Source organism: Dama dama, chromosome 18 (genome assembly GCF_033118175.1).
Source record: "Dama dama isolate Ldn47 chromosome 18, ASM3311817v1, whole genome shotgun sequence".
NCBI lineage: Eukaryota > Metazoa > Chordata > Mammalia > Artiodactyla > Cervidae > Dama > Dama dama.
Window position 1 is genome coordinate 35948889 of NC_083698.1, and position 1153433 is coordinate 37102321.

The 1153433-nt window shown below is 36.2% G+C and overlaps 2 protein-coding genes across 8 annotated transcripts; both read left to right on the forward strand.

Annotated features, from left to right (window-relative positions):
* The first annotated feature begins 191304 nt into the window (after window positions 1–191304).
* Window positions 191305–705276, forward strand: CACNA2D1 (calcium voltage-gated channel auxiliary subunit alpha2delta 1). 5 transcript variants are annotated; one of them, XM_061165139.1, is made up of 39 exons: window positions 191305–191484; window positions 298670–298751; window positions 326112–326228; window positions 467534–467593; window positions 505072–505113; window positions 527582–527711; window positions 564195–564326; window positions 578600–578669; window positions 580895–580945; window positions 584689–584788; window positions 613420–613578; window positions 618369–618473; window positions 633024–633102; window positions 633954–634003; window positions 635182–635271; window positions 639751–639828; window positions 641777–641851; window positions 642070–642144; window positions 649197–649268; window positions 650672–650743; window positions 653574–653635; window positions 659758–659834; window positions 661105–661125; window positions 661782–661842; window positions 669298–669395; window positions 672088–672175; window positions 673231–673293; window positions 673963–674066; window positions 674915–675001; window positions 676527–676594; window positions 676949–676987; window positions 678451–678522; window positions 679386–679538; window positions 679623–679675; window positions 681276–681331; window positions 681722–681851; window positions 683848–683957; window positions 685079–685161; window positions 693151–693673. In XM_061165139.1, the coding sequence occupies exons 1-39, from the start codon at window positions 191390–191392 to the stop codon at window positions 693244–693246; spliced, it is 3255 nt and encodes a 1084-aa protein (XP_061021122.1). In that variant the 5' UTR covers window positions 191305–191389; the 3' UTR covers window positions 693247–693673. The 5 variants fall into 5 exon arrangements, with proteins under 5 accessions (XP_061021122.1, XP_061021119.1, XP_061021120.1 ...); XM_061165136.1 differs by lacking the exon at window positions 693151–693673 and adding an exon at window positions 701217–705276 and having other exon boundaries at window positions 191307–191484; XM_061165137.1 differs by lacking the exon at window positions 693151–693673 and adding an exon at window positions 701217–705276 and having other exon boundaries at window positions 191307–191484; window positions 649212–649268.
* A 238469-nt stretch (window positions 705277–943745) lies between these two features.
* HGF (hepatocyte growth factor) lies at window positions 943746–1024909 on the forward strand. Of its 3 annotated transcripts, XM_061165141.1 has the most exons (19): window positions 943746–943838; window positions 944092–944253; window positions 951172–951337; window positions 956971–957083; window positions 958802–958916; window positions 964195–964337; window positions 970298–970418; window positions 971809–971927; window positions 989559–989733; window positions 993039–993166; window positions 1003472–1003574; window positions 1007586–1007719; window positions 1011618–1011656; window positions 1012863–1012959; window positions 1015361–1015435; window positions 1016271–1016417; window positions 1016895–1017001; window positions 1017117–1017262; window positions 1021265–1024909. In XM_061165141.1, exons 2-19 carry the CDS (start codon window positions 944166–944168, stop codon window positions 1021439–1021441), a joined length of 2193 nt encoding a protein of 730 aa, XP_061021124.1. In that variant the 5' UTR covers window positions 943746–943838; window positions 944092–944165; the 3' UTR covers window positions 1021442–1024909. The 3 variants fall into 3 exon arrangements, with proteins under 3 accessions (XP_061021124.1, XP_061021127.1, XP_061021126.1); XM_061165144.1 differs by lacking the exon at window positions 944092–944253 and having other exon boundaries at window positions 943764–943838; XM_061165143.1 differs by lacking the exon at window positions 943746–943838 and having other exon boundaries at window positions 943996–944253; window positions 964210–964337.
* The last annotated feature ends 128524 nt before the right edge of the window (window positions 1024910–1153433 follow it).

Genomic DNA, 1153433 nt, shown 5'->3' on the forward strand with positions numbered 1-1153433 from the left:
TCAGAACCTGGGCTTTATCATCTATGTAAGTGTTAGTCACTTAGTTGTGTCCAACTCTTTGTGACCCCTTGGACTGTAGCACACCATTTTCCTCTATCCATGGAGTTCTCCAGGCAGGAATACTAGAATAGGTTGCCATTTCCTTCTCTAGGGGATCTTCCCAACCCAGGGATCGAACTGAGCTCACCTGCATTGCAGGCAGATTCTTTACCATCTGAGTCACCAGGGAAGTCCTAATTTATCATCTAGTTAGTCATAAAAACCATGATTTAAACAGGCAGACTGCTGCTCTTAGTTCTGCTCTTTTTCTTGAGAATTATATTTATTTATTAATTTTTATGGGGAAGCGATGCATGCATTCCCAGACGTGTCCCACTCTTTGAGACTCCATGGACTGTAGCCCACCAGGCTCCTCTGTCTATGGGATTCTCCAGGCAAGAATACTGGAGTGGTTTGCCATTTCCTCTTCCAGGGGATCTTCATGCCCCAGGGATCGAACCCATGTCTCCTGTGGCTCCTGCATTGGCAAGTGGATTCTTTGCCATTGAGCCGCCTGGGAAGCAATACAAAGCCTCAAATGTTTAGTCTTCAGATGAAACTGTCTTTGCCACTAGGCTCTGCCATTTATAGCTGTGCGACCTGACAGATTACTTGACCCCTTTTGGTTGTTGCTGTTGTTTAGTTGCTAAGTTGTGTTTGACTTCTAGGCGGCCTCAAGTTTCTTCTGAAGATAATAAAGTACAATATTTAGCACTATGCTTGATATATGTTATGTGATTAACAATTTGGGGTTATTATGGGTAATTGTATTAAACTGTTATTATGATTAAAAATGTTTTTTCCTTTCCTGTAACAACATTTTATATATTCATCCTATGGATTTCCTGTATGATTTGCTTTGGCTAATGAACTATGAGCTTTCTAGAAGAAGTTTTAAGAACCATTGTGAGGGTCTCGTTTCTCTACACTGGCTCTCTCCCGAAATCAGCAATGTCTCAGATAAGTTGTTCCTTAAGCCTAGGACCTGTTCCCTCAGAATGAAAATGACATGGAACAGAACCACGACCTGTGATAAGCATATAACTTAGCCTAGGAATAAAGCTTCGGTTGTCTAGAAGGAATGAGTCCGCTAAGTTTTTTTTATTTCAGTTTTTAACTGGAACCTATTCTGGTGTAAGGTAATAGACAAAGTAATTGATCAAACATTTCTTGAACATGCATCACATGCCAAACATTATTTTATAGAAGAGATTAACAAAACTTTCCATTCTGTCTTAGGACATAGATTTCAGGGGTAGAGAAGGGGAAAATGGTATTAAACATAAGACACTGAGATAGAAGCGGTAATAGATAGGGGACAGTGAAGAGCCTCTTAGATTTAAAACCCTGAACAGAAGGGCAGAAAAAGAATCAAGCTAAAGGAAGTGTAAAGCAGGAAAACATGGGAGCATGGGCTGTTTTCTTTTAATGGTGAAGAGACAGGAAAAGGAGATACTGTGGACAATTTAAGGACATATTGATGCACATGTTTTTAAATTCAGGATTTATCTTTTTAGTCAAAGGGCAACCATCGAACATTTCTAATCAGGAAAATGACAATGTCCTGAATTATCCACTTGGTAATTGACTGTCCATACCTATTGCCTCTTTAGAAGCCTGATGCCCTTGAAACATTATTTAAAGATGTTCAGCTGTGTCTGAATGTCTTATCTCTCAGAACAAACTCAAAGAATGTTATGTTCTTCTAATAAGCCAACATTCAACTTTTCTAATTGAATTTATTACTTTGAGAGATTTGTTACGATCCTAAAAGTAGAGTAATCTAGAGAATTCACTTATTGAATATCTTTAGCTAGTTATTTCCTTCCTGTTACAATGTAGCCAGTGACAGTGCACTAAGGTAGTATTTCAGGGAGAAAGATAATAGCAGCAGGAGAAATAATAATAACAACAAACCTAACATAAGCAGGTCCAAATAGAAACAGAAAGTTGTCATTGAAAAGGATTCTGGAAATGGAAGATTCATCTCTTCATTATTTGAATTCTTCCTATTTGAGATTCAGAAGGAATCATTGTCATTTTTTCAATGGCAGATCTATTCCATTGATAATAATGCCCTCCTTTATAGGTTTCCTGAAAGCTGTTTCTTGCTGTAGAATAAATTCCTGGCTTGTAAATTAGGATACTCAGCCCTTCCAACAATTGCGTATCACCATTATCATCATCATCATCATTTTACTATTATTATCATTATATCATTACTGTTATTATATATCAAATGGTTCTGCTCTCATGACTACACTCTGAGATACAGTCTCATTAATCATAACTGTGACACATGGCCACACTCAACTGTAAAGAGATACAGAGAAAATGAATTCTTACTTTTTTAACTTCTATAGCCAGCCTGTCCAATTTTATAGCCCTAAGCCACATGTGATTATTTAAATGTAGATTTAAATTAATTATTTTTATTGGGCTATAGTTGATTTATAATATTCTGTTTCAGGTATAAAGTAAAATGATCCAGTTATATATAATTGAATCATATATTTATATATATATATATTCTTTTTCAAATCCTTTTCCTATTTGTGTTATTATAGAATATTAAGTAGATTTTCCTGTGCTTTACAGTAAGTCCTTTTTGGTTATCTATTTTATATATAGTAGTGTGTATATGTTAATCCCAAACTCTTCAGATTTATCTCTCCCCCTACCTTTCACCTTAGGTGACCACAAGTTTATTTTCTAAGTCTGTGAGTCCATTTATCTTTTGTAAGTAAGTTTATTTGAACCATTTTCTTAAGATTCTGCATATAAGTGGGTATGATGTGCTATTTGTCTTATCTTTCTGACTTACTTCACTTAGTATGATAATCTCTAGGACCAGTCTTACTGCTGCAAATAGTTAAAGAATACAATTCAAAATTTAGCTCCAAAGTCTCAGTAGGCAGATTTCAAATGCTCAAAGCTACATGTGCAGAGTGGCTCCCATAACCCTCTGTGCAGCAGACACAGGACGTTTCATCATCACAGGACTTTCTCTTGGAAAGTGTTGCTCTATAGTAGAGACACACCGTGGGGAAGAAGTTTTGCTAAACTTCCACAGTGCCAACAGTGTTTAACATAGGGAGGGTCCGTATGCAAGGGTTCTTTTAAAAGATTAATAATTACTCATCTATTTTTGTTGAAGCTCAAATATTGTTATCTCCTCACTAATTAACATATTTTATATTTAGAAGGGGGAAGGTAATAAATTAAAAAGTGACTGTTGTCTGAATTTGTCTAAAATTCAGTGGAGTCACCTACAAACTTTGATCCTGTACTGTGGCTTCAAAATTCAAGTAAGGCATAGAATAAACAAGACAGCAGCATCTCAGAGATTTAATGCCACTTTCTGTGCCAGCCATTCTATAAAATATTAATGAGGACATCTGTGGTAATAAATGTTAATACATTCTTTTGAACAAGTGAACAATGGCAGATAATTCTTTATAGTGGCATTCAGTAGTAGGAAGAGTTTATTAAAACAATATATTAGTTTTTAGGAAGCTAAAAATAATGCTTAAATTCATATCCAAAGCTTTTAATAGTTTTCCCTTTTTTTTTTTAATTGGAGGAAGGTAATATTTTGCAGCAGAAATTATTTAAAACCAGGAACCAAAATACTGGGTTTATAAAGTACCTGACTTTTGCTGTCACTTCACCAGAGCATTGCCAGACTCATGAAAGAGTATCAGACATCTTATGAGCCTCCCCGTGTATGACTGAGAGACACACTAAGCCATCCCTAGTTACTTAATGGACAAGATTTAAAATATATCATCACTCAATCATGGTATTTAGAAACAATTCAAGAAACCTCTGATACACTAAAAGCCAACTCTAATTTTATATATACCAAAAAAATTCTCACTTGAGAAATAAAGGTTATGGATACTTTTCCTCTCTTGATGTAACAATTGTGGTCTATGTGATGTTTATGTGATATTTCTTGGACTACTCAAGAATGAGAGCATGATTTTGAAATTTGCTTTTCACTGATCTGTGAATCATGTAACTGTCGACATGTGTATAACTGTCATGATTTCTCCAAACACTAAATTTGCCTTTTACAAGGCTGACAATTTTGTTTGATGTTTCTATTTATGGTCGTAGTAATGTAAAATTATCTTTTTGGAAATTAGGTAGTGAAAGTAGAGAAGCCCAGAGTAAGAGTCAAAGTTCTATGCTAGTGATTTTCATTAAGTAGTAAAGCCATGCCAAGAATATTATAAGGCCTCTGCTTTATATGGCACAATTCATTTATTTAGCAAATATGTGTGAAGTACCTTCCTCAGGTGAATCTTTGTACTGCATGTTTTGAGGGGCCAAAGAAGACTTAAAAACATGTAACAATTCAATAGTTGGCTGGACATCCCTACAAGAGTCATTTTATTCTAGCAGCATACTGGAATCACCTGGGAAGCTGTGACGACCTGAATGGGTGTTTTCCTTCCAAATTCATATGTTAAAGCTTTATCTCTCAAATGTGGTGGTATTCTGGAGCTGAGTCTATGCGAGGTAATTCGGGTTAGATGAAGTCCCACGGCCGGTCCCTCATAATTGGATAGCTGTGCTCATGAAAGGGCTTCCCTGGAGGCTCAGTGGTAAAGAGTCCGCCTGCCAGAGCAGGAGACTTCATTATTCCCCAGTATTCTTGCTGGAAAAATTCCATGGACAGAGGAGCCTGGTGGGCTACAGTCCGTTGGATCGCAAAGGGGTCTGACATGCCTTAGCAGCTGAGCAGCACGCAGGCACGCCCGCATGAAGAGAGGTACCTGAGCGCCTCCTCCCTGCCTGCCACGTGCAGAGAGGTCACGTGTGCACAAGGCAAGAGGGCAACGACTCCCAAGCTGAGAAGTTTCTGAAGGAAGCATCCTTGCTGGCAGGTTTATCTCGTACTTCTCAACCTCCTAAATGGTAAGAAAGCTTTGTTGTTTAAGCTAGTTTGACCACGGTGTTTTGTTATAACATCCTGAGATCATGGATGCAGATGCTAAGAGAAATTTTAAAAGCCAAACAACAAAATCCCAGGCCCGCTCCCACTTCCAGATACTCTGATTTAATTGGTCTTGTTCTCAGGGCACTAGTATTTGTTAAAAGCCCTTCAGGTAACTTTACTCTATAGACACGTGTGAGAAACACTGTCCTGCAGGGAGTCTAGTGGTGTTGGTTTTTCCCACTCGTGCACTCCTGAGGAATGTAACGCTGCCCACAGAAGCTGCTCTGTTGCTCAGAGTTAGGAGATGGGTGGGTACAGCTTGCAGTTTCCTAGAGTAGTGTGTCTCATTTCTTCTCTCTTCCCACTGGGGCTCACTCTGTAAGATAAAGTATTAGGGCATATATTAACGTGAATCAGTTGCAGGTACAGGTATTTCTCCTCCCTTTTTAACTTCCTTTCCACCTCCCACCCCATCTATGGCAGAAACCAACACAATACTGTCAAGCAATTGTCCTCCAATTAAAAATAAATAAATTTAAACAAAAAAGAAGTATTAGGGCAGACTATATGGTCGTTGTTTCCCTGAGGCTTTCTGAGAACAGTGCTGTTACTGTGGTGCTCAGGTGATAACAGCTGGCTTAGTGTTTAATGAGAGGCGAACCTGCCTTCTACGAGAACCCCCTTTACTCCCCTTATGTTCTGAGAACAGGAGAACTGAATATTTGAGAGATGTGTGGGACAGCAATGTTGGGAAAAAAAGAGTTCTCAGAAGGTGCTCTTTCTCGGCATGGACATTATTTTCACTTTGGGGAAGTCTCGTGAATCATTGCAAAACTGTGCAGTTCACACAGAACGATAGGTCCTACTGTGCAGCGTGGTGTCAAAAGAGGAATTTGGGGCTATTTATGTGGCTAGATTTTTTTCTGTTTATAGTGCTGTAAAGTCTGGGCATACAGGTGTAGTCATTTGTATCTTTGCGTGAATTTAAACTGATGTGCCATTAGTAACACCCATGATTTGGGAATTCAAGTTGAAGTTCCCATTAAAGAAGTTTTAGTGTCGTACCAAAAAGCTGCGTAACAGAATGAGAATTTGCCCTTATTTCACCTCCTTCATCCTTTTTCATTCTCTTAATTTGCCTGTTTCTGTCTCAGAATGGGAGAAAAGAAAATAGAAATTGTTTAAGTAATGAAAGCAGGCTTTCCTGGTGGCTCAGATGGTAAGGCTCAGACGGTAAAGCGTCTGCCTACAATGCAGGAGACCCAGGTTTGATCCCTGGGTCGGGAAGATCCTCTGGAGAAGGAAATGGCAACCCACTCCAGTACTCTTGCCTGGAAAATCCCATGGACGGAGGAGCCCGATAGGCTACAGTCCATGGGGTTGCAAAGAGTCGGACAGGACTGAGCGTCTTCACTTCACTTCAGATGGTAAAGAATCTTCCTGCAGTGCGGGAGACCCAGGTTCGATCTGTGGGCCAGGAAGATCCCCTGGATAAGGAAATGGCAACCCACTCCAGTATTCTTGCTTGGAGAATTTCATGGACAGAGGAGTCTGGTTGAGGGCTACTGTCCTTGGGGCCCCAAAGAGTTGGCCATGACTAAGAGACTAACACACACAAGTAATGAGAGTGGACATTTGATTTCATCGTGTTGAGGAGAGTCTGATAGTCAGTGGGAAACTGGTAAACAAATTCTTTGGTTAAAATGCAGAGTTTTCTCTTTCAGTCTTTGCTCAGGTCCATACATACATTTGTGTGACTGTTTCTGGTTTTGGTCAATCCAAGGAAAACAGACTTGAGTCTCCCATTTGGGTTAAAGCCAAAACAAAACTGGAGGAAATAAAGTGGAACTGAGGGGTTCAGAAAGCACAGATATCAAATAAAATACAGATATAAATTCTGATACATTTTTGAAATTTGGAATGAGGATTTCCTAGAATATGGAATGTGTTTTTAAGCATCATTATCTAGATTATATGAGTTATGTGCATTATACTGTTTCCAGGGGAATATCCTAGTGGGAAAAAAATAAGTAAGTCTTTTTCTTTTTTTCTTTTAAAGAACTGGAGTCCTGTTCTGCAAACAAAAATGCCCCTAAAACCCTTAATTGCTCTTGAATAATATTGCTTCTTTTATTGTGTGAACTCTGACCTCATGTTTGGTATTTTATACACACATGCTTACTGCAGCTCCCTGTGAAACTTTTGGGATTCAGTTATTTAGGAGACTTTAGGAACCTGCTTAAGTCCTTCAAGTACAAAAATGTGTTCCCCTTAGTTATGAGAGGAACTATCTCCCCAAATCCCTCCTCTTCCTGGAAACAATCAACACGAAAATCTGCAAGGAAACTTTGCAGCAGTGGGTCTCAAAGGATATAGGTGGTGGTGGGTGGATCAGCTGCCGCAGCAACATATAACATTGATTAAAACTGCTAATTACTTGGAATCAGAAGCTCCCCGGGTAGGTCCTGCAGTCAGAGCTTCAACAAGCCTTGCAGGTGATTTGGATGCCAAGCTCTAACTAAGAAGCATTGCTTTAAAGTAACATCAGCTGTGGGAAGGTGCAACAGTGGCTGTAGAAATGAAGTATTCACTGGATACCTACAAAATAGAGCAACGATAATAAGCCTGTGAAATCCTTACTTTGTGAAAAGCACTGGGCTTTGTAAATGTTGTTCAGGGACAATGTAGCACAGTGATTAACAGCATAGACTCTGTTAAGGCTTGAATCCCCACCCTTACCATTTAAAAGCTCTAGGGCTGTAAATCAGTTCTTTAAATTTCTTCATCTGCAAAAGACCTAACTCAAAGAATTATCAAGTGGATTAATGTGTTAATATGTGTAAAGCATTTCAGACACATCTGGAAAATAGAGCTTTAAAAGTACTGGCTATTATGTTTATGAATATATAATGTATAATTTTATATTGTATTATTAAGATTTCTTACTCCAAGTGTAAATTTTGTATTACCCTCCTTTTATACATGTGGACACTGTATCTTTAAGAGTTTTAAAAACTTGATGAATTAGGATTTTTTCAATTATAAATGTCAGATCTAGTGCTTTCTTTTTTAAATGGATTTTACTGACTTGCATAGCTGAAAGTTCTAGAGATAGATCCAGGCAAGGTCTGTATTCATGGAGTTCAAATAATGGTGTCAAGACCTGTGTTATTTCTATATCATTACTTTGGGGGGGACAGCTGTCTGTGCTGTCTCCGCCTCACCCTTTCTGCTAACTCCTTGCTGAAAAGAATGATCAAGTTGGTTCTTGTGACCACAGAATGGAGGGTGCCCCAGTGGCCTGGTCCATATCACAGCTCTAAACCAATGTCAGCCTGTACTAACGGGAAACAGTGGTCAAGGAATCCTAACATACACCAAACACAATCTTCTAATTTAGCTTAGCTTCCCTTGCTATGGAAAATAGGACCTGTAGCCTTAGAAGAAGATCCCCAAACTCCTGGCCCAGCCAGGCCCTGTTTCGATGTTGCCTCGTTTAACTCTCGGTGACACTCACTCTTGCCCCAAATCCCTTGGGGACAGAATTCTCCGGCTTGTGAGGCGTTGTACTCCCAATCTATGGATCATTTTCCCTGGAATAAAGGACAGCAATCTTGTTACTGAATTGTTTTAGTTTTGTCTTTTGACAAGAGGTTCTCTCTTCCACCATAGCTTTAAGAAGCTCCAGGCTTAACTGAAAAAGTCTGGATGATGCATCTGTTTTGGATACCAGTACAGGTTAGTTAGCCTGGGTCTGTGACCATCTTCCCACCATGGGGTGGTTTCAGACCACCTGATGAATATCCTTTTTATCCCATAGGAGGGAAAAACTTAGGGCTCCGCGACAGAAAGAAGGAGAATCATGGCAGAAATGAAAACAAAGATGTTGCCTACGTTTGCCGAGGATCACACAGCTATCCAGTGGTGGTCGTTCCTCAAATCTAGGTCTGTTTAATTTGGAAGAAAGTGTTGTTGAACAGTTTTAAATACTGGTTCTTAAAATTAAATATGTTTGCGCTTCACTATCTACTGATAAATACCCTAGGCACTACCTAGGAATTTAAAGATGTATAGGACATATCCCTGCCCTGAAGAGCTTTATTTAATGGTGGAGACAGGTGTAAAGTTGACAGTGGCGTGATTAAGGTGCTCTGAAAGAGGCATGGAGGCCTCATTAGCAGTGATTAGAAGTACTTCCTGGATGATCATTAATCACTAACCCACACTTCTGAACTCCAGAATCTCCACCAGGGGAAAGACTGTGTGAACACAACATTTATCTCCTGAAGGGAGAAATTGTGCTCAGTTATTCTAATTTAACTTAAAAAAAAAAAAAAAAAAAGGCCACCTTGATGTTTTATGGTCAATTTCAGGAAGTTACTGTACTAGATAAACAAAAATAAGAAAAAAAGAAACTAAAATGTAAGAAATTATTCTCTACAATGACACATTAGAATATTCTCTGAAAGTGAGTATCTTGATCCTGAACCCCCTCAATTTTTCTACACACTTTTTTAATGCATCATGGAGAGCATCAATTCATTCACAAAGGAATAAAAGCAAGTTCATTTTCCTTTGGCACTTAATGGTGAAATGGTTCATTTAATGTAAAAATGACACATTGGGTGAAACTAGCTCCATCTGGCTAAACTAGAAGCTGATGTTGAAGCTACACTGAGCTCCAATCAGAGCTCCGCATTTGGCATTAAATGCTATGCTTGGCTTACAAGACAGAATGACTAGACTGTCGCAGACAACACATTTTTCATTCAAGTAAGTTTTGTGAATTTGTAGTGAGAAATGCAAGATGAATAACCACAGCACTCCATAGTTAAATCTATGAGATGAGGATAATGTAGTAGTGATGTTATGTGTCTGATTTGAAATTCAGTGATTCTGGTACAAAGAGAAAAATGAAAACTATTCTTGCATTTTATAAAACTCTAATTATTTGTAAGACTATATGCTATAAGTTTTAGGGCTGTTAGTGTTGCTCAGCACTTTAGAGGTTTAAACTGTTCATAATGGACTCATTCAGCGGCTGTCTGGTCTGGCAAATTCTTTAGGAAGAGCAGCACTCCTCTGCTCAATAGCATGCACCTATCAGTGGTCTCAATTTACACAATCTGTTGTGGACATCTGCTAAGGAAATTTTTTGACTAAAATAACAAAGGCATTTAGAATTCAACTGACTGTGCAAAAAAGAATGCAAGAAATTTGAAAATCAACTCTATATGCTTTGATTGTAGACAATAAAAAGTAAACTTTGTATTTAGTAAACCTGACAGGCAAGTTTAGTATTTGACAGGATTGGCTGATGTATTCGATTAAGTGGCTGGTTGTTTTTGTAGAATAATTGTCTTCACTATTTCAATAGGTTAGATATAGAAAGACATATGGACTGGTTGTGTATCCCCCAAATTCAAATGTTGAAGCTCCTACCTGCAGTCTGGCTGTATTTAGAGTGAGGAAATGAAGATAAATGAGGTCATAAAGATAGGGCCTGATCTGATAGGATCAGTGTCCTTTGAAAAACAGACATCAGAGCTCACATTCTCTGTGCATACTCAAAGGAAAGGCTGTAGACTGAGTCTACTGGCTGAGACCGTAGAGCTCTTCAGCTTTAAACGTGCTTTATCCTTCAAGAAAAAGAATGACGCAAAGGGGACTGAGAGATCTTAGGGCTGCTGCCCGACCACTTCCTCCAGGTCGTGGGGACAAGGCTGGGTCCTTCATTTCCAGTAGTGGGGCTATATTGAGTGCCTCGGGGCAAGGACTTGGCCCAGTGTTACCAGGGCAGAGCTGCTCCACGGCCAAGGGGGTGATGTGGCCCCCGCAGTGGGTCTGGAGAGCAGAACGTCAAGCCAGAGGAATATTCTGGTGCCTTAAGATCTAATGGAATTCACCTTAGCTAGGTTTTCAACTTGGTTGGGATCTATCATCCCATTTTTTTCCTTAGCTTTCCCTTTTGGAATGAGACTGTCCACCATGTGCCTGTCCGTCCTGTGATTGTATCTTGGAAGCATACAACTTGCCTGGTCTTTACAGATTCACAACTGAAAGGCAATTCACCTCAAGTTAAATTACATTGGGACTCTCACCCTACTGGATATGGATGATATTTAGATGACACTTTGGACCTTAGATTTTACAGTTGATGCAGGAATAAGACTTTTAAGGCTGTTGGGATGGAATGAATGGGTTTTTTTGCTTGAGAGAAAAACATCAATTTGGGGGTTGGAGTGAAAAGTCATGGACTGAATGTGTTCCTCCTAAATCCAAACGATGAAGCCCTAACTTCCAATGTGGCTTCAAGTAAATAATTAAGTAAATAAATAAGGTTGAATAGGATAATAAAGCTGGGATCCTGATCCCAGTGGATTAGTGTCCTTATAAGAAAAGACACTAGAGAGTTCGCTGTTGCTGTCTTTGATCATGCTCAGAGGAAAAGCCACCTAAAGTTTATCTATTTACAAGCCGGGAAGAGGACTCTCACCAGGAGCCAAATCCTGCCAAAACCTTTTTCTTGGACTTTCCAGTCTCCAGAACTTTGAGAAAATAAATTTCAGTTTTCAAACCACCCAGCCTATGAGCTGAAAAAATACAGGAGATAAGATCATGTTCCTATACGCTACTGTTATATATACCTCTCTATATATTAATGGCAATTACAGATCTTATTAAAAATCTATTATTGAGTTCATTCAATTGATAATGTAAGTTATTTTTCCTGATATACTATTCTGGTATCCCTTATAAAGTAATATTTACCTATATAAAATTTCCTTACTGTTTCTACCTTAAGATTCTGTCATCTCTCACTTTATCATCCTATCTAGCAATGAACTATTTCCAATTCCTACTATACATGGTATTTATACCTTTATATGATTGATCATAATGTTCTCTTCATAGAAGACCCTTTTGATTTTTGTGAAACTAACAGATTTGTAATCTTTCAGTGTTTGAGTTATGTATTACACTGACATTCTTTGTGAAGCCTAACCTTGATAAGCAAAAAAGAAAAAAAATTATCTTTCATCTGAGATACCAATGTTATCATGTACATACTTTAATTAATGTATTTATACAAATATGTAAGACATATACAAGGAAAGGACTGGAAGAGATTGTCAGTTAGCTCTGTACAGTATTTCTTAGATGTAATTAAGAGGATATAATTAAGAGTTTTTCTACAAACTTTTACTTTTCTACTTTTAAACTACAAAAGTACAGGATGATTCCATGATCCAGGTATCATCCAGAGATGGAATAGCTGATATTAGATTTAGTTGTTGATGAGTCTAATCCATGCAGATTTAAGTGCAGGCTAGAACTCAGAGTTCAGTGACCCACAGGAGTGGCTGGGAGGTCATTAGCATTACTACATTATAGAATAAGAAGAGTTATAGTTGGATTACTAGTATGAATTTTAAAAGAGGATGAGCCTAAAGAAAATGGGAAAGTAATAGTCTAGAATTAGGAGTGAAATAGTCCACATCAGCAGGAGTAACAAGGTGTGTGGAAATACATCACTAACACCATCACTTACATCTTCTCAGGTATCCAAACTAGAAGTCTTAGTCATATTTGACTATTATTTGTCTTTGCTTGGTACCATTAGGTCACCTCCTGGTTACTATACTTTTTGTATATTTTTCAAATGCTACCATCTTCTTTATTCCCATGACTTTTGCTTATGTTATTAAATTAGTATCACTACAATATTGGATATTGTTTGTTTTTCCTCCAAAGAACCACTTCCTTGCCTTCTCTACTGGCCTTGTGCCCAAGGAGGCTATGCCCCCTAGTTTCAGTTGGGTTTGGCTATAGAAAGCCTTAGCAGGAGATTAGAGTTGGGGAAGAATGAGATTGGGGGTTTTGAATCTCCTGGTTCCTTCCATGTCTTTAAGGATGCCTGTGTTGTGACAACAGGTCAATGCTCCTTTTCAAACCAGCCACTTTGCATAACTCTTTGTCCAGGTTCTTTATAACCTTTCATTCTCCTCATCCTTCTGCTCAAAGTGCTTATTTCATGCATCATCCTCCCTGATGTCCCTATGCTCTGCCTATGCTTTTGAAATTATTCCTTGTGCACACCCTTCCTGGTTTATCCTAGGTTGAGTATGCCATTTGTTGGAATCCTGACAAGTGTTAACTCTTAGTTCATTTCCTGAGTTAGCCCACTCTCATACTCTTTCTCCAATCTTCTGAACACATTTCAAAAAGAGGTCTGTTCATTCATTCTCCAAACCTGTAGATTCCTCTGCAAGATGAATTTAATTTCTTTGATATGATGTGTGCTGCTGCTAAGTCACTTCAGTTGTGTCCGACTCTCTGCGACCCCATGGACGGCAGCCCACCAGGCTCCCCCATCCCTGGGATTCTCCAGGCAAGAACACTGGAGTGGGTTGCCATTTCCTTCTCCAATGCATGAAAGTGAAAAGGGAAAGTGAAGTTGCTCAGTCGTGTCTGACTCTTAGCGACCCCATGGACTGCAGCCCACCAGGCTCCTTCATCCATGGGATTTTCCAGGCAAGAGAACTGGAGTGGGGTGCCATTGCCTTCTCTGGATATGATGTGTAAGACTATAATTATTAACCTTTTGTGAAAGAACCTCACCTCTCATCATACCCACAGAGGGACTCTGCACTCAGGCCACTGTGAACATTCAGACCACATGTGGCTCTTCTTGTCTCTTTGCTTTTGCATAAATTGTATCCTCTGTGAAATACCTATCTCCTCCTTAGGTCACATGGAAGCATCTCTATTTATTATCCAGAAACAAATATCATAGACATGGGGGGATGGTAAGTTCCTAACTTATCTGAAGCAATGAATGACTGTTCACTATAATCGTCTGGGAAACTGTACCTAGTTCTATCACATTGCCAATGATACTGTAGTTTCATGATTATTTGGCAGATTTTCTTAGGCCCACCCACTAGACTCTCTTGGCTTCATTGGGAAAGGAATGTGGTCTTTCAAAATCTTGATCTTATTCAGTGTCTACCATAGAGCAGATGCTCAATAAAATACATGGAATAAATATGCTAGCCTGTACATTATTACTCTAGAGATTTCATAGCTGGTTAAAAGGTGAGATGATCCAGTTGCGAAAATTTTATTCCATTTATTTATGGCCAAAATGAGTTTATCTGACGCATCTGGCCAGGCAGATGCCCTTCTCCCCCAACTACTCATTCCATACACATCATTGCTAAAATGTCAAACACAAAAATGTTGATATAAGCAGAATATTGTGAAGTTTACACTAAAAATTAAAATTCATAATCATTAGGCATAAACATCATACCATTTTCCATCAAAAACAAATATTTACTGTATAGTTTACCTACACATTTAATAATTTTCAGAAGAGCAGTGAAAAAATGTTTGCACAAGCCTTTTGACTATAATTCAATGGCTGATATATATAGACATATGTGTATATATATATATATATATATATATATATATATATATATATAGTGAAGGTACAGTTAAATAAGAAAAATTGAATTTATTCTACTAGAATATAGGTAATAACATATTATTATATTGGTAATTCAGACCTAATAAGTTAAATGGAGACCATCTTTCCTAAATCTGTGAGTCCATGCTCCTTTTGGAGAAGGAAATGCAACCACACCAGTATTGTTGCCTGGGGAATCCCATGAAGGAGGAACCTGGTGGGCTGCAGTCCGTGGGGTTGCAGAAGAGTCCGACACAGCTTAGCAACTGAACAACATGTCCATTTAATGAACAACCTATAAATAATTGGTAAATAGAATACAATGCAAACTTCTAGGAGGATTTTTAACTCAGCCCTTCACCACTCTGCTTAGTTTAATAAACAAACTTAATAAACTAAGGGTTGTGTCTTCTTTCTTTGTTTTCCTGCACAGATGAAGCTTTAAAATAAAGTTTCCCACCTTCTGTTAAGCTTTCAGGGTGGCATCTGTGCCTCTGTAACAAGCAGCTAAGAGGCTGAGGCACATATTTTTCAGCTGAAAAGTCGGATCTGGATTTCTCTGCTGCCTCACTCACGGGAGACTCTGTGGCAGCCCTGCTCTGGTGAGGATGAAGGTGAAAGAGTAGCTGTTAGGTGTGTTGAGGTTGATCTAAGGCCAGACCATGGTGGGTCACAGATTTCCTCTGATACGGGGTTTTATGAGACACTGGCCCATGAGGAACAGGAAGAATTTTTCTTCTGAGGAGCAAATTATACTTGAGAGGCCAAAGAATAAAGACTAAAATGTAAATCATAGATTCAGCCCAGAGGATACCTGTTGAAGAAGTAGCGCAGAATTCTTGTCATTATTTGTTGCCTAAGAGCAAACACACTATTAAGAAGAAATTATTAATAAACTTGTTGAGTTTGAACAGAAAAATGATCAGTTGCATGGTTTGGAGTAATTCAAACTACTTCCTGGCACAGGTATATTGTAACGTATGGAGTAAAAGTTCAGTTTAAAATTTGTTTAAACCAAATTTCCCCCAATGAATTAATGATAAATGCATTAGCTGTTTGCCTTTTAAGGAAGACCTGAGGATTCCTTGTGAAAAATCATTTATTTGGTAAAACGTATTTGGATCCAAATTTATCTGAATACAGAATTCAATTTTCATATTCAGTAACAATGTTAGTTCAGGTGATATGTATAGACTGTTTTTGCTACTTGGCGCACTTAAACTGATATGAAGGTGAAGATGGAATTACGTTATCAGTGGTCTGTGAAGCTATCTAATCTTACAGTCTACTACTTACAGCTGTAAGAAGTAAGTGAAGTATATTTCATCCCCAAGGTAGACCTTCAACAGTAGTACCTCTCCAAAGCACTAAATCACAGCAATAAAATGGAGGCAAAATAGGTTGACTATATCTTTCTGTCTAATCTGTATCCAATTTGTAAGATATTTTTCTTCATAATAAGTATTGCTTAATACACCAACTCTTATATATTGAAGTGCCATATATATTTACTCTGAGAGTAAAGCTAAGTACACATTTTGATCCTGGAGATGCCTCAGTTTTTTAATGAGCTGTGGTCAATACCATTATGTATGCTTTTTCTTTTTTAATATTTCAAAATAAATATTTCTATGTTAAGAGGCTTATACAATGTTATATTGAGGTTCTATGATTATGGACTCATCTCCTTAGATTATTTCTAGCTTTTAAAAAAATAGTGTAAGTAATACTACCATGGGTACCTTTATTCATAAACTTGTTTTCATTTTTACTCAGTACATAAATGCTCAGTAATGTTATTGTCATGCATCAAATAATTTTACCTTGCACAGCCGCATTCTTCACACTGCTGGGGCTGAAGCCATCACAGTGCCGAAGTAAAGTGGTTGGTGGGTACAGCTCACGGCAGCACTGGGTCATTCCGAATTTGTTCTTGCTAAATTGTTATGTATAAAGGAGTGCCTTAAGATAGCAAGTCTTTTACTTATATGTTTGGCAATCTTTCTGCACTGGTATTTTCATCGAACATCTAAACTTGTAGACAATTGATTCCAGGGAGATACTCTGTTGCTTCCATCAGATGATTCTCAAACTATGTAAGGAAAAGCCTGGTGCTTTCCTCACAAGCATGAACTCTATAGGCAGCTGAACAAAGCACTGAACAAACTTCAGAGAACCAAGAAGTGAAACAGTGCCTGATACAGGAGGGATGAAAAATTAAGTGCTAAAGATGAATTCAAAACATTTGCGAATCCCCCAAATTTGAGTAGACAATGCTATGTGTAGCATAAGGACATGGATAAGTTCTTAGCCAAGACCTTATATGGAGTCAGGGGAAAATGGTCAGATAGTTCTGTCCTTTCACATACTGTTTGTTTAGGGAGTAAAACTAAAGAAATTCCTCTTCTTGATTTTTAAAAATCAAATTGCCCAGTTGTAGCTTCTTAGATTTCTTCTGTATCACTGGCAATAGCTTATACAAAAACACACACACATTTCATGTAGTTTTATCCCACTATTAAGTTACTGCGTAAGCTAAATAAATTAGTAATCAATGAATCAAAATAAAAGTTGTAAATCCTGTGTAGATAGCTAGGCTCAGTGTAAATAAGTTAATTGATTCAAACTAAAATTTCAGATTATAAATCACATGTGTAGTGGGCTTTCCAAATAACTCATATTTAAACCTATAGTTACTCAGTTGTCAAAAAACAAACTTCTGTTGTACTTAGAAAATAAATTACTTTATAAGAATGACTCTCAGCCATTGTGCTGGTTATTGTTGAATAATTTTGTTAATCTGAAATTTACTAATTTACAAAGAGTTTTTAAAGATATTTTTAAAAATTTAAGGCATATGGTGATATATATACATATATATGTATAAATTTAAGGAATATGGTATCTGTTTAAGTACTTTATTTCCCATTGTTTACTAGTATTTTTATTGATGTTTGAACTTTTTAATATATTATAAAACTCTATCATTCTTTCTGTGAATACATGCATTTTACAAAACACAGAGGCATGTTTTATGTTTATAATATTCATTTTATACATGCACTAAGAATTTTAGGTGATCAAATTAATTCTTTCATAGTCTAATGTTTGCAGTCATGTTTAGAAAGAACTTCATGCTCATGATTATTTTTTTAATCTTTAAAAAAATTTTAGAAGATATTTTTTCCCAGTTAAATCTTTGACTCTTCTGGAATTCTCACAGGAAGAAGGAACATGGAAAAGATCCAGCTTATTTTATAGCCATTCCCCTCAAACTTTAAGAGTTTTTACACTGCCTTGAGACCATTTATTGATCAATATTTGCTCCACTGACTGGAAATGCCTTATTTGCCACATACCAATTATTTATGTCTATTTTTTAAAATCTCCATTTCTGACTGTATGTTTATGTCTCAATATGAAATTGTTTTTTAATTCATATGGCTTTATGCAATAATAGAACTAGTCTTACTTTTTCCCCATGTGTTCCATATCTTTTTTGAAATTTGGTAATCTTCTCTTATCAACCTAAAATTATTTTGGTATTTCATTGGAATTCATTTAGAGAAAATTGGCATTACTTTATAATTGAGATTTTTTATTCAAGAATATTCTGTAGAATAATAAGGTATATATTTAGAATAAATAAATATTTATTTCCTCACTTTCAGAAGTTAGGTTTTGCAAAATCTTACAAGTATTATTTCTAGATACTTTTGTTATTTTTTTTATTACTGTAAAAAATTTTTTCTTCCAAATATATGGCTATTAATTTTTAATTGTGTAACATTACTGTAATGTTACTGGGTTATGTTGTTAAAATACATTTTCATCAAATGTTTAAGTATAAAATCATATTATTTACAAATGATAATTTATATCTTCCTTTACAAAATTTTTTGGGACTCAAGCTTTTTGGATCTGTGGATTTATAATTTTCTTCAAAATTTAGAAAACCTGGGCTATTATTTTTAGTTTAGTTTTTTTTTTTTCCTGCATGCCATCCTCTACTCCTTTTTCTGGGTTCCCAATTATATGGTGTTAAACTGTATGATATTTTTTCATAGGTCATAGATATTTTTCACTATGTTTCAGTTTTTTTTTTATTTCTGTGCTGTTAGGAACTCTGCTGAGCTGGAAGACAGCTGATCTTAGCTACAAGTGTTGGAGTAGCTCATGAAAGCAACTAGCCCAAAATAAGAGTTAAGCCTTCAACACTTACTGTGATGGTGTAAGCAAGAGGATAAACCAGAGAAAGTTTCCATTTCTGTTCATTATCTCCCATAGAATACACCTCTTGGAGGTTAAAGTGGATTGGATCAGTGCAGACTTGTTTTCTCACTGTTGACCTACACCCCCACCTCCCCGTGCAACACAGACAACAAAAGGCCTAGGCAATTCTGTGTTCACTGGGGTAGAAAAGAAGGCAAGGGGGAAGGGCTAGAGGTGGAGAAGGACTGGGTACTGGAGTAAAGGGTGAAATGTCTTCCATGTTTCCTTCTGTCCTTAAGGCCCAATCTCTCCCCTGACCTGAAAGGAGGACTGAGCAGAAGTACTTGAAGACCTCTGCTGAAGGCCCCAGATAAAGATATCTAAGAATGAAAGTACCTGGGCTAGGAATGGAGATATGCAAACAGCACGGCCAGCCAATTGAGTCCTTGACCTCAACTCTGTTCAGAAATGAATATGCCCAAGTCTGGTGGGGGAAGGGCAGTTTTCCCAATGTGGCTTGTCTCCATAATGGCCTGTGGTTAGACCTGAAAAATTATATGGATTTCCTGCACTGCCTAATTCAGTATAGGCATTTCAGTGATCATATTTTTTATTTATAGAGATTGCATTGTGTCTTAAAATATCTTTCATTTCACTCATTGCGCTCATGTTTTCCTCTGCTTACTTGAACGAACACAGCATATGTACAACAGCTGTTTCAGTACCTGCCTGTCTGTGTGCCTGATCTTCCATCTCTGTTATTTCATAGCTGGTTTCTATTACTGATTTTTTTTCTCCTAATTATGGAGTATATTTTACATTTTCTTCTTTTACCTATCTGGTAATTTTCTTTGACTGGATACCAGTTTTGATGTTGTGGGTTTTGTTGTTATTGTTGTTGATTGCTGACTTTTGTTGTGTTCCTTAAAATCATTTTGCATTTTGTTTTGGGACGCAGTTACATTAATAAAAACCGGTAAAAAAACCGTTTTGAGCCTCGCTTTAAGGCTTTATCAGAAGTAAACAAAGAGTCTAGGACTTTTCCTTGGCTGAGTCCTCACCAGGAAAGAAGAGCAGTCTTCTTTTTGTCGGGCTCTGCTGTTGTCACAGGGCCTGAGCGCTCCCCTTTCTGACCTTCCAACCCTATTTAATGGAAGTTTCTGTTTATTCGTTTCTTGCGTGTGTATTAAATTGCCACAAACTAAGTGGCTTAAAACAACACACAGACACTATCTCGCAGTTTCCATAGATCAGAAGACCAGGCGCAGCATAATTGGGTCCTCTCGTCAGGGTCTCGTAAGCCTGAAATCAGAGTGTTGGTGGAACTGAACTCTTTCCTGAACCTTGGAGTCCTCTTCTAAGCTCTTGTGTCTCTTAACAGAACTCAGGCTCCTTGTGGCTCTAGGTCTGAGGTCTCCGTTTTCTTGTCAACTCTTACCCAGGGGCTTGTCACAGTTATCAGAAGCCACCTGTATTTCCTTGCACCCCTTACAACATGGCAACTATGTCTAGGGCAGATTTTTAGAGAGAGGCCCAGTCAGGACAGGATCCTTTTTGATTAGCTTTGAATCAGCTGATTTGGGACTTTTGTTCTGTCTACAGAATCTCTTCACCTTTGTCATATTCTCTTGACTAGAAGCAGATTACATCTCAAGCCTGCACTTGAGTGAAGAAAAGTATACAAAGACATGACTCATTGGGATAATCCTAGCGTATGTCTTCCACAAGACAGCAAGGGTCAATTTTTCATTATATTTCTTGGTTGAAAGTGGAAATCTAGTTTCATTTCATCTTTTCTAGTAAAGTCTGCCAGTATAGCCCTCACAATTTTAAATGAGATTATGATAGACATTCTTCTCTGTTAGCTCATTTCAAAGAAACTTTTTTCAATATTGATCATTGAATATTTGTTGTGGTATATTAAGAAATTACCTATTTATTTGTTATTAAGGATGCACATTAAATGTTCAGATGCCTTTGCATGTTAATGGAGAAGATGCTATGATTTTTCTCTTGTGGTGAAGCAAATTCACTTTTGTAACATTAGCTTCAGTTGGTTGTATTATTTTTCCTAGTATTTTATTTAGGTTTTCATTTTTTCATTAATAGATAAAATTAAAATTATTCTCCAGCTTTATTCTTTTTTTTGTAATGTTTTATATATTAAAGCTATGTCTGTTCCTTTATAAGAATTGGGAAGTTTTCCTTTGTCTATGCTTTGAAATGGTTTAAACAGTCTATCAAGTTTTTCCTTAAGTATTTTTATAGAATTCAGTGTTTGACACTTTGAGAGAATTGGAATTGATTATGTTCTCAGTTTCTTTTATAAAAATTGGTCTGAATTTCTATCTCTTCTGTAGTCAGTTTTATTAGTATTTTTCTAGAAAATTATCCTTTCATTTATATTTTCTAATATGTTTTTAGAGAGCTTGGAAAAGTAATAACTCATAGTTAATTCCCACTGTACATTTATATCAGTTTTCTTCCTTATTTTGTATATTTGCTTCCTTTTATTTTTAACTAGGTTTGTAAATAATTTTACTGTTCATGAAAAAGTATTTCCCAGATTATTTGCTATAGATTATCTAATTTCTTATCTTTACTGATTATACCCTTTGCTTATTTTAATTTTTGTTTTTATTAATTTTTCTTTTTAGGTATAATGTTTTAATTCATTTATCTAACATTTTCTTCATTAGTTCAGTGACTTTTAGTCTATATCTTTTCCGTCAAGCTCTACTATAGTTTCCTATATTCAGAGATTCATATCATTTTTATAGGAAATTTGTAATTTCTTGGTGTTTTTTCCTTTTTGGCATAAGAATTATTAGGGAACTATTTTTATAATAGTAATGTTAAGATCATGGCATCTGGTCCCATCACTTCATGGGAAATAGATGGGGAAACAATGGAAACAGTGACCAACTTTATTTTTAGGGGCTCCAAAATCACTGCAGATGGTGACTGCAGCCATGAAATTAAAAGACACTTACTCCTTGAAAGAAAACCTATGACCAACCTAGACAGCATATTGAAAAGCAGAGACATTACTTTGCCAACAAAGGTCCAGCTAGTCAAAGCTATGGTTTTTCCAGTAGTCATGTATGAATGTGAGAGTTGACTATAAAGAAAGCTGAGCACCGAAGAATTGATGCTTTCGAACTGTAGTGTTGGAGAAGACTCTTGAGAGTCCCTTGGACTGCAAGAAGATTCAACCAATCCATCCTAAAGGAAATCAATCCTGAATATTCATTGGAAGGACTGATGCTGAAGCTGAAACTCCAATACTTTGGCCACCTGATGCAAAGAACTGACTCCTTGGAAAAGACCCTGGTACTAGGAAAGATTGAAGGTGGGAGGAGAAGATGACAGAGGATGAGATGGTTGGATGGTGTCACCAGCTCAATGGACATGAGTTTGAATAAGCTCTGGGAGTTGGTGATGGAAAGGGAAGCCTGGTGTGCTACAGTCATGGGGATGCAAAGAGTCGGACACGACTGAGCAACTGAACTAAACTGAACTGATTAAGAGGATAGGAATTTTTTTTTTAGGGTTTCTTTTTGTAGTTTCTAGTTTAATGTCAAACATGATCAATAAACATTTTCTACAGCTTGTAAGCCTTGTAATACATTGATATTCATCTCATGGCCAATGTAGGATCAATATATGTGAATGTTCTATGAGCATTGGCAAACAGAAAGTTTTTATGCATGCAAGCTTATTCATTCAAGTTTAAGTTTAGAAACTATTGACAGTTCAATATGGTACCTAGTTAGAGATTTTAAGATATTAAGCTTGATGTGTATAAACTTAGGAATTACATTTCACTGTTGTTTGTTTTGACTTTCACATAAACAGTCTAGAATATAAGCTTAAACAGTTCAATTTTATAATCTCTTATCCATGATCATAAAATTTAAGAGTCCTGGAAGTTGAAATTTTTTCCATAGATCATGCAGCTGTAAACTTTGTCAGGGAAAAAAAAAATAAAGAAAATAAAGTCTGTTTAGTTTTTATTTATATTATTTATCTTGAATATATGATTAATTGCACAAATATTAATGCACTTGATTATGGAGTGCTGCTTCAGGCCCCACTGAGGACTTAAGTGTTACCGAGTATTAGCAATATTTTACCTTTCAGAAATCCAAGCCATACTAAGTTCCAAAATACATAAGACTCTTGGAATTTCTGAAAAGGTATCGTGGACCTATCTTTTTGTTAGAATTTTTCTCCATAGAACAAATATATGAGATAGATTTACTTTGTTACCTTTAATAGTGATAATCTATAATCTAAGGTAAGATAAATTTTTCAGAGTTTTATAAAATATTCCTCCACTTTTTAATTGTTTTATTGTACAAAAGTAAGTTCAGTGTAGACAACTATTTCTTCACCAAAAATTAAAAGTAGTGATGATAAGAACTGAATTTCCTTTTATAGGGGAATAAAGGACTTCCCTGGTGGCTCAGACGGTAAAGCATTTGCCTACAATGCGGGAGACCCAGGTTCAATCCCTGGGTCAGGAAGATCTCCTGGAGAAGGAAATGACAACCCACTCCAGTATTCTTGCCTGGAAAATCCCATGGATGGAGGAGCCTGGTGGGCTACAGTCCATGGAGTGGCAAAGAGTTGGACATGACTGAGCAACCTCACTTTCACTTTCAGGGGAATAAAATATTTTATGTTTATTATATTCATACAAAATGTTTCAAATTATGAGGTATGTTTAAATGCCCTGTAGAACAAGTTAACACAATGGAATTTCAGATAAAATGAAAAGGACTTAATGATAATTAAGTTCTTAGGACTTTTCAGACAAACTCCTAAAGATGGAATCCTAATTAAGTTTATTGGTGAGCCTACTCCATTTTTTTTTTCCTATCTTCCCCAGAATCTGTACACTTAGGGCTTCCCTGGTGGCTCAGTCATAAAGAATCTGCCTGCAATGTGGGACACCTGGGTTTGATCCCTGGGTTGGGAAGATCCCCTGGAGGAGGGCATGGCAACCCACTCCAGTGGGTTGTCCTGGACAATCCCCATGGACAGAGGATCCTGGCGGGCTACAGTCCGTGGGGTTGTAAAGAGTCAGACACGACTGAGCAACTAACCACACACAGTACTACAGACAGGTTCACATGAACTGTCTCTACCCTAACCTGCAATGCTCCAAACTTGTATAATCAAATCAGTTATTCATACTTGCTGCCGACAGTCACTTAAGCACCCAGCACACATCAGGAGTGGTCCTAGGTGCTGAATTCTTGGCGAGGCAGAGTTGAAGGGGGAGTAGGGATGGAGGGAGAGGAAGAAACAAAAAATATATAACAGTATTACCATTTGTGATGGTGTAAGGGAAGTTACAAAATCCTGTGGGAACAAACAGAAATGAGTTTGCCCAGAGCATGAAGGAAGGTAGAGATGAGGAAAAATATGGGGAGACATTAGGGACATTAGATATTGGTAGAAATTTTCTAATTAGTCAGTTGTAGTAAAGATGTTAATTGAAGAGGAAAGAGTAATTGTGAGACCCAAAGATATTTAGAGAGAAAAGACTGAGGAGAGGTGGAAAGAAAGTTTGTGATAACTGTTGTTTGAGTGTTATATACCTTGCTAGAGGCTTCCAGCTTTTTCCATAACAGTATTGCTGGAAGAGGACTGTGATGCATCATCTCTCCTCCCAAGTCTTGCTGCAGATTCCAAGATGTTATTATTCTGAGTGTGCTTTGTAAACAATCACAATGACACAAATGTTAAGTATTCGCTCCAATGAGTTCCAAGATTGATCCATGGACTTAAATATGTTACATAATTGTCCTAACTTTTCAAATGACAATGTCCTAAAAGTGATCATTGAATAAAATAAATAGAATGCTGATGGTTGTTATTTTAAACAGATGTGATAATAGTCAAGAATTTTGGAAAGAAAGAATATTGTGCAGAAAAAATAATTTATTTTAATCAAATGTCACAAAAGAAGACTTGGAAATTTTATAAAGGAGAAGAGATTATTAATCATTTGCATTTTTAAATTGTATATAGGCAATGTTGTTTTACTAAGTGGCTCATCTGACATTATCAAATTCCTAGCTTTGTGTCTCAGCACCTTTGTGCTTATTTTATAATTGCAGTTCATATTGACAATGTGTGCTTTATCTACTTTTTTATCTATTATTCAAGAAGAAAGTTCTAGGATTCTATTTTGTCAAATAATGGAAACTACTTAATAACAAATTATAAAAGGAAAAAGATGAACACCAGCAATTAATTTTTGCATCCCTTTGGCTTTTATGTATGCAATAGACTGCGAACAGTAAGAAAGTAAGGACTGCTTTTAACTTTAAATTCTTAGTGTTAACTAGTGTTTGATAGAGAGTAAGCATTCAGTAAATATTATTGAATAAGTTAATGAAAGACATTGTATTATAAAAGAAAATATTGATCATTGATTAGTCAACAGAAATGTTCAAACTCAAAAGAATAAAAGACAGGTCAGTTAACTGAATAAGCTGACATTTTTTCATCACATTAACATAATAAAGATGATAATAGCTAGTGAACAGAGAATTGGTGTATTCAAGCACTACTTATGAAAATTAAATTGAGCTAGATTTTGAAAAAATTTTTCTCCTTAAAAACTATTTATATCCTTCTACTCTAAATTCTTTTCTTAGGAATCTATTTTAAAGAAATAATCCAAGCTTTTTAAACAGATATATTTGTAAACAGATAGTCATTTTAAAAATTACAAAATAATTGAAGCAGCCTAAATGTCATCTAATGGAGAAATGTTGAAGTAAATTCTTGTACCCTTTTAGTGGACCTTTAGGCAGACATAAAAAATTGTGTTTAGGGATATAGTCATAGAAACAACTTATCAAAATTTCAGAATTACTGTGATAAAAATCTATAATTTATTGACTCATGTGCATGTGATATGCACAGGAGAAAAAAGTGAAAGAAAATGGTCAATTCAAATTTTGCTTATGATGTTACTATGGATTCTGTTATAACATCTTGTAATTTTATGGCAGTTACTTACTGACTCTTGCCAATGCAATTTCCATGACTTATGTATTCACTCATTAATAGTAAACATTCACTATTATTTCACTATATGCTTGGCAGCCTGCTGGGCACCGAGAACATAAAATTGAATATAATGTATTTATGGTGCTCATGATCAATAAAATGCCACGTAGGGGGGATGTTTTCCCTGAATTTCAGCCTATTATCAGCAATCCTGCTAGCCTGTCCAGATAGTGCATTTGGTCACTGACAAAGCTTCTGTGAGGGAGATATTGCAGTAAGAGAGCTTAAAAAGTTTCTGTGGAGGTGAAGGAAAAGTCAAAAGAGGATTTCATCAACAGATAGCTTTTCCAAAAAACGGGTGATGGGGAAGGCATGAGAAAAATTTTTTAAATAATAATCTAGGTGTTTCTGTAAAATTATGAAAATGTATAAATTCCAAGTACTTCAGCTTTCTCATAGTATCCTGGCTCAAAATCTAGACTTGTAATATAGTACAATAGTATTCTGAAATTTTTCTTTGCACCTGACCTTTCTCTGCTTAATAGTCACAAATGTCATGGGTTCTCTCACACGACTCCTTGAATTAAAAGTGGTAGAATGTTATTGAAATGAAGGTCTGGCAGAAGTGAGAGCAGTGCCTGAATGTCATTTAATAAACTGTAAGACCGATCATCTGAATTTGGGAATTGACTGTATTAGCAGCTTAGCATGATGGGGAAAGACACTGTAGTTGGAATCAGAAGCCTAGTGGTTGAGTTTCTGCTCTCCTGCTGCTTAACATAAGATCTTGGACAAGTCTCTTAAATTGATTTTCCTTATTGTTAATTGATGATGAGAAATAGCTTTATTAAAAATCTATCTATTAAGATCAGTTTAAAGATCAAATGAGAAATGTAAGTGAAAACTTTTTTCTCCACTAATGTGGTATAGGTATATTAATCATTACAAGTGGTAGGTAGTAATCCTGAGAACATCAAGATACTATATCTTGTTTATGACTCATATTTCTTTCATTTTTCTGAAAGAAAAGGACCCAAGGATATCTTATCATTCTTTCTATTCAATTTTTTTACCACCTCTAACTTGCTTCAGTTGTGTCCGACTCTTTGGGACCCTATGGACTATATAGTCCACCAGACTCCTCTGTCCATGGGATTTCCCAGGCAAGAATACTGGAGTGAGTGCCATTTCCTTCTCCAGGGGATCTTCCTGACCCAAGGATTGAACTTGCATCTACCTGTGTCTCCTGCATTGCCAGCAGATTCGCTACCCACTGAAGGAGATGGGAAGCTCCTAAAATTTTTGGAAACACTATAGTTAAGCAACTGTAAGAAGAATTTCAGTAGTTAAGAAGATTGATAATAAATTGGGGGTGCTACAAGTATGTTCGACTTGCATAGGGGTGACATTTCTTTAGTCCATTTGTACTGTTGTAGTCATTATGTAATAGGTGTTATACTTTCAAATTAATGGACTATTTTTCAAAGGTAGAATAATTGTTACTGATGAGGAAATCATCCAAAAGTTGTTCTTAAATGTTCAACTGTGTCCAGATTTCACTGACCTTCTGAGTCTGAGAGCACTGTCTTTATAATTTATTCATTTTTTAAATTTAAAACTTTATAAATAATTTCATTATATGGAATTTCAATTAGTCAATTTTCATTTCTATTTTTAAAATTCTTTTTTAACATTAAAAAAAATTTTAATTCAATTTTCATTTCTATTGTATGAAAAACAATTGAGCTAAGAGGAACAAATTGAACTTTCTTTTCTTTAGGACATCTAATGAAAAGGCATAGATCCATAGACAAACGGATGAACCAGATAACAGAGGAATGGTTAATGACATTTATCACTGCATAAACTCTACATTTAAAATGTCTAAGGGTTTGAATTTGTCAGTAAATCTCTATGGGAAAAAAGCAATTTCAGTATGGCACATCTAGTATTTGTATCATATGAGTTGGCACAGAAGTTCTATTGAGATCATTTTTAAAAATCTATCGATTCATGCATTCCTGGTACAAATTACTTGTCCCAGAAAACACATTCTTCTTCTCTTTTATAAGTTTGACTAAATGGACAGAAAGTACAGTCTGAGGTATATGTGTATGTGGTATTCATCCAACTTAAATTCTAAAACATGAATTTATTTCTATTTTATGACAGGAAAGAGTAACTCAGGAGAAATGGAAATATATTCAGACCCCATCATTCTGTCCTGCTTTCCCACTGTCCTTTCCCCAAGACATGTACACACCTTAACTGAACTGAATTAGACTCGTTACTGAATGATCCATGATCCTTACTTGGTCATCTGTATAAATAACTTGTATTAAATATTCATTAGTTGCTTTTTAATTTTTTTAGTACTTAAGAGTCTTGAAAAAATAAACCCATGCAAGAACTTGGAAAAGATTTAGAACTGTCAGAGTTTATAAAATTGCCTCTAGCTAACTTAAACAAAGTCATGTGTTTGTTTAAAACACTTATTCAAAATGCTGTTTGTACCTCATTACATGCAGGCTTTATTTTGACATTTTATTAATGTAACACTTTTAATAAGATTATATAAATATTAACAATAGTGAAAGATCATCTGAATCATTACAAAATACTTATTGGTACCCACTAATATTCACAAATGCTTCTTGTTACCTTTAGAAAAGAAGACAAGTTAATTGCAAAATGATAAACACTTTCAATATTCAACACACTTAGAATGCCAACCAGGTTTGGGATATATGATTTACAAGCTTCATATACAATTACCCATATTTATAAAACACTGCCTCCTGAGCACTACAAGAAGTGACTTTATCTGTATACCTACAATGGGAGGTAGTACCGCCAAACAGCTAGTTGTGTCAGTTTAGATCCCAGATTAATAGCCAGTCTACTGGGAACAGATGTTAAATCCTCATTTATACTGCTGCACATGTTCGTCTGTTTCCGGTGGAATGGGTTTCACTCTGATCAATAACTGTATCAGCCTAGTTTTTCATCTTATTAGAGAGGTCAAAGCCGTGACAGAGGTACATCTGTTTTCATGTCAAATAATGTTGGAGGTGATGAATCCTCCCCAAGTAGATAAACAGCACTTCTGCAATTGTCCTTCGGTCTTCTGCTACAGAGCTGATTGTGATTAAGCACAGGCACTTGGGGAATTGGAAGTGCTGGCACATCCTAACGCATTTTTTACTCTGAAATTTATTTTCATCTCTGTGGTATTTTCAGTTCTTGAGTAGTGACCTGGTTGCATAATATACATCTAAGATGACGCCTGTTATATAATGTCTTTGCATAAGTGGGAAAATGTAGCAGAGAGATGGTTCCAAAATAGAGCCTGTTAAAACTGTTTGCAGTTGCCTACGTAACACTGAAACACCTCTGTAAGCTTGGATAGTACACTCATCATGATAATAGTTAATAAACCATGCCTAATGAGCACAATGCAAATGTGCGTGTAAATGCATGTTAACCTCCATACCTTGTTAACACTTGGCGGATGATAATCTAATATGGTACTCTCTCAAATGCCTAAATGAGATCAACACAAGTCTACAGGGAGGCAAAGCACAAAAAGATGTTCAGACAAATCTAGAAAGTTTCTATTTGGAAGTTGAGTTGTTTCCAAAGGAAAAATATGAAGGTGATGTCTTGCTTGATGGATACAGCACATTGTTTTTGGTGGATTAAGTTACTGCCTTTCATCAAGCCTATTTCCTATAACAGAATTGGATGTGATGAATAGATTTAGTCACTCTGATTTGTAGTCACTTGCTGAACTGCTAGTATTCATTTTAACCACCATTTTGACATTGATCGAGCAGGTAGCCCTGTCACTTGAGGTGATCAGTATCTAGATTGATAAAATACAGAAAATAACACCTCCCCAAACAGCCATCCTTGGGGACAGAGAATTCTTCAGGCTATAGAACAAGGTGAAATCTTGCCAATTAGCAGAATAATTGGCAACCCGGGGTAGTGGACAGGCTGTGAGCATCTGGGCAGACTAGAGACAAGTAATTGCTATTTATTGTTCAGACTGTCCTCTGTTCTGACGTTTGGGATTTTTATGAAGTTGTAAAATTTCAAAACTTTAGGCAAACATATTATCAGGTTGCTTTTTCAACTGGAGACTTAAACACTTAATGCCAGTATTAATCCACAAATTAAAGGGCATTTTAACATCAAGATTGGGAAGGATGAAACTAAAAATAAAATATATTAAACAATAATTTTCCAATATAGCTTTCTTAATTTTTTTCAGTATAGAAACTCATTTACTGGCCCCAGATGATGAACAGACATTTGGGAAACATGATTTCTAAGCACTAGCAAGGCCTTGCAATAAAGATTCTGTTGTTGGCCAGACTCTGGAGACCCAAGACCAAAATGCAGTGTCCAGAGGTCCAAGAAAGACAGCAGTGAGTTGGTGTCAAAACTGTGGTTCACAGGCCAACTCCAATCCTGAGTGAAGCACTAGAGGAAATGGGAGCTGGCTAGGTTACTTGAGGTCACACTCAAATTTGAAGGGCAACATATTGAAACCAAACCTCTGGGACAAGGGTAAAAGTCCAGTGTAACCATGTAGCTGAGTTCGTACTTCTGGCATGAAAGCAGAAACGAAAGAGAAGCTTAATGCTGAATCACCTCAGTTTCTGAATTAGGAATAGTCCTTAAATTTCTGAGGATGAAAAACACAGTTTCCATTGCTAAGGCTAGAGTTGAATCTTCATGTAGTAGTCATCTCCCCATGTATCCAGGTGAGAAGGTTGTGGATTCAGGACTTTTCATGGAGTCAGCGTTGGACCACTCCATGGCTTCATGGGAAGCTTCTCTGTAGTCACTTATGTCTCTGGAAAACTTTGTAAAATGTTCATATATAATTTTTCCACCCATGGGACAGTAAAACAAAACACCTATCCTTGTAAAGCCAGAAAAGAAATCAGTAGCATGATTTCCATCCTAGGGTGAAAACTGTATAATAATATTAACAGTATGGAAATTCATCTGCATACAAGTCTTCTTGTATTTGCCAACAATGACTCTTTGGCTTGTAGTTGGGATAATTAAGCATCAAGTGTATGAAAGGTTACAATAGATAGATCATAATTTTCCATACACATCTATAGATAATAATATTCAGTTTCATTTTTGTTATTCATTAAATCATATAGTTACAGTGAAAATTGTAACATTTTCTTAACTATTTTAAAGATGTTAAAATTTTACTGAAGCATCCTTTAACTCAGAGGCTGGTTGGCAAACTAGAGCCCACAGGCTAAAAAAATTAATAGCTGATTAAAATAAATAAAAACTGAGATTGAGAAACCTTAATATAAAAAATATTTTAACAAAATTCTGAAAATAATACTAAATATATCTATAGGTATTTAATATCAAATTACTTTTTTAAAAAGGACATTAATGGAAAAATAATAAAGAGAATGAGATCATATGTTTTATGTCAATATATGGAAGTAAATCATATTTTTTAAAAAAAGGAAGTAAATCATATGATTTTAAAATCATATTTTTTAAAAGCTTAAATATTGAAACTTCCCTGGCAGTCCAGAGGTTAAGGCTTTGCCTTCCATTGCAGGGGTTGTGGGTTCTACCCCTGGCTGGGGAGCTAAGATTCTATATGCCTTGCAGCAAAAAACCAAAACATAAAATAGAAGCAGTGTTTTAACAAATTCAGTAAAGACTTTAAAATGTTCCACATCAAAAAAAGCCCCCCAAACAAAAAATAAGCCTTAAAGGAACTTTCCTAGTGGTCTAGTGGTTGGAACTCTGCACTTCCGATGCAGAGGGAACAGATTCGATCTCTGGCCAGGGAACTAGGATCCCACATGCTGTGGAGTGGGGCCAAAAAAAATTAGAGAAAAACCTTAAATGTTTGCAAAAGTAAAAGAAAAGAACAACAGCAGTAAGTTATATAGAAAGACAAATTTTTTGTAGACACATAATTCTTAAGTTTATAATTACCCACTAATAGGCACATTTACAGAAATATTAAATCAATGAGACAATAAAGTCATAGAATGATACAGCATGGCTGATAGGCCAAAATGATAAAGGAGATATCTTGCCAATAATTAAAGACAGAAAAATTATTGCTTCTTGCCTTCTGTTCTTAAATAATGTGCATACATATTGAATATTGTATATTTCATTTCTAAAAAGTGACATGAAGAAAGATATATTATGCCATGAAGGTAATTACACTTTTTGGGAACTGATCAACTAAAGTAACTTTAGTAATAGAATATATGCAAACATTACCTATTTTTCTCCAAAAATCAAGACTGAATGATGACAACAAATCTGTCTTTAAGCTTGAATTTTAAAATCAGAGATCAAGTGATAGGACTGTTCCCTCTTATTTCTCTTTTTTTAAAAAAAGGATTGTGTCCCCATTTCACGTAAGTAAATTTTTTAAATGGAAATGGATAGATAAGACTTGATGTCCTTATTAACATTTTAAACAAACATGTCTAGATACCTAAGTGTCACCCATCTTTTATTATTTTGCTTAGCTATTAGTGTTTTGATGATACCTCAAGTCTCTTTATCTGGTCCCCAGAACCACCAATATCATAAAATGGTTAAATGTAGTAAGATGGTTAAAGCTAGTGATGCAGGGTCATTCCAATAAGTGGCACAGCCTGGATGCTAATCCAACCCTGCCTGAGTGTGTAGAACAGGAAGGAACTATTCATCACTGTCATATTCTCCTAAAGTTCTCATTTTCAAGTTGAAGAACCTAAGACATAAGAAGCAATAAATTGTCTCAGATTGCCAGTATTATACTTCAGCTGTGTTCTCATCAATAGAATCCTGAGATTTAGAAAGTTCTGTACAACTTACACTCAGGAATTTTTATGTAAAACTTTTATTCTGTTGTATATCCTGACATAATATTGCTATGCATTTATGACTAACAAGTGAATACCATTAATTCCATTTAAATAAAGAATAACATTTTAAAGTCATGAAATATTTCAGTATTGTTCCTTGACCTGATGACAATTGTGAGGAAACAGAATTCTTCCTATAAGCTCTTTTCTTAATATTCAATAACCTCAATATATATACATATATATATGTATATATATATAGTCATGTCTGGCTCTCTGCTGCCTCATATATGTGTGTGTGTGTGTGTGTATATATATATATATATATATACACACACGTGTCTGACTGTCTCCTGCCAGGCTCCTCCATCCATAGAATTTTCCAGGCAAGAATATTGGAGTGGGTTGCCATTTCCTATTCCAGGGGATCTTCCTGACCTGAGTCTCCTGTGTCTCCTGCGTTAGCAGGCAGATTCTTTCCCACTAGCACCACCTGGAAAGCCCGTAGTTATATTTATTCTTACCTATATATATTTTTTAATTGGAGGAAAATTGCTTAGCAGTGTTGTGTTGGTTTCAGCCGTAATTATACTTATGTCCCCTCCCTCTTGAGCCTCCCTCCCCTGCCTGCATTCCACCCCTCTAGGTCATCAAAAAGCACCGGGCTTAGCAGCCTTTTTAAGCTCTTTAACCATCACCCCAAAATTTGAATATCAACTATATAAAATAATTTTAATATTTATCCCTCTCTCATGCCTGTTAATTCTCTACAGAGGCTAGACTTACTACACTTACATAACTTGATAAAAACTTCCTTTTAAATGATCTAAAGGTAAAATTCAAAATATCTTAAATGTAAGTTTGTTCACCAGTAATAGCCATACCTCAAACCCACCTTGGATTTTGACTTTCCCCTCACATTTCATTAGTATTTTATTACTGTAATCCTAAAATATTCACCCAAGTCACCTCCAAGCCTTCTTCCCCATGAAAATCACTTTATTTCACAGCTTCAATGTTTCAAAAATCTGTTACAATAATCTATCCTCTTCATACTGGAATTAATTCTTCACACTACTTTCAGATTTCATATTAATTCTCCACACTGCACACACACAGAAACACACAATCTGATCTGAACACGTGTGTGTTTGAAACTCTGGGATAGCCCACTGTCTGCAGAATAAAATTTACGTTTCTCAGCATTATAGGCTCTTCATGATCTGCTTCCCTTTCTTCCCTAATCATCAGTTTTTCCTCGTCATGTTCCCTAATCTTTGGGCGCCAGCTAGCTTCTTAGACCCAGATTTAGTTATGTCACTTATGCTACTCTGCTTTTATCCTTTAGATTTCTTTTTATTTCACCTTTCCCCTTATTTATCCTTCACATTTTAGGCCTTTCTGTTCTGTAGCATTCATTTCTGGACCTGTCTTTGCTCTATTCAAAGTTACTACTTACATAGTTGATTTACAGTGTTGTGGTCATTACTGCTGTAAAGCAAAATGACTCAGTTATGCATATGTATACATTCTTTTTCGTGTTATTTCCCATTATGGTTTATCACAGGATACTGAATTTACAATTTTGTAACATGCTATAGCATTTTATTGCAACTTTTTTCTTATCCCTAATAGGCTATGCATGGCTAGATAACAGAGACTGAGTGATCCTTATCTTTTTATTCTCAATATCTAACACAGAGCTAATTACTTAGCAGTAGTTCAAATATATTAGAGAACTAATAGATTTCAATGAATAAAAGCATGAATAAAAATGATTCTTTTTTATTGACAGCAATTCATGTCATAACTCCTAATCATAGTACTAAGCACTTTAATAACACAACCCTACCTGCTCTAGAGAGTTATTCTACTCTGTGTTCACTATTCACTATTCATACAATATGCAAACCATGTAAACAATAAATCTCTATTGAATACAGTGTTTCTCTAACTTATTCTTCTACTTGAAAATTTTAATACTGAATATATAATTACATATAATTTAATGTGTAATTATAATGTATACAATATGAATTTAACATATCAAATTATATATAAATATATTAATTTATTGACAAAATATTATAAACTGTAAATTGATTATGATATATAATTATAGTGCTTGTTACTAGAATGTTCTCAAAATAGTAAACTATGTATTATCTAAGAAATAATATTTTACATTTGTAAAGTATCTTTTATAGTTGTAATACCCTTCCATATAAATTTGATATATTTTTTAAAATTTGGTGTTTGCTAAGACATCTTATCCTTATTTTGTAGAAATTGAAATTGAGCTTTGAATTGCTGAAATAACTTGTTTCATGGTCACAAAGTTAGGAATGAACCTAGGTAGAACAGACAACTGTTTCCCAGTGCAGTTGTTTTCTACCGCATCACATTCACAGGAAAACAAGATGGGGTAAATACACAACAGCATAATTGCATTTTGCCACTTCCTACTTATAAACGCATATGAGGAAATTAGATTTCTTCCAGTTACGTGCTCAGCAGCTAGAAAGTTCCAGTTCTGAAAAGTTGAAGGAGATGACAAAGGTAATTATGTTGCTTATACAACAATTGTTTCTTTCAAAATTCTTCCTAACTTTAGCTCCACTAGAATTTTTCTACTCAACAACCTCTTGTGACTGTTTACCTGCTGAGCTGTCAAAATTATATCGTAATGTAAGGGAGAATTTCTTTTTACCTTAAAATAAATTTCCTCTGAAAACAAACGCAGCCACTGAAGTTCACCCTGTCCCTAGCCATCTTAGATAAATATGCATTTCCCTGACATCCTAGAAGAGCAAGGAAGGGTTGAGGTCTTTCCTGGCAAACTGACAGTTGTTCCACTAATCGAAGAAAGGGGGGAAAGGCGTAGCTAAATCGCTGATGGTGTCTCCTAAGCAGATAGTGTGCAACAGAAAGACGTCTCTTTCACAATATCTATCTGTTAGAAGAAAACATCTACACTGACAGGCAGCTTCCAACTTCACATAAAAGCCATATTTGAATTTGCAGCTGCTAGAACATTTGGAGTCCTTGTTAAAATAGTTGAAAATTTTTCTGGGCAGTATAGAACTTAGGTGGAAAAGACATGCAGTTTTCTTCCTGTACCTCAGTAACCTAGAAATGACTGCTCCCCAGTGATCAAAGAAAAAGACCTGTTCTCTTAGAATTTAGCGATTCCAATTTATTTGATCCATTTATTTATTCATTCTCTCTTTGAAGTTTTTGATTTAAGGATAGTTGATTTACAGTGTTGTGTTAACTACTGCTCTACAGTGAAATGACTCAGTTATACATATGTATACTTTCCTTTTCATATGATTTTCCATTATACTTTATCATGGGCTTTCCAGGTGGTGCTAGTGGTACAGAATCCAGCAGCCAATGCAGGTTAGAGGTAAGAGATGTGGGTTTGATCCCTGCGTTGGGAAGATCCCCTGGAAGAGAGCATGGCCACGCACTCGTGTTCTTGCCTAGACAGAGGAGCCTGGTGGGATGCAGTCCATGGAGTTGCACAGTCGGACACAACTGAAATGACTTAGCCTGCTTTATCACAGGATACTGAATACAGTGCCCTGTGCTATACAGTAGGACCTTGCTGTTTATCTCTTCTATATATACCAATTTGCATCTGATGATCCAAAACTCCCACTCCATGCCTCTCCAACACCTCTCCCCCTTGGCAACCACCAGTCCACTCTCTCTGTGATTCTGTTTCTGTTTCGTAAATAGGTTTATTTGTGTTACATTTTAGATTCCACATGCTGTATAAGTGATACAATTTGGAATTTGTCTTTCTCTTTATGACTTCATTTAGTATGACAATCTCTAGTTGCATCCATGTTGCTGCAAAGAACATTATTTCCTTTTTATACATGGCCGAGTAGCATTCCATTGTATGTATGTACCACATCATAATGCATTCATTGCCGATGGACATGCAGGTCATTTCCAGTTTTTGGCTGTTGTGAATAGTGCTGCTGTGAAAGTAAGGATTCATGTGTCTTTCTGAATTACAGTTTTGTCTGGATATATGTCCAGGGCAGGATTGCTGGATCATATGGTATATTTATTCATTCTTGACACAAAGTTAACTATCTCCTTTGTGTCAGTAATTAGGATGGGCACAAATAAAACACCTAGGTAAAAACAAGTAATGGGATGAATATATCAGGAAGAGCTTTCTGGAAGAGCCAGTGCTTTTGCTGATCCCTAAAAGAGAAAGACTCAATATGCCAGCAAATTTGGAAAACTCAGCAGTGGCCACAGGACTGGAAAAGGTCAGTTTTCATTCCAATCCCAAAGAAAGGCAATGCCAAAGAATGTTCAAACTACCACACAATTGCACTCATCTCACACGCTAGTAAAGTAATGCTCAAAGTTCTCCAAGCCAGGTTTCAGCAATACGTGAACCGTGAACTTCCAGATGTTCAAGCTGGTTTTAGGAAAGGCAGAGGAACCAGAGATCAAATTGCCAACATCCACTGGATCATCGAAAAAGCAAGAGAGTTCCAGAAGAACATCTATTTCTGCTTTATTGACTATGCCAAAGCCTTTGACTGTGTGGATCACAATAAACTGTGGAAAATTCTGAAAGAGATGGGAATACCAGACCACCTGACCCACCTCTTGAGAAACCAGTATGCGGGTCAGGAGGCAACAGTTAGAACTGGACATGGAACAACAGACTGGTTCCCAATAGGAAAAGGAGTATGTCAAGGCTGTATATTGTCACCCTGCTTATTTAACTTCTATGCAGAGTACATCATGAGAAACACTGGGCTGGAAGAAGCACAAGCAGGAATCAAGATTGCCGGGAAAAATATCAATAACCTCAGATATGCAGATGACACCACCCTTATGGCAGAAAGTGAAGAGGAACTAAAAAGCCTCTTGATGAAAGTGAAAGAGGAGAGTGAAAAAGTTGGCTTAAAGCTCAACATTCAGAAAACTAAGATCATGGCATCTGGTCCCATCACTTCATGGGAAATAGATGGGGAAACAGTGGAAGCAGTGTCAGACTTTATTTTTGGGGGCTCCAAAATCACTGCAGATGGTGATTGCAGCCATGAAATTAAAAGACTCTTACTCCTTGGAAGGAAAGTTATGACCAACCTTGATAGCATATTAAAAAGCAGAGACATTACTTTGCCAACAAAGGTCCGTCTAGTCAAGGCTATGGTTTTTCCTGTGGTCATGTATGGATGTGAGAGTTGGACTGTGAAGAAAGCTGAGTGCCAAAAAATTGATGCTTTTGAACTGTGGTGTTGGAGAAGACTCTTGAGAGTCCCTTGGACTGCAAGGAGATCCAACCAGTTCATCGTGAAGGAGATCAGTCCTGGGTGTTCATTGGAAGGACTGATGCTGAAGCTGAAACTCCAGTACTTTGGCCACCTGATGCAAAGAGCTGACTCATTGGAAAAGACCCTGATGCTGGGAGGGATTGGGGCCAGGAGGAGAAGGGGACGACAGAGGATGAGATGGTTGGATGGCATCACCAACTTGATGGACATGAGTTTGAGTAAACTCCAGGAGTTGGTGATGGACAGGGAGGCCTGGCGTGCTGCGATTCATGGGGTCGTGAAGAGTCGGACACGATTGAGCAACTGAACTGAACTGGAAAGAGAAAGACAGAACATTTGCCCAAGCAGAAGGATCAGTATGTGATTAGAACTATAGATGAGAGTACTCGGCACATTCATATCTAACTGTGAGTTTAGTAATACCAGGGCTAAGTAAGATTCAACAGAGACGGAGAAAAGAAAACAGGTTTCAAATACTATAATAAGGTACAATTGATAAAATTCAGTGGTTCTGTGTTGGGAGTAAATCAGAGAATCATGATGTTTGGTTTCCTGGGTTGGGTGATTGGCTGAATAACTGTGCTACTTCCTGCTTGGAAATAATGTAAGAAGAGGGGAGGGTCAGAGGAATGGGGGTTGAGCAAGCAGCAGCAGGCTAAGGAATAGAAGGCAGTTATGAACCAGGCAATGCGAATGTCAAAAAGCAGTAAGACAGGGACAGAGAGATACTTGAACTAGAATTTAGTTTGGCAATTATTGGCATAAAGTTCTTAAATGGAAATTGTTTTGCATCTTATTTAATTATGTAAAAATGTGTGATACATCTATAGTATGACAGGGGCTTCCCCAGGTGGCTCAGTGGTAAAGAATCACCTGCCATGCAGGAGACTTGGGTTCGACACTTGGGTCGGGAAGATCCCCTGGGGAAGGAAGTGGCAACCCACTCTAGTATTCTTGCCTAGAAAATCCTATGACCAGAGGAGCCTGACAGACTACAATCGATGGGGTCACAAAAGAGTTGGACACTACTTAGCAACTAAAACAACCACCTCAATAGTTTAATAAATCAAAATTTCTATGAATACAAAGGTTTAATGCAAAGGTAGTGTCCTGCCTCACCTTTCACTTGAAGTGATGTGAAAGTGAAAGTCACTTAGTCGTGTTCTGCTCGTCGTGACGAGCAGACTATACAGTCCATGGAATTCTCCAGGCCAGAATACTGGAGTGGGTAGCCTTTCTCTTCTCCAGGGGATCTTCCCAACCCATGGAATGAACCCAGATCTCCCTCATTGCAGGCAGATGAATCCCTTTACCAGCTGAGCCATAAGGGAAGCTGAAGAATACTGGAGTGCGTAGCCTATCCCTTCTCCAGCAGATCTTCCTGACCCAGGAATCGAACCGAGGTCTCCTGCATTGCAGGCAGATTCTTTACCAACTGAGCTATGAAGGAAGCTCACCTCTGCCTATCTCTAGTTATCCCCTCTATTTCACTCCCAGAAGTAAACTTTTTAAACTCTGTAGTTCTTTTATATATCTAATAACATGCTATACAACCATTTGTTGAATTGTTTTTTCAGTTTTAGGTATTGTATATTGACTTTCTGTTACAAAAGCTGAGAATTTTCTTTTACATTTTCCCTGTTCATCTTTTTGATATTTATGTCAGTTTTCGTTAAAAAAAAAATAACCAGTGTTTTTATCACTATAATATTATCACTTATTCGTAATTGGGCCTGTAATACGCTATGCTAATGTTTCCTTTCTTGTGCAACTTTTCTTCTCCAGGGATTTTATAACTGCCACATTATTTATTTGTTTAGTTTTCTGTGTACATATTATCACTTCACCCTGAGATATCGGCAGAAGAGTAACATCCTCTCAGTGTTGTTAAGCACTTCAGCTAAATCTGAGCTCACTGTTTCTACTGTGGAAATCACTGTGGGAATTTTGTATCTTCCTGTTTCAAGATGGACTGGATACTCTCTGGGCTGCCGAAGCTGTCATACTGGGAAATTCATTAAAGTATCATCCCTGAGAAGAATGGCTTTTTTTTTTTTTTTTTTTTACTATTCTTGTTTCATAGACCCCTGCTGTGGTTTAAATTGTGTTCCTCCAAAACTCCCATCTTAAAGCCCTGACCTCTGGTTTCTCAAAATATAGCTGTATTTAGAGATAGGGCCTTCATAGAAGTGGTCAGGTGAAAATAAGTTTGTTAAAGTGAACCCTCATTGATCTGACTGATGTCCTCATCAGAAGAGGAGATAAAGATACAGAGACAAACCGGGGACACATGTGCACATGGGGACAGCCATGTGAAGGGGCAGCCACAGGAGAGAGACCTCAGAGGAAATCAACTCTCTCTCTCCATCTTGGACTGCCAGCTTCCAAGAACTGTGAGAAAATGTGTTTCTGTCGTTTAAGCTAACCCATCTCTTTAGGGCAGTCCCAGTAAACTCAGGAGAAGGCAACGGCACCCCACTCCAGTACTCTCGCCTGGAAAATCCCACGGAAGGAGGAGCCTGGTGGGCTGCAGTCCACGGGGTCACTAGGAGTCGGACACAACTGAGCGACTTCACTTTCACTTTTCACTTTCATGCATTGGAGAAGGAAATGGCAACCCACTCCAGTGTTCTTGCCTGGAGAATCCCAGGGATGGGGGAGCCTGGTGGGCTGCCATCTATGGGGTCGCAGAGTCGGACAAGACTGAAGTGACTTAGCAGCAGTAGCAGCAGTAAACTAATTGTTGGCTGCTGCTTCTGTTGCTAAGTCATGTCGGACTCTTTGTGACCCCATGGACTGTAGCTGCCAGGATGCTCTGTCCATGGTATTTCCCAGGCAAGATTACTGGAGTGAGTTGCCATTACCTTCTCCAGGGGATCTTCCTGACCCAGGATCAAACCTGTGTCTCCTGCATTGGCAGGAGGATTTTTCACTTTTGAGCTACCAGGGAAGCCCCAGTAAACTAATACAACTCCATATAGTGTTCTTGCTTTCTTGCCTCCCCACCCCACTATTTTTTAGGCAGAGTACATTTTCTAGATTTTTTTTTAATTAAAAAATAAAAATAGGGGACGATTATTAGGAGTAGGGATGATATTTTTACTTATCTGAAAATACCTGTATGTGAAATTTACGTAAGTATGATACATTTTCTGGTTATAGAATTCTAAGTTGATTATTTCCTGTCATCTTTTTCATCTCCCCTCCTATTATGAAGATTATACTCTGTGTATCTATTATTTCAGTATTTACCTATATATATGAAACTTAGCATTTGAAAATATACTTATTCCCTCTTCCCATAGAGTATGTGACTCCTTCTAAACTTATGTTTTATTGTCATCATATCATTTCATTCTGTCTTTTAATAAATTAAGGCATTATTTTTTATTGTATGCAGTCAAGGTTTGCTTAAATCACCTGTGTATTTTCTGTATCTTTTTTTTAAAATTTCTTCTTGTTTCCAGAAACTTCCAAACAGGACCATTTACTTCCTGCCTACAAATTTTGCTTGAAGCTTGAGTTTTGTTGGCTCTATAAATTTGTATCTTTCACAAGAGGTGGGGTTATTATTTTTTCTGCACTTTTTTTCTCTCTTGTAGATTCTATTTTAAAGCATACTTTACAAAAGCCATCAGTAATTCATAGTAATTTTAATGAAAGAGTCAGTTTAAAAGAGTAAATGAATCTAAAAAGAGAAGTGTGTATGTTACAATAGGTTACATGATGCTGCAGTCTGGAACAACCTCCAAATCTTTATGGCCTAAAGTTACAAAAGTTTAAATTCTCATTCATGCTCCATTTCCAAACAGGTCGTCTGAGGTCTCTACCCTGCATCATTTTCCTCCTCTCCATCTGGAGTACTTTCTCCATGGTTGTGAGGGGAGAAAGAAAAAGGAGGAGGGGAATTAAGTAATTTATTCCTGAATTTTACCTCCCAAAGTAAAATGTGTAATTCTACCAACACATCAGTGGCCAAGGCAAGATATATGACCACTGCCTAAATTCACTGGATCAGAGAACTGCAATTCTGCATGTTCAGAGCACTGGAAATACTTGATGAAGAATATTAATAAGAACTATAAGGAACAATGTAAATCAATTGAAAAAATCAGAGCAATGAGAACTTATTGTTGATTTGAGGTAAATTAAAAACTGATAAAAATTTCCTTGGCTAAATTTCCAACAAGCTGTTGGAATTGAAAAATATTTAAACAGAGTTGCCAGGATTTTATATTTTCTTCTTAATCCAGTTTACTTGTTACTGATCATAGAGAATCACAATCTGATTTTTTAATTAGAAAAGTGCAGTAGAACATTTTCAACCTAAATTAGGGCCACTTATTTCAAATAAAAGGAAAAAAAAAAAACTTAAAATATGGCTATGTATAGCATGAACAGTCTAGACCACATTCACACAGTGAGGAAATCTATTTTATCCTGGTTTACTCACATGGCACAACAATAATGCTAATATATGGCATCAAGGTTGTTCCAGACTGCAGCATTTATCAGGTTCTAAATTTATCAGGTTTATTGAATAGGAGAAGTCTGTCAATACAGAAGCAGTAAAGATTGTTAAATACATCACAAAGTGAGTGGTGATGCAGATATTCTTAACATATATATATTGTGATTTATACATTAGCATTTTTTCTCAAAGATCTGAAAGATTTATTACACGCATAGTTAGGGACAAGGGAGAGTATCAGTGTAACTGTAATAATACGTTTGTACGCTAAGGGGCGCCAGGGCCATGTGTTTATCATGACATTTCTAGATTAGAATTAAGAATTTTTTTTATTATTATTATTTTTTTTTTCCAGTGGGTTTTGTCATACATTGATATGAATCAGCCATGGATTTACACGTATTCCCCATCCCGATCCCCCATCCCACCTCCCTCTCCACCCGATTCCTCTGGGTCTTCCCAGTGCACCAGGCCCGAGCACTTGTCTCATGCATCCCACCTGGGCTGGTGATCTGTTTCACCATAGATAGTATACATGCTGTTCTTTTGAAACATCCCACCCTCACCTTCTCCCACAGAGTTCAAAAGTCTGTTCTGTATTTCTGTGTCTCTTTTTCTATTTTGCATATAGGGTTATCGTTACCATCTTTCTAAATTCCATATATATGTGTTAATATGCTGTAATGTTCTTTATCTTTCTGGCTTACTTCACTCTGTATAATGGGCTCCAGCTTCATCCATCTCATTAGGACTGGTTCAAATGAATTCTTTTTAACGGCTGAGTAATATTCCATTGTGTATATGTACCACAGCTTCCTTATCCATTCGTCTGCTGATGGGCATCTAGGTTGCTTCCATGTCCTGGCTATTAGAAACAGTGCTGCGATGAACATTGGGGTGCACGTGTCTCTTTCAGATCTGGTTTCCTCAGTGTGTATGCCCAGAAGTGGGATTGCTGGGTCATATGGCAGTTCTATTTCCAGTTTTTTAAGAAATCTCCACACTGTTTTCCATAGCGGCTGTACTAGTTTGCATTCCCACCAACAGTGTAAGAGGGTTTCCTTTTCTCCACACCCTCTCCAGCATTTGTTGCTTGTAGACTTTTGGATAGCAGCCATCCTGACTGGCGTGTAATGGTACCTCATTGTGGTTTTGATTTGCATTTCTCTAATAATGAGTGATGTTGAGCATCTTTTCATGTGTTTGTTAGCCATCTGTATGTCTTCTTTGGAGAAATGTCTGTTTAGTTCTTTGCCCCATTTTTTGATTGGGTCATTTATTTTTCTGGAATTGAGCTGCAGGAGTTGCTTGTATATTTTTGAGATTAATCCTTTGTCTGTTTCTTCATTTGCTATTATTTTCTCCCAATCTGAGGGCTGTCTTTTCACCTTACTTACAGTTTCCTTTGTAGTGCAAAAGCTTTTAAGTTTCATTAGGTCCCATTTGTTTAGTTTTGCTTTTATTTCCAGTATTCTGGGAGGTGGGTCATAGAGGATCTTGCTGTGATTTATGTCGGAGAGTGTTTTGCCTATGTTCTCCTCTAGGAGTTTTATAGTTTCTGGTCTTACATTTAGTAGAATTAAGAATTTAATGATCAAACCTGAGGTATTATTTCCCAATATAAGCCCCTTTCTTTGTGATACTAATGGGGGCCATCATTGTTTAATAAATATTTCCCCCAAGCAAAGGTTCATGGTGGTCCTTGAAATTTGAACTTAACTACACTGAAGAAATTGATGTCCTTTAATTTCCCTTAATAATAATATCATTAAAGAGCTTTTCCATAAATTCAAGTAACAACATCTTATCAGTAAACAAGATATTCTTTGTCTAAGTTTTGAAAAGCCCTAAATGAGAATAATGAACTATTATCTATTCAAGGCTTTATCTGGTTTGAAGATAGAATAGTCCCATGTGTCTTTTCACTCTGCTCAATAGGAAAAGTCAGGTCCAAAATAACATCAGGGAATTTATTTATTTATTTATTTTAAGAGAGAACTAGCTATAGCTAGCCACATAGTGAGATACAGGTGGAACTCTCAAAATCCTCCTTCTCCTCTACTGCCACCTGCAGACTCTTTTTTTTATTTTATCATAGATAGTTGGTTTACAGTACTATTTTCTGCTCTTTCCAGGAGCATTAGTTGCTTCCAAAAATGCCAGGTCTTGAGCAACATCACAGTTCACTAGACATCAAAAAAAGATCTACATGTAATAATACTGTTACTCCGAGGAAGAAGGGCCTTTTAGAATCATACAATAAATCTATAAAGAAAACTCTTTTGATAATAACTCCTTTAGTTAGTCATGTTCACTGTTGCTTTAAATGTTATCTCATGTAATTCTCACAGTAAATCTAAGAGGGAAACATCATTCCTGTTTCAAATGTAGGAAAACAAAGCTTGTAGCGGTTAGGTAAACTTGCCCTGAGTTTTACTGGAGGTGGATGCTACGGCCAGGATTTTAATTAAAATCTGATTTCAAGGCCCTTATTTCTGATATGTAATTAGCACTTTCATTGCTGCCAAACTGTTATACTGAAAAAAAATTTTTTCTGTATTTATTATAGCAATAATCTCACCAAATTTTCCTTCAGAAATGTTGCAAAAGTACATTTCCCTAAAGGAAATGTAACAAGATACTATAGTTTTAATACCTAATCTTGTAAGTAGGTTTACTCTGAATTCATGTGATTTATTTAAAATGAAAATGATTGGGGCTTCCCTGGTGGTTCCGTGGTAAAGAATCCACATGCCAATGCAGAACAGTTCAATCCCTGATCTGGGAAGATCCTACATGCTGCAGAGCAACTAAGCCCATGCCCCACAACAACTGAGTCTTGGTAGTATTAGTCGCCCAGTTGTGTTTGACTTTTTGTGACCCCGTGGACTATAGCCTGCCAGGCTTCTCTGTCCGTGGGATTCTCTAGGCAAAAATACTGCAGTGGGTTGCCATTTCCTCCTCCAGGGGACCTACCCAACAGTACATAAAGGAGACTTAGAGGATACCCCAGGTTAACCTGTCATAGAAAACTGTCTCATGAACCTTTACATTCTGTACAACTACTGAGCCTGTGCTCAATAGCCTGTGAGCTGCAACTGCTGAGCCCATGTGCATAGAGCCCAGGCCCTGCGGAAAGAGAAGCCACCGAGAGGAGAAAGTCCGCACGGCGACTGGAGTAGCCCCTGCTCGCCACACTAGAGAAAAGTCGGCTGGCAGTGAGGACCCAGCACAGCCAAAAATCAATAATTAAATTGTAAAAAGAAGATGGCTAGATACAGGTTTGAGGGGCAATATTCTTCATAGGAACTGACTTACAGATTCACTTTACAACTTACATTCAAAATCTGTGAATTGATTATGCTCGTTTGTCCCCAGGGCCTTACAATGTTGAGAATTTTACTAAGAATTGGAGTTTCAGACAAACTGGGACCCTCATTTCCAAGGGTTTGTCACGTCTCTGGATTGTTTCATGTATCAGTGAGACTGAATATATTAGTGTATGTACACTTCAGTATATAATAGTTTGTTATCTATTCATCAACAATACCTTAGTTCTTTAATAAGGCAAAAATAGATATATAAACTTAGAACATGGAAGATTTTGAGCTTGTGATAAAAGGAAATCAAGAGAAGCAAAAAATGTTTAATGTAGCATAGAGTTTGACCATTTTATATGTTAATATTGAATAAGATCAAAAGGTTTTTACATTAATTAATTAGAAAGGAGATTCTCTGCACTTTGTTTCTTTAATTTAAAACTGAAACTACATCAAAGAAAAATTTTTTATCACTAGTAGACTGATGGCCAAAAATGCAACTATGCCTTTAGGGTGATAAATATGCTAAAGGCATGAATTTTTAAAATATAATGAAAATGTTTACTTTGTTAACAGAGGAGAAGAACGTTTTGGTAGTAGATACTAGAAGTATCTACTAGAAGATACTTACCTACTGGAAGTACGGGATGGCTGTGTAACATTGGGAAAAAATGGAATGAGCAGTATAAACTCATAACTGTACAGAGAAGTTTGGCCTCATGGAAATTTTATTCCAGTTGTGCTATCACTAATAGGCCAAGAGCCATATCTTTCTTTCTGTACATCTTTCTTCTCACACCATTTCCTCCAGTGCATTTCTAGTGTCCACTTTTTGGTTCTATCCCATTTTCACCCCTCAGGATTCAGTGCTTTTTGGAGGATGACTGGTTGCCTGTGCCAGAGCAGAAACTGTCAGGAGACTGCTGATCCTTCCCTGAAAGACCCGTCAAAGTTTTCAGGGGCAATGCTAAAAAGAATCAGTGTCTCACTTAAACCAGCTCTTAATGGTCAACTTTGATATTTGAACAATAAAATAATAGTAAAAATGAAAATGTTGATTACAGTGGTGATGAAAATGACAGGTGGAACATAATGAATCAATAAAAGGGCCTGAACACATAATAGTCAAGAGAAAAGTTATTTCCAAGTGTGTGGAAGGATAATGATCCAGGAAAATTAGGGTGAATAGAATAGGAAATTAGGAGTTCTTTCATTCACTTTAATATGTAGTAAAACAGAGTATTCATTTTTATGCATTCTGTATCTGTTTTAGAAGTATAAAAATGTTTGTTTCTGTTTAATGGAAGAATAAACACAAAGAACAATGAATAAATCAAATAGTGCAGGGAAAGTAGATACTACAAAAAAATAGGAAGGCATAATCAATATTAGTTGTCACAAAAAATAATCAAATATAAAGAGAATGAAGAAAGTGATTGGCAGATAGGCATTGTGTATTAACAAATAATATTTCATAGTAACAATAGCCCTTAAAATATTTCAATGCTTAAAGTATACTAACTCATTCGATCCCTCTAATACCCCTGTGCCTGCATGTGTGAGCTCAGTATTCTTGCCTGCAAAATCCCATGGAAACAGGAGCCTGGTGGGCCACAATCCATGGGGGTCCCAAAAAGTTGGGCATGTTTTAGTGACTAAGCATGCATGTGTCTGACTATTTTTAGAGTTTTCCTAATTCAGACCCCTATCTATGCAATTAGGCAAAAGAATTTACTTTTTAATGTTGGTTATTCAAGAGAATTTACTAAAAGTGACTAAAGTGCTCTATGAGATGAAAATCATTTAATCATGTGTGTGTGTGTGTATGCTGATGTATGGATATATTCATATGGTGGTGATGGTTTAGTTGCCAAGTTGTGTCCGTATACATACATACGTATATCTCAGACCAGAAGTACTTATACCTGTTTTAACTTCTGCAAGCTTCTTACAAGGATCTGGTGAAAACACAAAGCTGTCTAAGCTATTCCTACTCAGATTTCTATCTTCTTTCATCTTTCACCTGTGCACCACCTCCTGGCCTTTTCAAAGTCCCACAAGGTTCATTTCCTGCTCTGTCTGCATTGTTGTAGTTTCTGCTTGATGCCATGGTATTTACTAACAATTGCAGAGAGAACTGTTTACAGTTTAGACTTCATGTACAGAATTTTTGTCTATTTTTATCTCTAGCTATACGAAAATCTGTGCACTCCTAGAATTTAAGAGAGTGTTAACATGGACCCCTGAGACTTTCTTTTTCTAGTTTATTATCAAAGAAATTGTATATATTCTTCATATATTTTTTAGTTTTGTCTTCTGCTTTTAGCTATGTTCTGTTTAATTCTGTCTTATCCACTATGGAAATAGAAAGTGTTTTATATAATACTGAGTTTTTAATAGAAAAGTAGCTTCTGGGCATATGTTGATTTTTTTTGTTTGTTTATTCAAAATGTAATATGTTCCAGGCTCTTCTAAGTGCTTTTACAAACATTAAACATTCATTTAACCTTTCAAACAACCCAATAAGACAGTCATTATCATTGTCTCCAATTTATAAGAGAGGGAACTGGGGAACAGAGAAATATAAAAATAGAAGTCTGCACTAAATCTAGATCTTCCCAGAACTCATTAGAATATGGTTGGTGAAGTCATTTCCTAAATGGAAGTGGCCCGATTGGAACAATCTTAAGGAGCTGCAGTTACAAGGATGTTATTCACTAAGAGAGTATCTCTAGTGCTGTGCCACAGTGAATATTTTGTGATAGCTAGAAAATGACAGAGATGGCATTTGAACCCAGGCAGTCTATTTCAGTCCACGTTCTTAAAGTAACATGGAAAGAGTACCTCTCTTCACAGAAATCACTAGATTCCATGATACGTTTGCCCCAGAATTATTACTTCCCAAGTCTCACTGCCTAGTTTCCCAAATGTCACTTTAATTGCAGTCTATTTCATGTCAAAGTCTATGGATGCCTTATTACCCCCATAACAAGTTTAAACAATAAATTCTTGATGTAGATAGGGATTAATATTACACTAGAGTGGTGTGTGTGTGCTCAGTCATGTGACTCTTTGCAGCTCCATGGACTGTAGCCCACCAGGCTCCACTGTCCATAGGAAAGACGTGATTAAAATTTGTAGAAAAGATGTGGTGAGTCTACCCTTAACACCAGTGTCCTGCCAGTGACCAGTCATCATAGTCCTAGGGGTTGTGGAAGACAAATCAATCAGTATAAGGCACCTAACTCCTTTGTACCAAGTTATACTCAGTGGGGTTTTATGAAATCTTCTGAATCAGATGAAAAAAAAAATGTTTGTGTAAGCATTTCTTTTTAGAATACTTAACACTTGATGCTTTATTTTAAACTACTACTTTCTGACTGACCTTTGGTGATTAAAAAAAAAATCTACACTGGGTGCTAAATTCTCACACAGAGTATTGGCATTTAATTGGTGAAATAGTCCCTTGAGCCCAAATGGCAAAATCAGAACAAGCCTAAGAAGCATCAGTCAGTAAAGAATCGGCCTGCAACACAGAAGACTAGGGTTCAATCCCTGGGTCGGGAAGATCCCTTGGAGAAGGGAATGGTAACCCACTCCGGTATTCTTGCATGGAAAATCCCATGGATAGAGAAGCCTGGCAGGCTGCAGTCCATGGCGTTACAAAGAATCAGACACAACTGAGTGACTAACACACACAGACAGACACACACAGACACAGACACAGACACACACACACACACACACAGCCATACTTATGAGGGCATTGTTTAGTAAGAGAGCTTTCCTACTTTATCTTTGCAAAGGTTAAGCTGATGTTTTAATTTCCCTCATTAGATAAGGATTCATCTGTAAAGCCTATATTGAGGGTTATCATTCAAGATAACAAGAGGGTGGAGTATGGCAGTAAAAATGTGTTGCCTTTTACAGGATAATATTTTCAAGACTTGGTTTTATGGTGAGGTATTTTGCTAAATAGGAAGACCTGGTTTCTTCCACAGACTGCACCCAACTCTTTGGATATAATGCCTGTGATAGAGATGAAAGTGAAAGTCAGCTCAGTTGTGTCTGACTCTTTGTGATCCCATGGACTGTAGTCCATGGAATTCTCTAGATCAGAATTCTCTAGGCCAGAATACTGGAGTGGTAAGCCTTTCCCTTCTCCAGCAGACCTTCCCAACCCAGGGATCGAACCCAGGTCTCCCACATTGCATGCAGATTCTTTACCAGTTGAGCCACAAAGGAAGCTCAAGAATACTGAGGTGGGTAGCCTATCCCTTCTCCAGTGAATCTTCCCAACCCAGGAATTGAACTGGGGTCTCCTGCATTGCAGGTGGATTCTTGACCAACTGAGCTATCAGGGAAGCCCCATAGAGAAGTGATAGAGATTACTTGCAGGGAAGTGATAGAGATACTTTCAAGGAAAAGGAAAGTTTGTCTTTTCTGGTCCTGAAAAACTGTGGAAGGAGGAAAGGATAAAAGATTTCCAGAGTAGATGATATCATATGATATTTGTCTGTCTTTTACTTCACATAGTATGATCATCTCTAGGTCTATCCACGTCTTTGCAAATGGCCCTATTTTGTTTCTTTTTATGCCTGATTAATATTCTACTGTATATATGTGCCACACCTTTATCCATTTCTCTGTTTATGGGCATCTAGGTTGCTTCCATGCCTTGGCTACTGTAATTAGTGCTGAAATGGCATGCATCTTTTTGAATTAGTTTTCTTCGAATATATGCTCAGGAGTGGGTTTGCAGGATTATATGGTAAGTCTAGTTTTTTAAGGAACTTCCATACTGTTCTCCATAGTGGCTATAGCAGTTTACATGTAGAATCTAAAAAAATAAAAAGGATATAAGTGGACTAACATTTTTATAAAAAAGAAATAGACCCACAGACATAGAAAACAAACTGACAGTTACCAAAGAAGAAAGCTGGTGGAGTGATATTAGGATTAACAAATACACACTACTATATATAAAATAGATAACCAATGAGGACCTCGTGTACAATACAGGGAACCAGGCTCAATATTTTGTAATAACCCATAAGGGAAAAGAACCTAAACAAGTATGTATATTTGTATGTATGTTATATATAGAGGTGAATCACTGGTGTATACCTGAAATGAAGACAACATTGTAAATCAAATATACTTCAACAAAATAAATATATATTCTTTGTAAAAAAAAAAAAAATACAGTAAAATAAAATTTCACCTGCTCTTTAAAAAACAACCAGTTAACAGAGTAGAAGAGGAAATGGTAGATAGGTTTTACTCTTCCAACTGGGACTGGGTCACTAGATAAGGTAAGAGACTCACAGTGGACAAGGGGGTTTTCCCCCATGAGTATCTAGAGTTAGTTTTAGATACTAATTTTACTTGAAGTGGTGTGGAGCAGAGAACTAAAGGTTATGAGAAGAAGCAGTTTTAAATGACTTCGATGAGGTTGGCACTTCCTTACTGAGGAGTTCCTGCCTCTACCCTCTGTCCACAAGGCCTGACGACTGCAGAGTAACAGCTGCAGGTAGGAGGTGACCATCCTCTCAGAGTCTAAGATCTGGCTGAAGACACATGAGTCCTTCAAGGAAGCCCCAGCTATTTTTTCAGGGTTTCACGGATTATTGTTGCTGCTTAAAAATCTAAGAAGTTGCATTTTATAGCAATGTCAGTGCAGGGGCCTCTGACAACTATTTAAAATTGTCAGCAACTCCTACCTGCTGCCCATTTCACTTCCAACCACGGTACTCTACGTGGGGTCTGCAAGCGGCAGCTGGGATGCTTAGAAGCCGAGCAGAAATCCTGACTGATTCACAGGGCAGAGGAGTTAAAATAGGACTCCAAGACTTGCTGAGGCTTTGTTCTCAATCTAAAAGCCCATCTTGTCCTTTAATGAGAGTAGCATGAAAACAGATCAGCCCTCACAGAGATTATAATTAGAGCCTCAAATTATTCTATGATTTTTCATATGTAATCTGACATTCAGTTCAAAATGATCTTGTGTTTGAGAAGGTGGCACTTGACAGGAAACCAAGAGAAAAAATAAAATAGAATCAAAACCCGCATCCCCATAGGTTCAGTCTCTGCCATCCTCCCTTGCTTTACCTATCTTTTTACCTTTCAATGTGCTGTGGGGATTTTTTGTTGTTGTTTATGGTCTGTCTCACTAGTATATAAGCCTCTTTAAGACATAGATTTGTTTCTGTTTTATTCAGTGTTGCCTGACAAATCATAGGTGCTCAAGAAATTTTGTTGAATGAGAGCGTAGTCAAATTAATTTGCACAACAAATGGTTGCTGTGAAATGTTAGTGACTTGAGCTTTTACTTCAGAATGGTCACTAAAAGAAAACCTTATGGAAGTTAGGAAAAAAGTGAGAGTTATTTTGGTAAAAAGTGAAAGGAAGAATAAGAGGGGGAGGGAGAAAGTAGTGGTGAGGGAGAGGAAAACTGAGGTCACAGGGAGAATAACTCTATGTATGTTAATGTAAGAAAAATGAAAGAGTTCAAGATTGTGAATTCCAAGTAAATATAGCAATGTTTTAACAATATCAGGATTGTTATCAATATTAATAAATTTGAGAAGTAATCAGGAAAAAAGAAACATAATGATAATAAAAAAGCTGAGAGTCTGCATATTTTAATGAGCTTAACTGAATCCAAGTCAGTACAACTGTATATTCAACTGTATGGAAAAGTCAGTGAGACAGTGATGAAATGAATCAGAGCGTCTCCTCCTCAGAATCAACTGAACCTATACTGGACACAGTTTCAATTTCTCATCGAAGGAAGGAATCGAAGCTTTAAATGGTTTACAAAGGTCAAAATCAAGGAGAAATTTTTAAAAAGTGAACCCAAAAGAATATACTTAAAACAAAAACAAAAAAAACTTTATTTGAGGAAGGAGAATTTGTTTTTAATATATGGAATATGCTAGTTGTGAATGAAACTCTTCTTCATGTACAAATGATAAGTATTTAAGATGATTGAGGAAAGTTGCAGAATCATCCACCATATATTAGAGCAAGGATTAACCATAAATGGATTTTGTGTTTTCTTCTCTCAATTTTGTTTTTAAATCTTTGATTTTATTACTTACACAGTCATTTATTTATGTGCTGTTTTTAAGTACAGAAATTATTAGAATATTTCCATAAAATAAAGGTTAAAAATTTCCTAAGAACAGACCACAGCTACATATTTTTAATAACTTAGTATATCATGGGGGCTAAGTGGCTGCTGAATCATAGTCAAATTAATAAAACATTAACTATTCAAACTATAATAACAGTTTCTTGGAGTATTGGTTGAAATGAGAAAAATGACAGTGTAACAAGGAAAGTGTATCAGGGATTAATTGTGATACCTAATTGAGTTTTTAACGACAAATCTCATATGGATTTGGACAACCTTAAAATTGCAAGAAAAGCAGAATATGTACCAAATCACTTTTTACAGATCAAAAGCTTTATTGTAGGAAGATTTCTACAGAATTCAATAGTCATGGAAAATTGACATAGACTATAATTAATTATTCATTGGGAAAAAAATCCCTGGGAGAAATAAGCAAAAATCAAATTGTAGACACATAGAAGAAAATGGGAAGAGGCCAAATAAAATCTGTGCTGTGCCTGTCAGAATGGTCTGCCTTCCTCCTAGTAGACAGAATTAAACATGATAGATGTGAGCTTTCAAATCCACCATAAGAGCTTAAATTTTTTGGGGGTCATTGTTTTCTGAATTTCTCTGCATACAAAACAACTCCAGAAGGTCTTTTTTAAAGCAAAGTATTTTGACTCATGTTTTAAAATTTAGGAGGTGGATGTGTTTAATTCTACTTAGTGGGCTTTTAGTGACTGAATCTGAAAACTCCCAGAGTCTGACCCTTCACTCTTTTTTTGCTCCCCACCTGGTACCATGGCTCTCAAGACTTAAACGTAACCTGTTTGGTTTAGTACAAAGAATGATCCTGAAGTAGCTGTGAGAAATGGAGTCCCCCAAGGCTGGCTAGATATTAAAAGCTTTGTGCAAGTGGGATCCAGTGGAGCTGATGTAACAACAACCAAGGCAGTTTTCTCTCAGCTCAGTTTACTGAAAACAGAGCAGCACAGCAGAGTCTGTTGCCCACGGTCCGTCCTCTTCCTTAGAGGCAAGGAGGAACTTTTCTTTTTCTTTTCACTTTGATTAGAGTGCTGTTGCTTCCCCGAGGCGGGGAAAGTACTACATCAGCTTTTAAATGTGGGCTTTCTGTCTTAGCCATGTGATAGTTTTAGAGACATGGAAGGATTTAAATTAGTTCTCATCCTCACTATTCCTTACCAGCCTCTGTGCTAGGTTGAACTTTTTGTATTTAACCGAGTTCATGGGTAGCTACCCAGCTCAAAACTGGAGATATTGGGTCAGATAACATCTTCCCATATCAGAAATCTTCTTCTCCTCTCTTTTTGTCCAGCTTCCTCTTTTATTAAGCATTACTTTAAAAAAAAAAATCATCTCTGTGTTTTATAAATCAATACAGAAAAAAAAAAAAAAAGACTGGTTCAAACGTTCACAAAGGCACAGGAGATTCACTAGGTTTCCACTGTGTACATTAAACTCACACAGGTATAGACACGCATGTGCACACAGACTGTAATTTTTATGATCATTCTAGTTTTTTGAAAAAAGCAAGAGAGTTCCAGAGAAACTATCTACTTCTGCTTTACTCACTACACCAGAGCCTTTGACTGTGGGGATCACAACAAACTGTGGAAAATTCTTAAAGAGATGGGAATACCACACCACCTTACCTGCCTCTTAAGAAATCCATATGCAGGTCAAGAAGCAACAGTTAGAACTGGATGTGGAACAACAGACTGGTTCCAAATTGGGAAAGGAGCATGTCAAGCTGTATATTGTCACCCTGCTTATTTAACTTACATGCAGAGTACATCATGTGAAATGCCAAGCTGGATGAAGCACAAGCTGGAAACAAGATTGCTGGGAGAAACATCAATAACCTCCAACACACAGATGACACCACCCTTAGGGCAGAAAGTGAAGAAGAACTAAAGAGCCCCTTGAAAGTGGAAGAGGAGAGTGAAAAAGTTGGCTTAAAACTCAATGTTCAGAAAACTTAGATCATGGGATATGGGCCTACCACTTCATGACAAGTAGATGGGGAAACAATGGAAACAGTGACAAACTTCATTTTTCTGGGCTCCAAAATCACTGCAGATGGTGACTGCAGCCATGAAATTAAAAGATGCTTGCTCCTTGGGAGAAAACATATGACCAACCTAGACAGCATATTAAAAAGCAGAGATGTTACTTTACCAACAAAGGTCCATATAGTCAAAGCTATGGTTTTTCCAGTAGTCATGTATGGATGTGAGAGTGAACTATAAAGAAAGCTAAGTGCCGAAGAATTGATGCTTTTGAACTGTGGTGTTGGAGAAGACTCTTGAGAGTCCCTTGGACTGCAAGGAAATCCAACCAGTCCATCCTAAAGGAAATCAGTCCTGAATATTTTTTGGAAGGACTGATGCTGAAGCTGAAACTCCAACACTTTGGCCACCTGATGCGAACTGACTCATTTGAAAAGACCCTGATACTGGGAAAGATTGAGGGCAGGAGAAGGGGATGACAGAGGATGAGATGGTTGGATGGCATCACTGACTCTATGGACATGAGTTTGAGTAAGCTCTGGGAGTTGGTGATGGACAGGGAATCCTGGTGTGCTGCTATCCATGGGGTTGCAAAGAGTCGGACATGACTGAGTGACTGAACTGAACTGAATATTTAAATAAATCACTTGATATCGGAGTTGCTGTTCAGTCATTAAGTTGTGTTAAACTCTTTGCAACCTCATGGACTGCAGCATACCAGGCTTTCCTGTCCTTCACTATCTCCTGGAGTTTGCTCAAACTCATGTCTATTAAGTTGGTGAGGCTGTCTAACCATCTCTGATTTACTTAGCAATAATTTTATCTTTTGGAACTCATAACAAATTAGTGGGGGGGAAAATGCCACAATAATGGGAGTTTTTGTCATGTGCTTATGTAGACACAGGCATTAAGCTGAATTTCACTCCAACCTACGAATACTCATTAGTCACTGCAGGCCCTGAAGGTTCCATATGCTCTGACAGTCCCCCAAGACAGATGTGCTCTGTTCTTTAAGATTGATGGTTATGCCCATGAATCATCACTATATATAATTCAAAAACTGGCACTTGCCCTTGTGCTAGAACATTCATTTTTCCCATTCTATCAATGTTTACATCTTATTTTCTTAGAAGTTATACTTATTTTATCTTAATAAAATAGGTAATGATATATGTTTATGAGCCAATTGTCTTTTAAATTACAATTAATTAAGTATGAGAGGAAATACGATCTCACAGAAATACAGGTATGTTTGAGTTGTTAGGGTTAGATGTTTGGGTAAGTAGAAAAGTTTTGGTTTTTAGAGAAGGCCAAAATATTTTGAACTTGGAAGTCGAACTAGAGAAGAAAGCATGGCCTCTAGGTCAGCATCAATGCTGTTCCATATCCCTAGTCTGCTAATAGGAATGAGGATGAAATGCAAGGAGCAAAACTGATGGTATCTGAACTGGAGCATGTAGGTGTGGTGTCTGTACACACAATATAAAGTAGGTTGTTGTTGTTGTCCAGTAGCTCAGTCATGTCCAACTCTTTGTGACTTCATGGACTGCAACTCGCCAGGTTCCCCTGTCCTTCACCACCATCTCCCGGCGTTTGCTCAGACTCATGTCCATTGAGTCAGTGATGCCATCCAACCGTCTCATCCTCTGTTGTCCCCTTCTCCTCCTGCCTTCAATCTGTCCCAACATCAGAGTCTTTTCCAACAATTCAGCTCTTTGCATCAGTTGGCCAAAGTATTGGAGCTTCAGTTTCAGCATCAGTCCTTCCAATGAAGAGTCAGGGTTGATTTTCTTTAAGATTGATTGCTTTGATCTCCTTGCAATCCAAGGGACTCTCAAGAGTTTTCTCCCATACCGCAGTTAGAAAGCATCAATTCTTTGGTACTCAGCCTTCTTTGTGAGGGGTGGGGGTTAAGCTGGGAGCTTCCCACAAAGTAGGTTTGGCAGCTACATGAAGTAATTGGACATTCAGAAAGATGAATTCTAATCCTGTAAGCAGATATCACAGTGCTAAGATTAACCTTCAAAGTCACTCCCAGTTTAAACCCTGCCTTTGGCTCCCTAGTGCCTTAAGGATGGAATCTCTGTTTTATCCTGTCATAAAATATCTCTCAGAATCCATCTTGAGCTTCTTTCCCAAATTCCGTCTGTCCTTTCCCATATATCAAATTTCTCACCATCCCCCAGGAAATTTCTGTGATTTACAAAATTCTCTTTTCTCAGAATGCTGTTCCCATTTTTTTAATTTAAAAAACAAAACAAGGCAACCTCTTAGACACCTTAGATGGAATAAATTCTCTCTCTTCTCTGTAGGCTTTCCATATCTATCCAGCTGGATTAATTGACTCCCTCTGCTGTTTCCTTTTGCACTTTATGTCTCTACTTGAGCTCTTACCATTTTGTATGGTAAGTGTATGTTTATAGGTATTTATTGCCCATTAGACCTTAGAAGAATTTAAAGTCTAATAATTTAATGCATCTTAGAAGAACTTAAATTCTATTCCGAGTTCTGAAACACAGATGCATACAAGAGGGCAGGCAGATAATGGAGGTAGATTTTTGGAACACTGCAGCAGTTATGATGATAAATGGCAACTCACTAAAAGTGTTGAAGACTGAATAACTGCAGAACACATGTTGAAAAATGCAGCTAAGCATCTCAAAATGCAAGTCAGGTAATGTCTTTATTGCCTAATGCCTCAGTGTTTTTCTAGTGTTTTGTCCATAGTTTAATCAAGTCCTGCCTGACTTGAAATCTCCTAGCCTTTCTATGCTCACTACATCACATTCCTTTTTACTCTCTCTTCTTGAAACCGCTCTGTTCTTATATCTACAGTGCTTCTACTCTATGGCTTTTTACATGTTTCTCTCCTTTATTAACGCCCACTCATCTGAGTTCTACGGAAAGTTCTTCAACCAAACCACCAAATACCTCTGTTTGTGTCACTCACCACAATGTAGCAATAGTTATTAATACAATGTATAAGTGGTAATCGCAATTATCTGTTTCTGTAGACATCCCAGATTTTGAGGAGGCAGCATTCTTTTAACCTTTTATTCTTACTGTACCCCCCAAAATAAGTATAGTGCCAGGGAAGAGATAGGTAATATATTTTTTAAATAGATGGTTGAGTAAATAAATGAAAAAAACTAAAAATACATGATTAATTTTTAAATGGATGGACAAATGGAAATGAAGATGTCCTCAAAATCCCGTTATTCTAATTACACAATGAGAGAATAGGTCTGTGAAAGAAGAGACAAAATTGTTTAAGATCTTATTGCACATCTTTAATTTATGCATGGAGTCATTATTTCAATAGCAAAATTATTACATAATAATATTTACATATATACTAAATGTCCATGTTTATTAACATCAGTATAAATAATTTGATATCAGAAAGATGGAAAGTAGTTTTAAAAGGTTATTTTTCAATTTCATTAGGGGTGGAGAACAGATTGCTTGGTGAGATAAGATAACCTTTAGCCCTCAGAGAGGCGCTTCTGCTTCTGCTGCCAGATATTTTCCAGCCAGGGTTTCTCTACATCATTCTATTAGAGGCTGATCTTTCCCCTTTCGACTTAACTCTGGAGAGAAGTAATATTTCACTGAGTGCAGTTTTAACCTGAAAACACAAAAATCCATATGTAACAACAGTTATTCCTTGACGAAAAATAGGAAATAAAAATCAGTAATGACCAAGACAATATTTAACTTCTAAAAGACAAGAGAAGGAATAGAAATACTTTGAAGTTGTAATAGGAAATGACATAAAAAACAGTCTCATTTCTTTCAGCATTTAAATTTGAAATGTTTTTGTTTCTCTCAGTAAAATATTTAAATAATGCTAATTACACTGCTCTTAACACAAACACGTTAAAAAAGACATCTGAAATATCTTTTCAAATATATGTTATATGCATATATATATATTTCAAATATATATGTATAAATGTGCTGTTGAAATACATCTAGAATCAGTTCAGTTCAGTTCAGTCGCTCAGTCATGTCTAACTCTTTGCGACCACGTGGATTGCAGCACGCCAGGCCTCCCTGTCCATCACCAACTCCCGGAGTCCACTGAAACTCATGTCCATTGAGTCAGTGATGCCATCCAACCATCTCATCCTCTGTCATCCCCTTCTCCTGTCCTCAAACTTTCCAAGCAGCAGGGTCTTTTTAAATGAGTCAGCTCTTCACATCAGGTGGCCAAAGTATTGGAGTTTCAGCTTCAAGATCAGTCCTACCAATGAACAGCCAGGACTGATCTCCTTTAGGATGGACTGGTTGGATCTCCTTGCAGTCCAAGGGACTCTCAAGAGTCTTCTCCAACTCCACAGTTCAAAAGTATCAGTTCTTTGGTGTTCAGCTTTCTTTATAGTCCAACTCTCACATCCATATATGACCACTGGAAAAATCATAGCCTTGACTAGACAGATCTTTGTTGGCAAAGTAATGTCTCTGCTTTTTAATATGCTATCTAGGTTGGTCATAACTTTCCTTCCAAGGAGTAAGCGTCTTTTAATTTCATGGCTGCAATCACCATCTGCAGTTATTTTGGATCCCAAAATAGTAAAGTCTGCCACTGTTTCCCCATATATTTGCCATGAAGTGTTGGGACTGGATGCTATGATCTTAGTTTTCTGAATGTTGAGATTTAAACCAACCTGGTCACTCTCTTCTTTCACTTTCATCAAGAGGCTCTTTAGTTCTTCTTCACTTTCTGCCATAAGGGTGGTGTCATCTGCATATCAGGTTATTGATGTTTCTCCCAGCAATCTTGATTCCAGTTTGTGCTTCCTCCAGCCCAGCATTTCACATGATGTACTCTGCATAGAAGTTAAATAAGCAGGGTGACAATATACAGCCTTGACATACTTCTTTTCCTATTTGGAACCAGTCTGTTGTTCCATGTCCAGTTCTAACTGTTGCTTCCTGACCTGCATACAGGTTTCTCAAGAGGCAGGTCAAGTGGTCTGGTATTCCCATCTCTTTCAGAATTTTCCACAGTTTATTGTGATCCACACAGTCAAAGGCTTTGGCATAGTCAATAAAGCAGAAACAGATGGTTTTTTGGAACTCTCTTGCTTTTTCAATAATCCAATGGATGTTGGCAGTTTGATCTCTGGTTCCTCTGCCTTTTCTAAAATCAACTTGAACGTCTTGAAGTTCATGGTTCACACATTGCTGAAGCCTGGCTTGGAGAATTTTGAGCATTACTTTACTAGCGTGTGAGATGAGTGCAATTGTGCGGTAGTTTGAGCATTCTTTGGCATTGCCTTTCTTTGGGATTGGAATGAAAACTGACCTTTCCAGTCCTGTGGCCACTGCTGAGTTTTCTAAATTTGCTGGCATATTTAGTGCAGCACTTTAATAGCATCATCTTTTAGGATTGAAATAGCTCAACTGGAATTCCATCACCTCCACTAGCTTTGTTTGTAGTGATGCTCCCTAAGACCCACTTAACTTCACATTCCAGGATGTATGGCTCTAGGTCAGTGATCACACCATTGTGATTATCTGGGTCGTGAAGATCTTTTTGTATAGTTCTTCTGTGTATTCTTGCCACCTCTTCTTAATATCTTCTGCTTCTGTTAGGTCCATACCATTTCTGTCCTTTATTGAGCTCATCTTTGCATGAAATGTTCCCTTGATATCTCTAATTTTCTTGAAGAGATCTCTAGGCTTTCCCATTCTATTGGTTTCCTCTATTTCTTTGCATTGATCACTGAGGAAGGTTTTCTTATCTGTCCTTACTATTCTTTGGAACTCTGCATTCAGATGGGAATATCTTTCCTTTTCTCCTTTGCTTTTTACTTCTCTTCTTTTTTACAGCTATTTGTAAGGCCTCCTCAGCCAGCCATTTTGCCTTTTTACATTTTTTTTTTCTTGGGAATGGTCTTGCTCCCTGTCTCCTGTACAGTGTCATGAACCTCCATTCATAGTTCATCAGGCACTCTGTCTATCAGATCTAATCCCTTGAACCCATTTCTCACTTCCACTGTATAATTGTAAGGAGTTTGATTTAGGTCATACCTGAATGGTCTAGTGGTTTTCCCTAATTTCTTCAATTTAAGTCTGAATTTGGCAATAAGAAGTTCATGATCTGAGCCACAGTCAGCTCCCAGTCTTGTTTTTGCTGACTGTATAGAGCTTCTCCATCATTGGCTACAAAGAATATAATCAATCTGATTTCAGTGTTGACCATCTGGTTATGTCCACGTGTAGAGACTTCTCCTGTGTTGTTGGAATAGGGTATTTGCTATGGCTGGTGCGTTCTCTTGGCAAAACTCTATTAGCCTTTGCCCTGCTTCCTTCTTTACTCCAAGGCCAAATTTGCCTGTTACTCCAGGTGTTTCTTGACTTCCTACTTTTGCATTCCAGTCTCCTATAAAGAAAAGGACATCTTTTTTGGGTGTTAGTTCTAGAAGGTCTTGTAAGTCTTCATAGAACCGCTCAACTTCAGCTTCTTCAGCATTACTGGTCAGGGTATAGACTTGGATTACCATGATATTGAATGGTTTGCCTTGGAAACGAACAGAGATCATTTTGTCATTTTTGAGATTGCATCCCAGTACTGCATTTTGGACTCTTGTTGACTATGATGGCTAATCCACTTCTTCCAAGCGTGTGCAGCGCTGGAGTGGCAGCCATGAGGTGCTGAGCAGTAGCTGTGAGGAGAGACCCCACGTCCAACGTCAGAGAAACCCCAGCAAATGGTAGGCTCTGGAGCAGTGTCTGTGCAGGGCTGGAGCGGCTGTGAGGAGATACCCCACGCCCGAGGGCAAAGGAGAAGCTCCAGCAAGACAGTAGGAGGGGTGAATTCGTATTTATTATCAAACCTCATTCCTGCCAGAGACACTCAGAGGACCCAAACAAATCTTGTGTGCACCAGGACCCAGGGAGCCCACAGAGACCGAGACAGAACTGTGTTTGAGCATCTCCTGAGGAGGTACAGGTCAGCAGTGGATGCCTCAGGGCCAGGGGCTCTGGGTGCAGCAGACTTGGGTATGGTATAAGCTCTCTTGGAGGAGATCGCTATTAACCCCACCATAGAGCTGCCAAAACTCACACAGGACTGGGAAATAGACTCTTGAAAGGCATGAACAGAACCTTGTGAGCACCAAGACCCAGGAGAAAGGAGCAGTGACCCCGCAAGAGACTGACCCAGACTTGCCCGGCAGTGTCCAGGAGTCTCTAGCAGAGGCGTGGGTTGGTGGTGGCCTGTTGCAGGGTTGGGGGCAGAGTGTAGCAGTGCATGCATGGGATCTTTTGAAGGCCGCCATTATCTTCATTACCTCCACCATGGTCCCAGGTAAATAGCAGGGAGGGAACACAGCCCCTCCCATCAACAGAAAATTGGATTAAAGATTTACTGAGCATGGCCCCGCCCATCAGAACAAGACCCAGTTTCCCCCTCAGTCAGTCTCTCCCATCAGGAAGTTCCCATAAGCCTCTTATCCTTCTCCATCAGAGGGCAGACTGAAAACCACAATCACAGAAAACTAACCAATCTAATCACATGGACCACAGCCTTGTCTAACTCTATGAACATATGAGCCATGCCGTGTGACCCAAGATGGACGGGTCATGGTGGAGAGCTCTGACCAAATGTGGTCCACTGGAGAAGGAACTGGCAAACCACTTCAGTCTTCTTGCCTTGAGAACCCCATGAACAGTATGAAAAGGCAAAAAGATAGAACACTGAAAGATGAATTCCCCAGGTCAGTAGGTGCCCAATATGCTACTGGAGATCAGTGGAGAAATAACTCCAGAAAGAATGAAGAGATGGAGCCAAAGCAAAAATGCCACCCAGCTGTGGATGTGACTGGTGATAGAAGCAAAGTCCGATGCTGTAAAGAGCAATATTGCATAGGAATCTGGAATGTCAGGTCCATGAATCAAGGCAAATTGAAAGTGGCCAAACAGGAGATGGCAAGAGTGAATGTCAACATTTTAGGAATCAGCAAACTAAAATGGACTGGAATGGGTAAATTTAACTCAGATGACCATTTTCACCATATTTCTCCACAAAAATATTTTGTTTTTCTATTTGCTTTACATGACTGTTCAGTCTGTACTTTGTGACTTAATTTTTCATTGAAACATATTTTAGGTAATCAGCCATGTTAACATGCGAGATGTATTTCAGTCATTTACAAGGCACATAGTATGTCCTTGTAGGCATACAGTGTATTGTATTTATTCATTCTCCTGTGGATATTTGTTCTGTTTTCCATGTTAATTTCTTAAGAACAAGGCTCTTATGAGTAATGTGATTCTTCTAGTGGATGTGTGCAAAAGTTTCACTGCAGTATATATCTAGGCAAAATATGGCTAAATGCAAAACTGTTTTTTTAAGTGACTGCACTAATGTATACTCCCATCATCAGTGAACAGGAGTGCTCACTAGGCTTTGGATATCCCCTGATCTTGGTAGCATTAGCAGACTTTTAAAATTTGCCAGTCTAGTTAAAATGGTATTTCATTGTTTATAAATTTAAGAATGAAATTCAGTGAATTTTAATATATTCACAATTATGTCACCATCAACACAACTGAATTTTGGAATATTTTTATCACTCCAGAAAGAACGCATTAGGAGTCATTCCCCATAACCTTCTGCTCGGTCACAGACAGTACTTTCGTCTATATAGATTTGTCTAATCTGAATATTTCATATAAATGAGAGCATACAATTTGTGATCTTTTATGACTGGCTTCTTTTAGCATAATGTTTTCAAGGATTGTCAGTGTTCACATGTATCAGTATTTGATTTCTTTATATTACTGAATAATAGTTCATTGTATGGATATATTGCACTTCGTTTATCCATTCCTCAGTTAATGGACACTTGAATTTTCCACGTTTTGATTCTTATGAATGATATTTCTATGAACACTTGTATACCAGCCTTTATATGCATGTGCTTTCATGCTCAGTCGCTTCAGTTGTGTCCCAACTCTGCAACCCTATGTGCTGTAGCCCGCCAGGCTTCTCTATCCGTGGAATTCTCCAGGCAAGAATACTGGAGTGGAATGAAAACTAGTACAGCCACTATGGAGAACAGTGTGGAGATTTCTTAAAAAACTGGAAATAGAACTGCCATGTGACCCAGCAATCCCACTTCTGGGCATACACACCGAGGAAACCAGATCTGAAAGAGACACGTGCACCCCAATGTTCATCGCAGCACTGTTTATAATAGCCAGGACATGGAAGCAATCTAGATGCCCATCAGCAGATGAATGGATAAGGAAGCTGTGGTACATATACACCATGGAATATTACTCAGCCGTTAAAAAGAATTCATTTGAACCAGTCCTAATGAGATGGATGAAACTGGAGCCCATTATACAGAGTGAAGTAAGCCAGAAAGATAAAGAACATTACAGCATACTAACACATATATATGGAATTTAGAAAGATGGTAACGATAACCCTATATGCAAAACAGAAAAAGAGACACAGAAATACAGAACAGACTTTTGAACTCTGTGGGAGAAGGTGAGGGTGGGATATTTCAAAAGAACAGCATGTATACTCTCTATGGTGAAACAGATCACCAGCCCAGGTGGGATGCATGAGACAAGTGCTCGGGCCTGGTGCACTGGGAAGACCCAGAGGAATCGGGTGGAGAGGGAGGTGGGAGGGGGGATCGGGATGGGGAACACATGTAAATCCATGGCTGATTCATGTCAATGTATGACAAAAACCACTACAATATTGTAAAATAATTAGCTTCCAACTAATAAAAATAAATGAAAAAAAAAACAAAAAAAAAGAATACTGGAGTGGGTTGCCATGTCCCCCACCAGGAGATTTTCCCCACCCAGGGGTGGACACACATTTTCATTTCTTTTAGGTATATACTTAGGAGTGGAATTATATATGGTAACTCTGTTTATTTAACATTTTGAGGAATTACCAAATTGTTTTCCAAAGTAGCTCCACTATTTTACCTTCCCATCTGCAGTGGATGAAGACTCTGATTTCTCTACAATTTCATCAACACTTATTTTCTGTATTTTTGGTTACGTCATTCTACTAGATGTGAAGTGGTCTCTCATCGTGGTTTTTCTTTGTATTTTCCTAATGGTTCATGTAGATACTCATTTCATTTGCTTATTCACCATTTATATATCATCTTTGAACAGATGTCTATTCAAATTCTTTACCCAAATTTAATTAGATTGTCTTTTTACTATTGAGTTGTAAGTTATTTTTATATGTTCTAGATGCAAGTCCCATACCAGATATATCCTTCAAGTGAGTTCCATTTCAGGTCAAATAATGACAACACTCCATAGATAGGTATTTTCCAGGGAGCTGTAAGGTTACCTAATGACAGTTCTTTGGTCATAGGACTTCTTGCCAAGCCTCAAGCCCAGTCTTCCCCTGTCCAATGACTGCAAGGCTTCTGGTTCTCATAGCTCTGTGGTTTTGAGGCTGATAATTTTCAGGGCTACTGTGGAGCTGTGAAGAAGAGGGCTTATATCCAGAATACATAAATAACCATCACAGTTCAATAATAAGAAACCAAACACTCGATTTAAAAATTGGCAAGAGACTTAAAGAGGTACTTTACAAGAGCAGAAAATATGAATGACAAATTAGAACTTGGAAAGATGCTCAATGGCATTTGATATTAGGGAAATGTAAATTAAAATCTTTATGAAATAACAAGACATACCCCCTAGAAAGGAAAAGATTCAATACCAACTGCTGGTAAAAATGTAGAACAACTGGATTTCTTTCACTGTACTGGTGGGAATGAAAAAACAATGGTAAAAATATTCATGGAAAACAGTTTTTTAATTTCTTATAAGACTAAAGAATTTCTTACATGTCCCAGCGGTTCCAGTCTAGAAATTAACCCAACAGAAATCAAAACTGTCCACACAAAACGGTGAATGTTCATAGCAGTTTTATTCATAATAACCAAAATCTAGAAACAATTCATATGTCTATCAAAAGGCAAGTGGATTAGATCCATAGAATGTGAGCAGCATTAAAAAGGAAAGAACTGCTAAAAGGTACAATATAGATGGATTTCAAATGCATTACACTGAAGAAGCCAGACACAAAAGACTGTATACTGTATGATTCTGTTTATATGGCATTCTAGAAAAGGCAAAATAGTACTAATAGAAAATGGATCAGAGTTTGCCAGAGGCTAGGTGTAAGGGAATGGATTTGCCTGCAGTGAGGCTGAAAGGAACTTTTTGGAGTGATTGAAAGTTTTCAGTATCTTGATTGTGGTGGTGATAACTATGTACATTTATCAAATCTCATTGAATTATGTACTTATGGTGAATTTTGCAATATGAAAACTATGCCTCAATAAACCTGGCAGAAAATATTTACACAGATATTATATTGTCCTTTATATTATTATAAATATTAAATATATTTATATTTACATTTAATAGAGACTAGACAAAAATATGTATCAATAGCATTACATACATAGCAACAGTATCAACAATAGCAAATGTATAAGGTTTAGAGGAATAAATCTAATAAATTGTGTGAACACATCATGTAGGAAACTTATAAAGCCTTATTAAAATAATTTAGAGAAAATCTTTATAGATGTGGAGAGCCATCACACTCATGGATCAAAAAACTGAATGTTATAAAGATATCAGCTTTCTTCAGATAAGTCATAAATTCAAGTTAAATTCATTCACTCAGCAAATATTTATTGAGTACATATCTTTACTCGGGAAAGATCTATTTTAGGTACTTGAGATGTACCAATGAACAAATCCAAAAATAACCCTGCCAATTTTGAGTTTATAGTCTAGCTGAGAGACTATATGGCTAGGTGAGAGGGAGAAAAAAAATAACAATAGGCATATGAATAAATAAACCATGTAGTATCTTAGAAGATAATCCTTTACTATGAACAGAAAGTAGAGGCAAGAAAATGATTAAAAATGGTGGATAGGGGGTTACAGCCCTTTTAAGTGAAGTTTTCTTTAAAATCAGTTTTATTCTAAAATATGTATGTGGAAGAACAAGTGAGCCAAAAAAACTAACTCATTACTGAAGAATACATACATACTAGAGAGAGATTCTCTAAGAGATACTAAGACTATATTAAAGCTATACTTATATGGTAGTATCATATTGGTGACTGTTGGACAAAGGAACAGAATAGAGAATTCATAAATAGACCCAAAGAGATATACAAACTATATAAGGAAGGAAAGGATGGATTATTTAATAAACAATCCTGGAATAGATACCTGCTTCACATGTCTCAGAAATAATTTCAAATGAAAAGACTTACAGGACAAAATATTTAAGACGGCAGTATAAGAGAATACCCTCATGAAATTGTGGTAAGAAAGATGGTCTTGCAGAATTTAAAATGGCAAAAATTGCAAACTTTTTAATCAAGATTTAAAAAGGAAACTACACTATATTTAAGAACTTTTTAATTTCAATAAGAATACCTACTGTATTAGTAATCAAAAAATTTGAGTTAACTTCACAGCATCATTTCACATTCATCAGGTTGACAAAAAGTAGAGGCTTAACAGTTTCAAATAACAGCAAGTATGTGAAACAATGGATACCATACCTTACTTCCAGGAGTACAGAGTGATATGACTTCTTTGTAAAGAAACTCATGATGCCTCATAAGATGCTTGCCCCTTGGAAGAAAAGTTATGACCAACCTAGACAGCGTATTAAAAAGCAGAGACATTACTTTACCAACAAAGGTCCGTCTAGTCAAGGCTATGGTTTTTCCAGTGGTCGTGTATGGAAGTGAGAGTTGGACTATAAAGAAAACTGAGCGCCAAAGAATTGATGCTTTTGAACTGTGGTGTTGGAGAAGACTCTTGAGAGTCCCTTGGACTGCAAGGAGATCCAACCAGTCCATCCTAAAGGAGATCAGTCCCAAATGTTCGTTGGGAGGACTGATGTTGAAGCTGAAAGGCCAACACTTTGGCCACCTGATGCGAAGAATTGACTCATGTGAAAAGACCCTGATGCTGGGAATGATTGAAGGTGGGAGGAGAAGGGGATAACAGAGGGTGAGATGGTTGGATGGCATTACCAACTCAATGGACATGAGTTTGAGTAAACTCCAGGAGTTGGTGATCGACGGGGAGGTGTGGCTTGCTGCAGTCCATGGGGTACTGAGTGACTGGACTGAACTGAAATGAACGATGTGCTACCATACAGTATTTGTCTTTTTTGACATGTTTCACTTTAGCATAGTGCCCTCCAAGTCTATCTGTGTTGTTGAAAATTGAAATTTTTCATTCTTTTTTTAGCTGAGTAATATTCCACTGTGCACGTGTATATATATATCTTCTTTATATATATATATATATCTTCTTTATTCATTTATCAGTTCTTTATATATATTTATATATTTATCATCTTCTTTATATATATATCTTCTTTATTCATTTATCAGTTCTTAGACACAGATTGCTTCTGTAACTCAGCTATTATAAATAATGCTGCTATGAATATTGGGGTGCATGTTTTATTTTGCATTAATGTTTTTGTTTTGGATAGGAGTGAAATTGCTGGGTCATGTGATCATTCTGGTTTTAGTTTTTTGGGAAAACTCCACACTGTTTTCCACAGTGGCTGCACTAATTTACATTCCCACCAACAGTATACAGAGGTTCCCTTTTTCCATATCCTCACCAACATTTGTTATTAGTATTCTTTTTGATGATAGCAATTCTGACTGGTATGAAGTAATATCTCATTGTGGTTTTAATTTGCATTTTTCTGATTAACAGTGTTGAGCATCTTTTCATGTGCCTATTGGCCATCTGTATATCTTCTTTGGAACAGTGTCTATTCATGCCTTCTGCCCATTTTTCAATTGGGTTTGCTTTTTTTTTAATGTTGAGTTGTACGAACCATTGATATATTTTGGATATTAATCTCTTATGGGTCATATAATTTACAGATGATTTCTCCCATTTAGTAGGTTGCCTTACCATTTGTCATTGGTTTCCTTTCCTGTGCAAAATTTCATAAGTTTAATTATATCCCATTTGTTTCTGCTTTATTTTGTTTTGTTTTGTTTTGCTTTAGAAAGAAGATCCAAAAATGTTACGTTTATGTCAAAGAGAATTCTGCCCATGTTTTCTTCTAGGAGTTTTATGGTTTCTGGCCTTAAATTTAAGTCTTTAATCCATTTTGATTTTATTTTTGTAAATGTTGTGAGAAAATGTTCTAATTGCATTTTTTACATGTAATTGTCCAGTTTTTTCCAGACCACTTGTTGCACACACTTTTGTCATCATTATATGTTCTTGCCTACTTTGTTATAGGTTAATTTTACAGAAGTAGAGCAAACTAATTTAAAATTTTGTATGGAAAAAAAAAGGCCTTAAAAAACTTTAAACATTTTTTTGAGAAAGAAGGACTGAAAGTCACATTCTTCCTGACTTCAGACTGTACTACAAAGCTATAGTAATCAAAACAGTATGGGACTGGCCCAAACACACACACACACACACATACACACACACACATATACACATACACACAAATACATACACACACAAACATACATACACACACACATACACACACACACACACACACACACACACACACACACAGATTTATAGGTAAGTAGAACAGAATAGAGAGCCCAGAAACAAACCTATGCACTTATGGTCAGTTAATCTATGACAAGCCGTGCCAGAATGTACATTAGAGAAAAGACAGTATCTTTTAAGTGGTGCTGAGAAAACTGGAAAGCTACATGTTAAAAAATGAAATTAGAACATTTCCTAACACCATATACCAAAATAAAATGGATTAAAGATTTTGCTTAGTTTTTATAGCTAAAAGTTTAATGTTTGCATAGGTATTTTATTGTATTAAAACACTGAACACTCTTTAGTGAAGTGAAGTCGCTCAGTCATATCCGACTCTTTGCAATCCCATGGACACTACCAGGCTTCTCCATCCATGGGGTTTTCCAGGCAAGGGTACTGGAGTGGGTTGGCTTTCCTTTTCCAGGGGATCTTCCCGACCCAGGAATCAAACCCAGGTTTCCCACATTGCAGGCAGACACTTTACCCTCTTTACACTTTACCCGAACCACCAGGGAAGTCCTGAACACTCTTTAATTCTATATAAAAAATAATTGCTATTTTAATTCTTAAAAATATTTTTCCATATTCTTTTAATTCTTAGTAAAAAGTTATAAAGTGTTTCTTTCCTGTAATAACTGAACAGAAGTTGATAATAAAGGATATGTTAGTTCTGTGCTGAGTGCTGCCACAAAAAGGACTGAAAACTAGATTGGCTTATATGGCAAAGATGTTTCTTTCCCTCATGGAAAAATTTGAATTGCATTTTTTAGGCTGCCAGGAAGTTCTGTCAGAGAGTTATTTTTTCCCTTGTGGCCATTCAGGGGCTCGAGTTCCTTCCAGGTTCTTGCCTCTCCCATTCTCCAGGGCAGTCAGGGTTCTCAAACATTTTTAGTGCTATGGACCCCTTTGGTAATCTACTAAAGTATATGGACTTTCTTATCATAAATGCATAAAATAAAATGCATCAGATTAAAAAGGAAACTTGCATAAAATAAAATGCATCAGATTAAAAGGGAACAAATTACATTAAAACACCATAATCAAAATATATAAATGTATACTTCCTTAAAAGTTTAAATTATGATATAAAAATTCTGTATTATGGGTATAAATACCATAATTTTGTAGCAATTGTGGACATAAGCAATATTTTAAAATATCTGCTATGACTAAAGATTTGAAGATACCTGTAATTTCTATTTTTGCCAAAGCTGCATGTACTAGAGTGTATTGTCTCTGTTTTCAACAGAAGAAAATCTTAAATTAATAAAAATGAGGAAAAAAAGTTTCACTATCCAAATATCATGAGCACATTGAATTCTATCTAGTGTTAGCCTTTAGGTTACAGGTTGAAAACTCTTTTTCTATGATGTTGATATGATCATGGTCCAGTTTGAGTGGAATTGGCAGGAGAATGTGGGGGTCTGAAAACTTAGATCTAGAAGTTGGCATATAATTCTTCCAACCCATTCCATTTGAGATAAATCAGTCTCTAGAGACCTGGAGAAATATAGACCAGTCATACATTAAGATGAAAGTACAGAATTAGAGGACCACCAGCAGATTGCCACAAAGGCTGCACTCTTCGTCTCCCCATTTCCTTCTCCTTCCCTTTTGAAGTTTGCTTTATTTTGTTTAAAGTCAATTAATTTTTTATATATGTTCCTTTTGGGTAGTCCCTCAGTCTTTTAGAAAATCTTCTAATATTAGGATTTACAAAGGATGTTTTACTTCAAGGCGCATTAAGTATATGAAGACATTTTTAGCAACATAATCCAAATGCTGGTCAGATTATTCAGAGATAAGAAAATGCAAGTATATTATACATGATCAAGTATATGATCCAAGTTGATCTATTTTTCTAAGATTTCATTAAATAAAATAGTTCTTAAAATAAGTGTATTATCAGACAGATATGATATTAACTATATAAATGTATTAAATTGTTAAAAAATTTCTTATATATGTATGTGTATGTACATGTACATGTTGCCTTTAATTTTTAAAATTCTAAATCACACAAATTTAGTTTTTTAGATTCATACAAATTAGTCAATAACAAATTAACCTTGTAAACCAACAATACGATTATAAGCTGACCTTCTAACACTGCCTAAGGAAGAAGGACCAGTTTTGAGCAATGAAGATAACTATCCATCAGATTGTTCTGTTGCAATATCTCTGCTATAACCAGTGAGACCCCAATAATTATGCCCTCTGGTAGTCAGATGAGAGAAAGGAGAATTCACCTTTATTAACTATTTATTTATAAGAACATTTTAAACTTGAAAAGTTATTAGATCTGAAAACTTTATATCACTTGTAATCACCTCAGATTTTTTTTATTTTTTATTTTGTGTGTGTGTGTGTGTGTTATTTTAGAATCAGATTTTTTTTTTTTTAAGGATATAAGATTGAAGGTAAAATAGGCTACTGATAGGAGGAACAATTGCTGCTGGGAAATCAGTTCCGCGTGATCCATCTGCCTGAGGCCCATCTTATCTTCATCCAGTGCAGAGGTCTATATATCAGTGCTTATTTTAGTGGTTTATATAGTGCATCTTTAAAACCACAATTTTTTTATTTAATAGAGAATGATGAGTGATTTCTTTTGGTAATTATAAATAGAATATATTATCTTGAATCTGTTTAATACTGATAATTACATAATTATATCACTATGTTGCATCAGTGTTGCTTAACCTTTTCAGGGGACCACCTGGAAATTTGGTAAAAAGCTATGGACTCTTTCCCCCAGAAAAAAAAAACACATGCACACAAATAAACACAAATTTCACATAAAGTTTAGGGGTGTTTACTGACACCTTAGTACTCTTCCAGAGGCATCTCTAGGATTTAATTCAGGATCTCTTTAAAACCCTGCTTCTACATTTTCATGTAATGGCAAAGAAATCAATAAAAGAGTGGTAAGATCATTTTTCTATAAGTCACTTCTACAACAGATTTCTTTTTTTCATTATGCTGGTCTTTTTGCTAGCAAAATCACCTTGGTGATATTTTCTTCTTCATTCTTGATACAAATGTATTAACTCTATCTTTCTACTATAATTTGATTCTCACTAGTACAAACTAATGAATGTAAGTGATGTTGTGAGTCATCTAAAATAATACATTATTCACAAGGTTCAGTTGTTTACATACACTTATTTAAAACAATTTAAGACCCTAATTGTATTGTAATTACTTTTAATATAAAATTGTATACATTTCTCAGTATATATTACCCTAGAAGAGACAGAAATTCAGAAGTTTATTAAATGACAGAGGAAATTTCTCATATATAATAGGATGACCAACTGGGCATTTTCCAGTTGTTCCAGAATTGGTGACTAGAACCCAAAGCTTGCATTTGAAGAGGTACTCACTTTCTGAAGAGATACTCCAAAAATGGAGTTCAGAATCCTCTCTGCAGGTTTACCAGGCAGGATAAGAACCAGCCCTGGAAAGCTGCAGAGTGGTTAGTATTAATAGCACAAGTGCTCTGTTGAGTTGGCTGGCTTCAAATCCAGACTTAGCCTCACTGTGTATCCATGAGCGAGTTACTTAATCTCCCTTCGCTGCAGCCTCCCCAGTGAAATGGGAATAATAACAGCTAGAAAATAGTGCTCACAACACTCACACTTAGCACATAGTAAATGCCCAGTGTGCTTATACGGAGCAGTTAGTGATGCTGCTGGATAATCTCAGTGCTGCAGTGTCCTTCACAAAGTCCTACTCCATAGGATTATTGTGAAGATTAAATGCCAGCACAGGCGTAGATAACAGGAAAATTAACTGGGCCTAGATAAGTGATAAATGTGTATTATATACATTTAATAGTTAATACAATCATTCTCCCAGGTGTATGTACATGTGGGCGGCTCTGTGTGTGTGTGTGTGTGTGTGTGGAAAACCTGGAGAAGAGACACGTAGAAGGCGTGGGGGTAGCAAGCCCTGTGGAATGGAAAGCGTGTTCTTTGATGGCGTTCTTTCTGTACGAGGAAAGGTGTTTCCTCCACATCCAAAGAAAATTAAGGAAACTTCATAAGAATCACGCAGAGATGAGGGCTCCCTGTTGAAGGAGCAGGGACTCCATTTCCTTCTTAAGTGCCCGTTTAGCAAGACTTACTGACACGCCATGTTGCCAGTACTCCTTCCTATTCCACTCAATGTCTAACCATCCGTTAGGTATTACCTCCAGTGTCACTTCCATAGGTGGTTTCCCCTATCCCTCAAACCAGATAATATCTCCTATTAGGCACATAACACTTCTTTTTATAGAACTTATCAGAGTTGATACTTTAATATTCATTTAGGTCTGCTTAATACTTCTCTTGGAGAAGGAAATGGCAACCCACTCCAGTATTCTTGTCTGGAGAATCCCATGGACGGAGGAGCCTGGTAGGCTACAGTCTGCCCGTGGGGTCGCAAAGAGTCGGACGTGACTGAGCGACTTCACTTTCACTTTCACTTAATACTTCTCTACCTTATTAAGGTAAAAAATTTAATACGGCCATGACTATGTATTCATACCTCACACTAGTGTCTAGCTTGATGACTGGCTTATGGTTAAACACTTGATAATTTGGGGGTAAATGAATGATGTAAATTGTGGGAGAGACTTCTCAATGTTCAGTTGAAATTGAATGGTGTTGAATATTGGGTTAACAAGATCCTAAAGAAACACAAATGCTGATGAGTTCAGCTAGGGAAGGATGAGATCAATTCTTGTTAGGTGATCATAGGAGGTTTATCATATAATGGTGGATTAGAATGAAAATTTGAAGGAAGGTAGATTTATCTGTCTGCCTTTATGTGATAAACCTCCTATGATCATCTAACCAGGATTGTGAATAAATGAACCTGGGAATAAAAAGAAGGGACTTTATAAAAAAAATAGAAGATACATATATAATTGTGAGAAATTTGTCATTATACAGCCCCTTTCATGTAATGTTAAGTATTTAGATTGCCATAAAGAGTGTTAGATATTAAAGCGTTTAAGCAGAGAAGAACATGAGAGTATATTCAACAAGGTTGATATAGAAAACTAAAATTACTTTAGGTATTTTGAGCAGAAAATGACTTAACAGAGGTTTTGGTAATTGAAAAATTGTTGAAACAGTTTAAGAAGTGAACACCAGCCTAGATCTTCAGAGTTGGCTGCACAATGCTTCTCAAAACCTAAGAAGCTAGTAAGGAGACTCTAAGCCTCTGCCAGAAAAGTTTTAAAGCTGCTGCCACACTTTGTATCCAGATGACTTCCATTAGTGGCAGAAACAAACAAACCAGATCAAACATACAAAATGTTTCTATATTATCCTGCCTTTCAAATATTGCAACACTGCTTGTAGTAGGTAAAATGTAATTTGCATCAAGAAAACCAGCAGTGGAGCTTCCAGGTTGGTGAACACAGGGATGTGCTGGTGCACCCACAGGGGGCCTGAAAGACCCCCACCAACCTGTACTTTGTTTTATGCCTGTGTTCTGTTTGGCTTTTCCTGAAATGTATTTTTTTTAAATAGAAGCAGAATCTTGAGCTTTATAAGGAAAGCAGTGGGGTTTCACAGTTCCTACCAGGTCTCCTTACAGATGCAATCAGTTGCAATTCTATCACACCTTGATGATGTTTTCCTTGGCCAGAAATGCATTAAGTACAATTAACATTGAACAACACAGGTTTGAACTGTGCAAGTCTACTTGTATGTGGATTTCTTATTCAGTAGTAAGTGCTACGGTACTCAAGATCTATGATTGGTTGAATCTTTGGATGGGGATGCCATATACACGAGGGGCCAACTATAAGTTATTCCTAGATTTCTGACTGCACAGAGGATGGGCACCCCAAATCCCCTCAATGTTCAAGGGTCAACTGTAATCTCAAAAATCTAAGCATTCAGAAAGTTGTGGCAAGAAAGAACCACTTAAAATACTCACTGGATTTCCATGACACATTTGGTAATGCTGTGGTAGCTAGCAGAACCATTTTTTGTGTTGTCATATGAGTGCTTGCTATCACAGGATGGAATAGAATGGAACCTGGTAGAGACATCCTAAAGGGGTAGAGAGATAAGCAACCATTACAACTGCTCTAATACAGAATTGTTTCTAAATCAATTTGTCATCTAAGCACTCTGCTGCTCATTATAATATAATTAGAGAAAGGAAATACATTTGAAACCTAAAAAAGAAAGCAAACAAAAAACCAAGCAGCAAAGAAACCAAAGAAATGCAGTCTTGGTCTCTGTCTCTTCAATCTTGACATTCTCTTTTTTCTCTCCACACCATACTTTCTATTGCCCCCCAGAGTTTGGGTCAATGCACAGCATCCACTACAAAAAGTTTCTTTTTTAATTAATTCACTGCCAATGTACTAATTGGTTTGGAGTTAAAAGATTGAAATAGGTGGTGAGGGAGAGAAGTCACCAATTACTTACTCCCTGGTGCTTTTAAATATGACAAAAAATTCAGCCAAAGTAACAGATAACTTTTTCTTTCAGGGTTAGTATATAATCATTTATTCCCTTTAAAGTATATAATCAATATGTCTAAAAAATCCTTTAGAAACTGAATTTGAACCATAGCAACATTTCAATATATACTGAGGAACCAAAAGTTCAGTAAACCTTTTGAGTTGTTTTCCATGAAAAGACAGAAAAGTGGACAAAAAAATGTAATAATTTGAAAATGTGCAATGATGTGCTGTTAGCTTTTAATAAAAGTATTTGGTGTAATCACCAAATTTCATTAATTTTTAAATATTAAGGAAATATTGCCTATCGGTATTACTTTTCCAAGAATAGCATCCACACTTGGTTAATCACCAATAATCCATTCATCTAGTTTATGTATAGCCATGACCAGTCTACAGCCCACATCCCAGCCTACATTTTGCTTTTTACGGTTCTTCCATTTGGAAATGAAAGTTAGGATCCTTGCCAATAACAACCACCTCCAATGTTTTCGATATTGCTACCATCACCCTGGCAACACAGAAGACAGGACATAAATAGTTGCTCTGCCAAACATGTCTATTGCCTTGTTATACTCATGGGAGTTAGAGTTGTCAAGGAAAGTTTATACCAAAGTTAAAAGTAAATTTGGACTTATCAATGGCAAGATTTTTCTAAAAAGTACATTCTACTATATGTAGATAATTAAGCAAAAGTGTAAATAAAATATAAACTACATGATACAAAAAAAAAAATCTATTTTGTTCCCCAGCACTGAGCATTAGTAGATGCTTTATAAATATTTGCTGAGTGGACAGATTTCTTCACTGCGTATTTGGATTTCTAAGGTCAAAGCATACAGTTTAACATTATTTATGATTACTTATGTTACTGGTGACATTCAAACTATTTTTAAAAAATGACAGTCCAGAATGTTTTTAGGTGACAGAATTGTAAATGCGTATGGAGATTTAATTAACTAGTTTCAGTTGAACTATCTGGTATCTATGCTACTGCTAAGTCACTTCAGCCGTGTCCGACTCTGTGTGACCCCATCCCTGGGATTCTCCAGGCAAGAACAGTGGAGTGGGTTGCCATTTCCTTCTCCAATGCATAAAAGTGAAAAGTGAAAGTGAAGTCGCTCAGTCATGTCTGACTCTTCGCGACCCCATGGACTGCAGCCTACCAGGCTCCTCCGTCCATGGGATTTTCCAGGTAAGAGTACTGGAGTGGGGTGCTATTGCCTTCTCTGATCTGGTATCTATAGATAGACTTAATATTGTCAGATGTCATCAATGCTCTTGACGGTGAATTAGGTGCTTTTTTATACATTTATGGCATTTTAACCTCCCCAGTGCCACATGTTGTAGGTATTTTGCTGATAAGATCTAGACTCTAATCAGTCAGCAGAGTTAAGCAAGATTAACATACCTTGTTAGGGGAAGGCAAGACATGAACCCGGTTCATCTGGTATCAAAGCCTGCATTCCTGCTGGAATAGTCCTCTGACTACCTCTCCTGGTATCTCTCCTCCATCTCTCAAGTTGTTTGGACCTTTCTGGAGGTGGTGGTGTTCAGTTGCTAAGTCATGTCCAACTCTTTGTGACCCCATGGACTGCAGTACACCATGCTCCTCTATCCTCCAATATCTTCTGAATTTTGCTTAGATTCATGTCTACAGAGTCATGATTCTATTGAACTCTCTCATCCTCTCCTGCCCCCTTCTCCTTTTGCCTTCAATCTTTCCCAGCATCAGGATCTCTTCCAGTGAGTTGGCTTTTCACATCAGGCGGACAAAGTATTGGAGCTTCAGCTTTAGCATCAGTCCTTCCAATGATTCAGGGTTGATTTCCTTGAGGATTAACTGATTTGATCTCCTTGCAGTCCAAGGGATTCTTAAGAGTCTTCTCCAGCACCTCCTTTCTGGAGGTAGGAGGCTAATTTAGCAATTAGGCTGTTGTGCAAACCTGGTTTTACTTGCTTAGAATCCCTGCTATCATCTCTCTTGAATAGGACCCTTGGTACCTTTTCCATAGCTCAGAAACTTGCCACTTTCAAAGGGGAGGGACTGTGAAAGCAGAGCAGTATGGAATATCCCACAAGTGTACTGAGGATCTTTTTGAGAGTAGAAAATTAAATACATCACTGACCTCCCAGATGAGGAAGTACCTGGCCTGGTAATGAAAACATGAAATTTGGAATCAGAAATTTCAGGTTTGAATCTTAACCCCCTCACCTACCAATTATTCTCACATAGAAAAATTGCTTAAAGCCTGATCCCTCTTATTTGTCAAATGACTTATTACAAACTTTGGCTTTTGAGGCTATTGGGAGTTTAACTGATAACATATGGAAGCATTTTCTAAAACATAAAGTGTTGTACAAATATGCTATTTGTGATAACAGTATAGTTATTATGGTATTAACCCTAGGACAGAACACAGAGTATCTATTCTAACATTGTAGTTTTACACATAAGAAAACTGAGACTTAGAGGAGTGAAGTGAGGCAAAGCTTCCCAATAAAGGTGGAATAAAAATAAACTTGAAAATAGACACAAACCAATATTGCCCAGAATCTATGTATTCCAATACATTGCCTAACCACATATACAAGATTTTAAATGGCAATCATTGCTTTCTATATTTAGCTAGTCTGAAGTTCTCTTAAAAATTGAATAGAAAAGAAAATAATAATCATTACTACAACTGCTATTTTGTCCAGACAGAGAAGTCCAATTTGTAAGATATTTCTCACTCTGTTAGGGACCAAATGATTTGTGTCCCTCCAAAATTCCTAATTTGGAGCTGCAACCCCCAGTGTGATGGTATTTGGAGATGGGGCCTTTGGGAGGTAGTCAGGTTGAGATGTGGTCATGAGGTTGGGGCCCTCATGATGGCATTTGTGCTTCCCACTGCCCTGGAGAGTGTGAAGGCAGCTGTGTCCACATAAAAAGAGAACTTCTCCACTGTGCTGGTACCCTAATCTTGGACTTCTTATCCTCCAGAACTGTGAGAGCTAAATGTCTACTGCTTAAACCTCTCATTCTGTGTGTGCTTAGTCACTCAGTCATGTCCAACTATTTATCACCGCATGGACTGTAGCCCACCAGGCTCCGCTGTCCATGGGGATTCTGCAGGCCAGAATACTGGAGTGGGTTGCCATGCCCTCCTCCAGAGGATCTTCCCAACCCAGAGTTCAAACCCAAGTCTCCCGCCTTGCAGGCAGATTCTTTACCATCTGAGCTACCAGGGAAGCCCAAGAATACTGGAGTGGGTAGCATATCCCTTCTCCGGGGGATCTTCCTGACTCTGGAATCGAATCAGAGTCTCCTGCTTTGCAGGTGGATTTTTTACCAGCTGAGCTACCAGGGAAGCTTTCAGGGAAGCTATCATTCTGTATTATTTTGTTATAGTAGCCCAAACTGACTAATACACACTTTGCTTTCTCAGATTTCTAAAGTGTTGACCTAGGCCATAGGTCTGTATGCTTTGCTTCTTTGATTCTTATTTAAATAATTTTTTTTTAGTATTTGAAAAGGCTTCTCTGACTTTCACCAGTTCTCTAATGGAAAATGATGCTTGCAATGAGCCTCTATTGACCACTTAAAACAGAGAGCTTTACTTCCATCAGGTGGCGCCAAACCATAGCAGAGATGGGAATGGATGGCTTTAGCTTCTGCCGCGAAAGGCTGGACACGGGCTAGCTTCAGTAGTCAGGCCTGGGCACTTGAAAAAAACCCCAACAATCTATGTTTTATTCAGTTGTATTTTTAAGGCAGACTTCTTGGTTATGGCAGGTTTTGCTGTAGTTAGAATGAATGCTTCTTCCTCACTGATTCTAAAGATGTTATTTCCTTATTAGGGATGATAAAACTTCCTAACTTTTCAGGAATGCCAAATTCTTCTAAATGCTAAATTCTTCTTCAACCTGCATGTTCAGATAACTTTTATTGGCTATTAGACTAGTTGAAGTTTATTTTCCATTCTATTTACTTTTCTAAATTTTTTTCATAATGGTAGTGATTTTAAAAATGTAAGGAAAGTTTAGTTTGATTCCCCCAGTACACCAGCTCACAATGATTACTGCAGCAGTGCCAATCTCTGTCTGCATTCAACTTGCTGTTGGTTAGCCAAGCGGTGCCGTGTTCACAGTGTTCATTATGGTCAAAGTTCTCCATTGAATAGTATACTCTAACATTACAAAAAGCTTGGAACATTCAACATTCCCTTTATAACTCTTAAGAATCTGCTTCTTGAGGTTTTGACTACATAAGACAAATATTTCTCTATTCTTTTAACCTCATTTTAAGGGAAAGAATAGTAATTATCAGAGTCCTGGTGGCCTGGCTTTGTTTAAGCATTATCTGTTGAAAATATGTAAAGTCATCCCTTGGGACTTCAATTTACATGATAGCCTTTACCACCACTCTTATGGACATTATAGGAATCTGAAATTTATCAAATCTCATATTTTTAATAATTTGCTATAAAATTAGTTGAGACTCCAACTAGAATACAGAATTGTCGTGTGTGTGTTTCCACAGTCAAGGCAAACATTTATAAAATATTTTTTAAATGCTGAGTTGAAAGTGTTATTAGAGAGCAATGAATCAAAACCCACTAATTTTACAATGGAAAAGCTGTGATATAGAAAGGACTTGCTGAAAAGTTATACACAATTAGGTAAAATAAAAAGGGCCAGAAGTTAATGTTTGTTCACATTGCCTTATATTTCTGTGTCTTTAACCAATCATTTTACAGTTCATTTTAATAGGAAACCTTAGGGGATTTAGGAGTCTTCTGGTGCCTAGTGAAAAAAATCCCTCTGATAGGTTTCTCCACTGCCTGATTCTGGATTTGATTAATCTCCTTCTCCTCTTTTGGAAGCTATTATCACAGAGATGACCTTTTTGTTGTAGAAGTGGTGCTAGTGGTAAAGAACCTGCCTGCCAAAGCAGGTTAGACTTAACAGACTTGGGTTCAACCCCTGGGTGGGAAAGATCCCCTGGAGGAGGGCATGGCAACCCACTCCAGTATTCTTGCTTGGTGAATCCCACGGACAGAGGAGCCTGGCAGGCTGCAGTCCATAGGGTTTCACAGAGTCGGACATGGCTGAAGTGACTTAACACGAAGCATGGTAGTATTCAGACCAAAGTCATTGAAGTCAGTCCTCATTTTGAATTCAAAATGGTTTACTTGTTATATGCGGAAGTTGCTCAGTCATGTATGACTCTTTGTGACCCGATGAGCTGTACAGTCCATGGAATTCTTCCAGGCTAGAATACTGGAGTGGGTAGCTATTCCCTTCTCCAGGGAATCTTCCCAACCCAGGGATTGAACCCAGGTCTCCCGCATTGCCGGCGGATTCTTTACCATTTGAGCCACCAGGGAAGTCCCATTTGTTATGTAATCTTGGGCAAATTAATTAATCTCTTATCTAATCTCTCTGCATCTCAATTTCCCTATCTTTAAAGAGGGAATTGCCAACTACCTCTTTTATGGAGCTAGTCTGGGGATGAATAAGATGCTGCTTATGATGGAGTCTGAGGAAGCCTTCAGCAGTGTCAGTTGTTGTTGCTGTCCCAGTCATCCCTGCAGTAGTCACTGCAGTGAAAGTGATTCCAGATGTGTTTATACTAGTGTATAAAATCAGTAGAAGGTGAATATAGGATTTAAAAGGCAATTATAGACCTCAAGGGTTACAACTCTAAATCCTCACTGAGGGATGTACAAAGTTGCATCAAGTAATGAATGAGAGAAGTTTAGAGGGATGGGAATAAAGCAGATAATATTTATCACAAATAGTTACATCAGTGGGGGTGGAAGTGAATAGCAGCTTTATAATTCATGAGACTGTTTAACTCCATTTGGGAAAAAAAAAAAAGCATTTTTTGAAATGTGTTAGTTTCATTATTATCATTGGTGTAAACTAAGAAAATATTCAGGTATTCAAATATAAATGTAAAAATCACCTGAAATTCCACCATGTGGGGAGAACTAGTTTAATATGTGTATATTCTATAAAATGTAGATAACACTTCAATATATAATCTTGCATACTTTTTCTATACATCTATAAAGGCTTGAAGAGAGTGAGGGAGTAGGCCATATGGCTAACAAAGAGAACAGTGAAGCAGTTTTAAAAGCAGAGAAAATAGTAAGTACAAAAGCTCTAAATTGGGAACATGCTAGTATATTCTAGTAGCATTGAGGTGGGTAATGTAACTAAAATAGATGGGTGAAGAGAAAGAGTAAACTAAAAAAAGTAGCTAATTAAAAAGCTAAAGTTGACAGTAGCTTAGATCAGAGTGGTGGCAACTGGTCTGGGGAAAATGTGATGTATTTGGATATCTGGATATATTTTGAAATTATAGACAAAAAATTTTTTTTGGTGAATTGTAAATGAGGTGAGCTGAAAGAGACCAGTCAAGCGCAACTCCAAGTTTTGTGTATGAATAATCAAACGACTCAGAAGACTGGAGCTGCCAGTTACTAAGATTGGAAAGAACACAGGAGGAGAAGTTTAGTAGCAAGTGGAGATATGTCAGGGATTCCATCTTGAACATGCTAAGCTTGAGAGAGAGAACAAAATTCCAAGTGAAGACATGAAGCAGTCAATTGCTTATATTAACCTGGAGTTCAGTGGAGAATTCTGGGCTGGAGATATGAATTGGAGAGCCATCTGCACCTAGATAGTTTTTAAATCAGAAGAATGGATAAGATCATCTAGGTAGTGTTAAATAGAAGAGTTTAAGGATCTGAGCTGTGGGGCACTTCATAGAGTTTGTAGGGCCAGCAAAGGAGGCTGAGATGAGCGGTCAGGAAGTTGGGAGAAAATCAGGAAAGTATGTGAAGGCAATATCTTCAGAGGAAAGGAGTGATACACTATGTAAATTGCTGTCTGTCATTCAAATTGTGCAACAGTGGATTTAGCAAGGTGGAAGTCATCCATTGTTGTCCCATTCTATTAGAAAATCCTTTATCATATTTTAGAATTGTCTTCAAATGTCAAATACCTCCTCACCCTCAACTAATGACCTGCTGCTTATTCCAATGCGAAAACAGAGAAGGATGTATGCGGCCTCACCTGCGTCTCTGCCCAGAGTGTGCCTGTCGCTTGTTACACAAAAGACTCTCTGTGCTCTTAACAGTGGCCAACCCATCTACCTGTGCAAGACCCAATCCGTTCTTGACTATCCATGAATATGGTCTCAGCAATACTCCCTTCCACTGTGATTGTTTTCCCCATATTTTATTATTCTCACCAGCATTCATCTTTCTGGAAGTAAGTTTATTGTTCAGATGAATATGTACTTCTTAAAGGATGCACAGAACATTTTTTTTTTACTGAAATGGTTAATAATTGTCACTATCCATGCACATTCATATAACCCCTGATCTATAGTTATTTTCTTAACATCAGAATCCATATGTGTTGAGATTTAACTTCCTTTTAAATGTGTTAGGTATAAGGACCTGACTTGGTGTGCACATCATCACAAATATCTGGTGATTGACAGATTCTGATTCCATAGGCCTAGAGAAGAGGAGCATCATCATTTTCTAGTTTTAGGAACAGCTACCACACAGCATCAGATCTAACTTTACCATAATGCATGCCTGGAGTGGCCTGAAGTTCCCTGTTATGCAATTCCTTCAGGCAAAGTGTCTTGGATATATTATATCACGGATGAAGAGGTTGTTTGCCGTTGTACTTGCAGGGCTGGGTAGTAGAATTCAAACAGTGATTAATATCTAGTTTCTTTTCTCAAGTTTAAGTTCAGTAAGGGTACTAGTATGTAAACAACTTCCTTCAGTGTAGTGTAATTAGTTCTCCTATTATGGGAACACATAGAAGGGACAGTTAACCCAGCTTAGAAGGATACACAAATCTGATTAAAGGAACACTTACACGTTAGATCAGGAACATGGAAAACGAGCCAACAGAAAGGCGTTAGGGGAAACCCGAGGACTCTGATGTCACAGAAGCAAAGATACCTTCCTGTATTTCTAGACAGCAAAGTGAAGACACAGAAGCAGAAGCTAGAGAAATGGGAGGATCAAATCAACAGTCCAGATTCACAGGGGAAAAAATGGAAATCAAATTTAAAGACAGAGATTTAAACACATTCACCTCAGAGGTCACAAAGATGGTGATTAAAAAAAAAAAATCACTTTATTAGTCTGCCCGGAGGACTGGGCAGATGTATAGTTATCACTTAGTAGACACTTGTTAACCAAGAGTAAATACAGATGGAGGTCAAAAGGGGGGCAGGCCAGTACAACACTCCAAAGAGGGAGTGTGGAAAGGGAAATCTGGCATAGTCTTCCAATGGCCAGGTTTCCGAGATGAGATAAAAGTGTTTAAATCTTAAAGTTCCAGTACCATTTCTGGCAGTTGCTTGAACTAAAAATAAAACTCGCTTGTCTGCCTGATGTCCCAGCACCTTTAAATGTGAAAGAAATTTGTCAATAACCACACTATTTAATCTACCCAAGTCAAACAATCAAGTCCTTCACTGAATTGAGGAATTATTTTGGCAGCCGCAATCCATCCCATCTCTAACCACCCAAAGAATTGATTTTGAATAAATGGTACTTTAGGCAGATTGTGAAATTTTGAACTACATTTAGCACTCCAAGATGTCAGAATGTAATGTGCTGAGAATCTAGTTTTTTAGAGTTCTGACAAGGGACATGGCCAGCTTTGGCAGCCACTGAAAGTAGGCTGTTTGCCCAGAGTGTCCAAAGCTTCACTTTTCTGGGTCTGTTTATTGTTCCTCGGCTTCTCTCTCCTCTCTTGCCATTAAAACCATAAAAAAAAAAAAAAAAAAAAAAAAGACTTCAAAGAGTATCTTATATCAGTCAGTTATATTTTAATTTGGGTTTAGATCCCAGGGTTATTTTACATGTTAAGTCTTAGCATAAATTCTTCATTCTCTCTAAAGAATTTCAGGAATTAGAAAGCAGGAAGACTGACAGTGGGAGACGATCCTTCCCAGGTCTCTAAATATGCCAATCCATAGATTTCAAATCTAGCCAAACATAGAAACATAATAAAAAAGTCTCTGGAGACATGGAAATATTATACCTTAATTATGGTCCATCTAGTCAAAGCTATGGTTTTTCCAGTAGGCATGTATGGATATGAAAGTTGTATTATAAAGAAGGCTGAGTGCCAAAGAATTGATGCTTTTGAACTGTGGTGTTGGAGAAGACTCTTGAGAGTCCCTTGAACAGCAAGGATCCAACCAGTCCATCCTAAGGGAAATCAGTCCTGAATATTCACTGGAAGGACTGATGCTGAAGCTGAAACTCCAATACTTTGGCCACCTGATGGGAAGAACTGACTCATTAGAAAAGACCCTGATGCTGGGAAAGAATGAAGGCAGGAGGAGAAGGGGATGACAGAGGATGAGATGGCTGGATGGCATCACCAACTTGATGGACATGAGTTTGAGTAAGCTGTGGGAGTTGGTGGTGCACAGGGAAGCCAGGCGTGCTGCAGTCCATGGGTTGCAAAGAGTTGGATGTGACCGAGCAACTGAACTGAACTGAGCTGAATCATGATGACACCTGGCTTCCCAAGTGGCACTAGCAGTAAAGAAACTCGCCTGCCAATGCAGGGGTCACAAGAGATGCGGGTTCAATCCCTGGGTCGGAAAGATCCCCTGGAGGAGGAAATGGCAACCCACTCCAGTGCTCTTGCCTGGAGAATCCCATGGAGAGAGGAGCCTGGCGGGCTACAGTCCATGGGGTTGCACAGAGTCAAATACTACTGAAGCAACTTAGCATGTACGCATGGTGACACCTATTCTTGTTAATCTGCCCCAAATCCACTTAACCTTTCTTGGGAATAGCATCCTATTTTTCTGTAAGGGATCGTCAATCCATTACTCTTCTGATTTGTGTAGAGTTAATTCCAACTCTGACTCCCAAAATGAGCCTATGATTTAAATTTAATCAGAGCATCAAATCCCCCCAAGCTCAGTGATTATTTACCGTTAGCCTCAAACCAAGAGGCTCTGTGAGGAAAACAAAGACACATTAACAACATTCTGAGTGGGACAAACTAGAGCCAGTGAAACTCAGTCTTGGGACTTTGCCTGGACTTACGAGGGAAGAAATATCTGTTTTCTGAGCCACCAAGTGGAATGCATGTAAGGTGGAACTCCTGCCGTTAAGAGAAGTAGCGTGCCTCAGAATAAAGCCTGGAAAGGAAAGTGAGGTCAAGAACGAGGAGAAAGTGCTTCCAATCTTGATCATTTCATTTGAGCCCACTAGTCTTTTCAGTTATGTGTGTCAATACTCTTAGTCAGTTTTAGTCATTCACAACTAAATAAAGCATCAAAATATCTCCATTTCTGTTTGATTGGATTTCTTGAACAAGCCCAAGCTAAGCCTTTAATGATGTTCCAACTGCTGTGAAAGCTCTGAGGACTTCAGGCTGCTACTCTGACTCCCTTCCTGTCCTGGAATTTCTTTCCATTAACCCCCAAAGCCTGATTTATTTTTCACATTTATTTAATATAAATTTAACTTCCTATTTAATTTCTACTTAATTAATAGAAATTTAATTGCTTATTTAATAGAAATTTACATAGTCATGGCTACTGTCCTAATTACTTTACAAATCTCAACTTATTTAATTTTTTCAGCAGCCCCATAACAGCCATTCTTTCTCCATCCTTATTTTATAAATGAGGACACCAGGCAAAGATCACACACCTAGGGTGTGGGGGCAAGCAGGGAGCCAAGAACCCATTACTAAGAGTGCCTAATCCTTAATAAAGCATTTACATCAGTTTCTCAACCTGTGCTCAATACGAGTATCTCGGCAATTTTAAAAAATCTAAAGAATACTGTTTCGCAGGTTCCAGCCCAGAGACTTTGATATAATTGGTCTGTCCAGTAAAAAATACTGGACATCAGTACTTTTGAAAGCTTTATAGGTGATTTCTGTGGTTTATGTAAACAAGCAAGCACCTGTTTACCTAAAGGCCTTGAGTATCCAAGAGGGAACTCATTTCAAATCCTCTGTTATGTGCTTCTGTATTATGATCACTAGGAAATAATGCTTTTAAAGGCTTGTAAAGACAACCCATTGTGATATATTATACATTTAAGTTGCAGTTGATATTTACTAAGACTAGGGTGGGGCTACGTCTCATGAGACTATGACTACACCTAATGCAGGAAATGGATGGCCGCAAAAGTGAAGGTACTTATGTTTACGTAACAAATGACCCAGTTTTAACCATTTCTTCATGTTTAAACTGTGAGTAAAATGGAAAATTTTTCCATACATGACTTGTACCTGGCCCAGAAAAATTTAATAGCAGTAAAATACTGTTTATTTGCTTGTCATCTATCTCTAGGAATATAGCCTCTTTCAAACTCACTACTCTCCTTTTTGTCTGGGCTTTAAAAAGAAGGAAGAAATGATATCTAACTCTCCTTTCCATTTTCTATTCCCTTCTTACCATGCTCAATCCCTCAACTACTGTGTAGTGCTTAAGATCACAGGTATGCTATGCTTTCTGAGAAATATATGGATAAAAGGAGTAAGGTTTTGAAGTCATCTTAAATAATGAAGCAAATATTTTGCTTTAAAAAATCTTCAGTTGCATTACTTCTGATGAATGAACGTTCTTCATGTCTTGGAAAATTTGTGTAGCATAATTAACAGTCTCTGGCCATCCCTCCATTCCAACTTCCAGTTCAGTTCAGTTCAGTCGCTCAGTTGTGTCTATTTGCAATCCCATGGACTGCAGCACACCAGGCTTCCCTGTCCATCACCATCTCCCCGACCTTACTCAAACTCATGTCCATCGAGTCAGTGATGCCATCCAACCATCTCATCCTCTGTCGTCCCCTTCTCCTCCCACCTTCAATCTTTCCCAGCATCAGGGTCTTTTCTAGTGAGTCAGTTCTTCCCATCAGGTGGCCAAAGTATTGGAGTTTCAGCTTCCACATCAGTTCTTCCAGTGAATATTCAGGACTGATTTCCCTTAGGATGGACTGGTTGGACCTCCTTGCAGTCCAAGGGACTCTCAAGAGTCTTCTCCAACACCACAGTTCAAAGGCATCAAATCTTCGGCACTCAGCTTTCTTTATAGTCCAACTTTCACATCCATATATGACTACTGGAAAAACCATAGCTTTGACTAGACAGACTTTTGTTGGCAAAGTAATGTCTCTGCTTTTTAATATGCTGTCTAGGTCAGTCATAGTTTTTCTTCCAAGGAGCAAGCGTCTTTTAGTTTCATGGCTGCAGTCACCATCTGCAGTGATTCCAGGGCCCAAGAAAATAAAGTCTGTCACTGTTTCCATTGTTTCCCCATATATTTGTCATGAAGTGGTGGGACCAGATGCCATGATCTTAGTTTTCTGAATGTTGAGTTTTAAGCCAACTTTGTTACTCTCCTCTTTCACTTTCATCAAGAGGCTCTTTAGTTCTTCTTCACTTTTTGCCATTAGGGTGTGTTATCTCCGTATGAGGTTATTGATGTTTCTCCTGGAAATCTTGTTTCCAGCTTGTGCTTCATCCAGCCTGACATTTCGCATGATGTACTCCTCATATAAGTTAAATAAACAGGGTGACAATATACAGCCTTGACATACTCCTTCCCCATTTTGGAACCAGTCTGTTGTTCCATGTCCAGTTCTAACTGTTGCTTCCTGGCCTGCATACAGGTTTCTCAGAAGGCAAGTCAGGTGGTCTGGTATTCCTATCTCTTTAAGAGTGTCTTTAAATATTACCTTTCCTATTCAATGTCAGTTAGAGATCCGCTTATTCAAGGTAGAGAATAAATATTTAAGCTTGTTTTCTGATTTCTTTTTCCTTGAGGAAATGAGAAGCCATTTTTCTGAAATGTAAAAATATTGTTGAAGTTGTTTTTTTTTTTTTTTTTAGTTAGAGTCTGTGATCAGCAATCTTATGTTCAAATAAATATAATCCTAGTGTCTAAACAGGCTTCCCAGGTGTCACTAGTGGTAAAGAATCCACCTGCCAATGCAGGAGACTCAAGAGACATGGGTTTAATCCATCGGTTAGGAAGATCCCCTGGAAGAGGAAATGACAATCCACTCCAGCATTCTTACCTGAAGAATCCCATAGACAGAGGAGCCTGAGGGGCTACAGTCCATAGGGTCACAAACAGTTGGACAGGACTAAGTATCTGAGCAAGTAGTGTATAAATACTTACATTTCTTTTATCATGTTTTTAAATAAGAGACTTTTCCTAAATAAAATTTTTAAATTCTTGCAAAGGTTTTACTAGGCTCCTATGGTCTAATGACATCCTGCCATCCTCACCCAGACTTTCCATAAATCATTTTGTATTTTAAATAAATAAATATTCACACTTAGAAGAATATAACATTATTGGTTCAAGTGGTGAACATAGAAAACAAAATCTTTGCCCATTGTCATTATTTAATGTTATCACAAATATGTAAGCTTTATTAATTATTTCTTAATCTGAGACTGTTAGGGAGGGTAAAGTGGCACCCACTCCTTTAAATTAGTAACAGCTTACATAGAATTCATGCCTGAGAATGCTAACCAGTCTGGGGGAATGAACTGTGTTGTCTTCATGCAGTTTAAAGCAGCCCAAAGATTTGCTGGTATTATTTGTGAAAGACAGGAATATAGTAAATAAATATATTTTATTTATTTAATTAATTTTTAATTTAAAAATAAATTTAATTATGTTTAATTAAAGAAAGAAAAATATGAAAATATGTTTTTTACTAAGAGGAAATATAGGAAAACTATATTCTTAATTACTGAAAGATAGCAACAGTCTAATAAGTAGCATTTGACCATCTTTTTGACACAGCACTGGATTCTGAATGAATTGCTTGATTGAATGTTGAGGCTTTTATTTATATGTCATGAGAGAAAATTTGGGAACTAGTAGTGTTCAAAGATTTTCTCATTTGCACCACCAGCAGGCACATTCAACAATTAGATTGCCCTCTACAAAGTAGTTTCTCTAGTCAATAATGACTCGTTGCTTATGCTTCCTCTTAAAAAAATGACAACAACAAAAAACCCTTAAAACACACACACACACACACACACACACACACACACACACACACACACACAGACATTTCTAGCATTTCTACTGAATGGCCTACTGCTCATTCTTCTCTTTCTGAGGCTCCTGCTAAGTTGACAGGGTCATCTGGGCCTTGGATTTTTATCATATATGTGGTAATAAATACCAAGGGTGTTAATAATTTTAAAAATACAATAGAGTGGGAAAGACATTTTCCTAAACTTCATTTACTAACTCAGTAAATAAAGTCAGCCAGTCCCACATTAAACTGTGAAACAGATAAAATATGCCATTTTCCCCCCATAGGAAGCTGACTTCTTTGCCAAGCCTCTGTGTGATTCAATAAACATGTATTGACTTTTTAGTATATTCAAGGCACTCTGCTAAGTGGTTGGCATACAAAAATGGGTAAGATGGATGAGTTGTTGTTATTATAGTGTTTTTCTCAGTAAACCCAGAAAGTTCTTCTCTAAATAGGATAACCATACACTCCAGCTTTCTCTGAACACTGTTTACTCCTGTTGTATCAATACTTATTACTCCCCACTTTACTTTCAGAAAATCCTGTTTAATCCACATGTATATGTATATATTTCCTTTTATCCTTAGTGACATCAGTCATCATTACCAAGAAAGTGATGTTGATGCTAAAAAGAGCTTAATATAGGACCCTTTCTTAATAGATATTGACTTGTATCCAGCAATGACTTGATGTTAGAAACTAGTTTTTTAATTTTTTCCTTTGAAGTTAATCATATATGCAATTAGGCAAAAATAGCCTAAAAAATTCCTGTTTACCTTTTCACTAGATTTCTTAAATGTTGACATTTTATAAAACCACAGTAAAATGAAAGAAATCAGGAAACTAATATTGATACAATACTATTCATATTTTCTAATCTTAGACCTTATTCAACTCCACCACTGATGTCTTTCTTCTAGTCCAGGATCTAATCAAGGATCACACATTGAATTTAATTATAATTTCCCCATAATCTTCTTTAAGTCTGGAATAACTCTTTGGTCTTTCTTTTATTTCAAGACCTTTTTAGAAGGATACTGGTAGATTATGTTGGAAATACCCCTCAATTTCACTTTATCTTATGCTTTTTATGGTTAAACTGAACTGTCTTTTTAGCAGTACTACCAGAGTGTGCTCATTACCTTGCATAGGATATACTCACAGAACTCCTTAAATTACAATACAAAGGTAGATTTTCACTTTTCTCTTTCGTAGTGATCATCTTAATCACATTAGACATTTTAAAACTTATATAATAAAGTCCTTGATTATATTATTTTTTTTCTATTGGTTTTATAAGTCAAAGATTCATACTGATCTCCTTGAAGAAGGTTAACTGTGAGGACAGTTAATCCCCTTACAAATTATTAATAAACTTACCTGCATAATCTAGAGGACCTGGTTCTCATGCTGAAAAAAATTCTACATGATTCACTTAATCTAAAAATGCCTGAAATAAGCAATTGGAGAGAGCGTTTCTTATACTTTGTCCTCAATTCACATGTGACACTGATGAGTGAATATGTTGACTTGTTTTGAGTATTAGTTGTAAAATACAAATCCTATAAATTTTAAAATAAATAAGGAAGCAATTTTTAATTCTCCCGAAATACAAATAGACAGGCCTCTAATGATTCCATTCTATTTAATTTGTATCAAAAGAGACATTAAAATTGGGGCCATGTGTTCATGGCATGGAATAATCAGATAAGAATAAAATACTAAGAGCTTCTGGTTTGTCACAACCTAATTATACATCCTTATGAGTACAGAAATTAAGAATTTCCAGACCTTTTCATACTATTTTTTGTTTAGCTATAACAAATCAAAGTACTGAAACTACTGTTATATTAAATTCAAGTATGAGCCTATAGACACAAGATGAGAAATGTCACTATAAACAGACATGACCACCAGTTGCTGGTAGTAACAGTTACTATATTATTTTCTCTTGTAATATATTAAGCATTCTGTCTTTGCTTCCTATTTTCAACACAATTTTAAGTTAAAATAATAGTGAAAATTTTACATTTATAAGTGAATTAAATTCTCTGAAGTTACATGTCTCATTTACTGAAATACAGTCATACTTCCTTAGAAGACTTTTTAAAACTAATTTTTATTGAAGTATAGTTGCTTTACAATGTTGTGTTAGTGCATCAGTTATAGATATACATGTGCCCTCTTTTAGATTTCCTTCCCATTGAGGTCACCACAGAATACTAAGTTCCCTGTGCTATACAGTAGGTTCTTATTAGTTACCTCTTTTGCCAAGTGGCCCAGTTCAGGCGCTCAGCCGTGTCCGACTCTTTGCAACCCCATGAATCTCAGCACGCCAGGCTTCCCTGTCCATCACCAACTCCTGGAGTTTACTCAAACTCATGTCCATCGAGTCGGTGATACCATCCAACCATCTCATCCTCTGTCATCCCCTTCTCCTCCTGGCCCCAATCCCTCCCAGCATCAGGGTCTTTTCCAATGAGTCAACACTTCACATGAGGTGGCCAAAGTATTGGGGTTTCAGGTTCAACATCAGGCCTTCCAATGAACACCCAGGACTGATCTCCTTTAGGATGGACTGGTTGGATCTCCTTGCAGTCCAAGAGACTCTCAAGAGTCTTCTCCAACACCACAGTTCAAAAGCATCAATTCTTTGGAGCTCAGCTTTCTTCACACTCCAACTCTCACATCCACACATGACCACTGGAAAAATCATAGCCTTGACTAGATGGACGTTTGTTGGCAAAGTAATGTCTCTGCTTTTTAATATGCTATCTAGGTTGGTCATAACCTTCCTTCCAAGGAGTAAGTGTCTTTTAATTTCATGGCTGCAATCACCATCTGCAGTGATTTTGGAGTCCAAAAAAATAGTCTGACACTGTTTCCACTGTTTCCCCACCTATTTCCCATGAACTGATGGGACCAGATGCCATGATCTTAGTTTTCTGAATGTTGAGCTTTAAGCCAACTTTTTCACTCTCCTCTTTCACTTTCTTCAAGAGACCTTTTAGTTCCTCTTCACTTTCTGCCATAAGGGTGGTATCACCTGCATATCTGAGGTTATTGATATTTCTCCCAGCAATCTTGATTCCTGCTTGTGCTTCTTCCAGCCCAGCGTTTCTCATGATGTACTCTGAATATAAATTAAATACGGAGGGTGACAATATACAGCCTTGACATACTCCTTTTCCTTTCTGGAACCAGTCTGTTGTTCCATGTCCAGTTCTAACTGTTGCTTCCTGCATACAGGTTTTTCAAGAGGCAGGTCAGGTGGTCTGTTATTCCCATCTCTTTCAGAATTTTCCACAGTTTATTGTGATCCACACAGTCAAAGGCTTTGGCATAGTCAATAAAGCAGAAATACGTGTTTTTCTGGAACTCTCTTGCTTTTTCGATGATCCAGCAGATGTTGGCAACTTGATCTCTGCTTCTTCTGCCTTTTCTAAAACCAGCTTGAACATCTGGAATTTCATGGTTCACGTATTGCTGAAGCCTGGCTTGGAGAATTTTGACCATTATTTTACTAGCATGTGAGATGAATGCAATTGTGCAGTAGATTGAGCATTCATTGGCATTGCCTTTCTTTGGGATTGGAATGAAAACATTTCCAGTCCCGTAGCCACTGCTGAGTTTTCCAAATTTGCTGGCATATTGAGTGCAGCACTTTCACAGCATTATCTTTCAGGATTTGAAATAGCTCAACTGGAATTACATCTCCTCCACTAGCTTTGTTTGTAGTGATGCTTTCTAAGGCCCACTTGACCTCACATTCCAGGATGTCTGGCTGTAGGTGAGTGATCACACCATCATGATTATCTGGGTTGTGAAGATCTTTTTTGCACAGTTCTTCTGTGTATTCTTGCCACCTCTTCTTAATATCTTCTGCTTCTGTTAGGTCCATACCATTTCTGTCCTTTATTGTGCCCATCTTTGCCTGAAATGTTCCCTTGGTATCTCTAATTTTCTTGAAGAGATCTCTAGTCTTTCCCATTCTGTTGTTTTCCTCTATTTCTTTGCATTGATCGCGGAGGAAGGCTTTCTTATATCTCCTTGCTATTCTTTGGAACTCTGCATTCAGATGGGAACATCTTTCCTTTTCTCATTTGCTTTTCGCTTCTCTTCTTTTCACAGCTGTTTGTAAGGCCTCCTCAGACAGCCATTTTGCTTTTTTGTATTTCTTTTCCCTGGTGATGGTCTTAATCCCTCCTCCTGTACAATGTCACAAACCTCCGTCCATAGTTCATCAGACACTGACTATCAGATCTAGTCCCTTAAATCTATTTCTCACTTCCACTGTATAATCATAAGGGATTTGATTTAGGTGGCTGAGTGGTAAAGAATCTGTCTGCAATGCAGGAGACCTGGGATTGATCCCTGGGTTGGGGAGATCCCCTGAAGGAGCAAATACTGAAAACCTATTCCAGTATTCTTTTTTTTTTTTTTTAATGAATGCATTTTATTGATTGGAGGATAATTACTTTACAGTGTTGTGAAGGTTTCTGCTATACATCAACATGAACCAGCCACAGGTATCTGTGTGCCCCCCCATCCTGAATCGCCCTCCCACCTCCTTCCCTACCCCGTCCTCGGGGTCGTCCCGGAGCACCAGCATTGGGTGCCCTGCCCTGCAATGGTCCTGTTTTACATATGCTAATATACATGTTTTAATGCTATTCTCTCAAATCATCCTATCCTTGCCTTCTCCCACTGAGTCCAGATGTCTGTTCTTTACCTCTGTGTCTCCTTTGCTGCCCTGAATGTAGGATCATTGATACTGTCTTTCTAAATTCCAAATATATGTGTTAATATACAGTATTTGTCTTTCTCTCCCTGACTTACTTCACTCTGTATAATAGACTCCAGGTTCATCCACCTCATTAGAACTGACTCAAATGAGTTCTTTTTATAGTTGAGTAATATTCCATTGTGTATATGTACTGCACCTTCCTTATCCATTCATCTACTGATGAACATCTAGGTTGCTTCCGTGTCCTAGCTATTATAAATAGTGCTGCAATGAACACTGGGGTACACGTGTCTCTTTCAGTTCTGGTTTCCTTGGTATGTCTGCCCAGCAGTGGGATTGCTGGGTCGTATGGCAGTTCTACTTGTAGTTTTTTAAGGAATCTCCACACTGTTCTCCATAGTGGCTGTCCCAGGTTTCATTCCCATGAACAGTGTAAGAAGGTTCCCTTTTCTCTGCACCCTCTCCAGTGTTTATTGTCTGTAGACTTTTTGATGGCAGCCATCCTGACCAGAATGTGGTTTTGATTTGCATTTCTCTAATAATGAGTGATGTTGAGCATCTTTTCTTGTGTTTATTAGCCATCTGTATGTCTTCTTTGGAGAAATGTCTGTTTAGGTCTTTTGCCCACTTTTTGATTGGGTTGTGTTTTTCTGGTATTGAGTTGCATGAGTTGCTTGTATATTTTGAATATTAATTCTTTGTCAGTTGCCTTGTTTGCTATTGTTTTCTCCCATTCTGAGGACCACGCCTGTATTCTTGCCTGGAGAACTCCATGGACAGAGGAGACTAGAGGGCTATACAGTTCATGGAGTCGCAAAGTGTTGGACACAACTAAGCGACTAACACACACATGTATAGTAGTGTATCTATGTCAATCCCACTGCCCCAATTCATCCCACCCCACCCTCTTTCCCCTCTTTGTAACCATAAATTCTCTACATCTGTGTCTCTATTTCTGCTTTTGCAAATAGGTTCATCTGTATCATTTTTCTAGATTCCCCATATAAGTGATATTACATGATATTTTTTTCTTCACTCTATATGACAGCCTTTAGATCTATTCACATCTCTGCAAATGGCACTATTGCATTCACTTTTATGGCTAATATTATATTGTATATATGGACCACATCTTTGTTATCCATGCATCTGTTGGTGGACATTTAGCTTGCTTTATATCTATTACAAATAGTGCTTCAGTGAATATTGGGTTGCATGTGTCTTTTTGACTTGTGGTGTCCTTGGGGTATATACCCAGGAGTGGGGTTGCTGGGTCATAAGGGGTTGTTTTATTTTTAGTTCCAGGGAACCTCCATACTGTTCTACATAGTGACTACATAGTACCAATTTACATTCCCACCAACAGTGTAAGGAGGGTTCCCTTTTCTCCAGCATTTATTATATGAAGATTTTTGGATGACAGTCATTATGTAGGTCTGTCTTAAAGATAAATGAGAGGGGAGGTTTTTTTTTCTGGAATTTAACAACGTGTCTAATCAGTAAACATTGCCCTCTTCAAAAAAATAAAAACAGTACTATTCTCTTAGGAATTTAATTTTAAGGGCATCCAACTTTTCGTATGTATATTGTCTCATTCATTATATTTATTTGTATCTTGGAAAAGAGCAGGAAATAAACACTATCTAGATTACCTAAAACTTATTTGTTGACCCAGTAAGGATTAATTTAGTATACTTATTCTATATTAAATTAATCTTATTGCTGTAGCACAAAACTATATATTTAATTGTTGGGGTGGGATTTTGTTGTTTTTGTTTTCTTCTATAAGAACTGTACCTATTCAAAAATGTGATAAAGCATAAAAGGCCGTTTTGATAACTTACATTTTTTAAAGCTTTGAAAGGGAAAATGAGTCATTATCTTTCATCCAAATATTCATAGAGAAATATTAGGATGATCAAAGAATATTTGTGAAGATGTGTTTTTATATTTAAACATATCTTTGAAGGAAAGTATACTTTATTTACTAAAGAAAACCATTCAAAATGAAAATTTTGACTTCAAGTATTTTTATAGCAGAGTTCCCTCATTACTCAACTTTCATTACTTGTAAGGTAAGGGAAAAGAGGGGCACATTGAACACATGGGTGCCGTTGTGAAAGAAGACAGGTTTTTCTGTGTGCTTATGTAATTTATATCTACTTTGGTCCTCATATCCCATATGTGTATAGGATGCTGGACTGGAAAAATATTATTCATAAACTGCTTGAAAAAATTGTTAAGCCTCCTGTAAAATACAGATCTTATAAATTTTAAAATAAATGTTGAAGCAATTTTGAAATTCTATCAAAATGCAAATAGACAACCCTCTAATGATTCCCTTCTACTGAATTTGTACCAAGAGAAACATTAAAATTGGAGCCATGTGTTCATGACACAGAATAATCAGATAAGAATAAAATAGTAGGAGGTTCTGGTTTGTCACAACCTAATTATACATCCTTATGAGTACAGAAATTAAGAATTTCCAGACCTTCTTTTTATGCTATTTTTAATTTGGCCACAGCAAATCAAATTACTGAAACTTTTGGTTATATTAAATTCAAGCATGAGCCTATAGACACAGCTTGAGAAATGTCGTTATAAACAGTCATGGCCACCAGTTGCTAGTCACAGTTACTATATTCCGTGTATTTTCTCTTGTGATATGTTAAACATTCCATCTTTGGTTCCTACTTTCAGCACAACTTTAAATTAGCACACTAAAATAATAGTGAAAACTTTACATTTTTAAGTGATTTAAATTCTCTGAAATTTCATGTCTCATCTGCTGAAATGCAGCCACACTCCCCTTTTTTGAGAATGCAACGAGATAATGTATATGAAAAACCTCTCACATTATCTCATACAGAATAATTTATTTTTTAGCTATGATAATATTTTATCTTTATTGTTTTCTGATAATTTCACCAGATCCAAATTCGTGTTCGTTATAACAGACCAGAATATCTTTGACCTTTCTCATTCGGGTATTTTTTTCCTATTTATTAGAGAGCTCCACATACTATTCTTCACAAATCATTGTTTCTGAAGCCGTTCTCTGAGGTGTGAACATCTGCTCGCTGTTAGCAGAGGGTGCAGCTGTTGTTCGGAGGCTGCCTGTGTTGTGTTGCCTAGCAACTGCTGCAAACCAAATCCCGGGGCAGGTCGCTTGCCCAGGCGCACCTGCCTGTCGACCCAGCTATTTATTTAATTAAAAATCTGTTCCTGCACAACAGCTTGGCTAGAAAGGCAACAGCAGCAATCGATTACAACTGTATTAAATGACCTACCCATATTGTTTCATTGACTATTCACTGTGAACCTAAGGTGTCTCGGACCACCCTCACTTACTGTTAATGATTTTGCAAAAAGTGTGTAAGAGCAAAGTAGAAATGGATTCTATTTGCACGTCAGAGAAACTGAAACCTATTTGTCAGGCACATCACCTCATGTAATCAAAGGTGCCATAAATAAAATGTTTCATCAACAAGAGAGCTTCTAAAGAGGCATTACTGCATTTTTATGTAAAATAGGGAGAAAAAAAGATGTAAAATATGTATTTACTATTAATTTGAAATTTGGAAAGTCAATGTTTTCAGAGACCAAGTTATTTTTTTCCTTTCAATTAAAAAAAAAAAAACCTTAAAGTGCATTAGATTTCATTCCTAGATTACACTGCTTTTCTCATTTTACTTTCCTCATTTTCTAAATTGACAGTGGCTCTTTTATGTCAACCAGATGACATTAGAAATAAAACTGTCAAGAATTAATACCAGCCATTAAAATTTCTTTTAAAACCACAGGGAGTCTTAGTAGTACTTATATATATGTCAGGCGTGCTCCATCCTTTGAAGTTCATTCCAGCTCCCTTTCCCTCTTAGGAACAACTAGATCTAATAAGGATTTCAAGAGAAAAACATAATAGTTTCGACTGTGATTGCTTTACAGATTTATTTTTAATACCTGTGAAGGAAAGACTTAAAAGTGCAACACAAGTAACTAAAGTATTCCTAATTTTTATGGCAACTATTAAAGTCAAGAAAGGTCTTTATTAAGAATTCATTGTTTGTTATATCACCAACAGCAGCATAAATTATTATTAAAAAGTCTAGAATTCTCTTTGAGTGATGTATAAATTACATGTGCAGAGGAAACTTGTTCTCAGAAAAGGTACTAAATATAAGTAATGATAATTTGATATTAACTAAAGCTCAATTTAAAGAATATAAGAAAGTATTTTTTAATATTGTATGTTTATGTCTTATTTGCATGTGGGTGTCTTATTTTAAAATGAGAGTGTTTTACAGTTAAAATTGGGATAAAGGTGTAGAACAATTCTGCCAACAAACCTATCAGTAGTCTCCCTTGTTTAATGCATTTTCTATTTTTACTCAGATATGTAGCTCATAGGCTTCTGTTTCAACTATCTGTTTCTTGTCTGTGCCATATATATTTTCATTGTTGACATAGAAGTTATATCTATTGACCATATAGAAAATGCTTAATCTTACTAATTATGTTACACTCATAAGGTACTGAAATTTCACAATACCTATTTCCAAGCAAATGTCAAAGGAGGATCTCCTATGAACCTACCTGATTCAGTTTTTCTTTTTATCTCTGCAAAGAATTTCACCAATTAAATGTCTACTTTTATAAACACTAGAATCTGCCAGCCACACAGAGTTCTTCTGTGTATGTCTATTTACAGTATTTTTTTCTTTTTTCTCTCATTCCTTTTCCTTCTAATGAAATAACACATATACTAAATCTTCTATTGGATGTAATTTAGGGGCCTGAAAGTCATTTTTTTAAAATTTTATTTATTTTTGGCTGTACTGGGTCTTCGTTGCTACCCTGGGCTTTTCTCTAGTTGTGGGGAGCAGGGCCTACTCTCTAGCTGCAGTGTGCGGGCTTCCCCTGTTGGGGAGCACAGGCTCTAGGCTTGTGGGTTCAGTAGTTGCGGCTCCTGGCTCTGGAGCAGAGGCTCAATAGTTATGGCACACGGGCTTAGCTGCTCCTTGGCATGTGGGATCTTCCCAGATCAGGGATTGAACCCATGTCTTATGCACTGGCAGGTAGATTCTTTAACCCCTGAGCCACCAGGGAAGCCCCTGAAAGTCATTTTGAGTCTAAAACAGTTACAGTGTTTTTAGTCCAAGTTGGTTACTTTTAACCACACAAAGAAGCAGTATTTAATCAGGTGTTTCTTTTTTTTCTTTTAATCTGAAAACTGTTAGTTGGACGATCTAAGTTTAACATAATAAATACATGTAAATATGACTCTCATGTCATGTTCCCAAACTTTACTGTCTTCTGCTTCAGTATGCTTATTCAGATTCTACGCACTCTTCAAAGCCTAGCTAAATATCATCTTCTTTGTGAGGTCATGTCTTCTCTAGTGTATCGTGATTTCCTGTTACACCAGGTAAGTATAATCATAAGGGATTCGATTTAGGTCATACCTGAATGGTCTAGTAGTTTTCCCTACTTTCTTCCATTTAAATCTGTATTTAGCAATAAGGAGTTCATGATCTGAGCCACAGTCAGCTCCCAGTCTTGTTTTTGATGACTCTGTAGAGCTTCTCCATCTTTGACTGCAAAGAATATAATCAATCTGATTTTGGTATTGACCATCTTGTGATGTCCATGTGTAGAGTCTTCTCTTGTGATGTTCTAGAAGAGGGTGTTTGCTGTGACCTGTGTGTTCTCTTGACAAAACTCTATTAGCCTTTGCCCTGCTTCATTTTTTACTCCAAGGCCAAATTTGCCTGTTACTCCAGGTATCTCTTGACTTCCTACTTTTTCATTCCAGTCCCCTATAATGAGAAGGACGTCTTTTTGGGGTGTTAGTTCTGAAAGGTCTTGTAGGTCTTACAGAACCATTCAACTTCAACTTCTTCAGCATTACTGGTCAGGGCATAGACTTGGACTACTGTGATATTGAAAGGTTTGCCTTGGAAACGAACAGAGATCATTCTGTCATTTTTGAGATTGTGCCCAAGTACTGCATTTGTTGTACTCTTTTGTTGACTATGAGGGCTACTCCATTTCTTCTAAGGGATTCTTGCCCACAGTAGTAGATATAATGGTTATCTGAATTAAATTCACCCATTCCAGTCCATTTTAGTCCACTGATTCCTAAAATGTTGATGTTCACTCCTGCCATCTCCTGTTTGACCACTTCCAATTTACCTTGATTCATGGACCTGACATTCCATGCTGTGTTTCAACAGTAACATGCAATACTGTTCTTTGCTGCTCCTGCTGCTAAGTCGCTTCAGCCGTGTCCGACTCTGTGCGACCCCGTAGACGGCAGCCCACCAGGCTCCCCCGTCCCTGGGATTCTCCAGGCAAGAACACTGGAGTGGGTTGCCATTTCCTTCTCCAATGCATGAAAGGGAAAAGGGAAAGGGAAGTCGCTCAGTCATGTCCGACTCTTGGCGACCCCATGGACTGCAACCTACCAGGCTCCTCTGCTCATGGGATTTTCCAGGCAAGAGTACTGGAGTTGGATGCCATTGCCTTCTCGGATACTGTTCTTTACATCTGACTTTACTTTCATCACTAGTCACATCCACAACTGAGTGTTGTTTTCACTTTGTCTCAGCTTCTTCATTCTTTCTGGAGCTATTTCTCCACTCTTCTCCAGTATCATATTTGGCACCTACCAACTTGGGGAGGTCATCTTTTAGTGTCATATCTTTTTGCTTTTTTGTACTGTTCATGGGGTTCTCAAGCCAAGAATACTAAGTATTATACTAAGTATACAAGAATACTTAGTATTCTTGGCTCCATGCCTCTATCAGAGGCTCCTAGACACTCACAGATCCTCCAAAGTGGTAGCTCTACTATCCTCAGCATGATGGTGATAGCCACGACCCCGAGGAGGTGCCTGGTGCCACATCTAACCCATCTCCTTGAACTGCCTTTCCAACTTCCAAGGACCACCTCACATCCATGCATAAGCCTCTTATCCTTATCCATCAGAGGGCAGCCAAAAAGGAAACCACATATACGTAAAACTAACCAAACTGATCACTTGGATCACAGCCTTGTCTAATTCAATGAAACTATGAGCCATGCCATGTAGGAACACTCAGGATGGATTGGTGATGGTGGAGAGTTCTGATAAAATGTGGTCTACTGGAGAAGGGAAGGGCAAACCACTTCAGTATTCTCACCTCAAATTATATCCTAATTACTAACATAATTCAAGAGACATAGTGTCTCAGAATAAATGATGGAAGATAGGGGATAGAAGTAGTAAACACTGATAAGAATAATTTGGTTGCTTTCAGGATATAGGCAGAGAAGGCAATGGCACCCCACTCCAGTACTCTTGCCTGGAAAATCCCATGGACAGAGGAGCCTGGTAGGCTGCAGTCCATTGGGTCGCTAGGAGTCAGACACGACTAAGCGACTTCCCTTTCCCTTCTCCCTTTCATGCATTGGAGAAGGAAATGGCAACCCACTCCAGTGTTCTTGCCTGGAGAATCCCAGGGACGGGGGAGCCTGGTGGGCTGCCGTCTATGAGATCGCACAGAGTCGGACACGACTGAAATGACTTAGCAGCAGCAGCGGCAGGATATAAGACAATACCTCCAAACCTATAATATTACCAGAATATTGGGAAGCTTTATTTTAAAAATAAAGTTTCCATATCATCAATATTTATGTTCTGAATTAGAATTAAGATGGCTTCTCAGGTGATTCTAATGACCAGCCAGTTTTGGCAATTTTTAGAGGAGGAGACCTAGTAGAGTAAGGAATAATATTTTGTGAGCGTGTAGGGATTTGATATCTTATCTCCTACTCCCACATACTGGAGCCCAAACACTAATACAAAGGGCAACCTTGTATCAGATCTTGGCTAGATATGGGCATCCTTTTAACATAATTTACAAAACATATGTGAACAGGAAAGTAATTGTTCCAGCATGAGAAGTATAATTTTTGATACGACCTCTGGTGCCGTGATCACCATGGAGGTTCCTGTTCCTCCAGGCCTCATTATCAAGCCCTTAAGCCCCACGAGCGCTACTCCCCTGTCTCTCTTCCCAGAGTAGAAAAGGATCAAGTAGTTATTTATTGCCAACCTAAGCTGAAGGCAGGGCCTTAGGAGATTTATAGAGTAAGAAGTTGATGACAAGCAAAAAAGAGAGAAGGCAGTTAGTGCCTGGAGTTCTCTGCCCTTTGCAGGCCCACTTCCCAACAGGGACCAGTTTGATATCTTAGAAAAACTGTTCTCAAATCTCCCACCATGTAGATTCAATAAGGGTTAAATTACATTGTTTGCACCTAAAATTAAAAAGAAAAAGAAAAGGGGAAGAAAAGAGGAAGTGTAAAGAACAGATTTAACGTTTATAGGATTTAATTATGTGCTCAGTGAGCTAACAAGAAAATATTTCACTTATGGAATACAACAGCCATTCTTTATGCAGTAGAGTTTAGTGTCAGAGATACATAATGATGCCATGTTCTCATGGGTGTTTATTCTATGTTGCTTTTCCAGATAGACTGTATTATCAAAGATGTATAATACGTGATCTCTACTCTCAAGGAACTCAGAGCCCAAGGGAAATCCTATTAGAAAACAAACAATTACAGTTCCCTATGTTAAGTATCATGGTAGAGACTGAAGGGACCAGAAAAGCTTGATCTGTGACTTCAATGGAAGGGTATACAGGAATTTTTCTGACGAACAAGAATAAGGATATTTCTAGTTAGGGAAGTTGAGGATGTAAAGACAGGAGTGTGTTAAATAGCATGGTGGTTTATGAGAAGTGAGTAGGAGGCTGTATATCAGCTTAGAATATAAGGTTGGGATCACATGGAGATTGCAATTCTTGCATCTGCTACTAAAGTGATACTGCAGCCTTGCCTAACTTTGTTTAGATTTCTGTTTCTTCTGCAGTGGAATGGTCATATAATAATACCTCTGTCATAGAGTTTGTAAAGTTCCATATTATGTACATAAAGTGCTTAGCACAGTACATAGCAGTGCTTAGCAAAGTACAACTTAAATAATAACTTAGTGGTTCAGTATGGTTGGACCAGGAAATACATAGAAATGAGTAATGGAATTTCAGTCTTAATTTATACATGACCAGATCAAAAGAGGCCATACAGCAGTGCTATATAAAAATCACTGCTCTCTCAGACCATACAAAAGATGTTTTGTCCTTTTATGTCTTGCAATGAAATATAATTGATTTTGAGTATTTCCCCTGATTTTTAAAAGCAACAAATACCTCAAAGAAAACAAGCCTCAAAAAAAAAAAAAAAAAAAACCTAAAATGGATGTCTTTTTTATAATGTTGTAAAGTACATTTATACAAATGACTCAGAGAAATGTATTTGTAAAGAAAATCAGTACTGTTTGACCCCAAGGTAAGTAAACAAGAAAATGGTAATATAACCCCCCTTCACCATATGTCATTGTGTGCCTAACATAAAAATCAATAAACACAGAACACATGCAGTTTTTTAGCCTTCGTGTGATTTGCTCTTGATGCCATTCTTAAAATTCAGAGCAAAACATGACCCAGAGCCTTACTCACTCAGATGTCATCTGTGTACCGTCGGGACAGGGAGGACACTGGCCTCTGTCGTTTGAAGATGTGACCCTCTCACTCATGTGACGCGTGGTTCACTTTAAAATTTCAAACACTGGATCATTAGCTACACTGTGCAAGGGCTTCCCTTTCCTTTCACTTCCTGCTGCTTTTGTTTCATTTGTACTGAATCTGTTACTACCCTCCACCTCAACATGTATGACTGTTATGAACATAAATTTAGCAGAAAAAAAATTTTTTTAACCAGTAATATGTATGAGAATTGTCACCTGTTCAGAGATTATGGAAGTGTACTAAAATAGGAAAAAATGTGTTTTACTCCTACTTTACCCATTAAACGAAATTGAGTCGCTGTTTAGGCTATATGGGTTTCAGTTACTACACCTATAGGAGAGGTCGGAAATCTATCCCACTGTATGTGTGTACTCAGCCGCCTCTGACACTTTGCAGTCCACCATGCTCCTCTCCCCGTGGAAGTTTCCAGGCAAGAATACTGGGGTTGATTGCCATTTCCTACTCCGGAGGATCATCCTGACCCTGGAATCAAACCCATGTCTCTTGCATCTCCTGCATTAGCAGGCTGATTCTTATCCACTGGGCCTCCAGGAAAAGTCCTCAGTTTTACGTGTTAAAGCCCTCAGATCCTTGGGCTTTCAGAGTCCTTGGTCTAAATTTACAGTTATATATTATGTACACCTTATATAACCACTGTATCTTTCTTAAGTATACATAATAGTAAAGATATATCTATTTCAAGGTATAGAATTTAATAGTATGGTTAGCTGTACCATTTACTGTGTTATAACAATAATTTGCCCAGTTATGAAATAACTGATCCAAAAGATTTCTTTTAATTTTGAACCCATTTAATAAAAACTCAGTAGAAAGTGCTGCCAGATAATAATCAAATACTTTGTTAATTTATGCACACACAAAAAACAGAACTGGTCTTACCATATATTGTATGTGATACTTACCTTGACTTTTAGCCAAGTTTTCTATGATAGCTAGCAGGTCATATTAAAAAATTAGACTTTTCTCTAGTATCAATGTATTAGCGTGTGTGCTATCAGGTCATATATGACATAAAGTCTAGACAGTAACATCTATGTTGATTGCGTTGATAAAATTCTCTCTAATGCTGTGGAGCTAAAACCAAAGTGGTCATCCAACAAACTTAACAAGAATGGTAAATCACTATCTAAAATCTAATTGCAATTGTGTTAGTTATTTTTTGGTATCAGTGCCACGTCTTTAGAGTATCTTTATAAAAAAAGAAATCACAAGGTATCTTTACTGAGAAATTTTGTTCAGTAATATTTTTTAATAAATTAATGAATTTGACTTGAAAATGTTCTACTTACAAATGAGCAATGAGAATAAGGATGCTAGTGTATAGTAGATTTATAGGAGTTTAGCTAATTATTATAATATAAAAATAATTTGCCCAATAAGACCTATCTAGCCCTAGTATTCTTTATTATAATCAACTTTTAATTAATTCCTTGGGGTTCAAGGTTTTTTGTTTTTTTTTTTTAATGCTGTCATATCAACTGCAGAACCATTCCTTAAATATGGTGGTCAGGAATGCTATTTCCAGATCCCATTCACTGTTCTAATTAGCTTGCTTTATAGACAGAAAATGTGAAGTATTATTTGCCCTGAACAAAATAAAGAGTATACTTCTTTTATTTTTTTAATTTTTTTTTTTTTCAAATTTTAAACTTTTCATTTTGTATTGGGGTATAGCCAATTAGCAATGATGTGGTGGTTCAAGTGAACAGCAAAGAGACTCGGTCATGGATATACATGTGTCCATTCTCCTCCAAAGCCCCCTCCCATTCAGGCTGGCTCATAACGCTGAGTAGAATTCCACATGCCATACGGTAGGTCCTTGTTGTTATCTATTTTGAATATAACAGTGTATACATGACCTTTCCAAATTCCCTACCTCTCCCTCTCCCCCCACAACCATAAATTCATTTTTTAAGTCTGTGAGCCAAAAAGGGTGTATATACTTTTTTAAAAACTGATTCTCCTCCTAGGTAATTGGGTGCTAAGTTGCTTTAGTCATATCCCACTCTTTAAAATCCTTTGAACAGTAGCCCACCAGGCTCCTCTGTTCATGAGATTCTCCAGGGAAGAACACTGGCATGGGTTGCCATTTCCTTCTCCAGGGGATCTTCCTGACCCAGGGGTTGAACTTGGTCTCTTATGGCTCCTGCATTGGCAGGCAGGTTCTTTACCACTAGCGCCACGTGGGAAGCCCTAGGTAGTTATGATTAAAACTCTCTCTACAAAGTGGGCATTAGGACCTCTGCTCTCATATACCAGAAGTAGCAATTATATCCCCTGTGGTTATTGTGTCCCACCAAGAGAAGGGGCAATTAGTAAAATCATTTATTTTAGGGTGGCTCCTGAGTAGCTGAGAGTGCTTGATTTTATTTGCTGCTTTTCTAGGAATGCTAAGGTCACCTTGTCTTTTAACAAAATAAGAAAGTTTTCAAGAAGGGAGCCATCAAGACTGTCAAGTACTTCTAGGCACTAAATCAACATAAGAACTAAGAAGTGTTCCTCTGATTAGTGTTGGGGAAATCATTGATTTCCTTGGCAACTGCAATTTCAATGAGGTTATTGATAAGAAGAAGCCAGATTGCAATGGGTTGAGAAGTGGGTGGGAGGTAAGAAAGAATTCTTTACAAGTGTAGAAATTCTTTCAACTTGTTTTGTTATGAATCGTGATGAAGAAGATAGCTGGAGAGTGTTAGGGAACTAAAAGAGAGTTCTTTCATTATTTTCTAAGTGGAAGCTTTTTAAAATGCTAATGGCATAAAGGCATAAAAAAAAAGAAGTTGAACTAGAATAGAGAGGTCAGTGTAGCATTTTCCGTGAGAAGGGATAGAAGAGTCTCAGGTAGGAAAAATGACATCATTTCCAGCTTTAACAGAATCAAAATGTCCAAGTGTTTATTTGGGAACATTTACTAAGCCACTGGCAGAATATTGAGGGGTTTTCTTTTTAACAGCTTACAATCTGACAAAGAAGATACTTATTGAACATAACGTAGAAGATGGGGAAAGTAGCATGGCTAAGAGCTCAAAAAATAAATTTTATTAAAGTGGAGAACTCGGGGGAAAAAAAACAGACTTTATTTTTTTGAGGTAGGAATCCTGGGGAGTGTTACCAGCATAGCCAATATTAACACCTCAAACAGGAAAAAAAAAAAAAAAAAAAGAATATATATATATATATATATATGTATCTCAAAGCTAAATCTAATTAAATTTCTCCATCATCTCAGGGGAACTATGAGAGATATAGGGATGTGTTTAATGAAACCAGGGAAATGTAATTAGTTGAAACCCATGGTATATGTGATACAACTTCTTCATCAAAAAATAGCAGTTTAAAAGGATAAAGGAACACTTTTTTTTAAATACAACTGAAAAAAAAATGAGCATTAATGGGGTATTAGGTCATTTAGGATGACTGTTATTTTGTTAGGTATAGAATTAATAGCATATTTATTTAGAGTTGACTATCTGAGAGGTCGTTTAATTTCATGGCTGCAATCACCATCTGCAGGATTTTGGAGCCCAGAAAAATGAAGACTACCACTGTTTCCCCATCTATTTCCCTTGAAGTGATGGGACCAGATGCCATGATCTTAGTTTTCTGAATGTTGAGCTTTAAGCCAATTTTTTCACTTTCCTCTTTCACTTTCATCAAGAGGCTTTTTAGTTCCTCTTCCCTTTCTGCCATAAGGGTGGTGTCATCTGCATATCTGAGGTGACTGATATTTCTCCCAGCAATCTTGATTCCAGCTTGTGCTTCTTCCAGCCCAGTGTTTCTCATGATGTACTCTGCATAGAAGTTAAATAAGCAGGGTGACAATATACAGCCTTGACATACTGCTTTTCCTATTTGGAACCAGTCTGTTGTTCCATGTCCAGTTCTAACTGTTGCTTCCTGACCTGCATACAGGTTTCTCAAAAGGCAGGTCAGGTGGTCTGGTATTCTCATCTCTTTGAGAATTTTCCACAGTTTGTTGTGATCCACACAGTCAAAGGCTTTGGCATAGTCAATAAAGCAGAAATAGATGTTTTTCTGGAACTCTCTTGCTTTTTCGATGATCCAGCAGATGTTGGCAACTTGATCTCTGCTTCCTCTGCCTTTTCTAAACCCAGCTTGAACATCTGGAAGTTCATGGTTCACGTATTGCTGAAGCCTGGCTTGGAGTTTTGAGCATTACTTTACTAGCCTGCGAGATGAGTGCAATTGTGCGGTAGTTTGAGCATTCGTTGGCATTGCCTTTCTCTGGGATTGGAATGAAAACTGACCTTTTCCAGTCGTGTGGCCACTGCTGAGTTTTCCAAATTTGGTGGCATATTGGGTGCAGTACTTTCACAGCATCATCTTTCAGGATTTGAAATAGCTCAACTGCAATTCCATCACATCCACTAGCTTTGTTCGTAGTGATACTTTCTAAGGCCCGCTTAACTTCACATTCCAGGATATCTGGCTCTAGGTGAGTGATCACACCATTGTGATTATCTGGGTCGTAAAGATCTTTTTTGTACAGTTCTTTGTATTCTTGCCACCTCTTCTTAATATCTTCTTCTGTTAGGTCCATACCATTTCTGTCCTTTATTGAGCTCATCTTTGCCTGAAATGTTCCCTTGGTATCTCTAATTTTCTTGAAGAGATCTCTAGTCTTTCCCATTCTGTTGTTTTCCTCTATTTCTTTGCATTGATCGTGGAGGAAGGCTTTCTTATATCTCCTAGCTATTCTTTGGAACTCTGCATTCAGATAGGAATGTCTTTCCTTTTCTCCTTTGCTTTTCACTTCTCTTCTTTTCACAGCTATTTGTAAGGCCTCCTCAGACAGCCATTTTGATTTTTTGCATTTCTTTTCCATGGGGATGGTCTTGATACCTGTCTCCTGTACAATGTCACAAACCTCCATCTTCAGTTCATCAGGCACTCTATCAGATCTAGTCCCTTAAATCTATTTCTCACTTCCACCATATAATTGTAAGGAGTTTGATTTAGGTCATACCTGAATGGTCTAGTGGTTTTCCCTACTTTCTTCAATTTAAGTCTGAATTTGGCAATAAGGAGTTCATGATCTGAGCCACAGTCAGCTCCCGGTCTTGTTTTTGCTGACTGTATAGAGCTTCTCCATCTTTGGCTGCAAAGAATGTAATCAATCTAATTTCCGTGTTGACCATCTGGTGATGTCCATGTGTAGAGTCTTCTCTTGTGTTGTTGGAAGAGGGTGTTTGCTATGAGCAGTGTGTTCTCTTGGCAAAACTCTATTAGCCTTTGCCCTGCTTCATTCCGTACTCCAAAGCCAAATTTGCCTGTTACTCCAGGTGTTTCTTGACTTCCTACTTTTTCATTCCAGTCCCCTATAATGAAAAGGACATTTTCTTTGGGTGTTATTTCTAAAATGTCTTGTAGGTCTTCATAGAACCATTCAACTTCAGCTTCTTCAGCGCTTACTCCTTGGAAGGAAAGTTGTGACCGACCTGGATAGCATACTGAAAAGCAGAGACATTACTTCGCCAACAAAGTTCCGTCTAGTTAAGGCTATGGTTTTTCCAGTGGTCATGTATGGATGTAAGAGTTGGACTGTAAAGAAAGCTGAACACCAAAGAATTGATGCTTTTGAACTGTGGTGTTGGAGAAGACTCTTGAGAGTCCCTTGGACTGCAAGGAGATCCAGCCAGTCCATCCTAAAGGAGATCAGTCCTGGGTGTTCATTGGAAGGACTGATGCTGAAGCTGAAACTCCAGTACTTTGGTCACCTGATGCAATGAGTTTACTCATTGGAAAAGACCCTGATGCTGGGAGGGATTGGGGGCAGGAGGAGAAGGGGACGACAGAAGATGAGATGGCTGGATGGTATCACCAATTCGATGGACATGAGTTTGGGTAGACTCCGGGAGTTGGTGATGGACAGGGAGGCCTGACATGCTGCGATTCATGGATTTCCAAAGAGTCACGACTGAGCAACTGAACTGAACTGAACTGATCTGAGAGCTACGGAAAAGTATGAGCAATAGGGAATGATGTTTGAAATTTGTTATGAAATTTGTCAGTGGAAAAAAAAAGGGGGGAGGGAGTAGAATTAGAAGAAGCAAGAAGGGCAAAAATGCCAATAATAACTGTTGATAACTATATGAAGACCATGATCCTGGGCATCTATTTCAAGATGTTTTGTTGTGAAAACTGATACTGTGAGGCAGCTGGCAAGGATGTGGGACAAAGGAGATTACTTATTTTAAGATTTTAAGTGGTACTCAAGCATGTTTGCCTGCTGGTGGAACTATCCAGTAGATAGGAAGAAACCACTGATATAAGGAGAAGAGTAATGATGGGCTCAAAGTTGCTGAGCTGAGAGGTGATGGCGTCCAGAACTCAAGCAGAGAAGTTAAAGTTCATCTTTGATTGGGTCATTTATTTTTCTGGAATTGAGCTTCAAGAGTTGCTTGTATATTTTTGAGATTAATCCTTTGTCTGTTTCTTCATTTGCTATTATTTTCTCCCAATCTGAGGGCTGTCTTTTCACCTTACTTATAGTTTCCTTTGTAGTGCAAAAGCTTTTAAGTTTCATTAGGTCCCATTTGTTTAGTTTTGCTTTTATTTCCAATATTCTGGGAGGTGGGTCATAGAGGATCTTGCTGTGATTTATGTCAGAGAGTGTTTTGCCTATGTTCTCCTCTAGAAGTTTTCTAGTTTTTGGTCTTACATTTAGATCTTTCATCCCAAAGAACTAAACAGACATTTCTCCAAAGAAGACATACAGATGGCTAACAAACACATGAAAAGATGCTCAGCATCACTCATTATCAGAGAAATGCAAATCAAAACCACAATGAGGTACCATTACACGCCAGTCAGGATGGCTGCTATCCAAAAGTCTACAAGCAATAAATGCTGGAGAGGGTGTGGAGAAAAGGGAACCCTCTTACACTCTTGGTGGCAATGCAAACTAGTACAGCCACTATGGAAAACAGTGTGGAGATTTCTTAAAAAACTGGAAATAGAACTGCCATATGACCCAGCAATCCCACTTTAGGGCATACACACTGAGGAAACCAGATATGAAAGAGACACGTGCACCCCAATGTTCATTGCAGCACTGTTTATAATAGCCAGGACATGGAAGCAACCTAGATGCCCATCAGCAGATGAATGGATAAGGAAGCTGTGGTACATATACACCATGGAATATTACTCAGCTATTAAAAAGAATTCATTTGAATCAGTTCTAATGAGATGGATGAAACTGGAGCCAATTATACAGAGTGAAGTAAGCCAGAAAGATAAAGAACATTACAGCATACTAACACATACATATGGAATTTAGAAAGATGGTAACGACAACCCTATATGCAAAACAGAAAAAGAGACACAGAAGTACAGAACAGACTTTTGAACTCTGTGGGAGAATGTGAGGGTGGGATGTTTCGAAAGAACAGCATGTAAATTATCTATGGTGAAACAGATCACCAGCCCAGGTGGGATGCATGAGACAAGTGCTCGGGCCTGGTGCACTGGGAAGACCCAGAGGAATCAGGTGGAGAGGGAGGTGGGAGGGGGGATCGGGATGGGGAATACGTGTAAATCTATGGCTGATTCATATCAATGTATGACAAAACCCACTGAAAAAATAAATAAAAAAATAAATAAAGAGAAAAAAAATAAAAGGTAAAATTTTAAAAAAAAAATAAAATAAAGTTCATCTTTGATAAAAGCAAGGAGGTTTTCAGCCACAGCAACAGTGAAGGTGGTGTGTCTGTGTACAGATGTAGGTAGGTTACTATGGGAGGAATTCAGAGTTCCTCTGAAGGCTTCTCATTTCACAAGTCACATAAAAGGTCAGAGAGTAAGTAAGATTAAAGAAGCAGTGAGGAACTAGAAGTTTGAAAAGAAAAGGGAAATATGAAATAGTCCTAGAAACCCAGAAAGTGCTTTTCGGTTGGATTTTTCTTCTAAGTAAAAGCATCCGTCTATATATTTTTTTAATTGGAGGATAATTTCTTTACAAAGTTGCGTTGGCTTCTGCCATACAACAATGCTAATCAGCCTTGAGTGTCTGTATATCCCCATCCTCTTGAACCTCTCTTCCACCCCACCCCCTTATCACACCCCACCCCACCCTCCCATCCCACATCTCTAGGTCGTCAGGGAATGCCAAGGTGGGCTCCTTGTATTACATAGCGGCTTCCTACTAGCTATCTATTTTACCTATGCAACCCACTCCAGTGTTCTTGCCTGGAGAATCCCAGGGACGGGGGAGCCTGGTGGGCTGCTGTCTATGGGGTCGCACAGAGTCGGATACAACTTAAGTGACTTAGCAGCAGCAGCAGCAGTGTATATATGTCAGTGCTAATCTCTGTTTGTCCCACCCTCTCCTTCCCCCAATGTGTCCACAAGTCCATTCTTTACATCTGTGTCTCTATTCCTGTCCTGCAGATAGGTTCATTAGCATCATTTTTCTGGATTCCATATTTATGCTTTAATTTTGATACTTGTTTTTCTGACTTCACTCTGTATAACAGGCTCTAGGTTCATGTTTATTTATTAATGAAGGCTGTGATGTGGTTCTAAAGGGAATGATACCATGTTTGTTAGATTATTTTCCTGTGAAATTACTTTATCTTGACTTTATCTTATCTTGAGGGAATCTGGGCAATGAACAATTCTCAGTCATACTCTAATGAGTCTACTTACTTGGAGATAATCAAATGAAGAAAAAAAAGGTATTTTTGACACTCCTGCCACAGGGCGCTGTGCCTCTCATCTCAACCTTCAAAACTATCAGCTGTTCAGACAGTGAGATTCCACAGTGGCTTTATGTAGAAAATGCTACTGTAGATGCAGTGTCTTTCTTTACCTTCTTTGAAGATGTATCCTTTTAAAGTAGCTGTAGAAGGAGAGGAGAGTGATTAAAGGGAATACATGGATGACACAATGGAACTCCGTTAGTATATCTGAAACCAGGCTGTGTTCACTCTGCACCAGATAGCACATATCATGTGAAATAATAATAGATTAACCTGACATTCTGGTGGAAGTGGGGGTCCGAAGCCCAGTTAGACAAACCAAGCTTTTTCCTAATGTATCAAAACAGTGTACGTGGCTATGCTAAATAAATTCATGCTGGTGCACTGCTGTGAAAATTGAATGATTAATAACCTTCAGTATTATTCCTGCTTCATTTAAGACACAATAGACTAATGATCAGACATTATGCAACAATACCTTTCTATAAGGATATTGTGAATTCCATTTTAATTCTCTGTTTTCTCTGAGACATATATTCCTCCAGATTTGCTTTTGTCCATTCTGAAGATTAATATAAAAGATCTTAGATCTTAGGCTGGGAAGAAAGTAAGCTTTGAGACTTTAACCTAAAATGGGCTAGCTGTGTGGAAATGGGTTTCTAATGAATTCAGCATGCCTGAAATGCTCCCCTAAATTGGGGCTGAATTAATGCAGGAATATATATATTTATTTGTTTCTACCTGTAATTCTTGTTCCATAGTGACTTGATATGAAGGGTAATTTTAAGGAAAAAACTGAACTGAATAATACTTTATCAAAAATGTAGTGCATTATCATGGGTATTTATGATTTAAAGTTTCTATTAAAAATGAGTACTATTTGAGTCTTTTAATTTTACAGTGACTTACATTTACTTATTGATTCTTTCCTTTAGGAGGATTCAATAAAAATATGAAGGAATAAAGGATAAATATTAAGACTTGAGGTCCCTTCCTCATCTGGACACATTTTGCCTTCTTTGAAGTTTTTTTGATATGAGATGCAACTAAGTTTTTTAATTATATGATAAAAATTTTATAAAATGCTATATGTCATATTTCTTAAATTCAATGTGCATATATAACTTAATGTTCTTTTTACTATCCATTCATTGCAAGAAAATAGTGTGAAACAAAACTAGATACAATCTTTGCTAATCAGGTGGTGCTAGTGGTAAAGAACCCGCCTGCCAATGCAGAAGACATGGGTGATTCAGGTGGGATCTTTGGGTGGGGAAGATCCCTTGGAGGAGTACATGGCAACCCACTCTGGTATTCTTGCCTGGAGAACTTCCTGGACAGAAGAGCCTGGCAAGCTACAGTTCTTAGGGTTGCAAAGAGTCAGACACAGCTGAAGCAACCCAGTACACACACACGCAGTCTCCCTACAGGAGAAATCTGCAGTGAATAAACTCGCGTATAGATTCATTGTCTCATTTCAAAGTTACTACATGAAAAATTGGAGTTTTGACTTGCCAAATATTTAAAAACTGAAGCTTATAAATGACATTTTATTTAGCATTTTTAATGAAGTAGTATAATCAACAACAGGTAGTCACTGAGACACTTGGAGTTCGAAGAATCATAAAGTGTCAGAAGCCAAATCAGTTCATTCAAAACATTGCTAGATAGGACTTTGCATACTGACATAAGATACCCTTCTTCTCTTCATAATTTTAGTTTACAAAAGCATATATTAAGTAAACAGATTGTATCAAAGTTAAATTTCTTGAATTAAGTAGTTGTGGTAATAAAAGAGAACAGCCCGTTTCTTAGGAAAAATTTGCCAAAGTACTGAAAGATGATGTGTAGAGTCATGATGTCTGAGAATTATTCTTACTGTGTAAGTGTATGTGCAGTGTACCTGTGAGTATATAGTGGAGGAGAGAGAGAGAGACTGACGCTTTACCAAAAAGCACCGAACATGTGGCACTGACTTTGGGAATGAGTCGTTAAAGTTGGAAGAGCCTTAAGTAGATGGTTAGTAAGGGCTTGAAAATATTAGTGTGAGATGGAGAGAAGGGAATCCTTGTTGTAGTGTAAAGGAAAGTTTGGTAATACTGGCACTTGCAATTAAAAAAATAAACAGAGCATGTACCTAGTTCATTTGTCAATCTGGCTGCAAAGATTTCCAAGAAGAATTGAGAAAGCAGAAACTGGCTGTTTGTGGCTGCCTTCTATAGGTTAAATGGTGTCCCCATACCCAAAAAATATTTAAAGTACTAACTTCAAATTAGTGAATTTGACCTTGTCTGGAAATAAAGTGTTTTCAAATGTAATCAAGTTAAATGAGGTTATTAGGGTGGGCCCTAGTCCAATGTGACTGGTGTCCTTAGAAGAAGAGGAGAAGAGCCATAAATACATGGATACACAAAGAAAATTTCATGTTACAACAGAGGAAAATATTGGAGTGATGTGTTTATAGACTAGGGAACACCATGGACTGCTGGCAACACCAGTAGCAAAGGAAAGAAATGGAACAGATTCTCCTGTAGAATCTTTTGAGAGATCATGATCCCCTACCAAAACTTGGTTTTGTACTTGTAGCCGTCAGAACTGTGAAAGAATAAATTTCTGTTGCCACCCAATTGGTGGCAATTTATTATGCAGTTCAAGGAAACTAATATACTGTCTATGATAAAACAAATGAATAAAGGAATGAACTAACAAAGATTCTGTTTTGTTTTAGGGAATCTATAAAATAACATAAAGGAGCTAGGACATCCTGGAGTTAAAAATAAAACTGTTTCATATCCCCAACCTTTCCCAGAAAAAAAAAATCACAACATAAAACAGGACTTTGGGGCAAAGATCAATCCAGGATACCCCTGGAGGACCTTCTGTTCCTGTAAGAGAAAGAACAAGTTGACTGTTTCAGTGAAACAAACATTCTGAGGTTCTGAAGACGTTTCCTTGTAGTCCCTTCTTGATTAAACAATAGATTTCTGGGAACCTTAAGGGCGCCGTCCCCCGGAAGCTTCACTTTGGATACAAAATAAAGAGAGGCTTATCTGAAGAGAACTGCAGGTATGACTTTTAAACAATCTGTTGAATCCCATTGTGATTCATAGAAATGTATGAGCAGAGATACCACAAAGTGAAAATAGCCTTTTTGGCTCCTGAACCTTCCAAGGGCAAGTAGAAAATCCAGAAATCTATTCAGTGGCAAGTACAGGCTATTTCTTATCAAAATGACCAGATGACTCAGCCAGGAGAACCAGGCAAGAGCCCAGATGATGGATCCAGGAGTTTTTTAGAATTATTCCCAGGGAATAGGACTAGATTCTAATCAATGGAGACAAACGCTTAGCTGGCATTGAGGATTGCAGAGGATGAGTAACTTAGTGCTAAGATTCTGTTTCCCACTCTCCCCTCCCTTTCAATGGGAGTATCTGCTGTGATTATTGTATCTCAGCTTCACTATTTTATGTTGGGTTTGTGGACAGCAGGTAAATTCTCTCTTTGGTTGATAGGTCTTCAGATTGAAAGCAGTCATGCTCAATATATATCATCCATGTAGCTTCACAGGCACCTGGACCTGAATTAGATGACAGGACTTTGGGCTAATGCTGTACTCATGAAACTTTGGGTTCTTGGGATGGTAAAGGTGCTAAGTACATTTTCATATGAAAGAAATGTAAATAATTTATAGGCCTAAGATGGACTAGGGCAGACTGATGATGGCCACACACTCTGTTCATTCCAGTAAGAGGTGAAGTTTGTGTACCATCTCCTTGAATGCAGGAAGACTCTGTCTTTGCTCTGGCCAATAGAACATGGCAGAAGCGGTACAGTGCTAGTTTCTGGGCCCAAGCATCAGGGGACTGGAAGACTCTACATCCTCTGGACAGTCACCATGCTGTGAGAAACCTAAGAGGTGTTTGTAAGTGTAGATTTGATTATTATTCAGCTATGGTAAGACCAGCAGTTCAGGAAAAACTACCTTTGAAAAAAAAAATAGTTTGTTGCTCACAATTCTCAAGAGGAAAGGATACACTGTACAATTCAGGGCCACACAAGGATTCACCAGGGTGGGTCAGGAGGCAGAAGGAGTGATGGAAAAGTATGATAAAGTGATGGAATGTTTATTATGATCTCCAGAGGAAATGCAAGGTAAGCAGGGTAAAAAGTTTTAGGATTGGCTAGTTGGAATATTTTCAGCAGGTTTTGTCATCTAGGGACTATCTTTACTGATCTGGTACTGGTGCTGGGATGATTAGACCAGAGGGAAGATTGCCTCCTAGAGTGTAAAAGCCAGTATAGAAGAGGCAGTAAAGAATATGGGGTCTAGATCAGTTATTTGCATACAAAGGGCATGCTTCCTTGTGAGTCCTAAGCTGTCTCCCAGAACTGGCCAGCCCTGGGAGTGGCAGTCTCTCTCCAGTCAACAATGCCTCAGAGGCCAGGATATCAATAATACAGAAAATGTTCTATTTCTCCATCAGTCTGGAAAAGCCTTGTTGTTCAGGAGAATAACTACCATGGCTTCTGGTTCTTTGATGAAGCCTCAGAGTCATGGCAGGAGCATTTGTTGCCTCCCAGCAGATTGCAGCTTTCTAAACGATTGCTGTGACTGAGCCAAGAAAGAAGGCATATACAGATTTCTACAGAAATTATTATTCCACAGACGATTTTGAGGAAATGAGGAAGGCTGGTATCCTTCAGAGATCAAAGTGATTCTAAATGTAAGAATTTCTTTGGGTTGCTTTCATGGAAGTTTGCAACTGACCTGTGTTCCTGAACCTTGAAATTAGGAACTATGAGTATGTGGGCTAAGGAGTAGTTTTTCTTGATAAATAAATGATTAATAATACTGTGGGAGATGGAGAATACAGAAAATAAGAAAATATAGTTAGTACAGGAGGCTACTTTAGCCAATGAATGATAGACATGTGAGTGGACCATCTCGAGGGTTCAATTAACTGAAAACTTCAACTGACTTTAGCCATATGAAAGACTCTGAACAAAAACCACCCAGCTGAGACCAGCAACCCACAGACCCATGAAAGGTAATAATCAATTGTGTTTTAAGCCCCCAAGATTTGGGGTATGCAAGTTCCAGCAATAGATAACCGAAACAGAATCTGTGTGTGTCTATGGATATATGTGTATCTATACACACACACACACTAACACATACACAGAAGGAGTAGAGAACAAATGTGGCAAAACAGTAACAGTTTGTCAGTAATCTAGGTAAAGAGTTTAGTGGTATTCTTTGTAACTTCTTTTAACATTTCTGTGGATTTGAAATTTTTTTTTTTAAATTAAAAGTTTGAGGAGGAAAAAAGCACATCAGTTCAGTTCAGTTCAGTCGCTCGGTCATGTCCGACTTTTTGTGATCCCATGAATCGCAGCATGCCAGGCCTCCCTGTCCATCACCAACTCCTGGAGTCTACACAAACCCATGTCCATTGAGTCGGTAATGCCATCCAGCCATCTCATCTTCTGTCGTCCCCTTCTCCTCCTGCCCCCAATCCCTCCTAGCATCAGGATCTTTTCCATTGAGTCAGCTCTTCCCATCAGGTGGCCAAAGTACTGGAGTTTCAGCTTCAGCATCAGTCCTTCCAATGAACACCCAGGACTGATCTCCTTCACGATGAACTGGTTGGATCTCCTTGCAGTCCAAGGGACTCTCAAGAGTCTTCTCCAACACCATTGTTCAAAAGCATCAATTTTTTGGCACTCAACTTTCTTTACAGTCCAACTCTCACATCCATACATGACCACTGGAAAAACCATAACCTTGACCAGACAGACCTTTGTTGGCAAAGTAATGTCTCTGCTTTTTAATATGCTATCTAGGTTGGTCATAACTTTCCTTCTAAGGAGTAAGCGTCTTTTAATTTCATGGCTGCAATCACCATCTGCAGTGATTTTGGAGCCCAGAAAAATAAAGTCTGACACTGTTTCCACTGTCTCCCCATCTATTTCCCATGAAGTGATGGGACCAGATGCCATGATCTTAGTTTTCTGAATGTTGAGATTTAAGCCAACTTTTTCACTCTCTTCTTTCACTTTCATCAAGAGACTTTTTAGTTCCTCTTCACTTTCTGCCATAAGGGTGGTGTCATCTGCATATCTGAGGTGATTGATATTTCTCCCAGCAATCTTGATTCCAGCTTGTGCTTCTTCCAGCCCAGAGTTTCTCATGATGTACTCTGCATAGAAGTTAAATAAGCAGGGTGACAATATACAGCCTTGACATACTGCTTTTCCTATTTGGAACCAGTCTGTTGTTCCATGTCCAGTTCTAACTGTTGCTTCCTGACCTGCATACAGGTTTCTCAAAAGGCAGGTCAGGTGGTCTGGTATTCCCATCTCTTTCAGAATTTTCCACAGTTTATTGTGATCCACACAGTCAAAGGCTTTGACATAGTCAATAAAGCAGAAATAGATGTTCTTCCGGTACTCTCTTGCTTTTTCGATGATCCAGCAGATGTTGGCAATTTGATCTCTGGTTCGTCTGCCTTTTCTAAAACCAGCTTGAACATCTGGAAGTTCACAGTTCATGTATTGCTGAAGCCTGGCTTGGAGAATTTTGAGCATTACTTTACTAGCATGTGAGATGAGTGCAATTGTGCAGTAGCTTGAACATTCTTTGGGATTGTCTTAGGAATTGGAATGAAAACTGACCTTTTCCAGTCGTGTGGCCACTGCTGAGTTTTCCAAATTTGCTGGCATATTGGGTGCAGCACTTTCACAGCATCATCTTTCAGGATTTGAAATAGCTCAACTGGAATTCCATCTCCTCTACTAGCATTGTTCGTAGTGATGCTTTCTAAGGCCCACTTGACTTCACATTCCAGGATGTCTGGCTCTAGGTGAGTGATCACATCATCATGATTATCTGGGTTGTGAATATCTGTTCTGTACAGTTTTTCTGTGTATTCTTGCCACCTCTTCTTAATATCTTCTTCTTCTGTTAGGTCCATACCATTTCTGTCCTTTATCGAGTCCATCTTTGCATGAAATATTCCCTTGATATCTCTGATTTTCTTGAAGAGATCTCTAGTCTTTCCCATTCTGTTGTTTTCCTCTATTTCTTTGCACTGATCGCTGAGGAAGATTTTCTTATCTATCCTGGCTATTCTTTGGAACTCTGCATTCAAATGGGAAAAAACACATAGAAGTATCAAAAAATCATCTTATGTGAAATGTGGACATGAATTCAAATTGTAGTAAGAAAGCCAGAATGAAGAATGAAGACTTTTTGTTAGGTTGATGATCATATAAATAGAAAAGCATCCCCATTGTGGGTGAAGCCTACATAATTAGAGCCCTAACTTTTCTGCTAAACCATAAAAGAGAAAGAAGCTCTGTAAATAAAACAAATGTTTAAAAACACTGCCAGATCTAAAAATATTCTCACATTAGTTTACTTTCAGAGATCTGGGAATTCTTGTTGTTGCATCCCAGGAAATCTTTGGGGGAAAAAAGTGTTATTACATTCCAATAACTGCAAAATAGACATGCCTCTAGCACTCAAAAAATAAAATAAACATACTTTATTAGCTCATATAACTGAGAAGTCTAGAGATGGGTAAGGATTCATATAAAGCTGACCATAATTTCTCAAATACTTTAATAAGGGTCAAGTTTTTCCTGTCACTACCTTCTGCCTTTCTCAGTGCCAGCTTGATGCTAAGCCTGATTCCAATATGGCAGTGCATCCCAGGACTACCTGCATCCTTATTCATTTAAGAAAGAGCAAGTGTATTTAAAAATCTGAGATTCACTAAGACCATATGCTTACTATGCTCATAAGGCACCAGGCCATTTTTATTTCCAGAAGATGGAATGTGATCATCAGCCCTGCCTTGATTATGTGGTTTGCTTCATAAGACAGGAGTGATAGGAGCATCTCTCATGCCACCTAAAGGAGACATAAAGGTGCTAATAATTCAGAAAGAGAAAATAGATGTTCCATGGGCAACCAACCAGTGACTACTGCAGCATATAGTCTTTCTCCTGTTTGCATCATTTTTTCTTTGTTCAGAGTTTCTTTCTTTCTCTCTCTCTCTCTCTCTGTCTCTCTCTCTCTCTGTCTCTCTCTCTGTCTCTCTCTCTCTCTCTCTCTTATACTGTAAAGTGACTGCTGGCTGCCATAGCTGAGTTTAGAATACTTCCTTCAAGAAGATAGCCAGGCTTACATTAGAAAGTTCTTCTCCCAAGGCAAATTTATAGGCAGCAAATACTGCCTGGCCTACTCTGAGTCATGTGACCAAATAAATGTGGTCATGGCCTTGAGTCAGTTCCAGTAAGCAGAAGGTATCTGATGCATCTTTCTTTATTTGTGGATCATGGATGTCACTTTAAAAAGGAGGTTCATGGAGGACTGTGTAGTCAGCCAAAAGTGGTCCACTCCAGGTATCATCCTAAATGGGATGTTGGTTATTGGTTTAAGATCCTGTGATAGTCAGGCTCCAAGATGGCTTCCAATCCTTCATTCTTGATATTCTCATCCTTGTGTAATTCTCTTCCACCACGAATGGTTTGCTCTATGTGAATACTGTGAATGTGATGGAATGATATCTAAGGCTAGTTAATAAAAGGTGTTGTGACTTTGGCCTTGCTTTCTTGGATTGCTCACTCTAATGGAAGCCACGCACCATGTCATGAGACCTGTCAAACAGCCCTAATGAGAGGCTCACATAGACAAAACTATGGCTTTCTCCAACAGGTAGTCTCATCTGAATAGCCATAATGTTTTGGCAACATGGGAGACAGAATTTTGAACCCTGTGTAAGCTTTCATATGACTACAACCTCAAACAGCATCTTGTTACCATGTCACAGGAGGCTCGGAGGCAGAGCTGCTCTATCTTATCTCTTCTGAATTTTGTATCCACAGAAACTAGAGTGATATAAAAGTTCATTATTGTCTTAAGCCACTAAATTTTGAGGTAATTTACTTTGTAGCAACAGGTGGCTAATGTAGTCTTATATTCTCTATTTTATTAAAGAAAAAATGTTTTATTGCTGGGAGTGTGTATGAGCAAGATAATTCTGTCCCAGATTAGGCATATTAGGTATTACACTTCATTAAATGTTCTTTTAGAAGCAAAGGCAGCTACTGTTAATTTTTTCTGATTTGATAATTACTGGTGTATCTTCTACTTTTATAATAATTAGTGCACGCGCGCGCGTGTGTGTGTGTGTGTGTGTGTGTGTGTGTGTAAGCGTATTTGAATGATTTCCCTCAACATAATGAACTAGGTTTTAAGGAAGAAACTGAGGCTTAAAGAGATTTGGGAACCTAGCCAAATTCACCCAGCTAGCAAGTTCCAGCTCAAGGATTCAAGGCCATGATATTTTACTTCATATTTTAGCCCATGCTTTTCATCATTACATTTTATATAAACCTTCTATTCTTATTCTTGACCCTAATTGCTCATGATGTACTCGGAATGGTGGTATTCATTTAGGATTTTGTATTACATTCACAGAAATGCTTTCTCTCTGTCATATATACTGTATTTTGACATTTGAGCATCAGAATGTTAGCTTCATAAACCAAACTGAACTATTATGCCTAGATTCTATACCAGTTGCAGTGTGAAGATTACATATTTCATGAAAATATGAAATATTTATTTTGAAAGTGTGGAATCAAACTTCATGGTTTCAGAATCATTTTCAGAGTATTTCTGAATCAATATATTTTTATGTCGTTAATATTTTTATTGTGAGATAATCACAAAATTTACAAAAGAGTAAGATTTTGTTATTGTTGAAGTACCCTGGTGGCTCAGATGGTAAAGCATCTGCCTGCAATGCAGGAGACCCGGGTTCGATCCCTGGGTCGGAAAGATCCCCTGGAGAAGGAAATGGCAACCCACTCCAGTGCTCTTGCCTGGGAAATTTCATGGACGGAGGAGCCTGGTAGGCTACAGTCGATGGAGTCACAAAGAGTCGGACACGACTGAGCGACTTCACTTCACTTTATAGTTGATTTACAATGTGTTAGTTTCTGGTATATAACAAAGTGATTCAGCTATATATATATATATATATTTCTTATTCTTTTCAATTTTAAGTTGTTACAAAATACTGAATATATTCCGTGTGTTATGCAGTTGGACCTTGTAGTTTATCTGTTTTTACATATATGTATTAGTATGTATCTATTCATCACAAACTCCTAATTTATTCCTCTCCTCCTTCCCCTTTAGCAAACATGTTAGTTTTCTGTGTCTGTGAGTCTTTCTCTGTTTTGTAAATAAGTTCATTTGTATCAGAATTTTGATTCCACATTTAAGTGATAGCACATGAAAGTTATCTTTCTTAGACTAGAAGAGTGAGACTTTATAATGAATGATTTAAAAGTTAGTTTGTCAAACCGATAGCATATCACCCTCAAATACCATATTGTGTAATTCCTACAAACAAAAACATCCCCCCATCCAAACTAACACATAATCATCTAATCCTTGGATACCATTCAAGTTTCACTACTTGTTCCAAAAATATCTTTTCTACAAAATGGTTCAGTTTGTAACTACTGGCTATACTTAGCTTTCATATCTCTTTAGTCTTCTTCACTCTGGAAGAATTTTTCAATATTTACTTGATTTTGGTGACCTTGGTATTGCTGTGAAAGCATTAGTCACTGAGTCATGTCCAACTCTTTGCAACCCCATGGACTATAGCCCACCAGGCTTATCTGTCCATGAAATTCTCTAGGCAGGAATACTGAAGTGGGTAGCCATTTCCTTCCCTAGGGAATCTTCCCAACCCAGACATGAAACCTGGGTCTCCTGTGTTGCAAACAGATTCTTTACCGTCTGAGCCATCAGGATAGTTTACAATATTTCCTGACTTGAGTGTTCCTTTTTAAATGTGAATTTTTATTTCTTTTTAATTATTTTAAGATATTTAAACCTCTTTCTTGATCTTAAAGATCGTGTAGATTGGGGCTGGGGAGGGATAAGGGGTGAGCGAGTCTGAGGATAATAAATAATCAGTGACTGAAACCATTTTCCCATTATCCTTTGCTCTGAGCATTCTCTATGGCCTTTCAGATACCCATCTTTTTCATTTAAAACCCCAGTCTTTCACTTGAAACATTTTATTGTATAAAAGTTCCACTGGTAAAAAATTTAGAGGAAAATGTGTATTTGGTCCAAAAAAAGGAAAAAAAAAAATCAAGATTTTAGGGCTTTTATTTTTTATTTTGTAATTGTGTAAAAAATGGGGAAAAAACACATAAAAAGCAGAATTTTAATGTGAAGACTTTTTTGCTATAATTATTGGTTTTAGAGGCATTGTTAGTTTAGTGTGTGTGCAGAGTCCATTTCCCACATCTTTCCTCAGGTATCTTCTATTTTTATCATGAATTCCCTTTTAATCAACTGTAGGTTATTTAAAATAAATTATTACAACTTAACATGAATAAAAGGTTTGGATTTATCTGATGTTTTCTTATGATTGATTTCATGTATGGATCTTTGACAGGACTGTAACAGAAGTGACTGCATCCTCCTCTTAGCATCCTTTCAGGTGACACATGATTTTAATTTTTCCCATTACCATTGATGGTTCACTTTAACCCCTTGATAAGGTGATGTCTACAAGAATTGTCCATTGTCAGGTTACCTTTTCTTTTTAAATTAGTAGATATTTTGTGTGGAGATAGTTTAAGGCCATGTAAATATGTTCTCTGTGTATTTATTAATTTAATTTATTTTGGGTATGGATTCATAGTCAGTAAATTGTCCACCTACATTCCGGAAGACCCAGGTTTGATCCCTGGTTTGGGACGATCCCCTGGAGAAGGAAATGGCAACCCATTCCGGTACTCTTGCCTGGAAAATCCCATGGATGGAGCAGCCTGGTGGGCTACAGTCCATGGGGTTGCAAAGAGTTGGACATGACTGAGTGACTTCACTTTCACTTTCATGGTATAATTCAAAACTATCACTATTGGATTGTTTATATTCTTTCTGAATATATGAGACCAATGGGAGCCATCTCAAGCCAGCTCTTGTGTCCTCTTCACATGTTCCCATCAGTCTTTGAGCAGTGCGAGTCCCTAGCACAAGATAGTCTAGATTTATCTTGTAATTTCCTTGATCAAGACATGATATTACCATTTCTTCCAGGAGCCCTGGTTGCTTTTAGTATAAACGGTTTGGAGAAGCCAAATCTGAGCTCTAAGTTTGCTTATGTTATTGAAATGTCATTAGTTCCAGACAGGGAACAGAGCTACGGAGTATATGCATGTGTGTGTGTATACACATGCACGCACACACACACACACACATGATGTGCACTCTATTTATTGCTTTGTCTGTCTATGTCTCTATATTGGAAACTCTTGGTTCACACTAACACATGCAATTCCAGGTCAACACCACATTTTCATTTGCTCCCCATCCATACCCCTAACTCCCTTCTATGATATTGAGGAATGTGGTTCTCATGGTACTTACTCTATTTACTTATTTGACCCCCTGTTCATGACCTATTTCAGAATTTCCCTGCCACCCTTCCCCCCATAGAAGCATCCCTCTTCCTTTTGCATCTCACTCTTCACAGCAGCCTGCCCATTTCCCTGGAGTGGGTGTCAGCTGAACTTGTCTGAGTCTAGTGTATCATCACCCTCCGCACCCAGCTTGGGCTGTGACACCCTACCTTTTTGGCGACACTCCTATACAGATGCCATCGTTATTTTGCTCAGTTCTGACACTTCATTCCAGGCCACAGTCCTGTAAAGTCATATCCTCTTTCCCCTGCTTGGGTTCTGACTCCCCACAGTGAGCAACTCCTATAACTGCTTGGATTGACACCCCACTTTGGACCTCTCCCCTTCCCACTCCACTACAGACACCTACTTTTCTCTTCCACACCTAATAGACTTGGGACCAAGTTGTTTGGGAAGGGAAGGGGGAAAAAAAAGTGGATAACTTTTCAATAATTGATTTCACTTTCCTGTACCAACAGTCTTTTTTCCAATAATTTCAAGTTTAAACTTATTTAATGTATAAATTTTTTCAAAGAGATCTAGCCATTTCAAAGTTTTCAGAGCACAGAATAATGAGGACAAAATTCTAAGCCGTGTCAGTTACAAATTTTGAAAAACAATTGTCTGGTATCACAGTTGTGCACATCTTGTGAGAAAAGGCATTTGCTGGCAATTATTCATAATGTTTCTACATGAATTGTGAGTTGTTTTTTTTTCCTTAGACTGCCTTTTTTTTCTTAGACTTAGCAAACAGCTTTGGATGATAGAGATTCTTTCAGAGCAGAGGACAGTTTTGTTTTCTTTTTGCTACCCAGTGTAATAAAGATGTCTCCCTCTGGGGCAGACGTTGAGCAGGTTTGCTTGCAGTTTATAATAGAAGACTGAGGTCTTCTCTCTTGTAATGCAACCCATTGTGTGGTGAGAACCCTTATCCTAACACTTGTGGGAGATGGGAACTTGGGAAATTGGCACAAGAAAATGATGATGCTCTAGCTTCTGATGCTGATGGGGGTAATCAGCTATCCTTTGTCTATAACTTAGCAATCTTGTGTCTTCTGCCAGCTTCTATGAAACTGTCAGTGTTACTTTGAGCTTGCAAAAAGGGTAACATATCAGATATTTTACAGTTATTATAAGAAATGCATTTGACTGCAAATAACAAAGTCTACATATTACTGGCTAAAATAAAAATTTGTTTTTATAAAATAAATAAATATGTAAATAAAAATCTTGAGATGAGTGGTACAGCAATAATGCAGTTACTAAAGAATCATCATGATTTGGATTCTTTCTATTTCTCTGCTTTGTCACCTTTTCAAGCATGGTTTATTCTCAGAGTATAGGCATCATCTATTTACCAGATAGGAAAATGAGAGAAGAGGAAAAACAATGGATGGGACCATTAATTTTGCCAGAAAAAAACTTTTTTTTTTCCCTGGGAGCACTAGCCAAGCCAACTTCCACTTACCACTTATTGTCACAGAGACTGCCCTAGGCCTAAGAGCAAAAGTTTGAGAATATATCTTAGGTCAGCTAAGAAACAGTATCCACCATGAGTATTATTCTATAATGCTTAGTCTTCTTTGAACACGTTACAAAATTTCCTCATTTCTAGTTCTTTGAATTTGTGTTTTCTCTGGCTTATCTTCGATAGGTTTGCCAAGTATCTCTTTTTATAACTATTAGTTTTATTTGAAAAACTTATCTTAGGGGACTTTTGCTTTTGACTACCATGAAGTAATAGGAACTGGATTTACTCTCACATCTGACACAATTGAAAATCAATGTAAAATATATTAAGCAATGATCTTCAGACTTTTGACATCAGACAGCACAGGAAGGTGACATTAGAGAGAGGAGATGTCACAATACTCTGTGCGACCCCATAGACGGCAGCCCACCCGGCTCCCCGGTCCCTGGGATTCTCCAGGCAAGAACACTGGAGTGGGTTGCCATTTCCTTCTCCAATGCATGAAAATGAAAAGTGAAAGTGAAGCCGCTCAGTTGTGTCCGACTCTTAGCGACCTCTTGGACTGCACCTACCAGGCTCCTCTGTCCATGGGATTTTCAAGGCAAGAGTACTGGAGTGGGGTGCCATTGCCTTCTGTGGTCACATAGTCCACCAGTTCCTAAAGCAGGGGCATGGTGGCAGCTGCTACGTTGATTTGCCACAGAAAGGAAGACAGTGAGCCAAAATGGATCTGGACAGTGTGGTTCTTATAGCAACAGTAACAAGTTAGAACTGATTTTCCAGAATTCAGTTCCTACAAGTGTTACCTGTATACCCACTGGTGGTGCATTACACTAGGGAGAAGTATCTTGAACTGAGGAGACTCCCAATCATATCAGGAAACTCCAAGCAAGCCTGGCCAACCCATGCCCTAAAGGAAGACATTGTATTTATTATCTTGGTCAGATATCTCTCCTCTGCCCCAGAGGGCAAACTATCTCGTTGTTATACAAACATCTTTGAAAATATAGTCCAGGACAAAAACTGTCACAGAGCATGTAGAAATGCCATGGAGGATTAGCAACAAGGAAAACAAACAAGATGAGCTCTGCAGTAGCTCTAGCTCACTGCCTGGAGAGAATCACCAGGGTGCAGTGTAAGAAGGGGTAACCAGGCAGCGCTTGCTTCTGAGAAGCACGGCCTCAATAAATGACAGGCATCCAAATTTCTGTCTCATCTTCTGCTTCTGGAGATTTCAAACTATGAAAGCCATTTATAGTCAGTTTTTATAAGTGCTTCATAGACACTTTAACAAGAATGGGCATGTAAAAAGTACATTTATAGGCTTCCCTCATAGCTCAGTCAGTAAAGAATCTGCCTGCAGTGCAGGAGACCCAGGTTCAATTCCTGGGTTGGGAAGATCCCCTGGAGAAGGAAAGGCAACCCACCCTAGTATTCCTGCCTGGAGAATCCCATGGACAGAGGAGCCTGGCAGGCTACAGTCCATGGGGTCACCAAGAGTCAGACACGACTTAGCGACTAAACTACTACTACCATTTATGGGCTTATCAGGTGGCTCAGTGGTAAAGAATCCTCCTGCCAAGCATGAGACATGGTTTCAATCCTTGGGTTAGGAAGATCCCCTGAGAAAGGAAAAGATAACTTGCTCCAGTATTCTTGCCTGGGAAATCCCATGGACAAAAGAGCCTGGTGGGCTACACCCATGGGGTCATAAGAGTCAGACACAATTTAGGATTAAACCACCACTGTGGTGAATGTGCAAGTTACCAGAAAAATGGAGGACTGTTTTATAGATGAAAAGGGAAGTTGAGAAGACCCCATAAACAAAGAGTTCATGGCTTTTCATTGGCTGAGTCGTTGCCAAGGAAGGAGTTTTTCTTCTTCCTACTGGGCTCTGCTATTGTAGCTAGGCATGAGAGCTCACAGTTCTAGTCCCATTACTCTCTTATTTAAGATTTCTGTTTATTAATTTTGTATACCTTTTAGGCCTGCTGTATAACTGTCACCTTAGTACCTGCCTTAACGTCTAGTCACACTTTTTTAGAGCCAGTTTCTTAACCATTCTTGTTCTTATTCAGTCGCTCAGTCATGTTGGACTCTTTTCAATCCAATGGACTGCAGCACGCTAGGCTTTCCTGTCCTTCACCATCTCCTGGAGCTTGCTCAAACTCATGTCCATTGAGTCAGTGATGCCCTCCAGCCATCTCATCCTCTGAGGTCCCCTTCTCCTCCTACCTTCAATCTTTCCCAGCATCAAGGTCTTTTCTAATGAGTCAGTTCTTTGCATTAGTTGGCCAAATTATTGGAACTTCAGCTTCAGCATCAATCCTAATGAGTATTCAGGACTGATTTCCTTTAGGATTGACTGGTTGGATCTCCTTGCAGTCCAAGTACTCTCAAGAGTCGTCTCCAACACCACAGTTCAAAAGCATCAATTTTCCAGTGCTCAGCCTTCTTTATGATCCAACTCTGACATCCGTAAGTGACTACTGGAAAAACAATAGCTTCAACTAGACAGATCTTTGTCCACAGAGTAAAGTCTCTGCTTTTTAATATGCTATCTAGGTTGGTCATAACTTTTCTTCCAAGAAGCAAGTGTCTTTTAATTTCATGGCTGCAGTCACCATGAGCAGTGATTTTGGGGCAAGAAAATAAAGTCTCTCTCACTGTTTCCATTGTTTCCCTATCTATTTGCCATGAAGTGATGGGACCAGATGCCATGAATTTAAATTTCTGAATGTTGAGTTTTAGGCCAAAATTTTCACTCTTCTCTTTCACTTTCATCAAGAGGCTCTTTAGTTCTTCTTTGCTTTTTACCATAAGAGTGGTGTCATCTGCCTATGGGAGGTTATTGATATTTCTCCCAGCAATCTTGATTCCAGCTTGTGCTTCATCCAGCCTGGCATTTCATATGATGTACTCTGCATATAAGTTAAATAAGCAGGGTGACAATATACAACCTTGACATACTCCTTTCCCAATTTGTAACCAGTTTAGTGAATCCATTATTTTGCCAAAGTATATCCTTTAATTGATCTCTCTTATTCTCACGCTAATGCAGTCTCTCTTGCTGTCTCTCTCTCTCTCACACACACACACAGGCATCTAAGAATACCTTTATTCTTAGATCTTTTATCATTCATCTGCATCAACGCTCCAAGGGAGTATTTCATCTGAACATTTGTTTGTGCCTGGTGTATGTTTTTTCTTTCATTATTCCCTCTATTCCCAACAGTTCTATTTTCTCTAATTTAGACTCAATCTTAATTAAGTTTCATCAGATATTGAAACATTTAGATTAATCATTTATGTCTTGGAGTTTTCATCTTTTTTTTTTTTGCTCTACATTCTGTTGATCTACAATCAGGGAGAACTTATTTACTTTATTTCCCAAATTTAATATATGATTTATGTTCATCAATTGTACATTTTATTTACAGAAGGTTTTTTATTTGCTACTTTCCCATAGCATTGATTATTTTTCATGGATGCAATATCTTAGTGAATGTCTTTAAAGACAAGAAACAATTTTTTAAAATGTTATCTTCAGTTGTGCAAATTAGTTTCCTTCAAGTTAGTCTTTATTTTTCTTTTGGATCTTTTACTTTCAAACACCTTGATTATTAGTTCATAATGATATTGTGGATAATATCTTGGTATCAATTCCTAGTTATAAGAAAGAGGAAGGGGCACATTTTATATATTCATGTGTTATATTGATTGATTCTTTTAAAAGTAGTGTCAGGGATCTGGCATTTATGCTGTGTGCCTTGAATTCCAGGATTAGAAGAAATTTGTGCTGGGATGCCAATAATCATACTTGTTGATTCCCTGGTGGCTCAGAGGATAGAGAGTCTGCCTGCAATTTAGGCAGACCCGGGTTCGATCCCTGGATTAGGAAGATCCCCTGGAGAAGGAAATGGCAACCCACTCCAGTGTTCTTGCCTGGAGAATCCCATGGACAGAGGAGGCTGGCAGGCTACAGTCTGTAGGGTCGCAAAGAGTCGGACACGACTGAGCGACTGCACTCACTCACTCACTCTGTTAGATGCTGTATTGGGTACCAGCTAACAGCAGGCTGTCCTTCATGAGGAAGTTTGGGAAAGGGGTGTCAAATGCCTAGTGCTCAGTAATTCATGACATTTCCATGTTCAAATCTGGACTCCCTCCTCCACTTCCTCTGTCAGAATTGTACAGTGGACTTCTCTGTCTTTTGGCAAGATTTAATCAATTTACTGTCTTCCAGAAATTTGATTAAACCTCTTGTCTGCTCTACTCTACTTTCATATAGTAGAATACACTTTAAATAATTCTGTTATTATCATTGTTCTGTTATATGGGGAGAAAGAGGAGTTAAGCATAAGTTTTTAGTTTACCCTGTTGACGCAGAATCATTATGATATTGTTGCTCCGTTATTTTTAAAAAGTAATCATATATTTGATTCAAGTGTTTTCTACCTCTAAAAAGAAATAAAAATTTAACAGAAGGTCTTAGTCCTAATGTCATTTCCGACTCTCACAGGAGATCTTGGCCAATGAACTTCTGCAGACCTCAAACTTAATACCTGTAAAATTGAGCATCTAGATCAAGAGAGTTCTAAATTTCTTTCACCTCTAAAATTTTAATACCAAGTGTACTGTAAAATATTTATTAGTTGAAAAAAAATTCTTCTGGTTATCAGAGAATGCTTTCTTATTGTATATTCTGGAAAGACAAAGCAAGAATTAGAAGACAGTGTTATTAAATAAGAAAATCTCATTCTTCAAGAAAAGAATCCTTTTTCCATTATAAATTGTACTCTGAGGGGGTAAACCAGCTGGCTTTAAAACAGTAAGGTTTTATTTATAGAATAAAAGAATGACAGCTCACTTCACTTTAAAGAGATGCCACACCAACAGCTTATAAGAAAAGATTCTCTCCTTTGCAAATGTTCATATTGCTCTCTGAATCTTTTTCCAATTATGAAAATTAGAGAGCACCTCCTGTGCAGTGATAGATTTGCTTTTGTTCACAGCATGTTCACAACACTTTTACAGATTTGGGGTCAGTAGACTGAGATTTTAGATTCATATTCTTAAAAGATTTATTTTTTAATTCTAGGGAAATGGACAGAGAAAGGCAGTTGTAATATTTTTATGAGCTAAATCATACCATAGTTTGGGGCTGTTTACTTTTATTGGTTCTCACTTTGAGCTTCCTAACTTAATCTGAGTTAGTGCCTGCTCTTTAACATGTTATAAAAGTGATATTATTTGAAAAGCCAGTGAAACACATTTTAGTTCTCATTTCACCCTTGGAGCTAAAGTGCTGTTGGTTGGTGAAGCACTATATGGAATCCACATTAGTAAGTTCTGACACAGATAAGTGGAAACTTACTCCATGGGCATATAGAAGAATTGGAAGGAGGCTTGGATATACCACAAAACATAATTGGCTCTGTTTTAATTGGATCTTGGGGGAAAATTGTGCATCTTCAGCTTGAGGATTTTCTTCTGGGAATAAGAAAACCATGGCTCCTTTCTTAACAGTTTTATTCTTTACACTTTAGCATCAATTTGAACTGCAGAGATGATGATACTAAAATATTTATTAGAAGGAAAGACTTAACTAAACTTCATGAAAATAACAGCTTCATAAATCTGATCCTATGTCATGAAGTTGTACATTTGACAGAAAATTTGTTTTCATTGTATTGAGTAATTTAACCTATGTTTATATTATGTATATTTTTTTAATTGTAAATCTATGGGAAGAGAAACAAAATAATTTCCAGTCATTAAAATTACATAAATTAAGATTATTTGCAGAACTAGGCAAGTTAAAATAGAACAACAGGATTGAAGGGATCGACATCTTTCATAAAAGATTTCCTGCTTGCTTTGGGTTACATGATGTTTCTAGTTGTCTGTTATTTACTAAAGTAGGATATTTAGAAAATTATTTTAAATACCAACTCTCACATTTGTTATAGGAATAACAAAGAAATCTTGTGTCTTATTTATGTTTTGAATACTCTTTGTTGACAAACTTAATCTTTTTTTAATTGCTCTTTTTATTCTAGCCCCCAGTCCCTTTGTTTCTCAGCCTAGCTCAGGCCTTATTTTATTTGTCTGCTTGTGGTTTTTGTGCATGTGACATCTTTCTCAGTCTTGTGAGATTCCAGATGTCAGAAATCATATTTTATTAGTTGTGTTGTTCCACTGCTTAGATTAGTGCTTGCTGAGGGCTAGATATATATTTGTTGAATTTAATATTGGGTTATCTAGATTTTAAAAACTAGGTCTTTATAATCATTTTCTCTTTCCTGTAAATTCATAGAGGACTGTAAAAATAATAAGAGAATATTTCACTTTTACCAAGCTGCTGAAAACTTGTTGTTACTGTTCACTCACTAAGTCATGTCCAGCTCTTTGCGACCCCATGAACTGCGTACAGCACACCAGCCTTCCCTGTCCTCCACCATCTCCCAGAGTTTGCTGGAACTCATGTCCATTGAGTCGGTGATGCCATCCAGCCATCTCATCCTCTCTCACCCCCTTCTCCTCCTGCCCTCAATCTATCCCAGCATCAGGGTCTTTTCCAGTGGGTCAGCTCTTCACATCAGGTGGCCAAAGGATTGGAGTCCTTCCAGTGAATATTTAGGGTTGATTTCCTTTAAGAGTGACTGATTTGATCTCCTTGCTGTCCAAGGGACTCTCAAGGGCCTTTTCCGGCACCACAATTTGAAAGCATCAAAAAGTAAGGAACAAAATGAAACAAATTTTTACTAGTGACATATCAGAATAGATTTTGAGGAATCTAAGCAAATAACGTTTAATAACTACAAGTTGACCTTTACAATATGGGTTTGAACTGCAAGAGTGCACTTATACATGGACAAATTTCAGTAGTGAATACTACAGTGCCACACCATTCAAAGTTGGTTGACTCTGTAGATGTCGAGGAAATGTGGATACCAAGACCAAGTATAAATTGTAGGCATGTTAATCTGTGCATTATTCAAAGGTCAAAAAGTTCAACTGTATTGAAAGAAACTTTATTTTTCAGGAGAAGATTCATAAAGAACAAGTTAATCATTGCAAAGTGCTTTAAATGCAAAAATTGACAATATTCTTGGTGAAAGTATTGTTTGTAAGATGGATTATTAATAATCTCAAAATACCTGAAGTAAGAGGACCATAGTGAAAACATTCATCTTGCCCTAATGAAAACATTCATCATTTTCTTAAACATTTTTTCTAACTTTAGTATCTTTTAGTTTTGCTCTCACATTCTTCAGTTCTGTGAAGAAAGCAATTTCTGAGATACGGTTATTTGAAGCAAATAATTATCAGATCAGGCTTTCCAGGTGGTTCAGTGGTAAGGAATCCACCTACCAATGCAGGAGACACGGGTTTAGTCCCTGGGTTGGAAAGATCCCCTGGAGAAGAAATTGGTAACCCACTTAAGTATTCTTGCCTGGGAAAATCCCAAAGACAGAGGAGCCTGGCTGGCTACAGTCCAGGGAGTTGCCAAGAGTTGGACACAACTGAGTGACTGAACACACATATACATATACACAAAATTATCAGATCATAATGATAGAAATTAATTATTTAATCAATGCCTTATTTTAAATCAGCTGAATCCTGGTCTGCTCACACTTGCTGCTACCTCTCTCCATTTTCCTCTCTCTGTCCATAGTTTTTTGCTTCTGTTATAGAGCCTATTCTCACTGTTTGAGCCTTGTCTTTCACCCACATACATCCTGCTGCTTTGCAGGTAACCATGACAATGTTTCACAGTTCTCAGGTTATACGCCATATAAAATGCAGCCATGCTGTCTTAAATTTATTAGAAAATACACCCTTCCCAAAATATGCACATGCACACAAACAAATACCATATTAAAGCTGCATGACATTTGCAAACTTTTACAGGACTGAGTATAAAATAAAATGATTTAATGGGTAGAAAGAGCTCATGATTCTTTTGTTAGGAACAAATAAAAGGATATGAATCCTTACTGATATAGAAATTGTAATTTTTTTCTGAATTATTTAAAATACTCTCATATCTTCAGTGTCTGCCTTCTGAGATTTACATTGTAAGAAACATTTGGTTAATAAGCACAGTAATGTTGGAGATAGATGTATTTTCTGGTTAAAAAATGTTAATAAATATTAGTTGCTTAATATTTCTAATTAGACAGCTGTGGTACAGCATAAATACACTGGTCAAGAAGTGAGAAAGTCAAGATTCAGGTTCTGGGAAGCCATAGAAATCACTGGATCAAACATTCACAGCTTTTCAACATGTATACTGTATGCTATATGGAGAAACAATTTATACTATACATTGTATGTAGTATACGTATAGTATACAATGTATGCTCTATGGGGAAACAGTGGAAACAGAGAGACTTTATTTTCTTGGGCTCCAAATTCACTGCAGATAGTGACTGAAGCCATGAAATTAAAAGACATTTGCTCCTTTGAAGAAAAGCTATGACCAACCTAGACAGCATATTAAAAAGCAGAGACATTACTTTGCCAACAAAAGTCCGTCTAGTCAAAGCTATGGTTTCTCACATGTATGAATGTGAGAGTTGGACTATAAAGAAAGCTGCACACTGAAGAACCTATGCTTTTGAACTGTGGTGTTGGAGAAGACTCTTGAGAGTCCCTTGGACTGCAAGGAGATCCAGCCAGTCCATCCTAAAGGAAATCAGTCCTGAATATTCGTTGGAAGGACTGATGCTGAAGCTGAAACTCCAATACTTGGACCACCTGATGTGAAGAACTGACTCATTGGAAAAGACCCTGATGCTGGGAAAGATTGAAGGTGGGAGGAGAAGGAGATGACAGAGGATGAGATGGTTAGATGGCATCACCAACTAGATGGACATGAGTTTGAGTAAGCTCCAGGAGTTGGTGATGGACAGGGAAGCCTGGCATGTTGCAGTCTGTGGGGTTGCAAAGAGTTGGACACAACTGAGCAACTGAATTGAACTGATACTATATGCTAATATTTTGTTTGCCCACACTTAAAGATTTGATTATCACCTCTTCAAAAATACATCTTCTTTTGAGCTTTGGTGGAGACACTGTTTAGATCCTGAGACTTGACAGTTGTTAGATGTTAACCCAGAACTTGGAAGATTTACAATTAAGTTGGAGATGTGCCATATCTTTGTAAGCTTTTTTCCTACCTTGTTTCCACTTGTTAAACTAGTATGTATTTGGTGATCAGTATGGCTACATCCCCTCTTAGATATGCCCAAGAAAGGAAGGCACAATGCTGGCCTTCAGGAACTTGTATTCTTCATCCTGTTCTTCCTCATTCCACTAGCTCCCTTAGTTCATGCTGTTTTCTCAGTACTAGCATTAGTACCTTTTTCGTAAACTTCCTCTGTCAATTAATTACATAGCAGATTAAACTCTTAAAAACAAATTTTCCAACATAACAACAACTGTAAAAGTTTCTAACAGGATGAAGTTTGCTATTGAAAGATCAACAAAACCTAGCACTTAGTAAACCCTGTGTTATTTCGTTGTCATATTTTTGCCAACATTTTTCCTTCTACCTAGAAATTCCTGGTATTTATAGCTTATCAATATTTCAAGACCAATTCTGGCTACAACTGCTCTTTGAAGTTTTCTCAGACATTCAGAATGACATCATTAATGGTAAATAGTAAAAGCAATAGTAATAATAATATATAATATTTAGGGAATAGGCCTGTACTTCAGATAAGCACTATGATCATTACCTTTACACATCTCCCTTAATCTCTGTATGAACGTTTTATCTGCTATAACAAATTGCCACACATTTCCTGTCTTATAAACAGTAGAAATTTATCATCAACAATTCTATGGTTTAGAAGTCTAATGGGTATCATTGACTAAAGCCCAAGGTATGGACAGGGTTGAATTCCTTTGTACCAGTTTTTGGCAGAATATTCCTTGCCTTCTCCAACTTCTGGAGGAACTGTTGTATCACCCTAGCTGTCTTAAGAGTATATGGGTTGTAGGAGTGATGGCTAAAAATAAGAGCTCTAGATTCAAAAATCCTGTGTTTGAATCCTAAGACTTCTATAAATTCTTTGTGGGCTTGAGAAGTTGCCTTTACTAATTCTGTCCTTCAGTTTCCTTTTCTTTAAACTAGGGAAAATAGTGGTCCTTATCTCATGAGACAATTATGAAGATTAAATGACTTAATCCCCGCAAGGACTTGAAGCAATAGAAGGTACATGTCATTTCCTATGAAGAATCCTTGCCAAAAATTATCTAACTGGAATCCAATCATGTGAAAAGGATCCAGACAAATCCAGAATGAGGGATCTTCTGCAGGACAACTGACCTGGAATCTTCAGTAAAGCAGTCAGTGTTACGAGAAACAAAGACAAGGCTATCATTCTAGGTAATAGAGACTAGAGAGACAAAACAATATTGTTAACATGTAAACTTTCATGGGATCCTGGATCCACATGGGGGGGGAGCTCTGATAGACATTTTGGAGACAATAAGAGAAAATTTCCATGTGAACTATGTACTGATTACAGGAAATTATTGTTAATTTTTTACAGATGAAAATGGTGGAATTTTTTTAATGCTACTGTACCAGATTGTCCAAAAATGATTAAAAATAATACATATTCTTTATCTTAAAGAGTTGTAGGTTAGAAGTCCCACATGGGTCTAGCTGAGCTAAAATCGAAGTGTTGACAGAACTATATTCCTTTCTGGAGGCTCTTTGAGCCTTTAGAGGTCACCAGCATTCAGTGTCTTGGGAGATGTCTTCTTCCATCTTCTAAGTTAGCAAATATTGCATAGCTCTAACTGTTCTTTTTGTAGTCACACCTGCCTTGGACCACAACAGGAAAGGCTTTGTACCTTTAAGGATCCATGTAATTAGACTGAGCCCACTCAGATTAACCTGAATAACTCCCCATCCCAAGGTCTTTAATTTAATCACATCTGCAAAGTCTCTTTTTCACTGTTAGGTACTTATTTACAAATTCTAAGAGTAGAACTTTGGAATGGCAGGGTAGGAGGGAAGCATGATTTTGCCTAACTCAATGGTATTGTGGCTATTTAGGAAATTCTTTTTATTCTTAGGAGAAACATGATTAACTAGGAATAAATCTGCAGTTTAAAAATATATATATGTATGTATATATTAAAAATATATATGCATATGCACAACCATAAACACACAGGTAACCAAATGTAGCAAAATGTTAACAACAGCTGAATCTAGATGGAGGGTTTATGATTGTTTTTGTTCTGTTCTTTCAACTATTTGGTAGGTTTACAGTTTTTCAAAAGGTAAAAGAGAGGTGCTATCGAACACCTTCAAGTCCCCTGACAATCCAGGACACATCTGATTTAGAGAAGATTTTAGAAAAAGGAAAGTGGGGACAATTTTAAAATGGAATATCTCAATAGAAATCTATAGTGAGAGCTAATTAGAATAAGAAAACAGTAATTGGTTAAAAAATGTTACTCATATTTCTTGGAAAAGGGAGGTGTTCACTAGTTTGTAAGTGACATAGAGACCTTGTTGGGTCTGTTTAAATAAAATTACAAAGTGACCTTGTTTTGTTGCAGTGTAGTCTTGTCTGATGTTGATATTCTATAAGAATGTTTAATATTCAACAGGACGGCATGGTCTAGCTGTAAGCACCAGGCCAGTTTCTGACAACAGCAAGTCCCAGCTGTCAATGTCAGACCAGTTTTAGGCTGCCTAGGACTGCTTTTCTCTTCCTCATTTTTTTTTTTTTTTTTTTAAATCAAGGCTCAAAGCATAGCAAGAAGTGAGTTACTTTTCATTCCAATAGTAAATTTGCAAAATATAGTCCTTAAAAGTGGTAACTAAATGTAAGGTAAATATTTCAAGGAAAGTCAATCTTACTCATACAAATTCATTTGACATATATATTGAGTATTGAGTAGTTGGAAAGAGCTCTCAGTAGCTCAAAGGGGAATGAGTTTGTAGTTGCATATGAGACAGTAATTGTCTCTTAAAAAAACATATATTTTGATCATATATATAATAAATATTTCTTCTAACTTAGATCATTTATTATAAATAAAGAAAAGCTATCTGTGTATTTGTTAACTAAATTCTTGTTTATAGCAGAATTCTAAATAATTATATGTAGTAACTTTAAGAATGTTGTCAGAGAATCCTTATGGAATTATTTAGCCTGCTATGTTTGTGAATATGTTTGTGAAACTCAAATATTTACCTCCGACAGAGTTGATCAAGGCTGCTATACACTGAGTTGTCAGTAGAAATAAATACATGACTGAATCTAACCAAAGAAATCAGGGTTAAATAATATATGACAAGTAGCTGCTCCCCACAAGAATTATCCCGCCTGCAGTCTCTAGCAGTGCTCTGCATTCACACTGCTATGATAGATGTATGATATAAAACCAGAGCTGTATCATGTAGCCTTGGGTATTCTTGTATAAAATAAAGATTTCTTAGTAATTTTTTCTCCATTAAGTCACGGCCAAATGTGATGGTAGGAACCACTGTTCTTTTTGGTATTGTCAGGAGCCTTTTATAGTCAATAAATGCAATCCTCTAAAAGGAAACACAGGGGAAAGCAGCCCACTTTAAAGGTGTTGTTACCAAAAGTAATTGACATGCAGAAAGAGAGCTCTTTAAGTCATGTATCTACCCAGTGGGGGTATATTTGAATGAGTACAGTTTCTATGAGCTTAAAAACTCCACATTATCCAAAATGAATGAAGCAGTTCCTCTTTTTGTTTTACGGACTCTCAGACTTCTAGCTGGATTGGGAGGAAATTAAACTATTTGAGACTTACCTTAATTTAGCTCTCCTGTCTTTTGTTCATTTTCTTTTTAAATAATTTAGTTTTCTGCTATGGAGTTTTGAAAGTTCCTTGTTATCCTACATCCTATTTTTCGGTCATTATGTCTTAGTACTTTTTCAGCCCTGCTTTCTCTCTACTTTCCATACTCCTGGAATGATAGAAATGTTAGATCTTTTGAAGTATGGGCTTTAGTAAAGAATCTGCCTGCTAATGCCGGAGACACAGGTTCAGTCCCTGAGTTGGGACGATCTGCTGGAGAAAGAAATGGCAACCCACTCCAGAATTCTTGCCTGGGAAATCCCTGGGACAGAGGAGCCTGATGGGCTACAGTTCACGAGATCACAAAACAGTTGAACACAACTTAGCAATTGAACAACAAATTGAAGTACCATTGATTTACAGTGTTGTGTTTCTGCTGTCCGATAGAGTCAGTTATACAACACATACATCCACTCTTCTTAGATTCTATCCCCATGAAGGTCATTACATAGCACTGAGTAGGGTTCCCCGGGCTATTCACTAGGTTCTTATATCTATTCTCTATATAGCAGTATGTATATATCAGACTCAGTCTCAGTTTATCCCTCCCGCTCCCCCCACCTTTTCCCCTGGTAACCACAAGTTTCTTTTCTACGTCTGTGACTCAACTTCTGTTTTGTAAGTAGGCTCATTTGTACCATGTATTTATGTACCACATCTTCTTTATCCATTCCTCTGTTGATGAACAGAGGACCAACCAACATTTTGGTTGCTTCCATGTCCTGGCTATTGTAAGTAGTGCTACAATGAATATTAGGCTCATGTATCCTTTCGATTTATGGTTTTCTCTGGATATATGCCCAGGATTGGGATTGCTGGATCATATGGGGTCTGTTTTCTTTCTGTTTTTCCAACAGCTAATATATATCATTCCATCTTAGACATCATTGATTCTTTCCTCAATCCTCTCTCCTCTGCTGTTGAGTTTTGTTTATGGCAGTTACCGCATGCCATAAAATTTCCATTTGGTTCTTTCTTCCTTTTATTTCTTTGCTGAGACTTTCTTTTCTGAAACTGTCCATTTTTTCATTTGTTTCCAACATTTTTATAATGCTTGTTGAAGCATTTTAAAATTCCTTCTTTAAAATCTTAGATATTTCTAATGTGTCATTTCAATGTTTGTGTTTATTTTCTTTTTAAATTCAAATTGTGATTTTCCTACTTCTCAATATGAGATATGATTTTTAAAAACGTAAAACCTGTACATCTAAGGTATTAAGTTTACAAGACTCTGGATTTCACAAAAATCTCTGCCAAGAAGTTGGCTTTCTCTGGCACTGCTGGAGCAGGGGAAGAAAGAGGTGCCCTCTTGTAACTGCCAAGTAGATGTCCAATTTCCTACTCAGCTTCCAGGGAGACTGGGGAGTGTCTTTTCCTGCTGGGTAGGGTGGAATTCCAGTTTCCCTCTAGGTCTCTGCTGACACGACCCTGCCTAGGAATGCTTCCTGTCTGCAGAGTGTGACTGGGCATCCTGGCCTCCAGTGATATCAGGGCAGAAGGAATGACCTCATTATCATTGGGTTTTGGGGAAAGTCCTGATTCTTCACCAATCCTCACCTGCCATTCACCGTGGTAGGGAGGAGAAGAGATGCCTAGCCAAGGCAGGTAGTGGAGGGAGACCCTGCTCCCCGTGGTCTCCATGGATACTGTGGGAAAGGAGTTCTTTATTGCTCAGTGGGGATGAAGTCTTACCTTCCAACTTAGTCTTCTCTGGCACCATTCCAGAAGTGGGCTGCTGAAATTTGTTACAGTCTAGAGACAGCTTTCTTCAACCTTTGCTGGGGTCAGAGGCCGAGTTGGAGCCATAGTTTTTTTCTCTGATGTCTGGATGGAGTAGTTATTTGTTGTTTAAAATATTTCTCTGTGGCTAAGCTGCCCATTTCCTGATCTTTGGGCTGGAGAGCACAAGCTTTTGTTGGAGTTATTTTTGTCTGCCCCTATTTGTATTTCCAGGTTGCCACTTTTCCAGCTTGCAGTCTGGGATATATGAGGCTGAAAGAAAACCCATGCTTTTAATATCATGCCTATTTTTTCTGGTCCCAAGATATCTAGCTGATCTGCCTCTTCTCTGTACCTTTGAGAATTGCTATTTTTGTTTTATATATAATGTCCATGATTTTTAGTTGTAATTAGTGGGAGATATGGGGAAAAGAATCTACTCCATCTTCCTGTAAGTGGAAATTCAAAAAGAAATTTATTTTATATATCTAAACGTACAACTTTTATTTATTATAAATTTTATCAGTGAGGACAGTGAGACTATTTGATGGAAGTCTCAGATGACCTTCAGCATCCAATTTATTTTCATAGTTTTTTTTTTAGCCTTGTGGTGAGAAAATTCTGCCTGACACAAATAAGGAGTTACCATAATATCCTTTTTTATTTCTCCTGTGACTCATAGGGCACATCTCACCCATTGCGTGCTTTGGTAAGCAAAGTTAGACTGGCTCACAGTCACACCGATTTTTTAACATGTGTGTGGCTACATTTGCAGTACAATGTCAGAGTTGAATAGTCGTGACAGAAACATTATGGCACACAACACTGAAAATTTTTTCTCTCTGCACCTTTAGAGGAAGAAGCATGCCCACCCCTGCTTTACAAGTTTCACTCTACCTTCTCATGATACTAGCATGTTAATCCAACCCAGAAACTGAAATGAGAAGTGTGAAATATTTTTATCACAAAGAAGAATTGCCAACTATCCTCAATAATTCATTATTTGGTTATTAAAGGAGTCTTTAGCCATTTAAACAACCATTTATTGGTGTAAAATATTTTTAGATTAATTTTCATTAGTGTGGTACATTCAGTATTGTGAGTTAAAGAAAATAATAGATGTACTAATTGGAAAGTCAAATTTTTATAAGCCCCTTTATTAAAACATGTTGAATCTAAAATTTTAGATTTGTTGAATTGCTGATACTTTTTAATCTCAGTTGGAGCACTGTAGTTTTGTGTTCAGACTCTGCAGTTCCCAGTGGAGATTTTCTGAGTAACATGCAAATGAGTGTTTGCACACTATACCACATATAGTGTTTGCACACTATAGTTGCAAACTATACCACACATGAGACATATGTGAAGGTAAAATAAATGAAAAGAGCCATGGGAATAAGTGCAAACCTTTTTTCTAAGACTGTATTGAAAATTTGAGGAGTAGTTACAAAATTTTCATGGCTGGGAAAGAGTGAAGGAGGAGGAGACTGATAGAAGATGAGTTTAGACAGAGACCAGGTCATGTCAGACTCCTTTACCATCTAAAACCTTAACTTCAACAATGAGTGAGCTAAGGAGCCATTGGATGGTTTGGGGCAAAGAAATCTCTTGATTCCACTGAAGTTTTGAAAGGATACTTTAATGTTTGGAGAATGGGGCTGAAAGAAAGTAGAAGAATAAGAAGAATACCATTTGGGGAGCCATTGCAAGAGATATTGGCGATTTGCGCTAAGGAGGTGTATGATAAAATTTTGACAAGTCTTCATCCCTGGTTCCTGGGAGGTAGACTTTCAACTCTTGGAATTTTCTGAGTGATAGGAATGTCTTTGTTTTCATGTTGGGCCCTGATAATTATGCCAATCAGGTGACTTATAGTAGGCTCCAGTACAGTTTAAGCTGGCAAGATGACTCAGATTGGTGGCAATTCAGGCCGTAGAGACCAAATTGTGTGATTGGAGGATTGAGGCTTTGAGCCACGTATCATTAGCCTGAACCCTAAGGAGGAGAAGGCTCTGGAAAATCAATTCAGTCATGTGGCAAGTGATTCAATCAATCATATCTATAATGACCCCACCCCACTCCCGCACAGACACACACAAGAGCTGGACACCAAAGCATGGGTACAGTGATGTGTACAGAGAGATTTTATGAAAAGAAAACAAATGCCACCTGGGTACCCTTTGGGCAGGTCAGTAAGATGCTGTGATGTTTGGAGAGTCATATTGGCTCAGACAGTGAAGAATCTGCCGGCAGTGCAGGAAACCTGGGTTTGATCTCTGGGTCAGGAAGATCCCCTGGAGAAGGGAATGGCAGTCCACTCCAGTATTCTTGCCTGGAGAATTCCATGGACAGAGGAGTCTGGTAGCCTATGGTCCAGGGGGTCGCAAAGAGTCAGATATGACTGAGTGACTAACATTGACTTTCTTCACCTTCTTCCTTAAAAGCAAGATGTTATATTGACAAGTTGTTAGTCATGAAAATAAACATAGAGTTTACAATATTTTTGTGAATAGAGAAACATTCCACAATATTGTGTATCAATATTTGTACTTAGTAAATACTGGAGTGGTTATGGTGTGATCTTGGCTACAATTCTGCGTGTTACAGTACCTTGGACTTTTAAAGCATATGTATTTGCTTTGATAGAAGATTGAATGAGTACTATACTTTCCAATACCTACACTGTCACTTACATTTATAGAACTGAGGACACTCTTGACCTGACAGTGCCACAGCTCTAAACAGTTCCATGTGTATATGTCAGATCACAAAGAACTATACTTATATGAAGTGACTGGTTAGAGGGATGTTCAAATGAGTGCATGTAGCTTCAAAGGATCTGTAGATCTTAATTTAGACAGAAACTTAGACTTCATTTAGATTTTAAAACTTTAACTGAAAAACTCTTGAAGGCATGGGAATAGCATTTGATAAAGAAATACTAGAAATTTGTGATAAAAATTATAGATTTTCAATGTCATGTTAAAGTTACTACTGTAAAAGTTAGAATCACCAATTCAGAGCAGAGGACAAAATTATGACATATATATATATATATATATATGTATATATATATATATATAAAACCATATATGTATATATATATATATATATATATAAAGCTGGCCTTAAAACATATATATATATATATATATATATATTTAAATTTAATTAAGCTAAATTAAATCTTTGAGCTATGTTTGTGTATGTAGAATAAAAGAGGTTTTGAGGCACCAGAAAACTCCATTATAGGTGGCAGAAAGGAGTCTTCATCAAATATAGTACTGTATTGTAGCGAAAAAAAATTCTAGAACACAAAGATACCATGACTATAGTTACAGGAATAAATTTGGGGCAGTAATAGAAGTTTTTAATAAAAGAATCACATGTTGCTTTTGAATTTTTCCCAAGCTCTTTCAAAGATTTATATAAAACCAGCCAAAAGCTTAATGTTTGTCAACTCTGTATGTTGCAAGCAATTTAGCAGCAATATACAGAGCCCATCTATTATAAGCTGTCTGGAGGAAGGTGTTCTTTTGTATTATGTTTAATACAAATAGTGAAATTAACTGAATGATTCAAATGCCTGGATTCACAGGACTAGTCATTTTTAAAATTACCATCACTCTCTTTTTAGGTCATAAAAGTATATTGAATTACATCAACTAGAGTCATGCAAGAGGTGTGTACTCAGTCTGAATCTGTAAGCAGATATGAGCTAATTGGCCTAACTGGCTTAGATCCCAGTGTTATTTAAAAGGTATGGAGACTTTCTAAAATAAACTTATGAAAGAAAGTAAGATAATGTTATATTTTGAACATATATATTTAAATCTCTGGGAGTAAAGCAATTATTTAGGTTTATCTGGACACTGATTATTGCTACTTGAAATCTAGATTAGTATTTAATCTGCAGATGTCAAGGTCCACTGGTGTGGATAAATATATATATATATGTATACATGTGATAAATAATTTCTGCGTTTAAGGAATTTATGATACTATGGAAAGTATAAGACATGTTCACATGAAATATAATTTATGCAAGACACTGCAATTACCAGGCGGTTAGGGCATGAGATAAATATCTCTAACTTAAGATAGGCAAATAAAGTTGTTCACAGTAAATGCATGTTGACATATAAAGATATGTCACAGCTGAATATGACAAGGAGAAGGGTGGTATCAGCAAAGGATCAAGCAAGGGCTATGCGTGTTTGGAATTGGCAAGTTGATATATTTCCCAGGATATTTAAATATATGTGAAAAAGCAGTAAAAATAAGATTGGGTTTTCTTGTGGAGGATATTAAATGCCAGATTGAGAAGTATGGATCTCAAACAGTGTATTAATATTTTCATTTGGATTCTGAGTCACTACATTTATCAATCAAAACATAAACTTAAGATCTGGATTAGTTAAAAAGTGATGAACTTGTTTAGCTGAAAACAGCAGTTGTTCATTACATGCCTCTTTTCTTTGACCTGAGAAGAGATTTTTGCAAAAGCAAATATGTAAAAAATTTAAACAGTTGGCTAGAATGATATGAACATCTTTATCAATCTTAAGAGTGAATTCATGTCTCTGAAAGAGGATTTCTCACTGTTAAAACATCCCCTGTGATGATTCTTCAGTGCTACCCAACAGTATATATAAACAGACTTTTGTGGTTTTCCTGCCCAGCACCCTTTCTTTTGACTTCACTCCAGTTTTTCATTCTCCATTGTAGGGGATTTGCCAGTGAAAGCGCCCTGACCTTCTCTAACGTTGAGAGAGACACATGACCCAGATGAATCAGATTCCCTGTCCTCGGAACTGAAATCTTGGCAGAGTGCCACCAACTCTGGAACTCTGAGGCAAAATACCCCAATTTGTAGCACCCTAAAAAGATAGTTCATTAGTTTCTGTTACCTTGCCCCCAGGAGCTGTTCTACTTCCTGGGCACTAGGACACTGGCTTTTCAGTTTTCTCATAATATGCTTCCAAGAGATTCATTTTTTGCCTAAGTTTTCCCACAGAGTTTTTGTGGCTTGCAACTCATGACATTGACTGGTAGCAGGCAATTTCTCATAATAGTTAGGGGATTTCAGCGTGACATGCTATTGTTGATGGGTTATGCTTTGGACCCATTAATGTCTTGTAGGTAAGGTAACGATGTAATTCATGATCTTAATCTGGGACACTTCTGGGAGTCAGAGAGGGCATCATTAAAAATTAGCTATAACCACAGTAAAGACCAGGACATAGGTCTTACTCTTACTTTTAGTATATCTTGTGTAAAAAAAATACAACAAAACTTTCGATAATAAGCTCTGGTTTGTATTTAGGCTCCTTTGTTTTAAGAAATAAGAAAGAATAGGCTCGTCATTGAACAATCATGTCTTTCTACAAAATTTTGAGTGTGCCACTCCTAAGATTCCAAAGTGGTGGTTTGCTGTCTTGGGAATTTATCTGACCTTATAGTTCAAGTCTTCTGGGTTAAAACATTATTGCTAAGGTTGTTACTCTATGAAGCAACAAACAAAACCACCAACAAAGACAAAAAGGTCTGGCTGATGTTCTCCAAAACATGTTGGCTGGATGAGATAATCCACACTCAGCTCATATTCTTTTGAATACGTTGCATTCTATATAGGTCAGTAGTACTCTTTGTTTTTTAAAGAACAGAAAAGTTGAAAAAGTCCTTTTAATAGTAAAATTCTTTTAACCATGCTTACCATATATATACATACAAATATACAAATATATATAATATATACACATATATATGTATATATATATACATAAATACTGATCATAATTTTTACCTACTGAGTTACCCAGTTTACACAGATATTGTGAATAAATTATGTGATTATGTAGGAATGTTCATATACCAAAAAAATTCCACAAAAAACCATGAAGAGAATAAAAGTACAGTTTTGTACTGTAAGGATTAATTGTAAATATGACTTGGTAATTCACTTTTTAGCTATTTTCCACCTTTAGGGCTTTTTTTAACCTTGGAAAGACTTTTTTTTTTTAACCTAGGAAAGACTTTTTTTTTTAATGAAGGAAATATGGTTGATTTACAATGTTGTGTTGATTTCTTCTGTACAGCAAAGTGGTTCAGTTTTATATACATTTACAAATATATATATATACATACATATATATGTATATATATACACACACACTCAGTTCCATATTTTTTCCATTATGGTTTACCATAGGATACTGAATATAGTTCTCTGTGCTATGCAATAGTACCTTGCTGTTATCCATTCCATATATAATAGCTTGTATCTGCTAACCCCAACCTCCCAGTCCATCCCTGCCTCAGTCCCCTCCTCCCTGACAACACAGTCTGTTCTTTGTGTCTGTGAGTCTGTTTCTGTTCCATGGATAGGTCCATTTGTGTCATATTTTAGATTCCACATATAAGTTATACCATACCGTATGGTAATTGTCTTTCTCTTTCTGACTTGCTTCATCTAGTATGATCGATAGTTGCATTTTTGTTGCTGCAAAAGGCATTATCTTTTTTTAATGACTGAGTGATATTCCATTGTATGTATGTGCCACATCCTCTTTATCCATTCCTCTGTTGATGGACATTTAGATTGCTTCCATGTCTTGGCTGTTGTGAATAGTGCTTCTATGAACACAGGAGTGCATATGTCTTTTTGAAATGTGGTTTTGTCTGGATATATGCCTAGGAGTTAGATTGCAGGGTCATATGGTAATTCTAGTTTTAGTTTTCTGAGAAACCTTCATGCTGTTTTCCATAGTGGCCACACCAACTTACATTCCTACCAACAGTATCCTATACTCCTACCAACCTAAGTGTTGCCTACCTTAGGACTTTTAAGTTCTGCTGCCTGAAAAACTTGTTTCTCATTTTTCTTCTCATTCTTACCTTTCAGGTTTCAGTTTAAATATTATTTCCTCAGCAAAGTCTTACCTACCTGTCCCAATCTAATTCACATACTTCTGATCTCCAACATATCCTTAATTTTCCTTCATTGCAGAATTTGTAGTCATATCCTTATTTATATTATTATTCTATACATTAGAAGAATAGGATATATCTGAAAGCAAAGGTCTTACCTGCTTTGACTCTTATTCAATGTTCATCAAAATTAATGAAACTCCAGCTAATTTCTAAAACTGCTTATTTTCCTCTTGTCCTGTCTTGATTCTGTGCCAAGAGCACACAAGCAAAGATTCAATAATGTACAGTCTTCTGTGTGATTAAATTTGCTCCAAAAAATATGGTTATAGTTATCAAGTATTTTCAACCATAAATTTTGTAGGCAATATTTAATTTCCTTTCAGACAGAACAGCAAACAAATGATGAGAAAAATCATTAAAACTCAAACTTATTCTTTATTATGTAATAATTAAAGGTGGGCAAACTTTAGTGTTATTGGGATAATTAAAAACATGAGGAATAGGGACTCCCTGGCAGTTCAGTGGTTAAGACTTTGCCTTCCAATGCAGGGGATGTGGGTTTGATCCCTGGTCAAGAAGCTAAGATCTCATATGCCTGGTGACCAAAATATAAAACAGAAACAATATTGTAAAAAAAAAAATAATAATAATGGTCCACAAAAAAAATTTTTTTTTAATCCAAAAAAACCTTGAAAAATATATTGTAACCTGATAATGTTATCAGTGTTGCTATCATATAATAAAATACTTGAATTCTTAATCCTCCCATAAAATTATTGGGAGAAAAAAGAGTGCTACCTCACAAATTTTAAAAAACTCCCATAGACCATAATTTTCTCCTTACTGGGTCTTAATGAAAAGTTACTTTTGCGTGGTTTGTTTACAAACATTTTACATACATTCAGTGTCACTGAGGGAATCCATAATTCAAATAAAACTATTTTACGTTTGCTCGGTTGACATTTTGATAAAAACACGTCATATCAGTGTAAATGGTTAAGCTTAGAAACAGAAACCAAAATAACACATTTTTTCGTTAGCTAGCCATTATGTAGAAACTGATATGTATTTCACACTTACAAATTAGATTGGTAAAAGGCGTGCATTTATCCTTCTTTTGTCAAGTTAATGATCTTTTTTAGCACCTTATGATTTTTAAATTGAGTTAAAGATGAGGAATATTCAGGAGAAAGCCAATTGCTTTTTCCCTCCATGAGGATCTTCAGAGCAGACTTTGGAGGTATGGCATACTCAACAAAAGTACTTAATTAGAAAAGTGTGAGTAGATGAACATCTCTAAGACAATAAAATAAATTCATTTCCTTTCTATGGCTATAAGAGTAGTATTTTAGCATATGCTAAAAAGCTGTTATGCATGAATTTAGAGATGTTATTTAACATTGAACAATTGTTTGCGAGAGACAGTAAAGATAACTGTGAATTGACCAAAAGAGATAATGCAGTGTTACCATAAGACCACTAGAGGGTGAAATGAAAAAGTCACAATTCCGTATGAAAACATTTCTGCAACAACACTTTATTTAATCAATATAGGACCATTTATTACATCTTAAAGTATTATTTACCTACACAGAATTTTATCATAGGAAAATAGTCATACTTTGAGATAATTTATAAACACAGATGATTTAATGTTTTGATTTGAGCCACATAATTGGAAATATAGCTCTCCTTTGTTGTTAGTGTGACAAAAATTTTGTTCCTTATTTTGAAAGGGATTTATTTGAAAACAAACCAAAAGCTATGTTTTAGTTATTTTGATCATCTATTACTTAGATAAATCCAATAGAGTCAATTTAATAAGATAAACCAATAATTACGTTAAATGTGTGAAGGATAACTATGCACTCTGTGGTTGAAGGGAAATCTGGCAATACACGTGAAAAATAGTAGATTTGTTGGAATTCATGATAAATCCTAAATTTACTTTATAAGTACCAAAAGGCTTACAGGCTTCTTCAGAGTGTCTCCACTTTAGTCATAAATTAGATGTTTTAAATTTGACTTGATTAAGACTCTCGGCCAGGTATCATTTAGTTCTTTTATTTTTAACCTGAAACTGCTGTTGGAAAATCTGTAATCTTCTAGGTATATGCTTCCTTTTCAAATTTTACAAGTATTAATTTCAGAGACTTATTACTGTTTTTGGTGATGAACTTGATGACAGTGCTGGTGACTGGCGTTATTGAATGGGGCAGTGTTTAGAGTCAATAACGATCTCTTTAAAGGTACCAAAAACCATCCTGAGTGTGTTAGATGAATTAACTCATCCAGTCCTCAAAACAAACCTACAAGGTAGGTAGTATCGTTGTCTTTGTTCTACAGACAAACTAAGAAACAGATTTATTAACTTGCTCAAAATCTCATGCCAGTATGTGGTGAGGTCAAGATTTTAACCCAGGAAGTTTAGCGGCTCATACACTGATAGATTTTTGGCTTCAGTTTTGTGTTTGTTTAGTCTCTAGCTCATGTCCAACTCTTTGCGGCCCCATGGACTGTAGCCCACCAGGCTCCTCTGCCCATGGAATTGCCCAAGCAGGAATACTGGAGTATTGCCATGTACTTCTCCAAGGGATCTTCCTGACCCAGGGATGGAACCCGAGTCTCCTGCACTGGCAGGTGATTCTTCGTCACTGAGTCACCAGGGAAGCCCCTTAGCTTCAGTTACTTAGAAGCAGTTAAGTTCTGCTACGTGGAAACAACACACTGTTAAAAGTCATCAAATTCTCATATCTTACCGTACACTCTTAAAGTTTATGCCCATTTTTGGTTATTTATTATTCATTTCTATTTCTTAAATTCATATGATCGTAAAACTTCCCAGTGATATGACAAATCTAAAAATCCTGTTTTCTGAATTATCAAACCATATGGATTTTTAATTTCATGCCACATATACACAGTATACATTACTCCATGGTCAGAACTGACTGACTTATTTTTAATCTGTTTTCATATTTGCTTTAGCTATTCTGTTAAAGCTATATTAGTAAATATTTAATTATATAAGTTACTTAGTTATATTGATTTACATTTATATTTTGATTCGTCACCTGTCTTTTCTTTTTTATTTAACAGTGAGGTTGATGATGCTAAAAGGTGTTTATATGATAACATGATACTGAGGCAGTTTCCTAGTGTGAAAAAAACAAACACTGGATTAAGTATGAAAGATGTGGATTCTGTTTCTGACTATGCCACTTAAGTGATACCAAGCAGATGCAACTTTTTGAGCTTCAGTTTCTTGATGTAAAAACAGAAGATAATTCCAACTACGGTAGTCCCATCACAGAGTTTTTAAGAAATAAAGCATAACTATATATTAGACAACATTTTTGCAAATTGGAAAAAATGAAGTGGTATATTCATTATCACTGCTTTAGTTAGTGTTACTTCAAAAAAACATATATCAAAAGATTAAAAAGGACCATGTGACAGCTTATAATAACTATTTGTAGTAAATAACTTGCAGTTTAGTTCTGTAAGCTATTAAAATCCATGAAAGAATACAGAAGGGAATAAGTTTTGAAGAAGGTTGGATTCAGATTATGAAGGGTTTTGAATGTCTAAGACTTTTGTCCTCCATCTAAGAGAAACTCTGACTCACTGAATGCTTTCCCACAGAATAATGTAGTTATTATTACCTGTAGTTTAAGATTGATTTTACAGAAGTGTTTAGGACAGACTAACATTACTAGGAGTTGAAAAGGAGAAGGCCAGTTATAAAAGAATAGGTAGGGCTTCCCTGGTAGCTCAGCTGGTAAAGAATCTGCCTGCAATGCAGGATACCTCGGTTTGACTCCTAGGTTGGGAAGATCCCCTGGAGGAGGGCAGGGCAACCCACTCCAGTATTCTTGCCTGGAAAATCCCCATGGACAGAGGAGCCTGGCGGGCTACACTTCATGGGGTCGCAAAGAGTCAGACATCACTCAGTGACTAAGAACAGCTCAGCACCGGTAGGAGATAAAGAATACCTGCATGCTTTTGCAAAGACAGTTTAACTTTGAATAATTTGCTTCAAACTTGAAAATTAAGATTAGTGCTGGGCTATGCTTAGTCGCTCCAACTCTTTGTGACCATGCCCTCCTCTAAGGTTAGTAGGTAAGTTTAAATAAAATAGGTAAATTTGAGTTTATTGTAGATAAATAAACTTTGAGTTTTTTGAGTTTATCCTTATTTTATCCTTTGAGTTTATTTCAGATAATTTAGGCTTTGAGTTTATTGCAGATAATTTAGGCTTAATTTAAAAGCAAGTTGTCTAGAGCAGATAATTGTCTATTAAGATCCTGGTAAACTGTAAATAGTTTTGCTAAGATAATTTCCTAATTCTCATTTTAGGGAATCCCCTTGATCCATTTAATTTTGAAAAAGCCCTTATATTTCCACAGGTGAGTAACGGTGTTTGATTAAGTGCTATATATTTATCATCTATCAATATTTTAGAAATTTGACCAAGCATAATTTAATAAGAGATTAACTCTTATTTACTTCAATATAAAAATAGTCCATAATATACAAAATATTAAAAGATGAACATGAATGCACATACATATGCAATCACTTAGTGTTAATGCTGTGGATTCTTTTTTTTTTTCTGGATGGTATAATGGCATCAAACCAACATGAGTGAATCACAGCAACTAAGAAGGGAGTGAGTATAAAAACAGCGGTTCTGGGTAAAGATTTTCCCAGGGAAAGCCAGAAAAACATTATTAAGGTATTTTCACTTATATGTGATCATAAAGAAATGACAGGCTGGCAAGATTATCTTGGGAGTGAGACACTGAAATACAATCAAGAAAGCAAGAGACTTTACAAGACAGAATAAACAAACCTTTGAATTAAGTATACAGTGGCCGCAAGACAGAACACTGCACTTTCTGTCACAGCTTTTAAGATGGAAGGATAATGTATGATGAATTTAGAGAGACTCCCTTTAACTGACTAACGCTTTCTGAGAAATCCATTTTGGTTTGTCTCTTCATGAATAATGAAACTGTTGAAGGAAAGGGGACCGCTTCCAGGGGTCCTTTCAGTGGGCTCTTGTCTAACACTCAGAAATGAATAGTCTGAGGAGACACATGTGCTGACAAAGCAAGAGATTTTATTGGAAAGGGCACCCAGGTGGAGAGCAGTAGGGGAAGGGAGCCCAGGAGAACTGCTCTGTGGTTTATGGTGATGGGATTAGTTTCCAGGTGGTCTTTAGCTAATCATTCTGACTCAGAGTCCTTCCCGGTGGTACATGCCTTATTCAACCAAGATGGATGCCGGTGAGGATTCTGGGAAGTGGTCACACATGTGGTGTCTCCTTTTGATCTTACCTGAACTCTTCCGGTGGTGGTGGCTTATTAGTTCCGTGTTCCTTACCAGGACCTTCTGTCCTAAAATAACTCATGCAAATGGTTACTATGGTGCCTGGCCAGGGTCGGCGGTTTCAGTCAGTTTGCTTCCCCTAACAAAACCACATGTAAGTTTAGCTGTGCTGTGAAACTGAATCTCACTTATTAAATAATAAGTGACATCTATTGGCGAGTTAAGGAATAAACATGTTGGTATACTCAATCTTGGAATAAACACAATTGATATAATCAAACTCTGTTAGATGTAGTGTGACTACTTATTCTGCATATTCTTTGAAAGATCAGCTGATTAAAGAAATCAGGATGAGTTCAAATGTATGTTGGTTTAGATAAGGAAATCTTTGATTACTCATGGTTTCCTAACTATATGAATTCATATACGTTTAAAAGTTTTATGAAACTAGGAAACACCAGAAGTGGTTCTTAACTAGCAATAGGATATATTGGTGGTGCTAATTTAAAGAAAAACTGTCTCTGTCATAACAGCTGTTCACTGCTGTGCTCAGACTCTCCACGCTGTTGCTTCTCATTTAAACACGGAATGACTGATGCCTGTAAAAGATCGTTTTCACTGTTTAGCTGGCAGTGGATAAACCTGCTAGTTACCAGCCAAGTATAGAGATAATGTTTTTTCTGTTGCTGATTAGATGGTGTAGCTTTACAGCTCTGAGGTACAAGTAAAATTAGAAACTCTTTGGAGTAGATTTAAAATAAAATTCTTAAGGTTGGCTAGAGATAGAAATCAATCATTCCTGAAGTCATGCTGTTCCACAAGCAAAGTTGTAAACAGGAGTACACATAAAAGGAAAAAATGATGTGGAAGTTTCTTGATACACTTTTCAGTGGATTCAAGAGGAATTGTAATCAACTTTGGAACATGAAATAAAAGATTGTTATTGTGCTTAAGAGAAAAATATAAATTTTAAGTTAGTATCTTCTCTGCAAAAAAAATTAAATGTAGACAAACTAGACCCAATCTAAATTGATTCAGTCTGTTAAAACGTCTTGTAGTGTCTCCACTTGGAAAATAATTCTTACTCTATGTCTATGTAAGCCTAAAAACATGTTGTAAAGGGAAAAATTGTGCGTATATCAAGCACCGAACTTTTTATCCTAAATAATCACAAATTTGCCTTATTCTTTCAACTGACCAGTCCAGGGAACTAACCAAAGGAATAAATGATTGTTGCAATGCCAGTAACATGTCCAACATCCTTATGTGTTGATGATTTGCTCATGATTTCTCTGAATTCCTAGCCAGTAGGATTTTTTTTAAGTAAGCAAAATTGTGAAATTCCAGATGAGTGGGTTCTTTTGTTCATTTGTTTTTTGTTTTAAACAGGATTTGCTGGAAATATGGCAGAAAGTGAAGAGGAACTAAAAAGCCTCCTGATGAAAGTGAAAGTGGAGAGTGAAAAAGTTGGCTTAAAGCTCAACATTCAGAAAACTAAGATCATGGTATTGGGTCCCATCATTTCATGGCAAATAGATGGGAAAACAGTGGAAACAGTATCAGACTTTATTTTGGGGGGCTCCAAAATCAATGCAGATGGTGATTGCAGCCATGAAATTAAAAGACATTTATTCCTTGGAAGGAAAGTTATGACCAACCTAGATAGCATATTAAAAAGCAGAGACATTACTTTGCCAACAAAGGTCCGTCTAGTCAAGCCTGTGGTTTTTCCAGTGGTCATGTATGAATGTGAGAGTTGGACTGTGAAGAAAGCTGAGCGCCGAAAAATTGATGCTTTTGAACTGTGATGTTGGAGAAGACTCTTGAGAGTCCCTTGGACTGCAAGGAGATCCAACCAGTCCATCCTAAAGGAGATCAGTCCTGGGTGTTCATTGGAAGGACTGATGCTGAAGCTGAAACTCCAGTACTTTGGCCACCTGATGCGAAGAGCTGACTCATTGGAAAAGACCCTGATGCTGGGAGGGATTGGGGGCAGGAGGAGAAGGGGACGACAGAAGATGAGATGGCTGGATGGCATCACTGACTCAATGGACATGGGTTTGAGTAAACTCCGGGAGTTGGTGATGGACAGGGAGGCCTGGCATGCTGCGATTCATGGGGTCACAAAGAGTTGGACACGACTGAGTGAACCGAACTGAACTGAACCTTTTTCTCTCACTTTCATGTTGCATTATTTCTCTCTTCAAAATACATTGTTTTTTAAAATGTTCCTTTTTCTTGGCACTAAGGGATTAAGAGGGAAAAGAGGGAACAACCTATGGAAAGGGAAATTACCTGACAATCAGAAGTCTCAATTCATTCTTGTATTGTAACCAACAAAAGCAAGTCCCTTAGCATTTCTGAGTTTTTGTTTCTTCATATGCAAAAGTAGGAGTTAGAAATTATGCTCTCTGAGGTTCTTCTAGCTCTGTAATTTATTATTCTGAGTATGTGAGAACAGATAAAATAAATGATCATATATTATTGAAGCAATATTTGTTACAACAGAATGGCAGTACTTGTTTTCGTTCATGAAAACAAATGTGTCAACTTCAAAGAGTAATAATTTCATTTTTATTTCTAATTTTAAAAAAAGTAGAATATAAACCCCAAACATTGGTATAATCCCTAGAGAGTTTTAGAAATCCTATTATAATATACACCCTGTGTCTTTTCAAGATACCTCATTTTACCAAATGTTTGCAACTAATAGCTCTTTTTCTAGAGGAAATAGCAGTTAAAATCACCTAGTTACAGCTTGCTGGTGCTGAGTTTTTGTAAGTTTTTACAGAGCAAAAACTTAAATGGAGGATTATTGGGGACTAAATATTAAAAGCTAGAAAGAAATAATTATTTTCATGACCTTTAGCTTAGATCACTGTGGTACATATATGTATCAAGTAGACTGGAAATTTTATCATACTTTCAAGCGTACAAGTTGGCCTGCCACAGGTTCATGGTTGCTGACAAAAGACATGAGACTTCTGTGTCAAAGACAGAGGACTTTATTCCTTGTTATATGAGCTAATATTAGGGTATTGACGTTTATGTATCTGTCCCAATTCCAGCAGGGAGACTTGAAGCAGGGTAAATGTTATTCATGGGCTTCCCAGATGGTACAGTGGTAAAGAATCCACCTGCCAATGCACAAACCCTGGGTTGGGAAGATCCCCTGGAGTAGGAAATGGACACCCACTCCAGGATTCTTTTTTTTTTTTTTTTAGCTGCACTGCACAGCATGTGGGATCTTAGTTCCCAGACCAGGGATCAAACCCTCACTCTCTGAAGTTGAAGTGCAGAGTCTTAACCACTGGACCACCAGGGAAGTCCCCCACTCCAGGATTCTTGCCTGGGAAATTCCATGGACAGAGGAACCTGGCGGGCTACAGTCCGTAGGGTTGCAAAGAGTCAGACACAGCTGAGCAACTGAGCACAAATGTTATTCATATACATTGTGGGTACATTACTGACAGGAATCCTGAGCTTAGGGAACAAGTCCTTTAAAATAAACATTAAGTCTGACTGACCTTTGCCCCAGTAGAAGACATTACATATATTTACTGCTGCTGCTAAGTTGCTTTAGTCGTGTCCGACTCTGAGCGACCGCATAGACGGCAGCCCACCAGGCTCCGCCGTCCTGGGATTCTCCAGGTAAGAACACTGGAGTGGGTTGTCATTTCCTTCTCCAATGCATGAAAGTGAAAAGTGAAAGTGAAGTCACAATAAACCAGATTCTTGCTCCAGAGGGAGACTCTTCAGTTTCAAAGATTATTCCCTGTATGTTCAAAATCCTTGGGAAGATAGTTTGGAACAAAGGCTGTCAGGATGTACAGAAACCAAAGAGACGTGTGAAGAATTATTCCCAACTATATGTTAAATCAAACTGTGTATGAGTGACTTCCCTGGTGGCTTAGACAGTAAAGCATTTGCCTACAATGCCAGAGTCCAGGGTTCAATCCCTGGGTTGGGAAGATCTCCTGGAGAAGGAAATGGCAACCCACCCCAGTGTTCTTGCATGGAAAATCCCATGGACAGAGGAACCTGGTAGGCTACAGTCCATGGGGTCGCAAAGAGTCGGATACAACTGGGCGACTTTGCTTCACTTCATGAGTGACTAATCATTAAAGCTGCATACAGTAAAAATATGTATTGTGTTATATTAAAGCTGTTTACCTTTCAAATGTCAATCACAATTGGAATTTGGGATAATAGTGAGGTAGACAATAAAGCAAACCCAAAATACTGTTTTAACTCAACTCTTTAAATAAGAGTTGACTATATTGTCAACGTCATCAACAACCTTCATTTTACTGAATCATCGGTCAACCCAAATTCCTTCTCTCACTACACCACTCTACAGCACTGACAAAGTTGACTACCTCTCAGTCATGAAGCACTTCCTTCAAAGATATCCGAGATGTTACAATACCTTGATTTTACTCTTACTTTATTGGTAGCTACAGTCTAGGTTACTTTACTAAACTTCATTCATCTGACAAAACTCTACATTTTAGTGTGCCTGTCTGCTGATATCAAAAAAGACAACCTAAAAGTTGAGAGTTATGTTTTATTTGGTGGACATTCTGAGGACTTTAGTTCTGGGAGATAAAACTTTCAGATTATTCTGAGGGACTGCTCCAAAGAGGCAAGGTAGAGAGAATCGGGATATATAGAATTATTTTGCAAAAAAAAAAAAAAAAAAGACCAGGTGGCAAGAACATCAAAAGATTACTGTTAATCAAAGCGAACTGGATATCTCAAGTTAAGGAATCTAATGCTCTTCTATGTATGGGAGGATACAAGATTCTTGGCTCACTGAAATTATTCCTTTGATATGCACTTAAGCTATCTGGGGCAAGTATCCAGTGTTTTCTCATCCTAAGTTTCATCAGGGTGCACCATCAAGGGTGGTTGCAGTGGCTACTGCTGGATAGACGTGGCAGTGGGCAGCCCATTTGTCTCCACCCTGGGTTCTGTCAGGGTTCACCATCAGGGCAGCTGTAATGTGATGGCTTGATGGCTGCAACATCCTTTGTCTACTGATATGGCTGGCAATATTTTTCATTTACATGACTTTGGATAAAGTTGTTAGCCCTGTCCTCCATCTAACTTTGTCCTATGTGATCTCACTCAGTCCCCCAAATTAAAATTGCCAGCTGAGAACCCTGTCTAGATATCTAGGCTCATATATCCAACTCTATTTATATTTCTACTGGGATACAACTGGTATGTCAAACTCAGCATGTCCAAAAAAGAGCTTTTAATTAACCCCAGCTCAACAGGATTCAATTTCTTCTTAATAATTCCCTACAAATAACAGCTCGTTTGCTCAAGCTCCAACCACACTCAGAAGTTACATTTGGAATCTCTTTTCCATATCCTTGACAAATGATCCGTTAGTAAATCACATCAGCATCATCCCAACATAAACCTGTCATCTGACTGCTTCTAACCATCTTTCACACACTACTATCATCCTAGCTATTATAATTTCTTGCCTGTTCATTAGCTTCTTAAAATGCCTTTACTCTTGGCTCACTGTAATTCATCCCTATATGGCAACCAGTTTGACACTGGATTAAGTATGAAAGATGTAGATTCTGTTTCTGACTCTGCCAGCAATGCAGACTGGGTTTGATCCCTGGGTCAGGAAGATCCCCTGGAGTAGGGAATGGCAACCCACTCCAGTATTCTTGTCTGGAGAATTGCACAGTCAGAGAAGTCTGGCAGCCTACAATACAGCGGGTCACAAAGAGTCAGACAACGACTAATACTTTGACTTTTCACCTTTTTCCTTAAAAGCTAGATGTTACATTTGACAAGATGCTTGTCACGACAATAAAATAAACATAAAGTTTACAATATTTTTGTGGATAGAGGAACCTTCCACAATATTGTGTATCAATATTTGCACTAAGTAAATGCTGGGGTTGTAACAGTGTGATCCTGGCCATTTTAAAATGGCTTAAAATTTTCTCAGGCTTAAAAATCTTACTATGACTTTCAGTTATCAATAGAAATAGAACCAACTCCTAGTAGCCTCCAAGATCTTGTAGCTTTAGTTGGTGCTTATTTCTTGGTCCTCTCCTCATGCATTCTCCCTGATGGTCTCTGAATTTCAGTCATACTGTCTTTCATATGTTTGTCAAGCACATCAAACTTCCCCATCTTGGGCACATTTCTCTTGGTCTTCACTTTGCTTATACTCCTCCCCCAAATTTCTATGTGGCTGTGTCCTTCTCATCAGTCACATCTGCGTTCAATTTTATCTCAGAGAGATTTCTTGGAGCTCCCACTCCTTCCAAACTAGCCATTCACTGTAGCAGACACTCTTATTTGCTTATTACAAAGTTTTTCTTCTTTGGTAACAGAACCTTCACATTCACTAAACATTTTAGAACAAAGTCTTCAAGGGAGACTGGACCCTTCCCAATGCCAAGGCATGACTCAGTTATTTTAAAACATAGGCCTATCAAAGGAAGCTCTGGATGGAGGCAAGGAATTGTGCTTCTAGAAAATTGTATCTCTTTAAAAAAAAAAAGAATGCTCCCTTTACTACCCCAGGATATCTAACATCTGAGACACTCTCAGCTATTTTGAAATCTTGAGGATATCTAGGCAAAAATGACTGGCAAACGTGCTGAAAATGGCAAAGAAGAAAGCATTTCTATAAATAATGAGGCAACTGAGCTTTTGAATTAATCATCCTGGAACTTTTCTAGCCCCTGACTTCATATTATGTGAGATAATAAATGTCCTTACTGACCAAAAAGATTTTTTTCTGGTAACTTGAGGCAAGAAACATCCTAACTGCTATATTAGATATCCCATTGTCCTCTGTTTTCTTCCTAGCACTTTTCTCAGTGAGGCTAGGGAACTCTTTATCTTGTTAATCCTTACTTATATAGCACCTGGGATAGTGCCTTGACATAGCACGTACTCAGTAAATATTTTTTAATTAAAGAAAAAGAGTAAAACAAAATCAGTGTTCAGTGGAGATTATATTAAAAGGAATTTGAAAAAATTTCATACACACTCAATGTGATAGATGTAAAATCTTTTAAAATATGTTACAGTGCTTTTTTCTTTTACCTTTCCATCCTCTGTAATCTCCTCATCAGCTATTTTTGTGTGTGTTGGTTGGGGCAGGGAGGGTAGAGGGGGTGAGGAATTAGGGTTGTTAAGGAAAGAGAAAGACATAACTGCTCAGCTTTTAAGAACAAAAGTAAACCACAGCAAGATCCTCTATGACCCACCTCCCAGAATATTGGAAATAAAAGCAAAACTAAACAAATGGGACCTAATGAAACTTAAAAGCTTTTGCACAGCAAAGGGAACTATAAGTAAGGTGAAAAGACAGCCCTCAGATTGGGAGAAAATAATAGCAAATGAAGAAACAGACAAAGGATTAATCTCAAAAATATACAAGCAACTCTTGAAGCTCAATTCCAGAAAAATAAATGACCCAATCAAAAAATGGGCCAAAGAACTAAACAGACATTTCTCCAAAGAAGACATACAGATGGCTAACAAACACATGAAAAGATGCTCAGCATCACTCATTATCAGAGAAATGCAAATCAAAACCACAATGAGGTACCATTACACGCCAGTCAGGATGGCTGCTATCCAAAAGTCTACAAGCAATAAATGCTGGAGAGGGTGTGGAGAAAAGGGAACCCTCTTACACTCTTGGTGGCAATGCAAACTAGTACAGCCACTATGGAAAACAGTGTGGAGATTTCTTAAAAAAACTGGAAATAGAACTGCCATATGACCCAGCAATCCCACTTTAGGGCATACACACTGAGGAAACCAGATATGAAAGAGACACGTGCACCCCAATGTTCATCGCAGCACTGTTTATAATAGCCAGGACATGGAAGCAACCTAGATGCCCATCAGCAGACGAATGGATAAGGAAGCTGTGGTACATATACACCATGGAATATTACTCAGCCATTAAAAAGAATTCATTTGAATCAGTTCTAATGAGATGGATGAAACTGGAGCCCATTATACAGAGTGAAGTAAGCCAGAAAGATAAAGAACATTACAGCATACTAACACATACATATGGAATTTAGAAAGATGGTAATGATAACCCTATATGCAAAACAGAAAAAGAGACACAGAAGTACAGAACAGACTTTTGAACTCTGTGGGAGAAGGTGAGGGTGGGATGTTTCAAAAGAACAGCATGTATACTATCTATGGTGAAACAGATCACCAGCCCAGGTGGGATGCATGAGACAAGTGCTCGGGCCTGGTGCACTGGGAAGACCCAGAGGAATCGGGTGGAGAGGGAGGTGGGAGGGGGGATCGGGATGGGGAATACGTGTAAATCTATGGCTGATTCATATCAATGTATGACAAAACCCACTGAAAAAATAAATAAATAAAGAAGAAAAAAAAAAGAACAAAAGTAATTTGTGGGGGTATTTGTCTTGCAAGCAACTGTCTAATCGCCAAGTGTTTTGACAAAGAAAGGGATTTTATATGTTCTTTTTTCCAAGCGTTTGACAAAGAAAGGGATTTTATATGTTCTTTTCTTAAGAATATTGATTTTATTTATTTACGTCAGGTTGCAGCATGTGGGATCTAGTTAGCTGACCAGGGATTGAACCCAGCCCCCAGGATTGGGAGCACAGAGTCTTAGCCACTGGACCATCAGGGAAGTCCTGATTTTCTACATTCTTTAAGTGTCTGTAAGCATACTAAGATTTCAGCCCTCTCAGCTGGAGTGTTAAATCTCTTGTGAGATAGACAAACATCAAGAAAGTGAAGTGCCATTTGTGGAAGAAAATGTTTTAAAGAGGATTTGAAGGTATGCAGCAAGGAGAAATTATGAGACAAAAGAAAAATATTATCCTATTCTCCATGAGATTGTGTGAGTTTGAAAAACACTGTAGATATATCAAGACAAGTATCAGAGGAAATGGAAAATATTTGAAGTCAATAGCTCACTTTTCTGGGCAGTCATGGAAAAGGTTGAAAGATAATTGGAGAATTCTCCTATGTGATCCATCCCAAGCATAGAAGGAAGGGAGGTATCTAGATGGAGGTAGCCCAGGGGAACGGAAGGTTGGTGTGAAAGGTAGAAACAGGTTTTCCACAAGCAAGTACAAATGCTTGAAATGCAAAGCTTTAGAGAGTGTCAGCAGGGTGCAACAAAGGATCAGAGCCCATCTCACTAGAAACATGGTGAGACCAACGGACCCACAGTGGAAGCCAGTAAGGATCCTCCGAACAGTGTAAAAATCTGTGACTATCTCTTTGCCACAAATGTCTATCCATAGTTCAAATCTCAAAAATGTCTATCTGCAGTCCAGACCTCACTTTTGAACTCTAACATGCATACCAAATTGTCTACTCAGCATTTCCATTTGCATGACAAATTGAAATCTTGAAACTAACATGCCCCCTCAAATAGCATACCTAAAATGGAAATCATATTCCTTACTCTTGCATTTATTCTTCTTCCTGCTTTTTCTATCTCAATAAACATTCACCTTACTCACTTGTTCAGTTGAAAGTCTTCAATCTCATTCTTGACTCCACCCTTTAACTAATACTTAATTTCAAGTCCATCATTCAAGTCCATCACCAGGTTTGACCATTTCTGAATTTAAAGCACACTCAAAATCTGATTGCTTCCCACCCATGTCTTCTGCTCCCACTTGAATCTAAGCCACTATCATCTTTTGCCTGATGATGTCTTAACTGTTTTTCCTGATGCTAGTTTTGCCTACTTTAAGTCTATTCTGCACACACACACATCTATCAATATGATATTTTCAAGATATGTCATATTATGTTTCTTGGCTTAAGCCCTACAATAATTTCACAATGTGCTCACAATATAATATCCAAATTTCTCACTGTGGTCTAGGAGGCCACTCTTCATCTGGTCCTTAGTACCTTTCTGATGCACTCACCAACTACTGCTAACCCTGCTGTAGCCTCAGTAACCTCATGATTATTCCTTTGTCAAGACAAGATATTAGGGTCTAAGAACCCATTCTATGGGTTTGACTTTTAGTGGTCCCTTAGCTTGCTTATTTACTTCATTCAGTTCTTTGATCAAATGTCCTTTCATCAGCAAGCTCCTTTATGACCACTATCAAAGGAGGGCAAACATACATATTTTTACTACCATAACGCCAAAGCTTTCCCTTTGCCATTCTTTTCACTGCCAACCAGACTATAGTGTATCAATTGCAAATTGCAATCCTGTTGTAGAAAATATAAGACAAACTTAGACAATGAAAGCTTTTATTATTTAAAATATACCAGTAAGTTATGTAGAGTTCAAGTGAAAGAGAAGTCATTTCCAATGAATGAAATGTGAAAAATATTTAGTAGATGGCAAATAAAACAGACCTTGAAGAATTCATACAGTTTATCAAGACCTAGTCAGAACCTAAATATCAATTAGGTCCAAGTAATGAATTGCAAACATACTTAGAAGTTTTCATGTATGTCCAGCTTCTAGGATACTAGGTTCTATTATCAAAATATTGGTTTTCATTGGAATTTTAAGATGAGAAAAGGCAAAGTGACAAAGGCTAAAGTCATAAAGTACCAGGTTACCAAGGCAACAATATAGGGATGAAGAAGCAGGAATTTTCTTTGTTTTACAAGACTCTGGATAGCTTGGTATATAAGAAAATGTAACGGTCCACTTTATAGGTTTATGAAGGAAAAAAATTAGAGATTTGAGATTGGTTTGAGGCTGATATGCTCAGATTTTGGACTTTTCCTGTACCCTGCCAGGAAACAGGGCGGTATCTAGAATCCAAGGCTAAGCGTTTTTGTCTACTTGGGCTGTGCTATAGCCCAAGATTTATATGCTGAAGACTTAACTCCCCATGTGACTATACTGGAGACGGTCTTTAAGGAAGTGACTAAGGTTAAACAAGTTCATAAGGGTAGAGCCCTTATCCAGTAGGAGTGGTGTCCTGTACAAAGAGGAAGAGACATCAGATCTCTTTCTCTTCCATGAGAGGACATAGCAAGAAGGGAGCCGCCTACAGGTCAGGAAGAGAGCTTTTACCAGAACCCAACCATGCTGGCACCCTGGTCTTGGACTCCCAGCCTCCAGAACTACAAGAAAGTAAATTTATGTTTTTGAAGCCACCCAATCTATAGTATTTTGTTATGGCCCACCTAACTGACACATGGCACATGGCACATGGCACACATGGCACCAATCAAAAGTCTGCAATTTCATGATGATCCACATGCCAAAATGACCAGACAAGTCAAATAAGTGAAAGTGAAACTCACTCAGTCATGTCTGAATCTGTGAGACCCCAGGGGCTGTAGCCCGCCAGGCTCCTCTGTCTGTGAAATTCTCCAGGCAAGAATACTGGGTTGGGCTGCCATTTCCTTCACCAGGGGATCTTCCCAACCCAGGGATCAAACCCAGGTCTCCTGCCTCAGAGGCAGATTCTTTATCATCTGAGCCAGCAGAGAAGCCCACAAGAGTCAAATAAGAATTCCAATATTACTACATAAATTCTTCAGATAACAGAAATAAAGCAGTTCTGAGAGATCACGGGCCTCCTAAATGGCATTTCCCTACAGTCTTCCTGCCCACTGATAGGACCTGTCCAATGCAGAGTGATGGCTCTGCGCCAACCTAATCATGACACTGGCTTGCTTCTTCAATAACAGCATGTTTGTGGCTCAAAGTTAAATACTGATCCTGGCAAACAATGTCCTTTGTGATCTGGCCCCAAAAGCACTCAGGATTCATTTCCTGCCATTTCCAGAAACACCCTAATTATCAGCCTAAAGGAACTACCACATATTTCCCATGTTGCCATGCTGTTTTCACAGCTTTAAGCTTTATACCTTGCCTGAGAAACCTCCTCTTCTTTCCAATCCTCATCCATTTTTAAAACTATTCATTCTTCATGTTCTGGCTAAAATTTTGCCCTCATTCCTAACCATATAATTGTACCTTTCTTCATTGTATCTTGAACATTCATCCTCTATATATAATCAATTGCCATAACTAGTCCATGTCCTTCCCTTTCCCGGACTTACTTAAGAGCCTCAATGTATCACACATTATTCACTTGATCCGGAAATTCTCTCTCTCTTTGTGCTTCTTTGTTTGGCTTAAAAATCTTTTGGAAAACCTTCCCAGTCTCTTAAAATTAGCTGGTCTCTCTGTAAATACCCTTGATCACGTGCGTCACACCTTGATCGCAATGTTTTTATTTGCTATTTTCTTCAGGCTGGAGTAATGAATGAATAGCATCTATTTGCTAATTGAATTGCCTAGTTCAGCAGCCACTAATGACATGTGACTAATGAACAATTGAAATGTAGCTAGTCCAAGTTGAATTATGATGTAAATGTAAAATATGTACTGCATTTTGAACATAGTACCAAAAAGAATATAAAATATCACAATAAGTTTTTTATATTGATTACCTATTAAAATTTTAACATCTCAAATATATTGAGATAAAATATTTAAATTAATTTCACTAATTTTACTCCCTTTAACCTGGCTACTGGAAAATTTAAAATGTTCATATATGCCACTCATTATATTTCCTTTGGATTGCTACTACTGTAGATCATGGTCTTCAGGAATAGAGAAAACATTTTATTGATCATAAATATGTAATCATATGGCCAAAATATGTATTGAAGGAGTCAGCTAATAAATGGCAAGTAATCAGTAGAAAACACCTGCATTCTTTAATTAGCAACAAGTAAAGAAATTTGTACAAGTTGTATGTTACTAATCCAGAAAAGTAACTTTACAGTCCAGAGTGCTCACCACCACACCATGGAATCACTAATCCAGAAAAGTAATTTTAAATCCATCATGATAATATTCTTTTTAGTATGCTTATAAAATGAAAGATATCAGGGGAAAAGAAACTACCCTGAAACCCTTATGATGGTACAGTTCTGACTCTAAAATAAATATACATCCTGACTTTTCTTTAATTTATTTTTTAAATTTTTTCATTTGAATCTGTGTTTGGGGGGCAAATCTAAATGTGCCTGTCATAGGCAGATGCTTCTGTTCTCTAAGACTAGAGACATAGGAATCAGTAGGTGGTGGTGCAGATGGCAAAGAGAGGGCGGGGTGACATTTCAAACTGTGGGCGGGACTAATGCAAATTTGGCAGCCCAAATGGAATTTTTGTGGGCCTGATCATTTTTGTAAGACTCTTGCTTCCCAAACAGTCTTTGCCTACCCTCACCCCCCAGCATATATATATATATATATGTATGTGTATATATATATATGTGTGTGTGTATATATATATATATATATTTTGCTAATGAGATGAGATTTTATACTTCTCTAAATTGGACACTACAGGAATTTCTATTATAAAGAATATTAAATATAGATAAATAGATTTCGTTCTTTCTCAGGCATTATTAAGATCATATATGCAGATAGTTTCAATAGAAAGTGCAACTTATTTCATCTGAATTTTTTAGTCATTGTCATTGGAATTGAAGAGCCATAGAATGCAAACGGTTTGAGAGAAGTCATCCTTCATATCAAGCTTTGTGGCATGACTCAATACTGTTTCCAATGTCATGGCAAAAGAATTTCATTTCTATATTCTTGATCCCTAATCTTTAATAGAGAATGTCTTCCAGCTTGACAATATCTTCATATAGCAATGATATGTTTCCAACTGTCTAACCATATAACCCACTGTGTTAAATCTTTTGTTGTTGTTTTTTTTTCCTTTATGTGCTTGATCATGGGAGAGCCAATTATGGTATGATACAAAAACATTTTAAAAAATTTAAGTTTTTGCAAACTATTATTTCCAATGTTCTCATCTATGTAAAAATATGAGAAGTTTCAAAGATGAAACTTAACTGGCTGTGATAAAACAATACATGTCTTTAAACTTAGCAAAATACTGTAAACCATTAGGTTTTGAATTCTGAGTAAATTTCATTTTAAGCTCTTGCTGTAGCAGGAGGAAAAAAAGATACTATCAAGTGTAAATGAGGTTCTGGAATATACCATATTCTTACACATTGTTAGTTGGGTCACAAAGCATGATAGCTACTAGGAAAATAATTTGACATTATCTAGTAAAATTGTGCATTCCCAGCTACTCAACAATTCATTCTTAGGATTGTATCTTGAAGAAATTCTCAATATATGAGGCAAGAAACAGGTGGAAAAATGTTCACAGAAACACTGTCTGTGAGAATAAAGAATTAAGAGCTACATAAGGATCTATCAACAATAAAATAATTCAAAGAATTGTGATAAATTTATGCAATGGAATGTTAACTAGCAATAAAATGAATGCTCTTTAGCTAAACTTAGCATGAATCTACCTTGGAGTCATGAGATTAAATAGGGAAATAAGATATGGAAGACTAAATACAGTAAAATTCCATTTATACAAAATTTAAATGTGTACCATAAAACAATACATTGATTTTAAATAAAGACATAGATTAAATTACATAGAGATTGAGAGTTCCCTGGTGGTCTAGTAGTTAGGACTTAGCTCTATCACTGCCAGGGTCCAGGTTCTATCCCTGGCTGGGGAACTAAGATCCTGCAAACTGTGTGGCATGGCCAAATTAAGAAAAAAAAAAAAAAAAGCTTAGAGAAAAAATTATGGCAAACTAAAAGTTAGATAATTGTGAATTCATGGTAAGTGAGAAGGGTTGATGGAACCAGGATTGGACAAGGAGGGGCTTTCAAGATATTCTGGTAATACTTTTTGTTTCCTAACCTGAGTGGCAGGAATGGAAGTGTTCAATTTTTTATGACTGATTTTAGCTTACAATCCACAATAAATGTTTTACTATTTTGTGCATATCAAATATTAAATTTAAAATAATTTAAAACATGGAGTTATAAAGGAAAAGAAAGAAGTAAGAGGGGAAGGAAAAAGCATGGACAAATAAAGATGAAAAATAATGACCAAAAGAGGAGTAAATTAGTTGAGCAGTCTGAGCAAACAAAAACCCCAAAGGGAAAGTTGAAATTAACAGGAAAATGTTGGTCATGATGACATATTAACAATAACATTAAAATGATGATGGTGATGATGATGATATAGTAGCTAATGTTTATGGAGTAGTAGTTATTTTCCAGACAGTGTTCTCAGTTTATGTACATTAATTCATTTAATCATTTCCAAAACTTCATGGAATAGGTCTACTATTTCCATTTTTCACATTGCTAAACTAAGCAAATAAAATTCGAGTAAACTTGAAAAGATTTCACATTGATAAGTGGCAGAAGGGGGATTTTAATCCCATTCCAGATGGGCTGCTTCCTTCTCTTTTGGTTGTTTTAATTGAGATCTAATTGACATTTAACCTATCAGTTTCAGGTATATAGCATAAGGATTCAATATTTGTATATATTGTAAAATGATCATCACAATAAGTCTAGTTAACCATTCATTTACCAGACATAGTTATAAATTTCTTAACATCATAAAGTCTTCTAGAATCATGGTCTCCAGATGAGTGATTGATTTTTCATAATCTATCTGGAAACGTTTCCATGAACCTCCCTCAGTCTGTCCTAGACTCTACTAGGTCATTTATGGGAATTTTGTTTGGTCTAATAGATTTTAGGCAGACTGTGTGAGAGGCTATAAGATTAAAAGTCTGTTCAAGCTTCTATTTTCACCTTTTAAGAAATTCTACAGTTTCCTACCCCTTCTCAAGACTAGTCATCTTCATGAGATACTGAGTTTGGAATCTGTAGCAAAGGTATCAGATCACTTATAATAAAGGCATTCTTGTGTATCACTGTATTTCTCTCTATTTCAATTCCTTCTTCCAAAACAAAGAGTAAATTATATGTGATGTATAGGATTTTCTGTGTGTCACATAATCTTTCATTAAAGATTAAAATTGGATAAAACTATTTCCCATAATTTTATCTCAGTCTTAACTAAAAGCTTACTCAGGATGATGCCAAGCTTAGAGATTTATACACAGAAACAATTACAAATTGTTACAAAGAAGAATGACAAGATTCTATATATTTTCCCAAAATGTCACTATGTGTTGTAACTGCCTCTTATTTCTTCTATCACTGTGATGACCTTATTCTGTGGAATTATGTATGCTTATTAATATTTTATCAGTCTTGTTAGCAGAAGTCATCGTAAAATTATATGTTACTCACCAAGTTGGGGAAAAATAATCTTAATCACTGAAATTAAATCACCTTCTCTTTATTATTCTATCCAGTGGTTCTACAACCCATCTACAATGGGATTAAAGGTAATGATTATGCCTTTACCAGTCTAACTTCCTCTAGAACCTAAATTCCCTCTTTAGTACTTCCTGAAAAGTGTGAACAAGAATGTGAAGATCTAAAGAGCAAGATAGAGTAAAAACACCACACAGGCTTTAAGTCAGTGACCTCAGTTTATTTTTAGTGCTGCTATTTGACAGTGTGCCTTGCTAAACAAGTTTTATAATCCCTGTTTCCCTCAACAAATCGTTTAAACTTAGTTTCGATTTTCTCACCTGTGTAAGGAAAATAAAGACCTCCTTCATATACTGGTTGTGAAAATTCAGTGAGATGACGTGTATATGTAGATATATAGATAAACAGACATAGATATGCAAAGAGTCGGACACGACTGAGCGACTGAACTGAACTGAACATGTACATACATATAACACAGTGTATGACTTGAATACTTGTTAGTTTCCTTTGTTGTTGTAAAGTCGCTCAGTCATGTCTGATTTTGTGACCTCATGAACTGCAGCTCTCCAGGCTTCCTTGTTCTTCACCATCTCCCAGAGTTTGCTCAGACTCACGTCCTTTGACTCAGTGATGCTATCCAACCATCTGTTGCTCCCTTCTCCTCCTGCCCTCAATCTTTCCCAGCATCAGGGTCTTTTCCAATGAGTTGGCTCTTCACATCAGGTGGCCAAAGTATTGGAGTTTCAGGCTCAGCATCAGTCATTTCAGTGAATATTCAGGACTGATTTCCTTTAGGATGGACTGGTTGGATCTCTTTGCAGTCCAAGGGACTTTTAAGATTCTTCTCCAACAGCACAGTTCAAAAGCATCAGTTCTTTCTTGTTCGTCCTTCTTTATGGTCCAACTCTCACATTCATACATGACTACTGGGAAAACCACAGCTTTGACAATACAGACCTTTGTCAGCAAAGTAATGTCTCTGCTTTTTAATACGCTATCTAGATTTGTCATAGGTTTCTTCAAAGTAGCAAGAGTCTTTTAATTTCATGGCCTTGGGCAACATCTACAGTGATTTTGGAGTCCCCCCAAAATAGTCTGTCATTGTTTCCACTATTTCCCCATCTATTTGCCATGAAATGATGGGACTGGATGCTGTGATCTTCGTTTTTTGAATGTTGAGTTTTAAGCCAGCTTTTTCACTCTCCTCTTTCACCTTCATCAAGAGGCTCTTTAGCTCTTCTTCACTTTCTGCCATAAGGGTGGTGTCATCTGCATATCTGAGGTGATTGATATTTCTCCCGGCAATCTTGATTCCAGCTTGTGCTTCTTCCAGCCCAGCGTTTCTCATGATGTACTCTACATATAAGTTAAATAAGCAGGGTGACAATATACAGCCTTGATATACTCCTTTCCCAATTTGGAACCAGTCCGTTGTTCCACGTCCAGTTCTACCTGCTGCTTATTGACCTGCATACAAGTTTCTCAGGAGGCAGGTCAGGTGGTCTGGTATTCCCATCTCTTGAAGAATTTTCCACAGTTTGTTATGATCCACAGAGTCAAGGATGTAGCGTGGTAAATGAAGCAGAAGATGTTTTTCTGGAATTCTCTTGCTTTTTCTATGATCCAGTGGATGTTGGCAATGTGATCTCTGGTTTCTCTGCCTTTTCTAAATTCAACTTGAACATCTGGAAGTTCTTGGTTCATACACTGTTGAAGCCTTGCTTGGAGAATTTTGATCATTACTTTGCTAGCATGTGAAATGAGTGCAATTGGGCAGTAGTTTGAACATTCTTTGGCATTGTCCTTCTTTGGGCTTGGAATGAAAACTGAAAAGGCAAATATATTAGTTTCCTTAACTTCCATTAATTCATTTAGATTCCCCCCCCCCCATAGTAACTATATGTAACCTCAACACCTCTAAAATTATATAGATAAAAACAAAATAATGAACAAAATATCTTCCAAGGCTCTGTGAGCAATATTACATCGCTAGATCCTCACCTTGACAGCTTTTAATTTCCCACTGGTTTCATCAGTAATCATTGGACCCTGTCAGGTAATCTCAGCCTTGCCAGTATCCTAATGACCACTGGTTAGAGGCATTTTTACAAAATCTCACTCAATACATAGAGACTTTGCTTGTAGTTGCTCTTTGAAATTGTGCCTAGTTGTTCTCAATGTGCCTCCATCTTACTTTAATACCTTTTGTTCTTAATTCTGGTAAGCAGATTCCTGATCTCCCCTATTTTTACTTGCCCCCAATCCATTCTCTCCAGAACTGCAATGGTAAAGCTTTTAATTGTGCATATCTGATCATTCAATTCCCCAAGTCAGTCCTTCAGTGACTTTTTATTATACTAAAATAAAATCTAAAACCCTTCAAGATTCTCTATAACTTTTCCTATTTCTTCCTTTTGCAGCCTCATATTGAATCACACCTTTGTTTATTTATTTATTAACCGAAGACCAACAAGTTTAGCTTTAATTTTTTTTTTTTCCTTGAATGTAACAAACTCTTTCTGCCTGTTTCATTGAACTGCTTTAAAAAATGTCTCATTGTTTTTGATTTTCAGCAATTTGTTGTGTGCCTAAATGTGATTTTCCTTTTAAGTATTCTGATTGAGTTTCACAGTGCTTCCTAGATAGCTGAGCTGGCATCTTTCCACAGTTTTAGAAATTCTCAACCATTCTCTGTCCTTTCTATTTCAGACTCCAATTACATGTGTGTTAGACCTTTTTCATTCTGTCTTGCATGTCTATACAGACTTTTCTTTTTAATCTGGATAGTTTCCATAAGTCTGTATTCCAATTCCTTAGTTTTGTCTTTTGCATATTTAATATGCTATTAAATGCAGCTCTTTTTCAGTTATAAAATTTTAATTTGATCCTTTGTTTTAGTTTTTGATTTTCTAGAAAAAATTTCAGAATCTTATTTTTTATGCATGTTCTTCTCTGTTTTCTTGAATACATTAATAATATTTGAATGCTATTGTTTGATATAGCCACTATTTAGAGCACTGTAAATCTATTTGTATTTTCTTAAATTTTCTACATTTTTATTATGTGATTTGATCTTACAGCATCTCTAAAATGTCTGACTAAATATGGACATTAGGCATTGAAAAAAATAGAGATTTTAAATTATGTTATCTTCTTTTCTCTTCTAAGAAAAGATATTGAGACTGATCTCCTCAATATAATCACAGACTTATGGGTTGAAGTTTTGATGGTATATTGTTGACTTCTGAATTTCTCCTGGAGCATATTCCCCTAGGGCTTTAAAATTAATATTTGAGATCTTTTTCTGGCAGTCTAGACCTCCAATTCTTGTCCTCTAGGCACAGTGAAACTATTGAAACCTCTCTTACGGTCTTCAAAAGCATTTGTTTTAGTTTATTAAACTGATCATGTGTCAAGCACAATTTTCCAAACCTCTCTTCTTATCAGGATCTTTGATCTTAGTCCCAGAGATCTACCCCCCACCGCCAGCCTTACAGGACTGCTGAGATCTCTTGTCATTTCCCTATCCTTTAGCAGTCATCTTTTGCCCAAGAAAAGTCCATATTCTTGGACATTTGCTGAGGAATATTAGCTCACCCCTCTACAGTTCCCATTTCTCCAAACTTCTGGCCTCTTTACCATGGTTGATTTTGAAGATCTTTGGTGCTTTCTGAATGTTTAATATGACTTTTTGTGTTGTTCTTAAAAGAGACTGATATGCTACAAGCTGCCTCATTCTATCAGAACGGGAAACATGCCTACACGCCTTCACACAATTATCCTTTCCTTGGGATGTCTCTGACCCAACTTTACCTGTCTAACAATCATTCTTCTGTATGTCTTTCTCTGAGAAATTACTTACCAGTATTAAGTCTTATTGTTGGATTCTCTTATTATAGTACTTTAGATTTTTCATCTGTAGCACTTCTCAGCTCTTGTAGTTGTATGTGTGACTTATTTAATGCTTTTCCTTGACAAAATTGTAAGGTCCAAAAGGGTAGGGATCCTTGTGCTTTTTTTTTTTTTAATGTTTTTCCCCCAGAACCTATTACAGTCCTTGTATTTTCCTGACCTTTCTATCAGTGCATATTCAAGTACTCCATTCTCCAAAGAATCAACATTTTTGCTTGCTACTTCTCCTCTGAGATGTAGTATAATACCTCAAAACCAGTGGTTTTCCATCCTGGCTGAGGACATCGTCCTAGTTAGCAAAGCGTTTATAAATAAGAAAAACTTTAAAATACTCTTTTTCGAACATGATGAATATGTATTAGTAGCAAAAACAGTTCACTGTCTAACAAAATGTGTAGCTCTCCTTCCATGCTATAAAACTGACTTTAGAGAGGCCATGCTATGAAAAAAGACCAGACTTCCTAGCTTGTTTGCATCTAGAGAGGATCATGTCTCTCCACTGAAAAGTGAACAGAAATTCTGTGATGTGCTCTTATACTAAATCTTTTTAGAAAAAAAAAAGGCCTGCCTTCTCCTCTCCATCTCCTGCTGGTGACTGTGAGTTTCAGGGAGGTTGGGACCACAGCTTGAAAACATCTAGGTGAATCCCCATATTGTACTGTTAGCAGAGTGAGAAAAAAAATGCCCTTTTTTTTTTTTTTTGGTGAACCACTGAAACATATGGGGTTATTGGTAAGACAGTGAACATTCTCAAACTAATGCAATTATGGATTCTTTGAGCTGGAGTGATACCAGAACCAAAGCCTAAAATATGCAGCATTGGTTCAGTGGTCAGGAGGTGGTCAGCAAAGAAACTGATCTAACAGACTAGGAAAAAAGACACATATTATGCAGATTTTATCAGGGTATCACTAGCAAAATTTAATAAGGAAACTACATAGCTACCAGACCTATAGTTCTTTCTAGAAAAGAGAGAGGGGGAAAAAAAACCCATGATAAAGATAATGGATGGTTCTTGTGTGACTTAAAGGAATTTTATAAGAAGGGCTCATGAAAGAACAGAATGAAAAGTTCAGCCCTATGGCAGAGATTAAGAGTATTTTAGTCCAAAGACATTTATAATCTCATGTGGTCATGTGGTCCTAATGCAACTTATATTAAGGGAAGAGAGACAGAAATAAAGAGAGAAGGAAGAAAAGAAAAGGACTAAAGCTGATTTGAGTATAATGTCTAAGAACTTTTGAGTACGGTAATGGTAACGTGGGTACTGATGGAACTAATTAGATCTGAAGTCTCTACATTTTTAGAGAATTTTATTGTTAAGAACAAAACACAAGCCTGGCCTAAAAAAATTTTTTTTGAAGTTTCCGTGACCCGCTAATTTATCGTAATAGGAATTGAGATCCCAAATCTATTCCTGCTATACTAGACCACCTGACCTGCATCTTGAGAAACCTGTATGCAGGTCAGGAAGCAACAGTTAGAACTGGACATGGAACAACAGACTGGTTCCAAATCGGGAAAGGAGTACGTCAAAGCTGTATATTGTCACCCTGCTTATTTAACTTATATGCAGAGTACATCATGAGAAATGCTGGGCTGGAAGAAGCACAAGCTGGAATCAAGATTGCCGGGAGAAATACCAATCACCTCAGATAGGCAGATGACACCACCCTTACGGCAGAAAGTGAAGAAGAACTAAAGAGCGTCTTTATGAAGGTGAAAGAGGAGAGTGAAAAAGTTGGCTTAACGCTCAACATTCAGAAAACTAAGATCATGGCATCTGGTCCCATCACTTCATGGGAAATAGATGGGGAAACAGTGGAAACAGTGGTTGACTTCATTTTTCTGGGCTCCAAAATCACTGCAGATGGCGACTGCAGCCATGAAATTAAAAGACGCTTATTCCTTGGAAGGAAAGTTATGACCAACCTAGATAGCATACTAAAAAGTAGAGACATTACTTTGCCAACAAATTTCTGTCTAGTCAAGGCTATGGTTTTTCCATAGTCATGTATGGATGTGAGAGTTGGACTATAAAGAAAGCTGAGTGCACAAGAATTGATGCTTTTGAACTGTGGTGTTGGAGAAAACTCTTGAGAGTCCCTTGGACTGCAAGGAGATCCAACCAGTCCATCCTAAAGGAGATTGGTCCTGGGTGTTCACTGGAGTGACTGATGTTGAAGCTGAAACTCCAAAACTTTGGTCACCTGATGCGAAGAGCTGACTCATTTGAAAAGACCCTGATGCCAGGAAAGATTGAGGGCAGGAGGAGAAGGGGACGACAGAAGATGAGATGGCTGGATGGCATCACCGACTCAATGGACATGGGTTTGGGAGAACTCCGGCAGTTGGTGATGGATAGGGAGGCCTGGTGTGCTGAGGTTCATGGGGTTGCAAAGAGTTGGACACGACTGAGTGACTGAACTGAACTGATTATAGATTACCACAAATATAGAGACTTAAAATAACACAAGTTTATTATCTTAGAGTTTTGAAGGCCAGAAATCCAAAATGACTCTCACTAGACTAAAATAGAAATACTGGCAAGCCTAAACTCCTTCTGGGAGACAGTCTGTTTCCACCCCTCATCCCCACCTTTCAGCATTTAGAGACCCTTGCATTCCTTAGCGCATATCCTTCTTACATTTTAAAAGCTACTGGTGGATGGTCAAATCTTTCTCATTCTGAATTATTTTGACATTGGCTCTCTTGTGGGAGAAACAGGTCACCAAAATTTGTGCTCCATCTTTTGTTGTATTTATGGGAAGTTACTGCTCCGACAGGGACCTTCATCTGTCAACCTCCACTTTCATCTCGGTAGGTCCATTGGACTAGTTACCACAAAAGAATGAGAGAAGAAGCTGTTAAGAAGTGGCGATTCCTTATCCAGTCTGCCTTTCTTCTTTTGTTTGGATGCAAAGGACTCCAGGGCTCTGGGTAACAAGAGCTCTGAGCAGGAAAGAACCTGTTTCCTTTAGTTACCACTAAGCACAATCTGCTTGGTGACAAGCAAGCCTGCAATGGATTACTAAATGAGCAAAAACAGAACAAAAAACCTTGAAGTCCTTAGATATAGTTATATTTCTCACATAGATCAATGTTAATCTAATACAGAATTACCTATATAATTAGTTAGAAAAACAAACAAAAACCAAAATGAAAATACACCTTAATCTTATAAATCAAAACATTAACTTAAGAGGATGTTCATTTTTCCCCCCATTGAAACACCAAAATTTTACAGAGCATGATTTCATAGATAATTAGTTCTGTGACTATTTTAATGAATGTTAAATATGTGATTATTTAGCATTATTATAGTCCAAAAATGTCTATTCTGTTGAATAGTCCTTTAAAAGTAAGAATAATATAAAATACATTGATAGAATCTAGCATGATCCCCAATTTATATTTTTAAGGGTCTTAGTTATATTAAGATGTATGTGAATATGATCCTATCATATCAACTCCAACATTCTGTGAAAAATTTTGTATTAAAGGAGAACATGTATATATATATGTGTGTGTATATATTAACAACAGTATTATTGTTTTATATAAAAGAAGCAAGCAGAACCAAATTTCATAGGTGATAACACTTGCAAATGTTGAGTATATCATAGTAAGAATTAACCTATTCAGTTTTATAAACTACAGCTAAAATAGCCCTAACATTTCAGGGGCTCAATTTTTTTTTATATATCAAGATACTTTAATAATGTTACTTATAGTTTAATTTAAACCCAAGAATTACCTTGCTGAGTCACATAATGCATATTAAAAGTAATAGTGAATAATCAAATAGTTACAATTACAGTGCTGTATTTCTTATAAATTAAAACATATATATATATTTTGGTTTTGCAGATGGCTTTCAAAAGTCACAAAATCCAATTTAAACTTCCAAATCTTACAGTAACCCAAAACATGTATTTACCAGTCCCAGTCTCCATATTAGTGTGACTGTCTGTTTATTCATATTGACATAACACAAGCAGGGAACAAACATCTATCTCCAGATGATACACATTTCTTTGGAAAACCTGGGGAACTGAAAGAAGAGGAAGACTGGATTACAGTCCTGTACTTTCTCTATCGAATCCTTTTTATTTCATAGCCATATTTTTTTTGGAGCATCCAGATTACTTTTCTGTCCAGGGCATTAAGGACAGTTCCTTTCTTTTTTTTTTTTTTAAATCCAATGAGGATTTTGTTTTTAGTTTTTGCTCGCTGAAAGGATTCTGTGACCTATATGAGGCTCTAGGTCTTATTTAAAAGAGTGAACTTGTCCTTTAGGGTCATATAAAGTAGATTTGAGAAACAGCTAATAATGACTATGTTTAAAGTACTCTGTTAATAATGTTCCTTGTTGATTATTGTTCTTACAAATTTATTTTAATGGTAAATTAAATAAAATATCTTAATCATTTCATTTCAGAATGAAATGGTTGCAGTGATTTAAATCTGTACTGCCTTTCCTTACCAAAACCAAAATAATTTCTCATAGAGCCTGGAAATCTCCTTTCAAGGTGATAACTAGTTCAGCTGATAAAGCAATTTTTGATAAGGACAAATGAATATTTGTTACTCTCAATGGGAGTGGTATTTCCATCCTAATAGCTTGTGCATTTGAATATACTTCTTAATTAATCTAATGTAATCCATTTGATAACAGTGTTTTAAGCTAAGTCAGGGAGGGAGGTGGTCTTGAGGGTACATGTTTGGGGAAGAGTGAGGTCTTTGACATATTCCAACTCTCATACTGAAGGGTGACCTTCCAACTTGGCCTCACACGTTGCTAGAGCTATTATAGGGGCATGCCAATATCAGTTAATTTGAAACATGAAAGGAAGCAGAAGATCTGATGGCAATTTAGCTCAGGAATTAGTATTAAGGGTATCATCTGGTAGTAAAACTCACTTACTGAATCATCCCTCTCACCAGGTACCAAGATAATCCATCAGTGTTGGCAACTTGGCTCTGAGTTGGTTTATCAACTTAGAAAATTTGTGTTCAGTATGTCATCCCCTTTCTCTACTTTTCCCTGACTCACCTCACATCACTTCCCACCTACAAACATTTATGAGTAAGCAGCAGAATTTCCCTGACCAGCGAGATCACTATCACTTGTGAATTTGTTAGGCATGGAGATTCTCAGGCCCCACTGTGGTCTATGGAATCAAAAATTCAGGGCTTGGAACCACTTACCTTTTAACAGGTCTTCCAGGTGTTCATGATGCCTAATCAAATTTGAGAACCACTGATTTTGTGAATGGTACAGTACCTTCAGTGTTACCACTATAGCTTTCTCCTGTCATTAGGATTTTTTTTTCTCTGTAACATCTCAGTCCAGCCTCTAGCTCAGGAAACTGATTATGGACTGAATATGTCCTTTGAAATTGCTTAGGAGGGATAAATCCTCTTCTGTATGAATTCACACCTCCCAGGAACTGATCTTGGCTCTTAGGAGGATATTTAGAAGAAATTTCAGTTATGCCAGATTTACTTTAAATATACAGAATACCAAATTTTGATTAGTTTTTCTTACATGTAATACTTTTGGTTCATTTACCGTCTGTTTTGCTTTTTTCATAATATAGGCATAGAGTGTCCACAGCCCAGGTACTTAACTAAAGGTGGTATTGTGTATAAAATTTGCAAGGTAGTAAATACACATACACATACATAGATTATATAGTATAATAATGAGCTATAATTTAGGTAAAGTTGATATGCCATTCACCCATGTAAAACGTACTATTCAGTGGTTTTTAGTATATTTACAAAGTTGGCTGCCATAACCACAATCAATCAAATGTTCTACACAATCAAATGTTCTAAATCTTAGAACATTTCATCACTCCAAAAGAAACCCCATACCAATTAGCAGTCACTCCCCGTTTCACCTAATAACCCATTGTAGTCTGAAGTGACAGTAATGTACTTCTGATATGGATTTGCTTATTTTAGACATGTCATGTATTAATACATAGAATTACATTATTTAGCCTTTTGTGACTGGCTTCTCTCACTTAACATATTTTCACAATTTATCCATGTTTAGTATGATCAGTACTTCAGTAGTTTTTATTGCCAAATAATATTTCATTGAATGGATATACCATATTTTATGTATCTGTTTTTCAGTTGATTGACATTTGGCTTGTTTCTGCTTTTTGGCTATTATAAATATTGCTGCTCTGAACACTTCAGGTACATGTTTTTCTGCAGACATAAGTTTTCATCTCTTTTGGATAAATATCTGGAAGTTGAGTTGCTGGGCATATGGTAACTCTAAGCTTAACCTTTTCCAAAGCTGTTGCCCCTCCATAGTGTAATTTACAATGGTTTTTGACCTGGTATTCTGGATATAAGTTTCAAGTTCTATAGCTTTGTTTTTAGTACCAAAGGGCATGATGTACCTTGCCTTAAAGCTAGAAAATAAGTGGATATCTCATCTAATATGTCTGTATCACCTACAAACACACACATTTCACTCAATTTCTTGATGGTGAGTAGAAACATATAAATTTATGAAGCTTATGATTCCTATCAGAGTATATAGCTCTTAGCAAGTTCTTAATGACAAATAGATGACTGACTGAAAGAATAAAACATGAACAAATTAATAAAGACACATATAAGTTTCTAGTTTACATGAAACAATATACTATGTTCTTTATGTACTCATGTATATATGCTACATGTGTGAAAGGGAAGACATGGCTTTTTTTCTTAATGGGATGTAATAAATTACTCTTTATTTCATTTTCAGCTGCACTGGGTCTTCGTTGCTGCGCATGGGCTTTCTCTAGTTGTGGTGAGTGGGGGTAAATTACTCTTAATGCTATTAATGAGATTAAGTGATGAAAATAAATCCACATTAATCAACTGGTACTTCCAATGTTATTAATTTAACTGTATTTGAGGTCTGTTGGACTTTATGACTAGAAATGGTAATTCTACACACAGCATTTGAAGCTAAGTGGGAATTTAAATATATGCTCAGGTTACTAACTAAAATTCACATCTCTCTATGAGAAAATGAAATCTGGGTTTCAAAACACTGATATAAAAGTAATTGTTTGAAACATATTTATAAGTTGGAGATTGTATTTTCAGATTACTATTACTATAATGGTGTTTAGAAAGTATTTTTACTTAAGTTTTTAAAAAATTAATTTATTTTAATTGGAGGCTAATTTCAATATTGTAGTGGTTTTTGCCATTTAAGCTTTTAACAAAACTTTTAAGAGAAAGCACTCAATTCAGTAAGTGTTACTATTTTATTGAGCAATAAAATGACAAATCCTCCACATATGGTAGATTTGAGGATCTAATAGAAGTTATCAAAATAAAATGCATTTAGTTATGAATTTTATTGATGTATTTTTTCTGGTATTTTCATATTCAGTTTTTAAAGCTTCTTATTTACTTGATCAGGATGAGATTGTTTCATCTCTATAAAATGTTTCTGCCTTTCTCATCTCCATTGAAAGGCTCAAAAATCAGTACTATGAAGGTGTCCTACTGAGGTATTGCTGTTTATGGAAAAACAGTACATAAAGCAATAAATAGCTCTAGCCTGAGATTCAATGTAGAAGCAGAGCTGATGTATCTGATGAATGCAAATGCCATTTACAGCCTCATATCCTTCAGTATCATAAATACTACTCTCAATGTAAACATGGTAATACAAAATGAACTGTACAGTATATACTTAAATGATAGAAATGAAGAAGTAGGTGCATATGCCAATCTGAATTGTAATTTTATTGTTTGTATATGGCTCTATCAGAGTGAGCTCAAAGTGATTATTTTTATCATTTAAGTTTATTTTTTTATTATTATTTTTTTTTATTATTTTTATTTTTTTTTTCAGTGGGTTTTGTCATACATTGATATGAATCAGCCATGGATTTACATGTATTCCCAATCCCGATCCCCCCTCCCACCTCCCTCTCCACCCGATTCCTCTGGGTCTTCCCAGTGCACCAGGCCGGAGCACTTGTCTCATGCATCCCACCTGGGCTGGTGATCTGTTTCACCATAGATAGTATACATGCTGTTCTTTTGAAATATCCCACCCTCACATTCTCCCACAAAGTTCAAAAGTCTGTTCTGTATTTCTGTGTCTCTTTTTCTGTTCTGCATATAGGGTTATCGTTATCACCTTTCTAAATTCCATATATATGTGTTAGTATGCTGTAATGTTCTTTATCTTTCTGGCTTACTTCACTCTGTATAAGGGGCTCCAGCTTCATCCATCTCATTAGGACTGGTTCAAATGAATTCTTTTTAATGGCTGAGTAATATTCCATGGTGTATATGTACCACAGCTTCCTTTCATTTAAGTTTAAATAGAAACTTTTATAGTGATTAGTTGCTTGAGGTGGATTATGTGAAGGATATAGGCTAAGGTTTTATATTTGGAAATACCCTAGTCATCAGTAATTTCTATAACTTAAGTATCAGGGTTGTTAAAATTTGTTTAACATTAATGTTACTTTGATTAACATTTGCTACATGTCTATATAGCTAATACTTACAGATCTCATAAAATATTCTCCTAGTTTATGTAATGATTGATATTTTAAAAAATAGAAATGATAGTGAAAACCTTTCTATAAAACTAAAAGCCACTGGACCATACTCTTTATTTTTATTTTTTAAATTGGGGTATGGTTGCTTTACAATGTTGTGTTAGCTTCTGCTATACAACAAAGTAAATCAGCTGTATGTATACATATATCCCCTCCCTCTTGGACCCCCCTCCCACCCCATGCCCCCATTTCACCCATCTAAGGTCACCACAGAGCAGCCAGCTGAGCTCCCTGCACCATATAGCAGTTTTCCACTGCTATCTGTTTTACAAACGGCAGTGCACAGATGCCAGTCCCAGCCCCCCAATTCATTCCACTCCCCACTTCCCTCTCCCCTCACCATGTCCACAGTTCATTATTTACATCTGCATCTCTATTTCTGCCCTGCAAATAGGTTCATCTGTACCATTTTCTCTCGATTCCACATATATTCATTAATATTCAATTTGTTTTTGTCTTTCTGATTTACTTCATTCTGTATTACAGACACTACGTCCATCCACATCTCTACAAATGACCCTGTAGTATTCCTTTTTATTGATAATATTCCATTATATATATATGTGTGTGTATATATATATATTATATATATATATATGTATGTATATACACCACATCTTTATCCATCCTTGATGGACATTTAGGTTACTTCCATGTCCTGGCTATTGTAAATACTGCTAATGGGATGCATGCATTTTTTTGAATTATAATTTTCTTAGAGTATATATGCCCAGGAGTGGGATTGCTTGATTTTTTGCTCGCTTTATTTTTAGTTTTTTAAGGACTCTCCATATTGTTCTCCATTGTGACTGTACTAATTTACATTCCCACTAACAGTGTAGGAGAGTATCCTTTTCTCCACACCCTCTTTAGCATTTATTGTTTGTAGATTTTTTTGATGATGGCCATTCTGACCCGAGTGGGGTGGTACCTCATTATAGTTTTGATCTGCATTTCTCTAATAATTAGAGGTGTTGAGCATCTTTTCATATGCTTCTTGGCAATCTGTAGGTCTTCTTTGGGGAAATGCCTATTTAGGTCTTCTGCCCATTTTTTGATTTTTTTTTTTTTTTTGATACTGAGTTTCATGATCTGTTTGTGTATTTTGGAGATTAATTTCTTGTCAGATGCTTCATTTGCAAATATTGTCTCACATTCTGAGGGTTGTCTTTTTGTCTCATTTATAGTTCTCTTTGCTGTGCAAAAGCTTTTAACTCGGCCCATTTGTTTATTTACATTACTCTAGGAGGTGGGTCAAAAAAGATCTCGCTGTGATTTCTGTCAGTGTTCTTCCTATGTTTTCCTCTAGGAGTTTTATAGTATCCGGTTTTACACTTAGGTCTTTAATCCATTTTGAGTTTATTTTGTGTATGGTGTTAGAGAGTGTTCTGATTTTATTCTTTTACATGAAGCTGTCCAGTTATCCCTGCACCACTTATTGAAGAGACTGTCTTTTCTCCATTATATATTCTTGCCTCCTTTGTCATAGATTAGGTGACCATAGGTACATGGGTTTATCTCTTGGTTTTCTATTCTGTTCCATTGATCTGTATTTCTGTTTTTGTGTGTGTGTGTGGGGGGCGGGGGGAAACATATCCTTTAAATGGTGAATTATATGATTTGTTAATTATCAGTAAAGCTGTTAAAAAGAACAAAAATTGGGGGAAATAAAGACCTTATCATATATTTCCTATTTTTTTCCAGTCATATTTGCCTACCTAAATTGACCTTTGAAAATCACTGATTTATTGAAATAATTTTTAAGTTAATTAATTAATTTTGGGCTGTGCTGAGTCTTCATTACCTTCCCCAGGTTTTCTCTGGTTGTGGTGAGCAGGGATTACCCTCCAGTTGGGCTGCTCATTGCAGTAGCTTCTCTTGTTGCGGAGCACAGGTTCTATTGTTACGCGATTCTTAACCACTGGTCTACCAGGGAAGTCCATAACCTGGCTACTTTTAAAGTAGAAAAAGAAACAAACAAAAAAAAAAATAGAAAAAGAATTAAAAATTTTTTTCATATTTTTGTACATTCATAGGGAGATATTGAAGGTGATGTATCATATTTGTTTAGCAATAACAATTTTAGATGATTAAATATTGAAATCGGTGATTTGCCTTACTCTTTTGTGTCATGAATGCTACAAGTTTCATTCCCAGTTTTGGCCTTTATGTTTCTGTCTCTGCTCTACTTCTTTCTTCTTTGCATTGTGTTCATCTGTGTTACAGGAATAAACCCATTCTTCCTTTAACATTGCTCTTCTTCTTGCGTCCATTTTTCTCTTCTCTGGATAATTTCTCTTTGCATCCCTTGATTTTTTTCCACTTTTCTCCTTGTTACTTAAAAAAAAAAAAAAAAAGAGTCTCTCTTGTGGTATTGTGTTAAAGACAGTCAACTATTGTATGTGGGGGAAGAATAAAAGATCAAAAGAAGGGGTGGAGAAGGGGCGGAGTGGGGCTGGTTCGTTGACTTGGGGAAGAAAAGGGGAAAAAATAGCAGAACTTCATTCTGTTCCTGAACAGGGGTGAATCATGGACATTTATTAAGGCTTGAATTGAAGTTTTGTCACCAAGTTGTAACTAAGTTTATGATGACAGTTCATCTTTGATAAGTATTTTGTTGTAGTTGAAAGGGAAACATTGTTCACATTGTTCACATTTTGAGGGGGGAAAAAAAAGGAAGTTTAAAGGAAATGTATAATTAGTCCAATAAGTAGGAAATCCAAAAGTACTCTCATAATCTTTTGAAAACCATCAGGTCTTGAATATAAAGAATTTTCAGGTACTAACAGAGAAAGATACAGAGATGAGTGAATCTACATAGTCCTCTCAACCAAAACATGTTTGTTTTTAATACAAATGACTACTACACACATGAATGACATAATTAAAGTATTTCACTATCAATGGCAGCTAGATTATGAAATGTTATTAAAATAAAAACAAAGATATTTATTTTGAAGTTATTCATTTGATATTTTAAAGTTATGCATTTAACTTATAAAAAATTAATCTGCATGTATTCTGACAGCATAAATTCTATCCATAAAATGAATGAGATCCTGGAAAAAGATAAGATTGATCTCTGTGTAACAGAAAGACTGGCAGTAATGTCCAGGTAATAAATAGGCTCAGCTTGAAACTCAGAATTTAGTTTATCATTTTACTTTGGACTATCATCACCCAGGTTGGCAAATTTATGAAATCAAATCTCTTCTTCTAGCTGGTTATGGACATTCTCAGAGTACCATATTCTTTAAGTTACCTTAGAATGAAATTTAAGGAATTTGAATAAGAAAGAAAAATCAATTTATGTAAATTCCAGTTGGACACAGTGCAAGCTATCTTTAGTATTGTTCTGTTCTTAGTTTTAGAGGTATAAAATGTTGAAATATTACTGATTTAATTATGAAAAAACAATAGAATATTTGATAGCATATGACAATATCCTTCAGCCTATTAGGCATTACAGTATTTCTTTCCCAAATTACCATAAACCCTATTATATCCCACCACCTTATGTATCTTGAAGAAAATACTGTTATTATATAAAAATGTTTGCTCTATTGATTTTCCAATGTTTCCTGATACCCAAATTAGAAGTTTATATCTCCCATTTATAATAAGGGAGTAAAAAAGACATCATATCATTGTTGTCAATGGAATATGGGATTTTAACTCTTAAGTTTATCTTCTTTGTACTAACAGTTGGCATTTTAATCACCTAAGTCTAAAATATGTGGCTCCAAAGTCAAATGATTGATCTTTTATTTTCTATTCCAGGCTCATTATTTCAGCAGGAGAAATTCCTAGCAACACCCTTTTGTGGTGCTTCTGTGGGCACTCATCTGATTAATTACCTTATGTGTACAGAAAGTGAATTTGACCCCTAACATATCCAAATGTTTATAGAAATATGCTGGGATATAATGGTATTTTACTATGTAAAGTACATTAAAAAACCTAGTGTCAGAAAAATAATATAAAAAATGATTTTTCCTTTCTTTCTCATGGAAGGCTACATCCATGAAATTAAAAAAACAAAGCAAAAGCACCAAAAGTTATTAGCTTTGATTATTTCAAATGTTACTATCTACTTCTCATTAACCACTGCACATTGTGTTTTTGTTGTTAGTGAATACTTAGATAAATAACTGAATTGTCTACATTCCTTTGTCTCTGTAGGCCTAAGTAAATGGATTCTATATACTTTGCGCTATAAATTATAGTTCAAACAACAAACTCCACCTCTATTTATGGAGAAGGATCTTACTATGAAATCTAGATTTTGTAGTCTGAGTTTTGTTTTTTTAAATGGAAAGTCATACTGTAGATGCTGACTTTTTCTGAGATGTGTTTGAGTTTAACGGTGGAGGGAGAGGAAGAGCAAAAATAAAACAAAAATGAATGAAAAATTCTATGATTAGCAGAGACTGAGAAACAGAATGGCCTAAAGCCATTGCTTGTTGAAGATACAATGGTATTTTAAATACAAAAGCTTATTTTTCTATACACTTAAGTTAGCAATAAATTTGCTAGCAAGAGACTCCATGGGCAAATGATAAACTTCCAATAAATACTTTCAACTGTTACTTTGTGTCCATTTTAGAAACAAAGGTATTTCCTCAAAAGCTTAATGTGGTTTTCTATCAACAGGTGTGTTATTTAGGCCAAGGAAAAATGTCTTCTAAATATTTGTCTTGATTTTAGGAAATATTTGACCGTATTTGTTCATCTAAGACAGTGTCTGTTCCATATTGCTTTGTATCATGGCCTCTATGTGCTTCTTCAGTTTAAAAGTACTGAATGTGAACGCTGACTTAAAAACCACTACACACTCTCTTAACCACTCTCCTGGGAATTGATGCTTCTGAGTTGCTTTCTTTCGTATTCCCATCTCCTGAAAACATTCCCCAAGGACACAAATAGCGGAAGCTTTCTTTCCATTTGTCTTTAACTTTGCTTTCCTCAGCACACATCTGTGTAAGGCAGCATGACAGGACCTCAAATCAGAAGTATTTCTGATGTGATTCTTCCATATATATTGATCTCAGAACCAGGTCATTTACTCTATTTGCATATAAAAAAGACGGCCTTTTGTCACAATTTTTCCCTTAGTTTTCTAAAGGTATGACAAAAAACTAAAAATTCATCATTTCCTTTAAAACTTTTCTAACTAAGGAGGATTATTTTCCTTTCTATTGTTTGTATGTGTCTGTACATGAGGGGGGGGAAAGTGGGGGGGAGGAGAGGCCATTTTTAGAATTTCTTTGTCCTTTTCTTAATCTCAAATGTTGAAGAAATTAGATTTGACTTACTGAAAAATAAATAATGGAAAGCATGCTCATACATACATAGAAAAATATAGGAACATCCAACGGAAACAGAATTTTATGCTAGCAATACACATAGTATAACCTAAAACAAGAAGGCAGAAAGAGGGAATATTTTATGGCTGTTCTATTCATATTGTTCTTTGTTCATTCTTAATTAATAAAAATGAGGGTGGAGAGGGAGGTGGGAGGGGGGATCGGGATTGGGAATACATGTAAAAAAAAAAAAAAAAAGAAAAAAGAAAGAACAAAAAAAAAAAAAGAAAAATTCCCAGGGCTGACCCTGGGGCGTTCAAAAAAAAAAAAAAGAAATGTATATGAACAAATTAAACATTTACATATTATAGCAATTGATGGTTAGCTAAAAGTGACAGATCATAAATATGTTATGAGTAAAAGTGCTCTGCATGAAATCTTTAGACTTTATTAAAAGAATGATTAAATACAGACATCATCTAACTTTTCATTAATCTTTACTTTCTTTTTAGAATATTTCCTCCTAAATGAATAGTAGATACTGGTTTCTTACATCTTGCTCACTTAAAGCCCATAATTCAAGTTTTATCATCAATCCTTATGGTATATAAACATTTTATCTTGAATGGCAAATTTTGGTGACTTAGCAAAATTTTATTAAAATTGATAGGCTATGATCTAATCTTCATGAAATTTTCCAAAATAACAGAACTGGACAGAAACTGTACATTATAGAATGCTATGGTTAATCAATTGACACATAATACTGTATTGTGAAAATGGTCTTAGTTTAGTTTTCATACAAAAGAAACAAAAGCCACATTTTGAATATCATTAAAAAGGTTTAGATTGATAAAAAGCAATTAACACAACAGAGGATTAAGCAATGATTTAGGATTACACTTGACAATCAACCCCGTCAGAAAGAATTGTAGATGTAATATCTTTCTTCAACAGCTTCAGAAATGAGAGAGCACAGTGTTTCATCAGAGTGATCCAAAGAAATTGAGATTTGGCTCAAAGGCCAACGAAGTTAATAATGAAGGCTGACTACCTTCTCGAGAAGTTTATTACATTCTTTTATTCCTTAAGCTCTTTTTCTTAAAGATATAAAATTGGAAATGGTGTACCTTAGTAGGAAGTCTGAAGTCATTATTGAAATAATTATTTCAGAATTTATTAAAATATTTTTCTGCAGTGTGGCTATTATGATACCAACATATCATGTAGACAGTAATGGGCATTTGATTCTGCCATTGTTAATTCCCATGCTGGGGAAGAAAATTTGCTTTTTAATCATTAAAAATTGGGGGAAAAAAAGATGGACTTTACTATTTAGTTATCTAATTTTGGCATGGAAAGCTATCTATGGTTATATAAAGTATCTTTGTGAGCTGAGTTCTCAGTCCTGTTCCATCCCATCCCACTTCATCGCTCATTTGCTGGCTCCTGCTGCCACATTCTCTTGGTTTAGCATAGAACAAACTAAGTCAAGTCACGGCGGGATGCCTTTTGTGAGGTCACTCAGAATAAGAGAAAAGAAATAGAGAGCAAGATAGATATGTACAGAATTAAAGAAAACAATAAGACGCGCGCGCGCGCGCGCGCACACACACACACACACACACACACACACACACACACACGAGAGAGGTTAGGAGGAAGGAAACATCACTGGGTCAAGAATCATAAAATCACATCGCATTTTAAAATGTTGCTATTAAGTATTAATAGTCTTCTGTTTGAGCAGATTGCCTTTACAGAGATGGCAAATCAATTCCGAATTAATAAGGGTCTTTATGTTTTCATAATCTCAAGAAACTAGAGAAGGGCTAATTAAAAATCCCAGGCCTCCCCATAATGACAACTTTTTATGCATATGCAGGATGGTGATCCCCCCCTCCCCCCCCCAATCAGGAATGGTGTCAAAGTGCTCTAATACACTACTAGAAGGGGCTTAATGATTTAAGGTGTTCAGGGAAACCTGTTCATCTGGTGCACCAGCTCCTTCCTGAAGGACGCCTGTGTGGTCCGAGAGGCCTACGCAAGACCCACCTGTTTTTCCTACCGGAAGGCCTGGGCACGCCGGCCTGCGGATGCAGGTGAAACTAGTCTGTACTGCAGTGCTATTCTCTAGCTCTCTCCCTCAATTCCTCCTCCATATTTTAGGCGCGTTTCGCAAATTGCCACCTGTTTCTGCTTACCCTTTTCATGCCTTCATCCGGACCAAGTGAACGTGTTTTGCAGCAACCTTGTCAGGGCAGGGCAGACCACAGGCCAGACCAGGGCACTTGGGGGAATTTGGAAGTAGTACGATGCTTTTCTCGCGGCCCAGTGCTCCTCGGGTATAGAATCTGTCCTTCCACCCCTCGGTCCTACCTAACACATGGCCAGACTAGGAAGATTTTACAGCCTCGGGTCCTTCTCTGACTGTCCTCAGCCCGGACTTGGCCAGGTCTGTCTTGCCAGGTGAGAGGTACCTGGGCGTCGGGCCGCGCTGCCACAGTTGGCCCTCGGCCACGCCGGAGGCTCTAGCCTCTGGCACTCCAGGGCAAATAAATAGTGCCACCTGGTAGGGAGTCAAAAGTGGTGCTTTAAAATGCAAATATAAACCCCTCCTACACTCGTTGTCAAATCACGGCCCCACGACTGTCAGGCAGGCAGCGGATTCTGCGCCTGGGAGAAGGGCCGGGGGAACACTGCCTGCCTGGGAAAAACAACCCCCGAAGACGCGAGCCAAGTGCTGGGCCGGAGCCCCGGCTGCCTGTGGACACCCCCCGGGCGGCCAGCGGTCCCCTGGGAGCTCCGCGGGGCCCGCCCGGCTCTCGCTCCGCACGCCGGGCGGCGGGAGCAAGCCGGCGCCGACTTTGGGAGTTCCTTTCTGCCTTGTATGGAGGGCCGCTCCTGCCCGTCTCCGCCCGAGTGCTCTGACGCCCAGCCCTCCCGCTGTCCACCCCCAGCCAGCCCCCTCTGACTTGCCCGGAGAAGCCAGACGAAGCCTCCCTCTCTGCCACAAGTCTCCCCGCCTGCCATCCCCCATCCCGGCGGCCACCCCCACCCTCCCCGGGGCCGTCAGCCCGCCTCCGCCCCCGCCTCCGCCCCCCGCCTGCTCCGCGGCAATCGGGGGAATAAATCAGGGAGGAAGCCGAGAGGGAGCGGGAGCGCGCCAGCGCCGGCGGGCTCGCCCAGGTCTGTTTCCAAAGTCGCCCTTGATGGCGGCTGAGGCGCGGCGGCTGCGGCGCGGCGCTGCCGACGCGCGCTAGTGGGTCCGCCCGCCGCCCCTTCCCCCGCGCCGGGCTTAGCCCCTGCGGCACCCCCGCGCCAGCCCGCGGACGCCTGTGGGCCGGGCGGACCCTGCGCCTTCTCCTCCCGCGGTTTCCAGCACCGGTCCTTCCCCCGGCTGGGGAGGGAAGCGAGATCGATCTTCGATCGCGAAGATGGCTGCTGGCTGCCTGCTGGCCTTGACTCTGACACTTTTCCAATCTTTGCTGATCGGCCCCTCGTCGGAGGAGCCGTTCCCTTCGGCCGTCACGTAAGTGCCCGGGCCGGGCCAGCGGGGCGGAGAGTGCGGGCCGAGGGGTGCCGTGGAAGTAGGACGGGGGCTCCGTTCCCGAGTTGAGGGGCTTTTCTGCTCGTGGGGGTGGGGAGCAAGCCGGGCTGGGATCTGGAGAGGCCGAGCGGGAGGTGCGCGCGGCTCTTCGCCGGAATGCGCACGGAACCGGCGCCTCGGGAGCCTCGGCGGGGCCGGGCTGTCCCAGGAAAGGTTTGCTGACGACTTGCGGCACCTCAGCCCATCTCTAAAAGGATTCCTTGGACTTAAAGAGTTTAGCGGCACCGTGGGAAAAAGTTTCCAGCCACATACCCGCTCTCATCAAACCGACTCCAGTAAAAAGTTGTGTTTGGGTAGGGCATTTTGCAAATAAGTAACTGCAGGCTGGCCTGGGTAGCATGGACTTCTCCCGTACTTGGCCTCTGAGATGCTAATTGCTGTGGTATCCAAACTCGTTTAGGTCCCAAATTACTGGGCGCACTTGACAGCCGTTCTGATATGATGATGCTTGCCCCTCGCGGCAGAGGTGCTGTCCACCCCAGGGGCTCGCAGGAATTGGGACCCTGCCATGCAACCTCCCTCACCCTCTATATGAAACAGTGCCGGCAGACACGCGGTTCCTGTTGTTAGAATGAATAGAACCCTCTATTCCTTGGGGGGGGGGGGGGGGGGGGGAGGGACTGAGCGTTTTCCAGAGCCTCCTGCAATTTTTCTCTTATTTTTAACATTTCTAAAATAGCTTAAGAAAACCTCGCTGCCGTTCTGGAAATAGAGTGTTTGAAGGTAGCTGTATAGTCACACGGCAGGAAGGGAGTGGAAAATAATAATTCTCTCGTGTTGGAGAAAGGAATCAAAGTCAGTGGCACATAAAAACATATACATATTTTAAAATGTGCTGAATAGCCTATTAGGCATTCTGGGAAAGCATTTATTTTGGTTGTTGAAGCTACTTTAAAGCTTGTAAGAGTAGGTAATGGTAAGTGGATGAGTCACTTTAATGCATTTTACATAACAAAACAAAGCCCAAGGTAGCCTTCCCGGTATTTTTGCTGTTGGGAATTATTTGCTGTCCTTTGTTGGCAGAGTGCTGAAAACTGGAGTTTTTGGTGGATACTGACCTTAAATCTTCACTAGTTGATACCGTGCAGTTATTATTTAAGATTCAGCTTAAAGTATTTATTGACATTTATTGACATTAGGTGTCAGTGCGAGAACCCGAAGGATGCAAATTCTAACCTGGAGAAGGGGAGTGTCTAATATTTTTGTCATGATTTACAGTCATGTTCTTTTTTAGATAATTTTCCATAAAAATAATAGCAGATCCTTTTTGTTATGAAGCAAAAGGGTAAATGCCATCTGTAGATCTTCCTTTAATTGGCAGCATATTCCAAGCGGATATTTTGAAACGTGTTTTGAAAAGAGTAAGAATTACACTAAAGATGATTCAATATTATTCACTCATTAAGAAATTACACTTTTATTTTTTTTAAGTCTTTTCGTAGCTTGGCCTATAAATTGAAAACTGAAGTGAGTCGCTTGCGTTTTGTGTCAAAGAAGTGGCGCTTTAAAAAGGAGTCAGTGTGTTCAGTTTACAGATTTTTAAAGTGTTATTTTTAACTGGCAGTTTATCAATATTTCTGTCATTTGGAGGGAGTGCATCATCACACCATAGGGGAAAACTATGACTTTTAAAGATACAACAAAATACAATCTTTTATTCCTGAACAGACCATGGTAAAATATTAATGTAAAAGATCCTTGTTGTAAGGACATCTGCAATAAGTGTTTTCCCAAAATTAAAATAGCTAAATTTTCATGGTCAGAAATTCACTAAAGATAAAAGAAAGTGAATAGTTGGCAAAAATAGGAATTAGAAAGCCACAATTTCTTTTCTTTCAAAGGATTTTAAATTTATTTTCTAACAATGAAAATTTGAGATATTTGTAAATAATTTGAAACATTAATTATTTTGTAAAAAAAAGACTTAATGAAAGATTTTGTATATATCAGTCTCTTGTAGGAAATACTATTTTTATAAGGCTTCTGCATCTTTAATTATTAATTTGAAAGTCAGTCATTTCTCCTTATCTTCTGAGGAAGATGTACTTCATGTTAGATTTCTGAATAAACTTTATGAAATTAAAAAATATGTAGCCTTAATTATATCATGATGCAGTGCCATTTGCTTTTCTTGCAAAAAGAGTTCGTATGGTGTATTTATCAGGATAAATCTCAAATCTTTAGGAAAAATTCCAAGTTCATTAGAAACTCAGTCCAAAGATTATAGCATCACTAAAGACAAATTATTGTGCTTGTCTATATACATTTTTCATTAGTAAATTCTTTTGGTTTTCTTGATCATTCATTCTAGTTTTTCCAGAAAAAAGTAATATAAGAAATTTTTTATCATCAGAAGAGGAAGAATATGCCACTAATACAGTATAAAATTCATTATACACTCATTGGAGTGGGATCTGAATTAGAATTAGTAATACAAAGTTTTTTGTTTTGTTTTTTAGAATTTTTACAATAAGGGCTTAAATATTATAAAAACATAAATATTCTAAATATTTTCTTTAATTTTCTCTGGTTTAACATACATTCTCATATAGCATATTCTGAATTAAAATAGTGATTAAATTGTTCTAAGAGTTAACACTAAAATAACTTTTTTTTTTTTTTTTTCAGACAAAGGGAGGAATTTTGATACAGTTCTTTTGCTAGTTTAGGTGTTTTTTTTGGGAATGATTGTTTTAGTAAGGTGTGAAACATAAATATGCCATATGGTTGCAGCCACCTCATGCATATTGGTTTGTATATAAATGGAAAATACATAATTTTCATCTTACAGTATGCACATGTTATATTGATAGTTTAAAATGTAGTTTTCTAAAAGGGAGTTCTCCCTTGTTCTAGAAATAATTTGGCTCATATGTGAAAACACGTCTATTTTAAAACTCAGAGTATTATGTATGGTAGCCAGTATTGTAATGTTAATTTGAATTTGTCAGTTCTAATTTTAGAATCTATTTACAAATCCAATTTTTTAAAAAAGAACATAGTTATAACTACTATTCATTTCAAACTTTTATCTTGTCATATCAAAATGACAATATGTCCATAATAATTGGCTGAGAGCCCATTGGCATATGGGGATTTTTAATATATTTAAACTATATAGTGGGATAAATATATTGCTAAGAGTTACAGGATCTATAGGAAATATAGCATCTCATAAAAGAATAGTACCTTGGGGTTTAAGTACTTAGTTTATAAATTTTTTAACCATTATGAGACAAATTTATATTTAAAGACTGTTAAAAATATTTTCATTGGAATGGATGTCTTTTTCATGTATTAGAAGTGATATAATTATTCTTATTTGGGCTTAGTGATTTTAATTTGCATACTATATATGAACAAAATGTACCTAATAATAAAATACGAGCTTGTAAAATAAAACCTAACAATGAACATTAATAAATCCTTTTCTCAGATCTTTGATTTGTTCTCATCAGCTTCATCACATGACAATATTTTTCCACAGGTGTATCTTTAAAGTATGAAACAATAGATACATTTTTCCAGATGAGTTGCAACATATTAAATTTTAGTGGGTATTGAATTTTAGTGGGTATATGTGTAGTTGTTTGGATTGGCATTTGAATAAACATTAGATAGGTTGAAACAAATATAGTCTAAACATTTTGGAAAGGTACAAGAATCTAAGCTTATTATGATTTATAAAAGGAAATAAAATGTGCCTTTATTATTTTTCTTTGGCTTTCACCAATTTTAATTAAAAACATATAAAATCAGATAGAGTCTATAGCAAATTGTTCATTGTGAAAATAGGTAAAATTTTACCATTTTCTTCCTTCAAAGAACTCTTGCTTTGTAGACAACTTTCCAGTGTTTCTCCTACATTGATGTGTTGTAAGGTTTTGCAGAAACATAAATAACACATGCAAATTATGTATTCAGATTTACTGTTTATATTTAGAAGTATATATTAATAAGAAATAACAATGCATTTAGAAATTTTAAAATTAATGCAGAAATTATGCCCATAACAAACTGTATTATTTAATTAGTGTGTTCTCTGAAGTATCACTATATACAACACATACACAGAAATTTCTTGTTAGTTTTCAGTACTGATGTGAATATCCAAGAAAGTAATCTGTTCTTCTGAATTCATATCTTGTACCTAATGTGTGTCGTCAAGCTTTTTAGAACCTTAAAGTGGAGATTTAAGTGGTTACATTGAAATATTTTAGGCAGTTGTCCAGTTTATTGATTTCATTCAGTGTATTCCATGTGTGGACATAATCAACCCTCACATGAGCATATTTGGATGAAAGTTTGGGGAAAAAAGTCAGAATTTGTTTCAGTATTTCTAAAAAGTAACATTTCATTGCTATTCAGGTGACAGCTTCCATCATTTGTAGTAGAAGAACTGTCTGTCCTAGTATTTCAAAAAGCATGTAAGTTGCTGGTAATGTGTAACTGATCTCTGTTCTATGACATCTATTGCAGGTTTACCTAAGGCATATGGTATGTATCAGGCACTGTGTCACACTGTGTCAACCAGTCTTTCTTTTCCTGGACTGTTTATGCATTGTACTACAACTGTTCCCTAGGCTTTCATATGGTGGCTTTCCAATAAACTTGAAACTGCACCGAGATAGTCAACCGTGTAACTTACACATGGTTAGTTTTCTTCTGTGTGCACAAAACTTGAAAATTACTGTGTCATTGTTGTTTACAGAGTTTAAGGAAAAAAAAAGATTGACTTCAGTGTCAATTGAGATGAAAATGGTAGCACTTTGTGAAATACACTGTATTTACTACCTTTTTTTGAGGGTTTAAAATATATTAGCATTGCATCATTATATAATTTGTATAGTTTATCTTATTATAATATTATATTTAATACATAGTATTTTATGTCTGTCTATATCTTTATGTATCTTTATCTCTATATGTGTGTGTACACACCTGTTTTTTTTTCTTAATTCTTCAAGTGGCTTGTTAGGGTAAAAGAACCTCAGTAAGATAAGTTAATTAACAAAGGTGCATGCTGAAAAGTCCCTGCCAGTCCACAACTGTTTGTAGGAAGTAAATCTCATTCAGAATATTTTTATAACAGCAGCATTTAAAAATATTTCATGAAGAGAATTAGATGAACTACTCAAAATGTTCAGGTCCTGTTAGACAAGTTATTAACACAATTGATGAGTGACAAAAGAAATGTGGTTCTAAAGATAGGCTTACTGTCTTTTAGACAAAACAAAAGGAGGAAGAGACTATTGCACTTTAACTATTGAGTGCTTATTAAAAGGCCTTTGCATGCTGAGCAATTTTATTTCTACCATTTAGATATAGGATACTTGAAATTTTTAAGAATTAAACATCGGATGCACCATGTTTTAGGGTTGAAGGATAAATGTGCACAGGTTTTAAAATTTTGTTCATAAAACATAAACTTTTCTTTCTTATAGGCTTTATATAATTTGTGGTAATTGAATTCCATTGCTCCTTTAAAATTTGCCATTTACATAGATTCTAACAAGATCTTAAGGAAAAGATTGACATTGTGGCCTCAACAAACTGGCATACTTTTACCGTTAATTTCAATAATACAGAATCAGGCTGTTATATATGAAGCAATATTTAAAGGTTTCTTTGAATATGAATGTGGAATATTTCTGGCTCAATGTTATTTTAACATTTGCTTCTGCTGATTTTTTTTAACCATATGCTTCTGTTGGATTAAAAAAATTAGGATACATTTTAAATTCTATATCATAAATGGAGGAACAACTTAAGCTAGAAATGATGGCAATGGAAAGTAATGGTGTTGCCCATTTTAAATGATTCAGATTTGGGAATAATCTGTTTATCTGAAGGTCTTTTCCCTGAGTACTTAAAATTTTATTGCAGTAGTCTCCTGGCAAATTATGAAAAAATAATTCCTGTATTCTTTTATTCAGATAATTAGTTGCTAATTCTTCTTTCTCTCTTCCTTACCCGCCCCCCCCACACAATTAGTATTAGTCATACTTGATTTTTATTTGTGCATAATGTCAAATCAATTGGAGAAAAATTTTTTGATTTGTTTTCCATCAGGTTACCTGTAACCAGACCTCAATCTTGGGTCCTTCAGACTTGAATTTTCACTGTCTGTTGCAGGGGACTTCCTTTTACTACTAGATTTTTCTCTCTGTAGGGATATTGTTTAGAGGTTTCGATGCATAAATAGATCTGTGATACATTATAAGTACTTTCATCAGAATTGTCAGATAGTTTGGACTATTGTTGCTTTTGACATTTGCCCATATACTCCGGGAATAATTGGGGAAAGAGTGAGAAGAGCTGATGAGATTGTTCTCTGACGAAGGTACATACTGTCAGGCTATATAAAAGGATGGTCAGACATTAACAGTGTTTTATTTTGAGGGTCAAAGGAGGAATGGCTCAGAAAAATAAATGCACTTCGGCATCCTGGGGAAAAAAAAGTTTTAAAAAAGGAATCAAAAGGCGTTGTGGTGAATATGCTGTGAGGAATGGTATGTATTTGAGTGGAGGCAGACAAAGGAACCCTCAGATATGTGAGGTGTGAAATTAAAGATGCTAAAGGTGGCGGTTGATTATTTTATTTTGCTTTTATTTTCTTCTTTTTTCCCCCATTTTCCATGTGAGCTTGGTTATCCTGGAAATGCTGTTTACTTCACGTATTTGATTTTACTGACCTAAATATTCATATATTGGAAATTAACCTGAGAAACCAAAGACAATAAAGTTGTCTAGATTTAAAAAAATAGAAGCAATTAAACATTCTTTTTTTTTCTTAATAAAACCTTGGGAAAATGGAGTTCATTGGATAAGACATATTGGTGTAATACTTTATCAAAAGCTTAAATACTAATAATCAAGAAAATTGTAGTACACTTCCATTAGATTATAAGAAATGAAATATCTTGAAGGTTATAGGCTTCTATGTAGTACACTGAAGACTATTTAAACCTCTGAGTACATAGTACATCTTATTTTTTAAAAAGAATAATTTTTTTATGCTGTCTCTTTTAACAACTTCACAGATTTTTAGCATCAGATGTAATTTAATTTGACAATTAATGCAGTTACTGTTATCTAGAGCAAATTATGTACTTCACTGAGTTACATGCTGGGAATCCAAATTGAGGAAGAGCATACCCAAGGAAGACATTCCCAACTCCAGGCTGACTGTGAAGCAGTGGACTCTAACAGAGCATGACCAGGGAAAAACACATAGCGTGGTGAAGAAGTGCCCACGGGTTGTTTCACGTCAGGCATGGGACTCCTGGGTGTGAAGAGAGGTTCAGACTGAACCATCAATCCGAGGCTAGGTTATCCAAGTTTTGCATCAGAGTTATCTTCTCACGTGACCCGAAGGGGTGTTGGGCAGTGTGGTAGCCCAGCGCTGTTTTCTCAAACAAATTTGGTTTTCATCCTAAGACTTTGTAATTAAAAATAAAAGTCATAGGTTTTAAATCATAGTATTTGGGAGATGGATTAAAGAGGACCATTATTCAGAGGGACAGTGGGAGCAGTTGGTAGACTCTTGCAGCATCCTAGAGCGAGAAAGGCTGAAGGACAAAGAGAATGGTGGCTGTGGGAGAGCAAAGCAGAGGTGAAATATCATGCAGAGGTTATAGGGTTGGGGGAAACAGGAAGAGAGTAGTGTTAGAGGTGGCTCTAAAGTCTTTATTTTTAAAATTTTGTTTATGTTTGACTGTGCTGAGTCTTCATTGCTCTCCGTGAGCTTTCTCTAGGTGTGGTGAGTGGGGGCTACTCTTTGTTGCAGTGCATGGGCTTTGGTCTTAGAGCATGGGCTCTCGGGTACACAGGCTTCAGTAGTTGGGGTGCATGGGTTCTAGAGTGTGGGCTCAGTAGTTGTGGTGCTTGGGCTTACTTGCCCCATGGCATGTGGGAATCTTCCTGGATTGGGGATTGAACTCATGTCTCTGGGATTCTTAACCACTGGACCAGCAGGGAAGTCCTCCAAGCTCTTTAAAAGGTAACGCAGAATAGCAAGTTGATGGTGAATGAGGTAACATGCTCACTGTTGGGCATTTTGACATTGAGGCATCTCTATAAATGACTATTAAGCTGTTAGAAATACCTATCTGAAGGGGATTTGGAGGCAAAATAAGTATCTTTGAAAATGGATCCATCCATTTATTTAGAAAATACCTATTTAGTATCTTTCATGATAGGTACTGTGAGTTTCAAAAGGTGAATCTTGATCTACAATTTCATTTTGCAGAGAGGTCGACAATGGGCCCTTTAAGGAAGTCATCAGACCTTTGCTGACATGACAGCAATTTCAGCAGCATGTTTTGGATGCAAGCATGGCTTCCGTGCCTTGAAGAGTTGGTGTGTGTGTGTGGTAGTTGTCCGACTCTGTGACCCCATGCACTGTAGCCCTCTAGGCTCCTTTGTCCGTGGGATTTCCCAGGCGAGGCTCCTCTGTCTATTGGATTTCCCAGGCAAGAACACTGGAGTGGGTTGCCATTTTCTTCTCCAGGGGGTCTTCCTGACCCAGGGATTGAACCTGGGTCTCCCACATTGCAGGCAGATTCTTTGCCGTCTGAGCCACCAGGGAAGCCGTGAAGAGTGAAAATATGAAGGCAGCAAGTGCAGATTCTTTCAAGGAACTTGGCAATGTGAGGAAAGGGAGAGAGAGAGCAACTTTAGAGGAAGATGGAAGGGATTTGGCATTCTTTTATTTTGCTTAAAGAGTAGGAGTTATAATAGGTTACTTAGGACTGCAGGTAATAGAAAACTACAGGAGTATCTTGAACCAAAAAGAGAAATATTTTTCACCGGTAGTTAAACTGGATGCTCAGTCATGGGAATCAGCAGGAGGAATATGCCCCCAGTTGCAGAAAGGGGTGGAGCTGTTATCAGGATCATCTCTTGTGCTAGCCTCTGGTTTTCTTTGTCTGACTCCTTACTCTTCCCTTTCCCTCCTGAGGCTTTATCCACTTCCTGAAGCTCATTTTGTTGAACGGCTGTGAGGGTTTACAATTTTCCCCCATTGAAACTTTGAACCAGCTTGAGACTAGAATCCTAGTCCAAAACATAGCCTGCTAAAGAAGATGTGTTGGTAATCTGAATATGGGTCAGATAGTCATTTATAGCCTGTTCATTTGAGATCAGGAGATGGGATTTAAAAAGGATTTTGGTTGCCTGAGCTTGGGTCACTTCTCACACCCTTGTCAAATCTCATTAGGAGCAATTGCAACAGGCCAATTGCTAGTACCATGGATAGAGAAAGAGGCAGTTCTTACAAAAAGGCATCTGCTGGGTGGGAGAGGTTGTAGACAACTAAATAAGTATTACCAGAGGGAAATTTGAGCATATCAGAGGAGACCAAATGGCAGAGAGATGAAAGGGATGAGAGAGGCCATGATTGATGGATGAATGTTCTGACCAAGGCAGGTGAGAAAGGGATCAAGATTAAAAACAATGTCTTACAAAGTAACTTTTGAAATATGAAACAGCCCTGAGAATTAAAACAGATGGTTGGAATATAGGATACATGCACTTTTAATTTACTGGAGATGTTTTTGGAGGATTGTTCCAAATTATATATTCCATTCTCAAGAAGACATGACATTCAGAAATGTAATAAATGCACATTAGTAATGTTCACATTTTAAGATATAGGGACCAGAGTTTTTCTTTTCTTGGTAGTAACAAGACTCTAGTATGTCACTGTGTTTCTTTTGGATACAGCAATGTTTGTTTCTTTTTTGTGTTTCTTTTTCTTTTCTTTCTTTTTAAAGTAGAGATTATCATCCTGAAGATCCATGTAGTTTTGCAATATGTCATTGGTTTTAATAAGTGTATATGCTTATGACAGAACAGAAATATCAAGGAAGAGGAAACAAACAAAGAAAAAAAAACAAATAGTTCTTGTTTGGGGCAATTTACCATTATTCACGTATAGATATTTTGGCAGATAGGGATAGTTTACAGCCCTGCTCTGCCTGTGCTTCCCTCCACCTCCCAACCCCATGTCCATTCCTTAGCAGAGGGCAGAAATTTGAATTGAAACAAGATTGTTAAAAAAAAAAAAGTACGTTTGATAACACAGCAAACCACTGACAGAATACTCCAGCAGAGCCTGTCCCTGGTCAGCCCATACAGAGGCATCTCAGGTCTCTTGGAGGTCTGAAAATCACTGGCAACTGCTATCTCAGCAGTTCTCTGAGTTTCCCAGATGACTGAATGAATGGTTAGGATCACAAATGCTGGCAGATCTAAGAATCAGTCTTGATCACATTGGTCCCACTGCAGTGTGAAAAAACTACCCTTGTGGTCTGTAACAAGAGAAGAGGAGAATCAGGGTGCATATTTATTTCCATTTTGTGACTTTACTCTTTTTTTCTCTTCCATAGGTAGTCACAGTTTGCGGGAACTAATTTTGATGTCTCTACCTGCAGAATGTCTGGACACTAATAATTACTCACAGCTATCTTTCAGTTATTGTGATATTGCGTTCTATAATTTAATTTTTGAGCTCTCGAATGCCAGGCACTCTGAATTAATACTGTGCTTATTTTTTAATCCATCTAACCTTTAAGTCACTCCCTTAAGATAAGTATTATCCCTATTTTATAGGTGAGGAATGTTAAGTTTTGAGTATGAAGGAGTTTTGAGTTTTTTTAGGAATCAAGTTTGACCCCAAGCAGCTCAATTTTAGAGTCCTACACTTACCTGCTATACTTTGCTGCCTTTCCCTGGCAGTACCCTGGATGTCTTTGCATCCATTGTCTTACCTGTTCAATTTGTGGCTGGCTGCATATTCTAGCAAGGAGGTCAAGGTGGAAAAGGAGTCAGTGTAAAGTAGAGCAGAATTAACAGTAAGTCCAGTTCCTCTATCTGCAGATCAAGGGTAATATTAAGCTAATCTTGAATCATGATATTCCATTATGGGGATCACATGAGCGGATGCATTGGGAACCTTGAAGGACCATTTTAGAGCCAGACTTTATTATTTGTACCATATATTATTTTTTCTGCCTTCAAGAGGTCATGAATCGATGCCAAAGGGTTAGTGAGCTAGATTATTGTACTAATACATCATTTGGGCCAACGGAAAAAACTGAAATGAATGAGAAAAGGGATGCTTAGCTGGCCTTAAAAATCTCTCTTCTTACAAGTTGTTTATCCTTAAATGATAAAGAGGAAATGAGAAGAGATGCCGTGGACTCCAGTGAGGGAAGTGTTCTGTCTCTAGGTTCAGGACACAACCTATATCTTTAAAAGGGACTGAAGGAAAGCAGGGCCTCAAGGGCTTTGATGTGCTTCGTCTTGGCATTTCAGCCAGCACCTGTTGTATGAGTTCTGTGCCACGGGAGGTTGAGTCTATTTTTAAACGTCATAATTTTGCCACTGATAACCTCTCATTGTCAAGATGGGTGTTGTCAGCTTCAAGACAGAATATTTGAAAGTGAATAAAGCAGTCTATGATGTTTATAGAAATGATTCCAGACAACCCTGAAAACTGAACGAGCACAGAATAGTAAAATTGAGACCAGTTGCATTTTTAGCAACCAACACAGAAGTCAGGAAAAAAAAAATCTGCCAAGAGCATACTGAAAAAGGCCAATTTTTTTTCGTCTGACTCATCCATCTTATGATTAGTTAAACTCATTGAATCCCACCCCTCTACTTTACAATATAAATGGAGGCTAGCCTTTCACAAATACTTCTCCCATTTTAGTAGAAATAAAACACTTAAATTTCTGCTGCACATTTTTGATCAGTTTATGGAGGGAAGAGATGTTTTAGATGAAACTGTGTTTTAATACCAACGACTATTGAGCACAACTTGAGGATAACCATTGAAACAATAATTGTTCCAGTGCCAGGAACCTGCCTTCTTATGGCAGTCATTTTGACATTTGCTACAGAAAGGAATGTGTAAAATTCTTATGATGTCTGTCACTTTAAAAATACCAACCCTTCTTTGCCATTACATTACATTAGAATTGACTTAAATCTGCATCTGTGAAAATGTTAGGAGAGATAAACAAATGGGCCATGTGAAGCCTCAGGAGGATGGGCACAATGAGGGGTGTGCAGATTGCTCTAAATTAAACATGTAGAATGCTTGATTGTCTCTCAAAACATCTGATTTTCCTGTCGATGTAAATGTAGAAACCAGAATTAATTTTCATGAGGTGAAATTTTATTGTGCCTGTGTAGCTCATTTCCCAGGGGGTTGATCCATGGTGTTAAGATCTGCTAGTGAGTAATTGTTTAAAATTTATAGTAATACTTGATGGTAATAAAGAAACATAGGGGAATGGTAACTCATCACAGAGCAAACCATGCATGATAATTAGATGAGGTCATTTATCTCCTTAAATTATCATAGGTGACGCAACCTGTCTGTGTGGTGTGTAGAAGCCAGCTGAGACCCTGGGTGTAAATGATCGGTGACAGAGGGGCAATTTGAAGGTTGCAAACTTTGGATTTGGTCCTACACCTCTGGTTTTTTTTTTTTTTTTCTTTTTCTATAAGTGATGTAGATTGGCTCCTGGGATTTTCTGCTTTTGTAATAAACACAAGGATCTAAAACCTGAGTTCAATAGGTTGCTCAGAGTCTCAATTTCATTTTTATGTTTCTTCTGAATTTTTCTGTATTGCATTTTAATCTTTCTTAATTACAAAGAAATGCATGAACTATATATATAAAAAACTATACATCTATAAATGTGTATAAACATACATAGTTTATAAATATTAGATGTTGGCTCTATGCTGAGTGCCATCGAAGCTGTGTTCTTAGAGGTGACTATTAAGTACTTCTAAATTCTAGAAAGTGATCATTTGTGGTGTGGTTGTAGCCTTCCTAACCAGGTTTCCTCATCTGAACCACAAAACAGATAATGATTTTAGTGACAATTTTTTTCAGTTCTTTCTAAATGTTTCATGATTAGTACCATTCTGGAGGTATAGAGTGAAGTTAATAATGGATGCTTTTGAGCATTAGGGCTTAATTCCCTCCTGGCATTTGCTTGGTTGGCCAATAGTGTGGATTCAAAGATCAGCTTTACCATTTGAACAAGTTAACTCTTTCATTGCTAAAACTTCATAAGGTTGTTGTGAGAATTAAGAATGCTAATTCACACGAAGCATGGCACAAAAAAGCACTGGAAAATATAATTTGACTAGAAGCAAGAGAATTTAGTGGTCAGGTGACTTGAGTTCCTTTTTGCCTCCACCAGTATCTTGTAAGGAAGAATTCCTGGCTTTCGCACTTTCTATAATTACTCATCTCCCAATCATTTCTGTACGAGTTGGTCTTAGTTGTTATGCATTTGCATTCACGTGTCAGTTGAGCAAAAATAAGATGTTTCTTGGTACCCAAATATTCCACTGCTGGTAAGGATGCTTCTGAAGAGTTCTCACCTCCAGCCCCCACATTTTAATTTTCTAATAATCTTTCTGATAGCAAAAGTGGTAAAATTTGATGTTTTCCTCCTTTTTTAACACTGTGCTATCCCCACTTGAACTTAAGCGTGGTATGGTCTCAGACTCTTTTCTTTATTTGATTGAAGGACCCACAAAGAAATACATAAGGAGGTCAGTGACCTTGCATTCTTGTGTGCAGAGAAATAATGTTAGTGGCCTATTGTCATATGAGGTTTTGGTTCTGTGAAAGAGGCCCTAGATGTTCTCATTTGATAATATATTTCTAGTAATGCTTGCAAATTGTCTGAAAATGGTAACTTTAAAGTATCAGTAATAATTGTGTGTAATATAGAATAGTGCTTTCTTTAAGATGAGCAAAACCCACCTTATATATTACCCATGGAATAAATGAATATTATGACTGTTTTTAGAAGAGTAGAACTCAATTATATTGTACTGTTTAAAATATCTAGTTTTTCAAGGAGAATTAATATTAGGGCTCATTATACATCTTAAAGTTTGAAAGAGGTATGTGTGTAGAATCACATGAAGTATGGCTTTCCTTGTGCCCAGTTGATTAGCTTTCCTCATACTAAGGAATGGAGAAGGCAATGGCAACCCACTCCAGTACTCTTGCCTGGAAAATCCCATGGATGGAGGAGCCTGGTAGGGTGCAGTCCATGGGGTCTCGAAGAGTCAGACATGACTGAGCGACTTCACTTTCACTTTTCACTTTCATGCATTGGAGAAGGCAATGGCAACCCACTCCAGTGTTCTTGCCTGGAGAATCCCAGGGACGGGGGAGCCTGGTGGGCTGCCGTCTATGGGGTCGCACAGAGTCGGACACGACTGAAGTGACTTAGTAGCAGCAGCATAGTAAGGAAATTCCTAAATGAGAGAAGTTAGAGAAACAGTTAAATCCTCATGGTTTATGCAAGAAAGATGTGAATCAGACTGTACAAAGGAGATTGAACACTGCCCATGACCACAGGTTTAAAGTATAGTGAATGAAACAAACCGTACAGAATCTTTGTAAAGGCATTTTATGTGAAGATTGAGAGGGAAAATGAATCCTTTGTTTAGAATTAAGTAATATAGACTCATTTGTTTATTTTAATTTGCTGTCTTCTATGCCGTGAGTACCACAAATTCAGTGGTTTCAAACAATGGGCATTTCTTTTTTCACAGTTTCCATGGTGATGAGTCCAGCCATGGCTTTCCTTGTTCTTTCCTCAAAGTCTCACATGGTTGCAATAAGGTGTTGACTGGCTTGCATTCCTTTCCAGGGCTGCTCTCTGCTCCTTTTTCAGGCTTTTGTGGTTGTGCATACTTACTTGTGGTTGTGGGACTACCTTCCCACTTCCTGTTTGTTTTCAGCTCTTGGAGGCCACTCACTTCCTTTCCACAGGGACCTCTCAAAGGTCTTCTCACAACCTGGCAGTTTACTCTTTCAAGGCCAGCTGTAAGATCTCTGTTCAGAAAGGGGTCCCAATCCCTCTTTAAGGACCTTCAGTTAGTTAAGTTAGACCATTTGCAGTCTTGATTGTATCTATAGAATCCCTTCTCTTTAGCCATATAACAATCATGGAAGTGACAGCCCTTCTTGATCCCAGGTCCCACTCCTACACCAGGAGAGTGGATGATGCATGCGAGCTGTCTCAGAATTCTTCCTCTCTTATTTTATTATTAGACAACCATCATATAAACACTAAAAACTAGAAAATGAGAAAACTTACTCCTTTTCACTTAAGATGTTCTCAAACTTTGAAGGAGCACTCAGATAACTATCATCATTTTTGCCTCAGGCAATCTGTGCTTTGCCACATTGGTGCTGATCCATCCCATCAGGAGTCAGGAAAGCAAATCCCAAAAGCTCGTTAACTGCTCATTACTAGTGTAGTCATAATTAGTTAGCTGAACTTTTCACCCTCTACAAAAAAGAGTTCTCTGTACTGTGGTTTAAGCCATTTTACACAATTATTGTTAATAAATGTGTGGAAAAACTGTAAGACAGTTCTTTTGTAATGTACAGGATCAAGTTACTTCTAAATTAAGGTTACATTTCATGAAATCTCAGAGATCTCCTTAAATTGTGTGCCTTTCCCTGCCTGTATAAACTAGGTGATTCTGTAAACTTAATCAGCATCTAGTTTTGCTTATATGTATTTATGGTATGGTCATGTTTTCTAACTAATGTCCCAGTTACAGAGTATTAATGCAGGAATGTTCATATGTAACTGAAAGCATCCATGTGTGATTTCTCCTCTTCACTGAGCAGATTCAGGTGAATGGCTGTGGCTTCTGCTTTTCAATGAAAGTATTAGAAGATACTTCTTCACAGTACCTAAGTACTGGGTACTCAATAAGTTTACCTGGAAAAAAAGAGAGGCCCCTCTTATCTTGCATGTAGGTGTGCCTTTGCTCTGAACCATGCATGCCTACTGACTTTGTTTTAGAAGTACTGCTGATTGTCTGATTTATTCAGGATTTGTCTTGTTATACCTCTAGCACTAATTAATTTGCTAACATGACGGGATTCTGGCCAAAGTAATTGTCTGTCTAATTCAGTGCTTTTCACACTAACTGTGCTAAAGGAACAGAGTTTGTTTTTTGTAAGTTTCATATTCATTGCAAATGTGTATTTTTGTAGCATACAATGAAAATCAGTAGAAAAATAAGATTTAAAAAGGTATGAATTTTTGTTTTTAAATAATTATGTTCAGTAGTCATTACTTTTTCAGACTGTTATCAAAGTGTCTAAACACCCTCCATTTCTGTACTTTACCTGAGCTGGATTTGCAGAGCGTAATCTGAGTAACTCTAGTTAAATTGATTTGGCTATTTAAGGTAACTAAATGTTTTCAGTTTAAAGTGGCATAAAAAGAAACAAAACTCCCAAAATTGAAAGTTTTCATGTTAAAAGATTTTTTTAAAGTGATATGTCCTACTTTAATGCTTATCTTTTATTTTGGCTATTAGATAGAAATGGCATTTTTTTCTCGAAGTCATCGTAATACTTTGGCTTGGAAGGAGCTGCCAGTTTCACATTGTTACATGCTATAGTTCCTTACCTGAATTTTATGTTCTTCACAAGCACACTTATTTGACTTTTAATGTGTTTTCTTTAGAACATTTACTGTTTGCCATAGGTCTAAACGTTTGCTATCAGTAAAGCAAATATTTTGGTACTGTACTGAAGTTAAATGGGCTGCATACCCTTTTTAGGACCATTTCAATAAGTCAGGACTCATATGAAGATAACTAGTGTTCCCTTTTGATGGATTATGGAATTATTTGGATATATTAAAAAACAGAGGGACACAAAATTGTTACTCCACAAAGATTTTATGTCCCAGAATCAAGATGAAAACATATTAAACATTCCTGAGGTAGGTTGAGGTTTTTTTACTTTTCCCCTCACCCCAGCTTGTCTTTACAAAATTATATGTATTAAAAAAAAATATATATATATATATATATATAAAAAACTTCTCAGATTTCAGAGTGTCTGCTGAAGTATAAAAGTATAAACGTTTTCACTGTGTTGAATAACATCCAGAATCAAAATGATTCTTCCAAAAGGCAATTAAATTTTTTTTTCAAAGAATGCAATGTGCCATTTATCTTTGGTTCAAATGTTCACATAGTAAGTAATGAGAATTCAAGAACTTTTTCATTTTGTAGGATTCACTTTCTCCGTATGCATCTGTGCACTTTAAAGTTGACATGTATATTAAAAAGCTTTATTGAACAAGAATATTTTTGCTTTCTGTTGGTTCAATTAGAGATTTTTCTGACAGTTACTAAAGATGTCCTTAAGTTACATACATGATTTTACCTAACAATACTGAGGCATATTAAATTATGTCAGTAGACTGACACAATAAGATTAGCTGCTCTTTATTTTCTGTCTTTTCTTGCAGTCCTTCTGAGTAATATCTTTCTCTATACACTTATTCCTGAACAGTTGTCTCAAGGATTTTTATATGATTTTTCCAGACTGCTGAGAAACTAGTTTCCTAAGAAGTCAGAATTATATGTTTTAAGAATGTCTTAAAGGATTCTTACTCTGTTCTTTAGTGGATTACTTAAAACGAATTGAGTTACATTAGATCTTTTTATAAAGATGTTGCTTCTTTCAGCTAATAGTTGGGATGTCAGATCAAGAACAATACCAGTCTTAACAGTGCTAGACAAACTCTTGGCTAAACTTCCCAGAACAGTAATCTCTTTTAAATGACTTTCAGGATAAGCTCACAAAAAATACCTTGTTGACAAACTCTTGAAACTTCATGGATTTTTACATAGTAAAACGTGTAGCTGTTTCTATGTAGTTCAAAGAAAGATTTCTTTAAAAGGATGTTCAATTCAGCATATTACAAAGGCCATTGATTTTAAGAAATCATTTGATATCTTACCGATGAAATTGTCCAACACCTTGGTAACCATTATAGATAATTATTGCAATAAAATATCAATTATTACATTTTATGTGCATATCATTTAAAATATCTTGCCAAGATGACCTTCATATATGAATATTTTAATGTAATTTAATATATTTGCAATTTGGCCAGAAATATGGGTAGAAATTTAGAACCAGATGTCATTGCCTTATAAATGTCACATCTGAAAATAAAGTATTATCTTTGTAGTGAGCAGCTTTGGTTAGGGGTTAGTTAGGGCTATTTCTTAGAGCTGCATGAAACAATAGGTAGGGAAAATATGGTTAAAGACTATATGAACAAGAAAAACAGAACTTTTGCTCCTTAAAATTAAATAAAATTTTTATTTTATTTTTATCTGAGAGATTATTCTGTTGACCTTAGATGGCCCAGAAATGAAAGTCTCTGCAGTATTCTTTCTTTTCCCTGACCATCCTCAATTTTTTAATTAAATTTCATTTAAGGCACACCTATGCACACATGATCTGATTAAATCTGAGCCAGCCCTTCTTCCAGGTGAGCTTCTTAGAACTGACAAGCATCATATTTAGTGGTATGGAGGCATTCACCAACTGTGTTGAAATGTGCTTTTGTGTCCATCTGCTGATTTTTGGCTATTTCTCTGCCACTATATTTCTTCGTTTCTTGATGGAACAGGTGTATACAAGCTCTTTCTTGGTTTTATGCCCCATCCATGATTTTTCATTTGACAGTCAGAAACAAAGTTTTATTTATGGATAAACTGGTTTAAAAACTTGTATTTAAAGTGGTGTGTTTCAACATCTGTTTAGTGATCCTAAAGTTCTAGAGATAGAATCAGAAACGAAGATGAGATTAGCTGGTTTTTGTCTTAAGCCAGAATCTAGAAAAATGTAAACTTAACCTTGCACAATTTCTCAATGAAAATAAAAGAAGATATGATGAAGTTGGAAGATATGATGAAGTTGGAGTCCTTTTAAAAATGTCCTTTAAAGTTTTATTCCAGTCTTTGTTTTAATAAACATGTCTTTCAGAAAAGAGGGGATATATTTATACATACAGCTAATTCACTTTGCTGTATAGTAGAAACTAACAGCATTGTAAAGCAACTACACTGCAATGAAACTTAAAAACAAAAAAAATCCCAAAATAAGACAAAATAAAAAGTTACTCTTGTATGGACATTAGAGAAAGTCTGATTCCTGTGGAATTTTCTGTTGTGTGATTCCACGTTACTCTAGCCTGTATTGAAGAAGATAGCATCTGTCAGTTTGCTCCACAGACCATCTCTGCATCAGTCATGAATTTACTCCGAATCTAAGGTGGGCCCAGGAACCTGCTTTTTAACAGCCCTCCCAGGTTATGCTTATGAATTTTCATGTTTAAAATCATGGCATTATGGACATCTTTTAAGAGTAACTAGCTGGCAGCTTACTTTGAGAAGTTTGACTTCGATGTGGCAGATCCAGTGTAGGTAGAAAAACCTCAGAACATATTTTAAAAATGACACCTTAAAGGGCAAATGAAGTACCAGAAACTGGTTAGAAAGGTGTTTACTTTCAGGGAAGACTATAATGAACCAGAGTTTCCAGCATTCAAGTTCAACAGTTTTCATTTTGATAGTTTTGTGATTCTTAACCCTTAAAAATATTTTGATAATGCTATGTGCATCTTCTTTCCTAGGATGTTTGCATATGAGAGCCCAAGTTTGTTTATGTTATGATGGTTTCTGGGTTAGAAGATGTTCACATATACATATTAATCATAGAGTTTTCTGTGTTTTTGGCATAGCAAAATATTTATTGTAGGGTATTAAAAAATACTAGTAGGAAAAGTATGTGACAGGAAGTCCACTATATAGTAATTTATGAGCACAATTTTTTTCACTGTAAATTTATTTTCAGAATGAAATTGGAACTTGCTTGACTTAACACATTACTGACCAGGAAATTTTTGCAGAAACTTGTGCCTGTGACTGGTGATTTGTTATGTGAGTGAATATTGAAACCCCTAATATTCAGGTGCATTTGAGTAAATAGTGACAAGGTTTTTTTGCACTTAAGAAACTTACAGCGTGTCAAAACAGTCTTCTTTCCTTCTGTAACACCCAAGAAAACACCTTTTATCCTTCTGGTAATCATGTCCCTTTATTATTTAGAAATATCCTAACATTGGAGAAGGAAATGGCAACCCACTCCAGTATTCTTGCCTGGAGAAGCCCATGGACAGAGGAGCCTGGTGGGCTGCTGTCCATGAGGTCTCACAGAGTCGGACACGACTGAAACGCCTTAGCATGCATGCATGCATAGGAGAAGGAAATGACAACCCACTTCAGTGTTCTTGCCTGGAGAATCCCCGGGACAGAGGAGCTGGTGGGCCGCCGTCTATGGGGTCGCACAGAGTCGGATACAACTGAAGCGGCTTAGCAGCAGCAGTAACCCTAACATTGAATCTGTTTTAATGATAATTATGCTGTTTTGGGTTTATTTACCAGAGGCCATTTATTTAAGTTGATATTCTAAGATTGAGTTAAAATAAGCCTGCTGTGCTTTTTTTTTTTTTAGCCAAACTGCTATATCATGTATGTATATGTGCTTTATAAAACTTAGGGATACGAAAGGAGTCCGAAGGTTACAAAGAATGCTTATTAGGTAAAAAGGAAAAGGCAGATGTGTTGTAATATAAAACAGTGAAAAATAGATGATTATTTTTCATTCTGTTGGCTCTTTTTCTGTGCTTCAAGTTCCTTATGTAAGCCTTTTTGTGAAATCCCTGTCTTTCTAAAAGTAATTTGGGATGTGGGGTAGGTAGGGAGAAATAAGAGTGTAAAAGGTGCAGAAGATATACCGTATGTGAAAGTCTTTAGAAGCACAATGAACTAAGTCCCCTTTAACCCATAGGTGGGCTATCCGAAGGAACTGACATGGACTCACATTTAATAGTATGGAGGCAGTAACCAACTGTGTTGAAATGTGCCTTTGTGTCTTATCTGCCTCTTTCCCTATCCCTCTACCACTATAGTTAACTCCTTTCCTGATGGAACAGGAAAGGAGTTCCTTGGGTTTATGCTCCATCCAACATTTGAGACCTGTCCCCCCCTTTTAAAAAAATTCAAAAGACCTCTTCTCTCTGAAACATGGGATAAACAGAATTTTCCCCGAGAGGTGGTTTTAAAGGGAATCTATTACCAGTGGTATATCCTCATTATGTAGACCATATAAATGCAAATCGTAGTTTAAGGGAGGAGTTTTCTCTGGTTCTGTTTTGACTTTGTGATTGCAGCTGTCAAACACTGTCAGGTAAAGATCATCTGGGCTTTCTGCTCCTGAAAGTTTTCTCACCAATGTTTTGCCATAGAGTCGTGGAAAAAGCTGTGAGAGCATGATTTCTTGGGGTTTTCTATGTAACTTCAGATACTACCCCTTAGAACTCCTGATACTATTCTAAAGTCTTTGTAGATAGTTATCAGTGGCACTATAAAGAAAGCTGAGTGCCGAAGAACTGATGCTTTTGAACTGTGGTGTTGGAGAAGACTCTTGAGAGTCCCTTGGACTGCAAGGAGACCATCCAGTCCATCCTAAAGAGACCAGTCCTCGGTGTTCATTGGAAGGACTGATGCTGAAGCTGAAACTCCAATACTTTGGCCACCTGATGCGAAGAGCTGACTCATTTGAAAAGACCCTGATGCTGGGAAAGATTGAAGGTGGGAGGAGAAGGGGATGACAGAGGATGAGATGGTTTGATGGCATCACCGACTCTATGGGCATTAGTTTGAGTAAACTCTGGGAGTTGGTGATGGACCGGGAGGCCTGACCTGCTGCAGTCCATGGGGTCTCAAAACGTCGGACATGACTGAGTGACTGAACTGAACTGATCAGTGGCACATAATAAAGTGCTGATAAGAAGCTGGACATAGCTAGTATAGAAGTACTCTGAATATATGTGGTATTTTATAATAATGAAGCAAGAGTGCTATTTTACATAATTGTGGTTAGTGAAATACCAGTGTGGTAGATTAAGAGGGGAAGACCATTGGAATAAAAAGATAAAGATATTTTGAAGGACTTGCACTTGAAGAAGTATAAAGGATAACTGAATCATAAAGAAATAAGTGATACAGCCAGTGTTAGAGGAAGCCTGTGGCCTGATGACCTTCTTCCTACTCTGATTTTTCTGAATACTTTACATTCTGAATTGAAGATTGAAAATCTGCTCTACGTAAAACATAATACAAATTTATCAAAGGCATGTATTCTCCAAAATTGTTGTTGTTTAAAATATGGAACCTCAAACTGCTTAAAGCAATTGTTCTGTAAAGTATATCACAGAGAAGATATTCTAGCATTTTCCAAGATATAGCAATAGATTTCCTCTTTATATTCATTTAGGTACATTTCTGAAAGTGTTTCTCATTCTTTTATCTTTCAATGAGCGTGGTTCTGTTTCTGGCCATAATGATGTGGTGGGTTAAAAGTGGGGTTTTATAAAAACAAAACAAAACCATGAGTTGGTTATGAGGTAAAAACTGGAAATTAAGAAGTTTTTAAAGTTATTTGATATTACATGCAGTTCAGTTTTGATTCATTTATATTTCTTACCAATCTTCATTTCTACTAAATTCAGAAAGTATGATAAAGGCTAGACTATTTTGTTTTAATTTTATAGTATATTTCTTATCATTTCATAATAATTTTATAGTATTTGGGAACAATTCAGAATTATAATTTTGACAAGTTAGAAAAATCAAATCAAAGAAGCTTCACTGAAAATAACTATTGAAGTCTATTGAAATGTACCTAGGAAAAATAGTATTAACCACATGGAATTTATTTTAAAAAACCACTAGTTTTCCCATACATTGTAAGGCTGGGTTTCTCAGGCTTGGCACTGTTGATATTTTGACTAGATAGATCTTTGTGACAGTGGTCTGTCATATGCTTTGTACTTAGCAGCATCCTTGATCTACCTGTTAGAGGCTAGTGGCAATTCTCCAAGTCAGAGTAATAAAGAAAACATCTCCAGACATTGTCAGATGTCTTCTTGGGTGCACAATCACTCCTGGTTGAGAACCACTGATCTAGATGGAATCTGCACAATAAATTGGCCCCTGCTATGTATTCCTCTTGCCAATGATGTCTATTTTTGGCTCACTCCCACAATGCTTAGGTGGTGTTTGCATTTTGCTAACATTTTGTCACATCAGTGAGTTTTGTCCATTAATCCCTGATAGTAAGTATGCCATTAAAAGAGTAAATTAGCTAGTTCAAAATATTTTCTAAATTAAGCTGTTAAATTTAGTGCTTGGTGAAGCAGGAAGTGTATTTATTTAACATATAGTCACATGTGCAAGGGTAAAATTCTCCTGTTCCTGGAGATCTCTGAATTTCCTGAAGGAAAATTTTGTAGTGAAACTTGTCTTTAACAGAAGCATATTGGTGTCTGCTTTTCCTGCCGAGTCTGGAGCGGAAATGAGACAATCTCTCCTGTCCTTGGGCACAGTGAATAAAATGCTTTGTAGATACCAGAATTGCTGGACAGTTGCCAGGGTGGCCTGTGGGCAAACTGTAATTAACATGGACATACACTTTCCTTACGGGAATTTGTTTCACCTGGGAAAGTGGCATAGTAAACTAATGAAGGTTCTTCTTGGTTGAAAGTACTCCATTTTTTTCAGGGGGGAACAATTGGCAGAGTCCCTGAAACAGTAAGCCCTTCTGGGACAAAGTCATGGCACTGCTCAGTTCTATTGGTAGGTATACTGTAGAGTGTTCTGTCTTATGTGGAGCTTTGAAATTTTATAGTGCTGGTCTGAACTGATCACACACCAAAAATATCCTGAGGAGTATGAAATGAATACCAGGTGTTTCTGCTCATCTACGTTTTTCTGTAAATGGAGAATAGCCACGGGCTGTTTGTTCCCTTTTAGGACAGTGCAGTTACAGGAATGGCAACACAAAGTGGTGTAGTGTAGAAACAGTAATCCCAATGATCACTGTCCACATTGGTTAGCAGGGAATGCTATTACACAGTGAAAAGGGAAACCCAGAATCTCTGGTCCAAGATACTCTTTTTTTTTTTTTTCTCTGTTGTTCAGTCAAAATAAATTTCTTTGCTTCTTTTTTTTTTTTCCCTGTCTGGTAAATACAAATAGTTTATCTTTTTAGTTGATTGGCTTAAATGGGGGTCTTAAAATAATTCAAGACAAGACCCCAAAAGAGTCCGAAATGCAGTACTTGGATACAATCTCAAAAACGACAGAATTATCTCTGTTCGTTTCCAAGGCAAACCATTCAATATCACAGTGATACAAGTCTATGCCCCGACCAGTAGTGCGGAAGAACGTGAACTTGAACAGTTCTATGAAGACCTATAAGACCTTCTAGAACTAACACCCAAAAAAGATTATAGGGGATTGGAATGCAAAAGCAGGAAGTCAAGAGATACCTGGAGTAACAGGCAAATCTGGCTTTGAAGTACAGAATGAATCAGGGCAAAGGTTAACAGAGTTTGGCCAAGGCACTGGTCTTAGTAAACACTCTCTTCCAACAACACAAGAGAAGACTCTACACGTGGTCATCACCAGATGGTCAGTTGATTGCATTCTTTTCAGCCAAAGATGGAGAAGCTCTGTACAGTCAGCAAAAATAAGACTGGGAGCTGACTGTGGCTCAGATCATGAACTCTTTATTGCTAAGTTCAGACTTAAATTGAAGAAAGTAGGGAAAAATCACTAGACCATTCAGGTATGACCTAAATCAAATCTTTTACGATTATATGGTGGAAGTGAAAAACAGATTCAAGGAATTGGATCTGATAGACTGAATGCCTAAAGAACTATGGATGAAGGTTTGTGACATTGTATAGGAGGCAGGGATCAAGACCATCCCCAGGAAAAAGAAATGCAAAAAGGCAAAATGGTTGTCGGAGGAGGCCTTACAAATAGCTATGAAAAGAAGAGAAGCGAAAGGCAAAGGAGAAAAGGAAAGATACACCCATTTGAATACAGAGTTCCAAAGAGTAGCAAGGAGAGATAAGAAAGTCTTCCTCAGAGATTAAGGCAAAGAAATAGAGGAATACAATAAAATGGGAAAGACTAGGGATATCTTCAAGAAAATTAGAGATACCAAGGGAACATTTCATGCAAAGATGGGCTCATTAAAGGACAAAAATGGTATGGACCTAACAGAAGCAGAAGATATTAAGAAGAGGTGGCAACAATACACAGATGATCTATACAAAGAGGATCTTCATGACCCAGATAATCACGATGGTGTGATCACTAACCTAGAGCCAGACATCCTGGAATTGGAAGTCCAGTGGGCTTTATGAAGCATCACTATGAACAAAGCTAATGGAGGTGGTGGAATTCCAGTTGAGCTATTTCAAATCCTAAAAGATGATGCCGTGAAAGTGCTACACTCAGTATGCCAGCAAATTTGGAAAACTCAGTAGTGGCCACAGGACTGGAAAAGGTCAGTTTTCATTCCAATTCTAAAGAAAGGCAATGCGAAAGAATGCTTGAACTACTGCGCAGTTGCACTTATCTCACATGCTTGTAAAGTAATGCTCAAAATTCTCCAAGCCAGGCTTCAACAGTACATGAACTGTGAACTTCCAGATGTTCAAGCTGGATTTAGAAAAGGCAGAGGACCCAGAGGTCAAATTGCCATCACCCGCTGGATCATAGAAAAAGCAAGACAGTTCCAGAGGAATATCTACTGTGCTTTATTGACTATGCCAAAGCCTTTGACTATGTGAATCACAGCAAATTATGGAAAATTCTGAAAGAGATGGGAATACCAGACCACCTGAACTGCCTCCTGAGAAATCTATGCAGGTCAAGCAGCAACAGTGAGAACTGGACATGGAACAACAGACTGGTTCCAGATTGGGAAAGGTGTATGTCAAGGCTGTCTATTGTCACCCTGCTTATTTAACTTATATGCAGAGTACATCATGCGAAATGCTGGGCTGGATGAAGCACAAGCTGGAATCAAGATTGCCGGGAGAAATATCAATAACCTCAGATATGTAGATGATACCACCCTTATGGCAGAAAGTGAAGAGGAACCAAAAAGCCTCTTGATGAAAGTGAAAGAGGAGAGTGAAAAGTTGGCTTAATACTCAGCATTCAGAAAACTAAGATCATGGCATCTGGTCCCATCGCTTCATGGCAAATAGATGGGGGACCAGTGGAAACAGTGACAGACTTTATTTTGAGGGGCTCTAAAATCACTGCAGATGGTGATTGCAGCCATGAAATTAAAAGACACTTGCTCCTTGGAAGAAAAGTTATAACCAACGTAGACAGCACGGTAAAAAGTAGAGACATTACTTTGCCAGCAAAGGTCTGTCTAGTCAAAGCTGTGGTTTTTCCAGCAGTCATGTATGGATGTGAGAGTTGGACTATAAAGAAAGATGAGCCCCAAAGAATTGATGCTTTTGAACTGTGATGTTGGAGAAGACTCTTGAGAGACTTTTGGGCAGCAAGGTGATCCAACTAGTCCATCCTAAAGGAATTCAGTCCTGAATATTCGTTAGAAGGACTGATGTTGAAGCTGAAACTCCAATACTTTGGCCACCTTATGGGAACAGCTGACTCACTGGAAAAGACCCTGATGCTGTGAAAGGTTGAAGGCAGGAGGAGAAGGGGACGACAGAGGATGAGATAGTTGGATGGCATCACCAACTCGATGGACATGAGATTGAGTGAACTCCAGGAGTTGGTGATGGACAGGGAGGCCTGGCATTCTGCAGTTCATGGGGTTGCAAAGGGTTGGACATGACTGAGTGACTGAACTGAACTGAATTAATTCAGATCTGTTTTCTACTCTGATCAATGTAGGAGAGGCTAGAAATATCTGCTTTTATGTGATTAACAATATTTCCATTTCATATTGTCCACTCTCATACTTTTCTCCGGCATATCATTTTATTCACAAAACAGATATATATTATACTCGGATACTTTGTAAAATCTAGTGCATTTCCTCACATTTTCTCTCTTCTTATAGGTGTTCTTCTTATAGATATTCCTACATGAGCAGAATAATCACTGCCTTTCCCATTCTCTACTACAGACTAAAAAAGGAAAAGATATCTACCTTCCAGCATTTTATTTCAGCCCAGTTCTTTTTCTTACTTATCCTCATGTTGGGCTTGACCAGGACCCTTTTGGTTTCTGCTTGTTGCTCAGCCTGCTTGTTGATACTACACTGTCCCTTTCAGTGTCCAGGTTCAGACACCAAATTGTATAGTCGTGGTATGCTCAGGCTCCATCACCAGTATGCCTTACCATGCATTCCAGTATATAGTGTCATTAGTAGGAAGTTTAGATTGTATATTATTAACGTATATGTAATATATAGTAAAATGTTGAGTATTTATAAACTAATATACGTATATCTGGATTGTAGCTATATCAACTCTAAAAAAAAAAGCAAAATAGTTGGGACATACTTGTTCTAGCTTCTTCTTATCCTGAATATATGCTTTCCTTTAAATGCATTGAGATGTGGGATATTTATTTTATATCACACAATATTAATTTTTTTAAAAAATATTTTTATTTTGTGTTGGGGTGTAGCCAATTAACAGTGTTGAGATGGTTTCAGGTGAAGAGTGAAAGGACTCCGCCATGTATACATGTATCCATTCTCCCCCAAACCCCCCTCGTATCCAGGCTGTCATATAACATTGGGCAGAGTTCACTGTGCTGTACAGTAGGTTCTTGTTGGTTATCCATTTTTTTTCTTAAGATACATATTTTATTGAAGTATAGTTTCAGGTACACAACAAGATGGTCAGTTATACATACACACGTGTATTATTTTTGAAATTATTTTCCTTTTTATGTTATTATAAGATACTGAGTATAGTTCCCTATGCTAACAGTAAACCTGTTGCTTGTTGCATGTCTTTTTTTAAATAAGACTCTAACATTCTATTCATACTGAGTCAAACAAGTAGTATCAAAATGTCATAAAGTTTTTAGTTACGCAAAAATTCACAAGTCTTCTAAAGTATATGTAGTATAATCATTATATGGTCTTTTTCTTTTATCTCATTTGTTTCACTTTCTCTATTTCATTTTCAGTGCTCCCATTTCATTCAGTGCATGTTTTCCAATTTCTCCATCTTTTTTTTTTCTTTTGATGTTCTTTTTCAAGCCTTTATCAAGCATAGTAGAAAAGCTTTTGTATATATACACATATAATATTAAACTTTCTATACAGCGGTGAATTATCAAGCCATGCAAACAGTGAACACAAAGAACATTCTTAACTTGTGTATTATGTGTGAGACTGCTTTTGAGTCCCTGCATGGGACAGTATCATAGGTTGACTTGTGTTCTCCCAGAATCACTGTGTTGTAGTTCTAATCACCTTTGCCTCAGAATGTGTCTTTAGTTTATAATGGGGTCTTTGCAGATGTAATCAATTTAAATTAGTTCAAGCTGCAGCAGGGTGGGCTGTAGTCTATGACAAGTATCCATATAGAAAGAGAAAATTTGGACTCTGACACAAACATAGGGACAGTGCTGTGTGCTGCCAAAAGCCAAGGACCCTCCAGAAACTAGGCGAGGGGCCTGGAACACTTCCTCCCTGGTGCCTCCAGAGGGAGCAGGCCCTGCTGACATCTTGATCTTAAACTTGTAACCCTCAGAACTGTAAGGTGATAGATTTCTGTTCTGCACCACCCCGTTTTATGGTGCTTTGCTTTATGGCAGCCTCAGTACAGTAGTGCAGACCCCAGGTCTGAGCTGCTTTGCTGGGGAGGTCAGGATATCACACTGAGTCATCCGGTATCTGATGGCTCAGATTGTCATCAGATACTGTAATTATTTCAGTGGTTTCATTTTAAATGAGACATCATTAAAAATAATTCCTGTAGAACGTTTAACTATGAATGCTTCATGTATTTATACTCCCAGTATTCTTTTACTGGGCATGTTTATATGTACTTGTTATTGTCACTCAGTCATGTCTGACTCTTTGCGACTCCATGGACTGCAGCATGCCAGGCTTCCCTATCCTTCACCATCTCCTGGAGCTTGATCAAGCTCATGTCCATTGAGTTGGTGATGCCATCCAACCATCTCATCCTATTTCGTCTCCTCCTTCTCCTGCCTTCCCTGATCTTTCCCAGCATCAGGGACTTTTCCCATCAGGTGGCCAAAGTATTATAGCTTCAGCTTCAGCATCATGTACTAGCCATACACATATATGGTTGCCTGCTAACTGGCTTGTCTTTGAGATGTTTTTTCTTTTAAAAATTAAGATTGAACTAATGAAAGATAGAGTGCAATACATTTAAGCTAAGGAAAAATATTCAAAGGCTACTGTTGCATATTCCTACACAGCCTGTGCAGTGGGTAAGAGTCATGCAAAACCTACCTGACTAGAATCAAGATGTGTTCAGCAACGGAGCTTGTCTTGAGATCTCGGAGGTAAAAATTCCAGGGAGTTTCATGCAGCTCCTAGATTGCAATGCCAAAGGCATTTTTCTGGCCTTCTCTTACAAAGAGAGACTTTTATCTGATATTATTATGCTTGTACTCGTCCCTGGCACAGCACCAATGGGTCTGCTCCAGACTTAGGAAAATATGTGATGGATGAATAGGATGATTCTTGCCAGACAGACTTCCCAAGAAATAAACAGAACCCTTAGGCCTTTAAAGATTAGTTTAATTAAAAAAAAAAAGAGCCCAAATCGGAAAGCTTTTATTTCTTCTCATAAAATAATATGATAATAGTACCTTCCAGTGTGGGACATTTCTGTTAGAAGAGTATGGATTTGTTACTGTGTACATTTTTAGGATGCTGACGATGTGATTATAAGTACAAATGAATAGCTAGCGCCAGGGCATTAAACACACAGTTTCACCGAGGTGTACACTCCCAGGGTGTACAGTCTCTCAGAACTATCAGTGCTGGTACTGTGTCCACCTTCTTGAAGAAAACATTGTTATAATAAACCTTTTGGACGCATAGGCCTCCCTAGAGTGGGTCACAACCACTTGTCTGCGGAATCAATACTGCATATGTCTTCTTTCAAGATTTGATGGTCTTTGCTCCCTGGTCACGCTGGATAGATGCTTGATATGGGCTTCTAACACTCATTGCTACTCTTACTTACCATAGATTAACACTCTATATTTCATTATTGTTATGCTTAGTAGTTCTTTACACTTGTCATTTTTCCTGAAGCTTGTTTGATGGTTCCAGTAACTAGCTGTATAGTATATGTGTAGGGTCAGTTGTGACCTAGACTTGCTTGCTAGCCATGGGCCCATGTTTATAGTGTTTGACACTTCAGTCTCCGTTACCTCATCAGTGAAATGCTTTCAAATGATCTATCTTACTGAGTGGCTGTGACATTCAAATGTGGTGATATTGTGGAATACTCAAATGTGGTGATATAATGGAACACTTTGAACAAGCTGTAGAGCACAATATTGATATGTGACGTCAGGCTATTCATTTTCCTCATTTAAGCCAGTGTGTTGGATTTGTATAATATTAAACCCATCATTAAGATTGGTGGTTCTGTTCCTTGCTTTTTCTGTGCTCATCTTATGTTTGAAAAGCAGTGTTGGCTTCCCAGATGGTACTAGTGGTAAAGAACCTGCCTGCCAGTGCAGGTAGATGTAAAAGACAAGGGCTCTATCGCTAGGTCGGGAAGATCTCTTGGAGGAGAGAGCGCAGCAACACCCACTCTAGTATTCTTGCCTGGAGATCCCATGGACAGAAGAGCCTGGCAGGCTGTGTAGTCCACAGTGTCGCATAGAGTCAGACATGACTGAAGTGACTTGGCACACACGTAGACACCCACCATCTTGTTTAGACACTAGCATTTTTGTTCTATGATTTTAAAATTATGACTGTGTTACAATTGTGTCTTGGTTTGTCATTTTAGTATTTCATTGGTATTCTAGTACTTCCGGCATATAGAGATGATAAATATCATTGATGATAATATAACCTCATTAGTAAAATATTCAGTGTAATGTTTCTATAAATATGCATTGTATCTATAGATGCACATACACATCATGTATCTCATGTATCACACATGTATTGCATCTATATAATATATAGGTACCTAGGATGAGATAGTTGGATGACATCATCAACTTGATGGACTTGAGTTTGGGCAAGCTCTGGGAATTTGTGATGACAGGGAAGCCTGGTGTGCTGCAATCCATGGGGTCACAGAGTCGGACACAACTGAGCAACTGAACTGATGTAAATATGTGTGTATATGTAACATATACTAATTAATTAGGTTAGTAAGATATATATATATATATATATACACATATATATATATTTTTTGGTCCATGGGGTCACAAAGAGTAGGACACAGCTGAGCAACTGAACAACAACAAAATAATTAAACATTGTCAATCATGGGCTAGGCAGTGTATTAGTTCTTGAAGAAACAAAGGCATTGAGCAAGATCATAGCTTAGATAATTCATAGGACAGCTATAAGAATACTTAATACTTGTTTTTACTTATTATTAATACTTATTTTACTTTTATTATTTTTTTCTAGATTATTTTGGGGTAACAAGTGTTTGGTTGTAATCAAGAATTAAAAGAAAAAAACACTGTTTTTTTGTAAACCACCCATACAATAGGATAAGCTCCATTTATTTTTCTATGGAATAATGAGACTAGCCAAAATCAGTGTCAGACATTGTTCTGGAGCCCCTCAGGGACTTGTTGGTTGTAAGGATATGACCAGCAAGTCATAGAGATGGGAAGACATGTGAAGAAACAGTCTTGGCCCAGGCCTAAAAGTGCAGACCTGTCACTTACTTGGCTGAGAAATCAGAGCATGAATAGAAATAAACTTGCTGATGACCCATTTTCCTTTGGGCAAATGTTAGATATTATAGAAGGAAAATTAATAAGTCAATACAGTATTCCTCTTGTACAGACAGAAGAATGGTTCTGCAGTCAAAAACAGTGATTGAGAAATATCCACTTAGGAAATGCTCAGAATAAGTTATCCAAGAAATACTCATGTAGGCTGTGTAAATCTGTTTAGCTTGTATAACAAATATATATGTGAACTAATTCAAATAGTATTATTTCTTTTTTAGATACATTGAATATAGTTAAAATACTTTAGCAAACTAAATACCTTACTTGTAGCAAACTTACTTAGTTATACTTACTTAGAAGTAAGTATAAACTTCTTGTTTATACTTCTATGCTTGCTAGTAGTTTATAAGCATTTTGGAACTTTTTTCCCTCATCATTTTACATCTGAAAGAACTTGGGAAATATTTCAGTTACTTCTGAGTTTAATACAATGTCTTGTTAATCTCAAGGGAGGTATATGATGTTTACTCTAAATGGACCTTCTGAATTTCAAGTATTTTTAACATAGATTTCTGCATACCAATAATTAATGACTTCTGGCCTAAAGAATAAGGTGAGAAGCAACTTAGTACATATACTGTTTAAAAAATAAAACTAATTTTCACCAGATTTACAATTGGTTTCCATTTCTTTGAGAATCAAACCAGAGAAAATGGCTGAAACAGGTAGGACACAGATAGCTTCAGATACAAATACAAAAGTGTAACATGTGAACAGTCTCTGGGAAGATAGATCAAGAATCCAGGGGTGATGCCTGTGAGATGAACCCAGAATTTTGATCAAAGTTTACTTTTTAAAATGACTTCTCATGTAATTCCATGACACCTTATTGGGAGGCAACTCAATTACATTGTTTGAGATTTAGGTAAAGTGATAATGATTAATTATGAATCAGGATTTTTCTGGGATCTGTATTAATAGATTGTGTGTGTGTGTGTGTGTGTGTAGTTTTTATTTTGGCTTGAGCTTAGGAGTTGAATGTTTTGAGGTACTATCAATTTCTATGAAATAATTTCAACTTTTCACCAAATACAGGCATCTCTAGTATATGCATGTTGTGAGAAATGTACCAAAATGCAAAATTTCCTCTATCAAAGTTTACCACCAGCAAAAAAAAAATTCCCCAAGATATTTTTCACTTCTATTATGCTCTTTCTGCCAGAAAAACAGGAAGAGGCAAACCCCTTTAGAAAAAAGGCTTTTGAGATTTTGGATTCTTAGATGTAAATAGTAGGTGCCTAGTTAAAAACATCAGCAACAATTAAAATAGTATTGCTTCTTGATGGTTCGATCATCTGCTGCTCATTGACTAATATCAATAGCTTATTGTCACCAGTAACTATCATCTGTAGTATTTATTGAGTGCTAGGGGCCAGACAGTAAGCTAGTGTCCTGCTGATACTGTCTTATTTAATTCTGATCTCAACTTTATAAAACAGGGATAGACATTATTTTCACCTTTCATAAATGAAGAAGAAGCTGAGGTCTTGAGCAGTTGAATTCTGTGCTTCAGACCAGCAATAGTGGACAGGGGATGCAGCTCTGAGCTGATTCCAGACTTAGTCTCCTCCTCAACATTTTATTACCGTCTCATGCAGACTATTCTGGACCAAACATTTAAAATAGCATTTAAAATAAAGATGACCTTATTTGGCTCATGAAATATGTTATTAGGAAGTCTGTAATTTTCCTTTCTCTGGGCCAGTGATTTTTCAGTGGAAGACATTTAAATTGCTATTTCTCTGGATGTGTTAATAACTCTTTTAACTCTTGCTTCTTAGACCAAGAGTCCCGGAAAGAATACATAAAATATTAACAGATAAACAGTTTTTCCCCAGAATAATACATGTGAAAGAAATCTTCAAAGTAAGATAGGCAAATGAATATCAAAGAAGCTTATTTTAGAGTGTAATCCTACGAGAGAGCAGTCTTGAAAGATTAAAAAAAGATTCTCTTTATGATTGTGAATATGAAACAGTTGGAATGAATTCAGTCATGGCAACATAACTGAGGATCATTTCTGAAAGTGAGGGATACAGAAAGTTAAAAGACTCATTGCTTGGTGCTGAGGTCACCTGCTTCATAACAGACTAAAATAGAAAAGAACAAGTGTTAGGAATTCATTCTGCCTTCCCAGTGCTTTTGTAGTTTTATTTTTAGAGCTCTGCCGACAGTAGTTGGAGCATTGTTTGCCCTTCTGCGCCTGCTCAGTCAGACTCAGCCTCTCTCTTGCAGTCTTTGCCTCCCTCGACAGGTGTGAGGGACTTCCTAAATGTTGCAGACCAGTCACCTGTCGTCAGCCACCCTGAGGTAGCTTCTTTCTTCACTCCCTGAGCTCATAAGAGAGGTAATTTTTATCTGACTGTTAACATGCATTACTTTTTTCTTAAGGCTGAGGTAATCAGAATAAAAGGGTGTTGGATAGATAGTGGTGCAAGAGTGGTGGAAAAATACTTAATAAAGAGTATGTGTTTCAAATACTTAAATATTTAAAACCCAGGAAACAATAGTGAGCAGAAGGGATCTTAGTGACTTTCTTAGAAACTGTCAGCAATTCATGTTGTTCATTGAAATTAAGTGTCATTGAGTGGTTTTAAGCACAGATGCATATTTGAATTACCTGAGATGTTTTTTAAAAAAAAAACATTATTTAGTTCCTATCCTAGAGACTATAATAATTGGCTTGGTATTGATATTAAAAAAATTTTTTCCCCAAGATGATTTTATTGTATAGCCAGGGTTGAGGACTACTGACAGAGAACTCAGCAATTAGTTCTACTTTTGCCAACATCTACATCATCTTGGGTACCATACTTCAATAGGTCAGTGTCCTGTATTAAGGACTGTTGGAAGAAATAGCATATTTTAAAACTGGAGAGCTGCGTGAGGTGCGTTCAGAATTATATGCAACCATTTATATTTAGCTTGCATGATTTGTAGAAAATAACATTTTTAAATGTACTTGCATTAATTAAAAAAGAAATAGCACAATGCTTTCACTACCTGACCATCTACATATAATGGTCATTCAAATATTTGTTGAATGCCTACTGTGTAGAAGACACTGATGGAAAGCCTAAAGAATCTGGCATTGTGTTTTGTTCTGCAGGAATTTGTGATCTGGTGAACTAACAGATATAACTTAGGAAGTAATTAACATTCCATAGCGATGTGTGTTTCACAGCAGTGTACAGTGGTGCTGCAGTGAATGCAGAAAGAGTAACAGCTCTGGGCTTGTGCTGTCATGGAGAGGGAGAGAGTTCATAGAAGGTATGACACTTGCAGTGTTTACCAAGTTGCTTGTTTGCAATCCTCCCCATTACAGTTTTTCTTTTAAAGCCTCAGAGACTGAGAGGGAACTTTTTGTTGGTGGCTTAAAGTTCTGAGATCAGATCACTAATTTAGACCTATCTGTTCTTCCCTTATAGGTAATTATTTACAACATTATCTTGGGCCCACCCTAATTACCTGATTAGCAATTGTGTTTACATCTGCTTGGTGCTTGAATATGATGCTTATGTAAGACAAGAGTAGCTTTTGAGCTGGCCTTATAGAATGAACAGAGTTTAGGTGCCAGTAATAGTAGGTTGAATTCTCTGCTTCAGCTATCAGGAGGAACATACTAAACAAAGGTTAAGAGAATAAAATCTGATTGAGAAAGAAACTGCAATAGAAGCAGAGTTCATAGAGTTCTTCCTTCCTGTTCCCTATCTGCTAAGTGTATTTTGATGATTATCTTTTGTTTACAACTTCTGCCAGGTAGTAATTACTTTTATTTAGTAAAATGTGAGGTTCAAAGAGCTTATAACATCATACATCAGTAAACCATCAAGTCAAGACTCAAACATAACTCAGTAACCACTCTGATATCAGAAGAAGCCCTTTCTACTCTGCCGTGTTGCCTTCTATAAAGGATTGATGAGCAGAGACACAAGGAAGGTACCAGGCAGAGACTGCGTTGTGGAATGCCTTCGATGGATTTCATTCCGATGGAAGTGGGTAGCCACTGAAAATTTCTGAAGTGGGAATATATTTTAGGTATTTTAGAAGGCTTATCTGGCAAGAATGTGTAGGTTATATTAGTTCAATAAAAAAGCGTATTCATTCAAAACCTGTTCTATTGAATACATATTGTGTTCTACACGGTATGTAGTCTCTGGGAATGGAGTTGCATTAATGAGTGCTTTTAATCTAGAACTCTCTATATCATGTACTGTGCTACACACTTTGGAGAGAAAGAGAAATACGAACAGCGTCTGCCCTTTACATGCCTTAGACTGAACTAGCCTGTTGGATAACTGGGTCCTTGTTGGTGTTTTTGTGTGCCCAGTTGCAACAATGATGGCTTCCAGGAGAGGAAGGTAAAACGGGGATCACCAAGGCTTTTGTAGTGGTCTGGATGGTTTCAACTCAAGCGGTTAAAGAAATGGAAGGATGGAAAGAAGAGATAACTGTTAAGAGTAGGCAGAATTTAGTTACATGTTACATATGGGAAAAGTAGGGACAATCAGAGACAGTGTCATTAGGATTGGTCTGGGTAACATTTTAAAATTTCCCATCTACTCACATAAAGCTGCCAAAATAGAGGAGTGAGCATTTAAGATGTTTCTCTACTGTCTACTTTGTTTCTTTGAACCTTTATGTTTTATTTCAAACAAACCTCTTAAAAGCTCTGTCACCATGAATTAATATGTCGCATGCTGCGACGTCGTGTATTTCTGCTGTGCTCAGTCATGTCCGGCTCTTTGTGACCTCATGGACTGTAGCCCGCCAGGTTCCGCAGTCCATGGGATTTCTCAGGCAAGAATACTGAAATGGGTTGCCATTTCCTACTCCGGGGGGGTCTTCCTGACCCAGGGACTGAACCCAGGTCTACTTTGCTGGCAGATTATTTACCACTGTGCCACCAGGGAAGCCCTAGTGTTTCAAATATTATCAATTTTTAACTTTCAGCGTGGAAATAAGTTCATCTTATGTTATATAACTTTCTCTTTATGAAATGTATGACATGTAAGACTATGAAAGATACCACTCCTTGCATGTTTCTTTATAGCAAAAGAGAATTCACAGTTTGACGTGTTGTGTTAAGAAAGATTATATTAAGCAAGAGAAAAAGTATGTATTAAATTATATAATATTCTTCCTGCAAAGATCTAATAGTTCACTAACTTTGACCAACATGTTTTTGGAACTGTCTTTCTTGATGCATATACTCTTTCAAGAAAAACTATGTAAATACCATTAGGTGTCAATATTATGTCTAGAGTACAGAGTAAAATTACTTCATTGTAGCATTAAACCGTCTTCCTGGTCTTAGTAGAAGTTCTGACCTAGTCTATGTGTATTAAGTAAGCAGAGGCAAGAAATTCCTCAAAACTCTATGGACACCACACATTATCTACAGCGTAGACATAAAAACTATCATGTTCATAATAATTATTGCTATTTCTCAACTGTATGTCAGTGTTGGTGTTCTCAATAGATATTTGGACATGTGCCATTCCTTTTTGTTAAAAGGAACCCTGATTCAAAATTCTAGCAGCGAGCTTAGTCTTTTTTTTTTGGCCAATGTGCAGATTATCAAGAAAAACTTAGTTAATAAGTATATTAATAGCAGTACTTTTCCAATATTTGGGGGAATACAGGAATGTATATTTTATGGAGGTACAGAAATATGAGACATTTTGTGTATGTACGTTTTATTTAGTGACATGAAAAAGTCTCACTGAAGTAAAACTACATTAATAGGGATGTCAGATTCATTTCCCATTGTCTCTTCAGATTTCAAATACATTTTCACAGCTCTAGCAAAGGAAGCTCACACACCTGGTATGTGTGCTCTTTGTGTTCACACCACTTAGGGTGGTAGGCAGAACCCTCAGAAGTATTTGAACAAAGAATTGGAGACAACTGTCAGGCAGCTATAAAATTAAGCTGTGCTAGAGTTTTCTGTCTGTGCCAATCACATTCTTCAATTCGGCAGAATACTTTTACTATTAACATATCTGCCTTATTGGACTCCTTATAATATTTTTAGAGGGGTTCAGTTCAGTCGCTCAGTTGTGTCCGACTCATTGCAACCCCATGAACCGCAGCATGCCAGGCCTCCCTGTCCCTGACCAACTGCTGGAGTCTACACAAACCCATGTCCATTGAGTTGGTGATGCCATCCAGCCATCTCATCCTCTGTCATCCCCTTCTCCTCCTGCCCCCAATCCCTCCCAGCATCAGGGTCTTTTCCAGTGAGTCAACTCTTCACATGAGGTGGCCAAAGTATTGGAGTTTTAGCTTCAACATCAGTCACTCCAGTGAACACCCAGGACTGATCTCCTTTAGGATGGACTGGTTGGATCTCCTTGCAGTCCAAGGGACTCTCAAGAGTCTTCTCCAACATCACAGTTCAAAAGCATAAATTATTTGGTGCTCAACTGTCTTTATAGTCCAACTCTCACATCCGTACATGACCACTGGAAAAACCATAGCCTTGACTAGACAGACCTTTGTGGACAAAGTAATATCTCTGCTTTTTAATATGCTATTTAGGCTGTTCAAAACTTTCCTTCCAAGGAGTAAGCGTCTTTTAATTTCATGGCTGCAGTCACCATCTGCAGTGATTTTGGAGCCCAAAAAGATAAAGTCAGCCACTATTTCCACTGTTTCCCCATCTATTTCCCATGAAGTGATGGGACTGGATGCCATGATCTTAGTTTTCTGAATGTTGAGCTTTAAGCTAACTTTTTCACTCTCCTCTTTCACTTTCATCAAGATGCTCTTTAGTTCTTCTTCACTTTCTGCCATAAATGGGTGATGTCATCTGCATATCTGAGGTTATTGAAATTTCTCCCAGCAATAGTAAATAGAATATGTGGTTGTTGACATTAGTTTTTATATATATGGACCTACCATTTGAAATTGCTTAAACATAACTGTTAATTCATTATAATTACTGAAAAAACTTTAAAATTGATTAGTTGGTGAGGTTGTAAAGAAAGTGGAAAGTCTAAAATTAACAAAGTAGAGAGGGGGGAAAAAGCTTCCAAGATTAAAATAGGTAAGGATTTACAGAAAAGAAAAGCAATGTGTTGAACACTAAAGCTATGATTTCTGAGCCAGATTGTCTCCAAAATGAGAATTTTTTAAAAAGATTTTATGTTTTAGAGTCCTGGAGAAGGGAATGGCAGTCTACTCCAGTGATCTTGCCTGGAGAATCCCATGGACAGAGGAGCTTGGGGGACTGGAGTCCATGGGGTCACGGAGAGTCAGACACGACCGAGTGACTACACTATATTTTAGAGTAGCTTTATGTTCACAGCAAAATTGAGAAGAGAGTAGTACATTGATTTCCCATATCCCTCCTGCCCCCACATGTGCACAGCTTCAGTGTCAGCATCCTTTTCCTTTTACATAAAGCACAAGAATCCAAACTGTTGTTCAAAGATAGGAACACTTGCCGATGTGATGCTCTGTGATGTTAGTTTGGGGGGTGTCTTCCAACCAACACCATTTGAACTCCAGTCCCCACACTTGAAAAATGGTTCCAGTTGTACAGACTTGATAATTTGTGTGGTATAATACATGCTGAGCCATGTTCTTTGGAATCCCCTTCTACATTCCACCTGCAACATTGCTATTGGCCCACCAGTTACAGTGTGAATTCCTAGACTTCATCCATTATTTTCCTATTGACCAGCTTCTATATTTTATTCAGGTTTTGTTTTTTAGCTTTTTTAGCAGGTGGGCAGAATGTTGTATTGCCTTTACTGATAAATGATTTCCCCAATTTTAGAAATATTATTTTGTTCACCTAATCTGTACATCTGAATTTATATGGTGATTTTAAACCTTAATTCTATGTCCTCAGACCATTCTGCTAAATTTTAATATAGAATTTTATATTTAAATTTTAATATGTTTAAAAGTAATGTGTATTAATGGTCTATTATTTTCATGTTACTATTATCATAATTAGACATACATCTTCATTTTTAAATTGAGAGCACTTACTGTATTTTGACACTGGTCATATTTTATGTTTGGAATCCCCATGAACAGTGACATGAAATGACCAGTCAGATAATCATAAAATGGTAAAGAGAAAGTTAATTTTTTTTTTTTTTGCTAATCCTCTACAAAATTTATGATAATACCAATAGAATTTTATTTGACCAGTTTTGAAAGACTATAGCTCCATGAGAGTAACTCTCAAAAACAGCTAAGTCAGGAAAGGCAAGTACCTTGGATGCTTTGGATTTTTCTATTTAAATCTCCACTCACTGCCTCAAGTAAATATAGATTTAGTATCTGAGTGACAGCAACAAATGCTGAAACCTAACCCTAAATTCTCAGTGCTTCAGTGGACCATATTTGGCAAATCACTGTACTCTCTGGACTTTACTGATCTAGCAAATATCTTTTCTGTTGACACCAGAGGGAGAAACTATGTGAGACATAGGGCACACAGGCTCCTGGTTTTCTTTTCTGAGTGTAAAATTCATAGTACTGACTGAGGGTGAGGAATAAGGAAGTAGTCTTAATTAAAAGTTATCTTGTGGTGCAAATGTAGAATTAAAGTTTGGCTTTAATCGAAAGTTCTCTGATACATACAAAAGCAAGCATAAAGGAAATATAAAATTTATTCCCCTATGATTGAACTTTATTTGAAATTGGAGCCTTAAGAATAATGATAGAGAACTTAAGCTAGTTACTTTTAACTAACCTCAATCAATTTGAACCCATTTGAACTAGGGCTGGCAGTTTAAGATCTGAGGATGGCTTAAGTAGCTTCTCTGGCTTTGGAAAGGAAGGTTTTGTCTAACATTCTTTGAAGTGACACGCGTTTGGCCTCTGTCCCTGCTGCAGCTACTTAGATATGCTTGTTCTTTCACATGTCACTCTGTGTCCTCCTTATTGCAACCCTGAGGTTCCTTCAGGTCACTGGCCTCAGCCACTTGCACATCTCTCTTGGCCAGGGTTTCAGGAACTTAGAACTCTCATCCAAGAATTTGACTCTTTTCTTTCATCTTTGTACTTTGGTGTCCTCCTTTGGCTACTGACTCAGTGTAGGGGTTGGGAATGGAGGGTAGAGAAAGGGGGAAGAGAGTGAATTCAGTTCGCTGCAGTGGGTTTTATCCCTTAGTGGTTTAGTCACTAAGTCGTGTAAGACTCTTGCCATCCCATGGACTGTAGCCTGCCAGGCTCCTCTGTCCATGGGATTCTCCAGGGAAGAATACTGAAGTGGGTTGCCATTTCCTTTTCCAGGGTATCTTCCCAACCCAGAAATTGAACCCGAGTTTTCTGCAGTGCAAGCAGATTCTTTACTGACTAAGCTATGAGGGACCCCCCCCTTCCTTAAAATCTCTGTGCACATATTAAAAACTATTCTGTATTTACAGTATTAATATATTTTCCTCATAGAACTGGAGTATTTCTATTGTCATTACATTTGGCAAGGGAGTATAGTTGAATTTGGGTGATGCTGGAAGCTTAATCAATCCTTAAAAAACCTGTAAATCATAGATAAATAACTTTTTCCTCAATGTGATGTTTGAAAAATATTCTCCCTTCAGTTCAGTTTAGTTCAGTTGCTCAGTCGTGTCCAATTCTTTGTGACCCTATGGACTGCAGCATGCCAGGCTTCCAACTCCCAGAGCTTACTTAAACTCATGTCCATCTAGTTGATGATGCCATCCAACCATCTCATCTTCTGTTGTCCCCTTCTCCTCCCACCTTCAATCTTTCCCAGCATCAGGGTCTTTTAAAAATCAATCAGTTCTTTGCATCAGGTGGCCAAAGTATTGGAGTTTCAGCTTCAGCATCAGTCCTTTTGATGAATATTCAGGACTGATTTCCTTTAGGAAGAGCAGGTTGGATCTCCTTGTTGTCCAAGGGACTCTCAAGAGTCTTCTCCAACACCACAGTTCAAAAGCATCAATTCTTCGGTGCTCAGCTTTCTTTATAGTCCAGTTCTCACATCCATAGGGATGTGATATTCTCCCTTAAGGAAATGGAATAATAACAACTACTGTCAGCTTTGGAAGGCAATTGAGCAGGACACTGGAATTACTTCCTCATCATTCATTCCAGTTTTCCCCCACTGTGTGGCATCTGCATAGTTTAGGTCAGCCCTCATTCCACGCTAGTTAGTGTAATCCTGTCCGTTGTGCAGTGGTGGGAATGATAGAGCTGGTTAGAATGATGTCTAAGACTATTTTCAGTAAGTAAGGAAGGAAATATTTCTCTTCTATGCCGATTTTGTGGTCAGCATAGTGAATGAATAAATGTTTTATTTATCTTTTATTTTAATGCCTAACACAAAAGCTGGCATATCTTAGGTACCAAAAAACAGTTGCCTAAATAAATGAATGAGTGATGCTATAAATCTGAAAATTGGAAGAAAGTGATTTAAATACAGAAGGGTTTTCTGTCATAGTTTAGGTGCATTAAGCTTTAGAGAAAGTGGATGTGAATTGTAATAGTAACTCTTCAGTGCCTTATTTTGGGCTTTTTTTTTTTTTTTTTTTTGTCTTTTTTTTGAGATGGAGGGTGTAAAATGGAAAGAAAGGGTGAGTGGGAGATAGAGCTTTTAGTTTTTAGCCATTTACAAATAAAACTGTTATATAAAAGTTTTACCAGTTTATAAAAGGGAATTGTAAACCTAAACTTGTTCTATTGTTAAGAGCATTTTTTGTTTTTTTCTAAATTATTTTACTATCTGGTGGAAAAGTTCAGTTCCTACATAGCTATTTAAAACATAAAGCATTGTTAAATCACAATGGAGACAAACAGAATTGATGGAAGCAAGAGTGCCTTTTCATTTTGTGACTTTATGAGATGGAAAACTTTACTCAATTTCATAATAGTCACAGTCCAGTAAGATTTTGGTGACTGACCGTATTGGTCTGAGTTGAATGGGTGACTTAATTGTAGAAGGTTCTCTGCTCCAATATCAAAATAACTCCTAGTTGATAAATCAAAGAAGTAATGAAAGAACAGAAGGGTGAACAAAACAAGGAAGAAAAAAAAGAAGCAAAAATGGATGAAAGGGAGGGAGGATAGAGGTAAAGAAGGAAAGAGACAAACTACTGTGATTTTTCAGTGAAACCTCACTCAGAAATGAGTAGAGCAATTCTAAAATGTTATTTATTTTATTCATTGTGTCTAATAGCATATTGCATCTCTGGGTATAGTACTGTAGTGTGAATAGATAAGTGCACACACATATGTACACATGCATATATTTATGTAATAGTTCAACGCATAGTACATAATAAAAAATTAAAACATACAGACTCTGACTTGAAAACTTCATTGTTAAAATAAGTGTCTGTAAGTGGAATAATGTTTGTACTGTGGCACAGACAGTTCACCTGTAGGAGTGGAAAATCAGCTGATTGGCTGGGCCAAAAATCAAGAGGCGATCTTGATCCTTTTCTCTGAGCTCAGTATTCTTTCTTCTTCACTGTCTGTGAGTCTCTCTCCTAAGTGTTTATTAGGTCTGGGGCTCTAAGGCTGCAGAATCATTCTTTCTTGTATGCTGATAGTTGTGGTTTAACCTGAGTTTCCTATAGATGTAATGTTCAAAGAATGACATGACTATAGATGCTGCTGCTGCTAAGTCGCTTCAGTCGTGTCCGACTCTGTGCGACCCCATAGACGGCAGCCCACCAGGCTCCCCCGTCCCTGGGATTCTCCAGGCAAGAACACTGGAGTGGGTTGCCGTTTTCTTCTCCAACGCAGGAAAGTGAAAAGTGAAAGTGAAGTCACTCAGTCGTGTCTGACTCTTCACGACCCCATGGACTGCAGGAGGCTCCTCTGTCCATGAGATTTTCCAGGCAAGAGTACTGGAGTGATCACTATAGATATTTAGGTAGAAAAGCAGTTGGAGGCAGACTGTTTATGAGGCCTGGCCTTTGGCTGCTCTTATCACCTGTCCAATCCTGTCCCTCTGGGGTCTCTGACCAGCCCTTTCACATACTCGTGACTGTTGGCTGTTAATACATTTTATTCCCATTACTGGCCTGCTCTTTCCCACTTTTATCACCTAATGAAAAACGTTTCATCTTTCAAGACCCTCTTTTGTCTTGAAAGTGAATCTTGATTCCACTACTGTATTACTTTGGTAAGTTGTTTAACCTCTGTGTGTCTCATCCATATAAGCACCTGTCACAGAATGCAGCAATGATAATTAAATGAAGTCATGTGGGCTTAGTACATTCTATAATATGGCAATATATGTTCAGTAAATTTGGCAATCAGAGGAAAATTTGTTGCTGCCTTCAATACTAATACTGCCCTTTCATTGTCAGATACCTCATTAAAACTCTTAACTGCATTATATTATTATCACTCCTTTGCCCTGTGTTTCTTGCACTAGTTTGTGGGCTCCATCAGCATAGATGTTTACATTTTCAAATGCTCAAGTCTATGCAAAATGAATTTTGTTATTAAGAATGATCACTTACAATCTAAAATAGTCCCATAAACACAAATACATAAAGTCTATAAATATATTCAATATACTTTCCTCATGCCTTTCTCTTTGGTCATCATAAGTTTGTCTTCTTTGTTTGGGGGCCTATTTATACTTTGTAAAAAATTTATATCATTTTTTTAGATTCCACGTGCAAGTGATATCATTCCTTCAGTTTTGGATATGTAAAGTAGCAAGATAGCTGCCAGGAAAACCAAACTTCAGAACAATAGTGAGTTTTACATAAAAGGTTCTACACGGTGAACAAAATTGAAGGGCAGTATTACAATTTGAGGAGGGTAATTCTTGTCTGTAGAATTCCCATAGACAGAGGAGCCTGGCTGGCTGCAGTCCATGGAGCCGTAAAGGGTCGGACACGACCAAGGGACTAAGAACACATGCACATATTACAAATTGAGGAAGTAAAGGAGTAGCAAGTACAAGGAATCCCCGGGGAAGAAATATATTGTGTAGCCACTAAGTGGTGAGTCAGCCCTGAGAAGTGCTAATATGAAAGAAATATTAGCTGATTTAAGATTATCCAAATATCTTCATCTTTAAAGACCTAGATTAAGGGACTTATATACTTAAACCTAGCACTCTGCATTGCTTAAAAATTGTATAGAACTTGAAAGTGGGAAAGAGAAAACTTGGAGAGTAAGGGAGCAATATGGCAGTTCAGAAGCTAGTATCAATTCAGAAATAATGGTTACTAAAACTTGAGTTTGGGTTAAGGAGTTAAGGGTAGAGTATTTTATTTTGAATTGTACATAGGCAAAGTTTAATAATTACCAGAGTAATAGGGTATATTCAGTTCAGTTCAGTTGCTCAGTCGTGTCCGACTCTCTGTGACCCCATGAATTGCAGCACGCCAGGCCTCCCTGTCCATCACCAACTCCCGGAGTTGACTCAAACCCATGTCCATCAAGTCAGTGATGCCATCCAGCCATTTCATCCTCTGTCGTTCCCTTCTCCTCCTGCCCCCCCCAATCCATCCCAGCATCAGGGAAGTCCAAATAATTCTGTATTTCTGTGAAGAGAGAATGATAAAGAACACTGCATTCTTTAGTTTGCATAGCATTTTTACATTTATCTTACTTAAGCCTATCAAACAAATGCCAGGAGTGTCTCTTATGCCCTTTATTTATTTATTCATTTTTAAATACATCAGTGGAGACTCAGACTAGTTAGAGTCATCTACTTGACTCTAATTGCAATTTTCGTTCTGTTATAGAATATTTCTTTAGGCTGAGAAAATATGCTCTTACTACAAAACACTGACCAAAATGTGAAATGTTGTATTGTAAGTATAGATAGATATGCATGCTATTCTAACTTCCTTTAGAGTATAACTGAACTCATATAAACTATTAACTATAATCAACTGTTTATATCAATGACTGTTGTAGTATTCAGTTTAGTTCCTCAAACACTTTTAGAGTTAGTATTTTCACCTTGCCTGCTTTTTGAGTTTTGTGCTTAGAGGTTTTAATGTAACTGTATTACCATTGAATTACTCCTTATGCAGTATTAAGTGGAAAAATATAAAATCTGAAAAGCAGAGTGCCATGCCTGAGCCCTGGCAGTTGTGCTCTTACATCCAAAGCAGTTAAAGTCCGTGGTATGAGGAAGTGGGTCCCGGAATCAGATTGCTTGACATTGCCCTTGTCACTTACCTGGTGTTCAATGCTGGGCAAATATCATTTAAGTTCTCTGTAGCTCAGTTTACTCAGCCAGATTGTGCAATCTATCAGAGTTATGTTTTATGTTTTTTGGTCAATATTGTATTCTGAAGGTCTAGAGTAGTATCCTACATGTAATAAACATTCAATAAGTATTTTTTAAAATACATTTGCAAAGGACTGACTAATCTACCCATAGGTTGCTTTGAAAGTAGGCCATTTACCATAGCTTTTGGCAAATAGGAGATGCCTTCTCTTCTTTCTGCTATGCTTATTGTCATCATTATCATTATTAGTGTTTATTCTTGTGGCTGAGGGTGAAGGAGGTTTAAAAGACAAGACATTGTAGACTGTTGTAAGTAAGAGAGCTGGTGTTTGGGGGAGGGACTCCATTCTGTAACAGTATCTGGTGATTGGTTCTACTTAGTTAAACAGGGGAGGGCAATGGCTTTCTGTAAGTCCCGACTAATAAGGGTTTCAGGTGGCCTTGAGCCTCTTGGTTTCTTCCTCTGTTTTAGTTATCCCTTTTCGTCTCCTTTCACAGATCATCAGTCTTTGACTCTTGTACTTCTGATGGTTGGGTTTTATCAAGTATTTGAGACTTGCAACGTAAACCACTGGTGTCGTGGCTCCATTTTCCTCTTCCCTGTCGCTTCTTCCCTCCATGCTTTCATATGCAATGGCTGTAGCTAAGGAAATTAATGACTAGTGTCTAATTTTCCTCTCCCAAATGTAAAACTAGTTTGGAAGGTCATGGGTCTAGTCCAATATTATAAGGGCTTAGGAACTTTTTATAATATACTAAATGTTAATAGCTTGAGATATGTGTCATTTTTTGGAGAAATCTCCTTTTTTTTTTTTTTAAAGGAAGCATTCTAGGAAAACAAGCACAAATAAGCCAACCACCAACAAGAAAAACCAAACAAGCCCCTAAAATCCCCCCCAGATATATGTGATGCATGTTGCTTTTTTGAGAGTGGTCTCTTATTCCATGTTCTCTATGCAGGATACACTGCTTTCAAAAAGGGTCTGTGAAGCAAACTAGCTGACAAGTGATTGATTACTGATAACCTGACACTCAAGTGCTCTTATGTATCATGATAGATTTCAGCATGTAAAGTTTAGTTTTATTTTTTTCCTTCCTTTATTTCCTCTTTTACTTTCTTCCTTTCTTCTAGTTTTCTTCATCCTCCTTCCCTCCCTTCCTTCTTTCTATTCTTTTAAACTCTTTATAAGAAAGAGGATTGAAGGTATTAATGATAAAATCACTAAGTTCTGACTTAAATTCAGGTAGATGTATTCTCTAGAGCAACAGTCCCCAACTTTTTGGACACCGGGGACCAGTTTCTTGGAAGACAACTTTTCCATGGATGGAGTTAGGGAGGGGTGGTTTTGGGATGATTTAAATGCATTACATTTATTGTACACTTTATTTCTATTACTATTATTACATTAGCTCCACTTCAGATCATCTGACATTAGATCCTGGAGGTTGGGGACCCCTGCTCTAGAGCTTACTTCAAATCCTCTCATCATCCATTTCACCTCAGAGTTAATCAAACCCTCCTCTAGGTCATGTTGCACTTGTACTTGTCTTTATTGATGTACTTACTATACTTAATTTATTTTAATAAATTATTTTCTCTATTATCTGAGTAAAAATTGAATCTTTTTTATTACCGTTCCTCTTATTGTATACTTGGCACATACCAAAGGCTCAGTAGATGTTTATGTTTTACTTCTGACCTTTAGCAGAATTTTTTTCACTTCTCATTCTAAGTTTCTGTTATTTCTGCTGTTTTCCCACTGGTATTGCATTAGGGATGTATCAAATTATCTATAAATAAAATGTGCAATTTATATGTACACACATATGTACATATTATCAGCAAGTCAGGTATCTAGTTATTTTATGTTTATATGATGATTTTACATTTTAGAATATCAAGAATAAATAGTTGTTTACAGTTGTTTTTCTTAGTCTTCTTTATGTCAGACACAAGTGAAAGTTTTAGTGTAAATGTGCATGTGTGCTAAATTTCTTCAGTCATTTCCGACTCTTTGAGACCGTATGGACCATAGCCTGCCAGGCTCTTCTGTCCCTGGGATTCTCCAGGTAAGAATACTAGAATGGGTTGCCATGCCCTCTTCCAGTGGATCTTCCTGACCCAGAGATCGAACCTGCCGTCTCTTGTATCTCATGCTTTGGCAAGCGAGGCAGGTTCTTTACCTCTAGCACCACACAGCGCAACATTTGGTAGCTATGCCTAAGATAGATCATTCATTATCAGGTATTCTGATAAATGGATTTTATGTGTTGGAAAAGTTTTTTCAAGGTTTTTTTTTTTATATTAAAATAATTTAAGAATGGACAGAAAGTACATTTTTTTTGGTTGCTTATTACATTGAAATAAAATACTCAAATGATTACTTTTTTTTTTAAAGATTTCTTTATTGACTTATTTTTTATATATGTATTTTTTGGCCGTGGTGGGTCTTTGTTGCCGCGTGCAGGTTTTCTGTAGTTGCCGAGAGTGGGGGCTACTTTTGCTTGTGGTGCTTAGGCTTTTCACTGTGGTGGCTTCTCTGGAAGCACAGGCTCCAGGCGCGCAGACTTCAGTGGCTGAAGCACCTGGACTCAGTGGCTGTGGCTCGTGGGCTCCAAAGAGGAGACTCAGGAGTTGTGGCCCACGGGCTTAGGTGCCCCAAGGCATCTGGAATCTTCTAGGATCAGTGATTGAAACTGTGTCCCTTGCATTGCAGAGTGGATTCTTAACCACTGGACCATGAGGGAATCGTTAAGTTTTACTTTTAATTCCATTTCTAATGAAATATATATCTTATTAGCCTGTCTTTTTACTTGTCTGTATTTTTGTTACTGTAGATCCAGTATTGTTATTTGAGTTGATTGTATAACGAGCACATCTGTGTAGCATTTAGCTTGGATTATACATATACTTTCCATGTAAGGACATATGCAGCATTATTCTTTCCATAAGAAATAGCATTTCCCTATTGCATAAAAATAGTACATCTCCGTATATAGGTAAAAATTCTCCATGCAGATGCTGTTTCAAGGTAATTCAAGAATTACTGCCCTTTGCTTGTTTTGTAGTCTGTCATTTTATTGTATTTGAATCTTTCAACACTGAGCTGGAAGACTGCTTACTTATAACTTTATATTTATAAAATTCATGGAAATTATTGATAATATAATCAAACTGTTATCACTCCTAGAATATTTATTACTTGGAAAGGGGGAACACTGTTTCAAAATGAAAGATAATAAATTTATTTCTTATCTTTGCTGTTTCCTAATGACTTACAGAGACACTTGAACCTTTACATCTAAGGGGTAGTATTTATAATCAGAATTTTTGCACTGACGTGGGATAGAACCCAGTGATGATGTTCTTTTTCTCTGAGGTACTTAGTGTTCAAAAATATTGTCTTATGTGTTTTCTTAATCATAATAAATTCATTTATTCTCAGCTGATAGTGCTTTAATATGTCGCCCTCACAGGGGCATTCTAAAATAAAAGAACATTTCAGGAAAGGGAGAAAAGTTTATATAAAACAAGGAATGACTAATTACAGGTGGGAAGGTAGTTAATCTTTCTAGCTCCCTTTCAATGCTGCCATATGGGACTACCAACTTTACCTTCTGTTTGGTTTGAATCTGTACAAGGGAACGAAACAAGTCTTGAGAAAAGAAAAATCTATCGTGTGAAAATATTTAAGGTATTTAAAGGCCAAATATAATATTTTTGTGCTGTAGTCTACCTTAGTCTGACATAATATCAGTACCCTTTATGACATGGATAATTAAATTTCATTGTATTTTGAATTTAAACAGATTAGTTTGGATAATCTGAGACTTCAGAATTAGATGAGTGGGAAAAATGTCAAGTGGGTCAGCAGAAGAGGAGATTACACTGTGTAATTTGCCAGTCCTGTTCAATCTCGTGCTAGAAATTGAGTAATTTTTCATGGACATAGAAAACATGCAGAAGACATAACTTGTTTCCATCTAGTTATATACTTGTGCAGTGAATGTGTTATCTGATCCTAAAACCATCTTTGAAATAGCTTTTTTTTTTTTTACACGTTGGTACTCTGTGGTTTCTGAGATTTTGTATGATCGTATGAACTGTGAATGATGCTCAATATTGACAAGTACAGTACAAACAGCAGATGGTAAGATACTGATGGAGACATTTGTTAATGGGCCAGTAGTCTTCCTTAGAAGTACATATTTTGGGGCGAGTTTTTGGCTTTTTTACTCCACTGCTTTTCTATACTGAGTACCTGGGAAGGAAGAAAGAGTCTAAAGATTCTTTTGTGTTTCTTCATGGGTAGAAAAGGTGAGTATCAGGATTGCATCAACCTTAGGTGAAACCACTGTTAGTAAATGGAGTTGCTACCTTATGAAAAAGAATGTATGTAAACACCAGCTCTGTCACACACTAGTTGGTAAACTTGGACAGGTTTCCTAACCCTTCTGAATTTAAGATTCTTTTAATGTACGTTGAAGATCACAATATCTATTTTATTATGTTTTCCATTTACTAGGATGAAGTAATACATGTATAGAAAATGTACATAGTAATGCTCCTGGATATTATTACATAACTGGGAACTAAAGAATGTCGTGGGAGATCATGGATTCTACTGGCTTACAGTATGGGCTTCAGAAAATCAGATCTGGATTTGAACCCCAGACTTACAGCTTCCTTGCTGTGTGAGCATAAACAAAGTACTTTCTTGGTTTAAGCATTAGCTTGTTTATAAAATGGAGTATTGTTGTTATATGGATAGTGCTACTTATATGCAAATTATTCTAGAGTTAGCATGAATTAATTGCTTTATAAAGCTTCCCGGTGGCTCAGTGGTAAAGAACCCATCTGCCAGCGAGGGAGACTGAGGTTTGATACCCTATTGAGGAAGCTCCTCTGGAGAAGGAAATGGCAACCCACTGCAGTATTCTTGCCTGTAAAATCCCATGGACAGAGGAGACTGGTGGGCTACAGTCCATGGGGTCACAATGAGTCAGACATGACTGAGTGACTGAGCACCCATGAGTGGTAATTACTGTCTCTTTCTCTCTCTCACTTTTTTTATTCCCCACCAGTGACCATGCTGTCACTATTTTTTGTTAGTAAAATAATAACTTATTTGAAGGATTGTTGTAAGTTAAAATTATTTTTGATAGATCAGAACATGAGCCATAACTAAAAAGATGAAATTATGTAGGGTTGAATGTAAAGTCCTACATTTAGGCTTATGAAAAATATTTAAAAATGAAAAGTAAGAGAAAAGATGAACTTTGTAAACCTTAGGTTAAGTGAAATAAACTAGACAAAGAAGACTACATAGTTTATGCTTTCATTTGTATAAAGATTAAAAGATAGAGAAGTTACAGAGACAGAAAGTAGATTAGCAACAGCTCTGGACTTAGTCATGGGGGAGGACAGGTAGAAGAAATGGAAATTGCTTACTAATGGATGCATAGGTTCTTTCAGGGGGTACAAAAGTGATCTAAAATTACATAGTAGTAATGGTTGCACAGTCCTATGACTTGACTAAAAAAACACTAACTTTACATTTTTAGTGAGAAATTGTATATAAATTGTATCTCAGTGAAGTTCTCTAAAAATGAAAATAATACTACATTCAAAAATTTCTGTGATAGGCATTAAATTTGTTTCACCTTTAGAACTCTGTTAATCCATTCAGTAATTAGCATTTTCTACATTAGAGACATAGTTTTGTATGTATTATGTTTAAGTGTGTGTGGGAGGTGCTGTCCCATGACTGTAAACATCTTAAAGGGGAAAAAAAATGGGGACCAGGCTTCCTCAGTTCTCTGAAACTGTACACATTCTCAGTTAATAAATCCCTTTTCTAGAAGCGGTATTTTGTACCTCTGCTGTTATTTTATTGTTAATTGGCTATTTCTTGGTGATGATGTAGTCCTTAAGACCTGCTTTCAGGAATCCCTAAAGAGTCTATGAAGCTTCAACTCTAATTTACCTCCAGGTTTGCACAGGTACCTGAGCCCTGGGAGAAGATATGGTTTTCCCAGCAGACTTTTCTTTTACTCAAGAAAACAGGGATATTGGCACACAGATAAAGACTGGTGACTGTGCTTTCTGATACAGGCAGGTGAAGACCCCCAAAGAGGAATTGATCTTTCCAGTCTTCTTCCTACAGATGCTGTTACTGAGTATATTAAAGTGTTCTACGTATTTTCATTCAGATGTGCAACACTCACATTGCCCTTTCTGTAAACCTTTGTAGATTTCTGTAATGCTATTTCATCCTCATTTTGCTGGTTAAATTATAATCCCCGAAGATCCCTAAGAAAATCTTGACAGCTCTTAACTGTCTTCTCTGCTGTTGCAAGTACATATTTTTAAACTTAACACAGAATATAGCATGTGAGATATATTTAACATACCTGCATACTTATTTAATATAATTCTCCTAACAACCCGGTAAGTTAGGTATTGCTGCCAACATTTTAAAGATGAGGAAACTGAGGCTGAGAGTTTTTATGGTCACACATTAAGAATGAGGCATCAAATTCAGTATTAGCTAAGTGGGACAGCATTATTATAAGGCTTCTGGGGTAGGGAGGCTAGTTCAGTTCAGTTCAGTTGCTCAGTTGTGTCTTACTCTTTGCGACCCCAAAGACGGCAACATGCCAGGCTTCCCTCTTCTTCACCAACTCCCGGGGCTTGCTCAATCTTGTGTTCATAGAGTCGGTGATGCCATACAGCCATCTCATCCTCTGTCATCCCCTTCTCCTGTTGCCTTCAATCTTTCCCAGCATCAGGGTCTTTTCCAATGACTGAGTTCTTTGCATCAGAGAGATGAGAAGTAACATCGTATATACTATTGTGCACCTGTGTGTGGTTTTTATTAGCATGCACATTTAACAATGGAGATGAAGCAAAGAATCCAGGAAATCTTTAAAAAAATCAGATCATATGTAATATATAAATGAAATTTGAAATTCAGTTGTTTATGAAGTACCATCAGTGTGAGTATTTAAGTGACCCCGTGGACTGTAGCCTACTAGGCTTCTCCATCCATGGGATTTTCCAGGCAAGGGTACTGGAATGGGTTGCCATTTCCTTCCCCACTATTAACCTCTAGTGTGCATTAAAATGTTTGGAGTAGAAAATGACAGCCATAGTGATAAATTTCCATTAAAGAACACAGTCTAGGAGTTTAAAATAATCTCCCATCATTGTTGGCTGATTTACACTCCGTCCCCCTCCCCCCCCCCCCCCCCCCCGCTCCTTTTTTCCCCAAGTGTACAGTTTATTTCCTCTCTTTTCTAGAAAACAGAAATTTAGAGTATCAGATCTTGAGGTGAGACCCTGAATATCCTGCCTTTTGGAGTAAATTTATGTGCTTTCACCTTGTCTTCAAAAGGTGCACACTATACAGGGGCTCACACTTATTTCAGACAAGCCTTTTTTGCTCTTTTTTTCCCTGAGAAGAAAATACTGCTCTAGAGAAGCCAGTGAACCTCAAGTTTGGTGAACTTTGATGGCCTTGAATGTTGCTTGGCTGCTCTCTGGCCTCTTAGACAACATCCTGTGGCTTATTCCCTCACAAAGCGTAGGTCACAGGGCCTCTGACTTCGTGGACTGTATGTGAAATGGAAAATGCTGTGCACAATGAGCAACCCACCTGAACTGATTTTCACAGTTCTGTGAATTTTGCTCTCAGAATAGAGTACTGTGGTGGCTGGAGCATCTAGAATTCTAATCTGTCCTCTAAGAGCTCATCACACCTCCACTTAGCCACTAGTAAAGTAAGCCAACACAGAGCCAAAACATAACCTGCTTTTTTGAATATCAGATTGTCAGGGGAGTTTGTAATTTCCTTAGTTCTGTCTCTCCACAGCAAAAATTTGAAGCAACGGAAGGACAAGTGTTACAGCTCAGTTTTATTTGGCAAGCAAAGGAAAATACATCCTCCAGGCATAAGAGTGGGCTGACCCAAAAGATGGAGAGAAGAGAGGCCCCAGGCCCAATTTTGGCGCCTCTTTTTACATGTTTTTTTCTCCTCCCCCAAGCCTGCCCTGTGTAAATGGGGCTAGCCAGGGGGGCTATTTGTTTGACCTGAGGTTCTCAGTCAGCTCCTCAGATCTTCCTTTGTTCTATTTTCACAGGCTTTTCCCTTTTATCTTTTAGCCACCACCATTTTGGATTCCTTTTTCCTATTCTAACTACCTAACATTCCCCCCTCAGGAGATGGGAGCCCCAATTCTTTGGGAATAGGGGCGTTGAGGTCTCTCTGGCTACTTCCTGCTGAACTGGGATGGCAAGGGGCATTGGGCCTCCCCCTCTTGCTAATCTCAAGCCTCAGAGTCCTCATAGTGGTGTCCATCTAAGGGTTAGTGATATTTTCTGTGGTCGGCCCTAGTTTTATATGTCCTTGCTAAACTGGCACTGCATGTTGTAGTTTGTTGACCTGGGCAGAGACAAAATGGGTTAGACAATTGATAATACATGGAGCAATCACAAGCAGTATCACTATGATGATAACAAGGATTAGTAGGGGCATTAGCCAACTCCAAATTCCCCCATGCCAGGAGAAGGATCCCCGAAAAAGAGATTGTAGCCACCCCGAGAACTCTCCAGCTTGTTCTTTGAGGTCCTATAGGCTCTGGAATGTTTTTCTTGAGGACTGTGAGACTTTCTTTAAGTTAGCTGGAGGTATTTACCCAGAAACAACATGTCTGATTCAAGATAGCTCAAATCCATCCTTGTTCAGGAATCAGGAGATCTATCTCCTGTCTATTTTGGAGTACAATCCCTGCCAAACTGTGTTGGCTCTTTAGAGCTGTCCTGAGAAATCTTATCCCTAGAAACTTAGTTTTGGGGGTGTTCGTTAGAATGACACTCATTTGTAGTCCAGAATAGGTATCTGATAGCTCCCAGGGGCTCACAGGTATATGGAGTGTCCTCTTGTGTTTTCTTTCAAAGCTTGACTCGTGGGTAGTGAATCCAGGAGTTGTGTCCTGGTACCTTGACTGCTGTGGGGATAGAAAGTATTACAGGGTAGGTGCCCTTCCATGTGGGCTGGAGTTGAGTCTTTGGGGACCCATCTTTCCAGACTTTAATTAGGGCTTGTGTTCCTGGAGCATATCGTGGTGACTCTTAAGAATCTTTTGGGTGCTGGTTGACACCCACCAAGCGTATATCCTATTGGAATTGCCCAGTGGTCATGGCAGAAGACCAGAGGGTCTGAGCCTCTGGATCTAGGAAGAGGTCACTGACATAAACAAAAGGTCTCCAATATAGCATCTTATAAGGACTAAGACCAACCTGTTCCTTAGGGGCAATATGGTGTGGAGGAGAGCTATTGGTAAAACCTTCCATCTGAGAGAGGTCTCCTGGTTATCTTTTTTATCACTGATTTTAAGAATTGGTTGGCTCTTTCTACTTTTTCTGAAGACTGAGGCCTCCAGGTACAATGGAGATAATAAATAATGCCCAATGCTTTAGAGACCCCTTGGGTGACCTTAGAAGTAAATGATGTCCCATTGTCACTTTGTAATGACTTGGACAGACCAAATCTCAGAATGATTTCATGGAGCAGTTTTTTTAACCACCTCCTCAGACTTCTCAGTCTGGGAAAGTCTTCAATACACCCTGTAAATGTATCTGTCATGACTAATAGGTATTTATACCCTTGAGAAACTGACATCTGGTGAAGTCCATCTGCCAGTCCTCTCCTGGGTAGGTCCCACGTTGTTGGATGGGATGGGCTGTCTGGGGTCTTCGAGCTATTTGGGGGGTTGTTTAACTGGCAAGTAAGACAGGGAGACTGCCTGCCTTATAGTTGTTTGGAGTCCTGTTCCTCTGAAGGACCTTTTTAGTAATCTTTGGAGGGCCTTTTCCCCTTTATGAATGGTGGCATGTAAGGAGTTAACCAGCTTCCATTGGAGGTTCCCAGGTAGAAAAAGGAGTCCCTCCTTTTGGAACCACCACATATGATCTTCTTGAAAGTCCTCACTCTTAGATTTAAGAGTCTTACCTTCAGTATATGATGGAGTTTCTGGCAAATTAGTCTGTGGAACTAGGGTGGCAAACCCCTATTAGGTCACTGTTCTGTAATGCTGCTCTCTTAGCTGCCTGATCGGCAGTTTAGTTCCCTCATGTCACTTTCTCCTGCTCCCTTTTTGATGTCCTTTACAATGGGAGACTGAAACCTTGGTGGGCAGATGGACTGCCTCCAGGACCCTAAGGATGTGGTCAAGTGGCCTCTTTCTTTCCAAATAGCAACATGTGCATGTAGCACCAGAAAGGCAGGCTTGGAGTCAGTGTAAATGGCAACTCTTTTTCCTTTTCCCAGCTCTAAAGCTATGAGCTCAGCTAACTGGGCTGAAGTACCTGGTGGCAGAGGCTTAGCCTCTGTGGTCTCAAAATTGGAGACTACTGCCTATCCAGCCCTTCTTTTTCCATCCAAGACAAAGCTGCTTCCATCAGTGTACCAGATTTCCTCAGGATTAGTCAGAGGATCTTCTGACAATCCCTCTCAGGCTTTTGTCCAGTGGTCTAAAGTTTCTAGGCAAGCGTGAAAGGGGAGAGAGACCTCGGGTAGGCAGGAGGGTAGCTGGGTTAAGACCCTCACAAAGGGATATAGTCAGGCCTGGATTTTCTCTTATTTATTTATTTATAAATTAATTCACTTTAACTGGAGGCTAATTACTTTACAATATTGTAGTGGCTTTTGCCATACATTGGACATGAATCAGCCATGGGTGTACATGTATCCCCCATCCTGAACGCCCCTCCCACCTTCCTCCCCATCCCATCCCTAGGGTCATCCCAGTGCACTGGCCCTGAGCGCCCTATCTCATGCATCAAACCTGGACTGGCGATCTGTTTCACATATGGTAATATACATGTTTCAATGCTATTCTCTCAAATCATCCCACCCTCGCCTTCTCCCACAGAGTCCAAAAGTCTGTTCTTTATGTCTGTGTCTCTTTCGCTGTCTCACATATAGGGTCATCGTTACCATCTTTTAAAATTCCATATATATGCATTAGTATACTGTATTGGTGTTTTTCATTCTGACTTACTTCACTATGTATAATAGGCTCCAGTTTCATCCACCTCATTAGAACTGATTCAAATGCATTCTTTTTAATAGCTGAGTAATATTCCATTGTGTATATATACCACAACTTTCTTATCGATTCATCTGCCGTTGGACATCTAGGTTGTTTCCATGTCCTAGCTATTGTAAACAGTGCTGTGATAAACATTGGGGTACACGTGTCTCTTTCAGTTCTGGTTTCCTTGGTGTGTATGCCCAGCAGTGGGATTGCTGGGTCATATGGCAGTTCTACTTCCAGTTTTTTAAGGAATCTCCACACTGTTCTCCATAGTGGCCATATTAGTTTGCATTCCCACCAACAGTGTAAGAGGGTTCCCTTTCCTCCGCACCCTCTCCATCATTTATTGTTTGTAGACTGTTTGATAGCAGCCATTCTGATCGGCGTGAGATGGTACCTCATTGTGGTTTTGATTTGCATTTCTCTGATAATGAGTGATGTTGAGCATCTTTTCATGTGCTTGTTAGCCATCTGTATATCTTCTTTGGAGAAATGTCTGTTTAGTTCTTTGGCCCATTTTTTGATTGGGTCATTTATTTTTCTGGAATTGAGCTGCATGAGCTGCTTGTATATTTTGAGATTAATTCTTTGTCAGTTGCTTCATTTGCTAATACTTTCTCCCATTCTGAAGGCTCTCTTTTCACCTTGCTTATAGTTTCCTTCATTGTGCAAAAGCTTTTAAGTTTAATTAGGTCTTATTTGTTTATTTTTGCTTTTATTTCCATTTCTCTGGGAGGTGGATCATGGAGGATCCTGCTGTGTTTTATGTCATAGAGTGTTTTGCCTGTGTTCTCCTCTAAGAGTTTTATAGTTTCTGGTCTTACATTTTAGATCTTTAATCCATTTTGAGTTTATTTTTGTGTATGGTGTTAGAGAGTGTTCTAGTTTCATTCTTTTACAAGTGGTTGACCAGTTTTCCCAGCACCACTTGGTAAAGAGATTGTCTTTTCTTCATTGTATATTCTTGTCTCCTTTGTCAAAGATAAGGTGTCCATAGGTGTGTGGATTTATCTCTGGGCTTTCTATTTTGTTCCATTGATCTGTATTTCTGTCTTTGTGCCAGTACCATACTGACTTCATGACTGTAAGTTTGTAGTATAGCCTGAAGTCAGGCAGGTTGATTCCTCCAGTTCCATTCTTCTTTCTCAAGATTGCTTTGGCTATTTGAGGTTTTTTTTATTTCCATAGAAATTGTGAAATTATTTGTTCTAGTTCTGTGAAAAATACCGTTTGTAGCTTGATAGGGATTGCATTGACTCTATAGATTGCTTTGGGTAGTATACTAATTTTCACTATAATTATTCTTCCAATCCATGATCATGGTATATTTCTTCATCTATTTGTGTCCTCTCTGATTTCTTTCATCAGTGTTTTATAGTTTTCTACATATAGGTTTTTTGTTTCTTTAGGTTGATTTATTCTTAGGTATTTTATTCTTTACATTGCAATGGTGAATGGAATTGTTGCCTTAATTTCTCTTTCTGTTTTCTCATTTTTTGTGTATAGGAATGCAAGGGGTTTCTGTGTGTTACTTTTTATCCTGCATCTTTACTCTGTTCATTGATTAGCTCTAGTAATTTTCTGGTGGTGTCTTTAGGGTTTTCTATTTAGAGGATTATGTCATCTGCAAACAGTGAGAGTCTTTTTTCATCTTGTTTTCCAATCTGGATTCCTTTTATTTCTTTTTCTTTTCTTATTGCTGTGGCTTAAACTTCCAAAACTAGGTTGAATAGTAGTGGTGAGAGTGGGCACCCTTGTCTTGTTCCTGACTTTAGGGGAAATGTTTTCAATTTTTCACCATTGAGGATAATGTTTGCTGTGGGTTTGTCATATACAGCTTTTATTATGTTAAGGTATGTTCTTTCAATGCCTGCTTTCTGGAGGGTTTTTATCATAAATGGATGTTTATCATAAATGTATGTCAAAGGCTTTCTCTGCATCTATTGAGATAATCATATGGTTTTTATCTTTCAATTTGTTAATGTGGTGTATCACATTGATTGATTTGTGAATATTGAAGAATCCTTGCATCCCTGGGATAAAGCCCACTTAGTTATGATGTATGATCTCTTTAGCATGTTGTTGGATTCTGTGTGCTAGAATTTTGTTAAGGATTTTTGCATCTATGTTCATCAGTGGTACTGGCCTGTAGTTTCCTTTTTTCGTAGGCCTGGACTTTGCATCAGCACTATTTGATATCTGAGGATTCTTTGATCAGACATCCATAAATGACCTCTCCCATTCAGGAGCTGTTTCACTTGATGGCTGGTAAAAATAGTTAGTTTGACCCCAAAAGAGAGTTTTCATGCATCTTCTATGAGGACTGCAATAGCTGCACGATTTTGAAGGCAGGGAGAGATCTCTTCCCAATAAGGGAATAGGACTGTCAGGGGCCACCAGAAACTGATGGGAAAAGATTCATCCATCCCAGCAATAAAGAAGTGCTTGGGTGAATCTTTTTGTGATTGTTTTTCCTATAGCACCCAAAATGGTACAGATTTGAGAGGAGAAGGCTCCGGAGTAGGAGGTCAGGACAGAGTAGGTACCCCCTGTGTCAACCAAGAAATTCTTAGACATACCTGCCACATCCAGTTGCACCCTTGGCTCTAGCTCCATGATGGTTATTTGTGACATAACCAGGCGGGCTGGCTGGAGTGGGCCACTTCAGTCCTGTTGAATCATCGTGATGGAAGGCTTGGTGCTAGACCTTGAGACTCTTGGGTCCCGAGGGCAGAGTGCCGCCCAGTGTCCCAATTGGTGGCGTTTGTAGCAAGCTGTTTTAGGAGACCTGTCATGGTTTGGACACTCTTTGGCCTAATGTCCCGCTTGTCCACAGATTAGGCATTTGCCTCATGCTTTGTTGTTCAGGGACTCAGGGTTTGCCATAGGGCTTCCCTGGAGGGTGACCAGCATCTGGGTACGCCTTGTCTCTTTCCTTCTCTCCCTTTCCTGGGCCTTGGCCTCCCTCTCCTATTCTCTGTTATAAAAGGTATTTGTCACTGTCTGGACCATCTCATCTAAAGAGGCAGCAGGGTCCTGCTGTTATAGCTGTTGTAACTTTATCCTGATGTCTGATGCATATTGGGACAGGAATTTGTCCTTTAAAATCACCTATCCCTTATAAGAGTCTAAGTCTAGATTGATAAACTTTTGGAGGGCCTCTTTTAGCCTTTCCAGAAAGGTAATGGGGTTCTCATTGGGCTCCTGAGTTATTGCTGAGACCCGGGCATAGCTTATTGCTTTTTGCTAGGCTGCTTATAGTCCTTTACACAGATCAAAAAATGATCCTTTTCCCAGATGTGCTCAGGGTCATTATAATTCCAGTTAGGATCTGAGGAGGGGACCGCAGTTTACCCTGCTGGGCATTTATTGCTTGACATGTGAAGCCTTATAGCATACCTTCTGTTGGCTTCCTTTAAGATCCTAGCATGCTCAGGGTCAGATAAAGTTTGACTAAATATAACCATGATGTCCTTCCACGTCAAGTCAAACGCCAAGGTAATGTGTTGGAATGTATCTATATATTTGCCTGGATCAGCCATATAGCTTCCCAGGTCTTTAGTTCTAAGAGGGAGAAGGGCTTAGGGACCCAGGTTGGTCCGAATTCTTCCCCAGTTTCAACTAAGGGGCAAATTTGATTTCACTTTTGTGGATGGGTTGCTCCCAGATATGGAGGCACATTTGGATACGAGGAAGGAGCACCAGGCAACTCGGGAGCCATGGGAGGTGAGCCTTCACGGGGGGCTTCCTTCTCTTGGTTGTCTGTGCCTAATACCATTTGCCTAGTAGGCTCACTTTTAGGGCATATAACAAACCCATACTTAATACAGAGTTCCTTCATATCTCTTAGTCAGAAGAAAATTTGAACATAGGAGGTCTCTGTCCAATTCCCTTTTCTTTTGCAGAATAAGTCTAGCTGCAGGATGGTATTGTAATTTAAACTCCCATCCTCAGGCCAGTGTTCCTTTTCACCCAGAGCTTACCGCGGCCTTACAGTGGTACAAAAGAATTTTAAGCGACCATACAGTGGTACAAAAGAATTTTAAGTGACTTTTCTGTAGACTTAGAGTATCAAACAGCTTCCAGTTATCAAGGACGCATCTCAAGAGTGTCTGTCTGGAAGTAGATTGGTTATTTACCTTGTGAGAGACAGTGATGACAGGGAGGAGAAGAAAAAAGAAAAAACTAATAGTCTTTCTGCTGTTTTTATGGGTGGACTCCTTAGGGGTGTGTCTTTCTGAAGCTTATCCTGCCCAATACTATTGCAACCTGAGAGCCAGGTGTCCCCGGGTCAGGGTGCAGATCCGCAGGCAGACTGAGGCGTGACAGCCTCCTGGAGATCGACTCCCCGGGAAGGTCGAGGCAGGTCAGCCTCCTGAAAATTGGGTCCCTGGTCATGTCGACCTCCTGGGACCCCCAGAGTGGAGTTGGGCATCCCCAAGGTCTCCAGTGTAACCAGTGCTGGGTAGGATTAAGGGGTTGTAATCTTCACTCATTGCTGGTGTGACCTCTGCAGATGTGAATAGATAACTTGATGTAAAGCAATCCATATCTGTGTCCTGAGACTGGGAACCTGGTGAAACAGCCATAAGCTTTATCCTCTTATTGCTCTGAGGGAATGTAAATCACTGACTTCCTCCCCTAGTCCTCCATAAGAACAGCTTAGGGTGTTTTCAGTGGTAAACATTTCATTGTCATAGACCCACTTTAGGTAATAACAGAAGTAGTGACAAAGGAGTGGGTTGTTTGGTTCTGTTAGAGGCATTAGGAGTATTTTAATAATAGGCAGTGTGGAGCAATGTTGCCTACAAGGGGGCAGGGTCCTGGTTGTGTGAGTTAGTAAGTGGCTTAAGAACAAATTGATAAGAGGCAACAGACCAGATGTTCCCTAAAATGGAGTGGAGATTTGATCCTGGTGTATGTTTGTAACTTCAGGAGAAGGGTGGTAAGGGTTTGGGCTCAAACGGCCTGCAAGACTAACTCCCAAAGTGGCAAACATTGTCCCTAGAAGCCCAGTTGCCCTTGAAGGAATGCCACCAACAGAGTTCTAGCAGGCATTGCGTGCCTGTCACCAGACCTAGCAGGTTCACTGAGAGATGCTGTTGTTTGACATGTAGGAAACATGGAAAATGAAGGCCTGAATATCTAGAGGGATTGAATATTATATAGTATTTCCCTCCCAAGGGTCAGCTGTTTTCTGGTTGTCCCTCCAGAAGATTGTAGAGGCAACATTGTGGGCCCGGATGGGGCTCAGGAAAAGAGCATGAAACAGGAGGGAAGGGGGCAGGGTACAACTTTTGAAAGAATGACATTGCCCGAGGGTGTAACATAAACTGATTAAAATCAAATGGGTCTAAGATGACAAGTCAAATTCAACTAAACCTCGATCCTCAATTTGCAAGCTAAATGACACAACCAGAGGTGTCAGGACAGTTCCAAGGCACTTCAAAAGTCTGAGGAGTGGGTGGTTCCCCATTTGTTGGCATGATCCTCCAACTCATTAACAGATGAAATCACCTAGTTCAGGAAAACTAACACCACCACATTCCACGGCCTCTGCACTTGCCCTCTGTGATGGCCCACACCCTGTGGACTGTGCTTCTCCCTAAACCTGAATAAACCCACCTCTTACCTATTGCTCTGTCTCTCACTGAACTTTTTTCACTGAGACATCAAGAACCTGAGATTCATTAGGCCCTGAAACCAGGCACCGTGGGTTTTGGCAGGGCTCAAATCCCAGTTGGACACGCATGAGAGACTAAGCAAAACACAGAGTCCCTGCCATGTGGGTTTGAGTCCCAATCTTATGTAAACGGTTTCAAACATAACTTACAGAAATGGAAAGATGATGACCTCCCCAATCAAACAGTGTCATAGATGGAGAGAGGAGCTGAAGGATGGGAGGAAAAAACAGTGGGAAAAATGTGTGGAGGAATCCCATTCATAACCTGCTGGAAAATCTGCTAAATACCTGACCCGTGCTAATAGTTTTCATTGGCCTGATCCTTGGCACAAAGATTAAGGAAGGAAGAACACCCACTCACTTGGGCAACAGCTACTGAGGCACAGCAGATAGTAGAGTCTTCAGGACACCCTGGGACACCCATTGCCACTCGCCTGTTCCCAGGGGGTTTGAGGAAACAAGAAACGAGAGATTGTAAAGGAATTAAGATTTTGTTAGCCATATGTCCTTCCAGCCATAGGAGGGAGGATTTCCTACCCCAACCAGAGGTCTTCTGGAATCTGAGACTGAGCCGCATGAGTTTTCTGATGAGTTTGTTTTTGCTGTCCTGGCTTTAGCGTGCTGGGCTTCTTGTCACTTCCACTGCGCTGGGTTTTCTTTGTCTTTGGCTTCCACTGTGGGAGCTTTCGCTGAGTTGGGCTTCTGCTGTGCTTGGCCTCCCCCTTGCAGTGGCCAAGCTGAGGTTGTTTCAGCCAGGTTAAATCTGAGAAACGGCACCATATATGTTAGGGGAGTTTGTAATTTCCTTGGTTCTGTCTCACTGCAGCAAAAATTTGAGGCAACAGACGGAAGAGTGTTACAGCTCAGTTTTATTTGGCAAGCAAAGGAAAATACATCCTGGAGGCTTGAGGGTGGGCCGACCCAAAAGACATGAAGAGAAGAGAGGCCTCAGGCTCAATTTTGGCTCCTCTGTTTACATGGTTTTTCTCCGCCCCCTGCTGCTGCTGCTGCTAAGTCACTTCAGTCGTGTCCGACTCTCTGCGACCGCATAGACAACAGCCCACCAGGCTCCTCTGTCCTTGGGATTCTTCAGGCAAGAATACTGGAGTGGGTTGCTATTTCCTTCTCCAAGGCAGCATGTATGCTAAGTTGCTGCAGTCATATCCGACTCTATGCAACCCCACGGACAGCAGCCCACCAGGCTCCTCTGTCCACAGGATTCTCCAGGCAAGAATACTGGAGTGGGTTGCCATTTCCTTCTCCCCTCCCCCTGAGCCTGCCCTGTGTAAATTGGGCTAGCCAGCGGGGCTGTTTGTTTCACCCGAGGTTCTTACTCAGGTCCTTGGACCTTCCCTTGTTCTATTTTTGTGGGATCTTTCCTGACTTTGTCTTTTAGCCACTGCCATTTTGGACTCCTTTTTCCTATTCTAACTACCTAACAAGGTATTGAAACTTCTAGAATATTTGCTAATTCATAGACTGAAAGTGAATTTATAGGCAGAAAATCAATACTTCTCTGTTTTCCTGTAAAGAGAAGATAACCCTGCTGGTGGAAAGTCAGATCTAGAGATTAGCTCTGATTTGAATTTGAACTGAGGAATCTTCACCTGGAATGCTTTATGGTATTCTGATGTATTTTAATTTTCTTTGCTACTTATTTGCATTTAGCTAAGAAAAGAGCAAAACCATTCATACTGTGTTCTCTGGTATTTTGAAATGAAAAATATGTGATATATTATGGGAAAGCCAGGTTTTGATTAAAATTTTTCCTCTTGATTATCTGAATAGTTCAGAAAATTTAATTAGTAGCTCAGAAAATTTCATTTGTAATGTGAAAACTAATATGTTCATGGTAATTGTCATTGTTGGATCATTATGTCAATATATTGTAACTTCGTAAATAAGATTTGCCATCCTCTGCACTTCCAAGCATGAGAAAACATTTGTGAATTTGTAGAAACATTATTAAATTTGGTAGTGCAGAACAAACTAACAGTATTACTAAAAATGTGTCTTTTACTCAGATCTGGTCTTCATTGACCTAGCATTGATCTTCAGTTTCACAAAGAGAATAATATTCAAGAAAATGTTGTTTAAGGTGGGGATGTGTTACTGAGCAGGACCCTATGAGGCTTTATCCTCTGCTTTAGCTCCTCTGTGAAGTACCTAGATAGCAGTATTTGAGGCACATTTCATGAATTATTTTACAGATATGAAACCCCTCCTACCAAGTAAAAGATGTTAACTACTTGACCACACTTTCAGGCTTTCCAGAGCTTAAGGACTGATAGTGTTGACTCCTGTGACCATCAGAGAATTGTACATGAACTGATGGCTTAACTCTGAGACCCACTTCCCTCATCTGGTTTTAAAAATACTTTACCAAAACCCTTTGGGAGAACTCAGGACTTTTTAGTGCCTTTTTTTTTTTTTTTTTTTCAAAAGGACTTCTTTAGATTTTTTATTTGGGGTCGGGGCGGGGGCGGGGGGTGGGGAGAGGTTGCTTTCTAGTCTCGTTGAATGGCCCTGTAGGAAATCTTTCTTTGCTCCAAACTCTGAGATTTTGGTGTATTTGGCCTCACTACATGCTGGGCACACGAACTCATCCTAACAGATTGGAACAAAGAACGGTTTAAAATTTGAAGGATGAAAGTGGTTATATGCTTATATCCAAGGGTTATTTCACAGAAAATTTCTTTCTTCATTAGTATTACTTCTTATGGTTGTTTATTATACAAAAAACCGTCTGGGGAAGGGCTAACTGTGGATTCCTATACTGGCCCTCATAGTAGGGGCATTCAATAATTTATAAAGGACATATGGCCATTGCAAATGATATATTTTTTCAAAGAAATATCTTAAGTGCAATAATTAATTGCTACATTATTCTTTAACCACCCGATAAATACTTTAAGTTGCTACTACTTTATACACTGTGTGTGTGTGTGTAGAGGGTGCTAATCTAATTGCTTTATAATTTAAATTTGTTGTTAAAAGTCCAGTTAACATAGTATGTTTTTACACTGAAACAATAGTGGATTTAGAGGCTTTGAATAGGTGTAGTAGTGTATTTTATTTCATTCTTCCTACCTGCATGTGTATTTCTGCTAAATACTGGTTCTCAATGGATACTCCCTTGGCTTCAAAAGGTTTTTATTATGTTAAAATGTAGTTTGAAACAAGAACTAATTTCTTCTCTCAGTCTCATGTGGAAATGTATCTCTAATGTATTGTCTTATGTATTTTTCTCTTTCTCTTGATGTACAGTTGCATTTGATATAAAAGTTTCCACTGGAGAGTAAAGCACAACATAAGAAATGAAATCTGGTTGATTCAGAGGGATATTCAATAATATAGAAGTTTTTCCACCTTTGCTGAAAGTGTTTATTGCCATGGTCATTGCCATTTAAACAAGCAGAAGTTGCTGCTTACTTAATGGTAGTAAGTGGTCTCTAGGGGACTTTGCAAAAGATTTCGGGGATACATAGTCATTCCATGAACCAAAAATATTTTGAAATTGCCTGAAAAAATCTTAGCTCACTTATTCCTAAATGTGTTGGTAATTCTAAACCTAAATATAAATGCCAGCATGTAGTTAATGTTATATAATAAAAAACAAACTTAAATGAAAAGTCAGAAAGTATATCCCGTATAGGTGGTATCTTTCTGTAGTGTTCCAGAATTTGTAAGTATATTCTTTGGGAAACGAGCATATATTTTATCATAAAAACAGTAGTTTCCCATCTCAGTTTGTAAAACTCATTTGAACCAGATGTCCTACATAAAAAATTTAACAATCAGGTTTTCTTCCTCATTTACTCACTATGAACATCAGTGGGGGACACATAGACACTTTGGATGAATGATGAAGTTGTGGAGGGCAAAAGAAGTATATTTGGAAAAGTCCTTTTCTCTAAAGATTTCTCTGATTGCTGTGGCTAGGGCTTCCAGACTATGTTGAATAGAAGTGATGAGAGTGGACATCCTTGTCTTATTCCTGATCTTAGAGGAGATACTTTCAGCTTTTCACTGTTGAGTGTGATGTTAGCTGTGGGTTTGTTATACATGGCCTTTATTATGTTGAGGTATGTTCCCTCTGGGTTTCCCAGATGGCTCAGTGGTAAAGGATCCACTTGCCAATGCAGAAGACATGCATTCAACCCCTGCATCAGGAATATCTGGTGGAAGAAGAAATGGCCACCCACTCCAGTATTCTTGCCTGGAAAATCTCATGGACTGAAGAGCCTGGAGGGCTACAGTCCATGGGGCTGCAAAGACTGGATACAACTGAGCGACTGACCACAGCACACTGGGTACTCTGCCCATTTTCTGTAGAGTTTTTATTATAAATGGGTGTTTATGATTTGAATTTTGTCAAAAGCTTTTCAAGCATCTATTGAGATGATCATATAGTTTTTTATTCTTCAATTGGTTGATGTGGTATACCCCACTGATTGTTTTATGGATATTGAAAAATCCTTGCATCTGTGGGATAAATCTCACTTGATCATGGTGTAGGATCCTTTTAATGTATTGTTGGGTTCAGTTTGCCAGTATTTTGTTGAGGATTTTGCATCGATGTTCATCAGTGAGGACTGGCCTGCAATTTTCTTTCTTTTTTTTTTTTTGTGGCATCTTTCTCTGCCTTTCTTCAAAGATTTAATAATCCTCTCATGGAAGGTTGTTGCCCATTCCAGTTTGATATTCTGAGCTGTCTTCCCTTTTCCAGCAGTGGGAGAGAGGACACTCTCCAGCTCTTTGGGAAACACAGCAGAGGATAAGTTGAACAAAATGTGATTCTGTGCCTCAGGGAGCTTGAGATCCAGAGGGCAGGCAGACAGTTCTTTGGTTTGTTGTCTTGTGAAATAGTGAAGTTTTGTAGATGTTGAAAAGAGGAGGAGGAAGCTAGTAATGCAGGCAGAAGAGAAAGAATTGCAAAGCCCAGTGTTTCAGTAGGGCATAAGGATGCAGGAGCATTTCAGTGCATTAATGTGATTTATGTTCCATCTACATGCATTAATTGATTCTTACATCATGCCCCGTTTTCCCTTGTGTCTTGCATCAACATTCAGTTGAAAACAAGTCCATCTTTGCTTTTTTTCCAGTAGTGAAATATACTAACTTTCTGTTGATTTCTATGCTAACTTCTGCTGATTTCAGATTATATGAAAAATCTCTTCCTCAACTAGCCAGGCATTTTTATCATTTATATATAAAGCTAACAAATAACATTTCTTTTTTCGTGAGTATTTGAATGCAGCATTTAGTTCATACCATAAAATATAATTCTTTCTGGAGCAAAAGTATTTTTTCTTTCTTTCTTTTTTCAGTTTGACTATCAGTCATCTATTTTTTTTTTTTTTTCCCAAAATATTTTACAACTAATTGTATTAGTCTGCTTGGGCTACTGTAACAAACTACCATAGATTGGGTGAATTAAACAACAGACTTTTTTTCCTCATGGTTGTAGAGACCAAGATGTTCAAGATCAAGTTGATGGTAGATTTTGTTCTTGGTAAGAACCCTCTTCCAGCTTTGCAACCTTTTTTGCTGTGTCTTCACATGGCAAGGAGGGAACATTTCTCTCTTCCTCTTTTTGTAAAGCCTTTAATTCCATCATAAAGGCCCTACCTGCATGATCTCATCTATCCTGAATTATTTTCCAAAGATCCCATCTCCAAATTCAGTCAGTCACATTAAGGATTAGGGCTTCACAATTTAGTCCACACCATTGAAATTGAAAACAACAACAACCCTGATTTTCCTTTAATTGCTACATTAATTCTCTAGTGCTTTTAAGTGAAACTTGAGAAATGAGAGATTCAAGTGTATACTCTATTCATATTTTCAGCACTCACTTGACTATGCATGGTAAGTATATATTTCATATAGACTTGCAAATTTTTCCAGAAGCTGCTTTTGGCTTGTTTAGTTTTAAATAAATCATTTTATTTTTCAAATATGTAAAAATGACATGTGCAGAAAGAGTCGAGTTCAGGTGAAAAACAGAAAGCAATATAAATACTGTGCTTGTTCCCTCTCCGGAAGCCTCGGCTCATTCAGCATTTCTTTGAATTTTTCATACATATTTGCTACTAATTTAGTTTGATGTATGAAGACCAAGGATGCTGTTTTTATTAGAATTCCTGAGGACATTGTGTGTATCTCTTGTTTCAGTATCACCTTTCTTCTGTGATGCTTCTTTCCCTCATAACTATTATAAATCCTCTTCCTTCCTTCCTTGCAATTGCTGCTCTATTTCTCCTTATTGTTTTCTCTTCCCAACAAGGGCTGAATATGAATAATTGAATGGCAAGTAGTTTTTAGTTCAGAGTGTCAGTGTTCTAGCTGGCTGTCTTGCCTACAAGCATCCTCGGGCAGTAATTTAGCCTTAGGGCTAATTCTTCTGTTTTGGAATAGATAAGTGGCCCAAAAATCTCAATAAAAGAAGCTGCAGCACAAGTTCTGTAAACTCTAGTGGAGGAAAAATCCCCAGTATCAATTATGATCTATTTTCTGATCAAAACTGTATTCTAAATGACAAATGTATCAATATCCCTAATGGTTTATTTCTCAATCTCTACTGAGTTTTATGTTCCTAGGTAAACTGTGAGTGTGAATCTTTCTTCTACCACTCTGGAACTGATGATTTGGAAGAAATCAGAGTACCATTTTAATAAATGAAGTTAAATAGTGGGGGACCTAAGTCTTCTTCATGTCCCTTAATACCATTATATATTTTCAGGCAGAAAAGTCTTAGATACATTTACTCTTTTATTTTTGGAACTAACATAGTAAATATTTATGAATGCCAGTCATATAATAGATTTTGTATTTTTCTGTATATCTAAGCATGTCACTTGATTAGCTTTAAATACCAATAATTCATCTAATCTTTTCAGAAGCCCCATTTTAGGCCATGTAACATTTACGGTATCACAAAGCGTATTATAGAGGAGGTGGTTCCCTTACATTACTTAGACAACCAATGACAAATAGAAGGTCATTTTCTGATTTAAGAGGTCACTTTCCTTTCTTCTGTGGAGGGCCACCATCCCGCCCACTGCCCCTCCCCTAACATTTCTCTGAATAGTCTCAGTGAATGGGCCAGCACGCCTCTGTTTAGGCCTCAGGCACTCTTGGTGCAACACTTGAAAAGAGCAGGTGCAGGTCAGAAGTGAATGGGATAGCCCAGAATCACCGCTGGGAAACATGTGCATGCAAGTCTCAAACTAATCTGGGAATGACTTCAGACAAAGAAAACAAAGGAACACTTTAGGGTCTAAATCACCCACTTGACAGAGGAGAACTCCAGGATGAGAATGCCTATAAGGACTAGTTGCTTCTGTTTTCCTTTCACTCAACTTCTAGTGCATTTTCGAGATGAGAGACAAAACTCTGGTCATCTGAAAGTCAGAAAATTTGCTTACATTTAAATGAATCCTATATGGGGCGATTCATCATATATATCTTCCTTCTTTCTAGAACTCTGTACTTAATACAACTCAGTTTCAATTTAGACTATTGCTGTTACTGTGGCCTTCAAAGTATCTTTACTGAGAGGATGCATTCTTCAAGTTAGTTTATGTCTCTCCCCAATGTAGGGTTTGATTAAATATTTCTCTTTTGTGATATGGGCAAAATAAATCTATTTTGAAAAAATTTTATCTATTAATGTTTTGTATTTATAGAAATACAAGAATATAAAACAATATGGTAAAATATGAAAATAATACAAAGTTAAAGACAGTAAAAGAGTAAATATGAATTAGAGGCGAGGATAGTTTGAGTGCAATATGTAAACCACAGGGTATTGTGTAGTCTCTAAAAATTCACAAGCCATCAGGGAAGCCCCACTTTCTAGTAAGGTAATGCTCAAAATCCTTCAAGATAAGCTTCAATGGTACGTGAACTGAGAACTTCCAAATGTACTTTCAGAAGCTGGATTTAGAAAAGGCAGAGGAACTGGAGATCAAATTGCCAACATCCTTGGATCATAGAAAAAGCAAGGGAATTCCCAAAAAACATCTGCTTCATTGACTACACTAAAACCTTTGACTGTGATCAGTGTTGTGGATCACAACAAACTGTAGAAAATTCTTAAAGAGATGGGGATACCAAACCACCTTACCTGTCTCCGAAGAAACCTATATACAGGTCAAGAAGCAACAGTTAGAACCAGACATGGAACAATGGACTGGTTCCAAATTGGGAAAGGAGTAGGTCAAGGCTGTATATTGTCTCCCCTGCTTTTTAACTTACATGCAGAGTACATCATGCAAAATGCCAGGCTGGATGAGGCAAAAACTGGAATCATGATTGCAGGGAGAAACATCAACAACGTCAGATATGTTGATAATGCCACTCTAATGGCAGAGAGCTAAGAGGAACTAAAGAGTCTTTTGGTGAAGTGAAAGAAGAGGGTGAAAAACCTGGCTTAAAACTCAACATTCAGAAAACTAAGATCATGGCACCCGGTCCCATGACTTCATGGCCAATAAATAGATGAAGAAAAAGTGGAAAGTGTGACTGGTTTTATTTCTTGGGCTTCAAAATCACTGCAGATGGTGACTGCAGCCAGGAAATTAGAAGATGCTTGCTGCTTGGAAGAAAAGCCATGACAAACCTAGACACTGTATTAAAAAGCAGAGACATTGCTTTGCCACCAAATGTCCATATAGTCAAAGCTATGGTTTTTCCAGTAGTCGTGTACAGATGTGAGAGTTGGACAATAAGGAAGGCTGAGTGCCACAGAATTCATGCTTTCGAACTGTGATGCTGAAGGCTTTTGAGCATCACTTGAACAGTAAGCAGATCAAACCTGTCAATCCTAAAGGAAATGAATCCTGAATATTCATTGAAGAACTGATGCTGGAGCTGAAACTCCAGTACTTTGGCTACCTGATGAGTGAGCTGACTCATTGGAAATAACCTGGTGCTGGGGAAGATGGAAAGCAAGAGGAGAAGGGAGCGACAGAGGATGAGATGGTTGGATGACATCACTGACACAAATGGACGTGAGTTTGCGCAAACTCTCGGAGATAGTGAAGGACAGGGAAGCCTGGCGTGCTGCAGTCCATGGGGTTGCAGAGTCAACACAGTTTATTGATTGAATGACAACAGTTCTTGAAATAACCAATAACCATGGAGTATTTTTTCTAATGATTTCTGATACATAGAAACTGTTGACACAAAGTTGATATTATGAGTTTATCAGAAAGCACAAGCTAGAGTTGCAGACCTGTTTGTCTGATACCTTTTTTTTTTTAAGTCAAAGTGAGTTTATTTATAAAGATACACATTCCACAGGCAGAATGCAGTACCTCTTTGAAGGTGCAAGTGGCTCTGAGATATGAGGTGACTTATATCTTTCTAATCACTCACAAAACTAATTTTTCTATTTAAATTTTATTTTTGGTTTAGTTTTTTTATATTTAAATATTTTATTTATATTTGAGATTTAAGGTGAACCATGCTGTAATGCCAAATGGAAACATTCTGTTTTTTGGGTAATGTAATGGGAGACAATTACAGTTAGAGAACAGAATGTAAATGTAATAAATGCTCACAATTTAAGAGTAATTCTGTAATGGGGAGAATCTGGGTTATGAGTGGGGGTTAGGTGGTGGAGGGATGTGGCATGGTACTAATTTTTTCACTTCTAATAATTAGGGTCTGAGTAATATTGCCTAAAGTCTATGGATAGTCGAATAGAGGTTTTTGGTTTTTTTTTTAACACTTATTTTTTGAGGTATAGTTGATTTCTGATGTTGTGTTAAACTCTACTGTGCAGCTAAGTGATCAGTTATTCATACACACACACACACACACACGTTCTTTTTCATATTTTTTCTATTGTGGTTTATCACAGGATATTGAATATAGTTCCCTGTGCTATACAGTAGGATCTTGTTCTTTAACCACATGTATCTATCTTTCAATGCATGTGCTAATCCTTAAATCCCAATCCATCTCTCCAGTGCCAATAATAATAATACTAATTAGGGTATTATTTAATTGTTAAAATGAAAGTAGTGGGAAAGTTAAAAGTCAAATTATAGCAAAAGTTGGAAGAAGGGAGAGAAAAAGATAGATGGGTTTATGGTGGGAGAGAGAAAAGGCATACATGTGAGCTGATTTCTATATGGCTCATCGAGAGAGTGAGTGGTGCTCTTTACAGCTGAAAAATCAAGAAATGGAAGTGAGAACCGATTATTTCACGTTCCGAACGTGACCAAAACGAGGCATATAAAGAGAAACTGATGAAAATAATTGTACTTCCATGGAAAAAACTGGGTAGGAATGAGAGGAAACATTTGCTTTTAATTTTATAACTTTCCATACCATGCATTACTTTTATATTTTCAAAGAGGTGATGAACAATTCACTGGATATATTCTGTGTGAAACTACAGACCATTTTCTGAGTAGTCAATAATATTTTAACGTGTCTGAAGACAATTCAAATACTTAACACACACATTTTCCTAAATGTGATTTTGAGAGAAATTCAGATAAGTGTAAATAAATTACAAAAGCATCATTTTTTTGGTAAAGTAAGTTTATACAGTTGTTATAAAGGTAATTAAGAGTATGATAAAGTACTTTGTGAATTTTAAATGTAAAAAAGTTTTATGCTTCTATTATTTATCAAGATTGTCTTTTAAATGTTTTTCTAGGGAGAAGTAAATATTTAATAACTTTATAAGAAAAAATGGTTTGTAAATTATGCTTCCATGGATTCTTTTGACTCGTGCTCTGAAATTCATTATTCAGCAGGCATGGGGCTGGACCAGCAAATGTTTAATTTTTTAAAGTTTTATTTTATATTAATCAACTAACTACACTCTAATATAAAATAAAATTTAAAAAAAATTACACATTTGCTTGTCCAGCTCCATGCCTGCTAAATAATGAATTTCAGAGCGAGGGCCAAAAGAATCCATGGAAACATAATTCAAAAACCATTTTTTTCATAAAGTTATTATATATTTACTTCTCCCTAGAAAAACATTTTTAAAACTATCTTGATAAATAATGGGAGCATGTAACATTTTTTTTCCCAATTAAAACAATGTTGTGTTAGTTTCAGGTGTACAAGCGATGTGATTCAGTTATACATATATGTGTACCTATCCTTTTTCAAATTCTTTTCTCATTTAGGTTGTTAAAGAATATTGAGCAGAGATACGTGTGCTATGTGGTAGGTTCTTGTTGGTTATCTAAAATATAGTAGTGTGTACATGTCAGTGGCAAACTCCCAGTTTATCCCCCTATACCTCCCGCCACAACTCTTGTCCCCTGGTAACCAAAAGTTTGATTTCTATGTCTGTGGGCCTATTTCTGTTTTGTAAATAACTTCATTTGTATTTGGTTGTTTGGTTCCACATACATGTGACTTCATGTGCTACTTGTTTTTCTCTGACTTACTTCACGTATTATGATCATCCCCAGGTCCATCCATGTTGCTGCAAATGGCATTATTTCATTCTTTTTAATGGCTCAATAATATTCCCTTGTATATGTATAACAAATATGTAATTTTTAAACGCATCTAATTTATTATAATGCAAATGGTTGGAGAAAACACTTTGAGAAACTGTGAATAAAACATAACTGGTACAGATCACTAAAAAATAGTATCACTTTCCCTGGTCTTCTCTCTCACTCTCATTAAAAAAAAAAAAAAGTTTCACAAGTAAAATACAAATTCCTCGTGTAAGTTTACTGTCTGTAGTACAGAGTGGGGAAGAACTGGCTTAGGTGCAGCACCTGAGTTTGACATTCATGACACATACACTCCAGCAGCACCAGTAACCAGCTGACTATAAGCGAAGCGTATCATCCCTACTGAGACCCAAAACTATCCTGGTCAGATGACAGTTTGTATGTTGGTTTCAGGTCTAAAAGTTGAAAGTTTATTTAATAAGTTGATTGACAAATTAGATTATTTTCAAGGAGACTAGGGTGCTCAAGTAGCAGGGAATCATATTCTAATAACTTGGTGTTTTTTAAACAAACTGAAAGAGTTCATGAGAGAAGTAGATATAATGAAAGCATCAGAAATTTAGGCTACTGAGTGAAAGTTACAGGGTGGCAGAATATGGTTTCAAAACTCAAGAGAGTGAACTTGTCATTAATCATGTTTAATACAATTATAGTAATTGCTGTTTATTGAGAACTTGTATACTAAATACTTTTAAATCCCTTTAATCTGTCATTTTTTAAAATTCCTTACAACATCCCTGAAAGAAAAGTATGGGTAAATAACTCCATCTTACAGGTGAGAAAAATAAATTCAAGATTATTTGTCCTGCTTATGATCTCATAGGCTGTACATGGCAGGTAATTGAATCTCAGCTCTTCTGAACTTTGAACTCCCAAATAAGAAGATGAAATCATAGTTTAATATTCTCAGGTTACCTATGTTTGGAGGAGGATCTGAGTCAGATAACATTAGTGGTTTTCTTTTCTTTTTTTAATGTTAGGTATATGTTTAATGATTTCTTCAATCTTACATTGATATGACCTGTTAATAGTTACAGTTGCCTTATTTAATGATAGAGAGTAGGAAGGTCAGTCCTGTTTGCCACCTAGTGGAGTTTGGATGTTATCATGTTGGGAGTTAGAAAAAAGTATTTTGGTCTTACTCAGTGGTTGTACAAAGAAAGATCTAGAAATGCATGAATTCCTACCAAATATATATATATATATATATTGCTTTTTCAGAGAAGTTTTTTATAAAGGCACATAATTCATGGGCAAAGTGCTATCATGGGTGCTCACAAAGTGATTGATAGCCTCATGAAATGTTTGGAGCTAATGACTTAGCTGTAAATAAACTCTGTGTATCTAAAATTCAAGCCCACTATGCTGAGTACTTGTGGAAACAGTGAGAGTTGAAGCACGACAGAAAAAGAAAGCTTGATCTTCAGAGGGGACTTCTGCTTTCTTTTCCATCCAAATTCTTAGAACCAGAAAGAGGAGAATGATGTGGACTGAGGTCAGATAATCATGTGACAAAGAGCAGAGAGTGCAACAGAGAGAGAGAAATCTTTTCTCTTAAAGAATCCTTGCCCTTTAAACCATAGTGATTATTGATTATTACTAATAGTAGTCACTGGAGAATCACTATTTCAAGTGTGAAGCAGTAATATGAAATCCTTCTTTTAGGTAGGACAGACTGAGAGGGTGAGATCCCATTCAGGAGGATGGAGAAAAATATTTCAAGCAGTGGAAAGGAAGCAAAAATATTCCCTCACTTGGATTTTTTTGCCTACATTCTTGACAATTTTGCCAAACTCCCTAAGAGTCATACTGGTTGTAGTAACTGTAGATAAACTATGGACTGAGACAAGCCAGTGTGAATAGCTGAATCTGACAGATGGCCACAACCTTGGTCTTGTATAGCAATCCTGATCTAAATGAAAAAGAGAATCTGATACCTTTCAAAGCAACTCTGAAGCTTTAATCAATAACTGGAATGTTAGGTTTTGGCAAAAGAAGAGATGTTACAATTTTGAAGCTGACTACATGACCCAAATAAAAAAGGATCAATTTTTATTAGGAATGGAGCCTGGCAGTTTTGCATAGTAATCCAGAATCCTTGACAAAATTTGAGTAATGGGTTAGCTCGTGGAAACTGGGCAATTTTTTTTTTTGTGACTTAAACATGATGCACAAGAAGCTTCAATCAATAATGCTTGCGTTGGAGAACAGTTTTTAAGTAGGCAAGCAGTGTGTATAATACTGTTATGTGTATATAATTCTCTCAGCATGCGAACGGGTAGAAAACAATCTTCAAGTGGCAGAAAATTAATAACCTTCTATTTCAATGTTCAGCATTTTCCTCTAAGTTGTGTTGGTTTTGTTTCCGTTTACCCTCATTGCTTGAGATGGTCTTAAAAGTATAAGCCTGACATTGCTCATTACAGCTTACTTTCCCTCAACGGTGAGCTCAATGCTGTTGAAAGCGAAATATTTTACTTGTCAGTGTCTAGGAAGGCTAGTTACAAGGGAAAAAATTAATCAGCCTAGCTAGTATATGGAAATTCTGTGCATATATAGATTTAAGAGTCTAACCTACATGAATTCTTTTAAATTAGATACAGAAGTATATATTTGGAAAAAAAGTACGAAACTGTTCATTTCAGATAAGAAGATTTTAACCTTTGCTGACATTACTGAACTAAGATATTTGCTGTTTTAGAAAATATATTGTTTACTATTAATAACTGTGACACTATATGGTTCATAATCAAAGATTATATTTTACCTCGTGGTCATTTCTCTTTGAAGGGGATATTAGCCTTGAGTAAGGAAGTCAAGCAAGGACAACATGTACTGGAAATCATGAGTGTTATTGTCAAGTTTCCAGCTGTTTCATGTTTTTTATAACAATAGGACAAATTGTAAGAGTAGTGCTATGTGCATTAAAGCTTGTTTCATTTCTAGTTTGTGAATGACAGGTTTTTATTGAGTTGCTTAAGACATATAACAAGGTGGAAAAATATTCATTAAAAGCTCCTAGCCCCTTGAAAAATATTTTTAAAGAATTCAAAACTAAATTTGGCAGTGTGTGGGATCCAACTACATTTCTTACCAACCTCCCACGCTGGTGAATTGGACAAAATCAGCTGTACTTTTCTGTTTGTTTTGTTTTGAGGCAAGAAACACAGATTTCCTATATTTTGCAAGATGGTAGGGTGCTCAATTCCCTACAGATCTCCTTTGTGACATCTATTTTCTATACCCCCAGCTCTAGCTGACACACAAATCCAGTGACATGTGGCCTTGTTCCACTGACGGGCAGCCAGTGTGTTTTTAGTCATTAAGCTTGCTCCTGAAGCCAAGAGAGCCCAAGGCAATCACCCGTAACTTGATTTTTTACCCCAGAGACCTCACAGACACGGCATTTAGGGCTGTCAGCAATTAAGACAGTCTACAGTGAAATCAATAATATTTGGGGGGGCATTAAGTATATTTATAAGCTTTGTGCCACATGTGTTTGTTTCCTCCCCACAAAAATGTGCATCTTTGCAGATGAGAAAGTACACACAGGCAGCTTATTAACTCTATAATAAGAAATTGGAAAGAGAGGAGGGTGGTGCCATGGAGCTGTAACAACTGGGAATTATTTGTAGGGGAAAAGGCTTGAGCAGAGCACACACTCCCATGTCTCCACACCTCCACACTCCTGTGATCAATATGGCTGGGAATTTAATCGGGCGCTTGCAGTTCTAATAGGAGAGATGTTATGATGTGACCAGGGTATCTCTCTGTCACTGAAAATGCTAGGAACAATTCTGACATGGCATTGCTAGAATCTGAAATGCAAGTAGTCTTTGAAATAAGTGCCTTTATATTCTCTAGTGGCCTGAAATATGACGTAGGGTGATGGGGTGCTAGGCGAGGCTTCTCTGTATTCTGCAGACCCCATTATGGATGATGGGATATGGTAGAATAGTGGCAAACCTAAGTGCTCTGAATGTGTGTGTGTGTGTTAGGAGCATTCAGGTTGGAGTTGTTTTTCTACCTCTTTTCTGCTCCTTGTTTTTATTTTCTCTCTCTCTGACCCCAATCTTTCATTTGAGTTATCCCACAAAACTTAGATCCAATATGATACTCTTAGGGATAAATCTCTCATATTCTGCCAATTTAATGCCCTTAGCTTGTTGAGGATTAGAAAACTGTAATCTGTTTTGTAAATTCTGAAATCCAGCTACATCTTGAAGCCATTATGAAAATGCCTTATTTTCCTCCTTTTTAAATGCTTTTGGTTGAGAGAGACCTTCCTTATAGTAAAGTGAGTAATTTTGGTCAGCAGACACTGTATACATCTCCAAGAGGGCTGTTAATCAGGACAAGAAAACATAATTGTGTTAACTTCCTGGATTCCCTGCTTTGCATGAAGATGTGAGAATTGCTTGGCATATTTCAGGACTTCTGAGCTGCAAAAAACCCTGCAACTCCAGTAATTGTGAATCAGCTTCTTGTGATGAAACAAATGTTTCACAGTGAATTGCCAGGAGATTCACTTATTCTGTATATTGTGTGTATGTTTTTTGTTTTGCTTTGTTGGATGTTTTTCTTTATTGTGCTCTGTTTTTAGTAGTTTTTTGAAAACAGCTGTTTTATGAAAAGCATCGCTATATAAGAAATCTGTAGTAAGGTATTCCTAAATCTGAATTATATTAGCTTTCATTTAGCTTTATTTATTTTTCCATCTATTTATCTGATCTTCGTGTACTGAATGCAGCCACCATAAATTCTCACTTGCAGAGATGGATGTAGCAATGACTCAAACATGGAACAAAGCTTAGAAGGAATGTCTGTGTTTGTCTGTGGGCGGTGTTTGTGTGTGTGCATGTGAGATGTCTTGATCCATTTGTATATTTCTCTGGGGAATTCTCAGGCAATTAAGTCAACCTATTACAAATAGAGCCCTCTCTGTACATTCTGATTTGATAGGAGAATGGGTAATTCCTGTTAATGACTAGTACATCTGTTCAGTTATATTGTTTTGTATTGATGCTTAATTAGGTGTCAAGTTGGAGGAGAGAGAGACCGTGAACGCATGATTCCCTTTTAAATGTCAGAGACGCTTCCTAAATTACCTGTCTTTTTAACATACACAGAACACTTTGATAGGCATTATATTCTTTTGACCTTAAAACGTTTACACTGTCTTGGAGAAGTGTAATGTTCCCTAGAAAGTGAGCTGTATGTATTGGAACTGGTTTGCCATGAGTGTCACTCATGTCCAGTTTCAGGTGGAGTGACCCTTATCAACCTTTAGCTGGCAACATCGGGGCGCTTCCCATGGGTAATACAGTTTTTGTTAAATAGCCTTCTTTTCTCTAGGAGGTTTTCATTAGAAAATATTGCCCCAAATAAAGTTGATGCTGTATTGTTTAAAAGTATAACTTGCTTTTTTTCTAGGTGTATTTAGATATAAGCAAATGAAAGACCAATTGCATTTTTTTTTTTTTTTTAAATGGTAAGGTCACACTGAACCTATTTCTAGAATATAGGTGGACTAATGTGTAGGTTTACTCAGTGAATAATAGTGAGTATTTATAAATCTAACTCTTGAGAACAAAACAGGAAAAGATTCTTGGTAGAATGGAAAGTGTCTCAGGAGCTGAGTAGTATTTGTTACATTATCTGGAGAGTTACAAGAGTATCACAGTATAAAAGCCTTTTTAGCCAGCTTATAGGTGTAATTTTCATTTTTTATTGATGTCACTGGGTGCATTGAGGCCAAAGATTATTACACTTTACTTGACAGCTCATGCTATGTCACAAGGCGATGTGATGTGTTCTGATAAAATCATGTATTATGTATGAGATCCTGTAACAATTAAAGAGGGAGAATTGACAGCCCAGAAATGAAGTTCTTAAAAATGAATCATGATGGTCAAGGCTCGCTTGACTAGAAGACTGATCTTGTTTAAAATGTTTGGAGTGTTTTTTGTGAACTGTGGTTTTCCATAACAAAGGAGAAGGAGGTTAATGTGATATTCAGGAAATGAGTAAAGAGTTGTTGATTGTAGTAACTTTGGTTAGGAGCCTCTTGCCAAGAGTCATGCGGCTTAAGGCAGTCTAGTAATAATCCAGCAGTTCTCAGGTCTGGTCAGTTCTCTGTTTGGTATTGTTCTTATTAGTAAATTTTTTTCTAACTATATCTTAAGATAGTAAAATAGAAGAATATATAAAGGAAACTATAAGCCATCTCTTGACTCTGGACACAGTAAAATTTAATCATCCATTGTAGGTTCTTTACAAGTCCTCCCTTTCACAAATTTCATCAATATTTCAGGTTTTGTAAATAGTGCTCATGAATATTATTTGTAAACTATATTCTAAATTTGGATAAGGTTATTTTCTTTTATGGTTTAGGTAAGAATGGATAATAAAAATCTACTTTGCATCATATATTGCCATAATTTTATACTGAATGAGATTTTGCCTTACTGAATTTATTTCTTTTTTCTTGTATCAATTCTATAAGTTATTGCTTAGAGAACTAACTTGTGCACATCTTAAATGCAGTGAGGAATCTCACACTAATTTCCAGAAAACTGAACAAATTTTTTGAGGCATGATTTGGCTCATAATATCTTAATCTTTATAGTTTATTTTGTATTAATACTTATGTTATATATATATTTGAGAATATTGTCTGAGAATGGAAGTTAAATGTAAGTTAATGCTGTAACTGAGCATGCTTTTTGTAATATACAAAAATATATTCTAATGATAATACAAATCAAATAACTACAGTTTTTAAGCTTCTTATCTTATTAATTTGTTTAATATATAAAATTGGAGACCAGTTTATTTCATTTTCTTTTTCTAATAATAGAATGTTTTTTAAACATCGAAAAAGTCCTGAGGGGGATTTTAATAAAAGGATGAAAATGACAAACAGTTGTACAACATTCCAGGCCTGTAGCCTTGTAATGAAATTGCACATAAAGCATCTCCTAGAATTTCATTATAATAAAAGTTATTTTTTTTAATCTTATATAGAACAAGTCATTTTTCAGAGGGGCTGTGTATGAAGGGCACAGTAATCCTTGTGTGGTAATTTGAAGTTGGAATTACTGGAAGACAGAGGAAGACAGAGTCAGTTTGACTAGATAGGGGACTACTGCAATAGTCTATGCACCAGATGGAAAAGTCCTTAAAAACAATGGCAGTGAGAATGGAAAGGAGGAAGGGATGGCAAAGAGATAATCATATAATAGAATTAACATTAATTCATTAAACATTTAATGAATTCATACTATCTGTCAGGCATCACTTTGACTGTTGCCATGAAGCTAAGAGTTTAATGGCGAGCTTGTTGACAAATAATGACTGTGAAATTTAATGCCATTGTAATATTATAAGTAAAGTGTATGATATCCAGGAGAGATTTGCTGAGAAGTTAGTATTTGAATTTGGCCTTACAAGGAATTTTCCAGGAGAACAATTTCAAGGAAGAGATGTTTCAAATAGAGAAAGTAGAATGCAGAGAGTTTGTACATTAGGAAAAAAAGACTATGTGATGTTGTTAGTAATGTGCTATACCTAAATTAATTCAACTTTCTGAATTTTTATACAAAATGATGTTTTGTTGAACTCATGTTATTCTGGAATGAGAATTATGTAAGAATCATTATTTATTACATACAGCAAAAGAGAAAATATTGATAGAAAAAGGATTGGAAATATAGGAGATGCCAGTTATGGAAGCTGCTCATAAAACATTAAAATGTAAATAAATGGGATATACCTGGAAATTTCTGGACAGGGAGTGAAATGATAAGTTCTGGTTATTCTGAGTAACAAATTTGTAAGGCTTTAATTTGTTGTTGTTACTATTATTCAATAATAGAATGCCAATCCCAAAGCAACTACCTAGGAAAATGAGACTGGATTAAAGCATTGTAAAATATGTAAAATAATGCATTCCTTGGAATTAATAGTCTCTAGAAATTTAAAATAAAAACGATACATTGATCTGTTTAAAGTCTAAAAATGCAGAAATAGAGATATTTGGTTTCCACTTTAATTTTAGATTCTGCTTTTGACTGAATAAGGCATCAGCTATGGTATCATTACTTTCCTGATTCATAGAACTTAATGAACTTTTAAAAGTAATTTTAGCCATTGACAAAGCCAGACAATATTAAATAGTAACCTCATTGTATTTCTACACAATTTGTGTAGGTGCTGTTCTCCACAGAATCTAAAAATTACTCTAGTATGCCAGTACTTTCAACTTCATAGGGAAAGTATGTATGTATGTGGAAGTCACTCAGTTGTGTCCGACTCTGCGACCCCATGGACTGTAGTCTGCCAAGCCCTCCATCCATGGGCTTTTCCAGGCAAGAATACTGGAGTGGGTTTCCATTTCCTTCTCCTGGGGATCTTCCTGACCCAGAGCTTGAACCCAGGTATCCACGTTGCAGGCAGACTTTTTCCCGTCTGAGCCACCAGGGAAGCCCTCCTTAGTTCCTTGTGTTGAAGTTTATGCAAATAATGAGAAACATTCCCACTATCAAAGCAGTTGAAGTTTACGTAGCTGGGCAGATTGACAGTGGCGTGCAGTGCTGGATCCCACCTGGTGGAGATGGACAGTGTCTGGAAATTGTTACTTTGATTGCATTGCCGTTTCTGATACAATGGCATCATCCCAGTTGGATTGTCTACTTTTTGCTCTAGGAAAACAACGATCCTTTTATTTTTCTCATTCAAAACTGACCTGACATAATTTTATGGACATTTTGTATGACAATTCAGACATTTGAAATGTAAATTTTTTCCATATGACTTTAATAGAAACTTTATGGTCGCTATGTCAGCCAACATTATGTTTACCTAATCTTCTCCATTCTATTCATTGTGAGTATCCTTAAGAAACAATAAGAGCCTGAAATGGACAGGAGGTGGGACAAAGGTGGTTTAGCTAGTGTGGTTGGGAATGTGTCCTTGCCCTGGGTTTTAAAGGGATGAGGAGAAATGAGAAGCCATGGAAAGGAACTTTGGTAGGCAGAAGAGAGAGTAGATAAGAACATGCTATTCAGTGATGGTGTCAAATTCTAGAGTGGCAAGTTTGAGATCTAAGTCTCTCATATCTCTGCTATAGCATTGAGCTATCTAGGAGAAGAGTTAGCTTAGGAGTTACTTGGCATTTGAGTTCATTTTCCATTCTGAAGGTCCAAATGCTAAAGAATGTCTAATTCATTAGCTGAAAAGTTAGGGAGTAAAACCCCCAGCCAGGTTATAAAACACTATCAAGACTACCTCCCCATAGTAGCTTGACTTCCCAGATCCTGTGTCATCCACTGTGTTCAATAGAAAATAGCATGTATGGTTATGCAAATCAAACAATATGACCTTAGCCCTCCTTTAAATCTCCCTTATTAACCACATAGAACTCCTAAAGAGAAGGTGAAAGATGGTGGCCGAATGTGGAGAAGTAGCATATGCTATGGCACTTCAGTATTTAGTACAATAAAATAAACTTATGTCTTTCACAGATATGTTCAGATATGAGTGTAGCTAAGATGTCAAGATGCACAAATATGAGCTCCACTTCTCTACAGGGAGCCAATTTTATGATTGCTGTAAACAAATTATCATTCATTTACTGATATGTCTTTGATCTACACAGCAAAAATCAATGTTTTTCAAATCTTTGTCCACACTGAAAAGATGTATACTTGAATAGCAAAGATGAATGAACACTGTTTTTTCCTAACAATAAATGGAATGTAAACAAGAATTCATATAAATGAACATAGTCTTAAAAGTGATTTGATTTCATAATTCCATGAGAAATAGAGCAAAACAATCATATATCCCATTATAACCAAATTAAGGGCTATATCAGTTTATAGGACTATTAATTGTATACCTCAAAAGTTGCAGTGATTATGTAAATAATATAAATAATGCTTAGTTTAAAGTTTTTGGTGATAAACCAAAATTTTTCAGAGATGTGAAAGTAAATTTTCATCTTCTTAGGAGAATTCAATTGATTTTTAGAAATATGCAGATATTTTTAATATCCTTTCTTTTTGTATACTCTCCTCCTCACTCTTCCCAAATTCTGTGTGTCCCTCTTCCTCATTTCTTCTCATGATTTCTTATTTTTCCTTTGAATCCATTGAATCTCTTTCAATTTCTTCTGTTTCGTTTTCCTTCATTTAATCATATCTACTACCAGGTGACTATGTTATCAATTCAGGGAGAGTTGGTTAATCAGGAGCATGTTATTTCCCCTGGGCTTCCCAGTTCTGTGCACTCCTGAATTTTTCTAATGAAGAGGATAAATACTGTGATATGAGTGTAATGGAGTCTCTTCCATTAATTCTACTGCCTGCCCATTCATCACACACACTTCTCCTCCTATCAAATCGGAAGAGTGAACTTAGAGAATAAGACCAGCTTGGATGGAAATGAGAACACCTTTACCATAGTCCTGATAGATAGAGGTGTTTCCTTTAGATGGAAAGTATATATACTATTCTTGAATTTATCCAAAGATAGTCCCTTGCCCTTTTTGAAAAATCCAGCAGGAAGAATTGAGAGAGTCAAGAATAAGGTTCTAATTTGAGCTCTGGCATTAACATAAAGATGAGTATATTTACTTCTTAAACTTCAGTTGTCTAAAAGAAATAGTGAAACCAAATGAACTTCCCACTGTAGTGACATTCTGTATGATGCACTTTGGGATCTCAGAGTAAGAATTTGAATAGATGTGCTTAGTTGCTTGCTCATGTCTGACTCTTTGAGACCCCATGGACCGCAGCCCCCCAGGCTCCTCTGTCCATGGGGATTTTCCAAGCAAGAATACTGGAGTGGGTTGCCATGCCCTCCTCCAGGGCATCTTCCTGAGCCAGGGATCGAACCCAGGTCTTCCACATTGCAGGCTGATTTTTTACTGTCTGAGCCACCAAGGAATGCCAGTATTGGAGTGGATGAGTCTGTCACTTCCCCAAGAGATCTTCCTGACACAGGAATCAAAGCAGGCTCTTCTTCGTTGCAGGCAGATTCTTTACTAGCTGAGTTACCAGGGAAGCCCTTATAAAGATAGTAGAGGTCTTTAAACAAACCTTCATGACTGTGGCCCAGTCAGGGCTTTTAGCAGCTCCTTTTGAATCCACAGATGGCCAGGAGCACAGGAATTCCATAGATAAGTCCTTAACCACATCGTGAAATTATTGGACTACTCCTTTGATCCCCAGTTCCGCTCTATTTTTGTCTTTTGCTGTATTGTAAGTCTCCAGTTGATATTCTCTTCCTAGAGCCCCTGTTCTCTTTTTAGCCAGCTTACTTGAACCTTTATTTCTATGGGCAACTTCTTTGGTTCTTGGCTCCAACTTTCCTTTTGGACACTGGCTGCTGGCTCTTCTTTAACGTCCATAATCCAGAGAACCTGACTGAAGCCAGGCCCATTCTACACCTAAACCCAAACCAGGTTCTAGAACTTACCATTTGACCAGAAAAATATTTCTATTAAACTTACATGGGATGTTTGTTAATCATTATTACCTGTTTGCCTGTAGTTGCTGATGATTTTTTTTTTCTAATAGGAAGGAGAAGATATAAATTCTCATTTTTCCCTTTACATACATGTATTTTGTTTTCCTTTTTTATTTTGTTTAAATCTTAGTATAAAGACAAACACAAGTAGGGCAGTCAGATGGCCACAACTATATTAACTGCATTCATTGTTATTTTGCTAGGAATTAGGAAATTGCGTCTGAAGACAATTGTTTTTCTGAAAATTTTATAATTTTATTTATAAATTTCAAAGTGATGATAAATAAAAATAAAACCATATAGAAATGTATATAAAAGGTATTTTGGATGGTTGCCTAATATTTTGTAAGATAAATATACCATGATTTTTTTTCAGCAGAAGAACTTTCTAATAGTTCTGCCCTTAAAACAAAAAGATTGTCAGTAAGATACAGTAAGCCCCCTTCATACGAACCTTCAAGCTGCGAACTTTCAAAGATGCGAGTGTGCGTTTCCATGTCTCGTCACGTTAGTTCACGTGTCTGGTGTCCATTCTCATGTGCGTGCGTCCTCTCCCGGTGGCTGCGCCTTTGTGTACCTTACTGAGCAGTTCTGTATAGAGTACAGTACTACAGTATCTTTCTTTCAAGTGTAGGATGTCCGGAAGCAAGCATAAAAGTAGCGATGATGTAGCTCATACTGCTGAAAAGTGCCGAGTGATAACATTGGGAACAGAAGTGAACATAATTGAGAGAGTGGAGTGAGGTGAAAAGATGGTAGACATTATTCATTCTAACATGAATTGTTCAACCATCAGCATGATTTTAAAGGAAAAAATCATGGAACATGTGAAGTCTGCTGTGCCAATGATGTCAGCTTAATTATGAAGAAGCATGGAAAAGTGATGGAGGAGATGGAGAAGATTCTCAGTGTGTGGATGTAGGATTAGCATCAGTGTCGAGTCCCACACAGCTTAATGCTGCTTCAAGAGAAAGCTAAAAGCGTTTATGAAGACTTGAAGAAACACAGTGAAGAAGCAGAGGGTACACCTTTTAGTTCCTCCCATGACTGGCTCCTGAGAAATCTGTATGCAGGTCAAGAAGCACAGTTAGAACTGGACATGGATCAACAGACTGGTTCCAGATCGGGAAAGGAGTACGTCAAGGTTGTATATTGTCACCCTGCTTATTTAATTTATATGCAGAGTACATCATGGGAAATGCCAGGCTGGATGAAGCATAAGCTGGAATCAAGATTGCCGGGAGAAATATCCATAGCCTCAGATATACAGGTGATACCAACCTTATGGCAGAAAGTGAAGAAGAAGTAAAGAGCCTCTTGATGAAAGTGAAAGAGGAGAGTGAAAAAGTTGGCTTAAAACTCAACGTAAGAAAACTAAGATTATGCTATCCGGTCCCATCCCTTCATGGCAAATAGATGGGGAAACGATGGAAACAGTGACAGACTTAATTTTCTTGGGCTCCAGAATCACTTCAGATGGTGACTGCAGCCATGAGATTAAGAGACACTTGCTCCTTGGAAGAAAAGCTAGACAGCAACCTAGACAGCATATTAAAAAGCAGAGATGTTACTTTGCCAACAAAGGTCTGTCTAGTCAAAGCTATGGTTTTTCCAGTAGTCCTGTATGGGCGTGAGAGTTGTTCTATAAAGAAAGCTGAGTGCCGAAGAATTGATGCTTTTGCACTGTGGTGTTAGAGAAGACTCTTGAGAGTCCCTTGGACTGCAAGGGGACCCAACCAGTCCATCCTAAAGGAAATCAGTCCTGAATATTCATTAGAAGGACTGATGCTAAAGGTGAAACTCCAATACTTTGGCCACCTGGTGCAAAGAACCGACTCATTGGAAAAGACCTTGATGCTAGGAAATATACAAGACAGAAAGAGAAGGGGATTGACAGAGGATGAGATGGTTGGATAACACCACCGACTCAATGGACATGAGTTTGAGTAAGCTCCGGGAGTTGGTGATGGACAGGGAGGCCTGGCTTGCCGCAGCCCATGGGGTCACAAAGAGTTGGACATGACTGAGCGACTGAACTGAATTGAACTGATGACTGACTTCAGCAATTCATGGCTAGAGCCAACTTTCATAATATAAAAGTAAGTGATGAGGCAGCTAGTGCAGATATGGTAATTGCCTGGGAATTTCCTGAACTGATTTGAGAAATTATTGATGAGGCATGTACAGTATTTACCCAAACAAGATTTTTTTTTTTAAACTAGTTAATTTATTTTAATTGGAGGATAATTGCTTTCCAGTACTGTGATGGTTTTTGCCATACATCAACATGAATCAGCCATGGTTGTACATGTGTCCCCCACATCCTGAAATCCCCTCCCCTTTCCTACCCACCCCATCTCTCTGGGTTGTCCCAGAGCACTGGCTTTGAGTGCCCTGCTTCTTGCATCAAACTTGTCCTGGTCACCTATTTTACATATGGTAATATACATGTTTCAATGCTATTCTCTCAAATCCTCCCACCCTCTCCTTCTCCCACAGAGTCCAAAAGTCTGTTCTTTACATCTGTGTATCTTTTGCAGCCTTGCATATAGGATCATTGTTATCATCTTTCTAAATTCCATATATATGCATTAATATACAGTATTGGTGTTTCTTTTTTTGACTTCACTCTGTATAAATGACTCGAGGTTCATCTACCTCATTACAACTGACTCAATGTATTCCTTTTTATAGCTGAGTAATATTCCATTGTGTATATGTACTATAACTTCCTTATGCATTCGTCTGCCAGTGGACACATGGCAGTAGACACATGGGTTGCTTCCATGTCCCGGCTATTGTAAACAGTGCTGCAGTGAACACTGGGGTGCACGTGTTTCTTTCAGATCTGCTTTCCTTGGTGTGTATGCCCAGCAGTGGGATTGCTGGGTCGTTTGGCAGTTCTATTTGCAGTTTTTTAAGGAACCTCCACACTGTTCTCCAGTTTGCATTCCCACCAACAGTGTAAGAGGGTTGCCTTTTCTCCACACCCTCTCCAGCATTTATTGTTCATAGACTTTTTGTTTTTGTTTTGTTTTGTTTCATAGATCAGTGTGAGATGATACTTCATTGTGATTTTGATTTGCATTTCTCTAATAATGAGTGATGTTGAGCTACTTTTGATGTGTTTATTAACTATCTCTGTGTCTTCTTTGGGGAAATGTTTGTTTAGTTCTTTCATCTACTTTTTGACTGGATTGTTCGTTTTCCTGGTATTGAGCTGCATGAGCTGCTTGTATATTTTGGAGATTAATTTTTTGTCAGTTGTTTCATTTGCTATTATTTTCTCACATTCTGAAGGCTGGCTTTTCACTTTGCTTATAGTTTCCTTTATTATGCAAAAGCTTTTAAGTTTAATAAGGTCCTATTTGTTTATTTCTGTTTTTATTTCCATTACTCTGGGAGGTGGTTCATAGAGGATCTTGCTGTGATTTTTGTCAGAGAGTGTTCTGCCTGTTTTCCTCTAAGAGTTTTATAGTTTCTTGTCTTATGTTTAGATCTTTAGTCCATTTTCAGTTTATTCTGATGAAGTTTTTAATGTGGATGAGATAGGACTGTACTGGAAGAGGATGCTAGGCCAAAATTACATCAGTAAGGAAGAAAAATTTGCTAGCTTGTAAAGCAGCAAAGGCTAGGCTAACTCTGTTGTTTGGTGGCAGTGCTTCTGGTGATAGGAAGCTGAAGTCTCTCTTAGTTTATCATTCAGAGAACCCAAGAGCCCTTAAAAACATAGCCAAGGGCTCTCCTCCTCTTTTGTGGAAGAGTAAGCCCCCAAACATGGGTTACACAGGCCATTTTCCAGGAGTGGTTTTCCCACTGCTTTATCCCAGATGTAGAGAAATCCTGCTTGGAGAAGGATGTCCCATTCGACATTCTTTTGCTACTCAACAGTGCCCTGGGCCACCCCCCATTCATGCACAACTTTCATCCCAACATCAAAGTAGTGCATCTACCACTGAACACTACCGTGCTTATTCAACCAGTGGACCAGGGAGTTATAGTGACTTTCAAGAAATACTGTTTACATTACAGTTTTTTGTTAGGTGGTAAAGGCAAGTGATGAATCATGAACAACCTAGTGACAATTTTGGAAGGATTATTACATCTACAGAGCCATAAAACATATTTTTGCTTGGCATGCGGTTTTGGCTGTCACCAAGAATGGGATTTGGAACCTTTGCCTGCACTTTGTTCATGATTTTTGTGAATTTGAGAAGTTAGATGAGTAGTTCAGAGAGGTCTTCAGCAACTTAATGAAGCTCAGTGAGAAGCTGGAGTTAGATCTGCAAGTGGATGACTTTGTGGAAATCCTTGTTCTGCACCACAAGGAGCTTACTAACCTGATGGAATTGGAGGCCCAGAGAAAGGATGAAGAGAGGCAAGAGGAAGAAGAAGTAACTGAAGAGATTCACGACACAGGAAATGGTAAAGGGATTTTCTTTAGTTGAGGAGGCACTGTTAGTTTTTGAGTCACAGGCCCTAAATTTAGAATGGTATGAAGGTTGCAGCGGTTATTCAGAATGCAGTCCAGTGCTACTGTGTTATGTATGATGAGAAAAAAGAGAGCTACTACTCATGCATCACTGGATCACATTTTTCAAGATGGGAGATAGAATTGAATTGCAGGGAACCTGTGCCATCAACATCAGCCTTAAATGAAGTTGCACCTTGCCCGTTGTCTCCTGTTGCTGATGATTCTTAAGCTCTACCATCTCCCATCTCCTCTCTCTCCTCCATTCAGTAATTCTTCTTGTCTGTTCACTCAGAGCCAGCGTCTGTATGCCAGCTGCACTGAACTACTGTAGTTTTCAAGGTACTATACTGTAAGATAAAGATGTTTAATTTTTTGTTGGTTTTATGTGTTATATGTGTCAAAAGTACTATAAATCTTTTACAGTACAGTACTATATCGCCAGTTGTGTTAGTTGGGTTCCTTAGGCTAAGTTTGTTAGATGTAGGAACAAATTGGACTTATGAACAGGCTCTCAGAAGAGAATTTGTCCATAGTATGTAGGGGACTTACAATAATGAACACCTGCTTGTTGTTTTTGGGAAGTATTTGGGTGAATTGACAGGATCATTTTTTATCAGAAATGATATGAAAATCCATTAAGTTAGGAAACTGGACTGCAAGCCTGAGGTGTATTCTTCTGCAGTTTTTAGAACTGAAATAATGTTTATTATCTGCATTAAATGGAAAAATAACTTGAGTTAAAGATTTAGTTGCAAGATGTTCAAAGGTGGTATAAATGCCTATGAAGTTACTCTTCCCCTGATGTGATCAAGAGATAAGAGAGCATGATCTGGAACTTGAGGGCAATATAATATGAATAGTTGAAAAGACAGTTCTCTAGATAGCAAGAGATGTGGCAATGGGCTTTTTCTTTTTTCCTTTTTTTCCCTCTGTACTACAGTGACCTAAAAGTGGTACTGTGAATTCTAATGGAGCGCCGGAGCTCAAATTCCTTTGTGTTTTCTGAATAGTAATAAGGGAGTCCATTCAGCCTCTCTTTTACAGAAGGAACATTTTCTGGGAAAATATACGGGATGTCAGGCCTGTGGGAGGCTGCTGAGTCACATATGATTCACAGATCTGGCTTCAGAAATCTTTAGATTTTTGTATTACAGTACAGGGTGGTCTGTTTCAAAGCTGCTTGTTGAAATCCACATTGAGGTGTCTAAATAGAGCTTGAGGAACACTAACAGAGTAACTATTAATGAAAAAAATTAGAAGCCTGCAACAGCTTCTGCAACATTCCAAAAGGAATGTTGATTTTTAATTCATGCTGCTGGCTGCTTTGTGATTCCTTCCTGTTTCATGAAGATGATGAGTTCCATGGACGTGCCATCTTACTGTAGACCTCTGGAGCCAAAGTTACCTCTTTGCGTGAGGGCTTATGAAATGCTTCCTTCCTCCCTGTTTCTAAAATGACTGAATGAGATCAATTTCTCATCTCCCCTTCTGATTGCAGAATGAGTATTTCAAATGTGGAAGATACAAAGTGAAAGTGAGTATTCATTGCTCAGTTGTGTCTTACTCTTTGCAACCCCAAAGTGTAGCCCACCAGGCTCCTCTGTCCATGGAATTCTCCAGGCAAGAATACTGGAATTAGGTAGGCAGTCACTTCTGCAGGGGATCATCCCGACCCAGGGATTGAACTCAGGTCTCCCAAATTGCAGGCAGATTCTTCCAGGAAAGCCCTGGAAGATACAAACATCAGCACAGATGAGACTTTGAAGAGATTAACCATTGTATTTTAAAGTGTTTATATGTACAGAAATAATTTAAATTCAAGTAACCATCTTGTTCACTGTATGATAAAGGAAAATATGCCCGAGACTTTGATTTTTAAAATTTTTTGTTAATAATTGTGAATTATCTGATAATAAAGATTGATTTTAACTAGAAATATTTTTTTAGTTTGTATTTAAATTGGACTTCTAAGTATTCATACATAAATCATGCTTTACAGAGTTTTTTTTTTTTTTTTTTTTCTTTTCTTGGCTTTCATTCATTTTCAAATGTGTTTTGGCCTCACTGCACGGCTTACAGGATCTCGGTTCCTTGCTACAGGGGATCACACTGGGGCCATGGCAGTCGGCATTGCCAAACCCTAACCACTGCATCCCCAGGGAACTCCATACGATGTTTTTAAAACTTACTAAATGCATGACAAAGAAGCTTCAATTGGATTTCATTATATAAAGTGCAAACTTTTTCCTCTTTGATATTTTTTCTATTTAATTGCCTAGATTTTGACCCATCTTTCCACATATACTGCATCAAAGGTCATAATCTTACAATGTCGCTGATTAAACAATAGCAATTATGACATAATTTGGAAAATTAATTATTTGAATAGTGTTCAAAATTGTGACCAAGTTACTGAAAATGATTTCTTTTCCTGTATTCTTTGACATGTATATAAAATTTTCACCAATGGTTGACAGTCTTTATAAGGAGTTATTTGATAGTGCCAAAAGTTGTAATTCTTTCACTGTTCAATAAGCATAAATTCATTCTTAAATGCAGTTCACATCGTTAATTTCACTACGTTAATGGAAGAAAACCTATTTGATTAAAAAAAGTAGTTCAACTTTGTGTTTCTATTGAGCTCAGATCAGGAGGGGCAACTGGTTGTAATCTCTACTCAAGAAGCAATTTTCTACTTGGAATATTTGGTGCTCTCAGACCATCAGAGATGAGTGCCAAGGCAGTGAACATACTGCTCAGGCAAAGAGGGTCAAAGAGAACCACATGTCTGTGAGGACAAATAGGTTGAAAGCAATTAAATTGTAGTGTATTTTCTGAGCTGGGAAGATATGTACTATTTCACATTTGAAAAACAATTTTTCTAGAATCCTGTGCTTAAATATTCAGGAATAAAAATGTTATCAATGGGCTACTTTTAAAATGTTCCTTCTGATGGTCTTCAGAAAGAAAATTCTTGTTTTTCTAATTTGTGCATTAATAAATAAATTTGCATGAAAATCTTTTTGATTGATAAATTAACTTTGTCCTGAAATAGCTATCAGACAAATTACACTATGAGCTGTCTTTAAATGAGGATTCATACAAGTTGGTCTGGGCGCAGACTTTTGTGTTCTTGCATTTGTTTGCAGTCTGAACTTGCAGTATGAACACAGTGAAGGCCAGCTGGGAGAGTCTTATTTTCCATTCATAGTTGAAGGATGTAATGTTGCTTCTAGAATATTTTATATTTAAAAACACATCAGGGCTGACTCTACATCTGACCTACTGCTCCATGTCAAATCTTTGTGCGTGTTGTGTATAATGCGAGAGTCTGTGTATGTACCTAATGCTGAGGAGCCATGATATTATGTTAATGAAAGCAGCAAAATTCATGGTTTTGTAAATACAACAGCTAATGTTTGTTTATTTGATAATCTGGATCAAACTTAATTTGAGGAAAAATTGTTACATAAATAGTCACGCATTTCTTTTTAGGAAGATGTCTGGGTTTTCTGTTATAGTTTTCAAATTGTTATTTTCTAACTATAACTAATTCTTTTCTTACTGTGTAAAAATAAAACTTTGGTAATTGTTATTTCCTCTATTTATATCAATGAAATACACTTAGAACCTAGGCCTATGAAAGTCTGTAAAAGTGAAAACATAAGACTTTTGTAAGTTAGGGTGAGAGGAGATTTAGAGACTGCTATCTGGTGAGATAAGAGATGAGAACAAGCCATGTTTCAAATGACATCAATTAGCATTTATTAAGATAGTAGACTATTGGCTTCTAAGGGTAAATTGCTCAGCTCTGTCCCTTACTCATTCTGTGACCATGGACAAGTAATATAACCTTCTATGCTTCAGTTTCCTTATCTGTGAAGTGTGATTTGTAATAGTATCTGCCTCATAGAATTTTTGTGAGAATTAAAGAGTTTGTCCACATAATGTGTTTAGAACAGCTGTTGGCACATGGGTGTGTGATAGATGTTGTCTGTTGTCTACTGAGCATTTACTGTCTGTTCAGAAATGTGCTAGATATTCTCTGAATACAGAACTAGAAACTGTGGCCCAGCCACTCAGGGAAATCAAGCATTGTTGGGGAAAAATAATACTAATGTAGGACAGTATATCAGTGTGTGTGATGTATTGTAGGCCAGGCTATGTCTATTTTTAGGAACTTGGAAAGAAAGAAAATTTCTGAGGGCTTGAGGACTTGCCCAGAAGAAGGAACTGAAGTATCAACTTGAAAAATGATTTATTTTACAGGCACTGAAGAGACTTAAGAGAGGTCATTTGAGGCTAGTGGAAAATATGATTAAATAACATGACAAAACTGACATGTTTGTGAAACTCTTAAACTGGCCTCTCTTCAAATACTGATCTATGAAGGGAAGTAGATGGGCTGTTTAAGTCAGAATTCGAACATAATAAATATTTAAGGATTTTGCACTATTGGAAATATTGTGGATGTGCAGTAAATAATTCAGAGAAGAAAGGAAGTGAGGATAATTTGATTATGACATTAAATAATCTTTACATGCTTGAATTAAGCTAAAATAAAATTTGTGAACTATCTGCAATCCCTAAGAAAAAATATAGATAAACAATGAAAGAGAAGATCCTCAAGAAAGTGAACAGAGGTTTTGTAATGTGCAGCTAGAAATTCAGCTCATTTGGTTCATAGAAACACCAGCAGCAGATTGTGTGGCCATTTGGGACAGCTCCCTTGACACCAGGCTGGAGGGACAATGCCGCAGGTTGTAACTAAGGGTGATGTGGAAGCATAAAAAACAAAGCTCTCCAGGGAGCAAATCCCTTGTATGAGAACCCTCTTCCCTCTGGCTAATCCAGGGAATTACACTAACATCATCCCTGAAGTGTATTGCTTATTTGTTGTCTTGGAAGCTGGCAGCACATTGCTGCAGCTGAGGCAAAAATACTAACTAAATAAAGAAACAATGAAAATGCTGGGATAGAACAAAAATCAATCCAGGATGGTGGGAAAGGTAGATCTCATGAAGAATCTTTGGTCTTTGAGAATTATGAGTATATATGAGTATATATATTTGTAAAGCAGATTAAACACACACACACACACACACACACACACACACACACACACACACGACAGCGAAAAGCAAACAGAAATGAAGGCAGAGGAACACAACAGCTTAAGAGTCCGTTTTTACTGGTAAAACCTTTTTGCTTCTACTCTCAAGTACTTTAGTTTTCCACTCTGATTAGCATGATCACATCCTTCTCTGCGTTTCTTTCAGGATTGACTCTAGACAAAAATGAAATAGTAAGACATTTCACAAGTCTAAACAGCTTTCTAAAAACAGAGCAGCAGTGTTATTGAAAATGGTTTAAATAGAGGATAATTTCAGGAACTAAGGTTCCTATCATGACATGCATCTCACAAGCAATTTTATGTTTAATGTAGATACCACATGTTCCTTTCACACACACATACACACATAGTATTTCATAATACAGTTATCCATGTTATAAGAAATGCATATTTAATAAAATAGTATGTGTAGGCTATTTAAATCTTAGGCTTACTTGTGTTATTTTTTATCCAACTATGAGAACACTGTGGGTGGTTTATTATATAACAAAACTGGGATTTGGCATTGGTGGGATATTTATAGCAAGTGGAACAGTTTTGAAATATATGGTCTTATTACTTAAAATTTATGAATAAGCTATATATCAACACAATTGAAATAGTCAGTTTATTAGACCTTGTGATATTTTTATATTTTCCCAGGCCCACAGGGCAGAATTGTTTCTGATTTCCTTGGGTTAAAAATAAAATTATTTTTTAAAAATATTAGCGTAGGCTGAGAATTGCCTTAGAACAAGGACCCCAGAGGGCATGGGCTTCTCACTCTCCTGTTCCTCTTCTTCCTCTCAGTCTCATACTGTTCCAGCCCTCTTCTTTTTGCATTTATTTTCTGTGTATCTCCAATAACTGAAAAATATTTTTAAAGATTAATTTTTATTGGAGTAGAGTTGAATTACAATGTTGTAGTTTTTGCTATACAGCAAAGTGAATCAGCTATACATATACATGGATCCACTTCTTTAACGGTTCTTTTCCCATTTAGATCATACAGAGTATTGAGCAGAGTTCCTGGCTCTTCAGTAGGTTCTGTTGTAGAAGACAAACTTCTGGTCACCGAGGGGGAAGTGGGGGTGGGGAAGGGGGATAAAGTGGGAGCTTGAGATTGACATATACACACTAATATCTTCCTTTTCTGCTCTCCTCTCTATACTTACTGGTGGGATAATGCAAGATGGATGTAGGAAAAAGATGTCTGTTTGAATACTCTATTACGAATAGCAGGAAGTTCACACATTCTTTTTTAACTGAGGACTTACTATGTGAGTGTAGGAAGGAAGACAATCAGTCTCTGTAGGACCTGTTACAACATTTCTTAGCTATCAGTTTGGCTCTATTATTCCAACCAGTAAAAAGGCAAATTCTCTCTGTAGCATTTAAAACAATTAAACATATAACTATACAAACTTGACACTTTGTACTCAACTGCTACACTTTACAATAGATGGAGCAGGGTGTAATTTGTGCTGTTCTGAATTTAATGTTCCTCAAATGCATGCAAAATGAAATGAATTACCATCTCTCTCTTTTTTTTTAAATAAAGTTTTCTGAACTATGCAATACTCTTTTGAAAGCCATCTGACAGGCAAATATCATCTCAAAAGGAACAATATTGATTGCATGACTAGTATTTTTTTCTCAGATTTAACGAAAACTTGATTATATTATTTGCCTTCAGAATTTGGGCTGTTTGTATACAATACAGTGAAGTAGAGGATATAAAAGATTATCTCAACTATTCAATAAAATATTTGCCTCAATTTTTAGCAATCTCTCCAAATTACACTGGATCTGCAGACATCATAAAACAATTGGAAGCATATACTGGTATTTGATTTTGTAATGAGTTATTGTAGAGTTAGAGAAGGATTTCAAGACAATTTTTTTCTGATGAAATTTAATATCCAGTTGAAAGATTTAGAATTATAAGGTATATGCATGTTAGAGATTTAAAAAAAATTTATTTAAACTGTTGTCATATTTTAAAATTATACTTGTTGAAAAGTGGGTGCTATTTATAGAAACATGGATTCAGCAGATTATGTTTTTCTCATGTGAATTTTGGAGAGAAGAGGGAATTTAGTAAATAAATCACTTACTCTATATGCATTAAGTAAAGATAATTGTACATTTTAAAAAACATTACAGTTACATTTCATTTCAATAAATATATGTGTGCCTGCTATATGCAAGGCAGTATAATATTGACTGAGTGACAAATGAGAATAAGAGTATATCCATCTAATCATGAAAGTCTACAGAAAAAGAAGCACAAAGCAGATTTTTAGTTTGGGAGTTTGTGAAAGGTGATATTAAAGTATTTGTGAAATTTATTCACAATGAAGGTAGAGGCTTAATTTCAGGGAGAAGTTATAGAGTAAAAGCAGAATGTGAAAAAGGACAGTCTACACACATGGAAATGTGGGAGGTTGGTGGAAGTAAAATGGCTTAGAAAAGCAGAAGCTAGAAGGCTGGACAGTTAAATTTCAAAGAAACGTAAGCACTGTTTTTCTGACGACTGAGAGAGAATGTTAAATACTTAGGCAAGAATTTTGGCAGAAAACAAGATCTCTGCATTTAGCTATCAAAAGTGTGTTGGAAAAACACTGAGTTACAAAGGATTGATTGAAGAAGGGATATGATGATGAATTGATGGCAGGGACATGGATGACTGAGGATGTGGTTGGTCAACAAGTAGAAGAAACATGAGAAGATTAGTGCTATTGGGAGGAGAGATTTTGAGTTCAGTTTTATAGATTTTTGGAAAAGAATGGTGGAAAATCAAAAGGGTGTAATCTGGCAAATAGTTAAGACAGAACTGGAGCTCAAATTACATATGTAAAGGTGGTAATTGAAGTCATGAGATTTTAACTTTTTATAGTTGTAGAAGCTTGAAAAACACAGGGTTTCAAAAAGCACTGGAAAATTGGGAGACAGGGGTAGCAGAGAGATGGAAAGTAGTTGTGTTACATTCAATGGTTGACTATATACCCAGTCTCTGGAACTTCTCACCATTTTCCTCTATGAATATGCATTCTCACTCTCCTGATTGGATCATGCTCTAGTCCTATCCTTGTAACCTTGAAGCCTTTGTTACCACTTAACGCTTGAAGCCACGGTTACATTTCTAATAAGTAGAGTAAGTGTGTTCCTGACATCACAATTTGAAAAATCGCATGCATTCATGAAACACTATACCTATTAGTCAAGTTCTGTTGTATCTATATAACCAGATATACATTGATTCAACTTTTTTTTGAACTGCTCAGATATTGTAATATGTATTTATTTCTAAGAGAAAGATTTTCAAGCAAACTTAAGCTTTCTGAGAGAGCAATCTGTTTTATTTCAGTAATTTTAAGAATTTTTTCTTTTAGAAATTATATGTTGTTTCAAGTGACTTAAGGTGAGATATGTGTTCAGGCTACTTTCTTCATTTAGTCTTCCAACATATTATATTATGAGATTATTAGTCTAAAAATGTCCCAAATAATGAGAAATTTGAAATTTGGTAAATGTAGTATTTTCACATTTTCCCAGAAATTTTGTAATAGTATTTTTGGTTCCATAAGAAAAGTGTTTAAGAAAATAAGCATTGTATATGAATATAATACTGTAACATTTTAATGACTATTTTTTGGTGAGTGGTCTTTGTTACTTAGAATTAGTAGAGATCTTAAAATTTTCAGGTCCTTCAATTTACTTTTCCTAAATGCCTTTTTTTCTCCCATCTTGCCCTCTTTAGCTTAGTACTGGTAGAAAAATTCACAGTTAAGCTGATTAGTACTGCTAAAAACTGATGACCTCCAGTATAAGACTGGTCCTTACTCTCTAGCTATTGTTCTTTTTATTTTATTTTTTTTTCTTTCTTTTTTTAAAATTTATTTATTTTTTCATTTATTTTTATTAGTTGGAGGCTAATTACTTTACAGTATTGTAGTGGGTTTTGTCATACATTGACATGAATCAGCCATGGATTTACATGTGTTCCCCATCCCGATCCCCGCTCCCACCTCCCTCTCCACCCGATTCCTGTGGGTCTTCCCAGTGCACCAGGCCCGAGCACTTGTCTCATGCATCCAGCCTGGGCTATTGTTCTTTTTAAACCTGCAACTTTTAAACTACCCTACCTTAAAACCCCGTGCCTCTCTCTGAACAGAGGACTGTGTCTCTGTTTCTTTTATTAAAAAGAAAAAAATAGAACTTGTCTCCAGTTTTGTTTTTTTTTTTCTTTTTCCCTAGTTAGTACAGTTATTTCCATTTACTTAAAACCTTTTACATTTTCCCTTCAGTCTCCATGGAAGAAGTAACCCGCCTTCTAGCCATGGATTAAGTTTCTCCTGTGTTCTGCTTATCTCTTCACTCATCCGCCATCTCATCATATTTGGAATATAGGGGGTGAGCAAGAAAAAGCTGAATGAATTTGGAGTCTTTTGAAACCTTGCCCTCTCAGTAAGTTACATGTTCTCCCCTGAAATCTCTCTCTGATGTCTCCTTTTCTCCTTGTCTTCTCCTTTTGCTTGAAACCATGTCTTTGTCTCTCTGATTAAAAAACAAAAAGAAAGGGCTTTTGTGGCAATCTAGTGATTAAGACTGTGTCCCAATGCAGAGCACATTGGTTCGATCCTTGATCAGTGAACTGAGATCCCACGTGCAGTGTGGCATGTCTGAAAAGCTAACAAAAAGGACCACTGAACTCCTTGTTCTCCATTTATGCCTCGGTTCCACACTGTTCTCTCTCTCTCCTCTCATGTAAGAGTGATAAATTTCTCTCATCTTATTTGGTAACTCTCTTTGGAAAGTCTTGCATTCCCTAACTTTTTTGATACCATTGTTCTTGGATTCCCTTCTCTCTTGCCACCACTTAGATTGCTGTCTCCTCTTTTAGTGTTATTTACAGAGTTCTAGCTACCGTGTGTTTTCTTCCCCCCTCTAAACCTCTCCTGTGGGAATCATGCATTAGTTTACCTTTGTCCTTCGTGACAACCAGATCTTTCAATTCTACAGAAACTTCTGAGAGCTTCAAATCTATGTATATTCAGTTGCCTCTGAGTTTCTATACATCAATCTCAAAAATATCTCTACTTCAACCAGTAGCAACGAACTCATCAATATTCCTCTAACTTGTTCTTCCTCTTGTACTATCATTGTCTAGCTGAGAAATTACTCAACTGCATTCACTATTTAAATCAAGTAAGACTTGAAATCCTGTTGGTCATCCTTCAGCATTTTGTTGAGCTGGTTTCTTCTACTTTCTCTCTCTCTATTTTTGGACACTCCTATGGCATGGCTTGGCTTGGCATGTAGGATCTTAGTTCCCTGACCAGGGATTGAGCCTGTGCCCCCTGCAGTGGAAGTGCCGTGTCCCTAACTACCAGACCAGGAAAGTCCCTACTTGGTCTTCATTTTGTTTCCTTCACTACTCTCGCTAATACTGAGCTGTTTTTAATACTCATTTCTTGTGTTTTGTCTTGACCTCCCCTCGTCGCTTTTTGTTTTCTCTTTAAGCTACCATCCACTCGGCTGTCACAGGAATTATTTAATAATGTCATTATATACTTAGTTGATCTTGTTACTTGCTAACTTCACATTTTCCATCATCTCTCCATTATTTTGAGGATAGAGTTTAAATGCTTTAGAATGTAACTAGAGACCCTGGGTCTGGCAACTATTTGCTTGAATTTCCTCCCCGTACCATTCCTGCCTCCTTTCCATAATTTGTTGAGCCAGCCTTGGACTCTGGCTCTACAGGCTGCTTGTGGTTGCTGACTAGGCCATGTTTTACATTCCCTCTGCCTTTGTTGTTACTTCCTTCCCATCTCGATTTTGTGAAATTCCACTTGTATTTCATAGTTTAAGTAGCTAGTGCAGAAAGCCTCCTCTATCCACCCTCCCACACAACTGTCTGAGAAACTTTAAGGGAATCTCATATTGTACTGATGGGATTGAGTATATGCTACCCCAAAATACGGTTACATGGCCTATTGAGTATTTTAGGCCGAAGGTGTTTGGAAAGTGGTGTGCTTGGGAAGGACCTCCTGACCTTCCTTTCTGGTGATCACTGTCTTCCCTGTACACGGAGGAAAAGGGCATCCTTATCTTTTAAGATGTGGGGCAGAAACAGAGATGTGTTGTTTTCCCCAGTTTACTATATTTAGCTGATATTCTTTGTCCCAGCATATCTTTTTTTTTTTATTAAATTAATTTTTTGGCCACACTGCTATGTAGAATCTTAGTTTCCCTCTTGGCATATCATTGAACCTGGGCCCTAGGCAGTGAAAGTGCAGAATCCTTATTAGACTGCCAGGGAAATCCCCATCATGTCTTTCTGCTTTTCATCAAATCTATCATAAAGATATTGTACTTAACCATTTTTTGATTAGGCTTAACTATTTTTTTGAGGGGATCTACATTTCCTTACAAAGGCTCTCGTGTCATATAAAACTGAAATTAGATAAATTTGCATGCATTTCACTTATTAATCTGTCTTTTGTTACAAGGTTCTCAGTCAAGAATTTAGAAAGGTAGAAGAAAAAGATACTTTTTCCTCCCCTACATCACTTTATTCTTTTTCTCTTCTGCCTCTTTCTTGTCAGACTCAGTTTAAAGCTCAACCAGATAGTAAGACGTGTGTCTTTCATTTCTACCCCTTCAGGTTTTAGTATCTTTTCCAACAGTGCTGTGTTATATGGGCGGACAGAGAAGAAACAACACATTCTTCCTCATGGAGTGCTGTGTTAGTTTCTTATCATCTTAAAAGGCTGTGTCCTCTGTAGCTTTCTCTGTAGAGACATTTAATAGTGCTTAGTGATTATACACGGAGAAGGCAATGGCACCCCACTCCAGTACTCTTGCCTGGAAAATCCCATGGACGGAGGAGCCTGGTGGGCTGCAGTCCATGGGGTCACTAAGAGTCAGACATGACTGAGCGACTTCACTTTCACTTTTCACTTTCATGCATTGGAGAAGGCAATGGCAACCCACTCCAGTGTTCTTGCCTGGAGAATCCCAGGGACGGGGGAGCCTGGTGGGCTGCCGTCTATGGGGTCGCACAGAGTCGGACACGACTGAAGCGACTTAGCAGCAGCAGCAGTGATTACACAAGGCTTCCCTGGTAGCTCAGTTGGTAAAGAATCTCCCTGCAGTGCAGGAGACCGCGGTTTGATTTCTGGGTCGGGAAGATCCACTGGAGTTAGTCTACCCACTCCAGTATTCTTGGGCTTCCCTTTTGGCTCAGCTGGTAAAGAATCCACCTGAAATGCGGGAGACCTGGTGATTATACATATGTGCTTGACAATTTACCTAGAAAGAGAAAGACTGACAGAGAATTTGCCTATGTGAATATGTTCCCTTGTGATCAATGAAATCTTCGCTTATATCTTAGCCATTCTTATTTTCTAATTCCAGGTTTGAAAAGCAAAGTGCCTATACATTTTAGAAAAGTCAGGTAACACCTTATGTCTATAAAAAATAATCTTTGCTCCTATAAAATGTTCTTGACAGCTTGTCAGTGGGACGGAGAAGACCGGACGGGCCCTGAATTACTTTTCAGCCAAAACAGGTTCACCCCAGTGAACCCTGGCAGTGACAGTAGACTAGGTGTCAGGACAGAAAGCACATTTTGGGTCAGTTCAGCATAAATCAGAATTCTAGAGTCAAGTTTTTCACATATATAGTCTTTGTCTCTCAGTTTCCCAGCTGAAGACTTGTATAACAATTCTTACTTTTTTTTTTCTTTTTTTGCTGGGAACACTATTTGTCAAAGTTGGGAATTATGTTTGAGAAGAGGTGATTCATTTTCTCTGGGTTTTAGGACTTGTTCAATAATTGCTTGGAGAAATGAAATAGTTTCTCTCAATTTAGAAGATGATATCTATGTTTTTTTCTCCTACCCATCCCCTACTGTAATTTTTTGTTCTTGATGTAAAAGTGGATTACATTTATACTTACTTAATAGAGTAGTGAGAATTATTAGCATTTATAATATTTTCAAATATATATACCAGCTTGTAAGTAGTGCAAAGTATATTGTTATTCTAATAATGTGGTGTGCATCATTTATTTTAATGGTACTATAAATTTTTCTTAATCTTACACCCTTTTTCCATTTCTTTCTTTCTTTTTCTTATTTCTTTTATTTCTTATTTCTTTAAAATCATACTCATATAGCATAATTCAATAAATATTCTTTCTTGCTTTCATTTGTGTGAAAAGTACCCCTTGTTTTTATGTGTTTCATTTACCCTATTTTGTTTCACATGTAAATCAAACCTCTGTGTTTTCCTCTAAGGCATTCCATCCTTTTCATGATTGATTTTTAATTTTTTTGGTTCCTCTTTAGTTAATCAGCTCATTATCCTTTTATATGTTCTCCTGTATATACCTAATTTAAATCCCTTTCCCATGTAGAAGCTAGACTCCTATATTTAAGTTTTAATATGTTCCATTCAAAATTAGCTGCAAAAAGTTGATGACCTTGTAGTTCTGTCGAAATTTTTGTCTAAGAAGACATGCATGTTAAGTTAAATTCCTGTGATTTCCACTTGTGAAATACAAAGTTTATTTTCAAAACAACAATTTTCTACTCCATTTTAGGAGGAGTGGAAACTAGGGCAGTGAAACCGGTGAACATGGCTGGGCTTTGAAATAATGAGAACCAGTTCCCTTGATAGAGGTGGTATAGCTACCTACCATTTTAGATTCAGATTGTTGGTCAGTCAGAGCAAGACAGTGGTTCAGTGTTACTCTTCATCGCTTTATTTCCTAAGTGAAAATGTGCATAAGTGCCTTTTAGATACTAATCATGAATAATGTGATTTTCCTCAGGGGAAATTTTTCTGAAATGTTTGAGAGCCACTCACAAACTTCTGGAGAATAGGAACAGGGACCAGGATTATTGTTATTCCACAGAGTCAATCCACTGATGAGCTCATTCTCTAGCATTTTAAAGAATCCGTATGTTTAGAGTTTCCTGGTGGAATCAGCAGAGATGATATCTGCTCTTAGACATTTTCAGAGCCACGCGCCGCCTTGTCATTCCATTGAGAAGGCCAGTAGTCAGGAGGGGGCGGGCTCAGTTTGGTGTGAATGCTGACTGGACAGAGTCAGTGCTATTGTGGGCAGACCAGCTTCAGTCCTTGAATTAGTTTACTGATAGAAGAGTTACCTTTAAAAAAAAATGTTTTTTTTTTTAATTGAAATATAGTTGATTTACAGTGTTGTGTTAATTTCTGGTGTATAACAAAGTGACTCAGTTATACATATGTGTGTGTGTGTGTGTGTATAAAAATATATGAAAAGTGAAAGTTGCTCAGTCGTGTCCAACTCTTTGCGACCCCATGGACTACACAGTCCATGGAATACTCCAGGATATAAGAATACTAGAGTGGGTAGCTATTCCCTTCTCCAGGGGATCTTCCCAACTCAGGGACTGAACCTTGGTCTCCCACATTGCAGGCAGATTCTTTACCAGCTAAGCCACCAGGGAAGCATATAGATACACACACACACACACATATATACATATCTATTTATATATATTTATATATATACACACACATATATATGTATATTCTTTTTCATATTCTTTCATTTTGATTTATCACAGGATGTTGAATATAGTTCCTTGTGCTTTACAGTAGGACCTTGTTGCTTATCTGTTCTATATGTACTAGTTTACATCTGCCAATCCCAAACATTCAATACTTCCCTCTTCCACCCCCCTTTCTCCTTTGCAACCACAAGTCTGTTCTCTATGTCTGTGAGTCTGTTTCTATTTCATAAATAAATTCGTTTGAGATTTTATTTTCACTCTAAGATGAACATATCTAAGAGTTACATTTTAAATGTATGAATTATTTGCTATTGCAGTATAATGAAACTACATCACACTGTCAAAAGAAAAAGGAAAGAAAACACTGTCAATCAAAAAAAAAAAAAAATGGAGGGAATACATTTAGTGCCAGTGAAATCCAAAGAATAGAAGAGATAAGCAACATATAGCTACACATGCCATATATGTAGAGAGAGAAAAATTAAAATTAAAATACTGATAAATCTTTATTTCCTATTGTTTTTATTAGTGTTTTATTTCTATTTGAATGAATAGAAAAGAATACACACTTTTTGCAACTTGAGGATGAATAAGTAAAATATATGAAGGGATTGCAAATTAATTTATTAGAATGGGGAAAATTGTGTGGTATTTGATAATCTCTAATAGTGGGAAAAATAGGACCATCAGTTTAGAATTTTTCTAAGATCTCTAGACATCCATACCTCCAATTTTAAGATCTCTGTTACGTTAATCTAAAGTATGTACAGGGACATATAGTATGTTGAGGGACAATCCCTCAAACAACATGGATTTAAACTTTCTGGGTCTACTTATAGTAGATTGGTTTTCAGTAAATGCAAAGTACTATATGATCCATCATTAGCTGAATCTGTGGATGTCAACCCATGGACATGGAGGGATGACTATAAGACATTTGTAGATTTTCAACTGCTGGAGGCTTGGTACTTTTAACCCCCAACATTGTTCAAGGCTCAACTGTACATGGAAAGGATTTGAACTGGATCCTTCAGCCATAATTTTAATGCTCAAAACCATTTCTTTAGAACTTAAGTCTTGACCCAGTAATTCCAAATCTGAGTCTAGCTAAGGACTAAGCTTTTAAGCTTTATGTACTAAGGTATTTATTGCAGTGAAATTTTTAGTGGTTAAAGCTGATGATATTCTAGCTATATATTTATTTACTTTTTCTAAAAAGGAGTATGGTCAAGTATATTAAGTGATTTAGAGATAATGGAATATTAGGTGGCCATTAAAATGCAGTATTTATAAAATACTTGTAATGACGTAGAAGACTATTAAGTGACTGATATCAAAGACATGAATTTTACATAATATGTGCTCAACTATACAAAATGCTTTTAAAAGACTAGGAGGGGAGTGCATCAAAATGTTGAGTGGCTATCCTTGGGCATTGGAATTATAAGAAATTTAAAAATATTTATTATTTTCTTGAATTTTTCAAATACTCGTTTATCACACCCTTAGTATTATATTAAGACTTGGGCTTCCCAGGTAGCTCAGCTGGTAAAGAATCCACCTGCAGTGGAGGAGACCCCACTTCAGTTCCTGGGTCAGGAAGATCCGCTGGAGAAGGGATAGGCTCCCCACTCCAGTATTCTTGAGCTTCCCTGGTGGCTTAGATAGTAAAGACTCTCCTGCAATGCGGGAGACCTGGGTTTGATCCCTGGGTTGGGAAGATCCCCTGGAGAACGGAACGGCTACCCACTCCAGTATTCTTTCCTGGAGAATTTCGTGGCCAGAGGAGCCTGGCAGGCTACAGTCCATGGGGTTGCAAGAGTCAGACATTGACTGACTTTCACTTCACTTTAAGAAGACTTGTAAGCCAAAAGATAAAGTTTAGTTTAGAATATTCCATTTATTAACTTATTTTTAATGGAATTTTCATAAAAGTTAAGCATATATTTATAATTTTTCTCTGAGTTGTTGATATTTTAGCATCCTAAGAGGTTGGTCTTTACAGGTTCATTGGTCTTATAACTTAAAAGTGGGCTGGGCTGGGGAGGTGTAGGCAAAATAGGAGCTAGGAGGGAGGAGAAATATTTAAAGGTAATTTAAGAATTATCTGTGGATAATCTGTACATATCAGATGTCAGTCTATGACCTTACTTAGCCAGAGATTTGATAGAACATTCTTTCCTCTGATTTCTGCAGTATCAAGTCATGGGTGGATAAGATGCAAGAAGACCTTGTCACCCTGGCAAAAACAGCAAGTGGAGTCAATCAGCTTGTCGATGTGAGTAAAGTTCCTTCAAACTTACAAATCATTTCTTTAATTTGAATGCAATTTTTCTAAGAAATTTTATTTCTATGTTTTAAATAGTACATATTTTTTCATGGGAATATGATAGTGAAAGTCTGAGAGAATGTATTGCTAGTTATTACCATCCCTAATAATTAGCGAGGTGTTTATATACAACCCTCGCTTACATGAGTTCACATGATATACATTCATTCCTGCAATTCAAATCAGGATGTCCTGTTTCCTCCATCCTTCAGAGCATATTGGAATCTCACATGTAGTGGTTACTTTAAGGCTTGTGATGGATTCTTTTGAATATCCTCAGTGGGAACATATCTTCATTCTTCCAGGATAGATTTTGTTTTCAAAAGTGGTTTCCAGTGTTTACAGCCATGCCTGAAGACATGAGTGAATCACTGAGATGGGTAATACAGACTTGTGTGCAAGAGAAGGAGACACTTTTATAAAAGTTTTTCTTATGATTATGAAATGGCAATGAATGTCACTCTGAAATGATTTTTGAAAATGATAGCAACATATAAATACTTGTGTGGCATCTTAAATAGATCATATTCCTTGGGTAAGAGCATATGCATATGAGCTTCTGTAAGATTTATTAAAAATTAAATGTCATTTCTTTGGAGTCTCACTGCTTCCATTTTAATGTAAGTAATCTAACAATTTGAAAGTATCTCATCTGTGTTCCTAGTGATGCAGTGAGGTCTTTTGTCTTCCAAAAAAGTGGTGGGATCAGTGATGTGAAATGGTGTAAAAGTGGTTTCGTGTATGATATATGAGTATTTTTTTAATAGTGAATATTCCTTTCTGGGGGAAACTAGAATGAATGGTTGGTTACCTTGTGAATTACTAGGAATTCATAAGGAAAACATGCTAAGCATATACTTCAATATATTATCCCAAAATCTCTTTATAAAACAGTTGTAGTTTTCAAACTGAATATGTTGAGTAAACTTCAATATCTGTGAGATGACATAGGAATATGCTTTGAAATGAACAGTGTTCTTTGTTAGTAACAATTATCACACTTAATTCCAATGAATACTTATTGAACACATACTATGTCCCAGGCACTGTGCAGGGTACCAAGGGTTTATGGAGACACAGTTCCTCTCCTCAGAGAACTGACAACCTAGTAATCAAAACTCTCCATTTTAGAAGGTGCAAAGATGCCTGAAAGCTATTGTAAGCTGATGTTTGGGAACTGCAGCGATTCTCTGTGGGAGAATAAATTGAAATATGAAAGTGTGGAGGGTAATAAGTAAGCCTCTATGAAAGTCATGGTGTTAGTGGAATAAGAAAAAATAAATGAGAATTGACAGCTTCTGGTTAAAAATTGCATGACAAACTGAAAAAAATAAGCTGCCCTTGGGAGCTCTCCTTCCTCCTGCAGTGTTTCTCCAGCCTCCAAAACCACCTTCTTGGCTGACCTCTTTTTTACTTATGGTGTTAATATGTGGGCCCTCTCTCACCAAATCTGCAGTTTTCAATGAATCCTTAAGGGAAAAAATAAGTGTCATCTCATTTCCATTATGCTTTATGAGGTGTGGGTTACTAAGAGTATGAATACCGATGAATGAGGAAATGGCCTTGTCTGAGTTAGGATAACGAAAGAATTGACAGGATGGAAGAAAATCCTTACAATGTTGCTTTTGTAAGACATGTACCTTATTACAGTCACAGGAAAAATACAGATAAAAGAATCATATGTATGTAACAGGGAGGGAAGGAGCAAACTTTATTATTGGAATTTAAGTATTAGGGACAAGAAGATAAATGAATGAGTCTATATGCCTCTTCCCTTTCATCCAGAGAGAAGGTACACGACGGGGACAAAAGAGTGGCATTTCTTTTTGGCCACAGGAACTCAAAGCACAGACTAGCTGAAGGACACCAAGAGAGTGAGCTTTGTGCTGAGACTGGGGGTGTTAGATGCATGCTGAGGACAAAAGTTGAGTAAACAGAGGAATTCAGCAGGTTTCTGGGTTGAAAGTCAATATTTTTAAATGATGGATCTTCCAAAATTATCAAATTTAGTTTTTACTGACTTCACAGGACACATCTTGCTTTTTATCTTCAGGATCAACCACAAGGAGTGAACATAGCTAAACAGGATATTTTTGCAATTTTATAAAGATTACTTTATGGCATCATGAAATATTAGCTCAGAGAAGATTGATAAATAGTATTGAATAAATGCAGTACTTTAACTTTTAAAAGTTAGACATTTTGCCAGGCGCCTGCCTGCAATGCCTGCATGCATGCTAAGTAGCTTCAGTCATGTTTAACTCTTTGTGAGCCCATGGGCTGTACCCTGCTAGGCTCCTCTGTCCATTGGATTCTCCAGGCCAGAATAATGGAGTGGGTTGCCATGCCCTCGCCCAGGGCATCTTCCCAACCCAGGGATTGAACCTTAAATCTCGTGCATTGGCAGGCAGGTTCTTTACCACTAGTGCCACCTGGGAACCCCTGATACCTACCTAACTTCTGTTAAAGATCACAGTGAATAGGCTTACATAAAACTGTCATCCCTGATGCTTTCAACTTCTAAGATACCTTTTATTGGATTTTTCCATTTCTAATAATGTATTGGAAGAATACATATGTCCTTCAATTGCATATGAGTATCCACAGAAGTAGATTAAATAACTGAGGAAAAAAATTAGGATAAAGAGATAAATGTATTATACTTTTTCTTAATATAATATTAGAACCTTTTAAATACAACTGAAAGGCTACATTTTTTTCTTTCTAAATTAGTTCAAATACTGTCTGAAGCACTTTTACTAATTTTATTATTTTATTAGTCTTTAGGACAACCTCATGAAATGAATATCTCATCCTTAATATGCAGGAAGAAACTGTTTGCAAGGTTAAAGTCTTTTCCTAGGTTATACAGCTACTAAATGGAATGTAATTCCAACAATGAAGAGAGTCTTGTTACACTTTAGAATATACGTTAATATTTTACATTTTTTTATTGCCACATGTATGTTGAGAAAGTGAGCAGATCCCCAGTTAGCTACAAGGTTAATATGTCTTCTTATTCCACTGCTCTTTTTATAAAAATTATAAAGGAGAAGTCAAAGCTTTGCCACCAAATATCCACTTGTGGACATTTACATTTGAGATTCTTTAAAAAAGAAAAATGTAGAAGGAAATTCTAAGACCCAAACTTACATGTATAATTTTAAAAACTTCCATTATTGAGGTGTGCATGGAAGTGGCTTTGTCTGTATATCCTTTGAAAGAATTGCTAAGAATGGTACAGAAAGTTTTTCTTGTCTTCATGTTCATTCAACTGAAGGAAATACAGTTAGTTATGTTTTTATATAATGTTATAACATATTCTTTAAAGTATCATTTTAAGACTGTTATACTTTGTGGTTCTTTCAGTTGATAGCTTTGTGATCTACCCAAGATGTTTAACCTCATGGAATTGTTGAGATAGTTGACATAATCCATATAAAATATTCATTGACCTGTAATCAGAACTCAACAAATATCATTCATTTGTTTTATTAATTAAGGATATAATATGTATTGTATTGGTTGGAGGTACAGATGAAACTAAGGTAGCAAAGAGGTAAGTTAACCATATATTTTCCTCTCATATAACAGTCTGGAGGTGAGCAGTGTGGGGTCAACAGAGTGGCTCTGCCATCCGCAGTATACGGCTTCCTTCCTGGGTCCAAGGTGACCCTTCTAGTTGCCCTTATTTCCCAGCCTTCCTGCAAAGGGAGAGAGACTAGGAAAGCAGGTACATAGTCATATTTGCTTCCATTCCAGTGGTCAGAACTTACTGTCAGGGCCATATCTTACTGAAAAGAAGTCAGAAAAATGAAATCTTTAGCTGAGTGGTCATATACCTCCTCTATAACAGTGGAAGACAAAAACAAAGAGTGGAGGATAACTAGTAGTCTTTCACTGACAATGTATCATTATTTGAAGAACTATATCTAAAAATGTACTAAATACCTGCAAATACAAAATGGAATATATATGTATTTTTAAACATAATTAAGAATAAAATTGTTGTAGATGAAAGAAAAATAAAGACTCCCAGATTATAAAACAGATGGTATTTTTTTTCTATAAGATCATTTTATGTAAAATATAATACAGTCTCAAATTTTATCCTGCATAGAACATTACATGGGAACTTTATGCATTTACAAAATTATTTATTACTGACTATACATTTATGAAGAAAGATTTAACATACTATTCTGTCCTCATTTTTTAAAAATTTATTTTAATTGGAGACTAATTACTTTACAATATTGTGGTGGTTTTCATCATACATTCACATGAATCAGCCATGGGTGTACATGTGATCCCTATCCTGAACCTCTCTCCCACCTCCCTCCCCACCCCATCCCTCAGGGTCATCCCAGAGCACCAGCCCTGAGCACCCTGTCTCATGCATTGAACCTGGACTGGTGATCTGTTTCACATATGATAATATACATGTTTCAGTGCAGTTCTCTCAAGTCATCCCACCCTCGCCTTCTCCCACAGAATCCAAAAGTCTGTTCTTTACATCCGTGTCTCTTTTGCTGCCTCGCATATAGGGTCATCGTTACCATCTTTCTAAATTCCGTATATATGCATTAATATACTGTATTGGTGTTTTTCTTTCTGACTTACTTCACTCTGTATAATAGACTCCAGTTTCATCCACCTCATTAGAACTGATTCAAATGCATTTTTTTTTAATAGCTGAGTAATATTCCATTGAGTATATGTACCACAGCTTCCTTAATCATTTATCTGGCAATGGACATCTAGGTTGCCTCCAAGTCCTGGCTATTGTAAACAGTGCTGTGATGAACATTGGGGTACACATGTCTCTTTCAGTTCTGGTTTCCTTGGTGTGTATGCCCAGCAGTGGGATTGCTGGGTTGTATGACAGTTGTGTTTCCAGTTTTTCAAGGAATTTCCACACTGTTTTCTATAGTGGCTGTACTAGTTTGCATTCCCACCAACAGTGTAAGAGGGTTCCAAAGTAAAGACTGGTGGAGTCTTTAGGGTTTTCTATGTAGAGGATCATGTCATCTGCAAACAGTAAGTACTACTTCTTTTCCAATCTGAATTCCTTTTATTTATTTTTCTTTACTTATTGCTGTGGCTTAAACTTCCAAAACTAGGTTGAATAGTAGTGGTGAGAGCAGGCACCCTTGTCTTGTTCTTGACTTTAGGGGAAGTGCTTTCAATTTTTCACCATTGAGGATAATGTTTGCTGTGGGTTTGTCATATATGGCTTTTATTATGCTAGATGTGTTCTTTCTATGCCTGCTTTCTGGAGGATTTTTATCATAAATGAATGTTGTATTTTGTCAAAGGCTTTCTCTGCATCTATTGAGATAATCATATGGTTTTTATCTTTCAATTTGTTAATGTGGTGTATCACATTGATTGATTTGTGAATATTGAAGAATCCTTGCATCCCTGGGATAAAGCCCACTTGGTTATGATGTATGATCTTTTTAACATGTTGTTGGTTTCTGTTTCCTAGAATTTTGTTAAGGATTTTTGCATCTATGTTCATCAGTGATATTGGCCTGTTTTCTATTTTTTGTGGCATCTTTGTCTGGGTTTAGTATTAGGGTGATGGTGGCCTCATAAAATAAGTTTGGAAGTTTACCTTCCTCTGCAATTTTTGGAAGAGTTTGAGTAGAACAGGTGTTAGCCCTTCTCTAAATTTTTGGTAGAATGCAGCTGTGAAGCCATCTGGTCCTGGGCTTTTGTTTGTTGGAAGATTTCTGATTACACTTTCAATTTCTGTGCTTGTTAAGGGTCTGTTAAGATTTTCTGTTTCTTCCTGGTTCAGTTTGGAAAGTTATACTTTTCTAAGAATTTGTCCATTTCTTCCAAGTTGTCCATTTTATTGGCATATAGTTGCTGATAATAGTCTCTTATGATCCTTTGTATTTCTGTGTTGTCTGTTGTGATTTCTCCACTTAAATTTCTAATTTTGTTGATTTGATTCTTCCTTTTTTTCTTGATGAGTCTGGCTAATGGTTTATCTATTTTATTTGTCTTCTCAAAGAACCAGCTTTTAGCTTTGTTGATTTTGGCTATGGTTTGCTTTGTTTCTTTTGCATTTATTTCTGCCATAATTTTTATGATTTCTTTCCTTCTAACCCTGGGGTGCTTTATTTCTTCTTTTTCTAGTTGCGTTAGGTGTAGAGTTAGGTTATTTATTTGATTTTTCTCCTGTTTCTTGATGTAAGCTTGTATTGCTATGAACCTTGCCCTTAGCACTGCTTTTACTGAATCCCATAGGTTTTGTGGTTTTGTGTTTTCATTTTCATTCGTTTCTATGCATATTTTGGCTTCTTTTTAGATTTCTTCTGTGATTTGTTGGTTATTCAGAAGCATGTTGTTTAGCCTCCATATGTTTGTATTTTTAATAGTTTTTTTCCTGTAGTTGAAATCTAATCTTACTGCACTGTGATCAGAAAAGATGCTTGAGATGATTTCAATTTTTTTGAATTTTACCAAGGCTAGATTTATGGCCCAGGATGTGATCTATTCTGGAGAATGTTCTGTGTGCACTTGAGAAAAAGGTGAAATTCATTGTTTTAGGGTGAAATGTCCTACAGATATCAATTAGGTCTAATTGGCCCATTGTATCATTTAAAGTTTGTGTTTCCTTGCTAATTTTCGTTTGGTTGATCTATCCATAGGTGTGAGTCAGGTATTAAAGTCTCCCACTATTACTGTGTTACTGTTAACGTCCCCTTTCATTCTTGTTAAAAGCATTTGCCTTACGTATTGTGGTGCTCCTATGTTGGGTGCATATACATTTATAATTGTTATATCTTCTTCTTGGATTGATCCTTTGATCATTATGTAGTGTCCTTCTTTGTCGCTTTTCACGACCTTTGTTTCAAAGTCTATTTTATCTGATATGCGTATTGCTACTCCTGCTTTCTTTTTGTCTCCAGTTGTGTGAAATATCTTTCTCCAGCCCTTCACTTTCAGTCTGTATGTGTCCCTAGGTTTGAGGTGGGTCTGTTGTAAACAGCATATATAGGGGTCTTGTTTTTGTATCCATTCAGCCAGTCTCTGTCTTTTGGTTAGGGCATTCAGTCCATTTACACTTAAAGTAATTATTGGTAAGTATGATCCCATTGCCATTTACTTTGTTGTTTTGGGTTCGAGTTTATAAACCTTTCCTGTGTTTCCTGTCAGGAGAAGATCCTTTAGCATTTGTTGGAGATATGGTTTGGTGGTGCTGAATTCTCAGCTTTTGCTTGTGTGTACAGCTTTTGATTTCTCCTTCATATCTGAATGAGATCCTTGCTGCATACAGTAATCTGGGTTGTAGGTTTTTCTCTTTCATCACATTAAGTATGTCCTGCCATTCCTTTCTGGCTTGAAGAGTTTGTATTGAAAGATAACTGTTATCCCATGTTTCGCCTTGGGTTTATCCTATTTGGGACTCTCTGGGTTTCTTGGACTTGGGTGGCTATTTCCTTCCCCATTTTAGGGAAGTTTTCAACTATTATCTCCGCAAGTATTTTCTCATGGCCTTTCTTTTTGTCTTCTTCTGGGATTACTATGATTCGAATGTTGGGGCATTTCACATTGTCCCAGAGGTTTCTGAGGTTGTCCTCATTTCTTTTAATTCTGTTTTCTTTTTTCCTCTCTGCTTCATTTATTTCCGCCATTCTATCTTCTGCCTCACTTATCCTATCTTCTGCCTATGTCTAGGAGTTTCTCTGGAGCTGTTGAGGGCAGTGTGGGGTCAGTTCAGTTTCAGATAGTGCCTTGTTCCACCTTATGCTTCTCAAGGTCTATGGGTCCTTTCCCATGTAGCCAGTGCTAACTGCAGGGTTTTCATCTGTTGCATCTGTCACGTCCAAAGTGGTTCCCTCTTCTTTGTTTATTTTGGCTTCCTCTGTTTGCAGGTCTCTTCAGTGTCTAACTTCCGCCCTGACACAAGGGGGCGAAGGTGGTCACTTATTTAGGCTCACTTGTTCAGTTGCGCTGCGGGGAGGGCGGGACACTGCGAACATATATCACTGGGATGTGTGGGGAGCGCTCGCAGTGTCTGGGCCACACTGGGTTTGCCCCTGCTCACAGCGTCTGTGCTTTCCCGGTCTACACTGCTCAGGCTCCAGGTTTCTCTGCAGGGGATCTGTGTAAAGCAGCCCTGGGTTGTGTGCACTTCCCAGGCCCAAGCCACTGAGGTTCAGGTTCTCGGGTACTCCACCGAGGCGCAGACTCTGTCGGGCGTGCCTTTTGTGCCCTTCCCAGGTCCGAGCGGCTCAGGTGACCAGTGTCTCGGCGAGTGCACTCTCCCCGGGTGGGGCGGTGCGTCTCATCCCCTCCCCGGCCTGGCTGCCCTGGTTCCCGGGTGCGCAGCGGGGGCAACGTCTCAGGTGTGCCGTGTGTCTTCTCTGGGGAGCTGTTCTCTGGCTGGGACCCTCCTGGTGGATGTCAACCATCCAGGATCCCAGGAAGACTTGGTTAGCAACTGGGAGCCTGTTTGCAGTTTGGTAGAGGGGCCGAGTCTGCCCCTCCCTGCCTCCGGCAGGGCACGGGCTGGTCCGCAGCTGGCTAGCTCTCCTCTGGTATTTGCTCGGTCCTTTGTTCTGTGAGCAGCCCGGCAGTGCCTTAGGTTAGAGTTTTTTTGTGGGAAAGTTCTCTCTCTCCTGTTTTTTTTTTTCTCTCTGGCTATCCCATAGTTTGGATTGCTATTTCACGTTAGTGCCCTCAGATTGTCCTCAACATTCAGGCCCAGTCCTTACCCTTAAGCAATGCAGCCCGCGCCTCCCTGTTCAGCCCCCGCTTGCAGGTGGCAGATGCGAGTGTCTTGGCTACTTCTCCACTGGGAGTTGTGGTTAGGTGTGTAATCTCTGGGTTTTATTCATTTATTTTTCCCTCCCGGTTATGTTGCCCTCAGATTCCAAAACTCCGCACCGACCCTCTGGTGAGAGGGTTTCCTAGTGTTTGGAAACGTCTCCTCTTTTACAACTCCCTCCCTGGGACGGGTCTCCGTCCCTAACCCTTCTGTCTCTCTTTTTTTATCTTTTATATTGTATGCTACCTCCTTTCACAGACAGTGGGCTGCCTTTCTGGGTGCCTGGTGTCCTCTGCCAGCGTTCAGAAGTTGTTTTGTGGTGTTTGCTCAGTGTTCAAATGATCTTTCGATAAATTTGTGGGGGAGAAAGTGGCCTCCCCATCCTATTCCTCTGCCACCTTCCAGATGTGTATTTTTAAACACTTTGAATGATAGAATTTTTGAATACATTGTGATACTTTTATTTATTTTCTACTGGATAAATTTGACATTATGTAAACTTAAGGTATTCATTATGTTACTTTGGCTCCTTTATATTTTTTAGTATGCTTGCCATTGTAATATTTTTCATATTATGTACTTAGAGGACACTGTTATCATTTGTGGTCAGTAAACCATACATTAAATCTGTATCATTATTTCAGTACTTGTTACAAGTTCGTACTCTTAGAGACTACTAATCTTATCCCATTGCCCCCTATCCCCGGTAATCCCTAGTTTACACTCTGTTGTTGGTTCTTGTCATGTTTGATTTTTCGTAGATTCCACCTGTAAGTGACAGTGTGCAGTATTTGTCTTTCTCCGGCTTGTATCACTTAACATGATGTGCTCAGGGTCCATCCATGTTGTTGAAAATGGCAGAATATCTTCCTTTTACATGGCTTGAAATACAATATTTTATTGTATTATACCACATCTTTTGTGTTCATTCATCCATTGATAGGCATTTGGGTTGTTCTTATTTCTTGGCTGTGGCGAATAGTGCTGCAGTAAACATGAAGTTACATATGTCTCACCAACTATTGTTTTCTTTACTTTGGATTTATCCCCAGAAGTAGAATTGCTGGACCACATAGTAGATCTATTTTTAACTTTTTGAGACACTTCCATCCATATTGTTTTCCATACTATTTGAACTAATATACTACCCCACGGGTATGAAGATTACCTTTTCACCAATACATGTGAGGAGTTCAGTTCAGTTCAGTCGATCAGTTGTGCCCGACTCTTTGTAATTGCAAGGACTGGAGCACGCCAGGCCTCCTTGTCCATCACCAACTCCCAGAGTTTACTCAAACTCATGTCCACTGAGTCAGTGATGCCATCCAACCCTCTGTCATCCCCTTCTCCTCCCGCCTTCAACCTTTCACAGCATCAGGGTCTTTTCCAATGAGTTAGCTCTTCACATCAGGTGGCCAAAGTATTGGAGTTTCAGCTTCAGCATCAGTCCTTCCAGTGAATATTTAGGACTGATTTCCTCTAGGATGGACTGGTTGGATCTCCTTGCAGTCCATGGGACTCTCAAGATTGTCTTCTCCAACACCATAGTTCAAAAGCCTCAATTCCTCCGTGCTCAGCTTTCTTTATAGTCCTACTCTCACATCCATACATGACTACTGGAGAAACCATAGTTTTGACTAGACAGACCTTTGTTGGCAAAGTAATGTCTTTGCTTTTTAATATGCTGTCTAGATTGGTCATAACTTTCCTTCCAAGGAATAAGTGTCTTTTAATAACATGGCTGCAATCACCATCTGCAGTGATTCTGAAGCCCAGCAAAAATAAAGTTTGTCATTGTTTCCACCGTTTCCCCATCTATTTGCCATGGAATGATGGGACCAGATGCCATGATCTTAGTTTTCTGAATGTTGAGTTTTAAGTCAGCTTTTCCACTCTTCTCTTTCACTTTCATCAAGAGGCTCTTTAGTTCTTCTTTGCTTTCTGCCATAAGGGTGGTGTCATCTGCATATCTGAGATTATTTGTATTTCTCCCAGCATCTACTTGATGATAGCCATTGTAACAGATATGAAGTGATATCCTGTGGTTTTTATTTGCATTCCCTGATTATTAGTGATGTTGAGCATCTTCTCATGTGCCTGTGCTCATTTTGATGACCTCTTTGGGAAAGTTTCTATTTCTGATGCCAATTTTTTTCATTGGGTCATTTTTTGTTATTATTATGTTGTGTTAGTTTTTAAATATATTTTGCTAATTAACTTATTTTGAGACTGTTTGCCAATTTTCTCCCATTCTGTAGACTACCTTTTTATTTTGTTAATGGTTTTGTTTTTGCTTTGCAGAAGCTTTTTAGTTTGATACAGTACCATTTGTTGATTTTGCTTTACTTGTTTTGTGTTTTTGGCATTGTCCAAAAAATCATTGCCAAAAGAATATCAGTGAACTTCTCACCTATGTTTTCTTCTAGGATTTTTATGGTATGAAGTCTTATATTTGAGTCTTTGAACCATTACGAGTCAATTTTTGCAAGTGCTGTGAGATAGGTGTCCAATTTATGTATTGGGCTTGTGTTTTTCCAGTTTTACCAGCATTATTCATCAAGGAGACTATCTTTTCTCCCTTGGGTATTCTTGGCTCTCTTGTTGAATATTAGTTGATTGTATGTACTGGAATTTAGGGGCTTCCCTGTTGGTTCAGATGGTAAAGAATCTGCCTGCAGTGCAGGAGACCTATGTTTGATCCCTGGGTTGGGAAGATCCCCTGGAAATGGGAATGGCAACCCACTCCAGTATTCTTGCCTGGAGAATTCCTTGAACAGAGGAGCCTGGTGGGTTACAGTCTGTAGGGTCACAAAGAGTAACACAACTGAATGACTAACACTAATACTGGAATTTAGTTCTGGGCTCTTTATTCCCTTTCACTGGTCTGTTGTATGTATTTTATGCCAGTACTGTACTGTTTTTTTACTACCATGGCTTTGTAGTGTAGTTTGAAAGCAGAAAGTGTGATACTTCTAGTTATATTCTTTGTTCTCAGAATGGATTTGACCATTTGAGGTCTTCTTTGATTCCACACACATTTTATGATTGTTTCTTCTGCTTCTGTAAAGAATGCCTTTGGTATTTTGATGGTGACTGTGTTGAATCTAAAGATAACTTTGGGTAGTGTTGAGTTAAAAAATAGTCACAACCTAAAAGTTGAGAGTTAGGTTTTATTTAATGGGACTTTTTTTTAGAAATTCAAGACCAGGAGACAGCATCTCAGGTGACCTTGAGTGAACTGTTCTGAGCAGGTGCAGGGACAGTTTAGATTATAGAAACTTGTAACAAAGCAGGTCGTTTGACCATTAAAAGATTATTGTTAATTAAGGAAAACCAGGTATCTCAAGTTAAGGAATTTAGTGCTTTTCTGTGTATGGGAAGATACAAGAGTCTGAGCTTACTGAAATCATTCCTTTCATATGTATCTCCTCTATCTAGGGTCAGCATCCTTTGATTTTATTATTCCTATCCTTGCTGCTGCTGCTAAGTCACTTCAGTCATGTCCGACTCTGTGCGACCCCATAGACGGCAGCCCACCAGGCTCCCCGTCCCAGTCCCTTGCTTATTGTAAGGAGTGGTGGCAGCTCAATGGCATTGTTCTTCCTGGGCTCCTAAACTCACATTTGGGGGGCTGGAATCCCTCATGGCTGTGATATCCATGTTTATTGATATGACAGGAAATACTCCATTTCACAGTGCTATGGCCATTTTAACAATAGTAATTCTTCCATGTACACAGGATATCTTTCCATTTGTTTATGTCTTTTCTAATTTCTTTCAGTAAAGACATTTTATAACTTTTAAACTCATATACAGACACACAAACACAAACTTTTTATTGTCATGCTGGCAAATGAAGAAGCTGATAATCATATATTAATAAATAGATGACATTTAAAAAATTAAGGTGGTCTTAATATTCTTTGAATACTTTTTGTCTTAATATTTTTGGAAACAAAGTTTATAAAACATTCTCTAGCAACCATTTTTTCATTTAATACTTTAATAACATTCAACATTGTGTAATATATAATTTAATACTATAGTTAATGATAGTATATATTATAGTTATTTATTAAAATTAAAATATTAAATATAGTATAATTTAGTAATACTTAATATGTAATAAATTTAATAATGAATTTCATCTGAGAAAACATTTAATGATAAAATTGTAGCTAAATTTCAACCAATGTCTAAATGATCAGTTATTCTAAATGAATTGGCTCTATAACAATAAATTTTGGTTTATTTAAAAGATTTCTAAAAATAAATTGATTAGAAACCATTGTTTTTTTTTTTATAAAATGACATTCTGAATCCACAAAAAATTATATTAAAAGGAAAGAGAAATCTGCTGTCTGTCAGAAATGCTCAATTGTTGCACTTGACTGCCCCTACCCTGGGGAAAGCAAACCCCAATAGTTAAGTAAATTACAGTCATCCAGGAGATTTGTTGTCTCCTTTGTGCACTGTTTTCTTCACACCTCTTCTTTTCCCTTCAGTAGTCCAAGACTTTCTTATTCCCTCCTCTTTATTACAGAAGGAAGGGATTGATAGTAATCACTTACATTTGCTTATTTAGGTCTTTGTTTACTCACTTTAATCCCTGAGCAGAACGTATTTGGTATTAGTAGTAAGTAATTACTTATTACTTATTAGTAATAAGGCTAATTATTTTGAAGCCTGCATTTTGGAAGAGGTAGAGTTTCTCCTCATTCTAAGAAGGCCTGTCTTTTCTGGCAGGGACTGGGTGGGGACAGGGGATTTGCAGAATCTGGAACAATGTGAGGCACATGATGCACTGAGGGTGGGGAATTTAGGGAGGCTCACTCATCCTGAGTCTAAAGCTTATACGATCTTCGGTGAGTGAGTGGCTCCTGAAATTTTGTTGCCTCACGCTAGTCCTGGCTCTGGGGCCCAGGAACCGTAAAGGCCTGACTTGCTCTGCGTCTTCTGCTCCCCATGGCTCAACGGAGAGGCATTTAAGCCTTTGAACATCACAGGAATTCCAGGCTACGCTGTGCATTTCTCCCCAATGTATAATGTTAGTTCTTTCTTGCAGCTTTACTTGATGCTTTATAAGCCTCCCAGACTCTTCTTATGTCAATGTAAGCTACATTGGCTGTTCCTCTAGTGTTAACAATTTGTGCATCTTGAAATTTTTACCCCATTATTGGACACTCCTCTCTACTTCCCCTCTATTTCAATTCTAATGTGTTGTGTCTTCTTATAATGAAGGATGTTAGGGATAAATCCAACTTTTTGTTGACAGAGACTATTGTATTCCTCTTGTTATCTAAGAGAGTTGAAATGATGCTTGTCACATTGTTTTTATAAGACATACTTCTTAAAAGTAAATTCTGTCTGAATCTCTAACATGTTAGGCTAGAATCTGCAAACACGTTTAAGAAACTTACTGATTAATTTTTCCTGGAAGTTTATTCTTGAAGTAGACTCAGGCTGTAAAGGCATTATCATAGAATTTCCTGGCTTTTGATTCACTGTTATGATTTCATAACTTAAAGTTATATTGAAATTAATATCTTCATATTTTAATATGCTCTCAAAAATGTAAATATGAAATGTGTCTAAATATTGAACATTCAGAACTCTTAATTAAGTTAGTATTTACATAACTGTTTTAAGTGAAAAATTTCTTTTCATTAGTTACTTGTGGGATTAACAGACTGACGCTCTGACACTGTGGTCATGCCATCTTTATGTAAATAAAATATTTTCTAGGATCAGAATGTAATTAATCATTTGTGATTATGACAAGGAAATCAGCAAGATGCAGAGGCAACAACAGGATTGGGGAATCTTCTTTTCTACTCTAGGTGATTCTGTTAAGTAGTGGAATGATGCTAGATTTCTCTTTACCTGCTTGTCCAGTGAGGCAGATAGTAATATTCTCCCTTGTTTATAAAAATGTTGCAGGGGTAAAAAGAAAATAACATGAAATATGAAAACAATAGTAGATGCTGTGAAGAAGTTAAATTCTTATTACTTTTAAAAATGTAGCTTTGTATTGCTTTGTAAAAGCAATATACTTTATATATTTATAATTACTTTATAAAGGCCGTATAATGATTATAAAGGTAATATAATTACTTTTCAAACAAAGCTGTTTATTTTTGTTTCATATGTCCTGGTTTTATTTAGAGTTGCCTTTATTCCCTCAGTGATGAAGTGTTGTAATTAAATCAGTTACCTTTGCATGTCAGCAACCTGAGATTGTTATGGTTTTAGGGGTGAAACGCTTTCTCTTAGGAGAAAGAGCTCTATTTGACTATAGACTGTATTATCAGTAGAGACTGTGGACCCCCTGTACCCAACTACTGCAGATTTTAAAGTAAGAAGCTATTTTCTTTTATAAGATTGTAGTTAATTACATTCATTTTCAAAGATGCAGAATACACTAAGGGAATTTCTAATCTTAAGGTGACTTTCAATATTTTATTAACAGATTTTTAAGTACCGTTGTTTCACACACATGAACAGTGAAGGATTATTACAGATGTTTTCTACCTTACAAATCTGTTCCATTGTCAATCAGTAATTAACACTTTAAATTATGCTAGTACTTGAAGGATGAATGATTTGTTATTGTTTCTCCAAATAGCAATCAAATGGTTTGGTAATAATAATTACAGAGAGAGTAATGTACAGTAGTTGTGTTCTTTGCTTGTCTATGAGCTGCACAAAGAGAGGGAAACTAAAAGCTCCTAAGTGTTGTAGCCAAGTGTTGGCTTCTTCTCCAGAATGAAGATGAATGGTGTAAAAGACGATGATTTACTACCGCACACTCTGAATATGCAACACAGAGCTACTGCTGCTACTTTTTTTCCCCCTAAAGACATCCGTCATTAATGTCTTTATATCTAGAGCAGTGGTTCTCAGCCAGGGGCAGTTTTGTCCCCCAGGAGACATTTGTCAATGCTTGGAAACATTTGTGATTGTCACAGCCAGGGGCAGGGGAGGGGTGAGGGCTACAGGCATCTAGTGTGGAGACTGAGGATGCTGCTAAATATCCCGTAATGCACAGGACGCCACCCCACAGCAGACTTATCTAGTAGAAATGTCCATAGTGCAGTGCTGAGTTTGCAAAGCCGCTCTAGAAGGACTGAAGAATTTAAGGCAAGGATAAATCTCCCAGAATTCTTTAAATGAATATAAAGTTGTAAAAATTGGATCTCAGCATCGCTGACTAGCAGTTTTACTTTCCAAAAGCTGTTTGTTAATAAGGTATGATGGTTAAGGGCAAATTAAACTCTGCTCCTCAACAAAATTCTTTTGTTGGCAGTGAAATGAATTTAGGTCGTTTGAGGTTAGGGACATTAAAAGAGCCTCTCACTCAGCCTATAGTTAATTATTTTTTTAATTTAGTTTTTATAAAATCTAATATGATCTCTTTTAATTATATATGAATTTTCTGGTCAAAACACCTACACAATTCATATATAGCTCCAGACATTCAAGGGGAAAGAGAATAGTTTAATAAGTTACTTCTGGAATTAAAAACAAACAGAAACAGAAAACTAAGTAGGTAGGTTTTATACATATCTTAATATTTTTCTTGTTTTAATTTTAAGTATCCTGAGAGACTTAAAACTTACCATGCGTGGGTGATGGCTCCAACCTAAAAACTGAAGAATTCTTTATCTGGATCTTTTTGACGCTCATCTTAGTCTTTGTTAGAGTTGTTTTCCTTATTCCAGAAGCGACCCCTAGTATTTCACTTGTATTTTTTGTTAAAAATAATCACCGATTCCTATGTGTAGTATGGAGAAAGTGAACAGGCACATTTATGGTTGTCACTTGTTCTGTTCTTTCTTACATTTTAAATATATTGCTCAAAAGTGTCACCATGAAATTCTTGTTACTAGGAATTAGGGCAAGAAGGAGTGTATGCTATGGAAGAGTCACTAATTTTGACTTCTTTCTTAATATTCTTCCTCAAAATAATGTCCCAGTTGATATGTGATCCTGTCCCAGCTAAGACGCTATGTTATATCAAATGGAACGAATAGGAGAAGTAGGGAAAATACCAAACTCTGGTGTCTGATTTTAGAATGCCTGTTTGATGTAATTATGACAGGAAAAACATGCACTGTAGAAGTGAGAATATGACATATTGTATATGTGTATTTATGCATATGTGTGTGTATGTACATGATTAACATGTGTGAATATGTTTATATATACATGTATGTATATATATTTGGATCATGTTTATAATAAACAAGCCTATGTTGTATTTTGAATTCTTCCTATGTATGAATTGTTATAATAGGCACTGGATGTTCTAGGAGTCAGTTTAAAATAGCTTGGACTTGACTACATAGTAAAATACAAACCAATATCCTGAATTTTAAAGCTTTTCATCATAGTGTTCCATTTTGCCTTTTAGTATTGTCCAATAATTCCTTACATCGCATTCATTCGGATATCTTTCTCTCCTATTAATGCACATTTCCTCTAAAACATAACTGTAATATCATCTTTTGATTATCACAACCCCTGTAATCTTACTTTTCTTTGAATTCTGATAGCCAAATTTTCTGTACCTCTTCAATGGAACTGTAATAATACTCTTTCTCATATTGATCAATACCTTATTTGTGTATTTATTATTAGAATCGAATTATCATTTAGGTGTTGTTTTTATTTCATTATATAACTGCAAAACACCTTATGTAGCCTTTTTGGGGGCCTCAAAATAGATATGCATTTTTAAAATATAAGGAAGACTTTGTTAAATAAGCATTCACATTGCTAGAAAAGCCTGACGTAGTAGCAGGATCAGGGTCCATTCACTGATTCATGTCATCAGTATTTCTTGAGTGCCTGCTACATGCCAGGCACTAGACTGTGTGCTGGGCTGAACCAGTGAGCAAAATGGACAAGAATCTGTCCTCTTGATACTAACATTGTGATTGAGAGAAGTAGGAAATACATAATAAACATGATTCTTACATGTTAATGATGTTTGCATATGCTCAAAGGTAGCAAAAATACAGAGAACTGGAGCTGTAAAAATTTCAAAGAACTGAAAAAACTCAAAAAACTAGGTTATTGAAAGAAAAAAGGAACTGTATTTATTTAAAATGAAGTTGTAGACAATCAAATCTGATTCTTTTAATGATATTAACACATTCTTTCATCTTACGAATGCTTATATCTTCATAAATTTACACAAATTCTATTGGATTCATATACAATTGATGTTGGCATTCATTTTTTTTACCCAATTGTGTTAGCTGATACAACACATTTTAAAAGCTTGACTTTTGTTTGAGATTGCATTATTTGCTTTTTAAATTAAGAGGGAAGAGTTTGAATAGTTTAGGGGGTTAATTAGGAGATACTTCATATTTTTTTATGGCAAAGTTCACCTTTTGAAATTCAGCTAGTTTTCAGTGGAGGAAGGAAGGTTTCTTTCTTTTTTTTTTTTTTTGATAAAATATATTCCAACATCAATTCAGATTTGGTGTCAGTAGTTAACTCTTTACCTTAGATGAAGGACTCTTCACATATCTTAATGTCTCTCTCTGCTGGCCAGCTTAGATGATGATGAGATTTATAATAAATTTAAAGGAAGACTGTACCTTTGAATTGTAAAAATTTCTCAAGGGAACTTTCATCCTTGAAAGTGACCAAGAAAAAATTGTATCATACTTTTGTGTTACTGCATCTTTTAAGAAACAAGACATTCTTAAGTTGTTAGGAAACAAGTAATTCAGAAGCCCACAGAACACTATTACAAAGGGAAAAAAAAATCCCAAACTGCAGAATTCAACTAAAAGTAAATGAAATTGATTTTATGAGTATCTAAAGCCATCAAAGGGGTTCAGTTCAGTTCAGTTCAGTCACTCAGTTGTGTCCGACTCTTTGCGACCCCATGAATCACAGCACGCCAGGCTTCCCTGTCCATCACCAACTCCCGGAGTTTACTCAAACCCATGTCCATTGAGTCAGTGATGCCATCCAGCCATCTCATCCTCTGTCGTCCCCTCCTCCTCCTGCCCCCAATCCCTCCCAGCATCAGGGTCTTTTCCAGTGAGTCACCTCTTAGCATCTGGTGGCCAAAGTACTGGAGTTTCAGTTTCAGCATCAGTCCTTCCAATGAACACCCAGGACTGATCTCTTTTAGGATGGACTGGTTGGATTTCCTTGCAGTCCAAGGGATTCTTGAGTCTTCTCCAACACCACAGTTCAGAAGCATCAATTTTTCGGCACTCAGCTTTCTTCACAGTCCAACTCTCACATCCATACATGATCACTGGAGAAACCATAGCCTTGACCAGATGGACCTTTTTTTGGCAAAGTAATGTCTCTGCTTTTTAATATGCTATCTAGGTTGGTCATAACTTTCCTTCCAAGGAGTAAGCGTCTTTTAATTTCATGACTGCAGTCACCATCTGCAGTTGTTTTGGAGCCCCCAAAAATAAAGTCTGACACTGTTTCCACTGTCTCCCCATCTATTTCCCATGAGGTGATGGGACCAGATGCCATGATCTTAGTTTTCTGAATGTTAAGCTTCTGGGTAGTGAACCTCTTTTCCTGCCTGCATCAGTAATGAAGATATATGAATTTAGTCAATAAAGATAGTGGAATTGGAATGGTGGAGAGGTGTATATTCTAACTTTTTTTCTTACCCCCACCTTTCACTATTATGAGGTAGAATCATATTCATTCACCTAATTCATTTATGTTTTTGTACAGTATGTGCCATCTATTCTTTATATTTTTAGCTCCTCTTTCTAATATTTCTTTTCAGGCTCCTAAACAATTATGAAGGCTATAATGGGAGTCCTGAGATAGCTTCATTATTTCATAAAGTCTAATACAAATTGTACACTTCTCACAATAGAGCTTATTTTTTCATTTCAGTGAAGAGAGTCTGATGACTAATGAAATGGACATTCAAAGTGTATTTAATAAACAATGTTAATCGCAACTTAGAAAAATACTTAGCATTTTTAGTTTTTGTAGAGTGAATCACTTGGGGAATTTACTGTAGGACTACATGTAAAAGAAATATAATAGTACCATGTTTAAGCGAACTCAGGAAGAGTCTGGGTTTCAGCAAGAATTTAAGGTGATTGCAAGATAGTTTGGGCAGTGAGAGGGAAGGTCTAGAGCCAAGACAGCCCCTGAGGCTGAGTATTAGCATTGTCTCCACTGCTAACTCATTGTGTTAGTTTTCTATTGTGAGTGTCACAAATTACTCTAAATTTACTGACATAACACATTTATTATCTTACAGTGCTGTGGATCAGAAGTCCTTTCCTTGCCTCATGGCCCATTTTCCTCTTCATAGCCAGCAACACAGGATAATTTCTTCTAACATTATCATCCATTTGATTTTCTCTTGCATGGTTGCCTTTTCCTCTTCTGTTTTTTTAAGGATCTTTGTGAATACATTGGAATCTCCAGGATAATCTCTTTAAATGCAACTGATTAGCGAAACTTCATCTATAAAATTAATTCCTCTTTGCCATGTAACAAAATATTCACAGGTTCTAGAGATAAAGATGTGTTTATCTTTGGGAAGTCATTACTTTACCTACCATAGCCATCATTTATCGCACTGGTAGGATTTGAAGACTTTTTCTCTTGCTAGTCTTTTCACTTTTGCTACTGCTTTTAACTTTGATCCATCTGTCATACTATGTGGAGAAAATTTGATTGGTTCAATATATTACCCTTGTTCGTGTAGATCTTTTCTATCTGATTCCTCACAGATTATTAATTCAGGAATTAGCTGCTTCGAGGTCCAATATCAGTTCAGTGTCTGACTCTTTGTGACCCCATGGACTTCAGCACTCCAGGCTTCCCTGTACATCACTAACTCCCGGAGCTTGCTCAAAGTCATGTCCAATGAGTCAGTGATGCCATCCAACCATCTCATCCTCTGTCGTCCTCTTCTCCTCCTGCCTTCAATCTTTCTCACCATCAGGGTCTTTTCAAAAGAGTCAGCTCTTTGCATCAGGTGGCCAAAATGTTGGTGTTTCAGCTTCAACATCAGTCCTTCCAATGAACACTGAGGGCTGATCTTTAGGATGGACTGGTTAGATCTCCTTGCAGTCCAAGGGACTCTCAAGAATCTTCTCCAACACCACAGTTCAAAAGCATCAATTCTTCAGTGCTCAGCTTTCTTTATAGTCCAACTCTCACATCCATTCATGACTACTGGAAAAACCATAGCCTTGACTAGACGGACCTTTGTCGGCAAAGTAATGTGTGTGGTTTTTAATATGCTGTCTAGGTTGGTCATAGCTTTTCTTCCAAGCAGCAAGCATCTTTTAATTTCATGACTGCAGTCACTATCTGCAGTGATTTTGAAGCCCAAGAAAATAAAGTCTCTCACTGTTTCCACTGTTTTCCCATCTAGTTGCCATGAAGTGATGGGACCAAATGTCATGATCTTCATTTTTTGAATGTTGAGTCTTAAGCCAACCTTTTCACTCTTCTCTTTCAGTTTCATCAAGAGGTTCTTTAGTTCCTCTTCACTTTCTGCCATAAGGGTGGTGTCATCTATGTATCTGAGGTTACTGATATTTCTCCCGGCAGTCTTGATTCCAGCTTGTGCTTCATCCAGCCCAGCATTTCACATGATGTACTCTGCATATAAGTTAAATAAGCAGGGTGACAATGCATAGCCTTGATGTACTCCTTTTCCAATTTAGTACCAGTCTGTTTTTCCATGTCTGGTTCTAACTGTTGCTTCTTGACCTGCATACAGATTTCTCAGGAGGCAGGCAAGGTGGTGTGGCATTCCCACCTCTTGAAGAATTTTCCACAGTTTGTTGTGATCTACATGGTCAAAAACTTTGGTTTAGTCAATAAAGCAGAGGTAGATGTTTTTTGAGAACTCTCTTGTTTTTCAGTTGATCCAGTGGATGTTGGCAATTTGATCTCTGGTTTCTCTGCCTTTTCTAAATCCAGCTTGAACATCTGGAAGTTCACAGTTCATGTACTGTTGAAGCCTAGCTTGGAGAATTTTGAATATTACTTTGCTAGCATGTGAGATGAGTGTATTGTGTGGTAGCTGAACATACTTTGGCATTGCCTTTCTTTAGGATTGGAATGAAAACTGATCTTTTCCAGTCCTGTGGCCACTGCTGAGTTTTCCAAATTTGCTGGCATATTGAGTACAGCACTTTAATATGGCATCATCTTTTAGGATTTGAAATAGCTCAACTGGGATTCTATCACTTCCACTAGCTTTGTTCATAGTGATACTTCCTAAGGCCCACTTGACTTCACATTCCAGAATGTCTTGCTCTAGATGAGTGATCACAACATTGTGATTATCTGGGTCATGAAGATCTTTTTTGTATTGTTCTGTGTATTGTTGTCACCTCTTCTTAATATTTTCTGCTTCTGTACGTCCATACCATTTCTGTCCTTTATTGTGCCCATCTTTGCATGAAATGTTCCCTTTGCATCTGTAATTTTCTTGAAGAGATCACTGGTCTTTCCCATTCTGTTGTTTTCTGCTGTTTTTTTTCATTGATCACCGGGGAAGGCTTTCTTATCTCTGCTTGCTCTTCTTTGGAACTCTGCATTCAGATGGATGTGTCTTTCCTTTTCTCCTTTGTTTTTAGCATAGCTCTGATATGTCCTGATGCTATTAGGCAGGGGCCAAGGGCAAGGTCTTACATTAAAATATTGCTACCCATTTGTAAGGAAACTCCTCTGACTCCTGTTTCATCAGGGATTTCCAAGGGAAAACTTCCCTCAGAAAGATGGCAGAGGGTTTGATGGCTTGTCCAGGACACGTTCCAATGGAGGGAAGTAAATGTACAACTATTGAAGAGCCTGTCAAAATGTACATATTTTGATTTACTATGCAGAAATTTGACTGTGTTAATCTTTAGGGAACTTACTGCCAACAACAACTTAACTGAGCTGCCGTTGTTTCTCCCAGAATGGGGGAAAAAATTATTCTCACAATTTCATGGTTAGGCTCTTTCAGTTTAAAACAATCTCTTGTGATCAGTTTTATATTCAGTTAATTCAGAGTTCCAACTCCCTTTCAGTATTCTCTTATTTTCTTGACTTTTCTCCTGGGCCTCTGGGTACAAGGGAAACTGACATGACAAGATATCTGGTGTATTTACTGTCTTCTGTTCTGTTGACATGGATATTAATGTTATTGCTACTAATAACTTGAAAAGTCTTTCCAGATAGTTTTCACCATTATTCTTCAGTTGGACTTCTGCTTCCCACTGGCCATTCAGTCTGCATTGGGATCCCTTTGAACTCATACCAAGGTCATCTCCTGTAAGAGATAATTATCCTTAATTTTCAGCCTCCTTACTTGTTCATCCCAAGGGGCTTTGCTATGAATATTTCTGCACATCCTGCTGAAACAAAGAGAGGTCCCAGATAGACAGTGGCACTCAGGTTCCCTTTGCGTAACTATAATACATTAGGATTTCATCTCCTTCTGCTCTGGGCAGTGGTTTGCTCCTGAGTGATGTGAAATGGGACCTAAAGTCTCTCCACACTTACGTTCCAAAGCCTGACACGCACTATTGCCATTAATAAAATGATTAATTGAAAGTGGCGGACGGTTTTGGCTTCCTGGGTAGCTTAGACGGTAAAGTATCTGCCAGCAATGTGGGAGATCCAGGTTCGATCCTTGGGTTGGGAAGATCCCCTGGAGAAGGAAACAGCAACCCACTCCGGTACTCTTGCCTGGGAAATTCAATGGATGGAGGAGACTGGTAGGCTACAGTCCATGGGGTCGCAAAGAGTTGGACATGATTGAGTGACTAAGCACAGCACAGCCTACATATGAACCTGCAAGATGCGAACTTTTGAAGATGCAAAAGTGCGTTCTCATGTTCAATCATAAATTAATTCACACGTGTGAAATTCATCGTTACATGCATGCATCCTCTCTAGGCGTTTGTGCTTTTGTGTACTTTATAGTATAGTACAGTAGTACACTATCTTTATTTCAAGCCCAGGATGTCTGAAAGCAAATGTAAAAGCAGCAGCATGTAGCAGATTGTGTTAGTTGGGTACCTTTGCTAATTTTGTTGGACTTATGAGCAAATTGGACTTATGAACGTGCTCTCAGAAGGGAGTTCATTCATATGTAGGGGAATTCATGCATTTCATGGTATAATTCCATGGTGTGACACTAATATTATGATTTCTGAAACATTTCATTAGTTATGTTTATTTAGTGATGTGTCAGTGAGTGATTTTTTTTTTTTTTTGAGATAATTACAGGTGAGTTATTTTTAAATGTATTGTTCTGAAAATTATCACTGAACCATGGACTTAACTATACAGCAAAGAGATTTAATGGACGTTTTCAGTGAAAAAGGTGGGGAAACCATGGTTTCTGTTATCACAGCAAATCTTGGCCTGTGAGTTTTGTAGTGAAAGAATATTAAAACCAGCTAGTTAACATGATGAGAAGGAAAGAATGTACAAGGCGACAAATATTCTTTTTGTCAAGACTAGTGTCAAGGGTGGCAGTGTGAAGATTTGAACTATAGAAAAAATTAAAAGCATGTTAGTGTTATCCGTCAGGAGGAAAAGATCCTGTCTTGAATTCTCTTTATGTGCTCCATTCTTTCTAGTAGAAGAAACGGAAGCCAGTGTCACATAGCATGTGAGGAGCTGACATGTGATTTGAATGTAGCTCTGTCTGGTGCCAGAAACTCATGTTATTCCCATCATGCTGTTTTTCTGTCAGGAAAGACATTGGATAAAGTGGTAAAGCAGATAATTAATTTTCTATAAAGGAAAAGAAAACTAGGAAGAAGAAAAAAGATATTTAAGGCTCTTTAAAATATTCATGTTAGCATGTTAAATATTATAGAAATGTGGTTTATTTTAGTGGTGGAATGAATTATAAATACCTGTAAGTTATGGAAATATAATATCTTAAAAATCCATGTGAAACCTTCTACTCTGAAAATTATTCACTAAACATGCACCAGACTCTCTCTCTTTGAGAGACATTGCAATATCTCATGCAACAAAATAAACAAGATTGCATTCTTTGAAACCAGAAGCAAAGTCCTCTTCTTTTGGTGGTGGCTGTTACATGATTCTAATTCATATTTTATTACAATGAAAACATTTCAAAGGTGGTGTTGTACCTTAAAATGTATGGCAGGGCATTTACATTGGGGCTCTAGACTTAAGCTTCCTTGACTTTATTTATTAAAGTTTATTTGCATTCTGGATCTTATTTTTTATTTCCTAAGCTTTTAAAAATTACTGTTTAAGTGGAACTTGAGAGAATATTCTCTGTTTGAGAAAAAATGTATATACTTGAACTATTTTTTTCTTATTTATAATTCATTCATTCTTTATGGCATTTTATATGTCTGGCATACATAGATAGTGATTAATAATTGCCATTAGCTATAGTACATAATATGAATTAGAGACTGTGTGTCCTGAACTAATCTTTACCAACTTTCAATTCTATTAGAGTCCCAATACCACAGGAAGGAGGTTAGACTTTATACAGAAATGAGCAAGATATTCATGATACAAAGCATCCCTGCCTTTCACAGCAATTAGTTATATTGGTTTTTCTGCACAGAACTAAATATCCTTGATCAATTAAAGTGATGTTGAATTTTATCTGTTTGTACCTCAAATCAATCTGTTTAGGAGTTCATGTCCCCCGATGAGGTCTTAGGCTGAAACAAAAGAGATAGCTTTGGACCGGAGGGAGTCCTTCATGGACAACCTGGGTCTTTAAAAATAGGACACAATAATCTGTCCATCAATAAAAAGTAGAAAAAATCCAGTAATATGCAGGAATCCTGAATGACATTAACTCTTGGGATTTTATATGACCAAATTACTGTGCCTTGAATAATTGTGATGAGAACCTACACGGTCAAAATTCAAAGTGTGAGGAAAAGCCTCATGGTTTGAAAATGATAAACAATTTTAGCAGTAGAAGTTTGAGTTAAATATTGAAAAATATTTATTAGATAATTAGTTTTATTATAGTTAATTATTTTAACTTATTGATTAAAATGTTGATATATTTTAAATCACTTAAAACTGTGAAGCTTCATGTGAAACCAACACACTTCAAAAAATAAATGTTAGCTCATGTATATTGCTCCTTTTGAAACCAGTGTTCACCAGCAGCATCCATGGTCAGCTGGGACCAAGCTGTAGAACCTGTTGGTAGTAACCAGAATGCTGGCATTATGCCAGTAAAAAACAGGGTTGAACTGGTTCCTGCTTGTGCCTGGATTCACTTCTCATAAGACAGTAAAAACCTGCCAGTCCCTGGCTTTGAAGATGGTTTAGTCATGCATGTGCAACCCATCTGTTGGATGAATAGGGGATTTCCTTTTCAGCCAGCCCTTCAGCCACAGACATCGTCACTGTCTTCTTCGTGCTCCTCCCCGCAACCCCCGCCCCCCCCCCCCCCCCCACTTTTCTTTTAATCTTTATTTCCTGCCAGGAGTATACACGCTTGATAAACCAGGTACATCTTATGCTACTCTAGGGAAATCCTTCCATAAATGCTGATGTGAGCCAGAAATGTAATTGTTTTTCTCTTGCTGTCTAGGTTACTTTCAATGTAGTCTTATTCAGTGAGTTTTAAAAAAAATTCACTTTCATAATATAAATGCTTATACTATTACAGCTTCAACCAAACTTTAACATAGACCTCCTTGTTCTTCACTGTGAAATGTGAAGCTTCCTGTGCCACCAGGATGAACCTGAGGAGTGGAAGGTCTTCATTCTCTGTGTTTCTCTTTTTGGTTATTAGCCTATTTAGCAGCATACATCTTAGCTTCGGTGATGGAAAAGGTGCGAGTCTCCCTCAGTGCAGTATCCCATTCCCTTGTCCCGACTTTTGTTCAGTGCACACATCCTCCAGTTTTGATGTCCCATGCTTAAATTCTTCTATTTTCTAGAATAGCCTCCCTGTTTCTTTAAAATGCTGAAGTTAGTAAATACCAGGTTTGGGGCTTCCCTGTAGCTTAGCTGGTAAAGAATCTACCTGCAGTGCAGGAGACCCCAGTTCAATTGCTGGGTCGGAAAGATACCCTGGAGAAGGGAACAGCTACCCATTCCAGTATTCTGGCCTGCCTGGAGAATTCTGTGGACTGTATAGTCCACGGGGCGGCAGAGAGTTGGACACAATTAAGTCACTTTCACTTTCAGTTTTTCATTTTGAGGTTGGAGGTACAACTTGAATTTGCAAAATTGCACATACAAATTGTTGTCTTACAAGATGTTTTACAACTTTTTAACATGATATACTGTTTTGGTGAGCTTGCGGTCTTACAGTTAATTGATATTTATATGTATATCAACATGTGCATATATGTATATATATATATGTATATTTTGAACACACTGGAACTCCAAAAAGATCAAGATGAAGCAAGGAACAGATTTGTCTTTCTAATCAGTTTATGGTTTTAAATACATTCTAATGTGAGGATGGGAACCAAAAAAACAATTATTGTTCTTACTAATTTTATTACCTCTTCATACAGATTTATGAGAAATACCAAGATTTGTATACTGTGGAGCCAAATAATGCACGCCAGCTGGTGGAAATTGCAGCCAGGGATATTGAAAAACTTCTGAGCAACAGATCCAAAGCCCTGGTGGTGAGTTTAAATTGTATCTACTCATTTTATTATTCTATTTTACTCATTTATTATTTATCTTTCATGCTTTATTTGAAGGTTTTCTTTAGTATGCTTGTTTTATCTGAGAAACTGTGTTCATCTAATATATGTTCATAAAAGATGAGATCATGGTTTCATTGTGGACTTGAAATAATGAATTAGCTTGTTTATAATTATTATTTTATTTGTATATATTTGGTGGTTTTAATACAGAGAAATAGTATATTTAGTTAGAACATACATCTATTTATACATATGTAAGTAATCATGTGTAATAATCATGCTTAAACTGATCATACAGTGCAGAATCCTTGAATGTTGCAAGCATCCTGAAACCTTCCTTTGTAGTATTTCTTGTCTCATCTCCCTGCGTCTCTACCAGAGACAGCCGGTACACTAGATATTTGATTACTTGTTTCTTTGCTCTTTAAAAGTAGCTGTACCTCACCTAAATGTTTTGCTAAACATGTGTTAGTCTCCTTTGTTTCAGCTTTATTAAAATCACATAATGCTGTATGTGGTCTTCAGCCACTTCCTTTCTTCCATCAACATTATGTTTGCATGATTTTTTTAGATGTTTGTGCTTAGCTTTAATTCATTTTTATTCATGGTAAAATATTATTTTTTGAAGATATATCTTAATTTATTCATTTATTCTCTGCTGGTAAATTATTATTAGGATTGAACCATGAATAAGGTGGCTTCATTTTCTTGAACGAGTTTATCGGTACATATGTGCAAGAACACGGAAGTATGTGATAGTAGAATACTAGACTACAGGGTATTGATAAAATCAGATTACATAAGTATGACACTGATTTTCCAAAATGGTTGTATCAGTTTAGACCTCTACTACCAGTATTTGAGTCCCCATTGGTACATATTCGGGCCAATAAGTGGCAATGTCAGAGTTCTTAACTATAGGCAGCTGGATGGGTGCCACATGGCATCTCTGCTTATCCCTAATGAAATGGTTATCTGTTTTGTATTCTGAATATTCTTGTTTCCTCTTCAGTGACATAGTTCTTCATATCTTTTACACATTTTAATCATTTAAATTGATTCATAGATTGTATATTCTTGATGGAAGGTCATTTCAGTTACATGTGATGCAAATCTCTTTTTCCAGTTTGTGACTTGTCTTTTTATTGTCTTTTATTTTGATCAAATAAGTTCTTAATTTTAATGCTATCAGAGTCAATTTAAAAAAAAATAATATTTGAGGTGTATGCTTTCTTTAAAAAATCATTTCCTACCCTGATGGTCTAAATATTTTTGTGTATTTTATTGTAAAATATTCCATTTCTTTCAGATCTATTTAAGCCACCTGTAGCTAATATCAATATACAGTTTTAGGTCACAATACAAATGATTTTTTTTCTTATCAGTTCTCCCAAGACCATATATTAAATATTTTACTTTCCCTTGATGAAGCCCCATTTATCAAGCTAGTATGCTCAGCTTCTCACCATAGTCTTCTTCAAAAGGATCTTGACTAGTCTTGAACTTTCACACATTATTTAAAATTTAGATTCAGCATGCTATTATCTGAAACAGTCTTTACTGGGATTTCAAATGGTATGCCATTGAATTCCAAATTAAGACAAAATTTGGAAGAATTGATATCATTATGATTTTTGTGTTTATATACATGATTTTTTTTTTCAGTTAGCTATTTTTTATGCCACTTTATAACATTTTAAAATTTGTTTATAAAGTTCTTATATATCTTTTGTTAGATGTAATGCTGGAGTTTAACTCCTTATTCTACAAATCTCAGCACTGTTGCAGGTGTTTGTTCCAGGATAACTCTGAATTCTTTGTTTACTGATCACTTACAGTTCAGATTTTTAACTTAATATATTATATATATGTGTGTGTGCGCGCACACACACACACACATCTCTTGGCATTCAGAAATTGTCAGTTTTGTTTTTGACCCTTATACATTTCTATGTATCTTAAAATATCCAGGATCTTATTGTAACATAATAAGAGGATCCTTTGGAATATTTGGTATGCCACATTGCCAGAAGTTGAAACACTTTTTTTTTTTGAAGTATAGTTGATTTACAGTTGTTTGCAAATTTCTGCTGTATAGCAAAGTAACTCATTTATCCACATATATACTCTCTTTAAAATATTCCTTTCTATTATGGTTTATTTCAAGAGATTGGATATATTTTGCTTTGCTACACAGTAGGACTTGTTTCTTATCCATTCTAAATATAGTAGTTTGCATCTACTAACCCGAAACTCTGTCCATCCTTCTCCCTACTCCCTTCCCTTGGCTGAACCACAAGTCTGTTCTCCTACATCTGTGAGTGTGTTTCTGTTTTATAGGTAGGTTCATTTGTGCCATGTTTTAGATTCCACATATAAATGATAACATGTGGCTTTTATCTTTCTCTTTCTGACTTCACCTAGTATAATAATTTCTAGTTGCATCTGTGTTGCAGCATATGGCATTATTCTGTTGTTTTTGATGGCTGAGCAGTATTCCATTACATATATGGTACCATGTCATCTTTATCTGTTCATCTGTCAGTGGATATTTAGGTTGCTTCCATGTCTTGGCTATTGTGAATGGTGGTGCTATGAACAAAGGGATGCATGTATCTTTTTGAATTAGTTTTGTCTGGGTAGATGCCTAGATGTGGGATTGCTGGTAACTCTGTTTTTAGTTTTCTGAGGAATATCCAGACTGTTCTCCATATTGGTTACAGTAACATATGTTCCCACCAACAGGTATGAGAGTTCCCTTTTTGCCACACTTTCTCCAGTGTTTGTTTATTTGTAGACATTTTAATGATGGCCATTTTCACCAGTGTGAGGTGGTAACTCATTGTTGTTTTCATTTGTGTTTCTCTAATAACTAGTGATTTTGGGTGTTTTTCTGTGAGTCTAATGGCCATGTGTATATCTTCTTTGGAGAAGTGTCTACAAAGTCCTCTATGAAGCACAATTTTTAAGAAATGTATAATGGTAAGGCAAACTTTCATGATTAGAAGATTCATAACATTATCTTCAGTTTTTGTTATATGAATACCTCTTTAAAGCATCATTTATAGATGTAAATATATTTTCACTAAAAGTTTATCTAATAAAAATTATTTTCTTCTTAAGTGATTAATATTCACTAATGACTACTGAAAATGATTCCATTTATATTGATTTTTATCAGCTTACATTTTTTTTTTTTGCCCCAGATGTAGGAAGCAGACAATCTGATCATCAGAATCCTTAGAAGAAGGTTGTAGAATGAAGTAGGATGTATCTTGCCTTAACTGGATTAAAATGGGAGCCTAATGAGACTTTGTTTTTTATCATTTGGAATTGAAGGTCTAGATACCTGGTATATTATTTGAGTCCTGTGGGATCACTGTCTATCTTAAGCACATGATGGGAGAGTACAGAAAGCATAATGACTAATGAAATGTAGAATTTGTTAGATTTTATGTGAGGGAGAAAGATTCATGTTTATTTTCAACCTAAATTTTTTATTTAACTTTTTGAATATATGGAAATAAATACATTATTTGAAAGAGAAATTTTTTGAGGATAATTAAAAAGCAGGTTCTACATTGTGTTGTAAATGAATATAAGATGAATATGAATTCATGAATAAATTCATAAATTTATTCACATTCATAAATTCATTCATATAAGATGAATATGAATGAATGTAATATATTAATACTATATAAGAATATGAGGTTATTATATTATTAATAATAATGTATATTATTAATTTACTTCTACTTTTGTTATCGGCTTATACTCAGGGAGACTTCTGTATTAAAGGAGCTTTAATTTATCTGCGTGGGGTACCAATGTAATTGCATAAATAAGTACATTGAAAATATATCTTGAATATACAGATTTGAGGTAGATGATCAAATTTAATGCCAGTTACCCCTTATTGAGTGTTTATCAAGTAATGTTACTTGATTATTTCTCATAATGATGCTGTGCACTGTATGCCATTAGTAGTCTCATTTTTCAGTAAGGAAGTGGAGTCTTTGAATATTCCTTTAACTTTCTCCCAAAAATGTATTTAACAAGCAGTGTATGCCAGTGTTTCTCAAGCTTTAATGTGCATGTGGGTCACCTCTGGCTCTTGTTAAAATGCAGATTTTTATTCAGTGTGTGTATGTGTGTGTGTGAGCTCAGTCATGTCTGACTCTTTGTGGCCCCTGGACTGTACCTTCCAGGTTCCTCTATCCATAGGATTTCCCAGGCAAAAATACTTGAGCGGGTTGATATTTCTTACTCTAGAGGATCTTCCCAACCTTTGGATCAAAACTGCATCTTCTGCGTCTCTTGCATTGCAAGTGGATTCTTTACCACTGTGCTACCTGGGAAGCCCCTTTTTATTCAGTAGATCTGGCCAAAGATACTGAATTTCTAATAAGGAAACAGGTGATGGTCCTGGTACAAAGACTGTCCTTTTAATCAGTTCAGTTCAGGTGCTCAGTCATGTCTGACTCTGTGACTCCATGGACTGCAGCATGCCAGGCCTCCCTGTCCATCACCAAATCCCAGAGATTGCTCAAGCTCATGTTCATCGAGTTGGTGTTGCCATCTAACTGTCTCATCCTCTGTCGTCCCCTTCTCATCCTGCCTTCAATCTTTCCCAGCATCAGGATCTTTTCCAATGAGTCAGTTCTTCCCATCATGTGAGCAAAGTATTGGAGTTTCAGCTTCAGCATCAGTCCTTCCAGTGAATATTCAGGACTTATCTCCTTGCAGTCCAAGGGACTCTCAAGAGTCTTCTTTAACACCACAGTTCAAAAGCATCAATTCTTCGGTGCTCAGCTTTCTTTATAGTCCAACTCTCACATCCATACATGACCACTGGAAAAACCATAGCCTTGACTAGATGGACCTTTGTTGACAAAGTAATGTCTCTGCTTTTTAATATGCTGTCTCTGCTTTTTAATATGCTGCTTTTTAATATGGTCATAATTTTCCATCCAAGGAGTAAGTGTCTTTTAATTTCATGGCTACAATTACCATCTGCAGTGATTTTGGAGCCCCCAAAATAAAGTCAGTGACTATTTCCCCATCTATGTGCCATGAAGTGATGGGACTGGATGCCATGATCTTCATTTTTTGAATCTTGAGTTTTTTTTTTTTTTTTTTAAATTAGTGCCATGCATTTTAATCCAGATTCTCAAAGCTCACTTTAGGACTGAGATCCCTCTGCTCTTGTAAAATAAAAGATCTCTTTTTTCATGTTTAAATTCTCACTACAAAATCCATTCAAAATGGATGGCTAAGGAAGGAATTTTTTTTTTTTTTTTTATTAGTTGGAGGCTAATTACTTCACAACATTTCAGTGGGTTTTGTCATACATTGATATGAATCAGCCATGGATTTACACGTATTCCCCATCCCGATCCCCGCTCCCACCTCCCTCTCCACCCGATTCCTCTGGGTCTTCCCAGTGCACCAGGCCGGAGCACTTGTCTCATGCATCCCACCTGGGCTGGTGATCTGTTTCACCATAGATAGTATACATGCTGTTCTTTTGAAATATCCCACCCTCACATTCTCCCACAGGGTTCAAAAGTCTGTTCTGTATTTCTTTGTCTCTTTTTCTGTTTTGCATATAGGGTTATCGTTACCATCTTTCTAAATTCCATATACATGTGTCAGTATGCTGTAATGTTCTTTATCTTTCTGGCTTACTTCACTCTGTATAAGGGGCTCCAGCTTCATCCATCTCATTTGAATCTTGAGTTTTAAGCCAACTTTTTCACTCTCCTCTTTCACTTTCATCAGGAGGCTCTTTAGTTCTTCACTTTCTGCCATAAGGGTGGTGTCATCTGCATGTCTGAGGTTATTGATATTTCTCTCGGCAATCTGGATTCCAGCTTGTGCTTCATCCAGTCCAGCGTTTCTAATGATGTACTCTGCATAGAAGTTAAATAAGCAGAGTGACAATATACAGCCTTGACATACTCCTTTTCTTGTTCTTACCTTGAGAATCCCATGAACAGTGTGAAAAGGCAAAAAGATAGGACACTGAAAGATGAACTACCCAGGTTGGCCCAATATGGTACTTGAGATCAGTGGAGAAATAACTCCAGAAGACAAAGCAAAAACAACACCCAGCTGTGAATGTGACTGGTGATAGAAGCAAGGTCTGATGCTGTAAAGAGCAATATTGCATAAGCCAACTAGAGTGATATAAAAAGATTGCAAGTTTATTTTCTCTCAAAGCAAGAAACCTGGATGTAGGTAGCTCAAGAGATTTCCAAAAGCCTCATTCTGTTACTTCTGCATTCATCCCACTGGGTTACCCTTGGCTGCAAGGGGAAATGGGAGTTTTTTTAGCTGGGACACCACCTTTCTGTACAGAGTTGTGGTAGTCTTAATTAAAATGTGACTCCAGCCAGCCAGTGTCTGCATCAAATCTTTTCAAGATTGAATGTGTGTTTTAGGGAAGAAAGTCTGGAGAACATTCATTTTGAAGAACCTGAGGAATGGAAGGAAAATGTTACTTTCTTTGGCTTTTTTATATAAAGTCCCATTTTGTAAGAATATTTTATTGAAAATATAATGATTGCATGTGTAGTCAAATCAGCTTTTTCTAATAAGGCTTGGCACAGTGTGAACAGCAGTAGAATGAAAGGACTGTTGAATCCATGTTTTAAGACTCATAAGAGTAAATTTTTTAAATATCATGGGTACTTGAAAATTAGTCAATGATAGTTGAAATATTTGAAATCATGAACCATGGGTAGATCTGGTAATGGTTAGAAACTGTGAGTTCAAAAGAGTAAATTATCATTGTTATGATAATTTGCAGTGAACAATGGAGAAAAATAATTTTTGATAAATAATAGAAATGAAAGAAAGTAAGAGTACTGGGTGATAAGGTTGAGGCATCAGTGAATGAGTGGTTTTCTTTGATGGAGAAGGGTGAAAGTTCTGGAGTTCTAATAGGAATAAATAAGTAGTTAACAATTATTAAATGTCAGTTATATTCCAAGCAGTTTGCTAGATTCTTTCTATGTATTTCTAACACATTGTCCATTATGCAAAATAGGTATAACTGTTCTCATTTTACAGTTGAAAAGTAAAAACTCAAGGAATTTTGAAAAATTTTTTCAACTTTACACAGCAACAAATTCATTTCCGTCTATGTATATGGGAATGTGGTTGCATACAAGCCTGAGGTATTTTTTTTTTAACAAAATAAACATAATACATGATGTCATAGTTCTCACTCAGAACATATGATTTTTCTGAAGTAGATGACAGGTTTAGATGGGAAATGCCTGTCTTTCTTGATACCATTAGCTAATGTGTTACATGAAAATCTCCAGGTACACCAGCACATTTCCTCTCTCAAGTTATATACTTTAGCAGCATTTTTATGGATTTTACATCTCAAGTAATGATAATGATCGAAATTTGGGGTCAGACAGAAGGAATGGGGAAACACTGAGTGCCGTGTTTGGAACCTCTTTAAGTACCCTCAGAAGTAAAAAGATCCACATACTCATAACGGTGCTGCTACTCACTACCACACTCAGTGCTTTAATTTTTATAACATTCTGTTCAGATTAATATATTATTTAAAGGTTAGCAGCAAGGTGTTTTTTAAACATATCCTGCTGTTAGTCGCTCTGCTCTGCAGTACTTTCTCCCTCGTCCATTCCATGATATAGTGTTTGCACTGAATTGTCTGAGCAAAAGCACTTTTGGAAAAAAGATAAGCTGCCAAATACACCTTTAAGACAGAGAGTAGAATTAATGGTAAAGTGAAAAGGTTTCTTTTTTTTGTTTGTTTTGTTTTGTTTTTTTTTTGAAAAGGTTTCTCATGGAAGGTGTTCAGAAAAGGAAAGGTTCTGGGCAACACTGATAGTCTCTTTCTACTAAAAAAAAAATAAATCTCTTTTGGAAATATGATTTTCATAGACTTGAGTTGACTTAATTATTTAGGAATAGAAAGTAATGTTAACACAGCAGTATTATTGTGTTGACAATTTAACAAACGTAATGTGTGCTCCGATAGCACTGCATTTGCAAAAATAAGGGGAAGAGGGAGTGTTGGGTTGCTGATCACATGCAAAATAATGAGAATTAGATAGATGAATTGAATTGGAAATCTCACACAGGCAGTAACAACTATGTAATTTGTGGGGTCATGTCCAAAATGAAAATGTGGGGCACCTCTTGAAAGAAGGTATTCCGAATTTAAAGACGGTAGCCGCAGAGCTTTAGACCAATTGTGGGATCCAGCTGGGGGATTGCACAGGTCCCACACCAGTGGAGCTGGCTAGCCCTCACACCCAGGTGGTCAGAGTCAGAACTGGAATTGGACTTGGGATTCCTAATCATGCGTGCTATGCTGTTTCTACAGTGATAATCAGTAAGCTTTACCTGGAGATTTAGGAGTCTCCAAAACCTGTGATAATTGTAAAAGAATGTCAGAGTAAGAGCCGTATTTCATTCCACTTCTAATCTAGAAAGTTGCAAACTCAACCCAGCAGAACAATAGACATGCTTTGATCTAAGTGTGCTAGTGGATGATGTTGACAAGGGAAAAATAAATATAGAGAAGCAGTGCTAATCCAAGGTTACCATCTTTGATTCACATAATGGAATCTTTAAATAAAACTTCATAACATGCTGTACATTTGGAGACAGTCTGATCAAGTAGTCTTTGCTGAAGGAAGGTAAACACTGTTTAGCTGTTTATAGAGTTCAGCCTTCCATGGTGTTCTGATTCTTAACTTTATCTGAGTCCTTACTAACTTTATTGTTTAATCTTTTGATGTTTAGTTTTCCCCTTGCCCCTATTAACCCCTTATCATCCTCCTACAGAAATACACAAACTCTCAACCTTCCTCTGAATTAATTTTCTATCTTTAATGGAGAACAGAAGGCAGCAGAAGCCCTTTGTGAGATACCCATTGCTATCCAGATTTTTTTTTTGTGTATACAGGAATTCTTTTAAATCTATTCCAATAATTTTTTTTAGAGCTTGTAAAATCATGAACTACATTTGCAAAGATGATCTGTCTGTGCTTTGCTTAAAACCCCCTGACACAATTTATTGGGACAATGATGGAATGTTCTATTAATTTAATTAAATTATCATAGAAACATGAAAGTTGAAAGACTTGGGGAATTCAGTCTTCTGGTCCTCTTCTCATAAGTAGGTGAATGTCTAAACCACCAAGTTTGAGAAGACAGCTGTTTCTTTTCTCAGATATTTTTGGTGATGAAGCTTCTACAATTATAATATCCCATTATTATTGCTTAGCTTAGTATTGAGTAAATTATTTCTAACATGGATGTCATTGTCTAATTTAAATCTATTTTGTTTTCTGTTCCCTATATATGTTAAAATTTGTTTGATTTTCTCCTTACGAGAGTATATCTCTTTGTGTGTGTAGGGGGAGTTTTGTGGGTGGGAGGACCCATCATCAGCTCCTCATAGCTGAGTGTTCCTGGCAGATCCATGTTGATGATTCTCAGTTGCTGAGCAATCTTTATTGCCAGCCATCGTGTTAAATGCTTTACACACATTCTCAGAACAACTCTTAATCTTCAGAACAACTCTAAGTGGTAGGTGTGCTGTGTTGAGGTTGTGTCTAAAGATAGAGGTATTACCTAACAAAATTGAGCCAGCTTAGGTAGCAGGTAGAAGAGATCTTCAACTCAGGTATTGCTAAAGCCTCTGGTTCTTTTTGACAGTATGCTGTACTCTATAATCTAGTGAACTCTAATTTAACTCCTCTATATAGACATATTTTTGGTTTCTTTTTCATTTCTGTATTCTGGAAGTTATCAAATATTCTCCAACTTTGTTAAAACATGGAGGATGCAATCGAAGGTGGTGCTTTTATTAAGGAGTAATCTGATAAAGCATAGTATAACAAATTTGCCATTTTCTTTTGTCACATGATTCAGGGACAGTGAGAACTGCTTTATTCTCTGTGGGTTGTGTGTCAGATGATACCACTATGAATGTTAGATGATCCTGATACATGTTATATTTATGTTGCTAAACTTATAATATAGTCTTGTAAATAATTTAAACAATATAAAATGAAAAAAAATTCCCTATGAGTTAAAAACAGGACCTTCTATAGTGTGGTACCCTTTAGGACTCTTTTTGAGTGTGTGTGTGTGTTATTTATGAGTATTTCAAGGAGATTTTTATGTCTGTGGATATGAATATATAATTGCTTCTTATGGCTTTGTATATATGCATATATTATTTATTTAACCAGTCTATTAATAGTTTCTGTATTTTTTATATAGACAATACTTAATATTCTTTATGTCATACCTTTGTATATGGGAAAACTGATTATTCAAATTAAGACATAAATGGAATGTTTCAGTAAAAAAGCTTGTGGGATATTATTTATGTTTTTCTTTTAAGGAAATAGAAATCTTTAATCTTTCCACTGATTTCCTCCCTCCTTTTTCTTTGTTTTTAAATAGCAGAGTTTCTGATAGACTTAGGTAGGAGTGAGTAGGTTGCATTTGGCCCAGTATAGTCAGTTAAAAATGTACACAGAACTTAATTTTAAATGATATATATATTTTTAATTATTATAATAATGTCAAAAATTCATGCTGTTCTCTACAGATTAGTGCCTTTGTTGTTGGCAACATAATCAGTTCAGAATTAACAGGCTGGCTGGGGCAAACATCTGTCTTCCAGATTTATTAAAAAAAAAAAATTCTGCCTAAGAGTTGCAGTTGCTGATTACGCATACCAGCTCATATGCTCTAACTTGCATGCATTATCTCAGCCACAGGCAGAGTGCCAAATGCTGCACTGTGGATATGTGATCCTGTTGCCCACAGACCTGTATTCTAGGGCAACTGACACCGTCAAGGCCCAGTTAAGAGCAAAATCCAAGTTATGTCTTGACAGCCAAGGTATTCGTTATGGGATTCTGTCTGCCCTTTCTCTGGTTAAATTTATTCATTTAGTTCCAGCACTCATTACTCCCAATTATAGCTACTCCTGGAAATATTGGTCTATTGTTGCCTGACAAACCAATCACCCCTGATTATTTACACTGCCTTTATAAAAAATTCTAGGTCCACCGACTTGAAAGTCCTGTAATAAATAATAATGACTCATTTTCTCCAGTAGGGTTTACAGAGAATTTATTGCCCTATATATCACTGCCTGTACCATTTTTTCCCTAGTGTAACAACATAATATGACCTCTTAAAAGGCAAAATAATTAAATAAATCATCCAGTATGGTATTTGTGTGCTTTGGATGTTTCTTTAAAATGTGGATGTTCAGTAGTTATTTTTTGCTTGCATCTAGTTCACAGTAATGAGTTTGACTGTTGCAGAATATTTGTTCACTTTCATCAAATAATATTGTCTACATGAACTCTCCTCTCTAAAATAGGTATTTTTTAACTTGTGAGATCAAAATAGATTAATCAAGTGTATAGTTTATGATGCCTTTATTAATAATTATGTTTTGACTAATTATATTATTTGAAATGAAACTGATTCTCACATATTCTCATTAGGGAGTGATGGCAACATTAGTTTAAGTATTAAATTGTTTTTGTAAATAGCATTATATGACATCTTATATCGAGGGATAGTAATAATGTTTTATGAAGTGCTTATGATATACTAGGCCCTGTGCTAAGGACTTTATTTGCATTTACTTATTTAATTCTTACAACATGCTTCCACTTCATGTATTATTGTTACTATTTAATAGATATATTTTCCCCAAGGATTTGAAACCAGATGCATTTCATTGCCAAGTTTCATAACAGTGGTTTTGCACTTCTGATGTGTCAGGCACTCTGCTCAGTATTTTACATGCATTTTCTGTTTCATAACTTCTCTCTTTCTCTTCCCCTGTTCCTCCTCTTTCTCTTTCACTTTTCCTCCTCCTCCTTTGGCCTTCGGCTTCTTGTAATGAGTATATAATATGATCAGGTAAGGAAGTATAGAATTAGAAAGTTTTTAAGTGTATTACCCAATGTCATGTTGCTCTAGGTTGGTATTTTTGTTCCAAAATAGGATTATATATTAATGTATTTTATTTTATATAAGATGTGCTATATAAAAGAAGTAGTGAAAGTGAAAGAGTTGCTTAGTCATGTCTAATTCTTTGTGAGCACATGGACTGCGGTCCTCCAGGCTCCTCTTGTCTATGGGATTCTCCAGGCGAGAATGCTGGAGAGGGTTGCCATTTCCTTCTCCCAGGAGATCTTCCTGACCCAGGGATCAAACCCACGTCTCTTGTGTCTCCTGCATTGCCAGGCAGATTCTTTACTACTGTGCCACCTGGGAAGCCCTAGCGTTAATGTTATTTGTCTTCCCTTAAGTATTTACCTAAAAATATGTGGTTGTCTGCTGATGGAGATAGAGCTAATAAGATCCAAAAGTGTTATTAAATTCAGTGTAATTACTTGGGCTTATATCTGAAAACCAACAGTTTTAGAGTATCTATAAGACACAAGCTGCTTGGGCTTTTACTCCAATAAGTGGATTATTTTGAGAGTGTTTTAGGGAAACTCTGGTGGTCTGCTTGGTGCAGCATATACAGTTGTGGTCTAAAGATAAAAATTAGAAAGATTCTTGTTTCTAAACCCAAGCTTCAATACTATGTGGATATGCATTCTCTTATTGTAACCAATGAAACCAACATTTTTTTTTGTTGCTGTGCTCCTCACTTGTTATTTCAAAGAGTAAATTTTAATATCTTCTAAACATTGGTTAAAGGCAGAGACGTGGAGCTAAGTGGGCTATTTGCATGTCTCAACCTAAGATATTCTTAAATTAACCAACTTTCAATTATAATGAATAGTGAGAAACTGGATATGAGGTCCCTCTGGCTGTGGACACCTGTCAGCCCATTGATCACTAGGGTTGATTCTGCTGATCTGGTGGACTGAGTGGTATCCCCTCCTCCCTCATTGCTCCAAGTGCATCTCCCCTGAAGCTGTACACTGATAGAAGAGGATGGCCTTCTCTGAAAGAGGCAGACATTTCTTTGGTGAAGGTTTCAAGAGTAGCCGCACTCACCTGCTAGAACCTCCAAAATGCTCTAATGGGACATTTGTAGGAGAACAGGGTATTTGTAGGAGAACAGGTAGTCAAGCTTCCAGAACTCCAGACACACCCAAATGAGGTGCTGCATGTGGCAGGCAGTGTTTCTTAAAAGAAAGTTGTGAGAAAGGTAGGGCTATGGTATATATTGAAAAGGCAAAATCACTCCATTAGAGGGGAGAAAGAGGCATCATGCGAAAAGGAAAGGTAGAACTTGGAGGCCAGCTGAGTTAGTAAAATACAAAGAACCTGGATCAACTTCTAGACTTCATTCTTCTCAAATGTATAGATGTTTAGTATATTCACTATCTGTCATTCCTTTGTCCCCAAATAGGTATTAGAGTTTATGGTTATTTTTCTGTTTGTAATTATTTCATGGTGACTATGGTGTATGTACACTGTATTAGAGAGGGAGTGGATAAAATGGCAGTGATTTATGAAAAAAAAAAAAAATAAAATAAAAGAGGTTTGCTCCTTGGAAGAAAAGTTACGACCAACCTAGACAGGATATTAAAAATCAGAGACATTACTTTGTGAACAAAGGTCCGTCTAATCAAAACTGTAGTTTTTCCAGTAGTCATGTATGGATGTGAAAGTTGGATTTTAAAGAAAACTGAGTGCCAAAGAATTGATGCTTTTGGACTGTGGTGTTGGAGAAGACTCTTGAGAGTCTCTTGGACTGCAAGGAGACCCAGACAGTCCATCCTAAAGGAGATCAGTCCTGAACATCCATTGGAAGGACCAAAGCTGAAGCTGAAACTCCAATACTTTGGCCACCTGATGGGAAGAACTGACTCGTTTGAAAAGACCCTGATGCTGGGGAAGATTGAAGGTGGGAGGAGAAGGGGACGACAGAGGATGAGACGGTTGGATGGCATCACCGACTCCTGGACATGAGTTTGATTAAGCTGTGGGAGTCGGTGATGGACAGGGAAGCCTGGTGTGCTGCAGTCCATGGGGTCACAAAGAGTCGGACGCAACTGAGTGACTGAACTGAACCGGTGCTTTATAATTCAGAAGTGATATTATCAGTTGGGAATTTGGAGGAGGATACCTCTTTCTTTAATTTCAGTGATGCCAAATGTCTGCCTGTCATCTGGCCAGGAAAATCAGGGCTGCTTACTGTTGCTTCAGTTCTGTGATCAAATTTCCCTTCACTAAATGGTAGTGTCTAGTCCTTAGCTGACACTTCACAGCAGTTGCTCCGTCGCTGATGGAAGCTAAACCAGCAGATCAAGAAGCAGCAAGTGGCACCTAGTGCCTGTCTTGAGAAAAGTCCCCAGGTTTGAGTCACCTTGAAGTTCCTCAGCTGCTCCCCCTGAAGAGTCTCAGATGCTGGTTTGAAACAGTTTTCTTAGCTTGGTAGAAGGCACATTGAATAAATGCTGGAAGGAGGACAGTTTAAAGACTTAAAGGAAGTTCCTGTCAAGGCAGCCCATACTCTTGCTCTCAGCTGCACACACACAAGAGAATCAGTCCTGTGATCTGCCAGTATTTTATTGCCATGTTAAGTAGGTGTCCATTACAGAAGTAGTTGGCAGAAAACATTTTTCTTGTGTTTCTGTGACAACAGTAATTTCCAACCTCTCCATTTAGTGACAGTGTTTAAAAAGGAAAATAACGTTTGCATTTTAAGAAACAGTGAGCTCCAAAAGACTCTTGGGAGCTTATAGAAACACCAGTCGCATGTGTGGTACAACTGATGTTTAAAAGTTGGATAATGTTCAACTGACATTGACCAGTGAAAGACGGATCTGCTAATGTGCCCTTCATGAAGATGGTATATCCTATTTTGGTTCCTTTTGTGGTGTTACCTGTTCTAGTATTACTGAGTTAGATATTTTTGATTTTATATATTAGATCCTGATTTAGTTGCTTTAGTTTTCTGGTCATAGGAAATAATTCCATTATATTTAGTTCTCATTATCAAAGAGGTTCTCAGTAAGTATAATTTAAGGGCATGTTTCCCTTGTGGCTCAGCTGGTAAAGAATCTGCCTGCAATGCGGGAGGCCTGGGTTCAGTCCCTGGGCTGGGAAGATCCTCTGGAGAAGGGAAAGGCTACCCACTCCAGTATTCTGGTCTGGAGAATTCCATGGACTGTATAGCCCAAGGGGTCGCAAAGAGTTGGACACGAATGAGCAACTTTCTTTTCTCTTTTTTTTTTCCTTCTAAAGAACTGGATTTTTCTCTTTATTATAAGAAGTTGGGAGTGGGGAAAAAGAATTGTAGTTAGAACCAACAAGGCTGAGGATTTTTTTTTTTTTTAATTGAGGTATATTTGGTCTGGTGGGCTACAGTACATGGGGTCCCAAGAGTCTGACATGACTTAGCAACTAAACAACAGCAATAGTCGATTTACAATGCTGTGTTAATTTCTGCTATATACCAAAGTGATTCAGTTATATGTATAATGCATTCTTTTTTAAAAAATCCTTTTACATTGTGGTTCATCATAGGATATTGAATATAGTTCTCTATGCTTTACAGTAAGACCTTGTCATTTATCCGTTCTATGTAAAATAGCTTACATCTGCTAACCCCAACCGCCTAAACCATCCCTCATTCAACTCTCTACCCCTTGGCAACCACAGATCTGTTCTCTTTGTCCTTGTGAGTCTGTTTCTGTGTCACAGATAGTTTCATTTGTGTCATCTTTTAGATGCCACATATAAATGATATCGTATTTGTCTTTCTCTTTCTGACTTACTTGACTTAGCATGATAATCTCTAGGTTCAGCCATATTGCTGCAGATGGCATTATTTCATTTTTCTTTTTGTGGCTGAGTAATATTTCTTTGTATATATCTACCTTGTCTTCTTTATCCATTCATCTGTGGATAGACATTTAGGTGTGTCTTGGCTATTGTGAATAGTGGTGCTATGGACACAGGGATGCATGTATCTTTTTGAATTATAGTTTTTTTTTTTTCCTGGGTATATGCCCAAGAGTGGGATTGCTGAATCATATGGTAATTCTATATTTAGTTTTTAAGGAATTTGCATACTGTTCTCCATAGTGGCTGCACCAATTTACATTCCCACCAGTAGTGTAGGAGGGTTCCTTTTTCTCCACATCCTTTACAGCATTTGTTATTTGTAGCATTTTTAATCATGGCCATTTTGACCCCTGTGGGGTGATAGCTCATTGTATCTCACTGGCTATATTATATAAGAAGATAGTGTGCTTAAGAATCTAGAACAAGAGAAACAAAGCTATTATTCCTTTTTTTCCCTTACAGTGTAATATGAAGTGGAATGGTGGAATAGAGGGTGCTGAAGCCTTTGATAGCTATAGTCATATCTGCTTTGAATCATCTCATTATTATGAGTATAATGATGAACAAGGTTACCTCATGCATTTCTGTACCACATTAAAATGTCATTACAGCTGCTGCTAGGGTGACTGGACATTTTTTGAGTTGGGAAGGAATGCTGCTGTTTAAAATCACTAATTAAAATAGGTGAATATTTATTCCTTAACCAAATTTGAACCATATAAATTAACTAAGATTTTTGGTTTTTTTTAAGGCAAAGATGGCATGCAGAGATTCAAGCAGCATAATTTCTCTCAGGAGCTTTAAGATAGCCCATGTTGTATTTTCTTACAGTTCTTCCTACATATTGTTGATATTACTATGTTTATTTGATATGCTGACTACAGGAATAACTTAGAATACAAATTTTGCCAGAAGTCTCATTATCCTGGTTTTTTGAAATATTGGACGAAAACAGTATTATCTGGTTTTCTCACATTCTTTAATGAATAGCACATATAACTGACTAGGAGAATAAATGGTTTTAGCATTTTGAAGACAACTACAGTTCCTTTAATGTCTGTAAAAAAAAAAAATGAAGTTACAAATAAAGCTTTTTTAACAAACCTAAGATGGAAAATATAACAAATAGAAAAAAATAAAATCAAGCAAACCAAAGTATTTACCTGTGTGCCTTGGCATCCTTTGATTCCTTGAGATTCAGATGTAAAAGAAACCAAGCATTATTAATATCAAAAATATGATGTCATAAGTATTATTCGTCTGATTCTTTTAGGAAGCCTGTGTTTTTTTCAAAGCAACATTGGATATAAATAAAAATTGTTGAAAATAATGTACCCTACTTTTCCTTAAAAATATTTAAACTATTGGTAGAAATCATTGATGTAATATAGTTTATTTTTTATTTAGTACTTATTAAGGTAGCTTTTTTTTTGGTCACATAAATAAACATGTTCAATATCAGAAATTTGAGAAATGTCTCTGTTAGCCAGAGACAACCATGATTTACATTTTTGGTGTTTATTTTTCAATTATTTCTGTATACATATTTAAAAGTTAAAAGTAAAAATACAATGTTCTCTGGACTGTTGAGGCCAGTATATTTTACATGCTTGTACATGCATTCACCAGACTCTTGCAAAATATTTCAAATGTAATATCTCATTTAATCATCACAATTATCATTTTAGAGAGGAGTTACCTGAAACTCAGATAAATATATTTTCCAAAGTCACAAGAATAATTAGTGGTAGAGTCAAGATCATTTGAAACTGATAACAACTGATTATCTCACAAGTTATATTGTATTGTTTCCCTAGCATATCACCGTGCCTCCTACATTTTCCATTATTATTGACTGTGTCTTTATAAAATGGCTTTTATTACTGTCTAAACTATCTTGAACATATAATGCCATTTACTTAACAGTCTTCTGTTTTTGGACAATTAGGTTTGACTTGTATTTGTCTGTATATAAATAATGCTGGCATGCATATCCTTGTAGGTAGATATTTCCCAAATTCTGAATTACTTCCTTAAGTGAATTGTAAGAATTTGGTATCATGGAGCTGAGTCTGTACACATTTCAAGGCTTTTTATTACATTTCCTTAAGCTCTGAAAGTTTCTGCCACGTAATCATACAAGGTCAGTTTATTAGGTTAACAAACTTCCTTTAACCTTTCACCTTCCTACCATGTCAATGTTTATGCAAGTATAAGAAAACTTTGGTATGTAAATTAAATTGTAGTGATTAAATTTGAATGTTGTTTTGTTGTTCAGTTGATCAGTCATGTTCGACTCTTTGTGAGCCCATGGACTGCAGCACACCAGGCCTCCTTGTCCTTCATCATCTCCCAGCACCTGCTGGACATTCAAATGCATGTCCATTGAATCGATGCTATCAAACCATCTTATTCTCTGTCATCCTCTTATCCTGCCTTCATTCTTTCCCAGCATCAGGGTCTTTTCCAGTGAGTCAGTTCTTCACATCAGATGGCCAAAGTATTACAGCTTTTGCTTCTGCATCAATCCTTCCAATGAATATTCAGGGTTGATTTCCTTTAGGACTGACTGGTTTGATCTCCTTGCTGCCCAACGGACTCTCAAGAATCTTCTCCAGCACATTTCAAAAGCATCACTTCTTTGGCACTCAGCCTTCTTTATGGTTCTCCTCGCACATCCATACATTATTACTGGAAAAACCATCACTTTGACTATAAGGATCTTTGTTGGCAAAGTGATGTCTCTGTTTTTATATACTGTCTAGGTTTCTCATAAGTTTTCTTCCAAGGAGCAAGCATCTTTTAATTACATGGTTGCAGTCACTGTTCTTATTGGATGTTGTTTATCAGATGATTTTTCTTTTATAACATTTAAATTTGGAAGTTGTCATCTATTCTTTATAATTCCTAATGCCAGTCATCCAGCTCCTACTTGCTTATCACTATATTGGATTAATTCAGATCTCTTTTCAAGGATGAGATTATAGGGATAGATTTTTAATTTTAGAAACTACATTATATATACTTATGATATTTAAGGTCATTTTCTGTTTTATTTTTATTCTATTAAAAAGACAGATACCTGGACTAGATGTAAATTATCAATATTCTGAATGCCTTCATCTCAGTATGCTAAATATTTTAACTTCAAAAGCCTTCTTTTGGTTGACTCTTAGTTATGGTCCTCTGTTGAAAAGTATGGTTACTTGTATTAATGCTTAAGAAGATAGGAATAATTACTGCCAAAAAAAAAAAAAAAAGGTATTTCCTGCATACGTGTAGAAAATTAGCAAAATACTGGGGCTTTTAATATGTATTATGTGTAAAACTCTAATTTTAAATAACTCAGTGTTTTCAGTTTTGTTTAAGGAAGAGAGTATGATCTGTATGTTAAGTCATACAAGAGCTTTCAAATTCTCATCCACTTACATATTAAATATTACCAAATATTATTTATTTAGATAAAGTTTGTATTCCTGTCAATGCCTTTGAGCCTTTATACATCTGGCTTGTTTCTTTTCTTCATTCCTCTTGTCCTTTCACATTGCTTCAGTTCATGGATCTTTATCTTCATTCCCACCTAAGAGTATTTCCATATTCTGTTTCCTCCCTCAGCTTAGTGCTTTATTCCTTAGATCTCATCGGGAAGGTCAGTTGGTCAAAATATCCATGTTTAACTGCATTTTTTAAATCATTCTGATTTAGAGACTCCTATATTACCTTTAAAACAGTGATCACAAATTGGTAGTTATTGAAGTTTTTGTTTTTTTTTAATTGTCTTTCTAAGCAATAATGTCCACTAGGGTTCATTTCAGTTTTTATTAATCTTGTATCTGCAGTGCCTCTAGTAGCACCTGATGTATGATGAATATTCAGTCAATATCTTCTGAATGTTTAAGTTCCTTCATGATTATAGTTTTGTTTCCTTAATGATCTCTCTAATATTTTCTGGTTTGGTATAGTCATAATCCTTTAGAGCTATAGAAATGATTTTGAATCATGTTTTATTGCTACTCAGATAAAAATAAAACTGTAAGTTTGAATGAAATAACAGTGAGGAGACTTTGATGTTATATAAGCGTATTCTTACTTTTTACATTAAATGATCTTTGTTCTTGTTTCTTAGAACATTATGATTGAGAAAAAACAAAACTAAACAAAAAAGACCAATAAAAGTTCCTACATTAACCTAGCTCCTCTAAAAACAAAACTAAACAAAAAACCACTGAGTAGTTTATTGTAAGATGATCTCATTTTATCTGTAGCATTTCTTTAATGTTAACCATATGTCTATATAACAAGTAGATTTTTTTTCCCAATTCACAGGTCAGAATAAAATAGTTTCACAGTTACCATTATTTTCCCTTATTAATTTGTGCCTACTTTAACTTGCATCATTGTGAAAGACATTTGTAGCACCCTTCAGTTTAAATAAATTCCATAGTGTGATTGAGCTATAAATATGAACTTTAAAATAAAGAGAGAAAACTAGTTCATGAGTTCTAGTCTGTAGTTTTACAGATAGAAGATACTGTCATTCAGATGTTAACAGTATTATAGAAAGGAATGGAAAAACCTGGATTATGACAACCCTTGAAGCATATGAGAAAGGAAGACAATGGAATCTGAGGATTTCATAATGTAACTCTAATATACTGTATCTTTTAGTGAAAATTAAAATTAAAGTCCTTTTCTCTAATATTTATTAGTAAAATCAGAAATAAGAAGATGAGTAGTCTGTGGGAATGTCTGTATTTCTGTTAGATTTCCAGTTTATAGAAAATATTTATGTGGTACAGATATTTACTGCCATTATTTAATACTAGAGCACTTTAAAAATTCATAATAAATATTATTTAGTAATTATAAGTAATATTTATGGTACTGCAATGACAGTACATGTTTCTTTGTATTGAATTGAGAATTTGAATAATATTTTCTAATTAGTCATGCATTTTATCATTTTCTTTTAATGTATTTAATGAGGAAAATCTTTTTCTTATTATTAAAGCTCCAATTGTACTCTACTTGATTCCAATTAAAACTGCCCCTTGGCAATAAATTCTGCCTCTGAGATATCCATACCAGAAGAGTGATTGTGAAAATTATGTTTGGGTCTCATTTGGTAACAAGGTTGTTAGGAAGGTGAATGAAGACGTAATTATTTATAAGATTGCTTATTACTTCTTCTGTTAGATAGTAAAATTCTTTATTGCTTGCTTTCAGTACCTTAAATAGCACAGTCCTTAGAATTTGTGTTATATAGAATGAACTGAATGATTCTGAAAGACACAGATATTGATGAAGACCATAGCTAGATTGGGGCTTCCCTGGTGGTTTCTGGCCTGGGAAAATTCCGTGGACAGAGGAGCTTGGCAAGCTATGGTCTATGGGGTTGTATAGAGTCAAACATGACTGAGGCGATGAGCATGCCCTCAAAGCTAGATTAAAAACCTGAAGGCAATTGCAGGAATAAATGTAGCCACAACATTTTAGAAATCTGTTGTTATTATTTTTAGTGAGGATTCTACTTATTCTGTAATCATAATGAACCTTCTTTTCATTTTAATTTCCTTTGAGAATGAAAATTGACCTTACTTAAGGTTTTCTAGTTCTCCAGTATTCTTGCTGGAGAGGAGCCTGGCTGGCTGCAGTCCATGGGGTCACAGAGTGGACAGGACTGAACGACTAAGGATACACACACAAATTCTGTACATTCCTTCTATTACTGCTTTTATAATAAGATTAGAGGAAATACACGTCTAATTAGACACAAGTACATATGGAAAACCAGTGGTAGATTGTCTTCAACCTTCACCTCTCTAAAGAAAGTATCTTTATTCTGTATTAGCTGTCAGGAGACATTTATGTCACATTATCTATTATCAAGATTGTTCTTAAACTATTAAATGGGGTAGGTAATGCATTTAATGTTTTTTTTTTTTAGTGAAGAAACATAGTGTTCTAGACCCTAAAATATAAAAGAATTTCTGCAGATATATAGTCTAAATTACATGTAGAAATCCTTTTAACATCTTAGAATCTTATTTATTGAATGTGTGTTCAGTCACGTTGGACTCTGCAACGCCATGGACTGTAGCCCACCAGGCTCCTCTGTCCATGGAATAGACAGAGCACATATATTTGAGGAAAGCTTTGAATATAATGAGAACATCAAAATGACAAACAGGATAAAAAGGAAAAAGAAGACAAAAGCAAAGCAGAGACAACAAAGACAGTGCAGGAAACAAAACGTCAATTAAGCGATAATGAATATCCTTAGATAAGAGAGCTTTCATTTCAGAATTAAGACTGGAGTGTTATGTTCAGAGAACATGTAAAAATTTGTAGCAGAAACAAAAACATTATGTAGAAGGTAAGGAACTTAAAGTTCAGGACACTTTCTTAGGAAAAAAGGCCAAAAGAAATGAGACAGAATTTTAGAAAATTAGTCTAGGATGTCTGTAGTGAAATAAGAGTTCCAAAAAAGAGAAAATAAAATGGATAGGAAGATGATATGTACATATGTGTGTGATTTTTCTTATGAATTTTATATACATTTTGCATATATACTCATACATTGATAAATATTTATGTATTTACATTATGTGTGATGATGAAATGGACTATAGCACACCAGGTTCTGTCCATGGGATCCTCCAGGCAAGAACAGTGGAGTGGGTAGCCATTCCCTTCTCCAGGAGATCTTCCCGACCCAGGGATTGAACCCAGGTCTCCTGCGTTGAGCTTCCCTGGTGACGCAGATGGTAAAGAATCTTCTTGCAATGTAGGAGATCTAGGTTCAATCCCTGGGTTGGGAAAATCTCCTGGAGAAGGGAATGACAACCCACTCCAGTACTTTGCCTGTAGAATTCCATGGACAGAGGGACCTGGTGGGCTACAGACCATGGGATCATGAAGAGTTGGACACAGCTGAGCGACTAACACTTTCTCCTGCATTGCAGGTGGATTCTTTACAGTCTGAGCCACCAGGGAAACCCTAATTCCTTGTAATTGAAGATCAAGAAATCCAGTTTGATGAGACTCACTAGGTATGAAGTATAAGAAAGAAAAGTCATTGGCAAGAGGCTTGAGAACATTAGAGATGATGATAGTTCTGGCCCAGAGAGAAAAATCAGGGATATTACATGGGAATAATAGTCAAAAGACAATAATAGACTTTTGAAGAACAACATTAGGAGCTAAAGACAATGGGAAATGCTTTCAAAATTCTGAGAAATGATAATTTCTAAACAAGATTGCATATCTAGTCAAACTATCAATCAAGTGTGAGATAGGGTAAGTAAATTCTTATAAAGTTGTTCTTCCATGCATTCTTTCTCAGGAAGGTACTGCTGTAAATACTTCCAACAAAATGAGGAAGCAAGTAACAGGAGTGCATGGATGTTTTAAAAAATAAAACAAGGAAATGAGAATAGAAAAGGTAATGAACTACATGTCAACAGGACGGCAGGCCAAGAGTTTACAGTTCAAGCACGTACATGGTGGTGGCGAAGTCCACCGTGAGGTCTCCAAAGAAAACATGTGTTTATACTGGTAAAATTGATGGAGGAAGAAAATGTGTGTGTGTGTGTGTGTGTGTGTGTGTGTGTATGGTAGGGAAAGGGGAGTGACATAAGTCATTGATGACATTATTTTTCATAGAGGGAATTTTATGGATATTAGCATGTCATTTTTAAATGGAGGTACATAACAAAAGAAAGATAATATGATTGAAAATGCTTGACTTGGGGGATCAACTGTGAGTTGAAAAAGGTGTAGCAGGATTTTAAAAAATCTTTCTCTTCTCTTCTAAGACTTACAATGCTTATTGACATTTAAATTTTTATTTTTGTTATTTTGGCCGTGCTGAGTCTTCTCTAGTTATGGCAAGGGGAGCTACTCTTAAGTTGCCGTTCACGGGCTTCTCATTGCAGTGGCTTCTCTTGTTGAGCATGTGCTGTAGGGGACGGGGGCTTCAGTAGTTCTGGCATGTGGGCTCAGGAGTTGTGGCTCCCAGACTCCAGAGCTCGGGCTCAGTAGTTATGGCGCACAGGCTTTGTTGCTCCTTGGCATGAGGGATCTTCTGGAACCCAAGGGTTGAACCCGTGTCTCCTGCATTGGCAGGTGGATTCTTTACCACTTAGCCACCATGAAAGCCCCTGATTGACTTTTAAATGAAACATCTGTATTATTCAGGGAAAATAAAATTTAATTAAAATATTCTGTGCATTTTCTAATTGGAAATAAATATAATGCATTTGTGTTACTTCTATAAAATTATGTATTACTCTACAAATTTAGCTTGGACACTTGTATCTTTGCAATACGTGTGTATAGTTTTAGGCACTATAAAACTGCTGAAAGATATTTCTGTTTTCTTTTTGAAATCCTGTATTTTTGCATTTAGTAAGAATGAAATAGCAGCAATTTATCTTCTTTCTGTGCCTTAGCACTTAGGTATATGAGGCATCCTTCGGGGCTTCCTAGGTGATGCCAGTGGTAAAGAACCCGCTTGCCAACACAGGAGATGTGAGAGACCTGGGTTCCGTCCCTGGATCAGGAAGATCCCCTGGAGGAAGGCATGGCAACCCACTCCAGTATTCTTGCCTGGAGAATGCCCTGGACAGAGGAGCCTGGCGGGCTGCAGTCCATGGGATCGCTAAGAGTTGGACATGGCTGAAGCGACTTGTCATAGCATAGTATAGCATTTGCATTTTTCTGTGTTATGCTTGCCTCTGTTCTTGAGTCTTCTTTTTATAGATGCTATCTTCACCTGGATTTTTACTACTTCATGCCTGTTATGTAGCAACAACTTGTGAAATGATTTTCTACTCACCTACTCTTCTCATGCTTTAATTTGTTCTGCAGTGCTTACAGGTTAAATCACAGTAATCACTACAGAGATGCAAGTTCTTTCAGTAAACAAAAAAGAATTAAGGGGAAAATGATGCAAAATATTTTCATTGGAAATTAATTATCTCAGGATAGGCATTTTACGTCACTGTTCCTGGTGCCAGTGATAAGCTTATTCACTCAACAATATTTATTGATCAGACAGTCTACTAGCTACTAGCGTTATAAAGTTTAGAAAGACAGTCCCACATTAGTAGAAAGGCAGTTAATATTAGCATTTTCACAGAAATGGCTGGGGTTTCAGAGCCAAAAGTTGGCTAAGTATTTGCCAAGAGAGATTCAGGATCACTGAAGTATATTTCAGCTGTAGTAGATTAAATGGTGGTTCTTTTTCCCTCTTATGTTTTTACTCACTGAGAATAATGTTTATTTTTTTAATCAAAGGTTTTCAATTATCATCAGTCAAAGTTAAAAATAAATTATGTAGTTGGTTACATTCTTGAGAATGGTGTACTGTCTTTCTCTATGTTCATTTCTATTCTCCCTTTTACTTACCTTTTTATTCTGGGCCTCTGCACACTTCCATCCACAAACAATTGCAATTTCAAAATGAATAATTCATCTGACTCATTGTATCCTGAATCGGCATATCTTAAAGCAAATATAATCCTGTGTGTTCCTACAGGAAGCCTTTTGTTCTTTTGCAAAAGGAGAAGAAAAAAATGTGAAGTGTCAAAAGATGTTTGTGTTAAATTATTTACATGTTGAGCATTTGATTCTTACAGTCATGCTAGGGGGTATATTTAAATGTGGGGATATATAACTAGATTTCATTGTCCTTTTCTACATTGAATACATTTAAATAATATCATTTCAGTTCTCACATCACCATAAACAAATAGCATTCATCTTTTCCTTTAGAAAAGACAAATAGATAACTACTTTAGCTGGATCCTATCAAGATGTACAACTGTGTGGAACTAAATATTTGTGCTGTGTGATCATGGTGCCCTCCTGATGGTAGTGGCTGTTGCAGGCTGGCTACGTGGCTGTGATTTATTATTTAACCACGGGCTGTGTTCATTTCAGCGGGGAGCCTCTTCCCCTGCAGCTCCTTTGAGACCTCTCACTGTCATCATACTTTGCACAGTGGTGTGGACATTGTTCGTAGTTGCAGATCTCTCAGAACCCTCTCTCCGAGAGGCTTCATTTTCATAACCTCAGAGGAACACATAGAGAACACAGGCCTGAGCCTATTGACTTTCTGATAACCAGTGTGTTCATAGGAGCATAAAACCACAGGCAGCTGTTTTGGGTCCCAGTTGTCAGGTGGGAAATTACGAAGAGCTTCATGCTGCTCTAAATAATTAAAATTAATACCAGAAGAAAGCCTACTCAGTTAGCATCAGATTCCTTACAGATATAGAATATTAAACTAGTGTCTGGAAGAGACAGATGTGTATTTATGAGATGCAAATATTTAAGTAGGACTAATTTTTAATCTGCCTAGACTATTCAACAAAGTTTATCAATTCAGTGGCTTGGTAAAGAAGCTAAGCATTCTGGTGTGTGCGCGTGTTTGCGTGTATTCATTAGGTTGGGAGCCTAAGGTTTTGATGTGAATGTTCCTTCTATCTTAACCTTCAAAGCAATCCTCCCTCCCCTCAATTTCTTTAAAATAATTCATAGAATAACTTTTGGAGGACACGAATGAGACCAAAGGGAATGAGGAAAAAACATTTTTTAAAAGAAATACTGAATATCAAAAACAACTTCTAATATTGGAATGGATGTACAGATGACAACTGCAAAAATGTTTACTCTGTCACTCGATGACCTATATAAAATACTTGGGAATATTGTACCTGAAGCATTCATAATACTTCATAGAGCAGACAACTTTAGCAGGCACCCAGCATCCACTGCTCTGCTCCACATATGAGCTGAGAAAAGCATCACGCTGTGAAAGTCTGTAACCAGGGTAAAAGTAAGAATATAAACAAGTTCTATTCTTAGTCTTTGTGTCTCTTGGAGCTATACTCCCCTATCGTAATGTCATTAGATAGTTTATAGTTTGTTTTCTCATTATTTTAATTGTCTGTACCATTTTTCAAAAGGCTTGTCAAAGATATATTGCCAAAATACATGACATTTGAATCATTAAAGAATTGTATTGTGATATCCTAGATCTGAAAGTAGAAAGTGCATTTTAATGCTATCATTTGAGAATTTGGGTCAGTACTCCTGGGAGTTCTGAATTTGATATTCATTTTCTTTCTCAACTACAATTTTTTTTCACTGAAAAGACACTGCATTGAAGCGTATAGGACAGATGTTGTGTATTAGAAAGAAAACTGAAAAACAAACACAACTGTTCAATGGAATGTGGTGGGAAGAGATGTAATGGAATCCAATATGGTTATTTCTCCAGAACATCCCAGCCAGGTGTAGCATCCATTATTGAATCCCCTGAGCTTATAACTTACCTGGTCTGTCTAGATAAAAGTAAAATTTATAAGAAATTGGTTTTTGGAAATAAATGAGAAACTCTCTAGTGTGCAAAAAGACAAGTAAAGAGTCCAGGCTAGACTTCCCATGTGTTAATTGATTTGTATGTTAGTAACCAGACAGTTGGTCTTGAAGCTACTTTCTGGAAATCCATAAAAAAGAAAATACATTGGTGCTAATTGTCACTGCCCTAGGTTGAAGACATAGGTTATTAAAAAAAGAATGTTCAAAAGACAGGGATAATAAATTGTAAATGAACTGTAAATTAGACCAGCTGATGATTAAAACACGAGGAAATTACTCTTTTAATCTGTATGTGCTTGTTAAATGGTGCAGGAGGCAGAGAGTGCCTGCCTGCCTTTTCTATGCCCTGGACATGCTGTGCTTTTGAAACCTCTAGACAAGTCAAATATGTTCCCAGCAGCCCATGGAGTCCATTTTATCTTCATAAATGGAAACACACACACATACACACACACACACACACACACACACACACATAAGGCAACAAGATAAGGTAACTTGGTTAAGATAGTTAACCTATTGGGAAAATTATTTTTGAATAAGGCATTTTTCTTTTTGCTTCCTTCTTCCTTTCTTATCAGAACAAACTAAAGGTTTTTAAGGCCGAATGAAGTATTGAGACATGATCTAATCTGTCCTCCTCTGACCAGGCTGTGCTACATCAATAACCAGAATCAGTTGTCAGAATATGAAAGCAGGGAAACATAGGGAAAGGAGTCAAACTAGAAAATTTAAGACCTTGAGAAAACAAAAAATTGATATGTTTCTATAATATTGTGTTTTGTTATCTTAGACTGCAAAAAGTTGTAGTAGGATATTTGCCTTTTTTTTTTTTTTTTAGAGTGAACCTTGTGTCTATTTCAGTGAGGTTTTGTTTTTTTTCGTTTTGTTTTTTTGAGTGGAGTATATGTGTGTGTGAGTAAAACTTGATCAAAATTTCCTGCGAGTGGTTATAAATCCACTTCTTCCTCTGAAGAATAAGAAGATAAGTAGTGCGGGGACTGGCAGAGTCAGGAAGGAGAGGAACAGCCTAGATGGGGCCGAGAAGAGGTAGGAAGAGCAGAGACTCCTGGGAAGTGCCATTCCATCTGGCCCTCACAGTGAAGTTTCTCAGTAGTCAGGATCCATTTTCCCCGAAGTGTTTCCTGTTGCTCTCTGGATGACTAGGCCTTCTGCTTGGCACATAGTATCCATGAGCACTATTAACAGACATGAGAATGCTGTAAGATATTCCCCATAAGACACGGGAGAGAAGGAAAAACAGGAGGAAAAGTAGGAAATGATGGTGTGGTATAAGAAGCATGGAGAGCAGTGAAGGAAGAGGGATAAAAAGACAAGACAAAAGGAGAACAGCAAAATACTGCTGTTGGATTACCTTTGAAAATGCCCTCATCTTCTAAGGAGTAATTTAGTAGACTCTGGCTTTTTTCATCTTTGATCTGCAAATAATGGAACTAATTATTTATTCAAATACTGTTGTATTTTATAAAGTATGTTTGTTGAACCTCCTTAACCTATTTAATTCATCATAAAGTGGGAGAGATTCTTTGTAAACGGTGTTCTCCATAGAGGGTCCTGTGGGCTCCATCCCAAATTCATTAATATGTTATTGCCAAACTAATGAGGGCACCCTTGTGTTCTAATTGCCCAAGGAAGTCATGATTCTGTGTGTAATCCAGTGCATTTATATATACCACTCAATTTTACTCTTTTTGAAAGGGTTCCATTTAAATGATATCTTACATGGTCTATTTCAATGAACTCCAAGCCAAAACTGTATGTCTACAGGCCTGTCTCTGAGACTTTCTCATCACCCCTTTATTGGACCTAAGATTTCTTATAAAAGTTATATGATTCTTAAAAGACTTAAGTTAAAAGATGTTTGAAGTTCTTTATATATTAAGAGCACATAAGGAAATAACTATTTCAAAAGTAGCTATTACATACTATGACACTTTGCCATCTACAATTGGTCCTTGGCTAGGACTGCAAGATTATCCAGAGCTGGGTTGTGTAGGGGTTTTGAAGGATTTGGGACATGATCAAGGAAAAAGTCATGACCACGCGAAGCAGTAAAATACAGCAAGCTTTATTGGGTGGCACTTGGACAAGGTTGCATCAAAAGGGGGAATCCATAGCATGTGACTCTCCATAAGCTTATGGGTCAAGGAGCATCTTCCAAGTGGGGCGGGACAAAGGAACTCCTAGAGAAAGGGGGCATCAGAGAAGGATTTCCACATCTGGGTGGTGTTGCTTGGCAGTACTGCAGGGAGCCTCCATGTCAGAGAGCTCTGAAATGCAGTAGTGTTGGTGTCTTAAGCTCTGAGCCATGAACATTTTAGGGTCTTCATCTAGACCTTAGGGTCTAACAATTAGTTGTTACTAGCGCATGTGGGATAGGATTTTTGAGGGTGTTTGCAAAGGATGCAGGTACTAAAAGGCTTAACATCTGTTTGGGTTATTTTTTAAATGGTTGTATAAATTTTGAGTTTGGTGCTAGTGGGCTTTTGAGCTCACAGAACTCAGTCTGCTGGGAAGATATTAGCAACCTAGGGATCAACATACAGAGGTCATCTTTGGCTCATTTATATAACTGATCCATGCAGTTTCCCAGAGTCAACTGAATGAAGGACTGGACCATTCTGGGCCTAATGTACGTTGATACAATCCAAACAGCTTCGATCTTTATTAACCTCCACAGTGAGAGAGAAAATAGCAAATGCTTGGACAACTCCAGTGACTTCTTACGTATCAGTCACACCTCTAAAACACTTCTTTCCAAATACACAGCGCCGATGCCACCAATGCTTCCTCTCAGACTCATTGCCTTCATGGTCATTAGTCTTGTGTTTTTTCCTGGTACAACTGCTGGTATAACTTAAGACCAGCAAAACTCTGGTTGTTTTATAAGTTTAGGTTTATTTAGACTTTGCCCAAGTATTTACTTAGTTAAATACCTTCTGTCTTTTCTGTAATAGAGGAATAGAGATTTTACAGTCTCTTGGTGCTTAAAGCTGGCCCAGGCTACTAGAGCACTGGTAACATTAGTAATAATAACCTTTTGCATATGTTTAATGTTTTGCATTTCTGTAGTAATTGTAATGATACTTCCTGGTAATGTCCTTACATGTATCTCTTCTTCCTTTTTCATTAACCCTTCTTATAATCTTCTAGTATACTCAGACATAGGCACTTTGCTTCAACCCTTAAGTCATGCAGATTACTGTGCCACTTTTTTCTTTGACTTCCAGATATCATCATCTTTACTGAACTCATGTTAAAAAAATTTTGTTTTCCTCTTTTTTAATAAACAATTTGGAAACTTCCAATATAAAGGGGAAAAATCTTCTTTTCCACCTAAAGATAGTTGGTGTTAATATTTTTTTATGTTTCATCTAAGCATGTATCTTGCTGGAAGGAGGGGTAAGAGAGAGGATATCCATGTGGGAGATTAAAGATTGAATGGGGTGGAGATGAAGATAAGAGTCAGAGATAGAGCTATAGCTAGGTATGAGAAGTGGGGAGGGAGAAAGAGAGATGGAAAGAGATTTGCATACATATATGGGCTTGAATTTTATGACACACCATACACACACACACACATACACAGACACAATTTTGCAGTTAGCTTTCTTCACTCATCCAGTGGTCCCTCAGTTTCTGCAGGGGATGAGTTCTAAGGCTAGAAAGCTTTTCAGGAGAATATTACTTAGTAATCTATGTAAATCTCAGCTCAATATAATTGAGAATGTTCATAGTTTAAAGTATAATAATTAGCAGTAACTATTGATGGGAAGAGTTAAGTTCCCCATTGTCTTGTGTAGTAGGCACAGAGACTGTTTCTTTAGCAACCAGTCTACTCCACTTCTTTGTGTAACATCCAATTAGTTTGGATGACACTGACCAGTCATTCACATGGCACTTGTCTCTCTTGAAACAGTGACTGGTTCTTGTAACAACCCAGAGCTCATTAATTAGCACATGATCCCATCTGTGCAAAGCTCAGATCTCTTCTTCAGTAGTTATGTGAGGAAGAGAATCTTTCTGATCTGGAATCTGGCTCTTCTAAGAACACATGAGGACCCATTGGATGATAAGATCTTGAATCCTCGATGAACATTGACTCTCATCTTATATCCAGACTTCCCTGTGCCACAATCTAGTAAATCCCTTTCTGATGAGGCCAATTTATTTATTTATTTATTTTTAATTAATTAATTAATTTTTATTTTTCATTTATTTTTATTAGTTGGAGGCTAATTACTTTACAGTATTGTAGTGGTTTTTGCCATACATTGACATGAATCAACCATGGATTTACATGTGTTCCCCATCCCTATCCCCCCGGCTGCCTCCCTCCCCATCCCATCCCTCTGGGTCTCCCCAGTGCACCAGCCCTGAGCACTTGTCTCATGCATCCAACCTGGGCTGGTGATCTGTTTCACCCTTGATCGTATACTTGTTTCAGTGCTATTCTCTGATGAGGCCAATTTAAGTTTTCAGTTATTTGAGGATGAAAGAAAGCCCATGTTCTGGGTTGATGTGTTTGTCTTGGAATTAGCATTGAACTGGATTCCAAATCAGAAGCCTAAATTCTTGTCTTAGCTCTTCCATTTACTTGTGGTTTGACCTCATTCAAGTAAGTTATTTTTATGTAAAAAGGTGTGATAAGATGACATAAAAGGCTCCTTCTAGCTCTAAAATTCTAAGATCCTCTGATCCTAAATTGGTTTCTGAATTAAAAAGTTGGGGGGATAAAGCACAATCTAAATTTTGGTTGATGATGAAGATCATTAACCTCTAAGCTCTTGTGAGAAAACTACAGATCTTGAGGTTAGGATGGTAAGCCTGTGCACTCCGGGGTATATTAAGATGGTACAAAGTTGATGATATGGCAAGATATTAACATGAACAAAAAATGTCATAGAAGTCCCTTATTGATTACATGAGCTTTGAGTTTCATTTCTTTTTCTTTTTTTTTTGAGTTTTATTTCTTTGGAATCTTTTGTCTCCGGATTTTGAACATTATGATGTCTCAGTACTTTTGTCACTCAAATGTTTCTTTCCCCTGTATATGAATGTGTGGTTATGTGTGCAAGTGTATGCACACACACACACAAATGCAAACAGTTTTTACATATTTTATTCTTTATTTTTTTCAAGTATAGCTAATTTACAATGTTATGTTAATTTCTGACCTACCTCCTGAGAAGTCTGTATGCAGGTCGAGAAGCAACAGTTAGAACTGGACATGGTACAACAGACTGGTTCCAAATCGGGAAAGCATCAAGGCTATATGTTGTCACCCTGCTTATTTAACTTAAATGCAGAGTACATCATGAGAAATGCTGGACTGGATGAAGCACCAGCGGGAATCAAGATTCCTGGGAGAAATATCAATAACCTCAGATATGCAGATGACACCACCCTTACAGCAGAAAGCGAAGAAGAACTTAAGAGCCTCTTAATGAAAGTGAAAGAGGAGAGTGAAAAAGTTGGCTTAAAGCTCAACATTCAGAAAACAAAGATCATGGCATCCGGTCCCATCATTTCATGGCAAATAGATGGGAAAACAGTGGAAACAGCACTTTATTTTTTGAGCTCTAAAATCACTGTAGATGGTGACTGCAGCCATGAAATTAAAGGATGCTTACTCCTTGGAAGAAAAGTTATGACCAACCTATACAGCATATTAAAAAGCAGAGACATTACTTTGCCAACAAAGGTCCATCTAGTCAAACCTACAGTTTTTCCAGTAGTCATGTATGGATGTGAGAGTAGGACCATAAAGAAAGCTGAGTGCTGCAGAATTGATGCTTTTGAATTGTGGTGTTGGAGAAGACTCTTGAGAGTCCCTTGACTGCAAAAAGATCCAACCAGTCCATCCTAAAGGAAATCAGTCCTGAATATTCAATGGAAGGACTGATGCTGAAGCTGAAACTCCAATACTTTGGCCACCTGATGGGAAGAACTGACTCATTTGGAAAGACTGATGCTGGGAAAGATCGAAGGCGGGAGGAGAAGGGGAAGATGGAGGATGAGATTGTTGGATGACATCTGCAACTCAATAGACACGAGTTTGAGTAAGCTGTAGGGTTTGGTGATGGATGGGGAGGCCTGGTGTGCTGCAGTCCATGGGGTTGCAAAAAGTCCCACACGACTGAGCGACTGAACTGAACTGAACTGATTAATTTCTGCTGAATAGAAAAGTAATTCTGTTATATATACATATATATAATTTCATATTCTTTTCCATTAATGTTTATTGCATGATATTAAATATAGTTCCCTGTGCTATACACTGGACCTTGTGCTTATCTATTATATCTATATAATAGTTTACATCTGTTAATCCTGAACTCCTAGTCCATATTTTGCATATTGAGTAATGCCTTAAATTAGAAATTAGCCAAAACCTAATAATTAAAAATATAATTATAGGTAACATTTATTTTCACTTGTGATTCAAGATAAGTTACATTATTTTATTTTAAAATTAATTTATCTTTAATTCCTGACCTTTTTCTAATTTAAGGATTTACTTTCATTTTAGTAAGTGGATGCCAGGTGTCATGTTTTACTTTTTTAATCAGTGTGACTTTGTTCATAGTGCTTAAAGAAAAGATATTAAAAAAATGTGTGACTATTGCAAGAAATTTTGATTGTGTTTTTACAGTTATCCAGGTACAATTTACTTTTGATATTATTGGCTGTGAACAGAGACTACATCCCATGAAAATTATTTGGACTAAATTTATTCTTGTCATAAGATATAATCTAATAACATTTTAATTTTTTTAAAATTAAATACAAAGCTTCAAGGTACAGATAATAAGCATTTTATATAATAGTTATTTGTTCAGGGAAACCTGACTGTTCCCAAGTCCTATGAACAAATTGGTTTTTAAAAGAGCTATTAAAGAAGCAGTAGGTTATGGAAACCCGAAGCCTAAGATGATAGCAACTCTCAGAAGAGGAGATTGGGTATTATTTAAGCAGTTTGTTTAGTTTCAACCTCATGTAGATTTGTCTACATTCAGATAAAAATAAACTTGGAGAAGAGGTATTTATCTCTGTGTCGTTTCTGAGGAAACAGGGAACACAATTGGCCAGGTATTTTAGTTTCTAAGAAACAATGACTCTTTGGTTGAAAATCAGGTCCTGTATATGAACTGCAAAGTATATAGTTTGTTTTCGCCCCTTTTCAGAAATAGTTGTTCATTGGCAATCTGTTTTATTGCTGGAAATGGGCAGGTTACAGCCTAGAATAGAAAAGAGGAGCACAAAGGGCCCTGTAATGATATATTTTTTCCAAAACATACACAATTCAGTTTTGTTTTTTTTTTTTGTTCTTACAATTCACTTTATTGCTCCTTTTTGAACATGCAGATTGTTCCTGGAATAGGTAAATGAGTCATAAGGGAATTACCTTAATAGCAATGTTCTTTTTTTTTTTTTCTCTTCAAATGTGAAGATTCAACAAAGTTTTCATGAAAAGGGAAGAAAACTTTGGAGCTGATTTTTCTGCAAAGTTTCTGTAAATGGAAATACTGGGACATGTGGCTAAGGGTTGGTTGGAGGCCTTAGAGTGTGTCAAGAGTTGGAAAGGAAGTCAGCTGGGTTTTGCTTAGATTTCCAGAAACCTTTAAAAATTGCTGACAACCCACTCATGTGTTCTGTTGACACATAGGACACATATATACTTGCCTTTCAAGTCTTATGCTCTATTTTCCCTTCAGTGCCTTTGTTAATTTTGGGTGCTTATTCAAATGAAACTAAGACAACTTTAAACGTGAAGATTAAACTACAATTTTGTACTTTATCATTAATGTTTATTTGAATTGTTACATTATTTACTAGAAAGAAAGGAGAGATGATAATTCATGCATTTTATAACAAATTTTACCAAAGTTTCATTTTTGGAACTTGTCTTCATCCAAAGATGGGAATTTCTTCATGTAAGGAAGATGTACATTTTTGTTCGTTGAGACCAGTATATTAGGTCTATCAGTGATGTTTTAAAAAATTTGCAAATTGTGTTTCATTTGTGCTATAAATTGTGTTAACATAATAAGAGGTTGACAGCAATCTCCTATGTTTGTAAGTGATACATTACTAAAAGTAGAGTGTCTGAAAGTTATACATGTTGAGAGAGGAAAGCCCTGCTATCAAAGAACTAAAGCTATATAGAAATTTCTGTTATGTTCTTTTAAAAAAAAAAAGAAAGATTTATTTATTTTTCTTTTGGTTGTGGTGGGTCTCCATTGCTGCACAAGGGCTTTCTCTAGTTGCAGCGAGCAGGGGCTCCGTTCTAGTTGCTGTGTGTGGGCTTCTCATCGTGGTGTCTTTTCTTGTCGAGGAGCACAGGGCCTAAGTAGCTGTGGCACACGGGCTAGTAGCTCTGTGGCACGTGAGGTCTTCCTGTGCCGGGGATCCAACCAGTGTCCCTTGTGTTGCATGTTGGATTCTTAACTACTGGACCACCAGGGAAACCCCTGGTGGGCCCTTTTTATGATGTAAGCTTCAAGGATAATTCTGAACATTTTGTTTGTATGTATGCATGGGTATATACACACACTAATATTTCCATATCTCCAGTTGACATTAGGGATTGGTCAGTTTTGTTAGGTCAAATTCCTATGATTGTCGAAACTCTATTAATGTAATCATATTAATGATTCTTTGCCCAGTATCCCCAACATTACTTTTCTAGTCTGCAGTTATTGCATAAAATAAAAAAGGGGGACTGCAGTTAAGAGTTCAAATATAAAGTCCTACTGACACTGCTATGCAGATAAATGTGAATATGCTGTTCAATAAAACCATTGGCTGTCAGATAGTAGCACTTTGAATTAGCTCTAAATGGTCAAATGGAGTTGATTTAAAAAAAAAATGGCGTCTGTCTATAACCTATCAAAGTGTCTGTTCCTTGAAAGTTATCCTCATGACATTTTTAAGTTTCAAGTAACAGAGAATGGCAAGCCGACTTAAATAGCAGACATATTTATTGCTTGAGTATATTGGATAATTCACAGAAGGACTGGCTGAAGAGGACACGTTTGCCACCACCCCACACACGGGCACCATGGCCTACACGGCCGCCGTCAGCGAGGGTCACCGGGGGCTGCTGTTGCTGCCTCTGAAGCTGGATGCTGCTGCTACAGCCAGGCTGAGTGTGTCAGTGTCCCTGCTTCTCTGGGTGACAAACCTCATTCAAAATCCAGGGCACGTCCATCAGATTGGCTGAATCAAAGAGGTTAGTCAAAACTCAGGGGCAAAGAAAATAGACAAAATAGGTTTTTGATTTCTGCACTTGATGTGGGCACTGCCTCCCAGGATAATTTATATCTTGAGACATTCTCTAAACATAGAGAGTCAAAAACAAATAAGTAAACTGAGGCAGTTTAGCTTATTGTAAAGTTTAGCTTACTGTAATTAAGTATCTTAAACATGCCTCTGTCGAAATATTTTGACATTCAGGTTTCTGTGATTACTTTAATCAGCCTGGGCAAAATAGACTCAACTCATTTCAAGAACATGATAAAGTAAAACTGTTTATTTGATTGGTTTGCCTGTCAGGAAATTAGAACAGTTAAACAATTACTTAATTGGTATAGATGTAAATGAGATAATGTGAGTGCAGACCTTGAAAAAGCATATCCTTTATGGTGAAATATATATAATAAGTGACAGTTCAAAAGCCCATTATGATCCGCTCAATTTGCTCTTTAAAAATCTATTATGTTTCAGCAGAAAATCAGTAATTACACTGTCTGTCAAAGGGCAAATGTTATATCTTCTCAAACAATTATTTAGTGCTTAGTGTGTGCATGCCATTGCATTTTTGCTTTACAAGATATACACTCACAAGATACATCTCTTGAGCACTGTTGATCTTTGCCTTGCAGTGTGTATTGCCTTTAATCAGCCTGGCAGGATGAAGTGTTGCTTGTGGAAAGTAATTACAGGGTTTCAGTGGAAATGACAGCGTAAAACCAGCTAGATGATATTTGTCGCGCTGGAGAGTGTATGGGAAGCGTATACAAACTGTGGGCTCTCTGCAGAAAGACCCCTTACAGAGATAATGATAGAGCTGCTTTGGCAACTGATGAAATCAGAGAGCAACCTGATAGGGGGTGCCGCCCTCACCTTGGGGGCACAGCTGTGCCATCTATTTAGGAAGATCAGGGAGGTTTAAAGAAAGTGTTAAATAATGAGCACATGCTGCTGGATATGTGGCTCTGAGCTGGACAGAATTTAAAGAAGTATTATAAATTGGGGTAGGGATGCTACTGAAATTTTGATTACTTGGGAAAGCAGTTCAAATGTGGTATTGTTTCCAGGTCTTTTCAGGGAACTAGGTGACAGAGCTAAAGATCTTGTAGGTCTTGGGTAAATTTTCATGTTTAATGAAGTAATACATTAAACTGTGACTTAATTGGTAGCACCAGACAACTGGCTGCTTGATGAAAAAAGCTTGCATTGTACAGCAGTGTATATATTTCATATAAAACTTACTTAACATTTGCACATGAGATTGGTTCATGAACAAGTGATTTTCATTCTGTATACTTTTATACTTTGACTGCTACATGCTAGAAGCCACAGCATGTATGTCCTTGCACAGAATTACATTTGGCTTGTTTTTCCTGTTCCCTGAAGTTAATGTCATTTTCTAATGGATGCAGCTGTTGCAAGAAGAGGGACCCCTTCCAGAGCTTAAGAATGGGCTCTTGTCTAACACTCGGAAATGAATTGTCTGAGGAGACACATATGCTGACAAAGCAAGAGACTTTATTGGGAAGGGACACCCAGGCAGAGACCAGTAGGGTGAGGGAACCCAGGAGAATTGCTCAGCTATGTGACTCACAGTCCTGGGTTTCATGCTGATGGGATTAGTTTCCAGATTGTCTCTGGCCAATCATTCTGACTCAAGATCCTTCCTGGTGGAACATGCGTTGCTGTGCCAAGATGGATTCCAATGAGAAAGATTCTGGGGAGTGGTAGGACATGTGGTGTCTCATTTCGACCTTTCCTGAACTCTTGTTAGTTCCGTGTCCCTTACCAGGTCCTGCTGTCGTAAAACAACTAAAACAGTGGAAACGAAGAAGGAAGAAGAGTACAGTCCCTCCGTGTAAGCCAAGAGGGGAGACAGTGTGAAGACTAGGTGATGGACAATAAGGTGTTCCCTCTAGCTCTCATTCGTTAGAAAATATTGCTTGAATTGCTGCTATTGGGTAGGCATATTTTTAGGGACTAGGAGTATGGCAGTTACCAAGATGGACAAATTTCCTGTTGTAATCTTATATTTTATAAATTAAAGGAGATAGACCATAAACAAACAAGAAAGTAAAAAAGAGATTTTTTTTTATAGTAAAAAGTGCTCTGAAAAAAAAAAAAGGTTCTGAAGATTGGTAACCAGAGGGACATAATTCTTAATTTGTTGCCTGGGCAGAATGCTTTGAATGTCATAGTCAGTAAAGCTCCTCTGTGTTGATGCGAGAGGAAAATGCATTGGAAGAAGGAGCCATGCTCAGGAATGAAGGTGCTGCTCCAGAAAGAGGGCAGGGGTGGTAAGTGCAAAAGCCCTGAGGTCCGTGGAGCTTTGCGTGGTCCCAGGATAGAAGGGCCAGGATGACTGGAGTTTAATGAACAAGTGTGAGAGTTTCAAAGAAGAGTTCAGAGAGGCAGTCAAGGGTTGGATGAATATGGTATTCTAGAAGAGCACTCACAATGTGACATTGCCTTATTCTTTTCTTCACTAGATGAATTATTTTCTCTATGTATTAGAGGTCGTCACTAGGTCATGCCTCAGCACTTGAAGAAGGGACTACCAAAGAATTTGTAAACATTTTTTAAAGTTGCTCAGTAGATTTTACCATTTTTTCACTGGCATATTATAGGACATTGACAGTATTACTACAGTTAATACTGGACAACCGATGCTACCATCTCCCTGTCTGCAGTACAAATTTTACTCATTAAGGGCTATTTTACATGCTTATCATATATTCCAATTCCCATGCTGTCAAAATTGTTTATTTTTAAATGTTTGGAATGCTACAAGTTAGGTTATATTCATATTGTTTAGAATACCTATCATTTAGAGATTGTATTAGGGGAAAAATTCTGTTGTACATTTTGATTCATAAATTCATTATTTGGATTTCTGCTTACATGAGTTTTGACTTGTATAAATTCATAATTTGTGTTTGTGTGTACTGTTTAAATTGTTAGTCTGTATCTACTATCTAGGATTATAAATTCTATTTATTTCAAATAGGTTAAGATAGTCAGGAAAGAAGAAAATGATTTACAGTTTTATACTGTTATTAACTGCATTCCTGACTAGCCAGTTACTTTATTCTGAAAACTTTTTATCTCTTTGGCTCTAATTAATAACTCTCTTTCTAAACTTCAGTATTGCTCAGCTTCCAAATATGGATAATAAGTGAGCTTTATATCCACAGCATGCCTGTAATATTAGTTAGCTATTGCTTTCTTAGTGGTGATGATAGTGATTGCCTGAGGACCAAAATCAGCAGATTGAAAACTAGCAAGCTTGTGTGAAATCTGGCCAATTGGAATGTATTAATTTATGGAAGGAAGAAGATATATAAAGTCAGAGTTGAAATCTCCATTTTAATGGGATAAGTATATTTTATGGGATAAAGAATGGAAATAAAATTCGAGAGAGAATCAAGGTAATTCATAGACTACATTATAGGAGAGAAACAAGAGCAAAAATAAATGACTCAGTATTTTGAGATTGAATGATTGGGTGATAATGGTATTTTTTTGAGTAGTAAGAGAAAACTCGAGATGGGAAGCTAGGTTCTAGAGAAAGCAGTGGCTTTACTTTCCTACAGAGTGAATTTGAGGTGATGGTAGTCTTCCTTGCTGTAGCTGGTTAATAGCCAGTGAAGTTAGAGGATTGACACTTCTAAGAGAAAGGATGATAACAAAGATGTAGTTTCATATGGTGACAGTTGACATGAAAAGCAAGAGCAGAAGGTTGAATCTGTAGTGAAAATACGATATTTATAAAATGAAAGTAAGGAATAGAGCCAGAGTTGCATAGGAATGAAGAAATTAACATGTCCAGTACAGCGAGGGGAGGAGTTTGCAGTTAAGTAAGAAATTCAGCTTAAGTAGGTGGTTATGAAAAAAAAAAATACAGTTGAGCTACAAATTGTAGATATTAGAGTAATTAGGCAGAGAACATAAGGAAACAAGTAGAAACATGAGTGAGACCTAAAGAAGTAGTTAGAGGGAGTCGAGTAATGGAGACAGTAAGGAAGTCTGTTTCTTCAAGTTCACCAGAATGGCCAAAATTTTTTTAAAGTTTCATTATGTCAAAATTTTTAAAAGGCTCACTATGCCAAAGATTTTTAAAAGACTCACCATGCCAATTTATGGAATGTAAATACATTAGATGTAAGGAAACCCATTTTTGCAGCAAACTTTGTGGAAAATTTTTTGAGAGTATCTCACCTTAGTAAATCAGTCCTGAATATTCATTGGAAGGATTGATGCTAAAGCTGAAAATCCAATACTTCAGCCACCTGATGCAAAGAGCCAACTCATTGATAAGGACTCTGATGTTGGGAAAGATTAAAGTCAGGAGGAGAAGGGGACGACAGAGGATGAGATGGCTGGATGGCATCACCGACTTAATGAACATGAGTTTGAGCAAGCTCCAGGAATTGGTGATGGATAAGGAAGCCTGGCGTGCTGCAGTCCATGGGGTTGCAAAGGGTTGGACATGACTGAGTGACTGAACTGAACCCTATGACCCAGCCAATTCTTAGAATATACCCAGGAGAAGTGAGTGTGTGTGTCTACCAATAGTCATGTAAAATTATTCATGATAGTTTTTGCTGAAAACTCAAATGTCCTTCAACAAAAGACATTTTTGGATAAACTTTAGTGAATTCATACTTTGGAATGTTGCACAGAAATAAAAAGAAAGAAGGACTGTTACATACAACAGCGGTTACAAATCTCCCAGGTATAGATAAGAACCCAGAAACCAGACAAAAAAAAAGACTACATACTACATAATTTGATATATGTGAAGTTCAAGAACAAGCAAAACTAATCTGTAATAACAGAGGTTAGAATGGTGGTTACCTCAGGCATGGGGGCAGGGGAGGATAGCTCTTGACTCAAAGGAGCATAGATATATGTGAATAAAGCCTGAAAAAGTAGGAAATAATTGGGAGAGTTAGAAATAGCTAAAGAGAACTGGTTAAGAACTTAATTAGCGGAAGCCCAATGATGGATCTTTAATTCAAGATATGGAAACCAGAGAGACAGAACAACAGTTACAATTGTATAACAACATAAAGCAATAGAGTCTGGCTTGCGTACTTTTTATGTCTCTTAGAAGTCCCAGTTTAAGGCTGTGAGCTGGAAAGAATGGAGAATGTAAATCAAGAGGTTAGTTCTTTCCTGCCACTTTCTTCCTGATATCTGTTAGGCCTCAGTCATTTATTTCCTCAGAAAATTTTTAGTAATTACCTCTTATGTTCTATACATTGAGTTGAGCTGGGAACTAAGGATATACAATTTAAAGATGATATCTTTGTCTTATGGAACTTACAGTCCGTTAGAGGAAGACTGTCAAGTAGACAAAAAGAAATTTTTTAAAATTATAGTTGATTTACAATGTTTTATTAATTTCTGCTGTACAGTGAAGTGGTTCCGTTAAACACACACACACATTTATATATATATATACACACACACACATATATATGTATTCTTTTATATATTCTTTCTCACTATGTTTTATTGCCAGAATTATTGAGTATAGTTCTCATTGCTATACAGTAGGACCTTGTTGTTTATCCATTAGACTAACAATACTGTAGAAGCAGGTGGAATAATTCTCAGACTCCTGAGGTGAAGAGAAAGCTTGAGAATTTCAGATGGTACACAACAAGGTTATTGTGCATAAAGGAAATGATGAGATCGAGACCAGAGAAGTCCGTGAAGTGAAGGGAAAGTCGCTCAGTCATGTCCAACTCTGTGTGACCCATGGACTATTGGGTTTCTCCAGGCCAAAATATGGAGTGGGTAGCCTTTCCATCCTCCAGGGGATCTTCCCAACCCAGGGATTGAACCCAGGTCTTCTGCATTGCAGGCACATTCTTTACCAGCTGAGCCACAAGGGAAGCCCAAGAAAATTGGAGTGGGTAGCCTGTCCCTTCTCCAGGGAGCTTCCCGATGCAGGAATCAAACTGGGGTCTCCTGCATTGCAGGCAGATTCTTTACCATAGGAGCTATGAGGAAAGCCCATAGAAGCCAGATAAGCAATGGGGCTTGTATGGCCTGTGCCCTGGGAAACCTCTACGCTTGTAAGTGGACACGTCTAGACTTGAATTTTATGACTGAACCAGTAAGATGCAGAAAATGTCCATTTTAAAGCATTATGAGAATTATAGGCTTAAATCCATGCTTGCTGTTGTTTTAGTGAAGGTAGTCCTCTCATGACTAATAAAGAAAATAAGTATTGATATTATTTTAAATTCATGTTGGCAGCTTTAGCACTGTATGGGCTGGAGGATTTCAAAATCAGATTGGGGAAGACCAGTGCTATAGAAATCCTAGAAAGTGAAGGCATCTTGAAAGAGAACTGTTCTAATGCAAATGTAGAAGGCCTCCCTTGTGGCTCAGATGTTAGAATCTGCCTGCAATGCTGGAGACCCAGGTTTGATCCCTGGGTCAGGAAGATCCCTTGGAGAAGGAAATGGCAATCCATTCCCGTATTTTTGCCTGCAGAATCCCATGGACAGAGGAGCCTGGCGGGTTACAGTCCTTGCGGTTACAAAGAGTTGAACAGGACTGAATGACTGCACTTGGTGGTGTGAGATGAAAGAGAAGAATATGTACTTCATGATGAGTCTCTGAATGTGACCTTTGAGAAAAAGATATTTATGTTTCTGATAATCAGGTGGATGCTGGTCTTTTTCAGTTGGGAGAGTGTACAGGGGCTATCCACTTTCTGTCTCAGACTACTTAAACTTTGTGGCAGTTTTTCATGCTGGTTCATCTTGTGCTGTAATTCTGGCCTGAGGAAACATCGTCTTTTTAAATTCCTCTCTTCAGTTCAGTTCAGTTCAGTCGCTCAGTCGTGTCCAACTCTTTGCGACCCCATGAATCGCAGCACCCCAGGCCTCCCTGACCATCACCAACTCCCGGAGTCTACCCAAACCCATGTGCATCAAGTCGGTGATGTCATCCAGCCATCTCGTCCTCTGTTGTCCCCTTCTCCTCCTGCCCCCAATCCCTCCCAGCATCAGGGTCTTTTCCAATGAGTCAACTCTTCGCATGAGGTGGCCAAAGTTTCAGCTTCAACATCAGTCCTTTCAATGAACACCCAGGACTGATTTCCTTTAGGATGAACTGGTTGGATCTTCTTGCAGTCCAAGGGACTCTCAAGAGTCTTCTCCAACACCACAGTTCAAAAGCATCAATTTTTTGGCACTCAGCTTTCTTCACCATCCAACTCTCACATCCATAATTGACCACTGGAAAAACCATAGCCTTGACTAGACGGACCTTTGTTGGCAAAGTAATGTCTTTGGTTTTAAATATGCTCTCTAGATTGGTCATAACTTTTCTTCCAAGGAACAAGCGTCTTTTAATTTCATGGCTGCAATCACCATCTGCAGTGATTTTGGAGCCCCAAAAAATAAAAGTCTAACACTGTTTCCACTGTTTACCCATCTATTTCCCATGAAGTGATGGGACCAGATGCCATTATCTTAGTTTTCTGAATGTTGAGCTTTAAGCCAACTTTTTCACTCTCCTCCTTCACTTTCTCTTACACATCAGAAACTCTGGATTGAAGCTTCCTGACACCCTCTTCTTGTTTTTTTCCTGTTCTAAGGTGTTTAGCAAATTCTTCAGATTTACCGTCTTGGAAAGATTCCTTGTCATAGTGTTCTGTTCACTCTCCTTATTTTATCCACTTACTTTTTGGCTTAGGGGTCTCTCCAGTCCTCTTTTCATTCCCCCTTTCTCTAAAGCTCATGTTTGCTTTTCATCCTTTAAACTGTGCAAGACACCTTGCTCCTTGTGGCAAACCTGGTTTTTCAATTTTTTGTCCAAACATGGTTCACATGACTAGCCAGTAACTCTTATTTTTGGGTATTTCTGGTTTTGGTTAAAAAATAGGGTGGAGTGTAGAAAAATCAGGATGAACCATGTTTGTTTGGAGGGAGAGTGAAAAACTGGGTGACGTCCATACGTGGTTGTGATTAAATAAACCCCAAACAGTATGCCTCAGGTTCTCTCTGTATTATCAGTAGATCATTGGTTGTTTCATCTGTTTTTGTGATAGAACCATTTGAAGTTGATTTCATATTTATTATATTTTATGAATGCTTTCAACTTAAGTACTTATTGAACATTTATAGAAATTATATCTGAAACATTAAATCTTAGCAATCTGTGATGAAATTCTTTTACAAGACAATTTTAACTTTGGTGTAATTATTAGCAATTTATATCTTTTGATCAATTTCAATCTTTCTCCATTTATGTTTTACTAAAATTAAAAAAGCTTCCATGGTGGCTTAGCTGGTAAAGAATCTGTCTTCAATACGGGAGACCTGGGTTTGATCACTGGTTTGGGAAGTCTCCTGAAGAAGGGAAAGCTTGCCCACTCCAGTGTTCTGGCCTAGAGAATTCCATGGACTGTGTGATCCATGGAGTCGCAAAGAGTCAGACACGACTGAATGACTTTCATTAACTAACTAACTAAAATTAAAAAAAAAAAAACAACAACACTGGAAACATAACTTGATGCCAAAACTAGATTTTTCCCCCTGCTTATATAAAACATTGAGGTGACTTAATTTTCCACAAGTAGTAAAAGAGTTTTTACTTAATAATTTATTGATTTTTCTCTTTTCCAGATAGGTAGCTTGTAGATTCTATATATATATAAAGAAGTTGGTTTTACTGTTTTTTAAATTTTTGTTTTATACTGGAGAATATCTTATCAACAATGTTTTCTTAATATCAGGTGTACAAAAAAGTTATTCTGTTATCCAAGTACATGGATCTATTCTTTTTCAGACTCTTTTCTCAGTTAGGTTATAGAGCATTGAGCAGAGTTTCCTGTGCTATACAGTAGGTCCTTGTTAGTTATCTGTTTTAAATATAGGTGTGTGAACAAGTCATTTGTAAACTCCGAATTTATCCCACCTCCTGTTAACTTTAAAATCTTTACTTTTGTCAAATCTGTAGGAAAATCACATGTTGTGTTGCTTTTCAGGAAAACAGTGAGCCAGTGGTTATACCAAGAATGTGATTTAGTACCTGTAGTCAGGGAACTCACAGACTATTGGGAGAAACAGAAGAGTGCCAATAATATCACAGTAAGACCACAGTACATGTTTAGGTGCTATAATTGAATATCTTAAGATGAATTGTTAGCAAACAAATTATTCTGAGGTATTTTCTTGATTTTGATATATAATACCAATTGGTGCTGGGCCATAAAGAAATGTGACACTTAGGGACTGTATCGTGAGCATATCAAAAAGTTATACTTTCTACATATCAATAAGCAAAAAATTAACAACCCAAAGGAAAGCAATGTAAAAGAAAAGTCATTACACACTGCCTCTCCCATACACTCCCACACTAGTAACATATGAAAGTGCTTGTTCTCTCCAAGAGAAATGCAAGTCCAAATACTGATATATCCTTTTTCTCCATGTATATTTTAAATATTTTTAATAGGGACCTTTTGGGATTTTGATATTTACCTTGAATCTATTTGAGTCTAAATTAATTTATTGATTTTAAAGGTAGCCAGATTCTGTATACATTCATTGGAAGCAGCTAGTTGATGAATCTGGTAGATGAAAATATATTTCAGAAATAGTTTGTCCTATGATTGAAATGTAGATATAGAACAAATTGAATATCCTGGATGGGTTCTTTTTAGGATAGTATAGTTCTCTTTACAGTTTATCTAGACAAGGAAAAAGGTCAAACATATTTCTGTTAAGAATTAGTCAAAGACCTTTTCTACCAATAGACAGTGATGGAAAGCTTCAAGCACTGATCTACTATATTTGGGATTTTATAAGATAGTACTTATGAGTTGATTTCTACAACTGTTATGATTTGTTATATTTTAGCTGCAGATGAGAATAAACTCAGATCCATTATCACTGTATGTTCTTCTAAACTAACAAGAGTATTTGGAGAAGCATATAATTAATGGCAATCCACTCCAGTTTTTTTGCCTGGGAAACCCCATAGACAGAGGAACCTGGTGGGCTACAGTTGAAGGGGTCACAAGAGTTGAACACGACTTAGCAACTCAATCACCGCCACCACCATACTTACTTAAATCAATGGAAGTACATGTGTATTTTTAACACCAGTGACCAGTGAAGGAGTCTGTCTGCTGACAACTAGTAGCACCTTGCACTTATAAATCTTAAATCAAACCTTGAATTTCACGTAGGCAAAGGAGATGTACCTCATTATTATCTAAAGGCCAGGCAATTTCTCTCTCATTTTTGAAATTGGCTTATTGAATGGAACTACTTTTGTGGCCTTTTAAAGGTAATTGAATGGCTACGGTAAGACTGTCTCTGTGTAATTTCATAAAAAAACCAGTGCATTAGATGCACACACACAAATAAATATAGTACCACATAGATCTAATAGATGGCTTAATGAGGTAGAATATACTTCCATCTGATTCTTTTAACATCATATAGACAGAGCTAGAACTATTAAAAAATAGCTAACCAAAAATATAAGATTCTGTATTGTCTCTCATTTCTCAGAATCAGATCCTGGAAAATGGAGAAGGAAATAAAGAGGAGAATGATTGAAAAATCAAAAATTTAATATATAAAAAAATGGAAAATTGGCTGCCAATAATGGCATGTTGTTGAAGTATGAGATGCAGTTTTAAGATAAATTTACTCTTGAGACTAGCTATATTATACTCTTACATGGAGCCCAAAAGACTTTTCTAAATCTTTCATAAGGGCTTACAGTAACAGGCAGATATTCAGAGAAGAAAAGGAACTCAAGGCAGATTAAATTTCTAGATTTATATCTGTACATTGAAAAATAAGCGAAAATAACCTATTGCAAATGGGATTTGGGGATATTGTTGAATGAAATCCAGATATATTCATTGTTAAATAAAGGGATGAAAACTCTACAGGCATCAAAAAATGAAAAAAATTAATCATTAATATGTATGGGTTAGGTTTGGCCCCAGAGATCTTAGATTAAATACGACTGGGTCTGCATCGCTTTAGGAAAAATGTAAGGCAATATTTAGAAAAAAAATGATGCAGTGAAATTTAGCATTTCAATTCGAGAAATAGTGCTTTGCTTCTAATGAGCAGATGCTCAGCTGTGTATTGAGAGACCTGATGCAATTAAAAGATGTTTTTAGGTGGGAGGAGATCATTCAGCCTTGTATTGCCTGTCAGATCTACCTTGGCCAGCTTTCCACACGACAGATGTAGTTAGATTTTCCTAAGTCTGTTCAGCCAGCCATTAATTTGGCAGCAGTCCCTCTAACAATAACTTGTAAGACCTAGGTTTGGGAGAAGTCTTATATGTCCCTTTTTTTTAATAAAACAGAGATCAGATGTGTCACTGCAGTGATAGGAACATGCCTGATAATACAGTGAACCTCACTGGATTTTCAGGACAGAAGAGAGAGATTGAAATTAGACACAGAGGAGAGACCTAATTGGGCGAGGCTGCTGTAATATAGGTATGTGTTTGGATCTGTGTGTGTGTCTATACACACACGTACGTGCACACACGTGATAGATAGAAAGCTCCTTAAAAGAAGAGCAAAAATGCCTCTTTTTAGAGTGAGTTATTCCATTAATGTTGTGTCTTGCATCACACTAATTTTATTTTAAAACATCTTAGGTGAGTAAGCAGGTGCATCTTGAGTAATAAAGTGGAGCTTTGAGACATCAAGTCATAAACTGGATGCAAAATTTGATTCAACTGATATGCTTTCCCTTGTCCATTCTTTTCCTTTACTTTTTTCATTTCTCTTCAGGTCAGAGGCTGGCAGCATAATTAAAATTTGAATTATTTATGAAGAGCCATTAAAGTGGGTGGCTTGCAGATTAGTCAAAGACAGCAGAGCTGACACTAAGCTGTATTTCTTTTACTCTCTCACAGTAGATGATACTGTATGCCTTGAAAATCAGCATTTGAGGCTGAAGCTTTTAAAATAGAAAAACAAAACAGTGTGACTGTTTCCACTGAAGCAAACCTAAGTGTGTATCTATAATCATCTTAATGTGCAAAAACATGTTTTGTGTTTGCATATATAAATACAAGACATTTCTTGACCAGTCACTCATTAATATTGAATAGAAATATAATTACCAAGGGGAAGAGGTTTTTTGTAAATATAAAGATATGACTGGAAGTATAAATGCACACACATGGGTATCATTAAGTGCACATTTTATATTTGGTTAGGGACATTGAAACAGTCCAGAAACATCTGTCACCAGTGCGACATGTTGAGAAGCAAAGAAATGGAAATGGGTGTCTGTTTTCTCAAAAGCATTAGGATCTGTAAACGTAAACATCATTTTTTAAAATCTGCCAATTAGAATGAGTTTATGGGCCTAATGCAATTTTTGAAAACAGTGAGAGCCTACATAATAACGTCAAACTAGAATATTCTCCAAATTAACAGAAAAAATTTCCCATATGATGTGCTTCTTTATAACTTTATCCTAGTCATGGGGGAAAAGCAGCATATTGTGATATGTTTCATTTGCAGAGTTTGAAGCAAGCCTCTATTTTGTTTACCATACCCGTGTAGATTTATTTATACTATTACGAGGAAAATTAAATATACCTTTGCTTTCCTGGTTTTATTCTTGTTCATGAGAAATGACCCACAACAATTTAGTTCTAATAGCATTAAAACTGAAAGAACATTAAATATATTCATATGTTTAATTTCATTTTTAATGTCTCTTGTAAGACATCTCTAAGCAGAATTTTTTAATGCTCTATTAAGATAATCACTCTTATGTGATATTTTTTCAGTCATATTCATTTGTAATTTCAGAGTTAATTCTGTGGATAAGATCAGTCTCTTTTTTTTGTTGTTGTTGTTTCTTTTTTAAAGGAAAAATACTAGGCTTTTTAAAAAAAAAACTTGGTAGCAATGTTTTAAAAATAATAGCATCCAGGTTTAATCATTTAAGCTTAGGCTGTTTGTCTGGAGCCAGATGACGAAAGCATGATGCTTTCTGCAACATGTTGGTATATGTATGTAAGAGGAACAAATCCCTCTCTCTCTCCTTGTGTTCTTTCTTTTATGTAAGGTTTTGAATCATCTTCAGCAGATTTTTACTTGTAGTTCAGTGAGTTACATGATAAAATAATAGTAGCACAGCAACAATATAATATAAAAAGCTTATTACTTTTTCCTAGCATAGAAATGTTGCATGGGAAGGATAGGTTGGTCACCTTCCTCACTAGCACTTGGAATTGACATTACCTCCAAATAAGTATTCAACAAATAAAGTTTAATTTACTTGAACTCTTTGACTACAAAGGTCATTGTTAAGAAAAGTACCAGTAAGACCCTGAGCTTAACCAACACCGAAATATCATTTGTCTCAGTTTTTAACTTACAATGAAATATTGTTTCTGTTTCTAATGTCCTTTCTTCCTTATACAGATGTTTATCATCTCTGTGATAAGATGATTTTTTTATTAGAAATGATTATGTAGAATACTATCCTTACATACACGTAGAGAGGCTACCTTTTTGATGTTTTTTCAAAAATGCTTAGATGAGTGTTCCTTTCACTAGTCCTTATTCCATAATTGGTACCAGAAAGGAGACTTCATCAGCCTAAGGGAGGGTTATTAGAATGGAAATACCTTCTTTTTTTAAAATCCTGGGCATACTTTATTTTTTGCTTAAAGCATAAATTAGAATCTGGAGATTAAAAATTAAGAACCAGTAGTGTAGCACTTGTAAAAGGAAATTGATGCAGTGGCCTCAGTCACACTGGTCATATGAGAAAAAAGAAAAAAGATTAGTCTGAGAAGTTTACAGATAATGAAGTTCTTAGAGCCATACTTGCTGCTAAGGAGAGGAACGGTAATTACACAATGCAGTGTTTGCCAAAACATGTTCCAGAGCACCCAGGTTTAGAGAGATTCTAGAAAAATGGGACCATGATCCAGTAAATTTTGGACATACTTTATTTATCTTCATAGAATCACTAAACCCTGGGATTAGGATCCTATATTTCAGAGATTTATTTGTTTGTTTAGTCCAGCATTTCATATATATTCAAATGATATCATATATATATATGTAATATAGCGTCGTGATATTATATGGCTATTATGGGGTGAATGTATCTATATATGTATTTTTTTGTGCCAAAAAGCAAAGTAGGGAGTGGTTAAGAAAGTAGCTCAAGGTCACAAAGCTAATAAGTGGTTTAGTTAGCAGTCAAACCAGTGAACAGAACTTCAGAGTGTAGGCTTTTTTTTTTTTTTGGCCACACTCCATGACATGCAGAATCTTAATTCCCTGACCAGGAACTGAACCCATTCCCTCTGCAGTGAAAGTGCAGACTCAACCACTGGACCCCCAGGGAAGTCCCTCCAGAGTCTAGGCTCATAACCACTGCAGTATGTGGAGAGAAAGGGCTTTGTGCAGATCCCTGGTCCTCACTTCCCACCTGCATGAGCTTGTGACCCAAGGCAGTTCTAGTTTTTCAGTTCTTTATCCTTCCAATATCAGTATTGCTGGATAGTTGCGATTGTGTCTATTTACTTTTTAACCCCTTTGGCATTTAGGACTGAATTAATGTGTGCTTAATAAGTATTTAATCAAAGAGTTCTCATTATCTTTTATCCCTTAACTGCTGATCAAACCAAACAACACAACTCTAGACTTGCTTTCTTGGAACTAAATTTATCAGCTGAATGATTCTCAGAGATGTTCTGCTACCAATATGTTATCTTCCAGTAGACATTTATAGGAAAGGACTTGTTGTATTTCTTATGTTGTAAAAAGTTTCTAAAATTCTCTAAATAGTTATTCAAATTATATTCACTAGCCATTTGACTATATATATATATATTTTAGAGAATATCATCATAATAATAATGGTAATAATAATATATAATATATTAATATTATTACTATTAATTATATTATAAGAGTCCCTGGTGGCTCAGAAGAGTAACGCATCTGCTTGCAATGTGGGAGACCCAGGTTCGATCCCTGGGTCTGGAAGATCCCCTGGAGGAGGAAATGGCAACCCATTCTGATACTCTTGCCTAGAAAATCCCATGGATGGAGAAGGTAGGCTACAGTCCATGGGCTTGTAAAGAGTTGGACACGACTGAGTGACTTCACTTTTATATATATTATGTGATATATATGTAATAACAATATATATTCCAGAGAATCTTTGGAACCTCAAAATCTGTAGAGTGTTCTGCCATTTCAATTCCTAATTGTTCTCATTTATAAAGGAGGGACACTGATAACTGCCCCAACAGGATTGGGAGGCTGTGATAGTAAGTAGCAAAAGAGGCCTTTAGTTAAGGTCGATGACTGAATAATTTGCATTCAAATTTAAGTTGATGGCCTAAATAACTCAAATGTATATCACAGAAAATTGCAAAGAGGTTCACATTAAAGCTTTAGATTGCTTACATGAATGTTACAAACGTGTTTATAAAAGTACACTGATAGATCTATAATTTAAAATAAAATGAAAAGTACATTTTGTATTTTAACCTTATTACCACCTAAACTTTTGCGTTGAGGCCAGACATAATGGTCCTTTCTTGAATGGAAGATGACACAATCCTCAAAGAGCTTAAAATACCAAGCATGTCAGTCTGTCTGTTTGTCTAATCATTCATCTATCCATCTATATCTGCCTATATAGATATCTGCATAATCATCTACCTTTCTATCTATATCTATACCAGTGTTTATTCAGGAATAAGATATAGAATTTTTTAGTTTGAGTAGTTATAGTTTTCTTCTAATAAGCAGGAAACACTTTCAAATATATTGGCTTGTGTGTTCCTCTGTTGGTTCAGATGAATGATTCAATATACAGTGAAAAGAGAACAGTGTGTTTGGAAGAGAGTGATGTGATTAATATTTAAACACCTGCAATGTAGCTTTCTCAGTGTTACATTTTATCTTGTCATCTGAAACTGTTTTGAGTGACACTCCAGATTTTAAACTAGAAATTCATTGTTTGACTACTAGAGGATGTGATTTGGGACCCTTAGTTCTATAAGTCCTACCGACCCAGTAAAGTTTGCTTAAGGCTGGTGTAAACTGTACTAGACTTATATGTTTTCAGATTGACCAGGAAATCTTGGATGAAACTCACAGAAGCACTGTTTTTCCTCTTTCTTCATAAGGAGAAAGGAGTAAGTCAATCTGACTACAGGACTGTAATCTCTAAGGGAATTGGAGAGGGGGACAAGTCATTGTGAGTATATACTCTTCAGAATGGAGAATATTTGATTTCCTTTAGTTGTGAGAGGTCAGACTTCCTTCTTCTTTCTTTCAGCTCTAATATCTTCAGACTTTATCTCCACCTGTAGCTGTTTCACTTCAACCCAGAAACATGTCCTTTCCTCTGTCAGAAGTGAATGTCATGGCCTGTTTTTAAAACCATTTTCTTCCCATCTCTCCCAAAACTGGGGTTTCCCTCCACAGTCTGTGTTCCTATTTTATTTTCAGTGTCTTCCATTTTGCTGTCTCTTGGCTCAGAGCTTGCAAGTTTATACGTGTTCTAATCTCTCCCATCTTTTTAAGATAAATCTAAAAACAAAACATACTATTAAAGTTTATGTTCCTTTTAATTAAAATATTTCTTCTTTACTTTATAGCCAGATTTTACCAGAGCTTTCCAGATTTTTAGATTTCACAGACCAGTATATTCTGTTAAATGTAAGAATTCATCTAAATTACTAACAATTACCATGTCTCACAACTAAGTTTCATCAAAGAGAGCATCTTATATTAATAACACCATAAAGGAAGAAGGACATATTTAGGTTATTCTATTCTTACTTCTTATTTTAGGGTTTACATAGTCCTGGAGTATAGAATTTCTGCTCTCATTAATTCCTTCATTTCTTTATTGTGATATTGTTGCAACTCAGTGCCTGTATTTAGATTTTAGGCATCACTACATTGGCTTTGAATCAAACAAGGAATGTGATGTAATTCTTTGGATTGCATTGCCAGTTGTAAATGGAAATTATACCAAGATGCATATGCGTTTTCCCTGAAAATAGATGACTGGCACAGAGTGTGTGTTTTCAGTGTCAAGACAGGGGTAATATATATGATTGGTGGTAAAATATAGACTGCTGTGGGCTTGGGGCCAGAATCCTGTCTCGTATTCTATGCCAGTCCCTTCGAGGAGCAGAGCTGACTGGAGCTGATCTGCTCAACTAAAATGCCATATGTAAGATACCATACTGAGTTTCATTAAAGGACAGAAGAACAAACTATTTTTTGGACTGCAACTCACTGAATTTTTATTTTTCTTTGTAATGAAAAGTATTAAAGGTTAACACAAGTACAAATAACAATCTACTATAATCTATCTGGTTAGTATGGGAAAATACTGACAAAACACTTCCAAATTGTAATAATTCAAGTTAGATTTATTGCTCCTACTTCATTGTTTTCATCATCCCTAATCAATTATCTGAACTTATTATGGGTAAGATTTTTATATTTTTGAAACTTCTAATATATTGATATATATTATTACCAATGATGGTAATCAGAGCATGTACTAAGTCATGTATTTTTTTATGAAATATATCTTATTTAAGTTTTTCTGCTTCAAATTTTAAGTGACTTACAGATTCAGATTACTACAGTTCTTTGTGCTTGTCTTTTGTCACAGTATTATCATAACAGCTTTTAATGGATGGCTTGATTAAGGATCTTCATCGTAGGTTATAACTAATTAAAGTTTTCTAAATAGGACAATAAAGTGACTCTGAAAGATTCAAATGTACTTTTAAAGCAGTTCTCATAATTCTGTACCACTAATCTTTATTCTCTTTTTGATGTATAAAATAGTAGTATACGTCTTTATTTCCCTGCATCTATAAATGCATATAATGATTACATGCTCTCCATAATCGGTATTACTCTGTGACTCAATTTAATGTGATTGTTAGCAAAATATATTAGAAAGCACACAAAGTGAATTATGGGAGATATAGAATATATTTTTATATATTCTTATCAGAACTTGGAAGCCGGAATTGAAGCAACTCACAACTTGGAAAGAAGATCAAAATTTGACAGTCAAATTTTAATCGATATACACAGACACGTATACTCATTGGATGGCTGAACCATGAGTCTTAGGAATCCTGAAACCAGAATGCTTCCATAACTTGACTGAATTATTCACTTACTTCAAAAATAAAAGTACTAAGTTAGTTAACTGACTTAATAGTTAAGCTAGCCAATTAGTTGATCAGTAGTAGTTCAATAAAGAAAGAAGGAAGTTTATAAAGAAAACCTTTTCCGTGCATTACCTTTTGAGGGAGACACTTAGCCATTGGTTATGGAACAGAGGAGCCTGGTAGGCTACAGTCCATGGGGTCGCAGAGAGTTGGACAGGGCTTAGCATGAAACACCATCGCTATTGACATTTAGGTACCATTCTCAAGATTATTCCTAGATGCGTAATGTATTCTCACCATTCCCCTTAACTATTTAATTCATCTAAGGCCTCTTATTCTTCTTACATGATCAAAAGCTTTTTATCATTTGGCTTTTTAAGAAGTTTTGCCTGCAGTGAAATTACTGTATAGGTTATGCCAACAATGGTGATCCAGAAGGTAATATTTCTTAGAAGTAATTGACGGTTTTGTATTATACCACAGTTTTGCGGGGCTTCCCGGGTGGCGCTGGTGGTAAAGAATCTGCCAGCCAGTGCAGGAGATATAAGAGACGCAGCAGATTCAATCCCCCAGGAAGGCATAGCAACCCACTCCAGTGTTCTTACCTGCAGAATCCCTTGGACAGAGAAGCCTGGTGGGCTACAGTGCATAGGGTCACAACGAGTTGGACACGACTGAAGTGACTGAGCACACATGCACAGTTTTGTGAACCAAGTTAGTTCTTTCCCGTGTGAAGTGTTTATCAGGATTCTCTTAATAGGTCAGCTGTATTTCATACTCAGGATAAATCAGTAAATAAACAGGCAAGTTGCTTGTCCTTGGAAAACTTATACTCTGGAATGGTGAGGTAGACAAGATACATTCTTAGTGAGAAAAACACAATAAATGAAGCGAACATAATGATATAATACAGAATAACTGGGAGAGAGAGAAGGAGTTTTTTGGAGGAAGGGAGGGGGAAATGGAATCTGTAGATGACTTTTAAAAGGAACTAAAGGCTCAGAGAATTTATTTAGCAAGTGAGAGAACAGTTTTCCAAGCAGAGAAAACCAAAAGTTCTGAGCAGACTAGAGCGTTAGTATATAAAGAAAGCTGGTAAAGATAGGGGTATATAATACTAAGTAGACTCTTTATAGATCAGGGAGTTTGGATTTTTTTTTTTCAGATCTACTTCAAGTACACTGATGAAACCAAGATTTTAAATCTCTGAAGCTATAAGCCTGCTTCTGGAATACCGCCAATTTAAATACAACAAATAACTAGAGCCTGTGAAGTCTTTTGAGGCCAGTTTTTCTCACAACCTAAGCCTGTAGGCTTTTCCTGTATATGCTAGCAACACCATGAATGATAAGCATAACATTACACATATCAACAATGTGTAAATATCATACTTCTGACCACTATTGTTTTAAATCACAGGACTGATATTATATTGCTAACTCAGAGAATGATATACGTATTTAGGCAAAGAGAGACCATGTGACCTAAAGAGACATAAGTGCTGCTTTATAGCTAGATGTTAAATACATCCTGCCTTCCGCTACTAGACACATGAAGGGCCTTGCCCGGTGGAGCAATGGATAAGAATCTGCCTGCCAATGCAGGGGACATGGACTCGAAGCCTGGTCCTAGAAGATTTCATATGCCATGGAGCAACAAAGCTCGTGTACCACAGCTACTGAGCCCCTGTTCTAGGCTTGCAAGCGGCATCCACTGAAGCCTGCGTACCTAGAGCCTGTGCTCGACCAGAGAAGCTGCTGCAGTGAGAAGCCTGTACACAGCAACTAGAGTAGCCCCTGCTCTCCGGAACTAGAGAAAGCCTGCATGTAGCAACAAAGACCCAGTGCTGAGAAAAAGAAATAATTAATAAATACAGATGGTAGTGTGTACATGTCGATTTTTTTTAAATAAAAGGCACATAGAGAATTATAACCAAAGTCAGAGTGCCAACAAAAGAAAAGTGAGCCAATAAAAAATTATATTCATAAACAAGCAGTCATTTATAGCTCCTTTATCTCACAGTTACCTACACATTATACTACCTGTACTCCCACTCCCCATCAATTAAGCATATTTCAGGAAAACACAGGATATCCGTGGGATTTATGCTGAATACTACTAATTTGTTTGTTTTATATTCAGGTTTGAACGGACGGAATAAGAACTAGCCAAGTTGATTTCTAGAGTTGGAAAAAGGTGAGAGGAATGAGAATATGATCTTTTTAAGTCCATCAGTTCAGTTCAGTCGCTCAGTCCTGTCCGACTCTTTGCGACCCCATGAACCGCAGCACGCCAGGCCTCCCTGTCCATCACCAGTGCCAGGAGTTCACCCAAACTCATGTCCATTGAGTCGGTGATGCGATCCAACCATCTTATCCTCTGTCATCCCCTTCTCCTCCTGCCCTCAATCTTTCCTAGCATCAGGGTGTTTTCAAATGAGTCAGCTCTTCGCATGAGCTGGCCAAAGTATTGGACTTTCAGCTTCAACATCAGTCCTTCCAATGAACACCCAGAACTGAAATCCTTTAGGATAGACTGGTTAGATCTCCTTGCAGTCCAAGGGACTCTCAAGAGTATTCTCCAACACCACAGTTCAAAAGCATCAGTTCTTCGGGGCTCAGCTTTCTTTATAGTCCAACTCTCACATCCATGCGTGACTACTGGAAAAACCATAGCCTTGACTAGATGGACCTTTGTTGACAAAGTAATGTTTCTGATTTTTAATATGCTGTCTAGGTTGGTCATAACTTTTCTTTCAAGGAGTAAGTGTCTTTTAATTTCATGGCTGCAATCACCATCTGCAGTGATTTTGGAGCCCCCAAAATGTAGTCAGCCACTGTCTCCACTGTTTCCCCATTTATTTCCCATGAAGTGATGGGACCAGATGCCATGATCTTAGTTTTCTGAATGTTGAGCTTTAAGCCAACTTTTTCACTCTCCTCTTTCTCTTTCATCAAGAGGCTCTTTAGTTCTCCTTCACTTTCTGCCATAAGGGTGGTGTCATCTGCATATCCGAGGTTATTGATATTTCTCCTGGCAATCTTGATTCCAGTTTGTGCTTCATCCAGCCCAGCGTTTCTCATGATGTATTCTGCATAGAAGTTAAATAAGCAGGGTGACAATATACAGCCTTGATGTACTCCCTTTCCTATTTGGAACCAGTCTGTTGTTCCATGTCCAATTCTAACTCTTGCTTCCTGACCTGCATACAGGTTTCTCAAGAGGCAGGTCCCGTGGTCTGGTAGTCCCATCTCTTTCAGAATTTTCCACAGTTTATTGTGATCCACACAGTCAAAGTCTTTGTCATAGTCAACAAAGCAGAAATAGATGTTTTTCTGAAACTCTCTTGCTTTTTCGATGATCCAGCGGATGTTGGCAATTTGATCTCTGGTTTCTCTGCCTTTTCTAAAACCAGCTTGAACATCTGGAAGTTCACAGTTCATGTAGTGCTGAAGACTGACTTGGAGAATTTTTAGCATTATTTACTAGCGTGTGAAATGAGTGTGATTGTGTGGTAGTTTGAGCATTCTTCGGCATTGCCTTTCTCGAGGATCAGGATTTTGAGTCCGTAGTGACGTATAGTTTACATTTAACAGCCCCCATTTGGTAAGGGGGTGTCCCTGGTGGCTTAGATGGTAGAGAATCTGCCTGTAATTTGGGGGACCAGGTTTCAATCCCTGGGTCAGAAAGATCCCCTGGAAGGAGGACATTGCAACCCACTCCAATATTTTTGCCTGGAGAATTCCATGGGCAGAGGAGCCTGGCGGACCCCGGTCCATGGGGTCACAAAGAGTCAGACACCACTGAGTGACCAACACACACATTTAGTGAGTAGCAAAGCAAAAATATAATTTGTATTTCCTTATTGTTTGATTAAACTAAAGGTTAGATGAATAATCTATTCATGTAGTCAACTTTTGATGTTGTTTTGTTTTTAAGTCAGAACAGAAATACTCCCCAAGCACAGATCAGGGGGATGGTGAAGCTACTCATCAAATTGAGTTGTCAGGGAAGAAGAACACTCCTTTCAAAAAATCTGCCACTTAAAACAATATTTGACCTCATGTTACTTAGCCATATGGGAATATACTAAACTCAAGGTTCAGTAGCTTCAGGGAATCTGCTCTGAAACCTTGCAAGTGTCTGGAGAATAAACTGTAAGTATATTTTATTTCTAGTATAAAAATCATATGATAAATACATTTTGTGGGACCATAGGATTTATTAAAGGAAAAACACTGGAGAAAGATTTAATATGAAATATATTCTCAGCATTAATGCACGTTTCTTTTTTGTATACCAATATTATATGTCTAACCAGGTTCTTTTTGGTAGTCTTTGTTTTGTGGATTAAAATATTTATTGATATATTTCAGATTTTCTTATAAAGTGATGTCATTTTTCAGACCCAGTACTTTTTATCATTATGTCCTTGACTAATGTTTTTGTGCACTGTATTATTCAAAGAATATATGATGCCATACTTAGAATTTTTCTCTCATTGCAGATCTCCCTTTTTAAAGCACATTTAAGAAGTCTTGCTCTAGTCCTCATCACTACCACGGTTCATGCGTTTGTCATTTCTGACTTGTGTTTCTAAGTGTCTTCTTGCTTTTGATTCCCACTGCCCTTTGATTCACTTCATTTTCCATACTACTGCCAGTCATTCTTTTCAGATTGAAAAATTTCACTTTCCCGTCCCAAATTCCATAAGGCTTCCCTGATGACTCAGTGGTAAAGAACCCTCCTGCCAATGCCTGAGATGCGGGTTTAATCCCTGGGTCCAGAAAATTGTCTAGAGGAGGAAATGGCAACCCACTCCAATATTCTTGCCTGGGAAATCCCATGGACAGAGGAACCCGGCAGACTCTAGTCCATGGGGTCACAGAAGAGCTGGGCGTGACTCAGCAACTAAACAGCGGCACCAAATTCCATACTCATTTCTCTTCCCCTTTAGAATGTAATTCTCATTACTTTCAAAGTGAGACTGAGTCTGTGTTCCAGCACAGCCTAGGCTTCCCGTTTCCCTTCTCTGGAGCTTCTCACACTTAGCGTCCCTGAATGCCTACAGGCTGTGTCCTAACTTTTGAACACCCTTTATTTTGTTCTTCAACAGGTGAGCTATTTATCCTTACACAAGTGTTTCCCAACAAAACCTTTCTAGATTTTAGTCTCTCGGATATGCACCGCTCCCAACTCATTCTCTCTACCTTCCACAGTTTGTCTCTGGGTTGAATGTTTCTCCTTTTGGTTAAACAACTTCAGTTCAATTTAGTTCAGTCACTCAGTCGTGTCCAACTCTTTGTGACCCCATGAGTCACAGCCCACCAGGCCTCCCTGTCCATCATCTTAGCTCTTATTAATTCTGTAGTGACATTTTCTAGTGCTGTAATGCTTCCTATTTTGAAAATCCTTGTTTAGGAACTCTATATCTTCATTGCTAAATGCAGAGGGTATTCAGTCAATATATATTTAATGAGTGTTAATGCATGTTTAATTAAGACAGAGGGTAGAACTGATGTACTTGTGGTAAGCTCAGGCAGCCCTGCCACTTTTCAAGTCCTTGCTCCACTATTACCAGCTATTATGAACAAGTGAGTTACTTAAACTCTCTGTGCTTTACTTTTCTGATTGGAGAATGAATGTTACACGAATTTCTAGCTCAGAGCACAGATGCAAGGGCAAAAGGCAGTTAGCAACATGCTTGATGTATCATCAGAGCTCAAATGAATGCTAACTGTTATTGCAAAGGAGGAAAGTTTATCAGAATTACAGTATACAGTATCTTTATTTTACTATCCCAAAGCTTGCTTACAATTTCATTTTAGAGTACAAATAAGAATAGGGTACAGCATATTTGGAAAACAGTCATTATTGTAATGTCTAATAAATGAACTGTAGTAGATAAAAATGTGATATATTTATATTTTAAGGACATAAATTCAAATAATGAAAAGTAAATGAATCGTAGAAATAAAGTAACGATTTACTAGACTATTTATCACATATGTCCTTTGTAGTCCAATGACTGATAAAAAATGTTGGTAAAACATTAGCAAAAATGGTTAAAGGTCCTTAGGGAGTCAGGCATTTGGCTTCAAATAAATCTAGGTTTGCATCCCATCTCTTACTCTCTCCTTGCTGATTGACTACTTGACATTTCCTAATTCACTTAGGAGTTATTTTAATGAATCTAATGTATGACAAAATTTCATTCTTTTCTGTCACTGAAAATACACACACACACACACCCACCCACCCACCCACCCACCCACCTACCCACCCACCCAGAGAAGAAACTGGCAACCCACTCCAGTATTCTTGCCTGGAGAATCCCATGAACAGATGAGCCTGGCAGGCTACCTCAGGGGCGCAAAGAGTTGGATATGACAGACACCACACCACACACGCACACACACACACACACACACACACACACACACTCACTCACTCACTCATCGTCTTTATCCATTCCTCTGTTGATAGGCACTTAGGTTGTTTCAGTTTATGTTTACATATAAACTGAATAAATAATAAAGTTTATTATTTATAATAGCTTGGCAATTATAAATAATGCATGTATCTTACTGAATTTGTGTTTTGCTTTTTCAATTATATACCCAGGAGTGGGGTTTCTGGGTCATATGGTAGTTCTGTAGTTTTGTTTTTAGTTTTTTGAGGAACCAATAGTGTATGAGGATTCTGTTTTCTCCACATCATTGCCAACATTTCTTTGTATTATTTTTGATGATAGCCATTCTGACAGGTGATGTCTCATTGTGGTTTTGATTTTTATTTCCTTGGTGATTTTATTAAGGAGTTTTTTTTTGTTTGTTTCTTTTTTTAATGCAGAGGAATTGCAGGGAAGGTTTAGAGACTGATTTGCTAGTTGCCTACTCACAATTCATTTCCTACCTTTTCCCTTCTCAAGGTTTTCCTATAGTACCCAGTCAAAAAATTTAAGTTGGACTGATCTAGGCCCAGAACCGTTCACTTATGAGTAGATTTTGATTCTTTAAACTACCTCAGTTCAGGATTGAAGATAAAATCTTCCCATTATCAGTCATTACAAGATCTGTGCTTGATTATAGAGTGTTTAATAGTTAGGATTCCAAATATTGTTTAATTATTTTGAGAAATATGGCCCCTGTTCTCCCACTGGATAAAAATAAGTGTGATTTCAGCAATTCTGGTCATTTTGCAGCAATGAGATTGGCAAACCTGAAGATGCTATGCTAAAGCTAACCCTAGCACAGGGAGAAGGCCAAAGCTAAGGGTGTGTCTTTTCTGTCTTTAATGTGGCAAAAGTTGTCTTTCATTATCTGATTCTTGCACACTTTTTTAGCCTCATTTCCAGGCTCTTCCCTGCTATACTCTTTAACCTAGCCGTGTGATCTGTCCAGAATTTCCAAATTGTCCCATACTCTTGTTTCCATCAAAATTCCTTTTTTTCTTCAAGTCCCTTTACCTAAAATCCTTCGTTTAATCATGTTTCTTCAATTCCCAGTAATCATTTATTTTTTAAGACTCAGCTCTAGGGAAACTGTCAGCTATGGTCTAAATGCTTGTATGCACACCGCCCCCCCCCCCCCCCCCACCACCATTCGTGTGCTGAAACTTAATACATAATGTGATGGTTTAGGTGGGGACAATGGGGAGATGATGAGTTCATGAGGATGGAGCCTTCATGATGGGATTAGTGCCACTTACAGGTTAAATGACACATTCAGATAGGCTTGAAAAAGATCAGTATGATTTAATTCCAAATTAGTTACTTAAATGTTATTTTTCCACTTCAGATCCTGATTTTAAAACCCAAGAGACATAAAAGAGGAGAAAGGAAGCGAGTAGGGTTGGCAGTCCTAAACTCGCACTCTTGTTCAGCCCAGCACACTGTGGCTTCCCTGCTTTTCAAAGCTTGTTGCTCTCGTATATAAGCGATGGTCTGAGGTATCTGGAACAAGATACTCCGAGTAGGAACCACCTCTGTACCTCGTGTGCCCTTGGTGTGACTATGTATGTGTGTATATTTGTGAGGTAGCCATGAGTAGGGAGTGAGAATGTAGAGTATCTTGATATATAAAACTATCAGAATAAAGTCAAAAGGGCCCCAGAACCCCACCTCCCTCTCTCCCAGCCCTCTGTGTCTGTATCACCAGCCAGAGATGGTTTGCCCTCTTCATAAAGATCAAAACTGTCTAAATATTCCCCCCAAATATGTTTAGATACTTCTATGAAACGACTGGTAATTGGAGGCGCTTGTACACATATGTCAACTACCGTGTCAGCCGATCAAAAAATAAAGCCGTTTCTTGCAGCCCTGCTCCCCACACTGGCATTCTCCTCGCCCTGCTAACAACACACACAAATACACATACCCTACAGATCAGACCAGGTTTCAAGCAGAGAATTTGCACAAGTAACATCTGACCTTTAATGAGATGAGGCCACAGACTTATTGATATATACACACAGAGAATGAATATATAGCAGTAAGTAACATACTGATAAACTATCATAGAGGGATGTTTAAATATAAACATAGCTTATGCTATGAAATGGCAACCACTCCAGTACTCTTGCCTGAAGAATCCCATGGATGGAGAAGCCTGGTAGGCTACAGCCCATGGGGTCGCAAAGAGTCAGACACAGCTGAGCAACTTCACTTATGCTATGCAAGAAGGTAAAGTTATCAGGGCTTTTATAACTAGCCATCAATATATATTTTATTCTTTAATAACAGTCTTTAATAAAATTCTGTATTCTCCTCTGTGAAAGTAAAGACGACATTTTCTTTGAAGTGAACTTCACAAAACTGAAAGGTTTTTTGATGTGTGTGTGTGTGTCTGGCTGGATAAAGAATTTGCAACATTTTGAGTAACTGAACATTTAAGAATGCTTGGCTTTTTTTTACAACATTCGATGTTCCCTTCTATTTGTAGAACAGATATCCTCATCAAGCTTACTGTATATGACGTTTAGTTATTCCATTATAAGAAATTTCTTCCACCTTGTTAAATACAAAAATGAAGAGTTTAGTATTCTATAAAAAAGTCTCTCTTTTGCATGACTAGATAATTATCCAGGGGTTTATTCAAGACAAAAACAAATTATGCATCTGTGCAGAGCTGAGCAGTCTGTAAACTCAAGAGGATTCAGAGAATTTTGTTCCACCTGTGGTGAAGGTGAATAGAGTAAAACAGTTATCATTGATAGTATGAAACATTGATGTTCCATGGCTGGCCTCAGGTTTGCCATGGACATGCTGCCAAGGTTACATATTATAGTTCTTGTTAGAATCGTTGCTATTCCCTGGGTTTAAGTGTATGTGCTAGAGGATGCTTTAAACTTTGTTAGAAAATCAGCTTTAAGCTGCTGCTACATTTTCAATTTTATTATACTTTTCCCAAGTGTGAGAGGCAGTAATGATCACAGATTTTTTTTCCCCAAGTATAATTCATATGATGTTGATGGAAAGCACATTGCCTTTGTCTATAGTAGTGGAATATAGTTAAAATTATACCTTTAAAATAATTCTGGTAACTATGTTTATATCTGTTAAAATTGGAAAGTTGATAGTATTAGGAAAATATTTTTAATTTTTTTCTTCATTTAATTTCATTTTCCTTTTATTAAAACTGATGTGCAGGCATTTGGCCTGTTGTGTTATTGCTACTTGGGCTTTAAGCTCATCTCCTAGTAGTGCTTGATTCAGTTTAGCATACGTTAGCAATGGTGGTCTACTGTAGACAACTAAGATTAAAGCTAAATTGCAATTTGTACCTCAGAAAATGTCTGTGAAGACCATTTTACAAATGAAATTATGATCACTAGTTATTTTAGATTTCTTTCTTCTTCAAGCTCACTCTTTCGTCTTATGGGATTGTAGAAACCTCTTTGATAAATAAAAGGATTTGTGTGTAGCTTTGGATACCTCATCCCTTAGTGTCATGAAGGATTTGAACTTAAAGCTGATTAAAATCCTAATAAATGAATATACATATGAAATATTTATCCATTGAGATAAAATGGCCGTTCCAATAACAAGAGTGTACTTTGTTTCTATGAAATGTTTTCCCTCGAGAGGCTCAATACCGTTGAAAAAATAATGAAACCCACAAATTATTTCACTGATGTGCACATTAATTAATGAAGGGAAACAGTTTTCCCTCTCATTTACAGATACAACTCAAGGTGAAATATGAAAGGCTTTACATCTCTAAATTAGTCTGTCAAAAGAACAGTGAGCTCAGTCCTGAAAATTCTTAAAAGTCTTTTGTCTTTATTCTCTTCTTGAAACCAGCATGGAATATCTGGTCGCATTTGAAAATGGGAATTTTGATATTTAAATGCAAGAACCACAAACAATGCTTTTAAAAACTCAAAAGCCTGAGTGAAAATGTAAATAAATAATCCTGTGATTTCACTATGGGAGGCTGTATAGAATCAAGGTTAAGGTTTGGGGACCCAGGGTCCTATGTGGGTTTTCTTCTGGCTGCACCCGTGCAGGGTGTGGGGTGAGAGTGGCTAGGAGATGTGACCTTTGGTACCTCAGCTTTCTCACTTCTGCAGGGGGACCATGGCACCTTGTTCCTGGATTTGTTATGAAGATTAGATGTGATATTGTATGAAATACACCACATCTGCTTGGCAGATAGCCAGTACTCATTAAGAATTGGCTATTTTAATAATACTTTGATAGTAATAACTGACAATAACAAGTCAATATTTGTATAGTTAATCTGTTCTAGTTGAGAATTTTACTTCCCTATTTCAGGAAAAGATGAAGCAATCATATATCAAGCTGTTTTTTAAAAAAATGTTTACAAAGCATGAAATCCACTGTAGGATTGAATTTTTAAATGATCTATAACTAAAATTGTCCAGAACTCTTCTCTTTGGGAGAATATGAATAAAATGTGTTCTTTAGTGGTGCTTGTGGAAGATGGGATGGTGGAGGGGATGATGGGGTGAAAGATGGGGCAGACTTGAAATAAAAAAGAAGTCAGTGGTTTAGTTCCATATACTATATTTAAAGGTTTGCTTTCATTATAAAACAAAAGATCAGAACAGCACAGTTAAAAATGTTCTTCTGCAAAACTTTAAATAGATATTTAGTTAAATATCTATTTAACATATAACAAAATGTTTTGGTATCCTAACAATCCAGAGTTAAATATACAAATTTTTGATGCTTTAAAGATTTTCTTGAACATTTGTGTTTTTAAAAGAAGACTGACTTTCATAATATGAGGAACTATTTCCTAACTGTGACACTAATTGTGTTTTTAAGGCACAGTCTTAATAAAATATGAACAGAATGTATTTTTCTTGCTTTTGCAAAGTATTTTTTTCAATAAATTTGGAATGAGCCAACTAAAAAAGTTGATTTATAATGTATGGATGTGTAAATACAAAACAAACAAATCAAGAAAAAAAAATGAAATCTGTGAGTTCATTTACTGCAGAAAAAATGTATATTTTATATAATGAAAGTCTCTTCCTTGTTACTTGATTTACTGAGTAAGACCTTTTGCATTTAAGAAAGCCACATCCTTCCAGTGACTACTACTACAAAAAACTTAATGTCAGTTAGGGCATGAGGGTGAAAAAGTAGACTTTATTTAAAAAGATTCAACATAGAAAAGAAAATCTTACCAGGAGAAATGAATATAATGTACTTAAGATGCACAAATAAAATTATTTGTCTAACAGAAAAGTGAAATAGTTGTAATGAATTTGAATATGAGTAAATAATGTTTATTTTAACATTATGATAATTGCTTCTAATAGCTATGTCCATTGTTAACTGTACTTTAAATTTCTAGAGTTTTACATCTTAGAATGTTCACTTTTGAAGATAATATTCCAGATAGATTAGATAATTCTGATTATTTTAGTTTAGTGTATTATATGCTACTTTCTGATATTACTATTTTTGGCAATAAAATTCACTTGTTACTTCAAGGATGTTTAGATGCACAAAATATTAATTAATCCATAATTATTCTCTAGATCACGTTCTGAATAAGTTTGTCTTATTCAAGCCTCATAGCAGACTTTGAGTACCAGATTTATTCTCTTTGTAAAGGTGAAGAGAGTGAGGAAGATTTCTAAGAATAATCTTAGAAGCTTATATTTGAATGATTAAATATGCTTGAGGAGGTACCAGCATAGTTCTGCTCTTATAGCTCAGGATCTTATGTTTGTTCCTGTACTAAGATTTTTAGTAGACCAGTACTATGCATAGTCAGTCAGTTTTACTTCTTGAGAAATTAAAAATAGTAGTATGTATTTCTCCCATTAGCATGCCACTTTATTTATTTAATTTCATTTTTTTTCCTTCCAGAAACTTGCCGCTGTATATAAGTTCATACTGTTGATACAGCAATGTTAGCACTAAACATAGGAATTATTACCACTTACGTGTACTTGGGTCCAGCATTATCTCTTCTGACCTGGTCTCCCCACCTTACACACACACCCCCACCCACACCCACACTGTCTCTCTCACACATGCACACACACACACACACTCTCTCTCCCCAGTGATCTCAGTCTCTCAATTCTAGAATGATTAGGAGATTAACATCTAAAAGGTGAGATTGTGTTGGTATAAGAGGACCTCTTGGGAACACTTTTCCCATGAGTTCCCAAACTGATCCCACAGAGATGAAATGAGTATTCCCAGGGTTGCTGAAGTTTCCTCGTGGGGTATTGGCTTATCTTCAGCTGTCTGACCTTAAGCAGGTTGAAAAGCATTTCCCTGGAGCTTAAGAAGTTCCTGAATTAATTCAAAATATAGTCTAGATTAGCATGATTTTTTTCTGAAGCTACTTCCTAGTTTTGAGAGTAAAATATAGAATAAAAAGTATTTAGGTCAAATCTGGAAATATAGAAACATAGTTTATCTTTAATAAGTAAGCATTCATTAATCTAGTTAATAAAGCTTATAAAGATGTCTGATTCATAATTGAGCTATAACATTGAGAAAATCTAAAAAATTATTTTCAGTATATATTTGAGTTACATCAGTCCTACTATACAACTGATAGCATTGGAATACTGGTCCAATAACCAAAATAAAGATGTTTTTAGGACTGCTTTAGATCCTTTGGTTTGCATACTATTAATTCAACTGCAGTTTTTAAATGATTCTATAACAATAATCTAAAACACCTTTTATGCAAAACCGTAAAGGTGTCTTTTACGTAAAATTTAGGAAGAGTACTTTATTAAATAGCAAATTTATTAAAATAATTGAATTAATTAGCATATAAGACAACAGAAAATTAAAGATACACGATCTGTGAAAATTCTTTGATGCATTGACATTGCCAGATCTATAATATAGTTATACTTGCTGCTTAACTTTGAGATTTTAAAGATCATTGTAGTAGTATATTTTTCATTGTCATGAAAGGGTTGGTAACATTTTTTTCTAAGCTCAGTTTTATATGAAATTATTAGCTCAGGAATGAAATTCAAATTCTCTTGAAGTTTATTGTAAATTAGGAGATGGAGAAGGAATATAATTCACATGTATTGAGAGCCTGTTGTTTTAGAGATTCCATTTGATTTAATAACCACAGTAAACTTATGATGTCAGCAATGTTAGTTTTCTAGAGGAGGAAACAGAGGTTTATTAACTAACTTGTCTGAGTGGTACAATTGATAGGTGGGTGAGGGGTGGGGTTTAAATTTGAATCTGTATGACTCCAAAGATGAGAATCTTTTCTCTATTCCATATGCTCTACAGAGAGTCTGAAACTGTAGGTCGTGTTCATCGCTCAGTCCTAGCTTCATTTTTTATATTCCTATTCTTAGTTAAACACGTAACATCTACGTTTGTTCTTACTTTTTTACACTTAATGTATTTATCTTTTTTACTACAGACTGTGGAGCAGTGTGGCTGAGATCTTGTACATGTGTGAAGACATTGGAAACTGTTCCATGGTGATGGTGTGTGTGTGTGTGTGTGTGTGTGTGTGTGTGTGTGTGTGAGAGTGTGAATGTGTGCATGTTTACACATCATAAGCACATAAACAACTTCAAGTAGACCTTGTGGAGAGTCTAAATACTTCAACAGGCCTTCCTGCCTTGGACAAAGTCATTTGCTAGGCAGGAAAATGCTATTTTTTAATTTTTTTTTTTAGCATTTATTAAGCTTCTAATATAATTTAAAATGAGGCAAATGATTTAGACTTCTTTGTCTCAGGTGGCAAAGCGTCTGCTGCAATGCAGGAGACCTGGGTTCGATCCCTGGGTTGGGAAGATCTCCTGGAGAAGGAAATGGCAACCCACTCCAGTACTCTTGCCTGGAAAATCCCATGGATAGAGGAGCCTGGTAGGCTACAGACCATGGGGTTGCAAAGAGTCAGACACGACTGAGTGACTTCACTTTCTTTCACTTTCTATGGAAATGCTTTGGCACTGGCTTTAACAATATAAATTATGATATCTTTATCATGGATATTGGGAATATTACTCTTTTTCTTTTTTTTTTGTTTTTGTGAAAAGCTTTGTAGCTACGTAAATGTGCCTTAAAGAAAAAAAATTAATTTACTAGGAAAGATTACCAGATGACACAATTATTTTTAGCTGCTGCTGCTGTAATTACTAATGAAGAGAAACTTGGAAAAAACGAGGGAGGCATCACTATCGTAGCATTTTTTTCTTTGTTTGTTTGCTTGTTTTGATTTTTGGAGGAGATAGGGCCTATTGAATAGTTTAAAATTATTAGCTCATTGAGTCATGATTGAGTGGAGCTTAAAGTTTAGTTCCCTTATGGTGTTTTTATATAGTCCTGATCTTTTTTTGGAGCATACTCTGAATTTATCACATATGGCCCATATCTAGGTTTATTTGACCAACTTATTGGCATTAGAGGCAATAAGGTTTAGCTTTTTGCTGTAGCATACTCTTTAGTGTCTTTTATTCTCCTGACATGATAGTATTTCTAAATTAATATTCTGTTGCTCTTAAGGAAATGAGAGGAAAGGGGGTAAAGAGATGGATTTAACTAAAATACTGCTGTAAAAATGAACACAGGTTACTAGAGCTTCTGTCGGGCTGCTATTATTGATATCTTTTTATCAGTTTAATGTATTGGTTCTTAACATATTATAAGGAGCCTCCTAAGGATTATTACTTAGTAATATTTTAGTTTCCTCATAATGTCCTTATCCTAATACAACATCTACTGAGTAATTTTTTTTTAACTCTATAAAGATTTGTTTCCTGTCTATTTTGTGTTTTGGATATTGTAATGAGTTCTGGAAATAATGAGATGAATGAGTTTGTTGTGGTTGTCCTCAAGCAACATCTAGGCTGTCCATGAAGACAGATCCATCAGAGTCAACTGCATGTGTGTTATTAAGCAATGACCGTTTTCGATTCAGCGAACATATAATGAGTGTCTGTCATGTGACTGGCACAGTGATAGCCTTGAAGATACAAATATGTCTAAGTCTAGACTGTACATTAAAAAACTCAGGGACTCTGGTAAGTGGAGATGTAAGGATATGGTTTGTTTGTCCATGGCTGTTAGAATTACCTTCATAGTTTTGGGAAGCACAGAGAAAGGAGTGGTTCTTGTGTTGGGCTAGGAGTAAGAAAGGTATTGCTACTACCTGATTTAGGGATTGCTGAAACAAAAACATGCTTGCCAGTAGCTACAAAATAGTAATTTGATGGGACTAGAGAAACACCATGGTATACAGAAATATTTTTCTTCTGTTCTTCTGGTAGCAACACAGACTGTCATGTTAAAGAATTTGGGATTTTTCTTAAAAATGATATGCAACTATAAAGAGACTTTAAATGGACTACACCGTTTTCTTAAAACGACAACAACAACAACAAAACACTCCAGGAGTGCAAACAGGAAAGGACTAAGGCCAGAGGTCAGACGATTTCTCTTTAACAAGATATTTCACTGCTAAGGACCCGTGGCTGGCTGGCTATGTTTCCACAGTTGGCAGGCTATTTGTTCAACTGAATTTCTTCAAGTGCCTTTAATTTCCTGGGCTCTGTGAATGTAAGGAGACCATGACATGGTCCTTCCCATAGGCATTTTTTGGCAGATGAGTGTACCCCTGCCCTGAGGTTGTTAGAGACGATCTTTAGCTGTGTTGGACTTATTAAAGACCTTTCCTCAATTTTTCTTCCATACACCTTTTCAATTAAATTAAGCTTAATAGAGAGTTTCCTAGGTTCATATCTAATGGATGTCTAAAAATTGCATATCTTATTCCTAATGATGAATAGATTATAAAAGACAGAATATAGAAAAAGTGAAATAAATGTCAAAGTGTTGTGTGCCTATGAATTTTGTTCCTCAGAAGAATCTCATGTTTACCATAGATACATAGTGATAAATAAAAAAGAAAATCATTTCAATGAGTTTTTGATTTCCTAGCAGGTTTTGTTTTTATTTTCCTATTTCGTAAATACTAAGAGCTCTGTTATGGGAGAGATATTTTGATGGGAAGAATATTTTGCAAAGACTTTGGAAATCACCCTTAGAGGCGGGACTAATGTATCCATACCTGGCCTCTAGTTATATGTTCATAAACTCCTGATGGTTTTAGCTCTTGATCTGTAGTCCATGTCAGTTTCAAAGTCTTAGGATCCTTAAGCATTTTCAAATCCAGTGACTTTGGTCTTTGAAGTTTTCTCTTAAGACCTGATCTGCTTTCTCAACATCACTAATCAAAATTAGTGGAATGAAAATTAAAACAACAGTTAGACACCAACTCACACCTGTCATAATGTGTATTATTAAAAAGACAAGAAGTAGAAAATGTTGGTGAGGATGTGCAGAAAAGGAAACCTCTTGCATGGTTGGTGGGGAAGCGGTATAGCTGCTGTAAGAAATAGTATGGAGATTGCTCAAAAAGTTAAAAATGGAGCTATTAATACCATATGATCCAGTAATTCTGCTTGTGGGTATTTTTCTGAAGAACAAATGCACTAATTAGAAAAGATACATGTACTACTGTGTTCATTGCAGCATTATTCACAGTATCCGGGTATGGAAGCAGCCTAAGACAAATGGAAAATGACGTGATATCTATATGCAATGGGATATTTCTCAGCCTTTACAAAAGAATGAAATCTTGGCATTAGGAACAGCATGAATGGACCTAGAGGGTATTAAGCTAAATGAAACAAGTCAGAAAAAGAAAGACAAATACTGTATGATTTCACTTACATGTGACATCAAAAAAAAGTAACAAATGAACAAACAAAATAGAAACAGTTATAGATACAGAGAACAAACAGGTAGTTGCTAGAGTGAAGGAAATAAATAGATAAGGGAGATTAAAGGTACAGACTTCTAATTGCAAAAGAAACAAGTGACTTATATCATATATGATATGTCTAGTGTGGGAAATACAGTCAGTAACTATGTAGTGTCTTTGTATTGTAACAGGTCATAACTAGACTTCCTGTGATGATCATTTAAAAATGTATAGAAATACCAAATCACTGTCCTGTACAAGAAGAGCTAGCAGTGTGGTAGGGCAATTGTACTTCAAAACAAAGAAACTCATGGAAAAACATATCAGGTTTGTGGTTACTAGAGGCAGGAGGAGGAGGGAGAGCCAACTGGATAGAGGCAGTCAAAAGGGACAAACTTCCAGTGAAAGTAAGTAAGTACTAAGGATGTAATGTACAACACAATTAATATAGTTAACACTGTTGTTAAAGGGTATGTCCTAAGGATTCTCATTACAAGGAAAATATAATTTTTCTGTTTCCTTTACTTTGTATCTGGGACTTCCATGGTGGCTCCATGGTAAAGAACCCACCTGCCAATGCAGGAGATGCAGGTTTGATCCCCGAGTTGGGAAGATCCCCTGGAGAAGGAAGTGGTAACTCACTCTAGTATTCTTGCCTGGGAAATCCCATCGACAGAGGAGCCTGAGGAACTACAGTCCACATGGTCACAAGAGTCAGACAGAATGTAGCAACTAAACAGCAAGAAATTTTGTATCTATAATACAGAGGAACCAGAAATCAAATTGCCAACATCTGCTGGATCATCGAACAAGCAAAAGAGTTCCAGAACAACACCTACTTCTGCTTTATTGACTACACCAACGCCTTTGACTGTGTGGATCACAACAAACTCTGGAAAATTCTTCAAGAGATGGGAGCACCAGATCCCCTGACCTGCCTCCTGAGAAATCTGCATGCAGGTCAAGAAGCAACAGTTAGAACTGGACATGGAACAACAGGCTGGTTCCAAATTGGGAAAGGAATGTGTCAAGGATGTATATTGTCACCTTGCTTATTTAACTTATGTGCAGAGTACATCATGCGAGACACTGGGCTGGATGAAGCACAACCTGGAATCAAGATTGCAGGGAGAAATATCAATAACCTCAGATATGCAGATGACACCACCCTGATGGCAGAAAGTGAAGAAGAACTAAAGAGCTTATTGACTCTTGATGAAAGTGCAAGAGGAGAGTGAAAAAGTTGGCTTAAAGCTCAACATTCAGAAAACTGAGATCATGGCATCTGGTCCCATCACTTCGTGGCAAATAGTTGGGGAAACAATGGAAACAGTGATGGTCTTTATTTTTTGGGTTCAAAATCACTGCAGATGGTGACTGCAGCCATGAATTAAAAACCCTTGCTCCTTGGAAGAAAAGCTATGACCAACCTGAACAGCATAGTAAAAAGCAGAGGCATTACTTTACCCACAAATGTTTGTCTAGTCAAGGCTATGATTTTTCCAATAGTCATGTATGGATGTGAGAGTTGGACTAAAAGAAAACTGAGCACCGAAGAATTGATGCTTTTGAACTGTGATGTTGGAGAAGACTCTTGAGAGTCCCTTGGACAGCAAGGAGATCCAACCAGTCCATCCTAAAGGAAATCAGTCCTGAATATTCATTGGAAGGACTGTTGCTGAAGCTGAAACTCTAATATTTTGGCCACCTGATGTGAAGAACTGACTCATTTGAGGACTCTGATGTTGGGAAAGATTGAAGGCTGGAGGAGAAAGGGAGGACAGAGGATGAGATCGTTGGATGGCATCACTGATGCAATGGGCATAAGTTTGAGTAGGCTCTGGGAGTTGGTGATGGACAAGGAAGCCTGGCGCGCTGCAGTCCATGGGGTTGCAAAGAGTCAGACACGACTGAGTAACTGAACTGAACTGATAAGAAATGATGGCTGTTCACTGAACTTATTGTGGTAATCATTTCTTGATGTATTTAGGTCAGGTCATTATGCTGTACACCCTAAATGTACATAGTACTCTATGTCAGTTATATCTCAGTAAAACTGGAAGAAGAAAAAGAAGACTGGATCTGTTCTGATCATGGCTGGTGTGACTGATGAATAGTTCCAGCATGCATTTGGGAATGCTCACTGGCGTGATGTAATTTTTCTTCTCTCCTTTTACACTAGATTTAAGTGAGTTTTGGTGACAATAAGAACTTACTCAAAAGGTTAGCATAAGCCTTCCTGCTAGTGAGGAACACAAGAAATATTGATTCTGTAAGACACTCATTAGTGGTTGAATGCTGGACTTTCAGACAGATAATCCTGAATCATTACTATTCTTGTTTCCAGTGTGAACTTGTTGTGTGATTTCACTTTCCTTACCCCCCAAAAGAAGATAGTACCTATACTATCTAAAATGTAGGATGGTGGAGAAGATCACAGATTATGTAGGAGATAGTGTGTGAAAAAAATTACTGTATAACAATAAATAGCTGAGAATAACAGTAATGGTCCGTAATGCTTACATCATCATAAGTCCAGTTCATATTTTCTTATTTTTTAAATTGACATCTTCAGCCAATTTTGACATCTCTAGCCAATTTTAAATTGGTTTCCATGTAAGCCACCGGTTGGACCAATTGCTTTGACTTTGGAAAGAAATTCCATTAGTGATCAGAATATTTAAGTGAGGTTAATACCTGCTCATGACTTGGTTGTAAAATTAAAAGTACTTAATTGCATAGGGTTTGACACAACCTGTTCATACCTGAGAGTCACAGTAGAAAAAATATCAGGAGATATGGGGGAAAAAAAAAACTCTAAAAAGTCAGACAGAAAGATAAGTTTGTGTGTATATGTCTGATGTTTTGCCAAAACCACATACAACTCTGATATATTGTGTTGAGTAATTATTCACTGAGCTAGTTTTAGAGGTTCTAGTTATTAAATTTTATGTTTGGTTCCTAACATTACCCCAAATTTTAGAAGACTGTAAAGGGAATGGGCTATTTTATTATTTTGAGATTTATTAAGATTAGGAAAATACTTTAAGAACTTTAGTTTTAGGATTTAGGATACTCTGATTCTGAGGTTTTTTGTAATTTAAAAAAGTGTTCGATAAGTTTTCAGCTATTAGACACTTAAAGATATGTTCATGATAAGTACAGTGTTATAGAATTAGTGTGACAAATTTCAGTTCTACAGGTGCTAGTATATGATTTAGGTGAACCCATTAAAATAAAGACTATTTAAATTTATAATTATATTTAACATACCTAGTTAGAAATGTAAGTGGATTCCACCATTGCTGAGGAAACAGATTTTCTTTTACAAGTTCTAGCTAACTGGGCTATTTGTAATTTTGTTTCGCTCTTCAATATAAAATTTTAGAATTCAGAATAAAAATCACCTGCAGTAGATGATAAATTAGTTTTATGTCATGGAACTCTGCCATTAGTGAGAAAACATTGTTAAGAACATAAGTCAAATAGAACTTAAAAATAATAACATTTTTCTTCTGCTTTTGTTATATTGTCAATTTGGATACTTTTAGAGAAAGCTGAAATGTAGGCAACACTACTGAAAGGGAGGAGAAGGCTTCTGATAACTTTGATTTCCTCTTTGTAACTTGTCAGTGAGGAAAATGGCTTCCTCGGGGTCAATTTTTCTGATACACAATTGGTTAGTGTAGAGATTAAATTATGAGTGTCACATTATATTAAAACTAAAGAGAGAAATAGCATTATCTCCGAGAATGTGCTCTTTTGTGAATGTCAAGTGCAACTTGTTGAAGGTCTTTTGAAAAACCAGTAAGACTGTGCATTAGTTATGCATGCCCAGAGCACCTACCAGTTTGGCATACAGATGCCAAGTACATTATTGATCTGCACTGTTTTTAATGCAGGTTGGCTCTTGGAATGATGCTGTCTCTATTTTCCATTCGAGCTGAATGAGCCTGTGCTTTGGAATGGATCCAAAGCCCCAGAAAATTTGCTTAGAAACCGCATTCTTGCCTAGGAAGTTGGTGTTCACTTTTCGTAAGTTTGGGATTTACCTAGTAACAGCAGAAATTCTAGAGAGGCCTTTTCTGTCTATGCTGCATTTTTCTCCTCAAATCTTGGTTTTCCTTAGGAAGCAGGTGTCTTTTTGTTAGTACAGTGCTACACAACTGAGAATGTCGTCAACAGTTGTTAGTCTGCTTGTTTCTGTTCTCTTCTAGCCTTTCACGTAAGTTTTTGTGAGTGTTGGTAGAGTTCATTCACGGGAAGTTCTTAGATCCTAGCACACGTCAGTCATCAGTAGGGCTAGTGGGGAGTACGTTTCCATTAGAGAGATGAGGGGAATGAGACACAGAAAGATCATCTCCTTAGTCTAGGGACATCACTGGGCCTCATATGCAGTGGCATTTTTGGAATGCACCCAGGTCATTCTTGTTTCTTTAACTGTCGCCCACTGCTTATCATGCCTCTATCGCTCCAAAGCTAAGAGTCCAACCGCGAGAGTCATTTGACAGTCAGAGTTTCTTGGCATCTTAGGCAAAATCTGTGAGAGTGAATAAAAAAGATAAAATTAGAAGAATCATCAGTAGATCTCTTATCAGTATCCTTCTGATTAATCTTTGGTTATTCAGCTATTTCTATCACCATCATCATCACCATCATCACTTTTCACTTCTCTGGTTTAACAGAATTTAAAGTGATGTGTGAGAGTGGATGGAGTTTCTGGCAGTTAAACACATCATTGGCTATAGCGAATTCATTATGTTGCCAGTGCATGGAAGGAAGCATTCCTGTCTTTCGAATTCATTTCCATTTGCCTTTGGTAGTTATGCTGGATAACTTGGCCCAAGGCACCAGCTAAAGGGCTAAAATATGATTGGTTTAGTTCCACTTTAGGTTTAGCACTGGTTCGACTGTTCTTTCAGGAGGCAAGCATTATATCATTTTTATCTGCAGAGAGGAGTTGATTTTTGCTGATGGCACCACAGAGCCTATTTGAGCAAAATGTTCAGTTGCCTTATATAGCTTACCAGTCCATCTGTTTTGTAAGTAATTTTAATTAAAAGGAAGAGGGACAGAATTAAAGCATACCATTGTTAGACATTACTTTCATCTTTTAGTTTGCTTGTTTAGCCTGGTGAACATGTTTTAGTAATTTTACTCATTCCCAAGTTTCTACTCTGCTCACTGCATTGGATATTGGGTAGAGTTTAATATTTGCCATGTGATATGTTGCAACAGTTAAATAGTAACAGTTTTATTAGTAATTCTCAAAGGCCATCATATTTAACACTATTTAAAGTAAAACTGTATTATGAGCCCAGAGGCAAGGGGATATGCCTGTTTATGAGAGAGAAGTAAGAAAAAGTTTCTCTCTTCAAATGCATGGTATATATGGGACAAAGCAAGGTAATTTGTATTCATTTTCACTTTCAAAAATCATACTTTGCATTAGTAAACATTTCTTTATGTTAACTACTTAATTTTCATTGATTGATTGACTCCCCTTTCGTTTTCTGTGGGTTGTCTGAAAAATTCAAAGAAGATTATTATGGCCCCCTTGTGGTGAAATAATGTAAAATTCTTCAAGATTGAAGAATAGCTATCTTTTTCTAAAAAAAAAAATTATTCTTGAAAAACTTTTGATGGATAATAAAGACACAAATTCATTGAACATATATTTAATTAACATATGGCCGGATATTTAATTTTTGTATATTAATAGTACAAATATATTACATATGTTTATATATAAGTGTTAATTGTTGGTGCTTATGTGAATGTAATATCTGAATAATTACATTCCTTACCTGACCTTCTGTGATATTTTAGTTTAGATATATTGATAAGATAGTTAAAAAAATATGTCTCACATGATGATGAATCTACTAGCTATATATTATTTAATACTTAAAAAATAAAATAGTAGGATGTGAAACAGCATATGTATATGCTTTTGGTAATTAAGTCTTAACATTTTAATTAAAAGAATTATCTAGTTTCTCATATAATCCTCTTTTATCATTGATTAGGAGAAGCATTTTGAACCATTTCTAAGAAAATAAACATAGAGAAAAGTAAATTTTTGAAGTTTTTTCTCCTGTGTTCAGTGTATGTTTTATGTTTTACATAAGGATTCAAGAGGTTAATGTCAGGAGGCATCTTAATATATTCATTATTTATCTTAACATATCATCTTTATATATACATTATTTTAATATATCTTAATGCATATTTCAATTAATAATTGTAACAAGCAATTGTTCTTATTACATGTAATGAGGCTTTAAATTATTTATACTGAGAAAAATTACTGACATGAGGAGCTTGTGTCCTACCTTTTGTAAATGACTATACATAGAAAAAATTATCTAGATTTGGGCCAACTGCTCTCTAAAATAGATGTGAAAGGTTATGTAAGATTGTTACATGTATAAATCTTTCTACTTAAAATATGAAAACAGATGGTAGTGAACTAAGCAGGAATAAATCATGTTATGCAAATATAACTACTATCTCTGAGTTGTTTTAGTGAAACATAATCTTCTTGGTTTTGATGTGATTGTAAGAGTAGAAGGGAAAAATAGAACCTGCAGATGTATAGTATGCACCAATAGTAGACTTTCAAAGGCTGTCCCGATCAGTGCCAATTTGATATTACTATTTTCATCAGGTCTGCTTTACTTGATCTCAGGGGATAAATTTCTGTCTTCAGTGAAGAAATGAAAGAGCTAGCAGAAATTAAATGAATACTTCAAATACTTCAATAAAGGTCACAAAGAATTTATCAGAGCTTTGCTAGATTAAAAAAATATCTGTGAAGGCGAAACTAATCTCTGGTGTTAGAAGTTAGAGCACGGGGGACATTTCTGAGATGCTGGTGATTTGGTTTTGATGTGAATGCATCATGAGTACTTCCTTCTTCTTCAGGTCATTATACTTGATACACTTTTCTGTATGGATACTATTTTTCAATAGTAAACTAACTTAAAAAGGGAAAAAATATTTATGAACACCTGAAGAAAATTCAGGAAATGTTTGTGTTTTAAAATATTAATATGTTAGGGATAAAATGTTTTCTGGAACATACTTTTATGATGAATTTGGTTTAAGATGCTTTAGAATTCTTTCATCTAAGGTAAATTTTATGAAGGGTTTCTTTTCTATAAGTAGTTCAAAGTCAGGAAAGAAAAAGTTGTCATCTAAATGTCATCTAAATTAATTGCTTCTGTGTTGTAAGAAATTACCTACCTGGTTTTAAATATTTCAGAGTTTCTGCTTGAAAGCAATCCTGAAGCATATATATTAGTTTGTCTTTTCCGTGAGTATTTGTGATGTTATAATAGAAACTAAATGTACTGTGCATTACCCTGAATTTTGTATAAATGAGAGCAGTTACAATATGCTTTGCAGCCTTTGATAACACATGAGAAAGTCTGTAACATAAGGTCTGGTACTTGATATGTTTTCAATAAAAGTTTGTATTTTTTTTTCCCCCCATGGATATCTTATCTCAATCTACAGTTAGAAATGTGTGGATTATCTGATTTGCTGGCAACACAAAGAAGGGACCATTTGTTACTTTAAAGCATGTATCACTTTATGAAAGCATTAGCCAGATGAAAAAATCTTTATGTTGTAGATGATATTTATCAATGTGGTGTGAATTGGGGCCAAATGAGTGTGGCATCCTAATTTGAGGTGCTATTTTATTTTAAATTTTAACATTAGGACAATTTAAATTTATAATACTGGCAAAAGTATTTTAGAAATAAAAAATATATGCATTTTCTTTGGCCTCATATTCCTGTTGCTGGGTATATGTCCTCAAAAAATAGTTTATAAAGTAGGAAAAAGGCTAGAAAGCCACAAACACAGAATAATAGAAAGTTGTTCAAAGTTTAAATATCACACAATAAGAGAATATTTATAATTTTAATTTTTTTAGTGAGTAGAGTATTTTATATTTTACAAAAAAATACTATAAGATGTTTGTTTCAATACAGACAGTGTGTTATGGGCTAAAGTAAAAGTTTATAAGTGTATGCACATGCACACCATGATTTATTAGAATTGTACAGGTGAACAAAGACTATAAGCATTAGGAAAAGTACAAACATCTCTTGGGCTAAAGTTGTGGAATTAGAGGTGATAATGTTCCTTTCTCATTGTTATTTTCATTCTTTTCACTTGGGCAGGATCAGGTGGAGAGCGAGAGTACATAATAAACTTCAGAGCACTTACTTTTTAACTAGACCAATGACATTTTTCTTATCACCCTGGTATCTATTTATCTTACAATGTAGTTTTGTTTTTTGGTGGTAGTATATTGAAATCTTACAAAATTGAAGTGTTTTGCTACAGGGTTCTTTCTCTGGTTCTCCCCAAAACATGTTATTGACAATCTGACCGAACCATCTCTTGAAGTGAAGTGAAGTCTCTCAGTCCTGTCCAACTCTTTGCGACCCCATGGACTGTAGCCTGCCAGGCTCCTCCGTTCATGGGATTTTACAGGGAAGAATACTGGAGTGGGTTGCCATTTCCTTCTCCAGGGGATCTTCCGAACCCAGGGATCGAACTCTGGTCTCCCGCATTGCAGGCAGACTCCTTACCCTCTAAGCTACTATCTCTAAGCAAATGTAAAAGATTAGTGCCAGTTATTTAGTAAACACAGTTAATGTGGCAACAAGTGTGAATCGAAGCTTCCAGGCTTGGTGGCTCCCCTGCATTTCTGACTTCTTCTTGTGCCTGGTTCTAGCTACACTGATGTTAAGCAGAGTCTCTCTCCGTCCAGCCTTGGGTTGGAGGGCTCTTACACAAATCATAGGTGAGCAGTCTGTGTAACCAGGGTGGGTCAAATGCAAACAATCACTTTGCCTCTTCTTTTGCTTCAAGTCCTTTCCAGCCTTCCGTTGTGGGGCATGTCCTGTTGGCAGGGTCTCTGCACTTTGCACTGGGGCCTGAAGCACAAACAACAAAAGGCAAGCTGGGGAAGCAGATTTAATTCATTTTATCAAGTGTCCTGCCTCTTCATTAAAAGAACATTTCAAGGGGAACATTTGCTGATGTTTCTTTTTGAGGATTCATTTATTTTATAAGCATTGAACCAGAGCCTTCTATGTACTGGAGGTATAATTGTAGGAATATAAAGATGAATTTGACCTGGTCCCCACCTCAGGTAGCATATATAAGGGAGAAGTTTGTCCTGCTTAATTTTAAGATTCTCTAAAATGGAAGCAGCTTCTTTTCTTTTTATACTATATAAAAGGAAAGCCAAGGATGCTTTTATTATACTGGTATTCTTGGATAGGTGTATTTCCAGTAGATGTAAATTATTTTATTTCACAAAAGCTAGTCTGTATATTTCTAGAAGTAAAACTGGCATAATATCTGCAGTGTTTTTCTTTCTCTTTTTTTTTTAGAAGTAAAAGTTTAAAGCAGTCTTTTCAAATAACAATAGCATGATAGAGAATACAAGGTTGGGTTGTATCAATTCAGACACTAAATTTCTTCCTTTAGTTAACTGAACTGAACATGGTTGACATGACTTATTTTTTAAACTAGAGACCAACGTTTGTATCTATCAAAGTGAAACATATGTATACACTATGGTCTTGCAGTTCTTAGATACGTTTCTTAATAGAAATATGTAGGTTGCCAAAAGGCATACACTGCAATGTTTATTGTTGTTCAGTCACTAAGTCATGTCTGACTGTCTGCGACCCCATGGACTGCAGCACACCAGGCTTCCCTGTCTTTCACTTCCATGAATATAAGAATGTAAGAGCGCAAGAATGTTCATAGCAGTGCTATTTTTAAAAAATTTTATTGAAGTATAGTTGATTTAAAATGTGGTTTTCAGTTTCTGCTGCAGAGCAGAGTGACTCAGTTATACATGTATACGTAGACACTTTTTCCTATTCTTTTCCATGCTGGGTTATCATAGGGTGGTGAATGTAGCTCCTGTGCTGTACAGTAGGACGTTGTTGTTTATCCATCCTGTATCTAATAGTTTGTATGTGCTGATCCCAGACTTCCAATCCTTCCCTTCCTCACACTTCTCCTTCTTGACAACCAAAAGTCTGTTTTCCGTATCTGTGAGTCTGTTTTTTTTGTTTTCCTTTCATAGATATATTCATTCGTGTTGTATCTTAGATTCCACATATAAGTGATACTATTTGGTATTTGTCTTCCCCTGTCTGATTTACTTTACTTCCTGTTAAAGTAATCTCTAGGTCTATCCATGTTGCTGCAAATGGTGTTATTTTATTCCTTTCAATGGCTGAGTAATATTCCATCGTATACATGTACCACGTCGTCCTTACCCATTTGTCTGTCAGTGGACATCTACGTTGTTTCCGTGTCTTGGCTATTGTAAATAGTGATCTGCACTGTTTTTAATTGCACCACACTGGAGGCTCCCCACATGTCCAGCAACAGTAAACATGGAAGCGTCAACTGTGGCGCAGTTATGACATGGGAATATGATATGGCAGTGAAAATACGCTATAACAAGGACAAAACTGAAACGTAGCCTTGAGTGAAGAAAGCTGGACAGCACAAGTGGATACTTTTCACTAATTCCATATCAATAAAATAGCAAGCAAGCCAAGCTGCACTGGGGTTAGCAGTTAGCATGGAAGTTACTCTTCAGGGGAAACTATAGTGCCTGGAAGGGAGTGCAAAAGAGGGTATTTAGGGGCTATTCAGAACATGGAGTTTTTTCACCTCAGAGCTCATTACACACGTGTGTTTGTTATTGTTGTTCAGTTGCTAAGTAGTTTCTGACTCTGGAACCCCATGAACTGTAGCATGCCAGGCTTCCCTGTCCTTCACCAACTCTTGGAGTTTGCTCACACCCTTATCTATTGAGTCGTGATGCTATCTAACCATCTCATCCTCTGTCGCGCCTTCTCCTCCTCCCTCAGTCCTTCCCAGTATCAGGGACTTTTCTAATGAGTTGGCTCTTCGCATCAGGTGGCCAAAGTATTGGAGCTTCAGCATCAGTCCTTCCAATGAATATTCAGGGTTTATTTCTTTTAAGATTGACTGGTTTGATCTCCTTGCAGTCTAAGGAACTCTCAAGAGTCTTCTTCAGTACCACAATTCGAAGGTATCAATTTTTCAGTGTTCAGCTGTCTTTATAGTCCCAACTCTCATATCCATACATGACTACTAGAAAAACCGTAGCTTTGGTTTACGAAAATTCATTGAGTTTTATGCTTGGGAGATACGACTTTCTGCGTGTATGTTGTCCACACAAAATTTAAATGAATGGATGGAAAAATGTAACAGGAAATGGAGCTGTGTGCCTAGCCTTTATGCTACTCATCCACTGAACTCTGGAAGTAAGTGAAGACCTTGCCTGCTAGAAAAGACAGAGGCTGTCTATTCTGAGCTTTATATGGCAGCCACCATCACTTGTACTTGGCCTAGACACAGGGGCAAGGAGGGGAGTGGGACAGCATGACATAAAAAAGAGGAAGGGCTTAGAGTGTTCTGTGATAGGAAGATGTTGGCAAGGGGAAGCTACGGAGGACTGTCCGGAGTGGGGCATCTTATGTGATTGGTTGGGTACATAGATGGCTTTCTTTGGTTGATCCTGAGTTGCAGTACAGGGCACGAGTATAGAGATGCTGTCAGAACTTTGACCAAGTTCTGACAGTGCTGAGCAAGTTGCTGCAGAATTGTAGTGTGGTTTCCCAAGTTGGTTGGTTCAGAAGTTGTGAGTCAGAGCTCTGTTGTCATACAGGGTCTGAGAGGGTCTCATCATAGAAGGAGCCATGTGCAAGTGGGAAAGTGATGTGCTCTTCCAGAGCCTCACAGTTGGTGCACTTTGGATCTAATCTTGTATTTGTGGGGGTAGACGTTTTCCTCAAAGTAGTTAGTCTGTGAGAAACCAACCACCTAGTAATCTAAGTCCATACACACTGAACTAATTTAAGAAATTTCTAATGGAAAGACTATATATATCTTCTTAAACCATTGGTTGTTCCAGTTTTTGATGATGAATTTGTTCAGAGAGTCATTAGATGCTACAAAAAAGAAAAAAAAAAAAAAAAAAAAAAGCAGCAGGATCCAGGATTCCCAGTGATGATATATTTGGAATAGTGGTTTTTAGTCTCTCTGATATCAGAATCAAGAGGGAGCTTTGAAAACTGTCATGTTCCTGGTCATACCAGCAGAGAGAGAGATACCAGTGCAATTGATAGTGTGGGACACAGGTATTTCTATTTTTTAAAAACCATCCCTTTTTGTTTTTAGTGTGGCTAGTATTGACCACTAAATCACTGGTTTAGAGCAAAGGTTGAAAAATTAATCATTTGTTGTTGTTGTTCAGTTGCTATGTCATGTCTGACCCTTTGCAACCCCATGGACTGCAGCACACAATGCTTACCTGTCCTTCACTGTCTCCCAGAGTTTGCCCAAAGTTATGTCCATTGAGTCAGTGATCAATGGATCACCATCCAACCATCTTATCCTCTGTTGTCCCCTTCTCCTCCTTCCCTCAATCTTTCCCAGTATCAGGGTCTTTTCCAGTGAGTCAGCTCTTTGCATCAAAGTATCAGAACTTCATCATCAGTCCTTCTAATGATTATTCAGGGTTGATTTCCTTTAGTATTGACTGGTTTGATCTCCTTGCTGTCCAGGGAACACTCAAGAGTCTTCTCCAACACCACAGTTTGAAAGCATCAGTTCTTTGGTGCACAGTCTTCTTTATGGTCCACCTCTCACGTTTGTACCTGACTATTGGAAAAAACTTAGCTCTGACTGTATGGACCTTTGTTGAAAGTGATGTCTCTGTTTTTTTATATGCTGTCTAGGTTTGTCATAGATTTTCTCCCAAGGAGCAAATGTCTTTTGATTTCATGGTTACACTCACAGTCCACAGTGATTTTAGAGCCCAAGGAAATGGAATCTGTCACTGTTTCCATTTTTTTTTCTCATCTGTTTGCCATGAAGTGACAGGACTGGATACCATCTTAGTATTTTGAAAAGTTTTAAGCCAGCTTTTTCAGTCTCCTTTTTCATCCTCATTCAGAGACTCTTTAGTTCCTTTTCACTTCCTACCATTAAGGTGGTATCATCTGCATATCTGAGGTTATTGATTTATCTTGCAGCAGTCTTTATTTCAGCTTGTGATTCATCCAGCCCAGGATTTCACATGATGTTAATGTTCTGGGGTTTCCCTGGTGGCTCAGATGATAAAAGAATCTGCCTGTAGGGTGAGAGACCCAGGTCTTATCCCTGGGTCGGGAAGATGCCCCGGAGAAGGGACAGGGTACCCACTCTAATAGTCTTGCCTGGAGAATTCCATGGACAGAGGAGCCTGGCAGGCTATGAAGTCCACAAGGTCACAGTCAGACATGACTGAGCAACTAACACACTTTGAATATAAGTTAAATAAGCAGGGTGATATACAGCCTTGTTGTATTCCTTTCCCAAGTTGGAACCAGTCTGTTCCATCTCCAGTTCTAATTGTTGCTTCTTGACTTGCATACACAGGTTTTTCAGGAGGCAAGCAAAGCGGTGTGGTATTTACAGCTCTTTAAGTAAGAATTTTCCACTGTTTGTTGGGATCCACACAGACTGAGGCTTTAGAGTAGTCAGTGAAGCAGATGTTTTTTCTGCAAATCCCTTGCCTTCTCTGTGATCCAGCGGATGTTGGCAATTTGATCTCTGGCTCCTCTGCCTTTCTAAATCCATCTTGAATATCTGGAAGTTCTAGGTTCATGTACTGTTGGAGCCTCCTTTAGAGAATGTTGACATTACTTTGCTAGTGTGAGATAAGTGCAATTGTGCAGTAGTTTAAACATTCTTTGGCATTGCCTTTCTTTAGGAGTGGAGTGAAAACTGATCTTTTCCAGTCCTGTGGCCACTGCTGAGTTTTCCAAATTTGCTGGCCTATTAAGTGGAGCACTTTCACAGCATCATCTTTTAGGATTTGAAATAGTTCAACTGGAATTCCATCACCTCCACTAGCTTTGTTCATAGTAAATGCTTCCTAAGGCCCACTTGACTGCATTCCAGAGTGTCTGGTTCTAGGTGTGTCATGGTAATTCTTGGTTTTTTATTAAATTATCACCAGCATCCTTTAAGATAGTTGTTGTTACCTTGTTTTTCAAGATATGGGAACTGAAATTCATAGTAGCTAAATAACTTGCCTGTAGCAATTAAATAATTAATGTGAAGTCACAAAACTATAGGTACATGAGCCCTTACTTACAGAGAGCTCTTATTTACAGAATTCCCATAACCCAATATTAAACACAGTGCAGTTGACATTTCACTGTGTTTAATATTGAGTGCTGGGAAGTTTAATAGCATATTCATCTGTATATATTCATCTATACAGTTTCTTTGTAAAAATTTTAAAAGTATTAAATTCCAAACTCTGGCCCTGAAATTTTCAGATAAAGGATTATGAAACGGGAATAAGAACAGAAGCAGATAGAATCAGATCCAGAGGAATCCCTCTTAGTCACTAGGCCACATACTGCTATCGTGTGAGGTTTTGATTAAGTTGTGTTAATCTAATACATTTTCTTCATCATTCTAGGAACATGTTTATCCAGAGAACCCAAACCAGTCCCTATTACTGATAGGCCTGTAGTTTCTGGTTCAGAAGAGATCTTAATAGCTTTCTAAACCAATAACCAGTCAGATACTTGATGCAATTTAATCTTCTCAGGACTCAAAACCTATCCTAGAGCCTTTGCCAGAATCAATAGCAAATTCTCAACTTTGTAGTTTATACAATTTATTTTCTCACCCTTTTGGAAGATCAGTTGCACTTGTGTATCTTGGCGTTTAAAGACCTTTTTCTGTTCTTTGTGAGCCATGTAAGACGATGACGTGTTTTTGGCTGGGTCATTTTTAACTTCTTCCAACTTTTCAGACCAAAGGTCCTGAGCTCTTTTAGTATGAATAAGTTTGTTGCCACGAAGGTGGGGGATGGACACTATTTTATTATTTTTTCAACTCTTTATATCCTAGAGACTGTATTTAGCTCTAGAGCAACATCTTTCAATTTTATTAATCTGTATTCAATTTTTTTTTAAAAGGTAGTTTTAATTTTTAGCATGAAATTTCGGGAGCAAATCATTCCAAGGTAGTTTAAAAATTTTCATTGTCCTTGTGCAGATAAGAATTGTAATATTTTATGTGTTTTATATAATGCAAAATGAAAACCTCCTAAAATAGTTTTTATACTACAAGTTAAACTGAGCACTGCATCTGGTTCAAGTGATTCTTCATTTAGAAGAACTAAATGAAGGACTAAAAGATCTAGTATATAATGAAGTATATAAACACATACAATTTGGGAGCTAAATGAGAGGTGCAGAATAACAGTGAAGATAGTTTCTTGGTCTAACATTATAGGAGTAAGCCCCTGAATCTCATATTTCTTCTTCCTTTAGGATATTCTTTTCCTTTTTTTTTTTTTTTTGGTCTATTGCTGCTGCTTATCATTTCAGTTGTGTCTGATGAATCTGTTCTAATTTCTAACATGATGGATAATTGAAGGGATCCTTTCCTTATCTGTACTCAAAAAGCCTGCTCTATTGTCCCTATAACTCAGCTGTTTTTTAATCGATCCCTCTGAAGAGATGATATGCTAGCAGAATGACAAAATGTCTCAGAGTCTGCACACTTGTCTGAGAAGCTAAATCAGTTCTTCCCTTTCTCCAAAAAGAATGTGTTATAGGAAAAGCCTATGACCCAGAAAGTAGGTCTAGGTAATAATCCTTTACCTCATTAAAATGCACTTCAGTCTCCTTCCTTTCAATCTCTTGTGAGAACAAATGAGAAAATATGTGTCAAATACCCAGCAGAGTGTGAGTCAGCCCTCAATAAATGGTGGCTGGTGAGTTGCGGAGGCAATTGTTGGCATGTTGGTAATGGCATTTTGAGCTGTTCATATTTCTTAAATCAATGAAAATCAGTGAGTCTTTGGTGTAAGAAAGTCAGTTGGCCCTAAATAGATTCTTACTCACCTGTACTTTTCAAAACATGCCTAAGAAGGACTGACTACCTAGTGAACCAACTAAACAACTACCTAGGACATGATTTTTTAATATAGTTATGTATTTTGTATTAAGACAGCATTAAAGTAGAATTATGATGGGTCTTTTAACATGTACTTTGCATTTGGGGGTTGGTTTCATTTTGAGTGATGAATAAACTATTATCTTTATAGCACTTAACTTCTCTACAAACTTTAGACCTGTTTCAAGTCTGTATTTGCATGGAGAGCCATGATAAATATGCATGGGTGTTCAATTAAATGGGTCATTGTCAGCCATTTTAGAAATACACTTATGTTGATAGAAAATATGATCAGAAGGACTACCTCTGTCTGTTCAACACATTAATAAACTAGCAGTTTAAAAACTGTGCTCTGGTGGAGGATGAGTTGACATTCCTTGATGCAGGTTGACTTAAACCCAAAGGGAAATCTTGGTTGCAAGTCTTATAAAACTTCTCTTCCATGTATTTGTATATGCATGTGTGTATGCATATAAAATTCACAAATATCAAAGAGCACCTATTTTTCATGATTATATTGAGTAGGCTATTTTTTCTTAAACTCTGTTAAGTCATGGATTTCCTTGAAAAATTGGTGTAAGATGTGGAAGTTTTATAGAAAAATTGACATATAAATGCCTACACAAAATACCGTGGACAGTTTCTAGAGTTTGATGAATCTAATTCTTGTAGGCGGTTCATGAATCTCAAAGTCAGCACCATTCTTCATTGAACTTTTGAGTCAGGCAGAAAATCTGAGTGATTACATTAATTTTATAGTGAGCTTATTGAAGTACAGAGTAGGTAAGCCAGTCAGCAGCTACCTTTTATAAAGAACAAAAAGCCTAGCTCTTAATTCTTATATTAGCATTCTATTCCCCTATTTCCTAGCTGTATCCATAGTGATTTAATTCCATAATTGGCAGAGCCTGTAGAATAGGTTCCATATTATATAACTACTTCTGGTCATAAGTCTTACTGCTCCCTGCATTAATTTCTGTCAATTTATTTTTCTACATTTGAACAATTCTCTCAGCAAAGTAGCAGGGTCACTTAGACAAAAATTAATCTATAAATTAAAATACAGAAAAAAGAGAGAATGATTTTTGTATAGTTTTATGTATTAACTTTTCATCATGAATTTGAAATAGTGAATATATTTTTACATTGGACAGTCTTATCAAGCATAAATTTTGTGTCTCATTAGTGATCTAAGTTTGTTTTCCAACAGTGAGACATTCCAACTTAGTTTTGAATTTCGCATCCAAATAGGAGCAGAATTTCATCTGTCATTGCACACTGTAGCTTTGCTGAGAGGAAGACCCAGATGCCATGTGGAGAGAAATGTGGCCTGGGGATGAGTAAACAGCTACTGCATGATTGATGAACAGGAGCAGTTCATACAGTTTCTGTTGAGACAGGGAGCTCCATCTCCTCAGACCTTTGTGAAGTATCAAGTGTGGGCTGACTGAGAAATAGGTCCTGTCTTATTTCCTACCCTTCCCAACATGACAGGAAAAAATGCTCCTTGAATCGCAACAAATCATTTGACACATAGTAACAGTAGATCAAAATGATTTTATGAACCCTACAAGAAAATGAATGTTGTAAGACTTAAAATATTTCTGTTATGAAGTTCTTCTTGGAAATTAGTGTGTTGAGTCAGATAGACTCTGGACCCAGAATATCTGAGTTAAAAATCAGATTCCTTCCTTCGCTGTGTAACCTTGAGCTAATTATATAGCTTGATGAACCTCATTTTTCATCTGTCAGACAGGGACAATGATTATTCCTACAGTATCAGTTTTGTGTGAGGAACAAATTAGTTAATGCCTGATGTATGGTAAATAAGCTTTCAATGAATACTAGCTATTCTTATTTTTAAATTAAAGGTCATGCAACCCAAAGGGGTGAGATGGGATGAGGAGGGCTGGGAGGAAAGTTAGGGTGGGGACGTGTATATATTTATGACAGATTCACATTTTTTGTATGACAGAAACCAGCACAACGTTATAAAGCAGTTATCTTCCAATTTAAAAACTAAAAAAAAAGCTGTAATAATAGCTAAATAAAAATTAGATTCATGAGAAATGTTTTTCCATAATTTTACAATTCTTCATGTATCTGGAATTTTTAAAAACTATTATTAATTATATATTCATTCATTTAGCAGATACTTTTGAGGGGCCTTCAAGTAGCAGACATTGTTCTTGATCTTCAGCAGGTAGGACTGGATGAATCACAGTGACAGGAGTGGAGTTTAAGGAGGTTACTAGGAAGGGGTGATGGTAAGGGAATATTTGAGTAGACCATTGAAGTGAAGTAAGGGAAGTGAAAGGAAGAGCATTCCAGGCAGTGGGTCTTTAGATGTAATAAGTCTCCAAGGCCAGAGTGTGCCTAGTCTGTTTAAGGAACCAGAAGGCGGCCAGCAAAGTAGTGTTAGGAATATCTCCATGGGAGATGAGGTTGGTAGTGGGAGTGGAACGCACGTTGCTTCAGACCTTTCATAACAGGTGCAAGAAAGGGAAGCGACTGGATGACTGTCAGCAAGAGAGTAACATCAGATTTATATCGTAAGAAGGATCACTGCATGTGTTGGGAGTGGGAGACACACATGGAATCAGAAAAATCAAATAGGAGCAGTTGCAGTTATTTAAGTAGAAATGATGGTGTTTTAGACAAGCCTGATGGCAGTGAAGGTTTTTTTTTCTTCTCATTTTAAGGGTTAGTAATGTGTTAAATACCTACTGTGCATGGGATGCTTTCCATGTATATTGTATAATCCACACAACAACCCTGAAAGGGAAATATCAGTACCATTCAGAGGTATGATTTGCCCACAAAGTCCTTCAACTGAAGTACAAGTATAGCACGATGCTCACTGTATTCCCTTATTTCTACATCTAGACATAAAGGAGAAAAGAAAAATGACAAGTACTGCACATTGATCACGTTGCCTGGCTAAGTAAACTTTTCATGTGTACCAGAGATGTTTTCAGTAGTGGATACTTTGAGGAAAGGTTGTAAGGCTGACAGATTGAAGAGAATGGAAAACGTTGTACAGTGGGTTTTGGAGTTTTTAATGTTTAGAGATCCAGTGCATTGAAAGTAAAATCCTATTTTCGGAATAAGCTGAGTGACTATTTAGCATTTTAGATAAAGCACTAGAAGCAGAATACAAAAATGAAGCTAGGAACAGTAAAAAAAATCCTGAAAAAACTTTTAAATATTAATGGGATGTTTGTTTAATAAGTAAATAATCAGTACACTTGTTTAGTATCTGCTGCTGCTGCTAAGTCGCTTCAGTCGTGTCCGACTCTGTGCGACCCCATAGACGGCAGCCCACCAGGCTCCCCCGTCCCTGGGGTTCTCCAGGCAAGAACACTGGAGTGGGTTGCCATTTCCTTCTCGAGTCTGTGGCAATTAGAAACTTGACATTTAAAAAAAGAGCAAGACATGATCTCTGCTCTCAAAAGCTTAGCTGTATGCTAAATGATAATAGCTTAAAAGAAACCATAAAGTGTTCTCTAGAAAGTAGAAGGGCTTCCCTGGTGTCTCAGATACTAGAGAATCTGCTGGCAATGCAAGAGACCCGGGTTCGATCCCTGGGTCAGAAGATCCCTGGAGAAGGGAATGGCAACCCGCTCCAGTATTCTTGCCTGGAGACTTCCATAGACAAAGGAGCCTGGCAGGCTACAGTCCGTGAGATCACAAAGAGTCCAACACAACTGAGCAACTAACAGTTTCACTTTCCAGAAATCAGTAATCAGGTGTGTGTCTTGAGGATGGCAGGGAAGTTGTCTGAGGGGAGAAAGTAGTTTTGATAAATAATCTCTTCTGTTAGATTGGGTCCAATGGAAAAGTTCCTTGATTCATAGAATAGAAGTCTTCATTTTTCAGTATAGAAAGTCATACAACTTTAGCCATAGATCCCTATCACTGTAGTTAATATTTGAACTTCATCTTTGGACTCCCTCTTTCTATTCTGGGGCCAGCGGCGACTCTATTTTTTCCATCCACCACTCCTTTATTGGGTTTTCCCTGATAGCTCAGCTGGTAAAGAATCTGCCTGCAATGCAGGAGACCCTGGTTCAATTCCTGGGTCAGGAAGATCTGCTGGAGAAGGGATAGGCTACCTACTCCAGTATTTTTGGGCTTTCCTGGTGGCTTAGCTGGTCAAGAATCCACCTACAATGCATGAGATCTGGGTTCAGTTCCTGATTTGGGAACATCCCCTGGTGAAGGGAACGGCTACCCACTGCAGTATTCTGCCTGGAGAATTCCATGGACTGTACAGTCCATGGGGTCGCCAAAAGTCGGACACAACTGAGTGACTTTCACTTTCACTTTCCTCCTTTATTAATTATTTTGCTCATATTAGGATGATATTCTACTAGCACCTAAAGAAATGGGTCCTGATTTTGAAGAGGGGCTGTGATTCCTCATATAGTGGTAAAAACAATTGGTATTATAGAGAGATTGAAAGGAAACCTTATTTTTATTATAGCTGGCAGGCCTTTCATTACGCAAAGTTGTTCAACTCTTTTGACTATGAGGATTTTTCTTTGTATCAAAATCATGGTATTGACTTTAAAAGCACCGTTATAGAAATTATTCTGTAACTTGTGTGGCAGTCATTTTGATGTGCTGTTAGCATTTGAAAATAGTATAATATTATTCTAACAATGAGCTGATTTAACAACAAATAGTTGTTTCACCCTGAGTTTGGAAATCTAAGGCCATGTCCTAGCTCTGGTAGGAATTCCAAGAATCTATTGTAGACAGAGTGTTAGGAGTGAGTCTTATGTGTAGTATGCAGACTCCAAGTGTAATATTTATTTGGCATGTGTATAATGTGAAAGTGTTTCAGAAGTTGTTTGTATTTAAACATTCAGAATCATTGATTCTTAAAGTGTGGTTGAGGCTCATCTGGGACTCTACAGAACCCTTTGAGAGGGAGTGCAAGTTACACATTATTCATGAGTAAAAAATATACTTCACATGTAAAATATACCAATTATCCATTTCAGTGTAATACAGAAGGACATGTTCATTGATAGGGTTTCAGATTTTTCATTGCACTAACCTTTAAGAACTTTTAGAAATTTCTATTTGTTGAATTATGACGTGGTATCACAAAAGTTATCCGCAGTTCTCTATAAAGCACACTAAAATATTCCTTTATTTTCACACTATGTATCTGTGACACTCTTCTCATTGTTTTCTAAAAAACTCTGTTTATTTCATGAAACCATGTCATTTAATCATATAATATGAGGATTATTATTTTGACCAAAAGAATCAGTAGGTTATAATTTAAAGACTCTTAGTTTAATTGCTAATAGAATAAGTGCTAACAGATATAACCCACATACCCAAAATCTTTTGGCGTTCTCAGTAATCTTTAAGAGTATAAACACATCTTTAGATTGAATGTTTATTGTGACTTCCAGCCTTCCAGATTTAACTTCTGTTGCTTAAGCCACCTAGTGCACAGTAATTTTTATAGCAACCCAAAGTGAGATGCTTATAAAAGTTTTTTATTAATGGTTGTAACTTCTGCCGTTCTCAGAAGCCATGCTTACTACTTTTGCAGAACAAACCAATAAACAAATCTGCAGTAATCTTTATATCATTAAAAGGGAACTTATCCTTTCATAAGGATTCTACCTATGAAAATCAATTGTCAACATTGTAGACTTTTCCTATTTCTAAAATATTTTGGGTATGGGTATTATATTTTTGGTAAGTACCTTTTATATTGATATTTCAATGTTCTCATCAAAATAAGATAAAATTAATCATAAAACATAGATGAGTCAGGTATTTTTGTAACTAAAATGTGGTTTTAATTTTAGGATCAAGTTTGTACTTTTTATTTAAGTATGACTAGATTTAAAGTTACTTTGTGAACTTTCTAACAGTTTTCTTATTTATAAAAATTTACAGCAGGTGAGCTATGAAAATATATCTTTTTTATTCAAAGAAAATAACGTTCCTTTGAAGATATTTCTAAAATGTTAAAATATAAGGTCACTTATACTTCTGGTTATAATTGTTTATTTAAAAATAAATGCAACAGATATTAGTCTTTTAATTGTTAGTAAGTATTACATAGAAACAGCAAAAATAATAATGAAAAGCTTATGATTTTCTTTTACCATTGAAAGCATAAAATTATCGAGGTAGAATCATGATGCCGTTATATAAGTGACAAAGAAATTGAAAAAAAAATTAAAATCAATTATGTCACTCTCCAGGTTTTAAGAAAAGCTATATAAAATAATTTTTACGAAGTATGCACTATATGGCTGTCAGTAATAAAACAATGAAATTCTTACAAAATCAAAAATACTTTACCTATACTGCTTGTATCCATATGGTTATAGGTTGTATAGGTGTCTCATAAGTCTTTGTGGTCCCAAAACCGTTTATATTCTTTAGATGAGTATATATTAGGTAAATAACTTACACAGTTGTAAATTCCTTAGGGAATTTTACACTGTCATTTTACAAGTGAATATGTTTTTGAAACATCTTTTTTGATCAATATTTTCAATTTAAAGTTAATTTTAGCACCACAGAAGAGAAACAAAGCTATCCTGAAATGGAGGATCCTATGAAGGCCATTTAGGGAAAGCTTGCCTACCCTGGTTCCTTTCTTACAACTATAGGCTAATTTCTTTATTATGATTATTTTAAAATGTTAAAAAGCTGTATGTCTCAGGAAACTCCCAACAGGGGCTCCATATCAACCTAGAAGGGTGGGGTGGGGTGGGAGATGGGAGGGAGTTTCAAAAGGGAGGGTTCATATGTATACCTATGGCTGATTCATGTTGAACTTTGACAGAAAACAACAAAATTCTGTAAAGCAATTATCCTTCAACTAAAAATAAATTAAAAAACACACAATCCAAAAATATCTAACTGTTCAAAATTTTAATTGGCTCATATCATAAACCACTTGCTTGAGAGTTCTTGATAAAAATATTCTAACAGAACAAAATTCTAACAGAAGGCAGTAAAGATATGAAACTCAGACGGACCTGTATTGTGTCTGGTTTATCAGCTGTTATAGAGAAAATGAAGCTTTGCATCAGTATCAGAAGTTGGACCTTCCTTCTCTGATCAGTTCTTTCTTGGTGATTAATAAATTTGTAACTAAAAAGAAAAATCTATAAATTTGCAATGCAGAAAAATCCTACACTCCTATTGTATAATAGGGCATCTTTGGAAATATTATCAAGTAGAAAACAATTTGGGGTAAAGACTTGCAGATAACTTAAATGCACATCAACAGAGCAATGGATTAAGAGAATGTGATACATATATACAATGAAACAGTACTCAGCCATTAAAAATAATGAAATAATGCCATTTGCAGCAACATGGATAGAACTAGAGTGTGTCATGCAGAGTGAAGTAAGTCAGACAGAGAAGGAGAAATATTCTATGCCATCCCTTATATGTGGAATCTAAAAAGAAATACAAATAAACTTACTTGTGAAACAGAAAGAGGCTCAGAGACTTAAAAAATGAATTTATGGGAAAAAAAAAAGAACTTATGGTTGGTGGGAGGAAGGTATAGTTAGAGACTTTGGGAACGTCATGTACACACTACTATATTTAAAATGGATAACCAGTAAGGACCTATTGTATAGCACTTGGAACTCTGCTCAATATTATGTGCCAGCCTGGATGGGAGAGGATTTGGGGGAGGATTTGGGGGAGAATGGATACATGTATATGTATGGCTGAGTTCCTTTGCTGCTCACCTGGAACTATCACAACATTGTTAATTGGATATAACCCGATACAAAATAAAGTTTAAAGTTTTGGGGAAAAAATACTTGCAAATAACCTTGCCATTTCCTGGAGAAGCAGCATACTGCAGGCTTAATAATTCTAGGTCTGAACTGTGTTACTCACTCAGTTGTGTCCAACTCTAGATCTAGGTCTAGAGAAAGTTTTCTCTATTTTAAGATCAGTATTTACTAATTGTCTGAACTTCAGTAAGTGAGCCTCCTTAAGCATCAGTTTTCTTATCTCTTAAGTGGGGATAAAAGTAGTACCTTCTGTAAGAGTTTATCTGAGAATTAAATAATAGTCTCAGTAAAGCTGGAGCATCATATATCCCACATTAAAAAAAAATTAATGTGTGTTAGCTAGATTGACATTGATTGTGATGATGGTGTCAATAATCATGAAGAAAGAACTGGACAAATGTTCAAAGTGAAATATTAGTGATCTTTTGCTCCTGAAACTAACTATTCTGCATTTTAACATCCTTAAATTTATTTTTCCTTTCTTTTCATTTGAAATTAACGAGATAGACATATGGTAATGTACCAGCCTGATAAAATATTTCCACGATAAAAATATTATTTTGTATGTGTGTGAAACTTCACCATGACTGATAGTAGATCTTGCTTGTGGCAGTAATATAATAGCTGCCATAAAATGATTGCAATTTTATCTATACCTGAAATGAAATCTCCCGTCTCTCTTTAATTTTGTTTAAATTTTTAGTTGACTTTGGAAATGCACCAGATTTATTTGAACCTATCTTTGAAATTTCTTTATGTCAAAGGCATGTTTTTTTCCTGACATTAAAACAAAAACCAACAAACACAGGATGTAACAGACATCAGCATAACATAAGATACAAATCTAGATTTCTAGTTGTTCCCATTATCTTCCCGTGTTATATCTTATAGCTTCAGGATACTGTCATGTTGTGTGTGTGACTTGCAATTAATTCAAAGTATATTGTTTAAAGAGTTCAGAAAGAAAGATTGTTTAGAGGAACAAATTGACTCACAGAAATCTCTCACATGCTAGACCAGTCAGACAGGTGATAGCTTCTGTCTTTAATAGAGATGGTCAAAGACATTATGAAGCAAAAGAAAATAGCACTTTTAAAGTAGGTGACTGCAAAATGATTCTCCCCTGGTGTGACATAAAGAGGATATCATATATTGTGATTTAAAGTGTCTTCAACCTCATCTTTTAGAAAAAGATGTGTATCCCTTGAATCTCTTCCTCTTCCCTCCCTCCTTTTCTTTTTTCTTTCCTATTTTTAAATTTTTCTTTTTCAAGTATTTTAGCCATCAAACTTACCATGATATTCATTTAGGCTTATAGCTAGTGTGAAGATCAAGAGGTTTTAAATTTACAATTATTTTTTGATTGTTCATTATGTATTTACTGGTTTTTTGGTTGCTTATTTCTGTCTTTCACCTTTGGGACATCATTTCTTTTCGTACTTTACTTTTGGATCCTTTGAACTCTAGTTATTTAATTTTGCTAGAAATCTGATCTTTGGGTAACTGAAATACTTGATAAAATAAAACCATTGTTAAGAGTAAAGTGTCTCATGAAGATGCTTTAAGTTCCATAGAAGTAAGAATATATCTGCAGTTTAATTTTTAGAAAAGAAAAGTTTAGAATGTTTATTATGAAATATCTCATGAATATGTAGCAAATCAAATTGATTTTGATAAACTTCTTCATATTCTACTGTTATTTCTCTGTCTAGAAAATTTTACTTTGTATGGTAAGAAATTAAAACAAAATAAGAAATATGCTGGAAACAAACCCACTCCAATGTTCTTGCCTGGAGAATCCCAGGGATGGTGGAGCGTGGTGGGCTGCCGTCTATGGGGTCACACAGAGTTGGACTTGACTGAAGCGACTTAGGAGCAGCTGCAGCAGATATGCAGATGACACCACCCTTAAGGCCGAAAGTGAAGAAGAACTAAAAAGCCCCTTGATGAAAGTGCAAGAAGAGAGTGAAAAAGTTGGCTTAAAGCTCAACATTCAGAAAACTAAGATCATGGCATATGATCCCATCACTTCATGGCAAATAGATGGGGAAACAGTGGAAACAGTGATAGACTTTATTTTTGGGGGGGCTCCAAAATCACTGCAGATGGTGACTGTAGCCATGAAATTAAAAGACACTTGCTCCATTAAAGAAAAGTTATGACCAACCTAGACAGCATATTAAAATGCAGAGACATTACTTTGTCAGCAAAGGTCCATCTAGTCAAAGCTATGGTTTTTCCAGTAGTCATTTATGGCTATGAGAGTTGGACTACAAAGAAAGCTGAGCACCAAAGAATTGATGCTTTTGAACTGTGGTGTTGGAGAAGACTCTTGAGAGTCCCTTGGACTGCAAGGAGATCCAACCAGCTAATCCTAAAAGAAATCAGTCCTGAATATTCTTTGGAAGGACTGATGCTTAAACTGAAACTCCAGTACTTTGGCCACCTGATGGGAAGAGCTGACTCATTGGGAAAGACCCTGATGCTGGGAGAGATTGAAGGCGGAAGGAGGAGGGGATGACAGAGGATGAGATGGTTGGATGGCATCACCAACTCAATGGACATAAGTTTGAGTCAGCTCTAGGAGTTGGTGATGGACAGGGAAGTCTAGCATGCTGCAGTCCATAGGGTTGCAAAGAGTCAGATACGACTGAGTTACTGAACCGAACTGAACTGATAAGAAATGATGGCTGAGCAACTGAACTGAACAAACAAATCAAAGAAGGGTTTTTCAGAGGAGTTGCATTAGTTTACCTTTCAAGTGATAGCAGGGCATTCTAGGGATACAGAATAGCGTAAGTCTTTGGAGGTTAAACTAAAAAGCATGGGTCTTTTATGGAACTCGCAGAAGTTCATCATGACCGATCAACAGATACAAGTAAGAATGTTATTGGAACATGGAAATGGACAAAGGCCAGACAATTTCTTGTGTTTCAGTAAAGGGGAAGTGTGCTTTACCAGTAAGCAGGGTACTGCCATGATCAAGTGTGTGTTTTAGGCGTGTATTCCTCTCTAATTTGAATTATAGTTAGGGTTTGTTTTAGATTTTTTTGGCTATAAATGAGCTTGGATTGTGAATCTATGAAGTGGTTTGGGGTGAGAGAGAAAGCAGAGTGTTTATAGAAGTACAGCCATTTAGGAGGGAAAACTGAGTTTCTTGACTACAGTTTGGAGATATACATTTGCCTCAGGTTATATGAGCCAGGTGTATATAGCCAGGGATGAGTCCTCTAACCTGCCAGCCTAAACGGGACTGGCCCTTCTCTAGAGGGTGTCTCTAATTGAGTGTGTGTAAATATTTTTTTGTTTTGTTTTGTTTTTAAAGAACTCTTTGCAGTTTATCATGTTATATATTTATTTTTTAGAAAGACAATCTAGGATATGAAGAACTAGGATATTATACTCATATTTTGTTTTCAATCCCAAATCTACCACATACTTACCCTGAGACCTAAAATCTATCAAGATAATAATAGATTTCTTTGTTTATGGGAATGATAATGACATATTAGGTCAGAATATTTCATTGCCATGTGACAGAAAGCAAATTCATGTTTTAATGATAAAAATGTATTGGCATAATAACTTTGAATTGTACCTATTGAGACAAAGTGCAGAGGCAATGCTGAATCCACGGGTTCAAGTGATACCATCAGAACTTTGGCTCTACTCTGCTCTGTAAAGGTTTCAGTCCTAGACTGACTTTCTCCATGTTTAGCCAAGGATGGCAACCACCCAATGATAGTCTTATGTACTACAAATTTAGCCTTACTAGGAAAATATGACGTGCTTCTTGTCTGATGGTTCAGTGTAAGTCTTGGACTGGCTCTTACTATCTCTCCTTCCTTGTAAGCTTTCCAGATACAATTCAAATATATTTGAATTTCAAATCAATGATGAATCATTTTTTAAAATCTTAGGTTAAAGATTGCATGGAATGCACCTATATTAAGAAACAATTTCTCTGTATATGCGACTCTCAACTGGAATTGGGTATCCTGTATTTTTATTTGCTAGATATGATTAACCTTTCCTAGAAACCTATCAATTTCTGAACCCATAACTCTTCAGGGTGATAGAATGTTGATTAGGCCTGGGTATGTACCTTTTTTTTTTTTTTTTTTTTTTGTACCTTCTTTTTTTTTTTTTTTTTTTTTTAGTTTTTAAACCTATAGGTTTACTTTTGAACTTTTGAGGTATCTTTTTTTTTTTTTTTTTTTTACAGAAATTGACACTAAATTTAATCCATTCATGTAAAACTTTACAAACTAATTAGGATTATAAAATACACAAAATATAACTAACATGAAATTTTTGACCAAGTAAATAACAAGACTGTGTTTTCAGACAGTCATTATAATAACTTTTTTTTTTTTCTGTTTTTTTTTTAATTTTTTTATTATTTTTTATTATTATTATTATTATTATTATTATTTTTTTTTTTCCAGTGGGTTTTGTCATACATTGATATGAATCAACCATGGATTTACATGTATTCCCAATCCCGATCCCCCCTCCCACCTCCCTCTCCACCCGATTCCTCTGGGTCTTCCCAGTGCACCAGGCCGGAGCACTTGTCTCGTGCATCCCACCTGGGCTGGTGATCTGTTTCACCATAGATAGTATACATGCTGTTCTTTTGAAATATCCCACCCTCACATTCTCCCACAAAGTTCAAAAGTCTGTTCTGTATTTCTGTGTCTCTTTTTCTGTTCTGCATATAGGGTTATCGTTATCACCTTTCTAAATTCCATATACATGTGTCAACCACTTGTAAAAGAATGAAACTAGAACACTTTCTAACACCATACACAAAAATAAACTCAAAATGGATTAAAGATCTAAATGTAAGACCAGAAACTATAAAACTCCTAGAGGAGAACATAGGCAAAACACTCTCCGACATAAATCAAAGCAAGATCCTCTATGACCCACCTCCCAGAATATTGGAAATAAAAGCAAAACTAAACAAATGGGACCTAATGAAACTTAAAAGCTTTTGCACTACAAAGGAAACTATAAGTAAGATGAAAAGACAGCCCTCAGATTGGGAGAAAATAATAGCAAATGAAGAAACAGACAAAGGATTAATCTCAAAAATATACAAGCAACTCCTGCAGCTCAATTCCAGAAAAATAAATGACCCAATCAAAAAATGGGCCAAAGAACTAAACAGACAGTTCTCCAAAGAAGACATACAGATGGCTAACAAACACATGAAAAGATGCTCAACATCACTCATTATTAGAGAAATGCAAATCAAAACCACAATGAGGTACCATTACACGCCAGCCAGGATGGCTGCTATCCAAAAGTCTACAAGTAATAAATGCTGGAGAGGGTGTGGAGAAAAGGGAACCCTCTTACACTGTTGGTGGGAATGCAAACTAGTACAGCCGCTATGGAAAACAGTGTGGAGATTTCTTAAAAAACTGGACATAGAACTGCCATATGACCCAGCAATCCCACTTCTGGGCATACACACTGAGGAAACCAGATCTGAAAGAGACACGTGCACCCCAATGTTCATCGCAGCACTGTTTATAATAGCCAGGACATGGAAGCAACCTAGATGCCCATCAGCAGATGAATGGATAAGGAAGCTGTGGTACATATACACCATGGAATATTACTCAGCCATTAAAAAGAATTCAGTTGAACCAGTCCTAATGAGATGGATGAAGCTGGAGCCCATTATACAGAGTGAAGTAAGCCAGAAAGATAAAGAACATTACAGCATACTGACACATGTATATGGAATTTAGAAAGGTGATAACGATAACCCTATATGCAGAACAGAAAAAGAGACACAGAAATACAGAACAGACTTTTGTACCTTCTTAACTAAACTCTCCCACCTTAAAACAAACGGATTGAGAAAGGGAGAAAGGTAATTTTATTACAAAATTGAAGTGCTAGTATTATGCTGTGCATATAGAAAACCAAAAAACATACACAAATAAAAATGTTTTAGAAAAATGATATCTAATAGGACTCCCTAGGAGGTTCCATCATAAATAATTCTTTTAAAGCTGTTAGCACAGTGCCTGGCACATAGAAAAACTCAGTAAGTGCTTTTTGCTGTACATACTATTACTGTTCTAGTAATTCTACTACCTAAGTATTGACTCCATTCATTCAGCAAATATGTATTGAGCATGTCAATATTGTTTCAGTTTTCATGCTTTATCTGAATAGAAATAAAAGACATAATAGGAGAATGATGAGGTAATTCTGTTGAACATCTTTGTTCCTTTGACTTCCCCCCCTGCCCTCTCCCCTCCCCCCGCCACCCCCACCCTCCCCAAATGAACATTTTCCTAGGAACAGAGAGGAATTACTAGCTGAGGGGGAATGAATGTTCTGAAATCTTCGGTTACTTGTGTTGAACTGTCAGTTATAGCTCTATAGTTTCCATGTTCCAAAATCAGAGGCCATTTGTCTCCCGCTACCCACAGATTCAGCCCCATTTCCAATAACCAGACCATCTAGATATCTAAACTCTCAATCTAGTTCACAGCTCATATGACCCCTTACTAGTGAAGTCACAGATCAAGGTTAAAAATTAGTTTCTATAGTTCTCTGGCCTGGGAGAGACATTCTCAACTTCCACCCTAATACAAAAGTCCAAGTGTAGAGACGATTCATAGGCTTTGAAACTTCAGTGTTACTCTTTTTCCAGACTGACTTACTCTTTTCTGATGACTTCTTCCAGTATATCTTTAACCTTCTGAGGTCAATTTGTCCTTCATGCAGCAGGTAAAATAAACAGTAGATAGAAAATTAACTTAGGAAAGCTTATCAGAATAAACCTAATATTAGAGAAAAACCAGAGTCTTAAAGTTGCTCAAATGACTGTTTTGAAGTGGAAATATAATCTCCAGCCATCCCAGTTGACCACATTGATCTGCTTTCCTTAATCCAGAGGTTCAGAGAATTATTCTCCTCACTTTCAGTTATTTCTAGTTCTTTTGTTTAGAAGACTCAAGAGAAATTAATGATCGCAATTTTTAAAATAGAATAGGAACTTCAAGGAAGGTTAGTCGTATTGATGTTTAGCTTTGTCTGTTAAAGAAAAAAGTTCAGCTAAAATTCTGCATAACAGGGGTCTGAGTGGACCCATGTTAGGAAGTTTCAGTCACACTTTAACTGTGTGTGTGTAGGAAATGGGTGTTCCTCATAGCTCAGTCAGTAAAGAATCTGTCGGCAATGAAGGAGACCCAGTTTGGATTCCTGGGTTGGAAAGACCCCCTAGAGAAGTAAATGGCAACCCACTCCAGTATTCTTGCCTGGAAAATCCCCTGGACTGAGGAGCCTGGCGGGCTGCAGTCCAGGGGGTTGCAAGAGTTTGACACGACTTAGCGACTAAACCACCATATGTAGGAAGGCAGCCAAAAGGGTATCCTAAATTGTTTCACACATCTCTCTAAAGGAGATTGAAATTTATCTCTTATAAGTCAATTGGGAAATATCTGATGTTTAGACAACAACAGTCATTGTCTTAACCTAATATTCTGTTGATGCCAAAACTTCCCATTCCCACCAAATATTACTTTATCCCTGTAGTTAAATATTTACGGAAATGGTAATCACTCCAACTTCTTTGAAAGCCAACAATCTGTCAATTCATACTTTCCACTAATGTAAAATACTATCTCTTTTTGTGTCTAAGACTTATTCTGTTACACATCTTCACTCTTGTGGACCTGGATTTTAGTAGTGTTTGCCACATATCCAAATACATCCTCAACACTCATGGTTTAACCATATATTTCATTTGACTGGCTGGCTACCACTTGCCTCCACACCACTGACTGTATCACACAGAGGCTCACCTACTCTTCAAAGATAAGAAATTCATTGGCTTGTGTAACATTTCAGACGGCTGATAGTTCAAAACTAATTAATCACAAAAATACTATGAAATCATATAAAACATAGCTCAAAGAGCCACAAAGGAAATTAAGCTCATAATGCTGAAATTATATTCTGCATAGCAAATAATCACGATGGTGTGATCACTCACCTAGAGCCAGATATCCTGGAATGTGAAGTCAAGTGGGCCTTAGGAAGCATCACTATGAACAAAGCTAGTGGAGGTGATGGAATTCCAGTTGAGCTGTTTCAAATCCTAAAAGATGATGCCTTGAAAGTGCTGCACACAATATGCCAGCAAATTTGGAAAACTCAGCAGTGGCCACAGGACTGGAAAATGTCAGTTTTCATTCCAATCCCAAAGAAAGGCAATGCCAAAGAATGCTCAAGCTACTGCACAATTGCACTCATCTCACATGCTAGTAAATAATGCTAAAAATTCTCCAAGCCAGGCTTCAACAATACATGAACCATGAACTTCCAGATGTTCAAGCTGGTTTTAGAAAAGGCAGAGGAACCAAAGATCAAATTGCCAACATATGCTGGATCATTGAAAAAGCAAGAGAGTTCCAGAAAAACATCTATTTCTGCTTTATTGACTATACCAAAACCTTTGACTGTGTGGATCACAATAAACTGTGGAAAATTCTGAAAGAGATGGGACTACCAGACCACCTAACCTGCCTCTTGAGAAATTTGTATGCAGGAAAAGAAGCAAAAGTTAGAACTGGACATGGAAAAACAGACTGGTTCCAAATAGGAAAGGGAGTATGTCAAGGCTGTATATTGTCACCCTACTTATTTAACTTCTGTGCAGAGTACATCATGAGAAATGCTGGGCTGGATGAAGCACAAGCTGAAATCAAGATTACTGGGGGAAATATCAGTAACCTCAGATATGCAGATGACACCACCCTTTTGGCAGAAAGGATGAAGAACTAAAGGACCTCTTGATGAATGTGCAAGAGGATAGTGAAAAAGTTGGCTTAAAGCTCAACATTCAGAAAACTAAGATCATGGCATCTGGTCCCATCACTTCATGACAAATAGATGGGGGAACAGTGGAAACAGTGGCAAACCTTATTTTTGGGGGCTCCAAAATCAGTGCAGGTGGGAATTGCAGTCATGAAATTAAAAGATGCTTACTTCTTGGAAGGAAAATCATGACCAACCTAGACAGCATATTATATAGCAGAGACATTACTTAGCAAACAAAGGTCCATCTAGTCAAGGCTGTGGTTTTTCCAGTAGTCATTTATGGATGTGAAAGTTGGAATATAAAGAAAGCTCAGTGCTGAAGAATTGATGCTTTTGAACTGTGGTGTTGGAGAAGACTCTTGAGAGTCCCTTGGACTGCAAAGAGTTCCAACCAGTTCATCCTAAAGGAGATCAGTCCTGGGTGTTCATTGGAAGGACTCATGTTGAAGCTGAAACTCCAATACTTTGGCCACCTAATGCGAAGAGCTGACTCACTGGAAAAGACCCTGATTCTGGGAAAGATTGAAGGCAGGAGGAGAAGAGGACGATAAAGGATGAAATGGTTGGATGGTATCACTGACTCAATGGACATGCATTTGGGTAAACTCCGGGAGCTGGTGATAGACAGGGAGGTCTGGTGTGGTGTGGTCCATGGGGTCGAAAGAGTCAGACATGACTGAGCAACTGAACTGAACTGAACTAAGCTGATAGCAAATAATAATGTAAATTTCTGATTGGATTTTTAAATTGATAAATAGAATAATCATGACACAACTAGCTACCACTTACACAATGTAATTTAGAGAATACTTTTATAAACATTCAGGGAAACATATAAAAACATATTTGTGTGCTAGTTTTCCTTCCAGCGTTTGGAAATAATACCTTGCAAGAGGCATGCAATTTAGAAAGTGAATTTCATCATACCCTGGTATTTATGCTTTGCTTATCTAATATTTTGGTAATGTAGCTATATTTATGTAGAAGAGGAAACCGATGTGTAACATTGTCTTTACTTTGACCCTATTCCATTTTTTTAATTATAATTCTGTGAAAGAATAGTTATTCATTGTTTGACCAAGTGTCTCACTTTATCCTGTTAATATTATTAGGACCTAATACCAGTGATAATGTCCATTTATTCAGTGCTCAGCATGTGACAAACATTAGTTAATTCTCACCAGGCTGTGAAAGAGCACTTGCTACTCACATTTTCATGGAAAAGCGCATAGAATTTTATTTTGGTTAGGGAAGCCTTGAGGATATGCTGGGGAGAAAAGGCCTGTAGATAAGCTGACAGAGAAAAGAATCAAAGAGAGGCTGCTAAACATAGATCAGGAGAGATTAATTCCTTCATCTCTTAATCTCTTTTGAATTCCTTAATTCCTTCAAAATAAAGGAATATTTTCGTCTGAGGTGGAAAAAGAGGAGAGGGTTGTAGCAAATATTAATAAATTGTAAGGCAAACATAAATTGAGTTTGGTTGACTGTGATTATGTACTGTCTTTGGTTCTGCAACTCTAACAAAATACCATAGACTGGGTGGCTAATAAGCAACAAAAATTAATTTTTCATGATTCTGGAGTCTGGAAGTGTGAGATCATGGTACCAGCCTGCTGAGGTTCTGGTGAGGTCTCTCTTCTGGGTTTCCAAGTGCCACATTCTTTTTTCCTCACATAGTGAAAATGGGAGAGGGAGAGAGGCAGCTCTCTAGGTGTCTCTCCTTTTTTATAAGAGCAGCAATTCCATTCTTGAGGATTCTGCCTTCGTGACCTGATTATCTCCTTAAAACTCTTAACTCCAAACACCATACACTGGAGCGAGGATTTCAACCTGAATTTTGCGGGGACATGAGCACGTACTATAACATGTACCAGTTTGTAAGTGTTGAAGATGCAGAAAAGATAGCAGATTGTGCTGACCCAAGACTATGAAGTTTTATGCAAGTTAGGACAGAAAGGCAAAAGTTTCAACTGAATGTTAACTAATTATTTGGTTTTCAAGTTAATCATTAGATATAGAACAATTGTGTGTACCTCACACCATTATAGAATAGTCTCTGCTCTAAGAATCTCACATCTAGAAGATAATACATACAGGCAAATCTGTAATACAAGGAAATAAACTGTTAGTCCAATGGTGGATGTTAGAGTCAGTTAACGTGGCCAGTGTTCAGAATGATGTCAGAGAAATGTTAAGTTCAAAAATTCTCTTTAAATCTAGGATGTCCCCTCCATTGTAGGACACAGGATCATGTTGCATTTTTAAAAAATCTGCAAACTGTGAGTCATCATTCATTGTAAAACCGATCCAGATTTTATAGATATCAATTAAAATGGGCAAAAATGTATCTCTCCAAGGCCATAAATAGATGTGGAATAGTTATATTAGAATTCAAACTTCAAACTATAGCAAATTTAACATAATCTTGAAGAGACCCATTCTGAACTTAATACACAAAAAATGAATCCATTATTAATTACCTTCTCAATGCATCAGTACACAAAAACTTGTACAGTTCATGCCATTCAGTAGGCATGGTTCTCAGGGATCATCATTTTATTTACATTAGCTTCTGTGAAAAAATTGATTTCATGTTTGATAAATTTTAACTAAATGACTGCTGGTTTCATAGAATTCTGATGCATAAGGTCATTTGCTTTATAGATGGCAATTCTCTTTTTTTTTTAAAAAATTTAAGTTTACAATTAACGTGATTTAAGACTTACACTTACCTTGAGGATATTTTTAGATTGTGTTGTAAATGTTGGTCTGCAGGTACCAAAAATATACCTCAATTTGTTCATTTATAGAAGCTAAGAGGCAAGGTTTATTTGATTCGTACTGTGCAAAAATGTGGCACTGGCTATATAAGGAGCAATTTGGCAACAGTAAACCATTTCACAACATCCATTCTTTCAGAAATAATGCCTGTTTTATTTCGTTGACTATAAGAAAGAATTAGAACTTTCCTGGCGTATGTACAGAAATGAGCTCATTAGCGTTGGAATATCTTCTTATAACTGTTGGGAACAAGAAAAGAAAAACCAATCTGTTTGTTCCTTGTTTCATATTCATGAAGCTGCTCAGAGGCAGTTTGATTGACACTGCTAGTATATGTTTTCTGCTTTCTTTAGATCAGGCTGAGGGTTTTGGTTCACCTATCACTCACTTCCACTTAGCTACCAACGTCTATTGTGGCTTTCTAAAATTGTGTTGTGATGAATTGCCCATTTGGGAATTTTTAGGACATCTTAATCCCAGCCTGACAGAAATCCCTTCGATAAATAATCTACCAACCCCTTCTGCCAAATACAAGTGGATCAGTGGACATAGATTTATGACAGCTTTCACAAATGAAAAGTAGTGGCAGGGAATGTATGCTTAGCCTACTCAGAATCCATGAATGGTCTCTATTTCCCAGTTTAATTTTTCCCCAGATATATTTGGTTGAAATGTGTCCTGCAGGATTTTCTTTAAAGCTCTGTGTGTGTGTGTGTGTGATGTGTGCATGTGCATGCCCCTGTGTGTCTGAATGTGCAGCTGCTTCATTGATTAAAAATATGGGAAATTATTTATAAAGCAATCACTGGAAATAATTTTTATTTATAATTTGGGATTTTCTTGGATAAATATATAACTGATAGAATCTGAATGATAAGAATAGGTCACTCATTTTAGGTGATTAAATTTTCTTCAAAGAAAGTGGTTTATATTGAAAAGCAGATGAAGTTACCTGTGGATGAGTTAAACTAATTATTTGAATCTATATCAAATATAGAAATAGCAGAAGATATAGAAATAGCAAAGAAAAAGTTGTTGGGTAGATTAAATACTTGTAATATTTTTAATGTAAATTCTACTATTTATGATAAATTATTAAAAATAGCAAACCATTAATGCTATAGAATAAGCTTATGTCATAGAATAGACTTTAAGTACTGTTTCATGTGTATTATATATATACATATAATATGTTTTATTTATTGAACATTTAAAAAGTGAGAAGCAATTTTATGGAACAAATCTGAAAATTAGTAATTTTTTTTGGTATTTCTTGCATTATCACAGTTAGACTGTGAATTTTGTCACTCTATTACAGAAGCACCATTCTTTCTATAAAGTGACAGCCACCTTTTCTCACCCTTAAGGCATATGGCACAAGTTCACAGCAAGTTAGAATGTGACATATTGCTTTTTCCCATTAAAACTTAGACAGCTTTATAAGCTCCATATGAGGCTGAGAATTTTCTTCAGTAATGAAGAAAAGAGAGGGGCGCGCGCACACACACACATTCCCCTCTCTGATAGTGTACTGTGTGTGTGTGTGTGTGTTTTTCTTTTTTTTTTTTGTATATATTTGTAAAAATACTGGGGGCAAAAAATAAAAGCAAGAACTATGGACTGGAAAAGTCTATAATTTACCAAATCCATAGCAGTAAGTTAATATGGGCATATTGTTGTTTTTTTAAAAAAAAAAAACTGGATTTTTTTCAGAAAAAATCCCAAAGAGGTTCTTCAATCCCTACTAAGTACCAGCTTCTTTTTCTTTGCCAACAGAGCTCCCTGCAGGTGACTTCAGCCTCATTAAGGCTCTAACACAAGGTCAGGAGTGAAATTGCTTCTGGCTTGGATAACTGAAAAAAATCAGAGCCTTCAAATGAATGCATTTGTGTTCAAATTAGACAGTAATACCAGTAATACATACTTTTTTTTTTCCTTCTTCAAATCTTTCTTAATGAACCCTGAAAAGTATGACATGGGATAATTGTTAAATGAAGCCAAATGTTTTGATTTTGTGTGGCACTGACATTAGACAGAGCTTTTTCAGGTCATTGTCAGCTTATGTCCATACAATGATTTTGGTAAGGCTTGAGGGTGACTTGTTGAACCCACGTCACAGAAGAATAAACCAAGGCACAGAGAGCGGTAATTTGCCTAAGATCACAGAGCTATTGGGATCAGGTTTACTGAATTCTGTCTGTTTCACTTCGAGCCCTTGGATCATGTTTTCAACCAGGGGTTGATTAGTACCCCTCTTACCACAGTTTCTCCCTCTGCTTTCCCAGCGAAAGAGTTTGTGTGGGACTGTTTTGATTATCATAATATAACAGCTGCTGGCGTGTAGCGTGCGGGCCCAAGGATAGTTCCACACAACCAGGACTTTTTCTACCTGGATATTCTGTAATGCCTCTCTTGAGAAACATTCACAGTCGTGCACATGCCAGGAAAGGGGTTCTTATAATTTTATATGTATTTTTAAATTCCTGTTTTCAGGTATTTAATAAATAAGTCTAAGATTGTATGGTTAAAAAAATTTTATTCTCTAAAGAATGTTATAAATGAGAACTAGTAAAATAACAAATGAATAATTATAATTCCTCATTCCTCTTTTGACATTTAGCTATAATACATACTCATAATAACATATCTATATCTTTCTATACTTTTTAATATACTCCATTTGTTATTCTTCCAAATTAGAAATATTATCAGGACAGTAATTTTTACCCTCTTTTAAATTTGGTATCCCGTTATCATCCTATATTACCAAATGCCGTGGTTTGCTCCTGCTGTTCTGAGACTGAGAGGGAAGGTGATCAGCCTCAGGCTTTGCCTGAAGAAGCAACAGAAACTGTCCTGTTAGCAATTACATTTGCACTTTTTCTGGCCTGCATTTAACATTTGATTTGAAGGGTGCTAATTATTTTATTTTCTAAGTATCTAATTTGGTTTATGGAATGTTAATAGTGATAGTATTGTTATAATTTGACAAATTAGGAAATAAAATATATAGGGTTGTTACTTCTAAAAAGTTATCACAATCAAGATAAATGTTTAATTTTATGGTTATTATAGACTTAACATCCTCTATCTTCCTCATTCATCAATGAGATAAAAAATTGGTAAATTTTTGTCATTTTGCTATGTAATAGCATAGTTTTTGAATAAATAATATATGTAATATAGTTATCTGCCAATAAATAGCAATATATATGGCTTGTATGGAATTAATTGACTCTTGTTGTTTTAAAATATGCTTTTAGAAGCAACAGATTAGGATTTAGTTAATAAAGTTAAAAAGAACCCATAAAATTCATATTCATATTTTATTAAATACATATTTTAAGGTCATGATTAATAGAAGTTCAGTATACCTCAGAAACAAAGTTTTCTTTGGACATTAATGGGAAATTTCCATTTTGAAGCACATTCTTGGTGCCTGTGTCCTTCTTTTAATTAGCTAATTTTTAAAATAAAAATGTTTAATATTATCTATCAAAATGAAGAAGATTCGAAAAAGCATGTATAACATTGAAATTACTGTAGTGAATTGGTTGAATTTGATTTAGTCTTTTTTATGGGGACTGTTTCAGGGTTTGGCATAGCTCTATGGTTTTTGTGGTTAAACCTCTTAATACTTCAAGGCATCAATAATTGCACATTATATGAGTTGAATTTATATATGTGTAGATCTGTTTTTAAAAATTAGATTTTTTAAGGAAAACTTGTATTTGAAATGACATATAATATAAAAATAATTGTGACTGCCTGCATTCTTGTAGTAACATAGAATAAATTTTGGGTTTTAATAATTTCTGACTTGAAAATTAGTTGGTATTTCTTAAGAAAGGTATATAGTATGAATATTTTCTTATTTCACTTCTGTCTTCTTCCACTTCTGGAAAGACATAGTCATGTATCCTAGTTATTGTTGCAATTGCTTATAGAGTACAAACTGCCCAGAAATTAATATCAGAATTTCCCTGAGGGGTATTACAGTGAGCAGACTTAAAAGGATAAATTACTTGAGGGGGAAACTTAAAATAGCAGAGATCAGTGTATTATATTAAATTATGAGTGACAAAATAAGCAACATACAATACCAAGAAGTTAGAAAATGGAATACTGTGGAATAAATTTGTTAACCTGTATAAGTCTGTTTTGATAAATTGCTGGTGGCTGCTTGTTATCGTAAATTTATAAGTTTTTCATTGTGATAGTATTTCCCCACTTTCAGGGAATGAGCGATCACTTAGTTCAGAACAATAGTTAGCTGGAAGGAAGTAAAAATCTAGTATGTTTTCTTCTCCACTCTAGTAGAAGTGGTCTTTGTGTGTGTGTGTGTGTAATTAATTTGTAGTATTGTATTAGTTTCCAGTGCGCAACAAAGTGGTTTAAGTTATGTGGGTGTATGTATGTGTGTTTCTATGTATATACGTTTTCAGTTTTCTTTCCATTAAATGTTATTCCATGCTATTGAGTATAGTTCTGTGGGCTACACAGTAGGTCTTTGTTGTTTACCTCGTTTCTATATAGTTGTGTATGTTCATCTCAGACTCCTAATTCATTTCTCCCTTGTCCCTTGTGTCCCTTTCAATAACTGTAAGTTTATTCTGTCTGAGTCCAGTGGAAGCAGTCTTGATGAGCTAACAGTTCTATCAAGTCTTATAAATAAGCATTTACTATACATAGTTATATATAGTCACACTGTAAATATGCATCAATATAGTTTAATAATTATACACACACACATATAACTGAACCACTTTGCTGTATACTGGAAACTAACAACATTGTAAATTAAACTTCAATTTAAATTAAAGACCATTTTTACTGGAGTGGAGAAGAATATCAACTAAATTTTTACTAAATTTATATATATATATATATATATATATATATATGTATGTATGTAGAGAGAATGGCTTCCCAGGTGGGACAGTGATAAAGAATCCACCTTCCCATGCAAAGGATGCAAGAGATACGTGTTTGCTACCTGGGTCCGGAAGATCCCGTGGAGGAGTAAATGGCCTCCGACTCCAGTGTTCTTTCCTGCAGCATTCTATGGATAGAGAAACCTGGCAGGCTACTGTCCACGGGGTTGCAAAGAGTCAGACATGACTGAGTGTGTACACACACACACATGTACACACATATAGTTGTCTTAGGTCTCAGACCTCTAGGGAGAATCTGTGAGTTTGTATACTGGTCAGATTATTCAGACACATAATATATTGTTTGAAGTATTTTTTGTGAGTAATAACATAATCTCTAGTGATGAAAACAAACGTGATTAGAACTATGAGACACAAAATGCAAAAAATATACTTGAATTCCCTCAAGTGACCAGATTCTCCCTAGAGGTTTTGCTCCCCTTTCCTCCTTCATGCATTCATCAACCAATGATTACTGCGGATGGGAAGACAAAAGGTCAGCCCCATCCCTATTCGGAGACCAGTTTCGTGGTGTGGTTCATACTAAAGTGTTTGCCATGGGATCCAGCTTACAGTTTTCTGTCCAGTAAATTAGAAAATATGTCTGTCAGTTCTCGTCTTTGCAATAGAATGCCTTACATATATATTCTGATTTATGGTTTACAAAGTTGTAACACATACATGGTTCTAAATATTTCTCTTGTTTTTCAATTATAAAAGTCAGTTTATTTTAGCAATGTATTCTGAAGCACCTAAGACATCAGATATTATTCAGAGAACCATAGATAAGGTAAAATGAAAAATATCCTATTTCCAGTCACGTCATAAATTACTCTTTGAGCGTTCCTAATTTTTATATCCTGCCACAGGACAGTGTTTTAAATTAAATGATGTTTAGTAAAGATTTACTGGCATATAATTTTTAATCTCTAATGAAATAATTTATTGTCTTTTGTGTTACAATAAGGTTATTTATGTGATAGTTAAATGCTTAATTAATTAGCCACAATTTTTCCTTGATTGTTTTTATCTAGTAGTGAGGTTTCTACAGTTTCTACAATGAATACTACAATTCATTAAGACAAGGATATCTTTCCTTAAAAAAATTACTGAGGATTATACAGTACATTTATTTATTCCCATGTAATGCTCTTACTCAAATTACCAAAAGAAATGCATTATTTCATCTCTGTACTCCTTTCCTCCCATTCTGTCATATTTTCCTTGATTTTCAAACTCCTGACATCTTTTCCTTCAGATATGAAATAGAGGATGTCAGGTGGGAATTTCCTCAATTTCTTTGTCCAGCCTTTTCTCACCTGTAGCCATATTCATCCATCTCCTTTATTTCTGATTCAGGGAAATAATACTCTACTTTGCCCAACCTAGCAATCTTTTATTATGTGCATCTCTTTCACCTTTCTTTAAGGACTCTACTCCCCTCCACCAACTATTGCTTTTTTCTCCTGTTCTTTCTTTAAAGGGGGAAAAAAAATACAGACCAACTAAGGCCATAAAAAACAAAAAGCCCAGTGGCAGCAGTAACTCTAGGCTCTCTATATCCCAGTCCTCTCAATTCTGTCTCCTTCAGTTCAGTTCAGTCGCTCAGTCCTGTCTGACTCTTTGCGACCCCATGGACTGCAGCACGCCAGGCCTCCCTGTCCATCACCAACTCCCGGAGCTTACTCAAACTCATGTCCATCGAGTTGGTGATGCCATCCAACCAGCTCATCCTCTGTCGTTCCCTTCTCATCCCGCCTTCAATCTTTCCCAGCATCAGGGTCTTTTCAGATGAGTCGGCTCTTCCCATCAGGTGGCTCAAGTATTGGAGTTTCAGCTTCAGCATCAGTCCTTCCAGTGAATATTCAGGAGTGATTTCCTTTAGGATGGACTGGTTGGATCTACTTGCTGTGTAAGGGACCCTCAAGAATCTTCCCCAACACCACAGTTCAAAAGCATCATTTCTTTGGCGCTCAGCTTTCTTTATGGATGTGTCCAACTCTCACAGCCATACATGACTACTGGAAAAACCATAGCTTTGACTAGACGGACTTTTGTTGGCAAAGTAATGTCTCGGCTTTTTAACATGCTGTCTAGGTTGGTCAAAACTTTTCTTGCAAGGATCAAGTGTCTTTTAATTTCATGGCTGCAATCACCATCTGCTATGATTCCACTGTTTCCCCATCTATTTGCCATGAAGTGATGGGACCAGATGCCATGACCTTAGTTTTCTGAATGTTGAGTTTGAAGCCAACTTTTTCACTCTGTTCTTTCATTTTCACCAAGAAGCCATTTAGTTCTTCTTCACTCTCTGCCTTGATTGTGGTGTCATCTGCATATCTGAGGTTATTGATATTTCTCCCAGCAATCTTGATTCTAGCTTGTGCTTCATCCAGCCCAGTGTTTCTCATGATGTACTCTGCATAGAAGTTAAATAAGCAGGGTGACAATATACAGCCTTGATATACTCCTTTCCCGATTTCAAACCAGTCTGTTGTTCCATGTCCAGTTCTAACTGTTGCTTCCTGACCTGCATACAGATTTCTCAGGAGGCTGGTCAGGTGGTCTGGCATTCTCATCTCTTTAAGAATTTTCCACGGTTTGCTGTGATCTACATGGTCAAAGGCTTTTGCATAGCCAGTAAAGCAAAAGTAGATGTTTTTCTGGAACTCTCTTGCTTTTTCCATGATCCTACGGATATTGGTAATTTGATCTCTTGTTCCTCTGCCCTTTCTAAATCCAGCTTGAACATCTGGAAGTTCACGTTTCACGTGCTGTTGAAGCCTGGCTTCAACAGTGCAATTGTGCAGTAGTTTGATCATTCTTTGGCATTTCCTTTCTTTGGAATTGGAATGAAAGCTGAGCTTTTCCATTCCTGTGGCCACTGCTGAGTTTTCCAAATTTGTTGCCAGCACTTTCATAGCATCATCTATTAGGATTTGAAATAGCTCAAGTGGAATTCCATCACCTCCACTAGCTTTGTTTTTAGTGATGCTTCCTAAGGCCCACTTGACTTGGCTTTCCAGGTTATCTGGCTCTAGGTGAGTAATCACAAATCAAAATTATTTGGGTCATGAAGATCATTTTTGTATAGTGCTTCTGTATATTCTTGCCACTTCTTCTTAATATCTTCTGCTTCTGTTAGGTCCATACCATTTCTGTCTTTATTGTGGCCATCTTTGCATGAAATGTTCCCTTGGTATCTCTAGTCTTTCCCATTCTATAGTTTTCCTCTCTTTGCATTGATTGTTGAGGAAGGCTTTCTTATCTCTCCTTGCTATTCTTTGGAACTCTGCATTCAAATGGGTATATCTTTCCTTTTCTCCTTTGCCTTTCACTTCTCTTCTTTTCACAGCTGTTTGTAAGGCCTCCTCAGACAACCATTTTGCTTTTTTGCATTTCTTTTTCTTGGGGGTGGTCTTGATCCCTGCCTCCTGTACAATGTCACGAGCCTCTATCCATAGTTCTTCAGGCACTCCATCTGTCAGTTCTAATCCCTTGAATCTAATTGTCACTTCCACTGAATCTTTTTTACATCACCATTCCTCATACCCTTGGGTTTAATCTTGTTTCCCATTGTTGTCTCCCTACTGTATCAGTGTGATAAGTACCTAACAGAAATCTCTACCTCGGATATATCTCTCCTATCTATCTTTCCAAACATCCATCATAGAATTCTTTTGTGGTTTGCCTTTGTGATCATTCTAAACCTCATGTCATATAAACCTGATTGTTGACATTAGAGTCTTCTTATCTGGAAATTTTGCCTAGGGTCCAAAGCTGAGAATTATGAGTGTAAAGTATCCTTGTTCTAAAGAGAGTATTAGACTGTGTATGTAGCATTTGAAAACAGTCCTTCTGAAAACCGTTTCTAGCTTTTGCTAATCTCCTCCCTTGAGGCTAGATAATAAAAAGTGAAGAGAATACCTGGTGTGAGTCAACAAGTCCCCAGCCAAAAGAGCCTGACTTGAATGATCAGAATCTAGGCTGGATGGAGAAATTTACCTGCCATTCCAGGGGTGGGAATCACCATTTCTATGCAACCACATTGAGAGATCTCCAGGGAGGGAATTTCTGTAGAATGGTTAAGGTTTCCTGGGAAACAGATTCAGCACTGGAATTCCTTCAAACCCACCCACAGCAAATTATAACTCTTCAGCCAAAGGGGACCTTTCTGCCATCATTTCTTCTTCTTCCCCTGAGCCAACTATTAAGGATTGCATCAAGTGTGGGAGGTAGTCTTAGAGCCTGGTGTATAAATAGTGTTAGTTATTCTGTAGATTTTTCAACCTGAATTAGGACAAGAGGGTACAATGTTCAATCTGATAAAGATTTCACTAGGCAAGAGGTTTTTTGCTTCTTAAGATCTGAAATTACAGAATCAGAGGGGATAATATTCTGACTTAGGGAAAGGAGATTTGATGTTGCAAGGAAGAAAGGCAGTTACTTGCATGCTAGTGTCCTAGAGACCTTTAAAAATAATCCAGTTCTGATAGCAGGCAAAATCTTTAAATATTTGTTCCCTATTTATCTAGCCGCATCTTTTATCACCAGTCCTTCAAAACCAAACTCTATATCTTATCAAAACACTTTGAACACCCTTCATCATCATCTTCCTTACTTAATTAACTCCCATTTGATGTTAAGAAAATTCAGGAATCACCTTCTCAAGGACACTTCCCCTAATGTCACACCCCACCTCATTTTACGTTAGATGTTCCCATTTATATTTGTCTGGCACCTTACTCACTCCCATCCAATCACTCATCAACCTGGATAATGGTGGTTTTGTCTTTCTCCCTTATGAGACTATGTAATTCTTTAATACACAGACTCTCTTTTGTATTTACATCCCTGACACCAATTGTAGTGTCTTTTTTTTTGTAAGTGAAAGTTAATTGTTAATGGCATTTTTGAATTGATATATATTATAAATCTGAAGAAATACGTGGAAATATATGGAGTCTAGTTCATTAATTGAAGCATTTAAAAATTGCAGAGCAAAAACATTTTCTGTAGAAGAGTAAAATTCACGAAGCTGCCTTTGTATTCCTTCTTGTGTCGCTGCTCTCCTACCCCTCACCCTCATTCTGTCTCACTCTCTCCTTGTGCTGAGCAGATAGAAAGCTACAGTGCTGCTCACCTTCCATCTATCAAGCACTTTCACTGTATCTTATCTCGTTATACACTCTAGATACACTAGAGAGTTGCTTTTCATTATAGGTTTGCAGCCCTTTCTTACAGAGAATATTATTCTCTCTACTCTATCTCTTTGCCTCGATATGACCTTTGCCAAACATTGTTATTATGCCTTTTCCCCAAATCTGATCTGAACATGTTTTTGAAATTAATTTTTTTATTAAAAATGCCATAATATATATCAAATAAAAATATCACGTAGTTTTATTTGCCTCATCTTCTCATTAAGATTTCTGATGCTTCTGCTTTAACTTTAGCTTACTAGCTGCAATTAATTAAAAAAAAAACTTAAGGAAACATTGGTATGAGATCCACCATTTTAATACCTCAGCTATTGAATGTTTTTTCCACATGCAGAAACACCTATGCATGCAAATCATTTTAGGATGAATTTTTTGGTTTTTTTTTTCAGCTGTTCCAGTATAGGAAGTAGAGACGTGTTTGCTTAATCCTAGGTGAACTTGAGAAAGTTCATTTATTGTTATTTGCTATTTTTGCACAAAGCATAATTACGTTTGTCATCTTGAAGGATAGAGTTGTGGCAGTCACAGGAGCCTCTGTGCCCTGACGTGACTCCCAGAAGCACTCGGGGAGGCAGACCCAACTGGAGGTTGCTTGTGGTAGCAAATACCCAGGTCCTCTGAGCAGCTCATGGACCAGAGACTCTGCTAATGTCTGGTACCAACCTCTGTGGATACACATAGGACTTTCAGCAACTGCTTTGAAATCCTGCTGGTTGGTTAGTTTTAGAGATTTAATTCAACACAAAATTTGTTATTTAAGGGAATTTGCTACCAGAGCAGCAATGTAATCTCCTCATTTTGATGCCAAATTTATTATAATGATGCATGTTAGCATGTTAGTCGCTCAGTTGTGCCCGACTCTTTGCGACCCCATGGACTGCAGCCCACCAGGCTCCTCTGTCCATGAGATTTTCCAGGCAAAGATACTGGAGTGGGTTGCCATTTCCTTCTCCAGGGGATCTTCCCAACCCAGGGATCGAACCCGGGTCTCCTGCACTGCAGGCAGATTCTTTACTGATTGAGCTCCAGGGATAGTCCAACCCAATCTGAAAGAAGTTAGTTGAACAAATGTTACTTTAAAAAAAAATTATAAAATAAAAATGATAAAACATGCATAAATACAAGGAATACTTGCAAAGCATTTATTCATATTAGTGTGTGTATTTATGTGTGTGTGTATATATATGTTCTTAGGTTTTATTTGGGAACATCAAATGAATTTTTTGGTTTTAAAGCAGCTAATCAAAGATAAAGTTAAACATAATAAATATCATAATTAGCTATCATGCTAAATTTGTTTTTAGTATTAATAATATGTACTATTTCCATGTTGAATTTTAGGTGAAGTTGAAAGGATAGAAACTCAGGCATTCTCCAATGTTTCCAAAACATTGCTAAAATTATTTTAAAAACTCTTAACTATGAAATGCAGTGCATTAATTTTAATACTCATTTCAATGTAGTATGCATTTCTGTATATTACGATGTTTTCAAGTATAGTACATGTTTTGTGAAGATTCACTGTTTTAATGTACTATAGAAATCAGACTTCTCATTTTGTCCATGCTGAATCTTTATTAGACTTAAAAATACTCCTACAAACCCGCACATCTCAAAAAACTTGGCAAACTACAATGAAAGCAATTTTTGTTCATTCCAAACTCTGTTAAAATTTCCCAGATATTTGTCAGTTTGCCCGGGTCTATTTTGGACACACATGTTAAAAGAGATTAATTTTCTCTTGTCATATGGCCATTAGTCATAAAAAAAAACAAAAAACCTCGATAATGTATAAATGTGTATTGTTTGAAATTACTTCAGAAGAATTTCCAGCTGTGTCTACCATTAATACTATTCAAACACTTCTCTTACCTGTTTGGCCTTCTTTGATGTTTCGAATTATAAGGAGTTTAGAGGCTATTCTACTTAATGCCGTTTTCTGTCCAAATCTAGCTATAAAGCTTCAGGATAAAATTTGTATACCCTTGAGATCAGCGTATCACTCACCAATATAGGTGGGCAGAAGAAACATCACACGAAAGGGATTAGGATTTAGATTAGAAATGTAGTTCCAGTTTATCTATTGATTCAGAGGTAAACTTGATAACTTTAATGTAATAAGAAAATTATGACTAAAATATCATTAATCAACTAGTATTTTTTATATAGGTCAGGATTTTAGATGTCATTGTATGGTTGTGTGTGTGTATGTGTGTGTGCGTGCACACACAGTGTTTCATTCAGATGTTGAAATAAATTTTTTAAAAAAGGAATGACTGCTCAAGTTACTAGCACTCAAAACTCAATGTAGAAAATGCAGAGACAATGGAGCATACTGAATAAAAGAAATCAGAAAACCTATCAGGGAGTTGGCCTCTGCCAAAGGGAGTTGATTTGATACTTACACTGCCATTATTTCAGCTTGTGACCTGTACATTTTGGGATCAGTTTTAAATTATCTTGGATGCTGACATTCTGTTTTCTTTACTGGTTCCATTGATCCTTGTACTTAAGAAATAGATATTTCTCAAAGATTAACTCTCGACTCTCTTTGCCATCCTCTATTTTATAGACTCCTTCTAGGATCACATTTAATATTTTCACAGAGAAGATGACTGTCAAGTCAATACTTCTGCATTTTTAAGCTATTGTTCCTCATTCCAAAACATTAAAATCTTACTCAAATTTCCAGATTTCACATATATCTCAAAATCCCAAACTACCCAAACCAGAGAGTTAATATTTCCCCCAGAAAGTCCTTCCTTAAGGTTTTGTGCCTTTAAAAGCAACAATGTTATTTTTGCATTGAAATTCTGCTTCCACAATTGTAGCCTTTTTCTTACATACCTTTTTGGCCCCAAAGAAGCTAAATATGTTTCTTTAATTTCCCAAAGTGATCATGTGTGTCATACTGAAGATTTCAGGGGAAAGTTATAGTAAGGGATTAACTCTGCCACAGAAGTCATGCTAATTTGAAAATTAAGCTTCTCAATTATTTAAAATTTTTTTGACTGTCCCCAAATGAGAAATTGTCCCTAGTTTCTCATTCTATCTACTCTATTTATGCATACAACCTTGAAGTGTCTTCTTTCCTTCCTAATACCCTCCAGAATTTCCTTCCTCACCTACCTTCCTTAGAACTGTAATTTCATTTTACCTACAGAGAAGAATTCTGGTTTTCTTAACTTGATTCCCAAACTTGTATATGTAAAGCCAACTAGATGCACAGCAGAACAAAATGCATTTCTTTTTCATAGGATTTAGTCTCCTTAGGAAAAATTCATTTTTTCTAGGACTAATTTTTTGTGCTGCCAGCCATACTTATTCTGCTTCTTCCCTATGCAGTCCCCATATTCCATTTTGATTTAGAAATTGAAATTAACTTTTTGTCAGTCTTTTTTCTTATGAAGCAAACACTGTCTGGACCATCGTTTCTTAAAAAAAATAGTCTCCATTTATAAAGATTGTATTTGATAGTAAATGAAACTATATTTAATATATATATATTTCTATTTCCTGTAACATAACAGACCTCAGGCCTGCTGGGAAAAGGTTTTTACACTTTGAACATGGTGATAATAATACCATTGATGGGGTTATTGTGCGATTATCTAGCACCATTCCTGGCACTCAGCACTAAGTGCTTAAAAGTCACATTCTCATTTTTTCTTTGGAATCCCAGTGTTGATTAAGTGAGTTTAGGATACTCCATTAATCATCCCATTAAACTTTTTTTTTTTTCCTTTTCTCTTTCTCTACATTAAATTGTGAAATTCTTGAGGGCAAGAACTGTATCTTGGTGCTTAAAGATATATACATATATCTCACAGAACAAAGTGGATTTGGGTAAAGAAGACACGCTTTTTTACCTACATGGATTTCTGAAAATATGACTTTAAGAAGTTCCTTGTAGTATGTGGTGAGATTGTTTTTGAGAGTTGTGGGGCTTAAACTCTCAGTAAGTAGTGATAATTTTTCTGTGGATTTCTAAGATGATCTGAGTCCAAATTGAGAGAAAATCATATCTGACTAAAGTTGTTTATTGCAGCCTCTCCTTTGAAATATATTCATTAATACTGTGATTCATCTTTTCCATTTTCTTTACTTTTCTTTGTCCTTGTCTTTTGATTAGCTGCTTTCAAATGCCCATTTATGCTTGAAGATTATTATGCAGGCACACATTCACACACACACACACATATATATGCTCCGTTAACAAGAGAAAAGGAAATTAGTTGGGTTTATTCATACTTTGATGTTTTACATTTTTTTCTTTGATTTTAAAAGATAAGGAATACTTTTAAAGTCAAAATTTTCCTGGATAGAAGGTGGAAATGAGTGGAAAGAAAAACCAAAAGTTTTGTACAGGATAATATTCAAAGCAGCTTGCCTATGTTCTTTGAGTTTGAAGGTGGTGATTAGTTTTCAGATTTAGAAAAGTGTGAGACAACCTAATTAAACACCTTTTTTGCTGAAAAGCAGCTCAATAAATTCAGATTGCTTTGGGAAGCTCTCAAAGCTTTTATCAGGAAACTAATACTGCAAAAGTCTTCTAAATTAATAGCTTTTGAAAAATTATTTCCAGGGCTGGAAATAGATTATAAAGATATTTAAATAAATATGCCTGCTAGGATATCCTTACATTGACTAGATACAAAAATATGTATTAAAATGTATGAAATATACAGTCAGTAAAAGTGTAAGTATATATTTCTTAGTAGTAGTTAAGGTGAATTAACTTAAAAGGTAACTTTTTGACTCCTTAGCTCTCTGATATTTGTTTACAAATCTTTAGTAATTATATATGAAGAGGGTCATATGGAGATCAGGATGAAGAAAGAAAAGCAAATCTCTATAGATACTAGATTTATTTGAGTTGTACATAAAACCTTGATCTTCTTTTTAAGCATATGTTTACTGTTGCACTCATTGGCAGTATTCTTACTAACTGTGAATCATTTACCTGTAAATATAGTGGAACAGATTTTGTAATTTTGTGGTATCATTTGATAGCATACCTTCCTTTCTAACAAAAATCCTTTTGGGTTGGTTACCTTATTCAGTGCCCAGATAGAAGGGTCTTTATCTAATTTGTTTTGTCACTCCTTTGTGAGAGGAATAGCCTCTAAAATCCTTTCCAATCTTTAATAACATAAGATTTTATGGCTTGATTTTTTATCATAATGCCAAGAGGACATGGTGATGGATTTAGGATATTGGAGGATTCCCTTATTCAATTGAAAATAGTCCAGGGTACTAGAAGAGAATATTTAATAAGATGATATTACAATTTGAAGAGAGCAGGAGATTGCAGTTAGATAATGAGTAATAGTGGTGTAAACAAATCCACACACTATTGGGTTGATTAAATTTACCTTTCTGGGAATTGAATATATGGTGGTCTTTTATATTACAAATGAGATTTGAGGAAAGTTAATGAAGCTGAATCCTCATTAGACGGCCATGCTTTTCTGCCTGTTTGATTGATAGCAAAGGATCGCTATTGTCTTTTAGTAATTAATCTCCTTTGTGTCATAGAACACATTTTTTATTTAAAACAATTTATTCAAAGTTAATACAATTATGGATATAAAGCAATTAAACATTGGCTCACATTCAGGATAAAGAAAAACTAATTGATAAGCTGATTTTTCCATGCATAGAGCAAGAGCAGTACTATATTACCGTGGAGATAATTCTGTGCATGTGAATAGCAGTATTATTTTGGCTTCTAAGATTGTTACTTTTAAAGTTATAAAATTTTTTATCATTTAATAAAGAGTCCAAAAATGCAATTTCCTGTAGTTGGACACTACACTACTCGATTTCATATTCTCTAACAGAATTTTTTTTTTCAAGGTAAGGCAGGTTTAGCTAATAATAAATAATAAATTCATTTTAAATTGCTTATCTTTGAAATGTATCTGTGATAAAATTTATGGTTCCCATCATTTCATTTATTTACTGTAAATTTTTAATTCATAACTTAAAAATAATTTAAATTCTAAAGAAAAATCACATCTGAATTTTTTACAGCTATTTAAAAATATTTTATAGAAAAGGGAGGAACAGGGATGGCACTTTAATTTTTTTTTATTCTTATTATAATCTTTTATTTTTTACTGGGGTATAGCCAGTTAAAGCAATGTTGTGATAGTTGCAGGCGAACAGCAAAGGGGTTCAGCCATATGTATACATATATCCATTCTCCCCCATGTCCCCCTCTCTTCCAGGTTGAGGAATGGCTTTTTTTTTTTTTTTCCAGATTAGTAGTGGATGATTCTGATATGGTAAAAAATAAAGACTAGTAAATTGGGTATTTTGCCAACATGATTGACTGATTTACACATCTTAGTGATTTTCCAAATCCTTAGAGGAAAAATTATACACATGGGGGAGGAGCACACAACATGCAGTTTTATCTACCACACAATGTGATACATTCACCCCTAATGTATTAGCAAAAGCAGAAAATAAAAGGAGTATTTCCGTAGCAATATTCTCAAAACACAAAATTTTCCTGCTGTCTACGATCAGATTTTTTTTTTCTCTTCTGAGCCAACAACCCACCCACCAAATTGGCAGCCTGTGAGTCAATTAAACTCAGAGGTAGATTATTTCAAAGTGAAAAAAAATAAGATAACATAGCAGGAATGATAAATAGTTTACAAGCACTTAGAGAGTAGCCTGCAGTAAAGGAAGCAAATCTCCTTTGACAGAAGAAGAATCAAAGGGAGAGTGGTTGGAGAAGGAGAGCTGAAGTTGGCAAATCATTATTGTAACGGATAGAGGGTGCTGAAGCAGCTGTAATCTGACAGGATCTTGGGTGCACTGCAGTTTATTTAGACTATTGTGATATATAACTGTTTGATTATACTTCAATAAAATGAAAAAGCTCCTTGTTCCTGTTCTTAATTTCTGAAAGCTTTTGTTGACAAGGATATCTTTCACTACTATGTTTGTTTAGCAAAAATCTCATCTAATGCCTAAACAATTCTGCAAAAGGGTACTATTATCTGTTTTATAGATGAAGAAACAGAAGTGCAGAGAAATTAAATAACTTGGCCCATATTTTCAGTGTCAATACTTTTTTTATGGTCTCCTGAATTATTCTTAAACAAGTCCTGCAGAAAAAAATTTTTTTAATGTTTTTGACCATTTGGCATATTTTATTTTTTATTTTTATTTTTTTAATTTAACTTTATTTTTAATTTATTTATTTTAATTAGAGGCTAATTACTTTACAGTATTGTGGTGGTTTTTAAACTAACCTCAAAATTAAGTGCAGAATAGCTGAATACTTTCTGTAATATCTTTGGTTACTATATAATATTATGAAGCTACTGCATTTACTGTTACTTTAAATTTTTGTGCTGCCCTCTCTAGTTATTTGTTCAAAGAGCAGCTTAGAGCAATGGCAGGTAATGAATTTCTGTCTGTCTGTGAGTTGATTTAGAGGGTTAATAATTCAGGCTGTTTTAAAACTAATTATGACAGGGGAAATACAGTTATAAACACTTTATTGGTTGTAATTGCTGAAAGACGTTATATCTGAAAAGAAATGATCCTTTACTAATAGGATAAACCTTTTAAGTTTTCAGTATAGGATATCACAAAAAATTTGGTAGATTTTTCAGTCCACCCTTCTTGATAGGCTTCCTACTGGCTCAACTGGTAAAGAATCCGACTGCAATACAGAAGACCCTGGATTGATTCCTGGGTTGGGAAGATCTCCTGGAGAAGGGATAGGCTACCCACTGCAGTATTCTTGGGCTTCCCTTGTGGCTCAGCTGGTAAAGAATCCACCTGCAATGCAGGACACCTGGGTTTGATCCTTGGGTTGGGAAGATCCCCTGGAGAAAAGAACAGCTACCCACTCCAGTGTTCTGGCGTGGAGAGTTCCAAGGACTGTATAGTCCATGGGGCTGCAAGGAGTCAGACACATGACTAAGCAGCTTTCACTTCTTGATAGTCTCTCCCTCCCACCGCCCCCCCCCCCCCCCCACTTAGTATCAGTTTATTGCTAAATATGTAAACTTATAGGTATGCATATATAAAACTAAAGATACATTATAAACATATATTCTTTGACCAAGTGTGTTTATTTGTATTCCTGCTTCTAGTTATGGTCTTTGAAGAGAGTTGAAGCCTTTAGCTTTACCTTTTTTTCCTTAAAAACAAACAAACAAAAAAGGTCAAAATAAAGTGTCAATAATTTCAAAGGTACTTCTTACCTACTATACTACATCTTTTAAAAAATTATGTCAATTTGCATCATGTTCAATTAAATAGTGTTTTTGTTATTTTCATAGACTAGTAAAACTCAAGTGAACTTTGGTGCATTCCTAGACTTGTAGGAAGGCAGAGCCTCATGCAAAGCATCAGACAGTGAAAAGCAGTCTTTCCACATCTTTTTCCTTCTTTTTAAAGTGGTTATATACTTCACCAGTTCTTTTATATTACCTGCTTCCTACAAAATTTGATCCCTTTTTAGAAGTACAGCCTTTTCCCACATTCTCACTTGCCTACGCTTCTGTGGTTTATGCTATATTTGCCAACCAACATATAAAAACCAAAATGAAGCCCTGCAGCCTATAAAAGTACCTGCAAATTGTGAGTGGTGGGCTTAAAAGAGCTCAGAAAGTTTAGCCCATTGAGTGTCCTGTATACAAGAAAGAAGGGAAATGGGAAGGGAAGGATGCAGGAAGTAAGGGAAGAAAGAAAGAACTGTGAGACTATAAGGCAGTGTGTTTTGATAATATATTCAAAGAAAAATAGTAAGATAATTTTAGACATTTATAAAGTTCAATTTTATTAATTTCAATTCATCATATTTTAGTATATTTTTATTGAAGATTCAAAGATACTTCTCCAGTTTCTGATACACATTTAACACTCTGTTCTGTAACATTATGCAGTTATTTTGCATGTTTTTCAAACTGGCAAGTATTGTTTTCAGTATTTTAATGCTTTGAAATTAAAGTTAATGATCTCAGATACAAAGTTCATAAACTGTATTAGTCAGTAAAAGTAAGGCTCTAAATTATAAGTAGACTTCTGAATTGGTATCTTGTGATTGGGGTTAATCAAATCAGGGATTTTTGCCTCATGTATTCTCTAGTATATCTGATTTGCAAGGTTTGTTATTTTTAAAGAAGACTTTAGAACAAATAGTTTATTCTAAGTTTTATTTCTTACAGCTATAAGAGCTCACTGTTAATAGAAACTTCAGTAGAACAGTGCTATGACCTTTTGTTTTAGAACAGTGCTTCTCAAACTTTAGTTCACGTAAGAATAACAGGGAGGGTCCAAAGATGGTGGAGGAATTGTATAGGGAAACCACTTTCTCCCTCACAAATTCATCAAAAGATCATTTGAATGCTGAGCACCTTCCACAGAACAACTTCTGAATGCTGGTGGAGGACACCAGGCACCCAGAAAGGCAGCCCATTCTCTTCGAAAGGAGGTAGGACAAAATATAAAAGACAAAAAGAGAGACAAAAGAGTTAGGGATGGAGACCTGTCCCGGGGAGGGAGTCGTGAAGGGGGAGAAGTTTCCAAACAGCAGGAAACCCTCTCACAGTGGGTCTGTGGGGAGTTTTTGGGCTCTCAGACGGCAACATAACTGGGAGGGGAAAACAAACAAACAAAAAACCCCACAGAATACATGCCTAACCACAACTTCTAGTGAAGAAGTAGCCCAGACACTTGCATCTGCCCCAGCCAGTGAGCAGGGGCTGGACAGGGAGGCGTGGGTTGCATGCTTAAGGTGAGGACTGGACCTGAATTTCCTGAGGACAATCTGAGGGAGCTAACATGAGATAGCAACCCAAACTGTGGGATAGCCAGAGAGGGGGAAAAAAAAGAGAGAAAACTTTGCCACAGAAAGCTCTAAACTAAGGCATAGCCTGGCTCGCTCACAGAACAAAGGATTGAGCAAATACCAAAAGAGAGCTAGCCGGGTGTGGACAAGCCCTTCCCACCGCCGGAGGCAGAGAGGCAAGTGGGCAACAGTCAGAGCTGGAAGGCAAGGGGCAATCTGGGGCAAAGAGACAGCACCCTCCACCAAACTGTGAGCAGGCTCCCAGTTGCTAACCAAGTCTTCCTGGGATCCTGGATGGTTGACATCTGCCAGGAGGGTTGCAGCCAGAGATCAGCTCCCCAGAGGAGACACACGGCACGCCTGAGAGAGCCCTTTTGCGGTGCACCCAGGAAATCAAGCTGCCAGGACCAGGCAGGTGATTAAGACCCATGGCCCACCTGGGACAGTGCGCTTGCCAAGCACCTGGGTACCTGACCTGTTCGGACCTGGGAAGGGCACAAAACGCACGCCCAACCAATTCTGTGCCTTTGTGGAGTACCCGGGAACCTGGACCTGAGCAGTTTAGACCTGGGAAATGCACGAAATACAGGGCCTGCTTTGGACAGCACCTCTACAGAGCAACCTAGAGAGGAAAAGCACAGGCCACTGTGAGCTGGGACAAACCCCGTGTGGTCCATACACTGCAAGCACTCCCCACAAATGCCAGTGATATTTGTTTGCAACTTCCCTCCCTCCCCACAATACAGCTGGACAAGTGAGCCTAAATTAGTGACCACCTTCCCCTTGTGTCAGGGCGGACAATAGACACTGAAGAGACTTTCAAACAGAAGAAGCCAAAATAAATGAAGAGGGAACCACTCTGAAAGTGACAGGTGCAACAGATTAAAACCCTGTAGTTAACATTGACTAAGCATTGGAAGGGTCATACAGACCTTGACAAGAAGTATAAGCTGGGACAAGGAGCTATCTGAAACTGAACTGACCCCACACTACCCTCCACAGCTCCAGAAAAACTCCTAGATATATTTTTACTATTATTTTTTTTTATTTTTATGTTCTTTATTACTCCTTTAATTTTCATTTTTATAACCTACTATTACCTTGCAAAGAGAGACACCCTGTTTTTGAAGCAAATTTCATATATATATTTTTTATAATATAGGCTTAAATCCAAAACTTGAGAACACCAGAAAACTCCTGACTCCAGGGAACATTAATTGACAAGAGCTCATCCAAAAGCCTCCAAACCTATACTAACCAAGCTCCACCCAAGAGCCAGCAAGTCCCAGAGCAATACATACCATGCTAATTCTCCAACAACACAGGAATGCAGCCCTGAGCATTAAAATACAGGCTGCCCAAAGTCACACCAAACCCATAGACACCCCAAAACTCACTACTGGACACTTCATTGCACTCCAGAGAGAAGAGATCCAGCTCCACCCACCAGAACACTGACACAAGCTTCCCTAAGCAGGAAACCTTGGCAAGACACTAGTCCAACAATACCCATAGGGAGCAACCTCCACAATAAAGAGGAACCACAAGCTTCCAGCCTGCAGAAAGGCCACCCCAAACACAGCAATCTAAATAAGATGAAACGGCAGAGAAATACCCAGCAGGTAAAGCAGCAGGATAAATTCCCACCAAACCAAACAAAAGAGGAGGAGATAAGGAGTTTACCTGAAAAACAATACAGAATAATGGTAGTAAAGATGATCCGAAATCTTGAAAGCAAAATGGAGTTACAGATAAATAGATTAGAGACAAGGATTGAGAAGATGCAAGAAATGTTTAACAAGGACCTAGAAGAAATAAAAAAGAGTCAATCAATAAAGATTACCGCAATAACTGAGATCAAAAGCACTTTGGAGGGAACCAACAGTAGAATAACTGAGGCAGAAGATAGGATAAGTGAGGTTGAAGATAGAATGGTTGAAATAAATGAAGCAAAGAGGAAAAAAGAAAAAAGAATTAAAAGAAATGAGGACAACGTCAGAGACCACTGGGACAATGTTAAACGCCCCAACATTCGAATCATAGGAGTCCCAGAAGAAGACAAAAAGAAAGGAAGGGTATGAGAAAATACTTGAGGAAGTAATAGTTGCAAACTTACCTAAGATGGGGAAGGAAATAGCCACCCAAGTCCAATTAACCCAGAGAGTCCCAAACAGAATAAACCCAAGGTGAAACACCCCAACACACATATTAATCAAATTATGAAGGTCAAACACAAAGAGCAAATTAAAAGCAACAAATAAGACACAAGGGGATTCCCATAAGGATAACAACTGATCTTTCAGTAGAGACTCTTCAGGTCAGAAGGGAATGGCAGGACATACTTAACATGATTGAAGAGAAAAACCTACAACCCAGATTACTGTACCCAGCAAGGACCTCATTCAAATATGAAGGAGAAATCAAAAGCTGTACACACAAGCAAAAGCTCAGAGAATTCAGCACCACCAAACCAGCTCTTCAACAAATGCTAAAGGATCTCCTCTAGACAGGAAATACAGAAAAGGTTTATAAACTTGAACCCAAAACAACAAAGTAAGTGGCAACCAGATCATACTTATCAATAATTAATTTAAATGTAAATGGGTTGAATGCCCCAACCAAAAGACAAAGACTGGCTGAATGGATATAAAAGCAAGACCCTATATATGCTGTCTAAGAGACCCACCTCAAAACAAGGGACACACACAGACTGAAAGTGAAGGGCTGGAGAAAGATATTTCATGCAAATGGAGAACAAAAGAAAGCAGGAGTAGCAAAACTCATATCCGATAAAATAGACTTTGGAAATAAAGGCCATGAAAAGAGACAAAGAAGGACAGCACATAGTGATCAAAGGATCAATCCAAGAAGAAGATATAACAATTATAAATATATATGCACCCAACATAGGAGCACTGCAATATGTTAGGCAAATGTTAACAAGTATGAAAGGGGACATTAACAGTAACACAGTAATAGTGGGAGACTTTAATACCTGACTCACACCTATGGATAGATCAACCAAACGAAAATTAGCAAGGAAACACAAACTTTAAATGATACAATGGGCCAGTTAAACCTAATGGATATCTATAGGACATTTCACCCCAAAACAATGAATTTAACCTTTTTCTCAAGTGCACACAGAACCTTCTCTAGGATAGATCACATCCTGGGCCATAAATATAGCTTTGGTAAATTAAATAAAATTGAAATCATTTCAAGCATCTTTTCTGATCACAATGCAGTAAGATTAGATGTCAATTATAGGAAAAAAACTATTAAAAATACAAACATATGTAGGCTAAATGACACACTTCTGAATAACCAACAAATCACAGAAGAAATCAAAAAAGAAATCAAAATATGCATAGAAACAAGTGAAAATGAATACACGACAACCCAAAACCTATGGGATTCAGTAAAATAGTGCTAAGGGGAAGGTCATAGCAATACAAGCTTACCTCAAGAAACAAGAGAAAAATCAAATAACCTTGCTTTACACCTAAAGCAACTAGAGAAAGAAGAAATGATTAGTAGAATGGTTAGTAGAAGGAAAGAAATCATGAAAACTAGGGCAGAAATAAATGAAAGAAAAACAACGGAGACTATAGCAAAAATCAACAAATCTAAAAGCTGGTTCTTTGAAAAAATAAATAAAATAGACAAACCATTAGCCAGGCTCATCAAGAAAGAAAGGAAGAATCAAATCAACAAAATTAGAAATGAAAATGGAAAAATCACAACACATAGCACAGAAATACAAAGGATCATAAGAGACTACTATCAGGACCTATATGCCAATAAAATGGACAACTTGGAAGAAATGGACGAATTCTTAGAGAAGTATAACCTTCCAAAACTGAACCAAGAAGAAACAGAAAATCTTAACAGACCCATCACAAGCATGGAAATTGAAACAGTAGTCAAAAATCCTCCAACAAACAAAAGCCCTGTAGCAGAGGCTTTTACAGGTGAATTCTACCAAAAATTTCAAGGAAGAGCTAACACTTATCCTACTCAAACTCTTCCAGAAAATTGAAGAGGAAGGTAAACTTCCAAACTCATTCTATGAAGCCACCATCACCATAATACCAAAACTGGACAAAGTTGCTACAAGAAAAGAAAACTACAGGCCAATATTAGTGATGAACATAGATGCAAAAATCCTCAACATAATTCTAGCAAACAAAATCCACCAACATATTAGAAAGATCATACATCATGACCAAGTGGACTAAACAGAGATTTTTCCAAAGAAGACATACAGATGGCTAACAAACACATGAAAAGATGCTCAACATCACTCATTATTAGAGAAATGCAAATCAAAACCACAATGAGGTACCATCTCACACCGGTCAGAATGGCTGCAATCAAAAAGTCTACAAACAATAAATGCTGGAGAGGGTGCAGAGAAAAGGGAACCCTCTTACACTGTTGGTGGGAATGCAAACTAGTACAGCCACTATGGAGAACAGTGTGGAGATTTCTTAAAAAACTGGAAATAGAACTGCCATATGACCCAGCAATCCCACTTCTGGGCATACACACTGAGGAAACCAGAATTGAAAGAGACACATGTACCCCAATCGAAGCACTGTTTACAATAGCTAGGACATGGAAGCAACCTAGATGTCCATCTGCAGTTGAATGAATAAGAAAGCTATGGTACGTAGACATAGTGGACTATTACTCAGCTATTAAAGAGAATGTATTTGAATCATTCTAATGAGCTGGATGAAACTGGAACCTGTTATACAGAGTGAAATATGTCAGAAAGAAAAACACTGATATATGGTATATTAACACATATATATGGAATTTAGAAAGATATTAACGATGATCCTATATGTGAGACAGCAAAAGAGACACAGAAATAAAGAACAGAATTTTGGACTCTGTGGGAGAAGGCAAGGGTGGAACGATTTGAAAGAATAGCATTGAAATACGTATATTATCATATGTAAAATAGATCGCCAGTCCAGGTTCGATACATAAGATGGGGCGCTCAGGGCCCATAAAGTGGGATGACCCTGAGAGATGGGCTGGGGAGGGAGGTGGGAGTGGGGTTCAGGACGGTGCACACATGTACACCCATGGCTGATTCATGTCAATGTATGCTATTATTTCAAATCATTCCCCCCTGTGTATACCCGTGGCTGATTCGTGTCGCTGCATGGTGAAAGCTACTACAGTACAATATTGTAAAGTAATTAGCCTCCAATTTAAATAAATTAATTAATTAAAAAAAAAAAGAATCACAGGGAGGTCTTGGTAAAATACAGATTTATAGAGCTTCTGATTCAACAGGGCTGAAATGGGATCTAACAATATGGGTATCTAACCTCTTACCAGGTGACTCTGCCCCGACTTATCTAGCAATACTTTGAAAGGGGTGCAAAATGCATGCTCAGGAAATAACCGAAGAGAAAATAAAGATGACATCAGTTATATGATGGTTAAAGTTTGAAGACAGGAAGATGGCCAAGTGAGCGTTTTTATAGAGGCAGACTCAATCAGATGTGGTGTGTTGAGAAGTGAGAAGGGTCTGAGATTTTACTCTTCATGCACGCTAGCAAGCTAGCCAACCACCGCTTCATAGGTTCAGGAGACTCCTTGAGTCAGACACAATGGACGTGGTAACTCCCAGCATGGGCCGTCCCGCAGCTAACTCCTTACGGTCAAGTCCAGGGCAGGCCATTTCTGAGGCGCCCAGGTAGATTGTGCCTATTCTGTGAGCTTGTATCACAGCTGGGGAGCCATGAGCTTGGGAAATGCCCCACTTTTAAAGGGAGTCTGCCCAAGTTTTGCCCCATAGGATTATTTTTATTTACCTGAGGAACAGATAAATCTGTTATTGCCTTGCAGGGAGACACTCTGTCTTCCAATGCCGTTTGCTATACAGACATTCCTGAGAAGATATTTTAGAGCAGAATCTAAAGATATTTTAGAGCAGAACCCCACCTCTGTTCACAGGATGTGCATAAACATGAGACAATTGTCTCCCAAATGGTGATTGGATATAGAATTAATTCATAGGGAACAGTGATGACATATTTAAGATCGTTTAAAAATCAAAATGGAGTAGCTGTGTTTCAGGCAGCCAAAATGTACCCGGTGGCCATTAGGGATATATGTCTGGGGATTCTGAATCGGCATTTGTATTCAACATTTGAAGAATAAGGCAACTGATTATAAATTGGTTTTAGAATCTCGGAGTGGAATTAGAATTACATGGATTAGTTTGGATCACATTCATAGACAAATTCAACTAAATTTTAAGAATCATATGGTGATGAATTGGTCCAGCAAGTTTTAAGAATTTGATAGTGATGTATTGATCTAGGAATATGCTTGTCTTGTGGGAATGAGTTTTGTGACCTCCTGAAGTATCATGATAATGAATGATAATAATGTAGTGAACCTAGTTATGGATCTTGATACAAGTGAGATAAAATCTTGACAGTACTTAAAAGTGATTATTTATACATTTCCACACACAGTAGTTGAGTATCTGTTCTCTGCTACACATGGCATGAAATGTTGGGTGTGTACAGACATGAAAGAAATGTGTCCTGTGCCTAATGAACTTGTAGTTAGTGGTTTATTGAAAGTTTGAGAGAGAGAGGAGAAGGAAAAAGGGAATTAGGGGAAAGGAGGGAGAGACAACAGAGATATGGAGTGTTAAGTATGTGATGGGAATCAGGATAGTGTAAGGCTAGGGAACTAGTGGGTAATTTTTGTTTGACTATCAGCTTGTGCTACTGTTTCAAACAGTGTTTTTCAAAGTGATTACATTCATATGTCTAGAATAGCTAAAATATTACCCTCTACAGCAGGGGTTCCCAACCTCCAGGATCTAATGCCTGTTGATTTAAGATGACTTAAGGTGGAGGTAATGTAATAATAATAGAAATAAGCTGCACAATAAATGTAATGTGATTGAATCATCCTGAACTCCCTCCCCCTCTGCCGCACACACACTCTCACAGTTTGTGAAAAATTGTCCTTCGCGAAACTGGTCCCTGGCGCCAAGGAGGTTGGGGACCGCTGTTCTCGAGGAGCCTTTTCAAGGTTTAGTCTGTGGAAAAGGTGTTCTCTGTGAAACAATGTAGATTTCTGGGACTGATACCAGAATCAGAATCTTGAGATGGTTGTGGAGTTGAGTGGGTCTGTATGTGGTCTAGGTGATTTGAACAGGTTCATCTGGTGATTCTTTTTAGGTATCAAAGTGTATCAAATAGGTATGTATCAGGTGTGTATCAGCTCTTTCAGGTACCAAAGAGCTGATATAGAAATTACTTTCTGTTCAACAGCTTTTTATTTTAGTGTTTGTGCTGCAGAGCCAAAAAAAATTTAAAAAAAAGAGTGATAATTGCCAGTTGTGTATTATTTACTTTCACTATTGCTAAAAGGAGTTTTGCTATTCTTACCAGATGACATCTCCTTTACCCTGGCTTATATATTCCAGGAGTCTGCCAATTTATTTGGAGCTATTTGCATCTTGGAATATTAGACTTGAAGCTTTGTAGTTAATTTCAAAAGCATTTCCTGAATATGTTAGATTCTGGCTGAAATCTATACAACAAGATCCAGAAGCCATGTTCCAAAAGATTTAATTTTCACTGGGCCACAGATAAAAGAATAAATAATGATTGGCTTGATTTCAGCAACTTTTATTTATATGTTTTACATATACTCCCTTAAATCTTACACTAGAAAGAAAAAATAGAGTTCATATACTGATCTGCCTTTGTTTCTAGTTTCATTTATTATAAGATAAAATAAAACTGAAGAACTCAGTTTACTGACTACTGTGTTAAACTGCTATATTCTCTAAATTGTGTTTGCTTTTGGTACACCCTCTAGTTCCACAGATAAGAGCTTTTTTACAGATCAAAATACAGTGAAAACTTAGGGGCCATTAAGATGTTTTCATTCATTTCACTCACATATGTACACATTGAAGTGGTTATCAGTGATTACAGTGCTAACATACTCTGTCCTATGTAGTTGTGTTTGTAAGATTCAAATGGAGGTAAAACTTTATTGAGTTTATAATATGGTAGATACTGAAATATCAATATAAAGTAGATACTGTTGTGAAATGCTGAAAAAATGTTAAGTCCATTTCCTGTGATTCCATAGTTAGTCAATAGCAGCACCAGCATTGGAAACTGGATCTGCTTGATTCAAAGTGCATGCTTATTTTAACAATGTTTTAATTGTTTAATTATTTAACTTATTTTAACACTAGGGCTTCCCTGGTAAAGAATCGGCCTGTAATGCAGGAGACCCAGGTGTGATCCCTGGGTCAGGAAGGTCCCCTGGAGAAGGAAATGGCTACCCAGTAGCCACTCTCCAGTATTATTGCCTGGAGAATTCCATGGGTAGAGGAACTTGGTGGACTGCAGTCCACGGGGTCGCAGAGAGTCAGACACGACTAAGCAACCAGCACTGTCTCTCTCCAGAGTGGTCAGTGGCACCTGAACACTTTCTTCACACTTTTCTTCAGAACACAGATGCCTGTTCTACTTGTTTGCTGTTTTCAGTAGATGTTTTTAGATAATTCGAATGATTATCCTGATTCTTTAGGTATCTTAAGAACATTTGATGAAAATAGGGAAAACTTGTCAACAGAGGCATAATACAACAATTTGTTTATTCTTATAGGTTGTTGACCATTTGAACATTGATTATATTACACTTGCATTTTTTATCGAAGTGTCTATTGTAAAGAACTAATATTTCCTTATTAGAAAGAAAAATCTTGAGATACACTAACCAAAGAAATAGTTTTGAATTAGTTATTTCTTTGAATGCTATTTCAGTTCTTGATATTATTAACATTGAGTATCAACATTATTGGATTCTAACAGAAATAACGTATGATCCCTGAAGATTTCCTTTCAAAGCTAACAAAGGAAAATTCTTTGTAATTAAATGTTTCAGAGAACTTTATCTTTCATATGCAATTAGCATTTAGTCTAGGAAGTAAAGTTTTTACAGGTTTGGAAAATATTCCCAAAAAAAATATCTTTAGATATTTTTAAGGAGAATGATAGAATTATTTCTTCTTACACTGTATAATTATACTGCTTTTATTAAACTTGCACATCACTTGATAGAATGCAATGCTAGTGGAAAAGATAAAGATATGACAAAAAGGTGAAGGTTGAGAATGAATAGACCTTCAAGGGAGCTGATATTTCTCTGATCTGATAAAACCTCTCCCATTATCTGTTTCTTTCTTTTCTTTTTTTCCTTGCAGATCACTGCATATCAAAAGCTTTTCCCCTGATTAGCAACATTCTCTCTGGATTTGAGGGCAAGACCAAAGTAAAAGATAGTATCCAAACTGACATATGACATTTTGTGCTGTTCTTCTTGTAGTCTTTAGCAAATTCTAAAAAGCAATGGGGGTTTTTCCTTGACCTTAAATAGTTTTCTGCCTGTGTGTGTGTGTTTTATTTTTTTAATTTTGCTACTATGTCTTCATATATTCTATGAATGCCAAGTGATATTAACACTTGATAGGTTTAGTGGGAACTAAAGATTAGTCTTGTGGAAGAAGAGTAAACTTTGGAGTTGGAAGGCTTAGGTTCAAGTCCATTTTATTAAACTTGTTCTTAAAATGTATCTTTAAAATGATTTTTTATTTTACATGCTCAAACCAATAGGTAGGTAGGGATGTATATATTATTACTAATTTAATGACATTGTATATATACTTATCATTCCATACTCAAAGGACTTTTAAATCCCTATGTGCTATTTTACTTATAATAAAGCTATTTAATGAAATTTTCTGGCTTATCTCAATATGACAGAATCTTCAGTTGTTTTCTTGTAGGTAATTATGCTGATCTCGGTTTTTTGCTTCTATCTGGTGCTTCATCTGGTTTTAGTGTTTGATACTGTACTAAACTGTATTGTAAATTAAATGAGAAGAGACACATTTTCTTTTTCTGAAGTAAATTACTGTTCAGTTCAGTTCAGTCGCTCAGTCACGTCTGACTTTGCGACCCAATGGAGTGCAGTATGCCAGGAGTTGTCCATCACCAATTCCCGGAGCTTACTCAAACTCATGTCCATTGAGTCAGTGATGCCATCCAATCATCTCATCATCTGTCATCCCCTTCTCCTCCTGACTTCATTAATTCCCAGCATCAGGGTCTTTTCCATTGAGTCAGTTCTTCGCATTTAGGTGGCCAAAGTATTGGAGTTTCAGCTTCAGCTTCCAATGAATATTCAGGACTGATTTCCTTTAGGATGGACTGGTTGGATCTCCTTGCCATCCAAGGGACTCTCAAGAGTCTTCTCCAATGCCACAGTTCAAAAGCATCAATTATTCTGCTTTCAACTTTCTTTATAATCCAACTCTCACATGCATACATGACTACTTTAAAAACCATAGCCTTGAGTAGATGGACCTTTGTTGGCAAATAATGTCTCTGCTTTTTAATATGCTGTCTAAATTGGTTATAACTTGCCTTCCAAGGAGCAAGTGGCTTTTAATTTCATGGCTTCAATCACCATCTGCAGTGACTTTGGAGCCCAGAAAAATAAAGTCTGTCATGTTTCCATTGTTTTTCCATCTTCTTGCCATGAAGTGATGGGACCATCAGATGCCATGATCTTAGCTCTCTGAATGTTGAGTTTTAAGCCAATGTTTTCACTCTCTTCTTTCAGTTTGATCAAGAGGTTCTTTAGTTCTTCTTCACTTTCTGCCATAAGGGTGGTGTAATCTGCCTATCTGAGGTTATTGATATTTCTCCCGGCAATCTTGATTCCAGTTTAATTCTAGCATTTCTCATGATGTACTCTGCATATACGTTAAATAAGCAGGGTGACAATATACAGCTTTGAAGTACTCCTTTCCCAGTCTGTTGTTCAATGTCCGGTTCTAACTGTAGCTTCTTGATCTGAGTACAGATTTCTCAGGAGGCAGGTCAGGTGGTCTTGTATTCCCATCTCTTGCAGAATATTCCACTGTTTACTATGATCCACACAGTCAAAAGCCTTGGCATAGTCAATAAAGTAGAAGTAGATGTATTTCTGGAACTCTCTTGCTTTTTTGATAATCCAGCGGATATTGGCAACTTGATCTTTGATTGAACAAGTTATTGTTACAGGGTCTATATATGTAGCCAACTATGAAAACAGGGATTTCCTACTGAGCAAACATTCACATTTTTTTAGGTAGGAATTTTACCAGTCTTAACACAATTTTCCCCTGGCATTTAATGGTAGATCATTGGCTCTAAAATATAAAATGTCACTTTACCAGAATGAAAGCTCATTAGGGACTTGCAGTGTCCAGAAGACATGTCTGTTTTCTCTGAGTCATGACTAGCTGGTTTTTTGCCATGAGAAAGGGCACCATCAGCAACTATTTGTTTCAATTCCCAAGACAGGCTAAGTAGCTAAAGTTCTGTATTTTGCTTTCTCATGAAAAATGCTAGGTAAAAAAATTATTTTATTAATTTCTTTTTGAAAAAAGAAGATAATAGTAGTACATTTTCATAATATGTATCTCTTGATTTCCAAGCTGGGGATATAAAATTCAGCAAATTTTCAGCTCCCAACTAACATTTTAAAATACTTTTTTGCTTCTAGAAAAATACAGGTCTTTAGGCTTCTAAAGCTATTTCATAATCTTGCATAAATGGCATTTACTTCATAAAATTAGTGTATATATATATTATATATATAAAATCCTCATATATATATATGTATAAGAAAGATTATTTGGACTCTCCGCCTTCTAAGAGAATCGTCTTATAGTTTGTGACCGTTGTTCATCCCTGTTTAGTTTTTTTCTAGAAATAATTAGCTGATGATTACTATCACTGTGGCTTATTAAACGTGGATTAAGTTCACATTATGAACCATGTGATTCTGAATTAGATCAGAGTACAGACCAGCATGATTGAGTGAGACCCGGTGCCTTGAAAACCATGTATTGCCCTGTGGGTGAAAGTCCCCCAATGTGTTTTGTTGGATTGGCAGCCTCCTTCTGTGTGTCTTGCAAGGAGAAATCTTAATATCCCTCTTCAAGAAATATTACAGTTCTAATATTTCTTAACCTAAAAATTATATAACTTATTTATTTATTTATTATTATTTTTTTAAGGTGTGAATGCATGTCTTTTTTTTTTTTTTTTTATTAGTTGGAGGCCAGTCACTTCACAACATTTCAGTGGGTTTTGTCATACATTGATATGAATCAGCATGGGTATATAACTTATTTATATTCTATCCAGTATTTTGTTTAAATTCACAAAATACTTAAGTTTATTATTGGCCCCATTTGTGTGAGTAATTTAGTTCTTATATGGATTGTTAAAAATGGGGGAAGACATACATTCTGAATTTTCTAAAGTATATGCATTTTCCCCCTTTATTCTGTGATTTCTTTTTTCTATCTTTCCAAATAAAGTTTTCTTACAAAGAAAGTGCTTTCAATTCCATTTCTTTTACCATTTTATTCATTTTTTTTAAGCAACATTTTTATACTGTATGTGAGTTTCTAAATGTGATGCAGTGTGACTGAAATGAATGCACTTTTCCCATGATTTTGCTCTGTTTAGGATTTTGGCTTTGTTAGGTAAAAAGAACCTTTTTTGGGTTACTCTCTCTGGTACAATTTCTAACATTCATTAGATTCTCTTGAGTTACGTGGCTGCCTAGTAGTTGATAAACTGGAACCATTGTCATTTAAGCACACTGGGGAATTTTTCCTTTAAAGTGATTCAGTGGGTTTTCCTGATAGCTCAGTTGGTAAAAAAAAACCACTAAGCAGTTTATATAGTATAGTATTTTATACTTTCAGCAATTAGTGAGGCAGATTTTGACACTATTCCCATTAGAAGATAGGAGGAGAAACTTAACTTTTCCCAAGTTTGCACAGCTAGTGTGCAGCAGGGTTAGTATTTAAAACCAAGCCGTCTAGTTGGTTGAATCTGTTCCTTTTTTTTTTCCATTTATTTTTATTAATCTGTTCTTAATCACTAAGTGTTACTGTCTTTTGTGAAAACTTGACCCAATGGAGAACATGATAGCATCAGTGGGAAATACAAAGAGAAAATATAAAAACTATTAGAGAAGGAAAAAAAATTATCTGCAAAAAATCATTAGCAGACTGACAATAGGTATTTCATCTCCAACTAAACCTAATGAAATAACCTTTTAAAAGTGCTAAAGGTAAATAAGTCATGCTAGAATTCTCTAATGACTCTGGAGTACAAGAATGAAGGGGAAATGAAGCCATTTTCGAGTGTGTGGATTGATAGTTTGCTCCTCACAGGTATCTGAATAAACTCTCAAGAATGTATTTTAGCAATGAGAAAATTATTGCAATTTTATCTTTTTTGCTTAAAAAAAAAAAAAGCCAAAAATGCTATTAAGAAGGTACGTGTACAAAATTTAGCCCATATTTATTGATTTCCTGATGTCATTTCTTTCCAATATATGCTATAAAGATATTCATTAAAAGCAATATTTTACCAAGATTAGTATACTCTAGTGATCAAAACTTTTCTCTTAAATAATTGTTAGGCATTGACAGATAGCATTGATTGATAGTGCCACACTACTGCAGAGGCAGAGGTAGTGAACTTAAAGGTATTCAAGAGTACTATGCTGTTTACATTACTGAAGAGTAAATACATACATATCAACTTTAGTAAATTAGGTTATTAAATAATTTACAATTTATGAATCACAAATAAGGAACGTCTCTTTTATGTCTTAATAATCGATTTGAAAACCCAAGCATTATATAACAATTATATAATCATGTGGTCATTTGAATTCTAAGAATCTCGTTTCCTTTGCAGCGTCTAGCTTTGGAAGCAGAGAAAGTTCAAGCAGCCCACCAGTGGAGAGAGGATTTTGCAGTAAGCACCCTTTTTAACTACTTGAATTAATATGTACATTCATGTCTTGTGTTTGGATAACTAAATGGTTGCATTTAAAATATATTTTTAGTGATGAACTTTGGGACGAAAAAACAGTTCTGTATACTTCATTTAAAAAAGTACCTTCAAATATTCTCCGATACTCCAAGGTATTTATAAAATTAATAACAGAAAAAATAACATTAAACTGTAGTATTTGAATAATCTTTGTATGGATTATGAAAATGTAGTATTTGAAAAACAAGTGGCATTTTCTAAGAAGTGACATGTATAATGTAATCACTTTGGTGGGCAATACAATTGAAGTTAGAATAAATGTATTAAGGTTTCTTTAATTTGTTCCACATTAGTGAGACATTATCATTTATCTGCTCTGGCTTGCTTTTACAAACATCAGATGATACTAACTTTTGTATGAGTTTTTTTGATAAACTAGTTTTGTGCTTCAAGAGTCATTGGGGTGAATTATACAAATCTCAGAAATTCTTGTGATGAATTCCCTTCCTTTTTTGCCTCCCTCCCTCCCACCCTTCCTCCTTCCCTCTTTCCTTTCTTCCTTCTCTCCCTTCTTCCCTCCCTTCCTCCCATCTCTAGCTATGTCTTATCTTATGTCCTTGAAGAATTTGACCTTAATAGTTAAAAGACTTCTGTTACATATTTGAGTTGTTTCATTTATAGTGAATATCTCTTTAGTTTCTGATTAAAGAACAATTCCAGACAACTCATTTGGGGAATGTTAACTGTGTCCTCCCCACATTTAAAGTATCTTACTCTAATATGATTAAAGGAAGAATGACAGCTTGAATATACGGTTCAATTGTCTTTGAATGTTTTGAAAAACAAAAATCTCAAATTTCAAGGTATGAAAGTTGTGCTTCAATACAGCGCTAAACTTGTTTAGTGTTTAGGAATTGAGGTTTAAGGGTTAGAAATTAGCACTTTTACTTTGTGTTTCTGTGATTATATTGTATATCAAAGGAAAATGTAGTAAATGGTACTTCATTTGCTTATAGGGTAATAGTTAAATAGTCTTTCATGTTTATTAACTCTCATATTATTTACTTTTACTCTCTTTTATACTAATTTATATTTCTTAAGCAAACTCCTAGTCTATTCAGTTGAGACTCTGATTACTGTCAGTTCAATTCTTTCATTTGAATTGATCTTATTGCTTGATTTATTGGTATCATGTAGATACCGGCTTCATCCACGATTGTTTGTTATAGGTGCATAGGTCAATTTGGCATCCATTAAATATATATAAGGAAAAAGATCAGTGACTAAGTTAAAACACAATCTTTTTCAATATAGAGGAGAAATTTTAAACTCATCCAGCGAAGATTTTACAATGCAGTTTGTTGCTGTTACATAAAAGGAAAGTAAACTTGCATTTGTTTGGTGTATAAACCAAAAATAGCCACATATTCTTCTGATGAACTGATAATTAATGCAATTTATTTTTCCTCCTCTCTTAGAAGTGGCATAGTAAAAGCATAATAGTTGTAAAGTTAGACCTTGTAGTCTGCCTAGTCTTGATATAGTAAGTTGGTGCTGTTTTAGTTTTAATCATGAGTAATTCTGAGAATCTAAAAATTGTAAGTTCATTCAAATCCGATTGCACAGTATATAGATTAGACTGGTCTTCTCAAAAGCTTCTCTTGCATTAAAGGAATTTGGTAATATTTCAGTCATTTATTAGTGGTGTGTCTTTTCAAATTTTCTAGGAAGAAATGCTGTATAAAAATAACTTTACAAGTAGGAATGTAGTATATAAAGTTTCCTTTCCCAGATATGTTGACTCATTAACACTAAGTTAACATTATGGCAATGATTTATTTTTCCTTATAGAAATAATGGGTGACCATTGTAGATAACATGAAAACTCTTAATAGATGACATGAAAACTCTTTTTTTTTTTTTAGTTTTTTTTCTTTCTTTTTTTTTTTTTTATTAGTTGGAGGCTAATTACTTCACAACATTTCAGTGGGTTTTGTCATACATTGATATGAATCAGCCATAGATTTACACGTATTCCCCATCCCGATCCCCCCTCTCACCTCCCTCTCCACCTGATTCCTCTGGGTCTTCCCAGTGCACCAGGCCCGAGCACTTGTCTCATGCATCCCCCCTGGGCTGGTGGTGAAAACTCTTAAATGTGTGCTAGCCATTACTCTTTTATTTACTTCATCTATTGTATTGCACTTTACCATTTATGTATAGCTGAGAAGGAAAAAAAAAGAAGACAATCAGATTATGATACATGAACAATTTTAAGCAATATTTATACTTTTCAGATACCAAATGTGTAAAAATTTACCTTGAAATATAGCTTTTTAAAATCTACTCTCTCAGTGCCTATCCATACGGGAGCATGGCTAGGAAAAGTCATGCAAGAGAACAAGTCAGTCCCACAATGACAGTGATGCCATTGCTAGATCTTCTGTAGTTAAATAGAAAATAAATGATTTGCCCAGTAAATGTTAGGAGTTCTTAGCAAATAGTCATCACTGTGTGGGAGAATTTTGAACAAATTCAGTTCTAAATTTCCCCCTAAGTTACTTCACAATTTATTCAGGATCTACGAACATTGATTGACATTAAAAGAGACCATTAAAGGGAAAACAAATTAGGACATTTTAGAGCCCTGTCAACTCATTTCCTGAGTACCCTTCTTGATGAACTATAAATGGTGTTCACAGTACACATATCTGTCACAATTTGCATATTGAGAATTGATATTTTCCATGAAGTCTTTCCAGTAGCCCTTCGCTTTGAAATAGCACAGGTGAGGGATTGTTGAGGCAATAGTGATCTTATATTTGAAGAATAGAACCTAAATAAAGATTGCCTTTGGATTCAAATAAGTGAATATTGCAAACATAAGAGATCCTTTCCTTTCTTTTTGTTTGTTTTCTTCTCTGGTAAAATAGATGATGCTACAATTCATTTACATACAGTAGGGTTAAACAAATCCTTCAAGACTGTGAAAAAAATCAAGTTCACTTTCATGTGTGGTTGGAAGTTAGAAATCAACATTAAGTCTCCCTTTATTTTGTGAACACAGACAAAACAACTGCAAATTTTATCAATTTCTTAACCAAACATTTAAAAATGTTTAATTTGAAGTTAAATGCTTCCATACTCCAGAAGATCCTTTTTTAAACTTTATAAGCCTTTTATCTTTTAAGAGATTTAACTATTTGCATCAGGGCAATACTTCTCTAGTGCCACCCTTTAATAATTTAACACTAGGATGATTTAGAAGGCAGAAATAATTTACTAAAAGGTACATTAACATTTCAAAAAGAAATATAATATGCCAGTTCTTCCCTCCAGTATAAGTAGTGTGGTTTCATTAACATTACTTAGGCAAAATGTTGATTAACATTCTGTTGTCTGTACTGTAGAGAAATCTTAAGAATAACAAGAACAAAAGGCAAAGCACTAGAATGCTGGCAACAAGAAAGGGCTCCTGTAATTCACGCTCTCCCTCAGCTCCACTCAATTCCCAGTTGGATGTACAATTGAGGGAACAAAAGGCGTATACTCTAAATGGATTAAGATTTATGTGGTCATGCATTTACAAGTTCAAACCAATATTTGTAAATAAGCTGTGTCTACCAGCTGCCTTTCAGGTCTGCATACAACTTACTGGCATTAAAGGGGGTTTTTTATGTCATGTATGATTGGGCAAATTATTTTATTAAGGGCAGGTGGGAGAAGGAAAAAGGAGCTTGGAAAATTAATTGTTCCGCATTAAATAACTGCTTTTATTTCTACTGAACACATCTTTTCCAATTGCTTCTGAAATCTCATTTGATTGCATTGCAATGGTTGGTTAACTAAAGCAATTTTGTTTCCAACTAAGCCTGCAATATTAATTGTACTTACACATGTATAAACATAAGGGGTGCCTAATTTGTATTTTAATAAGTGGGATCTTTATGTATGGCTTATTAGCATCAGCTTGCTACTGTGAAGGCTGAGTACAGACAGGCTAGAAATTGGCCAGTAAATAAAACATTTGACGAACCTCTTTTTAGCTCTAGCTTCACAGAGAAACTAAATTAGACAGTAGAAATTTTTCTAGTGAGGTTGAATGTTATTGAGTGTTAATCAGGCTAATTTAGTTTTCCTAATTTAGTTTTAATCATATATATATTTTAAAAATTACCTTACTCTAATAATATTTTCAAATGTTGCTTTAAAAGTTGTACTATGTAGAATTTTGTGTTTAGATGAGTTAAATTAATGGGCACTAGCATTGTATATTTATTATTTCATCTATCCTTTTCATGAAATAACCTTACCTCTATTGATTGCAGCACAAACAGTAGTGAATATGGGAACTATGAAATCATACTATATTTATTTTGGTTACAATGTATAAGAGAAACACTTCTAAATTTGTGCAGGTGCTGGATATGAAAGTGCTGACTTTCTAGGAATCAAAAATGAAAAATGGAGGGCAAGGTGGCATTTTGTCTTAATGAAAGAATGAATGAATTTAGTAGATTATCAAGGTACTTTAGTCTGTAGCTGGATTTAGTCTTTCTTAGTTTCTGCCTTTGGTAGAGTCGTTCTTTTGGAATCAAGAGCTTTCATATTTCAGTATATTTTTGTAACACTTCTTACTCAGGGAAGTAACCAATTTTTTACTACTGCTTTTTTGAGTCTTATCAGTTTTCTCCTGATCATGAAGACAGATGAAAAGGAGCCACAATATAAAACTGATTTACCTCCAAATTGTGGGAAACCAATTTAATAAAAAAGATCCAGATAAATATGTGTTGTCTGACTCTTTTTGTTTATTCATGCACATAAAAGCCCATGGTAAAATGACTGTAAGACACCAGAGTAGAAAATAATAACCAGGGGCTTTAAATGATTCGTTGTACTGATACCCCCCCCTTTTTTTTTTCTTATATTGAAGAAAAAAAGAAGCAACATATTTACTCATTATTTACCTAGCCAATATGGTTTTTTTTTTAATAATTTTTAATATGTTCTAGTGATTATTCTGTCCTCATTATTATTTCTTTTGAAGCCAAAGTCACATTGATAGTATAAGATGATACAGTAGAACTCTCACAAGTAAAGCATCATGACAGTATGTGCTGGAATAATGCAAATTTAGATCTAATTGGAGCTTGGTAAATTTTTTTTCCCCCTCCTCTCAGGAAGGTAGAGAGATCTTGGGACAAGTGTCTGACTTGGGAAATGGGGAGGTGGATGGAGTCCTATATATTTTTCAAAATATATTCCAGGAATATATATTCCTGCTGCCTGTGTAACCCAGGATTGAACTGATTTTACATTACTACATTAAGGGGAGATTCCTGGAATTACTACCATGTTCTAAAAATTATAACCAAGAACGACACACAAAATCATCTTCATTGATACTTAAGTTAGTGTCAGTTATTATCATCTGCAGATACTAAATTGTAGTTGTCAAAAGAGAGCTTTTGAATGTACCCATTTCATTTACTTCTTTATAAGTTGAGCTGCATTTTATTACAGTTTTTGGATACCTACCGCTTATTTGCTAAGGTGAGGTTTACTATCTTAATTTCTCAACCGCAAAAGAAATGAAAAGATGAAGAAAAATGTATCAGCATTACAAATCAATGTAGAGTCTACAAAGATTTGCTCTATAAACTTTTATCTGATTCATTTTCTTATTTGAAAATCTGCAGTTAGTTTCCATTTTCCATAAATGGTATACCAGGCCTTTCATGATCTTGCCCCATCTTATCTTTAGTAAATTTTCCATTGCAAAATTTCCCCAGCAGTTATTACCCTTTCCCTGAAATTCTGAGTCCTAAGCAGAGTAAACTACTTGATGTTTTCCTTAGACAGTATTTCCTTCCTCTTCTCACCTTTTGAAAATTTCTGCCTATAATCTTTCATTTCTCCCCAGTTTCCGTTTGGTTTTGATCCACCAAGCTTGGATTCATTGTTTGTTTTATCTGGTCCTCTAATGCTGGGTATGTATTCATATTCAGATATATACTCCCTATATAATTTTCCTTTTACCACATTTTTTCATCACTGAAATGTAAACTTCTTGGGGATAAAAAAACTTTTGCTAAAGCATAACCAAAATAACTGTAGTCTAGTACATAATAGACAGTAGTCTATAAGTAAGTAATTTTTAAATTAAAAATACTGAGATATCTATTTTTTACTCTAAACATTTATTGTCAATTTTGCTGGAGAAATAATTTTTAAAGTTTGTTGAAACAGCACATTTTTAATGTCTGAATATGTTTGCTTACAGCTGTGGTATAGTTACAGAACACTGGGCTTGGAGGTATGCAAATCTCCTTTAAGTATTGGCTTTCCCACTAACTTGCAATGCCATTTTAGAAAAATAGCAATCTTTTGATATTATTTCTTTATATAGAAACTCTTGGTTCTGTTGTCTCCACTGGCGTAATTATTTTTGTGAGATGCTCTGTGCCCCTCCCTAGCTCCATAACAAAGAAGCTATTTATTAGAAACCTTGAGATACATCTCAGGTGCTCACATCCAGGTTGGTGCAAGTCCTATGACGTCTGTTTGCCTAGTCCATTGAGCATCTCCCAGCTGCCTTGACTCTGGTACTCGATCTCCTTTCATTGCTCTAAAGAAAGAAATACCATTCTGCTCAGGGTGCTATCAACTGGTGCATCCCTTACTGTAAAACCTTTGAACTGCAGTCTTAGGGTATTCTGTGCAGAAAGAGGGTAAATGACCTTATTCCTAACCATAGACACTTTTTAAAACCTAGATAAATAATATTTTAATGTACTGTTTTAAAAAGTCAAAGTTCATACAAAACATCCACTGTGAACAAAATATCAAACTTACTTTTCTTTGTAGAAAATTGATTGTCATGAGAACACAACATGAGATCTATCCTCTTAAGAAAGTATAAGTAAGGGTACAATATGTTGTTGCCTAAGGGTAGTGTTGTGTGGTTGATCCCCATAGCTGTTTCTCTAGCTTGGTTGAAACTTTATGCCATTGATTACTGACTCCCATTTCTTGCTCCTCCCCAAACCCTGGTAACCACCATTCCAGTCTTTGGTTTTATTAAGTTGACTATTTTAGTTATTTCGTATAAGTGTAATCACGTAGTATTTGTCTTTGTGTCTTCTTTATTTCACTCAGTGTGATGTCCTCGAAATCCATCCATGTTGTTGTATGTATTATAGAATCTTTACTTTTTGTATGTGTGTGTACTTAGTCATGTCCAACTCTTTGCAACCCAATGGACTGTGGTTCCCCCAGGCTCCAATGTCCATGGAATTCTTCAGGCAAGAATACTGGAGAGGGTTGCTATTTCCTTCTCCATAGATCTTCCTTACCCAGGGATCGAATTCATGTCTCTTGTGTCGCTTGCATTGGCAGGCAGGTTCTTTACCAACTGAGCTGCCGGTGAAGCCCTCTACTTTTAAGAGAGGCTGAATAATATTATAGTGTATTTATAAACCATAATTTTTTCATCCATTCATCTGTCAATGGATGTTTTGGTCATTTCCACATGTTCAGTTCAGCTCAGTAATTCAGTTGTGTCTGACTCTTTGTGACCCCATGGACTACAGCACTCCAGGCCTTCCTGTTCATCACCAGCTCCCAGAGCTTACTCACATTGATGTCCATCGAGTCGGTGATGCCATCCAGCCGTCTCATCCTCTGTTGTCCCTTCTCCTCCTGCTTTCAATCTTTCCCAGGATCAGGGTCTTTCCCGATGAGTCATTTCTTCATATCTGGTGGCCAGAGTATTAGAGTTTCAGCTTCAGCATCAGTCCTTCCAGTGAATATTCAGGATCGATTTCCTTTAGGATTGACTGGTTTGATCTCCTTGCAGTCCAAGGGACTCTCAAGAGTCTTCTCCAACACAACAGCTCAAAAGCATCAATTCTTTGGTGCTCAGCTTTCTTTATAGTCCAACTCTCTCATCCATACATGACTATTGGAAAAGCTATAGCTGTCTCTGCTTTTTAGTATGCTGTCTAGGTTGGTCATAGACAGAGTGCCTGAAAAATGATGGATGGAGGTTCGTGACATTGTACAGGAGGCAGTGATCAAGACCACCCCTCCTGAAAAAAAAGAATTGCAAAAAGGCAAAATAGTTATCTGAGGAGGCCTTACAAATAGCTGGGGGAAAAAAAAAAAAAAGAAGAAGCAAAAGGCAACGGAGAAAAGGAAAGATACACCTATTTGAATGCAGAGTTCCAAAGAATAGCAAGGAGAGATAAGAAAGCCTTTCTCAGTGATCAGTGCAAAGAAATAGAGGAAAACTATAGAGTGGGAAAGACTAAAGATCTCTTCAAGAAAGTTAGAGATACCAAGGGAACATTTCATGCAAAGATGGGCACAATAAAGGACAGACATGGTATGGACCTAACAGAAGCAGAAGATCTTTAGAAGAGGTGGCAAGGATACACAGAGGAACTGTACAAAAAAGATCTTCATGACCAGATAACCATGATGGTGTGATCACTCCCCTAGTGCCAGACATGCTGGAATGTGAAGTAGGAAGCATCACTACAAACAAATTTCTAAATTTCTATATCTTAGCTATTTTAAATAAGGGTACAGTCAAAATGAGTGTTATTATTTCTTCTAGATCTTGATTTTAATTCTTTTGGACACATAGCTGGAAGTGGGATTCCTGGATTAAATGATAGTTCTATTTTTTGTTTTTAATTTTTTTGAGAAACTATACTGTTTTGTGTAATGATTGCACCATTTTGGATTCTCACCAGTAATTTTGCGAGGGTTCCAATTTCTCTACATCCTCACCAATGCTTGTTGGTTGTCTAATGCATTAAAGACTTAATAGTAAAAATCTAAAACTGTAAGACACTTAGACTTAAACATAGCAGAAAAGTTTCATGACATTATTCTTGGCAATGATTTTATGGAGTGACACCAAAAGCATAGGCAACAAAACCCAAAATAGACAAATGAGACTACACAAAACTAAAAAGCATCTGCACAGCAAAGGGAACAATCAACACAGTGAAAAGCAGCCTAAGAATGGGAGAAAATATTTGCAAACTGTATATCTGATAAGAGATTTATCTCCAAAAATATAAAAAGCCCATACAACCCATTAACAAAAATAACAACCTGAGGCCTTTCTCATCATCAGACTGTGGAGCTAGTTCTCATATTCCCATTTATTTAAAGTGAAAGTCATTCAGTCATGTCTGACTCTTTGCAATCCCATGTACTGTAGCCTGCCAGGCTCCTCTGTCCGTGGAGTTCTCCAGGCCTAAATTCTAAAGTGGGTAGCTGCTCCCTTCTCCAGGGGATCTTCCCAACTCAGGGATCGCACCTGGGTCTCCCACGTTCCAGGCAAATTCTTTATCGTCTGAGCCACCAGGAAAGCCCATTTATTTAATCCTTCTCTCAAATAGGACAGAAACACCTTTCCTTTGGAGTCTTTGAGGAGACTTAACCTTATCCTCATCTTATAAATATTCCTGTGAACTCTTCTTTATGTTTTTCTCCTTTTGTAGAAAACAGTCCTCCTCTAGCAAATGAATGCATGAAAATAGATTTCTGATAATTTTTCAGCTTTCTTCCTATATTTTCATAGTTGTTGTTCATTCTGAATGTCCTCTGTTTTTAAATACACTCATATTTCCAAAATCCTCTTTGAAATTAAATGACGTAATTTACGGGCCTATGCTTAGCACTTTGGAAGGTCTCAAAAATGGTAATTTTTATATAGGAGGCACTATCTTCTTCAAGTCTTATTTCTTTCAAGAAGCTCTCATTGCTTCTTAATGATTAAGTGTGGCTGGGTATATCTGCTTAAGAAGGAAAGTATGTATTGCCTGTAATAGGCAGTAGATGATTGCTTATTAATTTGACTTAAATCCATTTTACTTACATTCCATTTATGTAAAATGAGTACATTTGGAAATGATAAGTACTCAGCATGAGACTAAGAAATTTTTTTTTGTTCTTACTGATATTTGTCTTTATGATTGTATGAAGTTCTGGTTTATTCAGTGCCTAAAACAGCCCTGGTAGACCTCAGTAGAATTAAAGAAAATTGTATCTAAAGATATCCTTAGAAGTACAGAGATTAATACATATTTCTATTTACTGTCAATCCTTTATGACCAAGCCTAGGGTAATAACTCTATTCTCAGAGATAATTTTTATATTGAGAATAGCATTAGATGTAGGAGAAAGAAGTAGCAACCCACTCCAGTATACTTGCCTGGAGAATTCTGTGGACAGAGGAGCCTGGTGGGCTGATGTCCATGGGGTCGCACAGAGTTGGAAAATGACTGAAGCGACTGAGCATGCATGCATGCATTGGAGAAGGAAATGGCAACCCACTCCAGTATTCTTGCCTGGAGAATCCCAGAGACAGAGGAGCCTGGTGGGCTGCCATCTATGGGGTCGCACAGAGTTGGACATGACTGAAGTGATTTAGCAGCAGCAGCATTAGATGTTGAGATAGTTTCACTTTAATGGCATTATAGATATGTTAATGTTTGCTCATGTTGCTGTGGGAAGGACAATGCTTCAGGAACTGAAGAACTGGAGTAGAGAGCTTTTGTTCCGGAAGGACTGACACTACAGTGATGAAATTTAGAGTTTTTTATAAAGTAGCAAAGTGATAAGATGCAGGCAATTAATATATGTCATGGGGTTTAGTCACTAGTAGGATACATTTTGACTTTGGGAGTCACCTAGAAAATGACCATGAGGACTGTGTTTCAATAGAGGGATTATATGTGTCCAGAATACATGAAAACTGTTGAAACATGGGTCTGGATAATGTTGAGAGTACGGATATTGCAATGAGAAGTCTATCAAGTAAGTCTCTTAAGTAGACAGAAGACATGTTAAAAAGGTCTTTGAATTAAACTTGTAAGTTTAAAAGAAAAGACAAGGGAACCTAGAGAATATTGATCCACATGATTGAAAAAATATTAACTGGACTTTAGTGCTAGATTTGATTACATATAGGAAAAATATGGTGAAAATTTAGAGAAATTATTATTTCCGTTCATGCAAATCAGCTTTCTTCTTTAAAGTTCATGCTTGTGTTGTCTTTTAACCTTACAAGCCAGTTTGTGAATGGATTTTATGCCTCTTGTATTCTAAATTGTCAACATTTTTGTTTGTTTTACTTTCTCATCAACATAACAAACTGGTTTCCTTTTATCGTTAAAAAAAAGTCACCTATTTTAGTTTTGCCACTTTTCTTTGCTGTCTTATTTTTCAAGTCTCAGAAGAAAGAAAAAAAAGTAGACCTGCTCCATCTTTTCATTTTCATCTTCATCCAGTGGACAGCCAACTCCAGTCTAACAGCAAAATTCATCCATGGTGAAAATGTTCTCAGTGGTCACATTTACCTCAGGTCATCAAATCTAATGGACTTTTTTTTATTTATCTCTGTACTTGGTCCTTCCTATCATTTTAGTGTACCACTTCCTATTTATTCTTTCATCAAGCACACATTTCTTCTGCTAGTTTTCAGGAAACTGCATTTTTCTGGTTTTCCTATTTTCTCACCATTTATTACTTCTTAATCTGCTTTTTTAGTACTTCTTTCTGTACTATAGCTCTAGTTTTAGGGAACAGTTTAAATTTAGGGAACTGTCTTAGAGCTGTTCTAAGTTTAAGGAACAGTCTTAACCTGCTTGTTTTCCATGTTTACTCCCAGGACACTGCATCCATTTTGTTGAAATTATATAGAATTCTACCCAAGTCTCTCTTCTCAGCTCTAGACTCATTTATGCAACTGATCATTTGCTGATTCCATTTAAATGTCTCACCTGCATGGCACTATCATGCCCAGAAGAGGTGTTGTTTCCATCCTACTTCCCCCTCAACTGGCCACCACCACCCAGTATCCTGATCATCTGTTAATTTCTCCACCTCAAATGAGATCAAGTTCTCCCATTTCATCTAGCCAAAATTAAGTCATAATCCTTTATTTCAGGACTTCCCAGGTGGTGCCTGTCAATGCAGGAGACACAAGAGAAACAGATTTGATCCCTGGATCAGAAAGATCCCCTAAAGTAGGAAATGGCAACCCACTCCATTATTTATGTCTGGAAATTTCCATGGACAGAGGAGTCTGGAGGGCTGCCGTCCATGGGGTTGCAGAGTCGGACATGACTGAGCAACTGCCCACAGGCACACAGACGCAATCCTTTGTTTCTCCCTCTTCCGTAATCGCTCACATACTATAATTCGTGTGTAAATTCTGTTCCAAGTCCATATATATCATGCAACCATCTATTTATTCATTACAACCACCATGTTTATTTGAATTACTGGGTTCCCACAGGCAGAATAATCTTGAAATTAATCAAATTATGAATCAGAAGTCTATTCTACTGTCCTGGGGAATTCACAGGTTTATTTTACAGAATTTTAGTGGCCCAGCATATACATAATTAAATAAGATTTTAGACTGTCAGTTCAATAGAAGAGAATGAGATTTTTTAGAAGAATTAGCACAATTTTATAAGATGGTGGGAAATGAAGCTTTATATATCCTTCTGATACAAACATTTTAGACACCAAGCAAGATGAGCAAGATGTACAAATTTTAAACTAATAAGTCAGGCAAATAACAAAACAGAGTATCTTAAATAACAAAGCTGAATGTAGAAAGTAATAACTGCTGCTTTTTCTCAAACTACCCGTGAACAATGTGTCTATGTACCAGTAACACCAGTAAAATCCAGGCAGCGCAAGTAACAAAAAGAGGGGAAAAAAGCCAAATGTTACTTCTAGCCAAAATTAATGACACAAAAGGTGAAGTTTTATATGAATTTGGTTGTAAAATAGCAATTTCTAAGTGCCTACTTCTGCTTTGTTAGAAGACATTATGGTCTGAGAGAGAAGGTAATCAAGAGAGCTTGTAATTGCTCGATGTTGTAAGAATCAGATGTCGGAATTGTAGTATTGTGTGCCATGGGATATGTTATATGTTAATTAAATTATTAGATTCCAAAATTATAAAAGTAGCAAAAGCTCCTTTGTTATAATGTTTCACCAGTGTGTGTACAGCTCTCCTAGGGATTGTATAAGAATCAAGTGGAATCCTTTTTTTGCTTTCCAAAGTCTTTTTACATTCTCACCATAGGGTTCTCCGTGACATCCTGTGAGGTCAAGACAAGACATTGAGAATCCTTCTGCAGTGAGCCAGTGTAAATAACTGGAATGTGATTTCTCTCTCATAGGTCTTAAAACTGAAGAAAGCTTGACAGACACTAACTGGAAGTCTTACTAGTTATGAAAATATATATGATTAGTCTAAATGCAGTTCTAAAGGTTGGAAAAAAGACCCTGAATGGTAAATAGACTTGAGGTAGAAAAGAAAATTATAATAAGCAAATAGAGGCTCAAAAAACCTGAGTAGCAACTGCTGCCCAGTTACTCAGTCGTGGCCAGCTCTTGTGACCCCATGGATTGCAACCCTCCAGGCTCCTCTGTCCGTGGAATTTTCCAGACAAGCATACTAGAGCAGGTTGCCATTTCCTACTCCTCGAAACCATGTCTCTTGCGTCCCCTGCATTGACAGGCATGGATTCTTTACCACTGAGCCACCTGGGAAGTCTAGAAAGTTGGGTTTAGTTAATAACAAAATAGCAATAACAGTAATAATCAGGGCTATGCAATCACTTTTTCGCTAAAGTTATAATACCTTAATTGTTTTTGTAAAAGTTTTTGTATCATTATTTAAAAATTAAAATAATTACAAAAGAAAACTTAAAATCTTGCCTAAACTCCATAGCAAGGTTTATTCCTTGTTTACATTGTCTCTTCATGTTCAGCTTATCTGTTTATACTTTTTTCATGTATTTTTTCATAATATACATACAAAATTCATTGATATAGTCAATATAACAGAGTGTACAGACTTATAATCAGAGAGTATGCTCTATTTTGAATAAATTAGCATGTTTGTGTGTTCTCTCATTTTCTTCATACTTCCCCCAATCTTATTAAATTAATACTTTTAAGATTCATTTTACTTCTATAACCACAGTGTTTAATACTGCTTCTATAATTTGATGGGTTAAATGCTATCAGTATAACTTTTATGATAATTCTCCCATTACTGCCCTTATTTTTTTCTCTTTAAATTCATAATTTGATTGAATGCATTTTGTTGTGAAGTAGTTAGATCAAGACGAGCTGTGAGATTCTTTAATTCCTGAGTTCTTGTGTGATTGAGACTATCTGAGCATTTCATTTTGGGCTTGAAAACCTTGACTAAGTAGGCATTTTTCCCATTCAAAATTTTGGGACATTGCTTTACAGTCTTCTGTCACTTTTAGTGGCCGTCAAGAACTCTTAAGGGGCTTCCCTAGGACTCTGACAGTAAAGAATCTGCCTGCAATGTAGGAGACCAGGATTCAGTCCCTTGGTCAGGAAGATCCCATGGAGAAGGAAATGGCAACCCACTCCAATATTCTAGCATGAAGAATTCCATGGACAGCCAAGCTGCAGTCCATGCAGTCACAAAGAGTCAGACACAACTGAGCAACTCAATCACACACACACACACACACACACATGCAGTCACAAAGAATCAGACACAACTGAGCAACTCAATCACACACACACACACACACACACACACACACACACGCTACCTACCTAAAGCTATTCTGATTTTAGCCCCTGGTTTCCATCCTGAATTGATTTGATTCTTTTCACTGATTCTCTAATGATACGGTCTTTGTTTTTGAGGTTGAACAAGGAATGATACATCTGATTGTTGATTGTGTGATGTCTTCTTATTAAAGTTGTAATTTCATTTCAGAGATGTTTATATTTACTTTCAGCATAGTTTTCAATATTTCTGTGTGTAATATTTCATGGTTTTTCAAGAATATTATTTAGTGTAAGTTGGATCTCTATTTCTGTTTTCCATAACTGGTATCTTCTCTATTACAGTTTTTAAAAAATACATTTTTATTCAATTACATTTCATTTGATATGATTTTCTAAAGCCTGTCTAGAATAATGGTCTTTTCACCTGCATCTGTGCTTTTGTTGTTTTCATGTGGCTTTCTTCACTAAATAATCTTTTTTTCTATCTCACATCTGTTCTGGCAGCTTCTTTGCCAACTTATATAGGTCTATAAACTAATCTTTTGAACTCCTCTATCTTTTATTTCCCCCCCTTGCCTTCTCCCTCCACCCTTTAATTTAAATAATTGATCTACAGTTCCTCTGAGCCTCTGAAGACTCATGGATATTAATTCTTTCTTTTATTTTAGAATTTCATATGTTAAATTAGTTTTCCTATCTTCCCTCCCTTTTCCAAAATGGCTATGTGCAGGTTCCAGAATCTTTGCATTAATTAATGATTTGATAGAAGTTGTTGAAAGTTTAAAAAAAGAAAGAGAGACCCCAAGATAGTTTAGAGATAGTTTAGGCCTTCTGCTAGTAGGACTTTTCCACTAAGACGATTAGTCTTAGCTGTGTTGTACATTTTCAGCCAGTTGTTAACATTGAAGAAGTCTGTAAGACTTATGATAAAAACAATTAGGTCGTGGCTTTTCTTGAAGCAATATGATGATTGTCATTTCTCTTTCTTACCAGGATTTATTTTCTTTTATGCTTTTCAGTGAGAACTTGTTAGTATTAATGACATTTTCAAAGTCAAAATAGGGAATGTCTGACTTATGTTTTCCTGCAAATATTAATATGTATATGTAGTTATCTACTTGATACCAGATGAATATCATAAATTCCACTTTTAAATACATTATTAGAAAATAAAATGAAGAAAAGAAAATATAATGTAAACCATTATGAAGATAGAGAAATCAGAACATACTCTAAATAGAAACCCTAAAGTTACCATTTGTACATTAGAATTATTGATTCTCAGCTTATAATGTGCTTCTTGTTTCATTCAATAAGTTATTTTGTTGCATAATATCCAGTCTAAAATTTTTTTTGAGCCATGAAACAGTTCAAAACCTATGATATTAGAAGTGGCAAACAATAATAAATGCTGATCAAGGTCCCAGAAAGATTTGGTTTGGTTGTTTCCTATTATGTGATTTTTAGCTAACTAATGTCTAAACCACAGTTTTTTTTTCCTAACAATAAAAAGGGAATAATATTGGAGATGTTAGCACAGAATTTTGCTACTTAATGAAAATTATGCATGGAAGCCTTCACGCAGGTCTTTGACAAGTAGATTTAAGCATTTGAGATAACTGAAATTTGCTTAGCAATCCAATTTAGTTTTTTTTTTTTTTTTTTTTTAAAACATGACTTATATTCTTCCCACTTGGTTTCAAGAGGATAGCATCTTGCTATCATGAAACACCCTTCACATACATACAATTACTCCATTTAATTGAGATCAGTTATGCTTGCAAATGCGTTGTTTCTCTTTAAACATGGTTGTAAAGATTTCAAAGAAAACATGAGATATTAAATAAGGAGAACAGTATAGAATCAACATATCCATGTTGATAAATGTTTCTTTGTTCTAAGGGGCTTTGGTTGTGAAATAAAGAACATTCAGTATACTCAGGAGAGAATAGATTACAGAATTTAAATTGTAATAAATCTAAAATATATGTTTGATTGCTAAATTCTTTTTCATCATATTTGTGCTGAGTGAAAATGACGCCATCATATATTCAAGCTGACTTAAGTCCATTTCTTTGACTAGAAGTGAAATGAAACTACTTAACAGCAAATATCAATGTTTCTGTTATTTTAGTATCATAGATGTTAATCTTAAGGCTTCCTGGAAGTGTCTGTAACTTTTACAGGTTTTTCTCTGAAATTCTACTTTAGAAAGTCATTCATTTGATGACCTAGATTTTAATCTCTGGTTTCTTCTATATTACAGGCTTTTAGTTTTAAATTTTGACTCATAATGAGCTTGTGGTGGCAAGGACAAGTGGTGGGAAACATGAATAATTTTAATCTGTAAATGAGTTATACACCATTTTCATCAAACTCTATTTTCTCATCTGAATGGCCACAGAATAAGCACCAAGAATTGTGGGACTTTAGAATGCTGGATTGTCTGGCATCTGAAGCTTTGTCTGGCTTACTTGCTCTTGTTTCCTTTCTCAGTGAAATGTCAAGGGTATTTCATTGATGATTATGAATTGTCTTGAGTCATGCCATGTGACTCAGAAAAATACAGCAATGACAAGAAAAGCCAAGGTCTCGCTACAAAAGCACTGCTTGGCCATGATGAAAGCTTTGTGAATTCAGAATGAAGATGGGCAATTGTACTATAATTCATAGCTCTGCTTGAGTGCCAAGGAGTCATATCTTTCAAGAGCTTTCAAATTTTTCAGGAGATGTAAAATTCAAGGTTACTGTTGAGCAAATTAAATTCATCAAATACTTAGACTTCAAAGGTATAAACATCTGTTGTGTGATTTGAGAGGAAGTCTGTTGAATCATGTTGGTACTAGTCAATTTGCTAATACAGAAACTATACAATATAAGAAACTTTCACAACTGATTATAAAGTGCAAGCATATTTTCATCAAAAAGTGAAATTTCCTTCCTTTCCACTCCCCCTCTCCATCCGATTACAAAAGGAGAAAGAAAAAATACTCTAAGTGATTAGCAGTGAGGACTAAAGTTAAAGTGTGTGTGTGCTCGGTTGTGTTGACTCGTTGCGAGTCCATGGACTGTAGCCCGCCAGGCTCCTCTGTCTGTGAAATTTTCCAGGCAAGAATACTGGAGTCGGTTGCCATTTCCACATCCAGGGAGTCTTCCTGACCCAGAAGATCAAACCCATGCCGCCTGCATCTTCTGGACTGGCAGGCAAATTCTTTACTGGTGCGCTACCTGGGAAGCCCTTTCGTGATGAATGGTTTGGTTATTATCTGTTACTTGAGGTTATATACATGAATCTTTTTCTGTTCCTTTGGGAAATATGGGTTTATTTACTCTTTTACTAAAAATCATGGTTCTTTTTCAATTATACTTTTTCAAAGGTGCAGTTAATGTAAATGTGAAGTGTATATTATGTATACTCATTACATATATATATAATTTTTCTTAAGAAAAATGTGATATATGTATGTATGTTACGTATATATATATAATATTTTCTTAAGAAAAAATAGGGTGGCTATGTATTTATTTGGGATTATGAAGAGCAACTTGATTACCCGGAAAAATTGGGCAAACTGTTGCCTGGGTTGCTTGTAGATTGATTTCCGAGCTTCTCCCTCATTAAAAACTGAGGTATGGCCGGAGCTTAACTGCTCTCAAGCTTCCCTGAAGCTTTATTTGTACCAGACAGTTTGGTGACAAGCAGATTCCTGCTGGGACACCTGATCCCAAATGTAAATAGAAATCAAAAGTAAAGAGATGACAATAAAATAGGTCACTAAATAGGCTTTATTGGCATTGATTGTCACTGAATTTAAAAGCAAGGTTTATTGAATTAAAGCAAATGTGTGGGCAATTAACTTGTCTGCATAGTGTGTCAACACATTTTGAGTAAAATTATTTTTTATCATCTTGCCAATAGGTATTTTGTAATGATATCTTGGCATACATTTAATATTTTAAATCTTCCATATTAGCACCAAGTCTTTAATGATGCAAAATTCATTTGTTTCTAAACTTGACTTTTTTTTTTTTAAGTGAATTGAAGTGTTTTAAGAATTAGATAAGGGAGCAAATAAAATATTACAGTACATGATACTGATAGGATATAAGCAAATATACCATGTTGGATATGTTTCTATCCAAGTATAGTTATATCTTGCTTCTGTATTTCTGTTTTTCCTTAACTTTTAGCTGTCTGTTTAGGCTGCCCTCTAGTGAAATAACCAGTAATGAAGACAGTCTTTGAGCTGGTGAAACCTTATTTTCTGTACCTTTTCCCCCTTTGTCATTTTCCTCTTTATGTCATCTGCATTATATCAATAATTTGACTTGCTAGCAGTAATCAGTGAGGGAGAGTTGAAGAAGCACAAAGACCAATTTAAAGAAAAGTCTAGCTTTCTGAAGCTGATTTTCTTTCGCTAATGGGAAAAAATATCATTTCAGAAGCTCACTGGAAGGGAACATTGTTATTCAGAAATTGAGAGATTTAGCATTTGATATTTCCGTATTAAAGATGCTTGTTTGGTTTATTTTATTTATTAAATATTCACAGCTTTAAAATATATAGCATATGGATATGAAATTAGTAAGTGAAAGAAGAATGTTCACTTGCTCTAGAAGAAAATATGGAAGCTTTTAACATGTATTTGGATTCCAATTCTGTGTTGCTTCTTACTAAATAACTTTGAGAAATTGGCCTACCTTCCAAAATGATTTTCTCATCTGTAAATTATAATAATATACCGTGTCTTTAGTATTTGAGATCAGCACTGCATGCGATAGTGTGTTTACATACTAAATTACCAGTAGAATGGCATAGTGTTATCATCACTATTGTTCATAACCTGATTTACAAATGACAGCTGTGTAGAGATTACCTGGGGTTTATTCTCTGATTCATGTTTTATACTTCCTTAAATTCAGTGCAAGGCTTTTCCGTGTTTATGTGAGCACACATGTGTTTTATGTATTACGTTGTTCTTCTACTGGAATTAGAAATGAGTGCTGATAATCTCAGATTCTCGGTTTTTCCTTTGTATACATACAGAACACACATTTCTCAAGAAAACATTTCACTTAAAGTTTTGTGCTGACAAATATAAAGACAGTCTTGAAGGAATGATATTAGATCGTTGTCTATTGTCTTTCTATGCAGATATGTTAATACTTACTATGGATGGAGGTTATGGGAACAGAGAGGGAAGAAGACAGAGAGTGGCTGTTTAAAGAATTTTTTTTGCGTTTTATCAGAAAACACCTTTGAAGATCTCTGCCCACTGTGTTTTTTAGTGTCTGTCATGCTTTGGTGACAGGGAGAACCAAAAGGATTGGTGGGAGCAGTATGGACAGTACTTAGGCATCACTTAAAATAGCTTGCAGGTTCTACCAAGTTGTCAGAATTTTGTACTTTGATAACAGGAATGTCCTCTGTCTGGGAAAGTTATACCATTTGACCTAGTGTGGGAGGATCAAATAAACTATAGTTGGAATGTAAGTGTGTATGTACCTGACTTGTCAGGTCATGGATATAAGTTTAGGTGATCTGTGCGATCGTAGATATGACTGCCTTCAAAATTTAACGTACTGCTACTGAGTTACCAATATAAACATTTTGACAATTCCTTAGTGTATTTCAAAATGAGAATTAAATGAACAATATCAGGTAAATATATGTGTAAAATTGACAGTACCATTGAAGCATACAGTACATTTGATTAAGCATTTATTCCAACTTTGCAAAGCAAATATCCCTTGGCTTTTATGGGTAGTTAAGTTTTCTAAAGACTGGAGCAGTTTGTAATTTTGATATCACTCCTTTGAGATCGTTGTTCCAAATTTCATGTCAAAGCTAATGTTTAATGATACAGCATCCTTCTCCCCTCCAAAAATTCCTGTAACAACATTTAATTTTTAAAGTGTTGGTAATAATATAAAATATACTTAAATTATATAATACTAGCTTGTAAGTTAGGGTTGCCAGGTTTAGCACATTAAAAAAAAAAAAAAAAAACCCAGCATGCCCAGTTATATTTGAATTTCAGACAAATAACATGTATTTCTTATTATAAGTGTGGAACATATTTTTACTAAAAAAATATTGTCCGAAATTCAAATTTAATTGATTGTCCTCTGTTTTATCTGGAAAATTGTATTTTAAATACTTGTATTAAGCTCTTAAATGAAAATTCTTAGCTCAAGCTTTCATCAGCTTTCTATGCTTATGTCTGTTTTTGCACAATCTCTGCATGATTTCTAATAATACTAGTTCAGTCATATAGCTAACTTTTATATCATTTATTTGTGAATGGGAAGGACATTATGCATATTAGTATTTATCAGCTTGGTTAATAATTTTTAGCTTTGTCTTGTACTCTGTTGATACATAGTTTGACAAATTTCCCTTTAAAATATGAAATATAGAGGATAATTTCACTTGATCTGCTTTCAGTTTACTTGCTTCTCTTGGGTGTTTCTAGAGGAGCTATTTTTAACAAACAAATAATCCATGAAAGATGCCAAAATATGCAACAGATTGGAGGAAAAAACATAGCCTTCTAATTTTTTATGGAGGAAATTCTGTCTGTAAAGGTTAGTTGGCTGCTAATATATTCTATTCCTACTTCTCACCTAGATATTAACTTTGAAATTTCTTTCTTCTTTACATGTAAAATATTCTTCATACTGAGTTTCTTATGTGCTAGGAGAGAAGTGATTCTGATTAAAAGATGAGTATGTCTGTGTGCTCCTTTGTTCAGTAACACATCTGGAAGCATAGTTTAAAATGTAGACAACTCTGTAGTTGGCTTGCTTTTTTGCAAGATTTCTGCTCTCCACTGAAGCAACATCAGCCTCTTGTGATTAAAATAACTTCAATTAGTCAAGTACGTAAGCTGATCAGTCTCTTTTTTCTCTCAATTTCTTGTTTAAAAACTAAGTGTTATTATTGAAAAGAAAAGCTATGACAAATCTAGACAGTGTATTAAAAAGCAGGCATCACTTTGTCAACAAAGGTCCATATAGTCAAAGCTGTGGTTTTTCCAATAGTCATGTATGGATGTGAGGGCTGGACCATCAAGAAGGCTGAGTGCTAAATAATTGATGCTTTTGATATGTGGTGCTGGAGAAGACTCTTGGGAGTCCCTTGGACAGCAAGGAGATCAAACCAGTGATCAATCTCAAAGAACATTAACCTTGAACATTCATTGGAATTTCTGAAGCTCCAACACTTTGTCTACCTGATGCGAACAGCCGACTCATTGGGAAAGACCCTGATGCTGGGAAAGATTGAAGGCAAAAGAAAAGGGCAGCAGAGGATGAGATGTTTGGATAGCATCACTGATTCTATGGACATGAACTTGGGAAAACACTGGGAGATGGTGAGGGACAGGGAGGGCTGGTATGCTGCAGTTCTACGGGTCTCAAAAAGTTGGACACGACTTAGTGACTGAACAACAGCAGCAACAAAAATCATTATTTATGTTTAACCAAGTTGAGTGCCTTTTTTATTTTTAGGAAATATTTATTTCCATTTCAACCTTCTCTTAGTCTGTTCTATTTATATAATCACATCTCTAAAACAAATATTTTTTGGTTACTTAAGTAATGGCATTGATTATAATTATATAAAATAGCCCTAAAATAATTTGAATACTAGAAAGTAGTAGTATACATTATCTATGTACATCTTAAAATTTCAAAGTTCTTTCAAATAAGTCAGAACTAAAAATTATTATTGCAACCCTTTGAAGTTGGAGTTCTTTGCCTAGCTAATAAATGAGACGACAAAACAACTTTGGCTGTATCCATTTACTTGTTTGCTGCCACAGACTAAGAATTGAACAAAGGAATAGAATTCTAAAGGCACTTTTTAGATGCTTTCGATTTGTGATGCCAGAGAAGACTCTTGGGAGTCCCTTGGACGGCAAGGAGATCAAACCAGTCAATCTCAAAGAACATCATATTTGAGGAACTGAGCATGGTCCACAGAATTCCTTTTCCCTGTCCCTCCTTTTAAAAGTTTTGCACAACAGATGAAATGCATTATACTCCTTAGGACTATGTTGAGTCTTTTGGATTACTTGAGAATCTTTCGGATTATGACTTTCATAAGTTAACATTTTTAACAATCATACATGTTTTAATTAGAGATAAGTTATATCTGAATCAGTGAACAGTTTGAATTTAAAAAGCTCTTTGAATTATGACTTAATTAAATGCAATTACTAAAACTAGGCTGATGAAGTATATGCTACTAGGAAGTTTTTTGTTTCCAAAGCAGTTATGTATTATTCAGATGGAATGTAGTGCTTCAAAATGTCAGAAATTATTTCATTTATTTCTTCTGCAGTAACCTTTCTTTTTTGTACTGTGAGCAAAATTATTTTCACAGAGAGGTAGCTCAAATTATTTAAGCTGTAATTTATCCCCTAGAAAAACACTGTGATTTCTACTCCAGTTAAATAAAACTGAATGGCATTGCATTATATTAATGAAAGGAAGCAGCAGTTGATCTAGAGCAGTTCATTTCTACCATAATGAAGGGAGTGCCAGAACAGGTGTGGTAGGAGGCAAGGGGTTGATTTAAGCTAGTTTAAGGATGCTGCTCTCTCAGAACATCCATCCTCAGAAACAGTTACTAATTTTCAGAGATGAATGAATATACTTTGACGTGACATTTCAAGAAATAAAGAAAAATAACAGTATAGAAATTATTCTTATGCTTTTGCATGTTTCTAAAGAAATATGTCAGAGACATTTCCAGTGTGGCGGGGACCGGGGCCGGCGGGGGTGGGGGTGATTGGGGAAGAACTAGCTTTGTCTTTGATTTAAAGAATTGAAAGACCGTTGAGTTTTGTTGGATGTTCAAATGAGAAGAGAAGCTAAACCTATCAAAGCCTCATTGAGCAAAATAGGTGGCAGACAGCTACTGGGTCTTATGTAATCTAAAGAAAAACAGTTACTTAGTGGACACATCAAAATATATAGATGGAAGAATTCTAGAGACCATGGTTGTCCAGTGACTCATTTAAAATTGAAGAATGGAAGCCTCGGGAAGTCACAATGCCAGCTAGTCAGTGTTTAAAATCGCTTGTTGATTTAGCCACGTGCTCAGTAAATATTTCTGATATCCTCATTGTGTGACTGTGATAGATGTTGGTTTCCTGCCCGCAGCTCTTCAGAGCACACACACAGTTGTCTAGCTTCCTACTCTAAGCATCCATAGATTTTTGCTTGAGGGCTTTCTGTGGAGTCAGGAATTCACAGAATTCAACACTTTCAACCAGTGATGACTGGTGTGGGTGAATACTAGCGATCTTCTCACTCTTCGGATATAGCAACGTTGAGCCATGTTTGAGAGCATCCTAGCATTCTTGGAGGAACTTGGTTGGCTATCTGCTGTCTAGCACACCTTGTTTTGAATTGCTTTACCACCATGTCTCACTTCCCCAGCACCATGTCTCACTTCCCCACTTTCCTAGCAGTATTTTCTGGGATCCCCTCCCTCATTAAACAAGTCTCAGTGTCTGCTCATACAGTGCTAGAACCCTCTGTTAAAGACCTTGTCTGTAGAGGATAAAGATCATTGAGCAGAGGAGGACAGGCTTGTTCAAGGGTCATAGGCACCTAACTGTGATGGACCTCCAGCCACATGTGGAGTGCAAAAGTGATGGAGACTGTCCCCTCACAGGGCTCAGACTGCAAAAAGGGTTGTAGTTGATCTTTGGATCAGATTTTCACTCATTAATTCCATGTAATACCCAGTATGGTAGCTACTGTTGTTCTCCCTGATTTATAGAGGATAAAAATATCAGATGGTGCTGTGAGAAACATTAACAGGGATACCTAACTTTGATTTGAATTAGAAAAGCTTGGGACGTTGTCCACAACAAAGAAAACTTCCTGGCTATAATTTAGGTGTGGAAAGAATTTATTCCAGAATCTTAGGAATGGTAGCGCATTCTGGTCTGCTCCCAAATTTCTCTCCAAGGACCCGGACCAGTTTTTGTGAAAACCTTACATACTCTAAGTGTACGTGCCCAAACCCACCTCCCCAAATTCCCTGAAACTAGTCTGAACAAAGGAAAAGAAAGATACAATCAGAGTTAACCCGTGATTCACATGCCTTAAGCCTAGGTAGTTAGCAGTGGACCATTACCAATAGGCCTGTGGTCATACCCCAATAAGTATAATAGAATTAGTGATTCTATTCAGTTACACAGATAATTAGGGTGTTCTCAGACTTCCCTGGTAGCTCAGGCGGTGAAGCGTCCTGGCTGCAGTGCAGGAGGCCTGGGTTGGATCTCTGGCTCAGGAAGGTCTCCTGGAGAAGGGGGTGGCAACCACTCCGGTATTCTTGCCCACCCCCCAAAAAAAGGGGCTCAACGGGACATTTTAAATCTCAGGCGGAAAACTAGATCTCTGTGTGTCTGGATTTATGTATGTCTCAGTGTGAGTCTTCTGTTTGGGAGACATTGGTGGCTCAGAGGTTAAAGCGTCTGCCTCCAATGTGGGAGACATGGGTTTGATCCCTGGGTCGGGAAGATACCCTGGAGAAGGAAATGGCAACCCAATCCAGTATTCTTGCCTGGAGAATCAATCCCATGATGGAGGAGCCTGGTAGGCTACAATCCACTGAGTCACAAAGAGTCGGACATGACTGAGCAACTTCACTTCACTTCACATTAGGTGTCAGAGAGTCTAGGTTTGAGTCCTGGGGCTCTGCCATCCGGGGGGTCTGCTTCTCCAGTTGGTATGTCGTTTCCATAAATACTGGGCATCTAGCTCAAAGTCCACAGTCCGGCCCAAGATGGAGTCCTGCTTTCAAGATAGAGCCTGTTCTGTAGTTTCCTCCTTTAATACTACCTTTGGAAAAATTAACACGTATCTATTGCTAGCACATCATATGCTGTTAAGATCAAGTGCTGTGAACTTTGGTCATGAGTCAAGAAAATCTGTGAATTGTGTAAATCAGTAGGAAGAAGTATAGAAACTGCAATATTTTGGCAGATTAAATTTTAATGTTTTAGTTGATGATATCCCAAGCTTCATTAGAATCATAGATTAAAGGAAATTAAAGCTAGGTCATCAGCATTTTAGATGTGTTTGTTCAGTTCTGGTCTAAATTTCCTGGGATATTTGGTAGATGAAAATAACATTTATTTTATTATATTCTACTTTGGCTTTTATCCTATAGTTTAAATAATGTATTTATTGATGTCCTTTGGAACACTAAAAAAGCTTACAGGCAGATTCTTATTAAAATTTACCAGATGAAGAAATAAGTTGCTGCACTTAATGTTTAATAGGAATTGATTTCCTCGGAAGTTCAAAAACATGAAACTCTGAAATCACAGTCCACTTGGAATTCCACCTTGATTTCTTATGAGGGAAACTAGTCTCTATTTTAACTCATTTGAGGCTTTTTAGAAGTTATATACTGTTTCTATACTTTGATGCAGTGTATGTGCATATGTTTGTGCAAGCATTTATGGGTATGTGCATTTTGTTGTTATTTTTACTCCAGAATTTCTAATAGTTAGTTATAAGCTTGTGATAGTCATTTATCCATTATCTATCTGTTCAGTGACAGTTCATACATTTCAGACAGTAGTATTGAATATACACATAATAGAACATTATCTTAAATCAAAACAACTTAACAGTCCTGCTTTAAAACACTGCATTTTCTTATGTCGATGAAATGAACATTTACATAGAAAAAGAAGAAAAAGAAATGCAAAAAAGCAAAATGGCTGTCTAAGGAGGCCTTACAAATATCTGTGAAAAGAAGAGAAGCAAAAAGCAATGGAGAAAAGGAAAGATATTCCCAATTGAATGCAGAGTTCCAAAGAATAGCAAGGAGAGATAAGAAAGCCTTCCTCAGTGATCAAAGCAAAGTAATAGAGGAAAACGAAAAAATGGGAAAGACTAGAGATCTCGTCAATTAAATTAGAAATACCCAAGGGACCATTTCATGCAAAGATGGGCACAATCAAGGACAGAAATGGTGTGGACCTAACAGAAGCAGAAGATACTAAGAAGAGGTGGCAACAATACACAGAAAAACTGTACAAAACAGATCTTCACGACCCAGATAACCACGATGATGTGATCACTCACCTAGAGCCAGACATCCTGGAATGTGAAGTCAAGTGGGCCTTAGGAGGCATCATTATGAACAAAGTTAGTGGAGGTGATGGAATTCCAGTTGAGCTATTTCAAATCTTAAAAGATGATGCTGTGAAAGTGCTGCACTCAATATTGCAGCAAATTTGGAAAACTCAATAGTGGCCACAGGACTGGAAAAGCTCAGTTTTCATTCCAATCCCAAAGAAAAGCAATGCCAAAGAATGCTCAAACTACTGTACATTTGCACTCATCTCACACGGTAGGAAAGTAATGTTCAAAATTCTCCAAGATAGGCTTGAACAGCATGTGAACTGAACTTCCAGATGTTCAAGCTGGCTTTAGAAAGGAGATCAAATTGCCAGCATCCTCTGGATCATTGAAAAAGCAAGAGAGTTCAAGAAAAACCTGTATTTCTGCTTTATTGACTATGCCAAAGCCTTTGACTGTGTGGATCACAATAAACTGTGGAAAATTCTTAAAGAGATGGGAATACCAGACCATCTGACATGCCTATTGAGAAGCCTATATGCAGATCAGGAAGCAATAGTTCGACCTGCACATGGAACAGCAGACTGGTTCCAAATAGGAAAAGGAATATGTCAAGACTGTATATTGTCACCCTGCTAATTTGACTTCTATGCAGAGTACATCATGAGAAACGCTGGGCTCGAGGAAGCACTAGCTGGAATCATGATTGCTGAGAGAAATATCAATAACCTCAGATATGCAGATGACACCACCCTTATGGCAGAAAGTGAAGAAGAACTAAAGATCCTCTTGATAAAGGTGAAAGAGGAGAGTGAAAAAGTTGGTTTAAAGCTCCACATTCAGAAAAATAAGATCATGACATCTGGTCCCATCACTTCATGGCAAATACATGGAGAAACAATGGGAACAGTAACAGATTTTGTTTTTTGCAGCTCCAGAATCACTGCAGATGGTGACTACAGCCATGAAATTAAAAGATGCTTACTCCTTTGAAGGAAAGTTATGACCTACCTAGAAAGCATATTATAAAGCAGAGACATTACTTTGCCAACAAAAGTCCGTCTAATTAAGGCTGTGGTTTTTCCAGCAGTCATGTATGGATGTGAGAGTTGGACTATAAAGAAAGCTGAGTGCCAAAGAATTGATGCTTTTGAACTGTGGTGTTGGAGAAGACTCTTGAGAGTCCCTTGGACTGCAAGGAGATCCAACCACTCCATCCTAAAGGAAATCAGTCCTGAATGTTCATTGGAGGGACTGATGCTGAAGCTGAAACTCCAGTACTTTGACCACCTGATTCGAAGAGCTGACTCATTTGAAAAGACCCTGATGGCAGGAAAGATTGAGGGCAGGAGGAGAAGGGGGCGAGAGAGAATGAGATGGTTGGATGGCATCACTGACTCAATGGACATGAGTTTGGGTAAACTCGGGGCGTTGGTGATGGACAGGGAGGCATGGCGTGCTGCAGTCCATGGGGTTGCAAAGAGTTGGACGTGACTGAGCGACTGAACTGAACAGAACTGAATGAACATTTCCTTTGGTGAACATTATGTGTTTTTTTCATCTAGGATGTAGTTCCAATTGTTTCATGAGTCTCATAATAAGTGTTGCTTGGGGCGTGAATACTTGAACATACTTGTAATTAGGTCATTAAACATAGTAAGACACCTGAAGTTATTCTCTTTTTCTTAGGTGACTCTTAGATGACTATGCTTGTTGATTTGTTCATGTTGTAGGCCAGGTCTTAAGTAATACTTCAAGTTACAAGCATCATAGTAGCAAGTTAAAACTATACTGCAAATATGCAATCTAATGGCAATTACCTGACAAATAAATGTAAAATGGTGCTTAGTAAAAGAAATAGAAGCAAACTTTCTTAAAAAAAAAAAGGCCAAAATTAGTTTCTAGTTTTTTCGAGTAAGCTAAAGAAATTAGTATTGAATTCCGTTCACATTTTAAAGCAAATGATAAAGCAAAGTTAAAAGAACAAATAAGATAGCTAAATGTGCTTTAATGATTATTAAATAATCTATTAAAAGGTGGATGTTGCATATATAAAGGACTCACTGTCCCTAAGAAGTAGATCATTCTGCATTCCCATATAGCAGGACAAGGGAGGAATAAGTACTCAATTAGGTATAAGAAGACCTCTGTTAGACTGGGTTTTACTACTGTTAGTCTTAGCTTTCGAATATACAAAATTGAGATCGATAGTATCTTACTCACTATTTAATCTTAACAATTACGTTCTCTAAACAGCACATGTTCTTAGGCTTCTAGCATAGAACTTGGGATGTGTACAAAGCTCAATATATATTTATTCTTCCGAATGAATGTTGAGAGTTCAGAGAAGGACTAAACAATTTGTTTCTTCATTACAGTCATTGAACAGCATCTTAGCAATAGTATGCTACTTTTGTCTCTTTTATAGAAACTGTGGTATTCAAGCATATAATCAAAATTATATAGTCATTTCATGTTGTATCATGCAACTAGTTTCTAAAGGCTAGTTAGTTGATATAAAGAAATCGGTAAACCTTCTTTGAAAGATAATTATTCTTTACTCATTTACTTCTCACAAAATATTAACTTGACACTAAGAGATTTTTGACCTTTAGTTCATTAGATAAGTGTTTGAAAAATATTAATGGTTTTTCTTTATGTATGAGCTAAGAAAATTTTCATCTCTCGGCTGCTCCAATTTTTTGTTTTAATCTTCTGCTAGAATTTTAAATGCTAGACCAAAAAAGAAGTTTTATGCCATAAGACTTCTGGATTTTTATCCCATAAATCTTTGCAAATCACTGAATGTAATTAAAGAGAAGATGGACACACAGGAAAGACAAAGGATGAAGGAATGGTACCTTTCTGGATGCAGGAGGGGCTCACATCCAGGACATGGAGAGGGGAGTTCATTCTAGAACAGTTATAGTCTCATAAGGCCACCAACGGAAATTAAAATTCAAGCCAATACTATTGCCTGTTAGTAACAGGAAATTTGAACGAAAAAGCACATTGTGTTTGTATTGGTGCTATCAGTTGTAGGAGTGAAAAAACACATTCTAAAAACCTTAAGGGAAAAAAAAACTTACTATAATTAAGAAGCCAACAGATAAAAAAAAAAAAAAAAAAGAAGCCAACAGATAGATGTAGCCTCTAGCACATAAAGACTGAGGCTTTAAGCATTACAGCATTTGCAGCCATAACTACTCTTAGGGAATTGTATTTTTATGAAAAAGGAATAGGGATATGAGATTCTATTTTTGGATAGACTTAGGCACCTGTTAATTTCTGTGGTCAAAGAAATAGGATGGTATGATTTGCCAGCTATCAGAATCACATGATTGAAAGAAACAGTTTCCCAAAGATAGAAGAGTTTCTGAAAAATAAACAAACAAAAATTACAGACCTAAGCAAACCCACATGTGTACTATAGTTATTCAAAGAAAGAACCACCAACTCTCTTGATGTGAGGACAGCATGTATAATTTTTACCGGCAAGATTCCACAGTTTAGGTGTTAGGATGAACAAACAAATGTTGGTTTAATACAAAGTTGGAATTTTTCTAGACAGAAGTAGATGAGGATGGATGTTTAAAGAAGATGTGGGGTTAGAAAGAGTATGCTTAGAATCACAGAGAAGGTTGGATCATAGGAACACAATAAATGGACAGATTGCATATTGTTATTGTTCAGTTGCTAAGTTGTGTCTGACTCTTTGCAACCCATGAACTCCAGCCGGCCAGGCTTTCCTGTCCTTCACTATCTCCTGGAGTTTGCTCAGACTCGTGTACATTGAGTTGATGATGCTATCCACCCATCTCATCCTCTGTTGTCCTCTTCTTCTTTTGCCTTCAGTCTTTCTCAGCATCAAGGTCTTTTTCAGTGAGTCAACTCTTCTCATCAGGTGGTCAGATTATTGGAGCTTCAGCATCATTCCTTCCAATGAATATTCAGGACTGTCTGAGAACTAACAACTACCCTTTGTAGTAGACTTGTTATTATTCAGTAGCTCAGTTGTGTCCGACTCTTTTGACCCCATGGACTGCACACTTCCTTATAAATCCCCTCATTTATCAGATTAAAAATAAAAATAACAGCCAGTAATACCATTCTGCTATATGGAATCTTTGAAGAAGGGACTTTACATGAGTTAAATAGACTCATAACATAGTATGTGATCTAAGAACATAAAATTGTAAACATTTACTTTAATTCATATGCAATTACCAGATAAAGCTAATAGATAAGTTCTAGGGATATTCCTGACTTTTATGTTTCAATTTGTAAAACAATAGCTGATAATTTGTAGGGGGGGACATACAGGCACTGTGCTCAGCACTTGACATCAATTCTTTATTGTCTCTTATACATAATGTGAATCACGTGCTTTCAATCTAGAGATCTGGGAATGGATCTGTAAATAGACCTGTGCCCATGTTTTTCTTTTTTTCTCTACATAAACAACATTTTCATTATTCCAAACCCTAAACGGATATAATGGCTTAAAAAAAACAAAAACAACCTTTTTTTTAAGAACCACTGTCTTTAGTGCTTCAGCTACTTTTAGCTATCTTTAGAAAATTCACTTACGTTCACACCACCGCCCAAACACACACGAGGATACACAAAATCATACACATTCTGCCTCTCTCCACCCCCACCCCCAACCGCCACCAAAACATCTTCCTAAGTTGTTTTATTCACACAGTGCTATAATCAGTGCTGCTGGTTATCCCATCTCATGTACCATGGTTGATTTGAGCACAGTCAATAGTAGTGGTGTGTCTGGTTGTATGCATGTGTGCGAAGTCACTCCAGTCATGATGGACTCTTTATGACCTTACAGACTGTAGCCCACCAGGCTTCTCTGTCCCTGGGATTCTCCAGGCAAGAATATTTGAGTGGGTTGCTAAGCCCTCCTCCAGGGTTTCTTCCTGACCTAGGGATCAAACCCATGTCTCTTATATCTGCTTCATTGGCAGGCTGGTTCTGGTTACCAGGTCAAAGTGTTACTATGATACGTTAATCAAAAAGTATTTGAAATTTAAATGATTTGAACTAAACAGTATGGATCTCGTTTGGCAGGAATCATTAACACAACTCCTTTGTAACACAGAGTATCCTTTATGTTGGGCTTTCCTTGTAGCTCAGTGGTAAAGAATCCGCCTGCAATGCAGGAGATGCAGGAGGAATGGCTTCTGTCCCTGGATCTGAAAGATCCCCTGGAGGAGGAAATGGCAAACTGTTCTAATATTCTTGTCTGAAGAATCCCTTGGACAGAGAGGAGCCTGGTGGGCTACAGTCCATAGGGTCACAAAGAGACACAACTGGGCACAGTACACCCCCCCCCCCCCCCCACATACACACACCCACCCTTAATGTTCATCCTATTGACTTCATATTTGGAACTAAAGAAAGATAAAATGAAAATGAGTTTTTTTTTTTTTTTAAGTGATTTAGCAGGCAATAGAGTTGCCCCAAAATTTTCATGCTGTGAATCATATGTACAGTCAAGTGTATAACCCAGAAAATAAAATTAGTAACTTGGAGAGGAAGTTAATATCTATTTGAGTTTTAAATGTGTCATATATTTCAGATATTGGCTATAAAATCCTAATTTTTGGTTCCAACACTTAAATCTTATCCTTGGCAACATATTATTCCCAGATTGAAGCTTTGTGCTTATGGTTCAGGTTTTTAACATGAACTATTCATCAGAGGCTGCATTTTATAGGCAAGTGGCATGCAAGGTACTGTCATTCACAGTATGTTTTTATGATGGAATGGTCTATCTTGTCCAGATTGAATTTTTGACTCCCAGTAGACACTGGGAAACTAAAGTCATTTATCTGTCAGCTTGCTAGGGGATGTTTTAAATTTCAGTAAACAGCAATATTGTATTAGCATGAACCATTTGGGTAAATTTGTTTCAAGGAGATAATAAATAACTAAACTACTTGGTTAAAAATCAGAAACAATTTGTTCCTGTCATCTGGTGGTGTTTAAATTAGGAAAAATAGCTCTCTAAAGGTGTAAGTAATCTATGAATCTAGTTTGAGGCTCTTGCTAGCTGTATGCTATCAGATTGCACATAATGCACTGAAATCCACAGATATCCCCCGTGTTTGGGTATAAAATTCCTTCTAAGATGATGTTATTTAATAATTTGCATGAAAATGTTCAGCTAGAAGGATAGCAGGGAAAGAAGATGACTCAACTCTATAATCTGTGCCAGCGATAATTAGTTTATATGCTATAGTTTTGCAGTCTTAAATGATACTGATATAACGGTGTACCTTCTGGAAAAGGGACTGAAAGAATTTTGAGTGATAGAATAGGCAGATGATTTAGGACCATACACACACATGTGCAAACACACATGCTTGACTTGATCAACAGAGGAGGAATGTCTCAATATCTGAAATTCTTCACTGTCACCTGTTTTAATATCTAGGAAGGTTTTGTGTTATGTGGTCGTACCATCCATGTATGATAAGAGATATTCTTCAGTTATAGCAGATTCAAGCAACTGGCCCAATTGCCTCCACATCTTGTCACGTGTGAATCAGGAGGGCCAGAACTTGACTTTTAGGTCAGGGTTAATAGTCGACATCTTTGTTGCCCCGGCATTTAGCACAGAGTGACGTCAGAAGAGTGCTGTTGAATGAGTGGGGTGTGTGGCTTCATCTCCTGGTCAGGAGAACTCAGTAATCTTCCTGTACTAAGTCTAGGTGAGATGGAGCCAGAAGCAGGGCAAAGGGCACTCAGCTGACTGATACTCCTGCCTCTCCTCCAGTTTCCCCCACACAGACCATTAACTGTTAGCTGTTTTTAAGCAATATCTTTCCCTAATTTTCTTTTAGCATAGAGTTCATTTTAACCAAAATTTATCCCTCTGTAAACATCAGGGCATAGAAGTAGGCCTGATTCATTGTGAATTGTCCTTTATTCCTGGAAACTGTCCTTTAACCTAATCATCTAAAAATTGTTTCTGGATTTATTCTGGTGATTCAGTGATTTATGTGGTTTGATTTCAGACTGATTTAGTTTAATGTAGCTGCACACATCTGAAAATATATATACATATATTTATATACACACACACATATATATAATAGCAGAGCTAATATGTACCTCTATGAGGCAGAAGCGATGGCTCTAAATGAATGTGATATGAAAGAGAATTAAGATTATCATTATTATTAAAATTATGATTTTTCTCAATTCTATATTCAAAATTATTTGTGAATCAAAGAATTCTGAAATTATGTAAACAAAAACCATCGTAAAGCAAATCACTGCAATTTTCCACAAGAAATTATGATGAATTGTGACCTAAAACGTTTTTTATATAGTTACATAATTTAAAGGTTGCATGGATATTTGCCATTTATTTTAACATCATGCTGCCATGTAGGTGGACTAGGTTGACAGATTAAATACAGAGTTACAGTTTTCCCAAATCCTGATGCCTTATGGTGATTTATCTTTACTAAAGTTGATCAATTTAGCTTTTCTGTTAGATAAAATAAGGGAATAATGCAGTGTACATGCTATCAATGCAGAGTCTGAGGTTTGAGAAAGGAAAGTGTACTTATAAAGGTTAAAGAAAAGCTTCTGAGCCAAAAGTAATATCACATCTATTGAAGAAAAGAAATTTTGTTTTAATACAGTGGACATAATCAGTTGCACATTCCACTCAGGTCTGTGTTCCCTTATTGAAATGTGATAGCCTATCTAAGCATATGTGTTTGATTAAGTACTTCCGAGATATGTTGTTGTCATATAAAAAAGACACACTTGTTTTTCTTTGCATTTATATTTTGACTGGCATTATTGATTCCAGCTTGTGCCTCATCCAGCCCAGCATTTCTCATGATGTACTCTGCATATAAGTTAAATAAGCGGGGTGACAGTACAGGGAGACAATACAGCCTTGACGCACTCCTTTTCCTATTTTGAAAAGACCCTGATGCTGGGAAAGATTGAAGGTGGGAGGAGAAGGGAACAACAGAGGATGATGATGGTTGGATGGCATCACCGACTCAATGGACATGAGTTTGGGTAAACTCTGGGCGTTGGTGATGGACAGGGAGGCCCGGCGTGCTGCAGTCCATGGGGTTGCAAAGAGTTGCAACTGAGTTACTGAACTGAACTGATATTTTGACCATGTTAGACTTGGGCTTTGTATAAAGAAAGAGCTCCTTAAATGTAGAAATATAAACTACCTAGTCACAAGAAGTACTGATGTTTGGCATGCAGTATTACTTTATGCCTAATACATTTTGTTTTCAGTTTGCTTAAAAAAATTTAAAAAAAAAAGCCATGTTTGGCATTATATGTCTGATGATTTTCAGAAAATTGTCTGTAAATCCATACATAAAAGTTACATACAGTTAGCAATACACATTTTCAATAACAATTTTAGCAGCAATATAGAGCTCCTAAAAGAAAGGGCAGTAGTGAGGTTTTATATAAAGTATAATATAGTAACAAAGGAAAAATACTGAAATTCTCAAAAAGATTTTTCTCTATTTTAATTTTTATTTCAACTTCAGTCACAGTCTATCTTAATAGAGTCAAATACTTAGCTTGAGTTAAAACTAGTGTTTCTTTATCACACCTTACCCTCTTCTAACACTGTGTGTGATACTCTTCATCTTTTATATAATAAATAAATTCTCTTTGTTACTGTGACCATGTGTCACACATAAGAAAAGATTTTAAGTAATCATTGTAGTCCATTAACTCTGGTTCCATGGACTAAGTGTAATCCTAAATAAATGAATTATTTTATATAGTTATCTGAACATTTTATTTTACCTAAAAATAGAGGTGGGTATCTTTAATTCACTTTGTGTCTTTCTTGGCACAGGTGTATTTACAAATAGGTGGTGAATGAGTGTTGAAAGGATGCTACTGAACTGCATGAAATTTAATACTATTTTACCTTGTTTTCCAAATGTTCCAATTTGGTAAATATAAGTAATCAGTTGGCAAACATAATATCTAAAATGAAGTAAACTTATTCAGTGTTTTAACTTTTGATAGAATCCACAATCTAAATTGAAAATTGTCTCCTAAGTATAAATTACAGGGTTCCATGAGGGATCAATAAACTAGTAATTGGATTTGAGTCTCAGGAGAATTCCAAAGGTTCTCTTGATTTATGTATGTGATGAGTTCTGATTTGTATTTTACCTTTGTTACAAACCTAATGCTATCAGTAATAAATGTTCCAGGACATAGAAGTTTTATGTGTGTGGAAATTCTCTAGCTACTTATTCTTTTTAAAAAAACTAATATTAAATGGTAGTTTTAAAAATGTTAATGATGCTAAATGAAATTAAAACTCCCAAGTTTCGTTCAGTATTACAAATCACATATTCTTATATTTATGTATGTAGTGTTTGGTTGGTTATTTGGTCTTCAGAGAGATCTGTATTTTATAAATCTTCACTATCATATTATGTTTCTCAAATCAAAAAATAGGCAGAATCTGTGCCCCTACCCAAATCAAAACAAAACAAGATCTCAATCTCTTCTTCTTCTGGAGATTATAATGTACATTCATACACTGAGGCTGTATGAATTACTGCTGAAAAGAGACAATTTTAACTTTATTATTTATTCTGAAATCATGACCGTAGAATAGTTTTGCCTATAAAAAATCTATTACATCTTTAAGAACTAGTAATTTTCTTTAGAACATACTTTAAGAAGCACTAATTTATTCTATTTTCCCCAAGTAATTAAAGAAAATTCTATCAATTGTGTTTTTGTTAATAAACTTTTGGATTATCCTTGTTTGTAAATGTTTAAGAGACAGAGATAAGTACACTTTTACATGATACTCAAAATACAAAAGACATACAGAAGATGAAGAACATGCATCTTCAATCAGTTCAGGAAAAGAAATTTTTAACAAATCAGTATATACATATTATTTTTAAATTGCATAGAACTAGCCTTGTAGATAGAACAAGAATTTAAAATTCCTTGATAGTTGTTTTATCCACTTTCCTTTCCATTTTTCCTTTGTAACACAATTTATGTCCATAATTTATATTTATGACATATTCAGCAACATTGATAGCTAGTAGAAATGTCCACACACATTCATTCTTGAAAAGTTAACACTCATTTGCTACTTTAGTAGAATATGAGACCATTAAGAGTGTTGGATTATCTGATATTTTTGCTGTCTAAATTCACAGACAATCTTGATTCCTTATCTGATTTTCCTGAAGAAATTCCTGCTAATGTCATGCAGTTACACTTTTCTTCAAAGAATAATATCGACACGATTTATATATTTTTAAACATCATGGTTTTAGCCAAATTTTAACAAGCCAGTTATTCAGTTGTCTAGAATTATCCTATCTATCATTTCATGATTTAGGTGAAAGAGACAGAGAGAGAGAGTGTGTGTGTCTATGTATAAATTATTTGTGTTAAGGATTTTTCAATTTTTTCTTGACAAATTGACCTCAGATTTGCACCAAGGTATTTCGCTCCATTGCAAGATGTGCTTTTCTAATATCACTGATATAGTGTTTTAATATGTTCTTGTAGAAAATATTGGCTAATATTTATGGGTCTTTGTGGAATATATCATAAAAGGAATACTATGTGGGTCTTATTATTTCATATGTGAATAAAATATATTTAATATTTGATCCAATGTTTTTATGTTTTTAATCAAATCAATAAAGCATTCCTTTTTCCTTTTTTTATAGAGCAATGAAGTTGTCTACTACAATGCAAAGGATGATCTTGATGTGAGTATTAAAAGTTTTACATTACATTGCATGCTAGACTTAACTAGACTAGGGTGAATGGCTTTCTTTTTTATTTATTTATTTATTTATTTATTTATTAGTTGGAGGCCAATCACTTCACAGCATTTCAGTGGGTTTTGTCATACATTGATATGAATCAGCCATGGATTTACACGTATTCCCCATCCCGATCTCCGCTCCCACCTCCCTCTCCACCCGATTCCTCTGGGTCTTCCCAGTGCACCAGGTTGGAGCACTTGTCTCATGCATCCCACCTGGGCTGGTGATCTGTTTCACCATAGATAGTATACATGCTATTCTTTTGAAACATCCCACCCTCACATTCTCCCACAGAGTTCAAAAGCCTGTTCTGTATTTCTGTGTCTCTTTTTCTGTTTTGCATATAGGGTTATCGTTACCATCTTTCTAAATTCCATATATATGTGTTAGTATTCTGTAATGTTCTTTATCTTTCTAGCTTACTTCACTCTGTATAAGGGGCTCCAGTTTCATCCATCTCATTAGGACTGGTTCAAATGAATTCTTTTTAATGGCTGAGTAATATTCCATGGTGTATATGTACCACAGCTTCCTTATCCATTCATCTGCTGATGGGCATCTAGGTTGCTTCCATGTCCTGGCTATTATAAACAGTGCTGCGATGAACATTGGGGTGCACGTGTCTCTTTCAGATCTGGTTTCCTCAGTGTGTATGCCCAGAAGTGGGATTGCTGGGTCATATGGCAGTTCTATTTCCAGTTTTTTAAGAAATCTCCACACTGTTTTCCATAGCGGCTGTACTAGTTTGCATTGCCACCAAGAGTGTAAGAGGGTTCCCTTTTCTCCACACCCTCTCCAGCATTTATTGCTTGTAGACTTTTGGATACAGCCATCCTGACTGGCGTGTAATGGTACCTCATTGTGGTTTTGATTTGCATTTCTCTGATAATGAGTGATGTTGAGCATCTTTTCATGTGTTTGTTAGCCATCTGTATATCTTCTTTGGAGAAATGTCTGTTTAGTTCTTTGGCCCATTTTTTGATTGGGTCATTTATTTTTCTGGAATTGAGCTGCAGGAGTTGCTTGTATATTTTTGAGATTAATCCTTTGTCTGTTTCTTCATTTGCTATTATTTTCTCCCAATCTGAGGGCTGTCTTTTCACCTGACTTATAGTTTCCTTTGTAGTGCAAAAGCTTTTAAGTTTCATTAGGTCCCATTTGTTTAGTTTTGCTTTTATTTCCAATATTCTGGGAGGTGGGTCATAGAGGATCTTGCTGTGATTTATGTCGGAGAGTGTTTTGCCTATGTTCTCCACTAGGAGTTTTATAGTTTCTGGTCTTACATTTAGATCTTTAATCCATTTTGAGTTTATTTTTGTGTATGGTGTTAGAAAGTGTTCTAGTTTCATTCTTTTACAAGTGGTTGACCAGTTTTCCCAGCACCACTTGTTAAAGAGGTTGTCTTTTTTCCATTGTATATCCTTGCCTCCTTTGTCAAAGATAAGGTGTCCATAGGTTCGTGGATTTATCTCTGGGCTTTCTAAAGGATGTGAAAAGAGACAAAGAAGGACACTACATAATGATCAAAGGATCAATCGAAGAAGAAGATATAACAATTATAAATATATATGCACCCAACATAGGAGCACTGCAATATGTGCGGCAAACACTAACGAATATGAAAGAGGAAATTAATAGTAACACAATAATAGTGGGAGACTTTAATACCCCACTCACAACTATGGATAGATCAACTAAACAGAAAATTAACAAGGAAACACAAACCTTAAATGACACAATGGACCAGCTAGACCTAATTGATATCTATAGGACATTTCACCCCAAAACAATCAACTTCACCTTTTTCTCAAGTGCACACGGAACCTTCTCCAGAATAGATCACATCCTGGGTCATAAATCTGGTCTTGGAAAATTCAAAAAAATTGAAATCATTCCAGTCATCTTTTCTGACCACAGTGCAGTAAGATTAGATCTCAATTACAGGAAAAAAATTGTTAAAACTTCAAACATATGGAGGCTAAATAACACGCTTCTGAATAACCAACAAATCATAGAAGAAATCAAAAAAGAAATCAAAATATGTATAGAAATGAATGAAAATGAAAACACAACAACCCAAAACCTATGGGACACTGTAAAAGCAGTGCTAAGGGGAAGGTTCATAGCATTACAGGCTTACATCAAGAAACAAGAAAAAAACCAAATAAATAACCTAACTCTACACCTAAAGCAATTAGAGAAGGAAGAAATGAAGAACCCCAGGGTTAGCAGAAGGAAAGAAATCTTAAAAATCAGGGCAGAAATAAATGCAAAAGAAACTAAAGAGACCATAGCAAAAATCAACAAAGCTAAAAGCTGGTTTTTTGAAAAAATAAACAAAATTGACAAACCATTAGCAAGACTCATTAAGAAACAAAGAGAGAAGAACCAAATTAACAAAATTAGAAATGAAAATGGAGAGATCACAACAGACAACACTGAAATACATAGGATCATAAGAGACTACTACCAGCAGCTCTATGCCAATAAAATGGACAACTTGGATGAAATGGACAAATTCTTAGAAAAGTATAACTTTCCAAAACTGAACCAGGAAGAAATAGAAGATCTTAACAGACCCATCACAAGCAAGGAAATCGAAACTGTCATCAAAAATCTTCCAGCAAACAAAAGCCCAGGACCAGATGGCTTCACAGCTGAATTCTACCAAAAATTTAGAGAAGAGCTAACACCTATCTTACTCAAACTCTTTCAGAAAATTGCAGATGAAGGTAAGCTTCCAAACTCATTCTATGAGGCCACCATCACCCTAATTCCAAAACCAGACGAAGATGCCACAAAAAAAGAAAACTACAGGCCAATATCACTGATGAACATAGATGCCAAAATCCTTAACAAAATTCTAGCAAACAGAATCCAGCAACATATTAAAAAAATCATACACCATGACCAAGTGGGCTTTATCCCAGGAATGCAAGGATTCTTTAATATCCACAAATCAATCAATGTAATACACCACATTAACAAATTGAAAGATAAAAACCATATGATTATCTCAATAGATGCAGAGAAAGCCTTTGACAAAATTCAACACTCATTTATGATTAAAACTCTCCAAAAAGCAGGAATAGAAGGAACATACCTCAACATAATAAAAGCTATATATGACAAACCCACAGCAAGCATCACCCTCAATGGTGAAAAATTGAAAGCATTTCCCCTGAAATCAGGAACAAGACAAGGGTGCCCACTCTCACCACTACTATTCAACATAGTGTTGGAAGTTCTGGCCACAGGAATCAGAGCAGAAAAAGAAGTAAAAGGAATCCAGATAGGAAAGGAAGAAGTGAAACTCTCACTGTTTGCAGATGACATGATCCTCTACATAGAAAACCCTAAAGACTCTACCAGAAAATTACTAGAGCTAATCAATGAATATAGTAAAGTTGCAGGATATAAAATTAACACACAGAAATCCCTTGCATTCCTATATACTAACAATGAAAAAACAGAAAGAGAAATTAAGGAAACAATACCATTCACCATTGCAACAAAAAGATTAAAATACTTAGGAGTATATCTACCTAAAGAAACAAAAGACCTATACATTGAAACTATAAAACACTGATGAAAGAAATCAAAGAGGACACAAACAGATGGAGAAACATACCGTGTTCATGGACTGGAAGAATCAATATTGTCAAAATGGCTATTCTACCCAAAGCAGTCTATAGATTCAATGCAATCCCTATCAAGCTACCAACGGTATTTTTCACAGAACTAGACCAAAGAATTTCACAATTTGTATGGAAATACAAAAAACCTCGAATAGCCAAAGTAATCTTGAGAAAGAAGAATGGAACTGGAGGAATCAACCTGCCTGACTTCAGACTCTACTACAAAGCCACAGTCATCAAGACAGTATGGTACTGGCACAAAGACAGAAATATAGATCAATGTAACAGAAGTGAATGGCTTTCTTAACAAGCTGACCATGTTGTATATTTAGTTGGATTCATGTTTCCATCCAGCTTTAAAATCATAGTTGCTTATAAGCACTAACACCTATTTAAATTCAAATTGGTTTTCTCTCATCTTAGATGTGCTACAGTTAATTCTGTGATCCAAAAATTTCATTTTAGCTCTACATATTCCTTAAATCCTGCTAACTTCATCAGGTTTGCTGGAGTTGGCCCATTTCATGTAAAATTTTTAAGAATTTGTAAAGAATTGTAAGATAATATATTTTACAATTTACTATAACTTTTTTGGGGTAGTTTAAAGTGCTTTAGATATGTTAATAGTATTGCTCTTGTAGACCCTTAGATGGTGAATAAAAATGAACTGTGTTTTATGATTGGTATATTGGTTTAGCTATTACAGAGAGACTGAAATATGCTAAACTGAAAATGCTAAAGCAAAACAAAAGATTATTCCTCTCTAATGGCACTTTCTATGTGCAAGGCCTAATAGAGCAACTCTATAATCCAGGCCCTACAAATGTTTCTCTCATGATTTTTTCCTCTCCTCAAAATAGCTTTTCTATTTTATGGTCCAAAATGGATGCTGCAATATCCAAAATATTTGCTTTCTGTACATGAGAAAGGAATCAGATGGCACTGAAGGTCATATTCTGGAAATTACAGAAGACACATCTGTCTGCACCTGTTGTCTACTACTTCATTACTAGTGTTACCTAGTTGCCAGAAGATGTGCAATGTAATTCCCCATCCTCCTCCCACCTTCCCATAAGCATGTAGGCAAATAAAATACAAAGTTCCATTACCAAAGAGAGAGCAGAGAGAATAGTAGTTGGGAGTTAATTAGTAGTTTCTGTACTTAACTTCAGTTTGCTCTTCCTGGCTTATTGAAGTTAATGCCCACATCTACCCCTTCAATTGGGTAACTTCTATAAACTTATATTAATATAGTCAAATTCTTCAACTTGGAATGGAGCAGAAAATTCTCACTTATAGTAAAATAATTATAACATTTTGTGCTGTATTTAGTATTATTTAGTTCTTAATGCATATGTATTGATCACTGTGACCAAAATGTTTTCTGCAATAGAAATATATAGTCTTTATTTTTTTAACTAATTTATTTTTTATTGAGGGGTAATTGCTTTACAGAATTTTGTGTTTTCCGTCAAACCTCAACATGAATCATAGGTATACATATATCCCTCCCTTGTGAACCTCCCTCCCGTCTCCCTCCCCAGCCCACCCCTCTAGGTTGACACAGAGCCCCTGTTTGAGTTTCCTGAGCCATTCAGCAGATTCCTGTAGGTTATCTATTTACACACGGTAATGTAAGTGTCTGTGTTACTCTTTCAATACATCTCACCCTCTCCTCCCCCCTCCCCATGTCCATAAGCCTGTTCTCTATGGCTGTTTCTCCATTGTTGCCCTGTAAATAAATTCTTGAGTACCATTTTTCTAGATTCTGTATATATGCATTAGAATATGGTATTTATCTTTCTCTTTCTGAAATCTTGCCAGTAATGTGAAGCTATAGAAAATGGGTAGGCCAGACTTAGCTGTAGAAATATTTTGATATGCTCACACAAAAGCCAAGGAGTTTGCCTTTGGATGTCATACATTCTCCAGCTTGCCCCAATTCCACTCTCGTTGTCTTATTCTCTGTCTATATCACACATCTACACACATGAAGAATAATTAGAATTGTCTTAACATAACACAGGGATAGAATCCTCAGCACACCAACATTTAAGGAAAGGTCTTGAAGGCAGGGTAGGGTGTGTAGAATAAGAGTAGATGGAAATGAGGAAAAAGTAGCTTTCATAATAGAAGTAAATCATATGTAAAAGCCCATAATTTTAGTTGATGTTGAGTTAAGACTAATTGTTCCTATTTTTCTTCCATGTTTGTTTTATTTGTCCATCACCAAGTTAAGATTTGAATATAAAGAATGACATATTCAAGTGTAATCTATTGATTTTGTTCATTATAATGATGATACATGGCCTCACTTAAAGGTAAAGCAAGCATTTAAAGGTGATCAGTTATCTCTTTGGAGTGTAACTTTCTATTAGTTACATCTGAATTAGTTTGTGGAGAGCTGTCAAGTTGTAAGCTTTTCAAGGACTTTGATATAAGACAGTTCCTCAGGGGCATTTTATAATCTCCATGCTACTCTAGATCGATGCTACTTATATTCAGCTTCTGGGTATAAAAATAAAAACTTAGTGACAGCCAGATTTAACTAAAGTGGTGACCGAAATAAGGGTAAAAGTAATGTCCCTTAGGATTGTGTAATATTACAAAAAAACTATGACTATATTCATCCACACAGATTTTTGCTTTGAAACTTCAAAATGTATTACTGGGCTAAATTATTTGGTTATTCGGTTAGCCACAATTCTCCTGGTAGACATAAGGTACATAAAGTACATAGCCATGCTAGAAATGTAAGGTGATCATTTCTGTCCCTTGTGCTAGTTAATATTAGCATGTTCTCTCCTCTAATTACCTGATTATAATATCCTACAGGTTTTGTGCGAAGTAGTCTTTAAAAACTAATTCAAATACTACCTACTCTTGAAGCCTGCCTTAGTTTTTCTAGATAGCAAATGGTATTTCCTTCTTCTGAGTACCCTAAATAACTTGTTACACATTTTTGGTTTTAATGGTCTAATACCATACACTGTAGTATTTTTATATAGGGATAATCTTCTTTATTAAATTTTTGTGTCTTGAGATAAGGGTCTTAATCGTTTTCTGTCTTTAATGATTTACAGTAATTGCTGACATGATGCTATTAAATTGGATAGTTGGTTATGTGCTTCAGTTCCCCAGTGGCTCACGTAGCAGTCGTGAAGATTGTTCACTTTGTAGGTGGTGCTGCATTTGCAAAGTAAACAGGAAACCCTTTGCAAACATGGTAGTAAAGACAACGTTTGTTTTGCTTCAAGCTTGGGTGGAAACAAGATGAAGAGAGGATTGGCAAGATTGGCTTTGACTATGGACTGCCTTTGAATTAATTTTTCTTAATATAGACATTTGAAGATGGGAACAGAGTGGACCTTGTTCTTTCCTTTTCTCTCGTGTGTTCCTTCTTCCCGTTAGCCTCTGGTTCAATCATGAGGACTAAGTAAAGACATACAGACAGTCAGCTTTGCCCTATGTCTAAAACTGATTCAAGTTGAGAATAAGTATTAGAGTTAGAATATTTGCAGGCAATTACTACAAGTAATATAAGATCAGAAATTTTGGTTCTAAGACTGAAGAGATCTGATAAATTAAGCTTTTATGAATATTTGTGAAACATGAAATCAAGCCTATTAGTCCATTGAACTAAATTTTGTCTAATTTTGCATTTAGTAATAGTAAATTGCTGAATTTCATTTTCAGAGAGACTACAGCATTAATGTACACATAATGTTTTAATGTAAGATTAGTTTTTAACTTTTTATCAAGAAAATTGTTTTAAATATAAAAAAGAAAGAATAATAAACTGAGTCTCCATAGTTGCTGTGTCTATTATTTGCTTAAATATTTTAAGATAAAATAGATATGATATTTCACTCATAAATTCTTCCATATGAAACTATTTTTCCCAATTAATAACAATACATACATGTATAATTACTATGTATCAGTACATTGTTATATGGAGGAAATAGAATATGATACTTAGGAGATTATATTCCAGAGTTCCACTGCAAGCATTTGAATCCCAGATGTGCCATTTTCTGGCGTGGTGATTTGGCAGTCACCTCACCTCTCTGTTTTTCCCTCTTGGCTTGAAAAGTAAAGGTAATAGTGATACCTACCTCATACAGTTATGTGAAAATTAAATCACTTAATGCATGTAAAGCATTTAGAACATTCCCTGTCTTACAGTAGGTAATCTAGAAATATTAGTGAGTGTAATTTTTTAAATTAATAATTATTAATATTGTTACAATACATTTAATATTGATTTGAAGTGATTTTAGTTCTCCATGGGAACACATTTATGCATGTGTGTGTGTTAACAATAATTAAAAAGTACTAATTTGAATTATTTTATTGTTAAGAATATCCTTACATTTGTGTGAAAAACTAAAGAAAATACTTAACAAAATAAAAATTGAAATAGAATCTTCTAAAACACATTTAGAAATGCATATTACTGCAATGTAGAAATTTGTTGTGAAATCCTTGTGAGTGGTATATATCCAGATTAGAAAAGATAGTTAAATGTCTAAATAAAATGGAAAATAGCTAACAATGGAACAATTAGTTATGAAATTCCACATTCAGGTTCTCCTTAGTTTTGATGGGTGGAGATGCCACTATACCAATGAGGAACTGCCCTCTCCTTAGTTTTAAAATTTATTTAGGTTCTTGTATAGGTTTTTAGAGACATCTGTCCCAATAAATCTTTAACTTCCCTAAAGGTTTAGCGAAACAGATTCTGCAGAAAGCTTGAGTTGTGCTAGCATGCAGCACTATTTTCTTAATTCCTAAAGCAAGCAAAGAGAAAGCAAATCATTGCAAACCCTTATTAACCTAATTCTAAGATCTATGTTTTGGACTGAAATCCAAATGAAATAAATTCAACCCAGAATTCCCATGTCGATAAATTAGGTTGATTTATTTGCTACATTTTATTTTATTGATTACGTTAAAAATGTGACCTGTCTGGGACATTTGGCTAGTCTGCTGAATTCCCTTGCATATTTATGTTGCTATTTATTTTCTTTCTGGCCTTGTCTGCATTAAAATTAATCCCAACATAATGTCCTTTCTAAATGTCTTTTTAAAAGGCCAATCATTCATTTTATTTTATAGAAATATCAGTCTGCTTCTAGAATGAACCAAAAGTGGTATGTATCAAACAGTGATGAAATGTGTTCTAATTATTAAAGAAGGAATCAAAGTCTAGTTTCCTCTCTCTCTCTCTTTTTTTAAATTATCTAATAGTATGTGGCCTTTATTTGAGGCTCTGCTAATGATTATTGTTGAATCCTCATAGGAGATAGTATAGAGAGAGAATATTAATTGCTTCAGTAAAATAAATGCTATAATCAGAGTTGCCTTTTTTGTGTGTGAATCAAAATAAATGGTTTGAATATTTTCAATGCTCTTTGTTTGGATTAGATTATAATAATAGTTATATTATATAATATATATAACAATAGTCGCTCAAATTTATGTTAGCTTAATGGACTTCCCAAGTGGTGCTAGTGGTAAAGAATCCGCCTGCCAGTGCAAGAAGCATAAAAAACTGAATTTCATCCCCAGGTTGGGAAGATCCCCTGGGGGAAGGCATGGCATCTCTCTCTAGTATTCTTGCCCGGAGAATCCCATGGACAGAAGAGCCTGGCGGTCTACACTCCATACGGTTGCAAAGAGGGAACATGACTGAAGTGACTTAACATGCATGCACACGCTTATTCTAAACTAGGAAATAAATGCTTTGTAGGTAATGTTATCGTTCACACTCGTCTTTTGTGGCACATACTGTTATTTTAATAATTTTCAGAAAAGTCAAGTAAAATTTAATGAGCTTGAGTGACTTGTCCCCTTTCACACATGTGTATTTGGAAGAGCGGAGAATCGAATGACGTGCATTCAGAGGGATCCACAGCAGGAGCCGCGTGTCACTGGGCTGCGCAGCCCTGCGTTTGCCGTGGGCGTCCATGGCGCACGGGAAGGACCTGTGATGGAGCTGTTATAAATCAAGATTTTCAATTAAAAGTTCTGAAGATGGTTTTGATTTAAAATTTTAATTTATTATACCTATCCATCATTCTTTCCATATTTAATTTTTATGTATATGGCCTGTATTTATCCAGCCAGCTTCATCCTTGACTGTTGTTAATAGTGACTTGCAAGTAGGTAAAATAAAATCTCTGTGATTAAAAATGATGGTTAGACTTTAAATCAGAAATCTTCACTGATCTGATCCATCATTCCTAGTGATATTTATCATGAATACCTTAAAATTAATGCATGCACCTTTGTGTGAAATATAGCCTTATTAGAATTCATGGGAGGGGGAACTGTTAAAACTGATAATAAGGAAGATTATTTCAGATTCTATTTCTTGTAGGAATAGTGCCATGTGCTTTTGGTGCCTTCTTCCAAAAATTGAGTCTGTTTTAATATTTTTGTAATGCTTTGTACGCTTGTGCATGTGCTCCTTTTGCAAGGATAGTTAAAACATTGGTCCTAAGCTGCTTTGGAGCGGTGGCATGCATAATTCTCTTTTAGATTGCACATGTAATTCTTCCTTTACAGAAGGTAGTATATGGTGTATTTATTTAGAACTCACTGAATTAAGATTGGAAAATTCGGTGGTATTATGGGGGCATTATCTACTCACCCTATGTACGACATTGGGTAAACAAATGTGGGGACTAGATTGCTTTGAGTGATATCTTCAACCTTTTCTTGCTTGCATATACGTATCAGTTTAAAAAACTCACCTATTTACTTATAAATTATATGTACAGACACATACACACACACACACACACACACACACACACCCCTGAACTGATATGCTGAGAAACCTCCCAAGAGATTTCCAAATTTTTAAGATAAGTGAAGTTTTATGAAGTGTTGGTTTAAGTGGCATTTGACAATAAGAATTGCCAGAAAAAAGCAAAAAGGTTTATCTAGATACTTAGTAGCTAAATGCCTTTAATTATGATGATTTTGTATTAACCACTGGAAATACCTCAGCAGGCCATAGGAACACAGGGATTTGTTAACAATATAGTACTAAGAAATCTAAACCCATATTTATAATAATCTTCTTGATAATGTTAGCGTTTTTGACTAGTTTGCTGGTTGAACTTCTTGAATCACTTTTCTATCTGGTAATGAAGTACAATAAGAAGAGCCAGTGCTGGCAGTAGAAGCATCATCTCTGTCATTCCCTTTTTGTTCAGTGCATCTTCCATTACTAGAATCTCAACTTCAATCATTATTAATTACAGACATCTTTTAAAGCTGGTACCACATATGGAGTAGGTTGTATCTAAGAAAATAGTAAGTAAATTTACACATCAGTTCAGTTCAGTCACTCAGTCACGTCTGACTCTTTGTGACCCCATGTACTTCAGCACGCCAGGCCTCCCTGTCCATCACCAACTTCCAGAGCTTATACAAACTCATGTCCATTGATTTAATGTTGCTAGCCAACCATCTCATCCTCTGTCATCCCCTTCTCCTCCCGCCTTCAATCTTTCCCACCGTCAGGGTCTTTTCAAATGAGTCAGTTCTTCACATCAGGTGGCCAAAGTATTGGAGCTTCAGCTTCAGCATCAGTCCTTCCAGTGAATATTCAGGACTGATCTCCTTTAGGATGGACTGGTTGGATCTCCCTGCAGTCCAAGGGACTCTCAAGAGTCCTCTCCAACAGCACAGTTCAAAAGCATCAATTCTTTGGTGCTCAGTTTTCTTTATAGTCCAACTCTCAAATCCATACATGACTACTGGAAAAACCATAACCTTGACTAGATGGACCTTTGTTGGCAAAGTAATGTCTCTGCTTTTAAATATGCTGTCTAGGTTGGTCATAACTTTTCTTCCAAGGAAAAAGCGTCTTTTAATTTTATGGCTCCATTCACCATCTGCAGTGATTTTGAAGCCCCCCAAAATAAAGTCTGTCACTTTCTCCACTGTTCCCCCATCTGTTTGCCATGAAGTGATGGGACCAGATGCCATGAGTCATGATCTTAGTTTTCTGAATGTTAAGCTTTAAGTCAACTTTTTCACTCTCCTCTTTCACTTTCATTAAGAGGATCTTTAGTTCTTCTTTGTTTTCTGCCATAAGGGTGATATCATCTGCATATCTGAGGTTATTGATATTTCTCCTGGCACTTGATTCCAGCTTGTGCTTCGTCCAGCCCAGTGTTTCTCATGATGTACTCTGCATATAAGTAAAATAAGCAGGGTGACAGTATACAGCCTTGATGTACTCTGTTCCTTATTTGTAACCAGTCTATTGCTCCACGTCCAGTTCTAACTGTTGCTTCCTGACCTTCATACAGATTTCTCAAGAGGTAGGTCAGGTGGTCTGGTATTCCCATCTCTTTAAGAATTTACCACAGTTTGTTGTGATGCGATTCACACATAAAGTGTGCATTGAAAGTGACTGTGTAAGAAGTAAGCTCTCCTTTCTCCTCTGATACCTAGAGGATGACTGATGACTTGAGACTAACTCACATACAGTTAGTAAGGCCAGAGTAGATGGAGTGCTAATGTCACTCCATTTAGTAAATATTTGCAAAATTTAATTTTTTTATCTCATTTACTAGAAATGGGTGTAAGTTCAAATGCTTTTCCCCACCCTTCCTATGAATTCTCTTGGGGACCACGGACACAGGGTGTGTTCAGCTTTATTTAAGTTATGCACAGAGAGAAAGTCTTGGTTATCACTCGAGGGAAGTAATTGAAGTAATTCTACTTGTGAAATTGAAGTGAAAAGCCCAGCTAATGTTCTAAGCTATGTTCACCTACACAATGTCTGTTTGACTGATTGATATCTATAACTATGTTGTGAATGCATTAGCATAAATTAAAATGTAAATTCTCAGGGCCAAATGGCTTGGAAACCAAGAGACTCCTTTGGTAAATGCTTCTATATACCAACCTTCCATCATTTACATGTTTTTGTAATTACATGGCATTTAGAGAAAAAAAAGGTTGGAAACAATTCACTTTGAGTTAAAGCTCATAGATTTCAGAATTATAATTTTCAGAGCCAGGAGGAGCCTTACAAATGTTATTTTCCTCTGTTTCTTTTAAAAAGCAAACAAAGAAACAAAAAAAATACCACCAACAAAAATCCCTGAGGAGCCAGAGCAAGAACACAAAGAATTGGAATGAGAATGAGAAGCTGAATTATTGACTTAGGTGCTTTCTGTCAATTTACTGGGCTGCTTCCAGTGTTTGTCCTTCCTTCAGATTGAAGTAGAAAAAGCATAAATTTGGGGAATAAGAAATATAGATTCAAGTTGATTTATTCACTCAACAAATAGTATAAATAGGGCAAGCAGATACAGTTCAACAATTTGCTAGGTGCTAGGTAGGACCACAGCTGAACAATGTCAATGAGTTCTCTTGCCCTTGTGGTGATTGTATTTTAGTATAGTGAGGCAGCAAACATGGGACAGATGAAATGGCTGGTAACATTCTTAAGAGACTCTTGCTCCTTGGAAGAAAATCTGTGACCAACCTAGACATGTTAAAAAGCAGAGACCTTACTTTGCCAATAAAAGTCCATCCAGTCAAAGCTATGGTTTTTCCAGTAGTCATGTATGGATGTGAGAGTTGGACTATAAAGAAAGCTAAGCGCCAAAGAATTAATGCTTTTGAACTGTGTTGCTGGAGAAGACTCTTGAGAGTCCCGTGGACTGCAAGGAGATCCAACCAGACCATCCCAAAGGAGATCAGTCCTGAATGTTCATTGCAAGCACTGATGCTGACGCTGAAACTCCAATACTTTGGCCACCTGATGTGAAGAACTGACTCCTTTGAAAGGGTCCTCCTGCTGGAAAAGATTGAAGGCAGGAAGAGAAGGGAACGGCAGAGGATAAGATGGTTGGATGGCATCATTAAATCAATGGACACGAGTTTGACTACGCTCTGGAAGTTGGTGATGGACAGGGAAGCCGGGAATGCTGTAGTCCACGGGGTTGCAAAGAGTTGGACATGACTGAGCAACTGAACTAAACTGAACATTCTTACACATCCATAAGTCCTTAAACACCATTTCGAATATCAATGTGTTGATGATAGACTTCTGATTTTAATTCAGAGAATTCCGATCATTGAATGAGCTTTGTTGCATTTACAAATTTGATTTTTAAAAGATATCTGAAAATAAAATGTAAAATTATTGCTTCTGAAGTCAAATTTGGTACAGTCTATGTAAGACAGACTGGAAATAAAGAGGCAACTGTACCAAAGCAGTTATGTAATCAATCTTTATCCTTTCTTTTGACATTTTATACACAGCCTTATTTTATATTCTTTATCTTGAAAGGGATGCCCTGCCATCTATCCATCTATCCAAATTCTGTCCATGTTAAGATATAGCCTGAGGTTAAGCAGTACAATGAATGTTTGACAAACTTTAATGTGAAATTCCGTAAAATCAGTCACATCTGCATTGCTCTGAAGGTGATAAATGTGATGTAATGTTTCCATGATTCTGTGGGTGGTAATTTAGACAGGAGAATCTCCAAGAGAGTATTTTTCAGCTGAGATCTGAAGAACAATCTGACACTGTTAAAAAAAAGACCAGGAAACAGCCCACCAGGTAATGGGAACACAAGCAGAAGGACCTTAAACCAGGAAGAGCATGATGTGTGTGAGGAGTGGAAAAACAGGCCAGTGCAGCATGAACACGATGAACAAGGACGACAGGGCAGGAGATGTGGATGAAAAGCCAGACCAGAAGTAGATTACTTGGAGTCTTGTGAGCCATTGAGAGGTTTTCATTTCTTTATAAATACAGTAGGGTTTTGGTTTCCTAGAGTCTGGGCTCTTTGCACATTAGTTGTAAGTTGTTAGTCTTTGCCTCAGAGTTCAAGGATACATAATTGATCTTTCTACCCTACCAATTTTTTTAAACTTCTTTTGCCCTGACAGTATTTTCTTAAGTATGTTTGTCTGTCATTATCTTCACAATATAAAAATTTGCTTTTAATTTTTTTAGAAATAGATTGGCATCATTTAAATCTTTCCTAGTGCAGTGTATGTATACCACTACGTGCTTTGCAGTGGGAGTGCTCTATTGATCTTTTAGACTATTTGAAATCACATAGTGCTTTTCATATGCAAGAAACCATTTTACAGTCCCTTAGTAGAAAAAATACCCTCTCTGCCACTCCCTAAAATTTAGATGACATATTTATATATAGAATAGATATGTATATGTTTTCAGAGTATTACATTCCTTTCTAACGCTGATAATTTGCAGATTTATACTGCTCGCAGAGTTTACATCAGCTTCCAGCTCCTGTCATAACACTTTCCTGTACTGTGGTTGTGATGGCTGGCATGCTCGCTGTGTGCTAGGTCCTAGATGGATGGTTTATGAGCATTCATCCAGCAAGCAAACTATCAATAAAAATTCATTAATTTCATTTTGAGAGTATCCTCAGATCCTGTATTCCAACGTAATGTTATCGGCTTCCGTAGTGGTTCAGATCGTAAAGAATCCACCTGCATTGCAGGAGACCTGGGCTCGATCCTTGGGTTGGGAAGATCCCCTGGAGGAGGGCTTGGCAACCCACTCCAGTATTCTTGCCTGGAGAATTCCCATGGACAGAGGAGCCTAGTGGGCTACAGTCCTGGGGTCATAAAGAGTTGGACATGACTGAGCGACTAAGCACAGACCATTATCATTGTGATTTTCATCAGCAACCTCAGTATATTTTATTTGAAGAAAGCCTAGTTTTGCTTTTAAAATTTAATATGTAAATTACTACAGTGTTCACTATCCATTTTTGACAATTTAGTTCAATTTTATGTTTCATATTCGTATTTATCGTTGAATCATTTCATCATATTTAGAAAATGTATATATTTTTTGCTTTAATATCCCCTATGTGTTTTTAAACTTTTCCTCTGTGTTATTGTACAGTTTCAGTTGCTTACTGTTTTCCCTGCCACCAAAGTCAGGTTATATCAGACTGTTTCTTCTTTCTATTTTATTTATCATAATTGTAGTAGAAGAACACATGGAGACTTAACAGTGCATCTAATTTTAAGAAATAGAATTATACATTCAAGTTTCTTCTGACCACTAATGTTATGTGCATCTTTTATATTAACTGTGAAACATTCTTTTCTTAATATATTAAGTAAATTGCCTCTGAGAAATCCATGTTATAGTTTTTCCATAGAGTAAATCTAAGGAGTTAAAAATTTTAACTACTTGACGACCTGGAGAAATCTCCTGAATTTAGAAAACTTTTATTTCTTCATCAGACATGATTAGCTGAACTCATCTTTTTTTCTGGCAGTAATATGCTATTCATTACTTTATAATTTACTTTTTTACTTTCTTATTGTTGGGATTCAATAAAGCATATGTACAAATATTATATCAAAATCCTTAGTATCATTTTATTGTCATATAGTCAGTGTTATCCAACTCACATTTCCATTTCAGTTCTATTCATTTACTCAGTGCATCTGAGTCATAGTGTCCTCAGGGAAAAAAATAGCAGCTTAAACCAATTAACTCAGGAGACTGGATGGTGTTCGTATTGCATCATAACTGAATTCATTATTTACAGTTCAGTGTGGCCTAACACCCTGACCTGAAAAATTATAACTGGCTGAAGGCTCAGCATCTTTTTCTCTCTATTCATTATTTATTAACTGGGCATGGGCAGCTGCAGCTGCCCTGATGAATCTCCACTGCTTGTTGATGCAAGTGATTTACTAAAAGGAGGCTTTCCTATATATCAGTCAGAACTGGTAACCAGCCTTACTGGTTAGATTCCAGTGGTAAATAGTGGTTACAGAGCCAATCTTATCTTTTAATCCATGGAGCTGATAGCTACATGTCAGTATAGAGAAGCCTTTTAGTCTTGGTGTCTCTATAAAAGTCTATTGTAAATATAATATATCTATGATTATTATTTTCATTAGGTAATAATATGCCTAGAGGCACAATATGTATCCAAAATTTTATTTGATATTGGGAATACAACTCTGACAAAAAATTTCAAGAATCAAAAATATCTGTATTGTGAAAGTGGCAAAGCCCTATTGTATATACTATCTATTAAGTAGTTGTAAAAAAGATAAGGATGTATTTGGAGGTGGAAGTTTTAAAATATACACATATAGACTTTGAGAATTGCATACAAGTCTATAGTCTTTGGGTTTTGAAGAACTTGGTTCTGTACACGAGAATGCATTCATTTAACTCCTTCACTAGTGAGATCAAAATAACAATTGTGATTCCTCTGTGGAGAGTCTCAGCTCTTATTTAGTATTAACTCATTTTCTCTGGCTTCCCTCATAGTTCAGTTGGTAAAGAATTCGCCTGCAGTGCAGGAGATCCCGGTTGGATTCCTGGGTCAGGAAGATCCGCTGGGGAAGGGATAGGCTACTCACTCCAGTATTCTTGGGCTTCCCTTGTGGCTCAGCTGGTAAAGAATGCGGGAGACCTGGGTTTGATCCCTGGGTTGGGAAGATCCCCTGGAGAAGGGAAAAGCTACCCACTCCAGTATTCTGGACTGGAGAACCCCAGGGACTGTACAGTCCATGTATCTCAAAGAGCCAGACATGACTGAGCAGCTTTCACTTTCACCTTCACTTTCTTTCATTTTCTCTTGGTTTTAGGGGACACAAAAAATGACAGAGAGCAGGAGGTGGTACACTTAGCCATAATGTGATTGTGAACAAAGTTTTTCAGTATATATGTGTAGTTTGTATGGTGCATAGTGATTAAGCTAGTTTCTACTGCAATTTATGTGAAATATATAAACTTTTAATTTCAGAATGATCTGTTGTTGTTAGAAATAGTTTTAGCATTAAAAGATAATGAAATTTTAAAAAATTATTATAAAAATCAATTATTAGTGTTTCATTTGAAAAATATATTAAATATGCAAAATTATTTTGTGTGTGTCATAGAGTTATCATTATAACTTTCCAAATTAATTTTAGTAGTATGTACTACTTGTAAAACTGAATGACTCACCCAGCACTGGATGGTACCTCTGTCTCTGAGTGATCCAATCTGTTATTTAATAACTGAAGTTACACTTAGATGATTAGCCTGAGGAACATGCTTCTCATGTGTTTTAGCAAATTTGAGTACATTTTGGAATTTACCTCCTTAGTGTCTCTGTATGCATTTATATAAGGTAGTCTGGAGAATCCAGAAGATGTGTTTTAGGAAAAAAATGGTGGAAAGAGACAGTCTAACTTAATTTTTTTAATATATGATCTGGTAAACAAGGAAATCTTATTTCCAGGGGGAGAATTTATTTCAAATTTTTAACTAACACATTAAACAATATGTATTAAGTAGCTTTTCTTCACATTCCTTTTCTCAGTCAATTCCTTTGTGTCCAGTATTTGCTGTGTATTAAGTATACTATATAATTACATAGTATACCAAGAAAAGTAAAGATGGATTATGATATCAGAAACAGTAATTTCATATGTTTAACCAAATGAGTTGTATTTTCATGAATTTATTGCCCTTTATAGAAACTGTAATAAAGGAGGGCCATGGACAACAGCAATATAATTTTTTCTTAATATATTTAGCAGCGGCACAGTAAAACTAGACTTGATAACATAAATATGTAAGTTGAGAAGTACAGTATTTTCAGTTACTCTTCAAAGCCCTTTATATGGTGATTTGTTTAATTTCTTTATTGACGTGTCATGTAGCCCACAGGGTCTTATTTCCCCAACCAGGGATTGAACCAAGTACCAGGAGTTGAAGCACTGAATCTAACCACTGGACCACCTGGGAATTGCATGCATGGCAGTTTAAAAGTGCAAACATTTTATTAAAATGCATTTAAAGCACAATTTTTTAAGTGTGAGAGGGTTCAGGGGAAATATTTTAGTATATGTGCTGCCGAAGCGAGCACAGATTCAGAGGAAATAGATGCAACTTTCACCTTAGTAAGATAATTGTATAATGCTAATAGTACGCTAGAAAGAACTTAATGTTTTAATTAAAAGTATAATACATGTTTATTGTATTATATTGTAAACAACAAGAAAGCACAAAGATGAATACCATTAAAACTATGAAACTAATGGTAGTGCTGATAACGTTAACTATATACTCATCTTTTCATTTCTCTTTTCCTCTTATCCCTCTAAAAATATAGGCTGTTTTTCTCTTCATACTGTGTGCTTAACATCTACTTTTAAACCTAAAACCATTTAAAAACAAATACAGCATATATGTAATTCTTGATGTAATTACTCTTTTATATTACTTAGTAACGGGATTCCCTGGTGACTAAGATGGTAAACAATCTGCCTGCAATGCAGAGACCCGGGTTTGTTCCCCGGGTCAGGAAGATCCCCTGGAGAAGGAAATGGCAACCCACTCCAGTACTCTTGCCTAGAAAATTCAATGGATGGAGGAGCCTGGTAGGCTATAGTCCATGGGGTCACAAAGAGTCGGACACGACTGAGCGACTTCACTTTCACTCACTTTAATAACGACATTAAATTGTATTTGTCATAATAGATTATTGTAACCTTTTACTATTGTTGCACGTTTGTTTCAAGATTTAAATATTAAATGACATTTCTATAAGAATTATCATTAAATCCTCTCTCCTCCACTCTACCAATAAATATTTCTTGAGTGAATGAATGAAATATTTACATTTATCCACATATTCCTAATCCTAATTCAGATATGTACTTCACTATCTATCTCTTATCTATCACCTGATCTTTTTACTTTTCATATATCTAAATTTTTCTCAAGATATAAATGGGATTTCTGGGAAAAATGTGCTTACAAAAAGTAACATAATATTTTCTAAAATTGTAGAAATGGAACTGCAAATTTTCCATAACTGAAAATAGCTTTATAGTTTCTTTAGTTTGAGTGTTCTTAATTTAGGTAGGAGAGGGTATTAGAATTAACTGAGAGTTTCTTTCCAGAAACATCGTCCCTACTGTGATTTGCTGCTTATTGGTGGGGGGAGAAGCTTCCCAGGTGATTCTTATATGCCCCAGGGACTAGGTACCACAGCTGTAGCCCAGCATCATTCCTAAGTCAGAAAGCTGAAGTCCGAGAAACAGTCCAAGACATTATTAAATACAACTGAGGAAAACCAACTCTTCTGATATCTGTACTTTCTACCAAAGCTTTCCATGGTTTTTTGTAAGTATGTGCTTTGTAATAGGTTTTATATGAAACAAACAAACAAACAATCAGTATCAAATGAGCTTGAGAACCCTGAGGGTAAATATTATTTTCTTTAGTGGAGCTTATCTCAGAGTTTTGATGTGCCAATGTGCTTTGTTATTTCCTTGATAGAAGAGTAGAAGAGTATTACTACCTCAACTTATTTTAAGTCGCAACCAACCCTTAGAGAATCTCCAGGGAGTATTTTTTTTTTCAAATATCCTTTGATAAATATTACTGGCCATATTGCTGTGTGCATGCATCTGTTATTCAGTAATAATAAAAAACAGTGTTTCTTCCCTGTGGAGGGTAGAAAATTTCAAACATCCGTTAATATGCCTATTACTAGTCAATGCTAATTTTTTAATGAAAAAAATTGTGTGTCTAATTTAAACTATTGATATTTTAAAGCAGTGAACTTGCAATTTTAATGTGTATCACAATCACCTGGAGGGTTTGTTGAATTACTGAATTGCTGGTCCCCTTCCTGACATTTCTGATTGACTGGGCCTAGGGTAGAACCTCTGACTAGCATTCTAAAATGTTTCAGTGGTTGGTGATACCGCTTCTTCAAAGACTAAACTGTTAGAAACCTCTGCTTTAAAATAAATATTGAGGCTTTTTACTAATTCAGAATGTTTGCAGTGGAGAAGCATAATGACATCATTTATTTGGTGAGACCCTCTTTACATTCATATTATTAGTGGAAGTAGTTCATTTTAATGTTCCATCCTCTTATTCAAGTCAATTATGCCCATAGATAATCATAGAATAGAGGATGACATTTAAATTATAAGAAAATTCATGACTGAATCCAGGACCAAATCCCAGTTATAATTTTTATTCTTTCCTTTATTAACAGTTGGAATCATGGTAGATGTGTTAAGTTAAGTGTTTTGTTCTGTGGCGTTTCTTTGTCTTATCATTCTTTCTTTTTCTTTCTTTTCTTATCCTTAACACTGCACACACCTAACCTTTGTTTTAGAAAGTAATATAAATTAGTAATTTCTGCATGTAGGCTTTTTGTCAAATTTTAGACTTTCAGCACTACAGTTTCATCATTTTGTATATTCAGTTTGTTAATGGAGGGGCAATTATATCTTTGCTGCTTTCACATAGATTAAAAATAATGATCCTTCTTTAACTCTGCTTATCGATCATAAATTTTACAGTCTGAATGACATATACCCAGATGTGCACACGTACACACAGAGTCATAGCTAACTAAACCACACTTGCCAAATATAGTCCTTCTCCTTATTATAGAGAGTGTATTTTCATGTTTTCTTTCAACATTGTTTCATTTGAAAAATAATTTGGTCATGACCTATTAAATTGATTTCATTACATAATAATGAGTTGGACTTGCAGCTTTAGAAATCATTGATTTTTTTAAGCCCTTTTGCCAATATTTTTTTCTAAATAATCTTTCCCATGTTGCAGCTTCCCTAGGGAAACAAGGAAGTGTGTGTGTGTGTGTGTGTGTGTGTGTGTGTGTGTGTGAGAGAGAGAGAGAGAGAGAGAGAGAGAGAGAGAGAGAATTAAAATATCTTGGAATACTGATGGGTTATCTTGTACAAGTTTTCAGAGCCATCTAGAAAGTTGGCCACCGTCACTTCTTTGTGGAGTTTGCTTTGCCACATCCCACCACCCTATGAGATTGTCCACTTAAGTTCTTTCTCTTGTTTATCAGTTGTGTTGCTGCAGTGTGCTGTAAAATAGTCAAATGTTGTATTTCTTTTTTCAGTTTTCTTTTGTGGAAATTACCTTAGGAAAGTGGAATACATTTAGAGATATGCATTTTGGATAAATGAGTGAGATTCTTAGTTACTTGCCAGAGGAGAAACTGAATTACCTTGCCAGGGTAATTTAATAATCAGAAGCATAGTTCAAATAGATAGAAAATTAATCTTCAACCTTAAACTCTTGTGAGATTTTCTTGAATCAATATTGATTGAATCTTTGCTCCTATCTCAGGAGACAATTTGGTTGAAGTTAGGATTCAGTTGTACTTAGAGTTACAATAGATCTCTTCTTTCTGAGCATTTGTACTTTCCTTTTTAAAGCAAAAATTGATACACCTGGAAAACATGCAAAAATCAAAGGAATATGACAAAATAATCCTTTGTTGCTATTATTTTTTGTGTTCACGTGTAAGATTAGTTATCAAACCAAGAATTATATAAAGGTGTAGCATAAGTGGTGAATTTATTTCAAGGGGGAACTTTTAATTTGGTTGTATTCTATTCTTTAAGTGTACATTTTAGTAAGTGCTGTACATGGGAAAGCTCTGGTCCTCTCAGGATGTTCCTGGGTGACTCCAGTGTTGAGGAAATTAGGAGAGAAGTTAGGTTATAATGTGAATCCTATCATGAAGATGCAATGTGAATGTTAGTGCCTGAATGGAAATTTGTGGTGTCTGATATTATCATGGGAATATTTTAAAATATTCTTATAGATCTGTTTTGTCAAGAATATGCATTTGGCAAATGAAAAAGTGAATGTGAGAATATCTGTGTTAGGATACATTGTAATATTCTCTTTATTGTCTGTCTTTTCTTTATAGCCAGAAAAGAATGATAGTGAACCAGGCAGCCAGAGGATAAAACCTGTTTTTATCGATGATGCTAATTTTGGGCGACAAATATCCTATCAGCACGCAGCCGTTCATATTCCCACTGACATCTATGAGGGCTGTAAGTAAAAGGATGTGAACAACTCTTGGAATACCATGTTTTTAATCTATCTTATGTATCTTATTTTTGGGAAAAAAAAGGGAGCAAATTTGTTGCTCTCATTTACATGTTATTTAAGAGTCTGTGGTAAACTCTGATTTATGCAAAAGAAGAAACCTAATTTCCATGAGCAGTATATTGTCATTGGGCCTCGCTATGTGAATAATTGCAGGAGAGCCTGTAGCCATGGAGGTGTCCTACTCTTTCGTTTAACAAATAATTCTGCCTTTCCAGTTAGTATCAATAACTTCCAAAGTAATACATGCATTTATAAAAAATTAATACTATGTAGCATTAGTGCACACAAATATTTTTACAAAGACACCAGACTGGTAACAGAAGAGAGATGTACATTGTAAACTCTCCAGTTCTTACCACAACTTATTGTATTTTACCTGTCTCTCTCTCTCTCTGCCTTACCCTATGATGTAAAGTAAAGATACCTCACTCTTAGTTTATTGTGAACTCAAAGTAAAAAGGGTTGGGTAAAGGAATAAATTATATCCCTAAAGAAATAGAAAAACTTCAAATTGAGTGAGAAGGCTTCACTGCAAGGAAGGGAGGGGAATGAGTTTTTAGGAAGATACAGGGGAGGAAGCTCATGGCAGTGATATTCCTTGGACATCCTGTGTACTAATAAGGGCAGAGCCTGACATTTCTAATAGGAATTCTCCTAAGGGCAACCTAATCACATAGGAAGACGAGCTGTGACCCAGAAAGCAGAGTCTTTGCCCAATCACAACTCTTGTTTTAGATGTTATCCTTTTCTAACCAGTTCCTACCCTTCCTGCTTGTACCTGCCTTTCACATAAGTAAATGGTAAGGAGAAAGAACCACTTGAGATTTTAAAAAGTGTGTTTCTAATAGTCCCCTTAATTAAAAACACTGTAAAGTGTATTGAGTGTCCAGAGTGTATACATAATTGCCTGAATTCTGGATGCAGACAGCCTAGGTTAAGTTAAATTTCAAATCTAAAATTTAGCAGTATTTCCTTGGGCAAATTTATCAGCTTTCTGAGAGGTGAGCATTTTTTGAACGTGTAAAATGGGGATAAAATTACTAGCCCAAAGGTTCATTTGAGAATAAAGTAAGTTAATATTTTTGAGTTTGCACAATAGTGCCAGGCTCATAGTAAGCATTATATAGATGTTTGCTGTTATGAGAAATTACAAATGTAGTTTATTTAGTAGTAGTGTTAGTCAATCAGTCATGTCCAACTCTTTGCGATCCCACAGACTGTAGCCCACCAGGCTCCTCTGTCCATGGGATTCTCCAGGCAAGAATACTGGAGTGCATTGCCATTTCCTTCTCCAGAGGATTTTCCCAAACTGGGGATCAAACCCCGGTCTCCTGCATTGCAGACAGATTCTTTCCTGTTTGAGCTACAGGGAAATCTAAAGCATTTTTATGTCGATACTCTGTGGTCATCATGTCAGTGTTATCTGGTTATATTACTACCTTGAACAAACATGAGGCCAGCTTGAGTGTTTTTAATTTGTTACAGACTTTCATGATTGTGTTTCTGTTTTGTTGCCAATAGTGATTATCCAGATATCCTCAAACTTTCCGTTAAATTCTAGAGGAAGGATAACAGAACTTTCTCCAGGGAGAGAGAGATCTCCCTCTTCCCCAGTTTTTCTTGAGTTTTTTTTTTTTTTGGCTGGTCTAAAATTGACAGAAGACAGATTAATAGATTAATTTAAAATCAATTTGCACGTATTAGTGGTGCTAGTGGTAAAGAATCTGCCTGCCATGCAGGAGACACAAGGGCCACAAGTCTGATGCCTGGGTTGGGAAGATCACCTGGAGTAGGAAATGGGAAGCCACTCCAGTATTCTTGCTGGAGAATCCCAGGGGCAGAGGAGCCTGGCAGGATATAGTCCTTGGGGCTGCAAAGAGTCAGACAACAGATCAGAGCAGACCAAGTCATAAAAATGGTACCCTCACAGTGTCCAAAGCAGGCCAATTACATGTCATTTTTAGACAAAGAAACAGTATGTGAAGAGATAGGACAGGCAGCTTGTGCTTGGGGGAAATACATCTTCCTACTTTTAGAGGGTAACAGAGACATGGTCTTATTTTTTTATCATTTATTTTCCATTGGGTGTTTCTCACATAACTCTTAATTCAGAATAATCAATATGCCACTGAGGCATATCTTGGAGCAGCCTACTGTGGGCCACAGCAACCTCACACATTTTAAAAACAAATGTCTTTTTCTAAAAGCTGTGTTACCACAGTAGAAGAAATTTTAATATTGCATGCATGTTTAAAATAGAAAATAAAGGTCTCGAACAATAACACCTCCTGAAGCTAATCATGACTAATAGTTTGGGGCATAGTCTTATAAAATATGTATTTAAATGCAAGCACAAACTAATGAAATAATCCAAATGGGATTTTTCATATTGCTTTTCAACTTGCTTCCCCACCAACCTGTTCTGCTTGCCTCGCTCATTTGTTGTTGTTAAACTATTAAAAGGCTGAAAATAGAAGAAAGGTATCTCTTTAGGAGTAGGTTATCCAGGGAATAGAAAAGCAAAATAACTTTGATTAACTTTTCAATGAAGTGATATTGAATAAATAAGTGAAAAATACATTTTTCCCTAGGTAATTAGAACCTAATTCACCAGTCTAGTAAATTATACACCAGTAAATTACAGTGTCTCATTTAATTACTGTAACTTTGTTAAAAATTTTTGAAGAGGAAACTCAAGCTGAGTCTTTGATGAAAGTCCACATCACTGGTAAAAAATGGAGTCAAGTTTCATATAAATTCCAATTCTAAAGTTTATACTTTACAGTACTGTAATAGATAAAATTTCTAGTGTTTTCTTTTGACTTAATTTTGACTCATATTACTTGGGAGCCAAGATCTAACTCCAGAGGAGTTAGTAAGATACTGATTTTGCATGAGAAGCTTCATTTTCTTATTTCTTTTGCTCTTTTTTTCCCACTGAAGTCACATTCATTAATGTCTTGATGTATTTTATGCTGGAACAAACATAAAATTGACACATAAAATAAATCCAAGTATCCTTTCTTCAGGCTGGTGTGTCATAGTATACATATCTTCTTTTAAAATCCTACAGAAGAGTTTTGACTTTGTGTAAATGTTTTTCTTTCTGATTTAGAATAAACTGTTAGTGGATATTTACAAAGGCTGATTTTAATAGTGTCAGAGGCTAAAAAGTATTACTTTGATTACTTCGAAAATCAGGAAGATAGAATATTGAAATAGATATTTTCAGAATTGTAAGAAATTTTGATACATGGCTTAATTTGAAAAAGAAAAAGCAGCTCTGTCTTTGGATTGTGTATTTAGTCCTATTCATCTTAATATTGGCGTCTCCTCTTTTGCTGAAATCTCATCAGTGAGACTCTGACCTTGCCTGGCCTGCGATGCTTTAAAATTCATATCCGGTGTTATGAGCCATGTGAGTAAATGGCGTAGGAGTAAAATCAGAAATGTCAACAAGATCCTGGAAATTTAATAATTACTGGCATTTTTCATGCAGTTCATCAAAACTTATCAGATGTACAGAATCATTCTAGATTCTGAATTTAATAAATGGAAAAGCATACTTTAATTGCAGGCTTAACTGAAGGGAACAGCGTCTCCTTTCATTCAAAGACAGTTTGTGTCTCTGAATTCTCATAAGATATCTTGTGTTCTAATTTTCCAAAGGTGATTACTTTTGAAATTCCCTTGAATTCAATATGATTGCTTTTGCTCCATGATATATTTAAAGTTTTCAAATAGTGTATTTAATTAAAATATTGTCTGAAAGCTTTTAGTTTTGAGGATTTTAGTGGTTAATACTTTTATTTTAGAGGGCACCCAAACTACACTTAATTTTTTAATCTAATTAATCTGTTTCAGTATAAAAATAGTGAACTTGATAGAAAGGACTAAATATTCTGACAATTTGTTTTAATCACAGAGCTTTATTAATGTGTTAATTATTTTTGATTCACGTATAGGGAATGCTTTTATAGAATATTTTGATCATTTGTCATTAGAAATTTATGTTAATATTTATTTGTATAATTATTACAGTTGTAAAAAATACACATTACTAAGAGAAAACAGTAGGGAACTCCAACTTATGTAACTTTCAGGTACTAGATACTTTTGTCCTTATACTACCTTTTGATGTAAACTAGGCAATTTATAACTTCTATTTTAGAAATTTAAAAATGAACATACTTCTGTCACAGAGGTACATTGATTTTGATTGAGGAAGACAGAATTTTCTGGAGTGTATTAATATCCTTGGAGGTCTCATATACTTTAACAAAACTACTTTTTATAAATTAAATTATCTATAATCACTAACACTGTGTTCTAATTTATCTTTTCTTACATTGAGATATAGTTTGTGTACAGTATTACATAAATTTCACATGTACAGCATAGTGGTTCACAATTTTTTAAGGTTACACTCCATTTATAGTTATTATAAAATATTGCCTATATTCCCTATGCTGTGAAATATTTCTTTGTAGCTTATTTATTTTATAAATATTAGTTTGTGTCTCTTAATCCCCTACTCCGATCTTGCCTCTCTTAATTTTCATTTGTTTTGTCATAGAAAATGTAACTATGTAAAATGACGTTAGTGTCAAAATTACAGAAGAGAAAGCTGCTAGGCTTTTGCTGATGATTGTGTCATAGTCCTTCATAAGCAACTAATCTATTTCAGGACATGTGCACTATTTAATTAGAGAGTGCTAATAGTTTACTTTTACTGTTTTAAAAATCTGTTTATAATGGGAATACAGCACTGAACAAACAGATTAAAAAAATCCCTGTACTCTTGAACTTTACAGTCTGATGGAGATAGGGCATAAAATAAACAAACAAGTAATAGGATATATTGTAACATAATAAAAGATTGAGATAAAAATAAAATAAGGGAGATGCTGCTGCTGCTGCTAAGTCGTTTCAGTCGTGTCCGACTGTGCGACCCCATGGACTGTGGCCCACCAGGCTTCTCTGGGGTTATACACAATTCCTGGGCTTCCCTATTCCCTGGTAGCTCAGCTGATAAAGAATCCGCCGGTAATGTAGGAGACCCCGTTTCAATTCCTGAGTCAGGAAGTTCCCCCAGAGAAGGGATAGGCTACTCTCTCCAGTGTTCTTGGGCTTCCCTGGTGGCCCAGACAGTTAAGAATCTGCCTGCAATGCGGGAGACCTGGATTTGATCCCTGGTTTGAGGAGATCCCCTGGAGGAGCGCATGGCACCCCGCTCCACTATTCTTGCCTGGAGAATCCCCATGGACAGAGAAGCCTGGCGGGCTGCAGTCCATGGCGGTGAGGAGTCGGACACGTGAGCGACCAGGCACAGCAGGGCATCGGCGGTTCCTGGGTTAGGGGCTGGGCAGTTGGTATTTACAACATGCAGGTAGGGGAGGCTTTGTGGATAAGATAACATAGTCTGTAGCTGGTGAGCATGAGAGTTGAATTCTCTAGATACTGTGGCAGGCAGAGGGAAGAGAAAACACCAAGATCTTGAGCCTGGTAGGTTCCTAAAGGGCCTGAAGACCAGTGTGGGCACAGCTGAGGTAGCAGGTGTCGCAGCAGAAGCCTCATTGTATACAGCCTTGTGGATAATTGCAAAAGACTTTGATTTTTATTTTGAGATTTTTATTTTAGTCTGTTTGGACTGCTCTAACAAAATGCTGTAGACAGAGTGGCTTATATAATAGATATTTATATATATTTTTATAGTTTTGGGCACTGGAAGTCCAAGATTAAGTTGCTGGCAGGGTTGATTTCTGGGGAGGTACACGGAGCATCCTGTTTTATAGATGGCCACCATCTTGCCGTGTGCTCACATGACTGCTTCGTGCACATGCAGAGAGAGTGAGATCTGATATTTTTTCCTCTTTTTATATGACAGCAATCTGATTATGAATGTGAGACACTAATTGCACTACAAATGTTCTACCCTCATAACCTCATCTATGCCTAATTACCTCCCAGGGGCCCCACTTATGAATACTGTTGCCTTGCGGGGTAGGTGTCCAACATACAGGTTTTGAGAAAACAGAGAGATTTAAGTCCATAGCAGAGAGGGAACTCTGAGGTGTTTTATGGATGAGGAATTACGCTTTCATAAAAAGGTAGATGCTGGATACTTGGTTGAGAACAGACATAAAAGGCAAGAATTGAGGAGAAATGATGGGACCTTGGACCAAGGTTGTAGCTCAAAAAAGTATTCCTATTAAAATATGTAGGTTTTTATTTACAGGACAGCAAAGGAGAAACGGACATAGGGAATAGACTTACGGACTTGGGGAGCGGGGAGGAGAGGATGAGATGTATGGAAAGAGTAATATGGAAACTTACATTACCATATGTAAAATAAATAGCCAACAGGAATTTTCTGTATGACTCAGGACTCAAACAGGGGTTATGTATCAACCTAGAGGAGTGGGATTGGGAGGGAGTTTCAAAAGGGAGGGGATATATGTATACCTATGGCTGATTCATGTTGAGGTTTGACAGAAAAGAGCAAAATTCTATAAAGCAATTATCCTTCAATTAAAAAATAAATTAATTTAAAAAAATTGTGTAAATCTAATATATTTTTGAGATATACATTTTTCCTTCTAATTTTGTATGATGGAGACATTCTATTCAGTTAACTTTATTATATCAAAATAGTGTGGCAAACAAATTTTACCCTCGTCATAAAAGCACTTTTAGTTGAGAACTAAGAAACTAAGATAAATTTCCTGAGATCTTTAAAGAGTATAGTGAATTAATTCAGGTTCAGTAGAATGTCAAAAGACCTTTTTTCGTCTTTCTTCACAACTTTAAAATTTTCTTTTCAAGATAAATAAATTCCATGCAAGTTAGTTTGCTCCTCCTCATTCACTGTTATAAGTTATAACATATATCCCTTGTTATAAGAAACAGGGGATAGTAATCTTACAGGAAAAGAGAGGGAAAAATATAGACAAGTTTCATTTTACCTGTTTACATAAATCTTACACATCCTTACATTGGTACAAACCGCTGAGCTCTTTTTTCAGGCTTGCCTGGTATATTTCCTGTAAAGGCCTCTGGTTTTGGATTCACATCTCAGTACTGGCAAGCTTTGAACTTCCTAACTGTTGATGTATAGGTATGTGCATGGTAGTGTTTTAGTTGTTTTCTGTACAAAACAAATGATCTTGAATTAATGCAAGATCTATTTCTTTGAAGTAAAATGTTAATAGGGATGTTCCACTTCCAGAATCTTGACTGGAATAACATATAGGAGAAGGCAATGGCACCCCACTCCAGTACTCTCGCCTGGAAAATCCCATGGATGGAGGAGCCTGGTGGGCTGCAGTCCATGGGGTCGCTAAGAGTTGGACACAACTGAGCGACTTCACTTTCACTTTTCCTTTCATGCATTGGAGAAGGAAATGGCAACCCACTCCAGTGTTCTTGCTTGGAGAATCCCAGGGAAGGGGGAGCCTGGGGGGCTGCCGTCTATGGGGTCGCACAGAGTCGGACACGACCGAAGTGACTTAGCAACAGCAGCAGCCTGTTAAACATCTTATGATTTTTACAATTGCTTTTGAGGCAAATATAACATTAAAATGCTTATTTTTCTCACTATAAAATAAATATGTGATGATTTTATGAAATACAAACTAGTGTAAAGGAAAATATGTAAAATTACACTGATACAGATACTGTATGTCTGTGTACGTGTTCATTAAATATACTAGGAGCAAATATATAATTACTAAGCAATTATACTGAAACCCTACCAAGTTTATACCTGACCTTTTACCTTATCAGAAAGTATTGTTATATATTTAATAATAATACTTTTTGAGATAACATTTTAATGTTGTATGTTCCATAACTAATTTATATTTAGGTTGTTTCCATTTTATCATGGGATATAAGTAAATCTCTGTATTTCTCATTATCACCTTAAGATAAAATAAGAACTGATATTAAAAAAACAAAACTATTGATAAATTTTCTTGATATTACAGGTTAGTACCAAATTAGATCATACCTTCAATGAATTAGTTCCTTTCTAATTCCAATTTGTCAGTGAAACTATTATATTTTAATTAACATTTTATAGATTATGTAGAATATTGATAATATATTGGAATAGTTTGCTGCCCTTTTTTTTTCAGCATTAATGTCATATGTTTGTTTTTTCAACACTAAGTTCCATTGCTATGTAAAATAAAATACTAGGGCACTATGAAGTGTGGCAGCAGTTTGTCTGAGGGATGGTAACAAACTTGTTTAGAAAGTACCCCAATTTTCCCACATGCTGGATCTTTCACAACATATACTGTAAAGTTTTTACTTTTACCTGATTTTAGTGATTATGCTTACTTGAACTTTGTTTGATAAATACATAAATTTAAATTTTCAAGTAGCAAAATGTGTTTAAGTGTACTTTAGCAATAAAATCACAAGCTTTAAAAAGAGATTGTCAAGGCTGTTGGAAAATGAGAGAAAAAATATTAAAAGTAAGAAGTATAACTCCAGATATTGGAGATTAAAACCATGAAAGGGCGTTATGGGCAATTTTACAGTAAAGTGCTATAATGTATAAGAATTGTGGATGATTTATTATAAAATAAAATCAGATCAACTCAATAATATGTCAGTAATGATAAAATAAATTAGAAACACATTCAAATTTATGGCCAAAGAAAGTACTTCATGTTTTATAGTTTCTGGTCTTACATTTAGATCTTTAATCCATTTTGAGTTTATTTTTGTGTATGGTGTTAGAGGAGAACATAGGCAAAACACTCTCCGACATAAATCACAGCAAGATCCTCTATGACCCACCTCCCAGAATATTGGAAATAAAAGCAAAACTAAACAAATGGGACCTAATGAAACTTAAAAGCTTTTGCACAACAAAGGAAACTATAAGTAAGGTGAAAAGACAGCCCTCAGATTGGGAGAAAATAATAGCAAATGAAGAAACAGACAAAGGATTAATCTCAAAAATATACAAGCAACTCTTGAAGCTCAATTCCAGAAAAATAAATGACCCAATCAAAAAATGGGCCAAAGAACTAAACAGACATTTCTCCAAAGAAGACATACAGATGGCTAACAAACACATGAAAAGATGCTCAACATCACTCATTATTAGAGAAATGCAAATCAAAACCACAATGAGGTACCATTACACGCCAGTCAGGATGGCTGCTATCCAAAAGTCTACAAGCAATAAATGCTGGAGAGGGTGTGGAGAAAAGGGAACCCTCTTACACTGTTGGTGGGAATGCAAACTAGTACAGCTGCTATGGAAAACAGTGTGGAGATTTCTTAAAAAACTGGAAATAGAACTGCCATATGACCCAGCAATCCCACTTCTGGGCATACACACTGAGGAAACCAGATCTGAAAGAGACACGTGCACCCCAATGTTCATCGCAGCACTGTTTATAATAGCCAGGACATGGAAGCAACCTAGATGCCCATCAGCAGATGAATGGATAAGGAAGCTGTGGTACATATACACCATGGAATATTACTCAGCTGTTAAAAAGAATTCATTTGAATCAGTCCTAATGAGATGGATGAAGCTGGAGCCCCTTATACAGAGTGAAGTAAGCCAGAAAGATAAAGAACATTACAGCATACTAACACATATATATGGAATTTAGAAAGATGGTAACGATAACCCTATATGCAAAACAGAAAAAGAGACACAGAAATACAGAACAGACTTTTGAACTCTGTGGGAGAAGGTGAGGGTGGGATATTTCAAAAGAACAGCATGTATACTATCTATGGTGAAACAGATCACCAGCCCAGGTGGGATGCATGAGACAAGTGCTCGGGCCTGGTGCACTGGGAAGACCCAGAGGAATCGGGTGGAGAGGGAGGTGGGAGGGGGGATCGGGATGGGGAATACGTGTAAATCCATGGCTGATTCATATCAATGTATGACAAAACCCACTGAAATGTTGTGAAGTGATTGGCCTCCAACTAATAAAAAAAAAAAAAAAAAAAAAAAGAAAGTACTTCATGTTGAGTCATTTCTATAACATTTTCAAATAAATACTTTCAAGTTTTGAATTTTTTTCTAGAAATGTGAAAAGTTAATTAACTCATATCACTTCATTATAAAAAAAAAGGTGTAGCACAAAAAAGAAAAAAATCATAAGCCAGTTTTAGTTTATTAATAATAATGATAAATTCAGTGAAAACATTGCCAAGCAAAGTAGCAATGAAAGAATAATGCCTGGTATTAAAAAAAACTGTCTCGATAATTGAGTATTTTAGATGTCTAATAATGTTTTTATATTCTATATCAATTGATGCAAATTAAGCATTACCTATTTTTTTTCAGTTTGAAATATAATTGACCTACAGAGCTATATAATTTTAAGTTGTAAAATATAATTTGACTTACATATATCATGAAATGATTGGCACAGTAGATTTAGTGAACATCTCATATAATTTAGTATTAAAGAAATGGAAAAAATTTACACTCATTTTTAATTGAAGTAATTTTAATTAAAATCTTATCAAAATACTCCTACCAATGATAAAAACTGCTCTAATGATTAAGGAGAGCTGAGAAATTCCCACTAGTTCTATACCTGTTTGTTTTTAGAGTATTTTTTGTCCTTGCTTTTATTTATTACAATTATGATTTTTGTTTAATATACAAAAATATAAATTGTTTTGTGTTAATTTTTTTCACCAGATAATTACCAAAAACAAAGTTTTTGAAATTCTGGGTGATACATCATTTCATGCTATAGAGTTGTGTGTTTAAAGACTAAAAAAGTGAATGACTTTAAAATATTATCATGGTTATCATATTAACAAAGTAGCTTTTCTTTTTTCTTTAAAAACGCTATTTGAGTCATAAAGCCATGATCCTAATTCATGGAACCAGAAATCTGGTAAGGGCTAAAAAAAGGATACTTTATGAAGTACCATTGATTCCCTAACAAAATGATCATTGTGTGTGTGTGTGTGTGTGTGTGTGTGTGTGTGTGTTTAAGGTTTAGCTTAATAAACTAGCATCACTCCTCATTAGGAGCATAGCAATGAAATAGTATAAACATGAGAAGACAGGTACTAATAAAATTTTAGGATAGGATAACTTGATCATATTAAATAAGTATGAGACAAAGAGAAGAAATTCCACTTCTGAGGGCAAGTTTGCACTTCATTTCATTGTTTTTCTCTAATGAATACATTCATCATATAAATACAATATAGTATTCATTTTTTGATAGGAAAATGTTGACCAAAAGTAAATTCAAATGCCAAAGAATACAGTATTCTTCTGATCTTACAGGTACTAGCCCTTTAATTTATTCAGAATTATAGAATAACAAACCAAGTAGCAGTAACCGTTTTGTGCATCTTGTAAATTGCTATGGACTGAATTGTGTCCTACATGAATTCACATGTTGGAGTCCTAACCCTCATTGGTGACTGACTATATTTGGATAGGGTCTTTAGGGGGCAGTCGAGGTTAAATGAGGTTGTTAGGATGGGGCCTTAATTTGGGAGGATTGGTGGTTTTATAATTTATAAGAAGAGGTATTCCTGCACAGGAAAGGCAGCAGTCTGCAGGCCTGAAAGAGAGTTCTCACCAGGAACCAAATTGGCACTCACCTTGATCTTGGACTTGTCAGCCTCTAGAACTCAGAGAAAATACCTAGTCTCTGGTATTTTATTATGGCAACCCGAGCTGGCTAAGACACAGTTTTGTTTCCAGGGAAAAATAGGAATAGGTTTAAACTCAAGTTTATATGTATACATATATATATATATATACACACACACATACACACACACACACACAAACACACACACACACACATATATAAAATGGTATTGGAGAAGTCTCTTGAGAGTCCCTTGGACTGCAAGGAGATCCAGCCACTCCATCCTAAAGGAAATCAGTCCTGAATATTCATAGTAAGGACTGATGCTGAAGCTGAAACTCCATACTTTGGCCACCTGATGCAAAGAACCAACTCATTGGAAAAGACCCTGATGCTGGGAAAGATTGAAGGCAGGTGAAGAAGAGGATGACAGAGGATGAGATGGTTGGATGGTACCACCAACACGATGGACATGAGTTTGAGTAGGCTCTGGGAATTGGTGATGGACAGGGAAACCTGGCGTGCTGCAGTCCATGGAGTATCAAAGTGTCCGACACGACTGAGTGACTAAACTGAGCTGATATATAATGAGCTGAAAAAGTTATGTTGGTTATGTCATACTTCTAAACATAGAGTATAAAGTATTTGGCTGTTTAAATTTGGATTTGCAAGACTATTTTTGGCATTTTAATTTAGAATCTTATTTTCTGTACTTCCCCTTTGAAGTAGTTGTGCTGTGGAAATCAGTTAACAATTGCCAACTCAATAGATGAATAGACTTACCTATTTATTGGAGAGACAGTTAATTTGTAATTCTAGGTATATATAGCAGTAATAATTAGATTGTTTTCTTGGAACATTCCCTAAGTTATAATTCCCTGAATTTATAGGTCCATAGGCTCTGCAGATATAGAGCCTAAAATTTATAGTTACTGAAGTGTGGTTTTCTTTTGTTATTTTTTCAGAGAGGGCAAAAGGAAATTGTAACAACTTGACTGACTGCCCATTCATTTGATCATGTATCCTGTGTCCAAAATGGTGCCAGTCACTCTGACAAGTCTTTTCTTGTCTTTGCAGTAAACATTGTCCTGTGTATGTTACAAAGTGATTAGAATACTCTCCCCTGGTTGAATGTGCTAAGCATTCTAGTCTCTTATTTGAAATTTGAGGGATATTTTAAACCACAATTTTATTTTAGGTCTATGAAAAAAACCTAGGTCTTATTGAAAATAAAGTGGTACGTTAGCCCTTGTGATAGCTTCTACTGCAAGATCAACTCAGTTCTTGTATATAAACATCTAACATGATGATTGTATCCATCATCTGTATCATGTATTGACACTGTTCATTCAACCATGCCATGTTTTCTTAATTCTGTTATAGGTAATGAAATTATAACAGGATTCTTAATTGGGGTAATGGTTTGCTGGCCAAACAAATTTGGGAAATGTTCTATAGCTTCCTCTTTGGAGATTCCTAGTACTTATTAACCTTTAAAAGTGCCAAGAAATTATGCTAGAAATAAATAAAATTTAAGTCATTTTACTGATAATTTTTCATATTTCTATTGCTGTGTAACATTAACATACTATAAACATATATTTCATTTAATTCAAATAATAACATTACCCCCAAAATTTTATATTATTGGCAAGTACCACAATACTTTTGATAAAATTTACAACTCATTGTGTTATCTCTTTGAGCCACCTTGTCCAACTGTGCCAGGCAGTTTCTTGTAAAGATCTAACTTTATTTTGTTAGACTCAAACTTTTTCAGTAAATGACTGGATAAAGATGACTTTCCTGGTAATAGATAATAAGATGGCCTCAGTCACATTTAGACATAAATACAGTATATAAAAGGCAAAAACACAGTCTCAATTCCAAATTTGATTTATTATTAACCCCTCCTGCTCTACCACCCTGCACCCTAGATTAGGGCTAATGGAAGCCTACAGTGGAAGAGGCGGAAGGGATGGGGTACCTCCTAGCTGTATGTATTTTACCTCCACCAGGTAGAAGTGCTAAGGGCAAGGGAGAACAGAGAGTGGTTGGTATCTGGCTGGCTGACTTTGCCAAGGCCAGGTAGAAGTAGTTATGTGGTAAATAATTTAAACTAACTTTTTCTCTTGGGGAGAGATTGTATGGGTTATTTAGAAATTTCTTATGTGGGCATCCTCTCCGTAGTTCCTTTGAACCAGCAGACACATATCTCTATACCATGTGAAGATGTTCTGGTACTGCTTTCTGTGGCTTTGGGTGTCATTTTGGATTTGTCTCCTCAGATCTACCTAAGGTACTATAAGGGAATAGTGCATTCTTCCTGCTGCATGGCAGCCTTAGCAGATGCTACCCAACCAGCCAAAATTTGAACATAAAATGTTGTGTCATTCTTAATATTTTACAGTATGTTTTTTTACTATTTTTCATTGCAAAGTTTCTCCTATATTGTTGCGTATTTGGATAAATATTTAAGAAAGGGCCCTTGGAAAGTCTTTTATTCCTAGGCGCCTCATGAAGATTGTTTGGTGAACCCGAAGTTTTTCAAGAATCTCTGTCAACATAACTTGGTTACTCTGGGTATTGCATCAGTGTTTCTTATCTAATAATATTAATGTCCATGTGTAGGTCACTTAGGCCCCAGCCCTCCGTAACTCACTAAAGAAAAATCGCAGATCTTTCTGTAACTTCTTGGAGCTGAAATATGTTTCTCAGTGTTGTTGCTAAGGAAGGGGGCCCTCAGATGTTGTATAATATGATTATTAAACTTCCTTAATTTCTATTCATTTTTCATATTTTATTAGAAGTTGTGAAATTTTTTTTCTGTTACTTTTTAAAAATCTGTTACTGAACAAGGATATTCAGGGATTTGTTAAAGGTCAAATTATTGCCGTACTTTAAAAAATTGTTTAGAGGAGAATACAAATAAAAATCCATTGTCTCATTCTTTATAAAAAGATATTAAAAAGGGGAACATGGAAGACATCAAAAAGGATGTGTGCACAATTCAGAATCTCTATAAATTGATAGCTGGAGATCAGACGTTTACTTGGCTAGCTTTTTATGATGGCTATAACAAGTGACAGGCCATTCAAAGGCTGAAGAAGAAAGATAATGAAATATTAAATTAGAACAGCTTCCAAAACAGACTGACAGTACTGTTCGCAGCAAATTAAAAAGGGATTGACAACTGAAGAGAAAATAGAGGTCTGGAATTTGAGATGAGAATTTTTTAATCATCTGGCATTTTGCTTCATGGATAAGATCTTATTCAGATTTCTCCCTAGAGATAAAGAGGCATTTAAAAGATATTTCTAAAATCCAATTATTCAAAGAGAAAGATTCTAAATGGGCTTAAAGATTTCAAAGCTATTTTGTCACAGGATACAAGATCAGATTTTTTAAGTATGGAGCTATGAGTTATGCTTGTATTGAGATGGAATTTAGTCAGAATTTTTGTAATTAGAGCAAATCAAGTCATATACAATTTTACCCTAATGAATAATACATGACAAAAAATACTGCAGTCCTTGCTGGTTATTTCAGTCTTACATAAAAATCGTTTTGTTTTTAATTGTTTCTTGAAAATGATAGCAACTAGAAGCTGTGAGGCAGTTCATGGTGGGGCCTTTTTTTATCTTACATTTGTCCAGACTAGAACATGACTGAGGAAATGGCTCATTACTATCCTTCCAGGTCTGTGAAGACCAGTTGTTGTTTCTGCACTTTCTGTACCTTTTTATATGATTGTTGGTAGTCACTACCCATTATATATAAAAAAAAAATATTAGCATTATTATTGCGGACAGAATGTAAGTCCTCAGGAGAATTGGTGAATGACTTTATTTTTGAAAGAAATAAATGTATAAGGATGGTCTCTCTCAAACTGAAAATGACTTCTCTATTTAATCTTCATCTGTTTTAAGCCACAGGGTTTCTTTGACTCATAGAGGAACATATTTATTCCGGAGTAATGTAATTCTTTTATCTTCTTCAGTTACCAGTGTTGATATGTCAGTGAATATTTAGATAAACAGCTTTTTAGCAGTAGATGACTAAGTTGTCATTTGTCAAACTAATCTGATATATATCTTACTTACCTCAAAGGACTGAAAAGTTTAAAAACATGTAAAATAACTAGAACACTCCTTGATGAATGTTAAACTAAAATCTGTCTCATATATCAGCAGGTTTTATTTTCTTGAGAAACTGTATTCAGTTCAGTTCAGTCGCTCAGTCATGTCTGACTCTTTGCCACTCCATGGACTGCAGCACGCCAGGTTTCCCTGTCCATCCCCAACTGCTGGAGCTTACTCAAACTCATGTCCATTGAGTCAGTGATGCCATCCAACCATCTCATCCTCTGTCGTCCCCTTCTCCTTCTGCCCTTGATCTTTCCCAGCATCAGGGTCTTTTCCAGTGAGTCAGTTCTTCTCGTCAGGTGGGCAAAGTATTGAAGTTTCAGCTTCAGCATCAGTCCTTCCAATGACTATTCAGGACTGATTTCCTTTAGGATGGACTGGTTTGATCTCCTTGCAGTCTTTTAATATAAATCACTTTTATCTAAGTCTAATGAGAATATTGTCATCTACTAGAAGTCCATAACATAGAACTGAGAACATGTACACATTTTTTCATGGATTGAGTTAAGAAAGATGAATGTTTTAGTAAATATTGATGATTATGGAATTTTTAAAATTCAATTTAAGTAATTCAGAAATATTTGATAATGATTAGTTTCTTTTCCTAATTATTTGTTCTGATATGGTTCTATGTTCTTTGTATGGTTCTATGTTCTTTGTTCAGGTATAGTTCTATATTCAGTTCTTTGTTATGGTATCATAGTAAGTAACTTGTGAACATGAGGTTTTTTGATAATTTTGAGATGTGTTTTACTATTTTAATGAATAGATTTTGAATCTGAATATTTGTATATGAAAGCATATTTACTTTGAGGATCATTAAGTTACTAATTTATACTCTCCTTTTTTTGTAATCAAGTAATATATTTTAAGGTTGTTAAGGTTTCAATTTTAAATTTACTGTTTATACGATAATAAAAACAAAATATTCTTTTGTTTCTGTAAAGTCAGTCATTATGAATGAATAGAATTAACTATACATATCTGAGGATTAAGTGTGTTTTACTCATAGGTCATCAAATATATTGTTATCATGTCTCAAAAAGAATGTGCTGAGGTTAGAAGCAATCTCTATTTTTTTGTATTCTAAAAAAAGTCTGAAAATATGTATCCAAGGGTCTAATTTATGGGGATCTAATTGTGTAACTAGTATTAATTTATACAGCAAACATAAGAAAATCAGAATATAAATATAAAAGTAAGGCTACTGGATGTTTGAAGCTCATGTGTATTTTAGTGTACTATAATATCATACTAGACTATATGTTGTATAAATTATATATAGTAAACATTAAGAAATAGGTGCAAAGACTAGTTATTAGGGCTGTATGTCACATAGTAGCATAATCATAATATTCATTTTACCTTTCAGGAATTTCAGTAAGTGGCCAACATATTCTCAGTGCTTGGTCAAAACCAGTCTTTTATTAGGTTGCTTCTCTTGTGTTCTACATAAAGTCATTATTAAATGAAAAGGCATTACAGTCTAGTTTATAGGTTTTTTTAAATGAAATTAAAAATCATCATTCAACCAACACACCTTCCTCAGTGTGTTGTGCTATATGACAAGGCTTAGTATAGACTGCATTGCTTCACTGCATCTGAATCTCTCTTTTGGACATGTAGGAGAATTACACCTCTTCCCACCTGCACCAGGGTGGAGGTACATGGCTAGTGCTAGCCAGTGGGTTATGATGGAAGTGATATCTGTAACTTTCACGTTGGTGAATTTAAAATTGAGAAATAGACTCTCAAACTCTCTTCCTGCCCCAAGATCAGACGGGTAGAACCACATGGAAGGAACTTCTGTCAGTCTACATCCCTCGGGTGAATGAGCACATACTACAGAGACTACCCCCTCTTCCATGCCTGGGTTCCACCAACAGTAGCTCTGGGTTTTTAGGATGAGACAAATGAAATAAAAGATAGACAAATGATAGATAGACAAAAGATAGACAAATGAAACCAAAGATAGACAAATGAACTACTTGGATATTTAATCCACTTAAATTATATGCATGTAAATGCACACATACATGCTCACACAGCAAATAATATTCTAATATTTTTATCTAATTAATTTTCCTAAAATATCATTCTTCATCTAATTATCTTTACATCATCATTCTATTTACAAAATGACTAATCTGACTTTCTCAGTTTCTCAGGATTTTTTCCCCAAATGTTTAAAAACTGAAAATTTCAATCTAAAACTTTGTCTCCAAAATAAATGTTAAGAGTTACTACTTGCTAAGTGTTAAAGCCTTCATCAAACAGATTTATATTGAGCTAGGAAATAAATGTCAGTTCCATTCTCTTATTCTTAATTTTTCATTTTTTTCCCTCCTGAATCAGATTTTAAAACTATGACAGCTTAGGGAAAACAAAAACTCACTGCTTATTCTCTTAGGAGGTTGGATGATAGACTGATTTCAGACTCTGACAATTTAAAATCTACATTTGTGCTCATTTCCAAGTCAACAAACTCATACAAAGTACATAAATTGTACATGTTGAAAAAATACTGTCTCCAAACTTATTAGTTTTATAAAACTCAACAGTAAACTATTATCCACAATATGTGATGTTAACTGCCTTCCCACTGAAAGAATTATACTGCTTATATGAGAAAATAAAATTGACTTAACATGTATCTGTAATCACTAGGCTAGAGTACATATTCAAATGAAGAGACTTGAATTTAACCTGGGTTAGTAGGCTATAAAGTATATCCATAAATATGTATACTGTACATATATGAATATGTATATTATATAAAATGTATACATAAATAATATTTAAATGATATATACTTATATATACATAAATTTATAATGTACATATTATATAAATGTATAAATTTAAAAAGATAACATTTTTGCATTGTCCATTTGCAGATGTCCATATACTATAATACCATTACTATAAGTATGACATTGCTATACTCACCTTAGTTTAAATATTTTCCATTAGTTCTTATGAAGCATAAAATTTTAATGAAATTGCAGGTTAGCAATCAAAGAGCAATATTATATACCTTGCTGATTTTCAGTTTAACAATAAGGTACATTTTTAAAGAAATTTTATTTTGGAACTTTTAGATTTTTGTTTGTCTTAGGAGTTCAGTGTCTCATTTGACATTTGCTGGTTTTAATTGGTTGAATTTCTGTGCAAATAATGTAGAAGTTGTGGTGCATCATCTGATCTATCTCTGTTAGATTTTGGCCAAACTTAGTTCAGACCTTTTATAGTAGTAAGGGGCTGGGAGATCTTAACAGTGAAAGCTAAGAATTCTGTTCTGACTGAGACATTGTAATTTTCCAACTTTAGAATGTTTTGGTAACATTGAGTGGTACTTGTGCATAGTTGTTTTCTTCTTTTGATTTTCATGTTTTGTTAGTGTATAGTTACTAGAAATTTAATCTGTTTATATAATATATAAGAATCCTCCATGTTAAGGAGTAGATAAAGGACTATTACACGTTTATCATGTTTGCATCTACTTTTGTGTTTGGTATAAATAGTAAGGTCTAGATTTCAATATAAAATAGTGCCAAGTAATCTGTTTCAATTCAAAAATTTATCTACAAACTCATGATCTTGAATATGATTTATACATGCCAAAAATCACATTTACAGGTTCTGTACATTTCAAAAATACAAGCTACATTTCAAAAACTATAATTGTGAACTCTTCTTAGAAAATGACATTAAAGCATTTGCCAGAAAAAGTCTAAAAGGTTAAAGAATCAGTCTTGATCCAATATAAAAACAGTAGTTTGAGAAAAAAAAATCTTTGTGTGAAAATTTTTCTGAAAATTCAAATATTTAAGATACTATTTAAAGTCTCCACTTAATCCCCATGTTACTTGGCATAAATGCACGTATGTATATATCTCACATATGTATATTATTCAGGCATAGAACTCTTCCCAGTCAGCTGTTCATTGAATCAAATTTCAGATAATAATACCTTAAGCTAGGAAAAGGGGTATGCTTCCAGTCTGTATTTTGATGTTGATAGCATAAGTTTCAAAATATTCTGAGCTAACAAACAATGTTCATGTATTTCAGGGAGGTTTTCATTTTAATGAACACATCTTTATACTCCACAAAAACCTGATAATACCTGTGAAAGGTTAACTTTAATAAAAGATACTAAATTCTAGACAGATGACTTTTTTAATGATTTTTTTAAACGTAAATTTCCTATGAAATAGTAAGGTGGGTGCTAACACTAGGCATACCATTGGAAGTGAGGGAATAAATGTGCACTCAGGAAAAGTCAGAATATTACAAAGGAAAATTCAGAATATTACAAAGAAACGGTAAATCCAGTCTCAATCTCAGTATATTTGCATTTTTCAAAGCCATAAAAAGTTTGTTTATCCTCACTAAAAATATTTATATTCAGTTTTGGCAGTGTCTAGAAGAGCTGTTGTATAAATACTTCTAAATGAATTATGTTATCGGTTTTGCGTATCAGAAGCACGTATGTGTGCTAGGTTACTTCAGTCGTGTCCAACTCTGTATAACTCTGTAGACCATAACCAACCAGGCTCCTCTGTCTGTGGGATTCTCCAGGCAACAATACTGGAGTGAGTTGCCATGCCCTCCTCCAGGGGATCTCCCCCACCCAGGGATCAAACCCAGTCTCTATGTCTCCTGCTTTGGCAATTGGGTTCTTTACCACTAATGCCACCTGGGAAACCCATCATAAGCATGTATCATTCTAAATGGAGAACTGAATTATACGATCTGGTGCCTGTAGTGATTCACAGACACACACACACACACACATCGCTACCTTCTTGTCTAAGAAGATATGGCTACCTTGTTTAAGGGTATGTAATTTTAAAAATAGAAAAAAATATGGAGATAAACAACAAAATGCACAGGCTTTTGCTTTTAAACAAAAAATGTTGGAGATGTCACATTTAGGAATAGCAGGTAAAAGGACGCGACAGGGAGAAATTGATACTTAAGTAGAATACATATGAAAAAATTACAGTAGAAAACAAAATCAAAAAGCTTCACTTCAAATTTATTTGAAAGGCCAGAGAACCTGACAATTAATGTAAAATACCTTGGCTGTTATCAGTCTGACGTGAAACACAAAGTGACAAGGAAGTAAAGTCTTATTTCAAAATCACGAAAAAGATTCATGTCAAACTACAGTTTTGGTAAGAATGGTAAAATCATTTTAATAAATTATTCATGTTTATATTAGACAATGGTAGCTATGTTTTTAAAATTAAATGGAATTTATTATCTCTTTGCTGCTGCTGCTGCTAAGTCCCTTCAGTCGTGTCCGACTCTGTGCGACCCCATAGACGGCAGCCCACCAGGCTCCCCCATCCCTGGGATTCTCCAGGCAAGAACACTGGAGTGGGTTGCCACTTCCTTCTCCAATGTGTGAAAGTTAAAAGTGAAAGTGAAGTCGCTCAGTTGCGCCTGACTCTTAGTGACCTCATGGACTGGAGCCTACCAGGCTCCTCCGTCCATGGGACTTTCCAGGCAAGAGTATTGGAGTGGGGTGCCATTACCTTCTCCCTTATTACCTCTTTACATGTGCCTAATTTGATGTTTTATGAAATAGAACGTTTGAAGTCTTCATCTGTATGTAACCTTCTGATATTAAATTTTACCGAAAGGTCAATTGAAGCTTTGTTTTTAGAAATAAATATCTGAGATGCTGTTAATTAATTAAATCTTGTCACTCTTGTGTATTGGATAAATGAGGGTGGTTGGCACTTGTTCATTTAGACCTACTGATGCAGGTTTAAATCATTTCTGAAAGTCAAAGGCACAAGCAATTTGCAGAAGAGAGCCACACGATGGTAAGAAGAGCATGGTCGGCAATTTGAAGTGTCTTTATAATACATATACGACTCCTGTGGTAGAACTTTATGGTCTTATAAGACCATGTAATCATCCAGTTTCAGTCTCGTGGGGCTCTGTGAAAGTGTAGAGGCACAATAGATTGCCTTATCATTCTAACCGAGCGTAAGGGGAATAGCTTATTCTTCAAGTACACAGCAAGCATAAAGTGCTCTACATAGAAGAGTTTCAGGGATTGTATCCCTGGGTACTTCATTTAAGTCAATAACTCTTTTAAAAAGGCAAAATTCAAAACAGTGCATTAGAAGATAATGGGTTTTTATTGGTTCCAGTATCTTTTCATATTATTTCTTCTTGATGGGCTGAGTTGGCCACAGATACACCGAATTTGCGCAGTTGAATTCAGTGCAGTTGTTTTAATGCAGATGAAAAAATTATATTCAAAAGGCATATTTTTATGGCTTTTTATAAATGAAAAAATAGGTATGTATCATAGCACACTATGCCCTGGTTACTTTTCATGGGAAAGGGTGTTCTTGTTTATGAGTGTTAGGTCCATGTTGTTTCCTTTTGGCAATCTCTCTCAGCTAAGTAAAGCCTCCTTAGTACTTAAGGATCTGTAGCACTTATTGATGTCAGTAACCATGAACATCCTTCAAACAGTTTTGACTTCCAAATCTGATTCTTCCATATGGATCCATGGCTAAGCTTCAGATTCATTTCTCTGATTACCTTTTGAATAACCGTTTTCAGTGGATTAAAAGGCCCAGGCAAAAAATAAATAAATAAATAAAAGTCCCAGGCACCTCACTTTATGACATCAATGTCTCCAAATATGCCCCTCCTCCAATGTTCATATCTTTGTTAATAGTACCAGCCAGGTCCAAGTAGAAAACCAGGGTTCTTCTTTCCTCCTGCCCACCGTCTGTCACTGTGGTCTGTGGATTATTTAGTCTTCTTCCACTCCCTATGTCTAGCACTGGTTTTTTAGTTCCACTCATTGTCATTCCTCTCCAGCCTGACAGTACTAGCTTTTTGTCTTCTTCTCCCCATTCATATGTGGCCTTTCCCGTCCGCTTTCAATCTTCTTCCATGCTGGCTTTTTGAAACCTCAAGTACAAATATGATTATTTTGTATTTTAGCTTTTATGACTCTGTAATTCTCAGAATACAATTATTTTTTGTTTAGTACTTCTGTATCATTATAACAGTATGTTTGTATTCTTAGCTTTGCCGCTTTGGGCCATCAGTTCAGTTCAATTGCTCAGTCATGTCCAGCTCTTTGCTACCCCATGGACTGCAGCATGCCAGGCTTCCCCCAGATTCTTCTTTTATTCAACCATTTTGAAACATGTAGAGCTCCTGAAATGCCTTACACTTTTTTTTTTCCCCCAGCCTCTGTTTCCTACACAAGGTATTCACTGAATCAGTCACCCAGCTGTCCTACCACTTCACTACTCTTCTTTAAAACTGTACCACCTCCTCCTGGAAGTCTTTTTTGACCACCAGCCTTTTGACTCTCAAAACATTTACTCACCTCCTGAGAGGCAGTACTGTTGTTAATAGGGTGTATGATACAAAAGCAGAATTGGATGTAAGACGCTTTACCTCTCTTTCTTCATTAGATGTAGAACGAACTGAGAAGAATGGTCACATTTACTTTAATTATGAGGGCACAGTCAAGGATTATTAATGTGCTTTGAGGGGCTGAATACAGTGCTGGAATCAGACCTCTAGAATTCAATCTATTACAGTAAGAAGACCCAAACCATTTTTAATGTCACAGTATTCCTTTGGTGCCATGTATTTTTCTTTGGATGTTTTGATGTTGCAGCAAAATTGTGTGAGATTCTATCCTTGAAATACTGCACTAGTCCTAACGCTTTCTATTAAAAAAGTGAACAGTGGGAAGGGAGGTCTGGAGATGGTGTAGAAGGAGCCATAAATGACCGACTTTTATGGAGACTTAACTGAAGACTTTTCATTCAGGAAGTCATTTGCCATGTAGAACACCATGGCAGTGGCGCTGGGAAAAGTGGCTGAAAATGAGGTGAAATTGGAGGCAGGGAGACTAAAGGTTGTTGTGAGAGACATAAGTGAGTTTGGCCTTGCAGTGAGAGAAGGTTGAGAGATACACAGATCTAGAACCAGTGTGACCTGGTCATTTACCATCTCTTATGATATTTCATCAGATCAAAAACCTTTAAGCCACTTGTAAAAGTTTGTGTGCAGACTATTTGTTTAAATCAGGTATTGAATCCTTTATAATATTTTTTCTTACTTTACAAAAAGGTTTACTTGTTCTTTTGAACATTTTTCTTTAGGTAAAAGACCAAATAAATGAATACAGGGTGATAACTTAAGAATTCATTTGATGTCATTGAGGAGACATATGAATCTACTTTCCTAGTTACACTGAATGATTATTTTATGAGGAATCCTTTATAGTAGTTTAAAGCTATGTCAGAATAACTTGAACTTCTTCAACCAATTTGACTGATACATATAAACTTTTGTGGGATATTAAGTTATGAATGAAAATTTAAAATACATGATTTATTAGAATAGAAAAATAATTATTTCTTAAGGTATTTGTTGAACTGGCAGTAGCTAGGACTGATAAATATAAACTCAACATCAATAACTATAACAAATACATTAAAATCTGAACAAGTAATGCTCACTATGTTGTAAGCATCCTGAAAACTGATATATTTGATGTATTTAGTTATTTTATTTTTATTTTATTTTATTATTTTATATAGATGTCTATCTTTATAAATGATAAAATAAGTTATGAGTGCTCTGTATGCATGTATGCTTATTTGCATATGGTAGTTCTTTATTTGTATGCAACTAGAGATATAAGGATATAACCTCTTGTCTTAGATATGGAATTAGATTTCACCCATACCTTTATGGAACATGACTCAGTAAGTAGCAATCTGTAGTACAAAAGATTTATTTTTTGTTTAATTTCACTCTGAAGCAGTGCATGGTGTTTAAACTAAGGGATTGTTCTTCTTAATTATAGCAATCTAGTATGTGGTGTATTTCAGTGCATCTAATCTTTCCATCTTAAAATCACCAGGCAACTCTTTGTTCTGAAACTAGTTGACACAAACCCTTAAGTACTAAGCAGTCTGTGCCTCATTGACAATATCACCCTTGCCCCCAGGAGCCTTGTTATCCTTCTCCAACCATACCTCATTAGTCAGCTCCAATACTTTTTGATCCTTCTTTGTGAATTTGTAGTCCAGATTTGTATGTAGACACTAAATTCCCTGTGCAGTTAGGCAGTCTCAGAGCAAAGGCAAGAGATTTCCCATATCTAATTTAGTCTGCAATTCTTGGCCAGAGTTTTCTCTCTGCCTTAAAAGAACTGTGTACACATCATTCTGTGTATGTGTGTGTGTATGCCTGTGTTGTGCCTGGTATGTATATTAGGTCTTATATAATTTAATATCCCCTTGCAGAGTTTTAATGTTTTTGTGTTGCATTCACCAGTATGTATTCACGATCACCACTGTGGTTTATTTTCAAGAGCGCTGGGAACATTCCATATGAACAAATTGCCTTCACTGAAATTATATAGTACATTACATACTATCATTATAGAGACTTTACTTTTTCATTTTCCCTTCTCTTGTAACAATGTAAATGGTTTGGGAAGGGTAACAAGCTGTTTTCTTCTTGAGATTTATAACAAGAAAATTAAGTAGTATTTCTGGACATTAATTTAGGGCCAAGGAAAGAACAAAGATTCTTTGAGGAAAAGAGAGGATGTCAGATTTTTATCACTCATCATAGCATTTTAGCAGCATGGTCAGAATGACTCCATAAATATATATATTTTAAAAAATCTTTTAAATACTGAGTATTAAAAGGCAAATAAGAAAATAATAATATAAGCAGATAGCATTTATTGTGCAGTTACTAAATGACAAAAGTGTTCTAAGTACATGTAATCCTTGGCACAGATCTGTGAGGCAAACACTGTTGTCATCCCCATTGTACAGACAAGGAAAGTGAGGTTTAGAGACGATAAAATGCTTTCTCAAGATCAAATGGATACTTCACAGAGACTCAGCCTTTCGGTGGGAGGGCAGTAAGTAACAATATTTTTGCTCATACTGCATACAATACATATATGGTGTGCTGTGTTTAGTCACTCAGTCTTGTCCAACTCTTTGCGAGCTCGTGGACTGTAGCTTGCCAGGCTTCTCTTTCCATGGAGGTTCTCCAGGCAAGACTACTAGAGTGGGTTTCCATTTCTTCCTCCAGGGGATCTTCCCAACCCAGGGATCAAACCCTGGTCTCCTGCATCGCAGGCTGATTCTTCACCGTCTGAGCCACCAGGGAAGCCATGCATATACTGAATTCTAAAATACCAATTTATTTAAAGGAAAAAGCATCATCAGCAAGATAAGTAGGCATCTAAAAAACAGCACCTCAATTTGAAGTCCTTTATATTTGGTCTTAATTGTGCATTTATTCTTACATGGCTTCGACTTCACCTCTGTGTTCTCATAGTTTCTGATTTCTTTTTTAAACTCATATATTTTATTTCCCTTTTTAAAGTTTAAATTTTAAAAAGGTTTAGAACATTTTTGTCAGTTTTCTGTTGGTTCAGAATGTAGCAAGCTGTATTTTGTATACTTGCTCTAATGTATAAAATAGATAGTTAACAATTTTTCCATAAATTTTAGCTACAAATAGTCACATTTATAATGAAAATGACTTTGTGAAATAGTAGCAATGGAGGAAATTGTGTTGTCCTTCTCAGGTAATTTCTGTAAAGTTCCAACTTTATGTTTACAAATTATGCAGTATTTCCAAAATGTAAGATTACAGTATTTCACTATATCATTCCAGTGAAGAGTATCTCATGATGTGAGAGGTTTTAAATAAATTAGAGGGTGGACATAAGGAATGTAGATTTATTGAAAAATAGATTTATATTTTAGTTGCTACATCTGAAAGAAGTTATTTTTCAAGTAAAAGAAAATAACTGAAAAATTTTTATGTCAAGATGTAAAAAGGACCTCTTCTCTATGTGACATCTAAAGGAGATGTGCATCTTACAAATTTTTATCCCAGCTAAGGAAAGGACTATAATAATATCATGCACCCTGACATCCTTTTATTCGTAGGCTTATTTGACATTCATGTTAACACTGTCTGGCACCCTTAATGTGTTTATTTTTTTATTTAGATGAAAGACAACAGAAGTATAAGACATGAAATGACTAGTTTGAAGTTGAGGCTGTGCCCATGAGAGAGAAACTTAAAATGCTTGCAAGATTTTTGCCTCCTAATCTTATGACATTTCTTGTGCATACTACTTCTGCCCCTTCAAGAAAAATTTTGCAAGTATTTATCAATTTATTGAAAATGACATTAAAAATCCTCAATTAACAAACCTATTAGGTCTGAATGTCTTCTATTCCCCTTGCATTATTCTTATTTTCTTTTATAAAAGTGATTTCTCCTGAGTTCCTTCTATGTGCTCCGCAATTTGCACTTTTTTTTTTTTTTTAGAAGCAGAGCAGCTGTGTTCTGGGTATTAGCCAGGTGCTCAGTCTATGGGAAACTAGATATTGGGAGTGAGACCAGAAATCTCAGCAATACAGGGTTTAGAGAATTGACAAGGACAATACCTTTTAATATTTGTACCAAGTTAACGGTAGGAATAAGGCTTATCTCCTCATCAGGTCCCACAGTGGGAGGTGTGTGGTGGTGCCCGAGACATGATTAGAGAGATTAGATTTGGTCTTCCCATCTCCCTGTACTTTATTAATATTTCATTTACACTGGCATTAGATTAGATCCCTTTATCCAAATCCACCAAAAAGATTCATTTATTTTAATATTTACGAACACTGCTCGTTCCTTAAAGTGGATTCTTTTTGTTTGTGTGCTTAATTGGATCAGTGGGTTTCTTCTTATTAACATTTTTCTGTTTCAAGATTAAGGTTGATGAATTAAATTAGTGACATCTGGCTCAGCTCTTGGACTAAATGCAACTCCTTTAATGACTGTGTTATATACGGTGAGATAAAATGAACATTTGCTATAAAGATAAAATTAAATTTAGTTTAGAATCATACAGTGTTGAATCATTTTTTTAAAAAAGCACAGCTCATAATGTTTTATGAATATCCAAGAACAGGAAGGGGGAGGGATAACATTTTTGGGGAAGAGTGTAGCAGTAAGTGCATGGCCTCTTATTAATTTATTCATTTTATTATTAAGTTGGTATATTTATTTTTAATTAATTGTTATTGGAGTATAGTTGCTTTACAACATTGTATTAGTTCCTACTGTACGGCAAAATGAATCATCCAGACACAGTCATGTATCCCCTCCCTTTTGAGTTCCTTCCTGTTCAGGTCCCCACAGTGTATTAAGTAGATTCCTTGTACTATAGAGTATGTTCTCGTTAGTTATCTTCTTATACATAGTATCGGTAGGGTGTATGTGTCCCTCCCAATCTCCCAATTCCTCCCACCTAATCTTTCCCCCTTGGTATTCATATATTTGTTCTGTATGTCCTTGTGTCTATTTATTCTTTGCAAATAAGATCACCTGTACCATTTTTCTGGATTCCCCATATGTATATTAATATATGATATTTGTTTTGTCTTTCTGACTGACTTTATGATTTTCATTCCTTTTTGTGGCTGTATAGTATTTCATTTAATGACACTAAAAACATAGCTTTGAAATCCTTATCTCTTCAACTATGAGAATAGTGTGTTAGAATTTCTGGGACTGAAATGGAAATTTCTCAACCCAAAGAGTGTCAAAATATAGGCTGAAGTATTGACATAATTTAGCGTGAAACAATAATATTTTAAAATGTATCAGCTTTCTTTTGAAGAAGTTTTGTTATGGTTTTTTGTGGACAGGATTTGTTGGGAATATTACTTTTTACAAAGTGAATTGATTATCTTTTGTTTATATTTGTACTTGAGCAAAGTTTCTAAAATTGTGCCCCACTGACTTTTTGAGCTGGGTGGTTCATTGTTGTGGAGATTGTCCTGTGCATTCTAGGATATTTAGGGTGTCTCGGGTCTCTACCTACCAAATGCCAATAGATCCCCTGGTAGTCTTTCTTTTCTATTTTTTCAGCCTTGCTTTGTAGCATGTGGGATCTTAGTTCCCTGTCCAGGGATAAAACCCTCATCCCTTGCATTGGAAGCTCAGAATCTTAAATCCTGGACCTCCAGTGAAGTTCTGCCTCCTACTAGTGTTTTTTTTTTTTTCTTTATTTTTCATTGAAAGATACTTGCTTTACAGTGTTGTGCTGGTTCCTGCCATATATCAGCATAAATCAGCCATAGGTATACATATGTCCCCTCCCTCTTTGAAACTCCCTTGCACCTCCTTCCCCATCCTACCCTTCTAGGTATCACAGAGCATCAGGTTGAGCTCCTTGCATCATACAGCGAATTCTCACTGGCTATATATTTTGCATGTGGTAATATATATGCTTCAGTGCTACTCTCAATGTGTCCCAGTCTCTCCTTCTCCTGTTGTGTGTGCAAGTCTGCTCTCTGTCTCTTTTGCTGCTCTACAAATAGGTTCATCAGTACCATTTTTCTAGATTCCATAGGTATGTGTTAATATATGATATTTGTTTTTCTCTTTCTTACTTACTTCACTTGTAAAACAGACTCTAGGTTCATCCACCTCACTAGAATTGACTCAAATGTGTTCCTGTATTATGGCTGAGTAATATTCCATTGTATATATATATACCAAAACTTCTTTATCTGTTCACCTGTCAATGGACGTCTAGATTGTTTCCATGTCCTGGCTATTGTAAATAGTGCTGCAATGAACACTGGGGTACATGTACCTTTTAGAATTGTGGTTTTCTCAGGGTATATGCCCAGTAATGGGTTTGCTGAGTCATATGGTAGATTTACTCCTAGTTTTTTAAGAAATCTCCAGACTGCTCTCCCTAGTGGCTGTATCAATTTACATTCCCACCAGCAGTGCAAGAGAGTTAATTTTTCCCACATCCTCTCCAGCATTTATTGTTTGGAGATTTTTGATAATGGCCATTCTGACCAGTGTGAAGTTATATCTCATTGTAGTTTTGATTTACATTTTTCTCATAATAAGCAGTGTTGAGCATTTTCTCATGAATTTATTAGCTATCAGTATGTTTTCTTTGGAGTAATGTCTGTTGGAGCTAATCAGTGAATTTTGTAAAGTCACAGGATACAAAATCAATACACAGAAATTTCTTGCATTCCTCTACACATAACAATGAAAAAATCAGAAAGAGAAATTAAACAAGGAGTCTCATTCACTACTGTAACAAAAAGAATATCTAAGAATATCTAAGAATAAACTTACCTAAGGGGACAAAAGAGCTGTATACAGAAAACTATAAGACACTGATGAAAGAAATCTAAGGTGACATAAACAGATGGAGAGATATGGCATGTTCTTGGATTGAAAGAATCGATATTGTGAAAATGACTGTACTGCTTAAAGCAATCTACAGATTCAGTGCAATCCCTATCAAATTACCAATGACATTTTTCACAGAACTATTATAGAACAAAAATTTTCACAATTTATATGGAAACACAAAAACCCTCAAATAGCCAAAGCAATCTTGAGAAAGAAGAATGGAGCTGGAGGAATCAACCATCCTGACTTCAGACTATACCACCTGTCTTGACCATCAAAAATGTCTGTAGATATTGCTGAAAGGAAGAATCTGAATTGATAGAGAAACATTATTTATAAATGCATAGGTGATTTTTGCCTTTTCAGATTTGAAATTCTAAATTAGAGCTACATAAATAATGAAAGCTTGAAATAAATAGCACATAAACAGGATCTTGAAATGTGCCTTATTTGGGTGCTGTGTCTATGACTGCCTCTGTATGAATTTTGATAAATTGCTCTTTCTAGATTTTATTTTTATCATCTAGAAAAGAGTAATATTTTTAGATTGCTGCAAAAGTAATTGTAATTTTGCATTTTTGAATTTTGCTATTTGATATTGGAATACATTCTTATATAAATGTGATTGTTATATATAATTTTAATGTACATTTCTCACTTCATTTTTTTGCTAATGACTTATTAGTTGCTCTAAATTTTATATATATTTTATACTTTAGAAATGATGTCTGACAAAAAGCAAATTTGAGCAGTTTTTTTTATTTGAGTTCAAAATGGGTTGTAAAGCAGCTCAGACAACTCACAACATCAACAACACATTTGACCCAGGAACTGCTAATGAATGTACAGTGCAGTGATGGCTCAAGAAGCTTTGCAAAGGAAATGAGATCCTTGAATGTGAGGAGTATTGTGGCCAGCCATAGGAAGTCAACAACGATCAATTGAGAGCAGTCATTGAAGCTGATCCTCTTACAACTGCATGAAATTTGCCCAAGAACTCAACCTTGACCATTCTACAGTCATTTGGCATTTGAAGTAAATTGGAAAGGTGAAAAAGCACAGTAAGTGGGTGCCTCATGAGCTGACTGAAAGTCAAAAACATTGTTGTTTTGAGATGTTCTTTTCTCTTATTCTGTGCAACAACAAACCATATCTCACTCAGATTGCGACACAGGATGAAAAGTGGGTTTTATAAGACAGTCAGCAATAACCAGCTTAGTGGACTGCGATGAAGCTCCAAAGCACTTTCCAAAGCCAAACTTGCACCAAAAAAAGGTCATGATCACTGTTTGGTGGTCTACTCCTGGTCTGATCCACTACAGCTTTCTGAATCCTGGTGAAATCATTACATCTGAATAGTATGCTCAGCAAATTGATGTGATGCACCCAAAATGGCAACTCCTGCAGCTGACATTGGTCAGCAGAAAGGGCCTAGTTCTTTTCCATGACAACACTTGACCACACATTGCTCAACCAGTTGCTTCAAAAACTGAATGAACTGGCTACAAAGTTTTGCTGCATCTGCCATATTCACCTGACCTCTCACCAACTCATTCAAGCATCTCCAAAACTGTTTGCAGGGAGAATGCTTCCCTAACCAGCAGGAGGAAGACAATGCTTTCCAAGAGTTCATCAAATCCTGAAGCACAAATTTTTGTGTTATAGGAAAAAACAAACATTTTTCATTGGCAAAAGTGTGTTGATTTTAGTGGTTCCTATTTTGATTAATGAAGATATATTTGAGCCTAGTTATAATGATTTAACATTCATGCTCTGAAACCACAATTACTTTTGTACCAACCTAATAGTATCTTGTTTCAAGTGTCGTTTTTAGTAGAATGTGATTGTGGATAGAAAATAGTTAACTTATCTGCTTGCTCTTAGTACAGTATTACTGACTTTGTTACTATCAGTGGAAATAGTTTAAATAATACATGCTAATTTTATCTTAGTACAAGTCTATGATAATGGTATGATTAAATGGCAGTAGTGTAGTAAACATTTTGGACAGTTCTCTTTTTTAAATTATTTAATTGTATCATATTTAGTATTGTTAAAAATAATTGTTACTATCTATACCCTTATATAACTTTAGGATTTACAAGTCTTAGAAAAGACCTGTCAAGGTATTTTATGTTTTATAAAGTATATTTGTGATGCATACTTATCAAAGTTATTTTATATTTTAAGTAAATCATAAAAATTGTTTCTCTTCTCTTTTTCTAGCATATTTCTGCTTCATTTCAAAGCTACAGTTGATATTATAAATAATCTTAAGGTTTTTCAAATAGTTATATAGTGCTTCAATACATGGTGAGGCCCAGAACCCTGAATAAGTCAACAAAATGTATTCAGACTTAAGTGGGAGCAATAGTGGAGTACTTCTTGGCTGAAGTTCTCATGAGAAAATTGGATTCTAAACTTGTTAATGATTCCACAGTAATGTCATAAACAAGACACAGATATGTCACGTATTTTAGATTAGCAGCAAATGTAAGGTCCTTTTTTTATGCTGTTACAAATTAGATTTTTCTTTCTTCCCTTGAGAAGCCGAACTGAACAAAAGAATCCTCTACAAGAGAGAATTGCTGAACACCAAGGCCGTGTTTTTGAAAACTAAATATAAGAAGAATAGAAAGAAACATATGCTTGGCTTTCTGAATCAATTAGCAGTGTAATCCTTTTATACCATTCAGATTAGAGGCCCCAAAGTCAAGGTTTGCTTTCCCAGCATTCATTGCTTTTAATAAACTTAGCCTTGAATATCTATGAAAGATTTATTTTCACAAACTCTAATTTTCAAACAAAGATAAAAATCTTTATTTCTTAAAAGTTGACAGAAAATCAGTACTCATGTTACTCCTAAAGAAGCCATAAGACAGTTAGCTAAGTTCATTAGAAATTGGCAGCAGGTTCAAGGCTAGATCACAACTGGCCAGTATGTCTTACACAGTGAAAAATATATTAGCCACTCATGTATTTCTGTGTACACCCATGTACTCCATTCGAGCAAGAAATTAGAAATTTGGATGTGTGAATGTAAAACATTACTACTACTTTTGGAGGCAGATAAGAAAGGTGTGGGTGCATATAGAATACACTATATATTAAATAAGGCCATACATATCCAGTATATAATTGAGAAAATAAAATACAATATAATTTTAAAGACTGCTAAATGCTTTATGGAAAGCCAATCAGAACTATTCCCTATGTTCTTGAGTATACCTGTCCAAATAGAAAGCTAAGGTTTATTGGTGGACAAGAAGTATTTCAAGGGCTTTTGGAAAGATCATTTACTCTGGAGCTATTACATAAAATATTGGTGAGCTACTAGTTTATATCAATATTTATGCAATTAAATAAAATCCTCTATATCTTGTTTTCTTGCTCTGGATACTTATATAAAGATCGTGCTTTATAGAAAAAATAATTGCGTTTGAAAAGTTTCAGCATTGCCAGTGTTCTGCGTTAGTTTTATTTTGCCATCATTTGCAAATGACCCAGTTACTTCAGTATTGTTTTTCCATAGTTATGCTGATAACATAGAATTGGGGAAATGTTGGGCACTTTAGTAATTTGTGGATTAAGTATTTCATTTTTACAAGGTTAAGAAGGTAAAAATCTACTTATTATAGAATGCCAAAGTAATATATGGTTATTATGTTATTTGCTCAGTTTTGTTCAACTGTGACTCTGTGCATAGACTGTAGCCTGCCAGGCTCCTCTGTCCATGGGATTTCCCAGGCATGGATACTGGAGTGGGTTGCCATTTCCTTCTACCCAAGATGGATAGAAAAGAGGATTCATACTTATTTGTTTGCTTCTATATTTTGCTTCTATATTTTATATTTTATTTTCCATTGTAGTTTGAGAAAAAATATTTCCTACTGCAAAAATTTATTTTTCTGTTTTAAGCAATTTGTACAGTATAATAATTGAAAGAATGATTCTCGGTCTAAAATTCTCTGTCTCAGGACTGAATATCTGTAATCTCCCCATAGTATAAATTCTTTCAAATAGAATTGTTGGATTAATACATTTTGATAGACAATTTTTGCCAGACTCTCCTCTGCACTAATTTTGTACTCCTATGGCAGATCCTTTGAATTTTTTCTTGTGAAGGACATTTAAATAAAAATTGTGGCCACAAGAATAATGATTGCACTCGAGTCTTTATAAATACACAGCAGCAAATGCAACTCTCTTGCTACACATTCTCATCAAGTTTTATAAACTTTGCTTATTTGATAAGTGAACAATGCCATTTCTTTCATTCTGAGTAAATCACTTCAGGTGTCTATTCTGAAAAAGCTTTATGTACTTTGTTCTTGTGCATATGAACAGCTTTTGTGGAAATCATTTGCAGTGTCTTATCTGAAAAAGAATTTTCAAACATATAAACTACTATTTTAAAACAGACCACATGATAACATTTCAGAGTTTGACTTTTTCCTCAAATACATAAAAGTATAATTCATTATCAGTGTATCAGAGCCTAATACTTAGTGGTTGTTGGGTAATAAAACTGAGTAAGACTGAAAACAAAGAAATATTTATTAAAAATAATTAGATCTCAGTTGTTATTAATGTGAATTAACCAAGGAAACTGAAGAAACAGACTTCATTAATCCCCAATCTATTTTAAGTATCTAGAACATAAATAAACATGATTATTTTGTTGAGTAGAATATAACTGTATAATTCATGAATGTTTAAAAAAAAGGTAGAGGATGTCCCTCTTTTTCTGTGCTATTTTGTGTGGTACCATAAATATTCATGGATAGTGAGTATTAGTTTAGGTTATCTGTGTGAATATAAATTTTCATATAACTGGTCACTCAGTGTTCATTGGATCATGCTTTTGAATTTGAATTCACTAGTGTCTCAGATGTGCTATGGATCTGACCCAACTCATGAATATTTACACACACAACTGATCTTTCTGAAGGTAATCACATCCATAAAGATGGGAAACTCGTTAGTTTCCAATAATGAGAAATGCATTAGGATGCTGGTCCCAGAACAATTTGCAGTATGCTTGTTTTCATTTTTGGGGTGAATGATAAACCTTAAAATACAAACACATATGCTGTTCATCTTTCTTGAAAGAAGGTCTTTGTTCTTTTATCTTCAAAATATCTTGCATATATTTTAACCATGATTGTATTTGGTTCTTTTACTTACTGTGGTCACAGAAATGAATGGAAAAAAGTTAAGTAGTATTTCTAGTCATTATCCCAAGCTAATGTCCATTATTTACGTTTGGACATATATTCTCAAATGCAAGCTTTCCAATCTGCTAATTTGCTAAGGGCATGGTGCATATTTTACATATATTAAGACCTTCCAAGAAAGATGAGATTATCTTGTATGTCATCTTTTTTGTGTAAAGGGAAAATAATATTCCAAGCCGATTAAATTTTTATCATGTTAGACATAGAATGCTATGATCATGGAGAGCCATAAATATAAACTATATTTAGCCCATGTTATATCCTACATTATAATTGTTTGTCTTTCATTATAATGACTGGCATATGTTTGTGATACCTATGCAGGATCAATCAGTTGGTATAAGTAGGTATCAAAATCAATGACCTGTCCCTTGTTAGCACCACACTCTAATTGCTAGTTGAACTAACCGGAAAAAAGAAAATTATTGTTCATAAAGCTAGTGATAATGTATCAGCTACATCTTACTTCTATTATTGATGTTGTCAAGCCTCTGAATGAGTTTTTCTTTATCAACATGTATGCATTTTTGTTGTTAGAGAAATATAGTTAATAAGCTATGCTCAATGACAGACATCTATTTTTTTTTTTAACTCAAGTAACAGATCAGGCCACATTAGTATATCTCAGAGAATCATCAATAGTTGAGGAAAGTAGTCATCAAACTGTGTCCTAAGGTGTCCTGTAATTTTCTTCAGAACTGCCTCAATTGGAGAAATGCTTCCTACCACCTCTCAGCCAGCAGAGCTTGACAGTTGCCTGTTTTATGTGTTACAGTGGTTCTCAGCAGAAAGTAATTTTGCTCCCCAGGGCTTATGTGATAATGTCTAAAGACAGTTTTGCATATCACAACCAGAAACATGGTACTGACATCTAGGGTGTAGAGGCCAGAGATGCTTGTAAACATCTGCAAAGCACAAAACAACTCCCACTACAAAAAAGTCACCCATCCCCTAAATGTCAATAGGGCCACCATCATATAAACATTTGTTTGAAGAAAGGATTCCATGTCTAAACTTTTTGATTACCACCAGATCAGAGTGCTTTTATAGATAAAGCAATGAAATATATATAATATTACTGTGCACATATATGAAAACAGGTTCAGTTACCAATTACAAATTTGAATTCATTGATTTTTCCATTCTTTCACTTATGGCAGCAACAATTGTATTAAACGAACTCAACTGGACAAGTGCCTTAGATGAAGTTTTCAAGAAAAATCGAGAAGAAGATCCTTCATTGTTGTGGCAGGTGTTTGGTAGTGCCACAGGCCTGGCCCGATATTATCCAGGTAAGTACTTGGTGATTCAACAGGTATCAAGGAAAATTGTAAATACTAGACTTAGTTTTTCTTGAGAACACTGTTATCTTCTCCTATTTGGTAAAAGATGGTTATCACATGGCTTTTGTAAGAAAAGACATTTCTCCTTACATGGCTGTTTAACTACCAAAATCACTTTAAGTCAACATACCTTAGAAGCAGCCGGAACCATTGTTAGGTGAAATCAGGCTGCGCTGCCATTGAGACTGTGAGCAGGTGTCTGTGGACCTGGAGCAGGAGGTTGTCATGAGTCTTAAAACAGTTCTAAGACTCCAACTGCATAGCATGAACCAAGTTATGAATCACATTAGGGAACTGAATAGAAATTTAAAAACTAACTGAAAGATCTCTTTCCAGATTTTAAGTCTGTGTGTTTATATGAAAAGTACTGATGCTTTTCTTTAATCAGTGAATGTGGATTTGTTAAAATGAGAAGATGAATATATTTTACAAATTAACATGAATAAATCCTTGTGTAATATCCTTTATTCTTATATAAAAGTTTAAGAGGAAATAATTTATAATGAAAATGAAAGACTAATCACTAGTACATACTGAGAATCTATTGAAAAGACTTTAAGTGAAATGTCTGTTGGTATTTTTAACTTTTCCACCTTTCCAAGCAAGCTGACAAGCACAAACGCACTTTCTTTCCCAAAGTGTGACTGAGTTATGGGATACATACTAGGTCATTAGGCTTTAAAAAGCACAGCATATATGAGAGTTTATTTAGACTTGCATTTTTTAAACATTTAACATTAGAGTTGTTAACAATAAAAAGTCACAACTGTGAAACGGGGCTGAAATAGAAATTAGATAATATGTCTTTGTGAATAAAAGTATGTGGGCATCATTAAACTAAATAACTCTAAAATTAGGTAAAGATACATAACTTATTGCAATAAGTGCCAGATAGTAAGATCATTGACAATTACTGTTTGCAGAAATCCAGTGGGCTAGGAAAGGCGTACTGGTATTTCATTGTTGAAAAAAATTCATGCATTACTGAAATGTAAACAATATCAGATGTCAGGGAGATATCACATAGCTTGCTAAAATAGATGAATTTCCTACTTGGAAATACTGTTCAGTATAATACAAAACTTCTAAAATACTCTTACGTTACTAATATGTTCAATATCATATATCAGGAATTTGAAAACTTTCATATGTAATATAAAGAAAAATGCATTTATTGCTCATGTACATAGTAAACCTAATATAATAAACCTTAATATTATGGCAGGTCTTATAAAAGTACATGTATAATTAATATAATTAGTATATAATAACACTAGTACATGAATATAATTATATTTATCAATAACTTACAGCATTATGTAGCTTTAAAATGTATTAATGCAATACAAAATTCCATTTATGAGCAGCTGAGGATAGGAGGAAAAAGATAAGTAAGAGAAAATATGATAATAATGAACAACCTAGAGCCCAGAACTACAGGAAAGTTGGTAATGCTGCAGAAGAAAGAACACACATTATTATAAGAGAGAAGTAGGAAGGAGAGTGGAAGGAAAGATTGTATAAGAAAGGGGGAGATAACATTGGGGTCAAGAGGTAGGAGGAAAGATAGATCCTAGTATGTGCATTTTTCCAAGATGAGTCTTTTTACAAGTAGTTAACTTTTAAGCATACCAATAAATCACCAATAAATTTTATTTTGAATGCTAATTGAGGGATTATGGCTTTAATTTTTTTTAATCCTAATCATATACTTCCTAACATGTTGACATTTGTCCACTTTTATCTTGGAAACACGCCATAAAGATTTAGTTTAGCTGAATCCATATGGTCCCCCCAGAACGTTAGTTGTGGAAGCAACCCTCGGCTTTCTTATAATACCATGTCTTTTAAGATTTGACTCAACAAATAATCTCTGAGTCTCATAATGGCTCTCTTGATTGCTATGGAATACACTCAGTGAAATTTCATTGAGTTTATTTATTGAGTCTGTTGCTGAGGTGCTTTTTTACTTAAAAAATTTTTTTGACATATGAAAAGCTGTACATAGTTAACATATGTAACTGGATGAATTTGGAGATAAGTATACGTTGGTGATACTATCACCACAATCAGTGTCATCAACCTATTTATCATCTGGAAAACTTTCCTCCTACTCTCTTATTTATTATTATATTTTGTGTTATAAAAACACTTAATATAAGATCTAGCCTGTATGGAGGGAGGAATGAACAGCCAGGATGACTGTTCTCTTGTTCTCTATCCATCCCCACTCAACTAGTCCCTGCTTCAGCTACAATCTATTCACCTGACTGACCTTTACTCTTAATAATAGGTAGAACCTAATCAATAAATGCCTATATACTTGCTCCCAGCCCCAGCTTGTGATCATTCTAAGCTTTATATCAGAACATCACTACCTGAGAGGTTATCAAAGTGCAGTGAGGGGCATGCTCTCTGCTGCTTTCACTGGTAACCTATGAGCTACGCTGAGATCAGTGTCAATTCTCCCTATAACTGGAAACTTCCCCTCCTTCCTTCCCTCATTCCCTCCCCACTCTCCACTTCCAGCTAAGAGTGGGCTATATTTCTGCCTACCAGCAGCCACACATGGTGGAGTATTGCTTCAGGACCTTGCTTCAGACCTATTAGATCCCCCAGTCCTTTAAACCATTGATGTCTTTGTCACTATCTCCAGGCTCTTTAGCCTTAAAGCTGCAGGCCTGTGGAACACAGCCCAACATACCCTGTTAGCAGAGTTTTTAAGTGTACAATACTGTATTGTTACCTTCCGGTTCTGTGCTATACAGAAGATCTTTAGGGCTTACTGGCTTTGTATAATGGAAACTTTGTGCTCTTTAACTGATGCTTCCCCACTTTGTACTTTCCCCTGGCAACCACCATTCTACTTTCCTTCTATAAGTTTGATTATTTTAGATTCCTCATGTAAGCGATATCCTATTATCAGGGGCGAGTGTAATTTCCTCGGTTCTGTCTCACTGCAGCAAAAATTTGAAACGACGGACCAGTGTTACCTCTCTGTTACAGCTCGGTTTTATTTGGCAAGCAAAGGAAAATACATTCCCAAGGCATGAGGGTGGTTGACCCAAAAGAAGAGAGGGCTCAATCTTGGCTCCTCTTTTTATGTGGTTTTTCTCCTCCCCCTGAGCCTGCCCTGTGTAAATTGGGCTAGCCAGGAGGGCCATTTGTTTCACCTGAGGTTCTCAGTCTGGTCCTGGGATTTTCTTTTGTTCCGTTTTTGTGGACTTCTCCTTTCCTTTTCTTTTAGCCACCACCATTTTGGACTCCTTTTACCTATTCTAACGACCTAACCATCTAGTACTTGTCCTTCTGTACCTGCTTACTTTGTTTAGCATAATATCCCTCAGGTTCATTCATGTTGTCACAGATGGCAGGATTTTTGTCTTTTTTAAGGCTTAATGAGTTGCTCTTCATGATAATAATGTTCTAATAGAATCAAATGTCTTTAGCAAAGACACTAAGACATTATTGTAATTTAAAAGTGGACCTCTATATTTCTGCGTATGCTAAGGCATGCTTTCAACACATTTTACATGTCTTTCAGGTTGAAAGAGTTTTTAAAATGAAGGATTTTTAAAAGTTTCTCAGTAAGCCATACTTTCCTCTCTGATTTTAGTCTTTCCATTTTGATACGGAACAAAATAATTTGGAACAGCTCATCCCTGATTACTGTCAATTAAAGCAAAGGTCAAAATAGCCTTTAATTATTTTTAATTATCTTACTTGTGAGTTGAAATAGAATAGCTATTACCTAATTGGATTTTACATGGCAAGATTTGGACCTCAGGCTAGGATCTCCCTTCTAACTGTGAAAAACTAGATGGGTCTTCTAAATTTTCTGAGCCTTAGTCATCAAATCTAAAAATAAATATGAGCACTAACATTTCAATTTTAGAGTTCTCTGATGGCCTAGTGGTTAGGACACTGAGCCACTGGATAGCCCAGGTTTGACCCCTGGTTGGGGAACTAAAATCTTGGGGCTTTCTAGTTGGCTCAGTGGTAAAGAATCTGCCTTCTAATGCAGGAGACACAGGTTCAATCCCTGGGTTGGGAAGATCCCCTGGAGAAGGAAATGGCAACCCACTCCAGTAATTTTGGGAGTGGGAAATACTATGGATAGAGGAACCTGGTGGGCTACAGTTCATGGGGCCATGGAAGTCAAACATGAATTGGTGACTAAAGAACAACAACAAGTGTTTCAGTTTATCCCCTGAGAGTTGTGATCGATGAGATAATATAATGAAAAGTACTTACAATAACTCTACATGTTGGTGTTGGTCAGAAGATGTAGGTTTTAACCTATGACCTTAGTTAAGTCACTTCTTAAGAATGCCCAGTTAAATTTCAGTTTCAGATAACAAAGGATATTTCAGTCTAAGTATATGATGTTTGAGAAATATTTACTCTTACAAAGTATTAAGTATTTACTCTAAAAAATTATTTTTTAATTAAAATTGAAATTTAATTGGATGTCCTTAATTTCCTTTTCCTAAATGTATTAATCCTATCTCTCTGGCACTGAGTTTATGAAAAAATATGAGAAATAAACTTTCCTATTACCTCATGACATTGTGAGAATCTAAGAATCTATTTCATGTATTAATATAAATGCAGAATTTGTGTTTTTTTTTCTTTTTTTAATTCTACAAGCTACCTTTAAAGCCTTTTTGCCATATTATTGTAAATAAGTTTTTTTGTAGAAACTAGAATCCTCTAACTCACAATATAAGGTCTAAAATAAAATGTATTCTTGTGAAATATTAAGATGCTACTTAAAGCAGAGCTAATAGTGTGCGTGGGTTAACCAGGTATATAGCCTGATAGCCAGTGTTTAAGTCTTACTGCCATTTCTTGATATCATGATACCCTTTGGGAAATATTCACAGACTTGAGCTGTTAAACAAAAAGGATAAAGTAGAATTAAGAGGAGGAAAAAATTAAATGCTTCTTATTTGCTAAGACATTTAGGGAAAAGCCCGTGATGATTAGCCACTCTGCTGGTTTCCGTTTTTCAGGTTATTTAAACGGCATGGAGGCACTAGGGCTCCAGAGCTGACATAATATAAGGGCACCTCGACAGAGCTGATTCTGAATAGCAGTTTGATATGAGTGGAGATTGATTTGACCTCTTACATCTGCCCTTAGATTGAATATCAGTAATGTGTCTGTTTTCTAATTTTGGTTGATATGTATGGAAATACAGTATAAAAATGGTTGCTGTATGTCTTTATTTTTTTTCTTTTTTCCCCTTTTCTCCTTCTTTTCCTCTTCTCCACCTCTCCTTTTTCTCCACTCTCCTCTCCAACTTAGCAGGTAGGTAGGCTGTGCAGTAATAGAAGGAGGATCATTGTATTGAGAGGAGTTCTTGATTCATATTAAAAATTTCATGGCTAAGTCATATCTCTGAACCTATTTCTTAACCAGTAACTTGGGATGATTGAAGAAGGTGATCTCCAATGCAGGCACTACCTTTATTTACTTATGCATTTAGACCTCATTTGCTACACCACAGTTCTTGTTTTGTAGTATAAACTAGAGGGACTTGCCCTAGTCATACAACATGTCATGGCAGAGTTGAAGCTGGAACACGTATCTGATGACGTCTTGTTGAATGTGCTGACTGGACAATCAGTTTAATATGAGTGCTTTCTCAATTCCTGGGTTTGGAAGATCCTCTGGAGAAGGGAAAGGCTACCACTCCAGTATTATGACCTGGTGAATTCCATGGACTACAGTCCATGGGGTTGCAAAGAAGCAGACATGACTGAGCAACTGTCACTTCACTTCCTTTAGAAGCCCTTAATTGATTTATATAAATTAACCTTAATGTTATTAAAACTACTTTCAAGAGCTATCAACTGTTTGAATTTTTATGCATCATAAAAACTGTAGGTATTGACAACACATTTCATCTATTAGTGTCTCTTGAAATTGTACGAATTACTGCAATAATTGGGACTGTAATTAGAAGTTACTGGCTTGTTAGAATGCCAATATAGATAGCACTTATTCTTTTTAGGTAATTAGTTCCACTTATAAAAAAAGGAAAAAACTTAAATCTCTTAAACTTCATGTTACATTTTTAGTTAATCATTTAATTAGATGTCTTATTAAACATTTGTTCTTTCTTCATCCTCTTTCATTTGTTTATTTTAAAAACATAGGTTTATAGAACAGGAACCTAGTATATGTTGTTCAGTTCAGTTCAGTTGAATTAATGTTAAATATTCCTTATGGAGACACTTCCTTGTTCTTGGATCTGCTAGGATTTTGCTAAAATAAAATGTGAAGGAACCTGTGTGCAGAGTATGTAGAGGGACATATTTTTGCCATGTGTATAGCCATTTATTAAGCTGCTTAACTCTTTTTGAAAAATGCCTTTAAAATGTTTCAAATAACAGATGACAGGGCAATCCAAAGAATACTTTTTTCAGTTGTTTATAAAGGGAGCATTTGCTAGATTTCTGGTTAATTTGTAGAAAACACGATAGCAATGTAGCCTCAGCATTTTGAGGTATTTATAAAAGAAGAACTGCTTTCAGTGACCAGTTATCTTTAAAAAAAAAGCCTGATTTTTTTACTTTGATATTTGTGAATGGATATGAAGTTTAACTGTAAATATGTTTAATTATATTTGTTGACTGCTATATGAATATACTTTAAGTTGAAATGATTACCTTATTGCTTTTTTATACTAATAATGATTAGAGTCCAATGCATCAGTTAGGAATAAAACTAGCTACCAGTTACAGGAAATCCAAAACAATGGTGATTTCAACACTATAAAGATTTCTTTCTACTCAGTCAAAGAATATCAGTTACAGACACCAGGGCTGATAAGGAAGCTTCACATACAAGGGTTTACTCTCCTGACTTAGTTCTCTGACATTCTCTGAGTATATATTCTGCAGTGTCCACCATTGTGACTTGTGTTTTTTTCTTAAGGGACAAAGAATAGTATTTCCTCTCTTTTTAAGGCACTTTCTGGAAATCACACAAAACCTTTCCTCTTATGCAACATTGGCCAGAGTTTAGTGGTCTTATGATCATAGTTTACCTTCAATTTATATTCTAAATTATACAATTTGCTCTTCTGTATACCAGTGATCAGTTGTATTACTTGCAAAAATATCATATATATATATATATATATATATACAAATGCATGCACATACACACAAAATTATTATTAATTATTGCATAATTGATAATTATTAATTAATAATTATTGAAATTCTCACATGATCCCAATTTATAGAGGTAATTCTGTAACCTTATTTTTGTTTCCTTTTATATGACCCTATCTCTTACCTGAGTCTGTCTTATTTTTCACATATATGGCTGGAAGAGTTGTTAACTTTATAGTCAACTATGGGTCCACTCATTTCACAAGTGAGAGCAGTTAGGCAAGATCCTGATATGAAAATGGGATGTGCTCATAATTTGATGGAAGATAAAATTGTATGTAAAATGTGTGCATCTGTCTGTGTCTGTGCTAAGTCACTTTAGTCATGTCCGGCTCAATGCGACCCTATGGACTGTTGCCCACCAGGCTCCTCTGTCCATGGGATTCTCCAGGCAAGAATACTGGAGTGGGCTGCCATTTCCTCCTCCAGGGGATCTTCCAGACCCAGGAAAAATTAAACTTCCTCTTTTAGGTCTCCTGCATGGGCAGGTGGGTTCTTTACCATTATCACCACCTGGAAGCCCTAAATATGTGCGTAAGTATTGTTAAAAATCTTTAGCTCTTTTTAAGTTCTAAGGTAGCTCATTTTATTCCTTTTTCTTTGATACATTGCTAAATTTGCTATCCATTTTTAGATACATAGAACCATCTTTGATGTGCAGCTGTTGTTGTGTTCAGTATATTTTATTAAAAATTTAAAACACTTTTGTCAAAATTCAGACAACTTTTTAAGCACTTCTCTCAGATATACCAAATATAAAATTTGTAAGAAATACATCCTTTAGCCCTGTTTTCTAAAAAGATTATTGAGTTATAAAAATAAGACTCTTGTTCCTATGGAATCACAATTTATTTTTTTAGCTGTATCACTATTAACACCTAACTGGATTTATTTGCTTACAAAAGTAGAAACTTTTTTCTCTGACAGAGTTCAATTTTCTTATGTCTAGCATACATCTGAAATTAATTCCCAGTAAAATTCTCTTCATGTTTGACTTAATAGAACTTGTGTGCAAGTTTATTTTTGCACTACAACTAATAATAACATATGGGCCATCTAAATCATTTAAGTCTTTGTGTACTATTTACTTTATTGAATATTTCATTTAATCTCACAGCTTGTCCTTGTTATCTGCTGCTTCTTCTGACAAATAATCCTTGTTAAATGGAAATATTTTACATGGGCTGTCTGATATAAGCAGAATTACCAGCAAATTGCTTTGTAACAAGTGCTTTAATTTTTAAAACTTATGATGATTTATCCTTGGCTGTAATACCTTATATCTGTATGAGTTTCCAATCTTTATTTATCTATAAGTTAGAAAAGTGTTCTGACATATGACCATACAGATGTCAAAGGCACTCTCAAACCAATACAATACTATCATTGAACATCAACTCTCATTTCTTAGAAACAGTATTGAAATCTTTTAAGAATTCGGTTAAATATGTCAATATACTCAAGTGTAAGTTGGAAGGAAGAAAACATAAGAACTAGCAAAACTGCCATTTCTGAAGGAACTGAGTGAGGTTCCTAAGGATTCAGGTACGAATAGGAGAGAATTTTGCTCTGAAGAAGCTCACAGGTAGATGAGACAGGAAATGTCTTAAACACATTAACATGCAATGCAAAGAGACATCTAGTATATTTATTAAAAAGTTATCTGGAGTTAACATAGATTATCACTTCTCTAGTGAAATGCAGCTGTCTGAGATTGTTCACTTAATGACATCTGGCTCAATGTGGCTTCAGGCGATCCAAAGAATCTAACCTAATCTACATTTTTAGTTTTACCTCTTACTGCACAGTTAAACCTTCTCCATGTACTCCAAATTGTTTTTCCCCCTCTTTCGTATTTATTTGGTTTTATTTTCTACAACCTGCCACATTGTTCCTATCCCTATATGCTTTGATCCCAGAGCCCCATTTCTAGTCATATAAAACTTATCCATAATTCCAAATAGAATACATTTGGCTTTCCCCAGAGCAGTCTTTCTTTGTTTTGTTCTTTCAGAAAACTTGGTTTTTTAATCTAGATTACAACAGCTATCAAATTTTAGCTTTCTTCAGAATTTATTTGCATATGCCCTTTTAAAAAAAGCATGGCAATGTAAGTAACTGCAGGTAAAGTCTGTGTGTGTGTGTGTATGTGAGAGAGAAAGAGACAGAGAAACAAAGAGAGATCCAGGCGATAGAATGACAGTTGGCTTTTACAGGCATTTTTTAGTATGAGAAAACTTACCTTTTTTGTCTTTCCATGAGACTAAAAATATGAAGTCTTTTTGAATTTTAAAAATGCATTTTAACTTGTTAATTGAACATGCAATTAGATGCCATTCAAAATGGTGTTTTTACCAGAGAATCTCAGTTCATCATTTTGTACTTTGTTACTTCCTAGCAGAAATGAAAAACTCATACTCTTATTTTTAACCATATTTACTAGAAAAGGGCTCAACAGTGCACATACTTTCTCAAGAATATTTCAGTATTCTGAGTTAACATATAGGTAAACACTTTAAATCAATGGTTTGATCACTGACATAGCACACACTAAATGTCATGTAAAGTAGAAATGCCATCAGGTATATTTAGTCAAAGATATACCCACAGTTCATTTTTTATCCAGATAAAAAAACAAGTGATCATTATCACCATTAATGATGGCCTTCAGAAATGAGATGCCCACATTGTAGGCTATAATTTCTACCTCTTTCTCCTGCCATTCCAAAATCTTATTGGAAAGCAAAAGGGACTTTCAAAATAAGCAATATTTCACTTTTTGCAAGGTTTGTAGAAACTCTGATTTTCTTTTATGCAGCATTCATTGAACCTCATTATGAAACTGATTATTCCAGGGAATTACAATGTATGGTTATTATCTTTTTTTACTATTTGACCTTCCTTCTTTCTGAGCCTATATAAATAATGTACCATATAAGTACCACAATGGGATTTTACAATCAGTTAATTAGTATCACAGAAGAAAGTACATTATTTAATTTTCACATAATGTAAACATCTTAAAATAGCCAACGGTTATTTTCCTCTGGTAAATATCTCTACAGACTTCTATGGGAACAATATTAATGCTTTTAAATAGAAGCCATCTAAAGTCATAAAACATGTTACAATTTAATGTCTGACTCCTATTGTAAATTATTACCCCTTTTTCCGTCTTTAAAGAAATAAATTTTATGGAACATTTTAATAAATATCACTGCTAAGTCACTTCAGTTGTGTCCAACTCTGTGCGACCCCATCCCTGGGATTCTCCAGGCAAGAACACTGGAATGGGTTGCCATTTTCTTCTCCAATGCATAAAAGTGAAAAGTGAAAGTGAAGTCGCTCAGTCATATCCGACTCTTCGTGACCCCATGGACTGCAGCCTACCAGGCTCCTCCGTCCATGGGATTTTCCAGGCAAGAGTACTGGAGTGGGTTGCCATTGCTTTCTCTAAATAAATATCACAGTTCGTTTCAATAGGCAGTTATACCAAAACCAGAAATCCTAGGTGAATGTGCTCTGTAAAGAATTCAGAAATCTAATTTTTTAAATTAATTTAGTTTTTAATTTAAGGATAATTGATTTACAGGATTTTGGTGTTTTCTATCACACATCAACATAAATCAGCCATAGGGGACATATGTACAGCTATGGCAGAAATCTGATTTAAATATGACTTTCAAATTCCTGGGTTTTTTTTTTAACCATTTTCAAATACACTGGTTGATCACTTTCAACTAATGGTGATCACTTTTATTGTCAGTGGTAACCAATCCCACTTCTCCGCTCACCAAAATATTTGTATCAGTCTGAATCAGAAAAGAGATAATACATTTTAAATAGGGCTAGTTAATTTTTAATAAAGAATTATTAACGTTGGCAGGGCTTAAAGAGGAATTGGCTAGAAGTAGGGATAAGTCTAAATAATACAGGAATTCCAGATACAGTATTGTATAACTAATCCCCGTAGGGCAGAAATAGCGAGCCAAAGAAGAGACTTTGGTCCCCTCGTGCCCCTGGATTGAGATGCAGATCCTTTTACAGAGGACATGGTTCTGGCCCATCAAACGGCAGAGAAGGTACTGCAGTGTCACAGAGTTTGCTGCAAGTTCACCGCTCTCCAGAAAAAATACCCGAGGGTACTGCTGGAGAACCAGACAGCGCTCCATAAGCCTTGTTCTGGAGAAGCTACGCGTGAGCTCTGGAGAATATGTATTGCCCGAGCCACACCAGGAAAGCTGCACTTTACTGCCAGAGCCTTGGAGCAAACAAAGCAGACCAGGATGTAGAAACCCTTATCTCACGATGTCTTTTTTCATCATCTGCTGAGAAAGCTTAAATTGTTCTTGTTAGGTGAAAGAAAAATATTTAAGGGACCAAGAGACATTTTCATAAAACAAGATAAAAGAGTGAATTTGGAGTTAAGAGGGAATAAATGTACAACCAGCCCAGGATTTTACTGAAAGAAGAATGTGATAAATTTGAAGTTATTACAAAGACCCAGACTTGAGGAATTATGTAATAGTTGAATGTGAACTAAAATGTCTGCCTAGTGCTTGTTGCTGAATTCTAGAGCTACCACAAAAAGAAAAAAAGAAAAAAAAAAAGTCATAGTTTATCTCACTAACTCTTAAGTTTCTGCAGATGTAAATGAAAATAATAAAGTAAATTTGCCATTTCAGTTGCATACTGTATCAGTACATATTGTTGGAAGAGTGCTATATTTAAGCTTAGCTGTTTCTTATAAATGTGACTAGTTATTTTAAATGAATAAATAAATCATTTTCTTATGTAGGTACTAATAAGAAAGCAATTTCGCAGTCAAGGAGAAGCTCGGTAATATATATTTTTGACAAATCCTAATTGGCCAAATTATCTTAGTCAGCTAATAAACATGATTCTCAGAAAAGTTCTACATAATTTTCATCATTTCACAATAAAGGGCAAAATACATTTAGAGACGTACATCCTATGAATTATTATTGGGAATTTTCCCAAGAGTTACATGTCTAAGTGTGTTCAAGGAGAGGCGGACTTTGGCATAAAATTAGCATCCAATTGATAAGCACTTTTTGTTCTCCATTGGGTCAAAGGGGTGTATGTGTATGTGTAAAGCTTTGTAAAGTATTTTAATTAAAGTAAGTTTAGAGTTAATTGGAATTGTATAAAATAATTACATTTTAAAAGCAGTTAAACATACTTTTTTATTTACTGCAAAATGATAAAGACTCTGAAACATCTTCTGTTAGTTAATAGAAGACTCTTGAATCTGTACTTGAATTACTTCACATCATTCAAATAAGTATCAGGAAAAGTTTTTTTCTGTATAGTTATGTTAATTATAGTTTAATTTTTTTTTTTTAACCTGTAAATCAATTTATTTATTTATTTATTTTTTCCAGTGGGTTTTGTCATAAATTGATATGAATCAGCCATGGATTTACATGTATTCCCAATCCATTTTTAAGTTATAATTTTAAATGAACTAGCCATTATCAAATATGCCACTGTAATGGCAGAAAGTGAAGAGGAACTAAAGAGCCTCTTGATGATGGTGAAAAAGAAGAGTGGAAAAGATGGCTTAAAACTCAACATTCAAAAAACAAAGATCATGGCACCCAGTTCCATCACTTCATGGCAAATAGATGGGGAAAAAGTGGAAGCAGTGACAGATTTTATTTTCTTGGGCTGAAAAATCACTGTTCAAAGTGAACTCAGGCATGAAATTAAAAGACACTTGATCCTTGGAAGGAAAGCTATGACAGACTTATACAGTGTATTAAAAAGCAGAGACATCACTTTCCCGACAAAAGTCCATATAGTCCATATAGTCATAGCTATAGTTTTTCCAGTAGTTATGTATGGATGAGAGAGTTGGACCATGAAAGATGAGCTCTGAAGAACTGATACTTTGGAACTGTGGTGCTGGAAAAGATTCTTGAGAATCCCTTGGACAGCGAGGAGATCAAACCACTCAATCCTAAAGGAAATAATCCCTGAATATTCATTGGAAGGACTGGTGCTAAAGCTTCAATACTTTTGCCATCACATGTGAAGAACTGACTCATTGGAAAAGACCCTGATGCTGGGAAAGACTGAGGGCAGGAGAAGGGGGCAACAGAGGATGAGATGGCATCATTGACTCAATGGACATGAGTTTGAGCAAACTCAAGGACAGGGCAGTCTGGTGTGCCGCAGTCCATGAGGTCACAAAGAGTTGGACACAGCTGAGTGACTGAACAACAGCAAGTACTGAATCTGAAGTTCCAGTACTTTGGCTACCTGATTGGAAGAGCCGACTCATTATAGAAGACCCTGATGCTGGGAAAGATTGAGGGCAGGAGGAAAAGGGGGTGACAGAGAATGAGAGGGTTGGATAATATCACTGACTCAATGGACATGAGTTTGAGAAACTCTGGGAGACAGTGAAGGACCAGGAATCCTGGCATGCTGCAGTTCCTAGGGTTGCAAAGAGTTGGACATGACTTAGTGACTGAACAACACAACAACAAGGTTAAAAAAATTATGCTATTATGTGATAACAATCCAAGAAAAACAGTCTTTTTATAGACCAAGATAGTATAACATTGAATGAAAATAAAAGGATCAAATAATTTAAAGTACAGTTTTCCTTAGTGGCAAATAAATTTTCTGTTAAATTTTTCTGTTAGTAAAGAAGAAAGAAAATGTATATTTTCTGGACACTTCGTGAAACATGCTCATGGGCACTCTGAACATCCCTATGCCTACAGGTTATTTCTGAAATAATATGAATAAAAAATTGACTTAAGCCACTTTTTTTCTGTATTGCTATGTTGTTTTCCATTTAAAAAAGAAAAAGATTAAAGGCATAAAATTCTGTATCTCCCATTTTAACATTTCTCTGGATAAGTGGAATGTGTCCTTAGTGCTTTGTAACTTTTAAAAATATTACTTTCCTAGATAATACCTCATATTTTGGTTTTAATTCTCTATTTTAAATTTAACTTCTCTTGTTCTTTCTAATTCTTTCTGTCTCTCTTTTTTTTAAAGCTTCTCCATGGGTTGATAACAGTAGAACTCCAAACAAGATTGACCTTTATGATGTACGCAGGAGACCATGGTAAGAATGTTTGGGTAATATTGAAAAGATGAAAAAGACAAAATAGATTTTATTTGTTTTTCTTTTTTTTTTGGTGTAAAAGTTGGAGGGACTCGTTCTATTATTAGTGTTAATACTGTCTGATTATTATAGAGATCTAGTGTTTTTTTTTTTTTCTATACATTTGCATTTTCTATATACTTCTACTTTGAAAAATACTTAAAGTTAAATGAAAATGATGAGTTCAGTGGGCACTGATCATGAATATTGTTGAACTGATTCATCAAATACATTTGAAGTGGACTCCTTTAAGTTTGTAGTTAATGTCATCTCTAAATCTCTTTTCGCTTTTAGGGATTTCTATTGAAGTACTCCCACTTACTTGTAGTAGGACTCTAACAAAGTGTCCAGATAGAGTAGAAGGTAGTTTGCCTCTGGCAGTGAATTAATGAGAACTAGCCCCAAGGAAAGAGCTACCCCTAGTTATAGACATATTGCTTAGGTTTCATTTTTCCAAAAAGAAAGTTTAATTGTTCCTTCTAAAGAAACTCATTATCCCAATATATAAGTAGAAGAATACCAAAAAAGTCATAATTACCCTCATTGGGAAATAATTGTTAAACTTATGTATTTAATTGATTTTTTTAATGTATGTGATGTGTGGCTATATATTTTTTAGAGTATGCATATTATTATACAGTATACTGCTTTGTAAGCTACTATTTCATATCAGTACCTTTGAGTACCTTTTCATAAGAAACACACTTAACATCATTTTAAAAGAATGACTAAATGGTAAGTTATTTTAAAAATCCTCTATTAATGGACATATAGGTTATTTCTCACTTTTTGTTAGGATTCAGACAAATTCTAAGACATATAATGGTTAATTCAAAGAAATATATTTAAAGCTTTTTAAATGCTCTGTTAAATGTCCTAGTAGCAATTTACATTAATACCAACCATGTATAATATTACCAGATGCTATTAATCCACATATTATTCTTGTTAATATTTCTCCAAGTTAGTGGCTCTGGAGCCATAGGTTGCTGAATGGAGGCAAACCCTCTGCCATCATGTGATTTAGGTTCAGGAACCAGTTGTTTTGGCAGAAAATTAGAAATTAGGTCCCAACCAAAGGAGACAGATGAAATTCTGTCCTCTCATTTTCCCATGGAGACACATGCCAGGACCATTTGTCAAAATGCGAGACATGAACTAGATTTGCCTTTCATTGAAATAACCCAGCAATCCTGCCATTTTGCCTTCTGATAGAGAAGCAAACTTGAATGCAAGCTAAAAATTCTGTTCCATGACCATATCATCCTGAATAGTTACTAACTGTGCTGAATGTTGTCTGAAAGCTAATTGGCAAGCTATCTGGCAAGCTGCTGAGAAGCTAGATTTGGTGGACAATAAGTAGAACCCTGAGTTCAGACCCAGGTCTTTTTGTTAGGGAAGGCAGGCCCTAGTTCCCATCAGTCCATAGCCAGGCACCATGAGCTTTGGGGATTATTCACCTTCAGTTAACTTTATGTCTGCAGTGACTAGGCTATTCTCCTAGAGTCTCTTTTCCTACACAGAGATTCTGAATCTTTAGGACTGGGGTTTAACGTGACAATCAACATTTTGAACTGACTCTCCAGGTGACTTTTAGATACTGTAAAGTTTGAAAACCACTGCTTGAAACTCTTGGAAATAACAATATATATTGCTCTATTTCTAATTACTTTATTGTCCCTTTCTATTTCCCTTATATTCATACTGCTTTTTCACATTCCTAGACTACTAATTTATTTCTGTGGGAATTTTGTGTGTGTGTATTTGAATTAATGACATAATCTTATTATTCATTTTTATTATTCTTCCTTAGAATGAGTTTTGAAAACTGTGGTCAGCAAAATGGAATTTAGGATAACTTTTCTCCCCCCTTAGGGAAATACTCTCCCAGAAGTTAATTTCTTGTACTCCTAGTATTAAAGCACGTCTCTTATTCCTTTGTTATAAATACCTGTAAAACATACTTTAAATATTATACCTCTGATATCTCTATTATTTTATATATTGTGTTTTTAAGTTGATGTTGCAGAATCGTGAATTAAATAGTATTATCTACCCAGCTAGGAAGGACATAGGGCCATGCTTGGAAAATATCTCAGAGATCAGTAAATAGCAGTTCAACAGATATCAGTGTTTGAGATTATACAAAAGAAAAAAAAATACTCATATGAGTGTATTTGTTTCAGGTACATCCAAGGAGCTGCATCTCCTAAAGACATGCTTATTCTGGTTGATGTGTAAGTAGTTAAACATTACATTATTTTTTATATACTGAGAATATAGGGAGGGTTTTCAGTAGCAGTAATAGGATGAAACTAGAAATAGGTGGGGAAGAAAAAAAACAAAGAATAATTATTATGATTTTGTCTATATCCAGACAAAGAAATCAAATTAAGACAGTAGCAAAACAAACAAAAATTCTCTTGTTGAAAATGAGAGGAATCTTTGTCAGAATTGAAAATTATGACTTGTTTCTGAAGTCTAAGCTTTTTGAAAAATTATTAATTTGTTTCCAGTTTTTTACTTGTTAAACAGTATTAAAGTACATAGTTGCTAAAACCAATCAGTTTCTGCTACCAAAAATGTCGAATTGTTTAGATGGCACTTAGTCATTATTGATCCAAATATCTTTTAGGAATTGGTCACAAAATAGATTACTACTAGATATATTACACGTTCATGCTGGAACTTTCTCAAGGGAAATGCTGAAATACAAGAAAAAAATTTATTAGTTTTTATATTGGTTATTTATTTGTCAAATTGTTTCAAGTTAGGTTTGTGTGTATAATCTTCCAATAAGATTAAAATTGAAAATTGAAACTATAGAACATAGAGAAGACTATATCCTACTGTGAAGATTCAGGTTTTTTTTTTATTAGTTGGAGGCTAATTACTTCACATCATTTCAATGGGTTTTGTCATACATTGATATGAATCAGCCATGGATTTACACGTATTCCCCAACCCGATCCCCCCTCCCACCTCCCTCTCCACCCGATTCCTCTGGGTCCTCCCAGTGCACCAGGCCGGAGCACTTGTCTCATGCATCCCACCTGGGCTGGTGATCTGTTTCACCATAGATAGTATACATGCTGTTCTTTTGAAATATCCCACCCTCACCTTCTCCCACAGAGTTCAAAAGTCTGTTCTGTATTTCTGTGTCTCTTTTTCTGTTTTGCATATAGGGTTATCGTTACCATCTTTCTAAATTCCATATATATGTGTTAGTATTCTGTAATGTTCTTTATCTTTCTGGCTTACTTCACTCTGTATAAGGGGCTCCAGCTTCATCCATCTCATTAGGACTGATTCAAATGAATTCTTTTTAACGGCTGAGTAATATTCCATGGTGTATATGTACCACAGCTTCCTTATGAAGATTCAGTTTTTAAGAGCAATACTACAGAATTAAAAACATGAGGTATAAAAGTTGTATTTTTTTCCCTGAGAGAAAAAGATTATAACCTCATCTGTTCTTTACATCCCTGGTGGTGCAGAAAGAATTTGCCTGTAGTGCAGGAGACTTGAGTTCAGTCCCTGCACCAGGAAGACCCCCTGGAGAAGGGAATGGCAACCCACTCCAGTATTCTTGCCTGGAGAATTCCGTGGACAGAGGAGCCTGATGGGTACAGTCCAGGGAGTCACAAAGATTTGGACGTGACTGAGCAACTGACACTTTGCTTTTCATCTGTTCTTTGCCACTGGAAGTAACAAAATTCCATGTTTTATAGGCAACTAAATTCATTTCACAGGATCTTGTCAGCATTTGAAAATTTCTCCATTATAACCTGAAGTAAACAAGTTTAAAATCTTATAATCTTGCCTGAGAAAGAGAAGATAAATGAAGCCAACAAATATAACTTAAATATTAAAATCATTTCATTTGTTAAAATGAGTTTAAACTGCATCTTTTTAAGTTAAATTATTGTGGATTTTGTACATTTGCTAATCCTTGATAGTCTTCTGAAATATAAATCTAAATGGGAATGCAATATGTTGTAATCCTATTGGATATATGCTAATGTCCAGACATAATTTCTTATATTAAAGTATTTAGAATGCATAACTTATACTAAAATTAAAAATAAATGTGCATGAGGTTGTAATGGCACTTTAAAAAAATTATTTCAACAGAACTAAACTGAGAGTATCTTATATACAATGTGATGATATAGAGACCAAGATGATTCAAATGTATTAGTGAAATGAAACCATATTCACAAATAACTTAAAACAATTATAGAAAGTGTGAGATATAAAGTATGACACAGCATTGAAGGAATACATTGGCGAGAGAGCACATTTCAATTTGAATGTCAGGAAAGACTTCATTAAGGAGAGAAGATTACAATTGAATCTGTATAGCTTAGATTTAACAAGGCAGGCATGGAAGGGAGAAAAAAGAGAGTGGAATTTCAGGTGGGAGAATTGCTAGAAGCAAAGTGGCACTGTTGAGAACATCTAGAGGGACTATATAGAAGGTGGAGGTAGGAGAGAGAGAAGATAATGAAACTTTCTGAATGCAAGACTTTCAAGATTCTTGGATATTTTGTAGTTTTAACTATTTTGTAGGTAGGGCTTCCTTGGTAGCTCAGTGGTAAAGAATCTGCCTGCTATCAGGAGACACAGATTCACTTCCTGGGTTGGGAAGAATCCCTAGAGAAGGAAATGGCAACCCACTCCAGTATTCTTGCCTGGGAGAGAATCTCTCCCATGTACAGAGATCCTGACGGGCTACAGGCCACGGGGTTGCAGAGTTGCCAGATATGGCTTAGTGACTAAACAGCAACATTTTATAGGTAACAGAAGTGGACAAAGATATGCTGCCAGAATTTTCACCTGTTAGCATGGGACAGAGAAGGAACTAAGTGATGAATGGTTGTTATTCTGGCTCTGGATCTTGAGGTGGTAAACACATAAGCTAGAATGGAAAGAGGATGGAGAGAATACTGTAAAGTAGAATGAGTAAGAGAGATTATCTGAATGGGAAGGAAAGTTGAGAGGGAGAATGAAACTGAATGACTGAGATCTAGTGTGGTTGGTATCAAGGACATATGTAGGAAAGAAAAATAAGTTTTGGGACTAATGTGTCATTTTGGACTTTGAACCCATAGTCATTTAACAAACAGCTAGAAAAATAAAACTGGGGAAAAGTTAGGAGCTACAAAAGTGAATAGAAAAGATACAAAAGTGAAAGTTAATTGCCCAGTTGCTAGGAAAGATTGAAGGCAAAAGGAGCAGGGGGTGCAGAGGATGAGATGGTTAGATAGCATCACCAATTCAGTTGACATGAATTTGAGGAAACTCCAGGTAGAGAGTGAAAGATAGGGAAGCCTGGCATGCTGTAATCCATGGGGTCACAAAGAGTTGGACATGACTTAGTAAATGAACAACAGCAACAAATTGCTTGGAGATGAGCCACACAAATAGATGAGGTCATCCAGGATCATAAAATATGTAAAGACAAGATAAATGATGACTAAATCCCTGAGAATACTTTAGGAATAAAACAAGGCATTGTGTTTACAAATCTATTATCAAATTCTTATGCTGCTACTTGATAATTGTTTAATCAAGTCAAATACTGGGCTCTTACGGCAATGACTGCATTATATTAACCTCTGTAGCCCTCACTTCTAACTTGGCTAATAGAGCTGATATTCAGTATATATTTCTAGAAAAAGTGAATATGCCATGAGTATCTGTAGTTTCTTTAAATTATCACTTGAAATATAATTTTCATCATTGTAATTAGAGATAAATACATTCTGATGCTTATAGCAAAGAAAGACAAAATTTCTTGTAATTTATTTCTACTTGCTATCAAAAATAGGACTTTTTCTAGTACTGATATTTTAAAGACAAAATTATGTTCATATTATATAGTGTCAGTGCATAAGTTGCATTTCCTTAGGGTATCTTATGTTGGCTAAATGCATAGTCATTAACATGTGTGGGTCCGTTTTTTGTTTTAAAATAGGAGTGGGAGTGTTAGTGGATTGACACTTAAACTGATCCGAACATCTGTCTCTGAAATGTTGGAAACCCTCTCGGATGACGATTTTGTGAATGTAGCTTCAGTAAGTATATGATGATTGCATTTTTGTTGAGTTAAATCTGCAATTTTTCTCTCTCTCTGATTTTAAGTGTCTGATTGTGTTTTGTCATGGATAGGGTGAGGTATTTCTGGTCCTGTTACAAGACTGTCTTACAAAGCTGTTCTCTCTTGTTACTTACTCTCCTATACTTCCACACCAAGGTCCTTTCTCGGTGTTTGTACCCATGAGAGAAATGATTAAAGCAATGAATATGAAGGGAAAACACTATATACATATTCTCTTTGACTCAGAAGAGCTTAAAAAGCTGACACGCACCCCTCTACTCATTGATGTCATTGTAACTCCAAATAAATATTGACTTTGCAGTATAATTGTATGACTCTTTTCTGTTCATTATAATTCTCAACTTTCACACTGGTCATATGTCCATAATGTAGTATGTTTTTAAAGTTTATTTATTATCATTATTAACATGAGAACTAATAGATATTTGAATGTGCTTTCTTAAAAGTCTTATTTCCAGGAACCATTTTAGACCTTCCTCTCATAAGTAAAAAGCTTTGAATTCTGAAGCAAATAAAGCAGGACAGAATGAATGTTACTATATCTCATTTTAATTTATGAATTAAATTTGTATTTTGGCAGAAAATTTCATGACTGTGCACTGGTTGATTTAATTTCATGTTTGAAGTGGTTATATTCATAGAGATGAAAGTGAAAGAGGAAGTAATTGTGGTGAACTCATTTTGTATTTGGAGAAAGAAATGGCAATCCACTCCAGTACTCTTGCCTGGAAAATCCCATGGATGGAGGAGCCTAGTAGACTGCAGTCCATGGGGTTCCTAAGAGTCTGACACAACTGGGCAACTTCACTTTCACTTTTCACTTTCATGCATTGGAGGAGGAAATGGCAACCCACACCAGTGTTCTTGCCTGGAGAATCCCAGGGACAGGGGAGCCTGGTGGGCTGCCGTCTATGGGGTCGCACAGAGTCAGACGTGACTGAAGCGACTTAGCAGCAGCAGCATTTTGTATTGAACATAAGAGAATGGCTCTGCGTCTGAAACCATGTGGGAGGAAGTTAAAGCAGGTGGCTTACAGTCAGTTTACTCCCTTCACTGGAAGGGCACCCACTGGAAGAAAAATGTAGTCAGAGGAACTGAGTTAATCTCGTCAACCAGAGCCTCAAGTAGCTAGATAAATTGTTTACTAAGGGGAAGACAAGTTACTTTGAAAATGCTTTTAGCAGAATATCCCTACCTAAGGGTAACATAGGGCTTCCCTTGTGACTAAGCTGGTAAAGAATATGCCTGCAATGCGGGAGACCCGGGTTCAATCCATAGATTGGGAAGATCCCCTGGAGACGGGAAAGACTACCCACTGGCCTGGGGAATTCCATGGACTGTATAGTCTATGGGATCGCAAAGAGTCGGACACAACTGAGAGACTTTCACACACAAGGGTGACATAAATAGAACTCAAGATCCGTGTGGCAAGATGGCTTTAAAATTACCTAGTAGGTAATATAACACTCTGGGTAATAAACTGGAAATATTTCATGGTTTAAATACTCCCACTATACAAGGAACCCTGCAAACCTCTTTTGAGACTTATTTCATCTGACCCCAGAAGAGTGTCTTCAATACAGTAAGGGAGGATCTGGTCTATTAGTTTCCTAAGGCTACTTAACCAGAATAACACAGAATGGGTGCCTTAAACTGTAGAGATTTTTCTCTCACAGTTCTGGAGGGTGGAAGTCCAAGGTCATGGTGCCAGCAGGGTCAGTTTCTCCTGAGGCTGCTTTCTTGGCTTGCAAACTGCTGCCCTCTTGCTGCCACTCGCTTTGGTCATCCCTCTGTGCAGACTGATTTCTCTTCTTCTCCTTAGAAGGACACCAGTGATATTGGTGTCATATGCTCTTACCCTGATGGTCTCATTTTTTTTTTTCCATGTGTCCCCTCCCTCTTTTTAAAAAAATTATCTGTTCTTTAACTGAAGGATGATTGCTTTACAGAATTTTGTTGTTTTCTCTCACCTCATAAAAAAAAATTACCTATGTTTACTGTTACATTTGGAGATAGCAGGGTTTAAGACTTCAACATAGGAATTTGAGGGGGAGACAGTTCAGCTCGTAACACCTAGGAACTGCCCTCTATGCCCAGTTCTTTCTATGTCTTATCTGAACATTTAGCGTCCTTTAGCTTATCCAGGAAAGTATTATTCATTCAGTCATGTCCAACTCTTTGAGACCCCATGCACTGTAGCCCGCTAGGGTCCTCTGTCCATAGAATTCTCCAGGCAAGAATACTGGATTGTTATAGAGATTCCCTTCTCCAGATGACCTTCCCAATCTAGGAATTGAAACCAGGTTTCCTGCATTGTAGGCAGATTCTTTACCTTCTGAGCGACAAGGGAAACCCTAGCTTGTTTATATCCTTGGTAGTACTAGTAAAGTTTGATACTGCATAAGAGCTCTGATTTAAGTTAGTCTGATTTTATAACCTGGCTCCGGGTGTTAGCTCATAACATATTCAGCATTTGTGTACAAGTAAAATGTAATGGTCGGTCTCTGAAATAAATTGATTGGAGAAGGTAATCAATTAGTTTTAATTTGTACATAAACATCTTTATTACAACTGCATTGGAAAGGTTGTTAATAAAATGTTATGTTTGGCATAGCAAAAGAGGAAATGTAAAAACATTAATTTCAGTACAGATCTGGCATATCAAATGAAATTTTTATAAAACCAGCTAACATTAAATATGATTAATGTCTTAATATGGCTTCTTCCTGATTCTTACTCATGGATTCCAGTGTAAATGGATTCTTTTGTGACATGATCCCAAGAAACACAACCAATTAAAGGAAGTGAGACAAGGAAGGAAGGAAACCAATTAAAGAAATTTAATTTAAAGGAACTCAATCCTACTGAGGAATTCTAGAAGCTTTGTAGTATATGAACTGCCTCGAGGTTAAGTGAACTGGGGTTTAAAATGTGTACCAGCATTCCATATGTGCGGAGATAATAGACTCCGGTCATAAGAGAGAGAATTGAAACAGAAAGTTGCAGGTGATGGTAGCTAGAAACCTGTCCAGAATCCACTGTATCCAGTTAATAATCCTTAAAGATGGCATTTAACATGTCATTCAAGTCAAGTGTTTCCTCACTGATTTTTTTTATATGGATGATCTAGCCATTAATGAAAGCAGGATCTTAAAGTCCCCTACTATTACTATATTACAGTAATCTTTCCTTTTGTGTCTGTTGATATTTGCTTTATGTATTTAGGTGTTCCTATATTGTGTACATAGTTATTTACAAGTGCTATATTCTCTTGTTGAATTGATCCTTTTACCATTTAAAAGTTCCTGACAAGGTAACCATTTTTTTTTTATGAGTGGATATACAGTCTTGTGCCAGGACATCAGTGGACTTCATGCCATGGTTCAAAGTATAAACTGCATCTTGATGGACAACGTTTTAATTCAAAGACTGTAATCTCCAAGTTGGAGCTTTCACATATAAGAGACTATCCCAATGTTTTTCTTTTTTCAGACTGGCAATTCCCAAGTGATGTATTATATCATAGACCCAGTGGATTCTGTGGTCATTTGTTTGTTGTTGGACCTCCTTTACCATAAAATAGATTGCTTGATTTGAGGCGAGGTTATGCAACATTCTATAATGATAACCCTTCATGGTAAATCAGACGGTTCAGAGGATTATTTCAGTGGATGAGGAAGTGTAAACAGAAAGAGGAATGCTTAACTGAAAACTGTATCAATAACAAGTAAAACAAAATTGACCTTACCCCGTTCCAGAAGGATAAATAAAGACTGGTTATAACCTATTTGATATCAAGTCTTTAAATGTCTTTTTGAAGAGTGATACTGTATTGAATTCTCAGCATTGGATAATTTCCAGTGGGTTGGCCATTCACCAGTGGCAGTAGGTATACATGCTAGGTGAGAAAGAGCCTATATTTTTAGGTCCCTCTCTCTACCTGGTTATTGCATTTATTTGTGGTTCCTACATACAAAGGCTGGATGACTTCCAGTGGACAAATCCTCCTATCCACCGCATTATTTAGTACTTCCTCTGTGATGAATGTTGTCCAGTGGTGATTGATTTCAAACGGACGTCTGCACGTTTGATGCCGGCTCCCGTAGATCCATCCTTATGCTTCTTCTCCAGACCTCTTTGTCTAGGGAAGGTCTTCCTGTCTTGTTTCTTCAAGGGCATTGGCCAACCAGCCAAGTCATTTGCCACTGCAAGAGTCCACGTGTTTTCTTATCTCAGTCTGCTTATTCCTTCACACCAAGTTAATGCCCAGGTGGTTTTTGCCTCAAAATCCATCAACATTCATTCCCTGGCATGTTCTCCCACTATCTGCTGATTCATATTAAACAAATATTTCATCTCTTTTGTTGCATATTCTCTTCTTCTGTTACCCTGGAGCAGAGACTATTTTTCCAGGTAAACCATGTTGAGACCTGGTCTATTTGTTGCCTAGAACCGTGAGGAAGATGAGCTTAGATCTTGAGGATAGCAGGCTTCATCATGTATGGTCTCTAGCATGGAAAAACTACTACCCTCCAACGGGAAGAGGTTATTTCTGCCTATTCAGAGGGCATAAGGGAACCTGGAAGTTCAGTGTTCTCAGTCCTATTCACTGGATGTCCCCATTCTCCTCTTAGGGTCCCATCCTGTGCCTATTGGTGTCCTCACTCTTGCATAGAATCCTGCCATGTCTGTGAATGTGGCCTCCTTTATAATTATGTCACTTTCAAAAGCAAATTCTGTGCCTCTTTCTAGCACATGTTGACCTGATATTAGGGGATTAGATTCTCTTTATTGGCTGCTATATGTCTTCTGGCTTTCACACGTTGCCCTTAGTTGATAGTCAGCTGATCTGAGGTTATCACTTTTTTCAGTGATACTGGAGTGGGTTGCCATGCCCTCATCCAGGGGTTATTCCTGACCTATGGATTGAGTCCAAGTCTCTTATGTCTTCTGCACTGGCAAGTGGGTTCTTTACCACAAGGGCCTCTTGGGAAGCCCTTAACAACAACTAACCAACCTCAAGTCCCTATGATTACTATTATCATATTTCTCAAATACTTGGTGCCTCTTTTGTGATCTGTATTGTGTTCTAGTCACTGCAAATGAAAAAATCACCTCTGAGGGGTTTTACTCTATTTATCACTGATGCACAGCCAGTTACCAGTGGAATATTTGTTGCCACATGGCTGGTGAATGATTTAACTTTGGAATTAAAATTTGGATCATCCCATCCTGATGATCTGTTTCCTAAGATCTCTGCTAGTATCACTTTATATTGACTTTCCTTTGAAATAGTTCATGAGGTAGGATTCAAGTACAAATGGCTGGTACGGAAAGTGATTCTGGGAAAGATTTAGACAAATGTAAGAAGTAAAACCAAAAAAGAAGAGAACTAATACCCAATGGACTACCAAATAAGTTACCACTCAGTGAATAGAGCTAATCCTCGGAGATTCTGAGAACCAATGTAGATTGCATGAATTGAAATTATTCTTTTTTTCCAAGCGGATGATATGTTAGAACATTTGAAGTTAATGATGGCTCCCAAAGAACGTTAATTTCCTAGTGTTCCCAGGCCACCTTGGGCACAAGCAGAAGGCTCCCAGAAACCTGGTGCAGTTAGATTTGGGATGGCATGTATGGAAATGTGGGTGGGGCACCAGTAGCATCTACTTAAGTTGAAACTGAACAATACTTTTAAAGGTATTTTTTAAAAGACTTCCTGACTAAACAATAGAAGTGAATTTAAATGACTTTTATGCTTTCAACATTTAGCCAGCAACTAATGATTCTTTCCTAACTAAAATAAAGAACTTAGATGGAATTGTCATTGACCTTTACTTTTCCTGAAAATATTATAGCTGTCAAATGTGTGTTTCTTTAAAGACAGTTGTTAACTAAGTTCTTTTGAAACAAAATTGCAAGATGTTTCCCTGTGATCTGCATGAATCAGGGTAATACAGACTTTACTGATGCATTGACAGCTCTCCTGACAGCTCACAGTAAATCCTTGCTGGGGCATGCTCACATGATGTAGCTTGAATAGGTGTCCGAGCATGTAAGTAAAGTGAATATGTTGCTTTTAAAAAGAATTCTGCATGCATTTGATATGGAGGTAATGTATCTCAATATCCAGATTAAAACTATGGAAATATCTCAGTTACATATTCAAAAATAGGGGAGAAGAGTGATATTAAAAGATGTACAATCCATGCAAGTTCTAAGGTGAATATTGCAAAAAATATTTGAAAGATGAAGTCACAGTGATTTCACACTCTACTCCTAGAGAAATTTATCAGTGGTCTTAGTTGCTCTTATAATGGCTTGTTTGGTTGAGGTTCATTAGTATCATTTACTTTATTTTAGTGGTTTATGGCTATTATTTACCATAAGGAGATACTTTTGTCAACTCTGATTTTTTATTAACTATTTATTTTTCTTTGCTTTTTTTATCTGAGAAAAATGATTAGTACATTTTCAGAATTGAAAAGTCACTAAATGATAATAACTTATCATATTATTCCAGACATAGATTTGTTCTTTAGAAAATAAATACAAACAAGATCTAAAGTAGATATTTGTTCATTGTTTATCTAGTATATGTATTAATCCTCAATTTAATCACATCATAGTGGATTATTAGAGTTGATTTTTCTTAACACTGCTCATGATGCAGGGAGTGCTCTATGTGTTTTTAATAGTTACTCATTTGTTCTCTACAACAACCTTGTGAGGGAGATAATATTACTGACCTAAACTTTATAAAGAAATAGAAAATGTAGTTTGCTATTACCAGTGTATTCTCTTGGCAAAACTCTGTTGGCCTTTGCCCTGCTTCATTTTGTACTCCAGGGTCAAATTTGCCTGTTACTCCAGGTATCTCTTGACTTCCTACATTTGCATTCCAGTCCCCTATAATGAAAAGGGTATCCTTTTGGGGTGTTAGTTCTAGAAGGTCTTGTAAGTCTTCATTAGAACCATTCAACTTCAGCTTCTTCAACATTACTGGTTGGGACATAGACTTGGATTACTGTGATATTGAATGGTTTCCCTTGGAAATGAACAGAGATCATTCTGTCGGGGGAGTTTGTAATTTCCTTGGTTCTGTCTTGTCACAAAAAAAATTTGAAGCAATGGACAGACCAGTGTTACAGCCCTCAGGCAGACCAGTGTTACAGCTCCGTGTTACAGCTCCATTTTATTTACAAAATAAAGGAAAATACATCCTTGAGGCATGAGGGCATGCTGACCCAAAAGACGCAAAGAGAAGACAGTCCCCGGCTCAATTTTGACTCCTCTTTTTATATGTTTTGTTTTGTTTTTTTTAACCCCCTGAGCCTGCACTATGTAAATTGGGCTAGCCAGGAGGGCTGTTTGTTTTACCTGGGGTCCTCACTCAGGTCCTCAGACCTTACTTTGTATTGTTTTTCGCGGGCTTGTCCCTTCTTTGTCTTTTAGCCACCACCATTTTGAACTCCTTTTTCCTATTCTAACAACCTAACAATTCTGTCTTTTTGAGACTGCATCCAAATACTGTATTTCAGACTCTTTTTTTGACTATGAGGGCTACTCCATTTCTTCTAAGGGATTCTTGCCCACAGTAGTAGATATAATGGTCATATGAGTTAAATTCACCCATTCCAGTCCATTTTAGTTCACTGATTCCTAAAATATTGAAGTTCACTCTTGCCAACTCCTGTTTGACCACTTCCAATTTACCTTGATTCATGGACCTAACATTCCAAGTTCCTATGCAATATTGGATTTTACTTGCATTGGACTTTATTTGCATCACCAGTCACATCCACAACTGGGCGTTGTTTTTACTTTGGCTCCATCTCTTCATTCTTTCTGGAGTTATTTCTCCACTGTTCTCCAGGAGCATATGAGGCACCTACCGAGCTGGGGAGTTCATCTTTCCGTGTCCTATCTTTTTGCCTTTTCATACTGTTCATGGGGTTCTCAAGGCAAGAATACTGAAGTGGTATGCCATTCCCTTCTCCAGTGGACCACATTTTGTCAGAACTGTCCACCATGACCTATCCGTCTTGGGTGGCCCTACACGGCCTGGCTCATAGTTTCATTGGGTTAGACAAGGCTGTGGTCCATGTGATCAGACTGGTTAGTTTTCTGTGATTGTGGTTTTCATTCTGTCTGCCCTCTGAGGAATAAGGATAAGAGGCTTATGGAAGCTTCCTTATGGGAGATACTGACTGAGGGGGAAACCAGGTCTTGTTCTTATGGGCAGGGCCATGCTTGGTAACTCTTTAGTCCAATTTTCTCTTGATGGGTGGGGCTATGTTCCCTCCCTGTTGTTTGACCTGAGGCCAAACTATGGTGGAGGTAATGAAGATAATGGCAGCCTCCTTCGGAAGGTCCATGCACACACTCACTGCCCCCGACCCTGCAGCAGGGCACCACCAACCCACACTCCCGCTGGGACTCCTGGACACTCACAGGCAGGTCTGGGTCAGCCTCTTGTGGGCTCACTGCTCCTTTCTTCTCTGTCCTGGTGCACACAGAGTTTTGTTTGTGCCCTCCAAGAGTCTGTTTCCCCAGTCCTGTATAAATTCTGGTGGCTCTATGGTGGGGAATGGCAACCTCCTCTAAGAGGGCTTATGCCTCACCAGGTCTGCTACACCCAGAGCCCCTGCCCCTGCAGCAGGCCACTGCTGATCCGTACCTCTGCAGGAGACGCTCAAAACACTCAAAGGCAAGTCTGGCTCAGTCTCTGTGGGGTCTCCTGGTGCTCACAAGGTTTTGTTTGTAGTAACTTTTCTAAGGGAGAAGCCAGGATTAGAGCATAGCCATCTTCATTTATTAGTCTAGATTTATCCACAAAGTTATGTGACTGGATCCTGAAGGAAATTGTAAAATAAGTTTACTAATTTTAGTGCGTATTTGATATATTTAAGTAAAATTCCAAACTATTAGAATTCTTAGAAATTCAAACATAGTGTATGATTAGGTTATAAACATGAGAAATGCTTCTTTTAAGTCTAACATTTGTTATTAACTTTTGATGAAGAAAATTATTTGTTTTGGTAGAGGAATTCTTTTGAGAAATCTGCTTTATTTTGACTTGAAAAAGCATATATGAATTGGATTATTATAATTACAAATAAATATTTAGACATTGTATCTGGATTATACATTTTGCTTAGGTATCTTTTTATAAATTTATTTACTTCCTTTATTATGTGTCCTCTTGTTTCAGTCAAACTACCTAGATTGTTATTTGCATTTGTATAATATTTAATGTCAAAAATATCAACCTCATAGTTTAGAAGAAATTCTTCAGTTTTATTAGTTAGGTGAAAATAAAATACTTGACAGCAATACATATAAAGAGAATTAATTCTTATGCAACATTTTGGTCAAAGGAAAGTAAAATCCCATTTCTGTCTTTAACAGATAGGCCTTTCTCGTTAAATAGAAATGTAACAATCTAACGATGTAGAGATTCAACAGGAAATAAAACCTACTAACAGTTATAATCTCCTGGACTCTGTGTGTGTGTACGCACACAAATGTACCTATATATATTTTTCTTTCTGAAACTATTTGAAAGTCTAAGAAAGAGATATAACTTTTAGCTTTTGTAACTTCAGGGAGGCATAATAATAAGGCACTGAGGTAATGTGGTAGTGATTCTGTAACTTTGACAGTAATCTTCCCATAAAGCCTGCATGCATTTCTCTTCATCCTCATACCTAAGATCATGTCTGCCACCCAGAGTTATGATGCAATCTGCATGAACGCTTCTCCAGTGTTGCCTAGAACCACCAGACAGAAAAATCAAGCAGCTTCTCACCTTTAGGCTTATATATCTAAGATTCTTATTTTTGAGACCAGTAATTTTTATGCTTCAATCATACATAAGATGTCAAAACAAATATTGCATCATTTCCTAGTGTTTCTGTTATCTCCAGGGCGGTTCTTTGTTACAGAAAGGAAGCCTGCTGTTAGGCAAAGCTTTAATGCACGCATAATATAGCTGTTTTACCACTAATCCAGTTATATGCTTTGATAGAAGTAAGTGGTAGATGATAAGAGCAGCAATTCAATCACAGCATGTTCTGATTTACGGGCAAAATTTCAAATGTTGACACAAAGAGGGGAATTTGTTTATGGAAGTGAGCAAGTTTGACATTTTAGGAGTGAAAATACTGCAAGCCAGTGAAGGATGAAAGGAAAATGTAAGCTGATGGTGGGCAATATGTAAAAATTAACAACTGAAGAAGATCGTCTTGTGTTTAAAAAAAAAAAACACATACCTTTTTATTTAAGGACTAGATTGAAATGTTATTTATGATTTAGTAAATCTGTGAGTCAGTTTTTTTGTAGAAAGCTCTCCTAATTTATGGTCATTATAAAATGCTATCTAAATGTTATTTATGGTTTAGTAAATCTTTGAGTGAGTTTTCTTATAGGAAGCCCTCCTAATTTATGGTCATTATAAAATGCTATCTTTGATTACTCATCAAAAAAATAATCAAAATCTAATTCCTTATATTTGCTATTAGTTGTACAAGATAGCCTTTTAAAAATAAATAAATAAACTCTACTCTTTGCCCAATTGTCATGAAGCAATAGTTCTGGAGGTGACAATCTGTAAATGCCAGGGCAAAATAAGATGTGAGACCACATAGCCATATTGGAGGCTGGGAGGGATGATCATGATGAAAGGATCTGGTAACAGTAGTCACGTTCACCTCTGGTTAAGTGTCCTCTGTCCCAACCTTCTCACAATCCTGCCTCTTGGATGAACTCATAGAATTGCATGGAGATAAAGTTGGCTTCCCTGGTGGCTCAGCTGGTAAAGAATCTGCCAACAATGCAGGAGACCTGGCTTTCATCCTTGGGCTTAGAAGATCCCCGGGAAAAAGAAATGGCAATGCACTCCAGTATTCTTGCTTAAGAAACCCCATGGACAAAGGAGCCTGGTGGGCTATAGTCCATGGTGTCACAGAGTCAGACATGACTTAGCTACTAAACCATCACCACCATGTGAGCTTATACAATTAACTTAAGGCTTAAGAGATTAGCTCTTTTCCTTCTCTTTGAAATGGACAGAATCATATTTAACTTGCCAACCTTTGTTGAACACCAAATGGAATAACATGTAAAGTGCTTTTTTTTTATTGTAACCATTATTCTGGTTATTATTTTTGTTATCTTTCAATGCTTTTCTACCAACCATTAGCAGACAGTTCTTTGTGAATATGTCACATTTCTTCAAGTCTGAGCATTAATAAATTTGCCCAGATTTATATACATTATTGGATAAGTACAGATAGAGATGTCTCCCTCCTCAGTAGAGATTTACAATGCCTAGTAATTAAGATATTGTCAATCTGTGGGAAGGAGGGAATGAGTCAGCTGTCAGCAGACCCTAAATAAAATCAGGACTTCTTCATCTTGCGATCCCTTGCCTGAAATACACCTACTGCTTATGCATGACCCCTGGCCCCCTTCCCATTCCTCTGTGGGGATTTAAGATGGCACTCTGGCTATTGGTACTGCGATTGGTATTGCTGTGAGTAATAAGCAGCAGTCTTTGCTCTCTGACCCAAAGAGCTTCCATTTTTCTGCCAGTATCTGTGAAGCTATAGGAGGATTACTCGTTAACTTGCAAGAAGGATAAAATCTCAGTAACTTCCCAGTTCTTGGCTTCACAGTTTAACACCAGCTGATGTCAGAGTGGGGGTTTGTTTAAATATCAAATCAGTGTATATGCAAGAAAGACATGATTTGGATTGTTCACTTTCCTGTGTGATTTAAATTTCAGTTTTTTTTTCTATAATATCCTTAAGTGTTCCTAGACAAGGGCATGATTTTCTTAGATAGGAACCTTCCTTCTCTGCATATGACAATGAGCACATTTGTTGGTTATGGCACAAAACTTAAGTTTAAAAGTGATTTCTCCACCCTTACAAAACAAGCCCTTTTTGCCAGGATTCAAGTATAATAAAAGACATTTAGTATGCCAATACAATTGTATGACAAATGGATTTTAGGAGAGTGATTTCATTTCATGTCTTATAAAATAGTCATCCATCTAGGAAAGCTTGATGTTGATTCATATCTCATTTACGTCAGTGAACAAGAATATTGTAGTTTATGCCCTTCCTACTTAACGTGAGGTCTCTGGCCAAGCAGCCTGAGTAGCGCCTGCAGCCTGTAAGAAATTCAGAATCTCGAACTCCACCCCAGACTTAAGGAGCCAGAAACTGCATTTAGCTCGTCTCCCGGGTGATTATTAAGCAGTGAGCAAATCAGGGTACTTTAGGGAGGTGCTCTGAGCGAAGTCGTTGGACTTCACTACTGAGGCATCTGTCTGGGCCTTATTATGACTAATTATGCTTATTGTCTTAGAGTTTGACATCTTTGTAATTAGAATTACTAGTACTATGGAAACCTGTGAATATTTTATTTTATAGCCATTTGCTTTTTGGAGGAAAGTATTAAAAAAGAGCAGATAGAAGGAGTAGAATTATGTTCATTAAAAGAACCAGTTTTCTCTCTCTTCTATACTTGTACTTTTAAGGAAAAAAAAATCTGAATCACTGTGCTGTACACTTGTAACTAAGACAGTATTGTAAATCAAAATATATCAATTATTGATACTTATTTTTATTGATTGATTGCTTTACAATGTTGGTTTGATTTCTGTCATACATCAACATGAATTAACCATAGGTATACGTATGTCCCCTCCCTCTTGAATCTTCTTCCCACCTTCCCCCCGGTCTAGGTTATTGTAGAGCCTCAGTTTGAGTTCCGTGAGTCATACACCAAATTCCCACTGGCTATCTATTTACATATGTTCGTGTCTGTGCATCCATGCTCCTCTCCGTTCATCTCGCCCCCTCCCTCACCTCCTCTACCCTTGTCCGGAGGTCAGTTCTCTATGCCTGCCTCCCCACTGCTGCTCTTTAAGCAGGTTCATCAGCACCGTCCTTCTAGATTCCACATGCAGTGCTGTGCTTGGTCGCTCAGTCGGTCTGACTCTTGCGACCCCATAGACTGTGGCCTGCCAGGCTCCTCTCTCCATATGCAATTCTCCAAGCAAGAACACTGGAGTGGGTTGCCATTTCCTCCTCCAGTCCAACTCTTTAGGACCCCACAGACTGCAGCCCTCCAGGCTGCTCTGTCCATGGAATTTTCTAGGCAGGAATACTGGAGTGGGTTGCCATTCCCTTCTCCATCTAGACTCCATATATATGCGTTAATATACAATATTTGTTTTTCTCACTTACATCATTTGTATAATAGGCTCTATGTTCATCGACCTCATTAGATCTGACTCAAATGCCTTCCTTTTTGTGACTGCATAGTATTCCATTTTATATATGTACTGCAGCTTCCTTATTCATTCATCTGTCGACAGGCAACTAGGTTGCTTTCATGTCCTGGCTATTGTAATTAGTGCTGCAATGAACATCGGGATACATGTCTTTTTTCATTTCTGGGTTTTTTCAGGGAATATGCCTACAATTGGTATTGCTGGGTCATATGGTGGTTTTATTCCTAGATTTTTAAGGAATCTCCATCTTCCATAGTGGCTGTATCAATTTATATTCCCACCAGCAGTGTAGGAGGGTTCCCTTTTCTCCACACCCTCTCCAGTATTTGTTGTGTATTTTTTTTTTTTTATTATGGCCATTCTTTCTGGTGTGAGGTGATATCTCATTGTAGTTTTGATTTGCATTTCTTTAACAATGAGTGATGTTAAGCATTTCTTCATGTGTTTATTAGCCATCTGTATGTCTTCTTTAGAGAAGTGAGTGTTTAGGTCTTCTGCCCACTTTTTGATTGGGTAGGTTTGTTTTTCTGGTTTTGAGTTGTGTGAGCTGCTTGTATACTTTGGAAATTAAAAGTTTGCTTGTTAAGGCAAAAGAAAAAACGAGTGCTTCTTAAATTTTTATTCATTTAAAAGACATAAAAATTATAGGCTGTGCAGAAAAGACTCTGATAGAAAGGATAAATTTAGGAATGATAGCAACAGGGCAAGTAATCAAGGTTATTTAGATTTTAGAAAGAGAGAATACCAGAGGAGAATTTAATTGTTTTGGAAGTATAAGGAAAATTTATAAGAAGGTGTTGACAGTATGATAAATATATTTTCCATTAATTACATGATGAACTAAAGATAGTTTTAGGTAATTAGAAATTAGCTGTATTTGCAGTTTGAAATAGCAAAGTAATTCTTAAGGTGAGGCAGAGGAAATGCTTTCATTTTGAATTGAACTGTAGTTTTTTAAAAACTATGAGAATTAGTGACTTGTTTGTTGAGACTAGAAGAATTACGGAAAGACTTCACATCCAGTAAGAACAGATGAGCATTTATGAGTGCCATTTTCAAAGTTCAGCCGTACCTCAGAGATATTGCAGGTTCAGTTCCAGACAGCACAATAAAGCAAGTTTCACGAATGTTTTTAGTTACCCAATACATATGAAAGTTATGTTTTCACTATACTGTAGTCTATCAAGAATGCAATAGTATTATGTCTAGCAAAACCAAAATACATACTGTAATTAAAAAATACTTTAATGCTAAAATATGTTAATCATCTTCTGAGCCTTCAGTGAGTTTTAATCTTTTTGCTGATGAAGGGTGTTTCCTTAATGCTGACCATTGGTTGCCTGATCAGGGTGGTGATTGCTGAAAGTTGGGGTAGCTGGCAATTTCTTAAAATAAGACAAGAGTAAAGTTTTCTAGAGGAAAAATTTATGCATAGATGTCAGAATTTTATAGTAAATTTGAATCAGTGACAAAATAGTTTTGTGTTTTTAAGTGACCAGAGTCATCCTGATTCACTGTTAGTATGACATATCTCTGCTCTGTAAACACATTAGGTGCTCTTTCTCATCGTGTTCTTTAGGCAAATCCAACCATCATCACAAAAGCTCTTTTTTCAACTAGGTAAGATGTTTCAGGTAATCAGCTTTATGACCACTAAAATATTAAGCATACTGATCAGCTCTGCATCATGTGTTGGTGAAGAGAAAGTGATAATTTGAGTGAGAACACTTGATATATGATCATTTGGTCATTTCAGTAAAGCTTCATCTGAGAGCTGGCACTCAAATTTTCACAGGGCTATGAAAATATACTTGTGTTAGGAATAATACTGATATGATTATTGTATCTCAAGAATGTTGGGAGAAAGCTGTCCATATTTCTAGTTGGGTGAGTGCTCTGGAATCAGAATTGTACACTTGTTAATTATAAAGCTGTTTGAGAAAAGGCAAATATCAAGGAGAGATGAGCAAGGAAGCTAAATACAAATTAAGTCTAGAGCAAAAGAGTAGCATATGCTTGCTTGAAATTCTTCTAAATGTCTATAATTAGAGAGGTTTAAAAGTTTTCTGTCCCAGAATGTAAATTGAATATATTAAAAAAGATACTTGAAATTTATTCAGAAACTCATTCAACATTTTGACAAAATTTAACAGACTGAATTTTGAGCATGTCATGATTCAAGTTAATGGGAATATTTGAAAATGACAGCATTTATCAAAAATTTTGATGGCCATTGATTTATAATTAGAGGTAAACATAAATTTTGTCTTAATCTTCTCAATATTTTCATATGTTATTGATGCCATTTTCTTTTGGTTATACAAAATTTAGTATTCATATTCATTTGTGTAATTTTTCCCTAATTGATAACATTAACAGACATAAATGATATGATTTTAGAATTATAGGGGTTTTCCAAGAGATCTACCAAAGCCTTTACTTCAGAAAAGAAAAACCTGAGACTCAGAGGGGATAATTAAATAAACCTTGACCTTGGGTACTTATAACAGGCAGAGTGAGTGAGTGATAATCACTCAGTCGTATCCCACTCTTTCCGACCCCACGCATGGACTTTACCCTGCCAGGCTCCTCTGTACATGGAATTTTCCAAGCAAGAATATTGGATTGGGTTGCCATTTTCTTCTCCAGTAACAGATAAGGCCTGGGCTAAACCTGATTTTCCTAAACTGAATTTTAAAATGGTAAACTTTTTAAAAAATATTTTTCTGTAAGTCAAGGAAACTGTAAACGAACAGCCGTTATCTGGGGAGAGCAACGTCAATTTAAGAACAGGAGTGTTCAAGTCCAGAGTGCTGTTAGCAAAGATTTTTGTGACACCTCTAACCAGGGGAAGGTGACCACACTTTCTGATTTTTGCTAAACAGAGATTAATAATAGAAATTAAAATCATATTCACAATGTTAGCCAAATCTGTGCATTAACTAACATTATTTGTTTGTTTTTTGTTTTTAACTAACATTATGTTTAATAATATATTTAGGATATGCATTTTACTCTATTTTTATTGAAGTATCATTGATTTAAAATTATTTCTAAATTTTCGGTATATAGCATAGTGATTCAGTATTTTTTACAGATTATACTTCATTAAAAATTATTAAGAGATAATCCCTGTGCTTTCCAATATAGCCCTGTTGCTTGTCTGTTTTATATACTGTAGTACGGGTATCTTACTCCTATACCCCTAGCTTGTCCCTCCCCCTCCATCTTCCCAAGGTAACCACTAGTTTTTTTTCTATATCTGCAATTCTGTTTTACAATATACATTTTTTATTTTTTAGATTCCACATAAAAGTGATATGTTAAATGTCTCTCTGACTTATATCATTACACATAGTATTGTCTAGGTTCATCTTCACTGTTGTGACAGTTTTTTTATTATTTTTAATGACTAATATCCCACTGCTTGTATACCACGTCTTCCTTATATATTTGCCTATTGATGGACACTTGGATTACTTCCAAATCTTTGCTATGATAAGCAGTGCTACTGTGAACTTTGAGGTGCATGTATCAGTTAAAATTAGTGTTTCTGTTTTTGCTGGATGTAAATGTACGAGTAGAATTACTAAATCATATGGTGGTTCCTTTTTTAGTTTTTTGAGGAGTCTCCATACTGTTTTCCATAGTGGCCACACCAATTTATAATTATAATGTAAGCATTGAATGTTACATTGACTGTGGGTTTGTCATAAATAGCCTTTATTATGTTGAGGTATGTTCCTTCTGTACCCACTTTGATGAGAGTTTTTATCATGAATGGATGATGGATTTTGTCAAATGCTTTTTCTTCATCTATTGAGATGGTCATGTGGTTTTTGTCTTTGTTTTGTTAATGTGGTATGTCAAATTGTTTTTCATATGTTGAGCCATTGCTGTACCTTAGAATAAATCTAACTTGATCATGGTGTATGATCCTTTCTATGTATTCTTGGATTAAATGTACATTTAAAGTAATTATTGGTAGGTTTATACTTATTGCTGTTTTATTGTTTTCTGATTGTTTTTGTAGCTCTTTTTCATCCGTTTCTTTCTTTTTTTGCTTCTTCCCTTTGGATTGCTAAATTTCTTTTTTATTATGCTTATGTTCCTTTTTTAAAAAAATTTTCTGCATCTATTGGTTTTTGATTTGTGATTATTGTGGGGTTCATATATGTTGACTTATAACTGTATCTAATTGTTTTCAACTGATTGTCATTTAAGTTCAAGCACATTCTAAAAGATCTGTATTTTATTCCTGTCCCCTACATTTTGTGTTTTTGATGTCATATTTTGCATTTACATGTTTATCCACTAATTATTGTAGTTATGATTGTTTTAGTGGCTTCCAGGTGGCGCTAGTGATAGAGAACCTGCCTGCCAATGCAGGAGACATAAGAGAAATGGGTTTGGTCCCTGGGTCAGGAAGATCCCCAGGAGGAGGGCATGGGAATCCACTCCAATATTCTTGCCTGGAGAATCCCCATGGACAGAGAAGCCTGGCGGGCTACAATGCATAGGGTCATAAAGAGTTGGACACAACTGAAGCAATTCGGCATGCACACACGTTTGCTTTTGCAATTTTTGTCTTTTAATTTTCATATTGGCATATGTAAGTGGTTGATCCTTAGTACTTTCAATACATTTGCATTTCCTGGTAGGATTTTCCCTTTCATATAGATTTTTACTTCTTTTTCATTTAGAGAAGACCCTTTGACATTTCTTTTAGGCTGTGTTTAGTATTGATGGTCTCTTATGTTTTGCTTGTCTGAGAAATTCTTTTTCTCTGCTTCTATTTGAAATTATAATCTTGGGTAGAGTATCTTAGGTTGCAGATTTTTTCCTTTAAGGACTTTGAATGTATCATGCCCTCTCTTTTAGCCTGAGAGACCTATGCTTGTTAACCATAGGTCCCTCAAATACATTTTAGATGCCCTTTTCTGTCTCTTCTCCTTTGGGACCCCTGTAATGCGAATATTGGTATACTTATTGTTGTTCCAAAGAGCTGTTAAACTGTTTTCATTTTTGAAATAATTCTTTTTGCTCTTCTAATTGGATGATTTTCATTATTCACTTATGCATTCTTCTGTATCACTTAGTCTCATACTCCTTCCTTACAGTATTGGTTTTCCTTTTTTTCTTTTTCTAGTTATCGAGTTCTTTATTTCTGTTTGGGTCTTTATATTATTTTCTAGATCTCGCTTAAATTTTTCACTGTTTTCATCTATTGTTTTCCTTAATAAATTAACATTTTTATTAGCAATGCTTTGAATTCTTTATCTCATAAATTGTTTCATTAGTTCTGTTTTTTCGGGGGTTTTCTCTTGCCTTTCCAGTTGAGAGCAGTTCCTCTGCCTTATAATTTGCTTAAATTTCTCTGTCTCTGTGAGTTTGGGTGAAACAGTTACCTATCACAGTCTTAAACGTGTGTGCTTATGTGGGTGCAGTCTCTCCCTGTACAGACTGCGTGTGCTCATTTGCCCTTTTGTGGGAGAGCTGGTTTGATGTGAATGCAAGTGACGTCTTTTTTCAGGATATGCTGACATCTGTCACCTTTGTAGAGGAGGGGCTACACACAGAGGGGCCAAAGCTGGAGCTGGATGTGAGGCGAGGCTTCCCCCCGCGCAGTGGACATCACTGCCCTCTTGGATGTGGGGTCTGATCCCACCTTGTGGGGGGAAAGCCTTTATGGTCAGGCCTGAGTTGGTTCTGTCCTCTTTAAGTTTGTGTTTTCCCCTCTCCCCAGGATGGGATCCTTGCCTCAGAGAAGGAGGGGTGCTGAAGCTAGAGGGGGCCCGAGTGACCTCTTGGCTTATCTCGTCTGCAGACAGAGATCTGAGTTGTCTCCTGACAACTCGAGTCTGCTCCTTCAGGCACCTGCTCCTGTTTTCTTGCTCTGCTCAGACACAGCCTTGGCTGCAAGTCCATTTTGTCCCTCACAGCTGATCACAACCCCCAGACTTTGCTGCCCCCACTCTGTTTAGAGACACATCACAGGGCAGGCAGGGCTCGTCTGGGCTCTCGGAGTACTGAGGCATGAGGTGTGATGGAGATGGAGCAGCTGCCGTCAGACACCCAGGCTTCTTCTGAGGCACTGCTGAGTGAGTGCTGGCAGTGGCTGCTGCCAGCCCACCCGGGCCCCACCCGGGGACAGAGGAACCTTTGTGTCCCTGCGCTGAGCCTGCTCGGTCGTGACCACCCTAGATCCAGTGCCCAGCGTGACATAGAGTGAGTGGGGCCGGAGTGTCCTCCCATCCTGGACTGAGGGGAGCAGCAGGGTGCCTGTGGGAAACCAGGAGCCACTAGAGAAGTCTTCTCTCCACCTTCTCCACCCTGATTTAGGGGCAGGCTAGCTCATGCATGCCCCCCCCCCGCCGCAAGTGGGGTCCAGGCCTCTCACAGCCCTCCTGTTCATCCCAAAGCCTTCCAACCAGCAAAAGGGTCTCATCTTTCCTGAGTAGGTTGCCAGTATCAGGGCACCCAGCCTGTGGCTCTCACCGTTCACTCCCCAGGAGGCTCTCCGCCTATGTAATCTCTCTTCCTTTGAGTCCCTTCCGAGGGGCATAGACCCCTATCCATTACTTGCCTTCCCTTCCTACCCAGTTTCCAGTTAGTTGCAGTGAGAACTGTTCTACACATAGATATGTTTTTGATGTGTTTGTCAGGGGAGGTGAAATCCATGTCCTCTTACTCTGTGATCTTGATTGATATTCTTGATTGATGCCTTGCATTTTAAGAAAGAGAGACGAGTATCTGAAATAGATGAATACATATATTGAAATTGATGGAGAATTCTTCCTGGATTGCAAAGTTGATTCTTGTGAAGATACCAATTTGTTTCAAAATTATTGCTAAATGTGGTTTTAATTTGTCAGAAGAGATTTCTGAAGTTCTGGGGGAAAAGTAGCATGACAGAGTATGGCAGCTTACACTCCTGGTATAAGCTGAAAGTGATGAGGCACCACGGAGAAAGCCTCAAGTGTTGGAGTTTGAAGTAGAGTTCTGACCTTGGTTTCTCCGTGACTCTGAGCACTTCCTTTGACACTTTAAGCCTCATTTCCTCAACTGTACAGTGGAAACCTCAGCACGCTAGGGCTCCCTGTCCATCACCAACTCCTGGAGTTCACCCAAACTCATGTCCATTGAGTCGGTGGTACCATCCAGCCATCTCATCCTCTGTCGTCCCCTTCTCCTCCTGCATTCAATCTTTCCCAGCGTCAGGGTCTTTTCAGATGAGTCAGCTCTTTGCATCAGGTGGCCAAAGTATTGGAGTTTCAGCTTCAACATCAGTCCTTCCAATGAACACCCAGGACTGATCTCTTTTAGGATGGACTGATTGGATCTCCATGCAGTCCAAGGGACTCTCAAGAGTTTTCTTCAACATCACACTTCAAAAGCATCAATTCTTCTGTGCTCAGCTTTCTTTACAGTCCAACTCTCAAATCCATACGTGACCACTGGAAAAACCAACCTTGACTAGACGGACCTTTGTTGGCAAAGTAATGTCTCTGCTTTTTAATATGCTGTCTAGGTTGGTCATAACTTTCCTTCCAGGGAGTAAGTGTCTTTTAATTTCATGGCTGAAATCACCATCTGCAGTGATTTTGGAACCCCCCAAAATAAAGTCAGCCACTGTTTCCACTGTTTGCCCATCTGTTTGCCACAAATTGATGGGACCAGATGCCATTATCTTAAATGTTGAGCTTTAAGCCAGCTTTTTCACTCTCCTCTTTCTCTTTCGTCAATAGGCTCATTAGTTCTTCTTCACTTTCTGCCATAAGGGTGGTGTCATCTGCATATCTGAGGTTATTGATATTTCTCCTGGCAGTCTTGATTCCAGCTTATGCTTCATCCAGCCCAGCATTTTTCATGATGTACTCTGCACATAAGTTAAATAAGCAGGGTGACACTATACAACCTTGACATACTCCTGTTGTTCCATGTCCAGTTCTAACAGTTGCTTCCTGACCTGCATACTGGTTTCTCAAGAGGCAGGTCAGGTGTTCTGGTATTCCATCTCTTACAGAATTTTCCACAGTTTATTGTGAACCACACAGTCAAAGCTTTGGCATAGTCAATAAAGCAGAAGTAGATTTTTTTCTGGAAGTATCTTGCTTTTTCAATGATCCAGCGGATGTTGGCAATTTGATCTCTGGTTCCTCTGCCTTTTCTAAATCCAGCTTGAACATCTGGAAGTTCACAGTTCACGTATTGCTGAAGCCTGCCTTGGATAATTTTGAGCATTACTTTACTAGTGTAGGTACATATACATATGGGTAAATGCTATGAGCTATTTTCTTGGATTTTAGGATAACCATTTTGTTTATTTATAATATTTACTGCTGCTGCTGCTGCTAAGTCAGTTCAGTCGTGTCCGACTCTGTGCGACCCCATAGACAGCAGCCCACCAGGCACCCCCGTCCCTGGGATTCTCCAGGCAAGAACACTGGAGTGGGTTGCCATTTCCTGCTCCAATGCGTGAAAGTGAAAAGTGAAAGTGAAGTCGCTCAGTCGTGTCTGACTCTTAGGGACCCCATGGACCGCAGCCTACCAGGCTCCTCCATCCATGGAATTTTCCAGGCAAGAGTACTGGAGTGGGGTGCCATTGCCTTCTCCGATAATATTTACTAGTTTCCTACAAAAACTGGAAAAATCAAAAAAAAGGGAAAATATTTTGGTAGGAATAAAACAACCTAGATTTTAAAGATCACAGCCTCTGTTCACTTTCTTTTGCTTTTCCTGCATCGCCATCTGGTGTCCAGAATGTGGATAGCTTCTGATACCATAATTTGTAACTGCTGCCTGATGCACAAAATTTTATGCAGTTTATTTAACTTAGATACTGCATCTAAATTATTTTATATAACATAAATTTGCTATATAAACTATTTATAGTAGTTAACTGTGTAGCTTATTTTACACGTATTTTCTAGTTTTAAAAAATACCCATGTTCCAAAGCAGGCCAGTCTGAATTTGATTTGTTTTTGCTGACTATCTACACAGTGTGAGCCCACAATTTTACACTATATTACTTTTTCATGGAAAAAGAAGAATTTGAAATACATAGATGAAGTAATTAAAGGCATACTGAGTGATCGACTGTGATAGGTCACTTTTTCTCTGCAGTTCGAAGTAGAAGAACATCAGTTTTGGGTTTATTTTCCCTTTGCTTCTTCAGCATTCCAGAGGAAAACTGCTTGAGCCCATCAACCTCTTCAGGGTGAGCTTTTGTGCTCCGTGAAGGTTATTATAGGTGCCATTCCTCAACAAGGTTGCTTTCTAGAAATTTGATGCTTTGATTTGTGTGTATCAGGCAATGACAGCCTTTTAGTGTTTGTATCCTAAATTAATCCAATGCGCCGCAGTGCCTCCTCTCTCAGAAATATTTTGTGGTTCTTTTTCTTATTCAGCATAGGATATCAAAACAAAAAGTAGACATTGCCTTTATAAAACCAAGGGTTTAAAATACTTCATTGAGAAATTAACAATTTGTTTGGGCCCTAAAGTATCTTTTAATTTGGTGTGTGTACTTGACTGTGATATTTAATAGGAAAGTACATTGGGAGCATTGACATTTACTGTTCATGGTTATGCTCAGAGATTGTTTCAAGCACTAAACTAATGTTTGAGGGACACTTGTATCATTACACTCATGAACTTTATGTAAAGCTCACTAAACCTGATATTGCTTATATGAATCTGTCTCTTGAATACAGGCATCCATTCTTATTTCATCATGTGGAGTATACTACCGTTTTTACTAAAATACTTTTTAAAACCATAGCGTTGCAGTTGATTTAAAATATACTATGTGTTGGGCTCCATGCTAGGTGTTCTGCATACATCTTCATTTGGATATTTTAGTAGTATCTGTTTGGACAAAGTATATTTGCAGATGTACACATTCAATAAGATATGGAGAACTAAAATACATTTCCTACACTTAGAAGCCTTTAGCTCAATAATTGATTGATGTTTGTGCTCTGTTTTCTAATTTTCTTAAACTCTACATATTCATTCAGTAAATATTGTTTTTATGTTTATTGTATACCAACTATATGCATACCTATTACTATGTCAATTACAGTGGTAGGATGGCTGTTTTCTTTCACCATGGCTTTTAATCCAGTTGAAAGTTCAATCAGAATATCATACAAAGAAATATAGAATTATAAACATGATGTATTCCATATAAAAGATAGATTTAGGCCTATGAGAACTTTTAATGGGGATATTTGACCTAATCAGGGAAGATCATGAAAGCCTTTTATAAGGAGAGAATGTTGAGGTAAGTGGACAAGCAAGTGAAGAAAAGTGTAATAAGAGGAAGGAGCAAGGCATATGAAGGAGGAAAACAAAATGATGGCTAAGTTCTGGGGCAGAGAGACACATTCCTCCTGATTTCTACCCCAGATGCTCACGTTAATCCACACACCTTCCTGTCTCAGTGTGCTAGCAGATTTTCTCAGCACTTCTAGGAAGGAACCTACTTGGTTCAATTTTCTGGGACCAGGAAAGGAATGAGTGTGATGTTAGTTTGGATTTGAGTCTCTGTAGGGTTAGTTAGGGCTTTCCTGATAGCTGAGGTGGTAAAGAATCTGCCTGCAATGAAGAGAGACCTGGGTTTGATCCCTGGGTCAAGAAGATCCCCTGGAAAAGGGAATGGGAACCCACTCCAGTATTCTTGCCTGGAGAGTTCCATGGACAGAGGAGCCTGGCAAGGCTACAGTCCATGGGGTCACAAAGTCGGACACGACTGAGCAACTAACACACTTTTTAGGGTTAGTTAAGTGTACATATGTAAAAGAAATATTTTCTTAAAAGATGGCAAAAGCAGGACTCCTTAAGTGTATTTTCAATCACCATGTAGTATTTCAAAGCTTTATGAGTGAGTGATAGTTGTTCAGTTGTAAAGTTGTTCAGTCGAAAGAAAGTTGTGCAATTTCAGTTCATGAAAGTAAATCTGTTATTCTTTTTCTATTCTAAAAGCAAGTAAGCCTAAGATATCTGTGAAATATATACTTACTTAAGCTGGAACTTTTCACATTTCTCATCTCTTTCTTTGAGAATAAAATTTGCCATAGGGACTTATACTTTGTAAGTTATTCTTTTCTCTGCATTATTTATGCATTTTTAATTGTGGTATTTCTGTTATACATCACTGAATTTGTATTTAATGAATCAAATTTACATTTAATCAGTTTGTGTTGAAGTGACTTAATGAGATACTTTGCTTTTCTGTGTTAAAAGCAGGTCAAGGTCAACTGAAAGACTCAGGGCAATACATTATTCAATGTTCATTTTTTATATAACTTGTAACTTTATCAAGTTTTATGATTTAACTAAATCATAATAACATTCCCTGTAATAATTTCTAATTAATTCTTTAAGGCCAGACATTTTACTATTGATGTTTTGGCAATCTATTTTTTACTTTTGCTTTATTTTATTTTATTTCACTTTTACTTTCTAATATGGGGATTCTCACTTTCTACTACTTTCAGAACAGAATATGTAGATTAAGATTGTGTCAGATTATCAGATGATGTGAGAAAAAAGGCAGTGCATTACAGATCTGAAGATAATTTTCAGGGACTCCCCTGTTGGTCCAGTGTTTAAGGCTCCGCTCTTCCCTGCAAGGGGCACAGGTTTGATACCTGGTCATGGAATAAAGATCCCACATGCTCTGTGGCACAGACAAAATAATAATAATAAAAGATACGGAATTTTCAATGTTTGAACTTATTAAAAACAGAAAACAAGTATATCAGAGCTTTGTCCTCATATATATGATGTACATGAATGTAGCGTTCAAAGTAAAACTGACAAAGGACTGAGTATTTATCTGTGTAGGACATTTTTGTTGTTATTCAGTCACTCAGTCGTGGCCGACTCTTTGGAACCCCGTAGACTGCAGCACGCCAGGCTTCCCTGTCCTTCACCATCTCCTGGAGCTTTCTCAAAGCCATGTCCATTGAGTCCGTGGTGCCATCCAACCATCTTGTCCTCTGTCGTCCCCTTCTCCTCCTGCCTTCAATCTTTCCCAGCATCAGGGTCTTTTCTAATTTTACTCCCTGTTTTATCTATACTCCCTGCAAACCTTCCACCTCTGCCTTTTTCCTGTTGGCCTTGCCTCATTATCCATTTGTGACAAAAGCCACAAGCAATACTGTCATCTTCCCACAGCAAATTTCCATACACCCAGTGTCTGTATTCGGCCCTCAGCCTCTTTCCTAGAACAATGACGTGGATACTGCACATGGTTTCTCAGGGTTGCCCCTCTACAAGCCCTCTGTACCCTGTCCTTCCCCGTCTTCGCAAGAGCTTTGTTTTTCCCCTCTGTTCTGTTTCCCGCATCATTTTCTTCCTTTTCTCTTCAATATAAATCCTCTCTTGCCCTGATGACCCTTTGCTTTGAAGACTTTCCTTGACCCTAGTTGGTCCCCGTAAGGACCACCCTTTTCCTTCTCTGCCTCTCAGTCGAGTTGCTCTGAACACTCACCTCTGCACAGGCTAATCCTTCTCACTGTTGTTCGGTGCATTCCATCGTTCCAGTTATGTTCCACCCCGCCTCCAGATGCTGCCTGTGTGACCGGATGAGTTCAGTGGGCTCTTTTAAGTCCTCATCTTTTCTGTCTCTGTACCACGATGTGTTCGACTTGAGACCGTTTTTTTTTTTTTTTTCCCCTCTCGTCTCTAAGACAGTCCCATCTCCTGATTTCCTTCCTGCCTCCATGGGAACTTACTCCTCCTCAGTTTTCTCAAGGACTCCTCCTCTGTTTCACTTTTATTCACATGGTTTTAAACCAAATTTTTCTGCTGAAGCTTTCCGTTTTTTTATATTTAATCAAGACTTCTTTTGAGCCTGTTGCTTTTCACGTGATGATCTCTTGACATTTTCGTTTGTATATCTCACATACCGAAATCTCACCCACACTTGAACTCTCTGCCTCTCTTCTCTGATCCCCAGGTGTCCCTGAACCCATCCCTTCTCTGGCCACCCAGATACCCATGTCAGAAACCAGGCGGTCATTCAAGACACCACTCTTTTCTTATTCTCCTCCACCGCTGCCTAGTGATTCTGTCTCCAAAATAAGTCTTCAATCTCTCTCTTTGACCACTTCTATGAATGACAAAATCCCTTGGTATAGTAAGCTAGGTTACTGCAGTAGCCTTCTGCTTATTTTTGATCCTTTACATTTTGCTCACCTTAAAACTACTTCCCAAACAGCAGCTAAGGTGAGCTATTAAAGTTCTAGGTTAAATTATTTTACATTTGGCTTAAAACCTTTTGTGACTGGCTGTTCAACAGAAAATATGTTCCTAAATGTTCAGCAATTCCATTAGACGCTGCACAGTCCATCCCTGCCTCCTGCCTGAGGTCATTTTTATGTGACTAACCTAAACTCTCCATTTTCATGTTTCCCTAAGAGGGTTTTTCTTTTTTTTTTTTTTCCTTTCTGTAACATAAGGGCCTTTTTGCATGTGTTCTATTTGTCTGGAATGTTCTTCCTCTACTGTCTTCAAGGAAATATTTCTTTGGAATCACAGGAAATGCCATTTCTTGGGGAAACTTTCATCCAACTGCTCACAGTCTGAATTAGAATCCATTATCTCTTAGAGCTTAGTATTATATTGCTTTACAGAACACATCATGATTTATTATAATATTTTGAGAGGGGCTGCATGGGTACTTAAAATCCCAGACCCCTGCCACAGTGCTGGTTTGAATCCTCTCTGTTACTAATTTCCTATGTGAGTATGGACAAGTCTTTTAACTATGCTTAGGGTTTCTCATGGATAATAACAACTTAATTGCAGGTCATTTTAAAAGCAGAAATGCTTAATATCTGCAGAGAAAATAGTCAGTGAGCACAAAGCAAGCCTTGTGTCTGTGTGGAGAGTTGACCTCACGTCTGAAGGCACAGCGCCTCCCCTGGCTCACATCCGGCGCTACACAGGCTGCCGGGGGGCGTTCCGCCGGAGCGACGGGCGCTGCGGTTCGTCGTGTTCGTGTTCAGGGAGGGCCCGCAGAGAAAAAGAATGTAATCACTCTGTAGAATTTATGTTTTGACTACGATCCACTTTTTTAAATTTATTTTTTAATTGGAGGGTAACTGCTTTATAGTATTGTGTTGGTTCTGCAGTACAACACAGATCAGCCATAAGTGTGTGTGTGTGTGTGTGTGTGTGTGTGTGGGTGTGTGTATCCCCCTCTCTTGAGCCGCCCTCCCCTCTCCAACACCTTTGTTTTTGATCTGAGAATATCTTCAATATTTGGTCTGTCCAGCCCCTTTTCGCAAGAATGTTTTCATTATTATTATTATTATTCTATTGCAGATGTGACAGTCTAGCCCCAAGAGCCTAAGCGGCTTGTACACACAGCAGAGGTAATAAATGATAGGATGATTCCCCCCGTAGCAACTCCCTGGTCTTCTTGCTGAAATCTTATTGTTTCTATCTTTTTGGAAATATCCTGTGAGCTGTATGAATACTTTGTGTATGGTTGGTGAAATTACTTTGGTGATCATTCTTAAATTTTCAGTTTGAGACAGACATTGTAAGAGCTTGTTTTCTCCTCCTGCACCCTCTTTGTACTTCAAGCCCTTATCGCTCCCAGCAGTAACTCTGCAGTGACCGGCTTGCCCTTTCTCTTGCTCCATGATTCGACTGTCTTCTTTGTATAACCTCTAGAGTGATAGGGCTGAAAGGCCACTAGTTGTTCTTGATTCTTTCAGATTACTTTCCTGTTTTAACTCTCATGGTGAGACTGCCATCAAATTTCAAATATATTAAACCTCTGTTCCTATCATTCCATGTACTGTATTTCCATTAAGCTTTTCCTTATGTGAGGCAAGTAAAATGCTCAGTTTCTCCTTCTATTCTCTGCAGGCATCATCATACCATTTCTGGATTCTGAATATATTTCATTGTTTGTTGAGTTGGGTTTTTTTTTTCTCTTTTTTTTAATCTAAATTCTCATAACATTTGAGAGCTGGAAGGGGCCTCACATAACTCAAATCCCAAATTTATCATCAGGGAAACCAAGCTAGCTTCAGGAATGTAACTGAGAGGCTTAATTTCTGTTATAGTAGGAATTCGGGCTTATATGAAATTACTGTTTGATCTTTAGTGCACTTTTGTTACCAGTCTACTCACTTTTCTTTCTCAAAGAGAAAGCAGTGCATTAGGATTGAGAAGTATAACATGAATTCAGTGAAAATTGCATGATTGATTTTAACGTTCATTTATATATTTACCTTTTTATCTTTTACAGTTTAACAGCAATGCCCAGGATGTAAGCTGTTTTCAGCACCTTGTCCAAGCAAATGTGAGAAATAAGAAAGTGCTGAAAGATGCAGTGAATAATATCACAGCAAAAGGAATCACAGATTATAAGAAGGGATTTAGTTTTGCTTTTGAACAGCTGCTTAATGTAAGTATCAATGCTGTCCCCTTTGTCTTTTATTATTGAGTTATAGTATCTGAATTTCAATATCCTGGTAGTTGCAGCTCTGTAGGATTAGGTAATAGTGCTATTTTTCATTCATTTAGAAAGCATATATGTCCAGGCTTTAGAAATCTTTTGAGCTTTTTAAAAAAATTTTTAATCCAAAATTCAAATGTAGGTTTTTTTTCTTTTATATCTTTTCTTCCATCCTTTTTTTTTTTTTTCCCCAAACTATATTTTAAAAACACATTTGTTGGGTAATTTAATTTTGAATAAGCACTGGAAACCTCGTCGACATATTTAGAATATTATTTATTTGTTCTCATCTCAATTAGTACTATCTTTGGAAACTTTTGCTTTTCATCATCAAGTGGTTTTTGATGAAATATTTTAGTTTTAAACATCAGGTTTTGAGTCTTTAGCTTGTTCCTAAAAGTATAGAAAGGTCCAAATGGTAAACATCAAAGTGTACAGAAGATAAATCTCAGAGCAGAGATTCCTTCCAAAGTGAATGTTCCTTTGAATGAGTCATTGGTGTCTATAGTTAGTGTTTTATACTCTCCATGCCTACTCCCTACCCCATATCATAACAATATTATAACATGAATCTCATACTGCAGACTAATATTTTCAAATGGCCATGTTGTCTGTTTCATTTTGAACTATTTGAAAGCAGGAGCTATCATTCAGATTTATGTTTCTCATAAAGCAATATTATTGCAGTGGTTGAGAATATGGATTTAACCTCTCTCAGCCTTGGTTCCCTCACTGGGGTTGTAGAAGGAATGTCCATAGAATCTGCAGATATAGCCAACCACATGGGTGTGTAGTTGTTGGGTTGGTAAAGAATCAATACATAAATAGCATGAGGCTGGTACAGAATTAGCTAATAATTCCTATCAAATTTGCTAAGTCATTGAATAAGCTCTTATATTTAGTCTTTTCTGCAAATTTGATTTTGTCATTTCCTACGTGTATCTTCTAAACAGTTTTCAAGGTCTCTGATTGGATGATGACTCATTGATTTGTTCATTCAGCCAATATTTACCCAGTGCCTCACAATTTCCTGTCATAGCACATTGATGAAATTGTAGAAATAAACAAGAAAGACCATTTGCTCTCAAGAAAGGCGAGCATAACTTGCTGAGTCATCGTTTCTCATATACCAAGTGGTGCTGTTACAGGGTATTCATAGTGTGTTTGCTGAGAGTATCTCGGGGAAGTGGCTCAGCCTACCCAAAGAAGTCAGAAAGTTGTTGCTTTTCCTTGAAAATGGGATTTTGAAGAATGAGTAGAGTCTAGGTAGATGATGAGGGGAGTGGGAAATCATTTCAGATTAAAAGATCACCAGAGATTAAAAAGCACAGAAGCATGAGAGGTTGTGCACTTTGAAAGAATTGCAGGTTTGTTGGCATGGCTGGGTCATAAGCAGTAGAGGAGAAATGATGGGAATGGAAAGGCCATGAGCTATCCTTAAGTGAGGTATGTAAGAGCAAATGGAAAGTGTGGTAGGAGAATGATATGGTCTGATGAGTGTTCTAAGTTAAGAAGCTATTGTAGAAATCCTGGTGTTGGATTGGAAGTGATGTTAAGGTGAGTGACCTAGTAACTATTGGATGGTAGGAGGGGTTGCTGAGAAGGGAGTGGGGGTGACTCCAAGTTCTCTGAACTGGAAAATAAGGTGGAGGGTGGCTCAGGAGTCTACATTAAAGGAATGGGAGGGTAGAATTTTAAATTATTTGGAGTTTGAAGTAATATTTTTCTTAGGTACAATTAGATAAGCAAGTAAATAGTAGAAAAGCAAAGAAATTCAGCACTGCAGTTTTCAGGGGAAATTATCTTTGGTAAAATTCATGTGATTATTAAATGATGTATGTGCATTAATAAAAATGAAAACTCAAAACTTTTGAAATTCAAGCACAGATGATTACTAGAATAGGATATATCCTTTCTGCAGTAAAGGAATGTGAGGTCTTTTCATAACTTCTTTTTCTCTTGAGTCAATAATCAAGTTTTCTAGATCTTGGCATTTTAATTATTCTTAGTGTTGTCAATTGGCCTCACTCATTCCCTCATATTCAAGTTTTTATTGTGAAATGATGAGGAGGAGTCTCAAGCCTGATGTTCTACTTCAGAGGCAGTTACAATAGAGGGGCCAGGTTAACCCCCACGTTCATTATTAGTTACTTATAAAATATGGTCTAACTTCTATTGGCCTCTCCTACTGCCTTTGTAAGTTGTAAATGATTTTTAACATGTCCTCAGTTATTCCTGTAGTAAATCGCATATGTTTTGCTTTCCACATGTCCCTTAGGTATTGCAGTTCTTCATTTAAAAATAATTTTCCCAAAAGCACAGCATGCCTTGTTGAGCTGAAGCATGTTTTGTCTTTTTCTTACACACAATACTGTTCCTTGTCTTATTTGTCCTGGCATGGTTTACCCTTAAGATCCCTGAATCAAGTGTCCAATAGAATCAGACATTGATTTGAATTAGTCTTCAGTTAGCATTTCATAAAATATTGACAAATATATGAGATGGATTTTTCAAAAACATTTTGAGTGCATATGTAATAGATGCTGTGCTGCATAGCTACAGAGATACAGCAAAGTGTGCTATGAAATACCACACTGAAGTAAATTACCAACCCTAGCCATTGTATTTTTATTGACATAATCAAGTTTTTCCTTACCTTAATTCCTTCCAAGCCAATTTTGTATAATTGTTGTGACAGTGTGATTCTTTAGATAGTTGCAAATCTATCTAAATAGATAGTGGGAATTTGCTGAGGTAGACTCTATTCTACCACAAGTCCTGAGAAGTCTACTTAGAGAAAAAATGTTGAAAACAAAACATTTCTTCATTTCTCCTTTTGTGAGTGTACTAAAAATGATCAACAAGATGCAGTATGCTAACTTTGATATTTATATTCCATAATAATAATAATAATAATACCCCCACTATTTAAAAAAATGAAACCAAGTCCTGTGCTAAAAACTGTCACTTTTTGAGACGGTCTTTTAAGTAAATATTATTTTGCCCATTTTCCATATGCAGATAGAAAAGATAAGTCATCAGAGAATTTAGTTTTAGATTCAAGGATTTCAACACCTTTCACAAAAGTATTTTGATGATAAAATATGTAACTATTTTATGGTCAGATTTTCAGATAATTACCTTCCAAGATAAGAATGGTTTTTGAATGTGATAAATAGTGTTAGTCAATACTTGAGTTTTCACAATGCTGAGTTAAAAGCTCTAACTGCCACTGGGCTAATGGATTACTCAGTGTAGTTAGAATATATGAAACAGGATTTTTTTCATCAGTTAAAACATGTTGTCCTCATTAACTTTTCCAACAGGAAATGTGATTTACCTTTTTTGAAAAATAGAAATAAGGACCTTCAATAAATTCAAACACTATTGGAGAATTAGTGATTTTTAGACTGTGTTGTCCAGTATGATAACTATAATCACATGTGGGTGTTGAGTGCTTGAAATGTGCATAGTCTGAAGTGAAATGTGTTATAAGAATACACTGATATTTTAGAATTTACTATGAAAGAAAAAAATATTTTCTCAATTTTTATAGTATTTTGATATTGAATTGACTATTTTTGAATGAGTTAAATAAAATATATTATTAGAATTTCAGGTATTTCTTCTTACATTTTTTAATGGGGCCATTAGAGGGATAAAATTACAAATTAGCTTCAGATTTTATCACCTTTAAATATCACTAAACTAGAGGGCTGACATTTTCAAAGAAGCTGAGCAGTCATAAATTAGTGTGATTTTTTTTTTTTATTCTCAGCAATTTTGCAAACATATTTTACAACATTAGGAAGGCTGAGATTATAATTTCAGGCCTCAAAGAAGCTCAGCTTTGTATATTTCATGTGGCCTTTGATGCTAATCCATTGTTTTCTTAAATCCAGCTCTTTGAGGGACCTTAAAAAAATGTAAGAGAGGATTTAACATTGGAATTGAGCCTTTCAGAATTAGAATATATGTGACAGGTTGAGAGCAGATAAGACAATATCCTGGAAATAGCTGTTAACATTTACCAAAATATGAAAGAGCACTGTGTGTTGGGATCAGCATTACAATTTCAGAAATGTAAACTGAATAAAGTAGGAGGAAGGAGGAGTAAAGAGAGGAACAAATATTTGTAAATGGATTGAAAATATACATGAAAGGATATGTACATTTTATTAATATTATTTTTTGTTCTGGTATATATTATAGAGGTATAGAATTGATACCATGTCCATTAATCACTTTAAAACCCATGTGTTAATTAACCCCTGAGAGGTTATTATGTATTAGGCATTTGTTCAGACAAGGAAGCTATTGAACAAAAAAGACAAAACTTTATACCCTTTTGGCACTTAATATTCTATTGGGGGAAGTCACTAACAAAAATCAAACATTATATACTGCATGTAAACAAACGTGAAATGCTGTAAAGAAGAATACAGCTTGGGAGGGCAGATTGCAATTTGCAATGCAGTTGTCAGGAAAGTCCTCAAAGGTTAGGTATCTGACATTAGATCAGATACCCAAAGACAGGGAGAGGGGTGGGTGTTTAAAATGAGGCAGAGCCCTATGTAGGCAGGCACAGGCCTGGCTATATCCAGGAACCTGTTCTTAGAATTGACTGTTGGGCAGATACTTCAGTCATCACTTGCAACCTGCACACTCTTTCCATTTTGCTTCTATACTCCCTCCCTTTTACTATGAATGATATATAATTTTATTGATATATTTTACAGTATAATGTGTCTAGAGCCAACTGCAATAAGATTATCATGTTGTTCACGGATGGAGGAGAAGAGAGAGCTCAGGAGATATTTACCAAATACAACAAAGACAAAAAGGTGAGTGTAATTTTTCTGATATCTTAAATTTAATATTAATTTAGGTGGTTTTAAGAGAGTATGGCAAGAGTGGTGAGGGAAGGTGTTTTTGGTTAAAACATTAGTGCGCTGATTATAAAGCCATACAGCTCATGGATTATATGCCAATCACTGAATTTAATGTTAAATATCTTTTGTGAAATTCACAAGTACTTTACGACTAATTCATTAATAAAATAATTTGAACCTATATAGAGGCTGTATAGAATATATTTGTTTCATTGATTGTTTACTGCAGAGAAAAGTATTGTACAAAGGCCTGTTTTGAAAGTTTACCAGTATAGCTGAACCTACTGATACTGTGGAAGATACCAAATGTAACTATTTTTCTACCACTCCTACTTGTCAGCTTTTTGTAATTTTCTGATACTCTCCATATTTTTTAAGAGGACAATGATTCTCAACTTAATTTCCTAAAATGCCAAGGATCCATAAATAAGTAATGAAAAATTATCGCTTACGTCTTATGCTTTCAGAACTTCAACAGAAATTATATACTTCACAAGGGACCCTTCAGGGTAAAATGCCTATCAACTTTGCTTTTAATTAGAACTTTCATCATTGACTCATCATTAATGCTAATGAATTGTTTTATGTGTGTGTGAAGGATTAAAAAAAAGGAAAATTATAAATTAATACATTTAGGTAAATATACATAAGTTATATATATATATTGGCAGGCAAAATACTGTGGATAATAGGGTAGAGTATTGATGAAAATTTTTGAAACACTTCAAAAATACCAGTACTTTCAAAGAGTTGACAACATACACATGTATAACTTTGAATTGTTTACAAAATGTTTTAATACTCAGCTCTTTGATACTGCATATGCTATTAAAGTATAATGTCATATGACATAAGCTTAATGTGGGTGTTAAGTTTTTTTAAACATCTGGTGACTTTGATTATATAGAAGAGCCATTCCTTTTGAAAAAGTTGATAAATGGACTGAACTGTTAATAAGCTATAAATGTTTCGAGTGGTATCTTGTTACTGTGCATATTTGTTTCAGAAATATCATTAGAATGAAAAGTAATGGGAAAATACAGATGTGTTAAGATATGATGTACATTTCTTACTTTATTTAGTAGCTACTACTCATTGTTCAGAATTCAGGGCAGTCACCACCGCTGGGAGGATGACCCTGCCCTCCTTTCCTCCCACTTGATGGTGGTTCAGCTGCGTGCGCTCTGATCCCGTAGTGCAGTGTCTGAGCCCCCCAAGTCTCTTCACACTTAGGCTACCCATGAGCTCTTTTCCCTGTTCACCCTATGGAAGACAAGGTCCCACGTGACTAGGCCTTTGTGTTGTTTACCTATGAACTCTCAGCATCCTATGAGAAGCACAAAATCAGAGTTAGTTCTCAATACATGGCAATAAATAAAACTTGAAAGTGTCTAACAAAAGTTGGAAGCATGATTTCTGTTATAGAACAAATTCATAATCATAAAAAATAATCTGGGTTAAGGAATATTTCACTTATTTAAATATTCTCAGTGATATAAAATTACCATGTTTTGAAGAATCAAATGTAATAAAATAAATTTAATCTAAATTCATTTCTATTAATATTTACTTCAGTATTCTTATAATTAATCATACACTGATAATTTGGAAAGGTCTTTTTAGCATCTTCTAGTCATAAGGTTAAGTATTTTTTATTATGATAGAGGTGCATAAGTAGCAGCCCCAGTGCTTTTCATTTTTTAATGAATGTAAGTTTAGTTAAATCATCTTTTCTTTGATTTTGATATCATCCAAACTAACAAGCAGAATTATCATTCACCTCTGAATATTTGGAAGAGTTTCTGAAATATGGTAATGAATATTGCATTCTGTATTGCAATTTGTGGCAGAGATATATTTTAATTTCAAGTACAAAAAAGTTTAACAAGTTTAAATAAAAGAATTTAAGTGTATAAAAAGAGAAAAATAATAAACTTGTTATTTATTTTTTTCCTCTCCAAAAACTCTTTTTGCATGCAGAAATGATACAATAACATGTCTTGGAAGCATATCATAATTTTCTTTTTTTCCATAAAAGAGATTTTATGTCATAAGGAAAACAACTGTATCCTACCCTCCATTTTCACGAATTGTCTAGTTGATTGAATAAATGAAAAATTTACTAGTTGAAAGCCATTTTTCTATGTATATATCCAAAAAATGTCCAATCTAAATATTACTATCTTGAAACACTGCTTCTCATCTCCTTCACCTTTTATAGGAACTCCATGTTTTAAACAAAGTCATTTTGTGACATTCTAAACCACATAAGAAATGATTCATATCACATTCACTGTTTAAAACTGATGAATCTAATCTTACTCAACAATCTTGCTGTTTGCCTATTAATAATATCTCTCTGCTGTAAGGACACACACTTCTCCTAAGGACATAGAATTTCTGTGAGTTCCAAAGAAACTTTGAAAAGTAAGTAGGCAGTGCTTTCTATGATTTTTAAAAGAAATGTATAGTTAGCTAAGAAAAATTAAGATATCCTTGGAATTAGAAACTACATTTTTTTAATGGGAGTCTAATTTAGGGGCTGTAGCAAAGTTCTGTGATACACACTCTTATACATGTATACATATTTACATAGGTATATGAACACACATTTATATCTGTTTTAAATGGACATTGATTCTGACAATCATATCTCTAGAAACAAGGGACCATGTGTGGAACTTTGGCTTAGCTCTCTTATGTAAAGTGCTATGAGTAAATTTCGAACACTGACAAGTGGTTAAAAAGTGATCAAGGAATGAGGAAATAGAAATCTGAATATAAACTAATTTTTTTCTAAAATATTTGCAAATTTGCTAAGAAATATTAGGAAAAATTAAGACAGCCAACTCTGGGTGAAGTTTTGCACACATACGTGTGCATGCATACATGTTTTTTTTAACAATGGAAGAGCTAAGTCATTATTTTAACTTAAGGTTAGTAAAGGGATATCCAGACAGAGAAAGCTTATAGATAGAAAACAGAGAAAGGATAACTGATGGAGATTTTTTTTTTTACTTTACAACATTGTATTGGTTTTTGCTATACATTGACATGAATCAGCCATGGGTGTCCATGTGTCCCCATCCTGAACCCCCCGCCCACCTCCCTCCCCATCCCATCCCTCTGGGTCATCCCAGTGCACCAGCCCGGAGCTCCCTGTATCATGCATTGAACCTGGACTGGCTATTTGTTTCACATATGATAATTTTCATGTTTCAGTGCCATTCTCCCATATCATCCCACCCTCGCCCTCTCCCACAGAGTCCAAAAGACTGTTCTATACATCTGTGTCTCTTTTGCTGTCTCTCATACAGGGTTATTGTTACTGTCTTTCTAAATTCCATATATATGTGTTAGTATACTGTATTGGTGTTTTTCTTCCTGACTTACTTCACTCTGTATAATGGGCTCCAGTTTCATCCACCTCATTAGAACTGATTCAAATGTATTCTCTTTAATGGCTGAGAAATATTCCATGGTGTATATATACCACAGCTTCCCTATCCATTTGTCTGCTGATGGACATCTAGGTTGCTTCCATGTCCTGGCTATCATAAACAGTGCTGTGATGAACATTGGGGTGCACGTGTCTCTTTCAGATCTGGTTTCCTCGGTGTGTATGCCCAGCAGTGGGATTGCTGGGTCATATGGCAGTTCTATTTCCAGTTTTTTAGGGAATCTCCACACTGTTCTCCACAGTGGCTGTACTAGTTTGCACTCCCACCAGCAGTGTAAGAGGACCCCCTTTTCGATGGAGATCCTTGAAAGAGGAGGGACTGAGAGATCCAGAGCACAGATTTCTGAATTAGACAATTAGGATTGTATTTCTGAAAACATTGTTATGCCACATTTCATTGCACTCTGCTTCCAAGTTCAATGGCTTTTTAAATTTTCTAATGTGGAAAACTATGTTAGACAAAAAATTTGTGTCTTGGTACTTGCATGTTTTTATCCACTAGCAGTGATGATAGCAGACAATTTTTAAGTCACTTATGTTTTTTAATGTGTTTGTATTTTGTCAAGACAACATTTCACAATTAACTGTTTATGCCATGGGTGTATATATGCAACTAGTGTGTGTAAGAGAGATTTTCCCACCATCTTTAATATGTCTTCAAATGGTTTGGGATAACCCAAACCCTTTCTCACTTCCCCTGCTTATTCTGACTTCTCTACCTTCCACTCATCCACCCAGTGTGAGAGGTTTGCCACCCTCAGACATGTGGATGCATGGAAGATCCTTGTCTATCTGTGTCATCTAAAGATGTGTATGACCAGTTATTTACCTGCAAAATTCATATTTATTATGCAATAAATTTATCAACTCAGAACGTAACTAGCTACATTTTCTTTCAAATGGCCAATGTGTAAAACTGAAATTTGATAGTAAAATAAAAACTTTCAATATGTAAAATTCTATATTCAACTATAATTTTACTTTAAAACATGCACCTTAAGATAGACATTCACTTGTAGCTTAAAAATACGAAATTGCAAAGTCACAGAATTTGGAGAGCTTTTAAAGAAAAAAAAATATCTGAAAACCTCTTTTTGAATCCTACTTTCTCCCCAGGCCTCTTGCTTGGCATGAATGTGACTGGATGCTTCATTTAAACCCATTTGTCATCCAGATGACATTAGAAATCACTCAGAGCAACCCAGATAGGTGTGATGAGGTCCACCCAGAGAGCTGATGAATGAGTTTGCAGATACAGAGCACAATTTAATGAGGCCAAAAGGTTTGAGAATTAGAACAAAATGTTTGGGTTCTTTTGAAATGTATTACTCTTGGGAATTAATCTACCTGATTATAGATAGGTACAGCTTAAAACTGAGTCCATGTTAATCTCCTCACACAGCTGTTCCACATTAAAATGCATTCACTTTCTAATCTTTACCTGCAACTCTGCCATTCCTTAGGGCTCAACCATGTGTATGAGACTGCCTTATAAATGGTGCCAAAACCAAAATGAACTCTATCATAGATTCCAAACACATGAACAAAGGAAACTGACACCAGATACAGAGTTGAAAGATAATTCCCAGGTCTAGCGAAAGTAAAGATATTTAATTTTCTGTAGATTAACAAAGAGATTGGTTAGCAGTATACACTTAAGATTGTCTAGCCAGCTATAAAATAGTTCTTGGATTCTTAGGTTAATTCTCAGAATTAATCAAAAATAAAAAGACATTCAAAAATCTATAAAATGAACATTTCAAAATAGCTAGTAAACTGAATGAGAAGAACCAATAAAAACGCATATGATAGATGTGGAATAATTTTGTAAAATAAAGAATGCATAGCTAAAAAGTTATAATTGTCTGACAATGGATGCTTTATTTTTTAGATTCTTTCAAAAACGATTGGCAGTCTTTTGTCAGATCCAGAAGAGAAATAATCTATAACCTACAAAAATCTAAAGCAAGTCACAAATGGCTAAATCTGTATATGTGTTTTATACAGTAAAGTGAAAATCATCAACTACTTTTTCAACATATGGTAGGAAAAATAATTCATGGGAAATAATACATTGCCTTCTTGGTAGTCTCTGCCTAGCTTCTCCATCAGGCAAGAATGAAGCCTTTCGAAGGAATGTTCAAACCTCTGATAATAGAAGAAATTCAGACTTGTAGAATATTTAATACTGTTTAGAAATGCACTGCTTTTAAAAATTTTCATGTAATTTGGTACTTTCAACCATTTCCAAAGGATTTTTAGTTTTAGAATGGCAACTATAGCTGTGTTCATAAAAGCCAAATATATTACTTGTGCTGGAGTTAAGGTATCACTAAAAACAATAATTATAAGTAATATTGGCCCTGCCAATAGATGATCAACTTAAAATTCATGTCATGTGCATGTGTGAGGTGTCCTTCTTTGACAGATTTGTTTACATTTGTGTTCTTAGAATGAAATTAGTATTGATAATTCATTGCCTAAACTAAGGAACATTTTCTTTGGGTCTGAGTATTATTACTTCCATACATTTTACAGAGTCCTTAATTTGATGGCTAGAACAAATTCATTGAAATGTGAGAATAAGTATTACATTAAACAGAAAGTATTTTACATGACATAGGCCATAGAGTGCCACAAATACACTTGAAATAATTTCTAGGTAGAATTGTGCCACCTAAAATTGGGATTGCCTTTTGTTGATGTGAAATCACAATACCAGGAAGGGCATTCTTGCTCTGCTTTTCCTGAGGCTGTCTTCTTGGACTGAAAGCTCTAGCTCCACACAGAGATCTTCCCTGCTCAGAATTTCTAGAGTGGTCCCCATTATTCTCTATTTCAGTACCATCTTTCCTCTTTGTTTTCTTCCTCCCAGATTACCATTTTTATTATTTTTTATGTACTTATTTACGTTATCTTGAACTCTCTTCTGTTAAAAGCTCTAAGAAGTAGGGGTTGTATCAACTTGTAAACCTACCATTGACTCCTTAGAGGCTAAGAAGGGCTTGATGCACAGTGGTTGCTGAGTAATGACTGAAGATGCCCAACATAAATGAATAAATGTAAATATACAATAAATAATCTCCTATAGTAAACTGTAAAACATTCATATATGATACCGAATAGCTTTGATCTTTTACAAGAAAATAGTTTAAAATTATATTTTTTCCTTACAAGTGGAATGTTATTGTTGTTGTTCAGTTGCTGAGTTGTGTCCGACTCTACGAAACCCCATGGACTGCAGTGTGCCAGGTTTCCCCGTCCTTCACCATCTCCTGGAGCTTGCTCAAACTCATTTCCATTGAGTCAGTGATGCCATCCAATCATCTCGTCCTCTGTCATCCCCTTCTCCTCCTGCCTTCAATCTTTCCCAGCATCAGGGTCTTTTCCAATGAGTTGGCTCTTCTCATCAGGGTGGCCAAAGTATTGGAGCTTCAGTTTCAGCATCAGCCTTTCCAATGAATAATATTTGGGGTTTATTTCCTTTAGGATTTACTGGTTTGATCTCCTTGCAGTCCAATGAATTCTCAAGTCTTCAAAACCATAATTTGAAAGCATCAGTTCTTTGGCACTCAAGCCTTTCTTATGGTCCAACTCTCACATCCATACATGACTGCTGAAAAAACCAGGCTTTGACTAGATGGACCTTTGTTGGGAAAGTAATGTCTTTTTGTTAATATGCTGCTAGGTTTATCATGGCTTTTCCTCTAAGGAGCAAGTGTCTTTTAATTTTATGGCTACAGTCAACATCTGCAGTGATTTTGGAGCCCAAGAAAATAAAGTCTATAACTGTTTCTATAGTTTCCCTATTTTCCATGAAGTGATGAGACCGGATGCCATCATCTTAGTTTAATTTCAAGCCAGCTTTTTCACTTTCCTCTTTCATTTTCATTAAGAGGCTCTTTAGCTCTTCTTTGCTTTCTGCCATAAGGGTGATGTCATCTTTATATCTGAGGTTATTGCTATTTCTCCCGACCATCTTGATTCCAGCTTGCGCTTCATTCAGCCCAGCGTTTCGCATGATGTACTCTGTATAGAATTTAAATAAGCAGGGTGACAATATACAGCCTTGACATACTTCTTTCCTAATTTTGAACCAGTCCATTGTTCCATGTCTGGCTCTTGTTGACCTGCATACAGGTTTCTTCGGAGGCAGGTAAGGTGGTCTGGTATTCCCATCTCTTTAAGAATTTTCTACAGTTCGTTGTGATCCACAGTCAAAGACATTAGCATAGTCAATGAAGCAGAAGTAAATATTTTTCTGGAATTCTCTAGGTTTTTCTATGACTCCATGGATGTTGCAATTTGATCTCTGTTTCCTCTGCCTTTTCTGAATCCATCTTATACATCTGGAAGTTCTCGGTTCACTTACTGCTGAAGCCTAGCTTTGGCGGACTGAACATTACCTTGCTATCAGGTGAAATGAGTGCAGTTGTGCGGTAGTTTGAACATTCTTTGAACCCCATAAACAGTATGAGAAGGCAAAAGTAGAATGTAGAGTAAAATTAATGTTCCACCCTTGCATAGGTCATTGTAAGAATTAGGGGGACTTAAGTTCATATAAAAAAATGATTGTATTGATGCCACCTCTCCTTTCATACTAATCAGTCCAACACATAGTTTTTCATGAGTATTCTCATTATTAGAGTCAGTGAAGTATTTAGCATTACCCAAGAGGAACATCTGAAATAAATATATCACTTATGTTGTGACCTCTCAGCTGACAATAGTCTCTTCAGAGCTAAATTGCTTAGAAATGAAATGTGTCCATAGCTTTTTCCTCTGTTATCCAATCCTGTCAGTGCATGCAGATAGAAGGGGAACCTGAACTTGCTCCCTTATAATCTTAATATACAAGGATGATTCATTGTAATTGTTAACATTTTTAAACACCAACATAATCCCAAGGGCATGTATCTATGTTATGTACCGACATGAAAGACATATAAGACAGGTATCAGCTAGGTCCTTTAAGATCATGTAAGCAAAAACTACTGCATTTTGTTTTCCTTTTTAAAGTTGCTTGGTGTGATTTACTTAAACTCACTAGTCACTTACTAAATTCATTCCTTTGTCAGGCCCTGGGAAATTCCATACAGGCATATCTTATATGGACACAGCGGCATTTAGACAGTATCTTTTTCTTTGCAGTTTATTCTTTTTTTTTTTTTTGCTTCCATTTATTTTTATTAGTTGGAGGCTAATTAGAATATTGTAGTGGTTTTTGCCATACATTGACATGAATCAGCCATGGATTTACATCTGTTCCTCCTCCCACCTCCCTCTCGACCTGATCTCTCTGGGTCTTCCCAGTGCACCAGGCCCGAGCACTTGTCTCATGCATCCAACCTGGGCCCTATATGGAGTTTATTCTTAAATGCAGTAAAGCAAACCAAATTTGTCCCTCTGGGAAGGTATTGTTTCAAATTAAGTTCTTTTTGAGGCATGAAAATGGAAAATGTCACCTCACTGAATTCTGATAGTTTGACTATAGAAGACATTGTAGTCGTCATCATCATCATGTCATCTTTATTACTGTAGCTAATATTTATTGTGCTTATAATTTTCCATATAAGACAAAAGCTTTTCATGTATCACTTCATTCACAGTTGTAATAGCCATATGATAAAAAGGTTTTTATCACCATCAACATCATCCCCATTTTGGAAATAAGAAAACCAAAATTTGAGAAGTTAACGAGCTTGCTGAAAGCTACACAGCTACTAAGTGGCAAAATCAATCATTTAAATGTTCTGCAGTCCAAATTTCATAACCTCATGTGGAGTGTGCTGGCTAGTCGTGTATCTCTCTCTCCAGGGCAGCCTTGGGGCCTGCCAGTCATCATTTGCCCACCCAGGATCCTTCCTTCTAGCCGGATAGCAGGACTTCACCACTAAGGAACATGCTTCTCACAGCTTTAAGAGACTAAAATGGATTAAACTAAGCCATCAAATCTTTGCAGACTTGCAAGAACCTTTCATTTCACTGGGCTTTATAAAATAAATTAAGTGTGAAAGGTACATTTGGACACTTTTATTTATTTCATAATGCTATAAACCTAGAGATGTGTGTTATTTTAAACGCTGTGGATCCTGGTATTCTTGTGAATTATGAAAACGACTGTAGAATTTTCTTCTAAAATATTCAGTCCAATCTAGTGTTTTTATAGGCTTATTGCCAAAAATTTTAGTACACACAGTAAATTAATAAAACCCGTTTCTGACATCATTTTTCTAACATGATTCGATAGCTGATGTTTTTATTTTAGTTTTATTGGCTTTCTTTCTTCATAGTCTCATTTCCATTATTCCTTGGAGATTTGCCTATTGTAAATTAAACTTGAACTCTGGGTAACTGATAATTGTTGAGGTGACAGTTTCCAGTAACTGGGTTCTGCTGGGAAACAAGAAATTCCTATGACTTTTAAAATAGGTTGACCCTGTGGTTTTGGAAAAATCTTAATTGAAGACAAGTATTTTTGTCTTCAACAAACAAGACAAAATAAAAAGCAGAGTAACAGAAGTCTAGAACTAAAGGATACATCAGTAGTGTATTATAAGAAGCAAATCAGTAACCCAATTTGCTGGTAATTAAAAGTTTTCTCTGGTCAAATAGGCCAGGCTTAACATGTAAATTATAATTCAGATTTACATGTTGGAATTATAATTTTCTGTTCAGAGAAAAAATGATTTTTGAACCAAGTGAAGGCCAAATTATATAAATTTGCAACTAATAATAGAGACTGATTTTTAGTTAAGTTTAATTATATTAAATATGCTCTCAAATTCCAATTTCTATTGTGAATATTCTTATATAACTAAACATGAGTCAATAATTTTTTTTTAAATTTTCTAGGAATAATACAGCATATAAATGATATGTGTAGTATACATACTTTAACTTGCCTGAAGAAATTTTCTCATCTCCATTAAAAAGACTATGTAACCACAAAAAAGAGATTACAAATTTACCATGATATAAGTATAAAGAAACAACCCATGATTATGAATGCAAGGCTTTTATCACTCTGGTTTTGGCTCTACTCTGTTATAATGAACTAATTTATATATCAGATGATATCAAAGTGTGTCTTATATCCCTCTGGGAAAACATTAAGACCACTCATTTAGCTATTCAATTTTTTTTCATTTAATAAACATTTATTTTCATATCTATATAAAGTACTTTAATAGATATAATAGTGCAATCCTGAAACTGTTTTAACGCAGCCCAATGTTTATTCAATTTCTAACTTCCCATATCATTTCTGTTAGAGACCTGGACTCCAGCAATGTGAAAAAATATTTTTCAAAGCCATCTATAGCTATATATGTTTCATATATGACCCTCACAGAAGTGAACATTGTAAAATATGGCCTATCTAACATCAACCAGTTCAGGATCATTTAGCAAATTTTCTAGGAATATTACACTTATAACAATGAGTCTTCAGTATGTACTTGTTCTATGGATCTAGTGTTGTGATTATAAATGTACTACTAGGCATAAGTAAAGGAATTTTTTCTCCACAAAAGTTGACTTTGCTTTAATGGAGGCCTGATTTAAAGTAATTTACTTAATGGAGACTTTATATGAGATATTTAGCTTGTGTGGCTGCACATTGTTTCAAGGTTTTGTTGTTGTTGTTGTTGTTTTTTAATGTCATTTTATTTGTTTTTCTGTAAGACCACATAAATACACTAAAAAGAAAAGACCGCTAAAAATTCACATCTTTGAGAATGTAGTTTACCTTAATCTCTAAATTGTGCCTATTTCAAGGAAACACTTTATTATCTTATTTCTCCAAATTTATAGCTAAAGAAGAATGGTTCGCTCAAAGAAGTGAAAAACATCAGACTGAGGGGACAGCAACCATCTCTGTGAACTTGGCATTGGAGTCAGTTCATTAACTCTTCCACAGGGTGGCAGTCATATAGCGTGGAACAGGAGAAATGAAAGCAACACTCCCAAGTGGAAAGTTAGGGTTCAAAAATTATTTTTTAAACTTCATCAATTCATTGTATATATGTACTATGAAATGTTGAATATCACACCTGATTATGAAATCAATCTAGTTAAAATCTTATTACATAATTAGTTCGAATATTTAAAGCAAAGACAAAAGTCAGCATGGGTACAGCACCTGGGATTGAAGTATTATATTCACGTGGATCTTTGTCATAGAAAGAATTAAAAATTTATATTGACCTTTTTATATTTGATTTTATGTTTGATTTGAAACTGAAGTAATGTTAATGTGGACTTTTTCTTTGTCATAGAAAGAATTAAAAATTTATATTTGATTTATGTTAAACTTATCTTAAATATATATATTTATCAAGTCATTTTAGAAAATTCTAAGATAATCTATAAAATCATTAACTACATGCATGTTTTGTGTAACATGCATGTGTAACATGCTTGCATGTATGTATATACACACACATATACATGTATGTATATCTACCAAGAGAAAAAATAAGTTTTTAGATATACTAGCAAGATTTGATAACTATTGTAATGGCAAGCCAGTTGCTGAAACTGTAGAAAGGTTGAATTTGTAATTATTAAGATTTTAGTAACCATTGGGAGGATGTTTTCAGAAAAATATCTTTAAAAACATCTATCATAAGGCAGATTTGCAAAGTGAGTTAAAAATTATGCATTCATAATACAGGAATGATTCAATCAGTTCAGTTCAGTTGCTCAGTCGTGTCTGACTCTTTGCGACCCCATGAATCACAGCACGCCAGACCTCCCTGTCCATCACCAACTCCCGGAGTTTACCCAAACTCATGTCGATTGAGTCAGTGATGCCATCCAACCGTCTCATCCTCTATTGTCCCCTTCTCCACCTGCCCTCAATCTTTCCCAGCATCAGGGTCTTTTCAAATCAGTTAATGCATCCTATATTGAAATAGCCAAGGAAGGACCTATATGATAAATGAATAAAGATAGAGAAGAAAACGTAAAAAAAAAAAAGTGTGTATTAAGCTTTTATTAAATTGTAATTAATTATGACAGTGTACACTTTGACACCCAGCTATGATTCTAAATTCTTTAATTTGATCAACAGCTGAGGTTTCCATGCAGGCCAACAATTAGGGTCAGGCAAAACTTCTGTAGTAAAACAAATCAAGCAATATGTTTTGTTGTTGTTTTTTTACTAGTATGTTTTTTGCCTGTGTTACAAAAATCTATATAGAAAGGAGGTCACTCTACCTTTAGTTGCTTAGAGCATTATACTTAATGATAATGATAGTGTTTATTTGGACTGTTTGAATAACATCAGTCAAAATAATCACATGGTGTATGTCTATGTATGTCTAGCCTCTATGTTATTAGAAATGCTTGATTTCTAGGGATGTAGATATGTAATAATAATTCATTTAGTCTTATTCATTTATGTCCTTGTACTGAAAAGTACCTTATGGAAACCATTTTATTGGAATACTGTTGTGGTAAGAGAAACAACAGACAAAGCAGTGCTTTAAATTGAACATTTGAGACATGCTTTCAAATGTTAATCATGAAAGTGATCCCCAGGTACTTTCTAGAACATCTGAATTGTTTCCGTGTCCTGAATTCACATGACGATTTTTTAAGGTATGGCAATTAAATTGAATTATCAGTAGGGTGGCCAACCCATTCATGAAAATAATCCATTTAGGAGTAATTTTAACTCTGTTAAGTAGTAACACTCCACTAAAATGCATATCCCCCAAAATGACCAATTGAAGATTTTAGGAAATGAAACTAGATTTTTGTATTTTGAAGGATTAAGGGAGAGAAGGGTAGGTGTCACCAACTTCTGTTAAGCTAGAACCAGTCACCTGTCTTTACAGTTTGTGGTGATTAAAACTCTGATGTGTTCACCAAATGGCTTCTTGCATAACTAGCCAAGGCAAACCTGGACGAGTGGCTTGAGTGAAACTTTACAAGTGAAACAACAACCTCCCCAGTGTACTTTCTGGGGCAAGGGTTGTTATGATGTGATCTCTGTGTGGCCAAGACCAGCGAAAGAACAGAGACCAGATGTGGGATCTCTTGAGATTTGTGCTCTGCAGTCAGTGTGAAAGATGAAACAGATGAAACAATTAGAAAATGTCAATTCAAACAGTCAATCGACATGAATTATGGAAAAGCTCTTAACATAGTTCAAACCAGACCATGAATTCATGGAAAAGTGCTTTTCTGCATGTTTATCTTTAGAAAAAGCTAAACTGTTGAACTTAGAGTATTGGTTTACTCTGATTACTAACTTGGTAAAAATCAGTGTAAGTCAAGTAACCGTTTTATTAAATAGTTGTTGACCTCATTGAATTTATTTTCTATACTTCTATACTATTTAAATTCAGCACCTTCCAATGAATATATAAATTACAATAATTGAACAGTATCACAATTACATTTTAAAATATTTGCATATTAGAAGCAGTCAATATTTTAATTCTTTTTAAAAATGCTCAGAGCTTAAAATATTTATTTATATGTTACAGTCATCTTTTATAGAAAGTAAGTCATATGACTAACATCATACTCATACATGTGCATATTAAATATTTTCATGATGTGAAAAGTAGTGAAACTATCATTAAGTATAATGTTCTAAGCAACTAAACGTAGAGTGACCTCCTTTCTATATAGATTTTTGTAGCCTTGTCCTTATTAAGTAGGATTTTTTTTGCAGTGACTAGGTATGTGAATAATATGTTTTAACCAGGTGAGACAGCTGATGTTGGGTTGAATCTAAAAGATGCCATTTTTGCTGATGAAACCTTAGTCACGATCCTGCCACAGAATCGGGGTATGATGCAGAGCACCCAAGTACTAACTTAAATTTAGTAACCAAAGTCTATGTTTAGAGTAGATTATGTGGTTTCTCTCTGGTGCCTTCCTAAGTGATTTAGTGGCCTCAATTTTCTTGTCACATTAAATAACTGAAAAACATGCTTTATTTATCTTTTATTTTAGCTCTTTTGTTTTGCCTTTCAATTAAATTTTATGCAGCCTAACCGGCTACCCATTTTTAAATTCATCAGGTCCGTGTATTCACATTTTCAGTTGGTCAACATAATTATGACAGAGGACCTATTCAATGGATGGCCTGTGAAAATAAAGGTAACAAGTCTGTTTAATGACCACATTTTATTATAAGAAGATGAATTTAGTAGTTATCACTTCTACATATTATCATTTAAAATACTCTAAATTTGTAACTCATTTTTAAAGTGAGGCAAGAATAAGATGCAGAAGATATTTTCTCTAGAGAAAACACACAAACTTTGGCTTCGGTGTTACATTATAGTGTTACTTTGACATTATAGTGTTGTATTTTATTGAATTATACTAATGATTCTGATCAAATATAATTTGAATGAAGAATTAAGAATCAAATAATATCTGAGTTGTGTAAAACTTAGATATAAGAAAGTATAACATTATATGTACTTTTTTTCTGAGTGGCTGAATTATTTTTTTATATGTGTTATACATTCCTAGATAATTCAGACTTTGTATAGTGAATCTATATTTCATTTATTCTCAGAAAAAAATATTATTTGAAAAATGACACATGACAATAGAAAGAGCCTAGATTTATTCTGAAAGTTATATTTTGGCAGATATTTTATATAATACAAAATTGTTAGATACCCATCATTGTATACTTTTATTTTTCCAATGAAAACAATTTTTGATGATAATAGATTTTCTACTGCTTTCTAGAAAAATGACATTTATTTTATACAATATGAGAAATGTAGTGAAGTTTCTGATAAAGCTTGTGTATTTGCTATGAGTTTACATTAATCATACATTTTTCAAACTGATCAGTGGTATTGATATTTTAGTATTTTCTGAATTAGAAGTACTCAGTTTCTCCTAGAAAGCCATAAAATAGTTCTGTGTTTTTTATTATATCATAATATGTAAACATATAAATCTGTTGTGTATATGTGTGTATATTTCAGGTTATTACTATGAAATTCCTTCCATTGGAGCAATAAGAATCAATACTCAGGTATGGTTATTTAAAACTTGTTTAAAGTGTTTTTTCAAACTAAGATATTTCTCTGCTCCTTTAAATATGCTCAGTATGAAGAAAATAAGTGAAAATGAATGAGTAATTGATAGTATTACATGAATAAATAATTCGTACTATTACATTTGTAATAAAATAATGAGTATCATGGTAATGTATTGGTTTTTATTTCACTAAAATTCCAAGTGTTTTTAAATATCTGAAACTCAGACAAAGATGTATAATTATGTTTGTCTTCTCCTATTTTAAAAACATCATAGAAAATAAATAAAATCAATGTACCAACAATCTCATCATATAATTTCAACTTGTTTCTATGGCAAATCATTTAACTGAGTTTCCCCAAATTATAGGTTCAACACAGAAAATTAAACAATAATTATTTTCAACTTACAACAAGGAGATGGTTTTTCTACAGCCATTCAGTTGAAAACATACTTGTTAAATAGGTAGATTGAACCAATAACTTAATTTAAATATATATTATCTTTAAATATTCATAATATGCTATTTAAAATCATTTATTCAGTTTTAAACATAACTGAAAGTCTACAAAATAGACTAAGTCAAAATTTAGTGCAAATAACATGGCTTTTGTGGAAATGAATACTGAATATGTTGAGTTTTGAAATGAAACAGCAGCTGCATTCAAGCCTGATGTCTAGTTTTGGCACAGTATTTCATTTATTTTTGATATGTTTAAATGTAGTTTTGAATTTCAGCCAAACAATCTGTGATATGAAAACAAGTATGTGGCTGCTTTATTATTTCAAATTTGTGCAGTTCCATCCAGTAAATCACAGAGCCTTAAATAGTTTAGATTAACATAAAACAATTCACAGGGAACTTATTTCACTTATCCTTGGCTGTACCTCAGAAAGAGAATGTTTTGTTAGGAGAAAAAAAAGAAAAACTGGGGTAGATACATTGTATAAATAATACAAGTCAAACATTGTTAATTCTGAGTATGCAGACATACCATTTATGGAGTACCCAAAGTAGAAACTGAATGATTATATGCTTAACACTCTTAATAATTTTAATTCCATCTTCATTTTTACCTCTAGGTAAAATTTTCTCTGTGGAGTTTTTTTTTTTTCTTAGCACTGCATTCCTAGTTATCAACCACTTAAATTTTTTAATGTGTTTATATATAGGAATATTTGGATGTTCTGGGAAGACCAATGGTTTTAGCTGGAGACAAAGCCAAGCAAGTCCAGTGGACGAATGTATACCTGGACGCGCTGGTAAGCGAGGCTGTTTAACCAGAGACTGTTGCAACAAAAGCACACGGCTGACTTCTGTTTGTCTCCAGCTTCCATTTCTCTTTTTCTCTTCATGATTCCCTTTCAGAATTCCTTCTGTCACAACCTTCTTTGCTAGAATTTACATAATTTACTTAAAAATCTAGACTTGTGTGCAATAGAAAACCAGAGATGTAAAGTGTTGTTTTTTAGTTGTCATTGAGGATACAGAGTTTCAAACCCCGAATCTTGAGTTTAAGATCATTCTAGTAACTTTGTGAAGTTTTATGTAAAAATAAAAATCCTCAAGTCACATAAATTAGTAGATTTTGAACAAGAATTGTGAATAAAGTATTTTTAAAGTAGATTTCAGCTAGCAGAAGCTTGTAGATCAGATGGTAAAGAATCTGCCTGCAATGCAGGAGACCCAGATTCAGTCCCTGGGTTGGGGAGATCCCCTGGAGGAGAGCATGGCAACCCACTCCAGTATTCTTGCCTGGAGAGTCTCCACGGGGTCGCAAAGACTCAGACATGACTGAGCAACTAACACTTTCACACTTTCAGCTAGCAGGAGTCTGTCTGCTGTCTCCTCCATATTTAAGATAGCCTCCATATCTCAAACCAGACTCAACAAAACTCAGAAGTACTTGCAACTAGATAAACAAATATCTTACCCCACCCTGGAATAATCACAAACCTAATCACCTCTTCATATTATAATTTCTTGCTTTAGAGACAACCCCAAATATTTATGGAAATAGACCATTGAAGTGATTCAATCTGATGTGAAATAACAAATAAAAACATGTTAGGTTGTCCACTGCACAGTGGGAATTGTAGTACAGGCATGCCATCATATTTCAGAGCAGTGGTTCTTTCTCAACTGGGGGCAATTTTGCCCCTCAGATCACTTGGAAATATCTATAGGTATTATTGATTGTCATGACTGGGATAGAGAGAGTTTGCTATTGGCATCCAATGAATAGGTGTCAGGAATGCTGTTAGACATTCCCACAATGTACAAGAGAATCACACACATTCCCAGCACACTCTCATGTGCACGTGCGCGTGCACACACACACACACACACACACACACACACAAAACAAAGACTTATTTAGCTCAAAATGTCAATAGGGCTGAAATTGAGAAATCATATTTTAGTATAACTTTTCCTTTCCTAATATGAAAGTTATAAATAGTAATAAGGTTTATTCATATGCTTAACTTAATTAGAGAAGACTTAATTAACAATTTTGCTAGTGTAACATCAGAGAAACTTAAAATACTAAACCCTGAAAAATAGATGCTGATTCAGTAACCCCTTTTCCTACTTGGAGTTTAATTATATGCTGATACTACTTTCCTGAATACAGTGATGAACCCACAGGGCAGAATGCAATCTATTTAGAAAGAATTACTTATCATTTGGTTCTTGTAAAATAAACATATACAGGAAGTTTAGGAGAAAAACAGAGACTATTAGCAGCAGCCTTGCACGCTAAGAACGATAAAATGAAGCTTGCTTACCTCAAGCCCTTGCTAAAATTACCATCCAGTGTTCCTTCTTGACATCACATATTTATTTAAGGTCACATGGTCATCTGAAGCTGTGGTCAAAATGTTTCACGCATTCAAATCCATCACAGGACAGAGTATGATAGGAGGAGTCAATAATTATTCCCTCTTGTATTTCCTATGACCAGAAGTTCATTAACCAGCATGTCTGCATTGTTGGTAAGGTTCTTGCAGATAGCATAAATGACTTTAGGAAGCGATTTTGGTTCTGAATCTGCTGTTCTGCTAGCTGAGACTAAATGTTAAAAAAAAAAAAAAAGAACAAAAAGAGACATTAATTGACTGGTCAGTGGATACATAGTGCATTCTTTCTTCTAACTTAAGACTCAAACATGACCCATCTTTTATTTCCAATTACTTGTGTATAGTCTCTGCACATAGCACATTCAAAAAATAATCTGGTCAGATTCACAGTTATTTTTTTAAAAAAAAGATAAAAACATTGCAAGACAAAATATAATAAACATAATGGGAAAAATGAAAAAAACTCTAAAATAATCAGAAGAAAGAGGCCACATATTTGGTGATAGAATAAGGTTAAAAATATGGTGTTATTTTAGCTAAATATATGAGTCTAGGTAAGGTTTCTACAATTGGTAATGTGTAGTGAAATTACAGAAAGGAGTAGCAGTATGAAAATTGGACAAGTGCTATGTATATTGAAAGGATGATACTTTGGTCACTTTTGCAGATAATGGAAGATAAGACTAGAATCAAGACTGGGACAGTATTGTGGAGGGTTCATTTTATTTGGGAGATAAAGTAAGATTCTTTATGTTAGATGAAAAGAATTACACTCTGGAAACTAAAAACTAAATATCAAATAAATTCCAAGAGAGCTGATATCTTGCTTTATTTCTCTTCTTAGTTCTCTAGAAACTTGCACAGTGCCTTGGAATTGAGTGCAGTTTATGTTTGTCTAATATGTTAGAAGCCTTGTATCTCATTTGGGCGCACATATTACCATACTTAGAAAAAATTTATGGTATTCTGTGTAAATGTGAAAGTGATGCAAAGAAAAAGATTGCTTCTATTTATGCCATGCTACCATTCCTAAAACCGTGCATATACTCAATATATACACAGTTGGTCCTCCATATCTGTGTCTTGTGTCTATAGGTACAACCATTGCAGATTGAAAATACTTAGGAAAAAATTCAGAAAGTTCTACAAAGCAAAACTTGATTTCGCCAGGCACTGGCATAATGTTTACATTGTATTTACAACTGTTAAATGGCATTCGCACTGTAAGGGGCTTTCCTGATGTCTCAGATGGTGAAGAATTTGCCTGCAATACAGGAGACCCAGTTTGATCCCTGGGTCAGGAAAATGCCCTGGAGAAGGAAATGGCAGCCCACTCCAATATTCTTGCCTGGAGAATTTCATGGACTGAGAAGCCTAGTAGGCTACAGTCCATAGGGTTGTAACGAATCAGACATGACCAAGTGACTTCCACTTTACTTTACTTTACCTTTTTGCATTGTAAATGCTATTATAAGTTATATAGAGATGATCTGAAGTCTGGAAGGATGAGCATGAGTTATATGTAAATAATATCCAGTTTATATAAGGCACTTGAACATCCATGGATTTTGGTGTCTTTTGGATACCAGGTTTATAAATTATCTATAATCTGACACTATTTGAGGTGGAAAGTTTTCGTTGCAGATATTAATTTGCATATTCAAATAGGATGTTTTCATGGTCAAATTTTCTTCCTTAATACTAAATACAAAGCCAACATGCCTATCATGCAGCCAACTATGTGTCGTCATTTCCTTAATTTTCTTGGTCCCAAATAATTTGTTATCTTGTTCTGCTGAAAGTGTATGATTGTCCTTTCCCACTAATTCAGTTTCTACTGTTTTTGAGCTTCCCATGTGTATAATTAATAATAAACCATAGCCTAAACCATTTTCTTTATAAGACTGTGCTGTTTCTAGAATTAGAACAGGAGTCAATAGATTTGGATTTGGGGTCATTATTCACAAAAAGATTACTAATAATTTCTCAGTAAATTCAGAATTTTCAACAATAACTTTAAAATTATTTTAAAGAGTAATTTTGTTAAAAATGTAGTTCTGACATGAAATATTTGTAACAGGAATATTATTGTTGCAGATGACAATCATAAAATGCAACCTCTGACCCGAAAATCAGTTTTTTCCAGCTAATTTCTGTGTATTCATGTAACATATGAAATTATCTACATGCTGATTAAATCTGTGTGATTATTTTTGTTCTACTAAACTGCTTCATGACTGGACTTTCATATTTAATTATTGCAGCTGTCTGCATCATTTCACTTTGTCAAAATGTTCATTTTGGAGAGCATATAGAAGCAGTGTTGCTTCTTTTAACATCATAATGCTTACCTAGAATATCCTAGAAATGTATTATCAGTACCATGTTTTTTCTGTTTATAATATTACTCTGCTACACATCTGTGACTTAGCCTGAAGCCTTTGGCTTAGGGCATGAAAAAATTTAAGAATGGAGCTTAGAAAAAAGAAAAGTTAAATCATTTGAAACAATATTTTAATATCACTCTGTTCATAGTGGCCTCTGATAATTAGGTGAACTCACTATGAAAAAAAGAGAGTGGATGGACAGGGTTACTATAAGTTTTAGTGTAATTTGACTTTTAAAGTTATTACAGTGCTCTCTTAAGAGTATTATTTTAGATGTTGCATGCTTAAAGAACTGACTAATAGATCCTACTAATTTCTAAGACATTTATTTCATTGACTTTTAAATAAGCTTTCAAAATCAATTTCTAATTTTTATGGCTTTATGGTTTATAAAGCAACTAAAATACAGTGTCAGATATTCAAAAACTAATGCATAATGACAAAGCTTAAATTGTTATTTGAATTTGACTTTTTTCTGTGAATCTATTTTTAGGAACTGGGACTTGTCATTACTGGAACTCTTCCGGTCTTCAACATAACCGGCCAAAATGAAAATAAGACAAACTTAAAGGTTAAAAGTTAATTGATAAAATTAATAATAATAAATGATAAACTATGACGTTGAAGCTCAGTGTGGATAAGATATTTCTATAAGGAAATACATACAACGTAACTGTCTCGTGAGGCTGAAAGTAAAAGTCAGCAGCTGTCTATGTGATAACCACCTGGGAAAAAGGAAATGCAGGACAAGTTCTCAGTTCCCCCAGAGACAAGATTCAACTTAACTCTATTTAACTGACAAGAACACAAGTTCAGGATCTGGGAGTAATTATTGCTTGGACCAGAAAGTTCATTTGGGTTTCCCGTAAGAATTTACGGAATACATGATAAATAGGCAGTACTACTGTGTGCACATTTGTAAATGCATCTAAGATACCCCATGGAGTTCAAAACAAACAAAAAAAAATCCAAAGGGAAAAAAATAACATGGTAATGTCTGTATCAGATATATATAGGTACCTTTTTAGGATCTCTCATCCTCCAAGTCCCATTCAAGAAATTTTTTTTTTTTTTTAATTATCATGTAACTTAAGGATATGATTTAAAAGAATAGTTCTCTTTATGCTTTTCTCTTTTTTAAGATTGAGGAAAAATGCTTAATGAGTCTCATAAAAGTAATTATTTCTATAGCACTGACATTGTCAATGCTACCAACCTAAAGTTCTATTTTGAAAAATACATATCTTGTACTTGTTAAATTATCTCATTTTAAAAAATACTTTTGATTTAAAGTAGGTTTGCATTCCTATGTCTTAGCTTGCATTAGAAGGTTTTTAAAAATCTAGAATTAAGATTTTTTAAATACTAAATACTGATTTTATATTTTGACTGACACTCCTGATTTGAGGGAAATTTACTTCTAGTTTATAATATAATGAATGTTGCACTTAAGCATTATTTGTTCACTTATTATAAATTTCAGTTGAACTCCTTATTTTAATAATGTTGCCATAGAAAAAATTGGTTATTCCTCTTTGGGGGCCCATTATCATTCTTAAATATCTCCTTGTTCTAATTATTGTAACTCATGAAGGGAGTAATTCTCTAACTCCTCATATAGACTGTGTAAGGGATTGCTTAAATTTGGGGAACATGCTCTGAGTGGGCTCTGGGTTGGTTCATGGGAAAACAGCAGGTTGTTGACCTAACTTTCTCATTCTGTGTGTACCTACACAGGATTTACAATGTGCTTATAATAACTATTGACTGGATTTAATGACTTTCTGTGTAACATTTTGATTATTTTATAATTTATGTAATTATATTTAAAACAGATTCCTGATTCCAAATTTTAACACCATTTCCATCCTTGTGTCCCATAGAAGACTATGATAACAATTTGCCACATGGATTCTTTTATTTGCAACTAAAACTATGATGCCCATTGTTTGGTATTTAGAAGTTAACAGCAACCAGAAATAGTATTGTGAGAATTTCCATTTTATTACACATAAGATAACATACTGTTCACATATACACTACTATTGGCAGCAAAAATACATGGTTATTTATTTGGTATTGTCTAACTTTTTTTTTTTTTGGTATTGTCTAACTTTAAGAAGTGATTTCTGAATTGTATTATAGCACAAAGTCAGTTTGTACTCACAAATACACATACAACCCCCACTTACAGCTGTTGACTGTACAGTATCAATTAAACTATAGGGGTAATTAGTACAAAAACAAATTGAAAATTTCATATATTTTTTGTATTTTAGCTGTAATAATCAAGATTTCACTTTTAACCTAATAACAATACAGTTGAGGGAAAAGAAAAATCACAGCTGAGAATCACTGCAAACTGATAGCTTAAGCGTCTCACCCTTATACATATATATGTATATTTAACCTAATGTGAAATACAAGCATTGTCGAGCAAAAGGATGAATGTATAATTTTGTATAGAAATGTGTAAATTTTGGTATAAAATACACTGCCTTGTTGCTGTCTTCTTATAGAATCAGCTGATTCTTGGTGTGATGGGAGTTGATGTGTCTTTGGAAGATATTAAAAGACTAACACCACGTTTTACAGTAAGATGCAATTTTCTCTTTTGATATCTTTTTTATTTTAAAACTGTACTAATTTAGCTTGTCTTTAAAGCACTTAAGAGATTCTCAAAAATTGTGCATTTATCTTAGCAAAGCTACTAAATATTTAAAAGAATTCTTAAAAGAATGTTATAATATCATGTTACCTTTCTTTATGCTTTAAAATATGTATTTAAGAGTTTATTATTATTATTTTTCAGTTGTGCCCCAACGGCTATTATTTTGCAATTGATCCTAATGGTTATGTTTTATTACATCCAAATCTTCAGCCAAAGGTATGTCTATAATTTGTTTACAGTGATAGTGTTCTGTAAAATTAATGATTAATGTTCTTATTAGGTTCATCATTTTTAAATTCACTATATAGCACTACGTACAAAAAAGCATTTTATGTGTAATGTTAATCCGACAAGGCCACAGTTTGTGCGAAGATGTGAAAGCAGTGTTCATTTTCGCTTACCAGCTTAGCTCTGCAATATCCCTATCCAGCATCCAGCTAACCAGTAGTCCTGTCTCAGAGGCAGTCATTATCACCTCCTGGCCTGAGCCTCGCACATCCTCCTTGGTGTTTTAATTAGGCGGAAGGTAGCAAAGGTGGTTGCCTGGATAGTGTAAACCTGACGGCGTTCTTCATGTTCCTCTCTGCGTAGGCCATCTCTCTCTCTCTCTCTCTGGTAATTCTCTCTCCTTTCCATCTCCCAGGCTTATAAAGATATGTATGAAATGCAGTAAGTAAAACTCAGTGAGATGGACTTCATAACTGGGAAGGGTTTATTAATCAGTGAGTTCTAGGAAAGTTATAAAATTCCATACATTAAAGATTTTATCATAATCTTTATTTCTATTTTCCCAGGATATAAAATACTTTCCTAAATATCTCATCCAATTCATTTCACTTTTCATTAATGCTTCATGGGTAAAACACTTATGTATCTATTAGTAAAGCTAGCAAAACCTTATTTATTTTTAATTTATAAGCAGCTTCAAGTTATTATTTAACTTTGAAGATAATATTAAGGATACTTTAAGCCACGCTTCAGGGAAATCTATGTAGACTTAAGCATACGATTTCCTTCTCCCCAGGCATAGATATTTAATGTTAGAGATATTTTAGGATATCAAGTAGGGTCATTAAAAATTATTCAAAAAAGTAATAATTAAGAACCATTGATATTGAATATTAAAACATATTGAATTGTTATAACTAATGTCTGCATTTTATTTCTCACTCTGGAAATTATTTATGTACAAAATCCATTATTATCTAAATATTTACTGATTATTTGTACCTGCTGATCACCCTGAATTATCTTTAAAGTTGTTACTTTAATGTAAATATGAGATAAGCATTTCTCATGCTATCATTAGTATGTCACAGCTGTTTAAAAACATGTCAAGTGTCTTGTAATAGAGTTGTTTATGATTGGCTGACATTATGATTTTTTTATAATTGAGCATTTTTCTTTCAGAATCTTAAGATTTGTAAAAACTATATAGTATTATTTTGTATTATGTTGTATAGCGAATATATTTAAATTATATTCCCATAAGTAACATGATTTAAATATGATAATAACATAATGTGCTGAAGGGTGTGATGGACCCCTACTTTTATGTAGCTGGACATTTTATGATTGTGAGTCTAAACTCCTTCCCCAAAAGGAACTAAAATATATCATAGACAAAATAATAAAGAATAATAATGAGAATAATGAATATATGTAAATATATGAATCCATCATTTAGAGGTAATTATTTGAAAAGTTTTTCCCCTTTTCTACATTCTTATACTAATAACCAGTATTTATGTGGAAAATATTTTATTACTATGAATGCTTTAAACATGTTTCTGGCTCATACTTGGAATAATCAATTTACTAAAATTTTGAAAGCTACAAACAAAATATAAATTATTTATAAATTCATATTAAAGCCCAAGTGCTTAATTTTTCTTCAGGATTATGTTATTTTTCATATTTTTATATAGGAAATTATTAAAAGAATAGTTTTAGAGAACCATTTAAAATGTTTGAACTATCAGTGTATTTTATCTGAAGTTCATGCTTTTGAATTAAATATGCTTATTCTCATTATTAACAGGTTAGATATTATAATTCTTTTTGTGGATGATGGTACCAGTTAGACAGATGGATACAAGAACCTGATAAAGGATAATAGAGCATAATACAGTTGTTTAGAAATTGATAAATACAGAGTACCAATATGGTTAGAGTAGCATGCTAGCAAAATCAATCTTAATTTTTTTCATTCAAAATTCACCAGTGAAAATATAGAACAATAATGCCATGTTCCATAGTACCCATTATTATTTAGCAAGATCAGCATTTTATCTTACGCGGGCATTCTTTGCTGAATGCCTTGTGTTTTCCTCCTGAAACTGTAATCTTAATTCGACTTACTCGAATACAATTCTGAAATTTTTAGAAGGCAGAAAAAGTACCCTAAAGCCAAGAATAATAGAAAATAAAATATCTGTGAATCTTTTGCATATCTAATTTTCTAAGGAATCATTACTTATCTTCTCAAAGTGACTCTTCAAAGTCTCTACCATGACCAAATTTTGACAAGTGCTGAATTATGTATCCTCCTTTATTCCAAAATAGAGTTTAGAATTCCTCCATTTTGTTTCATTGACATAACCAGATTAGGTATGCTTACTAGATATCTCATTTTTTATCAGTCTTAAGAAATATTTATTGTATAGGAAATTGTGAATAATTTACATTTTAGAAGTCAGTATTTAAAATAAACCTACATTGTTATGATTGAATTCACCATTTGTTCCATAGATACAATATTTGTTGTCACTAACAAAGGCCCAGATTTGGTGGGTTTTGTTTGTTTTTGGCATTCCATGCAGCATGCAGGACCTTAGTTCCCCGACTAAGGGGAACTTATATTGCCTCTGCAAGTAGAAGCATGGAGTCTTAACCACAGAACCACCAGGAATGTCCCACAAGGCCACAAAGTTTAAGCATTTAAAACTTTTCAATATCCTATAATATTTATATTTTAACATATATGAATCATATACATGCTAAAATATTCCTCTTTTGTGCTTTTGTTTGTTTGTTTTGTTTTTAAAACAGTATAGAGAATTCCCTAGCCATCCAGTAGTTAGGACTTGATGTTTTCACTGCCGTAGGCTTGGATTCAATCCCTGGTCAGGGAACTAAGATCCTGCAAGCCATGCAGCATGTGAAAATAAAATAAATGAGCATAAAAATTGTCTGAGAGAAAGCATCTTTCTCCTTTCCTACTTTATTACTTTTTTTTTTAGGAATAAAAGGAAAATACTAGTAATTTTGCTTTAAACAATGTTAAGTAATTTTACTAGCTTTACATATTTTTTCACTAAAAATATTTTTGAGCTTTTGTTTATTAACTCATCATGACCTTGATGATACCTATTTCTGATTGAGGAAATATCTGACCAAAATTGATGATAAGGTAGAACCTTTACCCAGGTTGATACATACTTGATGAATTACCATCTTTCTGTTGCTTCAGCCTATTGGCCTAGGTATACCAACAATTAATTTAAGAAAAAGGAGACCCAATATTCAGGTAACTGAAGTTAGCAGTGCCTTCAAATTTGCTAAATCAGAGTTGCGATCAAGCTTCTTTTCCTAAAAGCATATTATTAATGCCGCCTTTCTTGATAGCAAGCTTCCAGAGCATGAGATGGAGATGAGCATCATTTCTCAATAAATTGGAGCAAAAATGTTATTAATGATGGCAGAGGGTATGCATTTGCTGACTAAAGGCTGCTGCAAATTATGTAACAATGATAATAATCAGAGTAATCACAAAATTTAAATTAGGTTTGTTATTAAATATTATTGTGAAATCAGTGTCAAATCCATGTAATCCTAACAATTAGTTGTAAAATTAACTTCTAAGTGGAAATAAAAATACAATTCTGATGTCTAATTTCTATGAATCACACAATTTAAGCAAAAATTTGGAGGGATTTCTAAAAGTATATTTTCAGGTTAGCAGTTAGAGAAAGTTCATGTCACCTAATTAAAAATGTCCAAAATCGCAAATTAATATTGTCTGGAAAACTCATTTGCAAAATCTTTCCTCTGGTGGGAAAATAAACATTAACACTAAAAATAATCATCATGAAAGGATTCTTCCTATATTTCGTAAAGTTTAGTAAGAGCATTTCAAAATTTTGAAGAAAGTTCAGTATGATTTTGGGTTTTATATGTAAGCCTATTTATTTTTTAAAAAATGGTGATATTGTAATAGAGAGGTAGTGTGATATTAATGGATATTACGCTAAGAATTTGTAGAACTGAACTCCAGTTTGTTCTACTTATAACCATTACTGTCTCCTTGAGTAGTTCACTAAACGCCATGGTACTTCAGTTTCTTCATCTGAAAAGTAGGAAGATTAAATTATTAATTATTTCCTATCCTACACAGGATAGTCTGAGGAAGTTAAATATAGATATAGATCCCCAGCTCCATCTCCTGAAAATTCTGACTTAACTTGGCCAGGAATGGGCCCTAGGCTCTTGAATAGTTTTAAAGATTCCCAGGGAATTCTAAAGAACAGAGCCTTTGGATTAATAAACACTTCAGTTCCCTTCTAGCTCTAAAATTCTGTGACAGTCTGAATTTCATGTTATTGTGTCAATCTTCGTATCTTTTATGGTTCCTCTACAGTTAAAATTTGTCTTTTCTTGATTTATTAAATTGTTTTATGTTACTCCTCTTGCATGTTTCTTTTTGTGTATTACCTTAAAATTATACTCATTGCAGTCATGTGCATTTTAGTGAATTTTTAGTTTTGCAATACTTTCAAATACTGCATGTAAATATTGTGATATAATTAAAAAAAAAGAAAACAACCTGAAAAATGGTTTGTTTTATTTTTGTTTTAAGGAATCTTCAAATGGCAAACTAGCAACCACACAAGACTTCTAAATTTAGAAAATATTTTTTGAACTATGTAGTATTTTTAATAATGCTGTTATTTCAATTTAAAATATTTAACAACATTACATTTTGCCTTTTACTTTATTTCCACAAATAGTATTAATCATTATATTAGTTGATATTTAAATTTTTCAAGTGAGGATTGTTGGATATTTAAAACATACTTAAAAATATTTAAAAAATGAAAGTATTGGGAACGCAGGGACTGGATTCAGTTCCCATGCTTCTCTTGGTACTTTTCAATATGAGTCTGCTTTTGAATTTTTCTGTCACTTTACCTGTGATGAGTCTTTTAAAAAATGGTCAGCCAGATTGCCATATACAAATTACAAGTGATGCATTGACATTTTTCTTTTATGATTTCCTTTTCCTCTCTGTGTCTTTATATGTTGGATTGGGACATGATCTTCATATTGCCAATTCTTCCTGATAATGCCTCCTCCATGCATGCTGTTTGGGTCTGGTCATGCTATGCATTATCCATTGCATGTAAGATGATATTCTTATTTATGTTTATATTTTATCATTTTATTTTGACTTTGTTTTGCAGTGAGTTAAAATTGTCATATGCTGATAGGGTGTTTGTGTAAAGATAATTTATTTCATATGACTCTAAGTAAGAAATTTAGAATAACATTGTCAACTTTAGAGTCTCCTTTTGATGGAAATGTGCTCAATTTCATATTTTAAGCAAAGGACTAGAATTATTTTCAATGCTGATTTTTATTTTCTTCTTCTGAAACATGTTACTTTTCAAAAGAGTATTTACTTCTGAACCAGTAAAATGCTGCCAAACAAAAATCAGTATTTTAACCTGTTGAACAATCCAATACTTATTTTCAATATTCTAGAACCTTCTGAATTTAGATATCAATTCCATAAGCAGTGAATTTTTTTTGTTTGTTTTTGTTTTTTTGAATTTTTTTTTAATAGAAGTGCCAGGCATAGTTTTTTTTTTCTTTAAGAATTCCCATTCATCAAAACCTATGGGAGTTATATATTTTTCATTATTTAAATGGAATTACTCCTTAAAGGCATTTCTGTCATTATTATAAAATGAATACATGCTATGTATATTGTGTCAGCATTTGATATAAATATTTAATACATTTCATTTTTGGCATTGTCTTTGGTAGCCAGCAGTCGTAAAACAGTGTTTAAAATAATGATGATTCAAATGTATTTTGGAAGAGCCTGTAAGGCTGTAATTTTTTAAATTCCAGTGACCTTGCACTAATATGGCATAATTTGTGTTTATTACTTCTATCTAATTAGTTATAATATATTGATGTTATCTAACTTAGTAAACATTAAAATCCAGTTTCTAAATTTTTAAAGTTGCAAAATTATAGACATGTATTATGATTTTATGTTCTAGTGAACTTTAAAATTCTACTATGACGTTGCATTACTCGTGTTACAAGAGAATAGTATATATTTGTTTATCAAATATTTTGATGTCCTTACTTTATGATTAAGAAAATTTTTAAATGTCACGTGAGGTCAATTTACCAGGTTAACACTTTTGTTTGATATATGTGTATAAATAAATAATCTGCCTGTTTCATAGTGAATTGATTTCTTACTACACACTAGCAAGAAGTAGCAATAGGACATGTTAAGCAGGAAAACATTATTAGTGAACCTACTGTTTATGTTTCGAGTTAGACTTCCATAACCGATCTTTATTAGAACCCTTATGACTTGATCATAAATTTTATCTTCAAAATTGATAAATAATTATTTATAATGTTAATAATTACATTATTAAAATGTAAAATTTCTGGGATTTAAATACATGAATCAACTTCCATCTTTGCTTTATGCATTTTAAGATGGAAGAATAAATTTAGAAGTGTCTGTTTGTTAAGTAAATTCAAACATTTAAAAAATATTTTCCCTCGTGTAATTTCTTATTTTTTATAGAATACAAATAATGTATATTACTTACATGTTGCCTTTGTTTTATTGCCAAATATATTATCCAAATGGCTATATTTTGCTCCTTTCACATCCTGATTAAAGAAAAAAAAGCTGTAAGTGGATCTTCAGAAGTCATATTCCCACAGGATTTGTGATTATAAATGTCCCATCTAACACAGGACTCAAAATATAAGTATCTTCAGTTGGTGATTAATCAGAATTTGCCACAATTAAGGCTCAAATTCCTAGCCTACTTATTATTACTTTAAAATATATATGAAAGAATCTGCATTTATACAATTATTTAGTCAGCTTTTTCATAAACCTTAGGTAAGTAATTTTTATGGAATTAATTCTATATTTAAATATCCCTTGAATTATTCTCTATACAGCATTTTACAATGTCATATATGCTTAATTGTTCTCTGTGTAGAACCCCAAATCTCAGGAGCCAGTAACTTTGGATTTCCTTGATGCAGAATTAGAGAACGATATTAAAGTGGAGGTAAGTGCAGTTGGCCTGAGCAACACCCTCCCATCAGATGCTGGGATTCTTCCAGTCTACAGGATTTGTTTAGCAGTTTCATTGTTGGTTCTCTCTTTGGACTCTATGCACAAAGATGACTGTTTTTTGTCTTTAAAAATTTCCAGATCCTAGGCTCTCTCATCCGAAAGATCATATGAAAAGGAATAAATATTTAACATTGAGTGTGACCTTATTGTTTTCTTTCTTTCTCCTTCCACAGGTTAGGTTGTGTATTTCAATACAAATATAACTTGTAAATTTCAATTAAAAAACATAGGGAGTTACATGTATTCCCCATCATGTAAATCCATGGCTGATTCATGTCAATGTATGACAAAAACCACTACAATATTGTAAAGTAATTAGCCTCCAACTAATAAAAATAAATGGAAAAAAAAAAAAAAAACATAGGGAGGAGATGTTGCCATAGAATTGAAAGAAAATTTTCAGAGAATTTAACCACTCAATAAGCAACATGAGGAAAGAAGCTGCCATGTTTTTCTTAGTACTCTATTGTCAGAAAATTTCTATTTTATATCAAAACCAACATTGCATGCCACTTCCTCTGAGGGGACCTTCCATAATAAGAAAGTGAAAAGTGAAAATGTTAGTCGCTCAGTTGTGTCCAACTCTTTGCAACCCTATGGACTATAGCCCACCAGGCTGCTCTGTCCATGGGATTCTCCAGGCAGAATACTGGAGTGGGTTGCCATTTCCTTCTCCAGTGCATCTTCCCAACCCAAGGATTGGACCCAGGTCTCCTGCATTGCAGGCAGCTTCTTTACCATCTGAGCTACCAGGGAAGCCCTCCATAATAATAAAGATAATTAGTAATAATAACACTCATTGAGTATGTGATATGTGTCAGTCATGGCTTTTCAAGAGCTTCTGAAATAGGTACATTGTTTTTGTTGTTATTGCTACTATTATATCTGTTGTACTGATCATCTGTTTGAGGTACAAGAGGTTACATAACTTATCTCCAGTTACTCAGCTATTACTAGTAGCAGAACCAGAATTTGAACCTGGTTCTCATACTCCAGAGCAGAGATATCTAAGATTCTTTCAAGTTGATTAACTCTGTCTCTTATCTATTCAAAGACTCTTGTATTTCTTTTACAGTTTGTCACACATTTGTAGTTGCTTTCCACATTTTAACACATTTACTCCCTCGGTGTAGAAAAATAAAATCTATGTATTATAATTACCTTAGACTGCGGCATAGTACTGGGATATTTTAGGTAAACAGTGAATATCTGTTGTAAAGTGTTCTGTCAGGAGAACCTAAAATAACAATAATGCAGTAACTTTTAAAAGAATATTTCCACACTTGGTTGGTCTATTGAGTGTCTGCATAAAGTAACTGTTTCAATTTCCCTTAGATTCGAAATAAAATGATAGATGGAGAAAGTGGAGAAAAAACATTCAGGACTCTGGTTAAATCTCAAGATGAGGTAAGAATTAAGCCAGATTTATTCTTAAATAAAATGTATATATTAATAATAACACTTGACATTAGTGGTCAGTCTGATCTAGTAAAGCAATATTTATTTATCAAACAGATGTTTCTAGGAAACAGATTTATTTAAAGCACTCTTTGCTGGAGGGATAATTTCAGTAAGATTTTTAAATCTGAAACTTTTATAAAATAATGTTGCTATAGGTTTCTTAATATATTATTTCTTACATCGCAATAATATATTCTTGAAAATTACATTTTTTAAAATTTTATTAATGTCTAGTTGATTTACAATATCATGTTTCAAGTATATAGCATAGTGTTTCAGCTATACATACATATACATACACATATATTCTTTTTAGGTACTTTTCCTTTATAGGTTATTACATAATATTGAATATAGTTCCCTGCACTCTACAGTAGGTCCTTGTTGGTTTTCAAAAATTGTATTTTATGTCTCCATTTTTTCTATCACAATAAGAAATAGAACACACAGTATAATGTTCTGCCATGTTCTTTTAGGCCATTTCAGTCATACAATTTGAAGTTAGTACTTAACAGCTGTATGTTTTCTATGGCTTGTGCATGCAGATGTTTTAATTGTTGAGTTCCATTTATTAATTTTTTTTGTTTCTCGTTTACTTGTTTCCGGCTTGATTTCTGTTACTATTTCTGCATGATTGCCCTGCATTTAAATCTGAAATTAAATTGAGAAAACATAGCTACCACCATAAAATCACTGGTACAACTATGTAATGCTTGTATTGTTTTATAATAACATTGGAAAATTCCTTGTGAATTGAAAGTGTGTCTATCCATTATCAGTCACATGGGGATATGTGTTTATATATTTGAGTATTTGAAAAATACATAGAACTCACAAGCTTTTGAGCCTAGAAATTTAATTTAAGCTTTTATGTATAATTTATGTCTTTTCCTCATAATCTCATCCATTTTAAGTGTAACAATGCTCCTGAGTTTGTTAAATCCATTTTAAGTGTAACAAATCTCCTGAATCTGAATCAGCAGAATTTTTTCCCTAAGATGAAGCCAGGATCCAAACGTACTTCATTAGCACCTGCCCTTTCTCACTTTAATCAGGAGTCCCAATTGCCAGAACACAAGGGGGTATACATCAGTGTCAGTCTTGAAATTTGAAATGTTTTGTTGAAATGTCAGCTCCATTTACTTAGACTTTAGCCATGCTGTTTATACCCTCACTTTTCTGAGAAAAGAGGTAAATCATTCAGCAATCCTGCCAACTTCTCTCTGTTGATCTGCCAAAAAGAACTCTTTGACCTGTACCTTCTGTTTTTCAACTTATAGATCAATTTTGTTTCTATTAAGTCACTTTTTTATTTTTCTCCTCCAACTTACTGAAAATTCTTTTATTTGACCAATATCCTCCCGTAGACTTTTCGTGTTAATAACCTTGAAGAAAGTGGTGTCTTGTGTTTTTATTTCTCTAATCTGATACTGTTTTTGATCTTCTTTTTTTATAACTTGTGGAACAATACTAGTTTGCCCTGGTTTTTTAGGAGTAGTAGTAAATATGTAAACATTTTTGTTTTAATTCTTTTAGGAATTTTATGAGTCTAGAAACTTCCCGTGCACTTCCTGTCCTCTCTCCCCCATCTTCCACACACATAAATAAAGCCATGGGGATATTTGATGTATAAAACAATATTGTGTAGTTGTTATAAAATGAACTTGGAATCATGTATTTTCCTCCATCCTGCCAGTTAAAGTCGTCTTGAAGATTCATTTTCCAGATCAGTAAATTGTGGAAAAGAATAGTATTTCATTTAATCCAGTGGGTTGATTAACTGAGACAAGGATTGTAAAATGTTTTGTATATTGCCTAATATCAAGTAATAACTTCAGTGAATATTATTGTTCTACTAAGGATGATGACACTGGAGATAACTGAAAATATTAAAAGATGCATATGTATCATCACTAAATCTAATGGAAGAAGGAACGATCATTTCTTTACTACCCTTCAATAGCTTCATAAGAAAGATTCAATATCTAAAAGTCATTTAGCTCTTTCTTCCTTTCCCTGGTGGATATAGTTGTTTTTCTAAGCTTCAGTAATATTAAGTAATTAGTATCTGAGATAAATACTGTAACAATAGCTTAATAAGAACTGCTACTGCTAGTCCTGCTGTTTAGTCACTCATTTGTGTATAACTCTTTACAAACTTATGGACTGTAGTCTGCCAGGCTCTTCTGTCCACAGGATTCTCCAGGCAAGAATACTGGAGTGGGTGGTTATCTCCTTCTCTAGGGGATCTTCCTGAACCAGGGATGGAACCTATGTCTCCTGCTTGGCAGGCAGATGTTTACCACTGAGCCACATGGGAAGCCCTTAATCAGAAGAGTAATATGCTCATCATACATTTGGATGTAGACATTGCATTAAATTCCTGATATTACCAATTTATCTTAAACATACTCTACTATGGAAATACTTGAGTGTTATGTAGTATTTCAATCATGTTTCATTATTAAAATTTATTTTTTAAGAAATGTTTTTAAAGTTTTGATGTTAATAATTTGGCATAAATTACTAATTTTAAATTAAGATTTTCCACTTAAATGTCCTTAAAATTTATCATGTGGGTACTTTTTTTTGCCTAAAATTTTGCTTTTCACACACACATAACAAAATAAATAATTGTAGAGTGGAATAGATCAGACATTTGTGAAGAAGGGTATTGAATCACCACTGAATTTATAAATAGAGCCTAATGTTCTGCTGTTCTTATAAATTAACATAGGATAAAAAGTGATCATAATCAAGTCCAACTCTTTTTTAGAGATATATTGACAAAGGAAACAGGACATATACATGGACTCCTGTCAATGGCACAGATTACAGGTAATTAACCATATTTATATGTGTGCTTATAAAAAAATATTCAGTGTCTTTCACCTGTTTTTATATTCTGTTTTTCCAGTGGATGAATATTGTTTTTATATATTCTCAAACTGTTCTCAATGTAATTAAAATAGAAATATTATCCTTTCCAAAATTAAAATGCATTAAAGTTATACATTGTTATTTTCAAAATGGGTAAGATGGGGAAAAGCTAGAAATATAAAATTTAGAAATGAAAATTTGTATGGTATGCATATATTTGATATTTTGTATATTTATGTTATTAAAAGTTGACAAAATCCCCTTATTTTGTAGTCATGACCTTCACTGACTTCCTCATTTAAATTGTTATGTAGTTTACAGTACCTAAATTTAGGTTGCAGATTAACTTAAAACTTCTCACATCATCATATAATCTGATATAAAATGCTCAACTGACATAATTTAACCCCATGAGTAGAAATTCTGTAATATACTGATTCTTCCAGTTGACTGGACTTTGAAAAACTGGACAGACTAATACCTTAACATTTCTTGGAAATTTTTCATTCTTCAACACTTGCTGAGCGTTTTGTTTGCTTGCTCTAACTTTAAAGTCACCTCTTTCCCTGTGGTCCTGCTTCCTACATACAGCCTCATAATACTGAAGCTGATCCAATTTATGTCCTTCTTATCCATTCTTTCTTCCTCCTCCTCCACATCCCCACCTTTGGATCTCATGTCACCAGACAATACCGCCTACCATTCCTCCTTTAAATAGTCATCCCCTTGTCATTTCAGGGATTTTGATTCCTGGTCTGGTTGCCACCCTCTCCTCCATCACGTGGATCACTGTTTCTCAAACTATTTGGGACATACCCACAGTTATATAAAACAAAAATTGTTTACTAAAATAAACACTAAAAGATGAAAAGTCAAATGGACAACAATTTTTAATGGATTTCATAGACATAAAATTAGTCTGTCAGATTACTATAAATATTTCTAAATGCTTACTCTCATTTTCTATATGTAACTAATCATGACCTGGTAATGGGTGGTTTGCAAATGGGCCAGGTTCCCTGGACATACTTTAAATACCACTGGCATAGATGATTTTTCTAGTGCCTGGACTCTCGGTTTTTCTGTCTCCTCCCCTCTGATGATCTTGTCAATCCCCAGTCTTAGCTACCTGCTTCAAAGTCATGTCCTGCAACTCTAACATTCAGACTGCAAGTCCTTCATAGTCTTAATTTGAGATTTTTTTTTAATCCAACTGTCAGATGACTACATTTTAGCCTTCCTTCCCCTCCTTCTGATAGCCCAACTGCAGCAATCCTTTGACTCAGTTGAGACCTGAAATTTATCAACTCCTGAGACCTTTCATTGTTCTTGCCTTCCTCATGTGCATGTACCCGTTATTTCAGCATCAATTCATTGGATCTTATTACGTTCACTCTCTTATATTAATGCCATCAACTCATACTCAAGTATGGCAAAGAGTAGTTTGACCAATTTCAATCCTAGTTAAATTATTACCAGTACCACACAGCTACAGATGGGAGAAATAAAATATTCCTTGACTGATCATGTCTAAAACCTCTAAACCTCAAGTAGACTTCAGGGGTGCCTACTGATCTCAATAGTCCAATAAATTTAGGAGGCTTCTAGATGACTTTTGATAGCTTCACTACTTAAACCCATCTCTTTCCCATCCATTTTCTCTGTTGATCTGAAACTCTATTTTGCTCAGTGAAATAGGAAGCAATCAAAAGAGACCTTCTACCACCATAGACCGTAACTACTTGCATCTATTTCTCCGTCTCCTATCTCTATTTCTTTTCACAACACAAGGGTCATATTTCACAAGAGTCATAGTATTAATACTTGAGTTATATTGTTTCATTTCTCTACCCACAATACTCCAAGAATTTGCTGTCTTAATATCTATAAAATCTAAGGTTTGCTACAGCCATTAGAAGCCTTACATCATCTGACTTCATTTACCATCAGTTCTCTGAAGTTGTCATCTCAGATTCTTTCCTCAACCACCTTCATCTCCATCCTCCTTGCTGCTCCTCATAAATCTGGAACCACTCTGCCTCAGGACCTTTGTACCTGAACTTATTTCCCTCTAGGATGTAAAGTGCCTCATCATTTCACATTATATATATGTATGTACACATGCACACATATATATATATGAAGCATATATAAAGAAATTTATTTCTACTGTTTATTGTTTGTCTCCCCCTCACTGTTAAGTTCTAAGAAAGCAACATTCTAAGACTGTTAAATTCTGAGATTCTAAGATTGTTGCCTGCTTCATTTACTTTTGAATCCTCAGATTATAAGACAGAGGAACACAGTAGACATTCTATATATCTTTAGACAGTTAAGTATTAGATTTCAACTTGTTTCTGTCAAATTCAAATAATAGTGTCCAAACCTCCACTGAAATATTCAAATATGAAGGATTCTTTGACTACATATTAATGTATGATTACTATGTAGCCTAATTAATAGGCTGTGGTAGACTCAACCATTCATTTCTTAATAAAACCAAACTATATTCCTCCTGCCTCTGCCTCAGAGCATACAGCTAACTTTGCCGGAGAATCTAGAGTACTGGGATTCTCTTAAAGCTGTAATATTATCACAGGAGACCATTGCCTTTTGTGTTGCTAGGATGGCATGCGGACTCAGTCTAGAAGAGGAGCCCATGGATAGTAATGTCATGATACACCACTACATGCCAATATTTCTCCATTGTTTTAGTTTTTCACATAATTTTGAATCTACTGAAAAATACCAGTATGACTGTTTTACTTGTATGTATCTCTTGATTCCTCTCATTGCTATTGGGCATTTCTTTATACATATACCATCTTTATGTATCAGTATATACATAGGTCATTTTTTTCCTTTCTGTTCCATGGTTATTGCCAGCTGGATTTTTTGGATAAACTTGACAAAGGGTGTGATAGCCAAGAGGAAATCTGGGAGTCCTGTCTCTTTAGAGATGACTTCATGATAGGAATGTGCTCTTTGCCTCTCTTGGTTAGACAAATAAATTCCAAGTTAGAAAAATGGTTTCTTTTTGACCCTGACAGTGAGTCATTCTGATGGTTGGTCCTACTGCAGTCATAATTACACTCTGGGGGAATTATAAATTATTATCCTTAAATGTTTTTAATAATCTCACAAATGTCTCTGATATTCCTCCCCTTCCCCTCCTACCCCCAGTCGTAACTCAGGTAACCAGATTAATGTTCTTTTCTTCAGTTTTGAGTATTTCTCTCCTTGTTCACAGAACTTTAGTCTCTTCCCATTTTCATTCGAGTTCAGACTTACAATCTTGAAATTCACATCATGCACCTCTTGCCTAACCTTTCTGCCCTGTCATTTCCCCCACTATCCTCCCCACAGTAACCACTATTCTCTGAGAAAGCTTCAACTTCATCATCTTTGAATGTTTTCTTCACACATTCCCTTCACAAATCTATAACTTTGGGATAGATTAAATTTATTTTCATTGTAAGTACTCCCTTGAATCTCTGTACAAAGAAATTCACAAATAACAAAGTAGAACAAAACATTATATCTGAGTTGAAAAAAATGGAAGTGTTTTTATGTGATGTATGAGATATCAAATTTTACTTAGTAATTTCTGTCTCCTTAAGCTTTGATATAACTTGATATAACATATTTTGAAGCATAGAAATTATTTTAATAGAATATTTTCTTTTTAATGAAGAGTGATTTTATGGTGCTATAAATGATGGAATAGAAAAGTGTGTTATATTCCATTTAACTAAGTTAACCATGTTTATGGGAGTTGCAAAAATATTGCTTGGGCTGTACCATCCATCTGGTGGCCACTGCCTTTATTAGATTTTAATCCCTTGGAGAAAATAAAGCAGCCTTAGTCTATTGGATTTATATGGAGAAAGACAACAAAGACTGCATATGGCAGCATCATTGACTTGGAATGTTGATTAAAGATCTTATCTGCTATAGGTTGAAAAAATAACTATTGCTTCAAGACAAAAAATATTGTGTATAACTATATGTTTCTATAAAATAAACTATAGATATTATTAATAATAGCAACCTGAGATTTGCAGGCCAATAAAATGTATATTTGATATGTCAATTTTAAAATTTCTGTTGTGTTCCTCATGGGTTTCCGCACTAATTTTTATGGTACATGAGCTGTAACCCGGGCTTGCAGTGTGACACTGTAGCAGCCACATGATATATTGTTATCAGTTTTAATTTGAAGTTTCTCTTAGTAATAAATGCTGATGGGGCATTAAAATGTCCTTATTTCCCTTGAGAGGAATTTGTGGGAGACAGTCTTCAAATGCTAATTCTGTGCTACATTTTATAAATGGCAAGTGAATCATGAAAGGTCATCTTACTTTCAGACTAATTGCATTGGTTTTTTTTTTTTTAATTTTAATCTCTTCTTCTACTTTAAAGGAAGTTACCTTTAAAATGAATGTAGAGATTTTCATTAGATCTACATAACATTTTGTTTCTCTGACCTTTACCCATAAGGGAAGTCTATGAATTACTTAATGATGGAGAAAGATTTGGGAATTGGAGGTAACAAGCATCTAATTATTTTGCTATCTTGACTGCATAATTAAGTTGTAGCAAATCAGCCCTTGCTTTTTTCCTCTTCATGGAATGAATTTTTAACATATATTCATAAGAAGAAAAACCTGGAATTTTATATTTTGTCCTGTTCAATATTGTTCATTAGAAATGCATAACGGGATTACAGTTTGGGCATCTGTATTCAGAACCTGGGGAACATGAGGCTTGAGTGATGTAAAAGATGATCTTCTACAAATACTTAGGAATCTCAGAAGCCTAGAAATGGACACATTTTTCTGCGTATTGCTAAATTGGGTGTTCAATTGTAAAAATGAATCTGAACAACTCATTTGGTCACTTTAATCAAGCATCACTTTTTTAAAATTTTTTAAATTATAGTTTAATTGAGAATCTTGAGATTACCTTATTTTGGGCATTAGTTTCCTTCTGTACTCAAAGGATAGCAAAGGTCATTTGCAACTGTAAGTATGGATAAGGAATAATTATGTTCTGCTCATGTGTATCAGCCATTGTGAGAGTAGAAGAATTGCATGTATGCAATTGTTACGGGAAACTGCGTAATATTCTGATTCTTTTAACAATTCTTGTGTGTATGTTCATTAATTGGCATCTTCAAAATTAGTAGGGTTACCTGCCTGTCTGTTTTTTAATTTGTACAGTCATATTAAGACAAGGTTGGATGACAAGCTTGACAGTCTTTGTGTCTAAAATGTTCTAAATCTTGCTAAAGATTTGCACTGGAGATTTCCTTCAATGTGTACATCTACCATAAGACTAGAGTACCCCCGTGGCTCTTGTAAACTATAAAAATCGCGATGTTTCTCCTATTGGATCTAATAACAATCTACCAAATGATATGGGATATCCACAGTTAATGAACTTGAAATAAATACAGTTACACTGTTGGGTAAGAACCAAAGGGATGAGCAAAGGAATCCGAAATTCCCCTTCAAAAGACACGGGGGAAATCACAGAGAGATGAGTTCTATAATAGTAGGTATTTAATCCTTCAAAAGAAAATATTTCAAATGATTTTATGCATTGTATAATACTACTTCTTACATTTGTTATTGTTAATAGTGTACATTTGCTAGCAAGCACTGTTACGTTATGTATAATTCATTAGGGAGGGTATAGCCAATGTGCGTGATGCAATTACTTTGCCTAAACATATCCCTACTATTCTATTTTTTTTTTTCACAAAGTATTTTAATATACTTTTCTGGACATGTAATACCCATGACATTTTCTTCAGCTAATTTATGGGCACCCTTAGTAGCTAATTTGCCCTGTGTCTGTTCTGATTCCCTACAATGTAGAGTACTGGACAACTCTGGATGGCAAGACAAATTAAGTACCTTATTTGCTGAAAGCATTTTCCTGTCAAAGTAATGTCTTTTCCTTCCCATGAGGAAGATCTTTGGATTTCCCATGAACTTGATGTGTCTTTTTTTTTTTTTTAAGTTATGTTTCATTTTTGTTTGTTTGTGTTTATGCTTCTCTTGTTTCTATTGCAGTTTGGCCTTGGTATTACCAACCTACAGTTTTTACTATATAAAAGCCAAAATAGAAGAGACAATAACTCAGGCCAGATGTAAGTACTGTGAAAGTGACTTCAGGGTCTATTTGTTATCTCCTAGTACCAGAGGTTTAAATACGTCTAGACTTTTGAATACCCAAGGCTTATACCTTTTAGTAGGTGTTATTACCAAATCAACAGCAATGATTCTAACCCATTCCAAACATGCAAGGAACAAGAAATATTCTACATGGATAGAATATGAGCAGGTACTCCAGTCTCCCTGGCAGTCCCCACCCCTCCGCCCGCCTCGCCTTGTGCTCGTAGAATCACTGCGGCGCTGTGTCCTCTGTTGCTGTTGTTTGAAGGGTCTGCTAACTGGCGCAAAATGTCTCACATAGTCTCTGCTCATGGCACTCTGCTAGTAAAGTTCCTTCTTTTTTTTTCCTTTATTTTCTTGTTTTTGCATTCAGCAAAAATGATATGCTCCACATCTGCGACATTGTTTGAATAAATTGCACTGGTCTTTGGCTTGGCTTTAGCGATTAACTCCCTTCTAATTATCCAAATTAATGTCTTCAGTAACCTAAATGGACTAGCTTTTTTTAAAATATCATTTGGAATGTGGAGTAATTATTAACAGTAGCACATATTTCAAGTCATTATTAATCTTTGTTTTGGGTGACTAGATTTAGCAAGGTAAAATGACCATCATATCCTTTACATATCACTCAATTATTCCTGACCACCAAAATTTTTCCTATGATATAAAGTAAAATATATATATGTATATATATATATGTATATACTTTTTATATCTGACCTTACATGAACTACAATTTCTTTTGTTTCTATGTCAGTTCTTTTTTTGCTCTCCGCAGTCCTAGTTCTCATTGTAAATTGTGGTAATTTAGACATTTATATTTCTAGTTTCACTTGATAGATATGATGGTCTTTTAACAACCACTGACTTTGCATGAGCTAGTTCTTCACTTGATAAATGAGGGGATGACTAGTGGGTCTTTGATGATTGGTAAATGCTTCTGTGTATAGGCTAGCATCATTGGGATTGCACTTGAATTAGCCACTTTGCAAAATAGACCCTTGAAATAACCACAGTACAGAGGGGGTGCTCTAGTAGTAATTGACAGGACATACTTTCCGGTCTTCAAAAATAGTGTCTTTTTTTTCCAGAACTACAGCTGTACATAAATAAACCTTTGATCTATGCACAATATTTTTATTCAAGAAAGTCATTGAATAAAATATTGTTTGTGACCCCCTTTGCTTTACCCTCTTTTTTTTGTTTGTTTCCCTGCTTTCTCTTTCTGATGGATTTTCACAGCCAAAAAGGGCAGAATGAAGGGCAAGTATTTTCTTGTTGCTCAATTTCTTTTTCTTTAGTACACTTGACATTTCCACTGATATTTCCATTCCTATTGGATATTATCCTCTGTGCTTCTCATTTGCCAGATTTTCCTCCATGATCACTCAGACCTTACTAGCAGAAAAGGGGGAAAGAACACGCTTGTGTTCTCATATAAAACCTGTTTTACTTTCTGGTTTTTTCCTAAACTTAGATACTTGTGTGTTTATCCTTCCACTTACTAATTCATACTAATATGAAGAATGGCGTTAATTCACTAGGGCATTAATGGGTTTATTGAAATCATTTTATCATAATATTGGTAAAATATTTATGTTGATATTTTAAATTAATACCTCTGGTGTAACATTGACCCAAGTCATTTTTTAAAGGATATCTTGGTTACGGTAGGGTTAGTTAGTAAATGGGAAAATTACAGACCTAGCATTGTCTTTGATATAACCGTTGTAATCCATGTTATAAAATTAAAATTGATTTTATTACTGTGAAGAATTGGGGAATCTTTTTATGTGTTTCAATTTAGGATGAAAGTGTATGTTTTTCCTTATTAGGTTATCTTTCTAATGCCTTATTGACATCACATCTCAGGATGCATATTCCAATTGTTATCTAACCCTATAATATTATGTTTTCAGATTCAGAAACTCTGAAACCAGATAATTTTGAAGAATCTGGCTATACATTCATAGCACCAAGGTAGGTTTTGTTTTCTTTTGTTTTCTTTTTTAAGACTCATTGTGGATGTACAGGCCTTCAAGAATAGGTCAGAGTTGGGGATCAAGACTGCTCTGGGTTATGCCATGTCAAATTATGGAACCAAAGGAAACAATAAGTTTAAAACTGAAGGAGGATTCTGTTCATTCATTCATTCACCCATTCAGGTACTTAGCAGCTGCATTGTGCTAAACAGTATGCTGACTTGGGGATCCAGTGGTGACTAGGACAGATGGAGGTTCTGTTTTTGTTGGAGCCAACAGTGTATTCAACAAACATGAAGAGTTGAGTATTTGCATTTGTGACTGTGTATTCACATACAGCTCTGCATACATACACACATACAGATAGATATGTACAGATATATACATGTATGTGTGTGTATACACACAAGAATGTGTATATCTCAGAGCATGACTAACCTCATTATTGATTTAACACAAATTTTGGGAAAATATATTTGAATATAGTGAGATTTTCTGACATAATTTTTAAGATGAGCATTCTTTTTCCTCCTACACAATTTTACTTCTTTTTTATACAATCCCCCTTTCCCTATCTCTATACACCTTCATCTCTACCTCTATTTTCATATAATTATTTGGGACTCCATTCATGAATCCAAGATTATCCTTTATTTCTATTTCCTTCCTTAGTTTTTGATTCCCAGTGTCTAGCAGACACATGTAATAGTACACATCAACATAATTTCTATTACCCTAGGCTAAATTATTGAATAAAATACATTCAGATGCTTGTAGTATTCACTTCTCTCATTTTCCCTTCTTAAAGAAACTCCTTTCAGAAGGTTCCTAAAAATTGGTCTCAGTTATTCTTCCTCATTTTATTTCTACATAAGCATATCTGAATTTTCTCTTCTGGAAAATAAGGAGTATATACATATATATATGTGTATACACATATATATCTTTTTCAGAAATCTGTGCTAACAAAGCATATTCCTGCTTTGTGACTGACCACCCTGGAGCAGCTTTCTTGCTTGGATTTCCTTCAGTGTGACCACTGCTAATCCCATCTCTTGAGACACTTGCCACCTCTTGCTTGTTGACACACTTTTCCAGTTTTCTCCCTCCCTCCCCAGCTGCATGCTCAGTCCTTCTCGTGCACCTCACTCACTTGAGCTGCTGGCCTCGTCCCTCTTATCTTCGTATTGTGCATCGACAGATACACCACAGACCCTCAAGTATTCTATGCTTTGGTTTGAGCTGACAGCTCCCAAGTCTCCAGGATGGTCATATCATCCAGAAACACGATAGACATAATATGTGGTTTATTGACCTTACGTTAGAAGATCAAACAGTATACCTTTTTTAGACTTCATGTATACCCTACCTATTTCAATATGAGACATTCATGTTTGTGGAACCTGATAGGAATCTCTCTTCAAGGTGCTTCAAATTCATTATCTCCTGAACATTTGGCTTCTTTGGGGGAGCTCTTCTTTCCATGTTGCCTCAGTAACAAAAATACTGTCCTCCCTAAATGCCAGTCTTGAAAGCTGATAGATATAAAGAAAGGGAGCAAAGATGTCTAACTTCTGGTCAATCAATAAGTCTTGCCAAGCAGGATTTATCTTATGAGTATCCAGTATGCCTGTCAGACTATGCTGCTTTTGTTCAGGCCAGTGTCTTCTCTCACCTCAACTAGTAAGGCTGCCTCCTAATTGATCTCCCTGCCTCCAGTCTCTCTCCCTTACTTCCCATTTCTGTCTCCTTTTTGAGGCTAGAGGGAGTTTCTAAACTTTCAATAAAGTTTTGGTTCTCATCTGCTAAATACTAGCCAGTGGCTTAGCACTGTCCTCATGATGATCTGCTCCGCACAGGACGGCTTTCAAACGTTCTGTCCCTAGATACCAGTTTACCGGTGTGGCACCCTATGCTCTCACTCAGGGGCTGACAAACTGGCCTTCAGACTGGCTGCCTGTTTTTACACATGAAATTTTACTGGAACATAGCCATGGCCATTTGTTGAGGTACTGCCTCTGGTTGTGACCTGGACCTTTTCAGCCCATAGAACGTAAATCACTCACTTTCCTACCCTTTAAGAAGCAGTCTACCAACCTCTGCTTTAAAGTCCAGCCACACTAAACTTTTCATAGTTCCTAAATGCGTTTTATCCTCCTTACATTAATCTTCTATTCTGGATCGAACACGCCCACTACCAGTCCTTTCCAGACTCCAACTTCACAGCTTCTCCACCTGGGAATTTCTTTCCTGTCCTCTCTGGATTAGACATCCTTGCTGACTGCCCCACAGTCCTATATTTCCCGTACTAGAGCCCTGGCCACATTTCATTTTACTTACTTTCCCCAACCGAGACATGATGGCATCTCTTTGGCTTACCATTCAACATTCAATATCACATCTGCTGCCTGGCACACAGTAGTGGCTTCGTAAAGATTTGGTGACTGGAGAATCTATAAATATATGAAAAGTATTTTTAAAATCATGTTAATAATGCATGCAATCTTATAAGCAATTTTTTGCTACAAGTAACTTTGAACAACTGCTAAGACTAGTTGGAGATGGAAAGCAGAACATTACTATATAGCACAGAGATGAAATGGCATTGAGATACGAGTGTGCTCTGTTGATGAGACTCTCCCTCCATCTCAGATCTGTGATTTTCTCTGGGTAGCTTCTTGACTCATTCCTCTTAATTTTTAAATAGCAGACCATGCAGATTGGCTTTTTCAACTTCACCCTTAAACAAGGTAGAAAGCATGGTAAATGTCCAAGTACTCCCAGAGAGGATGAATAGATCTCCCAATCCCACTTTGTAGGCAATGGATTTTGTTTAGTTCAGCAAAGATTAGCATATGGACCATTACTGCAGCCTTAGGTATGTTCAGCATCATGGCTGGAAGAGTAGAATTTGCCTGTATATTTAGGGAAAGAGTAAATACCAGAGAAAGAAAGACACATTGTAGCTTGTAGGATAAATCAATGAGTGTCTCCCTCAGTTAACATATTAAGCCTTTTACATGCTATGATTACATTTACCCCTCAGAAGAATATAATAAATTAGTACTATTATCCTATTTCACAGATTAAGAAACAGTTTTAGAGGTGGTAAATAATATGGGATTTGAATCCATTTCCTTGCTACTCTAAGGTATAAATATCTACACTGAATATGTAAATACTTAGGGAATTTCAAAAGAACATCCAGTACAGCTGAGCAAATATTTTTGTAGGGAACATTTCCTGGGAAAGTGGGCATTGAATGTATATTCAAAGATTTGTGGAAAATAAACTGATAAAAATAAAGAAAAAAAATTGGTGAGGAAAGACAGACATGTTACCCAGGATATCAGGCATATGTTTTTGTCACTGTTATTAATGGGGAACAGTGAAGCAAATTAGAACAACACTATCAGAGTCTGTTTCCCAGATATTCATTGTCATGGCTGTTACTCAGATTTCCTGCATCTTAGTTTCTTTACTAGCAAAATAGTGCTAACAATTATACCTGTCTATATATAGAGTTTTTATAAGCTTTAAATGAGATAATACCACATGTAATATATACTTGTAAGTATATTACTTAAGTAATACATACTTAATATAGTTCTTGGTAAGAGATGAGCTCTAAATAAATATTAGTTATTATTTATGGTTCTAGTAGAGGTAGGAGGAGGAGGGAGTGCTATTTAACAAAGAATGTTAAAAAGCAGATATTTTAAAATAAAGGCAAAAGCTTGCAAATTTTAGAGGTAGACCATTTCTGTTAATTCCTAAATAATTATTCTAGTTGATCCTGATTGGTAGTCAGTTTTAACATTTCCTTCCGTCTTAAGACTACTGGAAAGGAAAGCATTAAGAATACAGATGCATGTAGCATTATTCTTCCCTTTATGAGAATTACCGTCAGAGGGATGAAACATGAATTAATTTTTCTATCTTTCTGGGATAATCAGAAATAAGAAAGCACTTCAAAGATATGTTGGAATGAGAAAGAAAGAAAAGTATGTGATCCCCAGTAGTTTAAGACTAATTTGTGATGTATGACCTATGTAAGTGAAATAGAATGAGAACAAGCAGTATTTTAGAAATAATTTGGCAAATTTCTAATACCAAAGATCTTTTAGTTTCAGAGTAATTTAAGTTACAAATTTCATTTGGTCAGAAACACAAAGTGAGCAAATGAGATTATATAGCTTTCAGATCCTGAAGGTATTTTTAGGAAATGGAAATGGGTCAAAACCTATCCAGAGGTTTCTCCATCTTGCTACCTAACCTTTTTTAGAAGGCAAAAAAAAAAAAAAAAATCCTCAGAAAAATAATGATCCAAAGCGAGTAAACCCGGTCTCTTATAGAAAAACAGAGCATCATAAAACGTTTACCAGCAAGTTTTCCAGCGCATCCTAAGGGGAAGTCAGCAACTGTGGTAACCACAGCATGTTTCCTGTCACAGACTTGCCTGGGGTGGTTCCTCTGGAACAAGAAGTGGTGATTATCTTGAATTTTCAAGCTCCCAGCCATGTGCTAAACAGTCATTAGGGTAACAGGCAACTGATGTTGCTGCTGTCTATGTAGCCACACATTCACACCTCGGATATTTAAGTCAGGCTATTGCTGCTTATTGCCTACTGCATGGTGGGTGACTTTCTATTGTCCGGGATCATTCTTATTACTGGACAACTCATTTTTCTGACCCAGTCAACACTTTGTTTTCTCACATTTCTGTTGTTTAATTTTTTTTTTTTTTTAACTTCTGCTCCTATCCTAATTCAGCTTCTCTCCTTAATAACAAGCTCCAACACTTTCACTGCTTTGCCTTTAGAATACATCAACAAGTCAATATCTTGAGACTAGTTCAAAATTGGGTATAACCCAGCCAGTGAGGATAAAAACAAAAGCAAAACATTATGACATTGTCTAAATTAATTGCTCAGAACAGCCTTCTGTTGATAGAGGTCGAACCTGCTTTTGGTTTGAAGCTTTGTGGGTATAAAAGCTCATGAAGTAAAAGTTTAAAGCACATTGTATATGGTGTTAAAACACTAATTTGGGATCCAAAGACTTGCTTCACCTCCGGGCTTGACCATTTGCCAGTTATGCGCCTTTGGATAAATCTTTACATCTTTGAATCTCAGTTTCCTCACCATTAAAGTATTAATCTCCTGGTAAAGTTATTTTTAGAATTAAATGAGCAAAGATAATGTTAGAAATGCCTTTTAAATAATAACATGGAACTTTAAATGATTTTATTGATAATTATTTAGTCTTTCTACAATATTTTACTTAATTAACTTCTACAATCTTGCCATCAGCTTCTATTTCTGTGTGACGCTACTTCAATATATTGGCCTTCTGACTTGCAGGCTAGTGTTATTTTCCAAAAAAGCATAACATTGTGGGAAGAAGTCGATTTTATCTCTGTCAAAAACTGAGTATTAATTATAAAAACTTTTTAAACCTTGCCTCCAAACTAAAATTTTCAGTGAGCCAAGAAGTGATGACATTCTGTTGCTCTCTGCTCCCTGAGGCTTTGTGTTTTAGATCATGGGCTTGCATCTGAAAATTTTTACTTTTTAATTGCGTTTTTGTCTTGAATATTTGATTGTTTGGTCTGTTAGTTGTATTAACCTAGTTATTATGATTGCAGTCTTCTTATATTTATGGGACCCTACATTTATTCTGAATTTTCAAAGCACTTCGGACAACAGTTTTCAAAGTTTGAAAACTTTGAAAAGTATGAAAAGCCCCATGGTTTCCAAGTACTCTTTCCAAGGATTCACAAGGACAAAGCTGTTTTCCTAACAGTGTTAAATGGCATTTGTCTTTTTCATCATATTGATATTTTCAGTGCTGTGACAGTACGAAAGCAGTGGTGAGCTGTTAGCACATTGGGAACCAAGGCAGGTGTACCAAAGCCTACTGGTAGTCAGTCTTCAATGCAAGACACTCACATTGGGGGAAAAGCCAGTGTCACTGTAAAATATCCTTGAGCATGTATCTTTTAATACTCTGAATAAAGAAAATGGAAATGTACTATATACTAGAGTAACTTGGCTGTCTCCAAACAAAAAAAGAAAGAAAGAAAAGTACTTATGTGATTGTTTGAATTGAGAGCTAAAATTGGAGCGTCTTGATTTTTTGTTTCATAAAATGTTTTATTAGAAAGAAGGAATGACAGATGAAGTATGGTTATTCAGACTTGGGATGGCAGGCATTTTCTCAAAAATCCATTAAGTGAGCCGTTTACTATGAAGAATACAACTGAAAGTAATTGTTCCCAATGACAAAATCTGAACTTTAAAACAGAAGTTAGAATTTTAGGAAAGATATATTTATTACTATAAGCAGGACTGCTTTGCAGTAATTATAGACTTATCTAATGAGATCAGGGATATAATTTATGAATGTGAATTTTCAGTATAGTATAATGAAATGTGTCATTACTTGAAAGATCTAAATTATTCACATTTTCCAAATAACCAATTTATGATGTGAGAAAATCATGGGTGGGTGAAAGGGGCACTCAAAATGTAAGATGGTGCATTGAATTTTAATATAACAAGGTAGAGAAGTTCCTTGGTATTGTTTCAGATTCTGTATCAACATTACAAAGCAAGAAATTACAAATAATCAAGTTTTAGTGTTATTTTAAAGCATAGTGACAGTTATCTGAGAAGACAAAATAATTCTGTCTCTTCCAACTGATTATCTATATGAGGACTAATGTTTCATTGTGCCAAAACAATCTTACAGTCAATTGAATGCAAAGGCATGTTTGTCTTCTATTAAGTCAGGAGTTACAGAAATTTGCCAATAAGCACATCAAGGACACTTGTTTTTACTATTTTCTGAAAATTCAGTAATTTCTCATAAAAGTGCTATCATGTGATGGATTTATTGAGATATTTAATAAATAAATGCTTTTTAATTTCTTGATATTAACTTCTAAATGTAAATTACTAACCTACAACATTCAATAATAGCTCAATCAGTAAAGAATCTGCCTGCAGTACAGGAAACCTGGATTTGATTCTTGGGGCGGGAAGATCACCTGGAGAAGGAAGAGGCAGCCCACTCCAGTATTCTTGACTAGAGAATCCCATGGACAGACGAGCCTGGAGGGCTGCAGTCCCTGGTGTCACAAGAGTCAGACTGGCTTAGTGACTTAACCACCAAACCCACAGGAATAACAGAAGCTAATTTTTATTGAGCACCTTTTGGTCCAGAGGTCAAAAGCTTAATATATATTGTCTATAATCTTTAGCACTTAATGAAAAAATATTGTTCTATTATAGAGATGAGGAGATGGAGATAACAGTTCAACAGCTTACAAAATCATGCACTACTAAAAAAATAAAATTAAAAATAAATTGTTTCCACGACCTATGATTGCTATGAACATTTTTTTTAAGTTTTGATTTTAACACCTAATATCCTAAAATATGTTTTTCAGAGATTACTGCAATGACCTTAAAATATCAGATAATAACACTGAATTTCTTTTAAATTTTAATGAGTTTATTGATAGAAAAACTCCAAACAACCCATCATGTAAGTATGCAATCATTGTTTCACTGTGTTTATATTCAAAGTGGTCAAATCTTGGTTCAGTTCAGTTTGTTGCTACTTTTTGAATTCAGTTTATTTACTTTTTGAATTTTTAATGGTAAAATTAAATAATTTAACTCAATTTTTTACATATATTAAAGAAATTTCATTCTGTTATTAAGTAAACTTTAATTTTCAAAGCCAGGTATTAAATACTTGCAAATGGTTAGCTGTAAATAAGATAGGCTTACCTTTACTCCTCTCAAATTTGAGAAGTTTAATTTGGAATGATCTTTTGAAGGTTTTTTCATTGCATTGTTCTTGGTATGTAGAGGGAAACACAACAGAATTTTATCAAGTGATTTATATCCTCCAATTCATACAATGAGTTTCAATATGGATAGTATAAGCACAAAACTAAATAAAGATATAACACCTAATCATTTTCTCTCTTCCTGATATTCTATTTTTATCACAGTAACTTAAAAAGTATGGATCTGTAATTCTCCAATTTTATGAAGTAAATCAAGTTGGAATAGATAAATTTTACTAGTTTTTAACCATTTTGTCTTTTAGATAAATATCCATCCTTTTACTATGAAACCTCATAGAGATTTATGCATTTTTGGCCCTTAAAACATTTCCAAATCTTAACTAGTCTTTTTTTCCTAAAAATTCCCTCCTTTTCATTCATTTTTCCCCTCTTTCTCCTTTCTCTCCCTTTCTTCCATCTCTTTTTTCTTTTTAAAATTATTTTTCCATCTATCAGGAAGGTTTAAACAAAGTATGGAATATTACTTCTTACATTTATCTCATAAGAAGAAATAACTACTACTGAGCACCTGTAACATGAGTTAGCCAGTTGCCTTAAAGAGCCACTCTGGAAACCTATCATGGGTGGATGAAGTCTGCATTGATCATGCCTGAACATAACTGATTTCAAAACTTTCTGCTAAGTGTGAGCTCACTAAGCTGAGCCTTTCCAATGTTATTATTTATTTCCTATTCGAAACTAATAGGCATTTCCAAGAGAGAACTAAAATAATAAGATTATTGAAATCCCTTTATAGGGTATCTCTCATCCCAGAGAAGTATAAATGTTTATACAAAATCCTTTTAGTAAAATAGCGATTTATGTTTTTCAATCTCTTCCTTTTTCCTGTCTCCCCTATAATTCTGTGGAAAATGTTTGAGATAATTATGTAATAATGTAAAGAATTGAGAACTTACTGGATTTTTTATCATAAAAAAGAGCTAATAGCTAATGAAACAATCTGTATTTTCCTCTGACAGTATTTTTGTAGGTTTTTCTCAATCATACTTTACTTCATTTATCAATAATCTGTTAAACCATCTCTAAAAGTAGGTATTAGTGATTGAAATGTAACTGACCTAAATGGTTTTTTAAGGGGGTACAGTCATGTTTAATTTTGCTTTAAGACACACTTAATCCATTAGTAAAATTACAATTCTCAACTTTAATTCACTAACTTACCTAAATGTATATGGTGTAGAGCAGTTGTTTTTTTTCATATTCTCCTTTATTTTTGGATTAAGTTAAAAATGAAAGATAGTGTATATGCATATAATGGTAAAGCTTAATACTAATCTCTATTGTGTGTAATCAGCTGCAGGAGACAGATTTCAAGATCCATTTTTAGGCTTAGAACATAATGAAAATATTAAAGAAATTATGAAATTACTTGCAACATTGACATATATATATATATATACTCCTTTGTTTTACCATAAAGTATTTAATAATTAAAAGGATTCAAGAATTAAAATATTCACTTTCCAAATGGATTATTTTTATAGTAATTATTTCTTTTAGTAATTATTTCTAAGATAATGTAATAGAAAACTTCCTAGAGTGAATTGAAATGAAGTCTAACGTGTGCATTAAGTTGATCCTTTAATCTTCAGTGTAAGACATATTGAGTTAAAATAATTAAAAGGAACTAAAATGTTTTCTAGCCTATCCATCCCCCAGCTCGTGTAGTAATACAATATTAAGTAAGACCATATATTCCTTATGTGAATAAAATGAAATCTTATCATAGGTGTGAAGTTTCAGAGGGTACTTCTAGGTTATTTCAGAGCTTTATTTATGGGTTTAGAGCAGAGGACCCAAAAAAAGGGAAGACAACATGTTTTGTTAAGAATGTGTATGAATTGCCCCTTGGTCCTCATTATCTCTTCCCACTACTACCTTTGTTTGAACTTGGGCTGATATGCTCTTCAGTTAATGTCAGAAATGACATCCTGAAGCGCATACTCTTTCATCAATACCAGTAGATTTCAAAGGCCAGTCTTGGAGTAGTGCTGGCCTGTGATGTGTTCTGTTCCTTGGCCAGAAAACAAACTATATTATATGGTTTTATAATTCTATGTAAACTTGTCTATGAAATTATGATGCTTTGAAATCCCTATCTTTTTGATAACATTTAGAAAATAACTTGCCTCATTTAGAATTGGCTTTTCCACTTCTAATTATGTCCATATCCTGAAAACTGGGAGGAAGAAGAACACACATAAAAATGCAGATAATTAATAAGGGTACATTTTTAAATTCATAGAAATATTATCCACTCTAAATTGCTTTGGAAATTTAAAAAAATACATTTGTATTGTTTCATTATTATCCTAATTAAACTATGTGCATATAATTAAACTTCTCCTTTTTCTGTGTTAGGCAACACAGACTTGATTAATAGAGTCTTGCTGGATGCAGGCTTTACAAATGAACTTGTCCAAAATTACTGGAGTAAGCAGAAAAACATGTAAGTATCTGTTCTTATTAATAAAAAGATATATATTCTGTATTTCAGTATAGCAACTCTAGGAAATTTGGGGGAAATTGGCCTCATAAATTTAAAGTTTATTATCTTTAATAACAATTTCTCAAGAAAACCATTTTGCAATTGTTGAATTTTTAGTATTGGGTGTATGTCAGGACTAACATCAGCCATTACTCAGCTTTACACATTTACACACCTCACTGTGAATAACCAGATTAAATTGGTGTGCTTTCATGTGTCTCAGTGTCTGAGGTAAAATAGGATCTCTAGTGAATGTTCAGTTAGCTTTCTCATAGCACTGCCCTACACCCAGTCAAGGAATTGAGGAATCTGATGATCGTTCTGTTCCAGTCTCTTCTCCACTCCATTTCTAATCAACCACCAAATGATAAATATTTTTTTCTAAAAAAGTTTTCCTCTCTTCTTCATTCTCAAGGTTCTAATGTTTTTCCATTTCTAAGAAATCACAGCAGGTGATTTTTCTGCCTTTAGTGCTTCTGACTTCTCTGCCCACAGCCCCTCCCCGTCTATTCTCCATGTAACACAGACTTGCCAGAGTCTCTCTTTTAAAACTGAGTCCTAATTTCAGGATAAAGGTGAAGCAGGCTCTCCAGCATGGATTTCAGGATCATACATGAGCTGACCATTCTTCAGAAGCTTATACTTGGGGTTTTACTTCCTATTGTTTCTCAGCTCGTGCCTTACGCTTTTGTGCACCAAACGCTACCACTCTCCACTAGCTTCCCCTCATATGTACTCATTGCTTTTCATGTGGTGTCTTCTCTATTAAGTCCCATTCTGTCTTCAAAATGCAACTGTATCATTGTTTCTTATGAAATGTCTTCCTCAGAGATCCTCTCTTTAACTGTTTCTTAGATATTTTAGCCTGTTAAACTGTAGTGTGCGTCTATTGATATATTTGTCTTGGCTTGCTTTGTCTTAGGAACCCATTTTATTTCTCTCTGTACCACCAACATCTAAATATAGTACAAAGACTCAGTTGAATGAAACTTTCCTTCTTCTGTCTTCTGTTTCAGCAAGGGAGTGAAAGCACGATTTGTTGTGACTGATGGTGGGATTACCAGAGTTTATCCGAAAGAGTAAGTTCAAATAACATCTGTAAAAGTTAGTACATTACAGAGGACTACTCAAAGGATCTGTGCATTACTGTGTTAGGAAGCTATTCTTCAGAGAAACTGATCACTATTAAATTAGAGTTTATTTAAAGTACTTGATTACTAAAAAACTCCGTTCTTGAAAAACATGCTATGATTCTTCAATTGTATTTTTCCTTGTCACCTATATTACAACATTTAAGTTTTAAAAGAGATTTTTCTCTTTGTAGACATAACTAACCTAGTTAAGTGAACATAATGTTATTATGAATATGACTATTGGCAATATTTGCATAGCACTTCATTATTTTCACTCATGTATGGATTTTTATCTGTGTTTATCTTCAGAAGAGTCCATAAAGTGAGCTCCGTAGGTTTTTTAATACTAATTGATTTACTAACTGACTTGTCCATAATTACTTGGCTAGTAAATGTCAGAGTAAAACTTGAAGTCAGCCTTTTCTGCTCCTTAATTTAACTCTGTGCTGATCTATTGCTTAGTAATGAATGTCATTTACACCATCAATTACCACTAACTTCCTTACCCGTACCAGAGATGCAGACATATCTGTAAAGTTCAGTGATGTCCACAAATGGAAAAGTAAGTTATCAAATAGATTAAAGAATAAAAATGATGAGCTACTTCCTCCTTAGGGCTGGAGAAAATTGGCAAGAAAACCCAGAAACATATGAGGACAGCTTCTATAAAAGAAGTCTAGATAACGATAACTATGTTTTCACTGCTCCCTACTTTAACAGTAAGTACTACTTTACAATTCATTCATCTCAATTCCCCTTTTTAAATAAATTATTGCTACTACCTGCTTTCCCCCCAAACAATATATTTTATGATAGTTGCTCGAACAGTCATTATTAATTATATACCATATGCATGACACTGGAAAGACTGAAGTATCCTTTTATTTGAGGAAGTAAAATGCATCTACAGGAAATCAGCCAACCAGTAATGTGAATACAGCATATCTACAGACATGCATGGTACAGTGAAACCTGTAGATAATCCCTAATTTCACGAACTGCAAATATAGTTTACTCTGCTTTAATCAGTATTAGTTGCATAATATTTGTACAAATAATTACTAATCTATATTTTAAAAATATTCTGTTGGGTTCTTTCCCTAAAGCTTTCTATTTTAATCCTCAGCCTTTCTAGAGGGGCTTATTACCATCATTTTAAAATATTTATTTATTTTTAATTGATTGATGATTGCTTTACTATTACCATCATTTTTACAAATGGGGAAACTGAAGTTCAGGGAATTTCAGTTTTTTCCAGTTCTTTCAGCAGCCTCCTCAATATTTCAGCAGGTATAAACCAGAGATTTGGTGTGCATCCTTTAACTTGTGAGAGTGATGCAGCCAAGCTAAATAAATTCCATTCCAAAGTCAATTAATGCAACCAATTCATGGACACTCCAATTAGCCTGGTATAAAAAGGAAGAAAAAGAGGAGACCACCCATTCCTTGATAACATATCTATGCTAGAATATTTAAGCAAAATACTGTTTTCCTGTATATATTAAAAGAAATGTAATATTATTTGATTTATCTAGAGCAGTTTGTTTTCCTTTTTTTTTTCTTTTAGAAAGTGGACCTGGTGCTTATGAATCAGGCATTATGGTAAGCAAAGCTGTAGAAATTTACATCCAAGGAAAGCTTCTTAAACCTGCAGGTAAGCATATATACTGTCCACATACACAGGGCTGAGATTAAATGTGACCTACTGTTTCTAATGTCAACTGGCAGTGCTTATCTGGAAGGCTATTAGTATGCTTCAGCCAAAATACAGTTAAAGACATGTGAGTTTGAAAAATAAAATGAGACACAGTTACCTATGAGATTGGGGATAAAATTAAATTGACACTATAAAGAGTTGACAAATTTTTCAAAGAAGTGTATATGTTTATACACTGTTGACACAAATTTATGGAGTCAATTTTATACTATATATCAAATTCTAAATGTTTGACTGATGTAGCAATCTCACACTAGAAATCTAACCTATAAAGTATTTCAAATATACAGACGTTGAGGGAATTCCCTGGCAGTCCATTGGTTAGGACTGCATGCTTCCACTGTACAGGGCACGGGTCTGACCCCTGCTTGGGAAACTAAGATCTCACATGCCAGGTAGCAGAGTAGATATCACCAAGGATGTGAATGTCTATAATATTTTAATCATAAAAAGTTGTTTCCATCATTGAGAAAGATAAATTATGTCTTATCTATATTATATCTGTTAAAAAGTAGGGATCTTTTTTTTAAAAGCTTAGAATAAAGAATATGAAATTTTTGGTAACTAAGTCAAGCAAATGCAAAAGTTCTTAAAACTGAGCATCAGTGGGAGTTAGAAGTGGGCTAGAGTAAACAGATAAATAAAAATTAAGGAAAAAAGTATCATGTAAATCAGTGTTGTTAGAATTCTATAAAGGGTTTAGAGAGGCAGACTGAGAAAGCAAATAAATCCCGTTCTGCTCCTGAGGGCAGTTTTAGCCCTCAGTGGTTCAGCTACATAGATTCACTCTCACTCATGCAGTGACTAACGCATCTGCTCCTTCCTCCATTCACGAGGAGGAATCTTGCTTATTTACTCACCCAGTCTTACTCTTTCAGTCTCTCATTCACGTGCCCTTTTCTACCCACTCACCTACCTGCTCATCCACTCATTTATCCACACTTCAGCAAACATTTCTTCAGCAACTACTGCATGCACTGGTTAGGTTAGGGAAGCCCCTTCAAGCTCCCCCTTCAAATGACTTCATTTTTATAAATCTATTCCTGACACTATCAATTTTTTAAGTTTATTGTATTAATTGGCAAGCTGTAGAAAATAAACTATGAATATGAAGAAGTTTATGTAATAGTTTAAGAGCTATTAATATTACTTCTTAATGAAAACCTCAAGGAATATATCTCTAATTTTAACATTATATTCAATTTAATGCTATTTTATAAATTACCTAAATTATCATATAGCAAAATATATATCTAGCTAATTAGATGTATAACCTTTTACATCAATTTGAATCAGCATTTCTCAGTGTATCTGCAATTAAATGGATATTCTTTTTCTTTTTTTTAAAGAAACTTACATTTGCCTCCTTAGGAATTTTCAAATGTGAGAGGAAAGATAGGTGACAATTATGGCTACATTTCTTAAAAACTTTGTGTTAACTTTTCTTTACATGGTTTTTCAGTTGTTGGAATTAAAATTGATGTAAATTCCTGGATAGAGAATTTCACCAAAACATCAATCAGGGATCCGGTAAGATATTTTTTTTTTAATTCCTATGCTACATTTATTAGTCTCAACAAATCAAATACAGTGGCAAAATCAACTTTTAATACTACTACATTGAAGCATAATTATGAATTCCTATTTTTTTCAGAGATTTTTTTTGTTTAGTCAACCAATAATAAAAGTATTATCAATGTAAGAATTTAAAATGCCCATTTAAATATTTGTTGATATTCTCTAATTTATAAAGATAAAACTAATGATTAGACTATCATTTAATCTTTTACACTAAATTATTATAATATGGTAATATTGAAAATGATATAATTAAAATCATTATTAAGAAAATGTGAGGTGATAATTGTACTTTCTGTCTTTCAGTGTGCTGGTCCAGTTTGTGACTGTAAAAGAAACAGTGATGTAAGAAAACTCTTTAAAATGGAATTTTTAAATACAACTTTTTGTGTTACTCTTTCTAAGACTAATGGTAAAAAAAATGCAGGAAGTTTTCATCAGATACCAAAATAATATTGTATGGAATTGTGAACTTATTCACTGATAAGAATTTGAATTATATGCTTCTAATTCCTAAACTTAAACTTTAGAAGCATTTAAAAATATTCATTCAAAAGCCATATCAATATGAACTATATTCTCTTTGGACCCACTTGTGTTAGATTCTTTTGCACATATTTATTTTGGCTTTGTTTCTGACCATGGTTTCTAACTGAAGCATACTTATTATCAGTGCAGTCTTTTCTCATCTTTTGCATTTTATCTGAATATTTTTGTGCTATATTTATAGTGGTGAGAAAGTTTCTTTTAACTGAACCTTAGATTATAAAGAAGTTTTACTTGCCTGGATTGGATTCTATTACTTGCATTTTTGTTTGAGAAATTGAAAAAGCTAATACAAACCTTTTGTTTCCAGTTTAAGATGTTGTAAGAATGAAACTAGATAAGTTATACCTATACTCAATAAGAAGGATGAATTCCCCTATTTTCTTTGAGTCCTCGTATGTATGTCTGTATGTTTCCAAGGGAAGTAGGAGTTTCGTATCGTTTTATCACTCCTAAATCTTGAGAAGCCATAAGCCAGTAATTTTAATTATTATTGTAACATTCATTTTACATAGACTGTGTATCAGCTTTTTAGAGCAAACCTTTTAGAGCAAAGGTTTTAGCAAGCTTCTTCCATATTAAGAAAACAGAATGCATTATGTCCTGAACTCTGAAAACAATGCTTTTAATTGTAATTTCATACAGTAAAACTATTAAATTGATTCATGTATTTAAGCATAATTTAAACTGGGAACATTTTAGGATATATGATTATTTTTCCTTAAAGGCATTTTTTTCTCTTGATTCTTGCTTTTACATCCTAGAGTACTCAAATATTTTTAATATAAAACAATTATAAATAACCTCATGGTGCTGCTTTTACTTTTTAAGTCTGTGATGGATAGTACCCCAAATGGATTTTTTAAATGTCTTTCTTGTCAAAATCTTAAGTATGTGTTTAAATATAACAATAATAAAATAATTATACATTATTAAATATTTGATTTATCTAGTTTCCTGGTTTATTAAGATGACCAAGAGTGACAAAAGGATTTTTTCTGGTTTGTTCTTATGTATTGTTCAGACTGAGTTGACAATTTTAATGGCTGGATGGTGGTGGAATTTCAAGCTCTGATTGTTTGATAGCAATCTATGCATACCCTTATTTCATCAGAATCTCCTGAGCACATACCTTCAAGATAAGATATAGTTATTTAAGCTTTTCTCCTATTTTTATTGTTATAATCATCTACATAAAGTGGAGTCATAATGTAACCTAACCTTCCTTAAAAATGTATTAACTGCTATTTTTATTTTGATAGGTAATGGATTGTGTTATTCTAGATGATGGTGGGTTCCTTTTGATGGCAAATCATGATGATTATACTAACCAGGTATGTACCTAAAGTGGGAAGGGGTAGAGTTTCCAAAGTGTGTTTCCCTGATCAACATTATGAAACTCCTCCATACCACTATAAAAATTGATAACCAAAGTGTTTAATGTAATATAAACCATAAAAAAATACATCCTAAAGATAGTTTTCTTGTTACTTATTAGTCAGTTTTACTTTCTGGTACTGTTTCTGTTAAAACTTATGTGCTAAAGATTTTAATATGATATGAACTTTTTTATTTTTGATCTCTCAGGAATTTAGAACATTTTCACATATTAGTCTGTTGATAATATGAGTCTTAGTACAAACTGGTTTGAAACAGATGAAGATTCTAACACCAAATTTGCCAATTGTCAATGTAGGCTCTTTGGTTCATTTCAAACAAAGTAGAAATAATTGCCAAATAATTCCACTTCTGAATTGATATATTTGGCTTCTCTTTAAAAAACAAGCAAAAAAAAAAATCTCTCAGTCCTGGACTGTTTTCCTAAATGACATTATTTATGGGTTGGAATTGAAGAGTTTGAGGTTGTCCCTATGGATGGGACTAATCCAGTTCATCACAGTCCCCACAAGTTTCTTTTTCTAATTTCACCATTTATCTCATTTGATTGTGGCTTAGTGCATAGTAAACTGTCCATTTCTTACACAGATAGCATTGGGAGCCATTCAGTAATGAGAACACCTAATCTCATGGGAGTTCTTTCAAAGTGTCATATACTCATTTATTACTTGCTTTTGTTTTTAAGCTCCTCAGTGGTTTTAGTTCAGTTTCTTTGTACCATTTCTTTTCTTTGTACTGATTCAAGTGTTAATAAAGTTTCAGAGGTAAGCCAAATGTTAATTATTTTTTTCTGTACCAGATTGGAAGATTTTTTGGAGAGATTGATCCAAGTCTGATGAGACACTTGGTTAATATATCAGTTTATGCTTATAACAAGTCTTATGATTATCAGTCGGTGTGTGAGCCAGGAGCGGCACCAAAGCAAGGAGCAGGGCATCGCTCAGCATACGTGGTCAGTAATAGCCACTCGCCTTCCCATTGTGTCAGAGGGCACTTGGTGTTCATTAGCGTAACACTTTCTTACCCTGTTTTATAGCCGTCAATAGCCGACGTTTTACACATTGGCTGGTGGGCCACTGCTGCTGCCTGGTAAGTCCAAATGTTAGCTTTCTTGGTAATGAGAAAAAAGGGTTGTGAAAGAGGAAAGAATTTGATGAAAATACAGACATCTAAATAATTATTATGGGAACTACATTATTTCCTACAGCACATATTGTTAACAGTCATAAATATTTTTTTCTTAAATGATCAGTGTAAAACCATTACAATTATTCAGCTTTTTCTATGAAAATAGCTTTATGCAAACTTCAGCCTCTTCAGGGGATTCTTTTATCTATGAATCTGTTGAAATTCTTTTCATTTATATTTTGTGTTTACATTGTACTCAGTCCTTAAATTTTAGGCCTCACATTGATCTACAAAAAGCGACTAGTTATTGTCTTAAATACCCACGGTAAATGTCTTCATCCATCAGATTCATGACATGATGACTTCTTTTTCTACTTCTTCACTTTTCATACAAAGGCTGGCCTCATTTTAGAGGCATTGTATTCCTGAAATGGATCTAAATCTTTCTTTTCACCGGTTCTACCCTTCCTCCCACTTTCCCCTCTACCTATATCCTGCCACCAATGAAAAGAAGACATTTAAACTGCTTATTGAGGCACTGTGGAAAGTCTGGAAGATCAAATTTGTCATTGTTTGGGTCTGGTCAGTCACGTAACTAATCCCCCTGTTGTGTCTGGGTCCATTCTCCCCTTCCTCCCTCTTTCTCTCTTGTGTCATTACCCTACTGTACTGTGTAAGTTTTATTCAGTGTAGATTAATATATAATGTTCACTTGATTTTGAGGCTTTCCCAGCAAAAAATAAATGATTATGCCATTTTATTAAAGTAGCAAATATTTTAGATTAAAAATCTGATTTTTTTCTTAAAAATTATGAAAAATGGTACTTTCTGTTGTAAGAATGCTATTTTAGATAGGCTTTACAAAGGTTTTCTACATCTCATAGTCATCCTGAAATACTTGATTGTTTTTATGCTATTTTCTGGCCAGAAAATGCCCCCTCCTCAACTTCCCCCTTCCCTTCTCCCTGCTTTTGTTTTAACTAAACTCAGTTCCAGATGAGTTTTTACCAATATTTGGCTCAATTGTCATTTATTGTAAAACTGGAATGTGCCATATGTCCTGTATTTAATAGGTATATTTTATTTCATGAATGCCACATTATGCATTTTATTTTATGCCACATTAATAGTTAATAAACCCATAGTACACAGTCATTTTTGTTTGTTTTGTGGTATTTTTTTCCCTACCATACAGCTTCAATATATAAAATAAGGATAAAATCTTGAATATCAAAACTATGCACTAATATGATGACATTCTCCCTAGTTATCACTTCTCCTCACTCAGATTTATATTAGGTGTCTTCACACATTATGTGTCCCTCACTGGGTCCTGAAGACAACTGACTTCATGACTTCTTTTACAAAAAGAAATTTACAATGTCTTATATAATTTAAAAAACACTTCTATAAAAATGCCTGCCAATTCTCAGTTTTTCCAGAAAGATGAAAAAAGAAATATGTTTATGTGCACATGCAAAAATACTCTGGTTTTTATGATATAATTTATAAAATAAAACACCTAGCTTTTTATCAATAGTTTTTTGTATTTAAAATTTAGGTCTATTCTACAGCAGTTTCTCTTGAGTTTGACCTTTCCACGACTTCTTGAGGCAGGTATGTAATAGCTCAGATGCTATCATAATAACTTAAAATTTTCTTTTTGGGTGTGCTGAGTTCAAAATTCAGAGTGTCTGTGTGTATTTGAGAGAGAGAGAGAGAGATCGTCCATTTGACATTTTGTAGGTTAAATTCTTTTTGTCACAACTTTCCTAATGCCTTAGGAACATTCCTAGGTCACACTGGTTTCTGTTTTGTAGCTGTCATGTATTCAAATTCATTTATTCTAATGATAGTTATTGGGTACATTTTGGAGCTGCCACTATACCTCATGGAGTAACTAGCCAATTATGGATCCTGCCCTTATACTGATTGATTTGTTTTGCTCTTTGAGAAATGGAGGCTATGGGAGACCCCTCATAATAATGGTCTTTGTTTTCCCCACAGTTGAGATGGAAGATGATGACTTTACGGCCTCTCTGTCAAAGCAGAGTTGCATTACTGAACAAACCCAGTATTTTTTCGATAACGATAGTAAATCATTTAGTGGTGTATTAGATTGTGGAAACTGTTCCAGGTAATTCGTTTCTTCAATTCTGGACTAGTCTTGTTTCCTTAAGAAATTGTACTCACTTTTATAATCATTACAGAAAATAACAGATTGTCATTTGAGTATGAGAGATGTGAGTAACCACTATATATGTTGAAAACACCACAGATCTTCAGTCTCTCTGAAGGTTTTTAACATTAATTCTGACTTCAATAAGTTGTAATTCCTTCAACTTATTTTAGTAATTATGTAATCAAAAAAATTATACCCACCTTTAGGCAGAATAAAAAGGAATTTGTATTTTGTCTAAAAGAATCCATATTAAATTTTTTCTAATGTAGAGATAGTTTCAGAAATTATATTAATTTTGATAAGATTAGAATTATACTTACTAAACACATTAACAGACATATCCTTGGGTAGGAAATTGTTTTAGTTGTAGTATTCACTTATCTTTGATTTGAAACTGAAAAAACTAATAACATATTTTCTAAAGTCAAGGTCAGTGTTAGTCATCACTGTCCATAAAATAGTTTGAAAAGTTTTTGGAAGAAATGGAAAATTTCATTTTATTTGTATTGAGAGAAAGAACAAATGGCAGGGTGGAGATTTTTGAAGTTTTGAAAGGAAAGGGATAATCTATGTCACAGGATCCCTGAGAACAGGGCAGGAAGGCACAGAGTTTGAATACTTTGTTTTTAGTAACTGAGGACAGCTTATTCTAGAAGAAATGTTAACAGAGAGAAGAGGAAATACGAGGAGGTGAGGTAATCTGAGCAGGTGACAGGGCAGGAACAGTTGGTTGCTAGGGAATTTGGAAAAGAAGTTTATAACAGTTTTTTTTTTTTTTTAAGTATTTTCAGGAAGGGGTTAACTGCAGCGAGCACAAATTTTTAATTGATGTGGTCAGTATGATTTTATGACTTACTTTATTAAACCTCCATGTCCTAGGAGGAGGTGGAGGGTAGGCAGAGGAGAGGAAAGGGGTGGAGTCAGGCATGTAATCAGAAAAAAGCAGACCATCTTGCTTAAAGATTAGCATATCGGGACATCACTTTCAGAAAATAGAACTGTGGCAAGTTAAGTGGTTTTATCAGTTTAGAGTCTTCGGTCTTTGATTAATTGATGTCCAAGAGTAGCAATGTATACTTTAAAACTGACTAAGTTAAGCTATAATGTAAAGACCTGTATAATAAGTGGAACCATGGTTACTTTCGATTTGCTTTATGCTTGTGTCCCAACTTAAATAGGTTAAGAAAAAAGAAAACCCCACTTCCTTGAAAAATCAATTACTCTTTAACAACAGATCTACATTTTTACTGTGAAAGGTAGAAACAGCTTAAGATACAGGAAAAAGACACTACATGGAATTCAAAGCCCTTAATTCTGTCTGGACCTGCGTTGTCCTAATTCAGTAGTAACCAGCCACAGATGGCAATTTCTGTCATCTAATCATTAGTCATTGCAACTAATTAATATTACAATTTTGTACCTCAGTAACACTAGTCACCATTTCGGGTGCTCAATATAGCATCCTGTGGCAAGTGTTTGTTTAGCCATATAGGTTAAAGTGGACTACATTTCTATCTTCACAGAAGGTTTGTTTAATAGCCTGATCTAGACTTCAGCCTGTCATGAGCTTGGGCAAATGCTGAGTCATTTTACACTCCTAGTTTCCTTCACTGTAAAATAAGGCAACTCTGGGACATTTTCAGTGATAAATAGCACACTTCCTTAAACACGTAAAATAAAACATTTCTTCCAAGTCTCAACAAACAGATTGGTACTTATTTTGCATTGAGGTTTATTGCTTAAGAAACATCTCCTATTGGAATTTTTTAGTATTCATTTGAGAGATAACATGTCCATGTTAATCTTTCTCTTCAAAAATCATTCTCATTTAGTTTTACTGTTTGTGCATGTGATGCTTTGTTTCAAAAGGTCTTATTTTCTTTCTTTTTAATACGTAATAGTCTTTGAAAACTATTTTTTTCTCTAATCTTTTATAATACTCATTCTACAGAATCTTCCACGTAGAAAAACTTATGAACACCAACTTAATATTCATAATGGTTGAGAGCAAAGGAACTTGTCCCTGTGACACGCGGTTGCTCATACAAGCAGAGCAGACTTGTATCCTTTCACACTGGGGAGGTTTGGAATGACAATTCCATCTTAAAGCCATGCGTTTTTAACTGCATCACATTGTTCGTGCCCAGAAAGAGAAAAATACCACAGAGCGCTGAGATCACCTCACAGAGGCAGCACGGACCCCTCACACAAAATCTCACTTGGATGTCAAGACTGATGATGCTCCACATGCACTCAGAGTAGGCGAGAGGCTTCACGCTTGCACGGGGAGTCTTTGTGGAGAGAGCCATGCAGATCCCCAAGTAGCCCTGAAATGGCTGGAGAGCATCAGGGAATGCCCGGTTGGGGTTTGGTGGTGGCTGGGAGGATGCTAGGTTTCTGCCAGGGCTCTCCGCGGCTTGTTGGCCCAAACCGCCACACAGTGCCAGGTGAGGGCATCCTCTGTCTTCCCTGGCAGCCCGCCCAGGTGTAGGACAGAAGGGAAAAAGGGCCTGCTGTGCCTTGAAAGCTGTCAACAGCCAGTCATCATTAATGGAGTCTATGTGGTCTCTACCCACCATGGAATATTTATTCAGCCTTTAAAAGAAGGTAAGTCCTGTCATGTGCTACAACTGCGATGACAGCAATTGTAAGAATACTTCTGTGGGTAAATATGCTAAATAACAATGCAGTGACTATTCAAGAGTTACAGGCCGAATTTTGGTAGACTGCCCCTGGTTTTTGCTATTTCTGGGAAGATAGTCCTCCCATATGTTCTGTTTGGAGCTGCCGTTTATTACTAGAACTAGTTTCTGTTTCTGTCTTGCTAAATAGAGGCGCCAAGGTCCTCGGTTATGGTCTTATGTGAGTGACTCTCTCTCACAGGTGCGTCATTTGCACATCTCAACCACTTATATTCTACAAATATTTACAGAGTACTTCCTTGTGCCAGCAACCTTGCTGTGTACAGTGCAGATAAGAAGTTGATCTCTTCACACAGTCCCTAGGCTAACAAAAGAAAATTTGTGGCAGTTTAGTTCCTTAAATCCTATAGTAGTGTATGGTACTAAAATAATGTCATAGGTTTCTCCTGCTTGCTTTGAGAAACAAATATATGGCATTGTATTTTTTCAGTTCTGTGGGGGGGGAAAAGTAACTTCATATCCCTTAACAAGTTTTTTCAGCTGATGGTCCAGATCCTTGTGATATGGTGAAGCAACCCAGATACCGAAAAGGGCCTGATGTCTGCTTTGATAACAATGCCTTGGTAAGTGTATCCAAAGAATTTCAGGGGACAAATTACAGTTTTAATTCCAACATAATGTCTTAACCATAGAATTTCTCATTAACATGACATACTTGCTGATATATAGATTTTTCATTTCAGTATTTTTTCATGGTTAGCATAAGCTTAACAGTTGCTTCTTCTATCTATCTGTCCTTTCCACAGAAATTGTACTTTCAAACACAATGTCAGTTTACTAATGTTCCAAGATGATAAATCTAATGATTTTAAAGGCTTTCTAATAAATAGTAACTGACAGTAAATATGACTAATAGTATGAGTTGCTTACCTTCATTTATATTCCAATCTTGAAGATATGTTTTTATTATAGTATTTTATTAATTTGTTTAGTAAAAATACTGTAAATATATAGTAAACATACTGAATGAAGATTTAGTATATTTAAAAACGTGTTAAATTGCTGTTGTCCCCTTATTTGGTAATTCTACTTTTCTACTTGGTTTCTAATTCTATCACCTATTAGCTTTGTATTATTTTTCTTAATTACTTTTTATATTGTTTGAAATTAGACAAGGTTAGTAACACAGGATTAAGTTGATAAAATTTTACACACCATGTTTAATGTATGTTATCTGAGATGAGTAGTCCTTTTCCTATAGGTTAGCTGTCTTCCTTTCATAAACACTATTCAGACTACTGTATATATAAGTAGCTTTATACTTTTCAAATTATTTTAACTTTTTAATAAGCTTTATTCTGAATCAAACCCCGTATAAAAGGTGCTCACTACTTATAAAAACTAAACTTTAATATTTCTCAATTCTCCAGTCTTCATGCCTCTTGCATGAAGGTTTGCAAACAAAGCATTATCATCTTCGGAATTGCTTATTCTAAAAATATGTCATATCATTGATTCAGCAATGTGCATTTCTAGAAGCTATTTATTTAGAACTGATTTCTTTCTTATTTACTCAAATACACACAACCATATTTGTTTCAGAAAAGAATAAGAATTTCCATAGATACATATTATGCAAGTAGATAATACAGATTAGAAGCGGAGCAGAGAAGTAAAATTAGTGATGGGGAATAAGGGTGAAAACGCAAACTGTTTTAGCCACTAAATCCTTTTACCTCCATAAGGACTGTTGATCAGTTCCTCTTTGAAGGGGAAAACTGATTCAAAGTTAGAGCTGTTTGACTTTTTTCTTTTTTACAGTGAGGCTTAAGTAAGACCCAGATATGAGGACTCTTTTGTTCTGTCTACTCGACCTTAAGGAGTTTGCCACGTCAAATTATTACCCACAGAATGTTATTTTTGGACCCAAGGCTAGTGTCACTCATTAGGGAAACTTCACTCATCAACTATCTGTCACCAAAGACAGATTAAATTTACTCAGGTGCACTTCCAAGATCATATAAAAACCTGTTACCCCAAATATCTTCACCATTGGAAACTATTTTTTGATCACAACAAAAAGATTTTACAAAGAGAGAAATTTCCAATATTAACGTTCCCATAAATTGTAAAATGGATTGTGTGTGAAAGTACAACTCTTGCTCAGTAGCTTAATGTGCTAATAATGTCTTGTGTTTTTTTAGCACTGGAATATTTTGATAATGCTTATTTGCGATGGTCACTGTGAATCTGCTCTGAGTGGAGGCTCACGTAAACTGCTGACTGCCAGCAAATTGCATGAAATCTCATCTTGTATGTCTTCTTTTCTGTGTTTTCTTTCCTTTTCCTGTATTGCTACTTTGCCCGTTATTAATAGGATCAACTTATATGCACAACGAGTCGTGCCTGTACCATGATGTCAGCTCCTATCTTCATTTTACTGCAAGTTTTCATGTGGTGTGGATGGTCAGTCACTTTCTCTAATTTTTCTTTGTTTTGTGTTTGGCTTGAAATTTTAAAAAAGTAATCCATATCCCTAAGTCCACTACAATAAATATCCTGAAGCCAGGTTATTAAAATGCCAGTAGTAATGTTTTGTAAATAACAACGTTCAAAATTACATGTTTCTAATCCTGAATAGAGGATATCAGTTTCCTATATTTAGTTAAAAATTAGTAATGTCTCTTCTGGGAAGATCCCCTGGAGAAGGGAATGGCACCCCACTCCAGTATTCTTGCCTAGAAATGTTTCTTAAGATTTTACTAAAGGTTAAGTCAATGTGGAAAAAAAGTATACATTCTTCATGATGTCTTACTTTTACTTAAGAGAAATACTCTAAGGACAATTATTAGAGATGGTCATAAGTTTTGTTTCAAAAGTTGCTAACATACAAGTAATGAAATATTTCAGTTTTAACAAGCATTATTCAGTACCTTCTAAGCTCATTATCCTAATTTTTCCCTTCCTATGTAAATGGATATTGTCTAAACAGCATTTCTTAGATAGTGATACTAAAATATTTCAGTAAGAACATCAGTAAGTGCTTCTAATTTCTAAGTTAATTTTACCTAATATTATTTACATTATCTAGGCTAGGATTATCATTATTTGTTATTCTCTGACAAATTTCTGAATTACATACTCAGTATGACTGAATAGATATTTTAGGGCCTGAGTTTATAGTCAGAGTTCCATTACATTTTCTATTCTTTTTTGATGTTTTGGAATCCTGAATGTTGTAACTAGACAGCATTTGTTATGTTCTTTCTTCATTGCTGTCCAGGTAGTCTTTGGTTAGGAAACCACTAGATGGAGATGTGGCCATTACTGAAGAGTGAGAAGGAGAGAAAAGTGGAATAGCAGAGGGAGTGTTAAAATGTTCTAGGATAATAAAGTAATGCTTTTGAAGATTTAAGTGGCAAAGAAAATCAAAGCAAATCAGTAACATGTACTCTTGAGGAAGTTCATTATTTTATGCAAACATAATTGGTAAATACATGTTATTGACAACACAAAAAATGAATATGTAGAATAAATGTGTGTGTATACATACACATACATTAAACCTACCTCATGACTGAATGTGGTAAGTGTATTAAGGTGCTATGTAGGGAATGCTTTGTTAGGGATCTTATTCCTATTAAGAGAGTTATGTGTAGTATCTACCTGCGTAAATAATTTTAAATATGCATTTTCTTTGAAGCTGCTGTGGGTGATGTAAGTATAGACCTATCTAAATTCCAGAGTTAGTTATTATTTGGTGGATGCTTTTTACCAATGATTTGAGCTCTTTACTCCCTGGAGGAGGAAATGGGAAGCCACTCCAGTTTTCTGAACAGGAAAATCCCATGGACAGAGGAGCCTGGCAGGCTGCAATCCATAGTGTTGCAAAGAGTCAGACACTATCAAGTATACACTCACAGTGAGCTCTTACTGTTTGCACCCCAGGTTCGGGGTGGGGAAAGAAAGGAAGAGTAAGAGTTAAGTAATACTTGTCTAACAAGAGAAAAATGGAGAGATTTTTACTTACTGGTATATCTGGTCTTAAAAAGTAAGCCTCAGGGCAAGAACATGGTTAGATATTTTTTTTCCTTGAGTAGTAATGGGACAGAAAAAAAAAAGGAGTGAGGGATTCTTAGTTGTTATCTTTACTCAGGGTATTTTGAGACAGGTCCCTAGAAGGAAATTAAAATTACTTTCATATCTTAAAATATATGTAAATAATTTTGGCACTCTATTCCTTTACCATTTAAAGCTGAAACAAGGTACCAGTCTGTTATCTACTCCACTAACCTTTAAAAATCAGACTGATTTATCTGGTTATGGTGTTAGTGGGATTTTGGTCTCTTTAAAATAGGAAAAAAAAATGCTGAGGTTTCTCCCACATCTATGCATTTGTGATTTAGAATGTTTTTAGAACGTATCTCATAATTTATTTTCATATAATAATTTCAAGTCTTGGTATATGTGGTTGCCCATGCAAAACATTTGAGAAAACATGATCAGGAAACTGAAGGGACAGATTTTTCAGTGTGGATCAACATGCAGACTTCAGGGACTCCAAATAAGTTATCTGAACTACCACCTCCCAGACTGAAACAGACATAGCTCATCATCACGCAGAGGAAATTAACCCCCCCTCAAAAAAAACATTGGAAATATAAAAATAAAAACAATGGAAGCAGAGCCAGAAAGAATATTTTTCTTTCCATAACATTTCTAGAACATACAGATGTATTCTGCATTAATACATCAATGGGTCTTGTATGTTTGCTTATTTTGTAGTCTATCAAATTAATACTTAACCAGAACTGGAAAGCTCTCCTAGTAAAGTGACAATTAAGCCTTTAAGTTAGAAGTTAGTATTTTATGTTTGTAGTGTTCCTAACTAATCAAACAACCACTACTTTATTTGAGTACAAGTACTCATTTACCAAGTACTTGCCATACACCTACTACGTGTCAGGCCACTGTTATATGCCTGAGATACTTAAGATACATTTATACTAAAATGTAATTTTTTATCTCAAATTCACATGCAATTCAGCATCCTGTTTTTTCACCTGGTTAATCTACGTGGAGGGAAAGACAAAGAGAAAAGGAAATGCAAAGGTCCTAAGAAAACAAATACCTTTATCTGTTGCAGAGAAAGTTAGTGTTATTGGAGCAATGTGAAGCGGGGAGGAATAGAGGAAGATGAAGATGGAGAGGCAGCCAAGCTGCACACCACATAAGGCTTTGTAGGCCTTTATAAGAAATTTGGATTTTGTTCTGAGAAATTTCAAGAAGGGCATGAAAGGGTTTGGTTTTAAGAAGGCTACTTTTTGGAGAGAAAATTATTAAAGAGCCAGAATGGAAGCAGAGAATCAAGGGAGGCAGCTTTTGCAAGAGGGTAGGCCGGAAGTAACAGTAACCTGGACATGACATAGTAAGTAGTAGGTCTGGGGATATATTTTGAAACTAGAGTTAAGAGGACAGGCTAATAGATTAGATTTGAAAAAAGGAAGACTCACAGATGATCTGTTGTCTTTGACCTGCTTCATTACTCCTAGAAATATCATTCAGAAAAATAATATTTAGGGGCAAGTTTAAGATGTTTCTGAGAATCAAAAGGAGAGGTGATAGTGCTCAATGCATGTGGAGCTCAGAGGAGCATTCAGGGGTAAAAGTTTAGAAGCGTGAGTTATTGAGTTTCTGGTCCAAGATGGTGACAGAGGAGACTTAAAATTCACCCTTAACCCACAGTCCTACCAAACCTACAGCTATGAAAAGAGCAATACCCTCTGAGAGAAATGTAGAAAGTAGATGAGCAACTCTTATGAACTGAGTGAATGTAATACACATGCAAATGAGTAAGAAAAGCTGAGGAACATGGTCTCCATAAACCACTCACCTGGCCCAGCAACATACAATTACATACAATTAGAAAGGAACTCACAGCTTCGACCTGAGCAGTGCAGGGTTTAGGTTGAACTTCTAACAGCCCAATTTTTTTTTTTAATTTTTAAAATTATTTTTAGTTGGAGGATAATTGCTTTACAATGTCGTTAGTTTCTCCTGTGCAACAACATGAATCAGCCATAAATATACGTATATCTCCTCGTCCCTCTCGCGCCCGCCTCACCGTCTAGGTCAGCGCGGAGCATGGGCGGAGCTCCCCATGCGGCAGCTTCCCATCAGTTCTCTATTGTACACATAATACTGTATATGTCGCTGCTACTCTCTCCATTCACCCCACCTTCTCCTTCCTCCATTGTATCCTCAAGTCCATTCTCTACATCTGCGTCTCTATTTCTGCCCTGAAAATAGGTTCATTGGTACCCTTTTTATAGATTCCTTATATATGCATCAATGTAAGATCATTGTTTTCCTCTTTCTGGTTTACTTTACTCAGTTTTCTTTTCATGGCTGAGCGATGGAATCAATGTATATATGTACAACAACTTCTCTGCACCCCAACTTTTAAGACTCTAACCTGAGGGATGGGCCCCCAAAACTTCTAGCTTTGAAAGCCTAATGGGCCTTGTGTCCATAAGACAGACAAGACTATAGCTACAAAGAAACAATTTTTAACAGATTTGCAAGGACTCCCTGTGGCTCTCCTTCCAAAGTTCAGAAGAGGGAGCAGAGAGAAATGCACTTCTCCCAACCTTTCCCTTAGAGAGGCTATTTGCATACTTTAAAAGATTTGCCTGCAAGTAAGGCTGATGAAAGTGAAAGAGAAGAGTGAAAAAGTTGGCTTAAATCTTAACATTCAGAAAACTAAGATCATGGCATCTGGTCCCATCACCTCATGGGAAATAGAGGGGGAGACAGTGGAAACAGTGTTAGACTTTATTTTTTTGGGCTCCAAAATCACTGCAGATGGTGATTGCAGCCATGAAATTAAAAGACGCTTACTCCTTGGAAGGAAAGTTATGACCAACCTAGACAGCATATTAAAAAGCAGAGACATTACTTTGCCAACAAAGGTCCGTCTAGTCAAGGCTGTGGTTTTTCCCGTGGTCATGTATGGATGTGAGTTGGACTGTGAAGAAAGCTGAGTGCAGAATTGATGCTTTTGAACTGTGGTGTTGGAAAAGACTCTTGAGAGTCCCTTGGACTGCAAGGAGATCCAACCAGTCCATTCTAAAGGAGATCAGTCCTGGGTATTCATTGGAAGGACTGATGCTGAAGCTGAAGCTCCAATACTTTGGCCACCTCATGCGAAGAGTTGACTCATTGGAAAAGACCCTGATGCTGGGAGGGATTGGGGGCAGGAGGAGGAGGGGACAACAGAGGATGAGATGGCTGGATGGCATCACAGACTCGATGGGCGTGAGTTTGAGTCAACTCCGGGAGTTGGTGATGGACAGGGAGGCCTGGTGTGCTGCAATTCATGGGGTCGCAAAGAGTCGGACATGACTGAGTGACTGAACTGAACTGAAGGCTTCTAGTTTAGCTCACGTTTAGGGACTCACTTTAAGACTCCCTGGAGACAGGCAAAGGGGTAGACTATGCCCATTGACCCTCTGACTCACTCTAGGTCAATGGTATCTTCCTAAAAGAAGCTTGTGATCCCATCTGGCACCTTGGCTTTTGAGGTAGCTTCCCAAAGGACACACCCTTTTGTCACTTGGCTCTGAGAGCCAGCAGGGCTTGCGTTCACATCCACCAAAGGACCTAGAACCATAGCAAACAAATAATTCTCAAATGCCTATCCCCTTAGAATTCAGCACAGAGGGAGCAGACAGAAGTGCCCATCCCTCAGTCTTTCCCTGAAAGAGGTGTTTTTGCATATGTTGGAAGCTGCTGCCTGAGGATCCAGCCTCCAATCAGCCTGTTTCTGGTGCTGACTGAGATCTACCCCACTGGGACACTGACAGATGTTAGCACACCCTCAACTACTGGGATCCAAAGGGAAAACCACAACATAGGGTGTCAAGGAAAGTGAAGAAACTGAAAAATATGTTTTAAAAGAAAAAGAACTCCACAAACAGACCTTAATGATACAGAGAAGAGTGACTGACATGAGGAAGAGTTCAAGATATGGTCATAAAAATAGTCACCATATCAGGAGAAGAATGCATGAACTGAGAATTTCAGCAAAGAATATACAAGAAAGTACCAAACAAATGTCACAGAGCTGACGAATATAGTAACTATACTGAAAAGGCCAATAGAGAGGAGTTCAAATAGCAGACTAGATGAAGTGGAAGAAAGTATCAGTAAACTCACAGACAGAGCAGTGATTCATTCCATCAGGAACCAAGAGAATAAAGAAAGTGAAGATAGATAGCTAAAGCAACTTATGAGACACATCAAGTAGACTGAAATTCACATTCTAGTGTCCCAGAAGGAAAAGAAAGGCAGACACAGGTAGAAAACTGAAGAAATGATTGAAAACTTTCCTAACCTGAGAAAAGAAACACTATCCAAATCTAGGAAGCCTAGAGAGTTACAGATAAGAGGTATCCAAATAACACCCAAACCAAGTAAGGAAGAGGAAATACCTCCAAATTCATAGTGAAGGAAGAGGTAAAACTGTCATTATGTGCATATGTTACGATTCTGTATATAAAAACTACTGCCAAAAACTGCTGTCACTAATCAACAATTTTATTAAATTTCAGGCTCTAAAGTCAACATATAAAAATCAGTTGTATTTCTATATACTAAAGATGAAGCATCTGAAACTGTCACATTCACAATATCATCAAAAACAATGAAATATCTGGAAATAACTTTAACCAACAAAACAAAAGTTCTCTATTAAATTAAAACTACAAGACTTTCCTGAAAGGAACTGAAGCCAACACAAACAGATGGAAAGACATCCCATGTTAACTGATCATAAGATTGATATTGTTATAATATCTATACTACTCCAAGTCAACTGTAGATTCAACACAATCTCCATCAAAATACCAATGGCATTCTTTACAGAAACAGAAAAAAAAAATCTCAAAATTTATATGAAATGACAAAGTCTGCAAATAGTCAAAGCATTTCTCAGAAAAAATAAGAGGTGTCATATGTCCTGTTTTTGACTGTACTACAAAGCTACAGTAATAATACATTATTTTTATTTTTTTTAATAATACATTATTTTAAAAGGTATGGTAGCGGCATAAAAATGGACAGAGACCAACAGAACAGAGCCCAGAATTAAATCCCTGCATACACTGTCAACTAATATTTGATCATGGAGCCAAGAACACCCAATGGGAAATAATAGCCTCTTTGACAAATGATGATGGGGAGATGAGATAAACACATGCAGAACAATGAAATTGGACCCTTATCTTAACACCATTCACAAAAATTAACTCAAAATGGATAACAGATTTAAACATAAAGCCTAATGTCTATAAAACTTAGTAGAAACATAGGAAGCTCCTCAACATTGTTTTGGCAATGTTATTTGGATATAACACCAAAAGTACATACAGTAAAAGCAAAAATAAGCAAATGGGACTACATCAAACTCGAATGCTTCTCCACAGCAAAAGCAACAACTGACAAGATGAAAAAACAACAGATTTCAAGAAAAAATTTGCAAACCATGTATCAGATAAGGGGTTTTATATCCAAAATCCAAAATATATAAAAAACTCATCAAACTCAAAAACAAAATAATCTAACTAACAAACAGGCAGAAAAACTAAATAAACCTTTTTTCAAGGAAACACAAGACTATAGTGAGCTGTCATCTCACACCTGTTGGAATGGATTTCATCAAGAAGATGAGAGACAACAGGTATTGGTGAGATATGACTAAAAGGGAACATTTATATACTGTTGGTTGAAATGTAAATTGTTGCTACCAATATGGAGGTTCCTCAAATAAAAATAAATCTACCATTATGATCCATCAATTCTATTTCTGGGTATATATGCAAAAGACATGAAAACAGGATTTTGAGGCAATAGCCATACTCCACATTCATTGTAGCATTATTCACAATGGTCAAGAAGTTATGAGGATAACGTAGATGTCCGTAAACCAGTGAACAGATAAACAAGAGGTGGAATTTATGCTTATATGTGCATATAGGCACACAGTATTATATTTTTCAGCCACGAGAAACTGCAAACTGCCATCTGCAGCAACATGCGTGGACTTTGGGCATATTATACTAAATAAGAAAAACAAGTACTGTGTGTAAAATCTAAAAGCCAAACTCAAAAAACAGAGAATAAATGGTGCTTACCATGGAATAGGGGGTAGGGGATAAGACAGATGTTGTTCAAGGGTACAATCTTAGAACAAGTAGTAAATAAGCTCTAGAGAGCTAATGCACAGTACCCTGAGTATAGAAAACTCCTATAGTCATCAAACTTGCTAAGAGACTAATAAATGAATTATTCTAACTACTAAAAAAAAAAGACAGTTATGTAATACAATAGAGGTGCTAATTATCACTACAATGGCAATTATATTACAGTACATAAATTATCAAATTAACATGTACACCTTAAATTTACACAGTGGTTTATTTCAAATATATTTTAATTAATGTGTCTTTGTATGGGTCTCTAAATTATCAAGAGTAAATCTATGACAAAGGTGGCAAGACAATCTCTGGTAAATCTATGATGAAGAAAAGACAGTCTCTTCAACAAGTGGTGCTGGGAACACTGGACAGATCATGTGAAAGAAAGAAACTAGAACATTAATACCACACACAAAAATAGACTCAAAATGGATTAAAGACCTAATTATAAAACCAGATACTAATACGTGTAAATCTATTGCTGATTCATGTCAATGTATGACAAAACCCACTGAAAAAATAAATAAATTATAAAAAAAAAAAAAAACAGATACTATAAAACTCTTAGAGGAAAACACAGGCAGAATACTCTTTGACATAAGTCACAGCACTATCTTTTTGGATCAGCCTCCTAGAGTAATGCAAATGAAAACAAACAAATAGAACCTAATTAAACTCAAGAGTTTTTTCACGGCAAAGGAAATCATAAACAAAATGAGAAGACAGTCCACACAATTGGAGAAAATACTTGCAAATGAATCGACTGGCAAGGGATTACTCTCCAAAACATGCAAATAAGTCATGCAGCTCAATATCAAAAAGCAATCCAATCAAAAATGGACAGAAGATCTAAATTTCTCCAAAGACATACAGATGATATGTGGGATCTAAAAAAATGGTACAAATGAACCTATTTACAAAAGAAAAATAGAGTTACAGATATAGAAAACAAACATGGTTATTAAGGGGGAAAAGGGGGGCAGGAGGGGTGAATTAGGAGATTGGGAATAACATATACAGACTACTGTATGTAAAATAATTTATACTTATTATTATATAATTATATAACAATTTATATAAATATAAATTACTCATAATAATTTATAAAAACCTATTTGCTCAGTGAACTCTTTTAAATAATCTGTAATGACCTACATGGGAAAAGAATCTGTCTATACACACACACACACAGACGCACACATATAACTGATTCACTTTGCTATCCAGAGAAAACCAACAATGATGCAAATCAACTATACACTAATAAAAACTAATTATAAATAAATAAAACATACACATGAAAAGATGCTCAACCTCACTAATTACTAGAGAAATTGAAATAAAAACTATAATGAGGTGTCACCTTGCACCAATCAGAACAACTGCCATAATATGTCCACAAACAATGAAAACTGGGTGCACGGGAGAGGGACCCTTCCTACATTGTTGCTGGAAATGTAGCCACTATGGAGAACAATATAGAGGTTCCTTAAAAGCTAAAAATAGAGTTAGTATATGATCTAGCACTCCCAGTCTTGGGCATGCATCTGGAGAAAACTATAATTGGAAAAGAGACATACACCCCAGTGTTCATCACCGCACTGTCTACAATAGACAGAACACTAAAGCAACCTACATGTCAATCATGAGAGGAATGGATAAAGAAACTGTGGTACATATATGCAACAGAATATTATTTGGCCATTAAAGAACAAAATATTGCCATTTGCAGCAACATCATGGATGGATTTAGAGATAATCACACTAGAAGTAAGTGACAGACAAAGACAAATAGCATATGATATCACTTACATGTGGAATTTAAAAATATGGTACAAATGAACTTATTTACAAAACAGGAACAGATCCACAGACTTCAGAAACAAACTTCTGGTTACCAAAAGGGAAATGTCAGGGGAGGTATACATTTTGGGATTCGGATTAACATATACACACTATTATATCTACAATAGATAATCAACAAAGATCTACTGTAAACCACAGGAAACGTCATTCAACATCTCTATAATAAGCTATATAAGAAGATAATCCCAAAAAGTAGATATATGTCTATGTATAAATGAAACTGTACCTGCCGTACCTGAAACTGACATGACAATGTGTATCAACTATAATATAAAATAAATATTAAAAAATTTTAAAGTAAATGATAAGGAGAGAATCTTAAAAGCAGCAAGAAAAACATCTTGTTACATACAAAGAGACATTTAAGGCTACCAGTATCTTTCCACCAAAATGCGCGGGCCTGATGTGAGTGGCATGATGTATGTAAAGTACTGAAAGAAGAAAACCTACCAAACAAAAAGACTCTTATCTAGTAAAACTGTCCTTCCAATTCGAAAGATAAATAAAGAGTTGTAGACAAGCGAACACTGGAGTTCATTACCACTAGACTGACCTTATAAGAAATGTTAAAGGCACTCCTTTAAAATGAAACAAAACAGCACTAATTAATAATAGGAAAACATATCAAAGTATACATCTCTGGTAAAAATAGTCAAATTCAGAATAATCTAATATTGTAATGACTGGGTTAATCACCTAGACAAATATAGCAAAAATAACAACTATCGTACAATAATCAATGGTTACACAGACTAAAAATATGTAAATTGTTAAATCAAAAGCATAGAACATGGAGGAAAGAGAGTTTTAGAATGCATTTGAACTTAAGTCTCAAAATAAGTCAGTAAAATGTTATAACTTATTGCATATATAGCACTAAATATTATGAGGTTTAAATAAACATGTTATATTTATAACAGTTATAATAACTATAGAGTCCCATTTCAACTTTACAGACATTCACAGACTGAAATGGAAGAAGATATTCCATACAAATAGAACCCAGAAGAAAGCTGGGGTAGGTATATACATAGACAAAATAGGCTTTAATACAAAAACTGTAGTAAGAGACAATCATGATCATTACATAATAATAAAGGAGTCAATCTAACAAAAGGATATAAACATTTGTAAATATTTATGCACCCAACATAGGACCACCTAAATATATAAAGCAAATATTAACAGACAAAGGGAGAAATAATAATACAATTTAAAAATTGCAAACAAATCCAACAGCCTTGAAGAAATGGATAATTTTTTAGAAACATACAACATATCAAGACTCATTCATGGAGAAATAGAAAATCTAAACAGACCAGCTACTAGTAAGAAGATTGAATCAGTTATCAAAAACCTTCCAACAAAGTCCACAAACAGATGGCCTCACTGGTGAATTCTACCAAACATTCAAAGAACAATTAATACCTGTCCCTTCCAAACTCCCAAAAAGTAAGAAGAGAAATGAATACTTCCTAATTCATTTTTACAAAGCCAGTCTTATTACCATGATACCAAAACCAGACAAGGGCACTACAAGAAAATTGCAAGTCAATATACTTGATGAAAACAGATGAAAAAATTCTCAACATTATCAAATTAATTCAACAATACTTTAAAAGGGTCATACACCATGATCAAGTGGGGTTTGTTCCTGGAATGCAGTGATTGTTCACAAACCACAAAATCAATTGATGTGATACACACATTAGCAAAATGAAGGCTAAAAATCATATGATCATCTTACTAGATGCAGAAAAAGCATTCAACAAAATTCAACACCCGTTTATGATAACTCTCAAAACAGTGGATATAAAGGGAATGTGTATCAACATAATAAAGGCCATATATGATAAGCCACAGCTGACATGAAACTGAAAGCCGTGAAAGATGAAAGCTTTTTCTTCTAAGATCAGGAACAAGATATAGATGCCCACTCTTACTACTTTTATTCAACATATTGCTACACAGAGCAAATAGGCATGAAGAAATAAAAGACATCCAAATTGAAAAGGAAGAATTAAAACTGTCTTTATAGACTACATGATATTATATATAGAGGTCTTAAAGACTCAACCAAGAAACTGAGTTAATAAATTCAGTAAAAATGCAAAATATAAAATTATTGTACAAAGAACATTTCCATTTCTGTATAATAATAATCAACTCTTAGAGAAATTAAGAAAGTAATTCCACTTAGAATTGGATCAAAATGAATAAAATATGTAAGAATAATTTTAACCAAGGAAGTGAAAGACCTATATTTTGAAAACTATAAGGCAGAGATGAAAGAAATAAATGGAAGATATTCAGAACTCATAGATTAGAAGAATTGTTAAAACGTCTGTACCACCCAAAGTAATTCATAAATTCCATGCAATCACCATCAAAATTTCAATGACATTTTTCACAGAATTAGAACAATCCTAAAATATATATATGAACTACAGAACACCCAAATATCCAAAGCAATCTTGAAGGGAAAAGTTGGATGCATGATACATCTTGATTTGAAACTATATTAAACAACTGAAGTAATAGGAAAAATGAACAGCCATATGTAGAAGAATAAAACTGGACAACTATCTTAACACCATTCACAAAAATCAACTCAAAATGGACTAATGATTTGAAGACCTGAAACCATAATAAATCTAGGAGAAAATACAGGGAGTAATCTCCTTGGCACTGGTTTTGGTAATGACTGTTTGGACCTGTCACCGTAGAAAAGCAAAGGCAACAACAAAAAAGTGGGATAACGTCAAACTTAAAATTTTCTGCACAGCAAAGGAAAACAACAGAATTAGAAGGCAGCCCATTCTATATGGGAGGGAATGTTTGCAAATTGTGTACATGATAAGGGGCCAGTATCCAAAATCTATAAAGAACTCATATAACTCAATTTCAAAGAAATAATCTGACTTTAAAATTAGCAAAGGATCTCAGTAAGCATTTTTACAAAGAAGATACACAGATGGCCAATAAGTACATGAAAAATACTTAATGTCACTAAACATCAGAACAATACAAGTCAAAACCACAAGTATCGCCTCACACCTGTTAGAATGGCTATTATCAAAATGACAAGCGATAAATGCTGGCAATGCTATAGATTAAAGGATGTGGACTGTCTTTACATACTATTGGTGGGAGTGTGAATTGGTGCAGCCACTCTGGAAAACAATATTGAGGTTCCTCAAAAAATTAAAAATAGAATTACTATACGATCCAGGAATCCCACCTCTGAGATGTGAAAAACAAAATGTTCTTTAATGGATTATTTTTCTTCAGATTTACCTTTAACAGACTTCTACTGCCTTAAAATACAATTCAAGAAAAAATTGTATATGCTCGGTGACAGGCACTGTATTAAACCTTACTGAGCAAAAAAAAAAGCCATTGTTTTAGTGTCTGGGAGCTCAGAGTCTTTGTAAAATTTTTCTGACTATAAAGTGTACTTCTTTCATAACCTGTTATTCTGATTTTTGGAAGATGAACCTTGGATTAGTGAATTCTTAAAAGATGTTTAGGAAAATAATGAGATAAGGGATTTTTCTGGGTTTGTGGAGGGATTGTGGAGTTTTTTTTTTTTTTAATTGAAGTACAATTGACCTATAAAGTTCCCGGTGTAAAATATAGTGATTCACAATTTTTAAAGGTTTTTCTCCCATTTATAGTTATAAAATATTGCTACATTCCTCATGTTGTATAATATATCCTTGTAGCTTATCTTATACCTAGTCATTTTACCTCTTAAGATAGGAAGTTTTTTTTAATGCAATTCATAAAGGAATCAAAGGATGCAAAAAATATTACAGAATACAGAACCTAGGAATGAAAGTAATTTTGTGTTACCAAGGAATCTAATGATCCACCAGTAGACAATGGGAGATCCAAATGAGCAAATTGGTATCTCTAAACAGAACAAATCTCTCTTGCTAGCTTAGCTCTTTATTTTGGACATAAGTTTTCAAAGTGTCCTTCCTTGAGGGTTCAGCTACATTATAGTTCATTTAATTCTTGATGAAGGTCCAGATGCTACATGTACAACCTTTGAAACTGGATATGGAAAATAAATGCTCATTTTTCAAATTTATTTATTTTACCAGTCTCAAACTTTGCCTTATAGAGCATAATTGCTAATATCTTAATTCTTTGGAATTATAAAACAGGCTGTTACATTTTTATATCTTATATTTATAAATATAAAAGGATGCTTAACACTGTGAAAGGGTTTTTTTTTTTTTTTTTTTACTTTAGAAATTGGTCTATCATTCAATTCAGCATTTATTATTAAAGTATTTCCTTTAATAATCATCAGACTCTACTAAAAATGTAAAGCATTCTTCAAATGGTACTGGGAAAATAGATTAATCCAGATTAATTCAACAATCAATTAATTGTTGAATAGTAAAATATAGGACAATGTAATTTATCTGGATTCAAAGCAAAGCAGCATTATAAGGTGAGTTCAGAAGTGGACTAAACAGGGTACTTGGAAATATGTCTTACTAAATATTTTTCAGGAGTTTTCTTTTCCCCTTTCTTTCCAACAGGAGGATTATACCGACTGTGGTGGTGTCTCTGGATTAAACCCCTCCCTGTGGTCCATCATGGGCATCCAGTGTGTACTACTTTGGCTTTTATCTGGCAGCAGACACCACCAGTTATGACCTTCTCAAACCAAATCTGCAGATTAAACTCCAGACCCTGCTGAATCAGGAGCCCTCAACTACATTAAAATAGGGTCAACTGCGAACTCAGCAGACCACTAGCTGGGCCCACCCCATGGCATCCATCTAAGACGAAGACTCATAAGGCACCCACTGGCTGCATGTCAGGGTGTCAGATCCTTCAACTTGTGTGAATGCTGCATCATCTATGTATAACATCGAAGCAAAATTCTATACATGCTCTATTGGAAAAATTTGAAAATTTGTTGTTGCATTGTTGGTGATTACATGTTAAAGGGCTCCCCACACAGTTGTTTATGGATCATGCAAATTGTCTTGATTTTGACTTGCTGCAATCCTCGTTCTTTTACCAAGAAAATCTCTTGGGGAAAAGAGTTGCTTTTTTTCCTTCACTTATTCTTCTGTTAAAAATTATTTCCTGCTTTGAGTAGTTGTTATTGGAAATATATAGAGAGAAACAGAGGGAGAAAGAATTAACATTGTTGTAATCTGGCAAAATAGAAATAATGGCTTATTTTCTACAAAAAAAAAAAAAAAATGCCATGAATAAAATGCCTTATGAAGAATGGCTTCTCTGCCAGAGATATAACACAAATGATGGTCAAGTTTTGGTGGGTATAATGAATTGGTTGTTTGAAAATAATAACTAAGAAATTACATTAAAGGTGCTTGAAGGTAGAATCAATATGTGACATATTTCCTCATAAATGTGAGCCCTTAATAAATGCTTTGATGTAATGTCCTTTTTGTTCACAGTAAAGTTCCGTAGTGCTAGCCAGATACTTCAAAATGCTCTAAGAAAAGCTTGTTGGGGGGAGGGGAAATGTTTTTTCTTGTGATAAATGAACTTTGGTTACTAAGGGTATTTTGCATGATGCTGCTGCTATTTTAACTTTGGGTTTGTTTCTCTCTTACTGTAGAGTATAGTCCATTGAAAAGTTAACTGAGTGACATTATTGTTATGTGAGAATCTGAACCTTGCAGTGTAATGCACTTAAGTCATCTTTTAAAATGTCTTTAAACTACTCTGAATATACTGTGCAATGTAAATGCTGAATGATTGGATTGGTGAAATGGGAATTAATGGATTTTATACAGATTCGTGCTTTTGCCTGAAAACCTATGTACAGATATTTTAAGTACATAAATCAGATTTGACACATTTATTTTTTGAAGAGTACATATATGTTCTCAGTGAAGAGACATCCTAGGTTTCCTCTCTGTTCGCTGGAATAGTAGCACGTACAATCCCAAATTTGCTGCTGCTTTTGTTGCCTCCATTTTAAATGATATGAGCACTTGACCAAAATTTCCATATAGTTTGATGAGGGTTTTACAATAATCTGAACAAATAGGAAACCTTGAATCTCTATGTATGCACATGAATACTTGATTGTGAATAATCAAAATTGTTTTTATACAGCCTCATTAGTGAAAATGGTTAGTGTATTAAAACAGATATTTCATTATAGAGTAATATGGTAGAATTTATTTATGCTTTTAAAGATTATTTTCAGGGTTAAACAGTATTTGAAGAATGGATAAAAACAATGAATGTGTAACAATTATAGGGAATAATTCTGCTGAAGGCTGGAAGTATGCAGATATTCTTTTTTCAAACATGCCAGAAACTGGTATGTGTCTATGCTGGAAATTTTCTTATATATCATTTTTAAGTAAAAATCTTATTAACATTATCCAGTATGCTTTAATATGCTTCATATATCAAAGATATAACCAATTCTTTAGCATAGTTTAAAAGATATATTTGTTTTGTTTTTAGCTTTGCACATATTTGTAATTCCCTTCACCACTAATATACCCTAGGTACCACTTGTGTACATTTCCTTATTTAAAATATTTTTTTATTTAAAAACGGGGGTAGAGGGAAATGGAATCACTTTGCCAACTATTGTTCTAAGAGTTGACATCAGTTACCATTTCTAATACATTGTTGTGATTTTGTAGTCTCATTTGTAACTGGTATTGACATTTTAGAAAACACCAAAGTGATTTAAAAAAATATGGAACTTCTCACTCTAGTAACAATATGTTTAAATCATGTTGTTTGTTAATTAAATATTTAAAACTTATTGTTAACTTTTGCTAGACTATTTTAAATCATGAAAGTGTTGAGAAGGGGATATCGAAATATAGTTATGTTAGCTTGTGTACATAAACGACGCACATTAAAACAAGCAAATTGCTTCCAGCATACAACAGACTACCTTAAAATTATCTTTAAAATCTATTAAATATATTTTCATGGCTAATGTCACCAAAGTATGTTTTCATCAACTATATTGTTGTGTTCTTCACAGTGAAACTTGGCATCTCCTGGCAGGGTCCTATTTGATTTCATTTGCCATCAAAATATATTTACGTGCATAAGTCTTGCCATGATCCTTTATTTTCTGTTATAAATTAAACATATATTATGACAGCCACATATATGTTAATAAATTGAGTAAGAACATGCTCTCTGACTAAAAACTGTTCTCATGCCTAATACTAGTCTTCATGCATTTTGAAAGACCGTAACACTCATTCCATCCAATTTGTTATTTTTACTTTAGGATTTTTCTGAGTTCTGATTGTTGGACAATAACTTAAATCACAGCCTGTTATAATATTAATTTTCAAAGACTAAAAGTACAAGAGATCAAGAAAAAAGCTCTTAAACTCCTTCTGCTTACTGAATTTTTTGCTATGCTCATGCCACTGTGTAGTTTTCACTAGAACAAAATCAAAATAAGTCTTGCATTGGTGTTGAATAACAGGAATGGATTTTGCATTAATGATTTGTTTATATTTTCTTCATTTGAACAACCAGCATTACTGCCAAACACCAATCGTGGTCCATATTTGTAACAGGTTTTTAACATGACATAGTTAGCAAGTTTGACTGAAGAGATTTTTAGGTCCTGGGTCTAATAAGATTTTAGTATGATCTTTTTTCATGTTTCTAATGCTTGAGGCATTATTGCTTAACTTGGAAAAATCTAGACAGTGTTGCTGCCATTTGTAAGTTTTCCTATAATATTCCTTTTATTAACTTTAAAACTGGCCTTACTGGGTTCAAATAGGCAGTATCCCTTTTAAGTGACCTTTGCAACCCAAGTGTTACTTGCTTATTTGATGCTCTTTTGTATTTTACATCTCATTTAAATCTTTCTCTCCACCAAAGCTTAAATTCTGTGTCTTAATTTAAACTCTGAACTATTCCATTAATCATGTTAGTTGACATTAAAGTGTCTAGAGGTACAGAGGCTGACCTAGGGAAACAAAATGGATGTTGTGACTCAGAGGATACAGTAGAATGATGGTTTCACCTTCTCACAGTCTCAAATATGTTACAATTATCTGGAACCTGTGTTGTTTTCCCATAGCATAGAATGTTAATACTGCTATTATTCCATGTACATTTCTGTAAAGAGCAAATCAATAAAGCAAAGGTTTGAAGTTTCTTGATTTCTTGAAAAAATTCCAGAATGTTAAAGTCTTAGAAAACCTTTACCAACAGTTTCATCTACTTTATTTCTAATTCACAAGATTAACTCAAAGAAATTCTGAGACTAATGGGATACTGTCTTGAAAAGATGCCAATTAAGTCTACAGTGTGACCTGACAGAGCTGTCTTTTCTGTTGTGCTGTATGTTGTTGGATCATTACTATTAGGGATACTTTTATTGAAATGCTCAGTGTGCATCCATGAAAAAGGCCAAGTGGCTTTGTGAACAATATATCCTTTCTCCCCTTTATTATGTTCTCTTGACACTTTTGTGGAAATTAGCCTGATAAAAACATTTTTGTAAAAATTTGTATATTACTGTTATAAAAATATTTATAATCCCAGAAAATGTTGTGTTAAATCTTGTGCAAAAACAGTATATTCAGAATAAAAGTTTATCATTTAAAGTCACCAGCTCTGATTATTTAATTATTTAAAATTCAGCTCAAAGAACCAGAGGTCTCTGTCAAACATACAGTTTAAAAAAGCAGGCTTTCCAGTGGAGAGACTTCTAGATTGTGAAAATAAAATCTGGCATTACAAAAGTGCTTTTACAGCTTCAACCTCAACTCACAAACAAATTTAATTGCAACTCCTTTGCATAACTCTGACCCTTCTCACATATGCTTCTGCCATCAAGGTAGTTAGGAACTTATTAAAACAAACTTTTGACTTATTTAAGAATTTTTTTTTTTTTAAGAAATTTTTTTCTATACAAAAATAATGTTTCCATGCTTCTTTAAAGACTTTGGGAAAATAGTTTGAAAGAAACAAGTGAAATATATGAAATGCACATAACTGTTATACATGTTATTAACACAAATATCTCTCCTTGCTGATAGCTATGTTATACCAAATAGGAGCTGACACAGTGAAGTATAATATACAGAATTTTTTAACTTGTTTTACAAGTTACATTTAGACCAGCTTACCACCTGCCCTCCTATGCTCACCTAATAAGTAATGAGCCTGGTATTATGTAGAATCTAATAACAATGTAAGTCTATTTTTCATTTGGGAACTCTTTAAGAGAGAGCAAGAAAACCTACACAGGAGAGGAATGTAGTATGTGGGTTACCAATGATGGTGATTACTGGAAAATCTGACCCCTTGTTTCTGATCAAGGCATTTTAACAGGGAAATTACTAAAAAGGGTAAGGTGAATAACATTTGCTTTCTGAACATCTGGCTTCATTCTGAACCAATTTATCCCTTCAATCAATCCTCTTACTCCCTGCTACCCTCATTTCCTCTATCAATCATCTTGATCCCATCCCCACCTCTTCCCTGGGGACCACGTCTCATCAATTCTCCTTTCTCAAGCATATTCTGTCTCCCTTTTCTACAGACTTTCTTCCCTCTCTCTGCAAGCACATTCAGAACATCTCTACTTAAGACACGATTTAGTGACTAAACAACAATTTAAGACAGTAAAGTCAATTATCCAGTGCTGCACAGTTGCCCCATTACTTCCTCAAGTATAACCCTAAAAATGTGTTTGTGTGCGTATGTGCCTGTGTATTTTAACATTTATTCTTTGCAATATCTCAAGGAGGCCTTAGAATTTTAGATATGAAAAGCTTGTTATCTGATGTTTTGGGTGACCGCTGAAAATTTTAAGTTACTGGTATGAAGGTCTGATAACTTCAAGGTCTTGGGTACTTCTTGATTCTCAAATTCTTTATATCTTAAAGTTGAGTTATTATTCACAAAGCACCAATACAATTTTCTATAAATTGGTATATAATAAGCAATACATGTTAATATTTTTAATAGATTATTTTAAATAAACATATTTAAAAAGAAATTTAACATTACTATGTAAATGGAAAGCCAATATAATTTGATATAAGTAATCATGTCACATGTTCATATCTATTATAAAGAGATTTTTAAAAAATCAGCATACACCAGTGTCAAGTGTGCTAGATTTAACATTTTTTCAACAGATTTATTGTAATGATAAATTAGGCAGTTTATTGCTGCTATGAATGTTTTCAAGATTAAATCTGGACTCAGTCATCTGACTATACATTTTAAGTATTAGTGGATTAATATGTTTACCAAAATGAATACTCGTGAAAAGTTTTTCAAAGTGTGAGTTTTCTTGGATGCATGGGTTTAGTTTTTCAAAACTCTTTATCATAGTAGTTTTTTAGTATCTCAGGACCCTAACATGTCTTTAAAGTTTACTTGTAAAACATATTCACTGATATAAGGACAAAATATAATGTACCAAGGTTGGAGTAACAATAGCAATTTTCTATATTGAGAAAGACTGTTTTCTCAAATTATTTAAGAAAAAAATGACCTTTTGTGAAATTATGGGATAGCTGACAACTATTGTAACTAGTGAAATTGTTAATAAACAGGTTAGATATCATTTTATCTGCACTCTAATCCCTCCGTTTTTAATTTTAAAATTACACTGATCTGTAAAATTCCTAAATCTGATAGATACTGACCTGGTCCTTATCATGAGAGCAGCGTGCCAAGTAGTAACTGCAATCTGCTGTTTAGATTTGGCTTCTGACTTTACTACTTCCTAGCTGTGTAACCCTGTGCAAATTACGTGATGTTTCCAAGCTTCAGTTTCCTCATCCTTAAAAAAGTAATAGTAACTGCACAGTAGGATGGTAATGATGACTAAATGATATAATTAATATATAGGGCCCAGACTGTCAGCTCTCAACAATGCTCTCCATTAGTACTATGTATTGTTACCACAATCATCTTCCCAGCCAGCATCATCATTTTGACCTAGAGCTTTTCAGATCCTAATTATCTGCATCATTTTTCATTTAATATATTTACTGATTCTCTATTCAACTTAAGTGTTCGAAGTAGAGCCTTATTTAGAATAAAAAGTACACCTTTCATTCTAAATGGAACTGCTGGGTAGGAATATTGAAAATTTAACAAGAATTTATGATAAAGTGCTATAAGAAATGATTGCTCCCACATTTATTTCTTATAGAAATAAGGAATGAATTATTTTTCTGATATATGAAATAATATATATATTGTGGGAGCTTACAATACGATAACCTAGCTAGATGAGTGGCCAGAGGAGGTTGCCATGATACTGAGTTAAGGGAAAGAGGTGGTAGTACAATCACAAGAGTGGAGAGTGTGTGAAAGCTGAGAGGTGCATGCAAGAAACTGGAGGGAGCGGATTATGAGTTCACTATGGCTTGGGGGGAGGGTGACAAGTAGCTAAAGATGAAGTGGAAGATGACGCTGAAGGTAAAAAGGGCCATAGCCTGGAGCCCCCTCCAGAGGGGGTGGCTAGGTAACTGGAAGCTGCTGAAGGTTTTTAAGCAGAAAACAGTTTGATGAGATTGGCATTTCAGGGAAAACACTGGATGAAATATGGGTTATCGGTAGAACACCTACAGAAAAGAACCAATTAAGAGGCTATTGTCAAGGTGAGAAACTTGTTGATCGGCATATAGGAAGCTAGATAGAAAAAGCGGACTGATTTTAGAAGTATTCAGAAGGGAAACAGGAAAGAATTTCATGATTTACTTGTACTAAAAAAGAAAGACAAAATGTACAGTTACTCCCAGGTTTTTGAAGTTTAATATTGTGTAGAATGATACAGTCCCCCAAGTTAGGAAAGAATGGAGGGTACTAGAAATAGGGACATGTGGGACAAGTCCAGAGAAGAAAATGAGGGCTTCCTCTTCAGAAATATTGTCAATGATCTTTCGTAAGGTGCTGAGGATACAAAGATGATACATTCTCTAATGCATGGAATGTATACTCCAGAATAATGATTCTTAACACGGACTCATTTAGAAACCTTTATTGGAGGTTTTATTAGTTTGTTTTCTTTAAAATACTGACTCAGGATCCACTCTAATTCAGAATCTCAGGTATTTCTAGTGTGCAGTCACCATTACACTACCTGGGGGCATGTTAAATGACAGATGTGACCATTCTGGTGCAGATTATCTGAATTAGACTTTTCAAAACCCAATTTAGATATATGTTACTGGCTCAATTTTAAATTAACACCCTTTTTGAGCACTTTTTTTGGCAACATACCCTGTGAGTCCAACTCCATTGCAATTTTTCTGAGGACTATACTTTTTAATGTTTTATTTTCTCTTCTAATCCAGATTCTATAGCTGTACATCGCTGATAACCAATAAAGTTTTCATTGATTGTGGTTGATAAACAAAACCACCATTAAGACAATTCCTACCAGAGGAAATTCTATTCCTATTAGTCATATTGATGATATCAAATGTCTCAGAGTTGAACCACAGATTTCTATAAAAATTATCAGTGAACTCCGTCAATAAGGTTCATTCTTATGGAAATGATACTGCAAGTCAGAATAAAATTAGGAAACAATATTATAACAATCTGGTTCTATAGATACTGTATTTAATTAAGTGATGTCTTCCCTAATAAAAATCTAACCAAAACTTTTAAAAATCCACTAAAAATATAAGTGCTTCCGATTGATGTCAGGCTGCCCCATTCATCTATTCCACAGAACCTCAAAAAGCTCTAACTGAAGCAAGACCATTAGGTACATAATAGAGATGCCAGGCTCTACAGTTAGACTACCTGGGTCCACATCCCAGCTCCCCAACATGTGCATGTTTTATGACATCTCTAACTGTTACATATCGGTCTTATTTATACTATCGACTCCACAAATATTTGTGTATAAAATTAATAGTCACTATCTAATTGCTATCCAGCCTCTGCTTCTTGTTTCAGAAGCTCAATCATTCTGATGCTGATGATTTCAGGAATGCCTAGATAAACTTGGCATTAAGAGGATTTTTAAGGTGTGAGGGATACTGCCAGAACTTCAGATTTTTTACTTGCTGGACAGTATGGATACAATGATGACACTGATGAGAAATACAAACAGCAAAAGCTATAGAAGAATGTGGGGAGAAAATTCATCCAAAAATTCACATAGATAAACATATTATTACTAACTCTAAAAAATCATTGCTATAAAAGATATTGGTAATAAGGGACAAATAGCAAACTAGAGAACAGGGCCAGATGGAAATTGAACTGGGTTTAGTTACAGGGCTGGGAAGAAGAACGATCCAAACTGTCCCGGATATTTTGATCGAAATCTCAAAAACAACTAGACCAATAGCTCAGTTGACTATAGATGCAACAATTCCAATAAAATATTAGCAAACTAAATTTAAGAACACATTCAAAGGATAATATACTATGACAAAGTGGTTATTTTTCTTGGGATACAAGGATAATTAAACACGTTAGTAAATATAATACATCACATTAATAGAATAATGTGTAAAAATCACATTATCGTCTCAATATATGTAGAAAAAAGTCATTTGACAACAATACAACACCATGTAATGGTAAAAACACTTGACCTATTGGCGGGCACTCCCACCACACACTCCCCAGCCTGATATGTCCCCCCATGGGTGTGGGTGGGGGCTGGGTGCTGAAGCTTAGCCTTTGGAGATGAGACCCAGGGAAAGGACTCAGGTTGGCTGCAGAGAGACAGGCTGAGGAGGCTGCGGTGGTTCAATGAGGGTGCGGTCAGAAGGGGTCTGTGCCCGCACAGAGTGGCAAGGTGTCCTTGTTGCGGGGGAGGGGAGCGGGGTGGGCATGAGGAAAGGGCAAGACCACCCTAGGAACTTCTTTCCCTGCGTGTGTGCTCTCAAGAAACAGGACACCACCTACAGGAGCTCCGGGGAGCGGGTACAGGCAAGTGCCTCTGCCAGGGAGCCTATGAGCAGCACCGAGGACTGGCCCTGCTGTCCTGGGAGAGCTCAAGCAGCGCCGCCACTAACAGACTCGAAAGCAGGCATATGTATGCCTTCTGGGGAGCAAGAACTGGCGGCCACACCTGCACAACCCATAGCAAAGGAATAATGGCCGGGACATACGGAGGGAAGCGTCAGCAAGCATCCAAAGTGGAAGCAGCTGCTCGAATCCAGACAAGGTGGCAGATTAGGCCTTGAGCTCACCTCCTTTCACAAAAGCAGCTGAACTAAATGCTGAACACCCATACATAAAAAAATAAACAAACAAACAAACTTGGAATCAACCAAAAATATTTTACATCCAAAAGCAAAGAAGCCACAATGAAACAGCAGTAGAGGCGTTTTCATGATGTAATCAAGTCCCACACCCACTGGGTGGACAATGCAGAAATTGGAAATTTATTATATCATAGAGGTTCTCCCACCAGAGTGAGAGTTCTGAGCCACACATCAGTCTCCTCAGCCTGGGTGTCTGACACTGGGAGGAGAAGATCCCAGAATATTTGGCTTTAAGGACCAGCAGGAATTCCACAAGGACCGGGAGAAACAGATTCTACTCTGGAAGGGCACACGTGAGAATTCACATGCGCTGGGACCCAGCACAAAGCCGTGACTCCACAGGAGACTGGGTTAGACTTACCTCTGGGTCCTGGAGCATCTCCTGGGGAGTCACAGTTGGCATATGGCTCATTGGGGGACAAGGACACTGGTGGCAGAGGCCCCAGGAAGAGTGATACGCTTGAGCTCACCTGAAGGTCCCCATTCTGGCACAAAGGCCAGGCGCCATCTCACAGCCTGCAGGCTCCGGCACTGGGATGCCACAAAGAAAAGAATCTGAAAGAGAAAGCACACATGTATCTGTTTCACTGGATAACTTAGCTGTAAGCCTTAAACCAATAAAATACTGTAAATCAACTATATTCTAATAAAATTAAAAATAAATGATTTTAAAAGGTGGCAAATTATACCTAATTATTACTATATGTAAAATTTATACATGTAAATGTTAAGATTAAAACAGAATGTGAAAGGTGAAATCTAGAATGTGCAAATTTGTAGTAATTAAAAATATATTTCAGTCATTTTGTTAGCTTTATCAAATGTTCAACAAGTACTTCCAGAGTAGTCTTATGTAATGGATTCAACATTATAATGAAAAGGGTCACAAAGAACAATTCTCCCCTACTCAACAGATCTGACCTTGACTGAAATTCTAATATGTCTGTGTTCTAATTTGAATAAACATTATTCTATCCTAATTTATAATCCACAAATTAGCATTGTGATATATTAAATTACTACTATAAATTATGTCCAATATATTGAACAAAAGTTTAGTGAATGACAAAATCACTCAGAATTCATTTATAACACATTCCAGTAAAATATCAATTAGAAATTAAAATTAAATAAAAGGATAGGAAAAATTAAGAAAACAATTCCATCTACCATTACATCAAGAAGAACAAAATACTTAGGAATATATCCAATTAAAGAGATAAATACTTGTACTCCCAAAATTCTTAAGACACAAATTAAAAAAAAAAAACCAACAACCTATATATGATGCAAACATGGGAAAATATACTCTGTTTATAAAATGGAAGAATATTGTTTAAATGATCATACTATACAAAGAAATCTAGAGATTCAATGCAATTCCTATCAAAATACCAATGGGATTTTTCACAGAGCTAGGGAAAATAATTCCAAAATTTGTATGGAAACACAAAACACCCTGAATAGCTAAAACAATCTGGAGAAGGAAAAGTAAAGTGAGAGGATTACACTCCATGATGTCAAACTCTACTACAAAGCTGCAGTATTCAAAACAGTACTGGCACAAAAGTACAGACACATAGATTAATGGAACTAATTAGAGATTCCAGAAGCAAACTCACATTTATGTGGAAAATTAATCTATGATAAAGAGGGCAAGAATATACAATGGGGAAAAGACACTCTTCAACAAATGGGGCAATGGGAAAATTGAACAGCTACATGCAAAAGAATCAAACTGGACTACTCTATCACACCATGCACAAAAATAAATTCACAAATGAAGCCATAAAACTTCTAGAAAAAATGGCAGTACAATTTTTGCTCTTGGTCCTCACAATATTTTTTATATGTCTCCTGGCACAGGTGAAACAAAAGCAAAAATAAACAAATAGGATTACATCAAACTATAAGCTTTTGCACAGAGAAATAAGTAATCAACAAAACAAAAGGATCAGCTACAGAATGGGAGAAGATATTTGTAAATGATGTGAGTTATAAGGGATTAATATCCAAAAGATGCAAAGAACTTATACAACACAACATCAACAAAATAAACAGTCTGATTAAAAAATGGGCAGAGTATCTGAATAGATATTTGGTCATCAGCAAATAAAAAAGTTTTCAACATCACTAATCATCAAGGAAATGCAAATCAAAACCACAGTGAAGGGACTTCCCTGGTTGTCCAGTGGTTAAAACTTCGTTTTCCAGTTCAGGGAGCAGTGGGTTTAATTCCTAGTCACAGAGCTAAGATTCACATACCTCATGGCCAAAAAACCAAAACATAAAACAGAAGCAGTATTATAACAATTTCAATAAAGACTTTTAAAAAATGGTCCACATTAAAAAAAATCTTTAAAAAAAACCACAATGAGATATCACTTCACACTGTCAGAAAAATGATTATTAAAAAGACATAAAATAACAAGTGTTGGTAAGGATATGAAAAAACAGAAATTTCATGCTAGGGGATTGTGGGTATGTAAATTGGTGCATGGTCCCCCTACATGAGTTACAACCTTGTTGTGGCAAAGGGGCTTGTATAGCTCAGTGAAGCAATGAGCCATTCCATGCAGAGCCACCCAAGATGGACAGGTCATAGAGAGGAAACGTGGTCCACTGGAGGAGGAAATGACAGATCACGTCAGTATTATTGCTGCAAGAACACCAGGGAGAACGTAAATGAGACCAAAAAAAAAAAAAAAAAAAGACACTGGAAGATGAGCCCAGCAGGTTGGAAGGTATCCAATGTGCTACTGGGGAAGAGCAGAGGGCAATTACTAATAGCTCCAGAAAGAATGAAGTACCTGGGCCAAAGAAGACATGACAGTTAGTTGTGGATGTGTCTGGTGGTGAAAGTAGTCTGAAGCTGTAAAGAATAGTATTGCATAGGAACCTGGAATGTTAGGTCCATGAATCAAGATGAATTGGACATGGTCAAGCAGGAGATGGCAAGAGTGAACATCAACAACTTAGGAATCAGTGAACTAAAATGGACTGGAATGGACAAATTTACTTCAGATGACCATTATATCCACTACTGTGGGCAAGAACCCCTTAGAAGAAATGGAATAGCCCTCATAGTCAACAAGAGTCCAAAATGCAGTACTTGGGTGTAATCTCAAAAATGACAGAATGATCTCAGTTTGTTTCCAAGGCAAAAAATTCAACATTACAGTAATCCAAGTCTATGCCCCAACCTCTATAGCTGAAGAATCTGAAGCTGACTGGTTCTATGAAGACTTCAAGACCTTCTAGAACTAACACCAAAAAAAGATGTCCTTTTCATCATAGAGGATTGGAATGAAAAAGTAGGAAGACAAGAGATATCTGGAGTAACAGGCAAGTTTGTCTTGGAGTACAAAATGAAGCAGGACAAAGGCTAACAGATTTCTGTTGAGAGAACACACTGGTCAGAGCAAGCACCCTTGTCCAAGAACACAAGAGATGACTCTACACAAGGACATCACCAGATAGTGAATACCAAAATCAGATTGATATATTCTTTGCAGCCAAAGATGGAGAGGCTCTATACAGTCAGCAAAAACAAGATCTGGAACTGACTGTGACTCAAATCATCAGCTCCTTATTACAAAATTCAGGCTTAAATTCAAGAAAGTAGGGAAAATCAGTAGGCCACTCAGGTATGACCTAAATCAAAGCCTTTATGATTATACAGTGGAGGTGATGAATAGATTCAAGGGAACAGATCTGGTAGACAGAGTGCCTGAAGAACCACGGACAGAGGTTTGTAACATTATACGGGAGGCTGTGACTGATACAGTCCTAAAGAAAAAGAAATGCAAGAAGGCAAAGTGGTTGTCTAGCAGGCTTTACAAGAAAAGAGAAGTGAAAGGCAAGGGAGATATACCCAACTGAATGTAGAGTTCCAGAGAACAGCAAGGAAAGATAAGAAGGACTTCTTCAATGGAAAATGCAAAAAAGTAGAGGAAAACATTAGAATGGGAAAGACTAGAGATCTCTTCAAGATGGAGATATCAGGTGAACATTTCATGCAAGGATGGGCACAATAAAGGACAGAAACGGTAGGGACCTAACAAAAGCAGAAGAGATTAAGAAGAGGTGGCAAGAATGCACAGAAGAACCATACCAAAAAGGTCTTATGACCCAGATAACCATGATGGTGTGGTCACGTGCCTAGAACCAGACATCTTGGAGTACAAAGTCAAGTGGGCCTTAGGAAGCATTATGATGAACAAAGCTAGTGGAGGTGATGGAATTCCAGCTGAGCTATTTCAAATCCTAAAAGATAATGCTGTTAATGTGCTGCACTCAATATGTCAGCAAACTTGGGAAACTCAGCAGTGGAAAAGGTCAGTTTTCATTTCAATTCCAAAAAAGGCAATGCCAAAGAATGTTCAAACTACAAAACAATTGCGCTCATTTCACATGCTAGCAAAGGTAATGCTCAAAATCTTTTAAGCTATGCTTAGCTGCATGTGAATCAAGAATTTCCATATGTACAAGCAGAGTTTAGAAAAAGCAGATAAACCAGAGATCAAACTGTCAACATTTGTTGGATCATGGATAAAGCAACAGAATTACAGAAAAACATCTACTTCTGCTTCCTTGACTACACTAAACCTTTGTGCAGGCATGCATGCTAAGTCACTTCAGTTGTGCTTGACTCTTTTGCAACCCCATGGACTGTAGTCTGCCAGGCTCCTCTGTCCATGGGATTCTCCAGGCAAGAATACTAGAGTGGGTTACCATGCCCTCCTCCAGGGAAATCTTTCCAACTCAGGGATCAAACACATGTCTCTTATGTCTCCTGTACTGGCAGGTGAGTTCTTTACCACTGGTGCCAACTGGGAATGTGTAGATCACAAATAACAGTGGAAAATTCTTAAAGAGATGGGAATACCAGACCGCCTCACCTGTCTCCTGAGAAACCTGTATTTAGGTAAGAAGCAACAGTTAGAATGGGAGATGGAATGACTGACTGGTTCAAGATTGAGAAAGGAGTACAACAAGGCTGTGCACTGTCACCCTATTTATTTAACTTATATGCAGAGTACATCATGAGAAATGCTGGGCCAGATGAATCACAAGCTGGAATCAAGATTGGTAGGAGGGAGAAATAATAACAACCTCAGACATGGAGATGATGCGACTCTAATGGCAGAAAGCAAAGAGGAACTAAACAGCCTCCTGCTGAAGTTGAAAAAAGAGAATGAAAAAACTGTCTTGAAACTCAACATTAAAAAACTAAGATCATGGCATCTGTTTCCATCTCTTCATGGTAAATACAAGGGGAAAAAGTGGAAGCAAAGACAGATTTTATGTTCTTGGGCTCAAAAAATCACAGCAGACAGTGACTACACCCATGGAATTAAAAGATGCCTGGTCCTTGGAAGGAAAGCTATGACAAATCTAGACAGTGCATTAAAAAGCAGAGACATTAATTTGCCAACAAAGGTACATATAGTCAAACTATGTTTTTTCCAGTAGTCATGTACAGATGTGAGAGTTTGACCATAAAGAAGGCTGAGTGCTGAAGAATTGATGCTTTCAAACTGTGGTGCTGGAGAAGACTCTTGAGAGTCCCTTGGACTGCAAGGAGGTCAGAACAGTTAATCATAAAGGCAATCAACCCTGAACAGCCACTGGAAGGACTGATGCTGAAGCTCTAATAACTTGGCCACCTGATGCAAAGAGCTAACTCATTGGAAAAGACCCTGATACTGGGAAAGATCGAAGGAAAAAGGAGAAGTGGGTGACAGAGAAAAAGATGGTTATATAGCATCATTGACTCAATGGACATGAATCTGAGCAAACTCTGGGAGATAGTGAAGGACAGAAAAGCCTGTTGTGCTATAGTCAATAGGGTTACAAAGAGTTGGACGTGACTTAGTGACTGAACAAGAACAACCACAACTATTTATTACAGTATTATATACAATTGTCAAGGTGTGGAATAATCTAAGTGTCCATCAATACATGAGTGGGTAAAGAAGATGTGGTTTCTGTGTACACTAGAATATTACTTAGTCATGAAAAAGAACTAAATCTTGTTATTCATGAAAACATGGATGGATCTAAAGGGTATTATGCTAAGTGAAATAAAGAAAGAAAAATCGGGATTGGGAATACATGTAAATCCATGGCTGATTCATATCAATGTATGACAAAACCCACTGGAAAAAAAAATAATAATAATAATAAAAATTTTAAAAAAAATAATAAAAAAATAAAATGAAAAAAAAAAAGAGTGAAAAAAAAAAAGAAAAATAGTGCATAATTTCACTTATATGTGAAATCTACATAAATGAAACCAACGAGTAAGCATAATATAGAAACAGAGTTATAATTACAGAAAGAAACAGGTGATTACCTGAAGGTACAGTGGTGGGTAGAAGAAAGAAATAAGAAATTGAAGATGTACAAACTACCAGTTGCAAAATAAATGAATTACAGGTGTAATATGTACTGTAATGGGAATATAGTTCAGAACTGTTTAACAGGTTTGTTTGGTGACATATCATAACTACACTTAGTATGATGATCATTTTGAAATGTACAAGACTATCAAATTACTATGTTGTATGTCAGTAACTAACACAGTATTGTAAGTCAACTATACTTAAAAAATAAATATAGTAGGTCAACTATACTTAAAACAAACAAACAATCTTAAAATGAGTTCAGATTTGTGGTTACCAGAAAGGGTGACAGTAGATGGGAATTGGATAAAGTCAGTCGAAATACACAAACTTCCAACTATAAAGTAAATAAGTACTAGGAATATGATGTACAACATGATAAAAATAACTAACATTCTTCAATGTTAAATATGAATGATACTGAGAGAAAGTCCTGTGTTCTGACCAGATGAAAGATTTTTTTCTATTTCTTTAATTGTACTATGAGATGATGAATATTCACCAAACTTACTGTGATAATTACTTCATGCTATATGTAAGTCAAATCATTAAGTTATACATCCTAAACTTAGACAAGCTTTATGTCAATTACATCTCAATAAACCAGAAGGGAAAAAGAACACATAACAGGTGTCTAAGGCCTAACTAAAGTTGTCTGAAAATTAAGTGCCAGGTTGACCTCTGAACCTTCTCCTCCCTACTCTGTTCCTGTGGATAAGATGTCTCTTTATCAAATGTATAAGGAACAGTTTCTGCTTATACCCTTGTAACAAATTTCAGTTCACTGTTAGCACTTAGAATTATTCAAGGAAGTCAATCACATTCTCCATTGGACTCAGAAACGGTTTTACCTTTCTGATACTCGAAAGCCTCTCCTAGTGTCTGGTGGTTCATTCTGTTCTCAAGTGCAACTCCCAGGTGAACTCTTTGTGCACTGTGCCCTCCTACCACAGACTATGTGTATATGTGACTAGTCAAATGTTGTCGGCGTCATCTTCCCAGTGTTGGAGGTTGTGTACAGACATCCCTATAACTCTAGGCTGATGAATTCCTGTCATCAGTGTGGTAAAAAGGCAGCAATTAAACAATCAACTAGATCAGACAAAGAATTCTTCAGATTTTAGTCAGCCTTTTTTTCTTGAAGCAAAAGAACCCTAATGGAAACAAATGGACTAAGTTGGACCATGATTCCAGACAGATGATGGAAGCATTCACTAAGTAAGGGAAGTCAGGAGAGGGACTGGATTGGAGGAGGAACTACAAGTTCAACTGGCAAGATTTGGTTATATGTGCCATGAAATAATGAGGTATCATGTGGCTATAGGATAAGAGTCTACATCTCAGCAGGAAAATGCATAGGGAAAAATACAAATGTGAGGCTTCCATTTATAAATACCATTTGAAGTCATCAGTTTACATGTGGAAGACTAGACAAATTATAAAAAAACTGCAATAAACATGTATTTATTACAATGAATTCTTTGACTCTAAACTACTATTCATGCCAATTTATTCAAATTTCTTATAAAGGTAGAATTTTAAAGAATCATACTGATGTTTTAAAGAAAGGTGTTAATTTCTATGGTTATGTCCATAATTTCTAGCTTTTTAGGTAAATTTTATAGAAAAGCTATGTCTGAGATCTTAGATCATATAAGAATTAAACAATGAATATTAGGTATGCTTTTTCATAAATTCCTATAAGGAATTGAACGTGTCCCACACTTGGCTTAAATGAACTTATGGCAGCAGCAGCAAAAAAAAAAAAAAAAAGAAAGAAAGAGAAGCAAAGGACTGTGTGGGAAAAGAGGAGGAGGAACATTCATCTCAAATATGACTTCTCCTATATAGATTTTCTTGCATTAACAGGAAAAGGAATTTATTCCTATTCAGTAATTTTCTACTTGTTTTGTTATTTAAAAAAAAAAACACTGTATAGTTGTATTTATTTATCATCATTCCCTAATAAACCCTGAGATCTTCCAAACAAGGGCCAGTTATCTTTGAAACCTCACTGTGACATCAAAGATGAAAAGTTTGATATTTGTCCCATAAATCTAGTAAGAAGAGATCTACAATTTTGATATGTAAAAAGAAATGATCAGAAAGCACTTGATCTATTTTTCCTCATATATTTATGTGCGTCCCAATGAAAGACTAAAATACAAGGCCGAACTATAAACTATTAACGGAAAACACTATTTAGCTTCAAATTGAGATGCCAGATAACACATAGAGTTTTCTCCACATTTCAGTGAGATTCCTCTGGGAAACATGGGATTAATTACAAGGAAGAAAAAAGTATAACACCCAGGAGAATAGGAGGTGGGGTGGAAGAACTGCTGACCAACGAGAAATATCAACACTTTTGTTGAAGTAGGATAGAAGATGCAGCCAAACATAGGCTAGAAGGAAGGAAGGAGCAAGTTTTCACAGAGAGTCTCTAAAACTCTCATCTGAGAGTGAGGCAGTATGCTTAAGCATGCAAACGGAAAACAGAGCAGAAATTCACTTAAGTGTCAGAATGGTATAACTGTCCTCAGAAGGTCATTCATCTTTCTTCAGGGTTGAACACTCAAATCACTAGCAATCCATGCTCACTCCCAAGCACTGGTCCAGATGTTTGTAGAGGTCTGTGTGATTGGTTATGACGTATGAACAACCAGAGAATGACATGTGTCTTTGGCAGGCCAGGTCATTTAATTATTACCATTCCAGAGCTCTCTTTCCATCAATGACAGGCCAGCAACACTGGCAGCTTTATCAGCCTACACCCAGAGCAAAGAGGTATGGACAAAAATCTCCGCGGTTCTTAAAGTCACTGAGATTATAGGCTTTCTTGTTATCTTGGCAAAATCTAATCTCTTCTTATTTTGCCTTTTGTTTTATCTCTAAGTTGGTGTATGGGGGATAGAAAATCCAAACCTTTTCTCTGGCTATTGGTACTCCAGCATTTATCCCTTATTGATCTAGTATTAGGAAATTCACACAAAGGAGAGGAGAGAGACAGATCTGACAGGAGATACAATTTTTGAAAGAAAAAGTGCATCACTTTAAATGGCTTACACTTAGACATATTTTCATTGCACTTCAGAAATATAAAAGAGAAGACATTAATGGCTTCTAAGAGAGTGAGTGAAGGTCGCTCAGTCATGTCCGACTCTTTGTGATCCCATGGACCAGAATACAGGCCAGAATACTGGAGTGGGTAGCCTTTCCCTTCTTATTCAAATAATAAATGCTGGAGAGGGTTTGGAGAAAAGGGAACCCTCCCATACTCTTGGTGGGAATGTAAAGTGGTACAGCCATTATGGAGAACAATATGAAGGTTCTTCAAAAAACTAAAATTAAAACTAAGTTATGATCTAACAACCCCATTCATGAGCATATATCCAGAGAAACCATAATCTGAAAAGATACATGCACACTAATATTCACTGCAGCACAATTGACAACAGTCAAGACATAGCCCATTGACAATGAATGGATAAAGACACTGTGGTATATGGAATGCGTAGAACACAATACGTAGAACACAATGGAACTCTATGCAGTTATAAAAAGTGAATGAATTTTCCATATACAGCTCTTTGGATGGACCTAGAGATTATCATAATAAGTAAAGTAAGTCAGACAGGGAAAGACTATATCATATGAGAGCACTTATATGTGGAATCTTGAAAGACAGATACAAATGAACTTATTTACAAAACAGACTCAGTGTCTTCAACAAACAATCTTATGTTTACCAAAGGGTAAACAAGGGGGTAAAGGGAAGAATAAATTAGGAAATTGGTATTAACATACACACACTACTATATGTGAAATAGATTATCAATAAGAATCTACTGTATAGCACAGATAATTCTACTAAATATTCTGTAGAATGGGTATATAGATATGTGTATATGTGTAGCTGAATCACTTAGCTGTATATCTGAAACTAAAACATTGTATATCACCTATACTGCAATATATAATGAAAATTAAATTTAAAAGAAAGTTCAAATTATACTTTAATATGACTATGATATAGAATACAAACATGTAAAGGTCAAATTTTAAAGAGAATGTTGAAAAATGAAATCTAGAATGTTCATATCTATAGAAACTAAAATATATATTTCAGTTTTGTTACCATTATTAAATGTTTAAATAGTACCTCCACAGTAGTACTAGTTATGTGATGAATTCAAAATTATAAGTAAAGGGTCATGGAGAACAATGCTTCCCCACTCAATAGATCTGATCTTTACTGAAATTCTAACATGTATGTGCTCTAATCTGAACAAATATTATTCTATCCTAATTTACAGCCCTTGATTTATCATATTTTTGTGATTTTTATATTAAATTAGTCTTTTAAATGATATCCCATATAGTAAACAAATAAAATTCTAAAATTTAGTAAAAGACATAATTGCCCAGAACTGATTTCTAACACACTACAGTAAAATGTGGACTGTAAATTAGAAATAAAGAAAATAATTAAGAATTCCTACCTACCATCACATCATAAAAACTTGTAATCCCTGGGAATGAATCTAACTAAAGGTCTAAAAGACTTGTATGCCAAAAGATCTAACACATGACCAAAAAAACAAACTGCATATGACACAAATGGGGAACAAAGATAGTCTGTTCATAAGTTGGAGAATATTGTTTAAATGACCATAAAAAACCAAAGCAATCTACAGATTTAATGAAATTCTTATCAAAATATAAATGGCATTTTTCAAAGAGCTGGAACCAAAAAATTCCAAAATTATCTGGAAAGACAAAAGTCCCTGCATAGCACAAACAACCATGAGATGATTAATCAATGCTAGATGTACCATACTCTCTGATTTCACACTATAATACAAAGGTACAAAAAAGACACATAGAACAATGCAATAAAACAATTCCCACAAATGAACCCACACTTAAATGAAAATTAATCTATGACAAAGAGGACAAGAATATACAGTTGGGAAAAGATAGAGTCTTCAACAAATGGTAGTGGGAAAACCAGACAACTATACACAAACAAGTGAAACTGGACTGCTCTATCACACCATGCACAAAAATAAATTCAAAACGAAGTCATAAAACTTCAAGAAAAAAATGGCACTACACTTTTCCCCACTGGTTCTCACAATATTCTTTATTGATGTAGCTCCTTGCACTGGTGAAACAAAACTAAAAATAAATAGGATTACATCAAACTATTAAGATTTTACACAGGGAAATAAGTTATCAACAAAACAAAAGGACCAGCTATAGAATGGGAGAAGATATTTGCAAATTCTGTGACTTAAAAGGGGTTAATATCCAAAAAATACAAAAAACTCATACAACTCAACATCAACAAAACCTGGTTTAAAAATGGGCATAGGATCTGAATAGATATTTTCCCTGAAAGGTATACAATGTTCATCATACAAATGAAAAGATTTTCAACATTCCTATTCATCAGGGAAATACAAATCAAAACCACAGGGAGATATCACCTCACACCTGTCAGAATAACTGTTACCAAATACAGCAAATAACAAGTGTTGGCAAAGATATAAATAAAAGGTACATTCATGCTGGAACATTTGAGAGTATGTAAATTGGTGTAGCCAATATGAAAAATAGTATGGAGATTCCTCAATTAAAAATGGAACTACCATATAACCATAGGCAATGCTACACCTGGGTATATATCAGAAGAAAGCCAAAACACTAAGTCAAAAACATATATGCACCCCTATGTTTATTGCAGCCTTATTTATAATCATCAAGATATGGAAGCAACCTCAGTGCTCAACAATAAATGAAAAGGTAAAGATGATGTGCTCTATATATACGATGGAATATTACTTAGCCACGAAAAAAGAGCTAAGTCTTGCAATTCATGACAATGTGAACGGACCTATATGGTATTATGCTACTTGAAATAAATAAGACAAAGAAAGACAAATCATGCATGATTTCACTTAGATGTGAAATCTGCATAAACAAACCAAATGAGTGGATAAAATAGAAACAGTCATAGTTAACAGAGGAAAAAAACAGGTGACTGCCAGAGGAAACGATGTTGAGGGGAGGACAGAAATAGGTAAAGAAGTTTAAGATGTATAAATTTCCAATTACAAAATAAATGAGTTACAGTGATGGAAATATATTCTAGAACTATATAAATGTTTGTATGATAATATAACTAAGACTTCTCCAGGGGGGTACAGTGGTAAAGAATCTGTCTGCCAATGTAGGAGACACTAGAAACACAGGTTTGATCCCTGGATCGAGAAGCTCCACTAGAGCAGGAAATGACAACCCAGTCTGGTATTCCTGCTTGGGAAATTCCATGGACAGAGGAGCCTGACGGGCCACAGTCCATGGGGTCGCAAAGAGTCGGACATGAATGAGCGCAGCAGCACACACAGGTACAACTAGACTTACTGCAGTGATCATTCTGAAATGCATAAAAATATCAAATCATATGTTCTGTATTTGGAACTAACACAGTGATGTAGGCCGACTGTGCTCCAAAAATGAATGAACAAGCAATTTCCTAGAAAAAGTGATCAGATTTATGGTTACCAGAAAGAGGGGCTTTGGAAGGAAGTGGATGAAGGCAGTCAAAATGTACAAATTTCCAGTAATAAGACACATAAGTCCTACAACATGATAAAAATAACTAACACTGCCCTGTGTTATATATGAATGTTATTAAGAGTGAATCCTAAGGACTTTCATCAACCAAAGACCAAAGAAACTTTATTTTTCTTTACCTGTATCTATGAGATGATATTCACTAAACTTAACTGTGATAATCACTTCTTGATGTATGTAAGTCAAATCCTTAAGCTGTATACCTTAAACTTATACAAGCTATGTGTTAATTATATCTCAATACAACTGGAAGAAAAAAGAGCACAATTCTTAATATTTGTGTAGGGCTTAACTACAATTGTCTGAATATTAAGTACTCCATCGACATCTGAAACTGGGATGACCCAATTGCAAGTTCCCTTTGCCACTGTGTTCCTGTGAACAAGATATCTCTTTATCAACATGCCAGGAACAGTTTATGCTTATAACTTTGTCACGAGTTTCAGTTTCCTGTTAATACATGGAATTATTCAAGGAAGCCAATCATAATCATTCAATGAACCCAGAGGACATTTTACTCTCCTGATACTCCAAAGCCTCCCCCAGTGCCTGGTGGTTCATGCTGTTCCCAAGTGCAACCCTCAGGTGCACTTTTAGTGAGGACTGGGTCCCCCCAGCCCAGGCTGTGGGTGTATGTGGTACCCAACTATCAGTCTCCTCAGTATTGGATGTGGTGTACAGACACCCCTAAAACTCTAGCATGGGAATTCCTCTCATCAGTGTGGTAAAAAGCAACAATTACAATAACCACAAAGGTACAATTATAAATACTTTAGATTTTTATGAATCTAATGAACCCTAACGGAAACAAATGCAACTAACTGAAGCATAATGAACCAAGTATATATTAGCTGTAGGATATGAGTCTACATTTCAGCAGGAAAATTCATAGGAAAGTAGACATATGTGGAGTGTCAGTACATAAACAGCATTTGAGGTCACTAGTTTTGATGTGGAAGTCCAGGCAAATAAAAAGAAAATTAGGCAATAAAACATGTATTTATTCTAATGAATCATTTGACTGAACTTTCTTTTGTGGAAATCTTATACATAAAAATTTGTTAAAATTTTAGATTTTGAAAGCATGTAACAAATGTTTCAAAGGAAGGTGTTAATTTGCAAATAATTTCTTGCATTTTAATTAAGTTTGACAACAAATCTATGTCTGAGGTGTTAGATCATAGTTGAAACACACTGTAAATATTAGTAGGAATATTCTCAAATTCTGATAAAGGAGCTGAATGTGTTCCACACTTAGCTTAAGTAAGTTTATGAGACAGCAAAAAAAAAAAAAAAACCTAGAATATGGAAAGAGAAGTAAATGCCTGGGTGAGTAAAGAAGAGGAGGAACATTCATTTCTAATACTCCTTCTCTTCTGTATACTTTTACTGTGTGTTTTTATTTATGTATCTTCCCACCCTGACACCCTGATAAGTCCTGAGCATCCACCAAATAAGGGCCAGTTATCTTTGTAATCCCACTCTGACAGGAAGATTAAATGTCTGATATTTGTCCAATAAATCTAGTAAGAACACATCTATAATATACTTTTGATGTATAAAAAAAGCTTATCTCAAAGCACTCATATTTTTCCGAGTGTGTGTGTGTGTGTGTGTGTGTGTCAGAGAAAGAATAAAACATGAAGCTAAATGGGGGGAAAAAAACTATTCTGAAACTAGTTTAAGATGTCAGTTCATCCACAGAGTTTGCACCCCTTCTCCGTCAGATTCCTCTGGAATAGATGAAATGAATTACGAGGAAGAACAGTAGAACCCCAAGGAGAACAGGTGACTGGTCAATGTGAAAGATCAACTTTTGATGAAGAGAAGGAGAAGCTGTTACCAAGCATAGGCTAGAAGGAAGAAAGAAGGAACAATCTTCACAGAGAAACTGTCAGAAGCTGTCGTCTCAGAGTGAGGATGTATGCTTAAAGCACAGAAATGACAAATAGGGCTGAAGTGTTAGTACAGAATTACTGTGCTTTGATGACAATTCACCTTTCTCTGAACTTGAACACACAAATCACAAGGAATTAAAATTTGCTCCCGAGCACTGGTCCTGTTGCTTGTACAGGACCATGTGATTAGTTACAATGAATGAACAATCAAGAGAAATGGCATGTGTCTTTTGTGGGCTAAATCATTTAACTATTACCCTTCCAGAGCTCTCTTTCTATCAATTATAGGCCAGCAACACTGAGATGTTGGTGGCTTTATCAGGCTACCCTCAGAGTGAAGAAATGAAGAATAGAGACCCCAGTCTCTATTGTTGTTAAAGTGACTAAGTTTTTTGCCTTATTTTTATCTTAGCAAAGTCTAATCTACTCTTATTTTGCCTGTCATTTTATGCAAAAATTGGAGGAGGAGGAATGGAAAATACAAGTGTCTCAGCTGCACATTTGTACAACAGAATTTAGCCCTTATTATTCTGTTATTTGGAGGTTCACACAAAATACAGAAACATGATGACTAGGAGAAAAACAGATTTGACATGAGACACAACTTTTAAAATGAAAGTTCATCAAATGATCGTCACTGTAATTTTAAAAGGCTCACATTTAGACATATTTTCATTAAACTTCAGAAAAACAAAGGAGAAGATATTAAAAGTTTCTAAAGACATTTGTTATAAAGCTGCTCAGAGAGCAATGAGAGACATATAGATGACCAGGAGGCATATGAAAAGATGACCAACTTGGCTAATTATTAGAGAAATGCAAATCCAAACTATAATGTGGTATTATATCACACTAGTCAGAATAGCTATCATGAAAACATCTACAAACAATAAATGCTGGAAAGCGTGTGGAGAAAAGGAACACTCCTACCCTGTTGATGGGAATGTGAAATAGAATAGTCAGCATGGAGAACAGTGTGGAGGTTCCTTAAGAAAGAGAGCTGCCATATGATCCAGTAATCTCACTCCTGGCCATATATTAGGAGAAAACCATAATTTGAAAAGATACACACACCCCAATGTTTGCCACAATACCATTGACAATAGTCAAGACCTGGAAGCAACCTAAATGTCCTTTGACAGAGGGATGGATAAAGAAGATATGCTACATATATTCAAAGGACATTTACTCAGCATATGAAAGAATGAAATAATGTCATTTGTATCAACATGGATGGACTTAATGATGAGCATACTAAATGAATTCAGTAAGACAGAGAAAGATAAATATCACATGACATCACTTATATGTGAATCTTAAAAGAAAAGATACAAATGAACTTACTTACAAAATAGAAACAGACTCACAGACATTAAAAACAATCTATGGTTACCAAAGGGGAAGCCTAGGGGAGACAGAGGGATAAATTAGGAGATTGGTATAAACATATAGACACTACTGTATATGAAATATATAATCAACAAGGATCTACTGCATAGTACAAGAAACTCTACTCAATTTTCTTCAATAAACTATATGGGAAAAGAATCTAAAAATAATGAATGCATGTATTTGTGTAACTGAATACTTAACTATATATCTGAAACTAATATCACAAGGTAAAATCAACTGTAATATAAAGTATTAAAGAAAAAGACAAATGAAATTTATATAAAATAAATTCATTTTTATATAAAATGAAAATGAAATAATAGAAAAAGCTTTCCGTTACTATTGTAGACGATGTCCCATACAATGAATAAAGAAAATTCCAAAGTTTACTGAATGACATAATCACCCAGAATTTTGTTCGAGCTTATTCCATTATTAAATGAGGGTTGTAAGTTAAAAATAAAAAAAAAAAGAAAGAAAAATTAAGGAAACAAACCCTGGTACCAGCAGCCCAAAACAAACAAAAAAAACACCTAGGGATAATCAAACCAAAGAGGTTAAAGACTTGTATTCCAAGAATTCTAGAATGCTAATGAAATGAATTCTATATGACACAAACGTGGAAAAATAAAGTGTGTTCCTAAATTGGAAGAATATCGTTTAAATGACCATACTACCCAAGGCAATGTACAGATTCAATGAAATTCCTATCAAAATATCAGGGCAGTTTTCAAAGAATTCCAAAATTGTATGGAAACACAAAAGACAAAACAAAATTATTTTGAGAAGTAAATCCAAGTTGGAAGTACTATACTCCATGATTTCAAGCTATTATGCAAAAATAGAGTAATCAAACAGTGCTGGGCATGAAAATCAAACACATTGATTAATGGGACAAAACAGTAATTACAGAAATGAACTCACACTTATATAGAAAATTAATCTATGACAAAGAAAGCAAGAATATACAATGGGGAAAAGACAGACTCTTCAGTCAATGGCAGTGGGAAAACTGGACAGCTACATGCAAAAGATTCAGACTGGACTGGACTGCTCTATCACACGATGAACAAAACTAAATGCAGAATGAAGCCATTAAACTTCTAGAAGAAAACTGGCAATACATGTTTTGACACTGGTTCTCACAATTTTTTTTTTTTTTTGCTATGTCTTCTTGCACAGGTGAAACAAGAGCAAAATAAGCAAACAGGATTACATCAAACTATAAGGTCTTTGCACAGAGAACTAAACTGTTGCTAAAACAAAAGGACCAGTTACAGAAAATATTTTTAAGTGATGTGACTTATATGAGGTTAATATACAAATGTATATGTTTGTATACAAAATATACAAACAACTCTTTCAATTCCACACTAGTGAAACAAAAAACCCGATTTTAAAAATGGGTATAGAATCTGAATAGACATTTTTCTGACAAAGGCAGTCATCAGTCAAATGAAAAGATTTTCAACATCACTAATTATCAGGAAGATGCAAATCAAAACCACAATGAAATATCACCTGACACCTGTCAGAATAACTATTATCAAAAAGGCAACAAATAGCAAGTGTTGGTAAGGATATGAAGAAAGGTCCCTCTGTGCTGGAGGATTGGGGGGGTATGTAAATTGATGCAGCCAATATGGAAAATAGTAGGGAGATTACTCAAACAATTAAAAAGGGCTGCATATAAACATAGGAAATTCCTCTTCTGGCTATATCAGAAGAAAGCCAAAACACTGAGGAGAAAAGATATGTGCACCCCTATGTTCATTACAGTCTTATTTACAATTGTCAAGATATGGACGCAACCTAAGTGCCCATCAATAAATGAATGGGTAAAGATAACGTACTTAGCCATGAAAAAGAATGAAAGTTTGCCATTCACAAAAACATGGATGAATCTAAAGGTATTCTATTAAGTGAAAAAAGTCAAAGAGAGACAAATAGTGTGATTTCACTTATATAAATCAGCAAAATAAATGAATAAACATAAATCAGAAACAGAATCATAAAGACAATAGACAGAGGAGAGGCTGGTAGGGAAGGGAAAGAAGTAGGTAAATATTAAGAGGTACAAACTTCCAATTGCAAAATAAATGAGTTACAGGTATGAAATATGCAGTGATGGAAATATAAACTATAAAACAGGTTTATATGGTGATATATCATAATGAGACTTATTGAGGTGATTGTTTTGCAACATACAGAAATATTAAATCACTATGTTCTGTATCAGGAATTACCACAGTGTGAAGTCAAGTATACTTCAAATATAAATGAACAATCTCATGGGAAAAAAGAGGTTAGATTTGTAGTTATCAGAAAGGAGGTGTGGGTAGGAATTGGCTGAAGGAAGTCAAAATGTGCAAACTTCCTGTTATAAGATAAATAAGTCCCAAGGATGTAATCGATTAATACAACATGATAAATATAACTGATACTGCTCTATGTTACATATGAATATTTTTAAGAGAGTAGATCCTTAGGGCTCTCATTAGGCAAAGAAATCTTTTTCCCCTGAATTTCTTTAATTTTGAATCTGTACAAGGTGATGGATAGTCACTAAACTTACTGTGACTATCACTTCATAATGTATGTAAGTCAGATCATTAAGCTATACATCATAAACTCATAAATATTCTGTGTCAATTATATTTTAATAATACTGGAAGAAAAAAGAACACACAATAGGTGTGTAAGGCCTAACTAAAACTGTCTAAATATTAAGTGCCAGGTTGACCTCTGAAACTGGAATGGCCCAATGGGAACTTCTCCTCCCAACTCTGCTCCTGTGGATAAGATGTCTCTTTATCAAATATAAAAGGAACAGTTTCTGCTTATACCCTTATAACAAGTTTCAGTTCATTGTTAGCACATGGAATTTTTCAAGGAAGCCAATCACATTTTTATTGGATTTAGAGGGTTTTGTCCTCCTGATGCCCCAAAGCCTCCTCTAATGTCTGGTGGTACACTGTATTTTCAAGTGTAATCCCCAGGTAGACTCTTACTCTGTTCTGTGTCATCCTAACCCAGGCTGTGGGCATATGTGACTAATCAACTGCTCTGTCTCATCTGCCCAGTGTTGGAGGCTGTGTACAGACATCCCTATGACTCTCGGCTGGTGAACTCCTCTCTCACCAGTGTGTTAAAAACACAGTGATTAAGTAATAAAGAATTATTCAGATTTTAATCAGCCTTTGTTTCTTGAAGCAAAAGAACCCTGATGGAAACAAATGGGCTAAGTTGAACCATGATTCTAGACACATGGTGGAACCATTCACTAACTAAGGCGTCAGGAGAGGGATTGGATTGGAGGAGAAACTGTGAGTTCAGTTGGCAAGGTTTCGTTTATGTGCCCAAGAGATAGCAAGGTATCACATAGCTGTAGGATAAGAGTCAGCAGGAAAATGCATAGGAAAAAATAAAATTTTTTAAAATATTTTATAAAATATATTTTTTATATTTTATAAATAGGGGTCCCTTTATAAATACCACTTGAAGTCATCAGTTTACATGTGGAAAGCCAGGCAAATAAAAAGAATATTTGGCCATAAACATGTATTTATTCTAATGAATGCTTTCACTTTGAATTATAGTTTGTGCAAATTGTATTTAATTAAATTTCTTATAAAGGTAGAATTTTAAAGGATCTAATGGATGTTTTAAAGAAAGGTGCTAATTTTCACAGGTATGTTCGTAATTTCTCACTGTTTAGGTAAATTTTATAGAGAAGCTATGTCTGAGGTCTTAGATTAAATAAGAACTAAACACTAAATACTGAGTAAGATTTTTCAAAAATTCCTATGAAGAAATTGAATGTGTCCCATACTTGGCTTAAATGAACTTATAGCAGTGGAAAAATCCAGAATATGGAAAGAAAGTAAAGGACTGGGTGGGAAAAGAAGGGGAGGAATATTAATTTCAAATATTACTTCTCCTATGCAGCCTCTCATTCATTTAACAGGAAAAGGAATTTATACATATATTCTCTAATTTCCTACTTGTTTTGTTATTTTAAAATAATAACACTGTATATTTGTGTTTATTTCTCATCCTTCCGTGATAAACTCTGAGCTCTTCCAAACAAGAGAGGGTTATTTTTGTAATCTCACTGTGACAGCAATTAAAACCTTGATATTTGTCCCTTAATTCTAGTAAGAACAGATTTATAATATAATTTTGATATGTAAAAAGAGGTGATCATAAAGCATTCTATGTATTTTTTCTCATATATTTAGGTGCATTTCAGTGAAAGAATAAAACCTGAGGCTGAACGGGGTGGGGGCGGGGGGTGGGAAATGCTATTCAGCTTCAGATTGAGATGCCAGATAATACATAACCTTTGCTCCAAGTCTCAGTGATAGTCCTCTGGAAACACAGAATTCCAGAGGTGTGGAAGTATTACTGACCATTAAGAAATATCAACACTTTTGCTGAAGTAGAATAAAAGATGTAACCGAGCATAGGCTAGAAGGAAGAAGAAGGACCAAGTTTTCACAGAGAATCTCTCCAGAACTCTCACCTGACATTGAGGCAGTATGCTAAAGCACGAAAATGGAAAACAGAGCTGAAGTTCACTGAAGTGTCAGTATGGAATAGCTGTCCTTAGCTCATTCGTCTTTCTTCAAAGCTGAACACTCAAATCACCAGCAATCCATGTTCACTTCCAAGAACTGGTCCAGACGTTTGCACAGGACCATGTGATTGGTTATGACATATGAACAATCAGAAAAATGACATGTGTACTTTGGCAGGCTGGATCATAATTACTACCGTTCCAGACTCTTTCCATCAGTTACAGAAAAGCAGCACTGAGATGTTGGTGGCTTTATCAGCCTACACCTAAAGTGAAGATATGTGGACAAAGATCTCAGTCTCTGCTATCTTAAAGTCACTAACATTATTGGCTTGTTTGCTATCTCAGCAAAATCTAATCTTTCCTTATTTTGCCTACCGTCTTATCTAAAATTTGGGGTAGTGGGGGTGGGAAATCCAAGCCTTTTCTGTGGATGTTGGTACCCCAGCATTTATCCCTTATAATTCTAGTATTTGGAAATTCACACAAATGAGAGGAGAAAAACAAATTTGACAGGAGATACAATTTTAGAATGAAGAGTTTCTCAAATACTCATCACTTTAAATGGCTCAAACCTAGATGTATTTTCATTACACTTTAGAAAAATAAAGAGGAGATATTAAAATCATCTAAAGACGGATTTTAAAAAGTCACTCAAAAATCAGTGAGAGACATACACATGTGCCAAGACACACATGAAAAGATGGGCAGCATCACTGATTCTTAGAGAAATGCAAATCAAAACTACAATGAAATATCACCTCATACCAGTCTGTATGGCTGTCAGCAAAATGTCTACAAACAATAAACGCTGGAGAGGGTGTGGAGAGGAGACTCCTCCTACACTGTTGGTGGGAATGTAAGTTGGTAAACCACTATGGAGAACAATATGGAGGTTTTTTTTTAAAAAAACTAAAAATAGAACTATCACATGATCCAACTATCCCACTTCTGGGCATATATCTAGAGAAAATCATAATTCAAATAGATGAATGCACATCAATATTTGCTGTAGTGCTATTGACAGTAGCCTCGACCTAAAAACAACCTAAATGTCTATCAACAGAGGAATGGATATAGAAGATGTGGTACAGTGGGTTACTTCACAGTCATAAAAAAAACAAAATAATGGCATTTGTAGCAACATGGATGGACATAGAGATTACCATACTAAGTGATGTAGGTCAGAGAAAGACAAATATATGATATAGCTTATATGTGGTATATAAAAAATGATACCAATGTACTCACTTACAAAGCATAAACAAACTCACAGACTTTTAAAAACAATCTTATAGTTACCAAAGAGGAAACATGTCAGGGAGGGATAAATTAGGATTTGGGGATTAACATATGTACACAACTATATATGAAACGGATAATCAAAAGGGTTCTAAGTATAGCACTGGGAAATAAATTCAATACTCTAGTCATCTACATGGGAAAAGATCTGAAAAGAATATATATTATATAATATATATATTGGATATATACACATGCATAACTGAATCGCTTAGTGCTACACATGAAACTAATACCATATTATAAATCAACTATACACACAAAAAAATTAGAAATTGCAAATTACACTCTAAAATTATAATTTTAGAGTACTCTAAAATTGTAGGATATAAAATTCATACATGTATGTATGAAGATTAAAAAAGAATGTGAAAAGTAAAATCTAGAATATGCAAATTTGTAGTGATTAAAAATATATTTCAGTCATTTTTTAAAATTTTTATCAAAGGATAATTGCTTCACAGAATTTTGTTGTTTTCTGTTAAATCTCAACATGAATCAGCCATTGGTAAACATATTTCCCCTCCCTTTTGAACCTCCCTCCCATCTCCCTCCCATCCCACTCCTCTAGGCTGATACAGAGCTCCTGTCTGAGTTTCCTGAGCCAGACAGCAAATTCCCAATGGCTATCTATTTTACATGTGGTAATGTGAGTTTCCTTGTTACTCTTTCCATACATGTCACCCTCTCCTCCCCTCTCCCCATGTCCATAAGTCAGTTCTCTATGCCTGTTTCTCCACTGCTGCCCTGTATATAAATACTTCAGTGCCATTTTTCTGGATTCCATATATATGTGTTAGAATACGATATTTATCTTTCTCTTTCTGACTCACTTCACTCTTTGTAATAGGTTCATCTACCTCATCAGAACTGACTCAAATGCATTCCTTTTTACGGCTGAGTATATTCCATTGTGTATAAGTACGATAACTTCATCCATTCATCTGTTGATGGACATCTAGGTTGCTTCCATGTTCTAGCTATTGTAAATAGTGCTGCAGTGAACAATGGGATACATGTGTCTTTTTCAATTTTTCCTCAGGGTATATGCCTAGGAGTTGGATTGCTGGGTCATATGGTGGCTTTATTCCCAGCTTTAAAGGAATCTCTATACTGTCTTCCATAGTGGCTGTATCAATTTACATTCCCACCAACAGTGCAAGAGTGATCCCTTTTCTCCAAACCTTTTCCAGCTTTTATTGTTTGTAGACTTTTTGATTGCCATTCTGACTTGGGACTTCCCCTGTAGCTCAGTCAGTAAAGAATCTGCCAGCAGTGTGGAGACCTGGTTTCGATCCCCGGGTTGGGAAGATCCTCTGGAGAAGGAAATGGCAACCCATTCTAGTGTCCTTGCCTGGAAAATCTCATGGAAGAGAAGCCTGGTGGGCTGCAGTTCATAGTGTTGCAGAGTCAGGCACAACTGAGTGACTAACACTTACTTATTCTGACTTGTGTGAGGCGATATCTCATTGTGGTTTTCATTTGCATTTCTCTAATAATGAGCGATGTTGAGCATCTTTTCATGTGTTTGTTAGCCATCTGTTTGTCTTCTTTGGGGAAATGTCTATTTATGTCTTTTTCCCACTTTTTCATTGGGTTGCTTGTTTTTCTGGTATTGAGTTGTATGAGCTGCTTGTATATTTTGGAGATTAATCTTTTGTGAGTTTTTCATTTGCTATTATTTTCTCCCATTCTGAGGGTTTTCTTTTCACCTTACTTATAGTTTCCTCTGCTGTGCAAAAGCTTTTAAGTTTAATCAGGTCCCACTTGTTTACTTAGTTTTTATTTCCATTACTCTAGGAGGTGGGTCATAGAGGATCTTGCTTTGATTTATGTCATCCAGTGTTCTATGTTTTCCTCTAAGAGTTTTATAGTTTCTGGTCTTACATTTATGTCTTTAATCCATTTTGAGTTTATCTTTGTGTATGGTGTTAGGAAGTGTTCTAATTTCATTCTTTTACTTGTAACTGTCCAGCTTTCCCAGCACCATTTATTGAAGAGGCTGTCTTTGCACCATTGTGTATTCTTGCCTCCTTTGTCAAAAAATAAGGTACGCATGATACTCAAAGTGCATGGGTTTATTTCTGGGCTTTCTATCTTGTTCCATTAGTCTATATTTCTGTTTTTGTGCCAGTACCATATTGTCTTGATGACTGTAGCTTTGTAGTATAATCTGAAGTCAGGAAGGTTGATTCCTCCAACTCCATTTTTCTTTCTCAAGACTGCTTTGACTATTCAGGGTCTTTTGTGTTTCCATATGAATTGTGAAATTTTTTGTTCTAGCTCTGTGAAAAACACCATTGGTCATTTGATAGGGATTGCATTGAATCTGTAGATTTCATTTGGTAGTATAGTCATTTTCACAATATTGATTCTTCCTACCCAGAAACATGGACTATCTCTCTATCTGTTTAGGTCATCTTTGATTTCTTCCATTAGTGTCTTATAATTTGTTTTTTTACCTTTATCAAACATTTAACAAGTACTTTCACAGTAGTACAGTCCATGTAATGGATTCAGAATTATAATAAAAAAAGTCATGAAGACCAATGTTCAACCACTCAATAGATCAGATCTTATTGAATTTTAACATGTATGTATTCTCATCTGAACAAATGCTATTCTACTCTAATTTATAATTTTCAAATTACCATGTTTGTAAATTTCATATTAAATTACTATTGCATATGATGTCTCAGAAACAAAATTCTAAAGTTTAGTGAATGACAGAATTAACCAGAACTTATTTCTAATACATTACAATAAAATGTGCATCAATATTAAGAATAAATAAAAAGAGAGAAAATAATCCCATTTACCATGACATCATGAAGAACCTAGGAATTAATCTAAGTAAGGAGGTAAAAGACTTGTATTCCAAAAGCTCTAATACATAAATGAAAGAAATTGCATATAAAATAAAAATGGAAAAAATATATTGTATTCATGGATTGGAAGAATATTGTTAAAATGACCATACTATCCCAGCTAATGCAATTCTTATCAAAATACCAATGGCATTTTTCACAAAGCTAGGAAAAATAATTACAAAATTAGTATGGAAACACAAAAGACCCTGAATAGCCAAAACAATCTGGAGAAGGGAAAAACCAAGGTGGAGGTAGCAGACTTCCTGCTTTCAAAGGGTAGTACAAAGCTACAGTAATCAAAACTACAGTAGCACACACAAAAAGCATGCATAGATTAATGGAATCAAATAGACATTCTGAAATGAACTCACACTTACATAGAAAACAAATCTACAACAAAGAAAGAAGAACATACAATGGGGGAAAAAGAGACTCTTTAACAAATGGCAGTGGGAAAACTAGACAGCCACAGGCAAAAGAGTCAAACTGGACTGCTCCATCACACTAAGCACAAAAATAAATTCAAATGAAACCACAACATTTCTAGAAGGAATCTAGCAATACATTTTTACACTTTTTGACAATGACCCTCACAGAATTTTTTTTTTTGATTATGTCTCTTCACACAGGTGAAACAAAAGCAAAAGTAAATAGGATTACATCAACCTGTAATGCCTTTGCACAGTGAGGTAAACTATCAAACTATCAGCTACTCAATGGGAAAATATAATTTTAAATGATGAGACTTATATGGGGTTAACATCCAAAATACATACACAACTCATTCAACTCTGCATCAAGGAAAAAAACAACCTGATTAAATAAGTAGACAATCTGGATAGATATTTTCCCTGCAAAGACATACAGATGGTCATCAGCCAAATGAAAAAATTTTCAACATCACTAATCATTAGGAAATGCAAATGAAAACTACAATGAGATATTACCTCACATCTGTCAGAATTTAACTATTATCAAAAAGTCAACAAATAACAAATGTTGGCAAGGATATGGAGAAAGGGAACTTCTGTGCTGGAGTCTTTTGATGGTATGCAAATTGGTGCAGCCAGTATGGAATAAGTATGGAGTATCCTCCAACAACTGAAGAGGGAACTACCTTATAACTTAGCAACTCCACTCCTGGGTGTATTTCAGAAGAAAACCAAAATACTAAGTAGAAAAGATATATGCACCACTATATTCAGAGCAGTAGAATTTACAATCATCAAGATATGGAAGCACTATAAGTGCCAATCAACTATACAATAGAGGAAAGACATTCTCTTCAATAAATGATGCTGGGAAAACTGGACAGCTACATGTAAAAAAAAATGCAATTAGAACACTCTAACACGATACATAAAAATAAACTCAAAGTGGATTAAGACCTAAATCTGAGAGTGGACACTATAAAACTCTTAGAGGAAAACAAAGAATACTATTTGACCTAAACTGAAGCAATATCTTTTATGAGCTGCCTCTCAGAGTAATGGAGATAAAAACAAAAATAAACCAAAGGGCTCTAAATTAAACTCAAAAGCTTTTGCACAGCAAAAAAGCCACAAACAAAACAAAAAGACAACCCGCAGAATGGGAGAACATATTTGCAAATGAGGTGACCAACAGGGCATTAGTCTCCAAAATTCACAAACAACTTACACAGTTTAACATCATAAACACAAGGAACCAAATCAAATACAGGGTGGAAAATCTTAATAGACATTTCTCCAAAGAAGCCATAGAGATGGCAAGAGGCACATGAAAAACTGTTCAGCATCACTAATTATCAGAGAAATGCAAACCAAAATTACAATAAGATATCACCTCACACCAGTTAGAATGGCTAGCATAAAAAAATCCACAATAATTGCTAGAGAGGATGTGGAGAGAAGGAATGCTCTTACACTGTTGGGGGAAAGTATACTGGTACAGCCATTCTGGAGAAGAGAGTAGAGGCTCCTTAAAAAACTAAAATGAAAGCTATAATATGATCCTATAATCCTACTCCTGGGCATATAACTGGAGAAAAACATGGTCCAAAAGGTCCAAAAGGATGCACGCACCCCAATGTTCACTGCAGCACTGTTTTCAATAGCCAAGACATGGAAACAATGTAAGTATCTGTTGATAGATAAATGGATAAGCAAAATGTGTGTGTGTATACACACACACACACAATGGAGTATTATTCAACCATTAAGTAGAATGAAATAATGCCATTTGGGGCAACATGGATGGACCTAGAGATTATCATACTGAGTGAAGTCAGAGAAAGACATATCTTAAGATACCATATATGTGGAATCTAAAAACTGTGGTACATGTGAACTTATTTACAAAACAGGAACAGACTCACAGACTTAGAGAATGAATTTATGGTTACCAGGGGAAAAGGGTAGTGGGGGGAGGGTTAGTTAGGGAGTTTGGGATTGACATACACACACAGTTATATTTAAAATTGATAACCAACTAGGACCTATTGTATAGCACAGGGAACTCTGCTCAATATTATATAACAACCTGAAGAGGGGAAAAAAATGGAAAAGTAATAGATAAATACATAGGTATAACTGAATCACTTTGCTGTATTCCTGAAACTAAAACAACATTGTAAATGAACTATCATATAAAATAAAAATTAAATTTAAAAAAGAAAAAGTATAATACTAAGGAAAAAAAGAGTAGAGTGAGCATTGTTGACCAAGGAGAAAGATCAACACTTTTGTTGAAGAGGGAGAGAAGCTGCAATGGAAACTAGGAGGGAAGCAAAAAGGATGGAGCAAGTTTTCATACAGAGACTATCAGAAGCATTAGAGTGAGGAGTTGTGCTAAAACATAAAATTTAAAAAGTAGGGTTGAAAGTCAGTGCTATTGTCAGTTTTGAATAACTGACCTTTCTCTAATCTTGAACACACAAATTATAAGCAATTCATATTCATTCCCAAGCAAATTCATTGTTGGTTGTGCAGGACCATGTGACTAATTATGACCAATGAACTATCAGAGAAAGTGCTATGTATCCATTTGAGGACAAGATCATTTAATTGTTACCCTTTCAGTACTCTGTATCCATCAATCACAGGCCAGCAACATTGAGATGTTGGTGGCTTTATCAGCCTACACCCAGAGTGGAGAGCTGTGGAACAAAGATACCAGTCTCTACTGTTGCTAATGTCATTAAATTTTTTGATTTCAACAAAATCTAAACTACTTTTATCTTGCCTATTGTACTATCTAAACATTGGTGGTTGGGGGAGGGAGAATCCAAGACTTTTATTGTGGATATTTTTACCCTGGAATTTGGCCCTTATCATTCCCATTTCCGGAGGCTGACACAAAATAGAAAAGATGGAGAGGAGACACATGCATGCTTGCCAAGTTGCTTCAGTCATATCCGACTCTATACAACCCTATGGACTATAGCCTGCCAGGCTCCTCTGTCCATGAGAATCTCCAGGCAAGGGGTTCTTCCTGACCCAGGGATCAAACTCACATCTCTGAAGTTTCCTGCATTGGCATGAGGGTTCTTTACCACTTATGCCATCTTTTTAGAAATAAAGGGTTTCATCGGATGCCCATCTCTTTAAATTTTAAAAGACTCACACATACAAATAAAGGAGAACATATTAAATGTTTCTAAAGACATTTTTTTTTTTTTTAAAGACACTCAGAAAGCAATGAGAAAATGCCTGTCATGAGTCTGAGTACATGTAGTATCTGCCCAATGAGGTCTAGAGTCAGGAGCTGCAATTTACTAACCACATGATTGGGGGAACTTATTTAACTTGTTTATTCAACTTACTTAACTTGTGTTTAAGTTACTTCGACTATAAAATGGAGGGAGTAATAGTTTCTATCATTTATGAGTGAGAATTTAAAGTGGTTAGTGCAGTGCTTAGACCTAATAAGTTGTTAATAAGTGTTGACTATAATAATTTTCAGACTAAAAGAGCAATTCTCAATGTGAGAAGAGTGTAGGGCAATTACTCAGAGCTTAAAATATGCTTTAAATGATTACAGTTATGAAATGAACATAATTGCAGTGTCCATTTAGAGTATCTGTATTTCTTTCGAACTGAAATTTGTTTTTAGCTCATGAATCCCAAAGAGCGTTTGGCAGTAGAAATTATTATATGGCCATTCATGGTAACTCAGATATTTAGGGTTTTTAAGTTTGGGCTCTTGAGACTCTCATCTTGCCTCTCTTGTTAATAGAAGGGATTAGTGGGGACAGGAGGCACCTAGGAGAGTTATGTCTGCCCCAAATGCTGATGTCTATCCTTGATAGCCTCCCGTGTCTGGCCTAGCATATTGGTGACTGTCTCCATTGCAATAATTTGTTCCCAGATGGAATAACTTATGGTCTCTAATTTCACAAGAAAAGTACACTATTTTTTTCTGAATTGGAGCTTTTTGTTTCTCCTCCTGTCAATCAGGGTTCCGTCTTAATCTTTGTTGCAAAGACTGATGTTCTAAACTCACCTATCTCCCAGTACAGCCTGGACTATCTTTGTATAGCCTCAGCTACAAGATGCTTTTACCTCATTCCACCATGAATTCTCAGCAGGCACGCTGGTTCAAAATGCCAACTGCATTTTGCATTACACTCAGAAATTTTCCAGTCTTCTTCATGTTGGTGACAGCCACGAATATCTAAGTTGCAACTATGCTTTGGCACTAAGTTGCAAGCATGCTTTTATGTACTGGGTGTGTAAATCAATTATGTGACTGGTGTGAAGATGCTAATTAGATTTAGAGATGAAAGAAATTAAAGTTTTGCAGAGAATCAATGAGAGAAAGAAAGCTTTATTTACAAAAATCAATTAAAATTAAATTTAGACTAGCATAAAGTTTTAGGCATTTCTGTTGAGAAGAAACTTTTATTCTAAGCTTAGTCTTTTCCAAAGATCTTGATCCCATTGCTTAATCATATGTGGTGAGTACAATTTTACTCTCCATCATTTAGACAAATGCCACGATCAGTGAATGGATAAGAATAAGACTTCAGCCTTTAATGTAACCTGATACTTACAGAATGTAATCTAAGGCTCTGTTTTGATCTTTAAAATTTATAAATGTCTCTGGGATTCACATATAAAGCCACTTGAATGTGGTTTCCTATGATTAAAATGTAAAGTTTATGATTTTTTTTTTGGTACACCTGTATTTGATAACATAACTTTGAAAAATACAACAGTTGCTATTATTTCTTGTAGGACAAATAGATACTTCTTTTACTGGTCAAAGGGCAAACTCTATAACGTGATGTGCATATCTAGTATGACAGCTTTATTTACAGAAATATGATCCTTAAGAATGGTTTTAAAGACTAATATCAATGACAAAAAATTAAAGAGGGAAAAAAGATATGAACATTATGACTTCTTATAAGATACATCAGTAACCAATGATTTAACTCACATTCTTGCTATTTTATTTCAAGATTCTTTCAGTATTAGAGTGTGAAAAGCAATTTGTATTGCCAATTTTTAAAAACATAGTTGTGAGGACCTTTGGAAAAAAACATATAATTTCTCATCAACTTGAGCATGCCTTTTTATAACATCTAAGTTCAAGGAAATGTGGAATGAAACGTGATAAAGAGTCAGTATACATTACATATTACATTACCAATGTCTATCTTCAATAAAAACTTCATCCAGCTCATGTACCATGTGGTATATGAGTTAGACTCACTTTAATTGACTCCAGCTGTTAGTTACTGTGTGGAATAATGAACCACGATCTTTTCAGCATTGTCTAAAATGAGATATGTGTACAAAGGGAGAAAATGTGTAAAAAAAAAAAATCACTAATCTATATTTATTGAGTGTACTAGACCCAAATGTGGGAAAAGAGGGAGAATCTAGAACATGGCAAAGTAAATAATGAACTAAATTAAAGGCATTTAGGCATGATGCAAAGAACAGATGTCTAGAAGTCCATACACCTGGTTGTAGGCCCTGGCCTTACTGCTAACTTCTCATGTAAGCAACTTAAGTGTAAATTATGCTGGCCCCCTACAGCCTAGGTTACATATGGAGAGAGGAAACAGTTTACCAGATTTCAATAGGCTGACAGGTGAGCCAGGGTAACAAAAGAGCATCCACCAGGGAGATAATACAGAGAGCAGTGGTCAAAAAAAAAAATGGATAAACCCAGGCTTATCTAAGGCCCTAGTCCCCTGTAGGTGTCCAAGTACTGGTAGAATGTCATTTAGACAGAGAAGATGGGCAGATGATATTTTACAGTCAAGTAGGATCATAGTTCTCATTACAGTCAAATAGGATCATAATTCTCAAACTACTACGTGGTTGTTGAGCCCACCCTAGATTGTTGAAATTGGATATTTAAGGCTGAAATCCAGACATCTGAGGTTGAAACAGAGACATGTATACATTTTTTATGCTCCATAGGTAATTTTAATATGCATTAAAGGTTGGGAACTAATGGATGACATGATCATTTTAAAGTTTGTCCTTGAAGTGGCAGGTCACAGGACAATAGACTGGGGTTCAGTCCCCTCAGCGAAGTCAAGCTTCAGTAACAGGAGTAAAGAACAAAGGGTAGGCAGAGCTATCCCTCCAGGATTAACATGAGTGACCAGTGGAACCAAGTGGACAGTAGATCTCACATGTAACTGGTAGGACATTTGAGATGACCACACTTCACCCTCAGTACTAAAGAAAGACCACAGAGTAGACAGAGGTGATGGCCAGAGTACATTGAAGAACCCCTATTTGGCTTTGCAGGTGGCAGTAGTATTAAAGAATCCGCCTGCCAATGCAGGAGGCGCAAGAGATGCAGGTTTGATCCCTTAGGTTGGGAAGATTCCCTGGAGTATGAGATGGCAAAGCTGCTCTAGTATCCGTATCTGGAAAATTCCATGGACAGAGGAGCCTGGAAGGTTACAGGCCATGGGCTACAAAGAGTCAGACATGACTGAATGACTGAGCACTATATATACTATCAGCATTAGAAACTGCTTAGGAGAAAAAAACAAATGATGCGAGATAAACCAAGAGAAAAAGTAAAAGCCAGATGCTACTTCTGCTGTGATCACTACATCAGCAATATGCGGCTGGCAAATCATTTTTGGCAACATTCAGTGTCTCCATCAGTCATCTGTTCCACTTCAGAAGCTTCTCACAAAATATTACCCTGTTACATTCTCATTTATTCAGTTTATCAGTACTTCAAAACATTCTTTCACAAAAAACTGAAAAATGACCTAAAGAAATTATGACATTTTTAGCTCAAGTTACCTTGAATAATACTATATAAATAATGTAACAAGAAAGAAAAAAGTAAATGAAATTAGAAATTGGAAAGAAGATAAGATTATCATTATTTTTTGGTGAAATGGTAATAGTTAAACTCTAGAGAATAACACAAATACTAAGTTATATAATAAATTCACAGGTGCAAAATTAATATACAATATTAGGAGTCTTCCTCTATACAAACAATACACTGGAAGGTAGGAATAAAAAGATTAAATATCTAGGGGAAAAAGATAATAGGAAATGTGGAAAAACATGTTTAAAAATAAATGCTACAAAAGAACTTAAATGAATAATTAGAAAAGTGTGTTTTGAGCATGATTAGACAATCTGTAATAAAGACATCAGTTATCACTAAATTAATTTTTTAAATTAGCACAAAAAAATGTAATAGGAATTCATTTTAAAAACAAGTTAATTTTAAAGTTCATAAGGACAATGATGATACCTGTAATAATATTAATTTTTCATAAGCTAAAGAAAGAAAATTACTTTAAGAATCATACTTTGGTTGTCTACAAAAGACTACATCAAGGAAAAGGAAAGACTGAAAAAACATCAGGCTTCACAGGTGACAAAGTGGTAAAGAATCTGCCTGCCAATGCAGGAGATGCAGGAGAGGCGGGTTTCATCTGTGGGTCAGGAACATCCCCTGGAGAAGGAAAGGGCAATCTGCTCCAGTATTCTTGTCTGGAAAATCCCATGGACAGTCAAGCCTGGTGGGCTACAGTCCATAGGGTTGCAAAGGTCAGATTGTGACTGTGCTTAGCAGAGATAGCATGGGAAAAAATGGGATTTTTGTCCAGGCAGGAATTATTTTCTGGATGAAGGTACTGACTAGTAGTCATTCCATTACAGATGAATCATAGACTGAAGTCTGACCACTTCTTCCTCAGAAATCCACATATAAAAACTAGGCTTTCAAGGTTCATTTGATATAGGGGGCATTTATGTAGTTCATCAGCTTCATTCTTCTTACTAAATCTGATAAAACATTGCACCTCCTTAGAACACAACATAACACTGGTAGTCTTCTGATCTGACCCACATTTTTCATCTTTGAGTTTTTCCTAAGACCTTCCTCCTATCTCCTAAAGTTTACCCTACCTTGACCTCATTTCTTCCATCCATCAGTTTTCCAAATCATATATTTCCTTCCTGTAGATTCTAAGATAAACAAGACTTGAATCCATTCTATTTAACTGTAACTGAAACTATTAAGCATTCCTATATTTGCTGTAATGAAGATAAGAACACTGTTGCTTGTCTTTATGTACTGATTCAATGAACTTTGATGACATCACTGTTTATTGAAACTTGATGTCCTTATCACAATCAAATATTAAATTGTTATGACATGTTTTATTAGAAAATAATCTGATTTCAGAGTTTTAAAAATTATTAGCCTGTGAAGAGTTAATTGTGTACTGTGTGCCACATGGATTTATTCCATACTTTTAGATCCATTATTAATTTATTCAAACACTGACTAGTTTACAGTTTCATAATTCACTGTATTACTTCAGATGTATGGTATATTCATGAGTTTTGGGGAAAACATTTAGAACAGCAATATATTAAGTCATAAAATGAAAACACAATTTTTTTTTGCTAAAAATATATATATCTAGTTGACATTATTTTTTTCTGATGTTCATCCATATGGTTGAGACATAAGTAAGCTTTATAAGACTGATGTGACATGGTACTACATTTTAATTTAAAGTTTTGTTTTTTCTGTGAGTACAAACTGCATATATATCCATACAGGGGTGACACAAAGATTATGCTTTACAAAGAGGTTCTTTTATATTTTATAGTTTATCTATATCATTATTGATAGTTACAGTAGAGAAAATATATTAAACATTTCTTTCCTCTAAGTAAACTGTCACCCCATAGTGTTCATTTAAAAAGGATAGATTTCTATTCATCTGAAGCATAGAATTTGGCTCCAGGCCACTGAAACAGTTTGAAAAATGACATTTAAGACGTGTAAATTAACAAAACACCTGTATTGTATGTATTCATTTTTGTTTCAGAAGTTTTTCATTTTACACCCTTTGAGCAATACAGTTAATTTATCACTGAAGTTCATTTTATGATATAATTTAGAAAAGGCATGTTGTTTCAAATGAATTGTACAAATGGCATTAAGATCATATGAAAAGTTTTTTACACCTCTGGAATATTTTTGCAACAATGTACACACAGTTTGGGCTTCCCTGGTAGCTCAGCTGGTAAAGAGTCTGCCTGAAATGCAGGGTCTCCCTGGTTTGATTCCCAAGTTGGGAAGATCCACTGGAGGAAGTCATGGCAATTCACTCCAGTATACTTGCCGGGAGAAATCCCATGGAGAGAGAAGCCTGGAGGGCTACAGTCTATGAGGTGACAAAGAGTTGTGTTAGGCAGTTAGAATAGGAAAATGGAGTCCAAAATGGTGATAGCTAAAAGACAAAGAAAGGAAAAAGCCTGTGAAAATGGAACAAAAGAAAATCCAAGCACCAGACTGACAACCTCAGGTGAAACAAACAGCCCTCCTAGCTAGCCCAATTTGCATAAGGCAGGCTCAAGGTGGGGGGAGGAGATGATTGTATAAAATGACAAAGTCAAGATGGATTGAGGCTTCTCTTTTGAGGTTGGCCCGCCCTCACACCTTGAGGGTGTACTTTACTTGCCACTGAATAAAACTCTGAGCTGTAACACTGGTCCACCATTTCAAATCTTTGCTGTGGTGTGACAGAACCAAGGAAATGACACACACACCCCTGACACATCTGGTGCCATGTCTAGGATTTAACCTAGCTGAAACAACCTTGGCTTGGCCCTAGTAACGCGGAGACCAAGCACAGAAGCCCAACTCAGCGAAAGCTCACGCTGTAGAAGCTGGACGCAAAGGAAACCCAAGCGAGGTGGAAGTGACAAGAAGCCCAGGGTGCTGGAAACTGGGACAACGAAAACAAACTCGGCAGAAAGCTCACACTGCTCAGTCTCAGATTCCAGAAGACCTCCAGTTAAGGTAGGAGGTCCTCGCCCCTGTGGCTGGAAGGACACACGGCTAACAAAGTCTTCATTCCTTTACAACCTCTTGTTTCTTGTTTCCTCAAATCTCCTTTGAACAGGCGAGTTGCAGAGTGTGCAATTGAGTGACGCTGGCAGGGACTGCTCCCCAGTGTGTCCCCCAAAGGATCCACTATCAGCTGCGCCCTAGTAACTGTTGCCCAAGTGGGTTCTTCTCTCCTTAACCTCCTTTGTGCCAAGGATCAGGCCAATGAAAATTGTGGGCACGGGTCAGGCATTTAGCAGTTTTTCCAGCAAGTTATGAAAGGGGTTCCTCGGCATGTTTTTCTCACTGCTTTTTCCTCCCATCCTTCAGCTCCTCTCTCCATCTATGCCACTGTTTACAAAGTATTGGGCAGCTCATCATCTTTCCATTTCTGAAAGTTGTGTTTGAAACTGTTTACCTAAGACTGGGACTCAAACCCATGTGGCAGGGACTCTGTTCTGTGCTTAGTCAGTCAGTCATGTCCGACTGGGAATTGAACCCTGCAAAAACCCACAGTGCCTGGTATCAGGACCTAATGAAACTCAGGTTCTTGAGGTCTCATTGCAGAAAAATTCAGTGAGAGGCACAGTGATAGGTAAGAGGTAGATTTGTTTGGATTCAGGGAGAAGCACAGTCCACAGAGCATGTGCCATCACCGAGGGTGTATGTGGCGGCCATGAAATGTGTGGTTAGTTTCTGTGAGCTGGGTGAATTCATATGCTAATGAGTGGGAGGATCATTCCAACAATTGGGGAGCCACCCACTCCTTGGTCTTTTGATAGTGCTTTGGAACTTTCACGGCACCTCTTGGTGTGTCATTTAGCTTGCAGACTGAGGACCAAGATTTTGTTGAATTTGACTTGTCTGCCATCTTGGACCCATTTGATTTTAATCAGTTTATGTTATTTGCTCGGGCTATGTCATTCTTTCAAAAGTTGTGCCCTGTCCCCTTCCCTCCTGTTTCATGCTCTTTTTGTGAGCCTCGTCTGGGCCCACAGTGTTGCCTCTACAATCTTCTGGAGGGACAACCAGAAAATAGCTGGCCTTTGGGAGGGAAATACTGTATAATATCCAATCCCTCTAGATATTCAGGCCTTCATCTTCTATGTTTCCTACAACATGTGTGTCAACAGTATCTCTTAGTGAACCCGCTAGGGTGGGTGACAGGAACACAATGCCTGCTAGAAGTAATCTGTTGGTAGCATGCCTTCAAGGGCAACTGGGCTTCCAGGGAAAAAGTCTGCCACTTTGGGGGTTAGCCCAGCAGGCCATTTGGGCCCAAACCCTTACCACCCTTATCCTAAAGTTAAAAACATATCCCCTGGATCGAATCTACACTCCACTTTAATGGAACATCTGGTCTGTTGACTCTCATCAAATTTGTTCTTAAGCCACTTACTAACTCCTACAACCAGGACCCTGCCCCCTTGTAGGCAACATTGCTCCACCCCGCTTATTATTAAAATACTCTTAAAGCCCCTAACAGTACCAAATAACCCACTCCTATGTCATTACTTCAGTTATTACCTAGAGTGGGTCTATGACAATGAAATGTTTACCACTGGAAACCCCCTAAACTGCTCTTATGGAGGACCAGGGGAGGAAATCAGTGACTTATATTACCTCAGAGCAATAAGAGGATACAGCTATTTCACCAGGTTCCCAGTCTCAATGCACAGGTTTGGATTGCTTTACATCAAGAGATCTATTCCCATCCACAGTGGACAAACCAGCAATGAGTTAAGATTACAACCCCTTAATCCTACCTAGCACTAGTCATACCGGAGAACTTGGGGATGCCCAACTCCAGCCTGGGGGTCCCAGGAAGTCAACCTGCCTAGGGATCCAGTCCCCAGGAGGTCATCACGCCTCAACGTGCTTGGGGATCCATCAGCCTGGGGTCCCAGGAGGTTGACCTGCCTAGGGATTTGGTCTCCAGGAGGTTTCCATGCCTCAACCTGCTCAGGGATCCACCAGTCCAGGGGTCCCAGAAAGTTGATCAGCCTTGACATCTGGTCTCTGGGAGGTTGGTCATGCTTCATCCTGCTCAGGGATCCGCCAGTCCAGGGGTCCCAGGAGGTTGACATGCCTCGACCTGCCCAAGGACCCAATTCTTGGGAGGCTGACATGCCTCATCCTGCCTGGGGATTATATCTCCAGGAGGTTGTCATGCCTCAACCTGCCTGGGGATCTGCACCCTCACCCATGGACGCCTGGCTCTCAGGTTGCAACAGTAGTGGGTAGGATAAGCTTCAGAAAGACTCAACCCTAAGGAAGTCCACCCATGGAAACAGAAGGAGGAATATTAGTTGAGAGATTGTGCCCAGTCTCAGCAATAACTCAGGAGTCCTATGAGAACCCTATTGCCTTTCTGGAAAGGCTAAAAGAGGCCCTCCAAAAGTTTACCTATCTGGACTTAGACTCTTACAAGGGACAGGTAATTTCAAAGGACAAATTTCTGTCTCAACGTGCACCAGACATCAGGATAAAGTTACAACATTTACAGCAGCAGGACCCTGCTGCCTCTTTAGATCAGATGGTCCAGACCAATCTCTTTTGCAACATAACAGGAGAGGGAGGTGAAGGACCAGGAAAGGGACAGAAGGAGAGAGACAAAGCATGCCCAGATGCTGGCTGCCCTCCAAGGAAGTCCTATGGCAAACCCCTAGTTCTTGAAGGACAAGGCATGAGGCAAATGCCTAATCTGTAGACAGGTGGGACATTGGGCCAAAGAGTGTCCAAACCATGATAAGTCTTCTGAAATGGCTTGCTAAAAATGCCATCAATCGGGACATTGGGTGGCACTGTGCCCTTGGGACCCAAGAGCCTCAAGGTCATGTGTCAAGCCTTCCCTCACAATGTTTCAACAGGACTGAAGCAGCCCACTCCAGCCAGTTCACTTGTCACAGATAACCAATGCCCAATGCCCCTTGCCATCCCAGCTCAGCAGGAAGTAGCCAGAGAGACCTCGATGCCCCTATTCCCAAATAATTGGGCCTGGGCCTCCCATCTCTTAAGGGGAGAATGTTAGGTAGTTATAATATGAAAAAGGAGTCCAAAATGGAGGTGGCTAAAAGACAAAGAAAGGAAAAGCCTATGAAAATGGAACAAAAGAAAATCCGAGGACCAGAGTGAGAACCTCAGGGGAAACAAACAGCCCTCCTAGCTAGCCCAATTTGCATAGGGCAGGCTCAAGGTGGGGGGAGGAGATAAGTGTATAAAAGGAGGAAGCCAAGACGGATTAAGACCTCTCCTTTGGGGATGGCCCACTCTCATGCCTTGAGGGTGTACTTTCCTTTGCTTGCTGAATAAAACTCTGAGCTGTAACAGAGTTGTATCCCTGGTCCACCATTTCAAATCTTTGCTGCAGCAAGACAGAACCGAGGAAATTACACACTCCCCTGACAGTTAGATATGGTTGAGTGACTAAGCACAGCACATACAGTTTATCTGAAGATGGCAAATTATTATTTTTAACTTTTTCACTGAAGATTTATTTCATGCCCAATATCAGAAAAAGAGGAACAGAAAGAAGAGAGAAGGAGTGGGGTGTGGGAGAGACTAAAAAGTTACCTATTAGGTTAATGGTGTTGTTGAGATTAAACAAAGTAGGTATAAGACAGCAAAGGACTGACCTTAATGACTGTGACTGCAATGAAGTGTTAAGGACAGAAACCAACCTTGATGAATTAAACAGGAATTGAGATAACGGCATTAAAAGCATGTTATGTTACTAGTGAGTCAATGTGTTTTTCAGAGAATAACTGTAAAAAGATATAGGGGAAGGTTGGGTTTGTTTTACTTCTTGAAACAAATATGCATTTTGACCCTCTTTCAAATTTGCATTTGAATTGAAAAATCTGTAGGATTAATATAGCCTCTAAAGAAGTCTGAGGAAACTTAAATGAGGCAATTGTTATCACTAATTTGTTTAGTATTAAATTGACAGGAACCCTTTATTTTTTTTTTTTAATTTTGCAATAGAAAATATTTTTATTCAATCTCAATAGTCTCATAACGATGACAATAAGGTATGAATTATTCGTCATAACCATACATTATTCAATCACCTTGCTTCAAACAGATTTTCTTAGCGTAACCACTGATCTATTCTTGATACTGTTTGTAACCTTTCAAAATAAAATACTAAGCCAATGGAAAAAAATTTTAATTAGAATGAAAATTCACTATAAGTGTGTCAAACATGAAATTAATATATCATCAGCTCTCTTCAGACATAAAATTCTAGCAAGCTTGAGAGATTTACTTTTCTTTCAGTAGCATATGTCATGCAATACAAAGTCTTAACATGTGAGAGATAGCTTTTTGATTGCAGATGTTAGCACAGAAAAATTTTACAGTATTTTAAGATTAACATTTTTCAATATACAGGCTAAAATACATGTACTATGCCTTAAGAATTGTTTGACCTCAAGTTAGTACATGGATCTCCATTATCTCTAAGTCATTAAAAAAGTAATAATAATTATATAAATTGAAAATGCTTCAATTATGATATTAATACAAACATGGATATATTTTAAGATACTCTATGGAATCTATTAATGCCATGCCAGCCTGTCACTTTAGTTGTGTCTGACTCTTTATGACCCTATAGACTGTAGCCCACCAGGGTCCTCTGTCCATGGGATTTGCTAGGCAAGAATAGAATACTGGAGTGGGTTGCCATGCCCTCCTCCAGGGGATTTACTGACCCAAGGTTTTAACCTGCTTCTCTTATATCTGTTCTACTGGCAGGCAGATTCTTTATCGCTAGTGCCACCTAAGACTATTCATAAAACATATTACTTCTCCTAGTGTTTCTAGGATGACCTCAGTGAAAAGAAAGTGGGCTTCCCTTAAATACATCAAAAAGTCATCAAAATATGGAACAACTCCTCCAGAACAACGTCTAAATGATAGTAAAAGACCCCAGGACTACAAAATGACAAGCTAATCTCTTTGGATTGAGGTAGGACAAAAGATAAAGACATTAATCATTAAAAAAAAAGAAAAAGAGGACTTCAAGACAGGAGCTTGTGCCCCAAGAAAGGGAAGGAGTCATGAAGGAGGAAAAGTTTTCCATGTACTAGGAAACTCCCTCACAGGTGGGACCAAGGGCGAGCTGTGGAACCTCAAAGTGGCATGCAACAGTGGGGACTCAAAAGGCAAAATACAGAGAAAGCTGCAGAATACCACTTCCTCAGCCCGTAAGCTGCTCACAACTTCAGCCCAGACCAGAGGGTGGGGGTGGGGAGCTGAGAGAAGTGGCTAGCCAGCTTAGGCCTGCAGCAGAAGGTGGGACTGGGGGTGGAGGCTCCAGCAAAGATTTCAGGGAGAGGTAGGGGGCTGGTTGCCACGAGGATGTGCTGAGAGGGCTGCTTCAACATGGCTGCAGAAATACACATGACTACCACTGCCAAAACTCAGAGGGGTGCCAGAGGCAGTGAACAAAACACCACTGATGCAGTCTTAATCCCAGAGGTTTCAGCTACCACCAGGCTGTGAGCAAGTACAGGTTACTGCCCACACCTTGCTGGGAGTTTAAGTAGCTGAGCTCTTTCTAGGGACCCATGACCTGGGTCCTTTTTCCCCGGGAGAAATCATAACCTGACCCAGACTGTAAGAACTCCAACAGGTCTCTATTGCCCTAGGTGCTCCCCGGCACATCCCAATTGTGGTCGCCATATCCTTCCCTCTCCCCAGCCCAAGACAGCAGGTGAGCCCTAATGAAATTTTGCCTTTGCACAGTTGGGGAACACACTGTGGACTCTAGGGGTAACTGTGAACCTTAGGAGCAACTATAAGCTGGAATAAGATCAGATATGAAACTGAACTAATGCCATGCTCCCACAACAGGTCCAGAGACCTTCCTAGAAATATTAGAAGGCTTTGGTGTAGGCCTCTGGGTGTTCTGGGCTGCTGAGTGTTGCCTTCACTGAGAGTATTAGGAACTTGTATTTTGTGCTGTGTGGCTTTTGAGGACTTAGAGTTTCAGTGGGCTTTGAACCTGAACTCCTCAGGTTCAAAGAAGCCCAAGACTTTGAACCGCTAGAGAACTCCTGACACCAGGGAACATTAATAGACAAGAGCCTTCCAAAAGACCTCTACGACAATACCAAAACCAAGACCACCCAAAGGTCAGCATGCACCAGTGTCCAGATAGCCCCATGCCAATGCTTCAACAAAATAGAAACACAGTGCTACACACTAGCAGACAGGCTGCCCAAAGCCATATCAATCCTACAGACACCCCAAAACCTACTACTGGACACAGCGCTGCCCTTCAGAGAAATGAGATCCAGCCCCATTGACTAGAACACTGGTACAAGTCCCCCAAACCAGGAAATCATCACAGGGTACTAGTACAACCCCACCCACAGGGGGCAGACACCACAACTAAGACGAACTATAACCAATTTTATCTTTTTTAAAAATCACACTGTTCATTGCCCTTACATACTTCTACCTCTATGATGGCCTTCTGTGATGCTGTAGATTTTCCCTTTTTAAAAATAAAACTTTTCTTCTCCTTTTTTCAAGTTTTTTGTTCTGTTTGACTGTTTTTCTTATTGTCCTTTTCCTGTTGTAGTTATTCCTTAATATACATATATAAAAATCATTTATATATACTTCTCTATTTAGCTTTGCTTTTCTATTTTCTTTTTTCTTGTCATCCTTCCCTTGCTTTTTTCTTCTTTCTTTCCCCTTTTCTTTCTTTTCTTTCACTCTTTCTTTTTTCATCATGTTTGTTAATTTGTTTTGTTTTCTTTGCTTTATTCCCCAGTTGGCACTCTGCTTTGGCTCAGTTTCCTGGTTTAAGTTTTATTAGCTCTGTTTTTAACTGGTCAATTTCATTTTTGCTTTCCTTGCTCACCAAGTCAATCTCTTGTACTTTTTTCCCTTTGGAATATTTTGGTTATCTTTGTGTGTATATACCATTGTTTTTGTATTTATATGTCTGATCTTGTATTTACCATTTGTCTGGGTTCATCCTTTGTTTCTTTTTATGTTTTGATTTTTTTCTTCATGTGTTTGCTTTAGTCCCCTTTAATATCATAGTGAGTGACTGTAGAGTCTTGGTCTCCTGACCAGGGATTGGGCCTGAGCCATTGAAGTGGGAGCACTGAGTCCAGGACCACAGAATGCCAGAGAAGTCCTAATTCCAGGGAGTATTAATTAGTGACAACTTCCACAAAGGCCTACACCTGTATACAAAGCATGGTATCACCCAGCTGCTGACAGCGCATCGTGCAGGTTGCCTCACCCAAACAACAAGCAAGGCAAAAGCACAAAAACAATCATCAGCAGACAGAATTCCTACAGACATTTCAAAATATACCACCTCACACAGCCCTGGCCCTCAGAGGGAAAAAAGAAAATACCTCCTCCCACTGGAACGCAGTCACAAGTCACCCCCCAAAAGGAAGTCAACACAAACCACTTTGTGGTGGGTAAGGACCAAAATGCAGAAACCAAAAGGAAGAAGGAATAGACCAACCCTAAAGCCTGGGAAAGGAAGACCTCAAATGGAGTAAGTATGGCAAAAAGAAAAGACAGAGAAATATAGTGCAAATGGAGAACAAGGTAGAAACTCACAAGACCACATAAATGAAGAAGAAATAGGCAAACTACCTGAAAAAGAATTCAGAGTAATGATAGTAAAAATGTTCCAAAGCCTTGAAAATAGAGTGGAGAAAATGCAAGGAACAATGAACACAATTAACATGGACCTAGACGAAATAAATACAGACAAATAATGCAATTACTGAAATTAAAAATACTCTAGAAGAAACCAATAGTATAATAAGTGAGGCAGAAGAACGAAAAAGGGAGCTGGAGGATAGAAAGGTGGAAATAACTGCTGACAAGCAGAAAAAGGCAAAAAGAATGGAAAGAACTGAGAATAGCCTCCGAGACTTCTGGGATAACTTTAAACACACCAACATTTGAATTATAGGAGTCCCAGAGGAAGAAGAGAAAAATAGAGGGTCTGAGAAAATGTTTGAAGAGCTTATAGTTGAAAATTTTCCCAACATGGGAAAGGAAATAGTCAATCAAATCCAAGAAGTGTAGAGCCCCATACAGGATAAACCCAAGGATAAACACATTAAGACACACACTAATCAAGCTAATAGAGAGTAAACACTAAGAAAGAATATTAAAAGCAGCAAGAGAAAATCAATGAGTAACATACAAGGAAAAACACATGCTATTAACAACTGATCTTTCAGCAGAAACTCTGCAGGCCAAAAGGGAATGGCAGGATATATTTAAAGTACTGAAAGAAAAAAAAAAAAATCTACAACCAAGATTACTCTACCTGGCAAGGATCTCATTCAAAATTAATGGAGAAATCAAAAGCTTTACAGACAAGCAAAAGTTAAAAGAATTTAGCACCGCCAAATCAGCTTTACAACAGATGTTAAAAGTTAAAGAGACTTATACAGACAGGAAACACAAGAGAAGGAAAGACATACAAAAACAAACCCCAAACAGTTAAGAAAATGCCGATAAAAGTATATATGTCAATAATTACTTTAAATGTAAATGGATTAAATGCTCCAATGAAAAGACACATACTGGTTGAATGGAAATGCCAGCCATACTCCTTATGTAGGAGCACCTCACTACATAAGGCAAACACTAAAAGAGTATGGGACTTTAACACCCCACCAATGGACAGATCATCAAAACAGAAAATTAATAAGGAGTGCAAATCTTAAATGAATTATTAGACCAAATGGACCTAATTGATCTCTTTGGGTCTTTACATGCAAATGCAGAAGAATACACTTTCTTCCCAAGTGCACATGGAACATATCCAGACCACATCTTGGGTACATATCAAGCCTCAGTGTATTTAAGAAAATTGAAATTGTATAAATCATCTTTTCTGACAACAACACTATGAGACTAGATATAAATTACAGGGAAAAACTATTAAAAAAAAAAACACAAGCACATGGAAATTAAGCAATGCATTTCTAAGTATTGAGAAGGTTACTGAAGAAATAAGAAGGGAAAAACTTTTTTTTAATTCCTAGAAACAAATGACAGTGAAAGCATGATGACTCAAAACCTAGGAATACAGAAAAAACGTTTCTAAGAGGGAAGTTTATAGCAATACAATCCTACTTCAAGAAACAAGATAAACATCTAATGGACAACCTAACTCTACACCTAAAACAACTGGAAAAAGAAGAACCAAAACCCCATAAAGTTATTAGAAGGAAATAAATCATAAAGATCAGACAGAAATAATTGAAAAAGAAATGAAGGAAACAATAGTGAAGATTAATAAAACTAAAAGTTGCTCTTTGAGAAGATAAACAAAATGAACAAACTGTTAGCCAGACTCATCAAGAAAAAAAGGGAGAAAAATCAAATTGACAAAGTTAGGAATGAAAAAGGAGAGGTTAAAACAGACAATGTAGAAATACAAAGGATCATAAGAGACTACTATGAGCAACAATATGCTAATAAAATGGACAACCTAGAGCAAATGGACAGATTCTTAGAAAAGTTCAAACTTACAAGACTAAATCAGAAAGAAATAGAAATTATGAACAAGTTTATTACAAAGACTGAAATAGAAACTGTGATTAAAAAATCTGAAAAACAAGGGCCAGGGCCAGATGACTTCACAGGTGAACTCTATCAAACATTTAGAGAAGAGCTAATGCCTATCATTCTGAAATTCTTGCAAAAAAAAAAAAAAAAAATGCAGAGAAAGGAACACTTTCAAACTTATTCTACAAGACCATCATCACCCTGATACCAAAACCAGACAAAGACATCACAGAAAAAAAGAAAATTACGGACAAACATCACTGATGAACAGAGATCCAAAAATTCTCAACAAAATTCTAGCAAACAGAATTCAATAATACATTAAAAAGATCATATACCATGATCAATTTGAGTTTATCCCAGGGATACAAGGGTTCTTCAATGTAAGCAAATCAATAAATGTGATATACCATATTAACAAATTGAAAGATCAAAACTTTATGATAATCTCAATAGATGCAGAAAAAGCTGCCAATAAAATTCAACACTCAATTATTATAAAAATTCTTCAAAAAATGAACATAGAAGAAACCAATAATAACATAATAAAGGCCATATACAACAAACCCACAGCAAACATTATTGTCAATGGTGAAAAACTGAAAGCTTTCTAAGATCAGGAAAAAGACAAGGGCACCCACTCTTGCCACTATTAATCAACATAGGTTTGGAACTAGCTACAGCAATCAGAGAAGAAAAAGAAATAAAAGGAATCCAGACTGCAGAAGTAGTAGAACTCTCACCATTTGCAGATGACGTAATACTGTACGTAGAAAACCCTAAAGATACTATCAGAAAATTACTAGAGCTAATCAGTGAATTTAGTAAAGTTGCAGGATACAAAATCAATACAAAGAAATCATTTGCATTCCTATATACTAATAACAAAAAATCAGTAATAGAAATTAAGGAATCAATCACATTTACCATTGCAATAAAAGAATAAAATACCTAGGATAAATCTACCTAAGGAGACAAAAGAGCTGTATACAGAAAACTACAAGACACTGATGAAAGAAATCAAAGACAATATAAACAGGTAGAGAGATATACAATGCTCCTGGGTTGGAAGAATCAATATTGTGAAAATGACTATACTACCAAATGCAATAGACATATTCAGTGCAATTTCTATCAAATTATGAATGGCATTTTTCACAGAAGTAGAACAAAATTTTTCACAATTTGTGTGGAAACAAGAAAGACCAAGAATAGCCAGAGCAATCCTGAGAAAGAAGAATGGAACTGGAGGAACCAACCTACCTGATTTCAGACTATATTACAAAGCTACATTTATAAAGACAGTATGGTACTGTCACAAAAACAGAAATACAAACCAATGGAACAAGATAGAAAGCCCAGAGATAAAAACCCACGAACCTATGGGCACCTTATCTTTGACAAAGGAAGCAAGAATATACAATGAGGCAAAGATAGTCTCTTCAATAGAGATGCTGGAGAATTGGACAACTACATGTAAAAGAATAAAATTAGAACACTTATTAACATCATACACAAAGATAAACTCAAAATGGTTTAAAGACCTAAATATAAGACCAGAAACTATAAAACTCTTAGAAGAAAACATAGGAAGAACACTATATGACATAAACCATAGCAAGATCTCTATGAGCCACATCCTAGAATAATGGAAATAAAAGCAAAAATAAACAAGTGGGGGCTAATTAAACTTAAAAGCTTTTGCATGCCAAAGGAAACTGTAATCAAGGTGAAAAGACAGCTCTCAGAATGGGAGAAAATAACAGCAAATGAAACAACTGACAAAGGACTAATTTCCAAAATATACAATCAGCTCATGCAACTCAATACCAGAAAAGCAAACAACCCAATCAACAAGTTGGAAAAAGACCTAAACAGACATTCCTCCAAAGAAGACATATACATGGCTAATAAACACATGAAAAAATGCTCAATATCACTCATTATTAGGGAACGCAAGTCAAAATGCAACAAGATATCACCTCATACTGGTCAGAATGGTCATCAAAAAATCTATAAACAACAAGTGCTGCTGGTGGGTAAGTAAACTGATACAGCCACTATGGAAGACAGTATGGAGATTCCTTAAAAAATTAGGAATAAAACCACCATTTTTGTTGTTGTTGTTCAGTCACCCAGTCATGTCTGACTCTTTGTGACCCCATGGATTGCAGCACTCCAGACCTCCCTGTCCCTCACCATTTCCCAGCGTTTGCCCAAGTTCATGTTCATTGTGTCCATGATCTCAGTTTTCTTTTTAATATTTAGTCTTAACCTGGCTCTTTCACTCTCCTCTTTCACTGTCATCAAGAGGCTCTTTAGTTCATCTTCACTTTCTGCCATTAGAGTGGTATCATTCACATATCTGAGGTTGTTGATGTTTCTCCCATCTATCTTGATTCCAGCTTGTAACTCATCCAGCCTGGCATTTCTCATGATGTTCTCGGAGTACAGGTTAAACAAACAGGGTGATGGCAGACAGCCCTGTCATACTCATTTCTCAATCTTGAACCAATCAATTGTTCCACACAGGGTTCTAACTGCTGCTTCTTGACCCAAACACAGGTTTCTCAGGAGACAGGTAAGATGTTCTGGTGATTTCATCTCTCCAAGAGCTTGCCACAGTTTGTCATGATCTACAAAGTCAAAGGTTTTAGCATAGTTGATGAAACACAGATAGATGTTTTTCTGAAATCCCCTTGCTTTCTCTACAATCCAGCAAATGCTGGCAATTTTTATCTCCAGTTCCTCTTCCTTTTTTGAACCCACCTTGGACATCTGGAAGTTCTTGATTCACATAATGCTGAAGCCCAGCATGCAAGATTTTAAGCATGACTTTCCTAGCATGGAAGATGAGTGCAATTGTCCACTGGTTAGCACATTATTTGGAACTACCCTTCTTGGGAGTTGGGATGGGAATTGACCTTTTCTAAGTCCTGTGGCCACTGCTGGGTCTTCCAGATTTGCTGACACAATGAATGCAAAACTTTGATGACATCCTCCTTTAGGGATTTGAATAGTTTGGCTGAAATTTCATGGCATCTACTAGCTTTATTAAAGAAGTGCTTCTTAAGGCCCACTTGACTTTGCACTTTGCACATTTGACTTCAGAATGTCTGGCTATGGATGGCTAACTATACCATTGTAGTAATCTGGTTCATTAAGATCTTTTTTATACAGTTCTCTTTTGTATATTCTTTCCATCTCTTCTTGATCTCTTCAGCATCTACTAGGTCTGTACCATTTTTATCCTTTATTGTGCCCATTTTTGGGCAGAATGCTCTGTTGATGTTTCCAATTTTCCTGAAGAGATCTCTATTCTTTCTCCTTTTGTTGTTTTCCTCTGTTGTTAAACACTGTTCATTGGTGGGCAAATTTAATTCAGATGACCATTTTATCTACTACTCTGGGCAATAATCCCATAGAATAAATGGAATAACCCTCATAATCAACAAAAGAGTCCAAAATAAAGTATTGGATGCAACCCCAAAAATGACAGAATGATCTTGGTTCACTTCCAAGGCAAGCCATTCAACATCACAATAATCCAAGTCTATGCCCCTACCACTGATACCAAAGAAGCTGAGGTTGATCAGTTCTATGAAGACCTAGAAGAAATCCTAGAACTAACAACTAAAAACGATGCTCTATTCATCATCAGGGATTGGAATGCAAAAGTAGGAAGTCAATATATACCTGGAATAACAGACAAGTTTGGACTTGGAGAACAAGATGAAGCATGGCAAAGGCTAACTGAATTCTGCCAAGAGAATGCACTGGTCATAGCAAACACTCTTATTCAAGAACACAAGAGATGACTTTACATATGGATATCACCAAATAGTCAATACCAAAATCAGATTGATTATATTCTTTGCAGCTGAAGATGGAGAAACTCTATACAGTCAGCAAAAACAAGACCTTGAACTGACTGTAGCTCAGATCGTCAGCTTCTTATAGCAAAATCTGGCTTAAACTAAAGAAAACCAGGAGAAACACTAGGCCAGCCAGGTATGACTTAAATCAAATCCCACATGAATTCACACTAGAGGTAATAAATAGAATAAAATACATAAATAAAATGAAATAAAATACAGAAAAGCAAGAGGACCAAGTGGTTATTTGAGGAGGCTTTATAAATATTGGAAGAACAAAGAGAAGAGAAAAGCAAGGGAGAGAGGAAAAAGTACATTCAATTAAATGCAGTTTCAAAGAATAGCTAGAAGAGACAAGAAGGCCTTCTTCAATGAACAGTGTTTAATAAAACCACCATATGACCCAGCAATATCACTTCTAGGCATATACCCTGAGGAAACCAAAACTGAAAAAGACACATGTACCCCAATATTCATTGCAGCACTATATACAATAGCTAGAACATGGAAGCAACCTAGATGTCCATCGATAGATGAATGGATAAAGAAGCTGTGGTACATGTATACAATGGAATACTACTCAGCTATAAAAAGGAATACATGTGAGTCAGTTCTAATGAGGTGGATGAACCTAGAGCCTATTATACAGAGTGAAGTAAGTAAGGAAGAGAAAAACAAATATGATATATTAATATATATATATATATGGAATCTAGAAAGATGATACTGATGAATCTATTTGCAAGGCAGCAATGGAGACACAGACATACAGAACAGACTTAAGGACAAGGGCAGGGGGGAGGAAGGAGAGTGAGATGAATGGAGAGAGAAGCATGGAAGCATATACACTACTGTATGTAAAATAGATAGCCAATGGAAATGTGCTGTATCACTCAGGGAACTTAAACTTGGGCTCTGTGACAACCTAGATGGGTGGGAAAGGGTACAAAGTAGAAGGGAGATTCAAGAGGGAGGGGACATACGTACAACTATGGCTAACTCATGTTGATGTATAGCAGAAAGCAAGCCAATATTGTAAAGCAATTACCTGTCAATTAAAAATGAATAAATTTTTTAAAGTTTTAAAAAAGCATTATGTATTCATGACACAAACCAAGAGATGTTGTGCAAAGACCTCCTTAAACAAAAAATGTGGAGGAAGAACTTAAAATTTTGAAATATGCTATTCATTACTAGCACACAGCAATTTTTACATAGTTCCATGCACCAGGACCATTTTGTTAGAGTTAGTAATTTTTCAAAGGGGAGCTGCATATCTTTGTTAGCTTTATTTAGTTTCATTTTGCTTTGTTTTACAAGGCAAGAAAATTCTAGATTTTTCTTTTCCTTTTTACTGAAATATAGTTAATTTACCCAGTTTCTTCTACAGCTTGGTTACTATCCAATAAAACTAGAACTACTACCATAGTTGTTTATGGTAATTGCCATTAATTGACATTTGGTTTTTGGGCAGTGTAACCAGAAAATGTTGTATATAGTGGTACTACCATATAGGTAGTATATAATATACTATATAAAATATTACTATAAAAGTAGTACTTTTAGAACATTTTCTTTGTGAAATATTAGTCAATTTTTATGACTACTCTATGAACTCTGCAAAAGAAGATATTTTCTTCATTTTTATAGCACAAAGTTTGATGTATATAAATTAGATCTACTTTCTTAATTATATTGGCCTGTATCTTTCTTTATCTTTCTGCTTTATTAGAGAAAAATTAAATTAAAACCTTGTATCTCTCCATAAATCACACTGTTTTATTAAGTGAAGCCTACATTCTACCTAGGAATTCTAACCAGGAAGAAAAGCAAGGAGACAAAACTAACCAATATCATGAATCAAATGGAGATAAAACTGCTGATTAAAATAATAATAAAAAAATGCTACCCCTCCCCAAAAGAAGCCTATGCCCATAAATTCACTAACTTAGATGAAATAAATTCCTTGAAAGACACAGAATACCTAAAATCAAAGAAATAGATAAACCAAATAGTCCTATGTCTGTTAAAGATGCCCTCCACTTATAGGCCCACTAAATTTACAAATATGTACAGAGCATATATTGATAAGAAAGACTAAAATCTAGCAGAAAATATCTCCTACAAATAAATACATTAAAAAGAACCACATGAGATGAGGGAGGGCAAAGTCACAGTATAGTCAAGATTCTTATCACAAATGAAAAAATAATTACAATTACAGAGGTTTTCCTTAAAGAGCAATGGTTCTGAGACAAATGTCAGGTTTCCCCGACCAGGGGTCCTGTGACAGAAAGATAAGCCCCAAGAAAGATTGGCTTTGAAGGCCAGCAGGGCTTAATTTTGAGAGGTGCAGAGTGTTGTAGGAAATAGACTCCACTCCTATAAGGCACATAACATCTCATAAGCTCCAGGTCCCTGGGAAGAAACAATAATTTGAAAGGAGCCTAGGTCAGACCTACTTGCTGATGTCAGAGGGTGTCCTGGAGAAGGAGGAAGCAACTAGAACTTGCCCTAATGACACAGACACTGGCTGATGCCATTTCTGGAAGCTTATTGTATCATGTGGACACTAGTGATGTCAAGTACCATTTGGAATCTTGCTTCTAGCATATTAGCACCAGGAACCAGTCCCAACACCAGTCTGTTGGCATCGGTACTGGGAAGCCTCAGGCCATACAACTAGCTAAACAGGGACACAGCTATACCTACCAGCAGGCAGGCTGCCCTGACTCAGCCAACTTGGGACACGGCCCTGTCCAACAGAAGGCCCAAGACCCTGTTCTAAATCAGAGGGCTTAAGGCCCTATCGGAAAGCCAGTGGCTGGCTCTAGCCCTGTGGCCATTCTCACACACTGGTGGGCAGGTACCAGCCCCAGGATTCCTGAACCAGCATGTGGACACCAATCCCAAGACCGCTGAAGTCTCACAGCTTTCAACAGCAGGCCACAAAACAAGTCTCAATAAGTTTAAGAAACCTGACCTCTTATAAAGCATCTTTTGTATCCATAAAACTACTGGACTAGAAATAAACTATAAGAAAAAACCGTAAAAAACAAAAACATAGCTGAACAATATGATACTAAACAATCAATGGGTCAATGAACATATCAAAGAGAAAATAAAATAATATCTGGAGAAAAATGAAAACAAAACCACAAAGGCCCAAAATCTATGGGATGCAGAATAGCAATTGTAAGAGAGAAGTTTATACCAACACAAGCTCAATCAGGAAACAAGAAAAATTTCAAAGAAACAACTTAAACTTATACCTAAAGAAACTATAAAAAGAATGAAATCCAAAGTTAGTAGAAGGAAAGAAATCATAAAAAAGAGCAGATATAAATGATATAGATACTAAAAAACAAACAAAAAACAGTAAGAAAGATCAATGAAAGTAAGAGCTGGATCTGTGGAAAGATAAACAAACTTGATAAACCTCTGATCGGATTCACCAAGGGGGGATGGTGGCGGGGGTGGAGCAGGAACCCAAATCAATGAAATCAGTAATGGAAAAGGGGACTCATCAGCCAATACCACAGAAATATGAAGGATCATAAGAGGTTACTATGAGCAACTGTACACCAATGAATGGACAGCTTAGAAGAAATGGACAATTCTTAGACATTTACACTTTCATAAAACTGAAGCAGGAACACATAGACTATGTCTTCTGTTTTCTAGAGCAAACCAATTGCCAGTAATGAAAATGAATCAGTATTAATAATTTTTAAAAACTCCAAAAAAAAATTTCCAGAACCAGATGGCTTTATAGATGAATTCTACCAAACATTTAGAGCATAATTAAATATTTTTATTGTTACTGTTACTGTGCAGTTGCTAACTCATGTCTGACTCTTTGCCACTCCATGAACTGCAGCATGCCAGTTTTCCATCTTTCACTATCTCCCAGAGTTTGCTCAGATTCATGTCATGTCATGATGTTGGTGATGCTATCTAGCCATTTCATCCTTTTCCACCCTCTTCTCCTTTTGCCTTCAATCTTTCCCATCATCAGAGTTTTTTCCAGTGAGTCTGCTCTTTGCATCAGGTGGCTGAAGTATTGGAGCTACGGCATCAGTTCAGTTCAATCGCTCAGTCGTGTCCTACTCTTTGTGACCCCATGGATTGCAGCATGGCAGGCCTCCTTGTTCATCACCAACTCCTGGAGTTTACTCAAATTCATGTCCATTGAGTCAGTGGTGCCATCCAACCATCTCATCCTCTGTCATCCCCTTCTCTCCTGCCTTCAGTCTTCCCCAGCATCAGGGTCTTTTCCAATGAGTCCATTCTTCGCATCAGATGGCCAAAGTATTGGAGTTTCAAGTTCAGCATCAGTCCTTCCAATGAATATTCAGGACTGATTTCCTTTAGGATGGACTGGTTGGATCTCCTTGCAGTCCAAGGGACTCTCAAGAGCCTTCTCCAACATCACAGTTCAAAAGCATCAATTCTTTGGCACTCAGCTTTCTTTATAGTCCACCTCTCACATCCATACATGACTACTGGAAAAACCATAGTCTTGACTAGACAGACCTTTGTTGGCAAAATAATGTCTCTGCTTTTTAATATGCTGTCTAGGTTGGTCATAACTTTTCTTTCAGGGAGTAAGCATCCTTTAATTTCATGGATGCAGTCACCATCTGCAGTGATTTTGGAGCCCCCCAAAATAAATTTGCCACTGTTTCCAGTGTTTCTCCATCTATTTATTTGCCATGAAGTGATGGGACTGGATGGCATAATCCTTGTTTTCTGAATGCTGCACTTTAAACCAACTTTTTCACTCTCCTTTTTCACTTTTGTCAAGAGGCTCTTTAGTTCTTCTTCACTTTCTGCCATAAGGGTGAACTATGGAATGAGGTTCATGTGTTGTACAGGAGACAAGGGAGCAAGACCATCTCCAAGAAAAAGAAATGCAAAAAAGCAAAATGGCTGTCTGAGGAGGCCTTACAAATAGCTGTGAAAAGAAGAGAAGTCAAAAGCAAAAGAGAAAAGGAAAGATATACCCATTTGAATGCAGAGTTCCAAAGAATAGCAAGGAGAGATAAGAAAGCCTTCCTTAGTGACCAGTGCAAAGAAATAGAGGAAAACAATAGAATGGGAAAAACTAGAGAGCTCCTCAAGAAAATTAGAGATACCAAGGAAACATTTCATGCAAAGATTGGCTCAATAAAGGACAGAAATGGTATGGACCTAACAGAAGCAGAAGATATTAAGGAGCTGCTGCTGCTACTAAGTCGCTTCAGTTGTGTCCAACTCTGTGCGACCCCATAGACGGCAGCCCACCAGTCTCCCCCATCCCTGGGATTCTCCAGGCATGAACACTGGAGTGAGTTGCCATTTCCTTCTCCAATGCATGAAAGTGAAAAGTGAAAGTGAAGTCACTCAGTTGTGTCCGACTGTCAGCGACCCCATGGACCTCAGCAGACCAGGCTCCTCCTTCCATGGGATTTTCCAGGCAAGAGTACCGGAGTGGGTTGCTATTGCCTTCTCCGATATTAAGGAGATGTGGAAACAATACACAGAACTGTACAAAGAAGATCTTCACAACCGAGATAATAATGATGGTGTGATCACTCACCTAGAGCCTGACATCCTGGAATGTGAAGTCAAGTGGGCCTTAGGAAGCATCACTATGAACAAAGCTAGTGGAGGTGATGGAATTCCAGTTGAGCTATTTCAATTCCTAAAAGATGATGTTGTGAAAGTGCTTCACTCAATATGCCAGAAAATTTGGGAACTCAGCAGTAGCCATGGGACTGGAAAAGGTCAATTTTCATTCCAATCCCAAAGAAAGGCAATGCCAAAGAATGCTCAAACTATTGCACAATTGCATTCATCTCACACACTAGCAAAGTAATGCTCAAAACTCTCCAAGCCAGGCTTCAACAGTACATGAACTATGAACTACCAGATGTTCAAGCTGGTTTTAGAAAAGGCAGAGGAACCAGAGATCAAATTGCCAACATCTGCTGGATCATCAAAAAAAAGCAAGAGAATTCCAGAAAAACATCTACTTCCGCTTTATTGACTATGCCAAAGCCTTTGACTATGTGGATCACAATAAACTGTGGAAAATTCTGAAAGAGATGGGAATATCAGACCACCTGACCTGCTTCTTGAGAAACCTATAGGCAGGTCAGGAAGCAACAGTTAGAACTGGTCATGAAGCAACAAACTGGTTCCAAATAGGAAAAGGAGTACGTCAAGGCTGTATTGTCACTGTGCTTATTTAATGTCTATGCAGAGCACATCATGAGAAATGTTGGGCTGGATGAAGCACAAGCTGGAATCAAGATTGTCAGGAGAAATATCAATATTATGTATATATTATATGTTTTATTGTTATAAAACTGTAATATAATAAAAATAATAAAACTATAATAAAACTAGAAATCAGTAACAGCTAAAAACAGGAAAATTCATAGACACATGGAAACAAAACTAAACATATTGAACAACCATTGAAGAGAAAATAAAAGGGAATTTTAGGGCATCTCTGGTGGTCTAGTGGTTTAAAATCCACTTTGCAATGCAGGGGCACCAGTTCGATCCTGGTCTGAGGGGATCCCAGGTGTCATGGGACAATGGAGCCCAAGCATCACAGTTGCTGAGCCTGTGCTCTGGAGCCTACAAGCCACAACTACTGGGTCCATGTGCAGCAACTAATGAAGTTCACACACCCTAGAGTCCATGCTCCACAACAAGAGGAGTAACCACAATGAGAAGCCCATGCACCACAACTGGGGAGTAACCCCTGCTCTACACAAACTAGAGGAAACCTGAATGCAGGCATGAAGACAGCGCACAGCCACAACTAACCAAATAAAATTTTTAAGAGACAGAATTTAAAAATATCTCAAGGCAGACAAAAATAGAAATGTAATATCCTAAAGCTTATGCTGCTGTGCTCAGTCACCCAGTCATGTCTGATGGTTTGTGGCCACATGGACTAGAGCCCACCAGCTGTCCATGAAATTTTTTAGGCAAGAATACTGGAGCAGGTTTCCATTTTCTACTCCAGGGGGTCTTCCCAACCCAGAGATCAAACCCATGTCTCTGGTGTCTCCTGGATTGGCAGGCAGATTCTTTACCACCAGCACCACTTGAGAAGCTTTTCTAAAACCTATGATATGTAGCCAAACCAAATATAAGTGGGAAGTTTACAGTGATACTTATCTATATTAAAAAAAACCCAAAAACTCTTAATAAGTAACTAAACTTTATATCTCATAAAGCTAGAATAAAAAGGACAAACTAAGTCCAAAGTTAGCAGAAAGAAAGAAATAATAAAGATTATAGCAAAAACTAGTCAAATACAGAATAGCAACATCAAGAAAAGAAAACAAATCAATAAAACTAGGACTAGGTTGGTCTTTAAAATGATAACAGAGCTAGTTAGTAGTTTCGTGGCTAAGTTGTGTCTGACTCTTGCAAACCCATGGACAGTAGCCTGCCAGGCTCCTCTGTCCATGGATTCTCCAGGCAAGAATACTGGAGTGGGTTGCCATTTCCTTCTCCAGGGAATAGAGCTAAGATGCTGTCAATTTAAGTAAGAAGGAAAGAAGATTCAATAAATAAAATCAGAAATGAATGGGAGACACTGCAATGGATTCCATAAAAATAAAAAGAGAACATAAGAAACTATTATGGATAATTATAATTACCAACAAATTGGATAACCTAGAATAAATGAATAAACTTCTAGAAGCATACAACCTACAAAAATTGAATCAAGAAGAAATATAAAGCCTGAGGGTATCAGAGGAAAAAAGAAGAGGAGGAGGGAGATTAAATAAGTAATCAAAAATCTCCTAAAGAAAAGCACATGATATGATGGCTGCATGTGTGAATTCTACCAAACATTTAAAGAAGTAATACCAATCTTTATGGAACTGAAAAAAAAAAGAGGAAACACTTCCAAAGTTACTTTATGAGGACAATATCATCATCCTGATACCAAAACAAAGCAGACACAATAAGAAAACGATATGCAAATATCTGTGATGAACACAGATGAAAACATCCTTAATAAACTACTAATTCAAAGCAAATTCAACAGCACGTTAAAAGCATTCTGCATCATGATCAAGTGGGACTTATCCCATCGATGTAGGAATGGCTCAACATATGAAAAGCAATTAATGTGGTACATACAATACATAACAAAATAAATAAAAACACTGGATATTTTGAATAGACAAAAAAAATCAACTGACAAAGTTTATGATCTATTTATGGAAAAAATCTCTCCACAAACTAGCAAGATAATGATCATACTTCAACATAATAAAGGCCCTAATGAAAAGCCCACAGGCAATATTAGACTTAATGAACTGGTGGTGAGGGGGCAGGGGGAGATGGAAAGTTTCCTTTTAAAAATCTGGTACAAAGCAGGGATAGACATTCTTGCCACTCATATTCAACAAAGTATTGGAAATTCTGTTCAGTGCAATTAAATAAGAAATAAAAGTCATTCCAGTCAGAAAAAGAAAACAAAAAATTACTTCTGCTTGCAGATGACATGATCATATGCATAGAAAACAGGTTAGAACTAATAAATTCAGCAAAGCTGCAGGATACAAAATTGGAACACACAAATCAATTATGTTTATATACAAACCAACCAACCATTCTATAGAGAAATTAAGTAAATGATCCCATTCACAATTGTAATGAAAAATAATAATTAAGAAAAAAGAAACAAAAAGTGAAAGACTTGCACACTTACAATTATTAAATACTGATGAAGGAATTAAAGAAGGCACAAACAAATGGGGAAAAAAATCTCAAGTTCATGAACTGGAAGAATCAGTACTGTTAAAGTGTTCATACCATGCCAAGTTCTACTATCAAAATCTCAATTACATTTTTACAGAAATAGAAAAAATCCTAAAATCCATGGAGAATAATAAAAAATTTCACAGAGCCAAAGCAATCTTGACAAAGAAGAACAAAGTTAGAGGTAGCACACTTCCTGATTTTAAAATGTATTTATAAAGCTACAGCTGTCAAAACTGTATGTCAGGTAGAAAACATATAGACCCGTGGAACAAAATACAAAGTTCAGACATAAATCCCCATACCTGTATTCAACAGATCTTTGAATAGGGTGCTGAGAACACACAATGGTGGAAGGGATATTATATTCAAGAAATTGTGGTAGAAAAATTAGATATCCACCTGTAGAGGAATGTCATTGAACCCTTAACTCACACAAAAAAATCAACTCCAAAAGGATTAAGGGAATAAATATAAGACCAAAACCATAAAAGTAATAGACAAAACCTAGATAAAAAGCTGCTTGATATTTGCCTAGGCAATTAATTTCTAAATATGACATCAAAAGTACAGATGACAAAATCAATATAGACAAATCATATTATAGCCATCTAAAATGCTTCTGCACAGGAGAAAAAAACTATCAGCAAAGCAAAAAGACAACCTACAGAATGGGTAAAAATATTTGTAAACTGTATATCTAAAAAATAATTATAAAATATATAAAATATAAAAATACACAAGAAATCCATTCAACTCAATAGCAAGTACCATACAATAGTTTTTAAAAGGGCAAAGGGGATTTTTGCTTCAGGAGTGTGCCATCAGAGTCTCTTGAACTAATCTCCTCCCATGGATATACCAAATATACAGTTATATACACAATTCTCCCTGAAAAAGACCTAGAAAGATTTAGAAACTAGTTTAGCAACTGCTATACACTGGGTGAATGAGAAAAACCCTGTGTTGAAATTTATATAACAGGCTGAGACCCACTCTTACCATACACTCCACTTCAGATACAGTGACACAATTAGAAGGGAATTAACAAATACCAGCTTCTCTCTGAGGAATGAAGGGTTTAGATCCATATGTGGTGCTCCAGCTTTTAGGATTGTTACCCAGAGACAATTCTCCAAATCAAATACCTAAGAAAGCCAACAGGGTTTGCACCCATTAGAGTCACAGAGATATAGAGAATTAAGAAAGAGTCCGGAGTTCTAGTTCAAGATGCTCTAGCAGAAGGACATGTGCTCATCTCCTCCTGTGAGAACACCAAAATAGTAACTGGCTGTTAAACAACCCCTGACAAGAGGATGCTAGAATCCAGCAAAAAATGATACCCCAAGTCCAAAGACAAAGAAGTAAGGTGCAGCAAGACGGTAGGAGGGGCTAAATCATAATAAAAGCAAATCTCATACCCACTGGGTGGATGACCCTCAAACTGTAGGACAATAATACCAAAGAAGTTCTCCCACTGTTATGAAGGTTCTGAACCCCACACCAGGCTTCCCAGGCTGCAGATCTGACAAAAGGCCTGGGAATCTCCAGGGACTCTGGCTTTGAGGGCCAGAAGGATTTGATTATATAACTTCCAGAGGACTGAGGGAAACAGACACTCCAGCCTTGGAGGGCACAAACAAGATTTTGTGTGCACCAAGACCCAGAGGAGAGGAGCAGTGACCCCTAGCCACTGTAGGACACTGGCCAAAACTACCTGCTCGTGTTGGAGGGCCTCCTGTGGAGGGGTGAGTTGGCAAGGACTCACCACTGGGACAGGGGTACTGAAAGACCCCAGGGCTGGGTCCCCTCAGGCCAAACAACTACCAGGGAAGAAGTGCAATGCCACCTATCAGCAGATAATTGGATTAAAGCTTTACCGAGCAAGGCCCTGCCCACCAGACCAAGACCCAATCCCTCCCATCAAGAAGCTTACAAAAGCTTCTTAGCCTCATTCATCAGAGGAACAAACAAACAGAGATGAATAATACACTAGAAGGAATTAATATCAGAATAACTGAGGCAGAAAGAATAAATGACTTGGAGGACAGTATGGTAGAAATCACTGCCACAGAATAGAATATAGAGAAAAAGAATGATAAGAAATGAAGACAGCCTAAGAGACTTCTGGGACAACATTAAACATACCAATATTTGCATTATAGGTGTCCCAGAAGAAGAGACAGAAAAATGACCTGAGAAAATATTTGAATAGATAATAGCTGAAAACTTCCCAAACATGGGAAAGGAAATAGTCAACCAAGTCCAGGAAGCACAGAAAGTCCCAGGCAAGATAAACCCAAGGAGGAACACACCAAGACATACTGTAATCAAACTGACAAAAATTAAAGACAGAGACAAAGTATTAAAAGCAACAGGGAGAAACAACAAATAGCATACAAAGGGAACTCCTATCAGGCTATCAGCTGATTTCTCAACAGAAACTCTACAAACCAGAAGGGAATGGCATGACATATTTAAAGTGACAAAAGGGAAGAACCTATAGCCAAGAATACCGACCCAGCAAGATTCTCTTTCAGATTTGATGGAGAAATCAAAAAGCTTTCCAGCCAAGCAAAAGTTAAGAGAAGTCAGCAGCACCAAACCAGCATTACAACAGATGCTAAAGGAACTTCTCTAGGCAGGAAACACAAGAGAAAGAAAAGACCTACAGAAAATAAACTCAAAACAATTAAGAAAATAGTAATAGGATCATACATATTGATAATTAACTTAAATGTAAATGTATTCAGTGCACAAATGAAAAGACATAGGCTGACTGGGTGGATGAACACATGTGTATGTATGCACTTCCACTTACCACATTACTCTGCTTGACCCCCTCCCCCCCAAATTGTATGTAATTATTTTATGTTGTTAAGTTAATCATGTGCTTATTATGGCTTGCAATTATAATCATTTTTTAATTTTCATCTAGCTATTGATTATGAAAACTGATAAACATCTTTTGCTATTGTGATTATGTAATTATTACTCAATACCATTGTATCATGACTGGTCAACAGAGAAATAATAGGACTCTATATCACCAAAAGTAGTATTTAATAGAAAAACCTGTAATCACTTTTTAAAATCCAGATGCATATAGAATTATACTGAAATTTTTTGAAAAATACAAATGCTCAGGTATTGCTTTTTTTCTCCAGAGCTCCAGATATATTTCTAATGAGCAACCATGTTTAAAAACAACAGGACTATATGATAATCTTTTCTTTTATGTAGTTTGTTTCACTTTTTCTGTTTCATATTTAGTGCTCCTATTTCATTTAGTTTATGTTCTCCAATTTCTCCATCTTTTTTTTTTTTTTTTTTTGATGTTCTCTCTCAAGCCTTTGAGAGTTGGATTATAAAGAGGGCTGAGCACAGAAGAATTGATGCTTTTGAACTGTGATGTTGGAGAAGACTCTCGAGAGTCCCTTGGACTGCAAGGAGATCCAACCAGTCCATCCTAAAGGGAAATCAGTCCTGGGTGTTCATTGGAAGGACTGATGTTAAAGCTGAAACTCCAGTATTTTGGCCACCTGATGCATAGAGCTGACTCATTGGAAAAGACCCTGATGTTGGGAAAGATTGAAGGCAGGAGGAAAAGGGGACGACAGAGGATGAGACGGTTAGATGGCATCACCAACTCAATGGACATGAGTTTGGGTAAACTCCAGGTGTTGGTGATGGACAGGGAGGCCTGGCGTGTTGTGGTTCATGGAGTCGCAAAGAGTCAGACACAACTGAGTGGCTGAACTGAACTCAAGCCTTTATCAAGTGTAGTAGAAAAGCTTTTGTACACATATACATATAAGTATGTATAATACATATTTTTTAAAAATGCATGAATTTTTGCCTAACTAAAAAAATTATGACATTTTGACTCTACTTGTTTGACTTAGTATGAATAGAATGTGAGATTTCTAATTAATAAAGATATGCAAAAAGCAACAAAGGTTTATTGTATAGCATAGGGAACTAGAGTCAGTATCTTATAAAAATTATGGAAAATAATTTTGAAAATAATATATGTGTATTTGTATAGCTGAATCACCTTGCTGTACCCCTGAAACACTGTAAATCAACTATACTTCAATAAAATATATAGATTAAAAGAAAAAATGTTTTAACAGGCTCATGGGAACTCATTACGGCCCAGTGCAGAGGCAATAGACAAAAATGTCCTGTATTTCTGTGGAAGAGATTTCTTTAAAGATCCTAAAAACAGAAGCCTGAAGGTCAGGCTTCTAATTTAACATGCATACATGGTCTGACTGCAATCCCCTCCAGAGACTGATGAGGCCAACAGACAACATTTTAATATTTTCCCTTTGCCTTGAATGAGCAGATTGGTGTCTCCATTAAAGTTTGTTCACATGTTTGGCACTCCCGCTATTGTAGTTGTCAGAGGATTTGTGATTGAAAGCCTGGATATGGTAACCAGTGAGTCTTGTATTCACAAGTTCATTGGGCTGATAGTGAAAAATAGGTTTTCTGTTTGTTTGTTTGTTTTTTGGCTATTTTCCCAGATCTCAGTGCAAAATAGGAAGAGATAAAAATACCTATCTCCTTAAAAGAAGCATATTTGCCTACTTAAAATCTTCTGCCCAGTGTTCAGGTTCCAATCTACCTGCATTTAGGTGCTAAGATCTTCTGAGCTACTGGACATCACTAACAACAAAGGTGGCTGCTTGGGCAATCACAAAAGTTTGAGAGACAATTAAGAGCTAAGTCAGGATTGAACAGCAAGATACATCTCCCCAAACAAGACTAACTGGGAGAGATGGGTATTTAATAAATGTATTGAAACCTGTCTGAGTCAGAAAAATAAAAAACATAAACAAAAAACAGAGGACTATGTTTCAAATTGAAAAGAAAAACAAAAAACAAGATAAAACTCATGAAAAAGACCTTAATAAAACAGAGAAGAGAGATTCACTGATAACTCAAAATAAGGGTCACAGACATGCCTACTGAGGTCAGAACAATGTATGAACAAAGTGAGAATTTCAACAAAGAGTCAGAAAATATAAGAATATATCAAACAGAAACCACAGAGCCAGAGTCGAAGAATACAATAATTGCAGTGAAAAATTCAAAAAGGGTTTAACAGCAAACTAGATGAAGCATAAGAAACAATCAACAAATGATGAAGGGCAGTGAGATTCCTACAGTCAGGAGGGGAGGAAAGAAATAAAAAAGGACAAAGATAGTTTAAGGCACTTATGAAAGTGAAAGTCGCTCAGTTGTGTCTGACTCTGCCACCCCATGGATTATGCAGTCCATGGAATTCTCCAGGCCAGAATACTGGAGTGGGTAGCTGTTCCCTTCTCCAGAGGGTCTTCGCAAACTAGGGATCGAACTCAGGTCTCCCACATTGCAGGTGAATTCTTTACCAGTTGAGCCACCAGGGACATAAGGGACAATAAAAAAACAGACCAATACTCACAGTATAGGGATCCCAGAATGAGAAGAGAGACAGAAAACAGCAGTTTCTTTAGGAAATAGTGGCTGAAAACTTCTCTAGTTGAGGAAAGAAATAAAATATCTAGATCAAGAAAGCTGGAGTTCCAGACAGGAGGAATCCAAAGAGACTAACATAAAGACACATTACAATTTCATTGTAAAAAATAAAGATAAGGAGAAATATCTTAAAAGTAGCAAGAGAAAAACAACTTGTTATACACAGTGAAACCCCCTAAGGGTAAGAACAGATTTTTCCAAGAAAACACTGCAACACAGAAGGGAGGAGCAAGATTCGTTAGACTTGCTCAAAGAAAAAAAACCAACAAACTGCTAGCCAAGAATCAGTTCAATTCAGTTCAGTCGCTCAGTCATCTCCGACTCTTTGCAACCCCATGGACTGCAGTATGACTGGTTTCCCTGTCCTTCACCAATGCCCGGAGCTTGCTCAAACTCAATTCCATCAAGTCAGTGATGTCATTCAATGATCTCATCCTCTGCCGTCCCCTTCTCCTGCCTTCAATCTTTCCCAGCATCAGGGTCTTTTCCAATGAGTCCGTTCTTTGCATCAAAAGGCCAAAGTATTGGAGTTTCAGCTTCAGCATCAGTCCTTCCAATGAATATTCAGGACTGATTTTCTTTAGGATGGACTGGTTGGATCTCCTTGCAGTCCAAGGGACTCTATAGAGTCTTTGCCAATACCAGAGTTCAAAAGCATCAATTCTTCAGCAGTCAGCTTTCTTTATAGTCTAACTCTCACATTCATACATGGCTACTGGAAAAACCATAGCTTTGACTAGATGGACCTTTGTTGGCAAAGCAATGTCTCTGCTTCTTAATATGCCATCTAGGTTGGCCATGGCTTTTCTTCCAAGGAGCAAGCATCTTTTAATTTCATGGCTGCAGTTACCATCTGCAGTGATTTTGGAGTCCAAGAAAATAAAATCTGTCACTTTCCATTGTTTCTCCATCTATTTGCCATGAAGTGGAGGGACTGGATGCCATGATCTTAGTTTTCTCAATGTTGAGTTTTAAGCCAAGTTTTCACTCTCCTCTTTCACTTTAGTCAAGAGGCTTCTTCAGTTCTTCACTTTCTGCCATAAAGGTTGTGTCATCTGCACATCTGAGGCTATTGATATTTCTTCCAACAATCTTGATTCCAGCTTGTGCTTCATCTAGCCTGACATTTCACATGATGTACACTGCATAAAAGTTATATAAGAAGAGTGAAAGATACAGCTTTGATGTACTCCTTTTCCAATTTGGAACCAGTCTGCTGTTCCATGTCTGGTTCTAACTGTTGCTTCTTGACCTGCATACAGGTCTCTCAGGAGGCAGGTAAGGTGGTCTGGCATTCCCACCTCTTTAAGAATTTTCCAGTCTGTTGTGATCAAAACAGTTGAAGGCTTTGGCGTAGTCAATAAACCAGAAGTAGATGTTTTTCTGGAACTCTCTTGCTTTTTTGATGATCCTGCAGATGTTGGCAATTTGATCTCTGGTTCCTCTGCCTTTTCTAAATCCAGTGTGAACATCTGGAAATTCACGGTTCACAAACTGTTGAAGCCTAACTTGGAGAATTTTGAGCATTACTTTGCTAGTGTGTGAGATGAGAGCAATTGTGTGGTAGTTTAAACATTCTTTGGCATTGCATTTCTTTGGGGTTGAAATGAAAACTGATCTTTTCCAGTCCTGTGGCCACTGCTGAGTTTTCCAAATCACTTATATGCAGATTATATCATGAGAAATGCTGGACTGCATGAGGTACAAGCTGGAATCAAGATTGCCAGGAGAAATATCAATAACCTCAAATATGCAGATGACACCACACTTATGGCAGAAAACAAAGAAGAACTAAAGAGCCTCTTGATGAAAGTGAAAGAGGAGAGTGAAAAAGTTGACTTAAAATCTAACATTCAGAAAACTAAGATCATGGCATCTGCTCCCATCACTTCATGGCAAATAGATGAGGGAAACAATGGAAAAGAGTGACAGACTTTATTTTTTAGGGCTGCAAAATCACTGCAGATGGTGACTGAAGCTGAGAAATTAAGAGACACTTGCTCATTGAAAGAAAAGTTATGACTAAGCCAGACAGCATGTTAAAAAGCAGAGACATTGCTTTGCCAACAAAGGTTCATCTAGTTGAAGCTGTTTTTCCAGTACTCATGTGTGGATTTGAGAGGTGGACTATAAAGGAAGCTGAGCACTGAAGAATTGATCCTTTTGAACTGTGGTGTTGGAGAAGACTCTTGAGAGTCCCTTGGATGGCAAGGGGATCCAACCAGTCCATCCTAAAGGAAATCAGTCCTGAATATTCATTGAAAAGACTGATGCTGAAGCTGAAACTCCAATACTTTACGTTGGCCACCTGATGCAATTAACTGACTCGTTGGAAAAGACCCTGATGCTGGGAAAGATTGAAGGAGGAGGAGAAGGGGACGACAGAGGATGAGATGGTTGGATGGCATCACCGACTCAATAGACATGAATTTGAGTAAGCTCTGGGAGTGGTGATAGACAGGGAAGCCTGGAGTGCTGCAGTCCATGAGGTTGCAAAGAGTCAGACACAACTGAGCAACTGAAGTGAACTGAGGGCAACACTTTCACAGCATCATCTTTTAGGATTTGAAATAGCTCAACTGGAATTCCATCACCTTCACTAGCTTTGTTCATAGTAATGATAAAATGTGGCCCAGTGGAGAAGGGAATGGCATACCACTCAGTATTCTTGCCTTGAGAACCCCATGAACAGTATGAAAAGGCAAAAAGATAGGATACTGAAAGATGAACTCCCCAGGTTGGTAGGTGCCCAATAGGCTACTGGAGATCAGTGGAGAAATAACTCCAGAAAGAATTAAGAGATGGAGCCACAAAAACAAAGCCCAGCTGTGGATGTGACTGGTGATGGAAGTAAAGTCTGATGCTGTTAAGAACAATATTGCATAGGAACCTGGAATGTTAGGTCCCTGAATCAAGTAAACTGGACGTGGTCAACCAGGAGATGGCAAGAGTGAACATTGACATTTTAGGATCAGTGAAATAAAGTGGGCTGGAATGGGTGAATTTAACTCAGATGAACATTATATCTACTACTGTGGGTAAGAATCACTTAGAATAAATGGAGTAGCCATCATAGTCAACAAAAGAGTTTGTAATGCAGTTCTTGGGTGCAATCTCAAAAATTACAGAATGATTTGTGTTTGTTTCCAAGGCAAACCATGCAATATCACAGTCATCCAAGTCTATGCCCCGACCAGTAATGCTGAAGATGCTGAACGGTTCTATGAAGATCTACAAGACCTTCTAGAACTAACACCCAAAAAAGACGTTCTTTTCATTATAGGGGACTGGAAAATGTAGGAAGTCAAGAAATACTGTAGTAACAGGCAAATTTGGCCTTGGTGTACAAAATGAAGCAGGGCAAAGGCTAACAGAGTTTTTGCCAAGAGAAGGCACTGGTCATAGCAAACAACCTCTTCAAACAACACAAGAGACAACTTTACACATGGATATCACCAGATGGTCAATACCAAAATCAGACTGATTATATTCTTTCCAGCCAAAGATGGAGCAGCTCTATACAGTCAGCAAAAACAAGACCAGGAGTTGACTGTGGCTCAAATCATTGCCAAATGGTTGAAGAAAGTAGGGAAAACCACTAGATCGTTCAGGTATTCAGTTCAGTTCCGTCGCTCAGTCACGTCCGACTCTTTGTGACCCCATGAATCACAGCACACCAGGCATTCCTGTCCATCACCAACTCCCAGAAGTTACCCATACTCATGTCTATCGAGTTGGTGATGCCACCCAGCCATCTCATCCTCTGTCATCCCCTTCTCCTCCTGCCCCCAATCCCTCCCAGCATCAGGGTCTTTTCCAATGAGTCAATTCTTCGCATGAGGTGGCCAAAGTATTGGAGTTTCAGCTTCAGCATTAGTCCTCCAATGAACAACCAGGACTAATCTTTAGGATGGACTGGTTGGCTCTCCTTGCAGTCCAAGGAACTCTCAAGAGTCTTCTCCAACACCACAGTTCAAAAGCATCAATTCTTTGGCACCCAGCTTTCTTCACCGTCCAACTCTCACATCTATACATGACCACTGGAAACACCATAGCCTTGACTAGATGGACCTTTGTTGTATTACTTACATCAAATCCCTTATGATTATACAGTGGAAATGATAAATAGATTCAAGGGATTAAATCTGATAGAGTCCCTGAAGAAATATGGATCAAGGTTTGTGACATTGTATAGGAGGCAGTGATCAAGACCATCCTCAAGATAAAGAAAGCAAAAAAAGCACAATGGCTGTCTGAGGGGGCCTTACAAATAGCTGAGAAAAGAAGAGAAGAGAAAGGGAAAGGAGAAAAGGAAAGATACATTTGAATGCAGAGTTCCAAAGAATAGCAAGGAGAGACAAAAAGGCTTCTTCAGTGATCAGTGCAAAGAAATAGAAGAAAACAAAGAAGGGAAATACTAGAGATGTCTTCAAGAAGGTTAGAACTTAAAGAAGGTTAGAACTCATCCATGTGAGTTCTGCCAGAGGTAGCCATTTTGGCACCAGACCTGGTCCCACCCAACAGCCTGCAGTTTCCAGTGCTGGAATGCCTCAGGCCAAACCACCAAAAAATTGAGAACACAGTCCCACCCATCAGCTATGGGCTGCTTAAATTCAAGCTGACCCTACAACTGCTTTAAACAAACCCTTTGACATGGCCCTGCCCACCTAGGGAGAAAACCCACTACACACCAGTGGGCAAGAACCAGTCCCTCCCATCAGGAGGCCTGCACAAACCCTTGGACCAACTTCATCTGTCAGACAGACATCAGACCCCAGAAGATTTATAATTCTGCAGCCTGAGGAACAGAGACCACAAACACAGAATGTTAGACAAAATGAGAAGACAGACACTATATTCCAGACAAGGAATAAGATAAAAACCAAGAAAAACAACAAAGTGAAGATAGGCCATCTACCTGAAACAAGTTCATGGTAATGACAATAAAGATGAACCAAGATCTTAGAAGGAAGCTGGTGGCATAGACCGAGAGGAAAAGGAATGTTTAATAAAAAGTTAGAAACTTTAAAGAACTAAAGAACAGAAATGAATAATACAATAACTGAAATAAAAAATACTAGAAGGAATCAACAGAATAAAGGAGGCAGAAAAATGGATAAGTGAGCTGGAAGACACAATTATGGAACTCATTCCTGCAAAGAAAAGAGAATATAAAGAAATTAGGACAGTCTCAGAGACCTCTGGGACAACATTAAATGCACTAGCATTCACATTATAGAGGTCCTAGTAGAAGAAAAAAAGAAAAGGCCTGAAAAAATATTTGAAGACTTCCCTAACATGGAAAAGAAACACATTCATTCAAGTCAAAGAAGCTCAGCAGTCCCATACAGGATAAATCCAAGTAACACACAAAGACACATATTAATCAAATTGAGAAAAATTAAAGGCAAATAGAAAATATTAAAAGCAACAAAGGAAAAGGAACAAATAACATAAAAGAAAATCCCCATAAGGTTATCAGCTGATTTTCCAGCAGACACTCTGCAGGCCAGAAGGAAGTAGCATGATATATTTAAAGTGATAGAAGGGAAGAACCTACAACCAAGAATATTCTACTCAGCAAGGCTTTTGTTCAGTTTTGAGAGAGAAATCATAAGCTTTACAGACAAATAAAAGCTAAATGAATTCAACACCACCAAACCAGCTTTACAAGTGTTAAAGGAACTTCACTAGATGAAAAATAAATAATCACAATTATAAACAAGAAAATTATGAATGGAAAAGCTCACCAGTAAAACCAAACATACAGTAAAGGAAGGTAATCATCCACATACAAGTATGATACCAAAATCAGCAATGGTGAGAAAAAGAGAAACTTCTAATGTACAATATTGGAAATGCATTTTGAAATTAAGAGACCAGGAATTTGCTATATCAGAGCATATGCATATCAGAGCATATAGCATATATCTGCTATATCAGAGCATCCTGGTAAATGCAAATTGCAAGTCAACAGTAGTTACACAAAAAAGGAAAAGCAATCCAAACAACACTAAAGTTAGAGATCAAATCACAGGAGAAGAGGACAAAAGAGGAAAGAAGAAAAAAGACTTAGAAAAACAAATCCAAAACAATTCAAAAAATGGAAATAGGTATATACATATTGATAATTACCTTAAATGTAAATTAATTGAATTTCTTAACCAAGAGACATAGATTGGCTGAATGGATATGAAAATAAGACCTATATATATGCTGTCTACAAGAGACCCACTTCAGATTTAAGTATATATATATATAGACTGAAAGTGAGGAGATGGAAAAAGTTATTCTATGCAAGTAAAATCAAAAGAAAGCTGGAGTAGCAATACTCATATTAGATAAAATACTGCTGCTGCTGCTGCTGCTGCTAAGTCGCTTCAGTCGTGTCTGACTCTGTGTGACCCCATAGATGGCAGCCCACCAGGTGTCCCCGTCCCTAGGATTCACCAGGCAAGAACACTGGAGTGGGTTGCCATTTCCTTCTCCAATGCATGAAAGTGAAAAATGAAAGTGAAGTCACTCAGTCATGTCTGACTCTTCACAACCCCATGGATTGCAGACTACTAGGCTCCTCCATCCATGGGATTTTCCAGGCAAGAGTACTGGAGTGGGTTGCATTGCCTTCTCTGAGACAAAATACTGTTACTACATAATTATCAAGGGATCAGCCCAAGAAGAGAGAACAGTCTTAAATATATATATGCACCAATGTAGGAGTACCCTAATACATAAGGCAAATGTTAACAGCCATAAAAGGAAAAATTGACAGTAACACAATAATAGTGGATAAATTTAACATCCCACTTTCATCCATGGACAGATCATCCAGACAGAAAATCAATAAGGAAACAAAGGCCTTAAAAGACACATTAGTCCCAGTGGACTTAACTGATATTTACACAGCATTCCATCCAAAACCAGTGGAATACACATTCTCCAAGATAGATCATAAGCTGGGCCACAAAACAGACCTCAGGATATTTATCATATTAAGCATCTTCTCTGACTACAACACTATGGATTAGAAATCAACAAAACACAAACACATGGAGGCTAAATAATACATTACTAATTGATCATTGAAGAAATCAAAGAGGAAATAAAAATTACCTAGGGACAAATGAAAATGAAAGCATGGCAATCCATAGCGTATGGGACACAGCAAAAGCAGTTCTAAGAGGGTGGTTTATACTAATACAGTGTTTCTTCATGAAACAAGGAAAATCTCAAATAATTCACCTAATCTTACACATAGAGCAACCAGAGGAAGAACAAACAAAACCAAAAGTTACTAGAAGGAAATAAATCACAAAGATCAAAACTGAAATAAATGAAATATAAGAAAACAATAGGAAAGATCAATGAAACTAAAAGCTGGTTCTTTGAAAAGATGAACAAAATTGATAAAGCTTTAGCTATATTCATTAGGGGAAAAAAAAAGAGTGAGCTCAAATCAGTAAAATTGGAAATGAAAAAGATGTTAAAATAGACACCACAGAAATGTAAAAGATCACAAGACTTCTATGAGCAACTACATACCAATAAAATGGAGGTACCTAAGAGGTACCTTCTAAGACTAAACCAAGAAGAAAAAGAAAATATGAACAGACCAATCACAACTATTGAAATTGAAAGTGCAATTTCTATCAAAAAATTTCTATCAAAATTCAAAAATTTCAATCAAAAAAAGTCTAGGACTACATGGCTTCACAATTGAAATCTATCAAACATTTAAAGAGTTAACACCTATTCTCCTGCAATTCTTCTAAAAATAGAAGAAGGAACTCTCCCAAACTTATGAGGCCACCATCATCCTGATTTCAAAAGCAGACAAAGATATCACAAAAAATAAAATCACAGGCTCATATCACTGATGAACAGAGTTGCAAAAATTCTCAACAAAATACTAGCAAATTGAATCCAACTATACATTAAAAGGATCATGCACCATGATCAAGTGGGATTTATCCCAGGATTGTAAGGATTTTTCAATATCCCCAAATGAATCCATGTGATACACCACACCAACAAGTTGAAGATTAAAAACTATATGATCATCTCAATAGATGCAGAGAAGGCTTTTGACAAAATTCGACATCAATTTATGATAAAAGATCTCCAGAAAGTGCATAAAGAGGATCTTCTTCAACATAACATAGGCCACATGTGACAAACCCACAGCAAACATCATTCTCAGTGGTGAAAAAATGAAAGCATTTCCTCTATGATCAGGAACAAGACAAGGATGGCCACTCTACAACTTTTATTAAACTTCTCTGAAGTCCTAGGCAAGGCAATCAGAGAAGAAAAAGAAATGCAAGGAATCCCCATTGGAAATGAAGAAGTAAAACTGTCACTGTTTGCAGATGACATGAGACTGTACATATTAATAGAAAATCCTCAAGATGCTACCAGAAAACCACTAGAAGACATACAGATAGATGGCCAATATCATGTGAAAAGATGTTCAACATTGCTAATTATTATAGAAATGTAAATCAAGACTTCAATGAGCTCCCCGTGTCACAAAACAAATTTCCACTTGCTATCTACTTTACCTATAGTAATGTATATGTTTCCATGCTATTCTCAATTCATCCCACCTCTCCTTCCCCCACTGTGTTTGCAAGTCTGCTCTCTATGTCTGCATCTCCATTGCTGCCCTGCAAATTGGTTCATCATTACCATCTTTATAGATTTCATACACATGGGGTGGTATGGGGTGGGACATGGGAGGGGGGGTTCAGGAGGGAGGGGACAGGTGTATACCTGTGGCTGAATCATGTTGATGTACGGCAGAAACCAAGACAATATTGTAAAGCAATTATTCTCCAGTTCTAAAAAAAGACCATCATCAATATGTCTACAAATAATAAATGTTAGAAAGGGGGTATAGAAAAGGCAACCTTCCTACACTGTTTGTAGGAATGTAAATTGGTACAACCAGTATGGATAACAGCATGGGGATTATTTTAAAAACTAACAATCAAGCTACCATTTGATCAAGCAATCCCTTTCCTGGACATATATCTGGAAATCATGATTCAAAGAAGCACATGCACTCCAGTGTCCATTGATGCACTATTTATAAGAGCTAAGACATGGAATCAACCTAAATGTCAATCTCCAGATGAGTGGATAAAGGAGATGTAATGCATATATACAATGGAATATTACTCAGCCATAGAATAGAATGCAATAATGACATTTGCAGAAATATGCATGGACCTAGAGATGATCATAAGTGAAGTATGTCAGACAAAGACAAATAGCATATGATTTCATTTATATGTGGAATCTATAAAGCATGATATAAATGAACTTATTTACAAAGCAGACTCATAGACTTTGACAATAAACTTATGGTCACCAATGTGGAAAGGTGGAGGGAGGTGTAAATTGAGGTAGGGATTAACATATACTCATTATTATATATATAATTAATAATCAACAAGGACCTACTATATAGTACAGGGAACTCTATTCAATATTCTTTAATAACCTATATGGTAAATAATCTGAAAAAGAATGGATATATGCATATGTAAAACTGAATCACTTTGCTTTGCACCTGAAACTAATAGAACATTGTAAGTCAACTATATTATCAAATAAAAATTAAATTTAAAAAGAGAAAATAACAAGCCAATATGTCCAATGATCACAGATGTAGATATTCTCAACAAAATATTAGCAAACCAAGTTTAATAACACTCTAAAAGGGTCACATAACATTATTGAGAATAATGCATTCCAGAAATGCAAGCATGGTTTATTTTGCATAATCAATTACTGTGATATACAGTATTAACAAATTGAAGGGTAAGAATTATATAATCATCTGAATAGATGCAAAGCACTTGACTTAATTCAATATCAATATGTGATTTAAAAAATTACAATAAAGTGAGTATACAGGTAATGTATCTCAACATAATAAAGAGCATATGTGACAAGCCTGTGGCTAACATCATATTTAATGGTGAAAATTGAAAGCTTTTCCTCTAAAATCCTCAACAAGACAGGGATCCTTACCATTTCTCCCTTTACTCAATATTGTACTAGAAATCCTAGCCAGAGCAATTAGGCAAAATAAAAAAATGAAATACATCCAAATGATAATAGAAGTAAAACTGTCACTTTTTGCAGATGACAAGGTATTGCATATTGAAAATCCTTTGAACTCTATCGAAAAGCTGCTAGAACTTATAAATTTAGTAAAGGTGTCAGAAATATAAAATGAATACACAAAAATCTATTGCATTTTATACACTAACAATGAGGTATTAGTAACATAAATTAAGAAAATAATCCCATTTACAATTATAGCAAAAATAATACAAACACAACCATATGAAATCTATGGAATGCAGTGAAGTAATAACTATATATGCCCTTCTCATAAAAAAAACAAACAAAACCTCTCAAATAAACAATCTAACCTATCACTGAAAAGAATTAGGAAAAGAAGAACAAAATCTAAGGTCAGCAGAAGGAAGAAAATAATAAAGATCAGAGAGAAAATATATAAACTAGAGATTCAGGAAACAATAGAAAAAAAATCAATAAAATCAAGAGCTGATTCTTTGAAAGGGGAAAGAAATTTGACCAGGGGAAAGAAATCCTCTGGCCAGGGTTACCAAGAAGTAAAGAGAGAGGACCCAAATAAAATGAAAAATGAGAAATAGCAACTGATACTGTAGAAATATTACAAAATATAAGAGAATACTATGAATAATTATATGCCAATAAATTTGACAACCTAGAAGAAATGAACAAATTTCTAGAAACATACTGTCCACCAAAATTGAATTAGGAAGAAATAGATAATTTGAACAGACTGATCACAAGAAGTGGAATGAAATCGTATTTTTAAGGGAAAAACTCCATAAAAATAAGCATCCAGTACCAGATGGCCTCCCAGGTGAATTCTACCAACCTTACAAAAAGAACATATACTGATCCTTTTCAAAATCTTCCAAATATTGAAGAGAAAAGGGCACTCCCAAAAACACTCTCTGAAGCTATTATCACTGGTATCACTGATACCAAAACCAGAAAAAGACATTACCAAAAAAGAAAATTAGAAGCCAATTTCTTTGACAAGTATAGATATAAAAATTCTCAGTAAAATACTAGCAAACCAAATGCAGCAACACACAGAAAAGATCATACACCACCACCAAGTTGAATTCATCCTATGGTTACAAGGATGGTTTAATATATACAAATCAATGTGATACATCACATCAACAGAGGGAAAGACAAAAAAAAAAAACAAAAACATATGATCATTTCAATAGTGCAGAAAAAAACATTTGATAAAATTTAATATCCAATTTTATCCATTCATGATAAAATCTCTCATTAAAGTGGCTATTGAGGGAACACATCTCACCATAATAAAAGCCAGAGATTGCTATACTAAGTGAAATAACTCATAAAAAGAATGATATTGTTTTTATGTGGAGTCTAAAATATGACACAAATAAATTTATTTATGAGATAGAAAAAGACTCAGAGACATAGAGAACAAACTTGTAGTTACAAAAGGGCAAAGGATGTGGGTGAGAGATTGGGAGTATGGGATTAGAAGATGCAAACTATCATATATAGAATGGATAAACAACAACGCCCTATGGCACAGCACAGGGAACTACATTCAGTATTCTGTGACAAACCATACAGAATATGAAAAATAATATAAAAGAGAGCATATACATATATATGTATAACTGAATTACTTTGCTGTACAGTAGAAATTAACACATTGTAAGTTGACTATGTCTATCTAAGTAGCCATGGCTGAGTGGTTAAGGCTATGGACTAGAAACCCATTGGGGTTTCCTTGCACAGGTTTGAATCCTGTTGACTACACACCCTTCCTATTGAGACATAGCCAGCTAGGAAAGAATGCTCTTGCCCTAAAGAAAGAAACTGGGTTGATCTCCAAACTGGCTCTTTATGTTTGAAAGGTGCCAAGCATGCAGGTTGTACCCCAAACGGCATGGGATCTTTTTGTTTTTGTTTTGGCTTCCAAGGGGGCTTATTGGTAAAGAATCTGCCTGCAACGCAGGAAATGCAGGTTTGATCCCTGGGTGGGAAAGATCCCCTGGAGAAGGAGATGGCAATGTACTCCAGTATTGTCTGGAAAATCCCATGAATGGAGGAGCCTGGCAGGCTACAGTCCGTTTGGTCACAAAAGTCATTTGGTCACAAAAGTCACACATGACTCAGCGACTAAAAAACAAAAGCAACAAATCAACTGTATTTCAATAAAATAAATTTTTAAAAGGAATAAAAAATGTTAGGATTAAATGTAACCAAGGAGGTAAAAAACCTGTAAGCTGAAAGTCTGAAGAACAGATGCAATCTAAAGATTCAATGTAACCCCTAACAAAATTCCAATGGCATTTTTCACAGAAATAGAAATAAAATCCTATACTTTGTTTTGAAGCACAAAAGAATAGAATTACCAAACCAATCTTGAGAAAAAATAATAAAGTTAGATGCACCACATTTCCTGATTTTAAACTATACCACAAAGCTACAGCAATAAAAACAGTATGAATTTGTCATAGAAACAGACACACAGGTTTCCAGATTGGATCTGGAGGAAGAAATGTTCAAATGAAGCCTCAAGTCTCCAGGAGGGATGGACCCAGAAGCTCCTGAGGCCAGAGAGCCTGCGGGCTCAGGGCTTAGCAGAACACAGGCAAAAGTCACCGCTAACAAGAAATCAGCATGAACCACTCAACCAACCTTTCCCTCCAAGGACAAAAACCAAAAGGAAGAAGGAATGCAACCCTAAGACCTGGGAAAATGAGACCTCAAGTAGAGCAAGTTAGGAAAAAAAAAATGATGAAAAGACAGCACAAATAAAGGAGCAAGGCAGAAACTAACAAGACCAAGTAAGCAAAGAGGAAATAAGCAATCTACCTGAAAGAGAATTCATAATACTGAGAGTAAAGATGCTCTGAAGACTTGAAAACAGAATGGATAAAATGCAAGAAACACAGCTAATACAATCACCAATGACATAGAAGAAATAAATAAGAAGAGATGAATAATACAATTACTGGAATTAAAAATATTCTACAAGGAACCAATAGCAGAATAACTGAGGCAGATGGATGGATAATGAGCTGGAAGATAGAATGGTGGAAATAATTGCTGAAGAGTAGAATACAGGGAAAAGAATGAAAAGAATTGAGAATAGCCTTAGAGACTTTGGGACAATATTAAATGCACCAACATTCAAGTTATAGTGGTTCCAGGGGAAGGAGGAAAAAAAAAAAGAAAGGCACTGAGAAAATTTTGGAAGAAATTATAGTTGAAAACTTCTCAAACATGGGAAAGGAAATAGTCAATCAAGTCCAAGAAGCACAGAGAGTCCCGTACAGGATAAACTCAAGAAGAAACACATTGAGACAGATATTAATCAAGCTAACAGATATTAAGCACAAAGAAAGAATTTTAAAAGCAGCAAGGGAAAAGTAATAAATAATGTACAAGGGAAAACTCATACAATTAACAGCAGATCTTTCAGCAGAAACTCTGCAGGCCAGAAGGGAATGGCAGGATATATTTAAAGTACTGAAAGAGAAAAACCTACAGCCAAGTTTACTATACCAGCAAAGATCTCATTCAAAACTGATGGAGAAATCAAAAGTTTTATAGACAAGCAGAAGTTAAGAGAATTTAGTGTCACCAAACCAGCCTTGCAACAAATACTAAAGGGACTTACATAGCCTGTAAACGTAAAAGAAAGGAAAGACCTACAAAAACAAGTCCAAGACAATCAAGAAAATGCCAATAGGAACATATGTATCAATAATTACCTTAAATATAAACAGATTAAATGCACCAACCAAAAGACACAGACTGACTGAATGGATACAAAAACAAGATCCATATATTTGCTGACTGCAAGAGACCCACTTTAGACCTGGAGACACATACAGACTGAGAGTGAAAGGATGGAAAAAGATATTCCATGTGAATGGGAACCAAAAGAAAGCCAGTTTGGCAATCCTTATTTCAGACAAAATAGACTTTAAAATAAGTAATATCATAAGAGACAAAGAAGGACAGTACATAATAATCAAGGGGTCAATCCAAGAAGATGATATAATAAGTGTAGATATGTATGCACCCAACATAGGAGCACCTCAATACATAAGGCAAACACTAACAGACATAATAGTAACACAATAATAGTAGGGGACTTTAACACCCCCCATACACCAATGACAGATCATCAGAACAGAAAATTAATAAGAAACACAACTCTTCAATAAAGTATCAGACCAAACGGACCTAATAGATATCTTTAGAACTTTCCATCCAAATGCAGAAGAGTACACTTTCTTCTCAACTGCACATGGAACATTCTCCAGGATGTACCACATCTTGGGCCACAAATCAAGACACAGTAAATTTAAGAAAATTGAATTTGTATCAGGTATCTTCTCTGACCACAATGCTATGAGAGTAGGTATCAACTACAGGAAAAAAAATGCATTAAAAATGCAAACTCATTAAAGAATATATTACTAAATAAAGAAGAGGCTACTGAAGAAATAAAGGGAAATCAAAAGATTCCCAGAAACAAATGACAATGAAAACATGACAACCTAAAACCTATAGCAGTAGCAGTGTGTTGCTCAGTCATGTCTGACTCTTTGCGACCCCACAAACTTTAGCCCACCAGGCTCCTCTATCCCTGGGATTCTCCAGGCAAGAATACTTGAGTGGCTTGTCATTCCCTTCTCCAGAGGATGGTTCTTACCCAGGGATCAAACCCAGGTCTCCTGCCTTGCAGGCAGATTCTTTACCATATAAGCTACACGGAAGATATTAAAACCTATGGGATTCAGCAAAAGCAGTTCTAAGAGGGAAGTTTATAGCGATACCATCATACCTCAAGAAACAAAGAAAACATCAATAGACAACCTAACTCTACATCTAAAGCAGCTGGAAAAAGAAGAACAAAAAAACCCCTAAGTCAGCAGAAGGAAAGACATCATGAATATCAGAGCAGAAATAAGTGAAACAGAAATGAAGGAAACAATAGCAAAGATCAATAAAACTAAGAGATGGTTCTTTGAGAAGATAAAACTGACCAATCACTAGCCAGACTCATCAAGAAGATAAGGGAGAAAAATCAAATCAAAAAAATTAGAAATGAAAAATAAAAGGTTACAACAGACAACACAGAAATACAAAGGATCAAAAGAGAATATTATGAGCAACTATATGCTAATACAGTGGACAACCTAAAGAAAATGGACAGATTCTTAGAAAAGTTCAACTGCCCAAAACTGAACCAGGAAGAAATAGAAATTATGAAACCCAATTACAAACACTAAAATCAAAACAGTAATCAAAAATCTCTCAAAAAACAAAAGTCCAGGGCCAGATGGCTTCACAGGGAAATTCTATCAAATATTTAGAGAAGAGTTAATGCCTATTTTTCTAAAAACTCTTCCAAAATGTTGCAGAGAAAGGAACACTTCCAAACTCATTCTATGAGGCCACAATCATCCTGATACTCAAACCAGGCAAAGACAAGACAAAACAAAGAAATTATAGGCCAGTAAACAATGGAAACAGTGACAGACTTCATTTTCTGGAGCTCCAAAATCACTGCAGATGGTGACTGCAGCCATGAAATTAAAAAACTTGCTCCTTGGAAAAAAAGCTATGACCAACATAGCAGCATGTTAAAAAGCAGAGACATTACTTTACTGACAGAGGTCTGTCTACTCAAAGCTATGGTTTTTCCAGTATTCCATGTATGAATGTGAGAATTCGACCATAAAGAAAGCCGAGCACCAAAGAATTGATGCTTTGAACTGTGGCGTTGGAGAAGACTCTTGAGAGTCCCTTGAACTGCAAGGAGATCAAACCAGTTAATCCTAAAGGAAATCAGTCCTGAATATTCATTGGAAGGGCTGATGCTGAAGCTGAAGCTCCAATACTTTGGCCACTTGATGCGATGAACTAACTCCTTGGAAAAAACCCAGTTGCTGGGAAAGATTGAAGGCAGAAGAAAAGGGGACAACAGAGAATGAGCTGGTTGGATGATATTACCGACTCAACAGACATGAGTTTGAGCAGGCTCCAGGAGTTGGTGAAGGTCAGGGGAGCCTGGCATGCTGTAGTCCATAGGGTGGCAAAGAGTCAGACATGACTGACTGACTGAACTGAACTGACTCATCACTGATGAACATTGATGCAAAAATCCTCAACAAAATTCTAGCAAACAGAATTCACCAACACATTAAAGTGTTCATACACAATGATCAAGTTGGGTTTATTTCAGGGGTGCAAAGATTCTTCAACATGCACAAATCAATCCATGTGATATGCCATATTAACAAATGGAAAGATAAAAACCGTATGATCATCTCAATAGATGCAGAAAAACCTTCAACAAAATTCAGCACTCATTTATGATAAAAAAAAAAAGCTTCAACAAATTGGCATAGAAGGAACCTGCCTCAAAATAGTAGATGCCATATATGATAAACCCACAGCAAACATTATACTCAGTGATAAAAAACTAAAAGCAGGCTAAGATCAGGAACAAGACAGGAGTGTCCACTCTCACCACTATTATTCAACATAGCTTTGGAAGTCCTAGCTATGGCAATACACAGAAATCACTTACCTTCCTATATAAAAACAATGAAAAATCAGAAAGAGAAATTAAGGAATCAATCCTATTCACCATTCCAACAAAAAGAATAAAATATCTAGGAATAAGCCTACCTAAGGAGACAAAAGACCTGTATACAGAAAATTATAAGACACTGATGAAAGAAATCAAAGACAACATAAACAGATGGAGAGGCATTCCATGTTCCTGGGTAGGAAGAATCAAGACTGTGAAAGTCACTATACTGCCAAATGCAAACTACAGATTCAATGCGATCCCAATCAAATTACCAACAGCATTTTTCACAGAACTAGAACAAAACATTTCACAATTCATATGGAAATGCAAAAGACCCCAAATAGCCAAAGCAATCTTAAGAAAGAAGTTGGAGTTGGAGGAATCAACCTTTCTGACTTCAGACTATACTATAAAGCTAGTCATCAAGACAGTATGGTACTAGCACAAAACCAGAAATATAGACCAATGGAACAAGATAGAGAACCCAGAGATAAACCCACACTCCTATGGGTAATCTTATTTTTGACAAAGGAGACAAGAATGTACAATGGGGCAAAGATAGCCTCTTCAATAAGTGGTGCTGGGAAAACTTTGCCATACACAAAGATAAAATCAAAATGGATTAAAGACCTAAATGTAAGACCAGGAACTATAAAACTCTTAGAGGAAAACATAGGCAGAACACTTGTTGATATAAATCAAAGCAAGATCTTCTATGACCTACCTCCTAGAGTAATGGAAATAAAAACAAAAATAGACAAATGGAATCTAATTAAACTTAAAAGCTTTTGATTAAACTTAAAAGCTTTTGCACAGCAAGGAAACTACAAAGAAGGTGAAAAGACAACCCTCAGAATAGGAGAAAATAATAACAAAGGAAATAACTGACAAAGAAAGAATTAATTTCCAAAATATACAAGCAGCTCATACAACTCAATACCAGAAAAACAAGCAACCCAATCAAAAAGTGGGAAAAAGACCTAAAAGGACATTTCTGCAAAGACGACATATAGATCGCTAACAAACACATAAAAAGATTCTCAACATCACTCATTATTAGAGAAATGCAAATCAAAACTACAATGAAATACCACTTCACACCAGTCAGAATGGCCATCATCAAAGAGTCTACAAACAATAAATGCTGGAGAGGGTGTGGAGGAAAAGGAATGCTCTTGGATTCCTGGTGGGAATATAAACTGATTCAGCCACTATGGAATATGGTATGGAGATTCCTTTAAAAATTAGGAACAAAACCACCATATGACCTAGAAACTGTACTTGTAGGCATATACCCAGAGGAAACCAAAATTTAAAAAGACACACGTACCCCAGTGTTCATTGCAGCACTATTTACAATAGCTAGAACATGGAAGCAACCTAGATGTCCATGGACAGATGAATGAATAAAGAAGTTGTGGTACATATATACAATGGAATACTACTCAGTCATAAAAAGGAACACATTTGAGTCAGTTCTAATGAGGTGAACGAACCTAGAGCCTATTATACCCAGTGAGGTAAGTCATAAAGAGAAATATAAATATTGTATACTGACACATATATATGCAATCTAAAAAGATGGTTCTCATGAATTTATTTTCAGGGCAGCAATGAAGAAACAGACATAGAGAACAGACCTATAGACCCAGGGGGAGAGGAGGAGGGACAAGGTAGAATGTATGGAGAGAGTAACATGGAAATTTACAATACCATGTAAAATAGATAGCCAATAATACTTTGGTCACCTGATGCAAAGAACTGACTCATTTGAAAAGACCCTGATGCTGGGAAAGATCGAAGGCGGGAGGAGAAGGGGATGACAGAGGATGAGATGGTTGGATGGCATCACCGACTCAGTGGACATAAGTTTGAGTAAACTCCAGGAGTTGGTGATGGACAGGGAGGCCTGGCATGCTGCAGTCCATGGGGTCACAAAGAGTCAGGCACGACTGAGTGACTGAACTGAACTGAATGGGAATTTGCTGTGTGATTCAGGGGACTCAGTAGGGGCTCCGTGACAGTCTGGGAGGGTGGAATGGAGAGGGAGATGTGAGGGCAGTTTGGAAGGGAGGGGACATGGGTGTACCTATGGCTGGTTCTTGCTGATGTATGACAGAAAACCACGAAGTTTTGTAAAGCATTAAAAAAAAAAAAAAAAAGACATAGATCAATAGAGAAGAATAGAGAGCCCAGAAATAAACTCAGATGTGTATGATCAGTTAATTTACAAGAAAGGCAGAAAGAAAATAAAATGGGAAAGGACAGTCTCTCCAGTAAGTGGTTTTGGAAAAAATGGACAGTCACAAAAGATGCAAAAAGAGTGAAAAAATGCACAAGAGTGAAACTGGCCCATTATCTTATACCACATACACAAAAATCCACTCAAAACACATTAAAAACTGAATGTAAGACCTGAAACCATTAAACTTCTAGATGAAAACACAGTAGTATCCTCCTTGACATTGGCGCAAGCAATGATTATTCAGATTTGACACCAAAAACAAAGCAAGTTAAGCAAAAATAAAGTGGGACTACATCAAACTAAAAATCTTAAGCAGCAAAAGAAACCATTAACAAAACAAAGCTATTCTATTAAATGGGTGAAAGCATTTTCAAATCATATATCTGATAAAGGGTGGATATCCAAAATATATTTTAAAAAACTCATACAATTTTACAGCAAAAAAACCCACAAAAACAATCTGAATTTAAAAATGGGCAGAGGAACTGAATAGACATTTTTCCAGAAAAAACACCCAAATGGCTAACAGGTAAATGAAAGGTGCTCAAATAACTACTCATCAGGTGAATACAAATCAAAGCCACAATGAGATATCACCTCATGCATGTTTGGATTGCTATTATCAAGGAGATAAGAAATATTCAGTGTTGGTGAGGATACAGAGAAAAAGGAACTGCTGTAAATCGATGATAGGAATAATAGTGACTATGGAAAACAGTCTGGAGGTTACTCAAAAAATAAAATAAAACTACCATAGTATTCCTCAATTCTACTTTGAATATTAATCTGAATGAATGAAAACCAATCACTCAAAAGGATAATTGTGCCCCATGCTCATTGCAGCATTATGTATGATAGTTAAGACACTGAAACAAGTCAAGTGTCTATCAATGGATGAATAGATAAAGAAAATGTGACATACATACACACTGGAATATTATTTAGCCATTAAAAGAAGAAAATTTTGGCACACAAAACGTGAATAAACATTGAGGATGTTATGCCAAGAAAAACAAGTCAGAGAAAGACAAATACTTTATCTTGTTACTTATATACAGAATTAAAAAAAAAAACACCTTGAATTCATAAATACAGAGAACCGATTTAAGATTGTCAGCACAGGGCATGGAATGTAGGGGAAATGAATAAAATTGGATCAAAAAGTTACAAACTAAAAAAAAAAAAGAGAGAAAATGCAACAACAATTCATAACAGCAACTCTTAACAAACTAGTAACAAGGAAAATTGCACAAAATGATCAAAGGTATCTCTGAATAACCCAAAGGAAACATCATACATAGCGGTGAAATTCTAAGTACTTTCCTCCTAAGATAAGAAGCAACGTTAAGGATACTCTCTCTTATGTAAAACATTTATTATTCATTGATAACATTTTAAAAATAATCTTTTAACAACAAAAATACTGGTAGCAGTGTAAAAATTTATATTTTAGGTGGTAAATAGGGTAGACAGCATACAAATTAAGTAGAGAAAAAAATCTAAGAAATTTTTTCAGTGTAGTGTTATAATGAAGTGTAAATGGATAAGTAGGTTACACTTAAGAAAAAAAATATATTGAGAACAAAGAGAAAAGGAATCAGTGTGTGAGAATTCTTGATAAAGTAACAAAATTATGCATGATATAAAAATGCATTAACAACTAAACATGTAATGAACTCTATACTTAAAAAGATAATTAGCTATTCAGAAAACTAACAGGCTTTCCTTATGTTTCCTTATGTGAAAATTTAGAAAATACATTTTAAAGCAATAAAATAAAAAATTTTATATCATTCTGCAATGTACATCTAAAGGAGAGTAAAAATTATTCAAAATTGGACAAAAATCAAACTGGAACTGAAGTTGATGATTTAGAACATGAAATTATATAAACACTGCAGTTCTAAAATTAAATGTTGTCAAATAAAATTTTCATCTGTAGTTGGAATTTTTTATGTTTGAAATTACAGTAAGTTTCTCTCAGATATAAAAATGGCTCAAAAAGATTTAACACATATTCTCAACATATAAAAAATATTTAAAAACAGGAAAATAATAGTACTAGCAGTTAGATATTGAAGCACTTAAGCACATAGTGTTCTGAATAATTTTAATAAATATGATTGCAAAGTGGGAAACCGACTACAAAAATAATCCTTCATACTTCATATGGATATTTAAAAGTATATTACTTAACAAACAGGACCTAAAAGTGAAATATACATTCAATAGAGGAAATAACTATTTAGCTCCAATTTTAAGTGTTTTTAAGTATTTATATACTATGTTTGGGGTTTCCCAGCTGGCTCAGCAGTGAAGAATCAACCTGCAATGCAGGAAATGCGTGGCTTCGATTCCTAGGTCAGGAAGATTCGCTGAAGGAGGGCATTGCAACCCACTCCAGTATTCTTGCATGAAGAATTCCATGTACAGAGGTTACATGGGGTCACATAGGGTCCATAGGGTCACAATAAGTTGGACATGAATGAAGCGACTTAGCACCCACACATACTATGTTTATAATATAGTTAGTTTTTTAATATAATATGGAACCTACTCATCAAATTGAGTTGTAAGGGAAGAAGAGCATTCCTTTCCAAGAAAACCCTCTGTCACTTAAAAAAATATTTGACTTCATGTTTCTTAGCCATATGGGAATATACTAAATTCAAGGTTCAGTAGCTTCAGGGAATCTGCTCTAAAACCTTGCAAGTGTCTGGAGAATAAACAGAAAGTATATTTTATTTCTAGTACAGAAGTCATATGATAAAGATACATTATGTGGGACCATAGGATTTATTAAAGGAAAAATACTGGAGAAGGATTTAATATGAAATATACTGACAGCATTAATGCACACTTCTTTTGTATGCCAGTATTATATGTAGTACCAGATTCTTTTTGATAGTCTTTGTTTAGTATATTAAAACACTCATAGATATATTTCAGATTTTTTTTATAAAGTGATGTCATTTTTCAGAGCCAGTACTTTTTATCATTATGTCCTTGACTAATGTTTTTGGACATTATATCCTGCACAGAATATACGATGCCTTACTTAGAGAGTTCCTTTCTCTCACTGCAGATCTCCCTTTTTAAAGCACGTTTAAGAAGTCTTGCCCTGGTTCTCTTCACTACCTCAGTTCACGCCTCTATCATTTCTGACTTGTGTTTCTAAGTGTCCTCTTGCTTTAGATTCCCACTGCCCTTCGATTCACTTCATTTTCCATACTACTGCCAGTAATCCTTTTCAGATTTAAAAAATTCATTTTCCCACCCCAAATTCCATAAGGCTTCCCTGGTGACTCAGTGGTAAAGAACCTGCCTGCCAATCCCTGAGACGCAGGTTCAGTCCCTGGGACTGGAAGATCCTCTGGAGAAGGAAATGGCAAGCCACTCCAGTATTCTTGCCTGGGAAATCATGGACAGAAGAGCCTGGCAGACTACAATTCATGGGGTTGCAAAAGAGGTGGACATGACTCTGCAGCCAAACAACAGCAGCCTTAAATTCCATACTCATTTCTCTTCCCCTTCAGGATGTAATTCTCTTTATTTTAAAAGTGAGATTGAGTCTCTGTTCCAGCACAGCCTCTGCTTCCCCTTTCCTTTGTCTAGAGGGGCTCACTTAGCTCTCCTGAATGCCTACACGCTGTGTCCTGACCGTCAACACCCTTCATTATATTCTTCAACAGGTGAGCGAGTTCTCCTTACACACGGTTTCTCCACAAAACCTTTCCAGATTTTAGTCTCTCTGATATGCACCACCCCCAACTCATTCTCTCTACCTTCCATAGTTTCTCTCTGGGTTTAATGTTTCTTCTTTTGCTTAAACTTGGCTCTTATTACACTGAAGTGACAAATTTTTCCAGTGCTGTTGTGCTTCCTATTTTGTTACCGCTTGGGTCTAGGAACTCTGTATCTCCATTGATGAGTACAGAGGCATTCAATAAATATATATTTAATGAGTGAGTTAATAGGTATTTAATTAAGACAGAGAGTAGGGCTAATGTAGTTGTGATAAGCTCAGGCAGCCCTGCCACTTTTCACATCCTTGCTCCACGACTTACCAGCTATTATGAACAAATGAGTTACTTAAACTCTCTGTGCTTTACTTTTCTGACTGGAAAATGAATGCTACATGAATTACTAGCTCAGAGCACAGAGGCAAGGGCTACATAAGGCAGTTGGCAAAATGCCTGATGTATCATCACTGCTCAGATGATTGTTAACTGTTATTACAAAGGAGGGAAGTTAATCAGAATTACAGTAAACAGTATTGTTATTTTACTATCCCAAAGCTTTCTCAAAGTCTCATTTTAGAGTACAAATAAGAATAGGGTAGAACATATTTGAAAAATAGTCATTATTGTAATGTCTAATAAATGAACTATAATAGATAAAAGATGAAAATGTGATATACTTGTATTCTAAAGGACATAAATTCAAATAATGAAAAGTAAATGAATCACAGAAATAAAGTGATATTTTGATAGACCTTTTATCACACATGTCCTTTGTAGTTCTATGACTGACAAAAAAAACGTTGACAAAATACTGATAAAAATCATTAACAGTCCTTAGGAAACCAGGCATTTGGCATCAGTCAGATCTAGGTTTGCATTCTATCTCTTACTCTTTCCATGTTGAATGACTACGTGAAATTTCCTAATTCACTCAGGAGTTATTTTAATGAATCTAATGTATGATAAAATTCCATTCTTTCTTGTGACTGAATATTTATGTACCTGGAGAAAGAAGTGGCAACCCACTGCAGTATTCTTCCCTGGAGAATCCCATGGACAGATGAGCCTGGCAGGCTAGAGTCCATGGGGTCGCAAAGAGTTGGACATGACTGAGTGACTAACACACACATGGAAGTCAGAAGATTTGCCATTGCTCATCAAAAAAAAAAAAAAAAAAAGAGAGAGAGAAATTTTAAATTCGTGAAGGTAGAATGTATAGATTTCTAAATACTGAAAAAATATAACAACAAAAGAAGCCACCTATAAAAAAGTGACTCAAAATTTTTAAGACTGAAGAAATATATAAAACTTCCTTCTCTGCTTATTCTAATATGTATAAACACTTGTAGTAAAAAGCTTACTTAAGATTAATTGTGTTGCATTAGAAATTAATTTTCATTTCACAATGAAAATTTTAAAAATAATACTTTAAAAAGTAAGGTCTTTCTCCAATAATTTTGCTACAAAGCCTACAGCCATTTTCCCTAAAAATGGCACGAAGTTCAGCTTGTGCAAATCAGTTTAATTCTGCTCCAAGTAACTCTCAATATGAAGACTGCCATGGTGGGTATGAATAATAATTTGATTTGGTGAGTTGTCTTTCACATGCTAATGCACACGCTATTGTTGACAAGCAATTAATTTCGACCATTTTCTATTTAACAGAAAACTGCAGAAAATCCATACTCGTAAAACTCTGTGTTAGCAAACAGAAACAGTGAATTCTCATAGCCACGTCTCCAGGTAAGGGTGGCTTATGTTAAGGAAACCCAGAAATCTCTGACATTTCTTTGAAATCATGTCAAATCTTTTCTTTTGTCTTCAAGGCTGACATCATCTTTGGCAAGGTATACCTTACTGATGTTGTCTTTGTCAGGCAAGAAGTGAATAAAGAAATCCACATTTCAATTCTGAGGTTGTCTGAGTAGTGTTATCTTCAAAAGAAGGCTGCAGGGTTCCCAGGTGTCTTCAGATTCTTGCTGTTAGTGAAATTGATATATAGACTCCTGACTCTGTTCTGCACAAATAGTTCCAGCATTGGAAAGTTCACATACTGTTGATCTCCCATCTCCTCCTCTAGTGGCAACTTATATAAATAAACTAAATATTTTAGGAAAGTCCATAATATTGCCTCTAAGCCCAAGGCAAAAATATCCACCAAAAAACCCCATGTTAAGTGAAATCAGTTCAGAAAATGGAGAATTTCCTTTGAATTCTGTGAACCCTTAACTGAAAAAGAAATTGACCTCAAGTAGTTTAGTGGGGGGAGGGATAGAAGCACTACTCCATTTTTCTGGGAAGTATCCTGGGATAGATTATAGGACAGATGTTTACCAGTCTTGGTGTTTTCTAGCAATACTCTCAGCTACTTAGCAAGCATTAGTGGTACCCTCTCTGATAAAACACCTTGCTCCTAAACTACAGCTCCTCCTTTTTACCTCCTTTTTGCAAAGATGAGGCAGATCTAATATATCCTCTGCCCCATGGTGCATTCATGAAATTTCATATTATGTTGTGGGGTAAGGAGGTGACAATGTTACTATTCTGGGGCAAATAGTACATAGCAGAGTTAATACAGAAAGCCTAAAGTTTTCCCATCTTTACCCATCACAACCCAATTTTATTTTAATTTTATGCCTTTTCCCATATGAACTTTATTTAGTAAGTGACAGATAACTGTCCCTTTAGAGTTTTGTAGGATTCTTCTTGGAATGAGTCATTTTAGAAACTTGTCCATGAGAAGGACTTAAAAAAAAAATTGCCTTTATGTCTCTATGCTGTCTTTGATGGCTCTTCCTTTCTTAAGAACTTACTAGAGTTCACAAAAATTAGATTAAAATATTCCACTACTTTAAACAAAGGCCCCCAGAACTCTTTTCTGGATTTCAAATTACAACATGAAGTATGTTTCCCAGTTATTTCAAAAATATATAACAAGGATTTTAACGTGCCAGACTTGCTTAGAGAAATCACCACTGAGAAAATGTTCTGCCTTATTTTTTCCTCACAAGAGAAATTAGATTATTTTGAATAGATTTCTAAAACTTAAGAAACATTCAATCAGTCAATGCAAAGTCAACATGAAATTTTACTCACAAGAGCTTCCATTTTTGGTGAACTCATGGTGAAAGGTGATAGAAGAGAAGAGAAGAGGTTAGGACTTTGGGGGAAGGGGAAATTTTAGTTGGATCTTTAAAAGAAACCAAAAAAACTTAGGACAGTTATTATTAGGACCTAAAAAATACCCTCCTAAAATCTTTTGGAAGGGATAATAATTATAAGCTAACTATTTCTGTGTCTTTATAATCATCCTGTGGCTGGAGTATGTTCAACAACAGGAGAATCTGACTAAATTTCTGCTCGAGGAGATAGCTCAAGTTATTCAGGCTATCACTGAAGACAAATCAGAGTCAAAATTTCATTTTTATCTCATCCAAATTTCCCATAAAATGTGTTGCCTTCCTGGCTCTTCTTCCCTCTTTTTCCCTTCTTGTCTTCAAATTAAGATTTTTACAGTGTATATATCTTTTCAAATTAATGTTTTTGTTTCATTTATATGTACATATTCAGGAGTTAAATTTCTGAATCACATGTATATTTTTATACAGGGATAGTTGATTAATCAAATCAACTATCCCTGTATAAAAATATACATATATATAATGCAACATTACTTAGCCATAAAAAAGAATGAAATTCTTACATCTGCTACAACATTGATGAACCTAGAGGGTATTATGCTTAGTGAAGTGTGAGAACTGTATGTTATCACTCATATGTGGGATCAAAAAAAAAAAAAGCCAATGAGAATAAGAAAACAGAAATAGACTCACAGATATAGAGAACAAAGTAATGGTTATCAGTGGGGGAAGGGTTGGGGGAGGGGAAAATGGGGGTAAGGGATTAAGATGTATAAACTATCATGTATAAAATAAGATACAGGGATATATTATACAGCACAGAGAATACAGTCAATAATTTATAATAACTTTAAATGAAGTATAATCCATAAAATACTGAAATACTATTTCTATACCCAAAATCAATATAGTATTATAAATCAGCTATACTTGAATTAATAAAAAAGAATGGACTAGAGCTATATTCAACAACATGGTGAATCTTACAAACAAAATGCTGAGTGAAAGAAGCCAGATTCAAAAGATTACACATTGTGTAATTGCATCAATAAAAAATTCAAAATACAGATAATAAGGTATTTTATTACTTAGAGATGCATGCGTATGAAGAAATAAAAAAAAAGAATTTAAGAAAAGTTCAGAAAAACATTTACTTTGACAGGATTTGGAGTAGTTTATAAGTTTCTTTGGGTACTGTAGCTGTGGTGGTTGCTTATGGGTTGTTTTGTGATAATTCATTTATGCTTTGCACTTTCCTGGGCATGCGCTACATTTCACAATAGAGAGTTTAAAATACTTACTTGGAAAGTGATTTTTATGTATAAAAGGTGTCAAAAGAAAATTCAGGATATGGCTATTATATTGGATGAAAAACAAATTGCTCTTGAACAAGAAGGTTTCAAAATCAAAACTGGAAAAAAGTTTGTTTCAGGAAGTTTACAGTAAGGCTTATGGAGTATAAAAAAAGGAAGTTCATAGAACGTAATTCTCATTGGCTTGGACAAGCAGTTTACCTAGGTCATTGCTGATTGGCTACAATGTGCTGAGTCATCCCAACAAGGAAACTTCACTTACAGTTTATAGGGTATTTCAGGAAACAGATTTTTATGAGTTTTGCTAAAATAGGGGTAATTTAAGAATTTATTTCAATCTTGATATATTTCTATATAGGAATTGGTAAATTCTCGATTTAAGGATAAAGCCTACTCTTCCCCTGAGCTACCTACCTGTTGACCTGAATTATAGTTCCCTTGATAACATGGCTCCCAAAGTGTAAGGTATTTCTTAAAGTTACACAATAGATTTAGAGTTCTCAGAGATTCCCTGGGTCTGGAGAAACATCTCAATTGACAGAAACAGATTCCTGAAGACAAGTTAACAAATGGCTGCCCATTTCTACATGTACAGGCAGGACTTACCCCCAGAGAACTCATGGCTGGCAGCTGTTCTGATTCACTGTTGCTGGTAACCTCCAACTCCACTTTTTTCATGGCCTAACCTCATTACTGCAACAGTTGGTGGTCAAAAGCTTCTTTAGGTACTGGGGAGTGAAGATGGCATGCAGCTGGGGGATGTTACAAAGGGGTGGCCCTCTGCCAGCAATTCTAATTTTACCAACCTCATCAACCATTGGAGAAGGAAATGGCAACCCACTCCAGTATTCTTGGTTGGGAAATCCCATGGACAGAGGAGCCTGGCAGGCTACAGTCCAAGGGGTCACAAAGAATCAGACACAGCTTAAGCGACTTAAACAACAACATCGACCCTTGGTATTGGTTTTGCCTTATTGCCTGATTACTTAATCTAGGTTTAACTAGTTATATGAAGTTGCCTGTATATAAAGTCAAGTAAATGGACCATAAACAATTCACAGGTAGGCCTCCAAACTTTAATCTATAATTTATTTTTGTTTCCATTGAAGATGCATGCTCTTATGTTGATGTTTGTCATATTGACTTTTAACAGAACAGATTGTAAAATATGATATTGAGCAGATTATAATTTAGGGGTTAAGATAGGTAGCACCATAAATAACTCAGAGCCAGACCTATCTAGTATTTATTGCAGATATCAAATGCTTTTGTCTGGTGCACAGGAGGAAAAAGTAGTTACATCAGACAAAACAGCTCTCTTCAGCAACCACATAGTTCTACAGAATGACTGACTAAATAGTACAATGTTTGTGGACTGTTTTTTATAACATATATTCAGCAATTTGCTATTTGTAAGTCAGTATTTACCTCTTAACCTTTCCAAGCTGGAGAAAAAAGCAAGTCTAATCTATTTGTTCTAGTCTTCTTTTGAAAATGAGTATCCTCACAGCCAGAGAGAATGCCCAAACTTACGCTTTCTTGGTCAGCCCAGGCAGACTGCCAATTATGAAACCATGAAAATGTGGGGGAAAAAAAAGTCTAGATATTCATTCCCAAAGCCGAAATTGCTAGCATATCTGAAGCATCTGTATTGGTGGTAACTGTCAAACTTTGCATTGCAAAACTCAAAGCCAGAACTTGAGTGGGATATTAAATATGAGGATTCTGTTCTCAAGCACTGTAAAATGCAAAAAAAGAAACTAAAAGCCCTAAGGCAAATATATTGCACTGACATTTGAAACTCTTACAATAGATTTTATTTATTATGCTTTTTAAAAACAAAGAACTAGAAATACACATTCCATTTTGCAAGGTGAGATACAGTCTCTCTATGACAATAAAAATGTAAAAATAAGGTATTTTATGTATCAAAATCCCAATGAATTTGAAATTTGCAAATGATCTCTTTCAGAGGACCTCAGGACAATAGTTTAAAAAGCTCTGGTGACTATATAATGATTCATATCCAGAAAGTGCTTGAAAATTGTTAAACACTGATGGTTTGTAATGCAAGTTGAAATAGTCCATACTGAAATGACCTCTGGTGAATTGGACTGGGGCTGAAAAAACTGTTTTGCCAGGGATCATGTTAAGTGAGTGCTAGCAAGCAGAGAGACAGGTGTTTCCTGTTCCCAACCACATGGCATAACCATATAGATTAGCTGCAGGGAATCTAGCCAGAGTATTTTTTTAAAACCTAATTCAATTTACCACCACTCACATGGAAATTGGTTTAGGTTTAAATTATATTCTAAATAATTTGGGACTCATAATTAAGATTTATATGCTTTTATATATTCCTAATATAGAAATACAATATAATATCCCAGAATCATAAATGCTAATAAAAGGATGTGCTCTTGAACTATCTCATCCAAACTCTGTTAATATAGATATTCTGTCTATTACTGTCCTGGAAGGTAAGCTACCACCCTTTGCGTGAACACTTCCAGGGTAGGGAAGGGAGGAGGAAAAACTCAAGAATGATTGAGAAAAATTTGGTTTTTTTTTTTTTTTTTTTAGATACCTCTGAGGCTGTTTAATGCTGACTGTTCAGATACTTAAACTAGAGTTAAAATAATAAGTGCTGCATATGCAAAGTGGGAAAGCATCATATTTGCACATCCTACTTAAGTTAAGCATATATTAAATATATTAATGCCAACTTGGACTACCACACAATACTGCTTTTACATTCCTCAAAGAATTTTATTATATCCAGCAGAATACTAAATTGGAAGGGATGTTTTCTAGGGATAACACTAACAATGGCATGCAGTGATTGTTCTCCATATGTCTGTCATGATCCTTCCCCTGAACATACTCATCCGATATACTATGGGATGTTGGGCACTGCAGGGTCTTTAAAGAAGAGAATTTCCAGATTCAATATGATTGCCCTGCCATGTACTATAGGAAATCATCTGATTAGTTGTAAAAGAGTGAGAGAATGAAAGAGGCTGAGTCATGTGGCACCTCATTGGCTTATAGAGGAAGGAGTCTTGGGGTGTCGCAGAGGAGAGAATGACAGGAATTTCTGAAATAGTATGTGCTAAGGGTTGAAAACTTTGTGGAAGTGATGGGCCCCCCAAACAGCAGGTTCCTCCCATATTCTCTTATTAAAAATTAAAATAATTATAATACTTTATTATCTATGGTACTATGAAGGGTCTAAGAAGGATGTATAGATCTCATGCATAAATCTATTCTAGTGATGGGACAGCACAGGCCAGGGTCCTAGTTTGTGGAAGTCTGAGACCCATGAGTCAACTCCCAGCACCACTACTTAAGCCCTAGAACTTTGGATAATTTATTTAACTTCTCTGTGCCTCAATTTCTTCATGAACAAAAAAGAGAAAGTAATCTGTAAATAGACTTGAGGTGATGAGTAAATAGGTAAACTCTGGCACAGAGCTTTCATTTGGTAAATATATTATTTTTTACTTTCGTAAAAATATTCTTAAGTGTCATTAAGGGTGCTTTGTGTGTTTTGTTTTCACTTATAAGGGAACATACACTCCTGGCTCTCTACTCTGTTTTCTGGCTATGAAACCCTAAAAAATGGTATTTGGGGGAAAGAGGCAGAAATTTCTTTCTTTCCTCTTTTCTCTCTCTCTCCCCACTGTGCCCCTTGGCCTCTGCTTCCCCCTCTTTCTTTCTGCTGAGTCCTCCGTTTTTTGGGACCTCACAGTTATGCACTGAGGATCTGCCCACACAGGTAGTAATTTCCTGGGCTGCAGGCTGAAAGCAAAAAGGCTTGCATGTGGTGGCTGGGACTTCCTCTGCTCTGGACAGATGCGAGCATAATTTTGGCCAAAAGGCAAGGGGGTGGGAAAGGGAGAGATTTCTCAAAGCAGTGCTTTGCTGATGTCTTTCAAAAGGGGGGAAAAAAAAGATTATACCTCTAGGTTAAAAAGTAAGACTAAACCACAGTTATGTAATTTTGAAAGATTCCTAAATCTGTATTGGCTCATTTTAAAAACATTAAACTTCAAAGAAATAACAAAGAATTTCTCCTGACCTCATACTACATATATTCCATTAAAAATTCAACTTGTAAAACATATTTCAAATGGTTATTCTCAAGAGAATATGCCTCAGTGAAGACCAGACACATGGAATATTTCAACTGTGTGTGGCTCTTCTTCATTTTTTTTTCCTTTTTCTTCACATACAGGATAGACCTTTTAGATGAATAAAGATATGGTGTGTGTATTTTCCAGGACCAGATTATCTTTGGGCTGTGATCAAGCATGAGAAATTTCCACCCTGAGGAAAAATATTTGAAGGGTGCAAAATGAATGTAAGTTCATGGGTAACACTACTTTTCTACTGTAAACATACTATGTTCCAAATATATTTTCAATAGGAAATACCTAGGAATTCCTAAATTATGTAATCTCTGGGGACATATAGAATGGTGGCCTTCATAAAAATTTCAGAGTGGCAGAATGTTCAGAGATTTTCCTGTTCAAATTTCCCATTCTGCAGATAAGTAAACAAACACCTAAATTATTTCAGGGAGGGAATGCACTCTAACTTTGTGATAGAAAATAGCTTTGTGTTTGAATGCTAACTAAAGCCAATTGCTAGTGCCTGTGTGCAAATTTCTTTTTGAGAAAGATTGAGAGGTTAAGTTCAGATTTGGCTGGAAAGGGTGCTGGTAAGGGTCCATTAGCATCTGCCCCAGACTCAGGATAAGAAAGCAAGAAAGTCATGTGGTTGCTGACGGTGGCTGTTGGCTAGCGAGAGCAGCGCCTTTAACATCAATTAAGCTCTGGCAGTGGGTCATGGTGTTACTTCTGCTTGTTAGGTAGATTTGTTTCTTAACATTTCTGCACCTCAATTTCCTTATTGATCAAGTGGGAATTAATTATTTATTGGGAAGAGATTTATCGATATAATCAGAGCTTTATCTACAGTTTTAGATTTGCTTTTTAGAATGAATGATGCTATCTTTCATAGTGACTGACCTCTTATCCAGGTTGAATTTGGTAGCCCAAGACTATGATTGTGAAAAGAAAATGGAAGGAAGCTGTGAAAAATTTGGTATGACCAAACATAGTGAGAAAATGAAGATCATTGAGCAAGAGTCATGTGGAAGGAAAACCTGAGGAATATCACTATACATGAATGTTAATACTGCTTATAAGAAATCTGAAGAGCCATATAAAAGTCACCTCTGTGGAGATTCTCCCAAGGACAGGGTGGAGAAATCATGGCAACATTAAGCCTATCAGAGATTAGGGTGGGTGTATTTTGTGCTGCAGAAACAATACTTCCACAAGATCAGGAAACTGGTGTCTCTGAGTAAGAAAACTTGAAAGACTGTAGGTAAGCTGGGACCAGGGTAACAAGCATGACATTATAAGCTTTCCTGTCAACAGCTCTGATCATGTGAAACAAAATAGTGGCATCAAAATAAAAACTTCTCTGCTTTTAAGCTATAGAAAAAATTTGAAAATACTTATCTGTAGGTTTATAGATAAAATATGGACTTTTCTGCCTCTGTGGACCATGCATATGAGAAAAAGGGCAACACCAAAGAAAAGTCTTTTAACATTCTGCAATTAGTATGAGTACCATCTTTGTGGCTATCTGCAGTAACACCCATGGTTTCCAATAGATCTTGGGTTTTCAATAATGAGAATTGTTTCAGTGGTCAGTTTATACCTGATCCTGTTTTCCTGATTCTAAGATGTAGTATTAGAGAAGGAAATGACAACCCACTCCAGTATTCTTGCCTGGAGAATCCCATGGACAGAGGAGCCTGGTGGGCTACAGTCCATGGGATCACAAAGAGTTGGATACATGATTAGTGACTAAACAGAAAAAAGCTGTGGTACAAGAACTAGATTGTCAAAAAGAGCTGTTGTGAGAATTGTGAAGATGGAGATTTTGTAAAATGACTAAAGGCAAAGAAAAATCCATGGTTGACAGAGAGGTGTGATGGTATTCACTAGACCTGGGGAGAAAGTGAAATGAGGACAGGCCATAATAACATTACTAGAACTGTTCAAGGCCAAAAAATTCCACAAGAAACACAGGACAATTTTTAGAGCTGAAGAGAACTTTTGAAATGTTACTGCCTGTTTTAAACACACTTGTATAAAACACGTTTGGTCATGTTTGACTTGGCAGGTGAAATTGATATCTTTATGTGTCATGTGAGACTTTCTCTTCGAACCTACATAAATATTTAAAACTAATAATAATAAATACTTAGTAAGTTCCTACTCTATGCTAGTCACTGATAAGCTTTTTCACCTACATTTAATGATTAGGAAAAATATATTTATGATACCTGAGAGGGTAACTCCTCGCTGAAGGGTAGTTATTATTTTTCCCACATCCACACTGTTAAGAAGGAATAGAGTATGAACTAGATCAAGCCTGTGCTCTTTTTTTCTATTATACTAGGGTTGAATTTCTGAAAGCCAGTCATATTATCTTAATAGTCTCCTGATGGATGAATCACTTTTATCTCTTATTTTATTTATTTATTATGGCCCCCTGAACAATTCATTACTTATTTCACATTTATAGATGTTACTGTCTTCATTACTTCATAGAAGATTGAGGGAAGTTAGATACTAGTGGCAGAAACTCATGTTTGTTTTGAGAGTAGGAAACACACACAAACATATCTGGAAACCTATTTTCACATATATATATATATATATTTATTGTCACATATATATATATTTAATGTAGGCCATTATCTGGTAAAAATTTTATAGTATCTATCATTTGTGTTGTCTCACATATAATGGCCTACATTAAACTATCAAAAGATGTCATTAGTCTTGAAATTCCCTTTAAAAATGATGTAGGGGGTCAAAAATGGACTAGTTCAAAATTGGAAAAGGAGTATGTCAACACTGTATATTGTCATTCTGCTTATTCAACTTATATGCAGAGTACATCATGTGAAATGCTAGGCTGGATAAAGCTCAAGCTGGAATCAAGATAGCCAGGAGAAATATCAATAACCTCAGATATGTAGATGACAACACCCCAATGACATAAAGTGAAGAAGAGCTATAGAGCCTCCTCTTCTGATGAAGGTAAAAGAGTAGAGTGAAAGTTGAGTTCAGTTCAGTCGCTCAGTCGTGTCTGACTCTTTGAGACCCTATGGACTGCAGCAAGCCATCCATCACCAGCTCCTGGGGCTTGCTCAAACTCATGTCCGTTGAGTCAGCGATGCCATCCAACCATCTCATCTTTTGTTGTCTCCTTCTCTTCCTGCCTTCAACCTTTCCCCGCATCAGGGTTTTGTCCGAGGAGTCAGTTCTTCACATCAGGTGGCCAAAGTATTGGAGCTTCAGCTTCAGCATCAGTCCTTCCAATGAATATTCAGGACTGATTTCCTTTAGGATCCACTGGTTGGATCTCCTTGCACTCCAAGGGACTCTCAAGAGTCTTTTCCAACACCACAGTTCAAAAGTATCAATTCTACAACACTCAGTTTTGTTTATCTCACATCCATACATGACTAGTGGAAAAATCATAGCTTTGACTAGATGGAAAAAACTAAGATCATGGCATCCAATCCCATCACTTCATGGCAAACAGACAGGGAAAAAAATGGAAACAGTGACTGACTTTACTTTCTTGGGCTCTAAAATCACTATGGACAGTGACTGCAGCCATGAAATTAAAAGATGTTTGCTATTTGGAAGAAAAGCTATGACAAACTTAGAGAGTGTATTAAAAAGCAGACACATCACTTTGCCAACAAAGATCTCTATAGTCAAAGCTATGGTTTTTCCAGTAATGTATGGATATGAGAGTTGGACCATAAAGAAGGCTGAGCACCAAAGAATTGATGCTTTCAAAGTGTAGTGCTGGATAAGACTTTTGAGAGAAAGGAGATCAATCAAGTCAGTCCTAAAGGAAATAATTCCTGAATATTCATTGGAAGGAATGATGCTGAAGCTCCAATACTTTGGTGACCTGATGTGAAGAGCTGACTCACTAGAAAAGACCCTGATGCTGGGAAAGATTGAGGGCAGGAGGAGAGGGGGATGGCAGAGGATAAGACAGTTGGATGGCATCACTGACTCAATGGACATGAGTTTGAGCAAACTCTGGGAGACAGTGAAGGACTTAGAAGCCTGGTGTGCTGCAGTCCATGGGGTTGCAAAGAGTTGGATATGACTGAGCAACTGGACAACAACAGGGCATTAGGTTATGCTGATGCATGATAACTAGAATTTGGTGATGACCCTTTGTAATGAATACATATGTGAAATCATAACATTGACACAAGAAACTCATACAATGTTATATACCAATTTTACCTCAATTAAAAATATTACACTAAACATCCTATTATTGCAATGTGCTTGTAAATGAAGAAAATCAGTCACTGTACTGTGAGTGGAAGATCTGGTTAGTGTATAAACAATTGGATGGAATGGATTCTCAGAGCAAGGGAAGATTTTAAATAGAAAAGATTTATACTTTACTCTTCAAAATGTTTTGAGCTTAATTAGGTCCCATTTGTTTATTTTTGTTTTGTATTTCCATTTTTCTAGAAGATGGATCAAAAAAAGATATTGCTGCAATTTACATCAAAGAGTGTTCTTATGTTTTCCTCAATTGTTTTATGTTTTTCCTCTAATTGTTTTACCATTTATGGACTCATGTCTCATACTTAAACCCATTTTGAGTTTATTTTTGTGTATAGTGTTAAATAATGTTCTGGCTTCATTCTTTTACATGCAGGTGTCCAGTTTTCCTAGCATCATTTATTGAAGAGACTGTCTTTTTCTCCAGTGTAAAGTCTCGTTTCCTTTATCATAGACTGATTACCACAGTGTGTGTGTTTGAAAAATGAAAAGACAATCCAAAGAATGGGAGAAAATATTTGCAAATTAGGCGACTAACATGGGATTAATCTCCAAAATATGCAAACAGCTCATGCAGCTCAATATAAAACAAAACAAAAAAACCTTAAAAAAACAGGCAGAAGATCTAAATAGACATTTCTCCAAAGAAGGTATTACAGATGGCCAATAGGCACATGAAAAGATGCTCAACATGGTTAATTATTAGAGAAATGCAAATCAATGTCACTTCACCCGAGTCAGAATGTCCATCATCCCAAAGTCTACAAATAACAAATGCTAGAGAGGATGTGGAGAAAAGGAAATCCTCTGACTGTTGATGGGAATGTAAGTTGGTACAGCCACTATGGAGAACCATATGGAGATTTTCTTTTTTAAAAATTTGTTTATTTTTGGCTGTGCTGGATCTTTGTTGTTATCTGAGGGCTTTCTCTAGTTGCAGAGAGCAGGGCTAGTCTTTGTGGTGGTATCTTCTTTTGTTGTGGAGTATGGGCTCTAGGCACACAGGCTTCAGTAGTTGTGGTGCACAGGCTTAACCGCTCTGCCATATATGAAACCTTCCCAGAGCAGGGATCAAATGTGTGTCACCTGCACTGGCAGGCAGATTCTTAACCACTGGACATCAGGGAAGCCCTGGAAGCTTCTTGAAAAACTAAAAATAGAGCTACCATATGATCTAACAGTCACAATCCTGGGCCTATATTCAGAGAAAACCATGGTTCGAAAGGATACATGCACCCCAGTGCTCACTGCTGGGAAAGACTGAGGGCCTGATGAGAAGTGGGTGACAGAGGATGAGATGGTTGGATGGCATCACTGACTCAATGGACATGAGTTTGAGCAAACTCCGGGAGATAGTGAAGGACAGGGTGGCCTGATGTGCAGTAGTCCATGCAGTTACAAAGAGTTGGACACAACTGAGTGACTGAACAACAATGTTCACTGCAGCATGACTGGCAACAGTCAAGACCTGGAAGCAATGTAAATGTCCATCAACAGAGGAAAAGATAAAGAAGATGTGGTATATGCATACAATGGAATATTACTCAGCCATTAAAAAGAAAAATGGAAAAAAACAATTGCCATTTGCAGCAACATGAATGGACCTGGAGATTATCATACTAAGTGAAATAGGTCAGACAGAGAAAGCTAAATATATTATATCATTAATATGCAGACTCTAAAAAATGATGCAAATAAACTGATCTAAAAAATAGAAACTCACAGATTTAGAAAACAATCTTTTGTTTACCAAAAGGGAAAGGTCAGGGGAGGAATAAATTAGGATTTTGAGATTGACACAACCAGCAAAGACCTAATTTATAACACAGGGGACTGTGCTAAATATTCTGTAGTAGTATAAATGAGAAAATAATTTAAAAATTAATATGTATATACGTACATATGTATGGATATGTATATATGTACTTTGACCTACGCCTGAAACTAACACAACATTGTAAATCAACTATACTCCAATATGACATAAAATATTTTTAAGAAGGTTTAAAGTTTATATTGTAGTCCCATAGTTTTGTATTGTCAAAAAAACTTGTTTCATACTGGAAGAAAAAACGTCATTTTACCCTGGAAGGCAAGTGGATATTCTTGAGGAAGACAGCATACAAAATCCTGTATTATTTCCATTTAAGGGGATATTGTTCTAAGGTTCTTATATATACATATTTATATATAATATTCAAAAACTACCCCATATGTACTACTATTATCAAATTATTTATTTTCAGAAAATAATCATATATGATGATCAAAAGTAAAATGTGCTGTATATTACAATTTCCTCAGTGAAAGCTGTCATGAGCAAATCTCATTAATCTCACTGATCATTTAATGGGCATTTATAGGAATTTTTCTTAGTTTTTGTTTGGATTTTTTTAAACTATGAGTAAACTCTTTTTGGATAGGTAAGATTAAAAAAGCTAATGTGAACTGGATGAGAAAGGCAAAAAAAGATGTAGAGCATCTTCCTCACAGACATGAAAGGAAGCTAGACCCGTGTGCGTGAGTGCCCTGTCACTTCAATTGCGTCTGACTCTGCAACCCGATGGACTGGAGCACGCGAGGCTCCTCTGTCCCTGGGATTCTCCAGGCAAGAATACTGGAGTGTGTTGCCCTGCCCTCCTCCAGCGGAGCTTCCCAGCCCAGGGATCAAACCCACATCTCCTGTGTCTCCTGCATTGCTGCTGGATTCTTAACTCAGTCATATGTAGTCTTATATGTGCCATCTGTCTGTATTATTTAGTTTTATGATGATTATTTTTTTAAATCAGAAATTACTATATGACCTTTTAAAATTGAAAATAAAAGGAAGAGAATAATCATCCCAATTTCACCACTCCAAATAGTTATAAATATTTCCTTTTGTTGTTTTCCATCAATGGGACTGCATAGGGTATGTGTCAGATTTTCACTTAATATTGTATCATGAGCATTATCCCAACTCCTAAAATTGTGTGCAAATGTATTATTTGTGTTATAACAAATGAAATTTAGTCATTCTTCCATTGTTAGACCTAGAGTTGATTTCTAGGTTTTGTTTTTATTTTTTGCTAATATCAATCTATTTGCAATAAACATTTCTGTACATCGAATTGTATATATGTATATTGTTGATTACTCACTTATAATAAATTCCTTGTAGCAAAATCATAGAGTCCTAAATGATGATCATTTCTAAGGCTTTTGATACATTCAGTTTTTGTGTGGCCAACTGCTAGAATGCAGATTTGCTTTAATTGTATTTCCTTTTAGTTTGTTTTCATAACTTATACTTAAAAACCTGAACAAATCTAGATTTTGTTGCTATTATTATTTTGGAGGAGATAAGACTCCATCTTGTATTTCCTAAATTATCACATATTACAATTCATTCTTAAAATGTGCTTTATAGGTAAGATACCGATGTATCAGAGCCATACAATATTGAGATTCTGAATACTCTAGTATATTTTGCTGATAGCTAGTATCCAAAAAGCTCTTGTGGGAATAATTCTCTCAATTTATTAGAGGAAGCAGAGAGTCAAGTTCATTTCTAGAAGATCTGTTCAGGGATGTAGAAGTCTAGTGTGAAATGAACAAATATTTGTTGAAGTTTGTAAATAAAGAGTTGAACTGAATGTTATAAAATATATGAATGAAAAGGTCTCCCAGGATGGCTTTTCTTTTTCTTTTTTATTTTATAAAATAAAATATTTTTCTTCTATTTCTTAATAAAAATATTTTTCTTAAGAAAAAAAAATATGCCTATAGATTACAACATTTACTGTAATATTTGAATTTAAAGGATCAGAAGTTGATCCAATTGAACTAATCAGAAGTTGGCCTGATCCAATGGAGGCATGAAACCCTATTTGCCACTTTTTATTTTCCCATTATTGATCTATTGCCTGTTCTGTCCTCAGGTATTGACTGTTACTCATAAAATTGATACTATACCCTTATCTGCACATTTAAGGAAATCATACTTGGTGGCTTTGTTGTCTGTGCAAATGCAGAAGTTATTGAAAAATCATATAACTCACATAATTAGATTGGGCTTCTCTGGTGGCTCACTGGTAAAGAGTCCACCTGCCAGTTCAGAAAACGCAGATTTGAACTGTCAGGAAGATCACCTGGAGAATGAAACAGCAACCTACTCCAGTATTCTTGACTGGGAAGTCCATGGATAGGGGAGTCTGACAGGCTACAGTCCATGGGGTTACAGAGAGTAGGACACAATTTAATCAACTAAGCAACAATTAGGATTACATTATAGCAAACACTCAGAAGAGACTTGGGTTACAATTTCCTGAGTCTCCCAAAAAAATGTCTTTTGTTGTCTTGCTGCTTAATCAATTCACTTTAATTTTAATCTTTATTCTCAAGAGAATGCTTAAACCCTGTAAATTCTTAAGGGTTAACCAAGACTATAGGGTAAAGTATGCATTGGAATCAACTTTCAATAAAATCTTACAGGCACATTTGGGAAGTTCATTTTAGATACATTCCAGAAAGAATGAATATTTTTATGTGTGCAATTCCAGATAATTTCACCATACACATCATCCCTGAGAGTTTAGGATTTATGCTGATTTTATTATAGTCATAATGAATTTATTATATTGTTACTAGAACTGACAAAGGGGAATTTAGTAGTCTGAGCAAAGTGTATTTTAAAATAACAACAACAATGATTCTATTTGGTGAAGGTTAAATTAATTGCTCATAGCAAAATATTACAAGAGACTTTCCCTCTATTCTGTCATTATTTGTTATAAGGCTTTTATTCAAACAGTTTTTTGGTGTGACTGAGCTGGATTTTGAATAGAGTAATGGTAACAGTGACTATAAATAATTGAGATACTATAGGAGGAGGGGACGACAGAATGAGATGTTTGGATGGCATCACTGACTCAATGGACATGAGTTTGAGCAAGCTCTAGGAGATTGTGAAGGACAGGGAAGCCTGGTGTGCTGCAGCCCTTGGCGTTGCAAGGAGTCGGACACAACTGAGCAACTGAACAACAACAAGATTATGTGTCAAACTGCTCACAATTGAAATGAACAAAACCCTGTATGTTCAACATTAGCAGCCCATTTCTCCTATTGGGAAATTGTACATAAAACAGTTAAGTAATATGCCTAAATCCCAAGGCTTATAAGTAAGAGAATTAGGATTTCAAACCCAGATTTGAATGACTCAAAAATCCTGCTCTTTTCCACTATGATGCATTATCTTTACTTGATGAAAAGGATCCAAGCAATGTTGAATCAGAAGTTAGTTCAAGTGACACATATGTGACATCAGTGCTTGATGTGAGGAGAACAATCATGTATTTTCTATGTGAAGTTAATGCATTCCAGCAGCTGGAAAGTCACATCATATTTCTGTGAGACTCTAGATCGAAAGTGTAGAGCAATTTTTGCATCTGTGTCAGTTGTTATGAAACCACAGAGCAGGTGAGCCCTAGGGCTAGCAGCTTCACTCTCTGTCTATAATAATACAGTTAAAGAATATTGGTCTAAAATTTGTCTATACACAAAATAATCTATATGCAACACGGGCTTTCTTGTGTTTCCTCTCTCAATTGTTTATAAAAAGATTTTTTCTTTTGTTATGTATCTTTTGTTTGATATCGTTTAACTTTTACAGGATGAGTTCAGTTCAGTCGCTCAGTCATGTCTGACTCTTTGTGACCCCATGAATCGCAACACGCCAGGCCTCCCTGTCCATCACCAACTCCTGGAGTCTACCCAAACCCATGTCCATCTAGTTGGTGATGCTATCCAGCCATCTCATCCTCTGTCGTCCCCTTCTCCTCCTGCCCCCAATCCCTCCCAGCATCAGGGTCTTTTCCAATGAGTCAACTCTTCACATGAGGTGGCCAAAGTACTGGAGTTTCAGCTTCAACATCAGTCCTTCCAATAAACACCCAGAACTGATCTCCTTTAGGATGGACTGGATGGATCTCCTTGCAGTCCAAGGGACTCTCAAGAGTCTTCTCCAACACCACAGTTCAAAAACAAACTCTTACAGTATAGTAATACATAAAACAACTTGAATAAGCACTGTGGCTTGATCTTAGAAACTTGATTTATACCTAAGAAGTTGCTTTGTCATGGCTGATGGCTTATAGCAATCAAAAAAATTTTCAAAATCAGATTACTAGTACACTCCTAGTTTAAAGACAAGACAAAAATTTAGCCTAAAAAATACACATAACATGGTTTAGTGGTATAGAAACAGGCTTAGTATTCTCAGTCTGAGTTGAATTGCCTTAAATTTTTACTTTTTATATTTCTTATTTTATTAAAAATATGAACATAACAAATATTGTAAATGATAAAAAAATTATAATTTGCCATGTATAAAGTTTCCCCCTCAACACTTTCACCCTCCAGCCCCAATGGTATCTTATGACATAAGCTATTTTTAATTTGTTCTTATAATGCACTGAGGCAAATTCCAAGTATTTATATATCTTTATTATCTTTAACAGCATCATAAAATTTCATAGGGTTCAAGTATACTAATTTTCAAAAAAAGTATTTTGTTATGAATAATGATGTTGGTTAGAATTTTATTAGTCACAAAGACAAAAATCAATTGGTAATAGCTTAATCAATAATAAGCAATGTATCGGACATATACTGTGGTTGCACAGAGGCCCAAAAGAAGAGCTAAACACCCAAATCTTAGAGAAGAGGCTTCAAACTTAGACCAGTTCAAGTCACACAACAACTCCTGTAAGAGTTTGTCTGTCACTGGTTTCTGTTTCTTCCTGTGGGTTACCTTTATTATCTTAACCAGAGATGGACTTCTCTACAAGATGGGGGTGGAAGTAGCCATCTACAACTCTGTACCCAAGTATTTTCAAAAACACTTAAAAAAAAATCAACTTTCAAAACCATCTGCCTTTCCAAAGGGACAATTTGGGGCACGTTTTGACATGAATCACTATGGCTGAGAGAATAAAAGATCATTCGTGATACAGTTGGAGGTCCTGCTCTGTCTCCAGTGCCTTACAATTCTCAGCAAGTATTTATGGAACTACCATCCCAAAGACAACTTTGTTAAAATAATAACATTGAAAAAAGTCCAAGTACTTAAGAAACATCTTGTGTTGATAAACTGTAATTATTGTAATTTTACAATGTGTATATATAAATTTTCTCTGTAGTCACAATGAATTCAAATGTATTAGATGATTTCTACTAATTCTGACAAGATTATTCCTACATAATCACTAAATCCGCCACTTAATCAATCTGTTGTTGCTATTTGAGATTAAATAAGAGATGACTACATGCCTAATTTGAGTATATGAGAATGTCATCTCCTCAATTTGATTTAAAGCAATGAATAAACTTTTTCTTGAAAATTAATGGTTTAAAATCTTTAATCTATCCTTCCTTCCAGCAATACTCATCGAAATTGTACCCAGTGTGAGGCCCTGGTCCAGGTGCTAGAAATAAAGCTGTTTATAAGACAAATCTTTGTTATCATTAAGCTTATAATTAGATGAGTAATAAATCCAAAAAATGCAAATCAAAACAGATATTGGAAGAGTTATTAAGAAAGAACAGCTATTATAATAAAGGAAGAGAGTGATGACATGCAAGATGCTGATATTTTAGACATGGTACCCAGATCAGCCTGTTCTCTGAGTGTTGTTTACTGCTGCTGCTAAGTCGCTTCAGTCGTGTCTGACTCTGTGCGACCCCATAGATGGCAGCCCACCAGGCTCCCCGGTCCCTGGGGTTCTCCAGGCAAGAACACTGGAGTGGGTTGCCATTGCCTTCTCTGGACTGTTGTTTGGGCAAGCCCTAAATGAGGGAGGGGTGTTCTGCAAGTAACTCAGGACAGAGAGAATTACATGTATAAGGATCTAAAGAAAGGATCCAGTGTCCAGAAATCTCCAAGATAGCTATAGAGGCTTGAGGAGGTCTGAGAGTGGTAGGAGATGGGATTGGATCATATAAATCTTTATAGACTATGTAAGAAGTAAAATAGTTTATTTTTGTTTTAAATTATCTCTGGAACTGCTCCATATCTATTGTGTTAAGACTACTGTTAGGTGAGCAGGTCTGCAGAGTGAAGTGGGGGACTCCAACAATTGTAATTATTAATATATTAATTTTTGCCTAGTCTCTATTGTGCTAGCAACTTTTATTTGATGACTTCAAATAAAATAAATTTTCCACAAAAAATTTAAATTTGATTGCATCAAATCAATTTTATGTTTTAGATGGGTGATCCACCAAGCATTGGGACTAAAAATACAGAACATATTTAAGCAACTTCCAATTAGATAGGGGAGACAAATAACATGATTAATAGATGGGGATGATACGGTGTGACAAGAGAACCATCTAAACCAGTCCTTAAAAGACAGGAGGGTCTAACAAAGCTTATTGAAAGGTAATTTTTAAATTATTCTAAAAATTGGTGGAGACAAAAGCATGTACAAAGACTGGAGGCAAGGAGAGGGAGTGTGGTCAATTCAGGAAATAAATGGTCAAGGAAATCAGCATAACTGAGACAAAGGGCAGAGAGGATTGTTTCATTGTTGGTTTGTTTGCTCATTGGGATTTGGAGTCTAGAGGTAGAGTTTGGGAGGCTGGGGGAAATAAGGAGCAAAGATAAGCATAGGCCAGTTAGAGAAACATGAAGAAAGAATTACTAATACTTGATCAACTTCAACAGTTGGGAAATGCCATCAGGCAGGTTACTATAAAAAAGACTATACACAGAGAAAGATTAAAAAGATACTGAGTCCTCAAAAACACACCAATCTAAGTCTTGGTGTGAAAAGTCAAAGTTGCTCAGTTATGTCCAACTCTTTATGAACCCATGGACTGTATAGTCCGCCATGCTCCTAGATCCATAGACTTCTCCACACAAGAATACTGGAGTGTGTAGCCATTCCAGTCTCCAGGGGATCTTCCCAAGCCAGAAATCGAACCTGGGTCTCCTACATTGCAGGCAGATTCTTTACCATCTGAGTCACCAGGGAAGTAGAAGTCACGGTGCACATATGCACAAGTTAATTAGATCGCCCACCATGGGGTCACTGTTAGAAAGACATGAGTTAATATAATTTCAATTATGAAAGCCATCATCATTCTGAAGCCTTAATACTACACTATTGTAAACATTGGAATGGTGATTTTTTACTCATGACTATTATTTCAGACGTTCGGATATGATTTTTTCTACGACCTTTGCCCTTGTCAGGTTTACATTTGAAATTGTAAAGATTAAGACACAGTCTTTCAGTTGCCTATCATTAAAATAGTTCTCTAAAGGAATAATTTCCAGGAGAAAATGAATACATCAAAGCTTGCACTGAAAGGAATCAAAGGCAACATTCTCTTCCTTTGCATTTTTCCTTAATGCATCCGTGTTTGGAGAATGAGTATTTGTTTAGTCATGTTTAATTTCCTTAAATTATCTCTGCATAAAAACTTAATAAAGTTCTCTTTGTAAGTTTCAATAAATCCTTTTTAAAAATATAGAGTCTTGACTATCTTAACAATTCATTGATACTGTTTGTTTTTATCTTATGTAAATGGTAGGATCAGTTATAGCAATAATTTCAGATTATTTTAAATAAACATCAGATTCTAATTACTGTAAACTGAAACACTTCTAAGAAAACAATGTTTAATTTATGCAATTTAAAAAAGCCCTACAGCTGTACTTGAGACACATCACTGCTTTGACGCCAGCGACCTAACCACATGTACTATTTTTCTCTTGCAACATTTTTTAAAGTGTCCTTGACAGTATATTTTATGATCTTTGATGTCTTAGCCATTCCCCAGAAATGCTTTCATTTTCTAAGAAATATAAATGTATTATTTACATGGAAAAAAGATGGATGATTCTAAACATTGAGTAGACATTATCAAAAGATTAGTTTTTGGTTCATATTGCTTCTTACACTGTGTTATGAAAATAAAGCATGAAAACGTGTGTATTTTAAAATGAATAAGTTAAGTTTCAACTAGTTCGCTATTTAGATCAGTGGTCTCCAACCTCTGATTGGGACGTCGACTGGTACCTGCTGTCAGATCAGTGATGACATTATATTGGAAATAAAGTGCACAACGCACTTGAATCATGCCAAAACCATCTCCTAAATCCCTGGTTTGTGGAAAAATTGTCTTCCATGAAATCATTCCCTGGTGCCAAAATGATTAGGGACTGCTGACCTAGAGAATCTTTACACAACAATAATAATACAACATGTAACATATCGACAAAAACAAAAATGTATCAGAATGATACATACACCCCAATGTTCAGAGCAACGCTATTTATAGTAGCCAAGACATGGAAGCAACATAAGTGTCCATTAATAGATGAATAAAGAAGATGTGGCAAACACATACACACACACACTGGAATGCTAATCAGTCATAAAAGTAATGAAATCTTGCCATTTTCAGCAGTTTATATGGACTTGGGGGGCATTATGTTAAGTGAAATAAGTCAGAGAAAGTGTATAATGTCAATTATATGTGAAATATAAAAGGTGGAACAAACTAGTGAGTAAAACAAAAAAGAAACAGACTCACAAATACAGAAAACAAGCAAGTGATTACCAAGGAGAGAGGGAATGGGAGAAGGGTAAAATAAGGGTAGGAGAAGAAAAGGATCACTTTAGAATTATATGAAATCAAGTGTGTGAAACTTCTGAAAATTGTATAGCACTACAGAATTTGTCATTTAACAGGAAAAGCAATACAGTAGCATATTTTATATCTTATAAGATAAAGCAGATGGACAAAATATTGAGTTTCTTCAGAAGGGTTAATGTATGAATTGATGATAAAAATGAGTATTCTGTTTTCCTTCAAAACAATTCAAAGTTCATCTCAATTCATGGTGAGTCTGTTCTTCTCACTGGTCAGACAAAACAGTTGTAGACATTCCTATTATTTCTCTCACACTCTTTATATAAACCATAAGTAAATATTGTTAATTTTACTTCCGAAATACACTGAGAATATGACTACTTCTCATTACCTTCACAGCTACCAGTTTGATCCGAGCCACAGTCATCTCTAGCCTGAATTATGTTAAGATTATTGCAACGATCTCTGCCACACGTGCCCCCACAGTCTGCTCACAGCACAATAGACAGCATGATCCTGTTAAATAACTTATCTTTTACACTTGAACCTCCCAATGGCACTCTATTTTACAGAGGGAAATCCAAATTCCCTACAACAAATGTTAAGTTCATCCAAGCTCCTCTCTTCTTAATCTCATTTCTTACAGGTCTTCTCCTTGCCTATACAGCTTCATCAAAACTTGCCTCTTTGCTGCTTCTTAAGCAAGGAAAACGGCCATGCTCTTGCCTCAAGGCCTTAGTGTTTCTCTCATCTCAATACAGAACTTTCTTTCCAAACATATTCATATTGCTAGCTCCCTCTTAAAATATTTTTGCAAATCTTACCTTCTCATACCTCTGTCAGACCTTCCATGTCGGCCGGCGTCCTGGCAGAAATGAGTTGGTAGCTCAAATTTGTGATCATCAGGGATTATTCGCGAAAGCTGTGTAAAGGCTTAAGCAAACTACAAAATGATGGTGAAGCAGCCAAAAATTAGTAACAGCTGTAAGCCATTACCATCCCTAGGGTGAAAGCACCAAGGAGAGAGACTCTTCTCTGAAAGTAGTAAGAGCTGTAAAATTAAGAGGAAAGTTACCTAACAGAAGCCTGCACCTGTAAATAGAAAAACAAAGGTGCTAACAAACTGTAGTTCATCAGGGAGAGAATAAGGGGAAATAAATATGCTGATCTCTCACTTTCTCTTTCTTTTCATCCTGTGACTGACTGGTGGGACCTTACATTTGCTGTATTTCAATAAAAGCCAAAGAGTGAGGAAATCTTGGATATATACTCTAAGAGCACAGAGACGGGGCAAGGAGAGAGACTAGATCTGATGGGAAAAATGACAAATCATCACAGGTGTTCATCCCTTCCCCACTCCCAGAATCTACTGTTTTTCGAAAAATAATAACTGTACCGACAGGATATTTTACGTGCCACAAAATGGGCATTTTAAAAGTCAGTTCCCACCAAGAAAGATAAGTAGAAGTAATTGGCTTGCACCTGGAAAACTCAGAAGTCTGTGCTCACTGCTTACCTCAGGGTTATGCCAGCTCATCTCTCTGTTGTATTATAGTCCAGAAGAACCACAATCATTTTCCTGGCTCATTGTAACGACATCCTACCAGACTCTTAGAATGTACCTAATGTGCTTGCATGTCACATCCAGCAAGCAAATCTCCCACCTTTCCAGGTGCAAGTCAGCTCCTTCTCTTGGTTGGTGAGAACTGAAAAGAAAGTGATGTCTCATCAATAGCTGTATATCAGCTACCAAGAACTGATTTGCTGCAATCATATCAAGAAAAGCAGCTATGATTAGCCCAAGCTACTGACCATCCCCAAGAAAATCCGGTCATTATTCAAGAAACATTTGGTTTTATAATGGCTAAAGAGACAAGTTAAACAGGGATCTGTGAGGAATTACAAACCATGCATTTTTCAAGACCTTAATGATAGTGCTAATCTGTGTGATTCTCCTAGAGACGCAATGTTGCTTTGGATGTACTATTTTGGGTGTAGAGCAACATTTATAGAGGCTTCCACTGGACTTTTTTCTTTTTTTATCATAATAGCCCTTACTCCATGGTCAGGTAATTAATGTGGGGAGTTTGGCCAGTTTCTAATTAGTATACGCATTCTTACTGAGCGTGCTTGGACTAGACAAATGACCACAGGATGGATTACTGGTTTCACTGTGAGACAGACTCAGGTCAAGACTCCATCCATCACCGTACTTTGTTAAACGCCACTCTCAGCTGCAGCTGGAGTGGCATTTTGGAGTTATAGGGATTAGCTTTAGTGAAGAGCCTCTGTGTAAGTCTAACAGCCTTCTGAAAACACTGCACCTTCTTCTCTGGTATAGAGTTCTACCACCCCTCCTTCCATTTGGAGAAGACTGAAAGAAAGATTCATGGTATAACTTGTGGCCACATTGCAGTGTCCTTTTTCAAATACTTATGGACTATTGTCTTTAATGGTTTAGGCCTGTTTCTGGCACACTTGACCAGGACTTTTGTATTAAAATTAAACTCAAAGATTCCATTCCCGTCATTATCTCTGGTCTACAGAAGATCGCCGTCCCACGGCTTTCACTAATGCTTTGGAAAAGAGCAGAACTTCTGGGTTTCCAAGAAGACAGGGTGTGGCTGAGCAACTTACACAAGCAGCACACACAGATCCACTCCAACATCCCTGAGGCCTTCACGCTCCTTCCTTTGGCATGCCAGGTGGTGTTGTCATTTCAATTTCACTGATAGTATTTCACCATAGAGTTCGGTTTTCATCTGGCTAACGAATCAAGCCACTGTTAACGCTGCTACCAAGTGCTCAAGCTAACATGTAAGATGCATCCCAGTTTCCCTAAGTTCAGCCAAAATCAATAAATCAATATTTTATCCTACTTTTTCTTATACTTTTGAAAATAATTTTCACTTATATTGCCTAATCTCTGGATTATGGCTAGGTCTTGACTATACACTGGGGCTTTCAGTATATCTCTCTGTTTTCATGTTTTTAAGTTATTCAGAAATGACTAGCTTATCCCACAGTTCTTAATCATCCTCCTCATCATCAGAGTGACTGAAGGCTTTACTACTGCAAGACTTGCAAACGCCTTGTTCTCCACCAGCTTTCCATCCCATGTCACTACCAGTGATAATCTGAGTAATGCTAATACAATGCAAGCCACAAATTGTGTCCCATTTATTCCTACAAGGAGATTCTTGGTTTGCATCTTTCAATATTTTGGGCAATAGTTCCAAATCTAATGTATAAGGTCTATTTGGGGATGCAAAAATTTGCTAAAAATTATAATATTAGAAATCAGCCAAGCAGGACACAATACACTGAAAACAGTATTTCAACAGTTTAGTGGAGAAACAATTTAGGTAGGTGTAAGGAGAATAAAGAGAAGTAATACATGTGTGCAAAGTCACTTTAGTCGAGCCTGACTCTTTGCGACCCTACATACTGTAACCTGCCAAGCTTCTCTGTCCATGGGATTTTCCAGGCAAGAATACTGGAGTGGGTTGCCATGCTCTCCTCCAGGGAATCTTCCTGTCCCAGGAATCAAACCCACATCTCCTGTGGCTCCTGCATTGCAGGCAGATTCCTTACCATTGAGCCACCAGGGGAAGACCAAAGAGAAGCAATAGTGGATGGCATTGCACCCAGAAAGATTCACTGATGAGAATCCCTTAGGCTTGACAGAGAGAGGAGAAAACTATTAAGAGAAACTTGAGAGCTATCTCCATAGTATACAAGTTTCCCAACAGTAACCATGGTTAGGTTAGTGCACCAAAGAGATGAACCATGGTGGCTGGTTGGTAGAAGTAAATAATCAGACTTCTCTTACTTAATATCTCCTACTGGTAACTTCTTTGCCCAAATTCAACTAGAAATCCAGAGGACAAGAGAACTGGATGATACAGTCATAGTGATCATTTTCCTGGGGCACAAGACAGGACACAGAAGTGTGACGAATGAATCTAAATAGGCGAAAGGGATGTAACTAGCACCCTTTCTGAACTCTGACCTCCCTATTAAAATCTGCAATACTCCCCCCTTAATTTTTTCCCAATAACACTGTCATATTTAATGAACTATAGCTTACTTACTTATTTTTCTTATTATTTGTCTCTTCTGTTATAATGAGAGCTTCATGAATTTCCCTGTTTTGCTCTATTCTCAGTGCCTAGAGTGGCTGCAGGACTGGAAAAGGTCAGTTTTCATTCCAATCCCAAGAAAGGCAATGCCAAAGAATGCTCAAACTACCGCACAATTGCACTCATCTCACACGCTAGTGGGCTTCCTTGATGGCTCAGACGGTAAAAGCGTCCACCTGCAATGCAGGAGACCTGGATTCGATCCCTGGGTTGGGAAGATTCCCCTGGAGAAGGAAATGGCAACCCACTTCAGTACTCTAGCCTGGAAAATCCCATGGACGGAGGAGCCTGGTGGGCTGCAGTCCATGGGGTTGCAAAAAGTCAGACACAACTCAGAGACTTCACTTCACTTCACACACTAGTAAAGTAATGCTCAAAATTCTCCAAGCCAGGCTTCAACAGTACGTGAACCATGAACCACCAAATGTTCAAGCTGGTTTTAGAAAAGGCAGAGGAACCAGAGATCAAATTGCCAACATCTGCTGGATCATTGAAAAAGCAAGAGATTTTCAGAAAAACATCTGTTTCTGCTTTATTGACTATGCCCAAAACTTTGACTGTGTGGATCACAATAAACTGTGGAAAATTCTGAAAGAGATGGGAATACCAGACCACCTGATCTGCCTCTTGAGAAATCTGTATGCAGGTCAGGAAGCAACAGTTAGAACTGCACATGGAACAACAGACTGGTTCCAAATAGGAAAAGGAGTACATCAAGGCTGTATATTGTCACCCTGCATATTTAACTTCTATGCAGAGTACATCATGAGAAACACTGGGCTGGATGAAGCACAAGCTGGAATCAAGATTGCTGGGAGAAATATCAATAACCTCAGATATGCAGATGACACCACCCTTATGGCAGGAAGTGAAGAAGAACTAAAGAGCCTCTTGATGAAAGTGAAAGAGGAGAGTGAAAAAGTTGGCTTAAAACTCAACATTCACAAAACTAAGATCATGGCATCCTGTCCCATCACTTCATAGCAAACAGATGCGGAAACAGTGGAAACAGTGGCAGACTTTATTTTATTGGGCTCCAAAATCACTGCAGATGATGACTGCAGCAATGAAATTAAAAGACGCTTATTCCTTGGAAGGAAAGTATGACCACCCGAGACAGCATATTAAAAAGCAGAGATATTACTTTGCCAACAAAGGTCCATCTAGTCAAGGCTATGGTTTTTCCAGTAGTCATATATGGTTGTGAGAGCTGGACTATAAAGAAAGCTGAGTGCTGAAGAATTGATGCTGTGTTGTTGGAGAAGACTCTTGACAGTCCCTTGGAATGCAAGGAGATCCAACCTGTCCATCCTAAAGGAAATCAGTCCTGAATGTTCACTGGAAGGACTGATGTTGAAGCTGAAACTCCAATACTTTGCCACCTGATGTGAAGAGCTGACCCATTTGAAAAGACCCTGATGCTGGGAAAGATTGAGGGCAGGAGGAAAAGGGGACGACAGAGGATGAGATGGCTGGATGGCATCACCAACTCAACAGACATGAATTTGAGTAGGCTCCGGGAGTTGGTGATGGATAGGGAGACCTGGCATACTGCAGTCCATGGGATCACAAAGAGTCAGACAAGACTGAGCAACTGAACTGAACAGTGCCTAGAGTAGGGCTTAGTACATAATAGGCATCCCATGGATATTTGTTGGATGAAATTCTCAAGCACAGCTTCAGTTCAATTACTCAAAAATTGTCCGAGGGCTAAAGGGAGACTTTGTACACATATTCTGCTGAAATTACAATGACCACTTTACAACCTAATATTAAAATAAAAATGTTTTCACAATATACTTAAACAATTTTTAACAATTGTGTACTCATTTTTTGACTCTTGTGTTTTAAGGCTTATTAGAAAGTTAGTATGTTAAGATTTTTAAAAAGCCAATGACTATACAGAACCATCCAAATTAGTGGGCCAGATGGCTGAAGAATTGAATATATTGCCTCCCCATTTTATTTTGCTGTTATCCATCATCACATGGCTATTGTATAGTCTTAGACAGAGTAAAGAAGCAGAAATACCCTTACATTTGATTGTTCACACACAACTAACAACTTGTTGGTGTATACTGTCACACACTACACAGAAACAGGGTCATTGAAATATATATTCTTGATAATCTTTAGTAATCAAAATTTACTTTTAAATTTTTCTTTAGTAAATACCATAGTAGAGATACTTTCCCATATCAATAAACCTGTATATACATTATTTTTGATTAATTTCTATAAAGAGTTATATTTATAGATATTTATAGATATAATTATTTTATATAATTTTTCACACTTAATAAGCACAATTTGACATTGGGCTTTTTTCCTTATTTAGAAATTTTAAAAATAAGAATGAACATATTTATGTATATATTACTATATGGTATTCTTCTATTACCTTGGGGTGAATCCCAGAAGCAAAATTCTTAGGTGGGCCTGGTCAACAGAGACAGCAGTTCCCCTCTAGAAACTGGATACCAACTCACAAATCCTAGAAAATCACATGAGAATGTATATTTCTTCATGTACTGGCCAATATTCAGGACAGTCATTTTTGTTGGTTTTACAATTGATATAAGAAAAATAGCAAGGCATGTTGTTTTAAATAATTTTCTTACTGATAATTGTTTGTAGTTAAAAAAAAATCTAATGTAAGAATAAGTGCATAACAGATTAAGAAATAGTGGAACCTCAGTGCAATCACACATCTCTGCAATATCCACGTACGACTTCAGTTCACTAAAATATTATATATACAGATCTGAAAACTTTTATCATCCATGAGGATTTTAGAGGAAGACTGAAGTCAAATGGAGTCCAAGATGTTTCAGTAATCCTCTGTTACTGATATATCAAGTATATCAACAATTCAGTTTCATCTCCTTGGACACCATCAAGACACATATTTACAACAGAGATATTATTGGGCCATAGCTTATTCTTCCCTTCAAGTTTCCCTGCCACCTGACTTTTTCTTGGTGCTTTTCTTGACCTCAATTTTCAACTTAAAACTTATGATCTCTGGTCTAATTCCTCTCTTTTCAGTTCATCACTTTATATTATTTTCATATTCTGAAAAGTTATTTTCAAAGTTAATCTAACATTTTCTGCAGTGTTCTAAATGTCAAGTGGTTGTTCCTGATGAGATTGTAAATTCCCACATCACAGACCAACAGAGAGGACGGAGTGATTAAGTCTCCATAGAGCTCGACACCAGAGAAGGCAATGGCACCCCACTCCAGCACTCTAGCCTGGAAAATGCCATGGACGGAGGAGCCTGGTGGGCTGCAGTCCATGGGTTGCAAAAAGTCAGACACGACTCAGTGACTTCACTTTCACTTTTCACTTTCATGCATTGGAGAAGGAAATTGCAACTCACTCCAGTGTTCTTTCCTGGAGAATCCCAGGGATGGGGGAGCCTGGTGGGCTGCCATCTATGGGGTCGCACAGAGTCGGATACGACTAATGCGACTTAGCAGCAGCGGCAGAGCTCAACACACATTGGGCTTTAAAGTATTACAAGCATGTGCTCATTTCTGAATTTTAGAGTCTGCTTGGTAGGATATATCTTTTATTAAAACAAGGATAACACAAGATTGGAAATCCTCTGTTATATTGAAATAATGTGAACATTCCAGGTGTATCTTAGCCACTCAGTCGTTCAGTTTCTGAGCTCTGGATTATTATGACTTTCTTTTTCCTTTTGTTTCTTTGTAGGGTTACTTTGCTACCTTTTTAATTGATGATTCTCTGCCATATTTGTGAAATAGCATAACTTCTCAGCATGTTTTAGAGTGTTATATAACTTGCTAAATGTGTGGCTGAGAGATTTTTGTAGCATTCTTATTTTTTTAAGTAGCTGTTTTTCAAAATCATTTTCTATTTACCTCAGCAGGTCTGTGATCACGCCAGTAGAGTATTATTTCAGTAGGATATGAAAAAACGATAACAATGTTGATCAAAAGAGTTTGAGGAAAGATGTGATTACAAGTCATAAAAACAAAAGACAAAAAAAGCAGATGAACAGATATAGTCTATTATAACTGCAGACTGAGAGGTCGCTGCAGCTGGAATGAGCACAGAATAGGTGGGTTTTGAAATAACATTGTTTTTTTTTTTTTTTCCTGATTTGTAAAATAACATATGGGTATGACTACAAGAGAAAATTAAAAAAAAAAATGGCATCTAGAAAAATACATTTTGACAAATGAATACCTCAAAAAACCGTGGTACATAATTTTAACATTATTTTATTGATATTTTACTATAAATTAAAAATTATTTAATATAAAGGCTTTGCTGCTGCTGCTTAGTCACTCAGTTGTGTCTGATCTTTGGGACCCCATGGACTGTAGCCCACCAGGCTCCTTTGTCCATGGGGATTCTCCAGGCAAGAATACTAGAGTGGGTTGCATGCCCTCCTCCAGGGGATCTTCCCAACCCAGGGATCGAACTCACGTCTCCTACATTGCAGGTGGATTCTTTACTTTCTGAGCCACCAGGGGAGCCCAAGAATACTGGGGTGGGTAGCCCATCCCTTCTCCAGGGGACTTTCCCAACCCAGGAATTAAACTGGGGTCTCCAGCATTGCAGGCAGATTTTTTACCAACTGAGCTACCAGGGAAGCCCATAGAGGCTTTATTACTATGTAAATAATATGTACTTAGGTTTTTATTATAAATGAAGCCTTTATAGCTTTGTACTTTTTTTTTTACATATTTCCAACTATTTTCTAGAGAATACATTTCTCAAAGTGAAATCATTGTGCCAAAAATATGAACGTTTTACATCTCAATAATTACTGCTAAATTTCCTCCAGAAATGTTGCCAAATCTTTGATAGCACATTATGAAATGTCTGTTTCTTTGAATCATCACAAGCATGTATACATCTGCCATGGGTTGAATTGTGTCCCAAAAAGACATGTTGAAACTTTAATCCCAGGTACCTGTGAATGTGACCTTATTTGGAAATAAGGTCTTTGCAGATTAATGAATTTAAGATGAGGTCATACTGGATTAAAGTGGGCTCTAAATCCAATGACTCATTTCTTAATAAGGAGAGGGAACTTTGGAGATACAGAAATACAGAGGATAGCAGTGTATAAGGTCCTCTGCAGTCAGAGCAAAGACTGGAGCAGGACTACCACAAATGAAGGAACGATAGGGATAGCTAGGAGCCACCAGAAACTAAAAGAGGCAAGAAAGGATTTCCCCCTACAGTCATTCAAGGCATCATGGCCCTGCCAACAACTTGATTTTGAACTCCTAAACTAAGCCTCCAAATTTCTGTAGTTTTAAGCCAACCAGTTTGTGGCAACTTGTTACAGCAGCCTTGGAAAAGTAATACAATAAATACCTAAAAAAGAAATGTCTATAGTTATGCAGGCTTTTAGAGATGCATGTCTCTCAATACTAGTGAGGAGAAGCCATTTTCCTTATGTTTGTGGCAGAGTAGCTGTTGTCTGGCACATCTGCTTTGACAGGTCGATCTGAGGGTCTGTTGTGACAGACCTCTTATTTACTGGTTCTTCTTTATGGCAGATATTTTTTAACTGTGGCTTTCTAATTTTTATTTGTGAGGTTCCCCCATCACAATTCTAACCCTCCACCAAAGGATGCCATGCGCACAGAACTATGTAAAAGCTTGGAATTCTTACTTTGTATGAAAGACTGTTTTCAATACCAAAATTCACACATAGGCAAAATTTCCCTGTTGTGACCCTGGGACGAGGAAAATTATTTTTTCTAGGCCCTATTCTTTGTCTTAAGTGGACAAACGTTGTGAATTCCAGATGTATTTCAAAGTCTCATTTCCAACTCTACACTTAGTTCAGATTAAATACCACTTTTTCTCTTGTTAATTTTATAAAAATTGCAGCTCTCTAGATGTGGATTCTATATTGGAGCCTAATTCTCCTACTGAAGCATGAACTAGTGAATTTTCCATTTGCCTTGACATTCCCTCTTCAATTACTGGAATGAAATGAAGCTTCAAATTTCCTTCTGAAAGCTTCAAGTTTCATTTTCTTTACAGTTCAGCTATGCTAAAAACAAAACACAACCATTCATAGTAGTTACTACTTATTAATGTTTTTAGCTAGTTTGGCTCATGTTTATATCTCAAGCAAAATGTGGGGGTGGGAGAGAAAGAGAGAGACAAGGGGAAAGTTACTGAGGCAAAAGTTATGAGATGCATAAATATGATGTTACTATAGTGAAACGGAAGACATTAAACTCAGGCTAGAAGTATTACTCAAGTTAACTAATGCATGTGATTGTAATATATAACCATCCAAATTCAATGGCTTAACATGATGAAGGTTTATTTCTTGCTCATATAATAAAAAAGATAATAGGCTGAGCAAGTGGTGACTCAGGGGCCCAGGTTCTTTCACCTTGTGATCCTGCTCTCTTGATCATATGGCCTCCAAGATCACTACTGAAATAGGTGGAGTGAGGATAAACACAAAGGACTAAAAGAGGCCACAGCCAATGCCAGAGAAGCCAGTCCAAACTTAATTTGAAGGGATCTTGAAAATGTAAGCTTCCTAGATTCCTAGGAAGAGAAGTAGATATGAGTAATCAGGCTGTGTCCGAATAGGTGAAGTGAGGAAGATCCCCAGGAGATGCTAATAAAGTGTCTATGTCATTATATTTACAGGTTCTCTAAGAGATCGATAGCCAAATATAGTAAAGTTCCTTAATCTGTGCACTGAGAGGAATGCAGGAAATTCAGAGTTCACAAATGGCATATGTTTAGAAACAAACAACCACCAAATATATCTCATTATTGATCTTGCCTTGTTGAAAGGAAAACTAACATCACGGAAAAAACATAATTCTCTTTCAGTAATGCAGGTTTATGAAACAATGGATGACTAGTGTAATTTTATAATGCCATTTCTTAAGGGAGCTAAATATTACCCTGCTGCAAGTTATTGATGTTTCTTCTAAAGCTTTTAGTGTTCTATTCTGTTCTCATCTTTTAAAGTATCTTTCAAATTTATACACGCCTGCTTTTAACCTGAAAGCAAAGCTTCCTCGCCAAGGCTAGCTTTATAAAATGCTTACTATTATTTAATATTGAAACTTTTATGTACCGAAGTTTCTGTGATTGAACTCTGGACACTAGAAAACCCACTAACCCAGAGCTTTCTCTTAGTCATTCCCTACAGCTAAGTTTATTCCAACTGCTAATCAGCTCTGCAATTTCCTCATTAGATTTAATGCTTACTCAGAGGCCCACATCTGGATTGAAAAGATGAGTCCTGGACTCTCTTTGTACTTTCATTTGCTGACTGGCATACTATTTTAAAATGAACTGATATCCTGATCAATAACATTGCCCCTACTCAAAGAAATATGATTCCTGGAGATTTCAGCTGTTGGGTTTTCCTCCACCAAATCAGGCTACCTTCGATAGAAAGGCCAGTCAAATTCAAACCTATGTGGATCATATCCGTTTGGATCACAGAATTGGGTCTGCTGGGCATCTGCTTTACTCAAAGAGATTCTCTAGGTCAGATCTCCAAACTGGTTTAATGCAAAGTTCCAACAACACCGGCATTATCTTTTCTTAATCACTGTAGCTAAGGCTTTTTCTTCCTTTAAGTTCACTTATAAGGTTTCATAGCTCATAGTACATCTTCATTTCTCAAAACTGTTTGAGTACCTATAGAGCCAGCAATAATACTGAGTACTAGAAAGAGAAACATGAGTAAGAATGATGTCTATTCTGAGATAGTCATAGTCTAATCAGAGTAATAGATATGTAAATACATGTATCATTGTTGCTTAGTCCCTAGGTGATGTTCAGCTTCACTGCGACCCCATAGATTCCTCTGTCCATGGGATTTCCCAGGCAAGAATACTGGGGTGGGCTGCCATTTCCTTCTCCAGTGTGTATTCCCAACCCGGGGATTGAGCCTGAGTCTCCCGTATTGCAGACACCACTGAGCCACCAGGGAAGCGCAAATATATATATAATACAACATAATTGCTACAATGACTATTTGAACAAAGTGCTAGCAATCTGTTAAGGAATAAAAAGCAATCAAATATTAAGGGATATATCAAATTAATGAATATTTCAATATCTTCTCTCTTTACAAGGACATTTGAAAATGCTTCTTCATTTGTGGCCACTATATTTTACCCACATTTCAACGTGACTTTCAGCCTGCAATCATACTCTCAGAGTCTAAATGCTCTAGCTCAAGTTTCTGGTAATACACTGAGGGACAGGACCTGTTGGGTGGCTGAGGCGCTGGAGGATGGCGACATTACAGTAAACTTGTTTGGAGGCGGAAAGGCTAAGATAAGGCAACAGTTAGTGCAGACGCCAGTGTGAGGATAGGCAGTGAGGAGCCAGGGACTTGCAAGAAGCTGCCTACTATTCAGGAAAGTTAGGAATTTGAAAGACTGCTCTTGGGTGAATCGATAAGTTGCCTTTCACAGGCTGTGTGTTTCCGAATGCTTTCTATTCTTCACGGTAAGCTTATGTTGATGGGCTCTGCTGTTTATCATTTGTTCCTTTTGGCTGGGTGATAACTCAGTTGCAGAAGGAATAGCATGACCTCTGAGTTTGTTTGGCAGTTGAACCTCATTTTCTAATTTAGCTCTACTGGAAATAAAGAGAAAATTTGAAGTTCCATCTGATCCTTGTATCTATTTCTCAATTGGTTTAGTGTACACTTGGCATGCTGGGTTAGAAAACTTGAGAAACAGTCTTAAGAAATCCCTTGCATTCCTATATACTAACAATGAAAAAACAGAAAGAGAAATTAAGGAAACAATACCATTCACCATTGCAACAAAAAGAATAAAATACTTAGGAGTATATCTACCTAAAGAAACAAAGGACCTATACATAGAAAACTATAAAACACTGATGAAAGAAATCAAAGAGGACACAAACAGATGGAGAAACATACCGTGTTCATGGATTGGAAGAATTAATATTGTCAAAATGGCTATTCTACCCAAAGCAGTCTATAGATTCAATGCAATCCCTATCAAGCTACCAACGGTATTTTTCACAGAACTAGACCAAAGAATTTCACAATTTGTATGGAAATACAAAAAACCTCGAATAGCCAAAGTAATCTTGAGAAAGAAGAATGGAACTGGAGGAATCAACCTGCCTGACTTCAGACTCTACTACAAAGCCACAGTCATCAAGACAGTATGGTACTGGCACAAAGACAGAAATATAGATCAATGGAACAGAATAGAAACCCCAGAGATAAATCCATGAACCTATGGACAACTTATCTTTGACAAAGGAGGCAAGGATATACAATGGAAAAAAGACAACCTCTTTAACAAGTGGTGCTGGGAAAACTGGTCAACCACTTGTAAAAGAATGAAACTAGAACACTTTCTAACACCATGCACAAAAATAAACTCAAAATGGATTAAAGATCTAAATGTAAGACCAGAAACTATAAAACTCCTAGAGGAGAACATAGGCAAAACACTCTCCGACATAAATCACAGCAAGATCCTCTATGACCCACCTCCCAGAATATTGGAAATAAAAGCAAAACTAAACAAATGGGACCTAATGAAACTTAAAAGCTTTTGCACTACAAAGGAAACTATAAGCAAGGTGAGAAGACAGCCCTCAGATTGGGAGAAAATAATAGCAAACGAAGCAACAGACAAAGGATTAATCTCAAAAATATACAAGCAACTCCTGCAGCTCAATTCCAGAAAAATAAATGACCCAATCAAAAAATGGGGCAAAGAACTAAACAGACATTTCTCCAAAGAAGACATACAGATGGCTAACAAACACATGAAAAGATGCTCAACATCACTCATTATTAGAGAAATGCAAATCAAAACCACAATGAGGTACCATTACACGCCAGTCAGGATGGCTGCTATCCAAAAGTCTACAAGCAATAAATGCTGGAGAGGGTGTGGAGAAAAGGGAACCCTCTTACACTGTTGGTGGGAATGCAAACTAGTACAGCCGCTATGGAGAACAGTGTGGAGATTTCTTAAAAAACTGGAAATAGAACTGCCATATGACCCAGCAATCCCACTTCTGGGCATACACACTGAGGAAACCAGATCTGAAAGAGACACGTGCACCCCAATGTTCATCGCAGCACTGTTTATAATAGCCAGGACATGGAAGCAACCTAGATGCCCATCAGCAGACGAATGGATAAGGAAGCTGTGGTACATATACACCATGGAATATTACTCAGCCATTAAAAAGAATTCATTTGAACCAGTCCTAATGAGATGGATGAAGCTGGAGCCCATTATTCAGAGTGAAGTAAGCCAGAAAGATAAAGAACATTACAGCATACTAACACATATATATGGAATTTAGAAAGGTGATAACGATAACCCTATATGCAAAACAGAAAAAGAGACACAGAAATACAGAACAGACTTTTGAACTTTGTGGGAGAAGGTGAGGGTGGGATATTTCAAAAGAACAGCATGTATACTATCTATGGTGAAACAGATCACCAGCCCAGGTGGGATGCATGAGATAAGTGCTCCGGCCTGGTGCACTGGGAAGACCCAGAGGAATCGGGTGGAGAGGGAGGTGGGAGGGGGGATCGTGATTGGGAATACATGTAAATCCATGGCTGATTCATATCAATGTATGACAAAACCCACTGGAAAAAAAAAAATAATAATAATAAAAAATAAAAAATAAAAAAAAATAAAATAAAAAAGAAAGAGAGAACACCTAAAAAAAAAATAAATATATTAAAAAAAATAAATATAAAAAAAAAAGAAAACTAGCATTTTGGGTCCAATTAACTGTATTAGGGAGACGGCAGCTTTTTATTAATGATGCCAGCTGACTTAAATCTTTTCATGAGGCAGAGAACTCAAGTTCTGAGATAATACATGGGCATTGTTCTAAGTCATTAAGTTGGTTATTTATTTATTTTTTTCTGAAGCAAAAGAAAGATTAAACAGGTGGAGTGGATGGAAGAGGATGGGTTATGAATCCAAGAAAGACAACAAGGTTAAAAACTACCTTATTCTTAATGTTCTAAGTCTCAAATGAAGGGGGGAATGGGATTCATGGTTGCTCTTTTACTGTGCTTCATGTGTGTGTGTGCTAAGTTGCTCTGACCCTTTTCAATCCCATGGACTATAGCCTGCTAGGTTCCTCTGTCCATGGGATTCTCCAGCAAGAATACTAGAGTGGGTTGCTGTGCCCTCCTCCAAGGGATCTTCCTGACCCAGGGATTGAATCCACCTGTCTGATGTATCCTGCATTGGCAAATGGGTTCTTTACCACTAGTCCCACCTGGGAAGCTCATTGTGCTTCATACCATATATGAAGTATTTAATACTTGTTTCTCTTGTATACATCTCATATTACATAGCAAGAGTTTAAATCTCTTGTGCTGTTTCATTCATAGTTTTGTGGCAAAAGCAAGTTATAATAAATCACAAATAATTTCAAATGAAACTTTCACTTCATGAAAAAGATACACATTGCACAATGTATTTTCACGAAGGACAGGAGTGAGGTTCTCATTCAGGCTTTTTGATTCATGTTGATTCCATGCTAACACTAGAAATATTAAAAATTTGCTTCCCCATCACATTAATGAAATTTTAAAAACCCATGGGATAAATCTTTGCTTTATTTTTTGTCCTTTACATGTTTTACATTACATGAATTGTGGTATTAAAAGAGAAGTTAATGCCATTTAGCACACAGATTTATTGAGCACCTCCTACGTGTCTGGCTTTCTGCATTTGGTGGTGCCTGTGTCTATTTAATGGTCTGTAATCACAACTGAAGGGTGTGTTTTCTTTAATTTGTAATCTTGGATACTATATTAGTTTCCTGCTGCTGCTGCTAAGTCGCTTCAGTCGTGTCCGACTCTCTGCGACCCCATAGACGGCAGCCTATGGGGACAGGCTCCGCTGTCCCTGGGATTCTCCAGGCAAGAACACTGGAGTGGGCAGATTAGTTTCCTAGGGCTACCAAAATAAATTGGGCTTCCCAGGTGGCGCTAGTGGTAAAGAAATCACATGCTAAGAGACGCGGGTTTGATCCCTAGGTTGGGAAGATCTGGAACAAATGACAACCTGGAGGAGGAAATGACAACCTGCTCCAGTATTCCTGCCTGGGAAATTCCAAGGACAGAGGAGCCTGGCCGGCTACTTTCCATGGGGCCACAAAGAGTGGAACATGACTGAGCATAGCAGAGCACCTATAGCCAAAATACATTACCATCAAGTAGGTGACTTGTAACAGCAGCATGTATATTTTCACAGTTTCAGAGGTCAGAAGTGTGAAACTGAGGTATCAGCAGACCCAAGTTCCCTGAAAAGGCTCTAGGGGACAATGCTTCCATGCCTCTTCCAGCTTCTGATGCCACTGACATTCCTTCATTTGTGGCTGCTGAACCATGATTTCTGACTCTATCTTCACCTGGCTTTTCTCCGTCTCCCTGTATGTCTTTCCTTTGTGTGTCTCTTCTAAGAACACTTATCACTGGATTTAGGACCCATCCCGATAAATGCATAACCTTTTAATTTTGAGATCCTTAATTCAGTAGCATCTGCAAAGACTTTTTATTTCAAAGAGGATCACACTCTCTGGTTCTGGGATTAGAACACAATATATCTTTTGACTGCCACCATTTAACTCACTGTAATTCTAGTCTAGAATTCACAACATAGAAATGTTAATGATAATATACCTTCATTAGAATTCATTTCAGTTCAGTTCAGTCTTCAGTCGTGTCCGACTCTTTGTGACCCCATGAATCGCAGCATGCCAGGCCTCCCTGTCCATCACCAACTCCCGGAGTTTACTCAAACTCATGTCCATCAAGTTGGTGGTGCCATCCAGCCATCTCATCCTCTGTTGTCCCCTTCTCTTCCTGCCCGCAATCCCTCCCATGACTCCTTATACTACTTTGTTAATAAGTAGTATAATACTTATATTTGTAAAATATCTAAGTAGTAAATGAGGATTTCCCTCAATAAAATTTAAAATGTTTAAAGCAAGAAAGTGGTTCCCTGCTTTGTTTTAAATTTAATATATTTTAAATTTTATTTATGATCTTTTGACCCCTAATAAAAAATTCATCATTCTAGAGAGTTATTCTCCATTAGGGATTGGACCGAAAAAAAAAACAACAACATATTTTCTGAAGAAAGGGCTTACCAATATCAAGGTTGTAGATGGAAAATATTTTCTGGGATTTATAAAAAACACTGGTATACCTACTGCCTTTATAACCCACACTAGATATCAAAACTTAAAAATTATTCACACCTTGGAGAAATAGGGAGGAAAAATTATAGGTTTAAAATGAAACAAATGAATAACCTCTGATCAATAATCATACCATTAGTAACCTCACAGAGTTCATATCTATTAAATATATTCTTCTGTCACATTGATTTAGCACTAAAACTAAATACTTATGCTAATCACACTGCAAAACTGTGCAATAATCCTTTGAGCTATAATGATGACAGTTGGTTAAACTTACACCTTAAAATTTCTGTCTGCTTGTATTAACTAGTGATCATAGGCTTACATAGTCCTTATGATATGTCTATTCAATTCCTTTGCAAAATTTCCTTAAAAATACTATTCCTAAATCTGAGTTTTAAAACATCAAGAATATATTACATATTTTCCTTCCTGTATTGAGAGCTTCATAAAACTTACAAAATGTACTTCATCTATTAGAAAAAGCAAAGAGCAGTAACATTTTGCCTCCTATCAGTGGTAACGTATTTTCTTCAAGACTCACATGGACCTAAATGTTAGGTCATAATTTTTGTCTCTTTATTGTATTACATATCCTTCTCTCTTTCCCTATCCTTTAAAATATGCTTATGACAAATGTAAAATACATTTGGGCCAATTTTTCCTTCTATTCTAAGAGCATACTTTGATTTCAGGGGTTACTGAAACAGCAATTCATATCAGGAGATATGTACACAAAGGAAAAAAAATGTAACAATGAAATACAAAATAAAATACAATTTAAAATGTAAGATACAAAAAGTTTGAAATGTAGTTTGAGTCATTTGATGCACTTGTATGCTCAGGTTTGATTAGCATGTCAGGCAGCACGGATCAAGAAGCACCCAGGCAAAGGAGAATGACTCTTAGTTCAGAGGTTTGGGTCAAGTGTCTTTTCCTATACTACATCATTCGTGTTTATGTCATCATGATGAATGCAATGTAACCTAACACTAATACTGTCTAAATCCAGCTGAAAAGTGTGCAATCGTATCACAATCTATTTGTTTTTTCAGCCTACCACTTGACAGCATGACAAAAGTCAAGGGTTATCACCAATGGTCAGTAACATCCGATAATAATTCCATGTGAGCTAAGGAGGGCTTTTTGTACATTTCAAAAAAAAAGCAAATGTATCCCCAAACTGTAAAACCTGAAGCATTTTCTTCTGGAGACTTAATCTGGACATATTTTACTTCCTTTCATATATTGTTAGCATAAGTTTAAAATTAGAGGAAAATACTTGTGGATGCTAAATTTTTTGCCATAAACTTAAGAATGTAAGGTTAAAAAAAAGTGATAACCTGCGTGATTTCTAAATGTACTCTTTGCACATAAATCAAACCGTATGCAAATAATGGTTAAAGTAGAAAAATGTTATGAATTCTGTTCATGCATATCAGTAAATTCAGCTGAAAGCACATGCTCTGTAATGTTATTTATTTTAAAAATGACATTGTTTAGTACAATCTTTTCCTTTTTAACAGAAGGTGACTCCTTTTCAATAGTCTGATCATCAGGATTAGATGATAAGTGAGAACAAGTTCTTCTCGGGTTAAACCAGAGGGCTTTTTCCCCTCAGTTTTCAGGAATCAGAAATTTGTCTCCATTGCTTTTCTTAATCACCACACAACAAAAACAATAAAATTCAAAGACAATAAGCGGAGTTTTATTTGCTTTTTTGAGCAAGCTTAAGGTGCTTCAGGTTTTCTGAAATGCCTACATGGTACGCTATGCTAGTTTTGAAAAGATACTATGATTTATGGCTTCTCATGTTTACACTGGGTCTATATTTAATTACCAGTATCTGGATGTCAATAAGTCATATATTTTTAAAGGATAAAACCAAACAAATTTAGGCTTCTTTAAGGCATTTGTAAGAGTAGGTCTAGTTAAAGCACATCTGTTACCAAAGTCATTTTACAACATTACTCTGAAGTACAATACCTCCTTATCATAAAAATTCATTTGGAGTCAAACATTTGCCTTCATCACAACAATGATCTAACAATGAATTAAATGAAAAATAATTACTAAGATTAAGAGAAATCTTTTTCTGATAATTATAATGAAAACCTAACCAATAGGGAAGGCTGCCAAAATTAGGTTTAAGTGGAGCAAATGCATGTATACTTTTTTATCTTGAGATAAATTTATTTATTTTGCGATTTCTTGAAAACTGCCTTCTATCAATTATGTGGGATTTAGTTAGGCTAAATGAAGTTCAATGTTATATATGCATTTTCCCTCTGATTCTCATAGAGCATATCCTGTTACTTAGAAAGGTTTTCCATAAGGGTGGGCTTGCAAAAGTTTCGAAAAGTATTCACATTTTTATAGTCATGGAAAATTTGTCATATGGCCAACACTTAGCATATTTTCTTTACTCTGTTATAATTTTATCCTGAAATTGCCTTATTCCTTCCTGCTTATCATATATAGATTTGCTTCATCCAACTATACAGAGTTTATACAACTATACAAACAACTCTACAGTAAATCCACTAGGCTTTTGAATCTTTGAGCCTCAAAAAAGTATTGTTCTTACTCAGATTTACTGAAAGATCAGTTCATTCTTATATAATATATGCTATTTGCATACAATTTTCCTTTACTTGTATGTACAGGGAGGGGGAATAAACCCACTTGCTATTAGGAGGGTGCTCCAGAATCAAGCATTTTCTTCACCATTCAGGAAACTTTGGACCTCTTGGCAGTCACTGATGCTGTGGCCACACAGGCAATGTAGCTGCCTACTTGAGAGCTGGGCTTTCCAGAGACCAGAACAAGGGTTAAAGCACAAGAAGGTGTGGTTCAACCAGTTAATCTTATTGGCTACTTTTGTATTATGAATTTTTTGAAATTCATACAAAAACGAATGGCATAGTAAAATGAAACCCATGTATGTATATTCTTTTTTTTTGGAGACCCGTGTATGTATATTCTAACTTCAGTAATATATCTAATTATCTACTGCATCCCTCCAGATTATTTTCATGTGAATCTGAGACATTATATTATTTCACCTATATGTATATTAATAAATTTCTAAAAGACACAAACAAAAACAAAAACATAACCATAATATAGTTATGGCAACTAAAAGTGAATAATAATTCCTTACACTGCAGAATATTCTTATATAAGTTTTAGATGCTTGGGCCACTATTGATTCAGGTGCTATGCTAACTTCTCTATTTGAAACAGAATTTGGTTTTCTGAAGAACACTTTGTAGTAGGTATTATTATTATGTCATTTTTTCAAATTGAAACCTACATGAAATTAATTTCCCAAGGTAAGGGTGGCAGAACAGGTTCAATTCCTGGTAACTTGTTCCAGTACCTTCTTACCTAGATCCATATAATTTAGTTTATTTCAGAGTAGAAGAATATAAGCAGCAGAATTATACCCAAATACATATATCACTTTTTCATAAAATTCCACATGTATTTGAATATACACAAAACCATACTTTTCTTTCTTGTACCCTACAAATATCTATTTTTTCCTTTCTTTCCTTTCCTTTCCTCTTTTTGATTGATAGTAAACATACTTAAGTATTACTCATAACTCAGAAATGCCTATCCTATATTCTATAAAAATATTCTATATACTTACTAATGAATATACTAGAAGTTTCTGTTTTATTTTCTATTAAATAGTTTATGTATTTTTGTTGTTGTTCAGTCACTAAGTTGTGTTCTACCTACTCTTTGCAACCCCATGAACTGCAACTCGCCAGGCATCCCTGTCCTTCACTATACCCAGAGTCTGCTCAAATTCATGTCCATGGGGTCAATGACACTATCTAACCATCTCATCCTCTGTCACACTCTTCTCCTTTTGCCTTCAATCTTTCCCAGCATCTGGGTCTTTTCCAATGAATCGGCTTTGTATGAGGTGGCCAAAATATTGGAGCATCAGTTTCAGCATCAGTCCTTCCAGGAAATATTCAGAGTTGTTTTTCTTTAGTATTGACTGGTTTTATCTCCTTGCAGTCCAAGGGGCTTTCAAGAGTCTTCTCCAGCACCACAATTCAAAAGCATCAGTTCTTCAGCGCTCAACATTCTTTATGGTCCAACTCTCATAACTGTACATGACTACTGGAAAAACTATAGCTTTGATTATATGGACCTTTGCTTTTTTATATTTTGTCTTTGCTTTTTAATATTTTGTCTACATTTGTCAGAGCTTTCTTTCCAAGGAGCCAATATCTTTTAATTTCATGTCTGTAGTCATCATCCACAGCGATTTTGGAGCCCAAGAAAAGAAATTCTGTCACTGCTTCTACTTTTCCCCATCTATTTGCCATGAAGTGATGGGACTGGATGCTATAACTTAGCATATGCATACCTTAGCATATAAATGCTTTTTTCATCTACCTAAAACATTTCAGAAAGCAAGAGCATTGGAGAATATTTAAAATGTATTTTGATATGCAATTCTACATTTTCAATTTTAAAGTCTTTGCTTTTTAATATTTTGTCTACATTTGTCATAGCTTTCTTTCCAAGGAGTCAATGATGTCTTTGCTTTTTAATATTTTGTCTACATTTGTCATAGCTTTCTTTCCAAGGAGCCAACGTCTTTTAATTTCATGTCTGTAATCATCATCCACAGCGATTTTGGAGCCCAAGAAAAGAAATTCTGTCACTGCTTCTACTTTCCCCATCTATTTGCCATGAAGTGATGGGACTGGATGCTATAACTTAGCATATGCATACCTTAGCATATAAATGCTTTTTTCATCTACCTAAAACATTTCAGAAAGCAAGAGCATTGGAGAATATTTAAAATGTATTTTGATATGCAATTCTACATTTTCAATTTTAAAGTAGGTTCCATAGTTGACTTCTGCATGATAAAAAATAAAAAGTTTAACAGTTTTAGGACCCTAAAACTATAGGAACTGTAAAATCAGGGAAAACATGAAAATCAAGGACTTGGCATATAGAGAATGAGCACTGGCTGCAGCAAAGGAAACTCACTTACAAATGTATTGGTTGAACTAAACTGTGACTGAATCTTGTTTGAAGGTGTATATGTGGTTGTGAGCACTCCTGGAAAGTTGACTACAACTGTTCTTTTTATTTTCATCTTGTGTTTCCCATTGTCCTGAGATGTGAGAGTAAGTATTGGTGAAATTAACCACCTCTGGGAAATTATTCTTACACATGGACTCCTTACTTCAGTTATTAGGGTAACCTACTATGTGGAAGATATTCTACCAAGCTTTGCAATGGATGTAAGGCAAGAATATTGGAGTGGGTTGCCATGCCCTCCTCCAGGGGATCTTCCCAACCCAGGGTTTGATCACAGGTCTCTCTCATTGCAGGCAGATTCTTTACCATCTGAGCCAACAAGGAAGCCCAAGAATACTGGACTGGGTAGCCTATCCCTTCTCCAGGGGATCTTCCTGACCCAAGAATTGAACTAGGGTCTCCTGAATTGCAGAGGCATTCTTTACCAGCTGAGCTACCAGGGAAGCCCCTCCCTCTGTCTTACATCACTTCATTCCCTCATCTTTTCTTGTAACTAGGATCTCAGTTCAAAATCACTTCACTGAGAAACCCCTGCCTCCTAAACAGTAGAGAAAAACTCTTTCCTATAGCACTATGTACCTTTTGTTTCAAGGTTTCGTGTATAATTTTATAGGCATTTCTGTTTTACCTATCTCTGTTTTCTGTCAATAGCCTATAAGCTCCACAATAGTCTGTTTATATTCATTATTATAGGGTCAATATTTAACAGATATCCAGTAAGAACTCAATGTGGAATAGCCAGAATTTACTTTTCTTACTCCCTTTCTTCCTTCCTTTCTCTTTCTTTCTTTCTCCTTCTCCACATCCTTCCCTCTTTCTCTATCTCTTTCACAGCTCCCTCACCCTAAGAGATCAGTGAGAGATATTTATTCCTATAATCTGCCAGTTATTCCAAAAGCCTACCTATGAGGCTATAATGGTGTGATTCTTAACCATGGCTGCATATTAGAATCACCTGGGGAGTTTTCAATAAATACCCATGCCTAGGCCCACCACAGACCAATTAAATCAGCATTTCTGGAGGTGGGACTCAGGCAGCATTTTTTAAAAGCTCCCTAGGTGATTCTAATGTATAGCCAGGGTTGTGAAACACACTCTAATGGATGAAATCTGAATACCCAAATGTTCGTGAACTATATGAGCCATTATTTTTGGCCTAGGAAATTTCTAATTCTAATTAAATTATCCTTACTCATTCACTCATTCATATATACATTCAAAATTTATAATTTTAAACCATATGTTATTAAATCCTGTATTTGTTGTACTAACAATAAATAGTGTATTTATTACTAGAACCAAAGATTTCTACTAGGAGTTGTGAAAGGCTATACAATGTGGCTAGATACTTTCCAGAGTCTGATATTTTGAATGAACTCTTTCCTCACTCTGCTGATATCATGGGTTTTTTCAATTTAACCCTATACTTTTCTCTTTGCTTATCCTTTTACTGTATATATTACTTGAGTATACAGTAGACTTTCACACTGATTGTGCATATGTGATAGTGCAGTCATTGTTTATGCAAGAAAACCTGTGAACCTCTTCTATGAAATAGGCACACCCATGCAAAAAAAATGTTTCTTTGCTCTAAAAGCTGAAGGGTAGCCTTTCTGATTGCTATGGCCTCTAGGGGACAGTGGTTAGAGATGTTGCAAAAAGAGAAGCTGAAGAGGTGTTGGGGGTGGGCAGGAAGGGCAGAAATATTTAAAAAGAGACATGGTGAAATCAGGAAGCTTTTTCTTCAAAGGGCAGTTACTGCTGGAGCAACTGAATCATCCTCCCAGTATTGTCTGTCCTAGTTACAGTGAACAGGAAGTGAAAGTTCAGTGTTGGTTACTGTCAATTACCATCCACATAAACAGACACAGGAAGATCAAGTCATGTTACTTAGCCTTATTGCCCTTGGATGTTTTGATAAACATGTTAGCTATTTACTCAATATAAATACTAAACTTACATACCCCAAGGCAAAATTTTATAGTTTTTCTTTTGAATTCCTGTCTTTTAAAAGCATTCTCTTTTCCCACACATTTTCTTCTGAATTCATCAGAGCCCTTTGCCTCTCCTTACCTTCTGCTTATGGGAAGGAAGGTCTCATCATCCAGGCCCCTCATAAAGGTAAACTTTGTGCCAGGGAGTAATCCCCTTGGGTCACTAATGTATATTCACACATCTGAGAATGCTGTTAAGAAGCTTCTGAAGTGGAATGCGATTCCAGCCATAGCAATTACATACTGCTCATATTTCCTAGTTGAGACTCCAGGGAGTTCAACCACTGCCTATTAGCAAGCTGACGATGGAAGGAAGCGCTGTAAATCTCACAGCAATGATAAAGCTGAAGCTCCTGGAAGAAGTGGGAAAGAGTGAATTGCAATTAAAAAGCAGAACCGTGAACCTTGGCCTTTTAAAAGAACACCCACAGTAAGTTAATGAAGAACACGAGAGGATAAACTAAACTGTAAACATTTCTTATATCTCTTTTTAGTTATCATCTGGGTTGCAAGCAGAATGAAAGAGGAAACTAAACATCAAGAATCCAAATTAGTCTGTAAGATACATCTAATTATCAAACAAATACCATATCACTTTGAACTTTTTTAGAATATTTGGTTTACATATAATCTGGCCACTCCTGTTAAGACAAAGAGGACGAGTTTATAGCTCCTATTACATGTGTGTGTGTGTTAGTTGCTCGGTCGTGTCTGACTCTTTGTGACCCCATTGACTGTAGCCCTCCAGACTCCTCTGTCCATGGGGATTCTCCAGGCATGAATACTGGAGTGAATTGTCATTCCCTTCTCCAGGGGATCTTTCTGACCCAGGAATCAAACCCACGTCTTCTGCCTTGCAGGCCGATTCTTTACCATCCATCCACCATACTTTCCCTCCTTTTATGTTCTCTACATTTTTAACGGTGAGTAAGAGAGTTTTTAAATGTTTTTATAGGATTTCTGAATGTCATGAAACCATGGTATTTTTCAGCCATGGATGAAAATGGTGGCTTCTTTTTCAGCTTCAGCGTTCAGGGTCCTCTGATGGTCCTGAACTCGCCTCCCAAGTGAGGCCGTGTGTCATTGTGTGCTTGTGGACACCGTGAGAACCAAACCTTGATTTTTTCACTTACAAAACCACCATTGTTTCTCTACCCTTTGCACTCACCTGCCTGCCATGTCCACTCTATCCTTTATCTCCCCTTCCCCCAAGGCAATCTATCTTTTTCTTCCTCCTCCTGTTCTCTTCCTCACCCTAGTTTCTCTCCCTCCCCACTCTTCTCAAATTGAAGTCTAACTGACTGACAATATTTTATTAGTTTTCAGGTGTACACCATAGCAAGACAATATTTTTGTACATGACATGGGTACCATTAAAAGACACTTAAATAGCTCTCCAAATACAAGTTGACCTTAGTTGCTGTAGGAAAATGTACTAAATCTCACACATAGAGAGTTTACTAAATGTAGTAGGTTGTATATTAAGCTTTATAACAATCTAAGAGGTTTCATTTCTGTCCTCACTAGACAGCTATGGACAATGATATTGAGAAAGATTACATAGTTCAATGGTGAGTTCAGTGGTAAATCCGCAAACACAAAATAACAAACTAGGAATGGGGACCCAATTCTGTCTGATTCTACTGATTCCAGAGTTCATGTGTTTTATTTCACCTGATGTTTCCTACTGTGAACCTAACTAAATCTATTTGAGGGAGGTGGAGATAGGAATTTAAAGACCCACAAGGAAGTACCAAATCACAAACACTTTAACTAGAAATGTTGGATTTTTAAAATGGCACTGTGGGTGAGTTGAAAGCTCATCTCTTCCCATTGTTTAAACATAGCAAATTGGGGGAGGAGCTAAGATGGCGGAGGAATAGGACGGGGAGACCACTTTCTCCCCTACAAATTCATCAAAAGAACATTTGAACGCTGAGCAAACTTCACAAAATAACTTCTGATCGCTAGCTGAGGACATCAGGTGCCCAGAAAAGCAGCCCATTATCTTTGAAAGGAGGTAGGACAAAATATAAAAAATAAAAAGAGAGACAAAAGAGCTAAGGACGGAGACCCGTCCCGGGAAGGGAGTCTTAATAGAGGAAGTTTCCAAACACCAGGAAACCCTCGCACTGGAGGGTCTGGGGGAAGTTTTCAAATCTCGGAGGGCAACCTAACTGGGAGGAAAAATAAATAAAACCCACAGATTACATGCCTAAAAGCAACTCCCAGCAGAAAAGTACCCCAGACACCTGCATCCGCCACCAGCAAGTGGGGGCAGAACAGAGAGGAGAGGGCGGCATTGCTTAGGGTAAGGACCAGGCCTGAGTGACCTGAGGGCAACTGGAGGGAGCTAACGTGAGATAGCAACTTAAACTGTGGGATAGCAAGAGAGAGAGAGAAAATTAACCAGCCCAAACACACTACCGGCCATTTGCAGAGCAAAGGGACTGAGCAATTCAGAGAAGAGCTAGCCGGCTGCAGACCGGCCCAGCCCCGCCAGAGGCAGGAGGCAGGGGGGAGGAGAAAGGGGCAAACTCGGCCCCAGAGGCGGCACCCCCTACCACACTGCAAACAGGCCTCCAGTTTCTAACCAAAGACTTCCTGAGATTCTGGATGGTCAACATCCACCGGGAGGGTCGCGGCTAGAGGCCAGCTCCCGAGAACAGACGCAAGGCACATGCACCCGACTGGCGTGCATGAAAACTGAGGCTGGGACCGCGGAGGGGAGAAGGCGCACCGCACCCGGGGAGAGTGCGCCCAGCAAGCTCCTAGCTGCCTGAAGCTGCTTGGGCCGGGGAAGGCACAAAACGCAGGCCCAACTGAGTCTGTGCTTTTGTGGAGTACCTGAAAACTGGAACCACACACAATGCAGGGCCCTCTCCATATAGAGCAGCCAGGAGCCTGAGAAGCATAGACAGGGGAAGCACACACCCGTGAGCGGGGGCAAAACCAGTGTGGCCGGAACACTGTGAGTGCTCCCCACACAGGCCAGCTATATCTGTCTGCAGTGCCCCTCCCTCCCCGCAGCACGACTGAACCAGCGAACCTAAACAAGAGACCACCTCCACCTGCTTGTCTCAGGGCGGAAATTAGACACTGAAGAGACCTACAAACAGAAGCCAAATAAACAAAGGGAACTGCTTCAGAAGTGACCGGTGCAACACATTAAAATCCCTGTAGGTAACACCAACTACACCGGAAGGGGCCTATAGATATCGAGAAGTGTAAGCTGGAATGAGAAGCTATCTGAAACTGAACTGAACCCACACTGACCGCAACAGCTCCAGTGAAATTCCTAGATATATTTTTATTATTTTTTTAATTAAAAAAAATTTTTTTCTTTTCTTCTTTAATTTTTCTCTTTTATTTTCTTTTAAAATTCCCTATTACCCCTCCATTACCCCTTAACTGTCATTTTAATTTTTATATATTTTTACTATTTTTTTATTAGAAAAAAAATTTTTTTATTTTTTTTCTCTTATTTTCTTTTAAAGTCCTCTATTACTCCTCTATTACTCCTTAATTTTCATTTTCATTTCACTATAACCTTGCAAAAAAAAAAAAGAGGCCCTCTTTTAAAACCGAACTTCATATATATTTCTAAAAATTTTTGTGTTTTTGTTTTTAATATTGTATTTTTAAGAGTCTAACTTCTACTCTAGATTTTTAATCTTTGTTTTTCAGTATTTGATATCAATATTGGACATTTAAGAATCCAATACTCAGTACCCATTTTTACTCAGGAGTGTGTTGATTACTCTCTCCCACTTTTGACTCTCCGTTTTCTACCTCAGAACACCTCTGTTTCCTCCCTCCCCCATCTCTTCCCAATCCAATTCTGTGAATCTGTGTGGGTGTCTGGGCTACGGAGAACACTTTGGGAACAGACAACTGGGTAGATCTGTCTCTCTCCTCTTGAGTCCCCCTTCTCCTCCTGCTCATCTCTATCTCCCTCCTCCCTCTCCTCTTCTTCATGTAACTCTGTGAACCTCTCAGGGTGTCCCTCACAGTGGAGAATCTTTTCACCATTAACCTAGAAGTTTTATTATCAGTGCTGTATAGTTAGAGATGTCTTGAGACTACTGGAAGAATAAGACTGAAATCTAGAGGCAGGAGACTTAAGCCCAAAACCTGAGAACACCAGAAAACTCCTGACTACATGGAACATTAAGTAATAAGAGACCATCCAAAAGCCTCCATACCTACACTGAAACCAACCGCCACCCAAGAGCCAATAAGTTCCAGAGCAGGAACAGAATTATACCACGCAAATTCTCCAGCAATGCAGGAACAAAGCCCTGAGCATCAACATACAGGCTGCCCAAAGTCATACCTAACACATAGACCCATCTTAAAACTCACTACTGGACACCCCATTGCACTCCAGAGAGAAGAAATCCAGTTCCATGCACCAGAACACCGACGCAAGCTTCCCTAACCAGGAAACCTTGATAAGCCAATTGTCCAACCCCACCCACTGGGTGAAACCTCCACAATAAAAAGGAACCACAGACCACCAGAATACAGAAAGCCCACTCCAGACACAGCAATCTAAACAAGATGAAAAGGCAGAGAAATACCCAACAGGTAAAGAAACATGAAAAATGCCCACCAAGTCAAACAAAAGAGGAGGAGATAGGGAATCTACCTGAAAAAGAATTTAGAATAATGATAATAAAAATGATCCAAAATCTTGAAAACAAAATGGAGTTACAGATACATAGCCTGGAGACAAAGATTGAGAAGATACAAGAAATGTTTAATAAGGACCTAGAAGAAATAAAAAAGAGTCAATTAAAAATGAATAATGCAATAAATGAGATCAAAAACACTCTGGAGGGAACCAACAGTAGAATAATGGAGGCAGAAGATAGGATAAGTGAGGTAGAAGATAAAATGGTGGAAATAAATGAAACAGAGAGGAAAAAAGAAAAAAGGATCAAAAGAAATGAGGACAACCTCAGAGACCTCTGGGACAATGTGAAACGCCCCAACATTCGAATCATGGGAGTCCCAGAAGAAGACAAAAAGAAAGGCCATGAGAAAATACTCCAGGAGATAATAGCTGAAAACTTCCCTAAAATGGGAAAGGAAATAGTTACACAGGTCCAAGAAACCCAGAAAGTCCCAAACAGGATAAACCCAAGGTGAAACACCCCAAGACACATATGAATCAAATTAACAAAGATCAAACACAAAGAACAAATATTAAAAGCAGCAAGGGAGAAACAACAAATAACACACAAAGGGATTCCCATAAGGTTAACAGCTGATCTATCAATAGAAACCCTTCAGGCCAGAAGGGAATGGCAGGACATACTTAAAGTAATGAAAGAGAATAACCTACAATCCAGATTACTGTATCCAGCAAGGATCTCATTCAGATATGAAGGAGAATTCAAAAGCTTTACAGACAAGCAAAAGCTGAGAGAATTCAGCACCACCAAACTAGCTCTCCAACAAATGCTAAAGGATCTTCTCTAGACAGGAAACACAGAAAGGTTGTATAAACATGAACCCAAAACAACAAAGTAAATAGCAATGGGACCATACCTATCAATAATTACCTTAAATGTAAATAGGTTAAATGCCACAACCAAAAGACAAAGACTGGCTCAATGGATACAAACACAAGACCCCTATATATGCTGTCTACAAGAGACCCACCTCAAAACAAGGGACACATACAGACTGAAAGTGAAGGGCTGGAAAAAAATATTTCACACAAACGGAGACCAAAAGAAAGCAGGAGTCACAATACTCATATCAGATAAAATAGACTTTCAAATAAAGGCTGTGAAAAGAGACAAAGAAGGACACTACATAATGATCAAAGGATCAATCCAAGAAGAAGATATAACAATTATAAATATATGTGCACCCAACATAGGAGCACCGCAATATGTAAGGCAAATGCTAACGAGTATGAAAGAGGAAATTAATAGTAACACAATAATAGTGGGAGACTTTAATACCCCACTCACAACTATGGATAGATCAACTAAACAGAAAATTTACAAGGAAACACAAACTTTAAATGCCACAATGGACCAGCTAGACCTAATTGATATCTATAGGACATTTCACCCCATAATAATCAATTTCACCTTTTTCTCAAGTGCACACGGAACCTTCTCCAGAATAGATCACACACTGGGCCATAAATCTAGCCTTGGGAAATTCAAAAAAATTGAAATCACTCCAGTCATCTTTTCTGACCACAGTGCAGTAAGATTAGATCTCAATTACAGGAAAAACAATATTAAAAATTCAAACATATGGAGACTAAATAACACGCTTCTGAATAACCAACAAATCACAGAAGAAATCAAAAAAGAAATCAAAATATGCATAGAAACAAATGAAAATGAAAACACAACAACCCAAAACCTGTGGGATACTGTAAAAGCAGTGCTAAGGGGAAGGTTCATAGCAGTACAGGCTTACCTCAAGAAACAAGAAAAAAGCCAAATAAATAACCTAACTCTACACCTAAAGCAACTAGAGAAGGAAGAAATGAAGAACTCCAGGGTTAGCAGAAGGAAAGAAATCTTAAAAATTAGGGCAGAAATAAATGCAAAAGAAACAAAAGAGACCATAGCAAAAATCAACAAAGCTAAAAGCTGGTTTTTTGAAAAAAATAAACAAAATTGACAAACCATTAGCAAGACTCATTAAGAAACAAAGGGAGAAGAACCAAATTAACAAAATTAGAAATGAAAATGGAGTGATCACAACAGACAACACTGAAATACAAAGGATCATAAGAGACTACTACCAGCAGCTCTATGCCAATAAAATGGACAACTTGGAAGAAACGGATAAATTCTTAGAGTGTATAACTTTCCAAAACTGAACCAGAAAGAAACAGAAGATCTTAACAGACCCATCACAAGCAAGGAACTCGAAACTGTAATCAGAAATCTTCCAGCAAACAAAAGCCCAGGACCAGATGGCTTCACAGCTGAATTCTACCAAAAATTTAGAGAAGAGCTAACACCTATCTTATTCAAACTCTTCCAGAAAATTGCAGAACAAGGTAAACTTCCAAACTCATTCTGTGAGGCCACCATCACCCTAATTCCAAAACCAGACAAAGATGCCACAAAAAAAGAAAACTACAGGCCAATATCACTGATGAACATAGATGCAAAAATCCTTAACAAAATTCTAGCAAACAGAATCCAACAACATATTTAAAAAATCATACATCATTACCAAGTGGACTTTATCCCAGCAATGCAAGGATTCTTTAATATCCACACATCAATCAATATAATACACCACATTAACAAATTGAAAGATAAAAACCATATGATTATCTCAATAGATGCAGAGAAAGCCTTTGACAAAATTCAATGTCTATTTATGATTAAAACTCTCCAGAAATCAGGCATAGAAGAAACATACCTCAACATAATAAAAGCTGTGTATGACAAACCCACAGCAAGCATTACCCTCAATGGTGAAAAATTGAAAGCATTTCCCCTAAAATCAGGAACAGGACAAGGGTGCCCACTCTCACCACTATTGTTCAACATAGTTTTGGAAGTTTTGGCCACAGCAATCAGAGCAGAAAAAGAAGTAAAAGGAATCCAGATAGGAAAAGAAGAAGTGAAACTCTCTCTGTTTGCAGATGACATGATCCTCTACATAGAAAATCCTAAAGACTCTACCAGAAAATTACTAGAGCTAATCAACGAATACAGTAACGTTGCAGGATATAAAATTAACACACAGAAATCCCTTGCATTCCTATACACTAACAATGAGAAAACAGAAAGAGAAATTAAGGAAACAATACCATCTACCATTGCAACAGAAAGAATAAAATACTTAGGAGTATATCTACCTAAAGAAACAAAAGACCTATACATTGAAAACTATAAAACACTGATGAAAGAAATCAAAGAGGACACAAACAGATGGAGAAATATACTGTGTTCATGGATTGGAAGAATCAATATTGTCAAAACGACTATACTACCCAAAGCAATCTATAGATTCAATGCAATCCCTATCAAACTACCAACAGTATTTTTCACAGAACTAGAACAAATAATTTCACAGTTTGTTTGGAAATACAAAAAACCTTGAATAGCCAAAGTAATCTTGAGAAAGAAGAATGGAACTGGAGGAATCAACCTGCCTGACTTCAGGCTCTACTACAAAGCCACAGTCATCAAGACAGTATGGTACTGGCACAAAGACAGAAATACAGGTCAATGGAACAGAATAGAAAGCCCAGAGATAAATCCACGAACCTATGGACACCTTATCTTCAACAAAGGAGGCAAGGATATACAATGGAAAAAAGAACCTCTTTAAACAAGTGGTGCTGGGAAAACTGGTCAACCACTTGTAAAAGACTGAAACTAGAACACTTTCTAACACCATACACAAAAATAAACTCAAAATGGATTAAAGATCTAAATGTAAGGCCAGAAACTATAAAACTCCTAGAGGAAAACATATGCAAAACACTCTCCAACATAAATCACAGCAGGATCCTCTATGACCCACCTCCCAGAATATTGGAAATAAAAGCAAAAATAAACTAATGGGACCTAATGAAACTTAAAAGCTTTTGCACAACGAAGGAAACTATAAGCAAGGTGAGAAGACAGCCCTCAGATTCGGAGAAAATAATAGCAAACGAAGCAACAGACAAAGGATCAATCTCAAAAATATACAAGCAACTCTTGCAGCTCAATTCCAGAAAAATAAATGACCCAATAAAAAAAATGGGCAAAAGATCTAAACAGACATTTCTCCAAAGAAGACATACAGATGGCTAACAAACACATGAAAAGATGCTCAACATCATTCATTATCAGAGAAATGCAAATCAAAACCACAATGAGGTACCATTACACGCCAGTCAGAATGGCTGCTATCCAAAAGTCTACAAGCAATAAATAAATGCTGGAGAGGGTGTGGAGAAAAGGGAACCCTCTTACACTCTTGGTGGCAATGCAAACTAGTAAAGCCGCTATGGAGAACAGTGTGGAGATTCCTTAAAAAACTGGAAATAGAACTGCCATGTGACCCAGCAATCCCACTCCTGGGCATACACACCGAGGAAACCAGATCTGAAAGAGACACATGCACCCCAATATTCATTGCAGCACTGTTTATAATAGCCAGGACATGGAGGCAACCTAGATACCCATCAGCAGATGAATGGATTAGAAAGCTATGGTACATATACACAATGGAATATTACTCAGCCATTAAAAAGAATTCATTTGAATCAGTTCTAATGAGATGGATGAAACTGGAGCCCATTATACAGAGTGAAGTAAGCCAGAGAGATAAAGACCAAAACAGTATACTAATGCATATATATGGAATTTTAAAAGATGGTAATGATAACCCTCTATGCAAAACAGAAAAAGAGACACAGATGTACAGAACAGACTTTTGGACTCTGTGGGAGAAGGCGAGGGTGGGATCTTTCAAGAGAACAGCATTGAAACATGTATATTATCAAGGGTGAAACAGATCACCAGCCCAGGTTGGATGCATGAGACAAGTGCTTGGGGCTGATGCACTGGGAAGACCCAGAGGGATTGAGTGGAGTGGGAGATGGGAGGGGGAATCGGGATGGGGAATACATGTAAATCTATGGCTGATTCATGTCAATGTATGGCAAAAACCACTACAATATTGTAAAGTAATTAGCTTCCAACTAATAAAAATAAATGGGGAAAAACAAAAAACAAAGCAAATTAAAATTTTGGAATATGAGATGTTTCCAGACCGTACACTATACAATGGTTTCATTGATTAATAACTAGTCAGAAATCTACCCTGTGTGGAATGAAGGGAGGACATTTTGATACTTAAGCTGAAGGATAGGAAGAGAGAGATATAATATAATAATAAAAAATAAAATGTAAGAATGATGAAGAAGAATACCTAGTTTACACTTACCATGGTGCTTTTACATATACTATCTTGTTTTACACTCACAGTTTGAGGAGTATGATCCACTCTCCATAAAGCCATGGGACACTTAAAAATAAGAAAAAACAAAAATTGCCATATATTACAAAACAGTAGAGCATTATTATCCTTTTGCTTGACCTAAAAGAGGTATGACATTTTTAAGTATTTTGCTTTTTTGATTGTTAATGGCTCACAGTACCATTGCCAAGTCTGTGGAAAAGATAACTATGTACCTTATTGTCAAATGTACCAAAAAGAATAACATTAGATGAGATAGGACCATCCTAAGTATAGCTATCAATAGTCCATTTTGAAATGGGAGAAAAATAGAACTATGAGTTTATGAATATGTTTGTAAAGCATTCTCTCTAAGGTGTATAATTTAATCATTTTTACAGTTTAAATATCTTGACTTTGTATGGCATTGATAGCAGGTGAAAGGTTAATCTGTAAAATTCACAGTTCTCCAAGAACTTAGGAAGTACCAATGAACACATTTTTAACAAGTGGAAGACTCTACCTACTAAACATAATCATTTTGTTTTCCTGCAAATATATTTAGCATTGCATTGCAAATGAGCTTACAACAATTTTTGACCAAAATCTTTCAAGCCATTGGCTTTAAGTAGAATACATGACTGCTCCTTTCTATATAATGGAAATTCCTATTCCATTGCCAGCCATCAAGATAATTTTGGGAAAATTTGAGGAACCATATTTTACAATGTAAACACTGACTTTATTTTCTTGAGCTCCAAAATCACTGCAGATGGTGACTGCAGCCATGAAATTAAAAGACACTTTTAATTTGCTCCTTCAAAGAAAAGCTATGAGAAACCTAGACAGTGTATTAAAAAGCAGACACATCACTTTGCTGACAAAGGTACATCTACTCAAAGCTATGGTTTTTCCAGTAGTCATGTATGGATGTGAGAGTTGGACCATAAAGAAGGCTGTGTGCCAAAGAATTGATATTTTTGAACTGTGGTGTTGGAGAAGATTCTTGAGAGTCCCTTGGACTGCAAGGAGATCAAACCAGTCAATCCTTAAGGAAATAAACTCTGAATATTCATTGGAAGGACTGATGTTGAAGTTGAAGCGCCAATACTTTGGCCATATGATGCAAAGAGCCAACTCATTGGAAAAGACCCTGATGCTGGCAAAGATTGAAGGCAGGAGAAGGAGATGACAGAGGACAAGATGGTTGAATAGCATCACTGATTCGATGCACATGAGTTTTACAAACTCTGGGAGATGGTGAAGGACAAGGCAAAAACTGAAGGAATGAAGAAAAACAACAAATTTTACAATTACTGTCTCAAAAAACCAGTGAGGACAGATGAACTTCCCAAATAGTCTAGATTCTGTTTAAGTTAAATATATGCAATTTCATTTCTTAATTTTAAATGACACCTTAGAATTAGAGAAAAGGAATGTTATCAGAAAGTTTTTCAGAGAGAGCTTTTTAAAAACATTGTTTTGTATTGGCATATAGCTGATTAAAAATGTTGTGATAGTTTCTGGTGAACAGCGAAGGGACTCATCCATATGTATACATGTATACATTCTCCCCAAAATCCCCTACCAAGAACTTTTTATTAATTAGACCACAAATAAAGTTTAGATAGATTTTCGAGGGTTCCTTGAGACCAACTCCTGTAAGTACATAAAATGCTAAAAAAAAAAACCCAAAACCTCCAATTGTCAATAGTTATGTGCACCACATATGTGTATATTCAACAGTTCTCTGTAAACGAGTTATTCAATGTGTATATCACATGATATTAGTTGATTTTGCTGTCCAGTCTCTCAGTCATGTCCGACTCTGTGACCCCATGAACTGCAGCATGCCAGTCTTCCCTGTCCTCCACTAGTGGGTTGATATATTTGTTTAATAATAGTGCCAAAGAGCCATGGTAGATAACACTAGTGGTAACGCATTGCAGACTCTGGAGCCAGTATGTCCAGACTGCCTATTTTCATATCCAGGATTTATGCATTCCTTAACTTTTTATAATTTAGCTTTATCTGTAAAATAGTTTATCAATAATACCTACCTCAGAGAATCAGTGAGCTTCTCTGGGGGCTCAGACAGTGAACAGTCTGGATTGAAGGAGTTGATGTTGTAACCGTGCCTAACACCTAAGAAAGGACCGTGTAAGTGTTGCGTGCCATCCTCTCCCCCTTTATCTTTTTTATAGATATATTTCTCATATCTGGGCAGCTTTATTTTCTGAAAGGTTAATAAAATTTAGGGGTGAATGTGGAACCTGTACAATATATTTACTAGAAAAGAGTAAAAACAAACGTGGTGGTTGCCCTCCTGTTCCTTAGAATTTAGTGGGTAAAATGGGAAAAAATAGAACTTACGAATGTATGATTAAATTTGAAAGGACTGAAAGCCAGTAAATACACAAGTAATAATCACAAACTGTGATAAATGATATGAAAAAGCAGTGAAGAATAAATGGCAAAACAAATTGATTGGCTCCTGGCGTTGACTAAAACAGCCAAGGAGACTTAATGGAAAGAAGCAAAGCATGCTGATTTTTAAGTATTTTCATGACATAAAATTAAATAATATTGCTAAGAGTTTAAACTTTAAACATACATACATACAAAGAAGAATCCTATCAAACTTAATGCCCATTTAAATCTATTTTCCATTGTACACACTTGGATATTTATTAAACACATATAATTTAGATCTTGCTTTTACAATTTCACATCAAATAGCATATTCTCTTATTGTTGTATACATATGCTATTTTTTAAATTTAACAATTATAAATCATAAATTATAGTTTATAAATAAACTAGTTCTATAGATTTTTCTTATTTTGAATTATTTTCTTTGGATTAACTAGAATAAGTGAAATTATTGGGTCCAAATGTATGATTTTTTCCTGATCCAACTTTTCTTTCAAAATTGATCTTATGTTAATGTTTTACAATTATAAAAATATTTGATCTGTGTGAAAACTTCAAGCAGTACAAAAATATATGAGGTAAAAATCTAAAGTTTAAAATTTTTTATCTTCCAGAGATCATTCTCATTACTAGATGTATATTCTTCCAGACTTTGTCTTATTATTTTGGGATTATACTCCATAGTGTAGACAGAAACTGAATATAGTAACCTGTTTTATATTACTTGATGTCTTATGAACATCTGTTTATTACTTCTAGTCATAATTCAGAATATTTAATTACTGTATAATAAATATTTTCCTGCATGGTTTTGCTGTGTGTGTGTGTGTGTGTGTGTGTGTGTGTGAATAATCCACCACTGTTGATCATTCGGGTTGTTTCCAAGTTATTATTACTATGCTCAAAGGATCAAACATATATCATCTTTTTGTACTTGTCAAAGTATTTCCATTTAATAAATTCCTAGAAGTAAATTTGGTGAGTCGAAATTGCTGTGCACTTAATCCGCCTGCAATGCAGGAGACCTGGGTTCAGTCCCTGGATTCAGAAGATCTCTTGAAGGGTAAGGCTACCCACTCCAGTATTCTGGCCTGGAGAATTCCATGGGCTGTATAGCCCATGGGGTCACAAAGAGTTGGACATGACTGAGTGACTTTCACTTCACTATAATTTAAGGTCTTTTACCAAATTGCCCATCAGAAATATACTTATCTCTGTCCAGTCCTTCTCAATAGGTCTTTCAATAATTCTCAATTTGACTAGCTGTTTAAAATGGCAGTTCTTGGATTACTAATGAGGAAAAGTATGTATTCACTTGTCAAATGAATTTTCAATCTTTGTTTATGGTGACTTTCGCTGTGCAGTAACTTCTATTATTATGTTCTATGTAAACAAATATATCTGTTCTTTCCCTTATGATGTTTGTTCAAAGTTTCTTTTTTCTAAACCTAGACCCTCCCTACAACAAGGTGATGAAAATAGTCTCTTAAATGTTTCTTAAATTTTTATGGTTCTATACTTTAAATTTACACCTTTAATTAAACTAGAGCATGTGAGTGTGTGTTTGTAATATGGGGGGGTATAACTTGTTTGAATAACTTTTTACTAGTTTTCTATTTGAATTTTAACATTTATGAAGTTATTGCCAGAATTTCTTTTATGTCTGTACATGTATGTGTTTATTCTTGTTCCTTCCTACAATAAACAGAGCTTATTTGGTCTTTTTTTTTTTTTTAACTGATGGAAAGGTCCACTGAACTATAGCTGTAAAGTTGTCCTATTTTCTTGTTTTTCAAATAAATTAATTGAGTCACATCCTTATAATGGAATCGTGATTGTGGAGAATTATAATTAATTTGGAAGGAAACTTACATCTTTACTGATTGAGTTTCTCTATCTAGGAGCAACCCACACCTAATTGCTCATGTGTTCTTTTCTTTTGTGATTGAACTTTTCTTTCTTTTGGTCCTTTATACCTAGTTTTTTAGTTCTTTGGTTGAAAGCAATAAAACTACTCTAACAAACCATTTCAACATAACATGTCAACATAACAACATAACAACATTTCAACATAACAAATCAACTGAACCTTTACAGGGGAAAAAACAAACAAAGAAAAATAATGGATTCAGAAAAAGCAGATGGCCAGAGTAACTCTGGGGACCCACACAGTAGCACGTATTGGACATCTCCAGATCCCCACCATAGAGTGAGGGGTCTGCTGTACAGAAAAGGAGGAAGAGACAGTGGGTAGCCAAAAACCAAAGTGGACTCTATTTTAGGCTTATTATCATTATTGCTAGAGTGAATAGAATAACAGTTTTAATTTGATAACTAGTTGATTATTTCTGGTATTAAATTATTTTTTTAATCTTACTTTAATAAAATTTTCTATATTTTCAGTAATTTGAATATTTTTTCATTTTTATTGAATTCTCTAAGCATTCAAAATATAAAAGGATTACTTTCTCTATTCAACTTGAAAATTTATTATTAGATCTTTTCTTATGTTATTTTAATATAGAGAATAATCCAACACGGTGATGCATGTCATGCTTTTCTTTTTCCTAATTCTATTAGAAATAACTCTAGTAGTTCACTGTTGAATAAGATTTTTCAAAAATTTTAATGTATACATTTTACCAAATTAAGAAAGTTTCTTTCATTCACTAGAATAGGATTATAATTTTTTAATTAGGATTGGATATTGAATTTTTTGAATACTATTTGGGATATGTTGAAATGAGTTTTTCTCCATTATTTTTTTATATTAAATATTGCCAGATTTGATTTTGTTGAATCAGCCATGTACATCTGAAATAAAGCCTTCTCTGTCATGTGTATTATTTTAATAAAAATGTAGGCCTTGTTCATATTTTATTGGTATAATGCATCAACCATTGGAGCAAGCTTTATTAATAATTTTGTCACAACCATCTTTGATAGTTTTCAAATTTCATTTTCCTTCAAATATAAACCATGAATAAGCTTTTTTCATTTTACAAGTTTTTCTTCTATACCAGAATTTCTCAGCTTTGGCACTCTTGACATTTTGGGCTAATAATTTGTTGCTGTAGGGCAGTCCTGTACACTGTAGGATGTTTAACGGTATTTTGACCTATTCCTTTTCCTACTGGAATATGACCATCCTCAAGAAAAAGAAATACAAAAAGGCAAAATGGTTGTCTGAGGAGGCCTTACAAATAGCTGAGAAAAGAAAAGAAGCTAAAGGCAAAGGAGAAAAGGAAAGAGACACCCATCTGAATGTGGAGTTCCGAAGAATAGCAAGGAGAGATAAGAAAGCCTTTCTTAGTGATCAATGCAAAGAAATAGAGGAAAATAATAGAATGAGAAAGACTAGAGATCTCTTCAAGAAAATTAGAGATACCAAGGGAACATTTCATGCAAAGATGGGCACAATAAAGGACAGAAATAGTATGGACCTAAGAGAAGCAGAAGATATTAAGAAGAGGTGGCAACAATACACAAAAGAACTATACAAAAAAGATCTTCATGACCCAGACAAACATGATGGTATGATCACTCGCCTATAGGCAGACATACTGGAATGTGAAGTTAAGTGGGTCTTAGGAAGCACTGGCCTCCCTGGTGGCTCAGATGGTAAAGCGTCTGCCCACAATGTGGGAGACCCAGGTTCGATCCCTGGGCTGGGAAGATCCCCTGGAGAAGGAAATGGCAAGCCACTCCAGTATTCTTGCCTGGAAAATCTCATGGACAGAGGAGCTGGTAAGCTACAGTCCATAGGGTTGCAAAGAGTTGGACACGACTAAGAGACTTCACTTTCTTTTTTTCTTTAGGAAGCATTACTATGAACAAAGCTAGTGGAGGTGATGGAATCCCAGTTGAGCTATTTCAAATCCTAAAAGATGATGCTGTGAAAGTGCTGCACTCAATATGCCAGCAAATTTGGAAAACTCAGCAGTGGCCACAGGACTGGAAAAACTTTTCATTCCAATCCCAAAGAAAGGCAATGCCAAAGAATGTTCAAACTACCACAAAACTGCACTCATCTCACACGCTAGTAAAGTAATGCTCAAAATTCTCCAACCAGGCTTTAACAGTAAGTGAACCATGAATTTCTAGATGTTCAAGCTGGATTTAGAAAAGACAGAGGGATCAGAGATCAAATTGTTAACATCTGTTGGATCACTGAAAAAGCAAGAGAGTTCCAGAAAAACATCTACTTCTACTTTATTGACTATACCAAAGCCTTTGACTGTGTGGATCACAACAAACTGTAGAAAATTCTGAAATAGATGGGAATACCAGACCACCTGATCTGCCTCCTGAGAAATCTTTAAGCAGGTCAAGAAGCAACAGTTAGAACTGGACATGGAACAACAGACTGGTTCCAAATTGGGAAAGTATGTCAAAGCTGTATATTGTCACTCTGTTTATTTAACTTATATGCAGAGTACATGATGTGAAATGCTGGACTGGATGAAGCACAAGCTGGAATCAAGATTGCTGGGAGAAATATCAATAACCTCAGATATGCAGATGACACCACACTTATGACAAGAAGTGAAGAAGAACTAAAGACCCTCTTGATGAAAGTGAAAGAGGAGAGTGAAAACTTGGCTTAAAACTCAACATTCAAAACATGAAGATCATGGCATCTGGTCCCATCACTTCATGGAAATAGATGGGAAACAGTGGAAACACTGACAGACTATTTTCTTGGGCTCCAACATCACTGTAGATGGTGACTGCAGCCATGAAATCAAAAGACACTTACTCCTTGGAAGAAAAGGTATGACCAACCTAGACAGCATATTAAAAAGCAGAGACATCACATAGTCAACAAAGGTCTGTCTAGTCAAAGCTATGGTTTTTCCATTAGCTATGTATGGATGTGAGCACTGGTCTATAAAGAAAGCTGAGCACAGAAGAATTGATGCTTTTGAACTGTGATGTTGGAGAAGACTCTTGAGAGTCCCTTGGACTGCAAGGAGATCAAACCAGTCCATCCCAAAGGAAATCAGTCCTGAATATACATTGGAAGGAATAATGCTGAAGCTGAAACTACAATACTGTGGCCACCTGATGGGAAAAAGCTGACTCATTGGAAAAGACCCTCATGCTGGGAAACATTGAAGGTGGGAGAAGAAGGGGATGACAGAGGATGAGATGGTTGGATGGCATCACCAACTCGATAGACATGAGTGTGGACAAACTCCAGGAGTTGGTGATGGACTGGGAAGCCTGTTGTGCTGTACTCCATGGGCTGCAAAGAGTTGGACATGACTGAGTGACTGAACTGAACTGACCTATTCCTACTAGAGGCCAATAGAATACTCTCCCTACACCAGTCTCTTTCCCAGTTGTGACAGTCAAAAATGTTGCCAAAAATGATGAATGTCTCCTGGCAAAAAAATTGCTCTCTGGTTGAAATCCCCTGGTGTATGCTTTGGAAAATTTAAATGTTTTTGAAACTTCTCTGTGAACCATTTGCATTTGGTAACTCATGTGGAGTTGTATGGCGTATAGAGGAATCTGTTCAGTTTTTTAAAATAATATCTTTCTAGTTGGGTAGTTAATGTCACAATTTAACCCAAGTCCTGTGATGTCTCCCTATGTGATGTCTCTGCTATGATTCTTTCTTCTGCATGCTCCTCTTTCTCATCTACACGTTTTTCTTGAGCAAGTACATCATTTCCTATGATGTCACACCATGCCTGTTTGACTAATGAACTCCAAATCTTTTTCTCCTCTCTAGACTTTCTAGAGCTCCAGATTAACATATCTATCTATGCTTTCTGCATCCATGCCTGGATATCCCATTGTAACCTGACACACCACACATCTACAATATCATTTATTGTTGTATTTACCTCTTTCTAAGTTCTATCCTCTGTTAGCTGCGATGCTGCATATACTCCATCACACACAACACAGATTCTGTCTGCCCTTTTTTAAAATTGACTTTGAATTAGCCCAAGTTCTGCAGATTCTACACTCAAATATTTACTTATATCTCTTATATCAGATACCTACTATTTCTACCTGGAATATTTGTATTTCACCGATGAAGAAGAAAGTTTAACTATGAATTTTAAATGCTAGAATACACACTTATTTGTTGTATATTTTCCAATTACTAACAACATCAATGTTCTAGTAGCAAGAAGGGAAGGGCTAAAACTCATAGATTTACTAATGACTTAGTAAATCAAGGAATATATTAACTCAGAGAATTGTCTATATAAAAGAACTGCAAGTCTCTACACTTGACTTGTTCAAAGTTTGCTTCAGTTACTTAGTGGATATAAGGGGATAATTATAATTTTTTTCAGAAGCTTTAAAACCAGAATGCATATGTGTAACTTAAGGTTGAAAAGGTATTTAAACATGAAATGAAATGATGTATCTAACTAGGCAAATGTAGTAGGGACACTAATGAAGTTCTTTTTTAGTTGTTTAGTTGCTAAGCTGTGTCAGGCTATTTCAACCCCATGAACTGTAGCCTGCCAGGCTATTCTATCCATTGTATTTCCCAGATAAGACTATTGGAGTGTGTTGCCATTTCCTTCTCCAGGGGATCTTCCCAACCCAGGGATAGATCTTGGGTCTCTTATGTCTCTTGCATTGGCAGGTGGGTTTTTTTTTTACCACTAGCACTACCTGGGAAGCTCAGGGTCTTCTATGTACTAAGTCACTTCAGTAGTGTCTGACTCTTTGTGACCCTTTGGCCTACAGCCTGCCAGGCTCCTCTGTCCGTGGGATTCTCCAGGCAAGTATATGAGAGTGGGCTGCCATGACTTCCTTCAGGGGACCTCCCCAACAAAGGGACTGAACCTGTATCTCTTATGTTTCCTGTGCTGGCGAGTGGCTTCTTTAACACTAGCAGCACCATGGTTTTCTATACTGAGGTTCAAAAAGTAAACTATAACTTATAGTTTATTGCTAAAACAAGCAACATGGAACAACCAAAAGGAAAGAACAAACAGAAAACATGAACACTCTAAAGGCCCTTTGTGAATGATTTGGGACTATAACTCTATGCTAATTTAAAAATGGTCACATATGCAGAAAGACAGAAATATAGATCAATGGAACAAAATAGAAAGCCCAGAGATAAATCCACGTACCTATAGACACCTTATCTTCAACAAAGGAGGCAAGAATATACAATGGAAAAAAGACAACCTCTTTAACAAGTGGTGCTGGGAAAACTGGTCAACCACTTGTAAAAGACTGAAACTAGAACACTTTCTAACACCATACACAAAAATAAACTCAAAATGGATTAAAGATCTAAATGTAAGACCAGAAACTATAAAACTCCTAGAGGAAAACATAGGCAAAACACTCTCCAACATAAATCACAGCAGGATCCTCTATCACCGACCTCCCAGAATATTGGAAACAAAAGCAAAAATAAACAAATGGGACCTAATGAAACTTAAAAGCTTTTGCACAACGAAGGAAACTATAAGCAAGGTGAGAAGACAGCCCTCAGATTCGGAGAAAATAATAGCAAACGAAGCAACAGACAAAGGATTAATCTCAAAAATATACAAGCAACTCTTGCAGCTCAATTCCAGAAAAATAAATGACCCAATAAAAAAAATGGGCGAAAGATCTAAACAGACATTTCTCCAAAGAAGACATACAGATGGCTAACAAACACATGAAAAGATGCTCAACATCATTCATTATCAGAGAAATGCAAATCAAAACCTCAATGAGGTACCATTACATACCAGTCAGAATGGCTGCTATCCAAAAGTCTACAAGCAATAAATGCTGGAGAGGGTGTGGAGAAAAGGGAACCCTCTTACCCTGTTGGTGGCAATGCAAACTAGTAAAGCCGCTATGGAGAGCAGTGTGGAGATTCCTTAAAAAACTGGAAATAGAACTGCCATATGACCCAGCAATCCCACTCCTGGGCATACACACCGAGGAAATCAGATCTGAAAGAGACACGTGCATCCCAATGTTCATCGCAGCACTGTTTATAATAGCCAGGACATGTAAACAACCTAGATGCCCATCAGCAGACAAATGGATTAGGAAGCTATGGTACATATACACAATGGAATATTACTCAGCCATTAAAAAGAATTCATTTGAATCAGCCCTAATGAGATGGATGAAACTGGAGCCCATTATACAAAGTGAAGTAAGCCAGAAAGATAAAGACCAATACAGTATACTAATGCATATATATGAAATTTAAAAAGATGGTAAAGGTAACCCTATATGCAAAACAGAAAAAGAGACACAGATATGCAGAACAGACTTTTAGACTCTGTGGGAGAAGGTGAGGGTGGGATGTTCTGAGAGAACAGCATTGAAACAAGTATAGTATCAAGGGTGAAACAGATCACCAGCCCAGGTTGGATGCATGAGACAAGTGCTCAGGGCTGGTGCACTGGGAAGACCCGGAGGGATGGGATGGGGAGGGAGGTGGGAGGGGGGTTCCGGATGGGGAATACATGTAAATCCATGGCCGATTCATGTCAATGTATGGCAAAAACCACTACAATATTGTAAAGTAATTAGCTTCCAACTAATAGAAATAAATGGAAAAAAAATAAATGATCACATACTTACATCATTAATTATATGGGTAGTAAATACTGTTATTAAGACTAAAAATAATTCAAACTGTTACACAATAGTCAGTTAACTACTATTTACACTTAAAAAGATAAAAGTAGCTATGACTTATCAATGCTTAGCAGATCATGTAGATCAGCAGGAGTGGGACCTGAATCTGGCCCTGTCTTGTCATGCAGTTGACACTAAGGGATCCAGAGCCTAAGCAGAAGCACACAAATCAATGCAACAGGCAGTTCAGGAACAACTACAATGAGGATGCTGGGGTAGCAGGGAAACACAACAGCCAGAGTCTTTGTGAGATACAAGCAACTTACCATTTGTCTAAAGTCAGTAATAGCATCAGTTATTTTGCTAGGGCTTAGGGTCCAGGCACATGTTTTGGAATGGCAAGGTTCCAAGCAGGAGCTTCTGCACAGTTGAATATGCAGTGACTCAGTTACTAGAATAGAGATTCAAGTGAGAATAAGGTAAAAGCTGAGTTATTTGTACATAGCTGTGGGTCATTGCAAGGTGACTTCTGTTTAGTCTCAGAGTTAGCTAGAGCTCCAAGTACCCCTCTAGGATGTAAGGAAGTACTGGGTCTGCAAGTGGTTTGCAAGGAATTCCAGCTGTAGAGAGAGTGCTGCTTCAGCCTTGAGAATTTTACTTGACTGTGAATTCAATGTAAGCTAGTTTTGGATACCTAGGAATATAATGCAGTTGTCATATGAGAGTATAGCATCATGATCAATAAGGGTGGTCTAAAAAGTGCTGTATCATGCTTAGTTCTGGATGTAAAGTTTTATGAGGGCCAGTGACATACAATTCAGGAACAAATTTAATTGCTTAAGGTACCAGGTATGTATTGTAAAGAAGTTAAGTGGACCTAGAACTGAAAGAAAGAAGAAAGGAAGGCAGGAAGGGAGAAAAGGAGGAAGGAGGAAAAGGGGTGGAAAGGAACAAAGAGAAAGAGCAAGATGTTAAATGGCAACTGCCGTTTGGCCACCCTCAGGAAATAAGACCAGGCAAAGCATGTAGTGAACTGGGTAGTGCATGACCCATTAAGGGGCTGCCATTCCAAGGGTCTTTGATCTTGGGAGCTTCAAGTATTTACCAAAATGTGAGATATATTTATTAGTATCAATTATCTTCAGCTTTTTAATCTTGGCAGTTGATTTTTTTAGCTATGTAATGGCACAAGAAAAATATTCTGCAAACAAGGGACTGTTCTCAGGGTAGCCTCTGTTCCTCAGGTTAGCCTCTAGAAGAATGCAAGTTGTGACTTTTCTCCCCACAAAGGACAAACACCATAATGTTTAGTCCAGACAAGTCATGAGACATACTTCAAATATGTCCAAGACTACTGCGTGGAAAATGTAATGGTTATTTGAAAAACAGGATTAGGACTAATGAGGCAGCTTTTCATACAATGTAATAAAGGACTTTCTAATGATTGGAGCTGTTCTGGCACAGAAACATCAGAGCATCTTCTTGTTTAAGGGATGCTGCACCTGGTAGATAAATATTTATTGAAGGAATAAATAAACCTTTGAAGTGGGTTGGGAGATAAGATTTGGACATCTCTCTAAGACATAGGAAGACATCATGTTCCATCCTTTGACAATACATATACCTTTAAGTTGGTTGATGATAGTACTGTCTCAGGAATGTAAAAAAATTAAGACTTCTTTGGATATGTATTCTCCCTCATTACCCTTTATTTAATGTGGCAAACAGATTTACTACTTGCAAACATATTTCTTATATTGATATAAATTTTTAAGAAAAATATAATTTTTTTTAATTTGCTTTGCTTTGATCATTAATTATGAATTTGCTCCTTGATCTTTTAAAGATGGCTCACGAATGAGAAGCATCATGAACTCTGTGGAAATTATAAGATTTGAAAGGTGATGGAAATGGGTTAAAATTGTGAGTCCTCTTGATGTGATTTAACTAATTTCCATGAGACTTAGTTTTCTTATCTACAAAATATTTAGTTTGCTTTTGCAAACTATGTTTAATTTTCTCATCTGTAATAGAATACCAGTATTCACTACAGAGTTGAAGCAATCATGGGAGCTAAACCATGTCAAATGACTGATCTATATTTGCCTACAGTTTGCAAGACACACTTACAACTAATCCAAATTCATGTGCAAATACTGCCTTTCCCAATAGATAATGCAAGAACCTGTGCTGAGTGCTGAGTTTAGTCGCTCAGTCATGTCCGACTCTTTGTGACCCCATGGACTGTAGCTCACCAGGCTCCTCTGTCCATGGGGATTCTCCAGGCAGGATTCCTGAAGTGGGTTGCCATGCCTTCCTCCAGGGGATCTTCCCAACACTGGAATAGAACCGGGGTTTCTTCCCAACCCAGGAATCGAATCAGGGTCTCCTCCATTGCAGGCACATTCTTTACCAGCTGAGTTATCAGGGAAGCCCCAATGCAAGTACCTATAGCAGAGTATTCCCTTCCCTTAAGCCATGGTTATCATTCATTTCACCTGTCCACAAGCTATAATCACCAAATATGTTGTTGTCATTATTTTGAACAAACTGTTATCTATTAGATCAATTAGGAATAGAAAAATAAGGTATTTTACCTTTGCTTATCCTTCTCTCATATTCTTCCTTTCTTCATGTAGATTTGAGTTTCTGATCTGTATAATTTGCTTTCTTTTGGAAGAACTTCTTTTAATATTTCTTGCAGGGCAAATCCAATGGCAACATTCTCTGAAATTTTGTTTGTTTGAGAAAGTATTTCTGCTTCACTTTTTTCTAAAAATAAAAATGCGATGTTTTCAAAGACTTTATTTTTTAGCAGTTATAGGTTCAAAGCAAAACTGAGGTGAAGATACAGACATTTCCCAAATACTCTCTGTTCACACATGCATAACCTCCCCCACTATCAATATATCCTGCTAGAGTGGTATGCTTGTTGCAACTGGTGAACCAACTCAGACACATCATAGTCACCGAAGTACTCTCCTTTCCTTTGAAAGATAATTTTGTTGGATGCAGAATTTTAGGTTGGCATTTTTTCCCTCTCTTAACAACTTAAATATTCCATTCCATTTCTCATCTTGCTTGCATAGTTTCTGAAGACAAGTCCAATGCAATTCTTATCTCTCTTTCTCTGTAGATAATGCAGTTTTCTCCTCTTTAGGCTTCTATCAAGTTTTACTCTTTGTCTTTGATTTATTAAATTGGAATATGATGAGCTAAAGTATAGAATTTCTGATATTTTTCCTGCTTGGTGTTTCTTGAGCTTCCCCTGTATCTGTAATTTGGTGACTATCATTAATTTTGGAAAATTCTCAGCCATTATTTTTTTTTTCAAAAATTTCGTCTACTTTTTCTTTCTTCTTCTTTTGGTATTGCCGTTATACATATGTTACACTTTTTATAATCATTCTTCAGTTGTTGGATAGTCTGTTCCATCATTTTTTTTTTTCTTTACCTTTTTTTATACATCAGTTTCAGAGGTTTCTGCTGACATATCTTTAAACACTGATTCTTTCCACAGCTATGTACAATCTTCTGATGAGATTGCCATCAAAGACATTCTTTTTCCTGTTAGTCTTGTAATCACTACTATTTCCTTTTGATTTTTTTCTTAGAAGTTTTATCTCTTGGCTTACAGTACCTATTTGGCTCTGCATGTTGTCCACTTTTTCCAGCCCTTAGAATATTAATCATTGTTACTTAAAATTTCTAGTGTGATAATTTCAAAATCTCCATTATATCTGGCTTTGGTTCTGACACTTACTTTGCCTCTCAGAGTGTATTTTTGTCTTTACCAGGCCTTGTGATTTTCTTGTTGAAAGCCAGATATGACTATCAGGTAAAAGGGATGAGGTAGCTTGACTTTTAGTATGAGATTTTATATCTTTCTGTCCATGGTTTAGGTTGTGTGTATGTTTGCTGTAGCCATAGTTTCAGAGACTAACATTTCATTTACTGTCTATGTTTTTGCCTCTCCTGTGATTCTGATTTTTCCTAGAGACTGCTTAGTAGTGTCTGAGGTTTGAACTTCTTTTAGTTATGTTCTTGCTGTTATATAGGAACCCTGTTGATATGGTGGTAAGGTGTAGGGGAAGAAAAGTTATCTCTAGTAACATAATTAAGTCTCTCTCTCTTTTTTTTTTTTTCAAGTCTCAGTTGAGTATTTCCCTTCTCTAATGTCAAAGGCTAGATGAGGCTTGAGTTGGGTATTTTCCTCCAGGTGGGTAGCCTCTGATAGAACCTCAATCAATTAGACTTTGGTAAATAGTTTCCTTGGGGCCAGGAACAGAGAACTCTGAAAATATACTAGAAAGATTACTTTTTCCTGCCCCCTGCTGCAAACATGAAGTAATTTTTCTCAAATCTTCACAGAATTTGATAGGGAAACTGGGAGTAAAAATCATGAAAGCTTGCCCCTCTCCCACCAAGAATGGGCCACCTCTGATTTTCTCTTTTAAATGAAGGTTAGTTTCTATTTATTTATTTTAGTTAGTATTTTTTTTTTGGCTGTGCTGTGTCTTTGTTGCGACGTGTGGGCTTTCTCTAGCTGAGGCGAGCGGGGCTTGCCCTGTTGTGGTTCATGGCCTTCTCATTTTGGCGGCTTCTTTAGTCCAAGAGCACAAGCCTCGAGGCACGCAGGCTTCAGTAGTCGCAGCTCGTGGGCTCTAGAATGCACGTTCAGTATTTGTGGGGCCAGGATAGTTGTTCCAAGACCTTGTGTTCTTCCCAGACCAGGGATGGAACCAGTGTCCTCTGCATTGCAAGGCGGACTCTTAACCACCGGGCCACCAGGGAAGCCCCCAACTCTGAGTTTTTAAATTTCACTGTGCCTCCAGCAATTCATTAGTCATAGTTTAGAGTCTTCCTACTGCTACTAGCTCCATTACAGATTCTGCTCCTGTGAGTCTGCTTCAGGTTAAGTAGTGATTTCTCTGTATCTGCCTGTCTGTCTTTCTAGTTGTCAGAGTAACAGAGCTAGGGCCTCAGTTCTCTGATGTATCTATGATTTCTTGATTTTCAGTTTGTTTAGCATTTCTCATGCCTGGATGCGAATGATGACTACCAAGCTGTTTCCATGTTGGATCAGAAATCAAAATTCAACTGGCCCATGTTAAATACTCAACAAGTATTGTATCTCTTATCTATTTTATATTTTTCCTTTTACCTTTACAATAATTATAAGTATTTTGTTGTTGAAGGTCTACCATTTTGTTTCTTTAAATAAAATTATTCTATTTTGCATAACTTTCTAAAATATAAAATTAGAAAAGTCATAGTTAGGTGCATTTTTGCCTCACATGTATTAAAATGTGCACTTTGTCACTGCTATATTTAAAACGGATAATCAACAAGGACCTACTATATAGCACACAGAACTCTGATCAGTGTTATGTGGCAGCCTGGACGGGAGGGGAATTTTAGGGGGGATGGATACATGTATATATATGGCTGAATCCCTTTGCTCTTTACCTAAAACTACTGTAACATTGTTAATCAGCCATATCCCAATACAAAATAAAAAGGTTTCTTTAAAAATGTGTACTTTGTTATTAAAATAATAAAGTGAAAATAGATGTGCAGGTTGTTTGTGTGGGAATTGTTGGTCTTCACTGTGTAGGAAAGTGTCTCATTATTTGAATAACACTATTAGCATAACCAGTGTCTGCATAATGTAAGTCAGAAACTAGAATGCAGTGTACAAAAACTACTATTTCATGATGGAAAATTCCTTGGTGGAAAAGGCCAGCATTACAGCCCAAAACACAACTTTATACTGAGACTCATTCCCCTCCCACACACACATACTTGGAGGAGTGCAAGAGAATTATTTTTGTTTTGCTTGTACTTCCTATTTATTTTTCATGAGTCAGCTCTCTATAATTTGTGACATAACTTTACCTTTCATCTTAGAGTTGTGTTTTCTAATTTTCTTTTATTATCAAAGTCTGCTTTCTCAGTTCAGTGTTAAGAGGGAAAACAAATCCTTAAATCTCACTTGGTGAGAAGCAGCAGGTGCTGCATTCTTTACTAAACCTATTCTCCTGAGGGGTAGCAGGTTCTGTCTCAGATCTCATGATGTCTCATTTCTGCCTAATCAGTAAACGTGGCTTCTATTGATGTGTGTATTCCAATAAAACCAGATCATAGTGTGCGCACTCAGGGATGCCATCATATGTCAAGTATCCTTAGCACAGAATTATGTCTGGAGTGATAGCTCTACTAAGCTGAGACACTAACTTTCTTCACCATCAAACCTTTCTTCTCATTTTCCAAGCATCCATTTTACTGATAGAAGCCTGCCACGTTTAAGTATTTTATCTGACCTCTTACTGTTCACTGAAACGGTATAAACTTGTTTCCTAAAAAACCTATGCTTGTCTCATTCATACTGGTATGGTGAAAATATGCTCTCTCTTTAAATTCCATACACGTCCTAAAAATAAATTGGCCTTCTTATTTTGGGGCTGTCAGTTATGTTTAAAGAATGTACTAGGAAAGCAGGCTGTGCTAATCCAAAGTACCCTTCCTGGTGGAAAGTCTCCTGAGGCATCTGTTCTAAAACCAAGAAAACGTTTGAAGGCTTTACATCTGAGTTTTTAGACAGCTGTGCTAATTTAACTAAAAGAGTTACAGGAGGGGATGGAGGGAAAAATCTGTAAAGTGTTTGGTCGACATTCAAAAAAGAAATTGGATATTTTCTCCATGGCTTCATAGCAGTGTATGACATTAATTGTGATACTGTTCTCAGATTCAATAGGGATAGATATAAGAATTGTAAAGCATATTTCTAGATTTTCAGGAGCAAATGCATCCAAATACACATATTAATTTGCATATTTAGGTGCACATATGTATATACTGGCGTGAACAACATTAAGCTATTCAATAATAGTTATTCATGCATGTGCTACACACACATGCTAAATGTAGCCACTTCATATATTTTGACTGAGAATTCATCTTGAAAAATAAAGGTTATGGGTAAGTTAATATTTAACTAAGTAAATAAAACCAAAAGCTGACTTTTCAAAATAAAAAAATTTCAATAAAAAGTGGATAATTCAGATAGTTATTACATAGATGGCTATAAAAATTTGTCTTTTTATGATCACAAAATTGGTATATAAATAAACTGCTTGTTTTTTGTCTTCAAAAAAATGGAATGTGAGGATAGACCATATGGAATGTAATTAATCTTCTTAATGTTTGGAACAGAGGAATGAATAAATTTTAGAAAGAGAGAAAAGAGGAAGCAGGAGTAGTGAGAGCAGGAAACAGAAAACCATACAATTCATAAAAAGAGGAAGAATTTCTGAGACTGTTTTGAGATTGAATCAATTGACCCCCACTTCTTGGTTGGACTAGATGATCCATTGTTTTCCCACTGCTTTCCTTAGTTGAACAATTATTATTTTTACCTGGAGTTTTGCCACTTTGTTCCTGTGACAAGTGGAAAAAGGGATTCAAAGTCCTGGGGGAGGCAAGCTATGATTTTACCAGGGCCAGCCCTAGGGTTAAGGAGCAATGGAATGGAATAAAAATAATCTGAACTCAAGGGGGGTATCACTATTGCCATCTTGTCTTTATTAAAAATACATGCTAATAAACTGAATCAACTAGACAGAGGTATATGTTTTTCTTTGTTTTCTTTTTTTTAAGTCTTTTTAATGTAAAGCTAGAATTTAAGCAACATATTAATAGTACAGAATGAGGACTGATTTGACAAGAAGAAAACCCCTAATATGGATCAACAAGATACCTAATCTGATAATATAGTAGAAGAATTTTTATAAAAGGGCCAGATATAAAACAATAGATACTGTAAGTAGTACATAATGCCAAAATGCCAGCAAAGTATCAGCAAAAGTATCCAATCTGGGTACTTTGACCTTGTGGACAATATTCTCATCTACTTTTCCTAGTCGATATTTGATTTGCAAGTATATTTGTCAGAATATTGTATGACATCTTTGCAATAAGAAAGACAGAATTAACATTAATTGAATGCTTACTTATGTAAAATTAAAACCAAACAACAACTCTACCTGATTAGTATTATTATTCCCAATTTTCTGCAGGGGAACCTGCTGACTTCCAGGGCAGCTAGAATCCAAGGTCTGCACCATATGGTTGCACATTTATACTTCTACTGCAGCAGGTGAGAAATACTATTCAATACATTAGAAATAAAAACAAATAACATATTTGGTATTCATTCTATACAAATACAAAAAAGAAAAGTAAACATACAAAGAAGGTTTTAAAAGGATCTCTATTGTTTGTGGGAGTCCAGATCAGCCAAATACGTCCAATAAATTCTTCTAAAAAGGTTGCTCATAGCCACAGACATAGGTCACTTTATCAGACAATTACTTGACTGTCCAACAAAACCACCTTCTTAAACATTCCAATATGTTGTTAAGAAAAAGATATGAAGTGTGATGTTAAGTATTAAAGTACTTAAAAGCATGCCTGCACTTCTTTGGTGAATGGACGTGTCATTAATGAACGTTTATAAACTTCAGTAAATAAAAGCAGAGTGTGTGAGAAGAGATTTACTTCAAGTGAAATCCTCTGCCCTCAAAGGGTTAAATGTTAACAAAGTTAAAAAGCAGAAATCAGGCTCCTATTAGTCTTGAACACTAATCTTGTTGACGGCTGAAGTGTTTCCTTATTTTATCCATATTTATTATATTGAAGGTGGGTTATATGGTGGTGACTAATGACCAAACATCTGGACCTAGTGACCCTTAAAATCCTCCAGCCATTGCTGTTCACAATTAAATACCACATGAACTAAAATGATATTTTCACTTGACCAGGACAAATGAGTGTGGCAAAGCTAAAGAAATAGCCTTGTCTTTAGTTGTAGAAATCACAGGGAATAGAAATATTAAAATTTAAAAAAATAAAAATTTTATAAAATTTGCATATCTCATCATCATTATGGAACTACAAAAGGTAAAAATGAATATTTTCAGAAGAAAATGAGTATTCTGGTCGACTGATCATAGTTGATATGAAGAACATTTGTTTCAGCAGTTTTACCTACCTCCCAGAATTTTGATTGAGCTGTGGAAAATGGGATTACTTCGGGCTAAATAATTGGCAAACCTCATTTCCAGAATAATTAATTTTATCTGCAGACAGATGGCTAAAGAGAAGAAAAGGCAAATGTCATCATCATCATAAGAATTATTCACTGAAGATGAATGAGTTTGTCTTCTTACAGGTAGAAGGGCAGGGAGGCAACAACAATAAAGATGGAATTTTCCAGTGTTTCTGTCTGCAGAAAGTAACTTACACGAGAATCTCTGAGGTTGTGTAAGAACCCAAGAGAACAGCCTCACAGGAAGCTCTATTTGAGCTCTACAAAATTTGTCTAGCTTTCTCTCCTCTGGCTAAGAGAGGAGGTGGAGAGCTGCTGGGGAAAGTTTGGCAGAAGTGCAGAACTCAACTCCTCTGACTGAGTCCTTGACAGATGGAGTCTTCATAATTTGACTTCAATATTCAAATGTATCTCCTATCACATTAGGAGAGACCTGTAAGTAGGTGGTATGAAACTTTTAATAAAAAAAAATCAGAGAACAAATTTACTGATCATATCAACACATAGCCTCTCCTGATGAATCCATGCCTCCTATCTAAAATGAGGGCACAAAATTACAGACAGAACACAAAGCGAAAATAATCAGCCCTCAAATGTCATGACAGTTTGGGGTGAAAACCAAAAGAATTCAGATAAGAAAGTAAAAGAATCACAGGGAATTACATGAACTATATCTGAAGAAAAATATTCAGACTACCCACATTAAATATGAGAAAGATGGAAAGAAAAACAGTGACCACTATGGAAAAAAAAGGCCACCACAATTTTAAGAAGATAAAATGCAATATAAGCTTAAAAACACTTCTTATGGAATTTACACAAATACTGAAAAAGATTTTCTTAAAAAATACCTTCAAATTCAGATGAAATGCTAAAAACGATGAAATCAATAAAATAAAAAATAAATCAAGATAATGAAACCTCAGACAGACATATGTTGAGATGGTGGAACTCAGAAAACAAACTGAGAATCAAAACATATCATTACAGAATGAACACATAAATGACTATTAGGAAAAAATAAATAGGCATATCTTAAAACTAAAATATGACATAAAAAAAGACATAGGAAGTAGTTAGTAAAAGTGTTAGTCACTCAGCTATGTCCAGCTCTTTGCAACCCCATGGACTATAGCCTGCCAGGCTCCTCCATCCAAGGGATTTCCCAGGCAACAATACTGGAGTGGGTAGCCAGTCCCTTCTCCAGGGGATCTTCTTGACCCAGGCATTGGATCTGGGTCTTCCGCTTTGCAGGCAGATTCTTTGTTGTCTGAGCCACCAGGGAAGCCTGAAAACAACAACAACAACGAAAAAAACACAGCTAAAGATAGTTTATATGGGGCACAGAATTAAAACTAAACTTCTAGGAGATGTCTCTAATGTTACTGAACTAGAGAATGAATCATTTAATACAGCTGACCCTTGACAATACAGATCTGAATTGCTGAGTCCATTTACACTTATTCACAGACTTTTTTTCAATGGTAAACACTATAGTGCTGCAGTTGGTCGAAACTTCAAATGGATACAGAGGGCTGCCTAAGTTATACACAGATTTTTTAACATGCAGAAGGTCAGTGCTCTTTACATATTGTTCAAGGGTCCACTATATATCAAACAAGAATGGCAGAGTTTCAAAGACAAATCTATAGAAACAGGACAAAGAAGAGAGTAACTCAAGAAATCCTATAATCCCAGAAAAAGCAGTAGATAAACAAAACATTATAAATGTACATAGTCGTAAATAAGATTGATCCATATATATGTATGAAAAAATATTGTGGCACTAAAGTAAGACTTCCTGTTATTTTATAACATTTCTAAAAAATAGTATATTTTGGATAACATACTCCTATATTTATATAGAGAGAAATATATTTGTGTTTGTAAATATACTTAATATTCAGAATAGGTAGAAAATATCCAAAATGAAATCACCACAAACACAAAATATATAATAAGAGCTAAATTTAGGTCTTATATGAAAAATTTAGAGCTTTACAGATTAATGCTACTTAATTTGATATATAATAATGCAGAAGATTAAACATTTAATACAACAAAATAGATCACAAAATAAACCTAACAGAAGACTAATGAAGGGAACAAATAGAGTTAAAAGCAGTAATCCACTAATTAACAAATAGAAAAAATAAAGTGAAGAACTAAATTTTTAGATAAAATAATTTATATAAAGAAACAAAACATAGTTCACAATCATAAAACCTGGAAAGTAAAAAGGCACAGACACAGAGGTAAACAATTTTTAGTGCCCTATTTTGCAAAAGTAAAGGTAAATGAATGCAGAAACAGAAGAAACGGGAGATTTTCTGCAATAAAAGCCAAAGTACATAATTAATTTGGAGAAGGAAATGGCAACCCACTCCAGTATTCTTGCCTGGAGAATTCCACGGACAGAGGAGCCTGGTGGGCTACAGTCCATGGCGTCGCAGAGTCAAACACTACTGAGCGACTAACACTACTACATAATTAACTAAAAAACAAAGACAAAATAACAACACCGAAGAGATCCTAGAAAAGAGAACACTGAGCAAACAATTAACCATGGAAACAAATTGCCATGGAAGTTAATATTCCATCCAGGGTCAGTCTTAGATAATTTCCCAGGTAACTTTTCTTTTTCAGTCCTTGAAGGAATAGACAACGCTGATATTTAGTGTGTTCCATAACATGGAGACAAGTAAGTATAATAGCATAACTCAACATGAATCCACATACAGATTTTTAAAAATTTAAAGAAAATTTATGCATGAGAATGTCTTATATAATCTCTCCTGCTGTCTAGTATCAGTTTTCAAATAACAAAGTTACTCCCTTTAAGTCATCTGTCCTAATTCATAAGTGTAAGGTACAGCAGTAGTTTAGAAGTTCTAATTATTTTTCACAGCCCATGCCATTTCTCCCATCACAAGCTCACACGCTGGCTCAAATTTGTATAACATCAAAAGAAAAATGAATCCCAAGTAAATAGTCCTTCCCTCTAGTGGTTAGCATTTGGAGATTACACACACACGTCATTGCATGTGAATATGTGAAACTGATGATTATTGCATCAAGTTCAAGTCAGTAAGTCAAATCGACAAATATTTGTTCAATACCCATTCCTCTATAAGTAGTTTATAATCTGTAGAGAACCAATTGGAGAACATTTAAGAAGAATGCATCCTCAAAAGGCATTTTTTTACAGTAGAGATTGTAAATGACATGTAAATTGAGATAAGAAAAACATCAAATTATCTACAAAGGTTGATATCTTTATTAAAAGAAAATAATGGATTCCTAAAATTTTAAATCCCTATCCCAAAATAACTCTATTTTGATCAGGTAGTAAATCACACATGGAGAATCTAAAATTATTCATGGGAAATAATCTCCAATTTTTGAAATGTGGTTATATTTTCTCAATAAATGAGTTGAGCAGACACCATTTGTTGATAAGCATCATATGGGAGAACGGAGTGGTTTGCCATGGTCAGAAAGTAAATCAATCATAGGTTTGAAAATAGAATCCACATGTGCAGACTTGCAGAGCTGGTTGAGCCACTGGCCAACACTCTCTCATCACACTATATTAGCTCCATTTCTGTCCAGGAGAAGATTGTTAATGGTGAGTCTGATTAAACCATGAAACTCAATCCCAAGGGGACTAACAGAGACACCATCTCATGTGTCATTTAAAATAACTTTAGAACCTGGATGATGTCATTCGGTGTTAAGAAGTAAATAAAGGGCTTGATTATCCTGAGATATTTACTAAACCCATCAAATTTGAGTAAGCCGATTTAAGGATGTTTCTTCGGAATCAAACATCACTGTCACCCAGCACAATGCAGTACAATAGTTTGAAAATAATTTTTACTCAGGAATTTCTTTTTGAGAAGGGCACCAAATTGTTGGTGTGCTGGAACTACAACAAAAATACATGTTTTCCTGTATTCCTAGGATACACTTCACTTCTTTCTTTCTTTCACTCATCCATTCATTTCTTCATTTCTTAAATGTAAATAAAATGAGTACTCCTTTGTTCCAAGTCCTGTCATAGAACAGAAGAGGCAATTTCTACATCACAGCATAGTGACAGACACAGACATGATGTAATAATGCAGACTCTCCTGGTTGCAGATGATGAAAACTCAGCCTACACTAGCTGAGAGTAATGTCCATTAGCAAGCATACCTGGAATATCCAGGGCGTACAAATGGCTTCAGCCAAAGCTAAATCCTGGCACTAAAATAGCATTTTACTGTTCATTCTCTTCCTCTTGACTTCTTGATTGTTCTTTACTTTTTAATAACTTCACTCTCTGGCATGCTTCCAATAAATGGGGGAAGATCCAACTCTCAAATTTACATGATGCTTAGCAATTGCAGTCTCAGAAAAGAGGCCTTTACTTTCAAGTGTCAATATCAATTTTAAACTGAAATCTGGCTTTTACCACTTGGGTCACTTGTTCTTTCTCAGTTATTCATTGTGGCCAAAGGAATTTTGTATTATGATTAGCTTGTGAGTCTATCTTGTGAGCAGGAAGGTGGAATCAGTTCAGCCCAAACTGTAGTGACCAAAATGAGAAATAATTTTCCAAAAAGTATCTAGGAAGGTAAAATATGATGTTTGTGATGAATATTTTAAAGATATGCTATATAACTTAGGTATTATTATAAAAATAGAGAAGAGCTTAATCAGAGCACAAAGGAATTGGTGTCAGAAATTCTAGAGGGATGTGAGGGGTCAAGAAAGGCTTAAGAGAATAGGTAAATTTAGGCCTGAGTTTTAAAATATAAAGAAGATGTTTAATTTTTGTACCATTGTAGTAAGACATGCAAGAAGAGACAGCAAGAAGACAGACATTGAGTGGAAAGTAAAGAAGCTTTAAACAGCCTGGGAAGGTATTTGTTATGAACTCAAGACAACAAAAACTGGTAAAGTTTTAATCCACAGGAAGACTGATCAGTTCAATTCAGTTCAGTCTCTCAGTCGTGTCTGACTCTTTGCGACCCCATGGACTGCAGCACGCCAGGCCTCCCTGTCTATCACCAACTCCTGGAGTCTACTCAAACTCATCTCCATTGAGTCGATGATGCCATCCAGCCATCTCATCCTCTGTTATCCCCTTCTCCTCCCGCCTTCAATCTTTGCCAGCATCAGGGTCTTTTCTAGTTCTTCACATCAGGTGGCCAAAGTATTGGTGTTTCAGCTTCAGCATCAGTCCTTTCAATAAATATTCAGGACTTATTTCTTTGGTAGTGGTTATTCAATAAAAGCTTGTTGAGTGAATAAAAGTTAAATAAGTTTCAAATCAAGTATGAAATTATGGAGGAGATAGAACGAACATTTGTCAATTATGATGATATTTTTTGCAAAATTAAAGATGAGGACTTTGGAGGAATTTGAGGTTAATGATGTTGTTTTAATTTCTGGACAAGCTGCTAGAAGAAAATGTGAATAAGCTAATCTCTTCATTACATATTCAGCATCCAGCAGGGCATGTAGATATAGTCTTCTACTTGAAAGAAAAAAAATCATTTTAGATAACACAGAATGCTAGTGAAATCTAGAGGCCATCCAATGTCTAAACATTTATTTTCTTTTCCTATTGAGTTAATTTTTAGTACTTTTCCAATGTTCTAAAGTCTTTGACCTTATTCTCTTACTGTCTTCTCTCTTCTCATTATCTTCCAACATTTTTCACTTCTCTGTCAAGTCACCTAGCTCATGACTTAGGAGAGGTATCCTTCCAATAATGAAGACTCTATGTTATGCTCCCTGAAGGCAGCTAGGGGTGCCTCACCTTTCATTGCTAGAAGAGGTTTAAAATATTTCATATATTTCCATTTGGAGCATCACAAAAGCTAAGTAAACTTTGCCTGTGCTGGTACAGTCCTCCTCTTATCAAAGATATCCCCTGCCCTAATCTTAATACCATGGGTGAAGAAGGGAAGGGACAAAAATGGGGAGGGAAGTATCCTGACCTCCTGAATTTCAAAGTTAAGAAATGCATGTTTTTAAAGAATCCTATGGTGCCTCATGCGAAGAGTTGACTCATTGGAAAAGACCCTGATGCTCAGAGGGACTGGGGGCAGGAGGAGAAGAGGACGACAGAGGATGAGATGGCTGGATGGCATCACAGACTCGATGGGCATGAGTTTGAGTAAACTCTGGGAGTTGGTGATGGACAGGGAGGCCTGGCGTGCTGCGATTCATGGGGTCGCAAAGAGTCGGACATGACTGAGCGACTGAACTGAACTGAACTGAACTGATGGTGAATAAAGAGTGTATTTTCTTCAATATTTATTAGCCATTTCCTATTCCACCATATGTGTGCATATTCTCCTAATTAAAATTACTACATATTATTAAATCCCATAATAAAAATTTACTTAAGATCTTTTCCTAGATATGAGACATCTTCCAATATTCTATTAAAATTAAGGTGTGCTCATTATTAGAACTGAAATATTTTCTACTGAACCTATGAGTAGAATGAAGAAAGGGACAACTTAAATAAATATATAAAATTTCAGAATCCTTTGTCTGAACCAGGCAAATGCATTGTTAGACATTTCTCAGATATCAAGTCTCTGAGAAAAAGAAAACAGTTAAGAGGACAGCAATTGTTTAGACTTGCAATATCCTTTGTGACTTGTATAAAACTAAGGACAAGGAAATATGCCTAGTGGTTATGGCATTGAGATTTAAATTAATCCCAAATATATTTGATTTCCAGTCTCACCACATTTTCTACTAGTTTTACTTCAGGCAAATCAGTTAAATTTTCTGAAATTCATTTTCACTATTAGTAAAATGGGAGTAAGTTATGAGGACAATTGTGAAAATTAAATGAGAAAATACGTGTGAACTAATTAGGTCTTGTACATAATAAATCGGTGCTCCATAAATATAACTATTATCTGAGAAATCTGCCTTTGAGCAAACAGAATAGATTCCAGGTGATAACAAAATCAAAGGGAGGCAACAATGTATATAAACAAAGAGGGTGTTGGTTTAAAAAGCAGTTACCCAGCCATAGACATTTTGAGAAGGAATTTCACTGGCAGTGCTCATTTACTTACAGCCAGGGGACAGGAAAAAAGGATGTGAGCTGTTTAGTCAGAAGGCTGGTATATGTTTGATGTGGAGGTCAGCACATTTGATTGACGTAGAGCGAGTCCAGCGCACGCTGGATGATCTCTACCTCAATTCAAAGTGGTGCCAAAACTGTTCGAGCTACTTTCAAAGTACAAATTCCCATTCCCCACCCATAATCTCCAGAGAATGGTTAGATAAACTATATTTTTATCAAGCTCTTGAGCTTATGATCCAGATGCTGCCAATGTAATTCTCTCTGTTCTGATTTTGTGCTTCACCCTGAATTTTGGTTTGGATCCCAATACTGGTCTCTCAAATACAGAAAATGAGCTGGTCACATGGGCAAGGTTTTCAATTTCCCATACAACTGTATTTCTTGCTGTAGATTGATAATTGTCATTCTGGTTTACCCAGAGTTTACTGTGAACAAAATTAATATATTTGCTTTAAACTACTTCTGGTATGGTGACTAAAATTTCTACACTTTTTAATTATGAAGATTGTATAACTCCCTTAGGGAACTGTCAAACCGTGAGGCCCCTTAGAAAGTCACATAGCTGGCCGAACCCAATCTCACCGTAGCTGCCTATCCCCGAAGACCAGCAGTGTGGGCCATAGTGACTCCATATCCCGCGTTTACAGACATATTCTTTGAGTTACTGCTGTTAGGAGTCACTCAATGTTAGGGTCTACTGGGCTGACCTAGTCATTCAGTGTCTGGTTTTCTTCACAAGTATTGTACAGGAATTTCAGAAATGAAGACTCTTGGATGGATATTACAGAATTCGCTGCATTTTCTTTGTCCCTAAAGTAGGCTTTGTGTGGTGCCAAGCAGACCGCTGAGAAGTGGAACTTTATTTCACATGATTAACTTGGCTGCATCAGGTCTTGGTGATTCGGTCAAAGCTTCCATGTATGTATTGCCTTACTTAGGGAAAAAAAGAGGAATTTTTCTCTCATTGTTTTTTTTTTTTTTTTTTTAAATGAACTCAAGACCATTATTTAATGCTTAAAAATAATCCTGCTGCCTCAGCAAGCAATCCCCATGTTGTCAGCACAAGATTCTGGTGGACCACATGACCATGTAGACTGGTGGGGAGTTCAGAGTCTTTCACTGACAACTGTAAGCAAGGCTTGTAGTCTTTTTTCATTCCAGATCCCTAACAGACTAAAGTTTCTCCTGAAGACAGTATCACTTGCTTCTCTTTTCATCTGTAAAGGGCCATTGCTCTAATATTTAGTTAAAACCAAACTCTTTTAAGCATGGTGATGCCAAATCTGGAAAGTATCAAAATGTAAAGATTATACCACTATAAATATATTTGTGTCACAAACTCTTGCTAAGTTCCCTAAATTAACTTTGGTATTTCTGGTGTGACCACATACGTAACTTCACTTCCCCCACTTGGTGCTTATGACTGAAGGGATCAAGTTATAGATGAAACTTAAAAAAAAAAATCTAAGAAAGTTTTTCTCATGAGCATGTAAGGTGTCTCACAGCAGGCTGCCAATAACCCCAAAGCAGCAGAGCAAAGAGACATTCAAGCTGGGCTTCTAAGATTTCGTTTCCCTTTAAAACTTGCTCTAATGCTCAGTTTAATGTTTTGGGAAGTGTCTCAAACAGAATGACTTTCCTTTGGATTTGAGGTCTTCTAAGTGAGACCTGAGTGGAGATTGTTATGAACCAGCTGATAGGAGGCTGAGACGATGCCTCTCTGCAGCTGTGCAGTCCCAGGCAGAGAGTAAACCTTGTCCCCACTGCATTCTCTTAAGTGGTGAGTGGTAGAGTAACATACTCGAGGTCCAAGGAGAATATGGACTCATCTCTATTGCAATTCATGTTAGTATGCGCCGAGCTTGTATTTATAAACTGTGGTTTTGTTAGAAGATGATAAACAGAGGCTTTTCAGAACAGTGCCATTGCATCTTTCTGCCCCAAGGAGAGCGATGTGTGTGTGTGTGTATGTGTGTGTGTGTGTGCGTGTGTGTGTATGTGTGCTGCATGTACAAGCTCATTCCCTTAACCTCTGTTCCCAGAACAGTGCCACGCATGGTGGGGATGCTTAACCATTTTATTAGGTTTTCTGTTGTCTCTGTAAGGCTTGCCTCATTGATTGTTCCTAACAGCCTAGAAAGAAAGGCCTGATTAACCCCATTTCATAGAAAAGGCAAAGGGAAATGACTTGTCCTGGAAGATGAGCTGATATTTGACTAACTCTGTCTTATTTCAGTGTTTAGATACATTTGATGTTATCTCTGGGTATGGTAAAGACCAAGCCTCTGAAACTGAAAACTATTTTATGAAAAGAATTCTACACACCAAACTCTGAAATAAAGGAAACCGAATCTTTTCCATTGAAAGTTGCTGGTGCCAGGGAATATAGCAGAATTCTTGTGAACGATTTGTACAATATCTTTATGATAGGAATCACAACACAAAACACGAGAGTTTCCCTCAGAATGTGAGTGAACAGAGAAAAATATCACTGATTTTCAGATGAATAAACATACTGTTGTACATTTCATTGATTAAACATGGAAATGCCTGTAGGAAGTTCATAAATTTATGAAAATTGAGGAAAATTTTCTTAAAATGGAAAATATACATATATTATATTGCTCTATTATTAAAATGTTTACTTAAATTTTAATTGAGTATAGATGCAATTTATAATTTCACTTGCATAAAATAAGCTTAGTGCCCAAATGGATTAATATATGATGAAAGAAAAGAGATGTGTTTGTAATATGCAAGTTATAAATCTTTAAAACTATTTCTAGTATTAGGTTATTTTTTGTTAAAATCAAAATTTTTATTTAATCTTCATGATTCTAATAATCAATAAAAACTAAAGCTAAATTAAAATATATATTCACAAATTTATTTGCAATAGCATTATGAGCATCGTCCGTGCTTGTTTTCTGTTATATCTGTATGATTCCCTCTGTACCTGTATTCCTGATACTGCCTTGAGGATGAGCCTAAAATGTTATTTAGATAGAGTGTAAGTGGCAGTTGGGAAAGGAAAATTCTGCCAGTGGCAAACAGTCCGTGGGTCGGGACTGCTTTATCTTCCAACAGCACACAGGTGTCTGTCTACTTGTTTGAAGTTCTAAACATCTATTAATACTGTTTTTATCCAACTTTCCTTTGTCTTAAAATGCAACCTTTTCTCTGCTTGAAAATATATATTTAAATCTTCATAAAATCAAGAGTTTTGAATTAAACATAATTCAAAAATGTTTAATTCATTATACAACTTGTTTTTTAAATTTCATTATGCAATCTTTTACTGATGTCATCCCATATTGCAAAACATTTGTGGTTCTCTCATTAAAAAGTAATAAAAAATAGAACTTCAAAGCTATCACCAAATACTAATAGTTAACAAATGTTCTAAGTATATTACTTACTTTAAAGGTCACAAGAGCCCAGTGAGATGAATATTATCATCTCAAGTTTACATTGAGGGAACTAAATTTCAGAGAAGACATACATTTAAAAAGACTGAAATCAGTGTGATTTTCCCAAGGCCCTTGAGGCAGAATTGAGGTAAGATTAAAAAAAAAAAGTCTGGTTCAGGTAATTCCCTGGCAGTCCAATGATTAGGACTCAGTGCTATAATATCCATGAGAGTGGGTTTGATCCTTCGTCAGGAAAATAAGATTCTGCAAGCGGCTTGGCATGACCAAAACTTTAAATAAGCAAATAAAGATTTTAGTTCAGTGCTTTTTTTCATACAAAAATGTAGAGAAGTTCTCAAATATTTCATTAAAAAATCAAGAAATCAGAAAATGTCAATGACTGAATCTCACTTAGAGATTAAAAAAATATAACACATTATGAACAGAACAATGGAAAATAGAATTCCCAAGGCTTAAATGTTAAGAAATCTTTGAAAATGCATTGTGTATAGTGAAACGAAAGGAAAAGGAATATAAAATCTTTACCTTCAGGGACATCAACTTCTCTTTATAATAGTGACTTTTGAGGTCAAGAAGGTCACCATTGTGATGGCACAACAGTGTAAAGGCAGAAAACTGTCTCATTTCTTACTGTTCTATCCCTTTTATGTCCTGCTAAATGTTGAGAGATGGTGATAAACAAGACTTACCCCAACTGTAGGCCAATGGCACTGCCTGCAGGATTCTGGACCTAGAGATTCTGGAAAGGACTCCAGGCAGAGGCTGGAGGAGACACAGCAGAATGCAAGTATCAAAGTTCAATCAGTTCAGTTCAGTCACTCAGTCGTGTCCAACTCTTTGCGACCCCATGGACTGCAGCACGCCAGTCCTCCCTGTCCATCGCCAACTCCCGGAGTTTACTCAAACTCATGTCCGTTGAGTCAGTGATGCTATCCAACCATCTCATCCTCTGTGGTCCCCTTCTCCTCCCGCTTTCAAGGTCTTTTCAAATGAGTCAGTTTTTCGCATCAGGTGGCCAAAGTATTGGAGATTCAACTTCAGCATCAGTTCTTCCAATGAATATTCAGGACTAATTTCCTTTAGGATGGACTGGTTGGATCTCCTTGCAGTCCAAGGGACTCTCAAGAGTTGTCTCCAACACCACAGTTCAATAGCATCAATTCTTTGATGCTCAGCTTTCTTTATAGTACAACTCTCACATCCATACACAGCTACTGGAAAAACCATAGTTTTGACTAGACGGACCCTTTGTCGGCAAAGTAATGTCTGCTTTTTAATATGCTTCTATGTTGCTCATAACATTTCTTCTAAGGATCAAGCATCTTTTAATTTCATGGCTGCAGTCATCATCTGCAGTGATTTTGGATCCCCCAAAAATAAAGTCTCTCACTGTTTCCACTGTTTCCCCATCTATTTGCCATGAAGTGATGGGACCAGATGCCATGATCTTAGTTTTGTGAATGTTGAGTTTTAAACCAATTTTTGCACTCTCCTCTTTCACTTTCATCAAGAGGCTCTTTAGTTCTTTGCTTTCTGCCATATATGGTGTCATTTGCACATCTAAGGTTATTAATATTTCCCCTGGCAACCTTGATTCCAGCTTGTGCTTCATCCAGCCCAGCACTTCTCGTGATGTACTCTGCATTTAAGTTAAATAAGCAGGGTGACAACATACAACTTTGACTATCAGAAGTTAGGAGCCAAGAAATAGGAGTGAAGCATTCAAGAGGGGCTCTAGAACATTTTGGAGAAGGAAATGGTAACCCACTCCAGTATTCTTGCCTGGAGAACTCCATGGACAGAGAAACCTGGTGGGCTACAGTCCTAGGGGTCCAAAGAGTTGGGCACAACTTAGTGACTTTCACTTCGCTTCACTAGAACATTTGCTGATGATTAAAAATTACTCTGTTTTCTTCTTTTCCCATGTTATGCTCTCCTTCTCAACTTCACTCTTGGCTTCTTTTTTGTCCTCTTTCCTTTTCACTTCCTCTCTGCTGCAGCAGGAGAGCTGTAGAATTCTCTGGTTACGGACAATCTGATGACATCTGGGGCACAGGGCACTCTTCTCAGGCTTCCCTTCTCCTCACTGGACTGTCAGGGCAGTCATGTCCCACTGCGCCCATGGGCTTCTCGAATGAGATAAGCAGAAAGAAATGGTGTTATACAGTTGTGATGGGTTGCAGTAGACTAGTTAGACATCAGTCAGGTCATGTTCCCCATCAGATGGGTAAGGGAAGTGTTACACTTTACAATAATACATAGGGTAAGTCCCTTGGCTGGCTAGTTGAGGTAGCTATCAGTAAGTGGCCAACACAGATGAGTGTAGTAGTCAGAAATTAATTGCCATATATATTTTATATCTTATGCAAATATCTTTATGTCACTAAGAGATAAGAACAAAATCAAATACACACACACACCAAAACACACACACACACGAATTTTTTTTATTTATTGGCTAACTGTTAACCAGATGCAAGAGACATGGGATTGATCCATGGGTTGGAAAGATCCCCTGGAGTAGGAAAGGGCAATCCACTCCCATATTCTTGCTTGGAATGTTCCATGGATCGAGGAGCCGGATGGGCTTCAGTCAATGGGGTTGCAAAGAGTCAGGCACGACTGAACACAGCACAGTACAGCAATCGACTAACCAGGGATTTTTTAAAAAAGTAAATATAAAGCATTTTTAGATAAAAAAATTATATATATCCTTTTGATACATGTTTTTGGAAAGGCCAAGGTTATTATCTCCAACATCCAGATAAGGAGACTGACATGCAAAGTGGTTGCAGCCCTTATCTGGGGTCAATAGAAAGTTTGAATAAATGGGATTTCCTAATATACCATTTTGTTTTTACTTGTACCAAAATGGAAATTGTTTCCCAATTTCCTGTTTTCTAATTTCTATGGCATGCATCTGAGTGTCATAGAAACAGTTATATCTCAAGAGATATATAAACACTTTTATCTCAAGAGATATATATCAGAACTTTCAGCAGTTCTCCTGAGTCACATTTCCAGCCACTTTTAGGGTATTGCCACTGAACTGTTTGCCGCTGCATCATATCTCTCACAGATACTATTATTCTTCTAGTCATCTGAACGAGACTAGAAATTTTGGAGACATCTTTTACTCATTCTGCTCCTTCATCATCTAATTACAATCTGTCTCCAAGAGTTATCATACCTTCATCTTTGCCTCCCCTGCTGGATTCCCTCAGCTACCTCACTACTAGGGCTTTTCATCACCCCAGGCTTAAATTACTGAAAGAGCTTTCAGGATGACTCCCTTGCCTACACTCCATCATCTGCCACTCTGGCCTCAGATCAGTGGCCCGCCAATATGCACAGCCACTAGCTAGTCCAAACACTTCTTCTGGGATTTGGGACCTTTCTAATCTAAGTTTATTTTCTAGGATAGTCTTAACCTTTACTCTCAGCTCAAGGGAAGCCATTTTCCATACATTCTCCTGCACAAAGTCACCTTCTTTCTCCTTCAAAACTTTAGCTTGAATGCTTTATCTTTCTTCCTTCTTATCTCTCTTTTATTAAAACTGTAACCACACTTGGAGGACCACCTCAAAATCATTGTCCCCCATCTTCTATGATCAAGGAAGTTCATAATAATGTTTCCATTTCTGAATTCACATGATTCTCATCAGTGTCATTTTGCTCTAATGGATATGTTGTGTTTATTTTACCAAACAGACTATACATACTTATTTTATAGAACTAATGTTAATTGCACTTTTCATAGCACCAAAACAATTCAAGTCACATAAAAGTGATATTACACTAATTGGCTAATTCACTAAACATACATTATTATTTTTTATAAGCAGGTGGGAAAAGCTGGCAAGGGTCATCTCAGAGGTCAGTGACTTCTTTAGATTTTACAAGTCTAACCATTTTGACTTTATTTACATACTTATCCTGAGGCAGCTACTCGGACTATTCTGCTGAAAAGTGAAGTATCAGAATAAGATGCATTGTTTATTTCATGGACCAGAGATTTACAGGCAGAATTACATTTTGACATTCTTCACTATTTCAAAATGTAACTGTAACGTCTGAGATGCATCCTCTTTCTAATTGTCTCCCTACTGAAATATCAAAACGGATGAGCATCTGAACACATACACATGGCCTGAGTTTCTTCATTTTTTTCATGTCAGCAGTATATCGTCACGAATCAAAAAGCTGGAAGATACATAGCTCCTGGTTAGGTATTCTTGGACTTAAAGAGAAAAATATCTAAACCAAATCTTTGCCACTCCTGCCACTTATTCCAAACCTTTGCAAGAAAAGGCAGAAAAGAAAGAAATTGTTCTAGTAAAATGAAACTGTGCATAAAATCCCCAGCAGTTCAAAACTTGGCTTTCTGGACTTTTTCACGAATTACAACTGCAAGTTTAACAGCCAGCCTTTGGGACTTCAGTGCATCAGGTAGGGGATATTGTTCCATAGAATAATTGCTCTCTGAGGAAAAGGCATTTCGGTGACTTTCATGTTATAAGGCAGCACGAGCCAGTGGGTCATTAATCATTAGTGAGTGTCACTGAGGAGTTTAAATATAAAGAACAGGATCCAATGACATTAAATATCAGAGGAAAAAAGAATCTTGCAAATTTTCATGATAATCTGTCTTACTGATGCTAAAGTTTCTTAACTATACCTGTACGCAAATTTCAGATTTAAAGGAAATCTGATAAAATAAACTTAAAGACTGATTTATTATGTTGAATAAAAATTTATGTCTTCCCATTTGATGCTTTTGGGCTATGTATAGGAGAGCAGCAGAGTAGATAAAAAATGCTTTAGAGTCTGAAATAAAAGATAAGTACCATCTCTACTTTTGATTTGTTTTTTAAACATAAAAGGAGCAACTTGGAATACAAGGCAAACCTTTGTTGAAATTTAAAGTAAGCTAAAAAAAAATCTAAAAATAAGGTAAAGATGTACTAATAGCAGAAAAAAGGCATTATTATTTTCCCCAAAATCCTAGCTTAAAGATAATTGCTATAGTCATGAACTATTTCTGGTCCTAAAGTTCCTAGTGGCTAGGCAAAAAGAGGAATAGAATAAATTACCTCATGGGAAGCATGAGATAGAATGCCAGGAAAGCAAATTTTCTTCTACCACTAATTTTCAGGAGTTTATCTCATAAGTGACACTCTACATCATTGATTCAGTTAGTCTTCAGCTTCAAACAGCAGAAACCACCTCTGGGTACCTTAAGGAATTCACTAAAAGATATGATGCAGCTTGCAGACTCAAAGGGACAGTAGAAAAAACTAGACTTGGACCGAAGAGGAAGCAAATGTTTAAGAGTCTCAACAGCTGGAACGATCTGACGGCCACTCTCAGGCAGTAACAGTTCAGTAAGTCCCACTTTCCTGCTCTCGCTGAGTCTATTACTGTAACAAGGTGACTCTTGTCTCAACAGTAGAAAGCATTTGACAGTGTCTCCCAGGCACTATCACTCTAATGAATGAGTCCAACTTTTCCATTACGTTTGCCTTTATAACAGGCATTTAATTGTGGCAGTCACTCAAATTCTGCCACTGCTTTCCTTCTCTTGCCATCACTGTCAGCCTCCACCCCATCCCATTATGCCAGTAGCTAGTAGTCCTGTCAGCTCAAGATAAATACGGTTAAGCAAATTATTCTGAGGGGAGAGGGAATACTGCACTGAAATGAGAGTGAAATTTAATAATCTGATAAGACTACAGGTCATTGCTCCCAGAGACAGAAGTTTTCAGGAGAAAATGAAACACTTTAAATGGGAATCTTAGTCTTGTTCCTCCTCACCCCTGCCCCCTGGCCAGAGTGCAGAAGGAAGAAGCGGGAGGGAGTAAACCTATCACCTTCAGGGAAGGAGAGATATAAGGCTGCACCCACAAAAGCAAAAAAGCATATTGGATATATTTTTTTAATGGCTTCATATGGGTAAGGAGCTCAGGCTGAAGTCCCATAAGGGAGTGGCTGGCTGAGTCTGGTGACATACAATCGCTTAGAACTGCTGTAAGGGAAGAGTGAAGAAGGCTCTGGGGTAAGGAGGTTTCAGGGACCACACTGGCCTCCCTAGTGGGAAAGATGGTGCTGAATTTACAATCTGCTCAAGCCACACGAAGTGTGGGAGCGGAAATTCCCCAACAGAAGATCAGTATTGTCTTTAAAAAGGGGAAATGGATTGCTCAGCAATCAATCCAAATGTTTCACTGTTCATCATGCGTGGCAGCGACAAGAACAACAACAGTAGCTAACCCGACCCTTGATAAGGGCTGTTATCTGTCTGCCCCTGTCCGAGGTGCTTTACATTGGTTCATCCTCACAATCTCCCTATGAAGATGGGACACCAACCGATGACGGTGATTTTAATAAAGAAGTTGCCAGAGACACTCAGATGGTAAGGGATGGTATTAGGGTTCAAATCCTGCTTCTGGATCCATGCTATTAATCCCTATGGACACCATCAATAGCTGCTTTAAAATAGATGCAGAAAGTGCTTCCATACACCCACGTCTCATAAAAATACATATAAAATCAGACATCTTTGAAAATAATGTGTGTACTCAAATCTATTCTAAAAATATATGTTAAATATATTATTTTTAAAATTCCGTAGTGTCAAGTACTGAGGCTATAGATGAAGGTCAGTATTATTTTAGAAAAATAATTTCTTTTATGGTAGAAAGCTTAAAATAGCTTTCTCTGAAAACATATCTTTCTAATCTAAATAGGGCAATTTAATTGTTTTTGCTACTTGCATATTTTTAAAAGCAAAACCAGTAATAAATACATTGCCAATAATTTAATAAAAATTCACATATTCCCTACTTTCAAAGAAAAAGTTCCTGTCACTGATGCCCAAATCCTCTACCAGTCCCATTCCCTAGATAAAAACGGTAGGAGGTGTCATTTTTTAAAAACACTGCTGTTCACAATAAAACAGGCAGACTCCGTGATGGCTGTGGGATTTCTATCTCAGAGCCAGAGAAATCTATTAAGTGACATTTTATATCACCAAATCTTAAACATATCTTTCATTTTTCTCCAAAACAATCAAAATCAAATTATTGGCATGGCAAGGATAAGAAGTTGAAGAACGATATCTCTCTACTTTTCCCAAATTCGGTCACTGCTCTGTATTCTTAGTTTCATAAAAAAGAATGATTTTTTAACTTTGTCAACATTCATATCCATGGAGGATTTGATAATTCTGAAACTTCTTTGCCTCCTTCTTTCAGGGGAAGAATACACACACACACACACGAACACAGACTCATCAGACTCATACAGACATATGTACTGCCCACAAGTCTGTAAATGATTTGGAGCATTAAATGTACAATAAAGTCATTCTAGTGAAATAGTTTTATGGTTCAGTTCAGTTCAGTCACTCAGTCATGTCTGCCTCTTTGTGACCCCATGGACTGCAGCACGCCAGGCTTTCCTGTCCATCACCAACTCCCAGAGCCTGTTCAAAGTCATGTCCATCGAGTCTGTGATGCCACCCAACCATCTCATCCTCTGTCGTCCTCTTCTCCTCCCACCTTCAATCTTTCCCAGCATCAGGGTCTTTTCAAATGAGTCAGTTCTTCACATCAGGTGGCCAAAGTATTGGAGTCTCAGCTTCAACATTAGTCCTTCCAAAGAATATTCCGGACTGATTTCCTTTAGGATGGACTGGTTGGATCTCCTTGCAGTCCAAGGGACTCTCAAGAGTCTTCTCCAACACCATAGATCAAAACCATCATTCTTTGGTGCTCAGCTTTCTTTATAATCAAACTTTCACATCCATACATGACTATTGGAAAAACCATAGCTTTGACTAGATGGACCTTTTGTGGCAAAGTAATGTCTCTGCTTTGTTTTTTTTTTTTTTTTAGTTCTACCAGTTTATTGCTACCAACCCACATCCTTCCACCCCCCTCATGAATGTGTGCTCAGTCATGTAGCCCCATGGACTGCAGTCTTCCAGGCTCTTCTGTCCATGGACTTTTCCAGACAAGAATAATGGAGTGGGTTGCCATTTCCTTTTCCAGTGTCTCTGCTTTTTAATATGTTGTCTAGGTTTGTCATAGTTTTTCTTCCAAGGAGCAAGCATCTTTAAATTTCATGGTTTCAGTCACAACCTGCAGTGCTTCTGGAGCCCAAGAAAATAAAGTATATCACTGTTTCCATTGTTTTCCATCTATCTGCCATGAAGTGACAGGACTGGATGCCATGGTTTTAGTTTTTTGAATGTTGAATTTTAAGCCAACTTTTTAACTCTCCTCTTTCATTTTCACAAGTGGCTCTTTAGTTCTTCACTTTCTGCCATAAGGGTGGTGTCATCTGCATATCCGAGGTTATTGATCTATCTCCAGGCAATCTTGATTCCAGCTGGTGCTTCATCCAACCCAGGATTTCGCATGATGCACTCTGCATATAAATTAAATAAGCAGGGTGATAATATACAGCCTTGATGTACTCCTTTCCCAATTTGGGCCCAGTCTGTTGTTCCATGTCCAGCTCTAACTGTTGCTTCTTGACCTGCATACAGATTTCTCAGGAGGCAATTTTATGGTAAGACTTCTCATTTTAATTTAGCCTTTTTAAAATTTGAGAACCTATTTATAGAAATGTGTACTGAGAAATTAAACCAGGAAATATGACTTTTATATGCAATGATGTCCATATATATTCTATATTAGATAATATACTATAATATACAACATATAATAGATTATATATACTATGTATGTTATATATTATATTAATAATGCATAATCATATTTTATTTTGCTACAAATGTAAGTTGTGTTTCTGTCACATAGATTGAAATGATACAGTGAACTTTTATTTTTTTGAGTATATTTTGAGAAAAATTACTGACTAGAAATTACTACTAGAAAAATTGCCCTTTGGGGTATTTTTCAAATTTTGAAATTATCAACACTTTGAATATGATATGGGTGACAGTGAGACAATTAAAATGAAACTTGATTTTACTACTTTTTCTCAGTATCTATAGGATTTTCTGAACATTTCTAACTCTTATTAAGGCACCAGCTCTTTCTATAAGTAAAAAGATACAGGATGAAATACCCACATATGTGTATATGGGACACACGGGCCTTAACATTTCTCAAGTTCACAATAAACACTAAAGAATCTTATCTTGAAGTTCCCTTGTTATCTTCTATGCCTGAACCAACTTCATATAATGAGAGTGTCTTCTAGCTACTCAAACAGCATTTCTTCCATTAAGTCAACTGTAAAATTTTTTATTGTTTAACTTTTGAAATGACTCATTTGTTAAGTGTTTGATGATAAGATTATAAGAAGATCATCAAAGAAGATGGATTTTTCTGGGAAAATAATTTATATAGATATATTCTGCTACATGTGGGAAAGATAAAGATGGGTTTGTTTTCATCTGTACCTTGGTGTGACCCTAGCTAGAAAGATGATTTTACCAGTATTATACTTAATTAGAAATTTGTTTGATGGAGAAACTGAATGTCCTAAGAACAAGCTTTAAGTCCCTGCAGAAGGGGATGACTCCTTGCTTGATCACTTTTAAGACAGAGCAAAGCCCTTGTCTATGTACACAGGAATACCAAGAGCATTTTTAATCTTTTCATCTTAAAAACACTGGACAAGCAACCAAAGAGGTTTGAAGAGTCATAGAAAAGAAACAGGACAAGGCAAACAATGAGAATAAAACTGACCCAAGAAGGAAGAGCAGACTTAGGATCAGGAAAACAGTCATATAATTTGCAGGGTCCAGTGAAAAGAAATTTGGCACCCTTTGTTCAAAAATTATTAAAGATTCCATGATGGCGATAGCAGAGCATGAAGCCAAGAGACATCTTCTAAGGACAGGGCTCTGTGATATGCACAATTGCATACCCATGAAGCAGGCCCTCTTTGCTTAAAACACAGAAACAACTTGAATAAATCTTTATGGGCTACCCTCAGAGAGATTCAAAATGATAAACAGTTCCACAAACCAACAGTAAGACATAATAAAGAAAAAAAATAGGAGACAAGAAAGAACTCATGAAGTTTAAATATATTTAGAGATGAACCAAGAAGATGTTTAAATACATTTAGAGATACACGAGGAGAGATAAGAAAGCCTTCTTCAGTGATCAATGCAAAGAAATAGAGGAAAACAAGAAAATGGGAAAGACTAGAGATCTCTTCAAGAAAATTAGAGATACCGAGGAACTTTTCATGCAAAGATGGGCACAATAAAGAACAGAAATAGTATGGACCTAACAGAAGCAGAAGATATTAAGATGAGGTGGCAAGAATACACAGACAAACTATACAAAAAAGATCTTCACATTCCAGATAATCATGGTGGTGTGATCACTCACCTAGAGTCAGACATCCGGGAATGCAAAGTCAAGTGGGCCTTAGGAAGCATCACTATGAACAAAGTTAGTGGAGGTGATGGAATTTCAGTTGAGCTATTTCAAATTCAAAGATGATGCTGTGAAAGTGCTGCACTCAATATGCCAGCACATTTGAAAAACTCAGCAGAGGGCACAGGACTGGAAAAGGTCAGTTTTCATTCCAATCCCAAAGAAAGGCAATGCCAAAGAATGCTCAAATTATCGCACAATTGCACTTAGCTCACATGCTAGCAAAGTAATACTCAAAATTCTCCAAGCCAGGCTTCAAAAGTAGATGAACTGTGACCTTCCAGAAGTTCAATCTGGATTTAGAAAAGTCAGAGGAACCAGAGATCAAATTGCCAACATCTGTTGGATCATCAAAAAAGCAAAAGAATTCCAGAAAAACATCTACTTCTGCTTTATCGATTATGGCAAAGACTTTGACTGTGTAGATCACAACAAACTGTGGAAAATTATTAAAGAGATGGGAATATCAGACCACCTGACCTGCCTCCTGATCTGTATGCAGGTCAAGAAGCAACAGTTAGAACTGGACATGGAACAACAGACTGGGTCCAAACTGGGAAAGGAGTATGTCAAGATTGTATGTTGTCACCCTGCTTATTTAACTTATATGCAGAGTACATTATGTGAAATGCTGGGCTGGATGAAGCACAAGCTGGAATCAAGATTGCCAGGGGAAATATCAATAACCTCAGATATGCAGATGACACCACGCTTATGGCAGAAAGTGAAATGGAACTAAAGAGCCCCTTAATGAAAGTGAAAGAGAGTGAAGCTGGCAAAAACTCAACATTCAAAAAGCTAAAATCATGGCATGTGGTCCCATCACTTCATGGAAAATAGATGGGGAAACAATGGAAACAGTGATAGACTTTACTTTATTGGGTTCCAAAATCACTGCAGATTGTGACTGCAACCATGAAGGAAAGGTATGACCAACCTAGAGAGCATATTAAAAAGCAGAGACATTACTTTGCCAACAAAGGTCTGTCTAGTCAAAGCTATGGTTTATCCAGTGGTCATGCATGGATGTGAGAGTTGGACTATAAAGAAAGCAGAGCACTAAAGAATTGATACTTTTGAACTGTGGTTTTGGAGGAGACTCTTGAGAGTCTCTCAGGCTGCAAGGAGATCCAACCAGTTCATCCTAAAGGAAATCAGTCCTAAATATTCATTGGTAGGACTAATGTTGAAGCTGAAACTTCAATACTTTGGCCTCCTGATGTGAAGAACTGGCTTATTAGAAAAGACTCTAATGCTGGGAAAGATTGAAGGCAGGAGGAGGAGGGGATGGCAGAGGATGAGATGGTTGGATAGCATCACCGACTCGATAGATGTGAGTTTGAGCAGGTTCCAGGAGTTGGTGATGGACAGGGAAGCATGGCATGCTGCAGTCCATGAGGTCATAAAAAGTTGGAGATGACTGAGCAACTGAACTTAACTGAGAGATGCACAAAAGTTTTCTTTCAGCTTTTTAATTGGCCTACTTCTGCTAATTGGCTTTGGTTTCAACCTCACTTTTTGGAAAGTCAAAAAGGTGAATGCTTCCTTGTCATTTTGGCATTTCTGAGCTTGTATATGAAAAGTTGATTTCCCAGGTGGCTGAGGGGTAAAGAATCTGCCTGTAAATGCAGGAGATGTGGGTTCAATCCCTGGGTAGAGAAGATACCCTGGAGGAGAAAATGGCAACCCACTACAGTATTCTTGCCTGGAGAATCCCATGAACAGACGATTATGGCCAGCTATAGTCCCTGGATCCAAAGTCAGACACAACTGAGCAACTGAGCATGCGTGCATTTGAAAAGTAACTGAGTTCCCATGAACTCTAATTGGCATATCAGTGCCACTAAAAGTAACAGGCCCTCCAGGTCAGATTTATTTTTCATATTTGAGTATTTACTTCCTTTGGAGTAAAAGATTCTTGTGTGTTTCATATGTTGAACTCTATTAGTAATTTAAGTATAACTATGTATTTATTATTACAAGTGTAAAAATGCCACAGTATTTAATGATGCCTGTACAAATTTGCATTTTCATGAGAAATGTAGTTACTTTCAAAGAGCTAAAGTGAGAAGTAAATCAGTAACCAATTTGAATACTGAACAAAAATTCATAACCTGAATCTGGAAATTAGTGTCATAGTACATAATGTGAATGCTATAAATATTACAAGCACTTTTATATATTTATCTTATTGGAAGCACACAACAATCCTTTGAGATAAGTAGAGATCATCATGCACATTAGATATTTGAGAGTACGGAGGCTCAGAGTGGTTAGATTTTGCCAAGGTCACCCATGCTGCAAATGGAGGCAAACAGAACCAATCCAGATTTTTTTGCTCAAAATCCACTGTTATTTCATACCACATGTCTTTTCAGGATATTATGGATGACTCACATCAAATATTTTTCTAAATAAGTGGAAAAGATTACTTAAAAGTGTAATTATTGTTACAGATTCATTGGACCAGACTTTAAAAAAAAAAAAAACAGCTATGAAAAAATTCCTGAAAAGATTGTTTCAAACTGGGTTCCACGGTACATGAAGATGGTAAGATGGTTGGGATGAGTGTATGTAGGTTATGCTCGAAGTTGGAAGAATGCCAAGGTACCATCTCCACTTCAATCAGAGAAGATTGAGTTTTATTTTTCTTAGATAGCAGGCATATGAGTAAGATATCTTTTGAAGTAAGGATTTGATGAGTAAACAAAAACAATTAAATAAACAAGATGATAAAAAGCCAGTGAGACACTGACCTGCATTATTGTTAATAAAACTATATGTTCAGTGTTTTATCTATGGCCCAACAAAGAGCAAGTGAATAACTGAAAATTTACCTCTTGTTTAGCAATCCCCTCCATAGGCAGCACACTGCCTATGATTTAATTTTGAACTTCTTTTAGATATTATTTTCTAAAACGTGAACCATGAACATGGGCTTGGGTATAATGGCATTAAAAGAATTATATGCGAGTATTTCAGTCTTTTCTTGACATCATTTCCACAGTTCCTATTGTTATGAGTTCTCAATAGTTCCACTTTCTTTTATACAGAAATACCATGATCACAATTCTCTGGAAAAAAAGCCCAATTTTATGTATATAGTCAGCCATGCGTAAAGCCAGATTTACTTACAAGAACATAAATCATGCATTTGCACCTGCATAAAAAATCCTGCACTGTACAAATTATTTGCTCTTGCCAAGATGATATTTAATAAAGCCAAACCTAGCAAAACTGTGGTGTTTTCTATTCCTGTCCTCTGTCTGAAGTTTCTCCCATGCTTTGCCGGACCTATGTCCTCTATTCACATAAGTAGCACAGGCTATCATTTATTAAACTCCTCTTCTGCACCAGGCATTTTACACATGCTATTTGTGAAACTCAGCACAACTCTGCAAGACATTTATTAGTTTCCATATTTTTCAGATGAGAAAAGCGTGGTTCAGGAAACCGAAGAGAGTCACACTGATAATCTCTGTGGCTTCATAGCTACTTTTTCACATCACCTTCTACAAGATTTTCTTTCTAGTCTTTGAAGGGAAATTGAGGATAAAATTTGGTTCCTTTGTAGCTTCACCTTATTTTGGAAATTAACTTGATATATGTAGGAGTTGCTGAATACTGTTTTTACTCAAATTTGATATCTTTCTTGACTTTCTGATACTTTTCAAGATCAAATTTCCAGGAGTAAAATTTGTCAAGAGTGTGTCATAATTTCATGATCAGAAAGTAACATTTTCTAACATTTTCAAGTTGCAAAATAATGTCTTTTCTTTTCATTTCCCTTTGTAAAAGTATCAGTTGTAGATACTGCTGAGTTTATTTTCATTATTTACTTTATTATCAGTGACATTGTTTCAAGTTCTTCAAATGTTTGCTTCCTTTCCCACTTTGAAGATCTGCACTTCAGTCAAATTGTCACATTTTTAGTGTCAACTTTGTTTTTCAATTTTGTTTATTTTGAATATATTATATATATAAAGAAAGAATGATTTGAGTGCAACAGTATTTAAGGTTTTAGAATTTAGTGGTGTTATGAGCTATGTTTCAGTATTTAATATTCACATAGAAGAAATAAATGAAAGATCCACTTTTCCACAGATAAACCAACCAAGGGAAAAGAGAGCTGGAGGGCATAAGAGAGTGGTCACTGGGGAGATGGTGCTGCAGGGCTATAAGGAAAATGTAAATGACTGAAATAATCAATAACATACTTGTTCTCAGGATGATTATATAATAATTTCTATCATTTTATAGACAAATCTATTTTTGTCTCATAAATTAATACTTCATGTCCATTTCATTTTTTATTTTATTTTGCTTTTTTTAGTTGGTGTGTGGTTCTATAACATGCTCTCTTAAGCAACAGAAGTAAAAAAAGAAAAAATATCACAGGAATTCTACTGATCTTATTATGCACGGATGGAGAGCATCACAACTCAAAGGGTACATAGTAATATTTCTCCCTATTTCAGTTTATGGACTTTGTTCCAATCAGTCAACACAAAACTAAAATAATTCTTTAAAGTACACATAAGTCTTAATTCTTTCAAGAGCAGATTCTTTTATTTAATAAGGATCAAATAAACATGTTACTTCTTTTTATCAGAAATTCACACTCTTTTCTCCACTCCATTAAAAAAAAAAATCTGAAAACTTCTTTCCACAAGAATTTATTTAAATTTGTCACCTAGTTTTATGTGCTTCCATTTTAACCTCTAGTTAAATATGCACACATTTGGTCAATTACAGATATACATGCAGAATATTTTACGAGAGACACTATGGAATTGTAAAAAGTGTTCTGGTCTTTGAATCAGGAAAACAGATCTCTAGCTCATGTTTGCCAGTAACTGTCAGCGCACACTGCAGCAAATCGCTTCAGTGATCTGGGCTTTAGTTTCCTGATCTACAAAGTGCAATGGTTAGTTTACATAATTTCTAACTCTTTATGCTCTAATATTCTAATGAATCTATTATATCTCCCCACCTCACTAAGAAATCACAATGATGGAGAGTGATGAGAAAGACTTCAAACTATAAAGTTTTATTTATTTCCTTTAAACATGCTTAAATAGAAATAAAACAGTTTTCATGGTCTTCAGAAGGCTCTCTCTCAGATCTATCTATAAATTTTAGGCATTGAATAAAATTCTCTGTGTGTGTGTGTGTGTTCTTTGGTAGACTGGTAACTATTAACTTAATGTGACATTTCCTTCTTATTTTTCCTTTCAGAGAAAAGAAATCAAATTTAGAATTAAACATTATAACCCTTATTATTTCATTCTTTGCAACTGCGTAAAATGGTTTACAAATGAGATTAGTATGTATTTGAGAGAGAAATTTGCAGGTTAACCTTCTTGATATTGGTTAATTGCAACCTTCTGTGAGTCTATGGTAACCTTATTTCCAGGGTTAGAGCCAGTTTTTTGCATTAGTTCTTCCAAAGGGACCACATGTCAAATATCTTTGGAACAGGGTACAATTTAAATTACTGGTGGTCTACTAGTTATTTTCGGTCTAGGAGAACAAACACCAGATGTATTATAGACAGACTTTAAAGGGCATTATAAAGAGAAATTGGCTGGGGCGGTGTTGTGGGGGGATGATCCATTTCTCAAACTGTGGGATCCAGCCACTGTTGCTCTGCATAATAATCTCATTCTAGAAGAATTCAATTCATATTCATCATCATGCTCTTTGAAATGAATCCATGAATGAAGATTCTGTGCATAGAGCAACCTTATACACGCAAGACATAATTCACTCTTGATCTCTAGCAAGTGACTTGGAATTTGCATGCCTGAATTAAAGAGAGGAATTGATGATGTACAGAGTGTCAAATCTTATTTAAGGCTACTTGATAGTTTCCTATGGTTTTGTTGGAAAATCAAAATATTTACTAGTTCATGAAGCAGTTTAGGAAAAGTATGTATAAAATTAATCGGCTTATTAAGGATGAAATAATTTTAAAGCCTAAATCACTTTTCTTCTCTGTAGAGCAAGTTTTTCCTGGGGATTTTGCCGATATTTTCAGTTTCTCTTACAACCCCCTCTCCATTTACCTTCCCTGATCTCCAACTATACACTGCTTTGGGGGTGACGCTGACACTCAGCATAACTATTAAACATGACTTTGTTAACTGCTCCGTGAGGCCTGGTGTGAATTGAGTGGCCACCATCGCCAGCTGTGCAAAGCCTTTGATCTTTATTTACATTTTGATTTCACATATTGGCAATAGAGGTGGAGATTTTCTAACCAACACTGGTAAATGGATTTAAAATTCTATACAAATATTCTTTTTAGCCATTATCTCACTAGTTAAAATCTATTAGAAACCTTTTCAACAAAGAGTTATAACACAATGAAGAAAATACTATTTATTTTCCCAAACATAAAGAAATATACACACTACATTTTAAGGTAAATATATTTCCTATTGAGCCTTGATATTTTCTAACCTTATGTACATTTCCATCAGGAGTAATTTAAAGTTCTTATTTATACCAGCTCAAGAACATCACTGGACAATGTGCGTTATAGAATTCACCTGAAAATATTTGCATTCTTTGTAACAATGAAATACAATTCCTTAAGGTATTATCAGGGAGATAAAGATCAATCGGCGAACTTTATTACAGTATCTAAGTATTTGTAAATACATACATTTTAAAGTTCTTTTAAATCAGAAGTAGGTATTATAGAAAGAATCTTATAGACATGACTAAATACCAGGATTTAAATCTGGAAATTTTAAACGTTCTTATGCACTTTGAATTAATAAAGTATATATTTGCACTTGCAATCAACATGTACAAATTTGTATATTTATCTCTATCTTCAGTTCAGTTCAGTCGCTCAGTCCTGTCCAACTCTGCAGCCCCATGGACTGCAGCATGCCAGGCTTCCCTGTCGATCACGAATTCCCGGAGTCCACTCAAACTCATGTCAATCGAGTCAGTGATGCCATTCAACCATCTCATCCTCTGTTGTCCCCTTCGCCTCCTGCCCTCAATCTTTCCCAGCATCAGGGTCTTTTCAAATGAGTCAGCTCTTCACACCAGATGGCCAAACATGGAGTTTCAGCTTTAGAATCATTCCTACCAATGTATATTCAGGACTCATTTCCTTTAGGGTGGCCTGGTTGGATCTCCTTGCAATCCAAGGGATCTCAAGAGTGTTCTCCAAAACCACAGTTCAAAAGCATCAATTCTTCAGTGCTCAGCTTTCTTTATACTCCAACTCTCACATCCGTATATGACTACTGGAAAAACCATAGCTTTGACTAGACGGACCTTTGTTGGGGCTTCCCTTGTGGCTCAGCTGGTAAAGAATCCACCAGCAATGCGGGAGACCTGGGTTCAGTCTCTGGGTTGGGAAGATCCCGCGGAGAAAGGAAAGGCTACCCACTCCAGTATTCTGGCCTGGAGAATTCCAGGAGCTTTTCAATATTCAATCTCTATCTTTTATGGGATCAAATAATTACATGAAGCCAAAGCATATTTAGAAGCAATGATATCATTCTGTTAGACATAAATCACATTTCAGAAGAAATAATCTACAATGTTTAACCTGTTTCTTAATGAAAAGATATTTTAGAAATGAGATATTTAATGTAGAATTACTTATGATAAATCTAGAAACAGCCAAATCTACAGTAACCCTGTTGGTCATCTAATGGCATATCCTGAATGATTTAATCTAAAGTAATTGATAGCCCCTGAAGATTCTTGTGTGCACCAGGACCTAAGGACCCCACAGAGACTGAGACAGAGCTGTGTGTGAGTGTCTCCTGTGGAGGGACGGGCCAGCAATGGGCTGCCACCGGGCCAGGAGCTCTGGGTGCAGCAGACTTGGGTATGGCATAAGCCCTCCTGGAAGAGGTCACCATTAACCCCACCATAGAGCTGCCAGAACTTACACAGGACTGGGAAATAGACACTTGAAGGGCACAAACAGAACCTTGTGCACCAGGACCCAGGAGAAAGGAGCAGTGATCCCACAAGAGACTGACCCAGACTTGCCTGTGAGTGTTGAGGACTCTCCAGTGGAGGGGTGGGTCGGTGGTGGCCTGCTGCAGGGCTAGGGGCACTGAGTGTAGCAGAACATGCATGGGATCTTCTGAAGGAGGTCGCCATTATCTTCATTACCTCCACCAAGTTTGGCCCAGGTAATGAGCAGTGAAGGAACAAAGCTCCACCCATCAATAGAAAATTGGATTAAAGATTTACTGAGCATGGCCATCAGAACAAGATCCAGTTTCCCCCTCAGTCAGTCTCTCCCATCAGGAAGGTTTCATAATCCTCTTATCCTTCTGCATCAGAGGGCAGACAGACTAAAAACCACGATTATAGAAAACTAACCAATCTAATCACATGGACAGCAGTCTTGTCTAACTCAATGAAACTATGAGCCATGACATGTAGGGCTCCCCAAGACAGACAGGTCATGGGGGAGAGTTTGACAAAATGTGGCCCACTGGAGAAGGGAATGGCAAACCACTTCAGTATTCTTGCCTTGAGAACCCCATGAACAGTATGAAAAGGCAAAAAGATAGGACACTGAAAGATGAACTCTCCAGGTGGGTAGGTGCCCAAAATGCTACTGGAGAAGAGTGGAGAAATAACTCCAGAAAGAATGAAGGGATGGAGCCAAAGCAAAAACAACGTCCAGTTGTGCATGTGACTGGTGATGGATGTAAGGTCCAATGCTGTAAGAGCAGTATTGCATAGGAACCTGGAATTTTAGGTCGATGACTCAAGGCAAACTGGAAGTGGTCAAACAGGGGATGGCAAGAGTGAACGTTGACATTTTAGGAATCAGCGAAATAGAATGGACTGGAATGGGTGAATTTAACTCAAATGACCATTATATCTACTACTGTGGGCAAGAATCCCTTAGAAGAAATGGAGTAGCCATCATAGTCAATAAAGAGTCTGAAATGCATTACTTGGATGCAATCTCAACAATGACAGAATGATCTCTGTTCGTTTCGTAGGCAAACCATTCAATATCATGGTAATCCAAGTCTATGCCCTGACCAGTAATGCTGAAGAAGCTGAAGGTGAATGGTTCTATGAAGACCTACAAGACCTTTTAGAACTAACAACCCCAAATGATGTCCTTTTCATTATAGGGGAGTGGGATGCAAAAGTAGGAAGTCAAGAAACACCTAGAGTAACAGGCAAATTTGGCCTTGGAGCACAAAATGAAGCAGGGCAAAGGCTAATAGAGTTTTGCCAAGAGAATGCACTGGTCATAGCAAATACCCTCTTTCAACAACACAAGAGAAGACTCTACACATGGACATCACCAGATGGTCAACACCGAAATCAGATTGATTATATTCTTTGCAGCCAGAGATGAAGAAGCTCTATATAGTCAGCAAAAACAAGATTGGGAACTGACTGTGGCTCAGATCATGAACTCCTTATTGCCAAATTCAGAGTTGAATTGAAGATAACAGGTAAAACCACTAGACCATTCAGGTATGACTTAAAGCAAATCCCTTACAATTATACAGTGGAAGTGAGAAATAGATTTAAGGGACTAAATCTGATAGACACAGTGCCTGAAGAACTATAGAGGGAGGTTTGTGACATTGTACAGGAGACAGGGATCAAGAGCATCCCCAAGAAAAAGAAATGCAAAAGAGCAAAATGGCTGTCTGAGGAGGCCTTACAAATAGCTGTGAAGAGAAGAGAAGTGAAAAGCAAAGGAGAAAATGAAAGATATTTCCATTTGAATGCAGAGTTCCAAAGAATAGCAAGGAGAGATAAGAAAGCCTTCCCTCAGTGATCAATGCAAAGAATAGAGGAAAACAATAGAATGGGAAAGACTAGAGATCTCTTCAAGAAAATTAGAATACCAAGGGAACGTTTCATGTAAAGATGGGCACAATAAAGAACAGAAATTGTATGGACCTAACAGAAGCAGGTGGCAAGAATACACAGAAGAACTATACAAAAAAGATCTTCATGACCCAGATAATCACAATGGTGTGATAACTCACCTAGAGCCAGACATCCTGGAATGTGAAGTCAAGTGGACCTTAGGAAACATCACTATGAACAAAGCTAGTGGAGGTGATGGGATTCCAGTTGAGCTATTTCAAATCCTAAAAGATGATGCTATGAAAGTGCTGCACTCAATATGCCAGAAAACTGGGAAAACTCAGTAGTGGCCACAGGACTGGAAAAGGTCAGTTTTCATTCCAATCCCAAAGAAAGGCAATGCCAAAGAATGCTCAAACTACCACACAATTGCGCTCATCTCACACACTAGTAAAGTAATGCTCAAAATTCTCCAAGCCAGGCTTCAGCAATATGTGAACTGTGAACTTCCAGATGTTCAAGCTGGATTTAGGAAAGGCAGAGGAACCAGAGATCAAATTGCCAACATCCATTAGATCATCAGAAAAGCAAGAGAATTAAAAAAAAAAAAAAATCTGCTTTATTGACTATGCCAAAGCCTTTGACTGTGTGGATCACAATAAACTGTGGAAAATCCTGAAAGAGATAGGAATACCAGACCTGACCTACCTCCTGAGAAATCTGTATATAGGTCAAGAAGCAACAGTTAGAACTGGTTATGGAACAATAGACTGGTTCCAAATAGGAAAAGGAGTATGTCAAGGCTGTATATTGTCACCCTGCTTATTTAGCTTATATGCGGAGTACATCATGAGAAACACTGGGCTAGATGAAAAACAAGCTGGAATCAAGATTACCAGGAGAAATGTCAGTAACCTCAGATATGCAGATGACACCACCCTAAAGGCAGAAAGTGAAGAAGAACTAAAGAGCCTCTTGATGAAAGTGAAAGAGGAGAGTGAAGAAGCTGGCTTAAAGCTCAACATTTGGAAAACTAAGATCATGGCGTCTGGTCCCATCACTTCATGCAAATAGATGGGGAAACAGTGGCAGACTTTATTTTGGGGGGCTCCAAAATCACTGCAGATTGTGACTGCAGCCATGAAATTAAAAGACGCTTGCTCCTTGGAAGAAAAGGTATGACCAACCTAGACAGCATATCAAAAAGCAGACATTACTTTACGGACAAAGGTCTAGTCAAGTCTATGGTTTCACCAGTAGTCATGTATGTATGTGAGAATTGGACTATAAAGAAAGCTGAGCACAGAAGAATTGATGCTTTTGAACTGTGGTTTTGGAGAAGACTCTTGAGAGTCCCTTGGACTGCAAGAAGATCCAACCAGTCCATCCTAAAGGAAATCAGTCCTGAATATTCATTGGAAGGACTGATGGTGAAGCTGAAACTCCAATACTTCGGCCACCTGATGAGAAGAGCTGACTCATTTGAAAAGACCCTGATGCTGGGAAAGATTGAAGGCAGGAGGAGAAGGGGACGACAGAGGATGAGATGGTTGGATGGCATATCTGATTCAAGGGACATGAGTTTGAGTGGATGTTGGTCCTTTAATAGACCGGAATCTGGTCGTCCAGAGTCGACGACGAGAGAGTGAAAGAAGAAAAGAGGCTAATATTTCTTGGGTTATGCAGCTGGCTTTTGCGCTCCATGGAATCAGCCAGAAATAGATAGAGAGAGAGAGAGAGAAAAAGAAAGACACCGGGACCCAAGCTCTGATGGAGCAAAGGTATTTTAATCAACATGGTGTGGGCATATATACTGTCTTATAAGGTAGTTATTCTCAGCAAAGATAAAGATTAAAATTCCAGACTTACAAAACACAAGGCAATCCCTATTAAAGAGAGAAGAGGGTACTTATCACTATAATGAGAAACTAACAAAGGAAGTACCTGGATTCCTCAGCCCCGGGAAAGGCGTGCCTCTCCTCTTAATTCCTGAATATTCAGGAATTAATAAGGGCCAGAGGATTCCTGACAAGTGGACTCCGGGAGTTGGTGATGGACAGGGAGGACTGGCGTGCTGCAGTGAATGGGGTTGCAAAGAGTCGGACATGGCTGAGCGACTGAACTGAACTGAACTGAAAGATTCTGGAGGCTTAAGAGGTGTTAACTTTTTGTCTTTTGAAGGAGTACCGTATGACATTTCCATTAGCAGTTTAAGAGGATGAGCACTGTTTACTAGAATGTGGACTTAAAGCTTTCTCAAAAAAGAAGGGGTTTGTTCAAATATAATTGACAAATCTTGGGAATGGCTTTCCAATGGGCACTTTTTCAGTGGTCAATTCTTCTCTTGCTATTACTCTTTAGTGCAACACTAAACATCTGAATTTGTCTAATCTGATTAATGTCTGAATTTTTTTTGTTGTTTGTTTCACCTATTATTTGTAAGATATATATAATTATCCCCATGTGCAAACAATGAAATTAAACCCAAAATATTGTCTCCAAGCAGACTGTGGGCAAACCATGAATAATTGGGACACTGGTTGATGGGCTTGCTGGAATTGGCACGTGAGTTCAACAAACTTCTGAATTCAAGAAAGTAATTTAGCAGTTCTACTGACCTATGCCTCAGAATTAGTAGGAAACTTTAAAACATACACTCTTCTGTATTCACAAAATATTTAGCATTTGTTCTTTCAACATTCATATTTTGTTCCTCTAGTATGTGTTTCAAACTAAAAATACATGATGTTAATAAAGGCCTTGCTTTCAAGGAGCTAAGAGCCAAAGGTGAGAGAGAAGTCATGTGATAAATATTTTATTCAGTTTATGTACAAATCATTTTTGTCTGGTGAAGACAGAGAAGATAATTCAGTAAAGGTGCTGGATTATAAGATGGAAAGATGAATGATCATGAGTTAGATAAACTGGGAAAAGTGTGTTCCAAGTAGTGTGGGTCCTTCCATGGGCATTTTTGGGTTAAGTGCACAGGACATTTATAAAGCTTGCCAATAGTTCTGGTGAGCTTTGACATTTCCTTGAGTGGAGAAATTTGCCATGAGATGAAACTGGAGATTTTGACTGGAACTGGATTGGGTTCACCACCAAGTGTACATGTGAATCCAACAGCCAGCTATACTTTGAGAGCTGAGTTAAGAGACAGACCACCACCAAGACTGCAGGCTGGTCACTGGTGATACATACATGGAGTTGATAAGAATAGCACTGAAAAGGCTTTGAAAAAGAAGCTGACATTGAAGCCATACTCATTGAAAGCTGATCATAACTTGTGGTCTGTTAAAGCTAAAACAACAACATTCACATCAGTTTCTCAGGCAAATAAATGTCATGACCATATTTTGAGATCATTCTGGTGTGGAATAAATTTGAGATATATAATGGAGACACTGGAGAAATTTAGAACATTATTAGAGTAGTACAAGGAAAAAAGTGATAAGAATGTAAATAAGTAGAAAAAAAGAGTAATAAAGGTTACTTGAAAATATGAGCGAACAGGTAGATAGCAGGGCTTATTTAATACAAAAAGGTTAAACAAAGCAGAAAAAATTAAAATAATTGCTGTTTCCACCTTAAAATAATTCCCACTATCAGAGATAAGATGGAAAGGCAGTGAGGATGTATGGAAAAGATAATGAAGTCTCTTTTGGATATTAGAAGGACTTTCAAAATATTCATATAGATGGTGCTCAGTAATTACCAGCTCAAATCTAGATCTCAGGAAGAGGCAGAGATGTGACATGACAGTATTGTAGTCATTGGACTGTACAGAAAGCAAAAAAAAAAAAAAAAATGAGAATAATAATAATATTAATAATAAATAAATAAATACCATCTCTTTTAGATTAAGTTCCACAGAGACCGACTCTGAAACAAGGATACAGGTATGAGTGATTTATGAAGGAGTCACCCCAGGTAATGTGGGAAAGGAAGGGAGAGGCAAGACAGGGAAGGGGTATAAGCCAAACCAAGGAGCATCTCAGGCAAATCCTCCAGTGGGTAGCTTCATCATGACACTGTAGAGGAACTCAGAAGTTTAAGACTTGCCTCAGTGTTATCCAGCAGGGCACTTTGGAAACTTTCAGGATTGCTTACCATTTAGAGATAATAATTTCTAAGTCCTTGCAGTCACTCTCAGATGAAGAGTCACAGATGCTGAACATTGATAGTGAAATTACACAGTGGATGGGCGAATGAGAAGGGACATGCTGGGTGGGAGGACACCATCCTAACTGTCTAAACCCAGTGGTTAACTATCATTTGTTTATAGAATATTAGGCACAATTTGATGTGAGAAGGAAACATGAAGTGGCTGGACAACAGTAGTAGAAATGAAGAGATTTGACTTTAGAACTCATCTCAATTTGATGTAATGGGGTTTTTCAAGTTCCTTGACCTCTTTATACTATAGTATTCGAATCTGTTAAATGGACAAAATGACATTTGCCTTGCTGCTTGGGAAGTAATTTGATGTAATGGAAAAAAAAAAAAAGCAAGTAAAATTTCAAACTGGAGCTGAAGAATCTTTTTCAAAAGTTTCTGTTTTGGAATGTTACAACTATTAAAAAATAATCTTTAATAAACTACATGTAAATGGCAAGTGTTATGATTCAGACCTCTCTCTATTATACTACCAATTCAAGAATGATTTAAGGACTGAAGAGAAACCAGTTTTATCATAAATGATTAAAATATTTCTCTTGAAAATCAACTCCTATTGTTCAAATTCAGATGAAAGGAAACTTTTGCCATCAACAGTTAAGAACTTGGCAAAAACAAATATACTGTTCTGTTCCTCTTCTCCTTGTTAAAACTTTTTTTCACAGTTAGGTTTTTCTATTCATCCATCTTCTGTGAATAGATATTATCCAGATTTAAAGGCACTAATAGTTATATGAGTTAAGTGAAAAGTGAAGTCGCTCAGTCGTGTCTGACTCTTAGCGACCCCATGGACTGCAGCCTACCAGGCTCCTCCGTCCATGGGATTTTCCAGGCAAGAGTGGAGTGGGGTGCCATTGCCTTCTCCGATACATGTAATATATACATGTAAATACATATATATATACTTATACATGGTGATTCAGTTGGTAAAGAATTTGCCTGCAATGCAGGAGAGCTGCAATGCAAGAGAGCTGCAATGCAAGAGACGCAAGAGATGTTGGTTCGATCACTGGGTTGGCAAGATACCCTCGAGTGGGAAATGGCAACCCACTCACTTTTGCCTGGAAAATTCCATGGACAGAGGAGCCTGGCAGTCTAGAGTTCACGGAGTCACAGAGTCAGACACGACTGATGTGACTGAGCACGCACACACCATGGGTATATATAATAAAACATAAATAATTTTCTGCATACCAGAGGATTCTAACTGTTAGAGCCACAGAGAGTATTCAACAATACGTTAAATGAGTGGTTGAATTCTGCCCTGATTCTTTGGCGTCTAAAAATAGGGAGAATAACTGAAATTATTAAAAATATTAATTAAAAATACTATCTCTTCTATTCTGCCCCCAATAATGTCCATTCTATACTGAGTCTGAGGAAATTACTTACTTTTAAGAGCACAAATGTATTCAGTGAATTAAATTCAACATTCAGAGAACTAAGATCATGACATCTGGTCCCATCACTTCACGGCAAATAGATGGGGAAACAGTGGAAACAGTGACAGACTTTATTTTATTGGGCTCCAAAATCACTGCAGATTGCGACTGCAACCATGAAATTAAAAGATGCTTGCTCCTTGGAAGAAAATCTATCACCAACCTAGACAGTGTATTAAAAAGTAGAGACATTACTTTGCCAACAAAAAGCTATGGTTTTTCCAGTAGTCATGTATGGATGTGAGAGTTGGATCATAAAGAAAGCTGAGTGCTGAAGAACTGATGCTTTTGAACTGTGGTGTTGGAGAAGACTCTTGAGAGCTGCTTGGACTGCAAGGAGATCAAAGCATCCAATCCTGAAGGAAATCAGTCCTGCATATTCATTGGAAGGACTTATGCAGAAGCTGAAACTCCAATACTTTGGCCACCTGATGTGAAGAACTGACTCATTGGAAAAGACTCTGGTGCTGGGAAAGATTGAAGGCAGGAAGAGAAGGAGATCCAGAGGATGAAATGGTTGGATGGCATCACTGACTTGATAGACATGAGTTTGAGTAGGTTCCAGAAGATGGTGATGGACAGGAAGGCCTGGAGTGCTGCAGTTCATGACGTTGCAAATAGTAGGACAGGACTGAGTGACTGAACAGACGACTGATTGATGAAATTTATAGCTTATTTCCTTTAAAATTTGCTTTTTAACCCTATATGTATGCCACATATAGGATGACATACTTAAAATTTCAGTTATTTATAAAGTAGCTTTTTTCACACATAAGATGGTGTTGGACCAATGGATAAGGTATTTAGCTAACAAGATTTCTGAGAGAATGTCAACCAAATTAGAAAAATGTACAAGATTAAATAATTTACTTAAACATCATTAAAACGATATATCCTTTTAAGGTGCTACATTGTATATGCTATTTGTGAAATATTTCATTTTGTAACTGTCATATTGCTTTCTGTTTGGTACATGTAAAATTTTGCTCAGCACGAATGGTTCACAACTTTCTTACAACTAAAACGCACTCAGCAGAACTGGTGGTCCGGTTCCTTCACTGAGAGTAGTTGGTTATCTGATTCTCTAAAAACATTCAAGTTCCACATTTGGTTCTAGACCAATTAAACTCTGCCACCTATAATTACTTTAAAAAGTCCACCAAGGACCTTAGAGAATGATTAATTGTAAAATGGAATGGAATACCTGAGAGTTGGATTAAATACTATTGATATTCAGTCTGTGATAAGAAAATGCTTGCAACATGGACAAAGCTGTGGTGAGGAAGGCAGCTGAGCCACATCACTTCCTGCTCATCCAGCGTGACCATGGGTGATCAGGGGTTTCAAAGCCAGTGCTCTTTGTATTAATGGCTTATTCCTCTACATCACCAGTCTCGCTGTTTAGCCTAACATACTTTCTGCTTAGCCAGTTCCATTCAGGATTTTCTCGTTCCTTCCCATTTGGCTGCAGCAATGCATTTTTGTGAATGGGTGATATTCTGAAAAGTTTCCATTTTTCTCTTTGGGAAAGAATATGGAAATTAGACCTATTCTAATTTTTATTCAACAGAATTCCATTTAGTTTGACTGATTTTCCTGAGAAAATAATCATAATGCTGATAATAGTAATTGAAATGTACTGAGTATGTAGTACATACAAGGCACTATGCTAAACACTGCACATTCATTATTGTAACACTTAAACCAACCATAAAAATTAAATGCTAATATTATCACCATTTTATAGATGAAGAAAATAAAGCATAGAGATGGTAAGTAGCTTACTTACAGGACCATGGCAATTAAGTGGTAGAGCCAGGATTCCAGCATTTGCAAACTGACTCCAAAGACTGGGCACTTGTGATAAGTTTTTTAAAAGATATACATAATTATCTCATGACCTTCTTGGGACTTACCAAAATTCATGCACTGAGTAAGTAATAAAAAAAAACATATACAATTAAGTCCTATGTGTTTAATAGTTACCACAGACAAATGAAGAAAATCAAAAGGTAAATGTGAATCTAGGAATCTTCAGGGAAGATGGTCAGGTTTTCCATTTTTTAGAAAATAAAAAAAAAAAAAGAAGAAGAAGAAAAGAAAAAAACCCAAGAATTGAAGATGGGAGCACTTAATGGAAGAACAAGTTAGAGGGGAAAGGGGAAAAGGAGGAAGCATTTAAACAACATCAAGAAAAGAGCCTTGTTCCTTCTGAAGGCTCAAAGTACCAAGAACAGACAGATGCATCAACGCTCATCTAGCCTAGTGGCTTCCAAGTGCTCTCCTGAACTCTAAAATTCCTGGAGTCAAGTAATGCCATGCCTGCTTCAACTGAAGTTGCTCTGCACCTATTTTCACTATTTGTATATACGTGTACATTCCAGCAGACAGTTAGGAAGTAATCCTTACAGCTTGTCTCTTTGCCCTAATCACTTTATTTGAAAAGTTAATAGCCACACTGACTGCTTATGTCTGTTTTTAGGTTTACAATTCACATGAATAGCTTTCACGGCATTGTATCCTTCCATCTTTCTTACAATCTGGAACACAGTAGATGTTCAGTAAATGAATTTTAAAAGAACAATAAAGAAAGGAAAAGGAAATCTGTCATAGGTATATCAGGAACTCCTGCTTGCTTATTCCCCAAGAACAAGATTTTAAGCTTTTGAAAGTTTATTTTCCACTATTGGCTCTCTTCTGCCAGATTAGATCTGAAAATAAAGAATGTAGAGACTGGGTCCCTTTTTCGCTGTTTGTAATTATTTCCTCCAATCAGGATGTAGTTTCAAGGGTGGCCAACACTGTCAATCACTCTCTACCCTCCTTTGAAACTCCTTGATTATGGGAAAGGGCTTTGCATGTAATCACTTCAATTACTTGGTAAAACTTCCTGTGTTCCAGCTGCTGTGTTTTGAATTTATTTAAAGAGACTTTGCACTTTTTCCTTACATTCTTTAAAAAAAAAAAAAATATATATATATATATATATATACACATATGTATATATGTATTTGGAAGGAATAGAACAAAATGGTCTTTAAGGATGACCACACATCTAGTTGTCCAAATTAGCTTATCCAGCCTGGAGAGTCCCCAGAGTTGGAGCAGACAATTGGATGCCAGAGGCATCAGAATGAGGGGCTTTTAGCAGAGGGTTAATCTGAAACTGCAGATTCCAGGGAGATCGCAAGCTGGGAACTTGGTAGCAAGCTGTTGCATTTGAAACCATTCATTTTGTCAGAAATTCCTCTGGCATGAAGTTCTGGGGTTACTTTATGGGCGATACACTTCTTTGGCCTTGAACTTGGTTTAAAAAAAAAAAAATCAAAAACAAAACAAAACCAAAACCAAATAAAGCAACCACAGCAAAAGACCCTCTTTGCTGGACCTCCCAGTGCAGGGAATGATAGCTTCAAAAAGAGAGTCTCTCTTGATCTTTGAGGACTATGACCTGCTTTATGATATTACAGTTACTCTGTTGGCAAAATCTGCAGAGTAAGCTGCCAGGCTCCTGATCACAGGGGGTGGTGTGGGTTTTACAGGACTAGGCGAGGACTCCCTTCCCAATTGGCTCAATGACTGCAGTCCTTTCAGAATAACCAGTCACTCAAACCACACAGTGCCAGGGGTCACAGATTTCCCCGTGTGAACCTCTGCACCCTTAGAAACTCAATCATGGGAAATGTGATGAAGTTTCATATTTAGTAATATATCCTCCTCTTATTTAAAAACTTGCTCAAGGCTATATTAGCATCACTTGAAAATAAATACATTTTAAGCACTTACCATGTTCTAGGAACTATGCTAGAAACTAGGCACGGGTGATACTGAGGTGAACAAGATCTGGCTTTGACCCACCCAGGAGTCACAGTTAAATGGAGAAGCTTCTCCTTCTCATGGAGATTGGAATCCTCCTTCTATCTTGCACTGGACTTAGGCCTTCATTCCCAAGGGACTATTTCTGGTAGAGGAAATCAAATTATACTTGAACTGTCACAGCTCTTCTCAATGATAGTTTTAATCTCCTATAATCAATTCTAGTCAAATCTCCAGGCTGTATGCTCCAGTGTAACAATTTCCATTTGCTAGATAAGAGAGGTAAAGACAGAAGGATTCTGAATTTTTCATTTAGCCAAAGATTAGAGAAAAATTCAACTGGGAAGAGATGAGGATGTGAATCAAATAGTGACATTAGGAAAGTAAGAGCAAGAAAAAAAAAAAGAAAACAACAAAGTACTGACAAAATATTTTATACCATCAATAAGGTAGTTTCTTAAATCATTCAGTTCCACAATCAAAAGGGACAAGGAAGTTTGTTTAACATTAACTAAATACTTGTTAGGTTTTTGGTGTGATATCTTCCCCTATCCTTTACAAAATTCTTGTGAAGCAAGTACACCATTTCTACTTTGTGAATTCTCTGCTTATAAAATAAGGAAACTGAGATTAAAGTACACTGTCACATAAAGAGGGTGTGGAGAAAAGGGAACCCTCCTACACTGTTTGTGGGAATATTAACCTATACAGCCACTATGGAGAATAGTATGGAGATTCCTCAAAATTACTAAAAATAGAGCTATCATAGGATTCAGCAATCCTTGTCCTGGGCATATATCCAGAGAAAACTATAATTTGAAAATATACATGCACCCCAATGTTCATTGCAACACTATTTACAATAGCCAGGAAATGGATGCAATCTAAAAGTTCAACAAAAGAGGAATGGATAAAAATTATGTGGTACACATATACAGTGGGATATTACTCAGCCACAAAAAGAATGAAGTAATGCCATTTATACCAACATAGATGGACCTGGAGATTGTCATACTGATTGAAGTAAGGCAGACAGAGAAAGAAAAACACCATATGATATCATTCACATGCATAATCTTAAAGAGAGCTAAAATCTGAACTTATCTACAAAACAGAAATGGACTTACAGATATAGACAATAAACTTATAGTTACTGGGGGTGGGGTGGGTAAGTGGAGGGATAAACTGGAGGACTGGAATCGACACAGACTCACTACTGTATACAAAATAGATAACTAATATGGACCTACTGGATAGTGCAGGGAACGCCACTCAATACTTTGTCATGACCTATTCTTGAAAAGAATCTAAAAAATAATGGATATACTTATATGTATAACTGACATAACATTGTAAATCAACTATACTATAATAAGAAAAAAATTAAAAAGTAAATAAGTTGCCACAAAAAAAGCAGAAAAAAACTAAGTTATTACATTTCTGAGGTCATAGCTAGTAAGTGGTGAGCTACATTTTAAATTTGTTTGCCTCTTTCTAAAGCCCATGTTATTTCTTCTAAAAGTATATACAATTCTTACCTTTGCTTTACAGAAGAAAATTTGTTTTAAGAAAGTCATGGAATTAGTCTAGGATGACGGGTACAGGAAAGTAAGAAGAAAGAGATGGGAGAGTATGATCAAAGAATATTGACTGATGCTTTCTGAAAAGAAAGGATGTGGGTGTCAGCTAACTCAAGATTCTGAAAGGGTGTTAGTTGCTCAGTCATGTCAGACCGTTTGCAACACCATGGACTGTAGCCTGCCAGGCTCCTCTGTCTGTGGGATTCTCCAGGCAAGAATACTAGATTGGTTGCCATGCCCTTCTCCAAATCTTCCCAACCTAGGGATTGAACCCAGGTCTCCCACATTGTGGGCAGATTCTTTACCATCTGAGCCACCAGGGAAGCCCCAAGATTCTGAACTTGATACCAAAAATGGTAACATCACCAAAAAACATTTTAAAGGTAAAGGGTTAGCAAGTTAAAGAGGAAGTTAATAAGGTGGTCTGCTAAACTGACTCTGAGTTGACATCCAAATATTTATTGAGATGACAAGAAGGTAACTAAATATAATTAAGAGGGTAGGTCAAATGACAAGCTTATTCTGGAAATACAACTTTAAAATTATACCTCTTATTTCCTTTAGATATTCTAATCTTAACTCTCTTGTTACCTCTGCCACTTAGCCTTCCTTAATTCAATCTACCATTTCCACCTATTTGTCACCATTCTATGTTCTCATAACTCTTATTATTTCTGACATAGCTTTAATCACTTTTTTATTTACTTGTTTGCTGTCTTTTCCCATTAAAATATATCCAGGTGACCAGGGGCCTTTGCTTATCTTGTTTACCAGTGTATCTTCAGAGCCTAGAACTTTTATTGGAAGAAAGTAGACAATAAATTTTTATACAAAAAAACTGAAAGAAGGAATAACTGCAAATAATTAAACTGAAATGTATGTGTGTCTCTGAGTTAAATACCGAGGATTCATAATTTAATGAAGCTTATCACTTGGTGTTAAGGAGTTAAGCATGACTGTAAAACATTTCTCTATGAGAAAGTATTTAGCTATAAAGTCAAAATGAAAGACTTAACTCTGGAGAGCAGCCAAAGATAAGGTGTGTGAGACAAAACTGATGTAAGGGAAAAGAAAATGAAAAACACAAAATAAGAATCTGATAAAATAATATAAAAACCAAAAGAGAAAAATGCATTGTGGTGAACATTTGTGATAATAGGATAACAAATTAAATTGTATTCACTCATTAATTTCAGAGATAGGAAAAATATGTAGGGCCTAGTTAGATGCTAACTTATTAACTCTACCTTTCCATTTTTCAGTCTTATTCAGTATTACTTATAAGTAATACTGGATTAGTCAAAAAGTTCATTCAGGTTTTTCCATAACATCCTACAGAAAAACTCTTGGCCAACTCAATGCATTAAAAATTTATAGTAATTTGGTTTTATGCTCCAAACATTCCTTAAATGTTTCAGTGGTGATGTCTGTAATACAAATTTGTATGTAGTTTTGGATCACATATACATAGTATAATAAGTATTTAATAACAATAGAAAACAGTTGCTACATCTGAACAGTTATGTGGAATTATCCTTCTCTACATCAGAACACATTATTTGGCCTGTTACATGTCATCATTTTCCTCTGAAATCAGTGGCCCTATTTGGAGATAAGTGTAACATTAGTGTTAGTTCAATAGCTGGAAAAGATTAGCAAGAATGAAAACAGTATTTCTCTTGGCAGAAAATTAAAATTACATTTTAATTACTACCTCTAAAATTTTTATTTTAGTTAAAGTTATAGTCAATTTGTAGCTCATGGGGTAATGTGTACTTAATAGTTTAGTCTTCAGATTTGTTTGAGTTTTGACTATTTTATCTTGGATGTTTTTGTTATTATGATATATTCAATGGGATGTGAAAAAAAATTGAGGCTCTTTGTTTTTATTTCAAGAATTAAAATAAAACAAAGAATCTATAAAACAATTCTATTTTTTCAAAAGTCTTTTTCCTTTCTGTCATTAACAATCACTTATAGGTCCATCTAGAAGGTTCACATTCTCTATTTATATAACTATATCCTATATACATTTTTAACCATAGCAGCAGAAAATTAGGTTAATCATGAACACAGTTAATGTACCACATCAGTAAGGCTTTGGGTAACTTTTATCCTATTGAAAACAATTCATTCTTAAATATATTGAATCACTTTTAAATTTTAAAATGGATTTGTCTTTTAAAAATACTATACTTCCAGAAATCTTTAATGAGTAGCTATCAAAATCTTTGTAAATAAAAGCAACACAGTAATTTCTCTGCACACATTTTAAATATTTATATATGTGCATTCATGTTTCATTGATATTTTCTTGCTTTCTTAATAAAGAATGGTAATTTAGATGCATTTTATTTCTATAAATATTTAAAAATACTTCTTATCCACTGTTTTATTGTTTCTTTTGAAAAAGCCACAGCCTAATATTCCATGCCTAAAGTCCAGTAATACAAGGGTGATCAAAGTTCTATATACCCAGGTTCTATATAAATTCAAGTTTTAGGTGAAAACAAATTTAAGAGATCAGTGTGTGTGTGTGACAGAATCATCTAGTTAATATGCTTATCTTCATCTTTCTCACTCATTTTCATGACACATTTACTTCAGTAAGATTTTGATTACATTTGTCAGAATGAGTAGAATTCAGGTTGCAGCAAATCTATTTTAGAACTTTATTTTTAAAAAAAAAAGCAAAAAGAATGGTAAGCATATGATAGATAATACTAAAGGAACTCATTATTTCACCGTTTAGCTTCAACCTGATTTGCTCTGCTGCTTTACTTTCAAGAGGTTATTTTTCTTACTCATTTTAAACTTTATTCTGCAATATAATTTTTTTCTCCTGCAGGCATTCTGCCAAACCTCACTAATAAATTTAGTGAGTTCTGACAAGTCTGTTTATATTTTTGTGAACTATGAAGATCAGGGGTTCCTAGAGTAGATGTGAAAGAGTGTAAGGTGTCATTTGGTTAATTTAAAACACATTATTGGACAGTTATTCCTGTTCCTAATGGTATCATAATTAAATTTTATTTCAGTTAAAAAGCAGGATATTTAATTTTAAATGTGGGTAAATATTTCAAAGGCTTTTCTTTGTGATTTATGAATACTTTTTGCATAGCTGTTTTAATTTTTATGTTTCAAAGAGCTTTCACTTAATGACAGGCATTTTTTCCCTATTATAGTGAATTTTAATTTTGAAAAAAAGATAAACATTCTATTACCAAATATTTATCTGTAAATATTAAATAATCAAATCATATGTAAATATACAAGCTGACATAACCTTATAAGCATGAGTTAAATAATGGACTACATGGGAAAATAACAGTTTAAAATTTATGAGGATTTATTATGTGGGAATAGCTTGACTACATCATTTTAATGCTCCTATAAATATATTTATGTACATTTTATATTTCATTGTTCCTAAGTATCCATGAATATGTTCACAAAACTGCTTGAAAAGTAGCACTGAGTGGACACTGAGAGATCACAGTGAACAAAATGTGGGGAAGCAACATTTGCATCTGGATAGAAATGGTAAGCTTTGATCCCCACAGTAGTATTACCTCTTGCAGTTGTTATGAGGGTTAAGTTGTATGGTGTTAAACAAAATTATTTCCCAGTTATGGACATATAATAATCTGTCAATAGATGCATTATAAGAATTGAATCCAATTACATCCCTTTAGTTTTTAATTCATGAATAGAGTTAATCTGTTTTTCACTCTGTGCGGACTGGATCATATTTATGTCATTTCTTTCTCCTCTGGACTTAGTGATTTAAGAGGGCAGTTGAATTTAAGAAAAAGCTGAAGTGAGTGTTTGAAAGGACTGGAATAAGGTGTACCACTTAAGCAGTACACATCTTTGTGTGTTTGAATGGGAGTGGTCTTACTTAATTTTTTGATTCTGGGAGGCAGAATCAGGGTCAAATACATGAAAGTTATAAGGTGGTAGATTTCAGATCAAGATGAAAGAGAATTATCTAACAGCACAAATGCTAAACAACAGAAAGAGCTACTTAAAATAATGGTAGAGCTACTTAAAGTGATGGTAGATTGCTAGTCTTCGACAAAATAAGAGAGAGTGTATGACTACTAGTTCACGTGTCATTTGCAAGAATGGGCAACTAGGATTTTGGAATCAATATTTTGTTTCAATATTCAAGAAAATTGTAACCACTAAAAGAGTTCAGAAAAAAACAAAAAGGAAAGTTATACAGATGTATAGAGGAGTGAGGCAGTCCTGAGTAATGATTAAGAGAAGTGACTAATCCATACTGTCAACTGCCAGAAGGGGATATCAGTTATATTAACGGACAGGTTTCTCCCTATTTTCCAGCCTTATTTCAAATTGAAATGAGAGGAATCTCTTTATCCTCTGTCTGTCGGTTACTGTGCAGTATTTTACTCTATTTTTTTTTGTTTTGTTTTGTTTTTTGGAGAGACAGGATAGCAATATAGACTTCAGAAGCAGAATGCTTGGGTACCAATTCTATATTTACCATATACTAGTTGTATATAGTAAAACTCAGAACCTCACCTGTAAAGTGGAGATAACAATAGTACCTATCCCTGTCTCTGTTGTGGTGATTTTCTTAAAGATATTTTAAAAGTATAAAATGTAGATTGTGCATTGAATAGTGCTCCCATAAATGTTTACTATTATTTATGATCTGGAGTTAATGCATTTAAATTATTTGCTGCAAAATCAATAAGGCAGAAAACCTGATGATTTCCCAGGCACATTTCTTAAATTAGTGAAAACAGTATTTCTAGTTATTTTTAAATTAGAAAATACAGTAAAAAAAATAATAAGGCTGGCAATGAATGATCATCATCACCAAAATCTATAAGTGAGAAAGAAACAAAGAAAATAAACCTAGTTCTACTTGTTTACTCAACAGTTTAAAAACCACAGGAAATGTAATACAAAGAATGGAAACATAAAATTAAATATAAAAATACATGAAATAATGCAGTGTATCTCTAGTGGCTCTCTCAGGTTATCATTGTCAGGCTTATTGGTAGACAATTTATCCTCTGAAAGGGATCATGTCTCCTATTCTTTTGTATGATCTCACATTTATTAGTACACTGGGCACTCAACAATTATTAATGTCATTTCCCAGCAGGTGCAAGAATTGGAGTAGGTTTTAATAAATGATTCATGTTAGTAATAAGATGTGTAAATACAACAGTCATCCAAGAAAAGTAAATGGGCCAATGAGGTTGGGGGATAAAAGTACTTTCAATTACCCACTTTACACCCACAGGTCTTAGATTATGTGGCCAGGATTTTTAGAAAACCCACCTGTGTTTGACAGACTTGGTGTAATTCCTATAACTATTTTTCTGCTCCTTTAAAATAAATAATTTGACTTTTTCTTTGCACTGCTACATCAATTTTCCAGTTACTTTTTGCACAAGAACTTTGGATTTACATCCCAGAGGAGGCTCTGGGAAGTCTTAGGGTATCAGATAAACTTGGACTGGAGGAGTGCCAGACATATTAAAGAGTCTACAACAAGGATAAGACTAGTCTAGTCGTAAAATTCTCCTTCCTTAGGAATCTGAATAGATAAAGAAAAAGGCAATTTTGCAACTTCCCCTTTCAAAGATACAGATCTCTGTCTTTCAAAACAGCACTATTGTTTGCTAATCTTCCTGCAATGTCAAGTGTGACATTTTCTGTCTTTTTTTCCTTTCTCCTGATTACTTGAATAAACAGCACATTGCAAAATGTTTCTCTCAGAGAGCAAGTAGTCCATCCTTGCAAAGGACAAGGCAGAAACCACAATGAGGTTAAGACTGCCATCACAAACTGGTTAGTGCAAACTTTTTTTTTAAACTTCCTTATTATATCATTCAATCAAAATATTTTGAATACTTACCAAGTGAAAATACTAAGTGAAAGCATCTCTTCAAATTACCTTTCCAAAGCTAATGTGGAAAGATAACAAGGAAATGTAAGGCTCAACTCCTACCTTTAAAGACTTTACAAACTACTCAGGGAGGTTAGACATACACATATGTATTGGTTTTCATCATTGCTGTAACCAATAACTACAAACCAAAAACTACAAAATCTTGGCTTAAACAATACAATTAGTTACCTTCTTAGTATATCAGAAGTCTGACTTGGGTTTCACTAGAATAAAATCAAGGTAACAACAGGGCAATGTTCTTTCTGGGTGTTCTAGGGGAGAGTCTGTTTTCTTGCCTTTTTAGCCTCAAGAGGCTGTCCTAATTCCTTAGCTTGTGTCCCATTCCCTTTATCATCAAAGTCAGCAATTTGCATTTCTCTGACTCTTCATCAGTCATCATGGCTCTCTCTGAAACAGCTGGGAAAGTTTCTCTGATTTAAAGGACTTATGTGTTTGGGGAAAATGGATACATGTATATGTATGTCTGAGTCCCTTTGATGTCCACCTGAAACGATCACATCATTGTTAATCAGCTACAAAATATAAAGTATTTTATAAAAGAAAAAGTTAAAAAAATAAAATAAAAACTTTAGTCACAAAGGGAAAGAAAAAGACATGTCATGAGATAGGGTCCACATTGATAATCTAAAATAATCTCCTATAAAAATATCCTTAACCTTAATCACATATAAACAGCCTCTTTTGCTATATATATTCATTGGGTTGAGGGATTAGGACAGAGACATCTTTAGGAGCAATTCTTCTACCTCAATTCAGTCGCTCAGTTGTGTCCGACTCTTTGCTACCCCATGGACTGCAGCATGCCAGGCCTCCCTGTCCAACACCAACTCCCAGAGCTTGCTCAAACTCATGTCCATTGAGTTGGTGATGCCATCCAACAATCTAATCCTCTGTCATCCACTTCTCCTCCTGCTTTCAATCCTTCCCAGCTTCAGGGTCATTTCCAATGAGTCAGTTCTTTGCAGCAGTACTGCTACGAAGTACATTCATTCCTTCCAATGAACACTCAGGACTGATTTCCTTTAGGATGGACTGGATGGATCTCCCTGCAGTCCAAGGGACTTTCAAGAGTCTTCTCCAACACCACAGTTCAAAAGCATCAATTCTTCTGTGCTCAGCTTTCTTTATAGTCCAACACTCACATCCATACATGACTATTGGAAAAACCATAGTTTGACTAGACAGATCTTTGTTGGCAAGGTAATGTCTCTGCTTTTTAATAAACTGTCTAGGTTGGTCATAAGTTTTCTTCCAAGGAGCAAGCGTCTTTCATTTCATGGCTGCAGTCACCATCTGCAGTGATTTTGGAGCTCCAAAAAATAGAGTCTGTCACTGTTTCCACTGTTTCCCCATCTATTTGCCATAAAGTAATGGGACCAATGCCATGATCTTAGTTTTATGAATGCTGAGCTTTAAGTCAACTTTTTCACTCTCTTCTTTCACTTTCATCAAGAGATTCTTTAGTTCTTCTTCGCTTTCTGCCATAAGGGTGGTGTGTTCTGCATATCTGAGGTTACTGACATGTCTCCTGGCAGTCTTGATTCCAGCTTGTGCTTCCTTCAGCCCAGCATTTCTCATGAGGTACTCTGCATATAAGCTAAATAAACAGGGTGACAATATACAGCCTTGATGTACTCCTTTCCCAATTTGGAACCAGTCTTGCTCCATGTCCAGTTCTAACTGTTGCTTCTTGACCTGTATACAGATTTCTCAGGAGGCAGGCCAGTTGGTCTGGTATTCCCATCTCTTTCAGAATTTTCCACAGTTTGTTGTGATCCACACAGTCAAAGGCTTTGGCATAGACAATAAAGCAGAAGTAGATGCTTTCTTGGAACTCTCTTACTTTTTTGATGATCCAACAGATGTTGGCAATTCGATCTCTGGTTTCACTGCCTTTTCTAAATCCAGCTTGAACATCTGGAAATTCATGGTTACATATTGTTATAAAGCAGAAGTAGATGCTTTCTTGGAACTCTCTTACATTTTGATGATCCAACAGATGTTGGCAATTTGATTTCTGGTTTCACTGCTTTTTCTAAATCCAATTTGAACATCTGGAAATTCATGGTTACATATTGTTGAAGCCTGGCTTGGAGAATTTTGAGCATTACTTTACTAGCATGTGAGATGAACGCAATTGTGTGGTAGTTTGAGCATTCTTTGGCATTGCCTTTTTTGGGATTGGAATGAAAACTGACCTTTTCCAGTCCTGTGGCCATTGCTGAGTTTCCCAAATTTGCTGGCATATTGAGTGCAGCACTTTCACAGCATCATCTTTTAGGATTTGAAATAGCTCAACTGGAATTCCATTACCTCCACTAGCTTTGTTTATGGTGATGCTTCCTAAGGCCCACTTGACTTTGCATTCCAGGATGTCTGGTTCTAGTTGAGTCATCACACCATCGTGATTATCTGGGTCATGAAGATCTGTTTTGGATAGTTCTTCTGTGTATTCTTGGCACCTCTTCTTAATATCTTCTGCTTCTGTTATGTCTATACCATTTCTGTCCTTTATTGTGTCCATCTTTGCATTAAAAGTTCCTTGGTATCTCTAATTTTCTTGAAGAGATCTGTCCTTCCCATTCTATTGTGTTCCTCTGTTGCTTTGCATTGATAACTGAGGAAGTCTTTCTTATCTCTCTTTCCTATTCTTTGGAACTCTGCATTCAAATGGGTGTATCTTTCCTTTTCTCCTTTGCCTTTCACTTCACTTCTTTTAATAACTGTTTGTAAGGCCTCCTCAGACAACCATTTTGCCTTTTTGCATTTCTTTTTCTTGGGGATGGTCTTGATCCCTGTCTCCTATACAATGTCACAAGCCTCTGTCCATAGTTCTTCAGGCACTCTGTCTATGAGATCTAATGTCCCTTGAATGTATTTGTTACTTCCAGTGTATAGTCATAAGGGATTTGATTTAGGTCATACCTGAATGGTCTAGTGGTTTCCCCTACTTTCTTCAAGTCTGAATTCAGCAATAATGAGTTCATGATCTGAGCCACAGTCAGTTCCCAATCTTGTTTTTGCTGACTATATAGAGCTTCTCCATCTTTGGCTGCAAAGAATATAATCAATCTGATTTCGGTGTTGACCATTTGGTGATGTCCATGTGTAGAGTCTTCTCTTGTGTTGTTGAAAGAGGGTGTTTGCTATGACCAGTGCGTTCTCTTGGCAAAACTCTGTTAGCCTTTGCCCTGCTTCATTTTGTGCTCCAAGGCCAAATTTGCCTGTTACTCCAGGTGTTTCTTGACTTCCTACTTTTGCATCCCACTCCCCTATAATGAAAAGGACATCATTTGGGGTTGTTAGTTCTAAAAGGTCTTGTAGGTCTTCATAGAACCATTCACCTTCAGCTTCTTCAGCATTACTGGTCAAGGCATAGACTTGGATTACCATGATATTGAATGGCTTGCCTAGGAAACGAACTGAGATCATTCTGTCATTGTTGTGACTGCATCCATGTACTGTATTTCAGACTCTTTTGTTGACTCTGATGGCTGCTCCATTTCTTCTAAGGGGTTCTTGCCCACAGTAGTAGATATAATGGCCATCTGAGTTAAATTCACCCATTCTTGGAACTAACATTCCAGGTTCCTATGCAATACTGCTCTTACAGCATCGGACCTTACGTCCATCACCAGTCACATGCACAACTGGGCATTATTTCTGCTTTGACTCTATCTCTTCATTCTTTTTGAAGTTATTTCTCCACTGATCTGAAGTAGCATATTGGGCACCTACTGACCTTGGGAGTTCATCTTTCAGTGTCCTATCTTTTTGTTTTTTCATACTGTTCATGAGGTTCTCAAGGCAAGAATACTGAAGTATTCTTCTGTCTACTAAACATATATAATACCTGTGATATATTAAGCACCTAGCAGAATGCTCCATAAATGTTTTGAATCAATGAATGAATAGAAAGGTACATAAAGATTAAAAAAAAAAAAAAAGTGTGTTTCATTTTTTGGGAAATAGGCATTACTTATACATAAATTTATAAGACCTGGCTATGACCACAGAAATATATAGTCGTTTGATGCAAAAGTTTTCAAGTCTAAAGATTCAGATATATCAATTTCAAATTTACTGTAAGTATAGGCCTATAAGTGTCACATCGGTAAAGAATCTGCCTGCCAATGCAGGGTTTGATCCCTGGGTTGGGAAGATCCCCTGGAGAAGGAGATAGCAACCCAATCCAGTGTTCTTGCCTGGAAAATGACACAGACTTAGTTACTAAACAGCAACAGTAGACCGATAAATATACCATTGGATTTTGTTAAATTATCAAAAATAATGTTGATGCATGTAAATAGTTTCTATGTTTTGCTATTACAGATCATGTACTGTTAAGATAGTATTTATTAGAGCTGAAATCAATCTCAATAGAGTATCAGTGGACATAGATCTTGGGTTTTTGTCATAAATCAATGTCTAAAGATGGATGTCAGATAACAGGGAAACTTTCAGTATTCTACAAAAGCAAAACTTTGCTTTCAGCTTAAATTTATTTTCTGTAAAATGATAGACTTTGGGTTACATAAAAATCTAGTGGTCTACTAAATGGTAACCTGACTTTCCTTAGAGGAGTTTATGGTAGTTTTGGCCAACATAATTTTTTTTTTTTTAATGTAGTCATGTGTATATGTGTGCCTAAGTGCATAAAATTAAATGGTGAATTTACTACTATTTCTCATGCTGTTTGAAGAAAAATATCAAATTTTTTTCAATATGTTAGGTAAAATTTCATGAAGCTTATTCAGAATCTAAATAGCTTTTGTTAGTTAGTCACTAGGATATTTCAGACATTGTTGTGGGCTCTAATGAACCATTGTCCTTCTGCTTCCCATAAAATTATGGGAGTAAAATCTTTGAGCGAGGAATGAGACAGGAGGGAAGTCAGCATGGCACAACTATTAGCCATTGAGGATATGAAAAAAACTGGTTAGAATCAACCAGGCCCAAGGTGGTGGTAGATCTGACTTCCTGTAGAACTTCAGCCTCATTGTAATATATAAGTATGCTAAATGACACACCCACAGGCAGCAGGACAGTTCTAAGGCTGACCATAAAAGGCCAAATATGAGCAGTGATCCAATTCCTGGAAATCTCCTCTCCTTCCCCCAAATAGTTGGAATAATCCTCCCACTCATTAGCCTATGAAATTACCCAGCCCATAAAAACTAATCATCCTATGTCTCAGGCCCCTTACCCTCTGTGATGACCTATCATACACTGTCTATGAAGTGAGCATCTTCCTGAACAAATTTGTTTTCAGTTAAAAAAAATTATTACAACCCTTACTGTAATCATTTTGCCAATGAGTAAAGTGAATTAATTTTTCCAGGTTTGCTCAGTAAGTTAGATAATTAAGACTTGAATTAGCTGGTCTTAACTTTGTACTGTTGACATACATTAAGAAAAAATTAAGTAAATCTGTAACAAGAAATCGGAATTGTAGGGCATTAAAGTTATATATTATATAGAAATCCTGAATTAAAAATTAAGCAAGACATAATTTTTTTTCTGATAAGTTGTCAGATGATGCAGAATAACCATAATGTGAAAGAGCACTTTAAAGAGTCAAGAAGTTGTTGTTTCTGAGCAAAAACACAGGAGAAAAAAAACAACACAAAAAGAACAAAAATTCCAAAACCTAAAACCTGAAAAATAAAATATTTAAACATAAGAAATGTTAAAATAAATATATTCTTTGGGGAGGGTAGATGGAATAGTTAAAAAAAAATATTTTATTTACTTTTAAAAGGCTATAATCTCTCTTATTCATAAAAAATAAAAGTTTAAAATAACTACACTCTAGTGTTGTCCATTATGGGTGTTCTGCTAAATGTCATCACCTATTCAATATTTGAGGTAGAATTCTGTTTTAGAGTTTCAGGGTGACAACCTTTGGTTCACTCTAGAATTATTTTTTCTCCCTTCATTCAGGATTAGATTAAAACATCCAGTAACATTCTTCATCTGTTCTTTAAGCCTAGCATTTTGCATAATCTTGCTATTTCCCCCAAACATTGTTGTGAATTGAAAAAGCATGTAAATTTTAGCAAGATTAAACAAGTAAAGAATATAGATAGTTTTAGGAACCATGAATTGAATTGCCTCCACATATTCATTCAACACTGCGTGGCCAGTGAAAAGTGCTATTTCTGATGGATTTGGTAGTCCCTTGGCTCTATAAAGTCTGTAGGGGTCCAAATACTGCCAAACTTGAGAGAGGAAATCAGCCAAGGATCCCGCCATATAGAGAAAGGAGTCCCAGGCTCATAGATTAGGAATTTAAGGGTAAGGTTTTTTAACAACCTAGAGTGTATTGCCTTACAAATAAATTAGATAGAAATTCAGTCGTTTAAAAAAAATTACCCTTAGTATGTTATATGGGACTATGCTACTATAGCATTAGTTAGATATCTCCTTACGTAATTCATAAGTAGAGTCAATAGACCAGATGTGCTGTGTACAGTATAAGCAAACAAGCGCCCCCACCCACCCGCCCACATACACATTCACACAAAAGCAGTACTCAGCTGGGTGAAGACTTTTCTCTCTAGTTTGAAATGTAATTCCTGGTATCCAGTACCATCTGGTAAATGGAGTTGCCCTCAGTTATCCCCAAGACCACAATAAACATGCAACGTGAACATATAATAAAAAAGGAAACCTCAATTTTATTACGTGGCTTTTAAGGTGTAAAATAAATGGATTAAACAGTTGCTTTGAAAAATACCTCATTGTGAATATTTCAGTTTTCTTACACTATGATTTAATCATTGTTGGATTCTAAATTCAGAGAAAAGATATGGATTCCCTAAATTCATACATGTTACTAATATACTAGTGTCCCACATCCCAGGTGTGGAATGCTTAGGGTTTATAAGTTTGAGGGCACTCCCAGATTTAACAAAGCAGCCAGCACCTGGAAATACATAAAAGCTGGCCTCTAAGCTCAAGGTGATGAGTGTTAGTTAACCAGGCCCCCTAGATTCAAAGCATGGCCCCTCGTGGCTCAGAAAACAAAACTGAAAATGCAACATCATAGAGTTTAGTTTTAGCTCAGATTTCCTGGTGTTCTCAATGCCTATCTTCTCTTTACTCCCCAAAGGCAAGGAACAGCTCTAATCATGACTATCCTTTGATTTTAGAAGGATTTTTTAAATCCAGTGTGTTATTGCTTTATAGACATTAATGAACTTCATGAAGAAAAGTGATGTATGACACATTTCTAGAGGAAAAAAATAACACTGCTTTTTTACACACTTGACAATTCCTACCTTGTGACGATGTTATTGTCATTTTTTCTGGATGTTGCCTTGTGGTTGGTCTTACCACAAATTCGGAACAGATTTCCTGGGAGGGTGGCAAAAATTGGGGTGAGGGTTGAGTGTATGATTTGATTGAGTAATCATTAATCATTTTAGTGGTTAAGCAATGTTGAATTAATTTAAAGCACCTTACATTACATCTATAATGTATCATTAAGTCCTGCCAGTCGTTTTCAATTAGGTCATTAAAAAAAAAATGTAACAGACAAAAACTTGCCACTTTCTCAGTATGTGTGGATTGTATCACATTCCATAGTAGACAAGTGTCTTGTTAAAAATATACCTAATTTTAAAAGTTTTTCTCATGACAAATTGTTCTGTGTGTGTGTCTGTCCTGTGTGCCTGACATATTCTCCAAACAATGAGCTGTCGAGCTATCTTCTGTCACAGCTATTTTATGTTCAAAAGATAAAGTAATTGGAGTCCTGTTATACTTGTTCCAACAATATAAAATACTAATAGAAAGTGGGGGGCTTTCAAAGTATCAATAAATGTCACCAACATACAGATTATTTTTTAGTATTCTATTTTTCTTACATCTTTAACAGTCATTGTTTACTCTACCCCTCTGCTTGAGCTTATAATCGCATTTAAATGACAACTTAGACTAGATCAACATTATCTAATAGAACTTTTGGCAATGATGGAAATATTCTATATCTGCATTGTTCGTGATGGGAGCCACAAAAAATTGACTGCTAAGCATTTAAAACATGGCTAATGTGACTTTGAAAGGTTAGTATTAATTTTACTTAATATAAGTTTTTATATAGCAACATATGGCTTTGTGCCCAAAGCTGACAGTACAGGGTAAGGTAAGGTTTTCATGTGGCCATTGTATCCTGTCTTGAAGAAATTTTCAAATAAATATGCCATCATGCCTACTTTTATCATGTTGTTTTCTGATTCTGCTTCCCTTATTTATAAATGTTTTCTATCTGGTCCAAGTTTTAGTTGCACTAGTACTCACTGTTAGATTAAGTACTTTAGACATTAGTACTGAGTCTGAGTACTGAGACTTTAGTACATTAGACATGAGACTCAGTACTCAGACTGAGTACTGAGACTTTAGTACATTAGACATACCTTTAAATTTGTTTTCTGAAAAGCAATTACCCAATAATCATTTTCTATCTCTAGAACATATACTCCTTTTTCATTAGGAACTACTGGTAAAGATATCTGTGTCTTAGCCTGTTGGAGCTGCTATATAAAGACTGGGTGGTTGATAGAGCAGAAATTGATTTCCCACAGAGCTGGAGGCTGGAATTTCAAGATCAGGGCACCAGCAGATTTGGTGTCTAGTGAAGGCCTACTTTCTGGTCCATAGATGGTACCTCTTATTGTGTGTCCTCACATGGTGGAAGAGGAAAGGGAGCTCTCTGGTCACTTTGATAAAGACACTAATCCCATTCCCAAAGCACCTCTCAGAGACTTTGCCTCCTAATACTATCATTTTGGGGGGTTATAATTTCAATATTTGAATGGGGGGGAGCAAAAACATTCAGATAGTAGCCGGTTGAATATAAGTGAAGGCAAATTGATATATTGATCAACATTTTATGTACATGTACATTTTATGTAATGTACATTTTATGTACATTACCGAAAGGAAACCAATACAACTCATAATGAAGTTTGCAATATTTCCTATATTATAGGTAGTCAACACAGTTATCAGTGGTGAGGCCTACATTTGAAAAATTACCATTTAAAAGGTGGAACATATAAGAGGGGGGAAGAATGAGAAGATATAGTTTTATGGGAAAGATAAGCCATCTCAAAGATTAAATAGGAACTTTTTTCTTACTTGGAAAGATCAGAATTGTAAAAAAGTATAGTGACCATTAAGCAGAATAGTCAAATTTTAAAGCTAGGAAGAAGGTTGCTAATCTTTCAATCTGGATCTCTGTCCCTGCGGTATACTATCTGATAGCAGTGACTTGATACCTGGACAGCTATGGCTTAGAATCACATGTTACTAGCAGCTTAACTAATGCAAGCTACTTATCATCTCTAAATCTCAGTTTTTTAATATGTAAATCAGAAACAGTAATAACAAATACATCTTCTATAGCTTCGGTGCAAGGGTGGGTGGGTGAGATAATACATTTGGAATGTTGAGCAAAGTACTGCTATACAGAGTCCCATTTCAGTGGTAAGGAAGCTGAGTTTTAGGGAGATTAATTAACTTTCTTAATTAGTAACTATAGGGAAATTAAAATGGATGAAATCTTGTTCAGGCTTCAGAAGCGGGAGAGCAGGCCTCTGACCTTGCTTCTGGCCTGCTTGGACACTGCTCTGATTCCATGCCTGCCCATAAGCACAGCTGGTCAGGGGGCACTGTAGATAAGAAAGGGAGTGAGTCTTAGAATTCTTGAGCCCTGGAGGTCTGGCCAACCTTGCCGGGAGTTTAACAAAATCCCATGACTCAAAGAAAAAACAAAGAGCACTGTACAAATGCTAAAGTAAAAGCAGAGCCGCATTTTTGCATGCACACTGATGATGTTATCAGTTTGCAGCTTAGGATTATAAGTGGAAACCCCCCAAACTGCAATTTGAAGTTTCCCCCGTGGAGCGGATGCGCTGCATGGCACCTTTTCCCCAGTGAGACTCCAGATTGCTGTTCTTGAGACTTCCCAGTACGCTGTTCAAGGCTGGATGCGGACTCCTAACCCTGACCCTGACCCTGACCCTGACCCTAACCCTAACCCTAACCCTAACCCTAACCCTGACTCTAACCCTAACCCTAACCCTAACCCTGACTGGTCCACTTTGGTGATGCATGTGCTGTTACTCTTCTCTATTGTTTCTATTTCTCTTTTCTTTTAAAGACTGTATATTGGAATTAAGTTAAATAATCCTCTGTTAAAAATTGAAATTGCATGTAACAAGTGGTTTCTTTTGTTTATGAATCCTTTGAACCTAAAACAAAAGTAAAACTTTTGGCAAAACATAAATTATCACTGTGAGCAGGATTTGTGAAACAAAATGCCACTCTCATAGGAAAGAGGTTAAAATTAATGAAGTTTCCATTCCCGAATGGGAAGATTTCCCTTAGTGCTCATTAACTACTGAATAGGGCACCCTCACTGGATTGTGTGAAAGGTGGGACTCTGAATTAAAGCAGGCTGAACATTTTGAAGTTATTGTATGCTTGGGGTGTGCATCAGTTTAGAAAGGATAAGAATGTGTCTCTTAGTCTACTGTAAGGTACATGAAACCAAAAATTAAAATTGGCTGAAGAGAAGTCACAATTGCAGAAATAATTATGTGATTTGCTAAGACAATTGTCCATGTCAAAATTATATTTTAGCTGACCTAATCTCCACATTTCAGTTGGCAGATGAAAAAGCTGCCATAAAGTTTAGGTAAGCTAAATATCAAAAGTGGCACAGTGAGGTTAACATAAAAGAAAGTTCATCTGGTAATACCTAAGGCAGGGGTAGACTGGGATCCTGATGCTTGGGATGGGAGATTAATCCTTCCAAAATTCAGGGACCCACCCAGACAATAAAGTTTTGGAAAATATAATGGGCTAAAGAACATAGAAATGTAAAGGGCAATTGGTTTCTGGCAGCAGCATAGTCCATATTTGGGCCAGATATTGAACACACTTTACAAAATAACTTGGTATTAAGAAACTTTTAAGGAAAGAAAATGTAAATGAGAGAAGAGGTGTAGGAATGATTATGCTTTATGAATTTCTACTTAAAATAGTTTCTCCAGGTTTTGATGACCTGCATTTCTAGAGTTGTACTAAATTAAGTTAAATGATGAAAGTTTAAATAATTAGTCCATTTCCAAATAAAATAAGATGCTGAAACAATAATTACCAAACACTGACCTTTTGTTTTTTAAAACAGAGGAACAAAACACTTAGAACTATTATGGGATATGTTTGGTATCATCCTGAGATGTTCTTTAAAAAGTTTTACAAATTATCACTGGTATTTATGTTCACCAATCAGCAGAATGCTAATATAAAGGACAGTTTACAGTTGCTTAAGGAAAGTAGATGTGTGTTTTCAGTAAATAAGTCATGAGGAATGGAATTGCATTTTATTAAGGAACAAGAAAGTAGATCTGACTTACATGTGTCTGTTTCTGAATGGGAAAATAAAGTGATGAATATAGAGTGATAAGAAAGGTTTGCGGAAAGTGGATCCTATGAAAAGAGTTCTATGCATGGTACAAGTTTTCTGGGGATGCTGAACTGCCTTTGATAACAGATATTAAGTTTCTTTACCTCTTAAATGATATGTTCTGTATTAGCTTCTTAAATCTTTATTGTTACTTTGTCTAAGTGAATACTATTGTTTCATAGTGACCTATGATCTTATCTGACAGTGTTCTAAACCGTTTGATGCATTTTGACAGAATTTCCTAAAATCAAATTCCAGTGAACTTCTTTTGACCTCTAGTTAAGTTTGTGGTACCTCAGAAGGCCCTTGAACCATCCCAAAGAAAGATATTAAACTAATTAGGTTCATTTGGCATGCTAAAGTTACATGGGAAATACTGCCAAATAAGTCATAAATCTTCTCAATAAGGTTATATCATATGGTAAATGTTACTAATACAGATATTCTAGAAATTATATAGAATTCATAAAGTTCTGATAGGTCCTGGTAAAATGTTATCAGTCATAATTCTAGTTATTACGTTAAACTGTTGCATGTCACCTCAGTGACCAAGTTACTTTGTCGTGTGGATATAATCAGGTTTTAAATGTACCTTCCTAAGCCTTTTGTCATCAGCAGCTATAGTCTCACTCTGATGCCTTTGCAAAAAATAAAAATAAAAAAAATACTACCACCTCTTCGAGATTTACAGAAAGGCCCTTCTAAATCTAAGATAATTAAGATTACCTAGATAAACAAATTTTGTTATTAACAATAAGTTGGTATCAGACTGGAATTAGCTTTTCTCTCTGGGTTAAGAGAACAGTTTTCTTGACACTCTTTTTGACAAAAGTTGAAGCAAGATCCTGTATGACCTACCTCCTAGAGTAATGGAAATAAAAGCAAAAATAAACAAAAGGGACCTAGTTAAACTTAAAAGCTTTTGTCCAGCAAAGGAAACCATAAACAAGATGAAAAGACAACCCCCAGAATGGGATACGATACTTCAAAATGAAGAAACTGACAAAGGATTAATCTCCAAAATATACAAGCAGCTCGTGCAGCTCAATATCAGAAAAATAAATGACCAAACCAAAAAATGGGTAGAAGACCTAAACAGACCTTTCCCCAAAGAAGACATACAGATGGCCAATAAACACATGAAAAAATGCCCAATATCACTCTTTATCAGAGAAATGCAAATCAAAATAATAATGAGATCTCACCTCATACCAGTCAGAATGGCCATCATCAAAAAATCTACAAACAATAAATGCTGGAGAGGATGTGGAGAAAAGGGAACCTCTTGCACAGTTGGTGGGAATATAGTTCCCATGATGAAGTGAAGTGAAGTGTTAGTCACTCAGTCATGTCTGACTATTTGCGAACCCCTGGACTATATTCTGCCAGGCTCCTCTGTCCATGGGATTTACCAACTAGGAATACTAGAGTGGGTAGCCATTCCCTTCTCCAAGGGATCTTCCTGACCCAGGGATCCAATCTGGGTCTCTCTTGCATTGCAGACGGATTCTTTAACATCTGAGCCATCAGGTAAGTCTAAAGCTACCATATGACCCACCAATGTCACTACTGGGCATATATCCTGAAAAAAACATAATTAAAAAAGACATCTATACCCCAAAGTTCATTGCAGCACTATTTACAATAGCCAGTACACGGAAGCAACCTAGATGCCCCTCGACAGATGAATGGATAAAGAAGTTGTTGTACATACCTTCAATGGAATATTACTCAGCATAAAAAGGAACAAATCTGAGTCAGTGCTAGTGAGGCAGACTGTTTTACAGAGTGAAATAAGTCAGAAGAGAAAAACAAACACCATATATAAACAGATGTATTTGGAATGTAGAAAAGTGGTGCTGATGAACTTATTTGCAGGGCAGGAAAAGAGACACAGCCATAGAGAGCGGACTTGTAGACACAGCAGGGAAAGGAGAGGGTGGGAAGAATTGAGAGAGTAGTATTAAAACATATACACGTCCGTATGTAAAATAACTAGCTAGTGAGAAGGTGCCTATAAAACAGGGAGCTCAACCTGGTGCTCTGTGTGTGTGGATGGGGTGGGAGGCATGTGAGGGAAGTTCAAGGGGGAGGGGACATATGTATACTTATGGCTGTTTCACATATTGTTTGGCAGAAACCAACACAACATTGTAAAGCAATTATCCTCCACATTAAAAAAAAAAAAGAGAGAGAGAACAAAGTTTTCTTGCAATGTGGCTACTGATAATAGACAATGTGAATTTCTTTGCCTTTAAGTTATTTAAATTTGTTTTTCAAATCTTTTGTTACTTTGGTAAAGCAAATATTATTTTTGCAATGATCTATGAAGATTGTGACATAGATAAAGCTCATTCTCCTTCTACAAAAAATTAACCAGTCATTGTCAGACTTTTGCTATCCTGATGTCCTTAGACTATGGCAACAGTCTACTCCTAAATCAAAGATTTAAAATGGGTAAACAATAGCTGTAAATCAAACAGTTGGAGCCTTTCCTGGTAGTTCAGTGGTAAAGAATCTGCCTGCCAATGGAGGAGACACGGGCTTGATCCCTGATTCAGGAAGATCCCGCGCGCCACGGAGCAGCTAAGCCTGTGTGCCACAATTGCGCTTGTGCTCTACGGCCCAGGAGCCACAATTACGGAGCCCACAAGCCACAACTACCAAAGCCCGTGCACCGAGAGCCCACGCTCCATAGCAAGAGAAGCCACCTCAACGAGAAGCCGGCTGAGCACTGCGACTGGAGAGTAGTCCCCACTCACTGCAACCAGAAAAAATCCAGAGGAGCAACAAAGAGCCAGCGCAGCCAAACAGAAAGATAAATAATTAAACAATACAAGACAAAACAGTGGGTGCTATGGGAAATCCAAGACATCACTTGTTTTTTCCTGGCTCCTTCAAAACCTTCATTTTTTTATTTTATCAAACCTTCCCTGTCTGCAGGGTTAATGCTCCACCCCAACCTCCCCCTACACACAATTATGTATTTTACTGAATATTAAATTCTAGCTTTACTAACTGAAATTTATGTTGACCAAGACTCACTTCCAAGATAGTTAGTGACTGTTATGTTTTATTGCTAAAAAGTTTAATTGAATTATTCTAAAGCTTATCTCAGCAATCTATCTTTGGATGGAGATTAGATACCCTATGAACTATAGCCAGGGGACATAAAATTACAGGTATTTATCAATGAACTATATGCTAATTGAAGCTTATGGCATAAACAGCATGGCAAATGAGTGCCTTTGGGCTTCTGGACTAGGAAATTTCCAGAGGCTGGGAGGAAATTACATTACCTTTGAAAAACAGCTATGGGTTTATTATCAGGCATTGATTGACATGGAACAATTGACTATAGATCATACTGTAATATTAAGACATCAAGTGCCAATCATGCAATGGGTACAAAGTTTACCCCACACGCACAGGCTGGGTAAGTTCGGGAGTCCAGCATAATAAAATGGAAATGGTATATTCATGAGCAAGCCATATCTGTGCCACAGGGGGTCACTGCCTTGAATGAAAAGATTTCTGAAATTCCTATTGAAGGCCTTGAGCAAGAGGCTATAGTTACACATGAGGACTGAGCTCTCTATAAAATAGGGAAAGCCCTTTGTCTCTTTAACTGCACAAGAAAAACAGCACACATGATTCACTGATGGATCAGCTAATATATAGGATCCACTTGCTATTGGAAAGTGGTGGCATATAACTCGGTCACTACTAAATTGCTGACATATGCTGAGGAAGGTAAAAGTAGCCAGTTTGCCTAGTTATATGCTGTTTATCAGGTAGTGCAAGATAATTTAACTGAATGCTGTATATACACAGATTTTTTATCAGTAGCCAATGGATCAGCCACCTTTCTTCCCCTATGGGTAAAAAATAACTGGCAAATTCACTCTGAAGAGTATGGAAAAAGGAATTATGGTCCAATGTTTGGGAAACTGTTTAAACTACTACTGTTTCAGACTTTTACGTTGATGCTCACAGTGTTCCAAATTTTACAGAACAATGGTATATCTCTATTATAGATGAACAAACCCGAATCCAAGCAGTAGAAGTCTACCCAGACTCCAGAGAGTTAAACACTTTGACTTTGTGGGCACACCAATAATGTGGCCATCTGAGAGAAAAAGCAACATACAGGTAGGCCCAGGATCAAGATTTCCTTAACTATGGATCTCATTAAACCTGTTTCTTTACAATGTCTAACTTGTCAACATAGTAAGCATAGAAGGTTTCCACAATTAGTCAAAGGAAAATTGGCATGTGGCAAGCTGCCAAATATGGGGGCAAATATGGGAAAATATGGTAAATTGACTATATTGGTCCGTTAATTCTGAGATAAAGGATGCCAATAACTGTGTACTCCTGTGGATACCTATTCTCAATATTTAGAGGCCATTCCTTTTGGGAAAGCCAATCAGACTCATACTATTAAAACATTGGAGATAATTATTCTATATTATGGTGTTGCACTTCAAATTCAGAGTGACAATGGGTGACATTTTAAAGCTAAATTAATATAAAAGTTTGCCCAGGAACATAATATACAACGGGTCTTTCATATTCCTTATCATTCTCAAGCTGCAGTTTGACTGACAGAATGAATGGTATGCTTAAACAGCAATTAATTAAACTTGGAGATGGCTCTTATAAGAACTGGAGGACTAACTTAAATATGGGGCTTCCCAGGTGGCGCTTGTGATAAAGAACCCACTTGCCAATGCAGAAGATGCAAGAGACGTGAGCTCAATCCCTGGGTCAGAAAGATCCCCTGGAGAAGGGCAAGGCAACCCAATCTAGTATTCTTGCCTGGAGAATCCCATAAACAGAGGAGCCTGCTGGGCTATGATCCATAGGGTTGCAAAGAGTTGGAAACAACTGAAGTGACTTAGCACGCGCACACACATACACAACTTAAATAATGCCCTTAATATTTTAAATAATAAACCTATAGGAGAATCAGAAACATCTTTGATGAGAATGAGTATTTCAAACTTACAAATTCATAAAATAGACTTCCATCCTGAAACAATTGAGTATTAGAAAATTAGCCCATGAGTTTTTATTCTCGTGAATAGATTATTCTTGGAAGCCTGGCTATAATGCAGATTGTCCTTCATGCCTCAACCTTCAAGGATATGCTACAATTAAAGGAAAAATATGAAGAAAGCTATTGGTGAATCTTCAGCTGGAGAAAGCTGAGCCAGACCAGAACTCAGGATAACTTCATCTGCCCCAAAGACTTCAAAGCCAGCCTTTTCTTAACTTTACCTTTCCATGGACAAAATGTATCTGCCTGCTAGATTACACAGCTCTGGTAAAGATACAGCTCAAGCCTTGAACACAAGTATCATGTAACAATTTCCTGTGTCACTGTAATAGTCGCAACAACTTACTGATAGACTGTAACAAGGGTAATGTGGACTTGGGGAACTCCACTTATTGGAGAAGCCATCAACTATTCTGAATGAATTGTTTTCCCTAAAACCTATGATATGTTTTTTGAAATAGCTCCTTAATTAGTATGTATTGTAACTGATGATATAAACACTACCTCTATGTATCTGTTAGGAACCCCTTTCCAGATGTCTAACATGTGTTGATCATTTATATTGGAAGGGGACCATCTATTATTTTCTCCCCATGAAAATTCAGGTGTCATTGACTCAAATGTCCATGTCACTGACTCAATGGACATGAGTTTGAGCAAGCTCTGGGAGTTTGGCATGCTGCAGTCCATGGGGTCACAAAGAGTCAGACACAACTGAGTGACTGAACTGAACTGAACTGACTCAAATGCTATTTCCTACTTTGTCTGTTGCTAATATTAGCTTTTCCTTAGAACCCCTATGTAAGATTTTGCAAAGAACTCAAGTATTACAAAATTTCATAGAAAAAAGCAATCGTTGCTTGATAGAACATTCTGTTGTTACTACTATTACAGGCAATAAGTTAATTGATATAGGAGTTAATGTACAAAATCTTACTTCTAATTCATGGTGGAACTTTTTCTTTACAACGTCCCCTACCACTCAGAAATGGTTTTCTGTATTGTTTAACCCCTTGCTTGTAATTTCTTGTTTCTTTTGGGATGTTTGGAGTTGTTATTTGACCTATAGAATTAACAAGACTGCTCGTGTTATATTGCCTTATTCCTATGTTCTTCAGCCTCAACAATCATGCGGCTGACTGTAAGGAAAATTAAAATGGAGAAAGTCTTGTTCAGGTTTCAGAAGCAGAAGAGTAGTCTTCTGATCTTGCTTCTGCTCTGCTTGGACACTGCCCAGATTCCATGCCTGCCCACAAGCACAACTAGTTAGGTGGCACTTTAGATAAGAAAGGGAGTGGGTCTTGGAATTCTTGAGTCCCTAGAGGTCTGGCCAACCATGCCTGGAGTTTAACGAAATCCTATGACTCACAAGATAAAACAAACAACACTGTAAAAATGTTAAAGTAAAACCAGAGCTGCATTTTTGCATGCACAGTGATGATGATATCAGTTTGAGGCCTAGGATTATAAGTGGGAACCCCCAAAACTGTAGTTTGAAGTCTCACCCACGGAGCAGATGCACTGCTTTGGCCCTTTTCCCAAGTGGGACTTCAGATTGCTGTTACTTGGGAATTCCCAGCATATGCCGTTCAAGTCTGGATGCTGACTGATCCAATTTGGTGATGCACATGTTGGTACTCTCCATTGTGTCTACTTCGCTTTTCTTTTAATGGTTGTATATTGAAATTAAGTTAAATAATCCTCTACTAAATATTGAAATTGTTTATTTGTGTGTAACGAGAGGTTTCTTTTGTTTATGAATCCTTGGAAACTGAAATGAAAGTAAAACTTTTGCCAAGATAGTAACTGGGATTTGTAACCAGGTGTAGGACTAAACTGAGTCTACAAAGTAGTGGTAGCAAGCAGAACGACACAATATATGTTCCTATTACTTAAGGAATGAGATGGGTTGTCCGAGAATGCAGAGCTCTTTAGTGGTCTACAGAACCCAAAGTCCTATCAGTTTCGCTCTAATGTAAATGCACTCAAACATCACTTGTGATGAGTAACATGAGGCTTTTGAAGACAGGGCTTTTTTTGGGGGTGGGTGGGTGGGTTGTGTGGATCAAGTGTAGGCTTTTAAAAAACATCAGCAGTGTATTTGTACTTTTTTTCCCTGTTCAATCAATCTAGTTCATGTGGAATACTAGACTTAAACTTATGAAAGATTTAAAATGATATTATGTAGGCAATGAGGATCCATCTTGTATTTAAGGAATTATACAAGTTGCAGCATTTAAAATATTGTCTTCATAAGATTTTCTGTTTTATCAAACAACTTTCACACTTTTGGGGATCTATACAGTTTAACAACTAAGGAGTATAAAGGAAGAGCAAAGCATGGGGAAAATATCATGATTATGACTTGAAAATATACTGAGAATGTATTATCAAGACAAAATAAAATAATAGCATCTTTCATTACTTTGTGTATTTCATCATATTTTTGGGAAATTTAAAATTATTTATACTTTCATTTATTTTGTAAATTATTGTTAAGCACCTTCAGCATGTTTGGTCTCAGGATAATTTTAGTGATTAAAGTCTTGTTCTTATAAGCTTTACAGAAATTTATCCCATCCTATGTTTTGTGATCAACAATGTTCAGCTTTCCCACCTGAATCTTTATTCCTTTGGGATCTTGAGCAAGTTATTTAAGAATAAAAATAATTTACTTAAGCTGTTTCAACTATAAATGGGGATTATAATTTTTTTAATGTAGGTTTATTGTAAGGATTAGTAAGAATCTGTTTAAGAGTACTTGGTACAATGCTTAGCATACACTAAAAATTCAATGCATATTAGTTGTCATTTCAATATAGATAAACCAATAACCTGTCAAAATAGAAATATAAATAATAATTCTAAATACGGTTAAGCATTTATTATATTTAATGTGACAATAAAAAACTGTGAAAATGTGTGACCTATTAAATAACATTGTTCAATTTCTTTTTGATGCCCTAAGTTTCTTATCCAGGATAGATTTTGCCCCAAGCTACAATGATAATTGCAATTACACTTATAGCCCTGATTCTCCTTTCTCTGAGAGAGAGAACAAACAGGAAGACTGGTCTCCTTCATTGTTTACCTATAGAATTTACTTATGAAAAAATCTAGCTTCTTTAAAAGGAGTCTGAATCCCTAGTGGAGCACAGGCGTTACCATGGGGCCAATCAGGATCATGGTCACACAACAACATACTGAAATTGAGAATTTCCAAGAAGTGTAATAGGAAGTGTGTGGGCTTTTCTGGTGGCTCAGATCATAAGAATCTGCCTTCAATGCAGGACACCCCAGTTTGATCCCTGGGTTGGGAAGACCCCTTGGAGAAAGAAATGGCAACCCACTCTAGTATTCTTGCCTGGAAAACCCCATGGACAGAGGAGCCTGGTGGACTACAGTAATGGGGTTGCTAAGAGTCGGAGTAAAAAGTAATGTAAAATGAGTACTTAGGACATTAGGAAAGGTTGACAAACTATTTATGTGTTTGCTTGGTTTTGTTTTTATATGGAGAAAATGAGAAAAGAAAAGGACTAAAAATAGGAAAAGGTAAGATGAAGTGGATTCCTCAAGACTAGTTCTCTTAATAACTAGCTTCTCGAGCTCTTCCACAGGTTTAGGTCCTTTAGGTGGGGGTGGGCTGCACTGAAGGATGAGGAATGAGAGCTGTGGACGAAAGACTGTTTTGAGGATGGCTTTAATTTTGCCCACTACCATCTCTGTACAGCTCCAGAGACAGACCGCATTACGCCCATTTCCCCTTCCTCTGTGGACAGAGACATTGTTCTTATTTGTGTCCATTTCAGAAACACATAGGGACAACTATACCCCCAAATTCATTAAAAATAAACACAAGCTCTTACCTGAAATAATCAACTCACTACCTCAAGGTGCAAAGACAAACCTCTGTATCGCACGTGTCCGTCCCTGTCCCTTACCTTCTCCCCTCCTCCCCAGTGCAAGCCCTTCATCCCTCCACTTTGAGGGAGGCTGGGAAGTGCATGCATATGGGATGAAGCTGGAAAAGAGAAGGGGTTGGGGGGTGGAGGCGGAACATGGAATCCATGCCACATTTATCTGTCAGGGAGAGGCAGTGGATAATCTCAATGTTTTAGACATTTTAAGAAGAGGGCATGACCAAATTTTATCACAGTCCCCCAATCAGACAAGTTTAAGCGCTTTTGGTACCTTTGCTGTAACTGGGGAGTTTAGCTCAGCTTCTGAAAAAAGTTACCTGCCCTGAGCCCATTGAATAGGGGCAATTTTTTTGCCTGACAATCCTGGGTGTTTGTGTTTTGTTGGTTCATTTATTTTTACCCCACAGTACCATGCTCTGTTCTCATGGGACTTCTTTCTACCTGGGCTGGACCTGTCTGCTGCCTGCCTCCCAGGTCCTTCCCGGGCTCTAACAGCCTGGGGAAACTGCGTCGGTGTTTGGAATCCCTAGATTGCTCTAGCAGTGCAACTAGACAGATTAGGAGCTGAAGCACATTTGACAGAAAGGCAGTGCTTTGCTTTCTTCTTCTGCTGCTTCCCCTTCCTCTTTTCCCAAATAGATATGTAAACACAAGTATTTTCCTGTTTAAACTTAGCGAATTGGTCCTCTGCCTGTGCCTTGATTTAGCTATTGGGCTGAGCCTTGCTCCTCCCTTCCTCACTCGGATAGGAGCCACTGGGATCTGGAGCTCCAACTTCCAAATTGCAGCTGGCCTCAGGCCAGGTGACCTTTTCTTTGTAAGTTTCTTTCCTAAGCAGAGTGGGGGTGGGGGGGTGGGGAGCTGGGCTGCGTTTGGTGTTGTGGTGGGCGAAGTGGGGGGGGGAAGGGGGGGTAGTGAGGAAAGGAGGGGGGGTGGGAGAGAGTAAAGGGCTGTTGTTAAACAGTTTCTTACCGTAAGAGGGAGTTCAGACCTAGATCTTTCCAGTTAATCACACAACAAACTTAGCTCATCGCAATAAAAAGCAGCTCAGAGCCGACGGGCTCTTTTAGGCTCTGAGTCGGAACAGGATTCCTTCACCCGGGCATCTGCTGCAGTGGGGTCCGCCAGCACACCCAGCAGGACCATGTGGGTGACCAGACTTCTGCTAGTCCTGCTGCTGCAGCACGTCCTCCTACACCTCCTCCTGCTTCCCATCGCCATCCCCTATGCAGGTTAGTTTTCTCCTTGAATATTATCATTTAACTCTCTCTTGCTAACCTTTCCTTTCCCTAACTCTCCCTTTGCCTCACTCCCAGCATCCTTCCTTAGCTCAGTTTGTGGTAAGGTTTTTCTAAACCTCTCATTTAGCTTTCTTTTGACATTCTTTTGCTGTTTGAAAAGCATTTAAAATGATAATCAGCATCCCCCCTGTTGTTTCTGCCCATCTCCCCATTGATCCAGCCCCATCTCACTTAGCCTGGTAGTCCTGGATGGTGGAATGGGAATGAAGTGCTAACACCGGCTTGGAGAAGTTTAAAGCTGAACAGAGGGTCTGATCGGAACGGGGACAGAGATGGTCAGTACAGCAGGGACACAATTTTTTTTTCCCCCAAAGGCAATTTTCCACAACAGTCCGCTATCCCACATCACTCAGTTCATATTCAGGGCCAAATTATGACTTAATACAGATTTTCATTTGGAGAAGGCAGATTAAACTGAGTATATGCATGTTATAAAAATGAAAGAGAAAGCCTTTCTTCTAAGGTCTTATTCTTTCTGAGTATGGAAGCCTGCCCTTTGGAAACTGCAGTGCAAGGGAGGCAAAAAATTGTGTGACTTGATTATAGCTGCAGAACAGCTCCTTTTGGTCTCCTGCTTTCTCCCCAGAATTTATAGGTTGGGAAGGAGTTGCTTGGGAGTTCATATTGCCTGGAAGTTTAGACTTTGATTTGCTGCTTTGGGAAGTTTTCTGTTGTTATCAGGGCAAGAGGAAACATCTGTATTTGGTTGTATTATTACTGTCGTGTCTGGGATGCCAACAGGAGAGGGTAGTGAGCATCAGAGCTGGGCACAGGGGAATAAAGGAATAGAACAAATGTCCAGACGGCAAACATGGTTTTTCAAAAATAATACAAGACAGAGAACGGGCTGTATTTTTTGAGATAAGTTAAATATGAAATTTATCAGACCTCTGATCTAGTTTTCGATGTAATCCAAAGGTTGAAAACACCAAGAATTTGCAAATGACAAGAAAAGTCATCCAGCCCCACCTGGCTTTCTTTGATTTTGTGACTTGTTCTTCTTGTAAAACAACACTGTGTGGAAAGGGTCAGTTTGAAAACATTTATGTTAGATTTCTAAAGAGATGGAAAAAAAGTATCAATCTAGCAGGTTATCACCCTTGAGATGTGTTGTGTTAAAATTAATTCTTATATGACATTGCTCGTTTGGGGGATTTTGAGCCTAAATTGAAATGATAGCTAACATTTTGAGGATTTTCATTTTTAAGATTAAAATGTTGATGGGCTGAAGTAGAATATGGTTACCTGGAGTCATATGTGCTAATACTTGGGGATCGCGGTGTGGAAAACCCAAACAGTAGATCAACCATAGACAATGTCTGTTTGCTTTTGGCATGCATTTTGAAGCTTTGGCAGGAGATATACATTTGTAATTATATTTCACTTTGGCTAGTGTTGAAATGACTGCATTTCCTGAATAAAGGGAGAATGGAACCCAAGAGAATGCTGCAAGCAAGAAGAAGTCAGTTGGGAATTACAGATAATAGAATAATTCCTAGAGTGGATAATGTTAAAATTGTTATCACAAAGAGGATCTGCCTTTGTCAAGTTTATTTTGTTAGTTTTTTAAAAAACATAACATTCCTCAAAGTAGAAAACATGGCTAGCCCTCTTAGAACATATAAAGAAAGTCTGTTCTTTTTTATAACATCTAACATGGAACATTGAGAACTTTGTTATTGCTGTTACTTGCTTAGGTTATACTTTTTTGCTTTATCTGATGAGTCTGCATTTTTACATACTGTGAGATAACACGATATTTAAAACAAAGTGGATACTATAATGAGGTGACAACCAGTTATGAGCAGAATGTATTATGGAGATATTTTTAGAAAAGTTTCAAAAAACTTGAAGAAATGTTGATTGTTATAGACCCAAGCATCTTTATAAGGAACTAGTCCATATAGGATTATCCTCCATCATCCCACCAGCATTGGATACAAATATCCAATTCCCTCTAACAACAACAAAGGAACATTAAATGAGCCCCTATTGTCAAGGAGTCTGTGCAAGATTTACAGATGAATAAATGACAAAGAGACTTACACTTGTTGAGCAACTGTTTTGGACCTGGTTCTAAAACAAAGCTTATTTAATTCTAATAAGATTGGCATTATTGGATTGACTCGTTTTACCTGAGGAAACTGAAGTTAAAGATCTTAATTATTTTGTCTTATTATCTTAGATAATGGATAGAACTGAGATTCCTACCTAAATCTATGTGAATGAAATATGTAATGTGCATTTTTTCCTTTTATTTATATTGAAAACAGCAGTAGTTAAATCACTCAAAACTTACTTTTAAAAAATCCATTTTAGTTAGTAATACAAGGATGATTCTGTGTTAGAAGTAGTATTATGTTATGGTTGAGAGTTCATTTCTAGCTTAGAAGATCAAATAAGGTTTAGGGGGTATGTAGTACCCAAGTGGAATATGAAAATACAGGTAATAGCATGCTCAGTACTTAAATCAGGGAAACATAAGTGGCAGAAGGTACTGAAATGAGTAAGTATAACAAAGGACAGGTGATCGTGTAGGGGTGGTGTACTGAGTGCCTGAGCAGGAGGAGTATGACCTGGGTTTGGAAAAATAAGATAGACTAGCATGTATATGGGCTTCCCAGGTGGCACAGTGGTAAAGAATCTGCCTGCCAATGCAGGAGACAAAAAAGATGCAGGTTCGATCCCTGGGTTGGGAAGGTCCCCTGGAGGAGGAGGAAATGGCAACCCACTCCAGTATTCCTACCTTGAAAACCCCATGAACAGAGGAACCTGGTGGACTAGAGCCCATGGGGTCGCAAACAGTTGGACACGACTGAGTGTGGTGCATATGTATGCTTGAACATCACACTAAATTACACTATTTTAAACCTCATGGATCACAGCCAGATGGTTTTGAGTTCACAAGATACATGGGTGAAGTGTGGTTGCTTTGGTTGGGGTGGGAGGAGAGCTGTAGGAGAAACAGACGATGAAGCAAGAGACCAGGACGAGGCTGAAGGAGGAAGTGGAATGAAGTAGAAGGAGGGAGAGAGACTAGGGAGGGTCCTCAACTCACACTGAGCATCATTTTATTTGTAGACCTTTTTGGAAGAGATAATTATGCTGCTTCTCAAACACTAACATTTGATTCAAATCTGATTAGATCCTTTCTTGACATCTTTATTTGTGATATTGTTCTCTTCTCTAAAAAAGAGGAGAAAATTGTCTGCTTATGAATCCAAGTCCTAGATAACAGCAATGAAAATTTGGACTTGTTTTTATGATTTTTGCCTCTGGGAAGTAAATTTTCAGTCACCACCATTCCCTTCCATTAATTATTTGTGTACTTTCATCTTAACATCTTGCCACTTCAAGCTGTTAATCACTAATCACGTGGGTAGGTTTCTCAGAATATGTGGAGCCAGATTCCTGCTTCTTTCCACACCCTGCAAATCCTTTCCTTTGCATGATTTTCCTTTGAAGTGAATGGTTAGTCCATACAGAGAAGAAATATATGAGGTACTGAGAGAAATGAGTGTGAGGCCTGGGGACCAGAGGGAGAAATGTGTCTTTCTTCAAGCACCTTGGTACATTTGACCCTACTTTCTGTTTGTAGGTTTTCACTAAGATCCTAATGATTTCAGTTCTAAAACTGGGACTTCAGTTTCCTTAGGAAATATAGCTTTGAGAATGTTTTCCCATACTGAGGGAAGAGGGAAAAGGAGTTGCAGTTTAAAATACAGGAAAGCATGACAAAGTTGCAGTGATCTCTTACCCTTTGATTTCATTTCAGTATTTTGTTTATAAACTTCAAGTAACAGTCATGCACAAAAAATAGTAGGGAAAATCTGATCCAAAAATATTTTTGAGTTTCCTCCCAAATTAAGTTTGTGTTTTAACTGTTTTTAGTAAAACAAGCATCAGTTGTTAATACATATGGAAGAGAAAGTTGAAAGTATTTTCAGCAAAGGAATTTTATTTTCAGATGCTATTTTTCAATGACTCCTGTTTTAAATTTTTCTTTTATTGAAGAAGGAATTAATTTTATAGATGTGTGGATTACATGATGTACAACTAGCTTGAACTTTGCAGTTTTGAGTAATCATTTACTGACCTAGTAGAGATGACTGAATTATAAGGGAAAGCTTCTAAGTCATTAGAAATAAAGAGTGAAAAGGGAATCCTACTATCTGGTTCTGATTGCCTCTGATTAGCTTTGTAACCCCAGACAAGCTTTTCTCTCCTATTTATTATCTAGTAAAGGGAAATTATAGATTTATTTGTTTTTTAGGATACTTTTTGATCTTTAGATGAAAGGTAGTGATCGAAAGTTTGTCAGCAAGCAAGAGTAGAATATTTTTATGAGGTACCCACACATTAACACATTTCTATAGGACAACTGAGGATCTGCAGAATTAAACATGACCAATGATCCCACAGAAACCACTTTTCTCTGTAGTCATCCTCAATGCCTTCCTTCTGTTGTCTGGTTCTGAGAAAGCAAAACAGAGCACTGACCAGGGATTCTATTTTTTGTAATTAGTAAAATGTATATCTGAACTCAGCATTTGTCTTACACTTTTTAAATTTAGTTTTACATGCTTTTCTCACACTTAAACATATGTAATAAATGCAATATACATTAGGCCAATTTAAATTCTATATTTTAGTTAATTTAATTGATTATATATATGTATGTATATTACATATTTTTTCCATTTTGGTAATAGTTTTTTTAATACATTTTTTGCATCTAATTACTATTTTGTCTCTAAGAAATATTCCAATTTACACAGGAATTCAGATGATTTTTATGAAATCATCTGAAGAAATAGTGCACCTATGAAATAGTGCACTAAGGTCAAAAGAAGGAAAAACTCTTAGTGGTGAAACTTATCTCCCATTAACATGGTCATGTGGCAGAAATCAAAATTTGAAAAGAGTAATACCACTTCTTAGCTTGGGAGAATAACAGTTTCTTCTCTTATGCCAGAAATTAAATGATGAAATTTCAAAAACAAAAGTAAAATTTTGCATATTCATAACATTTCATAATCCAAATTGATTTCCAAATGATTATAGTTTAAATCACTCCTTTTAGTTCAACTATAACATTTATTTTGTATCAATAGATTGAATAATGGGATATTAGCATTTAAGGTAATAAAACAAAGTCTCTTGGCAAGTCAATAAGAATGCCAGAATTATCATCAGTCTGCCAACATTATGCAAGGCATTTGGTCCACACTCAATGAATAACATGTTGATAGATTATTTGGTTGACTGAGTTTCTACGTTAAAATGTCTTCTAAATTATATCTCTTCTACCATAGCCATTTCATCTTATAGGGCAAAGAATAGATGAAGAAAAGAAAAGAAAATGTAAGCATTGCTATAGAAATTAGTTCCAGTCTTTTGGGGGATTGTGTTCTGGAGTTTTACAGAGAACCAGAAATTCAGAGGAATTCATGTTTTCTCTTGTTTATTGTGGACTTCAGGTTAGGATAGATATTAGTGAGTAGGCTTTACATGTTTAATAAAACAACTGGAGCTAGTGGTTGCTGGCAAGCTTCAGAGTATGATGCCATTCTTGTTATCTCACTCTGTTAAGCCATATTTCCAAATTTTCTGCACAAAAATTTTCATTCTCTTTTCTCGACACATTTCACCATGTTTAAAGATCGGAAATGATTTCTTGTTCTGACATGCAAGTTATTTCTCTATTGATAGCTTTAACCAAATCTTCAGAAACTATTTACAAGCCATATTTTCATATACTCTCTTATCAAGTCTTAGAGGAAGATGGCATTGTAAGTGTTTAAGAGTGGGGGTTCTGAATCCAGGCAGCTGGATTTTGAATTAGATCTTCTAAGTTGTCAGTTTCCCCTGTATCTTGGTTTCTTTATCTTAAAATTTTACTGCTACCATTGTTATAAGGGTATTCAAAAGTTGGACAGGCAGGGGAGGGGCACAGTTATGTCCATCGTTTATAAAATAGCTACAATCTTGTAGACAATTTGATCCTCATTTTGAAGAGGAGATTATCAGGTAACTTTGGATAAATTAAGAATGAAGAAGTAAGTTCTTCATATTCCAAAATCATTAAAAGATTAATTCTCTTGGGATGTTTTGGCTCTGCTCTTCGGGTTTTTAGTAGGAGGCTTCATGTATCTAGGGGCCTGGTAGAATACCATGATGAAGAAAAATATTGCTTCATTAAAGGATGAAGTTTTACATTCATTTGATTTATAGCATTTGGCTTGATTTCAAAACAAACAGTTCAGTGATACTAAGAAATAGTGCCCCCAAACACAGAGAACACTTATGTAGGAAATGAGAAAGACTAAAATATGAATAGAATGAAATATTTTAAAGAGCAAGTCAAGTATTTATCCAGTGCACCATTTTTAAGGAGAAGTTTCTCACCTGTCATTGAATTGGCTTATCTAATCAGTATTAATACTATAAGTTACATAAGATCAACTGTAGAAGGAAATGACAAATTAAATCATAGAGCATGATATGATATGATATGCCCTGGTACTTGCTTTCATACTGTTTGGAGAATATCATGTTACTTATTTCTAAAGATTGAACTCTGTCCTAATTTTTAAAAGCATCTTTCATTTGAAAGAATGCAGATAAGTGACTCTGTATGAGAAGTTATTTTTTCTTCACAATTAAGTATTCCTTTCTTGCTCTTAATTATCTGAGAGTATCATTCCCCACATCACTCTACCTCCAAGCCCTGGAGGTCTGGTATGTTGTCAGAATCACTATCTTGTAGATGATTCTTAAAGGATATTTTACTATATGACCCTTAAAATATTTTCCCCTATGTTTTAAAAAAATTATTATTATTAATAGAAGGACAGAAGAAAAGAAGAAACACACTTCATGAATTCAAAAGGTCAGCAAAGACTACTCTAATTAAAGAGGACCCATTACTGAAGATAAAAACAAAAAAAATGAACACTGCAGACCAATGTGCCAATAGATGTATTAGGAATAAAGGACTTCCATTCACTTGCAAGTAAGTTGCTTCATTTTGTTCTTAGAATAATTTTCCAAATATAGAATGTGCTCATTATCATCATCGGTTTTGTATTCAATGGGATGTACTCTTAAAATTATAAGCTTGATTTTAGTTTTAACTCATTACAACAGAAGACAGCTCTCATTTGTTGGAAATATTTGTAAGGAAGAACACTTGAACCACAAGATTGTTTAGAATTCACAGTGGCTTTAGTTATGGAGTTTGTATTTTCTCCTTTTATGAACAATTGAACTTTAGGAACTAAAATTCAATTAGATTAACTTTGTATTTCTAATATTTTAAAATATTCTATTCAGAGTAAACTTTTTCTTTTTTTCTCACAAGAGGAGTGGGGGAATTTTCACAATATAAATTGGGCAACAGTCAAAACTTACTGCAACTTATTGTCTTTAGGGATAGAAATAAAAAGTGTTGATATAATTAGATAAAAAAAACTTAGGGGTATTGGTGTTAGCAGCAAAAGCTTAAACAGCCTCTGAAAGTAGTTAGGAGGTAGTGTGATGAAGTTTTAGATGAAAAGTGATGGAGCAATTCAAAGAGGCATGAGGGGACTCAAATGGGGAGTTTTCTTATCTTTTGAAAGTTCTGCACCTCCCAGGAAAATTCCTTACAACTTTGTCAGTACTCTCAGAGCATAAAACTTGGAGTTTGGGGCCATGAAGGTGACAATTTCATTTGAATAGTCTTCCAAATTGCCCGAAGAAAATTCATGTCCTAGTTCTTCAAAAAATATTCCCTCCCCTCACTTTCCACTGTTTTATTTCCTATTTCATTCCATTTCACTAGCATTGCACAGGGCCACCTGTCACTTTTGAAGTCTACTCTATTACATTTGGGTTGTGACACATGTTGTGAACACAGATTTTAGGAATGTCATGGCCAGAATTCCTATATTCAAATTGCCTTTCTCAGAGAAATAAGTGTTACAGGTCTAAGGGGAAAGGACATGGTCAGAGGAAGTCTTCCATAGATTTACTGGGAAGACAGACTATCTCTTTTCTTTTCATTTATATCTCCTCTAGAAGTATTCTTATAGCCAAATTGCCACTTACAGGGAGATATTTCCTGGCACGGGGAATGGGGAATTAACTTTGCAAGTAATTCCTATGATAATTCCATTTTTCTCTGACTTTCCTAGAAAAGTCTTGAGATTAAAAAAAAAAAATAGAGAAAACTACTCTCAATCAAATCTCAGCTGTGTAGATTTATGGAGATGTTCTTCTGGCAATTGAGGAGGTTGGATTTATTGTATTTTTCCCTCTCAGGTTAGAAGGCAGGGCAAAGGGAATGGGAGAAGAACCACATCTCATTGTTGATTTTTAACTTTGAATCTGAAAATGCACTCTCCTGGGTCCACGAGTAAGGAAAGTATTGCTAAGCCTCAATTTTTACACTAGTCAGTCCTTTGGCTAGGAAAAAACAAAAAGGCTTCCCTTTGTTTTATTTAGGAGAACCTAAAATGATTTTGTTGTGTTGGAGAAGACATGTGACCTGATTAATAAATCTCTACATATCCCATGTATATGAGTTTTCACACTTTTCTACCGTATTCTGGTTGAGTTATATTTAGTCACCAAATTTAAGCCAACCTGTGCAGAAAACCACTTTTAGTAATACCAATGTACAGCCAAAGTTCTCTGCTCAGAAATGGTGTCATCCTTCACACTTGTCTATCCTAAATATATATAGGCTTCCCAGGTAGCACTCGTGGAAAAGAACCTATCTGCCAGTGCAGGAGAAGTAAGAGACATGGGTTTGATCCCTGGGTTGGACAGATCCCCTGGAAGAGGGCAAGACAACCTGCTCCAGTGTTCTTGCCTGAAGAATGCCGTGGGCATAGGAGCTTGGCAGGTTACAGTTCATTAGAACACAAAGTGTTGGCTACAACTGAAGTGACTTAGCCTGCACTTCAACAACATGTGAACTGTGAACTTCCAGATGTTCAAGCTGGTTTTAGAAAAGGCAGAGGAACCAGAGATCAAATTGCCAACATCCGCTGGGTCATCGAAAAAGCAAGAGAGTTCCAGAAAAACATCTATTTCTGTTTTATTGACTATGCCAAAGCCTTTGACTGTGTGGATCACAACAAACTGTGGAAAATTCTGAAAGAGATGGGAATACCAGACCACCTGACCTGCCTCCTGAGAAATCTGTATGCAGGTCAGGAAGCAACAGTTAGAACTGGACATGGAACAACAGACTGGTTCCAAATAGGAAAAGGAGTACGTCAAGGCTGTATATTGTCACTCTGCTTATTTAACTTATATGCAGAGTACCTCATGAGAAACACTGGGCTGGATGAAGCACAAGCTGGAATCAAGATTGCTGGGAGACATATCAATAACCTCAGATATGCAGATGACACCACCCTTATGGCAGAAAGTGAAGAAGAACTAAAGAGCCTCTTGATGAAAGTGAAAGAGGAGAGTGAAAAAGTTAGCTTAAAGCTCAACATTCAGAAAACTAAGATCATGGCATTGGGTCCCATCACTTCATGGGAAATAGATGGAGAAACAGTGGAAACAGTGGCATACTTTTTTTTTGGGGGGGGGGGCTCCAAAATCACTGCAGATGATGACTGCAGCAATGAAATTAAAAGACGCTTACTCCTTGGAAGGAAAGTTATGACCAACCTAGACAGCATATTAAAAAACAGAGACATTACTTTGCCAACAAAGGTCCATCTAGTCAAGGCTATGGTTTTTCCAGTAGTCATGTATGGATGTGAGAGTTGGACTATAAAGAAAGCTGAGCGCCGAAGAATTGATGCTTTTGAACTGTGGTGTTGAAGACTCTTGAGAGTCCCTTGAACTGCAAGGAGATCCAACCAGTCCGTCCTAAAGGAGATCAGTCCTGAGTGTTTATTGGAAGGACTGATGTTGAAGCTGAAACTCCAATACTTCGGCCACCTGGTGCGAAGAGCTGACTCATCTGAAAAGACTCTGATGCTGGGAAAGACTGAATGTGAGAGGAGAAGGGGACGGCAGAGGGTGAGGTGGTTGATGGCGTCACCGACTCGGTGGACGTGGGTTTGGGTGGACTCCAGGAGTTAGTGATGGACAGAGAGGCCTGGCATGCTGCAGGCCATGGGGTCACAAAGATTCGGACATGACTAAGCAACTGAACTGAACTGATACACACACACACACACACACACACACACACGCAGACACACGCAGACACACACACACCCCTATTTAAGTAATATATTTAGTGATTCCATTCCGAATTGAATGGACATACTATAATACTCTAAAAGTAAGTTCTTCATGAATTGAAGATCTTTTTGCAGCTTGTCACATGAACTAGTATCATTAAAAACAATGGCAAATACACAAAAACTTTTGGAAAATACCAACAATGCTGTGTGAAAGCATCTGGGATTCAGTGGATGCCTTCCACCTTCAGGGCATGAGGTGGAAGTCTCAAACACTGTTTTCTCTTGAGAAAGTGTCAAAAATACTGATTTTATAGAGACTGAAAATATTTTTTTGCTGTGCAAGAAAGATGACCAGAATGCCTGATTCTAAGCTTTTCAGAAAATTTATGTTCAAGAACTGACTTAAGAGATGAAAATTTCTAACTGTGACTGGGTAAATGGTATTGAAATTGCACTCTTGCCATAAACAACTCAACGGAATGAATTCTTGAAAGGAAGATGGTAGTTAAAAATATGACTAAGATAAAGACTCCTAAAATCAAACTTAAAAGAAGATATGCAGTTCATGGAATTTGTTAGCTTGGATCCAGTCCATATAGAGGTGTAAAATGATATGAGCAAAAACAGTTTTCTGAGAGTATATGATTGCAGTGGATTGTGAGAAAAGGATGAATGAAATAGGCAATCTTACATGTTCTTGATGGGTTTCAGTGAGTCACCTGCTCTTTAGGTCAAATCCATATTATTGGCAGAAAAGTAGTTTATGTATGTGTGGTACATTTTAATTTTAATGTGAAGGTAAGTGGCAGGTATTTGATTCTGTAATTTAAGATTTCCTTTTAGGTGTTTGTTTAGTTTTTTATCTTCATATGTATCTTTATCTAATTATTACACTTTCAAAGTCATTTAACACTCTCCCCCCAACACTCTACAATAGGGAAATGTAACACGTATTGCATAAGTTTACTATCTTCCAGATGAAAACTCAAATCTATCATTAGTCAGTTTTTCTCTTATTATTTCTTATCAGTTGCAACAATATATTTTTATGTTTGTTTTCTAATGCTATTACAGGTATAAAATGTTTTTGTAGGTGGATGTTTGAAAATGTCTACATGTAAACCAAAGCACAGAGTTTAGACATATAATTTTTGAAGTTATTTAGCTATAGTCTAAAATGTACTATGTAAAAATATGAAATAATAGATAAAATATTTTAAATGATTTTATAGCATCTTTTTAAAATTTGTTTTATAAAAGTTATTTCCCCTCATTTAAAATTATTTAAAAGCTGTTGAAATGTTAAGAAATAAGTGACTAACTTGAACTATCTTTTAAAATTGCAAGAAAATTGCGGTTTCAAAATATATGGCCTGGGAGTGAAAAATCTTTATTTATTCTTAGAAAATCTGTGTATTTCTCTTAATTTGATGCTTATATATGGTGGCCTTACAGTTAGCATGAACATGGTAAGAAGGAGTTTTAATATTATTTCTTAATGGAAAGAAAATAATTCAGAGTTCTAATTTTATTTTTTGTATTATAAAAAATGGTAACACTTAATGTGTTGAAAATTTTAAGTACTTTACTATTCTCAGTTAAGGGATTTTTGTATTTATCATTCTGCTTTAGAAACATGTTTTTTTTTTAGAAATACATTTTTTAGTGGGCAACAAAAATCCAATATAATACTTAGCTGTAGGAATGGTGATTTTAAGAGTTAACACATTTTAGCTATTTTTGTCAAGATGATATATCAGAAGCATATTCTCTATTATATTATAGTTTCTTAAAAATTAAAAATGCTTATGTAAGCAAATCTATTTAGGAAACATTGACTTATATAAAGCTAACTAATAGCGGGATTTTCATAGCCTTTAATAAGTTTCAATGCTTTATAACTCAACAAGAAATGATGTTGTATGTAAAATTGTCCAATTTCAGACCCTTCTTTGCCAGCAGGATCTCTTGGGGTTGTGGTTTGTCTGTTGCATTTTAGGACATGTCAGTTTAGAATATGCTTTCTATAATTATAAACTTTGGAAATTAATCATGATATTTCAAATATAATCATTTATATATAACCACAAAAAACCTTCCAACTTTCTGTGTATTTACAAAAACAATAAAATCTTCATAAATAAGCCTAATAATTGTGCTGTATATTGATTGTGCTTATTGAAGCCCTCATTTTTCTAGATTTCATGTAGAATAACATGACACCATTTCAAATTTTACTCTATCTAGTATTTAAATCTACAGCTATAAAAACTTAATTTTTGTTGGTCTCATTTTGCTATCAAAATTGTAGGTTCAAATATCCTCGTTTCTGTATACATAATAATTCATCTGTTTTTATATTATCTTCCTTGGTTAAGCCATGTACCTATTCTTTAAAAGCTGTATAAATAGTAGTATTCCTTCTTTTCATTCAGATATTTTTTTCCAGGGCCTTTGTTTTTGATAAAGCAAGAAAACGATGCCTCTGGTTCCCTTTCAATAGCATGTCAAGTGGAGTAAAAAAAGAGTTTGGCCATGAATTTGACCTCTATGAAAACAAAGGTAACTGGCTTTTCTCTAAATATTTCATAATGAAATAAAGTATATGTAATTACCTGCCACAGTGCTCTTTCTGATTTCCCCATCATATCCTGATCTGTTATGCAGTCAATTCATCCATTAAGACAGATGACACTAATGCCTTGACTGTTTTCAGTGTGGCCCTTTAAAAAGAGCTTCTCCCAAATTTTCCATAATTAGATTACCCCCTTTCACTTTGTTTATTTCCAGTAACATCTCCTGGGGCTGATATTCTCCACATTCATTTTAGAATGTGCCACCTTAAGTTATAAGTTTAAGATGTTTTATATATTTATATTAGTTTAAGGCATTTTATATATATATATAAATGTATATTTATACAGTATTCTAAATTTTAACAACTTTTTTTCTAATAACTAAATTTTAATCTATGGATAATTAATCTAAGTTATACTGATGATGGCTGGTAGTAATAAAATGTGGAGGTTTTGAAAACTTAATTGGATCTATTGCTAGTTATATACTTAAAAAAAATCTTTAAAAGAATTGAGACCATATTATTTGTTAATTTGCCTATGCTGATAATTTGATACTGTATTCTCAAGGTATTTACTTTGCTCAAAAGCAGATTTATATCAATAAAATAATCTCTCATCACAAAATAATAATCATGAATTATGTTTATAATACTATGTGTTTCAATTTTAATGTTTTGTTATATCATATTATATTTTCATAAGTTTAGTTATTTAGTAATACACATAGACATTTCTTTGTTAATAGGGAAAATGCTTAGATTACATTAAAATTAATTCATGTTAGAAAATAAGATGATCTCTATACACCCCAGTAATTCTATAAATCCTAAACATGATTCATAATCTAGTGTAAAACCATCTTCAGTCTTCTAGGTTGCTAATTGAATATACTGTTATTTGATAGGAATATACAGCTTGTTTCTATTTGATTGTCCTATAATTTAGCAGCCAATCTGTTAGGAAAAATATGGAAAATAATAATCAGCATAATGTAATTGTCACATACACACATATACACAAAAACCCACACAAGTTTACTGATATAAAGACAAATCAATAGCATTGGCATATATAGACTATCATGTGTAAGCTAGATAGCTAGTTGGAAGCTGCTGTATAGTACAGTGATCCAACCTGGTGCTCTGTGATGGCCTAGAGGGAGGGGATATACAGAGAGAGATATATATACACATGGCTCATTTGCGTTTTGTATGGCAGAAACCAACACAACTTTGTAAAACAATTTAAAAAAATGAATCAGATCATTTATATCAAAATAATCAGTTATTTCCATTACCTCAAAGTAAGTGCTTGAATTCAAATAGGTTTACAAATTTTTAATATTTTCTTTAAATGGTCTCCGCACTTAAGCAAATAATTGTGCCAAATTAAATTTGCCTCGTCAGTTGAGTATATAGAATGATCTATGTTAAACAGGTAGACTAATCTCTAGAGTTTCCCAGAAATATACTCACAAAATTAAAACTTCTCAATGGTCTGTTGTTTGTTTGTTTTGGATTACTCTAATGCATTATTTTGAAAATATTAGTAGAAGTTTTAGGCAAGAAATTTCAGTATTTGTGGTGGTTTATAAGCATTAATTACTTGAAGATTCAAATGGAATTTTATAATTTTTATTTTTAATATATACAGCATATGTTACACATGGTTATAACATTTTTCTCTGCTTTCTTTTGATAGACTACATTAGAAACTGTATCATTGGGAAAGGCGGTAGCTACAAGGGAACGGTATCTATCACTAAAAGTGGCATCAAATGCCAGCCCTGGAATTCCATGATTCCACATGAACACAGGTAAGACTAGCACGGAGAAAAGAGGACAGAGCCTTTCTTGGACGGGTCTGTTAGCAGGCCCAGGTTAGTCCTTCGGATGAATCCTACAGTTCTCTAATAGTTCAGCCAACTTTGCTGAAGTGTATTAGTCTAAGGCTTATCTGAATTAATAACTGATATTTAGCCAAAGAATAAAAAAATATATATCATTAAGGTGTAGCCTAACATCATTTCACCTCAAAACCTCAATTTATAGATCTTGGTGTTTGGGAAGAAATAATAAAAAAGTAATACATTTTTTTTCCCTTCTTTTTGCCTGTGAGAAGGCAGAGCACTCTGCAGCTGGAGTGGAGAGGTTGCTTGTGCTAAGCTGGAGATGAAGCAAATTCTGATCTTCCCCAGGGGCCGAATGTTGTTTAACCATGGTGGTTCTCAAACTTGGCTGCACATTAAAATCGCTAAAAAGCCCTTAATGAATCCTACCACTTGGGTGTCAATACAGACTGATTAAATCAGAATCTTTTCGGGGAAATAACTCAGGGACCAGTTTTTCTATAAAGCTTTGCTAAAAATTCGTGTCTCAAGTGACCAGCTTTCCCTTTTCACCTAGCACCTAATGACTGGAGAAAACTTCTTATTTCTTGGAAATTAAATGTCTATAGTTAAGAGAAGGATTGTGTTCATTATCACAGATGAATGCTATTTAAAGACGAGTAAATATGATATCCATAGGCTCATTAGTCTGAGAGTTTTAAACATCATGGAGGAGAAACAGATATCTACTCATTAGAGAGCTATACAGCATACCCAAAGTTTTTCAAGACTTATTTTGGAAATAATTTTAACAGGAACTAGTTTAAAATAGCTCTACCTGGTTATTAGATTTAGATTACTGGAAGATTTAGATTACCATGTGCCTAGTACCTTGTTAAGCAGTATACCTAGGTTATCGCATTTAATCCTCTCAAGAACCACCTGTGCGCTCAGTCACTAAGTCGTGTCTGACTCTTTGCGGCCCTATAGACTGTAGCCTGCCAGACTCCTCAGCCCATGGAATTTTCTAGGCAAGAATACTGGAGTGGGGTACCATTTCCTACTCCAGGGGATCTTCCCAACCCAGGGATTAAACCCATGTCTCTTGTGTCTCCTGCATTGGCAGGTGAATTCTTTATCACTAGCACCATCTGGGAAGCCCCCAAGAACCACATAGTAGGTGATTTTATTAGTTCTATTTTTTATATGGTGAAACCAAAAGGCAAAGATCTTAGTAAGTTTTCAAAGTCACACACAGCTAGCAAGTGGTAAATCCAGAATCTGAGGCCTGCCGGTGCCACTCTAAAACCTGTGCTTTTAACAACTCTAGAGCCTTAAACACTCAGCAAATCAGAAGGATACATGCTGTGACTTCTTTTTGCAATAGTGGTAATTGACTTGCCTTGATGAACCCACTGTGTTCATTTTCATTTATTTGGTGGGGAATAACCATGCAAGATGATTTTACTTCAGTAAACAGAGACAGAGTTCATTGGTCCACATGTAAAGAAAAAGAGTTGGTTGGTCTACACTGGGATGAAACCTTTGATGTTGGTCTAGTTAATGCCAACCAGCAAGAGTCCAAGTGGATCAGCTTTACAGTGTTTGAATAACAGAAAGCAATTAATTATTTTTGTCAAATTCATTACTTATAATTATGCATGAATACCTCAAAAAAATAGTTTTATCATTATAGTACAAAACAAACTATAATTGGTTTTGTCCTCTCATAGGATTTGTATGGTGCCAGTCCCTGCATAGTGAGGAAAACATTTTGCTTAAATAAATGGATCTAAGAATTTCATGAACAAAGGAATAGTGTCTGAAATCAAACCTACTGTAGTCAAGGAGAGTGCACTGGACTGACCCAGTAAAGGTCTTATTTCAACCCAAATTCTCTATGATTGTGATTCTCTGCTACAGGAGTACATGTGAAATAGATCTCCCTGGGAACTAGCTTCCCAGTCCAATCAGCTATTTTATCAACAAACATTTTCTTGTGATATAGAGCTTTAAGGAAGAGAAGACTTCATAGGTTAATCAATTTTTTGTATTCAATGGGAGCAACACATTTTCATCAATTAGCAGCTATTTGGAATATCTTTTTAAAGTGATAACCAAAGATTAACTGTATGGAAAGTGGAAAAATAAATATATATCTATATATGTCTCTGTCTAGAAGGGTGATTTATTGTGGACTCCCTAAATTGAAATATTTTACAAGTGGCTTAATGGGAAGACGATGATAGATGATGAAATTAGTATAGAAGCTTAACTAGAAAATCAGGTGACCTGATATCTCCCTCTGTATCCTTCACTGGCCACCCAGCATTCATTAAAGAAGCAGATGATGGAATGGATCAAGTTTCCTATAAACACAGTTCATATTAAAAGAAAAGAAAAGGTGGCTAGCACCCAGAAGATCTAATTTATATTTTCTAAGTATATTTGGATATAAATCAATTTTACACATACTTTCACTTATCTTTCTAAAAATAAAGCTTCGCTCACAAGGACAAAGAACCAAAAAAAGTATTCATGTGAGTAAAAGTTTATTACAGAGCCTATTGCCTGGCACAGGGCATGTGTGTAATAGATTTTCATAAATATGTGTTGAATGAGCACATAAGTACAAAGAACAGGGTTAGGCTTCATCACTTGGTCAAGTATGATATGTTAAAGAAAAGCACACTAAAAACCTCAGAACACTAAAGAATGCCAGTTAATTGGGGTAAAAGTTATATCCACCAAAGAATGAAGAGGAGAGATGACCCAGACTACTCTTTACCCTGCATGTCCTAAAGAGGAGTTTGATATGCACTGATACAGAATTGTGGAAAACAGCACATATTTTTCTCCTCATTTTTCATTTTTTATTAACTCTATTGGGAAAACTTTATTCTTTTAACCATACCTATTTAAATTTTTTACTTTATCTCTCTTCCTTCCTACTTGCATCTTTCCTACCAAACTGTTGACTTATGCATTCATTACTTCTTCACAGCTTCTTTTCCACTTTATAAATCTACTGGAAAGGTATATGTTTGTGTATGTGTAGTGTATATGTGTATGTGTTTTGTGTGTGTGTAACAAAAATCTCTAAAACTTCAGGTATTTTATATGTGTGCATTTAACATGTTAAATCATTACTTAGCTTTTTAAACTTAATACATAAAATGATAAAAAATAAAGGACCTTATAATAATCTAATTCACTCCATTCATTTTGTAAGTCAAGTTGAAAACCCAAAAAGCAAGTAAATTGCCTAAGGACTAGTGTTGTACACTAGTGCAGTGATATGTATAAGACAACTATGTAGACTTTCATGATTAACAATAACCTATTCTTACTGCTATAATAAGCCAAACTTTTAAGGAAGTAGAGTTATAGGGGGGTTTTCTTAGGTAGATTTGGTTAAAGCAATGCTTTATGAAAAAATATAAAGTAAAATTCAGTTTTGATTATATCAGAAAAATGAGTATCTCATTATAAATTTACTATGAAAAATTAGATAACTGGCAAAAATGAAAAGAAAATACATTTCATGCAATGGCACAAAGATTATCTTGTTATTCTTGAATAATAGAGCTAAAACTAAGACAAAAGATACCGTTGTTTTCTTTGAAAATTAAATCCTGTTAAGAACTGTAAAGTCACGATAAACTTTAATTATAATTTGTGTCAATCATAAGACCAAATGTTTAATTATTATTCCCAGTATTTAAAATGCTAGTGAAATAAGAATATAAAAAAAAAATAAAAAAATTTAAAAAATTAAAAAAAAATAAAATAAAAAAAAAAGAATATAAACTATTTTGACATTTCATAATGTTAATGATACTTAATTGATATCTTGAAATTGTTTAGTTAGTAGTAAGTCTCTTAGACTATTTTTGACCAATAATTTATATTTTCTGAGGACTTTGTCATATTTCATGTCCAAATTAAATGATTTCTTTGCAAAATGTTGCTTGGTACCCAAGGAATGTTCCTATTTATTATGTGCTACAGCATAATGAAAAATCATTATTTCTTAACTAAAAGTTTAGGTGCGTAGGAAACATATTTGAGTAGCATTTACTGACAGACTAAAAGCTTTGGATTTGACTGCAGTTTAAGTACCATTTAGAACTCAGAGATCAGTAAAAATAGAAATTAAGCTTTATGGAAAAAATTGTACTGAATATTGAAAATGCAGTTGGATTTTCAAAAAAAGTGCTTACTAATGTTACCTACAGATGTATATTGTTTACTTATGCTATTTATGTGTACAGTCTAGGAGACACATGCAGTATCACTGAGGCCAAGGTCACAAGCAGTACAAAAGAATAAAAAGAGCTTTGGACTTTTCTGCTTTTACGTTGAAATACTTTATGCTGATAACAAAACTATAACTAGGGCATTAGAAATCTTAAACAAAGGTGCTGTATTTCAGTCTATGGCCAAATACTATGAATTAAGTCTGAAAGCACCATGCTCCAGTCACAGTGAAAACGTTAAACATTTGTAAAGAGAATGGCATTTCTCTTTTACTATGACATCTAAAAACTAAGTGGAGTGTGCTTAATAATAGGTAGCATTTATTAAGTCTCAGTTACTCTTGTCTCTTTGAACTAACTTCTCAAAACAACCGCATGAGGTGTAAGATGTTACAAGTTATGGTTATCCGCAGCGTACAGGTAAGCTAACAGGCTGAAAGAGGCTACGTTGCCCACTGGGGTCTCCAGTTAGTAAGATAGAGCTGAAATTTGAGTCTGGGTTAAGTTTGAGTCTACAGTCTTTGTTTCTATGACTTCAATCTATTTATCAATTGTGAAGAAACGGGGGGGTATTATTCATAAGAAAATATATAAAAACAAGTAATTATCTCAGATAAGCAATGTAACACTGAGATGTCAAGGCCTAGTGCAGTGTTTCTACAGGTCTCTCCTCAGGGACTCTCCTCTATCATTTGCTACCTTTGAGTGGAACTTTGAAACTGTGGTTCAAACAATGTCAATTAGGTTCTAGAATGATTAGCAAATTCAGAGATGAATCATTCTTATTGGTGCAGAATACGAGAATTCAGTTAGGTAAATGTCTATAAAATTTAAAGTATTTTAAGAATGGATGGAAGTGATAGAATTCAAGTTAATATATATGGCTGTCTGAGATAGAGTAAAGAATTTCTCTACTTTCAGGAAAAAATATCCACTAGTTAGTAATATTAATAGGCCCCCAAAAGTTGCATGCTCTTATACTGTAATGATTATCATTTTAAAACTAGCTTTTTGCCTTCGAGCTATCGGGGTAAAGACCTACAGGAAAACTACTGTCGAAATCCTCGAGGGGAAGAAGGGGGACCTTGGTGTTTCACAAGCAATCCAGAGGTACGCTACGAAGTCTGTGACATTCCTCAGTGTTCAGAAGGTAAATGACCTGAATGCCATGTGGGGTACTCTGTTCCCCCTTTGTGTAAAAATGCAACTCACATTAAAGGTTAATAGAATTGGATTAAATCACAATGAATATGCTGTCCATTCAAATGCAACTGTAGATCATTATCTGAGCATTTTTATAGGATGTTTTAAAAATTAAAAACTGATTATCATCAAATTAATGCAAAGTAATGGAGGGAGTTAGTTTGAATTTTAAAAGAGCCTGAGGTTATCTCTCTGGGTAGAGTAAAATTTGGGCTTCTTCATCTACTGTTTTGAGCTCATATACCTCAATCTACTCCCTCAATCCACTCACCTGAAAGGAGCCAAATGACACTTAGCCCTTTATTGTAACACTGATTCTATGCATTTAGAACCTGCTTCTGCAGAAGTTTTGTCAAATCTATATTGAAGTGGTGTGGCAAGGGTATACAGAACCAGAAGAGAAGAAAGAAGGGGGTAACTGAAATTTTGAATGCCCTGTATGTGTTTTGGTGAATATGTGTCTAGAACCAAGTTTGACATGTAGTCTGGAACTAAGTACCATTCAGAATGTTATTTGAAGAGCTCAAATCTATAGATTCCAGCTGTCTTGAAGGCAGCGACTCCACATCTGCATATTCATCTCCTCTCACAGCATGAAAGGGCACTATCCTTACTTTTCCACTGGAAAATGAATGAAGAGAAGGAAAAGTAACCATTTCAACATTGTACGTGGTTTCATTTTCTTAGTTTCTGGCTATGTAACAACTGGCTTTTTAGTTGTGTCAGAAACTAAAATTCTAAAAATCAAAATGAAAAATGGATCAAATTCTGATAAAAATTTGGTAGGGTTTTGAAGTACTTGGGGTGGGGGTTACTGCTGGAATGCTGTCCAATTTTTATAGTAAGATACCTTGCTTGTTTGTTATTAACCAAATATCTTTGAACTATTTCTTCCATAATATTCATTAAATATCAGGTTGATATTTATCACGTAAAAAGGCCGTTGTTAGCTAATTGTCACAGAGAAGTCGAATTTGTTTTTTGTTGTTAGTTAGTTTAAAATTCTTGAATTAATGTGCTAGAGCCAGTCCCAACTCTGTTTGTAAATTCTTACTTTCCATTCCATATCATATTCTGTTCACTATAACTTCTTCATTGTTTTCTTTTCTTTTAAAAATAATAAAAATCTTATCTGTGATAACGTTATGAATAAGTCTGTTTTGTATGAATAAGTCTGTATTTAATATCTGTCTTAAGTTTACACATGGAAGAAAACCCTACTTTTAGGGATTTCTCCGCTATCACAGTTTTCGGAGGTTGGAAGTTATTGGCAAACAGTTTTATTTATTGGTTTTGTTGGACCTGGGACAGTGTTTTCAAGGAAAGGCAAGCTGATCAAACTTTAGTTTAGCATTTTTTCTGTGTGCCTAGTTTGTGGGAATGTGATTTTTCAACCCTGGTTTATAAGAAGAACCTTCATCGAAATATAGTCACATAGATTTAAACTATCAGGCAAAAAATAAGTGTGCTAAAAAATAAATGACTGGGAAAATTTCTGGTCATTCTTATTAGGGTATACATTTTGAATTTTTTTTAAAAAATGATTTGAGATTATCACACTCTCCTTGGAAAAGGACATTGTTCAGTAGCATGAATGGCACTTGATGCTATTGGTCACCAATCCATGAAAGACTGCAGATATACTTTTTCTGGAAACTACTTAGAGGTCTGACAGTAGTTGCAAAACTCTCCTGTGAGAAAAGTAAACCAACACCTGTCCTGTGGGCTAAATATATTTCAGGGACTGTGAACTGAGCTTTGATATTTAAGCTCATGCTAAAATGAACAATGTTTTAGAAGGATTTTAATAAAGAAGATTTAGAATAAGAAGAAACATAGTTAAACTTAATGGAGAAAATGCGTTATTTACAAAATGGATAATTATACAAAATAATGTACATATGATGTAACTTTCTATTAAAATATGTATATGAGGGGAAAAGCCTCAAAATTCACAATGTTTAAATAGTATGATGGGTGAGACATTTTAATATATGGATATTACAAATGTCAAGTTCCAAAGGTTATTTATATGAATGAAACATTAAAGATGCCATCAATTTGTATATTTTAAAATTAAAGTACCTGTGATCAACTTTGGACTGTTTAGAAAAGGACAAGTAAAACAGTATATATTTTTTGAACTCTTTCTATATATTTTTGAAATCTTTCTAACTATATTAAAATATTTGCTTTAAATAATTATCTGAAATTTGAAATTTTGGTTCATAAAAATATATCTGATATTTAAAGATTAAAGTTATTTTCTTATAAGTTAAACCTTTGAAGTATATTAAGCATTCCAAAAGAAAATGAATACTCACTTATCACATTTAAAACCTTACATAACTATGTAAAGAAAATACTACCATTAACATTTAATTCAAGATTATGGAACATTGAGGTATATGAAATCTGACTTTTTGCTTTAATGTTTGCTTGGGATTTAAAATAAAGCAATCATTTGTCATTGAAACAGGTTTTTAAAATGATAAATATTCAAGTAAATGCATTTTATTAAGACATCATATTTTTAAATACTTACACATAAAGTACCAAATAATTCTGCCATAACTTTAAATGTGTAATTCCTGTGTGGCAAAAGACTTTTAAAAACAAAGATTTAAATAAAACTATTATTTATAAATGGGGGTTTGTGAGACTATTCATATTTTAAGCATTCTGTTTTGCTGAAGTAATCACCAGCATGGATTTATCTGAGAGATCCTTTCAAAATAGTTGTTTTAGTCTGTAAACTCAGATCACTTGTGACTTTATGACTGAGGAAAATGGAACAGAGCAATTTTTGAGTTTAGTTGGTTAGTATACCAGAAAGGTGTTAAATTAATCCTATTTATGATTAATGTGTAGCTTGTGTACTTTCCTATTATCAATTAGGGCAGAACTATAATTAGAAAAAGATATTCTACTTATGAATAGAGATTTTGTTTGAATTTATGAGAACTGGGACATAATTTTTTTTTTTTTTTTAATTTTAAGGGGAGAGTTTTCTGGAATGGTTGAGTAATACATTAGCCATAACAGAGAGAGTCAAAAGAATATAGAATAGGAGATGCAATGCTTACCTTCTTGAACTATTATCTAGTTAATGCTTGCTTTCACCTGAGTCCTTAGATGGACTTGTTTACACCTGAATGGCTTGACTGTGAGCTGGGAAAACTTAGAAGAGTCTTAGAATTCTTGAAGATTGAGAAGTAAATATGAGTTCAAAATTTGCCTTTCTCAAAGTAATTTTTATGACTAACCTGATGGTCTGATGCAAAGGAAGAACCACACATTTTTTGTCCTTGGATAAGAGAGCCAATTTCATTTCTTGTAGCCTCCAATAGGTGAGAAACCAACAGGAGAACAACTGACTGATGTAAAAGTAGGGAAGAGGGTAATGAGGACAATATTAAAAAAAGACAGGGAGACTGACCTTCTAAAAGTTTTACTTTTAGTCTGTCTTAAAGTATGGCCAGTTAGAATGTGTAGGAAACAAGTTAAATATACAGGATGGATAGGCAATTAGGGGAATGGAAAGAGCACTGGACTGTGGGTCTGACCTGTGTTCTAGTTACAGATCTGTCATTTTCTGTTTTAGGTAAGTCCCTTAAAACTTTTGTGAGCTTTGCTTTCCTCACTGCAAGGATCAAATGATTTCTTACATGTTCAAAATACTGACTAATCAAAGAATGTGTAACTATAATATATTTTTAGCATCTCAGTCCTCACAGGATACATTTAATTCCCACCTCAATGACAACTTTCATTGCCTTCCAAAACGGAACATTATTCATGTTAAGTTTTATTATTTTTTCAACTTCATTAGGTTTGCACCTGCATTCATAACTCTCCCTTCACTATACTATAAACATAGCAGGCTAGTTCATTTTTTGGGCACCATTTAGGTTATTTTGCTCCCTTTATAGTTTATCCACATGTCATCAAGTCTTCAAGGTCTAAGGAAAATCCATTCTCTCCTAAAAGCTATTACTGCCAAACATTAAGAACTTTCAGAATTGAACAAATTATCTACACACTTGCCACTCAATGTGAGGTCCAAGAACCAGAAGCATCAGCACCCACTGGGAGCTTGCTATTAACGCCCCAACCCTGATTCACTGAGTCAGAAGTTGTCCTTCATTGGACAAGATCTCAAAGTAATGTTTATGCATATTAAAGTTTGGAGACGCTCTGATCTTCCACTCATGCTAGAAAGTGGTCATCTTATAGAATCACCTGTTTCATTTGTGTAGCTATTATTCCTTTAGAAATTTAAAAATTCTAAAGTTCCAGGAGAAACATTCTTTTAATAATGTCCCACAACAGTTTCCCCAAAAATAATTTTATTCGCTCTAATTTGAAAAGGATATACTCTTATAAACTGCATTTTCTGATGGACACAAAATAGGTGTATTCTGATTCTTAAGTACTATTAAAGATTAGAAATTGTACATGCATATATGTATTCCTTATCTGTGATTGTAGGATTCTATTTTATGCTTTCATTCAATACAAAGGAGCAAACAACAATGATCGATGATGTGAACATCAAACTTTACATTCTTTTTAAAATGGAGACCAAGTAAGCTTGTAATCCTATTCAGATGGAAAGCTGAAATGTGATGATACATAACCTATGTGGATTTGATCTTTGCCCACCAGAGCACTTTAATCTACATGCTCTTGGACCCCCTCAGGTGTTTACCAACTGTTGTCTGGGGGAGCTCAGTATCAAATGAGAGGAAGCTGAATCGGTCTCTTGTCTTACTTCATGGATTAACCTACATGAAAAGAAGTAGATAGATCAGGCCAAATGGTTTCACGTTTTAGAGATTTAATTGTTAATGTCCTATTAGATTATAAAAATCAAAGTTTCAAAAGTGATGATTCTAATAGTATATCCCAAATTACTATACTCATTAGCCTAGATCCCAGTGGATAAAATGAAACCCTCATATCTTTTCCCACTTCAGCTAATGTTAGATGATCAGTAATCACAAGATACAAATGATGTGTTTGGGGAAGTTTGCCGGATTCGTAGGAAAGCCGAGCAATGATTTATTCCACAGGAAGCCTGCTGTGCTGCATCAAATCAACCTGTCCACTTGAGAAGTCTCATTTTCAGCTAGCTGATGTCATTCAGAGTTTTCAGCGTGGCATAAGGTGCCGGCCGGAAAACTATTAATTAACCTCACAGAATCAACAGTAATATTTAGCATAGTTAGATCAGTTTATAGATTTTTAAAAATAGTGAGTACAAGAAGTTCAATAGTAGGTCACATTCTACCCTAAGCTTTAGATAAGAATGTAAGTCTGCTCACTTATTCGATGTGGATGCCCACTAATAGAAAGGAACTGTGATTTTTTGTTTTAAAATATTTGTATTCTTTAAATAGTACCAGATTACTATTTGAAGCTGATCTCTCAAATCTGTGTGGTCCTGATCTTTGCATTAACTGTAGCAGTATGATGTGTACTCTGTGCATTTTCTGTGTATGTATTGGAGGGTAAGTTGAAAGAGGAGCACTATTGTGTTGACAGTATAGATATTGAGATCCCTGGCATTATAGACCAACAAAGGGAAGATTCCCAAGGACTTTTCAGTTTCTAGGTACCTTTCAGATAGTTATCAAAAATTAGGAAGGTAGTATCTTGGCCCTATGGTAATTTTGTATGACACTGACTATAAAAATTCCATTTAAAGTGTGTGAAAAGTCCTGTAGGGAGTATTTTATGCCACTGTTAATGGACATTAAGTCCTATTTTAAAGTTAAAATAGTATATAAGTTTTCCTAAAAATATCCTTGCTGAATAGGTGATTTACTGTTCTTTAAATGGAACAGTGGTGCTCTTGATTTTGCTGTCAGAAGCAATTAATATGCCATGCTTTGATTTTATTAGTTGAATGCATGACCTGCAATGGGGAAAGTTACCGAGGTCCCATGGATCACACAGAAACAGGCAAGATTTGTCAGCGCTGGGATCATCAGACACCACACCGGCACAAATTCTTGCCAGAAAGGTAAAATACCGCCAAATCACGTTTCCAAGTGATCCTCTTTACAAACTGTAATTTGTCCTGTGACAAATTACATGGAAATTATCTTTCTATAATGTTTTCCTGAGAGTCTAGGGACAAAGGGATTTATGATGAGGTACATGAGAGTGCTGACTACAGCGTCAACTGGTCTTGGCTGATTAGGTTGAGAGTCCCTGAAATCAGGATGGTCTTGAACACAGGAGCATCAGTGGGTACAAAAGGAAAACACTAACAGATGCTTCCTCTTTCTCTTCCATGGCAGCAAAAAAGATAAAAGTGCATTCAATAATAGCCACCTGGACAGGTCCAAGCTGGGGAGGGTGGCATTATTGTAAACTAAAAGCCAATCTCCTCGTTGTGCCATACCTTCCTGTGGCTCAGGTTAAGTGGGGTCGTTGTGTGACACCATGTCACAGGCTAAAGGTGGAACAAACGATTGCTTGGCTGCTTTCTTATGGTAGATTTTTAAATTGCCTATCTGGAAGTCAGGCAACCAAGTTTACTTTTCTCTTCAGGAGAAGGTTTTGAGTTTAAAAATTACGTGTATTTTGGCCTATAAATTTCACAGGCAACATTTTCATTGAAATTTTTTCCTTTTTTTATTAGAAAGAATAAAAATACAAATAAATACAGGAGTTCTTTCTCCACCTTTCTTTGGAAATTGCCAAATGGTGTTTTTTTTTCTTTCTTTTTTCTCTTTTTTGTTTGTTGCTCTTTTAGATGAACCTAAAACTGCTTTATTTTAAAGCGCATCTCTCATCTTTCAAGTGAGATCAGAAGGGATATGGTAGCAATTAAAAGCAAACCACAAATTCAGGACCCTGTTAACTTAAAGGGAGGTGGGTATAGAGAAAGTGGTGTGATGGAGTTTGTCTTTTACTCTGGTGGAGGTGAGGGCATGACCTAGAAAGCTCTAGCTCCAAAATTGAGCTATCATTAGTAACATAGCTATTGAAACCTAACTTTCAGTTTGAACTTTAAGCCTGCTCTAGGAGAGGACCTTAATAAGTTATACATTATTTTCTAAAAATTATTGTTTTCTTAATAAGTAATCTACACAAGGTCACGTGTTTGTACTCTGTCCTTAATTGGGCTTGTGAGAAGGGGATTCGGTTTGAGACCTCAACTGGTAGACAGGTGCCAAATGACCTAACTTATTATTGAAGGGGATAGTACTCTAGCCTTAGTACTATATGCAGATTAATAGACTCAGCAGTCAATGATTAGCAGTCCTTGTAAGGCAAAAGATAGAAAAATCTCTTCTTTCATCAGTTAATAGTATCCGAGCTAAGTCAAAAGTTATTTTATGAGCTGAGGGCTGGGTAATGTTCCCGGAAGATTTACATGACACTTTTCTTGGTGTGGTTTGCAGATACCCCGACAAGGGCTTTGATGATAATTATTGCCGCAATCCTGATGGCAAGCCGAGGCCATGGTGCTATACTCTTGACCCTGACACCCTCTGGGAGTACTGTGCAATTAAGACGTGCGGTAAGTTAGGGTCAGATTTATTGCTTCCTTTTCCTCTCTCAGACTGGATCTAAGCAGGCGATTATTAGTGAGACAGGCTAACAACTATTTCATTTGATACGTTAATGCGTATAGGTTTTAACAATATAAGAATGTGTTACATAAACGTATCCAATCTTTTGCATTTTCAGAGAGCCATTATTTAGAGATATACATGCACGTGCCACATACACACAAGACAAACTCAGGGTAAAGGCCTAAATATTCTCATGTTATCAAGGAAAAGGAAGAAAAAAAAACAAAAACAGAATGAGAAAAAGGTCAGGGATTATGTGCAGTATCATAATGTCATTAGGGCTGTAAGAGTGAGGACCTTAGACTCTTCATCTACCAATCCTGCATCCTTTCCCTAACCTATCCTCCCAGACATAACATGAGCAGTCAACCGACTATGGACCTCTTCTGGTGAGTGATAGAGGCGGCAATGCAGAAAACTAAGTCTAATAGAAGATTCTTACAGACATCTTTAATCTCTAGTAGCTAATTTTCACCGCTTTGGCCGTCCTTGTACACAGCCTGCATTCTCTTTCACCTTGTATTTTAGCAGTCTTATAACCCTTCTACATCCTGGCCTTTACCCTACTCTCCTGAGTTTATGATAAAGGCTTCTTTTCTTACTTGCTTTGTGATATCCCTTTAAATCTGTATGCTTGGTCCTCTCCTTCATGGTTAACTCACACATTTTTATTCTTCTCTAAAATTATCCTGGATAATAATTAGATGTAGATATGCTTTTATTTCTGTGTATTAGAAGTCTTATTTTTTTCAACAAGATCCTAAAATGCTTTCAAATTAGTAGAATTCCAAAAATTTAGTAAGTGTAATCATGTTATAAATTATCTTGCTAATATAAAAATCTGTATATATGGAGAGAAACACATAAAGACAGATAATCAGGTGCCAGCACACCAAATGATAAATATACCATTACTAGGCTATGCATAGGGATTTGCATATTTCCCTAGATTGGCATGATGAGACTGTTTCTTTGAACAAACTTATTCAGTATTATCTACACTGTGATACTGCCAAGGTAAATATCTCTCCACTTAAAGCTGCTAATAAAAAGAAATGTTTTGCACGACTCAAATAAAACCCATAGAAAAGAGACATGTCTGGCATATGTGAAATAACTGCAGAATCTGGAAGGCTCTCAATGTTCCAAGGAAACTGAACCATCTGTTTGGTCCTTTAAAATAAAGGATGACTTTTGTGATAGTGTTTCTCTGTATAGATTGGGTTAGTGCAGCTCATTGACTTTTTAAATCTTATTAATCTGTTCATTATCTAGACCAGGTAGGTACAATAAACCAATAGTTTCCCTTCCTTGTGTGTGTGTGTGTGTGTTTTAGGCACTCATAAATTCTCTCTGGAATAAGACCAGTAGTAACACACACACACACACACACACACACACATGCATATTGACTGGCACATTCACCTTTCAACTGGCATGCACAAGATTGGCTATTTTTAAAAGACATTGGGAGAGTAAAAAAAATACAATGAATATGACACTTCCGTTAGGTAGATTTTTTTTTCTCTTCTGTCCAGAGTTGACTATTTATACAACACGCAAAAATTCTGATGGATTTGTTAAACAGACGGTGGTTTTTTATAGGATGCTAATTCTAAGAAAATGGTGGAAGAATTTGTGAACCAACCCTCTATACATTTGGGCCTTGAACAACATGATGATTAGGTGGCACTGACTCTCCTGACTCCCCTTGTATCCATGCATTCAACCAACTGTGGGATCTTGTAGTACTAATAGGTAATAGCATTTACCATCGGAAAAAAAACAGCATGTAAGTGGACCTATGCCGTTCAAATCCATGCTGTTCAAGGATCAATTGTAGTTAAGATAAAATTATTTTAAGCTTTGGGAATATTTTTAAAATATTTTAAGTTTTAGTTTGTAAACTTATATAGAGAGACTACACTTTGATCAAAATTAGTGAAATAAAGTGGCATTTAGGAATTTTGGAAAATATAACAGATAATTTCTTCCAAATATTTTGTCTTATACATATAGTAAAGCCTATAATGAAGAACTAAGAAATTTGGTAATGGTTTTAATTGTGTATTAATTTTCTATTACTATATAACAAATTATCAGAAACTATTAAATTATCAGAAACTTGGTAGCTTAAAATAACACATATGTATTATCTCAAGTTTTCTGTGGGACAGGAGTCAAGGCATAAGTCAGGTGTGTTCTCTGCTTAGGATCTCACAAGGCCACAGTCCTGGTGCCCACCCCACATACTATCTCATCTAAGATTTAGTGTCTCCATTCCAATTCAGTTTCTTGTGGTTGTAGTGCTAAGGTCCTTAGCTCTTAGAAACTACCTAATGTTTCCCCCCATATGGCCCTCTTCATTATACGGCAGTTTACTTCTTCAAGACCAATAGCATAGCTTTCGGTTACTTTGAACCTCTGATGTTTGCGCCCTCTTTCATTTATTTACTAAGAATTTTTTCAAAGTTATTAAAATTTTATAAGCCAACTTTCTCCAAGATTCTGCACTAGGGATGAATTTCAAAAGGGCCTGTTAGGAAATCATATCTTTTAGAGCTTCCATATAACTTCTTTCATCTTAACACAGAGTTGTGAAAGGCAAAAATAATGGTGTTTTATTTTTCCTGGGAAAATGGTATATCTTTATTGGGGACAATGATTGAAAAATAACTGGCCACTTTTTGCCCTCACTCTGTGTATGATTTGATACAGAAAGCTCTGCACCCTTTTAAAGAGCTCACCTGATTAGGTCAGCCCACCCAAGGAAGTCTTCCTTTAATTAATTTAAAGTCAACTGATTGGGAACTTTAATTACATCTAAAAAAAATCTCCTCACTTTTGTTGTACAACATAAACTAATTACAGGAGTGGCTTTCCCAAGTGGCTGTTCACAAACTGTATCCATACTGAAGGGGAGGGGATTATAGAACATACATCAGTGGGCAGAAATCTTAAGGGCTGTATTAGAATCCTGTATACCACACACATGTTTACATGCCCTGGCTGTAAAAGAATGTTGGTTTATTACATATTACTTATATTATTTGATTCTTGGGTTATCTCTTTGGCTAGCTCTGGTTATCTCTCAGACGCAACTGCTTGAATTCATTCTGAGCTTTCAATATGTTTGAAGAAAAGAATAGAGTTTATGATTCTGTCATTTGTCTTCTCTAAAGTTGAAGGCACATTTTAAAACTCTTGTTTTATTATATAACAACTGTATAAGAAAATTACAACTGCTATTATTTATTTAACATCTACTGAAAAGTGCTTTCCATCTATTAACAATAATCTCTCTCTCAAAATGGCTGTGATTAGGTAGGGCAGTGATGAAAGGTGTGCAGAGACATGATCAGTGGAGCAGACGGCAATATTTGTGACATGGTAATTAGGTTGACATAGGTAGGGATGTGATAAAGACAGAGAAATGGAAGGAGATGAGAAAATAAGATTAATGTGAGGCAGATGAAGTAGAATCTAAGAGTATCCCAGCTAGTTGCCATGAGAAATACTGAAAAATTAAGCGGGGAGAATGATCTTATCTTGCTCATCATCTAAAACAGTAGCTTCCAAATCAGTGCGCATGAAACCCAGGGAAACACAAAGCCTGTCCTAGGGGCTTAAGGGCATGAATAGGTTAAAAGCCTCAAATTTCAGCTCCTCTTTTTCCATATGAATTCTTTCTCAAAATTTTTTGTTTGAGGTGCATGGGTTGCTAAGGGGTCAATCAAATTCAATATCCTACCTGTCCACTGATAACTGCCTCTTGCTACTGTACTGAAAAAAGGCAAACTGCAGTCCTTCCTGAATATTAATGGGGTGTATTGTCCTGGGTGTAAAAATCTTGGGGACACTAAACAAAGAGACCTTTGAAAATACTATGTATTCATGCTGTTCATCATTTACATACTGCTAACAATTATATAACTCTATCCATAACAGATAATACCAAAGAATAGCACAATAATACTAAAGAACTGCTCGCACTGTTGTGAAAGTTTTAGGCCCCACATCAGACTTCCCAATCAGGGGATCTGGCAAAGAGACTCCCCAGGGAATCTGACTTTGAAAGACAGTGGGTTTGATTCCAGAACTCCCACAAGACTGGGGGAAACAGAGACTCTTGGAGGGCACAAAATCTTGTGCGCGCCAGGACCCAGAGGAAAAGAGCAGTGACCCCACAAGAGACTGAGCCAAACCTGCCTGTGTGTGTTGGAGGGTCTCCTGCAGAGGCGTGGGTTGGAAGGGGCCTGCCGCGGGGACAGGGGCACAGGAAGCAGGAGTTCTGGGAGGCATGTGTTGGTGTAAGTCCTTTTTGGAGGTTGCCAGTAGCCCTACCATAGAGCCTAAACACTCTAGGACTCACCTTAGGCCAAACAACTAACAGGGTGGGAGCACAGCCCTGCCATCAAAAGACAGTTTGACTAAAGATTTACTGAGCATGGCCTTGCCCACCAGAACAAGACTCAGTTTTCCCCACAGCCCAGTCCCTCCCATCAGGAAGTTTACGTAAGCTTCTTATTCTCATCCATCAGAAGGCAGACAGAAGAAGTAAGAACTTTAATTTCACAGCTTCCAGAACAAAAACCACAATCACAGAAAGCTAATCAAAATGATCATATGGATTACAGCCTTGTGTAACTCAATGAAGCTATGAGCCATGGCGTGCAAGGCCACCCAAGATGGATGGATTATGGTGGAGAATTCTGACAAAATGTGGTTCACTGGAGGAGGGAATGGCAAACCACTTCAGTATTCTTGCCTCAAGAATCCCATATACAGTATGAAAAGGCAAAAAGATATGACACCAGAAGATGATCCCCCTCGGTCAGTAGGTGTCCAATATGCTACTGGGGAAGAGAGGAAAAATTCATCCAGAAAGAATGAAGAGGCTGGACCAAAGCAGAAACAACACTCAGCTGTGGATGTGCCTGATGGTGAAAGTAAAGTCTGATGCTGTAAAGGACAATATTGCATAGGAACGTGGAATGTTAGGTCCATGGATCTAGATAAGTTGGAAGTGGTCAAGCAGGAGATTGCAAGAGTGAGCATCAACATTTTAGGAATCAGTGGACTAAAATGGACAAGAATGGGCAAATTTAATTCAGACGACATTATATCTACTACTGCAGGCAAGAATCTGTTAGAAGAAATGGAGTAGCCCTCATAGTCAACAAGAGTCTGAAATGCAGTACTTGGGTGCAATGTCAAAAACAACAAAATGATCTTGGTTTGTTTCCAAGGCAAAATTTTCAAATCACTGATGCCAAGGAAGTGGAAGATGACCAGTTCTGTGAAGGCCTACAACACTTCCTAGAACTAACACCAGGAAAAAAAAAATGCCCTTTTCATCATAGGGGATTGGAAAGCAAAAGTAGGAAGTCAAGAGAAACCTGGAATAATAGGCAAGTTTGACCTTGGAGTACAAAATGAAGCAAGGCAAAGGCTAACAGAGTTTTGCCAAGAGACCATGCTGGTCGTAGCAAACAACACAAGAGACGACTCTACACATGGACATCACCAGATGGTCAGTACTGAAATCAGACAGATTACATTCTTTGAAGCCAAAGATGGAGAGAAACTCTACACAGTTAGCAAAAGCAAGACCTGGAGCTGATTGTGGCTCAGATCATGGACTCCTTATTGCAAATTACAGGCTTAAAATGAATAAAGTAGGGAAAACCACTTTCAGATATGACCTAAATCAAATCACTTATGATTATACAGTGGAGGTGACAAATAGATTCAAGGGATTAGATCTGGTAGACAGAGTGCCTGAGAACTATGGACAGAGGTTTATGACATCGTAGGGGAAGCGATGACCAAAACCATCCGCCAGAAAAATAAATGCAAGAAGGTCAAGTGGTTGTCTGAGGAGGGCTTACAAATAGCTGAGAAAAGAAGAGAAGTGAAAGTACAAGGAGAAAGGGAGAGATACACCAACTGAATGCAGAGTTCCAGAGAAATAGCAAGGAGAGATAAGAGAGCCTTATGTGAACAATACAAAGAAATAGAGGGGGGAAAAAAACTGAATGGGAAAGACTAGAGATCTCTTCAAGAAAAGCAGAGATACCAAGGGAGCATTTCATGCAAAGATGGGCGCAATAAAGGACAGAAACAGGAAGGACCTAACAAAAGCAGAAGATATTAAGAAGAGGTGGCAAGAACACAGAACTATACAAAGAAGGTCTTAATGACCCAGATAACCAGGATGATTTGGTCACTCACCTAGAGCCAGATATCCTGGAGTGTGAAGTCAAGTGGGTCTTAGGAAGCATTACTATGAACAAAGTTTGTGGAGGTGATGGAATTCCAGCTGAGCTATTTCAAATCCTGAAAGATGCAGCTGTTAAAGTTCACCGAATATGCCAGCAAATTTGGAAAACTCAGCAGTGGCCACAGGGCTAGAAAATGTCAGTTTTCATTCCAATCCCAAAGAAAAGCAATGCCAAAGAATGTTTCAACTACTGTACAATTGTACTCATTTCACATACTAGCAAAGTGATGCTCAAAATCCTTCAAGCTATATTTCAACAGTACACGGACCAAAAACATCCACATGTTCAAGCCGGATTTAGAAAAGGCATAGTAACCAGAGATCAAATTGCCAACATCTGCTGGATCATAAAAAGATCAAATGGGTTCCAAAAAAATATCTTCATCTGCTTCATTGACTATGCTAAAATCTTTGTGTGGATAACAACAAACTGTGGAAAATTCTTAAAGAGATGAGAATACCGAATCACCTTATCTACCTCCTGAGAAACCTGTGTGCAGGTCAAGAAGCAACAGTTAGAACCAGACACATTGAACAATGGACTGGTTAAAAATTGGGAAAGGAGTAGGTCAAGGCTGTATATTGTCACTTTGCTTATTTACCTTCTATGTAGAGTACATAATGTGAAATGCTGGGCTGGATGAATCACAAGCTGTAATCAAAATTGTCAGGAGATATGCAGATGATACCACTAATGGCAGAGAGCAAAGGGGAACTAAAGAGCCTCTTGATGAGGGTGAAAGAGAACAGTGAAAAAAATGGCTTACCATTCAACATTCAAAAAACTAAGATCATGGCATCCAGTCCAATGATTTCATGGCAAATAGGTGTGGGAAAAAATGGAAGCATTGAGAAATTTTATTTTCTTGGGTTTTAAAATCACTGAAGACAGTGACTGCAGACATGAAATTAAAAGATGCTTGATCCTTGGAAGAAAAGCCATGACAAACCTAGACAGTGTATTAAAAAGTAGACACATCACTGTGCTGACATAGGTCCATATAGTCAAAGCTATGGTTTTTTCAGTAGTCAATTATGGATGTGAGAGTTAAGACCATCATGAAAGCTGAGTGCTGAAAAATCAATGCTTTTAAATTGTGGTGCTGGAGAAGACTCTTGAGAGTTGCTTGGACAGCGGGGTGATCAAACCAGTCAATCCTAAAGGAAAACAACACTGAATATTCATTGGAACGGTTGATGCTGAAGCTGGAGCTCCAATACTTTGGCCACCTGATGTGAAAAGCCAACTCACTGGGAAATACCCTGATGCTAGGAAAGACTGAGGGCAGTAGGAGAAGGTGGCAACATAGGATGAGATGGTTAGATAACATCATTGACTCAATGGACTTGAGTTTGAGCAAACTCTGGGAGATAGTGAAGGACAAGGAAGCCTGGCGTGCTGCAGTCCATAGAGTTGCAAAGTCTGACACAGCTCATCAACTGACAACAAATAATGCACATAATAGGCCTGCAGTGCAGGAGATGTGGGTTCTATCTCTGGGTTGAGAAGATCCCCTGGAGAAGTGGACTGCAACCCACTCCAATATTCTTGCCTGAAGAATCTCATGGACACAGGAATCTGGTGGGCTACAGTTCATGCTGTCGCAAAAGTGTTGGACATGACTTAGCATTTAAACAGCAAGAACAGTTCATAATATGCACACACATATATGTGTGTAGTATTTGTACATTTGTGCCTGTGCGTGTGTTTAGTGTGTATTGGTCTCAGAATTTTGTAATCACAAGAAATTTTTAAATGATTTAAATATATAAAAATCTTTCAGCAAAGTGTGAGAAATGAGCAATAAAAGACTCTCCAACATAAAATACATTACACTAAAGTAACATCCTGTGGTTAAAATGGAATGGAGAAATGATTCGAGGAGAAAAAGAACTTGATAATGTACATTTTATCAAGAAAAGAGTAGATGTAAGTCCCCGTGGTATTTAGAGAAACTTAAATCCATTCCAAAGAATGATATAAATTTTTTTGTTTTAAAACTGTCAATAGTTAAATCATGCTAGAAATCACATCTTTTGTAGCTATTTAAACTTAGCATAAAAATGTAGATGGCAACTTAAAAGTATGAGAGGGAATATAAGTAATTTTTCATAATAATTTTAGTAACAAGAGAAAAAACCAAAAACAAAAACCCCAACATATGAAGACTACTGGTCCATAAGAATTACTGTATATTCTGGGTGGTTAGCATAGTGTTGAACAAGGAGGCAGGTGCAGCTCATAAGAGCTTATTTTAACAGGAAAGTAAGAAGGAGAATGTGAACCAAAGCAGGACACAGTGAGAATAACAGGTGAAGAAGGATGTGAACAATATCAAAGAGTTCAAATATATAATGATGATATTAAGTGTCCCATATATGATGACAAGTTGGATGAACTGGGAAATGAGATAGGGAAAAGGTAAAGTCTAAAGTTTTTTTTTCCTAAGTTGATTAAATGATGCATATTTAAGAGGAATAAATTTGAGGAGAAAGATATTAAGTTCGGTTCTGTTTATATTGAGATGCAGGTGCTTCATGTCAGTGCTCAAAGCATACCTAAGTTCAGTCTTCCATGAATGTCATGCAAAATCAGAAGTGGATAGTGAAAGCAAAAGCCTTGGGCATAGCAGCACTCCCAGGAAGCATAGAGAGAGCATAAGGAGGGGTGTTTACCCCTTTTCTATAGAATTCATTAAACAAATATTTACTGAGTAGCTCTTATGTCATTTTTTTTTAGCTGCTGGGAATAGAGAAGTGGAAAAAGCAGAGCAAAATCGATGATAAAATTGCAAATTCCATAACTTTATCATAAACTAGTAAAGTAAAAGATGACATGCCTTGACAATGGGCTTCTTACACCAAAGTTCTGAACACTGCTGTCAGTTCCTTTTATTTGTTAAAATGCTGAATGAACTATGAATTTATAATTGTCACTTGGCTTCTGAGTTTCTCATCTTGAAATCAGTGTATCACTGAAAGTTCATCACATGACAAATGTGTACCAGGCTGTTCTGGGACAGGCCTTTTCAGTCCTCCTTCACACCACATTCTTCAAAAGGTGATGTCTCCCCAGACGGCAGCCTACACATACTCTGCTATGTGACTTTAACAGACTTCCAAGAATACAGAATTTTAAGACACGCAAACATGTAGTAAGATTGGAGGTCCCATGTAGTGCTTAAATGAAGTACTGATTTTTTAATGGTTTTTCCCTATAACAGTAACTCTGTATTCTGAGTAAGAGTTTGTTTTATGTATTAGCTCATGCTTTTCAGAGAGAAACAAAATATTTGTTGGGACTAGTTGTACTTTTCTGAAGTGAACTTTAGTAGCTCTTTGGCAGCTGAAAAACTAACTTGTGGTTTATGTCCCTTATGTCGTAGTTGATGTCCCTTAGGTATCCCATTGATTATTTAAATCAATTAAACTGAGGATATCTTTACACATTATTGAGAACACCAAATTGTCTTAGTGAGTTACATGAGTCAATATCTAATGTATTGGAAATTAAAACATAAATTAAAAACATTTATTAATTGATTAGACATAATAAGCTCATTCGATGTTAACAAATATAACATTTTAAAAGAAAAGTAACTTTTTTTTTCAGAAAAATAGAACAATGATAATGGTTTAGATTTTTTTGTGCATGTAAATTTCTTTAATGTTAGCTTAATTGTAAGAAGACAGCTGAGTGTCTTGTATTTGCTTCTGCATTCAGTCTTTTGGGATATCATACATCAAAGTGCACCTGGAAATACCACTGTAAAAAGGACAAGTGGCATTTTAGCATTGTTATGAAAACAGTTTTGACTTCCCAGGTTCCTGCAAAGATCTCCGGAATGCCAGGTATCCCTCTGAGAACTTTTTTTGCTCCATGTCAGACATGTAAGGCTGATGTCCCACAAAAATACTCTAATTAGGATATACTTGTTGTAAATCTGTTCCCACCCTTCATCACCAGCAACTTGCCTTCTTAGAGACTTCCATCATTTATTATCTTTTTCTCGGATTTTCTTCCTTTACCCTGTAGGATGGTCTAATCTGCTTTGTACGCTCTCTTTTGCATGACTGATACCACCATTTACACAATTTAAAATCCAAAAGCTTAAAATAATCCTAAACATGCTCTTTCCTTCATGTCTCACATGTGATACATCATTAAGGCCTGTAAGTTTTATTTTCTATGTAGCTCTCAAATCCCCATTTTACTTCATCACTTTTATCTAAGACAATTATTTTTGAACTTTCTTGAATATTCGGATGGACTTCTGAGTGGAGCTATATCCCTGTTCACAAGCTTTTCCCCTCCAACTCCTTCTCCACTTGGCAAATAGACTATTTAAAAAAAAAATCCGAATATATCATTCCCTATGCCTAGCACATCACACACACACCCAGTATATAACTCTGCAGTCACTACCTCTGATGATAGGACACAGACAAAACAAAATCATCTTTTACTCCCCACCCTATTCTCCAGCCTCATATACACGTCTCTCCGTGCTCTCTGTTCCAGCCAGAATAGGTTTCTTCCTGTACCTCATATCTTCCATATTCTCATTATAGTTCCTTCACCCCTGCCATCTCCTCTGCCTTAAAAAAATGTTCTCTTCCTTCCTAACCTAACTGACAGCTACCCATTGTACAGATTTCAAGTCAGTTATCATTTCTTCATTTGACTTCCCCAGACTGGGTCAAATTCCTTACTGTATATTTATAGCAACATAAACCTCTCCTTCCATGTACTTCTCAGAGTTTGGTTTCCACATTTATTTTTGAAGCTATTTGGTTAATAGCTCTATCAAAATTTTTAACCTCTAGAAGAGTAAGGACTATGTCTTTTTTTGTATCCCAGAGACTTACCACATTGCCTTGCACGTGATGGGAGTTCAACAAGTCTGTGTTGAGTGAATGACTATTCCTTTCCTAATCAGTGGTCATTTTTCATTTTCTTTTAGTATCTCTTGGAATTTATTCTATGCATTTTGATTTTCATGTAAAAAACAGGCTTTTCCTAAACATTTCCAACTAGGAAGATTTGCTTCTTACCTTCTTCCCATCACTTCAACTCACTGTCAGATTTCGTGCTTCCCTGAGCTAGTTTTGCTCCTTTGCTGCTTGTCTTGATGGGTTTTCCTTCAATAAAATAAACAAAGATTGTGACTTCTTCCCTATTTTTTCACCTTCTTTTTCTTTTCCTTCTTATTTTTTTAAACTTCTGATATATAAGTGTCCAGAGCCATTTTACATTTTTAAGAGCTTTACTGAGCTATAACTGATGTTTAAAAAAAATCACATATTTAATGAACACAATTTGATAGCTTTGAACATATGCCTATGAATCTATTTCCACAATCAAGATAATAACCATATTAATCACCTTCAGAAGTTCCCTCCTGACTTCCCTTGCCTTTTTGTGTGTGTGTGTTTGGTAAGAACACAACTTGAGATGTACTCTGTTAACAATTGTTTAGTATACAACACAGTATAAATTAAGTATAGTTACTATGTCATATCATAGCTCTCTAAAAATTACTCATCTTGCATAACTGAAACTTTATACTTGTTGAACAACTCCCCACTGCAGAAGTGTGGCCTAGGCAGATCTCTGATAGCTAAGATTTCTATCAAAATTATCATTATGGGTTGACTTGTGTTCTCCTACTCAAAATTCATATGCTGAAGTCTAAACCCTTACTGCATTTGGAGTTGGGTTCTTAGGAGACAATTAAGGATGATGAAGTATAATGATGGGATCCTAAAACAATAGGATTTGTGGCCTTAAGAGTAGAGGATGAGCATAATCTCTCTCTCTACAATATGAGGACATACCAAAAGGGTATGTCTATACCTACATCTACAAGCCAGGAATAGAACTCTCACCAGGAGTCACTGGCTACCACCTTAATCTTGGACTTTATAGCTGCCAGAATTATAAGAAAATATATTACTGTTGATTAAGCCACCCAGTTTTATTTTGTTATGGTGACTTGAGAAGATATGTTGCCATTGGTACTAAATTAAAAGAATCCTTTCTCCTAGTAACCAATGTACATTGGCATAATCTTAAAGGAAGGAATATATATAACCTTTTAAAATTCAGTGTCTTTGTGTGTTGGTAAACTGACTTTAGCAAACATTTTCTTTCTTAAAGAAAGCTAATTATTTGTCTAAATTTTATTAATTAATTCAAGGCCAGAACAGAGATTCATAGAAATATAGTCCTCTCATTGTCTTCAGTGTCAGGAAAAAATTGCTATCAATATCCTTTCCAAGGGAAAGATCTTGTACTGGAGGTCTTTTCCAAGTCATCTTCTAAGGAATAAGAGAATAAAATTGAAGACCTTTCATGAAAGTCTTGTCTCCTGAGCATTTTACAACAGAAAAGAGTTGGATAAGTCCAGGGGAAAGTTTCAGACGTGAATTCCAGGTTCACATGGAAAGAAAACATGGAAGCAATTTGAGGTTTGTGTTTTGGAGGTCTTTATACTATTCTCTCATGACAGTTTAAAACAAGGAGCTCTTTAAATTTACATTGAGCCTTATCCTGCCCTTTGCGGCCCAAAGAACAGAAGTCTGATGATGGGATAGTAGCTTTACACATTGTTCTAAATATCCAGGGACCATCATAAAGTAAATCCTACATTTCAATTGCTCTTCAGTAGCTGGGAGTAAGAAGTAGGTTGGGTTGAATTATTCTAAGAATAATCAGGTATTTAGCCAATGGCTTATGAAGCAACTTGTTCTTAGCTATAGGCAAAAGAACAGCAATAGCTTGTCAACACTAAGAAATCCAGATTTTTTGGAGGACTAAGGGGACTGTAAATGTAAAGATTTACTAATTGTCCATGTAAAAGTTATGGAGCCCTGGGTGTGGCTTTCTGACATGTATGTGTGTCCTCACATTCTCCATTGCCTTTCACAGACCTCTGTCAGGGCCTCGTGGTCTGTCTGCAAGGACTTGGCTAGCCTTTAACAGAGAAAAAGGGTGAATTTAGTATACATTGTCTTGGAGGCAAGAGGGTTTTCCTAGCAATTACATTCAATTAATGTTCATTCTCTCAAAAAATCTATTCAGACCTTAAAATTCTCTACCAAGTAGTATAATAATAAGATCACAGCACATCCATATCAGCAAAGTGAAATTAATGTTCCAAGAGACACCCATTATATTTGATCGTGTTCTAACAAGACAGTGAAATTTTTCAATAGCAAATGTTGTTTTCCTTAAAGCATTTCCAAATAGAAAACTTTGAGTCAGTCATCAAAGAAAAACATTCCTTTACTCATAGGCCACTGAGGATCATACAAATATCTTTGCATCTGCTTTCAAAGGGTGACCACTACTAACACCCCTGGCAAAATGTTTTATTTGTTAGAAACTCTCAGAAGAGTTCCTGGTATTTTCAGTGTAAGCCTGGTAGATATACTTGCAGAACAATTTGTGGATCTTGAGATGTAATATTTTAAAAACACGTTGCTTTGGCTAAACTTGATAATCTTCAGCTAATACTGGGGATGTTTCTGTGCTTCTTTAACACTATGCTAGGCCACTGGAGACTCTTCAAAGCCTTCCCTCATTCAGGTCTAATGTTTAAGTATTAAGTGCAAAAGAGTAGATTTCCCAACATTTAACAGCCCTTTCAAATCAAATAGCATGAAACATTTGTTTTGTTTTTGCTCCAAGTTTTGATGTTTATATAGTAGGACAGCTGAGGGAGTCTATTTTATTGCAGACCAGGAATAATTCCTTTTGTTTGAATCATAAGTATTCATGTAGGCGGCAGAGATCAAACATTTATATCAGTTAAATAGTCTATGGACAAATCATTCATGGTCCCCCTCGAATAATATTTATTAAATAGCTGCATAAAGTCTCACAATAACTGTTACTAATTAACGAAAGCTATGTAGTTACCTTGTTGTACTAATATATCTTTTTTTGCTTATATTATTCTATACATTGCCATCAGAATTATGTAGCTTTGTTTATGGGGCCTCTTCTAGCAGCTGAAATGGATAAATACAGATTCACTGACTTCAGAGGGTACTTTTTAAGTAAACAAAAATACTATATAAATATTGATAGTTTGTAGTTAAATAATAAAAAAATATTTCTACTGAATTAAAACACCACAATAAGTAAAATCATCAGGTTGTTTCAGGTTACATATTTCAGTTACAGATGCTTATTAAAATAAGAGTCAAAAATGATAATATTATTTAGATTCTTTACATCTTGATAGGGCCAGACTTATTTCAGGCTGCTATAAGAGAATACCATAGACATGGTAGATTCTAAACAACAGAAATATATTTCTCATAAATCTGGAGGCTGAAAGTCCAAGGTCAAGGTGCCAGCAGGTTTGGTATCTAGAGGGGCTGACTCCTGGTTCATAGATGGCTAACTCCTCCCTGGGTCTTCATATGGTAGAAGAAGCAAGGGAGCTCTGCAGGTCTCTTTTATAACCCCATTTATGACGGCTCTGTCCTTACAACCTAAACATTTGCCAAAGGCCCCACTGTCTAATACCATAACATGGGGATTAGAATATCAACATGAATTTGAGGAAGACACAAATATTCAGTTTATAACAAGACCTAATGAAATTATATTTATTCTGTACAATATTGTATTTTTACTCATGTGCAAAAATTCTTTGTATTCTGTAAATTTTTATAATTTCAAAGTTAGAAATTGTTCAATAATCCTCCAAATTAGAATCTGTTCAATAATCCAATTATTTAATCTAAATCCAAAAATTTAGTTTTTATCTAAACATTTTAATTTACACTGTCTTTTAGTAAATAATAATGACTCCTTAAAACAACTTTATATCATTTTTAAAATATAATAATAAAAGTTCAGAAAAAATATTTAGCATAATTGTTCAAATGAGGATTTTATGATAGTTACTTTTAAAGTGAAAACAAATTCTTTAAAACTTTCTGGGAACCTCTGCAGTTGAGGTGCAAGGTCAATAAAACAATTCTGGTCTCTGAACTTGACACTGAAATTTTAACGCATCCATCAGCAAAGAAATATTTTCCTCAATATTCTTATAGCTTAGTTTATAGTGTTTTCTTTGACTTAAGAGTTTTTGTAATATAGATATTTCTTTTCACCAGGACTCCAAAAATTTGAAAACTTAACCTCAAATTAGAAAAATATTTATCTTTTACTAGCTTTTAAATTGTATCATTCCTCTTTTTACATTGTTTAGGTTGATGTCTAGACAGTTATAGTGGGTTACAAGGAACAGAGTGTGTTAACCTCTGATGGGCGTGCAAGGCCCATATTTAACCAAAGGTGGCCCTGGCTGACTGGATTCTTCAGTTGCAAGTTCATAGTGCCAAAATGATCCTGAGAAGGATGGATCACTAACACCCAAAACAAAACACACACCCATAACTAGGAAAGTAAGAGATCTGTAGTACCCAAGTCAGGCAATGGAGTCCATGAGAGTAGCGGAAGTGTGTTTGCTCTGGCTGCCCTAACTCTGACCTTCTTGCCATTGTCAGTAATCTGAGATCTGACTGAGGTCACAAGTTTACTGCCCAGGAGCTTGTGTCCAAGCAGTGGGGGATCAAAAGTTTTCTTCTTAAAATGTTAAGCTAATGAACTGACAGATTCCTGGGGACATTCCTTTTGTCTTTTTTGACCCCGTAGTTTTATAATTAAATATATATGTCAGTACCTGTTTTAGAGTTGTCACCCTTTAAAGGCTTCCCGCACATACCCAGTCTCTTCAAATCATTTAACAATCCACTCAAATTATCAGAAAAAATAGCTTACTAGCATTTATTTTAATGAAACATAGTTCTAACCCTCAGAATCTATGAAATTTATTTTATTTTCTATTTCATCAAAGAACTTCAGGTAGTATTAAAATCATAATGAACTTAAATAGAATGAACTTCTATACAAGTAATTTCTCAGTTCAAAAATTTGTTCTTCCTGAATCAATGAAGTGAAGTGAAAGTTGCTCAGCTGTGTCCAAGTCTTTGCGACCATGGACTGTGTCCATGAAATTCTCCAGGCCAGAATACTGGAGTGGGTAGCCTTTCCCTTCTCCAGGAGCTCTTCCCAAACCCAGGAATCAAACTGGGGTCTCCTGCATTGGATACAGATTCTTTATCAACTGAGCTATGAGGGAAGCCCTCCTGAATCAATATACATCGCCAATATCAACAGATACTAATTTCTAAGTCATCCACTCTCAATGCCCATTTTATGGGTCAATCTCTGAACATTTTCTCATGTCCATTTGGATTTCTTTTTAATTTAGGATGTTTCTGAGCTGCATTTCTATTCCCTAAAGCAGATACATAAGAAATAACACATTTTAAGATGAGTTGAAGAAGTTCTTTAAAAGAAAAATTACTAAATGAGCAGTTTGTGGAAATCTGTGTTTAAAATAGTCCAGTGGTTGAGATGGTTATTAATTAATCCTTATTTTTCACAAAGCTTCATAGAACAACTCCAAACGTAGACTCTACTACCTTTGCAAGGAACTTGATGAAATAAAGCATTCAGCCACATAAGGTAATAATTATTTGCAAGAAAGAAAGAAAAATGAAGCTAAAGAGCCACTTTAAAAGTATTTACACCGTTAAATATGGTACATTTTTATACACATCCCTAGCCTCTGAAAACATGCCTAATTCTGACCTCTCCTTTGGAGAAATGATACATCAAATTCCAGAATAGATGAATAAAGACATTTATTCACTTTTTAAACTATCCTAGGGGGTGTCAACTTGAGTTTTATCCAGAGGCATCTTGAATAACCATTTAGGTTAAAGGTAACTGGTGAGTTTACATGGAAACATAAACATTGTCATGCATGTTTTGAGAAGGTATATGAATTTTAGTTGCTCCAGAATGCTTTGAGTTATATTTTGTACAAGTGAGTATATTTTAAGACAAAGAGAGAGCTCAAGTTTTGTAAGTTTAATTTTGTACTTTAAATATTTTCTTACTGAGATTTTCAGGATCTTTATCAGGTATGGTAAGCAATGAAATTGGACAAACAAAAAGGCAAGAAATAAATCTGCTTAGAGACAAGTAATATTTTTAAAATGTCAACAAGTTGAGTCCACCATTTTAATTCCTCCTTTTGGTTGAATGAGATAGTAATAATGATAAACTGAATTTTTTATTTCATTCAATTATTATAAAAACTTATGGGACAGAAAATCCTACAAATAAAAGGCAACTGAACTCTAAGAGATAGATGACAAATTAAATTATTTTATTTAAATTTATATTTCTTTTTACCAATAGCCCACAGTACTATGAATGACACAGATGTCCCTATGCAAACAACTGAATGCATTCAAGGTCAAGGAGAAGGTTACCGGGGCACCATCAATACCATTTGGAATGGAATTCCCTGTCAGCGTTGGGATTCCCAGTATCCTCACCAGCATGACATAACTCCTGAAAATTTCAAGTGCAAGTGAGTAAATTAGGGAAATATTATAAATTTCAGTAAGCAGAATAATTGATTTTTCATAATTTCTATGTTAGTGATCCTTAAACTTTAGTGTGCCTGGGGAAAATTTAGCAATTAAAAGGCAGATACATCCACCCTGAATTTTTGATTCTTCAGGTCTGAAATTTGGGCCTCAAATAATACATTTTAGCAATCACTCTTGCTGATTCTGAATCAGATGGTTGATGTACCATCCATGCTTTAGGAAAAACATCTTTAGGTTTCTGATCACAGCTTTGTTCTTGCAGGTCTATTTAATGAACAAATTAGTGGTAATGACAACCAGGAAACTTTCAAACTAGTGCTTCCTTAAATTTTCATAATAACTTTAGGGGAGATTACAAGGCATACTTTGATTTAAGTCAACACTGTAAACTGATGAGTTTTCAGCCTTGAAAAATAAATTTATAGTTTTATATGAAATTTTTTTATTGTTTCAAAATTTTATTTAACAAATAGGGAAGTAAAACAATTGTATAGATGAATCAAACTGAAGAAACTGCCCTTGAATATCAGTTATATACTTGTTACGGTCTTCCCCATGGCTGCTTTTCTTCACCACTTGAATTTTGTTGGACAGCCACAATGCCATGTGTTTTTAAATTGTCCACCGTGTTATTAGGAACATAAAGTGATTGCTTTTAAAATTTATAACACACGTGTCATTCATAGTGGCTTTGCTGAAATAGCACCTATAAATAACATATATTGGCTATATGTAACTGACTTTTAATAAGAGGGCTTAACATTTCAAGATGGAGAACTATGAAATTAGTTGGCCCATTCACTGGAGAGGGGATATAGTTTATGGTTTTTTATATTATTTAATTTTTTTAACCAATTCAGAGTTCTTTGCTTAGATACTAAATATTCACTTGTATTTTAAAAATTATTTTATAATAAATGTATTGTTGCCACTCTCTTTATTTCCCTCATTTTCTTCACAGCAGTTCACTCTATTTTTGACCCATGTGTTTCACACCTCAGAAATAAACAAAAAGTAGAGAGAACAAAGAAAATGAGAAAAGAATAGTTAAGAGAGACAAAGAAGACAGTATCAGTGCCATGCACACTTCTGGTTAACTTCTAATGACTGGTAGTACTCAAGATTGTGTATGTGAACCAAATTTAACCTCATCTGTAAGAAAAAGAAAATCATTATAGAAACTGAACCCACACATTTCACAATAAAAAATATTCAAAAGTTTAGTTGCTATATATTATTGGGATTTAAGCTATTCTTCTTTTTAGGGGAAAGGCTTCCCTTGTAGCTCAATGGGTAAAGACTCTGCCTGCAATGCAGGAGACCTGGGTTTGATCTCTGGGTTGGGAGGATCCCCTGAAGAAGGAAATGGCAACCCACTCCATTACTCTTGCCTGGAGAATCACGGGCTACAGTCCATGGGGTTGCAAGAGTCAAACACGACTTAGTGACTAAATGACCACAACCATCAAGCTATTCTTTCTTAATTGGTTATTTGGTCAAGATAAACATAAATATGAAAAAACAAAAAGTGAGTTGTGTTATAAAACACGAAAATCTGATGCATCATATTTTGCTGAGTAACTGTTTGTGGGCTAGCAGAGAATCGAGTACTGGTCAGGTGTCTCTGGTTGTACAAACACTGTTTGCCCCAGTACTGAGATTCCTTACAAATGATGATTTTTAAAGCACTATAACTGAAAAATACTGCCTGTGATGATGTACATGAATCATACAATCATTAATTTGTTTTAATAATTGTAACTGATTCTTCAAGTGAGGTGAAAAAACTTAGAAAAAATATTTGAGCAAACCTTGACTTTCTGGTTTAATCTAGATTAATGAGGTGCTTCTAGATATAGATTATAAAAGGGGAACTTCAAGTTTTTTGATATCCTTAGATATATGTTTAATTATCTTGCCTTAAATTACAACTCAAAATTAACTAAGCAATTATTCATTTAAAATTGCAAATTTCTGTACACTTTATATAAAATTCAGTGCACATATATTGTACTGACATAATCTTTTTTTTTGACATAATCTTTTTAAATGTGAGTATAAACTAGTTAGAAGAAAATATTTTCTTCATCTCTCCAGTTAATAATTTTATGATTTTATAAGAAGAGTAAAGGTTTAAATGTGGGTTATAAATAAGAACATTTGCTATAGAATGGTCAAATCTATTGGCACTCACTGTTCTCACAACCTTAAATAACATAGCTTATGTCAGGATCTGTTTTGGCTTGATAAACTATTACTTGTTGATTTTATAACCAAACTCAAGCTTTTTTAAAAAATGGTTTTCAGTTTCTAATGGTCAACTGATTAGTGTTAAATGTGTAGTATTTTTAATTGGGCCTAAGTGAAACAATGTACCTTTCTATAGAATGAATGTTAATTTTGTTAAATTATTAGAGAGATCTATGGAAAGAAAGTACACCCTTTCTTCAGATTAGAGAGCACTGTCAGGGGAACAAATCATGAACCCCCCATTTTATTTAATGTGCCCTTTGTATTAAGGTAAAATCCTTTTACATACAGGTAATATTAATTTAGGCTTTTCCATTATCACAAGTCCAAATGTCTAACTATATCATTGATAAAATAAAGGAAGTGCATGTATTATGTTGACAGCTTTTTCTATAGGTTTTCTATACTGTAATTAAGCCTTAATTTTACAGAAATATAAAATTTCAGGTAATATCTCTAAATCAAGAAAGAACTACTTTGTAATTAAAAGAAATCTATGTGGTAAATTAAATAAATCAAAGAAATACAGAATTTAAAGAATAAATATGTTTTCTGTGGCAAATGTTTCAATAGGTAGAACTTCATTTATAAACAAAGGTAATTAAAGACTGTTAATTATAATAGTCTTTCTTCTGAAAAGAGAATGTTGTGTCTACATTATCTATGATCCATGAAAATACAATGAGTAACAGACCAGTTTTAAAAATTGTAACAGTTGAGAGTTCAAGTCTTGAAAATGAGTGAGAATAATGAAGTGGTACTATTTCTCTCTTTCATGAATCAGTAGTATTTGTGTGAAACTCCAGGTCTGTGGAAGTAAAAGAATTTTGACATCTGACAGCATTTATTTCAGTAATGTGGGCAGTGTCAGCTGTGTATACTGAATTTTAAATTGTTAAAACTATCCCAAATCTAAAATGTAAAGCTCTATTTATAGAATGCATACATTCTGGGATTCTAGAAATGTAATAACACTGACTTCACCAATGTAAGAAACCCTGGCAATTTACATTAACATGCTTATTCTCAATAGGGACCTAAGAGAAAATTATTGCCGCAATCCAGATGGGGCTGAGTCACCGTGGTGTTTTACCACTGATCCAAACATCCGAGTTGGCTACTGCTCCCAAATTCCAAAATGTGACGTGTCAAGTGGACAAGGTAATAGCTGACATTTTGCAGTGTGGGCATGATTAAACTCAGTGGAAATGCCTAAAGGGAGTATACATTTTATAGGAGATGAGCTATCTCTTATTGCACGTTAGCAAACAAAAATCACAAAGTCCAAAGTTGGATTTCTTTTGTATATGCTCAATATCCATTTATTTATGTGACTGTATACTAGTACCAGGGACAGTTTTAGGCACTGTGGATATACCAGTAACAAAATTCTCTGGCCCCATGGAACTAACGTCCAGCAAAGAAAAAACAAGCAAAATTAAAATGGAGGTGGGGAAGGTAAGCTAATTTGTGTAAGTGCTAGAGAGATAAATGTCCTAGAGTCAGAGAGAGGAGGATGTTGCTATTTTACATTTTAATGGTCTCAGAATATCTTACATATTAAGGTAACATTTCAGGAGGACCTGAAAGCGTGGGAGAGCAGCGTATACAATGTGCACATGATTGTAAAGAGCATTCTGGGTAGAGGAAACTGCAGATGAAAATGAGATGAGATGGGAGAGTGCTTGAAAAGTTAAAAGAAGAAACAGCACATCATTGTGGCTGGTACAGAATGAGCAAGGTAGAGAGTGGCAGAAGGTGAGGTTAGAGAGCAGCTGAGCTAAAACTGCAGAGGTCTTGTAAAAACTGGAAGGATTTACACTTCTACTCTGAAAGAGAAGAGACCGCTGTAGGATTCTAAGAGAAATTAAATGACCCGTTTAACTTCAGTTCTAACTGGATGACTCTCGCTGCATTATGAAAAATAGCCAGGGCTCCTGACAAGGGCCAAAACAAGGGGATCAGTTGAATGATTGTTTCAGTAATCTAGCCAAGAAAGGAGAGTGATGTGGACAGGGGTGTTAGCAGTAGGGATGATATGCAACAGTGGGCTTTGAGATAAATCACCATCGTACTTGGAAACACAGACACCATTGCAAATAATTGTTTCAGGGAGCAGTGGTTAAGAAAAGTCACATTGAAACAGGTTTAAAAAATCATTTGTCAAACAATAATAATAATGTTGGCCTCTGGGCATTTGTTGGTATAGAATGAATTGGGAGTTATGATTTTTAATAATCATATTCTTTGACATAAATTTACTTTTGATGGTCATGGCCATGGCCAGTTCTAAATCATTCTGAAAAGTCCAAGCCGAATTTAAAGCTTTGTTTCACGGATTTATTGCCCTATGCATACTTCTTCCATCCCCTGACTTTCCCTCAGTGCCATTTTTCGAGAACAACTCCGAAAACAGTTGTAGAGGGAAGAAGGGATGAGTCCCTTTTCAATCAATTTCACTCTTCCTGGGCAGACATTAAAGGTCAGTTGGAAATAAAGTTGAAAACAATGATTAAAGAAGGTTTGGTACCAGCTGGATCTATTTTGTCCCTGCTTTATTCATTTAAACAATTACTGCTAATTTCTGAGTGATAGAGGCAAATAAGAATGATTCTTTTATAAGCTTCTGGTATGTATTAAGATGCTTTTATGTACAGATATATCACTTATCAAAGGATCAGGTAATAGAATATAGATTTTTTATTTTGAAAGCAAAGTTAATGTTATTGCTTATATAATAAACCTACACATTAATAGATGAAGAAATCAGTTTTGTGGAATTCAAGTAACTTGCCTAAATTCTCAAACTAACTCAACTAGGATTTACATGAATTCTCCTTGAAATGATCTTTCCATTACCCCCATGCTTTCTCCTTTTCATTAATATTTTAACAACATATTATAATCTTTTTATTTAACAATATATTATACCTGATATATACAACAATGTGCAGGGTCCTGTGGGGCAATTGTATTGAGACAGTTAGCCAATAGAGTTGTGAAATTTTATCAGACAGTTATATCATTGTATAATACTGCCAAGCTAATTGTATGCATTGTTACATGTATGATATGTATGCATGGAGAGAAACATACATACACATACCTATCCAAACCCCCCCCCCACACACACATGAAAGGATGGTGCTCTTATCCCTCTGTATATAACAGGAAACATAAATTTTACATATAGGTTGATGAGTTAAAAACTTTTGCCTAAATCTTGCAGCATCTAAATTAGCATATATATAAAAGCTCTTCCATTTGGGTATTAAATAACTCTGTTAAAAAAATTGAAATTGTAGAATTTCTTTAAAAATACTGATGAAACACTGTATTAGATTATATAAGGTACATTTAAAGTAGGAAACAAACAATTCACAGCTTTAAATATTTATATCAGTAATATATAATAAAGACAGGGGAATGAAATTTCCCACGCAAAGAAGTGTAAAAAATGTAAACCAAAAGCAACAGAAGAAGGGAAACAACTAGGACAAAAGCAGACATTAGAAAAGTAAAGAAAAAATAGTAGACCTAATAAATAAAGCTAAATGATGATTCTTTGAAAAAATTAACAAAATGGACAACCATTAGCCAACTGACTCAAGAGAGATGATAAATATATAAAATAATAATTTTATATATTATATATAATAATAATATGAAGGTAATAATAATTATATAATATTTATATTATAAATAATAATTATAAAATAATAATATGAAGGTAAAGATAACCAATGAACTGGAAAATTAGAAAACCTGAGATTATTTTATACAACCTCATGTGAAAACTGAAAATGAAAATAAAATGGATAATACACTAGGAAAATTCAAGTTAGTTGAATTGGCCCTGATAGAGAAAGAAAATTTAGATTCATTCCTATAAAAGAAACATGTAGATTTATAATAAATTGTCACACCACAAACCACATCATGCCTTGATGAATTCACAGATCAAGTGATCACAATGCTACATAAATTGTCCTGTAGCTTAACAAATGTAATAAAATTTTCAAATTATTTCTGGATGAAGTTATAATATTGAATCCTAAATATGATAAAGGTATCAGAGAAGAACACTATAGATTCATATAATTTGTAAATATTAATGTAAAATATTAAATGAAATTTGAATGAATAGTTTAATAAAGAAATTAAGAAAATAATACATAATGATTGCATATAGTCTGAGTACAGAAATGGTTCAGTTTTAGAAACCCATTAATATAATTCACCTTAGTTGTAAGAAAAGCAACCATATAACAAATCCCAACAGATTCTGAAATTACTGTGACAAAATTCATGCATTCTTCATAAAAATACTCAAGAATGTTCAGAATACATACAACCTTACACACCAATATATCTGTATCTATATCTATGTGAATGTTTGTGTGTGTGTGTGTGTATATATATATATATATATATATATATATATATATAGCATCCTCAGTCATGTCCAGCTCTTTGTGACCCCATAGACTATAGCTTGCCAGGCTCCTCTGTCCATTGCATTTTCCAGGCAAGAATACAAGAGTTAGTTGCTATTTCTCTCCCCAGGATATCTTCTCAAACCAGGGATGGAACCCACATCTCCTGCATTGGCAGGTGGATTCTTTACCACTGAGACTCTAGGGAAGGCCACTATCTCCCTTACTATTTAATATTATAAATATTTTAACACTATATTTTTTTGACACTGCAATGTTGACATTTTATACAATTAGATAAGAAGGCATATTTACTGATTGAGTAAAAAGGCAACAGATCTTTGTACAAATTATATAATAGTAATATTCTTGGAAATCTGAATTCAAATAATAAAAACAATCACTAAGGTAGCACAATATATGATTAATATACAAATATCAATAGCATTCACATATGGGTTTGAAGATATAATTAAAGAGAAAACTACATCTGTAATAGGAAACAAAACTGATGAAAACTTAGGAGTAAACTTAGGAAAGATGTGCAAATCTATGTAATTAAATTTCAAATTACTACTGACAGTCCAAAATTGTACTTTAACATGTAGAAAAATCACTTGCTCTTGATATAAGATCTCAACATCACAAATACATCAGTTTCACCTAAGCTAATTTGTAAATTTAATGTGATATTAATAAATAGATCACCATCATTTTTGATACCAAACAAATGCATTCTAAATCTTTCCTAGAAGAATAAACATGTAACTATAGTAAAGAAAAATGTGAAAAAGAAGTGATTAGAGGTAAAAAAACTTATCAGACACTAAAATATTTTTAAAGAGTATATAATTTAAAAAATGTAGTTCTACCACAAGAATAAATTGACAATTAGAACAGAACACAGGATCTAAAAATAGACTCCTTACTGAGATTATATTTTAAAAATGGACACTTTGTCACTGTGTAAAAATGAAATTTAAAAAATAATAGTGGATCAATAAAGTTCTATTTGGAAAAATAATAAAATTAATCAATGATTTGCACCATACCTGAAAATAAACTTCAAATGGATAAGAGATATAAGCATAAAAATGGAGACCATGTAGATACTAGGAGTAAACTTGGAAAAATACCTTTATGACTTAGATGTAGCAATGTGGTTTCTAATTAACACTCAAATTCTAAAGGCAATAGAAGAAAAAAAAATAAGCTACAAAAGGTGTCATGACAAAAACATAATGAAACCTATATATTTAAATTCAAAAGACAAATGACAAATTTGGAAACAAGTTTTAAAGTGTATATCACAGATAAAGAGAAATATTTTTAATATATAAAAGCTATGAAAGTGAAAAATATAGGACCGAAAAATTAAATAATGGACAAAACATATGAACACAAAGATTTCTTTAGAGAACATGAAAATTATGCTTAAAGTCACATGTAACAAGAAAAAATATAAGCAGAGATTTTTCATAATGTGGGAGTTTTGTTTTTCACATATAAATTCACAAAAATTCAAAACGTTTTCAACACTATCTTTTGGCAAAGCCGTATGGGAATATGAACTCTTACACTTTGTTCTTGGGAATGGAAAATGGTAAAATCCATATGGAATGGAATATTACAATAATTAAATTACATATGCGTCCATCTTTTCACCCAACAATACACTATCTGAATATATAGCTTCAATAATATGGAAACTCATATACACGAGTTTTTGATTTCAGCATTTTCTATGTTAGCAAAACAACTCAGATCTACTCTGGCAAAATCACACAATGGAATACTGTGGATTTGCAAAAAGAACAATAAAGTTTTTCTGAATTAATATGAAGTGATTTTCAAGTGTATTATTAATGAAAAAAGGCACTAAAATATATATTTGGTGTTCTTTTAATAAATAAAGGTATTTACTCCTAGTAATAAAAAATGGGATTATAATGATACATATATAGAATATATACATATAATTTATATATACATATTGCATATGTATATATGTATGTATGTTTGGTATGTACCTTTGCTAAAAAAGTTAAAAAAAAAAGAAACACAAGCACCATAAACAATAAACTAATGAAACTGGTTACTCTAATGGTGGGTAGTAGTGAGTAGAAATATGACACAGAAGCAAGAGGGAAAATGAGAACAGTCTGGATACATACACTCCTATACCAATACTAATACTTTAATAGTGTTTTAAATGCTCAAAAAGTAATGTCAAGAAAGATGGGGGGGAAAGCACAGAAATATGCCTAATATCTGTATTTCAAAGAGATACCATTACTACAGAACTTGGAAAATAAATTTCAAAATGATTTTTAAACACATTTTTTTTTACTATATATAGCCTCACTGAAATACATTTAAAGTAGATAACTGTAAATGTGTTTTGAACTTATATAAGTATAAATTTATTGTTAGGATGTAGCAGATTTGACATTATTTTGTGTGCATTGGAGAACTGAGAAAATGAAGAAACACATTCATGTACCTACAATCAGTGTTGTTACTATGGGAGAATGGAAATACAGAATTGAAATGGAGAAGAGGAAGAACTCTTGTATTAGACTGGAGTTAGAAGTGATCAGTTAGTCATGAACACACACACACACACACACACAGAGCTTGGCTCTATCAAATGTAAGGGACTAGAAAAAATGCTACCAAATAGCAATGAGCACACCTGTTTCTTGTCTTCTTTTCATCACTAGCAAACAATGGCTCTCCCGTGAAATTGAAGAATCCATGCCTAGGGCAAGAAAAACACCAAGTAAGGCTGGAGTATCTCTTGCCAGCAAGCTAGAAAGTGCTCAAAGACTCATGTCTCCCTCTCAAAAATTTATAACCTAGATCTAATCATGAAGAAAATATCAGACAAACCCAACTGATGGACAGTTTATAACACGCCAATTCTCATTAAAACTGTTAGGATCATCAAAAAAGAAAGTCTGAAAAAACATCTGCTGGTGCCGCTGCTGCTGCTAAGTCACTTCAGCCGTGTCCAACTCTGTGCGACCCCGTAGACTGCAGCCCACCAGGCTCCCCCGTCCCTGGGATTCTCCAGGCAAGAACACTGGAGTGGGTTGCCGTTTCCTTCTCCAATGCATGAAAGTGAAAAGTGAAAGTGAAGTCGCTCAGTCGTGTCCAACTCTTAGCGACCCCATGGACTGCAGCCTACCAGGCTCCTCCGTCCATGGGATTTTCCAGGCAAGAGTACTGGCGTGGGGTGCCATTGCCTTCTCTGTGTTACATCTAGGAAAGCCTAAAAAACATGACAGTTAAATGTAATGTGGTATCATCCTAGAACACAAAAAGTACTCTAGGTAAAAACTATGAATAAATTGGAACAAAATAGTCTTCAGTTAGTAATAATGTTGAATAGTGGTGTTAAATCCATCGTACTAATATAAGATAGTAGGGGAAGCTATGTGGTGTATTAGAACTTTGTACAAACTTACACATTGTTTTGTAAATTAAAAGCTATTCTAGAATATAAAGTTTACTAAGAAAATAAAACCTAGCTTATAGCTCATCCTCTTTCTCTAATACAGAAAACATAGGTGTAAAATGAAAAATGTATGAAAGAGCAGTACCATATACTGCATTGCATAATTGTTTTCTTCAGTGAGAGCTTATTTAAATAACTTACTATTTAACAGTCAAAGGTTTAAGATTTCATAATAAAGGAAAAAATGACATTGTCAGAGGAAAGTGTTTTACTGATACATTCTGCATATGTACAAGAATTGGATTTTACAAAATTATGCTTTCTGAAAACAATTTTATTGTGTATTGTAATGATTGCTGTATTATTTGTATCAAATCCTATCTCATTTGAATTTGTATATTTAAGTTCAAATCATGAATACCAAAACACAGCTATTGAATATACTTACTGTATTTCTTTTACTAAATTAATTCTGGACAATTTATTATTGATTTAAAATTTTTATTAAGTTTTCTACCTATTATTTTGGGGCTTCCCTGATAGCTTAGCTAGTTAAGATTCTGCCTGTCATGCAGGAGACTCTGGTTCTATTCCTGGGTCAGGAAGATCCCCGGGAGAAAGGATAGGTTACCCACTTCAGTATTCCTGGGCTTCCCTGGTGGCTCAGATGGTAAATAATCTGCCTGCAATGCAGGAGACCTGGGTTGGATCCCTGGGCTGGGAAGGTCCCCTGGAGGAGGTCATGACAACCCACTTCAGTATTCTTGCCTGGAGAATCCACATGGACAGAGGAGCTTAGTGGGCTACAGTCCATGGGGTCACAAAAGTCGGACATGACTGAGCGACTAAACACAGAACACCTATTATTTATTCTAATCACATAGCATATCTAAAACCAATGATAATATTCTTTGGCTTACCAAATTTAAAAGAAAATAATCTTAATGCCGATGTACATTTCTAGGTAACATTTTATAGTCAAAACTATCATATTTATTCATATAAAAATCAGAATTTTTAGTTACTTTTAAAATATGCAAGATTATTTAAAAATATGTAGTGTTATTTTTCAAATGTAGAAATTGCTACGTATGTATTAGAAAGACCTTAACTTCTTTTTCTTAATTTTAAAATTAAGAATATGGTCACTCCTATCAATGTTTAACAGAATGCAAATTCCTCAGTTGAAAAAAAAGTGAAAAAATCACATGGGGCATGATAAAAGGCACAGGAACCATTTTAACATGGCTTCCATTGGCTAAATTTGTAACAACTTGAGCATTAAAATGAACAACAGGAATAGATTATATATCTTGCTGAATAAAAAGAGAATCCACGAGTCCATCTTGACATTACTGCTTGTACTAGTAGCTCTGCCACGACCATTGCTAGTCCTACTAGCAGAAGTATTTGGGAATACTTCTATGAAGGGAGTTGGGGGAAAGGAAAAATTCTATGTTAGAGAAGAATACCAAGAGAGAAAGAAATATAAGAAAGAAATAATATTTTAAAACCAACACAGTAATAACTGATTCATGCAATATTAATCAAAGTATTCCTAAGCCGTTTTTAAAAAAATTTGTTTGGGAATAGGATGTTGTCAGCCTCAAAGGTCTCAAAACTTTTTATTTGCTTGTTTTTGTTATATATGAAGAGAAGTTTTTCCTTTATATCACTTAATCAAGTTATCAAACTCATCACCAATAATTGAAAAAACTGACATCATGTGTCACATGAAATAATGCTATAAATGCAACAAAATATCACCTTATGCAATATTTCTGTATTTAACTTGATTTCATTCATGAAGATAATCAGACAAAATTAAATTAAAGAGCATTTGCAAGACAGCTGGCTTGGATGACCTAGAATGTCAACCTCATGTAAGACAAAAATCACAAGTCAACAAATGTGACTGGTACATGAGTACTTATTATATCTCTTGTGACTCTTCTGTGGAGTAAAATTTTTCCATTGGAAAATATACATTAAAGAAAGGCAATGCAAAAGAATGTTCAAACTACTGTACAGTTGTGCTTACTTCACACGCTAGAAAGGTAATGCTTAAAGTTCTTCAAGCTAGACTTCAACAGTACATGACCAAGAAATTCCAGACGTAGGAGCTGGGTTTAGAAAAGTCTGAGGAACTAGAGATCAGATTGCAAATGTCTGTTGGATCACAGAGAAAGTAATGGAATTCCAAAAGACAAAAATCTGCTTTATTGACTATACTAGAGCCTTTGACCATGTGGATCACAACAAACGTGGAAAATCCTTAAAGAGATGGGAAAACCAGACCACCTTTCCTACCTCCAGAGAAACCTGTAAGCAGGTCAAGAAGCAACAGTTATAACTGGACATAGAAAAATGGACTGGTTCAAAATTGGGAAAGGAGTACATCAAGGCTATATGTTGTCACCCTGCTTATTTGACTTATGCGTAGAGTACAACATGTGGAATGCTGGGCTGGATGACTTACAAGTTGGAATCAAGACTGTCAGGAGAAATATCAACAACCTCAGATATACAGATAATACCACTCTAATGGCAGAAAAGGAAGAGGAACTAAAGAGCCTCTTGATGTGGGTGAAAGAGGAGAGTGAAAAAGCTGGCTTAAAACTCACATACAGAAAACTAAGATCATAGCATCTGGTCCCATCACTTCATGGCATAAAGATGCAAAGAAAGTGGAAAGAGTGACAGATTTTATTTTCTTGGGCTCCAAAATCACTGCAGATGGTGACTGCAGCCCTTAAATTAAAAGATGCTTGCTTGCTCCTTGGAAGAAAAACCACGACAAACCTAGACAGCATATTAGGAAGAAGAGATATCACTTTGCTGACAAAGATCTCTCTAGTCAAAGTTATAGCTATTCCAGTAGTTATGTACAGATGTGAGAAAAAAGGCTAAGTGGCCAAGAATTGATGCTTTTGAACTGTGGTGTTGGATAAGACTCTCGAGAGTCCCTTGGACAGTAAGGAGATCAAACCAGTCAATTCTAAAGGAAATCAACCCTGAATATTCATGGGATGGACTGATACTGAAGCTGAAACTCCCAACACTGGCCACATGATGCAAAGAACCTACTCACTGGAAAAGACCCTGATGCTGGAAAAGATTGAGAGTAGGAGGAGAAGGGGGCAACAGAGGATGAGATGGTTGGATGACATCCCTGACTCAATGGACATGAGTTTGAGCAAACTCCGGGAGGTAGTGAAGGACAGGGAAGCCTGGTGTGCTGTAGTTCGTGGGGTTGCAAAGAGTTGGTCATGACTGAGTGAATAAACAGCACAAAGTTTTTCTTTCTTTGATGTCCCTAAGAGGCACTTATTTAATATTTCTTTGGATTTTTTTTAAATTTGTAATTTGCTGTACAAACTTTCATTTTAATGAAGAAGAAATCTGGCTAAAAAAATATTTTATTAGAGATAGTTAAGTCCCTTTGCTTTGCACGTATTTCAATGTGTTGCTTTCATTTTTATGTTGATTTTCATGAATTCATATGTTTGTAAAAATGTCTTTATTCTATACTCCCTAGTATTCATTAGTTTTCATATATTTTATGTTTAGATTGTTATCGTGGGAATGGCAAAAATTATATGGGCAGTTTATCCAAAACACGATCTGGACTAACATGTTCTATGTGGGATAAGAACATGGAAGACTTACACCGGTATGTAAATTTATTTCTTTAAATATATAGTATGTAGTGATAGCTACATAGTACATACATACACACATATATACATAGTACATACATACATAGTACATACATACATAGTATGTATGATAGATGTATGGAGATACATTGGTATTTCTTTCTATTCATTTATATATCTTTAATTTTCTCAGAGACATTTCTAGTTTTTCCCATTGTATTTTTTCTCTATTTATTTGCATTTTTCACTTAAGAATGATTTCTTGTCTCTCCTTGCTATTCTTTGGAATTCTGCATTCAGATGGGTATATCTTTCCTTTTCTCCTTTGCCTTCCATTTCTCTTCTTTTCTCAGCTATTTGTTAAGGTCTCCTCAGACAACCATTTTATTTTGTTGCATTTCTCTTTCTTGGGGATGGATTTGGTCACCACCTCCTGTTAAAACCTCCATCCAAAGATCTAATCTTTTTGTTACTTCCACTGTATAATCAATCATAAGGAATTTGATTTGTTATTTCCGAATGGCCTAGTGATTTTCCCTACTTTCTTCAATTCAAGTCTGAATTTTCCAATAAGGAGCTCAGGATCTGAGCCACAGTTGGCTCCCAGACTTGTTTTTAGGCTGTATAGAGCTTCTCCATCTTTGGCCGCAAAGGATGTAATCAATCTGATTTTAAATAATAGGTTTATATTATCCAGCATTTCTAAAGCTTTTCATTTCAATATGTATCAATATAAAATTATTAGAGATATTTTACATTTTATATTAAAGCTTCAAAATTTGGTGTGTATTTATAATTACAGCACCTTTCAATTTGGAGAGGTCACGTACTACTTTGTCTGTAACCACATTTGGCTAGTAGTTACTCTATTGGATATTGCAGTTCTAGGACTTCAAAATTAAGTAGAATTCTGCCCTCATGATTCTTACTCTCTAGTATGGAATGGCTGAAAAGAGCAATGCCAATGCCATATTTTTAAAAAATCCATTGTTGTTGTTATTCAGTCACTCAGTCCTGTCCGACTCTTTGTGACCCCATGGACTGCAGCATGCTAGGCTTCCCTGTCTATCACCAACTCCCGAAGCATGCTCAAACTCATGTCCATCAAGTCAGTGATGCCATCCAACCATCTCATCTTCTGTTGTCCCCTTCTCCTCCTGCCTTCAATCTTTCCCAGCATCAGGGTCTTTTCCAATGAGTCAGTTCTTCATATCAGGTGGCTAAAGTATTGGAGTTTCAGCTTCAGCATCAGTCGTTCCAATGAATATTCAGGACTGATTTCCTTTAGGATGGACTGGTTGGATCTCCTTGCAGTCCAAGGGACTCTCAAGAGTCTTCTCCAGCACCACAGTTCAAAAGCATCAATTCTTCAGTGCTCAGCTTTCTTTATTATCCAACTCTCCCATCCATACATGACCACTGGAAAAACCATAGCTTTGACTAGATGGACCTTTGTTGGCAAAGTGATGTCTCTGCTTTTTAATATGCTGTCTAGGTATGTCATGGCTTTTCTTCCAAGGAGCAAGCAAGCATCTTTTAATTTCATGGCTGCAGTCACCATCTGCAGTTATTTTGGAGCCCAAGAAAATGAAGTCTGTCACCGTTTCCATTATTTCCCCAACTATTTGCCATGAAGTGATGGGACTGGTTTCCATGATCTTAGTTTTTTGTATGTGAGTTTTAAGCCAGCTTTTTCACTCTCCTCTTTCACTTTCTTCAAGAGGCTCTTTAGTTCCTCTTCACTTTCTGCCATAATGGTGGTGTCATGTGCATATCTGAGGTTATTGATATTTCTCCCGGCAATCTTGATTCCAGCTTGTGCTCCATTCAGCCCGGCATTTCACATGATGTATTCTGCATATAAGTTAAATAAGCAGGGTAACAGTATACAACCCTCGTGTACTCCTTTCCCAATTTGGAACTAGTCTGTTGTTCCATGTCCGGTTCTAGCTGTTGCTTCTTGACCTACATACAGGTTTCTCAGGAGGAGGGTAAGGTGGTTTGGTATTCCCATCTCTTTAAGAATTTTTCATGAAAACACCACATTTTATGTTATAGGACTGCAAAGAAGCCAGCCAGACTTGGGTAGGAAGCTTTCCTAGTGGAAGGCTAGGAAAGATATTAGCAAGATATACATAATTGGTAGAAGTTGGTCAAAGAAGTGTAGGAGGAAAAATATATCAGGAAGAAGAAACAACTTGTCCAAAAGCCTTTAAATTGAACTATTTGAAAATTGGAAATATTTTTATTAACCATAAGGTTTAAGCAGTTTCATTTGGTCAGTGGGCACAGAGAAGAAATTCTCTAGTGGGAAAGCCATACAGGCCTTTTAACCTCTGTTAAGGAGTTTGGGTTTTATCCTAAGCCCATATGGGTCCACTAAGAATTTTAAGCAAGAATTGGCATGGCCAAGATTAATGCTCATTTTAACACTGGTAGTTTTAAAATCATTTTTAGAAATATGATGGGGGTAGAGTGAGCTCTTTATCTGCTTGTGAGAAATAACTGTCTTCAGTGCTTCCAGCATTAGATGCTTGACAGTTTTATGGTAGAAGTAGTTATGCTACAGAAATCTGCAAGGACAGCAAATAAAGACTCCCTCCATACACAGTTCAAAGTGCCAGTTGCTAAATATTTACCAACATACCACTGGAAATTTATGACATATTTATTCAGGAACTGCAATGATTATAACTTTAAATTCACTGTGTTTTGATTTGCCTTTGGGAATAATTAAAAGTCATTTGGAAAGAACTTGTAGCCTATTGATGAATGAGTAAGTTGCATGGTACCATTTTGGTTTAAGAACAAATCTGTGACTGAGTGAAGAGATAATGCGATGTGATGATTTTGAACAAAGACTCTGGAAAATGCTACGTGTTCAAACACCTGACCTACAGCTGAAAAAAATATGTGACCCTAGACAAATTAATTATTCTCTGTGGATTTCAATTTCTTCAAATACAAAGTTGCATAATCTTAGAGCCTGTCTCATCAGGTTTGTCTAAGTAAGTACGCAAGTCTACATAGTAGACTCTGTTACATGCACATCTTTCCTGTTTTATTGGTCCAAAAAGTGAACCTGAGTTTGGAAAGACAGTCCAAGTTTCTATGTTGAAGTTCTTCCCAAATTTTAAAAATGACACATTAATTAAATTCAAGCATGATGGTAATTAATATTGATGTTATATGAGTGGGCAGGCACCCCTGGTGGCTCAGATGGTAAAGAACCCACCAGCAGTGCGGGAGACCTGGGTTGAATCCCTGGGTTGGGAAGATCCCCTGGAGGAGGGGATGGCAACCCACTCCAGTATTCTTGCCTGGAGAATTCCATGAACAGAGGAGCCTGGTGGGCTGCAGTCTGTGAGTCACAGAGAGTCCGGCATGACTGAGAGACTAAGCCAGAACACATAGGAGTGGGCGTGGTCTAATAAAATAATATACAGCATTTTTTGCTTTTCGTTTGTACTAAATTTAGTTAAGATGTAAAATGAGATAGCCTGAAATGTTACTCAGTTATCTTTCAAAACTGTATCTTAAATGATCAGTGAAATTTTCAAATTGAATAAGTTTATTAGCACATTGTGTGGTCAGTGTATCTTCCTGTATGTTGTCATAGCAGTGTTGCTAGTGAAGCTTGTTTACATGTTTCTGAAACATGAAAAAATAAATATTTTTGCAATAGCTTGTATTTTTATACATTTTATAACTTAGATCTTTATCATCTGCTGCTTTCTTCCATGGTGCATTGTTACCTTCCCAGTATAATTATTTAATAGAAACAATGTAATAAAATTTTTTATCTTTTTATCTATGCTGATTATTCAGTCTTATTCCTCAAAGAACATGCTTCCAAACTGCAAGAACAACAACAAAGTCTCAAAAAATCAAAAAGAAAAATTCACAGCAGGTACTTTATGTTGTGCCTGTAATGAAAATTATGTGCTAGGGTTGTATCTTCTGTTTTGTTTCTCTTGGACAAGATGTGTGCTTCTTGTGATGTTCCGAGTTTGCTGTTTATGCAGGCATATCTTCTGGGAACCAGATGCTAGTAAGCTGAATAAGAATTACTGTCGGAATCCTGATGACGATGCCCACGGTCCCTGGTGTTACACAGGGAATCCTCTTATTCCTTGGGATTATTGCCCTATTTCTCGTTGTAAGTACGTTTTGTGATCTTTTTCAGGCGAATTATTTTAAATATACTGCATGCCCTAAAATGATAATTCAATCGGAGGTGGAAATAATACAGGAGGGCTAGAGTTGATCCCAAAATAAGGATGCACTCCAGACAGCAATACATATACACACAATTCCATCTCTCCTCTAGACAAAGAGACATTTTGCTGACCTTTTAAAAGAGATTTTTCCTCCCTCAGAAGATTTCTATTTGGAATCCAGAAGCAATACATGACCATAGTTCTGACTGGGCTAGAAAGACTGCCTTGCCCCACCATCAATAAACTTGATATTAGCAATATATATTGATGCAGGAGGGCTTCCCTCATAGCTCAGTTGGTAAAGAATCTGCCTGCAATGCAGGAGACCCCAGTTCAGTTCCTGAGTCGGGAAGATCCACTGGAGAAGTGATGGGCTACCCCTTCCAGTCTTCTCAGGGCTTTCCTGATAGCTTGGTTGGTAAAGAATCTGCCTGAATGCAGGAGACCCCGGTTCAATTCCTGGGTTGGATATATCTGCTGGAGAAGTGAAAAAACACTCCAGTATTCTGGCCTGGGTCGCAAAGAGTTGGACAGGACTGAGCGACTTTCACTTTTGGTGTTTCCCTATTAGCCCAGATGGTAAAGAGTCTGCCTGCAATTCAGGAGACCCTGGTTCGATCCCTGGGTCAGGAAGATACCTGGAGAAGGAAATGGCAACCCACTCCAGTATTCCTGTCTGGAAAATCCCATGGACGGAGGCCCCTGGTGGGTTACACCCCATGGGGTCATAAAGAGTCAGACACGACTAAGCAACTAACACACACACAGGCTCTAGAGCACAAGCTCAATAGTTGTGGCACACCGGCCTAGTTGCTCCTTGGCACGTGGGATCTTCCCAGATCAGGGATTGAACCTGTGTCTCCTGCACTGGCAGACAGGTTCTTTACCACTGAGCCACTAGGGAAGCCCTAATTTAAAAATGTTTAAAACATATGTTCAACTAACATTTTTAAACTAAAAATTAGTAATGTGGTATTGAAAGACTTGGGGGCGTTACTAGTATTTGATTAAATGCTATTGCAGATAACATTTATTTCAATGCATTCTGAACATTAATTTCAGCAAATATTTTGCTGTAATTTTTCTAGCTATATTTATAACCAGGATTTATTTACATTTTATCACTAGTGAAAGGCTAAAAATATTTATCTTCAGAAGATTTGAGTTCTTATCTATTTAACTTCAGAGATTGTATATATCATTTTCACACTGTACATTTGCATTACAAAATATGCAAAGGTTTGTATTTCTTTTTTTTTGCATTCCTTTAAAAAAATATTTACAAAATTGAAAGTATGGTAGTGGGTGATGTGAAGAAAGCCCTGTTTTAAGATTATCAAGATGCAAAAGTAAAACGGTAGAAATGTCTATATTTGTCTATACATGTACACACACTGTATCTTAGTATTAAATAGATATATATCTACTTATATAGTAACTAAGTATTAATTAGATATATATTTAAGTATCTGAGTATTAAGAGAATACAGTGGTTTAGAGTTGCAACTCTGACTTCCTAGGTAAAAATTGTAGTTCTAACACTTTTAAGTGCCTTGGGCAAATTGCTTCCACTTCAGTTTGCATTTACTTATTCATTTATTAATAATTTTAAATTGAGCTGCTACTGTGTGCAAAGCCCTATATAACATTCTAGGTATAGAAAATATAAACAGTGTCTCCTGTACTCAAATAATTTTCAATGTAGAGAGGAGACGGCTACATACCTAATCACAAATACAGTCATTTAAATACATGCATATTAAAATATATAATGAAATGGGAATACAAATGTCAGCCTGGAAAATATGCATTGTTCATAAAGTTTTGAATTTGAGTTGAAACTTTAAGGATCTATTAAAAGAAAGTTTTCTTTATGCTTTCAGTAAGAGCCCATGTTTGTTCTGAGGCCATATATCAACACATAGATGCATACATCTCTACTGTTCCACAGGAAAAACTTTTATCATTGACAAGCTTTTCTTCTTCAAAGTTAAGTTGAGTCAATATAAACAAGATTTGTATTATATATAGTTGTTCAGATTTGAGTACTATGGTAGAGATATGAAGGAAAAGTAAAAGAGAAGTGAAAATAATATTTTAAGGGAAAAGGGAAAAGGCCTTGAAAGCTGAAGAAACTAGAATGCTTTTTAAAAATTTGTAATCTAACAAACTACCCAGAATACTTAGAAATCTGACTTTAAGTGGTATTACAGCTTTTCTAAATATTGGCTTACAGGAAAAAAAATATAATTATTAAAGCCTCTAAATTATAATATCTAAATATTTTAAAACAAATTAAGTATTTTAGTGAGGCACAATAACAAACTGAATACTTTGCAGAACTATTAACTCGATGCTTAGAAATAGGAACCTTGATATGCAATTAACAATACAGTGAATATGCAATCAATCATAGTGCCTCGAAAGTTCTTAATTTAGGAGATTAAACTCTTTTGTTTTAATAACTATAGTTTTCTGTTTTGTTTTTTTAAGTGCCCTTTAGGCTCTATCCCAAATGTTATCTTATTAAAGATTTATTTAAAAAAAGAATACAATGAACAGTCTAGTCTTTTCTCACCACAACAATATAAGAAATAAATCGCTTTTCAGTTTGGAATTTTTAGAAATTAAGTGGAAAAACCAATATCCTTGATGTTTTAATGACCCCATTTATACTATGAACTAAAACAATTACCTCAGCTGACTCTAAGACAAAACTCTCCCTCGGGATAAACTAAAACGAAAGGGAAATGATGAAATTTATATTTCACCTTTATGCTCATTCACTTAAAATATCTAGATCTGGAAAATGAACATAAACAAAAATGCTTTAGCATGTGTTAATTTTCTCAAAATTCCCCATAAATGAAAATCAAGTTTGCATCTATTACAAAGGAATCCATATGCCATTTTTGTTTCGTTGCTGGTTTATTTGAGCTCAGGGCACTTCTAGGGACTTAACAACCAGCTGGGTCTAAACAATGCCTGACTAAACTCTATGTCATCAATTCTAAACAGTCACACATTAAAATCCAGGAAATGTCTTGGGCCTCATTCATTGCTACGTAAGTATTTTTAAATTCTAGAATCTTCCAAGCCAATCTCTTTGCAGCAGTTAAACCCCTCTCAGTAGAGAGGTTATAAAAAAGAATTAAGTATGAGGTGTTAGCCATAATTTATTTGCAGTTTCCAGTATTCTTTTTTTTATACCTTTCCCTTTACTACCTAGAAAAACCAATCTTTGAAATATTCTGACAAAACATAATTATATTTTGTTATCCCTCTTTTTCCATGAGTGAGGTTGATTTCTATATTCTCAAATTATTAAAAAAAATTTTCTGAAACATAGGGGAAGATTCAACTATCCTTAATCATATAAAAGATAAAAGTAATTTTCAGCAAAAATGTAAATGGGCCAAAATTGCAATAAAGCTATGTAGTTCATATGAATGGCCCAACCAAACAATAATAAGAGTGGAATGTTCATTGTGTACAATGTTTGGCATGTTGGGAGAATGAGGCAGCTCCTCGGTGCCAGCAGTATAATTCAGACTGCCAACATCATCAAACATCATTCAAAAGTCATAAAACAGGGCTTTCTTCACATCACCACTACCATACTTTCAACTTTGTCTAGTAAAAGTGATACAGAATTATTCAAAAGGGTACTATTACATTATATTTTTGAATAAAATGTAAAGAATTGTCTTAAATTATCAACTCATGGATATTTGGGTTTCAATACAAAATGATGTACAATTGAATAGTACATTTTATTTTTATATAACAGAAATATGCATGCATGAATTATGTATATATGTATATTTGTTTTTACAGGTGAGGGTGATACCACACCTACAATAGTCAATTTAGACCGTAAGTAATCCTTCAAAAAAATTTATTTTATCTTAGTATCTATGTGTCATAAATGATGTCATTATTTACTTCATAAAAATATCATTATATAAACTTCCATCATAAAAATAAAATGTTTTATATGAACACTTTTTCCTGTGTGAATGTATAAAGGTATTACAAAGACAACTGCATGCTAAATATCAAAATTCCTTGCTCTGTCAGAAAATGTTACATTAAACTTTGAAAAAGCATGTATAGTACTTTTAACTTGGGGTAGAATATATCCAGTGGACCTTCACCATCCTTTAAATTAAATCAGGATGCCAAAGTTAGAAAGAATGAAACCAGAAGGTTGGAAAGTTATGCACTGTCTTTATCCTGCTCTGTCTTTAAAGCTCTTTGCATTTTCTATGAAGCAAAAGATGACACAGTGTGAAAGGTTTAGTTAATCCTCAGTTTAGGAAAATCTAGACTGCGTTTAGGAGCTGCTTGTATCTGATTTTCACACATTTCTTGGACTGAAGGAAGTTACTCAAATGTTTTGGTTTGAGAGACCACCTGCTGTGTCCCAGGCTGAAGAAGCAAATGGAAATCTATTTTAGACCATGGACAGGAGTGGATAGGATAAAGCAAGGAACACTGACGAGGGTCAGGAAAAAGTTTACTTCAAAGAGTCTGTGTTATATCATTTGGATATAATGATTTAAACATAATTATGTCATTTGGATAAAATTTCAGTTAAGATCACTTTGGTTAACACGGTGCAAAACAGTTCTACATTCTTACTCTACAAATTCAGAAGTAATAAACCAAATATATATATTTTTTTCCCCCACAGAGGCTTTCCATTGATATTTAGAAAAAAAGCACCGTAAATAGCATCGTTCTGTTGTGTTGAGGTTGGTCAGGAAAACACAATTGCTGTTAGACCTGCAGAACTTGCACATAGAGAGCAAAGTCAGTGTCACTGTGATGTCAATTCTGCTGACCTTGAGTTGATTACTTTCTCTTTGTTATCTATCTATTTAGATGAGGATAGCAAACATTTTGGGTCTGATTTTGCACTGTATCACACTATTTACCTTTTATTTTTTCCAAAATGGTCTTCTGACACAATTACAGTAGTTACATTTGTGAAGTTACCGTCAAGTGCTTAAGAAAGCCGAGAGGCACAGGTTATTTCAAAATGTTTTGTCAAAATGTTGTGTTTGGTCCTCTTTTTAGATCCTGTAATATCTTGCGCCAAAACAAAACAATTGCGAGTTGTAAATGGAATTCCAACACGAACAAATGTAGGATGGATGGTTAGTTTGAAATACAGGTAATTATTAATAGACACAAATCACACATATTTGGATTATTTGCAGATAGTTATATTCCCAGCAGGATGGCCATGTGCAGTCGTGAAGGTTGTGCCCTACACAAGGCACCCATATGAGGGGGACACAAGGGGGACGAATCGCATTCTGCTTGCCAAACCTCCCTGGATTTTTCAGTTTGTGCTTCCAGAGACAGTGCTGTTTTAAATGTTTACAAAGGTCCCATATGTGTTGGCATTGTCCCTGATGTGACATTTTAGTTCTTGTTAAGCAAAAGACAACTACACAGGAACCTACTTATACCTTGATATAACCATGGTAGTTGTAATACTTATGTTAATTTCCCAATTAAGGATATTATGAGATTATTTTCTAACATGTTTATGCACAATCATAGCAAAACATTTATATATGATTTTAATTTCTGACTTTTTCATTGTCATTCTAATGAAAAATGGCAATAATTTAAAATTCTAGAATATTTTATCATTAAGAAAAACATAAATTAGACTGAGAGTTGAACAGTCTTAAAATTATAATATTTGATATGATAAAACATGTCTATTGCTTAGTGTAACAATCAATGCAATGTTCTATGTAAAGTAGTTTTTCAAAATATACTATTATACAAAATTAAGATTATTTATTATAAGAAGTAAATACTGAAAATAGGAGCTAGCTTTAAAACCTGATCTTAGAACTTTCTATATACTACGCATATTATACTGTATGGTAATCAGAATGTTAAATTTTTTTTTTTTCTATATCTATCTCTATTGGAATGTCATCATGCAACATACCCCAAAGTGCACCTGAATTCTAGCCGCATTTTCCCTTGTTTTCAAGACACTCTATGTTTCTCCCCCTGGCCTTTGTGCTGTTGGAGCTTTCTTCCTCCATATTTTATGCCTACAAAATTTTTATTCTTTAAATACAAACTGGAATATCTCCTTTTTTTCTAAACCTTCCCTGTTTCTTTAACTCTAGCCTCCTAGAATTTAGGAATAAAATTCATTTTTACTATAATTAAATCACAGTGACATTAAAGAAGAATAGAGACAACTTGAAACTGGTTATTTTTCTTTCAATGAATAAGTCAATTCTTAATAAACATAAAGTTTATATTCTTTAGACACCAAGTAGAAAATGACCTAGAGTTCTCTTAGTGTGTCTTTCTTTCAAGGAGTAACTCATCAATTTTTATAAATCTTTATGCTGATAATTGTAGGGTAGTAACTAAAATAGAATTATGAAACTCACCAGAATATTAAAGTTAATCATGCAATGTGAAGACATAATGAAGGTTGTAAAATTTGAGGGTGGTAATTTCTTTACTATAGAAAAATTTCCAATAATCTACATCGTTGAGCTAATTAGAGGATCTCTGCAAATCTCATTACTCCAGAAGAAAAGGCAAATACTTTTGAATTTATTCTTACTCATAGGAGACTTCCTTTTGAAGTCGGCATCTTTGGAGAAGTAGGTGAAACTGTTTTTCACCAGATCAGTGTAGTATAAACTTTTTTTAAAAAGTACTCTTTTCCTTTTAAATCCAAGTTCTTAGTAACAACAGCTGTTTATCTATTCTTCCAAAACTCACAGAGAGGAATAGAAACTAAAACTCTCTCTATATATTCTTATCCTCCTTTGTGGTATAGGCCGTAAATAAGTGTGGTCTTAGTCTGGGAATCTTATTCTGTTACTCTCTGAAGCACTGAACATCTGTACTCTTTGGAAATGTAAATTGTGAGTAGTTGTACTTTTTCCCATGTGTTTGCCAAAAAAGAATACATTTCCAGATTTTGGATATCATCAAATAAATATTCTAGTATTTATTGTTCTTTAAAAATAATAATTTCCTAGATGATATATCTTGAAAAACTGTTTTAATTTGATAAGTAAAATGTTATATTGTTGATATTAAGTTGGACAAACAAATTTACTCAGTTATATACTAAGTTAACATATCACAACTAAATAATGGTAATGAAAGAAGCAAATAGTGCATAAATATTATAATGTTACCACAAGATGGTTTTCAGAATTTAAATAAAAACTCAAATTTGTCATTTTCATAATCAAACACTGAATTTAAAATAGGTCTAATAATCCTATATTTATAGCACATACTTTCTCTTATAAGGATAAACTACACACATGTGAACATGTGTTTGGGAATGGATCAATAAAGTTGATTATATAAAATTATAATCACATTATGAAAAAGAACATCATCAAGTATCCTTCTGATTAAAAAATACTCATTTTATTCTATTTGGATTAATATCTACATTTTCCTCTCGATGTGTTTATGCTTAACAAGTGGAGCCATAGGTTTTGCATTAATTGGCAAGCACTCTTTCTGTACAGATGTTACTTGTTTTTCTTTCCTCTTTCTTTTAGAAATAAACATATCTGCGGAGGATCATTGATAAAGGAAAGTTGGATTCTTACTGCAAGACAGTGTTTCCCTTCTCGGTAAAGTGAAACCAATATTTGTTTTAAGCATTTAAAAATATGTATGGCTTCCCTCTAGATTCCCCCTAGAATGTATATTCATTTAACAGATATTCACCAGCATAGGGTGAACAAATTAATTTATTTTTATTTTAGATTTAGCTTATGAAACTGACTTAGTTAATGCTTACTTATGAGCACTACTTCTGTCTACCTCTTTCCACGATTAGCACTACTCTCATTTGGGAGAAAATTTTGCTAGAATTATGTTAATAATTTTTACCCTAACCTCCTTCTTGAATTCTATATTTCTAGATAGAAATTCTTTTTCTGAATTAGCAACAAACTTCTTTCAGTTCTCACTTCTTTCTTATGTAGAGCCAGCCTCAGAAAAATACTGAGAATGATTTTCAGAGAAAACTAGCCTAAGGAAAAGATAAGGAGGTTGCATTTGTTAGCTTACTTCTTGATTCTCATCAAGATTATACTGATTTTATTAGTATAAATCTTCAATCTTTATTAATAAGCCAAACATATACACCTTTGAGATAAAAAGGAAAACTTGCAATAAATTATAATTCTTGTAATATGCTTTACCTGAGAATTTTTCATAAATGACCTACTCTCTAGCAAGAATAAGCAAGTTAAAAAAATAGCCGTTTAGAATTTCAGCAATTTAAAGGCTCTTCCTGCTTGTAGTATTCAGAACCTTCCAATAACAAAGTGTGTTGCTCTTTATTATACTTTGAACTTTAAATTTAGGTTATTTATCTGCCCTTGTAAGCTAATATAATAATACATATAAATAATATTACATAATTTAAAGTTATATTTTATATTTTAATTTTCTACTTAGAAACAAAGACTTGAAAGATTATGAAGCTTGGCTTGGAATTCATGATGTCCATGGGAGAGGAGATGAGAAACGCAAACAGGTTCTAAATGTTACCCAACTGGTATATGGGCCTGAAGGATCAGATTTGGTATTACTGAAGCTTGCTAGGTTAGTTCCTTTAGATAGTCTCATATTTTTAACATACACTGGAATGGTTGAAACTTCTTCTTCAACTATGTGGTTATTCTTTCTCTCTCATGTAAATATATTATAAAGCATATGTCACATGTCATATGTGTGTGTATGTGTGTATATGCATACAGAGGCAAAGAGAGGGGCATTTTCAAATTGTTCATATGTGAATAAATGAAATTGGGTCAACAATATGGTTAGCCTGCTCTAAAACCAAAGCTTAGTGAGCAATTATATGATAACTTTAACAGGTAAAATAATGATTGAAAAATAGTAATGATCATTTATTCTTAAATATTTTCAAATAAATATTCATTTCTCTACTACCTACTTGAAGCAAATTTGTTTATTCTCTCTAAATGAAGCACATTAAACTTTCACACTGCATTTTAATATATTTATTTTGTGCTGAATCCAATCAAAGGTACTTACCATTATATTTTCTCTTTTCAGGCCTGCTATTTTGGATGATTTTGTTAGTACAATTGATTTACCTAATTATGGGTGCACAATTCCAGAAAAAACCACTTGCAGTGTTTATGGCTGGGGCTACACTGGATGTAAGCTATTTTTAAAAAGATAAGGCAATATCATATTTATTTTACAAAAATATTTTGTAATTGTTTTTCACTTTACCCTATGCTCATTAACCATACATATTTTGCACCATTCCAGTGATCAACTCAGATGGTCTACTACGAGTAGCACATCTCTATATTATGGGGAATGAGAAATGCAGCCAATACCATCAAGGGAAGGTGACTCTGAATGAGTCTGAAATATGTGCTGGGGCTGAAAATATTGTATCAGGACCATGTGAGGTAAAAAAAAGGGGGTTTTTAAATAAGTTGCATGTGATAGATAACATAGTTTTTCCTGTTTATAATTTTTTTCTATTTTTTTCAAATAAGAATCATTGTACATCAGCCTGTTGTAAGAGAGAGGAATTGGAAAATATAATCCTTATTATTCTTGTATATCTCTTTTAGCTAAACAGTGAACAATCCATGTTTCATTAGCAGCAAACTAAGATGACATTTATCTCTCAAATAGCAAGAAATTAATACAGCCAAAACTCTAAGAGAAAGCTGTTCAAATTAGAAGTAGCCAACATGCAGTTTGATACCATAGCTTGCATTTTTTTCTAATGTTTTTCTAAATGTATCCGGTCTTCCCAAATTCTAACTTAACTCTATTAATTTTAGTAAGAGATCCATGTCTGGTTTTAAACCTTTAAATGTGTTTTCAGTTAAGCCAGCGTGTGTGTGTGTGTGTGTGTGTGTGTGTGTGTGTGTGTGTGTGTGTGTGTGTGTGTGTGTGTGTGTGTGTGTGTGTGCGCGCGCGCGCACTTCTATTTTAAAAAACCAGAAGGTCAAAGTTTGTGACTTTAAGATTTTGGACATTTTCATTTCTTAGGCAACTGTTCCTTCTACTTGGCAGTGTTCCTATCCCTATTTAACATAAACAAGCTGTTAAACTGCTATTTTAGATGTATTTTGAATGCAAGAGACAAGTTTTCCAACCCTGAGAACTCTGGAATTATAGAATACTATGTGTAGTAAAATATGGAGTGAGTTCAGTAATAGTGAAATATCTTTTGACTTTTAGGAAAATGCCCTATGTATGGAGCATAAGTTTGTATTGAAGTACATATACTATGTATACACTGCTTTGAGATTTCATCTTTGAAAAGAAAATAAAATATTTTTAAGTTAAAAAAAAGTTAATTGCTTTAAAATAATATGATTAGAAACTGATTATGTGTTTATAACCATTTTGGAATTTGGTGGTTTTTGTTCTAATAAATCTAATATCCTAAATCTATTATAACAAATGAAAAGTTACTAGGAATATTTTTTATTTATTTGTTTATTTATTTCCCAAAGAGCTCTGTAAATACAAAAATGTTGAGCTAGACCAAGTCTTTGAGATAGTTAGGAAGTTTACACTTATTCAAGTCTTACTGCCATTATTACTTTGACAGCTGCTCTTCTGGATAGCCTGTAATCTGGTTTATCATCTATGTACTCTTAAATTCCTAACTTTAGCACTGAAAAACTTATCTTATCATCACATATTTGCTATTTTTTATCTATTTACTTCAAATTGATTCAGCCACTTCTTAAAAATGCTTAATTTTTTTTACATCACTGTTATTTGAAATGATAATCACCAAACCACTGAAATCTAGACGCTTGAAAAAGAAATCTCTTAAACATTTGTATGATATCAATAGCATCACACTTAGTGAAAGTCTCTAAAAATGTAATTGACTTGAACAATTTGTATCAGTGAACACTGGTGCATTAATTTAAAAACCAGATTAATTCATGTGGCAGAGTTTATATCAAGTCTTTTTTAAAAAAATCATTGGAATATAGTTGCTTTGTAATGTGTTAATTTCTGCTCTACAGCAGTGTCAACCCGTTATATGTAAGCATATATTCCCTTTTTGTTTTTAATTAAAAAATTAACCCCTACCCTTTTTTAAATACCTAGTTTCTAATCATTTGCTACTATTAGCAGAGCTATCCCTGATGACTCAGACGGTAAAGAATCCGCCTACATTTAAGGAGACCTGGGTTCGATCCCTGTGTTTTTTGGGAAGATCCCCTGGAGGAGGGCATGGCAACCCTCTCCAGTATTCTTGCCTGGAGAATCCCCATGGACAGAGGAGCCTGGTGGGCTACACTCCTTGGGGTTGCAGAGTCAGACACGACTAAGCGACTAAGCACACAGCATAACTGATATGCCTATAGAGAAATTTTTTTGCATGTGTCTGAACCATAAGTTCTTTAGGATAGATTCTTAACATGGAATGACAACATTAGAGCAAGTTTAGATAATTTACATATTCTGTCAAATCGCCCTCAAAAGTTTATATGAATTATTCTTCTGGAAACACCATATGAAAAAGAAATCCCCTTTTCTGATTGCTAAGACTCAGTATTGTCAATTTTTAATATTTTGGTACAGATGAAGAAGTGAAAGTACTAGTCACTCAGTTGTGTCCGACTCTACGACCCCATGGACTGTAGCCCTCTGTCTATGGAATTCTCCAGACAAGAATACTGGAGTGGGTAGCCATTTCCTCTCCAGGGGATCTTCCTGATCCAGGGAACAAACCCAGGACTCCTGCATTGCAGGCAGATTCCTTACTGTCTGAGCCACCAGGGAAGCCAGTTCAAAATTTATCTCAGTTTTGTTTGATCAGATTTTATTGTTCACATATTTAAGCATCTGTTCCTATTTTCAATGTACTTTTAAATTACTTTTTCATTCATTTGCAAATTTATCTGTTAAGTCATTTGTCTTTTTCAAGTTGATTTGTAGGAGTTTCAAATGTTCTTTCAATCTGTGGCTTTATTTGAACATTGTTTATGATGAATTTTGGCATTCAGAAGACTTTCACTTCATTGCACTTTTTTGTGTGTTATTTAATCATTTATTTTTAATTGAAGGATAATTGCCTTACAATGTTGTGGTTTCTACTGTAGAACAACATGAACGTGCTATAAGTATACATATATCCCTACCCACCCCACCCCATCCCACTCCTCTGGGTAATCACAGAGCACCAAGCTAAGTTCCCTGTGCTATAGAGCATTATCTATTTCCCCACTAGTATCTATTTTCCACATGGTGGTGTGTGGATGTTAATGCTGCTCTCTCTATTTGTCCCATTTTCTCTTTCCCCTGCTGTGTCCAGAAGTCCCTTCTGTACATCTGCATCAAGTCTCTTTGAATAAACTATTTTCCTTAGTATTTTATCTTCTGCGTCACCCACACCTTGATTTTATCTATCATAGAATGTTGATAGCTCTCTTCTTTCCACTTGTATTACAGAATTAAATTTTGCAGTAGTTTAGTTTATCTCATCTGTTGGGGGAAAATGAAGATAGTCCCAATCACTCTTCTAGATACAAAGATGCCAAAAGTCAGTCACTACAGTCCTAGGAGGCTACATGGCACAAAAAAGTGATGCAGCACATTTTGATGATGACATATAACAATGTGTATAAACATAACATCTATATTAAAAAAATATCACGCAAATCCTTTTATCAATCTATTCATCTTTCATCTATCACTTATTAAGATATGATTATACACCAGGGTTACCATATAAGCTTTCCACAAAGAGTAAAAGAAAATATAAATATAACTCTATTAACTACTAATACTAAATAACAGTAAGTGCAGGAACGTTCCTTCTTTAGGCCCAGAAAAGCAATTTCTAAACAGTAAATAGAATTGTTTTACTACCTACAAGTTTTTGTTTAACTTGTTAAAAATCATTTTGGGGGCAGGGTTGAGGGAAGGGAAGAAATTAGATAAAAGTTAATGTAGCTTAATCATTTAAACTGTATGATTAAAGGTGAGTTTTTTTATGTATTTTTCTATATTTTCCATTTTTTCTATATTGAACATACTCAGAACACCAGAAGCAAACCAAAATGAATATAAAATCTACTTTCCTAAAAAGCTATCAGTGGTTATGTATTAATTAGTCTGCATGGAACAAAAGCAAAAACCACTTTAAAACATGAGTGACTATTTTAGAAAAGATAAATCATTCTTAAATGATTACTACACATGATAGAACACTTTTGAACCTTTGTGCTTCTTTCAGTCTTGAGTTGTCTAATAGAAAGACAACCAATGGTTTAGTACATCAATTGAATGTCTTCATATTTTAGTTGAAGTTATTCTCTTTTTTACATATATATGAGATATAAATTGATATATGAAATGTTAATGATTTGTTAATTTTTATTTCTAAAATAATACTTTGTTGTTATTGTTGCATATCTTCTTCCTAGGGAGATTATGGTGGCCCACTTGTTTGTGAACAACATAAAATGAGAATGGTTCTTGGTGTCATTGTTCCTGGTCGTGGCTGTGCCATTCCAAACCGTCCTGGCATTTTTGTCCGAGTGGCATATTATGCAAAATGGATACACAAAATTATATTAACGTATAAGGTACCACAGTCATAGCTGGTGCAACTGTCTGAAGCTTCCGATAACGCAAGTCTCTTTTACATGAAGATTTTGGAGTACATGGAATTAAAATGTAACTTAAAAATCCTGAGACAACTACTTGAGTGTCATGTTTGTTAAGATACTCATTAATATTTATGGGTGTTTGCTGTTGTTTTGTTTGTCAGTGTTACTTTGTAAATGTTGAAATGAATTAAGGTACATGCAAGTGTAGTAACATATCTCCTGAAGATACTTGAATGAACTAAAAAATGCAAAGGTATAATTGCTGGATGTTAAAGATATAATGGAAAAGATCAATTAATCTCTCTCAGCTGCTTTCCAAGGTTAGTTTCATAATAATAAATAAATCATAAGTTAAACATTATTTCAACCTCACAAAAACAATTTGTATCTTGTGTCCTTAAATTGTAACTCTATATTAAATTATATTACCTTTAATATGCTATACATTATATTTCATTCATTTCTCATCATGTATCCTGTAAGACTGGTACATATACTTTTTACAAAAACATATACCTATATGCAAATACATGGGTACACATGTGCATACACTGCAGTTCAAATTGTGGTGTATCTAATGTAATCCCTAAATATTCTGAAATTGTATCTTTATACTTTTTCCTTAAGAAAAATATTAAAAAAATTCTAAATACTAGTAGGAATATTAAGGAAAAGTGCAAGATAGAAGCGACTAGATCATCCTTCATATAATCTGCAGATGACCTCTACTCCTTGGCAATTGAGGTGTGGTCAGACACACAAAGTTAAATAACACCTAACCTAGGTGCTTACATATATTTATTATCCAAGTTATTTTAGATAGTTTCTAATTCTTAAGGGGAATAGGCTATTTGTTTATTAGTATTTTTCTTTCAAATTTGGGGACACTTATTTATGCAAGGTATTTTTATATCTTTTTCCCTAAAGTAGTTAAAAAAGTGAGAGATAACTAATTGAAATTTAAAAGTGTTTTGGGCTTTAAGATGTATTTAAGGATGTTAAGTCTAAGACTTGCTGCTGTGATTGGCTTCTTTCTCATCTTCTTTAACTTAACAACAAATATCTAAGAGGAAAATTCCCATGTCTCTAAAATTGGTAAATAGCCTTTCACCAAATTATGCATTAAAATATATATTGAAGAAAGAAATAAAAATAACTTTGTCTACCTGGAGGTCTTTTAGTCTAATAAAACTTTACTCAAGTAAAGGAAAAAAGTGTAAAAGGAAAGGAACTAGTTTGTCTAAACTGTGTATTCTATTATTTTTTAAAGTACAGTTAAATCTGCTGAATGAGGTATTTTATCAAAATACCTTTATTTTATCTTACTTAATTTTACATAGATCTTTCCTAATGCATGGGAAATTTCAGATTTTGTATTCTGTATGATAATAACCAGACCATATTTATTACTGTATTAGTCATGATTAGCTAAAGATCATGTATTTGTCAAGAAATGAGATAACAAAGAGTAATTTTATATGTTCTGAAGTTTCACATAATATTCCTGTATAAAAATTCTTTAAAAATAATTATTTGAATATTTTGAATCTAGTATTTCCATTTCTCTAACTTGTTTCTTTTGTATGACCTCAATTAAGGCCAGAGATCCAAATGCTCTAAAAATTCCAGAAGACACTGTTCAATCTTGAGTAAAACGGTTTTAATTTTACTCAAGAACTTAGTCCAGATTATGGGCAGCAAATCCAAAATTCTTTTTGAAATTGTGCCATTTTCTTTATTTTTTGTAATAATATATGTGCTGGTATTAAGAAACAGTGAAAGTGAAGAGAAATCCAACAAGTTTCTAGTACATATCAGTGTATCTGATTGTACTTTTCTCTCCTATACATAATATACCATTATAATCAAACACAGAAATTTCCAAGGTAAATTGTCTAGATATTAAAGTATTTTTCAGTTTCTTCTTGCTAAATGACAAAATTTTATTGTCACATATTAATGATATTTGTAAAACACTTACTAAATTGCAATTCTTTTAAATACTCACATTTAAAAATATTTCTTTTATGTCTTTTCCTCTAAATTTCCACTGAGGGATAGAGATGACATAGATACAAAATGAAGCTAACTTTATAGACATTTTGAACTCAGTGTTTTCCATTTTATTAAATGATAAAACAAGACCACCAATAAACTATCAGACATGTGTAAAAAGCAGTCCTTTCTTTGGGAGTTTCCTTTTTATAGGAGATTGATGAAATAGATATAAAAGCAAGATGAACAAGACCCATGTTATTTTAGGTGGTGGAATGGGAAATAACTGTTTCACTTTTCTCTGGTGAAAGATACTATTTCCTGGGCATTCTTTTTTCTTAATAAAAATTAAAAATCCATTTCATTTGAGTCATGGAAAAAAGAATCTTTAAATTAGAAGTTTTCAATGATATTTTTATTTTGGTTGTTTGAATAATGATTATATGCTATTATAATTGTGGACATTTTCTTATGTCTACCAGGAATAGTAATGTAAAATTAAAATATTTGTCATAATGCCTCTGCCGTGCAGAAGGAATGATAATCCTTTTGTGTACTTCTTTAATTTTATTGTAAAATGTGTAATGACTTTTACCTATCTGCTGTGGGCAGGTCCTCAGCAAAATGGTTTATATTGAGTGAATCTCTAGTATTAACAGGCTCTTGCTTGCTATCTAAGTGTTTCAAACTATGGGAAATGTGAGACACTGGAAGGCAAGAAAAATAACAATAATGACATGTGATAACAAAATTGTATTTCACTTATTCCTGTGAATATTTCTTGTTGGTACCAATGGTACTGTAGAAAGTGAATGTTATAGCCACAACATTCTCTTGAAAAAAACACTGTCAAGAAATAAGAAATTGCTGTCAGGAATTTTCTTGTTATTTCTAAACATTTAAAAAGAAATACTGGCTTTGCAATATAGGGATCATGTGGTGAAGAATTTTAATAAACTCATATTAAAAATATTTTAAATTGACGTAAGTCCAAAAAAGAACTACTTTCAATCAATTATATCCCATATTAATAGACAAACTCATTTGAGAAATAAAGTTAATTTGAATGAGATATAATCTTTATGTGAATAAGTTACATTTCATAATAAAATCCAAAAGAATTTACCTTTCAATATTCAACTGAATTTTGAACTAAGAATTTGCTAATATAAAAATGTTAAAATTCTCTGGACCCTATAAATATTGACAGTGTAATTTTCAGTAGGTTCACTTCCATTTGCACAGAAAGTTTCTGTCTTTAGGAAACTGAAAATGGAATACTGTGGATGTTATTACTGTTTGTCTTGTATGTAAATAGGAAATAGATAAGCTGCCTATTGAGTGGTATAGCTGGACGCTTACCCAAAGGGGAACACTGTGGTTATGACGTGTATATAAATTTTCTGTAGTTAATAAAGTTGTTATTTTTATAACCATGCTTATTATTATTAATAAAATATTTTATCAAAATGCTCTCCTCATTTTAGTTATATAAGTGGACATATTTGAATCTGCTCTGGGGTTAATGCGAAAAACAAACAACAATGATGTCGTTGACAGAAATTACATATGCTTTATTGCAAGAAAGATCATGTAACTTGTGTATAGAACTAAGACAAAAGCTATTATTCTATTACAACTTCTATCTATGATAATACCAGTGATCTTCAGTAAACTCTTCGTCTCTATGGACTTCAATTTCTTTCACTGCAAAATATAATCATTCATTCTTCATATTTGCTAGAGTGATGCTAGCAAATTGTCATGAATGATCATCTGAATTCCTTTACCATATTACTATATATTACAGAGGGGATTATAAGTCAATTAATCACTTTAGAATTTATCTTCAATGTATACATTAAATTCAGAATAAATATGAATCAAATTCACTCATTTCATTCAAATTGGAGGCAAAATTGGAAGAACTAATTGTCAACTCATCTAACCAAAAAGAATTCTATAACACCATTGACTATTTCAAGTTACATTATACTGTCTGTCCCTCAAAAGGGTTGCTCTACCAACTTTTCAGGCATAAATACTCATCTCAAGTGGTGATTAATATATCTAATTCTAGAGCCCATTATAAAATATTTAATCTTCTTAATGGTTATGATCCAGGTAGAATATATGTATTCACTCATTTTTGGTGTCAATAAGAACATTTCAAATGTACATACTACTGATTTTTCTAATTTTTGATTCTTTTCTCACTCTTTTCTAAAACTCCATTTCATCCTAAACCTTTATTGTGCTATTTTAAGTAGAATAATCCAGGAAAGCTCCTTTAAGAGATGGTTTTTTAATAGGATACTCAGGGAAGTGAGAGAGCAAGTGAGAAAGTTGTGATAATATCTGGGGTCTGAGAAGGAAAACTGAGACCATATTTTTGCTGGCTTCTTAATATAATGTATTTATTTACTCTTACAAATTATAATGCATTAATTAGTCACCATTTGTCAGTGTCCTAAATAGAATCACTTTGGTTTGCAGTTCCTCAGTGTTTTAGTCCAGGAGTTTTATTGCCATTCTATTCCCTTAGAACTTCCCTGGGTGGCTCAGACGGTAAAGTGTCAGCCTACAATGTGGGAGACCCGGGTTAGATCCCTGGGTCAGGAAGATGCTCTGGAGAAGGAAATGGTAACCCACTCCAGTACTCTTGCCTGTAAAATCCATGGATGGAGGAGTGTGGTAGGCTACGGTTCATGGGGTTGCAAAGAGTCGGACATGAATGAGCGACTTCACTTTCTTTCTTTCATTCCATTATTACCCTGCACAGGCACCATCCTTAATCTACACAACCCTAGACATGCTTTCTATTTCATTTCAACAAGTCACACCACTTTCATGTATACTTATATAAGTCTTATTTTAGCCAGTATAAATTTTTCTTTTGGCTCTTAAATTTGCAAATATCTCAATTGCATGTGTTGTTTGGGAAAGCTGATTTTAAAAGTATTAATAACTTTAAGATAAAACTATATTTAAGGTAATTCGGGAACATTTTATAATACTATGAAGAACGGGCTTCCCAGGTGGCTCGGTGAGTAAAGAACCTGCCTACAATGCAGGAGATGCAGGAGATGTGGGTTCAATGGCAAGTTACAATCCGTAGACTCACAGAGTCGGACATGAGTGAAGCGACTGAGCATGCACGCACAAACGCACTATGAAGAACAAGTTCTTTTTTTTTTTCCCCCTCATGGTGTATTTGTCTGTTTTGGTATTAGAGTGCTGCTGGTCATGGAATGACTTCAGATGTGTTCCTTCCCTTTCAATTTTTGGGAATAATTTAAGCAGAGTAAGTGTTAATTGTTTGAATGTTTGGTAGACTTCACCTGCGAACCATCTGGTCTTAGACTTTTGTTTGTTCAGATGTTGGTTTTTATTACTGATTCATAGTCATTACTGGTAATTGATCTGTACATATTTTCTATTTCTTCCTGATTCAGTCTTGTGAGATCATCTATTTCTAGGAATTTATCCATTTTTTTAGGTTGTGCATTTTTGGGGGGCATATAATTGTTCATAGTAATCTCTTGCTGTTTGTATTTCTGTGGTATTTATGGTAAGTTTTCCTTTTTTTTCTGATTTTATTAATTTGGATAAATCATTATGTTTTTCTTCATGAATCTTGTTATTCATTGTCCAGTCGCTGAGTTGTGTCTGACTCTTTGTGACCCCATATATTGCAGCACTCCAGGCTTCCCTGTCCTTCACTGTCTCCTGGAGTTTTCTGAAACTAATGTCCACTGAGTCAGTGATGCCATCCAACCATGTTATTCTCTGTCACCACATTCACTTCCTGCCCTCAGTTTTCCCAGGATCATGGTTTCTTCCAATGAGTCAGCTCTTCCCATCAGGTGGCCAAAGTATTGGAGCTTCAGCATCAGCATATCCTTGCTGTCCAAGGGACTCTTAAGAGTCTTCTCCAGCACCACAGTTTGAAAACATCAATTCTCTGGCACTCAGCCCTCTTTACGGTCCAACTCTCACATCCATACATGACCACTGGAAAAACCATAGCTTTGACTATATGGACCTTTGTTGGCAAAGTGATGTCTCTGCTTTTTAATATGCTATCTAGGTTTGACACAGCTTTCCTTCCAAGGAACAAGCATCTTTTAATTTTGAGGCTATAGTCACCATCTGCAGTGATTTTGGAGCCCAAAGAAATAAAATGTCACTGTTTCCACTTTTCCCCCATCTATTTGCCATGAAGTGAAGTGATGAAGCTAGCTAAAGGTTTATCAGTTTTATTTAACTTTGCAGAGAACCAACTCTTACTTAGCTTCATTGACTGTTTCTATTATTTTTTGTTGTTGTTGTTTTTAATGAATTTATTTTCTGACGGGTCATTGCTTTACAGAATTTTGTTGTTTTCTGTCAAACCTCAGCATGAATCAGCCACAGGTATACATATATCCCCTCCCTTTTGAACCTCCCTCCCATCTCCCTCCCATCCCACCCCTCTAGGTTGGTACAGAGCCCCTGTTTGAGTTTTCTGAGCCATTGGCTATCTATTTTACTTATGGTAATGTAAGTTTCCATTTCCATACATCTCACCCACTTCTCCCCTCACTTTTCCCCTGAGGGAAATTCCTTTAATGCTGTGGTCAAGTCAGTGCTGCTGAATTCTGTTAGCTTTTGATTGTTTGTAATCCTCTTTATTTCTTCTTCAAATCTAAATGACAACTTTGCTGAGTAGAGTATTCTTGGTTTTAGATTTTTCTCTTCATAATTTTAAATGTATTTTGTCACTCTCTTCTGGTCTACAATATTTCTGCTAGAAACTCACTGGACACCTTCTGCTTTGTTTTGAATGTGCATTCTGCCTCCACTCAGTTTAAATTCCTTGAAGGCATCAGCAATATCTTGTCATTAATATTTTTACATCCTTTATTCTACAATGTTTTCACATGATAATGCCCCAATCATATAATTATTAATATTTTATAGTCCACTCTATTTTTGAAGGCTTATCAGTATCATCCAGAGATTTAAAGTGTTTATACAAATTGTGCAACTCACACTGAAGGTTAAGAATTTGGGATTTTATATTTGATTGCATTATTAATTTGAATTAGTAATTGGGGCTATTTAAAAATGTTTATTGTATTTCACACACTAGAACATACACCTGGAAAAGAGAGGAACTATTGACTTTAAGAGTTTTACATTTAAATTTATAAATGTAGTTATTAAAGTGAAAATGGAAAAGAGAGTTTAGTTTACTAATGGACACTGATATTTACTTCATACAACCTAATATAATTTTGATTATGTTGGTAAACATTTTCCGGTCTGATTTTATGTGTGTGTGGGAGGGGAAACATTGATGTCATATCTTTTAGGGGAAGGGATTATGTCAGTTATTGCAAAAATATTCTGAGTCAAGAATAGTCCACTTATGACTTATGTTAAAATATGCCATCTGCTGTGCATTGAAAGTTTCACAATATTGTTACTCAATTAGCAAAAGATCCTCATTTGATGAATTTTCTTAACTGATAGAAATCTCAGATAAAATGTTGCAACAAAATGAAATAGAGAAAAGGCATATTTGGATTTTAGTGGGTTTTTTTCCCCATATATTTTAATGCTTTACAAAATATTGTCTAGTTTTCAGATATCTTATTTTTTACATGGCTAAACTCAAATTCAATGAAAGTATGGAATATATGACTATACCCTAAACCTTTCTTTCTATAAAATAATAATAATAAAATATTTAATAAGTAGATTTGACACTATGGAGTGTTAAAAGTTGATGAACTCTTTTCAAAATAGAGAAGGTTCAGTTCAGTCGCTCAGTTATGTCCGACTCTTGGCGACCCCATACACCAGCACGCCAGGCCTCCCTGTCCATCACCAACTCCCGAAGTTTACTTAAACCCAGGTCCATTGAGCTGCTGATGCCATTCAACCATTTCATCCTCTGTCGTCCCCTTCTCCTCCTGCCTTCAATCTTTCCCAGCATCAGGGTCTTTTCAAATGAGTCAGTTCTTTGCATCAAGTGGCCAAAGTATTGGAGTTCCAGCTTCAGCATCAGTCCTTCCAATGAAAATTCAGGACTGATTTCCTTTAGGATGGACTGGTTGGATCTCCTTGCACTCCAAGGGATTCTCAAGAGTCTTCTCCAACAGCACAAGTCAAAAGAATCAATTCTTCAGTGCTCAGCTTTCTTTATAATCCAACTCTCACATCGATAAATGACTACTGGGAAAACCATATTGACTAGATTGACCTTTGCTGGCAGAGTAATGTCTCTGCTTTTTAATATGCTATCTAGGTTGGTCATAACTTTTCTTCCAAGGAGCACGTGTCTTTTAATTTCATGGCTACAATCACCATCTGCAGTGATTTTGGAGCCCCCCCCAAAAAAGTTTGTCACTGTTTCCAATGTTTCCCCATCTCTTTGCCATGAAGTGATGGGACCCAATGCCATGATCTTAGTTTTCTGAATGTTGAGTTTTAAGCCAACTTTTTCATTCCCCTCTTTCACTTTGATCAAGAGGCTCTTTAGTTCTTCTTCACTTTCTGCCATAAGGGTGGTGTCATCTGCATATCTGAGGTTATTGATGTTTCTCCCGGCAATCTTCATTCCAGCTTGTGCTTCATCCAGTCCAGCATTTCTCATGATGTACTCTGCATATAAGTTAAATAAGCAGGGTGACAACATACAGCCGTGAGGTACTCCTTTCCTGACTTGGAACCAGTCTGTTTGTTCCATGTCCAGTTCTAATTGTTGCTTCCTGACCTGCATACAGATTTCTCAGGAGGCAGGTCAGGTGGTCTGGTATTCCCATCTCTTTAAGACTTTTCCACAGTTTGTTGTGATCCACACAGTCAAAGCCTTTGGCATAGTCAATAAAGCAGATGTTTTTCTGGAACTATCTTGCTTTTTCAATAATCCAACAGATGTTGGCAATTTGATCTCTGGTTCCTCTGCCTTTTCTAAATACAGCTTGAACATCTGGAAGTTAATGGTTCATGTACTGTTGAACCCTGGCTTGGAGAATTTTGAGCATTACTTTACTAGCATATAAGATGGGTGCAATCATGTAGTAGTTCGAGCATTCTTTGGCATTGCCTTTCTTTGGGATTTTAATGAAAACTGACCTTTTCCAGTCCTGTGGCCACTGCTGAGTTTTCCAAGTTTGCTGGCATATTGAGTGCAGCACTTTCACAGCATCTTTTAGGATTTGAAATAGCTCAACTGGAATTCCATCACATCCACTAGCTTTGTTCATAGTGATGCTTTCTAAGGCCCACTTGACTTCGCATTACAGGATGTCTGGCTCTAGGTGAGCGATCATACCACCATGATAATCTGGGTCGTGAAGATTTTTTTTGAATACTTCTTCCACGTATTCTTGCCACCTCTTCTTAATATCTTCTGCTTCTGTTAGGTCCATACCATTTCTGTCCTTTATTGTGCCCATCTTTGCATGAAATTTTCCCTTGGTATCTCTAATTTTCTTGAAGAGATGTCTAGTCTTTCTCATTCTATTATTTTCCTCTATTTCTTTGCATTAATCACTAAGAAATTCTTTCTTATGTCTCCTTGCTATTCTTTGGAACTCTGCATTCAATTGCATATATCTTTCCTTTTCTCCTTTGCCTTTCACTTTTCTTCTTTTCACAGCTACTTCTAAGGCCTCCTCAGACAACCATTTTGTTTTGTTGCATTTCTTTTTCTTGGGGATGATCTTGATCCCTGCCTCCCGTACAATGTCACAAACCTCCGTCCATAGCTCTTTAGGCACTCTGTCTATCAGAGAAGGTACACACATGATTTAACATATTCTTTGGTTGTTCAAAGTGTCATTCCGGGAGGAAATAAATGCTTAGATATTTCTGATTGAGAAAGTAAGAATTTGGGGAAAAAAAGATTGATATTTCTGTCAGTTTAAGTATTAGGTAGGGCTCCATAATTCTGAAGACTATAAAATACAAAAACAAATAAGAAATCTCAGAACCTCTTACTATGGACTCTTCTTAAAATAGGAAAGTTTCCTCATTGACTTAGGTAAGTTTACCCAGACTAGTCTGTCATGGACCACCATTCTGTAGGATACTAAACGCTGTGCTGAGAACAGAGTGTTTGGGGCTTGAATAAGTTTTAGAGATGCTTGGATGTTTTAAATAGGTCACTTAGCTGCACACTTGTCAAGGGCCTTCAGATGTTCATATGTGCTTTGAAGCTACACAAAGGAGTATGGTATAGCATATTTTTCAAATTTACTGTACTACAAAAACCTCCTTACAATTATGAAGATGATATTTATACCTCTCGCATTAAAGTTCTGATAAATGAAGTATAGGAAAAGATTTACATATTTTCTGAACAAGAGTAAGTAGTAACTATACAGTATGAGTTTTTTATTGTCTTTAATAATCTACAGTAATTTCTGTCTCCCAAAAAACATCTCTCAGCAATCTTTCTATTTGGCAAATTTTTCCAGATCAATCTTTTTTTTTTTTTACATGATTTGCCCTTTTGTACTTAATTTGAGTAAAATTTAGACACTTAGGGGGAGTTTAGGAATATACTTCTTGGTATATGTGTACCACTTACTTGATATTTCATATCATTAATATGAATAACACAAAAGTTATAAGATAACAATATTTTACCACCCAAAACTAAAAATAGAAAAAAAGAAAATAGCCCATTTTCCCACTGTTTGACTAGTGCTCACAGTATCCTCTCTGCTGAAATTATTTGGAAGTGGGGAAACCAAGAGGGAAAAAAGACAAGAAAAGATTATAGAAAGAAAAGAAAGAGGAAAAGGGGGGAAAAAATGTCTGGAGGAGAGCTGGGAAAGTTTTCTGGAGGTTGTTTACATGTCCCTGGAAGTAAAGTCAACAAAATTATGTAAAGCATTTTTCTTTATTAGTCTGCTTCCTTCTTTGTCAGAGTAATTTGTATTTCTAAATCCACTTGTAAAAACCAAATATTCGGAGTGACCCTAAAATTAACAAATATAGAGTATGAGTATAGATCCTCTATATTCATAGTCAGTGTCCCATTTTTATTCTTTCATCTTCTCCATCCCTTTTTTACTTGCTGCCTCCCTCAAATACATCATACCCATGACCCAAAAAGGAAAAACAAAATTCTCAATATATTAGTACTGCTCTGTAAAATATTATAACACCCTTCTCACCTTCAAGGGCTTTAGTATCTTTCCTCTGCCATAGCAAACAGATGAACATGGTTGGAACTTCAGGAAGACTGCACAACAGTGAAGAACTGAGGTATAAATGGAGGCACAAAGGCAGAAGTTCAGCTGCCCACTTGACATCACTACTTGGATGCACTCTCATTATCTAAACTGAATGACTCCAAAACTGAAGACTACTCCCTCCTTTCCCCTCGGTCTTTTTTTCAATAGAAGGCACATCAATCTGGCTTGCCCAAATCACAATCCAGAGACTCCTTTATTCCTATTGGCCTACTATGTCTATATGAACTGTCCTTGACTGTTTAACTCATCCACCAGCCACTCTTTTCCCTTTGCTCACTATATTTCAGCTACATCAGACTCTTTCTATTGTGGAAGTATTCCACAAAGTCTTTGTATCAGCTATTCTTTCTGCCTGGAATTACTTTCCACTCACCAGTTTTTCCCTGACTAATTGTTACTTCATCCTTCAACTCAAGTGTCACAAATTGTCCTCTCACCAGTGCTCCAGACCCAGTTACACATCTCAAAGTATGATGCACTTTTATTTCAGAACATTTATCTCCATTAATTAAATTGTTATTTGCATAGTCTCTCCTACTAGATTATAAGCTCCCTGAGAATGTGGGCTAGAAGTAAATTCTTCACGCATTTATCTTCAGTACCAACTAAGTATTACATGATAATATTTTAAAATAAATGTATGAGTAATTACCTGCTTGCAGGATATTTTATTTTTCAATCAATTCCAATGTCATAAATTCTAAATTTTGTTTGCTATTAAAATAATAACACTTCCAAATTTCTTCAGTAGTAGTGTTAAGGAGGAGGTTTCTATCAGCTTCTGTCACATACTTCTATTTCATGTCAGCTCATATTTATTGATCACCTACTGTGATAGAGCTAGGAGAGGGGAATATAATAGTGAATAAATAATATTTGGCTTCTACTTTAATTATAAATACAGACAAGTCTGGGAGACAAGCATAACATAAGAACCTGAAAGTGTTAACTGAGAAGTGTGAATAACTTCAGAAGCATATGGTAAGATTTCACTGAGCTTATTGTTCACCTTCCCTTAATCTTTCTGTACTATCGTCTTAAATCCTGACAATGTGAATATTAGTTTTATTCTATTTTTTGAACATTTCCTTCATTGCATTACTAATTATTTAACTAAGTATAGTTTCTTTTTTTCTATCTTCTCCCTTATTAATCAGTTTTCCAGGATACTAATCTTTTAAATTCTGCACCCTTTTCCTTACATTCCTAAGAAACTTCTGATGCTTTTAGTAGACTCAAAGAGGTTTATGCATTTATTATCAAGGGAATAACATAACTTCTTAAAGGGAGAGAACACTAACAAATTTTAGAGATGAAATTATAAAGGTTCCTTCAGATCCTGTTCCATGTAGTGAATGTCTGGCTGTCAAAGAACCACAAACGTCTTTTCCTCTGGGCAGAGAGAGCCTGCCCACCTCCATCCCACTACCAGGCTAGTCCCCATTCTACCTTAAAAAAGATAAGAAAGAAAGAAAAGAAAAAGAAATTATAAAGGTTTCCTTTGCTAGTGCAAGACTGATACATATTTATCATGATAAATTTTTAATTATATTTGAAGATGATTTAATAACAATAGATACCATCCATTCAGTGCTTTTTATTTGTCAGACTCTGTTTTATTTCATTTAATCAGTATTGCAATGTTACATAGGCAGGTTCTATAACTATATTGGCCTTCCCTGGTGGCTCAGAGGGTAAAGCATCTGCCTGCAATGCAGGAGACCTGGGTTCAATCTCTGGGTCGGGAAGATCCCCTGGAGATGGAAATGGCAACCCACTCCAGTATTCTTGCCTGGATAATTCCATGGACAGAGGAGCCTGGTAGGCTACAGCCCATGGGGTTGCAAAGAGTCGGACATGACTGAGCAACTTCACTTTCATAACTACATTAATTTTAGAGAAAAGGAGATGTTCAAATAACTTGTAAAAAGAACATAGGAACAGATTTTCAATATTAATTCTGCTTGATTCTTCCCTTCTAGCCTATCTAATGCATATTTAATTATTTCCTAGCAAAGTAGGGCAAAGGGGGAAACTTACTTAAAGAAGAAAACACTGCCATCATCTGGACAGGATATGAGCAAAAAGCTATTCAGGGGACAGTTGCTTTTCAGCCCGCCTTCCCCATAGTTCTGTGAGTCATCAGCTAAAACAGCATGACCTTATCACCTTTAAATATAAATGACTAAAAGATGAGTTACTTGTATTGCTACTTATGATGGAGTTGAAGGCCAGAGGGGTAAGGAGCTAGTTCAACAGAGGAGGTTTCTTTACCTTTGATGGGCGTCTTGGATAATAGCTATTGACAAAAAAAGTGACAACAGCCTTGTGAGACAAGTAATAGAAATCATAGAGAAACATGTGGTGGTAAGAATTCAAAAGGGCCCCAGTGGGGGAAAAAATTCAGAATTTATTCTAAAACAAAGGCGTAATGGTGCTTGCCCTGTAATTGCAGATAGCAGAAAGTATTATATGAAACAGGAAAAAAGCTCCAAAGGAAATTATAATCTTTTACAAATGGTCACTGCAGTCCTTGGAAAAACTTGATTTACACATTTATTTTTTTGCATTATATTGCAGGGAATCAAGGGCTTGCCAGGTGGCGCTAGTGGTAAAGAACCTGTCTACCAATGCAGGAGACATGGGTTCAATCTCTGGGTGGGAGATCCCCTGGAGGAGTGCATGGCAGCCCACTCCAGTATTCTTGCCTGGAGAATCCCACGGACAGAGGAGCCTGGCGGGCTACCATTCACAGGGTTGCAAAGAGTCGGACAAGACTGAAATGACAGCACGCATGTGGAATCAAAGACTTTCACAGCTACAAAGCTATACTAAAAGTCACATTTTCAAATTACAGAGGAAAAAACAAGAAAAACAAAATGACTTATCCAGGGTCACACAGCTAGAGGCAGAGCCAGTTCCAGAAACAAAATCTACTACTTTTTAAAATTAAAAACTTTGGTTTTATTATCTACTTATTTTGAACCAAGATCATAAAATACATAATACTGAAATTTAGTCAAAATCTCAAAAGAACTATAGCTAAAAAAATAATAATTTTAAAGGAAGGGTTAATAAAAATGCTGCCCAGACGAAAGTAAGGTTCAATTTACTTTACAGCCTAAAGGAATCTGGCCTAATTCCTGGCAGAGAGGCCCAATCCCAGGTAGAGATCCAGCAAACTCCTCCTAAGGAGTAAGCCAAGGTGGGTGTCATCTGGCTTCCTTCCCTATCTCAGTCTGTGATCTGATTCCATCTCTGACTGGGAAGAAGCCTTCTAAGGACAAGCGGGGTGGCGGGGGGGGGGGGGGGGGGGGGGGGGGGGAGGGGTGGGGGGGTGGCGGGGGGCGCAGGGGGGAGGAGTGGGGAGGTGTTAGTTTTTTTGGCAGAAACTGAGTTGAAATGCAGAAGAAGCAAAAACATATGCTAACAAGCAGTAGCATAAAATGAAATGATGTGCATAGGACTGTCCTTCCCAACCCCTGGGTGAATAAACCTCCTGGGGCTAACCAATTCAGAAATTGGCAAGAGTTCCTCACCCAGAGATTTTATTTTTTAAAGCAGCTTTTAAAAGTTTGGTTTTACTTGCAGATTAGAATTACTTTCAGTTCCTCATGTGGAGTCAGTGGTGTTCTGTGGTTGTGCAACCTGTAAGGAGATGAGTTTGAAACTCTAGCTCTAAATTTCTCAAATACAGGTCATACATTGAGATTAAAGGCTTATGAAATAGTACTTATAGATCTCAATATTATACATATGATTTATATATTGCTCAGCTACCTTAATTCACCAGTTTGATTTTTCAAACTCTGTCTCTATGTACCTCATGAGCATTCTCAGGATGTTCATCTGTCTAAACACATACCCAAAGCCTACTTTAGTCTAGTGATCCTGTCTGGGAACCGTGCAGTCTCATTTCTTGATGTTATAGTCCTGAAGGCAGAAGGAGTAGGGGTGGCAAATGTGGCCCCTGGATCATTTCAAGTTTTATCACTTAAGTATATGGTCAATGATGTCCAGTGGATAAGCTTGATTTTGCGGGGCTTTATTGGTAATAGTAACAATAAGCTAAAAAAAAAATCTTATTTTTATTAATCTCATAATAATGAAGCATACATTTTAGTCAATTGATTTTTTTTCTTACAGTGTTATGAAGTAAAGTGAAAGAAAGTGAAGTCACTCAGTCGTGTCTGACTCTTTTTGACCCCATGGACTATGCCTGCCAGGCTCCTCTGTCCATGGGATTTTCCAGGCAAGAATACTGGAGTGGGTTGCCAGGCTATGCTTTGCGTTTAATGTATCTAGAGTCCAAAGTGCTCTTCTGAGGTTTACTCAAAATGACAAAACTCTACCAAGCCCAGAATTTGTTATTTCCCACTGAACCTGACTTTGCTCCAGTATTTTCTGTTTCAGTCACGGCGGTACCACCTGCAAACCCACCAAACAAGAGCACCGGCTTCTTACGGTGACAGCCCTGGTTCACACCATTCTTCTCCCTGCTCCCTACAGCTCAGATCTCCAGGTGTGCTGATTTTGACATCTAATTATGTCTTGAAAAGGCTCATTCCTCTTCCGTTTTACCTCTTCTCCCCTAGTTGAAGTGAAGTCGCTCAGTCGTTTCGGACTCTTTGTGACCCCATGGACTGTAGCCCACCAGGCTCTTCCGTCCATGGGATTCTCCAGGCAAGAATACTGGAGTGGGTTGCCATTTTCTTCTCCAGGGGATCTTCCCAACCCAGGGATCAAACCCAGGTCTCCCGCATTGCAGGCAGATGCTTTAACCTCTGAGCCACCAGGGAAGTAGGGGAAGCCCTCATTATTTCCCTCCACTGCCTCAGCATCGTAAAAGACTAAACACAAATTGGTTCTCCCTTAAGCCATGCTCTTCCATGCTGTTAGAGCGACCCTTTTAAAAGGCACACATGACAAAGCCAGATTATGAATACGGCTCTCCGTCTGCCAGGATGCAGACACCAACCTTCTTAGTGACCTCAGAGCTCACTCCATACCTCTTCCCTCCTTGTTAACTCTGCTTCATGCAAACAGATATCACAGTAGCTGCTTGAAAAAAATGGTGATTTGTTTTACCATTTGTTTTTATTTGTTCCTCTGTTTCTTCCCTCAATAACTTTGTCATGGTCTTCTGTCCTCCTGACGTAGTTCTGCCTACCATCTCTATTAGTTGCTAACTTCATAAGTTTTGAGATTGACCCTAGGTGTAACCTTCTCTTGTCCTTTAATCCTGACCAGCTGACTGGCTGGATCCCATTTTCTTGTTCAGTTTATGCCAGACCTGTTGTCTGGGAGCAAAACAGTGCTCTAGATCAATTCCATCTGTTTTTAGATGAATATCCTTAAAGAAGCTACTTTCCCTGGGGCAACACGATCTCAGTTCTGTGGTTGTTAACTGGGACTAATCCTTTGGAGTTTGAACAACAGTCACATGTAAAACTCCTGTGATGTTATTCTCACAGTTGATCCCTCTTCCTTGGAGCTTCTGCTTCCACATCAAGTGTCACCTAATACATTCAGGGCTGCAGGGGGAACAGGTTGTTTATCAATGAAGCACAGATTCTGATATTTTGCTTTCCCTTCTATGAAATGGAATTTAGAAAACCACACACATGAATGATTTTAAAAATAATTATGACCTTGAGTTTATTTTAATTTTAGAGATTAAGTTAATCAATAGTAGTTTGGATCACCTTAAGTCTTCAGTTAAGTATCAGTACTTAACTTTCCATCTATACTTTTGTGGGGTTTTTTGTTATAGTGTGTAATATTAAGTATTCTGACAGTAATTTTTTGTTTATTAATATAAACAACAATCCCATGGTGGTGGGTTTTTCAGTTAAAATTAGGTTTGGCTACAATTGACAAAAATTCAAAATAATCATTTTATTCCTGTTTCATATAAAAGCAATCTGGAGGTAGGAGTCCAGGGTTGGCATGGTAAATTAAGGGAATCACCAAGGAATGTATTTTATTGCTGCATTATTTTCAGTACTCAGTTCTTTTTCAGGTCCAGAGTAGTTGCTCAGAGTTCTATCATTAAGTCTGTTTTCCAGACAGCAGGGAAAAGAAAGGAAGGCTAGAAGGATATCCTCCATTTGAGATCACTTCCCAGGAGTCCCCTGGCCATAACTTAGTCTCATGGCCAAACTTTAGCTGAAAGAGTTGGTAAACTCTTGGACTCCATATGCCCAGGAGTGTATATCGTGGATGCTATTTTTAAGGAAGAAGTGGGGAATGAATTTGGGGGAATGCTATTAAGAGCCAACTATGTGATGGGGAGATTTGCTTTTTTAAAGAAAACATTTAAATTTTGTAGGTGACTACTTAACATATAGCTCTCTCTTCCTTGTGTAGTGGGGCTTAGAGGAAAAGGGTGGAAAGATAACAAATCAGTATTATTATACAGGCAACACTAGTGGTAAAGAACCCTCCTGCCAATGCAGGAGACATAAGAAACAGAGGTTCAATCCCTGTGTCAGGTAGATCCCCTGGAGGGGGACATGGCTACCCACTCCAGTGTTCTTGCTTGGAGAATCCCATGGATAGAGGGGCCTGGCAGGCTACAGTCCATGGGGTCGCAAAGAGTTGGACATGACGGAAGCAACTTAGCAGGCATGCACATACTTAGAGGAAGTAGTGACATAATTATGTAACTCACCTAGTAATAGTAACATTTTCTTTAAATGACAGGATCAGGCTATATAAAGGGACAATCAGGTATTTGTAAGGGGTTCAAATAAGTACTCCATGTTATTTAGACTGAGAATGGGAATATACACTGAAGAAAATTCACATCTCCTCACATTCTCCTTTTATATTCATTCTTTTACAGTTTTCATCTGATCACAGTCCTGAAATTTCACTTTTTAAAACTTTAATTTTCACTATGTATAATTTTATTGTAATCATTTTTGTGGGAAAGAATGTACAGTGTACAATTGTTGATATTTTGATAGAGGTTGCATTGAATTTGTAAATTGTCTTGGGTGGCATGGTCATTTTAACGGTATTGATTCTTCCAATCCATGAATACAAAGACCTTTACATCTGCTTGTGCTGTCTTCAGTTTCTTTTATCAGAGTCATAGTTTTCAGAGTACAGGTCTTTTGCCTCCTTAGTTAGGTTTATTCCTAGCTAGTTAATGATATTTAATGTGATGGTAAATGGGATTGTTTCTTTAATTTCTCTTTCTGATCTTTCATTGTTAGTGTATAGAAATGAAACATTTATATATATTGATTTTGTATCCTTCAATTTTATCAAACTCTTTAATGAGCTCTGGTAGTTTCCTGGTGGTGTCTTTACAATTTTCTATGTGTAGTATCATGTCATCTGCAAACAGTGACAGTTTTATTTCTCCCTTTCCAACTTGGATTCCTTTATTTTTCTTCTCTGATTGCTATTGCCAGGACTCCTAAAACTATGTAGAATAAAAGTGGTGAGAATGGGCATCCTTGTTCTGTTCCTAATCTAAGAGGAAATGCTTTCAGCTTTTCACTGTTGAGTATTATGTTAAATGTGAGTTTGTCATATATGACCTGTATTATGTTAAGGTATGTTCCCTCTGTGCCTGATAAACAATATCTTGTTTAAGTTAGAAAGACAAAACTGTTTTTATTATCTTGTCATGAGTATTCAGGCAAACTCATGTGATTCCATTGTATATTGGATAATTATGAAAGAGTTGGATTTTATGCAGAAAAGAAAGTGGAATAACACTTTTTATGCATGCTCCATTTAAATAAATATAATTATATTCTCATGGTAAAACATGAGATTAGTAGATTAGTAGTAGATTAAAAATATTACCAAAGCCTGATACACTATAGGAATTTCTTATGTGGAGTCTATGTACTTATGAGGATGAAAGTTTTATTCTACAATGTCAAATTCTACATTAAAGTGTATATCCTACACAATGCCTATTTTTTCATTATCAAATAGATGTTTGATTTGAAAAATATTTATGATTTGGTAATCTACTTCAAAGAAGTGATGTGCTATATACCCAAAATATAAAGTATATTTATTAAAAATTAAATAGCTAGTATTTATTGAGTGCTTCTTTTTTTTTTTTTTACTTTATTGAGTGCTTCTTATATGACAGACACTAGAGTGAGAAATGAATATAGATTTATAATTTAATACCTAAAAATATCTGTATATCTTCATTTTACTTGCAAGTTAATGGAATATTAGAAAGTAGGTATGGTTGATAGTTATTGAATGTTCACATCCAATTTGTGCTTTTTAACCACAGATTTTTTTCATCTTCCTCTACCATGACATGCATTTTTATTCTCATTATTTCAGAATACCAGGATGAAATAGCTAAAACATCTATTTTGACAGATATTCTAGTGTTGTTGCTGTATCTCTATGGTCTGCCTTCCTGGTTTTTAAGTACATATGTCAAGGCAATTATTTTTTGCTTGTTGATACTCATGAAAATTTCTTGAAGCAGTACAACAAGCCATTTATTCAAGAACGTGAAACTAGGCCCTGCTCTAAGTTAAAACATTTGTTAATTAATTTAACTTGCACATATTTATTGAACAGATGTCATGTGTTGGGTACTTTTCTAAGTACTGGGAACATAGCAGTGAATGATCCAGGCATAAACAAGTAAACAGGTTTTAAAAAATATAAAAATAATGGTTTTAGAGCTGATAAATAAAAGAGTAGGAAGATAAGAAGAAAACTCTGTGGTATTAGATCTATCATCAGGGGAGACCTCTTTCTTCATGAAGATCATATCTGAGTAGAGAAAGAGAATATAGGGAGGAAAACAATGTGCTCCACAGGGAGAGAGGAGAAAATAAACGACATGAGATGTCAAATTCTTATAGAATGAGAGCAGCAAGAAAGCCTGAGTGTCTAGAAGAGGATTTGGAGAATAGTGAAAGATGAGGTTTGGATGCAGGCAGGAGACAGATCATCTATAGCTTTATAGGCCATGGTAAGGGGGTTGAGTTTATTCTAAATGTAATAGGAAGCTCCACCTAGTCAGCATGATGGAAGAGTCTCCGTCTGGACTCCTTCCAGTCATCACTGTAGAAAGGACTTTAAACTGCTGCCCACAAGCAACACATTTCACTTGTGGATTCAGTTCATTGACGATAGCTTGTCATGTGGTTGAGCCCGCGTCTATGAGACAAATGGTGTAATCCTTCCCAACGGAGTGTGAATGAATGTTTATGAATAAAAACATAATGCCTCACAATAGGTGTCACTTTGAGGGTCTTCTGCCCTCCCCACCAAATAAATCTCAAATATGAATCTAATTTAAATCATGCAATTTTAAGTAAATTTTCTAAATTTTGCAAAAAAAAAAAAAGAAAAAAGAAACCTACCAAAGTTCCAGCTATTTCAGAAACAAACATATCCATCAAACAAACAGGTCAAAATTTCTATTTGTTTAAAACTCTAGAAAAATAATTGCTGGATTATTGAGATAATTATGTTAGAAGCTCTTCATATATAATCAAGTTGTCTTCAAATTAGGTAGGATGAATTAAAACTTTCATCGACAACATATGAAAACTTAAGTGTCACTGGAGTATAATTAGTAGTTTGTTTTCTAGCTTCATGTGTTTTCATTTCTTCACACAGCACAGTAGGAACACTTTCTTCTACTCTGATTTCCAAAAGGAGCTAGACCAACCTTTTGGCATCAGGGACCAGTTTCCTGGAAGACAATTTTTCCACAAATGGTGGGGGAGGGGTGACAAGTGATGGTTTTGGAATGATTCAAGTGCATTACATTTATTGTACACTTTGTTTCTATTGTCATTGCATCAGCTCGACCTCAGATCATCAGGCATTAGATCCTAGAGATTGGGGACTCCTGAGCTAGAGTTTGAATATCCCTGCAAATCTCTCTAGTTCCTAAGATGTCCCTTCCCATGCTCTTTCCACTAGCATATGGGGGATGAAAAAAAAAACAAACTTTGAAAACCACTTAAGATACTCATTTTGTTTATTACTATGACATTGGAAGGAAAGTTATGACCAAGTTACACAGCATATTAAAAACCAGAGATATTACTTTGCCAACAAAGGTCCGTCTAGTCAAGGCTATGGTTTTTCCAGTGGTCATGTATGGATGTGAGAGTTGGACTATAAAGAAAGCTGAGTGCTGAAGAATTGATGCTTTTGAACTGTGGTTTTGGAGAAGACTCTTGAGAGTCCCTTGGACTGCAAAGAGATCCAACCAGTCCATTCTAAAGGAGATCAGTCCTGGGTGTTCACTGGAAGGGCTGATGTTGAAGCTGAAACTCCAGTATTTTGGCCACCTGATGCAAGAGCTGATTCATTGGAAAAGACCATGATGCTGGGAAAGATTGTGGGCAGGAGGAGAAGGGGACGACAGAGGATGAGATGGTTGAATGGCATCATCGACTCGATGGACATGGGTTTGGGTGGACTCTGGGAGTTGGAGATGGACAGGGAGGCCTGGCGTGCTGCGGTTCATGGGATTGCAAAGAGTCGGACGCGACTCAGTGACTGAACTGAACTGAACTGAACCTAGCCTATCTTGACTGATAGAATTGTGCATCTGAGGATCACAAGTAGGATACGCTAAGACCCCCTACTTGGAGGTCGAGAAACAAGAGCATACAATAAGCATTAAGATTCAATGACAGGGACTTCCCTGATGGTACAGTGGATAAGAATCTACCTGCCAATTCAGGGTACACAGGTTTGATCCCTGGTCCAGGAAGATTTCACATGCTGTGGAGCAACTAAAGCCTGTGAGCTTCAATTACTGAACCTGTGTGCTATAACCACTGAAACCCATGTGCCTAAATCCTGTGCTCCACAACAAGAGAAGCCCCCACAATGAGCGGCTTGTGTACCACAATAAAGAGTAGCCCCACTCACCGAAACTAGAGAAAGCCTATGCACAGCAACAAAGACCAAGCACAACCAAAAATATAAATAATAATTAAATTTTAAAAAGAGATCCCCTATTCTCCACTTATCCACTTGCCCTATCCTTAAAAAAAAAAAATTCCAGGACAATTTTGTCAATTATACATCCATAAAATTGGAAAAAAGAAAAAGAAAAGATTCTATCAAATGAGAAAACAAATGATGGTTTTCATGTATGAAGACAAAATTAAAATTCAGTTGGGCAGATACTCTAAATAAAGGGGTGTTGACTTAGAGTTGACCTGTTTCTCATAGGCCATTCTGGTTTGCGCCAGGGTAAGTGGTGTCAGGGAGTCATTTTTATACATATTATTATTGATTCTTGATAGTATAGCTAAGAAGGCTAACTCATCTAGTCTAAGGAAATTATTATGATATATATATACAGAGAGAGGAAAAAAAAGCATGCAAATGTGTTTAGCATAGCAATTTTACAATATTTCAACTCTGAAGGACCCTAAATGGCCAGCTTTAGAATGATGAAATGTATAATACAAACTCCGATATATTTTGCTTCTATTAAAATACACTACATTGCTGAGGTTACATGTAAAATGCTTGTGCTTGTGAAGTTTATATATAGTATAGTAAAAGTGAAAGAGAAAACTGTGGGATGTCAAGAAACCAAAATGGTGACAACTATAGTCACAGGATGAGGAACAAAGAAGGGATTTCAAATTAGTCTTGCTACTTTGTACAGTTTTTACTACTTTAGAGTATATGCATGCACCCACATTTTAAAAAGGAAGAAACAGGGGTTATAGGATTTGGAAAGTTGAGTGTAATGTTGAGTGTTATATCTTAGAGGAAGATAAGATTCAATTGAGGGTGAAAAGAAATTAAATATTATGTATTGAATTAGCAGGTAACTTTAGTTTGTGTTTTTCCAGATGTTCCCTCTCAGCCTTGGGCTTTCCAAGCAGAAAAACATAGTATATACAAATGCAAAATGTTCATAAAGTAAGTATTTTAAAGAGAAAATCATAGTTCTCATCTACATGAAAAATAGCATTTTCCCCTTTAACATTGCCAACATTCTTTAGTGCAACTCATAATGAGACTCTTCATGACTCCATATTAATCCACTTCATAATCTTATACCATTAATTTATCATCTGAAAATGATGAAAACTTTAACTCTAGCTGAGTCTGCGAAGACATATCTTGTGTCACTGTAGGTGCCATTTGCTAAAGTTTAATTTCATGCTATTTATCACCTCAGTTCCTGACCCTTTCTGCCTCTAATTTAGTGTAGAATAAAGGGGGAGATTTATCTTTATTTATTTAATTGTAAGCCTCACAGATTTCCTCTGCTGTCCTTGTGAGGCAGCAGTGTTAGTAATTAGTAACCAACCATAAATGAGTGGAGACAAGGCTCCGCATGTCTCTTCAATTACTTTCCCCTGGAATTTCTCAATGTCAGCCTTATCACTGAGATAAAGCCACCACTTCCCCTTTGCATTTTTGTGAGCTGGATCCCTTTGTAAAAGGAATTGGTGTTTTGTTCTTTAATGCTATCTTTGGTGTATAGTTCAGTTCAGTTCAGTTCAGTCTTATCCTACTCTTTGTGACCCCATGGACTGCAGCACTCAAGGCTTCCCTGTCCATCACCAACTCCCAGAGCTTACACAAACTCATGTCTATCGAGTCAGTGATGCCATCCAAACATTTCATCCTCTGTCGTCCCCTTCTCCCGCCTTCAATCTTTCCCAGCATCACGGTCTTTTCAAATGAGTCTGTTCTTCACACCAGGTGGCCAAAGTATTGGACTTTCAGCTTCAGCATCAGTCCTTCCAATGAATATTCAGGACTGATTTCCTTTAGGATGGACTGGTTGGATCTCCGTGCAGTCCAAGAGACTTCCGAGTCTTCTACAATGCCACAGTTCAAAAGCATCAATTCTTCGGTGCTCAGCTTTCTTTATAGTCCAACTCTTACATCCATACATGACTACTGGAAAAACCATAGCTTTGATTAGAGGGACCTTTGTTGGCAAAGTAATATCTCTGCTTTTTAGTATGCTGTCTAGGTTGATCATAGCTTTTCTTCCAAGAAGCAAGTATCTTTTAATTTCATGGCTGCAGTCACCATCTGCAGTGATTTTGGAGTCCCCAAAAATAAAGTCTTTGATTGTTTCCCCATCTATTTGCCATGAAATGATGGGACTGGATGTCATGATCTTAGTTTTCTGAATGTTGAGTTTTAAGCCAACTTTTTCACTCTCTTCTTTCACTTTCATCAAGAGGCTCTTTAGTTCTTCACTTTCTGCCACAAGGGTATTATCTAAGTGTAAAATTGTGTTTGTGTGTGTGTGTGTGCATTTGTATTACCAAGTTTTGTATTAAAAAAAAATCATACATGCCTGCAAAAAAGCAAAAGATGCAGACAATGTAACAATATAAGGTAAAACTGAAAGTGACACATCATAGAAATTATATTAACAGTTTGGCATATATCTCTTAAATTATATCTATTTATATTATATAATGTATATATATATATATATACTTTTGTGTGCTCAAGACTATAGGGCAGTGCATCTTTCCATTATCACATTTATAGACAAATTTTTTCTCTCATATCTGAAATCATTCTATATTTTAGTTTGTACATTGTTGTTAGCATTTCCTTAAAGACTATTACTTTTTTGTTTGAATGGATATCACATAACTTTGTCATGTCACTTTTTCTTTCTAATCACACGACTCAGTCCCCAAGATTTCCTTATGGTACCTTCAAAATGAATTATTATTTTTGCTTTTTCTCATGAACAACACCATGAAAAATCTCTATTTCAGTTTAAAAATAAAGAAAAAGGGAAATGAAACACTGTGCTTTACATATGACAGCATTTATACTAGGAACTTTATCTGTATAAATTATTTTTTATCTTCATAACATCCCTATGAATAAAAGCCACTGGTGATAAAATATTTATTGAACATCTACCATGTATCTGATACTCTGTGATTTCCAACTATCATGCAAGTTAAATATATAATCATCATTTTACAAGAGGGAGGGAAAACTGGTTCTAAATTTTAAAAAGTAAAGGTGATAAATGTCTGTGATAATATATGAACATGTCTGTATAAATACATAGCCTTTAATCTGTCCATTAAGCCATTTAATGTCACTTATTTAAGTGTTCATAATAAAAAACATTTGTTTTACACTGCTCCACATTTTATCTTTGACAATAAAATTTAATAATCATACTTAAAAACTTTCAGTGGCTTCAAATTCTCTAAAGGATCTAGGCTTAAATTAACAACAATATTAAAAAGCCTTTCAAACTCTTTTTGTCCCCTGCTTCAGGAAAATCCACTGGAGAAGGGATAGGCTACCCACTCCAGTATTCTTGGGCCTCCCTTGTGGCTCAGCTGGTAAAGAATCCACCTGCAATGCGGGAGACCTGGGTTCGATCCCTTGGTTGGGAAGTTGCCCTGGAGACGGGAAAGGCTGCCCACTCTAGTATTCTGGTCTGGAGAATTCCATGGACTGTATAGTCTATGGGGTCACAGAGTCAGATATGAGTGAGTGACTTTCACTTCACTTCACTTCCCTATACCATAATCACACAGAACTCATTTTCATTCACTAAACATGACATACTGTTTTACAGCTTTCACTTACTTCACATCCCTATACCATAATCATGCACAACTTTCACTCACTAAACATGACATACTGATTTACAACTTTGCATATGTTTTCTCACATGTTATCTCATCTCACTCCTACAAATGGTGAACTTAAATTCATATTTCACATACCACTGAATTGTCACCACCTCAGGGATGTTTTCCCAGACTTCTTCAGAGAAAAAAAATCATGTCCTATTATGAACCTCTGAAACAATTTCTGTATGCCTTTACCATAGTACATATCATGAGATAGTACCACTATGCTTTTATTTTCACCAGAACACAAACTTTTGGAAAGTAGGATCACTGTTTGAGGCTACTGTTTGTCTTCCCAACAGTCTAGCCCATTGGTTAAAATAGTTAGTGCTCAAGAAATAAGAGCTAAATAAATCCCATGAAATAATTATTTTAAGGTTATATACCAATTCTGACAATAGACTAAGAAATCAGTAAATCTATAAGAAGAATATTGATTAAAGGTAAATCTGCATCTTTTGTGGGGCTGTATGTCTGTACCATGTAGATGATAGTCAGTCAGTTTAGTCACTCAGTTGTGTTCGACTCTCTGCGACCCCATGGACTGCAAAACGCCAGGCCTCCCTGTCCATCACCAACTCCCAGAGCTTACTCAAACTCATATCTATCGAGCCGGTGATGCCATCCAACCATCTCATCCTCTGTCGTCCCCTTCTCCTCCTGCCCTCAATCTTTCCCAGCATCAGGGTCTTTTCAAGTGAGTCAGTTCGCATCAGGTGGCCAAAGTATTGGAGTTTCAGCTTCAACAGCAGTCCCTCCAATGGACACCCAGGACTGATTTCCTTTAGGATGGACTGGTTGGATCTCCTTGCAGTCCAAGGGACTCTCAAGAGTATTCTCCAACAACACAGTTCAAAACCATTATTCTTTGGCACTCAGCTTTCTTTATAGTCCAACTCTCATATCCATACATGACTACTGGAAAAACCATAGATGATACTAATCATGGTGTAAAACATGACTTTTGTGACCTATTCTACTCCAGAATTGATAATGAAAAAGGTCAGAACACAGTACAGACATCTCTTTATAAGATAACACAAAGAAGCCAAAAGATACTGCCAGAGTGTACCATAATCTTAAGTCCCAATCATGTATATTGTTTTGCTGACCACAGGAAGAAGACCTAAGGAAAGACTCCCCTGGCCTCCTTTTAAAGGTACCAGAAGCGTTTCATGATAGCTGTACCTTCTTCATTTCTAATTATCTAGTTCTAGTGAAGCCAACATTGGAATGTGAGGGTAGTGTCTCTTTCATCAGATTTTATTGACATTTCAGTGGCTTTTGATTCATTTTTACAATCACCTTCTTCTTACGATTTTAGAAACAGTGTAAATATAGGAAACTCATTCCAATAATGTCCTATATTTGAAGGTTGTTTTCCTCATATGAGCAAGTTTACTGGTTGAACACATATTTATACTGTTATAAAATTCTTTTCCAAAGAGGTATTGATTTTTATAAACTGAAACTCAATACTTTACTAAAACTAAGATAACTCTTAAGTGAGAGAACTCTAACAAAATAGTGATTAATTGCATTATTATAGTGTTTAAACTTCCTACCTTTGATTATTCCATAATGTACTAGAAAACAGCTACTGTATTTGAGCATAGTATTGACTTTATTTCAGTGATGAATTAAGTCAAGTAGATGCATACATGATGATAACACAGGGAAGTTAATTTGGAAAAACAATCCTTTGAACACAAGCTGGCAGAAACTGAAGTTATTTGTGCAAAGACCCCCTACTACTCTATTAGTAACTCTATTAGCAAGTAGCATTGGGGACAATATGTTGACCCTTTTCTCATGCCATGCCTGCCTCTGTTAAGCCCATTCTTAGTGTTTCCTCAAGGAAGAGCTAGTTGCTGGTCTCTGCTCAGAGCTCAAGTATATTATAATCCATAAAAACCAGCAAATAGAGTCATAATAAAATTAACATGTTGTTGCCATTGTTCAGGCTTCCCTTGTGGCTCATCTGGTAAAGAATCTGCCCGCATTGTGGGAGACCTGGGTTCGATCCGTCACTTGGGAAGATCCCTTGGAGAAAGGAAAGTGGTGTACCCACTCCAGTATTCTGGCCTGGAGAATTGTGTTCAGCATATATTAATCATCTGACATAAGATTAAATAATATTCCCACCATCATCCAATTAGTTACCAGGCCTTGACAAATCTTTTCTCATTGTATTTCATTTTTTTTCTTGTGGTATTTCTTAACTCTATCCTCTCCTTTGTGTTACCCCTGAATGACAGAGTATTATTTTCTAAGTTGTACACATGCCACTAGCAGTACAGAAGATTATTTTAGATTGCATGTAAGAATAAATTTTAAAAAGGAGCCATTCTTTAAGATATATAAATTTTCTTTCTGAATCAATAGGTTTGAATTTTAAAGCAAGTTGATATAAAAGTAAGGATTAAGAAAAAGACATATAGGCCATACATTTAAATGCAAAAAAATCTTGATGACTTTTATGGGAATAACTGATGTTTGAAAAGTATGTTACCTGGGCTGTCTTTAAACCCTAGCCTCATCCCTACTTCTTTCTGTCTCCATACTGTCCCCTGAGTTATCTTTCTAAATAAAAATCTGATCCTATAGCCCTTTGCCTTAAGCATCATCCACCCTTAAGCTTCTTTACAGGACACATCCCAATCTTAGGAATGTACAGAGGTCTTCATCATCTGGACCTTGTTTTTGTTCCTGACTTCATTGATTGCAACTTCCACAGCACAATTTACGCTCCAGCAAAATCAAGGTGATGAAATTCCTTGATCATATTCCATATAACTTTTTACAACACTTTGCATTCAGGCAAACTGTTGTGCTTTTGTTGTTGTTGTTTGGTTTTTGTTTGTTTTGCTTGAGTATTCATTTATTTGCTTATCCAAACGGAGAATTTACTTCATGCCAGTACCACAGTGTCTTTATTACTGTAGTTTTTAATAATTTTGAAATTGGGAGGCATCTGTTTTCTGCCTTGCTTTTCGGCAATGCTTTTTTTGCTACTCTTGGTCCTTTATATTTTTATATGAATTTGAGGATTAGTTATCAGTTTCTGGGGAATAAAGCCTGCTGGAAATTTAATAAATTTAATAAAGTTGTACTCAATCTGTATTTCATGTGATTTGTCTTCTTTAGGTTGTAATATGTAATATGGTAGATTACATTGACTGATTTTTGATGTTGAAGTAGTTTTGTATCACTGGAATAAATTCCATTCGGTCATGAGGTATAATTATTTTATATGTTGCTGGATTCCATTTGCTAATATTTTGTTGAAAAATTTTACATCTATATTTATAAGGAATGTTCATTTCTAGTTTTCTTTCCTTGTTTTAATAATATATTTTTAATGGCTTAAGTATAAGATTAATATGGCCTCCTAGAGTTGAAGAGTGTTGCTTTTCCCTCTATTTTCTGAAAAAAAATTGTGAAGTGTTGATGTTATATATTCTGTAAATGCAATTAACCAATTAATCTATGAGATTTTGGGCTTTTTTGTGGGGCAAGACTTAAATTTACTAATTGCTTACTATTACTATGGGGTATAAAATAGTGCAGTCATGTGAGAGTTGTGCCTGGGTCTCAGGTCTCAGTCAACTGTCTTGGGAAGACACTAGGGTAGGAATGGAAGACCAGAAAACAAAAATTAAAACTTTACTAAGATAAGAGGAGAGTGAAAAAGTTGACTTAAAGCTCAACATTCAGAAAACTAAGATCATGGCATCTGGTCCCATCACTCCATGGCAAATAGACGGGGAAACAGTGGAAACAGTGGCTGACTTTATTTTTTTGGGCTCCAAAATCACGCAGATAGTGATTGCAGCCATGAAATTAAAAGACGCTTACTCCTTGGAAGGAAAGTTATGACCAACCTAGACAGCTATTAAAAAGCACAGACATTACTTTGCCAACAAAGGTCCGTCTAGTCAAGGTTACGGTTTTTCCAGTGGTCATGTATGGATGTGAGAGTTGGACTGTGAAGAAAGCTGAGTGCCGAAAAATTGATGCTTTTGAACTATGGTGTTGGAGAAGACTCTTGAGAGTCCCTTGGACTGCAAGGAGATCCAACCAGTCCATTCTAAAGGAGATCAGTCCTGGGTGTTCATTGGAAGGACTGATGTTGAAGCTGAAGCTCCAATACTTTGGCCACCTGATGCAAAGAGCTGACTCATTTGAAAAGACCATGATGCTGGGAAAGATTGAGGGCAGGAGGAGAAGGGGACGACAGAGGATGAGGTGGTTGGATGGCATCACCAACTCGATGGACATGGGCTTGGGTGAACTCCAGGAGTTGGTGATGGACAGGGAGGCCTGGCAGGCGGGGGTTCATGGGGTCACAAAGAGTCGGACATGACTGAGCGACTGAACTGAATTGAAGATATCACTATATACGCACCAAAATGGCTACAGTATAAAAGAAGGGAAATAGCTTGGAATTTTTAGTGTTGGAAAGGATATAGAGTAACTAGAACTTGTATCTGTGCTGGGGAGAATATATGTTGGTGTGGAAAACTAGTTTTGGAAAATAGTTTTACATTTGGAAAATAGTTTTTCCCTTTGGAAAACTAGTTTTATAAAATAAGCTGAGTGTATTGATACCCTGTGACCTGGCAGTTCAACTCCTAGATATATACTTAATAGAAATCCAACATGTTCACCAATAGATGAGTACTAAAGTATTTATTGCAGCACTGTCCATAATAACCCCAAGCTACAGGTCATCAGATGCAAAATACCTTTGCTATGCTTACTCTTTTCCGAGACCACCTTTATCTCGTCTGCTTCTTTATTCCCCACTTCAATTATAAATCACCCAATTTTTCTAGACATACATTTTAGCATCATTCCTAACAATGACCACTTTGTCCCAAACCATATCCAACTGCATAAAAGTTTTGTTCATTACTCATTAGATTGATTTTTAATGTTAATGTCTTGTGCATTCCACAGTATTTCTGGCTTGAATTCTCACCTCGATATCAAAATGCCTCCTTAAACTCTTGTGTCAGAATCTCAAATCCAGGTAACTTACTTTAAAAACTGAGGAGTAGGTGGGATTTGTTGGCTTGTTGTACCAACTATGTACTGCCACAATAATGCTGCATCAGAAAATAAAACAAGATCTCTGTGAAATATAACACTAAAATTTATTTAGCTCTATAAGTCTGAATTTGGTGAGCAATCTGTTGATTGGACTGGGTTTGTATAACCTTGGCTGGGCTAGTTTATGTGTCTGAGGTAGACTGGCAGGTCAGCTGCCTAGTATTTGGGTTGACTCAACCCTTCTCTATATGGTTGCTCAACCTTCAGCATGTTGCCCAGTTTGTTCTTATGGCAATGGCAGGGTTTCTAAAGAACAAATTGTCTTAGGCTTTCTGAGGCCCAGGCTCATAACTGGAACATAGGCACTTTCGCCTCATTTTGTTGCCCAAGGCAAGTCACAGCTATGCCAGATTTAAGGCATGGAGAAATAGATGCTACATATTGAAGGAAGGAGATGAAAATTCACACTGCAAAGGGCACGGGTAAAGAGAGAGAGGAAGACTTGGTGCCATTTTCACACTCAATATACTATACTCATATAAACAAAATTTAGAAATGGGATAAAGCTAATTTCAGAGAAGATTAGATGTAAGAATAGAACTCTTTTCTCTGTTCAGCTATAATTTGTAATTTTCAGGCAGCTAGCATATACTCTTTTCTGGTCCTTTCACTGTGGTCATGGATAAATAATTATTATTTATTATTAACCCAGTTAAGATAAGGTAGGATGCTCTTTCCTTCTACATTCAGAAAAAAAAAAAGGGAAAGTGCATTTACTAAAAGGGGGAAGAAGAGTGATGGGAAGGAAAAATTAACGTGACTCTGGTCTCAAGCAATTCAGTTCCTTCACATTCTTACACTATACAGCATCAGTGGAGTTCTTCTCTATTAACATCTCATCATGTTACTTCCCAGCTTAAATTCACTGCCTGAAGTTAAATATAAGCCTTTTTGTATGACATGATGTGCTTGTCAATTTGTTGCAAAAGTATCTCTCTAGTCTTTTTTATCTGCTGCTTCTTTCCTTGGTGACTCAAAGATATAGCCATAGTGATCCATTTGCCATGAAAAAATGTATGATGCACTTTTGCCAAAGTTTTAATTATATTTTCTTGATTATTTGGCCCAAATCTATATCTCTTCCATGTTTTCTATCAGACCATTTCAGCACCCCATAATGTATGATCAAGTCATACTGTGTTTCTGTCCCTAAACCCCTGATATTTTATGTTCCAATGCCTTTACTTAAATAGTATGCCCCTTAAATAGTATGCCTCTCACCCTTTCTCATTCTTTGGCATAAACCTGATTATTCTTCAAATCCTAAGTCCAATATTTTCCTTTCTATGGATCTTGCTTTATCAATAAATTAATTACTCATTATTCTCCCATAATCCCTATCATGCTACATTGTGATTATTTGTATTTTTTCTAGCACTTCTCCCTCTGCAATTCTTTTATTTCTTGTCTTTTAATCCTCTGTGTTAGCATCATGCCTAGACTATACTACCTACACAGTAATTCCTGATAATTATTTTGTTTATAGTAATTAGTAATCTTCAATAATTTAAGTGCACATAAATGTAGGAGGCTGAATTGAAAAAGGATACTATGTAGCCATGAAAAATATTTGCAAATCTCCTTGAATAGAAAAGTCATTAGGTTTCAATTCTGAACACTAGAATAAAAATAAGTGATTATTTTGGACATTCAGTCTGCTCCAAAACCTTTAAAACACCTGAAACTAGTGGAGTTCAAAACTCACTTATCAACTTTATCTTTGAAATTTCATTATTGTATTAGATATGAATTATTCTCTCCTCCCATATAAAAACTGTGTCACTATCTTTTGAAATTAAATATCCAATATTTCTTCCTTGCTCTAATTCGAATGTATCCTCTGTCTAAGCAGAGATAGATGCATTTTTACTTTGTTGTGTAAAACCATATGCACTACTGATAAATGAGCAGTGTCTGTGGTTACAGTTGTTCTTATCTCTTTTGAAGCAGAAAATCTGGCAGTCTCTTATCTAAACTTTAACAAGTGGAGATAAACCTTGATAGAAAAATGTGTTCTGGACTGCCATCACTTTTAGCAAGAGTAAACTATTTAAACTAAAAGCAGCTGTTTGTTTCCAAAAAATAAATCTAAAAGTAGAATTCTCTCCAAAGAATGGCATATAATTCAATGTAGCTTTCAATCAAGCACAAATGCAACTGTCCTGCACATTTATCTGTTATAAATACAAAGCCATTTTATAAATTAAGTTCTTTTGGCTTTGAACTAAGCTGGCTATTGAAATAATGTCCAGTCTGTGCCATTAATATTATCAAGGGAGTAGTGTTAATGTTGCAGTACAAGCTATTAAGCTTATAAACACCAATATTTTATTTTTCTAACAATCGGTAAATCCATTTGCTAGATTATAACTTATGGCTCTTCAAGTGGGAATTCCCCTGAAAGTTCTTAGAGTAGAATGGCTCCTGATGGAGGAAGAGAGTTCAAGATCAGTGTTCCTATTCCCTTTCAGAAGGGACCACAGAAAGAAAAAGAATTTCATGGAAGAAGAGAAAAAGATAAATCCTAACAGTGAAGAAGGCAGCAAATAAACAACTATTTCTGTATTATGAGAGACAGACATGTACATTTTAAATCTGAAAATTGTCATCCCAATTTGTTGCCTTCCTTGCTCCAATTAGCTCAGGGCTCTGATGTGCCTGATCTAATTGCTGCCACAAATTGGCTTTTTTTTTTTCTTTCTTTAATGCTTATTCTTTGGCATATGTAGGTACAATTTTTTCTCCTGCACAAATACTAGGCTGATATATAATAAAATGTAGTGTATTTTCAAGTTATTTCATTAACATAACTTTCAAATTTCTTCCCCTCTTCTTCCCTTCCTTTTATTCCTTTTTGTTCATCAGAGCAAAAGTGAACATTAACACAGTTGAGCAAAAAATATTTTTCTTTATAAATAAATTAATATAAGATATATGTATATGCATTTTAACTAAATCATATTAAGATCAAATGGCTAACTAAGCTAAATTCCCTTAAACTATAATATATGCCTCTGTGAATCTAAGTTCCAAGGAATCATTTTCCTGTTGTTTTGCAGAATGGAAGTCACCAAGTTTGACTTCCAAAATACTGTAGTACTTTCTAATTCTTTTCACCTTTGGCTTAAAGACAGACATTTTATCTGTAATTAAATTTAAAGTTTTCTTTAGAATTAGTGTGAAATTTTGTTAGAAATTTGGAATGCAAGGATTTTGCACTGTGTATATGAACAAATAATTTCTACTCTAGGGATTTTGTCGGGTAAATTCAGCTGTCTTATTACTAATCAATCTCCTTCATAGTTGATGTTGAGATTAAAGTTATCAGTTGGCTTTATCTTTATCCATTGGGAGAACTACAATCTTTGAGTAGAGTTTGTGTCTGGTATCATATTTTAGTTGTGGTCCCAGTTTTCATAGAAGGAAATATATAATAGAGGAATTCAAGTACTACTACTTTAAAATTATGAAATATTTTTCTTGGCATAACCATGCATTTCATAGCTATGATTTTCCAACTCAAATGATTAGTGACAACAGATAGCAGTGAAGGGGTAATGGCACTTCTGTTTCAGTTGGATTGGGTAGAAGTAATTGAAAGTTTTACTGGAAGACAAGTAAATTTATTCAAGAAAAAGAAAGCCAGAATCATTTCTTAAAGAGAAGTCTTTAAGACTTACTGTCAACAAAACTGAGCTGTTGAAGTAATTTTCTTCATTAAACTGTAGCATTCTCCCCTCCCCCAAAAGGACTTGATTTTTCTTAACATCCTGCCCCCACACTTTGAATAATCACACTCTCTGTAGGTACTAAGTATATACCATATCCAATTACTTCATTACAAAATAGAGATCTTCAAAGAGGAAAATTGCTAGTGAGTCATAATGGTAAAGTAAATATAGTTTCAGAAAAAGTTTTATCCACCCTAATGGACTGGCCTGCTTTCTTTCAGTCCTTCACACCAGTTAGAAGTTAAGGTTTGTACAACAACATACTTTAGGGCTGACAAAGGCTCGTGTAGTCAAAGCTATGGTTTTTCCAGTAGTCATGTACAGATGTGAGAATTGGACCATAAAGAAGGCTGCGTGCTGAAGAATTCATGCTTTCAAATTGTGGTGGTGGAGAAGACTCTTGAGAGTCCCTTGGACAGCAAGGATATCAAACCAGTCCATCCTAAATGAAGTCAATGCTGAATATTCATTGGAAGGACTGATGCTGAAGCTGAAGCTCCCATACTTTGGCCACCTGATGCAATGAGCTAGTTCATTGGAAAAGATCCTGATGCTGGGAAAGATTGAGGGCAGGCGGAGAAGGGGCCGACAGAGGATGAGACAGTTGGATGGCATCATCAACTCAGTGGACATGAGTCTGAGCAAACTCTGGGAGATAGTGAAGGACAGGGAAACCTGGCAAGCTGCAGTTCATGGGGTTGCAAAGAGTCAGACATGACTTAGTGACGGAGCAACAATGAACAACACCAACTGTGTAAAGCCTTGTGTTAAAAGCAAGATTACTCTTGGAAACATTACAAGCTAGTTGCTGTCTTCTGCTTAAATATAATTCCCCTATCTCTTGAACTAGTTTCCAGAGTTAGCTAACAGAGCACAGTTTATCAAGATGGTTCTTTAAGCATTGATTCTAACTTTCTCATTTCTTTTTCTGCACAGTTTTTACTTATTCTTTCAAGTTTTACTAATTACCTTTAATGTTTACATTACCATATCACCTATATTCAGATATTAACCCAATTTTAAATTGTCAAACGGTTGTTTCCTCATGTATTTTTACTAGTTAATCTATTATCATTACTATATCTGTTAAGGATTGAATAAGTACCTTAACTCTATGAAAATATGAAAAGGACAAAACTTCACCTTCATACTTATTGCATTTTTGTAGTGGATTTGTGTTGAAATTAGGCTTCATGACTGATTCATGCCTAGCAAAGCATCTCAGCATCAATGAAAAATGGTCTCTGTTCCATATGTATTCTCCAACATTTAAAGCAGTAGACTTAAATGATAGCATCAAAATTTTACTTCAGTTTTACAGTTTATTATGCTCTAGTATAATCCTTTACACAATTTAGACATTCTATGAGTTATACAGAGCTACTAACTCTTCCTTATTTTTTTGTTTCACTTTGTCATATCTCCTGTGGTTTAAAGTTCATACTTCTAACATTCTCTCATAGCACTTAAGAGACAAAGCTCTTTTTTGAGTACAAATTTGCACCTAACTGCTGATGCATAATGCTTGCATCAATTCTGAATTGTCTTTGAGATCAAACATTCAATTCTTTTTTTTTTTTTACTTAAAATATACAATCTAACTTTATTTTTTTTTCATTTATTTTTATTAGTTGGAAGCTAATTACTTTACAATATTGTAGTGGTTTTTGTCGATAACCCTATATGCAAAACAGAAAAAGAGACACAGATGCACAGAACAGAACTTTGGACTCTGTGGGAGAAGGTGACGGTGGGATGTTTCGAGAGAACAGCATCGAAACAAACATCCAATTCTTAAAAGTTCAAAGTATGATGACTTTCTCTCTCTTGCTTCTGCCATTTAAGCAATTGAATTTCACTTTAGCAACATATTTAAATGATATATACTTATCAAGGGATTCATTCATGTCTTACTGCCATTCAATACCTGCCAAAGACTCCTTTAAGACTGACAATTGAGGACAGCCTAGCAGACATTTTTAATATCCATCAGAAAAAATATATATATATATTTATCCATCAGAAAATATTTTCCAAGTTCTATCCCAGTATTATGTAAGAGGACTTTAAAAAAGTGTCTGGGCCTTCTGTTTCAGTCTTCTATATTGATGTAATATCATAGCCTGCACTTCATAGAATTGGAGAAGGAAATGGCAACCCACTCCAGTATTCTTGCCTGGAGAATCCCAGGGACGGCGGAGCCTGGTGGGCTGCCGTCTATGGGGTCGCACAGAGTCGGACACGACTGAAGTGATTCAGCAGCAGCAGCAGCAGCACTTCATAGAATAATTCTTTAAGTATTAACCATAAAAGAGTGATTATGCATCTTCTGAAAATTTTTATTTAAACAGGTATTATTAGAATAATTAAAATTAATTAAGATACCTTTGTAGTAGTTAAAGATATGTTCTACTCTGTTGTTAAGTGTCATAGAGGGCAAATTCCCAGTTGATTTCTGAGGGGGATTGTGTACTGACACGTGAATTAGTATAATTTGTGAGTGGCACAGTGTTTGCTTTCTTTGGCCTTAATTTTCAGAAGATGTATAATCACTTATCACAATATTGGTAATTTTTTAATCTAGGGCTGGACAACTCCTGTATCTGTGGCTTACATTTATTTTTAAATTTCATAATATTTCCCCCTTTTCCTGTGTATTTGATTTTATTCTTCCCAAAATCTTATTGGAGAATAATCATCATCATAAGTAAATTGAGATGAGATAAATACATTGTGACTATAAGAAAACACTCCAAGAAAACCAATGAAAAATGGGCAAAAGATCTAAATCAACATTTTTCCAAAGACATGTAGATGGTAACCATGAACATGATAAGATGCTGAACAACACTAATTATTAAAGAAGCTACCTGGTGCCTCAGATGATAAAGAATTGGCCTGCAATTCCAGAGATCTGGGTTCGATCCCTGGGATGGGAAGATCCCTTGAAGAAGGGAATGGCTACCCACTCCAGTGTTCTTGCCTGGAGCATCCCATGTACAGAGGAACCTGGTGGGCTACATACAGTCCATGAGGTCACAAAGAGTTGGACACAACTGAGTGATTAACACTTTCATTTTCTTTTACTTTCAAATCAAAACTGCAATGACGTATCACCTCATGATTGTGATCATAATCAAAACGGTGAAATCAAAAATGACCACAATAAAAAAAGTCTACAAATAATCAATCCTGGAGAGAATTGTGGGAAAAAAGAATACTCTAACACTTGGTGGGAATGGTAGAGTCACCATGGAGAACAGTACGGAGGTTCCTTAAAAAAACTAAAAATAGAATTACCATATGACTCTGCAATCCCTCTTCTGAGCATATCTTCAGAGAAAACTATAATTCAAAAAGACACATGCACCCCAGTGTTCATAGCAGCACTGTTTACAATAGCCAAGACATAGAAGTAACCTAAATGTTGATGGATATTTGAATGGATAAAGAATATGTGGTATACACACAAACACAGGCATACACAATGGACAATTACTCAGCCATAAAAAGAATGAAATAATGTCATTTGCATAATATGGATGGACTTAAGAGATTATCATACTAAATGAAGTAAGCCAGGCAGAGAAAGACAAATATCATATGATATCACTTACATGTAGAATATAAAAATATATATACACAAAGGAACCTATCTACAAAACAGAAAGACTCACAGACATAGAAAGCAAATTTATGGCTACCAAAGAGGAAAGGGGTGGGTAGAAATAAATTAGAAGGTTGGGATTAACCTCTCAACCAACAGGACCTAATAATGTACAGCACTGGGGTCTACACTATTTTGTAATATTTTGTAATAACATTTGTAATAATCTATAAGGAGAAAAAATCTGAAAAAGAACACACATACCCATGTATATATGTTTACATAACTGAAGCACTGTGTTGTACATCTGAAATGAACAGTATACTGTAAATCAACTATATTTCAATAAAAGAAAGAATTACACTGAATAAGTCAGAGAGGCAAAAATAATACATCATTAAAAAAATAAATACTTCCATGTAATAATACCACAATTATTAATTTAATTCATAATAACAAATATGCAAAATGCTAGCTTCTATTTTAAAGAGTCTTTGTCTCAAAAGTTAAACATTATAATTAGTAATAACTGCTCATTTTTTATGATAATTAATATTTGTCAAAATAGAGAGTAGTTGTCTTTGTCAACATGTTTATTATCTAAAGTTTTTTTTAGAAGAAAAATATCAATGTAACTTGTTTAGAGTTTAATTTGTGGTGTTAAAGTCACATAAATATTTATCAAAAAGAAACTTGTAGTCTCTCATGGTATACATCTGCTACTGAAGAGCTGCAACTCACACATCATATGTCTTTGCTTGACAAACAGCATGTCAGAAAGGAATGTTTAAACAAATGAAAAATAAAAAAATGTAAGCTCCTATCAAACACATTAAAATCATGAGTACATAATAATATAATTATGTCTCATTGAAGGAGTCTGGAAAAATATCTGGAGCACATATGGAATAAGACAGCTCTTAGGTTGCTTTTTAAAGGTGAAACAGATTTATAATATCTCTATTATAATCCCCATATATAAATATCAGGGATTTCTCAGAGCAATTAATATTCATGACATTAAAAAGAAAACAAGTATGTCTTTCTTTGAAAAACATGGGACTTTTCATATTAATTTTAAATTGACTCAAATTATAAGAGTAAGTAAGATGTGTTATTTTATGCAAGACTGAAGGATGTCTTAAATAAATTCCAATGAAAATGGAAAAATATTAAAAGATAACAGTTATTTTCAGAGTAGTCATGCAAAAAAAGCTAATTGCTTCTTCTTATAAATTGGATTCCTTAACATCCTTTTACAACAGTCTTATAAAGAACATAAAGAAAGCAAAAATGAATTAAAAAAACAGAATGAATTGCAAAATAAAATACAACTTCAAAAGCAATTGTGCCTTAGAAATCTATTCACAATCACTACAAACATAATATTTATATGGCCTCTCTTTCTGAATCTGTGTCTCTCTTTGCCTCTCTCTGTCTTTTGCTCCCTCTCTATCCAGACTCTGCGATGCCCCAAAAGTATTTAAGATCCCTTATATGGAAATAAATGAAATTCACCAAGAGCATTGTCATGGTCCAACCAGGAATACAGAAACTGCTCTAACCGTGTTTTAAACAGTTAGTTTAAAGACAGAAATTGTTTACACAAGGTATAAACTAGTGAGAGTCCAAATAGGGGACACTGAGGCAACAGAGAAATTATCAAAAACAGGAAGAAGCTACCATCTTCAGTTGAAGGGACAGAAAAATAAAGCTGCATTAGGGATGTAAGGACTAGAGTCTCCTCATAGGAACTAGACCCACTGCAGGTCTGTCTGACAGGAAGGAGCCAGGTCCATGTGGAGGAAGTAGTTCCTGACCACAATCCTGCAGAGAAAGAGCTAAGAAATACTGTGGTTTCTACCATCCTGTGGACACCATCCTCGCTTCCAAAAGAGCCTCCTACAGGAAGAAAAGAGGAAACCAGCTGAGATGAGCTGGGAAGTGTAGGCTACAGGGGTCAGCCTTGCTGTAACAGACTAGGGCAAGGTAATAACTGGTATGTCTGAAGTTCCCATGAGGCGTATATCCAGCATCTAGCAGCTAGCTACAGGCTAGAGTTACTGCCTTTCTTTAAGAGAAACAGAGTGGAATCTACTGGGTGAGTTCATGGGAGGACTGTGATTAAAACCAGGTCCAGGAGTTAAAGGTCACTCCACCCTTCCTGTCTGTATCACACCACAGGCTCCACTGGGATTACCTCTTCTCCCAGGTTGGAGATGATGGTCAGTGATGCCATCCAACCATCTCATCCTCTGTCGTCCCCTTCTCCTCCTGCCCCCAATCCCTCCCAGCATCAGGGTCTTTTCCAATGAGTCAGCTCTTCACATTAGGTGGCCAAAGTATTGGAGTTTCAGCTTCAACATCATTCCTTCCAATGAACACCCAGGACTGATCTCCTTTAGGATGGACTGGTTGGATCTCCTTGCAGTCCAAGATGCTCTCAAGAGTCTTCTCCAACACCACAGTTCAAAAGCATCAATTCTTCAGTGCTCAGCTTTTTTTATAGTCCAACACTCACATCCATACATGACCACTGGAAAAACCATAGCCTTGACTAGACGGACCTTTGTTGACAAAGTAATGTCTGTGCTTTTAATATTGTGTCTAGGTTGGTCATAACTTTCCTTCCAAGGAGTAAGTGTCCTTTAATTTCATGGCTGCAATCACAATCTGCAGTGATTTTGGAGCCCAAAAAAATAAAGTCAGCCACTGTTTCCACTGTTTGCCCATCTATTTGCCATGAAGTGATGGGACCGGATGCCATGATCTTAGTTTTCTGAATGTTGAGCTTTAAGTCAACTTTTTCACTCTCCTCTTTCACTTTCATCAAGAGGCTCTTTAGTTTTTCTTCATTTTCTGCCATAAGGGTGGTGTCATCTGCATATCTGAGGTTATTGATACTTCTCCCAGCAATCTTGATTCCAGCTTGTGCTTCTTCCAGCCCAGCATCTCTCATGATGTACTCTGCATATAAGTTAAATAAGCAGGGTGACAATATACAGCCTTGATGTACTCCTTTCCCTATTTGGAACCCATCTATTGTTCCATGTCCAGTTCCAACTGTTGCTTCCTGACCTGCATACAGGTTTCTCAAGATGCAGGTCAGGTGGTCTGGTATTCTCATCTCTTTCAGAATTTTCCACAGTTTATTGTGATCCACACAGTCAAAGGCTTTGGCATAGTCAATAGAGCAGAAATATATGTTTTTCTGGAACTTTCTTGCTTTTTCGATGATCCAATGGATGTTGGCAGTTTGATCTCTGGTTCCTCTGCCTTTTCTAAAACCAGCTTGAACATCTGGAAGTTCACAGTTCACGTATTGCTGAGGTCTGACTTGGAGAATTTTGAGCATTACTTTACCAGCGTGTAAGATGAGTGCAGTTGTGTGGTAGTTGGAGCATTCTTTGGCTAGAACTAACTAGATCCAAGACAGCAGAAGATTTGACTTCCAACAGACCTTGAACTTCCTTATATGCTCATTGTAATATGTCAGCATTCTAAGCGACACACCCACGTGAACTGTGACAGTTCTGAGATAAATCCATAATAAAAAACAAAAAGTGAGGTGTACCCCAATTCCTGGAAATCCCCGCCCCTCCCCAGAAATAGTTGGAATACTCCTCCCATTCATTAGCCTATGAAATTAAACAGCCTGTAAAAACTAAGCACCATATTTGGGGCCCTCTCAGCTTCTGAGATGGCCCACACTCTGTGGTGTATGATTCTACCAAGGCCATTCTTGCCTTTTGAGATGGGCCACATTCTGTCTATGGAATGTGTATCTCTCTAAATAAATCAACTTCTTACCTATCACTGTGTCTCACTGAATTCTTTCTGTGATAAGACGTAAAGAACCCAAGTTACAATTAAGTCCTGAGACCAGGTATGTGATCTCAATTAAAAGACACCATGGATTCAAGTCCCAATCTTGTTTAGACTGAGCTCAAGTCCCAATCTGAGGGACACCATTTCTCCTCTGTACCTCCTCTTTTCTCCAGGCCCTAACTCTCCAGCTACTATTTCGGGTGGCTTTCTGCAAGGCCCTAGTTTTCATCATAATTGGGGCTGGTGAGTTCTATAAGTACCACTACTAAGATAGAGAAGACATCTGTGATATCTCTCTGTCTCTCCCTGGCCTATCTGATACCTCTCCCTAGCCTATCTGATCCGGGGGGTGGGGGGGACAGAAAGGAGTGCATTAGAGAAATTTCAAAGGAAGAAATGATAGGAACATAACATTGAGCAAAGATGAGGTTAGCACAATTTACTGTGTGGCTAAGTCACTTCAGTTGTGTCCGACTCTGTGCACCCTATGCACTGTAGTCCTCCAGGCTCCTCTGTCCATGAGGATTCCCCAGGAAAGAATACTGGAATGGGTTGATATTTTCTTCTCCAGGGCATCTTCCTAACCCAGGGATTGACCGGCACCTTTTATGTCCCCTGCATTGGCAGGAGAGTTCTTTCCCACTAGGGCCACCTGGGAAGCCCTAATTTAGTGTGAGTACCTGACAATCAGCCTTTTGATTGTAATGTAAATGACTGACATCAAGCTTTTGATTGCTGAGACATCCATTTCAAAGATATTCATCTCAAACATATTGTCAGCTATACAACTAAATAAAAATTCAGGCCACTCTACCCATAAAGTTACTTTTAGAAAGCCCTGAGTGACCTAGATTACTGACCTCTTGAGGGAGCACTCTTCTATTCCCACGCTTTCATTCCTACTCTTATGCCCCATGTTGTTGCTCTCTCTCTGTCTTTCTATTTGACTTAGTTGTGTGGCCCTGGGCATATTGTGTACCCTCCAGGACCTGTGAGTAATAAAACTTATTTTTCAAAATTTCCTGATAGTTGTTGCTGAGGTGCATCCTGCAATCATAATAAGAATCAGAAGGGCTGGTCCAGCCACAACATTGGCTCCTTCTGGAGAAATGTTTATGGCAAATAGCCGCAAGTAGTACAGTCCCATGTGGTGCCCCAGGCAATCCTAGCTGATAGCTGAAACCCAGCTAAAGCATATACAGAAGTGCCATAAAATTTTAGTAAATTATAAATGGAGGCAGCCATTTTAAAAGTCTGCCTTACCAACAAATCTAAGAGTAATGTACAGGTAGCCATATAGTTTAGAGACAAAAATTACTCAGAGGAGGCAGACCTTTTCTGATGCCAAAATAAGAAATGAGTTTGTTCTAAGTGTTGTAACAAAAACAGTTTAAAGTAACGAATACTGTCCTCAAAATCCATGTAGTGATCAATTTCATTCTTCATGATTTTTAGAAATCTAAAAGAACACTATTAAACAAGAAACAGTAGGGGTTCAGAACAAGTTTTTCCCCAAATGTATCACATTTGCAAGAGGATTATTTTGAGCTAAAGACAACCTAGATACAGGTTCAAGAGAAACTACTGCCTATCTCTTAAGTACCTAGAAGAAATTAAATTGAGGATTTTTCCAAGAAAAATAATTATTACTAGAGATAAATTTTATCTAAGTGGTTCCATCTATATGGAACCTATAGAAAGATCTAATTACCAAACATCTGCTCTTCTTATCATCCTGTGAATGACCCTCTTGCCCTTGGAATCCCTGGGCTCCTATCCCATTCCTTAGATAAGAATGCCATATATATACATGTATATATATATATATATAATTTTATCTTTCTGTCTCTGAACTTCTCATGTGTGTGAGATTCCCATATGTACAAAATTAAGTTTAATTCTTTACTGTTAATTTGTCTCATGTCAGTTTAATTCTTAGGCCAGCCAGAAGAACCTAGAAGGGTAGAGAAAAGTTTTCTTTTTCTCCTTCCTGACAGTTTTGATACCTAACGTGGGCATTCACTGGCTGGAAAACTGCTTTCTCCCAAAAACTATGGCAGATGAATAGACTCTGGGACATCTGACAACAGCAGGCATAATAAGGTGACATTTCTTGCCATATCAGTTTCCCGGATTTCAGCCTGCCTTTCATAGTAACTGCCTTTACTTCCTTAGGCTTTACTCTGAGAGTGAACTTCCTGGATCTTGTAAGGGCTGCAATATTTGCACTCTTTTATAGTATAGCACTTACCTACGTGGTTTAGCCACAGGAAGGTTTATTAGACTGAGCTGCTGTTAAGATTAACAGATACTACTCATCATAATGGCCACATAATAGATTATTTAAATTGGTTAAATTAAAAACAAATATTGATAGCTCTAACATTGGTATAAAGGCTAGGTGTTAGGACTCCTTTCATAAGATTGAAGATAGACAGTATAGAACAAAAATCAAAATCCACTAACATCCCTTTCTGTTTGCCTTCAAACACTTGAAAATACTTGTAAAAACAAACAAACAAACAAAACAGGGCATTGGAAGTACAGTTGATCCTGCATGTAAGAAACAATTTTTTTCTTAAACCCAGGGACAATCTTAAAAAAAAACAAAACAAACAAACAAAAAAATCTCTTCTTAAACAGATTACCTCCTGAGATTAATAGATAAACTAAAAAAAATCAAAGAAATGGGATGGATAAAGAGAACACTGATGGGATTAAAATAGATGTTTTAATACAGAACTACAAAAGGCTGGGTGGGCCATAGTGACTCAACTTTAGTAGGATGGTTAATTAAGTTAAAAGAGCCAGGATTCTTTGGCCTGACTCTTCACTGGGGATGCAAAGCCTTTTGCACAAGAGTGGGTAAAATGGGCAGGCGAGAGAAAGAAATTTCCAGGACCCTTCGATATGGGAATCCCTTGAACTGTGGTACCAAAACTCATTGGTGAAGCTGATTCAGGCTAAAATTAGGTTGAAAGAATATATAATAGAAATGTAAGTGTTGACAAAATTATGTCAACTTTACCTGAATGTTTTATGGGATAGATATGTATATCTGACTGCGAATACTTTCTCCTGAACAATATTGCATAACCAAAAGTTATTTTTGAAGTCCTAATGGCGGCTACAGTTAGAAATGTAAGAGTTGATAGTATTAAGCCTGGAAGTTTATAGGAGAATTGGTATATTTGAACAGCCTTTATATAAAAGGCTGCATTTCTGGTATCTGAGTCTATTATGGGGATGGACATTGTATTTCACTGGAGAATGTTTCCCCTACCTAGTATTATAAAACAGAAGACATGCACAGCTACTCTACAAACAATTTCGATTGGAGATGTTAAAGGAAACACAGATATTACCTGAGCAGAATAAAAACATTATGGTTTACATCTAGGAAATCTCCGTGATATAAAAAAGCAAATTGAGGATAATGTAGTTGGACAGGTGGATCAACCCATGATGCCATTTAAACTATATCTTACAAATATTTGCAAAACCAGAAACGTAGCTCAAGAGGTAGTTCAAATTCTACCCATTCCTTTTCATTAATGTCCAAACCTCCCTCTTTATCTCAAAAGGCTTCTAACCTCTCCAGAAACACTGATCTAGACCATCTTCAACTACTTAAACTGAAAAAAAAAAAAAAAAACAGAGCAAGGGGTCTTTTTAAACATATGAACTGCTATAGAAGCACCCTTACCAAAAAATCTAGCTCAAGGAAAAATTTTAAACAAAAAAATTATAAGACCTCTGCTTCTATTTGTCTATATGTTCATGTGTGTCTATATATACATGTCTTGTAAATGTGTGGGGTTTTTTTATATCTCTTGATGGTATTGACAAAAGTATTTTGTAAAAGAGCTCTATTTAATTGTTTTAACAAACAAGCTGTATATAAATTGAGTATACACATATACATACATACATATATATATATACACATATGGGCTTCTCTTGTGGCTCAGCTGGTAAAGAATCTGCCTGTATTGTGGGAGACCGAGGTTTGATCCCTGGGTTGGGAAGATCACCTGGAGAATGGAAAGGCTACCCTCTCCAGTATTCTGGCTTGGAGAATTCCATGGACTGTATAGTCCATGGGGTCACAAAGAGTCAGACACAACTGAATGACTTTCATATATACATATATATATATATATATATATATATATATGTATATATATATATATATACACATATACTCTCAAAATATAATAAAAATTAACTCAAATATTTTTCAGGTTCTTGTGTTTTAGGATTAACTTTCAGTAAATAAAAGGCAATTTAAGGTTGTTGGTTTACTTAAAACAAATATGTCTTTAGACTTGTCACCATTAAGTATAAAACTTTTATTCTACCTAGGTTTACTTAAGGTCAAACAGGCTTGTAACAAAAATTGTCAGCCAGAAAAATAATTTAGGATGATGACTGATGGTGCCTAAAGCCTAATAAAGATTTTTTTTTGGTAGGTAATTTAAGCATAGTTGTCAAGAACATATGAATAAAATAAATGTCAGTATCACAAGCTGTAATCAAGACTGCTGGAGAAATATCAATAACCTCAGATATGCAGAAGACACCACCCTTATGGCAGAAAGTGAAGAAGAACTAACGAGCCTCTTGATGAAAGTGAAAGAGGAGAGTGAAAAAGCTGGCTTAAAGATCTACATTCACAAAACTAAGATCATGGCATCTGGTCCCATCACTTCATGGCAAATAGAAAGAGGAAACAGTGGCTGACTTTATTTTTGGGGGCTCCAAAATCACTGCAGATGGTGACTGCAGCCATGAAATTAAAGGACACTTACTCCTTGGAAGGAAAGTTATGACCAACCTACACAGCATATTAAAAAGCAGAGACAACTTTGTCAACTAACTTCCGTCTAGTCAAGGCCATAGTTTTTCCAGTGGTCATGTACAGATGGGAGAGTTGGACTATAAGAAAAGCTGAGCGCAGAAGAATTGATGCTTTTGAACTGTGGTGTTAGAGAAGACTCTTTAGAGTCCGTTGGACTGCAAAGAGATCCAACCAGTCCATCCTAAAGGAGATCAGTCCTGGATTTTCATTGGAAGGACTGGTGTTGAAGCTGAAACTCCAATACTTTGGCCACCTGATGCGAACAGCTGACTCATTGAAAAAGACCCTGATGCTGGGAAAGATTGAGGGCAGGAGGAGAAGGGGACGATAGAGGATGAGATGGTTGGATGGCATCACCAACTCAATGGACATAAGTTTGGGTAAACTCTGGGAGTTGGTGATGGACAGGGAGGCCTGGCATGCTGCTGTTCATGGGGTCGCAAATAGTCGGACACAACTGAGCCACTGAACTGAACTGAACTGATTACAGTTTTTAGGTGAACTTTTTAGCAATAATTGTTTTATGTTGTTCAGTCAGTAAGTAATGTCCTTCTCTTTTGTGACTTCAGGGACTCTAACCCCCTAGGCTCCTCTGTCTATGGGATTTACTAGACAAGAATACTGGTGTGGGCTGCTATTTCCTTCTTCTGCGAATTTTCATGGCTCTAGTATTCTTGTCTGGAAAATTCCATGGTCAGAAGAGCCTGATGGGTTCATGGGGTCGAAAAAGTTGGATATGACTTAACAGCTAAAACCACCCAGGGATTGAGCCCATGTCTGCTGCTCTGCAGACAGATTATTTACTGCTGAGTCACCAAGGAAGCCTAATTGTTTTATGATCTATTTACTTAAAAGAGTTTCCCGAATCTCTGGTAATTTTCACCATTAGAGTTTTGCTAAATTAAGTTAATGATTAATTAAATGAAATTCATTGAATATTTAGATCATTCCCAAATGAGATACTGAAACATTAATTACTGAACATAGGCTTCTTTTTTACAGAGAAACTAAAGATATTCAGAACTATGAGTAAATGTGTTTGGTGCCACACTGAGAAGTTTTTTATGAGCAAGCATGTGTTTTTAGAAATTAGAAAAATTATTTTTTGCCAATCTACAGAATGCTATAATGTAAATAGCAATTTATAATAGCTTAGTTCTTGATTTTCACTAGAAACTATAACTTTCTAAGGGTAAAAAAGGAGGGGGGCATCTCTGTATGTAAGAAAGTAAGATGGGTGTTTTGGTAGAACAAAATTTATGAAAAAGGAGTCTTTGAAAATAAATTTTGTGTGTTGTAAGGGCTAGATAATACTGGAATGAATTTAACCAAGCAAATTAGTTTTAATATCAAGAGTAAACTGGCACAAAATTGGAATTTGGCTTTCTTTGTGTTAGAAAACAAGTTGCTTAATTTTTACCTACTGGTCTGCTCTTGATTTGCCTTGATTCATGGACCTAACATTCCAGGTTCCTATGCAACATTGCTCTTTACAGCATTGGACCTTGCTTCTATCACCAGTACCATCCACAACTGGGTATTGTTTTTGCTTTGGCTCCATCCCTTCATTCTTTCTGGAGTTATTTCTCCACTGATCTCCAGTAGCATATTGGGCACCTTCCGACCTGGGGCGTTCCTCTTTCAGTGTCCTATCATTTTGCCTTCTCATGCTGTTTGTGGGGTTCTCAAGGCAAGAATACTGAAGTGGTTTGCCATTCCCTTCTCCAGTGGACCACATTCTGTCAGACCTCTTCACCATGACCCAACTGTCTTGGGTGGCCCCACATGGCATGGCTTAGCTTCATTGAGTTAGACAAGACTGTGGTCCATGTGACCAGATTGGCTAGTTTTCTGTGATTATGGTTTTACTGTGTCTGCCCTCTGATGCCCTCTTGCAAAACCTACCGTCTTACTTGGGTTTCTCTTACCTTGGACATGGGGTATGTCTTCACGGCTGCTCCAGCAAAGCACAGCCACTGCTCCTTACCTTGGATGAGGGGTATCATGTTAGGTCCATGAATCAAGGCAAATTGGAAGTGGTCAAACAGGAGATGGCAAGAGTGAATGTCGACATTTTAGGAATCAGCGAAGTAAAATGGACTGGAATGGGTGAATTTAACTCAGATGACCATTATATCTACTAGTGTGGGCGGAATCCCTTAGAAGAAATGGAGTAGCCATCATAGTCAACAAAAGAGTCCGAAATACAGTACTTGGATGCAATCTCAAAAACGACAGAATGATCTCTGTTCGTTTCCAAGGCAAACCATTCAATATCACGGTAATCCAAGCCTATACCCCAACCAGTAACGCTGAAGAAGCTGAAGCTGAATGGTTCTATGAAGACCTACAAGACCTTTTAGAACTAACACCCAAAAAAGATGTCCTTTTCATTATAGGGGACTGGAATGCAAAAGTAGGAAGTCAAGAAACACCTGGAGTAACAGACAAATTTGGCCTTGGAGTACGGAATGAAGCAGGGCAAAGGCTATTAGAGTTTTGCCAAGAGAATGCATTGGTCATAGCAAACACCCTCTTCCAACAACACAAGAGAAGACTCTACACATGGACATCACCAGATGGTCAACACCGAAATCAGACTGATTATATTATTTGCAGCCTAAGATGGAGAAGCTCTATACAGTCAGCAAAAACAAGACCAGGAGCTGACTGTGGCTCAGATCATGAACTCCTTATTGCCAAATTCAGACTTAAATTGAAGAAAGTAGGGAAAACCACTAGACCATTCAGGTATGACCTAAATCAAATCCCTTATGACTATACACTGGAAGTGAGAAATAAATTTAAGGGACTAGAACTGATAGACAGAGCGCCTGATGAACTATGGACGGAGGTTCGTGACATTGTACAGGAGACAGGGATCAAGACCATCCCCATGGAAAAGAAATGCAAAAAGGCAAAATGGTGGTCTGAGGAGGCCTTACAAATAGCTGTGAAATGAAGAGAAGCAAAAAGCAAAGGAGAAAAGGAAACATATTCACATTTGAATGCAGAGTTCCAAAGAATAGCCAGGAGAGATAAGAAAGCCTTCCTCAGCAATCAATGCAAAGAAATAGGGGAAAACAACAGAATGGGAAAGACTAGAGATCTCTTCAAGAAAATTAGAGATACGAAGGGAACATTTCATGCAAAAATGGGCTCAATAAAGGACAGAAATGGTATGGACCTAACAGAAGCAGAAGATATTAAGAAGAGGTGGCAAGAATACACAGAAAAACTGTACAAAAAAGATCTTCATGATCCAGATAATCACAATGGTGTGATAACTCACCTAGAGCCAGACATCCTGGAATGTGATCTCAGGGGCCTTAGAAAGCATCACTACGAACAAAGCTAGTGGGTGTGATGGAATTCCAGTTGAGCTATTTCAAATCCTGAAAAATGATGCTGTGAAAGTGCTGCACTCAATATGCCAGCAAATTTGGAAAACTCAGCAGTGGCCACAGGACTGAAAAAAGGTCAGTTTTCATTCCAATCTCTAAGAAAGGCAATCCCAAAGAATGCTCAAACTACCGCACAATTGCACTCATCTCACACGCTAGTAAGGTAATGCTGAAAATTCTCCAAGCCAGGCTTCAGCAATACATGAACTGAGAACTTCCAGATGTTCAAGCTGGTTTTAGAAAAAGCAGAGGAACCAGAGATCAAATTGCCAATATCCGGTGGATCATCAAAAAAGCAAGAGAGTTCCAGAAAAATATCTATTTCTGCTTTATTGACTATGCCAAAGCCTTTGACTGTGTGGATCACAATAAACTGTGGAAAATTCTGAAGGAGATGGGAATACCAGGCTACCTGACCTGCCTCTTGAGAAACCTGTATGCAGGTCAGGAAGGAACTGTTAAAACTGGACATGGAACAACAGACTGGTTCCAAAAAGGAAAAGGAGTATGTCAAGGCTGTATATTGTCACCCTGCTTATTTAACTTCTATGCAGAGTACATCATGAGAAACGCTGGCCTGGAAGAAGCGCAAGCTGGAATCAAGATTGCTGGGAGAAATATCAATAACCTCAGATATGCAGATGACACCACCCTTATCGCAGAAAGTGAACAGGAACTAAAAAGCCTCCTGATGAAAGTGAAAGAGGAGAGTGAAAAGGTTGGCTTAAAGCTCAACATTCAGAAAACTAAGATCATGGCATCTGGTCCCATCACCTCATGGGAAATAGATGGGGACACAGTGGAAACAGTTCAGACTTTATTTTTGGGGTCTCCAAAATCACTGCAGATGGTGATTGCAGCCATGAAATTAAAAGACACTTACTCCTTGGAAGGAAATTTATGACCAACCTAGATAGCATATTAAAAAGCAGAGACATTACTTTGCCAACAAAGGTTCATCTGGTCAAGGCTATGGTTTTTCCAGTGGTCATGTATGTATATGAGAGTTGGACTGTGAAGAAAGCTGAGTGCCAAAAAATTGATGCTTTTGAACTATGGCGTTGGAGAAGACTCTTGAGAGTCCCTTGGACTGCAAGGAGATCCAACCATTCAATCCTGAAGGAGATAAGTCCTGGGTGTTCATTGGAAGGACTGATGCTGAAGCTGAAACTCCATTAATTTGGCTACCTCATGCGAAGAGTTGACTCACTGGAAAAGACCCTGATGCTGGGAGGGATTGGGGGCAGGAGGAGAAGGGGACGACATAGATGAGATGGCTGGATGGCATCACGGACTCGATGTGCATGAGTTTGAGTAAACTCCGGGAGGTTGTTATTGACAGGGAGGCCTGGCGTGCTGTGGTTCATGGGGTCGCAAAGAGTCAGACACGACTGAGCAACTGAACTGAACTGAACTGCTCTTGATAATAGAAGATTATGGAAGGTTTTTCTTTAGTTTTAAGTAATCCAACTAGAAAAAAATATCTTTTGTCTGCTGACAACAAACATTTATGTTCTGTGTTGTCTTTGAATACCTAAGTAAATCTAGTCTGCTCTATATTAAAAAAGCTAAGTGACGTTCAGAACTATATAAACTATATTTGCCTTTAACTGTCATTTTGGTTAAATGGATAACGAAGCATTGTTTCTCAGTGACCTATGATCCTATCTGACAACTTGTTTTAAAACCCTTTGGGTATTTTTTACAAACTTCCCAAAATCAAATTGTAAATGAAGTCTTTTTGATTTAGAGCTAACTTTGAGATATGAGGTACTTCAGAAAGTCCCTGATATATCTTTAAAAATGCGTTATCTTTCCTTATAAAAAGAGAGGTATTATATTAATTAGATATATTAGATACATTTGGTTCCATGGGAAATATTTTCAAATAAGAAATGTTATGCAGCAACATGGATGAACCCAGAGATTCTTATACTGAGAGAAGTAAGTCAGAGAAAGACAAATATCATCATGTATAGCCTAAAAAAAAAAAAAAAAAAAAAAGGCTACAAATGAACTTATCTACAAAATAGAAAGAGTTACAGATATAAAAAACAAACTTATGGCTATCAGGGCTAAGAGAGGGAAGGATAAATTGGAAGAATGGTATTGACACATACACACTACTACATACAAAATAGATAACTAAAGACTTACTCTGTAGCACAGGAATTCAATACTCTGTAATGACATATGCGGGATAAGAAGCTAAAGAAGAGAGGATATATGTACAGATTGCTATACACCTGAAACTAACACACCATTGTAAATTATACCGCAGTAAAATAAAAAAAAATTAATGTTACACCTTCTTAATTGTGTCTATACAGGTATATGTTATCAAGTGTTTCAGAAATTGTGTGAAATTCTTGGAAGTTTGATGTGTCCTGACATAAAATGTTATCTTTGTGTCACATGTGAATGAAGTCCATTCTGTTATAGCCACACTTTCCGGGAAACAAACTCACTCAGAAGGACAATGCAGATAGTGGAGTGCAGTTTATTACACCGGCGGGCCCAAGGCAGAGTCTCCTCTTAGCCAAGGGCCCCGACCAGCATTATGTGAAAATCTTTTATACCCCTTGTGTACCTGTCCAAACCCACCAGCCCAAATCCCTTTAGGCTTACAAAGGAAGGGTAAATACAATCACAATAACCCCATCATTCAGTGTTGTGTGTTCAAACAGTTGGTAATCAATAAGCCCACTGTTACATTCCAACCAGTTAATAACCGATAAGCCTGTGGTTACATTCTGATAGATACTGTCAGGAGGCAGGGGTGATTAGTGTCTTCCCTGCCCAGAGGGGGGTCTTATCCTTCCATTGTCATTCCCACAGGCGCTAAGCACAGAGTTCAGAGTCCACTGGAAAAGTGGCCGCACAACCAGCAGGGACAGGCCTGAGATGGAGTCCAGGCCCTATGAAATCCTTCTTCAATTCCTCTTCTGCAAAAAAACAAATTGACCTGTCATTGTCAGACTTTGGTCAACCTGATGTTTTTGTAACAGGGCATCAGTCTGCTTCTGAAGCAGAGAAATTATTGAGAGAGCCAATTCCTAGAGAGGTTGATAGGAAGTCCAGGGTTCCCGAGGTGGAGAAAGGGGTCCAGAGTCCTTGAGAAGAGGAAAGGGGTCTGGGGCTCCCAAGGAGAAAAAGACAAACTTTTTTTTTCCCCTACATTACTTTGTCTTAGTCAATATAACAATGTATTTTGCTCGAGGACATGTTTCTCCTTAACAAGAACCTTCTGACTAATCCTGTCATTTTAAAATGTATACTATGGGATTGGGTATGGTAAGATCTTTCTATTGTTCATTCTAATCTTGTTAATTTAAGATGTTTGTTGTAGGAGTGGGTCTGAAAAAAAGTACAGAAGGCCTTGATAAGACTAGCTAGGGGGGCATTCTCCATCCCCTTTCTGATGTCTCTGTCAGGAGCTTTCTCTGTCCCTTTTCTTACTTTAATAAAACTGCTACACAAAGGCTCTTGAGTGATCAAGCCTTGTCCCTGGTCCCGAAGCTAAATCTTCGAGTTCACAAATCCAACATCGTTCACCATAAGCTATCATTATGATGGGTAAATAATAGCTATAAATTAAGCAGTCAGTATTATAGGCATTCCTAGAAGGCCACTGATCCTTCTTAGCTCCCTGGTGAACCCCATTTTTTATGCATTCCTTCATCGGCCATAGTGCCTTTGTATGCGTGTGTTCAGTTGCTCAGTCGTGTCTAACTCTTTGCAATCCCATGGACTATAGCCTGCCAGGCTCCTCTGCCCATGGGATTGTCCTGGCAAGAATACTGGAATGGGTTGCCATTTCTTCTTCCAGACGATCTTTCCCACACAGGTATCAAACCCACGACTCTTGTATCTCCTGCATCTCAGGCAGATTGTTAACCACTGAGCCACTAGGGAAGCATTTAAGATGACTCAAATTGTAAATGTGTGCACGCCAAGTCGCTTTAGTCATGTCCGACTCTTTGAGACCCATGGACTGTAGCACACCAAACTCATCTGTCCATGGGATTCTTCAGGCAAGAATACTGGAGTGGGTTGCTGTGCCTTCTCCAAGGGATCTTCCCAACCCAGGGATTAAACCCGGGTCTCTTAACATCTCCTGCATTGGCAGAAGGTTTTTTTTCTTTTACCACTAATGCCACCTAGCCCAAATTGTAAGTAGACCTTGCCAGAAAGATTTCTATAAAATTATGAAAACTGTCTACGAGCAATCTCTGACCTACCAAGGCCATAACCCAGGAAAAATATTTATGTTGTCAAAGGCCTCAGACCTCCTCTCTCCGGTTCCTTTGAACATCTGCAGCTGAACCTCATTCAACTGTCATTTAGTATATGTTATTAAAATTTTCTTGTTATTGTATGTATGTTTTCCTGATAGGTTGAAGCTTTGCTCTGCTGCCTTGTAAACATCTTGGAAATATCACTGTCCTTGTCGTTTTCAATCATCAGACAAGGTCAACAGAATTAATGGAAAAACTGGACTCAAGCAAACAATAATTAATTATATGGAACTGAATGAGCTAATGAATATGATTATACTTTTGTGACTTTATCTAAAATACTGGATTAGACAAAAAGTTCATTTGGGTTTTTCCCTAACACCATACAACCCAATATTAATATTTTTTAAATCTTTTGTTTTCTAGATATGAGTTTTTTTTCCCCTAAGCTACACATAATTTACAGTAATTTGGTAAATTATACCATTATGTGAATATGTTCTAAATCACTTTGGTGTTGTCCAACTCTTTTTGACTCCATGGACTGTAGCCTGCCAGGATCCTCTCTCCATGGGATTCTCCAGGCAAGAATACTGGAGTGGGTTGCCATGCCCTTCTCCAGGTGATCTTCCCAACCCAGGGATTGACCCCAGGTCTCTTACATCTCCTGCATTGGCAGGTGCGTTCTTTACCACTAGCACCACATGGGAAGCCCTTATACCTTTATAAGCAGTGTTGAAATACTTATCTTTTTCTCTTTATCTGATCCCTTTAGAATTTGGAAACTCTTCGTATTGTTTTTATGATGGCATTATAGTTATCTGCTTAAGTTCAATAAGAATCTGTTCTCTTTATAATAGGACACAGTTAGAAACACTGGTTTAATACCAAGGTTTTAGCTGGAATGTCATATTAGGAATATGCATAAAATCCATGTGACCAGTCAGTTTTAAGAAACTAAGACTGACTTTATGGAGCCAATAAAGCCCCTCAGGAAAAGAGCCTGGTACATTGCTTATAGGGTTCCCAGCAGCCTTACAATGTGAGTAACAAAGGTCACTTCCTGGCAGGTGCTGTAACCTCAAGATATTTTGATGATCTCAAAAAGAGAGGAATTTGTCCACATATTTTTGTAAGATATTACAGAAAAATCTGAACAATCTTTCTGGTCAACCCAATGCATAGGTATTACAGGTGAAGTTTGATGGCAAGTTTTTGGCTTAGTTCTCCTGGCCTTCAGAAGTTTTTAAATATTTAATGAGAGATTCCTTAGGGAAAGTTCCAGCAGAGCAAATTTTTAAAAACTTATATAATCAGTTCCTATTCTTGTTACATCTTTGTAAATAATCAGGCAAAATTTATTAAAACCAGACTTATTTAGCAAACAGTCTTAATCTTAATTTGGCTATCTTTGATAGAAAAAAAGGGTCATCTTATAGAGAAAAAAAATTAACTTCAGTAATACACATCTGGGGATATTAGGTAAATTAACTTCAGTAATTCAGATTTGTGAATATTAGATTCTAGAGCTGTCCATTGTCTTTTAAACTTTCTACTTGTAAACTGGATAAGATCTTGAATTCTTCTAGTTTCCTTCAATATCTGGTAATGACTCTCTAGACTAATGTTCCCAGCTTTTCTCCTATCCTTCTTATTCAGAATCACTGATGGAGAACTAAAGCTGTCTCTTTTCTGAAACTATAAAAACTGGAATGGAAGCCATTTCCATTTTTCCAGTAGTCATGCATGGATGTGAGAGTCTGACCATAAAGGAAGCTGGGCACTGAAGAATTGATGCTTTTGAACTGTGGTGTTGGAGAAGACTTTCGAGAGTCCCTTGGATTGTAAGGAGATCCAACCAACCAGTCCATCTTAAAGGAAATCAGTTTGGAATATTCATTGGAAGGGCTGGTGCTGAAGCTGAAGCTCCAATACATGGCCACCTGATGTAAAGAACGGACTCATTGGAAAAGACCATGATGCTGGGAAAGATTGAAGGCAGGAGGAGAAGGGGATGACAGAGGATGAGATGGTTGGAGGGCATCACCGACTTTATGGACATGAGTTTGAGCAAGCTCCAGGAGTTGGTGATGGACAGGGAAGCCTGGTGTGCTGCAGTCCAGGGGTCACAAGCAGTCAGATCGACTGAGTGACTGAACTGAGAAAAGTATAAACTCAGCATAAGTTTAATTAATTAAATTTAATTGTTATTAAATATTAAGTGACTGAGCATGCAGACTATTCTCTGGTCATCCAGATTCTAGATTAGTCCAGTGACTGACTTAGAAAAGGGATTGTGATGCAAATTCATCAGCCACTGTTCAAGAATGAACTTTTGATAAACATTAAGTGAAAGAAATTTAAGATTAAACTTCAGAGTAGTGAAAATGAGTATACTACCCAAAGCAATCTATAGATTCAATGCAATCCCTATCAAGCTACCAATGGTATTTTTCACAGAACTAGAACAAATAATTTCACAATTTGTATGGAAATACAAAAAACCTGGAATAGCCAAAGCAACCTTGAGAAAGAAGAATGGAACTGGAGGAATCAACCTGCCTGACTTCAGTCTCTACTACAAAGCCATAGTCATCAAAACAGTGTGGTACTGGCACAAAGACAGAAATATAGATCAACAAAATAGAAAGCCCAGAGATAAATCCATGCACCTATGGACACCTTATCTTTGACAAAGGAGACAAGAATATACAATGGAGAAAAGGCAATCTCTTTAATAAGTGGAGCTGGGAAAACTGGTCAACCACTTGTAAAAGAATGAAACTAGAACACTTTCTAACACCATACACAAAAATAAACTCAAAATGGATTAAAGATCTAAATGTAAGACCAGAAACTATAAAAGTCCTAGAGGAAAGCATAGGCAAAACACTCTCTGACATAAACCATAGCAGGATCCTCTATGACCCATCTCCCAGAATATTGGAAATAAAAGCAAAACTAAACAAATGGGACCTAATTAAAATAAAACCTTCTGCACAACAAAGGAAACTATAAGCAAGGTGAAAAGACAGCCTTCAGAATGGGAGAAAATAATAGCAAATGAAGCAAAGGACAAAGAATCAATCTCAAAAATATACAAGCAACTCCTGCAGCTCAATTCCAGAAAAATAAATGACCCAATCAAAAAAGTGGGCCAAAGAACTAAACAGACATTTCTGCAAAGAAGGCATACATGTGGCTAACACACACATGAAAAGATGCTCAACATCACTCATTATCAGAGAAATGCAAATCAAAACCACAATGAGGTATTGTTACACACCAGTCAGAATGGCTGCTATCCAAAAGTCTACAAGCAATAAATGCTGGAGAGGGTGTGGAGAAAAGGGAGCCCTCTTACACTGTTGGTAGGAATGTAAACTAGTATAGCCACTATGGAGAACAGTGTGGAGATTCCCTAAAAAACTGGAAATAGAACTGCCATGTGACCCAGCAATCCCACTGCTGGGCAACACACTGAGAAAACCAGAATTGAAAGAGACACATGCACCCCAATGTTCATCACAGCACTGTTTATAATAGCCAGGACATGGAAGCCACCTAGATGTCCATCAGCAGATGAATGGATAAGAAAGCTGTGGTACATATACACCATGGAGTATTACTCTGCCATTAAAAAGAATACATTTTAATCAGTTCTAATGAGGTGGATGAAACTGGAGCCTATTATACAGAGTGAAGTAAGCCAGAAAGAAAAACACCAATACAGTATACTAACACATATATATGGAATTTAGAAAGATGGTAACAATAACCCTGTATGCGAGACAGCAAGAGAGACACAGATGTATTGAACAGTCTTTTGGACTCTGTGGGAGAGGGCGAGGGCAGGATGATATGGGAGAATGGCACTGAAACATGTAAATTATCATATATGAAATGAATCTCCAGTTCAGATTCAATGCATGATACAGGATGCTCGGGGCTGGTGCACTGGGATGACCCAGAGGGATGGGATGGGGAGGGAGGTGGGCGGGGGGTTCAGGATGGGGAACACCTGTACACCCATGGCTGATTCAAGTAAATGTATGGTAAAACCAATACAACGTTTTAAAGTAAAATAAATTAATTAATTAATTTAAAAAAAAAACAGAACAAAACAAAAAAACTTTGGAGTATTTTTGTAGAGCTATTTAGTTTTGTCAGTTTACTCTGGAGATTTTGTGCTTTAGTAAGAAGTTGCCCTGGATTAAGAGCCTGTCACAGGCGTGTGTGCTAAGTGTCTTCCGTAGTGTCCCATTCTTTGTGACCCTGTGGACTGTAGCCTGCCAGGATCCTAGGTGCTTGGGATTCTCCAGGCAAGAATACTGGAGTGGGTTGCCATGTCCTCCTCCAGGGGATTTTCCTAACTCAGGAATAGAACCCAAGTCTCTTATACCTCCTGCATTGACAGATGGGTTCTTTATCACTAGTGCCATCTTGGAAGAACCATTCACATATTATGGAATTACAATACAGCAGAACATGATAGCTAGAAGTGGGAAAAAGTTACATGATTAATGGTTTACCTACATTGCTATGCTAAAAAAATTCAAGGTATTAGTAGCTAATAATAATTTCATTCCTATTTAGAATATTATGTAATATATTTAGAATATTATTTATTATATTCTAAATAACATATATTTAGAATATTATTTAGAATAATAAAATTATCCAAATTTAGTGTGAGATGTCATTAATTCAGTAATCCTTCACTTTCCCTCTCTTTATTAATTAGCTGAAATGTGCCCTTTTTTTCTATGACTTTTTTTTCTTTTCTCCAGAGTTTTCAAGTAATTAGTGGGTGGACTAGAGCTACAAGGCCCGTTAGTGTCAAATACTATAAACATTTGGCTTCATTAAATTATTGCTGATAGTTACATATCATAACTAAAGTCTACTAGGACACAAGATAAGTCACAAATTAATAAAAAAGAACTTGAAAGTTCAATCCAAGTATATACAATCTTCTTTTGGATATAGTATTAGTGAAATAAACTCACTTATAATTACTGTTCTCTACACACTATATGATTCTCTTAGACAATATTATTTGTCAACCCTCACAAAATCCATTATGTGTTTGGTGTTATATATAAAAACTCTTGCATCCAACTTTTTACCAAGAATGTAAAAAAGTCTGATAAAACATATCTGAACATTCTATTAGTGTGGGAATATCTCTTGTTCCCTAGAAAATAACAATCCATTCCTCTTTGCAGAATCATGCCAAATTCAATAACTATGTAGATCAAGTAACTATTGAGAAATACAAGAATTATCTTAGAATACTATTACTTAATATTAGAAAAAATAATATTTTTAAAAAGAGATGGCAGAAGTTCAGGGATTTATAATATTAAACAAAACCAGCTTTGACTTTTCTTTCACGACCCATAAGTAACCTTGTCTACATGCCTTTCAAGCAAGAGGCAGCAGAGGCCTAAGGTTCAGAACCCTGACTCAGACGTCTATCTGCTGGTGCTGGATCTGGCTTGGTTACTTACTAGCTGTGTAACTTGGGAAATTTACTTTAGCTGTGCAGCTTGGGAAATTTACTTTATTTCTATTGCCCCAGTTTTTTTTAACTGCTAAATAGAGGCTGTCTTAGAAGCTTATTCATTAGTTCTTACTAGGTATTACAAATAGTTACTATTTGTAAATTGCTTTAAACATTGCCCAGCACACAGTAAGTGCCACTAAATGACTGCTAAATTAAAGCCTTCAGCATATTTATTTTTAAAAGTGAACAGTAAAAGTATCTTCTTGTTTACAGTGTATAAACTTAGAATATTTTGTATGTAAGGTTAAGTGCTCTAGGACTATTTTACAATGTTTTCATACTCATATTAATCAATGACTGATGTATAGGTGCTTCCCTGTAAGCAACACAACTTATCAGATGAAAGCAAAATTGTATTCTTTACCCCATTTCATTATTCTTACTACTGAATTCTGCTAGAGCCAGAAAAAAAAAAAGAGAGAGAGAGAGAGAATCAAAATAGACAGTAGATGTTTGAAGCTCTGTATGCATACAATTAGGAAAAAAATATGTGTCTCAAGACAAAAACACAGCTGAAGTTAGGTTATGGTTAAATGCCTGAAATATAAACATTTTTGAAGTACTTAAATAAGTTCTACATCTGTCTGGCCATTTATTATTCATCCTACTTCCTAGGGGGAATATTGCAAATAACAAAGCATATGTTGATTTGGGATCATTTCAACAAATACTCTTTCATATGCAAATATTTATCTTAAATTCCTTAAAGCTACTAATGAAGGCAAAGACTTTAAACAGACAATAGAATATTGCAAACCCTGGGATACTGAGGGCCTAGATTCTCAAAGTTAAACTGAAATTCTCATTGTGTTATAGTCAAGAAATTATTACATTGTTTAAATCTTGTTAAAGTATGCATGTGCTACTTTATAGGCAAGAAAAAAAACTCTACAGAGAGAGAGTCAAACAGAAAACATGCACTCCTATTAAAACAGTTGTAGTAGAGCTATAATTTTTACTGCACTAAATGATTTCCACATATTATCTTACTTAATCTCAGTTCAGTTCAGTTAAGTCGCTCAGTGGTGTCTGAATCTTTGCGACCCCATGAACTGCAGCACGACAGGCCTCCCTGTCCATCACCAACTCCCAGAATTTACCCAAACTCATGTCCATTGAGTTGGTGATGCCATCCAACCATCTCATCCTCTGTCGTCCCCTTCTCCTGCCTTCAGTTTTTCCCAGCATCAGGGTCTTTTCTAATGAGTCAGCTCTTCGCATCAGGTGGCCAAAGTATTGGAGTTTCAGCTTCAGCATCAGTCCTTCCAATAAATATTCAGGATTGATTTCCTTTAGGATGGCCTGGTTGGATTTCCTTGCAATCCAAGGGACTCTCAGACCCAGAGGGATGGGGTGGGGAGGAAGATGGGAGGGGGGATCGGGATGTGGAATACAAGTAAATCCATGACTGGTTCATGTCAATGTATGGCAAAAACCACTACAATATTGTAAAGTAATTAGCCTCCAACTAATAAAAATAAATGGGGGGAAAAAAAGTCTTCTCCAACACCACAGTTCAAAAGCATCAGTTCTTCGGCTCTCAGCTTTCTTCATATTCCAACTCTCACATCCATATGTGACTACTGGAAAAACCATAACAGCAATAGCCATAACATTTTAAACATTTTTAAACATTTTTAATTCATAACAAAGAAAATTGATGTTAAAAAGTATTTACTAACAAAAATTATCTTACTTATTATTATGTTTGCCTGATTACTATACATTTTTCTCTCTAGAATGTAGTCCCCAGGGGAGCAGAGACCTTGCTCTTTCTTTTCCTGACCATATCCTCAGTGTATAGAATAATTTCTTCCACTTAATTATTGCAACAGCAGAATGATTAAGATGATCATACACTGGTCCCTCATCCCCATATTGAAAACAACAACAACAAAAACTTCAAGCCCTAGCCAGTAAAGCAATTATTTCAGGTAAACACAGGACTCAAGAATGACTCTAATATATAAAATGGAGATGTAGAGGTGTTTCACATAAGGAGAGTATATGGAGAAAATTTTTCTTTGCCTCAACGGATGCTAGCTTTTCTGTGCTAGTTGTCCAGAGTGCACAACCTAAGGTGTTAGACTTAATTGGGAGACATCTTTCAAGTGGTCAGTTTGGCATTGTGCATGTTTCTGTTGGGGGCTTCCCAAACGGCTCAGTGATAAAGAATCTGCCTGTTGATGCAAGAGACACAGGAGACACAGGTTCGATCCCTGGGTTGGGAAGATCCCCTAGAGCAGGAAATGGCAACCCTCTGCAGTATTCTTGTCTGGGAAATCCCATAGACAGAGGAGCCTGGTGGGCCACACTCCAGAGGGTTGCAAAGAGTTGCATATGACCGAGTGACTGAGCGTGTGCACGTGGGCATGCTCGCACACACACGTTCCTGTTGAGGGAGAAGTCATTGATACATATTCTCTCTCCTCTCAGAAAATGACATTTTGGCCAGCCCAGAGTTCATGTGCACAATCAACATGTCAAACTCTCCTACGTGATAAGTTCCTTCTATCCTGAGCTGGATATTGTCTCTGGGGATGACATGTCTTCCATAGGCTTTCACTTGACACCTGACTCCTAGGAAAGATTTATCCCTCACCTCCAAATTTGTTTCAGTTATATATTTGTTCTCAAGACATTTCTGAACTAAGGTTGCAGCTGATACTTCTTGAACCCCATAGTTAAATCAGAACCAGTAGCTCTACATGTACTTTCCTAGGCATTGTCTTTCTTCAGCATTTGAAAGCCTTGTGTAGCTTTAAGGCTTTGAACAGCAGGAGTAGATAATGCCTACAACATTGAATTTCCCTATATCTTTATCCTTTTTAGGACAATTTCACTGAGTGGGCACAAGTTCCAGTTGTTTCCTTTCCATCTTTACAGCACTTGGACTAAAATTGATTCTATGTTTTCTTTCATTTTCCTTTCCCCTTTTCTTTCTTATTCTAATATCTGTCCTGACCTCTACTTTCATTATGTTCTATTTGCTGTCATGTGTTATCTCCTGTAGGATCAGTTCAGTTCAGTTGCTCAGTCGTGTCCAACTCTTTGTGACCTCATGGACTGCAGCATGCCAGGCCTCCCTGTCTATCACCAACTCCCGGAGTTTACTCAAACTCCTGTCCAATGAGTTGGTGATGCCATCCAACCACCTCATCCTCTATCGTCCCTTTCTCCTGCCCTCAATCTTTCCCAGCATCAGGGTCTTTTCAAATGTCAGCTGTTCGCATCAGGTGGTCAAAGTATTGGAGCTTCAGCTTCAGCATCAGTCCTTCCAATGAACATCCAGGACTGATCTCCTTTACGATGGACTGGTTGGATCTCCATCTCCTTTTTAGTCCAAGGGACTCTCAAGAGTCTTCTCCAACACCACAGTTAAAAAGCATCAATTCTTTGGCATTCAGCTTTCTTTATAGTCCAACTCTCCCATCCATACATGACCACTGGAAAAACCATGGCCTTGACTAGACGAACCTTTGTTGGCAAAGTTGTCTCTGCTTTTTAATATGCTGTCTAGGTTGGTCATAACTTTCCTTCCAAGGAGTAAGCGTCTTTTAATTTCATGGTTGCAATCACCATCTGCAGTGATTTTGGAGCCCCAAAAATAAAGTCTGACACTGCTTCCACTTTATCATGAAGTGATGGGACCAGATGCCATGATCTTAGTTTTCTGAATGTTGAGCTTTAAGTCAACTTTTTCTCTCTCCTCTTTCACTTTCATCAAGAGGCTCTTTAGTTCTTCTTCACTTTCTGCCATAAGGGTGGTATCATCTGCATATCTGAGGTTACTGATATTTCTCTCAGCAATCTTGATTCCAGCTTGTGCTTCCTCCAGCCCAGCGTTTCTCATGATGTACTCCGCATATATGTTCAATAAGCAGGGTGACAATATACAACCTTGACATACTCCGTTTCCTATTTGGAACCAGTCTGTTGTTCCATGTCCAGTTCTAACTGTTGCTTCCTGACCTGCATACAGGTTTCTCAAGAGGCAGGTCAGGTGGTCTGGTATTCTCATCTCTTTCAGAATTTTCCACAGTTTATTGTGATCCACACAGTCAAAGGCTTTGGCACGGTCAATAAGGCAGAAATAGATGTTTTTCTGGAACTCTCTCATTTTTTTGATGATCCAGTGGATGTTGGCAATTTGATCTCTGGTTCCTCTGCCTTTTCTAAATCTGCTTGAACATCCAGAAGTTCACAGTTCATGTATTGCTGAAGCCTGGCTTGGAGAATTTTGAGCATTAATTTACTAGCATGTGAGATGAGTACAATTGTGCAGTAGTTTGAGCATTTTTTGGCATTTCCTTTCTTTGGGATTGGAATAAAACTGTCTTTTTCCAGTCCTGTGGCCACTGCTGAGTTTTCCAAATTTGCTGACATATTGTGTGCAGCACTTTCACAGCATCATCTTTTAGTATTTGAAATAGCTCAAGTGTAATTCTATTACCTCCACTAGCTTTGTTCATAGTGATACTTCCTAAGGCCCACTTGGCTTCACATTCCAGGATGTCTGGCTCTAGGTGAGTGATCACACCATTGTGATTATCTGGGTCATGAAGATCTTTTTTGTATAGTTCTTCTGTGTATTCTTGTCACCTCTTCTTAATATCTTCTGCTTCTGTCAGGTACATACCATTTCTGTCCTTTATTGAGTCCATCTTTGCATGAAATGTTCCCTTGGTATCTCTAATTTTCTTGAAGAGATCTCTAGTCTTTCCCATTCTATTATTTTCTTCTATTTCTTTGCACTGATCACTCAGGAAGGCTTTCTTATATCTCCTCCCTATTCTTTGGAACTCTGCTTTCAAATGGGTATATCTTTCCTTTTCTTCTTTGCTTTTCACTTCTCTTCTTTTCACAGCTATTTGTAAGGCCTCCTCATACAGCCATATTGCTTTTTTGCAAATAATAAAAAAATTAGTTCATTGACTCTTAAAACCATTAACTGTTCAAATAAATCTTTTCATCTTTAAATTCTTCTTGATTCAGAAAAATGACACCCAGAAGATATTCTCCCATCAAAACTTTACCCAGGGCTGGAATCAATCTGTGTGTTTCCATTTCTATCCTCTATGTTTAACATGTCTCTTTTTGTGTACCTTCCCTTAGAGGTCTAACTTTACACATCTCTTAGGCATAGGCAGTATCTGTAGCTCCACTTATCGTATCTTGAAATCAATTATCGAAGCCTGAATATTTTATTTCAATATTTTCAGTCATCCTTTCCCAAGTCAGTGAATTGTTTTTTATGATTGTGTAGCCTAGATTCTCGATCTTTAAGGATATATCTTCCAAACTACTCTTACTATGGAAATTTAAGAAGCATTTATAAATTATTTTTTGGATCCTAGCTTTCTTTGGAAGAATGATTCAATCTGTTCTTCCAGAATTTGCTCCACTGGAGACTCAATAAGAATTGGTAACAGCTAATACATTTTTCTCTCCGCTGCCGCCCCTGACCTCTGACTTGGGGTAGCTCCTCTTGGCTATGCTTCTGCGGTCCGTGGCAGCCAGCGCTCTTCTGCGCAGTGGGTCGCAGCCAGCACTGTGAGGAGCTTTGCGAGGAGCCCTAAATGGCATGGCTTAGTTTCTTTCTTTCTTTTCTTTAATTTTTATTTTTTCATTTATTTTTATTAGTTGGAGGCTAATTACTATACAATATTGTAGTGGTTTTTGCTATACATTGACATGAATCAGCCATGGATTTACATGTATTCCCCATCCCGATCCCCCTTCCCACCTCCATCCCTATCCCATCCCTCTGGGTCTTCCCAGTGCACCAGCCCTGAGCACTTGTCTCATGCATCCAACCTGGGCTGGTGATCTGTTTCACCTTTGATAGTATACTTGTTTCAATGCTATTCTCTTAGAACATCCCACCCTCGCCTTCTCCCACAGAGTGCAAAAGTCTGTTCTGTACATCTGTGTCACTTTTCCTGTTTTGCATATAGGGTTATCGTTGCCATCTTTTAAATTCCATATATATACGTTAGTATACTGTATTGGTGTTTATCTCTCTGGCTTACTTCACTCTGTATAATGGGCTTAGTTTCACTGAGTTAGATAAGACTGTGGTCCGCGTGATCAGATTGGCTAGTTTTCTGTGATTATGGTTTCAGTGTGCCTTCCCTTTGATGCCCTCTCACAACACCTACCATCTTACTTGGGTTTATTTTACCTTGGACCTGGGGTATTGCATCACAGCTGCTCCAGCAAAGCTGTATATTGTCACCCTGCTTATTTAACTTACATGCAGAGTACATCATGAGAAACGCTGGGCTGGAAGAAGCACAAGCTGGAATCAAGATTGCTGAGAGAAATATCAATAACCTAAGATATGCAGATGACACCACCCTTATGGCAGAAAGTGAAGAGGAACTAAAAAGCTTCTTGATGACAGTGAAAGAGGAGGGTGAAAAAGTTGGCTTAAAGCTCAACATTCAGAAAACTAAGATCATGGCATCTTGTCCCATCACTTCATGGGAAATAGATGGGGAGACAGTGGAAGCAGTGTCAGACTTTATTTTTTGGGGCTCCAAAATCACTGCAGATGGTGACTGCAGACATGAAATTAAAAGACGCTTACTCCTTGGAAGGAAAGTATGACCAACCTAGACAGCACATTAAAAAGCAGAGACATTACTTTGCCAACAAAGGTTCGTCTAGTCAAGGTTATGGTTTTTCCAGTGGTCATGTATGGACTGTGAAGAAAGCTGAGTGCCAAAAACTTGATGCTTTTGAACTATGGTGTTGGAGAAGACTCTTGAGAGTCCCTTGGACTGCAAGGAGATCCAACCAGTCCATCGTAAAGGAGATCAGTCCTGGATGTTCATTGCAAGGACTGATGCTGAAGCTGAAGCTCCAATACTTTGGCCACCTCATGCGAAGAGTTGACTCATTGGAAAAGACTCTGATGCTAGGAGGGATTGGGGGCAGGAGGAGAAGGGGATGACAGAGGATGAGATGGCTGGATGGCATCACCGACTTGATGGACATGAGTTTGAGTAAACTCTGGGAGTTGGTGATGGACAGGGAGGCCTGGCATGCTGCGATTCATGGGGTCGCAAAGAGACACGACTGAGTGACTGAAATGAATTGAACTGAATACATTTTTCTCCTTTATATATCTCTTTTTGAGTAATTATATCTGAAGGCATTAACTTTTCCATTTAATACATCATTTTTCCAATTTATATCTCTAATATTGGATTGATCTTTTCCAAACTGATATCTTTCTTCTTCCAGTTGAATCATATCTTCCCTCCTGCTCCTCCTTTCCATCTTCTGTCCCTTCCTTCTTTTACTTGTTCTTTATTTCTCTTATTCATCTACTACTCCTTTTCATTTGAGCATCTTTTGCAAATCACCATATTTTCTCTTTGAGGAAACCTGATTGCTAGGCAGTGTTTTATCAAAGCCCTGTTGAATTACCCTTCTATGTAAACGACTGAGTAAGTTTAACCAAAATTTGATTTTTGATATTAACCAAAAAAGATTGTATATTCCCTTTTTAATATATATATATACATTCCCTTTACTTGTTCATGGAGGAAAGCTATAATGTTACTCTGGCATGAATTTGAGACTTAAAAGTCCTTGATTTCTGATTCAAAGAAATAGAAATATATCCTATGTTCTTGGATTGTTGTTGTTGTTCAGTCACCCAGTCATGTCTGACTCTGTGACTCCATGGACTGCACCGTGCCAGGCTTCCCTGTCCTTCACCATCTCTGGAGTTTACCCAAGTTCATGTCAATTGAATCAGGGATGCAATCCAGCCATCTCATCCTCTTGGATTAGAAGAATTCATAGTTGCTAACACGGCCATAATATTTACAGATTTAATGTGATCCACCTGAAATGCAGGGGACACAAGAGATGCCAGTTCAATCCCTGGATCTAGAAGATCCCCTGGAGGAGGAAATGGCAACTCACTCTAGTGCTCTTGCTGGGAAAATCTCATGACAGATGAGCCTGGTGGTCTATAGTTCATAGTGTCAAAAAGCATTGGACACAACTGAGTGACTAAACACATACACACTATCAAATACTCATAAGCTTTTCACAGAATTAAAGCAAATAATCCTAAAATTTATATGGAACCATAAAAGACCCAGAACTGCCAAGACAATCCTGAGGAAAAAGAACAAAGCAGGAGGAATAAACTTCCCAGACTTCAGAAAAACCTACAAAGCTACAGTAATCAAAATAGTGTGTTACTGTCACAAAAACAGACATATTGACCAATGGAATGGCTCAGAAATAAAATTACACATATATAATCAGTTAATCTGCAATAAAAGAGGCAAGAATATACAATGCAGAAAAGATAATATCTTCAGCAAGTGGTATTGGGAAAGTTTGACAGCTGTGTATAAACCAATAAAGTTAGAACACACCCTTATGCCATACAGAAAATGAACTCAAAATGAATTCAAGACAAGTAAAAGGCAATGACACCATAAAACTCTTCAAAGAGAACATAGACAAAATATTATCTGACATATCATACCAATATTTTCTTAGGTCAATCTCCCAAGGCAATGGGAATAAAAATAAAAGATAAACAAATAGGACCTAATCAAACTTACAAGATTTTATATAGCAAAGGAAACCATTGTTGTTGTTTTTCAGTCGCTGATTCAGGTTCAATCTTTGTGCCCCCATGAAATGCAGCTCACCAGGCTTCCCTGTCCTTCACTATCTCTCGGAATTTGCTCAAATTCATGTCCATTGAGTCTAAGATGCCATCGAACAATCTCATCCTCTGTCATCCCCTTTTCCTCCTGCCCTGAATCTTTCCCAGCATCAGGGTCTTTTCCAGTGAGTCAGCTCTTTACGTCAGGCCAAATTATTGGAGCTTCAGCTTCAGCATCAGTACTTCTGATTAATATTCAGCATTGATTTCCTTTAGGATTGACTGTTTTCATCTCCTTGCTGTCCAATTATTCTCAAGAGTCTTCTCCACCACTGCACTTCAAAAGCATCAATTCTTTGGTGCTCAACCTTTTTTATGTTCCAACTCTCACATCCATACCTAACTACTGGAAAAGCCATAGCTTTGACTAGAGGGACCTTTGTCAGCAAAATGGGTTCTCTGCCTTTTAATACACTGTCTAGGTTTGTCATACCTTTTCTTCCAAGTAGCAAGCATTTTTTATTTTCATGGTTGCAGTCACTATCCACAGTGATTTTAGAGCCCAATAAAATAAGTCTGTCACTGCTTCCATTATTGCCCCATCAATTTGCCATGAAGTGATAGAACCAGACCATAATCTTAATTTTTTTAATGTTGAGTTTTAAGTCAACTTTTCCACTCTCCTCTTTCACCTTTATCAAGGGTCTCTTTAGTTCCTCTTAACTGGACTGGAAAAAGTCAGTTTTTGTTCCAATCCTAAACAAAGGCAGTGCCAAAGAATGCTCAAACTGCCACACAATTGAACTCAACTCACATGCTAGTAAAGTAATGCTAGAAATTCTCCAAGCCTGGCTTCAACAGTACGTAAACCATGAACTTTCAGATGTTCAAGCTGGATTTAGAAAAGGAAGGGGAGCCAGAGATCAAATTGCCAACATTTGTTGGATCATCAAAAAAGTAAGAAAGTTCCAGAAAAGCATCTACTTCTGCTATATTGACTATGCCAAAGCCTTTGACTGTGTGGATCACAATAAACTGTGGAAAATGCTTAAAGAGATAGGAATGCCAGACCATCTGACCTGCCTCTTGAGAAATCTGTATGCAGGTCAGGAAGCAAGAGCTAAAATTGGACATGGAACAAAAGACTGGTTCCAAATAGGAAACGGAGTATGTCAAGGTTGTATATTGTCACCCTGCTTATTGAACTTATATGCAGAGTACATCATGAGAAACGCTGGGCTGGATGAAGCACAAGGTGGAATCAAGATTGCTGGGAGAAATATCAATAACCTCAGATATGCAGATGACACCACCCTTATGGATGAAAGCAAGGAAGAAGTAAAGAGCCTCTTGATGAAAGTGAAAGAGGAGAGAGAAAAAGTTGGCTTAAAACTTAACATTCAGAAAACTAAGATCATGGCATCTTGTCCCATCACTTCATGGCAAATAGATAGGTAAACAGTGGAAACAGTGGCTGACTTCATTTTTCTGGACTCCAAAATCACTGCAGATGGTGATTGCAGCCGTGAAATTAAAAGACGCTTGCTCCTTGGAGGAAAAGATATGACCAACCTAAACAGCATATTAAAAGGTAGAGACATTATTTGCCAACAAAGGTTTATCTAGTCAAAGCTATAGTTTTTCCAGTGGTCATGTATGGATGTGAGAGTTGGACTATGAGTAAGGCTGAGCACCGAAGAATTGATACTTTCGAACTGTGATGTTGGAGAAGGCTCTTGAGGTCCCTTGGACTGCAAGGAGATCCAACCAGTCCATCCTAAAGGAAATCAGTTCTGAATATTCATTGGAGGGACTGATGCTGAAACTAAAACTCCAGTACTTTGGCCATCTGATCAGAAGAACTGACTCATTTGAAAAGACCCTGGTGCTGGGAAAGATTGAAGGTGGGAGAAGGGAAAGACAGATGATAAAATGGTTGGATAGCATCACTGACTCAATGGACATGAGTTTGAGTAAACTCTGGGAGTTGGTGATGAACAGGGAGCCCTGGCATGCTTCAAACCATGGGCTCTCAAAGAGTCGGACATGACTGAGCAACTAAACTGAACTGAACTGCTTTCTGCCTCTGGGGTGGTATCATTTGCATATCTGAGGTTATTGATATTTCTCCTGGAAATCTTGATTCCACCTTGTGATTCATTCAGCCTGGCATTTTGCATGATGCACTCTGCATATAAGTTAGATAAGCAGAGTGAAAATATACAGTCTTGATGTCCTTCCCACTCCTTTGAACCAGTCCATTGTTCCACGTCCAGTTCTAACTGAACTGCATACAGGTTTCTCAGGAGGTTGGTCAGGTGGTCTGGCATTCCAATCACTTCAAGAATTTTCCACAGTTTGTTATGATCCACAAGTCAAAGAGTTAAATGTAGTCAATGAAGCAGAAGTAGTTGTTTTTCTGGAATTCTCTTGCTTTTTCTATGATCCAACAGATGACAATTTGATTTCTGGTTTCTCTGCCTTTTCTAAATCCTACTTGTCTATCTGGAAATTCTTAATTCACCTATTGTTGAAGCCTAGCTTGAAGGATTTTGAGCATTACATTGCTAGCAAGTGAAATGAGCACAATTGTATGGTAGTTTGAATATTCTTTGGCATTGCTCTTCTTTGGGATTGGAATGATAACTGACCTTTTCCAGTCCCATGACCATTGCTGAGTTTTTCAAATTTACTGGCATATTGAGTGCAGCACTTTAACAGCATCATCTTTTATGATTTAAAATTTTAGGATTTCCCTGGTGGTCAAGTGGTTAAGGGGCTTCCCTTGTGGCTCAGCTGGTAAAGAATCTGCCTGCAATAGGGGAGACCTGGGTTTGATCCCTGGGTTGAGAAGATCCTCTGGAGAAGGAAAAGTCTACCCACTCCAGTATTCTGGCCTAGAGAATACTAGGCCATGTACTGTATAGTCCATGGGGTCACAAAGAGTCCGAGATAACTGAGCAACAATCACTTTCACTTTCCAGTGGTTAATACTCCGAGCTTCCAATGGAATGCTCCTCAGTCATAAAAATTGTGAAAGAATGCCATTTGCAGTAACACACATGGACCTAAAGATTATACTAAGTGAAATAAGTCAGAAAGACAAATATCATATGATATAACTTATATGTGGGATCTAAAATATGATACAGATGAACTTATGTACAAAATAGAAACAGACTCTAGACAGAGAATAGACTTGTTGCCAAGGGGGAGGGCTGGTGGAGGAGGGATGGATTGGAAATTTCAGATTAGCAGATAGAAATTAGTTTATATAGAATGGATAAACAACAAGGTCTTACTATATAGCAGAGGGAAATATATTCAACATCCAGTGGCAAACCATAATGGAAAATAAAATGAAAAAGATTGTATCATAAGTATAACTGAACCACATTTTTGCACACTAGAAATTAACACAACATAGTAAGTCAACCATACTTCAATAAAATAAAAAAATGTTAAGTCTCTAATTTCAAAGAAGTTATCAGAATTTATGTAATAAAGAAATTCAAGAACAACTTAAGACCATAAGGTTGAAAATGCACCTTAAAATCCTGTGCACAGTCAGATGAATCTAAGGGTTTAGCTCCTGCACTTCCAGATTAAAATGCAGCATGGAATTTGGAGTAACTAGTCTAGCATTGCCTGACAAGTATGGCACTAACAATTGAAACTGGAACTTCACACACAGTGTCCTATAGCTCATGTAGAAATTAGGTGTAGCCTCATAGCCTGATGTGCACAGCCCAGAGACATGGTATTGCTTTTGTTTTTTAACTCAGTGTTAACTGGAATGGGTGGGAGTGGTTCCAGGGGATGACACTTCTTGTTTCCTATCACAAGAGTCCTTATTCCATGGGTTTGGAAACAAATATGGAGATTCTGTTAGTTATTACATATATTTATTACCACTGTACATTCTGTATAGTTAATCTTCCTAATATAATGGTTAAATTTTGAAAAATTGTAAACATCTTACTGACATGCTGTATATATCATCACTTTTTAAGGTTATTCTCTGTTGTCCAGTCACCCAGTCATGTCCAACTCTGCAACCCCATGGACTGCAGCACACCAGGCTTCAACTGTCCCTCCATCTCCCAACGTTTGCCCAAGTTCATGTCCATCGCATTGGTGATGCCATCCAGCCATCTCATCCTCTGACGCCCCCTTCTCCTTCTTCCCTCAATCTTTCCCAGCAGTTGTTTTCAAATATGTAATCAATACATAACACCATAGAAATACATTTGATTTTCACATTAGTCTTTATCTTTAACCTTTCCAATTTATTTATTTTAGTAGTAAAATTACCTTTCTTATTTTTACAGGCTAAGATATTCAGAACAATGATCAGTAGAAATGATTATAAAGCATATTCTTGCCTTATTTATGAATTGCAGTGTGAGGGATATTCCCAGTATTTAAAAAATACAGATGTCTTCTTTTCAAAAAACTTAAGTATGCATGCTTTCTGGTACGTATTGGAGTATAGTTGCTTTACGATGTTGTGTTAGTTTCCGCTGAACAGCAAAATGAGTCAGTTGTACTCACTCTTTTTTAGATTTCTTTCCCATTTCGATCACCACAGAGCACTGAGTAGAGTGCCCTTTGCTATACAGTAGGTGCTCATTAATTATCTATTTATATATTGTACTGTCCACTGTAAATAGCGATGGAATGAGCACTGGGGTGTATGCATCTATTCGAAATTATGGTTTTCTCCAGATCAATGCCCAGGGTTGGAATTGCTGGGTCATGTGGTGTATATTTTCTGAAGGTTTTTGTATTGCAGATGTTTTATCTCACATTAAGAATATATTCTTTAATTGCTTGTTTCTGAATATTCAGAAATTTGCTTGTTTCTGAATATTCAGAAATTCTCATATATATATATATATATATCTGGATTTAATTAGCAAATATTTATTTTGACATTTGTGATGCTGCTTACGAGAAAGACTGACTCATAACCTCCCTTTCTCGTGATGTATTTCTTGTCAGGGTTTTGTATCATGCTTATGCTCATGTCATGAAGAATAAGAGTTTCCCCTCTTTCTACATTCTTTGAAAAGTTTACGTAATATTTTTGTCATCTTGTTCCTATTGCTTTCTTGTTTAATTCAATTAGTTTACAAATATATTCTCTATTATTTTTATCCTTAAAAATGTATTCAGGCTTCCTTCCAGCATTTTGGTAAATGTTCCATCTGCACTTGAAAATAGCCATTTTGCTGCAATGATTGGACATGGTAACCTATACATGTTAATTAGAGCTAGTTTGTTAACGGTGTTATTCAAATCTATATCTTCTATATATTGTAATAGTTATTTGAAATGTTTATTAAAAATTTCCACAATAATTGTTGACTTTTCTTTGTTTCTATAATTACATAGATTTTTGCTTTACATAATTTGTGACTATGTTATCAGATATAAGTACATTTAGAATTTCATATCGTCTCGATAGATTGACTCTTCACAGTTAAATATCTATTTCATCTCTAGTAAAGTTTCTTGTCAGAGTCTTTGTCTGTTATTGTATGGCTATTCAAGCTTTTAGTAGTTGCGGGTAGTGTTCACACAATAAATTTTTAAATATAAAAAAAATTTAATATTTCTACATCATTAGATTTCACACACATTTTCTTAAGCAGTATGTAATTGTTGATTTGTTAATGAAATCTGGCAATCTTTTCTTTTCTTAGAACTTTTTAATCTATTTACTTGTAATCAGTTAGTGATATACTTAGTTTTACAGCTAATCGTTTTACATCCATTTTACTATATCTCTTTTGCCTTTCTTCATTTTTTATTAACAATATTCTTCTAATTATCATGATACTCTCTCAACTTCTTTATGGCTACTTTGGAGATGGCAATATACATCCTTGACTTCCTATAGTGTAATGTACAGTATTATTTTCATCATTTCTAAGACAGTGCAGGGATCTTAGATTAGTAAGATCTTCTTTTTCTTCTCTTTGTTCTTTGAGCTGTTTTCTAATATATTGACTCATAATATTTTACATAATCAATATTAATTCACATTTGTCTATTTATTTCCTCATTCTAATGTTCTTCTTCCTTTGCAAATATTATGCTTTTGTTATAGGTAATTTTCCCTCAACTTGAAGAGCTCCTTTAGAAGTGTGTGCATGCTCAGTCATGTCTGACTCTTTGCAACCCCATGGGCTTTAGCTCACTATGTTCCTCTGTCCGCAGGACTACCCGGCTAGAACACTGGAGTGGGTTGCCTCCTTCAAGGGATCTTTCCTGGGGCTCCTGCGGCTCTTGCATTGGCAGGAAGGTTCTTTACCACTCGGCCACCTGGGAAGCCTCTGCTTAAACCAAATTCTCTGTTTTTGTTTCTCCCTGAAAACATCTTTCATTTGCTTTCAACCTTTTATCATGAGGTACTTTTTTTTAGTAACACAGGGATGGAGACAGATAACTATTTTCAAAGAGAAAAATACCTTCATTAGGTTTTTACAAATTATTTTTTAGTTATAGAATCTTACTTTTTATTGTTTTCTCTTTTTTCAGATATTTACTCAGAAGTAGAATTGCTAAGTCATATGATAGCTCTATTTTTAGTCTCTTTTGAGAAAGCTCCATACTGTTTTCCACAGTATCTGCCTAATGTACATTCCCACCAATAGTGTACAAGCATTCTCTTTTCTCCACATCCTTACCAATATTTGCTATTTGTGTTCTTTTTGATGATAGCCATTCTGACAGGTGTGAGATGATATCTCATTATGGTTCTGATTTGCATTTTCCTGACAATTAGTGATGTGTATCTTTTCATGTGCCTGTTGATCATCTGCATTTCCTTGTAGTAAAGAAGTCTATTCAGTTGTTCTGCTTATTTTTTAATTCGGTTGCTTATTTTTTTGACATTGAGTTGTATGAGCTGTTTATATATGTTGGATATTAATCAGTCACACCTTTTGCATATATTCTCTATCATTCAGGAGTTTGTCTTTTCATTTTGTTGATGGCTTACTTTGCTGTGCAAAAGTTTTTAAGTTTAATTAGGTCTCATTCATTTATTTTTGCTTTTATTTCCTTTACTTTAGGAGATGGATACAAAAATATTGCTGTGATTTACATCAGGAATATTCTACTTCTATTTTCCTCTAGCAGTTACATCTGGGTCTTCAATCCATTTTCAGTTAATTTTTGTATATGATGTTAGTTAGAGATTGTTCTGATTTCATTCTTTTTTTTTTTTTTAATTTACTTATTTATTTATTTTTTTCAGTGGGTTTTGTCATACACTGACATGAATCAGCAATAGATTTACATGTATTCCCCATCCCGATCCCCCCTCCCACCTCCCTCTCCACCCGATTCCTCTGGGTCTTCCCAGTGCACCAGGCCCGAGCACTTGTCTCATGCATCCCACCTGGGCTGGTGATCTGTTTCACCATAGATAATATACATGCTGTTCTTTTGAAACATCCCACCCTCACCTTCTCCCACAGAGTTCAAAAGACTGTTCTGTACTTCTGTGTCTCTTTTTCTGTTTTGCATATAGGGTTGTCATTACCATCTTTCTAAATTCCATATATATGTGTTAGTATGCTGTAATGATTTCATTCTTTTACATGCAACTGTCCAGTTTTTCCAGCATTACTTATTGAAGAAACTGTCTTATTCATTGTATATTCTTGCCTCCTTTGTCCTAGATTCATTGACCATAAGTGTGTGAATTTGGACTCTGTATTCTGTTTCACTGATCTATGTGTCTGTTTTTGTGCCAGTATTATGATGTTTTGATGACTTCAGCTTTGTAGTGTAGTCTGAAGTCAGGGAGAGTCATTTCTCTAGCTCTGTTCTACTTTCTCAAGATTGTTTCAGCTATTTTGGGTCTATTGTGCTTCCATACAAATTTAGAAAATTTTTTTCTGGTTCAGTGAAAAGTTTCATTAGTATTTTGATAGGGATTGCAATGAATCTGTAGATTGCCTTGGGTAATATGGTCATTTCAGCAACATTAATTCTTCCAGTATAAGAACATGGTATATCTTTCCATCTGCATTGTCTTCAGTTTCTTTCATCAGTGTTTTGCATTCTTCAGAGTTTAGGGCTTTTGCCTCCTTGGGTAGCTATTTCGTAGACATTTTATTCTCTTTGATGCGGTAAATGGGATTCTTTTCTTAATTTCTGATACTTCATTGTGTATACAAATGCAACAGATTTCTGTATATATATAAATTTTACCAAATTCATTGATAAGGTCAAATAATTTACTGGTGGCATCTGTAGGATATTTTTTTTAAATTTACATCTAATTTGAAAAGATACATGCACCCCAATATTCATAGTAGCATTATTTACAATTACCAAAATATGGAAGCAACCTAAGAGTCCAACAGAAAAAAAGGATAAAGAAGATGCGGTTTATATAGAAAGTGGAAAACTATTCAACTATACAAAACACAAAATTTTACCATTTGCAGCATCATGGATAGACTGGAGGGCATTATACTAAGTGAAACAAGTCAGACAGAGAAGGACACAAACTGTATGACATTATTTATATGTGGAATCTAAAGAATACACAAAAATGAGTGAATACACAAATTGAGTGAATACACAAATTGAGTGAATACACAAATACACAAAAATGAGAGAAAAAGAAGCACTATGTTACTGTTAAAGCTGTGTTTAGTTTTTCAGATTCTTCTGCTTAACTTGGCTTCTTGGTCACTTACCTTATGCAACAGAGGGATTAGGAAATACTCCAGAAAAAGCATGGCATGCCTCCACACTCATTTCCCTATCGTTTTGTTTTGTGATCTCAGCCCTTTAGTTGTAACTTCTAGTTATAATTTGTAGAACCAATTTGTAGTCCTCAACTCCATTGTTTTGTCTACCTACTTTCTTCAGTTTAACAAAAGCACTGAGCTACTGATCAGCCTGTATAAGTTACACATCAGCCTGCTTAAGTTGTACATATGCTAACACCTTGGGTTTAAAATCAGTGAAGAATTTAGGACTTATCTTTATGTCCTGTCTTAACAACCTAGTTCCTCAAGTCCTGTCTGCCTTCAGGTGCTTTTCTAATGCCTCTCAATAGCTATTTAAAAAAAAAAATGTTTATAGATTTTCTATTTATTCACTGCAGGAGAATTTGTCTTTTAAAAACAACTCAATCACAGTTGGAAGAATAAGACACAAAAATACACTGATCTGTGTTTTGTCTCCAGGGCTCTACCAGCAAAAAATGCGACTGAGTACTACACAGTCACACTGCATATATATCAACACTATGAAATTATTATGAAAACTGAATGAATTTAAATAATAGTAGAGTTAAAACAATATCTACACAGAGCACTCAAAAAATACGTTAACAAGTTTTAAGTTCTGCATAGTATAACCCCTGCCTTCATCTTCATATTCATCTCACAAGCTATCCCAAATGCCTGCCTTCCAACCAAGCTTTAATTTCAGCCTTGGTGGGGGTGGTTTAGTCCCTAAGTTGTGCCTGGCTCTTGTGACCCTATGAACTGTAGCCCACCAGGCTCCTCTGTCCATGGCATTTCCCAGGTAAGAATACTGGAGTGGGTTGCCATTTCCTTTGCCAAATTCCAGCCTTATGGTCTTTTTACAGTTTTGTGAATGCCATGAGATCATTATTCCCTAAAGACTTCACATCTACTGATTTCTGCTTTCACTTCTAGAGAGTGGCTTTATTTTCTGATTTCAAGTGAGTTTAAGCCTTCTAATGAATTGTTATCATTAGAAATATTTGATTATAATGATTTCAAATAAGTACTGTAGACCTGACTGTTCTCTAAGTTGAAGGTTTCATACTGGGGTCTTTGTATATATTTTCCTCATTTCTCGGTCACAAGAGCATATAAATAATATACAGCACATATTAGCTACCCAGAACTTTTTGTTGAATTATGCTAGAATAATGAAAGGAATCCTGGACCCTCCAAAATGAGAAAAATCGACTCATTTAGGAGGAAATGGAATGATAGGAGAGAGCTGATAATTATGTATTTGGGGAAATTGAGCTTGAGGATCTGGTGAGACAATTGTGAATTGCTCAGGAAAGAAGAGACATTTTCTACTGTAAAGACAATTCTAACAGTAAGTTCCAGAAATAGAAAACTGAATAGCTGGGATTAATACCAAGGCAAATCTAGCTAAAATAAATATCAAGCACAACTTTGTCAAGTATGAACTATACCTAATATGGGTATTTTGTTTAACATAGTTAACAGAATGCTTTTTTTTTTTTTCCTTTTGGGACATCTTTTGAGAATCCTTTATGTAGTCAGTTTTGTTTTTTTGTTTTTTTCTTGTCTGTTTCCCTTTTTACCTGCCAGCAATCCACAAAGATATTTTTAACCATATTAAGCCAATCTCTTTCTCCCCAGAGGCCTAAAACCATAAGAAACCACAAATAGGCATGTATATATTTGAAGCTGAAGGTTTGCCAAAGAAAAGTATTCCTGCCAAATCAAACTTGAAACTCTAATGCTTTCACACTTAAAACATTGCAGTTTCATGGTAATGCAACGTCCAAGAAAGCCACAACATTTAAAAAATTTTCAACACTTCATGATGTGAAAGGATAAATAAATAAAACATAACATTTTGATTAAACTGGAAATCAAATAAAATAAAGGTACATTTTCTTCTTCTTACTAATTTTTCAATACAGAAATTTAATATATTTTTAAGCCTAAGTAAAACTAAGATGTAAAACATTATAAAGTATGGTACAAAATGCATTTTAAAATGATAAGTGCTAAAGTTAAACATGTATAAGAAATATTGTAAAGATTCTTTAAAGAGAACCTGATCTCAAAGTCAAAAATAAACTTTCGTTTTGTGAAACTGCAATGTATAACAAATTTTCTACAGTCTGTTTTTGCTTAATAGTAAACAAGGACTTTCCCAATTTTTAAAGATATTTGTAGTGTTTACAAGTCTTCTGTTTTCAATGAATAGATTTAAAATTATACAGAGGCTACTTTTGATTGTTGTGTTTTTAAACAATATTTAGTAAATATAAAAATGTAGGGTCAGAATACAATTTATTAGTTCATTAATCACATACTCTATGCCTATATTCTAGGCTTCCCTGGTGGCTAAGACAGTAAAGAATTGGCCTGCAAGACCTGGGTTTGATCTCTGGATCAAGAAGATCCCCTGGAGAAGGGAATGGCTACCCACTCCAGTATTCTTGCCTGGAGAATCCCATAGACAGAGGAGTCTGGTGGGCTATAGTCCATTGGGTCGCAAAGAGTAGGACATGACAGAGTGACTAAGCATGCATACAAACACATGCCAATATTCTAAACACAAGTGCATTAACTCATTTATTTTCAGAACAATATTCTGTAAGTACTATTATCAAATCTATCAAGCAGATGACAAAAACAGCAGCATGAGACTGAACCAATTTCCAAATCTACACAGTTTTCAAGTGGCACAATCGAAATTTGAACCTTGAGAAGCCTGTTTTGTGCTTGATCATAAATATGCTGCCTAGAATTTTTTACCACCCATTTCCCTCTCAATCTAAACCAATTTGGCTTTCATTACAATAAAACTCTCTTTGGTAGGGTCATCAAGTCTTTCCTAATTGCCAAATCTCTTGGATGCCTTTCTGAATTTAACTTCTCTACTATAATTAACATCATTATCTACTTTTTTGTTCAAACTCTTTCCTGTTCAGCTTCCATGAAAACACCCTACGTTTCCTTCTTAACATTCTGGCCACTTTTAAAAAAATTGCTTCTTTCACATACTTTTCCATATCATTCAACCTCTTAGTTGTATCTTGTTTTTGTTTTGTTTTTGAACTCAGCCCTCAGCGCAGTTGTCATTACTTAATTTCATTGAAAAGCTAATTCATATGCCTAAGTATTTTGTGGAAATCTAGGCCTGGATATCTTATAGGCAACTAAAACAACATGGTGAAGCAGTATAGAATGTGCTATCTCAAAATATGCCATTCTGGCATATTGACTATTTTGAGTCAAATGTAGTTGAAAAGCATCAGATGCAAGAATGACACTCTGACTTTCGTTCTTTTTCTTAAAAGTAGATGAAATTCTTATGTAAAAGGTATCCTCTCTAAATGAGAAGGAAAGAAACATTCTCATCACCAAGGATGGGAGGTAAAGAACAAGAAAAATTTTCACAAACTTTATTAAACTAATTTTTATCCTCCTGGTGACTTCATCAATTAACTACCCCAGCCTAAGTCCCTTTGCCTTGTCACATTGTCACAGATTACTACTTTTTGTCCAACTCAGTGTAAGATTTTAATTCTGCTTTTTTGAATCTTCATATTTCTGGTGAAGGTTCCCATGTATATGTTTAAAAAAAAAAACTTTAATGGTTTTTTTCTGTTAATCTGTCTTATGACAGTTTACTTTTAAGCACTAAGAGAGTAAAGAAAAAAATTTCCTCCCCTAACTGACCAAACTTAATTCTCCAGTTTTTCTTCTAGAAATTGGCTCTTTATAAAGAGGGATATACATGACACATCTCTCACACATAAAGTCAGCCTTGATTCTTCCTTTTTATTTATCTTTCACTGAATCAGTCATCATGTCCACCCTTTCACATTGAGCCACGGCCACTTCCTTGCTATAGATAGGCCTTACAATTTTTTTTTTACCAGGATTAGCCTTATAGCTTTGGATCTATCTCTAACTTCTTTCTCACCACACCTCTCTCCCCCACCACATAAACAGAGTAATCATTATAAAACCAAACTACAGTCTTATCACTTGGCAGCATAAATCTGTAATGCTCTTGTCTCATTCACAGATTCTTCCAGGTTAAAATTTCTAAGCTTGGAGTCAATCTGATATAACCTTTTCCTACTCTCCCTGTATCATATCTCTTCCCCATTTATATGTTACCTGTGAATCTTTCACATACAGATTCACAATATTCACAGATTCCATATTTGAGAATCTGTCTAGTTGCTATAATTTATTTGTAACCACAAAATCAATACTCACAGATCTTTCACAATCATTCATGTCATGAGTTCCCCAATGTACAAATTCTCGGTGAATGTCAGAAAGGTGATGCACTACCTGGTTTTAGCTCAGTTACGATAAAAATGTGTTCTCCTCACCATCTCACTAGTGCTGTGCTGTCCACATTTTTGTGCTTCTTTTTGGTGGTGAACTTGCTGTTTAAAATGGAACCCAAGCATAGTGCTAAAGTGGTATCTAGTATTCCTAAGTGAAAGCAGGGTGTTATGTGCCTTACAGAGAAAATGTATCTGTAACTTAGAAAAGTGACTTTTAAAATAAATAATAGTGCTTTGAGTTGGCTTTGAGTTCAATGTTAATGAAACAACAATACATGTTAAATAATGTGCCTTTAAACAAAAATACACATAAAACAAGGACACATAATTTTAACTATATTCATTAATAGCACTATTTTTAAACATAGATAAAATAAGAAATTATGCTAATATGATCAATTAAGATTTCAGCACAAAAGAGATGTTGCATAAAATCAAATGTTATGAAAAATATTTATAGTTTTATAAATTATTTTGGAATATCAAAAAGATTTAATACTTTATTTTTATATTTCTAAAACAAATAACTACTTTTAAACGCCATTCATTGAAAAAGCATAGAAAAATAACAACCTAGTCTACAAATACAGATGATTCAATAGTAATTAGCATCACTAACACCCAGATTTGGATCTCTAACTATGATGCCCTACTAAAAGGAACCAAAACTCTTAAATAAATGGTTGGTTGCAAGTCTAGAGCAAGAAAAGTATAAGATGGCCCTGGAACATCTTGAGCCAGAAACAAAGGACGCTATCAAGTATCACTGAAATCCAGTAACATTCCAAACAAAACTAACTAAAAAAACTAGGAAACCACTGAATGTGTTCCCACTGCTTAATATTAGGAAAACTATAGTGTCAAAGAAAATAGTAACTGCAATGATTGAAACCACAAGTTATATTAAAGTTCATGAGTATATATATACTTTTAAAATCTTACTGCTTGTCTTTACCTTTGGTGATTTGCTAGGACACACACTCTTTATTCTAAACCACGGGGTGGCAAATTTCCTGTAAAAGACAACAAAGTAGATATTTTAGAATTTAGGGTCCACATCCAATCTCTGTTTCTTCTCCCTCTCCTACTCCTTCTCCTTCTTCTTTTTCCTCCTCCTTCTTCTTCAACAAGTCTACTTAATGTTGCATGTTCTTCTTTATTCTTATTGATATCCAGTGAAAAATGTACAAAACAATTTTAGCTTATGGGCCACACACAAAGAGGCATGGGCCATATACAGGACATAGACTACAGTTACCAACATCACATCTAAAGAAAGTCAAGATAAATATTACAAATTTTATCTAGATTTCTTGTATAAACTGTACCTTAACCAAATAGTTAATAAGAAAATTTTCTTTATCAAAGTCCAGCTAATGAGTTCAGAAATAAGGATAGAAGTAATGATAGAATTTTAAAAAGCCACCATTTGTATACCATGATAAAATAATAGATCTAAGCAATGATCATTATACTAAAACAGAGTTAATACATAGATTAATACATAAATACATAGATTAAGTTAGCATCACTTTGATCCACTGGATCCCGAACTTTGTCACATAGTAGCATTAACTGGTGAATTTTAAAAACCACTGAGGATTCTCAGCCATGGATATGCAGATTTAATTGGCATGGCTTGCACCTGGGTCTCAGTTTCCCAATTCCTCTGATCATTCTTAACATCATTAAAAATGGAACAACTAGGTATTATGTACTTTGTGATGAGATATAACAGGGAATGTATAGCACTTCCAAAATACATAGTGCTGCTACATACACATTCTACAAAAATGATCATAGATCTAAACAATGTTATTTAAAAGCAGTGGTCATTATAAGATAACATTTTTTTTTTCTTTTCCATTCACTGATTTCATTCAAATTTTAAGTGGACAATAAATCTATAATTTGATGAAATTAAATTTTTCTAACCCCATTATATGTTGCTTTGGAGAAGGAAATAGCAACCCACTCCAGTACCCTTGCCTAGAAAATCCCATGGATGGAGAAGCTTGGTAGGCTACACCCCATGGGGTCGTAAAGAATCGGACACAACAGAGTGATTTCACTATATGTTGCTTACGTCTGAAATTTTCTTGTAATATTTTATTGTCTCTGAAATTTTTAAATTGATCTATCTGAATGACCATTCATATAGCCATTAAGAAGGCTGAGAGCCAAAGGATTGATGCTTTTGAACTGTGGTGTTGGAGAAGACTCTTGAGAGTCCCTTGGGTAGCAAGAAGATCCAACCAGTCAATCCAAAATGAAGTCAACCCTGAATATTCATTGAAAGGACTGATGTTGAAGCTGAAGCTCCAATATTTTGGCCACCTGACACAAAGAGCCAACTCAGTGGAAAAAATCCTGATGATGGTAAAGATTGAAGACGGGAGGCGAAGGGGATGACAGAGGATGAGATGGTTGGATGGTATCACCAACTCAATGGACATCAGTTTGAGCAAGTTCCAGGAGATGGTGAAGGACAGGGAAGCCTGGCATGCTGCAGTCCATGGGGTTGCAGAGTCAGACACAACTGAGTGACTGAGCAACAATAATCTGAATGATTCTTAAAAAGTGATAAAATTTCATTTCTTTTAGAGGAGATTCTCTCTACCATACATCTAATCCTTTTCAAACCAGGTATTATTTTAGCTTTAACTGTATTTAAATACAATCTGAATTAAAAATTTCACTTTGAACTATAGGAGACTTGGTAATTTTATATCTATAAAAGGATTCCTGTATAAAATAATATTTTTATTGAGGATATTTTATAAATCATGCAATCTTTATCTTTTGAGATTGAATCTTTCCAAATAAAATATTGTATAGTGAAATGGTCACTCACGCTGCTTTCTCATTACTATTTGTTCTTTGATTTTGAAAGCAAACTTGTTATTTTAGGAGTAAGTTGGGGTAAGGTAATTATTGCTATGCTTCCTGTTTTTTCTTATATGTTTAATTTACTTTAGCTACAATATTCTTTCTTCCATTTCTCCTGTAATTCAATTCCATTTTTTACATCTTCAAGCATTTTCTCACAATTTTCAGATTGCTTAGGGTTCCCTTTTAGGTTTTCTAAGCCATTACATTACAGTCCATTTCATATACAGTTAGCCTTTGGATGGTTGGAATAGGCTGAATTTGTATACTGAATTTAACATCGTCAGTCAATTTCTAACTAACAATGTACAATACTGTATTTCTTTACCTTTCTTATCTTTTGCTAGTTTCCTTGTCATACTTTTCATTGCCTTCTTTAATCCATCTACTCAGACTTGTTCTCCTCAATCTCAACAAGCTTCCATCCTATTTTTCTTCAAGAAATTGATATGAGCAATCACAAAGAACCGAACTTCACTCCCATCTTACAAATCAATTTATCTACATTACCCTATGGTAATATTTTCTCTCTATCCTCAATACTTGACAGGTCTTCCCCTTCTTCTCCAGAAGAAGGACACCAATTCCTACTTCTGGGCTCCTGATTCCATCGCATCTCTTCTTAAGAAGCACCACACCAACGCTTTTCTGCATTGGTGCTCTTCTCTATCAGCTGCATTGTTCAAGTTCCTCCTATTCTAAGTAACTTTGTATCTATTCTTCAGTTTTAAGTTTGTTTCAAACAAAATTCTTTCTGCTTGTTCAATCATTCTTTCCCTTGCTCTCTTCCCTTCTCTCAGCCACTCTCCCTTTTCAGAGGAGTTGGAATGAAATTTACAAGTCATCCTTTCCATTCATCATTTTGACAATCTTTCTACTGATTTTGTCTTTTTGCTGCTGTTGCTCAGTCGCTAACTTGTGTCTGACTCTCTGTGACCCCGTGAACTGAAGCAACCAGGCTTCCCTCTCCTTCACTGTCTTGGGGAGTTTGCTCAAATTCATGTCCATTGAGTCAATAATGCTATCTAACCATTTCATCCCCTGCCGGCCCTTTCTCCTCCTGCCCTCAATCTTTGCCAGCAATGTTGTTTTTTCCAATGAGTGCGCTCTTTGATCAGGTGGTCAAAGTATTGGACTTTCAGTTTCAGCATCAGTCCTTCCAATGAATATTCAGGGTGGATTTCCTTTAGGATTGACTGGTTTGATCTCCTTGCTGTCCAGGGGACACTCAAGAGTTTCTTCCTGGTACCACAATTTGAAAGCATCAATTCTTCAGTGCTCAGCCTTCTTTATTTTGTCTTTTATATTTTTAAATCATATTTTACCATCCTCCATTGTGGTATTGTCTTTCTAGGACTTCTTAAATAGTGGCTTTTTTTTTAAAGTGTGCTATATTCTTAAAAAATGTGTGCTGTTTTCTATGCCAGATATTTCCTTCTTGACCTGATCTCTATCCTAAACTTTAGAAAAATATTTATACAAATTACCTGGTGAATAACTACTTGGATGTTTCACATGTGACCCAAACTCAAATAATCATTCACTACTCTCTCCTTGCTCTCAGTCAATGTCCCAGTGTTCTTTCTGCATTGCTCACATTACTTAATAACACCTCCATCTATATAATAACCAAGATGGGAATTTGTGGAGCCAGTCAGCCTACACTTTAATCCTGCCAGCCACATCTACCATTTCATCATTTACCTATGATTTAAAAAGTGGTTCCCAGTCTGTCGTGGTGCTGCTGTGGTTGAGAATCCTCCTGTCACTGCAGGGGACATGGGCTCAACCACTGGTCTGGGGAAAATCCACATGCTGTGGGACATCTAAATCCGTGCACCACAACTCTTGAGCCGGCCTGCAACAATTACTGATGGCTACACTCTCCAGGGCCTGCAGCACAACTACAGAGCCGGCCTGCTGCAGCTACTGACGCCCTCATACCTAGAGCCTCTGCTCCACAAGAAGCCACCACTATGAGAAGAGTAACTCCAACTCTCTGCCACTAGAAAGAAGGAACGTGAAGTCACTCGGTCGTGTCCGACTCTTTGCAACCCCACGGACTGTAGCCTACCACGCTTCTCCATCCATGGGATTTTCCAGGCAAGAGTATTGGAGTGGGTTGCCATTTCCTTCTCCAGAGCATCTTCCCAACCCAGGGATGGAACCCAGTTCTCCCTCATTGTAGGCAGAGGCTTTACTGTCTGAGCCACCAGGGCAGTCCTTGATGTGACTAGAAAACCCGAACACAAAAAAAGGCGATCCGCCTTTCTTCCATTTGTGTTTATATTGACTTAGCTTGGATCTTTATTACTTATCATTTGAGTAACTACAACAGAGTTCCATGTGATTTGTGTATTGGATTTTACCCCTCAAAACTTTGCAACACACTCAAATCAATGAGTCTAAAACACACATCTAATTATATCACGCTTGGAAAAAAGTCATCACCTAACAATTTCTATTCAAGGCACATCATCTGTCATGACCTTCTTCATACTTCATTCATTACTTGAACTGACTTCCTCTTCCCTTTTTTACACACACACACACACACACACACACACACACACACACACAGATGGAGGACAGAAGGTACTATATCATTACATACTTCTGTTTGTCCATATTGTTTCCTCTCCCTGAAGAGACTTCCTTTCATTTCTTGGTTAGAATACATAACGTATTTAGACTTGACTCTTATGTTACTGAGGGAGGAGTTTTCTAATTGTTTTTAGACTTAATTCCTCACCTAAATTACTATAGTAGATTTAAATGATTTTTGCCTCTTCATTTCCCCATGAAATTATAATTCCCTTTGGGAGGGGATGGTATCGTATTCATCTTCCCTTCCTTAAGTGCTTGGTTCAGTAGTGAGGTAGGTGGTGGGTCCTTAATAATTGTGGGCGTTTTGAACTGAACAAATATATGTACTACATTCTGCCTTGGGGAAAAATGCATAATTGAAGTGCTTTAAGGCTTAAATTTTTTAAAATGATATTAAAAATGGAATAATCTTTATACTTGTTAGTTCTTTATTTGATTACAGATATTTTAATAATACTATATTATTTGTGTTACAGTGTAATACTGCAACATTAAAAATAAGGTGAAATTGGAGTCTGCCAAATATTATCAACATATATATTTAAATATACTACTTCTAAAAGATAAAATTAATAAATGTTCCACTTTTAAAAATTTGACACAGAGAACAAATTTAACAAAATACAAACTATTAATAATAATTTTGATATAAATCAAGGGTTTGAGAGTTTACCTACCATATAGATATTATCTCAGAGAATTTTCTGATTTGACTATTACTTGAAATCTGTGAAATGGAGTATAATGTATGGTGATTTTTTTTTTGCTTTTCTTTTTAAATTTTTCTAAATCAATGAATTAACTATTTTTCATAAATGGCTGCTTCAACTAAGTTATTTTTCAAATCTGGACTCTGATAGTCTACAAAGTTAAACACTATAATTATCCAATTGAAACATTATCTCTTGAAATGCATAAAGACACAAATCCCTCTGCCTATTTGCAGTGTTCTATTTGTGAATCTCTGCACAAACTGGACTATATCTTCCCAGAATGACCCCATGGCCTGATAGACACGAGAGAACTTTAGACCATTCCCTTGCTAGATTGACATGTATATTAGGAGAAGAGACTCTTTAATCTATAACTCCACAGTATATCACATTTCCATTTATATTGTGTCACTACATTTTATTAACGCTTCCTGATATGTTCAAATAAGTTATGCTCTCATGCCAAAAATGACTGTACTGTCTCTGTTTTTACTGGTTTACCATTTTCTCCAGGGAACTGACTTAGAGACATACTTTTGAGATTGCTGTTAAGTGAAAGTTAATACTGGATCCTGAGAGAAAAAGTTGAAAGTTTGGGGGAAAGAAAAGAAAAGTTTTGTTTTCCTATTTTTATTTTTTACCTCTTGTCCTTTAATCTGACTGTTCAAGTTCCTATACATTAAAAATGAAATATGTTATATGACCTTTATAAGTGTGTCCAAATCAGGAGACTCAAGTGAAGAGTCACTTACATCCAGAGAGAATTAGTTCATCCAAAGGATAAATTTGTTGAAATGTGATTATGTGAAAGTAGACAGGGTTTTGGCTAAGGAAATGTCTTCTTGATTACTATTTTTCATATGTTTTAGTCTATGGATCATTTTGGGGACACCAAAGATATCTAAAATGGGCTGACTTACTGAATAATGTTTTCGTCAAGTACAGTCAAGCTTGTTTCTACTTCTCTAAGGGTGTAATTCTAGCAACTACTAGAATAATAGATTAATATAGAATAATAACTCTCTGAATAGAGATTTACCATCTTTAAGCAACTTCTGGTGATTGTGATGCATTTATGATAATAGAAAGCCACCAACTTTGGCACTAGACAGACTTGTTTTTGCCCTCTGATTTTATCGTTGATTGTTATATGAAAGCCTCTTTGATGTGTTATATCCCAACAACAACAACAACAAAAAATCACCTATCTTATAAAAATCAATAGTTCTTATACCTAGTAGGAGATAATAAATATTTGTCCTCCATTCTTTCTAACACTTCATCTTTCATTTTTTCTCCAAAACCTCAGCTCCTTCTCCTTGACATCTTTGGGACTAGGACCTAAAAAACAAGGAAGATACTTCTGAGTTCCTTTGGTAATTTTTGATTGTGTTGAGATAATATCTTCACTGCTGGTAATCATCTTGAGTGAGTTTATCCGACCAATCTCAAACTGAATTACAAAAAACTGTTTGATTGCTTTATTTTATTAATTCAGATAACAGAATGGTTAAAGGAAAGCCAAACAATTACCTCATTAAAAATCATGAGAACTTTGGTAAATAAGTTTTTAGTCTCCATCTCTGTTTAAATATGGAAAAGAGGAGTAATGAAGAGAAAATAAAGTTGATGTTTCTAAACTTTAAAGATTCTATTCATTTCCAGATTCATTTACCCTATCACATAAAATCATTACTGTCAATAAAATATTTTTATATTTTGATAAATTGTCTTTTTTTTTAATACAATGTGAAATGAGCTCATTCTCATGCAAGTTCATTTCACAAGCTGGCAAGGTAATATTCAAAATCCTTCAAGCAAGGCTTCAACAAGAAGCCTATGAACCAAGAACTTCCAGATGTATAAGCTGGATTTAGAAAAGGCAGAGGAACCAGAGATCAAATTGCCAACATCCATTGGATCATAGAGAAAGCAAGGGAACTCCAGAATAACATCTGCATCATTGACTACACTAAAGCCTTTAATTTAGTGGAGACAAACTGTGGAAAATTCTTAAAGAGATGGAAATACCAGACTACATTACCTGTCTCCTGAGAAACTTATATGCAAGTCAAGAAGCAACAGTTAGGACTGGACATGGAACAACAGACTGGCTCAAAATTGAGAAAGAAGCTCATTAAGGCTGTGTATTGTCACTTTGGTTATTTAACTTATATGCAGAGTACATCATGTGAAATGCTGAGCTGGATGAATCACAAGCTGGAATCAAGGTTGCCAGGAGAAACATCCACAAGCTCCAATATGCAGATGATACCACTCTAATGGCAGAAAGCAAAGGAACTAAGGAGCCTCTTGAAGAGGGTGAGAGAGGAAAGTGAAAAAGTTGGCTTAAAACTCAACATTCAAAAAACTAAGATCATGGCATCTGGTCCCATCACTTCATGGCAAATAGATAGGGAAAAAGTGGAGACAGTAACAGATATTTTTTTTCCCCTTGGACTCCAAAATCACTGCATACAGTGACTGTAGTCATGAAATTAAAAGATACTTATTCCTTGGAAGGAAAGTTATGACAAACCTAGACAGTGTATTCAAAAGCAGAGACATCACTTCACCAACAAAGGTCCCTATATTCAAAGCTATGGTTTTTCCAGTAGTCAAGTAGTCACGAGCAAATGTGAGAATTGGACCATAAAGAAGGCTTAGCACCAAAGAATTGATACTTTTGAACTGTGGTGGCAGAAAAGACTTGAGAGTTCCTTGGAAAGCAGAGATCAAACCAGTCAATCCTAAAGGAAATCAACCCTGAATATTCACTGAAGAACCGATGCTGAATCTGAAGTTACAATACTTTGGCCACCTAAAGCGAAGAGCTGACTCACTGGAAAAGAACCTGATGCTGGGAAAGATTGAGAGGAGGAGGAGAAGGGGATGACAGAGGATAAGATGGTTGGATGGCATCACCGCCCCAGTAGAGATGAGTTTGAGCAAACTTCACAAGATAGTGAAGGACAGTGAGACTTGCTGTGCTGCAGGCCGTGGGGTCGCAAAGAGTGGAACATGACTTAGGGACTGAACAACAATTAAATACAGTAGACAGATATAAAAGTACACATGTCACAAGTGTACAGAGCAGATCATCACATTACAAACAGATATATATCCATTAATGTATTAAAATAGAAAATAAAACATGTAAAATATTTATTAATATAGCAATAATAAAATCATCAAAGGTAATATAAATAGCACAAAATAACTATTTTTATGTAAAATAACTATATTTTTCCAAACAAAAATATAGGAAGTGTGTCATTGTCTCACATTTTCCAAAATTCTTTAATAAGTGTATCAGTAGAAGTAAGTTGGATTTTTATATCAGTCTGCATTTTTTTTTTTTTTTTGCTATATGCTATTCAGTTGAAATCAAGATTGCCGGGAGAAATATCAATAACTTCAGTTATGCAGATGACACCACCCTTATGGCAGAAAGTGAAGAGGAACTAAAAAGCCTCTTGAAAGTGAAAGAGGAGAGTGAAAAAGTTGACTTAAAGCTTAACATTCAGAAAACTAAGATCATGGCATCTGGTCCCATCACCTCATGGGAAATAGATGGGGAGACATTGGCAACAGTGTTAGACTTTATTTTTTTGGGCTCCAAAATCACTGCAGATGTTGATTGTAGCCATGAAATTAAAAGACGCTTACTCCTTGGAAGGGAAGTTATGACCAACCTAGATGGCATATTAAAAAGCAGAGACATTACTTTGCCAACAAAAGTCCGTCTGGTCAAGGCTATGGTTTTTCCAGCGGTCATGTATGGATGTGAGAGTTGGACTGTGAAGAAAGCTGAGCACCGAAAAATTGATGCTTTTGAACTGTGGTATTGGAGAAGACTCTTGAGAGTCTCTTGGACTGCAAGGAGATCCAACCAGTCCATCCTAAAGGAGACCAGTCCTGGGTGTTCATTGGAAGGACTGATGCTGAAGCTGAAACTCCAATACTTTGGCCACCTCATGCGAAGAGTTGACTCATTGGAAAAGACCCTGATGCTGGGAGGGATTGGGGGCATGAGGAGAAGGGGAGGACAGAGGATGAGATGGCTGGATGGCATCACTGACTTGATGGGCATGAGTTTGAGTAAAGTCCAGGAGTTGGTGATGGACAGGGAGGCCTGGCGTGCTGCGATTCATGGGGTTGCAAAGAGTCGGACATGACTCAGCGACTGAACTGAACTGATTCAGCTGAATATTTTGAATGACATGTAACTTCATGCAAGTATGTACTTGAAAAGGAAAAGATGTTTAAATATCTTTTTTCAGATAATTGTTTATATATTTAACTCTGACACAACAGAAAAGCTCTGCAAGTGGTAATTTCTTAAAGGTAAATTAGAATGTGGAACTGAAACCATCACCCCTCATACCTCCCATTCTTCCACCCCTGTGCTTGTGTATAGTCGCTCAGTATGTCCGACTTTGCAGCCCCATGGACTGTAGCCCGCCAGCCTACTCTGTCCATGGAATTCTCCAGGCAAGAATACTGGAGCGGGTTGCCATGCCCTTCTCCAGGGATCTTCCCAACCCAGGGAGTGAACCCAGATACCCTGCATTGTGGGCAGATTCTTCACCATCTGAACCACCAGGGAAGACCCCAAGGACACTGGAGTGGGTAGCCTATCCCTTCTCCAGGGGATCTCCTCACCCAGGAATTGAACTGGGGTCTCCTGCATTGCAGGCAGATTCTTTACCAGCTGAGCTATCAGGAAAGCCCCTTCCAACCCTAGATACAACAAATACTTTATTTCTGCCACTTCATACTAATTTTGCCTGGTTTCAGACTTCATATAAATGGAATCAGATTCTGAATACTTGAGAGAGTACAGAAGTGAAGATCAAATAACATCACAGCATTATTATGAAAATGGTTTTGCCTTTGTAAAACACCTGCAAGAACCTCAGGGCCCACTAGGGTTTCCCCAACCACCCCCTGAGACCAATTGCATTGTAAAATATTTCATTATGTGAATACATATAATTTATTAATATTTTCTATTAATTAACAGATATTTAGGTCATTTATTGCAAATATTATCCTTCTCCCTACTGGTCTTCTGTCTACTTTTGTTTTATTTGCATCTATTTCTAGGTTCTATAATACTACATTGTCTTAGCCATCTAATATTCTAACAAGATAACAAAATATTACTTATTACATATTTATAATAACACTAGATATGGTGTAGACTAAATCCTCTAATTTCCTTCCTTTAATATTTTTTCTTTATTTTTGACTTTTTGCAGTTCAATATCCCTGTGATTTGTTGTTTTCTCTATGGACTCTTACAAAACATTGGTTAGATTCATTCTAGGTATCTTATGTTTTTTGTTGTAATGGCTAGTAAACTTTTAAACATTTTTTTCAGCCTCTAATTGTGCTGGTTTATGTAAATACATTAACTTTTCCACAGTGCAAACTTGCTAAATTTATGTATTTATTTGAATAATTCACTAAAGATTATCTCATGCAAATTCATGCCCTCTGAAATAATAACAATTATACTTCTTTTTGATTATTTATTTTACTTGATATATTGCATTGGATAGAAACTGCCTCAAGAAAAATGTTAAATAAAAGCAATGATATGATATAGTACTGCCTCATTCCCAAGGGAGGCTCCCCTGATAGCTCCATTGGTAAAGAATCTGCCTGAAATGCAGGAGACCTCAGTTCGATTCCGGGGTCAGGAAGATCCCCTGGAGAAGGAACAGGCTACCCACTCCAGTATTCTTGGTCTTCCTTTGCGGCTCAGCTGGTAAAGAATCCACTTGCGATGTGGGAGACCTGGATTTGATCCCTGGGTTGGGAAGTTCCCCTGGAGAAGGGAAAAGCTATCCACTCCAGTACTCTGATGTGGAGAATTCCCAAACTCAAACAGAAAGATTTCATTGTTAATAATTTAGTAAGTAATTAATTAAATTTCATCATTAGGTATATGTTTGCCATGGAGTTTTGAAGAAAGTTCCTTTATTTTTCTGGTTTACATTATTATGAAATGAATGTGAATATTATCATTTCTTTTGTACATAAAATATGAACTTTCTTTTTGTATGCTTGTATGCTTTGTATGCTTGTAATACAGTAAATTGTATTAATGAGGTTTTAAAATAAATTTGCATTCCTAGGATAAATTCAAATTGATTGTGATTTTATATGCATATATATATGTGCATGCACACACACACACAATTAATTTAATTTGAATTGCCAATGTTACATTTAGATTTTTAAAACCTATATTTATGAGAGAGATTGACTGGAACTTGCATTTTCTTACATTGTCTTTGTCAGGTTTGGTATAAGATAGTCTTAAACCAAGCTATTAAATGTTAATCTTATTTTTGCTGAGAGTGTGTAAATTGGAATTTAGTTTGTTGGAGGTGGAGTAATTTCTTATTCAATTTCTTATTTAATCTTTAATGATTAAAGAGTACAAAATGTTTATGTAATTTTTGTCTATTCATTAAGGTATAACATATACCTAATAAAATGTCTATATCTTTAGTGTTAAGTTCCTTGAGTTTTAATAACATTATATACCCAACTTTGCATTCCTTTGTGTCCTTTCCTAGCAATCCCTGATAACTCTCCTACTTCTATCCTGGGATACAACAAATTTCTTATTTCTGTCTCCTCGGTTTAACTTTACCTGTTCTTGGACTTCATATAAATGGAATGATATAGAATATATCCTTTGGCCTTTGCCTTCTTTCTCTTAGTGTAATGTCATTCAAATGCATCCATGTTACTATAGATACGAGTACTTAATTCCTTTTGTAGCACGTAGTCTTATTCCACTATATGAATATACAACACTTTATCTGTTATCTGATAATGGACATTTAGGTTCTTCCCAGTTTATGGCTATCATGAGTAAGACCATTATGACCTTTTATAAAAGGTGTTTGTGTGGAAATATAGTTTCGTTGGGTAAATACCCAGGAAAGGATTGTTGGGTCATTGGCAAATGTGCGCTTAACTTAATTGTTATTGTTGTTCAGTCGCGAAGTTGTATCCTACTCTCTGAGACTACATGGGCGGTATCCATGCGGTTTCTCAGGCAAGAATCCTGGAGTGGGTTGTCATTTCATTCTCCAGTGGATCTTCCTGGGTCAGGGATTGAACTGGCGTTTACTGCATTGGCAAGCAGATTCTTTACCACTCTGCCACCAGAAAAGTCCATGTGCTTAAGTTTATAGGAAGCTCCAAGTCAGGTTTTCAAAGATGTATCAAATTTACCTCTCACACAATGTATGCATACTCTAGCAGCTTCACGTCTTCCAACATTTGGTAATGTTAGGTTTTTTATTGTTTTGAATTTTTTTTTTTTGGTGGGGAGGGGCTTTCCAATGTGTTAAATAGAATCTCATTGTGTTTTTAATTTACATCTACCTGATGCCTAAATTGTTATCACATTTTTATGAATTTTTGGCCACTCAAATATCTTTTATAAAGTGTGTGTTCAAGACTTCTACCAATTTTAGATGTGCTGCTTGTCTTTTTTTATTACTTACTATTAGCATTTATGATGTATTGTTATTAAATTTTCTTTGAAAGAAAGATTAATCTATATAATGAACATTTTCTAATGACATATCTTGTCAACTCACTTCTTAATGGTATCTATTCATGAATAGAAATTTGTAATTTTGATGAAGTTCAGTTAAATTTTTTAAATTTTGTTTTGTTTCTGTAACCTATAAAAATACCTACAAAAATAAGTTATTTTTTTCCATGAAGTTATTTTCTTGTGTTTTTTTTTAGAAGCTTCATGGATATATATCTCTGGTTTAGAAGTATATTTTGAAAATACAATGATTTCATTTTACTGTAGTGTCCAATATTTTTATTAAGAAGTTACTGATTAGACTTTTTGTTGCTCCTTTGATGATAATGCATCTTTTTTCTGATTGTGTAAAACTTTCCTCTTTGTATTTACATTTTAAGTTAATGTATATGAATATTATGTAATGAAATTAGATATGATTTTCTTTATAGCTACTTTACTTAGTTTGATGTAGTACAACTTCAATCTGTGGCTTGTTATCTTTTTTCTTTGGAATATTCTTGGCCATTATCTCTTGCAATAGTGTTTCTTTCCAATTCTATCCTTTCTCCTCCTTTGTAAAAATAATTACACACATATTACTATTTTTAAAAACTCTCTTCTGTATGCTTTTATTTTTGCATGCAATTTGCCAGTCTATACAACTTATAATCTATATGATTATATTTAAGTTACTTTTACTCTAGATATTCACATTTTGATCAATTTAGAACTAGAAAATGTATTTCATAATGCATTCCAACCAAATACAAACTAAATATCCTCTTTTTTCATCTGAGATGGATATTTATATAAGAAATCTATATTAGATTTAAAAAATATATGAAGCAAACAAATTCAGAATTAATATACATAACTTTAAAAAATATTTATTTCATATTACCAAAGATAAAAGTCATTGTTATTTGCTTATTATTTATATATTATTATGTTTGCTTTAGAACACAGTCCCACATTTTGTGATAATTCTCTTATGGAGAGGTGGATTCTAAATTTTTCTTTTGTGTCTGTCTGTTTTTCTTCATCCATAAGAATATAAAAGAAATATAACTCTATGTGATTTTCTAAGTTTGGTAATAAAGGACTACATGATTTTCACCTTTTGCTGCAACTCTCACTCTTAGAAACATGTATTCACATAAGAAATCTGACTACCCTGAAAAGTCCATGACATGAATAAACCAAACCAAATGGAGAAGCCTGTTCAACACTTTCAGCTAAGCCCATTCATTGGGTTTTCCCAGTCTAGGTGCCAGATAAATGAGTGAAGAAGCCTCCAAATAATTTCAATCTCTAGCCATTTGAATTACTTCCAGTTGTTCTGGCTTTTCCAGTTGAGATTAAAAATATTGTGTTTCAGAGGCAAGCTATCCTTACCCTGTTCTACTTTAAATCTTAACCCATAATACCATAAGCAAAATAAAATGATTTTGTTTTGGTGATTTGACATTTAAAATGTAGAAAACCAGACCATAATTTGGGCACAGAACCAAAAATTTGGAGAGTTTCATAAAAAGCCAATAACATGCTCATTTGGGGAGTAAACATATGGACTTCCACCAGTCCTTAAAGAGCCTGTCTACAGAAGATTGAAAAAAAACTGAGGAAAATGTTATTAGAAGCTCAAGGGAAAAGAAAATTGTTTTCTTTGACAATCTTTCTAGCCTACAAATGGAACTCAAAGTAAGAAAGATTGAATAAATAAATAAAATAAAATCTGGAGTATTGTCAATAAAACATGGCCTCAGAGTAGAAATGAAGGCAACATTTGAGAGAAAAATTCTTCGTTGAGGTCCAGAGAGATTTAAGATGCTTTCTTGCAGATGTTTAAGAAAGTCATAAAGTCTTCTAACAATCTTAGAGATAGACCTTGCAGATACTGTTAGAGAGTAAGAGTTCTAAGGGCTTTTCATATAGCAGTCTCAAAGTTGTAGAACCTAAAATAGTGAAAGACTTAAGTGGAAGATGTTTGGAGTTACGAGTTTTGTCTGAGGGACTGAATTATGAATCATGCACTAAAGAGATGTTTTTAAAGGAATTATACCAGTCTGCACTGAAGGAGATAAATACAATATAAAAGAAATTGTATCTTTACATGCTTATAATGTGATGAGTATCAAACTCAAATGTGAACACAAATAAGGTAGAGCCACATGCTGCAGCGAATTACTTTCAGGAAAAAAGACTGAGCCCAAATTAAGTAACTGGTTTGTGCACATGGCTGGCTTATGAAATTACTATGAACTAATAACTGTGTACCTTCTCTTTTCCTCTACTTTTTGAGATACAGTTTATGTAAAACATTATATTAGTTTCAAAGGTAAAACATAATGATTTGATATATGCATATATTACAAAATGATCACCTACATCAAGGATATAAGCTCCTGTATTTTCTATTTAGAGGCAGAGGATACAAGAAAAGATATGATGAATATGCTAAGATTACTACTAGTTGGCTGATGGGCTTACTAATTTATTCTTATTTGGTCCAAAGTTTAGTTTGCATAGATTTAGGTATTAATCACCAATTAATGAGATGAGTCATAAAATAAGAGTCTATTGTTTATTCAATTATCATTTCGAGGTTTTTTTTTATTTCATTTATTAGGAACCATTTTATATGTTTTAGATCATGGTTGCTGACACATTGAATTTTAAGTAATTCTTTGTGCTGAAAGTAATAGGGACTTTGATTTTCTTTAGATTCCAATATATTTGTTAAAGATGTATTAAATGAACTTTTAAAAAAATGTTCTTTGATTTATACAACCATGCTTTTTGTGGTCTAACATTGAATTGCTATGTGAAGTTTTAACTTCCTCAAGATTATTCAATTTTATTGAGCCAAGATCTTCTAAATTGCTTGCTCAGTCTTAGTCACCATTTATCAGATGCAGAACCTAGTAATTTCCCATAGGCCCATAAGACCATTTATGAAAGGAAACTATTGTTTATGAATTAATCATTGTACTCTTTTGGTATCATATATTTCAATATGGCTTTCTAAACTTAGTGTAAAAGAAAATGATGTCACAAGTATACTCTGATTGGAAATTCCTAAAATCAAGTTATTTTCATTTTCATGGAGCATGGAAAATTGACTTTCAACATCTGTGTTCTTTGGAGATTATTGTAGCACAGATAATCATTAAAGTGTCATTTACCTATACTCTCACTACATTTTTAACATTAAAGTATCACCTGGATCTTTTTGAATTTTTGATTTTAAAAGGGTACACATACATTTTTATGAATAAATGAAAGTTATATAAATAGATTCATAAACCCTAAAATCTATCTCAATTTATTCTTAAGTGCACATGAAATATGGAATGCAAACATTCTATGAAAAAATTAATTCACAGGAGACTAACTTTTTAAGTACCAAGAGTAGTATAATAATTATACCTTAACTTAATGTTAATAGATATACAATATAAAAAGAGGTAAATTGTGACATCAAAGCATAAAAGGGATAGGTTTGATTCCTGGGTTAGGAAGATCTCCTTGAGAAGGGAATGGCTATCCACTCTAGTATTCTTGCCTGGAGAATTCCATGGGTAGAGGAGTATGGCTGGCTACAGTCCGTGGAGTCACAAAGGGTCAGGCATGACTGAGTGACTACACTTTCACTATATATAAATAGTTACTCTAAACTCTAAATGTAAATAGATTGAATTCTCCAATCAAAGGTACAGAATCACTGAATTAAAAAAAAAAAAAAGAAAAGCAAGAACCAACTACCTATGGGAGACTAACTTCAGCCTGAAGACACATATAGGCTCAAAGTGAGGAGATGGAAAAAGATATTCCATGCAACTGAAAGAAAACAGTGCAGGTGAATTCTGTCAAATATTTAGAGAAGCACTAATGTTTATCACTCACCTAGAGCCAGACATCCTGGGATGTGAAGTCAAGTGGGCCTTAGGAAGCATCACTACGAAAAAAGCTAGTGGATGTGATGGAATTCCAGTTGAGCTATTTCAAATCCTGAAAGATGATGCTGTGAAAGTGCTGCACTCGATATGCCAGCAAAGGTGGAAAACTTGGCAGTGGCTCCAGAACTAGAAAAGGTCCGTTTTCATTCCAATCCCAAAGAAAGGCAATCCCAAAGAGTGCTCAAGCTACCACACAATTGCACTCATCTCACATGTGAGTAAAGTAATGCTTAAAATTCTCCAAGCCAGGCTTCAGCAATATGTCAACCATGAACTTCCAGTTTTTCAAGCTGGTTTTAGAAAAGGCAGAGGAGCCAGAGATCAAATTGTCAACATCCACTGGATAATCAAAAAAGCAAGAGAGTTCCAGAAAAACATCTATTTCTGCTCTATTGACTATGCCAAAGCCTTCGACTGTGTGGATCACAATAAACTGTGGAAAATTCTGAAAGAGATAGGCATACCAGACCATCTGACCTGCCTCTTGAGAAATCTGTATGCAGGTCAGGAAATAACAGTTAGAACTGGACATGGAACAACAGACCGGTTCCAAACAGGAAAAGGAGTATGTCAAGGCTGTATATTGTCATCCTGCTTATTTAACTTCTATGCAGAGTACATCATGAGAAACCCTGGGCTGGAGGAAGCACAAGCTGGAATCAAAATTGCCAGGATAAATATCAATAACCTCAGATATGCAGATGACACCACCCTTATGGCAGAAAGTGAAGAAGAACTAAAGAGCCTCTTGATGAAAGTGAAAGAGGAGAGTGAAAAAGTTGGCTTAAAGCTCAACATTTGGAAAACTAAGATCATGGCATCTGGTCCCGTCACTTCATGGCAAATAGATAGGTAAACAGTGGAAACAGTGGCTGACTTTATTTTTCTGGACTCCAAAATCACTGCAGATGGTGACTGCAGCCATGAAATTAAAAGATGCTTACTCCTTGGAAGGAAATTTATGACCAACCTAGACAGCATATTAGAAAGCAGAGACATACCTTGCCAACAAAGGTCCATCTAGTCAAGGCTATGGTTTGTCCAATGGTTGTATATGGATGTGATAGTTGGACTATAAAGAAAGCTGGGCTCCGAAGAATTGATGCTTTTGAACTGTGGTGTTGGAGAAGACTCTCGGGAGTCCCTTGGACTGCAAGGAGATGCAACCAGTCAATCCTAACGATCAGGCCTGGGTGTTCATTGGAAGGACTGATGTTGAAGCTGAAACTCCAATCCTTTGGCCACCTGATGCAAAGAGCTGACTCATTGGAAAAGACTCTGATGCTTGTAAAGATTGAGGGCAGGAGGAGAGGGGGACTACAGAGGATGAGATGGTTGGATGGCATCATTGACTGGATGGACATGGGTTTGGGTGGACTCTGGTAGCTGGTGATGGACAGGGAGGCCTGGTGTGCTGTGGTTCACGGGGTCGCAAAGAGTTGGACACGACTGAGTGACTGAACTGACTGACTGCTTATTCTTCTCAAACTCTTCGAAAAAATTGCAGAGGAAGGAACACTTCCAAACTCATTCTACATGTCCACCATCACTCTGATACCAAAACCAGATAAAGACATCGCAAAAATGAAAATCACAGGCTAAGATCACTGATGAGCACAAATGAAAAAATCCTCAACAAAAGTCTAGCAAACAGAATCACCAATGTATTAAAATGATCATAGACCATTAGCAAGTCAGGTGTATGTCCAGGATGCGAGGATTCTTCAATGCATGCAAATCAATCAATGTTATACAACATATTAACAAATTGAAAGATAAAAATGATATGATTATCTCAATAGATGTAGAAAAAACTTTCAAGAAGATTCAGCATACATTTATGATAAAAAAAACTCTTCAAAAATATGAATAGAATGAACCTACCTCAACATAATAAAGGCCATATATGATAAACCCAAGGCAAATATTATTCTTGATGGTGAAAAACTGAAAGCATTTCCTATAGATCAGGAACAAGACAGGGTGCCCACTCTTGCCACTATTAGTCTACATAGTTTTGGAATCCCTAGCCACAGCAATCAGATAAGAAAAAGAAATAAAAGAAATCCAGATTGGAAGAGAAGAAGTAAAACACTCACTGTTTGCAGATGACATGATACTATACATAGAAAACTGTATTATATACTTGCAAGCTGCTAAGATGGTATAGCTTAAATTTCTCACCACACAAAATAAATGATATTAGGTGAGCTGATGGAGGTGTTAGCTAACTCCATAGCAGTAACTGTCTTGTAATATATGAGTGTATCAAACCAACACATTGTGTAACTTACACAATTTTATGTTAATAAAACTGGAAAATGATAAGTTGGTTGTAATATAAAAATGTGTATGCTAATACATATGAAATTCTAGACAGAAATATTCTAAGCAATATTTTAAAATAAACAAAGGTATTAAGTCATCTTATCATAAAAAAACACAAAAAACTATGCTTGAACCCAAGATATGTATTCCAGCAATTATCAACAAATTAAGAAGAAGAGATGGTATTTCATGATAATATGCAACATTCCTAACCAAGAGGGCTTTTATAACATTAAAACAGTACAACTTTCAGAAAAAATATAGAGATGTAGTATATCTTAATTAAATGTAGCATAAAATCATCTATTTAGTTTGAGCTATTCTTTTATTCTTTCCTTAAGTCTCCTATATATATATGTATACAAACACACACACACACACACACACACGCATGCAGACACACATATATATGGCTGCCCAGGTGGAGCTAGTGGTAAAGCACCCACCTGCCAATGCCGGAGATGTAAGAGACATGGGTTTGATCCCTGGGTTGGGAAGATTCTCCTGCAGGAGGGCATGGCAACTCACTCCAGTATTCTTGCCTGGAGAACCCCCATGGACAGAAGAGCATGGTAAGCTACGGTACATAGGGTCACGCAGAGTCGGACACAACTAAATTGACAGCACATACACAAGCATATATGCTTGATTGAGGTAACAGTAAAGTGGTCATATTTTCTATTTATCATTTAAATTGCAAATAAAACAGAATACTGCTTTTAAGGAAAGATATAAGTGGAGAAGTGTTGCTTTTCCTTTTCTAGACAACACAAAAATATTTCTAAATATACATTTTACTCTACTGATAAAAATTGCCTTTTATCCATCTTTTTTCCTAGCTAATAGCCAGTTTCAATAGGTTATTTAAATAATCTATAACTACTCCACATTCCCAGGACAAAGTCCAGCTCTATGATAGGGAAAAATGAATTTTTCTCCCAGTGATATCAAACTGGGAGGCCCACTGGGTCGCTTTTGGAACAGGGTCAAGATCTCAGTGTTCTTTCCCTCAACTGAATTCTAGGAGAGCCCCAGATTTTCCCTAACATGTAGCCATTGAGAGACCAATATCCTGTATATTGAGCCAAGTGATCATGTGGCAAAAACTTAAGCAATTAACATATGATGGTATTTTTACCATACAGACTGGTTTTTTACCATACAGAGTGGTGTTTTTAGAAACATGACCTTTATTTGAATAACGAATTTCATTGGCTAATCAGGGAGAGAAGAGAATAATAAAAAGATATCTAACATATAGAAATTAATGTTACCTGGAAGAAAATGCTGTATAACATAAATACACATAGTTTCCCCAAAGAATGATATTTTAAACGAAAACACTTGAAAGTGGAAAGGCATGGGGAAAGAAACAAATAATGTTTGTGTTTTTTTTTAATAATGGTTTTTGTATCAATTTAATGAGTAAAGTAAAAAATCAATGTTAATTTTAGTATTTTAATCTCCTTAACAGCTTTTTTTTTTAAAAATAGCTTTTATAAATAACACGGTGTTCAGACTATGGAGATATATTGTGGATGACAGAGATACACTCTTTCAATGGAAATATAATAATTATAATTTTGCTACTAAAAAGAATATTTAGACTTATTTTTACTCATTTAGATACCTAAGACAGGGAATACAATCTTAAATATCTTCTTGTCTTTCAGGAAGCTCCTCACAAATCATAGGTTAAGAGCAATGTTAAGAATAATTTGGTTAAAGAAAATACTATATGACTTAAAATAAAACAAGATTCTTAAAACAGAAAACTGTACTTTTGCCAAAATTTTTTATACTTTTTCACATACACGGTATTCTGTTTTTGAAAAAAACAAGAAGAACATTTTCTGTTATTTTTTTAATGATATTTAAAATTTCTGTTATTTTTCAGCCTGCCAATTGAAAATAAAATTTTATAAAAAGTTTATTAATTACACACCTTCTGATAATACATTCTGAAATAATATGTATTTGCAGTAGCCATTGATTGCACACCCAGGAGCTATGCTATCATTCTGAATAGATCTGTCTAACTTATCACTTAAAAGTAAGGTAGTTCTGTTAGAGGAAGGGAAATGGTCTTTAAAAAGCCAAAACTGTTTAAAATGCAAAATTGTTTTTTAAAAATTCTCCTTATGGAAATATAAGCTTTCGCTGAAGTTTTGTCTACACTGGTAATCTTTCTCTCTGATATTTGCCAGTGTTCACTGTCTATCCCCACTGGAAAGAAAGAAAATGGATGTTTTCCATCTGTAGCAAAATAGAGTCAAAACAAATGTATTTAAATTGGAAACATTTGTGGGTAAAAGAGCTATTCTCCATAAAAACATCTGGTTGTACTTTCAAGTCACTGCCAAATAAACGCATGCTGGAAAATCTATTTTATGCCACACATGGTCACCCATGTAGATGTAGCTTAAAACTGTTTTTGTTTGAGGTCAACACCCTATTTTAAGAAGGAAAGTATAGATTTGTAAGTGTGCAGTGATTTTTTTTTTTTTAACAATACTACTGGAATGGCCATGGAAGTTTGAATATGTCTAGTTTTTTTCCAGACAAGGAACAAAATATGACAGACAGTGCTTTTGATAGTTCTCAGGTAGACAATGCAAAGATTGAAATAATGATGGTTGTGGGACAGATCAGATAGCTACTTATTCGTGGACAAAGACTGTTTATGGTTTCTGGTGTCAGATAGTTTTTTTTTTTTTTTCTTTTTTCCTTTTTACATTGACATAGAGAGATAATCAACTAAAAAGATGTGAAGAGAGAGAATCTCAGACTGATTGACTAAGTTTGTTAGTTTGCGTGTATGCTTAGTCGCTCAGTCATGTTCACCTCTTTGTGATCCCATGGACTGCAGCCCGTCAGGCCCCTCTCTCCATGGGATTCTCCAGGGAAGAATACTGGAGTGGGTTGCCATTTCATTCTTCAGGGGATCTTCCTGACCCAGGGATTGAACTTGGATCTCCTGCTTTGCAGGCGGATTCTTTCCCATCTGAGCCACCAGGGAAGACCATTTGTTAGCATAGGTAATCCCCAAATAACAATGGCTTAACAGAGTAGAAGTTTCTTTTCCACTCAAGTCTAATGCAGATGTTTCTGGTTGGTGGGCAGCTTTCTATATTGTCTTTAGGGATTTAGGTTCTTTCAGCCAAGTGGTTCGTCCAATCTGTAGGGCTCAAAGACTACTGAAGGTTTTTCTATGTTGAATAATCAAAGACAATTTAAAAATTATGCTGGATATTTTCACATGCTAGGTCTGAAGCTGTGTACTAAACTTCCTTCCACATCTTATTGGCTACACCTAGTGAAAGGAAGACTCAAAGCTGTCCTCTAGCTGTGTAGCAGGACATACAGTACACAGGTTTTGGTAACTGCAAAGTTTTCTCTTTTGTACTCAGGGATGGAGTTAAACAGAAAGCTCTTGAAATATTAAAAGAAAGCATTTTAAGTTTCATTATGTCTCATGCACATATCATAACAGGGTCACTGAACTTTGTCTCCCCTTTTCACAAAGAATATCAGCTACCTATAAATTAACCCTCAAATGTGCTTCTGAAAATGTGTCACAGGCAGACATGAACACATCCACTACTGACACACCACTTTTGATCTGCTTAGCAACTGCTGTGTTCTACTATTTTCAAACATCATGTACCCCTTACTGCTACATCTGCCACCATCTACTGCTGGTCATCTGCTAAATTGTGCTGTGTCTCAACAACTATGCACATTTAAAGACAAGACAGCATAGACCTTTGTGATGTCACATTTATACAATGTTCAGTTGCAAAATGAAAAAAGGCTGTTAGAGGTGTACCCACCTGATAGGAAGACAAAATTTTACTCTAGTTTTTCAGAGTCTCTGCCTAGGTCTTCGGATTAAATAGACATAAAACAGATCAACAAGATGAAAGCATATACATTTTTACATGTATATGGAAGCTTTCACAGGAAAATACTCAAAAAGCCAATAGACCCAAGTGTTTATAAATGGTATACTAGGTTGTTAAAAAGAGTAATGATTGTGGAAAAATGACTAAAATATATGGGAAGACTAAAGGAAGGTAAAAGCAATTTAGCATTATTTATTCATACAATTTTCTCTTGGCTTCCCCTCTCTGATGATCAACTTTCTTTCCTCTTGGTATAGGGAAGAAATCTTTCACATGAGAGTTTTATCTTTTCATATTTTTCTGTTCTTTTCCCCCCTCTCTAAAATGTCTATCATTCTCTTTTTACTGAGAATCAGTTCAGTTCAGTTCAGTTCAGTCACTCAGTCGTGTCCGACTCTCTGTGACCCCATGAACTGCAGCACGCCAGGCCTCCCTGTCCATCACCAACTCCTGGACTTTACTCAAACTCATATCCATCGAGTTGGTGATGCCATCCAGCCATCTCATCCTCTGTCGTCCCCTTCTCCTCATGCCCCCAATCCCTCCCAGCACCAGGGTCTTTTTCAATGAGTCAACTCTTGGCATGAGGTGGCCAAAGTATTGGAGTTTCAGCTTCAACATCAGTCCTTCCAATGAACACCCAGGACTGGTCTCCTTTAGGATGGACTGGGTTGGATCTCCTTGCAGTCCAAGGGACTCTCAAGAGTCTTCTCCAACACCACAGTTCAAAAGCATCAATTTTTCAGCGCTCAGCTTTCTTCACAGTCCAACTCTCACATCCATACATGACCACTGAAAAAACCATAGCCTTGACCAGATGGACCTTTGTTGGCAAAGTAATGTCTCTGCTTTTTAATATGCTGTCTAGGTTGGTCATAACTTTCCTTCTAAAGAGTAAGCGTCTTTTAATTTCATGGCTGCAATCACCATCTGCAGTGATTTTGGAGCCCCCAAAAATAAAGTCTGACACTGTTTCCCCATCTATTTGCCATGAAGTGATGGGACCAGATGCCATGATCTTAGTTTTCTGAATGTTAAGCTTTAAGCCAACTTTTTCACTCTCCTCCATCAAGAGGCTTTTTAGTTCATCTTCATTTTCTGCCATAACTGTGATATTAGCAGGTTATTATCATGTCGTAATTTTATTTTTTCATCAACATTATAGATTGTTCTAGGACGCCACATGTCTTTTAGCTGATTTCCCTTTTGTTTCTTGAAAGGAACTGAACTTGAAATTACAGATTTGAAATATTCCCTTTCTTCATTATCCACAAAAATTTAAGGTGCGAAGTCTTTTGTTGAAGTTGAGAAAGTTCATACATTTAAGGTAAAGAAGATATCTTTAATCATGCTCAGTGTTTTTTACCTTGGCCATCACACACATTTAAATTACATGATCATTTTCCCCCAAAAAACATTGTTACTTAATCCTTATTCTTTCAGATTTAAACTTAACATAGCAGTTCTACTAGTCACTCCTTTTACTTTCTTGAGATAAGACATAATCTCTATACAAAATAAAAATGTAATAAGTGCTCATCTTTTAGTAAAGTAAAATTTATATTTGCTGTATGAATTATCAAATTCCTATATCACAAGTAGTTATTTTCTGTGACTCAGTTTTGTAATCAAATAATATGCCAATGAATATTGTTGTAACGATAAAGAACAGTGTTAATATTTAGCAACATTATAAGTACTTTGTCAGGTATATATACAAATGTATATTTTTTTGCTTCTACCACTCCAAATAGTATCTTCTGCTCAAGCCATATAGAACTTCTGCAGGTTTTTCCAACTGTATTCTGCTATTTTAAACCACCTAGGCTTTCTGGGCATGGCAACCCACTCCAGTTTTCTTTCCTGGAGAATCCCATGGACAGAGGAGGTTCGTTGGCTACAGTCCATAGTGTCTGATAGGCTACAGTCTATAGGGTTGCGAATAGCCAAACATGACTGAAGTGAATGAGCATGCATGCAGGCTTTCTATATGATCTTTTCCATGCCTTTTCTCCCTGGCAAACTCCCACTTACCATTAAATGTCATCCTCAGAGAGTTACCACTCCTTTTATCATTAATGCACTTAAAAAAGACATTTTAATTGGTTGTTAGTATGTCTCTAACAAGACATTCTTGTTATGAGCACCTTCAAGGTGAGGGTGACTTATTTTCATCTTAGTAGAATGTATATTGCACATAGTACAAAATTTGTTGAATAATGGAATAGTGAATGAATGTACAACCTGAATGAATGAGTAAAGCCATATATATAAAATGATTATTAAATCTGGAATACAACCAACTATGGAGAGTGCAGTCTCTTTATTTCACATTCATAAATATAACTAGAGGGTCAAATGGACCTCACTCAGGCATTGCATATTAGAAACTCACTTTTTAAAAGTGAGTAAAATGACAATAATTAAAAATCTAGAGATTGCACATAGAAAATCCAAATTCCTTACTTACTTGGAAAATCATAAAATTTGGCGATAGATTGTATGCATTCCATTATGACAACTATTGGCTCAAGTTAGATGATAGCTGCCCCTTCTAGACTGGTACATATAATTCCTGTCCCTCTATTCTTATATACGGATTCTCTCATTCACCACTACTCCATGAATTTGACCCTGGGATTCAGTGGGTTTTATTATATTTTTTGAAAATTGGGAATTTTTCTAAATTGAACACCAGTATCAAAAAACATCTATTTCTGCTTTATTGACTATGCCAAAGCCTTTAACTGTGTAGATCACAATAAACTGTGGAAAATTCTGAAAGAGATGGGAATACCAGACCACCTGACCCACCTCTTGAGAAACCTATATGCAGGTCAGGAAGCAACAGTTAGAACTGGACATGGAACAACAGACTGGTTCCAAATAGGAAAAGGAGTATGTCAAGGCTGTATATTGTCACCCTGCTCATTTAACTTCTATGCAGAGTACATCATGAGAAATGCTGGGCTGGAAGAAGGACAAGTTGGAATCAAAATTGCTGGGAGAAATATCAATAACCTCAGATATGCAGATGACACCACACTTATGGCAGAAAGTGAAGAGGAACTAAAAAGCCTCTTGATGAAAGTGAAAGAGGAGAGTGAAAAGGTTGGCTTAAAACTCAACATTCAGAAAACTAAGATCATGGCATCTGGTCCCATCACTTCATAGCAAATAGATGGGGAAACAGTGGAAACAGTGTCAGACTTTATTTTTGGGGGCTCCAAAATCACTGCAGATGGTGATTGCAGCCATGAAATTAAAAGACGCTTACTCTTTAGAAGGAAAGTTATGACCAACCTAGACAGCATATTAAAAAGCAGAGACATTACTTTGCCAACAAAGGTCCATCTGGTCAAGGCTATGGTTTTTTCAGTGGTCATGTATGGATGTGAGAGTTGGATTGTGAAGAAAGCTGAGCACCGAAAAATTGATGCTTTTGAACTGTGGTGTTGGAGAAGACTCTTGAGAGTCCCTTGGACTGCAAGGAGATCCAACCCAGTCCATCCTAAAGGAGACCAGTCCTGGGTGTTCATTGGAAGGACTGATGTTGAAGCTGAAACTCCAATACTTTGGCCACCTCATGCCAAGAGTTGACTCATTGAAAAAGACCCTGGTGCTGGGAGGGATTGGGGGCATGAGGAGAAGGGGACGACAGAGGATGAGATGGCTGGATGGCATCACCAACTCGATGGATATGAGTTTGAGTAAAGTCCAGGAGTTGGTGATGGACAGGGAGGCCTGGCGTGCTGCAGTTCATGGGGTCACAGAGAGTCGGACACGACTGAGTGACTGAACTGAACTGATCTGAATATCACAGTTAATTAATGTGTGTTCTATTAATGTTTGCTCCTTGGAAGAAAAGCTCTGACCAACCTAGACAGCATATTAAAAAGCAGAGACATTACTTTGCCAGCAAAGGTCCATCTAGTCAAAGTTATGGTTTTTCCAGTAGTCATGCATGGATGTGAGAGTCAGATTATAAAGAACTGATGCTGTGACCATGGGGTCACAGAGAGTCAGAAACGACTGAGCGACTGAACTGAATTGAACATGCCAGATATCATAATTAACACAACCTATAACATGAATATTATTATACTCATTTTATGAAAAAGGCCCAGGAAACTTAAACACAGCATTTCGCTAAATAATATAATAGAGATTATGGGATAAATAATAGGCTTGTGACTATGCAGTTAGTGTTCCAACACAAGTTACTCTGAATATAATTATTAACACTCGTGCTGTTCTCCACTATAAAAGAATATAAACAGAAGTTACTAGAGAATAAAATAGCATTGTCTTCTTTTATTGTTGTTCAGTCACTGATGTCTTACTCTGTGACCCCATGAACTGCAGGATGCCAGGCTTCTCTGTCCTTCACTGTCTCCCTGAGTTTGCTCAAACTCATGTCCATTGAGTCAGTGATGCCGTACAGCCACCTCATCCTTACCTCCCCCTCCTCTTGCCCTAAATCTTTCCCAGAATCAGGGTCTTTTCCAATGAGTAGGCCCTTTGCATCAGGTGGCCGAAGTATTGGAACATCAGCAGCAGTCCTTCCAATCCGTATTCAGGATTGACTTCTTTTAGGATTGACCGGTTGACCTCCTTGCAGTCCAAGGGACTCTCAATAGTCTTCTCTAGCACCAGTTTGAAAACATCACTTCGTAAATGTTCAGCCTTTATGGTCCAGCTCTCACATCCATACATGACAACTGGAAAAACCATAGCTTTGACTATACGGACCTTTCTCGGCAAAGTGATATCTCTGCTTTCGAATACACTGTCTACATTTGTCATGATTTTCTTCCAAGGAGTAGGTGTATTTTAATTTCATGGCTGAAGTCCCCATCCACAGTGATTTTGGAGTCCAAGAAAATAAAGTCTGTCAGTGTTTCCATTTTTCCCCATCTATTTGCCATGAAGTGATGGGACCTCATGCCATAATCCTGGTTTTCTGATTATTAATTAAGTATAATATACATCACAATATAATTGCATTCTACTTGGAACCAATCAACCTTCCTTTGCAGGTATTAATAGAGTTCAGGATATCACATTTCAGAAATATTCAGACATGTCTTTGGAAAAAATAACTACATTTTGGAGAACACTTAAGATTATACTACCTTCAAAAAATGACAGGTCTAGTGATGTTTAAAGTGCAAAATAGGACTACTGAATAATTAAGGAAAATATTGACATTCCTTTTGAAATTAATCAAGCAATAATGCAGCTCCAGAGAACAAATTTGGGATGGTGAGTGGAAGATAAAGAAAGAAGCTATGGAGATGAAGACTTTTAATAACCTATGGTCTGAGAAATGTCATGTGTATGTCATATATATATATATATATATAAAATAATAATTTCTAAACCTGTGAGGAAGATTTATTCATTTTAAAGAGGAAAAAAGTGAGAGTGTTTGGAGAAGATATAAATAAGAGAGAGAGCTATTAAGTGGTAAGCAGCCTGCCAGTTCTCTTCCATATCAAACCCTGTGTATAAATAGAGTTCTCCAAGAATGGAGTGAAACATTCAACATATCCTTTGCAATCTTGGTTCTCTAGGTGCAAAAAGAGATTCTGGAAGTCAATGTTGCATTCTCTCCAGTTCCAGAAAAGATTGCCCCATGTTATTCTATTAGATTAATCACTTATTTAGATTGCTTTCATATGTTCAGTTCATATATTTAAGTATAATAATAAATTACTTTTTATCACTACTTTAGGAAATAGAGGGACTAGTGTAATTAACTTTGATTCTTTAAGACTGTTTAAATCTCAGCAAAATGTTTTCCAGTTTTTATTTTGTGACAGATTGATTAGGTATGACCCATATACTGGTTGATAACATTAAGACTTCAAGGACTGCCTACTCCCAACTATATAAACAATGAAACTTCCAAAGGAACATTTTAAGGAAGCAAAAGAGAAACAAGGGGAAAAAAAAAACTTATTTGTCCTTAATTTTTTTCTGTTCATTCTCTACTTGTTATCATAAAGATTCTGTTCAGGAAAAACCAAACCAAAACCAGAGTGCCTTTTAACTGTACATCTTTTCTACCAGAGTTAAATTACCAATTAAAAAAATAGACTAAAATGTTTGGGGAGATTTAAGAATAGAAGGTAATTAAAAACCCACCAACTAACCAAATAACAGGCAAATGCCTGAATGTTTCTTTTAGTCTTACCAAAATAAATTATATGATCCTAAATAAACAGATCAACAAGATAAAGACTGCTACTGTGTAAAATCTATATCTGTCAGTTTGATATCCTATATCAGAGAATTTATGTCTTAAGGGGATTGCTCCAGTTACAAGATTAAATAGGATCTGGTAAACAAACTATAAACTCTCATTTCCTCTAAGGGTTACTTAAGCTTTTGGTTAAAAAGAGTTTGAGTTACTCACGAAAGATCTGTATTTTTCAGACACGTAACCAGTGACTCACAGGATGAGTAACAAACAGTCCAGTCCTCTTTATTCTTCCTCCACCACCCTCAGTTCTCCCCTGCTTAGCCAAAACACACAAATTAATTAACTGCTTTTAGCATGCCCGTCTGCTGCTTATTTTAGTTCTTGTCTTTCAAAGATGCTTTTAAAAAACTACAGTTTTTTCACACATTAAACTATATTTTAGGAGTTGACTGACAGATACTCATTGAGAGATAAAAACATTATATAAGCATATAAATTTATGTTTACCTATCTATACATCTATCCAGGTCCTGGGAGGAACTATGAAATCTGTACTGGAGGCATTCTAAAGTTCACTTCAATATATTAAACCAAATCTTTTTACTTTTCTCTGAATCAGTTTTTATAATATGCTGAATTCAGAAAGAACTCAATGAGAAAAATTTGCCCATAGTTTGTCCCTTACAGTAATTATTTCAAATAATCCTCAAGCCTAGTGTTCTTTCAGTTATTGAGATGACTCCTTGATGAAGAGAGAAAAAAAAAAATCCCTGACCTCATGTAGTTTACATTGCAGTGAGCGGAAATGGACAATTGATAATATAAACTGCACAACATGTTAAAGGATGATTACTATAGAAAACAGTAAGACGGGAAGGGGAGACTGAAGAATCGCTATTTATGTCGGAAGTTTACCAACTTTAAAAATAAAATGATAATTGGGCAAAAACTTGAAGGAGATAATGGATGGAGATATGTGAACATTCAGCAGAAGAACGTTCCAGGCAGAGAGAATGGTCATTTCAAAGGCAGCGCTCTGTTTGTTAGGATGTGCTTGCCAGACAGTTTTGGACTTTATTTTTTATTTTTTTTTTTCTTCCATGAGCTTTTATTTATTTATTTATTTTTTCAGTGGGTTTTGTCATACATTGATATGAATCAGCCATGGATTTACACGTCTTCCCCATCCCAATCCCAGCTCCCACCTCCCTCTCCACCCAATTCCTCTCGAAACATCCCACCCTCGCCTTCTCCCACAGAGTTCAAAAGTCTGTTCTGTATTTCTGTGTCTCTTTTTCTGTTTTGCATATAGGGTTATCGTTACCATCTTTCTAAATTCCATATATATGTATTAGTATGCTGTAATGTTCTTTATCTTTCTGGCTTACTTCACTCTGTATAAGGGGCTCCAGTTTCATCCATCTCATTAGGACTGGTTCAAATGAATTCTTTTTAATGGCTGAGTAATATTCCATGGTGTATATGTACCACAGCTTCCTTATCCATTCATCTGCTGATGGGCATCTAGGTTGCTTCCATGTCCTGGCTATTATAAACAGTGCTGCGATGAACATTGGGGTGCACGTGTCTCTTTCAGATCTGGTTTCCTCAGTGTGTATGCCCAGAAGTGGGATTGCTGGGTCATATGGCAGTTCTATTTCCAGTTTTTTAAGAAATCTCCACACTGTTTTCCATAGCGGCTGTACTAGTTTGCATTCCCACCAACAGTGTAAGAGGGCTCCCTTTTCTCCACACCCTCTCCAGCATTTATTGCTTGTAGACTTTTGGATAGCCTGACTGGCGTGTAATGGTACCTCATTGTGGTTTTGATTTGCATTTCTCTAATAATGAGTGATGTTGAGCATCTTTTCATGTGTTTGTTAGCCATCTGTATGTCTTCTTTGGAGAAATGTCTGTTTAGTTCTTTGGCCCATTTTTTGATTGGGTCATTTATTTTTCTGGAATTTAGAAGATTCTGTGAGAATATACATCCTTAAGACACAAAAGAAGTAAATCCTCATGATTTAATTTAATCCATAATATCATAGTTGACACAAGAGTCTTTTGTTCATCCATTTATTTAAAAGCCCCAAGATAAGTAATAAGCCTTTCATTGTCCTGAGCACTGGAAACACAACATGAGTTAGACAATGAGGAAACTCTCATGGAAGCACCTCTTTAAACTTTATAAGTACCATAACAGAACATGTACAAAACTCTTTTAGATGATAGTAAGTTGGATGACTAACCATCCTGGGAAAATCATGAATGTCTTCACTGAGGAAGTGATATTTGACTTGGTTGTTGAAGAATGAGTAAGCTTTTACAAGGATTAAAGCAGGGACAGGCTTTTCTGGGCACAGAATCGTATCTGTATAAACAGAGGTTTTGAAGATAATATGAAAATGCCTTGATTTTACTAGATATTTGGTACATGAGAGGGCAAAAGGAGAAATGAGCAAAATGTGAAATACTGTATGCTTAGTTGTTTGGGCTCTTGTGAATGTTTCAGTAAAAAACTAGCATAATCAGGTTTATAAATTAGAACTCTTTGATGGTGGGTGTGGAGGGTGAATTGAACTATTCAAGCAACTTTCTACATTTACCAGTTGTTTATAAGAGATCCCTGTAGATACATGTAGAAAGATGCTTCAGTTCTTTAGGGAAGGCTTTATAACATTACATAGGAATCTTACTGCAAGTGTTGATGTTGAACAGAACTTCAAAATAGGATAGATTACTTCTGAAAATATTCAAATCACAACCCCATGGAGTGTACAATGTGAGGGTCTATAAGATTCTGGTCTAGATTTTGAGCTATTTAATGAAGTATCCCAAGTAACTTTAAAGCAATATAAAATATTTGTTGAGTGCTTCTCATATATCCTGTACTGTACTGTGCTTTTTCCTTTTATGGATTTCCTCATATACTCTTCATAATAGCTCTGAGGTAGTTACTATAACTTTCCACATATTATAAATGAGGGGAATGATATGTAGGAAGGTTAAATAACATCCTTAGATGTAGCAACTTCTATTGGAATTAGGTACCTTTGATTGCAAGTGCTTTGCTATACTCCTTCCTGGAAAATTTGGCCTGTACTGTATAAGAATCTCTAGCAGTTTGCCACTAAGGGATAATACACATTGGAAATATTTTCTTTCTATAGATTTTGAACTTGCTCTGTTGTATGCACTGAGATCTGTTTGAGTGATTAGAAAGATATACTGAGGTTTATCATGGCAAGAACTTGTGAAAGGTATGAGATTTTGCTATACCCAAAAGCAGAGAGGTTTGCTTCCCATAGCTTCATGTTTGATGCTGTGAGAATCATGGTTGCTCATGGTAGAAGATATGAGTTTCTTGGGTCAGAGAGAAAAGAAATTGTTACTGAAGGGAACTATAGAGGCCAGAGTGTCAGCATTCATACTGGTTCTTAAGTCCTTAATTTCAACGAGTGATTCAAAGAGGCCATGTGATGCCTGATATATTGTCGCAAGTTATAAGAGAGGAGCTTTGAGTTTAGGGATCTCAGATTTTTTCTAAGGGTTATTATGTCTGCATGACTTTTGCATTGGAGAGAGACTTTATTATACTAGACAGTAAACAAACTAATCCCTTATTTTAGATATACCATTTCATTCTTTCAAAATTGTTCCCTACACAAAAATCCTTTAAGATAGTCTAGAACAAAGGTGGTCAAGTTCTGAGTTTACAAGACAAACAGAAATGCAAGAAACCCATGGAGAATAGTCTCCTAGGATCTCACTCAAAAGAAAACTGTGCTGGAGTATATGTCAGGAAGTCTAATCAACCACCATTTCTACCTTACATACCTGGAATCCCATGGCACCTTTGGGATGCAAACATTTTCTAAAAAATTTCCCTGGTAGCACAGCTGATTAAGAATCCACCTTAATGCAGGAGACTGTGGTTTGATCTCTGGGTTGGGAAGATCCCCTGGAGGAGAGCATGGCAACCACTCCAGTATTCTTGCCTGAAGAATCCCCATGGACAGGAGCCTGGTGGGTTACAGTCCATGGGGTCGCAGAGTCGGACACGGCTGACTGAAGTCACTTAGCACACACAGCACAAACCAAGTTCACTTCCACTGCCAGAGCTATATAGAAACTTACTGATTTCAATGCATGATGAATAAGGCTGTATGGAATTGATTTTTAATCTAATATAGAAAAAACACTCATTCCTTGGTAGACTTTGACATCATCATTAAAGGATAATGTGATTGAAAGAATTTTTAGCACTGTGACTGGTTGAATCACATATAACCTTGTTTGTTCTTGGTGACAGTCACTGTTGGCAAAATAATCTAAATTTTAAAGCACTTCTAGTCTAGATAATGATCCTGATTCTCTCAGACTCATGAATGAAAATGTGAAATTTTTCTATTAACTACCAAATACAATTTAATTTTTCCAGTCAATAGATCAAGAAATTATTTCAATTTGTAAAGTCTGTAACCTTAGATGTATTCTCAGACAGGCTATTGACACAAAAACTGAAGATTAGGCAATTTTATTATCTGATTTTGGGATAAAATATGAGTTAAAGCATGCATGGAAAATCATGAGAGCACCCAGGAAAGAAGGAATAACAAAGAATATGCGTGTAATTTTGCAAAACATTTACCACACTTGCAAATAACTTTGCATGACTCCAATCAAAAATAGCTGAAGTTAACAGAAAAAATAAAAGATTGTGGAAATATTGATGCTGCCACCTTTTGAGAAACTCTATAGATATGAAGCCAGAGGAATACAGTGAAGGTGACATCACCATAAATGAAGAAAATGATTGTGCCAAAAGGATGAAACTGTCCCAGAGGTATTGACATTGTCAAAAACATCACATTAAAGGAAATCTCAAAGATATTTGAAGTACATAGGATAAAGTATGGGAAGCTGATCCAATCTGGAAAGAAATAGAACAATTTGCCATGGCACAGAAAAGATTTCTATTCTGTATCTTACATTATATGATAAGAAGAAAGCAAGCACACTATTCAAACTAACCTGGATATCTATTTTTTTCTTTTACAAAGAAAACATTTTTATTCTCATTTAAAATACAGTGAATCAAATAACTATCCATCAATTTAAAGTACCTATCTATATATGTGTGTACATATAAAATGGTTCATAATATTAATATGTATTCTACATACCAGAGATTATTCTATAAGTATAAAGAATAAGCATCTTTCTATATTCCTGACAACTTATTTTGGACACTCACTATATCTCACATAGAAAGCTATAAAAGACTTTTTACCATTGTATCCTCGTCTTTCTCACATTGCTAGTCAACACTTAGTGTCCCTTATATGAATATTTCTAAAATGCATCTGTAGTCATGCCACAGCCTATTTTGTTACACAAAAATATTTTCCAACATCCTAATTTTGCTCACACTGCCTTCACCACAATGGTCTCATTCTCCTCTTTTCTTCTTCCCTTTATTACATGAATGCAAAAATTAGCAAATATTTACTGGTGAAATATTCCACATAAATGAAGTAAATTAAGATAATATTCTCTGAGGTGTATTCTCACACACATGGAAATGTGGAAAATAATCTACTGTATTTTAATAAGGAAACATTAGAACTTCTATTTACACTTAAATCTGAAATATAAAAGAGAAGCAAAGTTTTAATATTCATTTAGGCAGTGGTATTCTTATGGATCCTCCTATCAAATAGTCACAAGTGACATGGAGGCCAGAGTAGGAAGGCCATTGTACAAACAAGGGATATTTGCTCACATCTGACATGTTGCAATCATTTGCACATCATGTAAATATGATTGAGGTAAATTTATGCATTGTATCATTTTGCTTAAATTAAATCTCCCTTTACTAATTAAAAAATAAATTTAAATTCAATGAGACAAGAATGAAGCAAAACATAGGGGGAACAGGAACTGACACTGGATATGCATGCTTGCTTCTGGTATTAGGAGCTAAAAATTGATCTACCAATAAATGAGCCAAAAAAAAAAAAATCTTTGTATTATTCAGAAAAAGCTGTTGCAGTATGAATTTGTATCTACTACTATTAGTAAAGAGTTTCAACTGAAGTGCATATTTTTCTTGGCAAGGTTAGCTCATGGAGACTTGAAGATGTTAGAGTTAGCACAATGTAAAAATTATGCAATATTTTTAGCATTGTTGCAAACTAGGAGTATATTTGGAGACTGAGAAAATTTTACCAATGTGGCAATAAATGTATAACAACAAAAGTAAAAAGTATACATTTTGGACTTCCTTGGTGGTCCAGTTGTTAAGAATCCACCTTGCAATGTACAGGACATGGGTTTGATTCCTGGTCGGAGAAATAAGATCCCACATGTCATGGGGCAACTAAGCCTGTGCACCACAATTAGAGAATCCATGGGCCACAAGAAAGATCGTGCATGATACAACAAAGATCCTGCATACTGCAACAAAGACTTGATGCAGCCAAATAATAAACAAATATATATATTTAAAGTCTACATTTGATTGCAGTAATAATTGGTATTAATAAGTAGACATATGGCTAAAAGAGCTTGTATGTAATAATAGACAAGGTAAAATGCATTGTTTTGTTATTACTTTTTGGCAGATGTAGAGAAATGTTAAAGTTTTAAATAAACTATTAACAGAACTAACCATTTAGTGTGAGATTAATGTACTAGATCTGGAGAAAAGTCAATGACTTAAAAATGCTTATTAGCTTATAGTACTTATTAGATTCTATTTTAGTAACAAAAAATTGAAGAATCACTTTTTTGAACTGCTAAGTGAAAAGTTTACTAAAGAAAAAGGGCTCTTGCACACACATAAAATGTTCACTCTGAGAAAGATAAAATTAAAGGAAAAACTTAATGTTAATCTCTGATAAAGTGCCTGTTTTGTATTAAAAAAAAAAACTAAGGAATCAAGAATTAGCTGATAGAAATAGCATCATATGTGATACACATTCATTATCATTATTCATAGGCAAGTTATTGTAGCAAAGATGGAGAAGGTTAAGTCAGAAAGGGAAAAAGTAATCATCGAAGTGACTACTTTGGAGATTGAGATGAGGAAACAGATCTTTAAAAATCATCATGTTTTATATAGAGGTGAGGATAATAATGAGAATACATCTTCCTAAACATGTCTCTGTGTGTTTGTGCATGCTCAGGTATGTCTGGCTCTTTGTGACTCCATGGACTGTAATCCACCAGGCTCCTCTGTTCATGGAATTTTCCAGACAAGAATAATATATATGTTGGTTTATTACTTCTGTTTTATTGACTACACCAAAGCCTTTGACTGTGGATCACAACAAACTGTAGAAAATTCTTAAAAAGATGGGAATACCAGACCACCTGAATTTTGCCTCCTGAGAAATCTGTATGCAGGTCAAGAAGCAACAGTTAGAACTGTAAATGGAAAAACAAACGGGTTCCAAATAGGGAAAGGACCACGTCAAGGCTGTATATTGTCACCCTGCTTATTTAGCTAATATACAGTGTACATCATGTGAAATGCCAGGCTGGATGAAGCACAAGCTAGAATCAAGAGAAATTGCAGGGGGAGAAATATTAATAACCTCAGATATTATGGCAGAAAGTGAAGAAGAACTAAAGAGCCTCTTGATCAAAGTGAAAGAGGAGAGTGAAAAAGCTGGCTTAAAACTCAACATTCAGAAAACTAAGATCATGGCATCCAGTCCCATCACTTCATGGCAAATAGATGGGGAAACAATGGAAGCAGTGACAGTCTTTATTTTAGGGGGCTCCAAAATCACTACAGATGGTGACCGCAGCCATGAAATTAAAAGATGTTTGCTCCTTGGAATAAAACCTATGATCAACCTAGAGAGCATATTAAAAAGCAGAGACATTACTTTGCCAACAAATTTCCCTCTAGTCAAAGCTATGGTTTTTCCAGTAGTCAAGTATGGATGTGAGAGTTAATTGATGCCTTTGAACTGTGGTGTTGGAAAAGACTCTTGAGAGTCCCTTGGACTGCAAGGAGACCCAACCAGTCCATCCTAAAGGAAATCAGTCTTGCATATTCATTGGAAGGACTGATGCTAAAGCTCCAATACTTTGGCCACCTGATGGGAAGAATGGACTCATTGGAATAGACCCTGATGCTGGGAAAGATTGAAGGTGGGAGGAGAAGGGGATGACAGAAGTTGAGATGGCTGGATGGTATCACCAACTCGATGGACATGAGTTTGAGTAAGCTCTGGGAGTTGGTATTGGACAGGGAAACCTGGTGTGCTGCAGTCTGTGGGGTCACAAAGAGTCACACACGACTGAGTGAGTGACTGAACTGAACTGACATTACTAAATATTTACAGTGTGCAAAGAATTGTCAAATTTAAGGATGAGTAATATAACTTTCCTTACAAAAATACAAGTCTTCCAAATATGCCTACCATTTCTGTAATATGAAAGTGCTTCATGGAAGATAATAATAATAGAAAGCACTCTATTGTCCAGTCACTAAGTCGTGTCTGACTCTTTGAGACCTGGTTAACTGCAGCACTCCTGGCTTCTCTGACCTTCACCATCTCCCTGAGTTTGCTCAAACTCATGTCCATTGAGCTGGTGGTGCTATCCAATCATGTCATCCTCTCATCCTTCTCCTCCTGCCCTCAATCTTTCCTAGCAACAGGGTCTTTTCCAATGAGTAGGCTCTTCACATCAGTTGGCCAAAGTATTGGAACTTCAACTTCAGCAGCAGTCCTTCCAATAAATATTTAGGGTTGATTTCCTTCAGGAATGAGTGATTTGATCTTCTTGCTATCCAAGGTATGCTCAAGAATGTTCCCCAACACCACAGTTTGAAAGCATCAATTCTTTGGTGCTCAGCCTTCCTTATGGTCCAACTCCCACATCTGTATATGACTACTGGAAAAACCATAGCTTTGACTATATGGACCTTAGTCACAAAGTGATGTCTCTGCTTCTTAATACACTGTCTTGGTTTGTCATAACTTTTCTTCCATGGAGCGAGTGTCTTTTAATATGTGGCTGCAGTCACTGTCCACAGTGATTTTGGAGCACAAAATATGAAATCTGACACTTTCCACTTTTCCCACATAAATTTGCCACGAAGTGATAAGAAGGCCAGAAGCCATGATCTTCTTTCATGAATGTTGAGTTTTAAGCCAGCTTTTTTCACTCTCCTCTTTCACCTTCATCGAGGTCTTTAAGTTCCTCTTCACTTTCTGCCATTAATGTGTCATCATTTGTATATCTGTGTTTATTTCTCCTGGCAATCTTGCTTCCAGCTTGTGAGTCATCCAGCCCAGCATTTTGTATGATGTACACTGCATATAGGTTAAATAACCAGGATGACAATATACAGCCTTGACATATTCTATCAGTCCCTTAAAGATAAATGTGGCATTTGGTGATGAATAAGAAAGAAACTGCTTTCTGAAAAAAAACTCAAGCTATGGAGATGTGTTTGTAAATGTTTCCATCATTCTATGATTCAAATCACTGAAAGCATGCCACCTCCAAAAGTTCTTATGTCAGCCCACTTGTACGGGAAAACAGAATTTTCTAATCAGTTTAAAACTATTCAACATGAAAAGACTCAGCACATTTTAAACTAATTTATTAAAGGATGTAAAATGCAATACTGTTCTATTAGTTTGAAATACGATCAGATTTGCGTCAAAGATTAAGAATATTTTATGCTGTCAATATTCAATACTTTTGGGAACTGGCAGATAAAACTAAAAGATGACTTTATGATATTTTAACTACAAAATGATACACCTCATCCATTTAGTTCTACACATATTTGCAAGGCTACACATATTTGCAAGGCATCTACAGCATCTTTTCCATCTTTAACAACCACCAAGTTAAATATAAATTGAACATTGACCCTGGCTCTGAATATATCACAAAATGCAAAAATTGGATTGTCAATAATAATGAAGCATATTAATTTGCTCTCACTCTTAAGTGCTATTAAATAACAATCAGTTCAGTTCAGTTCAGTCGCTCAATCGTGCCTGACTCTTTGTGACCCCATGAACTGCAGCACGCCAGGCCTCCCTCTCCATCACCAACTCCCAGAGTCCACTCAAACCCATGTCCATCAAGTTGATGATGCCATCCAACCATTTCATCCTCTGTCGTCGCCTTCTCCTCCTGCCCTCAATCTTTCCCAGCATCAGGGTCTTTTCCAAAGAACAATAAACATTATATTTATGTACTTTATATAAAAAAAAAATAAGAGTTTAATATGTCAAATGTATCTTGTATGATTAATGAGTTTAAAGAAATATTATTTGACTTCTCTAGCTGATTCTTCACCTCATTATGAAATATTATTAATAAAATCATAAAAAGTAATCTATTTCATGTTATTTTTAATATTTTAAAGAGATAAAAGCTTTTTATTGTAGCATATTCATGTAATTTTGCATTACAATAATATTTATGATCATTATAATACATTATGCATAACACTATATGGAAACCATCATTTTATATATATATATAATATATCATTATATATATCCTTCTTTTAAATTTATTCTAATTTTTATTTATATTTTATAACATTATATATTATGCCATGTTTGATATAAATACTTTATAAACATATAAAAGTACATATAGCAATAGATACCCACTGAAACCATTTTCCTGGGAAGATCAAAAGACTTTGAGGCTTAACAGTCTCATTTGTAGAAGTCACCTCCTCCTTGAAGCTTTCTTCTTCTTCCCCTTTTTGGAAGTGTCTCTTCTGTCTCCTGAATTTTGATACTATTTTACTGAAACCTATCACCCACTCTGCTGTAGCGTAGCTGTTTTTGGCCCTCCACTATCTTTGCTAGGTAACAGAAAACCTAAGAATGGTTCTTGCTCATCTCTGGACTTCATACATCAACAGGAACTGAGTCCATTGGTAGTGGCACTCAGAAATACATGTTGACTGAATTGTCTTAGGGTATAAAAATATATACGGAGTCATGTTAGAAATAACTTTTTATCCTATTATAAAGCACTTTCTTCTAGGTAAAGAGGGATTAAATTGCAAATCACTTGGACTGCTTGACAAAAAATCTCCTTAGGATACCTCACCGCAAATTCAAATACTTGTAATTTAAGTTGATGTTACACAATGATCTTGGTTTTGCTGATAATATTCTCATAGATATATACAGAAGCTGAAATATGACCTGTGTGCTTAATCACTCAGTTAAACAGAATAACATTATTGGTTTCAATGTTGAGTAATAATTTATTAATGTGTTGGCTTAAATTCTAGTAAAGACTGAATTTGTATAAATAGACAAAGCCATGCATTTGTTAGTAGGTATTGTTATGGGCATTAGGGAAGCAGGTCTAGATATGAACATCTTTAAGATTTTATTAATGTGCATAGGTTTGTTTAACTTCTGTTGCTTCCTTAGCTTTTAAGAAAGTTAAGGTTAAATGTTAGTTAAGGAATTTGAATCCCTTCTGAGATCCTTTTCAATCACTGAGTATTATTTTCTCTTATTCTCTCATTTTCACTCTATCTCTTCTTGTGTGTGTATGTTTGTGTATTTAAATGAAAAAGAAAACTCAAGACTTATTCTTTGATTATTTCAAACAAGACTATGCTTTTGGTATTATTTTTTACCTTTATAGTCCTCTTTTCCCTAGAGTAATTTGCTATATAAAAACTCTATTATATAAAAAAATGTATAAAATATTTAATTTATTGTTTTAATATTGCACTATTTTTAATATCATTTATATTGCCTTTTAGTCACACTACATACTCTGGGAGTGTGTTACAGGATATGGCTATTTCTGCTTTTTGTTCTAGACGTGCAGCATAACACAATTTACAATGAGTCACAACTTAAGCAAAAACAGATCCTCTTTTTCTCCTAACAGAAATAAAAGCAATAAAAAATAATTCAATAAATTAATGCAGAAAGGATGTTTCACTGATTTTTTTCAACTAGCATTTTAAAATAAAATATAACAAACTTTTACATGAAAAATACAGCTTATTTAAATATGCAAAATGATTTGATGGAAAAGATAAATAAGCTAAAGTAGGGAATTAACGAAACTGGTTTTTAACAGAAATAATCATTCTATATTATAGTTTCCAATGAAGGTTTAAAATAAAATTGTAGTAAAGCTGGTATCTCAAATTTTTCATAGTTTTGCTCTTCATAGTATACCACAGAAGAACAATATTGAAATGAGTTAAAAGAAGAAAAAAATTGACTTAGTTAAACTTTATTTCAAAATTATAATTTCACTTGTAAATGTAATTTATAGGGACAAATACGTGTAGTAATTACTGATAAAACTGTTCATTTTAATATTTTTTCGTTTTATTTAAAATCTTTGTTTTCTTTTTAGTGTTTTCACATACTGCAGCAGAAATTCAGGTCTTAATTAACCCAGTGTATTTGCCTGAAAACATGCTTCCTGGGAAACAACTAAGTAAAGCTTATGACAAGGATGTAGCTAGAAGAGCAGATGTTTATCGCTTTTTGAGTAAAACAAAGGATTTTATCATTGACAGAAGTAAAGAATTTCAGCATTATTTATTTATTTTAGGCTTTTTAGATTCAGAGTTTAAAAAAATATTTAATTAAACCTAAGTGTTATATTAGGCTTCTTGGTTAAAACCTGCTGCGGATAGTTATATAAACAAAATTTCTAGAGAAGCTTCTTGTTACTGCCCTGATTCACAATTCCAGTATTGCCACAAACATTTAAAAAATAAAAATAAAAACTTTGGTTATTAAATTGTCATGAGAGTCATCCTATGCTTTTCAGATAAAAAGCGTTCTTTGAGTAATAAGAAAAATGATCCAGAATATATATCTTGCATTAATTTCAAGAAAATAACTTTAAAAAACTCTGACCAAGTGAATTGAAAAGTTTCTTAAAAGGAAGAATTAACAAATGAGCCAGTTAAGACAGGAAATACATGCTGTGGCTTGTGTTACCCATAGTACCCTGAGCCAGAGCGGTGGCCTACACAGTAGTCCTCAATAAGTTCAAAGAAAAGCAGAATGCTATCTCTCAGTTAAAATACAAATTAAAAAATCCTTTGCTGTTACAATCATAATTCAACCAGGATCGGTCATAAATACAAATGCTGTTTCTGAATTCCTCCGAAATAGGGTCCACTTATTTTCTCACCAGGTTGCTCTTTACTCAGGTTATGAATTCTCTAGCTAAGTGCAATTAACTATATACTAATTCTAAACTGAGACCTAAAATAGCATAGTTGTTGTCTACATTTCAAACAGTGGCAATGTTGTGTATATATTTGTGATATGCTCAGGAAATGTTAAAGTATTGCCAGACATGATTTTTATAAATTTAAGAAAATGGTTTTGAAAACAAGAATAGACAGTTTTTTGTCTCACTGACTGCATAACTTCATTTCACTTGACCATGAGGCTTGTGGCTTAGTACAGTACCACACTTTGATAACATGCCTAGCCTCTTTCTGCAGAAGTCAATACTAAATTATGTTGACTTGCCTACTCCTCAATAATTAAGACTTTGCTCAAAATCTCCAAATTTTGAATAATATCTGAATAATCCTAGACCCTCCACTTCTCTCCTATAAGGTATAAGGTACTGGAAGACTTCCTTTGGTGGGAGAGCTCTGATTCCTTATAGTCAGACAATAATAATGCCCACCTCCTTAGGCTTCATGATTGCCTGCCACTTGGTCCTAAAGTATTTTTTAAAAATTGACCTTTGCTGAGAGTGACATCACACAACTTGGTTAGAATCCCAGAATTCCTCATCATCTTTATACACTGCTTCCTTAATAATATGGAAATATCTGAACCTAATTATATGAAAAATGTGTATCCACTTAAATTCCCTGTTTCTCATATCCCTGCTACCCTTGGTAATTGCCTAAGATAAGCAAATATATGTTTATCCTCTTTTCTTTTTTCTATTTTCATCTCCATACAACTCCAGGCCTCCTCTCCCCTACTCTAACCTCACATTCTTCTTACGTTCTCACACCTTTCAATTGTGAAACCCCCATTATGCAGCAAACAAACAAGTCTCTTTCTTTTCAATTCATTTTGTGACATTTCTCTACCTCTTGCTTTAACTGAACTTTGTTTATTTGTAAGACAATCACAGCATGCCTCAAGCTGATGTTACTCATTCACCCACACATCTCATATCTCTGGTTCACCAAGTGGGAATTCAGCATTTTCATTCTCCAAGCTGATTCCTACCATTATTCCAATTCTCTCTGGAAATTCCCTTGCCCATTTGGAGCTCAGGACATTTGGCTCCTTACCAAATATACTAATCACTCTCCCTTAAGCCCTGGGGACTTGAATACATCACTCTGTGTTTCTCCCAATATCAAGTCCTACCACTGTTTCTTAGGTTACTTCAATATTCACATCATGGCCCAGCCAGAACTCCACAAGCACAACCCCTCTACATTATCTAGTGTAAATCTTGGAACCTAAAGCCTCGTGACTTTAAAATTTACTTCCATCCACACCCTCCCATGGCTACAGCCAGCGCTTCTTTCAGCAACCAGAACAATTCCACTTCTGCACTCTTAATCTTGGACATCTCACTCTGATGTTCTTTTCACCTCTTTTATTCAGTTATCCTTATTACTGTACTGTCTCATCAGCATCACCAAGGGTACACATCCACTGATTTATTTTCTCTCAATTATTCACCTCTTTACTTCTCTATATAGCATTAGAATCCATCTTTCAACCTCTCCATGACAATATCCTTAGATAACTTGCCTTGTTGTTATTCTATCCTTTTGCCCAGGAAAACTCAACATGAGATAAATCCAATAGCTTATATTTCTGCTACACCTGGGCTAATGACTATTGTCAGAGAGAATCACATAAGATGGCATATTAACTCTAACTTTCATTTGACTCATCCTTCATGGTAACCCTTCAAAATTCCTTCCCTGGTGGCTCAGATGGTAAGGCATCTGCCTACAATGCGGGAGACCCATGTTTGATCCCTGGGTCGGGAAGATCCTCTGGAGAAGGAAATGGCAGCCAACTTCAGTACTTTTGCCTGGAAAATCCCACGGACAGAGGAGCGTGGTAGGCTACAGTCCATGGGGTCACAAAGACTCGGACATGACTGACTGACTTCACTTCACTTATGGTAATCCTTCAAAATTCCTATAGTCAAATTTTCTTTCATTGCCAACTTGACTATTTAAAATGTTCTCCAGTCTCATCTCAAATCTTCTAGTCACTTAAATCTTTTGTCTTATCAGATAAATTCAACTTATGTATTTGAGGGAAAATAAAAGCAATGAAGAAGGAATTTCCTTCTATCATTATATGTAGATAGATGGTTCTTTCTGATCTACTTCTTTCTGTTCTCTTTTCATGAAAGAAGATGCAAGCTTGCTTTCATGTACTTCCATTCAGTTCAATTTTATTCTGAATTCTACTTTTTTGCCCTCTTCAGACATCTTGCTACACAGCTGATACCCTTTTTCTTACATTTTTTCTTCTTTTCTGTTGGTTCCCTTTTATTAAGTTTTCAGTAGTCTCTTAAGCTGCCCCCACCCCCCATGTTAATAAAATCCACTCCTGACTGTGGTCTGTTTCCTTTATCTTCCTTTTGACCTTTTATAAAGTGTCTCACTTCTCCAACTGCCCTAACATTTTAAAACAATTCTCTACAGCATTTTTACCACTCCAGTGCCTCCGTTTATTCTTGAACCAAGTTCAGCGTATACTTTGACGAATCATGCCACTGAGACATGTCACCATATGTACCAGTCCTACTTATTGTTAAATACAATACCATATTTTGGCCCTCATCTCACAGAATCTCCCTTTAGCATTTGGAACATTTAGTAGCATTCTATTCTCTTGAAACACTTTCATCCTTTGATTCCTATGACACTACATTCTGCTGGTGGTTTTCCCCCATGCCTGTGATCCTCATTTTGATTGTCCTGCCTTTCCAACTCTTCCTCTATGTTTTTTTTTTTTTTTTTCTGGACATATATTTTTCATCTATTTATTTTGTCTATGTATGTGTGTTTCAAGGCTATTTAAGGTTTCCTTTTCTTCAAACTCTTCATATTCTATTGCTTCATATTCTGAGCAATCTCATCTATCTCTCAACTACAATTACAACATATATTCTGATGATTCTCAAGTATATATACAAACTCAAACACTCTGACTAGAATTCAGACTAATATATTTACTTTACTGAAATAGTCACAGTTAATATTAAATTTAGTTATTCAAACCTGGACTGTTTTTTACCCCCTAAACTACTTTAACTTTTGTGTTAAAGTAACCTAGGGAACAGAAGCAGTCAAACAATGAGGCAAAGAATTCTGAAACCTCTAATTATCATCTAATATTTTGGAGGACATCACAAACACCTTCATATGTAATAAATTTGTTGCCATCTACCTTCCAAAAAAACTGTGGGACAGGCATGACTTATTGACTCATTTTGCCACACCTTCCAACTCAGATTATCACCAAAATCTCTGGATTTTAAATCTGGTATATTCATCCAAATCCCATTATCACTATTTTAAATTACTTCCCCATTAACTTTTCTCTGGATTGTTGCATCCACCTCCTCAGTGTCTTCTTATCTCCAGACCGATTCAACAACTTTCCCTTCACTGAGTTGGTAATCTTATTAAGGTACAAATAGATCAATAGCACTGATTATTTGTTATCTATCATTTACCATTTATCAATGCTATTCCACTTACAATCTTTGACAGTTCTATTCCTTCAAGGTAAAACCCAAACTCTTTAAATTGACATACAAATCTCTTTAAATTGTGGTTCCTGTTTATTTCTCCATATTCAAAGGAATCACTCTTCATTACATGCTATATATTTCCAAGGAAGGGCAGCCTTGCGGGCTACAGTCCATGGGGTTGCAAAAAGTTGGACACAATTGAGCACACACATACACACATATGTGCAACATTTCCTAAGGCAAAAACTGTCTTCTGCCTGTGTGCCTTTACACATATCATGTCTTTTTCCTTATTCATTTCGCTTCTTGTGACCAACCTCTTCACATTTTTCAGACACTAGTTAAGAAATAATTTTCTGCAGGAAGAAATTTCAGTATACATCCTGATCCCATTTCATAAAATGCACTTTTTAAAATGTATTTTTACATGAATTCAGTTCAGTCACTCAGTCCTGTCTGACTCTTTGTGACCCCATGGACTGCAGCACACCAGGCTTCCCTGCCCATCACCAAATCCCAGAGCTTACTCAAATTCATGTCCATTGCATCAGTGACGCCATCCAACCATCTCATCCTCTGTCATCCCCTTCTCCTCCCTCCTTCAATCTTTCCCAGCATCAGGGTCTTTTCAAATGAGTTAGCTCTTTGCACCAGGTGGCCAAAGTAATGGAGTTTCAGCTTCAGCATCAGTCCCTCCAATGGATATTCAGGACTGATTTTCTTTAGGATGGACTGGTTGGATCTCCTTGCAGTCCAAGGGACTCTCAAGAGTCTTCTCCAATACCATAGTTCAAAAGCATCGATTCTTTGGTGCTCAGCTTTCTAAATAGTCTAACTCTCATCCATACATGACTACTGTAAAAACCATAGCCTTGACTAGATGAACCTTAGTTGGCAAAGTAATATCTCTGCTTTTTAGTATGCTGTCTGGGAAGGTCATAGCTTTTCTTTCAAGGAGTAAGCATCTTTTAATTTCATGGCTGCAGTCACCATCTGCAGTGATTTTAGAGCCTCCAAAAATAAAGTCAGCCATTATTTCCATTGTTTCCCCATTTATTCACATAAAGTGATGGGACCAGTTGCCATGATCTTAGTTTTCTGAATGTCGAGTTTTAAGCCAGCTTTTTCACTCTCCTCTTTCCTTTTCATCAAGAGGCTCTTTAGTTCTTCTCTCTCTACCATAAGAGTGGTGTCACCTGCATATCTGAGGTTTTTGATATTTCACCCAGCAATCTTGATTCCAGCTTGTGCTTCATACAGCCCGGGATTCCACATGATGTACTCTGCATATAAGTTAAACAAGCAGGGTGACAATATACAGCCTTAATGTACTCCTTTCCTGATATGGGACAAGTCAGCTGTTCCAAGTCCAGTTCTAACTGTTGCTTTTTGACCTGCATACAGATTTCTCAGGAGGCAGGTCAGGTGGTCTGGTATTCCCATCTCTTGAAGAATTTTCCACAGTTTATTGCGATCTACATAGTCAAAGGCTTTGGTGTAGTCAACAAAGCAGATGTTTTTTCTGGCACTCTCTTACTTTTTCTATGATCCAGCATATGTTGGCAATTTGATCTCTGCTTCTTCTGTCTTTTCTAAATCCAGCTTGAACATCAGGAAGTTCACGGTTCAAGTACTGTTGAAGCCTGGCTTGGAGAATTTTGAGTATTACTTTGCCAGCATGTGAGATGAGTGCAATTGTGTGGTAGTCTGGGCATTCTTTGGCATTGCTTTTCTTTGGGATTGGAATGAATACTGACCTTTTCTAGTTCTGTTGCCACTGCTGAGTTTTCCAAATTTGCTGACATATTGAGTGCAGCACTTTCACAGCATCATCTTTCAGGATTTGAAATAGCTCAACTGGAATTCCATCACCTCCACTAGCTTTGTTCATAGTGATACTTCCTAAGGCCCACTTGACTTCACATTCCAGGATTTCTAGTTCTAGGTGAGTGATCACACCATCGTGGTTATCTGGGTCATGAATATCTTTGTTGTATAGTTCTTCTGCATATTGTTGCCACCTCTTCTTAATCTCTTCTTCTGTTAGGGCCATGCCATTTCTGTCCTTTAGTGTGCCCATCTTTGCACGAAATGTTCCCTTGGTGTCTCTAATTTTCTTGAAGAGATTGCTAGTCTTTCCCATTCTGTTGTTTCCCTCTCTTTCTTCACATTGATCACTGAGGAAGACTTTCTTATCTCTCTTTGCTATCACTTGCAGCAATTTTTCTTCTCTGGTTCAATTTCTTGAGCACAAGACCTATGCCTGATTCCGTTTTCCCTCTCCTGATTTTGTATCTCCAAGAATGTTCCTACACCAATAGACACTTGGTTGTATTTCTAATTCTTAATCCAACTCTTTGTACGCCTCTTATTTCAATTGTCCGCTGCTGCATAATAAATCACTCAAAAATATGGTTGCTTAAAACAACACTGTTTTATTTCTCAAAATTCTGTGGGTTGGCTGAATGATTCACCTGCTATTTTTGCCTAGTTTGCTCTTATGTCTGAATTTCAAGGGTGTATTCACATCTATTTTAAAAGAAAAACCAGTTTATCCTCTGAAACAGTCTAACCACCAGTCCCTAGATGAGTGCAATCAATTAACTTGAACCAAAAATTGATGTATTGTCAATACTAATACTGGAACTCTTACTCCTTTATATTCTTCATGCCAAAATAAGGGGTAAAAAAATCTTTCTTGAGCTGGAGGGATCAAGGAGAATTAGAGAATGATTCAGTTAAGTTTCACCTCTATTAATAAGGCTGCAAGATACTTTTTAGTAAATGTTATAATAAGTAACCATGCAATGGTTAAGTCTATTAATATTCCCTGTAGGTTTTATCTACCAGCACACTTAGAGATTGTTTATTGTCCTATTTGGAAGAGATACATAACCTCTACAATTTGAAAGAAGTTATACATTGGGTTATTACTGTTTCTTTTTACGATCTAATTGTAATTGACACATCATTCCATACAATGAAAAAAAAAATACAAAACCTTGAAAGAAATTAATTTGTTACAGAATACTTTTTGTCTATATTAAATTCATTAGCTATGATTTGTTAGT

Coding starts and splice junctions, on each gene's coding strand:
- HGF (XM_061165141.1), top strand. CDS start 944,166: ATGTGGGTGACCAGACTTCTGCTAGTCCTGCTGCTGCAGCACGTCCTC. Junction 957,084..958,801: donor TGACCTCTATGAAAACAAAG/GTAACTGGCTTT, acceptor TTCTTTTGATAG/ACTACATTAGAAACTGTATC. Junction 971,928..989,558: donor CTGTGCAATTAAGACGTGCG/GTAAGTTAGGGT, acceptor TTTTACCAATAG/CCCACAGTACTATGAATGAC.
- CACNA2D1 (XM_061165136.1), top strand. CDS start 191,390: ATGGCTGCTGGCTGCCTGCTGGCCTTGACTCTGACACTTTTCCAATCT. Junction 564,327..578,599: donor CCTGGCCCGATATTATCCAG/GTAAGTACTTGG, acceptor TTTTTTTTAAAG/CTTCTCCATGGGTTGATAAC. Junction 618,474..633,023: donor AATACAACAAAGACAAAAAG/GTGAGTGTAATT, acceptor TAAATTCATCAG/GTCCGTGTATTCACATTTTC.